This window comes from Nyctereutes procyonoides, unplaced genomic scaffold, assembly GCF_905146905.1.
Source record: "Nyctereutes procyonoides isolate TBG_1078 unplaced genomic scaffold, NYPRO_anot_genome, whole genome shotgun sequence".
Classification (NCBI taxonomy): Eukaryota; Metazoa; Chordata; class Mammalia; order Carnivora; family Canidae; genus Nyctereutes; species Nyctereutes procyonoides.
The window spans coordinates 16,129,950-17,283,382 of record NW_026575144.1 but is presented as its reverse complement, the minus strand read 5'-3'; the positions used below and the strand labels follow the sequence as shown (position 1 = coordinate 17,283,382).

The window sequence follows — 1,153,433 nt, the reverse complement described above, 5'->3', positions numbered from 1 at the left end:
ATGAATTTTTTTTCCAGAATATATCACATACCAAGCCATGAAACAATATATTTCAACAGATTAAAATCATATAAAATATGTTTTCCAATAACAACAGAACTACATTAGAAATCAATGACGAATGAACTAAGAACCCTCCAAATGTTTGAAATATAAACAGCAGTCTTCTAGATAACCCACGGGTCAAAAGCAAAACAAAACACCCAACAGAGAAATTAGAAAATATTTTAAACTGATTTAAAATGAAAACACAATATGAAATTTATGAAATGAAGCTAACACAGTGATTAAATGGGAATTTATAGTTTTAAAAGCCTACTTCAGAAAATAAAGGTCTTTTTGTTTAAAATTTTACTTATTCATTTGAGAGAGAAAATATGTGCCAGTAGGGGGAAGAGCAGACAGATAGGGCAAGCAAACTCTGCACTGAACAGGGAGCCTGATGTAGGGCTTGATCTTACAACTGTGAGATCATGACCTGAGCCATGGAATAGATGCCATATAAAGCCATGGATTTAGGGAACTAGTAGAAACAACTTTATGCAAATAAATGGACAATTTAGAGGAAAAACAAAAATTGATAAAAAGAAAAATTCAAATTATCAAAACAACTCAAGAATAAAATAGAATATGTGAATAGATTTTTAACAAGTTATTAAATTAGTGACTAAAAATCTTCCCACAAAGAAACGTCCAGGCCCGATGGCTTCACTAGTAAATTCTATCAAACATATAAATAAAAAAAAACGATACCAATACCCGACAAACTCAGAAAATAAGAGAAGGAATATTTTCATACTTAATATATGAGGCTAGTATGATCCTGATAGCAGTTAAAACATAACAAATAAAACATGGCTGAATATGACTCATGAACATTTTTACAAATACCCTTCATAAAATATCAGCACATATAAATCAGTAACACAATAAAAGAGTCAAATACCATGACATAGTGTGATTTATCCCATAAACATAAAATTAAAGTCATCTAGATTGAAAAGAAAGACATAAAACTGGCTTTATGCATAGATAATGTAATTCTAATGTAGAAAACACCAAGGAATCCATAAATACATGCTGAACTAATAAATGAATTTAGCAAGCTCACAAGATACAAAATAAATATACTAAAATATTGTAATTCTATACACTAGCATCTCAAACATCCAGACTAATTCAAGAAAACAATTTTATTGACAATATGATCAAAACTAATAAAATATTTAAATAAAAATTTTTAAAATGATTGTAGGATTTGTATACTGAAAAGCACAAAATTTTGCTGGCATAAGGAAACCAACTCTAACTTCCTGGAGCTGCAACCTGCACTGAATTTCTGCTCTGCAAAATATTTAATGTTTACATCTCATTTTCTTGGACTCCACCCCAGTCTCTTCAAGACTTCACTTCTGATCTCTTCTTATCTTAAAGTATTCTTCGTGGTAGGTCTGTTGTGCATAGTTTATTTTTAAATTTAAACTTAATTTCTGACTTCAGTCTGTTATATAATCATCTTGAACTTTTGTAATCATCCAGTCTCCTAGCTTGATAAGCTTAGTATTAAAAAATAATTGACTATGACTCGGGACAGTGTTTTGATAACTTTTCAATCCTTTCTAACTGGATATGGCATTCTAACTGGATATGAAAAATCTACTGTGGATGTCTTAAAATACCCAGTTAATTTTGGCACAATTTAACCTGCCCTGATCCTTTAACCTGAGTGAAAAGAAGGCGATGACTTTTTATTTTTTTCAGTGCACAGCTATTTCTGAGTATATAGCAAACCTACCAAAGATTATTTAAAAATGAACAGTTACTCTGGAGTTTAACAACCAAACTAACTTCTGTTGCCATTTATGACAATCTAATTAAAGGAGGAGAAAGTTTATTTTCTATGTGCCTCTTCAAATTGCCCTTCTATTGATGTTTTTCCACTTCAATAATTCAATGTCCATGTATCATGCCAACTCTTTTATTTTTCCCCCCTGAAAGATCTTTCTCCCGATTTCCATTTCTTTATATCCATCTGACTTTGTGGGCGTGCCCACTTTAACAGATTAAATGCAGTAAGTACCTAACTTCTCATTTTCCCATTCTCCTTAGTCCATAATCATGATTCATGGTCATCACTGGCAAATAGAGTTTCCAAACTCAGAAACTTGAGAACCATACTGATTCCTTCCTTATCCTTAATAGCTGTATAATCCACTGCCATGTCCTATTAATTCTACCTTACAAATATATCTTCCAAACCCTTCCCATCCCCTTTGTCCCCCTTATCATCATCTTAGTTGGATTATAGCAAATGTTGTCTCCTAATTGAATTCCTGAGTGCTTGATACTGTAGAAATGCAGAGTGTGGATAGAAAATACTCAAGAAGCAGTAAACTTGTCTATGACCAATAAATGACTTTATGACTTCTAACTAGATCTTAGCTTATTGTCTTACAATGTATCTAAGGAAGAAATCAATAAATTGCCAAAGAGTAAAGACAAGAAAGTTTTAAAAAATTTATGAATTCTTCTTTGCTTCTATACTCTTGATTCAAGATCACCAGAAACAGTACATTTTAATTTATATAAATATGAGTGAGTAAGTTTGGTTTTAGGTAAACTCACGGTTGATAAATCCACAAATGTTAGTGAAGGTAATTGATTTCTAGGTCACATGTTGAACTTGTTGAGATCAACCTTATAGGAAGTCAAAAGCAAACTTTTTTTTGTGAACATTCCTTGCTGTTTTTGACTTTGGTTTAAACTGATATATGCTCTAACTCAATTTATTTTTCATATTTGTCTAAACTCTCAGAAATTCATTTTTGGTAAATTTTGGTAAACTTTTGGTAAATTTTTATTGCAGTCCAGTTTTAAACCATTTCTATGGTCCCCAAAAAGTTCTCCTGTTCTCATCTGTAGTTAATTGCTCCAGGACTAAGCAACCACAGATCTCTTTCTTTCTCTATAAATTTGCAATTCCTCAATATTTTACAGAAATGGAAGTATACAGTATTTCATTTTTTGCAGCTGGCTTCTTCCACTTAGCATAAGGTTTTTGAAATTTGTCATTCCTGTAGTATGTATCAGTAGTTAATTTATTTTTATTGCTGAGTAGTATTTCTTTGGGTGAATATATCACAATTTGTTTATTGATCCACTGGTTGATGGATATTTAAATTGTTTCCCCTTTAAACTTATTGTAAAGAATGCTGCTGCGAACACTCACTCATCTCTGCGTGAATATATGTCTTTATTTCTCTTGGATAAATTTCCCAGAGTGGATTTTTTGGGTTGCATGCTAAGTTTATGTTTAACTGTTTAGGAAACTGCCCAACACTTTCAAAGTTGGTTGTACCATTTTGCACTCTTACCACCAATGCATGAGGATTCTAGTTTATCTACATCTTTGCCAACATTTAGTGTTATCCGATTTTATGCTATAGCCATTCTAATGGGTGTGTGATGGTATCCTATTGCAGTAAAATATGCATTTCTCTATAGGCTAATAATGTTGAGCATTGTTTTATATGCTTATTAACCATCTATATAACTTCTTTGTGAAGTGATTATTCAAATTTTTTGCCCTATTAAAAACCTGGTTGTTTTCTTATTGTTTGTTATTTATATATTCTGGATACAAGTCTTTTACCAATCAATATATGATTTGCAAACATTTTCTTCCAGTCTGTGGCTTGTATTCTCATTTTTTTTAATGATGTCTTTTGAAGAGCAGGAAGAATTTTGATGAACTCTAGTTTATCAGTTTTTTTCTTTATAGGTCTTGCTTTTGTTCTATATCTTTGCTTAACACCAATAAGGCAGAACACAAAACCTATGAAAAACCAGATGTAATTGCTTAGCAACCCAAGCACTCATCAGTTGTTAAAACACATGCGCACATACGTGTGCACATGCATGCACACATATGCACAGACACACATACCAGCATGCTTATATTACAGTCTACTTCCTTGAATTGGTAGTAGTCCAGATATTTAATCCTTTTTATTTATTACATAGCAAATAAATAAAAAGCTAAATCTACATCAAAATAGCAATTTAAGAGCTTTTGGCTTAGTCGGTTAACCATTTGCCTTCAACTCAGGTCGTGATCTCCAGGTCCTGGGATAGAGCCCATCGAGCTTCCTGCTCAGCAGGGAGTCTACCTCTCTCTCTCTCTCTCTCTCTCTCTCTCTCTCTCTCTCTCTCTCTTCCTCTCCCTCTGCCATTCCCCACTGTGCATTCTCTTTCTCTCTCTCTCAAATAAATATTTTTTTTTAAAAAAAAGCTTTTTCACCCAGTATCTGTGTACTAGGAGCAAAGATAATAATCCGAACAGGTTACTTATCTCTAAAATGAGTGTAATAAAGGAAGAAGGGAAATACACTGTGTAACTTTTGCAATAGTGCCTAACACATAAAATGCTAATTCAATTCTCCATGCCCCTGATGTAAGGAATATTCATTAATTCAGTTAATATGTTTGAGCACTTGCAATGTGTCAGCAGTGATCTAGGTGCTAGGAATGTGTTGCTTTGAATAGTTCTGCATCACATTCTAGAATCTCTAGATTTTGGGGGGGGGGAAATCCCATTTTTATTGGATTTTCAAAGCTGAGGCTGCTAGTTAATATCCTGGCCACCTGAAAGAAATCCATCTGATGGGTGAGAGACTGCCTCCTGTAGAAAGAAGTAACACAAGCCCAGAGAGGCATAGAGAGAACATTACTGGTGTCATTAGAGCCATTAAAGCCAACTATAACGGGGCAGCCCGGGTGGCTCAGCGGTTTAGCGCCACCTTCCGCCCAGGGCCTGATCCCGGAGATCCCGGGATCGAGTCCCACGTGGGGCTCCCTGCGTGGAGCCTGCTTCTCCCTCTGCCTGTGTCTCTGCCTCTCTCTCTCTCTCTCTCTCTCTCTCTCTCTTTCTCTCATGAATAAACAAATAAAATCTTTTAAAAAAAAAAAAGCAACTATAACATGACCATGGTTGGGGTTCCTAACCAAATGAGGTCCCCTACATGTTCTTGCTTGAGGTGGTTTCATTAGGTTACATCAATTGCAACTGAAAGAGCTCTGACTGATGTACCTTTGCCAGGTCACATAAAGGTCTTCCAGCCTCGGAAGCCTTTTGTCTATAGGAAGACTGTAGCCATCAAAGGGATTCCACCTTTTATAGCAGATCTCTCAGGGACTAATACAATCCCTGATCACTTTAATATATGGGTCATCAATCAAAAAACTATTGAATATATATCATTCCAAAACATCTATTGAGTGTTTAACTTAAACCCTCAAAAAAATCTTATCAAAGATTTTTCCTTAAAAAAGGACGGCACCTAGGATAGCGGTCAGGACATCATCCATTTAAAAATCATTTGTTACCAAAAAAAAAAAATTGTTACATGGAAGGATGAACAAATTGAACAATTCAGAGTCCAGTAAATACACAAGCATAGGCAGGAACATTTTTTCATGTCAAAATCTCAATTTCTAAAAAAACACAATCAGTGATATAAGAAAAGTTCATCTAATAATGTCCAAATAATATACCTCGAATTTATTGACTAAAAACACACATCTTTGGAAGATTTATTTGCAAAGGGCTATCAAACAAACAGTTTTATAGAAGGTTTCTTTTTCTTCCTAAAATATGCATTTGTTCATTTGGTCTTCACATAAATAACCCAAGTTCATTGTGGAAAAATAATAAAAGATGATCAAAGCAACAATAATATACAGCCTTCCAAAAAACTTCAGTTTGGTAAGCTACTATTACTATTTTGGTGGTAGTGCTGGATGTGGGATATGTGTATGCATTTCTACAGACTGATCCTGCTATTATCAATTAGTAATATATCATAGAGCTCTTATAATTTTTACATGTAAATGCACATAATTTGCATAATTATTTAAGTAACTATACAGCCCAATCTACAATATCTAATGTTCTAATGTACAAATGTTCTAGAATTCATTTAGTCAATTTCATAGTGCTAGACTATTAGTTATTTTCCCAAAATAACAATTAATTCAGCTATTGATGGCCTGAAAGTATATGGGTGTTTTTCTTAGCTTTTTATGTATATTTGTCAAACTGTCCTTCATAAAAACTGTAACATCTTACATTTCCACCCATCAACAAGCAGGAGAAATCTGCCATTCACACCTTCACTAGCATTATCATTTTAAAAATTATTACAAGTAATTTATGAGAAAATAATGGTACAAAATAAACATGCAAATAAATATGTATAAAAACCACAATATGAATTCTCTGCAGAAATAGTTGATTCTTTATAAGATAAAAATCACATTAAACAGAAGAGAAAAGCTATATTAAAAATATAATTTTATAGCAATTTGCATGCATCCTTATAACAGTGATTTGCATCCATGTAATTCACTTTTCTGTGAGTAACATCAATTCTTCTTCATGATTATGTGAAATTGTCCTGCTTTCAATGAGTCACAAGTGGAAACTGAATTGTTTACAAGATCGAACTTTCTCAAGTATACTATTAAAATATCAATCAAATTCTTAGATTTTTACTGCCAAAGGGTACATTATGTTAAGAACAAAAGAGGTTTATAGACTGGAACAAATAAATAAGACAATCTACAACTTGGTGAAGAAAATTGGTTATTTCATTAGCTTTAACAATAGTAGCTTAGCATGAAAAGTTCATAAAGCCTGTTCAAATGTAGCAGATAATGAGAAAATCTTCCAGAGTGACTGTTGTTTTAATATTTTGGGGGGATCTCTTTAAAAATAAATTATTTTACATTAACCTTTATTATTTAATTGTGACAATTGAATTAACATTTGATTGAAGTCACATTTTTATAGAATTTTATGGATTTGAAATTATTATATTTATAGAAAAATATATTATAACAGGATTTCTAAAATATGTTTTCTATATCACAACAAATTCAATTTTTAAAAGGGTTTTGTGGTCAAAGATATTTGAAAAACATGGTTTACTATATACCCCTCTCTTACTATATATCCTCTCTCTTAGAGATTCGCAACATACATTAGTAAATTAGAAACTCTGAATTCTAAAAATAAACATCCTGTTTTGCTTTTAGTATATTCCAAACTCTTTGGCCTATACTTTGTGTCTCCTCCTCATATTCTGAGTGATAGCTTCACTTTTTTCTGGTCATTTTCTTCCTGGCTGGTGCAAAGCCTAGTGATATGAACTGGTCATGTGATTGCCTCCCAGCATCGGTAAGGGCAGGAGGCTCAGCTGCTGAGACAGTGGAAGGACCATTTATTATGAGAGTGCTGTGTCCAGGGGATACCTGGGAGCTCAGTCTGCCTCTGCACCAGGGTCATCTTGCTTCTACCTCCCTTAGTTCTTATTTAAGCTGACAGTGGCCTCCTCCATCTCTCTCAGCTTCGCATTTGGGATTTCTGGACTACTTATTTTTGTGGCTTCCCTGACTTCCATTATATTTTGGAATTGTAGTGATAAGACAGAACAGAAGCTCTTACCTTGGCTCAGTCACCAAATGACTACTTATTTAAAAACACATGAGGTACTTACTGCGTGTCAGGCACTGATCTAAATACTTCACGAATTAACTCTTCAATCTTCATGCAATCGAATGAAATGCATGCTTCTTATCAGCTTATCTATGAATGGAAAAACTTAAGCATGGCGAAGTTCAATAACTTGCTAGTTATCGCTAGTGGTAGTAAGTGGCTGTACCAGGATTTACACTCTTACATGCAAGCTATGGTGGTTTCTTGCTAGTCGTTACTGATGTTCTTATACATCATATCCTCTTCGTAGGGTCCACAACAGTGTGTCAGAATTCCTGCCAGAATATCCTAACACTGCCTACCTAGAATTCTAAGACTTTCCCCTTGCTCCATCTCTATGGTGGGACCCTCAACAGCCTCATTTTTGACTCATCCCTATGGACTGCTCATCTGAACTGAAATCATTTATCAGATCCTCTTGATCTTTACACTGTGCCAACTAGATGCGATGGCACCTGTCAGGATTGAAATCAAAGCATTTCTGAGTGCTGCCCAATGCCTGAGCCTGCTCACTTGGTTCCATCATGTATTCTGTAACTAAATGCTCTGCTGATTTTTAAGTTATGAGGACTATTCCTTTTCTTCCAAAAACATTTAATCTCCTAGTTAATTGAAAGAGTTCAATCTCAACTTGTTCAGGAAATGGCACTATGTAAAATATATATATATATATATATATCCTTTCTTACCTTCCTTTCTTTCTTATATTTATGTCCTCTAAGCCTTGAATAGTCATGCATAACTCCTTTCCCTTAGCCACATTTCCTTTGTTTCCTTTATAATAAGCAGTGGAAAAGTCATTTTAAGTGATGAAAGGATGAGATGAGTCAAAATGATTTTTCTACTGCCCCTGTAGTCTCTACTTTAGATAATGCTTAAAATAGATTCAGATTATACTACAAAGATTTCAGATCTCTTTGGATTTTGAAGTGTATGTGTTCCTGGAAACTCCATTCTTGGAGCACCAGGAAAAGGATCCTGGGCAACTGCTTCAGAGCAAGAAAGTGCTGGAGAGATCCCAAGCCCCAACGTTGTACTTCACTTGAACGAGAGTGCTGTCTTGACAACACAGGTCGTATTATTGCCTTAGCGTTTGGGGGTCAGGCAGCAGGTGGTGAGCAGTAAAGAAATCAATGTTAGAGGCTGGAAAAATGGTGATCCATGTTATGCACGATGAGATAGTAAAGTTTTCATCCATGGTAACACAGAAGATTATATGCCATAGTCCCTACTCTACTCTTGGCTGTGTTTGGCTAAGCATTTTGAGAAAAAGATAAATTCAGAAAAGATTGGACAAGTTATACTCAGATTTAAAATAGAGTAAGAGTCCAGAATTTGGATACTTAAAGGGTTGGAAAAGCCAACTGCTTCTGAATTTCACAGTAAGAGAATTTAGAAGACTTTCAGAGGCAAAGACTTGGTAGAGCCTCGTGGCTAAACTGAATGAGTCAAACAAAGATTGGAGTAAGGGTGTAGACCTTCTGTTCAAGCCTAATAGCCTTGAGGTAGCCACCATTAGGTTTAGGGAAGAAATAGAGGTAAGAAAACAGACAACAAAAGGGGGAGAGGTGGGAGAAAAAAGAAAGAAAGGGGAAGAAAGGAAGAGCAGGAAAACAGGGAAGGAGAGGGGAAGCTGAGTGGGTCTAGGAAATGACATAGTTGTGCTTATTAAGAATGTGACTGCCTAGAGGCAAATATATAAGAAGCTCTCTAAGTCTGCTCAGTAAATTGCATTTTAAAGGAACACTGAACCAAACAAAAACAAAAACTTAAGACTATTCAAGAGTTAAAATATCCCTTGGGCTCCAACCTTCTACAAACAGTACATAAACTCCAAAACCGATGCAGTCCCTGGGGGGGGGGTGGGGGGGGGGGGACACAAGCCATAGTCCAGATGTAGTAGTCAGATGACAACCCACAACATAAAACCTCACCCCACCCCCAGAGAGCAAGGGCAGGAGCCTGGCAAAACAACCAAACAAACAATAAAAACAAGAGAATGGAATGAAGGAAGGAAGGGAGGGAAGGAGGGAGGGAGGGAGGGAGGGAAGTAGTTTCTCCTTAAGAATTGAACCAATATTCAGTAAGAACAATGCTCCCAAGTCCCAACAAAACTAATTCCAGTAGTTCCAGAGACCTAAAATGAGAGTTTTTATTATAACTATCCTATACGTGTGTTACCCACTATGAAAGGATTTGGGGTCCAGAAGAGGAGACACTCGTATCTTAAGTATTTGCTTCTGGATCACTCATTAAGGAGCCACATCTGTTATCTGATGAAGAGGTCTCTGCCATACATAAACTTGGATATGAATAAGGTTATCGATGACAGCCTAGTTTGTCTCCCTTAAAGAGATATTCATTGTGTAGAAAGAATGGGAGATTTGGTCATTAGAAGGGAAAATGATGGCAGCACCTGGTTAAATGTTTAAGAAACCTATTTCCTCTCCTTGGGAGCACAGTCTACAGTCATACTACACATTGCTTGCAAATGGGATCACCATGTGACTAGATCCTAGCTAGTGCTATGTGAGCAGAAAAGATGTGTGCCTGTCTGGGTCTCATTCATTAAAATCCTCTATTCCTAGTGCTCTTCTTCATCTTCAGCAATTCTAGAGGCTATATGATAAAGGAAAAAAGGCAGAGGCATTACAAGATAGACAAGACCCACCTGAAAACTGCAGAGAGCAAAGCTTCCCTGCTCCCCCACCCATTTACAGTGGACTAAAAATTGAGAAGATGATAAAAATCTTATTGTTTTTTGTTAAGTCTCTGAGATATGTGAGTTGTTACTGCACTTAGGCCACCTGCACTAATATCAAAATTATGTTCAAAATCCCAAACAGCAAGCAAGCATCTTATGTTCCCTTTGTTCTAATAAATGTACTTATTTTTCTGTAAAAGCTACAAATAGATCTTAGCATGAATTTATTTAAGAACAAAGACAACAGTAACAATTTGCTAATGTCATCTGTTTTCTGCCCAAAATAAGGGATGAGGGGAATCACTTGTTTAAAGAATATTGGGATCATAAATGTTTCTCCCAGGACACTTTGTCTAATGAGTGGGTTAGACCATGACTAGCAACAGGGACCATACTAGTGTTCTTCTCATTCCCAGATTAGACTTACGATGGAAATAAGAAAGAACCACCTCAATATCTTCATCTAACATCCTTGTGCTAATCACAGGCTTATAGATCATTTAATGATGTGATTTATCCCTGGCACAATTGGATAAGCCTTCTGATTAATAGAACATTAATTACTCTGTTAGTTTGCTTACTTCAGACCTGTTGGATGGTTTTCTCATGTGAGATTTTTTCAAATACTTGATTGCTTTTCTCTAATCAAAGATACATGTTATATAAAAATAATACTTTCATATTATCTATATTATGTTTATATTTATTTTAAAATAATATACTTTTAAGCATTTAGAAAACTTTTTTTTCTTGAAAGTTCCATTTCAAGAAAATTTTAGCAGAGAAGATAAATGAAAAGAAAAGTTCTTACTCTCATGGAAAAGATCTGAAAGAAAGAGAAAATTAGAATGGAAAAAAGAATCAGAAAATTAGAATGGAAAAAAGAATCAGAAAGAGAAGATTAGAATGGGAGAATGTTAGAGATAATATCTGTTGATCAAAATGACACACATATAGAACAAATATAATGAAAACTTAGCTAATAAAAAACTGCCTATTTAAAGATAAATAAAGCCAACATGAAATTTTAAGCATCAATCATTATTTAATGGTTTTTTAATAGTTTGATTTGGTGTTGCCTTATAGACATGATAATTGTAAGACTGAATTTTCATGTGGATGTTCTGATTCTAACACACCATACTACTGATTGTCACCTTTCAGCCCTTCAAATGTAAGCAATCTTCAGATAGAATAAAATGCTTCTTAATTTAGAATTAGTAATATTTTTAGACATAATAAATTACTAATCTTACCATGAATAATTTATACCAGAAAACTCAGATATTCAAAGAATATTTCCAACTCAGGCACATTTGAAAGAGAGGTAGAATTTTTCAATCCCAGAGATCTACATAGATTATTTTTTCAAGGACAAATACATTTTCCAGAATATTTCAGATCAACATGAGCCATTGAGGTTGATTTCATATTTAAATTTATACCTTGCACCTGGTTTCATTCTATTTCCACTTCCTAATCACTAGCTGGAACAATATCTTTTCAAGATATTGACAATGCTGTGATATTTTGGGAATGGTGCTTTAGGGAGGATTCAGTGAAGATAATTATTCTATCTTCATGAATTTACAGCTTAACATTTCAAGTTTATATGTTAGCATATAATCCTCTAAATGTAATTAATGCAATAGCTCTACAATCAGAATTCTTTTTGCAAAAGCTGAACCTTTTGGTTTAATATCTTTCTTAACTCCTTTTTAATTTTTACATATTATACCTTTCCAATTAAAGGTTAAATAAGGGTTCAAACATTGCCCTTAGATATTCATTCACAAAATTGACCTGATTATCTGAGGGCAAAGATTAGCACATTACTTCCTGAGAGAATTACACATGTTAATTGAAGATAGATATTAGCCCTTGAAATTAATGAAAGTTATTCATGCTCATTGTGCATGTAATTTCATCATTTGTAAGTCCTGTATTAGTGTATAGAAATAAAAAGTCTAAAAAGCCCTGTTTTTCAACTTAAATATTCATGTTTGATTGAACCTGCCATTTAAAGTCAGTTTTTAAATCTGATTAAATATGTGGTTTCTCTCTCCCCTTCTCTCTGTGCCCTTTTTCCTAGTTAGTTATTTTTACCCTCGTAGTTATTTTATAACCTTTTGACTAACATCTGATTGTTCTGACTGGTATAAAAGAAGTGCACATAAATAAATTGGAAAGGAAAGAAAGAAAGAGGGAGGGAAGAGAAAGTAGATTTAGTATGTTTTTGCTAAATTAATGTGTTTATTTCTGGGTTGAAATTTAAAAGTTTTGTATCTAAATCCTTTGGGGGTTCTGCTAAGACCTGGGCATTCTGTAGCTAGCAAGCAATCACAATACCTGTTTGCAAACTAAGACTAATGATATGAAGAATGTGATTTTTAAAAATATTTTATTTATTTATTTCACACAGAGAGAGAGTGTGCCCACGTGTACACATGCATAAGTGGGGGAGAAAGGGCAAAGGGAGAAAGAGAGAGAATCTCAAGCAGACTCCACACTGAGCTCAGAGCCAGAGGCAGGCCTGATCTCAGGACCCTGAAACCATGACTGAGCAGAAATCAAGAGTCGGTAGCTCAACCAAATAAGCCACCTGGGCACACCCCAAGAATGTCATATTTTAACACTATATTTTTACAATTGCCATGTTGAGAGGGATAAAATATGAATAAGGGCAGAGAATTTGTAGAGACAGTAGATTTAACCAATGTTAAGAGTCAGAAATTCTGAGACCTATAGCTTATTTTATTCATTCATCCCTGATTTTGAGACTGGGGAGTACTTTATTATCCTATGACTAGATTAACAGTCTGAGATCACAGTAACTCCTGAAATTACCATGCTAACTCAGAAAATGTGACTTCCCTTCCCAAGGCACATCGCCCTGAAGACATGAACAGAGCACATAGTGGCATGGGCAGAGCACTCAAAAGCCAGCCAGAATTCTCAGTGAACTCTCCGTTCACTCATACCGCCTGTACTTAGCTAGTGTCACTCATTAGATGTTGCTAAGCTAAGGCACATTAGCTATGTGTGGAAAAAGCTTCCATTACATAATCCTGCTATCACTTTTTAAACACTCTTTTAATAGTAAAAAGAGAGGGCTATCAATAAAGGGTCCCTTACATAAATAATACATCATAGGTCACACTATTTCAACAGGAGTATGAGAATAAATAGCACAAGGGTTCTTTAACCCATTTCACTAAAATGGACCCATTTCACTAAAGCAACCCCCTGCCTTGATAAATATTAGTTTGTTTTATTTTTTTTTTCTTTTCTAACAAGCAAAACCAGTACTGTTTGTCTTTGTCATAAACTAACCTGTCCAAGAATCAAGAACAATTTCTTAGTTTGGACAACAATTGTAACTGCATTATATAGCTCTTTGTATTCCCTCCTTTCCTTGAGCACAGCTACCAGCTGTTGGGATGGCCCCCAAAGATGGTGAGAGACAGATATACTTGGGAGAATACATTAATTTTTTAAAAAATCAACTTACTTTCAGTTTGACTGAGGAAGGGAAGGGCCAATGAAAGACAGGAAGCCTAAGCCAGGCTTGAATAAATGCATGTCCTTCCAGACAGAACAGCAACTTTTTTCTTTTTATTTTAGTAGGTTCCACATCCAGCGTGGAGCCCAGCACAGGGCTTGAACTCATGACTGTGAGATCAAGACCTGAGTTAAAATCAAGAGTCTGCTGCTTAATGGACTGACCCACCCCGGCACCCCTAAACAATGACTTTATATCTATAAATGCTGGTGGTCTAAAATAGCAAAGCACCATTCATTAAATTCTAGTATACCAACTTTTAATTAAGAGAACAGGACTTCTTTTTTTTAAGGTTTATTTATTTATTTGAGAGAAAGAGAGAGAGAGAGAGAGAGAGAGAGAGAGAGAAAGAGGGCACCCAGCATAGGGAGGAATAGAAGGAGAGGAAGAGAGAATCCTCAAGCAGACTCCACCGCTGAGCACAGAGCCCAACACAGAGCTCAGTTCCAAGACCCTGAGATCATGACCCAAGCCAAAATCAAGAGTCAATCAATGCTTAACTGATTAAGCCACCCAGGTGCCCCCATCGGATTTTTTTGTTTTGTTGTTGTTGTTGTTGTTGTTGTTTGTTTTTTAAGGAAAAATGCCTGTGCCTATTTAGGCTGACATTTTCTGGTCACTTTTGTAAAATATATAAGCCCCTTCTGAGACAAAGAATATCTGGGGCATCTGAACAGTGTTGCTCCTGGGACATACTATAAGGCCAAGTACTGATAGCACAGGCCTCCCCCTACCTGGCAGATAGCCTTGGGCAAAACGCTCAGCATCTCCTACCTAATTTGCTCATCTATAACATGGGGCATGCTAATATATCGCTCAGTGAAATGAGTAAAGGTAAAATTAACTAATGAGTATATAAAAGCCTGTTGAAAAGGATAAATCACCTTCTTAATAAAACTGCAACTTTTCAATGTAGCCTGCTTTTCCCTGCTTTACAAATGACTCTATTTTGAATGTTAACTGTTTTGCTAAAAACATTACTTAGAAATGTACCTGTTAATCAAGAGATCCTAGATGTAACTAGATATATCTACATCTGAATTTATATTTATCCATGAAGTAACCCTTGTATATACAGGATAATTTTAATTTTGCACATATAACCTACATTATACAATACATATCTAGGTGACACAAAATCCCCAAATTTTGTTCAGGTTTTCCTATCCCACCCCTAAACATCACTGGACATTTAATCAAGAAATTTATATATTTGGGAATTGAGGCAGGAGGAATGTGGCTAGGACCCTGGAGCACCAGGTTCACTTCCCCCAAGGGTGCAAAATACATATTGACCAATAAAGTTATGGTAAGTTTCAAGCAGGTTGTTAAAAAAATTAATAAATTTCAAATTTATTAATAAGAGATGGTTAGATATACAGTCAGGTTTAGGAACTGAAGCAACTAATAGAATTCTACATTCCAAAAAAATGTATTTTAAGAGTTTAAGATCAACACAGTAAATCTAGAAATAAATAGAACACAATAGCATTTATAAAGTACCATATTCCATCAAATCTCAGATGGCATTTTTTGTAAAACAAACAAAACCAATTTCAGAGAGGATATAAATTGAAAAATGTTTCAAATGCTGTGTTAGAGTTTCTGAAATATAGCCTATGATTGAGAAACAGAAATGTATCTGACCAATACAATCATCATTTATGAACATTTTAGTTTTTTCCAGCTTTATTGAGATTTAATTGACATATAATATTTTGTACATTTAAAGTGTACAAGGTGCTAATCTGATACACCTAGATATTGCAAAATGATTAACACTATAACATTAGCTAACACCTCTATCATCTCACATAATTATCATCCTTTCTATGGTGAGAACATTTATGATCTCCTCTCTCAGTAACTTTCAAGTATATAATACAGTATTATTAACCATAATCACCACAGTGTACATTAGATCCCCAGAACTTATTCACATAACTGGAAGTTAGTGCCCTGTGGCTAATATCTCCCAATTTAGGAGCACTTTACTTGATTTCAAGTCCAGGAAAGCCAGTTGGCTCTCTGGGCTCCCTGGTGCACTGGTACACTGAGGTTCAGCTATGTGGAATAGGCACTAGAAAGAAATAAAAGTGCAAATCTTAAAATATTGGTCAAAGTTGAATCCATCTAGAGATGTGAAGGAGTAAAGCCTTCTCTCCATTGTGGTATTTGAGGGAATCATGGAAAATATTTGGCTTTTGTGCTTTAGAAGTTCACAGAGAACTAAGGAATGAAGGTCCTGACATCTCACTGCATTATCAAAGAGTCAAATATTGGTCAAAACTGCTATTTCTTTTCCCAACACACATTCATTTAAAATGTTTAGCTTCAAAGAATCATCAATCTAATACTTTTTCTTCTGAGAGCAGACCAACAATGGTGACATGTTGGTTAAATGAAGCAAGTGGATCGTGTTGATGAATTTTCTTGCAGTACCCCAATCTGTCATCTTTTGTCACCAAGTTGTAAAGTGAACTTTTAAATCAAAGTATAGATTTATTTACCCACTTTCACATCCATCTTTATCGATTTCTTGGCCAAAAACTGCCTGAGAAGTTCTAGGTAAGCCTTCCTGCTCAAAAATCTCCCCCAGTTCTATACTTGTCCATCATGAGACGTCATTACCTTTTTATAAAAGCAATGCTAGTCATCTTTTCTGCTACTAAAGGAAGCCCACAGATGATGGGTTTTATTCAAGTGGGATAGAATCTTAGAGTGACAGAGACGGGACCCACTTAAGTTCCAAAAAACAAAACAAAATAAAAAAAAAACAAAAAACACCAATCATTTTGCCTTGGTTTTGAAAGAGCCTTGCCAAAATGTCATTCTTCCAGGTGTGCAAACCACTTCTACAAACCTTTTCTGATAACTTTTCTAAGATTGCTGTAAGCTAGGAAAGAATAAGATGTACAGAAATGGAACCCAAGAAAACATATCTTAACAAGTCACGGAGTCCAAAAAGTTGTTCAGAGAATATGAAAACCAATGCATAAGGTCCAACAGCATCAAAAACAACCTTCTTCATTGTTGGGCATAAAGCTATTGGCTCACAAAGTATCCCCCAACACAAAGGGCAAGGAGAGATGAAAAAAGAAGCAGACCTCTCCAGGTCAGTAGGTAGCAGGTTTGATATTCAGGAGAACTTAGACACTTGATCTCTGCACCTGCCTGCCAGAAGCCTTTTTAAAGCCTATCATCCAGGGCAGCCCGGGTGGCTCAGCAGTTTGGTGCCACCTTCGGCCCACGGCCTAATCCTGGAGACCTGGGATCAAATCCCACATCAGGCTCCCTGCAAGGAGCCTGCTTCTCCTCTGCCTGTGCCTGTCTCTCTCTGTGTGTCTCTCATGAATAAATAAATAAAATCTTTTTCTTTTAAAGGCTATCATCCAGATGATCTCAACAATGCCTCACTCTTTCGAGGCTGTCCTTGGATCAGCTCCCATTGTGGGAATGGTGTGTGGGACACACATTTCAAGGACGGGGGAGGGGGTGAGGAGTCTCCCACTGGGTCAACTGCAGATCATTCCTTTCAATTACCTCCTCCAACAAAATGAAATATTAACATTTATCTGCAACATCAATTGGAATGATGATTTAGCCCATATTTAGCACATGATTTTCAATGATAGTAGACAAATAGTCACTGATTTTTAAATATTATCTCCTGGTATTTTGTAAGCCAGTGGTGAAAACTGAAATGTCATTAAAAGCAAGATGGCAACTGGGGTGCCTGGGTGGCACAGTAGGTTAAGCATCCAGCTCTGAGTTTTGGCTCAGGTCATGATCTCAGGGTCTTAATATTGAGCCCTGAATCAGACTCTGTGCTCAGTGTGAAGTCAGCTTGAGATACTCTCTCCCTCTTCTCTCTCTTTCTCTGACCTTCCCACTTGTGCTCTCTCTCTCTCTCAAATCAATAAATCTTTAAAAAAATTGTAAGATGGCAACTGCTAACATCTCATCTTTAAAAAAGAAAGCAAAATTAAATAAAATGATCTTGTTCTGAAGAATAATTTAATTCTGAAATGCTTACTAGCATCACTTTTGTTCTTTCCAAGTTAAGCCATGGTTCATGTCCAGATCTTTGCAAAATGGACAAAAAAGTAAGAGGTAGTTAAGTATAAATTTCAAGTTTTTTCCTGAGGAGGAACAGAATACATCATTCCAAAATTTACCATTTGGCAAACTGATTATTTTAATTTGAAGTTGCTTAAGGAATAATCTCTCAGGTGAAAAGTGCCCTCCCTGTACCAGAAGGGTAGAGGGCATCCTTATCGCCAGAAATAGGAAATTCAGAGCCAGGAAGTACATGAACAAACCTTGTTACTTCACTAATTTACTACCCTAAGCTGAAACTCCTTTTTCCTTGTCAGTTCTTCACAAATTTATTGTTTCTTTGTCTAAAAGATATAAAAGTTTCCTATTTGGGTCATATACTTGATTATAATATTTTATAGGGCTTCTGTATGTACAAAATTCAGTTTGTTTTTCTTCTGTTAATCTGTTGTAGGTAAGAAAAAAAAATTCTTCCACTGCCTTTCAAACTCTTGCAGATGGATTGAAATTAAATCTACATGAGACGGACTTAAAAGGAGGAAAAAACCCAAAGTTTTATTTGTACACACAGAGACTCAATAATGAAATTGAGACCCAAAGAAATGACCAAGGCAGGCAGTTTTTAAACTTCTCAGACAGAAACCATATAAATTTGTGAGGAACTGACAGGATTTTTTTTAAAGGACAGATATTTGGAAGCTTTTATTAATATAAGGAATTCTAAGTGGAATTTGGGCTGAGGGGACAGATTAGTAAAAATGTAACAAGGGTTGTTTCCATAGCTCATAGCTTTCTTGGCTTTAAAGTTTCTCTCTCTGGTGATAAGGATGGCTTTTTACTTCTTAGCGGAGGGAGGGCACCATCCACATGGAAGATTTATTTCACACTTTCAGACAGAAAGAAGAGGGTATGAATGTCCTTGTACAGGCTGTTTCCTAAGAAGCTTCAATTCCATGTGGTACATTTTGGGTGGTGTGCCCTTGGCCCCTACACTGTCTTATGTCAATTTAGTTATTAAACCAGCTAAAGAACATAGGGAAGAAGGGAAAAGTTTTCGGTGATTTTTGAAAATCCTAACTGGACGGGAAATAATTAGATTTTTAAATGCAAAAAAAAAAAAGCATTACTTAGTCTTTCATATTCAATTTATTTTTACTCTATTCCGTAATATTTCTAAATATAATTCTAGTATATTAGTACCTCTCATAAAGGTTGTTTTGGTTATAGATGTAAAGGTGGGGTCATGTGATCCGCCTCTCCTTTAGGTCTTTTGGTCCATTTGCATTCAGAACTTAGTTATTCCTCTCTGTCTCCATGTCTTTTTGCAATTCTTCCTTCCCTATCCTCTCATATTCACTAGAGATGTGCCCCTAAATAGGAAAGTAGATAGTTTGGTGCCCCCCAAACAGCCGAGCTACCTGATACAGGTTGATCATTTATTGAGTGTGAAAATGCTTCTATTGGTTTGAAAAGGCTACATTTTTCTCTCTGAATTGGATTTATTTTTAGATATATTAGTGTATTTATTCAAAAGAACTGCCTTCCTCCCTCATTCATTCAACAACTATTTATTGAATTCTTGCTGTGTGCTGGGCATATAAGACAGTGAAAAAAATCAGACATGGTTGCTGCCATCTTGGAGCCAAATACCATTTTATCAACATTTGGCTTCTGGTTTATCCCCTGCCTTTCATTTGTCCCTCTGGGATTCCCATGACCCAGGCTTTTACTGAAACAACCATCCTGTGTTTGCTTACATGATTTCTAAGTTTGAACAACTTTCTTAGATGATTTCTAGCCTCTATTCTTGCCTTTCAGAATTTCAAGGACTTAATATAAGTAAATTCAATTAACATGCTCATAAATCCCCACATTCTTACCATGACCAGAGATATTATTATTTCTCTAGCACCAGGAGTGTGGTGCAATAATTTTGGATGCCATTTGGTGCTCACTTTGTTACAGAAGGAAATCTCATTTCACAGTTCCCAGAAGAGGCTTCCAATTTTTGTTTTATAAGAAATTATTACAAAGTATCTTTCAGAGTTTTTCAAAATGAACTACAGTTTTCAAATTAACAATATCCCTCAGAACACAGTGGCTTTGTTCAAATTTTAGGCTGGTTACTTTAAAATAGACCTACTCCTGTCAAAATGCAGTGAGAGGTGAAGAATGAAGAATAGTATTGAAGTGGGAAAGAGTGTTTTATAGTGACAGCTTCCCTGTTCTTCAATGTTTTAGCAGAAATAATTAAATTGAGGCTCAAGCCTACTCTAATAGAGGCATATTTTTATATAGCTCACTCATGAAATTATCTGAGACCCAAAGGCCCTATTCCAGGGAAGTGAATGCCTCTGAGGTATGATTTGGATGGAAAAATAAAACTCTGCACTGCACTGCTAATAAATGAAAGATTTTTATCTCTCTCTTCTATCAAGGCAAAAATACTAAAAAATCGGCCTTGTGAGAGATAGGTACATTTAAAAGTAGTGTGATGTGTTGGAAATAAAATCGGGCCAAGAATCAGAGCAATGGATATTAATGCCAGGTCTGCCACTGATAAATTTTTGACCTTGGATAATTTGCTTAATTTTTCTGAGCAGAGTTCCTAATGCATAAAAATAGGTTAGCAGTACCTACCTTCATGGTATTGTTGAGGGGTAAAAATGAGATAAAATACATAAGTAAATAGCTTTATGCCTGGCAAGTGGTCAGCTCTCAATAAGTATTTTTTTTTCCCTCCTGCCTCCTTATGTGCTGGAGAATCCCATGTGAGGCAATGGAAAGCCTATGTTTCACTGATTACACCTGAAAGCTGTATGTAGTCCATACATGCAAGGGGGCACAAGCACTGCAGAATGTGGGGGGTGGGGGGAGCCAATGCCTTTTTGGTGTGATTTCATGGCTGTTGAAACATCCACTGTGAAACCATAGGCACTTCACAAGTGTTGTCATGCTGTAGTAACTGCAAAATTATGCTCTGGTTATCATCCTGTTAAGTTGTTGTCATTGAAAACTTCAAATCTAGTGTGAGATTTAATCATTATTCTTTCCAGCACTTAATTTCCCTACTTCCTCTTACTCATCTCTCAGAAACTCCTTCTCTGGCTGCTTCCTTCTCAAGCTCCATGTGGGACTCCCTTCTCTTCAGGATTTCTAAATGCTGGAGTGACCCAGTGGTCGATGAAGTCTCTGTTCTCTGTATCTAAATTCAGAACTCATCCACCCCCTGGACTTGAACTTCCAATTGTATCCCAATGACTTACACGGATGTTTCCCACCCCTCGCTGCTCTCAGAAGTACCATGGTGTATCTAATCACCTACTTGCTTAGATATGTAGGGAGGAAAAGTAATTTTCCCTCTACCCTTCTGAGTTCTTGGCTGAGACTCTTAATAAAAGACAGATTTACAAGAGAAAAACAAACATATTATTAACACTCATGACTTATATACACATAGGAGATACCTAGGAAAAAAATGAGTGATTCCTGAAGTGGCTTAGAATTCCAGTTTATATAGCATCTTCAACAAAGAACAACACATTCGTGGGAAAATGATGGGACAAAGGAGAGCTAAAGTTTTAGACTTCCAAGGGAGGAGATAAAGGCTAGTTAGTAATGCTTGTCATGTAGATTCATCAGGTGACTTCTCTAGGCTGCTAGGGTCTAAAGTCTTCTCAGGGATTAACTCCTCCCTTCCTGGTAGAGGGGGGAAGAAGAGAACTTTTATAAATGTCTGTGCTGCTTTTAAGCAAATAGGAGGACAAAGAGAGCTTTCTTATATGTGCTTCTTCTCGGTTGTCTTCAGTTCAAAATAACCCTTATGTCAAAGTGCATACTCTGCTACCCTTCAGAGATCTGATAGGCAAAAGAGAACTCTTGATTTTCTCCCCCCAAAACTGCTTCCTTGATTCAGTGAACGGCACTATCATTCCATCAGTTGCTGAGATCAAAAATCTAAGAGCCAAACTTGATTTAGTTCAGCATCTTCTCTTTTGCTGCCCCCATTTCCCCAACACCCAAGGCATTGACCAGTTCCCTCAGTTCTCCTTTCAAAGTATACTCCAATGTCACACTTCCCAGCACCTGGCCCAAACCACACTCATCTATGCAAATAGTCAATAAAACAGTCTCCCTGTTCCCACATGGATCTTCCTGCAGTCTGCTCCTCACCAATACAGTGAGAGTGATCTTTCCACAACATAAGTCAAGTTGTGTCCTTCTCTACTTCCAGTCCTCCACTGTATTGCTATTCAACTCCTATTCAAGCTTATAGGACCGCACATTATCTGGCCACTACATCTCTCACTAACCTCATGTGCTGCCAATTCTCCTTCACTCATGGTATCCAGCCACACTGGCCTTCTTGGGGATCCTTAAATGCACCTGCCTCTCTCTTTCTTATAGCACCACCACCCTTGTAAATCCTCCTGCCTGAAAGGTTTTTGCTCAGAGCTTCACATAATTCACTGTTTCTCTTCTTTTTGGGCTTTTCCCAAATGTTACCTTAAGAATAAGCTGTCTCCAATCATCCTATCTAAAGTAGCTCTTGTACCCTCCTTGTTGCAACTTTCTTCCTGTCATCGGCTTTTAATTGACTTGGCATTCTGTCACCATCTGAAATTATTTTTTGTATGAATTTACTGACCATCTGAACTCCACAATAGAAGGGAAATTCCTTCTGGCATAGACTTCATCTCTCATTCTCCTTCATGGCATATAAATAGGCCTCAAGGCTATATTGTGTAATTAATAAGCCCATTTGCTTAGTCACCCAAGCTGTGAAATTCCTAATAATGTTTAATCTTTTTTTCTTTTTTCTCCAGTGACTACTTCATCACCAGCTCTTGTTTATCTCCAAAATGATGTCTCCACATCTGTCTCCATCTTCCTGACCCTCATCATTTGTCATGTGAAACATTACAGTAAATTTCTAATTGATTTGCCCAGTCCAGCTCTTCCCTATCCCTCATTGCACAAGTACTCTATTTTTTGTTGTTGTTGCTGATAGTCCATCAAGGCTCTCAGCTCCTGCACAGAGGGTCAACTTAGTCTAGAAGACTCCAGAACTTTCTTTGGAACCAAAGGTTACTTGGATTTGAAACTCTAGTGAGTCGTGTGTGTGTGTGTGTGTGTGTGTGTGTGTGTGTGTGTGTGTGTGACCTTGGGAAAATCATTCAAAGCCTAACTCTCGGTTTTTACATCTATATAATGGAAATTACAGTATCTGTCCTATAGAGTGGTTATGAAGATGAAATGAACTGTCATAAGGATAAGTTACACAGCACATAGTAAGTACCTAATAAGTGTTAGCTATTTTATTATAGCTGCATCTATCTGACATCAATTTGTTCTTGGCTTTTAGTCTCCATGACATCAGCTCTGACCACAATTCTATGCCACCATGTGATTCCAGTGTTCAACACCAATGGTATTTAATTCCTATTTCTTATGCAAATTGCATAAGAAAGGCATCCTTGGGTCACTGTTTGTCCTTGGTCCAGTCACTCAAGATTATGAGAGAGAAGGGTCACCTAGTACCATCAATCTGACCTATGCCTAACTCTTCAGCAAGGGCCACGGGGGGCATTTAGGAGGTAGCACAGGCAGCCTGGGAAGAGCCTAGCATGTCTACCCTACCAAGCAAGATGCCTGCCAAGTGTCACCAGTCCTTTGAGAATAGAATATAACAATATAGATCTTAGTACGAGAATTCTCTATTTTGGAAAAAATGATTATTTGAATTTTGTTTTTAATTTCTGTAGGGTTTTTTTTTTTTTTTGGTCTCCCCTTATCATTTACTGAAGATCTCTTCAGAAGAAGTTAGCTTATAACCACTATGCTTAACTGGATCCAGGATAGTGGTTTGGAATGGGTAGTTACCCCAGGGGTTAGGTACAGGGGAAGAAGGAATTACAATGAAAGAACCCCAGTTCTGAGCCATATATGGGCTTCCTTAGAGTTTCTTTCCCACCCCAAGAGTGGTCCTTAGGAAGGTCATCTCTACTAAAATTTTGAATGTTGTGTTTCAAATATCTCCCTACCACCTCCTTGTCCCTTGATACTTTTCAGAAATTTGACTACTAATCAGTTGTACTTAAGAACATAAAAGCCACTACTAGTACATATATATGTTCATTGGGAAGAGTGAGTCCTTGGGTGCTATCACTTAGTAACCTCAAATCCTAGTGGTTTGTCAGATTTGCCAGCAGAAGGTGATGTTTTCAGGGAAGATAGAGTAGGATAAGTACATTTTTGTAGTAGAAAGAGAAGGTGGAGTCCAGAGCATAGAGCATGAAGCTGAGGGGGAGCTCTTTAGCTGATGGGGTATACACTGGGTGCCCCATGAGAAAGAACAGATCTGGGGAGCCAAGGAGAAAAAAAAGGAAAGAAAAGCCTGTAATTAGAGATATGGGACTGTACTAAGACATTTATTCCAAATGTTTGCTTGAAAGCAACTTCTTAATGATGAAGAGTAAAAAATAACTTTAGTTTCAAACGAAGGCTGTGCCATTGTGTGGAGCTTGAGTAGTTGCAGCTGATGATTTGTCCCATCTTCCTAAGAGATGGTTTGCCCGTCTTCCCCAGATCACCTGGTCACCACTGCATGGAGTGGTGCATGCAATGGCTATGAGTCTCTCGAGGTGATAAACTGCAACATTGTTATCTATCAGCACTTTTTCAAAAAAAAAAATTGTTAAGGAATTTACAAAAGCAAAACTTAATGGATAAAACTCAGAGGTTGGAAGTGCATGTGAGCAACCTCACAAGCACTAAGGCACCTTTAGTGAGCACAGGTACTATATACACAGTTTTGTTTTGTTTTAAACTTGACTCAAGATCTAACTTTGGATCTTCATAATCAAGCCCAGGGAAGATAACTCTTTTAAAGTTGTGAGAATAGGGCTATTTTTGATGGAAACAAAATTAGCTCTTCAACCTTCGCCTGGCCTCAAAGAACACTATAGCTAAGTTTATCTTTATAAGAAGAGTGAAGCATGCCTTACGAGAAGTAGAATGACTTCAACCAAAGTGGGCCTATGTTGCTGCCAAGGAAGAGCAAGGTAGAGTTTCCCATGCTGCTCTCAGGGTCCTCTCAGTTAAAAGGTTTTGGATCTTTATTCTTACTTAAATTGAGCAAAAAAAGATCCTTTGTCCTCCTTAAACATCAATGTTTTGACACAAATATTTTGTTTCATTTTGTTTTGAGGGGATTTATATTTTCCTGCATCAGGAGTAGAAAGTAACCTTTCCAATGCTCTCGAGATTTGAATCACAGTTATACTGAGTACACAGTGATTAAGATTCTAGAGTCCAATGCCTACACCTAAGTCCCCACTCTGCCACCTCCTAATTGTGTGACTCCATTTATATTAACTTCCACTGAAGTAAACTCTGCTAATCTCTTATGAGCTAATATATGAGCAGCATGCACTTAAAACCATGCCGGAGATAGTTGTAAGCTCTTATAACTGTTGGCATGTTTCATGCACTACCTCATTTATTCTTCATAGAACCCTCATTGAAAGATCACAACCAGCCTTCTGAAATGGATACAATTAAAATTCCCGTTTTATAGCTGAAGAAATGGGGCTTAAGAAGGTTCAGCTACATCCCCAGGATTGCAGAGCTAAGAAATAATAGAGGGGGAATCAATTCTGGGTCAATATGGCTGCAATTAAGACACACGCCAGATCTGCGCTAATCCATATATTCAATGCTAGCCATTCCTCAAAGATTGCTGGATATCTTGACAGTGTTTCTGAGAGACTGGACTGCCAACAGTGACAAGTGGAGCATAAATAACAAAAGGAAATCAACAAACATAAAGTCAACTGAAGCTCTATCACACTTTATTAACTTGGGGGCTAGGAGGGAGGATGTCTTGAAATCTACCAGCCTGACAAACAAACCTGAAGGAGCCGGAGTACGCACTGCTAGAAGGACACAAGATGTAGTCACTATCCTTGTGTTAATGATAATATAGTTGGACAGACTAAACATTGTACTCAACATGCAAAATAATCATATTAATCACCAACAGGAGGCATAATGCATGATCAGCCTAAAATAGGGTTAATCAAGCAAGAATTTTAGAGCAAATGATGAGAATTGGCTCTTAAAAAAATTGACATGAATCATGTGGTTTCAATATTAAGTGCTATAGGAGTTTGGAATTGGTGAGATAATGACATTACTGTAGGCCAAGAATTTGAATTGAGTCTTGAAAGAAGGAAGAGACTTAGATAAATGGGCAGGATCTTGAAAGGCATTTCAGAAAAAGGGAAACATGACTGATGCCATAGGGTCAGGAGAAAGTGCAAAATGTCTAGGATGGAAAAGGAGAGAAAGAGACAGAGAGGGAAAGAAGGAGGGAGGGAAGAAGAGAGAGAGAGAGAGAGAGAGAGAGAGAAAGGAAAGGAAAGGAAAGGAAAGGAAAGGAAAAGAAAAAAAGAAAGGAAGGAAAGAAGAGGGCTCACTCAAGAAGATAAGGAATTAAGGAATATAGCTGTCAACATGATTCAGCTTACAGAGTTTTCACAAATGATCAGTTACTAGCTAATTCTAAAGTAGAAATGTATAGATATTAGTATATCCATTCAAAAAATAAGTTGAAAGTTGAACATGTATACAGCCTTCCATTAGTGTTGTAGCCTCTTTTGTTTTATTACATCATACAGCCCCTGAAGTACATAAGATAGAGAAAAATTACTTTTCAAAGTCAGGGAAAGAATGAAATGAGCATTACAGAGTCAAATTTAATTCTAGCACCTCACATGGAAAAACATCTGATACATATCTGATACATTCAGGATGTTACTACAGGGTTCTATCTTGAAGGCACATGCTCGCTCTCTCTCTCCCCTCCCTCCTTCCTTCTCTCCTATCATCTATCTATCCTATCTATCTATCTATCTATCTATCTATCTATCATCTCCATATATAAGGTGTCTATCTGAAGAATCACCTGTTATTCTTCTTTCCTTAAGTTCATTTCCTTTATCTAAAAAGTGAGCTTCATACAAAAAACATTCACAGAGCAGAATAAATTTGACTAATCAGTATGGTCCCTTTTCAATGTCCTTCCTTCCTCCCCCTTATATTTTTAACTTAAGCTATATGCTAGTTGAGGATTTTTGAAGATTCATTATGAAAATACCCCTCATAAACCAATTGAAATTATAGAATTTTGAAAACACTTATGTCCCATTCATATGAATGAGGGAAATGAAGTTTCGTTGTTTAGAAAGATTCTGACATAAGGTAGAAAGATTTCAGATTCTTTTTTTTTTTTTACTTGCCTCAGGGTCAGAGTCCAAATGATTTGTCCATCATGGATTATACTGGGAGTTGAAATGCAGCTTCACATCCAGCATTTCCTATAGAGGCTTATGCATAGGATTTGTCTTCATTATGTGTCTGTAAGGACGAAGGTCGTTGGAACTGGGAAACTCTGACTTACGAGAAAATTAGATAAAGCCAGAATTTTATAATATTAATGTTGACACCAGTTACTGTTTGTTGATGACTCATAAGTGAGACATGTGCTAAGTGCTCTAAATGCATTATTCTAGCTTCACAAGGTCCCTGTGTGGTAGGATTTTTTTCTGCCATTTTACATCTAGGCTTAGAGGGGGTAAGCAACAAGCCCAAGACCATACAAAATATTTGATGGCAGAACAAAGAATCGATCATGAATGCCTCTAAAAAGTAAAAAATACAAGATGTACATGTACTCTTTCTCATGTTCAAGGGCTATACATTTCCTAATAAGTGGACTCTGTAACCATCCCCCAACCCCGTAATTATGAAATTATATCAGTGACTGCGTAAGAAATGGTAGCTTCTCTGAAAAAGGACCATCCAAAAGGGGAAATAAATAGGAGGTTCACTTTTAGGGGCAAGTTGAAGGGTCTTGAAGATCAAGTCCTGGGAGTGGGTGGGTATCAAGTACACTGGGAACAACTCACAAAGTTAACAGGACAAGGTCAGTGGAGGGGACACAAGAGAGAAAACCAGAATTGGGGCATGAGAGGGCAGTGTCCTAACAATAGAGTTGAAAAGAAAGCCCAAAAGTGTGCAGGGGGAAGAGAGCACAGGCAGGACTTTAGACAACAAGGATGCATAAAATAGAAAACAGGCAGTGCGAGAGTTCAAAATGCATTCAGGAGTGGGATTAAAAGTGACAAGGTAACAGGGAGATCAGGTGATTCAGTTGGTTGAATGTCTGACTCTTGGTTTCAGCTCAGGTTGTGATCTCAGGATCATGAGTTAGAGCCCCACCTGTGCTCAGTAGGGATTCTGCTTGAGTTTCTCTCCCTCTACCTCTCCCCCTGCTTGTTTGTGCTCTCCTCATTCTAAATCAATCAATCAATCAATCAATCAATCAATCTTTAAAAAGGGGGGGGTAAGTGATGGGGAAGCAAACTGCTCCCTGAATCTGCCGCCTACTACAACACAAGGCTCTAGCGAAATCACCCAAAAATGGCTTTGCTCCAGCTGGTTGGTTTGCTGATGTGGAAGACCACAGGAAACCACAGACCAGAGCCAAGTAGGTTAGGGTGGCTGTGAGCCATGAGGGCCTTAGAGGTAACAGGGCTTCACATCCCAGCTCTGCCTTTCACGGACTACCCCTTGTGTAATTTTCCATGTCCTCATCTATAGAAATCACCAGGTCAAATATATCCATAAGTTCCATGTGGATTAAATCACAAGCTTAATGTAAATAATGGACTTAATACAGTGCTTAATATAGAGTAAGCACTCAAGAAGAGCTATTAACAAGATACAAAAATATTTGTAGTGTTCCTGTTTAAGGAGTAGGCCATTTGCAGTGATTATCATTTTATTTGTAACAGTTTATCTAAAAATATGAATTCCTCTGAGCAAAAAGGAAAGGAAAGAAGAAATAAAGCAGAAAAGAAAAAAGTTGTCATTAATATAACAGTATCCAATATTCCCAATATCACTAAAATTACTGCCAAGCACCTGGCAAGAAGGCATCATGTCCCCCAGAGTGAGGTAGTGCAGTGATGCAGGGATTCAGGGATTCAGGGATGCCATGCAGGGAGGGACTCCGAGGCTCTCTAACCAAATCTGTCTCCTTCCACTGCATCCTGCAGAAGCCAATGTGCACCTCCATTAAAAATAATCACAAGCAATTTTTAGTGTCGCTACAGGGGAACTTTATGCAGAGTCCCATCCCAGCTACTCAGGTCTCAGGTCACTTGTCCATTTGGTTCCACTCTTCTTGGACCACCTCATTCCTGCCCAAGCCCTGGCCTGTTGCCTTAGTGTCTTTTCCAGCATGACCCTTCCTGACACCCCCATGTGCTCTGCCATGAAACCAGCACTCTCAGCCCTGGTGTCACTGTGGCTTATTTCTGCTGCTGCTGATGGGTGCTGCCACTCGGCAAAGGCAGCCTCTCTGGCAGAAGAAGTGGGAGACTGGGAAGCAGTCTGCAAAAAACCCTTGTGGATATTTCCACCTTATCAGTCTCAGGCAGCTCTAAACATTATGGCCCTGTTGTATTGTCTTTTATTTCTACATTTCTATAGAGGCATTTCTATTCTAATGGTTCAATAGAAGGGAAAAGAAATTCCAGAAATTAGAATTTTATAGTATTATAACTCAGCTAAAATTTACTTTGTATGAGTCACTGTTCAGTACACTTCTATGCCTCCCCTCTTAAAAAAAAAAAGCTTTTATTTATTTATTCCTGAGAGACACACAGAGAGAGGCAGAGAAATAGGCAGAGGGAGAAGCAGGGTCCCTGTGAGGAGCCCGATGTGGGACTCAATTCCAGGATCAAGAGCCCCAGGCAGATGGTCAACCACTGAACCACCCAGGCGCCCCTCTATGTCCCCTCACCCACCCATTCATTCTCCCACTAAATCTGTGCAAGAGAGGATGAAAACTCTCCCAAGGCCAAACTGCCATCAGTGGTAGAGTTTGAACTGAACTGGATCTCCTAACTGTTCTGGCTGGTTCCTCAGGTTACCCAACAACATCTTCTCTACACAGGTTTTTTTAAGATCTGTGCTCTGACAAAAGGCATGTGCGCTCCACATCTCTCCCAGGAAATGCCATTCTATGAAAACACGAAGTAACTTAATCTGGAGTTTGGGTTTTTCTGAGAGTCTAGCCTGTAAAACTATTTTTATTTTTGTGTGAAGTTCCAGGAGGAACAGAAAATACTTTCACTTTGCATTCAGTACGAGTGACCCAGGAGACCAATTCTCCAGGACCCACTGCTGTCAGAAAATGAAACAAAATGCCATTCTTTGCAACAGGAACACTGATGTTAGATGTTCTGAGAAATACGTGCTGCAGTCAGCAGTCACATTGTTTCACAGCCAAAGTCAATAGGCTTTTATTCCCAGAATATCTTAGCCCAAAAACACACCATCCTTTCAGAGATGTCTTCAGAAAGTTGCCTGCTCATCTGCAGCACCTCATCCCTAACTATAAAGCAACTTTTCTGCAACAGCAGACGGAATGAGGCCCATAAGTCTTTTTTTTTTATAAATTAATTTTTATTGGTGTTCAATTTACCAACATACAGAATAACACCCAGTGCTCATCCCGTCAAGTGTACCCCTCAGTGCCCGTCACCCTTTCACCCCCACCCCCCGCCCTCCTCCCCCTCCACCACCCCTAGTTCATTTCCCAGAGTTAGAAGTCTTTATGTTCTGTCTCCCTTTCTGATATTTCTCACACATTTCTTCTCCCTTCCCTTATATTCCCTTTCACTATTATTCATATTCCCCAAATGAATGAGAACATACACTGTTTGTCCTTCTCCGGTTACTGTGGCCAAGTTCAAAAAGGGTGTTGCCTGAGTTCTTCTCTGGGATTTTGATGGAATCTTGTCTCACATTTAGATCTTTCATCTATTTTGAGTTTATCTTTGTGTCTGGTGCAAGAGAGTGGTCCAGTTTCATTCTTCTGCATGTGGATGTCCAATTTTCCCAGCACCATTTATTGAAGAGAGTGTCTTTCTTCCAGTGGATCGTCTTTCCTCCTTTATCGAATATTAGTTGACCATAAAGTTCAGGGTCAACTTCTGGGTTCTCTATTCTGTTCCATTGATCTATGTGTCTGTTTTTGTGCCAGTACCACACTGTCTTGATGACCACAGCTTTGTAGTACAACCTGAAATCTGGCATTGTGATGCCCCCACCTATGGTTTTCTTTTTTAAAATTCCCCTGGCTGTTTGGGGTCTTTTCTGATTCCACACAAATCTTAAAATAATTTGTTCTAAGTCTCTGAAGAAAGTCCATGGTATTTTGATAGGGGTTGCATTATACGTGTAAATTGCCCTGGGTAACATTGACATTTTCACAATATTAATTCTGCCAATCCATGAGCATGGAATATTTTTCCATCTCTTTGTGTCTTCCTCAATTTCTTTCAGAAGTGTTCTATAGTTTTTAGGGTATATTTTGAGAACCATTTGAATGGTAAATGGTTCTCCAACCTTTTATTTTCAGGTTGTAGGTGTCCTTCTGTCTAAAATGAGTCTCTTGTAGACAGCAAATAGATGGGTCCTGCTTTTTTATCCAGTCTGAAACCCTGCGCCTTTTGATGGGGTCATTAAGCCCGTTCACGTTCAGAGTTACTATTGACAGATATGAGTCTAGTGTCATCATGATATCTATTTAGTCCTTGTTTTTGTGGATTGTTCCACTGAACTTCTTCTTAAAGGGGAATTTTAAGAGTCCCCCTTAAAATTTCTTGCAGAGCTGGTTTGGAGGTCACATATTCTTTCAGTTCCTGCCTGTCTTGGAAGCTCTTTATCTCTCCTTCCATTTTGAATGAGAGCCTTGCTGGATGAAGTATTCTTGGTTGCATGTTCTTCTCATTTAGGACCCTGAATATATCCTGCCAGCCCTTTCTGGCCTGCCAGGTCTCTGTGGAGAGGTCTGCTGTTACCCTAATATTCCTCCCCATGAAAGTCAGGGACTTCTTGTCTCTTGCTGCTTTAAGGATCTTCTCTTTATCTTTGGAATTTGCAAGCTTCACTATTAGATGTCGAGGTGTTGAACGGTTTTTATTGATTTTAGGGGGGGATCTCTCTATTTCCTGGATCTGAATGCCTGTTTCCCTTCCCAGATTGGGAAAGTTTTCAGCTAGGATTTGTTCAAATACATATTCTGGCCCTCTGTCCCTTTCGGCGCCTTCGGGAACCCCAATTAAACGTAGGTTTTTCTTCCTCAGACTGTCATTTATTTGCCTTAATCTGTCTTCATGGTCCCTTAATTGATTGTCTCTTTTTTCCTCAGTTTCCCTCTTTGCCATTAACTTGTCTTCTATGTCACTCACTCGTTCTTCCACCTCGTTAAGCCTCGTCGTTAGGACTTCTAGTTTGGATTGCATCTCATTCAGTTGATTTTTAATTTCTGCCTGATTGGATCTAAATTCTGCAGTCATGAAGTCTCGTGAGTCCTTAATGCTTTTTTCTAGAGCCACCAGTAGCTGTAGAATAGTGCTTCTGAATTGGCTTTCTGACATTGAAGTGTAATCCAGATTTTGTAACTCTGTGGGAGAGAGGGCTGTTTCTGATTCTTTCTTTTGAGGTGAGGTTTTCCTTCTAGTCATTTTGCTCAGTGCAGAGTGGCCAAAAACAAGTTGTATTGGAACACGGGGGAGTATCACTGGTCCGTCTAGCTCGTCTTCTGGGGGAGGGGCCTGTTGCGCTGATTTTCAGGTGTTAGCACTTGGGGGAGCTGCTCTGCCCCTGCCTGCTGCAGGGCTCAGCGGGGGTTGTTTACCCCGTGGGGCCCCAGGAGGATCAGCCGCAGTTGCTATGGCAACTCTGGAAGCCTGGATTCAGCCTCCGCAGGAACTACGGGGCTCGGGGCTCTCGGCTCTCCGTCTGCAGGGCCTGGAGGCTCCGGGCGGGGCCGCTGATCTGCTCAGCTCGGGGCAGGAGCGTCCTCGCTGTCCTGGGCCCTCCCGGCCTCTGCCTGTCCCGGGGGAGGCCGGATCCTGGGCTGTGTCCCGGCCCCTGTGCTCCGGGGCCTGCGCTGGTGGATTCGCGCTCCCGCCCCGCAGCCCCCTCCGCGGAGCCGCCGCCCGAGCCCCTCTGAGCTGCTCCGGTCGGTCCCCGCCGTGCGCGCTGCAGCCCTTAGGGAGCTCGGCGCACTCTCCCGGGGCGCAGGTGTCTGTTAGTGTCCCCGGGAGCCCGAGGGCATCCCCGCCCTCCTGGGTCCTGCTCTAACTCCCTGCGAGCCCCTTTCCGCCCGGGAAGGTTGGTGCAGCTCCTGCTTCTCCGGGACGGGGCTCTCCTGTCCTGGGGACACTCGCCCCGGCCTCAGCCCGGCTCCTCGCGGGGCCCCTCCCCCTCGGAGGCCTTTTGTTCCTTTATTTCTTTTTCCCCGTCCTCCTACCTTGATAGAAGCGCGAACTCTTCTCACTGTAGCGTTCCAGCTGGTCTCTCTTTACATCTCAGGCCGAATTCGTAAATTTTCAGGATGGTTTGAAGGTTATCTAGGTAATTTGGTGGGGACAGGTGATTTGGGGACCCTGCTCTTCCGCCATCTTGCCCCTCCCCCGAGGCCCATAAGTTTTTAACGGTGGACCTTTGGCAAAAAATCATCATGAATTTATTTATGGAAAATCAGAAGTAATACCATGTAAGCCCTATCAATATATTCTATGTATTATATATCTCATTAGTATTTAAAAATACTATTTCTATTATTTGCAAAAAATAAAAATAAAAAAACAAAAATGATGTAGCAGTCTGGCCTGTAATTGTAAATCTATGCTACAACTGTTCACATTTGATTATAGACTATGTTATGATATTCTCTGCTTTCTCCCTGAAGGGTAAGAAGTATTTATTTCTCATCTTTTATAGACTTCCTTTCACAATGTTGGGCACTAGGGTCATTTAATAAACAAGTTTGACTCAAATTCTGATTATCAGTTCCTTAGTTGCTATAAATAAAGACAGCTGTTTCTTTGGGACCTGAGATATTTGCTATCTCTGTCGCTCTTAGCCCAATAGACTACAGTTACATTTTGCTTCAAGAAAGATACGATATTGGATCCACCCCCTGGGGGTCCTGGGGGTCCTGAACACTTGGGCTTCAGTCCACACCCTGAAATGGTAAGCAAATATTGTGTAGATGTGCTTATATGCGGCTTTTTCGGGGTCCTTGGATTTTACTAATACCCAAAAGATTGTAGAAGCAAGATTGAGAATACTCTGTGAGCCTTAGAACATCCTTTAGAATTTATCATTTTGTTCTCCAATTTGTGATATCCTATACTGCAGTGATTTTTGAATCTATGGTCCATTTTCCAAGGGTGTCCTGGACAACAGAGTGGTCATAGGACAAACATTGCTCACTGTCAATATATAATCTTCATTCTAGAATCTTGTTATTTCAGTTAGGAATGACTAGTCACTGTTTTTGAAGAAGTAGGTGTTCTGAAATTGACCCACATGGATAACCATACCCAGTCACCTCTCTGAAAAACTTAAGGATTGCTTTAAATATGATTCCTCTTTTTCCCCACATTATGATTCCTTTCTAGTGGCCATGACCTTCCTGAAATTATCAGGATAGCAAAAACCAATCAAGTTTATGGAATCTTAATATTTTACTAATGACGTTGTCAGCACACATGCCAAAGAAGAAAGCTTTCTGCCATCATGCATGTACTAATCTGCTCACACATAAACAACTGTCACAATTACCTTCCAATTGTATATACTACCTACAACACCTAAGACTCTTTTTTTTTAACAGAGAAAGAAATCACTTTTATTATTGAGTAAAAAATAAACCAGAATGAAGTATATCACAGGTAATCCACAAAAAGAGCACAAATACAGAAATCTCACCCTTTTATATAGCCAAGTGGATACAACCCATTATGTACATATTTTCAAAGTAAGCCATATCTAGTTCTCCAGTAAAGGAAATCTGGCAGCATCAAATGTGTCACATCTTGAATTTACCTTTTGATTGGGGTGACTATCCATGTTAACCAATTGGCTTTATCCAGGAGAAAAACAAACTTTTCATGTCTTTTCTGGCATGAGGTAGTTTTGCAGTTTAGAGAAAGGTGTCCAAGAAGTTGGGCAACTATGTGCCCAAGGAAACTGGTGGATAGGGTACTATCTCCCTTGATGTTTACATTTCAAAGAGGTGGCTCCCAGGGCTATAAGAGAGAAGTCCCTGGGTCTCAAAGCTGACAAAAAGCTTATCCAGCTTACAAAAAGATTTATATAGATTTCAGAAACAGGAAAAAGTACTTATAATTCTAAGTTTACTAATGTACATTCTCTAAGAAAATGGAGGGAGATAAATCTCTTCTATTATTTTCAATAGGGGGAATTAAGCCTCTTACTTTTAATTTTTATTTGTCCTTACACTGCTCATGGTGAAGCTTCTTGGGTCCCAGGGGAATCACTACTCTGACTTCTGACATAGTTCTATAATTTCTTTTTTTAAAAAATATTTTATTTATTTATTCATAGAGACACACACAGAGAGAGAGAGAGGCAGAGACACAGGCAGAGGGAGAAGCAGGCTCCACGCAGGGAGCCCGATGTGGGACTCGATCCTGGGTCTCCAGGATCACATCCTGGGCTGCAGACGGCGCTAAACCGCTGCGCCCCGGGGGTTACCCAGTTCTAGAATTTCAAATCCCACAGCAGATTGTACGTTATGTGGAATTCAGGCTTCCTGTTGGAGAGAAATATGCTGACTAAAGAATGATGAAGGGACAACTGTCAAGTCTGACAGTGGGTAAAGAGATTATACTTACAAAAAGCAGATAGAGAATTATGAAAGGAAGCCAGGAGCAAGGGAGAGAATAGGAAGAAGGAAGCAGTCAGGAACCCTCTAGTGGGAAGAAACAGTCCCATAACCTAGGGAACTGCTGAGGACAACATGATAAGACCCTTAAAAACACTTGTAAGAAAAATAAATAAAGGGAACCCACATATGTAATCTTTGCCTCTTATTTGGAGAACTGTGCCCTAATCCAGGGTCTCATCCAGTGATTTCAAAAAGTGCACAGAATGGACATACCACCATTTAAAATCTTCCTTCTGGGGATGCCTGGGTGGCTCAGTGGATGAGCGTCTGCCTTTGGCTCAGGTAATGATCCTGGGGTTCTGGGATCAAGTCCCATGTCGGGCTCCCGGTAGGGAGCTTGCTTCTCCCTCTGCCTCTCTCTGTGTCTCTCATGAATAAATAAATAAGGTCTTAAAAAATTAAATCTTCCTTCTGGCCCAAGTGTCCCAAGTTCCTGATGCTAGATAAACTGCTCTAATCTATAGTATCTTCTATGAGGATAAGCAGGTTGTTGTAGATCTGTGCTACTCAACAGGGTGGCAAATGGCTCCATGTGGCTCTCAGCACTTAAATGTGCCTAGTTCACTCTGAGATGGCTGTGAGTGTAAAATACACAACAGATTTTGAAGATTTAACATGAAAAAAGTAAACAGTTCCATAAAATATGTTAATCTCATTTTAAGAGATTACCATTTAGCATAAGGTATTTTAGCATACTAAATGATATCTTTGGATATGTTGGGTTAAATTAAATATACTATTAAAATTAATTTTGCCTGTTTCTTTTGACTTTTTTTAAGGGTGGTTAGTAAAAAGCATAAACATACACAGTATGTGACTTGCGTTACATTTTTATTGGTTTGTACCAACTACATTGGTTTGGGTCCTAACCAGCAAAACAGGCAACATAGATCCTTGGAGCTCTTTCTAGCCTTGTCCTCAACACAAACAGGAAATGAAGATCATGCTGGGATAAAAGAGTAATGGAGACTGTCAGTAAGAATGCAGATGTTAGAAAGCAAAATGGAAGAGAAATATAAACCAAGCTAATGGGATGCAATAGAGAAAAAAAGAAATTTCCCATTAAGGCCCCAATCCCTCAGCAATCTAAATGTAATACAGGGAACCACATGAGTGCTAGAAGAAAATGTGAGTGAGTTTCTCTACAGCCTGAGGTGGAAGAAGGTTTTCTAATGATAGCACAAAGTCTATATATGAAAAAAAGAGAAAAGATTGATAAAATGACTATATAAAAAGTCTTTAAGTACTTTATTTTGGCCAAAATTTTTAAAAAGGACATAAACAAGGTCAAAAGCCAAGAGACAAATTAGAAGAAAACATCTGCAACACCTATGGGAGGTAAATGACTAATAATATTCTACTATCTGAATAAGTACATTTTAAAAATTAGGAAAATAAAGACCACAAATTCTAGAGAAAAATGGGAAACAGATTGAACAGTTAACAAAAACTCTATAAAAATACAGATGAAAAGGTGTTCAAACTCTTCCAGGGGAAGAGAAATGCAAATTAAAACTACAATGAGGTTCTCATCATCAGATTGACAAAAATTCAAAATCTTGACCATACCATCTGCTGTCAAAGAGTGGAGAAGTACCCACTTCCAGATAAGTTCCAGATGTGGCCAGTGGGAACTCATTCAGGCTCGCCCCTGGGTCTTCTTGACATGCCTCCATCACTCTCAGGGAACTTCCTTACTTTCTGTCACAATACATTCAAATTACTTCAAACCTTCCATGCTTCAAGCCCAAAGTCAAGCATTTCCCCAAGGAGATCTGGTTCTTCCTCTAAGACTTTGCACTGAAACTGTACTTCCAACAACACAGAAATACCTATGCAGAAGGTGATTCACTACAGCATTCTCTGTAATTATAAAATACTGGAAAATACCTAAAGGGGAAAACATAAGAGTTAAAATACTGTGCATCTGTGATAAAAGAATAACAAATATCTTTATGATAGGATAAGAGTGATTTCCAGGATATATAGAGAATCACTGAGGTACTAGAGCTTAAGTGCTTTTTGTTAAATATGACCCACAGCCTGAAGATTTTAAGATATATGTGAAAGTGTAAGGGAAAACAAGAAAGCATACATGGTCTCGTTTGGTTTGTTTATATTTTGGAGTAATATAGGAATGGCAGTTCCAAAACTATTTTGTGTGTATTATAAGACTGAGTGAATGTATTGATGTCACTGGATGTCAAGGTTTCACTTTGGAAGAAAAGCAGCAACACTTATGAAATGAGATCAGGCAAGCAAGAACACTACATAGTTCACAATTCTGAGTGTGTGTCTTTGTGTGCATGTGCACGTGCGTGTATGTTTCTAACTGTTCTTTGTAAAGTACTAGAAGCAAGGAGTATACCACACTTAGAAATTGGTTTCTAAATATCATTCTTAATGAAAAAGAATCAGTATCCTCGGAAAAATGACTAATGACAGGGCTGGTACAAGGAAGGCGTAAGATAAGAATAGAATATCTTGTGCCACAAATTTTTTAAAACTATTTTATTTATTTGAGAGTGAGAGTGAGCAAGCATAAACAGAGGGAGGCAGAGAGGGAGAGGAAGAGGCAGACTTTCTGCTGAGCAGGGAGCCTGACCCGGGGCTGAATCTCAGGACCAGGAGATCATGACCTGAGCTGAAGGCAGATGCTTAACTAACTGAGTCACCCAGGAGCCCCTGTACCACAATTTTTAAAAGTGTCCTAACAGTGAAAGAAGTATGTCAAAAAGACACAGGAATAAGCTTGAGGTTCTTTTTGGCCAAATGTAGGGCAATCTGATCATTGAAATAAATGAGGACATTAAGAGCTTATAACCCATGATATAAAATGAAGATCCATGAGTCTATACTGATGGTAGATATAGATGATAGATAGACAGATATGTACAAGATAGAACCAAAGGAAAGCTCTCCCTTGTTCCAGTATATCAATTTAGAAAAGAGATTGGTGGATCCAAAAAAATCACCATTTGCAGCTATCATGGTTAAAACCAATTTAAGCAAGCATCATCAATAGGTGGGAGGGCAGTTTTGATCCAAAACAGAGTATTTTATAATCTCAACATATTTCCTTGCAATATATGTATTAATTACAGAAGAATAACAATGATGTCATGGGGAAACAGCACAAAACTTTAACCAAATTCCCAGAGGTTTACCATCTCTAACAAGGGCCACATGAAAACCATGAGTCTCCAGATGTAACACCAAGTAGGACCCAGTGTCATTCGTGTAGGATTCTAGGCAAACACAGACTATCTAATCATGAGGACACTTTGTCAAATCCCAGACAGAGGTATGCGATTCTGTTGGATTCTTCACAAAAATCCATAACATGAGAGATAAAGAAAAACTAGTTAATTTTCTAGATTAAATGGTATTAAACATAAATGATACCTAAACACAACACACAACCCCAGACTAGAAAAAGAAAAGTACTATGAAGGACGTAATTGAGACCACTGATGAAAATAAAATATTGACAAATCAGAATATGGACTGTAGATTAAAGTTTTGTATCAGTGTTAAAGTTCGTGAGTTTAATAACTGAACTATGGAGATGTAAGAGAATATTCTTGTTCTTGTGAAATACACACTGAAATTGTGTGGTAAAGTGATATGATCCATGCAACCTACTTTCAAATGATTGAAAAAATAAAAATATGTATTTATAGATGGAGAATGCTAAGCCAAATGTGGCAAGATAATAGAAATTAGTGAAACTGGGTAGAATATACAAGGTACTTTGTACTACTTTTGCAATTTTTTCTGGAAGTCTGAAATTTTTTTCAGATTAAAAAAATGTTTTTAAAGTGTCTCTTAAACAGGTTTGCCAGATTGAACAGAGGCAAACTATGTTCATTTATTTCCCAGATAGACCTCAGGAGTTCCAAGCATGATTTCTAAAATAAATGGTCATATGGACTATCTGGTGAGGGACATACTAGCTAATTTGGAAGATTTCTGTGACCACTCTTGAAACAGACTCAGCAGGGATTACTTATGTGCCCAAGAGTAGCTGAGCAGAGGAAAAAATAGCTGCTCAACTGAATTCCTCCTTTTAGGGAAGGAGATGGTCACCTCCGTTGACATCTGATTGAACAGATGATATCAAGGACTCCACCTTCATCTCCCTCCACCTCACCCTTACCTCCAACATATAGCCCACAAATGGCAAAACAGAGGTCTTCTGAGATTAGAACCCAAATCTAGGGAGATTAAAGTCAGCCATCTTGGCCAAATGTAGGCCTCAAAATAAAAACTAAATTGAATGTTAAAATAAAAGCATCTAAAAGAACTTCTGAGATTTGGACTTGGTAGAATGTATTACTTACACTTAACAAATAACAGCTAGCTCTCAACTTGATTCTCTAAAAACACATATTTTAGTATCCTGTGTGGTATTTACCTAGAGAAAAGCAGCATTAAAGAATTTATGTCTTCAAAGGGAGAAAGTGTCCTCCTGATAGTCTAATTCTGAAATTGGATCTAAAAAAATCACTATGTATCAAAACCTATCCACCCTTACAACAACCAAAAAGTTATTAGGTTCACATGAAGTTATTCATGAAGTTCATGAAGTTATTAACTTCAGCTTTTTTGATGTGAGAAAGAACTATAGGAAAACATCCATGGCCAGCAAAGTGCTATTGATTCAACTTCTCATCGCCACATGCTACCTCCTGTGAATGGAATTTCTATTTTCTCTGCTTCTTAGAATTATCTAGAAGCCAAGAAATTTCCTAGAAGATGGTGTAAAACAGCCATTGTAAGATAGATAGATATAGATGATAGATAGATAGATAGATAGATAGATAGATAGATAGATAGATAGATAATGAAAGAAAGAAAGAAAGAAAGAAAGAAAGAAAGAAAGAAAGAAAGAAAGAAAGAAGATAGATAGATGGGATCTGTTTCTCTGGAGAACCCTAATATACACAGGAACTCATTTGGAAAGTTTTACCAGTTTAACAAGTAAGGATCCCTATTTTGGAGGTTGCAACCCCATATCTGTGGCCTCATGCACCTCGGTGACTTGTGTGGAATTGCTAGCTTGCTGTCTCTAGCCAATGGAGGTCACTGCAACCTTATGTCATGTTCTAAAAACCCTTGGTCTACCTCAAATCAACCGCTAAGTTGCCTTAGGAAAAGAAAACCTTCACCATTCTCTGGTTTTACCTCTAATTTCTTGGATTATGCATTAGCCCAAGAGAATTCATATCTATTGGAAGAAGTCATTGAGAGGAGATGATCACCAGCTGACCTGTGAGTTGGACCCAGGCAATCGAGGCTCTTTATCCACTCCCCTGTCCTTGGAACATACATTCTGCTCTTCTGAGCCAAAGCTGTTTGAACTGTGCAGCCTTGAGCCTGCCTGGACTGAATACATGACTGAGCTCAGTTAAGGCTATTGTATAAACTTCTAAGGTTGTAAAAGGTGGGTGTGGAGATCTGCTGGTCTTACAGCCACCCAGGACAAGCCTCCCATACAAGTTCCCTTGCTTATTAAAACTGCCATCTACCAATCTGGAGTAATCTGTCCTCTTCTTTCATCTCTCCTGGCCCTCTATGTGAGGACCAGCTTGCAAATCAACAAGGTCATTTTGTAAAATTATTTGATCTTACACATTAATGTTCCCTTCAAGATGGAAAAATGCCAGAACACCACATAATGGTGCAAAGAGCTGCAGAGCCTGAGAAGCATAGTTTTAATGCCAACCTCCTCCACTTATCAGCTATGTGAACTTGTAAATTTCTCTAATTGGGCTTCATTGTCTTCACATGATCAGTGATCAGTGATCAGTATGTCTCCTTTATGGAACTGTTGCAAAAATTAAATGGAATAACTAAGGCAAAAAGTCTGGCCTACAAAAGATATAAAAGGACCATTTGTTCTTTTTCCCTTTTCCCATTGTAGCTTGGGTTCTCTTTGTGGGGACTTACTTGGCTTTAGAGATAGTTAGTAGTTATATTTTTGAAGTAAATTTTAGCACCATCTTAACTTCGAAATTTTAAAATAAAAGAAGGTTGGCTAATAGGCTATTTTTGCCAGTGTTACTGTTTCTTGTCATACTATGCTTCTGTATTTGATGCAAATTAGAAAGAATAGTTTTTTCTCTTTCCCTCTACTTGTCATGAAGAGATTTTATGTTTATTGTTCCACTGTGATGTAGATTTCAGTGGTAAGCCAAGTTCAGTGAGAATTGCTTTTAATTTCCTTGGTGTATAAAACAATGTGCTCCCTTTGTATTGTTAATTTTTAAATGAATTACTTGTGCCATCCTCACCTTTATCCCCTCTTGGACCTTGGCTGGAATCGATGTGAAATTTTTTTTTATGAAAAGATTACATTTTATGGGGAAAGTATAAAAATAGTTAATTAAATTAAAAAAAACCTGTAGGAGATGAATTTGTAGTCGAGTTTTTGTGCCATAGGAAAGTAATACTGGGGTAGATTTCTAATATCCATGCATAAGGAGGGATTTTTCTTTTTCATTTAATGAAATATAATTATATTCTTCACCAAATTTATCAAAGTGATGTTTTATCATTTTAAATCTGTTTTATTTGATCAATGCACACAGATATTCCCATTTTCCATTCTTTTCCCGATAAAAATGTCTTAGAATCTCCTGCCACCAGAGATATTTGTGTGGGGGGTGAGGTGCTCTAAGACTGCACTTCATTATTTCTGAAGCCTGGCCAATTAGAACGAAATGCAACTTTTATTTTTAAATGGTCAAAATTTGCTTCCAGTAATATAAGGATGAAAATTGTATTTTCCAAGTTTGGGTGTAGACTCCCCTATCATGGGAAGGACCCCTTCCAGAGCCTCCTGTCACTGAGAAGTAAGTTAAGTGTTTAATTACTGTCCATGGGGGAATCCCAAGCACTTGTGAATTAATCCAAATGTTCTGACTTGAACAGTATTCTCATTAATGATGCAAAATTATATAAATCACCCAAGAAGGGCTGGGATGGAATTTCTGCAGAAAATGTATTTGTATGTTAAGGTATTTTTCAGTTCATTTCCATTCATGAGGACCAGATAGAGAAGGGGGGGAGGAAATGAAAGAGAGGGGCCTGTCTGAATAGAAACAGATCCCAGCAACTCCCCAGAGGGAGGAAGAAACACTGCTATTACATTTTAGGGGTTTCTGATGTCCACTAGAGCAATTCTCTTATTAATTATATAGTTAGTGCTCTATGGGTAGGTCTTAATTTCATTCAGCCTACCTTGGCCTAGTTCCGATGTGGAATTAAAACAGGGACCCCTGTTTTCCTACAAGAAATGGAGACGAAGGTAAAGTGACCCAGTGAATAGAGGCTTCCTCTTTCTTGTGAAAAAAAGAGTAGTCGTAGGCAGTACAGGGTTATTAAGGCAGCTCTATCTGAGGCCCAGGCCGCTTCATCTTTCTGCCATCCTCAGTTTTTGGCTTCTACTCAAGTTTGCTCCACAAGCACAGGATGGTTGCTGACATTCCAGGCATCACCTTTGCATTCCAAGAAGAGAAAAACATCCAGGTAAGTCAGTTGCCTTTACATACTTCCCCTCAAGTCTTATCCAAGGACTTTTCTACTTACATCTACATACATCAGAAATGTAATGTTTTAGCTGGATACATTGTTTTCCCAAACAAATTAGTTTTTTTGTTAAAAAGAGAAAGGATGGATACTGAGTAGGTAAGTTTCTTCCTGGGTTGTGCCCATTCTTCCCAGCATGGATGAATAAAGATAGAAGATCCAGATAATCTTGGAACTCAGAGTAGAGAGGACAGAGTATTTTCCAAGGAACTACAAGACCCCAGACTTCCTCCTACCCTTTAGGGTAAACGCAGAAGAAAGTAGAATGGGAAAATCAGGCAGGCATCCCTTTGCACAGCCCCAAGAAGCTCAGGACATCTTAATGTTTCTTATTCAAGGGAGCTTGCATCGGCTTATTGGCTGTTAAGTTTTGAATGTCCCCTCCCTGCTATATGTCACTTTCCTACAGCAGCAAAGTTACTGCTCCAAGTGACTTGGCACCCAACTCTAGTCCTGGGCTGTGTTTAATATGTCACTCAGAAAATGCCACATAGGAGTACTTGCAGAAATCCCACACTGTTCACTACAGGCAGTGAACTCAAATTTCAGCCACAAATTCAGGGGAGCAAAACACTTCCATTCCGTCAGACAAAAGAAACATGATTACAATCGCTGCATGTTCCACAAGTTAGCCTCAAGACCCAACACAGGGGAAAAAAAAAAAGACCCAACACAGGGACATCCAATCCAGTGCCGGAGTATTTACAATAACAAGGCATAGTACACCTTATTGTAAATGTAAGTGCTCCTATTATGTGATCTAAAGGTGCTAAGTAAGGACCAGGGAAGAACACCTGACCCGTCTTTGGGGTGACAGGAAGGCTCACACTTGCCACGAATTTTCTTTTATATTTAATCTTCAATATTTCTTTTACCTATAAATATCCAAATCAATGACCTGACAGTCCTCAGTGCATGAGGATTTTAGAAATTTGAAACAACTTCTTTTTCTTCAGTTCAGTAGCTTTTTTAGTTGAGTTGAAGTATTTATGAAAAGGTTAAAACTCCATGGGGCATCTGGGTGGTTTAGTCAGTTAAGCAGCAGACCCTTGGTCTCAGTTCATGTCATGATCGTAGGGTCATGGATTGAGCCCTGCATCTGGCTCTGCACTCAGCCTGTTTGACATTCTCTCTCTTTCTCTCCCTTTGCCCCATCCCCTCTCATGCCAGCTCACACACATTCCATCTAAAATAAATAAATAAAATTTTTTTAAAAAATAGAAAAAGAAAAAAAGGAAAGGTTAACTCCAGGTGGTTTCTACTGCCATGTGTTGTCAGGCTCAGGTATGTATCTTGCAGAACAAGCTTTGGTTTCTAGGATGGCTTTCTCAAGCATAGGTGCAACAATGATTTTGTTATTTTTTGGTCTGGACATCTATGCTCTCATCTATGCTCTCATCTATAGCTCTCATCTATAGCTCTCATTGTATTACACAAAAACCATGCTATGGTGACATAGAAAATACCTCTGACTCCACTTTACAGTTCTGTTAAATGCAACAGACATAGGTTGATTAAATAGTATATCCAAAGTAAAAATATATATATGGTTTATAATATACTCAGATTATCAAGTATTTTAATAAAGTCAAAGAGCTACAGAAAAGTATAGAGATGACAAAGTGTAGTGGTTGATGGAGAGTGCTCTGGAGCCAAAGTGCCCAGAGTTATATCTCACCTCTACCGTTGGTCAGCTAGCTGTGTGACTTTGTGCAAGTTACTTAACCTTTCTGTGACCAAATTTCCTCATCTATGAAGATAATAGTACCTTTCCCATAAGGATGAGTTAGCAGTGGTAAATAAATTTATGTCTTTATAATAGTGTCTACAATAGAATATTATATATATATTTGCTATTTATTATTGATTTTCATTGAAGATAATAGATTTCACTGATTTTATTATTTCTCTCCTTCTAGAAGAAGGAAGAGGTTGGTTATAAACTATGTGCTTTATTTTTGTGGCCAGGCTCTCTCAGATTCTATGGGATAGATTTGCTCAAGACACCTTAAAGTTATACGGACTTAATATAAGAATATTCAGAGAAGTAAGGAAACCTTCTTGTAAGTTGGGCTCCCTGGTGTATGCAGAACAGGAGAACCAGTCAGGATATAGCAGGAGCCAGGAGCCCACAAACTCCGTTCCTGGCCAGAGTTGATCCTCCATCCCCATGACCCAGCCTATCCCCATGTGTCCTCATCTAGGTGCCCTGCAGCTGCCACAGTTTTAACTTCACTATTCTGAACCATTACATGCTCTTGAATCTCACATTCCAAACCCCAAAGAAAGGAGACCTGATTTAGTTCATTAGTCTCTTTCCAACATAGAGCATTCTACGGGCAGATTCCCCACATCAAACATCCTTGAGCTTCATTTTAGCATGCCTGCACAATGACAGGTCCAGGTCCCCAATTCAAACAATGGTAGCCAACGTACCCAGGTCACGTCTCAAAGCGTAGCAAACTTTGAGGAAAGAAACCCTCCAATGGCAGTTTTTATGAGAAGAAACCTATGTAAGTGGCAGACGCATTGAGATGCTGTTGTTCACATGTACTGCTAATAAAAGTTGGTTGTTTTGTTTTGTTTTGTTTTTTTAATGTTGCATTTTATTTTTGGCTTATTTGCTAATTTGTTTCAATTAAATATCTCACAGGGTCAAATATCAAAGACCCAAGAACTGCCATTCTCAAAAGCCCTAACTAGTCTCAAGCTGAAGCATAAAACTGAGGGGAAAAAAAAGAGGCTCCAAGGTGGAACTCCCTGAGGAGCCATGCCGGGAAATTCATCTCTTGGATCCTACTTCTGTTAAGGAACCTGGACTGTATAGCTCAGTCTTTATGTCCAAACTTTGAAGGTATATAAGAATCTTATAGCATATCACTTCCCTTCTGTAGACTGAACATTATCCTCAATTTTGGGGGGGTTCAAGGGAAAAGGGGTCTTTTCTTTCTGGAGTGAAAATCACTACTCATCATAAGAGCTTTAATCTTAAAGTGACTGGGGTTGAAAAATATAGCATGAGTTGCCTTTTAACTGTTCAAAAACTGGAACATTTTCAACATTTGGGGGCTAAATCAAAAATGCTTCTGCTTTTACTTCTAAATCTTGACCAAAAAATTCCTAGGAATTTTTAACAGACCCTGAGTGATTATGTCAAAATATTAAGCTACCTTTCTGTTTATTGTGAAATTAATTTTACATAACTTAATTTTTGCTGCCATTCTTAAAAACCAAGATAACAGAGACTGAAATCCTCACCACCCCTGCTATCACTCCCACAAGACTGAAAGGGAGTATGAGGGGTAGGCACTTGTGTTTGGGTATCTGGCCAAAGGACGTATAGATAAGAAATGTTTAGATTTTCCAAGGATGGCCAATTATGGTTCAAAGGAGATGAAAGCAGTCTGATTCCAAAATTCACTTACCCGTCTGAAGAGGGTTTGCCTTTGAATTGGTGAAAACTTCTACCTGCAAGTGCCAGAGCCAAATCAACTGAAATAGTACTTTAGGAAACAGAGGAATGTGATGGTAGGAAACAAGGTTATAACCAATACTGTAGCCTACATGAGGAGATGGACAGGCATTTCAGAGCGGCTGAAACTTGTGACTCACAGATCATCAGAACACTTTCCAAATCTTCATTTCCACCACCACACATTCCATTCCATGGAAAAACAAACTCTTTCCTCCTCCCACAGAAACGTTCCTGGGCCATGAGTCAATGAGCTGTTGACAAAATCAGGTCAGGCATCCACTCTGGGCCAATCCACTGTTGTTACAGAATTAAGAGTTAGAGGAACATACTGGTTGCCAATAAACTGAAGAGAGAAAACATTTCCCAGAGAAGACAAGGCTTCCAGATGAAGGCAGTGCACTGAACAGACAACAGATCTCTGCTCCATACTCAAAAATAAAAGACCATAAATCTCAATGTGAAAACAACTGGACTCTGGAAGGGGATGACTGACTGTACAATCAGGAAAAAGAATTTGCTCTTCACCTGGTGATACTCTAAGCATTTCTCCTTTGGGTTGCCAAGAACTAAATGATGTCCACCAACAAAACAAATATGAAAAATACATTATTAATATTAGCAGATAAATTTTAGTATTTTCCTCTGAGCAAATAAGAAATTCCTATAAACACTGACATTACTGTAATTTTAAAATATCAATGAAATATTCAAAACCCTACCCAATATTCAAATCCTCCTGCATTTCTCAGCAATCTGCATCAGCTTAACTTAAACATTAAATTTACTTAAACATCAGCTTACTTAAACATTAGACACTTTCATTCATCCTATAGTTTATGGTCATATCAGGATTTTAATCTCTGTTTATTTTGCCCAGCCCTATAATCTATACCTACTCTTTTGGAGTAAGAGCCAGCAAAAGTGTTTCTCAGGAGCTTTGTTTCTTTTCAATAAACAAGTGTTAGGTTCTTTGAAGAGAAAAGGAGAAGATAACGAAAAAAGAAAAGAAAAGAAAAGAAAAGAAAACAATTTTTAGGGTTTTAATCTTTACAATAGCACACAGCATAAAAGCTGAACATTGGAAGATAAATTGATCCTCCAATTTTAAAAATGCAAGATACTGCATAAAATTCAGTCCATAATTACAAGTTTTAAGTTTAAATAGACAAAAATTTCCATCTCTTGAATTTCAAATAGGCTTAATGTAACTCAGTTTTCATACCTCATTGTATTATTTTGTTGTTTGGAAAAAGATATAGAGAAATAAATTTTTATTATGGTAAAAATATGCATAATATAAAATATACAATTTTAACCTTTTTCAAGTATACAGTTCAGTGGTATTAAGCACATTCACATTGTTGTACGACCATCTCCATCATCAATCTGCAGAAAGAGAAAGAAAACTCACATTTAGAAAAATCTTACCCTTTACCATAAAATCGTTTTATAATATTATAGTTATTAAGAGGAAATAAGTTCTGGCCCCAAATATTTTAAGGCCAGATCCAGAGAGTGTTTCCATCTTACTCTGCTCCAAAGTGCTTTTGGTTCCAGAGACCAAAAACCATTCTTGTCAGACCACCATCCTGCCTCATCCTCATCCTGGAAATCATACTGCTTACCCTGTAAAATCTCTGAGTACTTTAAGGGAAACGTGCATTCACTCCCTTTTCACCAAAACATGACAGTTAATTACAATTTTATGTTGGCCCTGACAAGCTGCACTGCAGAGCAGATTTTCACACGCAATCTTGATGGGAAAACAAGTGGAGCAAAGGCATCAGTTATGACGATAGATTATGTCGTCTTCACACACACACACACACACACACACACACACACACACGGAGTGAACTTCTGAATCCTGAGTGGCCCTTAGCACAGAACCACAAGGAATAACAGAGATATCACTGATCCATCTTTCCTCTGCATTTTATAACATACATAATTGTTTCCTGCTTGACTGAATTTAGCAATCTCCCCTGTCAAGTAAATGTCCGAACAGTCTTTTAGAGATGAAACAAAGAAATCAACATTCCTCGAAGCTTTTAGCACAACATATTTTACACTCAGTAGCCCACAGATCCAACCAGCTCCACTGAAGACAGTGTCTTGGCTTAAGGTGCTAACTGAAAATTATATATTATAATCATTATCCTGCCAATTTACTAAAAGCTGTCATCCAATTTACTAAAACCCATTGCAGTTTTCTCTGATAACCTTTATGAAAATGTTATGCTGTTTTTGCCATCCTGACCTCTAGTCCCTGATACAATAATGTTCAGAATCACAAAAATAATTATAGAGATTATAGCTGAGTAAGATGGGAGGAAAAAAGAAGGAATATTTTCCTATGCTTGTTTTCTGGCTGCAGGCTCGCATCATTAATTTAAGACAAAATGTTGGCTCCAACAAAAGAGGTGTGTATCCAAATACTGATTATAATCAGCATTTAAAAATTTTGACATCATCCCAATTGTTTTGGTTACTTTCACGATATAGGTGGCTGAAGCTGGCACACTCTTTGCTTTCAAAGAGGTGAACTTGCAGAAACAATAGGAAATATTCACATGATTGTGCATGGATTTCCCCAGGAATGCAGCACCCCACATGGAAAAGAATACTCAGAAAATGCTCCGTTTTATTTGCATTTTGGGAGTTTCCTCTTTGTCACTACAAGGACACATTTGTCAGCATTGCACACCCATCAGAACTGCCAAGGAAGAACACAATATTGGAATCACAAGGATCTTGCAGGTCTCTCCCTGCCCCTCCCTTACTGGTGGGAAAACTGAGAGCTGGAGGTAAAAGTGACCTTGTAAGGTGACACCTCAGAGAGATTCAGAACAAAAGCCCATCTCTTTTCTTTTCTTTTTTCTTTTTCATTGTTTTTGGGGTTTTTGTTGTTTTTGTTTTTGAGAGAGTGACAGTGCATAAGCAAGTGTGGGGGAAGGAGGAGAAAGAGAGGGAGCGAAAGAATCTCAAGCAGACTCCCTGCTGAGTGCAGAGGCCAATGTGGGGCTTGATCTCAAGACCCTGAGATTGTGACCTGAGCAGAGAAACCAAGATCAGACACCTAACCAACTGAGCCTCCCAGGAGTCCCAGAATGGAACTCCTTCTAACAACCCATCCTCTACCTTGATTCCCCAGTGTGCACTGTTCTCTGTCAACTCCCAGGATCCAGGTGGGATATGTGCTAGACAACCTATGCAATTCCCTGGGGGTAAGCTACTTTCAGCAGCCAGATTTGCTTATTATAATCCATCATCCTGCCCCAACTGTGAGGCAATGTGGGACTACAGAGAGACTTGAAATGTAGGGATGATGGTGAAAGTGAGCATTAGTCAATTTCAGTTAGTTAGACACATGATGGATCAATAGACAGACAGGTGATGGATAGATAGACAGACAGACAGTGATAGTTGGATAGATGATAGATATATGAGAGAGAGAGGACTACCTGGGTTCTGTGATAATTAAACGAGAGCACGTATCAAGATCCTAGCATGGTGCTGAGCATCTACATTTCCTGCCCTGGGATTCTCCAGACAAACAGACCTAGACAAGGAACTCTACAACTACCTGCAGGTGAAATTCAGAGGTGAGGGGAGAGTGTCCTCCCCTCCCCACCAGGTGTACCCTTTAATTAATAGGGAATGGGAGCCAAGAAGATGGATGAATGCTCCTCCTTCCATCCCTCCTGCAGACTATTCAGGGAGCCACTCTTCAGGCCTTGAGGTACCATCAGAGCCCAGAAACCCAGTAACAAACCCTACAGCAGTTATTCCCCACCTGCCCTTACTCTCTCCAGTCCCTCACTCCTACTCCTGGGTCTCCTTTGCTGCCCAAATAAACCACCTGCACCCAAGTCCCTGTCCCAGCTCTGTCTCAAGGGAAACACAAACAGTGACAGCCATTGCCCAGCTAGCTGTGCAGTCATGAGAAAATAACTTACAATCCCTGGAAGTCTGTTTTCTCGTTTCAAAGTGCAAAGGATAATACAATCCAGAGAAGTGTTGAAAAGGCTAAGGAAGGCGACTCCGTGGAAGTGACTGACCCCAGACTGGCCCTGCCTAGGGTGACACCACCTTGATCAGGCCATACCTCAACTTGCTGAGGCCAAACCTGGGAGTCATCCTTGAGTTTACCCCTTCTTTCAGCCTCCATATCAAGTTCTGCGGTGCATCCTCATCTCAACCTTCAGCATATATCCAAGTGTCCTTCTCTTCCTCACCAGGGCTTCTATCCTGACCCAAGACATCATCACCTTTGTCTATGTCACTGCAACAGCTCCAGACTGGCTTTTCTGGTCCTTCTCTTGCTTCCCTAAAGTCTCGTTGTATTTTACTCAAGAGAGCAGGTACATTTAAGCCTATGTCAGATCATTTAACTCCTCTATCCCAAACCCTCCTCTGATAGCTTTCCAACCTATTCAAAATAGAAGAAAAAGTCATTTCAAGGGCTTGCAAAGCCCACCAGGAACTGGCTCCTCACCATCTAGCTCCCACCACTGTCTTCCTCTTTCACTCTGTCCTTCCATGGTGTCTTCACCGCCACCTCCAGGCTCACCTGCCTTGGCCCCTGCAGATCTTGCTGCCTATTGCAGATCTACACAGGTCACTCCCTCACAGCATCTAATCCTCTGCCCAAATACCACACACATCAAAGGTTTTTATTCTGATCACCTCTTAAAAATACAACACACACCCTGGGGGGTTCCTGGGAGGGCTCAGTCAGTTAAGCCTCTGCCTTTGGCTCAGGTGTATGATCCTGGGGTCCTGGGATTGAGCCCCACATGGGGCTCCTTGCTCAGTGAGGAGTCTGCTTCTCCTTCTCCCTCTCTCGTGCTCTCTCCCTCAAGTGAACAAATAAAATCTTAAACACACACACACACACATACACACACACACACACACACCGATCTAGCAAACTCTCTTACCCATTATCCTCTATTTATTAAAGAAACATTGCACTGAGCAAAATGAGCAATCAGCAGTCATTTTATTCTGATACTGTTTCCAGAGATAGGAGAGAGAACACAGACCAAGTCTAGATATGCATCTCCTTTGAAACAAAGGTCAGGAGAGTTTTTTAGAGCTGGGGTAAGGAGATCTGGAGCCATCTGTATTTGCTAAGTGGCTTCACCCAGAGGAAAAGTAAACTTCCACTTTGTGACAGGAAGTGGTCAGTTGGAGCAAACTGCCCACCCAGGTTAAGCTCCTTCTCTCCCACAGACCTGAGATTTAGGGTTACTGTCTGCCTTGACAATCTCATTACAAAGGGAGGGCTCTCACATCCTTGAGAAAGAAGGTTGAAGGCAGTAAAAGAAGAAAAACCCTTTTTATTTTTATTTTTTAAATATTTCATTTATTTATTCATGAGACACAGAGAGAGGCAGAGACATAGGCAGAGGGAGAAGCAGGCTCCATGCAGGGAGCCTGATGTGGGACTGGATCTTGGGACTCCAGGATCACGCTCTGAGCCAAAGGAAGATGCCCAACTGCTGAGTCACCCAGGCATCCCGCAAAATGCTTTTTAAAGGTTTATACAACTCAAAGAAACAGAGAAAGAATTTACAATTATTCATTTTCAAAAGTCAATGCTCCAGAACAAGGGAGGTCAGGGGCCCAGAGTCAGGAAGAAGCCTGTTTAAAATTTAATCAAAACTGAGGGAATTAACTTTCCCTCCTCAGGCCACCTTGGGCACATCACCACTTACATCATTCCCTCCCTCTTTGGACTAGAATCTAAGCTCCAGAAGAGCTGGGATTTGATCTCTGTTTACTGCTCTATCTCAGCACCTAGAAGAAAGCTTAGCATATAGCATTTGCTCAATTAATAGAAGGTACACACAGCATTCTAGAATGTTTCAAACTTTACCTTTAGAATTAAATCATTTTGTTTTGAATTGTTTCAGTGGCCTTATCAATGATACCACAAAATGTTTAGCTTTTATGCTACAGAATTATTTTGAGATAATGTTTCCTGAAAACAACCTAAAATTTCTTTTTTGGGTTGTGACTCAGAGCCCTTCTGTGGGTGTGTGTAATATATATGTATTTATGTATGTATACGTGTGTACATATACCTATATATATACACACAAAAATTCAGTATGTTTGCTATATGCAAAAATAAGCATATATATTGGATTTTCATTCTCAAACACATTCATCTGAACAGGGTTTCAATAAAATTCATATACCAATTTTTTACTTACTCATACATGTTTACTACCTAATTCCACCCTCTATCCTCAGCTTGGCTTTTCACTATCTGGAAGACACTCATGAAGAAACTTTCAAAATGTTTTAAAGACTACTACTGAGCCATCCAAAAAAAATGAAATCTTGCCATTTGCAATGACATGGATGGAACCAGAGGAGATCATACTAACTGAAATAAGTCAGTCAGAGAAAGACAATTATATGATCTCACTCATATGTGCAATTTAGAAACAAAACAAAGGATCATAGGGGAAGAGATGAAAAAATAAAACAAAATGAAACGAGAGAGGGAGACAAACCATAGGAGACTCTTAACCATAGGAAACAAACTGAGGTCACTGGGAGGGATGGGGGTGGAGGAGGGATAACTGAGTGATGGGCATTGAGAAGGGCATGTGATGTAATGAGCACTGGGTATTATATAAGACTGACTAATCACTGACCTTTACCTCTGAAACCAGTAATACATTATATGTTAATTATTTAAATTTAAATTAAAAACATTTTTTTAATTAAAAAAAATAACAAAACTCACCAGCTCCAAGATGGAAGGATCCTCCCACAGATCCAAAAGCAGACCAAAGTGGAAGGCTCACCCCCATCGTGATGGGGCTCCCCATCCTGGGTGCCTCCCTATTGCTGCCCAGCCCGCCCCCAGCCTGCCATGAAGAAGACCCAGTGGAGTAGGAAGGGGCAGCTGGAGGGACTCTGGAGCTGAGCACGGCCACCCCCAAACAAGAAGGCATGGGTGATTAAGGACTACTGGAGGACAGTGTCATCATCATCCTCTCTGAGATCTATCTTCATCCTGTCTGGAATCCTTGGGTATTTAGCAGCCAATGCAACTAATCCTGAGGAACATCTTGCATCTAAAAATGAAAGATTACTCCCAGTACCTAGCTAAAGTTGCATGTGGTGATGATCAAAAACAAACGATAGATAATTCCCAAGGAATTTACCAACAGGCATTTGATATAAATCAGAAAGAGATGCCAGCCACATACCATTCTGCCTGAAGCTGGCTCTTCACTTCTCTGTATTTTACTAGGAACTCCTTAATAACCTGGTGCTTGCCTGCACATGGACTAAAACAGCTTTCAATGAGGCTATCAGAGAACTTGATACACTGAACAAAGACATAAAACCACCCATGTCTATGACAGCAGACAGTGCAGGAGTAGAAGGTGATGAAGTAGAAGGGGACAGAAAACTAAATGCATGGGGGGGGGAATCATCCTTCTTCCCCTCTATGAAACTTTATACATCTCTCCACTTCTTACTCCATTTGTATTTCCTAGTGAAGAAATTCATTCAGGTGTATGGAATCAACTGTATATATAGAGACTTTTCACTATATACACAGGTTTGGGGAAACTCCATTACATGATTTAGGTTTGTCTTGTCCTTCCTGATGTGCAATCAACTGCTGTAGAAAAGTATTAATGGCTTTATTTCATACCAACACAAGTAACTCTCAAATGTTTAATGTAAAGAACTAAAAATGCATCTGGTATTGAAGTATCTGCCTCCATTGTGCGAGTGTCTGTGTTTTGTATCGCTGTCAGGATATGGAAGAAGAGTTAATTACATGTAAAGAATGCTCTACATAACTTCTCAATTTCCAGATTCCCTTCTTTTCCCTTCCTTAGGGCTTCTGTTCAGTAAGCAACTTTTCTGTGCTTCTCATGTATTTATTTTTAGTGGAACTCCAGAAGCATTAGACTGAATGGAAGAGCATTTCAGATTTCTGGCCCGGGAGTTACAAATGGAAAAGCCTCCTGTGTATTAGGGACATCTACTCTATCTGCTACAAGAGGTCGTCTCCTCATCCACTTTTCATGGGCAGCTGTTAACGTTGACAACTCATCTTCGTCATTGGGTATCACTTTGTAATATCGTGCTGCCAGAATACAAGTATAGCTTTTGGCAAATTAAAGGGTGGGTCGTTCCCTGATACACTAAAAATGGGAAATAAAGCACAAAAGTCCACCTCTGAAACTTCAGTACTTCTCCCTGCAAATTTGTGCACTCATGAGAGAGTGTCCAGTTTATCCAGCGATGGCCATGTGAAGATTTGCAGCACTACGACATGTAGTTTATCACTCACTGTAGTTCCCCAAAAAGCCTTGTGAAAATGTTTTATGCCCTGTGTAACAGTGGAGTTACCTAAAATAAAATCACATTTTATAAACCATTTACTATGTCTTCATAACAGGGGGATACTGGCATTTTAAGTGACAGATGAATTTACTCCTTTCTGAAATTTACTAATAGTTTTATTTTATGTAAGATGTCATAGGGACACCATATTTCTTTACCATGATACATTTGTCTAGGGATGCCTGAAAATTAATAGAACGGGATTGCATTTATTACAGTAAGTGTTTCACCATGGGCCAGTATGGGAGATTTGTTTCCTGCTTTCAGTTGACAAAGGGGTTGAGTGGGCAGGTCTGAGTGCCTTGCACTGGCTGTTTCTTAAGTAACTTTTATTTTAAACAATCAGTGTGTCCAGGTGGCCCCTACACTCATCACTCCTTTTCTGATATCTGGTATCTTCAATATAAGATTATCCCTATTAACGCATCTCATGGTAGATAATAAGGAAAAGAATTGTTAATATATATGCAAATACATTCACAGCAAAGGAAGAAATAGCATACTCCTCTAGGCCTTGCTTCTGAAACTGGTCATGTGGTCATAGTATTTATTAAGTTGTTGCTTTTTTTTTCCTATCCATTCCATGTTCCTTTGCTGTCAGCAGAAACTTCAGCTGGTCCTTGTCCCTTGGAGGGTAGGATGACCAAAACATTCACTCCTGAGAGACCCATGCCCTTTGCTGTCATGGTTACCATAGAACAAGGGAGTCTTCTGAGGCCTGCCAATGAAGTCCTGCATTTCAGAGATTCTTCCCTGTTCCAGGCATGCCATCCATTCCCCTGGGTCCCCTCAAAGCAATGACCAAGTATCTCAGTCACGTCTACCATCCCCTTCATAGCCTGTAGTTTCGGCAGTGAGGACGATTTCATCCTACATCTTTTTCCAGAGTTTTCTGGGATTCATTGATTTACTATCAATTCTATTGATTAACCTGAGCTGGTTCTATGTTTAACATTATGAATATTTTAAAAAGTTAACACTTTTAATATACTATACATTATATATATAATATATATAATAATTATATATATGTAATTATATATCAGTTATCATGTACTGTTTCCTAACTGTATTCTGAGTTTTCTAGGCTATGTCTTTTTTTTCTTCAACCACATTGATTGTAAATTCCATAAGGTTTTCTGCCCCTTTATCTCCCAGAGAGGTATTTTCAATAACAATTTTTCTTGAGAAGTCTTAGGAGAGTCAATAGAATTCTCTTCTGGAATGCACTGCATTCAAAGTGCTAAATTTCAGGAAGAAAACCTGATACAAATATTTCAACCTTGATCACCTCTGAATTATTCATCCCTGATATATATTTTGCTCTCTGGAAGATTTGGCTGTGTCTTAGCAACCTAAGCTGACAGGGCCTTATCGAATGAAAAGTAATTTGGTTTTTTTGTTGTTGCTGTTGTTGTTGTTTTTAAAGATTTATTCATTCATTCATGATAGACAGAGAGAGAGAGGGATCCCTGGGTGGCGCAGTGGTTTGGCGCCTGCCTTTGGCCCAGGGCCCGATCCTGGAGACCCGGGATCGAATCCCACGTCGGACTCCCAGTGCATGGAGCCTGCTTCTCCCTCTGCCTGTGTCTCTGCCTCTCTCTCTCTCACTGTGTGCCTATCATAAATAAATAAAAATTAAAAAAAAAAAAGACAGAGAGAGAGGCAGAGACAGGCAGAGGGAGAATCAGGCTCCATGCCAGGAGCCTGACGTGGGACTCGATCCCGGGACTCCAGGATCACACCCTGGGCCAAAGGCAGGCGCCAAACCGCTGAGCCATCCAGGGATCCCCATGAAAAGTAATTTGAAAGCACATCATGGATGGCAAAAATAAATAAATGCTAGATTTTCTATTCCAGGTAATATAAATATAAAATTTTTGTATTCCACACTGATTCCAATCTTCAAAAGATGGCTGTAAACCTACTAACATATTCCAGATATTTATTGTCTCAAGATTATTGTGAAATGAAAAACATATATATGTAGATAAAAGGAAATTTCAGGTTTAATTATTGTCAAGAAATCCACTCATCATAAGATTATCCAGGCCAAAAGCCATGTTATATCATTCTCTGTAGTTCCCCTGTTTAATACAGTATCTGACACAAAGAGAGCACTCTATTATTAATGGAATCATTGTTATGATTGTGATTATTATTATGCTGCAGACTGAAGGTAGTGTAGCCGGGGTTGGTACAAGGACATCATGGCATCTCAAGTATTTGTCTTCGTTGGGAAACCCTTCTGTTGCTATCTCAGTTTGGGTTTCCTCAGGGAAACAAACTGCCATAGAGAGTCGGTGCAGGAGTTGTAATGGGGCAGGTGCTCAGGGATCTACACATGGAAGGGATAGACTGGACAGAGGAGGAAGCTCAACTGGGATGTAGGGCTTCAACCAAGACCTCAGCAGATCAATCCCATTGTCAATTCTGGAGCCAGGAAGGTCCCTCAGAGACATGGGACCTGGTCCTCCAGAATCAGGCATTTGGATGCAGGCTGATCCAGTTAGGGGGACCATCACTCAGGGACAGGGAGCTCCCATTAGCCAAGGCAAGCCTTCAAGAGGAACTTAGCTGAGAGACTCTGAGCAATTCGGTATTAACCATTCAAGTATTGGGTATTTTCTCCCTGAATAGTGTTAGTAAGCCTGGAATAAAGTGTATAAGCAACTCTGACTTTTGTTTAAAATGGAGACACTTTGCCTTTCAAGGTATTTAATTTTCATTTAAATTCATCTTAACTTAAACTCATCACTTTCACATGGTTGGACAAACAGGAAACAACCATAACCAGAAGCAGAAACCTCCTTCAATTATGGCCAGACACTTATCAAAAAGGCTGCTCTGTTCTCCCACTGAAGCTACTTCCTCTCTATCTGTTCTCCTTCACTATAGTATGTCTTAATTGTTTCTCGTGGTTCTAAACTATCTCCTCCCCAACATGATAACACCTTCACTCCTAGAAGCACTAGACAGCTGATTCTAGAATCTGGTGCTTAACTGACTGAGCCACCCAGGTGCCCTAAGAACTCTGTTTCTTCAGAATATTTTCAACCATTTTACAGGAAGAAATAAATAGAAAAAAAAGTTCAGAAACAAAATATACATCCACATCCACATATATGCTGGATTCTCTAGAATGTTCTTTAGCACTAATGCTTTTTTTTAATGTATGAGAAAATTGCCTTAAATGAATGTACATAGTAACACTAAACATACAGGAAATTATTAATGACATTAAGTATATGCAACACATTAGATTAATGGCAGGATTGTAGACATAGTAGGCATCTACTCAATTCCTTTCTTGAACAATGTTTCCCTTTCACTATATCTCTAGGTCATTTCCTTGTTTATTTTTTCCAGAGGTTTTGAAGAAAAAGAATAGTTCTCAGGAAGGAATAGGAAGAAGCAAAAATTTTGTTATAATAACTCAGTAAGATAAAGCCCATTGAACAGGGCAGCATCCTTGGGGCACCTGGGTGGCCCAGTTGGTTAAGCATCTGCCTTCAGCTTGGGTCATAATCTTAGGGTCCCGGGATTGAGTCCCACAACAGGCTCCCTGGTCACTGGAGAGTCTGTTTCTCCCTCTCCTTCTGACTTTCCCCTCTGCTCTGCTCTTTCTCCCAAGTGAATAAACAAAAAATATTTTTTAAAAATGAACAGGGGGATGCTTGGGTAGCTCAGTGGTTTAGCACCTGCCTTTGGCCCAGGGAGTGATTCTGGAGTCCCAGGATCGAGTCCCACATCGGGCTCCCTTCATGGAGGCCTCTGCCTGTGTCTCTGCCTCTCTTGTTCTCTCTTTCTCTCTCTCTGTGTCTCTCATAAATAAATAAATAAATAAATAAATAAATAAATAAATAAATAAATAAAATCTTTAAAAAAAATGAACAGGGCAGCACCCATGTCATCCTCAGGGAAAATATAAGTGGCACCAATATTTACTCCATAAAAGCAAGAATCATGGGTGTGTCTTTATTGCAACCAGTCGCATGGTAGACTGGCTAATTAACAATACATTTCTATTTTGGATTCACTGGAATTATAATTTTTTTTAAGTAAGGTCCATGCCCAGTGTGGAGCCCAACATGGGGCTTGAACTTACAACCCAGAGATTAAGACCAGAGCTGAGATCAAGAGTTGGATGTTTAACCAGCTAAGCTACCCATGTGCCCCAGAATTATTATAAATTTTAAATGAAGTATTAAGAATTCAAAATCACATCTGAGTACCTAAAATAAAAATTAATAGATTGGCTAGTTTATCTCTTTCCTTTATTTATCCAGCATTTAATACTCTTAACACTAAAATTAGATTCTATTTTATAATCCACATGAAATAATCAGATGGCTTCACAGAAATCAAGAAAATGTACACAAGAGTTACTTTTGTTCTTGGTATAATATATTCCACTGGAGAAAAAAATAAGAAGGGTTAAGTGCATTTTGTTAATATTCTAATATCTAATATTTTTCAATGATAGGGTGATTGCTAAAATCATACCATGACAAGAAAGTTCATATTGCTGAAAAGAATTGTCCAGGAAAGACAATTGCATGAACAACTTCTTGTGAAGAAAAATAATCAGGGACGTCCTGGGTGGCTCAGTTGGTTAAGCATCTATCTTCAGGTCAGGTCATGATCCCTGGAGTCCTGGGATGGAGCCCTGCATCAGGCTCCCTGTTCAGTGAGGAGTCTGCTTCTCTCTTTCGCTCTGCTGCTCCCCCACCCTGCTTGTGGTCTCTCACTCTCTCTCCCAAATAAATAAATTAAATGTTTTTTTAAAAAAGAACAATAATCAGTACTCACTAAATGACATTATGAGAGTTCTGTTTCATGAGGATATTGAGTAAATCATATACATACTGATAAGTTTTAGGAAGAGTATATACATAATTCAATAAGTAATCTTAAAGTTTTAGATTTTCAACTAAGTACACGTTATTTCTTAGGTTTTTTTTCTCTCGGGATTCTGAATAGTTGCTTACAATATTCAGAATTTTCCATTTCGTGGTTTTGGTTAATTACTATACTTCCCATTTGAATAGGGATTTATCTTTCATATAATTTTCCTAATAAGTTCTTGAGAGCAAAGGACTCAAGTGTATTTTGTTTGTTGTAACACAGCTGAGGAGCAGGGACTCTCAGAAGGCTATTACAGAGTATTGTATTATTTTTGTTTTCATTGTCAACTGTAAATGCTTAATATACACAGAGGGTGATGCCCCTGTTCTTATGATTTGGGTTCAATAAAGTCTCCGCACACAGAATTCCTTATGGCCATGAACATGAATAGTAGACATATCCCAGGTGAGTCTTACTTGGGTCTCATGAGCCTTTAATGTAGTGACACATTAGGGGAGAACATGTCAGAGGGACCATGTACCTGTGCAGAAGGTGGGAAGACAAGGTTCTTCCCCAATGCAATCCACTCCTGTCTTGGTCTTATTATGACCATGTCTGTTCCATCTATTCTATCACCTACATTTAAATACCTCCTGGAGCACAGTAACAAAGGAAAAGCAAAATGCATTGTCAGAGTTTCCTAGATGCTCATTACATTAATTTTCTAGGGCTGCTTTAACAAATTACCACAAATGGGTGGCTTAAAAATCCAGAAATACAGTTCTGGAGCCTAGAAGCTCAAATCAAGAGTCTCGTAGGGTCATTCCCTCTGAAACCTATAGAAGAGAATCCTTCTTTGCCTTTTCTAGCCTGTGATGTTTGCCACCAATCCTTGACAGATACTCACAGAGGCAACATCGCTCCAATCTCTGACTATGTCACCCCATGGCTACCTTCTCCCTGTGTGGCTCTCCTCTTCTTTAAGGACAAAGATGATATTAGTTTAATGACTCCCCTACTCCACTATAACCTCATCTCAACTAATTGTATCTGCTTTGACTCTATTTCCAACAAGGTCATTCTGAGATTCTAGAGATTAAGACTTCAACGTATCATTTTAGGGAACATAATTCAATCTGTAACACTCTTCTCATCTGACTCATTCCCTCTTCTTCCTCACCTAGCTACACTAGAGTTTTTAGCATCCATAGCAGACAGAGACATCCACAGAAGCCATTCTGGCTGACAGGATGAGAGCAAAAATTATTTATGACACTTCTGGCCTGGACATAGAAACTCTCATGCAGTCCTCTGATACCTTTCTTCTTCTATTTTGTCTATATCCAATGGAGGAGGCTGCAAAACATGGTAGAGCCATTAGCTAGGAGAAGCTTCAACCTCACATGACTGCATGAAGCAGAATGCCATTGCCACTGACGCTCATTGGATTGTGTCATAAGTAAAAAATAAACCTTTATGGCTAAAGCCACAGAGATTTTGAGTTATCCTACTGTGCCAAAAACGGGCCCTCCATAGCTATGATATTCATTCAACTACAAAAACATCATAATATGAGCACCATGAATTAAGCATGGGCTGGTTTGGAGTATGGCACAAAACTATAAAAATTAAACATTCCTTTTTTGTTCTATGTAGTCTTCACATTTTTATTAGATTTCCCTGCCTTTTTTTTTATCTATACCTATAAGCTTCATCAATTCATTATCAGAGGGAATCTTTATCATATGGTCATACTTATTGTTACCATCCTTTGTCTTTAAATAATAAAACCCATTAGCAAATCTTCCTCCTTTCAGAAGGAAGAGGTGGAGAAAGCAGGGCAACAGTCAGAAGTATAGGAGTGTATACATTTCCTACAGTCGGATCCATATCCCTAAAGCGTGCCTAGCTGCATTGTTTAACATGATTCACTGAAAATGACTACATACTCAAGATAATCCAAGCACCATATGAAGTTCCAAAATTAGAAAAATATGAAATCCTGACATTAAGTTTCTATAAATGAAAAACCAAAAATGGAAGTTTCATTTTGTTTTTACAAAAGTGAAGAGGGAAAACTTCCCTAAGTAAAATAATTTACCCCACTGAAGAAATTAAATTCCCCCCAAAATTAGTTACAAAACCTCTATTTCTTCACATGAGCCCAAACATCTTTAGTTGGATGCCTAGTGGATTTGCTTTCCTACTTTATCACCTTCTGCAGCCCATGCCATCTTCTGCTGGAACTGATGTAGCTTTTTCAAACTCCCATTCCAAATCTCTCATGTGTCCTGTATTTGGAAAATTTCAGAATCCAAAGGACACATAAAACTATCAAGTACCAGCTCCAACTTCATAGCCTTTATAAAGCACCAGCAACTCTATCGGTAGCCTGCCCAAAAGTTGTTAACTCCTTCCTTCTTCTTGGCAGGCCCCTGACTTGGTTCAAGTATCTAGCCTTCTCTATGAAACCAAGTGCCTTAGGGGATACAAATCCCAACCCCAGTCATACCTGTCCCACTGTATATTTTCGCATCTGTATGTGATGCCTGATTCTGAAGCAGACGACTTGCAACCAGCAGGGGAGCCAATCATGGTTTTATCAGTAAAGGTTCATTCAGAGAAGCAAAACTGATATGAATTATACAGAATAAGGAATAAAGATTCAACCATCCACAATTCTATGAGAAGCCAGGGGAAATAACTATCCAGAAGGGAAAGGTTAAAGGATCATAAAAAGTAAATGAAGAAGCCCATGCAAGAAGTCTATTGCCTCTGCATCTGGTCATGGGTGTGAAGTCAAGGCAGGTTAGCTGAGGGACACCTGGGTGGTTCAGTTGGTTAAGCGTCTGCTTTTGGCTCAGGTCATGATCTCAGGGTCCTGGGATGAAGCCTAGTCAGCTCCCTGATCAGCAGGAGATTTGCTTCTCCCTCTTGGCTCCTCCCACCCCCACTTGCTCATGCTCTCTCTCTCTCTCTCTCTAATAAATAAAATCTTTAAAATAAAATAATAAAAAAGAAGAAAAGCTGAATGTGAGATAACCAAAGACAGAGGAATCCAAGAAAACAAACTGAAATCTCTATTTCGAACAACACCCAAGTCTGATGCAGCAAGTAACCCATAGAAGATGGTATCTGTTACCAAATAGTCATTCACACATCTACCCAAGGACTCAGCAAAGCTGAAGGAGGAGATATTATTTGTGCTGGAAAAACTGCAGACTTAGCAGGCCCTTGACCAAGCCAGTAGATTCAAGCCAGTAGATCAGAGACAACAGGTATGATCAACAATAGCACCCTCCAAGCAGGGTGGTTGCTGCCTCAACTTCCACTTGCAGATTGCATGCAAATTTGTCTTGTGGTCAACCCTAAATCAGAACTATAGAGGGAAGGGTGTTCTCAGAAATATACTTTTAGCCTCACTATATCACAGTACAAATCCACCACACTGGGAAACAGAAAGATGGAAACAATTGGGGCTCTTCATTACATCATTAAGCTGCTGTATACACCAGCTTTGAGGACGATCCTACTGTCAGATTTCTTATTTATGAGAAAAAATATTTTTATAAGATAATATGTCTGTTGAGTTGCGGTCTTTTACTTCTAGCCAAAATTATCCTGATAAACCAATATTCTTCATAATCTAGAGACATATTATCACCAACTGAACACCATAGAGAAACTTAGTGTTATCTGGGAAAACAAGGAAAAATAAGGACATTAAAGAGAAACTACTCTTAAATAAATAATATTCCACTAAATATCAATCACTATGTCAATGTTTGTTCTAAAACCTGTGAATTGAAATTGAAATGGAAGGAACCTTCCCCATAGGGGGAAAATATCCCCCTAAGCATGGTTTCTCCTTTTTCAAAGGATGTCATTTAACATATTCCTGCCTTTTGAAATGCAAGTAATTATAACTGCTAAATGAAAGAATCTATATCACCAAATTGATCCAGTGTTTATCATGGGACACAGCATGTATATTTAAATTATCTTTATGTCTGTGTCCCCTTAACCCATTGACTTTTTAGTGTCACAAAACTGGATGACCCAGAGGTCTACTTGAGAAGCTCTACTGTGAGGAGAATACTCCACTTCCTATAGCGCAGCCCTTTTTTGTGTGTCTATATCCCAACCAGAATCCTAACTAAGGCATATTTACCCTGTTCTCCTCTGCTCTGGTTTCTATAAACCTACGAAGGGTGTGTCCTAAGAGAATTTTCTCACTGGCCCTCACGCTTGATCCAGCTGGAGAGTCACCTTCCACACACCTGCGCTCAACCGTAAGACTTGATGCTTCAGAAACTGGTCCCTCCTGGAGCTCAGTGAAGGCTACTACTTCCTCACGAGTGTGTTCTTGCCCTATTTTCTCTTCATCTTTTAATTTTCCAGTCCTTGGGTAATTTGGGCCATTTCAGTGATAGCAGAAGCCAATAGCTACTATTTTTCTCTATTCATGGGAGATGCCTCTGGTACCCATCTCTATCATCCTTGTAACCCATTTAAGAGATGGGCCAAGGTCCTCTTCCTCCTTACCACCAATAAGGCCCATCTATTTCTATTATGAGCATACCAGTATCTCCTTTCTGTTTGTCGATATTTTTATTGCCTGCAAAAGTAAGACATCTTTTCTTCCTGAAATTCTTTGTTTCCTTCTAAAGCTCTTTTCTTATGTCAAACTCTGAAGCTTTCTTAGTGTCTTACGTAAAATTTCATTCTGCCTAAGAGTGGATTTGATTTCAAGAGCCAGACTGACCCAGCCATTTAGCTGGGTCATTTTAATCTCATTGGCACTTAATTCTATAATAATTGTATTGAGATTTTCCTAAGATGAAAAATGTCCTATGGGTTAAAGGCCCTTATTTTTCATTATCTGTGTATTGATAAAATATTTTATACCACAATGAACTACAATGAACTTGACCTATGACTTCAAATTCCAATGCATAATTAGCATCTAACCCAAGTTCAAAATATAAAGCAGGGGAGGGGAAATATGACAATGCAGGGAATGTTCTAGGATTGAATATAGTTCACAAAAAAAGTAAGGAGAAGCCTACTTTGTCACAATCAATCTGGTAGAACCAATCAATATCTTTTTTTTTTTAAGATTTTATTTATTTATTCATGAGAGACACAGAGAGAGGCAAAGGCATAGGCAGAGGGAGGAGAAGTAGGCTCCATGCAGGGAGCCCAATGAGGGACTCAATCCCTGAACTCTGGGATCACATCCTGAGCTGAAAGCAGACGCCTAGCCACTGAGTCACCCGGATGCCCCAAGCAATCAATATCTTAATCCATTTCCTTTTTTTTTTTAAGATCTTATCTATTTATTTGAGAGAGAGAGAGCAAGCATGAGCTGAGGGGAGAGGGAAAAGCAGGCCCCAATAAGCAGGAGCCCAAAGTAAGACTTAATCCCAGGACCCAGGGATCATGACCTGAGCTGAAGGCAGATGCTTAACTGACTGGGCCACCCAGGTGCCCCAATCCACTTTCTATTTTGAGGGAAGAAGGCTTCTCTAGCTCTACCAAAGCCATTTGTCCTTTCCATGTGCAATTCTGCCAACACAAAATATAATCAGCCACAGCCAAATGTTCCTAGTGCAGCTTCCCTGATTATAGAATTAAATGCATCCTTAGCCAATACCATATTCCTGATCACTCATTGTAAGATTTCAGACAACTTCCCTAGACACCAAACATAAACCTCTTTCTATTTATACCAGCTTCAGTAACACACAAGACTATAGATTAAAACATCAGAGGCCTCTACCAATCAGTCGGGAACACTAATCTCTGCCAATTATGAATCTTTTCTCCAAAGTGCTAGAGCATCATAATACATTAAACAATAGATTAGGTTTATACCGAGTAGGACATTGCAGGCATCTGTGTCTTTTATGCCACTACCACCCCAAATAAAAGCATATTAAAGCTTAAGGTGGTTTTAGTGGATTCACCTAGAAAGCCCTGTCCCACCCATGGGCCCTTAAACATAATTCTCAATCTTCCTTTCAGAGTTTCCTTGGAGATGTTTTATCCTTAAGACTCCATATCTTCATCAGGTAGAGTCAAATGGAGAAACCCAGAACTCATCCTGCCAATGAGAAGGTCCTTCCCCATCCTCTTGACACTTGGACACACCTCAGCATGTTTTGTTTTTAATTTGGGGATTACTGAGACTCATCTCCTAATGTCATTTTTGCCTGTCCCTGTCAATTACCACAGGGAGGATCAATTTCCAGATTTGGGGAGTGAGGACCTCAGTGGACCATCCTCTTGTAAAAACAATGGAAATGCTGGTGAAACAACTAAAATTTACCATTTCAGAAATCTGAAAATAACTCAAAGCCACAGAAAAACAAAATTATGTATGCAAGACAAATTACCGACTGTCCGTAAGACAGTGGATTCTGTGACATTTTCACACATGACTACTCTCCTCACCCCTCTTTCTGCTGCTCGGTGGGAGAGCAGCTTCATGAAAACCCAGCCATCTTACAGATAGCAGATGAGGACTGACCACTCTTGGAGCTCTAAGAAAAGCAGAAGTTTATTGTCTTGTCCAAATTTCCAGGCACCTAGAAAATCTCTATTCCTAGGGCACCTGGCTGTTTGACTTGACTCAGAAGCCAGCACAGCAGAAATAAAAAGCCCTTACTCCTGTGGCGTTAGTAAAGCAATAGGAGTCTACTGGTGACATCCCAGGTGCCTTTGGCTAGGATGTCATTTGGTGCAAACAAGAGCCTGACCATGAATTTGCAAGGCTCTCCTAGAAAACAAGAAGAGCATAAGGTACTTGAAGAAGCTCTGATATATTCCTAGGAGCCTAGAAAGCTGTTTGCATTACGCAAGGCTGTGTGCATATCTAGGAAAGGCTGCAATCCCACCCTGGCTGGTCTTAAAGTCCTGTCAAAGCAGGAGGTGAGAGCTAAAGTTGTCTTGTAAACTGCTGGAAATTTGAAGATTTGCTCTCTCACATGGAACACCCTTAGAAAATGCTGGAAGAAACACAGGCAAGGCCTTTAAGAAAATCTTAAGCAATCTTAAGCAATCACTGGCTGACCACTAAATATACAGATTCACTGGTGACTCCTAGGAAGCATAAAGATAAAGACAAAAAAACAAACAAACAAAAAAAAAACACACAGCATGTGTGCTATGTATGTTATATTGCAAGGAATATAGGATCCACAGAATTAGTTTAGTAAAGTCTGTAAACAAATGAACAGCAACAATAAAATTAAGAATAACAAACACCCAGCAACAAAAACAAACTCTGCAGGGGATGCCGAGGGGGATTTCCCAATGCCAGAGTTGTTGCAACTTCTTAACTAAAATGTCCAGGTTTCAACAAAAAATTATGAGACATGCACAGAATTCTGGAGTTGAAAACTACAATAAGTGGACTAACTCACTAGAGGGGAGAAGGGAGAAGAACAGGGAGTGACCGGCTGATAAAGGGTTTTGGGTGTCCTGTTGGGGTGATGTTCTAAAATTGGGTTGTGTTATTGATTGTACCATTCTGTGAATACAGTATAGGACAAGCCACTGAACTATATATATATATTTTTTAATTATTTATTTATTTATTCATGAGAGACAGAGACAGAGGCAGAGACACAGGCAGAGGGAGAAGCAGGCTCCATGCAGGGAGCCCAATGTGGGACTTGATCCTGGGACTCCAGGATCACGCCCTGGGCCAATGACTGGCGCTAAACTGCTGAGCCTCCCAGGGATCCCCTGAACTATATATTTTAAATGGAGTAAGTGTTATAATATGTGATTTATATTTTAAAAATTATTTTAAAATCACCATAGAAAGCCCAGCACTCTGAAGCAGCTGGATAGCCCAGTTGGTTAAGCATGTGACTCTTGATTTCAGCTCAGGTCATGATCTCAGGGTCTTGAGATACAGCCCTATATCAGGCTCTGTGCTGGGCATGGAACCTGCTTAAGATTCTCTCTCTCCCTCTGTCCCTTGTGCATATTCTCTCTCTCTAAAAAAAAAGAAGGAAAGCCCAGCACTCCAAATTCATAATTCATTTCTTATAGTCTATTCACCTTTCAAACTGATTCTTGCCTTATTTTACCCCATTATCCCATCTCCCTTCCTCACTAGAAACTTCTTCATTGTGCCCTCTGGAACTCGAGGTGGGTCATTACAAAATCTGCTTTATCTTCATCCTCTGCTTTCAACATTGCTTTCCATGTTCTTGTTCTAGCTAAAATCTGGCCCTCCCTGAAGACCCTGCTTCCCTGAATTTTTTTCAAATGGTTATGATTTCATCCTGTATATTTCACACTCTGGGACAAGTAGATGTCTTATTAATTTTCTTAAGTAATTGAATAAAGATTTTTTTTAAAAACATAGCATTATTGAAAGACCATTTCAACACACGGACCGTTACTAACATTTAAAAGGCCTGGAAATGGATATAAAGTGTGAGAGCTCCAGCTTACAGGCAATTTCTATCTTCTTCCTACTCCAAGCTCCATCCCACACTGTGAGAGGCCTTATGTACATGTGTGTAGACACTACCACTGCACATCTAAGCTCAGTCGGCCTCCTTCTCCCCAGCCATTCTTTGGGTCTCCTTGGAACTCAATCAGCATGGTCTAGCCTTGGGAGGATTGCTTCATGTACAAGCTGATCCAGGTCCCACAAGATGCACTCCAGACCATTTGGATATGGACTTGCAGTGTCCCACATACATGGTGTGTAGTCTAGAAGAGGTCTGCCAGTTCTGAGGGGCTTGTCCTTCTCACGCCATGGAATTTGTTCTCTAAGGAGACAGGCATGACAGCAAGTGGGCATACTCTGAGCCTGGTAAAATGTAGTACTCAAAAACAGGAGCCTCACTTGCCTGAGTCTGAGGATGACACTGTCCTTATATTACCTTATGCATTAAATGTATTTATGGCCAACCCTATACACTGACTTGTTTTGATAGTGAAGTTTCCTTCATCTTTGAACTAGCCAATGTTACATATGGGATTATAACGAAGACTTATTCAAAACAACTCTTCTTGAGCATTCCTTAAATCGCTCTCCTAACTGATCTGTTCTGTTGAAAATACAATTTTTGGAAAAAAAGACAATTCACCAAACAATATATAAAACTAGCCCTCAAATATTAGAAAAAAAGCTCAGAGTTGCTTATAATTAGAGAAATACACATTAATACAACACTGAGATACTATTTTTTACCTATTAGATTGGTAAAAATTTACAAGTATGACAACACATTCCATTGGACATTCTGTAAAGAAGCAGGCATTTACCTTTCAACCTGTCAATCCTGCTTCTAAGAATCTATTCCTGAAGAATACCTTCACCCATATGAAAAAAACGTATGAACAAGTTTATTCATTTTAATGTTGCTTGTAATTGCAAAATAGTTGGAATAACCTAAATGTCCACATGTAGGAGAATAGTTGCAAGAAATATAGCGCATCCACATGATGGAATACTATATGCTTGTAAAAAAAAAAGAATGAAGAAGATCTTCATGAATTGATGCAAAATGATTCTATGACATACTGTCAGATGAAAAAAGCCAAGTGCAAAATATTATGGACAGTAGGCTACCCTTCAAGTGAGAAACAAAATGAAATAAGAACATAAACATGTATCTGTTCATTTATACAAAGAGATACAGGAAGGATGAATCTGAAATTTTACAAAAAGAGAGGTTAGCTAGGGAGGGTGAGAGGTCATGGGGTAGGGAGAAGGAAGGAATAAGAACAGATAGTGACAATTCTAAGGATATACCTTTTTGTATAGCTCTGACTCTTAAAACCTTTGTTAAGTTTCATATACCACAAGAAAAACAATTAAAATCAACTGGAATGTTGGTTTTCCTAAGTGGACTATCCACAATAACTTAATAGCGTAAGTAAATGAATATTTGAATCACACTGAAGGAAGAGAAAAAAAAGAATTAACCCAAGTAACTTTGGAAAACAACATTTTGATTGGATATTATGAGGCTATAGACAAAAACAAGTCTATTCAAAAACTGGAATCTGAGGCACCTGGGTGGCTCAGTGGGTGGGCGTCTGCCTTCAGCTCAGGGTGTGATCCCCTGGATCCTGGGATCAAGTCCTGGGATCAAGTCCTGCATTGGGTTCCCCGCAGGGAGCCTGCTTCTTCCTCTGCCTCTCTCTCTCTCTCTCTCTCTCTCTCTCTCTCTCTCTCTGTCTCTCATGAATAAATAAATAGAATCTTAAAAAAAAAACCTGTAATCTAATTAGTAACTTTGCTTCTCCTAGGGGTATTGGTTAGCAATTCTGATTTTATATTGATATTAGAATTAAATCAATAAATAAATGCATGAAATAATGAAAGCCGTGTTTCTCATCACTCTAGAACAATGTTGGGGAATGTATCTCCTGTAAACAAAGAGTAAGGGAAGGCTAGAAATAAACCTGTGGTGTGAGACTGGAATTAGAGGTATCAGTACAAGGAGATATTGGAAATTTGCATAGTATCCAAGTATCTCCCCCAAGACACTTATTAATTGCAAAAGGAAAAGAGATGGTCTCATTCTTTTGGGGAATATAAAAAATAGTGAAAGGGAATAAAGGGGAAAGGAGAGAAAATGAGTGGGAAATATCAGAAAGGGAGACAGAACATGAGAGACTCCCTAACTCTGGGAAATGAACAAGGGGCAGTGAAGGGGAGGTGGGCGTGGGGTTGGGGTGACTGGGTGATGGGCACTGAGGGGGGCACTTGACGGGATGAGCACTGGGTGTTATACAATATGTTGGCAAATTGAACTACAATACAAATATATACAAAAAAAAAAAGAAATCGAGTACACATTACCTTAACCAAGTGATCAAGGTTAATATCAATGGCAATAAGACATACAGACATCATGTAACCTGAATATGATGTACTAAAATAGTACAGTGTCATTTCTCTGGCATTCATGGGAAAAATGCCTAACCTCAATCTAATTTTGACAAGATGCAATGAACACAATTTGAAGGACATTCTACAAAACAACCAACATTCTGACCTGTTGACAACAATACTCCTTAACAGTCTAAAGGTCATGAAAGATAAGGAAAGACTGAGGACTATCACAGATTGGAGAAGACTTAGGACAAATGATCATTAAATTCAATGTGAGACCCTATACTGGATCCTGGAAAAGAAAAAAGATATACATGGAAAAACTGGTGAAATTTGAATAAGGTCTATAATTGTGTTTACACTCCTGTACCCGTGTTGATTTCCTGATTTTGGTCACTGTGCTATGGTGACACATAAGATATTGATTTTGAGGGGAGAGGTAGTTGATAAAGAACAAATAGGAACTTTGGTATAAATAAAAATTATTTTTAAATAAAAAGTTTGAAAATAATAGATTTTTTTTGAAACTCTTTGTTTCCTTGGACATCTGTTGGCTGGTTTATGAATCAGTTTCAAAAGTTAATCTCTTCTGAGCTCAGGAGATTTTAAGATCCATCTTAAAATTCTATGGGGAGTGATGGAGGTAACTGAGGGAACACACAGCAGCTAAAGAGAGGAGAAAAACATAAGAAGAGGCAGTATTATCTGCCAAGAGTATGTAATTTGAAAATGCTTAAGACAACAGAGTTTATCCAAATTAATTCACCGCACTACTGGGAACATGAAAGTTCACCATTAACTATTAATGTTTTAGCTATAGTAACTAGATACAAGATCTCTGGTTCTCAGGGGATCCCTGGGTGGCTCAGCGGTTTGGCACCTGCCTTTGACCCAGGGCGCGACCCTGGAGTCCCAGGATCAAGTCCCACGTCAGGCTCCCGGCATGGAGCCTGCTTCTTCCTCTTCCTGTGTCTCTGCCTCTCTCCTCTCTCTCTCTCTCTCTCTCTCTCTCTCTCTCTCTGTCTATCATAAATAAATAAATAAATCTTAAAAAAAAAGATCTCTGGTTCTCTTGAAAAGGCATAAAGAGATAACATGAAGCCATCATCAACTATTAACATTTCACTGTGCATTTATTCATGCTCTTTAACACAAACATTGCACTGCTTAAGCTAGAACTCTGTAGGAGTGGGACCCAAGACATTCATGCCTTAGAAAGAGAAGAACAGGGGCACCTGGATGGCTCAGATGGTTACATGTCTGTCTTCAGCTTGGGTAATGATCTCAGGGTCCTGGGATCGAGCCCTGGATTGGGCTTCCTACTTAGGGGGGGAGTCTGCTTCTCTCTCTCCCTCTGTGATATCTCTCTCTCTCTCTCTCTCAAATAAATAAAATTTTTAAAAAAAGAAAAAAAGGAGGAAAGAAAGAGAAGAACAGAGGGACATAGTTCAAACATCAAGTACTTGAATGCCTTCCAACTTAATTTGGATTAGGTGGCCTTCCCCGTGGTCCTCTCAGCCTCTGGGTCTTCTATGCTACAACATTTAAGCACTATTACCCTTTGTCTCCCTGACACCTTGGGTACAGATATTTTTATTATATTTTAAAAATTTTATTCTGATAAATAATGGTGGTACTTAATGTACATAAAATAGTCACTATTACATTGTTGAAAGATCAAGGAGAACATTTTGCCCTGTACTTTTTCTCCTATTAAATGTCAGGTAAAATTTTGTGAAGAGTATCTCTTGGTAGTTATGAATACTGTGAGGGATTTTTAAACCATGTTTGCATTCATTACAGTTAGTATCTTTTTGGCAAATTTGTGTGGATTATCTTCACATATCAGTAGTTGATTGTCTAGTAAGTAATAAAACTAGTTCCTAGGTCATTACTGCTATATATAGTGATTTATGTATATATATTGACAACATATGCCTAGAGTATATTCATATTTTATAGGTTTATAAATATATTTATATATTATAAAATATAACATAGTATAAATATAAATCTATTTCTCTATAACTTATTAGGTCTCTTGGTCAATTTAGAAAAGAAATTTCTGCTCTATGACTGCACTGATTCAGAGGTTTATTTCCCTTGGGAGTCTGGATGAGAAAGTACTCACACGGTAGGGACTCTAGGCAAGGTAGAGATCTTTTAGATCCTTCAGTGTGGAGGTCAATCCAGGAAGTAAACTGTTATTTCAGTTAGGGGGATGCCAGGCTCACTCACCAAGCCTTGACTGTATCAAAAAGTGAAGTGACAAGCAATTTGGCAAATAAGACTAAAATAGCAGGTACCCAGTGTGGACTTCCAGCTACTCTCTAAGAAGACATTAGGAAATAGAAACATTAAGAACTCCATACAGGGATCCCTGGGTGGCGCAGCGGTTTGGCGCCTGCCTTTGGCCCAGGGCGCGATCTTGGAGACCCGGGATCGAGTCCCACATCGGGCTCCCGGTGCATGGAGCCTGCTTCTCCCTCTGCCTGTGTCTCTGCCTCTTTCTCTCTCTGTGTCTATCATACATAAATAAATAAAAATTTTTAAAAAAATTAAAAAAAAAAAGAACTCCATACAGAAAGAACTTTCTACAGAGTTGTGTTGGAAATTAACTGCCTACCTCCTATCATCAAAGATTTAGGTATAAATTAAGTTCATTTCACAAATCCATCTTTCCAGTCAGAATTAGAAAAAAAAACCATAAAAATGTCTGCATGCTCACCTTTAGCAAGAAATGTCATCCTTCCTGGCCACCAGCTTATTGGTCAGCCTTGCTTATTCTGAACTGAGCAAAGCATTACGGTGGCTGACCACAGAGTGGCAAGGAGACAAGGATGCAAACCCATTCAGGAGTTAATTCCACAGCCAATTAATTGTCCCCTGGGCTCATCCTCATTCCAGAGGACAAGAGTTAGGAGAAGCTATGAAAGAAGATGCTCCCATTCTCATGTCTAAGCCTCATATCAACCCCGTCTGAGGAACCTCCCTCTTACAAAGTTTGTATAACCATCTGATCCAGTTTCCTTTATTGTCAAGCCTTCTTAAATTTCCATCATGCTTTTATCTTTCTACATAATTATTTCATCTATGGATATTTGATTATAATGTGCAAGAAATCCATTTTTCCAAACTCCTTTTCAGAATGTGCTTCTGAGTGTAATAATCTTAATGGGGTAAACCTATTTTTAAACTGAATAGCTCAAAGCCTTGTTATCAATTCAAGTATGCTTATTTATTTATTTATAATCATAATTTCAGCAAGAAGAGCCTCTTAAAGGTGGCTCTTTTTTTCCTGATTTCTAGTAATTGCAATATCTCTGATTAAATTTGAAAAGTAAAATCAAGTTTTAAATGATTTGGCAACTACAACTTTATTCCTAGCATAAATTTTTATACCCATCTTTATAAAGAATAACCACAAATGCTATTTCTGTACACATATAAAGAAATTGTTAGGTATCACATTGCTATTGTGTTTGAAAGAGCACATTTCCACAGATGAAGATATGTTTTAGGAGATAAATTGTTTTTTTTTTTTGTTAAGAATGCAACAACTTTTTTTAGGATGTAATTAGTGGGATATAGTTCACTGAATTGAGCAGTGTCCTTTCATGTGTTCACTTTGTACAACATGGGATAACAAATTCTCAGACAGACAAGGGGTAAGATGGGGGGGGCACGTAGGAAGATGGGGGAAGGTAGGGTCTGAAATCAAAGGTCAATTAGACCTAAACATTGACTTCTACAAGCTCTCAGAAAATGGTGGAAAACACATGTAAATCCCTGAAGTATGAGGCAGGTTTGATACATGTAATAGAGTACTCAGAATATTTGAGGTACATTGCAAAAGTTGCTTCTCTTCTTTTCACTTGAGTTTGTTATGAACATCTAGAGCTACCACAAATTCTGCTTACTTCTCTCTCAGGATCCCACAAAAAATTATTCCCGGTTATTCCAACCGTATTTCTTTAGATAATTCCTGTTTTATAGCCCTCTACATTGCTTCAGGTCTTTGTATTTATTTGTTCACCGTAAACTTGAAACTTTACCACACATAAAAACTTCACAGCTGCAAAAAAATAAAATAAAATAAAACAAAACAAACAAACAAAAGAACCCAGGACAAAGTGAGAAACAAAAAGCAGCATCAATAGAAATCACCTTGAGGAAATAAACAATAGTGAAAAAGAAACAAGCAAAGAACATGTGGGAGATGTGGGACAGTCTTCATCAATTGCCAGGAGTTTGGTCACATTAGGACCACATTTGTTTCTTTATGGCTCCAAGCTCATCACCTAACTTTGCAATGGGTAATATTTACATCATTATATATCTGTAATGCTACTTAGATTGAGTTCATTTAGACTCAACCTAGAGGCAGTACTTGGAATATTTCATCACAGCCATAGGTCAAGTGGTCAGGGAGGGAAGCTGGAATTCTATGTACAGGTTGGAGAAATTCTTTCTCTATCTTGGGGATACCTCAGCCCTCCTTGTACATGACTGATTAAATCAGGCTCACTTAAATTATCTGGAACCACCTCCTTTAGTTACAGTCAACTGATTAGAGATTTTAATTCCATCTTCAAAATCCCATCACAATAAAAGCTAGGTTAGCATTGGAGTGAAAAACTGGGGACTGAAGCCTAGCCAAGTTGACACATCAAAACAATCCACCATCACAGTCCACCCCTAGTCAACTTCACACCCTCTAACAGTTCACTCCAATCATCTTCCTCTCCACACTGCCATCACCCCTCACTCTGAAGAATAAGATCTCTCCAAATGAACCAAGAGGGTGGGTGATTTTCAGTTACTAGTAACACTGAGAATCTGCCCAGAATCTGTCATTTTTCAGATCAAGACAGTCCCATAGTCCCCAAAGTAGAGGCCACAAAAATTGAAAACACAAAAACAAAAACAAAGTGGTACTTATAACATAGCCCCATGCCCATCCTTTCATTCTGAGGACTGATATCAAGACATAGTAAGGGTTACCTCTGCCCCACCTGGTTTCATAAAAATATTTGAAAAATGTCCTTTAATTTAGGAGGTTTCTTTTTCTTTTAAGAATGAGACAGAATGAATACTTTCTCTCAAGAACATTTCTCTAGTGGTCTATACCAACCATTATGTGTGTTTGGACTGTTCGCTGCTCTTTGCTGAAACTGCTCCAGTACCAAGCTGATGTCCAAAAATAACTGCATAAATTGAAGCCAAAGCTTTCAGAAGCTGTCTTTCAGAGTTGTCAAAGGAAGTAGCCACTGGATAAGAGGGCTTCCATCATTCACCTCCCTGGGGTATGCATCTTTGAATATCCTGATGTCCATTTGCCAGTGGACAGGCAGTCCAGCAACAGGATTTCAGACTGAGTATCTCTAGCTGCCCAGTACTGACCCACTCTACCTCCTGAGATCCGTACACCCAGAAGTGAGGTGTGCCTGCCAGTAAGCTAGAGATCCTCTCTCAGCCACTGGCAAAAGAAGGGACTCAGTTGTGCAGCACTCACAAACTGAATTTAATGAAAAATGAAGCAGAAAATGTACCATCTGGTTGACCATGTGCACACAGTGTCATGGGGAAACTCCACTGAGAGTTCTCAGTGCAGCTGCTCAATAGCAAGCACAGTCCCCTGCAAAGCCAGCACCGTGTCATCTATACCAGACCCTCCTTGCAGCTCTGTGCAGCTCCACTTACTAGGGCTTCGGGGCCAGTCCAGCCTGCTGCATCAGGAGCCTTGATGCCAGTCTTGCCACCCTCAGAACTGTCTCACACAGAGGTATGCCTCCATGATAGAAGAGTAATCAGGTACTGCATTCAATTTCCTAATCTATCTATCTTCACAGTGAACCTCTGGGATTGGTGTCCTGTAAAAGTGCACACTTGAACAGGGAGTCATTCAGAACGGTAGGCACTTGATTTACTAAATGCAAATGACTAAAACATTTCTTCCTTATTGCTTAGAAGCCAACTTCTTACTCTCCTGATATTCAAGCTTGCCAGGTGTGGTAACCTTGACCCAACTCCTACTTGTAATCGCTCAGGTAATTTTGCAAAGTTGGTGAAAGTGGTGGCACAGATAAGCTTCTTTTGTCTTCACTGTCAGCACACTCTGGATAACCTGCTTCAAGAGAAAGATGCTTTTCAAGCATGGGTACCCTGATGCAGCTTATATCCCTTCAGTGGGGCCATCTAGTAGCCAGAGCTCTGATAGCCAGGCTCCATTACATTATGAGTACACAGGATCTCCTGGTCTACTCCCAATCTAGAAGTCAGCAACCAGGAAAGAGCTGGGGCAGGATGGACAGGCATAATGGCACAAATGGGTAGTGTGAGGGATCTATCCAGGGTGGGTAGATTCTGCCCCTTGAAAGGCCCAGAGACAACCACAATACCCACCACCACTGAGGAGATCCAAAGGAAGGACCCGACTTACATGGTTACCACTGGTTCCTGGTTAGTTAGAGTCCTCATCCACTGCACTTCCCACCATGTGCCAACCGCAACATTCCCACATGCTTCCAAAGCTGTCATCACCAGACCAGCTGACACAGATGGGAGCAGCCCCTCCCTGAGGGGTCATTAGCTCCATAAATTGCCTTTCTGCCCCTACAGCTCCATCCCTACCTCCCCAGCACATTCACAGTGTTTCCGTTAGGCCCCACCTAACCCATGGGTGTCTATGGATCCTGCTTAGTAATGAGGAGAAGAGGGTATCTCTCACCGTTATTTTAGTGCTTCCATGATCCCCACTGGAACCACAAGGACATTCTGGCCAATGCTGCCACCTGTGCCAGATAAGACTGGTCAGGAAACAGAGGTTCATCCAGGACCTAGGATCATCAGGATCAGCATATCAGACCTAGTTAAGATGATTTCCACTGGGAATAAATAGTGCTATGAATCCACTTTATCCCCTGAGGCCTTCCTTGTTCTTAGAGGCACATCCAAAAGGTGGTGGTCTCAGCAGCCCATGTAGAATGGGAAATCTTCCAGGTGAGAGAAGCCTGGGATCATGGACTCATTGACTCCATGTCATTTTAAACTTGGGTGGGAGATATAGGTGGGATGGCACCCTCAAAATTCTTCTATTATCATAAAAGAAATTTTTACCTGCACCATAGCTATCAAAACCTCCTTTCTTCTCAAATTTATTTCATTCTGTGTCATTGGCCCACTTAAGGATCCAGTGTATCAGTGAGTCTTTCTCTGTTATTTTTCTATATTTATGAGTCTTTTTAATGAAAAAGAGCAAATAGGGCAGCCTGGGTGGCTCAGTGGTTTAGCGCCGCCTTCAGCCCAGGGTGTGATCCTGGAGACCTGGGATCGAGTCCCACGTTGGGCTCCCTGCATGGAGCCTGCTTCTCCCTCTGCCTGTGTCTCTGCCTCTCTCTCTCTCTCTCTCTCTCTCTCTCTCTTTCTCTCTCTCTCTTTCTCTCTCTGTCTCTCATGAATAAATAAGACCTTTAAAAAAGAGCAAATAATAGGAAAATAAGTTCTTATTTAAATTTTACCCTTGAAGGACATAAGGGAACTTGCTAGGGAGATAAAAATGTGAGTATCTTGAAAGAGATACTGGTTTCCACAGTAAGTCTAGTTACCATCTGTCACCATACAAGGTTATTACAATATTACTGACTATATTCCCTATGCTGTACTTTTCGTCCCCATGACTTATTTTATAATAGGAAGTTTGTACCTCGTAATGCCCTTCACATATTTCGCCCATCCTCCCACCCCTCTCCTCTCTAGCAATCACTGGTTTGTTCTCTGTATGCCTGAGTGTTTCTCAGTTTTTGTTTGTGTGGTTGGTTTTTTCATATAGATTAGGTGAGTATTACCTCACGTATAGAATTGTGGAATCACTATGTTGTGCACCTGATACTAATATAACATATATTTCAATAAAGAGAGAGAAGGATTCTGGCTTCACAGATATGTACATTTATCAAAACCCATCAAGTTGTACACTTAAGATCTGTGCATTTCCAACAACGTGAATGCACATAATGCCAAAAAAAAACAGATAGTTAAAATTGGTTCAAATGGTTCATTTTATGTTATGTATTTTTAACTACAATTTTTAAAAGTCTGGGCATTTTGCTATATGTAAATTTGTCTTAAAAGAAGGTTATTTTAAAATTCCATCCTTGTGTTAATTGAACATTCACAGAACATAAGGAATTATATGTCATACAGACTGCCTCCAAACCGCAATGTCTAAACTCAGCCTGTGATACTGGGTTTTATCTTGCAGAGTGTATTACTTTCCAATTTTATTCAGACAGGCACCCTACTAGTTCCCTGGCACTGTTTTTCAGTGAAGAGTACTTTGGGGAATGACTTCTGATGTTCCTTTCACCACTTCTCCTTAGGACTATATAGCTCCCCAGAGGCCCAGTATCAGATTCTTTCCAGAGCCCCTCTCAAAAGATGGGATAGGGGCCCCACAGCGTGTTGGGTAATGACTGTGGGCTCAGAAGGAAAGGTGGAGCTTTTCAGCTGACAGGTGTGAGGTAAATTGACAGTGAGTTACTGAAAAGCCTGCTTCCATAAAGACTTCCCATGGCAGGGCAGTCCCTGGGTAAAGACTTTGTGGTTTTTATTTCTCACCTTTGGGGGAAAAAATCAATCTCTTTTTAAAAATCTGTACGGTGAATACAAAAATGCCTTTGTCAGATGAGCACGCTTCCAACAGCAGTTCAAAACAGAGCTAAGTCAAAAAGTTAATAGTCTCAGAGTAAAAGAAGAAAGGGAAATGGATTTTGGCTTTTTACTTCTTTTTCATTCACATGCATGGTCATGTGTTCCAGTGAAGCCTTGGATTTCCAGAAGACATTGTTTCTGAAACCTTTAATTTAATCAACTTTGATCATGCTGGTCACAGTTTAAAGGAAATCTGTTTTCCTCCATTGATTGGACTGAACAACACTCCTAAAATAACTCCCAGTATCTTACGCTCAGGACCGGCATCTAGTCTAGGTATCCTAAAACTGACATCCTTCATTGATATCATATAAAAATAGAAAAAGAAAAGAAATCACTTATGTGGAAAAGTAGAATTTGTACATTAAAAACAAAACAAACTTCATCCCTTGCTTGGGTGTTCTGATAGGATAAAGTTGAAACTCACTGGCAAACACAGTTCTCAAAAAGAATGCAAATTAGAACAGGTGGGTTACATTTTCTAAGATTGAAGTATAGAAGAATCAATTTCAGATTTAGCACTTAGGACACCTAAAAGGAGCAAAAATGTCTTAGCAAAACTACATCTGAAAAGACTAAGAGTGTTTAGTTGGCTACTAGTTCATATTAACATACATACATATACACAATACATAAAAAATACATACAGGGCACCTGAGTGGCTCAGTGGTTGAGCATCTGCCTTTGGCTCAGGTTGTGATCCCGGGGTCCTGGGATCGAGTCCCACATCAGGCTGCTGGTGAGGCACCTGCTTCTCCCCCTTCTCCTGCCTCTCTCTGTGTCTCCCATGAATAAATAAATAAAATCTTTTTAAAAATACATAATTTTATATTACATATATGTAAGTAGTTGCAAATTATAAAAAATAATGCTGCTGTAACAGATTACTATTACACCATATTATTTTGCATAATTTTTAAGGAAGGTCCTGGTTTGTTGGTACTTGGAGAATGGCATCGATTTTTGGAACTACACATATGTTAAGGATGTGAACAAATGTAAGAACATCCAGAGGAGAGTAGCTGGAATGCTGAAAACTCTAGAACCAGGTCGTATGAGGAACTGTGAAAGGCATGAGGCTTCTCAAGAAAAGATTTGAGCGCATTTTTTGTTATCGTCACACATCTTGAGGGCAATCCTGAGAAGACAGACTAGAATGGTTTTACATGATGTTAAGATAAAGTCTAATATGTGACAATTAAAAGGCAACTGTCCAATATAAAAAGCTGCATCAGGAGGCACAAAAGTCCCCTTTAGAAAAGATGTTCAGACATGTCCATTAAATTATGTTGTCTGAGGCTCTTTTTTCCTTTTTATAAAATTTTAAATGGATGGGGTTTTTGTGGTTTCTGTTTTCCATTTATTTATTTATTTATTTATTTATTTATTTATTTATTTATAGATTTTATTTATTGATTCATGAGAGACAGACAGAGGGAGAACAGGCTCCCTGCAGGGAGACTGATGTGGGACTCGATCCTGGGACACGGATTATGATCTGAGCCAAAAGCAGACACCCCACCACTGAGCCACCCAGGCATCCCTCTGTTATTTTATTTATTTTATTTTATTTTATTTTATTTTATTTTATTTTATTTTATTTTTAAAGATTTTATTTGTTTTTTCATGAGAGACACAGAGAGATGCAGAGACACAGGGAGAGGGAGAAGCAGGCTCCATGCAGGGAGCCCGATGTTAGGCCTCCATCCCGGGTCTCCAGGATCACACTGAAGGCAGCACTAAACCACTGAGCCACCGGGGCTGCCCCTATGTTTTCCATTTTAAAGCCATAAATGAATACTGTCCCCTCTCATATTGTTTCTTATTATGTATCAGTTATCATTCTTTCATTACTTTACTGTATATAAGGTATTTTTCCTATAAATAATTTTATTTTCTCTTTATCTCTTTTTTATAAATTTGACTATAATGTAACCTAAGTGTATTTATTTATCCTACACCTGTTTAAGTCATACCTATTTATCCTAGGTGTTTTTATCCTTACTCCAGTTACTGAGCTTCTTAGGTGCATGAGCTTACAGTTTTCATCAAATTTAGAAATTTTTCAGAAATTCTTTCTTCAAATATTTTTTTCTCTACTGAAATTTCCTTCTGTCTCTTTTATCCTCTGGAACTCCAATAACATGTATGTTAAACGTTATTTTGCCAGCAGTCACTGAGTCTTTTTCTCTTCAATATTTTTTTTGTCTTGTTTAGCTTCAATGAGTTTTTAACGTCTTGCCTTCATGTTAATTTCTTTTATTCCACTGTGTCAGATCTCCCATTAAACCCATGTAGTAAATTTTTTATTTCTAGAATTTCCATTTGGTTGTTTTATATAGTTTTGATCTCTCAGCTGGGATCCCATATATAGTCACTATATTCTCATTGAGAATCTATACTTTCACTTAAATCCTTGAATGTATTTGCCATAGCTATTTTAAATTCTTTTCTCCTAAATCCTAAATCTTTATCATTCTTGGATTGGATCTTGGCAACAGATTATTCTGTCTCCTGATTATGGATGTCATGTTATTTTTTCTCTCCTACACAATTTTATTTTTTCATTAGATACTGTACATTGTGGATGCTACATTGTTGAGAGTCTGGATGTTTTCTTCATCCTTTAAAAAGTATTCTGTTTTATTTTTTTATATGTATTTTTTATTGGAGTTCAATTTGCCAACATATTGTATAACACCCAGTGCTCATCCTGTCAAGTGCCCCCCTCAGTGCCTGTCACCCACTCACCCCGCCTCCCCTTCCACTACCCCTGTTCGTTTCCCAGAGTTAGGAGTCTCTCATGTTCCATCACCCTCTCTGATTTTTCCCACTCAGCTAGCCTCCTTTCCCCTATAATCCCTTTCACTATTTTTTATATTCCCTGTGTGAGAAAAACCATATAATGATTGTCCTTCTCCAATTGACTTACTTCACTCAGCATAATACCCTCCAGTTCCATCCACCTTGAAGCAAATGGTGGGTATTCGTCATTTCTAATGGCTGAGGAATATTCCATGGTATATATAGACTTTATCCATTCATCTTTCGATGGACACCGAGGCTCCAAACCATCATTTGGCTATTGTGTGGACATTGCTGCTATAAACATCGGGGTGCAGGTGTCCTGCCATTTCACTGCATCTGCAACTTTGGTGTCTAAATCCCCAGTAGTGTAATTGCTGGGCCGTAGGGTAGCTCTATTTTTAACTCTTTGAGCAACCTCCACACTGTTTTCCAAGGTGGCTGTAGTTCACATTCCCACCAACAGTACAAGAGGGTTCCCCTTTCTCCACATCCTCTCCAGCATTTGTTATTTCCTGTCTTGTTAAATTTCCCCATTCTCACTGGTGTGAGGTGGTATCTCATTGTGGTTTTGATTTGTATTTCCCTGATGGCAAGTGATGTAGAGCATTTTCTCATGTGCTTGTTGGCCATGTCTATGTCTTCCTCTGTGAGATTTCTCTTCATGTCTTTTGCCCATTTCATGATTGGATTGTTCCTTTCTTTGCTGTTGAGTTTAATAAATTCTTTATAGATCTTGGAAACTAGCCCTTTATCTGATAGGTCATTTGCAAATATCTTCTCCCATTCTGTAGGTTGTATTTTAGTTTTGTTGACTGTTTCTTTTGCTGTGCAAAAGCTTTTTCTCTTGATGAAGTCCCAATAGTTCATTTTTGCTTTTGTTTCCTTTCCCTTCATACATGTATCTTGCAAGAAGTTGCTGTGGCCAAGTTCCAAAAGGGTATTGCCTGGGTTCTCCTCTAGGATTTTGATGGATTCTTGTCTCACATTTAGATATTTTATCCATTTTGAGTTTATCTTTGTGTATCGTGTAAGAGAGTGGTCTAGTTTCATTCTTCTGCATGTCGTTGTCCAATTTTCCCAGCACCATTTATTGAAGACTGTCCTTTTTCCAGTGGATAGTCTTTCCTGCTTTGACAAATATTGGTTGACCATAAAATTGAGGGCCCATTTCTGGGTTCTCTATTCTGTTCCATTGATCTGTGTGTCTGTTTTTGTGCCAGTACCATACTGTCTTGATTCTCACAGCTTTGTAGGATAACTTGAAATATGGCATTGTGATGCCCCTGGCTCTAGTTTTCTTTTTCAATATTCCCCTGGCTATTCGGGGTATTTTCTGATTCCACACAACTCTTAATTTGTTCGAAGTCTCTGAAGAAAGTCCATGGTATTTTGATAGGGATTGCATTAAACGTGTAAATTGCCCTGGGTAGCATTGACATTTTCACAATATTAATTATTCTAATCCATGAGCATGGAATATTTTTCCATCTCTGTGTCTTCCTCAATTTCCTTCAGAAGTGCTCTGTAGTTTTTAGGACATAGATCCTTTAGCTCTTTGGTTAGGTCTATTCCTAGGTATCTTATGCTTTTGGGTGCAATTGTAAATGGGATTGACTCCTTAATTTCTCTTTCTTCAGTCTCCTTGTTAGTGTATAGAAATGCCATTGATTTCTGGGCATTGATTTTGTATCCTGCCACACCACCAAATTGCTGTGTGAGTTCTAGCAATCTTGGGGTGGAGGCTTTTGGGTTTTCCATGTACAGTATGATGTCATCTGCAAAGAGGGAGAATTTGACTTCTTCTTTGCCAATTTGAATGCTTTTGATTTCTTTTTTGTTGCCTGATTGTTGAGGCTAGGACTTCCAGACTATGGTAAATAGCAGTGGTGAGAGTGGACATCCCTGTCGTGTTCCTGATCTTAGGGGAAAGGATCCCAGTGTTTCCCCATTGAGAATGATATTTGCTGTGGGCTTTTCGTAGATGTCTTAAAACATGCTGAGGAATGTTCCTCTATCCCTGCACTCTGAAGAGTTTTGATCAGGAATGGATGCTGTATTTTGTCAAATGCTTTCTCTGCATCTATTGAGAGGATCATATGGTTCTTGTTTTATTTCTCTTGATGATATGATCTATCACGTTGATTGTTTTACGAGTGTGGAACCAGCCTTGCATCCCGGGGATAAATCCCTCTTGGTCATGGTGAATAATCTTCTTAATGTACTGTTAGATCTTATTGGCTAGTATCTTGTTGAGAATTTTTGCATCTGTGTTCATCAGGGATATTGGTCTGTATTTCTCTTTTTTGTGGGGTCTTCATCTGGTTTTGGAATTAAGGTGATGCTGGCCTCATAAAACGAGTTTGGAAGTATTCCATCCCTTTCTATCTTTTGGAACAGCTCTAGTAGAATAGGTATGGTTTCTTCTTTAAACGTTTGATAGAATTCCCCTGGGAAGCCACCTGGCCCTGGACTTTTGTGTCTTGGGAGGTTTTTGATGACTGCTTCAATTTCCTCCCTGGTTATTGGCCTGTTCGGGTTTTGTATTTCTTCCTGTTCCAGTTTTGGTAGTTTGTGGTTTTCCAGAAATGCGTCCATTTCTTCTAGATTGCCTAGTTTATTGGCATAGAGCTGCTCATAATATGTTTTTATTTTTTTATTTTTTTTCATAATATGTTTTTAAAATCGTTTGTGTTTCCTTGGTATTCGTTGTGATCTCTCCTTTTGCATTCGTGATTTTATTAGAGTCTTTTTTGTTTTTAATAAAGCTAGCTAATGGTTTATCTATCTTATGAATTCCTTCAAAGAACCTGGTTTTGTTGATCTGTTCCACAGTTCTTCTGGTCTCGATTTCACTGAATTCTGCTTGAATCTTTATTAAGTCTCTTCTTCTGTTGGGTGTAGGATCCATTTGCTGTTTTTTCTCTAGCCCTTTTAGGTGTAAGGTTAGCTTTTGTATTTGAGTTCTTTCCAGTTTTGGGATGGCTGCTTGTATTGCGATGTATTAATCCCTCAGGACTGCTTTTGCTGTATCCCAAAGATTTTGAAAGGTTGTATCTTCATTCTCATTAGTTTCAGTGAATCTCTTTAATTCTTCTCTAGTTTACTGGTTGACCCTTTCATCTTTTAGCAGGATACTCTTTGACATCCACGGGTGTGAGTTTCTTCCAAATTTCTTCTTTTGATTGAGTTCAAGTTTCAAAGCATTATGGTCTGAAGATATGCAGTGGACAATCCCAATCTTTTGGTATCGGTTGAGACTTGATTTGTGACCCAGTATGTGGTCTATTCTGGAGAAAGTTCCATGTGCACTTGAGAAGAATGTGTATTCAGTTGCGTTTGCATGTAAAGTTCTGTAAATATCTGTGAAATCCATCTGGTCCAGTGTATCATTAAAAGTTCTTGTTTCTTTGGAGATGTTGTGCTTAGAATATTTGTTATTTGCAGAAAGCGCTGTGTTGACATCTCCCAGTATTAGTGTATTATTATCTAAGTATGTCTTTAATTCTTAATTGATTGATATACTTGGCAGCTCCCACATTAGGGGCATAAATATTTATGATTGTTAGGTCCTCTTGTTGGATAGATCCTTTAAGTATGATATAGTCTCCCTCTTAATCTTTTACTACAGTCTTTGGGATAAACTTTAATCTATCTGATATGAGGATTGCTACCCCTGCTTTCTTTTGAGGACCATTTCAATGGTAAATGGTTCTCCAACCTTTCATTTTTCAGCCTGGAGGTATCCTTAGGTCTAAATGAGACTTGTAGACAGCAAATAGATGGGTCTTGCTTTTTTATCCAGTCTGAAACCTTGTGCCTTTTGATGGGGATTATCTAGCCCACTCACCTTCAGAGTTACTATTGAAAGATATGGATTTAGTATCATCATAATACCTATTCAGTCCCTGTTTTTGTGGATTATTTCTTTGGACTTCCTCTTTCTTTTACAGAGTCCCCCTTAATATTTCTTGCAGAGCTGGTTTCGTGTTCACGTATTCTTTCAGTTTCTGCCTATCTTGGAAGCTCTTTATCTCTCCTTCCATTTTGAATGAGAGCCTTGCTGGATAAAGTATTCTTGGCTGCATGTTCTTCTCATTTAGGACCCTGAATATATCCTGCCAGCCCTTTCTGGCCTGCCAGGTCTCTGGAGAGGTCTCTGGAGAGGTCTGCTGTTAGTCTAATATTTCTCCCCATATAAGTTAGGGAGCTCTTGTCTCTTGCTGCCTTATGGGTTTTCTCTTTATCTTTGGAATTTGCAATTTTCACTATTAAATGTTGAGGTGTTGAACGGTTTTTATTGATTTTAGGGGGGAGGGACTTCTCTATCTCTTGGATCTGAATGTCTGTTTCCCTCCCCAAATTAGGGAAGTTCTCAGCTTTGATTTGTTCAAATATGCTTTTTGGTCCTTGTCCCTCTCGGTGCCCTCTGGAACCCCAATTAAACGTAGTTTTTCCTTCTGAGGCTGTCATTTCCTTTAACCTTTCCTCATGGTCTTTTCATTGTTTTTCTCTTTTTTACTCAGCTTCCTTTCTTGCCATCAACTTGTCTTCACTTATTCATTCACTCTTTCTTCTACCTCATTAACCCTCACCATTAGGATCTCCAGTTTGGATTGCATCTCTTTTAATTGATTTTTAATTTCGGCCTGATTAGATCTAAATTCTGCAGTCGTGAAGTCTCTTGAATCCTTTATGCTTTTTTCCAGAGGCATCACGAGCTTTATAATTGTGCTTCTGAATTGGTCTTCTGACATGGATTGTAATCCAAATTCTGTAACTCTGTGGCAGAGAGGACTGTTTCTGATTCTCTCTTTTGTGGTGAGTTCTTCTTTCTAGTCATTTTGCTCAGTGCAGAGTGGCTAAAAACGAGTTGTATTGGAAAAAAGAAGAAAAGAGAAAAAAAGTAAAAAAAAAAAAAAAAGGAGGGGTATCCTCTGGTTCTATATACTGTAAATCCCTTGACTTCCCCTGGAGCTTTCCAGCGCTGCTTGGTCAAGCACTTGCTCTTCCCCTGTCCTTCCAGCTGGTCTTCTGGGGGAGGGGCCTGCTGTGCTAATTCTCAGGTGTGTGCACCTGGGGGAGCTGCCCCGCCCTGCCAGGTGCATGGCTCAGTGGGAGCTGTTTATCCTGTGAAGCCCCTGTTCCCTGGCGGCCTGGCTCCATCCCAGGCATAGGGTGACACCAGGAGGAACAACCACACTAGCAGCGACCAGCGCCCCAGCCCTGGAGTCAGCTCCCTCAGCAATTACCGCAGTCTCCCAGTCCGCACTGGCCTAGATGCTCTGGGGGCAGGGTGCGCTGATCTGCACAGCTTGGGGGCCCCTGGCCGCAGGAGCATCCTCGCTGCCTGGTGCCCTCCCCGCCTCCGCCTGTCCTGGGGGAAACACAGGATCCTGGGCTGTGTCCCCCGGCACCCTGGCATCCAGGGCCTGTGGGGCTGGAATTGCCCCCCCGGGGCTGTGGCTCCCGAAGGCAGTAAGGCACAGCCCCCTCCGCCCATAGCCCCTGCCTGACCGACTGGGTTCTCCCAAGGCCCCCACCGGGTGTGGCTCCATCCCTTTACCAAGCTTGGCCCATGGTGTGTAGTGGTGCTCTCCCCCAGGGGAACCTCCTCTGTTAGTGACCCTGGGAGCCTGGAGGCTCCACTGCCCCCCTGGGGTTCTGCCCGATTTCCCGGATTCGTCGGGGAAGAATCTGGGGCGGATTTTAAAGTTCCTATTTCCCCGGGCCTGGGATTTCCTGTCCTGGAGGCTCTCCCCACCTGGCCTTAGCCTGGCTCTTCGCGGGGCCCCTTCCCCACTTGATTCTTTTTTTGTTTTGTTTTTTCTGCCTTCTACCTTATTAGAAGCAAAAACTCTTCTCTTAGCGTTCCAGTTGTTCTCTCTTTAAATCTGAGGTCGAATTCATGGGTTTTCAGTATGATTTGAAAGTTATCTAGGTAAATTGGTGGGGACAGGAGACTTGGGGACCCTAGTCATCCACCATCTTGCTCCGCCCCCCTGCAGTAGTTTTCAAAGGATGTCTTGGTTTTCCATTTAAAGCAAATTAAAAAGATCAAAAAAGTTTTCTTGGAGTTTCTTCTGGGAAAATTAAAAGTATAACTGCTGGGGTTTTAGGACACCACTTTTAATAACTTCATAGGGCCACATAAACACAGGGCAAAATTATAATACGCTATTTAGGTAGAAACCTGCTTCTTTTACTAATGTGGAAACAGCTTTAAGTTACTGAAGACTGAGTGACAAAACAAAGATCGTCTATCAGACACACCGACGATTATATCCTGCTGATTCTCAAATTTAAGCTGAACAAAGGAATTTAACAAGCTCAAAAAGACCTACAATCAAAAAGAGTTCCTTCTGCAAGTTGAAAAATCAGCTTTAATTGCTGTTTACTTGAAAACTGCATTGAAGGGTACATGAGAAGTCTTTCCAGGGAAGAGAAATAATGTAAATTTTCTCTCTCAATCTATTTCTTGGGTTGCCTGTCTTATTTGAAGTAGTCATCATAAATTTAATTCATCATTTAATAGCACTTTGGTATTATAGCTTTAAAATGACCCTTAATTGTGTTGCTGCAAAGCTTATAAATTATTGTTACTTAAAAACACATGACAACAGAATTCGTAGAAGTAGGGGGAAGACATTTTTTCAATGTTGGCCAATCAATACCCACCAGCATCTATGTATCCAAACAGAGACAATTCATTTATTCTACATATCCACTCTGATGTGAAAATTTCTCCAAGTATTTACTTGGATTTTACTGAAAAGTAGCATCTTTACATTCCTGACCCTGCCTCCACTGCTTCGCTGCATACACTGCCACACTCAGTACCCACAGACACTGTCCTCTACTAGCTTCATTATTCCTGAGATAGATAGGTTTATTTGTCCAGGATTTGTCCTTCCCTCTCTGCCACTGTCATGTTTCTACCAGATGTCACCTATACCCACGTATACCCCCACCTCATTGGCTGAGAAGGGAAGTCCTTAAATAGCAGCAACCTTTGTCATGACCCCAGAAAGAGGTGCATGTGGAGGACACCTGGACCCAACCAGCACCTTGGAACCGAGAGTTTAGTCCAGACAAGAAGCTGATGCATGGATCTTTGAGTATGAAAAAAAAAAAAAAAACTGTTGCCATAAACTACCAAATTCTGAGTTGGTTCATTGTGCAACAAAACTAATTTCTAACAATGATGAATTCCTGGTAAAGTATAGGCAGGATACTCTTAGCCAAGGGAATTCTGAGTAGATTAAGGTAATCACACTGAGTCATTAATTCCCAGTACATTTTCCTAATACAAATAGTACTTTGGGGTGGCTGTCTTATGGCTCTAAATATCTAGTCTCCACATCTAAAAAGTTGCAATTATATACAAAAAAATAAGAAATAAACAAGAAGTAATGGACATATAAATGAAGAAACAAAATTCAAACATTTTGGCTGGAAAATCATTGGTTTTATGCAAACCATCTGGATGATATATTTATTTATTAGAGAGAGAGAGAATAAGTAGGGGAGGGGGAGAGAGAGAATCTCAAGCAGACCTTGTGCCTGACAGGGGGCTTGATCTCACAGCCCTAAGATCATAACCTGAGCCGAAACTAAAAGTCAGATGCTTAGGGATGTCTGGGTGGCTCAGCAGTTGGGCAGCTTCCTTCAGCTCCAGTCCTGCATCAGGCTCATGAAGAGCCTGCTTCTCCCACTGCCTGTATCTCTGCCTCTCTCTCTCTGTCTCTCATGAATAAATAGATACATTTAAAAAAATAAAATAAAAGTCAGATGCTTAGCCAACTGAGCCACCTAGGCACCCCTGGTTGTACTTTTATTTATACAAAGAGATCCATCACATCGATAGATAATAAGATGATTATCCAGGAAGAGTTTATATTCACTGCCATTATAACATTGTTATTCTGAAATCCTGGTACTTGGTTAGATAACCCTCTCCATCTTCCACAGTATTTGTGTTCTCCTCCTGCCTGCACTCTTACACTGTGTTACATTTGCCCCTATGTTACCTGTCTGTCTCAGTCGACCATGAAGTCAGGGAAAAACATGTTTCCCTCACTCTATGCTCTAGCTCTAGCACAATTCCTGGCACACTGTAGTGGCTACCACTTGTTTTTCAGTGAGCCTTTTGACTGTCCTTTGAATTGTGATACTAAGTATATGTATCATTAATGAAAACGTTTCCATTTTTCTTTATCCTCCGATAAAAGTTGTTTTTACTTATATCAACTGGCCAGTGAGATATAGCATAGAACAGAGGACTAACCTAAAGGATAGAAATTAGTCAAGTGAGAAACAGTTAAAGCATATAACGTTTTCTCTTAATTCTTTGTGGTCATCACTTTAGGGTTCTTTTCATTCTTTATTGGCCTCCAAGTTCCACTAGAGCACTGAATAAAATTCATGTAACTGGGAGAGGAAAAAACAGATAAAAAATTGGAAATTGATGCTGCAAGTAAAAACTAGTAGTGCAAAACTTAATCAATGAGAAGAGAAAAAGGACCTCAGAACCTTCAAAAATAATCACAGAATAAATGTGATGAGCTTTAATAATTAGATTTGCTAATGCAGGTAAAATCAAATTTGAGCTGCTTTCAGATGAAGTGGGTGGAACCAAGGACAGGGATTAGCATTCCTCTAAGAAACCCATGTGAAGTACTGTGACACACTCAAAGGCAGAGGTGAGTCAGTGTAAGAGGGGAAATCACTGCCACACTATAGACTCAGTTCTAAAACCAAGTTTGGATAAAAGAGAACTAAGAAACCTCAGACAGAATTCTTCATTTTAGACTTCTCACTTATAATGGTGCATATATTAGTGTTGTGAACTATTTTGAGTGTCTTCAATAAAGCATCCATTAGACTATCAATTGTGGTTGTCAAAGAAAAAGGAACATATATATCCTTATTTTTATACAATAAAATCCAGAATTTGTAGTACTGTATATGTGAGTGTGTGTGTCTCTGTAGAAATATAGGAAATAGAGTAAGAAGTAAGCTAATTAAATATCCAATGTATAGGGGGAAAATTCAGAGGGAATAAAATGATCAAAATGTCTTAGAATATATAGCAAAGACTACCTGGGGTACAAACCACTGTCAGCTAAGGACTTGGGCTGCTATCCTTCTGACTTGAGCAAAAAGGGAACCCTAGCCAGGCTATCAATGCCAGGCGTCTTTGCATGCATTTTTCTCCTCTACACTTTCTCTCGCTATTCCCTCTGGTATCAGTGTCTAGTTTCAATAATTCTTCACAGTATTCAGCAACAAATGGAATCTAGCCTCATTGCCTGCTATAGATGACCTTTAAACTTCAGTGAGAGCATCCAGGGCAGTGATGTCACAAATATACGTAATGAACACCTCCTGAGTTCTGACATCTACTCTGCAGTCTTGGCATAAGGGGTCGGGGGAGGGGCTGAAGCCTCGCAAGGACTGATGAAGTTTACCAACTATCACAGAAACAAAATCAGAGCACATTCACAGAAGACAAGATTAATGTCCACCTTTGTCAGTATGCTCATTGTGGGACAAAGAAAATCTGTATATCAGAATATTTTATTTGTAAACAATGATACCACCATTGCTAGAATGTGAACTCCACTGATGACTTATCCTTGGGGCAGCAATCAGACATTATTGAATTATTGTTATAAATGGGTTGCTCATATCTTTTCCTCAGATTTAAGATGTACACCTGAAGAGACGGCTCACCAATATTCCCCAAACTGAATCTAAATGCCAATCCTGAGGGGAAAAGGTTTTGGTGGTCTACCCATGACTGACCCTCTTACCCTCTACCACTACAATGAGTACTTACAATGAGTTCTAGAGGTAGTACACACCAAGGACTAGGAGCATAAGGTCTGGACAAGCCAGGGACAAGTCCCAGAGCTTCTATTTACTGAAGGGGGCAACACTGTACAAAACACCTGACTTTTCTTTCTCATTTCCTCATTTGTAGAAGAAGACAAGTATAATTAATGCCTCATAAAGTTGTTTTGAGAATTATATGAGCTAATGTAAGTAAAGAGCTTATCACTAAGCTTTTATTGTTGCTTTTCATGGCAGGGTACATCTATAACTACCATTACTACTATCACCACCACTACTACTTCAACTCCTCCTGATGCCACTAATACGTCATACTCGGTCTGAGCCTGAACTAAGCCAACTCTGAGAGGGTCCCTGCTCTGTGGACCTCATACTCTATTACAGACAGGAAGACAGGTAGATGAATGAGTGCCATAAAGCAGATGCTCTAATAAAATGTCTGCTCAGGGTTCTAGAGAAACACAAAGGGAAGAAGGCAGGAACTGAGACTTGGAATACTTGAAGCACCCTGGAATATCCAGGAATCATTGATAGCTCTGCAGGGTGGACCCCAGGGAGCAAGTGTTGGGCTGAGGAGGAAAGCAGGCCAAATTAGGAAGTGCTGTCAACACTATGTTTAGGAGATAAGGTCAACATTCTGTCTTTGAACAATTCCTATGTGGAAAGAACTTTCCAGATCTTTTTATCAGCCTTTTGTAGTAGACAGCATTAAATCAGTTTTAAAAAGAGTAAATTGAGGAAGGGGGTGGAGGGAGGTGTTAAATGATATGCCCAAAGTTACAAAGCTAGTCAAGTGGTAGGACTGGGACTGAGCCCTTCAGAACTCATGCTTCTAGTCTCTAGAAGCCTGCCTGTAAACCATAAGTGAACGGTGTTGATGGACAGATCACATGATCACATCTGTGGCTTGGAGTAGCCTCTGGAACATTGTGGACAGTAGCCTGGATGGTCACTGGACTTATAAGAACAGCCAACCCCAGTCAAATCACTTCCCCTCAAAGAAGGAAGAGAATTCTTGGAGTATTCTTGTCTGTTCCACAAGGCTTGGCTCACTGAGGTCTGAGCATAGCCCCATGCTCCTACAGTACTAGATGAGGCTAGTTTTCTGTGTGAAACTCTTTAAGGCAAACCAAAGGCTAGAAACTCCTGTGGAAGGGAAAACTCATACAGAAAGTTCTTATATTAATAGCTTGGCCAAAGGTCTCTATCCATTACCCATTGCCTGTTTTATACCTGAGAACAGAAAGGAATCAAATTGCAATTATTTGGAACTTTGTCTACTTTTCTATAGTTCTGGGAAGCTTCTTGCTTCCTGGACACAGGGAAGGAGGGTTTATAAGCAGAATTTATTTAGTATTAGCTAGACATCAGTTACTGATGGGATTTAGCTTACAAAATTGCAATGGACCAATTTTTCTCACTTCACAAATCTATACTCTGTCATGTTCTTCCTTCCCACTCTCAATTGTCATGTAAATAAGGATTTTTTTTTTCCCCCAGCAGGAGCTGTCCTCCATTTATAAACTGGCTGTTTCCCAAATTCATTTGTAAGTCAATTGCTGGGAACTCAGAATACCTCCTCTCAAACCAGCAAGTAAGATAATGTTTAGGTCCCAGGCCAGCCCACAAGATTTAACCCAGAGTGACTAAATCTACTACCTCATAGCATTTCAGTTCCACAAAGCCAGCATTCATTCATATTTCCATTTCTTCAAGGTAGTGGGTCCTTAGTGCCTTGGAATATAATCCTCTCTCTGGCAGAGGAAGAGTTAAGACAATCCTGAACAGTCGTCACTGGTTATTGTCCAGCTTTGTGCAAAAATAAGTCTCTTCCTAAGTCTACTTAAGAAAAAGTCCCCCATACATGCCTGGGTGGCACGAACGGTTAAGCATGGACTCTTGGTTTCATCTCGGATCCTGATCACCTGTAACAGGCTCTGAGGTCAGCATGGAGTCTGCTTAGGCTTCCCTCTGCCTCTCCCTCTCATGCTCTCTCTCTAAATAAATAAATACGTCTTTAAAAAAAAAAGTCTCTCTCCATTTCTATATATATTTACCTAAGAGAATGTTCTGCTTTAGGTCAAATACTTTGACGCTGCTTTTTGAAATTTAACATTCATTCGAATTATTCCTGAGGATTCTAATTTAGTCAATCTGGAGTGTGGCCTAAGAATCTGAATTATAAACAAACTCTCCAATGAAATCATTTTTTAAAAAAAAATGAGATATGATTTATGTAGAAGAATAACATGCACAGATGTTAAGTGTTTAGTTTGATGAATTTTGACAGTTGGTATATCCGCCATTCCAAACAAGATATAGAATATTTTCATCCTCTCAGAAACTTCCTGATACTTTTCTCAGTACAATTTTCCCACACCAAGTAAAGTGGGGGAAAACCAGAGTTTGGTTTTTACTGTTTTAGGACTTCATATAGGTGGACTCATACAATATATTGTCTTGTGTGTCTTAACAATGTTTGTGAAAGAGATCTATATAGTAGCATCTATCATTGGTATGTTTCTTTTTGCAGCTGAGTAGCATGTCATGGCATGGATGTACTACCAATTAGCTTATCATTCTCCAGTCATGGACATTTCCAATTTGAGGCTATTGTAAAGCTACTATGAGTATTTGTGTATAAGTCTTTCTTTGGACATGTTTTTCATGTATTTTGGTTTAAACACCTAGTACAAGTGCTGAGTCCTAGGTAGATGCATTTTTTTAACTTTATACTATCAAAAATTTTCCTAATTATACCATTTTACACTGATACTAGTAATATATGAGACTGTTCTACATTTTCCCCAGTATTTTATATTAGTGGTCTTATTCATTTTGGCCATTGAAATGTATATAAAATGGCATTATATTGTGGTTTAATTTGCTCTTTCTGATAACTATAATTTGAGTACCTTTTGCATGTACTTATTGTCCATTATGATTTTGCTGATCTTTCTATTGACTTGTCTTCTGTGTGTAGGAATTCTAATTCTAGATTTGGTTCCTATGTCATATGCTTGGATTTTGACTATGTCTTCTTAGTCTGGGACTTAACTACTGATTTTCTTAGTTAAGTCCTTGATGTAATTTGTTGAACTTATTGCATAAAGTTGTCCATAACATTCTCTTATTATCCTTTAAGCAAGTATGGTGATATCCTCAAAGTCTCTGGAAAGGTTCTATCTCAGCACTTCTTCCTGTCTCCAGCATTTAGCATTCATATCCACTAAGTGAGGGACAATGAGAAAAGATAGTAAGGTGTGCAAGTTCACTTTGTGGCTGCTTTTCCTCAGTATTCTAATTTATCTTATCAGCCCAAATATACAGTGATTAAAAACTTGTTAAAACTTCTACTGGTCTCTTCCTGCCCCGTCCATGGTGGATTCTTTTGCATTCCTAACATTCTGCCAAGCATGAAAAGAATAGTGAGTCTCTCAGCTCCCAGAAGAATTGATGGCTGCCTACATTTTCATTCATGTGAATCTTGTTTTTGTTCTTAGCCCCCTGATGGATGGTTTTAAACTATGATTTTATACCTTGTCACTAATCTGGTTTATTATTATTAGAATAGAAGAAATAATCTCTCATGGCTTCCTACTTCCCAACTAGAAAGGAAATCTCCCCAATTCACTCTGATGCAAATGCCCCATGAACAATATTGAAAAGCCCTTCCTGTGTGTTCTCAACAGGGATAGAAAGAATAGCTGGTCCCATTAGGATGAAAGTCAAGACTCCAAATGTAAAATTCTCTGCCCCAATGGATACTCATATGTTTTTGTGAGGGAGTTCTTGGTGTTAGAAAATCTCAACAAATGGGTATACTACTTTTACTATAGAGTAAAATGGAAAGTTAGGAAGTGTACATGGAGATCTTTAAATACCAGACTTGAAAATAGCTGCTTTATCATAAAAACCTTAAGCCCTTATTTCTTCTTTCTCTCAAGAATGAAACTCTAGAATTAGCAACCTTCAATCTAACTCTTCAATAATAAAAAAAGTTTTCCTTTTATTCCATAACAGAACAAACTTTATTCCAGATGGTAATGCCTAAGCTAAGGAAACAGTACTTTTAATGAATTTTAAAATTAAACTGGAGAGATGTGCTTTGACAGTTGGAACAAGAGAATATAATTCTAGATATGTACTTTTTCACTATAAGTTTTTATTACTTACTTATAATTAGTATTTACCATGTCAAACTATTCTATTTTCCAAAGAGAAAAGAAACTTCTTGTCTTTTTGTGTCTGTGTGATCTCAACTCTGATGATCTCTGAAAAGATTCACATGATTAATAATTTCTAAAGGGTCATTAATGAAATAGTCAACATTATAACACATATCCACCATAGTTTAAACTAAGGGTTCATGCCTGTGAGGTCATAATTCATGCCTTGTGTTTGAGAAACACAAATTTATATACTCTGCTTTGAAAAGCATACACTGGTTTCTAAACAGTCATAAAAGCTAGAGGTGTGTCAGAATAACACCCTCAGGAGGCAGACACGATATTTTTGCTCATACTTCTATGAGGGTACCACATTTCAGAATCTGGTTCCCAGCCTTTCAGTTCACCACTCTGGATTTTCTTAATGTATCTTCAGGCACTTGATAACTAGTAACTAAATACTCGTGTGAACTAAATATACCCCCAAATGGTATATACAGTGAAAAGCTAATTGGCAATAAACCTATCACCTTTTCTTGACCAGTATGCTTCAGTTCCTACTCAGCACACCCTGTCCTCAGCAAACCAAGATACCCAAATCCTGAATTACTTCTCATAACTCTTCTCTATGATTCTGCCATTCTAACAAAAAAGGCAAAACGATCTCAAGGGTATGCTATATCTGAGCTCTGGAAAAGTACAACCACATGCTGACCCATGAGATATATTGTAAGTTGCTCACTTTGCACAGATGTTGAATCAGAAAATATTTTCACTTTTTCTCCAAACTCTGAACCACGCATATATTGATTACATTCCTTGTAACTATGATTTTTATTTTTTTAAATATGTTATTATCACTAGTGAAACTACTGTTAAAGGTTATTTTCTTGAGCTTAGGAAATATTTTGTGTTTATTATTAGGATTGTTCATGGCTCAAACAAAAGAAAATCCAAATCCAATTAAAATGAGCTTAACAATTGGTTTGAACAGAAAAGCACCTCAGTATACAAGGCAGAGCTTGAGTCTGACCAGGTTCTAGCCCCCCACTGTCCTTTTTTGGGTCAATGCCATTGCTTTTTAATCTCATTTTAAGAAGACTTTCTCTTTATGGTCCCTGGATGGCTGCCTATCTCCAGGGCCAGCTTTCTTCATTCCTATGCACTGGGAAAGGAGATTCTCTTTTGATTGATTTCACAGGAAATAAAAAGAGGTGCCTGAGAGATTGTGTTCTCAAATTTTACTAGCTCTGGTTATATTATGCACTATTTCTGAACCAGCCACTGTGATCTGGGGATTCTGATATCCCAATTTTCTAAGTCCAATCAAGACCTAGCTCTAAAAGAAAATGGGAAAAAAATAAAAGAAAGAAAGAAAGAAAAAGAAGAAAAAAAAGAAGGAAAGACCTAGTTCTGGAGCTTGAAAATAGAGTCAGAGCTACCCAAACCACATATCTAAAATGGGAGTGAGAAAATTAGGCAGATGATGGGGAAACAACCAACAATCCCCACTGTGGGCTCCATGAAAAATGAGTTCATTAAATTAACGAAACTTCACTGTATCTGGGGTCTCCATGACAGTAAGCTAGAGAAGTTTCCCAAGGGAGGTCAGAGAAACAGGAGGGTAGACAGAAAAGCAGTTCCCCTGTTTAAATATCTCGCTAAGAAGAGGGCAGATAATCCCTACTTTCAGATCACATCTGATGCTTGATGATGGTTAAGATATTTTTTTCTAGCATTCAATCAAAATAGGATGAAAGCATTAATAAAAACTTAGAAGAGTTTTATAAGTTAGACTCCTAAGCTTGATACAGCAATCACTCTTCCAGAATCATGCCTGCAGTTGATGAGACTGACGCAGGAGGCATCCAGGCTCAGGCACATAACAAGACACATACGGCTGCCTAGATCTGGGTCAAAGGCATGTGATAAATACAGCCATCCCTCCTCTCCCACCCTCTCCATCTCAAGTGGAGTCTTTGTTCCCAAGTCCCTTTTGTCCTTTTCTCAACAACTAGTTTTAGACAGAGTCATTCCAATTTATTCAACATATTGAAAAGACTCAAACTGTTCAATACAACCATTCTCAGAAGACTCCTGAGATCCCCTACTATTTTGTTCATCCTTTTGCTAGCAACCACCAGGCTCCATATATCAATAAAAATGAGGATTGAAGTAACTTCAGTCTTACTAACACTCAGAACTGAGGCCAAGACTCTGTCATTACCAATGGACAGTGTAGGACCAAAAATAAGTAGGATTCACACACCCCCCCCAAAAAAAGATGGATGTTCAAAGATGGCTTACCAGTCCAACTACTCAAAATGCAAATTGTCAATAAAAATTATATTTTTAACTGGAAGATATCATAGAAGGGAAAAGATAAGAAAGGAGGAAAAAAGAAGGGAGGAAAAAATTCTACATCCCAAGGAATCTCATTCTTACTTGTTTTGGTTGTAGGAACAAAATAAAAATCACCAGGATTTCTCTGAATGACTTACTATTTATATCTAAATACTAGGCAATATAAGAATAAATTCAGTCATGAAAAATAGTCCAAACCTGCATAGTTTGTTATTTTATTTGATTAGGACATTCAATCATGTTCATTTCTGTTCAGCTATCCTAATTGGTTCAGTGAGTAACATGTTTATCCACTTAAGACTTGGATGAAGACTGTAGGCTCACTGCTTTCTACCACATGCAGAGCACTGTAGTTTGGGGGTGGGGAGGAAGTTGAAATTGGAGGCACAAATAAATACTACGTGAGCCTAACCTCAGGTTATCAAGAAGCCAAAATCTCACTGCTACAAAGTACACATACAAGAAAATCTCAAAAAAAAAAAAAGAAACAGTACAATTATAACACATTATAGTATAATTATAGTATAATTATAACCATGTAATTTTAACACGTATTTTGTGGACACATATTTAAACCAAGATAAAAGTCTTTGGATTTCAGGTCCCTATGTGGCTCAGTCAGTTAAGGGTCTGAGTCTTGGTTTCAGCTCAAATTATGATCTCAAGGTTGAGAAATCCATCAAGCCCCATACCAGGCTCTGTGCTCAACAGAGAGTCGCTTGGGATTCTCTCCCTCTCTCCCTCTTTCCCTCCTCCTGCACCCTCAGATTTTAAAAAATCTTTTAAAAAAAGTCTTTGGATATATATATATATATATATAATATATATATATATACTTTAATATGACTTATAAACAAAGTAAATTAGATGTAAAATAAATTATCATTGTATACAAACTTCAAAAACATGGATGTGTCAAGGCTTCATGTTTTAAGATATTCTATTCCAGAATTCATTACATTTCAACTGCAGGAATTATTTATGCCAGGCTATTTAAAAACAAAACAAAATAAAACAAAAACAAAAAAAAATACCTGACAGTTTAAAGTAGATTACTAAAGAGTAAAACAGACAAATGTCAAGAGTTTGATAGTGTGTTTTTGACAATTTGGATATAGGTGGGTATCATTGGATGAGACATAGGATGGAATTAAGAAGTGCCAAATAAACACAGAAGGATCTTGTGAAAAGGCAATAATTGGGAATGTGTCTGTACTAAATATGTGGAAGTTGCCATGATTTTTAATATGTGAACAGTCTAATTGTGAAGTTACATGAATTTTTAATTGAAACCTAGGTTTGAGTCTGCATTCTCTTCATCAGTCTGTTCTAGAAAATACAGAATGGCAGGGCTCTGGCAGCAGCTGCAAGAGAACTAGAAGGAACACAGCAAGGGTCAACACAGCAATGCCTCACCATCCTCCACCACTGATTCCTTGGTTTCACATGGTTTAAACATGTCAATAGCTCAAATCATAAGCAACTTTGTAATTTAGAAAAAACGTCTAAACTATGGAAAAGTGGAAAATAGAACAATAAACTCTCCTATATCAATCACCTATATTCAGCTATTTTTATTGTTTTGTATTAATGAGTCTTGCTCTCTTATCCTCTCCAAAGAGAGTATATACTTTTTAAAAACTCAGGATATTTGACATCTATTAGTTTTTATTCCACTGAATTACTAATGGTAAAAAAAAAAAAAAAGAAAAAAATTTATACTAAATTTTTACTCTTCTCTTTTCTTGTCATTCACCTATCTTTGCCAACTTTGGCTCTTTCACCTCCTGAAGGGTTATTCATACATTTCTTCCCATTTGCACACCATTGCCTTGGTGCAAGCTCCCATTGTTTCTTAACTGTGTTACAGCCACATCTCCCAATTGGCATTCCTACTTCTGACCCATCTTCTACACAGTTGTATGTCTAACATGCATCAATGTCTTACTCCCCCGCTGTCTACACAATAAAGCCCAGACTCGTTAGACATCTTGGAAACCTGTCCCAGTCCTCTGTTCTTGCTGCCTACTTCTCCTTAGGGCTCATTCTTTTAGGCACAGCAACCCTACTGCCATTCCCACATGGAACTTGCCATGTTCTCTGCCTCAAATGTCCTTTTCCCTTGTTCTTTGGGGGAAAAAAATCTCATTCAGCATTCAAAAATCTCACTACTATTCTCTTCTTTGACTCCACAAGCTGGTGGATTCTTCTTCTATGTTCCTGAAACATTTTAACTTGTCACACTGCACTGTAACCATTTATTTCCAAATCTGTCTCCTTTGATTTCCACCCCTGCCTGATAGCTGGAACATAGGACAGTTTCCCACTGTTGTTTTTACCTATAAAATGAGGCACTTAATATTTTCTAATTATCTGAGTTTCAGCAATTTAAGAGGAGTGAAAAGAAAATACCTTTAACACTTGAAAGAAAAGACATTAGACCTAGTTTTCATTGGTTTTCCCAGTTTCTATGTATGTTTTAACACCATTTGCTATTGCATGTTTCTAACACTCCCAAAACCATTGTCTAAAGTATTCGGCCACCCACAGAGATGGAATTTGATCAATAATTAAAGATCAGTAACTGTGGTTGGTAGGTTATGATAACAAAGAAGATCCCAAAATACGTAAGACCCCCCAAATTAACTATTATATAAGGTTCAATAATTAAATTCCAGTCCAAGGTGAGAAAAGCGAAGTTTAAGGAACAGAAACCATAATACTTTCAGGAAATGGATTTTTCATTAGCTGCTAATGTGGGGACTAGCACCCATATGCTTACATACTAAAATTGCATTGCATCATCCCATCTACCTCTCTATCACATAACATTGTCTTTTAAAAAATTATTTATTTTTATTTTATTATTATTATTATTATTTTTACCTGAACTCCTGACCTTTGCTTTACATTCAGATCTTCAATTCCTACCAAGGAAAGACTTAAAACCTAGGGCTACACATGGAAATTAAATGTACACACATATTAGTATACTGGTATTATACAGAAAACTGCGAAGAATAGCTTCCTTCTGGGGCACCTAGGTGGCTCAGTCAGTTAAGCATCTGACTTTGTATCGGTCATGATTTTGGAGTTCTGGGTTCCAACCCCACGTCATCGGGCTACCTGCTCAGTGGGGAGTCTGCTTCTCCCTCTCTCTCTGCCCTATCTCCCCCCTCCCTCCTGCTCCTTTTCTCTCTCACTCTCTTTTTCAAATAAATAAATAAAATCTTTAAAAAAAAAAAGAATAGCTTCCTTCTGAGGTTTTACAGCCATATTTTTCCTTCCATTTTTTCCCCCACATATCTGCAGGAAATGGTCCCCTCCCGCTTCTCTCCCCTATACTCTAGTTCATAGCTTTGGCTTCCCTCCTTGTCTATTATTTCCAAGTGCTTCTGCTCTGCGTGTGTGAAGCCACTCCAGCCCATGAGACATCTAGCTAGTAATTATATTGGTTTTGCCGAAGCACAGCAATGGGGCTCACACAATTTCCTATAAGTAAAACCTTCCCGGATAAGTATCCTTTGGCCTAGATATAGCGTTCTCTTCCTCTAGAAATAGCTCACTATTAAACTTTTACTCCCTGTCTTTAATACACAAATACACACATCTTAATTCAATAGAGCCTCAAGGAATTGGTGGCATAGTGCTCTAGCTGCTCACTAAACCCTGACATCAGTATGGACTCCAGTCTCTAAGGATCCACTCTAGATTTTAGCACCTAACCCTTAGCTACTCTGATTATGGAAAATTTTGAGTCTAGAGCTATTATATGAGCACCATAATAAACCTTTTACTTGTCTAGTGAGTGTCTACCTCTGTGTTATAGATTGTGACTCAATTATTGTGTTAGTTAGACATTCTGCACTATTTGGGAAATGTCATGATTAAATGTCCCAGAGCTTGAATTTGCTGTGTATAGAGGCCCAGAATCCCTTTTAGGGAGGTAAACTGCCAGAGAAGACCTATAGTTCTTACTGCAGAAGAGCAGGGTCACCTACCCACAAGGAAAGTGGTCATACCGGCCCCAGAACTCAATGGAGAACAAAGCCTGAGAAAACCCTGTGTTTCTTTTAGGAAACAAAGTCAGGACCCCTTCTTTACCATTCAAGAAAGGATCAAGTGGGTTTGCACCTTCTGCTTTGCAGTGTAATAAGGTTGCCTCTCATCATTATATTATAGAAGCAACAACCACCAGATATCACAGTGGCCCATCCTACCCGAACCCATACCCTGGAAATTGTTTGCTCAACTAACATCATCAGAACTATGATCGCATTGCAGCTGGCACACTTGTTTGTTTGTGATTTCCTTATATTGCTGCCAAAGTAAAATTTCACATTTGCATGGAGAAAGGAGAAAAAGCGCTGTCGCAAAGCTAAGTCACGCTTCTTGACTACTACATCAAAAAGTAATCAATTCACCTCTGAATCCCTGAGTTGTTGCCTATCTATGGTTTATATTTTATTCAAAAACCTTAATTTATTACCTTATTTCCCTTTTATCACTGAAGCCATTTGCATTTAAGATGCTGAATCATGTCACCATGAGCATTGGAAAATGGTATTTCAGTTTAACTCAGATTATTTCACTGGAAAGAAACAGTATCTTATCTATCAGATTGATAGATATTTGTTTGGGTTTAATGATTATTTTCTCTTTAGATTATATTCTCTACTGAAAACTCTTTGAAGCAAATTATCAGGTGGTTTATGGACTGCTTTCAAGGTTTGGGAATTCGTATTTAGGTAAGGAAAGCAACTTCTTCTGTATTATAAATAACCTACCTGATAATCATAATTGCCCAATAGTCATTGACAGTGATAATATATGGCATCTGTTAAACATCTTGCTTTATCAGACAGTCAACGAAATGTGGACTTTTATCTGATGATTAAATCATCTCTTTTCTGACCTCTTCATTATCAAAATTTAGTGTACTGCACCTACAGAAAAGATACTCTCATTGATTTGCCTGTTAAAAAAATAAAATAAAATTAGTCCCATGGGGCAAGTAACTTAAAATATAAAGCTTGGGTTCTTAAGAGTTACAATCAGGAAAAGATTAAGCCCCACCATAGCTAGGTGGCAGAGAGGAAGAAAACAGAAAAGGGTCATTTTGCGATACAGAGACAATTGTTCATAACCTCAGTCTGATCATGAGGAGAATATCAGACATGTCCAGCTTTCAGGTACTCTACAAAACTGTCACAGTCAGGAGAGATAAAGACGACAAGGGAACCATCACAGATTAGAATAGACAGGAGGATGGGAGAACCCAAATCTAGAAGATAAGCCTCTTGTACCTCTGCTTCAGACTTCACATCCGTACAAGACCTCCTACACAATTAATCACAGGAAGGAGGCTCCCATCACCAGAACCTACATTTAATGACAAGCAAACAAGAACTGCCAACAAGAAATAGTAACAGTCAATCAAAAATTCCCAAACATTTGAGGAAAATCAATACTTGAAAGAGAGGCCCTAAAGCCAACAAAAAGAACTAAAACTTAAAAGACTCAGAGTTAATAAACAGAAGAAAATATAAAAATAAGCTTGAGGAGACAAGAGTTAAGACACATCTTACTCAAAATCTGAAGAAGCTAACATAAAAAAACAGTGTTTTTAGAAATTAAAAATATGATAAAAAATTTTAAGAAATGCAACAGATGAGCTAAATAGCAGAACTGACTTACAGAAAGTTTAACTAGAGAGCTGAAGTTTAAGCCGAAAGATTCTTCCAAGAATGCATGCAAAATATGGAAAGCATGCATGAGCCATTCATATAAATGGCTAAGATCTTTATATTGCATGTCTACAGAGGAGAATAGAAACATGCTATAATAATTATTTCTAATGTATCTTTTTAAGTTTTTATTTTAATTCCATTTAGTTAAGATATAGCAAGTTTAATATTTTTTTCTTTATTTATTTATGATAGTCACAGAGAGAGAGAGAGAGAGAGAGAGAGAGAGAGAGAGAGGCAGAGACACAAGCAGAGGGAGAAGCAGGCTCCATGCACCGGGAGCCGGATGTGAGATTTGATCCCAGGTCTCCAGGATCGCGCCCTGGGCCAAAGGCAGGCGCCAAACCTCTGCGCCACCCAGGGATCCCCTAGCAAGTTTAATATATCTTTATTCCCCAGCATGCAGTACTGTCACATAAACATAATAAATGACAACTCACATGTTAGAGAAATTTAATAAATGTTTATGGAACAAACCTGAAATGGAAAGATGTCAAGCACTTCAAAAAGCAAGGAATCATAGTGTATGGATTCAGGTGTATGTGGGATCCACTCTGGGTTCACTGCTTAGGAGAATTAGGACAACACCATGTTCCTTTCAACTCAAATAAAAATTGTGCTGGCAGTGTGGATACCCTTGAGTTAGCATAACGATTGAATAATATGAGATTAGCTAACATAAAACCAAAGAGTAGCTTTATCATAGAAGTAAGAAAGAAAAACAAAGAAAAAAATTAGACAGATTATTTCATTTTCAAAATGTAAGAGGAAAAAACCCGGAGATTACAAAATGCACAACTTTGAGGCCAGAAAAAATTGGATTTGTTTTTAGAAAATATGCTTTCATGTAGCTTGAGGAAAACAGGCTGTTAAATAGAATCCCATCTAGGTAACAGGCTGTCTCTATGTTGGATGTAATAGCACACACGCACACACAATTCCAGCAGCCATCGAAGTAAAACAAAAACAGAATTAAATAAGGAAAAGGGACATATGTTAGGTGTGTGTGCCTTAGTTGGAGCATGAGATCTGAGTTTCATTCCAAATCCATACACTATGGCACAAGGTAAACAGATGTATCATTGGAAATCAAAACCTTAATTATGACTATGTCATGGATTCACCGCTCCAGTGACAATATATTTCCTTCTCTTTGTCACCTGCAAACAACCTTACTTGCATCTTCTGTTCCATTTCTCCTGTTCTCCTATTCCCTCAATACAAACTGAATCCCCCTGTCAAAGGCTTATCTTCTGCTTTGACACTCTTGACTATTCCCTCCCTCTTTGGCTTCTAAGATTCCATCTCCTGGTTTTTCTCATACTTTGATAATCAATCTTTTCTTTACACAGGCTCCTCTTCTTTTTCCTTTCCTTAATTATTAGGCATTGCCCTAAGTACTATCTTCAGTTCTCATCTTTTCAATCTAGATACTCCATAGCATCAACTAACACTTCTAGATACGTGACTACCAAGTCTATGTAAACACAAATATCCAACCTCTGTAGATATCATGTAGAGAAACATTGTCCTATGGGGAACTGGAATTCAATGTGATCTTTACTAATATTTATCTGTAAAAGACAACATAGGCAAAGACGAGAGTTACAAAAGGGCAATAGAGTGGTAGTCCCTTGGCATAATTGAGAATTTGATATTCTTGGGGCACCTTAGAGGCTCAGTCAGTTAAGTGTCTGATTTTATGTATGTATTTATGTATTTATTTATTTATTTATTTATTTATTTATTATTTGTCTGATTCTTGACTTCAGCTCAGGTCTTGATCTCAAGGTGGTGAGTATGAGCCCCACATTGGGCTCCACTTTGGGCAAGGAGCATACTTAAAAGAAAAAAAAAAGAGTTCAATATTCTCTTGTCATCATAGTCCCAATAATGACTGGCAAATAAATCAATAAAAATCTTATTGTTGCTGTTTTACAATACGTCAGATAACTTGGGTCTGTTAATACGTTGTTTTACAATGTAATGGAGTACATGAGTCTACCTTACATTCTACTTCATAATGTGTATTTTATTCTTACTTCAGAAAGCCATCAAAGAGAGATTTGTGATACTAACACAAATGAGCATTTTTATTAGGAAAAAAACATCAAATGGTTGAAACTTCATTTTGTAGTGGAGAATAAATCCATCTTGGATTTTTATAAATTAAATAAATATTTAAAATTAAAATTAAAGCATAATTCAGAAACAAAGAATTTATATCACACAACTCCTGGGTGGGATAACGTTCAGCCCATTAGACTATCAACCCTAGAGTCTGTGCTTATCTCTGAATATTCACCAAATGGTTTTGAAGTTCTGTGTTATTAATTATTATATTTTAATGACAGTTTCTAATATATCTTTATCTCCCAATACCCAACACAATCATATAAACACAATAAATGACAACTCACATGCCATAGAAATTTTAAAAGGAACCCCCTTGAACTGTTGGTGGGAATACAAGCTAGTCCAGCAATTGTGGGAAACTGTATAGGAGTTTCTCAAAAAATTAAAAATAGAACTACCTTATAATCCAGTAATCACACTACTGGGTATTACCCCCCAAATATAAAAACACTAATTCAAAGACATACATGCACCTCTATGTTTACTGCAGCATTGTTTACAATGTAGCCAAACTATGGAAGCAGTGCAAGTGTATACTGATAGATGAATGGATAAATGTGACATATATATCTACAATGGAACATCACTCAGCCAAAAAGAATGCAATCTTGCCATCTGTAATAACACTGATGGAGCTAGAGAGTATAATGCTGAGTGAAATAAGTCAGTCAGAGGAAGACAAATACCATATGATTCCACTCATATGTGGAATTTAAGAAACAAAACAAATGAGTAAAGGAAAAAAAGGAGAGACACACCAAGAAGGAGACCTTTTTTTTAATAGACTCTTAACTATACAGAACAAACTGATGGTTATCAGAAGGGAGGGAATAAAATAAAATAATTAAATTAAATTAAATTAAATAATTAAATTAGATTAAATTAAAAATAAATAAAATAAAATTCATGATGGCGATATATATGTATATACTAAAATTAACAAGAAGATTAAGTAACATGAAATTAGGTAGCATAAAGCCAAATGAAGTAGCAGTATCATAAACCCAATATTATGTGACTTTTGCTCTGGATAAAATGATGGTTAAAACTGAAAGCAATCATTTTCAATGACAAATAATGAAAAACAAAATTACCCATAACTACTATTGATGGTGCAAAGCACTAAGTTAACCTTTTGTTTAGGAGGATAATATTCTTCCATTTCTGGAAATATGGTAGAACATAGTAGAACAGATACTCGGATAATCTTTCCTGCTATAAAATGTCTAGATGGTGGATAATATTTCAGCAGGTGTCCTTTAAATACATAGTTGAGTTTCCAAAAATATAAGTAGCATGACTCAGGGATCAAAAATGAAGAGGGAGCTGAAAAGTAAGTGGTAAATTAGCACTGAACTCAGAGCTGTCCCAGGATGTGGAACAATGTCAGGAGCCTGCTGTGCAGGCTTTACCACCACACAACCATTCAGAGCACAGAAGACAAAATCTTGGTTACACAGAATGTTAGGACTTGGAAATTAATCTCCACATAAAATTTGAGTCCTCGAGTATTATACCTCTCATGAATCAGGGAATAAGAAGGAAAAATGTCTTAACTGCCAAAATGAGAAGAAACTGCTCTCCACATAAGCTCTGGATGGACAAAAAAAGATATCAAAAACCATCTCCACTGAGAAGATAACAATGTTTTAGGATATGAAACAAGTCTCAACAATTATCAAAGAATTAGTATCTAATAGTCCACATTATCCAGCCAAATAAGTTCAGTTGGAAATCAACAATTCAGATAAATAACTTGTGAGCCAAAGAAGAAATTAGAATGGCAATTGAAATACACCTTTTGTTGGGGTGCCTGGGTGGCACAGTAGGTTGAGCATATGCCCTCAGCTCAGATCATGATCTCTGGGTCCTGGGATCAAGCCCTTCCTGCTCAGCAAGGAGTCTGCTTCTCCCTCTCCCTCTCCTTCTGCCTATCAGCTGCTCATACACTCTCTCAAATAAATGAATAAAACATCTTAAAAAAATACACCTTTTGTCAAAAAAATTGTGTTTTCTCATATACATCTTGAAAATGGACTTGCTGATTGTGGCCTCCTTGATCTTATTATAATATATTGTAATATAAGAATTTAGAATGAAATTATGCTAATATATTGTAATATATGATCTTGGCTTTTAATTCGTAAGTTAAGACATTATTTGTAAGTATAATATTTATAGAAGTAAATATAAAATAGGTGAATTGAGGGGCACCTGGGTGGCTCACCCTGGGTCGGTTAAGCTTCCAGCTCTTGGTTCAAGTCATGATCTCCGGGTTGTGAGACTGAGCACCACATCAGGCTCCACATTCAACATGGAGTCTGCTTGAGATTCTCTCTCCCTCTGCCTCTGCTCCTCCCACTCATGCTTTCTGTCTCCTCTTTCTCTCTTTCCTCTCAAGTAAATAGATTTTTTTTAAAAAAAAGTGAATTGAAGGGGTTACCTTTATTTTTTAAGATTTTATTTATTTATTCATGAGAATATACAGAGAGGAGAGAGAGAGAGAGAGAGGCAGAGACACAGGCAGAGGGAGAAGCAGGCTCCATGCAGGGAGCCCGACGTGGGACTCGATCCCGGGACTCCAGGATCACGCCCTGGGCTAAAGGTGGCGCTAAACTGCTGAGCCAACCGGGCTGCCCCAAGGGATTATCTTTAAAACACAAAACAAATTCCATTGTTCCATGTTTATAAAGCCTGTGGCACATAGCAGTTATTCAATACTTGTTAGGTATTTTTATAAAAGGTGATATGACATCATAGCAATAAGTAAACTTTACCCTCAGTCATTTTTAAAATGATTTTATCTAGAATACTACCTGGAAACCAGCATTTTCCAGAGCAGCCCATGAACCAGCTTTCATTTTCATTTGAAAAATAATAGAGTCTTTGAACGGGGCAGTGGGAGGTATGCTGGTGCACTCCAAACACAATGAAGAGGAACAGCACCAGTGAAACCAACCATTCATGGAGCAGTTCCTGTCTCATTCCAAGAATGAAGTAAAAAACCTACTTACTGTTCTTTTTGCAGTGATATATTTATTTAACCTGTTTCCACTTATTTAATTTTTAAACTGAAATGTATCCAGTTACAATTGCAATCTGTTTAAAAAGCCTATCAAGTTTGTTGTGGACAACACCTCTGGTCATTTTAAAACTGGAAAAATAGTTACACTGTATCCTTCCACAGGATGAACTCCTTACAGTAGTTTTGTTGTTAAAGGGTGAATATTTTGGTGTGGGTTAAAATGTTCATTTTTAAGTGATTTTTAAATAGATTATCTACCACTGTGTCGTCTCTGTGGACAGTTAATTGTTTAATGGGTATGTGTTCATTGTGTGATGCAATCCTCTTTGTGGAGACTAGAATCTTCTGTTTAGCTTCATATTTTATAAACTGCCAGACTGGAGAACTTTTATGTGTATTTTTAAGTCTTGATGATGTTAGGGTAATTAAGTTAAATGGCATATTTTTCTTCCTCCTGTACAATCTTACAATTCTGCTCATTGATGATGGCATCTCAAGTTTAGCCAACCACCAATAATGGTGGCTTTAAATTTGTTTAAAAAAAGTACAAAAAGGAGGAAAATTTTCATGGCTCCTCCTGCCCCTATGGAAAATAGTATGGCAGTTCCTCAAAATATTAAAAACAGGATTGCCATATGATCCAGGAATTCCACTCCTGAGTTTATATAGGGCCTTGAACAGATATTTCTACATCCATGATCACAGCAGCATTACTCAAGAGGGGCAAAGGATGGAAGCAAACTGAGTATTCATTAACACATGAATAAATAAACTGTGATGTATACATTTAATGGAATATTACTCAGCCTTAAAAAGGGAATTCTGACAGGCTGCAACATGGATGAATCTTGAGGGCATTATACTAAGTGAAAGAAGCCAGTCACAAAAGGACAAGGATATGACTCCACTTGTATTAAGTACTTAGAACAGTCAAATCCATAGAGACGGAAGGTGGAATGGTGATTGCCAGGGGCTCGGGGAACGAGGCACTGGCAAGCTGTTGTTTAATAGGGACAGTTTCAGTTTTGCAAGATGAGAAGTGTTCTGGAGATGGATGATGGTGATGGTCACGCCACAATGTGATTGTATTTAATGTCACTGAACTGTACACTTAGAAATGGGTGAGATGGTAAATTTTACATTATGTGTTTCTTACTATAACTTTCAAAAATGGCTCTTTCCATTTTAAAGCATATAATCTGCCCAGCCTCCTCTGTTGCCAACTAGTTTTTGGTCCAAGCTAAAGGGAAGATGAGGCTACTCAATTTTGTGAGAACGATTTCTTTCTCCCACATTGGCTTTACCCCCATTATTTAAAGCAAACCCATCTTTTATGGATGCATACAGATTAATGAGATGTGGCAGGAATATTGACGAGAAACCCCATAAAAACGAAACATACGTATTCTTTCCTAATATGGTATAAATATAGGCTACTCTCCAGCTGTAATAATAGTTAGCATTCAGATGTTAAGAGTGTTTACTTCTACTATACCAGGCCCTCATTATCCCACCATGATTTGTTAGACTTCACTATAACAGGAGTATTTCTACTATGTAGCACTCACTCACTCACTGCATAGACTGCCATCTGCATAGCAAAGTCTGATTGCCCAATTGTATAAGTGAGTTCATGGGGTTTTTTTGAGATAAGAAATTGTTTTATCCAACAGAAATGTCTGCAGGGCAATATCATTGCATATGAGAATGGTAGGAAATTTGTGTTATGAGTATGATTTCTTCTCTAACGTTGATTCTTATTTTTAAATTTAATAAGACTTTAAAATGTGGTTTAAAATATGCAGGGCATATTTGAGCATCTCCAACAAATACATTGTAGACCCTAATCTCATTTTCAATAGCTCCTCATTAAGCAAGGGTAGATGCTTGTGAGCTGTAGAGTGGCAGGGAGAAACAGTCTAATCCCATGGGTAAGCCAGGAACACATTACAACGGCAGAGACTATATTAAAACCACACATGAACTTTCCAAAAATAATCTACCTTTGGATTGCTCCAGTCCCTAAAAATAAGAGCAGTAAGAATAAGAGATAAGAATTACCTGTCATTGACCTTCTTTTTTTTCCTCCTAACATAGAGTTCTGTATTTACTAATTAATTCAAGTGCTTAAATATTTACTGGGCAATTAGAATATTGCAGACACTGTTCTAGGCACTGGGGATTCAAGTGTGAAGGAAACAAAATCTTATTTCCTTGTCAGTTGCATTTGAATCTGGAACACGCCATGTGTTCCATAAACTGAAACAGATTTATGAAAAGGAGAAAATTTTTAATGGCTCTTTGTAGTTTTTGGTAATTCAAGGCTTATGCAGGTAGAAGAACTCCAAGTGTGAGGTATTCCTTATCTGTAATAGGTTTTTTTTTTAGATTTTATTTATTTATTGATTGATTTATTGATTTGTTTGTTTGTTTATTTGAGAGAGCATACAAGCAAAGGGCATGGCAGAGGGGGAAGAAGCAGACTCCCTGATAAAGCAGGGAGCCCAGTGTGGAGCTTGATCCTAGGACCCCGAGATCGTGATCTGAGCCAAAGGCAGATGCTTAAATGACTAAGCCATCCAGGTGCCCCAGGCATCTTTTTTTTTTAAAGATATTTATTTATTTATTTATTTATTTATTTATTTATTTATTTATTTATTTATTTATTTGAGAAAAGAAGGAGAGAGATCGAGAGAGCACTCACACAAGCTATGGAAGAGGCAGAGGAAGAGAGAAGAGGAAAGAGCAGACTCCTGGTTGAGCAAGGAGCCCAACATAGGACTTGATCCAGCACCCTGGGACATAACCTGAGCTGAAGGCAGATGCTTAACCAACTCAGTCACCCAGGTGCCCCTGTATTAGTTATCTTTTACACAAGTTACAGAACTTTTGTTGCTCTCTCTGTAGTCTCTTGAAATCAAATGCTATGAACATAAATGAATCTGAGTTTCTGCAAATACACACATCCTCTGACATCATGCCCAGGAAGAGGACCCTCTCTACTGATGGACCCTCATCACTTCTTCTTCACTGTCTTCCCACTGCCATTGTCTCACTTGTACATCTTGAGACTTTCCATACTAGGTTTCCTTCAAGTGTCTCTTGCGAGAAAGATACTTAAGGAAAAAAAATATTTTCTGTGACTTTTTAAAATGAACAGCATAAAGAAGAGATTCTGAGTTGTCAAAAAGTCATTTCCAGAATTACACTGCATCATTTTACCACTAAGCTTGAGCTTCACTGGTTTCAGAAACACAGTAAAAATGTCTCTAGTTGTAAGGGCTGCTTCTTAGAAATGCATTTCCATGATAGATGGCTTTATTTATTTGGGGGGGGGGATATGCAGGAGAGGAGCAGAGGGAGAGAGAGAATCTCAAGCAGAGTCCCTGCTGAGTCCAGAGCCCAATGTGGGGCTTGATCTCACCATCGTGAGACCATGACCCAAGCTGAAATCAAGAGTCTCAGTATGCTCAACAAACTGAGTCACTCAGGTACTCCTCCATGAAACATTTTTTAAAAATTCAAATTCTAGAACTTCAATCCCACACTAAGAACATGAATACCCAAGGTACTACCCAACGCAATGCATTTTTATATGCACTTTAGTTAATTTTTATCACACTGAATTTGAGAACCAAATATACTAGAGATGCAGAAGAAAGATAGGAACTAGATTTTAGACTTTTTTCCTCTTTCATAGTCCAGCCAATACAAAGTGAATGCTTCTTAAATATGTTGATTCTTCTGGTCTCTTAGTTGATGGCAATAATTAATAGCTAAGAATAGAAAAGGAGGGGTATGAAATAAATCACCAAGGAAATGGTTCTCTCTCCCTTTCTCTCTCCCCTGCTCTCTCTCTCTCTCTCTCTCTCTCACACACACACACACAAAATGGATGTGGGTTGCTTTTCTTATTTATTTGGATATTGCTTCTTTAACAGAATTGAGTCATGCCAAACCACTGGAAAGGAAATGTTTATAATTTGATATTCAATATAACATTTGTCTCTCTAATTAATAAATGTTTATACCTGTTTCTTTTTCTTAAAGACTTATTTATTTGAGAGAGAGCGAGCATGCAGGGGACAGAGCAGAGGGAGAGGGAGAGAGAAATTAAAGCAGACTCCTTACTGAACAGGGAGCCCAAAACAAAGCTCATCACAGGCCTTGTCACATGACCCCAAGATCCTAGACCTAAGCCAAAACTAAGAATCAGATGCTTAACCGACTGAGCCACCTGGTTGCCCCTAATGCTGGATTCTTTAAGATGCTGCTATGCACATCCCAATCCATTAACGAGAAAATCAAGACATTTAATGGCCACATAGAAGGATGTCTTAACATAAACACATAAACATATTGAGTCAATGAGAGTATTAAAAAATAACAATGGAAGTAAGTTCTGGTAGAAGTGGAACTGAGAGTGTAACTTTGGATTGCCTTTAAGGAAGATCTGAAAATTGACAGGCTTTTCAGCACAAGTGGGATATTTCACAGGTAGAAAAGATTAGAGAAGGCATGCCTGAGTGGAGTGGTCAATTGCTTAAATATTTTACAGATCTGTTTGTTGTTCAAGGCAGCATACAAAGGTGTCAGCTTGGTTCAAAAGTATAAATAGACCAGGTTTCTTACTTCACCTAAGATAATCCTGTAAGATTTCTTGCCAGGAGAAAAACTACTCATTTTCTCCTTCTTTTACCTTCTTTCTACTGTTCTTGGTTATAGATTTTTTTTTAGAGAAAGCATTTTTTAAAAGTAATGTCCAAATAGATTTTGCACTTGGAGATATCAAGAGGACAGACGAATCACTGCTTGACACAGGATAGGGAATTCTTAACAGACTAATTAATCATATGGTTGGGGCCCAGTTCACATAACCAGACACCATTCCTCATGCCCCAAGGACATTTTTAACTCACCCTTCAATTCCTAGGTTAAACTTTATCTCTCTTTTGCAAATTATTTTGTCATCTACCATCAGAATTACTTCCTTCACCCCTGTACTTCTGCAGCATTTTCTACACTTTCTGACAGCAACAATCATACAGCTTTGAGCTTGTTCTTCAGTTCATTTTTCCACTAACATCTAAAGACTAAGTTATGAACTCTGTAGAATTGGGATCTGGCATATATATATATGCCAGGGTGCCTGGGTGATCTTGTGGGTCATGAGACTGAGCCCTGCGCTGGGCTCCATGCTCAGCTGGAAGTCTGCATGAAGAATCTCTGCCTCTGTTCTTCTGCCTCCACTCATGCACACACATACTCTCTCTTTCTCAAAAAATAAATCTTTTAAAAATACGCCTAAAGTGGCATATGACAGGTACTTAATAAATGTTTGATGAATGAATGAATGGGTGGATGGATGGATAGATGAAAAATATAATACAATATGATATCCAACAGACTGTTGGACCCAGCTTAGTGGGGAGAACAAAGTCCTGATGTTATTAGCCTCTATAATCCTCTCCAAAACTATAACCATTCATGTCTCATTTTTCTCTTTCAATCCTCCTCTGATTGTCTTTCCTCTGCCCACAAATAGTCACAAGTTTCTCTAATGCTGCAAGAATTAGAAGTAACAAGATGCCCCTGCTGTCTGAACTCACTGTATCTACTTCCTGAGTTACCATTCACTATCCAGCTGGCAGCAGTTTGGTTCTCGTGCATTCTATCTTTCCACTGAAACCGCTCAGGCAAAGATGACTAGTGACATCCTACTTATCAAATAAATAGTCACACAAATTCTTATAACTCCTCTTTATAAATGAATACATTGAAACTTCTTAAAATTCTCTCCTCCCTAGATCTCTGTGACACTCCTCCTTATTTTAGGCTCACATGTGCAAGCTTCCTTCCCCCTCACCTCTTCATTTATCCATTACCTGAAGTTCATGTTACTCAGGACTTTGTGTTTTAGCTCAAATCATGTCTACTTGATGTCTCCCCTGAGTGATAGCACCTGCTCTCATGGTGGGTGCCAATGACACCTGAATGATCATCCGACTTGCTCAGTTTTAGACTCCCTTATTCTATGACTGTCTATCTGTGTCTTAAATTGGATTCCTTAGAAGCAGGACTTGAGATGGAGATTCTTCTTTTTTTAAGTTTTTAGTTAAATTCTAATCAGTTAATATATGGTGTAATATTACTTTCAGGTATACAATATAGTGATTCAACACTTGGTGCCCATCACTCCTTAACCCCCATCACTTATTTCACCCATTCCCCTACCCACCCACTCCCTTTTGGGAACCATCAGTTTGTTCCCTCTACTTAAGAATCTGTTTCTTGGTTTGCTTCTCTTGTCCCCCCCATGATCATTTGTTTTGTTTCTTAAATTCCACCTATGATTGAAATCATATGGTATTTGTCTTTCCCTGGCTCACTCACTTCACTTAGCATAGCACACTCTAGGTCCATCCATGCTATTGCAAATGGCAAGATTTCACTCTTATTTATGGCTGAGTAATATCCTATTGTACATATACACCACATCTTCTTTATCTATTTATCAGTTGATGGACATTTAGGCTCTCTCCATAATTTGGCTACTGTAGATAATGATGCCATAAACATTGGGATGCATTTATCCCTTCGAATCTGTATTTTTGTTTCCTTTGGGTAAATACCTAGTAGTGCAATTACTGGATCATAGGGTAGTTCTATTTTTAACTTTTTGAGGAAATGCCATACTCTTTTCCAGAGTGGCTACACTAGTTTGCATTCCCACTAACAGTGCAAGAGGATTCCCCTTTCTCCACACCCTTACCAACACCTAGATATCATACAGTGAGTTTTATTGAAGAATCTCTGCCTCTGCCCTTCCCCCTTTTATTAAAGGAACAGCAAAAGTATACTTTTGGGGCTACGAGTTTAAAGTGCCTATCAAACACCTGGGTTGAAAGAAAGTAATGGCATAACCTCAAGTCAGTGTCCCAGTTTAAGATACTGAAATGCCCAACTCTAAAAGTTCTATAAATCTCATTTTTAGTGTAGACTATTTTGTTTTTAGTTGAGAGCCTGAACTTTTCCAAATAAAATGTTTTTGATAATATCTCTGTGGTAATAAAGCATTTTTTATTTTTTTATTTTTTAAGCATTTTTTAAATACTATCAAAGTCTTCTGTTCTTGGTATATCCTTCTATCTCTGGCTCTTCCCCCAATGCATTTAAGCAATGCATGCTCACCCCCAAAAGAGTGATGGCAAAACAGACAGTGAGATCTAAATTCTGGTAAGACACTCTGGGCATAAACAATAGGTTTAGGAGAATATCTGATGCGTCAGGACAAGACTTCCATGTCCCAAGATGAAAAAAGTCCACAAGCTCGGGCACAGCACCAGAGAGGACAGGTAGAGGAGGAGCAGGGAGAGCTCAGACTTGATTGGACTTTGAAAAGGGACCAACACCTGCTTCTGGAATGTAGGGTTTGACAGAAATCCAGAAAGCATTAAGAAATATATGAGCTGGGGATCCTTGGGTGGCTCAGTGGTTCAGCACCTGCTTTTGGCCCAGCGCGTGATCCTGGAGTCCTGGGATCCAGTCCCGCATCAGGCTTCCGGCATGGAGCCTGCTTCTCCCTCTGCCTGTGTCTCTGCCTCTCTCTCTCTCTCTCTCTCTCTCTCTCTCTCTCTCTCTCTCTCTATCATGAATAAATAAATAAAAATCTTTAAAAAGAAATATATGAGCTTATTCCCAAGAGAAATGCCCCGGAAAGAAAATGGCAATGTGGAGAATGTAGGCATCTTGGTCCTAAGGCAGCCACACCAAATTTCTTGTGCCCCAGGGTCAAGGGAAGCAGCATAAGGACACCTACGTGCCCCGAGGGGTCCCTGGGGTAGCAGAGAGCCTCAACAGAAGAGGTCTTGTGGATAGGAATGAAGGGTGACACAGCCGTGACCCAGGAGAATGGTGGACCTGGGAGGGTGGCAGATGTAAAAGAGGATGCTTGGACAAAGAGAGAAAAACACCCCCTATTCAGTGCCCAGGAACGTGAAGAGCCAGAGGAAAGGCTTCCCCTGAACTGACTCTGATTACTGACATGCACAGTCACAATAAAAAAAAAAAAAATTTTTTTTTAATCGAGCAGACCCAGATCTTTCTTTTCTTTTTTTTTTTAAGATTACCATCCATTTATCATGCTCAGCCACCGAGCCACTCAGTCATCCCACTCATAATAAAATTTAACTGATTTTTAAAAATCAAGAAGGTTCTATTTCTTGCACAGATCAGGATGTAGACTGACAACTCTAACAATTCATCTTATCTGAAAATATAGTGTGGGCCAAGAAGAAAATATTTTCCCTGCATATTTTTCTCATGTACAAGCAAGAACATTGTGAAGGAAGCACTGAAGTATGAGTCCAAGGATATGAGCTAGTTTGGCTAGGTGTGTGAGAGGAGTGTGTGTGAGAGGGAAGTGAATGTGTGTGTGGGGGGGGATGTGTGTCTGTGTGTGTGAGGGGGAGTGTGTGTGAGGGGAGTATGTGTATGTGTCAGGCAGAGTGTGCATGCCTGTGTGTGAAAGGGGGAATGTGTGTGTGTATGAGAGGGAGTGTATATGTGAGGGGGAGTGTATGTGTGTCTGCATTTGTATGTGTGTGAAAGGGAGTGTATGTATGTCTGTGTGTGTGTGTGAGGGGAAGTGTGTGTGTGTGTGTGTGTGTGTGTGTGTGTGTGTGTGGAGTATGCAAGCCTGTGTGTGTGAGAGGAAATGTATGTGAGAGGGGGAGTGTGTGTCTGTATGTGTGTGTTAGGGGCAGTGTGTATGAGGGGGAGTGTGTAGGCTGAGCAGTTACTGTTCCCTGGATGGGATTCCCTCCCGGGTCACTTCCATACTCTCTGTGATATCACTATGGGGTGCGTGGAATGGTGACCACTGTGACATCTTACTCTTTATCACTAAGAATCCTCCCCTTTCTTCCCTTATAGATTTACAGAAACTCAGAAGGAGAAACTAAAGCTAGTTGGAGTTTAATCTGTAACTTCTGAGTGTGCATTTCTATGTAAAGGTCCAGTTCATTCAGATGGAGAAGAATCTGCTCAGAAACAGAAAATTAGGCTAAATCAAACTTACACACGTGAGTTGAAATGAATCCATGTAATTTTCAATGCTTTAGTTTCCTCGTCTGAAAAATAAATAAATAAGTGATGATTCGTTGATTCCCTAAGTCCCCCTCAGCCAGTATTCTATAATCCAGGTTAAGTAACAGCCTTGGTACGTGAGGGGGGTGGGTAGAGGCATATACATCTCCCCAGCCTATCTGCTTCCCTAAATATTTTATTCTATCAACATGGCATTCTCCCAGTTTATTCAAATCCATTGCTATACTATACTGGAGAGATATATTCACTTCCCCAGGCATCAAAAAGATCCTCTAAGATAGATTCACTCTTGTTCCCACCTTTTGTGAACTTATGAAAAAGACAGATTTTTTTTAAATCTAAATATCATGTTGAGTTCCCAGACGCATCTTGTGTGTCATACACATTTGAAATAGAATGTCATGCATGGCATTCAGCAATTTTAACATTTGGCTTCAAACCTCTGAAAAAAAGAAATGAACCAAAGAATCTTCCATGCAGCTCTGCACCTCTGCCTGGCCAGACATGGGGTTGTCTCTCCTTTTCTGAAAGAGTCTCTGGAAAAGGAGATATTTCAGTTTCTCGTCTTAATCCTTGTCACTCTGTGTTCAGTGTTCTCCTTGCAGATTTCAATGACAAATGAAGTCAGTTACACTCCCCACCTTTGGCCTATCATCTACAAAAAGGGATCCCTGGGAAGGCAACTCCAGTCCATTTCACATACAGCTGTCAAGCGGAATAGACACTGAGTAACAATTTAACACTTCCCCTCATCTTCCTTCCCTTAGAAAGTTCCTTCTTCCAAATCAGAATCTATATATACAGACATTCATTTTTAATTCTAGACAATGTTATACATAAAAAATTGTTGAATTTTGTATTGTTTGCCAGAAAACAGCACACACTCAAATTGGATAATTTGATGTTAGTTAAATAAGGGGACCATTTACAAAGGATGTATCAGAGCTTTGGGAAAGCATCAAGGTATGGACAGAACTATGGAGCTTAGAACAGGGGGAGCCATCACCACCCTTAGGCCTGAAGGGGCAAAGGGTTCAGGGTGGTTATTCAACCCAAAGAGACTGTTGTTTAGAAAGAATGACCTGAGAAAGACTGTGTTCTTTGTTAGAGGTGCTAAGACCTGGCAGGAGGGAATCAAAGAAATAAATGGCTCCCTCTCCTTTCAGCCAATATGTGTTTTTCTGGGGCCCCCAAAGCCTAAATGGAACCAGAATTCAGAGGACAATCTAAATGGGTCAGCCTAAATGGGTGGGGAAGTGTGGGGTGTAGATACAGAGAGCCAAATGGAAAGTGATAGATGTCTAGATTACAAGTGATTGAAAAGGCAGAGGAAATGTGGCTTTTCTATGATGGCTCTGATTCTGAAATTTTCAGCATCCATATTATATTAGCACTGCTGCCTTTTAAACCAGGAAGCAGTGTGTATTTGTTATCTATTGCTGCATAACAAACAACCACAACTTTTGCAGTGTAAAGCAACACATATGTACTATATCACTGACCCTGTAGAGCAGCAGTCCAGGAACAGTTTAGTTGAGTTCTCTGCAAGGCAGCAATTAGGGATGGGATCTCATCTCATGGCTTACCTGGGGAAGGATCCATCTATGTCTCACTCAGGTCACTGGCATATTCTGCTTCCTGAAGCTATAGAACCAAGTGTTGTGGCTTACTGCTGTCTATACTGGAGTTGGCCCTCAGATGCTAGGGCCCAACCACAGTTCCTCACCATCTGAAACCATGGTGAGAAACATGGCCAATTGTTTCAACAAAGCTGGCAGGAAAAGTCCCTAAAGAGAGTCTGTTAGCAAGACAAATTTTTCCACTGTATAATGTAGTAACAGAGTGACATCCCTTCACCTTTGCTATATTCTATTGTTTAAAGGAAATTACCAGCCCCAGTCACACTCAAGGGGAAGAAATTACACAAGTGTGTGACCATCAGGAGGTGGGGATCACTGGGAGTTACCTGAAAGTCTGTTTCAGTGCCCAGTACAAAATCAATCAAATTGCTAGATCATTCTTTTTGCATATAGAGTAAATATAAAGTAAATATAATGCACATAATTGTGGCTTCTACATTGCCTACATCTCTCCTAATGTAGACAACCCACCACAGCTCCAAAGACCTAGTGATGTGTATGCCTATCACCTGACCCAAGCATAGCCAAATCATGAGATGGCCAATAAACCAACCATCTATATGGCCAGTCTTTTTTTTTTTTAAGACTTTATTTATTTAGTCATGAGACACACACAGAGAGAAAGAGAGAAACAGAGAGACAGAGAGACAGAGAGAGACAGAGAGGCAGAGACACAGGCAGAGGGAGAAGCAGGCTCCATGCAGGGAGCCCTGGGTCTCCAGGATCATGCCCTGGGCTGAAGGCAGTGATAAACCATCGAGCCACCCGGGCTGCCCTTATGGCCAGTCTTTAAAACATGAGTTTTGCCCTCCATATTATTCTCACAGGAAGAGGGAATTGGGAAATAAAGAGATTAAGGCAGTCAGTAGTGGAATCGAAGGTAAAAAAGGATGCCAAAGAGCAAGTTGAGGCTCTAGTGAACTAAACACATTCTCAAGTGGAAGAAGTTATAAGGAAGTTGAAAAGATGTGGATGGTAGGTGAGGTAATATTCAACTGGAAAAAGAGAATGAAAGAGACACACAGAGGGAAACAGGTCAGGAGGGAAAAGCTGGTTCCTAGGGTTGGCCTAGAGCCTAAGTTTTCCAGTTCCCGACTACAAGCATCTTTACCAGAAGCACTAATTCTCTCCAGTTAATTGGAGTAAATCTGTTTTTCACAAAAACAATTTCCAACATCTCTTCTCTCCTGGGCCTTGATTTTCTTTATGCTCTCATTTAACTAAACAATCTTACCTACCTGTTTAATTTGATTATAATCTTAGGTCTTACCAGCAACAGAGTTGCTATGTTTTTACTTTGTACAAAGTTAACTGAAAAGATTTGGTCCCATATTATAGTTGTTTTTAGGCTAAAGCAAAAAATCATGCAAAATGAACTTCAGAAGATGAATAGTTAAGCAACAGACAAGTGGATGGTATCTCATCTCTTAGTTTAAAAACTTTACTAAAACAGGTTGCTTCTGTCACATTCTTGAATATCCTGCAGTTCCTTGAAGTAAGATTTTATATTAGGAATTCAATGCAGTGACAACCATAGGCTGAAAAATACATAAATACATTGACTTCTTTTCTACCTTTGCCATCTACATAAGTATTTTATCATGAAATCATCTTCAGGAGATTATGAAAGTTAATCCTGTTTGTTTACATCATATAGTATCAGACATTTTTACCATATATGGTACTCCCAACATGCCATTGATATTAAAGGATAAGACACTGCAAAAGCCATTTAATATTGTTCAGGCACTGCTCAAGATGACCTTATATGTCACAGACCCTTGAGGTCTGTTGTTTTTTTTTTTATTAATACTACATTTATTTTTTATTGGTGTTCAATTTGCCAACATACAGAATAACACCCAGTGTTCATCCCATCAAGTGCCCCCCTCTGTTCCCATCACCCATTCACCCCCACCCCCCACCCTCCTCCCTTTCCACCACCCCTAGTTCATTTCCCAGAGTTAGGAGTCTTCATGTTCTGTCTCCCTTTCTGATATTTCCTACCCATTTCTTCTCCCTTCCCTTCTATTCCCTTTCACTATTATTTATTTGAGGTCTGTTGTTAGTAAACTCTTTATATCTCTAATTTTCGACACGCATAATTTTTTATTACGTTTAATTCTTGGGCTTTGTTTACCCATATTGAACACCAGAGACCGTTTGTCACCTGTATTTCTCCTGAACTTAGTTTCTGTTCTTCAAGTTAATATTTTTCATGGAAATAATAGTTATAAAGACATAGTACAGCAACCATAAGAAACTCCATTAAAAATATAAGTAGGATAAAACATGACGAAAGTTTTCTAGTGTGATACTAAATTAAAATTACAAAAGGTTGGGCACCAGGTTGCCCAGTCAGATAAGCATTCAATTCTTGATTTCAGTCAGATCATGATCTCAGGGTCCTGGGATCAAGCCCCACATGGGACTCCACACTCAGAGGGGAGTTGGCTTGAAGATTCTCTCCCTCTGCCCCTCCCCTACTTGCTCTCCTTCTCTCTCAGATAAACAGATCTTTAAAGAATAAAATAAAATAACAAAGGCTCAAATTATACATTTTGATCTTAACTATTTTTTTAAAAACTAGATACAGATATGATATTAACAAATCTGTTTCTAGGAATACAATTATAGATGTTCCTTCTCCTTCCATGTCTGCACTTGCCAAATTTTTATAGAAAGGATGGGTTGTGTTCTATTTAGAAAAAAAAAATTACTAAATAAACACAACATATTTATTTAAAACTGGCTCAACTATTATCTTTGCTATTTGGTGTTACATATTTTTTGAAAATCAATTACAATTTAAAGTGCAAATAAAACATTCTTACAAAATTTGTTGTTGTGGGGCAAAACTTTTAAAGAGATACAATTTTAAGCTTCAGGGTATCTCTATTATTACTTCTCACTTTTTGTTATCCAGTGAGATTTAAGTTCATTATTATCATATTGATTTCACTGCCTTTTTTTTTTACTGTATCAGTATTGTCCTAAAACTTCCCTACATGTGCTGATATAGTAGTCATAGTAGTTGTCAAAAGATCTCATTTTTTCAAAGGAGAAGGAATTTCTAAAATCTATTACAGATGCAGCCCTTATCATATTGGTCTTAAGTAATATAAAAGTTTAGTACTAAAAGCTTAACTCCTACCCTGAGTCAGACAAGAACAGGACATGTGGCACACTTGACTGTCTAAGGACACTTCTACACCAACAGATATAGGCCACAATAACCAGGGCAGCCAAGAAGGCTCTGAGAAGAGCTCATTCCATCACATCCTCCCACCAACAGAGCCCACCCAAGGGAGAGCCTCTACCTCCAGGACCTAGGAATGAGGAGAAACTGTAGAAAACAAATAGGCTGCCCCACACTTGTTATTTTTGACAGCTATACATGTACTAAAATTTCACTGTCCTTCCACAAGCCTCAAAGAAAATCATAAATTTTAATTCCTTCTCATTTTCTTCAAAAACATGGACCTAGTCTGGAAGTCCTACGTGGTTAGAATCTACTTGATGTCTTTTTATAATTCATTTCATACAAATTTTATATTTTATTACTACAGAGTTTGATTTAGTCATTCACATTAAATCATATATAACGTTCATAAGATCCCAAGTTAAAGAATATCTTATAAATAATGTTACAAAATATATCGATGCCTGAATTCCATGTGTCTGCTATATTATATCAGTCAAGGTAAATGGCAATCCTAAGAGAATTCTGCCTTCATTAGGCTTTTTTTCTGCCTGGGCTTTACTGCATGCTACATCAATAATTTCAATAAAACCAGAAGCTCAATACGACTGAACAATATTGAGTGTTTTAGCCTTGTAAGTTATTAAAAATAAAGATCCAATAAGTTATTAAAAATAAAGAGCCAGCCTTAAATTCATGAAATTAAATTCATTCTTCCTTATCCTTAGCCATTCAGTGCTTTACCCATTGCTATTAGGCATGATAAATGTGATCATATTAAATTATTTTAATCTTTCATAAAGAAACAAAGGACAATTAAGATTCTCAGTATGATTTCTTATGAGCAAACTCAAGTGGTAGAAAGAGAAACAAAAGTGTTTGTTTTCCACATCCTGGCCAATTTTGCAATAAATTACTACTTCCTTTGTGTGTAATATCTGAAATGATAAAGACTTTTATTGACTAATAAAAAATGTAAACTAGAAGGGATCAATCAAATAAGGATGATTGCCATATACTTAACTATCAATAAATATCTTCAAAAAAAGAATAAATTTTTAAGAACAATATTTTCTGCAAACAAACGATGATATTATAGCTAGTTCAGAGTTTATGTTGAAAGAAGTTCAAAAGAAAAGAAAAAAAAAAAACTGGGGACACCTGAGTGGCTCAGTGGTTGAGCACCTGCCTTCGGCCCAGGGTGTGATCCTGGAGTCCTGGCATCGAGTCCCGGGATTGAGTCCCACATTGGGCTCCCTGTATGGAGTCTGCTTCTCTCTCTGCCTATGTCTCTGCCTCTCTCTCTCTCTCTCTGTCTCTCATGAATAAATAAATAAAATCTTTTTTAAAAATTTTAAGATCTAGTTAGGCTCTACTTCCCACCAATTATTTTTGTCTCTCCTTTTCCAGTGTGTCCTATTACTTATTCCTCCTCATTTGTTCTTGTAATGATGGTATATGTGTTCATATACAATATTTATGTATTTAAGTATTTGTTGACTGGTTCTTCATTAAAATAAAGATTTATTAAGCTATGAATATTTTATGTCTTCCTCATTGTTATAGTTCAGCACCTATGATGGATCATCACTGTTATCTGTTCTGTCTTTCCCCCCTTATCAGTATACATGCAACTGAGACTCCAAGATACATGAATCCACATGGGTTACAATATTATGCAACTCTCAGTTTCCTCATTGAGATCTATTTCTTAAAATACTTCATTCACACAGAAAGGTACCTTGGAGTTTCTCATTACTCCCTTTTTGCCTGACAATGTCTTATAATCTATTTATGGACAAGATGTAAAGTAGGTGATTGTATAATTAAGTACATACAAAGTAAATAATCTTATTTGAAGATTATATCCATAAGGACCTGAATAATCATTTAGCTTCAGCTTGGAGAAGGAAATCCAGACTGATGGATTCCAAACCTGCTGTACATAAAATGAAATGAAGGAGGTTTATTTAAAATTAAAAAGTGGAGATGAAGTAGGAATAATAAGTTATATATTATAAGTACACATTATGTGTTGTACACTCTGATAAATAGAACTAAAACACCGTAGGAAAAGTAAAAAGAAGGAGGAAAAAGAAAAGTTGAATAGATCATTGCTTATTGTATAGACAAGAGAAGGGAGTTAAACATTCTATGAAAGACTTGCAAATCAGATTAGAAAGTGAAATGAAAAGACATAGGACCAAGGGCATTAAAAACTGCATAAGCACAAAGATAATCATTAAAACAAAAATGCAAACTCTCCTGAATACCCAAATAATGCTTAAAATAAAAGATCACAGAAAATAAATCACAGAAAGAAACATACCAAATATATCATAATAATTCCAACATAAAATATATCATAGAACTGAGACAAAGTGATTAGGTCATATCAATAAATATCAATGGGGACAACTTAACCTGTTAAAAGAAAATATTTTCTTTTTGGATCTCAAAGTAGAGCCAACTATATGTGATATAAAGAAAAGTATGCCAAAAAAGATGTGCAGAAAAGCTGATACTAGAAGGAAATGCTAAGAAGTAATGGGGATATATTGTATCTTCTTTATCCATTCATCTGTCAAAGAAGATGTGAGATACACACACACACACACACACACACACACACACAATGGAATACTACTCAGCCATCAGAAAGAATGATTACCTACAATTTACATTAGGGTGGACAGAACTGGAGAGCATTATGCTGAGTGAAATAAGTCAATCAGAGAAAGAATATTATCATATGGTTTCATTCATATGTGGAATATAAGAAATAGTGCAAGGGACCATAAGGGAAGTAAGGGAAACTGAATGAGAGAAATTGAATGAGAGAAAAATTAGAAAGGAAGACAAACTGTGAGAGATTCCTAACTCTGGGAAACAAAATGAGGGTTGTGGAAGGGGAAGTGGGCAGGGGGGGTGGGGTAGCTGGGTTATGGGCACTAAGGAGGGCACACAATGTGATGAGCACTGAGTGTTATATGCAATTTTCTGACTATGTTACATGAAATGGCATTTAAGCAATGTTACCCCAGCAGGAATGAGCTTCCTTTATGCAGATTTTTCTAAGAAAAAAAAAAAAAGATTTTTCTCTCTAATAACTTCACACTATCAGGATGAACTTTCTTGGATAAATGGCTGATTTTGTACCTAAAACAGGGAAGGCAAAAGATAGGCTTAGGACATCTTGGTAGGTCAGAGGATAAGAAGCTTTCAATTCTGTGTCAATAGGACCTGGTAGCTAAGAGAGACCAGGGGGCTGCAATAATGACAGTTTGATCATGAAAAGGAAGAGAAGATGAGTGTAACACATTGCATCTACATAAATGCATGAGTCTGTAAGAACACTCACAAAGGCCAGAAAAATCTCTTCCCTCCCTATTCAAAAGGCTATTAAATCAATCCCTCAATCTGAAAATTGGCAACTGAAAGGAAAGAAGGAAGCAGTTATTCAGTTAGAACTGAATTTCAGGATAACCAAAAGCCCCTATTGACAAGCAAAAGCTCTTTAGAATTCCAGTTAAATGTATAAGAAATGATAACATTTTTTTGAGATTTTTTAAAAATTTATTCATAAGAGACACAGAGAAGGAGGCAGAGACATAGGCAGAGGGAGAAGCAGGTTCCCTATGGGGAATCTGATGTGGGACTCGATCCCAGAACTCCAGGATTCCAACCTGAGCCAAAGGCAGGTGCTCAACTGCTGAGCCAGCCAGGTGCCCCTCATTTTTCATTGCTTATTTCAATAATACAAAATCTGCATTGATTTATTGAATAGATTTACTAAAGCACAACTGAAAAAAATGTATATATTTAAGGTGAAAAAAATATAATTTTTTTCCAAATTCTAAGGAAATTACTGAATAAGGCAAAAATTGATGTTAAAACCATTAGGTGAATGGCTGATGGACAATAATCCCAGAGCATGATTCTGAGAAGAGGGGGAAGCAGGAAAAGAAGAAAAGAGAAACTGATGGAATTCAGCTATAATTTGAAAAGTAGACCCTGATGATAAACCAGTAAAGAAAATTTTATAAACATGGCCTAAATGAGGAACTTCTAGTATTTATATTTTCATAATTAGTGAAACATCTTCTTTTGTAAGTTAAAGTAACATAAAGTTCTCATCTGCAGTTGGAATCCAGTTAAAATCCTTCACACACAGTCCTTGGGGGGTCACGATTTACACTCTTATTATGAAAACCCAAAAGTAAAACTCCGTCTTTAATCTTCTTCACCTTGAACAACTGGTAGAAATTCGATGCTGGGGAAACTAGAAAGCCCTACAATTTTCTAAACAACATTAGTTGATGATGTTTATTGTGACTCATGTATAGCAAAGCACTGTAACTAATTACCAACTACATTTGACCCTTGAACAATGTCGGGGTGAGGGGCACATGTTGTCCCCATGCTGTCAAAAATGTATGCATTACTTTTGACTTCCCCCAAACTTAACTACTAATAGCCTACTGTTGACCAGAAGTCTTCCTTATAACATTAACAGCTGCTTAATACATTTTTGTATGTTATATGTATTATATATTATATTCCTACAACAAAGTAAGCTAGAAAAAGGAAAATTACTAAGAAAATCATACAGGAGAGAAAATACACATAAGTGTATTTATTATAGTACTGTATTGTATTTATTGAAAATAATCCAAGTATAAGGGGACCTGTGAAGTTCAAACCCATGTTGTTCAAGAGTCAATCATACTGTTTTGTCACTGAACAGTAATTGTATTCCAGTGACTTTCCAAGAATAAATTACATCCATTTTTGTGATGCAAAATGTAGTGAAATAAAAAAATAATTAATTATGCATGCAACCCTTATGAAGAGCCTTAAGTGTAGGATTCCCCAGACATGGATGGAGAAATGCTGAGGTAAGGGTAAAGGAATTTAGAAAATCAGTTCTCTCCTGGGAATGTCTGTCCTTTGATCTTATATTCTTGTAGCAGATCCTATTTATAAAAGCCAGAAGATGAATATCACTCCTCTACAGGGTCTTGAACTAATGATACAGGCATGAAAAAAAGTAAATTAAATAATTTTCAAAATATTACTTGCATTACAAAAATGTTTATTTTATTTTATTTTATTTTTTTATTTATTTTTTATTTATTTATGATATTCATACAGAGAGAGAGAGAGAGAGAGAGAGAGAGAGAGAGAGAGGCAGAGACACAGGCAGAGGGAGAAGCAGGCTCCAAGCACTGGGAGCCCGACGTGGGATTCGATCCCGGGTCTCCAGGATCGCGCCCTGGGCCAAAGGCAGGCGCCAAACCGCTGCGCCACCCAGGGATCCCCCCATTACAAAAATGTTAACATTAGATCAATTTCCAGAGAATTAGAAGTATTTAATGTTAGGAAATGCTTTAAAAAAGCTATAAAATCACTATGTACAGAATTTTATCACTGATGTCATAATGAATATATTATCAATTTAACATTTACATTTCAGTCTTATTGCCTAAGTACAATTAATTCCATGCTGTCACATTATTATTAGTGACATTATCTCATCATGTTGGAGCTTTCAGAAAATTTTCCCAATGGTAATATCATGAATAGCTTAGCATGAAGATTTTGATATCAATATTCTTTAGTTAGGCTAATTTGCATTGCTTGATTAGATTTATCCTCTGGATAAAGGCAGAGTTATTTTATGTAATGCTGTTTCAGTAAATTTTCCACAAAAACTGATTAGTAACTTTATTATTGAAAAAAAAGACCTCAATTTTTAGCAGATTCACCCTGTAACCCTGAGAAATCTACAGGTTTGAGTGTCATCCACTATGAGTCATAAACAGGCCAATAATATTCTAGATCCAACAACCAGGTGTGTTTCCCTGAAGAGGACACCAGGCACTCTTTGCCCATGATTTAAGAGCAGCTAAGGGCCCTGAGCAGTATAAAAAGCAAACAAGGAACCTCAAGCATGCAGAAACCCTACTTCCAGTGTAGGTGTTCTTTCCCTGAAGCCATCAGCCTGGAGCTGTGTAAACCTGGATAGAGAGTGTGGACTCCAGGTGTCTGAATGAGAACTTTCTTTGGGGTTCATATACCAACTTTATTTAACTGCTCTGATTTTCCCAGGGCAAGTCATTAAATGTAGTAAGATAATGGATTATTCCAGTTATTTGTTTGCATAAGAACATGGTGGTCAGGGGAAGACAACTGTTCCCCTACACCTCTCATGCTGCTCTGGCCTCCACCTCTACCCTGATCCAGAGCCTTTCAAAATTCCACTGGGCAGCTTTCTCTTTTATTCTCTTCCTCATCCTGTGTGTTCTTGGCTGTAGTTTCTTTGCTTTCCTTCATCCAACAAGCTTCCATCTGTCTCAGCCTTCCAGAAATATAATCTACCACTCATTCTCTTCAGTACATGGGTCATTTCATTCTTAAATCATTTTATTGTTTGCTTAAGAAGGAAGGAGCATCACAGCTGTTCTTAGCCTCACATTTTTTGTGTATTTTTAAGACTTTCTTTTAAGAGTAGTTGTAGGTTTACAACAAAATTGAGAAGAAGGTACAGAGATTTCTCATACACTTCCTACCTCAACACATGGATAGCCTCTCCCCTTATAAACATTGTTTGCCGAATGGTACTTTTTTTTAAATCAAGGATGAACCTATACTGACACATCATAATCAACCAAAATTCATAGCTTGCCTTAGAGTTCACCGTTGATATTGCTAATGTATGGGTTTGGACAGAAGTATAATGACATAAATTCCTCATTATGATATCATACAGCATATATTCACTACCCAGAAAACCCTGTGTGTTCTGTTCACCTCTCCCCATCACACACACACACACACACACCTGTCAACCAACAATCTTTCTATTATCTATATGATTTTGCCTTTTTCCAGAAAGTCCTACAGTTGGTGCTATACACGATGAAGCCTTTTCAGATGGGATTCTTTCATTTAGTAATGATGTAAGTATCCTCCATATCTTTTCATGGCTGGACACAGCATTTCTTTTTAGCACTGAACTATATTCTACTGTCTGTATGTACCACAGTTCATTTACCCATTCCCCTATTGAAGGACATATTCACTGCTTCTAAGATTTAACAATTATAAATAAAGCTACTACAAATGTCCATTTTCAGGTTTTTTATGAACACGCTTTCATCTGCTTTAGATAAATACCAAGAAGCATAATTGCTAGGCCATATGGTAATAATATATTAAATTTTTTAAAAAGAAATTGCCATTTCAAAGTGCCTGTAATATTGCACATTAGCTCCACATCCCCACAAGCATTTGGTATCATCAGTTTTCTAGATTTTGGCCATTCTGATAGGTGTGTAGTGGTATCTTACTGCTTTAATTGGCATTTCCTTGATGACATATGCTGTGGAGCATCTTTGCATATACTTATCTGTCATCTCTATATCTTCTTTGGTGAGGTGTCTCTTGAGATCCTTGGCTCATTTTTCAGCTGAGTTGTTATCTTATTGCTGTGCTTTAAGAATTCTTTGTATAGGGATCCCTGGGTGGCGCAGCGGTTTGGCGCCTGCCTTTGGCCCAGGGCACGATCCTGGAGACCCAGGATCGAATCCCACATCGGGCTCCCGGTGCATGGAGCCTGCTTCTCCCTCTGCCTGTGTCTCTGCCTCTCTCTCTCTCTCTGTGTGTGTGTGACTATCATAAATAAAAATTAAAAAAAAAAAAAGATATTGTGTTTTTTAAAAAAAAAAAAAAAAAGAATTCTTTGTATATTTTGGATAACAGTCTTTTATGGGATGTGTCTCCTGCAAATATTTTCTCCTAGTCTATGTCTTGTCTCCTAATTCTCTTGATATTCTCTTTTGCAAAGCCATTTTTAATTTTAATAGAATACTGCTTAACCAAATTCTCTTTTGTGGATGTGTTTGGTGCTATTTCTAAAAAGGAACTGCCATACCCAACACATCATCTTAATTTTCACCTGTGTTATTCTCTAGGAATTTTATAGTTTTGTATTTTACATTTAGACCTATGATCCATTTTGAGTTAGTTTTTATAAAGGGTATGAAGTCTGTGTCTAGATTCTTTTTTTTTCCACATGTAGATGTCCAATTGTTCCAGTACCATATGTTAGAAAGACTATCTTTTCTCCTTTGTATTGTCTTTACTTCTTTGTCAAAAGATGCCTTTGACTATATTTATGTGGGTCTCTTTCCAGACTCTCTATTCTGTTCTACTGGCATATTTGTCTATTATTTTGCCAATACCAAACTATCTTAATTACTTAACAGTAACTGTACAGTAAATCCTGAGGTCCTCATTTTGTTTTGCTCCATCAATTTTATGTTGGCTATTCTGGGACTTTTGCCTCTCCATATAAATTTTAGAATCTTTTTGTCAATATCCATAAAATAATTTGGGGGATTTTGATTAGGATTGCAGTGTATCAACAGATCAAGTTGGGAAGAACTGACATCTTGAGCATATTCAGTATTCCTACTAATGAACATGGAGTATCTCATTATTTATTTATTAGATTTCTTTCATTAGACGTCTCTTAATTTTCCTCATATAGATTTTGTGCATATCTTGTTAGATGTATACCTAAGTACCTCATTTTCGGAGGTTCAAATGTAAATGTTATTTTTATCTCAATTCTACATGTTCATTGCTGCTATTTAAGAAAGTGATTAATTTTTGTATAATAATCCTGTGTCCTACTGCCTTCCTATAATTGCTTATTAACTCCAGGAGTTTTTCAGCATGCCATTTTGAACCAAAGGACTCCTGTCCTTTTTTTTTCTAACATTGTATTTTCTCTTCTCCTTCTAGTTTCAATCTTTTCAGTTTCATCTCTTCCCATTATTTCCAGTAAAACTAAAGTATTATATTTCTGCCTTATCTAAAACACTTCACAGTATTTCTGCTTAAGCATCCTCAAAGAAAAAAGGGATTAAAATGAAGAAAATGTAAATAAAATTAACCAAGTTTTAGTTAGACTCGATACATTTAATATTAACATTTATTAATACAAAATAGGTTTATGTATACAATGGAATATTACTCAGCCATTAGAAACAACAAATACCCACCATTTGCTTCGACGTGGATGGAACTGGAGGGTATTATGCTGAGTGAAATTAGTTAATCGGAGAAGGACAAACATTATATGGTCTCATTCATTTGGGGAATATAAAAAATAGTGAAAGGGAATAAAGGGGAAAGAAAAATGAGTGGGAAATATCAGAAAGGGAGACAGAACATGAGAGACTCCTAACTCTGGGAAATGAACTAGGGGTGTGGAATGGGAGGTGGGCATGGGGGTGGGGGTGACTGGGTGATGGGCACTGAGGGGGGCACTTGATGGGATGAGCACTGGGTGTTATTCTATATGTTGGCAAATTGAACACCAATAAAAAATAAATGTATAAAAAATTAAAAAAAGATATTAATACAAAATAACTAAAGTACTTTCTAGTAAGAAATATATACCTTTTGGGAAAATAAGTGGTAAGCAGGGGAACTAGATGAAGGAAATAAAAGAGGCTATTATTTGATTATTCTCAAAAATTCCTTCATAGTTACCTACTTTTGCTACTGCAAAAAGACACATTAAGCATTACATGCATGTTTTTCCTTAAGAAGGTAATGTTGACCTTGTGCATTCTATTATAGAGTGTCTTATTAATGGATGTCCTATTACTTAGCTTTCCCTTTTATACTGATCTATTAGTGAACACTTTCAGGAGAAGTTCATTGATTTGAAAGACATGATGATCAATTTTATAATCATCTGGGGAAGGAAACAGCACATGCAGCATTCAAGAGAATTTTGTATACATAGTGCTAAGTGAATTGACATGTTCTGTAGTCACATAACTACTGGAATTTTCTTTTATCAATTTAAAAAGCTATGCTTTCACAGTCAAGCTATGAGTCCAAGGAATTTCAGAATGTATTCTAGTGCTGGACACAGAGAACCACATCCTCATGATTACAATAGTAAGAAAAGTTTCCATTCTCACCTGTAACATATATAAATAGAGTCAAATCCATCTCTCTCTCTCTCTCCCTCCCTCCGTCCCTTCCTCTTCTTCTCCCTCTTTCACTCTATCTCATTTTCTCTCTCCCTTACCTTTCTCTGATATTTTACTCAAATTTAATTATAGCTGGGGACACCTGGGTGCCTCAGTCAATTAAGCAACTGACTCTTGGTTTTGGCTTACATCATAATCTCAGGGTCTTGACATCTTGAGATCAAGCCCCATGTTGGGCTCCGTGCTCTGTGGGGCATCTGCTTGAGATTCTTTTCCCCTTCCTCTCTTTATGCTTTTCCCCTGCTTGTACTCTCACTCTCTCTAAAACAAATAAATAAATCTCTTTAAAGATTTTAGTTAGCACTGTCCAGTAAACATGGCAACTCTTTTGATACATGATCCAAGGACAAAACACATTAAATCTACCAGAACATCATTTATCTTTAACATCAGACCCATTTAAGTTATAAATATTGATAAAACATAACTGTAAGTAGCTACAAAGATAAACCTTACAAGGAAATGTTAGCAGTACATAAACCAGACCTCTATGGCTCAGGTAAAATATAACTGATATTCCTTATCACCTCTCATGATTCAAGGTCACCATAGCTCCTTAAATTATGACAATTAAATGTCTCATTTCACATCATCCTTGTATTTCTTCATAAGCAGGGTCTAATTCATCCCACTCCTAACTAATCCTTTTAATAAGACAAGAAGACTCATTTGGTATTTATTCTATCATTGGAACTATCTGTGTCTCATGAAGAGAAAACCTGAAAATGTACTTAGACATCCTGTGGACTTCATCTCTTCCATTGTTACTGCTACTGTGTGATCTAATTGAAAATAAATGATCTTTTATTTTTATTTTTTAACCTAGTGGAATGCAGTTTAGAATTATTTATTAAGAATTTTAAACATCACCAAGATGCCTGGGTGACACAGTCAGTTAAGCCTCCGACTCTTGGTTTTGGCTCAGGTCCTGATCTCAGGGTCATGAGATGGAGCCCTGCATGGGGCTCTGGTTCAGTGTGGTCTGCTTGAGATTCTCTCTATCTCTCCCTCTGCCCCTTCCACTCATGCTAGTTCTTTTTGTCCCTAAAATAAATAAATAAATATTTCTTAAAATTTTTAACACACTACTAATCCTTCAGTACTTTACCTTTGTTTACAATTCTAAAATAAATAAAATTCACCCTGATATCAAAAGATAAAGTATTAAAAGAACCGGAGCACAATTGTAATGTAGAATACTATGTTTCAGATTAAGAGAACTATACATAGAGAAATAGATGGACAGATAGAATCCATGTACATATACCACATATGTGCATGTGTGTAAAGTTTACCAAGAAAAGCTGGAAATATTGGAAATTGAATCTAAAGACTATATTGTTTGGATTGCAAAAGTCCAAAGATCCAAATATGGATCCAAAGTTTCCAATTTTCTAAAGATTATCAACACATACTTGTAAGTAACAGAAGCAATCACAAAATAAGACATGTGGAATGTAACTATGTCAAAATGAAAGAGAGATTGAAAAAGCAAAAGTGTGACTCTTCTGGTGGGACACAGTAACTTATAACAGACCAGCCTCCCACTGAAAATAAAAAGCCAGAGCTAAAATGTAGAGTGAAAAAACATAATGTTTGAAGGCAGCAAAGGTGTGGGACGAGGAGAGTTAAGGGAAACCATGGACACTGGGCAGAGTTGACTCTGCAGCTGCTTCTACCATAAAGCAATTGCCAGTTTGGAGCACGGACCCAAGGGTCAGAATCAGGGCTCAGCGCCTCACAGGGCTACTGCCAGGGAATGAGAAACCAGCAGACGCTCTGGCAGAGATTCGAACAATCCCAGTCCAGCAGCCTGTCTTCTCCCCAAATCATCTGCCATATCTGGGGATGAGTGGCATAACACGCTGGATTCCTAAGCAAAGCCCTCTGAAAAGCAGAATGGGGTTTTCAGTGGTTTCACAAGACAAAAATTAAATTTAGTGGCCCATGATGAGGAAGGACTTCAGGTTCTCAGATGTGAATCCTGGAGAACAAAATGGGGACAGTGCCTTACCAAAGCTGCAATCCAGGCCACCACCAGCACAGAGAGGCCACAGCAAGTCACTCTTGAACACATCTTTGTTCTGCAAGTGATTCCTTGAGTGGCAAGGCAGAAGGACACCTGTGATTCTGAGCTAGGACGTAACAGAACATTTTCTGGGTTGATTTACCTCCATCGGTAGAATAGGCAGCTTCTCTTCCCTCATCATGACACCAGGGGAAAGAACAATCACCCCTATAGCCTGGGAGCAAATGGCCAGATTATCCTCTTTTCCAAATATGTACAATACATCTTAGAATGCTGACCCTGTCTCAAAAATCTGGTGAACATGACATGCCTATAGCGGGCTGGAAGGGATGGGATTTTAGGACAAGATCTTATGGAGCACCTTCTATGTAATATTTGACTTTTGTGTCTGTTCATGCTGACAGAAGTATATACAGATTGTATACCAAGAACATACATTTAGTTTCTATCCCTTCTAAAGGCTTTGAAATGAAAGCAAAGAACAAAAGCAAGTAAATTTATAACCAGGCAACCGAAAGGAGAGAGAAATTGTGGAAGAGAGATTTGTCATGTTTCTCAAACAAAAGAAGAACTGATAAAACAGAGTGGAAGGGAGGGCTCTTGTAGGCTCAGCTCCTTGTTCTGAATACTCTGAGAAGTGAGAAAGAATGACAGAGAGCAGCATGATCAGTTGAAGATAAATCTAGGGAATAGTTTTGCCAGTCAGACCACCCAGAAACTTCACCCACAGCCATATATGCAAACCACCTGGCAAAGGTGACATTTATCCCACGCGTCTCCTGGGAGTCTGCCTTCTGAAGAGATCAAGTGATTTTCTAAGGCATAGCTAGTGTCCCTCCTGTAGGTATCTGTGCCCCTTTCTCCTCTGCTATCTGGCCCATCTGGTGGGGCTGCTCCTGCCTGCCTGCTCCTCACCCATGTGCTCTGAAGTGGAATCTGCATGTCACGCCATGCACACATGCACCGTTCTCAGTAAGCCCACTGGAAGGGTTTGGTGGGTTGATGGGCTGAGTCTTCACCATCATCATCACCATCATAATCATCACTGTAATAAAATGATAGCTATAATCCTTTGTGTGTGGAGGCTAAACAAGTGATACCTCTGTTTCTGCCTGATTGTGGAACCACTTGGGACATAGATAATGGAGTCAGGTCTGAGAGAGAGCAAAAACATTAACTTTATTAATAAAAAAAACAATCAGAAAACCTGAATTAGGTCTCTAAGAGCAATGGGCTGGCATGTACTACACCCCAGAATTAAGAAAGTCTACCAACCTAGTTATAGTAGGACCACCCCAGGGGCTAGCCCTTCTTCCCAGAGAGCAGAGCAAAATTCATGCTCTCTACAGTTTGCCTAGCCCCAAAGAGAAAGGAAGGAGACAAACTATGTGCCACTGTTCATCCTCACAGTCACCAAACAGGCTAGTCACTGAGCCACCTTGGGGGTAAGAGCCCAAAAACCATAGTCAAGTGGAAGCTTCTCCAAATGAAACAAAAACCAGAAAGGGGCTTCTACCCTTAACATCTTATCAGTCAGCATCCAACCAGAGAAACAAAACCATCTAAGCTTTTATTACAGAGGGCATTTAATACAGAGAATTGGTTTCATTGGAGATAGAAGAGTCTGAACAGCCAACCAAGGAATAATCAGGCAACTAACAAATAAGCAATCTCAGAAAGTCACACTGCCACCCAAAAAAGATGAGGGGTGTCACTGGAACCTGGGGGGGGGCTATTCTCACCCAGAAAAATCTGAAAGCACAGCAGACACCACCTTCGAGGCTGAAGCTATGGAAAGACAAAACTGTCAGAAATGCACCAGAGTTAGAGAGGGAGGAGGAGAAATACCTGGCTTCTGACTGGCTTTCCTCTGCAGATAGAAACCAGCAAACACACAGCTCTGGGAGCACAGCCTGAAGAGGTTGGCAGAGCCTCAAAGCAGAGAATGAGGAGGTGTCTAAGGACAGACAGATCACAAGCTGGTCCGACCACTGATGTTTACTTGCATACTCACTCTGTAGCAGACACTAAATGTGCTAAATGTTCTTGATTACCTCATTTAATTCCTACAGCAGTCTATATGGTAGAGATTTATTGCCATTACTCCACTGGCCAGGCAAGAAGCCTATTTAAGTCAACCAATAGAACTAATAAAATAATAAAATTAGTAACAATTGGGGAGAGTAGTTTTGTGGGGAAACAACAGAAAATGTTTAAAATTGACAAATGGATCCCTAAACGTATAATAGTACCATTCAGGATTCTGGAGGAAACTGGTAGAACTAAACTAAGAAATAGTTAAGAGGATCATCTCTGTGTGACATGACTAGGACGGGGGGTGGGGGGGAGGACAGGAGATTTTCGCTATTTAATTTTATAATTGGTTAAGATATTTGGATTTCTGCCAAATTCCCAATTGCTTTCATAATAAAAAGAAGGGAAAATAAGTTGATTGGCAGAGCCAATGTCATATAACTCTAACGTTCATATTTTTATATTACACTGCATTGTCTGCACAGCAGGCGGGACCTGACAATAATTCCTCTGCCACAGATACCAGTCCCACCGGTGACCATGTGATACCCTTAGTGGACAATCAGGCTACATGGCAGGATATCCTGGAGGAAGGGGAAATTGCCTGGGACCTCAAGGGCAAAGCAGTATGCTTCTTTATAATTCAACACAGAGCACAGCCATCAAGCACTTCTTAATCTCCTGAAATAAGTATCTGAAGGATGCTGATTGCTATACAACCAACAGCTACAGTGAGGCAGTGTTAGCATAGATTTTGATAGTTGATTAGTTACTTTGAGGCATTGCCAGCAAAGTTTCTCTGTGACGGGCTTAAATAACTGAGCTTTTCATGTGTGAAGTGTGTACAGGATAAATAATGTAATCAGCTGTTGTGATTGGTTTTATGCAATATCTCTAATCAGTGATAAGGCAATTGGCATAAAATTATTTTATAAACCTGAAATGTACTCTTTCTTCACCTCAATGAGCACCTGCTGCAAACTCAATAGGATCTCATTGTAATAGCCAAACACATCAGCATCAAAGTGAACTTGAATCATCGTCCAATGGCTCATTTAACTACCCCCAGGAAATGGAGAATATAATGCTTTAGATCCTATGTGATTTAGCCTCCAATCTCATAGTTTTCAGCAAAACAATATTATGACTTCACCTTAATATTTTTCTTCCTCCCTCAACCCTGGTGAGGAGGGGTTCTTTTGTTGGAGTCAAGGATTATAATGCAGGTGAGTTACAGGAGGAGAGGTGGCCAGTATTAGGGAGTTGTCTCCTAGTTGGGTTGGCCTCAGAGACTAAGATGCCAAGTGAAAAGCCTACTGGTTCTCCTCAAGGATGGAGTAGGAAAAGTGCTGTGAATCTGGAAGCAGGTCTGGCTTCTTAGGCAAGTAACCCTCGCAATCACACTAAGCCCTGACTTAACTGGACCCTGCATTTGGTTTAAACACCTCTGCTATCACTACCTTGAAATTCTTACCAACTTTCTTTATTAGGGGCCTTGCATTTTTGTTTTCACTGGGCTCCATGAATGGTCCTGCACTGAGGACAAAGCCAAGACCCTGAGGCAGGATTAAGGGGACCAGGAGTGTGGAAGAAAAAAGGAAAAGCAGAAAAAGAGAAGATCCCAGGACACTCTCATTGAGGTGAACTTATTTGGAATGAGAGAAGACACAACGAACAAGGAAAAGAGGCGTTTTGCATTACCTTGTGGACTGATATAAGACTATCTCCACAGGCTTATTTAACCTAATATTAGATCCATAAGGGGGGGAGGGGCATAGGCTTTCTTTAGCTCATATCAACTATCCTATCAGTCCTTCTTTCAGTTGAAGAATTCATATTTGGTCTTATTTACCTGATTTTATTATTTCCATACTACTTTATATTGACTATTTTCCCCTATTTTTGTTATTTTGTTACTTGATCTTATTTGCCAATATAATATTTGACATAATTTGCCTCATTGTTATTTGACATTATTGGGACAATAATCCTCAGCTAACTTGGAATTTCTACCATATTTTTTCATTCCATTAATGATTACTTTCTTCAGTGCTTAAAATCAGGCACATCAGCCCAGTTCAAAAATGACAAAGGATTCTGAACTCACCTCCTCCTATGAATGCATCCCACTCCTGGTGCAGCAACCCACAATCAGGAGAGAACTCACAACCCTGAGCTTCTCCCTGAGGAATGAAGGGTTTGAACTCCATATCTGCACCCCAACTTTTAAGATCTATAACTGAGACATGGGGCCCCAAAAGATCCAGCTTTGAAAACCAATAGTGCTTATGTCCACAAGGTCCACAATGATATACTGATATGAGGAACAGATTGGTAGTATTTGTTTTTTTTAAATAGGCTCCAGGCCCAGCATGGAGCCCAATGGGGAAGCCTGAACTATGACCTTGAGATCAGGACCCGAGCTGAGATCAAGAGTCAGATGCTTAAACAATTGAGTCACCCAGTTGCCCTAAGAAACAATTCTTAAAGGATTTCTAACAGACTCACCCACCAGGACTCAGCACAGATGCAGCCAACTGAAAAGCTCCCAGTCTTTCTGTGAAAGAGGCCCATTTACTTATCTTAAAATAGGCCTGAGGGCCAGGTGTCTAAGCTAATAGACATGCAGGGGTTTATCGAGTTACTCTCCAAAGCCTGAAGCTAGGAGGTACTATTCTTGTACCCTCCCTCTGCCTCTCTCCAGGTCACTGCTATCCCCCACAAGGGAGTTGGTACACTCATCTGGTGCCCCAATTTTTGTGGCTATTGCCCAGGGAATACCACTCAATTGCCTGACTCTAGCAACCAAGCCGTGCTTATGTTCCTGGGTCCCACAGGACTTTAACAAATCAGCTATTGCCCCTAGGTCCCCAGGGCACACTGTGGGGACAATGGACTGAAATTCATCCCCAGTCTTTTTGTGAAAGAGGCAAAGAGGCATATTGCCTTATCTTAATAGCTATGACCGGAGTGGCAGGCTTCTAATTACACACACATTTAAGTGCAGAGTACAGTCCTCTCCAGAAACCAGGGAGATCAGGGGGTACCATCTTTGCACTCTCTGCTATCGCATTCCAGGTCATCAGTGTCTCCAAGAAAACAGCTTGTGTACCTGCTCTAGTACCTTGGCTTTGGTGGTTGATACTCAGAGGACATGTCTCTTGGTAGCCCAGCTCCAGTTGCTCATGGGGCTTATGTTTACAGGTTCAACAGGACAACAGCAAGCAAAAAAACAGTTCTTAACTGCCTATCACCCCAGGGCTCACTGCAGAGGGAGCAGACAGAAATGTCCATCTCCCCAGTCTTCCCTTGAAAGGGGAACTGGAGAATGAATTCTTTTCCTGTGGTGCTAAACTTAGAAAATCTGTTCATGAACTTAAATGGATAGAGTGTGAGGAATTTAAGTTCTATGAACAAGGGCAAAGAAATGATCCTATATCTTTCCCTTCCCTCCAGTGTGACTCATTATCTTCCACTGTTTCTAATGCCATGGGACCCTACGGAGCATTTATGATATTGTTTCCTTGAGCATCCTTTCTTCTTGTGAGAGCTCTCCTCTGTATTGTGGAGGCCGAGAAAATTAAGGCCATTCCACTTTAAGTCCAGCGTTAGCACGCGTCCAGCCATCCCAGGCCGCTGTGAAGAAGAGCTGAACTTTACCTTACTTCAGTTACAGGAAAAAAACAAAAGTTTACAGCTTAATGTCCTAGAAAGCCCCACATGAGCATAAGAACTGAGCCCAGGTCAAGGGCAGGAAGCCCCTATTAGAATGAGAACAGAGCTCAATGCCCTTGAAGGCCCCATATCAAAATGTAAACAGAACTTGAGGAATTGCTCCAGCCCTTCTGGAGGTCCCCGAGACCAGCCCTTAAAACTGAGCTAAAACCCACCTCGGGGTCCAAGTCCCTGTTCCGCTGTGTTGGGTGCACTTGGACACAAGCTCCAGCTGGTAAATAAACCCTCGTGTGTTTGCATCGGTGTCGGCTCCTCGGTGGTTTCTCGGATTCACAATCTTGGGCACAACATTTGGGGGCTCGTCCGGGATCCGAGAAACCCCCAGGACCCCATCTGGAGGATTTCACGCATGGTGAGTGCACTCAACTTTTTCCACCTTTTGTGCGCATATTCTCTGAGAGCTCTAAACTGTACTTTTACCTGTAGGAATTCCAACCTGTACTGGGTTGGCATTGGCTTAGGTGGACGTGCTGGCGGGCCACCAACTGGGGGTCTTGAGGAGACGTCCCTTGCCCCCGCCTGGAGGACGGGGTCCTCATCTGTAAGGAGGGCCGGCTGCCAGCCCTTCGGATTACTTTCCGTCTTGTCTCTGTGGCCGCACTGGAATGTTGGTCTGTGTTACTATGTCCTTGTTAACTGTTTGTGCATTTGTCTGTGTTACTGTGTCTTTGTTAACTGTCATAACTGTTTACATAAGGAGAAGGAAATTTCAAATTTACTGCAAGTCAGAATGGCCAACCTTTGGTGTGGGATGGCCCCGAAAAGGAACTTTTCACCTACCTATTATCCTACAGGTTAAGGCCGGAATCTTCAGGGACAAACCGGTCGGCCACTCTGACCAGGTGCCCTACATCCTGATCTGGCAGGACATGATCGAGAATCCCCCTCCTTAGCTAAAACCAGTTTTACCCCCCAAAGTGCACAGCTTGGCTGAAGGTAAGGAGAGACTCCGGGTCCACCACCAGACTCTAATGGCAGGTCTCCAGGCTGCCACGCACAAGCCTCCCAATCTGGCCGAGGTATGGTTATGTAAGACAGGGTAAGGACGAGAGTCCAGCAGCCTTCTTAGAGAGAATACTAGGAGAGAAGAGCTTGCAGGACTTATAGTAGCAGAAAGAGTCTATAATAATAAAAAAAAAAGTCCAGAAGAGCAACAAACCAAACTAAGTGACCAGCAGACCTGAAACCTGGCCAAAATCCTGCTGGCCACAACCATGGATGACCCATGGGAAAGACAGAGGCACCTCAAGAAGCTGGTTTCAGGGACAGGTAAGGAGGATGGCCCTGGTCCCTGTCGGGAGCGCCCTAAGCTGAACAAAAACCAATGTGCTTATTGCAAAGAAGAGGGCCACTGGGTGAAAGACTGTCTTAACAAAAGACCTAAGGCCCCTGCCAAGATCTTGGAGATGGAGGACCTGGACAACTAGGGGAGCTGGGGTTCGGCACCCCTCCCCGAGCCCAGGGTAACTCTCAGAGTGGAGGGGCAATCTGTTGAATTCCTAGTGGACACTGGGGTAGAAGAAAACAGTTTACAGCTTAACATCCTAGAAAGCCCCTATTAGAATAAGAACAAAACTCACTGCCCTTGAAAGCCCCATATCAGGGGATCCCTGGGTGGCGCAGCGGTTTGGCGCCTGCCTTTGGCCCAGGGCGCGATCCTGGAGACCTGGGATCGAATCCCACATCGGGCTTCCAGTGCATGGAGCCTGCTTCTCCCTCTGCCTGTGTCTCTGCCTCTCTCTCTGTGTGTGACTATCATAAATACATAAAAATTAAAAAAAAAAAAGAAAGCCCCATTTCAGAATGTAAACAGAACTTGAGAAATTCCTCCCCTCGCTTCTGGAGGCCCCCTAGACCAACCCATAAAACTCAGCTAAAACCCACCTCGGGGTCCAAGTCCCTGCTCCGCTGTGTCGGGTGCACTTGGACCCAAGCCCGAGCTTGTAAATAAACCCTCGTGTGTTTGCATCGGTGTCGGCTCCTCGGTGGTTTCTCGGATTCGCGATCTTGGGCACAACACTATCACCTTTATGTCCACAGAGCTTCCAGGTTCTTTCCAATTCTGTCCCTGGCCACATTCATTGGTTCAAAGGTGGACACGTGATCCAAACTGAGTCCCTCTAACACCTCACTTTCTTAGCCATTGTTGATTGGTGTAGGGTTGAACCCCTAGCCCAGCAGGACTAATGGAATCCCTGGGATTTATAAACATAAGAGCACCTTCTCTGGTGGTAAGAACCATAAGAAGTAAGTATCAGAAGTTATTATTGCCCTGCCTTCTGCCATTTATAGGAAACCAGTTGAATGAATAAGAACTAAGCAAATTGAGGAAAACAGAAGAAAATACACATGACAGAATTTTCTGGAGGTGTTCAGACCTCTGGTGTCAAATACTCTGAAAATCCACCTGTATCTCAATACCTCATGACATTGTTATTCAATTCTTCATTCAAATATATGAAATATCCACGTATGCTTGCAGTAAATGCATCCCTTTTTCAAAGTTTATTTGAGTTGAGATTTATCATTTGTGACTTAAATTATCATAACTGTACAAGGACTAAAAAGTTATCATTCTCATGCCACACAATATGCAATATTTGTGATAAAATGTTTAATTTATAACACAGTTTTCTAGCATTCAAGTACCCAAGCAAAATGTATGATGCTCAAGAAAGAACTCTATTGTAGAAAAGTGACCTCTGTAATCTTTTTTACTACATAAGTCCTGCATGGGGTTAAAGTAATATTATCCTAAATATTACTGATACAGTTCCATTAGAAGGCTGGAAACAGCATAGAATTTCAAAGGTAAATTCTCAAATTATGTTTCTTTTGTCGTTTTTCTTTACCCATGGAATTGTCTATAAATATGAGTGCCTATTGTTTTTAAGAACCACAGAATACACAGACACACACAAGTTCCAACCACTTTAAAATTATTTCAAGAAAGCAGTAAATTTTGGAATTTGCTGAGCCAGTGTCAAACTTAACTAGGTCTTGCTTCATAGCTGAGAAATCTTGTGGGAAGGTTTAGTTGCCAAGGTGAAAAGGACGTTGGTCCCTGAGAGCCACAGGTTTACTTAACAGAACCTGCTGTGTGTCCATCAGGAAAGAGAAGGCAAGACAGTTGGGCCTTCCTGGTAACAGCCGCTCATGTGACAGCCCCAGAGGGACTTTCACAGCTGCCAACATCAAGGCTCGTGGATTCCATCAAGGAATTAATACTGTCATGAAAAAAATATGCTTTACAATTTTTATAGCCTGGCATCCATATCCTTTGACAGACCATCTGCCCTATCCCATTCTCTCCCCTTCTCCCCCCGCACTGTACTCTCCATGACACCAGCTGCATTTAGAGACAAATGGAAGAGGAAAATGTGGACAACTGGAGTTCCTATTTGCATGGCAACGTTTCTGAGGGAACTAAGATCTCAGTGATTTTAATGCAGATGAATGGAAACAGGAATGATTTTACCTGAATGGAGAGTGAGAATATTAGCAGTATTGAGATAGGGAAACTGAAAGATTCCATAAAAAGCTGCTTTTTGCTCCTTTTCCTGCTTTTGTTCTTGCTAGGACTTGCTCACAAACACTCCACTTTACACATGCTGCAGAGTACAAATAATGTATGTCCTCCTCGTGAGGGACAAGGGAGTCAGTGATTTCTCTAGAATAGATAACATCTAAGGAAGGACTAGATGAGAATGTCCTGATGAAGGTGTCATGTGTATTCCAGACCACCAGAGCTAGACATCTCAACACCACGACCCCTGGCCCTAAGGAATAATGTGTGTGCCCTCATCTTTGTTCTAACTGGTTTCTGGATGCCTGAGGGGACACATAGACCAGACCACCATCCTCACTAAAAAAACCCAGACCCTAGAAAGCTAAGACTCTCTCCTTTCCTTTCTGAGCCTCTCTGCACTCTTTCTATGCCTTCAATAAACTGCTCTCACTTCCTGCTGGCTCACATTTGATTTCTATCCTATATGCAACCAAGGACCCTCCTTGCTGGTCCTGCAGGAACCCCTCTGGGTCTTGGGACTCAACCTGCCAGCATCAGTATAAACCTCCCTCACCAAGTCTCAAAGGACTCCCCCAGGGAATGGTATGCCTGGAAACAGAGTAGAACAATCTAGCTTTTGCCCTCCCTCACCCATCTCTGGCTTCAGGTGAGATTATCATTGGAATTGAAATAGCAGGTATATCTTCTAGGAACTGATTCAAAGACATTTAATTTGATACAAACAATTTCATTTTTCTAAAACCTGACAAAAGTTTTTTTGGGGGAGTAGAAAAGCCAAGCCAATTTAAATTGGGCACTAATGTGAAAGTGGGTTTTCTCAAAAGCAACTTCTCTGACAATAAGACATGTGATGTGACTCTAGTCCTTGGCCCTGTGGTTGGTGGCAGATGGAGCTGAAGGTGGAAGTAGAAGGTTGGTAACTTGAGTTTTATCTAATTTTTTTTAAGATTTTATTTATTTGAGAGAGAGAGAGAGAGAGAGTGAAAGAGAGTGTGCATGAGCAGAGAGGGAAAGGAAGAAGCAGACTTCTCATTGAGCAGGGAGTCCAATGTGGGACTTGATCCCAGGACCCTGGGATTATGACCCAAGCTGAAAGCAGGCAGACACCTAATCAACTGAGCCACCCAGGCACCTGAGTTTTATCTACTTAGGCTAGCAGTGTTTTCCATAATGTTATTAAATACACATAAAACTGCGGCTATTAGGAATTCTTCAGTAGTATAAACATATAGAGAATATAAAGAAGTAAAAACAAAAAATCCAGCACACACTTATACACGCACATACACCCACACAATAAAAATTCACTGACAGTTTACGACTCTGAAAAATATCACATTGCTCAGGGCCTCCTTCCCAATCTGTTTACAGTTAACATTGATCACAAGTTCTTTATGTTTCCTGAAGCAGACAAGAGTTTTGTAAATTGATACAGCTTATTTGCTATCCCCAGTGTAATGAATAAAGCATCTCTCATAACCAACTGGCTCAAATAATGATTTGGGGAAGGAAATGCTGTTTCCAAAGACATATATACAGTCTTCCTGCTGTGTATCGCCCCAAATCAAGGGCATCATCTGTATATAAACAGACCATGGAGCTTCCTCAGAGTGCTCATATCCATCTCTCTCCTCCCTAAAGGATCTTACTCTTATTTTCAGTCCTCCCCTTTCTGCCCCAGGAGCATCCTTCTCTTCCCTCTCCAGTAGGTTGTTTCAGTTTTCCTTCTAGATAACATCTCCTTCAGCTTACAAAAACTTTCAACTAACTGTTTTCAATGCTCTTCTTCTCATCCTTATTTTCAAACTGCTCACAACGTGCATTAATTCATGGGGTTCCTGATCCTTTGATTGACCCTCCTCCCACACTCTGTTCTCTGTCTACAATACTCTTTTCTCTCTCCACTTATCCTAACACACACACTTGCTATAAGGATGTGAGGGAAAGACACAGATATATGAACTTCAAGGTTGAAAAGCATAATACAAAAAACTCCAAGGAGGAACTATCTTATTTGACTCTCCAATACCTAGAACCACTTCTTGATGAAAATAAGCACTCAGTGATTTTATGTGGTGACTTTACCAATGAATATCTTGTTCAGAGACTGACATATGAAGAAGTTGGCCCATGACAGGCCTTGTTTATATCTGTAGTCCCAACATGAGTATGAATAGTTTCCCTTTCACATTCAAAAATGAAGGGTGCCAGGACACCTTAGTGGCTCACTCAATTAAGTGGCAGACTCTTGATTTTGGCTCAGGTCATGATCTCACGGTCCTGGAATGGAGCACCAAGTCAGGGTCTGCACTCAGTGGGGATTGAGGATTCTCTCTCTCTCTCTCTACCCCTCGTTCCCCCTTTCTCTCTCTCTCATAAATAAATCAATATTTAAGAAAAATAAAGAGTGCCCTCTTTGCTAAAGGTCTGAACAATAAGTTATTACATCACCCTACCTATAAGTATATCATATATTGTCCCAAATAGGACCAAAAATTCTTAAGGAGACATGTGCTTTATTTTTTATTGTAACCATTAGAAGTACAACAAAAGCATATTTGCTTTGTTGTAAAGCAAATAAAGAGGAAAATGGAATAATTTTTAAAACTTGGTTTCATCTAAAGATAAGTCAAAGAAAGATGGGCTGCTTTAGTAGGTGGAATGCATGACTCTTGATCTCAAGATTGTGAGTTTGAGCCCCTCAGGGTTGTGTGTTAGATATAAAGGTGAGTTAAAAAAAAATTTAAGTAAATAAATAGAGGATGCTTGGGTGGCTCAGCAGTTGAGTGTCTCCTTTTGGCTCAGAGTGTGATTCCAGGGTCTGGGATCGAGTCCCGCATCAGGCTCCCTGCGAGGAGCCCGCTTCTCCCTCTGCCTATGTCTCTGCCTCTCTCTGTGTATCTCTCATGAATAAATAAATATATAACATCTTTAAAAATAAATAAATAAATAGGGGCAAGATGGCGGAAGAGCACGGTCCCCAAATCGCCTGTCCCCACCAAAATACCTAGATAACCTTCAAACCATCCTGAAAATCTACGAATTCGGCCTGAGATGTAAAGAGAGACCAGCTGGAATGCTACAGTGAGAAGAGTTCCCGCTTCTATCAAGGTAGGAAGACGGGGAAAAAGAGATAAAGGAACAAAAGGCCTCCGAGGGGGAGGGGCCCCGCGAGGAGCCGGGCTGAGGCCGGGGCGAGTGTCCCCAGGACAGGAGAGCCCCGTCCCGGAGAAGCAGGAGCTGCACCAACCTTCCCGGGCGGAAAGGGGCTCGCAGGGAGGTGGAGCAGGACCCAGGAGGGCGGGGATGCCCTCGGGCTCCCGGGGACACTAACAGACACCTGCGCCCCGGGAGAGTGCGCCGAGCTCCCTAAGGGCTGCAGCGCGCACGGCGGGGCCGGAGCAGCTCGGAGGGGCTCGGGCGGCGGCTCCGCGGAGGGGGCTGCGGGGCGGGAGCGCGAATCCAACAGCGCAGGCCCCGGAGCACAGGGCGCCGGGACACAGCCCAGGATCCGGCCTCCCCCGGGACAGGCAGAGGCCGGGAGGGCCCAGGACAGCGAGGACGCTCCTGCCCCGAGCTGAGCAGATCAGCGGCCCCGCCCCGGAGCCTCCAGGCCCTGCAGACGGGAGAACCGAGAGCCCCGAGCCCCGTAGTTCCTGCGGAGGCTGAATCCAGGCTTCCAGAGCTGCCATAGCAACTGCTGCTGTTCCTCCTGGGGCCCCACGGGGTAAACAACCCCCGCTGAGCCCTGCAGCAGGCAGGGGCAGAGCAGCTCCCCCAAGTGCTAACACCTGAAAATCAGCACAGCAGGCCCCTCCCCCAGAAGACCAGCTGGACGGACCAGTGATACTCCCCCGTGTTCCAATACAACTTGTTTTTGGCCACTCTGCACTGAGCAAAATGACTAGAAGGAAAACCTCACCTCAAAAGAAAGAATCAGAAACAGCCCTCTCTCCCACAGAGTTACAAAATCTGGATTACACTTCAATGTCAGAAAGCCAATTCAGAAGCACTATTCTACAGCTACTGGTGGCTCTAGAAAAAAGCATTAAGGACTCACGAGACTTCATGACTGCAGAATTTAGATCCAATCAGGCAGAAATTAAAAATCAATTGAATGAGATGCAATCCAAACTAGAAGTCCTAACGACGAGGGTTAACGAGGTGGAAGAACGAGTGAGTGACATAGAAGACAAGTTAATGGCAAAGAGGGAAACTGAGGAAAAAAGAGACAATCAATTAAGGGACCATGAAGACAGATTAAGGCAAATAAATGACAGTCTAAGGAAGAAAAACCTACGTTTAATTGGGGTTCCCGAGGGCGCCGAAAGGGACAGAGGGCCAGAATATGTATTTGAACAAATCCTAGCTGAAAACTTTCCCAATCTGGGAAGGGAAACAGGCATTCAGATCCAGGAAATAGAGAGATCCCCCCCTAAAATCAATAAAAACCGTTCAACACCTCGACATCTAATAGTGAAGCTTGCAAATTCCAAAGATAAAGAGAAGATCCTTAAAGCAGCAAGAGACAAGAAGTCCCTGACTTTCATGGGGAGGAATATTAGGGTAACAGCAGACCTCTCCACAGAGACCTGGCAGGCCAGAAAGGGCTGGCAGGATATATTCAGGGTCCTAAATGAGAAGAACATGCAACCAAGAATACTTTATCCAGCAAGGCTCTCATTCAAAATGGAAGGAGAGATAAAGAGCTTCCAAGACAGGCAGGAACTGAAAGAATATGTGACCTCCAAACCAGCTCTGCAAGAAATTTTAAGGGGGACTCTTAAAATTCCCCTTTAAGAAGAAGTTCAGTGGAACAATCCACAAAAACAAGGACTGAATAGATATCATGATGACACTAAACTCATATCTGTCAATAGTAACTCTGAACGTGAATGGGTTGAATGACCCCATCAAAAGGCGCAGAGTTTCAGACTGGATAAAAAAAACAGGACACATCTATTTGCTGTCTACAAGAGACTCATTTTAGACAGAAGGACACCTACAACCTGAAAATAAAAGGTTGGAGAACCATTTACCATTCAAATGGTTCTCAAAATATACCCTAAAAACTACAGAACACTTCTGAAAGAAATTGAGGAAGACACAAAGAGATGGAAAAATATTCCATGCTCATGGATTGGCAGAATTAATATTGTGAAAATGTCAATGTTACCCAGGGCAATTTACACGTATAATGCAATCCCTATCAAAATACCATGGACTTTCTTCAGAGACTTAGAACAAATTATTTTAAGATTTGTGTGGAATCAGAAAAGACCCCAAACAGCCAGGGGAATTTTTAAAAAAGAAAACCATATCTGGGGGCATCACAATGCCAGATTTCAGGTTGTACTACAAAGCTGTGGTCATCAAGACAGTGTGGTACTGGCACAAAAACAGACATATAGATCAATGGAACAGAACAGAGAACCCAGAAGTGGACCCTGAACTTTATGGTCAACTAATATACGATAAAGGAGGAAAGACGATCCACTGGAAGAAAGACAGTCTCTTCAATAAATGGTGCTGGGAAAATTGGACATCCACATGCAGAAGAATGAAACTGGACCACTCTCTTGCACCATACACAAAGATAAACTCAAAATAGATGAAAGATCTAAATGTGAGACAAGATTCCATCAAAATCCCAGAGTAGAACTCAGGCGACACCCTTTTTGAACTTGGCCATAGTAACCGGAGAAGGACAAAGAGTGTATGTTCTCATTCATTTGGGGAATATGAATAATAGCGAAAGGGAATATAAGGGAAGGGAGAAGAAATGTGTGAGAAATATCAGAAAGGGAGACAGAACATAAAGACTTCTAACTCTGGGAAATGAACTAGGGGTGGTGGAGGGGGAGGAGGGTGGGGGGTGGGGGTGAATGGGTGACGGGCACTGAGGGGTACACTTGACGGGATGAGCACTGGGTGTTATTCTGTATGTTGGTAAATTGAACACCAATAAAAATTAATTTATAAATAAAATAAATAAATAAATAAATAAATAAATAAATAAATAAATAAAATGTCAAGAAACAAGTAAAAAAGGAACAAAAACAGATGGAGCAAACAGAAAAGAAATAATATACAATAGATATAAACCCAAATGCATCCATGTGTTTTTAAATGTAAATGTTTAAGCACCCCAATTAAAAAGACTATCAGGCCAGATATTTTTTCAATCCTACTATATACTACATGCAAGAGGTACACAGAAAGTTTGAAAGCAAAAACACACAAACAAGAAGGTATATTATGTAAGCACTCACCAAAAGAAAGTGGACAGGGACCTACTAATATTTAGACCTGTGGACTTTAAAGGAAGATACAATCACTATGTTAAAAGAGGCACATTTCCTAAAGATGAAAGGTCAACTCTAAATAAAGATTCAACAATCTGAAATTTATATTCACCTGATAACATAGCTTAAAAATATATAAAGCCAAACATAGCAAAACTACAAGTGTGAAAAGCCACATTTATAGTTAGACGTGTTAACATGCCTCTTTCAATAAGTGATAACAAAACAGACAATAGGTCAGAAGAGACACAGAAAAAGTGAACAACACGATTAACAAACTTGACATGACTGGCAAACATAAAGCATAACAGCCAAAGGATGTAAAATACATGCCCTATTAACCTGCACATGGAACATTTGCTGAAACTGACCATTGACTAGGCCTGAAGCAAATCTCAAAAAAAATTCAGAGTACTGAAATCTCAAACTATATTTTTCAGCCAAGTGGAATAAGCTAGAAGGTGATAACAAAATGCTAGAAATTTTCCAAATATTCAGAAACAAATGATTTCAAATAATCCATGGGTCAAAGGAAAAACCACAACAAAAATCAGAAAATATTTTCAACTGAATGCTCATGTAAAAAAGACAAACTGTGGCCTGCAGCTGAACCCATACTTATGGAAAAGTTGTAACCTTGAATAAGTATATTTGTAAAGAAGAAAGACTAAAGCAAACAAACAAAAAAACCCTACAATGTATTCATAATCCAACTGAAAAAACTACAAAATATCAAATTAGAAGCAAAGAATTTAGGGGGGCGGGGCAAGAGGGCAGAGAAGTAGGATCCCCAAGTCTCCTGTCCCCACCAATTTACCTAGCTAACTTTCAAACCAACCTGAACACCTACGAATTCGACCTCAGATTTAAAGAGAGAACAGCTGGAATACTACAGAGAAGGGTTTTCACTTCCAGCAAGGTAGGAAGGCGGAAGAATATATATATAAAGAGAATCGAGTGGGGGCGGGGCCCCGTGAGGAGCCGGGCTGAGGCCAGGCGGGAGAGCCTATGAACAGGAGAGCCCAGCCCCGGAGAAGCAGGAACTTTAAAACTCCGCACCCGATTCTTCCCGGACAGAAAGGTGCTCAGCAGGGAAACGGGGCAGAACGGCAGGAGGGGCAATGGGGCCCCAGGCTCCCCGGGTCACTAACAGAGGAGGGGCGCCCGGGGAATAGCGCCCAACACACGGGGCCAAGCGCGGTAAAGGGCTGGAGCCTCCCGAAAGGGCCTCGGGGAGAAGCGGGTCAGGCAGGCAGGGGCTACGGGCAGAGGGGGCTCCGCCCTGCTGCCTTCGGGAGACACGGCCCCAAGAGCACGATCCCAGCAGCGCAGGCCCCAGAAACCAGGGGGCTGGGGGACACAGCCCAGGATCCTGTGTTCCCCCAGGACAGGAGGAGGCGGGGAGGGCACCAGGCAGCGAGGATGCTCCTGCGGCCAGGGGCCCCCAGAGCTGTGCAGATCAGCGCACCCTGCCCCCAGAGCATCTAGGCCAGTGCGGACTGGGAGACTGCGGTAATTACTGAGGGAGCTGACTCCAGGGCTGGGGCGCTGGTCGCTGCTAGTGTGGTTGTTCCTCCTGGTGTCACCCTATGCCTGGGATGGAGCCAGGCCGCCAGGGAACAGGGGCTTCACAGGATAAACAGCTCCCACTGAGCCATGCACCTGGCAGGGCGGGGCAGCTCCCCCAGGTGCACACACCTGAGAATCAGCACAGCAGGCCCCTCCCCCAGAAGACCAGCTGGAAGGACAGGGGAAGAGCAAGTGCTTGACCAAGTAGTGCTGGAAAGCTCCAGGGGAAGTCGAGGGATTTACAGTATATAGAACCAGAGGATAGGGGATCCCTGGGTGGCGCAGCAATTTGGCGCCTGCCTTTGGCCCAGGGCACAATCCTGGAGACCCGGGATCAAATCCCACATCAGGCTCCCGGTGCATGGAGCCTGCTTCTCCCTCTGCCTGTGTCTCTGCCTCTCTCTCTCTCTCTCTCTCTCTGTGACTATCATAAAAAAAAATAAATAAATAAAAAGAACCAGAGGATACTCCTCGTTTTTTTTTTCTTTTCTTCCTTTTTCCAATATAACTCATTTTTAGCCACTCAGCACTGAGCAAAATGACTAGAAAGAAGAACCACAAAAGAAAGAATCAGAAACAGTACTCTCTGCCACAGTGTTACAGAATTTGGATTACAATCCATGTCAGAAGGCCAATTCAGAAGCACTATTATAAAACTACTGGTGGCTCTTGAAAAAAGCATAAAGGATTCAAGAGGCTACATGACTGCAGAATTTAGATCTAAGCAGGCCGAAATTAAAAATCAATTAAAAGAGATGCAATCCAAGCTGGAGATCCTAATGGTGAGGGTTAATGAGGTAGAAGAAAGAGTGAATGAATAAGTGAAGACAAGTTGATGGCAAGAAAGGAAGCTGAGTAAAAAAGAGAAAAACAATGAAAAGACCATGAGGAAAGGTTAAAGGAAATGACAGCCTCAGAAGGAAAAACTACGTTTAATTGGGGTTCCAGAGGGCACCGAGAGGGACAAGGACCAAAAAGCATATTTGAACAAATCAAAGCTGAGAACTTCCCTAATTTGGGGAGGGAAACAGACATTCAGATCCAAGAGATAGAGAAGTCCCTCCCCCCTAAAATCAATAAAAACCGTTCAACACCTCAACATTTAATAGTGAAAATTGCAAATTCCAAAGATAAAGAGAAAACCCATAAGGCAGCAAGAGACAAGAGCTCCCTAACTTATATGGGGAGAAATATTAGACTAACAGCAGACCTCTCCAGAGACCTCTCCAGAGACCTGGCAGGCCAGAAAGGGCTGGCAGGATATATTCAGGGTCCTAAATGAGAAGAACATGCAGCCAAGAATACTTTATCCAGCAAGGCTCTCATTCAAAATGGAAGGAGAGATAAAGAGCTTCCAAGATAGGCAGAAACTGAAAGAACATGTGAACACGAAACCAGCTCTGCAAGAAATATTAAGGGGGACTCTGTAAAAGAAAGAGGAAGCCCAAAGAAATAACCCACAAAAACAGGGACTGAATAGGTATTATGATGATACTAAATTCATATCTTTCAATAGTAACTCTGAAGGTGAGTGGGCTAGATAATCCCCATCAAAAGGCACAAGGTTTCAGACTGGATAAAAAAGCAAGACCCATCTATTTGCTGCCTACAAGAGACTCATTTTAGACCTAAGGACACCTCCAGCCTGAAAATGACAGTTTGGAGAATCATTTACCATTGAAATATTCCTCAAAAGAAAGCAGGGGTAGCAATCCTCATATCAGATAGATTAAAGTTTATCCCAAAGACTGTAGTAAGAGATGAAGACGGACACTATATCATACTTAAAGGATCTATCCAACAAGAGGACCTAACAATCACGAATATTTATGTCCCTAATGTGGGAGATGCCAAGTATATCAATTAAGAACCAAAGTAAAGACATACTTAGATAATAATACACTAATACTGGGAGACATCAACATAGCACTTTCTGCAAATGACAGATATTCTAAGCACAACATCTCCAAAGAAACAAGAACTTTTAATGATACACTGGACCAGATGGATTTCACAGATATTTACAGAACTTTACATGCAAACTCAACTGAATACACATTCTTCTCAAGTGCACATGGAACTTTCTCCAGAATAGACCACATACTGGGTCACAAATCAAGTCTCAACCGATACCAAAAGATTGGGATTGTCCCCTGCATATCTTCAGACCATAATGCTTTGAAACTTGAACTCAATCAAAAGAAGAAATTTGGAAGAAACTCACACCCGTGGATGTCAAAGAGTATCCTGCTAAAAGATGAAAGGGTCAACCAGTAAACTAGAGAAGAATTAAAGAGATTCACTGAAACTAATGAGAATGAAGATACAACCCTTCAAAATCTTTGGGATACAGCAAAAGCAGTCCTAAGAGGGAAATGCATCACAATACAAGCCTCCCTCAAAAAATTGGAAAAAAACTCAAATACACAAGCTAGCCTTGCATTTAAAGGAACTGGAGAAAGAACAGTAAATAAAACCTACACCAAGCAGAAGAAGAGAGCTACTAAAGACTTGAGCAGAACTCAATGAAATAGAGACCAGAAGAACTGTGGAACAGATCAACAAAACAAAACCAGGGTTGGTTCTTTGAAGGAATTCAAAAGATAGATAAACCATTAGCCAGCCTTATTAAAAACAAAAGAGAAAAGACTCTAATAAAATCACGAATGCAAAAGGAGAGATCACTACCAACACCAAGGAAATACAAACGATTTTAAAAACATATTATGTGCAGCTCTACGCCAATAAACTAGGCAATCTAGAAGAAATGGATGCATTCCTGGAAAACCACAAACTACCAAAACTGGAACAGGAAGAAATACAAAACCTGAACAGGCCAATAACCAAGGAGGAAATTGAAGCAGTCATCAAAAACCGCCCAAGACACAAAAGTCCAGGGCCAGGTGGCTTCCCAGGGGAATTCTATCAAACGTTTAAAGAAGAAACCATACCTATTCTACTAGAGCTGTTCCAAAAGATAGAAAGGGATGGAATACTTCCAAACTCGTTTTATGAGGCCAGCATCACCTTAATTCCAAAACCAGATGAAGACCCCACAAAAAGGAGAATTACAGACCAATATCCCTGATGAACACAGATGCAAAAATTCTCAACAAGATACTAGCCAACAGGATCCAATAGTACATTAAGAAGATTATTCACCATGACCAAGTAGGATTTATCCCCGGGATGCAAGGCTGGTTCCACACTCGTAAAGCAATCAACGTGATTCATCATATCAACAAGAGAAAAAAAACAAGAACCATATGATCCTCTCAACAGATGCAGAGAAAGCATTTGACAAAATACAGCATCCATACCTGATCAAAACTCTTCAGAGTGCAGGGATAGAGGAACATTCCTCAGCATGTTTTAAGACATCTACGAAAAGCCCACAGCAAATATCATTCTCAATGGGGAAACACTGGGATCCTTTCCCCTAAGACCAGGAACAAGACAGGGATGTCTCACCACTGTGATTCACCATTGTACTAGAAGTCCCAGCCTTAGCAATCAGGCAACAAAAAAGAAATCAAAGGCATTCAAATTGGCAGCGAAGAAGTCAAACTCTCCCTCTTTGCAGATGACATGATACTGTACATAGAAAACCCAAAGACTCCACCCCAAGATTGCTAGAACTCATACAGCAATTTGGCAGCATGGCAGGATACAAAATCAATGCCCAGAAGTCAGTGGCATTTCTATACACTAACAATGAGACTGAAGAAAGAGAAATTAAGGAGTCAGTCCCATTTACAGCTGCACCCAAGAGCATAATAGACCTAACCAAAGAGCTAAAGGATCTATACCCTAAAAACTACAGAGCACTTCTGAAGGAAATTGAGGAAGACACAGAGATGGAAAAATATTCCATGCTCATGGATTGGAAGAATTAATACAGTGAAAATGTCAATGTTACCCGGGGCAATTTACACCTTCAATGCAATCCCTATCAAAATACCATGGACTTTCTTCAGAGAGTTGGAACAAATCGTCTTAAGACTTTGTGGAATCAGAAAATACCCCGAATAGCCGGGGGAATATTGAAAAAGAAAACCAGAGCCAGGGGCATCATAATGCCGGATTTCAGGTTATCCTACAAAGCTGTGAGCATCAAGACAGTGTGGTACTGGCACAAAAACAGACACATAGATCAATGGAGCAGAATAGTGAACCTAGAAATGGGCCCTCAATTTTATGGTCAACTAATATTTGTCAAGGCAAGAAAGACTATCCACTGGAAAAAGGACAGTCTCTTCAATAAATGGTGCTGGGAAAATTGGACACACTCATGCAGAAGAATGAAGCTAGACCATTCTCTTACACCATACACAAAGATAAACTCAAAATAGATAAAATATCTAAATGTGAGACAAGAATCCATCAAAATCCTAGATGAGAACACAGGCAACACCCTTTTTGAACTCGGCCACAGTAACTTCTTGTAGGATACATCTATGAAAGCAAGGGAAACAAAAGCAAAAATGAACTACTGGGACTTCATGAAGAGAAAAAGCTTTTGCACAGCAAAAAATACAGTCAAACAAAACTCAAAGACAACCTACAGAATGGGAGAAGATATTTGCAAATGACATATCAGATAAAGGGCTAGTAGCCAAGATCTATAAAAAACTAATTAAACTCAACAGCAAAGAAACAATCCAATCATGAAATGGGCAAATGACATGAAGAGAAATTTCATCAAAGAAGACATAGACATGGCCAACAAGCACATGAGAAAATGCTCCACATCAGTTGCCATCAGGGAAATACAAATCAAAACAGGAATGAGATACCACCTCACACCAGTGAGAATGGCAAAAATTACCAAGATAGGATACAACAAATGCTGGAGAGGTTGTGGAGAAAGGGGAACCCTCTTGCACTGTTGGTGGGAATGTGAACCGGTACGTCTACTCTGGAAGACTGTGTGGAGGTTTCTCAAAACGTTAAAAATAGAACTATCCTATTACCCAACAAGTGCACTGCTGGGGATTTACCCCAAAGATACAGATGCAGTGAAACACCAGGACACCTGCACCCCAATGTTTATAGCAGCAATGTCCACAATAGCCAAATTGTGGAAGGAGCCTCGGTGTTCATTGAAAGACAAATGGATAAAGAAAATGTGGTCTATGTATACAATGGAATATTACTCAGCCATTAGAAACGACAAATACCCACCATTTACTTCAACGTGGATGGAACTGGAGGGTATTAAGCTGAGTGAAATAAGTCAATCAGAGAAGCACAAACATTATATGGTCTCATTCATTTGGGGAATATAAAAAATAGCAAAAGGGAATAAAGGGGAAAGGAGAGAAAATGAGTAGGAAATATCAGAAAGGGAGACAGGAGAGACTCCTAATTCTGGGAAAGGAACAAGGGGTGGTGGAACGGGAGGTGGGCATGGGGGTGGAGGTGACTGGGTGATGGGCACTGAGGGGGCACTTGTGATGAGCACTGGGTGTTATGCTATATGTTGGCAAATTGAACTCCAATAAAAAATATTTTTAAAAAAGAAGCAAAGAATGTAGAATTTGAGAACAAGATAGAAAATAAGTCAAAATGGAAAACAAACAGCAAACAGAAAAAAAATCTAAAAGTAGTTTTCTAAATCTAAATGGAGTTTCTTTGAAAGTATTTATAAAATGCATAAACCCAAACAAGACTTATCAAGAAAAAGAGAGAAAACACAAATAGTATTAGGAATGAGAAGGGGACGTTAAAGACATTTTAAAAATAAGAAGGGGCACCTGGATGGCCAGTAGATTAAGCCTGTGACTGTTGGTTTCAGCTCAGGTCATGATCTCAAGGGTTCCTGGGATCAAGCCCTGCTTGGGACTCCACACTCATTGGGGAGTCTGCTTGAAGATTCTCTCCCTCTGCCCCCTCTCCATTTGCTCTCTCTCACTCTCTCTCTGTCTCTCTAAAATAAATAAATAACTTTAGGGACACCTGGGTGGCTCAGTGGTTGAGCATCTGCCTTCGGCTCAGGATGTGATGCTAGAGTCCTGGGATTGAATACCGCATCAGGCTCCCCATGGGGAGCCTGCTTCTCCCTCTGCCTGTGTCTCTGCCCCTCTCTGTGTGTTTCTTATGAATAAATAAATAAAATCGTTTTAAAAAATAAATAAAATAAGTAACTTTTAAAAATAGGAAAGAAAGGGGACACTTCATTATTAAAGATTTCCACATAATATATGCAGATAGTAAATGATGGACCTTAATTCCTCTCCTCTTAAATATGAGCAGGTCTTACTGACTCAACTCCAAAGAATGGGGTATGAAAAGGGAAAGAAGTAATTCTACAGTGGAGAAGTCTTGCAGACATCAGTAATTAGTCCAAAATGACAAAAAATGGTTCACAGCTTAATATACATTGTTTACTTAGCAAAGAGGAGATTCGAGATTCGAAAACCATGGCTGTCCTCTACAGCAAACATATATTTTTGTTTTTTGGATTCTTAATTTGCCTCCTACCAAAAGATTTTTTTGCTTTGTTTTAATGTCCCTATTTCTTTGCTCTTCTTTGTCTTCTATCCCCTATAATCCTGTATAACAGAAACAAACAGTACCTGGAAATTGATTGCAGTAGCTTGCAAAAGTGGCCTCATGTGCTCCCCATTCTTGCATGCTCATTTCTTTGCAATATGATGTTTTCAGTTTATCCTATCAAGAGTTGGACTCCACTTCTTTTCCCCTAAGTCTGGACTTGGCCATTATCTTGCCTCTGCCAATGGGATGATAGGAAATGCAAACAGAGACTTGGAACTTTGAGATAGTCCTGTGAAAGGTCCCAGCTAGGCTGCTGAAGGATGAGACCTATGTGAGATGAGCTGTTTTATCTGAGGCCCCTCCCAGATCAACCAGTCTGCCAAATGTCACACATATGGGTGAGGCCAATGCAGACCACCCTGGGCCTGCCCACACTGAAAGAATCATTGGATACATACAGAGTCATAAGAAATAGTGAATGTTTTTTCAAGTCACTAAATTTTGGGATGGATTGTTATGCAACACAGTTTAGGTGACAACAATCATCTTTTCTCCTTTTTATTCCGAGATGGTCATTCAAAAAAAAAATCTATATAATTAGTGATCAGGTTCCCACTGCCATCACTCTTCAAATCCAGTCAAGAGATTCTTTACCACAAATCTAGAAGTACAGTGTGTCTCAGAATCCAGGCCCCATTTTGATCCGTGTTTATGTAGCTGTAGGGTAATTACGCACATGGCCAATAGCGAGTCCAGCTTGCCACTGGTTTTCCTCTGATTTGGGACTCCTGCCTCTTCAAGCCACCACTTTGTGCCCCACGATCAGTCCATGGTTGAATCCATTTAATGTAATTTCCTAAATATCTACCTGTGCCAAGAACTGCACCTGAGGGATAGAGACACGAAGGGGGATAGTACAGGGGACTATCCAGAAGGTGTAGTACAGGGGAAAAAGGCAAACCAAGAGGTAACACTGACCCACTGCCATGTGAAGCAGGTAGCAATGTTGAACTGGTGTCTCCCTTCCTCCCTGACACACTTTTGCCTGGATGCCTGAGACTGCCTGGCATCGCCATAAACCAGGCTGTTGCTCCTATGAAGTTGCAGTTTCTCTCTCTCAAGCTGCTCAACTGCCTGCCTAAGCCTTCACAAGTTGCTTATTCTTTGAGTCTTTAGAGTCACAAATCTCCCCAGGTCCCTGTTTGGATAGAGGCCTGAGCTCTGAGTTTGGTCTGCTCCCTTGGCTAAGGTGATTAGCTCAGCTGCTCACTCTCCTCTTCCAAGATATGATCTGCTGATCTCAGGCACACCTCTGTTTTCACATCTCAACACACCCCCTGTTCCTGTTTCTGTCCCTTGTTTCATGGGGTGACCACACCAATGTTTATGCAGTCCCATATGTCTGCCGGGACATCTGTACACCTGTCACGGACAATGCTGATCCTGCCTCACCGAGTCTACTCCTGACACTACTTGCGTTACTTTGGATTTCCCACTACCGCCCTGGTTCCAGGCTCTCAGTAATGTATTATTCTTCCCACTATTTTCTGTTCTCCATTCTACCGTTTTCCCCTGCTTTAAGCATCACTACTTGTCTCATAATAAATTTGATTATAGTAATGTCCAAACTAGAAAATATAAACCCAACATCAATCGGGCAGAATAACTTAAGTCTAATCAGTCTACTTTGATCAAAATCAGCCCTTAGCATGTATTTATAAGAGGATACATAATTTTAGTTAATACAAGAACATTTTTAAGTTTTCTAAATAACAAGAAGGTATACGAGAGTCATCAACATCTCAATGACAAATTCCTTGGAAATATTTTAAAGGATAACTAGTAGACAGTAAAGATGTGGAATCTAGTTCCATTATTATTACCTTTTCTCTTAGCAGTAAATCTATGGAATAAGAGTTCTTTAACTCACTGCCTTAGAATCTCCTGACTAATCCTTCCCCTTCTCTGGGCAGCCTGATTAAAACAAAGGCAGGAAACAAAGCCCAGACAACCAGCAGAATATCTCCTGCGAGAACAAGCAAACAACAATAATAAAAGGATCCAAAAACTGATAAAAACCAGGGATGTCATTTAGTCTATGAACGACCTTGAGTTGACACTGAACCCCTGTGCAGAACTCAGGTTATTCTGTTGGGGATGCCTTTGCCTAGGAAACTCCCTCATCAATCACCCTTACCCTGGACAACCTCTTTTTTTCCTCATAGTAGCATGTGTAAATAAAACAAAACCTTCCCTAAAGGCAAAACTAATGACTGCCCATTAAAATGACACTGTTTGTCCTAAACAAATAGTGGACTGGGTATCCATAATTCTGCATGAAATGACAGTGATATTTTTTTAAATAGCTGGAATGCTAGTAAGATCATGACTGGGCTGTATTTAATAACTCTAAATGTTGAATGTAGACCAGACTCCCTGAAAACCAATTTAAAATGGCAAAGAAAGAAATGTCAGGGTTGGAAATGACCGATTTGGGCATATTATGTATAACTTCTGCTGATAGTTGAATAAGAAATTTGCCAGGGCTAGAGCACTGGCTGGATCTGAGGCAAGAGAAGAAAACCATGAAATATTGTGAAGCTCCTGGCAGAAGTGGAAGCCAATATCTGGGGGCAGGATGTGAGTTGGGTTTGTCATATATGCCAGAGATGTTAGCTGCCCTTGAGGTAACTTCTGAGAGTTGACCTGAATTCAATTCCTTGGCCAGTGACCATTCACTCACCAAGAGTTCCGCTCAGAGTCCATGAGTCCCCCTGCTTCTCTCTGCCCCTCCCCTCTGTGCCACACACACATCTGGTTCTGGCGCTCACCATCATCAGCTCCACAAGAAATGTTTTAGATGTAGTGATAATGCACAATTAGCAGGAAGGGATGCAACTAGCCATCTTTCTGGCTCCAATCCACCAACTTTCTCTTCTATCACTCACCCTTCCTTCCTGAAGCTTTAGAATAGAGTAGCCTCCCAGAGCCATGTGGTGATTAACTCTATACACACCTAGGAGTTCCCTCTTTTACTCCAAGTATTCACCAGGGAGATTTTATAAACAGATATAGTTCCTTCTCTAGAATGAATATTGATGAACTTTTTTTTTCTTTATTACAATGAATTATATTTATTTTTATTTCATGAAGTATGTTGGAGTGTGACATTTATATTCTTAATTATCTTCTCTTTACTATTGCTGCTGCTGCTGTTAGTAGTAGTACTTTACTTCTCCTACCTAATTAGCACTTTAATTGCTTTACTTAGGTATGATTCATATATAAAGAACTACACATATTTAATGTGCACAATTTGATGAGTTTGGGCATATACAAACACCCAGGATGTCATCATCACAATCAGGGTAACAGATACATCCTGAAGCTCCCAAAGTTTCCTTGTGTCCTTTTGTTTTATGGTAGGAACACCTAACATGAGATATATGGTATGATGGTAAGATGCTCTCCCATGATGTTGGGCAGTAGCAGCCAGCACAGCTCCTAGGCTACCACAAATCACAAGGGTGACAGCTGATACACATACCAACATTCTGCACCCACACAGCTATTCTGTTTTGATCTTTCAATGTAATGTAATGTAATTCAATAAATTACATGAGATAATCAACACTATTAAAACATACTTTCCAACTCTCGATTTCGGCTTGGGTCAGGATCCAGTCCCATGTGGGGCTGCATACTGAGGGTGGAATCTACCTGAGGTTCTCTCTCTCCTTCTCCCTCTGCCCCTCCCCTGGCTCACATTCTTTCTGTATAAATACATGAAAATATACTCTCTGTTAGATGATTTTGCCCAACTATAGGCTAATGTAAGTGTTCTGAGTACATATAAGGTAGGCTAGGCTAATCTATGATGTTTGATAAGTTAGATGTATTAAATGCATTTTCAACTTACGATTCTTTCAATTTACAATGAGTTTCTTGGGATGTAACCCTATCACAAGTCACAGAAGGTCTGTATATATTTATAAAAATCTTCTAACCTCATAGGAGCACTTTTGGTTGAGTCACTATGACTCTGCGTTCTTCCCTTGAGGCCAAAATTACCTTGCCCAAAACTACTTTCTCTAGTAGGGTGCTTCAAGTCTTACTACATACATATTGGATCTTTTCTGCTAAACAGGGAAGATTGTTAGTGACCAGAATAACTTTTGTACAAACAGCAGCAGCAGCAATAACAGCAGGAGAGATCTATCATGTTTACTGGCAATGTCAACTGTTTGCATTCAGCAAAAGTGCCCTCCCTTTAAATTGGTCTCATTAGGAAAAATCTTAGAATTTTAAATTGCTTTCCCTTGCCAAGTATAGAAGTTCTGTCCTTTTCTCAACAAAAATGATGTGTTTTCCTAGATAGCAAAGCAGTCTATTACCTCTGGAAGTCCTGGAGAGGAGCATCATGAGAACTCCATTGAACATTAGTAGGAAAAAAATTCTCATAAACTGAGCTTTGAGACTTTGTCCTAAAGGACAGTCACCTAAGACAAAGAAACCATATATTCTAGTGGAGAAAAGGACTAAACTAGAAATCAGGAACTGGTAAATATTATTATTCCAGAGCTCAAAAATAGTGACAAATTCTTGAACATTAATTTTTTCTCTTATTATCTCCTTACTATATACAATAACAGAAATCTGATGGTGTCATAGCCATATTAGGGTTCACATGCATAGATTTCCTTGACACTACAAGCTTCCTCTTTATAGGAAGACTATCATAGGGGGAAAAAAGATGTTGATTCTTGTACTCCATTTCAGAAAGAAATAGAGTCAATAGTCAAAATTTCTCTATGTTCTAAACTCTAAAATCTAGAGAGCTCTTTCTTTTTCATTTATTTTTTTTTTTAGATACCAGATGTTTTTGGTTTACCACAATTAAAAATCAAACAATCTCCATTAATTTCCATTGACATTTTAAACTTCACGTTCTCTGGGGCAACTCGAGGGTTTTTATAATTTTCTCATTTTAAATGCAAGGAATAGGAATTGAGTTTATTAACATTTGAAAATAGGAATCTATTACTTGTGAGCCTTTTTTAAGAAAAAACATACAACGTAGCAACTAAAGTCTTTAAAGATAATGTACTCTACTCTCCCTGGAACATATGTAATTTCTTTGAAGATAAATGCCTAGAGAAGCTAGCATAGACTAAAAGGCAAACCCTGAGGGCCAAATTAATGTTCTTCCACTTGTATCTAAATACTTACCAGGGAGCCATCAAAACAAAAGGAATGTCTTTTAAAACCCAAAGAATTCTGAGAACCAAAATCATTAATGGTTACTATTTACATACTTTTGTATTTCTCAATATAGGCTTGCACTTTTATATGAAGAAGCCTTTAAAACTAAATGCAAACTCAACTAACCCATTATTTAGATCCATAAGTGATTAGACTAAACCAATAATTTGAATTTTTTGTTAATTAGATTTTTAGGTATTGGTCAGACTATTGGGCAGAACACAGTCATATTTTCACCTCAAGCCTCCCATCTGATCACTGTGGATCTGTCGATTCTTTTTCCCACTCCACATCATAGGACTGAGATACAATTTGAAAGTTCTCCTGTTCCTTTTGTCTTAAACTCTAGCTATTAAAATGTAATAGGGACCTTCCCAGAGGGAAAGAGTTTAGTTAGCAGATCTAACTCAGAGGGATTTAGGGAAGTATCACATGCCCACTAGGGTTAGTCACTTGTGAATATGTCCCTGTGCTGTAATTCCTTCAAGAACAGAGACCATAATTTACTTCCTTCTGTTTGGTACCTAATGCCTGTAAAGACTCCAAGCCTGTTTACATAATTGAAGGAACAAATGAATGAACAAACAGATGAACAAATGAATTAATCAGTCCTTTTCCCTTGATGTTGGTGAATTGCCCTAAGCCTTCAAAGTGGAAGGGTTCAGAAAGACTAGGAAGGCTAGAAAGCTATTATGTTTTGGACACTAACTACATACTTGTTCACATATGTAACTTCATAAGGTTCAGAGTTGTGCCATGACATTGACCAAGGTCATACACAGCTAGTACATGGTGAGGTCAGTTTTTAAAACTAACCCTGTCTGGCATTTAAGCCAGTGATCCTTCTGCCACCCCAATATCTGTTACTTTATGCCTGCTTTATAATATGCTGGGATGAGGAAAGAATAGGAAGTAAAGGTTTCTCATCCAAAACAGGAGGCTGCATTTTGGAGGACTTCAATTAAAATGTCTTTCAGGGATGCCTGGGTGGCTCAGTCGGTCGAGTGTCTACTTTTGGCTCAGTCATGATCCCAGGGTCATGGGATCCAGCCCCACATCAAGTTTCCTGCTCAGTGGAGAGTCTGCTTCTCCATCTCCCTCTGCCACTCCCCCTGCTTATTATGCTTGCACTCTCTCTCTCTCTCTCTCTCTCTCTCTCTCTGTCAAATAAATAAATAAAATGTCTTTCACATGACTTAGGGACATCAGTAATCATGGAGAAAGAAAAAGCTGGGTCCATGGTGCATTAAGAAACAGGAGATGAAAGGTTTTAATATTGTGTATGTATTTAGTTCTTTATGGCCACTCATCACCTCTGCTGGGGTTCGTCAGTGAAGCACCACCATCTCAATTCAGCAAATAAATCACCAAAGCCAATCATTACATAACTGCCCAATTCAGGAAATGACACATATTTACCTTAGATTTGGGTCTGCATCACTGCATATATTCCTTAGCATGGAAGTTCAATCATGCTTAGCACCAGGAACCCCATCTGCTGAGGAATGTTGCTGTAGGACATGTACTCTCTGTGATAAGTCTCCTTATCTCAGCTAATATCCTACAAACAAAAAGCAAGTCGTAAGCAAGGGTTTTAACATGGGTGCAGTGCACCTCTACTGGTTCATGCTTGGACTTCAGAGAATCCAAGAAGAAATTGTAGAATTGCTGGCAACAATTGCTGTGTGTGTGTGTGTGTGTGTGTGTGTGTGTGTGTGTGTGTTTCAAGAAGTTCTCTAGCTATTATTAGACTCAAAAGTGGTTCAAAACTGAAAATATTAGATATTTCACTTTTTTTTTTTTTGCAGTGGGTTTGCTGCCAGAACACAGGTATCATGAAAACCACTGCTAAACCTAAACCAAAATGGGAAAGGAAAAGACTCACATCAACATCGTCATCATTGGACACGTAGATTCGGGCAAGTCTACCACTACTGGCCATCTGATCTCCAAATGTGGTGGATTCAACAAAAGAACTATCGAAAAATTTGAGAAGGAGGCTGCTGAGATGGGAAAAGGCTCCTTCAACTATGCCTGGGTCTTGGATAAACTGAAAGCTGAACGTGAACATGGTATCGCCATTGATACCTCCCTGTGGAAATTCGAGACCAGCAAGTATTATGTGACCATCACTGATGCCCCAGGACACAGAGACTTTATCAAAAACATGATTACAGGCACATCTCAGGCTGACGGTGCTGTCCTGATTATTGCTGCTGGTGTTGGTGAATTTGAAGCAGGTATCTCCAAGAATGGGCAGACCTGTGAGCATGCCCTTCTGGCTTACACACTGGGTGTAAAACAACTAATTGTTGGTTTTAACAAAATGGATTCCACTGAGCCACCCTACAGCCAGAAGAGATACGAGGAAATCGTCAAGGAAGTCAGCACCTACATTAAGAAAATTGGCTACAACCCCGACACAGTAGCATTTGTGCCAATTTCTGTTTGGAATGGTGACAACATGTTGGAGCCAAGTGCTAACCCACCTTGGTTCAAGGGATGGAAAGTCACCCGTAAAGATGGGAATGCCAGTGGAACCACACCGCTTGAAGCTCTGGATTGCAGTCTGCCACTAACTTGTCCAATAGAAAAGCCCTTGCATCTGCCTCTCCAGGACGTCTACAAAATTGGTGGTATTGGTACTGTCCCAATGGGTCGAGTGGAGACTGGTGTTCTTAAGCCTGGCATGGTGGTCACCTTTGCTCTGGTCAATGTTACAATTGAAGTAAAGTCTGTTGAAATGCACCATGAAGCTTTGAGTGAGGCTCTTCCTGGGGACAATGTGGGCTTCAATGTCAAGAACGTATCTGTCAAAGATGTTCATCGTGGCAATGTGGCTGGTGACAGCAAAAATGACCCACCAATGGAAGCAGCTGGCTTCATGACTCAGGTGATTATCCTGAACCATCCAGGCCAAATCAGTGCTGGATATGCACCTGTGCTGGATTGTCACACAGCTCACATTGCTTGCAAGTTTGCTGAGCTGAAGGAGAAGATAGATCGTCGTTCTGGAAAGAAGCTGGAAGATGGTCCCAAGTTCTTGAAATCTGGGGCTGCTGCCATTGTTGATATGGTTCCTGGCAAACCTATGTGTGTTGAGAGCTTCTCTGACTATCCTCCTCTGGGCCGTTTTGCTGTTCGTGACATGAGACAGACGGTTGCTGTGGGTGTCACCAAAGCAGCGGACAAGAAGGCAGCTGGAGCTGGCCAAGTCACCAAGTCTGCCCAGAAAGCTCAGAAGGTTAAAAGAATATTATCCCCAATACCTGCCACCCCAGTCTTAATCAGTGGTGGAAGAACGGTCTCAGAACTGTTTGTGTCAATTGGCCATTTAAGTTTAATAGTAAAAGACTGGTTAATGATAACAATGCATCGTAAAACCTTCAGAAGGAAAGGAGAATGTTTTGTGGACCATTTGTTTTTTTTTTTTTTTTTTGCGTGCGTGTGTGGCAGTTTTAAGTTATTAGTTTTTAAAATCAGTTCTTTTTAATGGAAACAACTTGACCAAAAATCTGTCACAGAATTTTGAGACCCATGAAAACAAAAGTTTGTTTGTTTTCAAAAAACAAAAAGATTAGAGATTTCTGGGAGAGAAAACACACAATTATAATTCCTACCATATATTACGCTTCTCTGTTGCTAGTATATATATTCTCATTTATATTTTATGACTGGATAAAATGTATTTTTGCTATAAACTCCCAAAAGTAAAAATTTAATAAGTACATCAATATGTATGTAAGCTGAAGCAGTAGAGACACAGCAAGTGGCTAAAGCGAAGCCTGCTGGTGGACGCTGGCACTTGGAGCTCAGACTTCCTCTCCAGAGGATGGCCTCACACACAGAACAGGGAGAAATGCTAACAGCTCCTTAAAGGGATTTCAGGTCTATGCAAAGCCTGTGACCAGGCATGGACATAAAGATGATAAGGTCATTGCTGTTGAAAAAGCAGGTGCTACCTTCGTACAAATACAAGAGAGTGATGATGTGCACTAGCATTACATGGAGATCTGTCACACTGTGGGAACACAGGGCTGAGAGACAAGACATCCCTAATTGTCATAAGGCAGCCAGGGAGAGGGGCAGGTCACTCCAGTTCCACATACTGCCACTTTCCTAAAGTGCATCCGTTGACTGCTTGTACTCAGCAAAGTGCCCGGGAATCATTACTACTTGTTATTACTCTGCTCACATGGACCAGGATATTATGTGAATCCTGCATACAAATTGGCAAAATAAGCCCTAACTATACCCAAGGAACCGATATGGCACATTACATCATGAGTATAGCATGAATGATTCCCTGGGTAGATGACGTGAAGTCACAGTCTCATAGTTTCAATAGAGGTGCCGACTTGTATTGTGTCAAACAGCTGTATGTTAAAGACTCTCTAAATGGATAGTGATACTACATGAATATATGAGCAGCCGCTTGCTGTGCCAATCATCTGAAGCTAATGTGATAAGATGTTTCCCTCTAAAAACTAGAGGGAAAATAGATAAGATTTGTTAAAATTCAACTAAGCCTAGTTTGTAGATTATAATAACCTTGTCAAACCCCTTGGTATTTTGAATTGAGTGGTTCCACTGCACAACATTCTCAAGTCTAACACTGAAGTAAGAATCAAGATCAGAGATCTGTGCTAGTTTGTACATAGAGTGTTCCCACCAACTTATAAATTTCACATGAGCTATTAAATCCATTGGAGGTACAAGATGCTAATGAGCCAAGGTCAAGATATGACCCCACATGTGCTACTTGGTTTCACCTAAGTCTGTGACTAAAGATAAAATGCCAAAGCACAAACAGCCTTTCTGCTAGTGAGCACCAGGGGACCCAATAGCAAAAGACCAATTTCTCACTAACGCTAAATAAGGTCGGGGGATGAAGGATGAGGTCCATATTTTACATAAGTCAAAACCAGTTACAATTGGAACCAGGACTCCAGGGACTCCTGGGTGCCTCAGTCGGTTGGGTGTTTGCCTTTAGCTCGAGTTGTGATCCAGGGTCCTGGGATGGAGCCCTACATTAGGCTCCCTGCTCAGCATGGAGTCTGTTTCTCCCTCTGCCCCTCCCCCTGCTTTTGCTCTTTCTGTCTTTCTCTCAAACAAATAAATCTTTAACAACAACAACAACAACAACCAGGACTATAACTTCATTCTTCCCTATGCTGCCGCATGCTCTCTTGAAGGCATAACAGTAGCACCACCCAGACAACTTAGGCCACTTTTGTATTCCCCAAAGAATGTCACATGGCACTAAGAGGTTGAGACCAGTTTATGGAGTTAGAGTAACATGCAAATATCTGTATTTTAATAAAATAATTTTTCTTACTGGAAAAAATAAGGCAATAATAAAATCTACATCCCATATATATATATATACACACATATGTACACATACATATGTATGTACACATATACGTATATACACAATGCAAATATTTTTCTAGACATTTATGTTCACTTTCCTCAAAACAGGATCACACTCCATATACTATTGTGTTATGTGATTTTTCCCTCCTTATTTATAGGTCATAAAAATCAGCTAATTGAAGAAATAGTTCTAAAATAAGCTTGATAATACATTGCATGATGTGATCTGAAACGGGTACCTTCAGCAGACATTCCTCCTGACCTTTTGAACACTAAAATCTATAACACTGCCAAAACTTTGAGACTTTGGACCGAGCAACAGTCCTATCCTGATTTTCCTTTTCAGGCCCTATCCAAGCCCCTACTTTTATGGGCGAAAAGCTATAATGTTCCTTTGCTGCCAACTAGTGGTAAATTTTTACCTAGATTCCTCCTAAGGACAAGGACTACATATCCCTTGAAAGCCATTACATCTAGACAGGAACCAGACTTCAGACTGCAGGCCACAACCCCTCAGTGACTGTGAAATCCATTTCATTTTTCAGGGAACCTATAAGAAGAGTAAGGAATAGGAAAATAACAAGCATATCACAAAGTAAATACAGGTGTTGGGTTATGATACTCAACTTTCAGTAGAAAATAACTGATCTATAGAGAGGAGCCTTTAGGAAAGCAGAATTCCAAGGTTCCCCTAAAATCCTACTGTACTTAAAAAAAAAAAGGAAAGAAAGTTTAATGCATAAATCCATTAAGTCTGGACTTCCTCCAATGGCTTCAGGGCTCAAAGCAGCTACTTGGACTCCATATTTGTTAACAGCAAACCTTTGACAGACTCTTAACTGCCTGCTGTTCGGTTCTTACAGGAAAAATGAAATATGTGCAGCATGACTTATTTTAATCATAAAACTAGGCATGTTTCTGGAATAATGAATCTTCTGATTAAAGACTGCTAAGTTCAAAGACTCATTTTGGCCACAGGTAATAAAATGATTTGGAATTAAAGGCGAAGGCATTAAAGCAAGTGAAATATGAAATGGCTCAACCACTGCTCTAGTCTCTTCCCCTCCAAGGAATCTCTATGAAAGGAGATAATCAGAGGAGACAACTGCTATTAGAACCATTCCTCAACCTTGCACGGCATCCATAAATTTAGGACACAATAAAAAGTTTCTGTTTTGACTTTTGACAATTAGAAATTTTATTAAACGAGACTCTAATATCTACAATGGACTGGAAGATAGGGTATTAATTCCACTAACTCAACATAAGCCACAAATGTGATCATCGATTGGCAGAGTTTTAATTTAAAGACTTAACCTATAGGGAATGTGCTATTAACCACATAAGAACAAGAAAGTAGGTGTATACATTATGAAACATAAATTGCAGTTTAGTTGCTTCAAAACAACATAAAAAAATATTTTTAAATCATGAGTGAACATTCTTAAAAAGAAAGGAAAAAAAAAAACAAAACAGTGATTCCCAATGGAACTTTGAGAATGCTACCTTTGGAAGGCTCTCTCCTGAGTACACTGACTTTTCCCAAAGTTCAGTCACAAGAATGTAATTGTGAGTATGAAAATCCTCTGGAATCTTTGCTCAGGTTACACTAGTCTTGGTTTTCTTCAATCATTATAAATTTGTTCCTGCTTCAGGGCTCCAGACTTGCTCTTTCCCTGGCTAAAATGCATTTCTCCCAGCTCACTCCCTCCTTCCTCTTCTGCTCAGCAGGACTGCCCCTTCTGCTATGCCCACCAGGAGACCTTCAGAGGTTAAACATGTGGTCTCAGAAGATAGCTGCAGCTACATGTGGCACCAGTTTCCTGAGCAGGCTGTTAGGAACCAACTTGAGGCTGCCAAACCATAGTCTTGGGTATTTCTTTTCACCGGCAGGCAATGTTGCCCTAACTCAGGTGTTAGACTCCACACCAGGACTGCGAGAGAGTGAGCCACTCCGGTGGTGTGGAAGCTGTCCAGGCATAAATGCCTCCTGCCCCACAGGAGGCAGTAACTCTTATAATAAAGCAATGGGCATCTCTTACAGAGTCCCTAAAACCAATATGCTGGCTATGAGATTCATGGACTCAGTGAAGTCCAAAGCCTGGCACTCCCATCAGATACTTAAGAGTTATTTGTGGAACCTCCTAGTTCAGATGCAATTCACCAATATGGCATCATTTGTACCATAAGTCAGTTTGCATTTGGTATTTTTACCCTTATCAGATCACCAAAGAAACAGATCTAGATAGCCTGGCTGTTGAAAAGATTCTCAGGAAGATTTGGTTAACCCACACCTTATATAATAGTCATGTATCCTGTCCCTCTAGATTTTCAACCCTCTAGCCCTGCTTCATTTCTATTCATAGCATACATCCTTTACTTATGTCTTTATTTGTTCCCTGCTGCCCCCAGGATCAGCTCCACTAGAACAATGTTCTACCTATTATGTTCCCTGCTGTACTCAGAGATAAGAACAATGTCTGGCATAAAGTAGGCATTCAATAAACATCTGTTAAATGAAAAATATCCAATACCCAGGATTTTGTGCAATGAGAAGGAATCCAGGCTATTATCAGTATAGTCTAACCAGCAAGCAATGAGGAGACATGCAAGTGGCAGGCAATCCTTAGCAATCCCTCAAGCATACCCAGTGTCCCCCCCCCACTTGGAGACTTGATTCTCAAGAGCATAAGGGCTTAAAAAATAATCATATTTCTAAAAGGATTAGGGGATCAGTCAGGCCCTTTGTTACACAGCAGCAATACTGGCCTAGTCCCTAGGCCCTTACAAGCTGGAAAACAGCAACAACAAACAGAAAAGAACTTGAGGCAGCAATCTTACTACTGGGACATAAGAATCCTGCCATTGGAATGGGCTTATCACCAATGTGGCTCTGTTGACAGTTGGGTAAACTCTACAAGAGGCCCTAGCACAATAGATCAAATTACAGCATCATCCACCAGGATTTCCCAAAGTGTTCTGTGAGCTGTTAATAAATACTATTTAGAAAAGTATTCTTGGGGTATCTGGATGGCTCAGTGGTTGAGCATCTGCCTTTGGCTCAGGGTATGACACCAGGGTCCCAGGATCGAGTCCCACATCAGGTTCCCTTGATGCCTATGTCTCTGCCTCTCTCTGTGTGTGTCTCTCATGAATAAATAAATAGAATCTGAAGAGAAAAGAAAATAAAAAAAGAAAAGAAAAGTATTCTTGCTTGGTAAGTCCCAGGTTAAAAACACTTCTGTTTATTAAAAGACTTCCATGAGAATTTACTTTGTAAATCCCAAAGGGAGTGCACAAACCAAGCATTTCCTCCAAATTCCCAAACTGTAGAACACTTCTTTCACAGAGCATCTCACTGTCCTTTGGAACAACTTTCATAAACTTACTTTATACTGTTTGGCAAAAAATCATGTATTGCATATACTATGACCAGAACTCCCCCAAATGAGGAAACAAGAACTAAGCTGAGAGCAAAATTAACATAGTCAATGTGATTTTGAGTATATAGTTTAATTATAAAAATACATTATTCTTAACTTAAAAAGTTATTTTTTTTCAGATATATACACAGCAATTTAAAAAGTCTGTCCCTGAATACCTTCCAGTTCCCCTTGTCCCAGATCTGTTCCAGTTTTCACAGAATAGGCCCTTTTATGTCTTCTAATTTTAAGAACTATGAATATCCACAAAATGATAGTGCTTATACAACCTGAATAATTTCAAACACTTAACAGCTAGCTTAATACTGACCTTTGATAATAGGCAATCTAAGAAAATGGCAATTTTATGTTTAATCAGGTACCAAATGGAATAGTCTTTTCCTGAAACATACCAAAAACAAGGAGAAAAGAAAAACAAATCATAAAATAAATCTGCCAGCCCAATTTATGACCCAGACTTTGCATGAGTTATTTGAAGTGAGCATCTGGGTATCTACAGGCCACTCTCATGTACCTGTGATGCTGTGTGAGGCAGCTGCCCCTCCCCATTCCCTTCTTGGCCTCAGTCAAACACACTCAGGGAGAAAACTAGGAATGTCATTTGTCCCCTTCTGACACATGGGAAATTTGCAGAATTTTTCTAAGGTAGAATAATGTGCTACCATGCAGAAAATGAGCCACATGCAAAGAAGTCTAAATCAACCCCAAATTATACGCTTTTATCATTGTGGCCCTTGGATGCTTCCAACAGCCAAATGAAGAGAAATAAAGAGACTCTTTCTTAAATAAAGAGAAATTATCATTAATTTCTTTCCACATAAGCTAAGCTAATAGCAAATTAAGAATCTCCCATTTTGCCTAAACATGTGAACAAAGGTTGTGTCCAGCATTAATTTTCATCTCTGAAATACTGACATGTTTACACTCCCTGTAGTTGTTCACACACTTCATGACAAGCAATTTATTATACATAAAAGATTTTTAAATGTGCACTTCTGGCAGAATAATCATCAATTTTTTACAATGAATGACCAAGGAAACATCTTAATTCCAATTCCCACTGCAATATATTTCACTGCCTCACTCGGGACTACAGAACCTCAAAACGTTTGAGCAATCTCCTCCCCCATGTCTTACTCCTGGTGACATGAAGGGAGTTGGGGGTGGGGGAGACTTAAAAACTTGATCTGTCCTGAAGCTTTTTGCCAGCCTGCTAACACTTAAAGCACAACATGAATCATAAAACATTTTAAATCATGTCTCAAAGTTTAAAAAAAAAAAGAGAGAGAGAGAGAGAGATTCATTGATTGGTTTATAGAAAGCTGAGAACAAAGTTGAACTCACTCTTAAAACAGAAATGGGGGAATCCCTGGGTGGCGCAGCGGTTTGGCGCCTGCCTTTGGCCCAGGGCGTGATCCTGGAGACCCGGGATCGAATCCCACGTCGGGCTCCCGGTGCATGGAGCCTGCTTCTCCCTCTGCCTGTGTCTCTGCCTCTCTCTCTCTCTCTCTGTGACTATCATAAATAAATAAAAATTAAAAAAAAAAAACAGAAATGGTCTGCTCCCCTGTTCATATGCTACCTCATTCCCAAATTTGCAAAAGGAAAGTCTTCTCCATCCATGCATTTTCAAGGCATGTGAGAACACAGCTGTACATGCATAGTAGTAACAGGAGAAACAACGAAATGCCTATTATGGTATTTGATTGCTATTAAATCAGTGAGTGTCAGAAGATGTACTGCATTCCCCTTGGGGGCCTTCCGTCATTCAGCAGCTGCCGGCTACCCTACTCATGGCAAGTGTGCTCTCCCACTTCTAACTTTATTGTCACAACAAAAATTTCAGATCATCACATCCAAACCAGCCCACATTTACCAGTCTGTAATGCTGAAGTAGATGTGCAATACAAAGAAACCCTTCCAATGGCTATGTGCCTGTTCCCAAAGCTTTGCGGGTGGGGGGTGGGGGGGTGGGGGGTGCTGACACAGCACAGGAGGACAACAGGTAAATCCTGGGTGTACTACATGACCTAGAAACAATGCCACCTTGCTTCTCCAGACTTCATGTTCCAGCTGGGGCTCTTTGTGCCCCCCTGCCAGGTGCTTAGACTCCTGTACTGAAAAGAACACTGATAGAAAATGTGCTCTTTATAAAGACACTTGATGGCAAATTAAATGAAACCAATCTGAGCTACCTTAAGCAGTAAATGTTTTATTATGAGAAAAGAGAGATAGTTCATGGAACCACAGAGGAGAAATTCTTCTGGGTCTGCATCCACATTTCTCTGTCTCCTTGCTTCTGTCTGTGTTCCTGTCCCATTTTCTTTTGACCAATGGAGCATGTTCTTCGTTGTTTCAGTCCCTAGGGTGAAATACAGTCAGCCTATTCTCTAAAGAAACTGACTGACTGGCTGTCAGTCCTAATCCAAATTTCTGAGAAACAATTTAAGTGGCCCAGCCTGGGTTGGGAGTCCACTCCAAGCCTGATCTGTGTTTAGGGAAGTTGGGCTAAGATAGGTAGGAGCAGGGCCAGGAGTCTGGCCTATGGATCAGTAGTAAAGAGATCCATTCACCTAGTAACTCATGGACAAGCCAGACAACCAAAAGTCATATGCTCCAATGAGCAATTATGAAATGCAGGGCCTGGGTTATTGCTTCAAGGACACTCTGCCTTAAATACAGTGTTTCTTTTAACTTTATTAATTTGAAGGAGATTTAATTATCTTTAGAAATGTATCTACTATAAAATATCGTCATTTTTGTTTTTTTAAAATAGCGTCATTTAAATTACACTGATTATAGCAGATGAAACTGACACAACTACTTATTATTTGTAATACTTTTCAAAACAGAGACATTAGTAGCAGAATTTTCATGTAAAAAGTGGTTTTATTTTATAACAATATTGCACATGCACATGTACACAAGCATACCACATTTCCAACCTAGTTATGATATCACATGGATTTTTCTTGTGATGGAAAGTCATGGGCTGTGAGTTCCTATAGGCTATGCTCTGGATCTCACCTCTGTCAATAGCTTTGTAAACATGGTCTGCATTGTCAGTTTCTCTTTTGGAAAATGGGCTTAATGACTCCCTCAATAGGCTTTTATGAGGATTTTAAAAGGATAAAATATGCAAAATACACCACACCATTTGTCACATAGTAAGTGCCCAATTAATGTTAATTCTCTTCCTCTAGAATAAAAGGAACATTAAATAAATACAATTTTTAGAAGGGAAAAGTTTCCAAGCACTTAAATCAAGAAGAGACATTATCTTATCAATAAAAACAGATACAAAAGTTGCCTCAGATGGAGTACCCAGGCATAGGCTAGGCAACTTTTTGGCAGCTGGTGGAGGCCATCAGTTAGTCAGGTTGTGGTTCCTAGCAACCTGCCACTCCTCCAACTAATACTAATCATTAATTTTTGCATCTATCACTTCTTTTCCTTCTGTTACCACCCATTTTAGTTGGGGTCAAGTTTGGTTTCATAAAACAGAAAAATCCCAACTAAGAGTAGCCTAAACAAGACAATAGTTTATTTCCTTCCTGCCATTAAAAAAAAAAAAATCCTGAATTAGGCATTAGGGCTTGTTGGGCAGCCCCATGAACAGGGACTGTATACCTACCTTTTTTCCTGCTCCACCATGCCCACATGTGTCTGCCATCTGCCAGAGTACTTTGTGGTCCAGGATGGTCCTAAGCAATACGAGGAAAGTAATACAAAGACTGAGCCTGTCCTTCCCTGGGCATCCACATATACTTCTGCTTACATTTCACTGGACATAACTCAGGTAGGTACCATATCAAACTCCAAGGAGGCTGACAATATAACTTAGCTGGCTGGGGAAGGCCAGGTTTCTGTTCCTAGGTCCTAGGCAGCAAGGAGACAATGGATGTTGGGGTACACAATTAGCAGTCACCACAATACCAAACTTGCCCAGACCATTTTCAGCCACAGACTCCTAACTGGCCTTCCCCTCTGCTGCTCTTTCTAATCTATCATGCACAGAAGTTAATAAGGCTAAAATGCTCTTCCACTTACAGAGTACAGGATTAGAACAGGCATTTCAAAATCACATCCTCTAACTTCCTAAACTCACTTCATTCCTGAGAATATTTAAAAACCACCCCTGCTGGGCAGTCCAGGTGGTTCAGCAGTTTAGCACCGCCTTTGGCCTAGGGTGTGATCCTGGAGACTCGGGATCGAGTCCCATGACAGGCTCGCTGCGTGGAGCCTGCTTCTCCCTCTGCCTGTGTCTGTGCCTCTTTCTCTGTGTCTCTCATGAACAAATAAATAAAATTTTAAAAAATAAATAAATAAAAACCACCCCTGCCAAATCTTCTAAAGGTTCAATTCATTTAAGACTTCATTCATTCAGCCACAAGAAGCCCCTCTCCTGGTTTTTCACCTTTCTCAAGTCAGGGCTCCAGCTAAGTCTTTCCCTCAACATCCTCTGAATGCAGCTAGGGTTCTTCTACCTCTAAAATCTGTCTTTCATTGTTTATACCACTTACCTAGGATTCATTCTAGTTCTTGTTCTCATTCCATACCCCCATCCCTGCTTGCTTTCTTTTTAAATATTTTATATATCTATTCATGAGAGCCACAGAGAGAGAGGCAGAGACATAGGCAGAGGGAGAAGCAGGATCTCTGCAGGGAGCCTGATGAGGGACTCTATCCCAGGACTCCAGGATCACAACCTCAGCCAAAGGTTAAATGCTCAACCACTGAGCCACCAAGGTGCCCCCACTGCTTTCCTAGTCAAAATGTTTACATCCTTAGAAAGCAAAATAAAGTCCCATCTTCTCCTGGATGCATAGCCTGGAATTCATCCCATCAACTAGATATAATTTATCTGAATTGTATAGCCTTAATGTTTCTCCTATTTAATGCTTATTATTAATCTACTCCAGTTTTACCTGTCCTCTAAAGCTGTCACAGAACCTTTCTATTCCTCAGGGTTACTATGAAGTTTAAATGTTTTATTTATCTGTTCTCATCTGCCACAGCTTCCAGTCTACACATAGTAAATATGCAGCAAATACTTCTGGCCTGGGTTACCTCTGCCTGAGTCTCACTTTGTATGACCTTAAACTTTATTTAAGATGCTATTTTGTTTTCCCCCAAATACTGTAAGGAATGAAAAACTGATGTTATCCTTTTTTGGGTGATATGGAGTAGACAAACCTGTAGTATTTTAATTTCTATCCCCATACTATTTTAGGATTTCTCTGCCAAAGCAGAAAATAAAGTCTCGTATGAAGTATGTAATTTTCATATGTGGAAATCATCAATGTGCTTTCCTGAAACTTCTGTGGCCTATATATCATTTTTGCAGTACTTTATCCAGAAATGACTCTTGGAGCAAGAAGAGTAGATATTATATTTGATGCCAGAAGCTATATAAACTACTATGGAAGGGTGATTTTAAACTGATGCTTTTGGAAACGCCAACTAGATAAATCAAAGCAAAGGGAACTAGAGAGAAGTTTACTTTTTTTTTTTTTTTTTGAGAAGTTTACTTTGGATGCATCTATGGTTAAACATTAACTTGGAATGAATAATTTGTGCTTATGCAGTCACTTAGAGGGCTCAAAAGTAGGCCAGGCAAGTCAGATCCCTGTTTCCTAATCTCCTAAACTCATTTCACTCAGTTCCTAAAAAACAACATTCAAAGTAGATCCACTGGAACTTACTGTACAACTACAGATTATTTGTTTTGATCACAATTCCTTTGGAGCAATCACATTCCCTTAGCTTAAATTACCCGCCTAGAAACAATTGAGTTTGGCACATTTTTTCCTGAGCAAATGGAGAAAAATTTACTATGTGTTTCAGAGGTATGGCCTTGGTTTTCAAGAAATCCAATACTGTATTTTTGTTCTTAACATTTCAGAACTCTGAAAACATTTTGCTTTCCTGAATTGAGAATAGGAGTAAACTAATTTTCTAAAAAATTGGATCTTTATGACCTCCTATAAAGTAAATACTGAAGCTTTTTAATGAACTGGCTTTAGAAATATTAATAGAGTAAGTCACAATCATGATCCTACCCTACTCTGTGATCCCCCAAAAAACAAAATTTTCTATCAGCTGAAGCAAGGACATAGACTAAGTCCTACTGATGTGTTCGGAATAAGTACTAATATTCATGACAAACTCTAGTATTTATTGATTACTTCCTAGGTTCTTGATGTGACAATACTATCATCCTCATTTTGGGTGAAGAAAACAAGGAGCAGAAAGGTTAAGTGACTTGTTTGCAATTATATAACTAGCAGATGGCACACAGCAGCCAGGACTGTGCCTGGATGTCTAGCCTCAGACTCTGCCTCTAATCATGCTGCTGTTCTATAATGAAGTAAGGAAGTGATTCTCCAGATGTCAACAAAAAAACCCAGTTCACCATCAGGTATCAGGCACAACTTAGGAAAAAATAGACTCTCAGAAACACATCTGACCTGGCATTCTGTTTCACTTACAGGAAAATGAAAGACAGAAACAATGTAGAGAGAATGTAGTAGGAATTTGGAAACCCAGTAATAATACTTTCCCAGTTTTCACAAACACATGCCAACCGTGTAACAGGCATATTATCTAACATTTTGTAAATTGGAAATCCTTAGTAACCAATACTTCTGGTCCCACCAGCATAATAGTAGGTCTAAAATTTGCATTGACAGACATGTAAGTTAATCAGACTGCAGTCTATTTGGTGGGATAAGTGAGGGTTTTCATAAAGTTGTTACCTGTGTTACACTGATATCTTTGATGATGCTGATGATTTGTCAATAAAAAACTTGTATTTATAATATAAAGGACAAAAACAGATGCCATAAAGGAGTGGTCTTCTGTCTGACCAATATTAATTATTACTTTGCAAACATTCAGGAAAATTTTAAAATAAAACACAAAATATTTTTAAAAACTGTCTATTGGATGTTGTGAAGATATTTAAGTCAGAGTGGAAGCACAGAGAATTATAAATATATAATGATAAAGTATAAATTTGGGTAATGGGATATGAAGAATAAATTTAATTTTTTTAAAGATTTTATTTATTTATTTGACAGAGAGAGAGAAAGCACAAGCAGGGGGAAGGGGCAGAGGGAGAGGGAGAAGCAGACTCCCCACTGAGCAGGGAGCCCGCTCCAGGCTCAATCCCAGGACCTTGGGATCATGACCTGAGCCAAGGGCAGACACTCAATTGACTGCACCATCCAGGCACCCCAAATAAATTTAATTTTAAAAGTGGGGTTATCATTGAATTTTTCCATTAAGGAATCCAAGTTGATAACACCCCAACTGTGGTTATTACTCTAGTTCTACAAAAATCCTCTTTACTCTTTTAAAGAACAAAGATTTAGCATTAAGCTAGCTGCTTTTATTAATATAAAAATCACCCAGCAAGTGTTGATCTTAACTAGAGACTAGACATCAACACTATCATCTTCCAAAAGATTCATCTTTGGAAAGGTCCACATGGATTCCCCCCAAATTATACAAGTCGCAGTGGGTGAGCCACTGGAGATGGCTGATAAAAGAAGCTGTTCTAACAGCTTCAGTTCTCTAGGTGATTTGGTAAATATCACAGAAAATAACAGGGAACTTGGAATGATGTAACAAGAATTGTTGTCAGATTACAGTACATATTTTTATAAATTTCAAAAGATTTGGAGAGAGTGCTCCCACAGCTCCAATCATTCTAAATAAGAGATTTAACCAACTTACTTATTATTCCACAAAATTAAAGCTTCTTGAAAAGTTCAAAGTATTTTCTAATTGAAAGATCTTAGTTTCTAATTTATAAGAAAAACTGAAGAGATCTTTCTCAGAAAGAGATAATTTTGTTATTTAAAATATCTAATGTTAACATCTGAATAACTGATATGAACATCAGAACTTCAGAGTCAGGGCTCTGAAATTAGATTTGGTTAAAATTTTGACTTTTCTAATCTGTGACTGTGAGACCTAGGACATAATTTGCTTTTTCTATGCTTAATTTTGTCATAAGTACTGCATACTTCACAAGGTTATCCTAAGTTTGAAATGAAATGTGCAGCAGTGTTTAACAAGTATGTGACATGTGGTAAAGATCTCATATATGATGGTCTTTTAAAAAATTCAATATATAGGCATCCCTTACTGTTCTTCTTTCACAGTGGAAAGCAGGTGGCCCACAGTGAATACAGGAACATCAGTTTATTCACTGCAATGCTAAAACCATGTCTGGTATATTATAAGTGCTCAAGAAATATTTTTATTTATTTATTTATGATAGTCACACACACAGAGAGAGAGAGAGAGAGAGAGAGAGAGAGAGAGGCAGAGACACAGGCAGAGGGAGAAGCAGGCTCCATGCACCGGGAGCCCGACGTGGGATTCGATCCCGGGTCTCCAGGATAACGCCCTGGGCCAAAGGCAGGCGCCAAACTGCTACGCCACCCAGGGATCCCTCAAGAAATATTTTTGATTGAAGAACTGATACTTTATTATTATTTGAAATGGAATATCCTACTATTCTAAAGTCTATGATTTTCATATCCTAAAATGTCTTTTCTTCTATTATAAAATATAAGAGGAGTTCTCACTATTGATCCCATGGACATTAAAAGGATAATAAGGGAATATTATGAATAACCTATGCCCACAAGTTTGATAACTTAGATGTAATTGATCAATTCCTTGAAAGATGTAATATACCAAAACTCACACAAGAAAAAATAGACGATATTAATTGACCTATAGCTACTAAAGAAATTTAACCAATAAATAATCATCTTCTAAAACAGAAAGCCTCAGGGCCAGATGGTGAATTCTGCCAAATATTTTAGGAAGAAACAATAACACTCCACAGTCTCTTCCAGAAAAAAAAAAAAAAGGAACACTTTATTCATTCTATGAGGCTAGCGTTACCTAATACCAAAAGTAGATAAAGACATTACAAGAAAGGAAGATGACAGACCAATATCTCTTATGAACACAGATGCAAAATTCAACAAAATATTAGCAAATCAAATCTGACAACGTATACAAAGAATTATACACTATAATCCAATGGTATCAATCCATCTCATCAACATGCTAAAAAAGAAAATTTATACTATCATATTAATACAAGCAGAAAAATAATTTGACAAAATCTAACACCAATCTGATAAAAACTCTCATAGAAAACTAGGAATAGGGACGCCTGGGTGGCTCAGTGGTTGAGTGTCTGCTTCTGCTCAGGGTGTGATCCCAGTCTGGGGATTGAGTCCTGCATTGGGCTCCCTGCAAGGGGTCTGCTTCTCCCTCTATCCCTCTGCATCTCTCTGTGTGTCTTATATGAATAAATAAATAAAATCTTAAAAAAAAAGAAAAGAAAATTAAACAAGGAATAGAGGCGACCTTCCTCAACTTGATAAAGCATAACTACAGAACAAACTATATAGTTAACATCATATTTAATGAAGAGAAACTATTCTGTTTTTCCACTAAGATCAGGAACAAGGCAAGGGTTTCCTTTCTCACCCCTTTTATTCAACATTGCACTGGAAGTCCTAATTAATGCAATAAGAAAAGAAATAAAAGGTATACAGATTGGGAAGAAATAAAGCTGTTTTTGTTCTCAGATGATACAAATAAATGTCTGTGTAGAAGATCCCAAAGAATCAACAAGAAAACAACAAAAAAAATTGGAACTAATAAGTGATTTATAGCAAGGTTGCAGAGTACAACACTGATATGGAAAAGTCACTTTTTAATATATCAGCAATGAACAATTGGAATTTGAAATGAAAAATAAATATCCATTTACATTAGCACCAAAACAATGAAACACTTAAGCAAAATTAAAAGATCTATATGAAGATCAGATAACTTAAATAGGATACATTTGAAAAACTTTACTGAACTTACAGGTAATGTCAGATTTTTTTATTTCCCTCACAATATGCTTTTTACAACCCAATTTGTGTAGAAATTCCTATTTTTCAGGACATTACTATCTCATAACAATGACAGGATACATATATCTTTAAAAATAGATCCATGTACATTGTTGATAAGACAGCTTCAGATTTTAAATAGGAGATTCCGCTTAAGTATATCATTGTTTTCTCTGGAAAACAGACCCATCCATCAATTTTTCCACTTATGCAGCCACAATCTCTAAGCTATATGACTTGAAACAAACTAGTGGACCTGTCTAAACTTAGTTTTATTTATTAAACAGATATTTATCATAACATCCTCATTGACTTATTGACACTTAAATAAGATCATTAAAGCTCTTATCTTAGGGCTTTGTACATAGTAAATATTAGTTGTTCTTGACTTGCTTTTCTATCTAATCTTCAAAGTAGAAAAGGAGAGGGAAAAAGGAAACAAATTGTCATTCCATTTGTTCCAGTTTACTACTGCATGGAAATCCCTGCCAGGGTTAACTTTCTGCAGCTTGACAGGTATTCATAAGATTTGAAGGCCATCAGCTAAAAGAAAGTCTAGAAATACGAAATACTAAGATGAGAGTAAATGGATGTCAGCAGACACAAAGATGGATCTTATCAAAATTATATCTAATTGATTTTTGCCAGGGCAATTAGACAAGATATAAAAGGGAATCAAATTAGGAAGAAGTAAAAGTATCTCTATTGAGGTGGGGCAAGATGGTGGAAGAGTAGGGTCCCCAAGTCAACTGCCCCACCAAATTACCTAGAAAACCTTCAAATCATCCTGAAAACTTACAAATTTGGCTTGAGATTTAAAGAAAGAACACCTGGAATGCTACAGTGAGAAGAGTTCGCGCTTCTATCAAGGTAGGAAGACAGCGGGGGCGGGGGGAGAAATACAGAAACAAAAGGCATCCAAGGGGGAGGGGCCCCGCGGGGAGCCCGGCTAAGGCCGGAGCGAGTGCCCCCAGGACAGGAGAGCCCCGTCCTGGAGAAGCAGGAGCTTCACCAATCTTCCCGGAGGGAAAGAGGTGCTCGCAGGGAGTTGGAGCAGTACCCCAGGAGGGACGGGGATGCCCTCAGGCTCCCAGGGACACTAACAGACACCTGCGCCTGGGGGAGAGCACGCCACACCCCCGGGCCGAGCTCCATAAAGGGCTGCACTGCCCGCAGGCTGGACCTGGCAGCTCCGCGCAGAGGGGGCTGCACCACCCGGAGCGCGATTCCAACAGCTGAGGCCCGGAAGCACAGGGCGCTGGGGACACAGCCCAAGATCCGGCGCTCCCCTCCCCTCCCCCCCCACGACAGGCTGAGGCCCGGAGGGCACAGGACAGCAAGGAAGCTCCAGCCTCCAGGCTCCCCAAGCTGAGCAGATCAGCGGCCCAGCCCCCAGAGCATCCAGGCCCCTGCAGACTGAGAGCTCCGGTAGTTACTGCAGGAGCTGACTCTAGGGCGGGACAGCTGGCCGCTGCTACTGTTGTTGTTCTTCCTGGGGCCTCATAGGATAAACAACCCCCACTGAGCCTCACAGTGGCCTCACTGGATAAACCGGTTAAACAACATTCACTGGGCCCTGCACCAGGCAGGGGGCTGAGCAGCTCCCCCAAGTGCTAACACGTCAAAATCAGCACAGCAGGACCCTCCCCCAGAAGACCAGCTAGACGGACACGGGAAAAACAAATTATTGACCAAACAGCACTGGAAAGTTCCAGGGAAAGTCAAGGGATTTACAGTATACAGAATCAGAGGATACACCCCATTGTTTTTTGTTTTTTGATTTCTGTTTGCTCCCCCCCCCCATTTTTTTCTTCTCTTTTTTCTTCTTGTTTTCTTTTTTCCTTTTATTCCCTTTTCTTCTTTCTCTTCCCAATTCAGAAGCACTATTATAAAGCTACTGGTGGCTCTAGAAAAAAGCATAAAGGACTCAAGAGACTTCATGACTGCAGAATTTAGATCCAATCGGGCAGAAATTAAAAATCAATTAAATGAGATGCAATCAAACTAGAGGTCCTAACGACGAGGGTTAACGAGGTAGAAGAACGAGTGAGTGACACAAAAGACAAGTTGATGGCAAAGAGAGAAACTGAGGAAAAAAGAGAAAAACAAAAGATCATGAGGATAGATTAAGGGAAATAAATGACAGCCTGAGGAAGAAAAATCTGCGTTTAATTGGGGTTCCCGAGGGTGCCGAAAGGGACAGAGGTCCAGAATATGTATTTGAACAAATCATAGCTGAAAACTTTCCTAATCTGGGAAGGGAAACAGGCATTCAGACCAAGGAAATAGAGAGATCCCCTCCTAAAATCAATAAAAACCTTTCAACACCTCGACATTTAATAGCGAAGCTTGCAAATTCCAAAGATAAAGAGAAGATTCTTAAAGCAGCAAAAGACAAATCTCTAACTTTTATGGGGAGGAATATTAGGGTAACAGCAGACCTCTCCACAGAGACGTGGCAGGCCAGAAAGGGCTGGCAGGATATATTCAGGGTCCTAAATGAGAAGAACATGCAACCAAGAATACTTTATCCAGCAAGGCTCTCATTCAAAATGGAAGGAGAGATAAAGAGCTCCCAAGATAGGCAGGAACTGAAAGAATATGTGACCACCAAAGCAGCTCTGCAAGAAATTTTAAGGGGGACTCTTAAAATTCCTCTTTAAGAGGAAGTCCAATGGAACAATCCACAAAAACAGGGACTGAATAGATATCATGATGACACTAAACTCATATCTGTCAATAGTAACTCTGAAAGTGAATGGGCTTAATGACCCCATCAAAAGGCGCAGGGTTTCAGACTGGATAAAAAAGCAGGACCCATCTATTTGCTGTCCATATAAGAGACTCATTTGAGACAGAAGAACACTACAGCCTGAAAATAAAAGGTTGGAGAACCATTTACCATTCAAATGGTCCTCAAAAGAAAGCAGGGGTAGCCATCCTTATATCAGATAAACTAAAATTTACCCCGAAGACTGTAGTGAGAGATGAAGAGGGACACTATATCATACTTAAAGGATCTATCCAGCAAGAGGACTTAACAATCCTCAATAAATATGCCCCAAATGTGGGAGCTGCCAAATATAACAATCAATTAATAACCGAAGTTAAGACATACTGAGATAATAATACACTTATACTTGGTGACTTCAATCTAGCGCTTTCTACACTCGATAGGTCTTCTAAGCACAACATCTCCAAAGAAACGAGAGCTTTCAATGTTACACAGGACCAGATGGATTTCACAGATATCTACAGAATTTAACGTCCAAATGCAAATGAATACACATTCTTCTCAAGTGCACATGGAACTTTCTCCAGAATAGACCACATACTGGGTCACAAATCAAGTCTGAACCGATACCAAAAGATTGGGTTCGTCCTCTGCATATTCTCAGACCATTATGCCTTGAAATTAGAACTAAATCACAACAAGAAATTTGGAAGGACTTCAAACACATGGAGGTTGAGGACCACCCTGCTAAAAGATGAAAGGGTCAACCAATAAACTAGAGAAGAATTAAAGAGATTCATGGAAACTAATGAGGATGAAGATACAATCATTCAAAATCTTTGGGATATAGCAAGAGCAGTCCTGAGGGGTAAATACATCGCAATACAAGCAGCCATCCCAAAACTGGAAAGAACTCAAATACAAAAGCTAACCTTACATCTAAAGAAGCTAGAAAAAACAAACAAACAAACAAAAAGCAAATAGATCCTACACCCAACAGAAGAAGAGACTTAATAAAGATTCAAGCAGAACTCAATGAAATCGAGACCAGAACAACTGTGGAACAGATCAACAAAATGAGGAGTTGGTTCTTTGAAAGAATTAATAAGATAGACAAACCATTAGCCAGCCTTATTAAAAAGAAGAGAGAGAAGACTCAATTTAATAAAATCATGAATGAGAATGGAGAGATCACTACCAACAACAAGGAAATACAATTTTAAAAACCTATTATGAGCAGCTATATGCCAATAAATTAGGCAATCTAGAAGAAATGGATGCATTTCTGGAAAACCACAAACCACCAAAACTGGAACAGGAAGAAATAGAAAACCTGAACAAGCCATAACCAGGGAGGAAATTGAAGTAGTCATCAAAAACCTCCCAAGACACAAGAGTCCAGGGCCAGATGGCTTCCCAGGGGAATTCTATCAAACGTTTAACGAAGAAACCATACCTATTCTACTAAAGCTGTTCGGAAAGATAGAAAGAGATGGAGTACTTCCAAATTCATTTTATGAGGCCGGCATCACCTTAATTCCAAAACCAGACAAAGACCCCACCAAAAAGGAGAATTACAGACCAATATCCCTGATGAACATGGATGCAAAAATTCTCAATAAGATACTAGCCAATAGGATCCAATAGTACATTAAGAAGATTATTCACCATGACCAAGAGGGATTTATCCCCGGGACACAAGGCTGGTTCAACACTTGTAAAACAATCAATGTGATTCATCATATCAGCAAGAGAAAAAACAAGAACCGTATGATCCTCTCAATAGATGCAGAGAAAGCATTTGACAAAATACAGCATCCATTCCTGATCAAAACTCTTCAGAGTGTAGGGATAGAGGGAACTTTCCTCGACATCTTAAAAGCCATCTACAAAAAGCCCACAGCAAATATCATTCTCAATGGGGAAGCACTGGGAGCCTTTCCCCTAAGATCAGGAACAAGACAGGGATGTCCACTCTCACCACTGCTATTCCACATAGTACTGGAATTCCTAGCCTCAGCAATCAGACAACAAAAAGAAATAAAAGGCATTCAAATTGGCAAAGAAGAAGTCAAACTCTCCCTCTTTGCCGATGACATGATACTGTACATAGAAAACCCAAAAGACTCCACCCCAAGATTGCTAGAACTCATACAGCAATTTGGCAGCATGGCAGGATACAAAATCAATGCCCAGAAATCAGTGGCATTTCTATACACTAACAAGGAGACTGAAGAAAGAGAAATTAAGGAGTCAATCCCATTTACAATTGCACCCAAAAGCATAAGATACCTAGGAATAAACCTAACCAAAGAGGTAAAGGATCTATACCCTAAAAACTATAGAACACTTCTGAAAGAAATTGAGGAAGACACAAAGAGATGGAAAAATATTCCATGCTCATGGATTGGCAGAATTAATATTGTGAAAATGTCAATGTTACCCAGGGCAATTTACATGTTTAATGCAATCCCTATCAAAATACCATGGACTTTCTTCAGAGAGTTGGAACAAATCATCTTAAGACTTTGTGGAATCAGAAAATACCCCGAATAGCAGAGGAATATTGAAAAAGAAAACAATGCCGGGGGCATCACAATGCCAGATTTAAGGTTGTACTACAGAGCTGTGAGCATCAAGACAGTGTGGTACTGGCACAAAAACAGACACATAGATCAATGGAGCAGAATAGTGAACCTAGAAATGGGCCCTCAATTTTATGGTCAACTAATATTTGTCAAAGCAGAAAAGACTATCCACTGGAAAAAGGACAGTCTCTTCAACAAATGGTGCTGGGAAAATTGGACATCCACATGCAGAAGAATGAAACTAGACCACTCTCTTGCACCATACACAAAGATAAATTCAAAATTGATAAAATATCTAAATGTGAGACAAGAATCCATCAAAATCCTAGATGAGAACACAGGCAACACCCTTTTTGAACTCGGCCACAGTAACTTCTTGCAAGATACATCTATGAAGGCAAGGGAAACAAAAGCAAAAATGAACTACTGGGACTTCATCAAGAGAAAAAGCTTTTGCACAGCAAAGGATACAGTCAACAAAACTCAAAGACAACCTACAGAATGGGAGAAGATATTTGCAAATAACATATCAGATAAAGGGCTAGTTTCCAAAATCTATAAAGAACTTATGAAACTCAACACCAAAGAAACAAACAATCCAATCATGAAATGGGCAAAAGACATGAAGAGAAATCTCACAGAGGAAGACATAGACATGGCCAACACGCACATGAGAAAATGCTCCCCATCACTTGCCATCAGGGAAATACAAATCAAAACCACCATGAGATACCACCTCACACCTGTGAGAATGGGGAAAATTAACAAGACAGGAAACCACAAATGTTGGAGAGGATGCGGAGAAAGGGGAACCCTCTTGCACTGTTGGTGGGAATGTGAACTGGTGCAGCCACTCTGGAAAACTGTGTGGAGGTTCCTCAAAGAGTTAGAAATAGACCTGCCCTACGACCCAGCAATTGCACTGTTGGGGATTTAATCCAAAGATACAGATGTAATAAAACGCCGGGACACCTGCACCCCGATGTTTCTAGCAGCCATGTCCACAATAGCCAAACTGTGGAAGGAGCCTCGGTGTCCATGAAAGATGAATGGATAAAGAAGATGTGGTTTATGTATACAATGGAATATTACTCAGCCATTAGAAATGACAAATACCCACCATTTGCTTCAACGTGGATGGAACTGGAGGGTATTATGCTGAGAGAAATAAGTCAATCGGAGAAGGACAAACATTATATGGTGTAATTCATTTGAGGATTATAAAAAAATCATGAAAGGGAATAAAGGAGAAAGGAGAAAAAATGAGTGGGAAATATCAGAAAGGGAGACAGAACATGAGAGACACCGAACTCTGGGAAACGAACTAGGGGGGTGGAAGGGGAGGTGGGTGGGGGGTGGGGGTGACTGGGTGACGGGCACTGAGGGGGGCACTTGATGGGATGAGCACTGGGTGTTATTCTATATGTTGGCAAATTGAACACCAATAAAAAATAAATTTATATAAAAAATAAAAGTATCTCTATTTACAGATGACATAACCTTAAATATTGATAAGTCTAAAGGATATATTTTTAAAACTATTAGAACTAATAAGCAAGTTTAACAGGATCATAGAATATAAGGTCAATTTACAAAAATCAGTTGAATTTATATAAAATAGCATTGAAAGATCCAAAATACTAAATTAAGAAAATAATTCCTTTTATAATAATATTAAAAGAATATAATACTTAGGAATAAACTTCATGGCTCAGGAGATTCAACATTGTAAGGATAGCAGTACTCTCCTAGTTGGTCCATAGATTGAATACCATCTCTAGTGAAGTTTCAGGTTGCTTTTTCACATAAATTGACAAGCCAGTCCTAAAATTCATGTAGAAATGCAAGAGACTCAAGTAGCCAAAATAATCTTGAAAAAGAGGAATAAACTGTGAACACTCACATTTACTGGTCTCAAGCTTACTACAAAGATAGTAATCAAGACCATGTGGTACTGACATAGGGTAGATATATAGACCGACGGAATAGAATAGAGACCAAAATAAAAGCTTACATATGGTCAATTGACTTTTGACAAGGGAACCAAGACAATTCTTTTCAATAAATGGTGCTGGGACAACCAGATATTCACATACAAAAGAATGAAGTTGGACCCCCTAGCTCATATCATATACAAAAATTAACATATGTAAACCTAAATGTAAGAGCTAGAACTATAAACCACTTAGAAAAAAAAAACCACAAGCATAAATCATGACTGTGTATTTAGGCAATAATTTTCTAGATAGGACATCAAAAGCATAAGTGACAAAAGAAAGAGAAAAAGAGGACAAGAGAGGGAGCGATGGCAGGAGAGACTGGGAGAGGGAGGGAGGAAGGAAGGAAGGATGTATATCTGACATCAACACTGAAGAATTGTTTTGCTTCCAATGATAGCACCATCAAGAAAGTGAAAATTACTCACAAAATGGGAGAAAATATTTTCAAATCATGTCACTTAAGAGACTTATTTCACAATATATTTTTTAAAAATCTTACTACCCCACCATAAAAACACAAATGACCCAATTTTAAAATGGGCAAAAGACTTGAATAGACATTTATCCAAGTAATATATGGAAATGACCGATAAGCCCATGAAAAGACATTCAACATCATTAGTCATTAGGGAAATGCAAATAAGAACCGATATGAAGTACCACTTCATACCCATGAAGATGGATATAATCAAAAAGATAGACAGTTACTAATGCTGGTGAGATGTGAAGACAGCAGAACCGTTATGCATTGCTGCTGGGCATGTAAAATGGTGCAGCCACCTTAGGAAATAATGAAGCACTTACTCAAAATGGAATTTTCCTATGACCTGTCAGTTCCATGCTGTAGTGGCTATTTTAAAGCAAATGATTGGAGATCTCATCTTTGAGGGTAGGTCTCAAATCAAAGGAATGTTATGAATTCTGACATTAAAATGTCAAAGGTTACTATTACACAAATATGCAAATCTTAGCAAAATCCTTGTAAAATCTATAGAGGCAAATTCGCATTAAACCCTTATCTATATTAGCACTAGTGTTAGTTCTATTTGTTCTTGGTATTTGTTTGCCTCTTCAGTACATCCAAGTAGTTGATGTCTTCTTATATAATCAATGTCTATTTAGACCCATGTCATAAGACTTGGGCCTGCACAAAGAGGGAAACTGAGGAAAAAAGAGACAATCAATTAAGGGACCATGAAGACAGATTAAGGCAAATAAATGACAGTCTGAGGAAGAAAAACCTACGTTTAATTGGAGTTCCCGAGGGCACCGAAAGGGACAGAGGGCCAGAATATGTATTTGAACAAATCCTAGCTGAAAACTTTCCCAATCTGGGAAGGGAAACAGGCATTCAGATCCAGGAAATAGAGAGATCCCCCCCTAAAATCAATAAAAACCGTTCAACACCTCGACATCTAATAGTGAAGCTTGCAAATTCCAAAGATAAAGAGAAGATCCTTAAAGCAACAAGAGACAAGAAGTCCCTGACTTTCATGGGGAGGAATATTAGGGTAACAGCAGACCTCTCCACAGAGACCTGGCAGGCCAGAAAGGGCTGGCAGGATATATTCAGGGTCCTAAATGAGAAGAACCTGCAACCAAGAATACTTTATCCAGCAAAGCTCTCATTCAAAATGGAAGGAGAGATAAAGAGCTTCCAAGACAGGCAGGAACTGAAAGAATATGTGACCTCCAAACCAGCTCTGCAAGAAATTTTAAGGGGGACTCTTAAAACTCCCCTTTAAGAAGAAGTTCAAGTAACTCTGAACGTGAATGGGCTTAATGACCCCATCAAAAGGCGCAGAGTTTCAGACTGGATAAAAAAACAGGACCCATCTATTTGCTGTCTACAAGAGACTCATTTTAGACAGAAGGACACCTACAACCTGAGAATAAAAGGTTGGAGAACCATTTACCATTCAAATGGTTCTCAAAATATACCCTAAAAACTACAGAACACTTCTGAAAGAAATTGAGAAAGACACAAAGAGATGGAAAAATATTCCATGCTCATGGATTGGCAGAATTAATATTGTGAAAATGTCAATGTTACCCAGGGCAATTTACACGTATAATGCAATCCCTATCAAAATACCATGGACTTTCTTCAGAGACTTAGAACAAATTATTTTAAGATTTGTGTGGAATCAGAAAAGACCCCAAACAGCCAGGGGAATTTTAAAAAAAGAAAACCATATCTGGGGGCATCACAATGCCAGATTTCAGGTTGTACTACAAAGCTGTGTTCATCAAGACAGTGTGGTACTGGCACAAAAACAGACATATAGATCAATGGAACAGAACAGAGAACCCAGAAGTGGACCCTGAACTTTATGCTCAACTAATATACGATAAAGGAGGAAAGACAATCCACTGGAAGAAAGACAGTCTCTTCAATAAATGGTGCTGGGAAAATTGGACATCCACATGCAGAAGAATGAAACTGGACCACTCTCTTGCACCATACACAAAGATAAACTCAAAATAGATGAAAGATCTAAATGTGAGACAAGATTCCATCAAAATCCCAGAGAAGAACTCAGGCAACACCCTTTTTGAACTTGGCCACAGTAACCGGAGAAGGACAAACAGTGTATGTTCTCATTCATTTGGGGAATATGAATAATAGCGAAAGGGAATATAAGGGAAGGGAGAAGAAATGTGTGAGAAATATCAGAAAGGGAGACAGAACATAAAGACTTCTAACTCTGGGAAATGAACTAGGGGTGGTGGAGGGGGAGGAGGGTGGGGGGTGGGGGTGAATGGGTGACGGGCACTGAGGGGTACACTTGACGGGATGAGCACTGGGTGTTATTCTGTATGTTGGTAAATTGAACACCAATAAAAATTAATTAAAAAAAAAAAAAAAAAGACTTGGGCCTGCATTTTGGCATTTTAAACAATCATAGGTTTTTCGTTGTGCTTTCTTTTTTTAAAGACTTTATTTCTTTATTTTGAGAGAGAGAGACCACGATCAGAGGGGAGAGGCAGAGGGAGAAGGTGAAGCAGACTCCCCAAGAACAGGGAGCCAGACGTGGAACTCAGTCCTTGGACCCTGAGATCATGACCTGAGCTGAAGGCAGACGCTTAATGGACTAAGCCACCCAGGCTCCCATGCTATCTTTCTCTTGTCTAGCACAAAGCTCTCCTTTATTGAAGCTGAATCCCTGGATAGTAAAGCAACATTAGTGTATACATGTTAGGTCTCTGTACTCTGACCTAAAATACCCAGCTGCTCAGCCCCTCCAGTCCAGCGTCCAACATACATGCTGTTCCCTCAATAGACAGGACACTGTTCATTCTGGAAAGTTCTCTCTCCCTCTTAATCCCTCTCATTCCCTTCTTTTCTCTTTCTTTCTCTTCCTCTCTCTTTCCACCTGTCTCCCCCTCTTTCCATCCTTCTCCTTTGCTCCATTTTCCTCCAAAAATCCAAATCCTATCATACTAACTTAAAAAACAACAGCAACAAAATCTAAAGGAATTTTCTTTCTTATTCCCTCTATCATAATAGATGAGTATTTTCTCTGTGCTCCAATTGAATAAAAATGGGAAATCTAACATATTGAGCATATTAAGAGTTTACTGTGTGGTAGGCTCTACACACTCTATTACAGAGTGGTTGTGGAAAGTTATCAAAAAGACATGATTGTCAAATGATGCATGAGGTGGACCCAGGCACTCAGGTTCCTCATCCTTGTCCCGGTCTTTGAAATATGGGTACCTCTTGCCTTTCCCACTTCCAAAGGCTGCTTCGAGGACACAGCCTTGAAAGAGCAATGTGTTGAGAACATCCATATGCTATACATTACTGAATCCAGTTAAGACCCCTTTAGATTTAAGATTTGGCAGATGGATGTGGAGATCCATTCATCTTGCTGCCACCCAAGACAAGCCTCCTACATAAGTTCATTTTGCTTATCAAAACTCCCACGTACCATGTGGAGTGGCCTGCCTTTTTCTTAGGTCTCTTCCTGTCCTTCATGTATAGGGGGCAGTTTTAGTTGACCCCGGCAACTCTGGAGAGGGTTGCAAACCAAACACAGGGATCACCTCATTTAATCCTCCCAATATCTCACATAATGAAAGTTTTATTAATCCAATTTTACAGAGAAAAACAGGTGTGGAAAAGTTAGGAAGGCACCTGTCATGGGAGGTAGAGCTGGGATTCAAACTCAGGGAGACTGATTCCAAAACTAGTCCTGGGCTCTTGATTTCACTGGCCAGAATCTTACCTATATTCAGGTAACTAGTTTCTAGATGACCTGCTCTTCTCATTTGACTGTGAATCTGGAATGAGGTGTAGGGATGGGGGTGGGAAAGCATCCTCTTATTCTTCCTTCTATCTTGCCAGCCCCTGGCACAATGCCTGGGACATACTGGTGCTCAATTCACATTTAGAGAACTAAATTATGATAGTGTTCCCATGGGAAATTACAAACAGCTTTAGGATAATGCTTCATAATATTTGTTCAGAAATGTGGCAAAAAAGACTGGATTTCAATGATGTACTATTCACCCACTCCTTATTACGTAGAATGATCTGCCCTATCAATACCAGCCACTCTGTTCCTCAGTACTCAGAAAGAAGCAATGGCTCTGTCCAACCACTGATGAGGAGAGAAGATGATGATTACAACAATAACTAGTATCATCATCACCATAAATGTCAGTACTCTAAGTGTTTTATACATGCATTGTTTCATACATATAATAAACCTATGAAGTAAGTCCTATTACCTCCATTTTAAAGATAAGAAAACTGAGACTCAAGTTAAATAACCTGTCTGAGGTCATGGAGATTCAATCCCATCCGTCTCCCTGCAGAACACAGGCACATCAATGCCCCCCACCCGCTGAACATCACTCGCCAATCCTGCACTGGAACAGAGCTGGTGCATCTATCAGGCCAGAGAGGGAGCAGCTCTCAACCAATGTTCTCTCTGCTCCCCGAAAGGTCCTCCAGGTCTGAGAAGTCCTACAACATTCTTTGGCCCTAGACAATACCACTTTACACAAATGACCACCACTTATTTTAAACAGAAGATACTATTTTTGTTTCCTTAGCGGTTTTTTCCTTCTGTTGTTAGCCTCAACATCTCCACAAAACTGTTAGCAGCATAATGATCATCTCAATTCCATTTCAAAGAACTTATAATTCCTTTTTTGGGTGTCCCTAGCCCAGAATACAAGTCTTTCTGCTCTTCTCATGTTAATTAGTCAATTCTAGCAGTATGCATTTTAGGCTAAAAAATGCACAACTAAAGAAGTAGTTCATTGTGTAGTGTTGTGCTGTGTTGTCTTGTCTCATCTCGTGCTACCGGCATAGTAAAAATATATTTTATGGTGGTGAAAAACATCTTCTGGATCATTTCAAAACAGTCATTGGCAATTCTCTTTCCAACAACAAGAGAGTTGTAAGGTATTAATGTTGGTGAAAAGACAACACCTCAGTGTCATTTCTAGGCATACGAAGTGCTTTGTTTCTTTTTTCTCTTTCTTTTTTATTTATTTTCTTTCGTTTTTTAATCCCACTTTTCTTCCTTGTTGTCATAATCAGAATGGCACTATGTTAAAAGATGGGTTGCCAACATTCCCCAACAAGCTGGAAAATAAGTCTCTCTGTAACTCCTGCGTTCTAGGACCTTCCCATCAGACTTGAAAAATTCCACTGATATGAACGGAAAGCATTTTTTTTTATAAAGAAAAACATCTTACAGATGTTTGTACAATACAGTCCCAAGAATGAGTTCTTAGAGGGGAGATATCCAAATGTATTAAATTTGCAACATAAATCCTTTGGCCTTTCTAATAATTTGTTTAATAATTAGTCTAGGGGATCCCTGGGTGGCGCAGCAGTTTGGCGCCTGCCTCTGGCCCAGGGCGCGATCCTGCAGTCCCGGGATCGAGTCCCGCGTGGGGCTCCCGGCATGGAGCCTGCTTCTCCATCTACCTGTGTCTCTGCCTCTCTCTCTCTATGTCTATCATGAATAAATAAATCTTTAAAAAAAAATTAGTCTAGCATTTTTGCTGATTAAATGGGAAAAAAAAGCTCTCCATTCTAAGGCTTGCCTAATCAATTTTAACTAATGTTTATGTAAATTTAACTAATGTTTATGCAAATTTTATTTGAGCAATAATATATATAACAAGGATGACTCTTAAATTAAAGCATATTTATCAGGGAAGAACGAGCCCATGAGAGTCGCCTGTCCATTGTTGCCAGTTTGTCCATCTCCTTCAGGATCCTACAAATGGGCGTCATTTATATTTTTGGCCGAGTTTTCCTTTCTTTGTTAAGACCCTGCAAATGAAGGAAGGTTGGTGACTTCATCAAGGTTTAAGGACAACAAGAGGGCTTGCTTAGACCTCTGAGAGTGTGCCTTTGATAAAGAAATAAAGACAACAAGAAGTAACTGACCAGGGAAATTATATTCACTATTTATATTCTGTCCCTTTGAGTTCTCAGTGTCCTACTTTATTTTCTATTCCAAATATTTTACAGACTTGCCTCTGACTAAAAGCCAATGAAACTAAATAAACAGGCAAGTAAGGAATGAAACACAAGTATGGTAACCAGAAAGAGTTGTTACTCCCTCCCTTTATTTTTAAGCTGTAAATTTGGGTAAGGGTTGTCTGTATCCAAGGCTAAGCTAAGGCAAGGCTGTGAAGCAGGTGCTTGGGCTCACCTCTTAATGTCAACAGCTAGGTGCTCAGTGCCCCCTGGCTTCCTACCTTCAAGGTCCAGAACCACTTTCCTCTCTCCCTACCTGACTTAGTGCCCACTGGGCCTGATGCCATCAGAACCCTGCAGAGGCTAACTGAGCAAAGGTATTTGGGCTAAGGCCTTAATAAGTTAACACTGAGAATTTGGAAGTTAGCCTTTAACCTTTAAACCCAAAGGAATCAATCATGTGATGTCAAAGATCCCCAACAAATTAATAATAATTACATCTACTTTTTCAGAGCCATTTCTACCTTTCATTTGCTCTGCAAAATGAAATAACCCCATGAGGTATTTTATAGCAAATCATAACGGCAGGGCTGCATTCTCTTTTTAATGGAGGAGGATACTGAGGTTTTCTTGGAAATTTTCTTAGGGAAGAGGAAATGCTTTCTGAAGGTCATGGGACTAATGCATTGGCAATTCAGGTCCAATTCAGGGACATGAACTCAGAGGAGTCCCCTCTCTACCTCCAATGAATGAGACCACCCTATGTACTCAGTGTTTCTTGGATTGCAGTATGTCTTTGGTGGCCTATGCTATCTACACAGCCCATAATTATCACAGTCTTAGCAGCTGTGTATACAGAGCCAGCTCATTATGAGGTCAGCTCCTCTGATCTGGGGATAGAAGAGTTCCTCTTCTTCAGCCTCCCCTCACCTACACCATATTCAGACACTCTTCAAGGGCCCAGCTTAATAGGATGAACAATTTCTCTGCTGTTTAATTGAAATTCCTCATATCACATACTCTGTATGTTTTTCGCCAAATTTCATAAGGAGATGGATCCCTAAGTTTTCAAAATATTTCCTTGTAAACTTCTTGTGTTTAATTCATATTATTCTTTTTTTTTATGATAGTCACAGAGAGAGAGAGAGAGGCAGAGACACAGGCAGAGGGAGAAGCAGGCTCCATGCACCGGGAGCCCGACGTGGGATTCGATCCCGGGTCTCCAGGATCGCGCCCTGGGCCAAAGGCAGGCGCCAAACCGCTGCGCCACCCAGGGATCCCTAATTCATATTATTCTTTAATGTCATAGTATGAAGAGCACTATAGAAAATAAAACTAATACTTATAATCTCTCCCAACCAGTGGTGAAAATGGTAGGGCAAGGAGCAAAGGTCTGGAGGGAAAGCATCTTCAAACTTAAGCCTTCTTGATTCATACAGTTAACAGAGAGTTAACTAAACAAGAACTCATAACCAAAGATCCCCAATCTTTAAGGAAACAGATCTGATGGTGACAAACAACCGATAATACATTTTGAGCCCCTAAAACCACTGTCAACAAAATTATTGGATACAGAACAGAAAGTGACCATGTATGAAACATTAAAAAATAAAACAATTAAACAAAAGTAGAAGAAAGAGCAAGAAAGAAGAAGCTATCAAAAATGAATAAGCAGATATTAAAAAAAAGAAGTAAATATAACTATTAGACGGTCCCTTGGTGGTTTAGTCAGTTAGTATCTGCCTGTGACTCAGGTCATGATCTCCAGGTCCTGGAATGCAGCCCCATGTGGGCTCCCTGCTCAGTGGGGAGTCTGCTTTTCCCTCTCCTTCTGCCCCTCCCCCAGCTCATGCACTGGCTCTCTCTCCCCTCTCAAATAAATAAAAACGTTAGAAATAAATAAATAGATAGATTGATAGATAGATAAATATAACTATTAGAAACAAAAAAATATATTTTTTGAAAGTAAAAACTCAGTAGGGGTGTTAAAAAGTACCGTAGGCCACAGTCAAGGAAAAAAATCGGGAGTCAATGGGAAGATAGATGTGAAATAATTACTCAGGTTGAAGTTCAGGAAGGCTGAAGATAAAAATATGAAAGAGAAATTTATAATATAGAAAAATTGAACGAGAGAACTGTTATAAAGCATTTGGCTGCCATTTGTCCCCAGTTCCTGGGAGGAAGTCTCTGAATCTTTGGAAGTACCCCAGGAATGGGGATGTCTTTGTTTTTAGGGTGTGCCCCAATACTTTATGCTATCATGGTGGCAGATGGTGGGTTCAACTATCTAGTTAATGCTAGTGATAGACTTAGAAGATGGTGGGTCCCACCAGAAAGACCCACCATGTTAGGGCAATGGGGATTGTGAGCCATGTGATATCAGCTCAGTATCCACAAAGGGAAGGGAGGATGGAGATGGTGTTCAGTCACATGGCCACTGATTCTATCAATTATGCTTTGAGAATGAAGCCTAAATAATTCTGCACACTAAGCTCTGGTGAGCTTCCCTGGTTAACGATTCTCTGTGTATATTCTTAAATAACAATGTGCTGGGAAGTTGATGCATCCTGACGTTACAAGGAAAGGACAGGGAAGTTTCACATTTGAGAACCTCTCAGACCTCATCCTAACCATTTCTCTTTTTGACAGGTGCTGATATATACCCTTTCTGCCATAATAAAACTGTAATAATAGTAAATATAACTTTTTCCTGAGTACTAGGAGTCATTCTAGTGACTTATGGGTCTTGAGAAGGCAGAACCCCTGAATTTGTAGTCAGTTGGTTAGAAGCACAGGAGGCCTAGGGACACCTGAGCTCATGGTTGGTGTCTGCAGCAAGGACAGACTGTGACCTTCACTTGCAAAGTTTGGCCTGTCTCTGGCTGGTTGGCACCAGAAGTCATTGCAATAATGTACTTTTAAGCAGAGTCCCAGAAGAGAAAAAAGAAACAAACAAACAAAAAACTGCAACAATCATCTGTGTTTTAGACAGAATGAAAGATCCAGTGTGTTTGTGAATGAGCCTGTCCAGGTTTAGGGAGCTACAGATCACAAGGCGCAGAGTCAAGATCAAGGCCTGTTACCCCAGATGGAAAGATCAGCTGTGCAGAGACTCCATAAATTAACAAATCACAGGAATCCAGCTTCAAGTTCAGTGAAGCCTCTGGAAGTTCTGCAGTGTCAGGGATAGAGCTGCAAAGCAACTCTTGTTCTAAAAATATCCCTGGAGTGATCCACCCCAGGGTCTCAATCTTCCACCCCAGGGTTTCAACTTCCTCCACCGTGGCTCTGCCTGCGTCACAGTTGTTCTATATCCTCGTCCTTCTAGCTCAGGGATTCTGCTGCAGTGTGGAGTCTCCTGACTCAAAGGAGACTCCTGCCTTCTCCCTGGTCGGAGTGTTCCTCTCTGAAGTGTTTACATTCAAATTCTGGGCCGGAGGAAAGGTGATGGGCTGTCACTCCACATAGAGGCCATCTCAGTCAGAATTGTTGCTCACAGCAGGATTTCTCACAGGCTGCCTTCCTGAAGCCCAGTCTATAAAATACTGACTTCCTTCGGGCCCAGTACTTACCCCTTAATCCAGTCTGTTATACCAGTAACTGCTGTTTCATGTGGCATTCCACAGGAGTACCAGCTTCTGGCTTCTCTGTACAGAATTAGGCTGTGGATTAGGACAAACAGCAAAGAATTTCAGATTCTTCTCTGCAGCTTCTATGTGTATCACTCTTGAAGAGTTCTTGGGTTTTGTTTCCTCTTTACTTTGATAAAACATCACTAAACCAAAGACTTGCATCATAGCTGCACAAGACAGGGACACTGCCCTCTCATTTCATTCTACCCACTTGTCCCTTTAATAGTTTCATCAAGCCTTCATTAATAGCCTACTGTTCTGGGGCACCTGGCTGGCTCAGTCAGTTAAGCATCTGACTCTTGGTTTCAGTTCAGGTTGTGATCTCAAGGTCCTGAGATCAAGCCCTGTGCTCAACATGGAGTCTGCTTCAGATCATCTCCCTCTCCCTCTGCCCTTCCCACTTGTCTCTCTCTCCCTCTAAAATAAATATTTAAAAAAAATACCTTATTGTGCTGCCACTGCTATATGTGTCATGTGATCTCAGAGCATGTTGGTAAGCACAGTATAGATCTGCTTCTTTCTTCTGTTTCTACCACTTTAGCACCAGAAAAGCGAAGTAACAAGATTGATAGTACCCATATCATTGCCAAATCCAACAGCACTTACTATTACCAGGCACTCTTTAAGGAATTTTATTACATATATGAACTCATTTATTTTTTGTAAAAGCCTCCAGACAACAAGTACTACTTAGTATCCTTTTTTTTTCAGGTAGGGAAACTGAGTTTAAGTAACTCGGGTCACACAGTTGCTGTAGAGGCAGAGTTGGATGGCCTGATAGCCAAGTCCCTCTCTGTTCTCTACCATCACGCTAATAACTTCACACATTCAGTGGCTACGCATTCAAGATTAGAGTCAGGAAAACTTGGACTCATATCCAAGGTTTTTCACTTTTAGTTATGTGGCCTAAGTTTTATTATCATGTGTAGAGGGGAGCTAACTCTCTCACGGGATTATCAGAAGGATTAAATAAGATCATACGTAAAGAGCACTTAACATAGCACTTAAAAGGTAGTAAGTGACTACAAGTTTTTGCTCATTAGTACTATTCTGAATCCTATTCGGACTGTTAGCCTCATATCAATATTAAATAAATATCAACAATTATGTGTTTATCTCATAACAGCATACTGAAGACCATGCAAACAAAAAACAGACAAGTATGGAGCTCACACTCAGACATCTTAGAATCTGAAATTATTAATGCTGCTCTCAAGTTCAAAAAAGAAAGCACAGAAAAGTAGCTATTAGTGAAGTTCATGAAGTGAACAAAGGATTGGACAGGTCCATCAATCTGAAGAAGAAATGTGCTGATTGAGGAGGGAAGGTGAAGGTTGTGTGGGGGCTAGTGTGGGATATGCATATGGAGACAGTACCTCCTCCAGCCATCCAGGGAAGACTTCAAAAAGTAATAACTAAGGGAAACTCTAATGGTGAGGAAGAAGATCGTACAACTTTTGAGAGGAGAGAAACAGAAGGAAATTTCCACGTCTCCTTGTGAAGGGACAGAGGAGTGAATTTCCTGAGTTTTCCTCACTAGATGATTTGCTTAGCGAATTGAGCTAACATCATTTCCCACTTTGTGCCTTCTCAAATTATCAGGATTTCATGAGCCATCTGTTCTTCCAAGCCATCTATTGGATATCCTAGATTCTTAAGGGCAAAATATGTGTTCATCTTCCCTAGCTTCCAGCACAGTGCCCAGAATTTAGTATGTGTTCAGTAAATTATTACTTGATGAACTTTGGTGACCACATGTAGTGAATATTCCTACATTCTAATAGGTCCTGCATGCCTATGTGTCACACTGTTATTAATTTCAGCATCTTTCTACCACCATCATCTTACTTGATGTGGTCACAATTGCAAAGAAATATACTTGTTTTCTCTGCAGGAAACAAAAACAAAAACCTCTGGCACCATGATTAACACAAGTTCACATACACATATGACTGGCAGCCCCTAATAAAAGCCTCCCAAAAAAAGCCCACAAAACAAAAACCATCAGAATGTTGGAGAAAAGGACTTGCTCACAGATCTCAGCAAACTAGTTGAAAAGTCTTTACGGAATTGTTCTACCAGCCAAAAAGTAATTCTGTATTGACATGAGTTTGGACAAAGTTAACAAAGGATTTTTCAGCCCCCAATTTAACTTCAGAGCATTCACATTAAGGCAAATGACCATAGTAGCTTTAAAGTTTTAATATACATATTCTGCATGAATGGAAAATTGTTAAATGAGGAGGAAAAAAACCATTCTGATATAATTCCTGCTTCATTTAATACAGGGTACAAGAAAAACTAACCTTTCTGAAATACTTTATTCTTATTCAATGAAAAGCTCTACTTTTACCTTTCCCTCAAATATTGGTATTTATAATTACTTTTCTTTGTACTTTTAAAAGAAAGACGTAGTCTTAAGAAAAGACCCAGAATGAGCTATATTTTGTTCATTAACATTGGTCATTCACATTCTTAACATCACATATGCCTTTGTAAAGTTAATTCCAATTCAGTGGTTTCAGAAAAGAGTTTTTGTTGTTGATAATAACTACTAATCAGGTTTAAGCATAAAAATGAAGAAAGTGCAGGTATTTTTTTTCATGATCATCACATTATATAATGCAAATAATTTTTCCAATCTAATTTTTTAGCTTTGTGATAAAATTAATTATATTTGAGGGGAATTCTAACTTTTTTGCGTTAAATATATTACTTATAGAAATAGATTATTATATGCTAAAAATATTGGGACTAACAAAACACAAATGGTGTACATGTCAGAAAGTTTTACAAAGAAGCATTTACGCTGCCTCTGTTCTAATCATCCAACAAAAAACTTTAGTTCAGTGTGGGTTCCAATTTACCCTTCTGATTGGATGCCCCTAGTAAACACTAGTGGCATTCACTTAGCAACAACATTACCCAGTCAATCCACTTAGGAACCAGTACTGCGCAGTTCCCTTTACTCTCAGGAGTTGAATAGCCTCATCTCCTACTTCACAGGAATAGAGATCTCAACTTTCTAGTACCAAACACATCTTTTGGAGGTGAAACAGGTCTGTTTCTCCGTATTGGTATGTCCCTTCTCCAAGTAAGGTCAGTTCCTCAGCTTATGTTGTGGGCCCATTTCCTCTTGCCTTTGCTAGATTCTTATACAATCAAGGACCTCTTCTCCTGCATTTTTCTTCTCTTTCTACTTAATGATGTTATTTCATCAGTTTAAATGGTTTGAAGTCTCCATCATCCTAAAATACTATCATCTTATCTCACCTGGACTACTGCTCAAGCCTTCTAACTAGCCCTGTCCATATCCAAAACTGACCTTCAATCCATTCTTCACACCATAACCAGAATAAGCTTTTCCAATTGTGGTCTGCTTGTTTCGTTCTCTGGTTTAAAACCTTGTGATGGACTCCCACTACTCTCATGATAATAAAATACTCACAGTATACTACATGATGTATTCTCTAAGGCTCCATGTGATCTGGCCTAGGCATGTCTTCACAGCATCCTTCTCTTCTTTCCCTTCACACCAATCTTCTTTAGTATTCTCAGTCGGTCTAAGAGCACTCTCTTTACTTTCTTCATTGCTTTTATCATAAGCTTTACATATTTATTATTGGAGTACTTGATTATATGTCTCCTCAAAAAAAAAAGTTTTTAAAACTATCCCTCAGCATTTTGCTCACACATAGCTGGTGTTTCCTTGCACATCTATTGGAGAATGTCTGAATTAGGGATATTATATTTGTAATTAATCAGTTAAAACTATGGGAGATGAGCTCAGCTAGTATAAGTAGAGAAGCAGATCCAAGAAAGCACACTGGGAGAGCTACCATTCCTGGATAACCAAGAAGAATATGTAAGGTAGTTAAGATTGTAGGAAATTAAGTCAATGTGGCATATTTTGGGGAGCTCTGAAAGATATTTTCTTAGCATAGGCTATTTTCCCCCAATTTTACCTGTTTCTCCTTAATTATTATTATAGAAGAGAGCATGAAATTTCTTATGGATATACTGTCATCCTTTCCCTTTTGAGTAGGGACTCACCTCATAGCCTAAGGTGAAACAAATACCAACTTCACTTGTTTTCACTGACATGCAATAGAAAATAATCATCAAGTTTACTCTGTAGGTCCCCAAGGCATGGTTCCCTCAGGAACTGGCAGCACAGGTGTGTCACACACATTATCTAGCAGGTGCAAAATCTTCACTGTCTCAGAGGCTGGTAGGATATGGGTAAAAGACCCACTTGGGTCTATGACAAACCTCCTCTGCTTTCTGAAAATCACATGCTAGTCATCCACCTCCCTTCTCCAAGACAGGATAGCTTAAGAATCTCAATAAGGAGGCAGCAAGAAGCCAGCGAGAATACCGAACCTCATAAAAATGATGCCAGATCAAATAGAAGTACTCACTTAAATACAAATTTCAGATAAACAACAAATAATTTATAATGGAAATATGTCTGTGCAATATTTAGAGTTAAACTTTTAAAAGTATTCATTTATTAGAAATTCAAATTTACTGTATATTTATTGGTTGAATCTGATAACCCTAACCAAAGTCCACTCACTGATTGATTGATTCATTTATTTCATATTTGAGTGCCAACTGTGAGCTAGTCTCTGTTCTAGCTGATAAGGCTCAGCAGTGAACAAAAAATCCTTCACCAAGTTTTTAGTCCATAATGAAGACCAAACCTAGGTACCTGTAAAATCTGGCAGGCTGCACTATCTAAGAAGTGGCCCCAACCCACTGCTTGGCACAAGATGTCTCCATTAAAAGCACAATTAGTCTCCCCTCGAAGACTTGCAGTCTCCTTATTAAAATATTCTTCTCCAAAGCACTTGGGTGGCTTAGTCCATTATCAACTGCTGATATGCCTTTTACTCCCAGAATTTCTGGGCACTTTAGCAGCCCCAAAGCAGGTGGGGGTGAGGGTTGGGAGGAGGGCAGAGATCTCATCACTGAAGCAGGGCTAGCACCAGAACCTACTCACCACCTCTTGAAGATTCCATCCCTATGGGAGGTGTGAACTGTGCCCACACCAACAGCAGGATCTGAGTCTCTAGGGAGTGATTGCCTGCCTAGAGGCTCTTTACAGTAGGTTCCACCCACTCCTTCAATAATCCAATGTGCATCTGAGGCTGCAGAATTTAGGGTCTGGATCTCCCTATTGCCACACCTAGCTACTCCCAGGAAACCAGCAGGTTTTCTCATGTGGACTCAGGGCTGGTTCTGATATGTTCACTTGCCTTGCCTCTCACTGGTCCAGAACAATGGCATGCTCTTCCTCTCAGACACTGCCCTCCTTCTTCCTAGAAATCCATGCTTTAAGGGCTGGTCCTCAAGTCTTTCCTTCTAAATACACAAAATAGAAAGAATCTGAGTATACTCACTCTTCTACATGAGCAGGGCTACTGCTAAGCAATACCCAGGTACTCTTCAACTTTTTCAACATCCAGGTACTCCTATCCTTTCCAGGGGAGCACTGCAGGGATTCCAAGGAGACCAAAACCCAGGTTGGAGAAATTAGCAGTTTCCCTTCTAGGGTTCCAAAGCACTTTCCTGGCTCTTCTTTCAGGAGAGAAAAAAAAAGATACAAATGTAGTTTCTAGATGTTAAAATCCTCCATTTTGACTAATTTTTAGAATTAGAAATAAAGCTGAGTGGATCAAGGTAATGTGACCTGACATACATTCAACAGAAAACTGTTCATTTTTTAAATAATATTTTACTTCACAGGTCTTAGTATTATCTCTTACATGTAATAATTCATAGCTATCTACATATAATTTTTTTTAAAATTAGAGGTTGCCTTACTCAGAATTTTCATCATGAGCAAAATCATTAGGAAGACCTTTCAATTCACACGTCACATGCACAGTGAGAGTCAAAATGAAAATTAAATAAAATAAGCTCCAGTCTCAAAAGGCCTAAATCATAGGATTTCAGTGCAGTAACAATGACCAATAAAGATACCTTTATCTCCCAGCAGAGAAAACTGACACCCAGAGAGGCGAACATACAAGATCCCACAACTAGCTTATCATGCATTTAGCAACACTTGAGTTGACAACTCTGACATGCAAGCCCTAGGATAGCAAGTCCAAGGATGAAGACATTGTACATGGAATAATCTGCTGGAATTAGGACCCAGGTCTCTACAAACCCAAGCCAAATTATTTTTCCCTTCCCTGGAAGACAGGCTGTTGCAATGGCTTCTGCTCCCTTTGGGACACTGAACTGGAATGACATTTAATGCCTGGTTGAATTAGCAAATCCCACACTCTGAGGGCTTCATTTACTGTCAAGGGGTCACTTGCACACCTATAGATGAATAACGTCTGTTTGGAAACAAAGGAGGTTTAGAAAATTAATTATTTCCAAATTGTACAAATAACTTTGAATCCAATGGTATTATCAAATCCCCACATGACTTTGAATGCTTTCTCCTTCATTTCAAGTCTCTGCTAAATTATGTATGCCCCAGAGCATGAAAATGCAGTGCATAAATAAAAAACAAGTTGTTGGGTTGTTTTTTTTTTGGGGGGGGGGTTGTTCGTTTTGTTTTTTTCCTGTGCTGTTGAAGAAATGTCAATTTGCCACATCATTTAGCAGCAGAGAAGAAAGCTACAGATGGGATAGGGGGAACATGAGCAATCAGCCTGATCACTTGGGAAAAAACTTGGAATTTCTAACCAAAGTGAATTCTTTACTGTTTCAGGGGGAAAGTCTTATTAGCATGTAGATAAAATAGGGGGCCTGAAGAATTCCTTCCCTGAAGCAATTTATTTCTATAGTATTTACTTCTCCTTCCCTCCCACACTGACCCCTTTGTGCTATCCACAACACCAATCATCATCACTGTCATCTTGGGGTTTCCCTTTTAAATGTGTTTTTCTCCTAATTAATTGATGTCCCAAGCTGAGACAACATCCAGATTCCTTATCTAACTTGGCAAGCAAGAATACAGGTCTTTGAACTACACAGAAGAAAATGCATATGGACGCACCACCAGAGGACAGAGCAGGAGGAAGACATTTGCTTTCATGGAAACGTCCTTAGGCTTAGGTTTAGGAGAGCTGGATTCTGGTTCCAGATCTGACATTCAAATATAAACATCTTCAGATCTAAATTATTCACCCTGTACATTTACTCTCAATGCAAGGCACATGAGAGGTGCTAAAGCCACATCTTCTGTCAAATTTATCTCCCAACAGAGACCTGCTCCACTGAGCATAGACCTTTACTGTCTCCCACCTATATCTTGTTGATTTCCTGTTCTAAGTGTTCATTGATGGTTTTAGTCATTGAATTTTCACTGGTTGCTCATTCATCAAATCTAGACTAGCCTCCTTCCTTACCATCTACCCTTCCCCACCAGATCATCCTTAACAAGAACTCAAATTCCACCTCTGGACAGCTTCAGTTCCAATGTCACCGGCCTCCTCTTGCTCTGAAGTCCTCACTCCTTCTGCTAGTGTCACATGTTTTTTTGCTTGGTTATATAACGTCTCGTGTTATTGTTTTAGAATTTTTTGCATTATTTATTCATTGCTTCACTAGGTTTGCCTTGACTCCCATCTGAGCTCTGAACTCTTACTCTATATAACTGAAAGTCCTACCTTTTTTGGGTAAGATTTTATTTATTTATTCATGAGAGACACAGAGAGAGAGGCAGAGACATAAACAGAAGGAAAAGCAGGCTTTCTGTAGGGAGCCTGATGTGGTCCTTGATCCCAGGATCCTGGGATCAGAACCAGAGCCAAAGGCAGACGCTCAATTGCTGAGCCACCCAGGTGTCCCAAAAGTCCTAGTTTCTCATTCCACTTCTCAACTGCTCCCAACCACTCTGAGCAAAACCAACAATCTTGCATTCTCTTACATAAAAAATATAAGCTCTTTAAAATTGCTTTCAGTATGTAAGTCTGAGATTTTCTTTACTGTTTAAAAGTTCAGATTTGGGGACACCTGGGTGGCTCAGCATTTGAGCATCTGCCTTAGGCTCAGGGCGTGATTCCTGGGGTCCAGGATTCACGTCCTGCATCCAGCTCATTGCAGGGAGCTTACTACTCCCTCTGCCATGTCTCTGCCTCTCTCTGTATGTCTCTCATGAATAAATAAATAAAATCTTTTAAAAAATGTTTTTTAATTCAGATTTGTTCCTTTGAGTTTTATTATTATTATCACTCCAATCAATTCCTAGCACAATTTTAGCATATCATACAGTTGTCCCTTGAACAACATAGGTTTGAACTGTGCAGGTCTACTTATTTGCAGATTTTTTTTTCAAGAAATACACTACAGAACTGTAAATCCATGTATAAATTTTCTCTTATGAGTTTCTTAACATTTTATTTTCTTTAGCTTACTTTATTGTAAGAATACAATATAGGACATACAAAATATTGTATTAACTGACTGTTATCAGTAAGGTTTCTGGTCAACAATAGGCAATAGTTTTGAGGGACTCAAAATTTATACATGGATTTTTGAATCTGTAGGGGGTCAGCATTCCTGATCCCTACATTGTTCAAGGGTCACTGTAGATCCTCACTCAAGGAGAAAATTTAAATGAGGCCAGTGAGATCATTTCCTTGGCTACTTTGTGGAAGTGCCAGAATTCCAAGGAGGTATCTTTGGAAATGTTCCTTAACTTCTAAGGCTTTTGCTGTTAAGCTATGAGCTTCCTCAAAATGTCTTCTTTTTCCTTCTTCAAAGCACAGGAGAGGAGGATATAAACACAGCTCAGTACTTATAGCAAGAAAAGGTCTCCCTAAAAATCCATCTTCAAAGCTTATGATTTTCAACCAATGAGAAGCAATTCCATTACCTCCAAAGGCCATGAGTCTTCCGTGTTTTTAAATCAAAGGAAGGCGTGACCTGTCACACAACACAAGCCAACAACACGACCCAACTTAAGAAAAAAGAAATGAAATGATCAACAATTGCAGTTTGCAATTTGGAAAGAGAGGGAATCTGATAATCCTGACATGTTCCTCATTTTCTGCTTGAGGAAAAAATAAAGGGTATTTATGGGAACTGTCTTGTGTTATTAAATTGAGATGATTGCTTCAGCCCTTATAAAATGTTTTGTAATATTAATTTTTCACTAATGACATTTTTAATATACTCCATGATAAATCCATGCCAGAGTCTATCTCTCACCAGTGTGGTGCACAGGGCTGGAATAAGCATGACCCCAGCCTCTTACACAGATTTGAGTCATTTATTACCCAATGCCGTGGCCAATTTGCATCTCTTATCCACAAACAATCTTTCTCCAGCTGTTACCTCAATTTGTCCTTGCAATGATTTTCATCAGCTCTGGAGAAATTTTTGTAATATAGCTGTGCAAAGTATTACTAAGAGTGGAGGTAAGGGAATGAAGAGGGATTGTGTGTCCTCCATCAGAGAGCACTTGGTGAGTCTACAGTCAGCTTCCAGGGGACACTCACAAGGGTAGCCCGCTTGGCCTTCAGAACTTGTGGATCCCCCAGTCAGAGACAGCAGCCCAAAAGCTACTTGTTCATAAGATCCTGCTGAATTTAGAGGAGCCATACTTAAAATTTTACTATTATCAAGGAAATCAGATGGCTCTGTAAAACCAGGGCTTTGAAGTTTGAGAGGAAATTAAAAAAGCAACCTTGATAGGTGTACTAGCTTGGATTGGAACCAATAACTCATCTGCCACATGAAGGAAGAAAGGAAAAGGAGGAAAGTAAAAAATACATGAAGAAGATGCATATTGGAGGCATTCTCCGGAATGCTTGTCAGCCCCAAAGTCACATGCACTGATAAAACCAGCTACTAGTTGTTAAGTGAAATGTATAGAAACATTTGAAATTGGTTTATCCACGATTTTATAGTTTTACTCATTTATTTATTCTTCAAGTATCCATTGCCAGATACTGGGGTAGGCATAGGAATCCATGTATGATTAATTGTTCAGAAAGCATCTTATATGTAAATTCCATGAGACTGAATACCTTTTAATTACTACTAGACCCACAAGTGTGGCAGAGAGTATGTCTGATGAAAAAGAGAACCAGAAAACGAGGGCAGAAGAAAGCTGATTTCCATTTCCAGGATCTAGGAAAATATCTGATCCAGAGTTGAGGCTCAGTGAATTTTAGTTGCTACTTATACATAAAATGGAATTAGTATTCTTTGAGAGAGAAAGAGAGAGAGAGAGGGAGAAAAGAGTGAAAGAGAGTATACACACATGAGTTGGGGGGCAGACAGGGAGAGGGAGAGAGAGAGAGAGAGAATCTTAAGCAGGCTCCACACCTACCCAATGTGGAGCCTGACACGGACTCCATCCCACGACCCTGAGATCATGACCTGAGCCAAAATCCGGAGTTGGATGTTCAACTGACTGAGCCACCCAGGTACCTCATGAATTAACATGATTGATTCCCAAGAATACTAATTATATGACTTGATTTATTAGTGTTCAGGTTGGATAAAAAGATCTTAACAGAAAAAAAAATATGCTTCCATTTATATTTACTTAGAATGAAATGAACCCAGGTAGCAGCTGCTCTTCTCCAAGATATATTTTTGTATATGCACAAATATGCTTTGGCAAAATCACTGAAGTAGACCCACCTCCAGGGAAGGTTGTAAAGAAAGTAAACTCTGTTTAAATGAATGCAAACAGGACTGCTAGTCAGAAGTGTAGAATGCAGGACAAACAGATGGAAGAGGGTAGGAAGGGCATTCAACAGGTTATTTAAATTTTCTTTAAGCCTCATTCCCAGAACAATATCTGCCCATTCTGGAATTACTTATTGAGGCCTTGTTGTGTTGAAGGAACTGAGCTAGAAGGGATGCATCCTGCAGTCAAAGACCCTGTGGCCAAGAAGGCCCCAGATAGAGGGGGTAACAAGATGCACTGAGAAGCTCTGTAGGAGTGCAAGGACACAGCCCCCAACCTAACCCGGGGGCCAATCATCAAAAAAGGATTTCCAGAGGAGGTGATGCCTCAGCCAGACATTTTAAAGAATAAGACGCAATAAGAAGGCATCTGGGTGGCTCAGTTGATTGAGTATCCAACTCTTGATTTTGGCTCAGGTCATGATCTCAGGGTCCTGGGATGGATCAAGGCCCACACTGGGCTCCACACTCCCTGGGGAGCCTGCTTGAGATTTTCTCTCTCTGCCTCTGTCCCTCCCCTCACTTCCGTGTGTGTACTCTCACTCTTTCTTTCAAATAAAAAATAAATATTTTTTTAAAAAAAATGCAATGACCTAAGTTAAAATAAGCCAAGCAGGAGTGAACAAGCCCACAAAGCAAGAGATGGTGTTCCAGAAGAGAAAACAGCACATGGCACACAGCACAGGGTAGGAGAGATCAGAATAGGTTTAGGAATCCTCAGAGGAATTTCATTTGTCCAGCCAGTGGATGGAAAGAGACTGCCCTGGACCTCTGAGTAAGGACATGATTGCGGAAGATTTGGGGGCCATTCCAAGGAGCCTGCATATTAACCTGAAGATAACAGGAAGTTTCACTCACATGCTGAGGTAAGCACAAAATGGCTGGTGGTTAATACAAAGTAGGCCGTTGCAAAACTGGCTCCTCTCTAAAGCATGCTACAAACCATTTAAATACACAGGATTTAAATAAATAAATACACACATACATACATACATACATACATACTCAGAGTTCATTCATCTCAAAAATACTGTCTGAGCACATGGGCAGATCATATGGGGAATTCAAAGGTGAGATGACATGGCCTTCAAGGACCTTACCATCCATGAAGGAAAGTAGAATACTGGATCATAGCTGTCCCTAGAGGAATACAGAGAGCACTAGAAATCAAATCAAGAGGAAATTACCTCCAGTTTGGTGATCAGGAAATGCCTCATGGAGAATAGAACCTGGAAAATACTACCGTAAGGCCCTGGCTCCCAAACCTGAATATACATCAAAACCACCTGGGAGATTTAACTATATACTACTAGTCTCCATCTCAGAGTTTCTGATTCACCAGATCTTGAGTAAGGCCCCCAAATTTATACTTCTCATTAAATCTTAAGCTGAGGCTAACTTTGCTGGTCTGGGGACAAGTCTTTGGAGAACGTTTGCTCAAAGTAAAAGTAGGGAACTGGTCCAACAGAGATGAGACCATAGTCATCAGATGAAGAGGAAACCATGTATATAAAGGCACTTGGTTAGAAAAGCAAGGCTATATCCTAGTTAGAAAAACAAGGCTATATCCTGGTTACAAGTTGGGGTAGAATGTAAGAAATATAAATATAAAAGATAGCATCAAACACAACATTTGCAAACTAATTACCCAATCAACTCCAGTTAGCTGAGAGCAATTGCAATGACAAAAGGCATGGCTTCTACGAGAGCTGCACCTTTCCTCCTAAATTTTTTATCCTTCAGCTCTCCTGGCTCACCAGGTCTGCTCTGCTCTCTAAACTGAAACAATCCATTGGTACCAACCAACTCAGCCATGGTGCTCATTACTGATCCCTTTCCTCTAAAAAAAAAAGGAATTTTTAAAATCCCTTTAGTTTAGAAGGATAACCTCCAAATTCATTCTATGATGCCAGCATTACCCTGATACCAAAACCAGATAAAGATAGTAAAAAAGAGAACTACAGGCCAATATCTTTGATGAACATATATGCAAAAAATCCTCAACAAAATACTAGCATTCAGAATCCAACAATACATTAAAAAAGTCATTCACCAAGATTAAGTGAGATCTACTCCTGAGCTGTAAGGGTGGTTCAATATTCTCAAATCAATCAACATGATATATCACATCAATGAGAGAAAGGATAAGCTCCATATGATCATCTCAATAGATGCAGAAAAGGCATTTGGCAGTACAACAACATTCATGATAAAAACCCTCAACAAAGTAGGTTTAGAGGGCACATACCTCAACATAATAAAGGCCATACATGAAAACCCCACAGCTAACATCATCCTTAGTGGGGAAAAACTGAAAGCTTTTCCTCTAAGATCAGGAACAAGACAAGGATGTCCATTCTTTCCACTTCTATTCAACATAGTACTGGCACCCCTAGCCACAGCAGACAACAAAAAGCAATAAAATTATCCAAATTGGTAAGGAAGAAGTATAACTTTCACTATTTGCAGATGAAAGATATCATATATAGAAAACCCACCAAAAATTTGCTAGAACTGATAAATTTAGTAAAGTTGCAGGATACGAAATCAATGTACAGAAATCTGGTGCATTTCTATATGCCAATAATGAAGCAGCAGAAAGAGAAATTAAGAAAACAATCCCCTTTATAATAGCACCAAATATAATAAAAATACCTAGGAATAAAAAACAAAACAAAACAAAACAACAACAAAAAAAAACACCAAGAGGTAAAAGACATGTATTCTTAAAACTATAAAACAGGGATGAAAAAAACTGAAGATGACACAAAGAAGTGAAAAGATATTCTATGCTCATGGATTGGAAGAACAAATACTGTTAAAATGTCCACACTGCCCAAAGCAATCTACATATTTAATGCAATCCCTATTGGGACGCTTGGGTGGCTCAGTGGTTGAGCGTCTGCCTTTGGCTCAGGGCATGATCCCGGAATCCCTAGATCAAGTCCCACATCAGGCTCCCTACATGGAGCCCACTTCTCCCTTTGCCTATGTCTCTGCCTCTCTCTCTCTCTCTCTCATGAATAAATAAATAAATAATCTTAAAAAAATAAAATAATGCAATACCTATCAAAATACCAACAGCATTTTTCACAGAACTAGAACAATCCTAAAATTTGTATGAAACTACAAAAAAGCCCCAAATAGCCAAAGTAATCTTGGAAAATGGAAAACACACAAATCTAGAGGCACCACAAGTCTGGACTTCAAGTTATATTATGAAGCTGCAGTAATCAAAACAGTCTGATACTGGCACAAAAATAGACACATAGATTGATAAAACAGAAAATACAGAAATGAACCTATAACTATATTGTCAATAAATCTTCAATAAAGCAAGAAAGAATATCCAATGAGAAAATGATAGTCTCTTCAATAAATCGTGTTGGGAAAACTGGATAGCAACACGCAAAATAATGAAACTGGATCACTTTCTTTTACCATACACAAAAATTAATTCAAAATGGATTAAACACCTAAATGTGTGACCTAGAACCATTAAATTCTAGAGGAGAACACAGACAATAACCTCTTTGACATTGGCTATAGCAACTTCTTCCTAGATGTGTCTCCTGAGGCAACAGAAACAAAAGCAAAAATAAACTATTGGGAATATATCAAATTAAAAAGATTCTGCACAGCAAAGGAAACAATCAACAAAACTAAAAGGTAACCTATGGGATGGGAGAAGATTTTGTAAATGGCATATCTGGTAAACGGTTAGTATCTGAAATATATAAAGAACATATAAAACTCAAGGCACAAAAAGTGAATAATCCAATTAAGAAATGGACAGAAGACATGAATAGACATTTTTCCAAAGAAGACATCCAGATGGCCAAAGACACATGAAAAAATGTTCAACATCACTCATCATCAGGGAAATGCAAATCAAAAACACAATGAGATATTACTCTATACCTATCACAATGGCTAAAATCAACAACACAAGAAACAGCAGGTGTTGGCAAGGATATGGAGAAAGGAGAAGCCTCTTGCATAGTTGGTGGGAATGCAAACTGGTGCAATCACTCTGGAAAATAGTATGGAGGTTCCTCAAATAGTTAAAAATAGAGCTACTCTGTAATCCAGCAATTGTGCTACTAGGTATTTACTCAAAGAATGCAAAAATAGTAATTCAAAAGGGTTGCATGCACCCCAATGTTCATAGCAGAATTATCTACAATAACCAAATTATGGAAACAGCCCAAATGTCCATCACCTGATGAGTGGATAAAGAATATGTGGAATATACAATGGAATATTACTCAGCCATAAACAAGAATGAAATCTTGCCATTTGCAACAAAATGCATGGATCTAGAGAATTATGCTCTAGTTATGCTCTAGTGAAGTAAGTCAGTCAGAGAAAGACAAATACCATATGATTTCATTCATATGTGGAATATAGGAAACAAAGGATCAATAGGAATAAAAAGAGAGAGACAAATCAAGAAATAGATTCTTAATTATACAGAACCAATGGTGACTAGAGGGGGAGGAAGGGGGGATAAGTGAAATAGGTGATAGGGATTAAAGAATGCACTTGTGATGAGCTCCAGGTGATATATGAAATTGTTGAATCACTATATTGTACATTCAAATATTACACTGTATGTTAGCCAACTGGAATTAAAATTTAACACTTTTATGGGGCACCTGGGTGGCTCAGTCAGTTAAGCATCCAACTCTTGATTTTGGCTCAAGTCATGATCTCAGGGTCATGAGATCCAGCCCCATGTTGGGCTCTATATTCAACATGCTTTAGATTCCCTCTATCTTTGCCCCTCCCCCTTCTGTTTTAAAAAAAAGAAATTTAAAACTTTAAACAATAAACAGATAAAAAATAAAAATCTCTTTAGTTTTGCCAAAGCAATTTTGGGGATTTTTAAGAGGAATTTTAACAAGGAAATAAAAATTATAAAAGAAACAGAGGCATTCACATGCACAGAGTTCTCGTGTCAACCAAAAGAAAAAGAAAAAAAAGGCCAAAACAAAGATTGGTTTGGCTGATGCAGCTTTACAATGTTTTGCAAGGTGTTTTGAGGTGAATTATCCCTAAGAAAGACATGTTAAAGATAGGATCTTTATGGAGGTAATGAAGTTAAAATGAGGTCATTAATGTGAGCCTTAATCTAATATGACTGAGGCCTTACCCTTAAGTAGGTGAATAGAATTAAGTAGGGAGCATCATTTCAATTGATAGCCTATGTGAACCAGAAGTAGCAACTTTACCTGTAAACCCCTACACTAAAGACTTTAATTTCATCTTTTTTTAGCAACTTTTTCTTCTACCTCTTTTGTAAACTCCTCTTCCACTTCAAGAGACAGGAACATCAATATACTGACAATCCTCTCAAAGTCCAAAAAGCTATTCAGCTAGGCCTTCTTCCCTGTGAAAGGGGAAGAATCATTCTTCCTACTGGTGGCCGTTGGTCCTGGTGGCAAAGACAGGGGTGGAGAGGAGAGGCAAGAGAACCTCAGAGCAGAGGGGCGCTAGGGAGGTGGGTTGCGTGGCCCAGGATGGAGACAGAAAGTTGGAGGAACAGACCCAGCAAGGGGACTCATCACCTCACAACTGACTAGGGCTTACATTTCATTCTTGCCTGTTGAAAAGAAAAACAATGTAAGTACTTACAGTAAATTAAGTTTGACATCTTCCTTCAGAAGAGAAGTGTCCTAATTTCCACCACATGCAGAGAACAGCTGGGTGCTCCCTCATTGCTCCCTAATTACTGATTAATATACACAATGGTCTAATCGCTCCACCCTATTTGGGGGTAATTTTGATTATTGCTTTATCAGACTTGAAGAGAGTTTCCTGGGGCTTTATTTACGCCATACCTCACCCTCCAGTCAGGAGGATATACTCCAGTCACAGCAAGGGAACTACTGTAAATGCCTAATGCAAGAAGAGGCTAGAAAGCTTTGTAACAACCCTGGTACTATCAAAATGCAACCAATCTCTAAAAAATCGCTGTGTGTGCCCATATTCCAATAAAGGGAACATAGTAAACTGCATAGCTATAACCTTGTTCTCTGGTTTGAAATGAAACATTCAAATGTGACTCAGGACACATCTGCCCTGATTGAAAAAGGGTTTCGGAAATCACAGTTTATCTTGTCCCAGTGGTGGAAGCTACTCTGTCCTTTCCTTTTACAGTGACCCTCACTGGCACACCAGTGGATGAGAAATGGGCAGGGTCTTAGCCAAGGTTCTCCAGGAAAACAGAAAGAATAATATTATACATGTTTTATACCTCTATATAGAGATTATGAAGAATTGGCCCACATATTTATGATAGCTGAGAAGTCCCATGATCTGCTGTCTGAAAGCCAGTGGCATAATTCCAGTCCAAGTCTGAAGTTCTGAGAACCAGGGGAGTCAAGAGTGTAGATTCTAGTCCAAGAGTAGGGTAAGATGAGTACCTCAACTCAAGCGGGGGTTGGAGTGGTGGGGTGGTGGGGCTTGTTCTATTTATATCCTCAACCAATTAGATGATGCCCTCCCACACTGGGGAGGGCAATCTTCTGAGTCCACAGATTCAAATGCTAATGCCATCTAGAAACACCCTCACAAGACACTCCCAGAAATTATCATGTTTAATCTGGGCACTCCATATCATGATCAAATTGATACATAAAATTAACTGTTACAGGCAGTGTAGCCCCCTGTGCAGGACTCCCCAGTACTTTGGTAGGTGACACAAAATGGATCCTCAAATATGCCTGTATAATATGAATCAAATGAATGTTACCATAATTACAGGGCTTTTGGTAAGTCTGCAAATTATGCTGATTTGTATTTTGTATGTAATTCTACTAAAATTATTTTTAAGTGATTAAGTGATTCTAACAGAAAATAGCATTTGCCCTTCCAAAATTGGGCCAGAGTATTACTTTTGAGATAACAGGGGGATAGGATATGTTATCAGCCCACTTTGGGGATCCTCAAAGTGGATCACACACTATCAGTGCATTTTCTCTCCTGAAATTGAGTGGTGTAGTTGAATGAACAGGTCTTCAGAGGATTTAGCACAGGAGCAAGCATGCAATCACCTAATCCCAGCCTTGCTGGCATATTCCCCAGGGACTCATCCTTGATCCTCTGTGGCACTGGGGTGACTGGTATACCAGTCTAGTATGGGTGCCTGGGTGAACCTTCAGATGTCTTTTTTTTTAATTTTTATTTATTTATGAGAGAGAGAGAGAGAGAGAGAGAGAGAGAGAGGCAGAGAGGCAGAGGGAGAAGCAGGCTCCATGCACCGGGAGCCTGACGTGGGATTCGATCCTGGATCTCCAGGATCGCGCCCTGGGCCAAAGGCAGGCACCAAACCACTGCACCACCCAGGGATCCCACCTTCAGATGTCTTAAATCAGTTTCTGACTTATATGTTCTTTCTTAATTATGCAAACATACAACCTCAACAGAGAATGCAATCCCACCAGGATAAGCTGTTCCTCAGACTCCCCACCAATCAATCCAAGGAGGCCACTGCTTGGCACTGCTTCTCTCCGCCTCCCATCTCACCTTTGTATGTCAAGCACGTGGACTGGCCTTGTTGACATTCCTGACGCTCTGACAAGTAACAATTAAGTAGCAAGTTTTGTAATAAGCACTGTACACACATTATCTTATTTCATCAAATCATACCTGTTGGTTGAGGTAAGTATTACTATCCCCACCTCACAGATGTAAAAGTTGTAACTCACCGACAGAGCTAGGAAATAATGACTTAGAATTTGTATTCAGTTTCATTCATTGCCAAAATCCAAATAACCATTACACAGATCTGCCCCCAAGCATTAGCAAAAAGAGCAACTCTCCTTGATCTTTCACTGCTTTAGAGAATAGCATTTGTAAGTCTAGCAGGGGGACTGGCCTTTGAACTCCTGAAATATAACACACATCACTTCCTTTCTTACACTTGCAATCACATATATAGTTACTTGAAGGAAAACTACCTAAAGGTTATGAGTCTGAGCCACATTTTCAAGGGGCTCAGCCTTAGGACATGGCCACTAAAGGAAAGTACATTCACTGATTCATTCTTACTCACTGAACACGGAGTACACACTGCCTAAGGCAATCAGGATGCAATGAAAAATAAGTAAGAGGCCATTAGAATCCAACATGCCAAGTCCTGTGAGCAAGTAAATGGGGTGTGTCAGGCCAATGGCCAAACCCAGTGAGAAGATGTCAGGAAGTCACATCCCACTCAGGAGGGCAGAGTCTGGCATTTCTTCAATGTTATCTGTTAACACATGGTTAAATAAGTCATCCAATTTACCCCAGAAGATATATGCTTTTTGTTCTCTTCTATGAGTTGACAAGAATTAGAGATACCCGTGTATACATTCTCAGTGCTTTGGTTAACACTTTTGTTGACTTGGGAAATGTTTTCATATGACAAATATTGGGCTAAACATAATCCAAAGACTTATTTTGAGAAAAGCCCATTGAGGACAGTTTTCATGTTCCTGCTTCACCAGGGCAGAGTATATCTATCCATTCTTCAATCTCTTAGAATGCCTGTAGGACTGGCCTGATGCTATGGCCCAAACAATGGCCAGAACATGTAAACATGTTGAGGAGAACAACAATGTGGAAAGCAAGCAAATAAGAAACTCCCATATGAAAATATGTCTAAAAAGGCAAGTGATGAGAGATTTTGAAATATCCATAAGAGGCAAAATGCCTTTGGGGAATTCATGTTGCAATCCACATTTTCACTTAGGTCCTGTTGGGGTACCCAGTAGGACGACTCTGGCAAAAAAAAAAAAAAGCCTTGAAGTTTGTCAAGAAAAGACTCCAGTGATGGAACTCTCTCTTAGGATCAGGGAAAGGCTCCAAATCAGGTTTTTTTTTGGGGGGTGGGGATCAAGGTTAAATTTATCTCAAATTTCAAGTCAGGCTCTAATTGTCCAATGATTTCTTGTGAAAGCTTAGAACCATAAAGGTGACAGGGGTCCTTAAAAGACCTCAACAGTGTTGACTGAGTGCTCTTTGGTTAAGCACTGTGCCACACACTTGACATAGAATATCGCATATAACCCTCACTACTACTAGGAGATATTATTCCCATTTTACAGAAAAGAAAACTGAGTTTCCAAAAGGTTGTAACTTATCCAGAATGCATAGCTTATAAGGGCAGAGCTCAGATTCATACCCAAATGTGCAAAATTCTAGAGGATGGTCTTTTGAGGTCAATAAGCTACTATAATAAGTGCTACATTGAGCAACTTTGGGGAAGCCTCTTTAGCTAAAAGGTCCCATATTTTTCCTGAGCTCAGAATTGCCTGGATTGCAATGTTTAAAGTGATGCAGCTGCAGACTATGGCCTCAAGCGAATGAAGCTGGAAGAATCCTTTCCAAAGGAGCCCCACCTGCATGCCATACAGGTGTGCACCTGACACCAGTTCCTTCTGTATAAAAAGAAACCTCGTGGAGCGTGGGGAGGTCAGGTTCCTAGGAGACTGAGCAGGTTTTAGGGCCAGTGGAGGCTCCTAGTGACGCTATGCGGCAGCTGCAGATCATCTTGCTCTGTTTTCCCTTGTCTCTTGCGTTGAGCGGCCACCCTGAGCCTGAGGCACCAGATTATCTGGGTGAGCTCCACTGTGGGCTCCGGAGTCTTCGGTTCACCGTAAACCTGAGCCAGGGGACAGCGACTCCTACGCTAATAGCTTGGGGTAAGTTTGATGGCTTATCCCTGTCGCTTCCCCTCCTAACACTCTTCCCCCTTTGGTAAACTGCAGCCTCTTCTCCAGGTTGAATCATCTAAAATATAACTTCTCCCCTGAATCAGAGTCCCCTCTTGTTCCTTTCTCTTATTGCTGCTGCCCCTCGGGGTCTGGTGGCAAAGCTAGCTGTCCCTTGCCAGCACTGAGGACGGTGGGGACTGACCACCTGTGCTTCTTGTTCCTTGCTGCCCTCCAGATGACCACGGGCTGCCACGCAGGCTGCAGAATGACTCTGGCTGTGGTACCTGGGTGAAGGAGGGCCCAGGAAGCTCCGTGGTGTTAGAAGCCTCTTATGATGGCTGCTATGTCACCGAGTGGGTGAGGACGACTGGATCACCAGAAATGCCGAGACCCCGGGTGTCACCATCAGGGGTGTCTCCCCAGGACCCCCACTATGTCATGCTGGTTGGAGTTGAAGGAGCAGATGTGGCTGGACGCAACATGGTTACAAAGACACAGCTGCTCAGGTGTCCTATGGATCACCCAGGTAAGGGCTGGGAACTTTCAGGTTCTGGGTGGTGCTGAGCAGCCCTGGGAAGTGCTCTTGGGCCTCTTTACCTGCTCTGTGCAGCAACAGTGACATGAAGGACTATCCTCCAGCTCCCCAGCACATGCAGTCCTTAAAGATAACCACCGGCTTGAGCAGTTAGATTACTCAGTATGAGGCACTGCGGAGAGTATTTCAAGGTCTCCTCCTACTCCTAAGCAGTGCCAGATATGCCACTGCTGCCCCCCCCCCCCAACTGGTGGGCTCTGGTGAGTGGCAGAGTTGGGATTCAAACAAGAATTGGCCAAAACCCAGGAGCTCCTCTGTCTTGAGAAGCATAGGGAAGGAAGCTAAAGCTATTAAGGGTACTTGGCAGATGTCTCCAAGAAGCAACATTGCCCTGAAAATTAGGGCTCAGCCCTTTCGGCTGAGGCTACTTGATCACTTAACTGGGGAATCAGCAAGAAGTGTGACTCCCCAGCTTCAGCAAATCTGTTCTTGCCCCCTACAAGCCCTACCTTGAAGTCCTAACAGATTCAAACCTGTAGTTCACTCTTCTCCTCTGCCTTGTACCCAAAATATAACCCAGAGTGGTAACACTGATAAAATGCAGAATTTCAATCCCCACACTAGACCCGCTGTACCAGAACTTGAGTTTCAGAAAGATCCCCCAGTAACTCACAGTACACGAAGATGGAGAAGCACCAGTAGAGAACAGAAAGAATTCTTTGCTTGAAGGAAAAAGGAGCGTCAATGCTTCTACTGATCTTGCTGGTATTCTCTCTTCTCAAAGTACTAATTTCAAGGGAATTAATATTTACTTAATTTTCTGCAACTTAATTGCTAGTACATAACAGGGACCTACCCTGATCACCAGGACATATCTATGGAATTTTTAATACTTTGTAATTTTTTTCTTTAAGACCCAACTTTGTTATCTAGCTTGAGTTACTCTCCTGATCAAAACAGAGCCCTAGATGTTCCAAATGCTGATCTGTGTGACTTTGTCCCAGTGTGGGACAGGCTGCCATGTGTTCCTTCACCCATCACTGAAGGAGACTGCAAGAAGATTGGTTGCTGCTACAATTCGGAGGTGAATTTCTGTTATTATGGAAACACAGGTGAGTTGCTGTATTTCTGAAACCAGCTGGAGAAAAGTACCAATAACTTGCAACTAAACCCTGAGAAGGTGATCTTCCCTCCTCCCCAACTCCCCAGAAGACAAATGTTAAAGATAAGTAATGAGTAAGTAATGAGTGAATCCCAGAGTACTTGACCCTAAGTGATTACTTTCTAAAGCCTTGCTTTGTCAATTCCCCGGAAACCAAAATATTCAATGAACTCGAGAAGCTAAGTCTTGCAAAACAATAATGAATTCACAGAAACTTAAGGCCGTCAGCCACCTTGGGTAAAGGCTAAGTGTCTCAAGAGCCTCCTTTAAAAAAAAAAAAAAAAAAAAAAAAAAAAAAACCACCGCTTTCTGTGTCTCAAATCCTACTTTAAGTTTTTCTAATGTAAAATATGTAAATGCCATATTCTAAGCTCTGAATGCTGAGGTGTAAAAGCAAGTACTATTATCCCCATCTTATAAATGAAGCTAAAGCAAGAAGGACAGATGCTTTGCCTAAAGTTGCTCAGTAAGTGGCAGAGGTAGCATTCAAATCCAGGTGCTTGTTCAGTGCTCCAGTTAAGCTCTGGACAGCTGAACTTGCACAGGTGCCACTAAGTAGGACTGCCAACCTCTCAGGGGGAGGGATCAGAGCTATCTAAATACCTAACTGGCTCCATAACCGGAGGGATGACCTGCTTTCAGCACAGCCACTCTGGTTTTTCAGTGACCTCACACTGTACCCCAGATGGCTACTTCTACATCGCTGTCTCTCGGAATGTGACCTCACCCCCACTTCTCTTGAATTCTGTGCGCTTGGCCTTCAGGAATGATGTGGAATGTACCCCTGTGATGGCAACGCACACTTTTGCCCTATTCTGGTTTCCATTTAACTCCTGTGGTACCACAAGACGGGTAAGAACAGTTCACCTTGGGGTCTGTTCCTAACTCTAAAAGTCAGACAGAAATGTCCTAGTGACTGGAGGGAGAGGTGGAATATCTTAGCCATGGAGGATACAGCTGACCACTGCTTGATGTGTAGGATGGTCTCTAGGACATAATGCTTCATCACTGAGACAGCAGAAATCTCCCCTGATGTGCAACTAAGGTCACAGCTGTGCTCCCACAAGGGGCTGGCGCTCCGACCAAGCCATAGATAAGAGGAAAAATAGTTTTTTTTTTGCCGCGTTGCTCTGGTAAGCAGGGACATTGGTTGACCTTGTCCATGTTCCCAAGTACTCCAAGCCCCTATTGTCTGATCCTGAGCTAAGGTGAAGTGATAATGTCCCAGGTTACTAAATGCCACCTGCTCTTGCCTCTGTTCAAGGAACAGAAAGTACAGCCTGAAACGGAGTAGCACTGCTGACTGCTAGGTCAGAGCAACCTGAGCGAAATGGCACCTGCATAGAAGGGATGATAATACTTCTGTCCCCATACTTCTAGATCACTGGAGACCAGGCAGTATATGAAAATGAGCTGGTTGCAGCTAGAGATGTTAGAACTTGGAGCCATGGTTCTATCACCCGTGACAGTATTTTCAGGTAAAGGGTCTCAGTTAAGCTGACCCTGCTTGACTAGAATGATTTCCCTTCCATAAAACAGGAACTCTAGGGTAAGCCCTGAATCCACAGAACCTCTCAGGACAAGAGAATCTGTCTTCTGCCTTGGTGACCCAATTTCACTGACCATTATTTGATCAAGTCGCCTTGCATCACTGCCACTGAGTTCATTTAAGCCCCAAACTCCCTGGACTCCTACTTCACTTACCTGGATTTCCTTCTTCTTGTTTTGGCCTTCTCCCTTCTACCTCCATGGTATAGCAAAAAGAATCCCCTTAACACCTCAGAGGATTGCACACTTAACATTTCTTCATTGCCTTGCCATAGCTTAAACTTGACCTCATGAACATAACCTGAGGAACCTTGCATGAAACACCTCCTACTTTCCTCTGCAGCCCAACCTCCTTGGATGCCCTCCATCCCTCACTCACTGTTCCCCCAACCCCAGACAGAGGTCCCTTAAAGGTTATATAGAAGGACAAACTCTGGTCTCCGTTCTCTGTTCTGTCAGCTGTTGCTCTCCCTCCTCTTGCCTCTGTTACTACTTCTCCTCCATGTCCACTCCCTGCAGGCTCTTCCCTGACTACCCCATCTATAGAAAGTACACGTTTCTCCCAGTGCTACATCAATTGTTTGCATGGTTCTTTTTTTTTTTTTTTTATGATAGAGAGAGAGAGAGAGGCAGAAACACAGGCAGAGGGAGAAGCAGGCTCCATGCACCAGGAGCCCGACGTGGGATTTGATCCCGGGCCAAAGGCAGGCGCTAAACCGCTGCGCCACCCAGGGATCCCCCTGTTTGCATGGTTCTTATAATTCCAACTCCCAAACACTTGAGAGTTGGACTACATCTTGGTCTCCCCACTATGATCTAGCTCCCACAAGCTTAGGAATCATATCCATCACACTTACAAACTCGTCCAACAATCCGCATGACCTGGTTCCTAAAATCTGAGAACTGGAAGATGCCATGGTCCATCCTACCACCCACACTAGCTAACAATGATCTTGTTTTCTCGTAGGCTCCGAGTTAGCTGCAGCTACTCCATAAGTGGCAATGCCTTCCCAGTTAATGTCCACGTGTTTACATTTTCACCACCGCATTCTGAGACCCAGCCTGGACCCCTCACCCTGGAACTCAAGATTGCCAAGGGTAAGACTCTCTTGGCTGGAGCATCTGGCTTTTAGTTAAAGCCCTATCACTTTTCTGGGCATTAAGAGGAGGACAATTTGGTAATAAGATCCTTGCTAAGGTGTTTGTGTATATGTTTTGTCTCAGACAATCTAGAGGTTCCTAATTGTTTTTAATGGCTTCAACTCCATTTGGCCTCTTGCAGATAAGCACTATGGTTCCTACTACACTGTTGGTGACTACCCAGTGGTGAAGCTACTTCGGGATCCCATTTATGTGGAGGTCTCTATCCGCCACAGAACAGACCCCCACCTGGGGCTGCTCCTCCATTACTGTTGGGCCACACCCAGCAGAAACCCACAGCATCAGCCCCAGTGGCTCATGCTAGTGAAAGGGTAAGCGGCTCTTCCATGAACCTGTGCTGGAGTCCCTCAGAGGCCCCTCCTGACTGCCAGATATCTTTGCTTAGGTGTCCCTACACTGGAGACAACTATCAGACGCAGCTGATTCCTGTCCAGAAAGTCCTGGATCCTCCATTTCCATCTTACTACCAGCGCTTCAGCATTTTTACCTTCAGCTTTGTAGACTCGGTGACAAAGTGGGCACTCAGGGGACCGGTACAGTGCTTTCCTCTGTTCCTCAGCAGGTCTCAGAACCCACCAACTCAGAACTGTTTCCACATCCTACCATTCCTCAGCCAGGGCTGCCTTTAATTTTGGCCATTGGTACCCTCAGATTTTGCCTCGTTGCAAGTTTCATTGATACCAATGGTATGAGTGGCCTTTGCCTAAAAGCCTCTAGTTCTTTAGTGTTATTGTGATATCAGCTTGGGATGTCAAGATTTTCTGATAACTTCTTCCTAGGGAGATAAGTCTGAAGACTTATGATGTGGTTCTACACCATGATCTGAATTTTATTGGCTCCCAGGTGTATCTGCACTGTAGTGCATCCGTCTGCCAGCCTGCTGGAACACCGTCCTGTATGATAACCTGTCCTGTTGCCAGGCGTGAGTATCCAAGCTGTCCACACTAAAGGACAGACCTGAAGTACTCGAGTCCCACTTTTAGAAGAGACCCTTTTTAAGCCTATAGGCAAATAATTCAAAGTAAAGATTCATCTCACTAATGAGGCTGCTTTTAGGTAGTTTTATGATGCAGTAAAACAGACAACCAGCTTCCTAGAATTCCAGGCTTTTAAAATAAATATAAGCTATAAATCCTCAAGTATCTGCCTTGTCAAAGTGTATATGGAAAAAGCTAAGCAAGGAATTAAACTTGCTCATGACCTACATATGCCTCAGTAGAACAAAACACTTATCTGGCTAGTTCACAAATCAAGATGTTTAAACCTGCTTGAAGGCATGTCTAGCAACATGGCCTGAAGATCTATAGGGGTCATATGATTGCAGACAGAGTAGATACTCCAGCTAGTCAGACCCAGTCCTCCTATAATGTGTGTGTACTCCTACCTGGTCCACTAATTCTTACCTGTCTAGCCCCTGTACTGGGATTCATGACCTCTGAAGCTTTAAGTACCTTTAGCACAAAGGATTCATAGTCATGTAAGGATAGTTATGGAATACTGCATTAAACATTTAGGACTGAACTGATGACATATATATTCTATACATCTATTCTATTGCTATGCAAGATACTGCCCCAAGCTGGAAAGATGAGATGCCAACAGCAGATAGACTACTTTCTTTCAAGTGAGAAGCTGGGAACAGGCTGGTAGTACAATCTGGCTTTATTAACACAACGGGAGTAACTAATCTCCATTTCCTGATAGCTAAGTAGGACACTAATAAGGCTCCAATGATTAAGGTCCCAGAAAGGCCTGTCATCCACAGAACTTTAAAAAGGACTTTTCCAAGGTCCTATAACTGGCATTAGAAATGGGATTCAAACAGCTTTGCTCTTACTATTTTACCAGTTACCTTTGTAGCTTAGGAAAATGTCCTGGTATTAATACATTACTGTCCCAATACCTCTGTTAGGGAAGAATGGAAGTTTGGGGGAAAGTCTAGTATCATGATCTCTATTACCAAAGTCTGGTGAAAATGCAGTAGCAGTGTCAGATACAAAGTCTTAGATATGTTAATTTAAATTCAGACAAGTCTAAGACCTGGAACAGAGTCGTACATATTGAGGGACCCAACTCTCCCATTCCTAGCCTACTGTATGCAAAAAATTCTGATTCCTACCTCTCCTCTCCAACAGGAAGAAGAAACTCTAACCTCCATTTTCACAACCATACTGCTAGCATTTCTAGCAAGGGTCCTATGATTCTACTCCGAGCCACTAAAGACTCAGAAAACCTCCATAAATACTCAAGTGAGTTGGAGACTTAACTAGCTATTGGAAGCCCCTTATATGAACCACCAGTCAAGCTAAAGCTACTTCCTCATCCCTGCATTCTATCCCTTGCTGATAAGACCAATGTGAATCTCAAATTGATCAGCTTGTTTTTCTTATAAAGACCATCAGCCTTTCAGGATATAGGCATACATTAACTTACCTTTCTACCCTTCAGGTCTTCCTGTAGACTCTCAAACTCTGTGGATGGCAGGCCTTTCTGGGACCTTAATCGCTGGAGCCTTGTTAGTGTCCTACTTAGCTATCAGGAAATGGAGATGAATTATTACAGTTGTGTTAATAAAACCAGACTGTACTAATAGCCTGTGTCCTGCTTCTCACTTGAAAGTAAGTAGTCTATCTGCTGTTGGCATCTCATCTTTCCAGCTCGGGGCAGTATTTTGTGTGGCAATAGAATAAGAACCATGATACCCTAGGTCTCTACTCCAGCCCTTCTAGCTTCTGAATAGAACACATTTCAGTAGATTTAGAGTTGGTTGACAAGTTGGGTAGTATATATAAGAGCTAAATACAGAGGGTTATAAACTTAAGAGGAGTGTAGAACTAAACTCTTCCACAAGATAAAACTAAGATAGAACTATTCTAGAGCTAGTCTGGAATATTCTAGACCACTGGTTTTCCAATTCTAGTGTCATCGGGATCAAAAGGAGGGCTGATGAAAACCAATTACTGGCCCCACCCCCAGAGTTTAAGTAGGTCTGGGCTAAGGCTTAAGAATTTGCATTTCTAACCACTTCTCCGGTGACTATGATCTTAAGCATCATACTGCAAACCAATGTCTAGAACAGTGACAAAGTATCTGATCATGAATTGGTCTATTGGAAGTGGTTTGATCAGAAGCTTAGTTTTGGGCCGGACCAACAAGTACTTTCCTAGTTTAATAGTTCTTTTTTTAAAATTTTTATTTATGATAGAGAGGGAGAGAGAGAGAGAGAGAGAGAGAGAGAGAGAGATAGGCAGAGGGAGAAGTGGGCTCCATGCACCAGGAGCCCGACGTGGGATTCGATCCCGGGTCTCCAGGATCACACCCTGGGCCAAAGGCAGGCACTAAACCACTGTGCCACCCAGGGATCCCTAGTTTAATGGTTCTTAAGACTGATAGAAAAACAGCAATTCCTCAAGGCAAATATCCTGCTCAAAGAACTCTCTAGTAACTAACACTATTGGCCATACTCTGGCAGTCTCTACTCTCACGGTGAAGTTCTGAAATTAATCCTAGTTAACCAGTTCCCCATTTGTCCTAAGGAAGTAACTCTTAAATAGCTTTATATTTCAGCAAAGTAAAAGGCACTAATCTTGGCACTTAAAAACCAAACTGTTTCTAAGCAGGGAATGAATATTTCCTTAATTAACAGGAACACTTTGTGCTTTTTATGTGACAGGAACTATCTTAGATGCTTGATAACACACTTGAGGTCCATGAAAACCTAACGAGGTAAACTTTCATCCCTAACTTCTGTGCTAAAAAAAAAAGTCTTAAATTGCAGTGGTAGTAGTGGTTAACTTGGTTACTCAACAAGTATAACTGGGTTATCTGAGGTATCATGCATAGGTTAAATACAGTTAAATTACATCTAAATTATCACTTAGGTAAGGCATTATTTGAGATTTATATCCACGTGTATTTACAATACATCTCATTTTGCAGGTTAAAAACTAGAAGTACTATATCTTTAGGTCTTCTAAGATTTACAGTTAAACAGGTTCATGTACCCAAGTTGTTCCAAACTTAAGTTTCCTAGTATCTGAACAAAGTAGGTGATTCCAAATTTCAAATCCTTCTAGCCACATTTCATGTATCTACAGCCATATCTGGCTAGGAGCTACTTGAGCTAGGAGCTAGAGCAGGACTGAAGTCACTAAATTCAAGCATGTACTTGACCTCCTATGTGATAGGCATTACACTATGCATGGGAAATAAAGCAACATAGACCACGAAAAATGTCCCAGCAACAAGGGCAGACAAATGTCTGATGGTGAATAGAGGAAAAAATCAAAAGACGGGGAGAAGAAAATTGCCAAGTCCTGTCCTGTTCTGCCTGTGAGAAAACTAAGGGGATATGGTAAGGAGTTCTTGGCTTATCACACTAAAACAAGTGTGTGGTATCCTATAAATCCAGATATTTGGCATAATCAAAGTTTCATTTACAACAGAAGTCCTCTGTAGCAGAGTACCTAGCATGTAAGTTACTCAGCTTCAATGGACTTTTAAGATTTTATTTTTGAAAAGAACATGGTGGAGGAAGGACAGAAGGGGAAGAAGAGAACCAATCCCAAGTAGACTCCAGGCTGAATTCAAGCTCAACTTGGGATTTGATCCCACAACCCTGAGATCATGACATGGTCTGAAATCAAGAGTTGGACTCTGGGCAGCTCCAGTGGCACAGTGGTTTAGTGCCACCTGCAGCACTGAGTGTGATCCCGGAGACCCGGGATCGAGTCCCACATTGGGCTCCCTGCATGGAGCCTGCTTCTCCCTCTGCCTGTGTCTCTGCCTTTCTCTCTCTCTGTGTGTGTCTCTATGAATATAAAACAAAAAGTTGGATCCTTAACTCACTAAGTTACATAGGTCCCCTATTCCTCCCCCACCCACACACACATACACATGCTCTACACACACATGCACCCCCCCCGCTCTCCCCCCTACCACGGGTGCGCACCCCCCACTCTCCCCCCTCCCCCGCTCTACCTTCTCCCCCCCAGCCCCCTCTCTTTCCCCCTTTGAGGGAGGGTGGTAACATGTATACTCGCACTAAATCTAATCAAAGAAAAAAAAGCCTTGACCTAGAAGCCATCAGGTTCTCTCCGGCTTCTCAGACTAATTATATTAATGTCCTGTGAGCCTCCAAAGAACTATTTCCCAAACATATTTGACCATGGAAACTTCTATTTTCCAGAGAATCTTCTAGTAGGACTGTTCTACAGAATATATTTCTATTATTTCTATAGATCTGGGCTCTTTCTGCTTTCCTAATCATGGAATCCTTATTGGAACTTAGCCTGCTCAATAGGGAGAAAGGAATATTGTAGGGAGAAAAATTATTACAGTGTACCTCTGAATTGAAAAGCCCCCCAAAACTTCCTAGCTTAAAGTTAAATCACTGCTCTAAAGTGAAATATCATTTGGGACCATTAACTTGAATAGCTTATTAATATAGTGTCTCAGCTAAATTAGAAACTTTATTATCCCCAGAGGGTATAATTCTTACACTTCTGCTACTTTTTGGCATTTCTCTAGTTTTAAGAGGCTTTTTCTAATAACTTATTTGTAAATTTATATTGCCACCCCAGACTCTTTACCTTCACAATATCCTCCAAATTTAATGAAACTGATTCCAGGTAATTACTAAAAGATTGCTTGAGTCTAGCCAGAATAATGTAATCTACTCTTGCATATTTTGGGTTTTTCCTGGATAAAAATCATTGATTTGGTCTGCTGTGTGCCTATCACTAACATATCCTCAGACTATTCATGTGATAACATAGCCTCTCTAGGTAACTACACGGGTCTGCTGCACAGCTAGCTGTCAGCATAAGACCTCCCTTTGATGTCCTCCCTTTCGTATAGGATAAATCCTAGGTCCTCTTTTTGGTATATGCCATTTTTGTATCCATTTGAGGAAGAATGATGTATAAGGCAAACTCTAAGAAAGTGGATGCCTGAGAGTATCTTTCTCTCTGCTCCCACCCAATCTGGCTCTCGGCAGTTTAGGAAGGTACCAAATTTTGGAGAAGTGGTCTATTTTCTGTTTTGAAGGTAATGCTCTACTGACTTCCAGGTTTCAGTGTTGTAGCCTGTTATTCTGACATCTGATCTCCTGTCTTTGGCTATTCCAGATGCTTTAGAACTTAGAAGGCAAGAGAATGATGATGGGATATTCTGTGATTTGTTGATAGAAAAGGGTTTTAATCTATAGAGTACATGTTTTTAACTCAAGGAAAAATTCTTGTTTCTGACTTATACTCCCCCTTCTGTCTTGTCTCTACCTCCCTAGTTTTTTTTTTTTTCCAGATAAAAGTTTCTTAAATTACCTCTGTTTCCTTGATTTGTCTCTAGTTTTGGCATATACTTTGAGACTTAAGTCAGAATATACATTATCTTCTATTTCAAATAGAAATCTTGTTTATCCTGCATTGTCTTCAGACCTTTTTTCTTGATGGTATGTCTTCAAATATCAATCTTGTCTGTTCATATGGTACAAAAGCCAATTGGAAGCTCTGTGTGACTGAAGACTAATAAGCTCCAAGTTTGGGCCACAAGCCATCAGTACTCCTACTTCTTCCCCTTTATATGGATCTACTTCCAGTAACACTGGAAGAGTATGTTTATATCACTAAGTTATGTTTTCCACAGCATCTAAAATCCCTAAATTCTAAGAATTCCTAGTCCTAGGTCAATCCTTCACTGCCAGGAAGGAAGAAAGTAAATCCCCAGGTGTTTAACAACTCCTGATTTTTACTTTTTTTTTCTTATTGAATCCTAATATGCATACAATGAAGCATATGAGGTCTACCAATGTTACAGAGGATCTGCTGAATACATGTCTAACCACCACCCTGATCAAAAGGTAAATGAAGCAACCCCAGAAAGTTTCCTCATTTTTATTGTCAGTCAACACCTCCTAGAGGTGCTAACTATGACCAGAGGTCCATTTTACTTGTTCTTGAACTTCATATAAAAATAATCATATAAATTCTTCTTTGTTTAGACTCCTCAATCTAGTGTCTGAGATCTATACTTCATGTGTCAATATTTCTTTTATTTACTACATTACATTAAAGATACCAGTTTAGGGGGGCCTCGGTAGCTCAGTCTGTTGAGCATCTAACTCTTGATTTTTGGCTCAGTAAGGAGATCAAGCTTCACATCAGGCTCTGTACTGAGCATGGAGTCTGCTTGTCCCTTTCCCTCTGCTTCTCCCCATGTGTGTTCTCTTTCTTTTCCCTCTTTCTCCCTCCCTCCCTATTTCTCACAAAATCTTTTTTTTAAAAATATCAGTTTATCCTTTTATTGATGGACAGTTGAATTCTTTCTAGTTTCAGGTTATTAAGCACTAGTAATCACCCTCTTTCCTCGTGTACAACAGCTTTATAACATCCTCTCCTACTCTGAACCAGACTGGCCCTATGACAGTAGGACATAGTAAAAGTAACACTGTGACTGGGCATAGGGCACATGCAGCTTCTGCTTTGTCTCCAGAGAAGCCAGTTGGCTTGCTACAGCAAGGATGCTGAAGTAGCCCTGTGGAGAGGGAATGATTCCCCACCCCCTCCCCAGCCAACAGCCATGCAAGTGCCTCCCTGGAAGGGAGTCCTCTAGCCCCAGTCCACATCTGCCAGCAACCATATAAGAGACCCTGTGCTAGAACCACCCCTCTGAGCTGGTTCTGAATACCTGCTCCTCTACAACCATGAGAGAGAAATGATTGCTCTTATAAGGCACTGTGCTTTAGGTGACTTTTTTTTTAAGGCACAATAAGTAACTAATATTAAGGGGTTTTTTTTTTGTTGTGATATCTCACCTTAGATATGAAATAGTAGAATTGCTCAGTCACAGAGAAGTGTATGCTTCAAAAGCAACAGCCAAAGTTTCCAAAGTATGTCTATATTTACACTCAGACTAGCTATTAGCTATGTAAAAGAGTTCTAATTGCTCTAAATCATTTAAGGATAGGCACCTATTTTGAGAGGTAAGATCTGCTAGAGTCCACATCAGCTCCTCCCCCTTAGGTTGTACTTAATCCAGCCTACAGAGGCACACAGCCACCCCCTGTCCCCTCCACCATCACTCAAGTTTGATGCTATGTGATTTGGTAACTACAGATTCTATTAGACTGCTATGTCCTTGGTGTTAGCAAACTGGGGGCGGGGGTGGGGGTGTGTTATCGCTGCCTGTGTCTCATTAGTCCATAATCAAGGGAGCTTTAAAATAAGCCAATAAAACATCTTAGATTCATAGAACCTATAAAATTGAGACAAAAAAGTAAATGTTTCAATCAATAAGGGTGAAAATCTTGTCATTGACCACTTAGGGATCTAAGAAGAGGTAAGATTTCTTCATTCTGTCATTTTCAAGAGAAATAGAATTTCCTTAGGACAAATCTCTAAGAAAACCCAAAGCAGTTGGCAGATGACGGGGAAATAGCATCTTGACTGGAGCACTATGCATTGAGTCTCTATTTTTAGATCTTCATGTTCAACAAAATAAACTCCCTTTTATATTAGGAATTCAAATGAGAGTGATCTACCTCAATGACCAACAGAGAACTTACAGGGTCTGAGAACAGGAGAAACAGAAAACCAGAAATGGAACCTGATTATCATAGTAGCCTTTCTGGAGAAACTATTCTTTCTCATAGAGATTGCCATTCCCATCTTCACCCAAGATATTCAGACCAGGATACCAGCTACATGGCTGTTGATAAAACATTTAACCTCTGCAGACTTAACTTTCTCACATCTGAAATAAGGACTAAATTATTTCTGTCTTTCTGGCTTTAAATTCTTTGCTCTTGGAATTTTCTGATTCTCTTTCAGTCATTTTCGTTGGTCTTGATTCCTGGCTATCCCTTGGAAATTATACTTCCCTGATTCCTTGCTTAGGATTTTCATGCTGTGAGCTGGCAATGTGCTTCTGTCCTACACCATGGCATACTTCTGCCTTCTGAGACCTAAAGCCTTGCTGTTTTTTTCAATAAGTCTTAGCAAGTCTTATTACAATAGCCACCGGCCAGAGGGAGCAGAAATTAGAAGGTCCTGCAAATTGCCAACCTCTTTTCTTCCCACTTTTTCGAAGAAGTATAGCTTTTTTCATTTTTGCTGATGTGGAAGGGACTGAAGACGTTGACAAAGAGAAATCACCTTCCTCAGCACCCCCAATAGCTGAATTAGGTGAAAAGGAAAGGCCAAATCCAGTGAAGCCTCTCACACAGGTTGGGAGGGGAGGAAGGAAAAGGCAAAGGGCTGACTGCCCAAAGACTGATGGTAGTCAAATAAAAAATGAGGCTTCAATGATGCTGGAAAAAAATGAACTATACCTGTCAAGTTTTGTCTTTTAATCTCTATATTGGAGTAAGGGGTTGGATTATAATAGCTACTGCTGCATGTTTGCCAGGTGCTCCTCTGATGTGCCGGTCTAGCAATTCATCACCTCATGGGTACACAAGAAGGGCTCTCAGGATGTTGACTTTATCTTCCATGGATCAAAAATACCTATGAGTTTAGTTTTCAAAGAAGCATCTATTTTCTTACCCTCCTGAGTATTTGGTCTTATTGTGTTCTGTAGGGTAAATCTAGGGGTGTTGGCAGGGATGGGGCAGGGAAGGAGACAAGCACCAACCTAAGGACAGAAATCCATCACCTGTCAGTCACTATTTCTCACTGGGGCAAGGGCGCACCAAGGGAGTGCCCTGAGATTGACAACATGGTTGCTGGGAGGTTATCACATCTGGTTGTGCTACCCACACCTCCCCAAAGTCAGACTTTCATCCTAAAAATTCCCTTGTCCTTGTGCCAGACAAAGGGCCTGGCACAGCCCAGGGGCTCAGGGAACATTTGCTGAGTGAATCACACAAAACTATGACATAATTCAACCAGATTTAAAGAAGCCTAGAAAATTCCCAGAAAATGCCTGAATTTACCCAGAACACTCTCATTCCCTAGAGTAGGAATTCGTGGTCAGGTAGGCCTTTTAGGACATGCTCACTGACTGCTTCTGTTAGCAACACCTTCTTCACTCCGAGTCCTCAAGGTTCACAGGAATGGAAAATATTTCAGGATAACAAAGGATCGTCCCTTTGAACAAACTCCAGTGTCTTAATCTTCTATTAGAAAACCCACAACTGGGATCCCTGGGTGGCGCAGCGGTTTAGCGCCTGCCTTTGGCCCAGGGCGCGATCCTGGAGACCCGGGATCGAATCCCACGTTGGGCTCCCGGTGCATGGAGCCTGCTTCTCCCTCTGCCTGTGTCTCTGCCTCTCTCTCTCTCATTCTATGTGACTATCATAAATAAATAAAAATTTAAAAAAAAAAAAAAACCCACAACTCGTTTTTTTCCCTTTGAGGAAAAGTACTTGACGAAAGCATAAAAAAATGCCAAAGAAAAATTACAAATCCAATGGCAACTAGAGCCCTCTTTAGTCTTTAGAAACCTAGTCTTTGGTTCTTTTACAATTTAATAGTTTTATTGAGATATAACTCACATTCCATAGAGTTTAAAATGTATACTTCCATGGTTTTTAGTATACTTGCAGTTGTGCAAGTCCCTCCCCTGTCTTTCCTCTTCCCAGCCCCTCACATTCACTATTCTGTTTGTCCTTAGACATTTGTCTATTCTGGAATACCTCACATAAATGAAATCATACATCATATGGCCCTTTGTGACCAGCTTCTTTCACTAGCGTAACATTTTCAAGGTTGATTTATGCTGTAGCATGTGTCAATACTTCAGTCCTTTTTTGGTCATTAGGAATAATGCTGCTATGAACATTCATGTATGAAGTTCTTGTGCAGACATAGGTTTTTATTTCTCTTGGATCTAGACCTAGAGTAGATTATGGGGGTCATACGGTATCTCTGTGTTTCACATTTTAGCAGCTTCATGAGTGTTTTCCAAAGTGGTTGGACCACTTTATACTCCTACCAGGAGTGTATGAGGGTCCCATTTCTCCACATCTTCACAAACACTTATTATCTTTTTGTCTCATAACTATCAGGTAATATTTGTAAACTATTTTTAAATATAAAAAAGCATAAAGATAATGAAAGGGCCCCAAATCCTGCCAATAAAAAACATCAAAGTGTATGACCTCAAATAATTCAACCATACATAAAAGCCAAAGAAAAAGAACTCCCACTGCCCCCCACTCCTAGGTGCTCTTCCTGAATGCAACGGTCTTCAATGGTCTCCTATAGGTCAGTCCTCAAGCCTCAAGTGTGTGCATGTTTCAGTTTACACAACAGTGACAACCCTCCTTGTGCCCTCAAGTACATGTTCACTGCTGTTTTTGATCTACGGTATATGTTAGCTGCATCTTGTCTAAAAGGCCTATAGCCTCCTAAAAATCAGGACATGTTGGCCCAGGAAGCCCAGCATGCCCATCAGGAGTCTTCAAGAGCAAAGCAGCATCTGTTCCCTCTGTGTCTTCCCACAGGTTAGGAAAGCACTCTGCACAGAGGAAAACCATTTTTTACATGATCACTTTTATTTGACCATGGTGGGAAGATGTAGCATATGTGTTGGCTTTTTTGCTGAGCACTCTAAATTAAATCCTGGATGGAGAAGGTAGAGGCCAGGGTCAGTGGTGGTTTCATGTGTTGCAACATACTCTATGTCAGGCTATTAGATAAGGCTTCATGCTCTTGATAAGACTCTGCACATTATCTTCCTTATCTCCTTCAAATGGTTTATACCTGCAAGCATGCTGTTTCTGGCATTTACTGCTACCCAGGAAGCTACAGAGACAAATGATGGGAAAGTGCTCATAAATAAGTCTGTTTGTAATGAAGGCCAGGGAAGAAGTCCTCTGTCAAAGTCACATTTAAATTCGATGAGTCAACCCTTTTTGCAATTACCATGCAGACAAGTTTAATATAATCTATTGGAGTGGCCTCTGTAAGATGACACTGAAGCCCTGAGACACCTCTGGGATGACTCGGTACCCTTGGTTTGGGGCCAATTGACTTAATGTTCTGTGTTTCCTGTGAATGAGTCCTTCTCCTCATCTCACCCCACTGGCTACATTATAATTCCCTAAACTCTCACTTTACCTTTTTTTTTTTTTTTTAAATCTCTGGTACCTCAGGAACCACCGTCTTCTCACCACAAAAGAAAAATAAAATATGGACTGTGGTAGCACAATGAAAGTAGTTCCCCAGCTGAAGTCTGATAAAAAGTATACCAGAATATATTAATGGAAAAGTGAACAGAACACAAAAACAGTGTTATTTCAATATTACGATTGCAGGGCAGCCTGGGTGGCTCAACAGTTTAGCACTGCCTTTGGCCCGGGGTGTGATCCTGGAGACGGGGAATCAAGTCCCAGATCGGGCTCCCTGCATGGAGCCTGATTCTCTCTCTGCTTGTGTCTCTGCCTCTCTTTCTCTGTGTCTCTCATGAATAAATAAATAAAACCTTTTAAAAAATATTATGATTGCAATAAATATTTCACGTTAATGATGCACTGGGTAAAATTAAAAACAAAATGAGATGCAGAATTAATCATGAGTCTACCCTGATGAACTTATCCAAGTAAAAGGTTATTCTATGAAACAGATGGTGTTGAAAGGAAAATATTAATTTGTGCATTTTAACCCCTGAAGCAAATGTTTAGAAAGCATAAAGTAATTACCCTTTTTTTTAGCACATACAACATGCCAAACACTGTATAAGCAATTTCTGAGGATGATTTTTATTTAACACACTCAGTGCTTTTTGAGGTTGGCAATATTATCATCAACACTTTAAAAAAAGATTTCTGAGTTTTATAAAGCTGAGGCTACATAGAAGAGCATGGTTTATATAGACCTGTGATTAATATTTCACAGATGAACAGCAAAAAAATGTATGTTGTCCATAGCCTATACCATAACAGCACCAGGCAGGCTGACCCCTGCAATACTCTTCCAGTCGTCAGAGTCTGGGAACTAAAGAAGGAACCATTCAAATCCCTAATTTTGCAGGACATGCTCAAATATCCACCTTAAAAAGCTTTTTGAATTCTTGCTTTATTGCTTTCCAGCTTGTAAGCAGCTTAGGAAACTAAAACCCAGAACACTCATTAATCCATTTGGTAATCCAAATTCTGATTTGAATTTTCCAGTTTCCAAAGAGCATATCCTTTCTTCTGTAGCACTTTCCTACATTCCTCCTCGTCCTGATATTCCTCTTTATGTTTTCCACTTTAACTTGAAAATATCAAATTAGAATTAAATTATTCCATTTAAGCCTTAGATCCATACCTCTGTTTAGGTGCTTGCACAGAATTTATAAATAGAAGCCAGTGGCCTAGGTGTCTGCGCTCTCCTCCTTGAAACTCCGTAGGGAGAGCCTTCTCCCCTCAGCCCTTCAATTGGTTAGTGTATTTGGTTGATTAGTGGATTTGGATAGCTACTTCTGCATTCTTTGTCAACGGGATGTCCAAACAACCTGTGGCTTAAGTTACTAATATGAGATACCTTGACTTTTAATTTATCACAGTTCAGCTCCCACTAGGACTTTGAGGTTCTGAGCAATCTATGTCAAAAGTAGCTCTTCTGGGACAGCTGGGGGGCTCAGTCAGTTAAGTGTCCGACTCTTGGTCATGATCTCAGGGTCCTGGGATCAAGCCCTACATCAGGCTTAGTGCAGAGTCTGCTTGTCCCTCCCCCTCTGCTCCTCCCCCTGCTTGTTCATGCACTCTTTCTCTCTCATTCTCTAAATAAATAAAATCTTTTTTTAAAAAAAAAACGTAGCTCTTCCATCACATCAATCCCCAAGGGGACCTTCAAGACCCTCTGATCCCTGTAACCACTTTCCTCTAATTATGCTTGCTGATCCCTGAGGCTTCAGCTGCACCTGTTAGGTCACTTGCTGGGAACCTGACTCACAAACTCTGCTCTGACTGCAGCACATTCTTCCTCTCTTCCTTCAAACTTCGCTATTTGTAGGAAGCTCCAGATATACGTTGAGGAGAAGGAAAAGTCAGATGTCACTCATATATAGAAAAGTTATGAGAATTAAATGGATATATTAACCAGCTCAACATAGTGTACATCACACACAAAAATGGTCGAGATTCATAGTATTCACATCATCACTATTATGACCATAAGATGCTTATTAAATATTATACTTCAGTACAGAGATGCAGCTGCCCCTAAAAAAAAATGAGCAAAGTTAATGAGCTATCTAGGGCCCACTTCCATCCCTTCTTCCTGACAGAAATGTCATTCGAATCCGGTATCGACCTCCCTGCACACCTCCATGTTCTTAGGGGAAGCTGGCCCTACCACAGCCCCAGGAGGTGGCCTTGTTGGTCTAAGAGTAATCCCATCTTCTTTATTAATAGCTGGTTCTGGAGGGAATGTGTGACACGTTCTGGTTGGAGATATCGTGCTGAGGGAACTGAGAAAAGACTCCTCATTCCTAAGAGAGAGCTGTAAGAGATACTCTCTCTCCTTCTTGCAGGCAACCATGTGTGTAGCTCTGACATCTGGCTCCGCCACAGCCTGTGTGCTTTGTCTCTATCTTCAAAGGCTGAACCTAGGGAGACAGAGTGAAGTTAGGGAAAGTACCAGTGTCCCTGATGCCATCTTTGAGCCTATCTCTGGTCTTGGAGTTGTGTGTGGTAACAAATAGCCTTTTTGTTTAAGACAAATACCCCAAATTTACCAGAGCTGTTAAATACATAGACACAGAAGCAAAAATAGCAAAACCTGCTGAGTATTTATAGTATGCTGCCATCCCACAGAAGATCAGATAATCAAAGGAAAGCAAACACTTACTTATGTACCCAAAGGTCTCTTCTGAGTTTATCATTGGAGGCTGCCTAAGATGGTTTTGGTTTTTCACCCGCCTGGTACTTTCCTTGGTGAGAATGAGGGATGCACTCCTTCATGGAAACCTAAGTAAAATTAATTGTTCAAAGAAAGACCTTCTCTTAAACACTCACTCTCCTGGGGTGCCTGGGTGGCTCAGTTGGTTAAGCATTTGCCTTTGGCTCTGGTCAAGATCTGATCCCACCTCATCCTGCTCCTCACTCGGCAGGAGTCTGCTTTTCCCTTTCCTTCTGCTCTTCCCCCAGCACTAGCTGGCTCGCTCTCTCTCTCTCTCAAATAAATAAAAATCTTAAAAAAGAAAAGAAAAAGAAAAGCGCTCTCTTGTTATACACTGTGTGTGGGGGGGGGGGATACTAAAGATCAGAACTCACAGTCTAGAGAATAACTTTAGAGATGAGGGAGGGTACTGACTATGGCCACATGCAAGGACCCAAAATGTGAGGGTTTAAAAAGCTGGGGGGTAAATTGGTGAATGACTGGGGTGGGAGGGCTAGAGAGAGGGCTAGGGGCTTAGAAGGAGACAAAGAAGGACATCCAAGTAGGAAAAAAAAAAAAGCATGAACAAAATCAAGGATAGGCAACACACAATCCAATGTGTCCAACAGATGCCAAAGCATATGATAAAGCAATCAATCTGTAAACACTGTGAAAATGGTTCTAGAGTGGACAAACATCAACAGAATAAAGCAGAGAGCTGAAAAAACCATTTGTATCAATGAATTTTATATATATCAAAAAGTTAGCATTTCTAATCATTGCAGAAATGCTGAAGGATTTCACTTTTCACTATATTACTATATTGTTTGAATTCTTTACAACATATTTATATATTATCTATGTTTAATGAAAATAGAAATTCTTTATTCCTTTTTATAACTGTAAAAGTAGATGTATGCATTGGACACTTAGAAAACACGTAAGTAAAAAGAACAAACACTACCTTTGGGTACATACTCTTCCAAAATTCTTACATATTATTTTTCTTTTTTACCAAAATAGGATTATAATTTATGTTCCAAGTTTTCCTTTTACTACCACCCACTCCACACCATCAAAGTCTCTAAAAATATTTCTTTGACATTTCTTCCATTAAGAGGTAGAGTCTCATTTCTTGCCGAGTGTGGGTCAGGCTTTGTGACTGGCTTTTAACCAGTTGAGTATGTTGGAAGGACAGGGTATGAATTCTAAGGTGAGTCATTAAAAAGATATTGCTTCTGTGTTCTGTGCTGCTGTTGTACAGCAAAAAAAATAAATAAAAATACACCAATGTATCACAGACATCTTAATATTAATGTAAGTTTGATTATTAAATGGTGTGGCAAACTGACCTTAGCCAATCTGACCATGTACAAATCTTAAGTCCTTTTTGGTAGATAATAGTACCCACAGAACATTTAGGTAATTGAGAACTAGCTACTTCCCACCACAAATGAAAGCAAGGCTCAGCCCAAATTCACACCCCCACACATACACAGATGAGCAATGCCATCTGTACCAGGTGAAAGCCCAGCTCTGTGGGTTGTTGTTTGTGTTTTTTACCGTCTTTGTCTTGAGCTAGACTCCAAGACCTGACCTTGACTGCTTACCTGCTTGCACCTACCAACGTTTGTGCCACATTTTTCCTTAAGCTCTTCTTTTCGCACTATCTCTTAATTCAGGCAACGGACCCGATGGGCATAACATTCCATGATGGAAAATGAAACTACCCCCCCAAGCAGTAATGACTGCCCAGAGGAAGAGCTCCAGTGGCCCAGATCACCCTTAACCAGTGTGAGCTAAATCCCCCACTCACGCCTGTGCAGATGGACGATAGAGTGACTCACAGTTACTTCTACCTCATTATAATATTAAAATCTCCACCAAAGGAGGAGCCTCAGCCCCATTTACATTGTATGCAATGTTGTGTACAGCGCATGATTCCTTAAGGCACATGCTCAACCATATCCCTGCCTCTATATCTGATGACAAGGTTCCTCTATCTGAATATTCATTCTAACCCTGAATAAAAGGAACCCACCCACCCTCGCTCAGGATTCTCAAGATTTGGAAGTCTTTCCCCATAATCTCCTTATTTGCTGCAAATAAAGTTTCCTTTGTGTTAAGTTTCTAATTGTGACTCACCGTAAAGCAAAATTACGTTGGTTCCATTACATCTTGCATGAGAGCTTCAGTCAGCCAATACTGAATATCCTAGAATTTAGTCAGCCGGAAACCATACCCACATGGAGCACTGTTGAAAGACCAGCTTGAATCAGCCACTGAATTTTTAGGATCAGCCCCTAGCTGTCATCCCTAAGGGTGTGGGCCATAGGCCTTGCTAAATTCTTACACCCTTTTTGAGAAAAGGTGAGGATTATTCCAACTGATGAATCATCAATCCCATGATCTTAAATACCACTGATTTCACCAATGGGGCCCATCTCTAACAATCACTAGGGTAAGGGATCCCTGGGTGGTGCAGCGGTTTAGCGCCTGCCTTTGGCCCAGAGCGTGATCCTGGAGACCCGGGATCGAATCCCATGTCAGGCTCCCGGTGCGTGGAGCCTGCTTCTCCCTCTGCCTCTCTCTCTCTCTCTCTGTGAGTGTGTGTGTGTGTGTGTGTGTGTGTGTGTGTGTGACTATCATAAATAAATAAAAATAAAATAAAATCACTAGGGTAATTTGCTGAGTCTGTGTGACTAAGGAAGCCATGGGAGAGAGAATCTCTGGCTGTGGTCACATTGAAGTGAGGGCTTTCTGATTAAAATGTTAGCTGATCCCTGCCGGGTTCAAATTAATAAGGAAATAAACAACTATACTCAGGGTGTAATTTTTAAGACTTTTTAAAAAAGTAATGTCTACACTCAACACAGGGCTTGAACTCACAACCCCAGCATCACGAATTGCATGCTCCACTGACTGAGCCAGCCAGGCGCCCCTCCAAGGTATAATTTTTTATTTATTTTTATTTTTTTATAAATTTATTTTTTATTGGTGTTCAATTTGCCAACGTCTAGAATAACACCCAGTGCTCATCCCGTCAAGTGCCCCCCTCCGTGCCCGTCACCCAGTCACCCCCACCCAGTGTAATTTTTTAAATCCCTGCCTATGATGAAATATTTTAAAGGAAGCAAAAGGCATCGCTTTAAACAATTGCATAGTATTCCCATGAATGACTATACCAGACTTTTTGAATCATGTTCATTTAATGAACATTTATGTCATGGCCCATTTTTTGGTATTATAAACAATTCAGAGATGAATGTCCTTTAGACCTGCATTTTTCATGCCTTCTTCTAATTATCCTGTACCCGGGGTCCAGGGGTCCAAGAGCACCTGGCTCCTAGCAAACCCAGTTCAGTCACTTGCCACTAGCAAGTCCAAAGGCCAGAGGAGCGGCGGGTATGCCAGGATGGAGCTTATCCCCAAGAGGCCAACACTGGGAATGAGGAGAGAAAAGGGAACAAAGGCCAGACCTTGCTGCGGCCCGTAGGCTCCAGGCAGGGTTCCTGGGGCATCGGGACGGGAGCTTCTACACCCTCCTCTAAGGCCGTCCTACCTCCTCTCACGTCTCACCACTAAGGATCTGCTCTAGTTAGTGTCACTTCACTCCGATAACCATCAACATCCTCCTCCGAGATCTAGGTTGGCGATCACCTTCCAAACCTAGGGCCTCCATCTGAAAGGTCCCCTGACTGGAGTCCCACCACGCAGCCGTGAAAGGAACCTTATCCGGGCGACAGCTGGGCCTCCAGGCCCTGGAGATCCTCAGACACCTACCCTAACCCTATCCCTATCCCTAACCCTAACCCCCTAACCCTAACCGTAACCCTAACCCCCTAACCCTATCCCTATCCCTAACCCTAACCCTATCCCTAACCCTATCCCTATCCCTAACCCTATCCCTAACCCTATCCCTATCCCTAACCCTATCCCTATCCCTAACCCTATCCCTATCCCTAACCCTAACCCTATCCCTATCCCTAACCCTAACCTTATCCCTAACCCTAACCCTATCCCTAACCCTATCCCTAACCCTATCCCTAACCCTATCCCTAACCCTAGCCCTATCCCTAACCCTATCCCTAACCCTACCCCTAACCCTACCCCTAACCCTACCCCTAACCCTATTCCCAACCCTATCCCTATCCCTAACCCTATCCCTAACCCTATCCCTAACCCTATCCCTAACCCTACCCCTATCCCTATCCCTAACCCTATCCCTAACCCTATCCCTAACCCTAACCCTATACCTAACCCTATCCCTAACCCTATCCCTATCCCTAACCCTATCCCTAACCCTATCCCTAACCATATCCCTAACCCTATCCCTAACCCTATCCCTAACCCTGTAACCCTAACCCTATCCCTATCCCTAACCCTATCCCTAACCCTAACCCTATCCCTAACCCTATACCTAACCCTAACCCTATCCCTAACCCTATCCCTAACCCTATACCTAACCCTAACCCTATACCTAACCCTAACCCTATCCCTAACCCTATCCCTAACCCTATCCCTAACCCTATCCCTAGCCCTAACCCTATCCCTAACCCTATTCCTAACCCTAACCCTATCCCTAACCCTAACCCCCACTAACGAAAAATCATGTGACCGGTCACCCCTCACGATCCTGCGCAGCCCTTTCTGCCCTTGGGTCCTGTCCCCGTCATTTAAATCAATCAAGTACCCTTCGGCCCCGAAAACGTCTCCTTCTTTCTCGACCTTTCGCTCGTAGTCCCGCATCAGGAAGACCGAGGGGTGCGGGTTCAGAGACTGTCTCCAAAGCGCTGAGAACACTTGGAGGACAGACGACAAAGGTCAGTGGGCGCGAGGCAGGGCCGGGACTGGGCTCAGGTCCCCTCGGTCCCGAGCCGGCCCCGGCTCCGTCCCCGGCCCCGTCCCCCGCCCGGAGCAGGGGGAGGAGCAGGGGGAGGAGCAGGGGGAGGGGCAGGGGCAGGAGCAGGAGGAGGGGGAGGGGCAGGAGGAGGGGCAGGAGGAGGGGCAGGGGCAGGGGCAGCAGCGCGCGCGGCGGGCGGCGCGGGCAGGACGCTCACCACAGGGCCTGCACCGTGACGGCGGCCGAGGACCGGCCCAAACCGCGGTGCCCCCAGGGCGCCCCTGCGCAGCCTCTTAGCGACCTTGTCCCCCGCTGGCACACCGCACGCCCCGGGCGCGCGCGGACTCCACGTGCGAAGGGCACGCACACCGCAGGGCCCGCCCACTGCGGTTGCACAAGCAACTTCCGGCTTCCCTGCGCCCTGCGTGCTTACGTCACTCCGTTCCCGCCTGCGCGTCTGCAGGGGCTTCCGCAGGCCCGGAGAGAAGCCGCGTCTTTCGCTGGAGCTAAAAAGTAAGCGGGAAAGGACGTGATCCCCCGGGAAGCGTACGCTGCGGCCAGCACGGAGGCCATCGACGTTCTCTCCAGTTCTTTGGGATAAATTCCTACAAAACGGAACTGCCGGGTCAAATGGTACGTATGTTGCCCATTTCCTCAAAAAAAAAAAAAAAAAAAAAAAAAGCAAGGATAGTATGTCAAAAAGTTGGGTGAAGATTTAAAAGAAATACTGCTTTTTTTTTTTTTTTAAGATTTATTATTTGTTTCAGAGGGAGACAGTATGTGGGCAGAGGAGAGGCAGGCGCCCGTGGAGGCAGAATCTCCAGCAGACGCCCAGGGCGTGAGCCCGCGTCGGGCTCCGACCCCACAACCCTGAGGTCAGGCCCGAGCCGAAACCACGAGCCAGCCGCCCAGGCGCCCCGCAGAATGGTGCTTTAAACTTAAAAGCAAGTAATAGCAGAACCAAACTCCAACAGGAAAAGCAAAAGGAATCGTTGCCAGTTCCCAAGGCAGGATTTGCACCCAGACTGTCTCCGCTCCAGCCTCACTAGAACCCAGGCTGCCCACGGACCTCACCCTGCCACTCCCCAAGGGACCAACTGCTTAACGCTATGCTACGATTAGGGTTTTCCCTTTAGAATGCAATGCTAATATTTTGTTTTACTCTCAGAGGGAGGAACGGGATGAAATCTTAGTCCTTTCTCTGTCACCAAGTGAAGGGGACACCACCACTCCCTGATGGTGGACGAGCACAATAGAAGAAGACCCAAACTCCTGGCTCCGGGGTGTCCTAGCGGAAAAGAGATTAGCCTCACTTCAGTCAGCACTCTTAGGAGGAGGCAGTTTAGGTCCAGACAACGATAAACCAGTTCCAATTTCTGAATTGGAAGAAGACTCTAACTGACCGGTTAAACCTTCTTTACAAGATTGAGACCAATTTACATAACCATTTCCCACTTTCAAACAAAAGGACAACAAACAAACAAACTTCTTGCTGTTAAAGAACAGGCGGGATTGGAAAAACAAGCAGTCTCAAGGTCACCTGGGGCAGGATCTGCCGCTGAGAGATAATAGTCCAATCCTGGAGCCCAGGCGGAGTTCCCTTGGGGCAGATGCTTGTTGTATTCGTTGTCCTATTTTAGACTGCTAGCCGGTTACTCCACTGGGTGAATTCATTTCCAACTGAGGCAAAGTGAGAGAAAGAAGCCGGCGGTGCCACGGGACTCCTAGGCAGGATGGACAGACCCACAGGGACCACAGCACTGTTTACTGTCTCAACAGCAGGGTCTGACAAGTAGGGTAACGGCCCGACAGCTCATGCCTGAATGGATGAATGTTTGATAAGGCTCCATTACAGCTGATCCCACAGCAGTTACTCGGCAGGGGTCAGTCACCCCATTGGACTGTTAGGCACCTGATAGAAATGGGGAAGATGTGCAGTTTTCAGGGTCAGAGCACAGCTGCTGGTACAGCAGCTTCACACAGGTGCTCGATGAAGAACGAGCTGACGTCACAAGGAGATTGCTCATCATTAGGGGTCCAGTTCTCATTGAAACCTAGGCAGCCCTTCATCAAAATCAGACACAAGCGAGGTCTTGTGTCATACGTACAGACCATGAGCGCCCCCCTCCCATCAGCAAACGGGAAGGTCTTCAAAACCTGGGAGCAGCCTCTAAAAGCCTCCTGACTTCTTTGACAAATAATAAACGAAAGACAAATATGTTGATGAAAAAACTATTTAAGTACATGTTATTTTATCATCAAAACAATCTTTAATGGGAAAAAAGAAGACACAGTGAGTATAAAATCACAACTCCAGTCAAGCGCATGTCCATTAATACAAAAACCTAAAGAATTAGACCAAAATTGTTCTGTTCTGACCCTCTTATTCAGGTGTTCCCAGTCTTGGCTAATGGCACCAACATGCATCCATCTCCCAGGCCAGAAACCCAGAACTCTGCTAATTTATCCCATTAATCTTCCTATCCCAATTGCTCCTCCCCTAGTTCAGTCCATCCCCCCTGCCTGCATAATCTTCCTCTGTGACTGGAATGGCATTCCCAAAACACAAATCTGATCCCTTCCTCTCCTTTTAAAATGCTCATTATTTCTTCATTGCCTACAAAATAAGCAACCCAAGCTTCCATCTTTACACACACACATGCCCCCTGGCTTGGTTCTAGCCTCACTCTCTCCTGCCCAGTCAGGACTTGTCACTGGGATGCCCTGATGACACCTGCATCTCCTAGGTGGCTTTAGTTGATCAGGAACCACAGAAAGGCCAGCAGTGCTTTGGAAACAGGCAGTAAACAGTGGCCTCAGTCCAAAGGTCAAAACTCCCTGAATGTGGAGACGAGGCAGTGGTGAAGCAGCGCTCCCAAGTGGTTGGGAAACAAGACAGCATCTGGGGGATGCAGAGAGCATGGATCAGAAATACTTGGAAGAATGATATTTAGAGAAAATAGAGGCCCCACATTATTCATGCAGGGGCAGGCACCAACAAATTCGGATTATAACTGTTACTGTAGCCTCTACAGAACGGATATCTAGCAAGTTCTGGAAAAAAGACTTAAAAGTGATTTATTCATTCTATTTGATTTTTGCTCTCAGTAAAAGTAGACAATGATAGGGCTTTTCTTTGGTTTTGTTGTTTGCTTGTTTGGCTTTTTTTTTTTTTTAATAAACTTTCAGAAATAAAATTAACATGAAATCTTATCAGAAACAAGCCATGTGACCTCAGATAGTAGTAGCCTTTCATAGGTTTATTTTTCTGATGGTTAAACAAGGGGCATGTGAGTGGCTCAGTGGGTTAAGTGCCAGACTCTTGGCTTCAGTTCAGGTCATGATCTCAAGGATGTGAGATTGATCCTGGAGTCCCCTCCACCCTCAGCAGCAGAGTCTGCTTTCCTCTCCCTTTGCCCCTCTTCCCACTCAACACATGCACCTGAGTGCTCTCTCTCAAATAAATAAAATCTTTAAAAGAGAGAGAGAGAGAGACAAGATTGAACTTCATGATTCCTAAATTTCCTTCCACTCAGGAATATTATATTTCTGGGGTGCATAAGATGTTTATCTCTATAATATATTTGCCAGTTTGTGTTAGAATTGTCCTAATTCCATTAAAAGTAGTTTAAAACACAGGGAGTAGGGTTTCACTCACACTGGTTCATATTAAGGTGATTTGCCTGGAAAGGATGCATGAGGAAGGGAAGCTCAGGAGAAGCCAGGGACACAAGCTGAAATTCACCCAGGTCTCAGGGAAAGGAATGGGAGCCATCAGGAGCTGGTGCTGCTCTGTGACATGGCTGCGAGCACCCCTCCTGGCTTCTGCTCCTCTGAGCATGTCCACCACATCATCCCCATGCCTACTTTCCCCCCACTGAGCTGCCGAGATCCTTGTGTGTTCACGGCTCCTAGTGGTGACCAGGTCCCTGACACTGCTGCAGGAACTTTATGCTCAGTTCCCAGAGCCAATCCACTTTCTATTTCCCAATTCCAAACTTCACAGCAAGAACTATGATTGGAGCAGCTCATCTTCAAGGTAGCCACTCTTGGTCCAATCAGCTTATGGGTAGGTGGGAAAGGTCATGCAACACAAACCCTGGCCACTGAAGATAGATAGATAGATAGAGCAGATACCCTTAGCATGGGTTAGCATCAGAATGTGTGCACCTGTGCTCAGTGTTTGGTCCCAGAAAATAAAATAATGAATTGGTCAGGGTCCTATTACCTCTCCTGTCTTTATTCTTCTTTTCTGACCAAAAAATAACCAGAGGGGCTGGTTTTATTTGGGGGGGGGGTGGGGGTGGCAGGAGGACTGGGAGCAATCTATCAGGCTCCTGTGGTGTGACCTTTGGACTTCAACCCTGCGGCCTTCCTTGGCTCCTGCCTATTTGCCAGTCCAATTCTCCAACCTCCTGTCCTCCCCAGGAACCCCCAAGATCCTGCTGATAAACTGATTTCCTTGAGATAGACTGACACAGCATCTGTGGTTCGCAAGTCAGAGCCAGGGCTGAAATACACTTCCATTTTGTTTTTAAGTTTTTTAAATTAATTAATCTCTACACACATCTTGGGGCTCGAACTCATGACTGCAGGAACAAGAGTCCCCATGTTCTTCCAACTGAGCCAGCCAAGTGCCCCTACACTTCGGTTTTTATTCTTTTAAAACCATTTTTGGTTTGGGTTGGTTTGGTTTAGTTTGGGCCTGTTGGTCACTCCTCCTCCTTTTTCTTCCAGAAGAAGCGCAATTGCTTCCCCCTTCCTGTTCAGTTACTTCCTTGCCACACACATCTCTCCCTCGTATGCCACCATTGCACTGAGCATGCAGCCTAAGCTAAAAGAAATGATCTCATTCTCCTAGACACAGATGGACCTGACTCCAGAGGGGCCAGGGCCTCTTTTCTGTGACTGACACAGATGCACATAGAAGATGTTTTGCCTTCAGAGAGCAGAAACACTAAGAATTTTTCTAGCGGCTATTGCTACAGCCAAGTAGAAAGAACCTGATGGAGAATTGCTTCAAATCAGAGGACAGCAGAGAGGGGGAGAGAGAGAAGTCAGAAGAGGGAAGCATTAAAGTGACTTCCTTTGTACCTCTCTGATTCACCTACAACAGAAGTGCCACCCTGGTAAACAGTACATTTCCTGTGCTTAAAGGAGTGTGATTTAGGTTTATTTTACTTTCAGCCAAAGGAATCTTCATTTTCTTCACACCTTGAAGCCAACTGACGACAGGGAAGAAAATCAGCTCATAATGTAATGGATGCCAAGTCATAAGTTACTCATGGCTTAATGTTGCATCTGCTCACCCAAGTTTCACTGAGATTTTTAAAAGTACACTAAAGATTGGTTGCCCTCTTTCTGTAACACTCTGTATTTGCTTTTTTTTTTTGGTTCTGTTAGGATTCAGTTTTTAAAGAGCAGTTTTAAGTTTATAGAAAATTAAGTTTAGGGAGCCCAGGTGGCTCAGTGGTTTAGCGCCGCCTGCAGCCCAGGGCGTGATCTTGGAGACCCGGGGATCAAGTCCCACATCGGGCTCCCTGCATGGAGCCTGTTTCTCCGTCTGCCTGTGTCTCTGCCTCTCTCTCTGATGAATAAATAAATAAAATCTTTAAAAAAAATTAAGTTTATAGAAAAGTACTACTCCTTCCTCCCACCCCAACAATTTCCCCTGTTATTAATATTTTGCATTAGTGCAATTATCACAATTGATGAACCAATAGCAATACATTATTATAACCAAAGTCCATAGTTTATGTTACGGTTCACACTTTAAGATATTGTACATTCTGTGGGTTTTGACAAATGCATGATACTATATATCCACCATTACAGAATCACATAGGATAGTTCCACTTCCCCCCAAACTCTCCATGCTTCACCTGTTTGTTCCTCCCTCCCCCAAACTCCTGGTGTCTCCATTGTTTGCCTTTTCCAGAATGTCATAAAGTTGAAATCACACAATATGCAACCTTTTCAGAATGACATCTTTAAGTGAAAGATGCATTTTAAGTGAGTAAAATGCATTAAAGTTTCCTCTATAATTTCTCATGGTTTAATAGCTCATTTCTCTTTATTGCTGAATAATATTCCATATCTGGAGGGACCACAGTTTATCCATTCACCTACTGGAAGACATCTTGGTTGCTTCCAATAATGAATAAGGCTGAATAGATTGTATGGCCTCTTATGGCCCACCTGTCCTATTTTGAAAGCTGCTATAATTTTTCAAGAGATATTCAGATGTCACTGACCTGACAACCTTCCCAGCTCCCCCAGGTGGTATAAATCAGATCTTGGTCTCATCCTACCACACTTCTTGTTTCTACAAGCATTATCCCATTATTAGGTAGTTTCTTAGTCTCTGTATTCTTTGCCATACTGAACTCTTTCAGGATGTCTTTCTCTCTGCTGAGTTACTGAACCTCCTTTTGTCTTGGTTGCCTTGTCTATAAAATGAAGATCAAAGGGTTATTGAGAGAATTAAATAAATAAATTGAGGGGCACCTGGATGGCTCAGATGGTTAATGTCTGTCTTCAGCTCAGGTTGTGATCTCAAGGTCCTGGGATCAAGCTCCTTGTCAGGCTCCTGGCTCAGCCGGGAGTCTGTTTCTCTCTCTCCCTCTACCCCTCCTCTCTGCTTGTGCTCTTGCTCTTTCTCTCTTGAATGAATAAATAAAATCTTAAAAAAATAAAGTAAATTTAGAATAAATATAGATAATGTATTATTTACAATATATATTTAGAGCATATGTAGGTTATACATATTTAGAATATATGTTTAAAATATATATTTAGAATATCTGTTTAAAGCATGTATAATACATATACTTAGAATATATATATTCAGAATATATTTTTGTGTATATATATTAGAATACATGTATTTAGAAATATATATTTAGAATAGTACCTGGCACATGGTATACACTGTATAAATTTTAGCTATGATCCTTTTCATTATTAATACTAATCTGTGTGTACTTGGCAATCAGAATATAGATATATATATAAATAACTTTTGTTTTTTTCATTATTATATAATTATTTTATTTTTATTTTATTTAAACTCAATTAATTAACATATATTATTGGTTTCAGAGGTAGAGGTCAGTGATTCATCAATCTTACAACCAGTGCTCGCTTCATCATGTGCCCTCCCTCCTTAATGTCCATCACCCAGTTACCCCACATCCCCCTCTAGCTCCAGCAACCCTTAGTTTGTTTCCTATGACTAAGAGTCTCTTATGGTTTGTCTCCCTCTCTGATTTCATTTTGCTTTATTTTTTCCTCTCATAAATAACTTTTTTTTTTCACATTTCAATTTGATCTTTAATCTTTTCTTTTCACACTAGTCAATTCCTGGGGTAGATTTTTTTTTTGTATTTTTTTTTATTGGAGTTCGATTTGCCAACATATAGCATAACACCCAGTGCTCATCCCATCAAGTGCCCCCCTCAGTGCCCGTCACCCACTCACCCCATCCCCCCACCCACCTTGTTCGTTTCCCAGAGTTAGGAGTCTCTCATGTTCTGTAACCCTCTCTGATATTTCCCACTCATTTTCTCTCCTTTCTCCTATAATAGCTTTTGAATCAGTAGTTTCCTCATGGGTTTGGTTGATACATGACTGACTGTGACTTATAATTCAAAATGATGATAAGAATATCAGAGTCCTACCATCTCTGCTGGTGGGGGCTTCTGCACAGCAGGGCTCAGCTACTTTTGCAGCCTGGAGATTCCAGGCTAAGTTATGCCTGGGGTGAGGGCCTGGCAGTCTGTGACCGACTGACCAGGTCTAGAATTACTGAAAGAACTGGGACCTCCTCCTCTTTTAGGTCCACAAACTTGGTAGATCCAGAACCTTTGTATCTAGTGCTTCCGACTTGATTCATCTCTCAGGAATTGACACAAACTCAAATAAAATAAACTGAATAGGCCCTGGGGAGAAAACTAGAAGATTAATGCTTTGATTTTCCGTGAAATCTATGATTGTCAGGGTGAGGTGAATGGTTGGCTAACCCTTATCAGTGCATTTATTTTCTCCCTGTAGGAAACCTGATGATCCATAATCCTACAGTCTGTGGGTTTAAAGATATTTCACCCAATTTATATACAACCTGTGTTATTTGCATGAGAAATATAAAAAACATCAACACTTCCTTCACATCCCCTCTCCTTTAAGCAAGGAATAATTAAAGTCCATTCAATGTGTGTTGGACACCCTGAGACCCAAGTCACAATGGTCAAATTTGAAACATATCCCAGTTCAAATAATCCAGCTGCCCCTCACCTTGTTTGTGCAATGGGGTTAGGGATACCTACTTCTAAGGGTTGTTGTGGAGTTGAATGGGGAATGCATTTCAAGCATTTAGCGGAGAGTCTGCTTCAAATTTTTTTCTCTTTTTCTTTCTCTTCTTTTTCTCTCTTTCTTCTTCTTCTTCTTCTTCTTCTTCTTCTTCTTCTTCTTCTTTCTTCTTCTTCTTTTTTTTTTTTTTTTTTGAAAGAGTGAGTGCATAGGGTCAGGGCGGAGGGCTCAGAGGGAGAGAAATAATCCCAAGCTGGCTCCAGACCAGCACGGAACCTGACATGGGGCCAGGTCTCAGGACCCTGAGATCGTGACCTGAGCCCAAATCAAGAGTCAGACTCCCAACCGACTATACTCCCCAGACACCTTGCCCTTTCCTCTTCTCTGTCCACCTGGTGGACACAGGGAGGGCCCATTTCCCACTACAGAGCACCCACCTCCCAGGGCAACAGGATTTTCAGATGCCCCTCTGCATCCCTCATGGCTAACTTGCTTTTTAAGGCTTCAAAATAACTAGCTTTTCAAAAGTTGAGCCAAAGATTAAAATTTCTAAAAAGTTAAATCTCTTTGGGCCACAACAGCACTTGAGACTTAATTACTTTATAAATGAGCTTGGATCTCTCAGTTGTGACAGCCTTTCTGTCCCCCCTCTCCCACTCACAGTCGACTATGCCTAATTATCTTATCTTGCTAAGTCATTAAATATGCATTTGCTAAAGTAATTTCCCTTCTCCCCTCACCCTCCCTGGAGATTTTATCCTAATTACTGATTTGCTTTCCTTCAGGAGAGTATGATTAGTTTGTGAATCTTTTGTTCGCTAACATGTTTATGTAGCTGGGTGGCCTTGTGAATCCTTTTGCACTAATACTAGTTGTGCCCTTCTTCCCCTTTCTCTCCAAAGGAGAGAGTTGGTAGGAAGAGAAGTTCAAATTCTATAGTTGGTCTAAATGAACAGTATTTGAACTGGTTAAACCATTGATGTTTTAGCCAGCGTTCCTCTGAAGCAAAGACTGAGACATTGTCTTCTGAGCAGGTAGCTTGCATGTTGACAGGAAAGAGTGAGAGACCAATAGGGGATACACAGTGGAGGAGTGAAAGGCAATGCAAGGGTATGATGCCAAGTTAGCCTCAGTTCCAATGCACAGGTGGTCCATCCTGTTGAACCCAGATATACATTTCTTCATTCACTTAAACTTTTACCAGGCTCTCCCTCCATAGTAACTTCACATGCTGCACATAGGCATGTTCCTCCACCGCCTTGCAAGAAGTATTAACTTTGTCCTTTTCTTCTATTTCCTGAAGTTACTTACAGAGATCAGGGTTGGACTGCTGGTTGATAATGTCAGACATGATGTTAAATGTAACAAACCAGGAGCCCTAGGTGGCACTAGGATGCCCACAACAACTTGTAACTAGAAGATTGGAGGTCTATCCAGATCCTGACCTATGCTCCATATACTTTGCTAATCATATATATTGTTCTAGTCTCAACAGGGTAAGGTAGATTTGGGACCAGTCCCCTGCCTTCTCATTGGGCTGCCCTTATGATAATAAAGCTTTTTCTGCTTCCAACCTGATAATTCAGAGATTAGTTTTCTGTGCATCAGACACATGAGTCTGATTTCAGGGTTTGGCAACACTGGCCATTTTCTGAGGATCTTTCTGACATGTAGCTCTGAATGTCCTTCCTAAAGAAATAGGACATAGCACTTATCCATTGGCCCTGGTTCCCTGTCAGTCATAGGACTGCACTTCTTGGGTTGCACTTTGGGGTAGCAGGTGTGTGCATAACCTCTCAGGTGATAGAAATCTCAGGCATGCCATGCTGCAGTGCCAGAAAAGCCCAGAGCAAGAAACAACTGGTACATGGTATAATCTAGGCAAGGCACCGTAGGAAGCAACAGCCTAAAGCCGGCAGACACCTGCATGGAAGTACAAAGATGGGAGGAGTGTACTGGAGATCAAACTGGCATATATACCATCGACCCTTTTAATTTTCTACTTCCAATCTCATTTCAGAAATGTTACAACCCTTTCTCAAATTCTGTATCTGGCGCTACTCATTTCAAACTGAAGTTTAGAAAGAAAATTAAGTTGATTCTCAGCACTATTTAATGACACTCTGGATGCTGTCAATTATTTGAAAGAACTTTGTAAAATTCTCCAAAATAATTTGAACTTGTGTTTAAAAATACCATAAAACACATTTAAGAGGAGTATTAATCTGGGGAAGAAGGCATGTCATCAAGTCAAGCAGCAGTAACATCTCTCCCCTCATAATGCGTCAGGAGTTTGTTTAAACCTTGGCACTGACTCTGAATACTCTTTAGAGTAGGGAGTGAATGAGGTGACTTCAAACCCAAGATGATGGAGGTACAGAAAATGAACACTGCCTTACAAAACAGAATGCATTTGGGAAAATATTTTCCTCTGACAATATAGGGAATTGTTGTCTGCTTCTGAAGTAGGTTGCATGTTTTCAGACCAAGTATCTTCATTTTTCTTCAGCATCACAGAAGTAATTTAGAGTCTAAATGCATAAGACTCTGGAGGGCAGGGAGTTGATTTATACACTTATCATATTGTGGCTAATCATGTATTTGAAAAACAAGATGAAATTACAGTAAGTAAGACAGGCAAATATGTAAAGGCCAGAGTGTCTTCAAAAATCAATTATTCCTCTCTGGTTAAAAGTCACACCCGTGGTAACTGGGAGGAAGAGGTTTACATTCAGATCTGTAGAGAAAACATGACCTTTACCATCTAAGTTAATGAAAGAACACTATTCATTGCCCTAAGGAGAATCAACAATCCTCTAGCCCACAGTAAAGTGAGCTACTTAACTTTATAAACTACAAGCAAGAGGTTGCAGGTTTCATCAGCTGTGATTTCTCATTCTGAGGATATTTTCAGGAAGAAAGCTTGTCCATTAGGACAAGATAGTGGGACATTTGCTTGGAAAGATTCAGTCTAAAGCCTTAGGAAAAAAACCTTTCAAGTGTATTGCAGTTTCTGGATAACAGACCTTATGCTATTTGCTATGATAGTTCTAATCTGAGACAATGGAAATTTGAGCAAAGTGGATGTTCTAGATGACACCGTGGAGAAAAAGAAAGAAGGGGGATCCATTGAGAGAATGACTGAGTAAAGCAGGTGGGTAAGTGTTGGAGGCAGAATGTTGGGAGGTAGGGCAGAAACTAGAAAGGAATATTTGTAAGATTAGTCATCTTTAGACAGTATGGGGAGCAAAGACAGAAGATAAAGTGTGGAGAAGGGGATAGGCGAAGTCAAGGCCTTAAGAAACAGAGGCAATTTGGGAAGTTTATTTTAGAAGCTACAAAAAAGATATGGACAAGGTTATGCTAAAGGCATATTTATATGAATGAAGGACTTTGCTTCAAGTTATGCATACATTTAGCTGTAACTCAATAAAAATGATTAAGGATAAGAAAAGAAAGCCATGATTTTACTCTCCTGCTCCAATAATAAATGAAAAGTTTAACCTTTGCTGTTCTGGAATTGAAGACATGGCAGAAAGCTCAGACTAATATTGATAATAGGAAAAGTAAGATGGCTTTGTGTGTGTGTGTGTGTGTGTGAGAGAGAGAGAGAGAGAGACAGAGAGAGACAGAGATGCTCTGGGAGGTTTCCACATAAAACCAGACTGCCAACATATTTATAAATTTAATTAACTTTATTAAATTCTTATCAAGAGGATTAAAAAATAAACTTAAAAAATACAAAATGCTTTTTAATTGACTTGGGAATATCAAATGCAAATCATATAGGAGACAAATTCCAGTTAACTCAAGAGAAACTTTTAGAGGTTATCAGCTCCCAGTAAGCAAATAAAATGATAAATGAATAGAAAGGCCATAAACTTTCTCCTGAATACAGAAGGAAAGCTGAAACAACTTAATACAATGCAGTTGTGAAGATTGTTATAGTATAACCAGAAACCCTAACTACATTAGATATTCAGTATTTTAAGCTACTGAAACACCTTAACAAAAAATAAGGAGAATTTAAAACATTTGACTAAACATTTGACCTGTTTGAAGCATGGCTACAGATTTATTAACAGATATGATAAAAGCTAATATTTACTGAGCATTGTTCAAGCACATGGTAATGTTGGGGGTTTAATCTCATTTAAGTCTTGGGACAATGAAATGAGATTAGACATTTTTTTTTTATAAATTAATTTTTATTGGTGTTCAATTTACCAACATACAGAATAACACCCAGTGCTCATCCCGTCAAGTGTACCCCTCAGTGCCCGTCACCCATTCACCCCCACCCCCCACCCTCCTCCCCCTCCACCACCCCTAGTTCATTTCCCAGAGTTAGAAGTCTTTATGTTCTGTCTCCCTTTCTGATATTTCTCACACATTTCTTCTCCCTTCCCTTATATTCCCTTTCGCTATTATTCATATTCCCCAAATGAATGAGAACATACACTGTTTGTCCTTCTCCGGTTACTGTGGCCAAGTTCAAAAAGGGTGTTGCCTGAGTTCTCCTCTGGGATTTTGATGGAATCTTGTCTCACATTTAGATCTTTCATCCATTTTGAGTTTATCTTTGTGTATGGTGCATGAGAGTGGTCCAGTTTCATTCTTCTGCATGTGGATGTCCAATTTTCCCAGCACCATTTATTGAAGAGACTGTCTTTCTTCTAGTGGATCGTCTTTCCTCCTTTATTGTATATTAGTTGAGCATAAAGTTCAGGGTCCACTTCTGGGTTCTCTGTTCTGTTCCATTGATCTATATGTCTGTTTTTGTGCCAGTACCACACTGTCTTGATGACCACAGCTTTGTAGTACAACCTGAAATCTGGCATTGTGATGCCCCCAGATATGGTTTTCTTTTTTTAAAATTCCCCTGGCTGTTTGGGGTCTTTTCTGATTCCACACAAATCTTAAAATAATTTGTTCTAAGTCTCTGAAGAAAGTCCATGGTATTTTGATAGGGATTGCATTATACGTGTAAATTGCCCTGGGTAACATTGACATTTTCACAATATTAATTCTGCCAATCCATGAGCATGGAATATTTTTCCATCTCTTTGTGTCTTCCTCAATTTCTTTCAGAAGTGTTCTGTAGTTTTTAGGGTATATTTTGAGAACCATTTGAATGGTAAATGGTTCTCCAACCTTTTATTTTCAGGTTGTAGGTGTCCTTCTGTCTAAAATGAGTCTCTTGTAGACAGCAAATAGATGGGTCCTGTTTTTTTATCCAGTCTGAAACTCTGCGCCTTTTGATGGGGTCATTAAGCCCATTCACAGGCATTCAGATCCAGGAAATAGAGAGATCCCCCCCTAAAATCAATAAAAACCGTTCAACACCTCGACATCTAATAGTGAAGCTTGCAAATTCCAAAGATAAAGAGAAGATCCTTAAAGCAGCAAGAGACAAGAAGTCCCTGACTTTCATGGGGAGGAATATTAGGGTAACAGCAGACCTCTCCACAGAGACCTGGCAGGCCAGAAAGGGCTGGCAGGATATATTCAGGGTCCTAAATGAGAAGAACATGCAACCAAGAATACTTTATCCAGCAAGGCTCTCATTCAAAATGGAAGGAGAGATAAAGAGCTTCCAAGACAGGCAGGAACTGAAAGAATATGTGACCTCCAAACCAGCTCTGCAAGAAATTTTAAGGGGGACTCTTAAAACTCCCCTTTAAGAAGAAGTTCGAGATTAGACATTTTTATCTTCCTTCTATGGTGGAGAAAAATGACATTTAAAAGGTTTAGAGGGTAGCCCTGGTGGTGCAGCGGTTTAGCACCGCCTGCAGCCCAGGGCGTGATCTTGGAGACCCGGGATCAAGTCACATCAGGCTCCCTGCATGGTGCCTGCTTCTCCCTCTGCCTGTGTCTCTGTCTCTCTCTCTCTAGCTGTGTCTCTATGAATAAATAAATAAAATCTGTAAAAAATAAAAATAAAAATAAAAAATAAAAGGTTTAGACAATTTTGTTCACCCCTGGGTTCATAGTACCTACTCTAGTGACTGGCAAATAAAGGCATTTAGTAATGATCTGCGCGATGAATGAGTGAATGAACTAAGTGGTGATGCCTAGACTCATATCCTGGGCTACTTAATGCCAAATCATTAAAGCCTCTGTTCTATTGCATGTAACTAATAGGACTGTGAAATACAGTTTGAAATGAGAGTTCCATAATATTAATAACTTTCAGCAGCCACCAAGACAAATAAGCCACATCCTTTTTTTGGGACTTCAATGGCTGATGCAGTAGGCTATCTACCAAAGCAATCCAAACACCTCAGAGAAAGTAGATAGAACTTGCAATTTAGCCTCTCCCTCATTTTTCAAACCAAAAAATAGTGCCTATATTCAAGAGAGGCTTAGCATTCATTAGAGGGGATATATAGTAAAATACCCGCAAAAACCCATCCTTACAAATAAATTAAACCCCAAAGTATTCAATAATCAGGTAGTCATCACATTCTTTTCTTAAAGGGGCTGGGAGTCAGGGGAGAAAAAAACTGTGCTTAGAGGAGACAGAAATGAAGACCCTTCAGAAAAGTTTTAAAACATGAAAATCAGAATTATGCAACATAGGTGATGTTGCCACGTTCACCACAGCAAGTAGGAGTCCTGTCCCATGTGGATTTGTGCATCTTCTTCAATGAGGCAGTGAAATTGTCTCCACTTGGTGCACCATGATTGGATGATAGTTATATCAGGAGCCAAACATAGTGTCTGGATGCCAGCTGGAGGTGCCAGCAAACACACCATGCAGGACTGCTTTACCGCTACTCCTTGTTAGTCTCTGTTAGTGATCCCTGGGGAGACACATCCAGCCTGAAACTTGGTGCTATTAGAAGCTGCATGTCCTTACCTCAGTTCAGTTGCCTTTTCCTGGCTCTGATTACACCTTGCCTTGTTTTTGTAAAAGTGTTTCAGTAAAGTGTTAAGTACTCATACAAAGTACAGGGAAGGGGGACTCATTTCCGCTGGTATAGTAAGTAGACTACCTATCCTGATCATCTGAAAACAAAAACACCAGATAAAATACAAAAACCAACTTTGGTTTAAGTAAACATTTTTATTAAAGTATATTATGCATAAAGAAAAATATTCCAGTAATTGCACAGTTAATTAGCACAAAGTAAACAAACGCATCTGGATAATAATCACCAAGATCAACAAATGTAACCCTACTTGCATTTTAAAAGCTAGCCTGTGCCTGCTAAGTCACAAAACCTCTCTTCCCTCAAAGTTGACTTTAGAATCATGGGTTACTTTTGCCTGTTGGGAATCCTACAATATTTACTGTGTTCAGATCTAGCTTCTTTCAACTGTGAGATTCATTCATATTGTTCCATGTGCAGTAGTTCATGCATTTTCACTGGATTCAAGTATTCCATTGTGTGAATGTAGAACATAGACATATAATTGATTTGTTTATGGAATTATTGAAGGACATTTTCCTGCAGTGTTTAGCTATTACAGATAATGCTTCTGTGAAAACTTGTGTATATATTTTTGGTGTGCGTATGTACAGTTGGGTGTACATCTAGTAGCAGAATTTCTGGTTCACAGGGTATGCATATGATCACATTTATAGGTATCATCATGCAGAAAATTCATTTTATTAAACAGCCTTGATGAATTGGCAAGGAAGTAAGGAATGATTGAAAGACAAAGATCCCTTCTATCATTCCTCTCCTTCCTTAATAATTCAGCCAAAAAACCATTAGCTGGGGCATCTGGGTGAGGCGGGGACAGTGGTAGCATCCCTGTGTGGGCTGTTGGAATCCCAAAGGAGGAGGACAGCTGCAAGGGAGAGTCAGAGTGAAGATGAGGGGGTAGGAGCAGCCCAAAGAGAGGACTGTTGAGGGATGAGGAAGTGTCCAGGTTGAAGGAAAGTGACCAAGCTGGTAGCAGCAGTGACTGGACATGGGGTGGCTGCACAGGCAAGAGCAGCCTGGTGGAAATATCAGAATCTTAGTGAGGTGAGGAGAGGGGCCTAATGGAGGATGATGTGGCAATGGGAGATTGGTTACATAGAGTATCCATCTAATAAATCTTTTCAGAATAAAGGGATCCAGGTTTTTAAAGGCTGGAGAAAAAAACTTAGAAATATGGAAGGGAAAAACCTAGAATGTACTCTGTGGTTTTGGATTGAGGTTGGAGATATCATATAAATTCTAAGTTTTCAATATGTAGAAATATAGAAATAAATGTAGATGTGGATATAAGTATGTGTGTGTGTCTGTGAAAATATATGTATATCCCCTAGGTTGGTCTACTGTGAATATAGATAGTTCTACTTCTTCCTTTTCAGTCCGGATACCCTTTTTAAAAAGATTTATTTATTTTAGATTTAGAGAGAGAGCTGGGGGAGGGTGGGAGGAGCAGAGGGAGAGAGAATCTGAAGCAGACTCCCTGCTGAGTGTGGAGCAGACACAGGGCGGATCTCATGACCCTGAGATCACCACCTGAGCCAAAACCAAGAGTCAAACACTTAACCAACTGAGCCAACCAGGTGCTCCTTGAATGCCTTTTATTTCTTTTTCTTGTCTACTTTCCCTGGCTAGGACCTCTGATATAAAGTTGAATAGAAATGGCAAGAATGAACATTTAAATTTTGTTCCTGATGTATTTTTTAAAGATATTTATTTATTTATTTATGAGAGAGAGAGAGAGAGAGAGAGAGAGAGGCAGAGACACAGGCAGGGGGAGAAGTAGGTTCCATGCAGGGAGCCCGACGTGGGACTCCATCCAGGGACCCCAGGATCATGCCCCGGGCTGAAGGCAGGCGCCAAACCACTGAGCCACCCAGGGATCCCCCCCTGTACCTGATGTTAATGGAAAACATTCTGTCTTTCCTCATTAATTATGATGTTAATTGAGGGGTTCTTGCAGATATTGTTACCAAGTTGAAGAAATAATTCCTATTTCTTGTGTGTTTTTATCATGAAAGGTTATCAGATTTTGTTAAGTGGTTTTTCTGCATCTGTTGAGATGATCATGTTTTTTTTTTGTGTGTGCTTTATGCATTTTTTAAGTAAAGTTCCTATTCTGTCTTTTTTCTCTCTATGGTTTACTTTCAGTAGTGTTCGTTGTGATTTCTTCAAGTTCCCTAGTGTTTTCTTCTTTCTATGCTAAGCTTTTGTTAATCCCATCCCACATACTTATCATCTCAGACACTGTATCATTACATTACTGTGTTTCTCCTGGTATTTGTTTTCTATTGTGATCAGAAAAAAATTACTACAAATTTGTCATCTTAAAACAACCCTTATTTATTATCTCTTAGTTCTTTAGGTCAGAAGCCCAGGCAGTGAGTGACTCAGCTGATTCTAAGCTTTGTGTCTTACAAGGTTGAACTCAAGGTGTTGGCAGGGCTGCAGTCCTCTCTTGAGGCTCTGGGGATGAATACACTTCCAAGCTCGTTCAGGACATTGGCAGCATTTACTTCCGTCCTGCTATAGGTCAGAGCTCCTGTTTCCTTGCTGGCTGCTGGCCCGGGTCATTCTCAGCTTCTAGAGTCACCTGCCTTTCCTGTTCCAGATATTGTCTATCTTTAAAGCTAGCACTGCTAGTTTAAGTTCCTGTCACACTTTTTTTTTCTTTTAAAGATTTTATTTATTTATTCATGAAAGAGAGAGAGAGAGAGAGAGAAGCAGAGAGAGAGAAGCAGACTCCATGCAGGGAGCCCGATGTGGGACTCGATCTTGGGACTCCAGGATCATGCCCTGGGCCAAAGGCAGGTGCTAAACTGCTGAGCCACCCAGGGATCCCTCCTGTCACACTTTCAATCTTTCTAACATCCTCTTCTGACTTGTCTCTTTTCTGCCTTTAGCCTGAGGAAATTCTTTCAGGTGTTTTGGTTTGTTTGTTTAGTTTTTGTTTCTTCCTGGCCTTAGATATTTTTGTCACAGGCTTCTGTTGATCATTACCTAGCTAAAGACAGAAGGGGGCCCTGCACACATCTGAAGAGCTTTCTCTCTTGCTTTCTTTCTCTCTCTGTAGCATTCCTCTCTGGTTCTCTTCCCACAGAACGCTAACCAGTGTTGGTCTCCCAGACTCTTAGCAGCATCTTACTGTCTGAGACAAGATGGTATCATTATTTTGAGTAAGGGAAATTAACCAGCACTATCTTAAATAATTGATTTAGGGGTGCCTGGGTAGCTCAGTCGGTTAGGTGTATGTCTTTGGCTCAGGTCATGATCCTGGCATCCTGGTATCTATCCCTGTGTCAGGTTCCCTGCTGCTTCTTCTCCCTTAGCCCCCACCCCCGCTTGTGCTCTGTCAATTTTTCCCTCTATCTCAAATAAATAAATAAAATATTTTAAAAAAATAACTGATTTATATTGAGTTTTAAATATCAAAAATTTAAATTCTTATATTCACTGACACCAAAGATTATATCCTTGAGCATCAGTTTGAGAAAACTGATCTATATGAAGAAATCCAAAATCATTATTTTAGGACTATTATGGGTTGAATTGTATCCTTCCAACAAAAGATGTGTTGGTACTCTAGCCCCTAGTACCTCATAATGTGGACTTATTTAGAGATGGGATCTTTACAGAGGTGATCAAGTTAAAATGGGATCATTAGGGGGGACACTAATCCAATATGACAGGTGTCCTTATAAAAAAGGGAAATAGGGACCCCCGCCCCACACATACACAGAGAGGATGCCATGTGAAGACTAGAGTTGCACTGACATAGTGAAGTCAAATCAAAGATTACCAGCAAACACTGGAAGCTAGGTAACAGAGGCTTGGGGCAGGCATAGGGCAGACTCTCCTTCACAGCTTCAGGGGGAACTGTGATTTCACAGTTGATGAACTGAGACAATAGATTTCTATTTAAGCCACTCAGTTTGATGACAATATAAACAAACTGAGTATCCAATATGTTTCTAGTTTGCCAACTAGAAGGATGTCACTTTTCTACCAATTAGTAATTTTAATAATTATAATCAAAACCCCAGTAGGACTTTTTTGGAACTTGCAAAAATGATGTAGGTATAACCTGAAAAGAATTAAAGCATTAGAAAAATCAAGGGTTTGGGGAGGAATAATAAATGAGGATGGAGAGAGGGCTTGCTCTATTATATATTAAAACATTTTAAGCTCTAGTGATTAAAATATGGTCCTAATGTGGGATTTGTGCAACACTTCTTGTTGCTAGTAACAGAAAATTAGTTCAAACCAATTTGAAATGTTATGAAAATGTTAGTGTTTTATATGAATGAAAAACTGTATGGTAAGCTTCTGATGATGGTTTAGCCTCAATGTTCATGATGACATTGGGAGCATAGCTCTGTTTCTCTGTGCTTCTCTCTTCTGTCTTCCCCTTCTGCCAGCATCATTCTCTCATAGTAGCAAAATGTGTGTCTGAACTGTTGGAGCTCAGTGCTTGTCATTCAGACCCAATATGATAGATTCATAGTCAAGGGTATTTATCATATAAAGTCCCAAGCTTGCTTCTGATGAACCGTCTTAAGTCAACTACATACCCCTATAATAATCACAGGGTCAAGGACATGGTTACTTTATTACTGACCATCTTTGAACTGTATAAAAAGGTTCTTCTTGTGCAAGAATAATTGGAACCAGAACAAAAGGACACATTAGATGGAAGACATAATTGGATAGAATTTACTAGTAAAACCACCTTTTAAGGAATATTTTTAATGACAAATTTAATCTTGTTAGTGTGGTATACTGTTTTTCAGGAATGTGTAGAAAAACGAAACTGTCAAGTTTATTAGCATATATTTGATCATAATACTTACTAACCTTTGGATATCTATAGTGTCCATGGTGATATCCTTTCTTTTATTCCTGATATTAGTAAATCATTCCTTTTTTCATGCTCCATGTTCCTTTCAAAGAACCAATTATGGCTTTATTAATCTCTATTTTTTGCTTTTATTTTATTGATTTCAACTCATATCTTTCTTATTTCCTTCTTCTTACTTTGAGTTTCATTTCTTTTTTCTATCCTAACTTCTAAATATAGAAACCTACACAATGATTTTACTTTTTTTAATTTTGTTTTAAAGATTTTATTTCTTCATGATAGACACAAAGAGAGACACAGAGACATAGGCAGGGAGAGGCAGGTTCCCTGTAGGGAGCCTGATGTGGGACTCCATCCCAGGACCCCCAGGATCACAAGCTGAGCCAAAGGCAGATGCTCTACCACTGAGCCACCTAGGCATCCCTACACAACTGCCACTTGCTTCTGGGGCCTCCAGCCATTGGCTCTGCCTCAGTTTCCTGCACCAGACAACTTTTTTTAGGCCCTCATGGTTCTGCTGCCTCAGGCTGACCAATCTCTTGCCCTTGACACCTTGGACCTTCCTCTAGGCCCTCTGTGTGCATTCAGGCTTGAGTGGCTCCCCTTCCTACTTCTCAACGTGGGTCCACCTGCCCACTAGAGCATATGGATCCGATAGTCACAGTGGGCTCCTAGAAGCTAGATAATTCAGTCCAGTGGTGGAGGGGGACTTGATATGCCTCAGGGTGAACTTCGACCAGTGGGAAACAAGATAGAGGAGAAATGACAGATGTGCTCCATGCCCTATCTCCTTCCCATGGACTATTCCAAGGTACAATTTCTTTTTACAGAATGTCATGTAAGGTCCCAGGATGCAAATCGGACACACTTGCCAAGCAGCTTTTTCTCTTCCTGACTCAGGGTAAAGTTTGGCTGCTGAATGCATGCATTAGTTTGCATTGCTACACATCCTTCTTTGATTCACCCTTGCTGCTTGGCTGTTCCAATAAAGCATCATCACATCCATCCTTGCCTCAGGCTACATTCTGGAGAACCCAGGCTAAGATAATACCATGTAGGCACTAGCTGGCATGAATAGGAAATAGGTCCTTTCTTGCTATTATGCCTCGTATGGAATATAAATTATTTTTGTGTGCATAGCATTTTGCCTCAGCTCACTGTAAACTTAGCCTCTATGACATTTTTTTATGCAGGTGGTCACTTCATGATTTATACTCTGCAAACAAAATGATAAGAGTTTCTAGCAGTTTACCTTACTGGTGAAAAGGGTGCTTAAATAATTTTTTCTTCTGTATGTATAAAAATAAGCAATGGGCAACCCAGGTGGCTCAGCAGTTTAGTGCCACCTTCAGCCCAGGGTGTGATCCTGGAGACCCGGGATCAAGTCCCCATGTCTTCTCCCTCTGCCTGTGTCTCTGCTTCTCTCCCTCTCTGTGTGTGTCTCTCATAAAGAAAGAAAGAAATAAAATCTTTAAAAAAAATAAAAAATAGAATAATAAAAATAAGTAATGACAATCATCTGGCTATGAATTTGCATTAATTTATAATAACTTGCCAAGGCTTTTGCTCTATTCATCTTTATTTTATGTAGGAGGGAAGCCATTAGCTTGGTCATAATATGAAAAGCTTAAGCAGATATCTCCAATTTCTTTCTGCCAATAAAGAATTAACATCTTGAGATCATCTGTCACTTTTCTTCTTGCCATTATATTTTCCTACAGTTCTGAATTTACATGTAAAATATTAGGTCTACCTAATGTTAACAGTTTTGAAAATTAGGTTGAAAACTGCAGGTTATTCAAATTACAATGTGCAGTAACTTCCAGGTTTGGTAGTCTTTAAAAAAGTCATTAACTCTAGTGTTACAACTTATATGTCAATATAGTATTATTCATGTTAGGAGCATCACACTTTATAATAATTAGTAGTGTTAACCAGGTCTAAAAAAAGTACATTTTTTTTTCTCTACGAAAATTCAAAGGCCTGTTTAGCCATGCTTAATGCAAAGGGAGGGCACATACAACAAGTTTACAAATTTCTTGGAGGAAAATAAATGTTATGATATGTGGAAGGAATCAGAACACACTGTGGCTGTGTGGGGGTTGGTGGACAGGAAAGGCAAATCTGGGCTCCTTTGCCATTAAAGCACCTTTGAAATGCTAACATGGAGGATTCTTTGATCCTCTCAAACCTATCCTCAACTGATGATATCCAAAATGTTTAAGAAAATATGAACCCAAATTATCTTTTAAGAGAGCTAGGTAAAAAAAAAAGAGAGAGAGAGAGAGAGCTAGGTATGAGACTCTTAAGCAGATTCCACACCTAGCATGGAGCTTGATGTGGGGCTTAATCTCACGACCCTGAGATCATGACTTGGGCCAAAATCAATAGTCGATGCTTAACCTACTGAGCCACCCAAGTGCTCAAGTGCCCCTGAACCCAAGTTATTTTAATCATGGTGAATATTACAACTGGAACTGAATCTGTTAGCCACAGTAAAGAAACTTATGACTGTTAGAAAAACCAATGAAACATACAATAGCACTCCATCAAGAAGTAAGGTAGATACTGAAACAAAATATGAGGAAAGACTTTCCTGTCTTAGATTAAAATTGATGCTAAGTTTCTTTTTCTCAGAAATAGCTGTGTTGAAAGGTGCATTCTGAGACCAGCTATTCATGTGATAATCACTTCCAGAATTCTCCTTATCACAGATGCAGAATATTGGTGAGTACTGGTGACATTTCATCAATGCTTTTGAAACTACCTGCTTTCCTGTTTCATTTTTGCTGGGTCATAAAGGACCTGTTATTTTCCAAATCACTCTGGCCACAATCAGAAAAAGATTAAACAGAAACCTGGCTTTAAAAAAAAAAAAAAAGCTCCAGCTTTGCCACTAACCAGAGCTGTGACATTTAACCTGGCGAGATTGCTCATCTGAAACGTGATTGCTCAAATCCTTTCCAACATTCTAGAAAGCCTCAAACGTGATACATACGAGAAGTAGTGCTTCTGGCTGCTCCGTTTCTGTGCTAAGTTGTGACATTATAAATACTCTGTGATTTGGAGGACTGGGAACTTGAAGTACTTACTTAGCTACTTGTCTCATACATTAGCCATACAATCGGGGCACCTGGATGCTTAGTCAGTTAAGCATCTGACTCTGGGGATCCCTGGGTGGCGCAGCGGTTTGGCACCTGCCTTTGGCCCAGGGCGCGATCCTGGAGACCCGGGATCGAATCCCACATCGGGCTCCCGGTGCATGGAGCCTGCTTCTCCCTCTGCCTGTGTCTCTGCCTCTCTCTCTCTCTCTCTGTGACTATCATAAATAAATAAATAAAAATTAAAAAAAAAAAAGCATCTGACTCTGGATTTCAGCTCAGGTCATGATCTTGGGATTGTGAGTTTGAGCCCCACATCAGGCTCTGTGCTGGGCAGCCTGCTTGAGATTCTCACTTCCTCTCCCCCTGTTCCACCCTCCCTCCCTCTCTAAAAAGAAAAGAACTCATGTGAGCCACACAATTGAATATTGAGTCTGGATGATATGACAGGTTCAGACCTTGTCCCATTAAGAAATGTGTTATTTATATTTACAGCCATTAAAAAACCCAGGTGCCATTCATGTCTAGCTGGTCCAAAGCTTTCCATGTCAAGCTACATGAATCCTAGGCTTAGGTAAATGTATTAAATATATTTTTTTAAAGTTTTCCTTTATGGTGTCCAGAGTAAATGAGGCACTTGCCACACTGACAGCCACCCAAAGCCCTTTCCAGCACATTGGTATATTCACCCAGAAAATTGAAGTTTAAGGAACAGGAACGCTTTACCCAGTTAAGTAAGGTAATGAAAAACAGTATCATTTGCATAGATATGCTTCTATAATCAGGAAGAAAGTCTTTTCATTATGACTTTTAAATGAGGTATGAGGGGCTTGGAACTGCCTCCTGCACATGAGCAATAATGAGCATGAGTCCAACGACTAAGTACCATTTAGTGCATTTGAAACACCTCAACTATGATTCTAAATTTGTTTGTTTAATGAAGTTGGAGCAAGACATGTTTCCAGGGGGTAAAAAAAAAAGGTGAAAAAGAAATAAGGATGGCAGAAAAATGCCTGCGAGTGTTCAAATGGAAATAGACATTATAACATCTTTTGTGAATGTCTATATATTTGTATAATACAAGATCTCTAAAGGGATTACATTTCTTGAGTTTGAGTCAGGCAGCCCTGAGTTTAATCAGATAAGTGGAGAGCCACATTGACATTCATGTGATGTTTCCTGGGAGAATTAATAATACTTATACAGAAAAGCCCCCTCTTCCCGTGAGGCCTTGAGAGGGGAACAGAGAGGTGACCTCCTCTAAGTGTTAGACATGATGAGGCTGGGCAGTGAGTGGCTTTCTAAAGTGACTGGGTCTGCTCCCTGACTCTTCCTCCAATGCTAATGACCAAAGTCCAGGGGTAGAGGGAAGCTTCCTTTCCATAATTCAGCCTTTTTCTTGGGGCTTCTCTATGAGCACTGTCACCTTCCCAGGCAATAACGCCAGAAGCAATCAATTAGGAGAGTCAACAAGTCTGCAAAATCCAGAACAGGTGACCACTGGGATTTGCTCACTCCCTTTTCAACTGTGTTGTTTCATATCAAATCTGCCTTTGCCTTAGTAATAGAAGACCTGATTTTATGTCCTGGAGAAATATTTAATTCTTCTTCACTGTATGCTTCCCTTGCAGTGTTTCATAGCAAAGGGGAACATGCTTTCTGATGTTTTATAGAACTGATCTATTTTATTCAGACTCCTTGGGACGTAAGAGCACCTCCTTGGCAGGCTTGGGAGTTCCCACTGTGTGGCCAAATTGATACTAATCCTCCTCCCAAATAAAATGAGGTCAAAAGACAAATACAACATCTAGGTACCATAGCCCTGGTGTTGTGCCAATAAGTGTTTAATACACAACTGACTAGTGTGCCAGTTAACTCTCTTTCATATGAAGGCAGAAAATGAACCCCTACTATTACAGGAAAACAAATTTGCCCTGAGCAAGGAAGAATCTTCTAGAATGAGAGGTGTGTAAAAGCCAAATGATTTTGGAGACAATGATTTTTCTGTTATTGGTGGTTCTTAAGGAACTCGGGATGACCCCGAGTCAGGGAGACGGCAGGAGTGAGGCAAGGTGATTCAAACTGCTCGCTGACTCTGAGGTTCCATAATCCTAAAAGCAGCAAACCGGAAATCTGCAGGTGTTAAGTCTGTAGGGCAGGATTAGCATTGCTCTAGCACCCCCCTCACATTAAAAGCTCAAGGTTTTTTAAAGCCTCTTAACTATAAGTGAAATGGGGAAAGAGGAGAGTGAGAACATTAGTTAAATAGTTTAATCAGAGCAGTTTTACAATTCTAAAATTAACAAGCATACTGGTAATAAAAGAGCTCCAATGTTTGCAAAATGATCTTGCTTCCATTCTGAGTCTGTCTTTTTATTTGTAAAGATAAGCATTACATTTAAAAGGACTCAAAATGGAGTGATTGATAATTATCATCCATGTTTTTTGATGCAACTGATGAAATCCCTGAATGGATATTGCTTCAGCTTTGATATTAAAAATGGCCTGACAAGAAGTCCTTAATCAGCAACTGATTGCAGGTGACCAAAAGAAAGAGAAAACCCAAAACTGTCAAGTTCATAATGTATCACATTGTTGGTAGATGACACTGGCTCCAAATATACAATTAAGCCCACGACACTTTATTACTATGAATATAATTATCATGAAAGTTCTCTCACGTTGATCAACTTGCTTCTGGAGGTTTTCTTTGTTCTTTTAAACTTGCATAATAAACATGCAATGAATTATTTCTTTTGAAAGTATATTTTTTGCAGTCTTTTTGTTTTCATACAAAGATTTCATAAAGTTGCAATGTTGCATCAGAGCATTACCAAAATAAGAGCAGGAGCACATGGGGAGGGTAAATGTGAATTTGGTGAATGTCTCTCGTCCTGAGACAGGCCACCTGTCTCTTTTTAAAAAAGGTTTGCACAAACTGCCTTTCTTACCCTCCCCCACCAGAGAAAAGAATAAAGAAAAAGAAACCACAAAACCAACCTAAGAAAGAAAAAAGATTGACATAAAATAAAGATGTTTTTTCATGCACATATCTTCTGCATAGCTCAACCCACATATAGTAAGGCACTATTTCCCTTCGTAACTGGTGTCCACGGCAATCAATTAAATGCTACAATGCTCTGTGACCATTAGAAAGTTCCTTTCAAGATGGTGAAATAAAGGGGCTGGATGAGTGTGGCTGCCACGCTTCTCTGTGACTGTCCCATAGCTCAAGGGACTTCCAGGAGTCTCACAAGGAAATTGGTCTGTTGGTGTTGTGATTGAGAGTGTCCAAAAGAGTGTTCTTTCCAGAGTTCCTATTTTGTGTATGAATTTAGATTATTCTTCAGTCTTTATTCTCAAAGAAAACACACAAGGTGGGGGGAAAAAGCACAGTCAAGTCTTCAGAAACAGAGTTCACTACTCCCAGAAAGCATATAATCCTGGCAATTCACAAATTCAGCAGGATGTTTCTAAGGGAGCAGAGAGAGAGAGAGAGAGAGAGAGAGAGACTGAGACAGAGTGAATGTGTATGTTTTGGCTTTCAGAGATGATCTGAGTTTAATTTAGCTGGTCCTCATACTGTTTCCGGAAACAGTCCCCTGCTGGGAAGAATTCCCAGCACCTTTCTTGATACATCTTCCAGACATAAGATTCCTGTAAAAGTAAAGGAGATGTATTAACGTCCTGTCTTTCCCCAGAATCTGTGCATTACCACAAAATAGAAGAAGGAGAGAAACACAAATTTGTTGCATGTATATATCAAATATCTAGGTTAACTGTGTAATTACACATAATTTACATGATTGGAAAAGCTCATATTCATTTAGAGAGTTCCTAACCATATCAGACCTCACTTCTATTAATAATCAATCTTCATCTGGGCCATAATATAATAATGATTAAAAAACCTATTTGCAGTATATGAATTTAAGAGTTCTTTTAAAGATAATACTATTATTACTTGTAGCCTTAAAATTCAAACTATTAACAACTGGAGGCAAATATCTGCAGAGGGAGAACTTCAGATACTTAAAGAGAACCTTTGACATTTCATACACGATTATTTTTAACTGACCCTAATCCTGTAGATTGAAGTTCATGTGGAATCATCTGCTAATCTGATTAAGCAGTCAGGGCCATTATACTCATCAAAACCCAAACTCAGCATGTTCAGCTAATAAAATCTTAAATTTTTTATGTGAACTTACAGTTGTACTTTTTCTATAAGGACTATCTTTGCATACTTGTCCAGGATAACAGGAATTTTTTATTAAGATAAAATGACCAATATCTGAAAGTAATTCTAGATCTTCTTGTTTAATGTACACATATTCTCACAATGTATGGATTCTCTATCACTTCTTTCAGAAGGTGGTATATGATTATTGTTTACCTACCTGTCCTGTGTGCTCTGTTTCATCCTTGTTTATGAGATACATCAGAAAAAACCTACAGATACAGAGAGATTAATCAGAAATGGGTGGAATGGAAATGTGAGCATACACAGACACTTTGTGATCTGGCTATAGGCTAACTCTTCACACTGTTGGCAGGGCAAAGAAATGGATCAAAACAGCAAGGCAAAAAAAATGCCAATGGGAATCAAAAGCTTAACCTTTTTTAAAAAAATATTTTTTCAAAGGAGCTAAACTGTGTGCACAGATCAAGTTATACCTCACCATATTTATTTACTCATGGACTAGGAATCACAGTCCCCACTTGGAAAACCAGGGATTAAGAAGTTTAAATAACTTGCCAAATGCCCTACAGCTATGAATTCCAAAGCCAGCTTTTTTTTCTTTTGCTACTCTGCATCCCTTCTGTTTGATACTAAAATTGGGTTAGAAACTAAGAATTGTATTTTACTGAACTACAGTTTGAGTTAGCCCTAAGGAATAGCCAGATTTTTATGTATTTAAAAAAAATGCAACTTTAACTGTGTTAAAATATAGTGTCTAGAGAGATAATAGTGCCTAAAGAGATCTGCAGGTCATCAGAAAAGAAAAATGGAGATCCTTCTATCTCTAGGAAGCAGCTGGAGTCTTTCCTACTTGAAATGGGAGAAACATGGTCCAGGCTCTTTTAGAGCCTGATCATGTATTCCACTTATTCTTTTCCACCTTTCCAGTTCATGTTCTAGAAGGTCTCATTCACACAAAGGGCTGCAAGTTCTTTCCTTTGTCAACCTCCTCCTGGGAACAGGAGGACCACTAGCGTGGGTCTTTCTCTCAAAGCCTGAGCACGACGGTATAAAGAAACGGAAGCCACATCTCTCTTTTGTTTCTCAAGCTTGCTTAGAAGGAGGCATTGATGGGCACAGGGTAGTGGGCACCAGAAGAGTCTGAAGAGTCCAAGACTGGTACACTCACAGGTAATTAGCCAAGTTGTGTTCCTGTAAAGTGTGGGTTTCAAAGCCATGTGGCACTGTGTCAAAGTAATCATTGCCTATCCCACAGATGAAGCATTTAGTCTAGAAGACAAAGGGAAATATTAAAATGTCAGATTTCAGAAATCAAAACAAAGGAACACACAACTCACCACTTAGGGGCAGCTTTTTTGTTTACTCAAAATTTGTATAAGGTCATGAGGCAAGGCTGAGCCAAGCACATGAATACTAATATAATTGTTGCCACAACTATATCTTGCTGGAGGCATAAAGACAGGCGTACCAGCAACAAGTACTAGATGTAGAAAGAAGTGTACGGGATAATGATGGCTGGAAAGCACTGTCTTTTCCTAATTTTCTCCAGCCCTAAGTGGGAATGCCCAAACTCAGTGATCACTCTTGTTCATGAAGTTGACGGAGATCATGTAGGCGGGATTCAGTGTGTCCTCTACTGAAAACCACAAGCTTAGTACCTACCTGAACAAAGTCTGATGACCAAGGGGAGAAAGGCACACATTACTCCCACTTGGAGAGGGCCAAATCAAATACCACACTGTGGGGCGTTCAATCCATGACTGGGAGAGGGTCTACCATGTGCCAGGCACCGTGCTAGATACAGAATTAACGGAGGAACATATACTGAGATAACTTTCTACTCTCAGGATGGGGTGCCTGTGCTTTCTGCTCCTTGCTTGCTCTCACCATACCTCTGACAGCAGTACCATCTGCAGGACTAGCACACAAAACCCAAGGAGAAGCAGGCCTTCTGTTTTATTACTAGAATTTCATATCTATCAACTCAAGTGAATTTAATAATTGTGGCCCTCATGTGGCTCCAGATACTCATCTTCCTTGCAAATTAGAAACTTTAATACCATCGAAGGCATGTTTACAATGCCTTAGATTCTAGGACCTAGACTCAAGATGATTAAGATAATTTATTAAATTCTCTCTGCCTTATTGATCAACAACTGTGGACAGCAATAGACCACAGTCAGCAATAGGTCTTTATACTTCCCGATGTCTTAACTAAATGGGCTCACACTTAACGGCTCTCCCATGAACCTGCCTCTCCTCTGTGTTACCTCTCTCAGTTACTCCAGGTGTAACTGAGCTACCATCCTTCTGGTAGCCCAACCTGGAAATCCGGGTACCCTCCCTTCTTGCTCCAAACCCTTCATCCTCTGCATCTCTGACTGTCACCCACTTCTCTCCATGCCAACTCCAAAGGACTGCTTGAATCCTTCTGGTTCCTACATCTTCAGTGGATTTCTTCAGCAGGAGCCTCATAATCTCCTGCCTAAAAAAGGTTCAGAGCCTGCTTCCCTGCCCCTGGTCTTGCCAGTGGCTAATGGACTCCCCATGTTTTAAACCATAGTTATCTTTGTAAAATGGAAACCCCATCACCCTGCTTAACACCTATTTCTGGTTTACAGCCTGTAAGGAAAACTATAAATTTCTCCAATGAGTTATTATAAAGGATTCAGTATACTAGTCTGTTTACTTATATACAATTGTCTATTTACTTATTGGTCAGTGAATCCATGATTTTGAATGGGTGGTTCTCCTGCTTCTTGAGGGGTGGACGGTGCCATGTTGGTTTGCATGCACCCAGAGCCTGCCACAGTTCCAAGCCAGCATGCCAGCCAGTCGTATGTATTGCCTGGACTAAAAACAAGCCAGGGCAGCCACACATTGCTTGTGTCCTTTTCCTACTTTCTCCTGCATTCACCATTTTTGGATAAAGACAGGAAAAGAAATGCCCACAACAATGACAAAGCTGGGTCAGACTTGGACAGACTCACCTCCATGTCTTCTTTGACTTGCTCCTGTTGGTCTCTTAGTTCTCCAAAAGCATCAATAATTAAACCTAGTGTTCAATAAAAACACACTCTAATCTTTATCAACCAGAGAAGAATTAAATTCATAGCCCTTTGGCGAATCCTCCCAAGGAAAGGGAAAAATGTATAGCCATGCTGGGAAATGCTCAGAAGGTGGTAAAAGCTATGAGCACACACCCAATTCACCTCCTGGGGTGGCAGCTTTATCTCTTTGGGAGCAGAAGTGGGTTTAAAAATGAAATGACAGCAGGAAAAACCTTTCGCATATATACCTTGGCATATACAGATGGTATGTTACCTGCTACTTCGTTCAGAGAAAGGATTGTGATTTCTGGTTGGAAAGTGCAGAGAACTCCACTAATGAGATTCTCAAGTACCAATTTGTAAGTCAAACATTGCCATATTAACTGAAGAATGTGCCTTAAATCATTCTTTTCTCAAGTTCCTGACAAAGAAATTTGCCATCATGTTATTAACTATGTCAGCCAGGAACGAACAGCACCGCGCTGTTTTTCCTCCTCTGACTTACTGGCTGCACATCTTCTTCCTAGGGTTTTATGAATTTGCTCTCTTAGAAAACACATCATTGTCACACTCAATAAAGACATAAAGGATGGACTTTAAAACCTTTCAACTTGTTCATGTACTTTACTGAGAGAAAAAAAAAAAGGACTGTTTTGTGCCTGGAGAACTTAGAAGATGATATCATGTTTATAGACTTTTAATTTAAGCCAGGATAAAAGGATGAGCAGAAAAAGATAACAAGAGTGATTTTTCTGAGGGAGAAAAACACCTAATTCCAAGAGTCCTCGGAGTAAAAAGAAGAACTAGTAGGTCAATATGCCACTCAGGTTTTAAATGAAGGGCTCTGGGTCCTGACACCCTGGGTTTGGATTTCAGTACTGATACCTCTTAACCGTGCACTTGTGGCCAAGTTACTTAGACGACTTATGGTTCTGTTTCTTCAAATGTAAATAACAGCATCATTTTCACAGGATGCATGAGGGTAAAATGAGTTAATATATGTGCCAGGCACATAGTGTAGATATCCAACGATGAAAACCTTAGGATTACTTAGGAGGCACTGACTGTGCATTAGGTACTGTGTGTGTGTGTATGTGTGTGTGTGTGTATTTATACCACTTCTTAAAAAGAAAAAAGTGAAACTTTTCAATAATACTATGGTTTAGATATTTATATAATTTTCATTTGATAGACCCAACGGGCATTAGTTACATGGGCCACCCACCCAATGTTGTAAAGTCAGTAAGTGGTAGGGCAGAAAGTCAAGCTGAGGAAAGTGCTCTTTCCACCGAGTTATGGGAAAAGAGTCCAAAGACACCTGTATGTATCTTCCCCTACACCAGGGTCCCATGCTGCTTTGATTTTCCCTCTACAGATTTCAAAGGAAGAAATCCCAAAAGGAAAAGTTCTAGTTGGCTTTTTTCAGAAAGCATTTGACATTCTTACCCTACCTTCATGTTAGTCTGGACAACCAGGTGGCTCAAATTCTAGATCCCCTTGAACTTCAGTGAGGACAATGCTTACCTTGTATTATAGCCAAGAGGATGACGATCACGAAGAAGAAGAAGGTGATGTCAAAGATGATTCGATAGATCTCATATTCATCGCCTGCTGGGTCTTCAATTTCATCACCAATACCCCCTCCAGCACGTACCCCAACATACATGTGGAACATATAGCACTGGAAGAGAGAGAAATGGTCACTTCTTGGAGGAACATGGCCTATTTTCACATTCAACAGAGCTAAGATTCTCTCTCTAGTTCCTAATCCTCACTCTGGAACTCTTTTTTGTTTCAGTATTTGTGATTGTGACACAAACTCTGGGCTCTTCTACTCTGCTGCCTTTTAAGTAAAATTCTACACTGCACACTCTGTCCAGTACCTTCTGTCCCACTTTGCAGAGAGTGAAAAATCCCTCACTAGCATCTGGCATTAGGTGATTCTACTAAGATCACATAAGGTCACATCAAAACACAAAACTATGTTTGATCACCCTGTTCATTTTTTTTTTCAGTATAACAGACATAGGAAAGAGGAAGTAAAAGATGTGTAGATTAAGCTAGAAAAAAACAGACCCAATAATATTCACCATCCACTCATCTGTCATGTATGGCATATGATGCTGAAATTTTTCTACTTGAACATGTAGAAGAAAGAAGAAAGATAAAAGAGAGAGGCAGGGAGGAAACAACAGCTCATTATTTAAAGTCTGCAGCATTAAAGAACCAATAATAAGTACAGCTCCAAGTGCCTGCAGCAGAAAAGTTTGGGCAGGATCATTTTTTGTGTGAGGTCTATCCTGTGCATCACAGGATAATTTAGAAGGATCCCTGGCCTCTACCTACTCAACACCGAGAGCACCCCATTCTGTAGATAACCAAAAATGTCCACAAACATTGCTGTCCGCTGAGGGGCAAAATCACAACAGCTGAGAGTCAGTGGCTTGAAGCATCAATGGTTTATCTTTATTCAGGATAAGCTCATACTCACCACATTGGGGCCATGCTAGTGACACTTCAGCCCCTCTCCAGTGATTGGTCACAGCTCTCAAGCAACACCTTCCACTCTATCCACACCCCTCAGATAAACTATTCCTATTCTAGATCTTGGTTTGCATATTCTTTTCATCTTGAAAAATAATTTCCCACCCTTATGCCATTTCTTTTATCCTTTTGACCTTCGATTAATAATCCTTTCTCCATGTGGCCTTCTAGACACTTTCAGACCTTCTGATTTACTCAACTGATGTCACCCATCAATGCAAAACACATTTACCCACCATCTGCCATAATGAAGAGGGGGCAAGACCTGAAACACTGACTTCACTTGGAGAGACACTAAAATCCCCTGGTTTTCTTCTACATTTCTGGCCATTCCTTTTCAGCTGCCTTGGCCACTTCTTACTCATCTCCCTATATTTTCATGATAGGGAGATGCCCCAGCATTGGGTTCTTTGACCTTTCTTCTTTTAGGACACTTGCTAGGGGAATGTTCCCCATTTCATACTTAAGTTCTCATCTCTGTGCTAATTACTCAAAAACATTTGTTTACACCTTGCATCTCTTTCTTGAATTCCAGACCTGTATCTCCAATTTACCTGTTTTTGATGCTTTATGATCTCTCTCACTCCACTAGAATTGGCATCATTACAAGAACTACTCTGGTTACTGCTCTTTTATCAGAGCCTGTACTGCTCTTTTATCAGAGCCTAAAATAATATCCAACACATGATAGGAACTTAGAAATCCCTTGTGGGATGAATGAGGAGTGAAAACACATAACTGATCAGTGTTCTTATGGAGACTTCACTGCCTCAACCCATAAACCTCAAATTCTCAGATCACCTTAAAAAGCACAAAGTGCAGGCATAGGACTGGCAGCAAGGTGATACCAAGATGCTCATAGTTCAACAGCTAATACAGTGATATATGTAGATAAAAAGTTTGCTGGGTCAGATACCTGGAATTTAATGAACAGAATAATAATAATAAAAAAAAAGATTGGATCACTCAGAAAGAATGTGTCAGTCTGGCACACAGTGAACAAAGAGTATCATAAGGCAGCTCTGCCTTCCACCCCCTACCCCAAGAACTGTTCTGGAGCTCAGGTAAGGGGTCTCTCTTACAGAGAGGCACTCTTTAGAGACAACCCAGTGAGACCAATGGTGCCTAACCTGAACTATGCATCTGGCTCTCCTAGAGGCATAAACACTGGGCATTCTTGGTACTCCCTACTGAAGTAAGCTCTGGAAGTAAAATTTTTTAAGACAGTCACTTCAAAAAATACCCGCTAGGACACTACATTAATTTCCCTGAACTGTGTGTCTAAAACAGTGCTTGAAACTCAGAACAGTAGATCTGTAGGAAATTTTATTTTCACTGTATACTCTTACATATTGTTAGAATTATTTTGACTATAAGCATTTATTTTTATTAAGAAAAGATTGGGTTGTAGGTTTCTCTCCAGGTATGTCTTCATCTGTGCTTTAATCATGGCCACAGGAGATAGATAATTATTGCAGCTGCCTACTCTTTACTTGTGAACTAACATGGGTCATCCTTTCCTGGCTTCATCATACTTAGCTTTGTTTGTAATCCCCTCTCTGGGCTGGGGACTCAATTTTGACATTCTGCCTGGCTCGGGTCTGGTACTTCTCCATATCCAGTTCTGGCCCTTTGTCTCCCCACACTCCTACTATACCCATAGTGGGCCAACAGTGTATCACTGCAACTCCCTACCGAGCTTCTAGAATGTCCCAGCTCCCAAAATCCTGCTTGCTTGACATATAGGGGACTAAGATCATCTAGCTCCTTCCTTTTGCTAAATGCTGCTAACCAAGACGTTGGATTGAGTCTTGGGTGGATTGAGATGTTGGATTGAGTCTTGGAAAAAACATGGAGTTTTCCAAAGGGAAGAGGCTGTGTTGACTTGTGGCACAAACTCTTAATGAGTTGGATGTTGGTATTCTGACTCCTACAACTGACTCTTAGGAGCCTGGTTAATGTGAGTCTGTCCTCAAGAAAATGATACACTTTTACTTTCTAGACATGCACAGCTGAAGATAAGACAATGGAATGAGGCTAAATTACTGAAGTAAATGTCTTCTATTTACTATTCTAAAAGGAGACTTTTCAGATCTGTCAGTCATCTAGCTTCTCCCAGCAATATCCCTGTCTTTATGCTCACCTTCATTCTCTGACAACTCTGATGTTGAAAAAAGGATTCCACCATATTTCAATAATAGACTTATGACCATGCTGAAGAGATAGTACAGATAGTAGTCTTACAGGTTTGATTGGTTAGTCAATAAAATGCATGGTTCACCGGTCGGATTTTGATACTGATTTTACCAACCTTAACTGTCACTACCTGGTTATCCCCAGAAATAGTAGGTAGGTGGCTGCTGTGGTAGAGTACAAAGCAGTGTGGTAAACACCTATTAACATGGGGCTGTCAGGCTTTTCATTTTTGGGTTATCATTCTGCTCCTGAAAATGGAAACATCTCTCATTCAGCTTCCTTTTCATAGAATCAGCTCAAACCTGATGGTCAGAGCTAGAGAATGGCAAGAATAATTCCAGATGACACAGATGTACTTTGTTCAGAGAATCTGAATCATGAGGAAGAAAGGTGCCTGGCACTACGAACACTGGAAATAGACCGTTGTTAATTCTCCAGATTTAATATTCTGTGGCTTCTCCCCTAGTCACTCATCTCAGTGGATTCATTCCGGGGTCAATCACTGTTTATGACAGCTTTAGAAAACTGAGGAGGAACAGTTTCTGGTGGATTGGTGTAGGGCTTTATAAGATCTTTATCCTGACTAAAAAACAAAAACAAAAAAAGTGGGAAGGAGAGAAATAGAGACAGAGACAGATTACTTGTTGGGAGAATAGTGTAAAATAAGTGATTCAGAATAGGGGTACCTGGGTGGCTCAGTTGGTTAAGCATCCAACTCTTGGTGTCGTCTCAGGTCATGATCAGGGTCCTGGGATAGAGCCAAGGGTAGGGCTCCACACTCACTGTAGGGTCTGCTTCCATCCCCACCCCTGCTCCCCCAGGTCCTCCCCCTCCCTCCTCTCCCCCTACCCCAACCTGGTGCACTCTGTTGTTTTCTAAAATAAATAAATCTTAAAAAAAAAAATAAAAGGAACAATCACCTAAGCTAGTTGCTTCCCTAGGAGTGACTTGTTATCTCAACCACTTAGAAAGGTTTTTTTTTTTTTTTTTTCCAAAACACATAGGTCTTGACACCTACCCTGTAGTTTCTAATTTGGGATCTGGGGTGGCTTCTGACTTATAGATTCACAAAGAGCTGCCCTGGTGAATCTGAGGTTGAGAACCACACCTTTTGAGATGAATGTTTCAGATATGCCAGCCAAGTCACTTTCCCTGGCTTGTAGCTATAGTCAGCTTTTGCTGGGAACTTAGGGTCATTTTTCACTTTCTTCTACATTCTTAGAGAGGAGGTTCAAATTCTCTCAGGATACTGCTGGCTTAATTAGATTCTCAGGCTCAAAACACCATGATCCTAAATAAATAAATGGAAAAATAAAAAGAAAGAGGAAGGGAGGGAGGGAGAAAGGAAGGGAGGAAAGCACTGAAAAGGAGGAGAGGAAGGGAGGGGGGAAACCAGCCAAGTGTCAATCATCACCGAGTCTGCAAAACTGCAGCTACATCGCCACCTGCTGTTAGGTATGAAACACCGGCAGGTGAACCGTGTCCCCGTGAAAACCAAAAACATTCTACATACCCTAGGAAACAACTGGAAGCAGCAAAGGCAGTGGAAGCTCAGCGTGATGCCCAGAAAATAGGGCCTGACTGAAGAAAACCTATCTCAAGCAAACAATACTCTAGACTTCACCCTGTGAAGACTAAATGCTAGAGATGTAAAGGAAGGATTCTCTTTTGAGAACTAAATGAAAGAAATTAAACCTGACCACCTCCTACTCCACCCTTCTTCTGTCTTGCTAGCTGCTTGGTTTTGCTAGCTTTTTTTTTTTTTCCAAGATTCTATTTATTCATGAGAGACAGAGAGAGAAGCAGGCTATGTCTCTGACTCTGTCTCTCTCATGAATAAATAAAATCTTTAAAATAAGTAAAAATAAAAGCAGTTCCCAGAAGAGGAGATGGAGGATCTTGAAAGTGCCTCCTTACTGATTGTAAGGTATTGCATGTTAGTGACTCTGGTGGACATTACTATCAGTGACTACTCTCTTATTGTGTAAATTAATTCTCTCTCTAATTTCTGGTCCTCTTCATTGTAGGAACCCTTGTTATCAGTTTCCTCTGTATCCTTCCAGAAACACTGTATCCATATTACAGCATATCTATTAGGTTCATTTTAAGTGTGTGTGTGTGTGTACACAATTAGGATCTTATCATAATACTGTTCAAGATCTTGCTTCCCCTCACTTAAATGCAATTTGTATGTCTTTCTATATCAACACCTGCATATTTGTCATATTTTTAAATAGCTACCTACTTTTTCATTGTATGGATTTGCCATAATTGACTTAATCGGGACTCTATTGATAAGTTAGATTATTTCCAATTTGTGATAGCAGCAAGTATCCTTGAACCCACTGGAACATATTTGTAAATAAATATCTAAATCAATACTAGCAGTGGAACTGACAAGGCAAAGGGTAGGTACAACAAAAAAATGTGACGGACATTGCAAAATTTCTCTAAAATCATTGTGTTAAATTCTCAACAAATATTCATGAAAGTGCCAGTTTTTCCATCAATTTAACAACTATGGATATTAACAAACTTTAATATTTTATAAACCTGATAGGTAAAAATAATAGTCAATTGTTTTTTGATTTACATTTCTTTAATTACACTAGCGGGTAAGCATTTTTCCAATTTATGAGCTGATGGAATTTTACCATGAGTTGTCTAGACAGAGTCTCTTCATTTTTCTATTGGCTTATTTCCTAGGGATGTGATGAGGACTTAGTAAATTAAGGACACTGGCCCTTTGTTGCAGTGTTGAATATATTTTCCTCAGTTTCTCATTTGTCTTTAAGATTTTGCTTAACAGTTTTTCTTTTTAAAGTAATTTTTTTAGGCTTCCATGCATCCTAGGTTTTATATCATACTCAGGAATACCTTTTTTCATTTAAAAATTATTATTATTTCAAAAGTCAAATGTTGTTCTTTTTTTTTTTTTGCATTGAAGTATTTGTTCCATTCAGAATTTATTTTGATTTAAAGAACTAGGATGGAAAACAGGTTTTATCAAAATTTCCTCAAAAGCACATTCAGAGTACCAATACTATTTATTGAATTCTTTGCCATTCACAATTTTAAAAGCCACTTTTGTCATATTTTTAATTTCCAAGTGTATTTCTAGACTCTTTTTCCTGTCCCTAGATTTATCATTCTCTAGTTCAAAGCCTGTCTGAAGTGTTAGTTTTTATAATATTAGTAGTTGTCTCTCACTACTCTTTTGGGATGTTTATTTTTTCTAGAGTAGTTATACTATAATTTTGTTAGTTTCTTACTTTCCCCACTAACCTCAATTATGTTGGTATTTCTATTTGGTCCTCACTGAAGAATTCATCTCTTTTCAGCTAGAGGTACATATTTTCAATCTAAGATCTCATGTAGGATAGCTTCTGATTTATCATTTTCAGAGAGGTGGGTTATAGAACAGTGATAGAGCAACCTAAAAGCTTTCTCATCCATTGATTTTAAAACCAAGACTAAAAAGATAATTTAAGCCAGAATACTAAATAAAAAAGCAAAAACTAACGGTTCTATTAAGAGATACATTTTTGGAACTTAGTGATGGTAGTTAATACCACTAACTAGCAAACAGATCACTAAGGCTTCAAAATATTCTCCAAAGAAATAATTTTACCTGCTGTCCTGGAATCTATGAACCAATAAAGTGTTTATGCAGGAAATCTGCTGATTATCAGGTTGGTGCAGCAGATATACAAAAATGGTAGAAATAGCCCTTTATGTTCCATAAAAAATAAAAAGTGTTAATATTTTTTAAAGAGCCACACAGCTTTTTTACTGTGTATGTACTTTTCTCTTCCACGTAGTTGAAGAATAAAACTAACAGAAACCATTTGGATTGAAGAAGCAGGGGAATTTTTTCATTCAAGTGAGATCGAAGCATATGAACTTACCGTTAGCATATCATCACATTTCATATCTGGTGTATCACCATCTTCACTTTTATTGTAGAATTTTCGGAAAAAATTGAATGCCACAACAGTATATAGGTATACAACAACAGCTAATAAGCCAACGGTTAATACAAGCTGGAAAGCAATGTGACATTGAACACGTATTAGAAATGCAAGACATATATAACTGGCATATTTGACATCAGTGTGGGAGGAGAGCATTCCAACAGCACATAGCTGGATTTATAGACTAGAAAATAGTAGGATTCATACCTCACTCCATACTTTTCTTACCCTCTAGTGGGGAGATTTGTTTTCCTATTCTCTTTATTGTATCAAGTTGTCAGACTATTTCGTGCAAAACTTGCCTACTTAATTGGCTAGTAAATGCATACTACAGCTGGAGATGAATAAACTCTGGTTTACTTTCATATCCAAATTGATCATAATATGTATATGTTGGCTTTTACCAAGTTGGTAAAAATATATTTCTGGTTATATCACAGAAAAATCTAAACGTGCAAAAGTACATTGTTTTTCTGTCTACTTCCTCTGATTACAATGAATCCCTATGTTCTCGACTGTGGCAGCATACATCAAATCCTTCAGAAATCACTTTATTATTATCTGGAGGAAACATGTTATCTGAATAGAGGGCTAAATTCACATCTGTAAATTGAGTACACTGCCACTGTAAATTTCTGCATGTTTTACCTGTAGGGACTATTAAGCTCTTCATATTTCTGCAAATGAAAAATTGCTAGCTCAAAAAGAAAAGGAATAATAACAACAAAATTTTAGAAGTTAATTAAAAGTAGAGCCAGATCTTTTGCATGAAAATACACAATAGATTCAGCATCTTCAGTTCTTTAAATACACTAGGAACTCAATACTATGAATGAATTAGCATAGTATACTTTTTTGCTAATGTCATGCATTCAAAAATTAAAGTGACATATAAAAGAACAATATGTTGAAATTTAGGAAACTAAAGATCATGCTAATATAACTATGAATCACATGAACTTAATGGTGGGCATGGTTCACATTTTCTGCAGGGGCTCAGATTTAAAAATATGCTGGATTATAAAATTCTGGGAAAGAAGGACTGTGTTAAGCCAAATAACTGACATACAATGTGTTACCTCCCAGTGGACACTTGATAGAGAATGAGTCAATTAATACATGCTACTATAGTAAGTTTATTAATAATGAAAGTTTTCACATTATAATTGAGCTCCATTAAAACATAGATTATCTGAACTAAACCAGTATGTAAGTACTCTAAGTAGGACCTTGACAAGTGTGAAACATTATTTTTTCTGCCCAATTTAAAAGTGGTGAAAAGAACACATAGATATCCACTTTTGAAATATTACACTAAATTAAGAACATGGCATCTCATGTTTTATTACTATTACAACTAGTGCATCAGGATGCTACAACACATTTTGGTTCCCTCTAGTACCAAATGGAGCAAATATCATATTAGGAAAAAATTAACTATTTTCTGGGGATGTTTCATATGTGCCGGGGCCTGAGCTAACACCTTTATGTCTTTATTTCATTTTCCCCAAAACTTTAAAAGGCAGGTACTTCTACTGTATTCATTTTACAAAAGAAGTAGAGATTTAAAAACATTAACTAAGTTATCCAAGGTCAGTCATACAGTGAATCAGTCAAATCAAGACTTGAAAGTAGGTTTAGGGGACTCTTCAACTAATAATCCTAATGGTTTATAAAAGAAAAAGTGCAGATCCTTCATTCACAGAAATGTTTAAAACTGTACATTGCCATTGGAGGTTAGGTTTATTTTGGTCAGCATTTTGTTTTGTTTTGTTTTTTGTAGGAGTGAAAAAAAGATTAACCTTTACCTGTTTGCCATTGTGCGTTACCGATGACAAGATGGTTCTTAGTGTTTTGAACCCCATAGCAATGTCAAGGAGATGAGCAGCAAAAAAAAAGTTGTTATAGTGTCCAAGAATGGACATAGTCATATACCAGGCCAGGTAGAGAAAAGACTAAGAAGACAAAACAAGGGGGAAGCATATCAGAAGGCAGAATGAGTCACTATTGTCAAAAGCTACTCTGATTTCATTCTATTATAATCACTTCATTTACTTTACCTTCCTAGTCTATACATTGATATCATTCTAATGAGTTATGTCGGTTTGTGTATTTCATTTTCCCTTAGTTTGTTCTGAGAGGTTCAATGTCATTCTCACTTTTCTATCAGAGAGGGTGTTCTTATGAATCTTCCCAAAGAGAAAATTTTATTGACTTAATATTTGATAGCAAGGTATCTCCACCTCAGCACTTACTGGTAGTTTACACTGGATAATATATTGTGGGGGCTGTCCTGTGCACTGTAGGATGGTTAGTAGCAACCCTAGTCTCTACCCACCAGATGCCAGCAGCACCCCCCTCCCTACCTGCGACCACCAAAGGTGTCTCAGACATTGACAAAGGTCCCTTGAGGGACAAAACTACCCCCGCTGGGAGCCCCTGCTCTACAGTCAACCAAAGAACCAACTTTCCCTCCCTCTTTTCCTTTCCTCTTTCATTTTTCATTTACTCACTAAGTCAGTGTTTGTTGAGACCTACTAGTTATAAGAGATTATATGTGGTGTCTTATTAACCAAGCATCTCACTTTACAGGAGCCAAAACAAGTCAAGGAGAAAACACAAATACCATTTAAAGTCACTAAAGGCTGTAATAAACCTAATAACACAATTGATACTATCTGTAGAAATCTTGATTACAATCAATGTAAGGGATTAACTTTACAGAGGCTATAAAATATATATACTTTTTGATGGGAGGGGAATGAATAAAGGAATAAAAGATACTGTGATCACGCTGACTTTTTGGATTAGAGTCTCTCGGGCATGAGGCACGTTTTGCCAGTGGGGTCGAGAGCTACCTATTTTGGGAAGGGCTGGAAACCTTCATTTTGACTAGAGGATATATTAAGCCTTAAAAAAGAACAAAAACAAGACAGAGGGGGCTAAAGTGGTACAGAGTTTTTATGGGCAGTTTGGGGCTGAAGTTAGAAATTAGGTTGAAAAAAAGAAAACAGTATTTGAAAACAGACTATGCAGAATGTGCTCGAGAATGACAGTTTGGTTTGAGAGTGAGTTTCTGTTTCAGAAAATCTGGAAATGTAGAGCAGGCTTGGAGTCCTCAAGGCCAAGTTAAGGGATGTGGTCACATCTTATAGGCACATGAGAGCCCCTGGGGCATCATACAGAATAATGGTATATGAAAAGCAGCATTTTATGAAAGTGTCTTGAGCACCTACCAAGTGCTGGTCACTGCCCCATATATTTTTACATACAGTTTCTCATTTTATTCTAAAAAGACCCCTGAAATAAGAAATTTTAGCTCCAAATTTACAAATGAGGAAAGTGAGCTCACTCAGTTCAAATTTCTTTCTAAAAGAAGGTGTAAGTGGCAGAGCCATTTTGTTAGGATACCACTGGCCAACCCCACAGGGGAGGTTCTGAGAGCCCTGACTAGCAGCAGAACTGGCCAGGGCAGAAGGGAGAATCACAGAAGGTTGAAAAACAATCCAATTAGGCACATAATTAAATGTATATATTGGAAGGAGAAGGAAAGGAGGAGTCGAAGCTGGTCATTTGAGTGAAGGTAACAAGAACAGAATACTGAAAGAAAGAGGAAATGGTGGATAGGGGACTGTATTTAATGGGGAGGAATGAGGAGAAGGGAAGATACATTTGTCTTGGGAAATCTGGATGGACACAGCTAGCAGGCTATTAAGAAATGCAAAGGCTGAGGAGAACGGACAAGTTTGTAGGCAAAGATGAATAAGGAGCCTAATACAGGTGATAAGCTGAGCCAAGGATACATGTATAGACTACATGGGGACTCTGCTTAGCCAGATTTAGCAAATTAAAAACACAGGCTGCTCAGTTACAGACGAACGCCACGTAAAAAATAAAGAAATAATAAAAATTAGTTCTCTATTTTAAGATTTTATTTTTTACTGAGCCACCCAGGTGCCCCTCCTTTAAAAAAAAATTTTATTTGTTTATTTGAGAGAGGGAGACAGAAGATTTTATTTTTAAGTAATCTCCACACACAATGTGGGGCTCTTGATCTTGGTGTTGTGAGTTTGAGCCCCACATTGGGCGTGGAGATTACTTAAATCTCTCTCCACTGACTGAGCCAGCCAGGCGCCCCAAGAATAATTTTCAGGCTAAGTATGTCCCATGCAATATTTAGGATATATTTATATGTAAATATAAATACATAAGTGTGTACATTTAGTTATCTGAAATTTAAATTTAACTAGGAATCTTGTATAGCATCTGGTAACTCCAGCTGTGTTTCAGACAGAAACTGTGCTCTTGAGGTCTGAAGACAATGTTGAGAGGTGACTGGTCAAACAGAAGCCATGAAACTGCAAGTGGATGAACAATATATCATAATTGTATATCAGAAAGAAGTCTGTAGAAGTCTGTCCATAATCAAATTCTCTGGAGGACAAGAAAACCGCATACCAAGATGACTATCATGCGCAATGCAGGTACTGTGTCATACAAGGAGGTTAAGGAGGATTGACCTTTTCAGGCAGAGGCTAAGATGGCGGGCCTCCTTGAATGGAAAACACCAATGCTGGAGGTGAGGTGGTTTCCCTTTTACTCAAGGGAGTTGCTTCCATTATTAGATGAGAAATTAGTTAATAAGACATTTAAAATTTAACATTTCTAAAGGATGCTTAATAAGACTTGTTTTTGAGCTCTCTAAAGAGTTCTCTAAGAGACCCAGAGTTCTGGGCCCATGGCTGGCTGGCTGGGTGCAGGAGGGAAGAGTTCTGGGTCCATGGCTGGCTGGCTGGGTGCAGGAGGGAAGAGTTCTGGGCCCACGGCTGGATGGCTAGGTGCCGTAGGGCAGAGGCAGGGGAATTTGGGGGGTGTCATAGGCCTTTAGGAGACTAGAATGAACATTTACTATAAAAGTCAGTGCTGATTAGAGTGACATTTTGACACTAAATGAGATGTCCGAGGGAGAAAACACAGAAGCAAAAATAGTGGAAGGTATAGGGCCAAGCCTTTGGGTTTGTTTGCACGTTCTCCTTTGTAGGAGGTGTGTGAGGATGGTAAGAGGATTATGAGCTGGCAGGAGGAGATGAGCTGGGGCCTGACAACAAAAATATGTAGTTTATCCACCCAGCAGAATTTCATGACTATCTCCAGCAATGTCCCATAGACAGCAAATGGGAGCATAAAAACAAATGATAGTAACAATTTTTTTAAACTGAAAATTCTAAAAGTAAAAAATGTCAAGCTATTAAGCAAGCCAGGGTAGTAAAATATGACTGACCTGACAGCTGGTGGCTTTTAGTACTAGGTATTTTTTTTTCATTTTAAGTGGACATATCCTTGGGCCCTGTGTTTAGTTCATAGGCCTCTAGGGTCTTTGAGAAAGGAAAGCTCAATCTCGAACAAAAGATACAAAAACTTAATGTATTTTATTTTTGGGAAAACTTAAATTTATCACAATTAATGTTTTTAAATTTTCTTTCATTTATTTAGAACTTTTGTTGTAATGCCTAGAAAACTTTGAAGTATGCCATTGCCCAACTAAAACCTAAATGAAAATACTCAAGTTCATATCTCAGTTTCTTTTTCTTATATAAATATACTTTCATGTTAATCTTTCAGCTGTTGAAAGAAACGGAATGAGAGATTGGCTAATTAATCATGTATTTCCCTGGGTCATTGTCAAGTAATGGTCTGTATTTAAATGAATTGATGTTTGATTAACTTTCTTAAGTAAGTGTGGATCCATCTCAGAAAACCCACAGACTTATCTAACATGAGCATGGTGTACTTTGTGGTAACGAAGTGGGCTTATTACATTGTCAGTAAAGACGACTCCCAGTTTCCACATCTGATACTTCACGTCGATAGAGTTCAGTCTGGAAAGACAAAAAAAAAAAATACATATATATATATATATATATATATATAATATATAGATAGATAGATAAGCACAGGAAGCAAAATCTCAGAGGCTTGGGAGAGCCTGCTGGGATTCTTTCCACATGATGCAACTGGAAACCATTTCAGGAAATTAGCTTCTTCCCAGGTGCCAAGGGAGGAGCTGATGGACAAGGTGTTCAGAGTTTTGTGATACCTTTTCAGAAGGATCTTGGAAAACAAAACAAAACATTGCCACCTTCGATATCTGTGATTAAGAATAGCTCTTTCTTTCCTTAAATTATACGTAAGATAAACTCACTTCATATGTGAGAACAATCCCTGGAAACAATGCCAAATTAACCAATATGTGTGCATCGAAAGTGTCCTCACTGGGCGCCTGGGTGGCTCAATCAGTTAAGCATTTGCCTTCAGCTCAGGTCATGATCCCAGGGTCCTGGGATTGAGCCGGTGTTGGGGCTCCCTACTCCTCAGGGAGTCTGCTTCTCCCTCTATTCCTCCCCCAACTTGTGCTCCCTGGTTCCTTTGTCAAATAAATAAATAAATAAATAAATAAATAAATAAATAAATAAAATCTCTAAAAAAAGAAAAAAAAAGTGCCCTCACTTTCATTATACATTGCATTCGAAAAAGGTAATTTTTACTCACACTAACAAAAACTTTCATAAATATGCACATTTATTTTATAACTATACTTAATTTGCCAATGAAAGGGGTTTTTCATCTTGTGTTTTCTTTTGTTTTCAAAACCACCCAAGAAGGGATTCACCTTTTCCCCTTGGTTCCCAAAGCACCATGTAGACTTACTTAGATTAGACTTAACTATGATTTCCCACGTTGCTTTTTAGTCGTGGGTGTGTAGGTATCTTTTTTTTATTTTTAGATATTTTTTTTTTTTTGACAGAGGACAAGCAGGGGGAGCAGCAGAGGGAGAAGCAGACTCTCTGCTGAGCGGGGAGCCCACTGCAGGACTTGATCCCACAACCCTGACATCATGACTTGAGCCAAAGGCAGATGCTTAACCGACTGAGCCAACCAAGTGTCCTGGTGTGTAAATATCTATGTATGTACATTTATGCCTTTCTACCTCATGTGAACTCCCTAGCACCAAGCACATTACATCATTCAAGGAATGTCTCTCAATAAATACAGGTTGAGTGAATAAATCTTAGCATAAATATTCATAATCTTTGCAGGTTAGATACACATATATTAAAATATGTTTTGTAATTTTTATTCATTCTTTCTAAATGTTTTAAATAGAGAAGACTACCTGTAACTTTTTCCTAATTGTGGACATTATTTACTAGATCTGTATTCTTCTAATTTTATTATCCATATTTAAAGGTATTAATGCCCAAGGGAAAAAAAACCTAAGAAAAAAATAAAGGTATTAATGCCACATTAATTTCTTGGTACTTTGCAAGGAGTCAAACTTGCAAACATTTCCTAGGTAAAACAATGGAAAATTCCACTAATATAAAATTTGTTCATAGTAAAACATTACTAAAAACAGTCTAAACTTTCCTTCTATCTTTTCAGACTTATTTTCTAGGGTCATAAATAGGACCATGGAAAGTGCATAATTCAGTAAAACTATTTGATTCTATGTTGTGTGTAAGAGATCTTAAAATGTTAGTAGAAGGCTCAACACCACTCTGACCACAGTCCTTGTTTTATGTGATATTCGACCATTAGGTTTTAGTTCTGGGGACCATCAGTGTTCTTCATCTTCTACACTGAAATCAGTCTTTAAGTACCACATGGGTTTTCTTAAAGTATCCAGGTGATATTTTGGATCTAAATTCATAGTGTCTGTCATTGTCTAAGTGATTTTAAACTGAGTTCATATTATTTTTAAAAACCATGTGGCTCTAACAACTTTTCAGATAGATAATATATGACCAATGAGATAGGTCAGCCAAAAAAATTTTTTTAATGCTAGCTAAAATATTCATCTGAGACAAAATGATAACTGCCCTACAAAGCCTCAAATGTCTGTAGTTTCAAAGTCATCATCACATCTCTAATTGACTGAGACCATAAATACAAAAATAAGAAAGGACAACATGTTTTTCAGGGAAGGTAACTGTGTTTGTTCTACAATTATTAAGTGGCTACAGTAAGAAATTGCATTTTTAAAAACACGCATGCTGTACATTTATTCCAGAATTACAGATGACCAAATTTGCAAAATCTATATGTGTATATCTGTCCACTCACACTCTGTGTGTGAGTGTGTGTGAAATTCAATCTTGGGCAAATTCAGTTCAACTAGTTCACATGTTTCTAGTTGTATCATAATACATTTTTCCATTAAAGCACAATATTAGGAGTGCTTCATTTTAAAACTTAAATTTCCAAGTAACAGCTTGAAAGCATGGTATTTCTGGCATATGAGTCTTTGCTATTTAAATAAAACACAGTAATTATAATAAAAGTCTACGAGCTTTGAATATTTCTAATCAAAGGGCTATACAGATCCCTTTTCCAAAACATAAGAAAGATTCACCTTTTATCAGGCATGAAGCATCAGAAAAGAAAGTCAGATGTTGTGCTTTTACATATGTTTGACTTTGATTTAAGTGGCTTTTAGGGATTAAAGCAAATTAAGAACACACATCTTTATTTATTTTTGTTATGTAAATAACAAGAGTCACCTTCCAAAATTAGTAGGAAAAAAAAAACCATTCCATAGCTGAAAATATCTGGAAGTATAAAAGGTCAAGACCTTAGGTACATTTTGTTTCCCACATCTCTATTCCTCAGACAGTGAAAAGAAAACAGTACACCAGCAAGTTCCGAAATTTCTTCTCCTTTCAGTCTAGAGCTATAGTATGGAGCAAATGTAACACTCACACAGCCGACAGGGAGCTGTCTTTTTTTGGCTTCTTCTTTTCCCTGGCATCGCTGAAGTCCAGAGCTGCTTTGTCCATACCAAGGAGCTCACTGATTCTGTCCCGGCCATAGAACTCTCCATATTTATCCATAACCTGGGGAACAGGCAAAAAAGCATTTGACTGGCCTCATGCATTAACCAACTCCTTGTACGCACATGTATACAAACATCTAATTATTTTCATACTCGCTACATCTTTCCTTTATGTTCAAGTTCACTTAAAATTCTTGTTTATGGCCCCTTTTCTGTGACCTACACTGCTTAAGGTCAAAGCAAACCTATGGCATTTTAAATGATACCTCTCACAGAAACAAGATTTCTTACTCAACAGGGAGGCATGCAAAAAATAAAAATAAATAAATAAATAAAATAAAATAAAATAAAATAAGATAAAATAAAATAAAATAAAAAAGAGGGAGGCATGCAGCAGGAAGAAGACAGGCCAAGTAAATAAGAAGTGGAAGAAGATGAAATGAAAGGAATTTCGACCAAATTCATACTGTGTGCCAGGGATCATGGTAGGAACCTTGATTTGCTTTCCCTCATGGGAATGTCTTAGTATATAAGTTTCTTGTTATCAGCATCCCGTTCTACAGATAAGAAGTTGTGTCTCAGAAAACAGAACATGCCCAAGGTTGTGAAGCTTGGCAAGAGATGGGGTGAGAAAGCCACCAGGCAAGGCCTGACATGTGACAAAGATCTGCATGAACCACTGTTGGCCCTGGGCATGCCACTTCTGATGGCATCTTCTTTGGGCTCTCTGTTACAAGCATTCAATGCTCCCACCATCTCCTGACTGGATCCCTGGAGCCTTGTCACCACCCCCTCGTGTCTTCAGTGCAGGCCTAGCATAGACGTCTAGGCACCATTTGAATCCCTTCTGAGCAACCCCCTCTGTGCTCTGAGCCCTCCTCCCCCCAGCCTGGCTTTGCCTGTGTGTCACGTGTTCAGACCAGGGCTTAGATCTGAGCCCAGGATGCAGAGCTCCATGACACAGCACTCTTGGCCCAATGCTTACAGACCACCAGAATCCCCCCACACAGTGAAAGCACAGGCAATGGGAAAAGGAAGGAGAGCAAAGCAGGAGAGAGGACTGGCTGCTGAGTGGAAAAGGCAGCAGGAAAGCAGGGCACAGGAGTGAATGGAAGGAAATGAGAACGTGGGGAAAGGAGGCAGGGAAGGCCAAAGTGAAAGAAGAGGGTGGATGAAGAAATACAGTAATGGAAGAAGGGATTAGCAGAGATAAAAATCAGGGGTGTGGGGGTGGGGGAGCTCAGTTGGTTAGGCTTGACTCTTGCTTTGGCTCAGGTCATGATCTCAGGGTCATGGGATTCAGTCTCCGTGCAGCTCAGTGGGGAGTGTATTTGAGATTCTCTCTCTCCCTCTGCCCCTCCCTCTACTCACTTTCTCCCTAAAATAAATGAATAATCTTAAAAAAAAAAGAAATAAAAACCAGATTTTTCTAAATGTATACAATCAAGGTAAATAAATGGACACACGAAAGAGTAGTGGTGAAGAGTCAATGAACACTGATTACAAAGGTTCAGGAAAACATTTGTTGTGTGTTATTCTCATGGCACTATAGCTGGGCTGGGATGATGTGAGTGGCTGTTCCCTCTGGACTGTGTCCTCACCTCATTCTCTGGAGAACAAATCAGGTCTCACACACACACACACACACACACACACACACACACACACACACAGTAGGAATGCCACGAATAGTCCTAGCTGCAATTACAATTTACTTATTTGAATATGCAGTTTCTTTCTGAGACACTTGTGCCTTAACGATTTAAAACTGCTTCTTCATTAAATAATTAAGAAGAGTGAAATGTTTGAATTATCTATTTAAAATTGTTTAAAAATAAGTCTTTCAGAGCTTTTGCCTAATTTGGATGTGCTCATAGGCAGCAGCGCAGTGCTACTCAAAATGCCAGGTCACACAAGAAGACAGAAAACTTGCACCAAGATAAAAAAAAACAAATACACTACTTCTCTCAACTCTTAGGAAGTCTCGTGATTAAGGAAAAAAAAAAAAAAAGGTCAATGTGTTTCATCACATTTAAATCACCAAGATTTAAATTCTTGGTATAAGTCCTCTATCTCCCCTCAGGTTGGTAACACAACACTTGTGTGGCTGCTTGTTGTGAACTGTCCTAAGTGACCCTGAATTGTGGCATCCCTACCAGGCCACAATCAGATCACTTCATTTGGTAGGTCTTTCTGCCTATTCACTCCAGATAGCGTCCACTAAGGCCAGAACCCATTATGGAACAGAGGGTGAGGTGGGTCAACCTGGCAATTAGAAAGGTTCAAAGAGTAACAGTAGGAGCTAGCATGTAATGATCATAGTATTTTATGACACCTATGTAGTGGCATGTATATTATTTCATTTGAAGATGTGATCTACGAACATTAAAATCCTGTGCAGTGGGAAGAGCAGAGATGATCCTTGACTCTCAAAATTAGAGAGCTAGCAGGTGCCACAGTGTACCACTGACTCCATATCCATGTTCTTTCTACATACTCTGAGCGGTGGACATCAGAAGAAGAAAACTTTATGAAAACAAAAAGATCTTTAAAGTTTATATGAAGTAAATAAAACTCAATCCTTTGTTGTCATGCAGGGTCTTTACTTCTGTAATGAACAGCAGGATTCACAGCTGTCTTATCAGAAACTGGCCATCAGCTATTTTAGGTAACCCCAACAGTCTCAGAGAAAATTCTCACCAAGTCCTGTTACTGTGTGGACTGAGCACTGTTTATTCACCTGAGTTGCAGGACAAGCGGATGAGTATGTTTTTTTCTTATGTGCAATTTTTGAAATTCATATTCAATTCCATTGCCACTTTGAAATGATATTGACAGATAAAGCATGCCTTAATATTTCATTGTACATATGAGCCACATCAAATTAAAATCTGACTTGTGCTCTAAGAAGAAAGAAAGAACGCATTCCTTTTGAGAAGCATTACCTTTCTTTTAACAAATTTGTCCCAATAGTTGTTGGGAAATGACCTAAAAAATATAAAGGCATAAAAGTAAAATAATACCATTTTAAAAAATTATAAATAACAATATATTGTTTAGAATATACAACAGCTTAAAATAATATGTAAATATACATTCTTCCCCTCACAAAAATCATAATGAATTTGTCTCATCCCATAATTTTTCTATGTCATAGGTAGATTAGATATTATCTAAATGTTACTCTATAATATACACATACAAAATCACAAAAAGACTATGGGCTACTATTTGAAGGGAGAAGAATATGAGCATATTTATTAAAGAGTCTTGTTAAAAAAAAGTCTTGTTATCTTCATTTACATTCAAGACATGTCAATATGTCATTTGTAACGTGTCATTTTTTGTCAATTGTGTTAAAAAATTAAAGTATGTAAAAATCTGTCATTGTTTACCATCGAAGTAAAAAAACCCTCATTCCCACCAGTTATCCTCAAGAAAACTGAACATGGCACCAAAGCATGCTTCTCACGTCTTGCCTAACACAGAGTTTACTCAAAGGGATAGACTTCATTTGACTTGGTATAAACATCCAGAGTTGATAAATAAAACATTGAGCATTTAGAGTAAACATTTATAATGCACAGATAAATCATCCCTATTTGAAAACTCAGAGCTTATTAGACATTTAACTTTTTAAGAATAAGCAAAACTTTAAAAAAAAAGATATTTCACAGGTGCATAGTATAAACTACTCAAAAAATATTGTATCACTAATACTTTTTTAGTGGTGTGAAATTATACTTTCCTGATGGACTTATACCTGGAACAGCAGCTAGGAGTCTGGATCTTGATCTCACAAGGCTATATATTTCATGTACAGAAAATATACTTGCTTCTCTGTCTTATGTTTTACAGGTCATACTGTTTAGCTAGCTTGATGCCAGGCTGCTTGATGATACCAACATAGAAATTAACAACTTGGATACACTAAAAGTATGAAATTCAACTCTTTAATGCTACAACTCTTTCCATAATTTTTGCGTCCTCTGTGTTTTGGAGGAGATAACCTTGCACAGTAAGTTATGTACCTCCAACTACACACTTCTCTGAGCACTGAGTAATGGATGTCAAGTTCCATCAGTGCTGTGGAAATGGGCTCAGAACCATTTTTGATTAAGGAATTCAGAACACAGATGGGAAAAAATTGATGGCATCCGTTTAAGAACCTGACAGTGCTTAGTCTCTTGATTTTCTTGGCCGAAACTGTAACTATTATTCACCTCTGCTAAAGTTATGACAACTCTGCAGGAATTCAAAGTATTTTTTGTCTTGAATTTTTGAGCATAGAAATGTCTCACATAATTCTTTACTCACTGTGTGTTGATTACAAGTCTATCCCACTGGCCTTTAATATCATCTTCTGAAGGCTGTTCTGTAATATAAAGCCCATCAAATTCCAATTTTCGAGCAACTTCCTTTTCTCGCTTAAAAATAACCAATGGGACCTACATTTGAAAAAATAAACATGTTAAAATTAGTTTAGATTTACTGGCATCTCCTGTGGTCACTATCTTTACAAAACAGCTTTTGGAAAAAAATATTTCCCATGTTACTTCCAAGAAGGTAAAATTGAATGAAAATGAATTGGTTATATTTAGGCAGAAAGAAACATCTAGAGATTTAGGAAAAACAGAAGATAGAACAGATATCATATATCTGTATTCAAACACATAGAAATTTACAGATAATTGCACTACAAACATCACTTTTAAATTAAAAAGATTCAATATATCTTTTATCACAATATATTTATTATATATATATTTATATATATATATACATACATATATATATATGAGACATGAATGGCTACAATAAGATATAGTAATGTTACTAATGTTCCAACATGCATGCTTCTAAAAAGTGCAGTTTTATTTGTGAGATCTCTTTAATGATTCCACGCTCAGAGTGCCCACATGTGTTTTGAAATAAATTTTATTTTCAAGCATCAGCAAAAATCTTTGTCAGTTTGCCAAAATGTTTCCAGAACATATTGATTCTCTTCTCATTTGGACAAATTTTACACAAGGCACAGATAGACGGATGCAGATGTTCTAGAAGTATCCAAGAATCCCTCCACCCCTCCCCCCAACTCATAAAACAAAGGAAAGAAAGGGAGGGACAGGAATTTCTGAAGAAAATTTTACATTCTAGTCTTTTGCTCTGGGCTCTGATTTTTTAAAAGTCTTCTGGAAGCTTCACAGTGAGAGGCAGGAGACAGTGAAATAAAGCATTACCATGAGAAGGTGTCTTGCTAGGAAAAAATACAGAGGTTTGCAAAGCTATTGGGCAGCCCTGAGTACTCGGAGACTATCTTGAATTCTTTTCACCAAATTACATTACTCCCTTGGTAGGGATCTACGGATAAAGCTGTATTATTTTCTGGGTGAAGTGTGACAAACTGTAAAGCATTTCTGCCAATGAGGGCATTAGACAGGTACCTAATAACAGTACAATCAAAATGACTGATAGGTTCCACAGGATGTATTCTGTAACTCTAATACACATGGTGGGTTACTTCTATGGGATCAAGTTTTGTGAAACTGGCCATTAGGTGGATGATTACCAATATGTTACAGAAAGCTAGAATAAGATGGCCCAAAGCCACATGCCCTTTCCAGGGAAGCTTGCAGCCAATGTGGAGCTCTGAAGGCCAGGCCCCAATACCCTGTCTCCTCCAAAGCTGGAGACAACCCTATTGGGTCATCCCAGCTTCACAGACTGAAGCTTGTGCATGTGCCCTGTCACATCTAAACCATAGGCCCACTTTTCTCTCTGTCCTATGCTGCTTTCTCCCCTTGACTCATGGAATGTTCCCTAATAATAATTTTTCTTTTCCTTTTTTTTAAAGATTTATTTATTTATTCATAGAGACACACACACACAGAGCGAGAGAGAGAGAGAGGGCGAGAGGCAGAGACACAGGCAGAGGGAGAAGCAGGCTCCATGCAGAGAGCCCGACGTGGGACTCGATCCCGGGTCCCCAGGATCACGCCCTGGGCTGCAGGGGGCACTAAACCGCTGCACCACCGGGGCTGCCCATAATAATTTTTCCATCTCAAAGTCTGCTTCACCAGAAGTCTAACCTGTGACAGACATGCGCACACATGGACACACAGGTACCCTGGTGTCTTACTATCTTACTTTCAAGCAGTAGTATCCGATGATGCAGAAGAAAGAAATGACCGTGTGGAGAATAGCTAAGATCCTCAGTGTGGGCTCCATGTAGCCACTGCTCTCCTCCAGGACGTAGTGAACCGTGATGATTCTGGGTGACCCACTGTCTAGGCTGCTAACTTTGGCATTTTCACTTGAACTGCGAGTGGAGAGCTCCTTTCCTTCAACCACAGAAGAAGTGGAGACCTGATTCAAACCATTTAAAGTACAGTCAGTTCACTTCCTCTAAGATATCAGCACAAACAAGAAACAATGGAAACCCAGCCTGATCAGTAAAGAGCCAGAGATGAAGCCTGTGTCCCATGAAAAGGCTAAAAAGCAAAGGCTAAAAATAAAAAGATAGCTTTTCAAAAACTGATAGCAGAGAATGAGCACATTCTTTAAAATTCCTTCAAATCTAAGTGAGACTTACGAGGATTCTGATGCATGCAGGGGGAAAAAATCAGATGGCTAAGCTGTCCCTCAATTATCAGAAGAATTTAATATAATAAAGGTATGCCACACCCACATGTGGTAACGAGTGAGACAGGCAGCCAGATTAGGCTAGGGACACTGGGTTAAGCTCCACAGAATCAAATGTTTTTCAGGTGAAGCATTACCCACTTAGTTTGGAGGAACAAATCTACTCCAGCCTTACTAGACCACCACTAGACTTACTAGATAGGCTTCCTCTCTAGGTTTTCTCTATCATCAAAACATTTTAGAACAGGTTTAGACGTGCTCATTAGTGGATCTGCCAAATCTGTACATGCAATTCAGTCCATCTGTGGTTTCATACTAGTCATTGAAAGACGAAGATGTACGTACCTTATAAAACAGCAAGATGAAATTGATTGCAAATGCGACAAATAAGGCTAACATTCTCATGTTGTAAAAGTTGCGAGCAAAATAGTTCTAAAGGTGAAAAAAATGATAAGGTCACTGAATCAAGAGATTGACAAGTGCAGACAATTTAAATTAAGCATTCCTTCATTTCCCAAAACTATTTCTTGAGAGCCTACTATGTACCAAGTAGCATTCTCATTGCTATAGACAACAGTGAGTAAGAACATCTGGGCCACCACAGAGGACACAAATGATAAAGAAGCATATCCACAGATGAAAAATAAAACAAGACAAAATATAATTTCAAGGGATGCTAAATGCTATGAAGAAAAATCTATCACTTTAAGGCCTTAGGGAATGGGGGTGCTATTTTAGATAGGCAGGTCAGGGAAGGCTTCTCTTAGGAAGTGACATTTGAGCAGAAGTCTGAATACCATCGGAAAGCAAGGCAAGTGAACAACTAGGGAAGAGTGTATCAGAGAGAGAGAGAGAGAGAGAGAGAGAGAGCACATGGGGAGGGGCATGAAAGCTCTGAGTTCAAAGTGACAGTGTACTTGAAGGATGGTGAGAGAAAAAGCACAGTGAGGAGAGGAGGGGGTGGGAGGGAACAGATCAAAGAGGTGAGCAGGGCATAGATTTCCAGGCTCCTGATCAAAGTTCGTAATCTTCCTTCCAGTGCAGTGGGACTTCTGGGGCCAGGCTGCCTGGCTGTGAAGCCCACCCTCACCACCCGCTCACCGCACATGTGGACAAGCTCCTAACCACTCCTGTAGCATCACTGTGATCATCTGTAAAGTGGGCATAACAACAGAACTTTTCTCAGAGGTTTACTCGGAAGATAATAAGTTCATTGAGGGAAAGTTAGTTATTAATTTGTTATTGTAACTGGAATTATTACTTTATTCTAGGTAAGATAGCAAGTTATTGGAGGAGCTGAAGAGGCCTTCTTACAACCAGATTATGATTTGGAAAGATCATTCCAATTGCTGTGTGGGAAACAGGAGGCAAGAGTAGAAGCAATAGGACTAGTTTGAGCAGGAGGGGATGGTACTGATGGTGGTGTCCTGGACCAAGAGTAGCTGTGGAGGTGGAAGTACTGAGCAGACTCTGGCTATACTTAGAAGACAGAATTGGGAAGAGTTACCACTGGATTGGATTTGACGGAGGAAAGAAAGAGAGGACTCAGACACGGTAATCTTCTGGATTTGGGATCAGAGCAACTCAATAAATGGTTGGTGCTATTTATCAGCTAGAAAAAAACACCTAGAGGAGAAGTAGGCTTAAGGAAAAAGGAGATGGGAAATACCAAGTATTTGTTTTACTATTAAGTGGGAGAGGTCTATGAGGTATCCAAGAGGATATGCCAGGAGCTTGAGCATAATAGGTCATATCAAGATGACAATGCACCCCATTATTGGTCGCCATGTACATACCCCATTTGGGTGGCATCATCTCCCACACAGAACTCTGCCTTTACTGCCATGGCTTACTGGACCAAGACAGCCTACCATAGCCATACCAGGTCGTCACGTTGGTGCTTCTCGTGGAAGGTTGGAATTGGGTCATGGAGGCTGAGTTAGTAACCTTGTTTATCTGAGCTGGCAAATCGCTAAGACTTGAGAGACAAGGAACCTGTGGTGGCCATAATTAGTCTTGTACCTGCACACTGGATGGCAGAGAAAGTCATATGGAAAGAGAAGCAGGAAAGCGGTAAGAGAGCATGTGACCCTGAGGCAGACAATGGAAGAAAGACCTCACTGGCTTGTTTGCACATCTGTAGTTAAATACAGTCTTCAGGAACCCATGGGGGCCACAGTGGGTTATTGGGGAGCCCATTCAACCTCATGCCCTACTATCTATGGTGCGCCTGCAGCCATGGCAACTCTTACAACACAGCAAATCAGTGATTATCCAGAGTTATCTACAAAATGTTTATGTTCAGGATACTTTGTACTAAGAGATAGGAAGAAAGTACAAGATAGTTTAAGAGGACGTACCTGAAACTATTAATTATGTTGGCATACCTTATATAAGAATGCGTAGTGTAATATTTATACATAAGCAGTTAGAATATATAATTACTGAGGACAATCCATTTCCCTTACAGGTGAAGTGCTATAGTATACTGAGTTTCTTAACTATTTTTGATTTCTCAAAGGCTGTAAAACATCAAATATGATTTTGTCTTTCAAACGGCTTTATTATGCGTGTTCGTATTAGTTTCTAGGTCTGACATTATTGGTCAATACCTCTTGTAGCTTTATTCTACACACTCATCTCCCAACATTTTCCTGCTTTAAAAAATCATATATATTACAATAATAGGGCTTTCAACCAACATTTTTATGAATTCCATCTTGTATGAATACAAATAGAGAACTACACCTCCTTTGCTTTTCAAATATGAATATGCATTTTATTAATTTAGGGAGCATTTCTGCAAAATATATAGGACACTACATAAAGAACTATCTTCTCTCTTTTCATTCACTTTTTGTACTTGTTTTTATTTAAAGAATAATTCTTGAAGAGACCTTCTTATTACCAATAGAAAAGTTGGCTCACTACATTAATATTTTTGTAATTGGGCTTTTAATAAAAAGGTGATGTTCTAGAAAAACTGATTAACCCAGTTCTGGAACATCACTGTGAATTACCTGTACCCGGAAAGTCGTGTTTTGCTTTCATGCACTGCAGACCCTCATACAGTGTCCTGCAGAGCATATTTATTAATCTGCTCTAAAGTCTTTGTGGGAAGACACTGGTTGCAGTGTGCTGGCAGTCACTAAATCAGATGGGTTCAGTAATGTGGATGTGTGTGGAGGTTATGGTTTGATGACAGGGAGCAGTGGACCAAAGGCATTTATTTATTATAATTTTATAATTATATATTTATACTTATGAGCACACTCAGGTGAGTAAATAAAACAGACTTGCATAGTTGACTTGGTCCCAACTGCCACCCAAGGAAAGGTCAATGAATATTTACTGGGCCTGACTTAGCACAGTCTCATAATATATCAACAACAATATTCACTCTAAAACATCTTACTAGAAGTTTCTGTTGATATGCTATGATTTTCTTCCAGAACGCTGACTCGGGAACTTCCGGCTCTCCGTATCTATGTGTGTGGAGCTGTCTCAGCTTCTGTTTACCCTTATCTTCCTTGGCTTTTTCTTCTTTCTCTCCATCTTCTCCCCTATGAGCACAAATGAATGAAATATAAACCATCCAGGACCTAAAGAGATGAATGGTTTGTGCCAAATTATACAAATGAACAAATATTTAAATCATAGTATTATTGTTGAAAATAAGTTCCTCTGTCCACTGCATTATCATATTCAGAATTTTAGAATTAGGGGTAGGATTTCTTGCCTCTTCTTGCCTCCCACAGATGGGCAGTCCTGTGAAATTCAAATCTAAAGGACATTTACAGGCTTGAAGTGTCTTTACAGCTGTATGTAGTCCATTCCCTTCTAATTGTGCAGTAAAAACATTTAAAAAGAGAATAACGATGAAGACTTTTTTTTTTTTTGCTGTGACTTTCCAACAATCTTATTTTTAAATTATGGTCTTAATGTTCAGTTTTAACACTGATCAGCCACTAGGACTTAAAAAATCAGAGGCATATGCATTTGATTGTTCACATGTATGAAGCCGGTCGAGATAATAATTTTGCAGACAGTTATGGAATCAGAAGCCCTGAAATTTGACACCTGCAACCCTCCTGGGTGCCAATTACCAATCTTTCGTTTATTTATGGGTAGTCACATATACATAACCCATATCTAACCTTAATCTGTATGAGGTCTAACATTATTTTTAACATGAAAGAACTGTCATGGAAATGACTGTCATGACATTACATTTCATTCAAACAGTCATTAATGTGGCCATTTTTATAGCCATGCAGGATCTATAAATAGTGCCGACTACAAAGAACAGCCAAAGAAAATAACAACGAGGAGAAAAATAAAGTGCTATGCAAGCACAGTGACTCTTACAGGCACTTCAAATTTGACTTCACTGATTCTTTTAAAGGTATGCATATGAAACTATTTCACCTGGGGGAAAGATGTAGGTTTCAATGGTTAACTGAAAGCCAGTGTTATCAGGAAGTGATCCATTTTTATTGCTTTACATCCAGCTCTTTATTTCTTGTGGCTCCAGAGCACTGGGAGTGTGTGTAGGGGGAAACGAAGATTTCTGAGTCCCGCACCAGACCTGAGGAATCAGGGATCTTTGCAGTGGGGCCCAGTGATGGATCTTTGTTTTTAACAAATTCGCCAGTTTTTATGCATGAGGCTCTGGGGCCACACTTTGAGGGATGTCACTGGAAGGATTCTATGCAATGGCGTTCAGAACATTCGTCTCCTCCCTGACTTAGGAGGACAGAAGTGTCTGTGTGGTTTTAGGCACAAAGCTGAAGCAGTCAGTGACCTTGTGGACAGCATGACACGGAATCCCTGGAGCCATCCACAAGCAGAATCCTCGTAGAACAAGGGGGAAGAGATGGTGTAGCAGCCCGAGGAGTGCTCTCCCCAGAGCCTCTCCTGGGGGATGGCAGATTTTGTCCTGTAGCAGGAGACTGTCTATCATGTCCCCAGAAGGGAGAGAGGGAAAGCACAAGAAAATGAGACTTACTGAAACAAAGGGAAGTATACAGAAACTACACATACTCAGCCTTTTCAGGTTCAGACTTGTTTTCTTCTTTTTCCTCCTTTTCTTCCTCTTTGGCCTTCTGTTCCTGGAATGGGCCAAGGGGGAGAAGAAAGAAAAGCAGGATGACGTATCACCTCCTAATGAGTTTAGGGAACCCTGTGACCTCAAGCCAAATCATAACCTACAGGTGATACCCTCCTGCCACACACACCCTTCACTCCACTGGTGAAAACTTTCTCACCCTTCTCCACTCGTTCCTCCCATGCCAGCAGTAAGCACAGGCCTGCTGGGTTCTTTCTCACTTTCTTTTCATACTTCACAAGTACTTTCTTTACCTCATCCACTTATACAAACCCTTCTCACCCCCAAGGCAAATCTTAGTCCCCCCTCTTTAAGCTTCATCGAACTATTCCAAAACATAGTGATGTTTCCATTTTCTCAACATATGTGACCTCTACGGTCTAGGGTCTGCACAACTAAGCATTTATTTCCTAGTTTTTTCGTGTTAGTTACATCTGTCTAACAAACTCTTTAAGGCAATTTAAAAGCAGGGGTCACCTTTTATATTTCCTTTATTATACCCTATGATACCCAGTGGCCTTAGGCACATGGTAAAGACTCATAAAATCTGTGTGTGGGGACGCCTGGGCGGCTCAGTGTTTGAATGTCTGCTTTTGGCTCAGGTCATGATCCTGGAGTCCTGGGACTGGGTCCTGCACTGGGCTCTCTGCATGGAGCCTGCTTCTCCCTCTGCCTATGTCTCTGCCTCTCTCTCTCTCTCTCTCTCTCTCTCATGAATAAATAAAATCTTAAAAAAAGATCTATGTGTGGATGGGATGATGCTCAGCTCACTGTGTTGTCATTTGGGTGGGGACTTGTGCTTCTATTTTAACAGTTTAAGATACGTCAGTAATTTGTAAAGAATCTTAACAAGGCCAGCTTGGCCTACCATTTCCCTTGGGAAACTCAAGCCATGTATCTACCAGCACTGTGGCACCAGCACAAGGACCAGTGGCAGGTCCTCTGTCGTGTCCGTCTGAGGTTCAGAGGGCTGCGGTGACTTAGAGGCACTTACCTGAAATTTTTCCTGCACATCAGGGATGGGGACCGGGTTGCTCATGAGGTCGCTGAGGCCAGCATTGGGATTATGAGGAATGAGTTTGTACTGTCCTCCTTCTCTCTTCAGGTCCAAGCCGAATATATCCGAAAGAAGGTCACTTTCCTCTGTCAGCTCCTTTAGGTCTGTCAGGTCTTCTGAGGGCAGGGCAGCTTCCATGGGTTTCCTGTCCCCCTCCTCACTATCCCCTCTCACCTCATCCTGTGTGGGGTCCGGCATGTTGGCTAAGAGCTCTGCCACCCTGATCTTCTTTGCCCCTTCTACTAGGCTGCCCCCCAGCAGCAGGCTGCAAATGATACGGAAAAAGCCTCTGGAAACACTGGCCACGAAGTGCAGGAGGCTCATGAAAATATTCCAATAGGATGAAAAGGCAGCCATGACCATATCCTTCACAGTCATCTTCTTCACTCTTTTCATCTGCTTCTTCAGGCTCTTCAGGCTGAGCATTCGCATGAGGGTCAAGACATTGTACCTGAGAGCCAACAGGGCTGACTTGACTGTCAGAATGGAAAAGAAACCCATCCTGGGCCCCTGCTCTTCAGGCTTCTCCTTCTCACTCTCCTCCTTACTCACTGACCTCTCATTCAAATCCGACTCCGAGATCTGTGCCGCCAACTGCATTTCAAATATGGTGTCCTCACAGAAGTTCACAAAAAGTTCCATCTTCTCCTTTTCTCCCCCTTCATTGACAACGTCAAATATGAACTGCCGTTTGGACTCCTTGACCTGGGGCTTCTCCCACTGGGTGCGGCTGGACTCACTGATTTCAAAATAGACCCTCTCGATGCGTTTGGCACTTCCCATGATCTCGATGCGGCCCAGAAAGGGCTGGAAGTAATTCAGCACACTCTCTGCCAACTCCAGAAACGTCTGCAGCCGGGTGTCATTGGGCATGTGTTCAGACAGGTTTGTCAGGAGGACGGCAACGTTGAAGCCTATGTCCTTTGCGGGCTCATGGAAGCGTTTGACAAACTCTTCATAGTCGAGAGTCTCGTTTTCATCGGTCTCTGCACAGGACAGAAGAAACTCGGTTTCTGACTGTGTATAGTGCTTATGACTCTCCATCGCTTTATGGAAGTCCCTCTTGGAAATGACTCCTTTGCCATCGGGATCGTATTCCTTAAATGTGTCTGAGGACGTCAAATCTTTTAGTTTTAAAAACATGTCAAAAAACTTGAGAATCATCTCCACATTGTTGGAAGATTCCACAAGCATATCGACCATCTGTTTGCCAATGGTTCCATTGACGACATTACCTGGTGGTAGAGAATTGCATGTGTTCAAAATAAACATTTTTGATAAAACAAGTGTTTACAGAAAAAAATGACAATATAAATCTTACATGACATCTGAATCAAGGATACCTCATAGTTTATATTCTGTTGCATGAAGTCTCAGGAAAAGATGGATAGTTATTTGTTCACTCTAGTTTAAAAGAGTGATTACATAAACGCATTCAAAACTGTATTTGCAAAGTGGTTAGACTAACTCAAGTAAAACAATATTTGAACAAAAGTTGTTTTCTTTCCTCCAACTGATCAAGGAAGCAACATGTTTTCAGATAGAGAAAATGGGGAAAACATTTATATCCTAAAGCCAGAAACTAAAGTCTGGTTTCATGTTAATAATGAAAATGAGTATTTGGACAGCTTTTTAGGATTGAAAAATCACTACTTGTAGACAACACCTGATTTAATGTTCATATGTCTGAAAGGCAGGTACGTTTGATTAATTCTGAGCAAAGTGAAGTTTAGTAAGGCTAAATCAATGTGCCTGTTGTGACAGGATTATCGAGGGTGAGTGCCAGGACTTCAAAGACATCCTCTGAAAGCAAATTATGTGCTCTTTCTGACTTACAATGTCAAGCCTCTCCCTACATTTCTTCACGGTCCAGAATATTTATTGTCAGAAAATGGAAGATCACTGATAAGCTTGAGAAAATTAGATATTATCCTAAATTATAGAGTCATAGAATGCTTTTATTCCTTGAACAGAATGTGCAGTATAACATAAACACAGACAACAGAACAAAGACACATGGTGAGGTCTGCTGGAGTCTAACTTGAGCAGCGTAAACACGTGGTTAAGAGCACAGGCTCACGAGCCACGCTGGTGGGTTGGAATCCAGGATCCACCATCTACTAGCTGAGCAACGTGGGCAGATTTCTGTGCCTCAGTTTCCTCATTTGCAAAACAGTAGTAATGATCCTATCAAGGTCATAATCCTATTAGGATTAAATGAGGAGCTGATATATTATAATGGGTGAATTTACGTTGTCGCGGGTGCAGTCACTGCTGCTCCTGCAGATGTTCTGCTCTTCATTACTATTATCTAGCCTAAAATTTGATTTGAAGTCAGATAGAGGGTCCTGCACTCAGAGAGAGTACAGTAGCTTCCACATACGGATTTTTGCAAACATTGCATCTTTAAAGTCCTAGCACAAGGCATGCCTCTTGCCTTCATTAATCGAAGCACAGTTATGCAAAGCACGGCAGACTAAGAAACAGGAAACTTAGGAGGGATTCAAGAAAAAATGATAAGTAACAATAGCAAATAGTTTTTAGTGGCTTTGGTTGTATTCACGTGATTTCACTGACTTCTCACAGCAGTCTGTCATTACCTCTATTTCATGGAGGAGGAAACAGAGAAGGAACAAGTGCAAGGGTCACACTGCTAGGAAGTAGGAAGGCAGGGATTTGAACCCAAGCTCTTGTCCACCACACTTACTATCTGACACAGAAGAGAAATGCAGTAGCAAAGAAAGACAAGTCGGAAAAGAGAGAATGACAGCAGAGGGAGGCATGTGGTGGGAACACAAGTTTGCCATCAGCAGCTGCTGTGGGAGGTGACGCCCTCTGTTCTTCTCCTGCAGGATGAGAACAAACCCTGGGAGCCACAGTGCAGCCAGCTCAAGGCAGTGGTTTACACAGTTGGAGTTTATCCAAATGCCTGTAGTCCCCCCCCGACCACAAACAGATGAACAAATAAAATCTGTATATACTACAAGTCTGGAGAGTATATTCTTTAGGATATCATATTGAAATGAAAAGTGTCAGTATACATTACTACTGGTTTCATCCCACAGCTATATAAACTGAGATATGTAAGATATCTCTTTTTTAAAAGGTAACTTTGAGAAAACAATAAAAGTCAGCAATAAATCCAAAGTATCTGTCACATCTCAGGGTTAATATTTTATTCTTTGCAGTATGCTGACTCCATAAGCAAGCACAAATTGGTCCTTAAAATAAAAGAATAATGGGATCTTGAAAATATAAATCAAAACTACCTTCTAACATGGACAGCAACATGACCACCATATCCTTCTGAAGATCCATTAATTCTTTTAATAGCTCAATTTGACTGGAATCCTGAAATATGAACATGTTATATTAACATATAACATATATAGCATATATCATATAATACATAACATATATATATTGCCTTTAGATAATATGAGAAGATTATGTAGTAAGAACAGCATTCTTATTTTCACAGAGTACTGCTTTATCAAATGTAAACACTTTCCAGAATTATAGAGCTTTATAAATTATAAGGTTTCCAGAATTATAAAGGCCAACCATTAAGTATGTAGCTTATTGCAAAGAGATATGCTTCAGAATTAGTATTTACTACTGATTCTATCTCATTTTATTAAAGTATACATGAGGACAACAAATAGGTCTAAGAAGAGCACACAAGGATGAAAGCAGCCGCAGATTCTCAGGGCCACACAAGACTCAAGCGCCTCCACACATTTGACATCTTTCTTTAAGACTGTACTTCTTTCTCCTTCTTCCTAACTTATTATACAAAAATGCTACATGTTTTGTAAAAATTAACTTATTCTGGAAAAAAAGGCATAATAGTGATATGACATAAATTCATTTTATATAAATCTAACAAAAATGTTCCCAAGTACCACCTATATGAATAGTGTTTAATGTATCTTATTTACTAATTTTATTAAACTTCTGATATTTCTCTGGTTAAGATTTTCTGGTTTTTTGTTTTTTTTGTTTGATTTTGATTTTTCACCATGAAAAAATTCTGTTACAAAGATATATCATGTCCACACATCTTTGCTTAGATTAAGCATCTAGAAACACAGAACATGGGCAGTCCTGATGGCTCAGCGGTTTAGCGCTGCCTTTAACCCAGGGTGGGATCCTGGAGACCTGGGATTGAGTTCCATGTCAGGCTCCATGCATGGAGCCTGCTTCTCCCTCTGCCTGTGTTTCTGCCTCTCTCTCTCTATGTCTTTCATGCATAAATAAATAAAATCTTAAAAAAAAACACAGAACATACTTATGTCGACATTATGAATCATCAAGTCTTCTTTTCATTTGAAACTATGCTTTGTTTCTTTCTAAAAAAACTATACAAGGTATCATTTTATTCATTTAGATTTTGCTACATATAAAGCTAAATTTCCCTATGGCTGGAAGGATGCGACTTTCTTTCTAAATAGTGTTCCTTTGGCTAGGTCTACAAACTGAACAACTGCTAGATAGCACCGCATGTTAAAAAAATGATGGAACTACACCAGAAAGACAGCTCTCTTGTGAGTGTATAAATTTGGTTTATGTTGGTTTCCTTTATTTACCAAAATGTCATTAGTGATTAGATGAAAGAGCATGTTATTTCCTTATTTGGTGGAAGTCACCAATAATTAGATGTTGACAAGACTCTAGCCAGGCTCTTCTGAGTCCTCTTCTCAACTAGGATTCAATCTTGGGGTGTACAGTCTTAAACAAAATACTGATATAATTTCTACCAGCTCAAGGATGCATCCCTAGGATGATCCTAGCTCACCTTAGAAGGATTTCCTGGGAAAACTCAAGGCTGCTAAAAAAAATGTCTTGTTTGTGCCAGCTGACACCTGAGAACAGGTCTCATCTCCCAATCTCTATGTGAGAGTAAGAGCTGAACTTCAATAATTGCCAGTCTACAGACACAGCTGGCCTAATCATAGCTACACTGACCAACCCTTTGTAATTTCTCCCTTCCTGCCTCTACTGACCCTCTGCCTGTTCCATCACTCTCCCTATAAAATAGTCAGTCACCTCTGTACAAATCACAGTGGAGCTTGGTTCATGCTGGACTCTTTTCTCACTGTGATAGTTATTACTGATTAAAACTTGTCCTCACCACTTTAACCAGTGCCTGGCTTTATCTCTGATAATATGCTCCTGCTTATAGGCCATGGGGGTCAGGTGCAAGTATCCTCATTTTACTGGAGGAACAGGAGCTGGCTCACCCATACTATCATGCTGTATGTGAATGAAAACACAGGGCAGGACTGGCAATCTTTATGCCTTAAATACAGCATTCTTTCCTCTACCTGACACCTGGCAAACACCTAAGCCCTGAAAGGCATGTCAGATCTCAGGACCCACCATCAAAGTTGGTCGCATCAAAGGGACTTATTTACTCTTTTCTGTACATCTGTTCTTTACATACTTATCCTTTTATTTTTTTTCTCTTTGACTTTGGCAAAGTGTCCTGATAATAAATGAATGTCAGCTGTTGAGAAGAGCTGCTTATTTATGACTCAGTAAGAAAACTCTTTAACAAAGGATTTGCAGATTACAAATCCTTTTTCAATTACCTGGAGGGAGGAGGAAAATTTCTGTGAATAATCACCATTAAGTGGATCTATGAAGGACTGTAAAATGTACAATGCTTGGGGACTACATTGTGTTATTTCTCTATTATATTCAATTCCTTAATATCTTTTGTTCTCAATTTTGAATATGGCTCCCATCTATTCTCAGCTTATACAAAATTCTTTTATTAAAAAAAATAAATATAGGGTAGAAGAAGGGTGCCTGAGCAGCTCATTTGGTTAGGCACTGACTCTTGATTTTGGCTCAGGTCATGATCTCAGGTCATGAGATGGAGCCCCATGTCAGGCTCTGTGCTCAGCGCAGAGTCTGCTTGTGATTCTCTTCCTCTCCCTCTGCTCCTCCCCCTGTTCTTTCTTTCTCTCTCACTAAAATAGATAAATACAATATTTAAAAATGCAGAGAGTGTAAAAGATGTCTAAAAAGTGCATCTAAGAAAGATCATATTTAAACAAAGGTAAGTATGTTGAATTTGCCAATGATTACAGTCTTTCATTTGTCATTTAGGATGAGAGAAGACAGTGTACCTGAGACAGCTTCATCTGCATGTGGGCAAATACATGAAGAAAGCCCACAACTGCATCCCACAGCCTGCTGTGGGCCAGGCTCTGCTGATTCCCAGTGCAAGGACCCTGGACCAGAAACATAGATAGCAACTTAACAGATAGATAGATAACTTAATTGCCAAAATAAACTTTACAGTAATAAGCAGGGAAAAAATTAATTTTGTGTTTACGTATCACCAACATGGAAACTGAAAAGATAGGAACCCAAATGAAAGATACACAGTGATGATAATGGTTGAGTACCCTTAGGAGATAAGCATACTCTTCTTTGGAATGTTTAGTGTAACAAATTCTAAAAAGTTTCTAAAGGATTTTCACATTCTTTTTCTGTATGCATAATAAAACAGTGACAAAAAATGATGAATTATCTCATTTTTGTCTGGTTTTTAGTTTCTTTTATTTAGAGGAAGAGGGTAGAATTCAGTTGTTCTAGTTATTAAGTCAAATCAATCAGTAGTTACACCTGGTATGAAAAGTATCTGAGATTAAGCTTAAGAAATTACTTCCTATTGCTAAATAGTAACTTGGACAAAGCATTCCTGTTAAGGAAAAAGTCCTCTTCAATGCTTTCTTAAATGTACAGATGTTTTACCAATCTTACAACCATTGAGATTATAAAAGATTATTACTTGGTCATTAACTTCCTAAACCCAGAATCCAGGGCAAATGGAACCTAACCTTGCTCTCTTAGCTCACACTTCAGCTTACGTAATACCAGAGAGTACGTCTTGTAGCATGCAGAATGCTTGAATGGAGACCGTTTCTATATTTATTTTGCAAAGAAAAATTCTACAATCACTAAATTTTGCAAACACACCTACATCAACCAGGGAAGTAAAAAACAGGGATTTTAGTAAAAAAAGAAAAAATATATATATATACAACACAGTTCTTAGCTTCCAATTCTTCATTCCTTTTGACAAATTGACTCATAATGGATATAAATTTGAGAGAACATTAAAACACATTGACTCTAGAAACAAAGTGACCAGAAGACACGACCATGTTGAAGATACTGACAAGATGTTGAAATGGAACTTTTTCTTGTCTCAGCTTCTCTTCTGTCCTAAAGCTAACAGTAAAAGACAGTAAGTGCCAGGCACCTCCCTATTTCAAAAGCAAGGTGCTAGACTCAGGACATGCGAAGGGGGAGAATAAATAGTTCTTTCCACCCCATAGATATAAAGGGGATGAAACTGAAAAGTGAGAGGCTCTGGAGAACTCTCCATGTGCTGGGCATCTCCACCTTCCCCTCCTGCTGTGATGGAAAAGGAGAGAGCATCCTTTATGGCAAGTGAGCAAGAAGCCTTCAAAAGAGCCATCCACAGCACTTGGCATCTGTCTCCTGAAGCTGGGTATTTCAAAGTGTGAAGGGCACAGAGTGACCAAGAAAGATGCGTGTTTTCTCATTTGGGCTCCTAAGGAAGAAGCAACCCTGTCCAACAAGACTATGGAATCGTGCCCAAAAACATTGTCTGAAAGGGTGATGTGATTCCAAGGTGGGCAGACAGGGTCTGGGGAGTAATTTGAAACTGGGTGGGAAAAGAGGCTAGTCCAGGTGCTGGAAAAAGTCAGCAGGCCAAACCCATTGATCAGAGAAAGCATACAATATATGCCAGAGCCGGGCCTGAATTATACATGCCCTGGAAGAAGGAGGAAGGAAAACCTTCTCCCCACCCTCCAGAGGATGGGGAGGATGCCAGAGGGAAAGGCCGGGAGAGAGGAAGAGAAGAAGCCTGCTGGGAGATAGAAGCGACGTGCAGATCATACACCTGGCCCTCCACCCTCAGGTTAGAGGCATTTCCAGCCCAAGGGTGAGGGGAGATTTTAAATAGGATAAGAGGTAAGTGTGTCACTGTGCTTTACCAAAGTGGGACTCTGCCTATAACAAAGTGACTGGAGGAATTTTCTTTATTTGAGAGTGGCCAGTGCACAAGATCCATTCAAAGAGTGGTAAAGAAATGGCCTAGAGAACAAGTAAGAGATAAAGCGGTGAGGAGGAGCAGGTTCCTTTAACTTCTAGCTTAATAAATTCAGGCCATTCAAGGGACCAGGTTACGGGGATTTTACTGTATATTTCAGTCCTGGCTGGCTCTTATAGCTCTGGTTTTGAAGCAGTGGATCTTCAGGATTTCACTGGGGTTCAAGTCCAGCATCTGCATAGTGCTTCCCGGTGCAAATACCTGGGTGGGTGTAAAGTGTAGGGGGCTACTAGGTCAACACTAAAATGTTATTTCAGGGGTGCCTGGCTAGCTCAGTTGGAGGAACATACGACTCTTGATCTCAGGATTGTGAGTTTGAGCCCCATGTTAGGTATAGAGATTACTTAAACAAATACTTAAAATTAGATTAAATTAATGCCATTTCAAATAACCTCGATTTCTCTCCCCCCCCCCTCCCCGGTCAGGAAAAATTTTCTTAATGTGGAATTTAATATTTTAATCAAAAATTAAAATATATAATAAAAGACTCAGATTTTCTGCAAACTCTAGCTGGCCAATAGTTGTTTTTGCAACTCTGAGATGACAGAGTTGCAAACCTAAAGCCAAAGTATCCATGTTTCCTTCTAACTCTGAAACACAGAACTTCTGTACTTTCTAGCACCTGCTCAATCTTAGGCCATGCACTTCTGGCATATGACCACAAATCTGAATGGAGCATGTGCCTCCTCTACTGTGTAACATTCTTATTTTTCACATCTACTCGGTGCCTATATCATACAGAACTTTCACTGACTGCCAGATGGTAGGTTGCTCTTGCTTTCAGATGAACAACTTCTGACAATAACAAATAAAACTTTCTCCTTTCTCACCAAATTCTGTGATCTTATTTTTGGAACTTAGACAATATAATGTCCTCTTATTCAAGCAATTCTTATTCTTCTCCCTTTATCAAAACTGGAATGGAATCCTATAGATGATTACCTTGATTTCACTGGTTTTGGATCTCCTTCTTAAATAATTCTCTACAGTTAGCAAAAATTTGAATCAAAAAAGAGTATGCAATACTATAATCTAGAAGGCAGTCCAAAGTAAGCATGGAGTTAATGAGCTTTTATTCACAATATTAATAATAGTGAGTAAATACGATGCTAAAGCAAGATTCTTCAAAATCTATTTCATTAAATTCAGTGTGGTGGCTTGGACTGGTTCCTGGAACAGAAAAAGGACATTCATGGAAATACTGGTAAAGTCAGTATAAAATCTGTAATTTAGATTCGAAGATTCTATTTCTACTTCTTGGTTTTGCTACATGTGTCATCGTTACATAAAATGTCAATGTTAGGGAGAACTGATGAATCTTACATGGGAACTTTCTTTACTTTTTCTTTGCAACTTTTCTGTATATCAAAAATTATTACAAAATAATTTTTATTAATATATGTATTTCAGAAATGGTTAATATATATAAAAATACCATATAAAGTACCAGTAATAATAAGTTAAAAAATGAACAAGCCATAATAAGCCAAGCTACTTTATCCCTTCAATGCTCATACAGAATGTTCTCTGTTATATGAACAAGTGACAGAATTAAGTTTGGAGTTCCAGTTCAAGATGGTGACATAGGAGGATCCTGAACTCACCTCCTCCCATGGATACACCAAATCTACAGCTATGTATGGAACGACTGCTATTGAGAAAAAAACTAAAAATTGGTGGGCCAACCCCTTCACATCTGCAAATGAGACAAAAAGCAAAGCATATGTAGCAGGCAGGAAAGGCTGGGCAGTCTCACCATAAACCCCACTCCAGGTATGATATCTCACAACTGGAAGAAAACTCAAAACCCAGAGTTACTACCTGAGGAGCAAAGGGATTTATACCCCCACAAAGGGCACCCCAACTATTAAGACCAGTACTTGAGAAATGAGCCCCTAAAATTGTGAGGCTCCCACACAAAGACCTAGGGGTCTTGGTGAAGTGAGGAAAGAAAAGCTCATAAACTGCCCCTGAGTACACTGGTACAGACGGAGCCCCTTGTAAAGCACCCAGACTTCATATGAAAGAGACTCATTTCCTAATTCTAAAGCATGGATCTAGGGAACAGGGGCCTGCTGCAATGCTCTCCTGGGAGGGAGACTGCTGGGTGCCATCTTCCTGTTTCTCCACTGCCTCGCTAATACTAGTAGGCACCACCTCTATTCTCCAGTCTATGGGCTCTCTCATCCATGCTCTCCCAGGGCTTGACTAAAGCTGTTGGGTACCATCTTTTTTTCTTTTCCTTTTGTTTTTTTCTCTCCCAGGGGTGTACCATGTTTAAACTTCCCCTTTGTGTTATCATAGCTACTTAGTGCTATCTTTGCTCTCTCTCTCTGCTGTCCTTGGGAGGGCCAGAGGAGAGCTTCTACACATGTCAGGTGGACTTGCAATCCTGGGTCCCATGAGACTATAACGACCAGAGAAGAGTTCTTGGCAGACCCAATCACTTCCAGGGCATTGCAGAAAGCAGGTAAAAACATACCCCTGATCTTTCTGAGAAGAGGCCTGTGTGTTTGTGTAAGTGCTTTGGCCTGGGGGCAGGCTCCTGGGGTGGCTCCATCTCCCTAACTCCAGAAAACTGGCATCTTACAGAAAGAGCTTATATCCTTCTCTGGCTAGTGACACGGAACACCTCTACTGGTGAACACCTCTACTAGTTGCCTGGCTCTGGTGGCCAGTGAGACTTAAACTCACAGACCCATAGGATTGTAACCAATGAAGTAAGAGTTCTTAAAAACTACCACCCCCAGGGCACAGCAAGCAGCATAGACCTAGGAGCTCAATCTTTCTGTGAAAGAGGTCTATTAGTTTATGAACAGAGCTGTAGCTTGAGGGACAGGCTTCTCATTAATAAGCTAAAAGCAGACTGTAAATCCTTTCAGAGACTTCTGAGGGCAGGCTTGATCTTCACACTCTTGTTTTGCCACGTTCCAGAGCTCCAGCATCCTGAGAGGTGAGATCTTATAAGTGCCTAGTTTCTATGTCCAGCACCCTGGTTTGTGTTACTACAGCCCAGGGGACACCCCAGGATCACTTGGCTCTGGGGAGCAGGGTTGTTTGTGTTCTGGGTCCCATGGGACTATAATAAGCAGGAAAACAGCTCTTGGCAGGCTATCACCCCCCAGGGCCCTCCTAGGACACCCCAGGCACTGGAAGCAGCTGGAAGCACATTCCTAGTCTTTCCATGAAAGAGGCCTATTTGCTAGCCCTAAAGCTTTTGCCTTGGGGTCCACCTTCAGGTTTGGCACACATCTAGGAACCACAAAGATATTCTCCGGGAACACAGGACAAGGGTTGCCTTCATTGTGTCCACCAACCCCTGTCTCACTAAAACTCACTGGTATCTCCCAGAAAGGAACAGACACTCTTCTGGAACCCCGAATTTTACAACTGCTGCCCAGGGGACACCTCTAGATTGTCTTATTCTCTGGCCAGCAGGGTTTATGCTTGCCATCCACAGGACTATATACATTTGCATTTTTAAAAAAGCTGCTGCCTGAAGATCTAGCTTCCAATCAGCCTGATTCTAGGTGCTAAGATCTGCCCCTTTGGGATACTGACTGGCCTGGCACACCTTCAACTACTATCAGTTATTAAAAATGAAATACACTGTTTGGGCAATCATAACAGTTTGAGATACAACCAAGAGCTAGGGCAGGATTGAACAATAAAGTTCATCTCCTATAGGAGGCCACTCCTTCAAGACTAGGAGGGTGGCTATTTCATCTAATACATAGATACTAATAGTCAAAAACAATGAAGAAACAGAGGAATATGTTCCAAATGAAAGAACAACATAAAACTTGAGAAAAAAATATTGATGAAACAATATAGAGTTCAAAGGAATGGTCATAAAGGTGCTCCCCAAACTCAGGGGGGAAACTGGATAAACAAATGAGAAACTGAACAAAGAAAGAAAATGTATGAAAATTCCAAACAGAAGTCACAGAGCTGAAGAATACAAGAACCGAACTGAAAAACTATCTAAAAGGGGTTTCAACATCAGACAAGATGGAGCAGAAGAAGGATCAGTGAATTTAAAGACAAAGCAGTGGAACTCCCCCAGTCAGAGCAGCAAGAATGAAAAAGAATGAAAAAAATGAAGACAGCACAGGAGCCCCAGAAGGAAGAGAAAAGGGCAAAAAAACTTATTTGAAGAAATAATGGCAGAAAACTTCCTAGTTTGGGGAAAGTAACCAAATAAGAGAGCCCAAAGAGGCCAAGACACATAATAATAAAAATAATTAAAAGTTAAAGACAAGGAAAGACTCTTTAAATTAGGCAAGAGAAAAACAACTTATTACATACAAGAAAACCGCCTACTAGTAGCAAACTTTTTCTGCAAAAACTTCACAGGCCGGAAAGGACTTCAACCAAGAATACTCTATCTGATAAAGTTATTATCCTGAATTGGAGAGATAGAGGTTTCCAAACAAACAAAAGCTAATGGAGTTAAAAAACACTAAACTGGCCTTCCAATAAATTTCAAAGGGACTTCTTTGAGCTGAAAGCTAATTAATAATAAGAAAACATGAAAGTATCAATCTCATTAGTAAAGGTAAATACCTAGCAAAAATCATGGATTAATCACTTATACAGCTAGTATGAAGAATAAAAGACAAGAGTAGTAAAAACAGATGTAATTATAATAATTAGTTAAGGGGTACACAAGATAAAAAGATGTAAATTGTGACATCAATAAACATAAAACATGAGGGTGGGGAGAATAAAAATGTAGAGCTCTAGTTATGTTCAAATGTAAGTTGTTATCAACCTAAAATAGGCTTTTATAAATATAGGTTATTATATGTAAGCCTCATGGTAACTACCTAGCAAAAACCTACAGTAGATATATAAAAGATAATGAGAAAGGAATCAAACCATACCATTAAAGAAAGTCATGAAATCACAAATAAAGCAAAAGAGGAAGAAAAATAGAGGCATAACAAAAACAACAAAAATTACAAAACAATGAACAAAATGGCAATCACTACATACCTATCAATAATTAATTTAAATATGAATGGACTAAATTTTCTAATCAAAAGACATAGATGGATGAATGAATTAAATAACAAGACCCATTTATATATTGCCTACAAAGACCTACTTCAGATATATGGACACCCAGATGGAAAAATGAACAAATGGAAAAAGATATTCTTTGCAAATGGAAACCAAAAGAAATCTGGGTATCTATACTTATATTTAAAAAAATTAGGCTTTAAAATAAAGATTTTAATAAGACAAAGAAGTCCATTATATAATGATAAGGGGGTTAATCCACCAAGGGGATATAATATTTGTAAATATTTATGCGCCCACTAAAGGAGCACCTAAATTTATAAAGCAAATATTAACAGATCTAAATGGAGAAATAGATAGCAATGCAATAATAGTAGGGGACTGTATGTTTTTCTTACGTGCACTTGGAATTATCAAGGACAGACCATATATTAGGCCACAAAACAAGACTTAACAAATTTAAGAAGACTGAAATAATACTAAGCATCTTTTATAACCACAGTGGTATGAAACTAAAAATCTATTATAAAAGAAAACTGGAAAATTCAAAAATATGTGGAGATTAAATAACATATTACTGAACAACCAACCAGTCAAGGAATAAATCAAGAGAAAGATTTTAAAAATATCCAGGGCGGCCTGGGTGGCTCAGCGGTTTAGCTCCTGCCTTCAGCCCAGGGCCTGATCCTGGATTCCCAGGATCAAGTCCCACGTCAGGCTCCCAGAATGGATCCTGCTTCTCTCTCTGCCTGTGTCTCTGACTCTCTCTCAAGAGTAAATAAATAAAAAATTTAAAAAAATCTTCAGAAAAATGAAAATGGTAACACATAATAAAAATTATGGAATGCAGAAAGAGTTCTAGGGGGGAAGTTTATAGTGACAAATGCTAACTTCAAGAAACAAGAAAAATCTCAAACAACCAAACTTTACACTTTATTGAATGATAAAAAAAAACCTGAAGGTCAAAGTTAGTAGAAGGAAGGAGATAACAAAAATCAGAGCTGAAAGAAATGAATTAGAGATGAGAAAGTATAAAAAGGTCAATGGAACTAAGAACTGGTTCTTTGAAAAGATACACAAAATTGACAAACCTTTATCTATAATTACTAAGGAAAAAAAGAGAGAACTCAAATAAATAAAATCAGAAATGAAAGAGGAGACAAAAACATAAAATATAATGAGATTACTACTACTATGAACAGTTATTCTCCAACAGGACAACCTAGAAGAAATGAATAAAATGGTTGTAGAAACATACAACCTTGCAAGACTAAATCATGAGGAAACAGAAAATATGAATAGACACTAATATGAAGATCGAATACGTTATTTAGAAATTCATTACAAATGAAAGTCAAGGACCAGATGGCTTCACTGGTGAATTCTATCAAAAATTCAAAGAAGAATTAATACTAACTATTCTGAAACTCTCCCCCAAAAAATAAGAAGAGAAAGGAATACTCATTTTATGAGGCCAGCATTACTCTGATACCAAAACCATACAGGGACATTACAAAAAAAGAAAATTACAGGCTAATGTCCCTGATGATCTTAGATACAAAACTTCTCAAGAAAATTTGAGTTCAACAATACATTGAAGGGTACCTGGGTGGCTCAGTTGGTTAAGCATCTGCCTTCGGCTCTGGTCATGATCTCAGGGTCCTGGGATTGAGCACCACAACAATCTCCATGCTCAGCAGGGAGCCTGCTTCTCCCTCTACTCCCTACTTGTGCTCTCTTGCTATCTTCATCACTATCTCTGTCTCCCTCTCTCAAATAAGTAAAATCTTTAAAAACAAATAAACAAAACCAATACATTGAAGAGATCATACACCATGATCTAGAAGAATTTATTCCAGGGATGCAAGGATGGTTGAACATCTGTAAATCAATCAGTGTGATATACCACATTAATAAAATGAAGGATAAAAATCATATGATCATCTGAATAGATGCAGAAAAAGTATCTGACAAAATTCAACATCCACTTATGGTAAAAGACTGTCAACAAAGTGGGTATAGAAGGAATGTATCTTAACATAATAAAGGCCATAAAAAAAAGGCCATAAATGTTAAGTTCACAGCTAATACCATAGATGATGGTGAAAAGCAGAAAAGTTTTCCTCTAAGATCAGGAATAAGTCAAGGATGCCCACTCCTTGCAAAATTGAGTTTTGCAAAAGCAAAAACAAACAAGTGGGACTATATTTTTATTCAATGTAGTACTGGAAATCTTATCCAGAACTATTAGGCAAGAGAAATAAAAGACATCCACATTGAAAAGAAAGAAATAAAACTATTACTATTTGCATGAAGACATGATACTATATATAGAAAACCTTAAATATACTCCACCAGAAAATGGTTAGAACTAATAAATCAATTCAGTAAAGTTGCAGGATACAAAATCAATATATGGAAATCTATTATGTTTCTATGAACTAATAATAAACTATCAGAAAATTAGAGAAATAATTCTATTTTCAGTTGCATCAAAAGGTTAAAATACCTAGGAATATATTTAATCAATTAGGTAAAAAAAAAACTTGTACAGTGATAACTTTAAGCACTGATGAAAGAAACTGAAGATACAAATAAATGCAAAGATATCCATACTCATGGATTGAAAGAATTAATATTGTTAAAATGTCCATACTACCCAAAGCAATCTATAATGCAATGCCTCTCAAAAGTCCAGTGGTATTTTTCATGAAATAGAAAAAATAATCCTAAAATTTGAATGGAACCACAAAGGATATCCAAAGCAATCTTGTGTAATCAGAAGGCATCACACTCCCTGATTTCAATCTATACTACAAAACTATAGTAATCGAAGCAGGATTATACCAGCATAAAAACATACCTACAGATCAACAGAAGAGAGTCTAGAAATAAACTGACACATATGTAGTTAATTAATTTATGACAAATAAAAAGAATCTTCAATGGGAAAGGACAGTCTCTTTTATAAATTTTGTTGGGAAAACAACATATACCACAAGGAGAATGAGACTGGACCCCTACCTTACGTCATATACAAAAATTAACTCAAAATTGATCAAAGTCTTGAATGCAAGATCTGAAAACCATAAAACTCTTTAAAGATAAAACAGTGGTAAGATCCTTGACACAAGTCTTGGCAATATTTTTTTTGGATTTGACTCCAAAAATAAAGGCCACAATAGCAAAGACAAAGAAGTGAGACTATATCAAACTAAAAGGCTTCTGCATAGCAAAGAAGAAAGCATCAACAAAATGAAAATGCAACCTACGGAATTGGACAAAATATATGTAAATCATATATCTGAAAAATGGTTAATATCAAAATACATAAAAATTCATGCAAGTCAACAGCAAAAAATAACCTGATTAAAAAATGAGCAGAGGACCTGAATAAGCATTTTTCTAAAAAAAAAAAAAATACCAATGGCCAATAGGTACATAAGAAGATCCTCAACATCACTCATCATCAGGGAAATGCAAATCAAAATCATAATGTGATATCACCTCACACCTATTAAGATGGTTATCTATCTACATATAAAATTATATAAATATAAATTTATATAAATACACATATTTGATCTCTCTATATATATATAAAATAACAAGCATTGGCAAGGCTATTGAGGGAAATGGGTCTCCTTGTGTATTGTTAGTAGGAATGTAAATTGGTGCAGCCACTGTGGAAAACAGTATGGAGGGGCCTCAAAAATTTAAAAAGAATTACCAGATAATCCAGCAATTCCACTTTGCATATTTATCTGAAGAAAATGAAAATACTAACTCAAAAAGATATATGCAATCCTATGTTCATTGCAGCATTACTTATAATAGGTAGGATACGGTAATAACCTAAGTGTCTACTGATGGATGAATGGATAAAGGAAATGTGATATAACACAGACATACACACATACAGGAATATTATTCAGCCACAAAAAAGAAACTTGCCATTTGTAACATGGATAGACCTTGAGAGCATTATGACAAAGTGAAATAAATCAGACAGAGAAAGACAATTACTATATTATCTCATTTAAATGTAGATCTAAAAACAAACAACAAATAAGCTCATAAATATATAGAATAGACTGGCAGTTGCCAGAGGTGGTGGCGGGGGCAGAGCATGAAATGAGTGAAGGGGTCAAAAAGTACAAATTTTCAGTTATAAAATAAATAAATCAAGGGAATGTGAAGTGTAACATTGTGATAACAGGTAAAAAGACTGCATTATTTATTTTTTTAAAAAGATTTTATTTATTCATTCATGAAAGACAGAGAGAGAGAGAGAGAGAGAGAGAGAGAGAGAGAGGCAGAGACACAGGCAGAGGGAGAAGCAGGATCCATGCAAGGGAGCTCAACATGGGACTCGATCCCGGGACTCCAGGATTACGCCCTGGGCCGGAGGCAGGTGCTAAACTGCTGAGCCACCCAGGGATTCCCTGCATTACATATTTAAAAGTTGCAGAGTAAATCCTATATTTTCTCCTCATAAGAAAAGAAACTCTGTAACTATCATGGTGACAGATGTTAACTAGACTTACTACACAGATCCTTTTGCAACATCTACAGATATCAAATCATTATGTTGTACATCTAAAACTAATATAATGTTTTGTCAAGGAGATTCCTCAGTAAAAAAAAAAATTGTTTTGCTCATAGTAAGAGGTTAATAGATTCTTCTAGTTTTAAATACATTTCAGGAATCTGACCTATTTTAGGAACCAGGAAACACTCTCCACTGAAAAGGCATTTAAGTTCCCTATGTTGTAGAAAAGTTATTTTACTAGCTTTCTATAAAATCCATTGGCTTGCTAATGTCATCAAATAACTATTATTTAATCAAAATAATTCACATGGAATGCTGTATTGATATCTTTCGAGACAGGCATGAGAATATGAAGGAAACAGTATAAGCCAGTGAGGACCAGGAAATAGGAATATGAGCAGTCTGAAACAGATTTCAACTTTAGCTTTTATTTGATTTAAAGAAAAATTATCAGAATTATCTAGTGTGGCTTTTCCATCTTGAAATGCTGAGGTAAAGTCCTCTTCCCTGCCCAGGGAGAGAATACAGAAAGTGAGATCCTTCCAAGGTACCACTACAGAGGAGAGAATGAGCAAGAGGAGGGGAGGGTCACGTCCTCCCCCCACCCCTACTTCTGCAGCACCTCCCCCTTGGTTGGCCTCACTTGGCCATGCATGTTCACACACGGAGTCATTCTATAAACACCTGCAGCTATGCTAGGCCCTGGGGGACCATGTGTTATTTTTACTTAAACTTCTCCTGCCACAAGATGATGTTTAGTCTAATGAAACAAACTAAATGTATTCCTCCTGTTTTCTCCTTGGCACATGGCTCTTTGAACACAGTGACTTACTGATTCAGAGTAATACAGGACATGGAAATAGAAAACAGAAAGATGGCTGATGGTCCCTTAAGAAATAGCAAAGTTTTGCTTGTTGAAAACAACACAAAATTTTATAAAATCTTTTAAAAATCTGCAGGTTAAGTCTAGAAGTTTAGCCTAAGGAGAATATAAAACAAATTAATGTTAAAAAAAAAGGTATTCTCTTCATAGTTACTGGAATTCTACCTGTAATATACATTAGATTATATAATTTTACATGTATGTTGTGTATGTGCATCTACACACATAAGTACTAACATTAAGTTTTATTTATTTTATTTTATTTATTTATTTATTTATTTTTAACATGAAGTTTTAAATACTATTCTCTTTCATATAAAGTTTCTATGAAACTCCTCATTTTTACTAGAACTCTATTGTGTTCTAGTCATTTAATGCTCTATCCTTTCTCCTTCCCTTTTATTTTTTCTCCTTCCTTCTTTAATATTTATTGAGTGCTTAATATATGTACCAGGCCCTAGAGATACAATGGAGTCAACATTCTGGTTCATGGACTCAAAGGAATCAATAATATCTCAATCTGCCAAACAGTAAAGAAAGTTCATTCCATATAAATTCACATCTCAACCTGATATTTGTCATTATTGGCTAAGAATCTATGTGAAAGATTAATAGCAAATGTGGATCATAGCAGGAAAATAGGCATATTGGATACTTCCATGGAATTCAGTGCTAACCAATTGACTCTCTTTTATTTTTTTCTTCAAATAGCAGAAATATTTAGATATTTACCTGAATATACTCTGTGAGAGTGTTAAAGACTTGCTTTGCTACTTGAATTGCTTTGGAAAAATTCCGTTGTCCTTGTTCATCAATAACATCTTTCCCAGAGTAATACCAATAGAAATCGCTAATGGATTCCTGGAAAAGAGGGATGTTAGGATTAAGCCACATTCTAAAGCTACCACTGACCTGTCCTCCTAGAGAGAAATAACAGCTGAAGAGAAGACGCAGAAAACATAGCTTCAAAAATGATTTTCTGTTTCTAATGACCTTGAACTTGATTCATATCAAGTGAATCACATGATTCACATCTGTTCACAGACACACCGATTTATAAGATTAGCACATATTTATCCAGTGAGCCATGTTAAATGTTTACTATTTAAGCACAAAAATTAGACAAGTTGTGGATGTTCTTTGGATTACAGACATCTGTAACAAAGTCCACAACGTTTCCTCATGAGAACTCGAAAATGTTCTTTGTTCCTGTAAATGCCCCTCAAGAAACTGGTTGGACTACCTGTCAGACAAAACCATAAACAAACATCTAAATAAGATCAACATTTCTGAATAGGACATTTTCAACAATAACTTATATTGGAAGGAACTGTAGTTGGCTAGAGAAGTAATACAATTTAGTCTAGCATACAAACTACATTTGGGTTTTGAGATAGGATTTTAAAAATCACAAATATGTTTTCAGCAATATTTCATATTTGCTTCAAAAATGGAAGTGTTAGGGGGGGAAAAAAAAGAGTGTTGTGCTTTTACGTGCTCCAGAAACTGAAAGTCTGAATGTGTAGGTCTTAAGTTACCCTATCTGGCCACTCTTATAAATAAGGTGAGGGAAATAAAGTTTGTACAGGGTTCCCATTACTTAGGAGCCTACACCTTCAGATTCAGTTTTATTAACATGTGAAAGATTACTACAGTATCGGGGAGATTTTTAAGTGATGGAGTGTTAAGCTGAATTTTAAAATTAATTCAACTATCAGGACAACCGAAAAGAATCACATGTTAAATTTAAGTATATTGTAGGTATTTTGAAAGCCTTTCTTTCTCACTCTTGAAAGTTTCAAATACTCTTCCTCCATTTATCTATCCACTGCAGCAGAAGGAAAGTCATCAATCAAAACACATTAAAACATACCCATTTAATAACTCTGCCTCATTATTTCAACAAACTAACCCCTTTCATTTCTTCCTAACAGAAGGCAACATACCTGGACTCTCAGGAGGTAGTCTACAGTAGAGATGATTATGTTGACAGTTGTGTTGTTGCCAGTCTGGGTTCTCAGATAATTTTGAAAATCTACATAAGATCAAAATATGTTACTATAGCTTCCTCAAAAGTTTAAAACGAGTTATTTGAAGAACTCCGAAAGCTGATAATTTCTCCAGCAAAATCACTGTGGCTAAGAGCTGTTCTTTATCCAAGAGGAGTGTTTTAAGTGAGCCCCCCCCCCAAAACATCAAGGTGCTTCACAGTATGTCAATATTCAATTTTTCTCTAAGAGGTTGTTAACATCTGTTTCCTGATTCATATCTCTAGAGCTCTGGGCACATGAATCACCGGAAGGGGTTCCATCCTTTAGGATATAGCAATTAAGTGATGTACTCAGTAATCATTTGTTCCTTAGTACTATGCTTAGTGCTGAGGAAACAAAGATAAAATTAGGATGCAGTCCTTGCCTTCACAGATGTAAGTCTGAGAGAGAGCTAGTTATATAAATAGCAAAGGTAAATGCATTATGCTAAGTAATACAATGAAGAAGAGTCCCCAGTTAAAAAGAAGTGGTATAAAGGAAATAAAAGCTATATATTTCTCTAGATATCTATCTCATCAATATCTTTTTCCCACTTGTCTTCTCTAAGAGAAGAACAATTGATGGGAATTAAGTGAAGTGGCTAGCAAAAGGCTTTGAAAGTAGGAATGTAATACATAAAATGTCACAGTGCATATACTGAACATACTAAAGAATGCTCAAGAATCTTTCTTGACTCAGGGGTGAAGCGTAATTAGAACTAACAGGCCCCTGTCATTCCTGGTTTCAAAATTCTTATTCATTGGTACCATCAGATAGTCTGGGTCTCACAAACCTGAGTTGTGTCCCTCACAAAGCAGTTGTAGGAAGCGGAAGAGGTCACAAGTGAACTCGTCATCCTGAAGAACCTTTTCTCCTGCAGAAAGTCCAGAGAAATCAGACATGATCAACCACCCTGGCCTGTCCCTCCCTTCCTATCCCAACCTCCAAAAACTTGCATGTTGATCTAGCATCGTTCTGAACCAAAAACAGTCACAAATCATAGCCACTTTTCTATCTGAAGCTCATATGACCATGCGCTTGGCAGATAGATGCACTTTTTCTTTGTCAAAAAGAACATTTGAATCTTAAAACTCAGGTTTCTCTCTGTTAAAAGTAGCAGCATGGGTTTGGCAACATTTTAGAAACAACCTGAAGATTTAAACTCTTCTTTTCTTTTTCTTTTCCTTTTTTGGGTAAGACGTGTATGGGAATGATCTCTACATCTCTTACAAACACCAAAGTTAAGCCTGTTCTGTTCTCGGAATATGATCGAATGATTCAATGCAAAGGCATTCAATGCATATAGAAAACTGGGCCAGAGTTTCTTTTATTGAAGGAATAATTAAAAGAATCCTGTGAAAATTATAAAGGACTGGGAAAATGTCTCTTACTTAGTTTCAGTTAATGGTCTCATTAGCTTATGGATTTAAAAAAGTAGAGACTTCAGAAATCCAATAGAGAGATATGTATCAAACCAAAGAAAGACTTTGATGGCTCATGCTGTATGAGTAAATCTAATCAGAAAAGGTTACAAAAAAAAAAAAAGTGGCTATCTCAGAGCTACAGAAGCTACTCAGCATCATTACAAAAAACAAAACAAAACGAAACAAAACCTATTATTTCTGGGGCAAGCATGACACCTCAGAAAGGGGTTCAGATATTGTACCTACATTTCAATCAAAATGTATCTTGATCAACAAGTCACTCTGAAAACAAAAACACAGAGAAAGAAACAAACAAAAAAACAGCACCACACAAATGAAAGTTGATTGAAAAGCATAGTGTCAGTGGAAAAATCTCCAACATTATGAGTGTATGCTCTGGAATCTAAATTTGTTGTCTAGAAATCAACATGACACAAAAATGTCGTTCGGCAAGTGAATGAATGTTACTTATGTATTTAAAAAAATGGTAATAACTTTTCAGGCTGGAAATACTTCGGGCCAAGAAAGAAAACTATGCAATGACCATGTGTTTACATTAACTAAAATCATGAATGATTATAATGACAGAGAGCTGATGGACTTACCAGTCTGCAGTCTGTGACTTTCAAAGTGAGAGGCTTCATATAATGGGAGGGTTAGGAAGCAAAACCATTTTGAAAACTAACATAAACATTAAAAAAAGTAAATAAAATCACTGTACTGGGTTCCCTGTAAGATATGATATTTGGTGACCAAACTAAAATCACCATGTTTACAGATTAGTTGTGTAGTAAGTTTAAATGCACATTGCTTTGAATCTCAGTACATGGCTGATAAGCCCATACCTCAGTGTCTACGTTCATGGCGGGATAAGAAAGAAAGAGAGAATAGGCTAGGTTGAATTCTTCACTGATAATACTTAGTATCTTTCCATGAACTATGTGAATCATAAGAGTCTTTAAAATGATATTTAAATCAAAATATTATGAGTTGGCTACACAGATTTATTGATTCTTCCCTTATGAGCCCATCTAAAATGCTTTTTTTAAAGAAAATTGAATCAATAGACCATGTACTTTCACTGTTCATATACTTAATGTGGAATAAGTAACCTTTAATAGAAAGTATTCAGAAAAGTTAATAATGAAAAAATATATAGTCCTAAAAATGCTCTGCACAATGCACACTGATTTATAACATAAGGTTTCATTTGTTGGCATGCACAATATTTTCTTTATGTATACCAAAACACATACAAGTAATTTTACTCACATAAGAACAGGCTGCACACAGAAGAACAGTAGGGAGAGAAGAGTGGGAGAGTGTGGGCCAAGCCTTCATTTACCGTCAGGTGATACGAGGAATAAACTGGGGTGCTACTGCTTAACAAACACATCACTGTCTGATTAAAATGCTGCCATTCCCCATGCTGCATGTAAGTAGTACAATAACAGAGATGGATGATGGCTTTATGTCTGCAGAAGGTACAGGATCAACAGTTTGTTTTGTGACGTATGCAAAGGAATTCCATTGTAAGATGGAAACTAAGACTAATAACAGTGAAATGGTGTAAAATGTAATTGAAAGTGCTCTGACATTCTTAAAATATTATTTGTAATAGCTGTGTGATGGTCAAGTATGAATACTATAAAGGGCATTCTTTTGGTTTCGTTTTTAGTTACTTATAAGGGGCTTATGTTTTCTAATACTGTATTAAAGGGAGAGTTTTTTCAGTATTGTCGCTGATGAGGAGATGGTTCTTTGTGCCCCAGTGTTCTCATCTTTGAAATGAGAACATGTGCACTGTCTATCTCACTAGCTCTTCATAATTTGTGTGAATATTTTTAGAAATTGTGGAAAGGTTATGATTATTAGTAGCAGTGCAATAATACTAAATAAATATGGGAACAACATGTTTAGGTGATGAATGTGGTTATCTGAAGATATTTATTAAACTTGTTTATATTTTTAAAAAGCCATCTTAATTTTAATGGATCAAAATATTCTCAAAAACATAAATTTTCACTTGGAAATAATAATAGTAGACTTTCTTTGTTCGAGCTACCAGTAAAATTAGTTCCTATATTAAAAATCTAATCACTTATTTATTTTATTTTTTAAAAGATTTATTTATTTGAAAGAGAGAAAGAGAGAGAATAAGTGAGGGGAGGGGCAGGGAGAGAATCTTTAAACTGAGTCCCTGCTGAATGTGGATCTCAATGTGGGACTTGATCTCACGACCCATAAGATCATGACCTGAGCTAAAACCAAGAGTTGGATAATCAACCAACTGAACCACCCAGGCACCCCCTAAAAATCTAATCACTTTTAAAAGCCACTGTTCTACTCACACTTGGTTTATCTAATTAATAGAAAAGTACACAAGGGTTTAAGTGTTTGTTTTATTATCTAAGATACCAATAATTGCTAAAAATTATTAATAATTGTTAATAAAATTAATGTAAGGAGTGAAAAGACTACCTAGTAGATATATAAAAAACAATTGAATTAGGAGAAATAGACCAAAAGACTAAGATCCTCTTTGTTGTAAGGTCTTTTCATGGCAGTATTTCCAATAATGGAAAGCTAAAAGGGTAGCATAAAATAGAAGACTGGATTTTAATGTCACTGCTTAAATGGTTTAACTGGCTGCTTAAATTATACTGTCACTCAACCAAAAAGGACTTTTTTAAATGGATTCATGATTAATGTTTAGTTAGTGATTACAGTGTGCTAGGCATTGTGATACATAGATTTTTCTCATTTCATTGCAGGTTTGCAATAATCCTATGAATCAGGTGACATGAATTCCATCTTGTGGTTAAGTAAAAAAATGAGAAATTAAGTAATTTGATGAAGGTCCTATAAGTAGTAACTAATAAAGGGTTTGAGTCCAGTAAACTTCAATAAACATTCATTAAGTGTCTTCTATATGCTAGGCACCTTGTGAGGTCCTGGATATATAAAGACTAACAGACACAAGCCTGAACCTGACAAAGTTCATAGTCTAATGGAAAAGACAGGCAATGAACAGGTCATTTCAATATCATGTGGTGTTTCTAAATCCAGTATGCTATAGTTTCTAAACTTTGTAATCCGTAATCCATAAGATCTTTGGCTAACAATCTTGGACTATAAGTACTATGTTAAATTGTGAACACCTACTTGTTTTCACCAATGTTAGAACCCATGGAAAACCATCTTCCAGATATGTGGCTTTGGGAAAGTCAATTCACCTTTCTGACCCTTTGTTTCATCATTTTGGTATGGGAATTAACAATTTTCCAAACTCCTTACTTTATAGGGTTGTTGAGAGAATAAAAGTGGTTTAAGCAAGTACAGTTGCTTCGAAATATGCAAAGCAGAACAGGGATAATGGTGAAGTTTTAACCATATGAAGTCATAGGTTCAAAAGACCTAGGTTTCTAAAATACAGACTTTCAGTGGGTTGTGAATATGAAAAATAATCTACATATCTATGCACTCAAAGTGATACCAGTGATAAAATGCATCTCTATTTCAGATCCCAAGACAATAAAAATGACCACTATGTGAAATTAATTAGGTATTTCCCTGGATAACAGAATTAAAGTACAAGTTAGAGGAAGACATCATTTTGCTTTCAAATGTGATATGCAGATTATTTCTCTTAAAACCTCTTAATGCCTTTCTGCACCCATTACTCCAACTGGAATTTTTACTCTTCTTCATCCATTCTATCCACCAACATCCTAACTGATCTCTCTGCCTTCAGGCTGTAATACGCATCTTACACACTGTTGCCTACAACAATACTTGTAGGCAATCTAATTATAACACCCTCCCAATAAACAGATGGATTCCTTTAGCAATAGATATGAAAAATGTTCTCTTAAAAATTCCCTCAGTCTATCATTATAATAACCTCAGAGCTCCCCAACCTCCATGAGGGAAATCTTGCTGCTCACTATCTTTGGAGGACTCAAGATCTATTTAGCAAACTAACATTACTGAGGAATCAGTAACCTGAGCACTTTAATGTTGCTGGTTTGAACAATGTATGCTAGGAGCTTAATGCCAGGTGGATCATCACACAACACATAATACTACCAAGGTGTTACTTATGTAATGGCTCTTGGTGGCTTCAGAAAGAAAACACAAATTTCTTGGCATGGCACAAAAGGCTTTGACAGCATCCCACAACTATCTTTTCCCTCTAGTCTGTTCATTTCTCTTCAACCATAATAGGCCAGTAGTGTTCTTTGTGGTGCTTTGTACCTTAACATGCTTTACATATGTGATTCCCTTCCACTGAAATGCCTTTCATTGCCTTCCTAATCCACCAGGCAAATGACTATTTCAGGTCATCTCTTACTTCTACTATGATCCTTACCCCATCAGCCTGGTAGCCAAGCACTTCAACTCAGTTCACTCATACACACAGATGATGGGTTTTGACGTTTTTTGTTTATGAGTCTGTCTATACAATACTGAGCCCATAAGAACTCCAATGTCTAGGAGAGCATCTAGCACATAATAGCCACTCAAATTTCGATCAGTGTGTCACTGTTTAAAAACTGTGCGGGGATGTTAGGTAAATCTATTTAGTGCCATGAACGAATATCACAGGTTTTTCTTTTTTTTTTTTTATTTTTTTTTTATTTTTTTAAATATTTTTTTTCTTTATTTCTTTATGATAGTCACAGAGAGAGAGAGAGATAGGCAGAGACACAGGCAGAGGGAGAAGCAGGCTCCATGCACCGGGAGCCTGACATGGGATTCGATCCCGGGTCTCCAGGATCGCGCCCTGGGCCAAAGGCAGGCGCCAAACCGCTGCGCCACCCAGGGATCCCATCCCAGGTTTTTCTTGAAAGTAAAATTGACCCACAGGAAAGACAGAGCAGAACTACACTTGTGTCAGACTTTGCAAATCTGGGGTGGGAGATAGCCAATAAATAATTAAAATACTAAATAAACTACTAACAAAAAATTAGGATAGCCAATATTTAGAGATTGTGTTATCTTTTTCATTTATTAACAGTTAATTCTTTTGCTACCTCTTCATACAAACTTGATGAGGTCACTATAAACACACCGAGGAAGAACCTTGATTCAACACATTATCAGAAACAGATGGAAATTCAGAAAGGTTAACTGGGAGTTCATGTTTTATATAACATTTTTAAAAATCAAATTTCTGAGGAATGAGATCAGCTTCAAGATTTCATCTTGCTGATGAAGTCTAGGATCACTACAAAAAGATCAAAAAATAAAATGAAATATCTTCTACTCCATACCAAGAAGTTTGAAAGAAGAAAAACTGCACTTTCAAGCTCATAATGATCTTCATAATGAGGCTAGCTGGTTCTGACAAAAAAAAAAATCCAAGGATGGAATGAGATTTTAAATATTTATATAAGTTTTTGGTTTTGAACTTCATTGTATGTGAGAGGAAAATACGACTAAAAAATATACAGAGGACAACACTGAGCACATCACAAATCTACTAAACACACTTGCCAAAGAAAACTGTTTTGTTTTGTTTTTTTTTAACAAGTGAGAGGTCCAGGCTTTTGCAGAAATGGGGTAAATTTAGAAAGAAGGGACAGTAATACTGGCAAACTTAAGTGATGGTAACAGCAGTGGAAAAAGGAGTGTTAAATGATTAGTCTGAAATCCTTGTATACAAACCTTAAAAAGTCATGTATTTCCTCCTGCCATCTCAATACAAGATTAGGAGTATCACGTGTGGCCATACAAAATTCTAAAGTGACTTTACAATTCCAACATTAAGTGCAAAAATTGGCAAAAGATTAGTGTCTTTGAGGGGAAGAATGGGTAACTAGTAAAGAAGTAAAAAAATACTACCTAAGCAAATATGGTAAATATAAAATAAGCCCTGGAAGATATTAAAAGATAGGGGTAAGGGATTTTCTTGTGAAACTGGTAACAGAAGGAGGCAGAAAGCCTGTATTTCAGTCTTATCCCTGCCATTTCACTGTGTGAAATGGACAAGCCATGTAATCTTTCCATTCCTCAGTCTCCTCACCTATAAAATGGGGACAATACTTTCCTGGGGGTTGTAAGTATCAAAAAGGTACATTTAAGTTAAACATTTTCCATGGCAATATAATTTACAGTCATTTTATCATCATCAGGACAAGATTTAGCCTAACAGAGACAGTTGGTTAGGAGGGAGAAAAGTTAGGTCATCAGATTATTTTCTCAAGTCATGCTGACTTGACACTGCTTGGGCCTCAGGCTTTTAAGCTACAACAGCACTAACATTGAAATTCTTCAACCTTCTCTACGTATTCTAGGAGGAATGGTTGATTATCCTTCTCCTATGAGGGTACAAACTTCTTAACTTCCATAGCCACTTAAACACAAGAACGGGCATGTCACAGAAATTTTCAGAATATGCCAAAAGATGGAGTTGCTTTAGGTGTTCTTAATTTGGGAAGTAGTAGAGCAAGTGAACTGCCATTGTGGGTTCTAACAGGCCTCTCAATTAGGGCAAGACTACATATATCTAGAGAGCATGATTTTATCTCTAAAGCCTTGATGTAGTAGGTACTTTTCAATAATCTCTTCCTTTGTTTATCACCATTGCATATAAGGTCTTTTAGAAACTATCATCTGTGTTATTACATTAGTTTGTATCTGTTTCTACAATTCTTGGAATTCAGCCTCAAGAATGAAAGACAGTTTTTATGTTCAGAAGGTTTTTAATGTGTGGTGTTTTCAAAGGGATAGAGTAAAACTATGCAGATTTCTCAGTATTTGGAAGGGAACTGGCAGAAGGCCCTGGCCAAGAGAAGACTCAGCCAGCCACACCCCCACCCCCGCCCCCAGATCACCACCCATATCCCTGCACCCATTAGTGCAGCCATAAAGCCACAGTATGCCCAAGACAGAAATGCCACAGAGAGACTACTACACACATCTATGATTCATTCATATACACAACAGTTGCAAACACTCAGTCCACCAGAAGTTTTTCAAAATGAAAGAAACAGAACACAACAAATCCAGAAACGTAACTTAAATGCTTCTTGCTCCTTTACGTCTAATATGTTAATCGCTGCACATCCTCATGGAAAGAAAGAAAAAGGAAAGCTCGGTAGATAATTCTTAAAATAAAAGGATGCATAATGATGGAAATGAAATAATAATTTATCTGTTAGACAGTCTATAAAAGGAAAAAATGCACAAAAGAACTGTCACTGTCAAGATGGTACACAAAGCTAGCAACAAAAGAAGGAGCAAAGAACTCAAAGGCAGATCTTTTGTAATAATTACCACGCTCATGTGTGATGACTGAGGAAGGGAGGAAGGTACATTTACAGTTGAAAGGAAAGGAAGTGGGGAAAAAAAATAAGTTGAGATGTTGTTTTTGTCTTGCTGTTTGTAAGGAAGTAAAACAGAAAAAGTGTTAATCAGTTTGGGCAATTATCTGTGTGTGTAGAAAAAGAAGAAACAGATAAAATCAATCTATTGAGAGGTGTGGTCAATTCTTGTATCAGAATGGTCATTTCACCAAGTTATTTCTTGATTTGGGACATATGAATGTTATTCGGGGTATCTGGCTGACAAAGGGTAGGAGACTCAGTAAAATAACCCTGCGTGGCCACTATTCATTCCTATGTGGGAGCTGGTATGAACAATGATGGAGACTGATTAATGGAATGGTGTTCATGCCTCTGGAACATCAAGTAATAACTATAGGGAAAAATGGAATTGATTTCTAATTCCAAGACAGGAAAGTCAGACTTTGAACAAAGAATTCATTCATTTATAGACACTTTACAGCTATAGGAAAATGCCCAGGGCTTCCTGGAGACGCTCTGAAGCAGGCAGATAATGGGCACTGAGATTTGTAGGGACTATGAGGTCTCCATATGGGACCCTCAGGTTGCATTGACATAACCCTTAATAATGAAGAGATTTGGCTGGATATTAATTTCGGAAAAATTAAATAAGTTTAGAGTGCTGCTGGCAAGTTTTTCGTAAAGGTAGCTAACATAATTAGATAACTGTATGACTAATAGCTGATGCTTGAACATATACATTCAAATGTCAAACAGAAAACAAAAGCACACAGGAGCTATACTCTAGCAGCAGGATTAGAATATATAAAATTCACAATTTTTAGAAAACAGTAATAAATATGCAGCCCATTCTTTTACCTATTGTGAGAACAAAAATATATGGAAATAATTAGAGAGATTCATTAATTCTAAAATATTTCAGAAAGGTAAGGAGATTACAAAGGGCAGAAGGTTAAAATTTATTTTTTGCCACATGATTAGCTTTATCAAAGATCTGATGTTCCAAAACTAATGCATTGATAAGATGACCACTCCAAACAAGACCAAACAAGCAAAAAGAGATAAACACACAGGGCCTCACTAAAACTAAATTAATTGAAAAAACTCAAACACCAACAAATAAAAGTAAATCAAGACAAAAAAATACTGAATTTTTTTTCTTAATGAGTACTGAAATGAAAAAGCAGTAATAGTTATTTCTGCTTTAAATGTCCTGTGTGCTAAATTTTCTAGTTGATATACACATCTATTTACAGAGAGAAAAACTCTAAGATTATGTGTTATTATATTTGTGCACATGTAAATGAAGTGATCAGAATTATTTAAACATTAAAAATGACTCCTTAATTTCTTTCATCAGATTTGGACTTGCAAAGACATATGGATGGATGAGATATCTGGGCTAAAAGGGAGGAGACAGATGGAATAGTGGTTGATAGAAGGATCTCAAAGCATCACTATTCTAAGGAGACAAAAGAATTTAAGAGCTTGGCAGTTTGCCATTAAGCCACCAAAAGAAGTCTAATATTCTCTAATTTGGTTCATCTATGGGCTTTATAATTTTATAGATAATTCTCTAATAAGAGATCTTGATCTACTACCCAACTAGGGGAAAAGACACTTATGGTAGGTCTGGAACAAAAAGGAGTTCATGGCCAAATAGGGAGGGTTGAGTTTCGGGTGTGACCTGAGTGAGTGTGCAATTATGAACTTTTAAAATGAATCACATAAGCATTTTGGGCCATTTAAAAATAACCTTGTATCTCTCTGTATTGAGAAAGGTAATTGGTAACTGACTCATTTTAGGAAAGGTGGAGGTGGTGGTGCAGGTGATCCTTTTAATTTAAGTGATCAATACCTGATCCTTCCTCGGTCACCATTCCAAGTCCTTCAGCTTTGTTTTGTCGCTCAAATGCATTTAGATCGAGGACACTACGATAACAGGGAGAAAAACACTTAGAGGACTAATAGAAAATCTTCTTCCTTCTGGGAGGCAAATGTCTACAAATCGTATATTGTGAAATGTGAACCAAATATTAACATACACTGAAGATATGCGCCAATTCAACATCTACCAACTATAATTTCCTAGTAGCAGTCCAGTCTTGCCCTAAGGTCTGCACTGAAATGATCCGTGTGAAAGGCAAACATAAGACATTAATAGGCTTCAACTTTGGGAGTATGTTACAAAGTTAGCAGATTACACTGAAATATAATTATAATAATCCTGTTTTTCCAGCTGGAAGAGCTTATTACATTAAGTATCTGTCAGAATCCTTGGTCAAATGCTGTCTGAATGATTTTAAATACTGTAAAAAATAGAAAATGATTATCATAAATTAGTTGGTGAAAGCTCATTTATTTAGGGAAAATGTGAAATGGTCCACAGGCTCCCAAATAAAACTCATCAGAATTTTCCTTTTTCTCTTGTAAAATTCATACACTGCTCATTTTCAAGTATGCAGAATACATACTAATTCCCCCAAGGTCTCTATTTAATCGCAGGAAAGTCTATTATAAGACATTATTAACATTGAGTAGTACATAATTAAGACATTGCTAACAGCTAACAACAAGATAGAAAATAAGACATCCTCTACTGTCACACTTTACTACATACTTAATCATTCAAAAATATTCTATGTATAATTAGTTAGTAATATAAAACAAAAACTTTGAAAGATGCAACCACTGAGTAGAACCAAAACAAGGAAAGTGTTTGCTTACCTACATGACTGCATCAGGCCAGCAAGGCTCTGAAAGAAGCCCACATCCTTTTTCTCCTTGAGGTAGTCAAGCATTTTCTATAGTAAATACACAAATCACATGGCCGCTGAATACAAATCTCATTTTTTGTTAAATAAGAAACAACAAAAGCATGCTTTCTATGTTGGAATAAAGATTTAAAAACCTCAGAGCATACCAATATGACCATGAGACAGTGACAAGCATATCCAAGCAAGATGGTTTGGACCAATGGACCAAACCACTACACCATTTCCATGTCAGTAATATATAAACATAGCTTGGAACAAGGGAGTCGCTTTACATAAATACCCAGGGGGAAATAATACTCCTAACTTTCTTCTTGTCACTCTTTAAGTATTTGAAGATTCATATATTTAGTTCAGTGTTACTGGGAAAAAGGTCCACCCAGATGCTAGTCACAGATTTCCACACAAATGTGAGTTCCTTAAATGCAGGTGGTGTTGACTACCATATGCCAATGGTATAAGACAGACATTTAGTTTCCATTGTCATGGTCTTTAAACTCAAGGAATGATAGGAATCATTTGAGTATCAAATTTTTCTTCTCTGTTTTCAGAATGATGTCCAGGTTCGGTGGTCAAAATTTTGATTAAATACAGATGTCTAAAATGCTAAAGCCAGGCATGGCTCCACTTTCTTAGCTTATTATTATATAGTGCAATGGAATCTTTACTTTGAATGTGGATGAAATGTGTTGGAAGTTTCAAACAAGAAGTACATACAAGATGAAAAAATGATAGAAGGTACAACAAAGGTTTTAAGATAATAAAGATACTGTTCTTTTGCCAATCATGAATAGAGGTAAATAAGTCCTATCATCAGGGCTATCTACACAGGGCTGAGCTAAAACAGTCAATATTAGATTTTCAGAAACTTGAGTGAAAGGTAATATAAGGTGCTAAATATGTAAAGGCTATGTGTGTGCACACACATGATGTACATACATATCTACATATGCATATACACATACACACAAATATGTACACACAGAGATACACACAAACACCTGGCCATTTTGGGGGTGAGTGTGATAAGTTACTGGTCTAATAAAACATGAAGCATGTATTAATCACTACACTTTTAAAATACAAGGAATATGGCTCAGGGCTAAAGGAAGGTGGTAGAATAATATCTTAAGGTTTCCAGAAAAAAAGGAGAGACATTATAGACAAAAAGTACATCTATTACATGATCTCTCATGGCTCCCTTCAGCTCCAAGGATTTCTGAATTCACCTGCTATATAATTAAAGACTTTTGAAGTAAAACATAAAGGGAAGTTATTTTTTGCTAAATATTATAGAGAATAGATAGGTTTTCTTCAGTTTTTTTTTAAAGTCATGTTGTCATTTACCATGGAAACCAAAAAAGGACATTTGTAAACTGGATGGGGAATAAGGGACATCATTATTTTCACTGAGTTCTAATGGAAACCTAGAATTCCTTTCAACTATTAATGTAAGCAACAAACACAGACAGGATTAGCAGTTAACTCTGATACCATCATCAATAGAAATTCCAGAGATCTTCATATCACATCATAGGCATTGTTGAAGCTATTTAAAAATATTTAGACTACTCATTTCTTCTCAATAATTAGACCAATAACTGGATCTTTTATTTAATGAGTTCATAAAAGAACACATTACTTTATCTAAAATCTCTTTATAATATTTTAATAACCACATTTTACCACATGTAATTTCTTTTATAAACCTATGCAATTTCACTATACAATTTAAAAACAGGACACAGAGAGGAGTCTAGATGCTTCACTAACCTGTCAGGGGTATTAAAAAGTTAGGCACTGGGCTTAGATTAGGCCTATGTACACCTCCAGTCCAAAAATGTAAGAATTATTTTGCAGAAAAAGCAGCATGTAATTTGAGAAAAATGTAAAGATGAATTTTTCAGCTATTCTGGGTTGCTAACTTAACCTAGTCTAAAACTTCACCAACCCAAAGGCAACCTTCAAATTTTCTCTGCTTTTCTTAGAATCAAAGGTCTTCCAGGAACATATTCAGGGCTTTGTCCCACTGTTGTGATTCTGGCGTTGAGAGCAACATGAAGTCAGATACTCGAAGGTTTTCATCAGCCTTCCTTTTCTTCCATTGGGTAGTCGTTTCCCTGCCTTGTTAGAACTTACCCAATAAACAATGGTTATTGGTTCCATGTTCATAAACTATTCTTTCTCATATACAAGCCAATATAGAAAAATATGAGATAGATGATAGTTTTAGAATAATACAATCTGCTACTTAAATTATGTTTTGTTTTGCTGTTTTTCATTTAGTGTAAGAAGTATTTTTGCGCTCAGGGCCACACTGCTGGCTATGTGAGTAGTGACCCCAGGGGTGTGCACTATAGAACCTATGACAGTCTGTTTCTGACAGTTTTTTTTTTTTTTAAGTCACTCAAACACTTGTATTCTAACAAACTCACAGGCCTTGGCCTTCAGTTGGATAATAGAGATTGTATCCTTTGTCAGAACTGGTTGACATTGTTAAAGTCAGCCCAGATCATGTCTAACTAAACATAGTTATAGAACTTGGTTGAGAAGAGATTTTCTCATGCTTTAGGAGACTAGAATTACAACTAAAAAAATTCTAAACATGCATTGTGTTAACCCAGGAGTTAGGCTTCTCACCAAATATACAACAAACTCTTGAGAATCAATTTATAAGAGGTATAATACTATAAAACATGTTGCCAAACTAGGCTCCCAAGGTAAGAATATTTACTTTTTCCCACTATGAAAACAAACCATTTTATGCTGACTTATTCACATGAAATGCAGATTGCACATGATGACATCATCTGATAAGACTTCAGACTTCTCAAGAGAGTTAGTGCTGCACATGGCAGGGTGCTACCTAGATGTTTGAGGCTTGGGACAAGATGGCCATAAAAAAAAGGCCCTTTTTTTACACAGAAAATGAAAAATTTTACAACTAATAGTTCCTCTAGGCTGACTAAAACAGTTCAATAGGATGATGATATGGTCCATCTGGTTGAAGAGTATATTATATGGGTGGCTTAAAGACGTTACCTGCTGTACTGTAGAGTTCCCGCCATTTAAGATAGCAATGCCAAGTTTCAAAGTTGCAGCTACCATTGGTCCAGTATCACCTGAAAAATATAAAAAAACAGAATTCCTTATGTCACTTCACCCACTACATTAACCATTTCTATCTCAAAATATATGCTTTTAAAATTATCACTCCCCTAAAAATCTGTGTAATGATGGAAGATGGACTGACTTATGTACCAAAAAATACTAAGGAATAATAATGTATATTTTGCCATCAATGTTTTTACTAAATTCTGTGTGATATATCCAGGAGTTGAAACTATATGAGGACATTAAAAAAAAAACAAAAAAAAAAAAAAACAGAGGGTCACCTGGATGGCACAGTTGGTTAAGCATCCAACTCTTGATTTTGGCTCAGGTGTGAGGGTTATGAGATGGGGCTTCATGCTCATAGTAGAGTCTGCTTGAGATTCTCTCTCTACCTCTCCTGCCCTTCCCCCCTGCTTGCATGCATAAAGTAAGTCTTAAAAAAAAACCCTGATTTTTAAATACTGACACCTAAAACTATTAAGATTCAAAACTAATCATGTGTATTAAAATAATACTTAAGATGAATAAGAGTTACCCAAAATTTTATGGAAAATTTCTCTCCCTCTCCCCTTAATATTATGTTTGAACCACTTTAATCATTTTCATTTCAGCACTCTTATCTTACTATGTTTATAGTATTGCTTTATTAAGATGACTGGTCACAGTTTTAAGTCATTCAAAAAAATTACAAAATTTTAAGTTTACTTATTTACTTTTTTTAGTACTCTGTACACCCAACGTGAGGCTCAAACTCATAAACCTGAGATCAAGAATTGTATGCTTTTCTGACTGAGCCAGCCAGGCTTCCCAGGAACGACAAAATTTTAAATCTAACCAGTTGTCTATCATTGAGTATATTTTATTTTTACATTATTCACCTCTATCTTAGAAATAGAATTTAGGGGGAAAAAGAAATAGAAATAACAATAGAGATAGAAATATCTTAGAAATCTGGGAGAGGGGTGCTTAACAACAGAATGTATAACCATTATTTCTCCATTCCATTACAAATTATAGTAAAAATGTTTTCACAAAGATATTACTAATGTAAGAAAATAATTTGCATGGCACTGAAAAATACAATAGCATTTTAATTGTAGGAAGGACTCATTTAAAACGTCTAAACTTTTATATCAGGGGTCTGCAAACTATGGACTGAAGGGCCAAGTCCAGTTTGTCACACGTTTTGGAAATAAAGTTTTATTGGAACTCAGCCACAGTTTGTTTACACGCAGTCTCTAGCTGCTTCCGTGCTGTTAGAGCAGAGTTGAAAGGTTGTGACAGAGATCCGTGGCTAGCACAGCCAAAAATATGTACAATCTGGTCTCTCAACAGAAAATGTTTGCCCATCCCTGATTTATATGATCATTTTGTTAGGCTTGTATCACAATATAATTTCCAAAACGTAGTGAACAGAAATAAATCTTTGAATAAGACTCTGAAAAAAAAAAATCAGTGTTGTACTGGGTTAATGAGAGCCTGCATTTGTGAAGTTACCTGACCTAATGATGAACAAAAGACCTAGGGACTAACTGAATCAGTAGAATATCAATAAGAGTGCTCCTGCAGAATCAAGAAGCCTGAGGAGAGTCAGCGAGCCTCACCTTTGCTGGCACTGATGGTCTGCAGCACCATCTCCGCAGCCCCTCGGTCATGAAGCCTGGCTTGTTGGTATAGAAGCTTTTGCTTTTCCATTTCTTTTTCCTGAACATAAATCCCAACCGTTTATGTTGTGGCTGTCATTATGCATAGCAGCTTTCTATACACCATATTTTTTAGTCATCTCTTCATGTATGGGCTCTATGACAACATTATGGACCATTTCAACACCAGCAATGTTATTCAATGGATATTAACAATATTCAACTCTTGAGGTTTTTTTCCCCTTTATATTTTTCTTGATATACTTTTGGTACTGGCTTATCAGGATGGATTTTCTCAATTTTAATTGTTTGATTCGTCCAAAGCCTGTATCACAGTTTTGAAGTGCTATACTTCATCACTGAAACGTGCACTTTCTGAATTATATATTTGTGCATAAGTTTGTTACGTTTTCAATCATCTCCCATGCCATGGCCATAACTTGATACTGCTCAGCAAATGGCTCGAGTTGCAAGGTATCACTAAATGACAGGAAAACATCAACTGAGACGTGTTGGAGTTTAAGCAAAATTGAAAGCTGATATGAACAAAAAAAGGTAGGCTTCAACTAAGGACTTATGATACAGATCTCCCCAGTCACCCCGCAAGAATAAAAGAAGCAATGTGCCTTTATATTTTGTATTCTCTGGTGGTAACAAACGATACTGCATGGCGCTGCTAGAGCAATGGCTGGGGTTTGTTCTTTTCCACTTAAGCTACCGCTGAAAACATAAAGAAGAAAATAAAAATAAAATATAAAGGCACAGCAAGTTCAAGACTGGTAGGATCATTCACTTGAGCTATCCAGTTCGCTGGAGAATTGAGACGAAACCAAGCAGTATAAGTTGCAAAATGAAAGTTGCATAGAGCCCTAGGACAGCGAGTCCATCAAATGGCGTGGTAGAGAAGCTTAGTCAATGGGACATGAAACAGTCAATTAGTATCATGTCCATAAACACAACGGCCAAAACATATATGACCTAAGAGCAGGAAGAGCTGCAGCAGAAGTAGCCAGAGTGACAGCTTTGCTGCCATAAACTTTCCATCCAAAGTACGGAAAATAGACACAGGAAGATGGAAGAGGTTTAAAAAATGAAGGCTTGCTAGTTACAGAATATGAAAAAGAAAGTAAACTAAAAGGAGGGGGGAAAAGAAATGGGCTCAAACAAATGAAAAAAAAAAAAAAAAAAAGAAACCTTCAAATCAAAAGCAACCAACACAGACATTTATGCTGTTACCAGAGAGTTCTCGCCGAGGCTGGCAAATTTGTTTCTTAAATCTTTGATAATATCGTGCTGCGAAAACAAAATTGATCAGGGTTTTTTTTTCACACTATACTTAGAGCTCCTGTGGTTATAGTTTAATTTTTTTCTTAAATTATGTGATAGGTCTAAATGGAAGCAGAGAAAAGAAAAAAAAAAGGCAGCTTTGCTTTATATGTAGCCATGCTAACATCTAAAAGGTTTGCCTTCATGTTTAAACCTCTTCCTGCAAAGTCAAGAACAAAACAAAAACAAAACCACACAGACACACAAAACCATATTGTCATTACAACACAGTTTCAGAAAAACTGAAAGAAGACCCTTTCATCTGCTCTTCACGTGTTGTTTAAAATTGGTCAGCAACATTTGATCCCTCCTTTTAGACCCAACAATCTTTCACTTTCTTCCCATTGTCAGAGCTATATATGAACCATGAACTTCCTCTTCCATGTGTTACCAGTCCCTTTTGTGGAAGATGCTTTCAGTAAGACAGCAAGAAGAACTTATTGGCTAAGGAACTGCCCTATCATTTTTGTCAATGATAGAGGCAAGAGAGTTAAGTTAGAAAGACTGATTCTTCCGTTGACCCAATGGAACATATGAAGGTAGTTATCAGGAAACCCAAAGAAGATGAAAAATGGCAGCATGCCATATATTCTTGAGGGAAAAAAACCCCACAAAACCCTTTGCCGTTTGTGCTCCAAAAGTAGGTGGACCAGCTCAAAGATCTGCCAGAAGAACTTGCACAAGTACATTCTAGATCCTACCATCCTTTTCATCAACACACCTGATGGATGAATGTCGGGAGGATCAAGAGATAGGATATCAAATTGTCTTATTTAAAAAATAAACTGCGTAGGCAAAGATCACCCTCATTTTTCTCAGCAGTATCTAAATTTCAATAATAATAAATACTTCAGGGGAGATGATGAGATTCATCTGAAAAACCATGAGCTAAAAAAGGTACACTGATCTAGAAGCAGAAAGCCCATATACTTCACAAAGAGGAATCAGGTTGACCTCTCGCTTGAATTTTTTCTTTGTCAGACTGAGTTGGAAGTTTTCTCTTCAGAAGATATTTAATATTATTTCTTTCCAGTTACTCTGTCCTTTGAGAAGTGCTTCTGGGCATGTAATTCAATCTCACCATTAGGGATTTTATCACAGCGTAATAAAATAAAACCTTTGAAAGCTAAACCAGAAAGTTTTCAGACAATAAAATAATGGATTAGGTGGAAAGAAAGAAAATTCTTTTATTTCAAATTTACTGCAGATTAGCTTTTCTAAGAAAATTGAAGATAAGATATTTTTAAAGTATTTTACTCGGGGAAATAGCACCTTCAAAGTACCTTTTTAAAACATCTTTTTCCCATCCCAAATTCTGCCTAAATTGCCGAAGGGTCTTAAATAAACATTATACCTTCCACTTGAAGTCCAGTCTTTAAATCATTCTAAGGTTACAAAAGAAAGTTGGGGTAGGCGGAGGAACTCCCCAATTGCAATTTCCTTATAAGCAAAAAGTTCTGATTGCCAGGAGTAACCAGAAATTATCAGCTGTTTTCCTAATAAGATTGTTATGAGTCTTCTCAAGGTCGATGGCAGTAGTAAATCAGACCCATGATCAAACTGAAGGCATTGAATGGGAAGCATTCAACATCACGACTGCTCTTAGTATAACTGAACTTGGTAATAAAATTGCTAATATTCCTTTTTTTTTTTTTCCTCTGGAGTGCCTCACTCTTAGCATCTAATGGGGGAAAAGTAGAAAGGCCTGAAGGAAAAAAAAATCAATTCAGCAATTTGTTCTTCAGCAATTTGTCTTATATAAGAAAAAATATTGAAATAAAAAAAAATTACAACTGCCCCTCGCTTTTCAGTGGAGAAGATAGCTTATACCTACAATGGAGATGAATGATATTCTAAACCAGCACAGGCTTTTGACAGCAAAACTCGTACACATGGTTTCTGATGGACCCTCCTCAGTTATGTGGGCATTTGGGGAAGCACATGCAACCACAGCTCAAGTCTGTACCGAATGCCACATGAGCTTGGCTTTTTTTCTTTGCATTTGCAAGCCTTCGGCGACTGCTGAAAAAGTTTTCATGTTTTCCTCTTCACCTGCATGTGGAAGCTAGCTTTCTTTAAGTGAATAGAAATTTCCAGCAGCTGAACTCTTTTTAAAAAAATATTTCCCATAATTTTGCAATAAGTCAATCTTAAATATTCCTCTTACTTAGCATCTTAAATGTAGACATAACCTAGAAGGGGATGTTGAATCTCAACATTATAAGGATAAAAAGATGGAAATATAGGACATTTGATTGGATAACTGAGGACAAAAGCGGATAGCAGTGAAATGGTGCTAATAATGTGGTTTATAACACACAAACTGGCCAATTTGGACTAAGGGAAATCAGAAATATACGCTAATAGTCACATTGTCCATTTCAACTAATTTTGTTTGGCATTCTAGTTTCTGAAATTGTAGGTTGGCCACATTCATAAAAAATTGACTAGCAATGCTGGGAGACCACTTAAGATTATAACTTTGTTTAAAAGGAGATGGTCTCTCAAATTTATGAATTTTAAGTTTAGCTTTTAAAAAATTAAATGAATGCATATGGAGTTTCCTATTAATAAGTCTCCATTACGACAGGGGCCTCAGAGATTTTGTTTGCTTGTTTTAACCACAATACAAGTGTACATATACTATAGATCCAATAAAGTTCCCTGCATGTAATAGGTGTTCAAGAATATGTGATTTGAATGAATAACAGAACCAAATCATGTGATATCATGTAATACATAAAATTAACCTGAAATGACAGATGTTATCTTTCCAACTGATGGACTACAACACTAGTGAAATGTGAAACATCTGGTTTGTTTTCGGTACAGGGTCTAAGAGGTCGAGAATTTTACACATGCAAATAATAATTCTCAAATTGTGGTTTTTAGCTCATTTACTTTATTGTCTGTACCTCTATCACCCATTGTCTTTGTTGCTGAATTCTGAATAGTACAAAAATCTTCCAGAATTATATTTTTCAATAGGATGGGGATAGTTCTAATGTTCTCTCTTTAATGTAAAAAAAAAAAAAGAAAAGAAAAAAATTACGTTTTTACCCAAAGCAAACTTTGTTTAAATGCCAAAGTTTCACTAATAGATGATCAGAGAGGACAAAAACACTAAAGCAGAAGAATGTGTCTCAGTTAATGTGTTGAAGGCTCTGAAGTTTAGATGTGTTGTGTCGTGTGCTTATGGCTTACTTCATCGTTTATACTTTCACACTTGTTGAAATATTGTTCCCCTTTGATTCAGGATATTTTGAACTAACTGGGGTACATGCTAAAATAGTAAAACCTAGCTGCATTGAAATAATTCTCTACCTCAGGATCCTGTTGACAAAATTTATACTACATCACAAAAAGTTCCCAAAGCAAACTATAAAATAGAGGGGAAAATGAGCAACTATAAAATCAGAAGGTATCAGATTAGCAAAGTCACACTGAGTTATCATTAGAGGGAATGGGGTTTGTCCCCAGCACAAAATTGGTTCACAACAGGCTTCATTTACCTATTTGTTTGTTTAAACCTTAAAAGTACTGAATACTGCCTTGAATACAAAAAGGAAAATCACAGTAGGGTGACTGATGACCTCTGATAATATGAGGGTACGGTTGGATCATGAAGGTGCCAGAGTGTTGGAATAATTTGAGGAAAAAGAGAAGTTAGAATAAATTTTATTAAAGAGTAGATCATGACAAGTCATCATTTGGATTTTGAGTTTTCTGACTTCTTCTGGCTGTTTTAGTGTTTATAATTCTAAGGTTTCACAAATGGTTACTGATCCTACCCTAGATCAACCTTTGAGAAACAGCTGCATGCACTCTGTAAGTACTCAATACAGTCTCGAATTCCCTGCCAAATATTTCCTCTTCAGCTAAGAGACGGATTTTTCTGGGGACTTTTTTTTTTTAAAGATTTATTTATTTATTCATTCAGAGAGAGCGAGAGACAGGCAGAGACACAGGCAGAGGGAGAAGCAGGCTCCACGCAGGGAGCCCGATGTGGGACTCGATCCTGGGTCTCCAGGATCACACCCTGGGCTGCAGGTGGTGCTAAACTGCTGTGCCACTGGGGCTGCCCTCTGGGGACTGTCTTAAGGATACATTGTCCTTTCATTCTTCCAGACTTTTGGTACTTATCCTATGCTCAGCCATTTTCAGATGTCACTTGGACATCTGGACTTTTTTGTATAAATTCTCAAATTATTACTTATACTGAATTGCTGTAAATCATATCACATATTGTCCCCTTCAAGAGATCCTCAAGAATTTTTGTTTCTCCCCAACAAGAACACTGTGTTTATTTTATTGATATAGTAAACTGTGAAGTCTAGGTGATTTGATGCTCACTCCTAGAAAGCTTGGAATTAGCAGTGCTGACAAACTCTAGCTAATTAGCAAGGTTTTAAGGCATCGGTTTCTGGATTAACCTCATTCTTTGTGTCCCTGAACCCCTCTCATCCCTCAACACTTTTTCCTTCTTTATCTAACTGGATCATATATAATTGTGTGATACTTTAAACTCAAACTATTTTCCTAGGAAAAGGCAGAGATACATATACATGCACAGAAGCTAGGCTATTGTCTATAAAACATTACTGTGACATTCCTATTCTAAAAAAGAAAGATGACGTTTATTTTCTTTTTCACTCCTACACAAAAGATTAGAAGAAAAATTACCAAAAATTTGCATGCTTCTATCAATATTAATGCATTTAGAAACATTATGAAATTGTCCTGAAACATGAAAAGAACTTACTCATGAAGAGCAAATTAGACACTTTTAAAGATGAGTATGACCCCTGAGAACATCTAGTTCAAAGCTTTTAATTCAAAGAAGAAAAAGCTGAGTAATTTAAATGTGATCTATTCAAGGTGACCTGGTCAGCCACTGAGTGAGATCCCAGGTCTTCTGTCCTGTATAGTTCTGTGTTCACCAGCCATCCTGTGAAAGTTTTTCTAAAGCCTTCCCTGGCTTGATTTTAGTAGGAAGGTAAAGTTGATTAAAAATAATAATAACAAAAAGTAATAACAGTAAATCCTTAAAGAGCTTGTTATGTGATTTAATATTTATTAAATATTATTATTTATTTATTTAATCCTCACCACAATACCATGAAATAGATACTATAATCAGCCCCATTTTATAGATAGGAAAATTGATGCTTAAAATCACCCAGGTAAGTAGTGGAGCTGTCAAATGCAGGCGGTTTGTTTAAATGTCTATGCTTTGAGTGATTCTGCTATATCCCATCTGGTATATATAACACAGTCAAGCATGAACCTCAACTGGGATTATTTTTTTAAATAACAGCACATGGTGTCAAACTATTGTGTGCATCAAAAATGTTGTTTAAATATATGTTTAAATATATGTTCTATACCGTTTGCTATTTAGGTCCACACACTCAATATGCATGCTTTACCATACAAAACATAGAGGACTGTGCTTTCTGGGACTTTTCTTCATGCCAGAACCAGTACTCCGTCCCATCCCTATATCCTTTCTCTCCAAGACTTGGCAACTTGCCTTGCTTCTGAGATAGAGCAGGCCCTAGAAATGGCTTGTGCCATTACTATGGTTATAAAAGCTGCCTCCTACCATTCTTACCACCCACTAAGGAGGCCCCAATCCATGTATATAGAGGGACTGCAGTGCCTGAACACTCGGCTGGCTGGCTTTGGCTTCCCCAGGAGGTGCATGGAAAATATGCTTAACATCAGAGAGTAGGAAGAAATTAAGTCCTTATGACCAATAAAAGATATGAAGTGGAACAGAAACAGGGTTCATCCTTCTTCCCCAGGAGGCACTTTTCTTAGATGCATGTATATGGTCTTTCTAGGGCCGTCTGACATGACTGTTGAATAGCCGTGGGCAGCTTAAGAATGTCCTAACTTGTATTTGTTCTCCCTCCTTCCTTAGATAATCTGTTCTTTTTTCCCTCTCACTCTTACTTCCCTGGGATTACATCAGCCCGCAACCCCAATAAAGTGGTGGCACAGAATCTCTTTGCTCTATTTTCTAAGGAACCTGGGCTAAGACATGAGGATATTACTTGAGATCAATAATTTTGGTATATGACAATGCAATTAGCCAACTGCAGCAAGAGGTATGAGAACAGTGGCCATCAAAATGTCTTCTCCTTCCCCTCTCTGATTCAATAGTACAACAAGCAACTCAACACTTTAATCTGCATTTTGGATACCACAGTGCTTCTGTAGTAGAAACAAAATAACTATTTTTACCTGATAAAAGGAATCATTATTTGAATGTTCTATATCCATAGTTGTATCTTCGAATTTATATATATATATATATATATAATATATATATATATATATATATATATAAATTTTTGGTAAGATTCTGGAAGCCCTTCTAATTTAAATTGCTTTGTTCCCATGAACAAGACTAAACAAACTCATTCAAAGATTGAATTATATAGCTGTTGGAGAGGGTACGTTCTACAGCCAATTCATTCTTGCAGGATTGCCAAGGAATAAAATTCTATTCAAAGTTAGGCCACTGGAGAGGCCAGACAGAGGTGATTTTATCTGTAGACAGAGATATATAACATTAGACCTTAAGACATTTGGGCTGCAATTGATTCTTCCACACTTGGTAATGCATATTTTGGAATATGAACTGGGTATCTGAATACTTTAGCGGGTATGATGTCATTTTAGTTATGTGTAAGGCCCATCTGAGAGAGAATATAAGTTATTCTCCTAAGCTTTTTATTATAGAATGGCCAGTTGCCACAGGCATAATTAGTATTTAAGACACAAGCTATTTTCTTTAATCAACAGTAGAGAATAAGAGGACCTCAGGGAGTCAGCAGAGAATTTATCTGTGAATTAGAAATTGGTGATTTGCCAAAGGATGATGCAACTTCCCTAATATTTGAGAAAGATGGTCTAGAAGGCAAGTCAATGCTTCATTCTTCTGGCTTACTTAAGCTCCACCATCACTAATCTGGGTTTTTATTAAGTGATAAATCTATACTATAGTACCTTAATATTCCACAGAAATGTTTTCATTGAATTAGCATATTTAATGCCACACATTCAGATTTTAGAGAATAGCATTAGAGAAGAAGCAACCATCTGCAGAATATTTCTGTATATTTTACAAAGTAATAGTTTAAAAATATGATTATTCTGATACCAAAGCTCTTTGTGAATCTAGGTGAGAAAAACCCACCATGCTTATAAAAATGAAATTATTTGACTTGCAACATTATCAATTTGTTATTCTTATTTGCACTTGTCTTATAAAAAATTCAGAGCTAAAAAAGCATTCAACTACGGTAATGAACATTTTGAGTAATAGCTAAAATATTTCTTCCCTTTCGGTTACTCCTGGCCTCTTTATAAGATTTAACCCTCCTTTTCTGTAGTTTTAGTATTGAAGTAGCCCCAAATCTAAAAGAGTTATATATTATACTTAACTAAGCAAGAAGATTTGTAAATAAATATAGGAAGAGAATATTACATATATTATTGGTGAAGCAGGGAATTAAGTACCAAGTTAAATCACACAAGTTTTATCAGAACCATCTCAGTAAAATATACATGTAATGGAATAAGAAAAGATCTGGCAAATACCCAGCATTTCAGCCACCACTCCCTGCGTTTCATGTTTCTTAAGTTTTGTTTTATTCCTCATGGAAATAAATTATAATGCCCTTTTTAAAAAATGCCTACTTTCTTCTCCATATTTTCTTTTTCTTTCTTTTTTTTAAGATTTATTTATTTATGATAGACACACACACAGAGAGAGAGGCAGAGACACAGAAGGAGGGAGAAGCAGGCTCCATGCCGGGAGCCCGACGTGGGACCTGATACCGGGACTCCAAGATCGCGACCCGGGCCAAAGGCAGGCGCCAAACCGCTGAGCTACCCAGGGATCCCCTCTTCTCCATATTTTCATTGAATACTTACAGATAAAGAATTTCAGTAGAAAGTACAGCAACTTTTAACAGTTATGAGAATAAAATTCCACACTTTGTTATTCCGAAATTTACTTAACATAATTTAAGAATTACTGAAACTGCCAGATAACCTTTCAGATTTATTACAACTGAGATGAAGAATTCCACTATTAGACTATCTCTAAATGGTGTGAAACAAGCAGACACTGCAATATAAAAATCTGGTAGATTACTAAATCTATAAGGAGAAAGTACTAATCCAGTTGTCTGGTCAAATTTTCAGTAGTATTGTTGGTACCACAGAGTCAACCTCAGATAAGATACCTATCTTCATAGGTAAGTACCTGTACATCTCTTTCTCAACTTGATAAGAGTTCCTATTGCTTAACCACGGGAGACATAATTCGTGAAAAGTAGCATGCCATACAAATTAGGCATACATAGCAATTTATAGTCCCAAATCACATGGAAATTCAGTACAATATCTGGTTAAGAAGTAAAAATTTCCAAATCTTGTCTATGGTGTTATGCTTATGAGTGAGGGGCAATCATAAGCAACTTTAAAATCTTGTTTCATGGAGAGACAGTTATACTTGCTGGTTTATAGTCTCTTTCCTGTGAATAATTGTCAGGCTTCATCATTGTGTGGATGTCTTGCCCATCTTCCTAAATCCAGGGCATGTAGCCTGGCTCCTTATCCTCACCTGATTTTGTCCTCAGTCTGACCCAAATACTAGACTCTAAAAGCTGATTCCACTAGCCACTCCTAGACTTCTTTTCTGAATTGGGAACTTCTCTATTGTCATCAAACTTGACCCTATTTACCAGACTGGATTTGCTTTTAGATCCCCTGGACACTGCGTTCCTCTTTCAGAGGGAGATGGTTTTCTTAATCAGCAATACATTCTGATCCTGACCTTCCTTACCTACCTTATCCCTCTTGAGGCATGAATTTTGGTGCTAGGACAGCAAATCTTTGGTTATTGTTAGGAGGTCCCTTCATGTTTTCAAGCCACAAGAATTCTACTTGAGGTAAGTAGTGATGAAAGCATAAATACCAAGTGACTATCACACTCATTATTTCTTACTATTTAAGCTCAGAATATATTACTGTTTTGTCTATTATATGCCATTAACTATTATAGTCATCCAACTAGAGCTATATCTGATAGCTATATGAATTCAAATTTTTAAATTTATAAGGGTTATACTGGTATATTCCTCCAAATATAACAGTGAGTTAAAATATTATCATGTTTCTTCTAAAGAGATTTCTCCATGACGTTCTAAATTAATTTTAACAGCATTTTTTTTTAAACTAAAGCCATAATGGATTTTTTTTTCCTGGGATGTTCTGATCAATTTTCCTATGAATTAGTCTCATGAAAATAAAATGTGAGCTTAACAAGGTTCATATCAAATAAAAATTTTTGTTATGCTAGATCAAAATGTTTTTTCTCAGCAAATGTTCCAAGCGCTTGGCTATTTCAAATACTAAGAGATGTAAATAATCACCATTTTGTCCCTATGATGAAATGCTGAAATCAACATTAACACCGTGGAACATCCTTTCCAATTATTAACTGGAGAGATTCCTAGCACAATGGGAAAGCAGACTTCTTTCCAATATCACCAGCGATGCCATTTATCATGTCTTCTTCTGAGTAATAAGACTCATATTAAATAAGCAACAAGGGGGGATGAGGCCAGAATGTTATCCCGAAAGGTTGCTAGCTAAAAGTTAAACAGCTGTAGGGCTGGCCCCTTTTACCTAGCACAGCATGAGCTCAGAGTTCACATGTAGGATAAAATTTCAAATTATGAGTCATTTACACTCCAAGAAGAATAAACCCATGTCAAGGAAGGGGTACCAAAGAGACCAATTGCATGGGAGCTACAAACTTGTAGAGAGATCGCAAGAGCTTTTATTACAAAAGAATCCAAGATGTTGGGTCTAACAAAGGTAAATGTCACAAGAAACCGAAACTCAGACCCAGACAAATACACACATATATATAGTTTTACCTTGCTGCGTTGGGATCCTGTGACCTTAAGGAAGGATGAGGACAAGAAGCAAAATAGCAATAAACAATTGCTCGGAAGACAACTGATAGACCATAAATGGTGTGCACTTCAGAAAAAAAAAGTATCATTTGCTGCTCAGAGCTCATTCTAATTTACTTCTATTTCTTATCAATAAAGATGGATTTAAGAATAGGACACACACATTAGAAAAGATTATAGTGTCATATAGGAAATTAATCTTATGGCATTTTTCTCAGCAATAGTCATGGATGGTTCTCAGATTAGCTTCTGTACTTTCTACACATTGACTTCAATGCTGCAGAGATGCCATACCAAATTGTTCCTGGAAGGGGCACTACTCTACGTCCACCCATCAACCTGTACCTTTTGGTGGGACCACTGTAATTAAGAAATGATTGCTGGTTACTAATATATTTCCAGACTTCTAGCTCAAAATCCAGATACGTAATACAAAAAAATAATAATAATAATGTAATCTATTTTTTCCACTTCATTTCTTTCTGAAAATTCTAAAAAAAAAAAACAAAAAACAGAAAAAAAAGAAACGGAGAGAAGGGGTAGTTAGCAACAACTCTTTTCTTCATAGAAAGCAAAAGTAAAGTCTAAACAAATGGGGCAAATAATATTTACTTTCCTTCTAGCTAATTAACACTGAGCAGTATTTCTAATTTTCTGGAATAGTTAAAAGCTGAGAACATCTGAGAAAATTATCTTAAAATAGAACATAGTCCTAGGAATATATGCACTCCTACCTCATGCAAGCAAATGGCATTGTGTGCCACCATCTACATATGTACAGGGAATGAGTGACCTAATTGGGTTCAAGTCAAAAGAGGCCAAATCTTTAAGACTTCTTCCATTCAGAAGAAAATCGCAAACAAAGGGTTTAATTAAAAACTATAGGTCATGTTGCTCTTCAATAAATATTTTCCTCATATGTCTATTGGAAATTTCAGATCACGATATTCACTGAGATGAGAACAGTTTGAAGCAATCTCATCTCTGAGAGTTCTCAGGGACACTCATTCTGAACATATGGGTTTTGATTATTTCATTATTCTATGTTCCTTGGTCTTAACTTTAGCAAATGTTAGGACTCAGATTTGTCCATCCAGCTTCTGACATGCAGTTCCTTGACACAATAAGCTGCAATAAGCCATGAAGCAAGAAACATAAATGTCAGTTATAAGCTATGAAACAATGTTCCAAAGTAGAATTGAAGACAAATCTAGAAAGATCCATCTTACTTCAAAACTCTTCACTTCTTCTTCACCATCATCATCTTCCTCATCATGACAACTCTAAGACATGGAAAACATTAAAAAAAAAAAAAAAAGAAAAAAAGGCCAGCAGGATTAGAATATATTGAGGCAGAAAGTACAAAAGAATGTAGCATGGAATACTGAATCATTTGTATGAAGTTATCACTGACATTGTTTAAATAGATGTATTAGATACAGTAAACATAGATGGCATGATCAATGAACTCAGGACCTAAAAGAAAGTTATACTGTGCTTTTACAAAATCAAAGTACTAAACTGCCAATTTTATGCATAGCCTGGAGATATTGATGAGATCCCTACCATACTATGTGTACCTCTGAATCATGCATTTATTTGCCATGTTCAAACTAAATTGTAAGCCTTAAAGACAAGATCATTGTTTTTTCTTATTTTATGCTGCCATTACAACGCACAAATATAGATACCTGCAATAACTGTGAATTAAAATAAACAGAAAGCTGTCCACTGTTTAAAAGTGAATCCTGTAATCCTTTAAGCTCATTTTTTATTGTAATTGGCCCAAAGGGGGAAAATGAAATTCTAACTGCTACTAATATTATTCTTTTATGGAAAAATAAGTAAACTGACTAATCCATTATCTTGAGTTATTTTCCCAGAAATGATAAAGGCATACTCCATGCCTATATTCTTATCTAATTCCCCCAGGTAAAATTTTTGCTTGCTAAATTTAAGGAAGAATAGTGGTGTGGTGATTGGGAACACAGCCTGACGACACAGAGTACCTGCTTTGAGTCTTGATGCTGCCAGTTATTAGCTGTTCAGCTTAGGGAAAGTTTCTTTACCTCTCTGGGTCTCCCTTTCCTCATATGTAAGGTAGAAAGAAATAAGAAAAAGAGGACCAGGGCTCTTGAGAGGATTATACGAATTAACAGATACAAATTGTTTGCCACATAGGAGCAGGTGCCTGAAAAATCATAAGCATTTAATAAATCTCAACTGCTATTATGGTTGGGAATAAAATGTATCATGTTGACCAAAGGAAGCTAGTCATTCTGTGGTAGGAAAAAAACTACAGTTTGTCAAAATTAGATTTTTCCAACACTCCTAAGGATTTCTTCTGGTCTGCAAGTGCTCTGTATATCAGTGAAGTGAATGGTGACAAGTCATTAAATATAAGTGAAAAATCAGAAAAAGTAGTTTCAATTCAACATTTCCCAATACTTTGAGTATGGAGATGAAGTGGGGATGGGAGGGAGAACACAAAATACGATTCTTCTACCTGCACAGTGATAAATTCTAGGTCTTTCCCGTTCTTTTGTTCATTCAACAAATACTATCACCCTTTCCACTTTAGAGTAATAAGACTGACAACATGGTTTGTGAAGGAGATAATAAAGGGGACACAGACCTGTAATGATTTTGTTGTTTAGAAAAGGTGTTCCATAGCATGTTTCCCCAGAGAAACAAAGATGTTAATCATTTATTCAGTAGTGTAGGAATTTTTCTGCTATGTGCTAATGTCACCTGGCTCCCACGCCATCAGTTAACAAGGAATTTTATTTTAATTTAATTTAATTTAAAAATGTTTTATTTATTTACTTGATAGAGGCAGCAAGTGAACACAAGCAGGGGAGCAGCAGGCAAAGAAAGAAAGAGAAGCAGGCTCCTCGCTGAAGAGGGAGTTGGATGCTGGGCTAGGATCCCAGGACTCTGAGATCATGACCTGAGCTGAAGGCAGATGCTTAACCAACTGAGCCACCCAGGCAGCCCTCACCAGGAATTTAAAAAAAGAACCCATGAAAACTTTAGCAAAACATATCTGATAGGCAAATCTGTGGTCCTCCATAAATATTGTCCAACTAATATTAAATACAGAGGAATTAAAAATAAATAAATAAATAAATACATACATACATACATACATACAGAGGAATTTTAGCTTATCTGCCCACGAAGATTACCTATGTACTGTTTCCCTCCTCTACATTAGGAATTAGAAGTGAAGCACTGAGGTTTTATCAGGTAATAATCATGTTTATTTTTTAAACAAATTAGAAAACTAATATAAAATGTCTTTTAAGGATGTGAAGTTTTTTAAAAATGCTAAGTTTTAAATTTTCTCAAAAGATCTTCTATGTCAATTTCACTATCTTCAGAAATAGAAACAAGTTTTGAGATGAAGAATACATTCAGAAAAATTGTCATTTTGGGTTATAATGACATGCTTTAATCTCTAAATTTTATATCATACACTTGCTTTTGGAATTCCTTTAGAGATTGAGAGCTCTAGTTGAGAAATATTTTTTAGAGTTATTTTTATTTTTTTTTACAAATATTTATTTTGAAATAAACTATTTTTAAAATTATGAAAATTTAGTGATATTTCCTTCTAACAGGGTTAGAATTTGTGATTTTTTAGAAGCTATTAAGCCTAAATCAATTTGGAGTATATATCTGACAAGATTCATCAGACTATAAACTACTTTGAATTTCTACTGATTGGATATGTTGAGGATACAATGGGACCACAAGAAAACCAGAGCAGATCTGCATTTTTTTTAATGTACTGGGAAGAAGAAGGATTTATAGGTATAGGAGATAAGTTTCTCACCAGCAAACTGCATCCATGTAGTATATATGGTAAATAAACAGGCAGTTTTAGTAGATGGCCTAGAAGCACAGGATTTAGCTTTCTACATCAAAATGACAAATTGTAGCATGGAGGAGTTACACCATATGCCAGGAGGGAAAAAGTGAGTAAAATCCATACACATGGAGTAAGAGAATTATTTTGCAAAGATTTTATTTATTTATTTGACAGGGAGAGAGAGAGGAAAGAGAAAGCACAAGAAAGGGGAGGAGCAGAGGGAGAAGCAGTTTCCCCGCTAAGCAGGGAGCCTGATGTGGGGCTGAACCCCAGGACCCTGGGATCATGACCTGAGCTGAAGGCAGACGCTTAACTAAGCACCCAGGTGCTCCTGGAAGAAGACAATTTAGAAGAAAAAACAAAAGAAAAAATTAAATTAGAGGGTACTTCAGACCATTCAGGGGTCCAGATCAAAACTCAAAATTGGTGATGAGAAATCCATCAGCAGTAAATAGGGCACTTCACTTTGCCAGCATCTGCTGGAATTTTCTTTCTGCAAAACAAGTATATTTCACACATTTTTAGGTTGCCTTTCTGACTATGGTACTCCTCAGAATGTAGAGGAAGCAAAACCAGAAGCTTTTACTATGCATTTAAATCTAAAAACTAATGGATGAGTTAGAAGGGACAGAAATCTCCTAAGAAAGTGACCCTAGCATTTGATAATTTTAACCAATAAAGGACAGAACAATAGGCATAACTTAATGTGTACCCTAAATATTTTAATAAGTAAAAGAAGAAGGAGGAAAAGATTTCCTCAGTCAGAAACTCAAAATAGTAGAAACTGTTGAGTGTTTAACTTATGATAGCATCATTCTAGATACTTCCACATGGTTATCTTCTTCATATTGGTAGAAACATCCCATTAAGATGAAATGGCTTCAGACTGTTGAGGAGAGATAATGGATTATAAAGAGGCATTCTGGGAATCAAGCATGAGGGGCCACGATGATGGCAAAAGCAGTGGCAACAGCCAGTCAATGTGAATGCACTGGAAATTCTCTGGTAAGTTTTTAAAGCAGTGGCATACATGATACAAGTAGAGTTGTCCAAGAATAAGCAGAGAGTTGAAAGATGGATAGGAAAAAAAAAGAATATTAATCTCAGGTTCAAAATAAAGTATGGCTTGAAAAATACGAAGATTCAAGATGATTTTTTTCAAGATATAGCTAAAGCAAGGAGAATGAGCAACCGTAAATAAAGGATTCAGAGCAGATCATATAATAATAATAGAGAAGTGCAGAGCTACTCATCAACTGTTTGCTTCAGAATTTACCACCAAAGAGAAGTGATTTTTATTTATTTTACTTATTTTATTATTTTTTTTAATGATTTTAAAATTTGAGCAGGGCAGGGGACAAGGGAGAGAGAGAGAGAGGAAGAGAGGCTGCAGTGGGGAAATCAAATATGAATAGCAAATAAGCATTCGAATTAAGAAAACTTAAGATAATTCCAAAGTCTTTATTTGGCCCCCTTTAGAAATTCTCTCTTTGTGTGTTCATATTTAATTTAAGGACTTCGTGGTCATTCCAGTTGTCCCCCCAAAACATTCCCCCAAAGAACTAATTCTTTAACTCAAATTTTGGTCTATACCTATGAACACATCTAAAAATACTTATACTGGTTAACCATGTAGTTAAAAATTGAAGGCCATGATGACCAAAATGCATGTAAATGCAAAGCCTAAAAAAATACTATTTTCTGCAAAAAATAGACAAATTCAGAGTACTTTAAAAAAGTACTCTGCAAAATTAGGCCTCTCTTTCAACTCTTGCTATTCCATGCAGCCACATGCGTGATTTTTAGTGGAAGTGTCAGTAAAGTGAATCTATATTTGTATTTCATAATGCTGACTTAACTAATACTCATGTTTATTATTTTTTATTATTTTTTTCATCTGATAAGTGTACTCTTTCATTCCTATTACCTGTCTTACCCATCCCTCACCCCTTCCTCTCTGGTGACCATCAGTGCCTTCTCTATAGCTAAGAGTCTGTTTCTTGGTTTGTCCTCTTTTTTCCTTTGCTTGTTTTGTTTCTTAAATTCCACACATGAATGAAATCATATAGCATATGTCTTTCTCTGATTTATTTCACCTAGCATTATACTCTTTAGCTAATCCCTGTTGTTACAGATGGCAAGATTTCATTGTTTTTAGGCTGAGTAATATTCCATTGTGTGTATGCATATGTGTGTGTGTGTGTGTGTGTGTGTGTGTGTGTGTATATATATATATATATATATATATCTTCTTATCCATTCATCTATTGATAGACTTGGACTGTTTCCATACTTATACTGGTTAACCAGTAGTTTGACTACTGTAAATAATGCTGCTCTCAACATAAGGGTGTAGGTATCCCTCTGAAATAGTATGTTTGTATTTTGTGGGGTACATACCCAATAGCACAATTACTGGTTAACAGGGTAGTTCTATGTTTAACTTTTTGAGGAGCCACATACTGTTTTCTTCAATGACTGCACTAGCTTCTGGGAAGATGATTTTCAAAATGAAGAAAGGCAACCTCCAGAGACTACTTGCTAAAAAGTTGGATATCAATAATCAAAATTACCAACTGAAATAAACACAGGGAAAGCACAATTATCAAGTTTGTGGCTAGCATAAATGTAAAGAACTAGTTAGCCCTGAATGACAGAGCTGAACTTTAACAATATTTTGGCCTTGGGGGTGCCTGGGTGGCTCCGTGGTTGAGTATCTGCCTTTGGCTCAGGTCGTGATCCCGGGGTCCTGGGACTGAGTCCTGCATTGGGTTCCCTGTGAGGAGCCTGTTTCTCCCTCTGCCTGGGTCTCTGCCTCTCTCTGTCTCTCATGAATAAATAAATCTTTTTTAAAAAATTAAAATAAAATAAAAATATTTTGGCCTTGGATTATGGCCTGACTCATTAGAGAAATGATGACATATATTAACACTTATTGGGGGCCTGGGTGGCTCAGTTGGTTAAGTGTCTGACTCTTGATCTCAATTTGGGTTTTGATCTCAGGGTCATGAGCTCAAACACCACAGCGGGCTCTACGCTAGAAGTGGAGCCTGCTTAAAAAACATGATTTTCCTTTTTAAAATTAAACATTAAAATAAAGATATACTTACTTACCTTTGCCATAATATCTGCATAAGCCATATATAAAAAGTCTTCTTCCAGTTTGCTATGCAAAACAAGAAAACATGAATTTTTAAGTAGGAGTAGGAGACTAGTCATATGCAAAACTGCCATCACTGTATAAAATAACATTTATTTCTCAAACAGTATGCCTTTTTAAAATGACATAAACAGAAAACTTAGGCAAAGTCATTATTCAGAAGTATAGTAGCATCAGACAGCAAAGATCTCAGACCAAAATAGCTGACCCATCTTACCTTCCAGAAGAGGCCTTCAAGTCTCACAAAATAAATGGTCTATTGATTTAACACACAAATGTAATAACTTTAATTCTCTTGAGATTACAAAAGCTGAAACAAGCAAGTTTAAATGAGGTAGGGGCTTTTGACAGAAGTGATATTCGACATTTGATGGAAATATTCCCCAAGTTATTATGCTACTACACTGTTAAAAATACAATAGTCATTGTGATTCTTAAAAATTAAGAAATATGTTTAAAATCTTCTTCTTAAGTATGGAAACCATTAATTCATGAAGAAAGGTTTCCATCCAAAAATACATATTTGCAAAATTATCTAACAGTCTTAAGTTTCAGCCATCAGAAAAAATCATTTATGAAAATACCTCATTACCTGACAATGCCAGACATAGTTGCTCTATGCTTAGGGATGAGATGATTTTGTTAGTTAGGAAATAGTAAGAGAGAGACATTGTGAGAGAAGGATGGATCACATTTGCTAAGAGGGAGAAATGTGCATTATTATGGCATGCATAGAGGTCAAATGAACTTGTCTAGACTCTCAAAAGATTCATGTGGATAGGACTGATCATTAAATTATTTTCCAGTTTCTGCAGGAATGAGTGTGAAGCTAGGGCAAAAGGCTCCCTTTTGCACAGCAGGGAGGCAGATAAATGTTCTATAACCTCTGAAAGATTTCATCCACAGAATCTCTGCAGTACTCCCTATTATGAGCAAATGCTGAGCCCATTTGGTTACTGGGCATCTGAGGGCATAGCTTATTTACACAGAGGTTCCGCTTTGTGGCTTTGGTAAATTCATATAAATAAGACTGTAGAAACACAGGAAAATGGCAAATGCCTTTAAAATAGATATCAAAGAAACTTCCTGTTGAGATGACTTCTTACTCATCCTCTACAGGTTTCCTAGGACCCACTACACAAGGGAGACACAATCTACTCAGGAAATTTTGGGTCACCATTGGCCTCCACACATTTTTTCATACTGGAATTTGCTTTGGGTTCTTGTTTTATTTTATAAAGGCCATTTGTGATAAAGAAAAAAACCATTTCATTAGATTCAGGATCAACAGCAAATGACAAAGTTGTTACAAAAAACTGGAGCTCATTGGTAGATATTAAAGCCTGAACTGGAATGAATATTGGTCCACACATGTATGGCAGACTGGTCCTATTGCAGAAAATTCTCTCTCCTAACAAAAACAAGATGAAACTCCAACATGAATGTGTGAAACACAAGATATTCAGACATGGGTTTCTTTATCTGTTCTTCCTATGCTCACATGAACACTCTGAACCATACCATTTCTCTGTTAAAGCTGTTCGACTAAACAGAAGGATGAGTTGATGGAGGGGATCAACTCTCTTCGTGCTTTCTTCTTCTTCTGGAGGGTCGGCTCCAGGCTTCTGCAAAAAGCCAAATCCATAAAATTTCACATTAGATGAAACATGCACACAAACCCAGAAGTAATATGAGCAGGCATGGTCCTAGGGTGGCAAGAAAATGTCTTCATGCCACCTTCACCTTTCAAACATCCCACGAGTGTACCTGTGCCCAGAACTCTAGCCACAAGGGAGTCTGAGCAGTGCTGGATTTCTACTTTTCGGCTGAGAGTCAGGAACAATGCCTAAAAGGAAAGTCATCTTCTTCCTGATCTGGCAAGTGTGTGTTTGTGTTTTAGATGTATCGTGCATGCACATGTGTGTGCTTTGAGGCATAGTGAATGCACGTGTGTGTTTTATAGACATTGTGCATGCACATGTGTGTATTACACTAATCAATGCAAAACTATGCAGTTTAAAAAAGATATTTAATAATTGGACCAAAAAACACTGTGGTCAAGGATGACTCACATCATTTAAAAATTCTGAATGCTATTCTCAGAAGCAGATTCACAACCAGGGGTGTATTTGGCAGAGATTTCAGCTTTAGGGTGGGCTCAATTTATAAGGAATTACAATAAAATCCTAAGTCACTCCAAGTATAAACATTTAGTTCACACAGCAATGAAAACTGATTATCAAATAAACATTTTCTTTGCCTACACAAATAAAGAATGCTAAATGAGTTAATGCTTGAACGACTCACACATTTTTATTTTCAGTTACTTTAAACTTCAAAAGAATAAGTTTGTACTCTTAGAACTTTTAACATGAGGAAAATTATTAAGCATTTTTACAGACTGTTGAATTAATTAATCTTCACTGTTTGTTGAATGTTTAATGACTTTTATGTCTCTATTGCCTTACCCATTCAGACTGATTCTTTTCTCTACATAAATGATCTTTTTTTCCTGGATTTAAGGTTTAATATTGTAGATACTGGGCAAATTTCTATAAGATATCTAATATTCTATGGCTTGTTTCAGTTCTAAAGACAAATTTAATTCACTTAAAATATAAGTCAAGCTTTCATGAATTATATCAGTTTATCCAATATTCCTTGATAACTTGTGAGCTGGAAAAAAAAAAACTTTTAGAGAAGAGATCTTTAACTTGGGAATCATGAGACCTCCAACTAATCTGCAAAATACCACTGGACCACAAGCTTGTAAATTTTCCTGAGACAATGGCTTTCATCAGATATTTCAAGAGGTCTAGGACTTATGAAAGATTAAGACAACAGCTCCCCAGAGCACTCTGCTCTTAGTACAGGAGTATTCTTACCAGCACAACATGGTGGGACCAAAAATCTACTTGCCCACTACAACATTTGTCATGACTTCCTGTTCTTGCATAACAGCCTATTATCCTCTGTCCTGTGTGTTTTTAAAAACCCATTACTTTTCACTGGCTTTTGTTAACTTTTACTTATTTTTGGTGAAGAGCTTCATTATGGTTAAGGTTTTATAGCTCTATACTGGTTCCGAGGTGTTTACAGGTGTTTTGAGGAAGAGTTTAAAACAATAATGGCATCCAAGTTTGGTTAATAAACTTCTATCATTCAGCTTAATTTCTGAATTGCTTTGATGTTGAAGAGATCTCTTTGAAATAAGGATAAAATTTTCCCTAAACACTGAATGTAATAACAATCAAGAATAAGTTTTCTAGGATGAATACGCTGCAATGATATTTTCTCTTATATGACTTAAGTGCTAATATCAATGCCATTCACCAAGCCCAAACCCTCTTTCATCTTACAACTCCATGAAAACATACTGCTAAATCTTCTATTAATTTATCTTCAAAGTAGTGTTCTTCTGTTTCAATCCAAGACTTTTCATATCCCTGAAGAAAGAGATTGACAGCCCGATGCCTAAAAGATAAGCACAATTCCAAACAAGGAATGTTTAAAAATAAATTGGAAAGGTATTCAGTAGTGCTTTATCACTGGACACTGTACACTAAAAAAAATAAATAAACTTCCTACTCATGATTGGAGAGGCAATACATCATAATGAATAAGGCAAGGCTTCTTAAATTCACATGCTGACTTATATTTAAATTCTGGCGCTACCATTTCTAAGCTTCATAACACTGGCCAAATTATCAACTTTATCAGGTTTCACTTTTTCCACTGATAAAACTAGGATAACTCCATTTGCATTTCAGTTTTGAGAAACTTAAAATGAGATAAACAATGCAAAGCACATTGGGTAAACAGATGGTCATTAAGTGGTAGCTATTATGACATAAAGTGGCTCTGGATAAACAATATATAAGCGTTAATAAAGGAATTATTCAGTTTTTGAGTTAACATTAGATACAGGCCTGGAGGATTACAAAACAAAATGTATTATGTGAACTTAATAGGAGAATGTATCCAAAGACTAAATCCTGGAAAGCTGAAGATAAATGGTTACCCGTGAAACAAAAGTGCACTGAAGACTAAAAGAATCAATAAACTCATCATGAAGTTGATAAGACATATGAGTAAGAGTCCATCATAAGAAAGGGTAAAAGAAAGTCATGATCCATAAGGAATCATTCTAAGGGAATATCAGAAGTGTTAAAAGGAGACGTGCCATCATAGGATGGAAAGCTGAGCCTAACCATACAAGTGGAGTCATGAGACATATGGTCAGACAGGTTTATGAAGGGTCTGGAAAACCAATGAGAGGAGCTGACAATGCACCTGGAACTGCTAGAAATCATCATACAGTCCTGTGTGTGAAACGTGCATGACAAAAGATGGGCTCATCCTTCCCGGGACAGCAGAATCACCTGAGCTGCTTTTACACAATACACTTGCTAAGCACGCAGAGAAATTCCGATTCAACAGGCTGAGGCTTGGGTATTTCTGAAATGAGTTTGTGTGTTTCCCCAAAGTACCAGGTATGAGAACCACTGCAAAAAGAGATACAATTTTGAAAAGGTTATGTCAGAGAGAGTAGAACAGCAGACTCTGTGACACTGGGGAAACTTGCTTGAAATCTGCTGCCATCAACATGATTAGAAGAGGCAATGAACAAGGGAGCTGAAGAGGTGGCCGTAAAGGGAAGAGTGGCGACAGGAAACATAAAACAAAAATCTGAAGGAACTTGGAGAATGACTGGATAGGAGTGAACAGAAAAGGAAAAGGACTATAAATTCAAGGTTATTTTTTTTATCAAGGAACTGGTGACATCATAATGGAATCAGAGAATTTAAAAGCAGCAGATAGGCAGAGGGGGAAATTAATGTGTTTTTATACTCAGTGAATGTGCCATGGCAAGGAATCCAGCAATCTTAGTAAAAGGAGAGCATGCAAAGTTTCTTCGCTTTGTTTTGTTTCACTCCCTGACTCACTTTATTCAAACATGTACTGAAAGTCAGTGTTCTAGGTACTGAGGATATATATATATATATATATATATATATATATATATATAAAATTGAACAAGACTTTAAAGGTTCTTAAAGTCAAAATTAGAGAAACAAACGGGCCCGACACTACAGGAACGCACCCACAGCTAGAGGTCTGTACAAGTGTCCTGGAAACAGAGGAGGAAGCATTCCACCTGCAAGGACTGTAAGTGCATGGTTTGGTCAGAGACATTCCAAAAGAGATGCAGCTGAGCTGTGTCCTGTCTACCAGGGGACGTGGAAATGATGCCGTTTATACAAAGCTCCGAGCAGGAAGAGCACAGATTCTTAGGAAAACCGCAAGGAGGCTGAACTGGTACCTTGCCCACAGAGCCAGACTCAAATGTATCAGGATATTTCTCTATTAGAAGGTACGTCAGCTGTAAGAGAAGGTCAAGGGTCCATTAAATGCATTTATGTGATTCCCATGAACTAGTTCCATGTCAGTTCTTCTCCCCAAGATGGGATGTAAAAAAAATATATAGTAAACAATTAACATGAATACTCTTAAGTTTGGTTCTAAGCACTCTGTATACCTCAACCCATTAAGTAATCTCAACAACTCCATGAGGCAAATCTCATCAATGGTACACATGAGGAATTTAGAATAGTCAGGTAAGAAACTTTACCAATGTCATGCAGCCATCAGCTGAGACACCAGGATTCAAATTGAGGCAGTCTGAGTTCCTTCCTAATTACCCTACCCTGCCTTACATACACGAACAGATCTTCCTCAGTATTTAAACGTCCTTAACAATCCCAGTGTAGACCACAATCCTCTGGGAACATACAAGAAAGCAAAACAAACTTAAGTATTACACAGAAGAACCAAGACCTCTCTTCCATCTGTCTCTCAAACTATTGCATTTAGGTTACAATAGATGCTATACTCCTACTGCTTGGTACAGAAAAAAAACAATCTATTACAGACGTCAAAAAAAATTCTGACCTTGGCAGATTGTATAAAGGAGCCATTCGGAAACAGGCTACCACTGCTCTTTTCCTCTGCTTGGATAACAGTTTGTGCCATACAGCCTTCTTCGATCTCTGTGGGTGCTCCACCTGAGGTAAAATGATACAAAAAAAAAAAAAGAATTAAATATTTAAACCCCAAACTATCCTCAAAAATATAGTACTAGGCAGCTGTGCCTTTTAGATTAAAAACTTTTGGAATTTCAATTCCAAAAGTATCTTACAATTATTATGGAAAAGCCCACATCCTAGAAGTAACCCAATGCTAAACTGGAAATAGTTGTGAAAGTTACATATTTTCTTCAGACAAAATAGAATATTTCCCTAGTAGTGTGCCCTGAAGAAGCTGTGTCATCTCTAAAATCAAAGAACTGTAAAACCATTCTACATAAAATCATGGTTTCAGAATTTGGCTATGGTTCTAAAACATGTTTTCTATCTATGTAAAAAATGAACCTATTCTTATTTATATATCCATTTAAACCAATTTTATCTTAAGAGTTGCAGCAGTCTACACAAATAGAGGCAGACACAGGAAATTCAACCGAAAATTCAACTGTTCCTTAATATAACAGGATGGAGAGGAGATGACAAGGCTTCGGAAACACATTACTAGGAGTGAGGTAGAGAATTTAATTTTGCAAAAATGTTAAAATATGTAATTATTTGTTAGAGAGGGACAAATGAGAATTCAAAGTTGTAGTCAATGAGGCAAGCAAGCTATTTATTTAGCTAATGGTGTTTGGAGCTCCAAGACGAGAAAAAGAGATTAATTATAAGTATTAGAGAGGAAAAAAAAACCCAACATGTAATTCTAAATTAATTAGTAGTCTCTAGGTAATTGAACACTGTACTTCCCAGACTGTAATATCTCCGGCGCATACATGTAGACTTCTGGAAGAAATAAAAATGTTACGTTAGCTAAAAAAAAAACTAAATAAAACTAAAGTCTTTGCAATAAAGGGTCAAACTATGAATGTCATAATGCCTGAGGAAAACATTAACAATGTCTGGACTACAGTGATTTAGAAATTTTAATGAAGCAACTTGTATAATTGGAAAGCACTTATTTCTGTGATGGTCCATCCTCCACAGGATCAAGAAATACTTTCTGCACCTCAATTGTCCACCTCAATTTTCTTCTTGATGACCACGTTAAGTGAATCAAGGGTAGTAATGTTCAACTAAATCCAATGCATTTGAGTTCCATCTTGAGATTCAGGCTGTACAGCCTAGCTTTTTGTGGGAATACAGCATTCTGATCGGTGTGGGTGACAGTCAACAAACACAATGAAGTACCAAAACATTGAAGATATAGCAGTGAACATGGTAGAAGTGTCTGCCATCATGAAGCTTACCACTTGGCAGAGCATTTTATTATACATCAAAAGTCCCTGAATAGCGAGGTTTCTTCTGACTGTCCAAATGCTGGGAGGTCCTGATGTGTCAGTGTGGCTTGAATGTATTAGGAAATTGCAAGGGATCAGGTTATTCTCATGGGAGAATGAACAGATATGTAGTATAAAACATACAACTGCAAAGGTTGCTAATACTGAAGATAAATTAAATCAAATACCTGTTACACACCCACTGTTTTTGCACTGAGTTTAGCAAGTGAAAATACTCTTCACAAGCTAGTCTATGACTGAGTAACAAATTAACTTCAGGATACAGGTATTGAAGGCCTCTTGTGGCACATCTTTCACTCTTTTCTATTCTTTGATACTTGATTATTTCTTTTTACTCATATTCTTAATAAGTTGAAGAATAGTTGACCTTAACTAAAATCTGACCCCTTAACTTTTCTCTAGAAAATTCCTATTTCTCTTTTAAGATTATAGGGATCACCTACTTCGCAGCTAGATTAGGTCTGGACCCCTTCTATAAGTCTATTCAGCACATTTTGGATCCTAGCACATCTATATTATGACATATTTATGTGCCACATGATCTACTACAGCATGACCTGCTTGAGTAGAGAGACACTATTCAATCCCCAGAACCTGCAGAGTATAACATTGCCATATGGTAGCACGTGCAATAAACGTTCATGGGGGGAATGGCTGCATCATAAAATCAACCTCAATACTTTACAGATGACTTCATTCATTACAGTTGAATACATTTATCAATATATAATATGTGAATATAATTAAATATCAGATTTCAATACGCTTCACTTAACGTATCTAAAATGCATTCAAACAAATCCGGATATGTGTGCGAAAATAGGAAGAATTAAGACCTTACTGTGTGGGGCACCTGGGTGGCTCAGTTGGTTAAGCATCTGACTCTTGATTTCAGCTCAGGTTACGATCTCAGAGTCGTGAGATCGAGCCCTGCATCAGGTTCTGCACTGAGTGTGGAGCCTACTTGGGATTCTCTCTCTCCCTCTCCTTCTGCCCCTCCCCCAATCCTCTCTATATTAAAAATAAAAACAAAACAAAAAACCTTATGGTAGAGTACTGCTGCCAGAAATAATCCTCCGGTACACACTAAGTAGACATTTAATAGTCTTCTGAAATATGTATATCATTCTGGAAAGACAACTGTATGACTTTACACGTCACTTAAAATTTCATTAACTTAAATTTTGTCACCTGCTCAATGATAATTTGTATTTATTTAATATTTCATGAGAATATTATGGAAATATTTAGGGGAATATTAAGTTTCCTAAATTTTATTATATTATTAATATTGTCATGTTAGACAATGTAAATACATGTTGACAGCCATGTGGTTTAAGGGTATCCTAAGTTAAATCTCATCAGGTGTAGTGATAAATTGCATAGCATGGGAGTAGTTATTAATGTTTGATGGGCACTTAGGTAATCAAGAAGGAAATTACAAGGATACTACATGAAGTGATATCCTTATGTTATTTAACTGGTCAAGGCAGGGATGGGAGATCACCAGATAATGTAAAAGATGAATGAAAGAATAATGTTATTGCTACACTAATATATTCTGCAAAACATTTAAGTGACAAAGTTTCTGAGATGACAAAGGCCATTTTAGTATGTTTATTGTAAAATGAGAGACCTGCCATGTATTTACATGTCAGGTGAGGGCTATCATGAAGGCCCAATGACAGATCACAATGTTGGGGTCACACTGGGCTCCCTCACTCTGGTATCATTTTGCTGAATGGATCTAGGAGAAATAGAGACAATGTCCCTGTATTGCAGATATTTTACCTAAACCAGAAGATTCCTCACACAAAAATATAACCACTGATGGATAATGTTTCAAATATTATTTGTTTAAGAACTGTTGAACAAAGTAATGGATAAGGAGATCAAACACATTGTGAACCTTGTAGTTTAAAATAGGATACAACTGAAAAATTATATGAAAACACTAATCTGACATAGTTTCAATATCAATGCATTGTTCTCCTTGAAATGTGATTTATTGCTGATCTTGGAGCAAATTAACTAAAAAATATCTCTAATAAAAGGAAAGGTGAAGCAAATGCCAAAAAAATTCAAATATTAAGCTAATGAAAGCATCTCAGACATATTGTTATGAGCAGTAATAAAAAAATTATACGTAGAACATGCAGTCAGGTAACTCCCGAAATTTTAGTTAGAATGATTTAAAATTAGGTATGTAATCCTATTTATCTGTGTAATTTTGGGAATATTTTGAGAAAAAGACAATAAGACAAAGGTGGTAATATCCCAAAATATATTAGCTATATATTGCTACAAAAATTAAAAGCTTGGAAATTTTGCTTACTCCTGAATTGTATATTCTTTATAATGAAGATGGTGAACAGATATGTTTTTTGGCTCACAGCTAACAATTAACATATATCATCTTTAAAATGCTTTTATACTGTTAAGGCAAATACAATGGAATGCAGAATCTAACCTGCTCAAGATGAAAAAGCACATTTGCTATATCTAATACTCTTTCTACGGTCTTTTCCGGATCTGATGTATCTTCAGTCCTGTTTGGTAAGTCTTTGTAAAGAGCCATTTGCCATCTGATAGCAGGATCCTCCAACTGAAGAAAAAAAGGAAAAAGTTTCAAAAATATAAGGTTACAACATAAAGAGGGCAAAACCTACTTTATTTAGTGTAGTTCAGTGTCAAAACACTGTGCAGAGATCAGGGTGGAGAACGACCTCATACTCATGAAATTAATCATCTAGTGGGGAAGACAGAGATTAAATACATGCAATTGTGATGAAGGCTACTCAAGAGAAAAAAAAAAAAGTATCTCAATCCTCAAGCTAACCCGCTGGTAGTTGGTAAGATTCCCTTGAAGAAGTGAAGTTTGCTTAAGTTGCAAGGATGAGCCAGATATAATCAATGAAGTAGACAAAGCGACCTTCTATGTTTCTCTTCCCCTTTCACAAACACTGAAAGATCTACATACTTACTGTCACAGGCATATGGGATCACACTTATCTATAAATATAGGAGCTCTACAACAGAGCTTAGTCTCACTGAAACAAAGATATCCATTATAAACCCCTGAAGTCCTAATAAAACCATATTCTATAATAAAGGAGTCTTTTTAATACTGTCAAATTTCCTGAGTGATATCACTGAATTCTGCATGCTTTTGAGAAAGATTATTATAAAATCATACAAACTGAAAAATGCAAACATTCTTACAAGGAATAGATGACATTACTTCAAAGAAATAACATAGAATAACTATGTCATTAAAAACAGGCAAAGCAATCCCCTTATATTTCTCTTCCCCTTTCAAATTTCCATTAAGAATTCCATTAAGAGGGTAATGAAGCAGAAGTAAATGGACAACATCTAGAACTTCACAACTCCTAGTCTGAGAAAGCATAGTTTGAAATGTGAAAAATAACTTTCACCTAGAGGCAGAGTTTTGTACACTGAATGACTTGTAAACACAATTTGTCCTTTGGTAAAATGAGATGTTTTTTCCTCCATATCCTTTTTCATCTGAGGACTGTGTTTGGTACTTCCATATTTTATTTTATTTTATTTTTTAAAGATTTTATTTATTTATTCATGAGAGAGAGAGTGAGGCAGAGACACAAGCAGAGGGAGAAGCAGGCTCCACACAGGGAGCCTGATGGGGGACTCGATCCCGGGTCTCCAGGATCACACCCTGAGCTGCAGGCGGCGCTAAACCGCTGCACCACCAGGGCTGCCTGGTACTTCCATATTTTAATACTCATGTTTACTTGTATTTGGCAAAACAAGTAGAATCTTTATTCTTTTTTTTTTTTTTTAGAATCTTTATTCTAATATAAAATTACTCCTTCTGGCTCCCCGGATTACCAGTCCTACAATTTCAGTACAATATATTCAAGAAGGTATTTAGGAACAAAATAATTCATCTTCTGTAAGTCTGTAAGGCTCCATAATATGTGTACCTAACTCCTAGCACAAGTATAGACTCAAGTGTCAAAAAGAAAATCTATGTATTCATTACTGCTTTATTTTCAAATCTAATTCATTTAGAAGTGAAATGTTGATTATAAACATGTTTTTTTTCTCTAGTCTCCTCTTCCTGATTCCCCAGTACACAATATAAACTGTCTATGTACTCCTACAAGTAACCTGTAGAATATAATGGAAGAATTTCCTTCTGCTTTTACAAGACAACCTTTTTATTATTATTATTATTATTATTATTATTATTATTATTATTATTATTATTTCCTAAGAGAAGCACAGAACTTTCCTTTCGTTAAGAGGTACTTAACATCTCCTGACTCTACTCAGTAGTGGTTGTCCTAGACCATGGTTCTCCAAGTGTGGTCTTGAGTCCTCTAGGAGACCCTTTCAGGGAGTACACGCTCTCCTCAAACACCCATGTATGTAGCAAAACCCTTCACTTGAGGTTTAGTTGGAAGCTTTACTACTATATTTTAAAATATTCAGTCTTTTGAATGATCTGAAAAGAGATCAACTCTAGTAGGAATTCATCTCGTATTCTAGATAAGTGTATAACTAAATGAATGAGTACATGTAAAGTGCACATGGAATTTGCTCCAAATTAGTATCTGTTTCATGTGAATATTGGAAAGGCATGTCTCTCACATTTACCATCCTGGAATTCTAAGTGTTAAAAGAAAAATAATATGGTTTTGATCTTGGAAAGAAACATTTTAGTACCCAAAAAGTAAACATTATACTGTAGTCACCATTTTTTGGCTCTTGGACATTTTCTTATTTGAAAAAAATTCTCCAAGAGGGAGACTTCTCCAGAAGCAAATACACTGAATCAAAATAATAAATTGCTAGACTTTTGACATTGTACAGCAGTTTCCATAAACAAATGAACAATGTATCTCCTAGTATGAAAAATATTCCAAATAATAGTAAATGCTTACTGGACTATAAAAAATATTTCTACCAAATGTTTTTACCCAACATTGATAAGTAGCTGTTCTCTTGGTTTCGATTCATGTTTTCCTTTGCTTCCCTACGTAAATTCATTTATTCCTATTACAGCAATTCTTAATATCTCCTATGTACTAATGACTCTTAGATACACATAGTTAGTTTCTGGACATGAGATGTAAAAGTTCAAATTCTTATGGACACCTGTCTCCATATCCCAAAAGCCTTCAAACTCAGCTGATGAAGGAAATTTCCAACCTTTATTTCAAATGATGCCATATTTTCTTTGAAGTTTTACACTCTTAGATGATCTACTTTAAAAATGCATCATTTGAAAAAAAAACATCATTTGTTACCTTGAAAGTCTTCAATAGCAAAAGATTTAAAGTAGAATAAAGGATTAAAATAAAAAGATTTGATTAATTAAACTAAAATAAAAAGATTTGAAGTAGAATAAAGGATTAAAATAATAATTTCCACTTTAATTGCTAAAGTAACATTATTTGTAGTACTAAAGAGAGATTAATTTGTAAACACTAAATGTACTTAAATTTGGCTTACCTTGCCTTGTAAATGAATATTACTGCGAATTATATCTCGTACTTCATCCTCAGTGTCTTTCTGTCAAGAAATAAATGTTACCTAAAAGCAGTCTTACAGTGCATCAACTGTCACAATTCAATAGAAATAATTCTAACCTCTTTTGAAATAGTATATGTCTGAATAAACATATTTATGGGACTTAAATGCATGTCACAAATTTGGGCGGGGTTATTTTTCAGGTAATTTCTTGATACTGCTGTGATCAGAAACAAGATAACAACCTACTTGCATTCTCCAGTAAGTGCCTTAAGGCTCAATGGAACAGAATTTCCAGTTTACAAGGAGTGAGGCAGAAACATGTTCCCTGGGTTCAAACACAAGTATGTCTCCATCATTCTCTGAAATCTCCACCAAGTAATTTATGATATCCCTCATGGTCCAGTAATAACAAGGAGCATATCCTGATACTGGAGCATATCCTGATACTAGAGCATATCCAAATACTAGAACAACAGCCAAAAGAACTGCACCCATGCAGTCAACTCTGCCACAACCTCTCCTCAATCTGCTTATCTCATGGTATTTCTGCAAATGCAGAGAGGTGCTTCAGTGTGGGAACAGGCGGAGGAAGAATACGTCCTCCAATTTTCCTAAATAGAAAATAGTAATCCCAGTCTATATTTTTGTAAAATTGCATCTGTGTAGCCATGAAGAGAAAAAACAGAGGCAATGAATAGATCTTGGGAACTTAAATTTTGAAGCTTGCAAATGAGAAGAACTGCTGATTTATGAGTCAACACTTACCCAACCACACTCAGCACAGTACATGACATGATTCTTTTAACACTGAAAAATTACCCCTCATAAATTTGGATATACTTCTCATGATAAATTTTATATAGGAGTTCATATGGAATCCATTTTTTTTTCACTATCAGGAACTTGTTTGCATCTTTTCTGTTTGATTCCTGAATATTCCCTGGAGGTGATTAACATCATTTAGAAATAAAATAATAGCTTCAAAAAAATAGGCAGTCTTTGTAACTGAACGTTAGAGTTTATGCAGCAAAACTGCCTAAACATTTAATGCAAATGAAATATTGACACAGAGCAGGGAGAAAAAGTTGTATGAACATTTGAGAGTCTGGAGCTCAAGTGACTGTCATCAGTGGTCTGAACAGGACACTTACCATACTGAATCGGTTTTTGGCCAGAGCGATGAGCTCCTGGTCCCCAGGGGCACAGATGTTCAACCCAATGGGCAGCAAGCGCTTCAGAGCTGCCACAATAAGAGAAGTCTGCATGGAATATCGATCTCCTTTGCGCTTCATTTTCTTCCTTTCCTGATCAGAAACAGCTGCCTACGGAATAAAGCTACGTGTTGGGATCTGTAACTGTTTTTCTCACGTTCAGAACTATGAACCTCTTCTAACTTGACTATGGTTCCATCTTCCTTATTTTCTGTGAGTTCCTATTTTTGAGAATCCTTTTCCTTTCCTTCTTAGCATCTCTTGCTAATTTCCAAGCCCTAGTCTCAGGTTCCCAAGTCATTACCATTCATCTGTGTGCATTCTACATACTTTTAGAAGGCAAATGCACATTGTGATTTTAGAGAAGCAGATGGATATATGAGAAACCCATGGCAATTTTTTTAGGTATTGTATGTTTTAGAGTTTTCAATGCTTAAGAGGAAAAATGTAAGACTATATGGTTTATTTTTGTTTTGACAGATACTTGCTTTGAAATATAAACTCTCTGTCACACACGCACACAGTATATAAAAAACTATTATAAAATAATGTTAGCCTTTTGTATAGGCCACAGACTTGTCTCCCTAGGACACTAATCACTCTTTAGGGGAACCAGATGTAATATACTAATTGGTGTAACATAAGTATTCAGGATTGTCTCTGGATGACCTGTTTACATCTGAATACAACCATGCTACTTCAGGGTTCTTTTATGATTTTTGCTGAATTTTATGTTCATGCCTAGGGTCACCTTAAATGCAGAGTCTAATTTTCAATGGGTAATGAGTATCATTCTTTCTATTAAGAGTGCATACTCAAATATCAAAATCAAAGTAATTGTCCCATATCTACTTTGTGCATATTAAATTTCCTTGTGGCAATAAATCAAATATTGAAGGTATTTTCAGGATAATGACATAATATAATAGTTTTGGCCTACTGAGAAAAAAAAAAAAACAGAAATGATTTCCTTTCCCTGCAAAGAGACAAAATCTATCACAACATGTTAAGAGAATTTTTTCACATTAAGTAGTAAAATAATTGAGACATCATCAAGAAATGGTAGCTTATATATCAATAGTATATAATGTATTTACTATGACAAATATTACATACTGGTATATAAAATTTATAATACCTGAACTATAGCAATAGAAATCGTATTCACTTTCCAAAGAGAGTACTTATTGCATGGATCCTATTGCTATCTTTACTAGTTTGTAAGAGATTATTTTCAGTAAGTTTAGTAGAAAAAATCCAATGAATAATTATTTGTACTATTATATTGATTAACGCATAAAAATAATGGATCAGTGGTTTTAAATGAGCTCTCTGCTAAAGGGAAATTCAACCACAGTGATAAAAATAATTATCCAAATAGGGAACCAACATCCTAAAAATTAAACAAATTGATATAAATTATGAAAACATATTTCTATCCCATTCTGGTAATTTAGCTTCAGCAAAACAGTATCACACAGTACTTTGATGTCTAAATTTTGTTGATGTTGCAGTTTTCTTTGATTCTAACTTGAAAAGTTCTTTTGATTTTATGGTTGTATAAGCATGAGGAACTTTTACCTGGTTTGATATTTATAAATATTTAAGTGACCATATAATAAAAATAATTAAAATCAACACTAAGGGTAACTATAAATTGCTCAATTTTGAGAAACAGTAGATAAATAAATTCCTACTTCTGCTCAAGCAATAATCTTGCATTGTATACCATGGGAAATCTATAAACTGAAAAAAAAGAAATTAATATATCTTTGAACACTAATGGTGATATAGTCCACTTCTAGGATAAAGAAATTAAATCTACAGACAACCAAATAGCCTCATGTACATCTATATCAGTTGGGCTTTTTGTTTGTTTGGTGCCTATTTCCTCCCTAGACTACAGAGCTCCATTCGGGCAGTGGTCAAACTTGTTTTCTTCATTTCAGTATATTCAGAACCAAGCATTTTGCCTTGCCCATAGGAGTGGCTCGGTAATTTGAGCAGAACTGCTAAAGCTACTGAATTTGAATGCTATTTAATATTTGACCAATTCCTAACATTTGAATCAGAGATGAACATGCAATAGCATGGTCAGTATATGAGCATACTTAAAGAGGAAAGTAGGATCTCTCACACACAGAGAAAAATAGTCCTAATAATTTCACCTAGGATAATCTAAAATTTAATAGAAGATAGGGAAAAAAGGGAAGAATTTTCCAATATCCCTACACTGAAATAGCCTACTAGGACAAAATAAATCCTAGATATTTATTAATGGTTTTTAAAAATATTTTAGATATATTAATTATAAAAAGTGAGTGCAGAAGGGAACCCTTCTGCACTGTTCGTGGGAATGTAAATTGGTGAGGCCACTGTGGAAAACAGTATAGGGGTTCCTCAAAACATTAAAAACAGAACCATTTATCCAGCAAATACGCTACCAGGCATTCATCCAAAGGAAATGAAAACAGGGTCTCACAGAGATATCTGCACCCTCCTGTTCCCTGCAGCATTATTCACAATAGCCAAGATATGGAAACCACCTATGTGTTTGTGTATGGATATATACACACAGTGGAATATTATTCAGCCCTGAGAAAGAAAGAAATCCTGCCATTGCAACAACATGGATGAACCATGAGGGCATTATGCTAAGTGAATAAGTGAGACAGAGAAAGACAAATATCATGTGATATCACATATATGTAGAATCTAAAAAAGCCAGACTGATAAAAACAGAGAGCAGAGTGGTAGTTCCCAGGGACTGGGAAGGTTGGGGAATGGGGAGATGTTGATCAAAGGGTACACACCTCCAGTTTAAAGACAAATAAGTTCTGGGGATCTAAGGCACAGGAGAGTGACTATAGCTAAAGATAGAATGTTATCTACTTGAAAGTCATTAAGAGAGTAGATCTCCAGCGTCCTCAACACAAAAAACAGATGTTAATTATGTGACATGATCAGGTGTTAACTCATGCTATGCTGATAATTAGGTTGCAATATCAGAAATTCATCAAATTACTTTAAATAACTAGGGCCAGTCACTACATTTCAACAGGAACGGAAATCTTAATACAAAATAGGATACAATCTATAATGTAATAGGCAAAACCCACTGTTTTTTCTTACCTCAACAAACTAACCAAATTTGTAATAGATGCTGTCTGTTTTTAAAACAAATTATGAAATTAAAAACATCAGCAATGCTAGCCATGGGGTGACACAAAATTATATATTTTGTATAAATGCAACAATGAGTCTGGAAAAACAACAGTAAAATAAGACACAGACAAATGTTTAGGCTAAGGACCAAATTTCAAACTCCTCAGAGTTATATGTTAATTTGATTTATCCATGTTAACAAAGTAGCCGTTATGCACCAAGCACTACCCTGAGCTTTAGAGTTACCAAGTCAGTAAAACACATTCCCTGGCTTTGTAGAATGTTTGGTCTAAAAGAAGTCACAGAGGTACTCCTAGCTCCGCTGTAAGCAAGGGCTCAGGGCAAGAGCAGGGGCAGAAGGAAACAGGCCTCAGTGGAGGGAGGGCACTCACCACCCTACAAGTTAACAACTGTAGTTGGCAGCACCATTCCCCACCTTCCAGAAAAGGCACAGAAAGGCCTCCACACTACACATGCATGGTCACCCCTCCCGAGAGCATTATGGCCAATTTAGTATGCATTGCCTCTCTCTGCCTTATGGGCTACATACATTTTAAGTCAAAATGAAGCTCCCAATCCCAGATTACCATATTCCGAGTTGGTCGGCTAGCTTCAGTCACCTATCTCCATATTTTATCTATAGTCATCTATTTTCTGTAATATCTTCTAAGTGTGGAAATGGTATTCCATGTAAACAGCAGTCATCTTTGCTTAGATGCCTGGCTGAAGACTGACACATGACAATTTGTTCTGTGGTTTTTGTTTGGATCTGAATCTCCATTCAAAAGAGTCCTTTCCTCTTCTGGATTCTGGGGGATGGACTGATTGGTCACTATGATGTCTCGGGCAGACAGTTTGAGGCTTTGTCAGAGGAAGCCCTGAAACCTTCTGCATTGTTCTGTTCTCAGCATTGCATGGGGGTACACTTCCCTGTCCATTTCAACTTCAGATGTAAGACCTAAGGTTACCCTCCTGTTATCCATTCTTGCACTAAACCTGAGCAGTATAGCTTTTGGGAAAGATGTTACTCATCTCCTGAATGTATCCCACTCTTGGGACCTTCATGCCATTTGGGGTTGACAGAGACCTCAACAACACTGATGAAAGTATAGTTAGGATGCTACTTTGGTGAGCATAGTGACTCTCAAATCTGCCCAAATGCTGAAACACACGGACATCATGATTGCTTTGGTGAAACAATAAAACATATTAGTGTATTGGACTCCATTATCTAAACTTAGAAACATTACTTCTAGGAAAAAAGTTTATGGTACTTCTGCAATATAAAATTTTAAGCACAAATGCAGACGAAAACAACAACAACAAAGAAGCAAAGCATAATCACTAATTTCTAAATACTTCATCAATATTGCTGTTATATGCTATGTATCCTGTCTCAGAATGTCAGCAGTCATATGGTAAAGAGACTGAAAGGTTTGAGAAAATTTAGTGGCTGGGGTGGGGGGGAGACTGGGGGAGGCATTAAGATGCTTCTATCCATTACTTTGAATTTTCTTCTTGCAAAAAGGAGTGTAAATGTTGCTCCTAGTCAATTTGTACAGATGCCCCAGTCTAGCTTAGAGGATACACAGCACATTGAGCATATGCTTTGAGAATCACTGAGTATAAATGAGGAAAAAGAGGAATGAGGATGTCTGTGTTAGGATATGCAGCCCTCTGCTCTAAAGACTTCACTTATTCTGAGTCTTACAATAGACCAGAATCCTCATCCTCCAAAAGGAAACATGGACCCTTTTGCTCTCTCTCTCTATGCCTTTATTAACACTGTCCTAAGTTCACAACATGCTGTCAAAGTAGAGACATTCACTAATGGTTTTCAGTTCAAAACATCCATGTGATATGTACTCCTAGCACAGCATCTCATGACAGCATCAGCTCACTCTTCAGGCTTCCTAATAGCCCAGAGGAGAGAAAAGTTCCCATCTTTCATGTGTGTTTCAAGAGCACAGTCACATAAATAGCCTAGCAGGTGGACAGATGTTCTACGTAAGTAAAACTTCAGCGAGGCTTAGCTTTTAATCCATGTGTAATAATGTCAAATATGTGGCTTTCAAAACTCTAAAAAAGACTAGGAGCAGTGAGTGATGCTATTCAACTGTCCTAGTGGCCACCAATGAAGCAGGTGACAGGCACTAGTCATTCCTGGGGTTCAGGGGAGTAGGAGTTCCTTTCACTGAGGGTTTCGATCCACCTGCCCTAATCAACCCAGGGTTAGGTACTAGACAACTAGGATGCCCCCTATGCCCAGAGCCCATTGAGATTAGCTAGCCAATCCTAAGGTTTCTTACCCTGCTTCGCCTGTCCTTTCCCACAGAAACCACAATAAAGGTTCCTGCCCAACTTTTCCCCCTTGTCCTCTCTGCCACAAGACTGACAATGCTGCTTTGTCACATGCCCCCATCACATGCCATGCCCTCTGTTTCTAGGGAACTGTGAATAAAAACTTCTTCCTTCATGTAGTCATTTCTATGTCTGTGTGTCTTACCACACCTACTTAAAAAAATCCGGGGTAATAACTCTTAAAAGTGTGTGTATGTGTGTGTGTTTAATCAGTAAACATTATAAAATCTATAAAATCTCAGTTATACACCTTCAAAAATGTAGAAAAAATTAACCAGTGAAAGTTACATTCAGAAATTTTCTAGAAGAGTGAAAGAGATTCTAGTAGTACCTTTGACATCTTTGACTTGGTGTCAGTGATAAGGAAAGACATGTTGTTGATTTCATTCTGTACCACGAAGTTCTGCTCTTCTCTTTTAAAATTCTGAGAAGTTGCAAAGAAAATTTCAGTTAAAACCTCATAGATAAGAAGTCCATGTAATTAAAGGTTATACAGGACCGAAAAGTTTCTACAAAGGTAAGTTTGATATATAAGATTTACCAAGAAAGAGAACAAATATTTGTTAAATACCCAATGATTATGTTTGGCTTGGGGCAACAATTCTGGGAACTAGAGATAAACATGTATGCTTCAAAAGTGGGAACATTTAGATCAAGAATATTTCTTTTTTTTGTATATATTTTTATTGGAGCTCGATATGCCAACATATACTTTAACACCTAGTGCTCATCCTGTCAAGTGTCCCCCTCAGTGCCTGTCACCCCTCCAACCCCCCTCCCCTTCCACTACCCCTTGTTCCTTTCCCAGAGTTAGGAGTCTCTCATGTTCTGTCACCCTCTTTGATTTTTCCCATTTTCTCTCTTTTCCCCCATAATCCCTTTCACTATTTTTTATATTGCACCCCAATGTTTATAGATCAAGAATATTTCAGTTCAGTGTGTAACCAATGTTACACACCTACCAAGGGGTAGAGTGAGTATTCAAATCCCAGTTTAGCTGCTGAAAAGCATATACTGCTTCTTGGGAGAAACACAGGGCACAAATAACTTTGATGAACTCCATTCTGTCAGATGTTTCATCTACTTTTTCAATTACTATACCATTGTTTTATTCATTTTTAATTCAGGAACTTCCTAACACATGCAAAGTCAAGTGTTTGAGCAGTGGTAGTAAAGGAAGCAAACACAGAATGAAAGCAGAAATAACCAGTTTTAAAAAAGAAGTTAATGATCTAAGTATATGCCTTCCTCTTTTGGATGAGCAAGAACCAAATAAAATAATTTCCTAGTAAGTATCCAAATATGTTAATAATTGATGAGTAACAAAATATTTTGTATGAAGGACAGTGAAAAGACTAAGCTCTGACTTTTATTCAGCTCACATTAACATTCTGATTTTACTATTCATGATAAATGGTTGCTCATAGAGTTTCCACCTTTAAATATTTGGGGAAGAATATATAGGACACATACTAACAGATTTGTGTTTTAAATATACTCATGAGATTCAAAAGTAAATATTCAGATTTTTTTTCTTACTCCTGAAATTATCATTAGACATTCATCTAAAAATCTACTGACTGTGATAAATACTAAAAATACTACTGACTGTGACTCCAAATACTTGTCCCAAATTTTGTCTTGCATATAAATTGAAAGAAGCTTTTTTTTTGGTATTTTGGTGATTGATGAAGTTGAAGATTCTCAGTTTTCCAAGGAAAAATATGCAGTTTTTAATTTTCTTAAGTGACTTACTCCTGGGCTCCGGATTTCAAATATTCCTTCAGAAGCACCCCAAATGATCTAATGCACTCCCTCAACATGAGTTACATAGGCTCAGAAACCATTTGCTTTTATCTAGAGGAACATAAAGGATCTAAAAGAATTTTAGATATCATAGAAAATGAAAGTCAATGTGACAATATAAATGCATATATTAAAAAAACATTATTCCACATATTATTTCAGTGTAATTATATTTTATATACATTTTGGTATCCAGTTTGACAGACTCCTCAGAGGTAAGCAAGAAACAGTATTTATTATCTTAAAGATTAAGTAAGAAAATTTTATTTTTTTAAAAAATATGACATTTCTAAAGTAATAGAATTTGTATAACAATTTGATAAAATAAATTGGGAAGTCACCTCAAATAGTGAAGCTGAGGTTGAGGTTTTATTTTTACTTTTTCGGAGTCTCCCATTTCCAAAGTGCCATCGACTTATAATTGACACAAAAATTCTAAGCTTTTGAAATCGCCTGGGATAACAAATGCTTGCTTATCTGTATTCTGCTAGTTATTTGAAATAATTATAGAATACTATACTGTTCTTATTATTAAAATATTTTTCAGATTTAAAAATATAGAGTTCTACGTGCAACATACAAAATAATGAAAATTCACTAAAGATGCACTTTATAAATCCTATCCACATGACTCGGCAGGAGCTATATTTCACTCTAACATGTGAGCAAAACTAAACTCCTGTAGAAAAAAGAGTGTGTGCCTGCTGGAACCAATTTAAAGAAGCAGTACATTTACAAGTAAACAAGTGTATCTTGTGATTGAAAAACAAAAGTCCATTTCAGCATTTTTCAAACTATGCGTGAGGACTCCCTAAGATACAGGGGCAAACGGAAAAAAAAATTGTGGAGTGCAACTAAAAACTCCTGTGATTTTTTTCTGAATATAAATTCTCAAACTCAAAAGCTTTATATTGCTTCAAACTACCTAGGTGAATCTGTTCTCTCTTCACACCAGTTTAGTGATACCTAGGGAAGCAAGCTTGAGAAACATTATCATAGGTATTTACTCAGGGGACTGGAAAATTGGTTACAAACTTGAAAGCCCTTAATGTAAACCAAACAGGAAGCACTGTCGATATTTTCCTACTTACGTGAGATTTTGACCAATAGATAAATACTTCGGCCACCATGCGGAAAAGGTCCTCTGCTTCTGGGTTAGGCTCTTTTAGCCACTTTGCCCTAGATTACATAATAAATGGTTCATCAATTATTCGTTCAAGTTAATTTTTTTTAAATCAACCACTCATTGTTAAATTTAAAACCCAGTAAACTAAGAACCAGAGTGCTGCCCACAGAGCTCACAAGTAGCTTCAGAGTATATTTGTTTAACATTTGTTTGACATTTAAAACAATTTAAACATTGCAACTGTCAAACTGCTAACTTTTACCTGCAGGAGGTAGCGTGCTCCACTGTAATTTTGAGATGCTTTTGGTGAAAATCACCTTGTCTATAAACATTTGGTAATGTCACAATCATGGATAGGTTCATCACATAGTCAATGAAGCAATTCCACTGGGACATAGGAACCCACCAAGGTCATGACTGAATCAGAGAAATAATCACTTTTGAACACCGTACCTGTTATAGTCCACAAATCTAATCAAGAGTGGGTAGAAGGCATAGAGATCTCTAGCCAGTGTGGTAAACTCATCAAGAATGAGAAGTTCTGCCTCAGACATATCCCCCCTGGCCTCAGCCTTCAGATGGTCCTCCTCAGACACCACCATTGCTGCTTTTTTCTTGAGTTTCTCCATTAATGGCAAGAAATGAGTTTTCAGGAGCTGAGGTTTCACTTTATTTATAATGGGCTGTGAAAAAACTGTTTGAAGACAGACAGACATTAACATTCTGCTCTGCATCAACATTCATTAAAATGAAGATAGATTATAATTACAATTGTAGCATGATTTTTGGATCCTCTACCCCCAGCACTTGGCTTCTTTCAGGATTCAGCCCATGCCACTTCTATTTCTCGAGTCCCAAACCTAATTGCACAGTTGCTGTTCAAAAATGATTACTGAATTGAATTTGATTCGCTTTCTTGTTTTTTTTTTTTAAATTGGCAGCTAATTTGGAAGAGAAAAAAAAAAAACAAAAAACCTCAGAAACATGTCCATTCACTTCAGAAATCAATTATTTTCACAAAAAAGAAGAAGAAAAATCCCCAAATGGAAAAGGTTCCTATGGCCATTTCTTTACAAGGAATATGTACCACCGAATAATCATGGGAGTACATCCAGTTGTATCATTTCTGCTTCCCCATCCTTGTCCCAATGGGAGAATTAGATTGCTAGGACACTGTTTTTTCATTTACTAATAATAAATGTATAAAAGAGAAAATACCCTACCCAAATGAGTAAGACATTGGTGTTTACTTTGGAGTTTTTAAAATAAATGAATAATTTAATTTATCTATTTATTTCTGAATTCAATTTTTTAAAAACCCTTCTTTTCATCCTTGAAATTCCTTCCTGGAGCACCTGGGTGGCTCAGTCAGTAAAGCATCCACCTTCAGCTCAGGTCGTGATCTAGGGATCCTGGCATTGAGTCCCACATTGGGCTCCCTGCTCAGCGGGAAGTCTGCTTCTTCCTCTCCCTCAACCCCATTTATACTCTCTGTCACTCTCTCTCTCTCAAATAAATAAATAAAATCTTTTTAAAAAATTGCTTCCCATTATCCAATGTAAATAGTGCAATGATAGATAAACAAATGCAAATTTTTGACTGCATGTTTTGATTTTTCTCCCCCACTCCTAAAAGGATGAATTGATAAAACAGGGTTGTTTCAAAATCCATCTTTATTTTTGTCTCTGTCTACAGAATCATTAGTTTTTAAAGCTACATTTACTGATTAATCTTCCAGAGACTATTCAATCAGGAACAGTTGTTGCAACTTGCTTAAAAGTTGTAACAACAAAAAAGTTGTAACGATATAGCAAGTTATCTGATGCTTGATTAACTATACATGTTTTTAAAGAACAGCATGACAGAAATCATATTTTAATAGTTCCTGAGAAGTGAAGAAAATATTAATAAAGACTAAGATAGGAAAATCCAAGTCTTCTGTACTTCATTTTTAAAAATTTATTTATCTAGGTAATCTCTACACCCAATGTGAGGCTCGAACTCATGACCCTGAGAACAAGAGCCATGTGTTCTACTGACTGAGGCAGCCAGACACCCCTAGTTTTCTGATTTCAAGCCCTTTTGGAAATAATACAAATTCAAGTGGTGCATTTCTTTTCCAATTCTTACCTGCTAACCTCTTCATCCAGGCGCCCTCATCGATTCCCAAGTTATTATATATGATTTTCAATATATTTCCCAGAAGTGTGTTCATGTGCTCGGAGTTCAGGGCTGTACAGCACATTTCAGCCCTTTCCGGATTGTTTTCGGGTCCATGCTCCCACCAACGAGACATGTAGCTGCAAAGCATGGGCAGTATGACTTCCATTACATGTGGCATTTGTGTGTAGCGAATGCCAGACTCCGCTAATTCCACAATTTCTTCCATGAGTTTCTCCAAAGATGGTATATTTGGGCAAACATCTTCCACATTAGTTGGCAAATTAAGAGCTAGAGAAACACACATAAAAATGAACTGTGTTCAATGAAAGAACTGACTGACAGTGACAGCCAGATTTCTTGTTTCTAGCTGACACAAGCAACCATTTCATTCTGGGCTTCAAAATGCAGCAAGACCTGGCATGCCTTCACCTGGCTCCCATCCCTCTTATTCATGACAGGTATTTCAAACTTTCTTTTTCCCAAGTTCCTATCCTATCATCATCCCCTTAAGATCATAAAATGACCATTTCTTCGACTTCAGAGCAAACCAGAATATCAACTGTGTCTGCCCACAAGCCTTCTGTAGGTTCTATCCCACACTGTCGGTTCCCCCATTTTCAGCACAAGGAGCTTTGAGCTCCCTGCTCATGGTTTGGCCAGTGTTCTCAGAGCAGAGCCTGCCCCACTGCAGGGGCCTCGCTCTGGTCTCGCCTTGAACCCCTTGCTCTGTAGCATCTCCTCCCCAGCAGCCTGTGGCTATGCTTCAGATCTCCTGTGCATTAGTTAGCTTCCAGAAATGAAGGCCTCTGCTTCCCACTGTATCGATTTCCCTTGTTCATAAGCCTTGACCCCACTAACTGTTCCAGAGGCTTTCCCATCACTACCCAAATTCCTTTTTCCTTAACTTGAATGCATTTGGTCTTCCTGACTCCCTCTGAACTTGTCAGGGTCCTTTCCTGGTTATTTGCTCCTTGATGGACTTTTAAATGTTATTGTTAGGTTTTTTGCTGTTATTTTGTTCTGTTTCGCTTTTTTTTTTTTGTTGGTATGTTTTTTTTGGTTGTTTGTTTGTTTTTAGGGATTTAACTTAAATTCTCTTTTCTTTTTTCACCTTCTATGTTCATCTGGGTAATTTTGGCCGTTCCAATGGCTTCTGCTATAAGCTAACTACTCTCAAAGCCATATTTCTTAAAACTTCTGCTTGTAATATGGAATGTCTCAAAAGCAACTTAACACACAATGGATCTAAATTTAAACTCAACCTTTCCTCTCCTCCCACCTCCTGAGCAAGTCTTGGTGAAGACAACATTATCTAGTCAGTCTCCTGCCCTAGAAACTGAAAAGAAATATCTAGGCTGTAAAGCTATTGTGTTTTCCACACAACAGGATGGGGCCTCCAGGATCTCTCACAACCACATCCTCCATCCAAAGGGCCTTCCTCAAACCCACCTCTCCTAAATTACCATAACCATTCTCTGAATTGGTGACTCATGCCCATTCATCTTCCCAATTTCTTTCATGACAGATGTCTACAAGGGTGACCTCCCCAGGTTACTCCTCTTCTTAAAGCCCATAAAAGGATTCCATTTGCTTTGATACTGTTCCCATTCCTTCCCTGACACAGAAAGCCTACTTTACCTAGTGTTCCATCCTTTCTTCCCCTCTGACTTTTCTCCCCTGAGGGCTTGAAGTTTCACAGAATGCATCAGAGTTTCAGTGTTTCTAATTTCAGGATCCCTACTGAACCAACTCTGTGAAGTCTTTCCCCGGGGTCCTCAGCTAACAACTGCATTTTGGAGTCCTGAGTGATCTTTATTCTGAATTTGATCACGTATGTCTCTCAGTCCCTTTCCTATGGCAGCTAAAAACTCCCTGAGAGAAAGTCTCCAGTTTTGCCCATCTTTGTGCCAAATCCCCTTCCTGCATCCCTGTGTACATCAAGATTTCTTGACCAGTGACTAAAGCATGAACAAAAGGGACTCATTTGATCCAGTTCACTAACTTTGTCACACAAAGAATGTGTTACAGAAATAAAAGCAGGTAAATTATCTGCTTTGTGCAATTTTCTTGTCTGGAATGAATAACAAATATGCTTCATTCTGGACTCAGAACAAAAGTATTAATCAATCAAAAATCCTAAATTAAACAATTTAGTAAGGCAGGTTTACACAGATGATTAATAGCCTAAGCTCAACCATGTTTTACTGTTTATAAATATACTGTGGAATTTATGCAGAGAAATATTGCTAAATCACATTTAAAATATTTTTCTTTGACTTTCTGTTGTATGAAATGAGAATTATAAAAGAGGGAAATTAAATAGTGATGATTCAAGTGTTTTAAAGACTCCTTACTTGATAAAAAGTATTATAAAATCAGTATAACCAGCAGCTCCGCCCAAAACACAAGTTAGTTACACAGAGAAATGATCTCATTAACAAAGAGGTAAGCATTTGTCAACAGCAAATAGTTCCTGCCCAAGCTTTGAGAACTCTTTAGGGTCATTGGAAAGCAAATAAAATACAGTATACTGTATCAGACTTTGAGGAAATCAAACAAAAAGCGATGCAAGAGGATATCTTGTTCAGGCCCTGAGTACTCTGTTTTGTTTCCTTTAAACAACTGGTTAGAGAAACAACTACTTTCTGCTATGTTAACTATTTCTTATTCAACTCAATTCAAATCTTAGTAAATAATTCTAATAGATTCTCACAGACCAACCCTTGAAATCATCAGCAGTGGCTTTAAAAGCTACTCAACTAGGATAGTAGAAAAAATGAGCCTAGCTATTCAGAAAAATAGACCTTTCCCAAGTGAAAAGTACATAAGGCTTTATATTTATAGATGCCTAGTATACATACAGACATAAAAATCTTAAGAATATGCATGCTAAGGCCCAAATTTAAGTCATTGGTTAATTGTGTCTCTGATTTATAGGTTTTTAAAATGATAATAATTGAACTAAACTATTAGAAAAAAATCACATGGAATAAACCTGTCCCAATAAGATAGATGTATCTGGTGAACAAAAAAACTTGAAGGGTACAAATCCATAAATGGAACAAATGAGAACACCATATGCTTGCTGACCACCTGTAAGAGATAACTGAATCAGAAATCAGACTGACCTATTTTTTTCCATTTCTGCTAATTATTTTGTCTTATTCTTAAAAGTGTTAATTTGTGACTCATTACCTGAGAAGAAATTAAATAAATTTCCTTTCACAGACACTATGAGGATAATATATAACATTCAAAAAAATCCAAATAATAACATTTAAGAACAAATAGCATTGGAGATAATAAACTGAAATGGCCCATTGGAAAAAATTACTATGGGAAAATACAGTAAATGTCATTAAGTTTCAACTTTTTATCATAAATAGTGAACATGCTTCTGTATTACCTGCTCTTTCTCGTGAGGACTTAGTATTGTAGATAGAGTAAATGTTATGTTTGTCCAGATGAGTTTCCAAAAATGCTATGGGAAAGGCACCAGCAAAAGCAGCGAGACATTCTCCTAACGCAGAACGTTGCCTACAAGTGGAAAATATTTATATTTTTTAATGTCTTCCAAGTAGATGACTGAAGAAGCCATACTAAAAGTGACCAGTTTAACCTACAAGAGGGATAATAGTAGTGCTAATAACAAAATTAACTCCAAAATCCAATTTCTATATCACAAAACATCATATGCCTTCAATAGCAAAGTCCCTACCATTTAAAAAATGCTAAATTATCTATTGTTAAAAAGAAGACCAAAATCACAAGAAAAACCCTATCAAATCCCCCCAAAAGTTTGGACACTTCTTTCTGTTTTCCTTGTCCTTCCTTCCTTCCTTCCTTCCTTCCTTCCTTCCTTCCTTCCTTCCTTCCTTTTTCCTTCCTTCCTTCCTTCCTTCCTCCTTCTCTTTCTTTCTTTCTTTCTTTCTTTCTTTCTTCTTTCTTTCTTCCTTCCTTCCTTCCTTCCTTCCTTCCTTCCTTCCTTCCTTCCTTTTTCTTTCTTTCTTTCTTTCTTTCTTTCTTTCTTTCTTTCTTTCTTTCTTTTTCTTTCTTTCTTTCTTTTTCTTATTTTATTTATTTGAGAAAGAGACCAAGAGAGCATAAGCAGGGGGAGTGGCAGAGGGAGAGGGAGAAGCAGGCTCCCCACTGAGCAGGGAGCCCAATGTGGGACTCAATTCCAGGACCCTGGGATCATGACCGGAGCCGAAGGCAAATGCTTTAACCCAGTGAACCATCCAGGTGCCCCATCCATCTTTTTTTTCTTAAACATTGTGACCTGAAGAATTCTTGCTAGGTGAATAAATGCATTGATAAACATTAAAAAAATAAAATACTGGTACCAATACACTAGTACAATTTTTTTGAAAATTTACTAGTATAAGTAATTTCAGGGTAGCTATGAAATATTAAGACATAATAAATACCAAAAACTATTAATAACACTCAAAATTCACTCATCATTTTTAGGGAAGGAAGAGGTTTAAGGAATCATTCTGTGATGAATTGATTCAGTGCAGGGTATGACCCAAAGTCATGACACTGCCACTGACAAAAATTCTCTCCCTTAGTTACCTATGTAATCCAAGGATTCACTGGGACATTATCAAATATAGAACAATATGAGAGTTATTTCACATATTATGACCTCCTTAAATTATTTTACATAAATGTTTTATATTCAAAGTCAATAAAATGTATCTAAGTGAGAAAAGACTAAATAATTCACTTAGGTAGTTCTAAATTTCTGCCTGAAACATATATGATTGCTTAAAATTAATAATGCCCCTAATATTTTAATTAAAGATGATTGGACATTTAGTCAGCTAAGAGAAAATACCCCTTCATAGAATAACACTGAACAATAGAGAATCTATAAACATAGAGTTTAATTCAAATACTGAAAAATATTTCATTATTAAAAGTAATTTAGGATATCAAAAAATTACAAAGGGTACAGGCTTTGATTCAGACAGACCTGAATCTCAAACTAATTCCTAATACTTTTATCACTACAGGAAAATTACTCACTCTTTTTATGCTTTGCTTTCCTTGCCTAAAAATAATTCTGGACACAGAATTACAAAATTTTTTTAAGATTTTATTTATTTATTCATGAGAGACACAGAGAGATAGAGGCAGAGACACAGGCAGAAGGAGAAGCAGGCACCATGCAAGGAGCCCGATGTGGGACTCGATCCCAGGACTCCAGGATCATTCCCTAGGCTGGAGGTAGGCACTAAACCACTGAGCAACACGGGCTGCCCAGAATTGCAAAATTTTTGACACATATTATGAGTTCCATAAGTGTTTACAAATAATGAGAATATATTTATTCAAGAATCTGATACCCTAAAATGTTTCATGTATGACACCAAAGAAATTTATTCCCTTACATCTTACTGGACAAGTCCTTTCATTTTGTTAAAAATTCATGTGAGCCTATTTAATAATTTACTTTAAAATGTTGATTCAATTAGTAATTCTCAGACCAACTCTGATCATTTGTGTTGGTATTCTAGAAATAGCAATTTTTTTAAAGGACGCTCATTAAAATAGCTACATGTTTCTTTTTTTAAGACTTTATTTATTCATTGAGAGAGAGAGGGCACACGAGTAGAGGGAGGGGCAGAGGTAGAGGGAGAGAATCTCTAGCAGACTATGCGCTGAGCACAGAGTCTGATGCGGGGCTCGAGCTCTTGACCCTGAGATCACCATTTGAGCTGAAATCGAGAGCCAGATGTTTAACTGACAGAGTTGCTCAGGCACTTCAATATCCACATTTTTCTCAGTCACAGTGTCACTTTTTCTTTTTCAAAATATCTTTTATTCATCTTTTGATTTTCATTTTTATATTCTCCCCAAGTGGCTTTATAATTGCAAACAAAGAAAACATATATCTTTTTTTTAGAACCTAACAAAAGGACCCCAAATTTTATTAAAAAAATACAGAGATAAGAAGAACAACAATATCAGCACTGCTCAGGTAATGAGAGAATTTGCATTACCAGATATCAAAATGTATTACAAACTACTAGCAGTTCAGGATGCAGGCTACTGACCTAATCATTTACAAAATCAAATAATAGAACTGAATAGATTCTAGAAATATGATTTAATAAATATGTTACCAAAGTATATGATAAAGGTTTTGTTTTAAATCAGCAGATAAAAGACATATTTAATAAATCATAACTTGGGCAAGGAGTTGGGGGATGAATGAAACAGGCAGAGGATTAAGAGGTACAAACTTTTAGATACAAAATAAATCACAGAGAGGCACCTCGGGGGCCTGTTCAGTTAAGTATCTGACTCTTAATATCAGCTCAGGTCGTGATCTCAGGTCATGGGACCGAGCCCCACATAGGGCTCTGCAGAGAGGAGCCTGCTTGAGGATTCTCTCTCTCTCTCTCTGCCTCTAACCCTTACCTGACACACTTGTACACTCTCTCTCTCTCTCTCAAATAAATAAATCTTAAAAAAAATAAAGTCAAAGAGAGGAAAAGATGAAAAGGGAATACAGTCAGTAATACTGCAATAATGTTGCACAGTGACACATGTAAGTATATTTATGGTGGTGAGCACAGAGTAATATATATAATTGTCCAATCACTATGTTGTATGCCTGAAACTAATAACATTGTATGTCAATTACATTTCAATTAAAAATCAATACTTTCCATGTGGGAGATGATTTTAAAAATTTAATTTGTTTTCCATGTAACACTAAAGAGGAATAGGAAATTCAGAATCATTTCTAGTAAATACCCTTCTTACTCCAGAGATGATCATTTTAGACTTTTTCTACTTTCCTCAAACATCGTCCATTTCTTTCCTCAGCCATCACTTGGCTGAGGCATACTTCATAGAGGAAACGGAAGCTATTTATACCTGATTTATCCACTATCTGCCTTCTGTCAAATGGAGGAAGGTTCTGATCTTAAAAAATCATATTCTAAAACATACATTCTTGAGTACTCTGTGTTACTCTCTTTATTGTGTGTTTATTCACACATGAAAATCTGCCAATATTACATTTTTCACTTGCTTTTTTTGTTTGTTTCTCCATTAGGTATAAGCTCTTTGAGAGTAAGGATCTATCTTGCTTAGTGTTGTATCACAGAATCTGGAGTTTAATACATATTTTTTGAGTGAGCAAAGGATTAAAAGGCTAAATTTAAACAACTGAAGAATGGAAAACCTAAGAGAATAAGTATTTGAATTTTTAGCTGTTATGAGCATGGCATAACCTATCTAAAAATATTAAACTAAGAAGAATAAAAACTCATGAAATAACTGATAGGTTTATATAATAATTAAAATTCCCATGTCATAAACATTATCTGTACCTATTTTTACAGATACAGTTTTTACCTGTTTTACTGGTATTTTTTCTAGATAATCACTAGAAAGTTATGAAAATGCTAAAGTCACAGATGGTAGAAATAACAGGAAAGAGGTATATAGTTTTAATACATAAAAATTCATTACTCAACAACACATGATAGAAAAATGTACAACAGATATAAAAGGAAATTCATATAATTAAGAAATAAAAATGGCAAATAAAACACAAAATGGCTAGGAATTGGGAATTAGGAAATTGCATTTGAAAAGGGAAATGGGATTCCATTTTTAACTATTATATTTTTAAATAGTAAAAAGAATAATAATCAGAAATGAGGAAAATGTGAGGAAAGCAGGATTCTCTTGTAAAACTTCAGTGTCAACTGAATCAGTTTTCTGAGAAGACTCATAATACTTTAATATACGCCTACTCTTTAACCTACATTTCTAAATTCTGAGAATACAGCTAAAATAAATAAAAATAAATATATATATAGAAAACTATGATGACAGATCTAGCATTATTTATGGAAATGAAGAAAAGCCTACAATCAAAAATAAAGTAACATTTCAATAAATTATAAAACTTTTGTAGTATAAAATATTTTGAAGCTAAAAAAAACTCATGTGAAAAAAGAGATTAACTAAAAACTGCAGACAAGGGATGCCTGGGGGGTGCAGCTGGTTAAGCATCTGACTTGTGATTTCAGCTCAGGTCATGATCTCAGGGTTGAGGGATTAAGCCCCAAGTCAGTTCTATGTTCAGCTTGAGTCTACTTAAGATTTTCTCTCTCCCTCTTCCTCTGCTCCTCCTCCCACCCATCATGTCTCTTTTTTTTCTCTCTCCAAAATAAATAAATTAATCTTGAAAAAAAATTCAGGTAAAAACCATGCAGTGTGAACTCAATTATCCTTTTACATTGACTTACTCTCTTATTTCTATGCACTTGCCACCCTATTTAATTATTGATGACATAGAAGTTTTAATATTTGGTAGGTCAAATGACTACCCTTCCATTACTGTTTTCCTCTCACAAAATTTTATTGGCTAGCCTCATTAGTTATTCCTCCAAATGAACTTTCAAATTACTTTGTAAAGTTCAATAAAAAACAAATTTCTACTTGAAATTGTCTTATAATTAAACATAGATTAATTTTGGGAGAATTTACATCTTTTCAATATTATTCCACCAAAATATCCTTTCATTTATTTATTTTATTTATTAGTCGTCTCTCTGAATGCCATTTTCTTTACTCTAGACTTAAAAAACTGCCTTTTTTCTCTTTTTCACAGAAAACTTTTACTGTAGCCACCGATGATCTCTTATTTTAAATGCACTGGGGAGACCTTATCTTGAACTGTCCACATCACCTGATAATCTCTTCCTCTTGAATGTGAGAATGTAAAAAAAAAAAAGCCCATTTTAATAACTGCTTATATTCATGCTTATTTTGCTTTTCAGATATATAATAAGAAAGTGTTTTAGTAGGTATCTTCATAAAACTCATTCATAAACACTGTTTAATCTTTACATTAAATATGGTCTTTACCATTATGGTTTATTACTTTTTTAACATAACTTGATTGACTCTTATTATTATGTCAATTCAAATTTAGCTTAACAATTGTTCAATTACTCCCAAGAAATCCAATATGTTAATCTGGCTGTTTAGTTTATAACTAAGGGAAAACTGAAAAAGACTTGAAATAAATAGAACACTTGAAACAATTACTAATTAAAAGCTAAACTTTTAAAATCTTACCTTTCCACATAAATACTTTTGCTGGTTCCCAAAGCATATAAACTAGTCAGAATTCTATAACATGACACTTGTACATCTTCCACTAAGGAAAAACAAAAATAAGAACAAAACACTTGTTTTCATATGTTGTCCTAAGAAAGTTTAGCCTGAAACCAAAATTCCATATTGAGGGCATACTAATATTTTAACATTTAAAAAAAACAAAATTAGAACAAACACGTATGTAAATGAAATATAAAAACTATTCTCTCAAAATCCTTAAGGAGCTGAAAACATTCTAAAGAATGTTTATAATTATTTAGAACATTCTCAAGACCATGTTTAAAAATAATTTTTCTCTAGATAGAAGAAAAAAGGATTTCTTCGAGAATAAAATTAAGCACAAGACTATCTGAAAGAATACGTAGATTTTGTCTCCCTGTTCTGAACGTATATAAAGACTGTGTCTTTTATTTTAACACCTAAGTGAATAATATTAAAAATGCTAAAGGAGGTGGTAAGTTATTTCTGACCTGACACTCAAGGTATAAGTTAGTCATTTCTACAGTGAGGCTAGAAAATAAAATAAAACCTTATAGATGATCTACGATCCATTATGACATTTTTAAGAGGCAAAACAAACAAACAAAAAAACTAGGAACCTTGGATTTCTAATTCCAACTCTTTTACCATTTCCTGGAGAATCTACCATGACACGAATGGAGAAATCATTCTTGTGCTCGAGACCTGTTTCCATGTCCACATTGCCCAGTAAGCAATGCTCCTACAATGGTTCAAGGAAATATTTTGTGGGTAATGCTTGTGTTACCCACTGAGTAATGTAGGGGTTTCCACCCAGCACTATGTTTTACCTGGGAGATCGACAGGGTTCAGGGTCTGAGCAGGTGTGGCTGCAGTCAAGACCCACTTGACCGTTTAACATGGGCTTCTTACATTGCCTTTCATGTTCACATCAGCAGGAGAGCAGGAAATCAGGACAGGCCTGATACTATTTTTTTTCAACATTGTTTTGAGCATTCTGTGCATATTTTTAATCATTATGGAATTCTAGGCAAAAACAGCTGATGAAATCCCCCGTTAAAATAGACTGAAACCTATAAACAAAAATATGCGGGCCACCCCAGTGGACCAAAGATTGAGATGCAGATTTTGTGTCAGTTGTCTTCATATTTGTTGGTAACACAACTTGTGGCTCAGAGGTGATTTGAAAACATTTAATGTTGCATGTCCCATGGTCAAACTGCATGGGAAAAAATCCATGGAAAGAGAGAACACAGAAATAGTAAAATTTGGAACCTGCACTTCGGCAAGGTGGAAGTGACTGCCCACAGCCACCATCTTACTGGTCCCTTCTGTGAATCCATGTGATTCAGGGATCTATCTCTATAAGAATGGTTTCTGTAACTCAGATGTCAACCTAATGTTCGGGGAGGGGGGGGGGGAGTGCATTTTAATGGATAGGCAGTGTTTGAGTAACCAGATGGGCCCTTTACAAGTTTTCATTGTACTATTAGATAAGGAGACTCTAAGTAATAGATTTACATACATATTAGATCTTCTCCGAATTGATGCTGGCCAATATGCTCAAATAATGATGACAGCATCGGCAACAGAGCCACCGTGGTATAATTGATAATCTGAGTAACACCTTTGGGTTGGTTTCGGGTGTGGGTGAACTGGCCTTGCTTGAGATTCTCCATGGTCTTCTCCAGATCCTCCGCAGCATTGTCTAGAAAAGCTCGGAGGGCACTTTTAACGCTTTCCAGACCAGTCTTCATCACTGTCCTAGGAAGGAAAGAAGGGAGAACATGTATCTTGCAACAGCAGAAAGTGGAATACAAATAAAACATGCTTCTACTTTATGTTTGTTGATCCATTACATTCACTCAGTCAACTTTTTTTTTTTTTTTAATTCACTCTCAACTCTTTCAGTGCACTTGAATTTATAGCAGTATAGCTCTGTAAAATGCACTACCTTTCCAAAATGCCTTCATGGTCAACTTAATCAGGACCCAGATCAGTGCTAATGTTTTGTATTTTCTATCAGTGGTTTCAAAATTTGAGAGTGTTTGTTTTATTCTCTAACAAATCACAGCTTCTGAGCCAGTTTAGTTAATCCCAAATCTAACACAACTAGAATGTTTTCTTAGGCAATGTGTATGAAAGATGCATTTAATCCCAGCTAAACCCAGTCACCAAATGATCTAGATATTTTGTGCTTTAAGTGAAGCAATCAGCTAAATGAGCCTCCAAAGGCTGAACTTGTACAAAAGTGACCCTCTAATACCATTGTTTCTAGTAGGAACTGAAGGTGTATAGTAGCATCTATTTTCCGAATTTATTATACAAAACACCTCACATAAAATTTTCAATGTAAAAATAAACAGCATCATAGAATATTCTCTGTAGTAGACATTTAGGAACTTTTACTTAGATTTATCCTGGATAATAAATGAAATAAATGTATGGCTTAAAGGCTGACTCGACCCTCTGAGATATACTGATTTCATATGTAGTCAACCTGTTGTATTTCCAGTCATGTTGCTAGGAGTTCAGGTTAGAAAGTACACACATTTAGGAATTGGTCTACTTCCACACTTACTATGCAATCTTAAGCTTCACTCCTCTCATCTGTAAAATAAGAATAAAACCCTGTTGTTCCTATAAAGCTAAATGTTACCACAAATGCGGAGCATGGGTACCACACCTAGAAGCTACTAAGACCTCTAAAATTGGAGCTTACCATTTCTACTTCACATACATTCCCGACTCAACCCTCAGTGACATATATAGATGCTACAGAAATTACTTGAAATTTGAATGATAATTTATATAAGATCATAAAAATAATGAAATGCCATTGTATTAGTAATTTACAAAATACTTTTGCACACCCACACTTAAGCCTTTATTATAATTCTAAAGAATAAAATCTAGAGACAAAGTGAGTCTTAATATTCTTGTGTAGCATTACTACAGTCATTTAGACAAAAATATACCCTCTTACCTGGCATCCAAAGTCTGACCCAAAATATGAAGACAGTTGACAATTGATGTGGCATCATTTCCTAAAGAGGAAACAAAATGCTGTCAAATTGCCCTAAGGATTTCTCACTGTTCTTTTCTAAGAATATTTGTGTACCAAAAATTAGTCAATGGTAACTAACTCAATTAAAAGGATTTTTTGATAGTCAAGTTTAAAATCATGCAGTTTTTCTGCTCAAAAGTGGTTATGCAAATGTAAGTAGAAAAGCAATAAAGCATGTCTCATCAAAGAGCTGACATACTCAAGAAGCATTCAAAGCACTGCGCCAGGCTGAAGTGTTTAAACTGAATTCTTCAAATATATTCACCTCCCCATACTGGTTCATCTTCTTTCTAAATCATATTGTACGTCAACTTTTAAAGTGAACTCATATGTTTATGATAAAAGGTGAGCTAATAGTCTAATAAATTTAATTCCCCTTTAGTTATCCGTGTCTCTGCTTTCTTATTCCATTCAGCTGAATTAAGATGATTCATCTGCCTGAATGTTTTGGGTTTTGGTGAAAAAGAACCACCAAAGGATCAATGTAAATAAGCACTATTGGCTGAAGAAGTTAAATCCTATTCTTATGAGATATTTAAAATGAGAACAACTTTTCTAAAAAGATGAAATTCATCCATCTTGATTGCACATTTTATTAGTACAGAAATATGAATTATACAATTACTATATAACTTCACTGATGTAAAGATACATAAGAGCAAATAAACAAAATGATAGATCCATAGTTACAAAGTAATTTGACCACTCACAATACAGTCTGATGTTATTACTTCCTCATTTTATACTTTGCTATTCATAATATGTGTAGTCATTTACTGGGTCCAGAGGTTAATAACTCCTATTTGAATGTAAGTATTTATAACATTTGTGTACGTTATACTCTTTATACAGCAACACAACAAAAGGATCTTAAAATGAATTAAATATGCATGAAAATTTACAACTACCCTAGAATCTGGACAAGCCAGTTTAGTGACATGATACAAATAAGAACAAAAAACAAGGTATTTATTGCTAGACTCTGAGTTCTTAGATAAAATGTCCCATTCATCATCTGCTTTGATTCTCAGAAATTTTGGTAATCATGAAGACAAAATCAGCAGAAAGGCAGAATTTGTTATGTCCTTGTCTACTGATTAGTGGCAGTCCTAGGGCTTCTACTGCAGTTCATAGAAGTATTATTCCTTTAATTATTCATTCACTTAAAAAAATTATTCATTCACTCAATAAATACTTATCAAATACCAGGCATTCTCAAAGTTCCAGTAATAAGTAAAAGACAGTTTAATGGCACTTATATTCTTATGAGGGACACAGGTAATAAAATATTAAGAAAAAATCAATATGAAACACAAGATTAGGTGCACTAAAATAAATATTTTATATTTGTAAACTATATTAATTATATATAATTAATTAATTTATGTTATACAATTAATATATATTAGTTGTGTGCATATATATGTGTGTGTATATATATATATATATCAGAGAATGATGATTGGGGCAACTGGATAGCATAATAGGGCAAGTGGTCATGAGGCTTTTTCTAAGAAGGTGGCATCTGAGCAAAGATTTGAATGAAGGAATAATCATGCATAGATCTGGGAAAAGGACCCAGGTGGAGGAGAGAGCATGTGCAAAGGCTCTGAGGCAGAAAATGAAGCTGGTGTTCCAGGCAAGGAAGTTGAGGTGGCTAATGCATGATTGGAGATTCAGGGGAAAGAAGGAGGATATGGGGTAGAGAGGAAGGGAGTAGCTAGGTTCTAGAGCCTTAAAACCCAACCAAGAACTTTGATTTTTGTTTTTTAAGTGTGATAGGGAGATTTTCTTAAGGTTTTGAATAGGATGGGATCTGATTTATATTTTAAAAGGATTAAATCACAAGGTGCAAAATTCTGGAAGGGCAAGAGTGGAAGTTGGTTAGGAAGCTACTAGAGTCATCTAGAATCAGAAGATTGATGGCAGGAAATTTGGATTAGGATTATCTGCAGTGAAGATTTGCTTGTGGACTGCATGTGAGATGAGATGAGAAGGAGTCAAGAATAACTTCAAGACTGTTTGGGTGAGCACTTGTATGAGCGATTAGGTGACTGGTGGTAAGATTTCCTGATGTGGAGAGGGCGTAAGAAAGGAGCAAAATGAGGAGGGTGGGGGTAGGGTGCTCTGCTTTGAACAGTTTGATTGTGATGGGCTGGCTAACCTCAGGTAGAGAAGCAGAATAGGCAGTAGATGCACAAATCTGTAGTGCAGGGAACAGATCTGAGCTGGAGCTATGCATTTGAGCACCATAAGCATACAGATACTTTAGAAAATCGTGGGCCTTAATAAAATAAGCCAGCTTGGGCATAAATATAGAAAAAAGGGTCTGGGGGCCTCCAATGTTTAGAAGTGTGAAAGATAAGTAGAATGCAGCACAGAAAAGGAGAAAGAGAAGGGCTCAGGAGGAAGACAGGACACAAGGCAACATGCAACTATTACTAAGCATCAAGTCAGAGAGGCTGGCCTCTCCCTCTCGTCCTAAAATACACAGGTTTTTTTTTTTTTTTCTTTTCCTCCTAGTCTGCTGGTTCCTTGTATAGATAACCAGTATTTGTACTTTGTACTGAACCTGACCAGGCCTTTTTCCAAAGGAAAAATCTCCATCTGTAAGAACTCATGAGATGGGATTTATGTTCCCTGCTGAAGGCCAGCCCTTAGGACTGGCATATGCAGTGTCAGGCATAAAGCAGGCATTCAGTTGAATATTGTAAGTTGTGAAGAGTAGGAAACAGTACCAGTGGCCAGAAAAGTTCTGTTGGTCAAATGAAAATGCACATGATAGATGTGAATGTTCTGTGATTGTCAAGTCACAAGCCATAAGCTCCGTGAATCGACACATTTTGGTGTGCTCCATGTGAGGTACAGTATAACTTTGAAGGGAAGAATCTCAGTGTGAAAAATGGTGAGGAACAGAACCTAAAAGATGAAGGAAAAGTGTTCATTGAATTTTCAACATTTTGTGGTGTAGACCAAGCACAAGTATCTGTAATACCAGCAGAGGTAAAAGGTAACCTAATTAATGGTTAGTCTCAAAGATGTAAAGTTTTTAGTATGGGTTTCAAATAAAATAAGAATTACCCACACTCTGCCCTTCTTAAGGTTCTCCAGATAACCATCATTAGAAACGTCCATCATGCTATCAGTAAGAACAGGAAAGACAAAGTGTAGTAGGATGGTAAAATGTTAAAGTGATAATTGTATTTTCATGTAATTACTTCATTACTCAGACTAGAATAAAAACCAGAAGTTTGATACTTTTCAACTCACACTCTTTCAAGGTCCAAACTACTTCCCTTGTCCTCAAACACTTAGAAAAACACCTGTGGATTGCCTCTTTGTCTTCAAGGTTGTATGTTTGCATCAGTGCGTAAGCATAAAGGGCATATAATTAAAATTGTAACTCATCCCTGAATCTACTAGCAACAGACAGCAAGTGTCTGGTTTTTAAAATCTTTGTACTAACTCTATACAGTACTAGAACTCTCTAAATAAAAATAGCAAAGTTAAAGATGTTTGAGAGTCAAATTACTCTTTTTGTATTTTACTCCCAAATTGTTTTTGTAGTTTTTAATATAAGGTTTCTGTAACTCAGGAGTTATCAGTGTTTTCTGAAATGTGACATACAACGTCTTGCTTCTGCTTTGCAATCTGATATACATCAGTATATGAGTATTAGCAGAATGTTGACTTTCCTTCCATTGTGAAAGCAGTAACAACCATTCTAAGTTTTGTTCTTCTCCCTTCTTTTGTGACTTGCAGTAATACCTATCGTAGTCTCTCCTCTGAAGAAATGATTCATCTTGACAAAATCCTCATTAATAATGTGGAACAAAATTATGCTAGAGTTACAAATTTCTCTCAAATTATGAGATAGAGAGAAACTGGAAAGTGCCACTGACTTTATCACTTCTGAAATCTGCACAACTAAACAGAATAAAATTATTGAAACTTTCACTCAGTGAGAAGTTTCGGTTAAGCTGAAAATATATTTTACATAATTCCATATTCTATTCATTTACGCAAAAGTCAGGACATTCTCTGATAGAGATATCTTTAAAGGAAAGAAATATCTGTATCACTCTAATATGGTTTTCTGATATTATCTTTATTATAGGTATTTATTTATTCCGGTATTTCTGACCTCATATATCTCTCACTAAGAAACAGGTTACTTCTGGGGCGCCTGGATGGCTCAGTCGGTTGAGCACCTGCCTTTGGCTCAGGTCATGATCCCAGGGTCCTGGGATAGAGCCCCATGTTGGGCTCTCCACTTAGGGGGGAGTCTGCTTCTCCCTCTGTCTCTGCCCTTCCCCCTGCTTGTGCTTTCTCTCTCTTTAAAATAAATAAATAAAATCTTCGAAAAAATCAGTTATTTTTTTAAACATATAAACCCAGAAGAACTCTCATTTTTGACATGTATACTGCCACCAAACCACAGAACTATTACATTAGGGAAAGACCTGAATGACAAGTGACGACAATAACCAGCAGAAGTAGCAGACTGTGCATCAGTGACCATGAAATCCCCAGCGTAACGACACGTTCAGTTCTCAGATGTATACTAGCCTCAGAGACTCTGAGTCCTTTAAGTAACTTTCCTTTCATTATGTGTCCTAGTAAACAAAAGTAAGCATGGTCTGAATGTTGTTAGAGATAATACATACACAGACTAATTTGCTACTATCTCCTGATACAAGATAGCAGTCCTCATTTTAAACATCTGAATGGGTTTTGGGAGTGGGCAGGTAACAGATGGAGCAACATAAACTTAATCCACTAATTTTTTAATCAGGGAGAGATACCAATTGTAGAATTTACGATTGAAACTTCCAAACACAACATTAAGATTTATGCAGCAGTTTAAATCAGGCATCCCTACCTAGGGGGAGAAAACTCAACATTTTAACAAGAATTACTGCTTCACTTAAACAGATGACAATACTTATCTTGTTCCATATCTCTACAGCTAATACTGGAGTGGAATTAATAATGTGCTACCTAGGGTTCTAGGGTCAGAGGGCAAACCAGAGAAATTTTAGAATGTTACGCTCATTATGTTACTGAGTGCTTGCTCTATTCCAGGCATTCTTAGAAGCTTCTCTGCCATCAAATTTGAAAACTCTCCAGTAACTCTGGACAATTTGCTATCTCACTGATACATTAAAAATTCACCAGAAAATGGGAAAATAGAAAAGGCCTCCAAATGGTAACTGGTTTGTGCCAGCCTTCTCGAATCATTCCTATAGCTGAAAGGATCACTGTTGGTTGGGTTTAATGATCGTGTTTGAAGAGTCTCTAGTTACCTGTTATTTCCTCTTCAATGTAAGTGTCCTAAAGTGTTTTCTCAGACAGCTTAAGGAATTAAAGTAAATGTGATTCTTCTGAGTTGTGGGATAATTGGGTACTTTTTTTCTAAATAATTTCATAAGCAAAAAAAAAAAAGAGTAAAATTTCAGTTATTCATGAGTGTAAGAAAGTTCCAAGTCAAGAGCTCTTATTTAGGCATTCTTAGTGTCTGCTCTTTCTCTATTAGACTGTAGGCTTCCTGAAGGCAGAAGCTAGTGGATTCACTCATTCAGTCATCAGATATTGATAAAATATCTACTACATGCCAGATTCTGCATACAACAATAAGCCCACAGTGAGAGGAGAGGTTCGAGAGAGAGATGTGTGAATCTGGCGACATCGTCACTGGGACGAGGAAAGGTACACAGAGCTATGAGAATGTTGTAATAGGAGAGAGGGAGTAAAATCAGGGAGATCAGGGAAGGTTTTCCTGACAGAGTAAGTACTATTTGGACTGAAGTCTGAAGGATAGGTAGTTTAAACCATTATGGGTGTGGAGGACTGGAGAGGTGACTGTTATGTCTAGGGACCCCATTCCAGGTGGGAATTACAGCATGTGCAAAGACCCTGCACAGAAAGAAATAAAACACTTTGAAGAACAGAGAGAAGACCACTTAACCAGCAGCATAGAGAGCAGGCGAGAACGTGCCAAGACACGAGGATAGAGTGGTACACAGGGGATAATTTATGAAGCACTACTGTGGCCAGATTCAGAATTTTTATTCTCAAGAAAAGGGAATCCACTGAATATGCAGGACTGTGGTAGGAGAGACTGGGTTTTAGGAAGATTTGACTGCTGTCGAGCACAGTCTGGAAGAACAAGGAGATTCACGCAGAATGGTCAGTTTGCTCTTGGAAGAGGACAAGTGGCAGATACCTGGATTGGCCTGGGGGTGGTCACAGTGGAGAGGTGTAGAAATCTTCCTGTTCCTACCCCCACAGCCTGAAAGGGAGCCTCCCACACAGCAGAACACACTTAAGTGTTTATTGACTGAATGCATCGAATGAATGTCATTAAGGCATTAGATTTATTTTCACGTATAAAAATAAAGTCCTTAAGAAGCCTTGATATGCGGGACATCTGGGTGGCTCAGTCGGTTAAGCATCTGCCTTTGGCTCAGGTCATGATCCTAGGGTCCTGGGCTCGAGTCGAGCTCCCTACTCAGTGGGGAACTGCTTCTCTCTCACCCTCTGCCCTTCCTTCCTGCTCATGCTCACTCGCACTCTCTCTCTAATAAATATTTAAAAAAATATAGGAACCCTGATATGAATATACCTGTGGCATCATCACTGTCCCTACTGGAGGCTTAGTTATGGATTCTGCTTCCTCTAAAACTGACCAAAAGGCTTAAATGGGCTGTAACAGGAGGGCTTATATGTATTTTCTAACTGCCTTGACATGAGTAATCAAGATTTCTACTCAGCAAAAGTGGGAGAAAATGATGGGATTAAAAGCAATATTTCACTAGTTAACAAAGGGTCCTTGAAAATGGCCAATGGAACTCAATACCACTTCTCAACTTGCCTGCGTCCTATCCATGTTCTAACCATTTTCTCAAATACTAGAGTGCTCAAATACTAGAGTGCGCCAACTTATAATCACTGGTAAGCTTTCTGGAACTCAAACAGAAAGCCTATATATACAATGAAGATACTAATTTCTTTATTATTTTTTCCATAAAGTTTTTTAATGGATACACCAGAACTACTGTTCTGTGGGGGAACAGGGCTTATTCACCCTTTTTAAAAACTTACCTTCTTCAAATATAAAATGAAATGGTTTAAACACCTCAGAAAGATATAAGAACGATAAAAACATGACTGAGCTCTTTAATTCTTAGTGTCTCAATGTGTAGAAGGTATTTTAAAGTAGATTAAAGATATACACAAATAGAAGTCCAAATTTGGGGAATCTTTAATATAGCAGAAAAGTCTTTCATCTACAGATGAAGTCTGGAGGTCTAGCGACAACTTGGTTGCCAACTTGGAATAAACAGTCCATTACTCACCAAACCCTGAATTCCCGACAATTGCCACCATCAGGTCAAGTATTTTGTCTGTTGGCTTATGTTAACCCCTTGTGTCTCCAATCCCCCCTTCCTGATATGTTGAAGGTTAATGTGTATCTTTCTACGTCTTTACTTTTACTCACTGTTCATAAGACACAAAGCTCAAATGTTTCTTTGCTAATCTCCATTTTTAACTATCTTAGTTTACCCTTACCTTAAGCCATGAACAGTTTTTAAAACTAAGTCAGTACAGGAAAAACATCTTGACCATCAGGGTCCTGTCTACCAGAATACGGAAAAATGATATCATGTAAAAGAAGGGAGAAAGGAAAAAATAAGAGATTAATAGGACTCTCAAGGACCACTGTATATACATCATTAGGTCTCTCTCTTTAGGGAAATCGACAATGGCAGAACTGATACATCAAAAATAAATATATGGTATACCACTCCCATTTCATTCTGGAAATGGGTAGATTAAAAAGCCTTCGTCGTGCGGGTACTTTAAGTAGCCAACTCCCCTAGTGTAGTTCTTTTGGAGTTTGATTTATATAAATAAAAACTGTGCAGGGGTGCCTGGGTGCCTCAGCAGGTTAAGCATCTGCCTTCGGCTCAGGTCATGATCTCAGGGTCCTGGGATCAAGCCCCCCATCGGGCTCTCTGCTCAGCAGCGTCTGCCTCTCCCTCTTTGTCTGCCTCTTCTCGGAGCTTGTGTGTTTGCTCATGCTCTCTCTCTCTCTCAAATAAATAAAGTCTGAAAAAAACTGTGCAAATCAGACTAGGAATCCCTTAGATTAGAAAGCTGTAAAGTTACAGTTTCCACAGCACTTGAGCATTCATTATCTTACATTAGATCAGCTATGTGCAATTGATCTCAAAGATTGGTAGTCATTTTAACTTAGTTTAAAAAAAAAAGTTCAGAGAAGTCAAGTTCCTCATCCAAATCACTCAGCTGTTCTAGTTCCAAAAGCTCTTACATCTAGGCTTTCTGATTTGAAGCCCACTATTTTTCCAGTCATCCTATTAGTGTCTAAAGTCAGGTTATAACCGTCAAGTATAAAGATAATATGGATAAGACTTAAGGATTCCAATCTTTGGATGAGTCTGTATTAGAAAATGTGTAATTAACAAAGGCCTCTTGAGGTTTGTATTACTTTCCAGGCAAATGCCAAAGCAAATTTGAAACAATAAAAACAAGAGATGCTAGAATAATATGTAGAAGACACACAAATACACTTCTGAAGTAAAGACACATAGTAGCTCTCCAGTAAATTCCTGTTAAAAATAATAGTATTTAAAGGCTGAGAGATTTAAGATACAATGCCTAAATGGAGTATCAATATCACATTGGGATGGGATGAATGCTAAAGTCTCAGTCCATACTGAGAGGTATGACAAGTGTTATTATGCATTTATATTCAATTACTAGACCCTTAAAAAACCAGGAGATTAAATAGGCAAAATTAACCCACAGTAATGGAGGTCTACATAGAGTTCCTTTGCAGAAGGTTATAAATTGGGAAATGGCCTAAGGGAGGCCTCTGAAATGCTGGATATGTTCTATATCTTAATCTGAGGAAATGGTATATAACCCATTTCCTCAGATTAAGATATATATACATATATGTATATATATATATATATGGCAAATTACAACAAACTATATCATTAAGCTATCTTCAAAATTTGTGCACTTGTTCTATATATGGAACACCTCAAAAGTTTTTAAAAGGAAATTATAGTGAAACATAACATAGGAAACCAAGAATTTACAATATGCAAGAAGTCAGAAATATTTCAACAGAAAGTATTACTATGCTCATTAGTAAGAATGCAAACACTGCACTTAAGAAAAAGGGGTCCCCATCAAAATGATATATAATAAGACAAATGGAGGACACTGGAATCCACTGTTACTACGAGAAAGTTGAAGAGTACATAACAATTCTGTCCACATAATTTCACAGAAATTTTTCTTTGTTGAAGAGAAGTCAAACAAATAGCAGTCAACTAGAAGTTATTTTGAAGATAATCTGCCCATTGATTTGGGATAACTGAAACATTAATGCCAAAACTCAGGCCATTTAAATGAAACATACCTTATTATGAAATTAAAGAGCATGTAGTATTGGATCTAATAAAATTAGCAACCAGAGCTTTAAGGAATTATATCCAGAAACTATCATTTCTCAAAACATAGAAAGAATTTAAATGTGTGTATGTGTGTATCTTTACACACACACACACATACACATCTATCCTTCAGTTCATTCACTGTGGCTTTTAAAGAAATGACCTAATCCTTAGTTTTTCCTGTAAATGGAATTGCACTTACAATATTGGTATCAATACACTTGATATTTTACGACTGAAATTACCCCAACACTGTCTCATAATCGATAGCACACAGGGTTGAAATTTGCTTTTGTGACTTATAAAAGCAGATGCAGAAATGAAAACACAAATTCTGCCAGCTATTCTTGAGTCCTACAGCCCCAGAGCAAGGAGGATCTGTGGAAAGTGAGTGGCCGCCCTGCATGGCAGTCCAAAAGCAGGTGCTCAGGTGTATGGACTTCAGTTATGTGAATTCTCAGACACAAAAACTGTCTCAAAAAGTCACTCTTGCCAAGTGAAGTCTTTGCCTCACTGTCTCTACTATGAAGCTCCAATGTCAGGAATGCAGTTAACATATAAATCTGTAGTCAAGAGCATTAACAACAACAACAACAAAAAGTGCAGTTAAATTTTTTTAATTTATGAGAGCTCAGTCTTTCACCTATTGGAAATAGACAAACAAGTTCAAGGGCCCAGTTCCTCTTTACCCCTCTGAAATAAAATATGGCAGAAGCTGCCACTTTCGTTCATGTTCTCCTTTATAATAAAACCTTTTGGTTTTCAAATGTGCTTCGGACCAGCATAAAAAAGTTACAGTCTTCAATTTCACCATAGTAATGCTACTTACAAACAACCTCGAGGACCTTACCTTGGCCTATGACGACCATGCATGCAGCCATGCAAACATGCATTCATGCAACATAGCAGCACACAACATAGTGCAAAACTGGCAAAGAAAACCAAGTGATGGCCATGCTCATATTTGTTTCAAGGGTCTCCTTACCAAATAGTGAAATCCTATGCCTGACAAGAACTCCAAGTTTGCAGAATAGGCTGAAGACAAAAGAAAAACAAAAGAGAAAAGGGGAAAAGGGGAGGGAAGGTAGAAAAGACAGGGAGAAATTAAAATAAAATAAATAAAAAAGAAGAAGAAAAGAAAAATAAACAGCTGATATATGAGCAGGAAAAAGCAACATGATGTCACGCAGAAAGAATCGATTCTCTGAGCAGAATGTGGAGTAAAGGTATTAAAGAAAGAATCTTTGAGTGCATATCTATAACAAACATGGTTAAAAAAGCACATATTATAAGTAAAGAAACCAAAAAAATTTGAAAGCAAAGCTAATTAATATAAAAGCAATCTCTATGAATTCCACAAGAATATAACTACTCAAATACCACAAGGAAAACACTTGAATTTTATCTGCCCACATGTACCACATGTACCATGAAATCCTAGAATCTTTGTTATTGTTGTTATGGACATTATTTAAAACCAGAAGTATGGTGCTTTGGGCATAAACGTTACTTTAAATTTCAGTATGTTTATCATTTGAACTTTCCTTTTTGTTCACACACCCCTTACACATATACCAAAGCATCCAGTGAATATGAGTGCAGTGAAGTAGAGACAGAATTTGAACAGCTGATAATCACTCAGGGAAAAACGTTACAGATGCGATAACCAAGGCCTCTTAATGCTAAGGCTCGAGTTGAGTCTGTTTCTTATCTCTTTTAGACCGAGTTCCTATGTTTTTATGTCCTCCCTAGGATATAAGGGTGGCCTGCATTCAGCATTCAGCACGACAGCACTGTGTGTACGAACACTCACATCGGACCCCACAATCTGGGCAAGACCTGCTATTGTCCTGGCTTGTAATAGATCCACAGTCTGGTGGCCTCTTGCAGGTCTTACCTGGAATACCCGTCACTCACTTCCCTGCTACACTCCTCTCTACCCACCCCTCAGGATCTGGCACCACACAAGTCTACTGCAACAAGCTTTTGCTAATACCCAGGTTCCTTCACCACTCCCAGCCCAAGCTGAAAGAGTTCCCCTTCCAGCCTCTCTCAGGAGCCATTTGCAAATCTCTACCATGACACCTACTCTCCCAACTTAACAATTGGTATGAGTTTCACATTTACCCACATACTCCTGAGCTCTCCGAGAGCATAGGCTCTGCATAGCCAGAACTTACCAAAGCTCTAGCCTTAACGATCCATTTGTACAGCACTACCCACACCCAGTTTGACTGTCCCAATAGCAGTGGCAGCGATATCCTGACTGTCCCATTTTGTATTGGAAAGCTATCCCATAAGCAGCAGTGTGCAGATGTACACTCACCAGGACTGGGGATACACACTACGCCATGGGCAAAAATGGAGTCACTTGCTCATGGCAGGATGGGAGAAAGGAGACAGAGAATCACATTTGTGACACTGACCTTCTTAACAGGAAGTTTTGGCTATCATTTCTCATTCCAGTAACAATGCGGAATAACGTATTAATGAACATTGATTACATAGGGCATTGTATAGCTTTTCCAAGAGAACATACATTAACAAATGTGTAAATGGATTTGAGGTCTTGAGAAATCTCTTAGCAGTTCTGAAAGTTTTTAAAACAATGATCTGTTCAAGTAGATATTAGAATTTAAAATGAGACATTAGCCTCCTGCATTATTCATCCCTGTGCTATAATGTAAAGAAAAAAAGACAATGAAACAAAAGCAACTTTCTCCAGGTGCCCTCATCTGCTGAGCCTTATACATGCCACCTTAACAAAGGTCTATCTCCCTCTGGAAGAGTCATTACTTCTTATAGTTGTACACATTTTGAATCCCTCTATGTACACCAACCTATTCTAAGCGATGTCTTTTACCTTTTACTGAGACTCTCTAGTACCAGCATGAAACATCCGGAGATAATTCTGCCCAATTCATCGAGACCTAGGACATTTTGCTGTGATGGAAAACAGAATTGCTCTGTATCCCATTCTGTTGGGTATTGAATGTCTGAGAGTCTGTCCAAGAAAGATGACTTCTTGCAGTAGCAACTGCTTCTTGACTTGGGTCTCTAATCAGCAGCCAATGTGCCACCAGAGGGAAATAAAGATATATAGAAAATCAGGGTCACCCAAAAGACATATTATGCCTCTTTCCTCTCCTGTCCCATCCTCTTTCAGAGTACAGTTTCTATACTGACTATAAGGTTTTATTAATGTAAGCTTTGACCTACAGTTTCTCCAAAAATATTTTCCATAATACTGTTATCCCCTTTCTGTATATCCCTTCATTACTAACATTCTTAAGAATTTATAACATATCCACTTCTTTGGCTTTATGCCTTGCTTTGCAATTTTATCACTTCATTGCTTTACTGAAACACTCCCTAGATATTCTCAATACTTGCCAATCAGCAAATCTAATAAAACTTTTTCAACCTCCGTCCTGGAGAGCTCTCTAACGTACTTGCCATCATCGACTATTTCAATCTGGGAAACTCTGAATTCTATTTTACAGCAATGCATTTCCCCCTTTTTTTCCCTCATTAATCATTCTCTATCTTCTTCAAAAACCCACTTCTGAAAGCCCTTCAGATGGAATATTCTCCACGCTTTGGTATTCAGAACCATTTGCTCCTCTCTCCACTCCCCTTTCATCTGCTTTCAGAACTCTGAGCAGAACATGGATCCAGACAATCTCCCAATATGTCATTTCTTGCTCTGGTCCCTCCACCAACACCACTCATTTCCAACTTTCTGCTGGACATTTCCAGCTGAAAGACCTACTATTACTTCTACTTCCAATAATTCCTTAACCAAACTTAACCTCTTTTTCTCAAAACTAGTTCTTCTGTTATTTCTTTTTTTGCTGTTGCCACCAATATTGTTACAATCACTCAGCATCAAAACCCAGCACCAGGCTGACCTCCTTTTTTCTACATGCTGTGTGGCTCAGTGCCATGTCCTGTGATTTTCTCTTGTCCATGCTTCATTTCCAGTACTCATCACAACTCACTAAGTGGTTAGCTCTGCATGTACGCAGGTACCCAGCGGCACTTTTAAGTGCACTCAAGTTAGGAACTGCATTGTTGTGTGTGTGTGTGTTTTGTCTTAAACTTACGATGGCATTTTGCACATGGTAGGCATTCAGGAATATGTGTTGAATGAATCAGTGGGTAGAACCACCTATTTGAGGAAGCATGTCTGTCACAGCAGCCTGCTTTACTGTCATGGCCTCCTAGCAAGCTGACTCTTCTCAATCTCACCTTTGCTGCCTGACTGCCCTATATCCCAGTGGTTTCATAGGGCTAATGAATGAAGTAAAAAAAGATTAATTAAGAAAATTGAGAAAAGGAAGATGCCTTATTCTGACAGTTACTGTCAATTATAGTATTCCACAATCAATCTACATAACCCACATTTCCCCTAAATTACTATGTTCTACGCTCTTTATGTTGTTATCTACATGCAAATAGTCTCCCTTCTTAATCTACGACCTACATGTTTTTAAGATCAATTTTGAATGATCATGGCTTTCCTATATCTTTAGCTCATCCATACTCATCCAATGTGGTCTCACTTTACTTTGAATCCCACAGCACTGCATGGCTTTCTCCTAGCAGAATTATATCTATACTCACATACTTAGGTACTGCCAAGTAGACTCCCAGAGTGCAGACGCCACCCTTATTCTTTTTCACAGATGTGATAGTATAGAAAAAGCTCAATACATGATTTCTAGTGCCAAGAAGTATCTAAACATCTAATGGAAACAACTCGTCCTTAAGTGTGCATGTTAACTCCGACCTACACAACTACTGCTACACACAATTGTTAAATACAAATTAATATTATCGCTTCAGTGTCCAACATGTATATGAAGACATGACTGCTTATTCACAGTAGCAGGGCCAGCATTTTTTTGTTGTATTTTATCCTGTTTTTAATTTTTTTTGCCCATTTTATTCACTGACATAATATTTAACTGAAGCAGTAAGAAATCACACATTTATAAATTTCAGTGATTTCATTTAAACATATCAAATGAAATTTTTAGTTGGTTTTTGTTACTGTGATGGTGATTCCAGTGGTTTTGAAATACATTTTTATGCTTATAAAAGATTTTTCATTTTAAAAACTTTAAAAATATATAAAAATAGTAAGAAGAAAGATCTACCATATTACCCAAAGAAAAAAACTATTAAAATCAAGTTTCTTCCCTATCAGTATTCTTCTACACATACAAATTCAGGTTTTTAAAAAATCTGAATCATACTATTTAAATATGTATTTTACTTTTTAAATAATCATTGTCCTAAGTAATTACACATTTGCATGCATCAGAATTTTAATGACTGGATATCATTTTTTGTGTGCCATAATTTCTTTATCATTACCTTAATTATTTTTTCATCCCAGAATTTTTCTGAGGTTAAATTCTACCTATGTTTGGATGCACAGGTAATGAAATTAAACTACTTCTATTATTGTGTGCCTCAAATCTTATGTTGGAATTTTAGATGATATTAATTTCTCTTTTGGAAGTTGTAATGGGAAAAGTAAAATTTGCCAACCCTCTTTCCAGGAGGTGAAGAAAAAACAAGATGAAATTATGGAAAATATTTTGGTGCAGTGTTGATAAAGAAGGGGCATCTCAGGCCCCCAAACCACATCAACTGAAGCACAGAACAGCAATGCTCTTCTGATTAATTCTATGAGGGAAAATTGGGCAAAGGAAAATTAGTTACTTCTGTCCTCAGGGAACAGTTCTAAGAATGAAAATATAATAGAGACAAAACATGATATGGGAGAAGGGAAAGAGCAGAATGTGCATAATTTTATCTGTATTTTTTTTCCTATATCCTCTGAGTACATTGTCTTTTAATTTATGTAACCGAATGACATCTAAATCAACAGCAATTCTGTGAACAAAGCTGCCCTTACAAAAGGCCACTCTGACCCAGGGAGGGCTCGGAGACCTTGCACTAGCCTTGGGTGCAAGGTGTTTAAAGGTAACTTGTTGCCTTAGCATTTTCTAGCTGCTGAGACATCCCAGTCCACTGGGGATGATGGGCCTGTGAAATGAGGGGGGATGGGCCTCTCTCTTCTGGGGAAAAAGGTAAAAAGACCATGCCAAAGAGATAGAGGGAGGGGACTCATATCTTGGAAAGTAGCCTCTCACTCCTTTTTTTTTTTTTTTCTGGTAACAAAGCTGGTGGAAACAAAGTGTGCCACTGGATGGATTCTCTATTTCTTTATAATTGCTGTTACCAACGTCACAGGAAGATCATCATTTGAAGAAGTCTGGAATGGTTTTTAGCCCTGTTGCAATCTTATATCACATGACATCACAGATCATTAAAGTCAAGTCTGCTTTGTCAAGGTTATTTGCTTTTATGGAAATTTTTTTCAAACACAATCTAAAAGTTTGGTATGGGCTCCTGTGCAGTTTGATAATACAGAAATAGATCTGCTGAATAATCAATTCTCATGAGTCCTAAATTTTGGCAGAATTTTTGAAAAATCAGACTTGAAATACCCAGAAGAATCACCAATAATCTACAAGGAATACTTGGGTTTAAATCCAAGGAGTACTTGGGTTTAAACAGAAACTAAGATGCCAGCTTGAGTGGTGTGAGGGGAAATCTTCAGAAAGCACATATTTTTATGTCATTTTCTTCCAAGATGGGTCATTATTTTCAAACATCGAAAAACAGAATTTCTGTAAATGGGGTCTTGCCCTCAAGAAAAATGCCTTTATTTTTCAACAGTTTCACAAAAATAATAGATTCAGAGAAATTTTTTTTATTTTTTATTTTTTTGATTCAGAGAAATTTTAAAGAAAGTTATATTCATCACAAATACTAATCTAGTGATGCTTCTACTTGTGGATTCTGTATCGAGTGCCTTATTCCTATTATTCAGCATTATATTTAGCAGCAAAATAAAAGACAAGACTCAACATGTAGAACACATGTATTAAGTTGCAGAGAGCATCCTCACAGTGTTTGGTTCCAAAGGGCCCAGGGGACAGGGACCCTGGGTGGGCACCCTGCATGTTCCCACCTTAGGATTCCCAGCAGCTCTTTTTCAAATGCAAATACACTTCACTCAACAACAATCTTTATTTTGTGTGGCTGTTTACCTCGTCACCATTTCTTTCTCCTTGTTTGATGCATGTCCTCCAGAACAGAGAGGTCTGCTTGCTGCAGATAAGAAGTATAAGCGATGGTTTTTGAAATATTGATCAATTAAAGGAAGAACCACCTGAAAGAAAAGAAAAGAGAAGAGATCTACACAGTGGGCTGAGGCTCTGGAGTAGCCCGAGTTCTCCCCACAACCAGCAGGTCCTCTGGTAGCTCACCCTATCTCCAGTCCCTGTATAGCCACGCATTGGCACATGTGTGGGACATGACATGGTTACTGGGAATGTTCCACATTTTCAACAGCGTGGAATTACTTTCCTATCTTTTCAAAAATGAAATATCCTCAGTATTTTCATATAATACAGTTCAGTGCCCAATAGGTTCAGAAATAATCAACAACTACCATTTATTGAGTCTCTATTATGTGTGGAGATTGCAATTGATGTCCTATCATTTCATTTTCCCCAACAACTACTCTGTGCAGTAGGTGTCATCATCCCTATTTTCTAGGTATTAAACTCAGGTGCAGAAAGTGAGTGACTTCCTCAAAGTCACATTGCCACTTACCTACCTCACTTCTTACCTAGCCTATCTCAAAGTCCACTTGCCATTCCTAGATGCTAATCCTGCTGGCCTGGGGCGAATTCCTCCTCTTCACCCTGTGCACTCACACCATGAGGCTTTGCACAAACCATTCCTGGTCTGAAATGTTCTTCCATAAGTCCATAACCCTATAACCCATTCACTCCACTCCTGCAGACCTCAGCCCAGTGGCACTCCATCAGATAATCTTTCATTGATTACCTCAACTAGATAAAATCCCCATATTCTCTGTTCTTGAGAGAGAGAGAGAGAGAGAGAGAGAGAAAAAAAAACATCAACTTGATTTTGCAAAAAATCATTTGCAAAACAACTAGATTTTGAGTTAGTCTCTCTCCATAAGAGTTTATAAGGTATATAAGAACAACAGACATGCTGTGTTTGTTTCCCATTATTGCTCTTTCCTGACCTCTATGACTACTCTTTGCTCTGTTTTGTTTACTCCTGGATCACTAGCACTTAGGATTTTGTGGCACCCATTAGATAAATATCTGTTAAAAAATAAATGAGAAAAGTAATAATATCTGGCACTATCAGTTTTTAGACTCAAGTCTGTCTGATTACATTTCCCCCCATGATGTTGTATACCATATTTATATATAATAGCAAAATACAATTTTTTTGTGATTTTCCTAGAAAGTTGCAACATTGCCTGAACTTAGTGATGACACATAATAGCTACTCAACAAATACGTGAATGGATGAGTCAAAGACTCCGAAGAAATTAAACCACATGAGGCATCTGCAAATAAAATCACTAGGGGTCCTGAGGATATAGACAGAGCAAGATAAGAACGTATTTCAAATATGTGGTTAGAGGCCATGAATACAGCCTTTGTAATACTTGGCTATTAGAGGGACTATAACCCAGTAGAACAAGATAGCTAGCAATATGTAGCCCAATACAAACTAAGATGGTAGGGTCTAGATTCTGAGCACTATACTGAGTGGAAAGAAAAGACAAGAGGAATCTCCCTTACAGTAAAGGGCACAATTCTGAAAACATGATAAAAGCCCAATATTAATCAATTGAAGTAATGTGCCTTTTTGCAAATGATCTATAGTAACCACCAAATGCAAGTACTCTGAAAGTAAATTGACTGAAATCATTAAGTGTTCAGGTTAATGTCAATACACCATAAACAGGAAAACTTCCCAAGGGCATTCTGTGTCCATGAGAGCAATCCCTGGGATGTAGGCTAATACCTGACAGAGACTAGGCACACAGCACATGCTGAGTAAATGAATGATACAATATTGATGAACGAACCCAGTGTGGAGAATCTGCAATACTTTGGCTCCTTCCCTTATTGGCTGAAAGAAAGTCATGAATGTTCCAGGCAAAGAGCAGACTATTGATAAATTCTTAATAAATGGAATGACTAATAAAAATGGGTATACTTTATACTATATAAACAATTTATTCTCTTTGATCCTCAGTTTTCTCATCTGTAAACTGAGTAGGACAAAGGTCCCACAATAGAGATTATGCAGTAAAGCTTATATTGTAAAACTTTTAAAATCTGTAATTTATAAATTAACAAATGCTTTTCCTCTTTATAAAAGAAATGCTCATAAATTTTTAAATCCTAACAACAATCAAATATTAAGAAGTAGACATGTTTCTTCTATGTCATTTGATAAAAGCCCCCCAAAAGGGGACTTAATTAGACTCCATATAGATGGAAGTGATTTGAGAATTACGATAGGAAGAACAGTGAGTTAAAGTAAGACCAAGTGTCCTAGCAGCAAATTTAATCTCACATGATTCATGCAGTTCTTTTTGTGACACAGAATATTTACTTGTCGTAGAATTCACATTTGTAGACCAGTACACTCTGGAAAGAGTCAAAGACCTAGAGAGTACATTTTGTAAATAAATATATTGAAGCAAAAACAAAATGGATCGTATACTGTACTTTAGCAAAGAACTTGATTTCTTGTTCATAAGGGAAATGTTCTCCTTTGCTTCTGCCGCCACCATCTGTAGATACAAAGAGTTGTTAGGAACATGTTTCACTTCAAATATTACAAAACATTCACCCAAAATGCAACATTTAGAACACACTGTCAAATGTGTTACCCTGGTAAACTGAACACAGAAAGCTGTCCAAAATACCAAGGCTAACTTTATTCAGCAGGATAATAATTTTTAAAAAGGATTTTAAAAAGGTACCTAGGTGCTCAGTCAGTGAAGCATCTGCCTTTGGCTCTGGTCATGATCTCAGGGTCCTGGGATCAAGTCCTGCATCAGGCCCCCTGCTCAGTGAGGAGTCTGCTTCTCCCTCTCCCTCTGCCCCTCCCCCTACTTGTGTGCTCTCTCTCTGTGTCAAATATAAATAAAATCTTAAAAAAAAGAGGCATTTGAGGATTTCTTTTAAAAAAAGGATTAAAAAATACTCAAACCAAAATAAAAAATTTATTGAGGATAGCCCATTGATGTGGTTAAGAGCAGACACATGCTGGTTTAGCTTTATGATCTTGTAGGGGGAAAACTGGACTAGAATAAAGTAAAAAAATCCTACATCTTCTTTCATTAAGAAAGTATGAGAGCAGCCAGTACTAACTCAGTAAACGAAACTGGTAAGATTTTAACCTTGGCCTCTGATAAAGTAGTTACTTAGTAATTAAAAGTTACAATATTAATGTACCAACTAAAAGGCTGCAGGAAGCCAGCTTGGGATGCGAGGGAGGATCACAATCATAATATCAGATTTGAAAATTAACATGCTGCTCAGAAACAAAGAAACTGTCACAAGACAATTTTCATAAGCAAAGCAAAGACACCCAAATTTTCCCCATGGTTTAGAAAATGCTTTTGAGGTTAAGAACTGATTGACCTAATGCATTTAGCTTAGAAGTCGCCTTCTGCACCTCCTTCATGCATACAGAGGAGGCTTCATGCTTAAAGAAGATGTAACCATAACTCAAATAAACCAAGATTACATGCAGAACACATTGAGTAAAAAAAAAATCAAAATTGGATATAAAGTTTTAGTAAAATTTGAAAGCAGAGTTTCACTATTTTATAACAATCAAACTTGTTTCTGAAAAATTCTTTTGTAAATAGAAATAAAAGCAATTAGAGATCTCTCTCTTTTTTAAAGACTTTATCTATTCATGAGAGACACACAGAGAGAAGCAGAGACAGAGGGAGTGGGAGAAGCAGGCTCCATGCAGGAAGCACGACTGGGACTTGATCCCGGGTCCAGCCCAGCATCACGCCCTGGGCTGAAGATGGCACCAAACCGCTGAGCCACCCAGGCTGCCCAGGAGATATCACTTATTAAGTCTGACACATAGGTTTGGGATAATTTTTTAGGAAATTTAGATAATATTTTGTAATATTGGAGCAATGCTCTTTTTATGAATAAGTAAAAGAATACTATGCCTTTTTTATACTCACAGATTTCAGTCTTCTATCACTTTTACATTAAATCTCCCTCAAGAATATTACGCAAAATGGCTGGATCCATTTAAGGGACTTTCTCATATACACTATAAAAACTATGTCAACACAAGTTTTGCACATAGCTAAATATGCTAACATTTCAAGGAATTAAAGAGGAAATATCCTACATCTTTACATTATGCATTTTAACAAAAATGCTTATGCGCAAAATACTGATGGAGAGAATATGATCTAGATGTAAAACAAAAATCAGAAAAAGGCATACGTATATTCTTACTATGGCCATTAGCCTCGGATGTGTTGCAAAGGCAGTAAATTTAAAGATAAAAGAAGGCATTACAGAAGTTTCATTTGCAGTGACAATAAAAAATGGAAATTAAACTAAGAGTAAACAATCCCAGCTCTGCTCTTCTAACAGAGTTCTCAGTTACAGTCATCTGAAAAGGGAACACGTGACATTGACCATTAATTTAATTTCTTGGGCTCTATACTGACCTAGCTTCACTTTCTCCCCACTGTTAAGTTTATAAGACCCTGTACCCTGCGGAAAGAATGAAATGCACTAAGTGGGTGAATTCGCAGCAAGGTTTTCCCTCTGCACAAACACTGGTTTATTCAGAAACTTCTGTATGATGTGGATAAAATCCAAGCACATTTACCCTTTAAATGTGTGTTTCTGTCATCTATGTTTCTGTTTCATGTCATATACTTTTAAATGTGCCTGAGAAATTTCAGTATTTAACTATATGCATGAAAGCTTCAAAAACTCACCATGGTCTCATTAATTTTTTGGATCATATTTCATTAAGTGAGACTAATCTGGCTACTTTTCAGGGTGACTCATAAATCATATTTTAAAAAATATCATTGTATGAGCTACAAAGGGATTACAAATCCTAAATTAGTTTGCATGATTGGCTTTTGTGAAAAAGACAGTTAAGAAGAGAGCCAAAGTATAGCATTTGGCTGCAGATAATGAGCAGATTGAGAGAGAAGGAAGTTCTTTACGAGAACAATACTCAACTGGAAAATCTTTAATCACATTTAGGATACAGGAGACCAGAAACAAGAAAAAGCCAGAGCTCGAAATTCTATGAACTGATGTGCCAAAAACTAAGTCCTAAATCTTAAGAAAATAATATCAAAAAGAGCCCTTGGTCAGGATAGGCTAGTGGAGGATGTGTTTACTGCTAAGTTACCTAGGACTATGGGCCTTGAACAAGTAAAAAGCAGAAAGAATAAGGATCTAAAAAAATAAAAACAAGAAAAAAGAAAATAAAAAGATAATCACCATAACACACTTGTTTTCCAAAGGGGACAAATTCTATCTGAATCCTTAATCTTTCTACCTTAATACCAGTGGCTGGAGAATGATCTGACGTGAAGCTCACTAATTCACAACTCAAATTTTAAGTCAGTCGTGTCAAGGGCAATCATGAAATAAGATGGAAGAAGAGGCTGTCTTAAAAATCTGTTCTGAATCTAAGATTTTAAAAGAAAGAATTCTTTTCACATGTAGGTAGTAGAATTGGGCCACATTGGGAAGAGGTCTTCCATTTTATTTAAGGGGATAATAAAATGTTCTACATCGCAGATACTCTAGTATGAACATGTGTCCCTACAAAGGCTAAAGCCAAGGCCTTCACATTGACTTGAAAGTTTAGGGATCCACAGAATTTCAATTTTTTTAGGAGCATGGCAATTAATTTTAAATTAGAAAGATAAAGAAAGATTTTGCAGTGTCCATCCAATGTGTCTAACCAGTGTGACGTCTGTCAAGTGTCTTTCAAAATAAGAAATCAATGCCAATAAACATTATAAGAAGAAAAGAATGGTGTGTTCGATATTTTTTTAGATTTTCTAAATTTACCCATCCCTAAGAATGTGTCTGCCTACTGACCATTAGACTCTGTTAAGTAATAGGATGGAGAGGCAGTGTCTATACTACCAGAGAAAAAACCAAGACCAGCCTGGAAGTCTGTGCTATACCTTGATGTTATCAACATTAAGAATAACAAAACCTAGACTAAGTAATAGGATGATGGTACCTACCAAACTCCAGGATATACTGATGGGCTTCATCCACATAGCGAATGAGTTGCTGAAGGAAGCTGTAGGCAAATCGTTTCTCAATGGAAGGTGTGTCCAATTCCAGGTCCTTAAACCCCCTAGAGCAGCAAAAATGAAATACTGAAACCAGGTCCGACAAAGACTATTTGAAGGTACAATTCTGCTTAAAAAGTATATATGGGGGATCCCTGGGTGGCACAGTGGTTTGGCGCCTGCCTTTGGCCCAGGGCGCGATCCTGGAGACCCGGGATCAAATCCCACGTTGGGCTCCCGGTGCATGGAGCCTGCTTCTCCCTCTGCCTGTGTCTCTTCCTCTCTCTCTCTCTCTCTCTCTGTGTGTGTGACTATCATAAATAAATAAAGAAAAAAATATTAAAAAAAAGTATATATGGTATATATAAAGATAGTTATCTCCTTGTAGCTAAAGGCAAAAGTGAGATTTAGTATAGAAGGAATACTTTGCATCTGATATAAAACTGTAGAGAATAATTCTATTATCATGCAAAAAATGTCACCTTTAGAGAAACAGAGGGTCACTTTTGCCAAAAAGTGTTGCCTAAATGATGGATGGGATTTAACCTAAGTAGTGAAAGGAACCAGTTAGCAGCAAACAGCCAAGGACATTAATGTTTCTGAGGTGTATGTTTTGAACATACTAAATAGTAGTTCTAAGGTGTAAAGGGACCACTGAATCATTTTCAGCATTAAATCTGACAGGAATATTTCAACATCCAGTCTTTATAACAGGAATGTGTAATGGCAGATGTGCTTTTACCTGGATACAGCATAGCCATTGATTTGCAAGAACTTGAGGATGTCCTGTGCTTTTTCCCTGTCCTTGGCTTTCTCTTTGGCTGTCAGCGTATCATAAGGTACCAGAAGGGGATGATTTCCACCTCCTAAGAGCATGCCAAAACAAGAACACAGCACTGTCATTAGAAAATAATCTGAAATGTGATAGAGTGGCATATAATGCGATCGTACTTAACTTCTGGCATCTTCCTATTACACAGAGTATATACAAGTCATATAAGGCTCTTGCCTCTCCAGTGCCTTTAATGTCCCAATTAATTTAGGAAACTTCAAATACTGTACATATGCCTTCTAAGAGGCAATTAATATATGGACATGTAGGCATTTGTGATATCAAGTGCCAGTGATATCTGCAATTGCACGAGAAGGGAGAAGATGTGTTCCCTTCTTCATTCAAACAAACTCTCAAGATGGGCTGCATAAAAATACTTGCTAAAACATGCACAGCTTGAACTAGCAAAATTATAGGACATGTTTCAAGGGATAAGCTTCATTTTCCACCACTGAGAGAAGAAGAAAAGGTCTTAAATATGGAATTTTTAGTATGCTTCCCAGATCAAAGAGTACTTTATAGTCACATATTCCACACAAACCTAAATTTAGGTTAACCTAAAAGCTAATCTCTCTTAAATATCTAATACGAGTAGCATACATACTTGACTGATTAAAACTTCTAGCAAGCATCTAGGTTTCTAGTTTACCTATTTTAGTGAAAAATACAAACAAAAAGCATCCTTTTAGATTTAAAAATCCTAGAAAATTTCTGAAATTTAAAAAAATTCTAGAAAGCTCTGAAATTAAAAAAAAAACTAATTAATGAAAATGTATGTATAAAGTTACAGAGTTTGTAAAAATTTTTGTGGAACATAAAAGTTCCAGAAAATGCACTGGTAATTCCAGATGTAAAGATCTGATGAGCAGCATCAGAGTGAACAGCATGGTGTGCCCCCAATGTAAAGTTTATAAAACACATACAGGGATATGTGTTCAGTGGGATGCTGAAATTCCTTGAAACAAAACTGCTATGGGCATTCCAGAAAAAAAGTACTTAAAAATGAATACTTGGTTTGAATTATGGTGACAACATAGATTCTATTAGATCAGTGTCCAATATGATGTTGCCAGGAGCCACTAAAAAAAATCATAGACATAATGTGCCCTGTGCCTGAAATAACCAAACAAAGAGGGAAAGAAGATGTCCTGTTTTCCTGGAGTTTGCTGAGCCTCCTGAGCTTCCACAGAAATGCAATCACACGCTGAGCTTTCTCACCATTAGGTGGCACTATACTACCATAAATGCAAAGGGACAGTCCGCAGCTACCAAGCCAGCAAACACTATGCGTTTTAAATGACTTCAGTTATTTCGTAGTTTGATATTAATAGTGTCAAGTATAATGCAATCATCAGAAGGCAAGAGAAACAAACATTCTGTGTATAGCAATAAGGGTATAGAACAAATTTGACTTCTCCCGTAATCAAAGATAAAACGGGATGTTTTATGAAAAAAAAATTTTGTAGATCAAACATCGAATTTAATCATCCTGAAATCATCTCCTATTTTGAACTACACTATTGTATTTAGTCCTTTCTTCCTAGAAAATTGTATTAATTTGGCAAACACAATAATTTTGGGGTCAGATACCAATAGGTTACTCAAGGAGAGAGAGAGGGCAGAAGAGAAAATAAAGAGCCCAGAATAGGGTGGACACTAAAGTGTGCAGCCCCTGAACTGATTCTTTTAAGTGTCTAGGTGTGTGACAGGCTTTAAATGACTTTCTCTTTCTACTGTCTTATTGCTCCTGACTTCCCATGCTCCCCTACTGCTCTCTCCTCCCCTTCTTTCCTCAATCTCTCTCTCTCTCTCTCTCTCACACACACACACACACACACACACACACACACACACACACACCATAGGCACCTCCCACATGCCAACCCAGATCTCAGAAGCTGTCAGGACACAAGTTGGTATGAAAGTCCCCAAGGGAGAGAACAAGTTTGAGAAAAGACACAAGCAGTTTCTTTCCTAAAGCTGTCGACGGCCTGTTGCTTTTCTTCTTTCCAAGACTCATTTCTCGCTTTCTTTAGTCTCAACAACCAAAAGCCAAGACCCACTGTTGTATATTCATTCCAACACCTTTCCTACTGGTCTGCTATTTTGGTCCTGAACCACTCACTTTTTCCTTCAAAAGAGGAAGTATATGTGGAATAAGAAAAATGACTAAAGGTTCTGAGGACTAATATTGCCACCTCCCCATTTAACCTGCTACACCCTTGCTTGTCTCCCAACCATGCAGTATGAATCTGGACCAATACAAGCTGCATGCAGAGGTTTGGATATCTCATCTACAGGCAGCATGTTTTAAAGAAAATATTGACTGTGGAACACTGAACGGCTGGCCCAGAAACTCACCAAACTATAGTGACTGAAACATACTTGGAAAAAAACAGATTTTTTTTCATGTTATCTGCTCACGTAAAAAATAGTGATTTTGTTTACTAGTCATCTGGATGATGCCGCTTCCAGAATTCCAGTAAGCAAAACTCTATGTCTCTATTACTCAGCTAAACATCCATCCATCCATCAGCCAACCAAAAACCTGATTGCTCATTTAACAAACATTCATGGAATCATTCTAGAAAAATGGGCCTACCTGTGAATCAAATTTTGCAATAGGCAATTTTGGTGTAAGGAATCTTCTCTGTTCATTTCCATGACTAATTCTAATTTGTGCTATTCTATCTCCTAGTGGTTGGTGGCTGGTAACTCCTGCAATAGCACAGCTATATTTTTCACCCTGAAATATCCTCGCTCTTCAAAACTATCTCTAATATATTTTTAAGTACGCCAATAAATAAGAAATAGTTTCTTGATGCCTAGATCTGTACAGTAAACATTACAAAAGTAACAGAAGTTGTAGTCCTGACCTGGAGGCAATTATATTCACATTGGGGGAAAGAAGACTACATAGGAAGTAATCAGAGAGGTGTGAGCATGCGCACATGAACACATGCATGCACACACAAGAGATTTTATCCATATCAGAGATTCACATAGTTGAATTCTGACTGTTTTTCAATCAGATTTTTTAGAAAATATTACCTTTGGACTCCAGTTCCATTTTCTTTTTCTTTGCCCATATGTTATGGTAGTTTTCAGCCATCATTTCTGCCATAGCCTTAAATGAATGAAATATTTAGCAAATAAGTTATAATTTAATGAGTAGAAACAGAGGACTTTGCTTGCTAATAAGTAATATCAAAACATGCTTTAAATTAATAAATCATAGTGTGTCACTGCTAAAATAACTCTAAATGATAATCAAACACAACTGTCTTGGTTGGAATCTGAATCCCAGATAATTCCGACAGCCTGTGAAACCACACAGTAGTAAACAGCAGAGGTGATTTGATGGGAATGATTCTTGTTATTTGTAATGTTCAAGGACAGATGTTTCATTAATTCAATAATGAAACTTCAAATTAGCTGTGAACTTTAATGAAAAATCTATTTATTTACAAGTTCTTACTGCAATTTCTGAAGCTTTAAAAGACACTCTACACCTTATTAAACAATGAATATAAAGAACCTAGCGTACAGTCTAGATTCCATGTCTGCCCTAAACTTGGGGAGAGACCTTGGACAAGCCACATTAGCCTTTCTGGAGACTTTCACTTTTTTTTTAAGATTTAGTTATTTGGGAGAGAGAGAGAGCATACACGCGTGCAGGGGGAGGAACAGAGGGAAAGAATCTCAGGCAGAATCCCTGCTGAGTGGGAAGACCAATGACACTTAACCCACTGAGCCCCCAGGCGCCCCTCTATGGCCTTTTGCTTTTTGATAAGATTGCCTCTAGGATTCCCTGTGCCCTTTTGGTTTTCAAGTTCACTATTTCATTTTAAGACATCCATCCATATAGGAGCAATGACAAGGGGCAAGTCAAACAATTTAACATAATTAACATGACATACTACATAGAGTTTCCCTGTATATATTTATTCCTCTTGGGATAATACCAAAAAATGTCAATATTGTTTGTTCATTATATTGACCTGTCAACTTCTGATCCAAGACAACAAATTTTCTTTTACTCAAATCAGCCATTTCAAAGTATGGTCCTTAGGAATAAAGGAGAACAGACGCAACTACAGATGGAGCAGGCAAAATGCTACCTGCTTCACTGGATAAATTACTTAACATACGTATTCTTTAATGAAGAACTGAGGGTCCCTTTAAGCAGAGCATTACTAATTCCTGATTTATTCTCTTCCCACACACAACTACTTAATTATAGTCATATTTTTTAAATGCACATTATCTTTATGGAAAATTCTTATTTAGAAGAAACATCCTGGAAAATGTTGTCAACTTTAAAAGCAATTAAAAATTTAAGGCCTATAATCTGTGAATTCCATAGACCTCTTTATGAATACCATATTCAAATAATTCATGCAGAAAAATATATTCAGGAAAGTGTTACATTATGCTTTTTATTTTTATTTATTTATTTTTAAAGATTTTATTTATTCATTCATGAGAGAGAGAGAGAGAGAGACTGGCAAAGACACAGGCAGAGGGCCAAAGGCAGGCGCTAAACCACTGAGCCACCCAGGGAACCCCACATTATGCTTTTTAAAAATGAAATTTGCAGGATACTTTTAAAAGTCAATAATACTCACATGCAGGTCTCTGGACAGTGTGACATTGCTCATGTCAATGGCTCTGGGGCTATAACCATGGGCAGCATCTACAGAAACCTAGATGATTTACGTGGAAAAAAGAATGGAGTCTAACTTAAAAAATCCCATGGAGAGAGACTCAAGACATTCTTCAGAATTACAGGACAAATAAACTTCCACATGTAAGGTTTCCTCAGATGAAACTGGCAAGTATCTATAGAAACTTAATTCACAAACATACCTAGCAAATGCAATTATGTTTGGGTATCTGATAATTTCAATTTATGACTGAATGCTATATCCCAACATTGCAGGGATTGCCAATTCCAAAAGCTAACGATTAGAACTCAACAAATTGTGCAATAAATCCAAGATTCTGGAACATTACCTTTGCCAAATATCACTGTATTCTTCAGATACGTACAGACTCTAATCGGCTGCAATAAAACTTACTCTTCCTCATGCGAACAGTAATTAATCAAAGAAGGCAATACTGACAAATGTCTCAATAGGCCAAATGTTAAGATGAAATACAACCAACTCTTTAATTTTAGAAGTACATCATATACTAGTCAATGATTAACAAAGTTATCCCCAATAACAAGGAGACTTAACTGCTGAATTTTGGTAATTTCTGAATTTTGGCATTTTAAAAATGAAACCTATCTTTTCATCAATGGTAAGAAGATTTCTCATACTGTCCTGTGCTTTTTTTTTTTTTTTAAGATTTATTTATTTCAGATATGAGGTAGGGAAGGGCAAAGAAAGAGGAAGAAGCAGACTCTCTGATGAGAAGGGAGCCCAATGCAGGGCTTGATCCCAGGACCCTGAGATCATAATCTGAGTCAAAATCAAGAGCTGGAGGCCCAAATAGCTATGCCACCCAGGCACCCCTGTCTTGTGCTATTAACGCATTCCTCTCAAGGGCATATTATGCAACAATGTTTTATAGAAATGACCTCTGGTTCCAGCCTTAAATCTAAATTTCTATCCTGACATATTTCATAAAATATTTATATTATTGTTTCATATGTAATTCTGTTAGACAATGATAAGCCAAAAATAAATTTTAAAAAGGTACACCATAGCTCATGCCGTGCTTTTAGAACAAAAGAGAGGCTACCGTGATGCTATCCTTAGTAATGGGCTCATGGGCTATCCTCAAATTACTGGTCAGCTTTGACTGCATCCTGGCTTCTGAGCTTTCACCACTGCTTAGTGCTATCTCATAGTGGAATGTGTAAAAAAAAAAAAAATCATATTTTTTTTTCTTCTATAAATTCTCCCTAAGAGGAAATTTGAGACTTAAAGAACACAAGTGACTTATCAGAGGTCACAGAACTAAAACCCTGAGCTGGCAGTACTGCACTTCAAGCTATCTATCTGACTGGGGCCACTTCCATCTCACGTCATCTCTTATGCCCTCAACATGTTAGAATATATTTATTTCCCTACCCATCCACTATCACTGCTTTCTCAAATATTATCAGTTTTCAAGTTGCTAGAGTCAAAGGCCTCTTTCCATCTGCTGTCAAACCAATCCTTCTAGATCTGACTCTAGGAATCACTTCACCAGCCCCTCCTTTCATGAGTGCCAGGAAACCACCCTCCTGTCTCTCCACTCAGCTTCTCGTGACTTCACTTCCTCGGATTCCTTCTTTGGCAACTCTTCTATCAATCCCCTGAGGATCACTCACATGTCTTGGCTCACGGTCCCTTTCCTCCAACTTCAAAGCCAGCAACACCACATCTCTCTGGCCATTCTTCTGTAGTAACATCTCTTGCCCAAAGCCAGAGAAGTCATCCCATCCTTGAGATTATATTGGACCCAATGATAATTCAGCATAATTTCTCCCCATTAAAAGTCTTTTTTTTTAAAAGATTTGTTTTATTTATTTATTTAAATTAATTTTTATTGGTGTTCAATTTACCAACATACAGAATAACACCCAGTGCTCATCCCGTCAAGTGCCCCCCTCAGTGCCCGTCACCCATTCACCCCCACTCCCCGCCCTCCTCCCCTTCCACCACCCCTAGTTCGTTTCCCAGAGTTAGGAGTCTTCATGTTCTGTCTCCCTTTCTGATATTTCCCACATATTTCTTCTCCCTTCCCTTATATTCCCTTTCACTATTATTCATATTCCCCAAATGAATGAGAACATACACTGTTTGTCCTTCTCCGATTGACTTACTTCACTCAGCATAATTTATTTTGAAGAGGGAGAGATGGAATCTCAAGCAGACTCCCTGCTGAGTGTGGAGCCCACTGTGGGGCTCGATCCCATGACCCTGAGACCATGACCTGAGCCAAAATCATGAACCGTATATTCAACTGACTGAGTCACCCAGGTAATCTCTCCCCCATCTCAAGATCTTTACCCTTGACACACTGGCAAAGCCTAAGTAAAGCAATATTTTCACAGATTCAAGCAACTTGGGATCATCTTTGGGAGCCATATTCTGCCTAACACAACATCTATAATCAAATTATTGTTCTGTCCTTGCCATCTCCAAGCACTGCTGTGCTCCCTACCTTATGTAACATAACCACCTACCTGATAGTCCAGCCAGTATCCATGCTTATCACCTTTGATTACTCTTTCTCATTCACAATCAAAATTCTGTCTTTTCTCCTTCAAAAATATCGCGGGGATATATCCAATCCTCTCCATTTCCACTATCTTTGCTCTAATTCAGATAGTTAATACTTCTGTTTTATTTCCTGGGATGTCTACAGTATCCTCCCAAGGAATCTGCCTCTCTGTCTTCAATCTCCCCCTTCTCCAGTTCATTCCCCCATTCTGTTGTCAGAAATGTATTTCCAAAATGTTTGTTATTCTCTAAATTTTTCTGCTATACAGGATAAATCTGTGGGCATGGGCTGACTCTTACTCCTCTTAATATTCCTGTAGCATAAGCCATATTTCATCAACTCCATGATGATAAAATGATTCCTAATCTCACAGATCACAATGGCAAATGTATGTCTTAAAACTGATAAAAACCAGCATTAGACTATCTGTAAATTGAACAAATGAGTAAAATAGAGCTGATATCAATAATTTTATTTGTTCCTAAAGTAGAATTCTCACTATTTAATATCCCTTGAGACCATATGCCTTATATAACTGAAATTTAAATCCTTTTAGCTTTTAGTTAAGTTACTGAGGCTGGTTTAAAGAATATGAAGTTGGTATCTGTTTGGTCAGGAACAGACTCCACTTATATTTTTCATTACCTGTTTCTCTCCTTCACAGAAATCAGAAAATGGGCCCAGGGCTTTGATCACTTCAAGTGAACTGAAATGTGCACCATTTCTCAACTAGGGGCTCAGACATTAATTAATAAACTCTAGTCTTATTAGCAATAAGAACCACTATAATGTACATGGTTATGTGCAAGACATAGAGATTATCTTATTTGTTTTCTAGAACAACTAACAGTACATGTTACTTTTCATCATTTTAAAATGAGAAAAAAAGTTTCAAAAGAACGATTTTGAAAGTCATATAGTATATTGGGTAAATAGTAAATGGCAGCATCAAGTTTTAAAAGTAATTCTGCGTGAATCCAAAGAACTTACTGAATTTCTTAAAATAGCCCCCAATGTTCTCTGTGATTTGGCTCCTGAGACCCCCCACCTCCCCCCCCGCCGCCACTCTCTTCCTAGCTTCCCAGCAGAGAACCCAGTTTGCTGAGCTCATGTAGCTACTCAGTGTTGAGGCCAGGATTTCAACCCACCCAGACTGTGCAGATCTCCTTGAGTTAAATACAGGCCACTTCTGCCTGGGTTAGGGAGAGCTGAGCTCCATGTGAAAGGAAGCGGAGAATATTAGGCTCCAACATCATGTCAACAAGTGTCCCCAGTCCACGCATTTATATTCCTTACTATAAACTGATGATTAAAAAAATGTTCCTGAATTTATTCAAAAGAGTTTCTTACATAATAGAAAATATCTTTATAATCACATGGGAAATCAGTAACGGGGAGAAGATAAGACATTAAAAAGTCTGGCAAGATTATATCTGAAAAAGAGAATAAAAGTGAAGATTTGTAATTAAGAAGTAATATATTTTAACACCTTGAGTAACGTTGGTTTATGCTTAAACATTTGAGTGAAAGTAGTGATAAGGACTATAAATATATTTGTGGCATTGGTTGGATTTAGCTCTGTATTTCTGATACTGAGAGAAATATTCTTTCTTCACTATTAGAGATCAAAGAAGTACAGATTCAATCACATTTACCATGAAATGCTCTCTGGTATCGAACATATTTAAATAATAAGAGTAACAATAAGTGTTAACATTTACTTTAAAAAAAAAAAAGAGTTAACATTTACTGAGGCACACAAATCAAGTAACATGCCTAATGGCACACTTCTAGAGAGTGGTGGTCTACCTCCAGAACCTTCCTTTTTCATCTACACACTGTGCCTGTAGCACATTGAAATCACGTAGAAGATTTCACAATGTACATTATACATCACATGTGTTCCTCTAAAGATCAGTTAGACCTATGAGATGGTTCTATGAGTATCAGTTTACAGAATGTATTGAGAGTGTAGAGCACAGTGGGAGCCATATTAAGAGCTAAGCAGGGAGTAAGGAAGAGAGGAAAGAAATAAAAGACATACAATTTTAAATTGAGGAACACAACTTTGCTCTTAAGAGCAGTGGGAGAATCCTCCATACTTTTCCTGACACAGCTTATATCACCTCCATTGGATGGTAATTTTTTAAAATCTTCTATCCAATTTACAGGAAAAAAAGGAATTATTGCATCCCGTGCCCTCTGTAGCACCTTGTACACACCACTGGTCTAATTCTTACTAACTCTAGGGTGAAGGAGGTCTAGCATGCCTGTCTCCAACACCAAACTGGATCTTCAGAACTAGAACTGAATCTTATCATCTTTGTATTCCTACTGTCTAGTAGAGAGCTTGTGTTTCAGTATCTGTTGAAACAGATTAAAACAAAATGCAATCTAATAAAATATCTACATATGTGATAAAAAGGTAATATATGCTTTCATAGCTTCCATCCACATGATAGTTTCTTAAGAGAATTTAATGTAAAACATACCTGAATTAGGACTTAATCTATTTCAAATACGATACATGGGAAACACAGGCTTTGAATACCTTTCTTTTCTTTGTTTTTTTAAATGGCCATAATACACATAATATTTTGTATGAACTGAATACAAGGGCCCTAGCAATCCAGAAAGGGGAAGTGATTGGTTTGGCTCCATCTCCTCCAGAGAGGAAAGGGCCATGGGTAATAGCTGGAATTTGCTTCCCACCTTGAACTCTAGATTCTTCAGGCCGAGACAATGCCTCATATGCCACATTGAACAGTGAAGTCCCCAAAGCCAGCACCTTGCTAGGCTGACCCAGCTTGCTTGACATGACCCACTAGCACGGCACGCCCTGAATTCCTGCTCTGGCTATCTGGTTGCATATATTCCCTTTGCAAGTGGACAGGTGCTCAAGCTCACTTGTATGGACCATTCATGTGGGCTCTAGATCAGGATTACTACTGTCTGATCACCCTATTGCTCCCTAAGAACCAAGCTCAAGCGCTTACTGGAAAGGAGTAGAAGGTCTTTTAGACAATCTAATTGTAGGTAATGCTTCATTAATTAAACTTCAAGACCTCACCATTGGGCACTCCTTTGTATACTAACCAGGAAAAGCACTACCTGATATATTAACTACAATTTTAACTCAGACTTAACCTCACTTAAAGAAAAAGGAACATGGTTTTTCTTCTCCTGAACATGACACTATTCTTCAGAATTTTCAAATTATTTGTTTTGGAGAACCTGCTACTTAAATAAAAGAACAAGCTGTGGATTCACCAGTGTGCTTCTTACCTGGCTTGTCTGAGAAATGCGACGAGTCCGGTTATAGAGGGCCATGCTGTCTCCTTCCCGTGTTCTCTCAATTCTCCAACCCCACGCAAGCATGGTTTTTAGAGACTCTTTGATTGGCCAGCGGTAAATTTCTTTTTCCTAGCAACAAAAATAAAGAGGAAGAAAGGGGGGTGCGTACTATGAATCTGAATGAAAATTAAAAATCTGAAATAGGCCGCCTTCATTTAAAGAAAAAAAATATTGGCATTGTTTATTTAAAAATGACAAAAGTAAAGTAAAATTTCTGAAAAGCAGAGTGTGAGCTGAGATCTAGTTTGATGAATGCTGTTAAGAAGGATCTCAGCTCACTACTGCAAGGAGGTTAACTTTCTTGAGTTTCCTAGTTTCTGATACTTTAGATAGAAAATAAAAAGGAGAAACAGTGCCACATTGTATGATGTGTGTGAAGGTCTTTCTACCCTCTGAATAAACAGACAAGGATAATTCTTCCTAAAAAAATTTTTAGAGGATAAATAAAATAAATAAAAAAGAATAATTCTTCCTCCATGAGCACTAAGCCAAAACAGTGCTTTTCACTTCATTTGTCAAGATACTGATTTCCCCCAGAGTAAAAAACATGAATATTTGTAAATAATGATCAGTGTATATATTACTTCATTATCCCTCATCAAGAAACTCATAAGCATGATAAGAACATTTTCTAAAGTCCTTATATATATATTGGGGAGGAATAAAAATCAATAAGGGATGGAAAAATATTAAGGAGAGAATAACCAATTAATACTGGTAGAAAATGGGAATAGAGAAAAAAAGACAAAAGATAAAAAATGGGACCTTTAAGTAAAGTTTTTTTTTTAAAAAAATCATACACGTATAAAGAAGACATTTTAATAAGAAATTATATAATCAAGAAAACCCCAAAATACATTAAAATTATATAACCAAAGAAAAAAAAGAAACCTCACCTTTTCAGATAATAGTTTATATGGCTTCATTAATGGCTGAACTTTAGATGAGTCTGAATATATTTCTCCATAAATCCATCCATTTGCCAACTTAAAAAAAATCATCAAAATTATTTTACATGGATTGATTGTTGAGAGTGTAGGTACACATGTGTGTAAGTCTATTTGGTACAATCAATCTATAATAAACCAAGACACTATTAAGGTTTGAATTTCACCCAACATAAGTCAATATAATTATTTCCATTCTAACTAATATTATTTTGAGTAATCACCGAGAGCAATTCTTTTTATCCAAAGATTAAACACACCTAGTCTTCCTTAAACAGATCCAAGTCTTGACCATGTCATAATAAGTACTGTCCCCAGGAGCAGTCCACAGGAGGCATGGCCCCATGATACTCATTCTAGCACATCTTCGGACCCTTTATATGAGATGCTTTTTTTATTATTTTTAAATGTTTTTCTAAATGCTCTTTTTTTTTTAAAGATTTTATTTATTTATTCGTGAGAGAGAGAGGGGGGGGGAGAGGGGCAGAGATACAGGCAGAAGGAGAAGCAGGCTCCATGCAGGGAGCCTGACGTCCGACTCTGATCTCCAGGATCAGACCCTGGACTGAAGGCAGCATTAAACTGCTGAGCTACCTGGGCTGCCCATAAATGTTCTTTTCAAACAGGAAAACTGGATTATTCTGCTTTATGTGGAAGTTTCTGTGAATAATGCTCCCTGTTTTGTCCACCCCAGTATTCAATGATCTCTTAACATGTTTGACACACATTATTTTGCCCATGTACATACTCTATACTCATCACCACTTCCCTATCTCCTCTCGTGTTTGCCTATGGAATTTGAGTAACTGGATTGCAATGGCTCAGGACAGCCTTCTCGGACATTTCCTCTCTATCACCACTGGCTTAGTACCTGAGAAACTTTATATAAAACAAACACACCTTGGAAGTAAATTACTGAACAAAGAGCCACATATTTATCAAACCAAAAAGGTTTCTTAAGAGAAAAATTGATTGGCTAAGGCAAGAACTGAAATTGAATAGTAAGTCTAACAGGATGATACGGAACTGCTCTACAATCTTGAACACCTCAGAACCTGTGATGTTTGACTTTCACTTCAGCAACAGCACGTGCTTATCATAGATTCCTGTGCCCTCAGCTCAATTTCTCTGACAAATCTTCACAGCCATCATCTCTCAGTTTAACCAGGCTCAACATAATGTTGAGCCACAAGCTTTCTTTTAGAGAATTTCATGGTATGTAGGACATGTGTTACTTAGCTCATTTCCTTGCATGTTTTTTTTTGACAATACAAACGTGTCATCTTGCCACGTGATTTATTTTTAGTGACCTACAGATCTACTTAGTAAGACATACAACAGAAGAATGGAAGATGTAAACAATCACTAAATTCCAATTAACAATTTTCATGGTTTTACCTAATATAAAATTATATATAAAGTCAAAGTTTCTTTAAAAGATTTCTGACCCAGGGCACCTGGGTGGCTCAGTCAGTTAAGTGTCTGTCTTCAGCTCAGGTCATGATCCCAAGATCCTGGGGTCAAGCCTCACATTGGGCTCCCTGCTCAGCGGAAAGTCTGTCTCTCTCTTTCCCCCATCCCCCTTCCTTTTTTTTTTTATTTTTATTTTTTTTATTTATTTTTATTTTTTTAATAAATTAATTTTTATTGGTGTTCAATTTACCAACGTACACAATAACACCCAGTGCTCATCCCGTCAAGTGTCCCCCTCCGTGCCCGTCACCCATTCCCCCCCACCCCCCCATCCCCCTTCCTGCTCATGCTTGTGTGCTCTCTCTCTGAAATATATACATAAAATCCTTAAAAGAAAAAAATTCTGACCCAGAATCACCTTTTTTTTCCCTACAGTCCCTGATGATTATTACTTTGTATTCTCACAAACAATATGTGTTTAAAAACTATATTTATAATTTAGTAGATTTTTTGTTCCTAAAACTGTGGTTCTTATGAACAAATATTCTTTTTTTTAAGATTTTATTTATTTATTTGAGAGAGAGTGTAAGTGTGCAAGTGGAGGGAGGAGCAGAGGGAGAGAATCCTTAAGCAGACTCCTCTCACTGAGCACAGAGCCAGACTGACAGCTCCATCCCAAGACCCTGAAATTGTGAACTGAGCTGAAAACAAGATTTGAACCCTCAATCGAGCCACCCAGGTACCCCCTTACGACAAATATCCCTATTTCCATGTGTATTACACATGTGTTAATGGCACAGCTAACTAAATACTACATCAGCAAATCGTAATTAAATGTTCTTTCCTAATCTAGACACAGCTTTCACTTTAAAGTAGAAAACCATCATGGTCAGATATATTTAAGCAGTTACCAATCATCAGGTACACTCAGTACAGAATTAGAATGTGATACTCTGACTTTTACCTTGTCCATTGACCATTTGTCATGAGAATGTTCCGCATATTTGTTAATGAAGTATTCCAACTTCTCAGGAATTGTTATACTATGAGAAAAATAAAGAAAAAAAAGTTTGGTTTTTATAGGACTTATAAGAAATCATACCAATAATTTTCTCACAGATTATGATTGCTTAAATCCCACTTGATGCATAACTGCTAAAAAGTTATCTTAATAAGGTATTACTTTACCACAGCATAGGAGCAATATAAAAGTCAAGCCATTAATGTTCTATCTGCTCATATTATATTAATTCATACTTTATATATAATAAGAATTAAAAAATTAAAATATATTCAAAGATGAGGACAATAATAATAATAAAAAAAGGTTAGGCCTGAATTAAGATACAGTTAGACTCAATGAACTTAAAGACATACTTCTCTTCCATAATCGTTCTTTGAAGTAATTCTCCCTTTTTGACTTAAGTCTCATCTGCAACAACTATAAGTGGGTAAAGATGGCTGAAATCTGGTTACATTTTTTAAAATGTACTAAAATTTTAAATTAATGTCATATGACTAGTGATGTGTTAATGATTTTAAATTTCACAATCCACGTATAACATTCTGTTATTAATATGGGCCATAATGAAAAGTAATCTACTCATGCCTTGTGATCTTGATAATATTTATTTTTGATTCCTTTCATATTTCATTAATATCTGATCTCTTGAACGGATTTTGAGTGTATGCAAGTAATGACCAAGTCTAATGGTAAATATGGGACTTGGGAATGGTAAATACATCGATGAGTAGAAAATTAAATACATACATATGATTCCATTCATTCATGCATCTAACTTATTAACACAATTAACATTGAGAAGTGAATTCTAAATAAAACCTAGCATAATGAGATGGTTTACTTTTCTTTTTCAACAATGTTATCAATCAGTGATTGAACTACATGACACAAACATACTTAAAAAACAATATGTAAAAATCACAAAGATGTAGAAGTGATTGATATCACTAGGAAACCTAATCTGGTAAGAATTCCCCAAAGAGGCAAGCCTAGGTAAATGAATATACATGCCCAAAAGTTGTTAATTAATTAGATTTAATTAATAAACACCAAGACCATGATATGTTCTGATGTTATTTGAAAATCCTAGATTATATTGTATGTTAGCAAACCACAAACTTACCCATGTAGGAACTGAGCATGTGATATTTTGATTTACTTACATTGGAAGAGATACAAAGGAGCAATCACATAAGCCAAATACTGGGGGGTAGAGTCTTTTCTCACAGGACTGTCATCAAATACCAAACATGCAAATTTAAGGCATTATCAAACTAATGGCATAGCACTTGGGTTGAAATTTTGATATGTTATGGAAGTTAAACCAGCTGAGGGGCCTCCCACAAGCCTAAAAGTTGAACTCCCAAGCAAATTCAGATGCTGTGCACGGTAGCTACCAAGCAACTACCCTGCTAACTACTGATCTGGCGAAGTCCCCATGGAACCAATAAGGGAATGTAGCATGAAGAGTCAGCTTTCCTCCCAAATGGGAAACCATGGTCCTACTCAAAGAAAGCAACAACAAAAATGCTGAGACTCCCAAACACCTGAAGTTCTGAGACATCCCACTTGTAAAACAATTTCCGCAAGTAAGTACGAGTAAGAAGTTTTATAATGTTAAGTAACATTTTATCTGTGGCTGAGGTTTGTCACACTGCATTCTAACTGCATGCTAAAGTTTCGACAAATATTCTCACTTGATATTCCCTGGCCTCTCGTGTTATGCTTTATGATGCTGAACATCAGTCACTACCCCTAGGCTTTGCTGAGATGTAGTGATGGTGGACTGCCTCCCGGAGGATCACAGGAACAGCTTTGCCCTGCACGCTGGTATCACTCTCAGTCAAAGATGATACACAGACGTTGTTGCAATTATTAATAAACATGTAGGGTAGATTTTCAACTAAAAATATAGCTGATATATTTTCTTGATTCTCATTATTGTAAATATTATCATGTGGTTACGTACAGAGAATCTGGGTTATGTTGAGTATCCTAGAAGATACATCTTATCTACTTCTGATAATTGTATCATCATTAGTACTACTATCATTTCGTCAAGTAAAGGGACCCCTATCAAAAGGATACCAATTCAAAGGGGGCATGGATTAGAGAAAGTTCACTTTAGTACCTTATTCAATTTCAGACTTCACACATCATTTACAATAAAAATCTGCTGCAATAGAAAGAGTCCATACTTTGAGGTATCAACAGGTTGTGGGTTAAAGTTCCCTTCAGAATCCATTGATGACTGTTTTTCCATCATACTGACATAATTTGACTCCATGTAGTCTGGAGGCAAAGCTCCCGCAACTGCACTCAGGCAAGGCAGTGCCAGTTTGAAAAGTTCTTGCTCATATTTCTGGGAAAAGAATGAAGAACCAAACAAATAAACAAAACAAAACAAAACAAATCTGTATTACTATTGAGCAAAAGTTGTCAAAATGATTATTGTGGCTGGCAAGATGTTTAAAGAAAAACTCAGAGTTACCCTAGGCTAACTTAAAACTGCCTTGCAGATTGTTTCTCTAGCAAATGAAACATACAGACTGAAATCCCATCAAATAGGAGACAGGCTGAAGTCAGATTTACTGCAGTTGCCCCTTAAGAAGAAAAAAATCTTTGCTTCTCTAAAAGTTTTTCTCCAATATTTTATGAAATAAACCTGAATATTCTAAATGTATAACAGGTCTTTAGAACATAAACATAATTTCAGTCAATGGATAGCATAATTATAGAATATTGCTATACCATATTACAAAGACTATACTTGAAAAATACATAAAGGAATATTTCACGGAGTAAGAAATTTTAACTGATCTGTATGGTATCACAAAGGTATGAAAATGAAATTCTAAACCGATAAAGAAATTCTGGGAATATGCACAATCAAAATTCTGGGAAGAGGTATTTATATATTAATTGCATAAGTGATTATATTTGTATGTATAGATTTTTTTAAATAAAAAAATTATTTTAAAAATCTCACTTTAAACGTTTAGTTTTAAATTCATGTTGTAAATCCTTCTAAAACTGCCTTCTACATATTATTTTAAGACTCTCAGTTTACCAAAGATAATTCAGTGACAAAAAGCCTCAAGATGTAGCTTCCTTCCACCTGCCATCATGGATGAACTTAATCTATTACATAGCACACTTCTGGATATCCTGCTCCAGGTGTCTAATATTGTCTCTCTGGGAATTCACACGGATTTTGAGTAATATTTTAAGCAGAAGTATTCTCAACATTTGTTAGACATTTGAAAAAGGAAAAAGAACTATTTAAGTCTTAATGAATAAAAATAATATTCCACTAGTGATATTTATGGCTTTTAAATGATTTTATCACACAAAGTCCACAAAATCTTAAATCACCTTTTGAGATAGGGCGTCAAAAATGCCCCAAAACAACTTTCTCGATAAATGAAGCTCTTCTTCTGAGGCAGCTCCAAAGTTCCCCCACCCTCCAGGCAGGCAGTAATATTTCCAGCATCTTTCATAATGATTTGTCAGCAACTATGTGAGAAAACAATTACAAAGGCAATGAGTGAAAGATACCTTTTAGATTTTTCCCATTTCCTCCCATTTGACATCCAAGTGCCATGTAATAAGGTTAGCTGAAACAAATCTGCTCAATCCCCTATGAATTCCTCTGGAGAATATTATTACCTTATATATCATGCCACTTTAAAATTTAACACTGATCACAGCATGAGGAACCAATGCCCAATGTAACACAGAAGTCCATCTTCAACAGCATTCTTTATAAGGCTGTTTGGTTACTGATGTCTCCCTGAGTCCTATGTTAGCTGCTACTCAGTTTTATGAATCATGACCCCTGAATATGCACATCTGCACTTAATGCAAAGATTGACGTCAAGGTGACCTAGAAGCACAGATAAGTATCTCTAGGATACAGCACCTGAAATGTAAATTCTAGGGGAAATCTACATCTGAATATTTTTGCTTCCTTTTTGCCAATCCTTAATTACCACACTTTTTTTGCTCCAGAACTTAAATCTCTAATTAAACTTCCCAAACTACTGCATTTCAGTAATTTCTTTACCTTTCTTTGATCGTTATAGGTTCAATTTATTACCTTGTCGAATGTCTGTGTTGCTTCTTAAATTTTCACCTATGTACATTTTATTTGTTTAGGACTAGACCGAAGTTTAAAGACAAGGATAGAATCTTCCAATCATTCAGTAAGCTCTTTTGTAGTTCATTTTTGATTTATAAACTAATAAGTATTCACAACTACTTGCTGAATTAATAAAATGATTTTTATGAATCAACTATAAATTTTTGGAGTCTCTTGTCCATAACTAAGGAGGAAAATAGAGTGAAAAGAATTGTTGTTATTAAAACAAACTATATCTCTACTAGTGAAATACTTCTAGTTTGGTCTCCTCCTCAATTATGAAACACATAGACACACACACACACACACACACACACTATTTAGAAATCTCAAATGATGAAATATTGAGATCTAATGTGTTTGGATTAACTTGGAAATATCTACAACATAAATGAATTTATTATATAAAGTAATCCTATCTCTTTTTTCAGATACCTTCCAGCTCATTTGTATGAAGAAGATTTTGTATGGCAAGGCCTCTCCTAGAAAAAATGTAAAAATGGGATTTTCGGGAAGGATATCATTTATTTTGCATCGTATATTAATTTATCTAAATTTATTAAACCAAAATGAATTTTCAGGGAGAAAGACTGTATTTGCTAAATATCTAGGGATGCTTAGAGTAACAGCAGCTCAAAAAATTGACAATTTGGGATCCCTGGGTGGCGCAGCGGTTTGGCGCCTGCCTTTGACCCAGGGCGCGATCCTGGAGACCCGGGATCGAATCCCACATAGGGCTCCCGGTGCATGGAGCCTGCTTCTCCCTCTGCCTGTGTCTCTGCCTCTCTCTCTCTCTCTCTGCGTGTGACTATCATAAATAAATAGAATGTAAAAAAAAAATTGACAATTTATATCCCAAAGTTCTTTTTTCCAGTACTGTTACTGGATGACCTTGAGGAACAATGAGGCTTACAAGATGATAGTGCAGAGGGGGTCCCCATAAAACAGTCTATTACATACCTATGACTTCCACTCACAGACCACACTAGTAGATGTATTAGGACACATCAAGTATTCAAATCCTAAGTCTGGATTGAGATATTAGATGACAGAAAAATATTCTCAAGACAATAAGACAGCATGAGATCCAACCATTCATGAATAGAATAATGAAGCTGGGCAGAGAAAATATTAGTGATTCTTCTATACCTGGTGACAAACTGTAACTGCATAGACAGGGAGGTTATCTTTGAACCCTATGATGTAACATTTGGAAATTGTCACGTGATTACCAACTTAGAAAGCATTGTTTTGAAAGCCTGCTCTTTATCCTTTGAGATTACTAACATTTCAGGCCACATCTACTACATGTTTTCCAACCATAAGAATACCTTGGCTCATGTTTTCCCTGTTTCCCATTTTCTCCATTGATTTCCATTTCCATTCACCTACAGAAACTCAAATCTTAGCACTTATATGAGATTTTATATTATTGTGATGTACACATTTCTCAAATTTATAAGCCCATTTTCAGTAAGTGAAAGAAACTTTCCAGCATTGAAAATCAAGTATGGCGTTTCTAAGAGCTGTATATATTCTAAGAGAAGAAAAGTTAGAGGACCTAGTAATCAAATAACTACAGACATTTCTTATACTTACCTTAAGGGGCATCTTTGCATGTTCATTTAATAATGGGACATCAAATACTAATCTTCGGAGTAAGTGCTGCATCATAGAAGGTCTCAATTGGCTGAGGGAACAAAATTCATTTTAATAATGAAGGGAAATGTCTTTAAGGAAATAATTCATTAGACTGAATTATCTACTCTGAGAACCTATACCTACACTTCTCTTCTGATGGTGATAATTAGGTTCCCCCTATCCAAAGGTTAATCCACCACTACACAATTGTATAAAAGATTACCTTTCCAACCCATCTCTATCCCCTAGATCTGAGGACCACTCCTTATTTGTTACAGATGTTCCTCTTTTCCCCTTCACTTCTCAGCCACTCACAATGGCAGACCGCACGGTTCCCTGAGACCCTTGCTCCTGTAAATATAGTATGTGCTTCTTCCTTCACTCCACTGGCTGAGAAGGGTCTCCAGTGACTGAATTAGAAGCAAAAACAATGTTATATCCCTAAACAGGAGGGAGGGATAAAAAGTCTGAGACGGAAACTTTGCCAGAGGAGGAAGGAAAAGAAAATTAACACACAGTGAACATCTATTGTCGGGTCATCTTGAATGCTTCATTCGTTTAATATGTAGACAAATTCTGTGAGATAGTTATTTTGGTTCCATTTTACAGAATTTTAGGATCAAAAGAGTTAGAGACATAACCCTCTAATTTTTCAACTTCTTCAGTCCCATGTGGCTTCTATATCCCACATACATCTCTATGAGTGAAAACATTCCTTCACCAGTGCTCTGCCAGGCCACACACCTTCACTGGCCCTCGCAATTAAAGGGAGCCATTACCCCTACCAGGAACTTGACACTGTCACTTTAGCTGTCAGAACTCCAGTGGGAGAAAGTATGTTCTGGCTTTCCGAGTCAGACATCTGAATACTTCTGCCTGTAGGAAGTGGTTTTCCAGGATGGAGAAATAGCCTTCATGATTGACATTCACAAGTAATGCTCTAATAGTACACTGCATCATTTTTTATATTTAGTAGGTCTCTTTTTTTCATTTCTCTTCTAGAAAAGGAGTTAAAATCATCACACATAGTGTGAAAAAAGGGAGAATCTACTAATCTTACATGAAAGTGGCCAGGGACTCCCCACACAGTTATCCTACCCACCAAAATCCAGAAGAGTACAACTGGTCCATCAGTCTATCCAATGACCAAATACCCTAAAGAAGCCAGAAGGAGCACTCCTGGGCTCCAACCTCCGGTACAAGGGACTATCTAAAATGAATTAATTTTTTGGTACAGAAATTTTTTTCCAAAATTTGTAACAATTTGTCAAGGGCCATGTAGTAAATTCTCTTTCTTAAAGACGAAGCAGCTTTAGTTTCCCACTTACCCACAAATAGAGAGTAAACAAACTTCTATGGAATCCCGCTGAGCTTTGGTAAGAGAGCAGCCCTTAGAAAGTCTGTACACAGTGTGAAGTAATGAGTCAATGAGGGAAGCGTGGTGCTCTGTGCCAGCAAAAAGAGGGGCACATCTTGTTAACAAAGGCAACACAGCTGTGCAAAGGTACCGATTGAGGGCCAGGGCCATGTCTGTAGCACTCAAAGCAGCCTAAAAAGGAATTGTGAGAGTAGAAAGTAATTCGCGTTTGGCAGTAGACAACGCTCAAAGTCGACATGGAATTTCATTCTCTAGAAAATTACAAAATATGAAAAATAAAGATGTACTCCTCAGTTATATCTTTAAGTGTGGGTCATATGATTTTTTACCACTAGAAACAATCAACTTACAATTGCTCACAATCAACTTACAATTGCTCACAGACAGATAAAAATGAAGTGATAGCTATAGTGATACCTCTGTCTCAAGAAGCCCCCGAGGCTCACATTCTGTAATAAGAATTCAATGGTAGGATGGATGTGAGATGATAACGCTAATGATACCCAAGAATGTGAGTTATATATATGTATATTTTAGCTCATGTCCATCAGAATCAATAGCCAAAGGCTGACTGTTTTATTATGTTATCAACTATCTCATTTAGGTTCAGAATTTCATGTGAATACACCCAACAAAGAAAAAAGAAATTTCAGTGTATTTTAATGATTCTCTTCTCCTAACTTTCACAAAAGAGCTATTATCAACTCAAGAACTGATTTCCTCTGGAATCAAAAAGACCCATCTAGACATAAAAAGGCAGTATTATAACTACTGAAATAACATTTAGAGTTTCAGCTTGTTCCACAATGCTTCGAGCAGTAAAATATTTACACCGGTAATGACAGATTCTTGATGTGGGCCACTGCCAGAAGATATTTCAGCCTTATCTGTGCTTTAAAAATAAAGACACTAGGATGATATTATAATTAGTACAACTCAACAAGGTCTATCAAACCTTCTGAACACTGTACATGCTTTCATTGAGAAACATAATTGTTTAGGCCAATTTGGAGGTTAAAAGGAACCACTGTGACCTCCCAAATTAGGGTTATATAAACCAACTGCATTCCATAGTAGCCGATCAGAATCCTTATCTTACTCCTGAGGTTGTAAGTTTTCTCCACTCTTCAGGGAATTCCTTAAGACTTAGTGTATTTTATTTTGTGTACTCAGTACCTGCCTAAAAATAGGTACTCAGTAAAGATCCAGTGACAATAAATAAATGATTAATATATCTATGGAGAATATCATAAGTCAGAGAAGTCAGAGAATGAAGAGCCAAAAGCTGACGATGTCAATTGTTCAAATCATTACCGTATCTAAAGAAGCAGCAGCCCGGAGATCTGGCAGAAAGCCAACCTCAAGAAGATGGAGGAGGAAATCTTGAACCTCAATCCCATAGACCCTGTCAAGGAACAAAACCATGGCTGCCTTGTGATCTGGGCAAAACCCCGCAGACATGTCAGGCTCCACCACATTCCCATCTAAAAGAGAGAAGGTGACATGTTGTTAATGGACAGATGACAAATGGCTTCTCTCTAACCTTCTCAAGGTTTAAGTCAAGTTATCTGTTGAATGGTTTTTGTCCTTCTACTACCCACAAGCAAGTGCTGGGAATTGGCTGAGGAATTATGACAGTGCAATTTTAATTCAAGGTCATTTGAACTGTGATTTGGGCATCCACTTGCTAACCACATGTATGATCAAAGACATGGCATTATGCTAGATAATGAGAAGGAAACAAAAAGGCATCCAAAATCAATACTGTGAAACTAGCAGTAAACCCTATAAAAAGTCAACCTATAAAGTTTTCATTCTTTTCAAAAATGAGAGCCTCTTTTAAACTCTAATGAAACTCACATACTCCCATGTGATGGAGTTCGTGGTTCATTTACATATTTATGGCTTAGACAACTACAAAATGATGAAACAACTCTATGAACCAGTTGGACTTTCAAATGAAATGTTTCATTAATCATAATGGCATTGGGCAGGCCGGGTCGCTCAGCAGTTTAGCGCCGCCTTCAGCCCAGGGCCTGATCCTGGAGACCTGGGATCAAGTCCCACATCCGGCTCCCTGCATGGAGCCTGCTTCTTCCTCTGCCTCTCTCTCTCTCTCTCTCTCTCTCTCTCTCTCGTGAATAAATAAATAAAATCTTTTTAAAAATCATAATGGCATTTAACAACATTTAAAACATATTTGAGCCATATTATTTTTTTCTATTAATAGTCAGTATTTGATGCCTATATGGATGAGTGAATTTTTTACTAGAATTCCATAGATTCACAGGTTGAAAACGACTGATACAAGGGATTATGTACCAATTTAAAATATTGGAGGGCAGATTTTTTCCTCTTTGACTATGTGATAATTATGTCAAATAACATAGTGCTACTGATAACACATGGTAAGAGTCTAAAACACTATCACAGAATCTTTAATATTGATCCAATGTTGAAGAAAGAGGGCCATGGAAAGAGGATATATGACCACAATCATCCTTAAAAAAAAGTCACAACTTTTTTGTTTTCATTCACAATTAAGAAATGAATTTCACATCTGACTTGTGAAAATAAATAAGTAACAATATTTAAGAGAATTATATTAAAGGCTAATACCAAATTGCTTCCATTTGTTATTAAATTATAATAATATCCAGTATATCTACTACTCTTCTTCCTATAATTAAAGAGAATAATAGCTCTTATTTGTGCTGTTTTCAGGCACTATGCTAGGAATATTAAAGAGATGATATTCTATACTTTTCAAAAGCACATTGTGAGGTTGGTTTTCTTAGCTACATTTAACAGATGACAACTGACCATCAAGGAAGTTAAGTAACGCTCTCAGGGTTGTACACCTAGTAACTGGCAAAGTTAGATTTAAACCAAGGAAAATCATATTTTAAACCCAAACAAAGCTGATTTAAGCCTTAATATTAAATCAGTAGGCTCTACTTTTTAATCAAAAATCTACTTAAAATTCCAGTTTAATTCTACTAAAAATCACAGTATTAGGGAATTTAAATTTGAAAGATTCTATTATTTTAATATACAGTTGTGCCAGAAGCACCTGGGTGGTTCAGTCAGTTAAGAGTCTGTCTTTGCTCAGGTCATGATCCCAGGGGGTCCTGGGACTGAGCCCTGTGTCTAGTCCCTGCTCAGCAGGGAGTCTGTTCTCTCTGCCCTGCCCCCTGCAATTTGTGCTCTTGCTCACTCTCTCTCTCTCTTCTCTCAAGTGAATAAATTTTAAAAAATCTTTAAAAAATATATATAGTCATGCCTAAGGAAACGGAAAGCAACCCATTGGTCCTAATATAAAATTTGTGTTTTAAACAGTCATTCAAGCAGATATTTGCTTTAAGGAATGTTACAGTTCCATATACCTGGGACTCAAGACTCATCAATTTGCTACAGCTACTGTTTTATCTGTGCACTATCTCCTCCAACAGACGAGACAAAAAGCCGAGGAACTGCCTCCTGTCAGACTCCTGGTTTTTGGACTGGAAGGAGGAGGGCCAGGTGTACTGGCCTTACCCTGTGGTACCTGCAATATTCATCTGCCTGCAGTTACCACCTCAGACAGTCTGTCCAAACCTGCAGGGGCCAAGTGTGGCAGGAACAGAACATTGACCTACCTTTGAGACTATGTGCTGGCCCCTTGAGTTTTATGAACCCCTCTCACTTTCATTATTATTCTGGGTCACACTATAGTTCTAAAATAAGTATGATAAAAGATTTTGAGAAAGGCCTCAGCTATCACTAAGGGAGAAAGAGGCAAACTTCACATACGAAATATAGCACATACAGTAACAATTATTACTGATAACTGGTAATGTTTAAAGAACCCACTGACGTCACTGGAACATACACTAAATTATTGATTTAAGTTTTAAAGTTAATTTTAATGCACACCACAGCAAAATAAAAACATATAATTTTCTGTCTCCATTTTCCTTAAAAGGAAAGTGGTAAAAGAAAAGTATAGAAATTGAGTAATAACCAATGGACTGGGTTTTTAAAAATTAACCTTCATTGTTATTGTGATAGTTCACATATATACAAATCCTTTAAATCCCAAGGTAGACAAGATAGTGCATATTCATGAAGAAAAACATCACAAACTAATATGATTATAGCACTAGTAAGTGAAAGAGGGAAGAAATCAACTTGAAAAATCTTGAAGGCTGGTAAAGGCAGATAATTGGAATTAGGAGACATACAGAGACTTTGGGGCAATTCTCATTGAGACCTCTGGATTCTCTTATCACCCATGCTCTTTGTTCTTCATTATTACTAATTTTACCTTAAAATGTAGTGCTTCTTAATTTCCTAATCTGTATATCACTGGTATAATTCTTATCTTTTTCTTGACAGTGTCAAATTTGTGGCTCAGAACGTAGGGAAGAGAAAAGACATGTTACTTAAGTAAATCAACGGCACACAAGATGATCTTCTTGTATGCACACTTGAAGAAGAAAATGCTCAAGGGGGGGACGGCAAAAAGCCATGGGACAGTTTTCCAGTTTCAGCTGTCTCTAAAATCATAATGAAGGTCCCACTACTATGGCTGTTGATGTCACCTGGAAGATTTGGGTTTGTGAGCTGAGCACGTATGAAACATTACTTCCTCATGATCAGAGAAAGCGTAAGTCAGCTTCAATTAGACAGTGGTCCCTTCACTCTAGACTTCAGGTAATAACAGCTAATCCTCTCTGGGGCATGACTGATGCAAGACAATGATTATGACATGCATCTTCTACCTAACTGCATTTTCTTCTAAAATTAGAAGTTTATATAAAAATGTTAGAGAAACACTATCCCACAAACTATTGAAAACTGAACAAAACTGAAGCCAGAAAAAGGAACACAAAAGTATAATTTATAATCTAACTATCCTTTGGGTGTCTTAAATCTTTTTTTCTTTTTTTAAAAAGATGTTATTTATTTATTTATTTATTCATGAGAGACCAGAGAGACAGAGACACAGGCAGAGGGAGAAATGGGCTCCTTGCAGGGAGCCTGATGCAAGACTCGATCCCAGGACCCCGCGATCACGACCTGAGCTGAGGGCTCAATCACTGAGCCACCCAGGTGCCCCTTTTTTTCTATGGGAGGCAGAGAGTGAACCACCAACAGGGACTGGGCCTCATACCTACACCATTTTCCATTTCTGCTGCAGCAGGGGATGGTGTGGGTGTAAACCCAGACTTCCTGCCACCCCGACAGTACAGCATCTGCACTTCACTCAGTGCTGCCTGAGCCCTCCCTCCTTTGCCAAGGCAAGGTGAGGATGCTACAGTTGCTGGGCACTCATGTGGAGAACAGGTTATGGCTTTATTTTCCATGCTTTTGAGTAAATAATGAAAACTAATCAGGGTACCTGAGTGGCTCAGTTGGTTAAATGTCCGACTCTTAAAAAAAAAAAAAATGTCCAACTCTTGGTTTCATCTCAGGTCATGATCTCAGGGTTGTGGGATTAAGCCCTGTGTTGGATTCCAGGGTCAGTGTGGAGTCTGTTTGGGATTCTCTCTCTCTGTCTCTCTCTCCCTCTGGCCCTCCTCCCCACTATCTCTCTCTCTCTCAAATAAATAAAATCTTGAAAAACAAATAAATAAAAAAAACTAATCACAAGCAGTCGCTAAACCAAAATAACATATTTATAAAAGGACAATAAATATTTCATCAAAATGATAAAAGTATGCATTTTTAAAATTTTCTCCTTACTGTTGAAAAGAGCATTTCTTTCAACACACCAGGAATATTTTAATCTTGAAGTCAAAAGCTATGATATTTTTTTTAGGAAAAAAAGCATCATAAGGAAATGATAATGAAAACTCTCCAGAAGAGTGATTAATGGAATTGTAGTCTGGGGCACCTGGGTGGCTCAGTGGTTGAGCATCTGCCTTTGGCTCAGGTCATGATCCTGGGGTCTTAGGATCAAGTCCTACATTGGTTTCCCCATAGGGAGCCTGCTTCTCCCTCTGCCTGTGTCTCTGTCTCTCTTTGTGTTTCTTATGAATAAATAAATAAAATCTTAATCGTAGTCAAGAAAGAGAAGAATGAGGATCAGAAACAGTAGGAAAGAAATTAGATAAATCAGGTGAGGTACGTATTTCCTCTTCTCTAGAAACTGTCAGAAACGTCACGTAAATAAGAATTAAAATCTCATTGAAAACAGCTGTTTAAAAACAATAGGCATAAAAATATTCTATAAAAAATAGTATCTTTTTTCATTTACATAAAACTGTTTGTCAACATATGTGTAGAAGAATATGGGAATAGAGGTTTTCTTAATTCATTGAAAAAAATGTACTTTATAGTTGTTTTTCTTTTCTTAAAGAAAACCTAAACCCTGCAACTATGCTGCATGACAGGGTAGGGAGGAAATGCTGAATACTGATAATATTATTTAAAACATGATGTCCTCCAACGCCCCACTGAATCACAAAGAATGGAAGCCGGTCTTACCTTTGGCTATTGTTGGCATCTGAAAAGCAATGCTGATTACTCCCACCAAATCTCCCAGGGGAATTAGGGATCTCAAAATTGACCGGATTCTGATGGCTTCCCCCTTACCAGCATGAATCAACTATGGGAAGGAAAATAAAGGAGCATTAGAAAAACTTTGTGAAATCAATGTTATAATTCTATTTAGAAAATCTGAAGTATGGGAATCCAAATCTAAAATACTTTTTCTGCTAATTATATGTATAAAGTTAGACTTCTCACAGAAATTGTTTCAGGCTTAAAGACAGATAATTACTTGCCCACCGTTTTACTGACATTATGTATTACAAAGAAAAAAACTATCTTTAGACCCAGAATATATAGTAGTATTTGCAACTGACTTAGCTTCTTTCTTGCTTTGGGATGAAAATGTAATTGTATATCCATCTGTATTCCACACAGATTTCTCCCAAGGAAGGGTGTATAATGTGAAAGGAAATGGTGAACAGGAATTCTAATGGATCTTTTGTTGGCCAACCAAGTACCTGTGAAGACTGTGAATTTGACCCGTCAAGGCTCTGGAACAGACTGCAGGCTTCCAGGGCCAGGGCAGGTATCTACTTCCTTCCCCACAAGGGGAGAAACACAAGTATACTTTCTCACACATAGGAGGTACTCAACACTAGTTACAGAAGATGAGTAAATTTCAGAAGTGCCATGATTACTCACTTATTGAATTACTTCGTTTTTTTTTCTCCCACTTTAACAGAATAAAAAACTATTTATTAGCTAATTTCTTGTTCTTTCGATCTTCCACTTTAATGGGAAAAAGGATGAATGCTATGAGCATAAAGTTTTTCTGACTGTAATCACTTCCGGTATATGAATGTTTGATAATTTATTCCCATTTACTAAAATGAAAATCTCATTAGTGGCAAATTAAGCTTTTACCAAAATCAGGCTCTACATTTGCTAACATTCTGACATTTCTCAATGCTGTGATTCCTCTCTGTTCACAATGAAAGGTTATGTCAAGAAAACATGAAGGTATTACCCTACAGCTGTGAGAAAAAGATACTGCCGCACACACACACACACACACACACACAAAAGAACACAACACAAAACACACAAAACCCCCATAGATTCTTTTTTTTTATTTTTTTATGATAGTCACAGAGAGAGAGAGAGAGAGAGAGAGAGAGAGAGAGAGAGGCAGAGACACAGGCAGAGGGAGAAGCAGGCTCCATGCACCGGGAGCCCAACGTGGGATTCGATCCCAGGTCTCCAGGATCGCGCCCTGGGCCAAAGGCAGGCGCCAAACTGCTGTGCCACCCAGGGATCCCACCCCCATAGATTCTAAGGGCAGGGAGAAAGACGTGGTCTGTAAGCAACGGTCCTGCTGGCTTCTTACGCAGATGGGTTTAGAAGCAGGTTCATCTTCTGCCCCAGCACCACTCACTGTGTTTCAATCTCTGTATTGTCTCCCATTATCAGGTCGTGAAGCTAATATTATAAGCCCTAACTTGCATTTTTAAAGGGAACATAATAGAATGAAGCAGAATAATGTAGGATAAAATAAAGTAACAAATATCAGAATGGATTACAGAGTAAAAGTAAGTGCTGTTCATGAAGCTTTTAATTTCTTCTTGTTCAAAACATTGTAGAAAACACCAACCCAGAGAGTCTGAAGAGCTGCTTCCTGCCCCATAATGGCCCCTACCCCCACTGTCCCCTCAACCAGTGGCAGGCACATGGCAGCTCCCTCACAGGGAAGAAATACCATACACCAAGACAATGACTCTTAGTAGGAAAGCTAGCTCTCTACGTACACTAAATGAGGAGGGGAAATTTATAGGAAAAATGTGTTCTTTGCTTCTTAAAGTGTGGGGAGGTTATATGAGTTTCAGAGACACACGAGTAACTGGCTATTCTATTAATGAATTGTACTGAAATCTCATTACTAATTTTTATAGCCAAGGTATTTCCAACTAAATAAACACTTGTTCAGGAATTAGACTGCAGCTATTATTTTTAATGGAGCAGGGTGATGATTGGTTTTGGATGCCGTTATCATCTTTGCCAACTGTGGATTTTTTCTCATAGATGGATCAGCCAGGATTGCCGCTCTTGGGCCACATAAGGAAGGTACTTACATGCATTTCAGGAGCACAACGTCCCAAAAGGTCAATCAAAGCCGAGTAAAAGGTCATGATGGCATTCCCCATGTGGATAGTGTCATCTTCCTCCTCTTCTGTATCACTTCCGTAGATTTTTCCAGGAAACAAAAAGCAAAGAAAACAGGATAATAAAGTGACATTTCAGATGTATTGCATACTTCTTTATGCATACTTTATGTGCTAAAGGTCTTACTTTCTTACTACTATCTTGAAAACTCATTCTAGCTAGCTTCCCACTAAACCTTACTACAATTTCAGAGGCTCACCTGCCATCATCTGTAATAACACACTTTGCCATAGCATCCTGGAAAAATTCACAAAATACATTTCATCCTACAACCTAAACTCTCTGCTAAATTCACACCATCTTCCTTGGTTTCCTCTTTTTTCATTCAACCTATTCTTGCAGCAAATCCCATTCATTCTTCCAAGTCTGATGCATTTGACTTTCAAGGGCAGAAATCATGAGTACCAGAAAATTATACTGCAACTGATGGAATACAAATCATGTTTTGTAAAATTTCAAGTCAAGGAATATAATTTACTCCTAAGAATGTGGATATTTGACCTACAGTGTTTTACTGGATCCGCTAGTTGGTGAGGGGCCATCTCGAGAAGGATCTTCAGCTATTTTTATGGCTTCCTCCATGGCTGCAAGAAGACCATTCCCACCTTCCCCTCTCAAAGCAGGACCAAAACACTCGGGCCTCCGGATGAGCAACCTCACCACAACATTAGCATTCTCTTCCACACTCTCCCCTAAAATCAAATGAGGAACAGAAATAAACAAACACTGGTGATGTGGATGTTCTGAGCAAATAAATGTTATACTAATTCATTTATATTTAAAGGAAAATAACTAAAACCAAAGAACATAGTTACTAATAAAGCTAAAATTCAATTCAAAGCACTAGCTTTATGTACACAAACACAGTAAGCTCCTTCTTTTGTACTTAAAATTTTCAAAGTAATGAAAAGCATTATAAAGGTATAAAATATTCACTTTTGTTAATTTGTTATAGGAAATGAAGCCATAAGCCTATCTATTATTAGAACCCAATTATAAAGTCTTTAAGAACTTGTAACTGCCTAAAAATTTTAATTTAATAAAGACAAAGCATCACTATCAAAACAAATATTAGAAATTAAATTATCACTGTTAAAAAAGTACTGATTATAAAATATTCCATTTCATGGGCTACCTGAGTGACTCAGACAGTTAAGCATTGACTTGGTTTTGGCTCAGGTCATTATCTCAGGTTTGTGAAATTGAGCCCCATGTCAGCTCCTACTTCAGTGTGGAATCTGCTTGGGATTCTCTCTCCCCCTCCATCTGCCCCTCCCCATGCTTGCTCTCTCTCAAATAAATGAATCTTTAAAAATTATAAATTCTATTTCCTTACTAATATTTACTTCCTTCATGAAAATGCTGGAATATATCATTTTTTAGGTATCTATCTTTATACAGTTTTAATCATGACCAAAAAAGATCCCAAGCAACCAGTCCTACCATTACAGAAGACAGCAAATCTGAGAAAGTCAAGATATCGCTCTCCTTCAACTGGATTCCATCCAATGTCTGGATAACCCTTAGACACCAGCATCTGGCAGCTCTGCAGTCCACACCCAGCCAAATATCGAACTACCTACAAACAAGATGGTAAGCAAAAGTTATCTGGTGGGTGAGAAGTCAGTAGATGCTAACACTACATGATAAAGGATACATACACTCAAAGGATGGTTTAAAATACATGTGGTTTTGCAAGTTCTTTTTAATCTCATAACACTCCATATGAATTCCCTGTATTAAAACCTTAGAGTTAAGAAATATTTACAAATCATAACAAAGTGCTATCATAATAAAAATATTCATGAATCAACTCTATGAAAGAAAAATATTCCTAAGTTTTATATCATTTAATTTTAAGTTTTTATCTATAAATGTCATGATACTTGGGTTGATCTCAGGGTCATGAGACTGAGCCCCACCATGGGGGTAGACCTTATATACAAACAAAAACAAAACACACAATATAAACATCATGATATTTCATAAACTTCAAAAATGTCTAAAGACTTCTTAATCCATTTGAGATATTGAAAGACCCACCTGAGAAATAGTGATATTTTAGAAAAGTGAATTTACTTTCAAAATAATATTATCAATTTAATGGGGAGGAGTGTGTATTTGACAAAAAACCTACAGAAACAGAGAAAACTAAGCTTAAATTCAAATACCTTTGGGTTCAAGTCTTTCCTGCATTACTTACTAGATCATTTTGAGCAGGATTACAAATTGGGGATAGTATTAACTACCTTTCAGTATCACTGAATGCAACACGTTAAATTTTCTGCTTATCTTTGCCTTTTAAATTATTGTTTTTATATGAATGCTGATCCTTTACAATATTTCAAAACTGATCCACTTTTCAAAGAAATTCCTAAACTATTATCAATGGTAGTAGATTGTCAGTCAAGCACTTTATCAATCAAGTTACACACAGCTCAAGCTAAACTGCTTGAAAAAGAAATAAGTAATATAGCTAAAAATATTTTGTACCAATTTTATCTAAGTATAACTTATGTACAATAATCTCATCTATTTAAAGTATAAATTCAGAGTGCCTGGTGATGCAGCCGGTTGAGCATTTGATGCTTGATTTCGACTGAGGTCATGATCCTAGGGTTGTGAGATTGAGCCCCACAAAGAGCTCTGTGCTAAGTGTGGAGCCTGCTTAAGATTTTCTCTTTCTCCATTTCCCTCTGCCCCCCAACCCCACTTGTGCATGCACATGTGCACTTTCTCTCTCTAAAAAACAAACAAAAAAAGTATAAATTCAGTGAGCTTTGAGAGATTTATACTTTTGTAAAACACAGCATAATCAAGATGCAGAACATTTCCATCACTCTTCAGGCCCCATCCATCCCTCCCTACATGTGAAAACCTTAACAATCTGCTTTGTATCACTAAAAATTCACTTGTGTGTTCTAGAACCTTTATACATACAATCATCCAGTATGCATCCTTCCATGCCTGGCTTCTTTCACTCAGAATAATGATTCTGAGATTCATTTAAATTGTAGCCCAGGGGATCCCTGGGTGGCTCAGCGGTTTGGCACCTGCCTTTGGCCCAGGGTGTGATCCTGGAGTCCTGGGATCAAGTCCTGCATCAGGCTCCTAGCATGGAGCCTGTTTCTCCCTCTGTCTCTCTCTCTGTCTCTCTCTCTCTCTCATGAATAAATAAATAAAATCTAAAAAAAATAATAATAAAAAATAAATTGTAGCCCATGTCAATCTTCTTTCCTTCTTACTGCATAATAACAGCATTCCACAGCACATGGAAATAGCCTACATTTCCTTATTCATTCATCAGTTGGTAGATGTTTGAATTGTCTTCAGTTTTTGGCTAAGATGAATTAATGGTATTAACTACATTCACATACACGTCTGTGTGGACACACACTCCAGTTTCGATTGAGTACCTACAAGCAGGAAAGCTAGGCATATGTTTATGAGAGGTCTATATTTTGTTTGTTAAGAACTTACTTGTTAAGAATTTGTTAAGTCAGGGGTACTTCCATGGCTCAAGCATCCAACTCTTGATCTCAGCTCAGGTTGTGATCTCAGGGTTGTGAGATCAAGCCCTGCATCAAGCTCCACACTGAGCATGGAATCTGCTTAAGAGTCTCTCTCTTCTCCCCTCTACCACTCCCCCACCTCCATCTCCCTCTTCTCTCTCCCCCCGCCATAAAAAGAATTTAAGTTAATTTTTTAAGAAACTGCCAACCTGCTTTTGCAAACTGACTCCACCATTTTTCATCTCATCAGTAAAAGATGAGGGTTTTAGTTGCTCCATGTCCACCAAAATGTTTGGCATCATCAACTTTCTAAATATTACCCGTGTTTCAGTGTGTAGATAAAAAGATTTTAAAATATATATGAGATAAAATGGTCCTGAGGTTAGTCAGAGATGTAAAGCTTTGTGATCTGTGACCAGGAAGTCAGAAGGATTTAGGGAAGAGTTCACTTTTTCATGCCTTCAACAGTTGTGCATTGATTATCTGTCCAAAGCCAATGCTGTTCTCAAAGAGTGGGACAAAGTAGTGAACAATGGAAAAAAAAAAAAACATGCCCTGGACACCCTGGCCATATGTGATGGTAGGGAGTTGATTTTTAAAAATAATCAAATATATAGCTTTTAGTAAAACATACTTGCTTTAAAATATAAACATAATTCATACTATAAATATTTAAACCATACTTACAGAAATGTAAGCAATATGAAAATGTGTGTTTCGGGCAGTCCAGGTGGCTCAGTGGTTTAGCACCACCTTCAGCCCAGGGCCTGATCCTAGAGACCCGGAATCGAGTCCTGTGTCAGGCTCCCAGCATGGAGCGTGCTTCTCCCTCTGCCTGTGTCTCTGCCTCTCTCTCTCTCTCTCTTTCTGTCTCTCATTAATAAACAAATAAAATCCTTTAAAAAAGAAAATGTGTGTTTCTGTCTATAATATACAAATGTATCTTTTCTACTGTTGAAAATGAAGCAGCAAAGAAGACAAGAAAAGAGAGAAAAGGCTTCAATTTTACGGGACACGGACAGTAAAAGCTCACAAAAAGATGACTTGGATCAATGACTAGAAGGATGTCAGGAAAAGAGCCATGAAGACATCTGGCAGAAGAATATTACAGATGGAAAGAACAGCAAGCACAAAGTCCCCAAGGCAGGAGCACACCTGGCAAGTTCCCGGAATAGCAAGTGCGGACCAGCGTGGCTGGAACAAATAGACAAGAGCAGGAGAATTACGGAAAATGAGACGGATATGTGAAATCAGATGGGGTAAAAGCTACTGCAATGCCTTTCACTTTTACTGGAAGGGAAATGGGAAATCTCTGGAAGAACAGTGAACACAAGATTAATATGATTCTTTTAAGATGTTCATTCTGGCTGCTCAGAGGGGAGCCAGGGAAGGATCTGGAAGATGACTTAGAATGCCATCATAACAACATCATAGGGGAAATGTTCTATGTTTCAGCAAACATGTGTCTGTTCCTCAAGTGCTCAGTTAGAGGGCAGGGTCTTGATATGTCAGTGAGGCCTTGCACTGGAATTGATGTCTGCATGACACCAAATGTGCTTTGAGATGTTAAAACCACCTTTGAATAAACTGAAACTGTATGACTAAAGCAAAAGTGACAACAAATATCATGAAAGGACAAAAACCCCCAAGAATACAGATAGAAAATTGATTCCCTTTCCAGAGAAAAATGTATGTGATCTCAGATTTCTTGCTCTTTGTAATTTACAATTATACGTTCTATGTAATATATGTAACATGTTAATAATATACTATATATCATAATTACGTCAATAAAATTATAAATGTTATAGTTATACTTCAATAATCTTGAGAAACAACTATATACAAGCATAACTCACACAAGCACAAGGATATTGCTTACCTTTTCCAGATCTGGCTCACGCAGAGCTAAGGCCAGCTCATTATTATCCATCACCGAGGCAGCTGCTACGTCCAGCGGTGTCGAACCTCTCATAGCTGGTGAGGCTGTTAATTCAAAGGACAATGAGACACAACCTGGATTGTGTTACAACTGTAAATTCCATATAAAAACATATACTTTCCCTTAAAACTTTCCTTTCTAAATACAACACAAACTGCAGGAATATAAAATTAGTTTGCATTAAAGTTTAATATTTAAATGTAGTATGTTCTTTTTATCTTAAAGATTAAATAAAAGCCATACATTTACTTACCAAGACCAACACTGCTGTTCTCCAATAAATAGCTGAGATGATCGAACATAGCTTTTTGATTCTGCCTACTTATACGACAGAAGTAACAGAGGAAACGGCAACAGTTGGCCACCATCTTAGGAAAAGTGATTTCCTACATAAAGAGCAAACGGTCTTCAGAAAACTGAGTTCAGAAGCTGAGGTCCAATCACATTGTCCATCCATGTGGGCCCATGTCTGTCAAGTTTCAGATACTAAAGACCTTCAAATATCTAGATTTCAACTCACCTAGTCCTTGAGCCACTGAAAATCAAGTTGGCACTAATTTAGAAATCTCACTACCATCAACGGGGATCTAGAACTAATCTACAGCCTTAAATCTATAAGCTGCTTAAACCTGATTTAGAAATAAGGTACACTCATTTGTGATTTCCAACTAACACTATTAGCTTTGCTTCCCTGGGAGAGTATTTAGTCTAATTGATTCAGTTCTGTAAAACTGGAATAAAATGGATAAAAATACTTGCTTTAGGTAAGAGAGGCAAAGTTCAATGAGATCTTTTGTGAACAATACCCAGTTTACTACTTGGAACCACGTTAGGGTGTTCCTATCATAAGTGTTGTTATTTTTAAGATTCCAGGATTCGCACCTTCCCTGATTTGTACATGACTTAATGCTATGATAAGCATATCCTGACCAGAAGGCCTGCATGCCAGATGCCATCAAATACACCTCCTTTGAGCACCTAATCTTGTTTTACTATGCCCCAGATGATCCTTCAAGTCCCTCTTTAACAGAGTATTTTGTACATATCTTTACACATCTGTCCAACTGGTAGACTGAACATGAGAAATATGCTCTTCAATATTTTGAAAAATAATCTTAAAATTTCAAAAAATAGTGAAATATCTTTTGCAAATCATAGATCACAAAATTATATGGATTCATATGAAATTGTTATATTACTCTATTCACTTCATTTTGAAGAACTTTAACTTTGAAGCACTTAAAAAATTCACTTTATAGTCTTAAATACTCCAGATCATCATCTTCAAATTTTGGCCTGGATCAGGAATTTAGTGGAACCAACCGAACTACCATCTCAATAGAGGGCAATGTCTGGGTCTGAAGAACATTATTTAGGTTTTGGACTTTCCAATTCTCAGTCTATACAGTTAGCTTTGTTTGGTTTTGTTTTGTTTTTGCAAAAGGTACTCTTTCATAAACAGTCCTCCTAAGAAGACTAAGGAGGATTAAGAAATCCTCATTAAAAATGAGCAGTACATGTACTCCTCCAGGAGTCCTATTCTTTGACATTTTAATAATAGAAGGTTTTCCTTTACCTTGGACTCTCCACCGCCAAGGACATTCACCATGACCTCCATCACTGTCTCATGCATCCCAAGTGCCCTCATGAGATTAGGGTGCTGGTAAAACACTTTATTATTCATGATATCCCTAGAAAGGACAATATAGGTATGGGGGGGGCGGGGAGAAGCACAGAGGTCGGAGAAAAATTTGAATGAATATTTATCTGAGATCCTGATAAATCTTTTGGAAATAATTACTGGCATGAACAGAAAAGTTAAGTCCAACCATAATTAAAATTAATAGTAGCAAAAGCTAATAAGCACAATTAATTGAGTTTTCCTTAAAAACTACTGATAGCCTCTCAAAAATAGTATACAAGTTATCCTTTTCTGTTATAAGAAATGTACTAAATATATAAACATTCATCTATATGAAATATATACTTTTGGACACTTATCATTCCTAATTTTATGTATATCCAAACATTTGTTCAATCTTCTTTAGCATAGAAATATGAATCACTGTTATACCATGTTTCTATGATAATTCCTATATAAATTACTGATATTCAGGTGTCTACTTTTTATGTAGGTTATTTCTAGTACTACATTCAGTGCTTGTATGTTTAATAACAGTGGTGTTATTTCTTACTACATTGTGTTATCATTCTAGAGAACTGCTTGTAAAGGATACAGAGTCTCAAAGAAAAACTCAAGACGCATCAAGCCCAGGCACAAGAAATGTGACAAATTAAAATAGACATTTGATTTGAAAAACCAGTAGCAGATGATATCTAACATGTTCCATATTATTATTATTATTATTTCATTACATGTTTGCATGTTGTTATGTTATGTATATTATAGGCATATTTATATATGAACATATTCCTAAGGATATTAATATTTAGTAGTCATTAAAAACAAAGAATTCTGCTGATTTTTATTTGAGCATAAATCAAATCAGTACAAGAGTTTTTTCCACAAAACACTGCTTGTCACAGCTTTAACAAGAAAATTATAATACACAGCTTGCAGGAAGACAAACATTCCCTGCAAATATCTCCTTAGTTGACTCACCTCTTCATTTGGTTATAGGCTGACTCTAGTTACTCCAGGTATATCAAGACAGTGAAACAGTATGATTCTTATTGATGATTTTCTTCTTCTTCTTCTTCTTTTTTTTTTTTGCTTTTAATTGAGTTTAGTTTTGTTTTAACAAGAGTTTTTAGGTAGCACAACTCAAAAAATAAATGACATAGGGACCGAGGATTAAAATAGGTCTGAGCTATTTCAGGCAAGAACAAATGGAGCAAAGAAAGGTCTCCTTTTCCTTCACATAAGACAGCAATGTATTTAGTAGGAGGACCTTCCATTTTCAAACCACAGTTGTAATCACAGGATCTGCTCTTTCATTATTTCAAATCCTTTTGTATGACCCAACTTTTGGACAATATTTTATTGAAAAAAATCTTGTTTGCCCTCAGTTGAAGGTAAATTAAGTTGATTTATAATTCTACTTCTCGGTAGGCAGGCTGTCACTTACTAAATGTGTCCTTTGAGAAATATCTCTAATACCACAAAAACATATTTTTTTTATTTTGTTTCTTTAATTTTATGGAACTAGATTAACTTTTTTGGTGGGATATTTGTATTCTATCTCATTTTTCAACATTCTACATTAGATTTCTACATCCTTATGTCTCAGTATTTTTCTTGCAGACATCAAAAAGCTTAATTTAAGCTCCTATTATTCTTCTATTTTCATATTCCCGTTATGCAAGCTCGTGAATGATTCCTAGGTTCATGCATATATGTACCAGTGATACACTAAAACTTATGCTTCCCATTCTCTCCCTGAATTCCATGATCTTTTCTCTAATGTACAGCCTTTAGGTTTTTCAATGAAAGACTTTAAGTAAATATTCTGAAATATCTTTGTTTTGCCCTCTTAAATATGAGCTATAAACTCTCATTTCCAAGTCTACATGAAGCACAAGGTCATGGTGTGCCATTCTCAGTTGAGTAACGCATTCTAAACTGATGGCTATTTCTCTCAGAATTTGTGAATGTGGTATTCCATTGAGTAATGATCTCTAGTTTTGCTACTGAGAACTGCAAATACTGTGGGGTTTTTTTTGCAAGTATTCTGGCTTTTCTTTCAACTTGCTTTTTAAAAAAATTAACTACTTTAATTATTAGATTAATAATTAATAGATTTTATCTATTTATTTGAGAGAGAGCAAGTGGGAGGAGGAGGGGCAGAGAGAGAGGGAGAAGCAGGCTCCCCATTGAGCAGGGAGCCCAAGTAGGGACCAATCCCAGGACCCCAAAATCATGACCTGAGCCGAAGGCAAATATTTAACCAACTGAGCTACCCAGGTGTCTTGCAATTTGCTTTTAAAATAGTCTTTATCACTGGTTCTATTGCAGTTTCACTACAGTCTATCTAGGTGGGGAGTGGAACTACCTGTGCTTTAGGATCATCTGTGAATTCACGTTCTTCACTAATTCTGAAAAATCCAAGCCAACAGCTCTGAAATATTCCCATTCTCTAGATCATCTATTCTATCTTTTCCCGTAATCCTGTTTACCATATTCTGGACTTTCTATACTATCCCTTAGATCTTGTAACTGCTCTTTCAAATTTCCTTATCTTTACCTCTCAGTGTTACAGTACTAAGTAATTTCTCAGATCTATGATCCAACATATTAATTTTCTCTTCAGCTATAGCTTATCTAATTTAATTAATTCACTGTTTTTAATGTCATTTATTATATTTTTTCATTTCTAGAAATTCTATTTGATCTTTTTCAAATCTTCGTAGACTTTTCCCCATGTCTTATTTTGGAGAATTGATTTATTCCTTTGTATTTTTAATCATTTTAAATATAGTAACTTTATGTTCTTTCTGGAATTGTATTAGCTGAAGTTCTGGACACAGGTATTCTGATGCCACTCTTATTGTATCTGCAGACCCTTGCTAATGGAGAATTATTTCTTTATGTGCTTTGCAATTTTGATTGTAAGCTAACCATTGGCAGTATTTAGTTTCTTCCTGCATGATTTCACAGTGACTTGAGTTGAGAAAGGACACCTCCAGGGCCAATTGTTATATTCTTGATTTGGGAATTCTTAGACCACATGAGGTATAAAAGTTAATCCCCAAATTCACATGAAGCACACTCTATATACCATATATATTGAACTATCAGAAGAATTGAGTTGTTTACCCCATTCTTTTTACAAGGCCCAGTAGATACAGACAAAATTCCTTATTATTTCCTGCTGGCAAGTGTTTGTTTCTCTGTGGATTTTAATATGTTTTTATTAACCTGTATTTCTATGTATGATTGTATATTACTGAAAAATTAATTTAAAAAGCCTCTAAGGTATGTGCTGCATATCAGCCACCTCAGCATCTAGTTGAATAATTAGTCATGTTTTGCTGATGAGCAACTTTTCTATTTAGATTAAAAACAAAATGTCTAGAAAAGCAATAATCTCATTTAATAACCATATATAGGTATCCCTCACAAATATGGCTGATTTGGCTCCAGCTCACAGCAATTCAACCAACATTGCAATAAATAAAATCAAGTAAATTTTTTGGTTTTCCAGTGCCTATCACTGGGAAATAGTAGTCTATTAAGAATAAAATAGTAGCAGGATGCCTGGGTGGCTCAGTGGTTGAGCATCTGCCTTCGGCTCAGGTCGTGATCCCAGGATCCTGGGATTGAGTCTTATATCCGGCTCTCTGCAGGGAGCCTGTTTCTCCTAGTTTCTCCTTCTGCCTATGCCTCTGCCTTTCTCTCTGTGTCTCTCATGAATAAATAAATAAAATCTTTAAGAAAAAAAAAAAGAATGTAATGGTATCATGTTTCATGAAATGTACATACCTTAATTAAAAAATACTTTGTTGCTAAGACTGCTAACAGTCTCCCGAACTTTCAGTGAGTTGTAACTACTGAGCACAGGTCCCCATAACAATTATGATAATAATAAAAATCTGGGAATATTATGAGAATTGTCACAATGTGACACATAGAGATACAAAGTAAGCAAATGCCATTAAAAAATGGTGTTGATAGACTTGCAAGGTAGCCACAAACCTTCAATTTGTAATAACTTACTATCAGCAAAGTGCAATACAGCAAGGCACAATAAAACAAGGCATGCCTGTAATCTAAATATGTATTTGTATTAATATCCCAACTGTGCAGCTACTGGGATAAGCAAGTAGGAAGAAGACATTTATAAGACAGAGGTTGTAACAGTTAAATAAATTACCCTAATCCACGAATCATAAGCTTCTCTTCTTCTTTGCCCATTCTTACACTCAGCAGAGAACGAATCTGACCAAGAGATGCCAGCAGGTTGATGGTATCCTCCACGGAGACACCATTTATAGTGTAGGTCTTTGGCAGAGCCCGGACCAGACCCCCAATGCCATCATACTGTCGATGGAGCAACACAAACATAGCCCTCACCAAGTCAGGGTCTTCAATGACAGACTCTTGTGCCCATCGGACCATGGTCTCAGAAATCAACTGTTGAAGAGTGGCTGCAAAGTCATTATGGATGTTTTTTTAAAAAGGAAAATAATAAGAGAAGACAAATTAGTTGGGCATTTCAACTGTACCTCTCATAGTCCCCCATACTAATATCTATATTTGTACCAAAATGAAAAAGGGTAGGAATATTCTATTAGGAAAATAAACTTTCAACATTTTATATACATGTCAATAAAAGGAGTTATAAACATGCAAGGATAAAAATACACTAGCTTTCCCTTAAAAACTACTCTTATAATAAAAGAATTTAAGCTGTTCAGAATTACAGCTACTTTTTCAAAACTACTGTTGGCAATCCATAGGGGAATCATTAGTTGTCCTATTACTTTTACTTTTATTTTCTTTGTTCCATTATTTTCATCCCAGAAGATCTGACATTATATATCCTTATAAAGTCAGTCATGGGCATCCAAGGAATTATCTATTTTTCTGTCTCCTCATTTGAGTCATTTGCAATAGTGACCTGAAATAATTGTATTTTTATTATAATTTGGATCCTTAATTGTCACTTAAAATGATTTGATTGTGAAGCTGTATTAAAATGAAAAAATATTCTATACATAAAAGATCACTTGCAATGTGACATGCAGTTAGTACACATATTTTAGCTTTTCTAAAATAAATAGCAAAATTATCAAAGCTAAGTGGGGTTGATGTGATCAATTTATACATAATGAGGTACTAATTCCTATCACTGATACACTGGGATATTTTCAAAAGAAGCTGTTTTACCTGCTTTAATCTATACATTATTAAAGGATAAACAAAAACTACTAATTTGAACCAAATCTAAAATGCAGATAAAATACCAGTATACTTCCTTCCACATGCTTCAAAACCATGCTGACATTTTTAATAGGTCAAAATAATAAACCTGATAATAACAAAAAGTGGCTCATAAGAAACCCTGAAAACATGAGAGACTCCTAACTCTGGGAAACGAACTAGGGGTGGTGGAAGGGGAGGTGGGTGGGGGGTGAGGGTGACCGGATGACGGGCACTGAGGGGGGCACTTGATGGGATGAGCACTAGGCGTTATTCTATATGTTGGCAAATTGAACACCAAAAAATAAATAAATAAATTAATTAATTAATTAATTAATTTATTTAAAAAATAATAAGAAGAAACCCTGAACCCTCATTTTGAAGGCTTGATTCAAATAAATTTGGTCGTGATACTGAAGAATAAATTCAGAAGTAATTGTATGGATAAATGTTTTCCATTTAAGTTAGCATCAAATAAAATCCCTAAAATTTTTCATGAATTTTTCTTCTTTCAGTAAAAATTGTTCATAAACAAGTGCTGCATCATAGAATGAATGGGGACTGAGATATGAAGTATTCAGATAGATCTCACCAACCTACTACTTGAACCCCTTCTGGATGAGTGACATGTCTGAGACTCAGTGCCCCAGTATGCTTGTTTTCAGAGTATTAGCTGTTAACTCTTCAGTTAAATAGGATAAAAATGAACCAGAAATGCATAGCAGTTTAGAAAATATTTCAGAACCAAAATATGGTTAAAGATACTATCTATTCAAACTTTAAGAAAAAGTTTAACTTGGTACAAGAATATTTGAAACCCAATAGCATAATATTTAGCTAGGAAAGCTAACTACTCCCTTTGTATTTTCTCTTGATAGTCTGATCAAATACCTAATTTGTAACCCTCTCGGGAGCCCATTCACCCTTATGATACTCTACTTTTCAATCGATTCCTACAAACATAATTTGATGCTGCTGTCTACTTCTGGCAACCACAGACATCTACTTAAGAATTTGATTCTTAGAAGCTTTGAACTCAATTTTCTCTCTGGCTCATCTAGTATCATGTTAGTTCAAAGGATAAATAAATATCAGGAGAGTCACTTTGCCAGTGCCCTTCCATACTGCTTACAGGACTTCTTGGAGTCACTCTCAATTGGTTTTTCAGCTTGTTTCTTCTTCAGGTATGTCACCTTTTCTACCAGGGACAGCAGGCGTCCTCTAATTGTTAAGTCACTGTTTCCATCCAAAGACCCATCTTCATCAAGCTCAATTCCTAGCACGAGAAAAGCAAAGAGAAAGAAGAAAAGAAAAATGTATCAGAAAAAAATACATTTAGGAGAAATAATGCTCTGGTTTTGCAACTTATCCTGTTCATAGCCTAAAGCAATGCTGCCATGTCCAAAATATTCGACAACATTGAGTTAAGCACTTCTGTTCACTAGCACTCAGGTAAAATGCACTCACTGGCTTCTTCTTCTCCTTTATCTTTCTCCCTTGTTCTTATGATCCCAGGACTATTAGTGGCCAAGACAAAATAAAAAACTGAGCAGACAGCAAAAAGATGCTCCTAGGAGTCAAGAGCAAATCTGCTATTGGTCTAACCCATAGGCTGACCATCAGGTATCCCTGACTTTAGGTGCTATATGGCTAGATTTACGGTTTTACCCTGCAAAAAAAGCCTCCTAGACTTTAGCTTCCTCATTTGCCTCTAAAACTCACAGTGGCATTTTAATAAATTGAGAGAAGAGAGAGTAGGCATAATTAGGTATCCTAAACCAGGGAATGCTTTATGTCTGAAGCAATAATCCTACCATTTTAGAGTACATCTTTATTTATAGTAGATAAAGGAAGGAGTAGGCCCATATCAGTATCATCCCTAAGGTCTTGGCCATGTCCAGGAACACCAACTACCTGCCCTGCATGACTACACTCTTCTGCATCAATGTTCTATCTGAGGTCTGTGGGCAGGACATCACCACCAGGCACATGCTGCCTACAGTCCTGTATATGGCTGGGGACCGTGTCGCCAATGTCCGGTTCAATGTGGCCAAGTCCCTACAGAAGATAGGACCTATCCTCGACAACAAGGACATTGCAGAGCGAGGTCAAGCCCATCATAGAGAAGCTAACCCAGGACCAGGATGTGGATGTCAAGTACTTTACCCAGGAGGCTCTGATTGTTCTTTCTCTCGTCTGATGCTGGAAGAGGAGCCAACATTGGCCTCTGGTACCCACCCTCCCTCCCCTCCAAGTCCCTTCCTCCGGGAGATTGTGGGGGACCTTCGGCTGACACTCCCTGTGCATGGTCTGACCCCAGGCACCTTCCCTCAGCGCGGTTCTTCCTCTCCCCAGCCTGGGAATCGGACTGCTCACTGTCCACCTCCTTAACAGGCTTGGGGAGCACAAGGTGGGACAGGGCAGTGACCCTGGGAGGAAGGGGCCACTTCTGTCTGCAGGGGAGAGATGTGAGCATCCTAGGTCACAGGCTCCTGCTGCTGTAATGGGGACCTGTACTCCATCTACTTCTCCACCTCCGTTCTCCCTTCCCCTCTCTCCCTCCCCCTCAGTGGTTTTTGAGTGTATGTGTGTGTCAACTGTGCCATTTTTATTTTATTCCTGTTTTCCCTTTTCACAGAGAAATAAAGGTCTAGAAATTAAAAAAAATAACTTTCTGGCATTTGTTTAGTGTCTCTTATTCATAAGCTAAATTAATATCCAATGTGATGCTTCTACTCTCTTCATTAAAATAAAATAAAAATAATGCAACTGGCCTATACATCACTTAAGAAATGACTAATTCATTTTCTTTCACTGGAACACTTTGTCCATATCACTGCTTAAAAGAACCACACAGGAGGGGCAAGACGGCGGAAGAGTAGGGTCCCCAAGTCACCTGTCCCCACCAAATTACCTAGATAACCTTCAAACCATCCTGAAAATCTACGAATTCGGCCTGAGATGTAAAGAGAGACCAGCTGGAACGCTACAGTGAGAAGAGTTCGCGCTTCTATCAAGGTAGGAAGACGGGGAAAAAGAAATAAAGAAACAAAAGGCCTCCGAGGGGGAGGGGCCCCGCGAGGAGCCGGGCTGAGGCCGGGGCGAGTGTCCCCAGGACAGGAGAGCCCCGTCCCGGAGGAGCAGGAGCTGCACCAACCTTCCCGGGCGGAAAGGGCGCCCGCAGGGAGTGGGAGCAGGACCCAGGAGGGCGGGGATGCCCTCGGGCTCCCTGGGACACTAACAGACACCTGCGCCCGGGAGAGTGCGCCGAGCTCCCTAAGGGCTGCAGCGCGCACGGCGGGGCCGGAGCAGCTCGGAGGGGCTCAGGCGGCGGCTCCGCGGAGGGGGCTGCGGGGCGGGAGCGCGAATCCAACAGCGCAGGCCCCGGGGCACAGGGCGCCGGGACACAGCCCAGGATCCGGCCTCCCCCGGGACAGGCAGAGGCCGGGAGGGCCCAGGACAGCGAGGACGCTCCTGCCCGGAGCTGAGCAGATCAGCGGCCCCGCCCCGGAGCCTCCAGGCCCTGCGGACGGAGAGCCCCGTAGTTACTGCCGGAGCTGACTCCAGGGCTGAAGAGCTGGCGCCGCCACTGCGGCTGTTCCTCCTGGGGCCTCACGGGGTAAACAACCCCCACTGAGCCCTGCAGCAGGCAGGGGCAGAGCAGCTCCCCCAAGTGCTAACACCTGAAAATCAGCACAGCAGGCCCCTCCCCCAGAAGACCAGCTAGACGGAGAAGTTCCAGGGGAAGTCAAGGGACTTAAAGTATATAGAATCAGAAGATACGCCTCCCTCCCGCATTATTTTATTTATTTATTTATTTATTTTGGCTTTTTGATTTCTGTTTCCTTCCCCCACTCTTTTTTTCCCTTTATTTTTCTTTTCTTCCTTTTTTCTTTTTCTCTTTTCTGTCCTTCTTTCTCTCCTCTCTTTTTCTTCTTTTCCCAGTACAACTTGTTTTTGACGACTCTGCACTGAGCAAAACGACTAGAAGGAAAACCTCACCTCAAAAGAAAGAATCAGAAACAGTCCTCTCTCCCACAGAGTTACAAAATCTGGATTACAATTCAATGTCAGAAAGCCAATTCAGAAGCACTATTATATAGCTACTGGTGGCTCTAGAAAAAAGCATTAAGGACTCACGAGACTTCATGACTGCAGAATTTAGATCTAATCAGGCAGAAATTAAAAATCAATTGAATGAGATGCAATCCAAACTAGAGGTCCTAACGATGAGGGTTAACGAGGTGGAAGAACGAGTGAGTGACATAAAGAAAAGTTGATGGCAAACAGGGAAACTGAGGAAAAAAGAGACAGACAATTAAAAGACCAGGAGGATAGATTAACGGAAATAAATGACAGCCCGAGGAAGAAAAACCTACGTTTAATTGGGGTTCCCAAGGGTGCTGAAAGAGACAGAGGGCCAGAATATGTATTTGAACAAATCATAGCTGAAAACTTTCCCAATCTGGGAAAGGAAACGGCATTCAGATCAGGAAATAGAGAGATCCCCCCCTAAAATCAATAAAAACCGTTCAACACCTCAACATTTAATAGTTAAGCTTGCAAATTCCAAAGATAAAGAGAAGATCCTTAAAGCAGCAAGAGACAAGAAATCCCTGACTTTTATGGAGAGGAGTATTAGGGTAACAACAGACCTCTCCACAGAGACGTGGCAGGCCAGAAAGGGCTAGCAGGATATATTCAGGGTCCTAAATGAGAAGAACATGCAACCAAGAATACTTTATCCAGCAAGGTTCTCATTCAAAATGGAAGGAGAGATAAAGAGCTTCCAAGACAGGCAGGAACTGAATGAATATGTGACCTCCAAACCAGCTCTGCAAGAAATTTTAAGGGGGACTCTTAAAATTGCCCTTTAAAAAGAAGTTCGGTGGAAAAATCCACAAAAACAAGGACTGAATAGATATCATGATGACACTAAACTCATATCTGTCAATAGTAACTCTGAACGTGAACGGGCTTAATGACCCCATCAAAAGGCGCAGGGTTTCAGACTGGATAAAAAAGCAGGACCCATCTATTTGCTGTCTACAAGAGACTCATTTTAGACAGAAGGACACCTTCAACCTGAAAATAAAAGGTTGGAGAACCATTTACCATTCAAATGGTCCTCAAAAGAAGCAGGGGAAGCCATCCTCATATCAGATAAACTAAAATTTACCCCGAAGAATGTAGTGAGAGATGAAGATGGACACTATATCATACTTAAAGGATCTATCCAACAAGAGGACTTAACAATCCTCAATATATATGCCCTGAATGTGGAAGCTGCCAAATATATGAATTAATAACCAAAGTGAGGAAATACTTAGATAATAATACACTTATACTTAGTGACTTCAGTGTAGCTCTTTCTATACTCGATAGGTCTTCTAAGCACAACATCTCCAAAGAAACGAGAGCTTTAAATGATACACTGGACCAGGTGGATTTCACAGATATCTACAGAACTTTACATCCAAACTCAACTGAATACACATTCTTCTCAAATGCACATGGAACTGTCTCCAAAATAGACCACATACTGGGTCACAAATCGGGTCTGAACTGATATCAAAAGATTGGGATCGTCCCCTGTATATTCTCAGACCATAATGCCTTGAAATTAGAACTAAATCACAACAAGAAGTTTGGAAGGACCTCAAACACGTGGAGGTTAAGGACCATCCTGCTAAAAGATGAAAGGGCTAACCAGAAAATTAAGGAAGAATTTAAAATTTTCATGGAAACTAATGAGAATGAAGATACAACTGTTCAAAATCTTTGGGATGCAGCAAAAGCAGTCCTGAGGGGGAAATACATCGCAATACAAGCATCCATTCAAAAACTGGAAAGAACTCAAATACAAAAGCTAAACTTACACCTAAAGGAGCTAGAGAAAAAACAGCAAATAGCTCCTACACCCAGCAGAAGAAGAGAGTTATTAAAGATTCGAGCAGAACTCAACGAAATTGAGACCAGAACGGTGGAACAGATCAACAAAACCAGGAGTTGGTTCTCTGAAAGAATTAATAAGATAGATAAACCATTAGCCAGCCTTATTAAAAAGAAGAGAGAGAAGACTCAAATTAATAAAATCATGAATGAGAAAGGAGAGATCACTACCAACACCAAGGAAATAGAAACGATTTTAAAAACATATTATGAACAGCTCTACGCCAATAAATTAGGCAATCTAGAAGAAATGGACGCATTCCTGGAAAGCCACAAACTACCAAAACTGGAACAGGAAGAAATAGAAAACCTGAACAGGCCAATAACCAGGGAGGAAATTGAAGCAGTCAGCAAAAACCTCCCAAGACACAAGAGTCCAGGGCCAGATGGCTTCCCAGGGGAATTCTATCAAACGTTTAAAGAAGAAACCATACTTATTCTACTAAAGCTGTTTGGAAAGATAGAAAGAGATGGAGTACTTCCAAATTCGTTCTATGAGGCCAGCATCACCTTAATTCCAAAACCAGACAAAGACCCCACCAAAAAGGAGAATTACAGACCAATATCCCTGATGAACATGGATGCAAAAATTCTCAAAAAGATACTAGCCAATAGGATCCAACAATACATTAAGAAAATTATTCAACATGACCAAGGAGGATTTATTCCTGGGACACAAGGCTGGTTCAACACTCATAAAACAATCAATATGATTCATCATATCAGCAAGAGAAAACCAAGAACCATATGATCCTCTCATTAGATGCAGAGAAAGCATTTGACAAAATACAGCATCCATTCCTGATCAAAACTCTTCAGAGTGTAGGGATAGAGGGAACTTTCCTCGACATCTTAAAAGCCATCTACGAAAAGCCCACAGCAAATATCATTCTCAATGGGGAAGCACTGGGAGCCTTTCCCCTAAGATCAGGAACAAGACAGGGATGTCCACTCTCACCACTGCTATTCAACATAGTACTGGAAGTCCTAGCCTCAGCAATCAGACAACAGAAAGACATTAAAGGCATTCAAATTGGCAAAGAAGAAGTCAAACTCTCCCTCTTCGCCAATGACATGATACTCTACATAGAAAACCCAAAAGCCTCCACCCCAAGATTGCTAGAACTCATACAGCAATTCGGCAGTGTGGCAGGATACAAAATCAAACCCAGAAGTCAGTGGCATTTCTATACACTAACAAGGAGACTGAAGAAAGAAATTAAGGAGTCAATCCCATTTACAATTGCACCCAAAAGCATAAGATACCTATGAATAAACCTAACCAAAGAGGTAAAGGATCTCTACCCTAAAAACTATAGAACACTTCTGAAAGAAATTGAGGAAGACACAAAGAGATGGAAAAATATTCCATGCTCATGGATTGGCAGAATTAATATTGTGAAAATGTCAATGCTACCCAGGGCATTTACACATTTAATGCAATCCCTATCAAAATACCATGGACTTTCTTCAGAGAGTTAGAACAAATTATTTTAAGATTTGTGTAGAATCAGAAAAGACCCCGAATAGCCAGGGGAATTTTAAAAAAGAAAACCATATCTGGGGGCATCACAATGCCAGATTTCAGGTTGTACTACAAAGCTGTGGTCATCAAGACAGTGTGGTACTGGCACAAAAACAGACACATAGATCAATGGAACAGAATAGAGAACCCAGAAGTGGACCCTCAACAATATGGTCAGCTAATATTTGTTTTTTTTAATTTTTTTATTATTTATTTATGATAGTCATACAGAGAGAGAGAGAGAGAGGCAGAGACATAGGCAGAGGGAGAAGCAGGCTCCATGCACCGGGAGCCTGACGTGGGATTCGATCCCGGGTCTCCAGGATCGTGCCCTATGCCAAAGGCAGGCGCCAAACCGCTGCGCCACCCAGGGATCCCCTCAACTAATATTTGATAAAGGAGGAAAGACTATCCACTGGAAGAAAGACATTCTCTTCAATAAATGGTGCTGGGAAAATTGGACATCCACATGCAGAAGAATGAAACTAGACCACTCTCTTGCACCATACACAAAGAGAAACTCAAAATGGATGAAAGATCTAAATGTGAGACAAGATTCCATCAAAATCCTAGAGAAGAACACAGGCAACACCCTTTTTGAACTCGGCCACAGTAACTTCTTGCAAGGTACATCCATGAAGGCAAAAGAAACAAAAGCAAAAATGAACTATTGGGACTTTATCAAGATAAGAAGCTTTTGCACAGCAAAGGATACAGTCAACAAAACTCAAAGACAACCTACAGAATGGGAGAAGATATTTGCAAATGACATATCAGATAAAGGGCTAGTTTCCAAGATCTATAAAGAACTTATGAAACTCATCAGCAAAGAAACAATCCAATCATGAAATGGGCAAAAGACATGAAGAGAAATCTCACAGAGGAAGACATAGACATGGCCAACACGCACATGAGAAAATGCTCTGCATCACTTGCCATCAGGGAAATACAAATCCAAACCACAATGAGATACCACCTCACACCAATGAGAATGGGGAAAATTAACAAGGCAGGAAACCACAAATGTTGGAGAGGATGCGGAGAAAAGGGAACCCTCTTGCACTGTTGGTGGGAATGTGAACTGGTGCAGCCACTCTGGAAAGCTGTGTGGAGGTTCCTCAAAGAGTTAAAAATAGACCTGCCCCACGACCCAGCAATTGCACTGCTGGGGATTTACCCCAAAGATACAGATGCAATGAAACGTCGGGACACCTGCACCCCGATGTTTATAACAGCAATGTCCACAAGAGCCAAACTGTTGAAGGAGCCTCAGTGTCCATCGAAAGATGAATGGATAAAGAAGATGCCGTTTATGTATACAATGGAATATTACTCAGCCATTAGAAATTATAAAAAGTGTAAAAGTAGAAAAAAAATAGAGCAGAAATTATTGAAATAGAAATAAAAAAATAGAAAAGATTAACCAAACTCAATTCTTTGTTAAAAAAAATGACAAACCTTTAGCTACCCTAACCAAGGCCAAAAAAGACAGAATTAAAGTGAACAAGATTATAAATGAAAAAGGACACATTAGAAATGAAAAAATAAAAAGATACCACAGAAATTCAAAGGACTCTAAGAGGTTACTATGAACATTATAAGTGAACAAACTGGACAGCCCAGATATGGAAAGGTTCTTAGAAACCCACAACTTACCAAGGAAGAAATGGAACACCTGAATAGACCAATTATTTGCAAGGATACTAAATTGGTAATCAAAATCTTGCAACAAAGTAAAGCTTTACTGGTGAAATTTACTAAACATTGAAAGAAGAATTATACCAATTCTTCTCAAACTCTTCCAAAAAAAAAAAAAAAAAGAAGAGGAAACACTCCCCAAATTACTTTACTAGGACAGTATCACCCTGATATGAAAACTGCAAAAGGACTATACTAGAAAAGAAAATCACAGGCTATTATCCCTGGCAAACACAGGTGGCAAAATATCTCAATAAAATGCCAGCAAACTGAATTTAATAGCATAATAAAAGGATCATTCACCATGATCAAGTAAGATTTATCCCTGGGATGCAGGGTGGTCCAACATATTGAAGACAATGTGACCCACCATAATAACAGAATGAAAGAATGGTTATATGGTTATATGATCTCAGTAAGCATTTTAGAAAAAGCACTCAGAATTTATCATCCATTCATGATTAAAAACTCTTAACAAATTGGGCACAGATGGAATATATCCCAACATAACAAAAGCTATGTAGGACAAGCCCGTGCTCCTATCATTCCCAATGGTGAAAGACTGAAAAATTTTCCTCAAAGATCAGGAACAAAATTAAAGCATCTAATTCTCTCACCATTCCCTTCAACACAATACTGGAAGTCCCAGCTAGAGCAATCAGGCAAGTAAAAGAAATTAAGGGGGGCGGGGTGAGAAGGCAAGGGGTAGGGTCCCCAAGTGACCTGTACCCACCAACATACCTAGATAACTTTCAAATCATCCTGAAAACCTATAAATTCAACCTGAGATTTAAAGAGAGAACAATGGGAACACTACAAAGAGTTGTGCTTCTAACAAGTACAACTCATTTTTAGCCACTCTGCACGGAGCAAAATGACTAGAAAGAAGAACTCACCACAAAAGAAAGAATCAGAAACAGTACGCTCTGCCACAGAGTTACAGAATTTGGATTACAATTCAATGTAGGAAGGCCAATTCAGAAGCACAATGATAAAGCTACTGGTGGCTCTGGAAAAAAAAGCATAAAGGGATTCAAGAGACTTCATGACTGCAGAATTTAGATCTAATCAGGCTAAAATTAAAAATCAATTAAATGAGATGCAATCCAAACTGGAGGTCCTAACAATGAGGGTTAATGAGGTAGAAGAACGAGTGAGTGACATAGAAGATGAGTTGATGGCAAGGAAGGAAGCTGAGGAAAAAAGAGAAAAACAATTAAAAGACCATGAGGAAAGGTTAAGGGAAATGAATGACAGCTTCAGAAGGAAAAATATACGTTTAATTGGGGTTCCAGAGGACGCTGAGAGGGACAGAGGACCAGAAAGCATATTTGAACAAATCATAGCTGAGAACTTCCCTAATTTCGGGAGGGAAACAGGCATTCATATCCAGGAGATAGAGAGTCCCCCCCCCCCCCGCCTTAAATCAACAGAAACCATTCAACACCTCGACATTTAATAGTGAAACTTGCAAATTCCAAAATTAAAGAGAAAATCCTTAAAGCAGCAAGAGTCAAGAGATCCAGAACTTATATGGGGAGAAGTATGAGGTTAACAGCAGACCTCTCCACAGAGACCTGGCAGGCCAGAAAAGGCTGGCAGGATATATTCAGGGTCCTAAATGAGAACAACATGCAGCCAAGAAGACTCTATCCAGCAAGGCTCAGAATAGAAGGAGAGATAAAGAGCTTCTAAGATAGGCAGTAACCGAAAGAATATGCGACCACCAAACCAGCTCTGCAAGAAGTATTAAGGGGGACTCTGTAAAAGAAAGAGGACGCCCAAGAAATAATCCAAAAAACAGGGACTGAATAGGTATTATGATGACACTAAATTCATATCTTTCAATAGTAACTCTGAACATGAATGGGCTTAATGATCTCATCAAAAGGCGCAGGGTTTCAGACTGGATAAAAGGGTAAGACCCATTTATTTGCTGTCTACAAGAGACTCATTTTAGAACTAAGGACACCTCCAGCCTGAAAAATGAAAGGTTGGAGAACCATTTAGTATTCAAATGGTCCTCAAAAGAAAGCATGGGTAGTAATCCTTATATCAGATAAAGTTTATCCCAAAGACTGTAGTAAGAGATGAAGAGGGACACTATATCATACTTAAAGGATCTATCCAACAAGAAGAACTAAAGATCATGAATATTTATGCCGCTACTGTGGGAGCTGCCAAGTTATATCAATTAATAACCAAAGTAAAGACATACTTAGATAATAATACACTAATACTGGGAGACTTCAACACGGCACTTTGGGCAAATGATAGATATTCTAAGCACAACATCTCCAAAGAAACAAGAGCTTTAAATGATGCACTGAACCAGATGGATTTCACAGATATCTACAGAACTTTACATCCAAACTCAACTGAATACACATTCTTCTCAAGTGCACATGGAACTTTCTCCAGAATAGACCATATACTGGGTCACGAATCAGGTCTCAACCAATACCAAAAGATTGGGATTGTCCCCTGCATATTTTCAGACCATAATGCTTTGAAACCTGAACTCAATCACAAGAAGAAATTTGGAAGAAACCCAAACACGTGGATGTCAAAGAGTATCCTGCTAAAAGATGAAAGGGTCAACCAGGAAAGTAGACAAGAATTAAAAATATGCATGGAAACTAATGAGAATGAAGATACAACCCTTCAAAATCTTTGGGATACAGCAAATGCAGTCCTAACAGGGAAATACATCACAATACAAGCATCCCTCAAAAAATTGGAAAAAACTCAAATACAAAAGCTGACCTTGCACCTAAAGGAACTGGAGAAAGAACAGCAAATAAAACCTACACCAAGCAGAAGAAAGGATTTCATAAAAATTCGAGCAGAACTCAATGAAATTGAGACAAGAAGAACTGTAGTACAGATCAACAAAACCAGGAGCTGGTTCTTTGAAAGAGTTCATAAGGTAGATAAACCATCAGCTGGCGTTATTAAAAACAAAAGAAAAAAGACTAATTAATAAAATCACGAATGAAAAAGGGCAGATCACAATGAATACCAAGGAAATACAAATGATTTTAAAAACATATTATGAGCAGCTATACACCAATAAATTAAGCAATCTAGAAGAAATGGATGCATTTCTGGAAAACCACAAACTACCAAAACTGGAACAGGAAGAAATACAAAACCTGAACAGGCCCATAAGCAGGGAGGAAATTCAAGCAGTCATCAAAATCCTCCCAAGACACAAAAGCCCAGGGCCAGATGGCTTCCCAGGGGAATTCTATCAAATGTTTAAAGAAGAAACAATACTATTCTACTAAAGCTGTTCCGAAGGATAGAAAGGGATAGAGTACTTCCAAACTCATTTTATGAGGCCAGCATCACCATAATTCCAAAACCAGACAAAGACCCCACCAAAAAGGAGAACTATAGACCAATATCCCTGATGAACACAGATGCAAAAATTCTCAAAAAGATACTAGCCAATAGGATTCAACAGTACATTAAGATTATTCACCATAACCAAGTAGGATTTATCCCTGAGATGAAAGGCTGGTTCAACACTTGTAAAGCAATCAATGTGATAGATCATATCAACGAGAGGAAAAAAAAAAAAAAAAACAAGAACCATACGATCCTCTCAATAGATGCAGAGAAAGCATTTGACAAAATACAGCATCCAATCCTGGTTAAAACTCTTCAGAGTGTAGGGATAGAGGGAACATCTTAAAAGCCATTTACGGAAAACTAACAGTGAATATCATTCTCAATGGGGAGAAACTGAGAGCCTTTCCCCTAAAATCAGAAACACAACAGGGATGTCCACTCTCATCACTGCTATTCAACATAGTACTAGAAGTCCTAGCTTCAGCAATTAGGCAACAAAAAGAAATCAAGGCATTCAAATTGACAAAGAAAAGTCAAACTCTCCCTCTTTGCAGATGACATGATACTCTACATAGAAAACCCAAAAGCCTCCACCCCAAGATTGCTAGAACTCATACAGCAATTTGGCAGTGTGGCAGGATACAAAATCAATGCCCAGAAGTCAGTGGCATTTCTATACACTAACAATGAGACTGAAAAAACAGAAATTAAGGAGTCAATCTCATTTACAATTGCACCCAAAAGCATAAGATACCTAGGAATAAACCTAACCAAAGAGATAAAGGATCTATACCCTAAAAAATAAAGAACACTTCTGAAAGAAATTGAAGACACAAACATGGAAAAATACTCCATGCTCATGGATTGGCAGAATTAATATTGCAAAAATGCCCATGCTACCCAGGGCAATTTACACATTCAATGCAATCCCTATCAAAATACCATGGACTTTCTTCAGAGATTTGGAACAAACCATCTTAAGATTTGTGTGGATCAGAAAAGACCCCGAAAAGCCAGGGGTCATATTAAAAAAGAAAACCATATCTGGGGGCATCACAATGCCAGATTTCAGGTTGTACTACAAAGCTGTGGTCATCAAGACAGTGTGGTACTGGCACAAAAACAGACACATAGCTCAATGGAACAGAATAAAGAACCCAGAAATGGGCCCTCAACAATATGGTCAACTAATATTTGACAAAGCAGGAAAGACTATCCACTGGAAAAAAAGATAGTCTCTTCAATAAATGGTGCTGGGAAAATTGGACATCCACATGCAGAAGAATGAAACTAGACCATTCTCTTACACATACACACAGATAAACTTAAAATGGATGAAAGATCTAAATGTGAGACAAGAATCCATCAAAATCCTAGAGGATAACACAGGCAACACCCTTTTTAAACTTGGCCACAGCAACTTCTTGGAAGATATATCTATGAAGGAAAGGAAAACAAAAGCAAAAATGAATTATTGGGACTTCATCAAGAGAAAAGCTTCGGCACAGCAAAAGAAACAGTCAACAAAACTCAAAGACAACCTATAGAATGGGAGAAGATATTTGCAAATGACATATCAGATAAAGGGCTAGTAGCCAAAATCTATAAAGAACTTATTAAACTCAACACTAAAGAAAACAATCCAATCCTGAAATGGGCAAAAGACATGAAGAGAAATCTCACAGAGGAAGACATACGCCATGGCCAACAAGCACATGAGAAAATGCTCTGCATCACTTGCCATCAGGGAAGTACAAATCAAAACTACAATGAAATACCATCTCACACCAGTGAGAATTGTGAAAATCAACAAGACAGGAAACAACAAATGTTGGAGAGGATGTGGAGAAAGGGGAACCCTTTGCACTGCTGTTGGGAATGTGAACTGGTGCAGCCACTCTGAAAAACTGTGTGGAGGTTGCTCAAAGAGTTAAAAATAGACCTGCCCTACGACCCAACAATTGCACTGCTGGGGATTTACCCCAAAGATACAGAAGCAGTGAAGTGGCAGGACACCTGCACCCCAATGTTTATAGCAGCCATGTCCATAATAGCCAAACTGTGTAAGGAGCCTCAGTGTCCATCGAAAGATGAATGGATAAAGAAGATGTGGTCTATGTATACAATGGAATATTCCTCAGCCATTAGAAATGACAAATACCACCATTTGCTTCGACATGGATGGAACTGGAGGGTATTATGCTGAGTGAAGTAAGTCAATCAGAGAAGGACAAACAGTGTATGGTCTCATTCATTTGGGGAATATAAAAAATAGTGAAAGGGAATAAAGGGGAAAGGAGAGAAAATGAGGGGGAAATATCAGTGAGGGTGACAGAACATGAGAGACTCCTAACTCTGGGAAACAAAGAGTCGTGGAAAGGGAGTTGTATGGGGCGGTTGGGGTGACTGGGTGACAAGCACTGAGGGGGGCACTTGATGGGATGAGCACTGGGTGATATGCTATATGTTGGCAAATCGAACTCCATTAAAAAAATACAGAAATCAATCAATCAATCAATTAATCTTAAAAAAAAAGATGCAAGACCTCAGTATACATTCAGATATTTGACTAATTTGTAGGCTTTCATCTGGTTCCTTAGGATGGTATATGTGTGTGTGTTTGTGTGTGTGTGTGTGTGTGTGTGTACTTATCTTACCAGCTATATCAATGTCTCTAGATACTAATGGTGATTATTCTCAAAAATAAATTATCTGAAAAAGAAGGAAATAGAAAAAAAAAGAAATAAAAGGTACATGAGTTGAGTAGGAAAAGTAAAATGGTCTGTTTGCAGACAACATAATTTTATTTGTAGAAAATTCTAAAGGCTCAACCAAAAACTGGTAAACCTAATCAATGAATTCAATAAAGTTGCAAGACACAAAATTAACATACAATATAGAGTGTTTCTATAAAAATGAAATTTCTGAAAAAGAAATAAAGAAATTTATCTCATTTACAATAGCCAAAGAACAAAAATATTTAGGAATAAGTTTAACTGAGAAATCTCTCTATTCTAAAAATCATGGGAGATTGCTGAAAAGAAAAGAAGAGGACACAAATATCTGGAAAGGCATTCTCTATTAATGGCTTTGGAGGAATTAATATTGTTAAAATGGTAATATTATCAAAAGCTATCTATAGATTCAATGCAATCTCTATCAAGATTCCAATGGCATTTTGTACGGAAGTAGAAAAAAGCCTTCCTAAAATTTATACGAAATCACAAAAACTCCCTAATTGCCAAAGAAATCCTGAGAAAGAAGAAGAAAGCAAGAAGTATCACACTTTCTGATTTCAAGCTAAGCCATTAAAGCTATAGTCATCAAAACAGCATGGTACTAGCATAAAAATGGACAAATAGACAAATGGAAAAGAATTGAGAGCCCAGAAATAAACCCAAGAATACGACAAGGGAGTCAAGAATATCCAATGGAGAAAAGATGGTCTTCAATAAATGGTGCTGGGATAATTGGATATTCACATTTAGAAGAATGAAACTGGAACCGTATCTTAACCACTCATAAAAATTAACTATAAATGGATGAAAGACTTAAATGTACAAACTGAAATCATGAAACATCTAGAAAAAAACCTAACAACAAAACTCCTTGATATGGGTCTTGGTAATGATTTTTTGGATATGACACCTAAAGCACAAGCAATAGCAAAATAAAAACTACATCAAACTAAACAGCTTCCATAAAGACCAAAAGAAACCACCAAAAAAAAAAAAAGTGAAAAATAACCTACAGAATGGGAAAAAAAATGTCTGCAAATATGTATCTGATAAGGAGTTAATATCTAAAACACATAGGGGGCAGCCCAGGTGGCTCAGCAGTTTAGTGCTGCCTTCAGCCCGGGGTGTGATCCTGGAGACCCAGGATTGAGTCCCACATCAGGCTCCCTGCATGGGGCCTGCTTCTCCCTCTGCCTCTCTCTCTCTCTTTCTCAGGAATAAATAAATAAAATCTTTAAATAAATAAAACACATAAAGGAATCCTACAACTCAATAGCAAAAAACAAAACAAAACAAAAAAAAAAACCAAAAACCAAATAACTCAAACCAAAACATATAAAGAACTCCTATAACTCAATAGAAGCAAATAAACAAACATTCAAAACCCAAATAACTCAGAAAAGGATTTGAACAGTCATTTCTCCAAAGACATATGAAAGGCCAACCAATACATGAAAAGATGGTCAATATCACTGGTCATTAGGGAGAAGTAAATCAAAACCACAGTGAGGTATCACCTCACACCTATTAGATTGGCCATCACTGAGAAGATAAGAAATTAACAAATGCTGGTGAGTATGTGGGAAACAGGAAACTCTTGCACACTCCTAGTGGAATTATAAATTGATAAAGCCACCATGGAAAACAGTATAAAGGATTCTCAAAAAAAACCTTAAAAATATTACTGTCATATGATCCAGTAATACACTTCTGGGAATATATCCAAAGGAAATGAAAACACTAACTTGAAAAAGGTATCGCACTGCCATGTTCACAGCGGCATTATTTACAATAGTCAAGACATGGAAACAACTTAAGTGTCCATTGACAAATGAACAGATAAAGAATTTGTGGTATATACATACAATGGAATGTTACTTAGCCAAAAAACAAGGAAATCCTACCATCTGTGACAATAGGGGCAGAACTTGAAGGCATTACACTAAGAGAAATAAGTCAGAGGAAAGAGAAAAACCATGTGATTTCACTTATACATGGACACTAAAAACAAACAACTAACTCAGAGAAAAAAAGATCAGACTTGTTATCAGAAGTGGGGAGTAGGGAAAGAGGAATCAAGGAAAGTGGTCCAAAGTTAAACTTTAAGTACTAGGGATGCAATGTACCGCATGATGACTGTAGCTAAGACCGCAGTATGACTTATAGGAAAGTTCTTAGGAGGGTGAATCCTACATCACAATGAAAAGAATTTTGCCTTTTTTTCTTCTTTCTTTTTTCTCATTGCATCTATATGAGCAGATGGGTGCTAGCTAAACCTACTATGGCAATCATTTTATAATGTAAGTAAATCAAACCATCACAGTGTACATCCTAAACTTATACAGTGGTGTATGTCAGTTAATTATAAATAAATAAATAAATAAATAAATAAATAAATAAATAAATAAATAAATAAAAACACATCTAATAAGAGTTGTAATTCAAGAAGACTTTACCACAATGTGTCATCAAATCTTCATGAAAATCTAAGAGTTGGTCACGGATTTCCTCAGGACATGGACATTCACTTTTGTCATCCTTAAAATTGAGAAGCATATTGATCTGAAAGTTTGGAAAAACACGAGAGAGGAAGAACAAAAGCAAAAGAAAAGTGAATTCAGGAATGACACAGCAAAAAAATAAATAAATAAAGACCAAAGATGTTCAAATCTTGAGTATTCATAAATTGCTGCCCAACATATGAAAGATAATTATCACTCAATACAACAATTATCACAAAATAAATAAAATTATTCAAAGCCTAGCTTGCTGCAAAATAGTCGTATAGTTTGTTTCCTCTTTCTCAATTCCACAGTATGTTAGACCCTTGTATACGTAGGGTTCTTAAATCAACTAAAATCTAAATGTTATTTAAAAAATATTTTATTATGCATCTCCTAAATTTCCATTTTTTTTTCTAGCTAAGTTCTAAACTTCATGGAATTATTTTTTTAAAGGCTTTATTTATTTGTTCATGAGAGACACAGAGACACAGGCAGAGGGAGAAGCAGGCTCCCTGCAGGGAGCCTGATGCAGGACTGGATCCCAGGACTCTGGGATCACCACCTGAGCCAAAAGCAGAAGTTCAACCACTGAGCCACCCAGGTGCCCACTTCATCCGGTAGTTTAAAGAATCCTTTTGAGAAGAATATAGCAGCAAAGATGAAGAAATAATCCAAATAGAGAAGTAATATAATGGATAGTTATGTTTTTACTAATATTAATGATTCAATTAAACAAACTTCAAGAAATTATCCTCCATTTGTTTTAGCTTTATACACAAAAATATTACACTTGTGAATGAAGAGAAGAATGTTGCTGTTTCATAATATGCCCTGAGGAAAACAATTTTAAGTTTTCTTTTTAGAGTTTTTTTGTGAATTTTTTGTTTAGCTTTTGAGATAACTACATGAATATGCTATTATAAGAAATAATACAAAGAGATACCATATACCCTTCACCCAGTTCCCCCTGGGAATGGGTAATATCTTACAAAATAGCAGTGTAGTATCATAACCAGGACACTGACGTTGATAGAGTCAAACAGAGAACAATTCTATCACCTCAAGGATCACTCCTGCTACCCCTGTATATTCACATCCACTTCCCTCCTACCTGCTCCTCATCCCTTATTATTGTCAATAACTAATCTGTTGTCCATTTCTGTATTTTGGGATTTCAAGAATATCGCATAAATGAATCATACAGTATGCACACATATATTCCCATCTGATCCTTTTGATGTCTGCAGGTTCTGTAGTGATACCTCATCTCATTCTTCATATTGGTAATTTGTGTCCTCTTTCTTTTGTCAGTCTTTTAGGTGGTTTGTAGATTTTATTGCGATTTTTAAATAACCAGCTTTTATATTCATTGATTTTTTAAAATTGTTTTTCAGTTTCATTGATTTCTTCTTGCATCTATATTATTGCCTTCCTTCTTGCTTTGGGTTTATTTTACTATTCTTTTTCTAAATGCTTGTGATGGAAGCTTAGATTATTGATGAGTGTTTTTCTTTTTTTAAATGTAAATATTTAGGTCACAAAGTATCTTCTCAGCACTGCTTTAGCTGTTCCCACAAATTTTGATATGTGATTTTTCATTTTCTTTCAGTTCAACGTATTTTTAAATTTCCCTTGAGACTTCATCCTCACACCATGAGTTATTTAAAGGTATGTTCTTTAGTTGCTTAGTATTGGGAGATTGTCCTGGTATCTTTCTTTTATTGTTTTCTAACTTGAAATCCATTGTGGTCAGAAGAAAAGATTCTGTATGAAAAAAAATCCAATGCTTTTAAATCTGTTTGGGTCATTTTATGGCCCATGATACAATCCATCATTCAAAATGCTTCATGGGTACTTGAAAATAAATGTATTACATTGTTGGGTGGAGTGTTCTACAAATACCCAATGATCTTGGTAGGTGTGATAGAATTGTGTTTTTCTATATTCTTGTTTTTTGTCTAGCTTTTCTATCAATCATTGATGGAGGGATGTTGAAGTCTCCAACTATAACTGTGTGCTTATTTCCTTTTGTAGTCCTATCTGTGTAGAATTCACATATTTTTTAGCTCTTTTATTTAATACATGTACATTTGTCTTCTTTGTGAGTCACTCCTTTATTATTGTAATATTTCTGTCTGCCTCTGGTAATTTGTTTTGATATACACTTACTTTTATTATTTCATATATATTTTTTTCATAGATTTGAAGGTATACATGCACCCTGATGTTTATAGCAGCATTATCAACAATAGTCAAACTACAGTGAGAGCCCAAAAGTCCATTTACTGATGAATGGATAAAGAAGATATTACTTCTTCCAGGAGAATGGATATTACTCATTAAAAATAATGAAATCCTGCCATTTGCAATGACATGGATGGAGCTAGAGTATATTTATGCTAAGTGAAATAAGTCAGTCAAAGAAAGACAAATACCAAAGGATCTCACTCATATGTGGAATTTAAGAAAGAAAACAGCTGAACATACAGGAAGGGGTTAAAGAAAAAAAGAGAGAGGGAAATAAGCCATAAAAAACTCTTAAGGAGAGAAAAAATTGAGGATTAATGGAGGGAGGTGTGGGGGGGACGGCCTAGATGGGTGATGGATATTAAGGAGGGCACTTGTGATGAACACTGGCTGTTGTATTTGACAAAACACTGAATTCTAGTCCAGAAACCAATGTTACACTGTATGTTTACTGCCTAAAATTTAAATAAAAAAATATATCTATATCTATATATATATATCTTTTCTCATCCTTTCAACTTTCAACCTACCTACGTCATTACATTCAATTTAATTTCTACTAGAAACATCTCATCGTGGAAACATCTCACAAAAACCCAACAGCATATGGTCAGGCCCAGTTTTAAAATCCACTCTGCCAATCTCTGCCTTTTAGTAAGTCTATTTAAATTATTTACATTAATGACTTTATTGATATGCTATGACTTAAGCCAGTAATTTTACATGTTTTTTTTTTTTTGCCTTATTTTTCCCAACTTGCTATGGTTTCCTTGAAATATTTTTAGGATCTCATTTTGAGTTATCCCTGGCATTATTTTTAGTATATCTCTATGTATAGCTTTTTGAGTGGTTGCTCTGGATAGTATATTATATATACATAATTCATCACAGACTACTGGCATCAATATCTTATCAGTTTGAGTGAAGCACAGAAAACTCATCTCCCTTTATACTCTGTATCCTCCTTCATTTATTTTTTTATTTTTTTATTTTTTTTAATTTTTATTTATTTATGATAGTCACAGAGAGAGAGAGAGAGAGAGAGAGAGAGAGAGAGAGAGGCAGAGACACAGGCAGAGGGAGAAGCAGGCTCCATGCACCGGGAGCCTGACATGGGATTCGATCCCGGGTCTCCAGGATCGCGCCCTGGGCCAAAGGCAGGTGCCAAACCACTGCGCCACCCAGGGATCCCATCCTCCTTCATTTAAAACATAAATGGGGCACCTGGGTGGCTTAAGTCAGTTAAGCATCAAATTCTTGGTTTCCACTTGGGCCATGATCTCAGGTTCATGGTATCCAGCCCCACATCAGGCTCTAGGCTTAGTGTGGAGTCTACTTGTCCATCCTGCTTTGCCTCCTCCCCTCCACTGCTGACTCTTACTTGCACACGTGTCCTGTCTCCAAAATAAATATATAAGCAAAATCTTTTTTAAAAATTTCAAAAATAGGGCAGCCCCATTGGCCTGGTAGTTTAGCGCTGCCTTCAGCCCGGGGCATGATCCTGGAAACCCGCGATCGAGTCCCATGTTGTGCTCCCCACGTGGATCCTGCTTCTTCCTCTGCCTCTGTGTGTGTGTGTGTGTGTGTGTGTGTGTTTCTCATGAATGAATGAATGAATGAATAAATAAAATCTTTAAAAAATTTTCAAAAATAATAAAATATACATGTCTTAAGCAATTCCTGTAAATACATCTAGAACACAGTAGTCAGCTTTATCATTTTCACTTCAACCATCAAATATAACTTAGAAAATTCAAAAGGCAAATGAAAATGCATCATATTTATCCATGCTTTAATGATTTACACAGTTCTTATTTCATTACTGATTTTCCCAATTTTCTTCCATCATTTCTCATTGCTTCAAGGCCTTTGTTTAGGATTCTTTCAGGGTTGGTCTGCTGTGGTCCAGTTCTCAGTGTTTTCCTCCATTTGGGACTGTCATGATCTCTCCTGGATTCCTGAAGGTTATTTTCACTACCTACAGAATTCTGGGTTTGTGGTCTTTTTCCACTTGAAAACTGGTGTGCCTCTTCCATCTGGCCTCCATGTTTTCTGATCTGAAATCACAGTCACTCACATTGCTTTTCCCCCTCTAGATACCATTTCTTTCTCACTGCTTTCAAGACTTTCTTCTGTGTCTTTAGTTATCAGAGGTTTGATGATGATGTGTCTTGGTTTTTATTTCCTTGGGTCTCTGGTTTATTCAGCTTCCTGAGTCTCTTTCTTGATATCTTTTGCCAAACTTGAAAAGTTTCAACCATTATTTTTCTAAGTTTTTTTTTTTTTTCCAGTTCCCCCTCTTTCTCCTATCTCTGGGACTCTAATGTCGCAAACGTTAGATCTTTTGTTATATTTGTAGGTTCCTGAGGCTTTTTTTTTCCAGCTTATTTTCTGTTTTTCAGACTTTTTTTTTAATTTCTAAAGATTTTTCTTTTTTTGAGAGAGAGAGAGAGAGAGAGAGAGAGAGAGAGAGAGAACATACACACAGGAGCAGGGATGGGGCAGAAGGAGAGGGAGAAGAGAATCTCAAGCAGACTCCCTGCTGAGCCTGGAGCCTGATGCAGGGCTCAATCTCACGACCCTGAGATCACAACCTGAGGGGAAATCAAGAGTTAGACATTTAACTGACTGACCCACCCAAGTACTCCTGGGCTGGGTAATTCTTATTGTTCTCTCTTCAGTTCAATGATTCTTTTCTCTGTCTCCTTTCTTCTGCTGCTAAGTCAATCCACTGAAGGTTTCTTTATTCTAGCTATTTTTGTTTTAAAATCTCCATTTGGTTCTTCCTTCTATTTCTTTGTAAAGACATCCCTCATCCTTGTCCCATTTTATTTAATTTTTTTAAAGATTTTTTTTAAATTTATCCATTCATGAGAGGCACAGAGAGAGAGAGAGAGAGGCAGAAACACAAGCAGAGGGAGAAGCAGGCTCCATGAAGGGAGCCTGACGTGGGACTTGATCCCGGGACTCCAGGATCACACCCTGGGCCAAAGGCAGGTGCTAAACTGCTGAGCCACCCAGGGATTCCCCCCTCGTCCCGTTTTTATTATTTTATTTTATTTTATTTTTATTTTATTTTATTTTATTTATTTATTATTTATTTTCTTATTTTATTTTATTTTATTTTATTTATTATTTATTTTCTCCTCATCCCATTTTAAAGCATTTTATGATGGCTGTTTGAAAAGCTTTGTCAGACAAATTTAACATCTTCATGACCTCAGAGTTGGTATCTACTGATTGTCTTTTTTATCATTCAAGTTCTTCCTGGTACTTGGTGTGGTGAGTAATTGTTTTCCACTGAAACCTTTAAGTTTTTAGTATGATGAGACTTCTGGATCTTATTTAAATGTCCGGCTTCTTTGGACACTAGATAGCAGGAGAAGAATTTGAGCTGCCTTGTTACTTGTTACTGCCAGGTGGGAATGGAAGTCCATTTCCTCACTCAGCCTCCATGAACACTTGAGAGAGGAAGAAAACCTTGTTCTCATTTGGTAGGTTGGGAGATCCAGTTCCCCACTTAGATCTGTATTCATTCAACCCTGACTGGAAAGGGCAAGAGTGCCATGTACTTTTCCCTCTCTGGCCTCTACTGACACTTTGGAGGAAGCAGGCCGCATTACCTCTCATCAGGGATAAAGCCCTAGCTCCCCACAGGTCCACCTGGAGCACCTCATTACAGTCTGATGAAGGTGGAAGTCAAGGTTCCACACTCAGCATCTGCTGGTTGGTGTGAGGGCAGGGCACAGTTTTGACTGGTGTTTGGCTGGAGTTACAGTATGGTTAGTATCTAAAAGTTTGTGGTTTTGCTAGAGACAATTTTCTTCATCTTCTGGCTGGATACAGAAAACTTTTGTTGGGGCTTTTCTTGTCGAAGCCCACTGGCATTTCTGGGTTGCCAGCTTCTTTAGTTCCATGTCTGGGATAGATGAGGCAAAAAGAAAACCCAGAGGACTCATTACCATGTTGTTCCTCAGGTCCCAAGTTACATAGCCAATATCCTTTCTTTTATCTTTCCGAGTCTTTGCATCTTGTCTTTCATGTAATATCCAGGGTTATAGTCATATTTGGAAGACGTGAATGGCACACATACTCCATTTTTCCAGAAGCAGGAGACTTCCGAGAGCAGTTTTAACAAATGGAGTTAATTTGAGAGAGCTTAGACTTATTTTCTACTCAATAAATGTTGCTCATGGCAGTAAAAAAATTCCATGTCTCCCTCCTCAAAGAAGCTACCCTCTGGTGAGAAAAAAAATTCTGCTATTAGTCCCTAAACATTTTCATTTGGAGATATTTGGATATACAGGGAAATGCTAAGTTTAAGATCTTGAAGATGAGATCTGGCACTTACACCTTTCTATCACCATCTTGGTAATTTCCCACACTATGCATCCCATCTTGAAGTACATTCCAGATTAACTCATTGTCTGGTTCAGGCATGCACTCTTGGTTCTACTATACCCTAGGAGAGCTAGGTTTGGAGTGAGAAACCAGAAAAACCATTAATAGATGATCCATCTTCCAGCAAACTTGGTGAGAGCTACATTTGGTCTTTCAGGAGGGACCAAACAGAAAGTATCTGACCTTGAGTCTTAGAAGGGAGGGGATCCTTTTCACTGAGGTCGTGCCATGTCAGCCAAAGAAGATCCACCTCTGGCTGGATACGGTTTCTACTTGCAGAACTGTAAAATCTGGCACACAGGTTTCATTCGAGGGTGTGTGATACACATGATAGCTTTCAGTAAGTTTCTTGTTTGTTTCAACTGAGTAGCTTTGGGTTTTTTTGGTGGATTTTTTCATTCTTTTTTTTAATTTATTTTTTTATTTTTAATTTTTTATTTTTTATGTATTTATTTATTTATTTTTGCGAAACTAAGAATTACTGACCAAATCAACTTGGCTTAGTTTAAAGAGAACAGGAAAAAAACTACATTTGTAACTCATGTTATAATTTCACAGTATGTGGATCCTGAATGAAATGTAAAAAGGAAGAATTTCCATTTTATTCTTGTACCTGTTCTTGAGGTGGTGATCTAAATTCCTTCGTTTTCCTGGCGGTGAGTGCAGCTGACATGTTTAAGGCTTGCATAACTTCATTGTATCGGAAGCGTTGATTATCTTGGAGCTTAGCTACAAAGTCATCTGAAAAGGCCACAATGGCTTCTATCCGGTGCCGGACCTGACAGTCACAGAGATACTGAAGCAGCAGGCACATCTAAAAGATGAAAAAGACATCAGATTTAATGTCTGATTCTTTAAATGGTTAACGTGTATCAAATCAAAATCTGTAGTAGACATGTTTAGTGGTCAACTCTTCTAAGAATAGAATTCTGATTTTGTGTAGGCAGCACTGTGCTTGGATCCAGGAGATAAATTTTCTAAGCCAAAAGAGCAAACCACATGTCCTTCTGGGGAACACTTACCATCCTGGCTTCCTCTGCAGCTATCGGTAATATGGCAAATAAGATATGTAAGGAGTAGTTAGCCAGGGAGTCCTGTGGGAAAGATTTCCCATCAATAATAAAAGACTACAACATCCTTTTTTCAAAATGGGTATATCTGGGTAATGAGTGACATGATCATTTCACTTTAGGGTGAAAACCAAACACTGAGGAACACAGGAAAATATTATGAGCTGGGTTTCTGAGACATTAGTGAGCTCCTATACTAGTTCTAGAACTGTGTACTTCCAGACTTCACATGCAAATTAAGTAGTCTCATTGCTTATTTACTAAATGGTTAGTTGGTTATTCTTCTACTTGGAGCCAAAAGGATTTTTAACTGAAAGAATATGTTGGTAGAAACATGCTTATAAGATAATGCTCTGTCTGTGCTTAGTAAACAAACAAACAAACAAACAAACATTTAAATACACATAATACCAAATGTGATATAAATACAAGGCAGTGTTTAAGAGAACTTTAACACCACAGGGACATTTCTGTCAATGCCAGCTCTGAGGTAGCCCTAGCATCTACCCCCTTCTTCATGTCCTTCACCCCTAATCCCCAGGGTAAGCATCATTCCCTTAGGTCTGGACCAACATGACAGGCTCTTGACTAAGTGGGTTTTGGACAACCTGCCCCTTATCTCCTTATCAATTTTCAGCACAGTTACTGATTGATTGATTGATTGATTGATTCATGAGAGACACAGAGAGAGAGAGAGGCAGAGACACAGGCAGAGAGAGAAGCAGGCTCCATGCAGGGAGCCCAACGTGGGACTTGATCCCGGGTCTCCAGGATCACACCCTGGGCTGAAGGTGGTGCTAAACCGCTGAGCCACCCAGGCTACCCTCATCACAGATTTTTAGAATAACATTTTCCTGTTAAAATTCTTCAGTGATTAAAAAAAAAAAAATTCTTCAGTGAGTTTAACTGAACAGAGAACAAAATTTAAAGTCCATTATATGGCTGGTTTCAGAAAATGCCTAGATTCTAAGTGAACTGACCTCTGACTACCCTCTTCTCCTTAGCTCATTAAGCTAACTGGTCTTTTCTGCCTCAGAACCTTTGTTGTGCTATATGCTCCCCCTCTGAAAAGCTCCTAGAACACTCTTCCTGCTCCTTCTTCACATCTACTGGACTCTGGTTCATCCACCTGACCTCAGCTTAAAAGCCACCATCTCAGAGAGGATTCCCCCATCTTTCCTGCAGTAATCCACTTGAGATTTTCTTTTTTCTAGTCATCCATTCTTTTCCTTCTGATCATTTAATACAATTAGCAATAAAATATTTTAACATAAAAAGATAAATAAGTGTATATTTCCCTTAGAGACTATGAACCTCTGGAAGGTACAGTGTCCATCTGTTGCCTCCATCCAGAACCAAGTGTCTGGCTCAGAGGAAGATCTCAATCAATGTCAACTAAGGAATGAAGAGCACGAGAGCTTGTCAATGATGCAAAACATCAAATGGGCTCTAAGAAACTGATGAGATATCAAGAAAGGATCCTTCAGATATCTGGGTGTGCACAAAAACAGGTGATGCCTAATTCCTTGGAAACATACATTCAGGGACACCTGGGTGGCTCAGCAGTTGAGCATCAGCCTTTGGCTAGGGGCGTGATCCCGTTGTCCTGGGATCAAGTCCCATATTGGGCTCTTTGCGCAGAGCCTGCTTCTCCCTCTGCCTTTCTCTCTGTCTGTCATGAATAAATAAATAAAATCTTAAAAAAAAGAAGCATACATTCAGGAAGCAAAATCTTACTGTGTCAGAATGGGCACACTAACTGGTACACAAGTATTTAAAGGTTGGCAAGAGTGGAGGCAAGATAGGAAAGGGGTAGGAGGTGCCTTCTATTTCAGGCATTCTAATGAAGAAATCACTAATGAAAAGGAAGGAGAAAACAAGCTGGCAGGTAGACACACATACATACATACACACACACACACACACACGCAAAGTACTAAATATCAATCTTACCAACTATTGTCCATTGACTCCTTTGGAAAATTCATAAATTCCATTCTAAGTGCCACAAAATTATACTGGCACATCCCAAAACACAACTGGGAGTTAGTTAATTTTAATGAAAAATTATCATTATATTGGAACAACAAAGTACACACACACACAACCCCCAAGAGAAAAGGAGACAAAGGCAAAAGTCATAGTTAGTGACTCTGAAGTTCACTAAAATCATTTTTTTCTGATTACCTGCAATTTAACTGGCTCAGGCAGTTTCATTTGGAGCAGGCCTTCCTTGGGCCTCTTAACCCCTTTGGCTTCTTCTTCTCCAGTTCCTTCTGACTTGGAGTCTTCTGGGCAGGGTTCCTTCTCCAGTGCCTCAGTCTCCTCATCTGGAGTGGCAGCTTCCTTGAATACGCTGGGCTCTATCAACTGCAAGATGTGTTTCAAGTCCTCATTGTGGAAGATCCCCATGATGAGTAGAGTATAGAAAAGCTTGATGAGAGGTACAAACAAGAACTCAGTTGTCCCCCCAACTGGGTCCCGGGCATGAAGGCTGCCCTCTTTTACAGCTTCTGTCAGCATCTGAATGGTTTTGGCCTTGAGGATGTCCAGTGGGAACTCTGGACTGTACTGGTAACATTCATTATTAATGCTTACAAAACTGGGGGAGGAAAATTGTATCCGTGGCCTGAGGGAAGTGCTGAGGCCAATTCCCGGGAGGCCATGTTTTTTGTTCTCATCAGGGAAAAGGGTGATGCTCTTGGTCTCCTCTGTCATGGGCACGATGAACTCACTGTTCATCATGAGCCTGGCAGTGGCATAGGAGCTGAGGTGGATGTCAATGAGCAAGTCGTAGTAGCCAGCACGCAGCAAGCCAGGCATGTATTTATTCTCAATGGCGTAGAGCAGCTGAGGTTCATCCACGTGGCTGCACAAGGCATGGGCCACCCGGTGGTTCCCAAGGGCGCACACAGCGGAGTAAAGCCTGAGAGTGTGATAGTGGAACTTCAGCAGCTCCTCCTGCTCGGTCAATTCCAGTATGTCCACTGACCTGTGGAAGGGAGGAGAGCAGCAGCAAGGTGAAGCGTGCCATGGCTGTTAAAGTACCGAATCAGAGGAGAAATCTATGTACCTCAGAAATTCCAAAAGTTACAGAAACAGACACATTTTTTTAAATAGTTTTCTATGACAGGTTTCATGATAGCATCGTGTTGTTTTGTTTTTTAAGACTTTATTTACTCGTGATAGTCAAAGAGAGAGAGAGGCAAAGACAAAGGCAGAGGGAGAAGCAGGCTCCCTCCGGGGAACCCAATGTGGGACTGGATCCCAGGACCCCGGGGTCATGCCCTGAGCTGAAGGCAGATGCTTACTGAGCCACCCAGGTGCCCCTGTTTTGTTTACTCTTAATCAGTACTAGATACGTTGCAAGTTTTCCTCTGCATACAATTTTACATTGGAAATTTCCAACCAGTAGCACTTGGAGCTTCTTCATGTTCCATCACCTTGGGGTACCTTGTTTCAATACAGAGTTTCCATCTGAATGTGGGGACTCCCTTTCTTTCTTTCTTTCTTTCTTTCTTTCTTTCTTTCTTTCTTTCTTTCTTTCTTTCTTTCTTTCATCTTTTTTTTTTTTTAGATTTTATTTATTTATTCATGAGAGATAGAGAGAGAGGCAGAGACACAGGCAGAGGGAGAAGCAGGCTCCCTGCAGGGAGCAATCCCAGGACCCTGGGATCTCGACCTGAGCCAAAGGCAGACGCTCAACCACTGAGCCACCAGGCTTGCAGGGACTCCCTTTCTTTAAAAAGTTGAGAACTCCATGGAAAATTCTGAATGTCCTTTTCCAACTTGGCTAAGCTAACTCAAGAAGCCAGAACACTCTGCCTCAGGCTATGTTGCCCTTCTCTCTAACCCACCATTAGCTATTAGCCTGACCAGTCAGAAGTAAGTGAACAGAGGGCTAATTCCTCTGACATGAGTTAGCTCCTTAGACATCCCTCAGAGCCCCACATGTATACCGATGCAGCCCTGCCTTCACCAGGTATATGCAGCTCATGAAACAAACACTATGTGTGATATTGCACTCAGGCAAGTTTCCACTGGGAATCTGGTTACACTGGCTTCTTAAATTCAGGTCATTTTGTTTTTACCATACATCATGTCTTTGCAACACATAAAACCTTAAAAGTATGGCCAGAATGCGCCTGCAGAAAGCCATTCCTTTCAAAAATAGAGCACCTAATCTCTTCAGATGTGCTCATTTTTCTACACTATTTATTTAAATTATTAAGATGGCTCATGGGTGACACTGGAGAATTAAATGTAGAAACTTGATATATTCATAATAAAAGGAATGACTCATTCATCTAGGAAAGTGTCCTTGGTGATACTGTAATATAAACTCATCAGAGCATGGGTTATTATCTGACTTGTTTATCAATATTCACCCAGCACTTAGCCTGGTACACAGTAGGTGCTGAGTAATTGTTTGTGATTAGTTGTTGTTAAGCTCTGTCACTGTCCTTAGGTACTCTGTGAGCCTGTCCATGCCCATCCACTGTTATCTATGCTGCCCTGGCTCACAGGTATGACTTGCTGCTGCAGAATTATTCCAGACAGGCCACACCTCCCAAATCTCAGAATCAGAAGTTTTATGCATTAGAAAACCAAGGTGAATGATTATTCACCCTGTATACCATCTACACCTCCAGGAAACCATACAACAGTGGGGCCCAGCTGCTAGCACCCTATTCTTGGGAAGGTATAATTGAGCAGACCTCTGTCTGCAAAGTATAGTGGACAATGATTCCCATGTCTCAGCAAGGCCCTCCAGGCTCTCAAGAACACCGTTTGCCTGGCTGATGATCAGAATACATATACCTGTTCATTGTAGTGACACAGAACATCCGCATTTTAGGTTCTTATTGAAGAACATAACTTTGTCTACTGCCTAATCATTCTCAACTTGTCACTTCCAAGACACATCATCTAAGGACTCTATAGGTCACATTGTCACTGCCACCTTCCAACCCACCCCCCATTATTCACTTTATGGCACCCCTGTTCTTTGTTTTAAAGCACCTCTCTTCCCTCCCAGACCACGAAGTCTTTTAAGGTAAGGGTCATGTCCGTTGTTTACATCGTTTACTATCCAGTGCCAGGGATACAATGAGAACTAATAAGCACTGGTGGAAAGAATGAATAAAGACAAGTCTGAAGGATTTAGAGTCTACACTTCCTAAGTTTGCACTTAGGTCAAGGCAAACCAAAGCATATACCTTGACCAGTTTACTCCGTCTTCCCACACTGACTCCTTGTAGCAAGATTCATACTTTAATGAGCTATGGCTTTAACTGGAGGACAGCAAAAGAAATAACTCATTGTTGTATTTGTTATAGGGACAATAATAAATATAAAATATAGCCCATAGCCCATAAGGGGCACCTGATTGGCTCAGCAGTTGAGCATCTGCCTTCAGCTCAGGGCGTGATCCCGGGGTCCTGGGATCGAGTCCCGCATCCAGCTCCCCGCAGGGAGCCTGCTTCTCCCTTTGCCTGTGTCTCTGCCTCTCTGTGTGTCTCTCATGAATAAACAAAATCTGTAAAAAAATAAAAAAATATATAGTCCATGATATAGATTATACTGTCATTTATAAATATTCTCCCTCTTCTGTCTTCCCTGTATGTAATCTTATCTGCCTTACTTCCTTTGGACTTGACTATATGACTTGCTTGGGCCAATAAAACATGAGTGAACATCACATCTGCCACAAGCAAAAAGAAGTTCTTGAGAGACCAGATGTGTCTGTTAACCCTCCTGCTCACCCACACTTGGCCATGGAAGCCATATGTCTCAGGTTGGAGCTGCCCCATTGGTTGGGCCGCAGGGCAAGAAGGCACATGGACCACACGCACAGCCCATCCCGGTTGGGAGCAGAGCTACAGTGGACCAGTGACTCCATGTAACATGAGAGAAAATACATGTCTCTTTACAAGCCACTGAGATTCGGGAGTTGTTACTGCAGTAAAAGCTAATATAATGCATCATATTCTTTTTTTAAATTTTTTTAATTTTTATTTATTTATGATAGTCACACAGAGAGAGAGAGAGAGGCAGAGACACAGGCAGAGGGAGAAGCAGGCTCCATGCACCGGAGCCCGACGTGGGATTCGATCCCGGGTCTCCAGGATCGCGCCCTGGGCCTAAGGCAGGCGCTAAACCGCTGCGCCACCCAGGGATCCCCCAATGCATCATATTCTTTAACAGAACTCCCTGGAGAAATATTTTTTATAAGTCAGTATCATTCTTTTATTCTTCAAATATTATAGAAGGTTGGGGTGCCTGGGTCGCTCAGCCAAATAAGTGTCTGCCTTCAGCTTAGGTCATGATCTCAGGGTTGTGGGATCAAGGCTCCCTGCTCAGCCTGCTTTTCCCTCTCTCTTTTGTCTGCCATTTCCCTTGCTTGTTCTCTCTCTCCTTCTCTCTCTTTCAAATACGTCAATAAAATCTGAAAAAAATATATTACAGAGGGTCTATTATGGATTAAGCACTGTGCCCTGGAGACCTGATGGTGAACACTGCAGACACAATTCCTCCACTAAGGGAACTTACTTTTTAGTTGAGGAGAGAAGCCTCAATCAAAAAAAAAAAAAAAAAGGTAAATTAAATTATGAACTGTATATGTGTCCTCTGCTTAGTAAAATATCTTCCCTCACAAAGAAAACTCCCTTCCCAAATGTTACCTTTCTTTTTGTTGTTGTTGAGTGTTTTTTTATGATCTTATTTATTTATTCATGAGATACACACAGAGAGATGTAGAGACATAGGCAGAGGGAGAAGCAGACTCCCTGTGAGGAACACGATGCAGGACTCGATCCCAGGACCCCAGGATCACGACCTGAGCGGAAGGCAGATACTCAACCACTAAGCCAGCCAGGTGTCCCTCGTTAAGTGTTGAAAAAAAAAATCAGATGCAATATTCTAATAAAACATTTCTCACATAAAAGAAGAGGTACGAAATTAAAATAAGATCTAATCAAAGAGGACATTATGAACGACACATCTTTCTAATTATTTCACTTAAAATATGTACATAAATACATAATGCATGAAAAAGTTCTCCTTGGCCAGATTAGTTTTTCTTTGTGGATTTCTTTTAAGTTGTTTTTACTGGGATATAATTCATACACTATACAGTTTATCTATTTAAAATATGTTATATACAAATTATAGATATATAATTCAATAGTTTTAGTGTATTCATGGAATTGTGCAACGAGAACCATAATTGTAGTTTAGAACATTCTTATCCCCCAAAAGTAACCAGTACTCATTAGCAGTCACTCCTCAGGTCCACCCTCCTCAAACCTCCCACTCTAAGTAATTACTAATCTACTTTGTCCTACTAAAAATATACCTATTTTATGGGCTTTTCAGGTAAACAGAATCCTACAGTATGTGTTTTTTATAACTGGCTTCTTTAACTTAGTATTTTTAAGGTTCATCTGTTCTATATCATGTATGGGTACTTCATTCCTTTTTATTGCCAAATAATAGCATGTGGATATTCCACATTTTATTCATCAATGCATCAGTTGGTAGGATTTGGCTTGTTCTCAACTTTTGGCCTATGATAAATAATGTTGCTACAAAAGTTTGTGTACAAGTTTTTGCACGGTCACGTTGTCACTTCTCTTGAGTATATACCTAGGAATGGAATTGACAGGTAGTGTGGCAACTCTATATTTACATTTCTGAGGAGATGATAAACTGTTTTTCCAAAGCAGAGGTGTAAAACAAAAACAAAAGAAGAAAGCCAAGTATTTCTTTTTGTTGTTGTTGTTAAGATTTTATTTATTCATGAGAGGTAACAGAAAGAGGTAGAGATGCTCAACCACTGAGCCACCTAGGTGCTCCCCAAGTATTTCTAAATACATTAAAAACAGACATAGCTCCTACAACCATTTTCCGATTAAAGACTTAAAACACAAAGATAACAGGAACGCCTGGGTAGCTCAGTGTTTGAGCGTCTACCTTTGGCTCAGGTCGTGATCCCAGGGTCCTGAGATCGAGTCCCACATTGGGCTCCCTGCAGGGAGGCTGCTTCTCCCTCTGTATGTCTCTGCCTCTGTCTCTCTGACCCTCATGAATAAATAAATAAAATCTTTTTTAAAAAAAGATAACAAATCCATGTATCTTTGCATTGTTCTCATGCAATGTTTTCACTCAGTTTGTGACTGAACTTTTAAATGATATTTTGGGAGGGGAAATCCTGGTCCAAAACTTAGCAACTCAGCTCTTGATTGATAATGAGTTACTAAAATGAAACCTCTACAATTTTGTCAGCTATAACATGGAAAAATTGAAATCATAAACAAAGTTACCTTCAAATATTTACTGTACTTTGTATCATTACTATTACTGCCTAGAATGCATATAACCTTGTTTCCAAGGCCCTCCAAATATTTTCACAATTTTCTTTCATGAATGTCTTCTAGTCTCAGTTTTCACATCTTTCTGGTTTTTTTTAAAAAAGATTTTATTTACTCATTTGAGACAGAGAGATACAGAGAGAGAGAGAGAGAGCATGAGCAGGGGGAGAGGCAGAGGGAGAGGGAGAAGCAGACGCCCCTGTTGAGCAGGGAGCCAGACATGGGGCTGGATCCCAGGACCAGGAGATCATGACCTAAGCTGAAGGCGGACGCTTAACTATCTGAGCCACGCTGGCACCCCCACATGTTTCAAAGAAAGGGCTGAACTAAGTAATATCTATGATTCTGCCACTAATATCATATAATATCATACTCTATGACACTATATGACTGCTAAGTCTTAAGAAAGATTGCAGGTGTAGTTGTCTGAATGTTTACCTGCCATCAACATAGATAAAACAAGAGGAAAGGAACAATACATGGCTCCTCCAAGGGCAGTATCATAGTTTTGTCTCAGTAACACACTGGTTAAGAAACAGACTGAAATTTGAAATATGTGAAACAGTAGCTCCATTTCCCCCAAGCAATTAGATATTTTTAAAGTTTCATTTTGTTTTCCCAGCAACACCCCTAAAACCTCCAGGCTGACATTGTCATTCGAAGGGTCGCAATCAGACAGTAAAGGCTGACCTGTTCTCCTCTGGGATATGAAGAGACATGAACTGCAGGGGATCCAAACACTGCACCAGCCAGCCTTGGCGCTCACTTATTCGAGAGACATCTACCTTCAAGAACTGGTTGGGCATTCTGCTCCACAGGACGTGGGATAGAAATTGCACGTGGAGACGTGGGGGACACTGTGGCACAGGGTTTTTGTGCTCACTCTTGAACAATCCCGCTGACAGAGGCATCACGTTCTAGGGAATGGGGGAGCAAAGAAAGAATTAATTGATAACAGTCTACGGGGGTAATGAAGTAACGGCCTCAGTGCTGCACAGGGAAGAGATCCTGAATCCAGCAAAGTCAATACGAGAAGTAATAGAACTTGCATTGATTTGCTCCTGCAAGGACAAAAGGAAAAAATATTATGAGAGAACCTACCTAGAACTTCAGGTCAGGCACACAGGTCTGTGGATATTGCTTTCATATACATCCTCAGGCTCACTGGGAATGCAGTGGCATCCAAGTACAACCACAGACTCTTCATATTTATTTACCAAGATGGGCTCACAGTGAAATGTGGCAGGCCTTCAGCTGCTTTTGGCAGCCAACTCCAGAAGTGTTCTATGCACTTGGCTCTCTCTCCTCTCTGCCTCCCGTCACCCACCTCCTCTTCCTACCACTCACTCACTCACTCACTCACTCACTCACAGTCAGGTTTATCAGGGGTTAGGAGCCATTGGTATACCAGAGACAGCTCAACAGATAAACAGGACTATCACACAAGAAAACAAAATTCATCACAATTTATTTGTTCACAATTTATTTGTTCCCCACCTTGTTTCACCTCCCATATTTATCATCTTTAGCCTTCCTAATTCCTTCGGTCTGATCTCAGGGAAAGAGAGGTCTCTACTTTGCCAAAGCTTCATTCACTTATGACCTTGACACCACCCCCCGCCTGCTGCTTATGAGCCAGCCATACAGAAACAACAGCCTTACCTTTCCCACTCTCTTGACTGTCTCCCTTTCCCATAAAGCCTTGTCTAATGTACATTTTGAGACTATCTCATCCTCAACCTACTTTACTATTCTTTTCTGCTACTGGGAAGAAAAAAAAAAAAAAAAGCCTGGCAGGCTTTAGGCACCAAATGAATAGAGAACACAAAATCCCTCCTCTCATCCAGCTTCTTCTTCCTTTTTTTTTTTTAATTGGAGACATAAAATAAACAAAGTCAGAAAGAAGTAGATTCAACAGTAGACCCAGGATGGAGGAACCAGAAGGCAGAGCAGCAATAATAAATAGGGTATTCAGAAGCGGGTCCCTGAGAAGATGTCATTTAAAGAAAAACCCAAAGAAGAACCATGTGGACATGGGGGGAAGACATTTCCATGCAGAAACAACGGTTAATGCAAAGGATGCGAGGAGGAAGTCTGCCTGGCAAGTTTGAGGAAGAGCTGGAGGCCAGGGTGGCTGGAGCAGAGTGAAGGAGGGGAGAAGAGCAAGAGATGAAGTCAATGAGGTAATAGGACAACAGGCTATAGACATGAGAACCATCATGAGACCTTGGAGTTTTACATGCCAGGAAAGCAGGTTTTGAGAGTTTTGAGTAGTAGAAATGGCATAATCTGATTTCTATTTGAGAGCAGTGACAGTCACTCAGATTGTTGCGTGATGAACAGATGGGCAAGGGGGAATTCAGGAGACCCCATCAGGAGTCTGTGCAGGAACTTGATGAGGAATGATGGTGATGAACTGAGAGCTGCTGGAGAGGAGGAGGGTGGAGGGTGGGGTAACTGGGTGATGGGCATTGAGGAGGGCACTTGATGGGAATAGCACTGGGTATTATATAAGACTGATGAATCACTGACCTCTACCTCTGAAATGTTAAATAATTGAATTTAAATAAAATAATTTTTTGAAATAAAAAAAAGGAATGACGGTAATGGAGATTGGTGTGGTCGTCAAAAAGGGTGATGGTGACAGGTTGCAGGGTGAGGATCTGCTGGTGGAGGGAATTGGGATACTGAATGTCAAGGAGAGAAGTCCAGAATGACTTCAAGGTTGTGGGCCTGAGCAACTGGATTTGCTACTGACGTTGAAAAAGACTATAGATCTTAGTAAGGAGGAGAAGGTATGAGTATGATGGTCAGCAGACCCATTTGGACATATTTAATTTGAGATGTCTGTAAAACACCCAGAAGAAAATGTCAAACAGACCAACATATGAGTCAGAGTTCTAAGAAATGATCACTTTTTGATTAAATTATATATATACAATATACATATTGTGCAAATGTAGGTATAAATATATAAGTTTTACATATATACATATACATAAAACCATAAATAAAATATATATATAAATTTTACATATATACATATATACATATATATAAAACCATTCAAACCTCTGGTCTTTCTCTCATTTTCAGTCCTGAATTTTCTGTAATATAGCTTTATCCATCATTTTGCTGAAATTCTTCTGGTAAGGTCACAGAAGCCCTCCTAATTAATAAGAGTCGTGGATTCCTTTAGTCCATATTATATTTGTCTTTCTGTGGCTGCTGAGAATCTCATTTTACAAAGGCAAAAACTGAGCTCACACAGCTTAAGTAACATGCCCAAGGTCACTGCATCAGCACTGTAAAACCATCTACTATTTCCATCCTGATGTGTGCCTGGCATCTCAACTTTTACTATTGCAAAATCCAATTCAATTCCTTTTCCTGAATTTCAACAAGCTCTTCTGTTTGTTGTATTAGCATCCATTAGTTGTCCAAACTAAAAATAATTAATAATTCCTGATTCTTCATTCTCCTTGAGTACCTGAATCCAATTTATCAACAAATCCTATTAATCCAATTAATTGTCAAATTTTACTCATTTCTCCTCTAAAACGTCTTCTCATTTATCATTGTCTCTCCATTAATGACTTCCACAGCTCCTACATCTTATCCCATGCAGACGAGCATCAAATCGTCAAAACCTCATTGTTACTGCCTGTTCTCATTCTTCTCCATATTGCCACCTCCACATTACTGCCAATGTATTCTTCCAAAATGGGCTTTATTATACTCAGGCCCCTGCTTCAAGTTTCCAATGGATCAACAATATGTATATAATAGGTGCCAACTTCTTAGAATAGCATTCAAGGCCTTTCCAGCATGGTCTCCCTTCTATATATATTAATCTCCAGCCACATCCTGTAAGGGGCACTAGGTTATGGTCACATTGAATTCCTTAACCTTCAGCACACTGATTCAGGTGCTTTTGCTTTCTAGTGTCCTCCATCTAGAATGGCCTCCCCTATTAATAAACATATTCTGAGATCTCTCTCTTATTCAACAGTTAAGAATCAATCTGAATGACCCCTCTTCTTTTAGCTTTACCTGGCCCAACTCTTCCAAACTCCAACTTCTCTGTTCCTCCATTTCTTCCTAGAGTTACTCTACACCTGCAGTATTCTAGCACTTACCATTATATAGCAGTTTCCTATCTTTAAACCCATTTACCAGTTAACCTGTGAGTTCAATGATTATTGAATGGTATGTTATTTGGCATTTTGGTTCTATATCAGCCTTGTTTTATTGAATAATATATTTATGGTAACCACAGAGAAACCCTTTTTTTGTTCTTATTATTTTAATTAATCAAAAAATATTATAAATTGTTGCAGAAATCCTTTCTAATTAATTTTGTTGCCCCAGTGACCTGAAGGAGATTACAGAACTTTCAAATATGGCTCACCTTTCTTTTAAAGAATAATTTATGTGACTAATATCAGTACTAAAAAAATACTGAACTCATTTAAGAAATGACTGCTATTCCCTAATAGAAAGACCTCAAACAAAATATCAGCAATGATTTCTGTCTTACCTTTATTCTTCCCAACTCAAACTGGAAAACATTGGGACTTGTAGCTTGTGCAAACACTGCAGGAAATAATTTTGTACTTGGCTCCACCTTAAATAAACAAATGAATTTGGTCAGATTAGTCAATGATGGAACATAAAAAATATTTCATTTATAACAACTCAAGAATACTTCACAGAAGGTAACTGGACACCTGCATTCTCTCAGATAGATATTCTCTTTCAATAATGATTCAGAGTATTTAACTTCAATCCCGTAAGAACATGTTTGGAGAAATGTACTGTTTCCTCCAAAGGGCACTATTGCTATTCAAACAGAAGTAAGAAAGGCAGAATTAAACTCATTTCTGTTTTCATCTTCTTCTAATTTCTTTTTTTTTAAGAATTTATTTACTTATTTGAGAGAGAGATAGCATGAACGGGGGGGGGGGCAGGCAGAGGAAGAGGGAGAAGCAGACTCCCCTTGAGCAAGCAGGGCCTCGACCCCATGACCTAGAGACCATGATCTGAGTGGAAATCAAGAGTGGGATGCTTAACCCACTGAGTCACCCAAGCAACCTACTGTTTTCTTCTAATTCCTAATGTACTTTTTATCTAAAATGTCTTTCTCTCATGGGGAGAAGAGGCTCTCTTTCTGGAAGCACGCTGCCTTCCCCGCCCACAGACCTGGTAGTAAGTGCTCAGCTCCTTGCCATTGGCGGTGAATGTGAGCAGCCCACTGGCGGCGTCCACCACACACCCGATCTCCAGGCCATTGTTGTTGCGTCCTTGCCCAGGGCTCATGCTCTCGCCTGCACATACCATATAGCAGTTGCTGCGTTTGATGCTGAATTTCAAAAAAAAAAAAACACATTTTCATCTTTGCACGACCACAGACAGGACAGAAAGCATGTGTATCTTGCAAACTAAACCTAAATTATGCTGCGCAAGCAACAAGCTCATGCTGTAATGGGAGAGGTGCACAATGGGCCCGATTCTGTGATTCTGAGCAGAACTCCATTGACTTGGTGGACATTCTGAATCAGGTCTTCCACGTCTCTAAATTTCACACCTAATGAAGACAGGTCAACAAGCTTGGAATCAGGTAAAAACTGACCTGCACCTTCCCTCCAAAAACTCAAACCAAACTGCACCTTGTTCTGAGGTTCAAAAAAGTTTAACTATTAAATAATCATCCAAATTTGCAATTTTCATTCTCATAGGGTTTGTTTGTTTTTTTTTTTTTTACCACTTGTTCAGGGATGAGAAGCATTCATTTCCAAGCACTATCAAAGTCCTTAGGCAAATTCTACATGAGCCATCTAGTGATTCAGTATATTTAAAATTTGGCTAAAATTATGCCCCTTTGTGGACAATTCCTGGTGATTTGTTACAAGAGAAAGAATTAGCTAGACTATGCATAAAAATCAGTGATATTAACAACAAACCCTGTTTCACCCTCACCCATACCTTTACCAGAGATGGTAATAAACCTGAGTGATTTGCGCTTTGCCTCCTTCCCTTTCCCTGCCACAACAGAGTGAATGTGTTCATAAAACTAGCAAACAAACAAACAAACAAACAAAACAAAACAAAATCAAAGGCAGGCAAGTCAGAGGAAAGGAAAAAGAAGGCTGAGATAAAGTCAGTTTCAGAATAATCAAGTTGGCTCTGTATCTTTGCCATACTGACATAAGATTCAACAACCCTTCCCCATCCTCTATGTCTTACACTAAAATCATCTCTCAGGTATCCTATCCCTCTGTTGGGTTATTTCCTTATACTGTTGCCATCTCTGAAAATCAAGTGTGTTCTGCAAGAAAATTCCCAGAGGTGGTCTTGGGCTCCCATACTGATGTTAAGCACTCTTGACTGGAGATTTGGGCTCAGCCCACTGTCTCAAGGGCTCCAGTGTTAAGACCTGAAGGCAGGCAAGCGAGCTTCCAGTCATCAAAAATGATGGTACAGGGAGAAAAGAAAAGCAACGTTCTGGAGGACTCTTTCTATGAGACCTGTCACATCAGAGGATGCATGGGCACATAAGGTAGATGCAAATGGTCAGCTCTTCTCTTGGCTTATTCTGCAAGAAGATAGCCTTCTTCACTTTTTTGAAGGTTTGGTTTGAGTTTGGTTTTGTTTTACAAATGAAAAAGGATGGCACAGAAAGTGTAAGTGACTTACCCAAAGCCACACAGCGAGTCAATGGCAAAGCTGAGGAAAGAACCCACTGGTCCTCAGTCTGAGTTCAAGTGTGTCCACCTGGTCTAGACTACTAGCCCATATTGTCTTCACTTTTTTCTCCCCACCACATATACCATTCCCAAGATACATTTCAGACCACAGAGGTCTCACAGTCACCCATCCCTATATCCTAAAAAAAAGGCTAAGTACTGGTAACCCAAACTGTTAGTCACATACAGTGTTATCTGAAGGAATATATGATTATTACTCAAAAAAGAATGCACGTTCTTACTTTATAATACTTTTCACTTTTAATATATTTGGATTCCTTACTGGTTTGTAGGAGCAACAAAAAGGACACTGAAATTAATGGTTTGATGATAAATACCATATTATCCTGGACATGAAATCCATAGGGAAAAAATACCTAGGTTTATCAACATTTTAATCAGATATCATTCATATAAAAAATTAAGAAAAACCGACCTTTCATGCACTTTTCCCTTTTCATCTCCTAGGGTAACGGTTACTGTACGAACTCTGTCCAAGTCAAAGCCTGTATCATATTGATGGAAATCTGATGTAATCCAGCCTACCCAGACGTTTGCAGGTTCTTGGCCAGGAAAGATTCTCACTGAGTAATAGTACTGTCAAGACAGTAAAACCAAGTGTTGGCAGAGTAAGAAGAAGCAAACCTTTGATATACAATGTCTTTGAAGTGGCTAAGACTGTATTTCTTTGTTTAAAACCATTTCACCTAAGTAAAATGTTATAGGAACAAAGAAGTGATACTGTAAGATAGGTCTTAGGATAGAGCTAAGGGAAATTAAATCAGAAATAATGGGAAAAAGAGAAAAGATTTTGTCAGAGCTAACACACGAGGTGATTTGAGGCTTTTTATATTCCTTAGTGCATGTGTTTTGTGTACATCCATAGCATTCATACAAATGTATGGGTACATATATATTACACTTATGTAAAAAAAAATAATTCATTTAGGCAGGTAAGCTTCAAATTCTTTAAGCTTACAGAAGCACACTAATCTATGCTAGAGTTTTTATACCTGTTACACACCCCCGTGAATCTGCTTCACCTTTCCTATTGATAATATAGTATTTTGAGACCTTAAAATCACTTTGAAATAATCCTATTTCAAAGGGAACTAACATGTGAAAATCTAGCTCAAACATGAGGTCATTCTACAAGGACTATAACTATATATTTTTTTTCCATTTGGCATTTTAGGAAAACTTGTTTTGAAAACTGTAAATGGCAGATGGCAAAATGAGACATCCAATAAATTACTTTAAATCATCTTCCTTTAGACATATCACTAAGATGAAGGAGATCATATGCACTTGGAAAAATTAAGTGGAAATTAAAATTTCTCCAAGAACTGGGATAGCACCATCAGGATTAAACATAACATTAGGATATTTTGCCTAAAATAGTTCTCTTAGTACATAATATACATGAGAATATACTTATATTTTTCAAATTTTCAGTCTGTAAAATATAAGCAAAAATTAATTTTAAAATAAGCTGGCTAAATCGGATGAGTGAAAATGAACTCTTTGAAATGGAGCACATAATGACTGACAAAGAGGAATAAGTGACAAATGCTGCCACCTCATACCGTGGACGTTTGCATCAAGTAATCGTAATCATCCCTATCGTCTGCAAGGACATCTTCAGTGAGTCTTGCAGAATGGCTCGTGCTGTAATCTGGCTTGGTTCTTCTAAGCAAAAATCTGAAATATAGAACAGGACTAAGAATAAGCAACATCAAAATGTTCTACTTCATTGAAACATGACCATATGATCAATTTAGTAGAATAGTTCAAAACCAGGGTGATTTTACTTCCTAGAGGGTATTTGGTACTATCTGGAGTCAGTTTGGGTTGACATAGCTGGGGGAGGTGTGCCACTGGCACCTAGTGGGTTGAAGCCAGAGATGCTACTAAATATCCTTCAATTAACAGAGCAGACTCTCACAACAAATAATTATCTGACCCAGAGTGTCAATCACACCAAGTTTGAGAAATTAGGATGTAGTACAAAAAAGGGACGCTAAAATAACTTGTTTTCTTGAATATAAAAAATACTACTTAGAGAGAATACTCTAAATTTCAACCAAGAACATAAATATAAGCATCTTAAAAACTCCTAGGAGAAAATGAAAATACTTGTAAATTATATATCTGATAAGCAGTTAATATCCAGAATATATAAAGAACTCCTACAACTCAACAACAAATAACTCAATAAAAAAATGGGCAAAGAACCTGAAATATTTCTCCAAAGATGATATACAAACAGCCTATAAACATATGAAAAGACGCTCAACATCACTAATCATTAGGGAAATGAAAATCAAAACCACAAGAGATGTCACTTCACAGTCATTAGGATGGCCATATCAAAAAACAAAAAACAAAAACAACCCCCCCCCAAAAAAAAACGAAATTAACAAGGGATGCTAAGAAAGTAGATAAATTGGAACCCTTGTGCCCTGTTGGTGTGAATGTAAAATAGTACAGCTGCTGTGGAAAACAGTGTGAAGTTCCCTCAAAAACTTAAAAACAGAACTAGCAGGAATTCCACTTCTGGGTATATATCCAGAATAATTTGAAGAGGGCCTTGAAAATATATTCTCACATACATGTCCACAACAGCATTATTCACAATGGCCAAGAGGTAAAATCTATCCAAATGTCCATCAATGGATAAAGAGATAAACAAAATGTGTCTATACCCAGTGGGATAATATTCAGCCTTTATATAAAGGAAAGAAATTCTGACGTGTGCAACAAAATGGATGAACTTGAGGATATTACACCAGTGAGTTAAGTCAATTACACCTGAAAAAAAATACAGTATGAATCCACTTTATACAGTGGTCAAATTCGTAGAAATAAAGAGCAGAACAGAAATAAAAAGCTGGTGGGGGGATGGTAAAGGAGAGTTGTTTCATGGGTACAGAGTTTCCATTATGCAAGATTAAACAGTTCTGGAGACCTGTCTTACAACAATGTGAATATACTTAACACCACTCTCAACTGTACACTTAAAAAAATGACTAAAATGATAAATTTTGTTATGTGTTTCTCATCACAATAAATAAGTGCCTTAAATAAGTTCTCTTAATAATCTTAGGCTAGATAATTTCTGTGGTAACAAATGAGATGGCCAGCAAGTTGCTTTATTGTCCTGCTGAATCCTTTACATGAAGAGGAAGAGGAGGAGGGAAGAAATGACACTGGAAAGTTCCTTGCTCTCTACTGTACTCCTCCCCACATAATAACTATATATTTAAAATCTTGTTGCAAATATCAGCGACCTTTGTTTCAGACGAGAAGGCTTTTCTTGAGCATAATCTTTGTGGTTATTAAACTCTGGTTTTGTGGCTTCCTTGTCTTTGTCAACTCGATCTGGCACGAGATGGCCATGAGCGGTCTTCATTAGAACCTCAAAGTCAGAATCTGCATCGTAGTCCTCCAGATCATTCTTAGGCCCAAAGAGGCCAGTGCCTGGGAGTCCTCCTGCTACCGTCTTGGAAAAAACTTCTGCACACTCGATGGGCATGCTCAGGCGATAGAACATGATATCGGTGCTGCTGTTCTGAGAACCAAAGGACTTCTGAGTGACCTTTAAACATGGAGAACTGTCTATGGTGCCATCTATTCTGGTCACCTAGCAAATGAAGAAGCGATAGTTCAAATTTGAATCAATGTGGTTGATCTCTTGATTCTAAAGATCGCTAATAGACATTACATCTTCAAAACCCAAACATGGCCCACACATTGCGTAATTTTGTAAGTGACATGATTAAACACAGAGAGTACTATGTTACAGATAGACTCATGGTCCTGTTTCTCATTCAAAAGACAGTTTGGGAAATTCACGTTACAATTATATTTATTCAGATTGAGCCTAGGGTTGCCTATATAAACAGAGAATTACTCATTGTTAATCAGTCAGGTACTCATAAAGTACCTAAAATGAGAACCTAATGCTGTGCTCAGATTCCACTGCTATGTAACACATTAGGGCCATCTTTTTAAGTAAGCAGCAATAACAGTCCAAGTTGGAATTCCCCTGTGTTAAGACATTCCATCCCTGGTTTTTGGCAATTTTCTGAATTTTAAAGAAAAAGCAAACCTCGATATGCTCATGATTTGATGGGACCTGGAGAAACTGAGGAAGCCTCTTGCTTAGCCACATGGTAATATCCCTGTTTGTGTTAACAGCAAATGGTTCATAGCCCTCTTGTAAGCCACAGATGGTGAAATATTTCAAGGTGCTGACATCCTTTCCAAAGTTCATCCTGCCCACTTGAGCCACTCCAAGGCTACAGACAGGAATGAATCCTGGGAAGAAAAAAAAAATCAAATGTTCAGTATCGTTAGTATGACAGCCTGTTTGTATGGAATTTCTAAAAGCACAGCTCCAGAACTCTTGTCTTTGGGAAAGACGTTGGCATAAGGTAAAACAATATTTGGAGAAAAGGGACCACTGATGCTAAGTATTAAATGCAAGGGTCATAAGACCAACATTTGATCCTAATTTATTAAATGTGGCCCCTAGAGAAAAACCTTCTTTCACCCTGGACTTCTGTAAAATAAGATAAATGCTCAGTAGCCCTTAGTCCTCCAGGGATCTTAGGGGGTACAGTAAGACAAGGCTGTCCCCATCCCACAGCCTCTTAGCTCAGGAGTACATGGAACTCCCACATAGAGGGAAGGTAAGAAAGAAGTAAATGCCAAAGTGCATTGCTCTTCAATGTAGCACAAGCCCTGGAAACATGCAAATACTGAGCACAGCCTGAGCCACATATTTCTTTACACCTAGGAAAAAGGATTGGAGGCAACATTTTTAAAAGTTTTCATTCACTTATAGCTGCTTTTCATCTTTGAGAAAAATTGCGCCACTTTTTTTCTGGGGTACACTAGATCTAAGTGTAGAAAAATAGATGTAAATAAGTAAATATTTAGAAGTAGTTGCCAAAAATCCCACTGAAACTCCTCCATTTGACCCTTTTCCTTCAATGTGACTGCCATAAGATTAAGTAGAGCAATTCACATCAGACCTGAATAATTAAGATATAAAATCAAAGTGTAAGTCAACAAGAAACTAAATGAAAACCAATAGCAATAAGCAATAGAGGAGAAAACCAAAATATTTCATCAGCTAATCTAATGTGTGGCAGGATGAGTAAATTTTTCCCCCACTGAATAAAAAGGGGAAACTATTAATTCTGTTGTTTGTTTGAATTCTTTGGAATCCACTATGTTTAGCAAGGGGCTGAGATGAAATTTTTCAGTGTGGGGAGATGCATATGTACTCTTCATTTCCTTCTAGAATATTTTACACAGAAATTCGGGTAGTCAGCATAATAAATAAGGTATTGGAATACAGGCTGCAGAGTAGAAGATCTAATTTACAGATCAAAAAGGCAGTGGGTCCTAAGAATAAGCTAGCAATTGTTTACCATTAGGATTTCCATTTCTTCCTTTATTGAAATTAGTGACAATAAAAGCAATACATGACCCTTAAAATAACATGAGACAGTAAAAACCACATCCTATGATTCATAATGATTTCACTCAGTTTGTATTCATCGATACATACCCAAATAAATGGTTGTAGAACAGTGCTACGGACCAGGAAGCAAGATCACACCCAGCTGTGTTCAAGGAAGTGCGAATGATGAATTTCTAGTTAAAACTAAAACCCACAGCTGCATCTGCAGCTGTGACAGCTCCTGAAGCAGCAGTCAAGGGAAATTGTTTTAAATAAGTGTCCCCAAAGGAATCAAAGGAAAGGATTGGATAAATACAATAGACCTGAAGTAGCTTAAGCCACATTTGCATAAACTAGCATATCAAACATCCATTTTACATAAACTAGGGGATACGAAGATAGAAACATCTCAGATTGTAAATACTTATTATTTCTGAGGCACTTTACATGTAGAAGGAATCCCTATCTTATAAGTGAAGCTATAAATACTTGTACAGTAGATCTTTGGGAGTTTGTTACACTACTATCTAAACTTTTCTGTGTTTGAAATATTTTCATTCAAAAAAAACCCCAAGTGGGCAGCCCGGTGGCTCAGCAGGTTAGCACTGCCTTCAGCCCAGAGCTTAATGCTGGAGACCCAGGATTGAGTCCCACGTCAGGGTCCCTGCATGGAGACTGCTTCTCCTCTACCTCTCTTTCTCTGTCTCTCATGAATAAATAAATAAACAGATAGATAGATAGATAGATAGATAAATAAAATAAATAAATAAATCTTTTAAAAAAAGTAACTTGCACAAAAAGATTCATGTGATTTGTTTTTAAAGCTGAAAATATGATTTATTTTTAAAGCTCGGAAACCATCAGAAATCTTTTTATTAACAAAGAATGGGAAAAAAGTTACAGAATGAAAAAAGGATACAGAATGGTAGAATTTTTGACACTTTCTGTTCTTTTCCTGTCTCTCAATTTAACGAATTTTCTTCACTGAGTGTGTATTTTAATATGAAAGCAAGTGACAGCCTTTGTAAAAATAAACTATTCATTTAATAAACTGGAGAACCAGAATATACCTACCTCTTTCTCATACAGAAATGTGTAAGAGCAATGTGAATATAAAGTAGTCAAGCAAGGTCAGCTTGTTGAAGCTCAAGCTGCTGAATGTGTGGTGAGTTCAGTACCAGAAATCTTGCCAATAAAATTAAATTAGTATAAAATCTATGGAGATCATTTTAGTAATATGCATTAAGACACTTTCAACCATTTATTTCCTTATCCAATAAATACTTATGAGCACCTGCCATGTGCCAGAAACTGGAAACAATAGTTGACTAACACAGAGACATGAGCCCAAATGTTCTCACAGTCTAATGAGGGGGAAAGAAAGGTAAAGAAGTTAGAACTCCTGAGTCATCTACAGAGAGGGGTGGTAAGAGCAGAGGAAGAAGACAGAGGTGAAATTCAGGGGGGTTCCTTAGAGGAGTTATCTTCTGAAATGGCAAATGGGTTGAGGTCCTATGACGTGGCTAAGATCACACAGTTTCAAGTCTGAGAGACCTGCATTAAAATCTCAGTTCCAGGGCATGTGGGTGGCTCAGTGGTTGAGCATTTGCCTTTGGCTCAGGTCATGATTCCAGGGTCCTGGGATCAAGTCCCACAATGGGCTCCCCACAGGGAGCCTGCTTTTCCCTTTGCCTTTGTCTCTGCTTCTCTCTGGGTCTCTCATGAGCAAATAAATAAAAAATAAAATAAAATCTCAGTTCTACCACTTCTCAGCTATTTGACCTTTGACTAGCTACTTAAATTCTTTAAGCTCTCATCCTTTCTTCTGTAACATCTACTCCATGGGATTATGGTTTTAAAAATGAGATCCTCTGTGGATGGTGCTTAAAACCTGGCGCTCAGTGAACAAAATTTTAAAATGGGGGGAGGGTAAAAGAAACTAAATATTCACAATGAAAGAATGGATAATTATGATATATGCACAAAATTAAGTATGTGTGGGCATGAAATAATCATGTTTAGTACTACTCTGAATATAACTGCAGAGAGAGAGAAAACCAATATAGCAAAATAGAAATAAGTGGTGAGTCCAAGTGAAGGGTAAACAGGTGTTCATTGCACTGTTCTTACACTTTTCTGAAAGGCCATTTCTCAAAATATAAAATTGGTTAAAAACAATAAAAAAACTTCTTTAAATGTGCTCTAGCTTGAAACAACATTTATAATACTAACTTTAAAAAGTAGCTGGAGAAAATTATTTTCACATTTCAAGGCTTTAAATGGAAGAAATAATACATTAAAGTCAAATTTCAGCAAAGCAAAAAAAAAAAAAGTCAAAGTTGTCTCTCGATAATGAGAATACATATATATTTTACCCATTTTCATTATACTCCTTGGTATTTTCCAAATGTTTGACCAGAATTTATTACTTTTTGATATATAAATAGATGTAATTTTTCATTAGTTTAGAGCAAATACACACTTGTACATGGTATATTTACTGTTTTCCTGTTTTAGTTCCCTTTAAAGAATGTATTCATGACAGTGCATCCATAAGTAGAAATGGGCATATGGTTTTTTCCTCTTTTTAATTTAGATGAAGTAGAACTTAATAAAAGTTAAATCATACTGTGACTTCTGAAGACACAATTTTGTTTTGTTTTGTTTTGTTTGTAGAGAGGGAGAGTGAGAGAGAATGCTAGCCTGGGGGAAGAAGGGAGAGGGAGAGAGAGAGAGAGAGCGCAGGATCACTAGCCAAGAGGGGGATGAGGTGTAGAAGGAGAGAGAGAATCTTAAGCAGACTCTATGTCCAGTGTGGAGCCTGACACAGGGCTTTCTCTCACATCCCTGAGATCATGACCTGAGCCCAAATCAAGAATCAGCCATTTAACTGACTGTTCCACCCAGGTGGCTCTGAAGACACAGCTTTTATAACTGCTGTGATAATAAGACAACCAATATTTCTAAAAATTACATGCTTTTATTTTTATTTTTTTAAGATTTTATTTATTTGAGAGAGAGACAGACAGAAATAGAAAGAGATAGCACAAGTGGGGAAGAGAGGGAGAAGCAGGCTCCCCGTTGAGCAGGGAGGCCCATGTGGGGCTTGATCCCAGGATTCTGAGATCATGACCTAAGACAAAGGCAAACACTTAATGACTGAGCTACCCAGGAGCTCAAATTGCATGTTTTTAAATTAGCATATCCAAAGCGGACCGAATGGATGGCCATGACAACAGAGAACAGAGTGGAGAGAAACTATAGGTACTTCTCAGTCACCTGACAGAAGGGTCAGGTCTCACCCACTTGCATCTAGCCAGTACTTGGAAAAGTGCTTGCCAATAAAGGTGCAGACAATGGATGACATGCCCATCACACGAGGCTCCCTAGTAGTGGCTGATGGTCTCTGAGTGATTTTATCCAGTGCTCCTCTCACTGAACATTAACAAGCATTCATTGAGATTAGAATCATTATTATCACTTTCCAGACATGGCAATCAACACTGTAGCTTAAATCGCCTGCTCACAATTAAGTGGCCAGAAAAGAAATCCAGGCCTGCCAGATCCTAAGGTCCATGCTTTAAGCCAGGACAATAAATAACCAGATCTTAGATTCTGTAGGCCAAATAGCCTGAAGAAACTACTCAAACCTGATCTGAAGTGCAAAAGTGGCCATATAAATAAATGAATGAGTGTGACTGTATACCAATAAAACTTTATTTACAAAAACAGGTGGCAAGCTGGATCTGCTTCAGGCCTTAGGATGCCAATCCCTGCTGCTCTAAGTTACTATTCAACATTGTCTCCTTATAGTATCAGGTCCTACCACTCAACAAATATTTAGTGAGCACCTACCATGAACTAATATTTAGTGAGCACCTAGCCAAGAACTATTCTTGGCTAGGGATACAGCTGTGAACAGAATGGAAGAGAGTCCCTTTCTGGAGCTTATCTTTGTGTAGGCATAACAAGTAAATATATACAGTTATAGATAGGTAGATAGATAGATAGATAGATAGATAGATAGATAGATAGATAGATAGACAGACAAAGTCAGGAAATAATTAATGCTATCAAGATTCACAGGATGTTTGCCATAAATTAAAGATGGGTTGATAAATGACATTACTCTTAATAATTGCCCATAGCAAAACATGGTATTGAAGTTCAAATTCTTTATGAGTTTGAAATAAGCTGGACACACACATATTCTAATACAAGAAAAAAGATTTCCACAAATTCAGGCATATACCCTAGCATAAGTAAAATTTTGGTCCTACCTTCCTGTGTTTTGGGTTCTTCATCTTCTATTCCAGTTACCTTAACTGACACCCTGCAAATAACAAAGCCTGATGATATCTAAGGGAAGTTTTCTTCCCAACAGTGAGATCTTAAATTAGTACACATGAGTCCAATTGGTTTCTTGGGGCTGAGCCAGACCCACCCTAGCCATTTGTAAATCTGTTAAAACAGTAGCTACAACGTATGGTTAAACTGCTTCCTCCAACAAAAGACAGATGGCTTCAGCAAATTTTAACTTTACCCACTGATGAGCCTCCCTGCTCTGGAGCAGAGGGGTGTGTGACAAGTGTGTTAAGTCCAGCAAAGGAACTGGCAGTCACAGGATGTGGGGGTGTGATGCAGGCGTGAAATCTGTGGCGGGGGCTAAATTGAAAGAAGACGAAGCCGATCACAAGCATACCAGCTTGTTGTAAGAACATACAGTTTCAGACCTCAACTTTCTGAACTACAGATATGAATCCAGATTTATAACAAAAACCAAATGGCCAGAAGCAGTAAAAATGGCCAATATTAGACTACCATGTAAATTTGAATTATTTGATCAAAAGGAAGGGTAACACTTAATAGTGGCTTAGTATATGCCAGATAATATATAAACACTTTCCCATTTATTATAAAATATTAGCCTCATTTTTCAAGATGAGGAAACAAGATATTAAGTCATTTGTCTAAGATCCTATAGCTAGTTAAATGGGAAGCAAGACTTTGAATCAACAATGCAAAAGGGAGAAAAAAACAGAAACAAGACACACTTGCCTTAGATTTTTGGGATCTTTATTTTATTATTTTTTTAAAGATTTTATTTATTTATTCACGAGAGACAGAGAGGCAGAGACACGGGCAGAGGGAGAAGCAGGCTCCTCACAGGGAGCCTGATGCGGGACTTGATCAGATGGATCAAGATGGATCCAGATGGATCATGCCCTGAACCAAAGGCAGACACTTAACCACTGAGCCACCCAGGCATCCCGAATTTCTGTGATCTTTAGAACTGGAAGGGGCATAAAGAGATCATTTCCAGCTAGAGCTTTGAATTTCAAGGAAATGAAAACGGAGAGGCTATTTGCCCAAAGTCATACAAGAAGAATTATTTTCAGAATTGGGTCTAGAACCCAGGGCTTAAGACAAGAAATCTGCTACTTCTATTCCACTTTGGCTTAGAAAATGAATAAATACGCTAAGTGAGGACTTCAAGAATTTACTATGTTTCAAGTGCATCTTTAGTGCAGAGACTTTGTAAGACAAACTTTGGCACAATAGTGACATCCCCATATTTTCTTCCTGGCTCATGGTTCATTTCAGATAATCAAGATCAGTAGGAAAGTTTACTTTTGATCCTGAATACTGTTAAGTGTCCTCTTTTCATCAACATACAATGTCGATGTCAATTAACTGGTCAGTTTAACCTAAGCAGAGTTTGGTCTTCACTGAATTCATCAATCATTTCAAACTGAATTTCCCCAAATAACATGTTTAGAAAATATACATGTGAATCAAAAGAAGTTAGATAATCTGGAATTTAAATAATCAAAATAAAAATCCTCCTCATTTGTTAAATTTATACGTATTTAAGAGCTTTATTCCTGTAAAACTCCAAAGAATTTCTAGGATCCCTCTTTCTGATTCTAGACAAAATTATGAAACTGAGTATGCTAGTTACCAACATCTTCATACTCTAGAATTTGTCTTCCACTTTAAAACTAATTGCCTTTGTCTTCACTCAAAATATCCAGTGTTCCAACACAATTTTGGGGCTGTTTGGATGGCCCACTGCAGTGACTCACAATTCCTGACTTCGTCTCCCAACAAATGTTCATTTTTAATTAGGGAGATCCTTAGTAAGTTACTATCCTAGGTGTGATACAGACCTGCACCTGAGGCCTGTAGGATGCAGACCTGTGCCTGAGGTCTATATCAATGGCAGGTTTTGTAGAGTGACACTAGTGACAGAAAGGACAGATGTTATGGAGGAACTGGAAGCAGGGATCTGGGATACTGCAGTCCTTCTACTCTTAAGTTCATGTCATGTTGAAAATCTTCTAAATCTTTATTCAGTAAGTGGTTAAACTGTTGCAACATTTCAACTGAGCATAAGAAAAGTGTATTAGTCTGATAGTTCCAGATTTTTGTTTGCTTCCTTCTTTCTTTTTAAAGGTAGCATGATAAAATTAGTAATGGAAAGTTATGCTTTCCTCTCTTTCTCCTTAGAGGGCTTTTCAGCCTGAAGCTATGTAGTTATTTTAATTACAACAATCTTCATCTGTTTTGCTCCTGTAGAAAGGAATTCTATGTGGTCTCAGCTCCAGGAACTCCACTGTGCTCATTGTCCTTCCAGGTGGCAGGCAGAGCTTCAAAAGCATCATTTCTGGATTTATATCATTACGGATTTTGAAACTGAGGGCCCTGAGCTGATCTTTACTTACAGAACAGCCAAAAAGGTGAAAAAAGCTCCAGTGTGATGAGGCATTTATACAACACAAGACACATACTTACAGCCAACTGAGTAAGACGCGGGTAATCTCCAGACAAAATAACTATCCTTTCACCATATGGCAAGATTTTAAATGACTCTCTTCCTTACTTTAAATCAAGGGTATGATTAGCTCGTCAAAATACTGGTAACAGGAGGCTCCACCCTTAAGAGTAAAACTAGATGGCTCAGTGGGTTGGGCATCTATCTGCCTTCAGCTCAGGTCATGATCCCAGATTCCTGGGATCAAGCCCCACATCAGCCTCTCACTCATTAGAGAGCTGGCTTCTCCCTCTCCCTCTGCTTGCTGCTCTGTCTACTGGTGCTCCTCTCTCTGTCAAATAAATAAATAAAATCTTAAAAAAAAAAAAAGAGTAAATGAATAGTACAAGGTTAGCAGGGGACATGTGTGGAGGGCGCAATGTATTAGTTTCCTAGGCCTGCCATAACAAAATACCACAGACCAGGTGGGTTAAACAACAGAAATTTATTTTCACATTTCTGGAGACAAAGAGTCCAATATCAGGGTGTCCACAGGTTTGGTTTTTCTCCGGAAATCTCTCTTCTTGGCTGGTGTCTGTCTTTATTTTTTTTTAAGATTTTATTATTTTATTTATTTATTTATTCATGAAAGACAGAGAGAGAGAGAGAGAGAGAGAGAGAGAGAGAGAGAGAGAAGCAGGCCCCATGCAGGGAGCCCGACGTGGGACTCGATCCCGGGACTCCAGGATTGCGCCCTGGGCCAAAGGCAGGCGCTAAACCGCTGAGCCCCCCGGGCTGCCCAGTGTCTCTGTCTTATAAGGACCAGTCGTCCCAGATTAGGACCTGACTCTCATGAGCTCATCTAACTAATTATTTCTTAAAGGCCCAAATACAGGCACTTCAGGGGGTTAGGGCTTCAACATATGAATATGCGTGGGGGGCACAATTCAGTCTAAAACATGTGAGACAGAGCCATGGCTGAGTTCAGAATGCTGTATTTGCCAGCAGACACATCTCTGAAGCCATGCTTGCTGAGCCCCAAGGAACCCCGAAGGAACCCCTGGATTAGAAGAATCTGAACTCTAGGAAGAATTTCATTTAATACTCATACAAGGCATTATTATTTCTTCTTCTTCTTCTTCTTCTTCTTCTTCTTCTTCTTCTTCTTCTTCTTCTTCTTCTTCTTCTTTTAAGTAAACATAGCTGATTTTTCATATACTTCAGGAGGTGGCAAACCCCAGAAGAAATATGACATATATTCATCTTCATAGTAGTAGGAATTGGTTCATATGACATAGATTCTTCTTTCAAATACATGTGGGACACAAGTTATGTATTAGAGAAAATTCTATGCACCATCAATACGTCAGGTAAATATCTTACCATTTGCATGTTTTCACCATTGTTTGTCTTTCTTTTTTGCTTTATTGTTGCTATTTTGCTTTGCTTTGCTTCCATTTATATTTTTCTTTACATTTAGATTTTGTGAAGGAATCTGAAATGTATAGTATATGACAGTGAAGAAAGTGACTGTGTAAAGCTGGTAAATGATCAAACTAAAGAACAAATAAAGAAGGGAATGGCTTTTAAATTAGGGTATAACTATGTTTACTACTGACATAATTTTAGGGGAACTGCTATTGCTGTAGTATAAATGAGGTTTAATTTGAAGGTTTGGGGATGTATTCATATTTTTTCTTATTGAAATCAATGATAATTAGTTTTTGATCTATGGAAATTTACCCTAGGAGTATGCTTTTAATAAATTGTCCTCATAAGGCAGAGAAGAGGGCATGGGGCAAATAAAAAATACAGCTTATGGGGTGTCTGGGTGGCTCAGTGGTTGAGTGTCTGTCTTCTGCTCAGGTTGTAATCCCAGGGTCCTGGAATGGAATCCTGCATTGGGCTCCCTGTGGGGAGCCTACTTCTCCCTCTGCCTATGTCTGTGTCTCTCATGGATAAATAAATAAAATCTTAAAAAAAATACAATTTGCTAGGAACTGGTATTTGGGACTAAGATTCTGATTTTTTTTTTTTTAATTGGGGCACTGGGTTACATCATGTGTGAACCATAAGATTTCCTTCAGTTTCTCCAGAGATCTAGAGAAAAAGGCACTGGTTAGTCTTCCCGGCTTCCTTTCTCTAGGCTAATAACCAAATCTCAGGCTTTGAGATTTTGCCATTCTGAGGGTATTAAAAAGCAAGAGATAAGCCCAACCAGAAGCTCACCAAGGAAAAGGTCATTTCTCCTTGAGGCCTGGAGCAGCTCTGGGCATTTGATGAAGGGCTCTTCCCTCCCCGAGGTGGCCTCAGACTGACCCTAAGAATGGAGGACAAATTCTGAGGGGGGATAAAACATGCCCCCATTCCCACTACCTCACGAAAACCTCAGAATGGGAGAAGAGATTTCAATGAGATAAACCTCCCCTAAAGGGGTGATACATCCTTAGAAATCTTTTTGAAAAGCATTCACTTGTGTAGACCTATGTTAGAACATGGACAGGAGACCTCTCCCCAGAGATAGGATTCCAGAGAAGGAAGCAACAAGAGGTACCAAGGTAACACACAGGACACAAGGCAACCAAATATTAGGGAGTTGAGGAAGATGGAGAAAAGCAAAGCAAAGAAACTTGGGACTGTGGAAAGATGAAGTCATTCATTTCACTTAGAGGGCTCCTCTGTAAACATAAGGCACTGTGCTCAAAACACACAGGCTGTTATTATTCCTTATACCCATACTCATATTTTCTCTGCTGTAAATGGAAAAATTCTTCTTGGTTACTTGTGCTGGGGATCACACCCACTTCACTTTATCAGGAACTTCTGTTAATTGTCTCCCAGACTTATACCATCAATTTCTCCCTCTCTACTAGATCATTCCCCAAAGAGTTACAGGCATGCTCATGAATCTCTTATTTTTTAAGAATCTCAAGTGCATAGAAGTGGAAGGTGGATTAATTAGAAATTGTTATTCCTGACATACTCTTATCATGACCTGCTTTGGCTTTGTTCTTTGGCTGAACCTTTTTACACACTATAAAGCATCTGCTAACCCACTACCCAAAGGAAAAACTAGAGCCTTAACAATAGCCTGCATCTAACCCTAAAATGTTGATTTTCCCATTTCCCTGCCTCCTTCCACCTGAAGAAACAATCACCCCAAATCCTAAAATCAGCACTCTCCTACTCTCTCTATATGCACTTTAAAAATATACTTTGAAAGTTTTGGTTGTTGACAATTTTTACAAAAATAACATGCTGAATTATCCTTGCATTCGTTTCCTATTGCTTTTGTAACAAAACACCACAAATTTAGTGGCTTAAAACAAAACCAATTTATTAGCTTGTATTTCTTAAGGGACTAAGATAGAAGTCCAAAATGGACTTTACTGGGCTACAAAGTGTCCACAGGGCTTGCATTCCTTCTAGTGACTCTGGCCTCTGGGAAGAATCTGTTCCCTGCCCTTTCTAGCTTCTAGAAGCTTCCTACCTTCCCTGACTCCTGACCCTTTACGCCTTCAAAACCAGCATCTTCAAATCTCTCCTTCTCTCTCTCCTGCCCCCTCTAACTTCTACCTCCCTCTAGAAAGGACCTTTGTCATTACATTGGAACCATCCAGAGAAAAAACAAGAGAATCTTCCAAACTCAAGATTCTTATCTTAATCGTATCTGCAAAATCCCTTTGACAAATAAGGTAATCTATTGACAGGCTTTACGGAATAGGACATGGACATCTTTTTGAGGCACTGTCTTTGCCTACCATAGTTACCTTTTAGGACTTAACTTATCTCCTTGAAATATTCCTAATCCACTTATCACTTTAGCTTCCCACTTTACTCGCCCACTCTCCCGCAAGTGTGCATTGGACGGCTTCCTGGCCTTGGCTACTGTGAGCAGTGTTCCTATGAACATTCTTATTCATGCCTCCTGCTGTAGAGATATATAAAGGTCATTGGGGAACCAGGCTAGAATTTTTGGGCCATGGGTATGTAAATATTCAACTTCCAGAGATATTGTCAAACTGTTTGTTTGTTGTTATTTTTTAGTGAGAGTGCCATGTGCATTCCTAAGAACAATGTAAGAGGTCCTATGGAAAGCCACTACTTGCAAATTCCAAAGATAAAGAGAAGATCCTTAAAGCAGCAAGAGACAAGAAATCCCTGACTTTCATGGGGAGGAGTATTAGGGTAACAGCAGACCTTTCCACAGAGACCTGGCAAAGGGCTGGGAGGACATATTCAGGGTCCTAAATGAGAAGAACATGCAACGAAGAACACTTTATCCAGCAAGGCTCTCATTCAAAATGGAAGGAGAGATAAAGAGCTTCCAAGACAGCCAGGAACTGAAAGAATATGTGACCTCCAAACCAGCTCTGCAAGAAATTTTAAGGGGGACTCTTAAAATTGCCCTTTAAAAAGAAGTTCAGTGGAACAATCCACAAAAACAAGGACTGAATAGATATCACGAGGACACTAAACTCATATCTCTCAATAGTAACTATGAACGTGAATGGGCTTAATGACCCCAACAAAAGGTGCAGGGTTTCAGACTGGATAAAAAAGCAGGACCCATCTATTTGCTGTCTACAAGAGACTCATTTTAGACAGAAGGACACCTACAGCCTGAAAATAAAAGGTTGGAGAACCATTTACAATTCGAATGGTCCTCAAAAGAAAGCAGGGGTGGCCATCCTTATATCAGATAAACTAAAATTTACCCCGAAGACTGTAGTGAGAGACGAAGAGGGACACTATATCATACTTAAAGGATCTATCCAACAAGAGGACTTAACAATCCTCAATTATATGCCCCGAATGTGGGAGCTGCCAAATATATCAATCAATTAATATCCAAAGTGAAGAAATACTTAGATAATAATACACTTATACTTGGTGACTTCAATCTAGCTCTTTCTATACTCGATAAGTCTTCTAAGCACAACATCTCCAAAGAAACAAGAGCTTTAAATGATGCACTGGACCAGATGGATTTCACAGATATCTACAGAACTTTACATCCAAACTCAACTGAATACACATTCTTCTCAAGTGCACATGGAACTTTCTCCAGAATAGACCACATACTGGGTCACAAATCAGGTCTGAACCGATACCAAAAGATTGGAATCGTCCCCTGCATATTCTCAGACCATAATGCCTTGAAATTAAAATTAAATCAGAGGAAGAAGTTTGGAAGGACTTCAAACACGTGGAGGTTAAGGACCATCTTGCTAAAAGATGAAACAGTCAACCAGGAAATTAAGGAAGAATTAAAAAGATTCATGGAAACTAATGAGAACGAAGATACAACCATTCAAAATCTTTGGGATGCAGCAAAAGCAGTCCTGAGGGGGAAATACATCGCAATACAAGCATCCATTCAAAAACTGGAAATAACTCAAATACAAAAGCTAACCTTACACCTAAAGGAGCTAGAGAAAAAACAGCAGATAGATCCTACACGCAGCAGAAGAAGAGAGTTAATTAAGATTCGAGCAGAACTCAACGAAATCGAGGCCAGAAGAACTGTGGAACAGAGATCAACAGAACCAGGAGTTGATTCTTTGAAAGAATTAATAAGATAGATAAACTGTTAGCCAACTTTATTAAAAAGAAGAGAGAGAAGACTCAAAATAATAAAATCATGAACGAGAAAGGAGAGATCACTACCAACACCAAGGAAATACAAACGATTTTATTTTATTTTATTTTATTTTATTTTATTTTATTTTATTTTATTTTATTTAAATAGTTTTTTTTTAATTTTTATTTTATTTATGATAGTCACACAGAGAGAGAAAGAGAGAGAGGGAGAGACACAGGCAGAGGGAGAGGCAGGCTCCATGCACCGGGAGCCCGATGTGGGACTCGATCCTGGGTCTCCAGGATCGCACCCTGGGCCAAAGGCAGGTGCCTAAACCGCTGCGTGACCCAGGGATCCCCAAACGATTTTAAAAGCATATTACGAACAGCTATACACCAATAAATTAGGCAATCTAGAAGAAATGGATGCATTCCTGGAAAGCCACAAACTACCAAAACTGGAACAGGAAGAAATAGAAAACCTGAATAGGCCAATAACCAGGGAGGAAATTGAAGCAGTCATCAAAAACCTCCCAAGACACAAGAGTCCAGGGCCAGATGGCTTCCCAGGGGAATTCTATCAAACTTTTAAAGGAGAAACCATACCTATTCTACTAAAGCTGTTTGGAAAGATAGAAAGAGATGGAGTACTTCCAAATTCATTCTAAGAGGCCGGCATCACCTTAATTCCAAAACCAGACAAAGACCCCACCAAAAAGGAGAATTACAGACCAATATCCCTGATGAACATGGATGCAAAAATTCTCAACAAGATACTAGCCAATAGGATCCAACAACACATTAAGAAAATTATTCACCATGACCAAGTAGGATTTATCCCCGGGACACAAGGCTGGTTCAACACTCGTAAAACAATCAATGTGATTCATGATATCAGCAAGAGAAAAACCAAGAACCATATGATCCTCTCATTAGATGCAGAGAAAGCATTTGACAAAATACAGCATCCATTCCTGATCAAAACTCTTCAGCGTGTAGGGATAGAGGGAACATTCCTCAATATCTTAAAAGCCATCTACGAAAAGCCCACAGCAAATACCATTCTTAATGGGGAAGCACTGGGAGACTTTCCCCTAAGATCAGGAACAAGACAGGGATGTCCACTCTCACCACTGCTATTCAACATAGTATTGGAAGTCCTAGCCTCAGCAATCAGACAACAAAAAGACATTAAAGGCATTCAAACTGGCAAAGAAGAAGTCAAACTCTCCCTCTTTGCCGATGACATGATACACGACATAGAAAGCCTCCACCCCAAGATTGCTAGAACTCATACAGCAATTTGGTAGTGTGGCAGGATACAAAATCAATGCCCAGAAGTCCGTGGCATTTCTATACACTAACAATGAGACTGAAGAAAGAGAAATTAAGGAGTCAATCCCATTTACAATTGCACCCAAAAGCATAAGATACCTAGGAATAAACCTAACCAAAGAGCTAAAGGATCTATACCCTAAAAACTATAGAACACTTCTGAAAGAAATTGAGGAAGACACAAAGAGATGGAAAAACATTCCATGCTCATGGATTGGCAGAATTAATATTGTGAAAATGTCAATGTTACCCACGGCAATTTACACATTTAATGCAATCCCTATCAAAATACCATGGATTTTCTACAGAGAGTTAGAACAAATTATTTTAAGATTTGTGTGGAATCGGAAAAGACCCCGAACAGCCAGGGGAATTTTAAAAAAGAAAACCATAGCTGGGGGCATCACAATGCCAGATTTCAGGTTGTACTACAAAGCTGTGGTCATCAAGACAGTGTGGTACTGGCACAAAAACAGACACATAGATCAATGGAACAGAATAGAGAACCCAGAAGTGGACCCTCAACTTTATGGTCAACTAATATTCGATAAAGGAGGAAAGACTATCCACTGGAAGAAAGACAGTCTCTTCAATAAATGGTGCTGGGAAAATTGGACATCCACATGCAGAAGAATGAAACTAGACCACTCTCTTGCACCATACACAAAGATAAACTCAAAATGGATGAAAGATCTAAATGTGAGACAAGAGTCCATCAAAATCCTAGAGGAGAACACAGGCAACACCCTTTTTGAACTTGGCCACAGTAACTTCTTGCAAGATACATCCACGAAGGCAAAAGAAACAAAAGCAAAAATGAACTATTGGGACTTCATCAAGATAAGAAGCTTTTGCACAGCAAAGGATACAGTCAACAAAACTCAAAGACAACCTACAGAATGGGAGAAGATATTTGCAAATGACATATCAGATAAAGGGCTAGTTTCCAAGATCTATAAAGAACTTATGAAACTCATCAGCAAAGAAACAATCCAATCATGAAATGGGCAAAAGACATGAAGAGAAATCTCACAGAGGAAGACATAGACATGGCCAACACGCACATGAGAAAATGCTCTGCATCACTTGCCATCAGGGAAATACAAATCCAAACCACAATGAGATACCACCTCACACCAGTGAGAATGGGGAAAATTAACAAGGCAGGAAACCACAAATGTTGGAGAGGATGCGGAGAAAAGGGAACCCTCTTGCACTGTTGGTGGGAATGTGAACTGGTGCAGCCACTCTGGAAAACTGTGTGGAGGTTCCTCAAAGAGTTAAAAATAGACCTGCCCTACGACCCAGCCACTGCACTGCTTGGGATTTACCCCAAAAGATTCAGATGCAATGAAACGCCGGGACACCTGCACCCCGATGTTCATAGCAGCAATGTCCACAATAGCCAAACTGTGGAAGGAGCCTTCGGTGTCCATCGAAAGATGAATGGATGAAGAAGATGTGGTTTATGTATACAATGGAATATTCCTCAGCCATTAGAAATGACAAATACCCACCATTTGCTTCAATGTGGATGGAACTGGAGGGTATTATGCTGAGTGAAGTAAGTCAATCGGAGAAGGACAAACAGTGTATGTTCTCATTCATTTGGGGAATATGAATAATAGTGAAAGGGAATATAAGGGAACGGAGAAGAAATGTGTGGGAAATATCAGGGAGGGAGACAGAACATAAAGACTCCTAACTCTGGGAAACGAACTAGGGGTGGTGGAAGGGGAGGAGGGCGGGGGGTGGGGGTGAGTGGGTGACGGGCACTGAGGGGGGCACTTGACGGGATGAGCACTGGGTGTTATTCTGTATGTTGGTAAACTGAACACCAATGAAAAAATAAATTTATTATAAAAAAAAGAGAAAGCCAGTGCTTGGTTCTGCCCAATATCTAAAACTTTTTTGCCAACTAATGGATGTATAATGGCATCTAATCATGTTTTACATTTCCCTGATCATTAATAGTAACAAACATTTCCTCAAATGTTTATTGTCTATCTGAATTTCTTCTATGAGATGTCTACTCATGACTTTTCATTCTTTTTCTTAGTCATTTCAGTTCCTTATGTTTTTCTTAATACTAACACTTTTTTCAGTTGTTTACATTGCAGTTGGATTCCCTAACCCCACTAGTAAGTTGTTTTTCCATTCCCCTTAAGGTTTTCTGTGGTTGTTCATTTAATGAAAGTTCTTAAATTTGTATAGACAGATTTACTAGTCATTTATAGTCATTGGGTTTTTGTTTATATTTGTTTTTTCTACTCTATGATAAAGGTTTCCTACCCCACAGTCTAAAAGATTTACCTCTATTTCCTACCAAGATTTGCAAAGTTTTATTTTTGATATTTAAGATCTCAGTCCATTTGGGGCTGGCTGTCACATACACAGTGTGAAGAAATGATCCAATTTCATCTTTTTTTTTCATTCAGATTCCATTTTTTTACAATCTCTCCCCACCACTCTGACATGCCACCCATCATATTATAAGGTTCCATACCTGGGCTGATGTTCTTCTATCATCTCCACTTTATCCTTTTGATTAATTTGCTTATCCCTGTACCAATACTACTCTGTCTTAATTACTTTAGCTTCAAAATAAATCCTTATTGGGGCACCAGGGCGGCTCAGTCAGTTAAGCGTCTAACTCTTGGTTTTGGCTTGGGTCATGATCTTGGGAGTCATGAGATGGAGCCCTGTATCCTGCTCCATGCTCAGCATGTTATCTGCTGAAGATCCTCCCTCTCTCTCCCCGTCCCTGTCCCTCTCCACTCTGTATGTACATAAATGCACTCTCTTTAAATCTTCAAAAAATTTTATTTTATCCTTCAAAATAAATACAATAGAACATATACCTATCCTTGCTCTTCTTTATCATAAGTAATCTAGATATTTTAGTCTTTTACTCTTCTATATACATTTTGGAAACATTATATCAAGTCCCATGAAAATCTTCTTGAGACTTTAATAGACAAAGCATGATGTTTGGATTGAACCCATACATCAGTTTTGGAAGAATTAATATCTTAAGGCTATTGTCTTCTCCGTGAACATAGTACAGCTCTCATTTACTGAGTAGTAAATCTCTTTTTAAAACTAAAAACTATACATACTTAATGTACACAATTGGATGAGTTTAGAGATGAGTGTATAATATTTTTATATATACACACCCATGATATCATCACAATCTACTCCATAAACATATCAATCATCTCCAAAAGCTTCCCCCTGCCCTCTTATTTTTATCATCATCATCATCATCATCATCATCATCATCCTCATTAATGTGTATGTGAAGGGGTGAGATAAGAACACAACTTAAGATCTACCTTCTTTGCAAAAATTTAGGCATATAATTTAGGCCTATGGTTAACTAAAGACAAGAGCTCTCTTGGACTAACTCGTCTTCCATGACTGAAGGTTTGTATTCTTTGACGATACTTCTCTATTTCTCCCTTTCCTTAGCCCCCTGACAGCCACTATTCTACTCTCTGCTTCTGATTTTGACTATTTTAGATTCATCTTCTAAGTGTATCATGTAATACTTTAGTATTTGTTCTGCTACATCTGGCTTGCTTCACATAGTATAATATTCTCCAGCTATCCCTGTTAGCACAAATGGCAGAATTTACTTCTTTTCTAAGGCTGAGTAATATTCCATTGTATGTACATTTCACATTTTCTTTATTCATTCATCTGTCAATAGACACTTAAGTTGTTTATTTACCTTGGCTGTTGTAAATAATCCGGTAATGTACCAGTTGACATTCCCACCAGCAGTGCATGAGGATTTCCTTTTCTCTGCATCTTTGCTATCTTTAGTGTTTTTTTGATAACAGCCATTCTGACAGCTGTGAAATGATAACTCATTATGGTGTTGATTTGCATCTCCCTGGTAATTAATGTTGTTGAGCACTTTTCCATATAATTATTGGCCACTTGTATGTCTTCTTTGGAGAAAAATCTATTCAGTTCCTTTGTCTATTTTTAAAATAAGCTAACTGTTATTGTTTTTGCCAATGAGTTGCAGGACCTCCTTATATATTTTGAAAAGTATCCTTTAATTTTTTGTTTTAAGATTCATTTACCTATTTATTTATGACAGACATAGAGAAAGAGAGAGGCAGAGACACAGGCAGAGGGAGAAGCAGGCTCCATGCTGGGAGCCTGAGACGGGCCTCGATCCTGGGACCCCAGGATTGCGCCCCGGGCCAAAGGCAGGCGCCAAACTGCTGAGCCACCCAGGGATCCCCTAAAAGTATCCTTTATCAGATACATGGTTTGCAAATATTTTTTCCCATCCCATAGCCTGCCTTTTCATTGCATTGATGGCATCCTTTCTTGTGAAAAAAGTTTTCAATTTGTAAGCAATTCCACTTGTCCATTTTTCCTTTACTTGACTGCTTTGGTGTTATACAAAAAAAAAAAAATCATTGCTAAGACTACTACCAAATAGCTTTTTCCCTATGTTTCTTCTTGGAATTGTACAGTTTAGGGTATTATAATTAAGTCTTTAGTCCATTTTGAGTTGATTTTTGTGTATAGTCATAAAAACATTGCATATGGTCCCTAATTGGATAAAAGATCCAATTGCGTTTTTTACGTGTGGATATCCAGTTTTCCAAGCACCAGTTATTAAAGAGACTATCTATTTCCCATTATGTATTCTTGGTATCCTTGTCAAAGATCAGCTAACTATATATGATGAATCTCTTAACAAAATTAATCTCTCAATAAAGTTTAATGATTTTCTCTATAAAGGCATCGTACACCTTCTGTTAGAGTGATAGCTATAGTTACTGAAGATACCTGATGTTACTGTGAATGCTATCTTCTCCTTAATTTAGTCTCAGGTTTGCATCTAGCATAGAAGTGCTACCTTACTAAATGCTTCAGTTATTCCTAGTAATGACTATAGATTCTTTACAGTTTTCTCTGCAAATACGTTATCAGCAAATAATGATAGATTTGCTGTTCCCTTTATTCCAATTCTCATCACTTCCAATTTTGTTTCTTGTCATATCACAAGTTTGAAAAACAATTTACTATGACAGGTTTTTTTTTTTTTTTTTTTTTACAACAGACTTCTTAGCACAGGAATATACTGTAGTTGCTAAAATACTAAAAGACTTTGTAAGTGTTCTATATTTAAATTCTTCTTACATCTACATGTCTTTATATCTGTGCCATGCTTGATTTGGCATGTTTTACCATCATAATTCCTCTTTATTGCTACAAAGACAGTGAACTCAAACATATACACTGGCTTTAATAAAAGCAATCAAAATAACTATGTGGTAAGATCAATGGAAATATATATTTCCAATGTCTAATAGCCCTGTTCTTGTTCTTATCTAACATTGTGAGAATGATACTAGAGATCACTTAGTGGTGATGGGTCAATTAAGCAGTCCCTCTCAGGGCCTCCTGTTACAGTTATACCCAAAGCAGGCCCATCAAATTTCTTTTCTTTCTTTCTCTTTCTTTCTTTCTTTCTTTCTTTCTTTCTTTCTTTCTTTCTCTCTCTCTCTCTCTCTCTCTCTCTCTTTCTTTCTTTTTTTTGTAAGCTATGTAACGTTAATTGAGAAAGAAATGGAAAATTCCATGTCAAAAAGCATTTTAGTCACAGGCATGGATAAACTCCATTTGATGGAAGATAAAAATTATGAGTAGCCCCTAAAAAGTTAATTGTTAATGATTGTGGCTACCTGAAACTAATAACCTGCCTTGGAGACTAAAAAGATACCTCCTCAATACCATCAACAAAAGCCCAACAATATGCAATATAAAATTTTCAGAAATTCATTAGAATGCTGTATTAACTCTACAATAGAGGTACCAGTATAAATTTCAAGTCACTTTTAAAACTAAAAATTCTTTGAAGTGTAAGGTCAAAAACACTGTTTTTTTTTTTTTTACTGTACCAGCTGATGCCCTCAAAGTCTATTTCATCTCCATGATGGTGACTGACTGGTCTTTGCAACAGCACTGCAAGCATTAACATTTTGTAGAGGTTTAAATAGTATGGATGGGCACTCCACATTATTTATAATTCTAATATCAGTCTCTGAATCCATGTGGCATAAATTAAGCAAGCCAAACTCACACAGGCATTTCCTTCCAATGAAGGAAGGCATAGTACACAACAATTTTAAAATAACCAAATAAAAAATAAAATATCAGATGATATCCAACAGCATAGACAGAAAACAGAGACAAAGTCCCTCTCCCACCTTCTCCCTGATATATTAACACTCATAAAAACAATCCCACAGAAAGGGAGATGGGTGATGGGTTGGTAGAATACCAGTTACACCACTGAGAGGTACTGGTACATAAAATAGAAATTAAGTTATAAAGATGTAAAATTCCTATCACTTTTGCAAATCTGTATTTGAGGAATGATGGTCATACATGCTTAAAAGCTTATTGAATGATTGAATGAATAAATATAGAAGTTAACACAAATAATGAGGTGGCTAACTTTGAGGATCAGTGACTTTTTTTTTTTAGAGATTTTATTCATCCATTTGAGAGAAAGAAAGAATGCATGAGCAGTGGGGAGGGGCAGAGGGAGAGGGAGAAGCAAACTCCCCACTGAGCAGGGAGGCCACGTAGGACCCAACACCAGACTTGATCCCAGGACCTCAAGATTCTCACCCAACTGATTGAGCCACCCAAGTGCCCCAAGGATCCATGACATGTTTACAGAATATTAAAATTACTGATTGAGGTAGATCTTAAAATCCAAACTATATATTCAAGTAGTAGGATATATCCAAAAGCCATTTTTGTTTTTTTTTTTTGGGGGGGGGAGGTTGCTGCTGTTGTTTTTATTTTTATTTTTAAAGATTTCATTTATTTATTTGAGAGAGAGAATATGAGCAAGAGAGAAACAGAGAGAGAGAGAGAGAGAGAATGTGTGCACCAGCAGGGGAGAGGGAGCAGCAGACTCTACAGTGAGCAGGAAGCCCAACTGGGGGCTCCATCCTACAATTCTGGGATCATGACCTGAGCCGAAGGCAGATGTTTAACCAAGCTACCCAGACGCCCCTGTTGTTGTTGTTGTTGTTGTTTGTTTGTTTGTTTTCAAGAAAGAAAGAGAGTAGGGGAGGGGGAGAAGAAGAGAGAGAATCTTAGGCAGGCTCAATGCTCAGCACAGAGCCCAACACGGGGCTTGATCTCACAACCCTGAGATCATAACTTGAGTCGACTGAAATCAAGAGATAGTTACTTAACCGAGTGAGCCACCCAGGCTCCTCCAAAAGCCATTTTGAAAAAAAATATGTTAATTCATTTTAAAATGAGATATTTATATAATATTTTGTTAAGTACTATCTTATTTACATGCTCTAGAGCAACACTATCTGATACAACTTTGTGATTTTGTGTTCCAAATCTGGGATCAAGAAGGGTACCATTAGCCACAGGTGGGCATGAATACTTAAAATGGAACAAGTGCCACTAGGAAACTCAATTGCACCTTTATTTCAATTAAAATAAATTCAAACAACCCTATGTGGCCACCTTCCTGGAAGTACAGCTCTGATGAATAAATGCTTTTGCATTTTTCATTTGTTTTACCAAGGGCTTTCACCTTTCCTTTACAATCTTGCTCAAGGTCATCCCAGAGCCCTGCATTGTGCTTCCATAGAATGATCTGCACTTCTTCAATTGAGAGCTTCTCCACTAAACAGAAATTATCCCAGTATTGACTTCCCTTGGCATACTGTAATCTACATAAAAATAGGACAATGTTTATTAATCGTTGTCATCTCAGCATCCCAAACACAATACATTGTACTTTAAAAACTCTATCTCACTGAATTAGATATCAAAAGATGTTAGATTTTCCATATGAAGTATGAGGGCCTGACACGTGGTAGGTTCTCATTACATTTTTGTGAAATGAATGAACAGAAATGAACTAAAAGAAGTTCTAAGTGGAAATTTAACATTTGTGGAAAACTATCCTTTCGCGTGCCATTTATTTTCTTATTCACACGCATCAAAGCCATTTCTGCCTTATTAAATCCTAGCTAAGTAGCATCAGTAGTGTTTCTGCTAAAGTAATTTCAAGGATGTTTGATCAAATAAGCCACATGGCAACCTTGCAATTTCCAGCTGCAACTCATCCACTCACTCACCCTCCATGGTGGCTGGTTAGGATGCCTGAGAACAGCCTCAATGTGCTATGAACCTGCCAGCAACACAGAAGGCACAGCACTTACCATCACCAACATCAAAGTCCTTGAACGCCAGTTCTGAGCCCGAATCGTCCAGAAGGACTTCGCCATTGAGCGTGAACATCATGGTACGCTCTGTCATGTCCACCATACACCCCACGACATCTCCCGCTTGCCATGACCGCCCATAATGCTCATTGCCCTGGTGCCACCGCTGAGCCTAGGGACAGAAGAGTAATTTTGTCAGAGAGAAAGTCAAGGAGAACAGCACCTACCCCCACCACTGGCGGCATGCCTCGCAGCACAGCGGGAGGAGGGCTCCGTCCCACTGCACACATCCAAGCACAACATGCCCGGACTGATACGAACGTGCCGGGAAACCTGAATCCCTAACATTAGCCTTACATTATTGAATCTTGAGCAAAGACCCAAATGCTATTTCATTATTTTGAGAAATGATAAGTTTAAAAATGTAACCCAACATACCTCCTGTTAAAAAAAAAAAAAAACCTAACTCTTTAGAAATTAACTTTTCTCACTATCCTGAATGTTTCCCAGGATATGGATTGTTTTTCTCTATTTGCCAAACTACGAAGAACTATGAGTAGAGAATAAAGCTGAGAATTTATCATTGAAAATGACTTCTAATTTTCACCTATTTCAAAATATAATTCCATTCATTGGAACCAATGGCACAGATACTTTAACAAAACAGAAATCTTGAAACATTTGAAGTATATGCTAAAACCAAAAAAGCTTCAAATCAAACTGAAAAATATTCTTAAGACATTTACTGAAATAATGAGCCAAAAGTTAAATATACACGCCAACAATGTCTTGAATACTTCGGTGAAATAACATATTATAAATACATCTCCAACACAGTTCTGATAATGTGACTTTTCAATCTCTAAATATATTCCATGATTTATGGGTACAAAATTCGTTATATTAATTATTTTGTCAGATAAATCTTTTCATTTTCCTGTTAAGAATTGCCTCCATTGTGAATTGATATGTAAGGGGTTATAGTCACCAATGCAAAGCAATAATACAATTATTCCCAAACACAATACATTGTACCTTTAAAAAAATCTATCTCACTGAATTAGGTATCAAAAGATGTTAGATTTTCCATATGGAGTAAAAAAAAAAAAAAACAGGTTCAGGAAATGTGGTGTTTCAGAACAAAGTGTGTCGGTTGTTCTAGAAGACACAATATTAACTTCTGGCCTAGAAACACATTCCCACACACGCATACCTCAGTACCTAAATGTCAAATCTCTTCATGATTGCATATTTATTCTAATTTTCCCTCTTTAATTAAAAATAACTTTTTCAAAAAAAATAACATTTTCCCTTCATTTGAAAGGAATGAAGAGAATCAGAGAATAAGATAAAAAATAAAAAGGGATCCCTGGGTGGCACAGCGGTTTGGCGCCTGCCTTTGGCCCGGGGCGCGATCCTGGAGACCCTGGATCGAATCCCACATCGGGCTCCCGGTGCATGGAGCCTGCTTCTCCCTCTGCCTGTGTCTCTGCCTCTCTATCTCTGTGACTATCATAAATAAAAAAAAAAAAAAAGAAAAATTAAAAAAAAAAGATAAAAAATAAAAAGAATAAAATACAATTTTATCAACCAAAAATGACTATAATTATTCTATTGTGGTTAGGTTCATCTATACACATTTTTTAATTTTTTATTTATTTTTATTTTTTTTTATTCATGAGAGACACAGAGAGAGAGAGAGAGAGAGAGAGAGAGAGAGAGAGACAGGCAGAGGGAGAAGCAGGCTCCATGCAGGGAGCCCAATGTGGGACTGGATCCCAGGACTCCAGGATCACACCCTGAGCTGAATGCAGCACTAAACCACTGAGCCACCCAGGCTGCCCCACATTCTTTATTTTAAAATATTTTATATGTGTGAAATAATCTTTAAACATTTATATAATGTATAAGCAAATAATAAAACAAGCACCTGACCAAATTCCATCACCTTAAGAAAAATTACTAATATTGAAAATAAAAAACATTTTTGTCATTTTAAGCACTGTCGAAAGCATTCTTATAGATATTAAATGTGTATACCTGCCATTTATTATTGCTTGAGGATAAATTCCTTCTATGGAATAGCTGTGTCAAAGCATTTGCATTTTTTTTACATTTTATTTTATTTAAATTCAATTTGCCAACATATAGTATAACACCCAGTGCTCATCCCATCGAGTGCCCTCCTCAGTACCAGTTCTCCCAACTGTCTGCCCACCTTCCCTTCTGCAATCTTTTGTTTCCCATTTTTAGGAGTCTCTCATGGTTTGTCTCCTTCTCTAATTTTTCCCACTCAGTTCCCCTCCCTTCCCTTATAATCTCTTTCACTATTTCTTATAATCCCCACATGAGTGAAACCATATGATGATTGTCCTTCTCCAACTTATTTCACTCAGCATAATACCCTTCTGCCTCCTGCATTTTTAATGAGCCTATGCATTTTCAACACTTCAGATAGACAAGGAGGATTAATTTTTTTTTATAGCAGTGGAGAAGCACTGTTTTACTTGAATTTCACTGCAGTGGGGCGGGGGGGTGGGTGGAGGTGTTTCCAGATCACAAGGACAGAAGTTTTCCTAGGAATTATTTTTCCTGGGTTTGTGCCGCAGGCTGTCCTGATTTTGCTGCACTGCCCAAAGGAGCCAGGGCAATGGAGGAGTGCACAACAAGAGCATGCCCAGGACATGGCAGCCTACAAAATCAAGATCCTACAAACTTCCACACCTGGTGCTCAGCAAAGTCTACTCACCTTGAAGCCATCAAAAGCAAAGGCATGTTCGTCGGAGCCAAGCTCTTGATCAGGTTGACAACCTGGCCTGCTCCAGCCAACTCTCATGTCGCCTGCAGTGACAGCCTCAAATTCAAAATACCACCTTCCTGCCTTGACAGCGTAGGTTTTCTCAGCACGGAAGATTCTGAATCTCTCACCTGTGCCGCTGCACACTTCAGCTCTGGCAGCTGTGAAGGTAAAGAGATCCTAGTGATCACTGGATGAATGAAAACTGAGGGAGGAAGGAGAACATTACATTTTGTCCGTACTTAAACTTATAGTGAGGATGGTACCATACCATCTTTCTTAACCTGGCTCATAGTTCACGAAGTGTTTTCATACATATGATCAGCCACTATCAGAAACCAAGGAAACCTCAAGGACTTCCCCTGGGGGACAGGTTGTCAAACCTTGGTAACATTGCAAGGGTAGGCGATGCTTCCTCCATGAACACCAGTTTAGGAGGGGACTGTCTGCAGGAAAAACCCTCCCGGCCTCTTGTGATTTGGCAGTGGTATCTGAGATGAACTTGAAGGCAAGGATGGAAAGAACCCAATGAAAGAGACCTGAACTGTTCTGCCCAAGAAATGAATAGACATTTGTGTGTGAGAGAAGGAAGAAGCAGCCAGAAGGTGAGGAGGAGGAGGAGGAGAGGAGGCAACAAGGTAAAGAGATAAATAGCAGAAAAGGGTAAGCACTGACAACTTTCCAGACAGAATGGCATACACACCCATGCACACCCCTAACAACCTGATGGCAACTCCTCCAATATCTCACAGCTTCACTGGGATCTGCTACACATACAAATGTTTAAATTTTGAGGGAAAAACAAAAGGGGCAAGTCAAACATCAAGGACCAGTGTGGTGCAAAGGGTGACATTGGGGGGAGAGGGCACAGAATATATATATTTATGAAAATAAGATGCATGTGGATTGAAAATGCCAGGATTACAAAACAGACTAAGGGGCTTGGAGCCAGGACAGCCATGAGAACTTAAGCTCCCCGGAAATCAGGGAGTCTGGGGACAGAGGTCCACTGAGCTGATACGTCAAAGGAGAAACTGTCAGCTAAGATCTCAGTTAGACAGAAGACATTTAAGTGACATTGACCAAAGTCACATAACTAACAAATAGAAGAATTCTACAGCTGCCTCATGCTGCAGCCGCCGTTGTTTCCAGTCTGCCTCCAATAGCGGGTGCAGAGTCAACAGGTACTGGTTAAATATTAGTTCTCATCTGTTCTTTTAGGAGCTGAGAAAGACTTCATAAATAATAAAAGTTTAATATCAGCTTAACCATTGTATTGATATGAACAAACAAGAACTATAAAAATAATCCAAATAAGCTTTCAAGGGCCCCAATAAACACACAGCCAGATCATCTACTGAAGATTAGACTGGCATAAAGAAACAATGAACTAAAAATATTTGTATTGATTGTAGGACATACAGGTGAACTGTGTCTCTTGATAAATCTTTTAAAAGCTGGATAAGCTTCTGAATAAGCAACACTTTGTTGTTTTGTCTTTTCTCCCACATACAAACCGATGCAGACCCCTAATTTAGTCTGCTCCAAGTAACTGTCATGTCTCCAGCAGTGACATCCTCAAATGCAAAATGCCACTTTACATGCATGCTCGCACATGCACACACACACACACACTCACATCATGCAATACATTCAAATATTTTGCTGAAAGATAAATGTGCTAATAGAGTTTAAAAATTAGACATTTGTAATAGTATATGGAACATGCTGTATGTATGAAATTCTCTAAAGGGGCAAAAGTTTGCTTCTAATACATTCAGGTTGGGGGTGGATGGGCTCCTGAATGAGAAACATCTCTGTGGTGAAGGATAAAACATTCTCATGTCTGTTACTTAGTAACAATGATATTTGAGAGAGAGGATGACAGCAAACTGCTTTTTGAGGAAAAAAATATTATCAGATTTTATGATACTTAGAGGTGGTTATGCTATTAAGAAAACAGTCTAGGGGCGATTGGCTGTCTGTCAGCAGAGCACGCAATGCTTGATCTCAATATTATGAGTTCAAGCCCCACACTGGGTGTGGAGCTAAAGGAAGGGAGAATTGAAGGAGGAAGGAGGGAGGAGGAAGGGAGGGAGGAGGGAGGGAGGGAGGGAGGGAGGGAGGGAGGGAGGGAGGAGGGGAAATAGTGCTAAATATTGCAATACTAAAAAAATAGAAGTCAAATTTTCAGACATAGTATTTCCTGCAGTAACAGCACACTGATCCATTACTTCCTTAAATCATGGTTGCAACCTTTCCTGAACTAATCTAAGGCATATAGAATGATCCACACAAAACATTTGGAAGTTACTTTTCATGAAAGAAAAAAGCTCTTGTGTAGTTATCCGTTATTTTTAATTATGTCATCATTTGCAAATAAAACCATACATTATATTCTAGTATGCATTAATAAACTAAACTTCTAATTTTCTAAGGATAAGACAATCTATTCTTTAGAAAACTAAAATACTAAAAACCTCACAGGTTCGTTTTTCCTTTTATATGTTTCCAGGACATTGGACCCCACTCATATTCAGAGTGTTTCCAAGGAATGCCAAACAAATTTTAATATTAGCTTAAATCAAGTATGTTAAAAGCAAAATTTGGTATAAAAATATAGCAGATCATTTCCTTAAAAGCCATCACAGATTTCTCTTGATTATAAGGTTTACTATGAATCATTTCCACATAGGAGTAATGAAAATAGGGGGCAGCATATGGAAAACGTGTGGCGGTAACAGGTAACAATGCAGAATTTCTTAGTCCCGGTATTTTATTCCTGACCTCAGCTGATGCATTGTTCTTACACTCATTGATGAGACTCAGCCTCAACTGGAAATGCACATGCTATTTATAGCCATCATTATGCAACAGTCTTGTAAACTCCATGGATCTTCCTCCAAATGTCTGTATGATTCATAGCTCCTATTCCATATTTTTAGATTAGTTTAGGGGAGCTTATAACCATGGTTGCAAGAAGCAAAGTTCAGTATTCTATTTCATGATAAAATACTAATATTAAATGAAGATCTGGATCTATGGAAGTTTAAAAAAAAAAAAAGAAAAAGATCCCAGGCAATATGTAACATTTCTTTGGCATACCCTGTAGCATCAATCAGCTGCATAAAAGTAGCTACTCTTTCAGTATCTGTGAGAATGAATCTAGGAACAAGGACATAGGAGCCCATACCTATGGGCACATATCTAATGGGTAGCACCAGTCTTAAAGGCATAGAGCTCTCCTCCAAATATGCAATTCTTATGCTTTCCTTGATTTTAAACACTATATATTTATAGAAGTTTGGTAGGTGACTGTACCTCATGTAAGTACGTATAAATTATTTTCTTTTTTTAAATTTTTATTTATTTATGATAGTCACAGAGAGAGAGAGAGAGAGAGAGAGAGAGAGAGAGAGAGAGAGAGAGAGAGGCAGAGACACAGGCAGAGGGAGAAGCAGGCTCCATTCACCGGGAGCCCGACGTGGGATTCGATCCCGGGTCTCCAGGATCGCGCCCTGGGCCAAAGGCAGGCACCAAACTGCTGTGCCACCCAGGGATCCCCATAAATTATTTTCTTATATTGTTATAATGAACATAAAAATAATTGACATTTAAAAAAATGAACCATTAGCAGATATTGACGCTCAAAGAAGAAATTCAGGAATTATGCTTTTAACAAACTACTTCAAGATAAAGGGTAAGGCTCAACAATATCTTGTATTCCCCATACCCCACAGATCCTGGCACAAAGAGGGCACACACCAAGACGGACCAAACGTGGCCTAAAGCATCCATACCTGCTGTTCCCTAACTCTACTTTTAAAAGATACTGACCACTAGAGGGCAGCCAAGGTCTAATTATGTATCGAAGTGTCAGGTATTTAAAACAGCTGTGAAGCAAGGCAGGACAATCTCTTTAAAAATTTTCTACATATGTAAAAAAATTTGTACACATGTTGAAAATACTTCGGGGTATTCCGGGTGACTCAGTAGGTTGAGCCTCCGACTTTTGAATTCAGCTCTAGCTAGTCATGATCTCAGGATCCTGAGATTGAGCCCCATGTCTCCCTCTGCCCCTCCACCTGCTCAGGAGCACAGGTTCATGCTCTCTCTCAAATAAATAAAATCTTTAAAAATAAATAAATAAAATAAAATCCTTCAGGTGTGTTCATGTAACTTTTTTTTTTTAATGACACTAACCAGTCATCCTTTTCACTTTCTGGTGTTATTTCTAATTGAACAATTCAAACCTTGATAAAACCTTGCAGCAAGAATAATTTAGTTTTTCTTAGACCTCTAACTCTGGGAAACAAACAGAGGGTTGTGGAAGGGGACGGGAGGATGGGGCAACTGGGTGACGGGCACTAAGGAGGGGCACTTTCAGAGATGAGCACTGGGTGTTATACAGAATGTTGGAAATTGAATTTAAATTTAAAAAATTTTAAAAACAATAACTTAGTTTTTCAAATGTTTTAAAATGTTATTTAGAACAATACTCCAAAAATAGTATGTTTCACATACTGAGTTCATATTCAATGTGTAATATGTAAGCATCCTGCTGAACAGAAAATAAATTATAACCTTGATTTAATTACATAGGGTTAGATTCAATGTTATCAAAATTTTTATGCCCTTGACTTTTTTTTTTTTTAGAATCAGAGAGGGCAGCACAGTCTTATCTCTATGATTACTAGATTTATTTTGCTTTATTCCATAAAATCTCTCACATCTATCTTTTAATTTCCATTTTTCAGCACCCTTGTTCTGAAAATCCGAAATTTTCCAAAGCATCCCAACTGGTCTCTCTATCTCTGAGCACTCTCCCCCTCCAATCTGTTCCTTCCCACTGTTGCCATAGTTATATTGCTATTGTAAACTGTGATCACACATCAAGCTTTTGCTTTAAAACTTCCTGAAGCTAGAATTCCCTGTGCAAATTTATCCACAGTTCTTAGCTGGGCTTTCAAGCTATTCCATATCATGTCCTAATCCCTCGCCTTCAACTAATATCATCTTCTCTCCAGTGGTAGCCATAACTTGGCCTACCAATCATCCCTCAATTCTTTCTGTACTTAATTACATCAGATAGACTTTCCCTCTGGCAGAAAAGCTCTGCTTCATCTACTCTCTACTTGTTGACATTTTGATCCCTTCAACACCTAACTTAGATATCCATTTCCCCTTATTGATTCCTGAAAATAAACCTCTATGTATTTTCCAGAAAGAACAGTCAAATCCCCACTATGAAGCAGGGATTCTATAGTATACTGGGACACAGAGGTAAACAAGACCCAGGAGCTCAGCCTCCACTGGGGAGTCTACTACACTAGCCTGTTTGTTGACCATGAACTTCAGTGAGACAACCTTGCCAATCAACAAAGAATGGTTCTCCCTAAACTCCGAACTTTCAGAAACCATGACATCCAATTGCTGAGGCTACGACTTCCAGGACTATGTTGAATAGCAGTGGTGAGAGTGGACATCCCTGTCTGGTTCCTGATCTTAGGGAAAAGGCTCCCAGTGCTTCCCCATTAAGAATGGTATTTGCTGTGGGCTTTTCGTAGATGGTTTTTAAGATGTCGAGGAAAGATCCCTCTATCCCTACACTCTGAAGAGTTTTGATCAGGAATGGATGCTGTATTTTGTCAAATGCTTTCTCTGAATCTAATGAGAGGATCATATGGTTCTTGGTTTTTCTCTTGCTGATATGATGAATCACACTGATTGTTTTACGAGAGTTGAACGAGCCTTGGAACAGCCCGGGGATAAATCCTACTTGGTCATGGTGAATAATTTTCTTAATGTAAGGTTGGATCCTATTGGCTAGTATCTTGTTGAGAATTTTTGCATCCATGTTCATCAGGGATATTGGTCTGTAATTCTCCTTTTTGGTGGAGATTCTCCTTTGTCTGGTTTTGGAATTAAGGTGATGCTGACCTCATAGAATGAATTTGGAAGTACTCCATCTCTTTCTATCTTTCCAAACAACTTTAGTAGAATAGGTATGATTTCTCCTTTAAACGTTTGATAGAATTCCCCTGGGAAGCCATCTGGCCCTGGACTTTTGTGTCTTGGGAGGTTTTTGATGACTTCTTCAATTTCCTCCCTGGTTATTGGCCTGTTCAGGTTTTGTATTTCTTCCTGTTCCAGTTTTGGTAGTTTGTGGCTTTCCAGGAATGCGTCCATTTCTTCTAGATTGCCTAATTTATTGGCATATAGCTGTTGATAATATCAAGACAGTGTGGTACTGGCACAAAAACAGACACATAGATCAATGGAACAGAATAGAGAACCCAGAAGTGGACCCTCAACTTTACGGTCAACTAATATTCGATAAAGGAGGAAAGACTATCCACTGGAAGAAAGACAGTCTCTTCAATAAATGGTGCTGGGAAAATTGGACATCCACATGCAGAAGAATGAAACTAGACCACTCTCTTGCACCATACACAAAGATAAACTCAAAATGGATGAAAGATCTAAATGTGAGACAAGATTCCATCAAAATTCTAGAGGAGAACACAGGCAACACCCTTTTTGAACTTGGCCACAGTAACTTCTTGCAAGATACATCCACGAAGGCAAAAGAAACAAAAGCAAAAATGAACTATTGGGACTTCATCAAGATAAGAAGCTTTTGCACAGCAAAGGATACAGTCAACAAAACTCAAAGACAACCTACAGAATGGGAGAAGATATTTGCAAATGACATATCAGATAAAGGGCTAGTTTCCAAGATCTATAAAGAACTTATTAAACTCATCAGCAAAGAAACAAACAATCCAATCATGAAATGGGCAAAAGACATGAAGAGAAATCTCACAGAGGAAGACATAGACATGGCCAACATGCACATGAGAAAATGCTCTGCATCACTTGCCATCAGGGAAATACAAATCAAAGCCACCATGAGATACCACCTCACACCAGTGAGAATGGGGAAAATTAACCTGACAGGAAACCACAAATGTTGGAGAGGATGCGGAGAAAGGGGAACCCTCTTGCACTGTTGGTGGGAATGTGAACTGGTGCAGCCACTCTGGAAAACTGTGTGGAGGTTCCTCAAAGAGTTAAAAATAGAGCTACCCTACGACCCAGCAATTGCACTGTTAGGGATTTACCCCAAAGATTCAGATGCAATGAAACGCCGGGACACCTGCACCCGGATGTTTCTAGCAGCCATGTCCACAATAGCCAAACTGTGGAAGGAGCCTCGGTGTCCATCGAAAGATGAATGGATAAAGAAGATGTGGTTTATATATACAATGGAATATTCCTCAGCCATTAGAAACGACAAATACCCACCATTTGCTTCAACGTGGATGGAACTGGAGGGTATTATGCTGAGTGAAGTAAGTCAATCAGAGAAGGACAAACATTATATGTTCTCATTCATTTGGGGAATATGAATAATAGTGAAAGGGAATGTAAGGGAAGGGAGAAGAAGTGTGTGGGAAATATCAGAAAGGGAGACAGAACATAAAGACTCCTAACTCTGGGAAATGAACTAGGGGTGGTGGAAGGGGAGGAGGGCGGGGGGTGGGGGTGAATGGGTGACGGGCACTGAGGGGGACACTTGATGGGATGAGCACTGGGTGTTTTCTGTATGTTGGTAATTTGAACACCAATAAAAATTAATTTATTAAAAAAAATAAAAATAAATTTATTATTAAAAAAAGAGAAAATAAAATACAATAAAATAAAACTGTCAATGATTATTTTTTTTCTGGCTTATACTGCACATTTCCTTATACAGAGTAAAATGCACTCCCTTTCTTGGATACTGACCATGTATTTTTTTTAACAGTGCATTTCTTTTTTTTGTTTGAATAGATAATGCAAAGAGAGTATAAAATTTAAAAGAAATGATATGCAGCTTTTTCGCAACGGGTTTGCCGCCAGAACACAGGTGTCGTGAAAACCACTGCTAAACCTAAACCAAAATGGGAAAGGAAAAGACTCACATCAACATCGTCATCATTGGACACGTAGATTCGGGCAAGTCTACCACTACTGGCCATCTGATCTACAAATGTGGTGGGTTCGACAAAAGAACTATGGAAAAATTTGAGAAGGAGGCTGCTGAGATGGAAAAAGGCTCCTTCAAGTATGCCTGGGTCTTGGATAAACTGAAAGCTGAACGTGAACATGGTATCACCATTGATATCTCCCTGTGGAAATTCGAGACCAGCAAGTATTAGTGACCATCACTGATGCCCCAGGACACAGAGACTTTATCAAAAACATGATTACAGGCACATCTCAGGATGACTGTGCTGTCCTGATTATTGCTGCTGGTGTTGGTGAATTTGAAGCAGGTATCTCCAAGAATGGGCAGACCCGTGAGCATGCCCTTCTGGCTTACACACTGGGTGTAAAACAACTAATTGTTGGTTTTAACAAAATGGATTCCACTGAGCCACCCTACAGCCAGAAGAGATACGAGGAAATCGTTAAGGAAGTCAGCACCTACATTAAGAAAATTGGCTACAACCCTGACACAGTAGCATTTGTGCCAATTTCTGGTTGGAATGGTGACAACATGCTGGAGCCAAGTGCTAACCCGCCTTGGTTCAAGGGATGGAAAGTCACCCGTAAAGATGGGAATGCCAGTGGAACCACACCGCTTGAAGCTCTGGATTGCAGTCTGCCACCAACTTGTCCAATAGAAAAGCCCTTGCATCTGCCTCTCCAGGACGTCTACAAAATTGGTGGTATTGGTACTGTCCCAGTGGGTCGAGTGGAGACTGGTGTTCTTAAGCCTGGCATGGTGGTCGCCTTTGCTCTGGTCAATGTTACAACTGAAGTAAAGTCTGTTGAAATGCACCATGAAGCTTTGAGTGAGGCTCTTCCTGGGGACAATGTGGGCTTCAATGTCAAGAATGTATCTATCAAAGATGTTCGTCATGGCAACGTGGCTGGTGACAGCAAAAATGAGCCACCAATGGAAGCAGCTGGCTTCACGGCTCAGGTGATTATCCTGAACCATCCAGGCCAAATCAGTGCTGGATATGCACCTGTGCTGGATTGTCACACAGCTCACATTGCTTGCAAGTTTGCTGAGCTGAAGGAGAAGATAGATCGTCGTTCTGGAAAGAAGCTGGAAGATGGCCCCAAGTTCTTGAAATCTGGGGCTGCTGCCATTGTTGATATGGTTCCTGGCAAACCTATGTGTGTTGAGAGCTTCTCTGACTATCCTCCTCTGGGCCGTTTTGCTGTTCGTGACATGAGACAGACGGTTGCTGTGGGTGTCATCAAAGCAGCGGACAAGAAGGCAGCTGGAGCTGGCCAAGTCACCAAGTCTGCCCAGAAAGCTCAGAAGGCTAAATGAATATTATCCCCAATACCTGCCACCCTAGTCTTAATCAATTGTGTCAATTGGCCATTTAAGTTTAATAGTAAAAAGACTGGTTAATGATAACAATGCATTGTAAAACCTTCAGAAGGAAAGGAGAATGTTTTGTGGACCATTTTTTTTTTGTGCATGTGTGGCAGTTTTAAGTTATTAGTTTTTAAAATCAGTACTTTTTAATGGAAAAAACTTGACCAAAAATCTGTCACAGAATTTTGAGACCCATTAAAACAAAAGTTTAATGAGAAAAAAAAATGATATGCAGCAAAATGTAAATTTCTGCTCCCACAGCTGTCTATGAGCTCTCTAGATATCTTTCCTGGAAGCAATCCCCATTACCATTGTTTCCACAGAGTTTGTCTGTGTATGTGTAAGCATTGATGAGTGTTCTTTGTTATAACCTTAATATGATACATCTCAGATTGTTTCCTATAGGCACTTCATTGTATTTAACAACTTCATAATACTACACTGTATGAATGTACCATCATATTTTTAACCATCTCCAAGGCCAGAATGTCATCTAATCTGGCTTTTTGTTTTACTTGTGTGTGTGTGTGTGTTTGTATGTGTGAGAGAGTGTGTGTGTGTGTATGTGTGTATGCGTGTGTTGGGAAACTCAGAGACTGTGCACATCTCTATTGCTTTTTCCTTTTTCTTAATCCTTGATCAGAAAATACATTTCCTCACTCCTTTTTCCATCATTGGCATCACTCCAATTGGTGTGGTATTTTTCCTTGGAGAGTTTTGTATTTTTGTAAGCTGTAAAATACTAGAAATTATACTAATGGTAATATGTTACTACTCTATTCCATACTTCATGATCATTGTTTCTGAATTGCAGTGTGCTATTTTTAACCTATTATTTTTATCTAATAATATTTCCAAGAAATGGACACAGAGTATTATGCTTCCAGCTCTCATGATCACAATGCTATAATGAACATGTTCCTACATACCCCTGTCTTGACCTATACACAAGTGTTTTTACATCCAAGTATAACATTTGCTGAGACATACTCGTGGTTTCTATATAATACAAGCTTTTCACACATCAGCTTTGCCAAGTCATACTTTCAACAAAAACACATGGGGTTCCTACTGCATCAATATCCTTTTAAGCACTTGGGATCATATAGTTTTCTAATTATTTTAATTTGTTGGATATAAATCCATAAATAAAGATTTTACTTTGCATTTCTCTGATGATTAAGGAGATCTGAAATATCTTCATGTGTTTTTCAAACTTGAAGTTTCCCTTACTATTCATTATCTATTACCAATTTGCCTTTTTTTAAAGATATAATTGACATATGCCTTTGTATTAGTTTCACATGTACAACATAGTCATCTACTAGGTGTATATATTGCAAAATGATCATTACAAGTCTAGTTCACATGGTGCTATATTATCATAAGGTATTAATAATATATATATACACACACATGTATATATATAAATAAATATATATATATATATATATATATATATCTGAAATATCCAGTTGTTCATTAAAAATTACTTTTAGTAGGTCACTTCAAAGAGGGCTCAGGGACCTGTGAAGCCAGAAGGTCTAAGACTGAACAAAGACTGATGTTCCCCAGTGGATGCCACAGACACTCAACAGTGTCATTTCCCAAAGGAGACATGAGATGCAGCCACTCATGTTGATGAGAATTGACTCATAATCCATGATTGGTGGGAAAATAAATTAAAAATAAATAAAATTTTTTAAATAGCCAAAAAAAATATAAGACTGATTCACAAAAAAATAAAAATAAAAAATTAAAAAATTTTAAAAAAGACTGATTCACTCTTTGAATGATCTATGAAGTCAATAAATCCTAAGAAGACTGACAATTTAAAAAAAAAAAACACCAAGAATAAAAAGAGGTGTCACTATAGATTTTATGAATATCAAAGGGATGTTAGAACAACTTGATGCCCATAAATATGGCAATTATTTTTTTTAATTTTATTTATTTGAGAGAGAGAGTGAGTGAGTGTGAGAGAGAACACAAGCAAAGAAGGGCAGAGAAAAAGGGAGAAGCAGACTCCTTGCTGAGCAGGGAGCCTAACACAGAGCTCAATCCAAGGACCCTGAATCATGACCTGAGCTAAAAGCAGATGCTTAACTGATTAAACCACCCAGGTGCCCCAAATATGGCAATTTAACTGAAATTACTGTACTGATAAAGTATAACTTATCAAAACTGACATAAGAAGAAATAGAAAATTAAATGTCTTAGAATTTTCAAATTAAAGAATTTGAATTTATAATTAAATATCTCTCCTAAAAGATAAACTGTAGGCTGATCTTTTTAAAGATTTTATTTATTTATTCATGAGAGACAGAGAGGCAGAGGCACAGGCAGAGGGAGAAGCAGGCTCCACCCAAGGAGCCCAATGTGGGACTTGATCCCAGGACCCTATGATCACGCCCTGAGCCAAAGGCAGATGCTCAACCACTGACCCACCCAGGCACCCCTAGGCTCATATGGTTTTAATGATGAATTCTATAAGACATTTAAGTAAGAAATAATACAAAACTAACCCAAATTTAGAAAACAAGGGGATTTCCTAACTTATCATGTATCCAGGACTACACTCTTATCAAAAACTGACAAAGAGATGTTGCAAGAAAAGGAAGTTACAAGACAGTATTCCTTATGATATACATGCAAAAATCCTTTGCAAAATAGCCAACAGAATCCAGCTATATATAGAAGAGGAAAATACACTATGACCAGGTAGAGTTATACAAGAAATGCAAACTTGATCTAACAATCAAAAATCAATGTTATTCATAATATTAGAATAAAGGATAAGAATACAAAATCATCTCAAAAAATGGCAAAAAAAGTATTTGACAAAATTCAACATTCAACATCCTATTCATGATAAAAGCTCCTAACAAACTAGAAAGAAAAAGGAATTTCTTCACTGTGATAAAGGGCTTCTAGACCCACAGTTAACATCATACTTCATGGTGAAACTTTAGGACTTTTTTTTTTTTAAGAGTGGGAACAAAGTAGGATAACCTCTCTCACCACTTCTCTTAAACACTGTAAGTCTTTACCAATTCAGTAAGTCAACTAACAAGAAAGACATAATAATTATAAAGAAAAAATTAAAACTTTTTTGTAGGGAGAAGCAGAGAGACATCATGGTTATGTAAGTAGAGAATCCTATAAACTTTAGACATGAAAAAAAGAGAAAAAAATGTAAGATAAATTCTGCCAGACCACAGGCTGTAATAACCATATACATATCCTAATTGTGTTTCTCATATTCACAGTGAACAACTGGAAGATGAAATGAAATGAAAACTAATCCATTTATGATAGTTTCCAAAATATCAGATACCTCTACAAAGTAATGGGCAAGCCCTCTACTCTAAAAGTAGGAGACAAACTAAAGAGGACCAAAATAAATGGAAGGAAAAAAAAATAAATGGAAGGATACGTCACATTCATGAACTGGTCAACTAAGTATTGTTAAAATGTCAATTCTCTCCAATTGATTTACAAAGCCAACTGTAATCCCATCAAAACTAAACTGAGAAGTAGATTCTAAAATTTATAAAGACATGCAAAGAAAAGGGGGGACTGAAAAACCTCTTTTTTTTAAAAAAGATATTTATTTATTCATGAGAGACAACAGAGAGAGGCAGAGACATAGGCAGAAGGAGAAGCAGGTTCCCTGCAGGAAGCCCGATGTGAGAGACTCCATCCAGGGACCCTGGGATCACGACCTGAGCCAAATCAGACGCTCAACCACTGAGCCACCCAAGGAGCCCTGAGACTGAAAAACCTCTCACAGAAGAAATTAGAAAACCTACCTTACCTGATTTTAGGATTCGTTATATGGTGACAATAATAAAGACAATAGTGTGGTACTGACTTAAGGATAGATATATCCTTAAGCACCTGCGTGGCTCAGTGGTTGAGCATCTGCCTTTGGCTCAGGTCATGATCCTGGGGTCCTAGGATGGATCGAGTTCCACATCAAGCTCTCTGCAGGGAGCTTGCTTCTCCCTCTGGCTCTGTCTCTGCCTCTCTCTGTGTGTCTCTCATGAATAAATAAACAAAACAATAAAAAAATGTAAAATAAAAAAAGATAAATGTATATATCAATAAAACCCAATGGTCAAGAGGTATTTGACAAAGATAATTTGGTGGGAAAGGATAATTTGTTCCAATAAATAGTGCTGAGACAGCTGGATATCCACCTGGACAAAAATGAACCTTGGCCTTAGTCTCTCATTATAAAGAAAACTCAACTCAAATTAGATTATAGACCTACCCGAAAAGTAAAATAATAAAACTTAGGAAGAAAGCACAAAAGAAAATCTTTGTTTTTTGCATAAGCAAAGATTTTTTCAGGACATAAAACGTACAACTATTAAGGGAAAAAATCATGAATGGACTTCATCAAAATTGAGAATGTTCTGCTCTCTGAAAGATCTCATTGAGAAAATGAAAGCACAGTGTTTGCTTCAGCAGCACTTATACTAAAATTGGAATGATACAGAGAAGATTAGCATGGTCCCTGTGCAAGGAGAAAATGAAAGCACAATCCATAAACTGTGAGAAGTTGTTTCCCATATCTGACATAATCCTTATATCCAGAAAAGTTTTATGTATGTATAGATAGATGCTTACAATTACATATACTTACAATTCAATAAAAAGAAAACAAAACAATGCAATTTTTAAAATGGATATAGTTTTGAAAAAACACATATACCAATAACCACAAGAAAAAAACTTCAACGTTATTATTCAAGAAGAGCATGAGGATTAAAACTGAACGATCCATTTGGCATCTACCAGAATTGTTAAAATCAGAAAGATTCACTATCAATTCTTGACCAAGATGTGGGAGCAACTGGCACCCTTCTACACTGGTCATGGGAATAAAATAAGTTTGCACAACCATTTGGAATCTTCTTATAAAGTAAGGAAAGAGTTAAGGTAAAGGCCAGGAGAGGCAGGGGAGCCCCTGACTAGGCTCTGAAACTATTCCTGATGGGCAAAAGCACTTAGCCAGTTTATCCTCTTAGTCCAGAACATCTGGATCGGTGGGATTTTGTTGTTGTTGTTGTTGTTGTTGTTAGCAACAGTGTAATCACAAAAAATGACCAAATCTCAGAGATATAAGTCATTAACAGTGTTATCAATAGTCCTTGCTCAAACCAAGACAGCACAAGAATCTCAAAATCAAAAGCTCCCTGGTCAAGTTTTCAATAAAGGAGCAGCCCTAAAAACCCTCAGTGACAACTCAATTCAGGACCCTTCTCACTCTAGAGAGCTTTCTCTTTCCTTTTGGTTCTCACCGTCACTTAATAAATTTTCACTTCATTCCATCCTTTCATGTCCACAAGATTGATTCTTCGACTCCATGAGACAAGAACCCTGCAATCCCGTAACACTATGGCTCGGTAGTTTTACTTATATATTTACCCAAGAGAAACGAAAAGTGTAAGTCTACACAAAGACTGTCTGCAAGTGTTCATAGCAGTTTTATTCATAATAGCCAACAACTGGAAATAATCCAAATCTTCATCAACAGAAGAATGGATTAAAAAAAGGATGGTTTTTTTTTAAAAAAAGGATGGTTTATTAGAATAGAACACCACTCAATAATTCTATGACACATATAAAAACACATATGATCACAAAAACATGTGGAACAAAAGTACGTAGACAAAATATATAATATCGATTACATTTATAAGCAAAGTATAAGAAAAGGCAAAATTAATCTGTGACAACAAAATTTAGAAAGTGGTTATTTTGTTGGAGATAGGAGGGAACTTTTTATAATGAAAAATATGTTCCCCCTGTTGTTTTGGGTGGTGGTACCTTTTGTGTATTTAACTATCAAAATTCACCAAACTGAACAGTGAAGAGCTATGTATTTTATTGTATGTAAATTACACTTCAATTTAAATGTATAATAAAAAAAGAAGCAATTAGCTTTAAGGGCATATTGTATACCAGACATTCGCAGAACTGTTTTCAATTGTTGTCTTAGCTTAGGAACCTTGTATTATTTACTTCCATTCCACCTTTCATGGGGACGACAGTCATTAAGACAGGCATCCTCCTGGTTCCTTTCATAGTAGCATCTGGTTAATGAGGGCCTACCAGATATGTTGTTATAAAACTGACTTCAAGATAAAATAAGGAGTTACATCATGATTGTGAATATTATTGTTATCAAGGGAATATCTAATTTTATTTGCAACAAATGTAAAGATTCAGTATCTACACTAAGAGCCATTAAGATGTAACTACATACTGAATCAACTCCAGGGACTGAAATTTGGAGTCAGAATGCCTGGGGATGGGATTCTGCATCTACAACATGGTACATGGCTTTCCATTCAGAGAAGTCTCAGAATCTCAGGTTCCTTATCTATAAAATGAGCATACTGCATGGACCATCCCCATAGCGTGACTACTGTGAGGATTATGTAATTGTGAAAGTCTTAGAAATACCTGTTGCACATGATAAGCATATTAGCTACTATTACAACTTACAGTCTGGGTTTCTTTTTTTTTTTTTTTAAGATCTTATTTATTTTTTCATGAGAGACACAGAGAGAGAAAGAGGCAGAGACTTAGGCAGAGGGAGAAGCAGGCTCCCCGTGGGGAGCCTGATGTCAGATTCGATCCCAGGATCCCGGAATCATAACCTGAGCCAAAGGCAGATGCTCAACCATTGAGCCACCCAGGTGTCCCTACAGTCTGGATTTCTATCAAGAAACACTGAAAATATTACTCACTAGAGAACATTGAGAATACACTGTTTAAAACTTTCTACCAAAAAAAGTATAGGCACTATAAGGAAACACACATTGTTTATTTCACTCGGTAATTTTAAAAATATGGATATTTATATCAATTGAAACTTCAGGCAAAGGATAAAGGAACTGATATTTTAAATCATATTCTTAAAAGGTATGATTTAAGGGAAATGTGTTCTTCATAAAACCTCTGAAAATCCATTTCTTCCATACATATTTATTGAATGTCTAATCTAGCATGTTCACCTTAAAGCAAAATGTTGCACTAATTAGTTAATATTGCCTACAGGTAGGAGCATCAATAATGAAGATTCATAGACACTAGCTATAGGTTTATTCCCATAAACAACTAAGCCAGCTCTTCTTAAGGATAGCTGGGAGATCGGGGGAGGGGGCAATATCAGAGTTCCACTGCTCACCTCAGACTCTTTGGGAAGGTAAACTAGTTTTGTCCCTGGGCAGAATCACAGGTGGTGAGACACTCTTCTGAGAGATGGATTTAATCCCTCAAGTGTACTTGAGGAAAAAAATGCTCTGAACCACTGGCTTAAGTTACAAACTAGATGACATCTTGAAGGACTTAATTTTGTACTTCCCACTTTGAGTCAATTATTTGGCTTTGAAGAACTACCACACAATTTTGCAACCTGAGAGGAAGAAAGGAAAACCAAAATACCATGATCCTGATCTGGTGCTTCCAGGTTGTAGCCATACCCCAGCAGCGTGCGAACAGCTTCACGGAGGCTGTCTTTATTGGATTTCTTGGTGCGGTCATCTAGAAGAGTGTAGGGAACCAGGCGAGGGTTTCTTCTGTTCTTTACATCCTACAGGAAGAGAAAAGGTGTTGGTCATCAAAGCAGTACTAAAGCAATCATTCTGGAAATGAGACAGCTGCCAAATACAACAGAAAGTAAAGCCCCTGAGATAAAAGCTGCTCCCCCACACCCTTGGTCTTCTCGGGTTAAGGAAGTTACTGAACCCCTAGCAATATAAAAGACTGAATCAAATGAGTAACTGCAGGCCCTCCCCAGGAGAAGAAAAAGTAAAAACAATAAAATAACAAAAGCCAACTGGAAGGATCATTTCCACCACCGTCCATCTGCCAGGATCACAGGGCAATGGACTAATTTAGAGAACACAGAATTTCCATGTACAGTTGACAGACAAGTTTTGTTACAAGAAGAGCCAAGTGATCACTGGTCACCTCTCAGTGATTTTAGTCTACAAACAACTTATGGCTGCAGGCCCTCTCTCAGAAAAACCCAGTGTGTTACAGACAACCATTCTATGAACTCAACTAGCCTGAACACTATGCATTAGGGGGACTCCACCAACCTGTGAAACCAGTTAATAGCAAAAGCACTGAAGTACGTACAAAACTCACAATTTGGTTATTACAAACGAGGCTCCAGGTTTAAAATGTGATGAGACTGCTGTTGGCAAAGCATGAAATCTGGCTCTCCTACTAGCCTGGCAAAAGAAACCACTTCTTTCCATCGATTCTCTGAAACTCTGCTGCAGATTTTGTCAGACTTTCCATTTTTCAGGAAGCATTCTCAAATCTCGGGTTAACTTGAGCACGATGAAGAATGAGGAGGCTGTGGATCCTTCCAAACCTCAAAACAAATATGCTACATGGTAGACTGGCTTTGTTCTGGGTGACTAGGAGCAAGGAAAGCTTTCCCTACTATATTTTACTGTCTCTCTAGCAAATCTGTACTAAATACCTGCTCCTGAATACATAAGCATGGACTGACAGGTTGGAGTCCAGATCACCTAGATTGCTTGGTGGGGAGCACCATTACAAAGCCACCCTAAGTAAACCAACAGTGTAAACAGAGTACAGCACAGGTGCCAGACACATCACCCAGCAGCCCTCTCTTCTAAAGTGGTTTTTGCCTCCAAACTTTTCCTCTACAGAAAGTCTGAAGCCTTGAATGAATCATACTCTCTAGGGCAGCCTGGGTGGCTCAGCGGTTTAGCGCCGCCTTCGGCCCAGGGCCTGATCCTGGAGACCTGGGATGGAGTCTCACATCGGGCTCCCTGTATGGAGCCTGCTTCTCCCTCTGCCTGTGTCTCTGCCTCTCTCTCTCTTTGTGTCTCTCATGAATAAATAAATAAAATCTTAAAAAAAAATCATACTCTCTAAAGATGGTGTCCTGAGAATCTGTTAAAAGGTGCTCCCCAAGGGATCCGATGCACACTCATGTTTGAAAGCAGCAGAGCTAGAGGGACAGAGAAGTAGTAATCCAAGTAAACTGCTCTCAAGGACTTTCAATGATGTTCTAAACTAAATTATGTCAACAAGAAGGTGATGAAAAATTCAAGACAGCACTCATACAGAATCTGGCAAATATGCTTATGCCAGTGGGGAATATGGCGGGAGCAAGATGGACCCTGAGAGAAAGAGTGGGGAAATTATCCAAATGAAAGTTCTGGTAGGCTCAAAAAGCCTGTGCTTTTATGAGGAACCATATACACAGGAAGCACACCCCCCGCCCCGACCTGAAGAGAGGGACTCCAGGAAATCCTGGTTTGTCTAACAGAGCTACATGGACTTCACAGCAAGGTAGCCCTCCTTTTGCAGAGAGCCAGTGTGGGGCTCTGATCCCTCTTGGGTACATGGTTATAAGGTTTAGGTTCTCTCTGTCTCTGTGTCTCTCTGTCTCTCTCTCACGCACACACACACACACACAAAATGCTTAAGCAGATTTAGTGTTGACATTCACATCAGTTACAACCAGCTTAATTCAACATAAAAATATATTTTATGAGGTAAATCAAGGTTCTTCAAGTTTCCTTTAGCCTTTCTAATGCCAAAAAGTCACTGGCTTAGAAGGATTTTCAAAACTCACTTTTTCAAACCAATGTTTAGGCTAGATCCTAAACAATAGGCTAAGCCTGTAAGTGAGAAAACATTTTATTCCTGAAAATTTTTAAGTAAAGGCAGCCCAAACTGAGCTGGCAAGATGTACTGCAACAAAGAAGCGAAGAATGTTGGCTCTGGAGTCAGAAGGCCCAAGCAGGGTCTGCCACCTGCTAGCTGTGTAGCACTGGGCAAACTGTTCCCGTGAAGCCTCCCTGTACACCATATGTGAACTGGGAATCAAAATGATTCCTCCCTCACAGAAGTGTTGTCAGAGTTAAAGAGAATATGAGTAAAACTCTGGACATGCTATTGAAGAGCAAACCACCTGACGTATTTGGTAGGGGCCAGTACTGCTGGAAGCCTTTCTCATATGTAAGTTATATAATGAAGTGAAATCACTGACTGATGAGGAAACAGTGGTGCAGATAATTTTTTTTAAGATTTTATTTATTTATTCAAGAGAGGAGGGGGGGGCAGAGACACAGGCAGAGGGAGAAGCAGGCTCCATGCAGGGGGCCCAATGCAGGACTCAATCTCGGGACTCCAGGATCACAACCTGGGCCAAAGGCAGGCGCTCAACCCCTAAGCCACCCAGGTGTCCCCAAGTAGTGCAGAGAATTTAAGTAGCCTGCCCAAGGTCACCTGGTAACTAAGAGGCAAGGCTCAAATTTGCTCTTGGGCCTTCTACTATGCTGCCTTGGGATGTGCTCCATGACTTAGCCACTCCCACAACAAGCACACCACCATGAATAGAGAGATCCAAGACTCTGAAATCCAGAAACCTAAGAAAACTCATCCTTTACTAAGTTGAACACAATCTCAGTTGGTAAAACATGATCTGAATTGATGCAAGCCTGTTTTATAGTCTTTATTTATCCCTCTTGGTATTATCATGCCTATGCTGTGCCTAACAAATAGTAATTTACATTCTGCTACCTGCGGAGGGTGCTAAGAAATATGTAATATATCACCATATCACCATCCTGGAAACCGAAAGATATCTGGATTCTGACATTCATCTGGCCCCAGGAGTTTCGAAGGAGGAACAGTGGACCTCTTTTATTACTATTTTATCTCAATCTTCTCATATTTCAAAAGTTTCTCCTTAAATACCATCTAAGAGAGAGAAATGCCACAAAACCAAGTTATAAATCACTGTCCTGGTTAAAGTTCACTGGTACCTCCTGTTCACACTCAGGGTTATGGTCATCTGACTTCCTGAGCCCAGCACAGAACAGGTGTGTTAGCATATATATACATTAAGATATGCATGTGAGTTTCAACCCAGTCATTATTTAATCTCTCCTGTTAGGAATTATGCTGATTACCACTTAAGTAAATCTCAGCCTCCAGGCCATAAAGCTACATTCCCCTGTACCTGTTGGATGCCGTAAGTCCAGCCCTGCCGGATTCGATCTCGGGCCCATACATTATGAGCATTTTCTGCCAACTTGTCCACCATTGCTTCCTGAGATGGGGTGAGTTTGATAAAGCTCAGGTCCATTGGGGCAGGCTTATACCCACTTGTCAGCTGGTAACTACAAAGCAAAACAAAAGAAGTATATAATTGGCCTTTCCAAAAAAGTCAAGGCTTAAAAATCTCTGTATCAGTCTTTTTATGGCCCTACCTACTTCTAAGTGTTCCTTAAACCAAAGTGGTTACCACTGGTCAGCAAGCTGGGAACCCTTCAGTTTAGCTAATAACTCATTAGGTAGAAAGGCCACATGATCGTGGTCTTCAATTTTATGCCAATAAAACAAAAAATGAAACAACTTACCTACCTCTAAAAGGTGAGAAGGACTTACTGAATTCCAAACTATTGAGGCTTTTTTATAGTACAAACCAAAATAATGGTTACCAGTAGAAACATCTGAAGAAGTTCTCTTTCTGTTCTCATTTTCTTGAACTTTTAAACATTATATTAATTTGTATATTTATGTGTTTAATAAATCTGTGGGTCCTTACAGATACTAGCTGTTCATTATGCCATAGGGAGACTTTAATGCGTTTATAAGTTATTTTCCTACTTGCCTTTCCTAGTTATATAATTTAGGGAGCCTCTGGATAAGATAGAAAGTAGGATATCCCAGGTATATAATCATCTAAAATATTATTAAGGCCTGGATTTTAACTAACTCTTACCAGAGACTACTTCCATACTCTGAAATGGAGAGAAAGTACTAAAACAAGTGTTAAGTTTTCATCTTCTGGAAGAAATATAAAATTGAAAATACAAAATTTTCAACATGTACCTATTAGGGCAATAATACTGCTCTGCTCCTCGCCCCTTCCCGCACACACACAGAGTCAACTCATTCTATTTAACTACTGAGATTCGAACAAAGCCTATTTTACAGCTGCTTCTCTTCTATTCTCCTGTCATCGTTACACTCCTTATAATCAACCATGCCTTGAGGTCAGGATCTGTTTCTAATCCATTTTTCTAACTGCCGTTATACTCAAAACCACGCATGGCAGATAAGCAGCCCTTCGATCCATAGCTTTTGAAAGAATTAACTTTATATACCAAATTAATATAAAGGTACATGCATCTTCATCTCAAAGATTCTCCTTTGTACAATGAAAATTTGCCAGCTAATTACGCAGTTAAAAAAAATTAACAGAACATGAGAAAATGCGGAAATAAACTATGTTATCTTTATTCTTTGAAGTATTCTGGGCTATGGCTAGTAGAATGACCAGGTAAGCTTCTTTACAGCAGGGAGTTTGTCTGCTTTGTTCCTTGCTATCCACAAAACCAGGAATAGTGCCTGATTCCTGGTAGGCATTCAATAAAGATATGTTGAATGAATTGATGTGTTATGGCAATAAATAATTTTTAAGCATGAATAAAGCTGAGATTGCCTTAGTTACTCCTATTTCATTGTAAGACATCTCATATTTTATAAATAATTTATCTATAGACAAAAGTATTAGAAATGTTTTGTTTAAGGGGATTAGATTAGTCTGGCAATTTTAACAATTATGGCTAATTATGGCCTTATGTCATTCAATTTACATTCCAAGCTACATTTATACATGAGAAATTTTGTTCTGTTTTAAATCAGAACTCTGTATGTTTCAGTTATTAACAATATTTTTCCTTTATTTTCTTAATAAAGAAGTCACATGGGATTTTTTTAACTGCTCATACAAATCATTGTAGGTTATGGAATTCTGATTATAAATAGATAAATCTACAAACTGTAAGTACAGCCCATATACAAGTTCTCATTCAGAGAATATTTTCTTCAAGAAAGAGCTCCAAATACATTTCTAATGCACCGACAGATGATCAAGCTAGCAGAGTCTAGTTTCCAAGTTTAATGTAATTGCTGGAATGCAGCATAGAGCAGCTTTAAGAGCAATGATAAAGATCTCAATCTTCTCTACTGTCCCCTTCCCATCTCTGCTTGACATCCTCCCCCGTCCTGGCTTCCTCACAATTGCCCAGCACGGGGCAGCCCAACAGCACACAATTCTTTCTTCTCCAATTTTCCAATGGCCCTGAGCTCTCCCAGCTGTCACAGAGGAGACACACAGGACAGAGTTTTGAAACTGATCTATGAAAAAATTATTTAGAGCCTAAGCCATATTAATGGTAAATATGTTGAAAAAAGTAAAAATCCTCTCTGGCAACCAATTCTAATGGTATATTTTCCCTCAATATCTCAGACGGAATGGGGTGACGGGGGTAGGGGATATATTTGAGAAGTAGAGGATGAGAACGAGGTCCTTCCAAGTCAAACATTATCGATAAGTTCTCCTAATGTATAAAGCTGGATAATATAAGATATAATATGTTTCTCCTGATTTTTTAAAATTTCCCCTTCCTACATGGAATATCTACTACAGTTGCCTTAATCTGTGGTCACAATGAAAACCCATATTTGCATTTGCTGATTTAAAACAGCACAAGAATTAATGTAGTTCATGCTCATTTTTAGATGTAGACAGCAATTCATTTTACTCTTCTTCATAACCCTGTACAAGAAAGGATTATAAGTTTCAAGTGATTCTTGCAAATAGCTAATAATCCCATCCCACTAAGTAAATTACTAACTCCCATTTCACCTGAACCTTATTTCCATAGTTAGTCATAGTTAATCAAACATATTTCAAATCATCTATAGTAAATACAAATATTCTTGAAATTCATAGACTTAAACCTATCGTATTTTTTAAAAAGATTTTATTTATTCACTTGACAGAGAGTGCGCACGAGCAGGGGGAGTGGCAGGCGGAGGGAGAGGGAGAAGTAGGCTCCTCACAGAGCAGGGAGCCCGATGTGGGGCTTGACTTCAGGACCCCGGGATCACAACCTGAGTCAAAGGCAGACGCTTCACTGGCTGAGCCACCCAGGCACCCCAACCTACTGTATTTGATCACAAATACCTAACGAATATGAATCAGTATCAACAATGATTTATAAAACTCTTTGCTGTTTGTAGTACATGTTGACAAAGTAAGAGTCAATCCATTATATCAAAATAGAATTTTTTTTTAAAGAGCATAAATGAACTTTGGCAAATAATGTCCATTTCACCTTACTAATATAATTTCATGAGGTAAATAAAGATCGACTATTAATAGGAAATATTATCTTTTTGTGGTTAAAAAAGAACAAAAAGAAAAGCTTTTGAGTAAAATGTGATTGACATAAGCCTTGGAAGCTAAGGGGTTTTAAGTAAAGTTTCAGATTAATTTCCAGAAATTGAAAAGAAAAGCAAGACTGCTGTACCAATTCTTGGGAAGTAGAATTTCATAGCCCAAATCATAGGGAAAAGTCCTATCATTAGTAATTATATTAGCACCAAATACATATAGCTCATGTTAAAAACATCAATGTGTTACTACCTCCTTGAGCTTTCTGGGAAAATTCTACTAGAATCAGTCACTAGATCTCTTTTTCCTGCAATCTATCTGTTCACTAGGTATCCTTTCAACTTCCTTTCCTTGAATATGCAAAGTTCCCATTCCATCATTCATCCTGAAGTTTAGCTTATGAGAAATATATATGGAACTAAATAAATACAATCAATATACTCACTTTCCAAGGCATCAAAATTCCTTTGCAGTTACTGGCTCTCAATTTATTTTGATGTAGCATACAGTCCATAATTAAAATAAAACACTAAGATTAATAAGCTATATATACTAGGCTTCAGTTTCTTTTTTAAAATACATTTTTGCCTGGAAAAATAAAACATAACTGGCAAACTGCCAGCTTTATCTGCATCAAATTACCAAAGATGTAAACAAAAAATTGATAGAGTTTGGCTCCACTGATGAGCTGTCATGTTGAGTAGCAATTTCGTTTCGTACCTCGTTCCCACCGTTTTTCCTAAGCAGGTATTCTAAATGAGCCTTTGAAACAACATGTTCAATATAATATCACTAAAGGGGCAATTAAAGTGGTGTAACAAAAAACAGGGCAGAACACCAAAACCGCTAGGCAGGAAAGCCCTTTTTTCTAGCCTTTCCCACCTCTCAAACTGACTTGTTTACCAGGAATCAGGTTAAATGAAGCTTGGAAGTCATTATGCTGTGAAAGATGTGCAGTAAACATGAAAAGATTATGTCCAAGTTCAGTGGATGTTAGGTGTAAATTTCAAAACCAAATCAGCCCTTCAAGTTCCCTGGAACAAATGGGAAAATCTCAGATGGCTGCACACCAGAGATATTAAGGACAAGTTTTGCTGGGAGCACATCTATTAAAAATGCATACTGGACTGACATTTCCACAGACAGAAGAGAGAGATAATTCAAAAACCTTCACCAGAAAACAAATACAGGGAAATTCATTTCAATGTAGAAATGAGAAAGGAATCAGACAAGGGATATATTTTTTCTGTTTCACTTTTTTGTTTTTAAGTAAATATAATATGATGATATGCCTGGGAGGCCTCCCCTGCCCCACCCAATTCCTTTTTTATCAATTTCTTTTTACTTCAAGTCTTTCTGCTACCCTACAGCTCCTTTGAAACAAAACCACAAGGTATCCAATGCAGCAAGAAGGGGTCATCTCAAGAGAGAGACCAAAGAAAGCCACTCTTGGCTTTTGGATTTTTAAAATAGGCTTTGAAGATTCTCTGCAGAGACAATGGTCTTTTAGATAAAAGCCCTTTTGATATTAAAAATTATGCTTTTGAATATCAAAAAAGCAAGGCTCAGATGCATTGAGACCTAAGGAAAACCAGATAAAAATTCCTTCTCCTGCCCAGAGAGATTTGAGAGTATAGCAGGAAGCTGGAGCTCCCCAGCACTTACCCAGGTAGAGACAAGGTAGATTCCCAGGGCCAAGGTGAACTTCTGTCTTGCTTCCCAGAGCATACTGACGAATCTCCCACACACAAGCCCTTCCTTGCAGAGAACAACTTCAGAAAAATAGAAGTGGCAGCCAACCAAGTCTAGGCTGATAGACAGCCGTCCCCATTCCCTCCACTAACAAACTACAAACCCCAAATTGCTGGAGAGGGTAATGTTAGGTTTCTGGCACTCTCTACATAGTCTTAAAGAGAGCTAAAAGAAGAGTAGTGTGACCTGGAGTACTGATACAAATGAGAAGAAGAAACCGACTGTGTAGACTCATCACCAAAGACCAGTGGTGAAAACAGGCACCCCATGAGATGCCAGCAGCGATGAATGAAGATAATTGACAAAGGCACTTTCCTCTGACCAACTAGAGTCATGTTTCTGAGCCCTCTTTCAGACACACTCTGATCTTGGACTGTGTCCTTGTTCCAATTAGTTCCATTTTAGCAAGAATCCTACTGGATCAGTTTAATGAAAATCCTCCACCCTTGGTATCTGATCACATTTCCCACCTCCCACTCTGGATATCTTATCACCAGGTAGGTCAGCCTTCAGCAAGAATCCTATCAAGCTGGTTTTGCAGAATCTCCCTCCTCCTTGATGTCTCCTGTTAGTAATCTTCTATCCACTGTCCCCAACCTCCTTGGCTATGAATCCCTACTTGTACTTGCTGGATTCAGAATGGAGTCCAGTTTGATACAGAGGTCTCTTTTCCCCTATTACAACAGTTCTTGAATAAAATTTGCCTTTATGGCTTTAACTTCTGTCCAGCTCCAGTTTTTTTGGACATAATTCATTCATGACAGCAAAATCAAATAGGTATACTGTGGATCCAATGTCTCCTCCTCATCAGGTAGATGTCCCAAATACAGGTAGCCCCAGTGGTAAGAGGGAGGTAGACAGTGAATTCAAATTCAACAACAAATATTCATTCAGTGGTAGAATGTATTAGGCCCTATTCTAGGAACTAATGATAGATCATACAATAACATGGACAAAAAAGTCTACAGAATTATGTTCTGATGCAGAATCAGGCAATAAACAAAGTAAATATAGAACAATACTATGTTAGAAGATGTAAGTACTGTGGGGGGGAGTAGAAAAGAGGCATGGGGAAAGGTAAAATTTTAAATAGGGAGCAATTTTATTGTATTTTAATTTTTTATTAAATGGGAAAATAATCTTACAGAGGTTAGGAAAGATTGCTTTGACAAGAGGACATTTGAATCACAACTTAAAGGTGAGAATCAATACTGAAAACATCAATTTCAAAAGATGGCACTGAACAGTCTAGGATTAAGTTTCTTTCTTTCTTTCTTTCTTTCTTTCTTTCTTTCTTTCTTTCTTTCTTTCTTTTTTTTAAGATTTTATTTATTTATTCATGACAGAGAGAGAGAGAGAGAGAGACAGGCAGAGGGAGAGACATGCAGGGAGCCTGACGTGGGACTCGATCCTGGGTCTCCAGGATCACACCCCAGGCTGAAGGTAACACTAAACTGCTGGGCCACCCGGGCTGCCCTAGGATTAAGTTTCTAACACTAAGCTTTATTCTGGTGCAAAGTCCATTAGCCTTGAATATGAAATTAAACTGGATCAGAGAAAATAAAAAACATTTTTTTAGTACATTTTTAAATTTATGGTTTGTGAAATTTACTCATTACACATAAACGGAGTGTATAAACCTGTTTTTTTTTTTGCCTTTGTAATCACAGTACTTCATCATTAAAGAAAAAAAACAACTGTATTTGTAACACTATCTTTTACTTAGGTAAATATTTACATAAATTGAATTTAGTACATATGTTATGTCTATATAAACTGTGTATATATGTGTGTATACACACAGACACACATCTCATGGGCCTACACATTCAAGCATCCAAGCCTTCATCTCAGAAAGTCATTTATATATATGTATATGCATTGAGAATATCATTCTTAGCCATTAGGTGCCCCAATATCCCCACTTAACCCCTCTACAACCCATCACTACCCGGCCTTCATAGCATTAATAGTAAGAAGGGTACAGAGGGAATTTATCACTGGATTTAAAGACCTCTTAGACAATTCTAAACACTACTAATTCATAATTCAACACTTTTATTTCCCAGTGATATGTACAAGCAACCACAGAACACTATTATGTTCTGTGCTGACTTAGTAACATAGATAAGTGCTAAAGAAAAGTTTTAAGAAATGGCACTGGCATTCAGACAAGGATTTTCTTTTCATTTAAATCTATAGTTTTGTTTTTAAATCTCAATTACTCAGGCATATTAGAAATTGGTGATCACAAGCTCTCAGAGAGAATTCTTTTCTGCTGCATTTTTTCTTTGTCCCTATAGTAAATGGACTTTGTGTTCATCAAACCATGCAGTGGTTCAAGAACTTTACAATAAATGTGGGAAGGTTTGTGAATTTATAAATTGATGATAATAGGTTATACTCTTCAATTGCCTGGTTATTTGTGTTGAGGAAGAATAAGAAGAAAGGGAGAAAAGAACTACAAAGAATCACACATTCCATAAAAGTGCTTAAGGATTTTTAATGAAATGATATGTATTATACATAAGAAAAAACTATATTCAAATAGTCTATTTTCAAACAGGAAATGCAGAACATAATTCAAACAACACTTTGAGTGTACAAGTATCCTTAAATCTGAAATGGGGCTCTTGTAGGCAGTATGCAGGGTTTTTTCTTCCTATCCAGTCACACTGTGCCTTTTTTGATTGGGAAATATAATCCATGTACATTTTGAGTTCATTCGATATGTAAGAACTTAGTAATGCCATCTCATTCATTGCTGTCTGGTCCTTCTGTACTTCCAATGCATTCCCCTCCCCCCTCTGTTTATGCCAACTTTTGTACACTGATTATACTCCATGGAGGTACACTCTGTTTCCCTTTGTCTTTTGCAGATCCACTCTAGGGGTCTGCTTTGTGGTTACCTTGTAAATTTACATAAAATATCTTATAGATGAAACATTCCATTTTAGGCTGATGGTAATATCTTCAAACATCTATTAAAGGCTCCTCTTCTGCCCTCTCATATATTATTGATGTTACAATTTACCTCTTTTTGGGTCATGCATTCATTAATGATTTAGAGTATAGGTTTTTAAAAATATTTTTATTTAGAAAGAGCACGCGAGTGTGGGGAGCGGCAGAGAGAGAATCCCAAGCAGACTCCACACTGAGTGGGGAGGCCAATGTGGCACTTGATCTCACAACTCTGAGATCATGACCTGAGCTGATACCAAGAGTCAGACACTCAACCTGACTGAGCCACCTAGGCACCCTAGGAGCTATACTTCCTATTACTCTTCTACTTTGACTTCCATATTGGAGTTGCATGGTTAACACACCGTCCGAACATAGAGTTTCATTTCATTAAGTCTGATTATTTGATTTTTCCCCACTTCCAATGTGCTGTGAGCTTTCATATTCCTGGTTTAGCATCTTGCCAATTCAGCTTGAAGAATTCCTTTCAGCTTTTCTTGTAAAGCAGGTCTAGAGGCAGTGAACTCCCTCGGCTTTTGTCTAGGAAAGTCTTTATTTCTCTTTCACATCTAAAGGATAACTTTGCCAGACAGAGTAGTCTTGGCTGGCAATTTTTATATTTCAACACTTTAAATACATTATTCCACTCTCTCCTGGTCTGTCAGAGTTTCTGTTGAGAAATCTGATGGCCTAATGCAGTTCCTTTGTCAGTTCCTTCCTTTTGTCCCTGGCTTCGAGATTCTTTATGGTTGATTTTTGACAGTTTCATTAAATTGTGTCTTGGAGAAGGTCTTTTTACACTGAGATAACAGGGTATGCTGTTAGCTTCATGGACTTGAATGTCCAAGTCTTTCTCCTGGTTTGGGAAGTTGTTGGCTAATATTTCTTTAAATAAACTCATCCCCTTCTCCTCCCCTTCCCCTTCTAGGGCCTAATCATTCAGATATTTACTTTTCTGACAGACTCTGAGAGTTTTTTAAGGCTTTGTTCACTCTTTAAACTTAGTTTCCAGTCCTCTTAACTGTATTAATTCTATATTTGTATCCTCCAAGCCACTATTCTTCCTCCACCTGATTTTCCCTGAGACAGATGTTCTCCTCTCATATAGATGAATATACTTCATCTCATTCACTGAATTCTTCAGGTCCAGTATTTCCATTCAGTTCCTTTTTAGAATATCAATCATTTTGATAAAGAGCTCCTTCTGTTCGTTAACTTTATTCCTGATTTCACTGGATTGCCTGAGTTTTCTTGGAACTTGTTGAATTTCTTCATAATAGCTATTTGAATTCTTTATTGGGTTGTAATGTTCTTTGCCTTTGAGCTTGGTTGCTGAGAATTATTTTCTTTTTGTGATGCCATATTTCCTTGATTTTTCATGTTACTTTCAGGTATGTATTTTTGCTTTTGCATTTGAAGTAGCCAAGAGCCTCATAATTAGCACTGTGTCTTTTCTAGTTCTTACAGTTTGCTAGGCAAGTTATTAGAGACCTCTCTCTCTCTCTCTCTCTCTCTCTCTCTCTCTCTCTCCCTCTCTCTCTCTCTTTTTTTAAATCTCCAGAGGGGTCGCTATATTTCAAGTTTGTAGTTTTTCCCTTGCCCACGAAGTGTGGCCTGTTTTCTGGGCATGTTCCCCATCTCCTCAGGCTTGCCTTTCTGGACAAATTCAGGAGCACACACACAACTAGTGGAAAGAGTAGGCGGAAGTATGGGTTTAACACTTGGTTAAATGTTGGGGATGTCCACGGATTTGGTAGGAAGATGGGATAGGACATGTCATTATCAAAGGCTTGTGGCTGGATTTTCTGCTGAGCAGATTCAAGACTGAAATTCTTATCTACCTCTTTCCCCAAATCCTCACTAAGCTCCCATGAAAAAGATCCCATCCTAGTACTCTGGATGCTGGTGGACAGAAATGGGTTTCTCCAGCTGCATCCTGCCAGCTGAGGAAGCTGAATCCTCTCTCCCCATCTGCCTCTTTGCCTACAGTAGAGGTTACCTGTACTGATAAATCAGCTCCAAAAGCCTCCTTTTTGGAGGTAGGGCAGTGCCTAGAAAGTTTCTCATACCACTTTCACTTAAAATAAACTCATATTTTCCTTTTTCTTTTTTTCTTCAACAATGTGTTGGCATCTGCCTTTTGGAAGACTGGATTTCTGCAAGTCCTCTGTGGTTGGTGAGTGCCTGCTCAGTTCAGCACTCACCTGATTCTTGCCCAATAGCCACAACAGGGGTCCAGCCAGTTTCACCAGTGGGTTCTGGAGGTTCCACAGTTTCTGGAGTTTGTCTGTCTCCTAAGATCTGCAGTGGTAAGATTCTGCTTGGGTCCCTTGGAGTAAGGTGCAAAATCTGGAAACCTCCACAAAGATGCTCTTGTTTATGTATGGATGTCTAATTTGTTGATTAAAAAGGGGGATAAAAAGGAGGAACATCTTCTGAGTCATGTTGCTGATGTCACTCATGTAGTAGGCATTTTAGAAACTAGGGGCATTGTAATAAATAAAGCCTGGTCTCTATTGAGTGCATAGTCACAGAGGTCTATTCCTCTTCTATTAGATTTAATACTAGGTTTTTCATCTGTATTAGATATTAAAGATTTGTTTATTTCTTTTTACATTTGTACATGATATCTCAATGGTGTTTTAAAAGATGCAGCAATATTACTGAATTTATTGCTAACAAGTAACTCTATAGATGCGTCTGAGTTTTCCATGTAATATTACCTGCTGTTGATGACAGTTTGTTTTCTTCTTTTCCAAAACTCATACTTTTTTCTTGTCTCATTGCATTGGCTGTGTGAATATATCAGGTACTAGTGACTTACACTATCTCATCCCTGAATCCTAAAGGAAAAACTTTTGGGCTTTATCTTATAGATTGGTTGTTGTTGGCCTTTTATCAGGTTCAGAAGGTTTTCTCAGACTACTGCTTCCTAAGAGTTCATATGCTTATAAGTAAAACATTTTATAAAATAGTTCTAAATGCATTGGGATAATTTTAAACTAAGGCATTTCCTTTAATAACTATAACTCTAATAACATTTTCTTCCTTCTTGACTCAATTTTGGTATTGGTCTACACAACATCCATATCATTTAACTTAGGAAACTTTGGCATAAATTTATACATTTTGCTAGTTCTACTGAATTATCATTAAAATTGCAAAAATAAATCTTTTTTCCTTTATCAATCTTTCCAGAGGTTTTATTCTTCCTGCTTATGAACATATGCTTTCTTCCAAGCATTGCTTTATATGAGCAATTCATATGTTTTGATAGCCTTTTCCTTTTCCATTCTTGTTTTTAAAATTTTCATGATGATACATTTGATCCACTAGTTATTTCAAACTACACTTTGATGTTTCTAAATGTCATTACTTTATATAGAATTTTTTGGTGGTTGCTGTTACTCCTTGTGATTGAGTGAATGTGATCTTTATGTTGTCAATGTCCTCATGTCATAGATGCTAAATTTTACATATGTCCCTTCTGTACAGTGTTCTACATACGCCACTATTTTACTTTACAGGGGTTTAAACTTTTATTAATCTTCACTAACATTACACACAGCAGTTTCTGAGAGTTGTGTTATGAATTATCACTATAATTGTATATTTGTCTATTTATTTCAGAAAATGTATTAATATTTTGACTTTTTGAAGCTATTTTACTTGGTGCATACATGAGTTGTTATAGCATAATGCTTGGGTTGTTTTGTTTTGTTTTTTTAACCTTTGTACAGTGACCTTCTCTTAATTTTGCTTCCAGAGCTATTTTGTCTTATACAGGACAACGGATAAGAAGGAAACTACAGTCTCCTTTTGAGTAATGTTGCTTGGGTACATCATGTTCTCATTATTTTCAATATTTCTATGTTCTAACTTCTTTTTAAATTTTATTTAAATCCCAGTTAACATACAGTGTAATATTTAGTTTCAGGTGTACAATATAGTGATTCAATACTTCCATACACCACCTGGTGCTCATCACAAGTGCAATCCTTAATCCCCATTACCTAATTAACCCATTTCCCCCACCCGCCTCCCCTCTGGTACCATTAATCCACCACCATGCTGACAATTAGAATATTATTAACGCCACTATATATGTGTACTCCTCATATATACACATAAACATATACATATGTACATATAAATATAAATCTATATAAATAGGTTTTGCTTGTTTTTCAGTCTTAAAAAATAGTGGTATATTTTAGCCTTGTGGGATATATTTTTATTCATCCTCAACATTATTTTTTAGTTTCATGTACATTGCCATTTATGACTAAAATTCATATTTTTATAACGTTATTACATCCAACTTAATCCATCTTCCTAATGAATAATATTTCTCCTATTCCTCTCCCTTATTTTTATTCTATTATAGATATTTCTAAAAACAAGAGCTTTCATGTTTGTTGGTGTGGACTTTTTCTAGGGTTTATCTCTAGGAGTGAGACCACTGGGTAACAAGATGTGCAAATGTTTACTTTTATACAATGATGCCAAATAGCTTTAAAAATGATTGTAAAAACACTCAAAACTTTTAGACTTGTGTGGATCTGCATCCATATCAGTTTTTGTTATCAACAAATTTCTTAATTTTTGCCAAAAAATAATAAGATGGTATCTCATGGAAAATTTAGATGTAGTATAGACTGCCAGCAGGTGTGAAGAGTTTTCATTTAATGATATCTGTCCATTTCCCCATCTATTTTCAAATAATGCAGAACTACTAAAAGCAAGATAAAGAAAAGCCATCAGTAAAAAATTATGAAGGCAGAGGACTTTAATTCATTCCTCAACAAGACTAACATATTGCAAACCTTGTGTCCTATGTTTTCATTAATTAATCGATTGGTTTATATTTATCTTAGATTTAGAGACCAGAATTGAGACGGCTATCATAGAAACATATATTAACCCCTATTTCAACAGAAAACAAAAAAAAAAAAAGCCTGACTTTTTCTGACAAATTTTGTTTAAATTGATTAAACATTGAAAACTGGCTTTATCAATTAGGTTTTACTGCAAATGAATTCAATGAATTGAATAAGCTAAATTCTGGCCCCAGGAGGTTTTTGTTTTGTTTTGTTTTTTAAAACTATTTGCTGGAGCATTTTTATGTTCACAGCAGAACTGAGAGGAAGATACAGAGACTTTCCTGCCTCCACACACCAGCTTTTCCCTATTATCAACATTCTTCAAGCAAGTGGTACATTTGTTACAACTGATGAACCTTCATTGAGACACCATTATCATCCAAAGCCCATAGTTTACATTGTGTTGTACATTCCATGGGTTTAGATAAATGTATAATGACATTAGATAGTCATTATAGTGTCATACAAAATACTCTCACTGCCCTAAAAATCCTCTGTGCTCTGCCTTTTCATCACTTCCTACCTCCCAACCCCTGGAACCACTAATATTTTTACTGACTCCACAGTGTTGCCTCTTCCAGAATGTTGTACAGTTGGAATCACAGTTTTTTTTTCCTACTTTTCAGATTGACTACTTTGCCCCAAAGTTTTGACAAGATACACACACACATTTACATAGCATGTAATAATAATAATTTCTTAATTATGCTGGCAAAGGCAATCTGAAATTAACATTTCCATCTTTGTATCCTTGCATACATCAAGTTGCAAGTACAGTATCTTTAAGTGAAAGTACAGATATAACTACTAGTTTTTGTTGTTTGACATCTTAATAATGCCTTATGATATATAATTACCAAAAAACAGTGAGTGACTTCAATAAGAGGATAATAAATTATTTTCCAAGTAAGATGGTTTCTAATTTTTTGCTTTAAAAACAAACTGAACAAGGAAGCATATGAGTGAGCGGTCATTAAACATGCTTTCTGAGGATGAACGACTACAAAGTTTTGGTTCACTGAAGTGATATTTTTTCTTTCTTTCTTTCAACAGATATTTTTCCTTGAGTTATTTTTTAAGAAAAAATTACTTATGTCAACAAATGATGCAAATGACCCAGAACTTGTCTCTTTTTTATGAATAAATATTTATACATGGATATATGATATAAATGGAAAAAGAATAGCTGAATCCATTTCATTATGCACTATTTCCAATAAAATCTTACTTTTTTACACTGATCTTTATTAAAAAATGAATTTATGTTGAATACTTAAATACCAAAAATAATTATAATAGCTCAAAAGAAAAATTTCAACATTTACTATGATCACAGAAAACAAACAAAAAAATCCAATTTATATTTACATATGGTTATAAAGAAGTATGACAGGGTGATCACTCAAAATATATTTTAATAGGGTAACATTTTGTGAAGGAAATGGATTAGAAACACAATTCAAAGAGAAAAACAAAATGATGCAAAAATATGTTATCAATGTTCATATATAGTTTCTCAATAGATGATGGCACATACCTAATCACTCTGGTATACTTTTATTAGTGACACTCAAAATTAACAAGAAGTGTCATTTCAAAATGTAAATTAGTGAAGATGCCATAAAATAGCATCCAATGAAAGTGCTCAAATTTTTAAAGAAAACTTTTAGAAACTAAAAATGTGTTAGGTAATAACATAGTTTTACACATTTTTTTTAATGGAATACCTGAGTATTTGTTGAACTAGAGGACTTGCCTGAATTGGTATCTGCATAGCAAGCTCACTGTTTCTATTTTGATTTTATTTTTTATCAGGGATAACTTGAGGCCAGGGTGATTAATGGAGATTATGAGGTGACTGCTTTGCTTTATCCTCATGGTATTATTTTACACATGTCCAGACTGGCTATCTACAATGCAGAGGCCTCAGAAATTAAAATTAAAACAAAAATAACAACATGAAACAGCAATCATTTGTTGAGCACTTGCTCATTTAATACTCCAAATTTCCCTATGAAAAAGGCATCACCTGTTAGCAGCTGAGAAAGCTGAAGTTTTGAGAAGTTAAATTGGATCACAGAAAGAGGCTGTACCCCAGCAGGTGAAAATCACCCACAGGGCGTTCATTGCCTCAATTTACGCATCTTAAAATGGAAGCAATAGTACCAAACTTTGTAATTATTCCTAAAATATTTTCTTTTGATAAAAAGTAAATTAAATTAGGGATGCCTGAGTGGGTCACTTGGTTAAGCATCTGACTCTTGGTTTCAGCTCAGGTCATGATCAGGGTCATGAGACTGAGCTCCGTGTCAGGCACCATGCTGAGCATGGAATCTACTTGATTCTCTCTCTCCCTCTCTGTTGCCCCTTCCTCCCACTTCCATGCGTGTTTGCACTTTCTCTCTCTCAGATAAATAAATACATCTTTAAAAAATCAAATTACATTATAAAATATCTTGGTGCAAACTGGAAAGCCAGACATAACAGTTAGGGATATGGGCACAGGGGTATTCAGACACACCTACACACAGGGAAAATAACATACATTTTATAGCGTACTACCAAATATTTTCCGAGCTTTGCTTCCTCTCCAAGCAAGTCATCTAGGTTTCCATTGAGAGTTACTTGGATGCACTAAACCAATGCATAGACTGTTTAGTGTTGCTTAGACATTCAACTTACTTCTTGGGCAGCTTCATTTTTTTCACCTTTTCTTCAGCATGTTCATCTGAAATGCCCACATGACATCCTAATGCCAGCAAAGTCCTGGAAGACAAAACCAGAGATAAATTACAAGAACTCCTTCTCTGTGTCCAAAATAACCCAATATAATAGCAGATGGGAATTAGGCAGAACAGTCCACCTAGAAAGCAGAGTAGAAACTGTTTTTAGAGCAAAGGGAAAATATTATTTATAGATTATTTACTTTTGAGTAATGAGCAAGTCATTGAAAACTGAAATATCACAAAAAGTAATATATTGAATAGTAAGTCTTTCTCCAACTCCCTCCCTGTAGTCCTGTTTCTTTCCCGAAAGGCATTACAAATACTTTACAAATACTAACATGTCGGTGTGTGAGTGCACACACATGCATGTGTAGTTTTCCCTTTTGGGGGGAAAAAAGAAACACTACACAAATTCCCTTTTACACAATGGGTACATTCAAGAGACCACGCTCTGCAATTTTCTATCTTGACTTTACCCTGTAACTCTTTCATATAAAGCTGGTTTATTTTATTTATTTTTATTTTTTTTGACGGTTTTTATTTTTTTTTATTTTTTTTATTTTATAAATTAATTTTTATTGGTGTTCAATTTACCAACATACAGAATAACACCCAGTGCTCATCCCGTCAAGTGTCCCCCTCCGTGCCCGTCACCCATTCACCCCCACCCCCCGCCCTCCTCCCCTTCCACCACCCCTAGTTCATTTCCCAGAGTTAGAGTCTTTATGTTCTGTGTCCCTTTCTGATATCTCCCACACATTTCTTCTCCCTTCCCTTATATTCCCCTTCACTATTATTCATATTCCCCAAATGAATGAGAACATACACTGTTTGTCCTTCTCTGATTGACTTACTTCACTCAGCATAATACCCTCCAGTTCCATCCACGTTGAAGCAAATGGTGGGTATTTGTCGTTTCTAATGGCTGAGGAATAGTAAATTGTATACATAAACCACATCTTCTTTATCCATTCATCTTTCGATGGGCACCGAGGCTCCTTCCACAGTTTGGCGATTGTGGACATGGCTGCTAGAAACATCGGGGTGCAGGTGCCCCGGCGTTTCATTGCATCTGAATCTTTGGGGTAAATCCCTAACAGTGCAATTGCTGGGTCATAGGGCAGGTCTATTTTTAATTCTTTGAGGAACCTCCACACAGTTTTCCAGAGTGGCTGCACCAGTTCACATTCCCCCAACAGTGTAAGAGGGTTCCCTTTTCTCCGCATCCTCTCCAGCATTTGTGGTTTCCTGCCTTATTAATTTTCCCCATTCTCACTGGTGTGAGGTGGTATCTCATGGTGGTTTTGATTTGTATTTCCCTGATGGCAAGTGATGCAGAGCATTTTCTCATGTGCATGTTGGCCATGTCTATGTCTTCCTCTGTGAGATTTCTCTTCATGTCTTTTGCCCATTTCATGATTGGATTGTTTGTTTCTTTGGTGTTGAGTTTCATAAGTTCTTTATAGATTTTGGAAACTAGCTCTTTATCTGATATGTTATTTGCAAATATCTTCTCCCATTCTGTAGGTTGTCTTTGAGTTTTGTTGACTGTATCCTTTGCTGTGCAAAAGCTTCTTATCTTGATGAAGTCCCAATAGTTCATTTTTGCTTTTGTTTCTTTTGTTTTCGTGGATGTATCTTGCAAGAAGTTACTGTGGCCAAGTTCAAAAAGGGTGTTGCCTGTGTTCTCCTCTAGGATTTTGATGGAGTCTTGTCTCACATTTAAATCTTTCATCCATTTTGAGTTTATCTTTGTGTATGGTGCAAGAGAGTGGTCTAGTTTCATTCTTCTGCATGTGGATGACCAATTTTCCCAGCACCATTTATTGAAGAGACTGTCTTTCTTCCAGTGGATAGTCTTTCCTCCTTTGTCGAATATTAGTTGACCATAAAGTTCAGGGTCCATTTCTGGGTTCTCTATTCTGTTCCATTGGTCTATGTGTCTGTTTTTGTGCCAGTACCACACTGTCTTGATGACCACAGCTTTGTAGTACAACCTGAAATCTGGCATTGTGATGCCCCCAGCTATGGTTTTCCTTTTTAAAATTCCCCTGGCTATTCGGGGTCTTTTCTGATTCCACACAAATCTTAAAATAATTTGTTCTAAGTCTCTGAAGAAAGTCCATGGTATTTTGATAGGGATTGCATTGAACGTGTAAATTGCCCTGGGTAGCATTGACATTTTCACAATATTAATTCTGCCAATCCATGAGCATGGAATATTTTGCCATCTCTTTGTGTCTTCCTCAATTTCTTTCAGAAGTGTTCTATAGTTTTTAGGGTAGAGATCCTTTACCTCTTTGGTTAGGTTTATTCCTAGGTATCTTATGCTTTTGGGTGCAATTGTAAATGGGATTGACTCCTTAATTTCTCTTTCTTCAGTCTCATTGTTAGTGTATAGGAATGCCATTGATTTCTGGGCATTGATTTTGTATCCTGCCACGCTACCAAATTGCTGTATGAGTTCTAGCAATCTTGGGGTGGAGGCTTTTGGGTTTTCTATGTAGAGTATCATGTCATCGGCGAAGAGGGAGAGTTTGACTTCTTCTTTGCCAATTTTAATGCCTTTAATGTCTTTTTGTTGTCTGATTGCTGAGGCTAGGACTTCCAATACTATGTTGAATAGCAGTGGTGAGAGTGGACATCCCTGTCTGGTTCCTGATCTTAGGGGAAAGGCTCCCAGTGCTTCCCCATTGAGAATGATATTTGCTGTGGGCTTTTCGTAGATGGCTTTTAAGATATCGAGGAAAGTTCCCTCTATCCCTACACTCTGAAGAGTTTTGATCAGGAATGGATGCTGTATTTTGTCAAATGCTTTCTCTACATCTAATGAGAGGATCATATGGTTCTTGGTTTTTCTCTTGCTGATATGATGAATCACATTGATTGTTTTACGAGTGTTGAACCAGCCTTGTGTCCCGGGGATAAATCCTACTTGGTCATGGTGAATAATTTTCTTAATGTGTTGTTGGATCCTATTGGCTAGTATCTTGTTGAGAATTTTTGCATCCATGTTCATCAGGGATATTGGTCTGTAATTCTCCTTTTTGGTGGGGTCTTTGTCTGGTTTTGGAATTAAGGTGATGCTGGCCTCATAGAACGAATTTGGAAGTACTCCATCTCTTTCTATCTTTCCAAACAGCTTTAGTAGAATAGGTATGATTTCTTCTTTAAACGTTTGATAGAATTCCCCTGGGAAGCCATCTGGCCCTGGACTCTTGTGTCTTGGGAGGTTTTTGATGACTTCTTCAATTTCCTCCCTGGTTATTGGCCTGTTCAGGTTTTCTATTTCTTCCTGCTCCAGTTTTGGTGGTTTGTGGCTTTCCAGGAATGCGTCCATTTCTTCTAGATTGCGTAATTTATTGGCATAGAGCTGTTCATAATATGTTTTTAAAATTGTTTGTATTTCCTTGGTGTTGGTAGTGATCTCTCCTTTCTCATTCATGAATTTATTAATTTGAGTCTTCTCTCTATTCTTTTTAATAAGGTTGGCTAATGGTTTATCTATCTTATTAATTCTTTCAAAGAACCAACTCCTGGTTCTATTGATCTGTTCCACAGTTCTTCTGGTCTCAATTTCGTTGATTTCTGCTCGGATTTTAATTAACTCTCTTCTTCTGCTGGGCGTCGGGTCGATTTGCTGCTTCTTCTCTAGCTCCTTTATGTGTAAGGTTAGCTTTTGTATTTGAGTTCTTTCCAGTTTTTGAATGGATGCTTGTATTGCGATGTATTTCCCCCTCAGGACTGCTTTTGCTGCATCCCAAAGATTTTGAACAGTTGTATCTTCATTCTCATTAGTTTCCATGAATCTTTTTAATTCTTCCTTAATTTCCTGGTTGACCCTTTTATCTTTTAGCAGGATGGTCCTTAACCTCCACGTGTTTGAGGTCCTTCCAAACTTCTTCTTGTGATTGAGTTCTAATTTCAAGGCATTATGGTCTGAGAATATGCAGGCGACGATCCCAATCTTTTGGTATCGGTTCAGACCCGATTTGTGACCCAGTATGTGGTCTATTCTGGAAAAAGTTCCATGTGCACTTGAGAAGAATGTGTATTCAGTTGAGTTTGGATGTAAAGTTCTGTAGATATCTGTGAAATCTATCTGGTCCAGTGTATCATTTAAAGCTCTCGTTTCTTTGGAGATGTTGTGCTTAGAAGATCTGTCGAGGGTGGAAAGAGCTAGATTGAAGTCACCAAGTATAAGTGTATTATTATCTAAGTATTTCTTCACTTTGGTTAATAATTCGTTTAAGTATTTGGCAGCTCCCACATTCGGGGCATATATATTGAGGATTGTTAAGTCCTCTTGCTGGATAGATCCTTTAAGTATGATATAGTGTCCCTCTTCGTCTCTCACTACAGTCTTCGGAGTGAATTTTAGTTTATCTGATATAAGGATGGCTACCCCTGCTTTCTTTTGAGAACCATTTGAATGGTAAATGGTTCTCCAACCTTTTATTTTCAGGTTGTAGGTGTCCTTCTGTCTAAAATGAGTCTCTTGTAGACAGCAAATAGATGGGTACTGCTTTTTTATCCAGTCTGAAATCCTGCGCCTTTTGATGGGGTCATTAAGCCCGTTCACGTTCAGAGTTACTATTGACAGATATGAGTTTAGTGTCATCATGATATCTATTTAGTCCTGTTTTTGTGGATTGTTCCACTGAACTTCTTCTTAAAGGGGAATTTTAAGAGTCCCCCTTAAAATTTCTTGCAGAGCTGGTTTGGAGGTCACATATTCTTTCAGTTCCTGCCTGTCTTGGAAGCTCTTTATCTCTCCTTCCATTTTGAATGAGAGCCTTGCTGGATAAAGTATTCTTGGTTGCATGTTCTTCTCATTTAGGACCCTGAATATATCAAGCTGGTTTATTTTTAAACAGCTCTGAAGTATTCCATTAGTTGGAAATAAGTCTCATTTTCAAAAAACATATCGGGGTCCCTGTTTGCCGGAAACAATTTATTCATTATTTTCAAGATACTCTATATTTTTTTCCTCCCCTGAATGAGCTTTTATTGATTTTCCCAAGAAAAGATCCTTACAATCCACATGCAGAACTCAACCTTTAGAGTCTTCCAGGTTTACATGGAACAACATAACTTTAGCATCCAAGACAATGTGTGGTTTTTCCTGTCTCAACAGGATAACATGCAGTGGCTTATCTTTTTTGGATTACAGAATTTCTAGGGTCGAGTCAGTTCTAGTATGGATGTGGCAAGTATCTACAATTCACTTACCCTTCGCAACATCTTAAAAATGAAAATCTGGAGACAGATGGGTGGTATAGGTGGATAGAACTGTGCACATGCACACATACACTGTAATCAAGTTAAATTTTAGGTTATACATGGCAAAATTAAGATGACCCCGTGAAATTATCCTTCAGGCGTTTAACTGCGTAACTATGAATAGATCAAGATTTGACTGAAGGTATAAAATTACCTAAAGAATGTGCCAATTAAAATGAGACAATCAGAAACAGAAGAGTAGAAAACAGATTCATAGAACAAACACAGGTTATACTTTTTCAAACACTGTCCAGGGAACAGGAAGTTTTTTTGCTTTCATTCATTCATCTATTCAATAAATATCTGTTGCATACCACTAGCACCAGGCTCTGTGCTAAATTTGGGGGATAAGCTTACCTGGTGGGGAATACAGCAGTTAATTATAATTCAGGGCCTTTTGGGCAAAGAGATACTTAGTAGAGGACTATAAAATCATCAGGGAGGTTACCACACCCAGCCATGAGGGAACTCAGGATGACAATTATATTAGGATTTATCTTAAATTCAGACAACTAAATCTCCAAGCATATGCCCGAGAAATCTTCTGACTATAATGAATAGAGAACCTTGACCATACATTAAGGGAGGGCTGGAATGCCACACAGAGGGAATTACACTATGTGGATGGACAACAGACAAGTCACTGAGGGTTATGCTCAGAAAGGCATAATTGGAAGCTGTCTGGTCAGAAGTGTACTTATAAAGGGTTAATTTATTATTGTCTTAATAAGCTTACCAAGTTCTGTAATCATCACTGCAATCCATTCTTAGAATATTTCACCCCATCACGTTCCTCATGTCTATTTGTAGTCATTCCTCATTCCAACTCTACACCCCCCCAAGCCACCACTAATCTATGTTTTGTCTCTACAGATTTGCTTTTTCTGAACATTTTATATAAAAAGAATCATACAATACAGGATCTTTTGTGCCACACTTTTTCAACCTAGCATGTCTCTTAGGTTTATGAATCTTGTATCAGTATATACGTATCAGTAATTTATTTCCTTTTATTATTGAAAAGTATCCTATTGGATGGCCATGTCACATTCTGCTATCCATTCATCAATTTATATACAACTGCATGGTTTCAAGCTTTTGGCTCTTACATATGATGCTTCTATGAACATAATTCTATAAACCTTCATATACATGTCTTTGCATGGATATATGCTTTCATTTCTCTTGGTTGGATTTGCAGTAGACTTGCTAGGTTGTTTGGTAAATTTGTGTTTAACATTTTAAGAAACTGTTGTATTTTTTCTAAAGTGGCAGAACACTTTTTACACTCCCACCATGAATACATGTATTTTTTAGCTTTCCTGAATCTGCACTGACACTTAGTATGTCCGTCTTTTTTATTACAGGCCTTCTACTTTAAAAAAAAAAATGATTTTATTTATTTATTCACGAAAGACACAGAGAGAGGCAGAGACGCAGGCAGAGGGAGAAGCAGGCTCCATGCAGGGAGCCCAATACAGAATTCAATCCCAAGACTCCAGTATCACGACCTGAGCTGAAGACAGATGCTCATCCACTGAGCCACCCAGATGCGCCAATGTTAAGTATCTTTTAATGTGCTTCTTAGCAGTTCATATATCTTTTTTGTTAAAATAAACACTCAAGTGCTTTGCCCATTTTTTAGTTGGGCTATGTCCTCTTATTTTTGAGTCATAAGAGTTCTTTTTTTTTAATTAATTAATTTATTTATTTTAAAGATTTTATTTTATTTATTCATAGAGACAGAGAGAGAGAGAGAGAGAGAGGCAGAGACACAGGCAGAGGGAGAAGCAGGCACCACACAGAAAGCCTGACGTGGGACTCGATCCTGGGTCTCCAGGATCACGCCCTGGGCTGCAGGTGGTGCTAAACTACTGCGCCACCGGTGCTGCCCTCATAAGAGTTCTTTCTATATTCTGGATACAAGTTCTTTACCAGGATTTGCATGATTTTCTACAAATTTTACAAATATATGATATGATTTATATGGTATATAAATATTTTCTCCCAGTCTGTGCTTTATTTCTTTGAAATTTCCTTCATAGTTTCTTCTGCAATGCAAAAGATTTTGCTTTTGATAAAATCCAATATATTGATTTTATCTTCTTCGACAGATCATGTTTTTGGTTTTGTATCTAAAAACTCTATGCTTAGCCCAAGGAGGTTTTAAAATGAGAGCAATAGATCATTTACAAAATCTATTTAGTTAAATTATTAACCACCGCAAGTTCTTTGAACAAAACTTCTTTGTTCTCTATATAATTCTATTATCTGTATTAAAACCACTTGATTTAATGTTGTTTAACTCACATGTTTAAAAATTTTTACAAAGCTGAAGACTGGGAAGAGAGGGACACACTACAAAGGGTTTGCTATGAAGCCCAGGCAGAGGCTAGCTGCTCTGGTCCATGGCAGAGAAGAACAGAATAGAGAATCAAAAAAAGGAATGGCTGAGGGTAGATTTTCTGTCTTGATTCTGGCAAATACTACTAAATTAAGCAGCAAAAAATTGGTTCATGTGGCACTATAATACTTTAAAGTATTCAGCCACAGAAAATAGAGTGAAAAGACTGGTGTAAAGTCACAGAGAGAACATGAGGCACCCAGCAGATGATAAGTATCTGGTATGTAAGAGACTGAGCTTTATTGCTTATCCATCACTTCATTCATTCAGTGAACATTTACCAAGCTCTGAGTAAAGTTTGAAAAACGGTAGACAAATGAGATGCCCACAGGAAACGTAGGGGTCTGGTAGAGTAGAGAGGTCATGCTGGAATTCCACAAATCAGGAAAGAAAGTTCTTATGCTAAGAGATACAGAAGGGGTGAGTGTTTTACTGAGTCAAGGAGCTCAGCAAATGTTTCCCGAGGGAGTGGTTTGAGATGTACAGGATGAGAACAGGGCATGGGCAGGGCGGGGGGGGGGGGGTCATCCCAGGAATGGACATAGAGAAGGCCCTGCGGTACAAAGAAACATGTGAACAGGTGAGTTCAAAAAGACTAGTGTGATTAAAAGCAAGAAAAAGAGAGTGGCCCTCCCATGTGATGAAACTGGTGAGACGGGAAGCCAGATTTTGCAACACCTTCAGGAAAATTCAGAAACTTACTTTATCTTAAGATTGGTGGAAAGCTGCTAAAAGAATTTAAATTGAGAGAAGACATGGAAACCTAAGAGTTTGGAAAAGATCAGCTGGTGACAAAGTCAGAATGGATAAGAAAGGAGAAAGGATAGATTTCACTTGGATCTGTGGGGATGGTACTCTAGTTTCAGGTGAGGAATAATGGCAGTTTAGGTTCAAGTGGTAGAGTACACCCAGTGGTGTTGGAGGTACTGGGGTGGTCACAGCACCATTAGAGATGGAAGAAAAGAAGTGGATGGATTAAAAGATGATTAGAAAGCCCTCAGCAAGGGATGGGGGTCATGGGGGGGGGAAGTATTAAGGATGACTCTGAAATATCTGGTGTATTATAGGGGGCATCTTCAATTTAAGAAGAAGAATACTTTTTAAATGCCTTAGGGGCAAAAATTGGAGGAGATCAAAAAGCAATCACAATGTTTGAGGTACACTTGCCAAGGAAGTTGGCAACAGAGTCAATGTTATGTGCTGGATACTCTGCTAAAAGTAGGTATAGGATAAGGAGTTAAAAAAAATAAAACCATGGCCCTCATCTTCATGTAGCTTACAGTGTAAGAAGAAAAGCAAATATTAAATGACCCCAGAGAGTAATATTAAAAATTGTGGTGAGAGCTATAAAAAATATCACAGTGTTATAAGAGAAAGGGAGTAGAGGGTAGAAGAGGGTCTCATCGAAGAAGTACATTTAAGCAGAAACATGAGTTAAGAGTAAGAAAGCACCCATCTAAAAATAAGGCAAAGAACTTTTCATGCTAAAAGAATAGTATATATGAGGCAATAAAAATTCTGAGTCATTAGAAGAAGAGACCATGGGGGCTGGAACATAGTGAACTGAACAATGGCAGGAGTTGCAAAGGGTTCATGCAGTGAGTGCCACTGAAGCCACTGAAGAGTTCCAAGCACCATGTGTATGAATGCTCACATGCAGGTGCATAAGCTCTGGCTGTGCACAAAAAGAACCACAAGAATGCAAGTGTGTGGGGGGACCAGTGAGAAGATTCTCATGGCAATCTAGGTGACACATGATGGTGGCTCAGACCAAGAGGAGTGCTATGGAAATGGGGGAAGGGGAGAGACTGAAGATACATGGAGGAGGACCCAGTGATGGGCTAGACCTGGTGATGGGGTGGATGCAGGGATCAAACAAAAGAAAGAATCCAGGATAACTCCCAGGTGTCTGGCCCGTGTGGCAGGATGAATGGAGACGCCATTCACAGGAGATGAATGGAAAGCTAATGTCAAGGTACCTTGGACACATCCAGAGATAATGCCAGCTGAGAAACGAGATACACACAGAGCAGGTGTCTGCAGTAAAGATGTACCTTTAGGGAGTTGTCAGCACTGTGTGGAACTTAAGTTATGGGTGTGATTAAGAATACCTAGCGACTTTGCAACAGAAAGAGTGAGCCCAGGACTGAAAATCATGAATCATAACAGAGACTGGGTAAACTGTTGCCATCAAGAGACTGGAAAAAAAAAAATAGGTACAAAGGTAGGAGGAAAACCTGCTCTTTTAGACAAAAATCATGCCTCTTCTCTTAACTATGTTTCTCCCTTCCCTACTGCTATCCTTGGTGTCCTCATGTCCTTAATCCTCCTATCCCTTCCCCTACATATGTACACAAATACATTGTAACTCCCAAAAACAATTTTAAGGAAAAAAAAACCTACTTGACCAGAAGAACAATATTGTTCTAGTTTTGCTGCATTTTTGTTAACTTCCAAAGAAAGATTCTATGAAAGTATACAAGATATTGATTAAAAAACATTCTAACATTCATTTCCTAAACATAGGTCATTTATGAAAAAATTGAGTTCTTGAATTCAGAAAATACTGTAAGTAAAGCAGAAATTAAACTTTTAGTGACACTGGTCACCAAAGTTGGGGACAGGGCTGACAGGCATGCTTATAGACACTCTGTTGTCCTGAGGGAGGGTACCAGAAATTTGCAGGACTCTAACACATAGATGACCAGAAAATCTGAAGCTATCTCTGTCAACAATTTACACGACAAAAAAAGAAAAATCACTAAAAGAGCACCTTAAATTCACATCCACATGAAATCATCCTTCAAAACAAGGGATATTCTGGAGTAAACTTTTGATTGTTACTTGGCACTCTTCAGAATCCAAATGAAGAAAGTTGTTAATCCCTCCCCTGATATTTTTATGGAGTGTGTCAGACATATGGTGCCCAAAGCTTGATCAGTGTCATATGATTTAGTCCCCACAACAAATCCACGAAGGAGATGCAGTATGACCCCCGTTTTACCAATGGAAGAAAATCTAAGGTCTAAAAAATCTAAGATTCCCTATGGAGCAGCAAATCCTTGAACCCACAGTATCCAACAACGGACCCTGTGTTCTTACCTACTCTGCTCTGGGGGCTACCACCTGAACAAAGGCCTAAAGGAAATACAGAAAGAAACTACCGCGCTTAATCTCAATTACCGAGACTGGGCTAAGAGTGAATTTTGGAGATGTAGGCGCTCTCCCTGCTCTATGCATCTCCCCAGGTGCACACAACTGAGAATCAGCACAGCAGGCCCCACCCCCAGAAGACCAGCTGGAAGGACAGGGGAAGAGCAAGTTCTTGACCCAGCAGTGCTGGGAAGCTCCAGGGAAGGTAGAGGGATTTATATTATATAGAACCAGAGGGCACCCCTCCTTGTTTTCTTTTTGGCTTTGTTTTTTTGTTTGTTTGTTTCTGTTTTTTCCCTTATTTTTTCTCTTTTCTTTCCTTCCTTTTCCAGTACAAATTGTTTTTAGCCACTCTACATTGAGCAAAATGATTAGAAAGAAGAACTCACCACAAAAGAAAGAATCAGAAATAGTACGCTCTCCCACAGAGTTACAGAATTTGGATTACAATTCGATGTCAGAAAGCCAATTCAGAAGCACAATTATAAAGCTACTGGTGGCTCTGGAAAAAAGCATAAAGGATTCAAGAGACTTCATGACTGCAGAATTTAGATCTAATCAGGCCAAAATTAAAAATCAATTAAATGAGATGCAATCCAAAATGGGAGAAGATATTTGCAAATGACATATCAAATAAGGGGCTAGTATCCAAGATCTATAAAGAACTTATTAAACTCAACAGCAAAGAAAACCCAATCATGAAATGGGCAAAAGACATGAACAGAAATTTCACAGAGGAAGACATGGACATGGCCAACAAGCACATGAGAAAATGTTCCACATCTCTTGCCATCAGGGAAATACAAATCAAAACCACAATGAGATACCACCTCACACCAGTGAGAATGGGGAAAATTAACAAGGCAGGAAACCACAAATGTTGGAGAGGATGTAGAGAAAGGGGAACAACACCCTCTTGCATTGTTGGTGGGAATGTGAACTGGTACAACCACTCTGGAATACCATGTGGAGGTTTCTCAAAGAGTTAGAAATAGACCTGCCCTACGACCCAGCAGTTGCTCTGCTGGAGATTTACCCCAAAGATACAGAAGCAGTGAAGCAGCAGGACACCTGCACCCCAATGTTTATAGCCGCAATATCCACAATAGCCAAACTGTGGAAGGAGCCTTGGTGTCCATTGAAACATGAATGGATAAAGAAGATGTGGTCTATGTATACAATGGAATATTCCTCAGCCATTAGAAACGACAAATACCCACCATTTGCTTTGACGCGGATGGAACTGAAGGGTATTATGCTGAGTGAAGTAAGTCAATCGGAGAAGGACAAACATTATATGGTCTCATTCATTTGGGGAATATAAAAATTAGTGAAAGAGAATAAAGGGGAAAGGAGAGAAAATGAGTGGGAAATATCAGTGAGGGAGACAGAACATGAGAGACACCTAAGTCTGGGAAACAAACAAGGGGTAGTGGAAGGGGAGGAGGGCGGGGGGTTGGGGTGAATGGGTGACGGGCACTGAGGGAGGACACTTGACTGGATGAGCACTTGACTGGATGCTACATGTTGGCAAATTGAACTCCAATTAAAAAATAAGTAAGTAAGTAAGTAAGTAAGTAAATAAGTAAATAAATAAATAAATAAATAGTGGAACCTAAACTTCTATGCCCAATATGTTAATTTCTGTAATGATTATTATGCTCACATCTTTGAAGAAATACACCTGAACCCAAAACCTAGAGTTTGACACAGTGGTTACATTTTATGTTTTGAGTTCTTGGTAAAATTGTTTCAAGGGAAGTAACTCCTTACTCTTAACAAAACTGAAACAAAAATGGACATAAGTATATAAGCCTAAGATAAGCATGCACTAAAGTGAGTTGTTTGAACAAATCTAGTTTTAGAGGCCACCAAGGATATAAAAGGAATTAAAGAAATGTTATAGTCTTTTCAAAAATATTTTCTTAACTTCTCTTTTCTTTCCTTTTGAGAGAGAGGAGGGACAGCGGGAGAGGGAGAGAATCTTATGCAGGTTCCATGCCCAGCACATAGCCTGACAGAGGGCTCAGTCTTATGACTGTGAAATCATGACCTGAGCCAAAATCAAGAATTGGATGCTTAACGGACTGAGCCAACCAGGCGTCCCTTTTCTGAAATTTTTTATATTAAAATTTAAAATCCTTTTCCTTTATTTTTCACCACTCCATTCTTTCATTTGCAATGGTAAGTGGCAAATTTCATGAAAACAATTGGCAGAGCCACTGAAAAGTGAATCTGCCTTTAAAGATGACATGCAAATGTCTATGGTAGCTTTTCTCAAAGTGTGTTCCTCAGGCAAATGGTCCTGAGGTACTCTCTGAGAAACAAACAAACAAACAAACAAACAAGATAGTATGGCTAAATAAGCTAGGGAAATATTACAAATGGATTCCGTTCTATTTTAGAAACTCTCAGGACTGAAAAACTCATAAGCAAAATAAACAATTATTTTAACTCAGCATCTTTAAAATATATTAGAGCAGTATTTCTCAAACTGTCTGTGATGAAGAGCCAATTTTCTTTCAATTTCCAGCCTGTTGTGTTCTGTTGCTCTGATAAAATACAATAAAACTTGTTAGAGAAAATTAAAAATTTTAAATGAAGACATGCAAAATATAAGCCTGCATTTTATAAATTATTAGATTAGATTCACTAAAATAGAAAATTGCTCCCTTAAATTGGTATAAAAGTTTCTCAAGACTTCTTGGTAGTGTTTTTACTTATCTTGTCACAAATCAATAACAATTTGTGACAGACCTGGTCCTTAGCCCACACTGGGAGGAGCACCATATCTGATCACAGAACCCTTGTATTCTGGAATACCCAAAATATCCATAGAATGCTCTTCGATAAATACTTTATAGAGTGCAAAGACATAAAATAGAAAGGTCAAAGTATAATTCCCAACAAATATTGATCCAATCCACCTGTGCATTATGAAACATTCTAACTGAATTCATTTAATTCTCACTGAATTAAGCTATATTGATACCTTGTTTGTTTCAGGTAAGGAAGATCAGAAAATAGGACAAGTTAAAAAAACTCACTTCAGGGTCTCCAGAGACATCTGCAAGTTGTAATTGCGCTCTTGTTCAGGCAGCTTGGAGAACTCAACCAGACAGGGGTGTTGTCTCTTATTGTCATCTCTAACCTGAAACAGAACAGAAACATCCTCATAATAGTCTCCCGTTTCAGACACCAGCAATGGCAATCCAATAGCATGGCAGAAAGTGAAGGGGGGAAGCAAAAGGAAGCGTCAGCTCATTGTCCGAGCAAAGCTGCCCTGTAAGCCCTCAGGCATGTTAATGTTTGAGGTCAGTGGTACCACCTGGCATTATTTTTGGGCCACCTGTTCTGTTCAGCACAGTTCCTGATGCCAGGTCCCATGCCTGCTCTACCCTGACACTCACATACTCACCCACTCAGCCTCCTCCAGCATTTGCTGAAATCTTACCTTCTCCACCAGGTTTATACTGCCCACCTTCCCAATATGGCCATCTGCTCACTCACCCTACACTCTTATATTTTCTTTCCTAACAAATTCCACCTGCAAGCAGAACCAGATACTCACTTGCTGGTTTATGGTCTCAGCATTAGAATGTAAGACCAAAGAAATAGGTATATGATACAATGGATTATATAGGAAGGGTTTTTTTAATCTAAACTTTATTGACAAACTGTAAACTAAGACTTTTTAAAAAAAGATTTTACTTATTTATTTATCTGAGAGAGAGAGAAGGGAGGAGCATGGGTTTGTGGGACAGAGGGAGAGGATCTCCAAAAGACTCCCAATGCAGGGTTCGATCCCATGACCCTGAGATAATGACCTGATCAAAATCACGATTCGGATGCTTAACCTACTGAGCCACCCAGGTGTCCCTTGAGATCTTTAAATAATAATTTGGAAATCTATTCAGGCATTATATCTCAGCCTGTCTTCCACCTATGAAACCCACCGCCTCTGCCCACTGGCTCTGTACTGATTGATACACATAGTTAAGACTAAAGGAAGTAAAGCACCAGGTAAAGGAAAAGTAAAAAGACTAATTTATTTTTTTTGAGATTTTATTTATTTATTTGAAAGAGAAACAGAGATAGTGACAGAGAGCATCAGCAGGAAGGAGAGGGAGAAGCAGATTCCTCGCTGAGCAGGGAGCCCAACATGGGACTTGATCCCAGGACCCCAGGATCATGACCTGAGCCTAAGGCAGATGCTTAACTGACTGAGCCATCCAGGTGCCCCTAAAATGACTAATTTCTTTCCATTTTCAGCTTTTACTTTGAATTTCAATGAGATTTTTTTTCTAAGTGGCTTAAAAATGCCTAGTGTCTGTATATGTTAACCTTGATTTAAAAACTATAACTTTCAGCCTAAAGAATGATGTCTTTTCAATTGTCTAGGCAACCAAGCCATCCTTCAATGAACATGTTAATAATGTCATTCCCTCTTGTAAAGAAAAATCGAACAAAAACTAATGTGTAGGGGGGAAAAAAAACCAATCTAACCGATTCATGTCCTCACATAGCAGGATGAGTGAGAAAAAAGTTATGTTTTTAGAAAGATGTATTAGCAAATCTGAAAATAAATTTCAAAATTACGTACCGGACCATACTGCCAGCCAAGCTCTATTTTATTCATAACCCAAAGTTCATGGATATTCTCTGCCAGTTTTTCTCTTATTCTCTCTAGATGAGGAGGCAACACAATCTAAAATAAGAAAGAAATCACACATCAGAAACAAATGCAATAAAACCACACTCATTGTCCTCACTGTGAACTGAACCAAATAAAACCAATGTAAACTATTAAGATGTTAATAATACAACTAGAGTCTAACCCTTCTAATGTAGCTGTAAAAATATAACTAGATATATCCAAAATTTTTTTAGGTAATTTGGGGACTTTCTGGTGGGACAGCTTAGATTTCCAGGTGAGTTTATGAACAAAAGTTGGGGAGAAGGAAAACAAGAGCATTGGTGGGGACAGTCACCATTAAGAACAATGCTTTCATGGATGTGCGATGTAACCACCAGAGTATATATCACTTAAAAAAAAAAAAAAAAGAAGTCACTCCAAAGTTCTTAAACTAACCTGGCCATTGCACATAGGCTAGAATGAAAGCAATTCAATGACTAAAGGATAATCCACTGGCTCTTCAAACCTATAAATATTTGCAGTGATTTATGTTTTCCCTTAACTCTGCTGTGTTACTTCTAGTGGTTCCCAAGTATAAGCTTCTAAAACAATCTTTACATGTTCTCATTCACAAGAGGAAGTTCAATGACCTCTTCATAAGGAATATGAATGGTTTTCAAGATGAGAGGTTGGTTGCTGGTATTTGGCAGTATGTCACCCCCCATCCAGTCTCCACATAGAAAGCAGGTGACTGCCTACCACCTTTTGTTTGTTCAGGGAGCAGACTATCAATGCTCCTTTCCCCACAAAGGTGGAGATAATCCAGGTCTCAGGAAATCCTCAATGTACTCCCAGTACATAATCCAACCATCCATTCCAGTCCATGTCTACAACTGAACTTTGGTAGCAACACACATATCCTGCCATCTTGCAGCAAACAACAACACACACTGAATTTTAGCCATGCACAAAGCTTGCTTCTAGCACTCAATAAATATATAAGGCCAGCATGATGAGACAAAAAATAGGATTTGAGGAGCTAAACAAGTATTTGCTCAACAACTGAACTTTCCGAGGCCTGGTATTAATTCTACTTTAGACCTCAGAGGCAGTCTCTTAGATCTTCAGAAAGATATTCACAAACAAACTTTGAATAACCAACCTTATTGAAGTTACTTAACACCAAGATAAAGCAAGAATTATTTAATTCATTGTCAATGTCAAGATATGCTCACATCTATGAAACAGAAAAGCAAGAATAAGGACTCATATTTCTCAGGTGCCTGTTTGCAAAGTATCATGTGAATGTGTTATTTATTAACTATGTCAAATATACTCTTAGCATCCCAATTGACAAAGAAGGGTTACTTCCTCAAGTCCCAATGCTGACAAATGACCTGAGGCACTTTGACTCTGGAGATCAGGATCTCAATCTCTACTTAAGATAAAGGTCCGTAAAATTGTTTCAAAATAATAGTGTATCTAGGTGCCTGAAGAAATAAAAAGGTCTATGTCCACCCTATATAAAAAGTGCACCCTAAAATTAGCATGCATTACCTTCAGTGATCCACATTAGTATATCATGAAATCAATGCAGTGCCTTGAGGTCAGTCTTAAAAAAAAAGAAGAGAATTGAATACAAAATAGATGAGTGGACCTGATGAAGGTAGGCATTATTTTACAAAACTTTCTTCAGTTATGCATATAAATTGTATGACTGTCAGGTGCATCCCTATGGGTTGCAGTTAAAAGAGTCCAAAAGCCACAGTACCTCAAGACTGTATGACAATATGACAGTACAAATGGCCACCATCACAGATGCTCTGGGTACCTGGCTGGTGTCCACAGGAATTGGTGTGAAGGCAGCCTGAGTCAGGGAAACCGTGGGGCCCAGCAGGTCCCGTGTGTAAGTCCTTTCCTGCTTGTATTCTCGGCTGTGCTCCACTTTCAACTTTTCTTTCGGCAGAACGGCTTCATAACAAGGAGCGTACCCAGGTGGAGGGAGGAATTTAAATTCTCCATGTCTCCCCCCAAGCAGAAAGCGTACCCTGAAAAGGATGCATGTCGGGGTCAGTCATAGCTCTGGTATACAGAAAGTTCCCTAATCAACAAAATGCATGGAATAAATCATTAGCCCAAAATTAACTTTATCTGGAGCCAGACTTTACCCTCATAATGAGGGCATCTTAGAGTCTAAGAGCCTTGAAGCACAAAAGATAAAACATGATCATGGGAAAAGCTGATTGCATTACACCAACGGACCAGACAACTAATCACTCACTGGAGAAATAGCAAAACCGTATGCATCATACTACTGTAGGAGAAATACCTATGAATGGTAACTGATCACTTAATGTCTCAAGGGGCCCAAAGAGTCAACAGAGAAAGAGCAAACATCTATCTATCTATCTATCTATCTATCTATCTATCTATCTATCTATCATCTATCTATCATCTATCTTTACTTAAAATTACAGAACTGTATGAGGCCTGATAAAAAGAAAAATTAGTCACTTTCCAGTGTCCAACTTCCCAGTAAAATTCCTTAAAGGGAACTCAAATGATACTTCATTTGTAGAAGAAATCTACACCTTATTTCTTATTCAATAAGAGACTTACTAAAATCTTTTATATACCAAACTCCTTTAATTAAAAAAATTTAACCCAAGTTCCATTGAACCATGTTTTATGAAACATAGCTAAATCATACTGATTTCATGGGCTCTCAGCTTACAAAAGTGAAATCAAATTTTCATTTTCCTTGCAATTCTTTTTCTAATTTGTATTTCATTTCCAGGCCAAAAAAAATAGTATTAGTAAATAAGCCAATAAAATAAAAAGAGCAAAAAATGTGAACAAAAATTTTAAAACATTCAGAGCTTATAGAAAGAAATATAATTGGATAAAGAAGATGTGGTCTATATATACAATGGAATATTCCTTAGCCACCAGAAAGAACAAATACCCACCATTTGCTTCAACATGGGTGGAACTGGAGGGTATTATGCTGAGTGAAGTAAGTCAATTGAGAAGGACAATCATCATATGGTTTCACTCATAAGTTGAATATAAGAAATAATGAAAGGGATTATAAGGAAAAGGAGGGGAACTGAGTGGGAAAAATTAGAGAGGGAGACAAACCATGTGAGAATCCTAACTCTGGGAAACGAACAAATGGTTGCCGAAGGGGAGGTGGGCGGGCATGGGGGTAACTGGGTGACAGACACTGAGGAGGGCCCTTGGGATGACCACTGGGTGTTATACTATATGTTGGCAAATTGAATTTAAATTTTAAAAAAGAAAAATAAATAAATAAATAAAATTTGTATAAATACGCCAGAAAAGGTCATTGCTGTGTGGATAGCTAATATTTCATGCTTTCTCTGTCCTTTCTTCAAAATGATGTTTCTATAACCATGAATTATTCAAATGAAGAGAGTTATAATGGGAAGAACAATCAGAATAACTTAATGGTCCATTATAATAAGGAAGCCACTCTCGTCAAGTAGCTACATACACATATTAATAGGTGACAGCATAGCCCCTTATCACGACAGACCACTACTTGTTAAAGTTCTCTTTGTAAATCTGCAAAGAATTCTTATTTATCTCTTCCCATCTGTTAACAGCAAGAAAGCAAAAGGTTAGAGTAAACCATCATGACCCAACTGATCACAGGCAGATAATTTACAAGGGTAACAGATAGAAGGTAACACAGAGAAGAGATAATTTGACCTGATAAACAAACAAACAAAAAACCCCATTTAGTTTCTGTAGAATAAGGGGGCTTGGAGTGGGATGGGGAAATATGATGACAAGAAAAGGGAAATTAATGAAATATAAAGAAATAAGTGGTATTGTCTTATGTAATATTATTCATTTTCCCTTATTAAATAAATAAGTAAACTTCCGTGGGTTTGAAATATTTCAGGACACTGATTTGGGGTAGAGTTACCAGACTGCCTCGTCTAAATGGTAGAACAGGTGGACAAATTTTTTGGCCTCCCAAGATGCCCCCTTGGATGAATCTTACCTTTTCCTCCAAGGATCAAGAAAAATGCTCTGGATACAGATGCTCAGGAGTGAGGCAGAAGGTTAGCAAAGCATGGGTGATGACAGTGCAGAATCTTCTGTGAAAGTATGAGAAGTCAGAAGGGACACAGACCAAAACACATAGAAATACTAACTTTATTCCTGCAGAGAAACTAACAACTGGAAAGAAGAGGCCATCAATGTTGAAATTCTCAAACATTCCTTGAACAGGTTGTCCGTTAATTCGGAATGAGATGCTTGGGGCACTCAGATCTAAACAGCAACTGATGACGTCATCAGTTTTCAGCAAGTGCTGGTTTGGTGAGCTTACAGTACGAGCAATGCAACCTATGGAGGAAAAACAGCATGGAACGTGATTTTTTTTCCTGTCATAGAGTCATCTTCAGAGGCAAAGATTTGAGTAGGTAGTGACAAATCAATGCATAATACTGGAAGAGAATAAATCTTAAATGCATATTAATGTCATATGTTAAATTATTTGTCCAAAAACGGTTGCCCAGTGCTCGCTTCGGCAGCACATATACAAAAACGGTTGCCCTTTTTTTCCCCAGGACGCATGCTGCTCTCTTCACTGTAAAATGGACCTTATGATATGCAGAGCAACTTCTGCTTGGCCAAGGATGGCATCAGATCTGCTTTGACTGAAAATAGACTGATGTCAGAGAGAAATCTCCAGGGAGAAATTTGAGTTCAAACAGATGCTTTACCTTCTACTGCTGTATGACCATCAGCAAATTACACAACCTCTCTAAACCTTGATTTCTTGTAAGCCAAATGCCATCACCTTGCAGAATTGATATGATGATTAAATTAATGGTTAAAAGAACATAGAGTCTCAGACACAGCAGGACTTTTATGTCAGGACCCTTTCCAAATATTAAATCTCCTTTGTTTTATAAAATAAAAATAATACAGATAATGAAAACAGAAAATGTGTTCATTGGTGCACTGTTTGCTGAGAGGCAAATGCATGCCAATTGGTTTGTTTAATAGTCTATTTCACACAAGATCTTGGTTGCCTTCCTAAGTACAGCAGGATACGAGTTGAGGCATGATAATGATTATTTGATAAATGTTATTTTTTGCCCTGGCCAACCTATAGCCTATGCTCATTCTTGACTATGACAAAACTCCTTTGCTAATTAGTCTCTGTGGGCACACTGGAAGACATGAAGGTAAGGCTCTCAAACACATGCTCACAAATGCATACAAAATTTCTCAATTTGAGCAAAGACAAAAATAGATTTCATGACACAAGATTTGCATTTTTATAAGACCTTTTTAAAAATTTTCAGCATCCCCAAATTTTTACCAATAGCATATCTAAAATGTCAGTGGTAGAGCACATCTACTTTTTAAAATGTGTATATTTTTAATTTTACCAATATTCAAATTTGCAAGCAATAAATTCATTATCAAGCAGTACTTCTATTATTCCCTGATAATAAAGATGGCTTCCTAATAAATCATATAAAAGTCATGCAACTGACATAAAAAGGTCTATACCCATGTTTGTATCAAGATCTATAGGTAATAAAAATGTCTTTATACGGATATTTATATACACCAAATACACTGCTCAGTCTGGGGGATATTATTATGTTAAGAACTAAAAACTTCCATGGCAAATTCTTGTGATGCCTGGAACAAACAGTTAAGACACAGGACCACTAGGGAACAACCTCGACTCCACTATTTCAGTGGCATCCATGCTGTTGAATCCACTTAGAAGCATTTGCAGGTCACCTTTATGCCAACCTATGACATACACATGAGAACTACATTCCTGTCCTCATCATTAGATACAAACGAAGACAGTAGCAGTCTGATTTATCACTCTTGCATTAGAAATATGTACCCATCTTTCTCTCCTACTATTCTATGATATTCCTCCACACTTCCATATTTAAATGCTCCCAAAGCACCAAGATTTTTCACACTTCTGGCCCTCCCTTAAAAACACTTGGAGCCTGGGTGCCCAAAATCCAGTTCTGCGTTGGCAGAAGGGAGAATGTAGCAACACTGTGTGCAAAGTTTAAATTGGAAGGAATAAGTGAAGACAAAGTGCAAAACTTTTGCTCCTGAGCTCAATTCTCATTCCAAAAAACACCACCACTCTTAAATTAAGCACATTAAGTGGTGAGGAATGTGCTCTATACAAGAAATCACACATTTAAATACTACTTTAATTATTAAAAAGAAAAAGAATAGGAGAGTGACCCCAAGAAAATTATCTAAACAACTAGTACTCTAACCTTGGTAAATCAGTCAGAAGCCAATTGATTTAGACTTGTCTCTAAAGACAAGGAATATAAAACAAGGAATACATTTATTACGGCTAATGTCAGAGAAATTATTGTCTGTGCTCTCTTCCAGTATTTTTATGGTTTCAAGACTCATATTTAGGTCTTTAATCCATTTTGATTTTATTTTCTGTATGGTAAAAGAAACTGGTCCAGTTTCATTCTTTTCCATGTTGCTGTACAGTCATCCCAACACTGTAAGTTGAAGAGACTCTCATATGCCCATTAACTAATCTTTTCTGCTTTATAGAAGATTAATTGACCATATAACTGTGGATTTCTTTCTGGGTTTTTAAATTCCATTCTGTTGATCTGTGTGTCTATTTTTATGCAAGCACCATACTGTTTTGACTACTACAACTTTGTAATATAGCTTGAAGTTCAGAAATGTGGTATTTCCAGCTTTGCTTTTCTTTTTCAAAATTGCTTTAGCAATTCAGAGTCTTTTCTGGTTCCATATAAATTTTAGTATTTTTTTTATTCTAGTGCTGCTGGCATTTGATAGAGATTGCATTAAATATGCAGCTTGCTTTGGGTAGTACAGATATTTTAACAATATTTCCTCTTCCAATCCATGAACATGGAATGTCTTTCCATTTCTTTGTGTCATCTTCAATTTCTTTCATCAGTGGTTTACAGATTTCAGAGTACAGATCTTTCACTTCTTTGGTTAGGTTTATTCCTATGTCTCTTATGGATTTTGGTGCAATTGTAAATGAGATTGTTCTGCTGCTTCATTACTGGTGTATAGAAATGCAACATATTTCTGCACATTGATTTTGTATCCTGCTACTTTACCGAATTCATGTATCAGTTTTAGCAGTTTTTTTGGTGGAGTCTTTTAGGTGTTCTATATATAGTATCATGTCAACTGCAAATAGTTTTACTTCTTCCTTACCAAAAAATTTGGACGCCCCTTATTTCTTTTTGTCATTTGATTGATGGACCCCAGTAGCTTGAGAGACCACACCTATCAACATCACGCAAGACATGGTGCATACTTTTTGGTCATTTTAAAAATATAGTTGAGTACTTTATCCTAATCTCCTAACTCCACAACCTATCCTTCTTTCTGAGATATATTCATAGATTCACTGAATTTTTGTTGTTGTTGTTCTTATTGTTTTATTTAACAGATACTTTGTAATAAAAAGTGTAGTATATACAGGTCAATTCCATGAGCATGGGGTTCTTTTTATGAGTTGAAAGAAAAAGCTTCAAAGCTAAATGCCAAAATGAAAATCAAGTGGTGTTGTATGATTAAAATCATTGGAAACAACTCAGCATTATTTTAACAGAGCGATCTTCTCCCTAATTTCTATGTAGTGGGAAAACAAGTTAACATGTTTCATTCTTCTGAGGACCCATGTCATATGGGGCCATACTAGGAGGTAAAGAGAGGAGGTAGTAAAACTGAAAAGTAAAAGTTAAAATGTATCATAAAAGAGACATTACCTCTACTTTATGTTTGTGAGGCCTTCTGATATTAGTGCTCTTTGCCTCTGTTCAGTCAATAGGAAAATTGTATTATGAGAACAGGCTCTCTAACTATATTCTGGCCAGAACAGTACACCATGTATAAACACACCATACTACTACCAGGTCCCCAACTACATGCCTCTGTGATGAGAGGAAATATCCAAAACAGAGCTTCATCTCTTCCCAACTACTGAGCTATGGCCACTGAATAAAGAAAAATTCAGTAAATATTAATGATAAAATACAATGACATAAAGTACTTTTATTTATAAACCCATTACCATAAACTCAGATTTAATTCAATTTCACTTATAAAATTTCTATAAGTTACTAGACTTCTAAACCATTCATAAATGAATATCACTTGTCCTCCTCAGAGACAAACTTCAGCTTTTTATTTGTAAGGTGACTTAGCATATTTTCTGTATGCTAAATAGGTTACAAAATATTATGAGAACTATATTCTAAATGCAGTTTGTATTCTAAACACAAGCATATGTCTTCAGAATCCAGATGAATTCCACTAAGAAATAGCTCTATAATGAAGAACTAAACTTTTGAATAGAGCCAACCAAAATGCACCTCCTAATAAACCAGAGAAATGGATTTGTTATATGTAAATTTGATATATAGATATGATTTTTATATCTATTCCTAATTTTTAATATTTATTCAACTATCAAAGTTCAGGTTAACACCTGGTGAAATAAACTATATATTTATTTTAAACAGTTCCACACAAAGTGTCATCTCATTAAAACGTGAATCCATAGTACATGCTACAAATGGTTGATTCCCAACATTACATTATGACCAGGAGGTGTGACTTAACATATTTACTCTAATTATTATTTTTGGTTCTTTTTTAGGTTAGAAGCTAAAGCTTTGCACATACCTCTTTAAGCAAGTAGGAAACATAAATTTTGGTTCTCATTTGGTTTTTGTTTCTTCGCAACTGATTGATGAATCAAAATGCCACTTTTTGAACATACTGTTTACCAACAATACAGTTTTTTGGAAATGTACTATAATTGTAAAGAGTTTTGTTTTACCCCTAGTGAAATTCTGCTTTTTACTTTAACATTCTCACTTATAGTTTCCATGATAAACTTCTGAAGAATAAATGTATCTGATTATATGCAGCATAGATAGCTTTTGGAAACACAGAGCAAGGGCAACAGATTTCCTTCGTGCACATGGGGGAGAAGGCAGATGGTTGCTGACCTGACCAGAGGTGAAGGCCATCGAATCCGTAGGAAAAGAGATCATCTCCGACTCCATTTCCACCCCACTCCTCACCGCCTCCGGGGTAGGGAGAGTACCCTTCGGTGGAAGCCCAGCCCACCCGCAGGTGCGTGGCTTCAGCAGTCACAAATGGCTCCGTGTGGTCCACCATCAGCTCATAGTACCACTTCTTATACTGAGCGGACCCTTCACTGACGCCCAGAAAAATATTGGGTCTCATGCTTTAAAGAGACAGGAAGAGCACATGAGAAATTATGGACAAACCTCCTGCTGTATCCATTTACATCTATTTTGAACACTGGCCTTGCCTCTCTGAAATGCAACATATTAAATCTACGTTTTCTTTCAGTATTGAAAAATTATTAAATCACTGAGGTGGTAGGCAGTGCTAACCAGCTTACAGTTAAGGTTCCATGATGGGTGTCTGCTTTTCAGATTACTTGGCCATGTACCCCAGGGGTCTAAGATTATTTTTTCCAAATTGCTCTTCAGCATATTTTATACCGTTGATTATGTTTAAGGTGAGATATTCAGTATAACAGGCCCTTAGAATTCATGGAGTTATTATTAATTCAGAACATGCAGACACTTTCCTAACTAAGCTGTAGTCAGGTAGGGTACAAGGCTGAAGAGCCATGTTTATTGGTAAAGGAACCTAGGTGATAAGCAGCTTTGCTGTCCTCTATGCCTCTCTGAGGGCAGAAGAATTTCTAGGTAGTTGTATTTAATTCCATTTATAAGAGATTTAGACTCAGCGTTAATGCTAAGGATTAGTGACAGTCTCAGGAAATATCACTCAAGAACAGTACATCTGATATACACAGCCATTCGGGAAGTCTTAAATCAATCCTGTAAAAACTACAATATAGGAATATACACCAAACCCTACATTTTGTTTAAGACAGGGTAAGGGGGGCACGTCAGTGGCTCAGCAGTTGAACATCTGCCTTTGGCTCAAGTTGTGATCTCAGGGTCCTGGGATTGAGTCCTACATTGCCCATCTCCCCACCTCGTGGGGAGCCTGCTTCTCCCTCTGCCTCTCTCTCTGTCTCTCATGAATAAATAAATAAAATCTTAAAAAAAAAATAAAACAGGGTAAGGTAGGGAATACTTCCTGGATAGCTGCTAGATATATATCAAAATTATTACTATCACATTAAATATTTTAATTGTAAACTGCATTATTATTTTTATTATACTATTTGGTATAAGGAAGGCAACTTGGCTTGCCATTTAAGGGCTCAGTCTCTGGTGTTAGATTTGAGTTCCATTTCCAGTCCAACATTTTAACCTATAAAATGTGTATAATAGTACCTCGTTGGACTAGTTGAATCCAGTCCAGTGTAGTTCTACCCAGTGTAGAGCACATGCAAAGTGTATAGAATAGTGACTGGCAAACAGTATTCAGGGAATGTCTGATACCTAGGGACATCCAACCAAAAATGTAGTTTTATTTTTTTATGGAATTTATTATATTTTAGACATTCCAATTCAACTTTTTATTATACATAGTAACCACTTTGAAGTTGGCATTGAAGGGTAGCATTTTTACTTATATTCTAAGAAAGCTCAAAACATATTTATATACAACTATATCTCAGTATAATTTGTCAGCCTGCTCCTGAAGATGATCAGTGATAACCCGGCCACATATGTATGTAAATATGAAAGCTTAAAGCCTTATGATAAATGCACATTCTTCTTGGTTCACCTATTGTTATTAGCATCCCATCTGACTGACAGAAGGGTAATATGTAAAATATCCTAATAAATCAAAAAGACCACATGATGTCTTAGCTACAGAGCTAGGACGTGAATTCCTGTTATGCCACCTATTTGGTGGCTATCTGAATCTACCTGCTGACGTGGTTTACAAGGCGCGTCTGTAATAGGAGATCTCTTCCTGGCAGCAGATTGTCACAGATGAGGTGCTGGTTAGAACGCACTGCTACTCCATGGCAGACACAGAGAGAGCACAAGACATCCAGAACCTGAAAAGAGAAATCATTTCAGCCAACGAACTCTCTTATTCAGATTTGAGTATCCCAGCATTTTTCAATGAAGACACATTCCCTGTAACCCAGCCATTTGAACACAATAGCCACCAGTTCACATATTTTACAAGTTTCTCTTACATACAAACTGAGAATTGCTCAGTGTCTCAACGGTGCTAAAAAATAAGCTCTAAACAATATTATCTGATTGTAATTAAGAAGTGAAAAACAGGGATCCCTGGGTGGCGCAGCGGTTTGGCGCCTGCCTTTGGCCCAGGGCGCGATCCTGGAGACTCGGGATCGAATCCCACATCGGGCTTCCAGGTGCATGGAGCCTGCTTCTCCCTCTGCCTATGTCTCTGCCTCTCTCTCTCTCTCTCTCTCTCTCTGTGACTATCATAAATAAATAAAAATTTTAAAAAAATATTAAAAAAAAGAAGTGAAAAACACTCGTAACACATTTGACACGACTTTTAAAGGTTATTTTTCTAAGTTATCTTATTTTAAAAATATATTTAAGATTATTCCAGAATTCATTCATGGCAATAAATTCATTCCCTTACCTTGTGGTTTCTTCCATGCTTGTCTAAAAGTGAGATTATGGATTTAATGTGTCCTTCCTTGATAATATTTAGAGCTTCCGGACTTTCTACTAACACACAGTGTAAAACTTCAAGAATCCCTAAAGATAAAGAAAGAAAATATGATTAAAGAGTGTACAATGATCAGTGTCTTTCCTTTTCTCTATGTGTTCCTTCATGTCAACATGTAATTATGTGCTCAGTATGTTTGTCACAGGGCACTGTGATAGGGGGCAGGTGATGTTCGTGACAGGGGACTGATAACTAAAGACGAAGAAGTCCTAGTTTAGTGTTAGCAGAGGAAGCAGGAGACTCTGCCTGGAGAGTATGAAAGAAAGCAATCTTAACTCTAGCCTCAGAAGATACATTCATGACCATTTTCCAGACAGGAAAGTTAGGATGTTATAAGGTTGAGTGAAGTCTTGAATGGAATCCATACCTGCAGTGTCCACAGTACAGAGCAAGTATGGTACAAGACAGGTAGGTAGTAGATTAGGACCAGCTAATGAAGATTCTCAGCATTAAAAGTACAACCCTACAATGATGCACTCTAAGCCATAAAGATCATTACATTCTCCTGGAGGTAAATGGTAGAAAATGTTTCTTAGTTTGTGGAACAAGAGAAATATACAAAATAATACAAAAATACATAGAAATATATAACATACAAAACCTGATGAAGAATGGTAAAATTTCAAAGAATTAGCCATCAGAGAAGATAAAATGGAATATTATACCCTTTTCATTTTAAAGCTTAAGAGAGAGAAAATAACTTTCATCATCAGAATTTTTAGTGTAAACCTGGAAAGTTGAACATGTACATATGTATTCATTGTTTCCAAGCAAGCTTCCTTTGTCACTAATTAGAGTGCAGACCACTTGTAGCAATTAGATATAACACTCAGAAAATGTGATCTCTGAGATCTACAAAGTATCATAAAAGGCCAGAGGGAAATTACCAGAAAAGGGAATGTCTCCAGTGGGGTTCACTTTCTTGGAAAAGTGGTCAGGCTTACAAACAGCAGAAAGTGGAAGCCACAATCTATACTTGATTCAAATCCCAATCCATTATAGGACGAGGGCTATTAACACTAATTTCTTTACTAATGACTTAACTTGGTGAAGTATGAATGTACATTCAGTTAAAAAATAAAATATACTCAAAAGGATGGGTTAATTTTTGGTGTAGGTTGAAATCAACTGCTGTGTTCCAACAATCCATGCCAATTAAATATCCAAGATAGCAGAAAATAGTACGACAGCCTAATGGATAAAGATGTTTATATAAGGGTACTTAAACTGAATGCTTCTATTAAATATGGAGTAATAAACTCATTCATTCTTAGTTAAAATAAACTAAAAGAATAGAAAGATAAAAGCATTTTTAATAGATTACTTATATTTTATCCGGATATCTTTGTTTCTATCTGTTACCTATTACTGCAGAACACATGGCAGCTGCCTGTATTTGCAAATGAAAATTGTACTATGCATCCATGTTCTTTTGGTCACATTTCATCCTTGGTTGCTTTTGCATTAAAAGGCAGAGCTGAATGTGAACAAAGCCCTTTGGTCTAAGAAGCATAAGGTACTCAACTATCTGGCCTTTTACAGAAAAAGTTCATCAGTCTCTACTTAGTTATTACAACAATTAAAACAAAAGACCAAAAAGTGGAAGACCATAAGAAAAACAAATTCTCTTTGTAAATAAATACATACATCGACACCAACAGCATTCAAAAACTTGAATACATCACAAAAGATTTAAGACTAGATTTTGAAAATGAACAGCACAGATCACAAAACTCAAGAAAGGCAGTACAAAATAGGAAAATAAATCTGATTTTCCCTTATTCAGTTTAATTTAATAGAAGGCTTCCAGAGCTTGGGCCTTAATATTAAAACACATTTCTTTAATACTGCTACATTCAGATCCAATAAATATTTAGTTGAAAAGCACTGACTGTCTCTAAGTTTGATGGTGAAAAGTCAGAGAATACTTTTTATTTTCAACTGTAGGAGTAAAAAACAAACTTTTTTTTGCAGTTAAAAATTCCTAAAACAAATTGGACATAGCAAAAGACTCATTTAAAAAAAAATAAAGAATAGCTATATTATGTGTATATGTAAATTATGCCAATATATGTCTCGAACTCTTGGGTAAAAAAGAGTGGAACTGGGGCTTAATAAATATTACAATGGCAATACTTAACTAAAGGTGATTTGACAATTAAATTCTAAACACACTGAATGAGACCTAGAAATGGGAATGGTGTATTACACTTATTGCCAGATCCTCAAATAATAAATTTAAAGCTTGATAGATCTTTACAGTATTACCAAAATGAAAGAATTATTAACATAAATTGTCAAAAACACATACACAAACTAGTGAGACAAAGCAAGATCTTATAACTTGTATATATAATCTGATTTTATAAGATTTAATAAATTTTCAGAAATGATTTTAGTGAAAATTTTAATAATGTGCAAAACACATAATGTATAATGTAAACTTTCAAGAGTAGATACATGATCAGATATACATTATGATTGTAACTATGTAAAATATATTCTGTGTATAAAATGTCTATTTCAAAAACACCAGGAGCTAGTATGCCAGAATGTTGGTGCTGATTTATTGCTAGATTAACATACTTCTCTTCCAATATTTTGTGAATTCTAGGAAATGACTGCATGTTACTTCTACAGTAATAAGCATTTTCAGAAAGGACTACAAGAAAAATAGGCAATGAGATCCATTTCCATTAATTTATTATTTTTTAAAGATTTATTTACTTATTTTAGAGAGTTCGTACAAGTGAGCTGGGAGAGAGGCAAATGGAAAGGGAGGAAGAATTGTGAAGCAGACTTTGTGCTGAGTGCAGAGCCTAACACAGAGTTCAATCCCAGGACCCTGAGATCACAATCGGAGCAGAAACCATGTGCCAGCCACTCACCTGACTGCACCACCATCTAGGCACCCCATTTAAAGCACATTTAATGAACTAGGGATGGTGGAAGGGGAGGTGGGCAGGGGGTGGGGGTGAATGGGTGACGGGCACTGAGGGGGGCACTTGACGAGATGAGCACTGGGTGTTATTCTGTATGTTGGCAAGTTGAACACCAATAAAAAACAAATTCATTATTAAAAAAAATAAAGCACATTTAATTGATGTCACTCCATGCTTAGAAGTTCACATGGTTTCCCAGACCATCCAAGGTAAAAGTTCATTCCAGGATACATCAGCTCCTTTGCTAGATGACCCAACCCTCTACCACCTCAACTCCCACCAACTCCTCTTACAATGAAAGGTTAATACATACTTTTATTTCAAAGTATATATTGTAAATATGCTTAGGTGCTAACATATTTGCAATACATTTTATATTATAATTATTAAGCAGCTACCAGGCACTGTTCTAGGCAGTGGAATAGTCACCCATCAAGGCCTGCCAGGGCCCAGTGGGAGCTTGTTGGCTCTATCCCACCTCCCATGTTTTGCACATGTTATTCTCAGACTGAAATATACTTCCCTCTTCAGAGGTTACAAAATCTGAATCATCTTGCAAAGGCAGAAAGCCACCTCATTTGGTAGGTTTTAAGCAACACCCTAGGATGGATTATTCTTTCTTTGTAGTATGGATCACATTATGTGATCAATCATATATTCTCATTTCAGTCTCCTGTTATAGGATTTACCCTTGAGAGCAGAGACGTTGAATTCCTCCTCCTTGTCACCCAGCACACTCTGGGCCCAGGGAGGCCTATCTCCTGTTTGCCAACTGAGTAAGTGAATAAATATAAATGGGCTTTTAGTACACATTTATGGTTTAAACTAAATAAACCTGTGATTTGTTTATTCAATCATAACAAGATTCATTGTTGTGAAGGGTATAGGGGATAGCTACTTTGGCATATTTTATATCTGGAGATATTAAAATATTTTTTAAAGGTAGAGAAGACATATGATAGAAGATAGATGGAGAATTTATATTTCTTAGTTCCAGTATTTCCCCACTCGTGTTTTAATTTCATTGAGGAAAGATTTTACTTACTAAATGACAAGAAATTTTGTTGGCTTCAGTCTATTTCTGTGGGAGTCATGCACAAAATTCAAAACTGATGGTATAAGCCCTTTAAATGCAAAATACATGAAATATTTAGCTATTTGCCTTAAAACTTTTATGGCTGTAACTTTCTAAATTATTTAAAGGGCTCATGACAAAGAAAAATCTCTGAGGGTGTAAGAAAATGTCTGAAAATAACCGAATGGTATTGGAAGCATCCAAGTGCTACGATGGGTCATGCCCAGGGCTGTCCAAGGTTGAAAGTCTACAAGGAAAAACTGAAAGCAAGCCACAGAACAGAAGTGCTATGTTTGTCATGACTTTATATACCAGAAAGAATCTAGCCTAGAGGTTTCACTCTACATTGAGTAGACACAAGCTCACTGGTGAGCCTTGCATGTTTGAGTGAAGTGAACAGAACCGGAGGAGGGGCAAGAGGGCGGAAGAGTAGGGTCCCCAAGTCACCTGTCCCCACCAAATTACCTAAATAACCTTCAAATCATCCTGAAAATCTAAGAATTCGGCCTGAGATTTAAAGAGAGACCAGCTGGAACGCTACAGTGAGAAGAGTCCGCGCTTCTATCAAGGTAGGAAGACGGGGAAAAAGAAATAAAGAAACAAAAGGCCTCCGAGGGGGAGGGGCCCCGCGAGGCGCCGGGCTGAGGCCGGGGCGAGTGTCCCCAGGACAGGAGAGCCCCGTCCCGGAGGAGCAGGAGCTGCACCAACCTTCCCGGGCGGAAAGGGGCTCGCAGGGAGTTGGAGCAGGACCCAGGAGGGCGGGGATGCCCTCGGGCTCCCGGGGACACTAACAGACACCTGCGCCCCGGGAGAGTGCGCCGAGCTCCCTAAGGGCTGCAGCGCGCACGGCGGGACCCGGAGCAGCTCGGAGGGGCTCGGGAGGCGGCTCCGCGGAGGGGGCTGCGGGGCGGGAGCGCGAATCCCACAGCGCAGGCCCCGGAGCACAGGGCGCCGGGACACAGCCCAGGATCCGGCCTCCCCCGGGACAGGCAGAGGCCGGGAGGGCCCAGGACAGCGAGGACGCTCCTGCCCCGAGCTGAGCAGATCAGCGGCCCCGCCCCGGAGCCTCCAGGCCCTGCGGACGGAGAGCCCCGTAGTTCCTGCGGAGGCTGAATCCAGGCTTCCAGAGTTGCCGTAGCCACTGGGGCTGTTCCTCCTGGGGCCTCACGGGGTAAACAACCCCCACTGAGCCCTGCACCAGGCCGGGGCAGAGCAGCTCCCCCAAGTGCTAACACCTGAAAATCAGCACAGCAGGCCCCTCCCCCAGAAGACCAGCTGGACGGACCAGTTCCAGGGGAAGTCAAGGGACTTAAAGTCTACAGAATCAGAGGATACTCCCCCGTGTGTTTTTTTTTTTCTTTTTTATTTCTGATTGCTTCCCCCACCTTTTTTTTCACCTTTCTTTCTTTTTCTTTCGCTTTTTCTTCTTTTTCCTTTTTTCTTCCTTTTTTCTTCCTTTTTTCTTTTCTTTCCTTCTCTCTCTTTTTCTCCTTTTCCCAATACAACTTGTTTTTGGCCACTCAGCACTGAGCAAAATGACTAGAAGGAATACCTCACCTCAAAAGAAAGAAACGGTCCTCTCTCCCACAATGTTACAAAATCTGGATTACAATTCAATGTCAGAAAGCCAATTCAGAAGCACTATTATACAGCTACTGGTGGCTCTAGAAAAAAGCATAAAGGACTCACGAGACTTCTTGACTGCAGAATTTAGATCCAATCAGGCAAAAATTAAAAATCAATTGAATGAGATGCAATCCAAACTAGAAGTCCTAATGACGAGGGTTAACGAGGTAGAGGAATGAGTGAGTGACACAGAAGACAAGTTGATGGAAAGAGGGAAACTGAGGAAAAAAGAGACAGACAATTAAAAGACCATGAGGATAGATTAAGGGAAATAAACGACAGCCTGAGGAAGAAAAACCTACGTTTAATAGGGGTTCCCAAGGGCGCCAAAAGGACCAGAGGACCAGAATATGTATTTGAACAAAACCTAGCTGAAAACTTTCCTAATCTGGGAAGAGAAACAGGCCTTCAGATCCAGGAAATAGAGAGATACTACCCTAAAATCAATAAAAACCGTTCAACACCAAGACATCTAATAGTTAAGCTTGCAAATTCCAAAGATAAAGAGAAGATCCTTAAAGCAGCAAGAGACAAGAAATCCCTGACTTTTATGGGGAGGAATATTAGAGTAACAGCAGACCTCTCCACAGAGACCTGGCAGGCCAGAAAGGGCTGGCAGGATATATTCAGGGTCCTAAATGAGAAGAACATGCAACCAAGAATACTTTATCCAGCAAGGCTCTCATTCAAAATGGAAGGAGAGAAAGAGCTTTCAAGACAGGCAGGAACTGAAAGAATATGGGACCTCCAAAACAGCTCTGCAAGAAATTTTAAGGGGGAACTCTTAAAATTCCCCTTTAAGAAGAAGTTCCGTGGAACAATGCACAAAAACAAGGACTGAATAGATATCATGATGACACTAAACTCATATCTGTCAAGAGTAACTCTGAACGTGAACGGGCTTAATGACCCCATCAAAGGCACAGGGTTTCAAACTGGATAAAAAAGCAGGACCCATCTATTTGCTGTCTACAAGAGACTCATTTTAGACAGAAGGACACCTACAGCCTAAAAATAAAAGGTTGGAGAACCATTTACCATTCGAATGGTCCTCAAAAGAAAGCAGGGGTAGCCATCCTTATATCAGATAAACTAAAATTTACCCCAAAGAATGTAGTGAGAGACGAAGAGGAACACTATATCATACTTAAAGGCTCTATCCAACAAGGGGACTTAACAATCCTCAATATATATGCCCCGAATGTGGGAGCTCCCAAATATTTAAATCAATTGATAACCAAAATGAAGAAATACTTAGATAATAATACACTTTTACTTGGTGACTTCAGTGTAGCTCTTTCTACCCTCGATATGTCTTCTAAGCACAACATCTCCAAAGAAACGAGAGCTTTAAATGATACACTGGACCAGGTGGATTTCACAGATATCTACAGAACTTTACATCCAAACTCAACTGAATACACATTCTTCTCAAGTGCACATGGAACTTTCTCCAGAATAGACCACACACTGGGTCACAAATCGGGTCTGAACCGATACCAAAAGATTGGGATCGTCCCCTGCATATTCTCAGACCATAACGCCTCGAAATTAGAACTAAATCACAACAAGAAGTTTGGAAGGACCTCAAACATGTGGAGGTTAAGGAGCATCCTACTAAAAGATGAAAGGGTCAACCAGGAAATTAAGGAAGAATTAAAAAGATTCATGGAAATTAATGACAATGAAGATACAACCGTTCAAAATCTTTGGAACACAGCAAAAGCAGTCCTGAGGGGGAAATACATCGCAATACAAGCATCCATTCAAAAACTAGAAAGAACTCAAATACAAAAGCTAAACTTACACCTAAAGGAACTAGAGAAAAAACAGCAGATAGATCCTACACCCAGCAGAAGAAGAGAGTTAATAAAGATTCGAGCAGAACTCAATGAAATCGAGACCAGAAGAACGGTGGAACAGATCAACAAAACCAGGAGTTGGTTCACTGAAAGAATTAATAAGATAGATAAACCATTAGCCAGCCTTATTAAAAAGAAGAGAGAGAACTCAAATTAATAAAATCATGAATGAGAAAGGAGAGATCACTACCAACACCAAGGAAATACAAACGATTTCAAAAACATATTATAAACAGCTCTACACCAATAAATTACGCAATCTAGAAGAAATGGACGCATTCCTGGAAAGCCACAAATTACCAAAACTGGAACAGGAAGAAATAGAAAACTTGAACAGGCCAATAACCAGGGAGGAAATTGAAGAAGTCATCAAAAACCTCCCAAGACAAAAGCCCAGGGCCAGATGGCTTCCCAGGGGAAGAAGAAACCATACCTATTCTACTAAAGCTGTTTGGAAATATAGAAAGAGATGGAGTACTTCCAAATTCGTTCTATGAGGCCAGCATCACCTTAATTCCAAAACCAGACAAAGACCCCCACCAAAAAGGAGAATTACAGACTAATATCCCTGATGAACATGGATGCAAAAATTCTCAACAAGATACTAGCCAATAGGATCCAACAACACATTAAGAAAATTATTCACCATGACCAAGTAGGATTTATCCCCGGGACACAAGGCTGGTTCAACACCTGTAAAACAATCAATGTGATTCATCATATCAACAAGAGAAAAACCAAGAACCATATGATCCTCTCATTAGATGCAGAGAAAGCATTTGACAAAATACAGCATCCATTCCTGATCAAAACTCTTCAGAGTGTAGGGATAGAGGGAACTTTCCTCGACATCTTAAAAGCCATCTACGAAAAGCCCACAGCAAATATCATTCTCAATGGGGAAGCACTGGGAGCCTTTCCCCTAAGATCAGGAACCAGACAGGGATGTCCACTCTCACCACTGCTATTCAACATAGTATTGGAAGTCCTAGCCTCAGCAATCAGACAACAAAAAGACATTAAAGGCATTAAAATTGGCAAAGAAGAAGTCAAACTCTCCCTCTTCGCCGATGACATGATACTCTACATAGAAAACCCAAAAGCCTCCACCCCAAGATTGCTAGAACTCATACAGCAATTTGGCAGGATACAAAATCAATGCCCAGAAATCAATGGCATTTCTATACACTAACAATGAGACTGAAGAAAGAGAAATTAAGGAGTCAATCCCATTTACAATTGCACCCAAAAGCATAAGATACCTAGGAATAAACCTAACCATAGAGGTAAAGAATCTATACCCTAAAAACTACAGAACACTTCTGAAAGAAATTGAGGAAGACACAAAGAGATGGAAAAATAATCCATGCTCATGGATTGGCAGAATTAATATTGTGAAAATGTCAATGTTACCCAGGGCAATGTACACGTTTAATGCAATCCCTATCAAAATACCATGGACTTTCTTCAGAGAGTTAGAACAAATTATTTTAAGATTTGTGTGGAATCGGCAAAGACCCCGAACAGCCAGGGGAATTTTAAAAAAGAAAACCATATCTGGGGGCATCACAATGCCAGATTTCAGGTTGTACTACAAAGCTGTGGTCATCAAGACAGTGTGGTACTGGCACAAAAACAGACACATAGATCAATGGAACAGAATAGAGAACCCAGAAGTAGACCCTGAACTTTATGGTCAACTAATATTTGATAAAGGAGGAAAGACTATCCACTGGAAAAAGGACAGTCTCTTCAATAAATGGTGCTGGGAAAATTGGACATCCACATGCAGAAGAATGAAACTAGACCACTCTCTTGCACCATGCACAAAGACAAACTCAAAATGGATGAAAGATCTAAATGTGAGACAAGAGTCCATCAAAATCCTAGAGGAGAACACAGGCAACACCTTTTTTGAACTCAGCCACAGTAATTTCTTGCAAGATACATCCACGAAGGCAAAAGAAACAAAAGCAAAAATGAACTATTGGGACTTCATCAAGATAAGAAGCTTTTGCACAGCAAAGGATACAGTCAACAAAACTCAAAGACAACCTACAGAATGGGAGAAGATATTTGCAAGTGACGTATCAGATAAAGGGCTAGTTTCCAAGATCTATAAAGAACTTACGAAACTCAACACCAAAGAAACAAACAATCCAATCATGAAATGGGCAAAAGACATGAACAGAAATCTCACAGAGGAAGACATAGACATGGCCAACATGCACATGAGAAAATGCTCCCCATCACTTGCCATCAAGGAAATACAAATCCAAACCACAATGAGATACCACCTCACACCAGTGAGAATGGGGAAAATTAATAAGGCAGGAAACCAGAAATGGTGGAGAGGATGCGGAGAAAGGGGAGCCCTCCTGCACTGTTGGTGGGAATGTGAACTGGTGCAGCCACTCTGGAAAGCTGTGTGGAGGTTCCTCAAAGAGTTAAAAATAGACCTGCCCTACGACCCAGCAATTGCACTGCTGGGGATTTACCCCAAAGATACAGATGCAATGAAACACCGGGACACCTGCACCCGGATGTTTCTAGCAGCCATGTCCACAATAGCCAAACTGTGGAAGGAGCCTCGGTGTCCATCGACAGATGAATGGATAAAGAAGATGTGGTTTATGTATACAATGGAATATTCCTCAGCCATTAGAAACGACAAATACCCACCATTTGCTTCGATGTGGATAGAACTGGAGGGTATCGTGCTGAGTGAAGTAAGTCAATCAGAGAAGGACAAACATTATATGGTCTCATTCATTTGGGGAATATAAAAAATAGTGAAAGGGAATAAAGGGGAAAGGAGAAAAAAATGAGTGGGAAATATCAGGGAGGGAGACAGAACATGAGAGACTCCTAACTCTGGGAAACGAACAAGGGGTGGTGGAAAGGAAGGAGGGCAGGGGGTGTGGGTGACTGGCTGATGGGCACTGAGGGGGGCACTTGATGGGATGAGCTCTGGGTGTTATTCTTATGTTGGCAAATTGCACACCAATAAAAAATAAATTTATGAAAAAAAAGAAAGACAGACCATCATGAATGCATTATCAAAACAAACAAAAAAGATGGACTTAGGGCATTTTATTGGAAGACAAGATGAACATGAGTCAGAAGTTTCCTGGGGCACATTATCTAAAATAAATAACACATAAAATAAGCAATGTAATCATAGTGTACTATTCAGCCTTATTTAGGCTTCTGATGGTTTCCTGTTTTCAATTTAAGGAGCAATATTTTATAAAAGATGGGTTAATGACAAGAAAGGAAAAGTAAATGTCAATTAAAGGCAGTTCATGATACAACAGTTAAATAATAATGTTAGAAACATTATGTCAGACAAATATTTATTCATATAAATTGTCATATCTCAAAACCCACAGACATCTGAGCACTCCAGACAAGAAATCAGAAATACTTTAAGATATTCTCATCTTGCTATTTACTCTTGTGTGTTTTCCCCCTTTTACATTTTCAATTATGATTTAGTCCATAAAATGGGCCAATGTATTAGGTTCTGGATATAAGTAAAATGAGGAGCAGAATTTGATATAATTCCCACTTTTTTGACTTTACACATCATACAAATTCAGTTGTTGCTCTGTTACTTTCATTCGACCTTAAAAATTTTTCTCCTCTCAGTAAATTCCAATTCTTCATTTGTAAAATAGAAGCTATAACGGAATCTTATGGAGTCCTGTGGGAATCCAGTAAAGAAATACACGTGACATCTCAGCACAGTGCCCTAAATTCACTTAAGATTTCCTTGGTCCCATAATGTGCTCATTAAAGTGTTCAAAAAACAACAAATGTGTGCCTCTCTGTGAAATGTTAATACCTATAAAAATGCTGGCAGATGCAATTAATTGCTCTAAAGGCCATTAAATAAAATTTTCAAAGTTCTATACATATAAATACTTTTAAGTTGCATCCTCTAGGGCAAGAGAAATACAGATTTTTTTTTTTAAGATTTTATTTTATCTATTCATGAGAGGCACAGAGAGAGAGAGGCAGAGACAGAGGCAAAGAGAGAAGCAGGCTCCATGCAGGAAGCCCGACGTGGGACTCAATCCTGGGTCTCCACGATCATCCTCCAGGCCGAAGGCGGCGCTAAACCGCTGGACCATCGGGGCTGCCCGAGAAATACAGATTAATCAGCTCTTCAAAAAGATACTTTCCTCAAAGCAGCAAATATATATACTGAGAACTATTATTTTGGGCAGCAACGTAAAATGATCACAGCATCTGCCTGAGCTTTGTATCAATTCTAACGTTCTCTTGGAAAAAGGCAGTCTCTTCGATGAATGGCGCTGGGAAAACTGGATATTCACATGTAAAACAATGACCTCTATCCTACACCACCAGCAAAAATTAACTCGAAATGTATCATAAAATATAGATAAATAGACCTGAAACCATGAAATTCCTAGGGAAAAAAGAGGAAAAAAACTCCCTGATATAGGAATTGGCAATGATCTTTCAGGTAGGACATCTAAAGCACAAGCAACAAAATAAAAAGATAACTGAGACCACATCAGTGTACCTGGGTGGCTCAGTCAGTTATGCGTCTACCTTTGGTTCAGATCATGATTCCAGGGTCCTGGGATCAAGCCCATTATCGGGCTGGGCTCCCTGTTCAATGAGGAGTCTGCTTCTTTCTCTTCCTTTCACTCTCCCCCGCCACCCCTTGTGCACTCTCTTGAATGCTCTCTCTTTCTCATAAATAAATTAAAAAAAACAGGGGTGCCTGAGTGGCTCAGTTGGTTAAGCATCTGACTCTTGGTTTCACCTCAGGTCATGATATTAGGGTTGGGGAATTGAGTCCCACATCAGGCTCTATGCTCAACATGGAGTCTGCTTCAGATTCTCCCTCTCCCTCTGCTTCTCCCCCCACTTATGCTTGCTCTCTCTCTCTCTCTCTGTCTCTCAAATAAATAAAATCTTTAAAAAGTGGTAAAAGAAAAACAAAAAATAACTTCTCTTGTGAGTAATCTTTGACAAGGGATTTAGCTAACTATTAAATCAGTACCTTTAATCGCCAATACATTATTTCAAACATTGAGTGACTATCTTTGATAAATGTATACTATGTTTCTCTGTCATAAGTAATCCATTGGCATCAAACAGAATTTATATATCATGAAGATCCAGATCATTATTAAAAACACCAATTATGATAATATGCTCTAGATGAAGCTACAGATGCAGATGGATGATTACATTATGGTGGGTGGTAGGGCCGAACAGGTACTGACCCCGACAGCTATCACAAAAGGTTTTCTATACAAAATCTGCAATATCATCATAATTCTGATTTGGTGTTTTTTGTAAGGGTCAGGTGCACAATCTCCTGACTATAACCAGAGCTGACTTTATGCACAATCAGAAGATCTGAATCAACCAACTGCTAAAGTTGCCTTCTTGAAAGCTACTTCCTGAAAAAACAGTCCCTTTCTGTGTTATCAGTAAGCATTGCTTTAACTGGGGCACCTGGATGGCTCAGTGGTTCAGCGTCTGCCTTTGGCTCAGGTTGTAATCCTGGAGTCCTGGAATCAAGTCCTGCATCAGGCTCCCCACAGGGATCTGGCTTCTCCATCTGCCTACATTCCTGCCTCTCTCTGTGTCTCTCATAAATAAATAAATAATATATTTTTTTAAGTGTTAAACTGCTGATATTATTCCGAAAGGTTGGCTATGATTTCTGCATTGCCAACAGTGGGTCTCATACAATATCCAGGGGGTTCCTGCTTTTTCTAACTCAATTATTTATACTGAAGTACATTTGAAGGAAGAGGATCCTGGCACACAAGATTCTGGGACAGATTAGTCACAAGTAACGCATTTTTTCCTTTGAAGAACAATGAGCTTATGCTCTGCAACTAATAGTTGTGACATCTCTGGAAGCTTTAAACTGTCGTATTTCCAGGCACCACACACTGTACAGTATGTGAGCACCATTTAGGCAGTTCAAGCCCCCTGAAAAGTTCCTCCTTCTGCATGAACCCAGAGGGAACTTCCTTCATAGCACTTACTAGGAGTGGGGAGGAACTGGCAGGAATCCCAAAGAAGGCCACTTTCATCACCGTGAAACTATCTGTGGAACAGACTATACAAAAGGAAGACTCCAAGAAGGTATGCAGCCTCCTGATCAGCAGACTATGCTCAGTCAGCTGTTTCTTCAAATGCCCAAATAGCATCTCAAGTGTAGAGAACATCCTAAAGAAAACCCAGCCTTCAGAAACACATCAGTTCGATCAACTGGATTTGCTCATACAAATATTTTCTTTTCAATTAAATTTGGCCTTGAGACACAGTCACACAGGAAGCCAGGCAAAAGGTCTAATTTATCTTTTTCTTTTCCTCCCCAAAAATTCCCAGTGACTGTTCTTATAGATTGATCAGACACTCTAATAAAGCTTTATGGGGGCACCTGGGTGGCTCAATCAGTTAAACGTCTGCCTTTGGCTCAGGTCGTGATGCCAACTGGGGTCCTGTGTGGGGACACCGTGTAGGGCTCCCTGCTCAGCGGGGAGTCTGCTTCTCCCTCTCATGCTCTCTCTCTCTCTCTGTCTCACACAAATAAATAAAATATTTAAAATAAAGCTTTAAGCACTAGTGATACTAGTCAACTTTCAATGAAGCAGAATATGTATAAAAAAAAAAGATCTGCTGACTCCTCTTTCTGAGCCTATCATATAACAAGATAAATAGTAGTTGGCTGGGTACCAGATACTGCCAGGGCCCTGCTCAAATTCACAGCCTCTGCATTCAGTGAACTTTCAGCTAGCTTCTGTGGTTCTTTCCTTCAAGATTTGCTTTGAGCACAGTGGCAGCTGGAAAAGCCACTCTCTAGAAGCAGTACCACTCTGTGACAGAGGAAAGTTGGTGGTAAAAACCCTAACTGTCTCGCCCCTCAGGTGGGAGAACTGTAAGTCACATGTCCTATAGGGTTTCCCAGAATTCCCCAAGAGAAAAGCTTCTGTTACGCATGGTGGTAACTTGCTTGTCAACACATCCTCTCTGATTCCTTCTACACCATGTCTCATGTTGATTCACTTCTCAAACAAATCTTTCATCCTTTTCTCAAGGTCTACTGCTAGCACCAAAGGAAGGTAAGCTACTTCATTAACACATCCTTTTGCTCACCCTTTGCAGGTCTTCATCAGATCTCTATGTAAGTTTGCACCAATTTCTTTTTATTTTTGTCCACTGACTTTTGCTGAAGGAAAGCATTTTTTATTTAAATTCAATTAATGAACATATAGTATTTTATTAGTTTCAGAGATAGAGGTCAGTGATTTCATCAGTCTTATAAAACACCTAGTGCTCACTGCATCACATGCCCTCTTTAATATCCATCCCCCCACTCCCTTCCTTCCAGCGACCCTGTTTGTTTCCTATAATTAAGAGGCTCTTGTGATTTGTCTCTCTCTCTAATTATGTTGTTTTATTTTTCTCTCCCTTCCTCTATCTCCGCCATCTTGTTTCTTCAAATCCACGTCTGAGTAAAATCAAATAATTGTCTTTCTCTGATTGACTTATTTCACTTAGCATAATACCCTCTAGTTCCAACCACATCATTGCAAACGGCAAGATTTCTTTTTTGTTTTTTTTCATGGCTAAGTAGTATTCTATTGTATATACATATACCACATCTTCATTATCCATTCATCTGTTGATGGACATCCCGGTTCTTCCCATAGTTTGGCTATTATAAATAATGTTGCTATAAACTTTGGGGTGTGGGTGCCTCTTCAGATCACTACACTTGTATCCTTGGGGTAAATACCCAGTAGTGCAATTGCTGGGTCATAGGGTGGCTCTAATATTAACTTTTTGAGGAATCTTCACACTGTTTTCCAGAGTGGCTGCACCAGTGTGCATTCCCATCAGCAGTGTAAGAGGGTTCCCCTTTCTCCATATCATCAACATTTGCTGTTTCCTGGCTTGTTAAATTTAGCCATTCTGACTGGCATGAGGTGGTATCTTATTGTGATTTGGATTTGGATTTCCCTGATGCCAAGTGATGTTGAACATTTTTTCATGTGTCTGTTGGCCATTTGTATGTCTTCTTTGGAGAAATGTCTCTTCATGTCTTCTGACCATTTTTTTTTACTGGATTATTTGTTCTTTGGGTGTTTAGTTTGATAAGCCCTTTATAGATTCTGGACAGTAACCCTTTATCTGATAAAACATTTTTAAATATCTTCTCCCATTCTGTAGGTTGCTTTTTGGTTCTGTTGACTGTTTCCTTTGCTGTGTAAAGCTTTTTAGCTGAAGGAAATCTAAAGCTCATAGGCCTCCTCACTCAGCTCTGCTGCTCATATACGGAAAGACTAGTGATGCAGCTGAAAAACGACTCGCTGAAGAGAGCGTGTTCAGCAGTCTCATAGAGAGTAAGATGATGCATATGTGAGCACTCAGGAAACAATAATATATGATTGAAATAAATTTATGCATGTGTGTACATGATATGATATAATGATATGCATAACATTACTGCTAGAGACTCTAAAAACTAAGCAACATTCTACTTCCTCTAGGAATAAAAGAAGTTTCTTAAAAGCATGAATGTAACCACAGTAGAGAAAATTTGTTTAGTGAAAAATATTTCAGATACATACAAACAAGGAGACCACAAGGCACAGTGAACATACTTCAATGCTAATGTAAGATTACAAGTTGGGGTTTCATTTTTGCTATAACAATTAATCCTAGCAGCTCCAGTCATTCTTTCAAATGTCCTATGTCTCAATTTCCTTTCCTCTAAATTAGATGTCAGATGCAGTATTCTCCAAACATCCTTCCTACTCCTGACATTCCCTGTGCTTTCTGAGAGCAGGGGACTTCAACCTGATGTAGAAGTACCTGTGACTAACAGCTGAATTGGACAAAGATAATAGCAAAAAGCAATTTGTATTCAGTGGAACTGTGCCTATAACTATTAACTGAAGACTCTACTTGGCTGAGTTTAAAGAGTGGTCCACTCTGTTCTTTTCTTCTCTCTCTCTCCTTTTCTGCTCTGAGAATTGAGTGTGTGTGTGTGTGTGTGTGTGTGTGTGTGTGTGTGTCTTACGTAAAGCAGCTGATTCATCCAACATTAACACTGTCCTGAAGGTAGCTCTGCCCCTCTTGCTTTCTAGATACTCCGTGTGGCCAAAAAAGGGAATCAGCATTTTTTTTTTTGTATCTACTGGAGATTGTCCACATTTTGCATATTTTTTTTTTTGCAAATAATGTAAAAACGTGCTTTTAATAAATAAACCTAGGCGGATGCATCATGTCAATACCTTCCGGACATGTAGTTCTTTTTTTGCTTTTCATCGGCAAAATGAAGAACTAAAATCTGGGACAACTACAGAGTCGCGTGAAGGGTGAACTAGAGGGTCCTTGCCCGGCACATCCCCTGAAAACAAAACCCAAGAAAACTCATTGTGCATTAATTAGTGCAGAAACAAAGACAGATTCAGCAAGTACAAAGGTGACTAGAATTTTCCCTTGTCCTTGGGAAGCCAGCTCCCTGGTCGCTAGGGGCAGGATGCTGCAGGCTGCTGCCTGACCTGCCAGCCTTAGGCACTACAGCCCCTCTAGCTGGCACAGCAGCTCTTCTGGTTCCGCATCAGGGGTCTTTGGTGGCGCAGGCCCTCCATGCTGTGCTGCCAGTGCCAGCAGCTCCGGCAGAAGTATTAAGAATTTATCCATTTTTGCAATCCTGCCATCATCTTGTTATCACTAACTTGACCACTGCCTCCTAGCACTTATTCAGTTTTCTCCTTATTCAAGATATCTTGTATTGGCCCACAGTCATCCTGTTTATGTTGTGATATGCTGAAAAGCCTCATCTTATAATTATTGTGTCTTTTTTAGCTCAACAATTTCCTTCTATGTATCTGCCACCCAACAATCCAGCAATGCCTTAGAACTCAGTGGTGACTCAAATTTCTCTTCCTCCTAAATCTGTTTTAATTAATTAATTAATTTAGAGGGGAGAGGAGCAGAGGGAGAGAGAGAATCTCAAGCAGATTCCCCATGGGAGTGGAGCCCGACGCAGGGCTTGATCTCAGAACCCTGAGATCACATGACCTGAGATGAAATCAAGAGTCCATGCTTAAGTGTAAGTGACTGAACCACCCAGGTGTCCCTCTTTCTCCTAAAGCTTAAACACTAAAATTTCACTCTGTGACTTAAAAATTATCCTCTTTGACCACAACCATCTGTTCTTCTATTCATTCAATTCCAACAAACCCATCCTTGAGTGAGTCTTTCTTATGCAAAAGTCATGCAATTATATCTGTACTGACAGGCATTTTCCTAAGTTAATTCAAACATTTTTCATACGTTCATTTTTCATCCATTCAAAAAATACTGTGAAGCACCTACTAGATGCTAAATGATATGGTGGACCCAAAGATGAATGAAATCATTCCCCTCGCTTCAAAGAGTTCATTGCTAATCTAGCAGAGGAGAGGAAAAATAAGTAGCAGAAAGGGGGCATTAGTAGTATAGAGAACAGACAACTAATGAGATACTGTGTAAAGAGAGGGAGGAGCAAACAATTTCAGTTTGGGGTGTTGCTGATATAATCTATGTTGTTAGACAAGCTCAGGTAGGCCTGGTTATCAATTTTAAATTTCCACAACACCAAAATGAAAATAACATACTTGTTAGAGATCTCAGGTTTATTGCCTGTAACTATTTTACTATGATACAGATTACTAATATCAGTATCTACTGAATCTATTTATTTATTTTTAAATTTATTTACTCATGAGAGATCCAAAGTGAAAGAGGCAGAGAGACACAGGCAGAGGGAGAAGCAGGCTCCCCATAGGGAGCCCAATGTGGGACTCGATCCCAGATCCCGGGATCACGACCTGAGCCAAAGGCAGGCAGGCGCCCAACCACTGAGCCACCCAGGCATCCCCTGAATCACTTTAAAATACTGTGCTGTATGATTAGGAAAACTAAGTTTTTTTTTCCAAATCTGTCAAATAATCTTTTGGACAGAAGTTAAAAATAGAAGATTCAAGCCAGTTTTTTTGTTTATATAGTACATTTGTAGTAACATTTGAAAAAGAATGGGAGGATGGCCTGGGTGGCTCAGTAGCTGAGCATCTGCCTTGGGCTCATGGCGTGATCCCAGAGTCCTGGGATCAAGTCCTGCATCAGGCTCCCTGTAGGGAGCCTGCTTCTCCCTCTGCCTATGTCTCTGCCTCTCTCTCTCTCTCTCTCTCTCTCTCTCTCTCTCTCTCATGAATAAATAAAATCTTTTTTAAAAAAGAAAAGGAATGGGAATTATGGCTTTTAGCAACTTTAGAGACTTCAATTTCTTTTTTTTTGTTGTTAAAGATTTATTTATTCATGATAGAGAGAGAGAGAGGCAGAGACACAGGCAGAGGGAGAAGCAGGCTCCATGCCGGGAGCCCGATACAGAACTCGATCCCGGGACCCCAGGATCGCGTCCTGGGCCAAAGGCAAGCGCTAAACTGCTGAGCCACCCAGGGATCCCAGGGACTTCAATTTTTTAATGTAAATTAACAAGACACTGTTATTTCTGTTTTCCAGAAATAACTAATAAAATACTAAAGGTTTTAACAATACGGAAAAATTTTAACCTATTAAAAGAAAAACACTTAAATTGCACCAATACTCAGAATTTGTTTTTATATCGTAAAGAACAAAAAATAGAAGAAAGCAAATAAATAATATAAATAAAAAAATAGAAGAAAACAGGAATAATGTGTTGTGACAAAGAATAATCAGAAAACATACCAGAAGAAGCTTCCAGTCTTTCTAGTCGGCTGATCAACCAATCAAGGGAGCCAGAAAATTGAGCACAGTTTTTACGATTTCCTCTAATTAAAGCCGCTGCAAAAGGAAAAAGCATACTTCACAGTTATGTGATTCTCCAGTTTAAAAAGCAAGGTAAGGTGGTAGTAGCCCTAAAATGCTGGAACAAGAACAAAATACTTTGACTTTACATCTAAAACATATACGAATACATAAATTTGAGTTTTTAAAATTTAAATTCAATTAATTAACATATAGAGTGCCATTAGTTTCAGAGGTAGAGGTCAATGATTCATCAGCCTTATGTAATTCCCAGTACTCATTACAATACGTACCCTCCTTAATGCCCATCACCCAGTTACCCAATCCCCCCACTCCCTCCCCTCCAGCAACCCTCAGTTTATTTCGTGTGATTTAAGATTCTTTTATGGTTTGTCTCCCTCTCTGATTTCATCTTGTTTTATTTTTTCCTCTCTTCCCCTACAATCTTCTGTTTTTTTTTCTTAAATTCCACATATGAGTGAGATCATATGATAATTGTCTTTTTCTGATTTTCTAATTTTGCTTATTAGCATAATAACCTCTAGTCCATCCACATCATTGCAAATGGCAGGATTTCATTTTTTGATAGCTGAGTAGTATTCCATTGTGTGTGTGTGTGTGTGCGCGTATACACACACATCACATCTTCTTTATCCATTCACCTGTTGATGGATATCTTGCCTCTTCCCATAGTTTTGCTATTGTGGACATTGCTGCTATAAGCATTGGAGTGCAGGTGTCCCTTTGGATCACTACACTTGTATCCTTGGGGTAAATCCCTAGTAGGGCAATTGCTGGATCATAGAGTAGCTCTATTTTCAACCTTTTGCAGAACATCCACACTGCTTTCCAGAGTAGCTGCACCAGCTTGCACTCCCACCAACAGTGTAAGAGCATTTTCCACACCCTTATCAACATTTGTTGATTCCTGACTTGTCAAATTTAGCCATTCTGACTGCTGTTAGGTGGTAATTAAGATTTTTTAAAAAAACTTACATATATTAATAGGGACTAGAAAACCACACAGCTCATTAGAAGGAATATATTTCAAGAAAGTAACATTTCATATTGGTAGGAAATGATAAAGGATAATGGAAAAAGCAGTGTCCTGGGAGTCTCCTCACTTATGCTCTAATACTGGCTTTAATTAGCCGTGAGACTAAATCATTTAATTTCCCTAGAGCTCAACTTTCTCACGTGTGTAATGAAGAAGTTAAGAGAATATCAGTTTTCCTGAAAATGTAGCACAAAATACTAGGAGATACACCAGTAACTATAATAGGCACAAAAAGACATATAATTAATTGTCACCTGGAAAAAAAAAGGTGGGAGGGCAAATGGCTAATAAGTCTGAAAACCTTTTGTTTTCCTCCTGTATCTCTACTTCCCCTTTAGAGTTCACAATACACCTGAAGGAATCAGAACTCCTGTACTCAAGTCACCTGTTCTAACTTTGCCTCACCTAGTGTTTCTGACACATTTTTGATGAAAGAAACCATATATATTTTTTTAATTGCATTTACTTATTTGAAAGTGATTGAGCATGAGAACCAGCAGGGGGAGAGGCAGAAGGAGAGAGAACAGACTCTTCTCTGACCAGGGCCTGATGCCAAGGGCCTCAATGCCAGGACCCTGAGATCATGACCCGAGCTGAAGGCAGATGCTTAACTCACTGAGCCAACCAGGTGCCCCAAATGAAACCATCTTATATGAAATTCCTAAAAGACCTTTATGATCTCCTCCAACCCAATTTACACAATTCATTTAAAATGTTTAATGTTTAAAAATCATGTGATTCTTTCTGAGTAAATCTGCTAAATATTTTATGAAAACTCTACTCTTACATCCATGAGATTGTTCAGAAACAGTACAATCATTTACAAAGGGTTGGTGGGATGCTTACATAATAGGATTTTTAATGGGAAAAAAGATATTGCCATAAGAAAACAACCACTACTTAAAATCTGGTAGTGCTAGGAAGCAGTTGGAAGGAACTGAAGTTTGATGGCACAGCCTGTTCATCTCCTTGGTAACAGCAAGATGGAGGAGTCCCTGTAGTAACACAGCACAATTAATCTTGGAGACTTCCATCATATTTCCTTTTTCTAAAAATTAAAAATTACTTGACCTTAGAGTAAGAAGAGAAACGATGACAGAAAAGACAGGAAGGTGTATCCTTAAACTGCATGAGAACAGCTCTTTTGAGTACAGAAACCCCAGAACATTTGCAAGAAGATTAAACAATGATGCACTTGATTACTTAGACTCCACTTGCTCTGTGACCAGAGCCCCAGCAAGAGCCAGCAACCAGACAGACACACACACACACACACACACACACACACACACACACACGACAAGGGCCAGGGACAAGTGTCAAGGGTGAGGTGTAGTAGAATGATAAGGAATCCTACGTCTTCTGTGGGATTTTTAATTTTAATCCATAAGAATATCTCATCATGACTTACAACAAGAGCCATTGAGGGAGAGTATATAGTAAACTTTTGAATCTTTACAGCACCTTCTTTGTTTAAAATGTAACGCACTCTTAATTTTACCTGTGGTTTTTAAAATTAAAGATATTAAGTACTTCCTAGAGGGCAGATGTTAGAAAAAAGGTGATACTTGAAGAAATGAACAATGTAAGAATGAATGTTTTCTTTTTCTTTAAGATTTTATTTTTTTGGCACAGAAAAAGAGCACAAGCAAGGGGAGCAGGAGTGGAAGAAAGAGAAGGTGAAGCCGACTCCCCACTGAGGGAGCCAAATGCAGGGCTGGATCCCAGGACCCTAAGATAATGCCCTAAGCCGAAGGCAGATGCTTAACCAACTGAGCCACCCAGGTGCCCCAAGAATGAATCCTTCTAATAAACCATGAAACGCTTAAGAAAATCATGTAGTAAGCTACAAAAAAGAAAACTTTATTAAATTTACTGCAAACAGAAATGGTATAGCCCATGTTGACAAAGCCCACCAACAATAATATAATGAAACTAGAAATTAGTTAGAAAAGTCCAAACACTTAATAATTTAAACTCTCTCACTGATAATTTTTGAATCAGTAGGCAATCAATTACAGAATACCTAGTAAACAGGAAAAATAGAAATGTTACCTAAAACAATCAGGGGTAGATACTCAGAGGAAAATTAAACACTTTCCTTCACTGCTAAGCAACCAGGTAAAAAGTATAACAAAACACTTTTTCAAGATTTAAGAAAAAGCATCAAATAAGTATTAAGTAAAATCAGAAAAAGAAATAAATAGCAAAAATAAATACATTATAGAAAAAATGATCTATATAATAAATTAAAATGGCAGCATTGATCAATAGTGTCAAGGTTTTTTTTTTTAATATAAGCTAAATGCCAACTACTCTAGTCATGAAGGAATACAAAATTAAGAATAATCTGGGATTATAGAAACAGCCACTTTTAGATCTCTTTACTAGAATTTCTTAACATATAGGGAAAAGAATGGTTTCCTAGGGATACCTGGGTGGCTCAGCGGTTGAGCATCTATCTGCCTTTGGCTCAGGGTGTGATCCCAGGGTCCCAGGATCGAGCCCCGCATCAGGCTCCGGGCATGGAGCCTGCTTCTCTCTCTGCCTATGTCTCTGCCTCTCTCCCTCTGTGTGTGTGTGTGTGTGTGTGTGTGTGTGTGTGTGTTTCTCATGAATAAACAAAGAAAATCGTTTTTTAAAAAAATTGGTTTCCATGGGCAACCCAGGTGGCTCAGCAGTTTAGCGCCGCCTTTGGCCCAGGGCTTGGTCCAGGAGACCCGGGATCAAGTCCCACATTGCGCTCCCTGCATGGAGCCTGCTTCTCTTTCTGCCTGTGTCTCTGTGCCTCTCTCTCTCTCTCTCTCTCCTTGTGTGTGTCTCTCATGAATAAATAAATAAAATATTTTAAAAAATAAAATAAAATAATAAAAAATTGGTTTCCAATTATATATATAATTTTATATTTATATATAAATATATAAATATATATTTATATATAATATATATATATATTTTTTCCCCACCAAAACTGACCCAAATGAGAAAAATCTAAAGGGAAAAAAATCTAAACAGAAAAATAAACCATGATCAATATTGGATAGTCTAAGATCAAAAACTTTTTTTCTATACTCAAGAAACAAGTTATTTCTAAACTATTTCAAAGTAAAGAAATTAAGGAAACCTCCCTATTTTATAAAGACAGTATAACTTTGACATCAATGCCTAACAAAGAAAGTATGCATATAAGAAAACTAAAGGGGACTCTTACTTATGAATATCGATCCAAGAATCTTATACAGGGATGCCTGGGTGGCTCAGTGGTTGAGCATCTATCTTCGGCTTAGGTCGTGATCCTGGAGTCCCAGGATTGAATTCCACATCAGTCTCCCCACAGGGAGCCTGCTTCTCCCTCTGCCTGTGTGTCTGCCTCTCTCTGTGCGTCTCTCATAAATAAATAAATAAAATCTTTAAAAAAAATCTTATGCAAAGATGGTGTTTACGATGATATTCAGCAATGCATTAGCAACATTAGCTCAAGCAGGGGTTCATTCCTCCAATGAGTTAGAAATGTAGTAGGAAATCTGTTAATAAGTCAAAGATAAATATGATGATCTCGACAGACTCCAAAAAAATGTATACTTCTAATGAAAATAATACACTCAGTGAAAAATAATTCCTCCTAGACATTATTAGTGTATGTATCTATGTGTGCAGGTGCATAGCATGTTTTACAGATAAGTGGAGTGTGTGAAATATGACAATTAAGGAAGTGAATTAAGAAGAAATCAGTTTAATTTTTTAATTAAAAAATTTTTAATTAAAAAATAAAAATAACCAAAAACAATGAAAAAAAAAAAGAAGAAGAAATCAGTTAAGTGAATTTCTGAAGAAACTGAGAACCACACAGAGAACTGTAAGGAAGTTCATCACAACAGGGTTTATAATAGCAAAATACTAGAAACAGCCTGAGTGTGGGCTAAGTAAATGCCACATCCCTTCAGTAGGGTTAGTACATATTCACTAAAACCTTGTCAAGGTTTATAGTTTATTGCCAAGAACAGATGCCCACAAGAGACGATAGCACAAATGAATGCAATAAAGGAATATCAATTATATTCACATTTCTGTGAAGTATATATATACATACACATACCCAATGTATGTATATACATAGCATGGAAAAACCATATTTTTTCAGAATATTTCTTGAGGAGCAAAAGTTGCTTCTGGCAACTATATTCTGATAAGTGCCTCAGGTAGGAAGAAAGAGCCTAAGGAACACTGATAAGGGTGGGGCTGCTCTCCCAGGTCAAAAGGGGATATTTTCTTATTTTATTTTATTTTTTTATTTAAAGATTTTATTTATTTATTCATTAGGGACAAAGGGGGGGGGGCAGAGACACAGGCAGAAGGAAAAGCAGGCTCCATGCAGGGAGCCCGACGTGGGACTTGATCCCGGGTCTCCAGGATCATGCCCTGGGCCAAAGGCAGACGCTCAACTGCCGAGCCACCCAGGGATCCTCATTTTCTTATTTTAAAATAGAAAGTTAAGTGAATAAAGCCTGGGGTAACGAGGGATCATGCTGTGTGATGTGTTCCTTTACAAAGACCCTCTGAAGCCACAATAACTTCCATTAAAAAAAAAATCACAAATGTTCAGTAAGAATGGCAGTTTGTATGCACCTGCAGTAGGTGAAGATCTGTGGCCAAGATATTATGTAACCTTAGACAAACAGGGGATATTGAAGAATGAAATGGGAAACGGTGTCCAAATAATCCCCCAAAGTGTACAGACATCAGAGAGAAGCCTTGAGTCTGTCCAATCCCTGAAATTGGAATTTGGACCGAGCTAGCTAAACCTTTAGGAAAGGAGGGTCACAACTGAGGTCTTGGTGGTGTGAGCTTTGCACGGGTGTGACACAGAATGCTTCTGTACATGTGCATGTGGGTGTGTGAAGCGTTTCATATGTGTATGTTATAAAGATTCAAAGAAATATTTTTAATAAAAGGATATATATCAAAATGGGTGGTTACATTTTACACATGGTTTCCACCTTTTTTCTTTAAATATATCATTCTTATAATGAGGTATTAATTTTTAAAATCAAATAATACAATACAAAGTTACCTTCTCCTCAAAAAGAAAAAGTAAAACAACATCATTTATAGTGACAACTGCCGCCTGTATCCCAAGACTGCCACTTGCAAGACCAGACCACAAACCACATGGCAACTTTAATCACATGGTGTTTCAAGCTGAAGGTACAAAAATAAACTCATGAAAAATGTCCTTTCCTCATGAAGGACAAGCATGCTAAACCCTTCAAATCTTCATTCATTGCTGGCTAATAGGTCTTAAAGACAGTGCAGACCTTTCATCCTCCATTCACCCCTATTTTTCCTCATTTACTTAAGAAATATGAAGGTGGAGGAGCTGGCTGGCTAAGTAGGTGGAATGTGCAACTCTTGATCTCAGGGTTGTGGGTTCAAGCCCCATGTTGGGTGTGCTGAGTGTGTAAAAATCTTTTTTTAAAAATGAATGCAAATGCATCAGGCACTACAGCTGGCACCTGTAATATGAATTTTCAATAATATGTGAATATAATACAGTGGTTTGTGAGTCTTCTTCTAGGATATTGTAAGCTCTTTAGATTTGAAATTCTGTCTTCTTACACCTCTGTACATTGCCTGAAATTTGGAAGGTATATTATTTCTTAATATAACAAATGGATAGATAGTATCCAGTCTCTCATGGAATAAGAGCATCCATGGTTAAGTGTAGTACAATTTAAATGCTAAAATACTATAAAAACATTTCTAAAAAACAAAGTACTAATTAATTCAATTTTTTTCATGTTAAATAACTAAATCTCTTAACTTTTATCCAATCAGAAGATGAAATGCAAATAATATTGGCAGTCAATTGAAAATTATTATTGAAAAAATACTCAATTCTGCATATCATATTTGTATTGTGACATCCTTGTGTCCTCATGTGTTAGTGTCTTTAAACTCTCAGACTCAAAATTTCTCAAAATATTCCTAGAATCAGAAAGCTACAGATAAAGATGTAAAGATCTTCCAAGAAAACGCTCACTTCTAAAATTTATTCAATAAACACTGATTACCTGCTTTGTATCTGGCATTGTTCAAGTTGTAAGAGATACAGCAGGAAGTCAAATGATGTTCTCCTTTGGTGCTTACATGCAAAGTCTGGAAATACTAAGTGAATAGTTAGAGTACAGGCAAATGAGGGACCAAAGAACTAGAATCCACAAATATTTTTTTTTCGTTTTCAAATTAACAAGTGGTTACTCCTAAATCCTGAAAACCTCAAAACCCAAAGTAAACAAACAGATAAAAACTCCAGAATGCTGTTGAAAAATTTAAGAGAGTTATGCCATAGAAACTTTTTGGAGAACTTGAGGAAACGTCCCTGCAGTTCAGGGACCCTATGAACTCAGGTTTGATGACCCTTCCCAGGAAGTAGAAGCATTGAACAACTGCTCAGCATGTATTGGCCTATATGACTGAATTGGGTCAAGAACACATGGGCATTTCTCATGGATCATGGAGGGAGAGCATCTCTGTAGACTCATCCTGAGTCCACTCAGTAGAGTCATCTACTGAGCAGCAGGAAGACTTTAGGAAAAACAGGCTGGAGGTAGACTACCAGCTGCACATGGCCAAGCAAGGAGCGGCAAAGAGCCGCCCAGAATAGAACTGCAGCTATTCTGTCCCATGAGAAGGGACTTCGCTAAAAACATCTAACATGCACACCAGAGAAAGTCAGTTCCCAGCCACTGCCAGTCCCTCCAATCCCCTCCACTGGGATGACAGCTTTAACCTGGCCAGAGCCAGAGAACAGGCAGCCACACAACCAAGTAAAAACTGTGCTAGGTTCTCTCTTTCTGTGACCTCATCAGAAGGAAAACAATAACTGGCTCATGAAGGAGAAAGTAAGTAGAGACAGTAGCATGTTCCTGCTCACACAACTCACGGTGGAGCCAAGACAATTTAAGCTCCAGAGTCCACACTCAGATCCAGTCTATGCTGTACTTCCCCTATCCTGTCTCTTCCTGCTGGAACCCCTGATCTAGAAGAGATTAGTAGGGGTGGGATCCTGGTCATCTGTCAACAGATTAAGAAAGTATCTCACAAAACAGGTTACAAATTGCATTTTCATTAAAAATGTATTAGTGACTGTCAAGGTCATTTCGTAGACATGAGATTATTACCAAATTGAAAAGAAATGATGTGTTTTGTAATTTGTCTTTCAGGATTTCCTGGAGGCCAACATAGAAATATCTGTATGCACAGATGCCAGAGTAATAACTGATATAAGCCTGTTTGAAGCCAAGGCCCTCCTTTTACATCTCTTGAATACCTTCCCTCAGTGTTTTATGGCATTTAGAAAGATCTGCCTCCTTGCAACACCAGGAAAATGCTCTGAATGTGCCAAAATCCTTTATCACTGTTCTCTTTCCAAGTCTTAAAGGATTCAGAAACTGGTAACTTCTGCCGTCCTAAGAGGGCCATGGTCTATGCTGTTTCATACTTTGTTTCATACTTTGATTCTTCATAAAATGAGTATTTATAGACAGGGTTTGCCATAAGCCTTTTCTCAGACATCTTTAGAAAATCACCGTGGCTTGCAAGCCTCCTGCAGATTAAACATGCCACAGCAATGCTTTCAAACTATGAATAACCGGTGCCTCTAAGATCCTCAGTTCCTCCAAGTGGCAGGCTCATGAATCAACTTTTGTCATTCTCCACCTAAAACACATATTAAATATATCCATGTCAAATTTTAAAATTGTTATAGATTATCATTCTCACCTGCTCTCTCCGTGCTAAATAAACCTACTGAAGAAAAAGAAGGGTTATTTCACACACAAGTCCAAGACAGGACCATCTACTTAGTTGGAAGCATGGGAAGGAGGCTTAACAAACTTGGAGTTAATGATACTTGAGTCAAACTTCCTGAGTAAGGAAGGATGGTGAGGTATAAATATCTTATGAATTCCAAATATTGCTGCAGATCTGATACTTCTGCAGCCAGACTGAAATATATACTCATGTAGAGATGTCTACTTATCTTATGATCACATTGACTTCAATATAAATTATTGACAGCAGATAGTTCTTAAGTCAACATAAGATTATAGTCATTTATTTCTAATCATGAAATCAGTGTTCACTACAATAAATACAGAAAGAGTAGTCAAAGAAATGTTTAAGTCATAAAATCTCTCATACTTCTATTTACCTCCTACAATCATCAGTGAATCTGTCATGTATATACTGAAAGAGATCCTCTTTATATACATTCGTATATAAAATACAAATATGTATGTATAAAATATACATTTTATATTTATAAGTCACTCAACTGGAATTAATATACTATTTTTCCCTTTCATCCTCAATGGTGTAATATTACACACTTATGTTAACGACTTTTTCAATTATAGAAGTAATGTGTGAAAATAGAGTAAGAATACATATGTAATGGAACACACAGAAAACCCAAAGATCTGTCCCCGGAAAAGCAGCCACATAGCAGTTTTCTGTGCATCCCCCCAGAAACAACCAGAGAATACAAGAATGAATCTTTTTTTTTTTACATATTTCTAATATAATGCATTTGGAATCTTAATGTTCATAAAGTATCCTTCTTGTTTTTTTTTTTATGTTGTTGTTTTTGCTTCTGTTTTTCAGTTAATACCATGGCCTAGATGCCCATGCTAAGAAATTACAGCAAATGGCCTGTCTTATACAGTTTTCCCAATGATATGTTTATCTAAGTTTTCAATGATAACACAGTACTACACTGTTACTTATGTAACCAATCCCCTGTTAATAGAAAAATTGTTTTCAACTTTATGTAATTTATAAACAATTATGCAGTGGACATAATATGTACACATGTACAAATATATCTCTAGAATACATATCTTAAAGTAGAATTTCTAGAGTAAAGGGAAATACATTTAAAGTTTTCTATGTATTGCCAACCAAAGTTTGTTTTAAATTCCATCAATTTACTCTCTCACCAAAAACATATTACCCAACGTTTTCCCCAATAATGGGTGTTATCAAAATTTTTATGTACCAAGCTAAAAAATGAAAAGAGATCCTCATTTATCATTTTAATTTGCAAGGTTTTGTCATGTTGAGAATCTATTGTTATTTATGGGTCAGGGAACTGCCTCCATCTTTTGTCTCTTTTTTCCATTGGATGCTACTTCCTTTCCTTATGGATTTATGAAAACTCTACATATTACAGAAACCAAGACTTTGTCCTTCATATAGACAACATACTTTACAAAATTCCCACCTATTTTTATTTTGTAATGATATAATTTATCATAAACATTTTAATTTTTGCATTCAAATTTATCAGTCTTTTATTAATCACTTACTAACATGATTTAATAGTAACTTGTATCAGGATGGTCAAGGCAGTAAAGTCAGTAGCTGCACAGCATCATGGCTAGCTTTGTTGTTTACATTGTGTGTCACTTACTCAACCATTAAATGCAGGGATCAGGGACTATACAGCACACAGCTACCCCTCACTGCCCAGATTCAGGCACCTACCACAGCAAGCTCTCAATCTTTTGAACAGATGAGACTCCTGTTTAAATTCAGAACCATTAGACTCCAAGTCCATGTTCTCCCAACGTGGCAGAGAACACCTTTTCAGAAGACTATAAAAGGAACAGAGATTTAAGACTCTTGGGGATATAACAAACAAAATGGAAAACGAAGCTTCCCTGAAGAGAGATATTTAAAAAAGAGAGAGAGGGAGATAGGTATGGGGAATTAACAAAAACTTTGAGGAGTAGCAATGCGAAAATGCAAAAGTTAATGTGAGGAATGTGTGTGTGTGTGTGTGTGTGTGTGTGTGTGTGTGTGTGTGTGTAAAGTACATTCAGAACTTATGTCTCGGGATCCCTGGGTGGCGCAGCGGTTTGGCGCCTGCCTTTGGCCCAGGGCGCCATCCTGGAGACCCGGGATCAAATCCCACATCGGGCTTCCGGTGCATGGAGCCTGCTTCTCCCTCTGCCTGTGTCTCTGCCTCTCTCTCTCTCTCTGTGACTATCATAAATAAATAAAAATTTATTTATTTTTTTAATAAATAAAAATTTAAAAAAAAGAACTTATGTCTCTTGCCACATGAAAAAATTAGTTTAAAAGCCACAAAATATGCATGTTTCTGAAATCACTGTGTATTATCTTAATGACATAAAGGATTACTATACTGTTACCCTCCTTTAAGATGTGACTTTTAGAGAATTCTAAATGTGCCAATTTTAAGTAACAGCTCCCTCAAATCCTTTCTTAATTAAACGGGATGTAAATAATTAAGGAAACATAATATATTTAAGAAATATATACTTTATATCTACATATTAATCTTTAATATAGATATAAATGTACTGTCTATCAAATCCCTTATATTAACTAATTCTAGACATTCTGGAAGAATATTCTGGATGGGAGGCAAGCAATGGACAGACCCAAAAGCTCTGGGACTAGAGACAAAGTGAGTGAGGTCACAGGTAAAAAGAGAGAGACAGACCAGCCATGAAATTCAGATTAGAATTCAGTCCATAAAACCTTTTGGATGAATCAAGTATTTAATTAATATTTGAGTTGGGCACTGTAGCTTTTTTTCCAGAATTCTCTGCAATGTTCACATCTGTATGGCAGCCAAGCAGCCCTAGGGCTTGGCCCCAGTTTCAGGAGGGGGTCCTGTCTCAGGCAGAGTCAGTGTTGGTGAAATTCCCATCCTCTCTGGTAAGAATGAAGAGCTCAAGAAGGACTATGCATACAGTTTGGGCTAATGAGATGAAAGAGGTGATAGGCTAGAGGTTTTAGGAAATGGCATGCTCCTTCCTAAGAGATAATTTCCAGGAGCAGCCTTCTTTCACTTCTTCCACGTTAGAGAGGAAATCTGCAGCATTATGAGCTGAGGACAGCCCACTGAAGCCACATAAGGGAAGCCAGCATTGTAAGGATCTGACTCTGTTGACAAAAGAAGCAGGTTCTGGATGCTATCATGAAGCCACTGAGTACACCCAATGGCAGACTTCCAATTCTACACAAGCCAATGAATGTCCTCCACTGTGTGAGCCACTTTGGGTTGAGGCTGTCATTTGCAACCAGACACATCCTAAGAGTGCCATCATCATTCCACCTACAACTGCTTCCTCCCACCCTCTTTGAATAAGCCATTTACAAATCATATCATATCTTTAGGGACAGCTGGGTAACTGAGTGGTTGAGCATCTATCTGCCTTTGGTTCAGATGGAGATCCCAGGGTCCTGGGGTGGAGTCCCACATGGGGCTCCCTGCGGAGAGACTGCTTCTCCCTCTGCCTATGTCTCTGCTTCTCTCTCTGTGTCTCTCATGAATAAATAAATAAAATCTTTCAAAAAACCATATCTTTGCCATGGTCTCATTAAAAATTGAACCATAAAACCAATTATGATGAGGAGTTGTGCTCCCACACTCCATGTCTCCAGCATTTCGTCAAGTTTATTATTACTACTTTGGTACATTCTAAATTAATGAGATTTAATCCCCAAAGAAGTTTGTGAAGGTTTATAAAAGAAGTCTGAGGGCTACATAGCCCAAAAGGATAGAAAGGAAGTGTTGACTTCGCTAGGATTAGACTTTTTTCTATGATTTTAGAAAAATCATTATAATTCTTTCTGTACATTTTTATTACTTATGGATACATGAGCACACGGACCTATTGAAATGAAAAAACTGATTATGGAAACCACTAATGTGAAAATATAAAATGCACATTATCTAGATATACAACAATACTGTTTCCGCTCATAATCCTTCCTACCCTCAAACACACACAGGTCTTGACCCTAAACATCTAGTTTCTCACAGAAATGAATCCAATGTCCTCTCAAGTGAATAACTAAATTGTGGTGTTAAAAACACTACCACACATCAATTTCAACCGAATGCAGAAATTCAGTGCTGTAATTTCTTCACTGGCAAAAAATGCAGCCCTTAGAATACTGGCATCATAAAATCCGTGTCCTAGTGATTTCATGGGTAAAATAATAAATCCAGATTCCTAGAAAGCCTCCATGGCCTGGGTCCTGCTCAAAGAAATGCCAGCCAGTGTTACCCCTTACTCTGAAAGTAGCAAACTACATGTGTTTAATTTTCATGGCATATCAAATAGCCCACCTAAAGGAAATATATTAAAAATGCTAGCAGGCACAAGGGTTTTATTTGCTAAATAGTATTTTTAAATTTTAAGGAGTTTCAATTAGATTACAGGGAATTTCCAAATATTTTGACTCCCTTCCATTCTTCACATAAACAAAAAAATGCCTCAAGACCTCTTTTCTCTACTTAGGCATATACTTTCCTACTCTATCAGAACTCTGTTTAATTAGAAAATGTTTACTGAGTATCTGCCATGTGTCAGACATGAAGTTAAATGACAGAGATGCAAAAACGAGAAAGGGTATTATACTTGCCCTCGATATCACAGGCATATATGTAACTAAGTAAGAAGTGGAGTAGGTGTTATAATGCAAATAAACACTAAGTATCAAGAAAGGAGAGAGAGAGAGAGAGAGAGAAGGAACGAACGAACAAATGAACAAACTGCATAATCATGCTTTAGAGCTAGGAAAAGATGTCAAGATTAACTTCAAAAAAGTCACATGTGAACCAGGCCTTGAAGGAATTCTGGAAAAGGCAGGAGTATGAAAATATCACCGAAGTACGGACAGGACACTCAGAAATGGGTATGGCTAGAGAAAAGGGGAAAGCCAGTGCCAAGGCCCAGGCTGGAAGAGTTTGCCGGGGCCTCACATACCAAGCAAAGCAAGCTAAACTTCACCTTCTGAAATGGTGGGAAAATGTGAGAAATTTCTAAATGGAAGATAGGTGCAGTCACAGTGTCCAGATGAATCTGGGATTTGGGAACTGAGGGCGAGTGCAAAGAGAGGTCATTCTCCACGGGTCTCATGTTTTTGCACGTCTTGTGACAGAGCCAGTGCAAGCCTTTCTTTTGGGTCAGCCTTTCAAGGATTTGTAGCAAGCAGCCTTGGAAGAGGGAGATGGTATCTTTATCCAAAGCAAAAGGGCAGGCAGGCTTATTTCCAGGTAATTGATTTGGACTCCCAAATCTTTTGAGGCCACCTCACAAGCTTGCAAGTTCCTAGTTCCTGACAAGAGACAAGTAAAAGTTACTGGAATAGTCCAGGCCAAAACTAATAAGGATGTATGCTTGCATACAGTCAACTGGAATGCGGCACAAACCACAAGCATTTTTAAATTTACATTAAGCACACCTAAAAGATGCAAATGCAAATCTCAAAAAGACTACAGAAGGAGGATGGAGAGGGTCCCTGACAAGATCCCTGTGATGGAGAAAGAGGAGTCTTGTAGGGGTCACTTGAGAACATAAAGAAGGGCAGCCCTGGTGGCGCAGCGGTTTGGCGCCCCCTGCAGCCTGGAGTGTGATCCTGGAGACCTGGGATCAAGTCCCACATCGGGCTCCCTGCGTGGAGCCTGCTTCTCCCTCTCCCTTTGCCCATGTCTCTGCCTCTCTCTCTGTGTCAATAAATAAATAAAATCTAAAAAAAAAAAAAAGAGAACATAAAGAAAAATATTTCATGCATATTCACACAGAGTCCCTTCACCCACAAAATCATACCCTCGCTAACTCCCCTCCATAAACCAAAGACTGATCTACTGCCCTCGCCACAGTCCACACTCAGAGATAGATGCAAGTACTAAACGTCACTTGGCTTTAGGCACAATAGTAAACACCAAAAGCCTCAATTAAGAAGCAAGTCATAAAACTGCAGTAACTGCTATGGGATCATTTTAAAGAGACATGAATCAATTGCCTTAAAAATCATCATACTTCTTACCTAGCAACTCATAGAGAGAATTCAGAATCGACTTCCAGGACTCGCCTGCTTCTCTCCCAGCAACATCAGCAAAGTGTGCCGCGCTGCTGTACACATGCAGCCTGTCTATACACTCGAGCACGAGGTTGATCATTCCCTGGAATGTTAATAAAAATTACCATCAGAAACTGTGAATCTGCTCATAGACAAGAAATGCACAGTTGATTAAAAAAAAAAAAGCCTGGCTTAAGGTAAGACTGTTAATTGTTAGGAAAATTGATGTCATTTAATTAAACGACAGGAAGAAACACACTTGCATGTAAAATAAAATTTTCTTGACATAACTCAAGTGGTTTTTAAATTTGGAGGACTATTCTCAAATGCAAGCAGAACAATGCAAAAATATGTGCTTTATACTTATATTTGCAAGTAGATTAATGAATCAATCACAACTGTATCTTACCATGAGTAAATGAAGAGGTTCAGAGTATGCAACCCCAAGATATGCCTCTTTGGCATAGGATTATTTTGAGCTGAAGGCTATTGAGAAAAAGCAGACACAAGAAAAATTCTCTGCCCTTTATCTCCACTAGGAGGGGCAAGAGATGCTTAATTACAACAAACAAGACCCTGGCACTCATCAGCCCAGAGGCTTCACAGAGGAATGCACATAACAAACTTTACTAACTCATCCTTATGAGTTTCCCCAGATATTTGCTGTTCCACAACTTGCTGCCCCTAAAAGATCAAAATTCCTTTCTTTTGTCTTTTCACCTTTCTACACATTTACTGCCCTTTTGTTAAGATGCTGTATAAGTCCAAGTTCTAACCACACCTCTGAGTTGCTCATCACTGAGTGCTCCCGTGGTTATGCATGACTCACAAGTTAATAAATATCCTCTTGTTTTCTTATATCTGTCTTGTCACTCCAACCTGCAGGACCTCAAGCTATGAACCTAAGAGGAGTAGAGGAAACAGATTTCTCTTCCTTCCCTATAAAAGCATAGGACCTAAGAATCCTTGTTGTTAGGGCAGGCACCATCATGATCATGACTATCATCATAATTTTTAATATTAAACAAAAGATCTAATAAATGAAGAAAAAGCTCATGAAAAGAGATCTTTGATACAAATAAAAAAATGCATTATAGAGCTTTGTAAGATGCTGTCTACATTTGAAATTATGCTTTTATTATTATTACTAGATTAAGGTTGCCAAAATGAGGCCAAGCACATGAAAGGAGGAGCTAGTAGGAATTGACCAATCAAGAGAACCTGTTTCTCACATTGTTCTAAGAGGCACCAGGGACATAAGCACATTTCTAGGTCCCCATCCATGTTGTCTTACATGAGAAATTGGGGGAAAAAATCCAAATCAATATCTCAAACTTTCACAGCCCAGTGTTTCATTGTAGTTTTTCTAGGTACAAAATGAATGCAGCATAGACTAACATTTTGGCATACACCAAACGAAAAGGTCCCAACAAACTACTCCAAGTTGTTACTGGCTCATGTTGACCTGCCCTGTGCTTTCATACCGCTACAGTCTCTAAACACATTAGTTTTTTTTTTTATATATATACACACAGTAAAAAGCCTTCAAAAATTAATGTTAATTTCAAATAATTTGATGGAAAATTAGGAAACAGTTTTAAAACCAGAAGAATGTAGAGTTAGGGATTCTGTGCACTCAGCAATATTCTCTAACTTTTTTCTTAGATACTTTTACAAAGGTGCTTTTACTCAGAAACACTCATTATTCCACATACAGGAAGCACTGTATGAAGAATGGGAACACCTGCTGAGCTGGCCTGATTTGCCAGCTCCCCTCTGACCTCCTATCACTGCAATTCCTGAATAGATGGTACTAAAGCTGACACTCGTTTTAGGATCCTTAGACATAACCCTCAGTCCTTCTGTTAGTATGTCTATAAAACACGGCAGCACTTGAGCTCTTTTTTAACCAGAATGTGCATGAAATTAAATCACACACAAAAACTGAACACATGTAAAAGCAGTGAGTAGAGCTGCTCCGCCCGCAGAGAGCAGAGAGCCCGCAGCTCTGCCCTGAGCGGCCTTCCCTCCCCTGGGTAGCTTCCCTCCCAATGTAAAACTCCCTGTGGACCCTCAGGCACATCCAAGGGGCCTCAAGAACCTGCTGAACAGTCTACAAATCTTCTTGCTTGTCAAAGCCTGTATTCATTTAGACACTTTAAGAGGCTGTGTTTATATAACAAACAGGAAGCAAAGTGCAGTGCAGTGAAGGATCAGTATAAAGGCCCAGCAAACAGCAAAATAGAACGTCCTTTGCCAGGGGAGTGAAGACTTCCGTTTTTCTAAACTAGCACTCCCCACTCCCCGACAGAGAAAGAAAGATAATTGCAGGATTCCTGTAAGCCCGGTTCTCAGGCCATGGTTTAGCTGCTCAGAGTGCAAACCTGTCAGAGCGCAACCCCCCAGAGCAGCTGTTTTTCTGAGATGGTGGCATGAAAGAAATGAAGGCTGGTGGAAGCTCACCTCTTCCTGGAAGAGGTTTTGCCGGTTCTTGAGAGCTCGCAATCTGTTCTGCTTGTCTTCATGCTCCAAGTGCTCATCCGGGGGGTGGAAGTAGCCAATCAAGTCTTGCAGACTTAGACTCACAGACTCTATAGGGAGGTCCACGGTGGAGGCCCTCACTTTCTTGCTGAGCGCATCTAGGCCCCTAAATAAACGGCAAACATTTTTCTACATCAGCGATCCCCAATCTTATTATTTTTTTAGACCACAGAGGATTTAAGGCTTTACTCTCTCTCCCTGCACCACTGTAAAAGGAACCCATGAGCCAGGTGCTCATTTCCCTCAAACAGCGATAATTAATATATTCAAATGAGAAATTCTTGATTTTGTCAAGTATATATGATGCTATATTAAAACCACCAATATGAAGACAGACACATCTAGACATAAACTTGAAAGCCCTCAAGAACCAATTCCTTTTTTTTTTTTTAAATTCTTTTTTTTTTTTAATTTTTTTGATTTTTATTTATTTATGATAGTCACAGAGAGAGAGAGAGGCAGAGACATAGGCAGAGGGAGAAGCAGGTTCCATGCACCGGGAGCCTGACGTGGGATTCGATCCCGGGTCTCCAGGATCGCGCCCTGGGCCAAAGGCAAGCGCCAAACCGCTGCGCCACCCAGGGATCCCAAGAACCAATTCCTAAAAAAAAAAAAAAAAAAAAAAAAAGAACCAATTCCTACAAAGCCAATGGTCTCAATATTTAGGAACCACTTGATTTTCATTTTAAATCATTATATTCACTTCAAGGATTAAGATCAGCTTCCCAGATTTATGATTCTGACTTCACTTGTTTTTTTTTTTTTTTTTTTTTTTTTTGGAGAAGGAAGTGTTAACTCCTACACTATCAGTGACCCTCCCTGCCATTCTGAAAATTCCTGCCTGTTTAAAAGTACATTCCAATGGTGTTTATTTTAAATTTTTCTTATTAATTGGAAAATAATATATTAAGATGCTTTTATCTGAAAAAAAGTATTTATAATTGGACTAAGAAACGTGTTTTCTTTGAAGAAAAACATTACTGGCATGTCAGTGTGTTAATTTGTTAAGTTTTCTGAGATCCTGAGTTTTAGAATTCATAGCTCTGAATGTATCTGGAAAGAACTTTAAAATCTGGTATTTGTAAATCAAAATCATTTCAAAATAAGAAGTTTATTAAAAAGCACACAACAGACACCATAAAAGGATGGGAGAGTGCATATACTATAGATGATACAGTAATACTCATATTCGTTATGACAAAATTTAATGCATAAAATATTATACTTCCTTTCCTGCTCTCTGCATCAGCAAAATTATGTGGCAATATTTTATTCCAAAGAAATGTTCCTGGTTAATTATATGTCTTAGAATTTACATTTTAAAAACAGTAAGGGCCTCATTAGTGAGAATAAGCTTATCTTCGAATTTACATTGGTCACAAATATAATTTAACATGTATCATCAATTACATAGAGATGACAAATAATGTTGACTTTAGCCTCATAAACAGCAGAAATAGGAAAACTATACAACTCTTCTAAAATTTTAGCTGGCAATTTCATATCAATTACAATATAATTTATCTATTGCCTAGTTTTATCATCTCTGTCTTTCTCTGCCCAAAAAGTAATAGAAATGACTTTTCAGTAGAAAATGATTTCTCTCCTATTACAATGAAAACTTACATGCAATGAAATATTTCTGTTCTAAACATTTTATCCTATTACACTTCAGTTAAATGATAAATACATTTATAGTAAAGTCAAACTCAACTCTCCTCATACTGAAGTGAATGAAATTCAAGTGATTCAAATATAGTATCTACATTTTTTAAAGGTTTATTTATTTATTGAGGTAGAGAGAAATCAAGTATGCATGCCCAGCACCCATCGGTGTGAGCAGCCAGTGAGATGAGGGGCAGGGGAGGGCAAGCAGACTCTGTGCTCAGCATGAGCCCAGCAAACCCCTCAATCCCATGACCTCAATATCATGACCCAAGCCAAACCAACTGAAGACACTTAACCAATTGAGCCACCCAGGTGCCCCATCAAATATAGTATCCACATTTTTAAATGTAAAAAGAAATAATAAGAAACATCACTTTTTAGGTTATTAAGCTGAATATATCTATCAGCAATGTAACCATTCAATTACTTTCTAGAAGTCTCTTGTCAAATACTATCCAAGACCCCCCAAATTGTTAAGTTTTACAACTTCTATCTTCTTTAAAGACATTCACCATCTTAATTTATCAAGAACAAAAAAATGAAGACAAAAAATAATTGAGGAAAACCAAAGGTGGTAGAATCACACTATATCTGAGCAAAAATTAAAGCCACAAATTCTCTATATTTTGCACTTTGAAGATTAAACAATATTACAACCAAATAGATTCCTCCCTAATATAATTTACTTTCAGAAAGTAAACACAAATGCAAACGCACACACACATTTCCACCATCACCACCACAAGTACCCTGACCAGGCAGAAACCAGAAGGGTCACAGGAAATACCCTATGGGGGTGCCTGAGTGGCTCAGTCACTTAAGTGTCTGACTCTTGCTTTTGGCTCAGGTCAAGAGCTCAGGGTTATGAGACTGAACCCAGTGTCAGGCTCTGTGCTCATTGCAGGATCTGCTTAGTATTCTCTTCCCCTCCCTCTGCCTCTCCCCATCCAAGTGTACACTCCCTTTCTCTCTCTCTCTCAAATAAATAAAATCTTAAAAGAAAAGAAACTACATAAGAAAACACAAATAAAGAAAACTAAATTACCTTGACTTTCACCCTAAGTAAGTTAAGAAACAGAAGTCTGCCTATCCATTTTTTTTAAATTAGGCTCTTAATAGTAAATAGCTCTACATTAATAAAACAAATACTTAAACATAATCTACTTTTAAAAATATATAGGTGCCAATATTATAAAGACATAGAGATTTTAAGGAATTTTGGTGCTTTCATTAATATTACAGAAGGATCAAATTATTTTACTTAAAATAACATACCCTTTATAATATTCTATAATTATGTAAAATGTTTCAAAGTTTCTAAGATATATTGAAGAACTATATTAATTCAGGAACTCCGTTTAATAAATACTAATGAGCATGTATGTAAAACTAACATATATAAAAAAATATATGACCAAGATGAAGTAAATAATAGGTAAATCACTAAGAAAAATAAATCTGGTCAACAAACATGAATTACAACTATTTTCACAATTCCTGAATAAATTCAACTTAAAAAATTATTATGAATACATACATACATAGGTATATACATACAAACACATAATTTTCCTTTCCATCAAATTGGCAAGTTTAAAGAGATATAGGATTTATCCATCACAAGCCAGAGTGTATACTGGTATAATGTTACCAGAAAACATTTTGACCTCAAGCTTGATTTAGTTTGTAGATATGCAACTGTTTTCCATTATGAGGTAGGAAAACTTAGTTACTACAAGAATCATTTTTAAATACATTCCAAGGTGCGCCCGGGTGGGTCAGTTGCTTGTGTTCAACTCTTGATTCCAGTTCAGGTCATGATTTCAGGGTTGTGAAATCAAACCCTGAATTGGTCTCTGCACTGAGTATGGAGCCTGCTTAAGATTCTCTCTCTCCCTCTTCCTCTGCCCCTCCAATCAATCAATCAATAAATATTCAAAACTCACAAAGCATCTAGGTTTCATCACCCTCAATGTGAAAGGAAATTTAAATAGGTCCAGCTCAAGGGTGTTTTATAAAATAATCCTGAACTACAGGTATGAATTACAAGTTACACACACAATTTCTAAAAATCACATTCCCTTTTTAAAAGTTTATTTATATGAAAGACATAAAATCATCTATCATTTTTAAATTACTGCCAACTTACCAAATTATATAGGTTTACCACCATAGTATATTTTAGAATTGTGTATTTGTAAATCTAATAAGGAAATTGAAATAAAATGTCAAACTACTACTATAGCAAAATAAAACATACCTTATAAATCTATTGAAAAGGAAAACTGTGCTCCGAATGACTCGTGCAGTCCGTGATTCTTCATGCTGAGATCTGGATAAATTTAAGCCATCATCCATGTGACCTTCATGATGCATAATAGCCTGTACAAACACAGAATTAACACCATTACTCCCATCATCTCCTTTCTTTTTTATTAAGATTTATGTTTATTTATTTGACAGAGAGAGAGAGCGCACAAGCAGGGGGAGCAGCAGGCAGAGGGAGATGGAGGCACAGGGAGAGGGACAATCAGGCTTCCTGCTGACCAAGGATCCTGGGATCATGACCTGAGCCAAAGGCAGATGCTTAATTGACTGAGCCACCCAGGCGCCCCCACCATCCCCTTTCTAAATGGGTGTTAAGAAGATGTGAACTCCAAAGGTAAGCCATAACAATAAATAGAATCAAAAGGCAGGGACAAGGGGCAATAAGCTGATGTGTACATTTAAAATAATATGGACAGGTCTCTTACAAACCAGTCATTTAATATATTCATTGGGTTCTTCTCTCAAAGAATTCACCAGTAAATGAGTTGAACCAGACACCAGAATATTCTCATATATCTATGTTCAATGACTGAACCACAATCTAAGCAAACTCTGAACAAAGCAATAAAGGAAAACACTGCATTGGTATGCCATTTAGGCAGCAGTTCTGAACATACACTGAGTAATAAGTACCTATCAGTGTTTCTAAGGCATCTAAGTTCTTTAAAAAATGCACTTTTATCTTATTCATTCTTTTGTTAGACTTTATGCTTTTGAACTTTTTATGAAAGTAATAATATAAGTGTAGAAATATTTGGTGAACAGCTAAATGAATTTCACAAAGTGAATGCACCATGTAATCAACACCTCAATCCAGACAGAGAACATTATAGAACCTTAAGATACCCCTAGGGCTCCCTTACTGTTCCCCATCCTCTATACTGCTCCCCACATTCTTGACTCTTCACAGAGAAAGTCCATTGTGTTCTACACATAAATGGGACTATGTGTATCTAGCTTCCTTCACTCAGTGCCTGTAGCAAGACATTTCAGCACATGGAAGCTGGGATACTGAACTAAAATTAGTAACTAGAACCAAAATTATACACTATTTGAAAAGCAGTGTAAAGAGGAAATCCTCAGACCAAAATCAATGAGACAGAGCTACATCCATATTCAAAGGCAATTCTTCATTGTCTTAAATGTCTTCATTGACAAAGAAAAAATGATTAAAATGAAGGAACATATTATTCATTGTAAGACAAAAAAAAGAAAAAGTGGAGAAGTGGAATTCATAAAGATAAAAAGAGGAACTAATGAACTAAAAACCAAGTACTAAAAAGGATGGATAAACCAAGATTTGATTCTTTGAGAAGACAAATAAATAAATAAACCTTTCACAAGCCAGGCTAAAGATGAAATTTTAAAAAGAAGAAAAAAAAAACCCAGAATAAGAAAGATATAAGACACAAAAGACAGCAAAATCGTAGCACTGTCATAAATCAATATTATATACAACTCAATGGCAAAATAATGTAAATTAATATCCCAGAGGAAATGGATGGCTTCCTAGCAAATCAAGAATCAAATAAAGTAGAAAATTTGATGAGATTGGCTTATTTAGAAGATACTAGAAAGGGAAGTATAAGAGTTAATATATAAAAGATTCTAGGTTTACAGGTGAGTTCTAATGAATCTTCAAAGAACAGAGATTTTTTTTCATGGTAAACTGGTCCTGATCAGAGGTCAGCAAACTATGCCATTTTTGAGTACAGTCTGTGAGCTTTAAGTGAATTTTACATTTTTAAATGGTTAAAAAAGACTCAAAAAATGTATTTTGTGACATATGAAAATTTCATGAAATTCCAATATCCCTAACAAACAAAAATTAATTTTATCTCTGAATATACATGTAGTAATTCTAAAGAAAACATGAATAAGATCTAGTAATATTTCAAAAGCATAATAGACTATGGCCAAATAGGGTTTTGTCTATGCCTTTAAGGATTCTTCAATATCATAATGTCCATTACCTTATTTATCAACAAATTGAAGGCCATTAAAACATGATTTATAATTTCTTTAATTGATGAAAATTCAGCAAAAATTACTAAGTTTTTAAGAAGCCATAAAAAACAGGAGTAGCAGGATATAACTTACATATATGAACTATTTCAATTACCTGTAGGATGCAAGAAGGTATAAATTCTGTGAAACAGGAGTGAAGGTTCACAGTAAGAAAACGTCTGAGATGAATAATCAGAACAATGAAAAATGTAACGTTGACATAAAAAGTGACTGAGGGTGAAATCATGAAAAATTACAAGAAAAGTACAATTTCAAAGACACTGAGAGAACTTGAGAATAGCACCAAACACAACAAAATGAGTGATCTGGAGGACAATCTGGGAAGCAAGATCTGGAAATAAGGAAGAAAGATAAGAATACAGAACAAGGACAGCCAATATGGAGAAGCGGAACGAGCTTATTTCCCGAGAAAGAAACTAAAAAACTGAAGGAAAACATGTCTTCCTTTCTGTCCCTCCCCCTTGACTGTGAAATGAACCTACTCTAACCTCTGTCTTCTGAGGACCTCAAAAAGCAGCTTGAATCCTTTGGTTCCAAATAACCATAACTTGGGACAAAAGTCAAAGGCATTTTGCTTAATGGAAGAAGCTTTATACCAAAGAGTGGTGCTACATAGTTTCCTTTATATGAAGTTTTGCACCAGGCAAAACTAACCTATGGTGGGAAAATGTTACAGAAGCAGTTGAGCCTGGGGAAGAAGGGGCAGGAAGATGAGCTGGACAGGAACGCTGGACGACTTTCTGCTGAAATGGAACTTTCTCCTGCCACATCATCACTTGTGTGGATCACATAATCTTTTGGCATTTCAGTGTATTTAGATACTACCTTTAAAAATTCCACATAGGTAACAGTAATAATTTAGCAGAACATGGCAAGGATGCAGAACTGTAAATGAAACAAGCATAAAAAAGCACTGGAAATGATGAAGGTGAAGGATAGATACACCAGGGCTCAGCATACTATTTTGTTTCCTTGGCATATATTTGAATTTCCCATCATAAAAAGTTAAATTCAGCTAAGCTCAGTGATAGGAAATAATAAATGGTTTACAATACTGCATACAGACAAACACATTTAAATTTATAAGCCTAGATCAAAGACCTCAAAGACAAGTGATCATCTCTTCACAAAGATTATGTGGGTCTGCAGGAGAGCTGTCCCTGGCTGTCCACCCAAAGCTCTAAGATAGTAGAGTGATGCATTAAGACAACTCCCTCAAAGGAGAATCAGCCTCCAACCTCCCTAAAATCAGTGCTGGTCACTCCAAAGAGATCACAATAAAACACAATTAAACAATCCATACTTAAAATAAAGATTTCTGCCCCACTATAGTCTTTCCAACATTTAGAGAAGTCTTGTTTTTTGGTTCTGTGCACTGTGCTACATGTTGGTGTAAAATTTAGTACTATATATTTGCCCTTAAAGAAGCTCACAAATGGTGGGTAGGAGGGGGAGAGATCAAGGTAGGGAGGAAGGGAGGTAGGAGAGAAAGAGGAGAAAGGTAGCCTAGTAAGTGAAATAGCACAGGACCTCAAATAAAACTTAGTAAGTCATACACGAATATTATGAGAACACAAAGGAGGACATAGGAAATAAGCTGAGACATTCAGAAGAAGTTTTCAAATTATCTTTAAACTTCACCTCTGGGGGCACCTGGGTGGCTCAGTCGGCTAGGCATCTATCTGCCTTCGGCTCAGGTCATGATCTCAGGGTCCTAGGATTAGGTTCCCTGCTCAGCGGAGAGTGTGCTTCTCCCTCTCCTTCTGCACTGCCTCCCATCATGCACACTCTCTCTCTAATAAATAAAATCTTAAAAAAAAATAAAAACTTAACCTCTGGAGGACAGGTAGAAATTGGGTGGAGAAAAAAAGTTTTAAAGGGCATTCCAAACAGAGGAAAGAGTGCAGTTGACCCCTGAATAATACAGGTTTAAACTACACAGGGCACTCACATGTGGATTTTTTTTTTCAAAATATACTGTATAGTACTATACATGTATTTTCTCTTCTGATTTTCTTAATATTTTCTTTTCTCTCGCTTACTTTATTGTAAGAATACAGTATATATTGCATGTAGCATACAAAATATGTGTTAATTGTTTATGTTTTCAGTGAAGCTTCCCATCAGCAGTAGGTTATTAGTAAAGTTTTGGAAGGAGACAAAAGTTAAACATAGATTTTGACTGCGTTGGGGCACTACAGTTGTTGAACACAGTTTGCACTGTGTATGCAAAAGCACAGAAATGTAGAACCCATATTGTGTTTGTTGGCTTTTTACTGAACTATAATTGACCAGCATACCATATTAATTTCATGTGTACGAAATGAACAGCAACCTACTAGATGGAAGAAGATATTTGCAAATCATGTATCTGATAAGGGATTAATATCCTATATAAATAAAGAATTCACATAAGTCAATAACAAAAATATAATCTGATCTCAGAATGGGCAGATGATCTAAATAGACATTTTTTTCAAAGCCAAATTTTTGTGAGGAAGTAAAAGTAATGTAGTCCAAGTGGTGGGGCTGGGAAAACCAAAGATACTGTCTAGAGATTGGACAAAGAATAAGAGAATGGGGCACAGATGAGGTAAGAGGCAGGTCAGGAAGGGTATCATATCACTATCCAGAAGTATAGCACCTGCTTTGAAAGCAACAGATTCTCAGTGGAAGACTTAGCAGCTGGGCTGCATGAACTCTCCTGCATTCTAGAAACATATCCCTAGCAGAAGCAAAGAGAACAAAATGAAGTAGGTAGACTAGGATAGGATCCAGAAAAGAGTATACTTCTGGGCTTAATATTTAAAGCTGTGTTGTAATATCCAGCATTGTTTACCTCACAAAAACCAGAGAGATTACTATGGTGAGATTTGACCTTTTTGCATGTAAATAATGAAGTTTAGCAGGTGGCTCAAATTGTTAGCTATTTCTTTTTGTCTTGGCATTTGTGTTTTTTGTCATACAAAATGGCTACTATGAATTGTGTTTTTACATAATCTTACCTTACGTTGTATGGATCCCATTCTCACTGATTTTACATCCACAGACTGGTAGGTAAGCCATAGGCCTGTATTTATATGTTGTATATAGCATACTGAGTCTCCATATTTTATTTCAGATGTCCCCATGCCATCTACTTCTTTTCTCACACCCACATCCAATTTTTCCTAGAGGAGAAAAAGGAAAAAAAGATAAGCAAAAGTTCTAAAAATAGTAGTTTATATTGAAAGAACTTTGCCTTTTTGTAAATATGCTCCTTGAAAAATTCAGCCCTCTGACATCCTTTAAAATAATAATGGTTTGGGATCCCTAGGTGGCTCAGCGGTTTGGCATCTGCCTTCGGCCCAGGGTATGATCCTGGAGTCCCGGGATCGAGTCCACATCGCGTTCCTTGCATGGAGCCTGCTTCTCCCTCTGCCTGTGTCTCTGCCTCTCTCTCTCATGAATAAATGAACAAAATCTTTAAAAAATAATAAAATAAAAAATAAAATAATAATGGTCAAGTACTCAATTTCACTACTGGGTATTTACCCCAAAGATACAGAAGCAGTGAGGCAGAAGGACACCTGCACCCCAATATTTATAGCAGCAATGTTCACAATAGCCAAACTGTGGAAGGAGCCTCGGTGTCCATCGAAAGATGAATGGAGGGATCCCTGGGTCGCGCAGCAGTTTGGCGCCTGCCTTTGGCCCAGGGCGCGATCCTGGAGACCCGGGATCGAATCCCACATCGGGCTCCCGGTGCATGGAGCCTGCTTCTCCCTCTGCCTGTCTCTCTCTCTCTCTGTATGTCTATCATAAATAAAAAAAAAAAAATTTAAAAAAAAAAAGAAAGATGAATGGATAAAAAAGATGTGGTCTATGTATACAATGGAATATTCCTCAGCCATTAGAAACAACAAATACCCACAATTTGCTTCAACGTGGATGGAACTGGAGGGTATTATGCTTAGTGAAGTAAGTCATTCAGAGAAGGACAAACATTATATGGTCTCATTCATTTGGAGAATATAAGAAATAGTGAAGGGAATAAAGGGGAAAGGAGAGAAAATGAGGGGGAAATATCATTGAGGGTGACAGAGCATGAGAGACTCCTAACTCTGGGAAACAAACAAGTGGTAGTGGAAGGGGAGGAGGGCAGGGGGTGGGGTGACTGGGTGACAGGCACTGAGGGGGGCACTTGACAGGATGAGCACTGGGTGATATGCTGTATGTTGGCAAACTGAACTCCAATAAAAAAAATTTTTTTTTAGGTACTCTATTGCAGCAGTTCAACTGATACTGAAAATCAAAGTGGGAAATTATAAAGATAAATAAACTACCTTGAATTATTCATACTGGTAGAAAATTATTTTGGCCATAACATAAAATTTTATATTGCTTCATGGCAAACTCCAAACCAGACATCTTAAAATTAGTAGCTCAGACTTCATATTCTTTCCAGATTTTTTTTCCATTATTGGTGATTAAGAGCATAGGTTTAGGGAAACAGAAAATCCACTTTTGAGTTCAATCTCTGTCTCTGATTACTTCTGTGACCTTAAGACGATTTAATTAAACCTTTTAAGCCTTAGGTTTCTCACTTGTAAATAAAGCTAACAAAAGTATCTTGCCTGTAGTATCAGAAAAAATGGATAATGCATGTAAAGTTTTCAGCTGGGTGCCTGGGATAAAATGAAGACTTACATACATTTTCATGATTCTGACCATGAATATGGGGTGTTGGCAATGTTGATGGTGATGTTAGTAAGGACGGTAATAATAGTGATAATTTCTTTTGAACTGATCAAAGCGATAATTCAGTTTCCACAACTACAACTTCCAATGTGGACTATGGAAATATTTGTTCCCTGTAGGAGCTTACTAGGTTAAGCTCCCTGTGCTAGGAACAATGAATCACCTGACACCAACAAGATATACTTATTTTAATGCTTCTTCCTTTAATGTGTTCTTTCAGTTTTCCCTCCCACACTGAATTCTAGTCTTCAGGCCCCATGATAGCTTGAAATTCTATATAGTCCTTAAAAAAAAAAAAGAAAAAAAATCCAATATTCTTTTTGCTTCTGTACCTCTTTTTGCAGTTTCTTATTCTTCTCCGTGGTCTTTCATTGTTAAATTTAATTTAAATCTCACCTGTGTCTTTCCTTATTTGGCTTTTGTAATAGTTACACAAGTGTTTTTGAAGTTTTGTTTGGAGTAATAATTACACAATTAGTTGGAAATTACTAATAGTTATACAAATGTTTTTGAAGATTAGATTGCAGTAAACCTTATGGCTGTTATTCAAAAAGGAGTAATTCAAGGAAAACAAAATTTTGGTAGATTTTGTTCCTGTCATTTGCATGTTGTACTAAATAACTGATAACTCTAAAATGATTATGAACATTTCCAACATTTGAAAACTAAAGTGAATTGAAATTTTTAATACAGAAGGTCAAGTTCATACAAGGAAATGAATACAATTATAAGTTGATTTAACCATTATGCAAATAACTTGGGACACTCTTCTAAGAATCTTCCATAAAACAGATAATTAAGCCTTTCCAACTTCATTCTATCAAACAAGATAAACTACTAATCCACTTACACCAAACCTATCAATGGGAAAATTAAATTCCAGGGGAAAATATAACAATGTAATTATCTCCTCTGAATAAAACAATGAGCCTCTAACATTCTTACTTTTTGTTTTTCCTTTATCCAAAGGAATTAGTTGGTAGTCTATTTATAGAGTTTGGATTGTGCTTTGCGAAGCCACAATTCCTCATTGTAAAGTTATGCTTTGTCTGGCTTTTATGAAGTAGTCCACATTACTCTCCGGTTAGAAGTTTTAATCATGACATTTCCTGAAGACTGTTTTAGTAACAATCTCTGATCCTCAGGTCAGGGAAAAACTGCCAAAGTAACATTAGAAAAAAAAAGTAGTGTGATTATTTACTGTATGAAAGAATAAAGGCCATTCATGTTTCCTTCTTTTATTTCCTGTCATTTTCTGTAAGTCAGGTTTAGGAGTAGAGAAATTCAGGTGAGAATAATCTAGATGCTTTGAACAACTATAAGCCTAAGCATAAACATGAGTCAAGAATGTGACAGCTACTAAAATTAGCCCATATTACTAGAAATACAGTGTCCAAATCAGGCAAGTAATAGTTTTACTAATACTCTGTATTAGCTACTCTGTATCAAAATCAGCAGCCTTTATATAAGTTTTGGTATCACTTTTTGACTTTTTTTCATTCTTCTTTTATTCTTTTGGTTTTTTTTTTTCATTCTTTTATTCTTTTGTTTCTGTTTTTGTTTTATTTAGTCTGGCTTTAGGAAATGACAGAGTACAGTAGTTAAGTTGGATCATAGATAACAATTATAAAATTTAGAAAAAAAAAATACTCTCCAGAATCTATCTGAAGATCATTGAAAGGGACCAAAAGCAGGGAGAAATTGGAGAATATTTTTCTCTCTAAAGGAAAACAGTACCCAAGTGATATTTTTAAAAGTTGCCTTTGGCTGTCGGGCATGCCCTGCCTATTTGTCGGCCTACAGCTCAGGCAAAAGAAATCTGCTGCTTTACTGGCTTGAGATATCAGAGCACACACCTGAGGGCTCAAAAAGCAGCCAGAACATTAGATGAGCTAAATCCCAGGTCAAAAAAAAAAATATCTGCAAAGTCTGCTTATAAAATTTACCCAAATTCTTGCTGAACACTAAACTATGTCCTGCAGAATGAGAGATGAAAGCTAAAATAAGTAAGCAGAAATACAAGCAACTGCCCACTACAAAAAGAGAGAACAAAGCTGGAGGTTCAATCCAACAGGGTGAACTGCCTGCTGAAACCAAAATACTCTTTAGAAAACAAAAAAAAAACAAAAAAGTCCCACAAAATTCAGAGTCTCTATAATGTATCATTTCTAATATGCAGTATATACTGTCAAAAACAAGTAGACATGAAAAACAAGAAAAAGTGACCTATACTAAATTAAAAAAAACAAAACCAAATGTGACCCATACCAAAGAAAAAGTAGTAACAGGTAATAGGAATGACGCAGAGATAGTCCTTACAATTAGCAGAGAAGGACTTTAAAGCAACTATTACAAATATAAAAAACATTCAAGGACATAAAGGAAAACATATGCATTATGAATAAACTGATGGGAATCTCAGTTGAGAAACTATATAAAATGAAATGTAATAGCAAAACAGAAACAAAATTGAAATATAAAATTAATTGGATCAGCTTAACATCAGATTGAAACTACAGACTAAGGAGTCAAGGAAGTTGAAAGCAGATCAATAGAAATTTTCCAGTCTCAAAATCAGATTTTTTAAAAAAGATCTATTTATTTATTTATTTATTTATTTATTTATTTATTTATTTTTATTTATTTACAGAGAGTGCATGTGTGCATTTGCATGTGGTGGGGAGGAGATGCATAGGGAGAGACAATCCCAAGCAGACTCTGTGTTGAGTGCAGACCATGACATGGGGCTCAATCCTACAACCTGAGACCATAACTTGAGGCAAAATCAAGAATTGGACCCTTAATCAACTGCACCATGCAGGTGTCCCCAAGAGCAGATTGCTTTTCAAAGTGCTGTGACATAATAAGCACTTAGCCATTAAAAAGAAACTTTCCTCAAAAGACATATAATATTTAATTCCCATTCCACCTCCATTTAATTGAGGACATGTTTATTTTTTTTTATTTTTTTTTAAATTTTTTATTTATTTATGATAGTCACACAGAAAGAGAGAGGGAGGCAGAGACATAGGCAGAGGGAGAAGCAGACTCCATGCACTGGGAGCCCGACGTGGGATTCGACCCCGGGTCTCCAGGATCGCGCCCCGGGCCAAAGGCAGGCGCCAAACCGCTGCGCCACCCAGGGATCCCTGAGGACATGTTTAGATCCTCATTATTTTAGCACTTACTAACATCCATAAATTCTTAAATAGTCAAATTACCCATCCTATAAGAATAATCTTGAGATTTGAGAATCATAAAAATGCTCAAAAAAGAAACAACTCTCTTCGACACAGTCTAGAGTTCCTGAAAAGACTTCTATTTTTACTATTAGATGATTTTCTGGATAAACATGTTCTCTTTTGATTCATGGACAACCACAGCATGCTATACTTCAACTATGAAAGAAATGCTAGCATTTTACTGAAATTGCCTTCTTTCTTATTTGACTATAAATTAGTTTTCCAAGGGCAAGTATCATATGCCTGGTTCCTTCACCTCAATGGTCCATCTACCTAGAAGCAAAATGGTACCTGCAAATTACAGATTCTTAATAAAGATTTACTAAGTGAATAAATTTTTGGAAAAAAATCACCTACCTCAACAGATTTCCCACAAAAAATATACTTATAAACTAGTCCCAATCCTAACATTCAAATAATTCTACTTATGAATGTTTAGAAAATCTAATTTCCTAAACAATATCAAAATGGTTCTAGAAGTAAAAAAGATCAGCATGAAAACTATTAAGTGGTTATTTTGGCATTGGGCATACCAAACTGGCCTATAAAGCCAAAATTATTTCTGATAACTGTCTGTATTAAGTGATACATAGGCATTAGATATACCAAATGAAGCTCATTAAGACATGGGGCAGGGGGCAGAGGGAGAAAGAGAATCTTTCTCTTTCAGTTTCCACACCTAGCATGAAGCCCACGTGGGGCTCGATCTCATTACCTCAACATCATGACCTGATCCAAAATCAAGAGTCAGACACTTAACCAGCTGAGCTACCCAGGCACCACCTTGAGGCTCATTAACATTTTTAAAGTAGTCATATAGGATTATGTTTTTATTATATGGATAAGGTAGTTCAGAGAGATTCATCTAGCATTAATTGAAATCATCCTTAAATCCTTCCAAATTATTCTGTAAAGTTGGCAGATAGGAAGGAGGAGGGAAAGGCCTTTATTCTTAAAGGATGAAGTGTTTTTGTAATAGCCAGTTCTCCTTAAGACAAATAATATTTAAAAAAAAAGAAAAAAAAAGACAAATAATATTTAAAGTTAGGAAAATTAAAACGTCAAATTTCTTTTTGGCTTCATTATGGTGCCACACTTAAATACAAGATAGTTGCTCACTGAGAACTGGGAGTGTAAAAATGCAAAAGGGTCAGAGAAATTACTGGAACAGATAGGCCAGGCCAAGCTTTGCCCATCCAAAGCAAGACTATAAAAAATATATAATTTTCTGTTGTTCAGAAATCTCATGAGGGGACATTCTGGTGTGTGGGTTTGTAGAGAGAAGGGCTTTAAAAAAACTGCTTGTTCTGGAAGGGTCTTTGAGGAGCTTCCATAGCAGCAGTGAAACAAGATCAAAGTGCCTTAGGGAAAGCCTTGTGTAATCCCTGCCTCCTGAACATGGGTTGGGCCAAGGAACAGGATGGGACAGCACTCATGATTAGATTACATTACATGTCAAAGGTGAAAAAATCTTGGGGATGTAATTACGGTCCGTATTCAGTTGACTGTGAGCCAATAACCTGGATGAGTGAAAGTTAATCAGATGAGCCCTTTAAAGAGGGCTTAGGTTTTCCCTGAGTTCAGAGACTGCAAGCAGCTAGTGTCCACGGGGTTCTACCCTAATCATGATCTTTCTTTCCAGCCATTTGCATGATGAACTCCAGGTTTACCTAACCAGCCTTCACAATCTCATAAGGAAAATCCACATAATAAAAATCCCTTAATATAAACATATCTCATGCTGGTTCTGCTTCTCTGGTTGAACTTTGATACATCTTGTCTTAACCACAGAAGAGTTCAGTGAGCTCAGCTCATTCTTGGGCTGACTGCCACTAAGAAGGATCAGCATAAAAACTGTAACTGAATTTCTGTATCTTTATAAACCCAGAGTTGGCATTATTTTCTATCAAAATCCCTTGAGAAAGGGGGACTGAAAAAATTTATTTTGATTTCAATTCTGACTAAACACAAAATCCATCTCCACTGATGACTCTGTATAACTATTTTGATAAGAAAAAATACTCAAATTCTCCACTTTGCTTTTATTTTTTAGATATTTAATCAATCACTAAATAACCATAATAGTCAGATGATCATAGGTGAGCAACATCTTTCCTATCTACCATTATTATCTACCAATAATAATCATTATTATTATTAAATATTTAATTTTCTTATTAAAGAGGGTTTTAGTTTTAGTATTTATATCCAAAGTCTGGAACTGCCACATAGCTCATCCAAGCTTCAGTCTGTCATCTGCATAATGAAGATTAAAAATAGTATCTAAGCTCCAAAGGTTTGATCAAGGGTTAAACAAGATAATGCACATAGGGTGCTTAGCACATTCCTTGGCATATAATAAGCTGTTAGCTGCTATACTTATTTTCATTGTGTGAATGTGTACATTTTAAAACATCTTAAACATTTTTTGAACCAAAAATTTTAAAAATTCCAAATAAAAATGACATACTAAGAACTATGTCGTGAAAATGTTTTGTTCTATGTCTACTGTATGATATGATCCATAATTCCTGTCATCTCAATGGCAGTCTTTTTTTTTTTCAATGGCAGTCTTATTTGAGGTTGATATTTCATCATTTCAGTAGCAGAAGGTTTTTGTTCAGGATGTGTGGGAAAGAGAAAACTGGAGGGAAACCTACAGGGAATATTTTAGTGGGTATTAAGCTAAAGAAAAATTATATCTTGGGGGGTAGAAACTGAAGAATAATTGGCCTAAGAAAATCTATACAAATCGAACTGAATTTTTCATTATGTCAAATGTTTTTAGTGGAAGACCAACATAATCACCTTGTAATATACACGTGTATCAAATCATCACATTGTATACCTTATAGTGACACAATATTACATATAATTATATCTCAACAAAGCTGGATAAAAGAAAACACTGGTTATATTATGAACTACTTTCCACTTTAATCTGTGTATTCTGAAAATAGATAATTATCAACAATTGTTGAGTCTTCTGTCAAATATGAATTTGACATTGGGTATTGAGTGCTCATCTTAGCGTCAAAGATATCCCAATGACAATAAGAAAAAAATTGCTCCTTATATTAACTAGTAGAATGACTTTTTAAAGCCACTTTCACTTATAATTTTATGAAAGAATAAACTTAATGATTTGCTAAATTTTAAGAATATACTTTCAAAGAGGTCTCAACTGTCACAGATAAGGGACTGTAAATTTAAGTACAAACAATACCCTAAATCTAAGATAAAAGTTGATATTTTCAACTGACCTAGAAAGTTCAATTTTTTATCAATAGTTAATACTTGATTTGCAATACAATAGTTATGTCAATCAATAGTCATTTATTAATTATAATCTCAAAATACACTAAAAATCAAAGAAATGCTTTACAAAAAGAAATCTTTGCCTTCTAGAAACTGAAGTACTCATTATTTTTATTGGAAACTATTGGAATATAAATGGAATATATTGGAATGTAAATGTTTAAAATGTACACATTCACACAATGAAAATAAGTATAACAGCTAACAGCTTATTATATGCCAAGGAATGTGCTAAGCACCCTATGTGCATTATCTTGTTTAATCCTTGATCAAGCCTTTGGAGCTTAGATACTATTTTTAATCTTCATTATGCAGATGACAGACTGAAGCTTGGATGAGTTATGTGGCAGTTCCAGACTTTGGATATAAATACTAAAACTAACTAACTATTGGAAGTACTCATTATTTTTATTGGAAACTAACATAATAAAATATGTAAAGATATGACAAGCATTTTTAACCTGTCAAAAGCACTAAAGAAAAAAAAGCATCTTTAAGTGAATAGATATACGTAATATATACATATACACACACCTTTAAGTGAACTCAACATTTATTTCAGAGACCAGTGTCCATGATCAAATATTGTAATTATAAAAGGGATCAGAGAATCTATTCACACTATATTCTCTAAAATCTTGACAATATGAGAACAATCTTATTTTAAAAATATAGAATTTCATCTATAATTAGAGACTTTCATTCTGTTTCAGTTGTTTCTAAGTTCAATGCTTCTTTGTTATGTAACTGCAGAAAACAACTTTCATCATAGATTTATTTCAATTTTAATAATTAGCCCTTTTTAAATATCAAAAAATGTATATATTTGCCAATAACTGAAATACACACACATACACACCATATAGTTGCCTCTGAGTAAGGGAATATAATTTTCTCCTTGCAACATTATTTAATTCCCTTTAACATTCTTCTATGACTATTATACATAATAAAAAAGCAATTTTTGAAAGAAATGATAGAGTTACTATTTCTATATCACAGAAAGAATGTTATTATCTAATCTGCCAGTGATCTTAAAATGAAAATTCTGTGATTGTAGAAATAAAATATTTTCCTAGCTTTTTCCTCTACCTTCAGTACTCTCAACCATGTTATCATATATAATTATCATGGTGAATTTAAAAAGTGGAGTATGGGACAGTGAATTATTAACTACTTTCATATTAGAATGATTTAATAGGAGATTAGCTTCAGAGAAATCGAATAATTAGTTAAGAAGTACCATTGGGATCCTTGCTCTCTACTAGTGTAATCTATGACAATACAAAGTTGCCAAAATCCAGAAACAGAATCCTTGAGCACAGAAGAAAGATCTAGCTAGTAAAACGTTTTCAAATGCCAGCTATACTCTAATACAGAAAATTAGACATATTTGGAGGAAAAGGTTTCAAAAGGTACTATTTTTTTGAGTACTTCCATTTCTAAACATCCATAAAAAAAAAGTACATAAAACCTATGTCCCAGAATGTCAATGTAATGATTGTTTTCTTCTTTAACTGATGTTTTATTGTTGCAAAAGAAATATGGCTATTGTTGTAACAAGCAAAATAGTCCAGAGATTTGTTTTTTAAAACTTAAATAAAAAATTTCCCCTACACTTAGTCTCATATGCCTTCCAGCTGATCTTCTAAAGTACTCAAAATTAAAAGACTACTGTAGATCCTTCTACATATATCATATAATCATATACAAACACACAAGAATTTATTTTTTAAGTAAAAAAATAAGTTTTTAAAACTATATTACAATCTACCTTTTTAAAAAATCCAATAGTATTACAATGGATATCTTTCAAGATCAGTATATTCTGAGGGCTAATACCAACTTAGCTACCAACTATATATGTTGACTATCTGAGTCTTTTCCTATTTTTTTTTGCCATGATAAAGAATGATGAAGTTAGCTTGCACAGGTTTTATATCAGTAAAACAACCTCCCTTCATTAAGAAAAATTAAACTGTTAGCTCAGTGGCTATATGTACACAAGAAAGTTTAAAAATATGTTAATATACATTTCTCTTTTATATTTACAATAACTTAGCCCGTTTTGCCACATGCATCCATTTACCTCCTGGAGAATCAAGATTGCTATAGAAAGAATAAAAGGAGAAAGATAGCATCAATATTCAGATTTCTATAGCAACAGGATTTTTGGAGGCCACTGGAATATGGTTGTTACAGATATAATGAAAACAGAAAGATGAACTCAGTATTCAGATTTCTACAGCAAAAGGGAATTTTTGCCTGGCAGCCTATAGACAAGCGGGGTGGTATTTCAGTTGTGTGAGGCCCTGCAAGGTGAAGGGCACATCTCCAGGGCACATCCCCAGACTCCTGTGGCGGCCAGACAAGGGAGTTGGGGGGATGAGTAAACTAGTCGGTTCAGGGTTCCAAGCCTGCAGCTGAGCTGTAGTTCTTTAAACCGATCCTGGACAGGCAGTTTGGGGCAGAGATAACCTCCTGTCCAATGGCTCTTCTATGCTCCCAGCCCAGTGACTTGGACAAATGACTCATCCCTTCTGTCCTTGGTTCTCCTACCTGGGTGTCCTGATATTCAGTGATATCAGTTACAGAGAGTGCTCAGCTCTGTTGGCAGACTTACAACAGGTAGAAATGCAGCAATTATTGAATTATTAATGAATATTAATACTAATATTAATACTATATCATTTTATTTGGTACATGGACTTGATAATTGTTACATCCTCAGTGAATTGCACTCTTTGATATTATGAAGTACTTTTGTTTCACTCTTTTTTGTGCCTGAATTTCTTCTCATCTGATATTAAATATGACACCCTTCTTTGTTCTTGTTTGTATTTTCCTGGTATTCCTTTAGCCATCTTTTAATGTACAAACTTTCCAAATAAAATTGTTTTGGAGGTGTCTCTTAATGTCAGTGTAACTTATACTTCATGATCCACTATGAAATTTTTATTTTAAATTGTGATGTTAGCCCATTTTTATATATTGATAAGACAAACACACTGGCCTCCACTCTGTCATATTTTAGGTTTTCTGTTGTTAAATTTATCTGTTTTCCAGTTGTTTGCTATGTGGCCTATTATCTCTGTTGATTGTGGGTTTCTGTGGCTGTGTGTGTCTATGATTCTTGTTGCCTTGTCCTCTTTCAACTGGGATGGATTATGTAGAATGACAATGGTAGTATTTTCCTCTTTTTTTTTTTTCTCACCAAATGCCCTCTCTTCTATCACCTTATTTTAGTAAATTTCATTGTACTCTACTGTTTGCCTTTTTTAAATATCTTAGAGCTCTTTTACCTGATTTTTCAGTTTTAAAAAGCATTACTGAGGCACCTGAGTTGCTCAGTCAGTTAAGCGTCTGCCTTTGGCTCAGGTCATGATCCTGGGGTCCTGGGATCGAGCCCCACATCCTGGCTCCCTGTTCAGTGGGGAGTTTGATTCTCCCTCTCCTTCTGCCCCTTCCCCCTGGCTCCTGCATGCACTCCCACTCTAGCTCGCTCCTTCTCTCTCTCCCTCTTACTATGTCTCTCTCTCAAATAAACAAAATCTTAAAAAAATTACTTGCCTTCTGTTTCATGGGAGGCAATCAGAACACTTACTCACCTTACACTTTTTCCCTTTTGCCTCTAATTCCTGCTGGATTTTGTCTTTGTACATGCTATAGCTTGGAAAACTTTCCCAATGTCTTTCATTGTGATATGCCTGTTCAGGTTCTTTTACTTCTCTGGGATTTTATTTTGCCAAATTATGTTTTGTTAAATTATATTTTGCTAGAGTGCCAAGTGTTTCCTTCAGTTTTTCTACTTTTCCTGCCCCAAAGCTGTATGATGTTTTAACAGGTACCATCGTTTTTACTCAAAAAGGACTTCTACCACCAGATAACTAATTCCTCTTTACTGAACTGAATTTTTTCCCCTTTTTGGACTGAGGTGTTATCAGTGGATATACTAGCAAACTCCCACTCTTCTGCTTAGTTAGGCTTGAGAAAGAAGCCAATCAACATCAAGCTCATTCATTCACAATGAGACCAACTGTGCTTTCCAACTATAGAGACAAAGAACAACTATCCACCAGGGGTCCATACAGCATTCAGAGCCCCTCTGTGGGTACATGCAACAAATATACACCTGTGAGCCCTATCTGAGATAGTCCACTGGGGTTTACCAGCTTTGACTCTATTTTCACCATACAGAATAGGGATCGACATGGCTGCTTCTTCTGGAGATTTCTGCGGAACTCAAGAGTCCAGAGCATATTCCCCCACCCTGTACACTACAAATTAGGAGAATGGCACTAGGGATGTGTACTCAGTCTAATGTCTTCTCACAGTTACTTCTGAACTCACCCAACCTTGCTGCTAGCTATAATAGGGGCATCAGGTTTTGCATCTCTGTGATAAAAGCTAATCAGTAATCTGGCCCCATTCCTATCATTATGCTCAAGTTTCACATTCTTCATTAAACGAAGGACATAAATATATAATTATAATAATAATGCATACAATAGATGCTTGGCATCTGTCAACTCAACATGTGATTTTCAACCATTCCAGAGACACCTCATTGTTCAGGACATTTGTTATTTTGCTGAAGCATGAGTAGGAATCCATATTGCATTGTGGGTTGTCTAGGGATCAGTCATGAAGCACTGAGGGGACCAGCTGTGCTGGAGTACTGGCATTCCAACTTGACTTTGATGCACATGTATTTTTTCCTATTCTATTCATCATTTGGTTCAGAGGGATTCTCACTAGAGATCTAAGGAGTTTTCTTAGAGGTTCCCCCCCCGCCCCGCCTACAAATGATTCAAAAGAAGAAAGGTCACAATATAAGACAGGATGTGTAAATGTGCCTTTGAGGTTCTGACATTCTTTCCCATCATAATGTTATAGGATAACAGCATGAGCTTTGTGCCAACTATGCTTGTCAAAGCCTAAGTAAACAGAAACAAGCTAGATGAATGTGTTATATGTAAACAACCAAAGAACTATAACTCAGGTGAGACACCTGGGCAGGTTTAAGTGGTTTAGGAAATAACTATTATTAATGGATGGAAGAAAAACCAGAAATTTAGAAATAGATGTAAATTTAGAAATAAATGTAAAGAAATGTAGTTGGTACATACTTGCAGGTACTTCAACATGATATTTTCTGTCTTACCTTGGAAGATCGGAAGGTAAATGCTGTTGATTTTACATCTGCGTTTTCTTTGTCCATGAGTAGAAGGCTTTTGTCTTCCATGAGACTCAAGTATTTTCCTGTTGTGACATGGCGTAGTCGGAAAGGTTGGCCCCATCTTATGTGGCTTCCACTCCACCTAACAAACATAGTTAAGACTTGATCCAATGGCATCCACAATCATAGGAGAAAAAGCAATTAAAAGGTATAAGATGGGAAAGTAAACTTTGCCTAATAGTGTCTTATTCTTATAAATGTTATAATGTTATTCTTATTCAACATTCCTCAAAACCTTGTGATGTTGGTGGTATGAATTTGACTCCACAAATAACAAAATGATTATCCAGAATGATTAAGTAAAGGTCAATGCTACACAACTAATAGTAAATGGAAGCATAATTTAACTCAAGGAGTTTGACTTTAAAATATAATGCCATCTGTACTATATACTGCCCCATGCAAAGATGACTAAGGACTTGTGGTCCAAGTTAACATTGAATCACTAGTCACAGACAAAGAAATTGTAAGTTTAAAGAATACTTTATAATTTACTAGTTAAAAACTTTTGTTGGATTTGCAGGCTTGAAAATTAGTGGTAATTCAGTCAATGCCTAATTGTAACTAACTGGAACTCACACATATAAATTATAGTATATATGTACTCAAAATCTGTTCCTATGCATTGAAAGTTAATCATGTGAAATAACCGTATCATTAAAAACTGATCAACAAAAAAGACAAACCAAGAAAATAAGAATTCTAAAAAGGTCAACAGAGAAAAAAAAGAAACACTACAATGCAGTTAAACAGAACATACAAACTAAGGTTGCAGAAAAAAGATAAAAAGCAAAGTTATGATCATTAAAATCTGCTTTGTAAAATGACTTTCAGACAGGGTAGAAAAAAATCAACACACACACCATCCTTGTTTCAGACAGCACTGTGTTTACTGAAAGTTACATGTATCTGATCCTTGTACTCACTACAGTAAGGAAGAAAAACAAGGCTCTGATATGTACAACTTTCAGTGAATGTGGTGATGTGCAAAACCAGGACAGCCTCTTATCACTGATAAAAAATACAGTGAAAATAAAATAATTTTTTAAAGAACTAAAAATAAATGAATGAAAAAGTTTGATCATGCATATAAATGCAAAAGGACAAGTCCTGGTAAAGATGATATTAAAAAAGTAGAACTTAAGGCAAAAAGCAGAAAGGGGATACAGTTAGGTATTTTATAAAGAGAAAAAACATACTCTAAAAAGAATGTATGTCTGAAGCTCCACATGTCATTGGCAAAAAGAAAATGACACCAAAGGAAGATAATTACAGTGGAACAGTACAACAGAAACAATTACAGTGGAAGCTTTTATCATTGTGTAATGAATGAAACAGACAAAAAAATGAAGATACGGAGAATTTTAACATGATTTTATCAATTAATAAACTTGTTTTAATACAAGGTCATTCAAAAGGCCATCAAAAAAAATGTAGGGTCTTTCGTATTCTACAAATTGAGAATACTTTCTTCAAATTCATCAATCTTTATAAATTGTAAGTCAATTTTATGCTTATTTCCTAACTTGAATATTTCAATTAGAAAATTAGCAGGGAAAATTAACAGTAGAATGATACTGGGATATTATTACATTATTACATGGATTTGTTTATGAAGGTAATTAATATGCACAAGTCCTTCAACTAAAACAATAACCATGTACCAATAAACCCTTCTAATAACACAGTATTGTCAAAAATGAAATTAAAATTTGTTTACCAACAATAGAATATTAAATTATTTCTAGTCTGGTAAATGAACAAGCTTTGTTTATTACCCTTAAAAAATAAGTATATTCTTTGCACATGCCATGAAAAACAATTATTTTTAATACTCCCATTATTTGAAGAACCATCTAAATGTTTTTCCTAGGTAATGACTTACCTTAATCATCATACAAAACAACTTCATTTCAAAATAGTTCGAAATTTTGACCAAGTAATATTTTGTACCAGATTCTGGTAGAGGGTATTCTGGATACTATGTACAAATCTACTTAATAGGGAACATACTTGCAAACACTCTTTTCAAGTCACCAAGAGGATTATGTAAGAAATGGAATGAATTTGGCCATTTATCAGCAAAACACTGTAAAGTCTAAGCATATTTCTTTTAGCATACAGCCATCCAAATTAGCTGGCCTCTAATGCCCATGGACAAGCCCAGAAGAATCAAAGGGCAGCAAATATTTAGTAAACTAAAAACAGTAACATAGTAATGCAAAGCAGTTTCCTATGGTAACACAGCAAAACCTGTTCCCTATGTATTATGTATATTCAATTACAATGACCTCAAAGGAACAAGAAGTATTTGGTCACTCTTCATGATACCTTTGATTTTGTTGTAACATGTAAGAAAGTGGAATTTACATAATGCATATATTTTTTAAAGATTTTATTTACTTATTCATGAGAGAGAGAGAGAGAGAGAGAGAGAGTCAGAGACACAGGCAGAGGGAGAAGCAGGCTCCATGCAGGAAGCCTGAGGTGGGACTCGATCCCAGGTCTCCAGGATCCCACCCTGGGCTGAAGGCAGTGCTAAACCACTGAGCCACCCGGGCTGCCCCGTAATGCATATTTTTAATTGCAATGATCATTCCTACTACAGAAACCAACATATACTGCATTTAAATGTTCTTACAGCTTTACATTGGGGTAAAATATGAGTGTGTTTCCTACTATATTGAACCCTCAAAATTAAAACTTAGCTTATTAAAATGCTCATGATACTGAATATTTTTAACATTAATTTTACTTGTAGGAGAACGCAAAATAAAATACATAATTACTAAGCTGCATAAATTATAACAAATATATAGTTTTGAGACCTGGTTGGAGGAAAAAACATCCCAAATGTTATAATATAGATATTGACCTTCAGGTATAAAATTCTGTTATAAACATAAGCAGAATCATTGACTATCGTTTCCTAAGTATAAAGAAAAAAATGAGTACTTACACATGGCCAAGGCATACAATAAGCCATGTAAACTAAATGCAAGCTAAATTGTACATTTACAATGAAGTCAAAGTAGTTCAAAAATTCAACAGAACCTGAAAAAAACACTTAACATAATTACATTTATTACAAGTAAACTTCCAACTTTCCTACCATCGACAGGAAGATGAAATGGTATAAATCAAAGGCACCAAATCCAACCAAAGCATCTCTCCTCTTTAAATGGCTGAAAAACTACCTGCTCCACCTGCTGTTGTTCAGTGTCCTTTGCTGTCATGGAGATTTCAGGCAGTCAGTGGAGCCACAAACACTGTGGCCCTGACATGCACCCTCTCACCTCTGGCTGACCAGGAGATCAGGCTCTTTCTGGATTCTCAGTTATCTACTATAAAGTTAAAACAGACCCCACACTTCCCATTTCAAACTTCAAACACTAGGCAACAGTAGTTAAAAAGCATCAAGACTGCATAATAGAAGGATGTGCAGAACAATCTAAATTTATGTCATTACAGTTCATCAAAAACAGCATTGACAATAAAAAACTCTGTCGGGTTTACAAGAGTTCTCATCCTTCTTTTTTTTTTTCAACCTACAAAATGAGACAGATTTAGGACCTTGTTTGTTCAAAACAACTAAACCAACTAACCCATTTCTTTAAGCACATAATAACAAAAGGGAGGCATATCATTAAATTTGAAAACACATCTGGAGTCTGTTTTATAATGGCAACAACACCTATCTAAACTTCACTTTTATTGACTCATTTTGCTAATTAGCTTGTCATTTTCATAAAACACAAGGTAAAGGAAATTCAAATATATATTTAAAACCCTTTTCCCTGAATTTTCTGAATAATTTATGAAACACATAAAAGCTCTGAGCTCTCCTTCCTTTGTTTTATAAGGCCACCACTTCTTTTTCCATCTTATTAAGAGATATATTTCTAATAAAATTTTACTTTTAAGTTCAATGTTTACCAGAGTTTTAATATTTAGGTGGATTTTATCAACTATGTGCTATATAGAAGATTTTATCAGTTAATTAATAATTAATGGAGTTAATATAGAAGAACTTTTTAAAGTTACAGACATTATCATTGGAAATACAAAAAATAATTTATATATATCTTTTTGTTGCAGAAGCATATGCTAGAGTAACAAAGTCTTTCAATCATAAAAAAATATGATTTGGAATAAAAAATTCTGTCATGGGAGAGTAACAAATATGATGATGATGAGAAAGAGTATATAATTTCTACTATTCAAGAAGACTAAGTGCAAGTATTTTAAATAAACAAAGTTGGGTATTAAATCCTAGCGGTAATTAGAGACAATGAGATACTTTTAAAAGAGTGGTATAACTATTTCATTTTAAAATATCACTACTTCTAATACACCATAAGTTACATTTTATGCATCTATTAAAACTGGTAATAAAAAAGCTTGATAATGAAAAATTAATGCATTGGGATATATAAGCAAAAATGACTAAAGACCATTAAACTATTTTAATCATCATTAGATAAGCATTAATCTCAAAATATTAGGTCTACAAAGATAGCTATTCTATACTAAGATAGTTCCCTACATCCATTCATGGAAGCTATAACCTTCAATCAATCATTTCCTAAAAGTTTAATGTAATTGGGAACAAACACACTGGAAACTTATTGCTTTTTAGGCAAAGGAATGAACCTTCCCATAATAATAAAAAAAAACTGGTGAATATTTTAATTCTATTTAAAAATAGTTCAAAATTACACCTTGATCACCAATATTGTATTTATTACAGGAATTAAAAGTCAACATCTGAACAACTTCTGAAGTCACCAAAAAGAAAAAAGAAAAAATACAAATACATATATTTGTTTGTTTCTGTAATGAACAAAGGCACAGTAACTTCATATTGCAATCCAGATTCCTTATTTGGCTACCAAGATATTTGTAAATAAAGATAGTGACTGCCAGTAAGGACCCTTGTAATCTGATTCATGCTCAAGTTTCTTGTTTTATATGTGCCTTTAGAAGGTTAAATCCAGACACTGTCAGACCTGAAATTTGTAACAGGCTTGCAAACCATTTTTCCTGTTTCCAAACCTTATATCACTCTGTCTTAGGAGCACCTTCTGCCAGAAGATGCACAGACGGGGATGAGAGGATGTTACCAAAATAAATCAAACTAAAGACAAGAGCAGATAATATAGAATCACTGCATACTTCCTGGTGAATTTAGCCTAAGAAAGCAAAATAAAGGTAGGCAGAAGGGCAAGAGAACAGACAAACTCTCTACCACTTTCTCAGTGTCTCATTTGCTTCTTTGCTGTAGTTGTTAGTGTGAGCTTTCATGGAAAAGCATAAGTCCTCAGCACTGGAAGTATCTAGTACACTTGAAGCACATGGCTGCATTTAGAAGTTCTACTTACGCAACTCTTAGTGTCTCTAGCCTCCACAGGGAACGTGCGTGAACAGATACAGCACCACCTTCATAGTGAACAGTTCTGGTTAAAAAGGGGAAAAAAAAAAAGCCCAATTTTAACATGTGTCAGTCTTGAACTCAATTATCTCAAGCTAATGAAAAGAGATAAGCAAATGGAAAGCCTATGGATAAAGTTATACTTTTTGGCATGAGACAGTATAGCTGGAAATAAAAATAACAGAAATAAGTGTAACAGTGACCACTGTAAATTTGCCCTGAATAAACACTTAATTTAAACATATTCATTAATCATTTTCTTCCTCTACTCCCATTCATTTCCTCTCCCTCTTCCCTGCTCACCTCTTCCCCTGTCTGACTCTGCCTCCATCTCTCCCCACCAGTGAATACCTTCATTTATTTAACTTAGGTGCATAAAAATACTCAGCTATGCGCTACATATACTTTAATATCTGATTATCACAACATATAATTGATTTTAAACCACATATAATTGTTTGTGGTTCTAAATTCTATTGTAGATATATTAAACATTGTAAAGAAATGTAAGAACACACTAATTTCAATGTTTTATTACAACACTTTGCAAAATGACAAAGATAGAAAAGTATAAAGATCACCAAAAATATGATCATCAGCAAAGAAAGTGACACACACAATGACTCTGAATAAGTATCACATATACCCAACTTCCAGAGCTCACATAATAATTTGTTAATATAGTAGACGTAACGCTATATACATTATCCAAATTGAACTCCGTACCAGCCCGTTGAGACAGTTTTAAGGAAGCCATTGCTTATGCATGCTCTCTGTTTCTTCCCTGAGACTCAGTCTCTGTCTCTACTGGATCTCTTTCATCATTCAAACACACATAACACTATCTTGTCTCAAATTACACCATATTCTCCTCTCCTGGTCACCCCCATTATGTGCCTGATAATCACCCTCTCACTTCACTGTGCATTCCAATATTGCTTTCAGACTCACTTCTCCAATGAAACAGATTTGCTAAGACCACCAAATGATATTCATGGTCCCAAATCCAACAGACTGTTGTTGATTTGTTTTTGTTTTTGTTTTTTAAGATTTTATTTATTCATGAGAGACAGAGAGAGAGAGGGAGAAACACAGGCAGAGGGAGAAACAGGCTCCATGCAGGGAGCCCGATGTGGGACTCGATCCCTGGTCTCCAGGATCAGGCCCTGGCTGAAGGTGGCGCTAAATCGCTGAGCCACCCAGGCTGCCGTGTTGATTTGTTTTTTAGAGGTTTTTTACAATGTGGAAAAATCTACTGTCTTGATAATTTTTCAAACACCATTCTGACCTGCTTTTCCTATCATGTACTTAGATATTCCATCCTATTGTTATTATGGAAATTTTCAAAAATACACGAAAGTAAAAAATTATTATAATAAATCCCCATATACCTAGCACACAGTGTCAGCAATGATCAACACAAGGCCAATTTTGTTTTACCTATAACTTCTAGCTACCCCTCCACATACAACTACAAAAAACTCCTATATATATATGTGTATATATATATATATATATCATATATATACACATACACATAAAATTCATCTTTATGAAATCTCCACTCTGTTCAAATTTTCCCAAAAATGTTTTTCTGTTGTTCTTTCAAATCAAGATCCAAACAAGATGCACAAAAACAGTTAAGTATCTTAAATGTCTTTTAAGAACCATTCTTCTTTTTTCATTGTTGGCATTATTTCTTGATAAAAAATCTGTATTGTTTGTCTGGAATTTCTACATTCTGGATTTTTCTGATGACATTCTCACAATGTTTTTTAACATGTACCCCTAAAATGGAGTTCGATTTCTAGATTCAGTGTTTTATACTCCTTACTATGTCACATCTTGAGGTAATAGTGACTACTTATTGATCTTTCTATATTAAAATTGATTGGTAGGATCACAATCACCTTGATCCATCCTTTATAAAAGTTTTAGGTGTACCAATGAACAATGTCATAGCACTGGTTTTCAATCATGGCTACAGATATAATTATGTGGATAGGTTTTTAAAATGTGATGGCATGCCCTCACCAATGACCAATTAAACTAAATCTGGAGTCAGGATTTTTATTTAGAGATTTTCTTGGGCAGCTCCAGTGGCCCAGCGGTTTAGTGCCGCCTTCAGCCCAGGGTGTGATCCTGGGGACCCGAGATCAAGTTCCATGTCAGGCTCCCTGCATGGATCCTGCTTCTCCCTCTGCCTGTGTCTCTGCCTCTCTCTCTCTCTCTCTCTCTGTGTGTGTGTGTGTGTGTGTCTGTCATGAATAAATAAATAAAATCTTAAAAAAATAAAAAATAAAGATTTTCTTTATGTACTTGACAGAGAGAGAGAGTGCAAGCAGGGAGAGTAGAAGACAGAGGGAGAAGCAGGTTCCCCAATGAGCAGGGAGCCTGATTGTGGGGTTTGATCCCTGGACCCTGAAATCATGACCTGAGCAAAGGCAGACACTTAACTGACTGAGCCAACCAGGTGCCCCTGGAATCAGGATTTTTAAAAGCTCTCCAACTGGTGGTAGTGAGAAAGTAATGTCTGAAAATCATAGTTCAGATCAGTTTCTAAACAACAGCACTATCGATATTTTGGGCCAGATCATTCTTTGCAGTGGGTGGCTGTCCAATGCACTATACGGTGTTCACTGATCCCTGCCCCCTACCAACCAAATGCCAGCAGCAGCTGTCTCCTCTATCCCCCACCCCGCTTCTGATAACCAAAAAATGTTCCCAGATGTTACCAAATACCTTCTGGGAGACAAAACCCCCACTGGAGCCACTGGAATAGGTTAGTGGCTCTAAATCTTTAGTGAATATCAGAATTATCTTGCAGGCTTTTTAAAATAAATATTTCAGGGCATCCCCTGTCCCTAAGTTCCCAACTCAGTAGATATAGGGCAAGGTGCAAGAATTTGTATTCCTACTAAGTTCCATGACCTTGGCGCAGCTGGTCCATATTCGGAGAACCACTGGATTAGAATCATGGGTTTACTAGGGCAGTGATTCTTAGCCTTGGTTGTATATTAGAATCACGTGGAATAGCAGTGGTGAGAGTGGACATTCCTGTCTTGTTCCTGATCTTAGGGGAAAGGCTCCCAGTGCTTCCCCATTAAGAATGATATTTGCTGTGGGCTTTTCGTAGATGGCTTTTAAGATGTCGAGGAATGTTCCCTCTATCCCTACACTCTGAAGAGTTTTGATCAGGAATGGATGCTGTATTTTGTCAAATGCTTTCTCTGCATCTAATGAGAGGATCATATGGTTCTTGGTTTTTCTCTTGCTGATATGATGAATCACATTGATTGTTTTACGAGTCTTGAACCAGCCTTGTGTCCCAGGGATAAATCCTACTTGGTCATGGTGAATAATTTTCTTAATGTGTTGTTGGATCCTATTGGCTAGTATCTTGTTGAGAATTTTTGCATCCACATTCATCAGGGATATTGGTCTGTAATTTTCCTTTTTGGTGGGGTCTTTGTCTGGTTTTGGAATTAAGGTGATGCTGGCCTCATAGAACGAATTTGGAAGTACTCCGTCTCTTTCTATCTTTCCAAACAGCTTTAGTAGAATAGGTATGGTTTCTTCTTTAAACGTTTGATAGAATTCCCCTGGGAAGCCATCTGGCCCTGGACTTTTGGGAGATTTTTGATGACTGCTTCAATTTCCTCCCTGGTTATTGGCCTGTTCAGGTTTGGTATTTCTTCCTGTTCCAGTTTTGGTAGTTTGTGGCTTTCCAGGAATGCGTCCATTTCTTCTAGATTGCCTAATTTATTGGCGTAGAGCTGTTCATAATACGTTTTTAAAATCGTTTCTATTTCCTTGGTGTTGGTAGTGATCTCTCCTTTCTCATTCATGATTTTATTAATTTGACTGCTATTCAACATAGTACTGGAAGTTCTAGCCTCAGCAATCAGACAACAAAAAGACATTAAAGGCATTCAAATTGGCAAAGAAGAAATCAAACTCTCCCTCTTCACTGATGACATGATACTCTACATAGAAAACCCAAAAGCCTCCACCCCAAGATTGCTAGAACTCATACAGCAATTTGGTAGCGTGGCAGGATACAAAATCAATGCCCAGAAATCAATGGCATTTCTATACACTAACAAGGAGACTGAAGAAAGAGAAATTAAGGAGTCAATCCCATTTACAATTGCACCCAAAAGCATAAGATACCTAGGAATAAACCTAACCAAAGAGGTAAAGGATCTATACCCTAAAAACTATAGAACATTTCTGAAAGAAATTGAGGAAGACACAAAGAGATGGAAAAACATTCCATGCTCATGGATTGGCAGAATTAATATTGTGAAAATGTCAATGTTACCCAGGGCAATGTACACGTTTAATGCAATCCCTATCAAAATACCATGGACTTTCTTCAGAGAGTTAGAACAAATTATTTTAAGATTTGTGTGGAATCAGAAAAGACCCCGAACTGCCAGGGGAATTTTAAAAAAGAAAACCATAGCTGGGGGCATCACAATGCCAGATTTCAGGTTGTACTACAAAGCTGTGGTCATCAAGACAGTGTGGTACTGGCACAAAAACAGACACATAGATCAATGGAACAGAATAGAGAACCCAGAAGTGGACCCTCAACTTTATGGTCAACTAATATTCGATAAAGGAGGAAAGACTATCCGCTGGAAGAAAGACAGTCTCTTCAATAAATGGTGCTGGGAAAATTGGACATCCACATGCAGAAGAATGAAACTAGATCACTCTCTTGCACCATACACAAAGATAAACTCAAAATGGATGAAAGATCTAAATGTGAGACAAGATTCCATCAAAATCCTAGAGGAGAACACAGGCAACACCCTTTTTGAATTTGGCCACAGTAACTTCTTGCAAGATACATCCACGAAGGCAAAAGAAACAAAAGCAAAAATGAACTATTGGGACTTCATCAAGATAAGAAGCTTTTGCACAGCAAAGGATACAGTCAACAAAACTCAAAGACAACCTACAGAATGGGAGAAGATATTTGCAAATGACGTATCAGATAAAGGGCTAGTATCCAAGATCTATAAAGAACTTATTAAACTCAACAGCAAAGAAACAAACAATCCAATCATGAAATGGGCAAAAGACATGAAGAGAAATCTCACAGAGGAAGACATAGACATGGCCAACACGCACATGAGAAAATGCTCTGCATCACTTGCCATCAGGGAAATACAAATCAAAACCACAATGAGATACCACCTCACACCGTGAGAATGGGGAACATTAACAAGGCAGGAAACCACAAATGTTGGAGAGGATGTGGAGAAAAGGGAACCCTCTTGCGCTGTTGGTGGGAATGTGAACTGGTGCAGCCACTCTGGAAAACTGTGTGGAGGTTCCTCAAAGAGTTCAAAATAGACCTGCCCTACGACCCAGCAATTGCACTGCTGGGGATTTACCCCAAAGATACAGATGCAATGAAACGCCGGGACACCTGCACCCGGATGTTTCTAGCAGCAATGGCCACAATAGCCAAACTGTCGAAGGAGCCTCGGTGCCCATCGAAAGATGAATGGATAAAGAAGATGTGGTTTATGTATACGATGGAATATTCCTCAGCCATTAGAAAAGACAAATACCCACCATTTGCTTCAACGTGGATGGAACTGGAGGGTATTATGCTGAGTGAAGTAAGTCAATCGGAGAAGGACAAACCTTGTATGTTCTCATTCATTTGGGGAATATAAATAATAGTGAAAGGGAACATAAGGGAAGGGAGAAGAAATGTGTGGGAAATATCAGAAAGGGAGACAGATCATGAAGACTCCTAACTCTGGGAAACAAACTAGGGGTGGTGGAAGGGGAGGAGGGCGGGGGGTGGGAGTGAATGGGTGACGGGCACTGGGGGTTATTCTGTATGTTGGTAAATTGAACACCAATAAAAATGAATTAAAAAAAAGAATCACGTGGAAAGCTTTAAAAACCTCAAAGCACAGATAATCAGGCAAATTAAATCAGAATCTGGCTATATATTTAAAAATAACAAATGACAAAATATAGAGGTATGTGTGTATACATATATAGACAGACACACAAAGAGACAGATTTTTAAATCAGTCTGACCTTTAAAAAAGATCTTGTATGTAGCCATAAAGAAATTTTTTTCAGATTGTTTGAAACTAAAGCTCTTTACTCACCATATTTTCTAAATATAACCAATTACACTAGGAAAATAAATACTAAAAATATTTTTATAATTTACCAACCTGGAGAACTCAGAAGCTCTTGTAAATAATTCATGGGTCAAAGAGGAAATAGGAATTACATCCTATCTAGTATGCAATGAGGATAAGAACACTTCATAAAAAAGTCTAGGATTCATAGGCAAACATTGAAAAATTTAGGCCTGCAATCCATTAAGTATTAAAGAAGTAATGAAAACAAAATTCAAGAGCTGTCTGAACAGATTAAACAGAGAACAAAATAAATCAACAGAAAATTAAAAGAAGGGATTCTATGACATATTATTAAGTATGAGACTACAAATGATATACATTTTCTGTACAACAATAAACCTACTGCATATACATATGTATAATGCGGAAATATTCTCTGTATGAACATAGAGAAAGCTGCTGAATAATGAATACCAACCTAGTAATACCAATTACATAAAAAAGGTTATGTAGGAGCTAAGGTTAAGAATTAAATAGACTCTAAGATACAAATAGCATGAATAATGTTTATATACAATTGTATATATTATACATAGTAAAGTAAATGAAGAATTATCCTTCAAATGTTTTATTCTTTCATTACTTTTCCTTTATTAATTGAATTTTACAATGATTTTACTATTTGTATAATTAGAAATCTAATGATTTTTTAACTTAAAGGGAAATCAATATTTACAACACAAATATAAAGTCAAAAGGAAAGTTGGATCCACCTTTCTACCTGAAATACTTTTAGGTCTAACCGATTGGCTTCCTGAATATTTATCTTCTGAAAGGACTTCCTGCCTTTAATTATTTCTTTAAATGTTTCATTGGCAGCATAGAAAATCTGATGACTTACAATTCTTCGTTGCCAACCTGGGAAATCTTTGCTATATACAGAGTCTCCCCATGTAAGTACATGGCATGTCATTGGTTGTCCAATCAATTATTCATAAGTTATTTCGACTGAAAACTGGCCTCCCAGTATCAAGATCTTAATATAATAAAAATCAGTCCATCATAAATCACATAAGGACATTTAAAATTATTTAGAAATTGGTCTACCTGGACAGATACACCCATTCTTGGAAGGGAACATCCCTTTTCCCTGCAATGTGTCTTAGGTATCCAATCAGAATCCAGGAAAACAATGGTTTCAAAGACTCACAACTTTACCAAATTGATATTAGAGACCATATTTAAACTCATACAACTAAATGATCATAATCATAGCAAATGCTTTATCAAAATAGGAAGATCAGAGAGAAAGATTCTTTAAGAAAGTGAGCAGACCCAGAGCAACAGCACCTTTGTTGTTCAGCATCCTGGGAGATTTCAACGCAAACAGTGGCAATGATATCAAAATTTAAGGGAAGGTCAACTGGATATGAAACACAGGGTATTAGCAGCTCTCTGTTCACTGAAACATTATTTTTGTAGTGAACCACAACAATGTTAACACTAATAAGAAAAAAAGATGTGTTAAGAGAACTGGCCATTGATATCATTCGTAACAGAATTTTTTTTCAAAGAATCTTCCACCTCATAAGTCAGAAAATTCAAAGTCACTATAATTTCACTGACTACAAATTTTTTAAATACACACACCTAATAACCAATCATGTGTGCCTTATTCAATAATACTCTGAAAAATTCCAGGCTTCCAGCTGTAAGTTGTGCCTACATAACACATTATCTCCCTTTATGATACGCTTCATTAAGGAGCTCCTATTTCAGGTTGATGACATAAAGTTGCCTGAAGAGGCTCTTTCAGGTTATTCTTCTAATAAGTATAAATTCTTCCTATTATGTCATCAATTCCACTTCTTGTAAGTATTCTGTTGTCCCCTGAAGTAAAAGTAATGAGCTATTTCTGCATTTTCAGCTTATAAAATATAATTTAAGACTAATCTCAATTGTCCAACAACTTATTTCTCAGTAAAGAGCAGGAACTTTGACAGCCAGGATAGGTCATCTTCAGAATTTGAGGCCCAGAAAAAGCTAACATTAGCATAATAACAAAGCACAGTCCTTAGGAGCTCTTCACAGCATGACATTTTGGCATATATTGGTATATATTTATAAGAATTTTATAAGATACACAATTCCAATTAGTAGATTTTCACACAGAACCATAAGACACAATTAATAAAAGATTCAGTGCACTAAAGAGAACCCTTCACCTTGCAAGGGAATTACTTTTTTTTTCACTTTGTGAGTGCTTCCACAGAGTACCTTCCTTGGTGAATAATCATAATTATTTGCTCCCACCTATGACAAGGCATTGAGATGTGGACATATCACTCTCATGCTTGATTGTGACTAGCTTTCTGAAGATGTCATTTCTTTGTATAAACTTGTGCAAAGTCAATGAATTCCTCTGTGCCTCATTTCTTGACACACAAAATGAAGCTAATGGTCATTGGATGACTGTGAGGAAGAAAGGGAAGATAGAACCCATGGAGGGCTTCATGGAGACCTCTCAGAAGAGTCCTTACACAGCAAATGGAGCTCCGAGGGTGTGGAGGAGGAGGATGGTGCCATATTCAATCTTTCCAAATATGGAGTTAAAGACTCAATACTGCTTGTTCAATTGAACTGATGGTAGTATCATATACTCATTTATATGCAAACGTATAGTAAGTCCTAAATTTTAAAATTGCTCAGGACAACATGAAAAGGAAATAAAGCCATAATTAAGACAACCTCCTTTTTAGATTCTTCTACTATACAAGTGTGTGATTCTACCATTCAACTTCAGCAGTGATCTACATACTCCTTTTGCTTCCGTTAGTTCTACGTATCAAATAAAATTATTCATTTGATATCTTTGTGGTCTCAAAATTCACATACAAATCAATATGACTTTTTTTGGCATCTGATACTAGAAAAAACTCAAGCTCTGAAAAGATTATACACATTACATGGATTAAAAAATACTTTTTTTTCCCTAGCCACCTGCTCTCTCTTGCAAAGGTCTAATCCTGAAGGCACATTCACTTGGGCTGTCAGCACAGGACTGCCACATGTCTTTGGGACTGCTGGTTGGAACTCATGGCCCATCCAAGACTTTCATAGCCACCATGAAAAGGAGTTCTAGAACAGGGCCTGGAAAACTCTTCTAATGAAGAGCTAGACAGTAAACACTTTAGACTGAATGGGCCATATGTTTTTTGTTTCATACTACCTAACTCTGAAAGCATGTTAATGGACAATATGTAAAAAAATGTGCATGTCTATGTTCCAATAAAACTTAATTTGGAAGAATAATGAGGGGGCTGGATTTGACCCACACACCACAGTTTGCAAAGCCTGGTCTAAAATATCCTGGTCACATTATTGGTAATTTTAATCTCAGAGAAAACCAGCTAGATGAAATCTGAGGTCTGAAGTTTTTTATAAGTATATTAGGGTTCTTTAGAGATCGTAGGATATAGACATTTCTTTTTTTTAAGATTTTATTTATTTGAGAGAGCAAGCAAGCACACAAGTGGGGGAAAGGGGCAAAGAGAGAAGCAGAATCCCCACGGAGCAGGGAGCCCAACACAGGGCTCAATCCCAGGACCCTGGGATCATGACCTGAGCTGAAGGCAGATGCTTAAACAACTGAGTCACACAGGCTCCCCACAGATAACTCTTAACATATATAGGGCTTATATATAACATGCATGATAAAAAGAAGAATGATAAAATAACCATTAATTATTAAAAAAATAAACATTATAAAATATTATATACAAAGTCCATAGACCTGAGAACCAGGAGAGCCAATGGTGTAGTTCTAGTCCAAAGAGTTCCAGTCCAAAGAGTGACAGGTTCAAGGGCCAAGAAGACCTGAAATTTCAGTTTTCTGCTTTACTCAGTCTAGCAATTTAAATACTAAAGTCATAAAAAAAAAAATATACTAAAGTCATCAAAAAAAAAAAAATCACCCTGACAGAAACACCCAGAGTAAGTCTTATCAAATACCTGGGCACTCTGTTGCCCTGTGAAGCGGATACATAAAATTAAACATCACAATAATTAATTGAGAGAAAATTCATTTTTTCTACCTTGAATCATATTTCTAAGTCTGGAAATAGCAGCTACATTGTGATTGACTCTTCTTCTTCTTCCCAGGATAACTACAGATAAGTTCAATGTTCAACAACATTGGCTCATCCCCAAACACTTAAGTCTGATCAGTGAAGTATGAGCAATATATCTGAATTACAAAAGAAGAATAATTAGAGCATTTTCAATATCTCCTTGTTTCTTTTCTTTTGTTATCCTCATTCCTAAAGTGACATCACCCAGGAATTGTTAGTTTTCTACCATTGTGTAATAACTTACCACTGACTTCTTAGTTGCAAACAATACCCATGTATCATGCAATAGCCTTTAGGTTGGAAGTCTGGGTATGGCATAGGTGGGTTCCCTTCTCAGGGTCTCACAGGCTGAAATCAAAATGTTGGTTGGGGCTGTGTTCTTGGGTGGAGCTCAGGGTATTCTCTTAGGCTCACTGGTGGTTGAGAGAGGTCAGTTGCTTCAGCTGTATGGTTCCTGTTTTCTTGCCAGCTGTCAGGTGGGGATCTCTTTCAACAACAAAAGATTGCCCTCAGATCCTGGCCCCATGGACTGCTCCATAGACCGTCTCACAGCATAGTGGCTTACTCCTTCGAGGCTGGCAGGACAACCTTTTTCACACTTTGAGTCTTCAGCAAGCTCAGTCCCTTTCATTACAGGCTCACTTCATTAGGTCAGGCCCACTGAGGAAAATCTTCCTTTTGATTAACTCAAGGTCAGCAGACTGGGAAACTTAATTACATTTGCAACATCTTTCCAGCTTTGTTATATAATGTTATGTAATCATGGGTGCAAAATCCAGCACACTCATAGTCTCACCACACACAAAAAGGAGAGGATTATGTAGAGCATATACAGCAGGGGGCAGAAATCTTGGGAGGGCCACAGCACTTCAATCTTCCGCTCTCCCTGCAAGGGAGCCTGATGTGGGACTCCATCCCAGGTCCCTGGGATCAAAACCTGAGCCAATGGCAGATGCTTAACCACTGAGCTACCCATGTGCTCCCCTATATAGTTTTTAAAAACCAAGATTTACAACTGCCATCATAATCATTTTACTTAACAGTCTTTACAAGTTTTCTCATATTTACCTTCTTTCTGCTCTCGTCTACCCTTTCTGTATCTACAAAATTATATCGGAGATAATTTTCTTCTACTTGAAGAACCCTCTAATATTTCCTTTGCTGTGGGTTTGCTGGTAATAAATTTCCTCAGCTTTGTCTTTTAAAAGCTGTCACTTCAGTAGATAAAATGGTTATCAGGTTGGCACTTATTTTCTTTAAGCACTTTTAAATTTCTATCTATGTCTCCAGTTGTTTCTCAGATAAAGTGCGCTGTAAATCTTACTATTGTCACTTTAAAGGTACTATGCCTTTTTTTCTTTGTTTTTAAGTGCTTTATTTCATGCTTAGTTTTCAGTAGTTTTTACTCTCATGGTCCTAAGTCTTCTTTCTTTTTATCTGTCTTCCTTAGCTAACAGTCCTTCTTAAATCTGTGTTAATATACCTAGTCCATTGCGCAGAATCCTTAAGCAGTTGTATTAAATATTACCTGTGTCCTGTATATTTGCAAGCTTTCTTGTTCTTGCTCTCTCTCCTTCTCACCTTCCCTGCTGCCTCTTTCCTTCATCTTTTTATTTTGGGACTCCAATTATATGTATGATAGAATATTCAATTCCCATGTATTTCCTTATTCTCTCTTCTCTATTTCCCAACTTTTAACCATTAATGTTTCATTCTGAATTCACCTGATCTGATTCTCAGCTCACTAATTCTTTTCAGCTGCTTCTAAGCTGATGTTAAATCTGTTGAGTTTCTAATATGTTATTTTAATCTTCTGTTTCAGTTTTGGAATGCCTATATGATCCCTTTTTATAGCTTTCAATTCTCTACCAAATTTCATATTCTCTTTTAACTCTGAGATCATAATAATAAATGTTTTAAAGTTCTATTATGATAAATCTATTATCTGTGTATCCATGACCTGTGTGCCTTCTTCTATGGTGCGTGTTTCCTCTTCCTCCTTGTTTAACTAGTATTGTATATGCCTGTGTTGTATAACAAACCAATTGGCTGACCAATGTCCCTGGTTCCTGGGAAGGAGACTCTAAACACTTGTAAGTTCCCAAGTGAAAGAAGTGGCTTTGTTATTCAGGAGCCCCCTAGATCACAACTCAAATTAGGCAAATGAGTTCACTCATGGCAGCCCTAGACAGCTTCAACACGTGGGTTGGCCATACTGGAAAGACCAATGAGATGACTAGAAGTTTGCAAGCATGATGCAGCCTGACCTCAGGGAGTAACACTTGCTGGAGACTCAGTTCAACCATGCAGTCGAATATTTAATCAATCACTCTTACATAATAAAACCCCAATAAAAACACCGTGGAACCAAAGCCCAACAGAGTTCCCTAAATGGTGGACACAACAATTTAAGATGTCCTGATCCACAGGGAGAGGGCAGAGAAACTCTGCATTCAGGCCCTCCCAGAACTCACCTATCCATCTCTTCATCTGGCTGGTCTAATTTGTATGCTTTATAACAAAACTAGAATCATAATTATAGCATTGTCCTGAGTTCCTGAATCTAAAGAGATTAGGAGAACCCCCAAATAAGTAATCAGTTGGTTAGAAGCACAGATGGTCTAAGGATCCCACTCCCAATTTGTATCTTGAATCTGAGATAAGGGCAGTTTTGTAGAGAACGAAGCCCGTAACTTGTACAATCTGTTAACTCTGGGTAGTTAGTTCCAGAATTTCACTGCAGTATACTGGTTGGGGTTGAAATAAAAGAGTTCAATTAATTTTACTAGATATTGTATATATAAAATTATACAGATCATTTGAATTCTATGTCTTATTTTCTCCCAAAAGATATGCCTTTCTGCTTCTGGCAGATATGGTGGTATAGGTCATAGTAATCTCACAACATCTTAACCCAATAGCAACTCATATTATTTAAGGCTAGGTTTGAATACTTATAAGAGCTAGTCTATTTCTGGTTCAAGGGTAGAGCTCCTGAAACTATACCTGTACTTCCAAAAGTGACTCTCCTCTCGGGGATCCTGTATTAGCTTTGATCCTCTTTCACTCTGATTCTTCCAACATTTACAGAAGTTTTTTATGTTGATGCTGTTCAGTTGATCAATGTTTTTTTCTAATGAAGACATGCCTTTAATGTCAAGTTTTAAAACTCAATGATCTCAAAGACGTTCATTTTTCCTATTTTTTCTGAAAGTTTTATAGTTTTATGTTTTATATTTCTGTCCATGATCCATTGGAGTTAGTTTTTGTATTAAGTGTGAGGTTTGGGTCAAAGTTTTTTTTTTTATTTTTAAAAATTTTTTATTTTTTGCCTATGGACATCCACTTGTTCTGCCTAAATGTCTTTTAAGTTGAAAAATCCCTTCTTTTCTTCTTTTTCTATCTGAGACAATCTTTCTCTCTCCCATCTAAGACACTAACCCAAAGAACCTCCTTGAATTTAGTCTTTAGGGAATAAAAGTGCCTTGCACAAAACAAGCTTTCTGTGAAGTCACAAACCTCCCCTTCAGGGGGAAAAAAGCAACAGACACCACTAACTGCTTAGGTGGGGGAAAATAACAGGGAAAATTCAGTGAAAAAACCTGCATAAACATCATAAAAATTATCCCAAAGGCACAAACATCCATGTTGATCAGCCTGTGAATTTTCTAGGAATATGTAACATACATCAGATTGTCAATGATACCCACAACTGCCCAATTCTTTTTCTGAAAATCATTGTTATCCGCGGCTCAAATTTGTGCTACAAAAGAAGAGGGATTCTTCCCTGTGAAGTGATCTGAAGTCAAGATGCTTCCAATAGAGAAGGCTCTGTGCTAAAGATGTGAAACTTACAGGCCCCAAAGTCATTTCTCACTCACTCAGGTTGGTGTGCTGATTCAGTAAGGTATCTTTTCTTCCCCTCCCCAAAGTACAAGCAGACTACAATCTTTCAGGAGTCACCAAAATAATGTAAGTGGGGGACCTCAGTCTCTGCCAAGTAAGTCAGAGTGGTGGTCAATGCAGGCATTCCACTGCTCTCCATAAACAACCTACAGTAAAGTGTATGACTTCTTTTCCCTCCATTTATTTCTTTCGCAAATATAAAAGACTAAGAATATGTGTGCAGAATCCCATATACATGTCACTATGTAAAAGGTGTATGAAAATAAAGGATGTGGTCCTGGCTGAAATTGAATAGATAATCAACAGAAGAGACTGATCACCGATAAAGATAAGAAATGGTAGTTTGTGACTAGTGCTATTATTTGTATGAGGCAGTTAAAGACCGTCCCACCACCAACATGGCCCTAATAAAATCAAATTTAGCTGTGTTAATGTGTCTCCATACCCTAGATACTGAAGCTTCACCTATGAATACTCTGGAAAATAATAGGTTTACAGAAAAAAAACCCACAAACAATTTCTATTTACAGTTGATACTGAATTCAAACCAATCAGTGGAGAGAGAAGGTTATTTTATTAACTTATATAGGCAAACCAATTTATTGCTTCAAAATCAAAAATTGACAAAGATCCGGGGATCTCTGGGTGGCTCAGGGGTTTAGCACCTGCCTTTGGCCCAGGGTGCGACCCTGGGGTCTGGAGATTGAGTCCCCCATCGGGCTCCCCGCATGGAGCCTGCTTCTCCCTCCTCCTGTGTCTCTGCCTCTCTCTCTCTCTCTCTCTCTCTGTGTGTGTGTGTCTATCTCTAATAATAAATAAATAAGTCTTAAAAAATAAATAAATAAATAAAATAAAAAATAATTGACAAAGATCTCTTGCTTGCTCCTCTTCCTCACATGGTATAATGGTTAAGAGATATTTTCTATGACTTAATTTTTTAAAAGATTGTGATTGGCCTCACTCAGATTACCATTTGCTTCCTCCTAAATCTAGTATAGAGATCTTACTAGACTGTGAGTTCCTTAAAGACAGGGGCTGGTTCTCATTCATTATGCACAGCACACACCAAAATACCTTTATTATACAAGGGCCTCAGTAAGAATTAAAGGTACTGAGTTGAAGTGATTGAAAAGTAGGCCCAGGATTAAGAGGTTATTTCATAGTGAAATAAATTTTGAGTTTACACATTTCTCACAGAATTTGTACTTCTGCAACAGTCTTCTCTGTACCTATGAGGGTGTTTGGCTGAACAGTTGAGCTATAGGCAGGTGCTAAAGCAAACTGTCAGGAGTGTCTTCATAGCAACAGTGAAATCAAGAATATATGCCTACCCAGCATTGCAAGAAGCATTACATATTCACTCGGGAGCTGAGTCTGTGATGATATTCCTATTCAAATTGCTGTACAAGAGAAAACAGGTATATTCTGAGATGACATATCTGAATAAATGTAAATGAATCACTGTGGATTAAAAACAATATCCTTCTATTCCAGATCATTATTAAAGAGAATCATGTAAACAGGACTGCAGCAGACAAGCAGTAAAATACATGTTGCTATGTTTACCTTTCACTCCACCCAGCATAGAGCCACAAAGGCATTTGGAAATTAAAAAGAAAAGGAAACTTTTCTTTCTTTTTTTTTTTTCACCTGAAAGATATTGCTTATACATCCAGATTAAGTGAATAAACAAAACACGGGTAGTAAAAAATCGTCTTAAATTTTGTTGAGAGGGGCACCTGGATGGCTCAGTCAGTCAAGCTTCTGACTCTTGGTTTCTGCTCAGGTTATGATCTCAGGGTCCTGAGATGGAGCCTGCATCAGGCTCTGTGCTCAGCGGGAAGTCTGTTTTTCCCTCTCCCTCTGCCCCTCGCCCTGCTCCTGCATGCTCTTGCTCTCTCTCATTCTCTCTTGAATAAATAAATAAATATTAAAATATTTTTTTAATTTCATTAAGAAAATAACAGGAGGATTTCTCTTTTTTTAATGTTGATATATTTATTCTATTGTCCTTTAATTCATTCAATTTTAAGAATATTGAATATTTCACTTTTTTTTTTTTTACTGAAATCCCATGGCTCTAATTCCTGTGAATATTTTTAATATCTGGCCTTCAAGGCCTGTGTTTTTTAATACAGTGAATTCCAGCCCAGTCCTTCTTGGAGAGAGTGGCTGTAGACAAATCAGGCTGCTTAATGGAGATAGGCTCAAATAAGGCACTGTGCTCTTTGCAATCAGCAAGGAGTTTAAATTTGGGAAAAATGTGAACTTCTCTCAAGGAAGAAGAGGCACAGCATAGAAAATAGCTCTCTAATATGTACTTACTCTTCCACCAAAACTGCTTAGCAAAGCCATCCTGCTCCCAGACCCAGGCTGCACAGGCAAATACAGGTCATCAAGGGAAAAAGGTGGAAGATAAGCCCCCATATGATAACTTTATCTCCTTGACTATTTAGGCAGATTTACAAGCTTCCTTCCAGGTAGTGACTGAGGGCATACAAATCCTGTAAGGATATTAGTCATCCAATTGTACATACAGACATAAGCCATGCATCTCTTTCTAAGCCAGACTGAGACACATTTAATTCGTGGTATCAAACCATCTCATGCCTTATCAATTATTTACAACTAAACCTCATTAAATCATCATAATATCATAAAAGGGGCAAGGATACTGTCATGCATACATATGGCACAGCTTCTGCCTGTTGAGTCACATTCTGGAAAGTAAATGCAGCATTTATTTCCAGATATTGTCAGAAAAAATAACTTAATTGTCCTGCATTTGAAAGTAGCAAGACAGAGCAAGTATACACCAATAGTAATGCCTGATAAGTCAAAAACAGAACAACTTCTCTCTGCTGATCACCCCCTTTCTTTCCCTCTCTTTCTCCTCTTCATCCTTCTTCCCCTTCTCCCTCCCTCCCTCAAATACACACACACAAACACAGACTATCTCCATTCCTTCATCTCCTTTATGTTTCTCCAAAGCCCTTATCATCACCATGTATATTACCTATGGGTGTATGTGTGTTCATTTATAAATACACTCATTTATGTTTTTGTTGTCCCATATCCTCACTAGAATGTAAACTCCTTGAGAAAGGAGACATTGTATCTTTTTACATATTACTATAACCCTAGCACCCAGAACATGATAGTCATTCCACAATTGTTACTCAATGAATAAAACTACCATGGACTATGTAGTACAACCGGTTTTAACCACAAACGATGCTTTTCAGGGGTGCCTGGGTGGCTTAGTCAGTTAAGCATCCAACTCAATTTCAGCTCAGGTAATGATCTCAGGGTTGTGGGATCAAGCACTGTGTTGTACTCCACACTCAGCAGGGAGTCTGCTAGAGTTTCTCTCCCTCCCTCCCTCTCTCTCTCTCTCTCTGCCTCTGTCCCTCCTCTGTGCTCACTTGCACTCATGGTCCCTCCTACCCAAATAAATAAATAAAATCTTAAAAAAAACATACAAATGATGCTTTTCAAAAAATATTTCCCTAATACCGGTGTCCAAGTCAAAGATATTAAATAATTCCTAACAATATTCCCCCAATTTTATCCATTTTAAAATGCAGTAACTTTAAAATATGGCATACTTAATTCAGTTAGTGCATATTTAATGCATAAGTGTGTGTACACATAAAGAAAATGCCTTTGCTGACATTTTATTACTCTCCACATAAAAATGGACAAAAGTAATATGATGTAATCCAGAGACAGAATCTAGGGCAGAAAATACTCCCTATATAAAATATGTCATGCTTGAAATGAAAATTGGTAATCAAATTTCAAGCCTCCAGAATGAAAGCTTATTTTTAGTCAATAATTAAAACACTATGTTGCATCTGACAAATCCCTGTTTCTCCTTAATATATTTTCTCACTATCTGAAGAGTCTGAGTAAGAATGAAGATAAGAAAATACAATTTAAAGCTAATGCTCAAAGTATCTCTCCCTTTCACCCAAATGCTCACAACCTCTATATATTTATAGATTTTCACTGTTATTACACAAGTTGCATGCCAGTGATCTTAGAACCACAGGTTTTCCCAGAAAAAAAAAAATCTCAAGACATTAAAATAAATCTATAGTGCTGCTGAATTTCATAAGAAATGTCAGAACTCAATCCAAAATTCAAGATGAGCAAGAAGAGTGGCGAAAACTATGAATTTATTAAACTTGGGTAGGGCCTCATTCACCCGTTTAATTCCACTTAACTGAATGGGACACTGTATGCTCTTCGTTCTAAGCGTTTTTATTAATAACTCTCATGAGAATGCTAAGTAATCACTTACACATACAAATCTAAATGTGAAGAGGAAATTAAAGATATCTCCATTGGTCTCTAGCAGTATAAAACCCATCATCGAACCGCATCTTCAATTGCTACGATTATAGTTGAGTTAGCGGGAGGAGACATGGGCAGATGGACCAAGCCAATCAAGAACAGAGCATTTAGGACCAAAAATGTTCCTAACTTGCAAGTAGCTGTTAATGCTGGCCATCTCCCTATTTCCACTGCTTTTTTTTTTTTAATTTTTTTTTATGATAGTCACACACAGAGAGAGAGAGAGAGAGAGAGAGAGGCAGAGACATAGGCAGAGGGAGAAGCAGGCTCCATGCACCGGGAGCCCGATGTGGGATTCGATCCTGGGTCTCCAGGATCATGCCCTGAGCCAAAGGCAGGCGCTAAACCACTGCCACCCAGGGATCCCTCCACTGCTTCTTAAATCTGGTTTGACCTTAATCCTTTGACTTTTATAGCATGACACAATTAATGAGCATAAGCAGATCACAAGTATGTCCAAGAGCTGTAAAGTAAAAGAAATTTTTATGTATTTCCCTGGAAATTCTCCAGCTTTCAAGTTGGAGATCCAAAGGTCAAATTATTTTTGCTTCTTTTATTTATTTATTTTTTTAATTAAAATCAAGATATAGGGATGCCTGGGTAGCTCAGTGGTTGAGTGTCTGCCTTTGGCTCAGGTTGTGATCCTGATTGGTCCTGGGATTGAGTCCCATGTTGAGTTCCCCATGGAGAGTCTGCTTCTCCCTCTGCCTGTGTTCTCTGCCTCTGTGTGTCTCTCATGAATAAATAAATAAAATCTTTTTTTTTAAAAAAAATCAAGGTATATATTCCCAGGTTATCATGATGTTTTCCTCCCTCAGTACAGATTCATATCCATTCATATCCATTAACTCTGCTTTCAGGTTGAGATGTCCTTAGTCTCTTAAAGTCATCTAAGGAACTGAAATGACTACAGGTAAGAGATGAAAGAGATACAGAAATTTGTATATCATGATAATTAAGGAGATCGGAAATAACAGAGGGTTCTGTGAATGTAAAATTTAGGAAATTATTTTTATCATTACATGCAAATAAATGCCCAGTCTCACTATTTAATCAGGGCAAATTAACTCTCCTTTCTGGAGCAACACCTCAGGCTCCTGCTGCCTACTTCCGACTCATTTTCTCCCCTGAGTCAGGATCTGACATCTGTTAAAACTTAAGTTTACCTGTGTCAATATTCTGTACAAAGAGCACAAACAGATGTGTTCTTACTGACATTACTCCCTAGAAAGAGCTGTGATATGCTGAACTGAATATATATTGAGATTGACACAGAAATTAACATTAAATCAAGGATGATATGAGAAAGGACAGACTTCAGCAGGTATGCAATGGGAAAGTGGGTCCAGAAGAAAATTAAAATACCTTTGAAATGGCCCCTAGTTTTCTCTGCAGTAACAACCAGCTGCCTACAGAATCAGTAGAAAAATCCGCTCTATAAATGCCACGTTCAAGTAAACATCTACTGAATGTACAGGTTCTCTCATGTCCAGGAGTGATGGAAAACTGTACTCATTGCCATTGAGCTCAGCTGAGGAAATCTGGGGCCCATCTGACACTGAATATTCTCATCTGAGAATGCAAACATTCACCTATTAAAACAAAAACTATGCTCACCCATTTCTAGCTTCTGAACCTTGGCAAGAATCAGGAACACTTCCTCATCCCACACCTACTCCATTCAAGTCAAAGAAGAGATTTTCTTTTTTTTTTTTTTTTTAAGATTTTATTTATTTATTCATGAGAGAGAGAGAGGCAGAGACACAGGCAGAGGGAGAAGCAGGCTCCATGCTGGGAGTCCACCACAGGACTTGATCCCAGGAATCCAGGATCAAGCCCTGGACCAAAGGCAGGCGCTAAACTGCTGAGCCACCCAGGGATCCCCAAGAGGATTTTCTTTTATCTAGTTTAGCCTCTTCTCCAAAGCCTATGCTCCATTAAGCTTTCATGCACGTGCCTGGGGTCCCTGAAAATGTTTCCCAATCTGACTAAAGGCTGCTCTTCTGTCTAAATAATAATGACAGCGACAACAAAATCTGTTGATCTCTTAATATGCATTGAGTATTCTACACGCCTTTTCTTACTGAAAAGAAAGAAACAATCCCACAGAGCAGCAGCTAGTATTTAAGTTGCACTGTACAGAGAAGCCAAGCAATGTTTAAAGAAATTCAGTCACCTGCATGAGTCCTACAAAGAAGTGGCAGAGCTAAGCCCCAAATCCAGGGCTGCCTAGCTCCAGAGCCCATTTCCTTAACTATAACTCTCTCAATTGTCTATAGAAAGGATAGAAAGGCCCTGAGATCATTTAAGTGTTTCATGTAACAAATCAGGAAAGAAAGATCTCAAAGAGTACACCAAGACCTGTTTTTGCTCCTATATCTATATAAACATATCATAGCATTTAACACATCTGTCCTCCAATCCTGCTTTGGCTTCCATGACTCACTTCCCTGGTTCTCAACTTAACCATCAGGCTGACTCTTCTTCACCCATCCACATTTAAATGTCAGCACTCTCTGGGATTCCACCCTTGGCCTCCTCGCTCATTAGTCTATCTGAGGTTTTGCAGCCTTTTTAAAGCAATGCCCAAATTGATAAACACATTCCCCTAATCCTAACTCCACTTTCCCTACTTCAGACCCTCATTCCTTCAACTATCCCCTGGGTGTTTGGGATTTAGATGCAAGCCAATTTTGTCTACGTAAAAGACAAAAATTTCAATTTCCTGCTGGGTGTCCCACAAACCCTCTGGATTCACCAGAGTCCAAACTTTAACTCAATCCTTAGTATGAAATAAGGATCCTACAACCCTAAGCACCATCTCTCTTCTCTACAGTCAGAAACACCAGGACAAAAAAAAAATTTAAAAAAATTAAAAATTTAAAAAATTAAAAAAATTAAAAATAAATACATACATACATACATACATAAATACATAAATACATAAATATAAAAGAAACACCAAGACACCCTGGATCAGATACATTCCTCACAGTCCATACTAGGTTCATTCCTAAACCAGTCAATCTGACCTAAAATGTCTCTGGTCCAGGTATCCTTCTCCATTCTGATGACCACTCTCTGGATGAAGTTTCTCCCTTCCTCTCACACGAATGCCTAAAAACAGCCCTGTCCTGGTGGGTTTCCCTGATTTGGACTCTCATCTTTGAGCCAAGCTTCTCCTGCCCATCAGACCTCCCTTTTCCTTTACAAGAGACCTGACCATTTCATCCCTACACCATGCTCCTTCCTAACTACCTCAGAGTAAAAGCCAGCCCATGAGAATGGCACCAAGGATCCTTCAAAAGCTGACGACACTGGTCTCTCTTACCACCTTGAATTCCATCCTTCCCCTGGTCACTCTGGATGAACTGCTCTTCTCAGAACACACTGCCAGCCCAAGTCTTAAGTTTATTCTTCTGTTTGGAATGAATTCCTTTTGAGTTCCCTCTTGTCTTTCACACAAACCCTATCAACACCATCAACATCTTTTTCCTAACCTACTATAAGCAGTATTTTTTCTTGCCAGGATTTTCCAGGCTCTACATTTCCTCCTTCACTACAAGCCAGGCCTGCTTGATCAGAGAGGCATAGGTAATAGTCAGGTCTCCAAAGGACTTTTCTAGGATTCAACAGCTAGTTAAAATGAATATTAACTTTCTAAATGTTCTCTAAGTTACAAAAAAAATGTATAATAGTTACTTCTCTATATATGTTAATATTATGAGCAATGTCCATTAAAAAAGAGTTAAAAGCCTATAATAAACAATCCAGATAATGCCTTCTCTCACAGTAATCTATTTGTGTGTTCAACTCACTATTCACCCATTAATTCATCAAAGCAGAACACTGAAATCATCCTAAATATTTTATAGTTTTGTACTATATGTGTACATTTCCCAGTGATTCAGATGACTTCAGTCTCTACCCAATGCCAACAAATATTAATGTGAGAGAGCAACTATAATCACATAAAATATTCGGGGGAGTGGTCAATTTTATTATGTATGAAGGTAAAGTGGGAGGTAGCAGAAAAAAGGTCCCAAACTTTTGTGCCATTTGAGAACTCTGACTTTGAAACTGAATTTGGGACTAAACACTCCAAAAAGAAAATTAATCAAAACTAAGAACATTTAAGGAAGTTTTAAGTAGTTTAATGCGTTCACTCTTCCCACTCTGTTTTAGTCAATACTTCTGACCATGTTTTATTCATACAAAAATTTTTAGCAGTTCTATCAAAAGGTAATAAAAACATGTTAAATAACATAAGAAAAAACTTCTAAAGAGGCTGACACATGGATCCCTTCAGTGGAAAGAGTGTAATGGCTTACTTTCTATTATCCAAGTGGCCTGAAGAGACATACTCTTAATTAAAAAAAATTATATCAAGGCAAGGCTCAGGATGCTGGGCTTAATACCAACCTCCGCTGCTCTTCACCGTGCTCTCCCGAAGGGACAGTGAGGCATTCATCCATGTGTCCATGCAGCAACCTGAGGACGTCACCACCAATTAGATACCCTGTAAGGATTGAAATTCAGTCACATTTGAACAGTCATGGTTAGATGCCGACAGCTGGACAGATCATCTGGTCCAATCTTCTATTGTCATAAACAGAGAAACAGAAACTCAGTGAGGCTTCATTACCTGGCCAAAATCACAGAGATGAATGGTGCCACCTGCTCAGGGTTCCAAAGTCCCACAGTTAGAGATGGCCCCACTAGAAAACATGACCTCAACCTCATAAAATCCTCCATTCAACACACAAGCATGGGTAGGTTCAGATTTGAACTTGTATAACTGAGAACAATCAGAACACAAATGCAGATATTTCCCAAGAATCCTGATGCATAAACACTATTTTGATCTGGCCCTAAGTCACCCAACCATGGAAGAGGAGAAACCTCGATATTAGCCTAACTGAGCAATACCATGAGACCAAAACATGAGAGCAAATAACATCTGTAAAGGTAGCATGTAAAGCACGCACAAATAAGCAAAAGCTGAGATTATCATAAAAATAAAAACAAGATCAATCTTAATACAAACTTCACTTTTAAAGAGCAATTTAAACAAGATTCTTAAATGTCCTGTATCTGCATTCTAGAATATTCTGACACAAAATGCTTTAATTAACAATCTGCTCATTATCACAATTCCAAAGATGATTGTCAACTGTGCATGAAGGATGAGCCCTCTAATTGAAGTGGATTTTTTACCTTGGGCTGCTTCGCTTCCTGAGCTGATTGGGGCCACGCTCCAAAGAGTCTGCTGGAAAGCAGCATCCACGTGTAAGCTGCCGTTGCCATAAGACAAGTGCTGCAGGAGAGGCAAAAGGAGGTATCTCTTCAGGCTCTTTGAAGGTCTTATTACATAAGTGTTTCTGGCAGCTCAAACTTAACATTGCAGATTTGGACTTGGACATGTCCACTGAGAACATCTATTTCAATCATGTCACTGAGTAATTAAGAGACTAGCAGAAGAAAAATTAAAGTTCCTATTTGACTGTAGGTATTTTTCAACTTCATTCTAAGCCACTCATCTGAAAACACACAAACAAAACTATGAAAATAAATATGTGTTAAAACAGACTATTTTGTTCTAAAGGTTTATTGACAGACAAAACTGTACAGAGTTGTCACTTATCATTAAAATTGTAATTAAGTTTCCTACATATCATACGTGACAGTTTTTTGAAAGTGAGGTATGTAAAATCTACTGGATCAAAGTTTTAGTTTTATAGGATCCTTCGGGAACTTTTATCTGCAATTTAATATAATAGCCATTAGGTGGCAATATTTCCTTATACAAAACTGGGACAATAAATTTTCTCCAAAATTCAGATCTTACAAATTTCAGATTTTCCTTCTTAAATAGAAATGCACTATAGTAATATATTTCATATTTTTGAGTGCCATAGTATATGAGTTACCACATGATTGGTAAAGAAAAACAAAATTATGAGTACAGCTAAATGCCTTGTTCATTTTACTAATCATTACTTGGCGGCCTCTAGAACTTCAAATATATAGAGAACAACCACTTTTTCCTTAGAATCATCTCAGTAAACAACAACAGTATTCTCCAATACTTCTCCAATGCTTACAGCCTAAGCTTTTAAAGTCTTTAGCTCTCCTAGATTTTCTCCAGAAATCTCACCGTCCTAGCTAGATGAAGAGGAATCAGAGTCATGCCAATATACTCCACAGACCATAAAGAATCATATACAGACCAGAGTACTGTAAAGTTCTCTTACCTAAACATATCACTCTTAAGTCACTTGCAAAAATAGGTATTTCAATATCTTTCTCTTAGGAACAAAATCATAGAAAGTTTGATATCCGACATGTATGCAGTCATCTTACCCACAGTCTTTCCAATCAAAATTAGAAGTTTACCAGTCAATGCATCAGATTGAGCAAGCCCTTGCTCTGACCCTCTCATCTCAACCAGCTATGTGCCCGTTTACAATCTCTTAGCCGCAGCCTGTCCCACTGACACAAATCCCAGCTGAGATTTGGTTGTTCTATTTCTGACCCAATATTAAAATTCTCTATTTACAAATAAATCATATATGCACTCAGCTTCCACAACCAATAAAAATATATGTTCCTTCAGAGCAATCATCTCATGACGTAATTGTTCTGTGTATTTTTCTTTCCCCATCTCATAAGCTATTAGACACAGGTTCACACCTGTATACCTTGCAGCAAGCAGCATTGTTCATGAAGTATGTGGAGAAGCCAACCAAACCTTCAAAATCAAAGTAGTATAAGCCAAAAAAAATTTGAGGTTATTCCATAGATATTCTTATTTCAATGAGTTGAGTCAAAATGACAACACACACACACACACACACACACACAAACACACAAATCCATATGGATTTTACCATACCATGAGAAGAGGATTCAAAATACCAGTGCTTATACTTTTACTTTTGAATTTGAGTGAAAGTTCATACCATGTTATGATAAGTAGGCTACTATCATTTGTTAATTCGTCATGTTTCACTGAACATGCTATGTATGCAGCACTGAGAACACATTATCCTGAGAGTGCTTGTAACATGGAAGGGAAGGTAAAATATACACACAAAATGCTACAGGTCAGTGTTGTTTTGTTTTTTGTTTTTTTAATGTTAGATGAAATGTAATCAAAGTGATATAGGAATTGAGAAAACAGGACGCTTTAGCCAACTTAACTGGAATACACTTCGGTGCGTTGACCCCTGAGGACAGGTGACATCTACACAAGAGAGAAGGTATTTCCTAGGGGATGAGGGGCTTGAAGGGCCAGTAGGACTGTTTGGTCTGGGCCACCCATTTCTGTATTTAGAGATGCTGTTCCCGATAAGCTTATACATACAATGATTTGCACATGCGTAATAATAATGTTAATATGCTAAGTGTAGAATGCTTAAAACAGGCCAAAATCTTTATGAAACAATTTCTATTTTGTAAACCAGTTTGGAGGTTTTCATTTTTTAATATACCGGAAACCTCATATTTGGAAGTGGCCTGGACCTCACAACAGGCTGTGATAAGGGGAATGCTATGACAAAAAGTAGAGGGTATCCAAGGGGCAGAGATATGGGAACATATTGCTCAGCAGAGAGTTTCATCTGTGGGGCTCAGAGCATATATTTAGGAAGACAGTGAAAGATGGATCCACAGATAAATCTGGTTCCAGGACAAGGGACTCACACTTGACAAGGAGGAGCCACTATGTAAAAATAATGGGGTGGGGAGGAGGGTTGAGATGTAATTTTCAAATCTTATCTAAGTTAAAAGATAAGTATATCTATGAATGGACCATAAAAATACAAAAATTTCAGTTTGCTAGAGAAAAGTCCAAAAAGCATCCTTAAGATCATATTATTCCATATAAACTTATCTAGATAATGCTCATCCTTCTCAAGAAAATATCCTGGAGGCATTACTATTTTAGATGTTTCTAATTCATTTTGCTGCTTAAACAGCACAGGGAAATCTGAGAAAGAACAGGAGCAAGTCAGGCCTGTCCTATTAAATATTCAGAATGCAGTAACAATTTCAATTACTAAAACTAAGATGAGTTGTCCTTAAAGCAGAACAGATGTTGCAGAGGGTGAAAGAAAAGCTGGCCTCAGGCTGAAACATGTAACTACTCTAGAATTTACATACCATGGTAGCATCCACCCACCAGCAAAGATCACTTTGACTCCTCTGTTGATGACTCTCCAGATCTAATACCCACAGGCATCCACTGAGGATCTTGTAAAAAAATGCAGATTTGAACTCAGGAAGCGTGCAAGTGACAACCAAGGCTGCTGGTTCAAGAATGGCATTTTGAGTAACAGGACAGTTTATAATAGAAGCACAAAGTCTCAAACAGGATATTCTAAATCATCTGGCAGGAGTTCTTAACCTGAACACCACTTTGTTAACTTTTAGTTTTCCTTATTATCCTATGCATTTATTTTATGTATTTTAAAGCCTTACAATGACAAGTGGTCAATAAGCTTTCTCAGATTGCCAAAGGGGTCTATGGCACAAAAATTTTTAAGAATATCTGAATCCAACCTTTATCGAATGCATTTATTCAATACATCCATTTCTCTAAGCATAAAACATTTGGGACAAATTATCATCCAGTGACAGGGAATAGAAGTAAGCAAGACAAATCACTCTGCAAGCTTCATTTGTTTTTTTTTTCTGAGAAAAAAATGAGGGGCACAGAACAGATATGTTTTCCAAATGTAATATTCTATGCTCCCATCACCTGAGCTATGTTTTCCAAATGTAATATTCTATACTCCCATCACCTGAGCTACAGAGAGAAAAAAAAAGGCTCAGAGTAAATAAATTTTAAAAATGCATTGTTTGATGCAATAATTAGCTTGAAAATATTTATGATTGCTGTCCTTTTAGTTATCGATATTTTTATGCAACTTGAGGCAGTTCAGCAACTTATTCAATGCCATCAAAACACAAAGTAACTCTTATTAGAAATTCAGAGATGGGTAGCGGAGAGGTAGGGAAATGTTTATGAAGCCCAGAAGAGTCTTCTTTAAGCATCTGTCATCATTCTTTTGACTGTGGGGTTCTGCTCTTCCTAATTTACTTTCAGACAGTGGTTTGTTTGGCAATGTTTTCATGGATCTTATAAACAAAAAAACCCACACCTGTTTCTATAGATGGCCTAATTAAGAAAAAATTTTTTAAAAAATCTATGTCTCCAATGCAAGCAATCCAATCCATGGGTTGAAGACTTCTTTGTGCACCAGGGTTATTTCATGTCCTTCTAAACCAATAAAAATTGTTCTGTATGCTTTACCTTATTTTGTTTAGTTTGAAATAGACACAGTCAGCAATACCTACTTGGCCATGTTTTCTCTACTTTAAATTTTTTGTGTCTCCTATATTTAAGCTGCTTTGCCCAAGTCTTCTTTAAAAGAAAAACTAAGTAGTTCCACTATGAGCAAAGGCATTTTTCCCACTCTTGGCTATCTCTGAAATGAGGATTAAGATATCATTCCATATTAGAATATGAAACAGCCAGATGAGAAGACAGTATTTGGATGAGTGGTTTATAACCATTTCTAGAGATAAGACACTTTATTCGCAGGAAATCATGTGCAGAAATCCAGCATGGAAACAGAGGAGGGCAGAGCCCGGGGCTCCCAGTGCCCAGCACAGCACTCTTTTCCATCCATGAGTCACCTCTGCAGAGCACAGGATGAAAATCAGGCCTTTAAAGCCCATTTTAGCCAGTTAGCACCCCAACATTTATGAGCTATATTAGAATACCAAATGCACATTTCGATAGCTTAACCTCAGCTTAACTGTCACAGTTAGTGGACAGAAAACAGATCAAAGGTCAATATAGACACTCATGACCAAAAGTTACAAATCCAAGGACTTGAAATTTATAGTAGTTTTAACTAACGTGTGTTCAGCCAAAGTTCTTGTTTACTTCTAAGCACATCAGCAACTTCCCACAATGTGAATCTGGCTTTCCATGATAGACCTTTACCTAAAATCTACTCTACTACTCCCTTCACTGCTCTCTTTCCAACCTTTTCTCTTTCTTTTCTGGTTCAATATCTGCCCTTTCCTTAACCATTCTTAGTAAATACAAACTTCCCAGGTAAATAGTGGTTAGTGACTCATAAGCAATTCTTCAATGTACCATTCACAAAGCTACAAGTCTTGCGTGGATCAAAGCATTTAATCCTCTCAACGTCCCTTGTGAGCTGGGTTCTTTATTATCATCACACTGCAGATGAAGAAACTGAAGAGTTTTAGGAAGTTATATGATTGGCCCAGGCTCATACTTACCAGGCCTTCCACCAATAAACAAATATACAGACACAGAGAGCCCAATCTTAGTTATCCAGTTTCAGTATGTGGATTATTCCAACTACCATATTCCCAAGTCCCTTTCACCCCTTCACTTCTTGCCTATATGCCACTTTCTCTAGATCTTTCTAATCAACCACCATGGCAATTTGGGATAATAATGAACCATCTCCATATCCTTTGCCCATAATGTAAACTGTGACACTTACTGCTTTGTAATATTCTCATACAGTTTCACATGTGTTTGGTTCATTTCTTCCACTCATTATCTGAGGGTGGAAACCATGTGCCATGTACCCTTGGTCCTTCCTGTGGTTTCTACAACATGCTAGGTGCATAGAGATGAACAGTAAAAGCAGTGACTTCATTACCAAATGAAAATGAAACCGGAACAGTCAGGTTAGCCATCGTTTGTAGCTCTCTAAAATATTACCAGAAAAGGAACTTGCATAAATTGGCTAAAATGCAGCTTGAAAAGAAATTGTGAATTTCATTAATCTTGAGGTTTATTAATTTCTAAAGGCAAAAGAAGGTGAACCTCATGCATTATGATTATTGCTATTATGTGTATAGTGCTTTTTCAATCAAACCATATTCAAATTCATTATGTTATTGCTTCATCCCAGGAACCTTGTGTTAAGTATTTTGCAAGGGAGAAAGCCAGAACTCCAGGGATTAAGTGACTCTCTAAGACATGTGGTGGGAGAATTGATGCTAGAAGCCCTCACCCCTGTAAGATTGCGAGTTTTCTACTCCTTTGGTGCATAACGATGACATTATGTCAAGTAAACTCTGCCATGGAGTGTGAAGTACAAGTCATACAGCAAAAAACGTGAACAGTTATGCTAAAATCAAAATAAGATATGTGTATCTTTAAAAGTGTGCACGGATTATTTTTAGCTTCTATTGGTCTCCATGTAAAACTACAAGTGAAAATGTCTGTCTCCTGATCAAGATGTACAGCATTTTCATACAGCATTTTAAAAAGCATAGGCATACAGCAAGTGCTTAATAAATGCTTATTTCACAAGCTGACACACTTGTATTTTCCTAGAAATGTGGATGATGCCGGTTTCCACCTGCACTGGTTACAAAGCAAAACGAGAGACATGCTCCAGGCCTCCTTTTAGCCAGGCAATGCTAGATGTTCCATTTAACTTAACACTCCATGTCAGTTACACGAACACTGTTCCATCATTTCCCTGTCTTCATCATTACTTCCTTCCACAGAGTAAGTAAAACTAAACTGTTCTCACTTCAAAATTGGAATTAAATGTTTTGGTAAGCAAAAACTGACTTCCCATACCCCCAAATCCCCACTAATTCCATGTTCATAGAGCAAGGAGTGCCAACTACCTACTTAATTCTAAATCAAGAACACACAAATAATATTTTGATTTATGGCTGTCAGAAGACACTTTCTATAAACCGGTGTCTGCTTAACTGAAACCATGTTTTACTTCTGATTTTTATTTCAATCATCATCCATTATGATGTTTGGAATTTTTCATAGAAATATTCATGTAAAGTTTATAATACCCCATTTAATTTTGAATTACTTTTTAAAGAATATTTAAGTCTTCTCTACACCCAAAGTGGGGTTTGAACTCATAGCCCCAGGATTAAGAGTCACATGTTTTACCAACTGAGTCAACCAAGCATTGCTGTTTGTCTGACTACTTTTCCAACCTTAAAATAAAAAGAATATTTTGCACTGGGGTCCTTCACGCTCCCATTGATTTCACTCTTCTGCGAATATGATTATTCTTTAGCAAAAATACAATCTACTAAGTACATTAAATCAAACATATAATGGCCTTGCCACAAAAATAAAATACACCTTCAAAGATCAAACAAACTTCTTTTTCATTCCCCTATTTCTAATCCCTGCCCTCTGAAACAATGCTGTGTGGATGAGAGACTGGAACTGCTTTTCATTTTGCCTATTTCTCCTTTCTCACCAGGGCATGAACCTCTCCATATTTATAACCTGCTTTCATAAATGTCAAAATAGGTAATCACAAACTCATTAATATAGCCTACTTCAGCGGGCACAGAATAAGGTATGCAGAATTTTGAATTCATAATGAAACCGTGTTCACATGCCATTAATACAATAATCCAAGAACAGGTGCCATCAGGATCATGAACACACAAACTAAGCGTACAGGAAGCCTGTCTAAATAAACTTGGGAGGCCACATTTGCACAAAGGTCATATTATCCCTCTACTTATGGAGTTGTCACTCATCAAAGACAGATATGAACTTATTTCTAAGCAACTTCCCTAGATAATTTGCAATCTGTGGTTTACAGAGAAAGTTGCATTGGCCTGTGCCTTATTCTATCACCAAACACATGACCAAATGATCCCACTTACCAGGTACCTCTCAGAGGACACACTGACTAAGATGAGGTCATCTCCAACTCGAACCTTTTCTCCTTCCGACCGCTGCTTAGAGGCAGGGTGAATAGTCCACCAGCAAGCCTCACCTGCAGGATGAGCATAAAGAGATACCTCTTACTTTAAAATCAATTCTTTGCCAGTGCCCCCAAAATAAAAAAGAGCGATAAAATAAGGCTTACAAATCAGCCTCCTGAAAATAAATAAAATGTTCTGTCCGACACAGCTTCCAGAAGTTTGAGATTTACTGCAAGTTCATCTCACAGACCATGAAAATCAAAAGGCTTAGGCCAAATTAGCTTAGGATAAAGACATATTGAAATGCAAAGATTCTTTCCATGGAATCCAGTTGTGGCATTTTGCAAAGTTTGGTGTCTCTCCCCTCTACTAAGAGTTGCTGTAAGGATATTTATTTACCCCATAGGCCAAATTTACCAGTCATGCTCATCTTACTGCATTCTTTATATAATCACATGCTCATTGCTCTCTGTACTAACATCTAGTTTTCTGGCACATGATTTTCAAAAGGACTTGGGGTGTTGTAATGCAAAAATTGTGTTACAGCTATCTTAAAACTCTGAACTCTTGTGGGATATGGATTAAAAATAGATACAAAGGGTTGTCACTGAAATTGTACTCTTCTGTGCTTTGTTTTATTCTTTAATATGTGGTAAATTTCACTAATCTAAGGGTAAAATATAAGAGAATCCTACTATGTAAGGATACATTCTAAAAATATCTGGGTACACATTAAATCAAATCATGTCTTCTAGAACAAGTCAAGCATAAGCCTCATGAGCCACATATCAATTCGGTCTCCAGTCCCATTAGCTAAGATAAAAACTTAAGCAAACCATTCTTTAATCTATCTATAGTCCCTTTTAGAGTCTAAATGTAAGTTCTATTCAAAAATGAAAATAGTTTTTCAGTGATATCTGTTATCTAATACTTATTCTGCCCCTGTGACCAGCTTTATTATTTTTCCCTAACACGTAATGTTTTCTTCTTTACTAATTCCCCAATGTCAGAATTTAAGTTCCATAACCCTATGTTTTGTTCGCTGGGTTTTCCTCATCTCCTACTAGCATACTGTAGGCACTAAAATAAAAATTCACTTTGCATAAATGTGTAAATTAATTACCCAATAACATTTCTTAAGCATTCTTACAACCAGTATGCCTTCCCCCTGAGATGCTTTTTCTTTTTTTTTTTTTTTAAGATTTTGTTTATTTATTCATGAGAGACACACAGAGAGAGAGGCAGAGACACAGGCAGAGGGAGAAGCAGGCAGAGGGAGAAGCAGGCTCCATGCAGGGAGCCTGACATAGGACTCGATCCCAGGTCTCTAGGATTATGCCCTGGGCTGAAGACAGTGCTAAACCACTGAGCCATTCAGGCTGCCCCTGAGATGCTTTTCTTACATGAACCACAGTCTTATTTGAATGTCATCTTACAGGATCTGTTATTCATTCAATTCACATTTTCAGAGTTGCAGGGAATTTTCATTCATTCACTCAAACATTTACAAAGCTCCCACTATTGGTTAACCATTTCTTTAGTAGCTGGGGGGATACATCAATCAACAAGGAAGAAAAGTCATCTGCCTTTTTTAGTATGATCAAGGCAGGCACATAACAAAAAATACAGTAATTCAGCAATTCAGAAAAAGTAAAAAGCATAATAGGGTTGGACATGGGGGAGGGACTGCCTTATTTTGTTGTTTTGACTGTTACATAATCGTCTCAATATATGAAAACAAATTACAGATCCTGCATGTCCTTTACTCCTTTTGAGAGAGAAAACTGAAGACTTTTTCACACAACTGATGCTGAAGTAAATGGAAAGAGAAAAATTTTTAAAATGAGTAAAAACACAGAGGAATGACTGAGCTGCTATAAAATGAAATAAAAATCCAAACAGTATTTATCTTGCAGTGCCTGGGTGCCTCAGTTGGTTAAATGACCAACTCTTGGTTTCAGCTCAGGTCAGGATCTCAGGGTAAGCATGGGGCTCCATGCTCAGCAGGTAATCTGCTTCTCCCTCTCCCTCTGCCAGCACCTCTAAGATAAATAAATAAAATTTAAAAAAAAAAACAACAAAACCAGTATTTATCTTTTTGGTGCCTAGGATTCTGGAATTTGTCAAGCATGGTGATATGTTGGTCTATTAACGGTTAATTAGGTTAGTAAGTGTTACTTTATTCTTAGCCATTTTTTGTCTGTGAAAAATTTAGAGTATGGGAAATTAGGAAGGAGGAAGGAGACACTTGACGGGATGAGCACTGGGTGTTATTCTGTATGTTGGTAAATTGAACACCAATAAAAATTAATTTATAAAATAAAAAAAAAAAAAAAAAAGGAAGGAGGAAGGAAGGTGGTAGGTGTGATAGCTTGATCCCACCCGTGAAAGGAACTGCTGAGTAGGATGTGGTCTATTTCCCTTTTTTTTTTCTACTTGGTTTTTTATTTATTTTTTATTCCAAAAGTCATGCATGCTCATTGTAAAAGATTAAATAAATCACACTGTACAGGAGGTATATAAAGTGTAAAGTCCTCATAGCACTGAGAACAGAAACATAAATAGAGCCTATGTCCTATTTCAATTCTCTGAAAAGATAAATGTGTTAATGTATACATTTTTTGTTTCAAAATACAAAAATACACTGGTATTTGGAAATATAGGCCTTTGGACAGAGCAATGAAGCCGACTTTCATTTCCTCCCTTTTATGCTTGACTGCTGACGTTGAGTAAGATACATTTATTTGACTTAAAATATTTTTAAGGTAAAAGATGTGCAGTAATATTTCATGAACTGATCCATGCACACTAATATGGTCAACAGCCAGTAATGTATGTAATAAGCATTGTTTTTCTATCCAAGTCCCTAAAAAGAATAAGGTTCGAGGTATACTTTGAACATAAAGCAACAGGAACAGTATACTTCCTCCTTCTACTAAAAACTTTCCTTTAAAGGTCATTCGGTTTTTCCCTGACTCCATCCATAAGAACATTTATCTAACGTATCTCTGTGTCCTATCACTTCTTCCAGTCCAAGCCCTGCCATGCCCTCACTAAATACAGCCTCACTGGTGACCAAAGTGCTCACCTGTTGTGTCCTCTTGCAAGCCAACATCAAAGGCCAGTTTATCAGTTGAAGACCGGGAGGTGGAGAGGCAGCACAGATACTAAAAGATACAGAATCAGTAGTTGTCACTAAACATTTATAATCCTATGGGAGTCTAATTCTGACGCATAGTTTGGTATCAGTAAACCTCTATCAATCTTTTTCTTCATATCTGGATGCTTCTGTGCAGAACCCAGGTTTTTCATCGTCTGAGGTAGAACAACACTTATGCAGCAGTCTTTAGGAGCAATGTTCTAAAGGAGATGAACTCTTTTTCCCTCTCCCTCATGAAAAGACTAAGGAAATGTGTTCTGCCAGGAAAAGAAGAAACATAACTGGGTATATGTTTGTATGTCTCTCACTTCATGGATATTCATGATCATAAGCAAAAGTACAACCTGATCTGACAGTTGGAAATCTCTCTTCCAAACAGAAATTTGAAAACTATTCACTCTCATCTCCTAGTTTTGTTTTCATTTTTAAGTTTTTATTCTCTGAAATCCATCTGGAATTTATTTTGGCGCACAGCATGTCACCTCACTGCAGTGAGGTTTTATCGTGTGTGTGTGTGTGTGTGTGTGTGTGTGTGTGTTTCTCCAAGAACAACTGAATTATTGCAACACCATCATCGCCTTAAATCTCCCCTCCTCTTTCAGTTTCCCTAATTGTATGTCCTTGCACATAAAGTTTCAGATAATTTGTCAGTTCAACTCCATTAACCTCCATCCCAAACTCCAAAATCTTGTTAGCTGGTATAAGAATGAGGACCCAAGGATGAATGCAGTATGAGGTCAAGATACACTACAATCTATAGCAAACAAGTGTTCGATCCACAAGAACAGGAGCCCTGCAAAGAGTACTCAGAGACAATTCAGGCATTGAGCAAGCCTAGATCTCCCAGAGTCACTGGACCAATAATGTAAAGCCTAGAAAATTCTTATTGTGTAATTGGTCCATCCATCTCGGCAGGTGTCTGTAAGTGTGAGGAGGAAGGAAATGAACAAATCAGGGGATAGATGTGCTGGCATATTAAGTGGAAGTCAGTGCTATGGGGATACAAAATCAAATTGACCTGTAGATTCCAATTTCTGTCTTTTGACTGCAAACCACTGGCTCTCAGAGTTATAGAAAAGATACTTCGGGGGTCCTCAAACATTGTTCTTAGTCACTGTAGGAATAGGAGTTTAACCTTGAGAAAGGCTGCCCATGGTGGTACCTGAGGTTTTCTGCCTTTATCCTGTTAAAGTTCTCTGTGATATTTGCAATAATATTACAATACTAGGCACTGCAACTATTAACATGTATTTTCTCTTCCCATAATGTTCACAGCAACTATGAGGTAGGTAATATAATTATTCCACTAAATGTTCACTAAGTTCCATGAGGACAAGGACATGACCTTATTCACTACTATATCCAGTACCTTGAACAGTGCCTAGAACACAGTAAGTGCTAAATAATATTTATTGAATAGATGAATAAAATTTTAACATGCAATTACAACCTTAAATAAGTTCAACACAGTATCCAAGGCTGAACACCATATAGGAAAGTGAGCCTGAACCTAGATCTACTGACCAAGTCCAGGATCCTAACCTTGTTTTCTTAAAACAGACCCTCTTATTTATTATTTAATGCAGTTTTTATGTTTTGATTGGTATTAGAAATAGAAGTCTTTCCATGAATTTTGAATTCATGATTGCTGTATGCAAATAGGTTGTATTTATACATTTCTCTAGTATCCAGCTACTTTATTAGAGTACATTCCTTAATTTTATTTCATATCTTGCTGTGTCAGCCAAGATTTCTAGAACATCAGATAGGTATTTTCGGTTTTATTTATTTATTTATTTGTTTGTTTGTTTGAATTAGTTTTGTCAAGAATCACTTTAGTGTTTGACAATTAAGATTGATGTTCATTACTGGTTTGACATTTATATTTTCTTTATCACTGAGAAATGAATCATCACTGCTTAGTTTTTACTAGAAATAGATGTTGAATTTTATTAGCTCCTTTTTCAGCACCTGTTAAGATGATCATAATTTTCTTATTTGATTCTATTTATATGGTGAAGCACACTAATAAAAATGGTATTAAGTCATCATTAAAATCGTATCTATACTTTTCCCATACTTCTCTTCCTATTCTTTTGAATTCTTAACCAGAATTTTAAGTCAGATATTCACATTGGTATTTGTGATTAGGATTGACAATTTTTAATATGTTTTGGGTACTGATATTGCGGCTATGCTTAGTCACCTGTTCTTGTATGATTTAAATACTACCAGAATTATCTTCATCCTAAAAGGGATAATCAATTATATTATGCTTCCAAATGCTGGGCTATTTAAATAATGTGAAAAATGCTTATGTTACAATAATATGTTTTTAAAAATCAGGAGATAAGTTTGGTTTTGTGGTAAGATCTCAATTATGTAAAAAAAAATTCTCAAGAACAGAAAAGATTACAATTTTTAAAAAGTCCCCACTTTCATTAACATGATCATAAAGAATTATCTTCTGTAATTTCCAAATTTTATAAAATGAATATGTATTGCTTTTATCACTTAATAAAGCTTTCAAAAGAATAGAATGACTATAAAAATATATAAAAGTGCAAATATATACCTAGATAGATAGACGGAAATGTATATGGATACCTATACCTATAAGGATAACCCATATTGGATACAGCTTTTTTATCTTATCAAATATTTTGTATTTGATTCTTACGCCTCCCTCCTCCTAAAATCAGTCTATTAAAAGTCACAAATGATAGAACTGAGGACTTTACAGATCATCTAAGCTAACTCTTATTTTATAAATGAGAAAATTAAAGAGGACACAAAGATATTAAAGAACACATACAATTACAGAATTCATTAATACTATCACTAGAAATACTATTACTAACATTTCCTGATGATGTATATCTAAACAGACCCTATGAGAGATGATATCCAAATGCCTACTCACCATACCACTGTAGGAATGGCGTAGCAATATGGCATGTCCATAGAGAAGTGTTCGATGACCACCACCTTGAGCAGTCTGTGTAGAAAATATAAAGGATCAACAAGAAAAAAAAAAGAGTAAACTTAACTAAGTCAGTAAAATACTCTCTTGTTATCAAGGAAAAGTTTAGTGGGAAAGCATAACATACACCTAAGCAAAGTTCTATCATAAGAATATTTAAGTTGGAGTAAGGCTATCAAGGAAATCTCTACTGTGGCTACAGTTGATCTAGACCTCAAAGAATAAACTTGATTTTGGTAATTATCATAATTTGTAATTATTTATTAGTTATTTATTGTCTGTATTTCCCATTATATTGTGACCTGCATTGGGTAGGGGCTATGGTACTTTATTCACCATCCTTTTCCAGGTTCTCAGCAAAAAAGTATGGGACACAATAAGGATTAGAAAAATACCTGCTAAATGAATGAATCTTCTTAAAACACAAAACTGATCAAATCATCTACAGGTTTAAGACTTTTATCATGCCTTCCAATTGTTTTTAAAAGAGTTCACATTTTTTTTATATGAAAGAGGCATGCTTCTCAAATTTTAGCATGCTTACAAATCACCAGGAGAACTCAGGATAGACAGTGATGATGTTAACTTGTGTATGTGGACTTTAAGAAGTGAAGAAAGTACATTAATATCTAATACTACTATACTCTTTTCACTCAGAAGATACCTCTCCCTATTGTTCCATACAATTTCTTAAAATATTTTCTTAAAATAAAAAATAATTTACATGTTATGCTCAAAAGACCACAGAATCGTTCTTAGAACAGGTATGGAAAGGTATTCAAATAAGAAAAACTGCTTTTAAAAAAAGGAGAATCACTTTTCTCATTTCCTGAGAGTAAAAGGGAAAATGCCTACTTTGCAAAAACATAGTCCTCCTCAGAACGAGGCCCTCTTTCAAAAGTACTTTCATTTTTTAATAATATGTTTGATTTAATGTGGCTAAGTTCAGTTTTATTCACCTTGTCTTATCTGAATCACTTTGATAGGAACTTGGCTTTTCATATCATACGTGGGCTCCAAAGTCATAAAATACTGCCGTGCTTGAATAACACTCGACAGTCATACCAATCAAAACAACATTTTTTAGAAATGAAAGAAAAGGCCTTAGATTTAACCCAAAGTGGCAAGTACATACATATACACATACACACAAAGACACAAATGTTCAAATTGGTGAAGCTAATGCAGATAGTGTAGTGTCTGAATTTCAACTATAGATTTTATGCAATTAGACAATTATGCATTTTACACTGTAGATTGCCTCACCACTTAAATACAAATCTATGCCACAGATTTGGATTTAGTAGAACTCCCATCAAAGTAGGCAGATAAGCCATACTAAGCTAACTTTGTTGCTTAAGAGAGCACTGTTAACACAAAGAATGCAACTTCTGTCTCAGGGTCTGCACTACTTGCCCTCTAACTTGTCATTTTAAAAGATACTATTCTGGGGCACCTGGGTGGCTCAGTGGTTGAGCATCTGCCTTCGGCTCAGGTTGTGGTCCTGGGGTCCTGGGATCTGATCCCACAACAGGGTCCCTGCATGGAGCCTGCTTCTCCCTCTGCCTGTGTCTCTGCCTCTCTCTCTGTATCACGCATGAATAAATAAATAAGATCTTTAAAAAAATTAAAATAAAAGATACCACTCTACATGACTCCAAATCAGAAAAAAAAAATGTGTAATTTCCACTCTTGAGCAGAGTGGATAACCCGTTCCATTCACAGTCAATAAACATTTGTCAAAAAAAAATTACGCATGTGAGATGTATCCAAAAAGGTACCTTAGTTCTTTTCTGTGTTTTCTGATTTGGTCAGTCATATTAGTTTGTTTTTTTTGTTGTTGTTTTTTTTTTGTTGTTGTTGTTGTTGTTGTTGTTAAATTTGGCCTGGTCCTTGCTTTCATTTAAGTGAGCAAATATTTAGGGACTATACCACTGTTGTAGGGAACTTCTGGTAGCTACCTTTAAGGTCATTCTTTCAAGGTTCTACAACACTGTGCTTATGTGGACAGTGGAATCCCCTAGAGCAATTTCAATGAGTAAAAGATCATCACTGCTGGGTGATGAATTACTTCAGTACCCCAGAACAAAATGTCCATTTTCACTTTAGTCCCCCAAACCTAAAGCATTCAGATATATGACCATATTATGCTATCAGAATCCTGCTAGGACCAACTAGATAGAAGTCCATCAAGCTCATGGAGCAGGAAGCTCAAAGCTGGCCTGCATCTCAAGATCACACATGGGAAAAGATAATCTTGGCATTTTGTGAAGTCAATATGTTACCTGTTGGTAGATACTCTACCCATATCTACTCATGGGTAGAGTAAGTAGAGCTTTCAAATGTACCAACTGAAAAAAGAAGTGGAGTGTGTGTGGGGGGGTCTTTTTCCTTTCTGTGTGTGTATGTCATTTATCTGACAATTCTCTGTCCTCCCCACTGGCCTTCCCCATTCCCCCCATTTGTACAGTACAAGCAATAAAGACACTCATTGGAAAAAAAAAGTGGGAAATGAAATTTTCTATAAGGCAAATAACCTTTCAATTCACACTAATGCCATCTATACTTCAACTAGTCCTGCTAATTCTCCAGTGAGTATTATAAGAGAGAAATACTCTGTCTATTTGTTCAAAAAGTCAGAAGTCCACCATCTGAGAGGTACAGTACACCTGATGCCAAGGGTATTATGCATAATAAGCTCATGCAATGCTTTCTTCTGCATCGAGAATGAATGTTTTCTCTGAAAATCCTATTTACTCACTCAACAATTATATACTGGATCCCATGTAGGTTCCTTCAAATATTTGCAAACTAATAGCAAAGAAAATGAAGCTTAAGAATTAATTCTTTATATTTTCTTAATGCCTCCAACTATGTGATGGATTATCAGATCCTGTTCATAAAAGTATTGCCTGAAATGTACAGCCTTTGAAGTATATTTCCAGGTGTGACTTAGGCCCTACCTGTCCCTGAAAATACAGCTGTCAATCACCACAGCCTAGCCCTATCTCTGTGGTACAATTAGTGAGCAGGCCCCAAGCAGAACTGGAATCCAGAAGTCAACTTCTGCTAGACTACTGTCCTCTCCTGTAGGTGATGGGGTCTACATGAAGGTGCTGCTGCCCTCTTAGGGAAAATAGCAACAACGAAAACATTAACAGCTATCATCTCCAAATTCTCTACATATTTCCGATGTTGGAGAGCTAGGCATCAGTTATGAAAAGGTAAAAATTGACTTTTTTTTAACATATCAATTAAAAACATGTTTTCGGTTCTGTGTGTGGGTTTGGTCTCATTACTTCTGAAATGACTGACAAGGTTAATGATACACAACAGTGTAAAAAACAAGAGCTCGTGAGCTCTAGGTGGATAAAAGAGTCCTGAGTACATTCAAACAAAATCTAAGCACCATTGCTGTATGTATTCTAAGCCAACCTCATCTCAAGATTTACACAAATTATCTTAATTTAGTATTAATAGGCATTTCTATGCCTCTAGCTGGCCAGGATCTTGCCAAAGATGTCCAATTAGAGGATCCATTTTATAAGTAAAAGCTTTTATGTAAATGCTTCTACATTTACATTTATTTAGAACAATATGTAGTCAATGGGCATAATTTATTCATCTGTTCTCCTCTGTGGGAAGGGAGACAAATTGGATCACTGTAACTACATCTGAAGTATTACTGTCAAAAAGCTTAAAATGTGAGCAGAAAAGCATAAAACATAAAACCATAATAGCAATGACTTAGATAAACTAAAGGAGTTTATAGGCACATAAAAATTACTAGCACTATGTTTCTGTTGTTTGGGTTGTCTTTTGTTGTTGTTTTGGTATTTTGTTTTGTTTTGTTTTTGGCTCTGTGTTCTTTAAATCTGTGTTTGTGTTATATATTAGTTTATTAGCATGTCTCTAGTATGGCTGCTGTTTAAAACTCTAATTTATTAACCATATAATACCTAAATATTTTATGTTTTTTGTTTTTCTAGTTTTTTTTCTGTACAGAAGTGCTATGTTAACAAATGTAGGACATTACTCATAATTCCAGGTCCTTTTATGCAAATTTTTTAATAAGTCAGACTACAGAACTTCTCTATAGCCCTTGACTGCTATGACATAACATGCCATTTTAGAAGTAAAATAGTGAAATCTTAACAGTAATGTATTATTGCAGGTAATACTTAGCTACACTGCCAAAATTTAAAACAACAGGTAACAATAAGAAATTCACATTTGAGAACTTCTTTTATTGTGTTCAGCTATTAAAGCAGAGAAGCTTTCCAGTTTACCTTCAAATACTAATAGTAAAACTTGAGAAATGAATTGTTCCAGGGAGAAAAATAGAAAAATATCTCCACGCCTAAGCTTTCATATCATCTGAAAAGGACCTAAAACTGCAAATCTGAACAGCACAAGATCAACCAGAGCCACACAGAATTACAGAGTCTGGTGTTCTGGTCAACCTATGGGTCCCCCAGTACCAGGAGATACTCCTAGTCCTGCCATCTTTAATAGCGAATCACATAACAGACTCACAGGATGACTATAATAACTAATGAGAAATCTGGCTTTGGTTCACAAAATAAATGTGTCTGACAAAGTCAATTTAACATTGTCAAGACAGCCACTTGGCACTAGATGGTTTACTTCTGATAGGGTCTTAACCAAAAGTCTCCAAGTGGCGGGGGGGAAGGGGGCGGGCACAGATCTAACATCTATTGCAGTACGAACCAACCATTGTGCCCAAGAGCAGAAATGGGCTCCCACCACAAGCAAGCATCTGTCTGTTTCGAGGAGGTTAAAATATACCTGTCCAGGTATGAAACCCACAGAAAATCATGATCGAAAGGGGGATGCCTGGATGGCTCAGCAGTTGAGCATCTGCCTTTGGCTCAGGTCGTGATCCTAGGACCAAGTCCCACCACAGAGATCCTGCTTCTCCCTTTACCTATGTCTCTGCCTCTCTCTCTCTGTGTCTCTCTCATGAATAAATAAATAAAATCTTTTAAAAAAAATAATGATTGAAAGGTTAAAGCTGAAGAAAATTCAGCATCTCTTCCCTTTTAAGAGGCTTAAATTACTATCATTTCAAGCATATACCCTCTACTCAAATTCTAACCTTTCTAGATCTTGCAATGCAGATAAGAAAATAAGCCACTGGGCTTCTGGCTTTGCGGTTAAAAGGAGTAAGAGCCTAATTAAATTATTTTAGGTATGCTACCTGGTTTAAATTGATTCTATATATCGTCTTTTTGTTTGCATTGATTTTTATGTGCACCAGACTCTCATGAAAGAGCTTGAAATAAGTTTCAGGTAACTTCCATTCACCCTTGTCCAAGTAGATATGGCATTAGATAAAGGATTGATATGATAAAATAGCAAGACAATAAAAGGAGTACAGTAAATACAGATTGGGCAAGAGAAATTGAATTTCTCAAACCCAATTTCATTAGTTATGTATTAATATTTGCAAGGAGAGGACATATTCAGGTTTTGCTGCTATTTATACCATTTTGCCAACTAAAATGCTTGTTTCATAATGTTTAATTAAGTAGTTAATGTTCTCTCTCCCAGTGTTATACTTAGTATCTTCTACCAAAACTAATAGCTGCAGTTATTTTGAAATTTTGGAAAATTTTTTGTGTCCTTTTGACAGATGGCTCCAAAGAAGTGCTCTGCTCTGTCATCCCATCCAAACTGTCAAATTCTTAATGTTCATGAATAAGTCTGGTTGTTGGGACCCTACAATGCTCCTGGTTCAGAGTGGAAAATATGAATGACAGACTTAGCTAGGTAAGTCCACAGACTAATGGGAACACTTGGTTCCTTTCCTTACATGCCACCTTTCTAATCTGCATCCAGAATTTTAACAGGTCTCATAGTTTATACCTTTTTAATAATATTCCTTTGAATTTTTAAATTATAATAAGCCCTTACTAAGTGAATACAATAAATTTCTCTGAATACTGTTCCTTGACTCTTAGGATAAAAAACTAAATTTCATGAATGTCATACAAACAATATGGTACATAAAAATGAAACTAAAAAAATTTCTAGTTTTTATATCAGAAGAATAACATTCTGCTCTTCCCTTCTTTGCATATTTTCTTTAATAACATGAACAGGTACTTTCCTCTTTGAGTTTGTCTCCTTTTAAAACCTTCCCATTTTTCTAATTTGGTTAGAAATAAAAAGGGTTTAAATCATTTTCACTTCTCCTAGAGTAGGTAATTCAATAACTTGGTGCCTCTTCTAATTTCCCAGAGTATCAATTTCCTACTATATTCGTGCAATACAGCTTAAAAACAAAATAGTCAATATGATCCTCAGAGTGAAAAAAAATCTTTTTTTTTTTTTAAGTAAACTCCATACCCATCCTAGAGCCCAAGGTGGGGCTTAAATCATGATCCTGAGATCAAGACCTGAACAGAGATTAAGAGCTGATTCCCTAAGTCACCTGCCAGAAATGGAAAACTCTAAAGAAAAGCCGTTGAAAAAATATATGTTTTAACAAGAGAAATTCTTTTTTTTTTTTAAGATTTTATTTATTTACTCATAGAGACACACACAGAGAGAGAGGCCAAGACACAAGCAGAGGGAGAAGCAGGCTCCACCCAGAGAGCCCGAAGTGGGACTCGATCCAGGGTCTCCAGGATCACGCCCTGGGCTGCAGGTGGTGCTAAACCTCTGTGCCACCAGGGCTGCCATTAACAAGAGAAATTCTTAACACTGGCTAAATAAAACTTTACATATTACAATATGACCCAAGATGTCAAAAGCTGTTCAATAAGTTGTCAAATCTAAATGCATGATTTATTTAAATTTACAAGTTCCAAAGTTTAATTTAAAAAAAATGTGAAAAGTGCCATGAATTCAAAAATAAACAAATACATGTAACCAAACTTCAAAATGCACAAAGTATTACATACTTAAACAGATGATTCAATGTCTTACCTTCATCATGAATTTCTGTGGGGGCATAAGAAAAAGAATAAACATTAAGTACACATTATTTCAATGACTTATTTTTAAATACATCTTATTTATATAGATTCCATTGTTCCAAATGGGGTCATGTGAACAATAAGCATAAAAAAATCACACTCACTGTGGTGTCACAAGGAAAATTAATATCATCTACATGCTAGAAAGAAAGCTGTAGCAAGCAAAACTCTCTTTAAAAATGTCTTTAGTTTTTCTTATTTCTGTGAAAGCATGCTGCTCTACTTTAATGCATGATTCAATTTACAACATTGCTAAGCACCCAAAAACCCAAAGGTAAAATCTCAAAAATTACACTTCAAAATGCTTTAAAGTTTTTTGATTTCATGTTTTGCATAACGATGCCGTAATGTAATATAAATAGCAACCCAAACAAAGTTTAGTAATAGTGGATTAGCAGCAGGTAAAGTGGATCAGAAACTAAAATGCAATGATAAGCTGCTCCTTTTTCATGCAAAATAACAAGAAGCAAGTCCTATATACTATATATTGTGAGATGTGAATTTCAGAGAAAAAAATCGCAAAAACTTTTTTCCCTTAAAATTGCACAGCCTCTTTTCATGATTTACATATATTATAATCATTCTTTTTTGCTTCTACAAAACATAATGTGTGCGTGGCATTTCTTCATTTTCCTTTAGACCCATATAGTTTGACTCCCTCTTCTTAGGATACGTACTCAAAGGTAAAAGAGCTAAGAAGGAAGAATGACATTATATTTCCAAACTTAGGGTTAAATTTAGTTGTCACAGTGTGTAAGCCCTATGGAGAAAAGATACACATATATACATTCATTTTAAAGAAAACAGCAAGGGGAAGTTTTCTAACAGATATTTCTAAGTATCACAGCAATTTTCCTGAAACATACATGCATAGTATTTTATATATTACTAAATGGCAACTCTATTGTGACTCAGGGCTTTCTTTTATTTTTAATATTATAATTTGTTTAAAGTTTTATTTATTTAAGTTATCTCTACACCCAACATGGGGTTCAAACTCACAAACCCAAGATCAAGAGTTTCATGCTCTTCTGACTAAACCAGTCAGGCACCCCTTTACTATTATAATTTTAAGGAAAGAATGTAAAGAACCATTTCATTCTTATCTTTAAAAATACAGGCTGTTTGCTTACATTTTTGTAAGTGATATCAATGGTAAATGACATCAGAAAACTCATTTTTCATGATGAAACTGACCAGTCACATCATATATGTGATCTCTGGTGATACAGCTATCACTACATGAGGAATTAGGAAAAACCATTTTTAAGCCTTAACTCAAAGAAAAACAAAAATCCAAACTTTTTTTGCTACAGATATGGTTTATGACAGACACATTATTCATGAGATTTTTTTTAATTGATCTAGGTTTTGGCCATTTTTTCCTTGAGAAATATTCTCAGCCTGATATTTGTCAGTTATCTAAAGTTAAACTACTTCAAGACTGTAGTAAATACAAAAAAGAATGATCGGGGAGTCTGAGGGCTGCTATTCACAGTTTCTAAGTTGTTTAGCTGTAAGACGGATAAGACACAAGGGAAAGTAATCTGGATAGAGGATAAAAGAGAATGAATACTGAAAATTAGCAAGGCCAAAATATTCATCTGCAGAATAGCAGATGTAATAGACATACATTATCAAAAGATAATCAAATGCATGATAGGTTATTTGTGGCATTACTAACATGAGCTTTTTGTACAAATCATCTCTTGGTCCATCTGGCTTAAGTGCTAATGGTAACAAAGTGGTAACACTGTGAGAAATTCAAAGTGGATCATTCAAGGGAAAAAAGAAAGCAAGATCCATTAGAACAAAAATGATAAATAAGTTATTTTAATCTCATTGTAAACACTGTAGATATGATAAAAAGCAACAGAGAAAGAATAACAAAAATCCTTTAAAAATTGCTTATGTGATTTAAAAAAACTCATGCATAAAGATAATATTGAAGAGAATAGACTTGATGTAGGTTAGAGAGTATCACCTTATGCTTACAAGTTTACAATTATTTATTTCCCTCATGAGAAGATAATTAGATAAAACCTCAAATTGTATTAGATGATATACAGAAATGCAGGGCTATAAACACAATTAGAGTCCAGGCACCAACATGTATTGACACTGCTTTCTGTCTTAAAAGAAACTGGTGGAGGATGAAACCCAAAGGGGGTAAATTTTAGTTCCTTTGGGTAAAACTGCAAGTGGCAGTACTTAAGTGTCCCAGGTTTAGTCCCAGAATTGGTAGGTCAGATGACGCTCCAAATGTGAGCAAGAATTGGGCATACCACATATTATGCAAAATGAACATGAACCAGCAAGGGAAATGGTGCTTTTTAGGCTTAACTCCAACACAGATAGCCCTGGGGTCTAATGGATGGCAAACTGAAGCCCAGAATAGTCTCTGGCCTATTAAGAATATGTCATTTGATCTAGCACATGAGAAACACCTTGGGGATTTTGCTTGCAAATGATCATGAGTAGAAAAACAAATCAAACAGTAATACTCTACTCTGAAAATTGTAATCAAACACCGGACATCAAGAGAATGCATAATTGCATTCAATCTGTTGCTGGTATAAGGACACAGTGATTCAGGTGACATAAAAACCTCCTCCACCATAATTACACCTTTCAGGTCAACCTTGAATTTTTTAAACTGTTATTTCAGTTTTGTGAGATGACAGTTGATTTAAAAAATTAATACTTTGGTATATGGACCTGTTCTAGAAGTTTCAAAAGAACCTTACTGAAATGTCTTCTCAAAAATTATATAGATACAGAATTAGCCCAAAACAAACATTTGGAGGCTTGTCACTAAGGAGAATCATCCAATGTGACAATCGGAGAGACGGGGGCAAAATTTTGACTCAGGAATCCTTTTATTTTAAAATGAAGTTTCTGGGACACCTGCATGGCTCAGTGGTTGAGCATCTGCCTTCGGCTCAGGAGTGATCCTGGAGTCCTGGGATCAAGTCCCACATTGCGCTTCCTGCAAGGAGCCTGCTTCTCTCTCTGCCTATGTCTCTGCCTCTCTCTCTGTGTCTCTCGCGAATAAATAAATAAAATCTTTTAAAAAACTGAAGTTTCGTTTAACAGGGTGAAATGTCCTACCCTGCACACAAGCTATCCATCGAATTTCACCTCATGTGTCACCTTTTCTCTCCAGGTCTCAAGATGCTATGATTTCTCCATAATCTTCCAACTGGTAATAGCTCTAGTTTGTGAGTGAGGATTCAATTGGTAAACCTCATTATGTTGAGAAAAGAAAAAAGTTATTTCATCACCAAAGACTTGTTATTGGTGGCTATTTTTTTTTACTTAAGTCTGACACGCAATTATTATATTAGTTTCAGGTGTATAACATATTAATTCAACAATCTATACATTACTCCACATTGCCCACAATAAGTGTAGTTGCCATACATTACTACAGTATTACTGACTATATTCCCTAGTCTGTGATTTACTTTATTTTTTTTAAGATTTATTTATTTATTTATTCATGAGAGACACACACACACAGAGAGAGAGAGAGAGAGAGAGACAGAGACAGAGACAGAGACAGAGACAGAGAGGGAGAGAGGCAGAGACACAGGCAGAGGGAAAAGCAGGCTCCATGCAGGGAGCCCGATGTGCGACTCGATCCCGGGACTCCACGATCATGCCCTAGGCCAAAGGCAGGTGCTAAACCAATGAGCCACCCAGGGATCGCCTTGTGACTTAACTTTATAACTGGAATTCTGTACCTCCTAATCCCCTTCACCTACTTTGCCCATCCCCCTGACCTCCCCTCTGGCCATGACTAGTTCTCTATGAGTCTGTTTCTGGAGAGTTTTCTGGTTCATTTGTTTTGTTTATTAGATTGCACATATAAGTGAAATGATACAGTATTTATCTCCCTTCCTCTGACTTACTTCACTTATCATAATACCCTCTAGGCCCATCCAGGTTGGTGCTGTTTTAAGTTAATCATATTTCCAACATATTTCAGGGAACAAAAGTTTAAGATTAACAAGTCCAAGTTTCAAGTGTGTACCAATAGAGACTATCGAATAGCATAGATGGATACAGATTTGTAAAAACAAACCCCTCAACTATTTTTATGATGTATGTAAATGCTTAACTTTCTAGGGATTCCCCGCTGAAAATATCCAAGACTGAACTGATTGACATACATGTTGATTGTAGGCCCAGAAAGCATCTAACGGGGGCCCATGAGAGAGTAATGGTACTTGTAGCCATAGAACCCATGGCTACACTCTCACATTGTCCTTATTAATGATGATCACTGGCATCCAATGCTATGAACATGCTGGTATCTTTTTAGAAATTCATTATATTTTGGGGGGCAGATGGGTAGTAATGTTGTCATTTTCAACCTATCGACAACTCTGTACAGGCAGGGTTTATTTAGATAGACTGCCTTTGAGTGTAATGGATTTGACATATATATGTGTGCAATTATCTAGTTCTTCTCTAAAAGGGTAAAGAAAAATAAATGATTCTGGTAAGCTACTATAAACCCTCCCATTTTATCTCTCAGACACATGTTTGTAAATCATCAAGCTGCATGAACATCTAAAATATGAAATAGAAGAGCTAGCTACCAAGGGCTTTCCTCTTTGTGTAGCTTGTCTCATAAAAAAAAATTCCTCTAAATCAAAAACAACAAATTGATCTCTACACAGATCTCTACATATGGATTATAATGACCGGAAGGTACATAAAGTCTCACTTTATACTCAGACTACCACCTACATATAGAAAACTGTGTATATTAAGATATAAAAGATTCTAATTTCTTTCAAATCATTTCAAACATGAATGGACCTTGGTAACATGAAAGCATTTTACAGATCCTGACATAAGAGTACTTACACATGAAAACATGTTATTTTTTTGTACTGCTATTGAGTTAGGAATGTTTGAAAGAATTTTGTATTTTGATAATTACAACAGCATCCATGTGTTCTTGAAAAGAACAAGGAAATACATGAGACCTTGTCCAGCCTATAAACAATGCTTCACATAGAAAAATCTCACAATCTTTTCCATCCCTTCTCCCCAACTCCAACCATGACATAATCCCAGGTCCCATGTTTAGACCAATGCTATGGGTTAGGGGTACCAGAATGGCAGCAGTAGAGGAAAATAAAAGGCAATCAATCACCTGTTAATCCAGGACTCACCAACTCACTGCTCTTGGTGCATGAAGAGCAGCATTTGATTACTCAATGGGCTCATAATTAAATGCAAAATACTCAAAGATGCTCAAAGAGACCTTGGGAAGTAAGTGGAGAGAGGAAGAGAGGAGGGAGGGAGACAAGAAAAGATTAAGACAGATTGACTGACCTTGGATGACGCTATCCAGAATCACAGTCAGAAAATGTATTAAGAAGCCATTATTAAGAAGCCATTGTAATTTCCATGTATATTGAAGTTTTAGAAAGCTCCTAAAGGTCTTCATCTGGGGTTGTTAAAAGCAGTACATATATAAGCAAGCATAACAGTGTTAAAATAGGATGCTTGTGATCTGAATTTCAGCAAGGTGAAAATTTGCTTGCTGTCCTTGGCTGATCCCCAGTTCTGGTCTTCCAGAAGCAGTTGGAGAGCAAAGAAATAGTTTCTTGGAAGTTCTGGTAGGCTCAGAGTCCTGCTCTCCCCCCACCGCAAGCCCAGTGAGAGTGGCTTCAGGGACACCTGTACCCTCAGGAAGCAGAACCCAAGAGACCAGTGTCTGACTGTGTCTGGAGATCCATATAAAGAGACAGGCTAAGACAGGCTCTGTGGCAGCAGAGTGCAGGACTGCCACTGGGAGGTGGCTTACTGCCAACAAACAGGCCCCCCAGAAAGAGCCAGCCTGGGGATGTCTGAAATGCTCCCAAGAGACCTTAGAAAACAAGGCAATCATCACCACCACCCAGCTGCGGGACCACAGACTGCAGCAAGAGAACCATAGGTCAGACTTCTGGTGATGGGCACTCCCCAGAAAACCCTCCGAAGTGTCCCAAACAGAGTCAGCTTGAACACCTGACAAGCTTGATGAGCAGTACTATCATCAAGAAAGATTTCCTGCCAACTCTCCTCTTCTCCCACATGGGAGGCACAGGAACACTGGACCATGGGCAGGGTCGTGAGAGACCTAGCAGGGGGTAGTGAGAAGCAGCCCTTTCCCCTCCAGGCTTCCTGCCTTGGGTAGTCTGAGCCCCAAAATACGTAATTTGCATTAATTTCTGACTTTCCCTATTACACAGGATTGGGCAATTTAATTACAAAAATGAGACTTTTGTGATCTGAAATGTCTGGGGGGTATCTCATGGTCTAAATGTAGGGGAGGTCATTTCAGGTCACAAAAGTCTCAGTTATTCAACTGATGATTTTATGTTATCTTTACCATTTTTCCTGATCCTGGGATCTGATTCTCTTTAACCAATGAGTAAAAATTCTGTTACAGTAGAATTTCAAACTTCTAATGGCAAATGCATAAGATTTGAACTACATGGGTCTTCGAAGAAAGAAAAGAGCTCAAATCTAAAATTTATTGAGTCATAAACTCAGTGATTAACAGTTTTCCCAAACGAATCCAACAAGACATTTTCATTATAGATTATCTCAATGGCAGTATGTTTCAGCATCAATGTTTTATTATTAAAAATGGTAATATCTTAGAACAAGCAAGGACTAGTCCAGATTCTAATCCTATAGACAAGGAGATTATAGTTCACAGAGAGCCTACATAAGGTGATGGACTACATGATTCTCAGCTTAATATTACTTCCATGACTTTCTCAGAACCAGAAAGCAATCTCTACTGCTACGATTTACAAATATGCTTAACAAATTTTATTCACAGACAATGGCAAAGGGGTTTCTATTTGTATATGTATCCTATTTCCAGGATGTGGGTTGGATGGTTGGTTCAAGAAAAAGTGAGCTAGGTATGGCACAAAAACAGTATTATATCAGAAAAGACAGAGAGACTTGTTTTAGGATGGCTGATACTGGCAGGAGACCCAACCAAAAAGCTGACAGACATGTTCTTAGAGGCAGGCTTTCATTCCCAAGACAAGAACAATGTAAATCTTGGATCATAAATTATGGGCACAGAAGATACAAAATTTCAAAACAAAAACAAGAACAAAATTAGTAGTAATTTAGTTATGAATAGATAGATGATGAATTTAAATTATTGCCAGAAATACAAAACAGAAGCAGTAGTTCTCGTAATCAATATATAGGTATCACCATCATGGAAATGGCCATTTATTTTTTTAAAAAAATGCTTTTCGGGATGCCCGGGTGGCTCAGTGTTTGAGCGTCGGCTTCAGGTCAGGATGTGATCCCTGGGTCCTGGGATCAAGTCCCATATCGGGCTCCCTGCAAGGAGCCTGCTTCTCTCTCCCTCTGCCTGTGTCTCTGCCTATTTCTGTGTGTCTCTCATGAATAAATAAATAAAATATTCAAAAAAAAGCTTTACATGAATATTAAGGGATATAGTAGGTGAAAATACACCAAGATTCACAGAAATCCAGGTGAACATACACTTGTTTGGGAGACACCACTGGCAGACTCTTAAAAGGTAGCAAAATGCACATGATACAGAGACTATCAAGAGAATCAGATCCTAGGATCAGGAAAAATAATAAAGATAACACAAAACCATCAGTTGAGCCAATTTTTAAAAAGTCATCATATTAAGTCATACAGCAAATAAAAATAAAATACTGCAATAGCGAAAATAATACAATACGCCTCACAGTTTTGCATGCTCTGGAGAAAAAGTAAATTGGGAACACCAGTGTTGGTGAGACCCTAATTTCCATTCAGAATTATCTGGGACATTCAGGGTCTTCAGGACTGGAAGGATCCTTCTCTCTCCCTCTTTTTTTAACAGAAGAGGACAGTGATACCAAAGTAGCAACACGACCACCTTACACAATTTGTCACAAGGTTGGTCCATTCTTAGCCTCCAGAATCCTGTCACTGCATTTTGCTCACAATATTGCCATTCATCTTTGCTTCTTAAGATTACAGTAATACAAAAAAAAAGAAAAAAAAAAGATTACAGTAATACAGATAACAAACTGTTTCTGTAGTTCCTGGAAAAAATATAGAGCTAAGAAGTAGGACTTGAAATAGTCAAGATTTTTTTGATAAAAGATAAACATTAATAATAAAAGCCTTCCTTTGATCAGAAGCCTTTCATAATTACAAAGCCACTTATATAGAAAGCATATACTTCTAAGGTATGAAGAGGATTTCAATCTACCCCATATCAGATGATGCAAAACCAAAAATTTATAAAGTTCTAGAGACCAGTAAAATATTCATTCATTACAAGATAGCAGTTATTTTTAGGACTCATAGTACAAGCCACACTAGGAAGCAAAGCAAAAACGATTAGAGGCAACAGCAAACATGCACTCGTTTAGATCACAATTTCTTTGTAAATACATGGAAACACATACCCATTTTTCCACATCAACTTGCTGTGGAAAGAAAAAGCCAAAATAAATAACAAGCAAACAAATAAATACCTGGCAACGTTTCAATTAATGTCATTTAAACAAACTGAAATATGGTCCCTGCACCAAAATACTTCCAATTCTAACAGATAATAAAGGTATTCAAAATTTTAATTAATAACATTTAATCTCCTCAAACAAAACCCTCAATTTAGTAATCAGAACTTCTAAAGTTATTAGGCTAGAAAAGCACAAGGTACATGAAATAATCATCATCCAACATATTCAAAAGCAAACATGAATGTTTACCTCATTTTCAAACCTAATAGGCCTCTGGATTTATGGATTACTATTCTCCTCTAATTATAAGTATCTATTTAATGAAAAAGGTCAATTTAGAAATATAGCATCTAACGATAAAAATCTTTCATGTAATGTAAGTAAAATTCCTTACTCCAATCTTCCTAATATTGTGTAAAATGTCACAGTATGACAAAAGGCATACCTTGCCAAATAATCCTGAAATTCTATCAGCATCAAATTATTTTTAAAATTATACTTACTAACAAATGCATGTTAGCCTCACAGTCATTATGTGAATCTTTCAAAAAACAGATGAATATAATTACATTCCAAAGTATAAAATAGAATAGAAAAAACATACGTCAACAAAGACTGCCTTCAACAGTGCCCGAGGATTCCTAGCAAATCAATCAGAACGACAGCCACAAAACTCAACATTGGGGGGTATGCTCTGTCTCAGAGTTTAGATTTCCATAACCCACACCCCTTCTATAACACATCTGATTGGTGTCCTGTAAGACTGGAGGTTTGCTTCAGATCATTCATACATTTAAGTTTATTGGTAACTGTTTTCCTTACAAAATCCATTAGTCAGGGAAGAATCTAATGCTATTCCGGCAGACATCCTGGCCCATACTTAAGAATCTGCATCCCTTGGTAAGCAAGCGCCTAAGAGGAAACGTGCATAAATGTAACCTATGGAATGGCTTTTTAAAATTATTACAAAGTGACATAAAAATATCAACATAAATATACAGGTGGAATTGTTTTGAAGCCCCAGTGAAATTCAATGAATTCAAGAAATTCACTTGAATTTCTTGTAACAGAGCACTTTGATTTATTTAATAATTTATTTAGTCCTCTTAATCTGTTCTAAGCCTCCTTCCAACCTTTGCATTTTAAAATCACCAATTGCTAATTAAGAAAGAAAAATTTACTGAACAGGAAGGTCCAGTTTTCACTATAGATTTTTACGGTATTTGGCTGTGATATAAAGTTCAGGTGCTCATTTTAAACATTAACCTATTAGAGTAATTAATTTATTTCTTTCAATCCCAGTTATAAAATGGTTACCATTTACTTTTCCACCTCCAAAAGGACAAATTCTTATATTTATGGTCTTTTAAGAACAATTCAAGGAAATTGAAATAATTTCTTTTAAATATTTGTCAGGAAAACAAAACGTGCCATACTTTCAGTGACTTCAATTATTAGCAAAGACATTATATTTGCCCATCACAATTTTCAATTTTAAATGTTAAACGTTCTCTCTCTCAAATACACACACACACACACACACACACACACACTTGTGCATCAGTGCAAGATAAAGAGTTGCAGGATTTTTCTAGAAGAGAACCTATAATCAAGAATCAAAACTACTATTAGTAATTAGTAATAGAAGTTCTTTAATGATGTATGTTTACAAAGAGAAACAGTTTCTTAAGTAGCAATAATTAGTAGCAATATAACGAACTCAGCATCCCAAGACCCAAAGACAGGCTTAGCAAACAGCATGTGCCAGGGGTGAATTCAGATCAACACACAGGACAAGACAAATGGCCCACAGATTTAAAAGACGAAAGTGCAATAAAGTTGTAATTATGCATAAGCGATGCAGAAAGATTTCATGACACGTATCTTATTAATGTTAACAAGAATCATTTCATTAAATGCCTGCAAACGGTGAAAAGGAGAATGATTTCTGAGGAGCTAATTGAGGATAGGAAATTTAAAGTTCACAATAACCTTGATTAATTTTATAGTTTAAATAATTACCAAATCCATAAGGCATATAAGACAAATGAACATTCATCCTAATCATTTATTATCTAAACATCTGGGACTTTAAAAAAATACAGAGATTTTATTAATTTAGAAAAAAATAAATATTTTAATATCTCTCAAAAATTACAGCAAATATTTGATCACAGTAAGACTAAAAAAAAGACAATCTCATTTTTCAAATAAAACTTACATTTAAAAAAACAAAATATAATTTAAATACCAACCTCATTTAGCAGAGAGGACAGGAGTTAAAAATACAATACAAAAGTAATTAATTCTAAATTATATCATTACATGGAAGATGGAATATTCATATGACATCTCTATTTTTCTATTCATATTTTAGTAATATATTTAGGACATATAAACATGAACTACTCCGTAACCTTAAAAAAGTTGGTTGATGGGACGCCTGGATGGCTCATGATTGAGCACCTGTCTTCAGCTCACATCCTGATCCCAGAATCTGGGATCGAGTCCCACATCGGGCTCCTTGTGGGGAGCCTGCTTCTCCCTCTGTCTCTGCCTCTCTCTCTCACTTTCTCTGTGTCTCTCATGAATAAACAAAAAAATTCTTTAAAAAAAAAAAAAGTTGGTTGCTTCTTCCAAATTGCTTAACTCATTTTACTGTGTAAGGTGAAGAGTTTTGTTACTAAATCTGTAAGCCAGGCATTAAGAAGTTACTCTGTGCCATGCTTTGAAACTAAACACTTTACATGTAATCTTATTCACTGGATTTTACAATATGAAGAAACAAAGGACACATAAACAAACGTAATGAAATAATGTTACTTAGCTACTAAACAATGGAACTTGACCTGAAATTGACTCTCTGACTTCAAACTCCCACACCACTGCTAGGTACACCATATGCAAGTTATGTCCTTTTTTTCCTCTTCTGTCTCAAAATTTTATTCTGCATTTAATTAGAAATTGCTCATAGCCTATTTCTTCTGGTAAATGCCACCCAATACAATGGGTTAACATCAAGATAAGAGAAAGTAAAATGCACCTAGAGATGTTTTTTTTTTTTTTTTTTTTTTTTTTTTTAAGTAGGCTACATGCCCAATATAAGGCTCAGACTCAGGACCTTGAGATTAAGAGCGGGATTCCCTACCAACTGAACAAGCCAGGTGCCCTAAATTTTTTGTAACAAGATGTTATTTAGTTTCAAATTTTCAAGGTATGTTTGGGTTTCTGCACAGATAAGTTTCTAAATAATTACACTGCAACAATAAAACATTCATCAAGAATATACAGTTTTTAATATCAAGGCATAACACAAAAAGGTAATTAAAATACTTAACACATGCCTATAATCTACTACGGTGCTGGTAATTTTTTAAGTAATAAATTAGAGAAAAGTGAAAACAAAAAAAAACTGTTCTATCCCATAAATAGTTCTCCACCTCACAGACTGTTTGACATTAAGCCAGGAGGGGGAGGGGAGGGCAAGAACATGAAAATTTGCACACTGTGTACCAGGATTCAAAATATGATGAAGTCGTCTAGATTTTTTTAAGTAAATTATGATTTGGAGAGGCCATGTTTTTCATAAATATAATGAGTTCAGAAAAATATGTAAGTCATGAACACAGTTTGCTGAAATTGTACTGAGTAAACAAACCCATGTAATCAGCACCCAGATCTAAACACAGGACACTTCTATGATCTAAAGGCCGCCTTCCCATCCTCTCTAAAGGTAACCATTATTCTATCACTATTAATTAGTTTTTTCTTTTCTTATTTTTTAAAAAGATTTTTTATTTATTTATGAGAGACACAGAGAGAGAGAGAGGCAGACACAGAGGGAGAAGCAGGCTCCATACAGGGGCCCGACGTGGGACTCGAACCCGGGTCTCCAGGATCATGCCCTGGGCCAAAGGCAGGCTCTAAATTGCTGAGCCACCCAGGTGTCCCTGCCTTTTCTTATTTTAAAAATATAGACCATGTTCTCTTTTTATCTAGCTCCTTCAGCTGACATTAGGTTTATATAATTCATCACATTGTTGAATGTGGTAGTAATTAATTCATTTTCCCAGCTTTATAACATTCCACCATATGAATATATCACAATTTACTTATCCATTCAACAATTGGAGTACTGACATAGTGCAACTTAGAAATGAAACTAATGAAATTTTTCTGCAATTTCTCAAACAAGTCTGACCCAAACAGTAAAAATTCAAAATAAATTAAAACTATTTTGTTTTGCATCACTAGGCATCAGGGAAATACAAATCAAAACTTCAATGAGATACTACCTCATACTAGTCAGAATGGCTAAAAATAACCAGTCAAGGAACAACAAATGTTGACAAGGATGTGAAAAAAGGGGAACACTCTTCCATTGTTGGTGGGAATGCAAGTTGGTACAACCATTCTGGAAAACAGTGTGGAAGTTCCTCAAGAAGTTAAAAATAGAGCTATCCTACAACCCAGCAACTGTGCTACTAGGTATTTACCCCAAAGATGCAAATGTAGTGACCTGAAGGGGCACCTGCACCCCCAATGTTTATAGCAGTGATGTCCACAATAGCCAAACTGTGGAAAAAGCCACGATATCCATCAACAGATGAATGGATAAAGAAGATGTGAGATATAGATATAGATATATAGATATAGATATATAGATAGATATTACACACACACACACTGGAATGCTACTTAGCTGTCAAAATGGATGAAATGTTACATCAACATGGATGGAACTGGAGAGCATTATGCTGAGAAAAATAAGTCTATCAGAGAAGGACAATTACCATGTGGCTTCACTCATATGTAGAATGTAAGAAATAGCACAGAGGATCATAGAGGAGAAGAGGGAAAACTGAATGGGAAGTCATCAGAAAGGAAGAAAAATCATGAGAGACTCATAACTATAGGAAACAAATTGAGGGTTGCTGGTGGAGAGATGGGGAAGGGGATGAGGTGACTGGGTGATGGACATTAAGGAGGGCACGTGATGTGATGAGCACTGGGTATTATACGCAACTGATGAATTACTGAATTGTACATCTGAAACTATGATGCTCTGTGTATTGGCTTATTGAGTTTAAGTTTTTTAAAAACTACTTTGTTTTGGATTGCATATTTCCTTTTTCCCACCTCTCCAAAACAAAACATAGATTCCTTGGTGTCTAGTTATTTGTTGAATAAGTTACCAAACCACCATTTAATAAGGAATTTTAAAAATTGACATTATACATTTTTATTAAAATATTGACATGTAGATAGATCAATTACATCTCAACAAGCAGTGAGTTTATCCCTTGGCAGCAGGAAGGGAAAAGAAACTAATAAGTATTTCCACAGATACTGTGCTGAGTATTTTTATACTCGCCTTCTCCCCTTTAACTGTTTTAAACAGTTTCAACAGTTAGCAAGGATACATTTTTAACAGTTTTACTTTAAAGATTTTATTTATTTATTCATGAGAGACACAGAGAGAGAAAGATGGAGAGAGAGGCAGAGACACAGGCAGAGGGAGAAGCAGGCCGTGCACAGGGATCCCAACACTGGACTCGATCTCGGGACTCTAGGGTCACGCCCTGGGCTGAAGGTGGCGCTAAACCATGAGCCACCCAGGCTGCCCCATTTTTAACAATATTAAACTGTTTTAACAGTATTAACAGTTAGCAAGGATATACTTTTTCTTTATTTGCATTTTCTTTTTAATTTCCATATATATTTACAAATAATAGAATTGGAGATTCACTGGATCTCAAACTGAGGTGGTTACCTAAATCCTCTCAGGAGCAAGCCACATAATATTAAATAGAAAATACAAAGTATTAAATTAGAACAGACAGACTTGGTACTAAAGCTGAGGAAATTATAAACAACCAAAAAAAGCATGTTTCCCTACTTCAATACTTAATGTGGTTTGTATTTTAAATTACATGAGCCCCCAAAGTCCTTTCTGCCATCAGTTCAAAAAGAAACAAAAAAAAAAAAACTCATCATAAACTTCTTAAGCAAATGAAGTGATAAAAGTAAGTCCAGTAAAATGCACTGAATTACACATTAGTCCTATTTTTTGGCTTTATTCTGATTTTTGTATTAATCAGACAGAACCTTCACATTTTGGGGAGTTTGTGAAACCACGAAACAGCTTTAGCACAATACAGTCAGCTTGGCAATCTTCCACATGAACTCATTTAACTTAATTCCAGGAAAGAGTTTAGAAAATCTACTCAAAAGTAATTTTTTTTCCTTCCAAAAGTTAAACTAAATAATAGAGGACTAAGATCTCCCACTTCCTAAGTCATTCCCATCTTAGAAAAGGAACAGTCCTGTAATACTATTTAAATTGCATCCTGAATTTGTCCCAATCCTCAGGAACACCTACTTTCTCTAAGCACAGAACATGTCAAAATGGCTCTTGCATGAACTTTAATATGAACGAATTCAAATGCATAAGTGCTCAGCAAATAATATAGTAGCTCTCTTTCAGGTAGGTTCTCATGAGAATTACTATGTTCAATTAAATGCCACAAGTAAATCATTGGGGAAAATAAATCATCAAGAAAAGAATGAGCAATTTGTGAGGGGAAAAAAGTAATGAGGTGGAACTTGCCCTATTAAGAATTAAAACATTTCCAAAATACAGTGATCAAATCAGTGATGTTTGGGAATAATGGACAGATCTGTATGACAGAATATTTAATTTAAAATAGCACATTTGGGAATGTATAAATTTAACGTAGTACTTAAAAAAGCATCATAATTAATTAAAAAAATGGAATCATCAGTCATGAAAAATGATAGAACTTTTGCTTAGCTATTGGGTGAAAAAAATCAACTGAAATACTAACCTTAAATAAATTCTAAATTAATCTAACATGAGTAATAATAAGCTCCATATAATAATAAACTAATAAATTCCAGATCCATTCACTATAAAAAAGTGAGAGATGCAAAGAAGGACACACTGATTTCAACAAAACAATTCAATGCAAATCCAGTGAAAATCTCAGCAAGTTACTTTGTGGAGGTTGACAAACTGATTCTAAAGTTTATATGGGAATGCATTAAAAAAAAAAAACGAGAATAGTCAATACAAAATTGAAGGAGAAAAAAAGATGAACACAATCCAACATCAAGACTTACTCTTAAGACAGTGTGGAACTGGCAAAAGAACAGACAAATAGATCACTAGAATGGAAGAAAAAGCCCAGAAATAGACTCACATAAATATAATCAATTGATCTTTGGCCAAAGGTCAAAGGTAATTCAATGAAAAAAGGATAGTCTTTTCACCAAATAATGGTGGAACAACTGAACAACTTCATGCAAATTAAAAAAAGAAACAAATCCAGACACAGACCTTAAAACCTTTGCAAAAATTAATTTAAAATGGTTCACATACTTAAATGTAACACATAAAACAATAAAACCCCTAGAAGGTAATACAGGTGAAAATCTGCATGACCTTGAATTTTGCAATGACTTTTTAGATAACAACACCAAACATGATCCATGAGGAAAATAATTGATAAGCTGGGCTTCATTAAAATTAAATCTCCTGCTCTGTGAAAGATACTGCTAGCCAAAAGGAAAGACAAACCATAAATGTGAGAAAATCTTTGCAAAATACAGATATGAAAAAGGACTGGCATCCAGAATATACAAAGAACTCTTACAAGCAATCCAATTAAAAATCTGGCAAAAGATTTCCTAGGCACCTCACCAAAGACATTATTAGATGGAAAATAAGCATACGAAAAGGTGCTCAACATAGTATGCCATCAGAGAATTGCAAATTCAAGTAACATTGAGATGCCACTTCACCCCTGTAAGAATGGCTAAAATCCAAAAACTGACAACAGCAAATGCTGAGGAGGATGTGGAGCAACTGGAAATCTCATTTCTTGTTAGTAGGAATGCAACATGGTGTAGTCACTTTGGAATAAAGACTCTTAGAAAAATAAACACAGTTAACATTGTGATCAATCACATTCCTTAGTATTTACCCAAAGGAATTTAAAGCTTATGTCTGCATGCAAACCTGCACATATGTTTACAGCAATTTTATTCATAATTGCCAAAATTTGGAAACCACCAAGATGTTCTTTGACAGGTGAATGAATTAACTGTTGGGCCTCTCATATGATGGAACAGTAGTCAGCAATAAAAAATGAGCTATCAGGCTAGGAAAAGACATGGAGGAATGTCACATGCACATTGCTATGTGAAAGAAACTAGTATGAAAAGACTATGTACTGTGTAATTCCATCTATGTGAAATCATGGAAAAGGCAAAACTATGGAAATAGTAACAGATCAGTGGTTTCCAGTGGTTGAGGGAGGAATAACAGGTAAATAACAGGGGATTTTTAAGGCAGTGAAACCATTTTGTATGACATAATCATGGTGGATACACGACATCATACCTTTGTCAAAACTCATAGAACATACAGCACGAAAAATAAATTCCAATATAAACTATGGGCCTTTGAGTATCAGGATGCATCAGCAATGGCTCATCAATTGTAACAAATGTACCAAATGAAAGCAAGACTGTAATAATAGAGGATTTGGGTACAGGGGTTATAAAAACATTCTCAACAATTTTCTGTAAACCTAAAACTGCTCTAGAAAAAATAGATGAAATAAAAACATTTTCAGAGGTAAAAAAAAAAATTAATATAAAAAACTGGATATATGTCACATAATTGTTATGTAATATAAAATGAGAAAAGTGTAAGCAAGCATAAGAACCCAATATTTCCGTGATAGGAAATATTACTGCTGGCTGGGAGCTTTACAAAAGGGTTTAATATAGAGCATATTCAGGGAGTGAGTCCAGTTTAGGTAATAACTGCAGAGGAGGAAGAACTAACCAGAGACAGAAAGAAAACCTAGGGCCTAAATTCCTTCACAAACATGAAGGTCATCCAGTACAGTTAAATTAGGAACAGTCTGCACAGGAGACAGCTCTGCAATAGTAACAAGCTAGTGAAAAGACCTAGAAAGGGAACACTGTCAAAGCAATCCTGGACAGAACAGCATGCAAATGATCTAATGATTAGCTCTAACTAACCAGGTGCACAGATTCCTTCCTGATTTTCTCAAAGGAACCAAAGACCTCCTCCTGGGGAAACTACAAACAAATCAACCACATTTACATATCTATGTAGCCGCCTCCTCAAGTCCACCCTGGAAGCTCAGCAACTAGAGCTCATGAATAAATACATGATACAAATCACTTCCCTACTCAAATGATTGGTATACACCCTAATGCTTCTATTCTGTAAACCATTAGAAACAAACCAAAATTTCCAGGCCAAGGGTGTGTGCACACCATCCCATTTTTATCTTTGACCCCAAAAGCTTGTTTTTATTACTTCACTCCCCAAAAAAGCATTTGCCAAGTGTTTGCAATGCACACATTCCATTTACATCCTGTCCAGGAAGAAACAACCCTGGCTCTCAGACTCTCTCTCACCATTTTCTCTGCAGAGAACTACAGTTACTCATCTGTAGGATGAACAAATGCAACTAACTCCAGCCTATGAAGTGCTCCATTTTTCTAGCTTACTATTGCTTCTTCTGTCACTTTCCTATCATTTTTCTCTTTGCACTGTCTAATCTCATCAGGACACTTTTCTCTCTTGCCAGATAATGCAACACTTTCAATATGTTCTTCCCATCTCAAGCCAGGCTCACTTTCTCTAGAACTATGGGAGTCAGTACACTACAATAGGAAGCCCATTCCCTACATTCTTGGGGTGCTGCTCTTTGCACTCTGTGAATGGTCTAGGGGCAGTTGTGAGGTTTTCCAGTCCAGTAGAGAATTCACCCACAGTTCCATGCAGTCTTAGAGCTCCTGGCCTCACCATGACCTCAGAAGCCGCATGAACATAATCTGGTTGTACCACCAGTCCTGACTTAAATGTTCCATCTGGTCTTTTGAATCCTTGGGTTATGCAGGTCCCACTGGTCATTGTCTTTCTCTTAGAGCTCTGCTTTAGCTGTAAAACAGGACAGCTTCTGAGAACGTGTGCCTGCAACTCAGAGGAGACCCTTGGCCTCCTTTGAAATCATCAAATCTGAAATTATGGGAGAGACTTTGTAAGTGTGCATATTATCTGTGTTTTCTTCTGGGGAAAGGAACTATAACTCTTACCTGGTTCACAAAGGCACCATGCCAGGGAATAGCCATATGAATTCTCACCCAGACTGGGACACTTCAGATAGTAAAAATGGGAATAGCAGGAATTAAGCTAGGACAACAGGGCTTAACGTGGATTGTGCCAGGCCAACAAGGATGTGTGGGTTCTTGACCCCAAAAGTTAATTTTTCATTGTCCCCTCTGAAAATACTCTATTTCCTCCACAACAGAGAGAGGCAAGGTGAAAGACAGCTACACTGCACAGGCAAAAGTTCTACCTTCTGTTCCAAACTGCTACAATTGTAGCAGAAACACAATTTTTGGCACTTTCAGCCCCGTAATTTTTGCATCACATCTACCCTGAACTTCCTCAAGTTGGCAATATTTACTGAACATCTGGTTCATAACCTGCATCCTAAGTGCTGGTGGTAGAGCAAGTGATCCCAAAAGACCAAAAGCTCATGGGGTTTACACTCAAGTGGGGATATGTGGTCTGGAAAAAACAATGGAAATAAAAATTAAAAACAGAAGTACACAGTATGTTCAAAGGTAATAGTGCTTTAGGGAAAACCTCAAGCAAGTAAGGAAAAGGACTAGCTACAGAATAAAGAGAATAATGGATGGTGCTATCTGATAAGCAGAGGTGAAAGAAAGAAAGTCTATTAAATAAGACTAGAATATTTTAAGAAAATAAGGTAGAACTTTAAGAGAAAATCATGGGACAGTTAGCGTAACAGATTATGAATATCTTTAAATTGCTGGTAAATTCAGGAATAGTTTATCACATGAATTTACCATCTAATTCATTTGCTATCAAATATTTTATGTGCAACATATTTTTTAAAATTTTAAACACACACACACATACACACACACACACACACACAAATCTAAGGAAGATGCCCAAATTGAATGAGAGTAATCAAATAAAATAATCTATACGTTCAAGATTCATAATCTAAAACAGTACGTAACTGTACCATGGTGATTAAATTACACGTGAATTAAATTGGCTTCCTTATTGAGTTTGATGCTGGAGCCTCTGGAAGCCACATCATTCAAATACACAGAAATATGTAGTATCCTTAGCTTCAGAATAGAAAGTAGTCTTTCTGGATACAAGTAAAACAGACAATGTCTACTAAAAGAATATATACATTTTAACCACAGACAAACACCCACACTCACATAACATAGATAAATGATGGTTGCTCTTGCTCAGTGAATGCTTTCAGCTATATGCCCTTCTGGAGATTATAATCATATTCATCTTTTAAATCACTGCACCAAATTCACAAATCAAAGACAGGTACATGACTGTGTGCAGAGGCTTTAGACAAGATGCTGGATGACTACCACATCAAGCTAGTAATTTGTTAATTTATTTGCATTATAACTCCATTACCAAAGCAGTATTTGTGTTTTAACCAAGGATGTTCCTGAACAGCAAGATAAATAGAAATCAGTCTCTGGAAAGAAAATGTTAAGTTATAGTAGATATTTGGGAATTGCTGCTTCAATATAAATAATAACATCAAATTGTCTGCAATATAAGGAGACTAATCCATTAAGCTTTTCACAGTTGTTACCTATTAAGGACATCAGCCATCTAGGATGTGATGTATGAGTACGCAAAGGGAGAACAGTGCTGGATAAGTAATTAGAAGCTCCTTCCTCTGTACTCACACTGAGCAAAATTTCTCTTTACTCTTAGATCACTAAATTTCTCAAGAGCAAAGATTCATTCTTATTTAACTCTACATCTCCAGCCCAAAATTCACAACAGCAACTCTATTGAATTTGGTTTAATGAATGCTGCATGAATCAGTTGAGCAGAAAAGGGACACAGCTCTTCCACTTCTCAGCTATGCAGACAACTGAAACAAAGACTGATTTCTTTTCCAAGGTAAGGATTTAACTTCTTAGACCTAGTTTGGCTCATAAACCTGGATAATCTGAAATACAGATAAATATTTTCAATTAAGGTATATGGATGCTAACTCCATGCCTGCTATGTACTGTAGCAAGCAATGTTAGAAATTATCCAATGTTCACTTACACATATAACTGTTTTCTTTCTTCCAAAAAAAGAACTCAATTTCATAGATGGACCTTTCTTCTCTCTTTCCCCATGCTCTGAGCTAGTTGTGATGATGACATTTCCTCAATAAATAATGTAGTAGAAAAGTCTACCGGGAGGTTTCTTTACTCTGATAAACAAAAAACAGAACGTCAGCTCCTTTTCCTGCCTATGGAAGATGCTAAATTTAGATATCTTCCCTGAAATTGCTACAGTCATGTGAAAATAATAAGGGAAACTAATTAAGAACTAAGAAAGCAGAGAGAACAGAGGGAAGAGAATGAATGACCAAGAACCTGAGCCAGAGCCTCTGTCAATTAAAACTCAGTTATCTGCCTTTGGACTTTTTTGTGTCATTTTTTAAAAACCATATATGATTAAGTTGTGAAAGAGGACACAACAGTCCTCATATGACCCTGTTTAAGTAAGAATATTTTTTTTAATATTTTTTTTTTTTTATGACAGTCACAGAGAGAGAGAGAGAGGCAGAGACACAGGCAGAGGGAGAAGCAGGCTCCATGCACCAGGAGCCTGACGTGGGATTCGATCCCGGGTCTCCAGGATCGCGCCCTGGGCCAAAGACCGGCGCTAAACCACTGCGCCACCCAGGGATCCCAAGTAAGAATATTTTTGTAAATGATGTTCTAGATGGACATAAGCCAATCTTTTAGCAATGGTTATCTTCAGGAAAAAGGGAGGATTATGAAGTACTTGTATTCAGTAATCTGCTGTATTACTGTTATGACAATATAAAATTGACATGGTTCTGGAATTTAAATTTTAACTGAATTTTTTTAAAGATATTATTTATTTATTCGTAAGAGACACTGAGAGAGGCAGACACAGAAGTAGAGGAAGAATCAAGCTCTATGCAGGGAGCCCAATGTGGAACTCGATCCTGGGACTCCAGGATCATGCCCTGAGCTGAAGACAGACACTCAATCACTGAGCCACCCAGATGCCCTAAATTTTAACTGAAATTTAAGTGTATATTTATGTCGCATGAACCACAAGCACTAATTACATGTGTTCCCTCAGCTTTATTGAGATATAATTGACATACATCACTGTAATATAAGCTCAAGGTGTTCAGCATAATGGTTTGATTTACACACATTATGAAATGATTATTGCATTAAGTTTAGTTAACATCTATCATCTCAATACAGATACAATGAAAAAAGAGAGTAAAAAAAATTGTGATGAGCACCCTTCAACAACCCTCCTGTACAACACACAGCAGAGTTAACTATAGGCATCATGCTGCATATTAAAGCACCAGAACTGATTCATCTTATAACTGAAAGTTGTGATCTTATGATCCACCCTCCCTCCAATTCTCCCTTAACCCCTCTCTGGTAAACACAAAGCAGATCTCTTTTTCTACAAGTTTGTTTTTATTGTTTTTGTAGATTCCACATATAAATGAAATCATACAGTATTTGTCTTTCTCTGACTTATTTCACTTAGCATAATGTCCTCAAGTTCCATCCATGTTGCTGCTAATGGCAAGACTTTTTTTTTTTTAATGTCTGGATAGTATTACATTATTACATTATTACACAATCTCCTTACCTATTCATCCATTAATGGACATTTAACGGTTGTTTCTGTATCTTGGCTGCTATAAATAATGCTGCAGTGAACATGGGGTGCAGATATCTTTTCAGGTTACTATTTTTATTCCCTTTGGCTATATTCTGAGACGTACAACTGATGAATCCTATGGTAGTTCTATTTTTAATTTTTTTGAAGACCCTCTATACTTTATTCCATCATGGCAGCACCAAGTTAAAATCCTACCAACAGGGATCCCTGGGTGGCACAGCAGTTTGGCGCCTGCCTTTGGCCCAGGGCGCGATCCTGGAGATCCAGGATCGAATCCCACGTCGGGCTCCCGGAGCATGGAGCCTGCTTCTCCCTCTGCCTATGTTTCTGCCTCTCTCTCTCTGTGTGTGTGACTATCATAAATAAATAAAAATTAAAAAAAATTTTTTAAATCCTACCAACAATGCACAAGAGTTCCCTTTTCTCCATATCTTCACCATCTCTTGCCTTTTTGATGGTGGACATCCTAATGGACATGTAATGGCATCTTACTGTGATTTTGATTGCATTCCTTAATGCCCAGTGATGTCGAGCAACTTTCTATATACCTATCGTCCATCTGCATGTCCTGTCATTTTGCTCTAGCTCCATCCCTGTCATTGTAAATGGCAAAATTTCATCCTTTTTGGGGCTAATATTCCATTGTGTATATACCACATCTTCTTAACTGACTTGTCTATCAATGGACACTTGGGCTGGTTCCAAATCTTGGCTTCTGTAATAATGCTGCTATAAACATAGGGGTGCATGCATCCTTTGGAATTAGTGTTTTTGTATTCTTTGGGTAAATATCTAGTAGAGTGATTGACAGAACATAAGGTAGTTCTATTTGTTAACTTTCTGAGAAACCTCCACACTCTTTCCCAGAGTGGCTACACCCATTTTCATTCCCACCATGAGAGCAGGAGGGTTCCTTTTTCTCACCCTCACCAATACCTATTATTCCTTTCATTGTTGATTTTAGTCATTCTGACAGGTATGAGGTGATATCCCATTATAGTTTTTTTGCTCTGCCTTTCCCTGATGTTAAGTGATGTTGAGCATTTTTTCATGTGTTATTCTTGGTCATCTATATATCTTCTTTGGTGAAATGTCTGTTTATGTCTTCTGCCCATTTTTTAATTAGATTATGTGTCTTCTGAGTGTTGAATTAAGTAAGTTATTTCTATATTCTGGATACTACCCCTTTATCAGATATGTCATTTGCAAACATATTTTCCCATTCTATAGTTACCTTTAATTTTGTTGATTGTTTCCTTTGCTGTACAGAAGCTTTTTATTTTGGTGTAGTCCCAAGAGTTTATTTTTGCCTTTGTTCCCCTTGCCTCAGGACACATTATCTAGAAAGAAGTCGCTATGGTAATGGCAAAGAAGATACTTTTAACATAGCATTAATCAAGCAAGTAAATAAACAAATGAAGACATATATATGTATCTATAATTATATTTATAAAATTTATTTATTCCCAATCATATTCCAGCTAGACATATTGATGAAACAAAAATAAAAACTGTGAGCATGGTATTATTTTTAAAAAGTATCCCTGGTTCAGTCTTTGGCTCTGTTCTCTTCAGAGTCAGGTGCCTAATGAGTCAGGTATTAAGTGGAATACTAATCATTTGATTCCATATTTTAATGGAGACTTAGGACATGCAGAGTAGTAACATATTTAAAAATGGATGCACAACATCAAGTGTTTAGCTTTGTTTTTTTCCAGTGAGTCATTAACTCAGCCATATGAGAAATTTATTTTTAATAATGTACAGAACACAATCTATATTATATGAATCACAGGCAAGGCTTGGTAACCCTTTGTCTTCCCACCCAGTTATCCCAATTCACTTTAATGAAGAGGAAAGGAAATGGAAAAAAAATTAACATGGAAATAAAAATCAACTGGGCTGTACATAATATTAACTCTTAATTTTTGATCTGTCCAAGAGGTTGAATAAATAAGGCATTTACATGCACTGCCATTGGGCATAAACCACAATACCAGAAGAATGAGAATATAAAAGAAATATTAAGATCTACTTACAGAGTGCTCAATAAATAATTAAAACTAAAAAAAAACTCTTCAGAGAATAGTCTTTTCAATATGTGTGTATCTATGAATTCGTATGTATATATAAGATAGACTGATATTAACAGTCATTGATTTACAAGAAACTATACGTCCTTCTTCAACTAGATTACTCTGATGTTCATCTAATTTTGTCAACAACATCTTCAAACTACATCACAAAAATAGTAAGCGGAATAATGGTATCTCAAAGACAACCAAATCCAAATCCCCAGAATCTGTGAATATGTTAAACAGTACTATGACGTTCATTTTGAAGATAGAAGACAGGCCAAAAACCCAAGAGGCTAAACTAGAAAAGGGAAAGAAATGGATTCTTCATAGAGCCTCTATAGGAATGCTATTCTCCTGACACCTTGATTCTTTTTAGACTTGTGACATAAACAACTGTAAGATAATACATTTTTGGTGTCTTAAGCTGTCTGGCTTGTGGTAATTTTGTACACCTGCTATAGAAACTAATACATGTAGCTTTTGTGGCCATTACCTCGCTTCTATGTTAAATATTTGAATCTTTATTTCACTACACATAGTTATTATCGTTGCTTTGAACTTTTGTCTGATAAAATAATCTCAGGGTTGGTTTTGGTGGTTTTTTTTTCTTGACACTAGGTCACATTTGCTTGTTTCCTTCTACATTACCAATTGTGGATTATATCCTGTCTTTTAATGCTGTTTAGATTCTAGAAACTAATACATAACACTTAAGAATGTTGAAGTATTTGGTAAACAGGCATTTAACTTGGTGAAACTCATACTGCAAGATGCTGGGTGACTGGATATTGACAAATATTGGTTAACCATAAAGTTGAGGACCCATTTCTGGGTTATCTATTCTGTTCCACTGATCTATGTGCCTGTGTTTGTGCCAGTACCAGACTGTCTTGATGACCACAGCTTTGTAGTACAACCTGAAATCTGGCATTGTGATGCCCCCGAAATTGTTTTCTTTTTCAATATTCCTCTGCTATTCGGGGTCTTTTCTGATTCCATATAAATCTTAAGATTATCTGTTCCAACTCTGTGAAGAAAGTCCATGGTATTTTGATAGGGATTGCATTGAACGTGTACATTGACCCAGGTAGCATAGACATTTTCACATATTTCTTCTTCCAATCCATGAGGATGGAATGTTTTTCCATCTCTTTGTGTCTTCCACAATTTCTTTCAGAAGTGTTCTGTTGTTTTTAGGGTATAGATCCCTTACCTCTTTGATTAGGTTTATTCCTAGGTATCTTAGGCTTTGGGTGCAATTGTAAAAGGAATTGACTCCTTAATTTCTCTTTCTTCAGTCTCATTGTTAGTGTATAGAAATGTCACTGAAAGAAAAAGAAAAAAAAGAAATGTCACTGATTTCTGGGCATTGATTTTGTATCTTGCCACATTGCTGAATTGCTCTATGACTTCTAGCAATCTTGGGGTGGAGTCTTTTGAGTTTTCTATATACAGTATCATGTCATCTGCGAAGAGGGAGGGTTTGACTTCTTCTTTGACAATCTGAATGCCTTCTATTTCTTTTTGTTGTCTGATTTTTGAAGCTAGGACTTCCAGTACTATGTTGAATAGCAGTGGTGAGAGTGGACATCCCTGTCTTGTTCCTGATCTTAGGGGAAAGGCTCTCAGTTTTTCCCCATTGAGAATGATAGTCGCTGTGGGCTTCTCATCAATGGCCTTTAAGATATTGAAGAATGTTCCCTCTATCCCTACACTTTGAAGAGTTTTAACTAGGAATGGGTGCTGTATTTTGTCAAATGCTTTCTCTGCATCTATTGAGAGGATCATATGGTTCTTGTTTTTTCTCTTGTTGATGTGATCTATCCCGTTGATTGCTTTACGAGTGTTGAACCAGCCTTGCATCCCGGGGATAAATCCCACTTGGTCATGATGAATGATCCTCTTAATGTGCTGTTGGATCCTATTGGCTAGTATCTTGGTGAAACTTTTTGCATCTGTGTTCATCAGGGATATTGGTCTATAATTCTCCTTTTTGTTGGAGTCTTTGTCTGGTTTTGGAATCAAGGTAATGCTGGCCTCATAAAATGAGTTTGAAAGCATTGCATCCCTTTCTATCTTTCGAAACCGCTTAAAGAGAATAGGTATTATTTCTTCTTTACATGTTTGATAGAACTCTCCTGGGAAGCCATCTGGACCCGGACTTCTGTATCTTGGGAGGTTTCTGATGGATGCTTCAATTTCCTTGCTGGTTATTGGCCTCTTCAGGTTTTCTATTTCTTCCTGTTCCAGGTTTGGTAATTTGTGGATTTCCAGAAATGCATCCATTTCTTCTAGATTGCCTAATTTGATGGCATAGAGCTGCTCATAATACGTTTATAAAATCGTTTCTATTTCCTTGGTATAGGTTGTGACCTCCCCTCTTTGACTGGTGATTTTATCAATTTGAGTCTTTTCTCTTTTCTTTTTAATAAGGCTGGCTAGGGGTTTATCTATCTTATTAATTCTTTCAAAGAACCAGCTCCTGGTTTTGCTGATCGTTCTACAGTTCTTCTGCTCTCTGTTTCATTGAGTTCTGCTCAAATCTTTATTATCTCTCTTCTTCTGCTTGGTGTAGGCTTTACTTGCTGTTCTTTCTCCAGTTCCTCTAGGTGTGAGGTTAGCTTGTGTATTTGAGTTTTTTCCAATTTTTTGAGGGAGGCTTGTATAGCAATGTATTTCCCTCTTAGGACTGCTTTTGCTGTATCCCAAAGATTTTGAACGGTTGTATCTTCATTTTTATTCGTTTCCATGAATCTTTTTAATTCTCCTCTAATTTCCGGAGTGACCCATTCATCTTTTAGTAGGATGCTCTTTAACCCCCATGTGTTTGAGTTTCTTCTAAATTTCTTCTTGTGGTTGAGTTCTAGTATCAAAGCACTGTGGCCTGGAAATATGCAGGTGACAATCCCAATCTTTTGGTATCTGTTGAGACCTGATTTGTGACCCAGTATGCGGTCTAATCTGGAGGAAGTTCCATGTGCACTTGAGAAGAATGTGTATTCAGTTCACATTCTTCAGTTCAGTGTTCGGATGGATATGTTCTGTATATATCTGTGAAATCTGTTTAGTCCAGTGCATCATTTAAGGCCCTTGTTTCTTTGGTGATGTTCTGCTTAGAAGATCTGTTATTTGCTGAAAGTGCTGTGTTGAGGTCTCCTACCATTAGTGTATCATTATGTAAGTATCTCTTTACTTTGGTTATTGATTGATACACTTGGCGGCTCCCACCTTAGGAGCATAAATATTCATGATTGTTAGGTTTCCTTGTTGGATAGACCCTTTAAGTATGATAGAGTGTCCCTCTTCATCTCTTACTACAGTCTTACTAAAGGCTAAACTTTAATTTATCTGATATGAGGATTGCTACCCGTGCTTTCTTTTGAGGACCATTTGAATGGTAAATGGTTCTTCACCCCTTCATTTTCAGGCTGGAGGTGTCCTTAGGTCTAAAATGAGTCTCTTGTAGACAGCAAATAGATGGGTCTTGCTTTTTTATCCTGTCCGATACCCTGAGTCTTTTGATGGGATGATTTAGTCCATTCACCTTCAGAGTAACTACTGAAAGATATGAATTTAGTGTCATCATAATGCCTACTTAGTCCCTGTTTTGTAGATTGTTTCTGTGGGTTCCCTCTTTCTTTTACAGGTTCCCCCTTAATATTTCTTGCAGAGCCAGTTTGGTGATCACATATTCTTTCAGTTTCTGCCTGTCCTTCTATTCTGAATGACAGCCTTGCTGGATAAAGTATTCCTGTCTGTACGTTCTTCTCATTTAATACCCTGAATAGATCATGCCAGCCCTTTCTGGTCTGCCAGGCCTCTGTGGAGAGGTCTGCTGATAATCTGATATTTCTCCTCATATAAGTTAAGAACCTCTTGTCTCTTGCTGCTTTAAGAATTTTCTCTTCATCTTTGAAATCTGCAAGTTTCACTATTAAATGTCGAGGTGTTGAACGGTTTTTATTGATTTTTTTGGGGGGATCCTCTGTATCTCTTGGATCTAAATGCCTGTTTCTTTCCCCAGATTTGGGAAGTTCTCGGCTACGATTTGTTCAAATATACTTGTGGTCCTCTCTCTCTTTCAGCCTCTTCTGGAATCCCAATTAGATGTATATTCTTCCTTCTCAAGCTATCATTTATTTCCCTAAGCCTTTCCTTGTGAGCTCTTAATTGTTTTTCTCTTTTTTCCTCAGTTTCCTTCCCTGCCATCAATTTGTCTGCTATGTCATTCACTCTTTCTTCGACCTCATTAACCCTAGCAGTTATAACATCCAGTTTGGATTGCACCCCTTTTAATCTATTTTTAACTTTGGCTTGATTAGATCTCAATTCTGCAGTAACTTGCGCTTTCTTCCAGACCCACCAGTAGCTTTATAATTGTACTTCTCAATTGATTTTCTGACATCCTATTGAAATCCAAATTCTGTAACTCTGTGGCAGAGAGTATGGTTTCTGGTTCTTTCTTTTGTGGTGAGTTGTTCCTTCTAGTCATTTTGTCCAGTGCACAGTGATTGTATGAATGGACTGATTCAAAAATACCAACCATGACTTAAGTAAAATACACCCTAGATAATTCTGAAGAGGTCAGAGACAGGAAAATAAAAGAAAAAGAAGAACAGAACAAAATAAAACAAAAGCATCACTAGAGTGAAAAACAAATTTTAAAACAAAGTAGTAAAAATAAAAAGCCAAATACCAAAAAGAAGAAGAAAACAGGAAGAAATAAAGTAAAGAGGAAAAAGACAAAAAAGCAGGGGGATGGTGGTGGTGAGGAAGTGGTAGTGGAGAGAGGATGCAGTCTACCTGAGGGGTTCTAGAGGGTGATTCTCTTGTTTCTGAGTATATTTTGTTCTGTATGTTAGAAGATTCTCAATCCCAAATTTATATAAATGAGCAATATTTATATAAAGTCCAACACTGACACAAAACCATAAACAAGATAAAAGAAGGATGTAGAATGGGAAGGAAGAGAGAAAATAATCTCAGAGAATGAACCCACATGGTATATTACTTAGTTCTGGGTGTATGTCTGTCATGTGTTAGAAGGTACTAACTTCCACCATCCCATAGCACAGACTTTCATCCACCTTTAGGCTAAAAGCCTTAAAAATGAGGAAACTCATACACAATGATCCCATTTTTTAAGTGAGACTCCTCTCCAGAATCTGCCTGTTTTTGTCCAACTCTCCAGAGCCTTCAGATGTTTGGGGGTTTTGTTGTATATCGCTTTAATATTTGGTCAAAGTTTATAGTACTTCGTCAAAGAGAGTCAGGTCTGGTAGGAACTGGTTCAAGCAGAGTCAGACAAAAATCATGAGAATAATGATAATAGCTATAGCATGTCCTGTGTGCGAGGAATGTTGGTCACACTTTTGGTACATTAACTTATTTGATTCTCACATCAACACTATGAGGGAGATATTACTATTTCTCTTACTTTGTAAATGAAAGAACTGAGGGAGAGAAAAGTTCAGCAGCTTTCCTAAGATTACCAGGAACTGAACGCAATATGTTTCTTCCAGAATCCATATGCTTCATCACTACAAAATCTGTATGGGTCTTCTCGACCTTCCTCTACTGCTCTTGCATTTATATGAAATGATCTTAAAAGCAATCACATGCCTGAAATTGGTGCTTCACTGTTTGAGAAATGTACCTTTTAAAAACTCATTCTTGGTGCTTCAGTGTTTAAAAAATGTTTTCTCAAAGGATTCACTTATCAGTAAATTTAGCTAGCTGCTTTCTTGATGCATTTTTGATATTCTGAATATGTGCTTCCAAAAAGCAGAGGTGTTATCAGAAGGATGACACAGCTGTATTAATAATACCCTGCATTCTCTAACTCCATTCCTCATAATAACTGGACATGTCAGAGTCTGATGTATATTTCTATTGATAATTAAATCACTGTAGTATCCTGTACCTTTAATTACAGACAGTACATAATTTAGAAATATGAATGTTCTTAGAATTGCATGTAAAATAATACACCATTTTAGTAAACTGAAACATAAGAATCATTTAAGGACATCTCTGGATATGTTAGATGTTGTCCTCCTGGCAAGTACAGTTTTCTATTAGAATTTAAAAAAAAAAGCCTAATGAGGTGAAATCATTTTTGAAGAAAAATTTAAAATGATTTTTACATTAATACTTAGTATTATTTCTACTTGTATTAGAAATGATTGTAGAAAGTCCAAAGAAAATTCAAAATTCAAGGGAATGACAAGTTCCACATACTCAATCCCTTCATTGTGCTCACACTGTGAGTGTACATACTTACATAACACACATCAAACTGTATTGTAATTGTTTTTCTATACCTGCGTTAGACTGTGGACCCATTAATGGCATAAATCACTTATTATCCATCTTTCTATCCAAAGAGCTTTATAAAATTTATCTTATATATGTTCAAAAACTTTATATTAAATAAATGAATGATGAGAACTGAATGATTTTATTCCTAATAAACAATATTTTACATTCTGAATGTTATAGATTTTTAAAGTATTATTTGTAATTTAAATTATAGTAAATTACCAATTACCTATAATATGAGGAAAATAGAACATAAATTAATGATATTAATCATAATCACCTAAATCATGAATTTCAACCTACTTCCCCCAAAGAGCAGGACAGAAGGGGTAAATATTGGTTTAATTTTAGGTAATTTTTCTTGGTTCAAGCTATAAATTTCAAACAACAAGGAACCAATATAGTAAAGTGGACATAAAGCAAATGCAAAAGAGACAGGGTTTTATAATTCTCTCAGAAACAACTAAACCAAAAGACAGAAAGGACAGTCAATGTCATAATTATAAAATATACTCTCCTAGGGTGCATGGGTGGCTCTGTTAGTTAAGCATCTGCCTTTGGTTCAAGTCATAATCCTGGGGTCCTTGGATCAAGTCCCACATGGGACTGCCTGCTCAGCAGGGTGTCTGCTTCTTCCTTTCCCCCTGCCCCTTCCCACTCACTGCTTGTCTGCTTGTGTGTACTCTCTCTTCCTCTCACTCTCTCTCAAATTAATAAATAAAATCTTTAAAAAACAAAATAAAATATATCCTAAATATACAGGTAAGTCACTTAATATACTCATTGCATTAAAAAAAGGAATGCCTTTTCAACAAATGATAATTAAGAAAATTATTATATGAAAAAGTAAGAATTTTCAGTAAACTGCCCAGACTCCAAAACACAAAGCTCTTTCCACTATACTATGTGCCCTCTCACTTCACATATGTGCTCCTATGAAAGGGAATCCTTAAACTAGACCCAAAACAAACAAAAGTATAGAGAAAGTGTTCAAAAATGCTTGTGAATTAACAAAGATACAGTAAAATAGCTAAAAGCATAAAATCACCCAGAACACTGAAGTTTATTCACTACATCATTGACTCTACAGTTTAACATAACTGTGCCATCAACAAACTGGCAGAACCATGTGCCAGAAGTAGGCTGATATACTGGAGGAATAAGGACAAGAAACTGGACGGGCCAAGATGGCAGGGGAGGAATACACCAAGGCAGGGGAAAGGCAGTCAGAAATTAGTTAACTGTCCTCTTTATGGAGCAGATAGGGATGAGGAAAAGAATAAGTAAAAGAATAATAATCATTGTGGGGAGGAGGGGCAAGATGGCGGAGGAGTAGGGTCCCCAAATCACCTGTCCCCAACAAATTACCTAGATAACCTTCAAACCATCCTGAAAATCTACGAATTCGGCCTGAGATTTAAAGAGAGACCAGCTGGAATGCTACAGTGAGAGGAGTTCACGCTTCTATCAAGGTAGGAAGACGGGGAAAAAGAAATAAAGAAACAAAAGGCCTCCGAGGGGGAGGGGCCCCGGAGGAGCCGGGCTGAGGCCGGGGCGAGTGTCCCCAGGACAGGAGAGCCCCGTCCCGGAGGAGCAGGAGCTGCACCAACCTTCCCGGGCGGGCGGAAAGGGGCTCGCAGGGAGTTGGAGCAGGACCCAGGAGGGCGGGGATGCCCTCGGGCTCCCGGGGACACTAACAGGCACCTGCAAGCGCAGGAGAGTGCACCGAGCTCCCTAAGGGCTGCAGCACGCACCGGAGCAGTTCGGAGGGGCTCGGGAGCGGCTCCAGGGAGGGAGCTGCGGGGCGGGAGCGCAAATCCAACAACACAGGCCCGGAGCACAGGGCGCCGGGACACAGCCCAGGATCCGGCCTCCCCCCGGGACAGGCAGAGGCCGGGAGGGCCCAGGACAGCGAGGACGCTCCTGCCCCGAGCTGAGCAGATCAGCGGCCCCGCCCCGGAGCCTCCAGGCCCTGCGGACGGAGAGCCGAGAGCCCCGAGCCCGTAGTTCCTGCGGAGACTGAATCCAGGCTTCCAGAGTTGCCATAGCAACTGCGGCTGATCCTCCTGGGGCCCCACGGGGTAAACAACCCCCGCTGAGCCCTGCAGCAGGCAGGGGCAGAGCAGCTCCCCCAAGTGCTAACACCTGAAAATCAGCGCAACAGGCCCCTCCCCCAGAAGACCAGCTGGACGGACCAGTTCCAGGGGAAGTCAAGGGACTTAAACTCTACAGAAATACTCCCCCGTGTTTTTTTTTTCTTTTCTTTTTTCTTTTCTTTTTGATTTCTGATTGCTTCCCCCACCCCCTTTTTTTTTCACCTTTCTTTCTTTTTCTTTCCCTTTTTCTTCTCTTCTTTCCTTTTTCTTTTCTTTTTCTTTTTTCTTTTTCTCTTTTCTTTCCTTCTCTCTCTTTCTCTCATTCTCCCAATACAACTTGTTTTTGGCCACTCCGCACTGAGCAAAATGACTAGAAGGAAAACCTCACCTCAAAAGAAAGAATCAGAAACAGCCCTCTCTCCCACAGAGCTACAAAATCTGGATTACAATTCAATGTCAGAAAGCCAATTCAGAAGCACTATTATACAGCTACTGGTGGCTCTAGAAAAAAGCATTAAGGACTCACGAGACTTCATGACTGCAGAATTTAGATCCAATCAGGCAGAAATTAAAAATCAACTGAATGAGATGCAATCCAAACTAGAAGTCCTAACGACGAGGGTTAACGAGGTGGAAGAACGAGTGAGTGACATAGAAGACAAGTTAATGGCAAAGAGGGAAACTGAGGAAAAAAGAGATAAACAATTAAAGAACCATGAAGACAGATTAAGGGAAATAAATGACACTCTAAGGAAGAAAAATCTACGTTTAATTGGGGTTCCCGAGGGCGCCGAAAGGGACAGAGGGCCAGAATATGTATTTGAACAAATCCTAGCTGAAAACTTTCCCAATCTGGGAAGGGAAACAGGCATTCAGATCCAGGAAATAGAGAGATCCCCCCCTAAAATCAATAAAAACCGTTCAACACCTCGACATCTAATAGTGAAGCTTGCAAATTCCAAAGATAAAGAGAAGATCCTTAAAGCAGCAAGAGACAAGAAGTCCCTGACTTTCATGGGGAGGAATATTAGGGTAACAGCAGACCTCTCCACAGAGACCTGGCAGGCCAGAAAGGGCTGGCAGGATATATTCAGGGTCCTAAATGAGAAGAACATGCAACCAAGAATACTTTATCCAGCAAGGCTCTCATTCAAAATGGAAGGAGAGATAAAGAGCTTCCAAGACAGGCAGGAACTGAAAGAATATGTGACCTCCAAACCAGCTCTGCAAGAAATTTTAAGGGGGACTCTTAAAATTCCCCTTTAAGAAGAAGTTCAGTGGAACAATCCACAAAAACAAGGACTAAATAGATATCATGATGACACTAAACTCATATCTGTCAATAGTAACTCTGAACGTGAACGGGCTTAATGACCCCATCAAAAGGCGCAGGGTTTCAGACTGGATAAAAAAGCAGGACCCATCTATTTGCTGTCTACAAGAGACTCATTTTAGACAGAAGGACACCTACAACCTGAAAATAAAAGGTTGGAGAACCATTTACCATTCAAATGGTTCTCAAAAGAAAGCAGGGGTAGCCATCCTTATATCAGATAAACTAAAATTCACTCCGAAGACAGTAGTGAGAGACGAAGAGGGACACTATATCATACTTAAAGGATCTATCCAACAAGAGGACTTAACAATCCTCAATATATATGCCCCGAATGTGGGAGCTGCCAAATACTTAAACGAATTATTAACCAAAGTAAAGAAATACTTAGATAATAATACACTTATACTTGGTGACTTCAATCTAGCTCTCTCTACCCTTGATAGGTCTTCTAAACACAACATCTCCAAAGAAACGAGAGCTTTAAATGATACACTGGACCAGATAGATTTCACAGATATCTACAGAACTTTACATCCAAACTCAACTGAATACACATTCTTCTCAAGTGCACATGGAACTTTTTCCAGAATAGACCACATACTGGGTCACAAATCGGGTCTGAACCGATACCAAAAGATTGGGATCGTCCCCTGCATATTCTCAGACCATAACGCCTTGAAATTAGAACTCAATCACAAGAAGAAGTTTGGAAGGACCTCAAACACGTGGAGGTTAAGGACCATCCTGCTAAAAGATAAAAGGGTCAACCAGGAAATTAAGGAAGAATTAAAAAGATTCATGGAAACTAATGAGAATGAAGATACAACTGTTCAAAATCTTTGGGATGCAGCAAAAGCAGTCCTGAGGGGGAAATACATCGCAATACAAGCATCCATTCAAAAACTGGAAAGAACTCAAATACAAAAGCTAACCTTACACATAAAGGAGCTAGAGAAGAAGCAGCAAATCGACCCGACGCCCAGCAGAAGAAGAGAGTTAATTAAAATTCGAGCAGAACTCAACGAAATTGAGACCAGAAGAACTGTGGAACAGATCAATAGAACCAGGAGTTGGTTCTTTGAAAGAATTAATAAGATAGATAAACCATTAGCCAACCTTATTAAAAAGAAGAGAGAGAAGACTCAAATTAATAAAATCATGAATGAGAAAGGAGAGATCACTACCAACACCAAGGAAATACAAACGATTTTAAAAACATATTATGAACAGCTCTACGCCAATAAATTAGGCAATCTAGAAGAAATGGACGCATTCCTGGAAAGCCACAAACTACCAAAACTGGAGCAGGAAGAAATAGAAAACCTGAACAGGCCAATAACCAGGGAGGAAATTGAAGCAGTCATCAAAAACCTCCCAAGACACAAGAGTCCAGGGCCAGATGGCTTCCCAGGGGAATTCTATCAAACGTTTAAAGAAGAAATCATACCTATTCTACTAAAGCTGTTTGGAAAGATAGAAAGAGATGGAGTACTTCCAAACTCATTCTATGAGGCCAGCATCACCTTAATTCCAAAACCAGACAAAGACCCCACCAAAAAGGAGAATTACAGACCAATATCCCTGATGAACATGGATGCAAAAATTCTCAACAAGATACTAGCCAATAGGATCCAACAACACATTAAGAAAATTATTCACCATGACCAAGTAGGATTTATCCCCGGGATGCAAGGCTGGTTCAACACTCGTAAAACAATCAATGTGATTCATCATATCAGCAAGAGAAAAACCAAGAACCATATGATCCTCTCATTAGATGCAGAGAAAGCATTTGACAAAATACAGCATCCATTCCTGATTAAAACTCTTCAGAGTGTAGGGATAGAGGGAACTTTCCTCGATATCTTAAAAGCCATCTACGAAAAGCCCACAGCAAATATCATTCTCAATGGGGAAGCACTGGGAGCCTTTCCCCTAAGATCAGGAACCAGACAGGGATGTCCACTCTCACCACTGCTATTCAACATAGTATTGGAAGTCCTAGCCTCAGCAATCAGACAACAAAAAGACATTAAAGGCATTCAAATTGGCAAAGAAGAAGTCAAACTCTCCCTCTTCGCCGATGACATGATACTCTACATAGAAAACCCAAAAGCCTCCACCCCAAGATTGCTAGAACTCATACAGCAATTTGGTAGCGTGGCAGGATACAAAATCAATGCCCAGAAATCCATGGCATTCCTATACACTAACAATGAGACTGAAGAAAGAGAAATTAAGGAGTCAATCCCATTTACAATTGCACCCAAAAGCATAAGATACCTAGGAATAAACCTAACCAAAGAGGTAAAGGATCTATACCCTAAAAACTATAGAACACTTCTGAAAGAAATTGAGGAAGACACAAAGAGATGGAAAAATATTCCATGCTCATGGATTGGCAGAATTAATATTGTGAAAATGTCAATGCTACCCAGGGCAATTTACACGTTCAATGCAATCCCTATCAAAATACCATGGACTTTCTTCAGAGACTTAGAACAAATTATTTTAAGATTTGTGTGGAATCAGAAAAGACCCCGAATAGCCAGGGGAATTTTAAAAAAGAAAACCATAGCTGGGGGCATCACAATGCCAGATTTCAGGTTGTACTACAAAGCTGTGGTCATCAAGACAGTGTGGTACTGGCACAAAAACAGACACATAGACCAATGGAACAGAATAGAGAATCCAGAAATGGACCCTGAACTTTATGGTCAACTAATATTCGACAAAGGAGGAAAGACGATCCACTGGAAGAAAGACAGTCTCTTCAATAAATGGTGCTGGGAAAACTGGTCATCCACATGCAGAAGAATGAAACTAGACCACTCTCTTGCACCATACACAAAGATAAACTCAAAATGGATGAAAGATTTAAATGTGAGACAAGACTCCATCAAAATCCTAGAGGAGAACACAGGCAACACCCTTTTTGAACTTGGCCACAGTAACTTCTTGCAAGATACATCCACGAAAACAAAAGAAACAAAAGCAAAAATGAACTATTGGGACTTCATCAAGATAAGAAGCTTTTGCACAGCAAAGGATACAGTCAACAAAACTCAAAGACAACCTACAGAATGGGAGAAGATATTTGCAAATAACATATCAGATAAAGGGCTAGTTTCCAAAATCTATAAAGAACTTATTAAACTCAACACCAAAGAAACAAACAATCCAATCATGAAATGGGCAAAAGACATGAAGAGAAATCTCACAGAGGAAGACATAGACATGGCCAACATGCACATGAGAAAATGCTCTGCATCACTTGCCATCAGGGAAATACAAATCAAAACCACAATGAGATACCACCTCACACCAGTGAGAATGGGGAAAATTAACAAGGCAGGAAACAACAAATGTTGGAGAGGATGCGGAGAAAAGGGAACCCTCTTACACTGTTGGGGGGAATGTGAACTGGTGCAGCCACTCTGGAAAACTGTGTGGAGGTTCCTCAAAGAATTAAAAATAGACCTGCCCTACGACCCAGCAATTGCACTGTTAGGGATTTACCCCGAAGATTCAGATGCAATGAAACGCCGGGGCACCTGCACCCCGATGTTTCTAGCAGCCATGTCCACAATAGCCAAACTGTGGAAGGAGCCTCGGTGCCCATCGAAAGATGAATGGATAAAGAAGATGTGGTTTATGTATACAATGGAATATTACTCAGCCATTAGAAACAACAAATACCCACCATTTGCTTCAACGTGGATGGAACTGGAGGGTATTATGCTGAGTGAAGTAAGTCAATCGGAGAAGGACAAACAGTGTATGTTCTCACTTATTTGGGGAATATGAATAATAGTGAAGGGGAATATAAGGGAAGGGAGAAGAAATGTGTGGGAGATATCAGAAAGGGACACAGAACATAAAGACTTCTAACTCTGGGAAATGAACTAGGGGTGGTGGAAGGGGAGGAGGGCGGGGGGTGGGGGTGAATGGGTGACGGGCACGGAGGGGGACACTTGACGGGATGAGCACTGGGTGTTATTCTGTATGTTGGTAAATTGAACACCAATAAAAATTAATTTATAAAAAATAATAATAATAATAATCATTGTGAAGTGCATGCTAAATAGTCTACATGCACCATCATTTTATAACTACCAAACCTGATGATAAAGACATAACCTTCCCTAAAGCCACAGAGTGAGTACTGACAGAGCTGTTATTCTAAAATATTTCTCTAATTCTACAAAGCCCTGCTATTGGCCCTAAGCTATATAACCAGCATGCAAAATAAGTCAGAAGAGTGAGAAGAGGTAGACAGATGTAGATTCCCAAACAGACAAGTTATACTGAACCACATAAACCCAGGAGGACAACAGAAGCAGTAACAGAATCAAAGATGCTCATGTACAGAAGCCCAGGCGAAATTCGGCCAAAGGGACAGGCGCTGCTCCAGGGGTCATTTTCTCCTTGTTTTACATGTATTATCTCTATCCTCAAAATTTTAAAGGCTCTAAGAGCAGCTACTCAGATAAATGAGCATTAACCTCTTTAAAACTGATTATGCTTTGAATAAGAACAAAATCTAAATGATATTCAATGGATACATATATATATGATCTAGATCTTACTATACTTTTTATTATAAAACAGATATTTTAGAAAATCCCTTTAGATAAAATCCTTCAGAATGCTTTTGTGCCACAAAAATATTAGTTATTTTGCAATAACTAACAAGCAACTCTATAGGATCAAAACTTCATAAATTAGGTAATATTTTTCTCTATTTCATCTTACACATATCCTTTTGTTATCAGTAATTTTCTTGATTTGTTTTGGCACAAGTCACACTGAGAATTTCTTGCTAGTTTCTTGAAATGTTATGAAAATGATGCATTTATTTAGAGAGACCCAAGAATATGAGCAAAACAGGTTAACTGTAAAAAAGAAAAGGCATGGTTCTAGATGGATTTTTTTCCTTATCATTAACAAGTGCGTTCATATTGCTCTGTGCATATTAAGAAGCATTATGCAATTTACTGAATTACATAAAAATTTAGAAAGAATTTTTTTAAGAATTTTTTTTAAAAAAGGACAAGGCTTTGTAAAGAAAGTTAATTATGGATGAGTCATGGAATCAGGTAATACATGAGGTTCTTTTTGATACACTGTGCACTTGTAAGGAAAAAAATGAAAATCAGCAATACTCTGATGATATACTTCCTCCTGGTAAAAGTGGATCTTTAAATAAATCTACTGAGGAATGCCTGGGTGGCTCAGTGGTTGAGCGTCTGCCTTTGGCTCAGGGTGTGATCCCAGGATCCAGGATCGAGTCCCACATCGGAGCCCCTGTGAGGAGCCTACTTCTTTCTCTGCCTGTGTCTCTGCCTCTCTTTCTTTGTCTCTCATGAATAAATAATCTTTTTTTTTTAAAAGTAGGTAAATCTACTGACTACAGTTTATTAAGTTGGAGATGACAGTTCATCTGACAAAAGGATTTGCCATGGGTTCCTATTATTAATTCAAAGCAGAACTAGTTGGTTATGAGGCTATGGATACCTATAGAGTCCAAAAGATTTGACACCTACGAGTGCCAGAGACATCTGCTCACCACATATAAGCACACATGCTATTTGCCCAGTTTGTACTATTATGATTCAGATGGTGGCTCAGGTGGAGAACTTCTCTCCTCCTTGATAAATAGTCATGGCACCAAATCCCAAGTATTCCCTAATTCTGAGCAGCCCAAGGCTACAGGATACCCTCAAATCACTGGAACCACCCCCAAATGTCTCCAGGACTTAGCCTCCAACCTTATAGCTGAGATCCACTCTGATTAATTGACATCTGTGCCAAAGTTCTTAACTATTTTGAGTATCACTTCAGGGTATAATCAAAACTTCTCTGTGGTCTAGGAGAGTTTCTTTCTCTAAAATATAGGATCCCCATGAGCTATTGGACACGGTTTACTCCTAAAATTTACTCATCTACTAGTGACATTCAATTCAAGGAAATATGTCCCTTTCCTGTAGCAGATCCTTTTCAACTTACATTTTCTAATTAATGCCTTATTAGTAGCTATGCCGGACTTTGAAACATGGTGTTCCACACATCACATAAATTGCCACTTTAGAAACTGATAGAAACCTGCAGATGGGGAAGAATTCAAAATAAAATACAGCTAAATAAAATATTGGCAGGAGAGTGCAGAAATTTTAATCTTAAAAATGTAACTCCTAAAACAGGATTTCTAATGCTTCTATTCACACAGAAAATTTAAAGCTTGCCTAGTCCAACCCCATGATTTTAGAGGGATAAGACATCTTTTCAAAGATGTTAAATTTAGGGAAATTGGCTTAGCAATATAAAAATTAAATTTATGACCATTTCATCCATCAGCTGGCATCTACAAAGATAAGTAAAATGGCAATACATACTTTCCCAGATGCTTAGGTAAAAGAAAAATTATATTTTCTTGTAAAAATAGATTTCAATTTCAAACCTGACATGCCTCAGTGATGTTTAAAAATCAGAAAAAGTTATTCCAGGTAGAAACAAAACTAGTTGAATTGAGAAATTTGAGTTTATTTAAGCCTATTGTAAAAGCTTTGCATTTAGGAAAAGAAATTTTTAAAAACATTCTATATAGGCTAATATAGTAATTTAAAAAATTTTTGTAACCAAAAATGAACTTGAAAAGTAAAAACACATATATTTGGATCTTTCATAAAATAAGTTGTTGTAAACATGAAAGATACCTAACTCTGAGAAACGAACAAGGGGTAGTGGAAAGGGAGGTGGGCGGGGGTTGCACTTGGTGGGTGTTATGCTAAATGTTGGCAAATTGAACTCCAGTAAAAAAAATATTTTTTAAAAAAAGTTGTTCTAATATCAAATAAAAATCACTAAAGTTTCTCCTCCATAATAGTATGCTATTAACATTTAAAATGAATTTAGAAATAATACACAAACCAATTCAATTCTGTGACATCAAATCTTTCAAAATAAGAAGGCTAATGAAAATATGTTACATCTTAATTGATCACTCATTTTCTGAAGGACTGTGTGTTATTCTTCAATGCCCTTACTTATCTAAACTGGGATAATTATTAAAAACTATAATAGTGGGAAGCCTGGGTGGCTCAGTGGTTGAGCATCTGCCTTCAGCTCAGGGCATGATCCTGCAGTCCAGGGATGAAGTCCCATATTGGGCTCCCTGCAGGGAGCCTGCTTCTCCCTCTGCCTGTGTCCCTACCTCTCTGTGTTTCTCATGAATAAATAAATAAAATCTTTAAAAAAACTACAATAGTAACACACAGATCAATAATGGCAAGAGAAATTTTTCAGTTTCATTCCTGGAGAAAGTGTAGTTTCTTAAACCATACACTGCAGTACTTATGGTACAAAAAATAAGCAAACAAAAAACAAGAAACCAAAATTTGGCCATCCACCCTCCGCTTAATTTTAACCTTTAATGAATTGGTTAAGCATAAAAGTATCCCAGAAATCTGTCATAGCAAGTAATAGCATGGAAAAAAATTTAAATTACCAAATCAGACTTCAAGGGAAAAAAAATGTCTTCATTAGGGGACAGAATAAGAATTTCAATTTTCAGAGGAAAATTATTAGCTATTTGCAAAACTACAATTAATTAAAGCCATATCACCATAATTTTATTACTTAAAATATGAGTGCCATGAAATTTTACTTGCCACAAAGAAGCTTAGAACATAGTCACATGGTTAGAGGTATTTGAAAATGAAGTACACATTAATTAGAGACAAATAGCCATGAATAAAGCAACTAAATAAGATAGTAAGGATAACAGCTCTGAAAATGTAAGAAAACACACAAATGCTCAAAGAAAGATTCGGTTTTAAACTATAGACATAAGCATGAGGTGCAATGACATACACCACCTTGAGGTTGGATTTTTTTAGGTTCTTTAAGATATCACAGGTCTACTAGACAGAGCAGAAAGTCAAACTTAAGGAAATCACAAGTAAAACACATTGACTTATTTCAGCAAAAAGGAAATCTTCAATACCTATGAAAGAAATCATTCATACGGTCAATGAGTTCATTAAAATATTACAAATATACACAAATTAAGTACTTGCCCCTTCTGACTTCTCCACCGTGTTAGCCAGCATCTCTTGCAGGGCCCGGACAGAGAGAGACTGTTCCAGCACAAAGGTGCAGATGGAGAGGTCTGGAGGAACATTCTGTGTGGAAAGAAGAAAAGATGCCTCCATCATCATCATCATCATCATCATCAAGCAACCAAATCCAATTTACCTTATTATACTTCAGCTTATTTCACAGAAAAAAAAGAGTACTTGTCAATTCTCTAATGTCAGTTCATAAATCATCAAAATACATTATCTATTTATTTCACATTTAATCCATTTTTGAATTTATGGATAACAATAGCTACCATTTATTGAGGGCCTACTCTTCTAGGCATTGCACACAGAGCTTTATCAGTAAGTCCTATGGTCATCCATAAGGATTATTACTAGTGTTGTACAGACTATTACTAGTGTTGTAACAGACAAGTTAGGTAACTTATCCAAAGTTACAATACTAAATTTTTTATGGCAGTATTAAACTGCCAATTTCCTGGACTCTCAAAGCGATTCATTTCTAATCTATCAAGAAGTCAGCTAATAAAAAATATAAAGAACAAGAAACACCTGCCTCAAACTAATAATTGAAATTAATAAATATGAAATTGAATTGGCACAAAACAGTCATCTATACCGGCTTCTTTTTATCCAGAAAGAAAACAATTACTTTGTTTTATTTAAGTTGAATACATATTTGGTCTCTAACTTTAGATGTAGCAATGTAATTTCTGCTCTGTCCAGGGATGGGTGGGTGGGTGGTGTGATGTATGTGGGTTGTTTTTTGTTTTTGTTTTTGTTTTTTGCCTTAATCATACTTCTCCCCTTCTCTTTCCTTCCTCTGAAACTTCCACTCTAATCAATAACCCTATAAATTCTGAAAATCCCAAAAGCTAACTATCAGGTGGTGAAGGAAACAGGGTAAGACCTAACTGGTGAGTTAGAACTATTCCTCTCAGAAATAAGTACATTATCATTCACATAGCTTTTGCTTTAGATAAGCAGGATCCAGTAGGCAATCTAACTGGGCCTGGGAAGATGTTCAAAGGACTCTCTTAACAGAAGGACATTATAAATACATTACACACTAAATGTAAGTAAGACAATGTCTTTTTCACAAAAAGAATATTAGGAGGATAAATTTGATAAACTGATATATCAAAATTATAATTTTCAACGTTTAAGTATTTCTTAAATTGAGCTACTATCATTAGAATGATTCTTACCAGCAAAGAATGATATTTTATGATTTCTAGGCAAGATGAAGAGCTAGGGTTCCAAAATTAAAATTCTCTTGTGGATAAAAGAAACCTGTCATCTTGGCCACTAGGATTACTTGTACCCCACAAGAGCATGGCACCCATGTTTTGCTCTGGTTTGTTTTATATATTTTTTTAATGAACTTTACTTCACTGGACTCCTCCCCCCTCCTGTCATGGGCTTCTATGCTCCCAGTCAAATTTCTTTCCATTCTTCCTCAGCTAGTCATCCAAGCAAAATCCCAGATCTGAGCACAGCTACTGCTTTCATACTCTGCAGTCAGCTGGACAAGAACTTTCTTTCCAAAGTCTTCAGATAAAAGACTGGAGGCTAGGAAACAACTTCTCTTTTACTCTGACACTTAGGAATAAATTATTTTAAATTTAATTTTCTCAGTTCTAACTATATTAATTGCACTTTATCAGACCAAGACAAATGATACTGGGCAAAAAATCTGATATTCAAAGCATTTCTTCCATTCTTACCCATTTAAAATGTGAAGGTTTAGAAATCATACTCTGACAAACATTGCTGGTAGAATTACTATGTTACTAAATGGTGTTCAAGAGAACCAATTTCTCAAAAAAAAAAAAAAACCCTCGATTTGTAACATTTGCCCATTTCTGACATAAATACTCTAATAACTGTTGATTTCAAAGTCAAAAGTTATAAATCAGCTCACAAAATTCCTCAATATGTAACACACAGCTCTCAGGAATCTATGAGAACTGCTCCCAGTGTGCTACTGGACGTATTTCAGACCCATATCTGTTAATTCCTTTAGAATGACTATAACAGTTAAGAGCTTGGGTTCTATACACAGTTACCTAAGCAATAATCCCAGCATCACTACTTACTATCTACTAACTTTTCTAATCTTTGGTTTTCTTCCATGGAAAATGATATAGTAATTATAATAATTATACCATCCCCATAGAGTTGATGTGAAACATAAAGGAAGAGCTTATCACAGTGTCAAAAGCATAACAAGAACTCAAAATAAGGGAACCACTATCATTAATTTTGTATATTGTCATTTCTCACTGGCACTTAAGTAGCACTCATTTCTTAAAATTGATTCTTAAATGGATTGTACACTGGAGACATAGTGTTTGCAAACAGAACTCAGTAATTATGGACCTGTTCATAGCACACAAAGTGCTCTAGTAATTTTCAAGAAAAGGTCATTTGTTGGTAAAGTTTATATACTGAACATATTTAAATCATTTCATGCTTCACTTTGCTCCAAATGTTGAAGTATGGATCACTAGGATAGTTGCACTGATTTTAAAGATTCCTGAAAACCACATGGATTTGGAATGGATTAATCTTGAAACACTGATTTCATTTCGCCACAGATGGACATATCTGTTACAAGACATTTTTCCAGGTAGTGGGAGTTAGCAAGAGCAAATGAACAGACAATCCACAAAGGCAACTCTGTCTTCTCAGAGACTCAATCCACTTTCTCTGATCCATCTTTCTCTCCTTCCTTTCTCTTTGAGCTCCTCTCCTCCTCAAATACACACAGATATAAATAGGAAAGCTGAGCAGAAAGAAAATATGGTTTACTCCTTTCAGGAAAATGTGAAACAACACATCAGAGCTCTGTAGTGCTATCCCTTTGCTTTGCTCTAAAGAAAAATAGGTTATTTTAGGCAACAGAATCATTACTGTAACTTGTGACCTTTGAAAATGAATCCTCAAAGTACTCCTTAATTTAGATGAGTGTTTCTTCAGTCTTGAACGTTTTATAGCTAAACCGTACTGTAGCATTTATGTTCAGCCTTTGTTCCTACTTCCCAGAAATAAAGTTAAGTCAGGGGAACATAAAGGATCTCATGCACTCATTAAAGACCAACTAAATGGCCAGAAATCAAAATGACTCCTAACACCAGGCTCAGGAAATAAACATTTCTTAAACGTCTGGAGTGAGAGCTCCAAGTCACAAACATTTGCAAGTTGTCATCTTGTCCTTCATCTTTTATTTTTTAATGAAGTCTCATTACTAGAAATGTAAGTTTTCCAACTTTAATATGAAAGAAGTTCACTTGCCCTTACAATGAGTGTGCTCCTAAATCATAAAAGCAATGCTTACATTGTATGTTTTACATTATTAAGTGCTTCAGAACAGATCACGTCAGAATCTAAAAGAAGTTCAGCACAGCATATAGGCCTATCTATTTCTTATACATTATACATAACATTTACTTTCATGCAAAATTAAGTCAGAGAAAGTGCTTCTGTCTAAACATCTAAATAGGCTGCCCAGAACAGCACCCAAAGCAAGCAGGCAAAAGGTTAGTAATACTCTTCATGGGGAAACAATCCCAATTTTATGGGGAAATGTGTACTTCTGCAAGAATAACAAACCTTAAGCTAATAGCATGGCTATGTGCCTTTTCCTCCTTTTAAAATACAAATTGGTCACTGTTCCCTCTGCCTGACAATCATCTAGTCTTAAGGGGAGAAAATTCTCAAGAATAACCACACACAGCATCTGGCTTTGTTGGCACTGGAGAGTCTGTGGGAAATCAATTAGGTTTCCCACTGAGGTATCCATCAAACCATTTGGCTTCTAGGGATCTATCTGCCTAATCCACTTAAAAACCTATTGAAACACGCCATTACCTTAAGTGAACTGCAACTGATTAATTTGGGACTTAATAAGTCATAGATCATCTCTTATCACTGTATAAAAGCTGCATAGTAACTAACCACTTTATTTTAGCATCTTCATACGCTTACTCATGTTTTTCCTCTTTTAGCCTAAGACATCCATTTCCAGGTCTCCACCTAGGGAAACTATTTCATATTTTGAATCACATGTAAATAAAAGCCCATATAAAAACATTTTCTCGGGATGCCTGGATGGCTCAGTGGTTGAGCGTCTGCCTTTGGCTCAGGTTGTGATCCTCGGGTCCTGGGATTGAGTCCCACATCAGGCTCCTCATGGGGAGGCTGCTTCTCCCTCTGCCTGTGTCCCTGCCTCTCTCTGTGTGTCTCTCATGAATGAATGAATGAATGAATGAATGAATGAATGAATGAATAAATAAATAAATAAATAAATAAAATAAAATCTTTAAATATATATATACATATATATAATCTTTATTTTTTTCTGGGAAATGAACAAGCGGTAGTGGAAAGAGAGGTGGGTGGGAGGTGGGGGTGACTGGGTGATAAGCACTGAGGGGGGCACTTGATGGAATGAGCACTGGGTGTTATGCTATATGTTGGCAAATTGAACTCCAATAAAAAATAATAAAATAAAATAAAATATATGTATATATATAATCTTTAAATAACACTTCCCAGGGTGCCTGGGTGGCCCAATAGATTAAGTATCTACCTTCAGCCCAGGTCATGATCTCAGGGTCCTGGGACAGAACACTGCATCTGGCTCCCTGCTCAGAGGGGAGACCCCCTCCCCCTGTTCATGACCTTGCTCTCTATCTCAAAATCTTAAAAAAAGAATTTCCCTACTGAAAACTGAAACAATACTGATAAACTGAAAACTCTCTTTCTAAATTTAATTATATTCTTTCCCCCTTCCCCCCCCACCCGCCAGGCATCACCACATGGAGTCTGATGACCTTTTGGATTATGTATCTTTTCAGGTCTTTTTCTATGCATTTACATACATATGCTCATATAGAAGCATACAGAATGGCTGTTCCAATTAAAGAGCTCATGCTGTACAAATTACATATTTTAAGTTACTAATACGTTTTAAAGATCATTTTTTAGAGATCATTGTTTATTAGTAGATCTGTATCCACATCATTCCTCATGACTATTAGAGAATCTAGATATGCCATATTCTTCCTGAAGACTGGTTCGAGTTCTCTGTTATGTAAGACTATTACTCAACCTGGATCCTCACCTCCCAACCAGCCTAATGTGGGGGCTTACAAAAGAAAATGTTCACTATTTCCTTGAGTTGACCTTAAGCTCTAAGTCTGTCTATTTCTGGAAAATGAAGCAAATCTGCTTATAGGGATGTTATATGTACCTGCATACAGGTAGTTACAGCCCTAGTGACAGGTCTCTCTACCTTTGTTTCTGTTATAGTACTGCTAGGTTTCTAATACAAAGACAAGTTAATTTACCTTTATTCAGTGCCTTTTGATTGTGCTCCACATAACCTGTAGGGTAACTCAGGTATCTCAAAATGTATTTTGAAAAGTAATAGGGTATTAAATCTTGATAATTTGATAACATAAGAAAAGGAGCAAGGCCCTGTATCCAAGAACATAGGATTCAGATCCAGTGCATAACTAGCCAAGGGATTTCACATAAATCAGTCTGAGCTTTCCCATCTGTTAAGTGGCAAAATATCTATCAAATTTCAAAGAATTGTTCTGAGATTAAAATAAGAAAATCAATGCATTATAAACCAAAAATTGCCAATAAAATATGATTTTATCTTCCTAATTTAAGAAAAACCTAAATCAGAAAGCTCAGAATCACACAGATGTAAATTAAGAGAAGAGCTACTCTTCCATCAAGAAATGTGAAGACAGTATATTTTGGAGTGGAGCAGATGGTCTGAGGTTGAGACAGATTTGTTTTTGCTCAGCCAGCCATCTGCTGAGTAGCCTGTGGCAAGGCGCTATAGCCACAGAGGGTCAACTTATCCATGAACTATGGAGGTATCAAACTGTATCTTCACCAAAAAATAAAGTTGTTGTTTTTTTTAAGTAGCCAAGTAGAAACATGAACCAGACAAAACTTCACCTACCAGATGGGGAAAAATATTTTTACTACATTTATATTCCACCATTCCAATAAAATTACGGTGTTGTATCCCATTCACTTATATGAAATATTGTAAAAAGAAAATATCAAGCAGGATATAAGGGAAATCTGAGTTCACTTTTTCCTCTTTAAGACTCCAGTGATAACACTTCACCATATTCCCAGCCCAACAATGTGGTTATTAAAAGACATTCACACTTTTCCCTGGGAGTTCACAGTTCTGGGTAGCTTTGGTTTTTGTTTTGTTTTGTTTTTTGGTCATGTTCCTTTTCCCTTCAACCCAATTTGCATCAAAGGTCAACATGAAATGGTGTTACAGAAAGAAATACTTACCCTATGTAAACTAATTCTTTTAGATCAGCTTTTTAATAAAAGACTAAATGTAATCATAGCAGATGAAACTGATATGCCTGGATTTCCCCAGTTCTAAAGCCTTTGAATCCCTTCAGAAAAACTCAAGTCTTTCTCCTTGGCGTCCTTGACAACACAGGTCCCGATGGGGAAGGATCATATTAGCAGGTTTAAATGGCTAGTACTTAGTGTAAATTACCACTACACGCAGCCTAACTCTGTCAATTCCACAGTTCATTAGGAAAATCCCTAATGAATTAGTAGGGTTTCATAGGATTTTCTCAGTGTTTATTTTGCCTACTGGCACACATCTTTTTATACAAAGCCCTTTAAATATAATATCACATAGATATGCCAACCTATCTTATTTTCACAATTACTTTAACATTCAGATGACTCACATGTCTCAGTGAAAATATAGAAGGACACTAATTGGACATTCCATCACACATCACCTCTTCCATTCTAATATCACCACAGGAATATAATCTCAGGTCAAATCTGTTCACACACCTTGAGTGGGAGCCACTGTCAGTGAGAACATGAGTACCTGATATTTTGAAAGCCAAACACTCAAAAGGAAACCAGAGGAGAGGCTTCCACTGGGAATGAAGCCTCAATATGTACATATCTTAAAAATCACAAATGCTACTAATGGTTTGCTAGATGGAGCCCCTGCTTATAAACACTGCTATGTCAAACCTATCAGTCACAATCTTGAATAAAGCCTAACTTTCCAGACTCTAGGTAATAGCCCACCTATGAAATTTGCATTTAAAAAACATTTCTAGTCTTGTAAGTACATCATGATGATGTTCTAGGAAGTTGGGCTCCAAGTTAAAATCTATTTAAAAAGTTAATGTCTCACCACTAAATTCAGAGTTTAGAGCTACTTCAGTAAATATATAAGTAAATGGATGAATACACAAACCACAAGAACAAATCAATTAGTGCAAATATTGGAACCACTGTTGTAGGACAAGTCACCACAAATAATTTTGGAGCAGAGTTTCACTCTACTCAAAAGAGATTTTTTTTTTAAGAATCACAAAATATATACGTTTGTTAATTATGTACTAAGGAACTGGCGTTGTCATGACAGTAAGTATACACTGAAAACTAAGGCAAAACTACTACATGGCCCAAGTACTTATTGAGTGTTAGAATCAGTGACATCTCAGCCTTGCTCCATGTACAATCCCAGTGAAACAAAGCTAGTGCTCAAACTTGGTAGATCCTCCAGTGAAAATTTCTGATGATCAATAGTGCCATCTCCAGCAAGTTTTGTGCAAAGGAGATCTAGGTAGAATCTATTCACAGATTCATTGCTTGAAAGCACTCGGGGAAAAAAAAATTTATCATAACCAGGTCAACCTAATTATCTGCCATATGACCTTTTGCTACAATAATCATAGTCCATTGTCTCATAATCTTCTTAAAGAAGAGGGAACAATTCACACAAACTAGTGAAGAGGGCAATTAACAGATCTGGAAATTATCTAGAGCTCTATGGTTAAGTCAAAAGAAGAAGAAAATGAAAACGGGAATTATGCTTTCCAAATCACATTATGCAGACAATAAGATGATGTCTGCACATTTAATTATGTAATGGATTACATATTAATTTAGGCGTAACCACGCAAATACCAACCATCTCATCCTTTGTAGGTGTCTCATTCTGTGAAATATGCTGGATGATTTCAACTAACTTAATTTAAAATGGCCAGACCTAAATTAATGGCTCAGTATCAGTCTGAACAAATCAAGCTAGAGTCAACTCAATAACATCACTTGAAACCTCAAAATTAGAACTCCGAATAGACTCAAGTTGAAACATTCAGCACCAGGGAATTCTTACTAGATATTCTGCTAGCATGGAATTTCTGTGCAGTTTCAATAACGTAAAATAAATATAAACATGCAGAAATAATTATGTAGGTAATAATTGCTATATCGTTTTTTAAATGTCCTCTGTGTGCTAAGTCCTAAATCCCATCATAACCCTCCAAGAGAAGCAATATTATCCCCACTACAGAAATGACTAAATGGTGAGTCAGAAAATTCAACGACTTAATCTAAGCCAGAAACTATTAACAGGCATATCTGCTTAGCCTAAAATCCATACCACATTATCTCTCTCAAGGTAACATCAGCCTGGTTCTCAGCTGTTTGGTTTTGTTTTTCCATCCATTTGTGGTAATAGTTATTACTGATAAATTAACCCTAACTAAACAGTGTGCATGCTCTACAAGAGCTTACATACAGAAGCAAAGTCATGAGTAACCCAAACTCTGTCATTTGGGCTTGAGGGACATTTTAAAAGCTAATAATCTGGTGTGAGGCCCTCTGGGAATGTCTTAGCAGGAGTAAAAGTGTAGTAAGGCATTAAAATAATAATTCTTGGGCAGTCCGGGTGGCTCAGTGGTTTAGCACTGCCTTCAGCCCAGGGCATGACCCTGGAGACCTGGGATCAAGTCCCAGGTTGGGCTCCCTGCATGGAGCCTGCTTCTCACTCTGCCTGTGTCCTGCCTCTCTTTCTCTCTGTGTCTCTCATGAATAAATAAAATCTTTAAAAATAATAATAATAATAATTCTTTGTAGATGGATGCTTGTAAGTATATTCTGATATAGGGGCCTTTTCCTTGTCTAAAGAAGAGTCACCACTTTCGTAAGAGATAAAAAGTATTTTCTGGCTGATGAGAGAAATATATAGTGTAATTAAAAAAACTAAGTCAAGGTAGATACTTCAGGTAAATAATACATATTTGAAACTGAAGCTGTTTTGGTGAAATTTAACCCTGACAAAACATTAGGTGATCTGGACATACTTCAGAGTTCTATTAATCCATATAAACTATAAACATACACCTAAAGATAACAATACAAATACAGTTTGGAGAACCAAAAATTCCATCTTGCCTAACACTACCACAATGAATTGGGGAAACATCAAAATTTATTCTTCCTACAATAGTATATCTTTAACCCCTCCCCCCCCCAAAAAAAAACAGGGAAGCATAAAATATAGTGAGGGAAAAAATATTCAAGAGAAACTGTCCCTGACTTCCCCCGGATACTGGAGTTAGAAGAAAATCTTCAAAGCAACACTCATGTATGTTTAAAGAACTAAGGGAAGCCATATTTGAATGAGTAAAAAAAAAGTGTTATACTAATAAATCAACAAACAAAAATTCTCAATAAGAATACAGGAATTACACAAAAAGAACAAAATGGAAATTCTTGATTAGAGCATACTAACTGAAATAATAAATATATTGAGGTTCTCAACAGCATATTTGAGATAAAAGGAGAAAGAATCAGGGAACTTAAGGCCAACCAATAGAAATAAAACAACTGTTTGTGCACAAAGGAAAAAAAAAATAACAAGCCTCAAAAACCTCAGGAATAAAATACAGCGTACCAATATATATGTAATGGGTGTCCCAGAAGAACAAGATAAAAAGAAAAGGCCAAAAGACATACACACACATATATGTATGCATGTTTATATATGTATACATTTACACATATAACACATTTTTATTTAAATTCCAGTTAGTTAACATACAGTGTAATATTAGGTTCAGATGTGCTGTAGTCACTCTGGAAAACAGCATGGAGATTGCTCAAAAAGTTAAAAATAGAACTACTCTAATATCCAGCAATTGCACTACCAGGTTTTTACCCAAAGTATACAAAAGTCCTGATTCAAAGGGATATATGCATCCTGATGTTTATAGCAGCATTATCTACAATACCCAAAGTATAAAAATAACCCAGGGGATCCCTGGGTGGCGCAGCGGTTTAGCGCCTGCCTTTGGCCCGGGGCGCGATCCTGGAGACCCGGGATCAAGTCCCACGTCGGGCTCCCGGTGCATGGAGCCTGCTTCTCCCTCTGCCTGTGTCTCTGCCTCTCTCTCTCTCTCTCTCTCTCTCTGTGACTATCATAAAAATTTTTTAAAAAATAAAAATAACCCAGAAGCCCATCAAATGATGAACAGATAAAGAAAATGCAGTGTACACACATACACACAATGGAATATTACTAAGCCATAAAAAGAAGGAAATCTTGTCATTTGCAATGATGTGGATGGAACTAGAGAGTATGATGCGGAGCAAAATACATCAGAAAAAAGGCAGATACCATGATTTCACCCATATATGGAATTTAAGTAACAGAAGACACAGTTGAAGAAATAATGGCCAAAAACTTCTAAAATTCTACAAAAGACACTAGTTTACATATCTGCATATTCAAGAATAACAAAAAATCCAAAGTAGGATAAATACAAAGAAATTCACACCTAGGTACATCATAGTCAAACTGTGAAGAGTCAAAGACAAAGAAAAAAAAAATCTAAAGCAGCAAGAAAAAAATTGCTCATCAAATGCAATGGAGAATCAATATGATTAACTGCTGACATTACTTGAAATCAGGACAGAAGATAGTTGGATGATGTATTCATACAGCTGAAAGAAAAAAGAATCAATCAAGAAATCAATATCCAGCTAAATCACTTTTTAAGATAAAGAAAAACAATGACATTCCAAGATAAACAAGAATGGAGACTGTACCACAGCTGACGTACAAGTAATGATAGAGGAAGTCCTTCAGGAACTTCCATAAAATCTAAAGGAAGAAATGAAAAGTACCAGAAATAAAATATATATATATATATATATATATATATATATATAGACTAATGTAAAATATCCTAGAAATATTGTTCTCATTTATCATCAAAGTTGTTTGAAGCATATAAGATTGTTGGAACAAGAAGAAAAAAATCTAAGCCCATAGTTAGCAGAAGGAAGAAAATAATAAAGATCAGAGCAGAAATACATGAAAGAGAGACAAAAAAGACATAGATCAACGAAACTAATGTACAAAAGGATAAGCAAAATAAGCCAAACTTTCCCAAACTAAGAAAAAAAAGTAAAGGGGTCAAATAAAATCATAAATGGAAGAAGAGATATTACAAGTGATACAATAGAAATAGAAAAAAATCATTAGAGGTTACTATTAACAATTATAATCCAACAAATTGGATAACTAAAAAGAAATGGCTGTGGGACATCTGGGTGGCTCAATGGTTGAGCATCTCCCTTTGGCCCAGGGTGTGATCCTGGAGTCCTGGGATTGAGGCCCACTTCAGGCTCCTTGCATGGAGCCTGCTTCTCCCTCTGACTATGTCTCTGCCTCTCTCTCTATCTCCCATGAATTAATAAATAAAATCCTTAAAAAAATAAATAAAAAGAAATGAATGGTTCAATGCATAGAAACATACAACCTATCAAGACTGAGTCATAAAGAAATTAAAAATCATACCAAACTAATTAATTTGGTATTAGTTACACAGAATTTTGTGTATGATTGAATAAGCTTTTAACTTTTTAAAGTCTTGGTACAATACTTAAAACATAATTCAATTTCAATGCTTAGTTCATTAATTTAGTATTTATTTCAAAAAGGCTAAAGATAGAGTTTAATGTAAGAGATATTAGATATGAATCTAAATTTCATAAATCTGTCTTGATCATTTTGAACTTTTTGGCCAAAAGGTTTGTTTTTTTATTTGCTTTTTATTTATTTATTTTTTACTAGTAACATGGCTGAAGAACTCATATCTTGGAATAAAAGAAGTGTTAGCTCTGCATTTTGTTACTGTTACTTTCGTATGCTTTTAAAAAATTTTTCATTCTAGTGTGGTTAATGTACAGTGTACATGTATAGTACATGTATAGTTTCAGGTGTACAATATAGTGAGTCAACAGTTGCATGTAATACTGAATGCCCATCAAGGAAAATGTACTCTTAATCCCCTTCAACTATTTCATCCATCCCCCGGCCACCTTCCCTCTGATAACCATCTGATTGTTATCTATAGTTAAGAGTCTGTCTCTTAGTTTGTCTCTTTTTTCCCCTTTGTTCATTGTTTTGTTTCTCAATTTCACATAGTAGTGAAATCATATAGTACTTGTCTTTCTCTGACTGTCTTACTTTGATTAGTATTATACTCTCTAGATTATCCCAATGTTGTTGAAAATGGCAAGATTTCACTCTTTTCTTATGGCTAAATATTCCATTTTGTTATATATCTATGTCTATATTTTTATATCTATATATAAACACTTGAGCTGTTTCGATCTTTTTTATGGCTAAACAATATTCTAGAGAGAGAGAGCGTGTGCTGTTTCCATAGTTTGGCTATGGCAAACAAATGCTGCAGTAAACATAGGGGTGCATATATGCCTTTTGTATTCTTTTATCAAATATTCAGTAGTGTGATTATGGGATCATATAGTAGACCTATTTTAATTTTTTAAGGAACATTCATAATATCTTCCACAGTTGCTGCACCAGGTTTGCATTCCTGCCAACAGTGCACAAGGGTTTCTTTTTCTCCACATCCTCACCAACACTTGTTTCTTGAATTTTTTTTTTTTTTTTAGCCATTCTCACAAGTGTGAGGTGGTATCTCACTATAGTTTTGATTTGAAATTTCCTTCACGATGAGTGATGTTATCTTTTCATACATCTGATAGCTATCCATATGTCTCTAGAGAAATGTCTGTTCATTTTTTAATTGCATTATTTGGGGTTTTGGGGTGTTGAGTTGTATTAATTATATATTCTGGATACTAACCCTTTACCAGATATGTGATTTGCAAAATATCTTCTCCCATTCAGTAGCTTGTCTTTTAGTTTTGTTGCCTATTCCTTTTACTGTGCAGAAGCATTTTATTTTGATTTGTCATAATACTTTATTTTTGCTTTTGTTTCCCTTGCCTCAGGACACATATCTAGAAAGATGTTACTATGACTGATGTCAGAGAAATTACTGGCTGTGCAGTATTCTAGGATTTTCATGGTTTCAGGTCTCACATTTAGGTTCTTAATCCATTTTGAGTTTATTTTTGTGTATGATGTAAAAAACTGGTCTAGTTTCATTCTTTTGCATGTAGCCATCTGATTTTCCCAACACCATTTTTTAAATTAATTAATTAATTAATTATGAGAGAGAGAGAGAGAGAGAGAGGCAGAGACACAGGCAGAGGGAGAAGCAGGCTCCATGCACCGGGAGCCCGATGTGGGATTCGATCCCGGGTCTCCAGGATCGTGCCCTGGGCCAAAGGCAGGCGCTAAACTGCTGCGCCACCCAGGGATACCCCCAACACCATTTATTGAAGAAACCTTCCTTCTCCCATTGAATATTTCCTTCTCTGTCAAAGATTAATTGACCAGAGAATTGTGGGTTTGTTTTTGGGCTTTCTTTTCTGTTCCATTGATCTATTGGTCTATTTTTGTGCCAGTACCACACTGTTTTGATAACTACAGATTTGTAATATAACTTGAAGCCTCGATTTGTAATACCTCCAGTTTTGTTTTTCATGATTGCTTTGGCCATGCAAGGTCTTTTGTGGTTCCATACAAATTTTAGGATTATTTGTTATTGTTTTGTGAAAAAAATCTGTTGGTATTTTGATAGGGATTGCATTACATATGTAGACTGCTTTGGGATTGCATTACATATGTAGACTGCTTTGGGTAGTACAGACATATTAACAATATTTGTTCTCCTAATCCATGAAAATGGAATGTCTTTCCATTTCTTTGTGTCTTCAATTTCTTTCAACAGTGTTTTATAGTTTTCTTCACTTAGGTTTTTTCTTAGATATCTATTTTTGGTGCACTTGTAAATGAGATTGATTTCTCTTTCTGCTGCTTCATTATTAACATATGGGAATGCAACAGATTTCTGTACATTGATTTTGTACACTGCAATTTTACTGAATTCATTAATCAGTTCCAGTAGTTTTTTGTTAGAGTCTTTACGGTTTTCTTTCTTTCTTTTTTTTTAATATTTTATTTATTTACGATAGAGAGAGAGACACACAGGCAGAGGGGGAAACAGACTCCATGCAGGGAGCCCAATGTGGGACTCAATCCCAGGTCTCCAGGATCAGACCCTGGACTGAAGATGCCGCTAAACCGCTGAGCCACCTGGGCTGCCCTTTAGGGTTTTCTATATGGAATATTATGTCACCTGCAAATAGTTTAAGTTTTACTTCTTCCTTACCAATTTGGATGTCTTTTATTTTCTTTTTGTGGTCTATTTGCTGTTGCCAGAACTTCCAGTACTATGTTGAATAAAAGTGGTGAGAGTGGACATTCTTGTCTTGTTCCTGGCTCAGGGAGAAAGGTGTCAGTTTTTCCACATTGAATATAATATTTGCTGTGGGTTTTTCATAGATGGTCTTTATTACATTGAAATATGGTCTCTCTAAACCTATTTTGTTGAGGGTATTTTTAATCACAAATGATGTTATACTTTGTCAAATGCTTCTTCTGCATCTATTGAGATGATCATATGTTACTTATCCTTTCTGATGTGATATATCATGTTGAAAGATTTGCAAATATTGAATGACCTTTGCAACCCAGGAATAAATACCACTTGATCATGGTAAATAATTTTTTAATATATTGTTGGATTGGGTTTGCTACTATTTTATGAGCTGTTCTCTAGCCATGTTCATCAGGGATATTGGCCTGTAGTTTCACTTTTTCAGTGGTGTCTTTTTTTTTTTTTTTTATGATAGTCACAGAGAGAGAGAGAGAGGCAGAGACACAGGCAGAGGGAGAAGCAGGCTCCATGCACCGGCAGCCCGACGTGGGATTCGATCCCGGGTCTCCAGGATCGCGCCCTGGGCCAAAGGCAGGCGCTAAACCGCTGCGCCACCCAGGGATCCCTTCAGTGGTGTCTTTATCTGGTTTTGATATTAGGGTAATGCTGGCCTATGAATGAATGAATGTGGAAGTTTTCCTCTGTTCTGTTTTAGAGTAGTTTGAAAAAGAAGAGGTATTAATTCTTCTTGAAATATTTAGTGGAATTCATCTGTGAAGCCATCTGGTCTTGGACTTCTTTTTATTGGGCATTTTTTTGATTATTGATTCAATGTCATTGCTGTTAATCAATCTGTTTAAACTTTCTATTTTTTCCTGCTTCAGTTTTGGTAGGTTATATGTTTCTAGAATTTTCCCATTTCTTTTAAGTTGTCCAATTTGTTGGCATATAATTTTTTGTAAAATTCTGTTAGTCATTTTTATTTCTGTGCTGTCCATTGTTATTTTTCCTCTATTTGTGATTTTGTTTCAGTCCCTTTTTTTTCTTCTTGTCCAGTGTGGCAAGAAATTTATCAATTTTCTTGATCTTGTCAAAGAACCCACTGCTAATTTCATTGATCTGTTTGTTTTTGTTGCTGTTTTTAGTTTTTATATCATCTCTCTCTGCTCTACCTTTTATTTCCTTCCCTCTGCTAGTTTTGAAGGGTTTTATTGTTCTTTTTCTAGCTCCTTTAGGTGTAAGGTTAGGTTGTTTGAGATTTTTCTTGCTTCTTGCAGTAGGCCTGCCTTGATATAAACTTCCCTCTTAGAACTGCTTTTATTGCATCCTAAAGATTTTGGACCATTATGTTTTTGTTTTCATTTCTCTCCATATTTTTTCTTTCTTCTTCCATTCTTGGTTGACCAATTCATTGTTTAGTGGCATGTTGTTTAACCTCCACATATCTGTGACCTTTCCAGATTTTTTCTTGTGGTTGATTTCTAGTTTCATAGCATTTGTGGTCAGAAAAGATACATGATATGACTTAGACCTCTTTTCAATTTGTTGAGACTTTTTCTGTGGCCTAATATGAGGTCTATCCTAGAGAATGCTCCTTGTGCACTTGAAAAGAATGCCCATTCTGCTGCTTTAGAATGGAATGTTCTGAATATATCTGTTAAATCCATGTGGTCCCGTGTGTCATTCAAAGCCACTGTTGCCTTGTTGATTTGGTTTGGATAACATGCCCACTGATGAAAGTACGGTATTAAAGACCCTTACTATTATTGTATTACTATCCATCAGTTCCTTTATATTTTTATTAACTGTTTTATGTATTTGGGTGCTCCCATGTTGGATGCATAAGTATTTATGATTGTTGTTGAACTGTCCTCCTTATTACTATATAGTGTTGTTTTTTGTCTTTTATTATAATCTTTGTTTTAAAGTCCATTTTGGGGATACTTGGGTGGCTCAGTCAGTTAAGTGTCTGCCTTCGGCTAAGGTCATGATCCTAGGGGCCTGCGATGGAGCCCCACATAGGGCTCCCTGCTCCGTGAGGAGCCTGCTTCTCCTTTTCCCTCTGCCTGCCACTCCCCCTGCTTGTGCACTTGCACTCTGTCAAATAAATAAAATCTTTAAAAGAAAAATAAAGTCCATTCTGTCTGATGTAAGCATAACTATACCAGCTTTCTTTTGATGTTCTTTGCATAACAAACATTTCTCCATCCCCTCGCTTTCAATCTGCATGTGTCTTTAAGTCTGAAAGGAGTCTGTTATACACATCATATAGATGGGTCTTTTTTTTTTTCTATTCCATAACCATATGTCTTTTGTATGGAGTATTTAGCCCATTTACATTTGAAGTAATGACGGATATATATGTATTTTTTTTTATTTACTTTGTGGTTCTTTCTATAGATTTTCTCTGATCCTTCTTCTCTTGCTCTCTTTCATGGATTGTTGTCTTTACTTAGTAATATACTTGGATTCCTTTCTTTTTATTCTTTGCATATCTATTACTGGTGTTTGATTTGTGGTTACCATTAGGTTTGTATATAACACCTTCGGCCTACGGCAGTCTAATTAGATTAATGGATGCTTATGTTTGAACTTATTTACTCTTCTCTCTACCATGTTTTACATATCTGGTATCATACTTTACATCCTTTTGTGAGTCCCTTGACTGAGTTTTATAGATATACTTACTTTTACTGCCTTTGTGTTTTCTACTATTAATACTCTTATGGTCTTTTTCTTCTAATCAAAGAGTACCCTTTAACATTTCTTGTAGCTCTGGTTTAGTAGTCATGAACTTCTTTAGTTTTAGTTTGTCTGTGAAACTCTTTACCCTTCCTTCTATTCTCCTTTCTGGATGCAGTATTCTTGGCTACAATTTTTTCCCCGTCAGTGCTTTGACTATATCATGCCACTTCATTCTAGTGTGCAACATTTCTGCTGAAAAAAAAACACTGAGAGTTTTAGGGGGTTCCTTTTATGTATAACTGTCCTCTTTTCTCTTGATTTATTTTTTAAGGTTTTATTTATTTGAGAAAGAGATAGAGAGAGATCACAGAAAGAGATAGAGTGGGAGAAACAGACTCCCTACTGAGGACAGAGCCTGATGTGGGGCTGGATCCCAGGATCCTGAGATCATGACCTGAACCAAACACAGACATTTAACCATCTGAGCCCCCCAGGCACCCCTCTCCTAATGCTTTTAAAATTCTTTACCACTAATTTTTGCCATTTTAATTACTGTGTGTCTAGTGCAGACCTCCTTGGGTTGACTTTATTGGAGGATCTCTATGCTTTCTGAATCTCAATATCGGTTTCCTTCCCTAGATTAGGGAAGTTTTTAGCTATTACTTCTTCAAATAAATGTTGTCTCCTTTTGTCTTCTTCTGTAATCCCTATGATGCAAATGTTATTATGCTTGATAGAGTCAATGAGCTCCCTAAGTCTTTTCTCTTTTCCTTAATTGTTTTCTCTCACCTGCACAGCTTGATTACTTTCCATTACTCTCTCTTGCAGATTGCTGATTCATTCCTGCTTCCTCCAGGCTGCTAGTTACTCCATCTAGTGTATTTTTAATTTCATTTGTGTTCTTCATTTCTGATTAGTTCTTTTTTATCTCTGTGTTAAGGGTCTCACTGATGTCCTCCACTCTTCTCAAGTCCAAGTGAGTACCTTTATGATCATTACTCTAAATTTTCTATCAGGCATATAATTTATCTCCATTTTGCTTAGGTCTTAGGTCTTATGCTGTGGTTTTCTCCTGTTCATTTGGGACATATTTTTCTCTCTCCTCTTTTTGGATAACTCTCTAGGTCTATTTCTGTGTGTTAGGAAACTCAGCCAATCCCCTGCTCTTGAAAGTAATGGTCTTACAAAGAAGAGGTCCTGTAGTGTCCTGCAGTGCACTATGCCCTGTTCGCCAGAATCTGAGCCTCCTATATGTGATACATATGCCTTGCTATTTTGTTCTGGCCCCTTTTTTCTTTAGTCCCATCAACTGCAGAGACTCTCTTGGCCTGTTACGAACAGTGTTTGGTTCCCGGTTGGGGTGGAGTGCACAGATTTAGCAAGGTGTCTGCCAGTCGGCTTGCAAAATGAGATCTGCTGAAGCCTGAATCGAGGCTGCCTCGACAGGGTGTGCAACATTAACAGGGGTGTGATAGGCTTCCACCAGGCCACCACCTCCAGTGCCACTGGAACCACGGCTCCACAAAACATGAAGGTTGGGAGACATGCTGCTGGCAAGGTTTGCACTGGTTTTCTGGAGGAAGGACTTGAAGAGCTGGAACTCAGGCAAGTGTGACTGGCAAGGGCACACCCACAAAGGAGGGGGAGGTGGTGGTAGGGCCTGGTGTAAGCAAATCATACAGATGTGGGTGCTACTGGTTCCCATGGGTGGTCATGTGTTTATGCCGAGAGGCAGGGGAGGGAGATTGTAACTGTCAACTCCTTTGTTCCTAAAGGAGTCTCCCTGCCACCCTGCACCTTTGGGACAAATTGAGATAAGTAAGTTTCTCCCTGTATGCCCCAGGCATTTTTCAAACTGTATCTTCTAAGTGTATCTCTGTGGATTGTAAACTGTGCTGGCTCTGAGGGCAGTGACTAAGCTTCCTATAGTCTATCCAGCGCTCCTAGACCAGAGCCCACTGAGATTTAAAATACCAGGTTTTAGGGACGTCTGGGTGGCTCAGTGGTTGGGCATCTGCATTTGGCTCAGGTGGTGATCCCAAGATCCAGGATCAAGTCCCACATCGGGCTCCCCACAGGGAGCCTGCTTCTCCCTCTGCCTATGTCTCTGCCTCTATGTGTCTCTCATGAATAAATAAACAAAATCTTTTTTTAAAAAAATGCCAGGTTTTAAATCCCACTGGTTGTAACAATTCATGAAATTTGGCCCCTCTCGCTTTCAAAGTCACGTTGTGTCTTCCCTGTGTGGGGTCTCTGGTGTGATAATCAGTTTCTTGCCCTTCTCTGTGCCTGTGGCTCCCTCCCAATCATGGACAACTGTGGTGCCCCTTTTGCTCCCCAGCACATATCCACCCTTCCTACCTTCTTCGATGTGGCCTCTTCTCTACCTGTAGCTGTGGAATTAGTTCTGCCAGGCTTGGGGGGGTTTTCTGGGTTATTTATGCTGATGTGAATGTTACCTAGTTGTATCCACAGCAGAAGGTGAGCCTAGGGTCCTCATCCTGCACCATCTTTGTAGCCTCCACTAGTAAGCAGAGTTGATCAGTTATCAAAACTCTCCCAATAAATAAAAGTCCAGGATCAGATGGCTTCACTGGTGAGTTCTACCAAACAATTAAGAAAGAACTAAATACAAATTCCCTCAAACTCTTCCAAAATATAGAATGTGAAGGATCATTTCCGTATTAATTTTTGAAGGCCAGCATTATCCTAATACCAAAGCCAGACAAGGATACCACAAGAAAATTACAAACTGGGATCCCTGGGTGGCGCAGCGGTTTGGCGCCTGCCTTTGGCCCAGGGCGTGATCCTGGAGACCCGGGATCGAATCCCACGTCGGGCTCCGGTGCATGGAGCCTGCTTCTCTCTCTGCCTGTGTCTCTGCCTCTCTCTCTCTCTCTCTCTCTCTCTCTCTCTCTCTCTCTCTGACTATCATAAATAAAAAAAAAAGAAAATTACAAACTAATATCCCTAATAAACATAGATTTAAAAATCCTCAATAAAATATTAGGAAGCCAAACTAACTCATTTGGGGAATATAAAAATTAGTGAAAGGGAATAAAGGGGGAAGGAGAGAAAATGAGTGAAAATATCAGTGAGGATGACAAAACATGAGAAACACCTAACTCTGGGAAATGAACAAGGGGTAGTGGAAAGGGAGGTGGGCAGGAGATTGGGGTGACTGGGTGATGGGCACTAAGGGGGGCACTTGGCGGGATGAGCACTGGGTGTTATGCTAAATGTTGGCAAATTGAACTCCAATAAAAAAAAAAGGAAGCCAAATTCAACAATACATTAGAAGTATCATACACTTTGGGGCCTTGCTCAGTCAGTAGAACATGTGACTCTTGATTTCAGGGTCATGAGTGCAAGCCTGATGTTAGGTGTGAACCCTACTTAGGAAAAAAAGAAAGAGGGGCACCTGGGTGGCTCAGTTGTTAAGCATATGACTTCAGCTCAGGTCATGATCTCAGGGTCCTGGGATTGATTCCCCTGTCAGACTCCCTGCTCAATGGGAAGTAGGCTTGTCCCTCTTCCTGTACCCCTCCCCCAGTTCATACTCACTTTCTCTCTCTCCCAAATAAATCTTAAAAAAAAAAAAAGGAAGAAATTTGCTAAGGCTGAAAATATTAAAAGTACTTATCACAAGAAAAAAAAAAGAATTGTAAAAGGATTATACATCATGATCAAATGGGATTATTCAGGGATGTAGGGATGGTTCAACATCCACAAATCAATCAGTATGATGCACCACTTTAACAAAATGTAGGATAAAAATTATATGACCACCTCAATAGATATAGAAAAAGTATTTGACAAAATACAACATCCTTTCATGTATAAAAATCCTCAATAAACTGGGTACAAAGGAAAGGCCGTTCAACATAATAAACTGAATAACACTGAAAGCATTTCCTTTAAGATCAGAAACAAAGCATAAATATATACTCTAAACACGTTTATTCAACATAGCACCAGAAGTCCCAAGCAAAGCAATTAAGCAAGAAAAAGAAATAAAAAGCATCCAAATTAGAAAGGAAAAAATAAAATGGTGTCTATTTGCTGATGACATATTATATACAGACAACCCTAAAACTTCATCAAAAATCTGTTACAACTAATAAATGAACTCAATAAAACTACAAGATAAAATTTCAATATGGCAAAATCAGTTCTGTTTCTATACACTAACAAAAAACTATCAGAGAAATTAAGAAAAAAATCCCATTCACAATTTCATCAAGAAGAATACACTACTTAAGAATAAATTTAACCTAAAAGGTAAAGATCTACACACCGAAAACTAAATGATATTGGCAAAATAAACAGAATAAGTACACAAAAAATGAAAGCTATTCTGTGCTCACAAGACTGGAAGAAATATTAAAATGTCTATGCAACCTAAAATGATCTACAGATTCAATGCAATCCCTATCAAAAACAGTATAGTAGTGGTATAAAAAAAAAGACACATAGATCAATAGAACAAAACAGAGTCCTAGAAATAAGCCTATGCATATATAGTCAATTAATTTACAGCAATGGAGCCAAGAAGTTACAATGGGGAACAATAAACAGTGTTGGGAAAATTGGGTGGCCCGTGTAAAAGAATAAAACTGTACCACTCTCTTGCACCATACACAAAAATCAATTCAAAATGCATTAAAAACTTATATGTCAAACCAGAAGCCAAATACTCCCAAAAGAAAACTTGACATCAGTTTTGGCATGTTTTTTTTAGATTTGACATGGAAAGCAAAAGCAACAAAAGTAAAAATAAACACATGAGACTCCATCAAACTGAAAAGCTTCTGCACAGTAAAGGAAATCATCAACAAAATGAAAAAGCAAAATATGTATCTGATAAGGGATTAATACCCAAAATGTATAAAGGATGCATACAATTCAATAGCAAACAATCCAAATTAAAAGTGGGCAAGAGGACCTGAACAGATATTTTTCCAAATAACACATTCAAATGGCTAAGAGGTACATAAAGGCACTCCACATCACTAACAATCAGGAAAATACAAATAAAACCTGCAAATGAGATATCACCTCACATCTGTTAAAATGGTTATAATGAAAAAGACAAGAAATAATATTGGCAAGGCTGTACAGAAAAGGGCACCTTTTTTACACTTGAAGGAAATGTAAATTGGTGCAACCACTATGGAAAATGGTATGAAGGGTTCTCAAAAAATTAAAAATAGAAATACATACAACACAGCAGTTCCACTTCCAGATGTAGATGCAAAGGAAATGAAAACAGTATCTCAAAGAAATATCCACACTCCCGTGTTCACTGCAGCATTTTCAAAATATTTAAGATTTGCAAACAACCTACATGTTTGTTGATGAATGTATGGATAAAGAAGTTGTGATATAAAAACAATGGAGTATTATCCAGCCATAATAAAGAAGAAAACTCCACCATTTGCAACAACATGGATTGAACTTGAGGGCCATATGCTACGTGAACTAAGACAGACTAAGACAAATACTGTATATCACTTATATGCGGAATCTAAAAAAGCCAAACTCAGAGATTAGAATGGTGGTTACCAAGGACTAGTGGGAAGATGTTGGTCAAGGAATACAAACTTCTAGTTTAAGATGAATAAATTCTGAGGCTCTAATTACAACATGGTGCTTATAGTTAATAATGCTGTATTATATACTTGGACATTGCTAAGAGAGGTCTTAAATGTTCTCACCACAAGAAAGGAATGGTAATTATGTGATGTGATGTGGGTGTTACATAACACTATAGTGGCAATCTGTTTGGAATATATAAATATATCAAATCAACACTGTAATCTTAAACTTACACATTGGTATATGAAAAATTATATGTCAATAAAGCTGGAAAAAATAATATAAAGAAATAGTTATAATACTGTATTATTGGATTTACAACACACATATAGGAGTAAAAACTGGTACAAAAAGAATGGAGCCATATGGAGTAATGCTTCTTTATTTTACTGGAATTAAATTAGTATTAATCTGAAGTATATTGTGAAGTTATGATGATGAGTTAAAATAAATTAAAATAATGTAATTCCTAGGGTAACTATTAAGAACACAACTCAAAAAATTTATAGTAAAAAAGAATCGAAAGAGGTTTCAAAATGGTACACTAAAAAAAAAAAGGTACACTAACCATTTTTACACAAAAGGAAAAAAAAAACAAAGAGGAGGCATATAAACAGAAAACAAAATGGCAAATATAAATCCAATCATTCCCTGCATATTCTTAAAAGAAAATATGAGAAAAAAACACAATGTGTACACATGCACGCACATACAATAGAATATTATTATTGCAATATTATTAAAATGGATACTGTTAATTATACTTGAATAAAAAAAGAAATAATATATATAATACACAGAGGAATATTATTCAGTCTTTAAAAAAAGGAAATCCCATCATTTGTGACATCAATGAACCTGGCATTATGCTAAGTGAAATTAGTTGGACTCAGACAAATACTGTATGATTTCACTTGCAAGTAAAATCTCTAATAGTCAAACTCAAAGAAGCAGAGAGTAGAATGGGGGTTGGGGTGGGGGAAACGGAGAGATGTTAGTCAAGGAGCACCACATTTCGGTTTTGCAGAATGAATAATTTTGCAAATCTAATGTACAGCATGATAATTGTAGTTAATACTGTATTATATATTTGAAATTTGGTGAGATTTAATCTTAAATTCACACCACATTAAAAAAAATCGTTGTGTGAGGTGAGGGATATATTAATTGGCTTGACTGTGGTAATATATCACATTTTACACATTAGATACATACATTTTAATTTGTCAATTACAACCTCAATAAAGTTGGGGGGTGGGAGGGTGGATCCCAAGTGCCCAATAAATTAAATCCAAGCTCCCTACCTGGTGTCCGTATTCTGGATCCAACCTAACTTTCCAGCCTATATTTAAATGCTTACTACATTCAAGCTAATAAATTGAACAACTCTCTACTTTTCTTTCACACACATATCTCCTTTTCCCATCTCTGTCCTTTGTCCACTTTCTACTCATCCTTCCACTCCAAGAACGAATACTACCTCATATATGAAGCATCTCCTGATGACTCAAACTGCTTTGTATTACACTTATTTGTATGCAACATCTTTCTTACTACCTACTAACTAAGCTAATGAGACTTTGCTATCCTCTGTAACACTTTACTTGTTATGTATTCTTTTGTTGTTGTTGTTATGTATTCTTAACACTGCTCTCCCTGCTTCATGTTCAGAGTCTATGAAGGAAAAACAATATTGTGACATACTACATATATCATCTCATTGAGAACAGATCACTGAAAAGATATTGGTAAATAAGCCCTAGGAACATTTTTAAATCAAGTCACTTTTAAAATTTTAGCTGATGAATTTTATTTTTTTAAAAGATTTTATTTACCCATTCATGAGACACGGCGGCGGTGGGGGGGGGGGGGGGGCAAAGACATAGGCAGAAAGAGAATCAGGCTCCCTGCAGGGAGCCCGATGTGGGACTCAATTCTAGGACAAAGACCTGAGCCAAAGGCAGATGCTCAACCACTGAGCCACACAGGTGTCCCTACCTGATAAATTTTAAATAATGTAGATACGATTTTTCAAAGGCATACATGTTAAAACAATGCAAAAACTGACATTTTCATGATGGTTTAAAAATTCTAGCTTATGCTGATTTTGAAAATAAATAGTATGTTTGTAAGATTGAACATTTAAAAAATTTATCTGCACAGAATTTAATTACATTATTTCAGGATCCTCTACTGCAGGAAATTAGATGGAGTCATACACACCTAATCCATTCATATTCATATGAATATTCATATGAATCCATTCATATTCATACTAACCTGAAAGATCTGTTGGGTCTTTACAGAGGTAAATTCTTTAGTGATAAAATTACACACTTCTAATCTTTTAATTGGCAAGTATCATAATAGAATTGAATGATGGATGCCAGGTTTAATCCTACTAAAAAGATTTAATGATAAAAACACCCATTAAAATAACCATCCATCTATTTTCTACAAGCTAATCTCAGTTTATATTAATTTCATTCACGTTAACCACAGTTTATGTTTATACCCATAAGTACTTAAAGAATGATCTTGTTAAGTTTTTGGTGCCTGCTGAAGTGCATCTTTGTTAGACTGATCTGATTTCCTACAGAGACCAATTTCATTTCCTTTGTGACAGAGCACCAGGCCATAATCACCAGTGAAAAGTAAGCACATAATTTATCAGGGACTTCAGGAAAGCCTCCAACTCTGTTGGACAAAACATTCTCATTTTTAAGCATGAAATTGCTCAAACCTTTGCAGTTTACAATAAGCCTGTACTGCTAACAAATTTAAACAGCCCCCACTGAATTGATATATGCTCAGTAGAACTAATAATGTATTTATCAGAGTATACTCAAAGTCAAATTGGCAATCTGAGCACTTGGAAAGCTAGCACCACTTTTTACCTATGTGAAAATAAAATTTTAGCTATAAACACATTTTTAAAAATGGAAGAAAAACTCTTTTAAGTCCAGCTTGATATTTCGAGGATGCCTATTTAACGTTATTTTTTGCCTTTGAAAATTCATACTTTCAGAATCTGATTCTTAAATGTGATTTTCCTATCAAGTTATTCATATTACTTTTCAAAAGAACTTCCAAAAAATTTTTTGAAGTAGAATATGAGGTGCAAAAACCCATGGAAATCAGTAATATGATGGTAGACAGCTATCAAAAGATAAAAGGAAGTAAAATACAATGCTATAAAACACCTAAGGTTAATTTTAGTAACCTCAATCAGCAGTATTTCATCAAGTTGGACATCAGAATAGAGATTATTGGTCTCCAAACCTCTCCCTGATCCTGTACAACTTTCCTAATGCTGCTTAACCAATTCCCATGACTTCAGTGGCAACACAAAACTTTATTCTCTTTATTCTCTTCCAGTTGTAAGAGGTCAGAAGCCTGAAATCTATTTCATTGGGCTAACATCAGGCTATGAGCAATGATATTCTTCCTGGCTCGGAAGGGAGGCTCTGGTTTTCTGCCTTTCTCAGGGGCTAGGAATCACCTGTATTCCTGGATTTGTGGCCTAATCCCACCTTCAAAGAACATCCCTCCAATAACACAGTCACCACATCCCCTCTCCCTCCCATAGTCCAATCTTTCTGGGTCTCCCTCTTAGAAAGGCACTGGGATAACAATCAGAACTTTATCCAGCTAGTCCAGGACAATCTCTTCATCTCAAGATGCTCAACATAGCCATATCTGCAAATCTTCTTCGCCATATAATGAGTTCACAGATTACAGGGATTAGGACCTGGGTACCAGCGACATCAATTCAGCCTACCACATGCTCCAGAAACAAGAATTATGAACACACATTTGCATGTAAATGCATGAAAAATCGAGCATATTAAAACGTTTTAATCCTACATCTGTACTCCAGTACTAATAGAGATACATTATAAAATACTAAAAATGAAACTATAATATTTCCTATAACTTATTTGAACAGAATAAATAATTTTTTGCTCGGTTAAAAATGTAATACAACTGAATATGCTTTGTGATTTTTTTAAATCATAGATTAAAAAGCTGTGATACAATATGAATGGTTGGTTTCAAGTTAAGTTTAATCTCAATAATAATCTGTTTTAATGACTTTCACAGCTGAAAAAGAAATGTCACAAATATGCCTAGATCCCAATGGGAACATTTTCTTTTCATTTTAATCCACCAATTACAAAAGGATTCTGTTAAAATTCAGCTAGGAACTCCCTATTTTATCTATTTTCAATCAGTTCTTACAAATTAATCATGTAATTTTCTATTTTTGTATGCTTAATAAATGGACTCAAATTTCATTTAATCTCTTTATTTGGAGAATTAGAAAATTCTACATTCAAGTTTTTAAGTCTGCTTATATTAGAGTTTTGTACATGACACATTTAGATCATTTTCTGCAACACACTGAGGTAATGAGGAAGCAAACACAAACGTTCATTTTTAAAATGTTCTTTCCATAATAAGGTCACCTGGAAAGCAAATACTTTTTCATTGTACAAAAGTGTCATCTTCACCTTGGAAAGATCTCTGAAGGAGTATGCTAAAAAACACTCCCAATTCTCACTGCAAGTCTAGAGTACTTAAATTTTTGTAAAATTAAGCACTTAAAAGTATTTTGCCACATTACAAGAAGACTGTGGGACACCTGGGTGGCTCAGCAGTTGAGTGTCTGCCTTTGACTCAAGGTGTGACTCCCGAGTCCCGGGAAAGAACCGGGTTAGAATACTGGCATTGGGCTCTCTACATGGAACCTGCTTCTCCTCCCTCTGCTTAGGTCTCTGCCTCTTTCTCTGTGTTTCTCATTAATAAATAAATAAATTCTTTAAAAAAAAAGATTACAAGAAGACTGTTCATGATATAGTCACTGCATATATCATTATAAAGTACTATTAATATCTTATATTCTGGTTCCAACTTCTTTGCTACAACAGCTTGCCTATGAAATAAGTTGTAAATTCCATATAAGGAGCTAATTCTGTGAACTCACCCAAAGATTATTATTTTATTTTCAGTCAAGCAGCCACTTCATTAATGATTATATCTGCCCATTCCCCTTCATGAACACCATCCTCATCTTCAAAAATGTCTTGCTTTTACAAGAGATTTATTCACTACCACTGAAAATATATCTTTCTCCATGCTTCAATTTTTTTTTTTTTTAAATTTTTTTTAATTTATTTATTTATGATAGTCACACAGAGAGAGAGAGAGAGGCAGAGACACAGGCAGAGGGAGAAGCAGGCTCCATGCACCGGGAGCCCGATATGGGATTCGATCCCGGGTCCCCAGGATCGCGCCCTGAGCCAAAGGCAAGCGCCAAACCGCTGCGCCACCCAGGGATCCCCATGCTTCAATTTTTTTAAAAAAGTAACTCTTCATGATTTTTATTGTTGAAACAGAATCAATCTAGTTCTATAGCTGATCCCCTATGCTAAGTAATATTCTGGATTCTTTTTTCACTTATTCAGCAACATTTTCCATACACCTTCCAAAAATATCTCCTAGCATAAGAATGCATCTTAGTGTGCAACAATATGATTTCCTAGTAGTATTTCAGCCATTTTTATGACTCCCAAAGGAATGTGACATTTTGTCTTCTACTATTAAAGATGACACAGTAGGAGGTTCTACATACTTTTCAGTAACACAATGCAAGTCCTAGGATATTCAAATTTCATGTTCTAAATGTTTAATTCTGAAATGTCTTATTGTGATAATCACAGTCTGATTAATGTATCTATGGCTCACGGAAGAAATGAACCATAAAATCTGTAATTAAAAGAACAGAAATCCTTATATACCTTCTGATAGAGTTGAGTGTTTTTGACCATTTTCTTATCAGATCTAATTACTGTTTGACCTCATAATACACCTGGCAAAGAGTTTGTGATAAAAATGATAATACCAACTTTTTTATTTTCCGATTTGTGCTTACATTGCTAAGATAGTTTTCAATTTATGTGTCTCCACAGAATATTTTAATACCAATTGTTCACTTTTTGAGCTGATTTAGATAGAACCAGAATATCTGATAGTAATAATAATAAATAATTGTAATAGCTAACACTCAGCTGGTACCTACTCTGTGCCTGTAACTACTGTGAGCACTTGACATTTATCAACTCAGTTTGTCTATAAATGTACATAAGATAGGTATCTACTAAACTCTGTTATGATATACTAAAGTCAAAGCCTAATTGTGGAACTCCTGCTCATCTGCAGGATATCTCACATACTTCAAGCAACAAATGATGGTGACATGTAATCAAATTTCATTCAAACAAAGAAAGAGAGTGACTGACAACTTGTATTATAATCGTGAATGAAATCTGGTTTCTTTCTTGTTTTTGAATAAAAATAATACAAACAGCTATTATAATATTATCTTCTCATAGCCACTGAATTGCCTGTATATCTCCTAGAGGCAAGACTTTAAACTGGAGACCATTACCAGAGATAGTGATAAAATTATATTATACTATAGACTACAATAATAGAGTAACAATATTTAGCCGATAGTAGACTGAAGGCCATATATATATATATATATATATATATATATATATATATATATATAATGATATTAAACTGTATTTAGTACTAGAAGCAGCAGGTCTTAGGATCTATATAAATATCTGAAGGAATAAAACAGATTCTAAGGTTAAAGCACTAAATATTTCAGGTTTCCATGAAACCTGACAGGATGCTAACAAATATGGAAAACAGAAACAAAGTTCAAAGGAGCATTATAAATAAATGACAAAGTTCAATAAGCAAGTAAACAAATAAATATACACAGAGGCTAAAATCATATTGAACATATTCATGATCTCAATATCAGAATTACTATAAAAGGTCTATTTCTGCACTATACTAGGAAAATCTATAACAGCATTCCCTGTTGCTTTTAATTTAAGAACGCCTATGCATTCACTACTGAATCAAGTGTTTATTTCCTGCTAAAGACAATTCATCACATTGTAGAGTTTGAAAGAACTAAGTTAGAATACTGGCTCTGCAACTTGGCTACTATGTGATCCTGGGTAAATCACATAAACTCTCTGACCTTTGAATTCTTCCTCATGATGTAATAAGTGAAAGAATGCAGACTCTCTGATACACCATGTGATGTAACAAGTGATAATAAGGCATGATGCACAAAGAAATGATGTACCAGAAATCAGAAGGTCCAAATTTTAGTCTTGATACATGTAAATGGATGATCAGAAAATTATTAAATTGGCATTTAATGCTACCTGCTATACTATAGGTGATTATAACTGATTATTCAATAGTCCAGTTTATAAACATTTTAAGTTTCTCACCTTAGGTTAATTGTGAGTCATTGGTTTCTTTATCTACACACATGCTCCTCTGCTTATGAGGGCAGCATTCATAAAATAGCTAAAAGTAAATAACTAAATAGTAAAATAGCTAAAAGTAAAATACCTAAAAGTAAAAATAGTTAAAAGTAAACACCCAACCCATGAATCCATTAAGCAGGTTAAAATACACATTACGAGTGATTTTGGAGATCCCTTTGTGCCCCACCCAATAGCATTCCCTTACTTTTCTTTATAAAATTATAATAAGATTGTTACAAACTTACATATATCTACCAAGATATTGTTTAAACTTGCCAGCTTTTTTAAAAAATTAGAAACATTAAGCACATGAGTGAAGTAAGTCAATCGGAGAAGGACAAACAGTGTATGTTCTCATTCATTTGGGGAATATGAATAATAGTGAAAGGGAATATAAGGGAAGGGAGAAGAAATGGGTGGGAAATATCAGAAAGGGAGACAGAACATAAAGACTCCTAACTCTGGGAAATGAACTAGGGGTGGTGGAAGGGGAGGAGGGCGGGGGGTGGGGGTGAATGGGTGACGGGCACTGAGGGGACACTTGACGGGATGAGCACTGGGTGTTATTCTGTATGTTGGTAAATTGAACACCAATAAAAATTAATTTATTAAAAAAATAATAAAAAAAGAAACATTAAGCACATATTCTTTTGTAAATTTTGTTGGTGGTGCAATTCTACATTTTGAGATTCATTCACATTGATGTGAATAACTGTAGTTCATTTTTTATTGCTCCAGAGTAATCCACTTATTACTCTAGCTCAACTTATTTACTCAATCTAATGCTATTTCTCATTCTTTCCTTATCAACAATATTGCAACAGACATTGCTACAAGTGTTTCCTTGGGCACACATGCAAATATCTTTCTAAAATTTGTACCTAGGAATGAGAAACCTAAATTATAGGGTACCAACATCTTCAAGTCTACTAGTTAGTGTCCCAGTAAATATTCTGGCCAGAAGTGGGCAAAAAAATTCTATAGCCCTACATTCTCACCCACAAAGATACTGCCAATTTGTGAAATGGCACATTTCACCATGATTTAAGTTTTTATCTCCTCAATTATTATTGAGACTGATAATGTTTTCATACTGTCATGGTCCATCTCTATTTCTTTTTCCATGAAACGCATATTCCTGTATATCTCTCATTTTTTTCTGTTAGGGTATTTATCATTCTACGATTGTTTGATAGCAATATTCAATGTATTCTGGACACTTCTAGGGCTTGAATTTTATGTTTTGGCAGACAGCAAACCATATAATAAAATGGGGTTTTCCATTAATGGCTTAATTCTATCTGCTTTCTTATTAAAGTATATTTTCATAAAATACATGGCTCTTTAGTGGTTGACATTACTTTCCTTTTTGGATATATATATCTGTGAGAGGGAGGGACAATATGGTGGAAGAGTAGGGTCCTCAACTCATCTGGCCCCACAAAATTACCTAGATAACTTTCAAAACATCCTGAACACCTACGAATTCGACCTGAGATTTAATGAAAGACCAACCAGAATACTAGAAAGAGAAAAGTTTTCACTTCCAACAAGGTAGAAAAGGGGGGGGGAGAATAAAGTGGGTTAGGGGAATCATGAGGAATCAGGCTAACCCAGGGCAATGAAAGCAGCCAGGGCAGGAAAGCCCAGACCTGGAGAAGCAGGAACTTTAAAAATCCGCACTGGAGTTTTCCCTGATGGAAAAGTGCTTAGCAGGGAAATTGGGCAGAATCCCAGCAGGGGGAGTGAAGCCTCAAGATTCCTGGAGTCACAATAAGAGGAGGGGTTCCCCGGGCCGAAGCTCACCACAAAACGCAGTCCGATATCCCATATCCATATATGGCTGGAGGATGCAGTCCTCAAGGCATTGGGGAGAACCTAGTCGGATAGGCAGGCCAGCTCCAGAGCTGACTTTACGCTAGAGTTGGCAACGGATGGAGGTGGTTGTACTCCGTTCCCTTTGGGAGAGGAAGTCCCTGGGAGTGCGGGTCCAGCAGCACAGGGCCCTGGATCCCAGAGTGGCCAAGTGGACAAAGCCGGTGACCCTGCACTCCCCCTGGGACAGGAGGAAGCAGGGAGGGCACAGGACAGTGAGAAATCTCCTGCCACTGAGGGCCCTGCAAGCTTTGCAGATTGGTGCACAAGTGCCTGCCCCGGTTGCATCTAGGCCAGTGTGGACTGGGAGATTACAGTCATTTACCGGCAGGGAGTTTGAATCCATAGCTGGAAATCTGGCCGCCGCCATTGTTGTTTATTCTGCTTCAGCTCCTGCCTGGGAGAGGCAGGGCCACCAGGGAACAGAGGCCTCATGGGGTAAACTGATCACACTGAGCCCAGCACCGGCAGGGGGCGGGGCAGCTCTCCCCGGCACAAAAACCTGAGAATCAACACAGCAGCCCCGGCTCCCCAAAAGAACAGCTGGAAGGACAGGGGAAGAGCAAGTTTACTGACCAAGCAACACTGGAAAGCTCCAGGACTGCGGGAAAATAGTAATATAGAAGGAGGGTCTTTTTCTTTTTCCATTACAACTCATTTTTATATCAGACTAAAAATTCTAATATTTATTCTCTTCTCCCAACTTACCTACAATATTTTACCAACATTTCATTAAGTTTTTTTCCTTTTTGACTTTCATAATTCTACAATTACATATCTTAGATATATTTTTCACTCCTGGATTGCCTTCAACATTTTCAATTTAGTTTTGATAGATACACAAGATGTGGGTATTTGTTTTTTTTTTATTTTTTCTGCCTTGTTTAGTTTAACAATGGTGAAAGTATCTTAAAACACATGGCCAAACAAAATATACCCAGAACCAAGCAGAACAACATGTTGGTTCATTCTGTGAGATTTTATTCCTTTTCCTTCCCATTCTACATCCTTCTTTTATCTTGTTTATGGTTTTGTGGTCAATGTGGGGACTTTATATAAGTATTGCTGGTTTATATAAATTTGGGACTGAGCATCTTATAACATACAAACAAAATACACTCAGAACCAAGAGGATCATCCTATAGGTACCGTCAGGTAAATTACATTCTCTCTCCACTATGAGTTCCTCACTACCACCACACCCCTTATTTTCTTTTCCTCTTTTCTTTACTTTCTTTTTCTTTTTCCTTTATTAGTTTTTGATATTTGACTTTTTATTTTTACTTAGTTTTAAAATTTGTTTTTGACTATACTGGTCCCTTTATATTCTTCTGTTCTTCTTTTTCTTTTATTTTACACTCTCTGACATCTTCAGAATTATCTAGGGTATATTTTACTTAGGTCATAATTGATACTAAGCCCACACATACAGCCACTGTGCACTGGACAAAATGACTAGAAGGAACAACTCACCACAAAAGAAAGAACCAGAAACCATACTCTCTGCCACAGAGTTACAGAATTTGGATTTCAATAGGATGTCAGAAAATCAATTGAGAAGTACAATTATAAAGCTACTGGTGGGTCTGGAAGAAAGCGCAAGTTACTGCAGAATTGAGATCTAATCAAGCCAAAGTTAAAAATAGATTAAAAGGGGTGCAATCCAAACTGGATGTTATAACTGCTAGGGTTAATGAGGTCGAAGAAAGAGTGAATGACATAGCAGACAAATTGATGGCAGGGAAGGAAACTGAGGAAAAAAGAGAAAAACAATTAAGAGCTCACAAGGAAAGGCTTAGGGAAATAAATGATAGCTTGAGAAGGAAGAATATACATCTAATTGGGATTCCAGAAGAGGCTGAAAGAGAGAGAGGACCACAAGTATATTTGAACAAATCGTAGCCGAGAACTTCCCAAATCTGGGGAAAGAAACAGGCATTTAGATCCAAGAGATACAGAGGATCCCCCCCAAAAAATCAATAAAAACCGTTCAACACCTCGACATTTAATAGTGAAACTTGCAGATTTCAAAGATGAAGAGAAAATTCTTAAAGCAGCAAGAGACAAGAGGTTCTTAACTTATATGAGGAGAAATATCAGATTATCAGCAGACCTCTCCACAGAGGCATGGCAGACCAGAAAGGGCTGGCATGATCTATTCAGGGTATTAAATGAGAAGAACGTACAGACAGGAATACTTTATCCAGCAAGGCTGTCATTCAGAATAGAAGGACAGGCAGAAACTGAAAGAATATGTGATCACCAAACTGGCTCTGCAAGAAATATTAAGGGGGAACCTGTAAAAGAAAGAGGGAACCCACAGAAACAATCTACAAAACAGGGACTAAGTAGGCATTATGATGACACTAAATTCATATCTTTCAGTAGTTACTCTGAAGGTGAATGGACTAAATCATCCCATCAAAAGACTCAGGGTATCGGACAGGATAAAAAAGCAAGACCCATCTATTTGCTGTCTACAAGAGACTCATTTTAGACCTAAGGACACCTCCAGCCTGAAAATGAAGGGGTGAAGAACCATTTACCATTCAAATGGTCCTCAAAAGAAAGCACGGGTAGCAATCCTCATATCAGATAAATTAAAGTTTAGCCTTTAGTAAGACTGTAGTAAGAGATGAAGAGGGACACTCTATCATACTTAAAGGGTCTATCCAACAAGGAAACCTAACAATCATGAATATTTATGCTCCTAAGGTGGGAGCCGCCAAGTGTGTCAATCAATAACCAAAGTAAAGAGATACTTACATAATAATACACTAATGGTAGGAGACCTCAACACAGCACTTTCAGCAAATAACAGATCTTCTAAGCAGAACATCACCAAAGAAACAAGGGCCTTAAATGATGCACTGGACTAAACAGATTTCACAGATATATACAGAACATATCCATCCGAACACTGAACTGAAGAATGTGAACTGAATACACATTCTTCTCAAGTGCACATGGAACTTTCTCCAGATTAGACCGCATACTGGGTCACAAATCAGGTCTCAACAGATACCAAAAGATTGGGATTGTCACCTGCATATTTCCAGGCCACAGTGCTTTGAAACTAGAACTCAACCACAAGAAGAAATTTAGAAGAAACTCAAACACATGGGGGTTAAAGAGCATCCTACTAAAAGATGAATGGGTCACTCCGGAAATTAGAGGAGAATTAAAAAGATTCATGGAAACGAATAAAAATGAAGATACAACCGTTCAAAATCTTTGGGATACAGCAAAAGCAGTCCTAAGAGGGAAATACATTGCTATACAAGCCTCCCTCAAAAAATTGGAAAAAACTCAAATACACAAGCTAACCTCACACCTAGAGGAACTGGAGAAAGAACAGCAAGTAAAGCCTACACCAAGCAGAAGAAGAGAGATAATAAAGATTTGAGCAGAACTCAATGAAACAGAGAGCAGAAGAACTGTAGAATGATCAGCAAAACCAGGAGCTGGTTCTTTGAAAGAATTAATAAGATAGATAAACCCCTAGCCAGCCTTATTAAAAAGAAAAGAGAAAAGACTCAAATTGATAAAATCACCAATCAAAGAGGGGAGGTCACAACCTATACCAAGGAAATAGAAATGATTTTAAAAACGTATTATGAGCAGCTCTATGCCATCAAATTAGGCAATCTAGAAGAAATGGATGCATTTCTGGAAATCCACAAATTACCAAACCTGGAACAGGAAGAAATAGAAAACCTGAAGAGGCCAATAACCAGCAAGGAAATTGAAGCATCCATCAGAAACCTCCCAAGATACAGAAGTCCGGGTCCAGATGGCTTCCCAGGAGAGTTCTATCAAACATGTAAAGAAGAAATAATACCTATTCTCTTTAAGCGGTTTCGAAAGATAGAAAGGGATGCAATGCTTTCAAACTCATTTTATGAGGCCAGCATTACCTTGATTCCAAAACCAAAGACTCCAACAAAAAGGAGAATTATAGACCAATATCCCTGATGAACACAGATGCAAAAAGTTTCACCAAGATACTAGCCAATAGGATCCAACAGTACATTAAGAGGATCATTCACCATGACCAAGTGGGATTTATCCCCGGGATGCAAGGCTGGTTCAACACTCGTAAAGCAATCAACGGGATAGATCACAGCAACAAGAGAAAAAACAAGAACCATATGATCCTCTCAATAGATGCAGAGAAAGCATTTGACAAAATACAGCGCCCATTCCTAGTTAAAACTCTTCAAAGTGTAGGGATAGAGGGAACATTCTTCAATATCTTAAAGGCCATTGATGAGAAGCCCACAGCGACTATCATTCTCAATGGGGAAAAACTGAGAGCCTTTCCCCTAAGATCAGGAACATGACAGGGATGTCCACTCTCACCACTGCTATTCAACATAGTACTGGAAGTCCTAGCTTCAAAAATCAGACAACAAAAAGAAATAGAAGGCATTCAGATTGGCAAAGAAGAAGTCAAACCCTCCCTCTTCGCAGATGACATGATACTGTATATAGAAAACTCAAAAGACTCCACCCCAAGATTGCTAGGAGTCATAGAGCAATTCAGCAATGTGGCAAGATACAAAATCAATGCCCAGAAATCAGTGACATTCCTATACACAAACAATGCGACTGAAGAAGGAGAAATTAAGGAGTCAATTCCATTTATGATTGCACCCAAAAACATAAGATACCTAGGAATAAACCTAACCAAAGAGGTAAGGGATCTATACCCTAAAAACAACAGAACACTTCTGAAAGAAATTGTGGAAGACACAAAGAGATGGAAAAACATTCCATCCTCATGAATTGGAAGAAGAAATATGTGAAAATGTCTATGCTACCCAGGTCAATGTACACGTTCAATGCAATCCCTATCAAAATACCATGGACTTTCTTCACAGAGTTGGAACAGATAATCTTAAGATTTATATGGAATCAGAAAAGACCCCGAATAGCAGAGGAATATTGAAAAAGAAAACAATGCCGGGGGCATCACAATGCCAAATTTCAAGTTGTACTACAAAGCTGTGATCATCAAGACAGTCTGGTACTGGAACAATCAGAGACACATAGATCAATGGAACAGAACAGAAAACCCAGAATTGGGCACTCAATTCTATGGTCAACTAATATTCGACAAAGCAGGAAAGAATATCCACTGGAAAAAGGACAGTCTTTTCAATAAATGGTGTTGGGAAAATTGAAGAGCCCTGAGCAGAAGAATGAAACTAGCATATTCTCTTACACTAGACACAAGGATAAACTCAAAATGGTTGAATGATCTAAATGTAGGACAAGAATTCATGAAAATCCTAGAGGAGAATACAGGCAACAGCCTTTTTAAACTTGGCCACAGAACTTCTTGCAAGATACATCCATGAAGGCAAGAGAAACAAAAGCAAAAATGCACTATTAGGACTTGATCAAGATAAGAAGCTTTTGCACAGCAAAAGAAACAGTCAACAAAACTAAAAGACCACCCATAGAATGGGAGATGATATTTGTAAATGACATATCAGACAAAGGGCTAGTATCCAAGATTTATAAAGAACTTATCAAACTCAACACCCACGAACAACAACAACAACAACAACAAAAATCCATTCATGAAATGGGCAGAAGACAGGAAAAGAAATTTCTACAAAGACATACAGATGGCAAACAAGCACATGAGAAAATGTTCTACATCACTTTCCATCAGGGAAATACAAATCAAAACGACAATGAGGGCAGCCCAGGTGGCGCAGCGGATTAGTGCCGCCTGCAGCCCAGGGTGTGATCCTGGGGACCCTGGATCGAGTCCCACGTCGGGCTCCCTGCATGGAGCCTGCTTCTCCCTCTGCCTGTGCCTCTGCCCCTTTCTCTCTCTTCTCTCTCTGTGTCTCTATGAATAAATAAATAAAATTTAAAAAAAATGACAATGAGATACCACCTCACACCAGTGAGAATGGTGAAAATTAACATGATAGGAAACAGCAAATGTTGTAGAGGATGTGGAGAAAGGGGAACCCTCTTGCACTGTTGGTGGGAATGCAAACTGGTACAGCCACTCTGGAAAACTGTGTGGAGGCTCCTCAAAAAGTTAAAAATGGAGCTACCCTATGACCCAGCCATTGTACTACCAGGTATTGACCCTAAAGATACAGATATAGTGAAACACTGGAACACCTTCCCCCCAATGTTCATACCGGCAATGTCCACAATAGTCAAACTGTGGAAGGAGCCTTGATGTTCATCCACCGATAAATGGATAAAGAAGATGTGATCTATATATACAATGGAATATTACTCAGCCATCAGAAAGGATAAATACCCACCATTTGCCTCAGTGTGGATGGAACTGGAGGGTGTTAAGCTGAGTGAAGTAAATCAGTCAGAGAAGGACAAACATCACATGGCTTCATTCATACAGAGAATATGAGAAATAGTGAAAGGGATTATAAGGCAAAGTAGGGGAACTGAATGGGAGAAATTAGAGAGGGAGACAAACCATGAGAGACTTCTAACTCTAGGAAATGAACAAAGGGTTCTGGTATGGTACATGGATGGGGGGATGGGGTAACTGGGTGATGGGCACCGAGGAGGGCACTTGATGGGATGAGCATTGGGTGTTGTACTATATGTTGGCAAATGGAACTTAAATAAAAACAAATGTAAAAAATATATAAAATGAAAAAAATATAGATATATATATATGTCTGTGTGTATATAGATACCCATACCTATGAATAATATACACATAAATAAATACAAGGAGAAAACCTTCATCACATTTATATTGAAAACTTGATTGCAAGTTCTCCACACCGAGAAACAGAAGAAGGCATAATAGCTAATTGACCTATTAGCTAGATCTATTCATAAATGGGATTCTGAAACAGCTCATGTGACAGAGCACGTGTGAAGCTTCTAGGCTCTGAGCTTACGCCAAGAGATACAGAATAACCAGAGTATAGTTTTCTCTTCTTTCCCTAATAACAATTTACATTTGTATAGTACGTTACATATTTTCAATATACTTTGCATTTGTTATGATTCTCAAAACAAGTATAATGGATAAGGAAAATGAAATATCATTGACACTTCAGATCTAAGAAAATAAAGTTGATGAGGAATTTGCCCAAAATGGGAAGAGGTTGGAGGCAAGTCCAGGTCTCCTGATTCTAGTCCAGGATGCCTTCCCAAACATCATATTTCCTTCCCAGGTAAAGAATGAAAACTGCAAAGCAGGAGAGGTGATTTTTTTTTTTAAGTCTGACTCAGCCATGTAGGCTACTTGTATCTTCTTCTCATAAAACAATTATACTGTATTTGGAAGAATTCTATTGTAAAGTGAGGTCCATTACAGGTGCTGAGATAGAATTAGAATATAAGAATTTATACCCCTTCCACACCACTCTATTATGTCTATTATGTCACTCTATTATGTCAAGATTTTCCCTAAACAGATTTCTTGCCCCTCACAGAAGATTTACACAGAAAAATAAAACATGGCTATCATGGTGTGAATTAGAAAACTATCTGGTAACTAGGAATATCTAGCTAGACAAAAAGATACTTGGATTTGGTCTCATGAGTCTATATTCTAGAGCAATATGAGAGTCATATAAAGTAGAACATACTCCAAATGTATCTGCATCATCACTAAAGCACTTGTAAAAATTGTAGAAAACCTCTAAACTCCACAGGATTACAAAGACTATCATAATTCATATTCCTGACAGGAAAGGTTAAGTAATAGGTACATATGTAGGTATATATTTGATATCAGAAATGCATAAAGTTTTCAGATCATGTAAACATAACTTTTCTTTTAAAAATAAAATCTGGAAGGACAACCACAGAGCCATTTTCAAATGACTACGTATAAGAAAAATTTTAATTACAAATGAATTAAACTGTTGGGAACTTTAATGTAGTGATATTCATATTAGTCAGGGGTAGGAAGAAGACTCACTGTACCTTCTGAATTTTGTACCAGGCAATTATATTGCCTATTCAAAAAAAATACAATGCAAAACTCCCACATCTCATATCAAATTTAATTCCATAAAGAACAGAAGAAAGCTCTGAAAGTACTAGAAGAAAATACCAATATTTTTATAATTATGGGCAAGAAAAACCTCTCTAAAGTCCTATCAAAAGGCAGAAATATAACAAAATCAATAGATCTACTAACCACATTTTTAAACTTGATTAAAGACATTACCAATTATCTCATCAAAAATCTCATGCATTAAGTAAAAACATACTTACACATTCATATTTTAATTAAATTATGCCTTAAGTAGAATGGTAAGAACCAGAGTTTGCTGTTCAAAAAGAAGAGCTTCAAAGCATTCAATGAGAGTATTAGCAACTAATATAGAATAATATCCTAGTAAGATAACCTTTAGATGGATGGGCCTCAATAACTGAGGTTCCTAGGGATCCCTGGGTGGCGCAGCGGTTTGGCGCCTGCCTTTGGCCCAGGGCGTGATCCTGGAGACCCGGGATCGAATCCCACATCGGGCTCCCGGTGCATGGAGCCTGCTTCTCCCTCTGCCTGTGTCTCTGCCTCTCTCTCTCTCTCTGTGACTATCATAAATAAATAAAAATTAAAAAAAAATAACTGAGGTTCCTAGATTTATCACAAGCATTTATCTCTGGGCAAACTTTCTATCCAAAGTAATAATTAGATCATTTTTGTCTTCTGTCACTGAGAAGATACAAGAGTCATTAAACTAGTCTATGTCTTATCAACCTCATTACTAAGAAATCAGTACTATTTAATACCAGAGAGAAAAAAACATAAATAGAAAATTTCTAATTGTGAGAGGAAGCTCTGATTTTAGTAAAGAGGGCTACTTAACTTTTTAAACACATATCAACTACTTGGAAAGCTCTGGAATTGTCAAGATTATGAATACTTTCCTACAACATTTGGTAATATCCTTTCTACCACCCATATTAAATGAAGTTCCTGCCACAGCTTTACCACAACCTTTTGTCTTCAATTCTTTAGCAAATTGTATGCTACTAACAATATTTAGAACCCTCTTGAAAACACAAACTACCAATTCTAGTAATAAATATTTGCAACCTTGAGTTTTACAGACATGAGAGGTATGTATTCAATTGAGGAAGATTTCAGATGAGTATAAGATAGAGAATAGCAGAGGTATTTTTTTACGCTCCAGGTAGAATTTTAATTGAGATTAGGGTTTTTTTTTAATCTGTTAATTATTTGATTCTATTTATTGATGTTTAAGAAGTGAAAAGCAATTGGTCACTCCAAAGTTGGCATGTGTTTAAATCAAAGTCGTATGTCACATCATTCACATATCCTGCAACATTTACAGCATACCCACCCCTTTCCCCTTGGGGAACAGAAATCCTTATTAATTCAATTCCAAAAATATTTAATGATTAATTTACCTATTATGTGGCAAGAACTCTACTTCTCCATTAAATTCATGTCAAACATTATAAGACAGTTACCAAGACTCAGTTATACCTAGGACTAACTGGCAGAAAATCCAATAGGCTTCATCAATGTCATGATCTCTTCTCACACTAAAGGAATAAAGATGGCGCTCTAGAGCAAGTTTGTCAGTATTTGATTAAAAAGTGGGAAGTCACATACATAAATCCCTCCTGACACCAACTAATTTTATCAGCATAACCATCTGATGACAAACTGTAGGAAAATTATCAGAAAACTAGGATAGAAATGCTTTGCCTCAGACGCCTGAGTGGCTCAATGGTTGAGTGTCCGTCTTTGGCTCAGGGCATGATCCCTGGATCCTGGGATCAAGTCCCACATCAGGCTCCCTGTGAGGAGCCTCGTTCTCCCTCTGCCTATGTCTCTGCCTCTCTCTGTGTCTAATGAATAAATAAATGAAATCTTAAAAAAAAAAGAAATGCTTTGCATCAAAGATTTTTGTTTTGTGAGTTGCCAGCAACTCATGACAGTCAGCAAACATATGTGACCACTGAAAAGTTTGCAGTAGAGCACAGCTTTACTCAATGCATTAGCAAAAGGGTAATGTGTGGTCCTCTGCTATTTTTAGAACTAAGACATCAGATAAATACTAAAATTACATATATGTCAACTGGGATGCAAAAGGAATACAGCTCATCCCCTGACAGCTATGTTTAACAGATTAAAGGGAATACAGAAAACAAGAGAGGTACAAGAGTAATCAAAGGGGAAAATATCAAAAAAATTAACCAGATTCCCAACCAGGCAGAGAAATCCTAGCGGCTCTGTTCATTATGACTTAAACCCCCTTGACCAGAACAACAGGGAAGAGGTCTCTCAAATTTTCAGTGTTTGTCATGTATCATCTTATTGGATTATGTCAATAATCCTCGATAAACCCGTGGATTATAGCACTTACCTATATTACAGCTAACGCTTAATGAAGTGCTTCATGTCAAATGACTTGTTCAAGTCCAGAGAGTAATCAAAAACCCTAGCCTAAACTCTGGATCTCCCAACATCAAGAGCAGCACCTTTCTCTCCTCCACCATGCAGATGTGAATGCTGCATGAGTCAACCATATTCCTCAACATAAGAAATACAAATGATAGGTGGCATCTCTACAAAGAAATTATTTTCCAAACATTATTCCAGGTTCAGTCTTTGCTTTGTGTTCTCCATTCTAGCAATTTAAAACACATTACAAATTTGTCAGCAGGTCTAGGATCCACAGCCTTGGCATAATTTAAACCCATTAGTTTGGTTCACAGTATAATGGCACCACATTTCTGCGCAAACATATTCTCCTAAAAGCCCCTAGGAGGACATTAAACATTCACAACCCACAATAAAAACTTAGCAGAACATGTCAAAGAGTAAAACTTTTTATTAGCAGATGGTGTAACTCACCACTCAGGGATACTATACTTAGATCCAGCCAGTCCTATTTATGACTCTGAACTAATAGAAGTGGGAAAAGGATCTCGGGGACCTCAGAAAACCTCTTCTGGCCCAGAATTCCAGCACCAAAGCATCATCACAAGACTGAGAATTTTCCACTGCACTTCTGAGAGAAGCTGGATGTTCAAAGATCCCCCACCTAATGACTGTTTGTTGTTGTTGTTGTTGTTGTTGCTTTGTTAAGGGGGAGCAAATCCTAAGCAGGCTCCACACCCAGCACAAAGCCTTACTTTGGGGCTTGATCTCAGAATTTTGAGATCATGACTGGAACAGAAATCAAGAGTGGGGTGCCTAGCCAACTGAGCCACCCAAAGGCCCCCCAATGGCCTTATTTTGTATCATTCATTCTCTTTATTATTAACTCTCTGCAACTTAAATCTTACACTTTTCTTCTATACTCAAATTTGGACAAGTTTCAGCATCTGTAGCCCCATTCTCTCTAGCAGAAGATTACCTTCTGGAGCCACATTAGAGTAAAAACACTCTGATCCATGAGAACTCTTGGTTCCACCAGCAGAATAAAGAGAGAGAAACAGAAAAGTTCACAGCATTTTCAGAATTTAAGCTAAGATGGGGCACCTGGGTGGCTCAGTGGTTGAGTGTCTACCTTTGGCTCAGGTTGTGATCCTGGGGTCCTAAGATGGAGTTCTGCATTGGGCTCCCTGCAGGGAGCCTGCTTCTCCCTCTGCCTCTGTGTGTCTCTCATGAATAAATAAATCTTTAAAAAGAAAAAAAGAATTTAAGCTAAGACTAACTATGAGTTTAAAACAAAACCTAGGTAAATCTAAGTAATAAAAAAACAAAACTCTAAGAATTGCACTTTAAGCATTCATAATTTTGAACAAGGAAAATACCACTAAGCACAGTTACATAAACGATGAACAGTTCATAACAATGAGAGGCACATGTATGGTACAAAAACAAGGGAACAGTGAATCTCACAAAAATATTTTTTCATATATATATATATATATATATATATATATATATATATATGAAAATTAACCTCATTCACACTGTTATATTGCTACAGTGGCCCCAAAGGAAACAGAAAGAAACAAATGATGTCCAGGTTAAGAATTTTGATTCCCTAAGAAGATGATGAGGAGAATTTGAAAACAAACACAAATCCAACACTAGATCTTCCAGTTACACAGCATATAGGTAGAGCCTAGGTCAATGTATTACTCTTTTTTTTTTTTTGCCTGCTGGATCACAGACCTCAATCTTAATCTGATGAAAAAAAAGCACATCATCTTAACTGTCAACACAACTTCAAAGCAGTGCAAGACCTCACAAGCCAACCATCCTTGAACTGTTAGAGTCCCTGTAGGAAACCATGAGCTCCTGAAGTCAGGATTCTCATCTTCATCCTTCTATGCCAGCACCAAGCACTAAGCCTACATCCAGACAGTGGCAGACTTGAGAACATGTGTCCATAGTCAAGCGATGAATGAATGATTACCACAGAGTAATTTGAATGGTTAAAGAAATGGTGCAACTTGCTCTTAAAGAAATGAATGATTCCAATGAATCAGTAGCATGACTGTAATGCATAAAAATATACATAAAGAAAAAACTTTGCCTTCTGAAAGGAAATAATTACTAAATTTACACTTAAGTGGTCCCAATATATTAGGAGTACTCTCTTCCTAGTGAAATTTTCAACATGAGTTCCAGGATACTTTTTCAAAACTAAGAAACTTTGAAATCAAAGTTATTGGAATCTAAGAGTGGCTACATTGCTCTCAACTTACTCTGAACTAAGCCGTTACTTTATACTCCCAAAGGACTTGAGTCTACTGAAAATGTTCTCAAACTATTTGAAATAGTTATTCTTCCTGGTTTTTAGAAGCACACTTAAGTCTTTAAGCCAAACACCCACCTTTACCTTACTTTCCTGCAGGTAGGCTATTGTACAATGAAGGATGGTGGTTTTAACCTCTATGGGAGTCATTACTCTGTATTAAAACACACTAACGAGCTTCTGCCTTATCTGTTCCTACAGTTTGCCAGAGCAGAGAACAAAGATTATCTTCAGCCTCGCCCTCTAATTATTTAAATCCTTGCATGAGCCTCAGGGCTTTGTCTTCTTTTGTTCTTTTCCCTCCTTTTCTTTACAAATCAATCTTCTTCTCCCTCTCAAGCATTTCTATTTCTGGGATGGAGCTTTCCATTATGTTCACTTTTCTTTCCTCTCCCACATAGGAATTATGAATTTAATTATCTTTGCTTTCATCATCTGTATTTTTGACAACCATTTTGTTCCCTTTACATCACTTACTTTTTCCAAATACATTCATCTGTTAAATAGTTTCCAAAAGTGTGATTTATTTTTTAAAGATTTATTTATTTATTTATTTTTGGAGAGAAGGGCAGAGTTCCAAGAAGACTCCTCAAGGATGAAACCAGACACGGTGTTTGATCTCACAATACCAAGATCACAATCAAGAGTCAGATGTCCAACCAAATACACCACCACCCAGGTGCTCCAAAAAGTGTGATTTTATTTTTATTTATGTGTGATTAAGTGTGATTTTATTTTTATTTATGATGTGATCATCATGTACTTTTCAACTTCTACCACTATAATTCAACTATATAAAGCATTTACATTTAACTTACAGTTCATTCTTCCAATTTTTTGGACAATAAGTATTCCAAGAAAGCTTCTGATATTCTCAGAAGATTAAAAAAAAGAAAAACTACCAGTCACTTTTGCTGAGTCATGCTCCCCTGATATACCTCCAAATGCCAGAAGTACTTGATCTAAGCCCTCTTCTCGTGTGACTGCTAATTCTCTCCTGGTGATCTGACCCGAATTTGTGACCATAATATCACCAAATAACTCTCAAGTCTATGTTACTGAACATGACCTCTCCTTGGTACCCCAGGCTAACATTAAGCTATGTATTTGACATCTCTACTCAGATGTCACAAACCTGCCATAACCAAAACAGAACTCAATAGTAATGTCTTTCTCTGTGCTTTCCACCAGTCTACCTTATCTCAATAATATGCTCAGATCCAAAAAGTTTTGATTCCTCTTTTTGCTTTGATCTATCTGAATCCAGCCACATCTACTGCCTTTACTACCATCCCAGTTCAAGCTACTATCATCTTTTGTCTCCTCTGATCCCCTCTCCCTGCAGCAACGAGCACAAAAATTGGAAACATAAATCAGGTAATACGCTTGCTCACCACCATCCAATGGCTTTCCACTGAACTTACAATACAAACCAAATCTCTCACTCTAGTTTGCAAAGCCCTTGATGACATGGCCCCTGCCCATCTCTCTGATCTTCTCTTATCCCCTTCACATGCTGGACTCCAACCATTCCAGCCGCTTTCTGTGCTTTGAACTGTCCACACTCCTCCTCAACTTAAAGGTCTCACATCATCTCTCCATCTGCGTACATTGCTCCTTCCTCTACACCACCAATGGCTCACACTTCCTCTTATGATTCAGCAATCAAAGAGGCCTCTCCAACCAAACCAATCTAATGGAGCTATCCCATTCATTTACCATCACCTTACTTATTTTTATCATCTCGATGGCACATATCCCCAGTGGGACAAAATTATCTTCATCCAGCAAAATGAAAGATCCAATGAGATGAACTCTGTCTCAATCACTGCTGTATCCTCCATGATTCTGGATACTGCTTGGCATATACTAGGTAGGTACTCAAAATGTTTGTTGAATGAATGAGTTTTAGGAATTTATTTTCAACACAAACCAAACTCTCTGAATGTCATGACATTGATTTTTGTTTCTTTTTATACAGAATTATCACATATACTAAAAGACCTCATCAAACTTATTCATGTTAGACAATTTTCATGGAAAATTTAGCCAGGAAAGAATATTAAAATAACACATTACGATGTTTAAAGTATTCCAGAAACTATGGTACCTCCAAATACTACATGACATTAATTATACATTCTAAATTATTACATTTTCAATAATTAATGGAAATGTAGATAGCCCAAACATCAATGTCTAAGTTATCCAAAATATCCTATGCTTCTCCAGGTTTAAGGAATTTAATCTCAATGTCACTTGACTTTTACTGACAATGTGAAATATATCACCAACACCTACTATGGTTTCCTCTCCAAATTTTCTGGACTCCTTTCCTTTTATACCCATGCAAATCAAATTTTTAACTATCTTATACATAATATTCCAAGAAGTAATCCTCCCTCCCTTCTTCTAGCTTCCTTCACCCCATTTTTGTTCTAAACACTGTCAGTACAATCTATAAAGCATTTTATGTAGGCTACTGCCTTGTCCAAAAACAAAAAAAAAAAGAGAAAAAAGAAAAACCCACATTCATTAATATCATTCCACTAACTCTTCTCACAAAGACGTGTGTTCTAGGTTAAATAGCTCTTCCTGAAATCCCCAACACCTAACTCAGTGGGTGCCAATTTGCAGGTGAGACATTAGAGATTATGAGAAGAAATGAGGGAAACTACCATACATTCCAGAAGCACTGTCTGTATATTGAATAATTTACACATACTAAAACGTATTTGTATACACATGTGTAGGTGTGCATATATAAACACATATACACATATTTGCAACTGCATATACTTTTTAAAATGTATTTTATGAGTAAAATAAAACATTTTATTTAAATAGGCAGTAGTGTAGTAAAAATACTAGTATTTTCAGTCATGCTCCATTTTCTCAAAAAATGGAAACCAAATATATAACTACAGTGACATTAAAGTCCTAAAAGCTTTTTGACATTAAAAGGGGCTTCATATTTTAAGAATCTCTCTCACATTCTTTTTCTTTAATTGAACTCATGATACATACACTGTGCTTCCAACCCACAAGCCTCCCACTCCAAAGCAATATCGACATACAGTACCTTAGATACCTCCTTTAATAAAGTAAGACTTTCAGCCCATTACACACTTTAATCATTACTGGGACATCAGTTTGATCCAATTAAGGGAAATAATTTTTACATTGTAACTAGATTCATATTTTTCTCATCAAGTATCAAGGAAGCAAGAAAAAATATTAAAGATATTCCTAAAAACCTCTGATAAGTCTGGAAACTGCTAATGATAAACTGCTAATAACAATTATGGAAAATGACTTGAAAGGATCTCTAAACCAAATACGAACAAAAAATTTTACATGAATTGAAACACAATTTTTAGAACTCAGGGCTCATCATTTTTTACCTTTAGATGTATAAGGAAAGCCATCAACATATCAAAGTAGTAAAAATATCAACTTATTCATTTTAAACTACTTATTCCTTATTATTACCAATTCCATATTACTCATCAAAAGTAGAAATGGGAGACATTTGACGCAAGCAATCGACTCCTTAAATAATGAAATGTAATATATTCAGTGGATATAAAATGGCAATATGTTAAAAACCATATCACAAAAAGTTGACTCCATTCAAAAATCTTTCCAAGTATGTTCAAGTGTCCTTAAAAAGTTGATTTAAACCTTAAAAGTGCATCTCACATGGTAGGTAAGCTCTATATTTATGAAAAGTGAGTCCATTACTATACCTCTGTGTTTGCCCAAAAAGTGCACCCCAAAGATACCTAAAACACATGTATGTTTTATTTCCTTCTGGGGGGCTGCCTACCCTCTATGTAGCTATAATAAATAAGCTTTCTGTACAGCCATGGTCTAGTAATCTGTAGGTTCTTCCTCAAAATAAGCTCATGTATTCTTCACTTCATTCAAGTGAAGGGCTTCACTTTGGCATCACTTTATCCAAAATGCTAAGACTGGGCAAGATATTCTTCCACTAGCATCTTATACTGGACTGTGGATAGCACTTATCATATATAAATATTTACTTCCTGTCCCCAAACCAGGCATCAAAGCTCAACAACAGTAAGGATCATGTTGTTTCCACATTAAAGGGGTGTTGTTTTCACATCAAGGGATTCACGACTCTAACCTTAGAGTCTAAAACTTACTAAATGCTCTAATAAATATTTGTTGAATTAACTAATTAACAAACTGTTCAAAAATCATAGAACACATATGAAATTTTATAGGAGGGAGGATGTCCTCCTTTCTAATTGAAAACCAGTAATTACCAAACTATCCAAGACATATTTTGTTACTTCTGAAAATCTAAAATCTATAATACATATATGTTATATATATGTTTGTGTGTGTCTGTGTGTGTGTGTATATATATATATATATATATAATGTATATATAATATGCCCAAAGAATCCATTCTCTTTCATTCTGTTCTTCCCTCACATCTGTCACTAAGACTGACATTTTCACTACAGGTCTCAAACATCATTTTAACATTTGGTTTCATATGTCATATCACTTCTCGTCTTACTCTAAGTAACTTTTCCTAATACATTTTCCTATTTGGTTATTGCTAGAATATAATAATGTTATTGCATATTAACCCTACATACAGCAACTTTTACAGAATGATCTCATTAGCCCTAATAATCTGCAGATTCTCTCATATTTTCCTTGTAGACAATCATATTGTCTCTATATATTGACAGTCTGGTTTCTTTTTCAATTTAAACCCAACAATGCCACTATTCTGTATGAACTTGAGTAAGTTACAGGGATTCACTTTATTCATTTATAAAACTAATTGAGTCAGGCGATTTTTTTTTAAAGTTCATTATTCTAAATTTCCTAAATCATATGCACATAGAACACCAGGTTTTATTCTGTCCTGCTCTTCACCCAACATAGTTCCTTTTGATTGTGGCCTGTAGGATAAGCCTACTACTCTACAAGTAAGCCCAAGTGGCAGAAGCACATACTGCTTACTGAATACACATGAGATCCCTCATAATTCCCGACACCCTTGAAGTTTTGTCAGTCCATTGGCTCTAACAAATAGCTATACGCAGAGATGACATGATCTCCTTGGGACCAACACACATGCATGTACACACATACACACACACACAAACACATACACAGAAGAGGTCTTTTCTTCCCCAAGCATTGATAAAAGTAAAGCCATTCTAAAATCGAGGTGTTAGTTACCTGAGGTCCCTGAGTGACCATCAGGAGCAGAGCCCCCTAACAAGGAGTTGGACATGTAACATGTATGCAAATTAAACCTTTCCTGTATAGAAAGCCACAGAGAGGGATCCCTGGGTGGCGCAGCGGTTTGGCGCCTGCCTTTGGCCCGGGGCGCGATCCTGGAGACCCGGGGTTGAGTCCCGCGTCGGGCTCCCTGCATGGAAGCCTGCTTCTCCCTCTGCCTGTGTCTCTGCCTCTCTGTCTCTCTCTGTGTGACTATCATGAATAAATAAATAAAATCTTTAAAAAAAAAAAAAAAAGAAAGCCACAGAGATATGGGGGTTCATGATTTTTTTTTCTTATACAGCATAACTTGGCCTATTCTGATTAACCCAGGTTGGCAAATCAGTTTCATTTCGGGTACAACTGCTTGGTAATAGCTCTCTGAAACAATGTATTTTAAATATATTGAGAGGCTAGTCTGGGAAAATTAGAAAGAAATGCCATACACAGTCAACATCTCCATACCTATGGGGGACTGGATGAAACCTGCAACCCTGACTTAGGTCATATGTTTTATGCAAATTGAAGCTTACAAACTAAAAGACAGGTGGTAAACTTTAGTGACTAGTGGCATGAACTCTATGTCCAAGCAGTTGTCTGGTAATACCAATAGTTGCACTATAATTCTCTAGTACAAGTATCCTTAGCTCTTGTCCAGTCCTATATTCCTATTTACCATATTGACTATTTTATCCTAAGACTAAACTTTAAGTTACAATGAATTTCCAGAAAATCAATTTCTTCTGCAGGCTTTTAAGGCATAAACTTGAAAGTAGAAGTCTAAAAAGGCAAAAAGTTATTATTCATAATATCAAAACTTCCCAGATTATTTACTATTCATTTTTGAAATGTTCTAATAATCTGATTTAAAAATGGGCAAAAGATATGAAGACGTTTTTCCAAAGATGACAGATGGCCAACAGACACATGAAAAGATGCTCACCGTCGCTTATCAGGGAAATGCAAATCAAAACCACAATGAGATATCACCTCACACCTGTCAGAATGACTAAAATCAACAACATTAGAAACAACAGGCATTGGCTAGGGTGTAGAGAAAAGGGAACCCTCTGGCACTGATGGTGGGAATGAAAACAGGTGCAGCCACTCTAGAAAACAGTATGGAGGTTCCTCAAAAAAGTTAAAAATGGAACTACCCTATGATTCAGCAATTGAACTACTAGGTATTTACCCAAAGAATACAAAAATTCTAATTCAAAGGGATACATGTACCCCAATGTTTATAGCAGCATTATCGATAATACCCAAGTTATAGAAACAGCCCAAGTATACATCAATTGATGAATGGATAAAGACCACACCACACACGCACACACGCACACACACAGGAATATTATTCAGTCATAAAAATGAATGAAATCATGCCATTTGCAAGTACAGGGATGGAGCTAGAGAATATTATGCTAAGCGAAGTAAGGCAGAGAAAGATAAATCCCCTATTTCTCTCATACGTGGCCTTTAATATAACAAAACAAATGAGAAAAGGGGGGAAAAGAGAGAGATGGAGGTAAACCAAGAAACAGACTCTTTAGAGAACAAATTGATGGTTACCAGAGAAGTGCGTGTGGGCATAGGTAAAATAGGCGATGGGGACTGAGAAGGGCCCTTGTCATGATGAGCACTGGGTGATATAGGGAAGTGTTGAATCACTATGTTGTACACCTGAAACTATTATACTGTATGTTAACTGGCTGGAATTTAAATAAAAATTTTAAAACATGTTCTAGCTACAAATCAAACCTTATTTTCCATAAGCTATTTTCAAATGGAGAATTTCAGAAATACAAAATAGTAGAAAAGTACTATAATAAACACCCAGAGGCATCTGGGTGGCTCTGTCAGTTAAGTATTTGCCTTTGGCTCACCCAGGTCCTGGGATCAAGCTCCACATCAGGCTCCCTACTCAGCAGGGAGTCTGCGCCCTCTCCCTCTTCCCCTCCCCCTGCTTGTGTTCTCTTGTTCTCTCTCAAATAAATAAAAATCTTAAAAAAAACCTATAAACACCCATGTTTCAATACCCAGCTAAAAAATAAATTATCACATAACTAGTTGAAGCCATCTACGTACCGAATGCTGGTTTTATTCTTCTTGTTCCCTTGAAGAAGTACTAATCATTCAGCTGAACATAGTGCTTATTACTCAAGTGCATTTTTTTTAGAATTTTACTATATATGTCTATATTCCAATATTATTTATAGACTTGTTTTTAATATCATAACATGACATAAATAAATGGTATCATACTGTGTGTTCATCTGTAATTTGATTTATTTTTGCTCAACATTATGTTCTTGTGAAATATTTTTGGTGATATGTTTATAGTTTCATTGTGTATACGTAACATTGTTTAAATACACTACAATTTAATTATCTATTTCCCTACTGAGGTCTTTGGTATGTTTGTTTGTTTTTAATTTTTTAAAGATTTATTAATTTAAGAGAAGGAGAGTGTGCACATATGCACACTAGTTGGGGGGAGGAACAGAGCAATAGGGGGAAGCAGACTCCCCACTGATCACAGAGTCCCACTTGGGGCTCAATCCCAGGGCCCCCAAGATCAGGACCTGAGCTGAAAGCAGACACTTATCCAACTGAGCCACACAGATGCCCCTGTATATATGCTGTTAAAACAAAATTTTCAGCATTTTCAGGTTCACAACGAAATGGAACAGCAAATACAAAAAGTTCCCATATATCCCTCCACCCCCCATCCCTTCCAACACACACAATCTCCCCCACACCAGTTTGTCCACTTTCTACAACTGGTGAATCTATACTGATACATCATTATCATTCAAAGTGTGTAGTTTACATTAGACTTCAGTCTTGGTGCTATAAATTCTATGGGCTTTAAACAACACAATGCCACCTATCTACCATTACAGTACCATACAGAGTATTTCCACAGCTCTAACAACCTCCTGTGCTCTACCTATTCATCCTTGCCTCCTACCTATCAGTGCCCAGCGACCACTGATCCTTTTACTGTCTCCACAGTTTTGCCTTTTCCAGAATGTCAGTTAGTTGGAATCCCACAGTGTGTAACCTTTCCAGATTGGCTTCTTGCATTTGGTAATATGCCTTTAAGGTTCCTCCACGTCTTTTCATGGCTTGATAGCTCATTTCTTTTTTACTGAATTATATTCCATCATCTGAATAAACCACAGTTTGTGTTTCATTCACTCATCTATTGAAGAACACCTTAGTTGCTCCTAAGTTTGGCAATTACACGTGAAGAAAACCGCTATAAACATCTGTATGCAGGGATGCCTGGGTGTCTCTGGTTTAAGCCATCAACTCTTGATTTCTGCTCAGATCATGATCTCAGGGTCCTAGGATCTAGCCCTGTGTTTGGGGTGGTCAGGGGGGTGGGCTGCTCAGTGGGGAGTCTGCTTAAGAATTCTTTCTCTGTGGCTCTGCCCTCCCACCAACTCCTTCACTCTCTATAAAATAAATAAATCTTCGGTGCATGGAGCCTGCTTCTCCCTCTGCCTGTGTCTCTGCCTCTCTCTCTCTCTCTCTCTCTCTCTCTTTCTGTGTGACTATCATAAATAAATAAAAATTTAAAAAATAAATAAATAAATCTTTAAAAAATTAAATGCTTATCTTTAAAAATTCACATAAATGCAAATTTTCAACTCATTTGGGTAAGTACTACAGAGCACAATTGTTGGATCACATACTAAGTTTAATTTTGAAGAATCTGACAAATTATCCTCCAAAGTGGCTCCTCCATTTTGCATTTTTATTTTATTTGAGAGAAACAGTGAGCAAGAGAACCCAAGCCTAAGCAGAGGGAGAGTGCGAAGCAGACTCCCCACAGAGCAGAGAGCCTGACACAGGGCTCCATCCCAGAACCCTGAGATCATGACCTGAGCCCACAGCAGACTATTAACCAACTGAACCACCTAGGCACTCCCCACTTTGTGTTTTCACCAATAATGAATGAGAATTCTTGTTGCTTCATATCCTTGCCAGCATTTGGTGTTGGATTTGGGATTTCACCATTCTAATAGGTAAGCGGTCTTTTAAGAGCTTTTGTTAATACAAAAAATGTTGCAATAAACATGTATGTACATATTTTCATGAGCCTATGTGTAGTAGTTGGTCTAGGCCAGGTATATTTCTTGGGGTGTATTTGCTAAGCTCTAGATATTACCATCTTAAACATTTTGGTAATATATTGGTATAATTATTTTAATTAATACCAACAGGTATAAAATAATGAGGTATAATACTGCTTGCCGAAGTACTTATTTCAATTTATACTCCCAACAAGATTAATGAATACTTTTACTGATCCATATCTTTCCCACAATTTGAGACTGCTAAACTTAACAACTTTTGCCAATTTCATACATGAGAATTAGAATGTGACTTAAATTTGCATATCCCTTATTACTAATGATCTTGATCATGTTTTTAAATATTTGGGAGCCATTTGAGTTTTCTTTTCTATGGACTACTTTTTCAAACATTTTGAACATTTTTGTACTTGGATATTCTTTCTTTATTAATTGATAAGAATTCTTTGTATATTCTGGATAGTGACATTTTATCAGTTTTATATACACATGTATAAAAATATACATGTATAGAAATACACGTGTATATAAATACACATGTATATAAATAAACATGTAGATAATCTGAGGCTTTTTAGTGGTTTTTTGTTGACATCCAGAAGTCTAATTTTAATGTAACCAAATATGAACTTATTTTGCTTTATGCTTTTTTGGATTCTGTAAGCATCTGCTTTATTGAGATATACTTTAGTGCAGTAAAAGTTGCCACTTATAACTATACAACTTAATGAGCTCTAACACTTGTCTACAGCCATGTAGCCATCACCACAACCACTAAAAAATAAAATCATTTCCATCTACTTTATGGAATAAAAACAACTGCACGTTTCTGTAGTAAATTCCTAACTCCTTCCTCCAGATGTTGCCAACGACTGATCAGCTTTTTGTCACTGTGGTTTTGTTTGTCCTACAATTTCATATGAATGGAATTGCTAAGTATACAGTCTGTAGGGTCTTCCTTCTTTCACTTTACCTAAAGCTCTAGAGTTGCATCTGTTGTGGCACGGATTCACAGTTCATTCTTTTTTTATGGCTAAACAGTATCCCTGGATCAGCTGGTGAAAATTTGGATTGTTTTTAAATAAAACTGCTCCAAACATATGTCTTTGGGCAGAAACATGGATATATAACAGAGATAGCCAGGAATGGATTGGTATATTCTACATAAATTTATGATTAAAAACTGCCAAACTGTTTTCTAAGTTTTACACTGCCATCAACACTGTGAGAGCTGCAGTTGCTCTTGGCATTGTCAACTCTTGGTAATATGCATCTTTTCAATGTTAGCTGTTTGGTGGTTGAGTGATAGCATACCATTGTGGTTTTGCTATGCACTGACCTAATAGCTAATGATGTTGTTATTGATCTTTTCTTGTGCCTACTTACCTCCTTCAACGAACATGTTTTTCAATTTCAGTGCCACATTAGGACTCTACCTTCTCCAAAGGCATTCTACATTCTCCAAAGTCAACTCCATTGGACTTTCACACTCCCCAGACCCTCAGCTATAGTTGATAATTATTTATTGTTTTGTTCCCACCAAAAATGCTCTTTTGACTCTGAACTAGCCTGCCCTCCTCTTAGTGCTCTCCTGGTTCTCACCTTGAGCCCTTTCTTGGTCACCTTCAAGTTCATTCACAGCTCACTCTTCTTCCCTTTCTGCATGGGATACAAATACATTCCTCATGGATCCAACTAGAGCCTGCCTCGAGCACATGTCAACTCTGAAATCTTTGCTGACAACTCAGGTCATAGTGGTCTTCCCTTTATTTGACGTTCTAAAGAATCTGCCACTATTACTAACTGATTCACTAATAATACATCTGATTACATAAATCTCTTATATTGCTCTCTAGCTACTTTAGATCTTTTTTTTTTTTGTCCTCCAGTGCACATCTCATTAAATATTTTAGGAAAGAGGGTATTTTAATAGTAAAATACATGCTAAGCATTTTATAAGTAATGTTGCCTGTCCTATAATCTAAACAAAATAAATAGAAACATAATCTCAAGTTCTTTATCACTTAATATAAAATATATCAAATTGAAATTTTTCTATGCCATGATAGTCATGCTAGCAAAAAAAAAAAAAATCCTAGCATTCCATTCTGTATCAACTTTGTCAACAACTATTTATATTTTTTTAATTATGTCTGAGCATGCTGACAAAGATTCACTCTTTACATAAAGTAGAAAATTAATTATTCCTGCAATGCATTGTACCAAATCCATTATCAATCACCCAGGATTACACACTATTAGAGTCACAAATATATTTACCCTGGCAAATCAAAATCATTAAATTAACTCCTTAAATCATGAAGACAGTACAGTAGGATTTAAAAGGGTATAGTCATTGGCCCAATGCAAAAGACAAAATTAGTAAAGTCACCGACCATCTGCTTCCTTCAGAAATGTGTTAGGTACTTGAGACATGGGATGAATGAGCTACTCCCTGCCTGATGGTGTTTTCATTATTATTATTTCATAATAATTTCAAAAAGTAAATGTCAAAGGACATGTGTTTTATCAGCAAGAAGTGCAGTAGAAGAAGGAATTCATTTTGATGGGGAGAGAGGAGGGATAAAGAGAGTGTGAGAACCCTAGAGAGTTACTTTTGCAGGGAGGAGGGGCATGCATTATAAATACAGGAAAGTGTTACAAAGGCAGGCCTAGTTAGACAGCAGCTTAGAGGATGAGAAGGCTTCCTTCAGGGAAGGCATTGTACAAAGATGCCCCAGGAGGATAGAGAACTGAGCATCTGCAAAGGCAAGTCTTCTTCCAGTAGACTCAGTGGGGCTGGATTGTTTACATCTAGGGAAGGTTATGCATGCTTGAATATACAAATCAGTGAGGAGTGACAATGATTCGCTCCTTGACCAAATTCTTACCAGACCCTCAGAATCCTCTTTTTGAATAGGCCTCAACATTGGCCTATAAAAACTACAGACTCTCAAAAGAAATGATTTTGTCTTTCCCCTTCCCCTATACATTAGAAGACTTAATCATTCACATGTTTCTAACAGCTCAATGCCATCCCTTAGGATGACCTTAATGGTCTCCAAGAAAGGTCAAGGCTACCAAAAGAATTTATAGTTGGCTCTAGCCAACACCTGGCACTAGGCCCTACTACTACCCTTTCTCAGAGCATTTACTAAAAAGCCTTTACAACTGTCCCTTTGGGATATACCTGGATCTCCTGCAACTCAAGAATGTCTTTCTTGAAAACTTGAAAGCCATTCCCTTGAAATGTGATCATCAGGAAGGACAGGACTTCTGTTCCCCAGTCTTGCCAAGGGAACAGAACCCAAACTTCAATAACTGCCAGCTAGCAGACATAGCAGGGCTAAACAGCATTTACCTTAACTATTCCTTTAAATTTTTCAGGTCTTGCACTCCACTAAGCCCTCACCTTCCCCCCTTCCTAGTCCCACACCCAGTCACCTCCATATAAATCAAAATTGAGTTCAATTCTCCCCAGACTCCCTTCCTCCTTGCAGTATAGTGCTGATTAAAATCTGTCCTTACCATGTTAACCAGTTTCTGGCTTTGATTGTCTTGGGCACTAGCAGAGTTTGAAATAACACAATCCATTTGTTCTAAAGCTTTCAGGAGCTCTTTTTATCATTCAAATATAGTCCTCAGAGTTACCAGCCATTTGAAGCCCTGTCCCACCCCAAAAGAACACTTAGGCATTCCTATTCAACAAATGCCTCTCCTCTGCTCCTTTGTCCTCATCCCCCTTAGGAAATGCTTCTTTCCACAAAGGCTATTTATCTCCATTCATATCATATATCCTCTCATTCATATATTTATATATGAATATATTTATCCTCTCATTCATATAGCAAACATGTATGAATATGTTTGGTGTTTGTCATAGTATCAAACATATTTGTTAAACCTTAATTACCATCTGTCAAGAAGGCCAGCTCTCCTGCGTGCCTCTACCTTCATAAAACCTCTAACAGTTCCAGCCAGAAGCACACTCTTTCCAAATTTTAGGATAGCATGAGAGAACATTTAACTTGCAGACAGAACATTTTTCTTATGTCATATCTTTGATTGTTGCCCCTACTATATTTGTTCTACCTTCTTTTTTATAAATATAAAATTTTCCTTATGTCCTATCAGGCATAGACACACTACAGTCCATGGACCAAATCTGGCCCACTTTTTGTGTCTGTATAGCATTTGAGCAAAGAGCGGCTTGATATTTTTTTAATAGCTGAAAAAAAAAATCCCAAGAATATTTTCACACAACAAATAGAAATTCAAACTTAAATGTCCATAAATGTAGTTTTTATGGAACACAAGGATGCTCATTTGTTTATCTAATGCCTATGCCTGTTCTCATGCTACAATGTCAGAGGTGAGTAGCTGCAACAAAACCCTATGATCCACAGAGCCTAAAGTACTTATTTGGCATTTTACAGAAAAATGTGTCAACCCCTATGTGAGATCATAATCTGCCATAGCTGTGTTCACTCCATTGATGGCTGAACCATACTTTTAGATCCAGAAAGTAAAACAGTGTGTAAGATCCTCCTATAATCTTCAGGTTTTTATAGGCATTCTCTTAATTCAGCCCTTATCATCTAAAGTGGCAGCTTCTCCTTCCTTTCTCTTGATTCTGTTCTCTATAACAATGCATACACCGTCATCAAAGTCATAAGTCCTCGCCTGTGCTTCCACCAATGCTGCTACTCTCTCTGCATAGCCCTTAGGTACTTTGTGTGGACTAAAGTTTCCAGAATGCAACAGGTCATCACCAGCTTCAAACCTACCAACATCCAAGGCATTTTGCAGGAATGTGAATTGTGATGGAGTTATTGGAGGGGACAACACACTGCTGTTCACTTTCTTTGTTAGCATAGTCCCTTGGGCAAAAGCAGATAGGTTGGTTAGGTGGACTCAAGTGTCTGCCAACCTTTCTATGGTGTTTGAGGTGAACCCATGTGTCAGAAGTGAACTCCAGGTAGGTTTTTCCAACTAGTTTAATCCACCTTATAACTAGCAGATATCTCTCCCATATTTGAGATTGTGTTCCAGTCTTAGATTTCAATGTTTTCTCGAGTTTTTATTTCAAGAAACATAATGGGAATCAAAAGCTCATTTTTTACTCTAATGAGAATTCTTTAAAGTCCATAAAATATCCCAAGAATGAGTCTTTAGCTCATAAGACAATCTATTGTTGGGGTATTATTCAAGTGTCCCAAAAAATGCTTCCTACTTGAGGATTTCAATTATGTCATCTTTGTCTTTTTCTATCACTACCCTTTCCTGACTAGGTAATGGCATCAATCTATTTGTAAGACACTAAAAATAATCATTTCCACACAGCTTACAAATTATAAGTTAACAAATTGTTCCACTCTGGCCATAAATAATCAGCCAAAAATTGTTAGGCATTTCCTTATGATGCTTCTGCTTTAGAAGAACTTTACGTAAGTATGTGATAGCTGATTCTTTGTAGATTGATATTCAAAATTAAGATGTTTCCTTTCTGCCACATTTACCATCTCCTTTGTTTTCCTCTTAAAGTTATGACACAGAAATAATTATATAACTAAGACACAAGGATTTTGGAAAACAAACATAGCTACTAGTCACTTGCGCTCTTTCCCAAACACATTGGCCTTTTTCCTCCCTTTTGCCCAAAATAAAATTCTGTGAAAATTACAATAAATAGAACAAAACAACAATAATGTTAGTATTTATTCTCTTATAATTATATTTTATTACTTCAATAAATTTTTGGAGGACACACTGAGAAACCACCATCGGTTGTCTAAAATATTTCATAAACTTTATTTTTAAAGTGAATCTTCCTTATATCATCCAGCATTTATTTTATACTGACATTTTTATTATTCAAAAATTCTCACTTGAATAAGAAGAACAGTTCATCTGGAATATCACAACTATTATGCATCATTAATATCCTAATGCATTATTTATAGTGGTGAATAATATCCTGAAATGAGAAGTCACTGAAGATAAAATATTGCTCTATCATGTTCCATTAAGGGAAAAAAATACTTTTAATCAAAATGATGCCATAAAAACTGGAGGGTATTATGCTGAGTGAAGTAAGTCAATCGGAGAAGGACAAACATTGTATGTTCTCATTCATTTGGGGAATATAAATAATAGTGAAAGGGAATATAAGGGAAGGGAGAAGAAGTGTGTGGGAAATATCAGAAAGGGAGACAGAACATAAAGACTCCTAACTCTGGGAAATGAACTAGGGGTGGTGGAAGGGGAGGAGGGCAGAGGGTGGGGGGGAATGGGTGATGGGCACTGAGGGGGGCACTTGACAGGATGAGCACTGGGTGTTATTCTGTATGTTGGTAAATTGAACACCAATAAAAAATAAATTTATTTTAAAAAAATGATGCCATAAAAATTGAAAGAAATGAAGAGAGAGCACTTGATATTGTTCTATCAACAAGCCTCAACTTCCTTTTTGGAAGCCTGGTAAAAATCAACATGTTGATTTATACATGCCGTTTTATACATGCAGTGGATATGGACCGGTCTTAAAAATACAGGATCATCGAAGTGTTAGGCTGAAACAGATCTTAAAAATTCTTATTATCTCTGTCCTGAGTCCACAAAGAGTAACACCAGAAAACTATGCCTGTAGCAATAAGATCGTTAACCAAGAATTTTTTTTTTAATGAAGTTTATTTTGGGGGAGGCTTTATGGCAATTGACAAGTGAATGACCTAAGACTATTACTGATTCTCTTTCTAACTTAATATACACTTAAATTTGTACACATGTATGTGTGTAAGGGCACGCCAAGTATCATTTCATACATGGGTATGCTTCAATATACTTTCTAACTAGTTAATGTACATGAAGGCTTGGACACGTTCATTTTATAACCAGCTCTTTTATATATTTCTCTCATAATTCATTTTGCAGTAGTTTTTCCACTAATTTTCTTGGAATTCTTAGGTATATCATCAAATCATCTGCAACTATCTCTTCAAATACAAACTTAAATCTCTGCCTAAATACATTGGCTCAAGCTCCAACACACACATGCACAACAGATACTGAATATCCTTCTTTAACATATACCTAATTCTGATGAGTGCTCTCCTGTACATAAAGTGTTGATTTTTCAATTGAAGCCTGTTTGTAAAATAATGTTAGTGAGCTACCCACCAATTTCTATTTCTTATTAATTTCTAAAACATAGACTCTGAATTTTGTCAACAGACAAAATTTTTCCCTGTCTTCAGAAATGTCAAAAGGATTTTTCTCCTTAGTGCTACTAATATGAAGAATATTATTAATTATATATATATTTTTTGGTATATAGCCATTCTCAGATTCCTGGAATAAACCACTTGGTCATGATGTATGTTTTAATCAGACACTAGGTTTCTTAAAAAAAAAATTACTTCGTATTTCTGTCAATATTCATAAGTGAAACTGATTAATAATTTTCCAAAATAGCTTAAAATTTTAGAATCCATTTTATACCATACTTGATGAAATAAATTTGGAGGTTTTGTTTATTTTCTGATGTTTTGGAATAGTTTAAATAATATACCTAAGTAGGTGTCATTTGACACTGCTGTACCTCATCAGAAAAGTCTTTTACTGATTTATCTGACAATTAGCCTGTTTAGACTTTCTGTGATAAATTTAATTTTGTCTAGAAAAGTCTTCATTTTTCTGAAGATTTTCAAATCCACTTGCATATAATTGAGCATATGATCTCTTATGATTTAATTTCCTGTTTCTATCATTATTCCTCTCCTACGTTTATGAAACTTTTAATATTTGAATATTTGTGCTCTCTTCTTGATTGGATTTGGTGAATCAAATCAAATCAATAGGTAAACCAATTGATTTTTTTTTCAAAGAACCAATCTTTAAATTAACTCATCTATTTCCTTTTTACTTTGTTAATTCCATCCTGTTGCTTTCTTTTACTTTGTTATTTTTTCTCATTTTTATTGATATTGACACTGAATGCTAAAATTTCTATTCTCATAACTTCCTTAGCTGTGTCCCACATATGCCACAGCATTATGTATTCATTCTCATAACTTTTAAGGATTCTTCACTTTTGTTTGATAATTCTATGTTCACTCAACGCTTATTTAATAGTGGGACTTTTTAATTTTTATGTAAAAGGGACTTTCATAGGGTTTTGGCTTTTTAGGGAAAAAATAATTTCTAGTTTTACTTCTTTAGAGTTATGTTTATATTATTGCTGCTCTTTGGAATTTACTGTGTTGTGTGTGTGTGAGACCTAAAATATGGTGACATTAATGTTTTATGTGAATGTTTTAAAAATGTATCCTCTCTGAGGTTCAGATTTTGACAGGTCTTAATAAGGTTGACCTCAATGACCTTTTATACTAGCAGGTTACTTATTTTTTCTACTTGAAGTGTGTTATATCTCCTATTAATGTGTTCTCTATTCTCTTGTCATCTATAGTTTCTGGTTTATGGAAGTGGTTTCTGTTATTGGGTGCATATGCCTACTTAATCTTCATTGAGAAGTATATACCCCTTAAATGTATTAGATATTCTTGTCTCTTTCCAAGGCTTTTGGTCTGGATTATACTTTATTCAGTAATGAGTTTGTAAAACCCACTTTATTTTTATTTGTGTTTCTTAGTATACTCTTGCCCATCCTTTTATCTGTACTTTCTTCATCTGTGTTAGTAGATAAAATGTCATATTTGGTTTTGTTAATCTTATAATCTTAAATTCTTCATATTTCAAATAGTCAGTCAAGTCCACTTAGAGTTATTTATATAAAAGTTTAATATAATTTTGGTAAAGTCTCCACATTTTTCTCCCATTTTTGGTAGTTTACCAACTTCACAGTGTTGAACATGGACCCACTACACGTGATGCTCTCTCCTTCAAAATCATCGTAACTCTTAACTTGAATGCACATTGCTTGTTCCCAACCAGTCCTCCTGCCAGAGTCTCTACTGGAGCTTATTCTCCAATAAATTCCTAAAGAAGGTGTCACGGAAACAATATCCCTAGATTTTTTCACATTCTCAATAGTTTGTTTATGGTTTTTAAATGAAAACTCAGTTTCGCTGGAATCCTTGACTCAGATTTCCTTTCCTTGAGTTTCTTATTACTACATTTTCACTTGGCATAAAACATTGGTGTTATAAAATCTGATGACAACATGACCTCCTTTCCATTAAAAGTGACTTACCTTTTTGTCTGGATTCAACAGATTATTTTCTTCACTTTTAATGAATATACTTTATTAGAATATCTGTCTCAGCCAGTTAAGAAGAAGGTTTTCCAAGGTATGCATTATGCATGTTAAATGTGTAGTTTCAAGCAAATATTCCTGAACTTTGGTATTCTTTCAAAGGTCTTTGATTATAAGTACATTAAATATTCTTCTAACATGTTCCATTGTTCTTTTTTATGAATAGATTTTTTTTCTTTTTTCCCTAAGTAGGGTCCATGCCCAGCATGGAGCCCAAGATGAGACTTGAACTCACAACCCTGAGATCAAGACCTGAGCTGAGATCAAGAGACAGACATGCTAACTAACTGAGCTACCCAGGTGGCTCCCATAAATAGACTAGTTTTAACAGATTTAGATTCACAGCAAAAATGCATGGAAGGTTCAGAGATTTTCCCATACACTCTCCGCCTGCACATCTGCACAGTCTTCCCCATTATTAATATCCCCACCATAGTGGTACATCTGTTATGACAGATGAATCTACAATGATGCATCTGATTGCCCAAAGTCCATAGTTTGCATTAGGGTCTATTCTTAGTGCTATACACCTTATGAATTTTGACAAATATATAATGACAAGCATCCATCATTATCATAAAGAATAGATTTGCTGTTCTAAAAATCCTGGGCAGCCCAGGTGGCTCAGCGGTTTAGCGCCGCCATCAGCCCAGGGCGTGAACCTGGAAACTCGAGACCTAGTCCCACGTAGGGCTACCTGCATGGAGCCTGTTTCTCCCTCTGCCTGTGTCTCTGCCTCTGTGTGTGTGTGTGTGTGTATGTGTGTGTCTCATGAATAAATAAAATCTTTAATAAAGAAATAAATATCCTCCATGTTCCATCTATTCATCTTTCCTGTCTTCCCTAATCCTTGGCAACCACTGATCTTTTCACTGTCTCTAGTTTTTTCTGTTCCAACATGTCATATAGCAGGAATCATACAGTTCATAGCTTTTTCATGTTGGCCTCTTTCACTCAGTAGTATGTATTTAAATTTTCTCCAAGTCCTTTTGTGACTTGATAGTTCATTGCTTTTTAGTGATGAATAATATTCCATCATCTGTAAATACTACACTTTATTAATCCATTTATTTACTGAAGGATATCTTGATTGCTTCCAAAACTTGCTTCCAAGTTTTGACAATTATGAATAAAGCTTCCATAAGCATCCATGTCCTAGTTATTGTGTGGAACTAAGTTTTCAAATCCTTTGGGTAAGTAGCAAGGAGCACAATCACTGGATCATGACAAAAATATATTTCGTTTTGTAAGAAACCACCAAACAATCTTCCAAAGTGGGTGAACCATTCTCCATCCTCACCAACCATACATGAGAATTCCTGTTGCTCCACACATCCTGCCAGCATCTGGTGTCAGAATCTGGCCATTTGTTTTCATTTGCACTCCCCTGATCACCAGGTGCAGCATTTTCTTCATGTGCTTATTTGTCATGTGGATATCTTCTACGGTGAAGCGCTTGTTAAGGTCTTTGGCCCATTTGTTAATCAGTTTGTTTTTCTTACTTTTGGGTTGTAAGAGTTCTTTCAATATTTTGGCTAAAAGTCATTTTTCAAATGTCTTTTTTGTAAGTTTTTACCCCATTTAGGCTCATTGTCTCATTCTTTGGACATTGTCTTCCTCAGAGCACAGATTTCTAATTTTAATGAAGTCCAGCTTGCCAATTTATTCTTTCATAAGTTGTACTTTTGGTGTTATATTTAAAAAGTCATCACCATACCCAACATTACCTAGGTTTTTTACTATGCTATTTTCTAGGATTTTAGCTTTGCTTTTTAAAGATTGCAGTCCATTTTGAGTTAATTTTTGTGAAGAGATTAATGTCTACCTAGATTCTTTTATCTTCATTAAGATGTCCAGTCATTCCAGTACCACTTGTTGGAAAGACTACCTTTGCTCCATTATGTTTTTGTTCCTTTGACAATAATCACTTGACTATTTTTGTGAATCTCTTTCTGGACCCTCTATTTTGTTCCACTGATCTACTGGTATTTTCTTTCACCAATACCACACTATTTTTAATACTGTAGTTTTTTTTATAGATTAATTTTTATTGGTGTTCAATTTACCAACATACAGAATAACACCCAGTGCTCATCCCGTCAAGTGTCCCCCTCCGTGCCCGTCACCCATTCACCCCCACCCCCCGCCCTCCTCCCCTTCCACCACCCCTAGTTCATTAATACTGTAGTTTTAAAACGTTTTCTCCTTTAATATCATGCTATTTGGGGTCTTTGGGTGCTCCAAATAAACTTCAAAAACCATTTGTCAATATCTTCAAAATAACTTGCTGGGATTTTGACAGGAATTGCATTAAATCTATAGATCAAGTCCAACATGACATTTTGAAAATACTGAGTCTTCCTATTCATGAACATAAAATATCTCTCCATTTATTTAGTTCTTCTTTGATATCTATCGCCTGAGTTTTACTGTTCTTATGTTATACATCTTATAATATTTTCTAAGTTTATACCTAAGTATTTTTTTGCATTCTTTTTTTTTTTTTTTTTTTTTTTTTTTTTTTTTTTTTAATTTTTATTTATTTATGATAGTCACATAGAGAGAGAGAGAGAGAGAGAGGCAGAGACATAGGCAGAGGGAGAAGCAGGCTCCACACAGGGAGCCCAATGCAGTACTCGATCCTGGGACTCCGGGATCACACCCTGAGCTGAAGGCAGATGCTCAACCGTCAAGCCACCCAGGTGTCCCATCTTATTTCTGATATTAGTAATTTGTATTCTTTTTTCCTTAATTAGCCTTGCTAGAAGTTTATCATCAAATTTATTGATTTTTTTTCAGTGAAATAGCTTTTTTTGGTTGATTTTCTGCTCTATTTCATTGATTTCTGCTCTAATTTTTTTGTTGTTGTTGTTTCCTTTCTTCCGCTTACTTTCAATTTATTTAGTTCTTCTCTTTCTGGTTTCCAAGGTGGAAGCTTAGATTATTGACTTTAGATCTTCCTCTTTATTTTTTATTTTTTTTAAGATTTTATTTATTTATGCAGGACAGAGAGAGAGAGAGAGAGAGGCAGAGACACAGGCAGAAGGAGAAGCAGGAAGTCTGATGTGGGACTCGATCCCAAGTCTCCAGGACCACACCCCGGGCTGAAGGCGGCACAAAACCGCTGGGCGCCCAGGGCTGCCCTCTTCCTCTTTTTTAATTGATCCACTCGGTACTTTGAATTTCCCCCCTAAACACTGCTTTTGGTGCATCCCACAAATTTTGATAAGTGGTGTTTTCATTTTCATTTAGTTCAAAATATTTTTAGCCATGTGTTATTTAAAAGTGTGTTACTAAATCTCCAAGTATTTTGACATTTTCTACCTTTCTATTTTTTTAAAGATTTATTTATGCAAGAGAGCAGGAGAGAGTGAGAGAAAGCAAGCACATGAGTAGGGGAAAGGAGCAGAGGGAGAGGCAGACTCCCCATCAAGCAGGGAGCCTGACACAGCTCAATCTCAGGACCCTAAGATCATGACCTGAGCTGAAGGCAGACACTTAACCAACTCAACTACCCAGGCACGCCACACCTTTTTATTTTAAATCAATTGCTGTCTGAGGCCAGATATTGTATGATACAATATATCTGAGGTCAGATATATTGTATGATTTCTGTTCTTGTAAATGTGTTAAGTTGTATGTTATGACCCAGAATATGGTCTATTTTGATGAATGTGTCCATATGAGCTTGTGAAAAATGTGTATTCTGCTATTGCTGGATGAAATAACCCATACATGCCCATTATATCCAGTTGATTCATAGTGTTGTGTAGTTCACCTATGCCCTTACTAATTTCCTCCCCATTTCTGATAAGTGGTGTTGAAGTCTCCAACTGAGACACTGGATTCATTTATTTTTCCTTGTAGTTCTATCAGTTTTTGCCTCACATGCTTTGATGCTCTGCCATTAGGCACATATATGTTAAGGATTGTTATGAGAACCGATTCCTTCATAACCATGTAATGCCCTTCTTTATCACCAATAACTTTCCTTACCTTAAGCCTGCTATTCCTTTTTTTTTTAAATTATTGTTAGCATGATATATCTTTCTCTATCCATTTGCTTTTAACCTATGTGTCTTTATGTTTGAGGGGAGTTTCCTATAGGCAAGAAATAGTTGGGTATCATGTTTGATCCACTCTGACAATTTCTTTTAATTGGTACATTTAAACTACTGATGTTCAAAGTAATCATTGATTTAAGTGGATTAAGATCTACTATATTTGTTTCTGTTTTCTGTTTTTGCCCTTATTCTTTGTTTCCACTTTTGTCATCCACTCTTTTTCTGCCTTTAGTGGCTTTAATTGAACATTTTATATGATTTCATTTTCTCTTGTTTCTTCACATATAAGATATATATATATCTTATATATATATATATATATATATATTACTTTTTAAAAGTTCTTTTCTCAGAGTCTGTAATATACATTTACAACTAATCCAAGTCTACTTTCAAATAACAGTATACTCATATTCCATGGATAGTGGATGTACCTTATAATAAAATAATCCTAATTCATCCCTCTCATCCTTTGTAGAATTGCTGTTATTCCTTTCACTTACACATAAGCATACATAGGCGAATACAGTGTTGCTGTTATTACTCTGAACAAACTTTTACATTATGTCAATTAAGAATAAGAAAAATTTTTTAATTCTAATTTTACTTTTACCAATGCTTTCTTCATTCCTTTATGTAAATTCAAGTTTCTGAACTTCCCTCTTGCTGAGGATCTTTCTCCAACATTTCTTGTAAGGCAAGTCTACTGGCAACTAATTTCTTCAATTTTTGTCTGAGAAAGTAATTTCTCCTTCACTCTTAAAGGGCAATTTTGTAGGATACAGAATTCTAGGTTAATAATTTTCCCCTCCCAACATTTTAATTATTTCACTCTCTTCTTGCTTGCATGCTTTCTAAAAAGTAGGATGTAATCTTATCTTTGCTCTTTTATAGGCAAGGTGTTTCCCTGCTGCCGCCACCTTCCCACTCCAGCTTCTTTCAGTATTTTTTTATCTTTAATTTTCTGTTCCTTGAAAATGATATGCCTACATGTAGTGGGATTTTTACACTCATTCTTCTTGGTAAGGTCTTAACTTCCTGGATTTGTGGTTAGATGTTGGACATTAACTTGAAGAAATTCTCATTCATTACTGTTTCAAATATTTCTTCTATTCCTTTCTTCATGGTTCTAGAGCTCTTTCATAGTTGTCCTTCAGTTCTTAAATATTATGTCCTGTTTTGGTTTTTTCTTCTATTTTATCCAATCTTTTTTTATGTTTTCTTTGCTCTTAAGTTTTGGAGGTTTCTATGGAGATATACTCAAACTCAGATTCTTTGCTCAGCTGAGTCCAGTCTAATAATAAGCCCATCAAAGGCATTCTTAATTCTGTCAGTGTTTCTGTTCTCCAGCATTTTTTTCTCTTTGAATTCCATCTCTGCTTACATTGCCCATCTGTTCTTGCAGGCTGTTTATTTTATGAACTGGAGCCTTTAGCCTATTTACCATAGCTGTTTTTCAATTCCTGGTCTGATAATTCCACCACTGTTACCATATCTAAGTCTGGTTTTTATCCCTGATCAGTCTCTTCCAACTGTGTGTGTTACCTTGCAGTATATGATTTTTTTTTCTCAATAGCCACATACCATGCTTTGGGTAAAGGGAATTGCTGTAAAGATTCTTTACAGGTTTTCACTATTCCATTTTTTGTTATTCTTCAGCATTACACATGGGTTTACATTTACATACTCTTGTGTCCTTCCTAGTTCAGTCTCCATTTCTAAAATTAATCTCTCCCGGATTTACAATTCTGTCCTATTATCTTTCAATTCTTTTCAAATCTTTCTCTTCTCTACTCACCTTATTTCTGAGTTTATAATCTACACAGTTCCCCAGAGACGCTCTCTTTTTTTAATTTCTTTTAGTTCATTTTGGAACATCATGTAACAGCTTTAAGTCTGGAGAACCTGTATTATCTATAAATATTATTACTCTCCTTGTTTTCTTTGACATATAAAATTACATAAAAATACGTAAATTATGTATAAAAGATAACTGCAAATAATTATGTAAATAAATGTGAATTAGATTACTCTGCTCATTCTTATACATTAATCACCCATAATTACACACAATTATATATATACATAATGGTTTTATATGTAGTATATGTATACATGTATAGGATAATTTATAAAGTATATAAAATATATGTTACACATATAAATTATACAACTTATATAATTGTATATGTATATAATGGTTTTATATATTATAGAATCATATGTATATAACATATATGTACACAATAATTATATATAATATATATATGTACAGTATACATAAATATATATTTAGATAAAATAAAAAGAGACACCAACCAAGAACAGAATTATGTCTACAAGCAATAAAGATGTTGTATCAAAATAACAGATAAACTGGAAGGAGAAGAGGAGGGTAGGTCAGTATAGCTTCTGTAGCTACATGGCTCTAGAGTAACTTGTTCTGTTTTCACCATATTCAAAACACAACTACTCTTTTATGAGATCTGTTGGCTCTGTTTCCCTTCCTCACTTTTACCTGATACTTCTCTATCCCTTGTCCCACTCAATCCATACTAGGTTCTTAAACATTTCTCCTCAAAGCAAGACTTATCTAGAAGTGGGATTTAACAGGCTCATTTCAAAATGTCATAGGCCAAGGCTGCTCCAGAAATACTGGTTCATCTTTACCATGTCTCCTTCGTCCCTTCCTGGTTTCAGTTGCTCTTTCTACATTGCCCCCACTCCTTGACAACTTGTAACTGAATTTTGGATATGACAAAAACCATGCTACCTTTCCTCCACTTCCTGCAATAAACATTCCAACATTATGTGTGGGGATAACATGTCATCTAGTTTATTCTAGATATTATGTTTTCTGCGTGTATGGGGTTCTGCTGTCTTTTGAGTTCTGCCTGCTTTTATGTAAAGATTCACAGAGATGAATATATAACTTATTTCCTCTAAAACTTTTAATGATAACAGTGTGAGTCTGCCAGAAAGTGACTAGATTCCTAAGAGCAAAAGCCTAACTTCTCAATCGTAAAATATAGAAAATGAAGTGTCACTCATATAAAGAATACACAATAAATATCCATGATTATAATTTACAAATGACTAACTGAAAAACATCAACAGATTTGATGTTTGCAAGTTTTGCAGAAAAACATATGTTGGAGTTTTGAACCATCCTCTTTTAGGCAGAAATCAGCATGAGTTGATGTCCCAAGAGGATGAAACGGTCTTCAGAGAAAGTCAGTCCTGCCTTTGATTAAAAGATTCTGTAGCTTAAGATATTTCTGGGATCATTTCCAGGAACATGTATATAGTTTACAATGACTGACTACTCACTGCCAACAGTAATTTTGTTCTCTCCACCTTTTTAATAAATGCAGGAGACAACAAACTTGAGAGGAGGAGGGAAAGGCCATCTCTCATTTTCCACCAGTGAAAATCAAATCCAGATATTTCTGCATGAAACACACCTGTATCCAGGCTTATATATTTTAAACTGAGATCCAGAGTTTTGATTCCTTATAATTATAGAAAAATAAAAGTTTATGAAAATATAATTGGGATAAGACTAGTAGTCACTTCAGACTTAATGATACACTAAATTTTGTGGATGACTTACTAGCTCAAGGCACTGTCCTTGGTACTAAGCAGTAAGAGATAAGAAAACAAATGAAATATGCTCTGGTCCTCAGGGAATTCAGAAGCTGGTGTATGTATCTGAGAACATACATATGTATATATTCACACAAAAAGGTGGTGAGGATATTACTGGCAACATAAGTATAAACAAAGCACGTAAGAAGTGCAGATAATAGGACACCGGGAACTTGGGAAAAAAGCAACCCAGAAGAGGGACTCATGTTTGAAATAGGCTTTGAAGGACAAGCTGCATTTCAGCCAGCAGAGACGTACAGGAAGGATATCTAGCACACAGACAAAGGCAAATGGAAATACAAAAAAGGAAATGACACAGTAGGGGGTTTTCAAGTAAGAGTGTACTTAGGTTGTAAGAACTTACAAAAAAAAAGTTCAATAGGTTTACTGGACTTCAACTGCTATTGATTCTATGCTTAATAAACAATCTCAGTATCTCATCCTACATGCAAATTTTCAAAGGCTAGAAAAGAATAAAATAGGATGACAACAAAAGTGGTCAAAATTCCCTAGATCATCATCAGCTAACAACAAGAACCAAGAGTATCCCTTCTAGGAAGTAACTAGCTTAAATGGATGTCTCACCCTAATCAGTGTCTTGATTGCCACATGATGTGCCTACTACAAATCAGGAGCATTCATTCTTTGTATTGGAAACCACCTCTTACATTAAAGGAACAAGAGAACAATAGCCAGTAGAGCATTCAACATAATATGAAAATCAAAAACCAGCTATCTGGGATTCCCAGGTGGCTCGGTAGTCTAGCAACTGCCTTCAGCCCAGGGCATGATCCTGGAGTCCTGGGATGGAGTCCCACATCGGGCTACCTGCATGGAGCCTGTTTCTCCCTCTGCGCTCCTCACCCCCCCCCCTCTCTCTCTCTCTCTCTCTCTCTCTCTATCTATATATATATATATATATATATATATATATATATATATATATATATCATGAATAAATATTAAAATCTAAAAAAAAATAGCTAGCTAAATAGTGTGCCTGATTCAGGCCACTAAAGAATATCAGAAACCACAAGGAATGTGCTAAATGTTAAAATGCTTAACGTTTTCTTCTTAAGAAGACTACTTTTCACAACTGACACATATCACAATAATTTGTACAAACAGAATGCTCAATAAACACTTGTCGAATTACAAATAAATCTAAGCAGGGCTATAAAATGCATAATGTTTTGCCACCCTCTATTACAATGTTAATCATGTTACTTGGCACTGAATTAGTATAATAAGTGAATCATATGTATATATTGCTTAGTATTGTTTCACAGACTAACCAAAGAAATACTGTGGTATAAAGGAAAGGATCGGGGGATCTGAAGCCAAAAGGCCAAGGTATAAATGTGAAAAACCATTGCTAACATCATGGCTTCGAGTCATATTAAGCATTTTAGGCACAGTAGCTGGCCTCTGTTAAGTCCCCAAGTCCCCTGTCAAGTGAATTTGACAGTGAGAACTATGCATACTCTTACTGCAACAGCCATATGAAACTGTCCAAGAACTCTGTAGACCAATAAATATTTCACAAAAGATAACTACATTGACTGGTTTCCAGTTGACTTGCTATCCGTGAGAAGTTTTCCTCTTTCCTTTATTCCAGTCTGAGCTTTCAGCATATCGTGTATATCCCCAAGGCATGTTCTCAACCCCCCTCCCCAATTCCCCTACCATCACTCTATTCCAAAGAACCAGCAGCTCCCATCCAGACTTCCAATTCCTTACTTCCATGCCTTCTCTCTCAGCATCCTCCAATCACATAAGAGCCAAGATGATCTTTGCCACGTCTAAGTCAAATTGCACCACCCTCCTGCTCTAATGGTCTCCCTTCATCTTAGAGAGAAACCTCAACTTCCGGCTTTGGCCTGGAAGGCCTTTGATGACTAGGCCTGGTTGAGATCTCCTCTTCCTAACTAGAGGCCTCTGCATTACCTGGCTTCTCTTTAAAATGTCCCAGAGTACTCAGCACTGTTCACTCAATTCATTCCAGATTGCTCAAATGTCACTGCCTCAGAAAGCTATCCTCAAATGCCCTTCGTGAAAGAGTGAGTCCTTGTCCCATCATTCTACACCCTATTACTCTGCTTTCTCCATAGTCCTTAGTTCTAAAATAACACCGTTTATTCACTTGGTTACATTTACACTAGAATAGAAACACCATGGGTGCAAAGGCTTTGTCTAATTCTTGTCAACAATCTCATCTGACCTACTTGCAACAAGTATGGGCTTGGGGGGCATGTGGGTGGCTCAGTCGGTTAAGTGTCTGCCTTCATGAAGCTCAGGTCATGAACCCAGGTCCAAGGATCAAGCCCCCAGATGGAGCTGCCTGCTCAGCCAAGAGTTTGCTTCTCCCTCTCCCTTTGCCCCTCCCTGCTCCTGCATAAGCGCTTTCTCTCTCTCTCTCTCTCTCTAATAAATAAATAAAATCTTTAAAAAGTGGTGGCTCAACTAGAAATTTTCTTAGTGAATGGTAAGCACATTTTCCACATCCCCTTTAATTTATCTATTCCATGGACAATAACAGAGTGCCCAAAGTAACTTCAATACCACTCATAAAACCCAAATATTTGAATAACCTCAAAAGGCTTTATCCCACCTTGGAATTTGAAGTGGACTCCAAGAAACAAAGTCTGTTGCCAAAGCCTTCTGCTGCCAAACACAGCTTCTGTTGTTCTTTGTGGATGGTTGCGGTACACTGCAGAACCACTTCATCATCCTGCAGAGGGGGAGAAAAATAAAAAGTGAGCTCTGACAAAACTAGACAGCCTGTATCAGATCTACAAGACTATTATTTTAGTGCATATTAAAAATCAGAGAAAAATGTAACAACTTTTCAAAAAAAAAAAAAGTCTCAATCCCTAGAGAACTTTTTTCTGTAAAAAAGGTAACTGAGTGGAAGGAGGGGTGAAAGAGGTGATTGTCATCCAGGCAGTCAACAGTTTTCTCACTATCATTACTGGTCCCCAGAGGCAATCCACACAAGGTACAGTAAAATATAGAATCTCCATGTTAGCACTCTCACACACGGGTTTAATCATCAAAATTACCGAGTAACTGCCTGACATCAAATATCATCAAAAAGAGCAAAGGTTCCAACAGCAGGCACACACACACTGATCCAAAACCAGCACAGGAACAGGTCAATAACAGAACATCTGCAATCAAATAGACCCAAAAAACCATCTCCATTCATCCACACATTGGCCACTCCTCCACATTTCAAATGACACTCGGTTGCTTAAAAACATTCAGAGAGATGATTTGCCAGTTCAGTCCTGTGAAATCCACACTGGTTTCCAACTAAGCAAGTTATACAAGGGAAGAGACGATAAGTAAGAGGACTCTGTAGACAGCATGAAGATTGCAAAAAGCATAGACTTGAGAATCAGCAATAGCTGGATTGCCATTCAGGCTCTGCCATCCACAGGTTAGAAGATCCTAGACAAAGTACTGAATCTCTAAGATGATAAGGTAAATGAGTCACACAGGAACTGATATGCAAAAGGCGCTAAACAGACAATAAATAGGAGCTAACACTGTCAAAAATATTTCAATGGAACAAATTCTAAGTAGCAACTGCCTAAAAAGTCTAACCACCTGTATTTTGACATTCCAAATGCAAAGAAACAGGACACTTCACAAAGAAGTGAAAGAACAAATATATACACTGACCCATTTAATCAGAATTGGAGAGAAAAGAGACAAGCAAGTATATCCTAAAAGACCCTCTTCATGGAAGAACAACAGAGGAGGGGCCCCGCGAGGAGCCGGGCTGAGGCCGGGGCGAGTGTCCCCAGGACAGGAGAGCCCCGTCCCGGAGGAGCAGGACCTGCACCAACCTTCCCGGGCGGAAAGGGGCTCTCAGGGAGTTGGAGCAGGACCCAGGAGAGCGGGGATGCCCTCGGGCTCCCGGGGACACTAACAGACACCTGCGCCCCGGGGGAGTGCTCCGAGCTCCCTAAGGGCTGCAGCCCGCACGGCGGGGCGGGAGCAGCTCGGAGGGACTCAGGAGCGGCTCCAGGGAGGGGGCTGCGGGGCGGGAGCGCGAATCCCACAGCGCAGGCCCCGGAGCACAGGGCGCCGGGACACAGCCCAGGATCCGGCCTCCCCCGGGACAGGCAGAGGCCGGGAGGGCCCAGGACAGCAAGGACGCTCCTGCCCTGAGCTGAGCAGATCAGCGGCCCCGCCCCCGGAGCATCCACGCCCCTGCAGACGGAGAGCTCTGGAGTTACTGCGGGGGCTGACTCCAGGGCTCCAGAGCTGGCGGCGCCACTGCGGTCGTTCCTCCTGGGGCCTCACGGGGTAAACAACCCCCACTGAGCCCTGCACCAGGCAGGGGGCAGAGCAGCTCCCCCAAGTGCTAACACCTGAAAATCAGCACACCAGGCCCCTCCCCCAGAAGACCAGCTAGACGGACACAGGAAAAACAAATTATTGACCAAGCAGAACTTGAAAGTTCCAGGGGAAGTCAAGGGACTTACTTACAGTATACAGAATCGGAGGATACCCTCCCCCCCCCGTGTTTTGTTTTGTTTTTTTTGCTTTTTGATTTGCTTCCCCCACCCCCTTTTTCCTTTCTTTCTTTTTCTTTCTTTTTTTCTTCTTTTTTTCTTTTTTCTTTTTCTTTCTCTCTTTTCTTTCCTTCTTTTCTCTCTCTCTTTTTCTCCTTTTCCCAATACAACTTGTTTTTGGCCACTCTGCACTGAGCAAAATGACTAGAAGGAAAACCTCACCTCAAAAGAAAGAATCAGAAACAGTCCTCTCTCCCACAGAGTTACAAAATCTGGATTACACTTCAATGTCAGAAAGCCAATTCAGAAGCACTATTCTACAGCTACTGGTGGCTCTACAAAAAATCATAAAGGACTCAAGAGACTTCATGACTGCAGAATTTAGATCTAATCAGGCAGAAATTAAAAATCAATTGAATGGGATGCAATCCAAACTAGAAGTCCTAACGATGAGGGTTAACGAGGTGGAAGAACGAGTGCGTGACATAGAAGACAAGTTGATGGCAAAGAAGGAAACTGAGGAAAAAAGAGACAGACAATTAAAAGACCATGAAGACATATTAAGGGAAATAAACGACAGCCTGAGGAAGAAAAACCTACGTTTAATTGGGGTTCCCGAGGGCGCCGAAAGGGACAGAGGGCCAGAATATGTATTTGAACAAATCCTAGCTGAAAACTTTCCCAATCTGGGAAGGGAAACAGGCATTCAGATCCAGGAAATAGAGAGATCCCCCCCTAAAATCAATAAAAACCGTTCAACACCTCGACATTTAATAGTGAAGCTTGCAAATTCCAAAGATAAAGAGAAGATCCTTAAAGCAGCAAGAGACAAGAAGTCCCTGACTTTCATGGGGAGGAATATTAGGGTAACAGCAGACCTCTCCACAGAGACGTGGCAGGCCAGAAAGGGCTGGCAGGATATATTCAGGGTCCTAAATGAGAAGAACATGCAACCAAGAATACTTTATCCAGCAAGGCTCTCATTCAAAATGGAAGGAGAGATAAAGAGCTTCCAAGACAGGCAGGAACTGAAAGAATATGTGACCTCCAAACCAGCTCTGCAAGAAATTTTAAGGGGGACTCTTAAAACTCCCCTTTAAGAAGAAGTTCAAGTAACTCTGAACGTGAATGGGCTTAATGACCCCATCAAAAGGCGCAGAGTTTCAGACTGGATAAAAAAACAGGACCCATCTATTTGCTGTCTACAAGAGACTCATTTTAGACAGAAGGACACCTACAACCTGAAAATAAAAGGTTGGAGAACCATTTACCATTCAAACGGTTCTCAAAATATACCCTAAAAACTACAGAACACTTCTGAAAGAAATTGAGGAAGACACAAAGAGATGGAAAAATATTCCATGCTCATGGATTGGCAGAATTAATACTGTGAAAATGTCAATGTTACCCAGGGCAATTTACACGTATAATGCAATCCCTATCAAAATACCATGGACTTTCTTCAGAGATTTAGAACAAATTATTTTAAGATTTGTGTGGAATCAGAAAAGACCCCAAACAGCCAGGGGAATTTTAAAAAAAGAAAACCATATCTGGGGGCATCACAATGCCAGATTTCAGGTTGTACTACAAAGCTGTGTTCATCAAGACAGTGTGGTACTGGCACAAAAACAGACACATAGATCAATGGAACAGAACAGAGAACCCAGAAGTGGACCCTGAACTTTATGCTCAACTAATATACGATAAAGGAGGAAAGACGATCCACTAGAAGAAAGACAGTCTCTTCAATAAATGGTGCTGGGAAAATTGGACATCCACATGCAGAAGAATGAAACTGGACCACTCTCTTGCACCATACACAAAGATAAACTCAAAATAGATGAAAGATCTAAATGTGAGACAAGATTCCATCAAAATCCCAGAGAAGAACTCAGGCAACACCCTTTTTGAACTTGGCCACAGTAACCGGAGAAGGACAAACAGTGTATGTTCTCATTCATTTGGGGAATATGAATAATAGCGAAAGGGAATATAAGGGAAGGGAGAAGAAATGTGTGAGAAATATCAGAAAGGGAGACAGAACATAAAGACTTCTAACTCTGAGAAATGAACTAGGGGTGGTGAAGGGGGAGCAGGGTGGGGGGTGGGGGTGAATGGGTGACGGGCACTGAGGGGTACACTTGACGGGATGAGCACTGGGTGTTATTCTGTATGTTGGTAAATTGAACACCAATAAAAATTAATTTATAAAAAAAAATTCAAAAGAAAAAAAGCCTTTTGGATTAACCCAAAGAATATGCTGTATCAAATGGAAAAGTACAGCTCCAATTTGCATTTAAAACCTTTATAATCCTATGTATTTGCTTTATTTCCTGTATAGTGCAGCAACACCTAATAGCTGGCTTAGAGCACCAGTCACAGGCAAAGTCCAATCTTTTAATAATCACCTCCCAACTATCCCTCCAGGTGCTCATTAACTTCCAGTGAACATTCGATTGTTATATTTAAAAAGTCATCTGCTAAAAAAAAGCATTATTTTCATATAGTAAGTATATCTGAATATTAATTCATGCTCAGCATGGCTATAACAAAAATAATGAAGTGTTTTGTTGCTTATATAATCGGCAAAATCAAAGATATATTTTGTCTTCCAAATACGCAGTATACTAACAAAGATTTGTGCTAATGTGCTCAATGCCTTACCAAGTCCCCACAGTCTTTTACTATCTTGTCTCACTCACCCTCTGGAACTAAGTCTAGCATGGAAACTGTACTCTTGGGTAAAATGGGCTCCTCTGGATGTTGGAGACCATCTAAATACCATTTAGTAAATAATTACTTTAACAGACTCATTAAAGACAGTTTGAGAATGAGAAGAAGAGAAAATAGAAAGGTACAGGACAGACAAGAATAACAGGAAGTCCCAAAAGAAGAGGAGGTACATCATATTTACCAAGTAGTATAGTGTATGTCAGCCCTGCCATTAACTGATTTATTCTTCACAGCATCTCATGACATAAAGATGATCCACACTTATATAGATGAGGACAATGAGGCTCAGGGTAACTTGTTGCTCATAGAGAGGGCTGATCATACATATTTTAGGAACTGATTGATCAACCTACTTTATCTGAACCTAAAAATCCTCAGCCCCAGACTGCTTCTAGAGGCTCAACTGATTTTTTAAACTATATTTGTTATCTAGAAAAGTACCTCTCAATCTTTAACATGCATCCTTTCACCTGTGGGTATTGCTGAAATGCAGATTCTGGTTCTTTTGCACTTGGGCACGCTGATTCTACATTTCAAACCAGTGGATCTGAGGAACTAGAATCCCAAATGGGTCCCAGAAAGGGTATGGATTCCAGAAGACATGTGAGCAGTCTCTTAAAAGAGCTTGGATGTCATCAATAACAGCTGAATATTAAAATAAGTTCATATATTTTGGACAGAACCAGAAATGAGCTCACATGTGGAGATGCTCATTAATATGTGGTCCATACCAACCACATTACGGAAGGAAGCCAGTATAAATAATATACTGAGCTACCAAGATTATGAAACTAACTCACTTGTACAAAGTTTCCTTTTAATCTAGAGCCTTCACCCTGGCCATGAAGCAACATTAAGCTCAAGAGAGCTCTGCCACACCACCAAGGAAGGAGGCTATAACTGCAACATTCATGATTCAACTGTGAATGATAGAACTTGGCATGACACGAGGCTTTTTCTAGTTTACCTGGGAGCTGTTCTTATTTTATATCTCAGTAAGCAGAGGGTTCCATTCTGGCAAAGTAAAATATACTGAGCATTGATGGACGAAACACCAATTCATAAATACCTGCCAGTTCCCTTTAATTAACCCACCATTCATCTCGAAGCATAATTTTTCTCAGCACCACTGTGGTTTCAGAGTCTACTGACAATGCATTTGAGAAGTCTCGATAAGTAGTTTTTTAAATTTATTATGACCTATGTGCAGTAAATCTGGCTTTTGTCAGCATACACATGTGTGTATAAGGATATGGGTATACACACCCATACATGAAGTTTCTTCTAAGAGCTAAGACTAATAAGCACAGCCTCATACTGATGGGAATCCAGAGACTTAACACTGTTAAGGTAACAGGATAATAAGGCTGTAGTTTAAGGCTATCTCTTGGGTTTTAAGGCTTTTGAGTCAGCCTTTGCCACCTGGCCTGGGGTCCAGGCTCCTAACTCTCATTTCCAGTCTTCACATTTTAATTGCATGTACCATTGGTGTGCCAGGGTGCCAAAATGCACACAATGGCCATCACTTTTCCCACCTTAGCTCATAAAACCTAAAATCAGCCTTAAATACTTACCTTTTCGTATTCCTTGTTTTGACTCCCCATGTCTTATGTCTAGTGCCTAGGGCAACAAATTTTGATTCAACTCACAAGAAATCCTATTCCATAACCAAAATGCTACAAAAGTACATTCTGCCTCCATTCTTTTCACTTTTTTTTTTAAATTTAAAAGTCCATTAATTAACTGTGAATGACCAGATTAATAAGATACTAGTATCTTGCTGTTCCTGGAATCACTTGAACTTACACCACTGCCCATTTTATGTAAAACAAATTGGAAGAAATAAAATTACTAGTCTTTTTTTTTCTTTTTACAAATTTTGAACAAAATAATAAATTGTAAAAAACAAATATTCTAGGAGAAACTTTGTGAACTTCATGAAGATAAACAGAGCTTAAAGTGAGAGTGATATCCAGCTTACAATCACCAAGTCCTAAGGATTCTATTCCAAATCCAGCAATTTAAAATCCATCCTCACCACACCAACTACCATCATCTCTTGGTTATTATCTTCAAAAACCCACTAAATAGTTTTCTGCACTGCAAACTCTCTTCCAATGGTGCTTCACCTTCACCTGACTGAAATGTTTCCTGGTTTAAAATCTTTTAATGACTTCCCATTGCTCTAAGGAAAAAGACCTAAATACTCCTTTAGTCTACAAAGCCCCGCATAGAAGAGTACCAACCCAGTATTTCCTGCAACCAATTTTCCTTCATTCCTATGCTCCTACAGGAGTTTGCACATGCTATTAAGCTCTTTATCCTCCCCTCTAGTAAGACATATTCATCATTGAAATCCTAACTTAGGCATCCATTCCTGAGTTATTCCTGAGCCTTCCCTGACCCACCAGGCTGCATCAGTCCCTTTGTTTTGTGCTTCTGTACCACTATAGTCCTTCAGTTTACATAAATGAATGCATAATGACATTATTAAATTACAGTGTCTAACATTGCACTGGGCAAATATACTCGATAAATGATTATCTTAATCCACTTTATGATTGCTCATAAATATGTGTTGCCATGCTGACTAACGGAGTTGCTCTTTAAAACTGCCAAAGTAAGACCCTACCTTTCCAATTAAAGTTAGCATTATACAATCCCATTAAGTGATTTTCTGGTTATATTCAGCCAGGAAATAGGACAGTATTTGAGGAAAAACTGCTGATCCTATTATATTTGTGACAAATTTTAATATATTGTAAGTATCTGTAGCATCAATATAAAACCCAGTGGGATTGCTTTGGGGGAAAAGGCAGTAAGTCTCTCATTTCCCCAGAAACATAATAGAACTTTGATAACAAACATACTGTCCTCTTGAAAAGTCAAGAAATATTCTTCATAACTCTGGTCATTTAAAATTCCCTCAAATCACATCAGATACTTTTCTTAGATGGTTACAATGTTTGTCTTTCGAAATGTTTATGCAGATCTAAACCTTCTATAACTTGTTTTCTCCCTTCTGTCCTTTTTTTTTTAAGATTTTATTTATTTATTCAAGAGAGACAAAGTATGTGTGTGAGAGAGTAAGAGAGCATGAGCGGAGTGGGGGGGCAGAGGGAGAGGGAGAAGCAGACTCTCTGCTGAGCAGGGAGCCCGACGTGGGGCTTGATCCCAGGACCCTCAGATCATGACGTGAGCCCAAGGCAGACACAACATGGGAAATAATTATCAAATGACATCAATGGTTCCTTTCAGACATTCATTTATCATTTAATAAATATTTACTGAGTGTATAATACATAATAGAATATGTCCTAAGCACTTAAGATAAATCACCATATAAATCAGAGATCCCTGAACTCATTAGGCCTACGTTCTGGTAGGGGAAGAGGGACAAGAAACAAAGCACAATATTTTTGTAAATTACGTTAAAGGCAAAAAGTTCTATGGGAAAAAAAAGAACAATATAAGGAGGATCAGGAATGCTGGTGGGTGGGGGGCAGGTGGTGAGTTTGAAATTAAGAATAGAATTATCAGATCTCATTGAAGGGATGACTTCTGAGCAAAGACTTAAAGCCGGGAAGAAGAACATACACTGCAGGTTGAGGGATGGCCAATGAAAGTGCCCAAGGCAGGAGAGCATCCATCATGTTCAAGGAAACAGAGGATGCCCTGAAGTCAGAGAGAGGATGGTGGGCGGCAATGGGAGAGGCCAGATCATGAAAGGCCTTGAGTCTAGGGTCAGATCTTTGGCTTCTGTTGAGGGAATGGGATGTTATACTAAATCCACACTGCAGGGAGGCAAGGAGGAAGCAGTGACCTAAAGCAGGTTACTTCTAGCCAATTCTAGATATGAACTGAATTCATTGAGTGCCTCCTATATTCCAGGAACAGTGGCAAGTTGTCACAAGTTCATTTCCTCTGATGTTATCATCATAATCGTATTTCGCTTTTCTGGCAATTGGCCAAATAAAAATGTTATCTCTACTATTTGTTTTTCTTACAGCAAATACGTTGTGATCAGAATAAATGAATTAAGACAACTGAAAAAAAGAGGCCCATATTTTTGGTCTTGCACTGAGTTTATATTCATTTATTTAAACAATAGACTGTCCTCAGTTTGCACATTAGTATAATCACAAAAATGACTGTGCAAAGCAATCTTTAGCAAAATTGTTTAAAATTGTTTCATGACCTTAAAAAAAATTTGTCCAAACATTAAAAACTCTATCAGTTATAAAAGTAAATCTATTAGCAAAGAATTAGTCTTAAAATACACTAAAATACTATAACCAGGAACTATATATATAATTAGGGTCAGAATGACTGGCCAAAAGAATGAAAAAGGATTGGTAAGAATGGAGTAGATTTGTTTCTAAATTTGTAGAGAAATATTAACTTTAACTGGCATTTATGCAAAGTTCATTTAAATTTTAATTTTGAATAAAAAAGCAATATAAAAAAATAAAAAATAAAAATTTCATTAAAAAAAGCACCAAGAAATGAAAAAAAAAAGTAAAAGATTTAGTCCCCTATAGTCTGAAACATTAAAAACATTGAGAATTAGGGCAGCCCCAGTGGCCCAGCACTTTAGCACCTGCCTTCAGCCCAGGGCGTGATCCTGGAGACATGGGATAGAGTCCCACGTTGGGCTCCCTCTCCCTCTGCCTGTGTCTCTGCCTCTCTCTCTCTCTCTCTGTCTGTCATTAATAAATAAATAAAATCTTTTTTAAAAAAATGAGAATTAAGGTGTTTTTGTTCTTTGTAAAACACTTATCAAGAGCAGTCTGCATGGGGCTTTCCTTAAGCTTCTCATTATGTAACTTGCCTTATGGAAGGAGCACCTTCCTCCATGTCTTGGCAATTGTCATATTCCTGCATTTGGATAATTCTCCAGCATTTTCAGAGTTTCTTTGATGTGATTTTTCTTAGCCAGCGTCACCTCCTTTGGGACATCTCCATCCTCTTTTTCACAACCATGTTCCTCATTTATGCAGATAAAGTCGCCTTCACTGGGTCCCTCTGGCTGCACATCTACAGTTTCTCAAGTGGCAACTGTGACCACACTCCCACACTCAAACACTGCTTCCATGACTCCACTTACATTCAATCAGAATTTCATTCCCAGCATCCCTTTTTGTTTCTTTACTGCACTTTCCTTTTTGTTAGCTATTTCCCACTTACCCATGTGTTTGTGAAATGCCCCAAGCTTCAAACACACGTAGACAAGGAGGTAACTGATATAACCGCACAGGTGTGTCTATGTGGAACGTGAAGAACAGAGACGCAGTGACCAATCACCAGAGACTTTGAAAGAAGTGTTGTGATTGGTCACTGATCATGATGAATATCTGCTAGGTATCTGATGGTGATTCATAAACTAAAGAGCTAGAAGTGAAATCTGTGATTTACGTAGTTACTCACAGTTAATATATTATGAAAAATGAAATTTGAACCATTATGTTCAGGGTACTTGTGCCATTTAACCAAACTGTGCCAACTGAAATTGTGCCTAATCATAAGCATGCAAAGCACAGATCACCTGTTTATTGAGAACCTATTACAGACACCACAATTTGTTGTGGTTTTTTTTGTATATTTTTTTAATGGAGTTCGATTTGCCAACATATAGCATAACACCCAGTGCTCATCCTGTCAAGTGCCCCCCTCAGTGCCCGTCACCCAGTCACCCCAACCCCAAGCCCACCTCCCTTTCCACCACCCCTTGTTTGTTTCCCAGAGTTAGGAGTCTCTCATGTTCAGTCACCCTCACTGCTATTTCCCACTCATTTTCTCCCCTTTCCCCTTTATTCCCTTTCACTATTTTTTGTATTTCCCAAATGAATGAGACCATATAATCTTTGTCCTTCTCCAACTGACTTACTTCACTCAGCATAATACTCTCCAATTCTATCCATGTTGAAGCAAATGGTGGGTATTTGTCGTTTCTGATGACTGAGAAATATTCCATTGTATACATAAACCACATCTTCTTTATCCATTCATCTTTCGATGGGCACCGAGGCTCCTTCCACAGTTTGGCTATTGTGGACATTGCTGCTATAAACAATGGGGTGCAGGTGTCCTGCTGCTTCACTGCTTCTGTATCTTTGGGGTAAATCTCCAGCAGTGCAATTGCTGGGTCATAGGATAGTTCTATTTTTAACTCTTTGAGGAACCTCCACACGGTTTTCCAGAGTGGCTGCACCAGTTCACATTCCCGCCAACAGTGCAAGAGGCTTCCCTTTTCTCCACATCCTCTCCAACATTTGTGGTTTCCTGCCTTGTTAATTTTCCCCATTCTCACTGGTGTGAGGTGGTATCTCATTGTGGTTTTGATTTGTATTTCCCTGATGGCAAGGGATGAGGAACATTTTCTCATGTGCTTTTTGGCCATGTCTATGTCTTCATCTGTGAAATTTCTATTCATGTCTTTTGTCCACTTCATGACTGGGTTGTTTCCGTGCTGTTGAGTTTAATAAGTTCTTTATAGATCTTGGATACTAGCCCTTTATCTGATATGTCATTTGCAAATATCTTCTCCCATTCTGCAGGTGGTCTTTTAGTTTTGTTGACTGTTTCTTTTGCTGTGCAGAAGCTTTTTTTCTTGATTAAGTCCCAATAATTCATTTTCGCTTTTGCTTCTCTTGCCTTTGTAGATGTATCTTGCAAGAAGTTGCTGTGGCCAAGTTCAGAAAGGGTATTGCCTGTGTTCTCCTCTAGGATTTTGATGGATTCTTGTCTCACATTTAGATCTTTCATCCATTTTGAGTTTGTGTATGGTGTAAGAGAATGGTCTAGTTTCATTCTCCTGCACATGGCTGACCAATTTTCCCAGCACCATTTATTGAAGAGACTGTCCTTTTTCCAGTGGATATTCTCTCCTGCTTTGTCGAATATTAGTTGACCATAGAGTTGAGGGCCCATTTCTGGGTTCTCAGACACCGCAATTTGAATATAATATACTATCAAGGTAGAAGTGGCAGGATTTGCTGACAAATTACATGAGAAAAAAAATCCAGAAAGCTACTATTGTAGAAATTGTGGTTGTACACTGGACAAAAATAAAATGGTCACACTACAGAGAAAATTTGTAAATAAAATAAATGCAGAAGAGCCTTCAGCCACAGATTTATCCTTTATGACCACCCAGAAGCTCAGACAGGGGGATGCCCCCTGACTATATTCTTGGTAAAAGAGCCTTCAGTCATCATCAGCCCTAAAAAAATACATTTTTAAATTTACACTAGTAAAAAAACATTAAGAATGTCATTTCTGCATAAAGCCTTTAATGCATATATGCTGTCCCTAGATAACATCAGAGACTTCATAGTGGAGAGAAAGCCTATAAATGCAGTGAATATGGAAGAGCCCTCAACCAGGGCACATACCTATACAGATACCAGAGAACCCATATAGGGGGAAAGAGTGTATCATATAAGGATTATGGGGAAGATACCAGCCAGAAGGCTAAACTTTATTCACACTAAGAAATTCATATGATAGAGAAACTCTATGCCCTTAATCAGTATGGAAAGGCCTTCACTGATAAATAAAAACAGGAGCAAATCTGCATTAGAGGGAAGGTCCATCTCTGTGATCCCTGTAGAGAGGCTTCAGGTGAGCTCCAGCCCTTGTGTGTTTAAGAAAACTACAGAAAGTCATAATCTTTAAGCAAGAAGGCAAGGTAATGTTTAGCAGGAGATATAACTGCCTTGGAAAATGCCAGGTAATGACTGCTACAAAAACACAGCAGTGAAGAGAGCATCCAAAATCCTCTACTCCCAGAGCAACACCTGTAAGGCATGTGTGGATTCAAAATGCACAACACGGGATCCCTGGGTGGCGCAGCGGTTTGGCGCCTGCCTTTGGCCCAGGGCGCGATCCTGGAGACCCGGGATCAAATCCCACGTCGGGCTCCCGGTGCATGGAGCCTGCTTCTCCCTCTGCCTGTGTCTCTGCCTCTCTCTCTCTCTCTGTATGACTATCGTAAATAAAAAAAAAAAAAATTCAAAATGCACAACACAATTTCAGTGTTAGGAATGAAGAGCTATCTTCACTGATCACTCATTCCTTAATCAACATTAAAGAGGAGACATTTAGCAAGTCAAGTCTGCAGCTGGAGCTCACTACATAAAACCCATACTAGAAAGACACTCTGAAGAACCCAATTCTATCAACAATTATCGAATGACCTATTACTGAAAAGATGTAAGATAAAGACGCAATGCTGTGAGACATGTTGAGTACAGAATTTAGTGACAAAAAATAACATAATAATATTAATTAAATAATAATAATTTAAAGCATGCTCCTCAACAAATTTGTACTTGTGAATATGAATGTTGTATAATTTGTTGAAAATGTAGTATGTTGCTATTTATCTTGCCATAACCATGAAAATATGCTGAGTGAGAATAGACCATTCTCTTTCCATTAATAACCCTTCCCTGCTGATCAGTTAGGTGGCTCCTGACATTTATGCAGCACTAAACATAATCATAAATCTTAGGTTAATCAGAAAATAACTCAGTGCAACTAAAAATGTAGAATAAAAAATAATGTACCTTTATTATAGAAGTGTTAAAGTATGTAATAACATAAGAATGAATAGAAACCGAAAAATCTAATTTATAAAAAAAATAAAATTGGATTCCTTTATCCTATCATACATAGAAAAAATAATTCTAAGAATTAAAGATCTGGGGTGCCCGGGTGGCTCAAGTTGGTTAAGCATCTGCCTTCAGCTCAGGTCATAATCTCAGGTCCTGGGATTGAGCTCAGTTTTAGGCTCTGCCGTCATCAGGGAGCCTGCTTTTTCCTCTTCCTCTATTCCTTCCCCAGATTGCATGCTCTCCCTTTCTCTCTCTTAAATAAATTAAAGTCAAAAAAAATAATTAAAGATTTAAATCGTGAAAAAAAAAAAGATTTAAAGATTTAAATTGTGAAGACAAACTTTTAGACTTTTAGAAGAAAATACAGATGAATATCGGTGTAAGTTATATAATAAGAGGATTTCTCAAGCAAGACACAAAGAAGACAAAAGAAACTGAAAAATTCAACGTTACTAAAATTAAGAACCTCTATTCAACAAAAGCCACTATAAAAAAAACCATAAACTATGAGAATGTATTTCAAATTCATACTAGAAACAAATATACATACACATAAAGGATTTGTAAAAGTCATTGAGGAAAAAAATTGAAAAGTAGGCAAAAAGCATGAATAGCATTTCAGCTATTCAACAAATGGTGAACTATAAGAAAAGAGGCTGTATCTTACTAGTAATCAGAGAAGTACAAACAGGGAAAAAAAAGCCATTTTATACTCTCCAGACTGCCAAAGGAAAAAAAAAAAAAAAAAGACTGACACCACCAAGGGGTTTGGCCTGAATGTAGAAAACTGAAAACTCTTATACATGTCTGATGGGAGAATAAATTGTTAAAAAACATTTTACGAAACACATTGGCATAAAGGTTGAAAATGCATGCCTTGCTGGGGCACCTGGGTGGCTCAGTAGGTTAAGCATCTGCCTTGAGCTCCAATCAGGATCCCAGGGTCCTGGGACCGAGTCCCATACTGGACTCCTTGCCTGGCAGGGAGTCTGCTTCTCCCTCTCCCTCTGCCTGCCATTCTCCCTGCTTGTGCTCTGTCAAATAAACAAATAAAATTGAAAAAAAGAAAGAAGAAAGAAAAGAAAAAAAGAAAAGAAAAAAAGAAAAGAAAAAAGAAAAGAAAAGAAAAGAGAAAGAAAAAAGAAGGAAGGAAGGAAGGAAGGAAGGAAGGAAGGAAGGAAGGAAGGAAGGAAGGGAGGGAGGGAAAAAGAAAATACATGCCTTGCGACCTGGCAATTCTGCTCCTAAATAAATTCCCCAGAGAAAAATCTTGCTTATTTGTATGAGAAAGCACATCTGATAACGTTCAGCACCAAAATCACAAATGAGAAATGGTGCTAGCCATCACATTCAAGAGAAGAGGCAAGAAGAGTGCCAGAATCAGCAGCAAGATGGGAAACCAAAGAACTGGTGGGGGTGAGCACTTCAGAACAGAGGCCCCGGGACAGTCAGGGAGTGCTGGAGAATGCTTATGGTGCCTATCACGGGAATTGGAAGCAGACATGACAGTCCCAAGGGGCCAAGCTGAGCTGGGCAACAGTAAAATGGTCACAAGTCTTGGAAAAAGAGAACAGCCATGACATTGAAGCCTAGAAGTACCCCTGATGTCACAAGTGACCAGTTCGGGACTCCCGGCCCAAGAGACACATGCTTTGCAATGAAACTAAAGGCAGTGAAGCCAAAGTAAAGACCCGTCGTCTCTCCCACACACACAGAACGAGCCCAGTGAAGCATGGGAAGCACCCATGAATCAACACTACAGAAGCCTGGGGAAAAATCTATTCTCCTGAGTAATATTTATATTTCCAAGGAGAGGTAATATTTTTACTTGCAAGGAAAGGATCCCGTTTGCACTACAGTGTGACTGCTCAGTCCTCAGCTCCTCACCAGTAAATGACCTGACTATATACTTCCAGGTCCTTCCAGCACTCACATTTTAGGGTTCTGTGGAAAAGACAAAAGGAGAAAGGAGAATTCTTCTGTGGTGGAAATTCACAGACAGCGATTACATGTACCTTTCACACTTTTACTGTATGAACTATCTCTAGCTTTCTCTCGTTTTTGTTTCTGTTTTGTTTTTGGTAGAAAGGATAGCTCGGTAGCATCCTTAACTATTCATGCTGTGTATGTGGTTTTATACAAGACGGTAGCACTTTTTCTTAAACCTCTTACCAATACTGAGGTGACCTGTGGCTCGGTGCTGAGGACTCTCAAGCCGAAGCACATACACAAAATGGCACATAGGAGCTGACGAGCTGCGAGGGTAGCAGTAGCGCACGCCCGGGCGATGTTAGCTGAAGGGGAGCGGGACAGAAACACCCAAATAGCGGAGACAATCAAGACACAAGACCTCGGGATCCCTGGGTGGCGCAGCGGTTTGGCGCCTGCCTTTGGCCCAGGGCGCGATCCTGGAGACCCGGGATCGAGTCCCACGTCGGGCTCCCGGTGCATGGAGCCTGCTTCTCCCTCTGCCTGTGTCTCTGCCTCTCTCTCTCTCTCTCTCTCTCTCTCTCTCTCTCTCTCTCTCTGTGACTATCATAAAAAAAAATTAAAAAAAAAAAAGACACAAGACCTCTTCTGGATTTCCAGGTCACAAGCGGCAGCTCTCCTAACAAAAAGCACACAGCAGAATGTCTCCCCTGAATATATAAACATTTCCTCGATGCCTGTCTAATTCCCATTTTGGTAGAAATAAACACTCCCTTTAGAGAGGAACTTTGCCTTTTTCATCTTGAAACACTACATCGGGAAATCCATCACCGTGGAGTGAATTTAGCGCACCACTAAGCTATAAGGAAACCCTCTGCCTTCTCCGGGAGCTGCACGGTGATAACCAGCAGACCTAGAGTCCGACCCTGCGGTTCCCACAGGCCGGCAGCAAGCTTTAGTGACATCAAGTTTTAGCTCCCTACCAACCAAGACTTAGCAAAAATAGAAGCTGGAATCATCTACAGAGGTCTTGAATGCCTTTCTTAAATACTGCGGAAACCAACAGGAATGTCAAACAAGGTACAGATAAGCCTTTATCTCACAAATAGTTACAAATAATGATCACATTTTAATAGGTCTACATTTTTCTTGGAAGTTAGCATATCCAAAATGTAAATCTTCCTTAAAACCAGACACCTAGGGGCACCTGGGTGGCTCAGTTGGTGAAGTGTCTGCCTTCGGCTCAGGTCACGATTTCAGGGTCCTGGGATAGAGCCCTGTATCAGGCGGCCTGCTCGGTGGGGAGTCTGCTTCTCACTCTTACTCTGTGCTCTCCACCTCCTTCTCTCTAATAAATAAAACCTTTAAAAAAAGATAAAATAAAACTAGACACCTTGGGGCACCTGGGTGACTCAGTCAATTGAGTGTCTGACTCTTATTTTCGGTTCAGTTATGATCTCAGGGTCCTGGGATTGAGCCCTGTGCAGGGCTCCACCACTGAGCTTGGAATTTTTCTCTCACTCTTTTTCCCTCTGGCCCTCTCCTAGCTCACGCTCTCTCTCTCAAAATAAATAAAATCTGAAGAAAGAGGAGGAGGAGGAGGAGGAGGAGGAAAAGGGGAAGAATAAGCAGCAGCAGAAGCAGCAGAAGCAGAAAGGGAAGCAGCAGAAGAAGAAACCTATCTTCCTGCTACCAACTCTTGTGATCCTTTCACCTGCTCTCCCACCACCCCAGGCCTCATGTAAGTCAACTCATTCTCATGGTCTACCAGGCCCCATATGCTCTATTTTCTCCACCTCTACAACTGTCTCTCATGTCTATTCCCACATTGCTCATTACAGTCTAGCCATACATGTCTCCTATCTATTCCTCAAATGTGGAAAGTCCTTTTCTGCTTTGTTTTTCCCTTCACAGAAATGTTCTTCCTCTGGATCTTTGCAAAGCCTGCCCCTTCCCATTATAGGAGGTCTTCCAGACCTCTCTGTTGCTTACCCTCCTACCCCAGCCTCATGACTTTCATTCCTTTATAACATGGATTATACTCTGCAATTGTCTTCTTTAACTGTTTTCTTGCTCCCCTAAAATTACGTACACACCATGAAGGGAGAGCTTTTGCCTACCATGGTTATATTGATCCTTAGTGCCCGGCACACAGTAGGTATTCATAAAGGTTATCTTAAGAATAAAAGAACTACCCCTAGTTTGCTTCCTAGAGTTAGGAGTTAGGGGTGGTGGAAGGGGAGGAGGGTGGGGGGTGGGGGTGAATGGGTGACGGGCACTGAGGGGGGCATTTGAGGGGATGAGCACTGGGTGTTATTCTGTATGTTGGCAAAGTGAACACCAATAAAAAATAAGTTTATTATAAAAAAAAGAATAAAAGAACTAACAGATTCTTTCTATGCCTTTAAAAGGGAAAGAAACTGCCATTTATTATTTGCTGGAGCCTCCACCTCCCTCAGGGTAGCTAAGGCCAGTAAGTACCTCTGTCCCAGATACTATGCATTTCCTCGATGACAAGTCAAGGGAAGTCAAATGTCAGTGCTACTTAGCAACTTCTACTCATCACAGAGCACCTGGCCCAGAACACAGTCAATGGATAAATAAATGAAGAGCTCTAGGAGTTAAGTACTATTATTATGCTTAGGAGTTCAGATAGGTGCTATTACTATAGCTACTTTACAGATGATAAGGAAAAAGCATCCTGACAGTAAACTGTTTGCTTATGGTTATTCAGCTGCAGTGGGGTGGAATGGGACTGAAATGTGGGTTCACCTGACTCTAAAGAGCCTATCCTCAAACCTCTGTGTTATCTAAATCTACATGTACAGACATAAAATCATTGCACCAAGTGTCTGGCTGGGAAAATTAAGCCACCTACCCCTGGTGAAGCCACCTACCCCTACTGAACCTAATCCTCCAATTTCCTTTTATCAAATACGTTTGATGATGTGGCTACAGAAGTGAACAAAAGGTACCATATGCAGATTGAATTGTGTTAAAATCAAGTGAGGGGCATTTGGGGTGGCACAGTCATTTGAGTGTCTGACCCATAGTTTCCGCTCAGGTCATGATCTCAGTGTCATGAGATCAAGCCCCACATTGGGCTCTATGCTTAGCATGAAGTCTCCTTGAGATTCTCTCTCCCTCTGCTCTTCCCTTCACTCTCTCTCTCTCGCTCCCTCTCTCTCTTCCCGTCTCTAAAATAAAATAAATCTTTTTTAAAAAATCAAGTGAAAAACATACTGAAAGTAACAAGCAAATTAGTTTGAATGGAGGAGTAGCAGGAAGTGGTGAGATGAGAAAAGAAGGTTGAATGCATCATTAATAAGTAATTAAAATCTAGTCAATACTCAAAAGTTAGACTAAGGACAGTCTAAAGTAATGCTGCTCAATAGATTTTTAAGAAAGGGCAGAAAAAAAAAAAGCAAAGTACAGATAGACGACAGAAAAGAAAATGGATCTTTTAACTTCCACATCTGAGATAGGAGAATACTAGTTGAAAACTTTTTTGGGGCTATTGTAGAAAGAATTAATATGTTGACATTTGCCATATCCTGCTTTCCTAGGTTTCCACACTACCTAAGCCCAGGAGCAGGAGTGAGAAATAGGAGCAGTGGCAAAATAGGATGAGGAAGGTCACAGTTACCATCTGCCCCAGGGGCAGACTAGAAAGTGGTATTCTCTGTAGGGAGCTTCAAAGCTGTAATAAAACCCAACAAAAGCTGCCTGCTTTTTACCATCACTATACACAGGCAATTCTCAACAGTTAGGGAATATGCTCCTTCCCTGCCTGGTTGGACTGCTCCCTCCACTACAGCCCCTCCTCCCACAGGGAAGGTCATCGAATATTAGAGTTCCTGAATTACTAAAGACACACACACACACACACACACACACACAGTCTAGTCTACTAAACAGCACAACTAGAATACCTCACCAATAATTTGTGGACACAGGTATGATCCTGTAATTGACCAGATCCCAACTAGAGAAGAAGTGTGGTATGTCAGGATTGATTCACCCATAAGACCACATGAAAAATCCATTCCAGGATCCTGATACCACATTCCCCATTTGTTCTTTGGTGAAATTGTATTTCAAAGAGGGGACAAAACATTGAAACTGCCCTCACAAATATCACCTAGAAAACTAAGGAGTTTCTCAGAAACCATGGGGTAAAGGAAATTTCTTTGCTCCTGTTCTAAATCTTTGAAAATAAGTTTCTGAAATACTTTCATGGCTGTGATATAACAAAAAAATGGAGTTAAAAAAAAGATAAAGGGAATTAGTCTAAAATGTCTTGGATAATATGTGAGGTCATATATGTAGAATTGTAACAGTGGAAACAGCTTATAAAAATTAAGCATTTAACTTGATCCCAATCATAAGAAAATAGACTTGCAAGTAAAAAAATCAGGTCCAGAAAGACAACATATTTCAGATATTCTCAGTGTCTGTTCATGCCAGACAGAGATTGAGTTTGACAGATACATTCACCCACAGTAACATCAACAGAAATCTATCTGTTTCTCTTTTCCACTTAGAAAATATCATGCATAAAATCGAAGCCTATGTTCCCAGCTCTGAAATGATCTGAAACTCCTACTTGGCACTAAGAATTGCCACATATAGAAAATTCCGGTTAAAATGCATCTTAATATATGTGCTGAGTATAAGAATGTTATTCTGACTCTCTCACACCTATATGTGGAACACAACCAAAAAAACAGCTATTAAAGAAAATGAGTGTTCCTATTCGCACATAAGGCATTAAATCGAACTCAGAGACAAGCAGAGTAATTTAGCACTCAATAACGTCTCCCTGTCACCCGGCTGATGATCAAGCATAAAGTATTAAGAGACCAAGGAGAGCACCAGATGGGCTGACCCCTTAGGATTCATTCTGCAATTATACCAGAGTATTACCTACTGTACAAACCATTTATGAGATATTATGCTTCTATGAAAAATTAAGTATATTTAGACATACTACTCTGAAATATTTAGTATATGCAGAGCAGATGAGACCCATATATACGTATAAACATAGGTACATATCATGCATAATATATTGGTTGAGGTTGCATGCATACTTTAAAATGTTAGAAGTCCACCTCCTCCTCTCTGAAGAATGGCAGAGGCCATGGTGAGCAAGTGGTACAGATTCTCAAAGATCCATACCAGACTCCCATGTATAAATCACATTAAAATCCTGAAGAGAAAACATTAATACGTAAAAATCACCCCAACACTAAGGAAGAATACCAAAAAGATTACATTTTAAGTAAGGATACTGAAAAGATGGAGAATCTTAGGTGCAATTCTCAAAATCTGAATCTACATATCCATAATATATAGATATATAGATATACTGATTCAAGATAAGGCAATTTCAGACATTATGGTTTCTTGCACATACACATATTCTCTCTCTCCCCGCCACCACCACTCCCTCCCTTTGTAGGTGTTACATACACAATTCTATGAGCTCCAGTAAGTGTATTTTTCTTATATTGCATAAGGCAAGGACTAATTTTTAAAACTGATCAAAAAATATGTAACAGCAGTCTGGACAGATACATGGTATATATACCACCTATAAAGAAAATAAATACCACACTTTTCAGCAAAAATATGGAACATGGAAAAATATGATTCACAGAAATTATTTTAATCTTGCTTCTGGAATATGTTTTGATATGTATCTCCCCAGTTACATGTTTATACAAGGGTTTATCACACAAAATGTATAGATACTACATTTCTCCATAGATTTCTAGATTTGCTTTTGGAAAGTAGTGAAATATTAGTTTACAGTTTCAGCCTCCAGTTTATTCCTGTAACTCACAAACCTATTAAATTTTGTCCTTGCTAATTATAAATGTAAGTCTTTAATAAAAATGGAGATTACCATCAAGTATACCAGGTGCCAAAACCTCTCTATTTTCATAGGCTTCTGATAATTTACCTCACTTCCCTTGCACTCAGTGAGTATCTCAGCTGAGGGCTTTTCTCTGACCTGGAAATGAATCAAGGAACCAGCAAATTACACCTGGGCATGAAACTCTTCTGATAAGACTTGCGTACATTTTTGCTGAGAGGTGAGCACAAGCAAAGTAGCAAATTTCAGTTCTATGTGGTTTTTACTCAGCCTATACAAATATTACTAAATCAGCTAAAGGTTAATGTGTATATGAAGCAAATTCATGACTTTACATTTTAGGACTAGATTTTGGAAAACCTGGTATTGAATTCACAAATGCCAGTTTACGAGGGATCAAACATAATGGACAGCAAAAAAAATGCCACCCAGATAAAGTGAGACACACAAATGCCTGTTCCAGAAACCTTGTGGTTGCATGAAAAAAGCTCAATCAGAAACCAGAATGGGGAGCCCCTGTCAGCCCTTCCTGGCTACAGAACCCCAGGCAATTCATGATCACTTTATCCTCAGTGGTTTTCATCTATTAGGGGGAAATAATAACATTACCTAATAGTAAATGATAATAAGTTGTTCAAAATACATTAACTTATAATAATAAATAATGTAAGGTAAGTGGAAAAAGCAGGATTTCTAGACTAAATTCAGAATTTGAATGTCAGCTACCTAGCTCTTTTTATGAGTCACCGTGATTTTCAGTATTTTCATCTATGAAGTGAACACCTACTTTAGAGGGTCACTGCGAGAGATTAAGTTGATCAAAAACATATTTACCAACTACTCAGGATAGGGTGCTCAGAATATAAAAGATTATTCACTGTTGCTTCATTGTTCCTATTTTCGTAAGGGTTAAATTCACTCACTCAAGACCTACCAGCATCAACAAGATGGAACAAGTTCCCGCACCCACGGAGCTCACTCTCAGGGAAGAGAGAAAAAAAATCAACAAATAATTGGTTATGAAACTGAACACCCAACAGTGGTAAGAGCTGACAACACAGGGACAGTGTAGAAGACGTACACTCTGAGTGACGAAGGGGGGTTATATTGCAGGCTGGTCAGAAGCAGCCTCTCGGATAAGGGGACACTGAACCAAGATCACATGAAATTGTGAATGAGCACATGGAATATTACAGGCAGAGCTTCCAGGGCAGCAAACACAGCAATCCTGCTATGGGGAAGGGTTTGGTGAGCTCCAGAAGGAGCAAGGGGGCTGGCGGATCCAGAGAAGGGAACAAAGAGAGAGCCCTGGCAGGGCTGGATCCTTGCAGGCCTTGGGAAGGGTTTCAGAGTTTAGTCCAAAAAGGACTAGAAATGTAGAGGACTGTGAGGGAGAGTAACAGGACTCATTTCACTTTAAAGGAGTCATTCTGGCCTCCGTGTTGGGAGCAGCAATACTAGTTGAGAGGTTATTACCGCAGCTGAAGCAGAGGATGGTGGTGGCTTCTGGGGTGAGGGGTGGGGGTGTTGCCCATAGAAGTGATGGGAAGTGGCCACAATCTGAATGTAATTTAAAATATGAGGTGCCTGCGTGGCTCAGCTGGTTAAGCCTCTGACTCTTGTCTTTCTTAGAGATTTTATTTATTTCTTAGAGAGAGACAGCACAACTAGGGGGAGCAGCAGAAGGAAAGGGAGAAGCAGGCTCCCTGCTCAGCAGAGAGCCTAATATGAGGCTTGATCCCAGGACCCTGAGATCATGACCTGAGCTGAAGGCAGATTCTTAACCAACCAAGCCACCCAGGTGCCCCAAGCATTCAACTCTGGGTCTCAACTTAGGTCCTGATCTCAGGGTTGTTGTGAGTTCAAGCCCCACATGGAGCTCTGCACTGGGCATGGAGCCTGCTTTAAAAAAATTTAAAAACTTTTTAAAAAGTAGTGTCTACTGGAAATGGGATACAGATGAGAGAAACAAATACAAGTTTGTAGTTCTGAACACCTGGATTAAATGGCAGTACCACATACTACACTGGGGAACAGAGCGAAAGCAGTGTGAGCCAGGGAAGGGGGTGTGAGGGTCAGTTTTAGACATACTAGGTTTGGGATGACTTTTGTCCAAATGAGACATCAAGTAGGCAGCTGGAGGCAGGAGTTTGAAAGTCAGGCAGCTGGAGGCAGGAGTCTGGAAGTCAGGTCAAATGTCACAGTGGAAAAAAAAAAAAATGTCACAGTGAAGATAAATCTTTGGGAGTGATCAGTATGATAAGGTGTTTAAAGATCATGATGCTAATTGAGCTCAGTAAGGATGTGAACAGGTTAAAGAGAGGGAGTAAGAGGTCTCAACATGGACCTTGAATCTTGGGGCACACCAGGGGCTTGGAAAGAGAACATGAGGATGTGGGAAGAGCATGTTCAGCCAGGGAGAAGCATCATGAATGTCAGTGATGGGCTGTAGGGAGAAGAGGAAAACCAAGAGCCAGTGAGATATGTGGGTTGCAAAGGGGAAGTGAGAAAAAGGCGGAAGATTACCATCACATCTGGCAATGTGATATTCATTGGGCCTCACCAAGTGTCATTTCAGTGGAGTGCTGAGAATGAGATCCAGAAAGCAGAAAATTTAAGAGAGAAAGGGAGGAGAGGAAATAGAGATGTAGGTATAGAAAAATTCATGAATTCTGCTTTAAAGGGGACCAGAAAAATGGTATAGCAGCAGAGGGGGGTATGGAATTAAGGAAGAAAATATTATGGGGCTCCTGTAATATTTCTGGCATTCTCCTGGGCACTATGGAGAGAGAGATGATCAAAACAGTCAAAACTCCTGCTGTCAATCAGTAATGTCAGGAAAATGATATAAAGACTAAAATAAAGCAGGCTAGGACAAAGATATAATGGGAATTGATATTTTAATGGCTGTACAAGGAAGAGCTTTCTGATAAGATGACATTTGTGTGAATGAAGTGGGAAAGCAGACCATGAGGATATCTAAGAGAAGATTCCAAGAAAAGTATTAGTGATGTATTTGAGAAATATATTATCAGATATTTATATGCTGGTGGGAATAATCGTGAGAAGACCCAATAAAGAGGAAAAAGCTTGTGATTGAGGGAGAGATCGGACTGGTGCATCGCCACCTGTCAAGAGCACAGGTGGAGGTGGTGGCCTCAGGTAGAAGCAAAAATGGAGTTCCTGGTAGGTTGGTTGATTTCACAGAGGAAGGATATGGAAGTTCTCTTCTGACCATATCCATTTTCCCAATGAAATAAGAAGTTAAGAACTAGGGGTGAGAAACAAGAGGAGGGTTAGAGGAATATAAGATGGAACAATGAACTGTGTAAATGTAAGAGGACTTGAGGTTGAGGTCCTAAACACTAGCTGATATACACTGAAATAAAAGATCTAAAAACTCTAAAATACTATGAAATAAATGGTTTTATAAGGGAGAAAATGGAGGAAGACAATGGCCAAGGAGAGAAAATAAAATGCACTGCTAGTGTGGATATAGGTTGGACATGGTGAGTTAAATATCCTGAAAATACTTGCAACAAGGGTGCTTAGAGACCACAGGGATACAGAAGTGGTAGGTAAACGAATAGACTGGAGTACACATGTAATATGGAACCATGAGAGAAGAAAGAACAGGGCAGAAGAGGAGCAGGAAGGGATGGAGCACCTGGAAGTGTAATCCCAACCTGCTGCCCATGTAACAGACATCTCTTGAGTTCCTCCCTACCTACTATCCAGTTTAATTCATCTCAACACTACTTGAGACATATTGGAAAGGCTATTATAGTCATCTAAAAAAATATACCTCCACAGGGTGGAAGGGGAGGTGGGCGGGGTAGGGGGACAGGGTGACGGGCACTGAGGGGGGCACTTGATGGGATGAGCACTGGGTGTTATTCTGTATGTTGGCAAATTGAACACCAATAAAAAATAAATTTATATTAAAAAATTACTCTGTAAATCTTGAAGTAGACTGATGGATTTCCTCATTGGGGTGGTGATTTACAACATTCATTACCCCTCTAGCCTATGCCTCTCTCTTCCTAGACCACACTCTTCAAGGACAAGGACAATGCCTGATTCTTACTGCATCTTTGTCTCACATCGTACCTGGAATATTATACATTTTCAATAAGTGTTTGATGGATCAACAAATGAGTAAAAAGATGTAAATAAAAAAATAAAAATTAACAAAAGTCTAGCCAAGATGAGTTAGAATGCCAACTCTCTCCCTTTCTAGCTACTTAACCTTGGAATAATCTCCTTCAACGAGACTCAATTATTTTATTCACAAAAAATAAACTACCCTTACTATACCGCATTGATCACTATAAAGATTAAGCATATGAAGCCCTTTGTAAACTGTGCAGTACTGTATTATTAACATCCACATAACTGGTAACCTGGACAAGCAGAGGTCACGAGCAAGGTCATGCACAGTTTCAGCAGCATGGCAAACCTGATCACCCATAAGAACTCAGCCTAGGAACACCTGGGTGGCTCAGGGCATGACCCTGGGGTCCTGGGATCCAGTTCTGCATTGGGTTCCCTGCAAGGAGCCTGCTTCTCCCTCTGCCTATGTCTCTGCCTCTCTCTCTGTGTTTCTTATGAATAAATAAATAGAAACTCAGCCTGGGTTAATATCATCCATGAAAGACCGTGGTCTTAAGCAAAACAAAACTTAATGGAAAATGCAAAGAGGCTTCCATTCTGAGTAATATTAAGACCACACTTGGTTTGGATAGAAGTATCACTAACCTGACAAAGTACTTACTAAAATGTTCATCTAGAGGAAATGGACAGTTTAAACTTCACTGGTTTCTGATATCCTAAGCAGGAAGCTATCAAAAATGTTCAATTTGACAACTTTTTTAATCTTTGGATTTAAAAAAATTGACTAAAAAAAATGCCTTAGAGGACAATGTGTACCATTTGTGTATGTCTTTTAAAAAATCCAAATTGGAGCGACACCTGGATGGCTCAGTTCGTTAAGTGTCTGCCTTCGGCTCAGATTATGATCTCAAGGTCCTGGAATGGAGCCCTGTGTTGGGCTCTCTGCTCAGCTGGGAGTCTGCTTCTCTCTTTGCCTCTGCCTCTGCCTCTCCTGCTTGTGCTCTCTCTCATGCACTCTCTCTCTCTCTCTCTCAAATGAGTAAATTTTAAAATCTTAAAAAAAATAAATTTATCCCTTTCTAGCAACCAAAAGGTGTCAAGTCCATATTATAAGCAAAAAACTAAATTTTGGGGTGCCTGGGTGGCTCAGTTAAGTGGCCAACTCTAGATTTCTGCTCAGGTCATGATCTCAGGGGGCTGAGATGGAGTCTGGCATCATGCTCTGCACTCAGCAGAGATTCTCTTCCTCTCCTTATACCCCTCCCCCTGCTTGGTGCTCACTCTCTGTCTATAAAATATATAAAAATTTTTTTTAAGTAAATGTCATATGAATAGAGAAAAAGAATTTCCTGCCTGGGAATCTTTGGATCAACACTAATGAGGAAAAATAAAAACCAAGAAAATATCCCACAGTTCATGTTGAAGGCATCTTGGCAAAAGATAATTTAGTCGATTAATAACTGAAACACAACACAAAGCAGTCTTTCTCTTTTTGAAATAAATGGGTTTTCCAAATTACATAGCCTCTTTGTATTATTCTAATCAGATTCTGCAAAATCCAAAAGTATGATCTATAGGTGAGATTTCCACATTATAGAAATCTCTGAATCCTTTGCTCAGCCCCTCCTGATGTCAATTATAGTATAAGGTTTCAACGTTAAGACCCACCTGAGACATCCGGGACTCTGTGTTTCACCTGTATTGTTAGCAAGGTTCTATCCACCTTTCTCCCGGTATTCAAATATCCTGTGACATGGTGTTTGTTCTACAGAATGTTTCTCCTTTGTGCGTTCTTCCCATGGAGCAGCACACTCATGAGTTATCTACAATGGCCAGCAAGGGACAGCTTATTAAACTGTCATCTGAATCCCTGGTTCTAATCAACTCTGCAAAGAGGAAGTCTCTTGCCCAATGGAACATAATGAAGCTTTCAGCCCATCAGCACCTCAAAGGTCTGCGACATCTGAGTGGGTTCCATTTCTAATGTTTCTTTTACCCAGCAGTTACTCTAACTACCTCTTTTATCAAAGATTGCCCCTCACCAGGACCCTTCCACAATAAATGGGCAGGAGAGGAAGAAAGGGTACTCTGAATATAAAGTCTGTGTAATTTAAACTCCACAACAAATGGAAATGACAAGAAAAGTGGAGCTCATTTTAAAGAAACAATTCTTTCTTTCAGGAGCTCACAATGCTTCCTCTTCCTGCACTATTTAACAGTTTTGAGGGCTTTCTCCCTTCTCTGCTTCTCGCACAATCTCACACAAAAAAAATCAGAAAAAGATTGTTGTAGAACTGTTTACAATAAACTGTGAATTATTTAAAGATCTTCTCTTTCAAGTTAAAATAAAAAGCAACATTTATATGAGTGCCGGTCCTCAACAAAATAAAACAAAATAAAACTCAACAAAAGATAACTTTCAATTAGGACCAAGAATCACTCACAAGATAATATACAAGACCACAAGAAATGAGGCTGTAATGAGGACATGTCCCATTGAAATTGACAATCAAATATTTTAAATTTTCCATTGCTTGGCTGAACTACCAAATTAAACTAGTGGTCATTAAGTCACAAAAACAAACCATGAACAACAAATAGTATTTGAAAAGTAAAAAATTATCATTTCTGAGCAAAAACCAAATCTAATATAGTATGAAGACAAAAGCCAAAAACAACAAAGCCAGAAAAAATATGAAAGGGGAGGGAGTTTCAGTTACTTTCAAAGTGAAGTCGTTAATGTTATACTAAAGTATTCAAATATTTCATAAAAAACACTGGTGTCCAGAAAGTGAATGTAAATGCCTGAAAATGAATAGCACTAACAAGCACCAGATAATTCAGTAATGCTGCTGGCACACATGGGGGTCAACCAGAGTGACAGAACAGCAGGACAAAGAAAGAAAATAGACTAAAACATTCAGAGTATCATTTGACTTCCAATTAAAGCTGCTTCTACAATGAGAACAAATATTCGATGACTGTTGACGAACAAAATTGTGTGATCCCATGAAGAGGGGGAGCAGAGCGTTCCCAATTCAGGATTAGTGGATGGATCGTCAATCAGGACTGCACTCTCTCAGTACTCTCTTTATTGAGGGAGGTTTCCCTCCCCCTTGGATAGTCTTGTAAAGTCCCAATTTACATCCAACCTGAGCCTAAATTTGTAGGTCTTGTTTTTGACAGTCTGTGGTCCCCATCTATTTATGTTTTAATGGAAGTGAACTTTTCCCTGCGTGTGCTGACCAATCCTACATCCTTACTGTTCCAGGATCCTCGCAAATACGGAAATAGAGCTGAATTTTATTTCCACATTAATAGGCACATTTTTATCTTCAAAAGCCTATGTCCATGGTCTCACGCTGCTACTCAGTGCATGGTCAACTGTGCCCTGCACAAGCTACAGAGTTCAAAGAGAGGCATTCCAACAGAACCAAAAGGGTGTCTAAGGGGACAATTATAATACACATGTAAATTAACAAGTACTGATAATTACTTTAATTATTGTTTAATTACTTTAACAAGTGTTGATAAAACATAAAAACAATGATTAAATGTTTAAAATAAAACAATTCCTCATTTTTTATGAGACAAACGTACCTTAAAAGCTTCACTATAAATGGCTTTCAAGGAGTGAGACCCCACCTAAACTAGTGGGATCCCAACGGAAGCACTGAATGTGGACAGGTTATTTTTTTTCTAAGTTTTGAAATACCACATTATGCTTGGATGCAAATGAAAAATAACATTTAAGCAGCAGCAATCTATTTTATGTATAGTCCAGCAGATGCTGCTCTCCTTCTAGAGAGATACCTTGATCTTCCTCTTTGGAATGAACTTTTCCTCCCAGACCCTCAGTCTAGGTGATTTGGGTTAAAATAGGATTATGCACGCCCATCCATATGTGGAGCATGCTTGTGACCAGTAGTTTCCATCCTAATGACATAACCCACGTTGGTGCAATGAGACTCAATCCCAGCAATGGAATTACTAGGAAAGAGAAGTTCTTTCTCCTGGTCTCAAAGTTAGTAGAATGTGGGCCTGGAGCTACTGGTGACCATCTGGCCATGTCAGAGGGCCAACCTATCTGCATATGAAGACAACACTGAAGAAAGCACAGCCAAGAACCAAGGGAACCAGTCATAATGGCACTATTTGGATCCCTGGAAATGGTCATGCATGAACTGAGACTTGCCCTGGACCTTTCAATCACAAGAGTCAGTAACACACCCTTCTTTATTTTGGCTTAAGCCAATATAAGTTGGATTTCTGCACATACATCCCAAAAAGTTCCACCAGTAACTTGAGTAAATTGTTACAGCACTGACAAGATCAGAACTTCAAAAAACCTCTTCAATGAAAGGAGGTGACTTTCTGTAGGAAAAGTCCATGAGGACCTTGTACTGAAGTGATTTCCATGAGGTCACTGCTCCTCTGCAAGAATCCATGTTATGTATTTTCTTAATCCCTTACACTTCAATAGTAACATGACAATGGTGACCTCATACCAACAGAACTCCTACACTTTTGGAAAAAAAAAAATCTAGAATTCAATGATTTTGTGATACCAGAAAAATTTAACACCAGATGAAAACAACTACATATGGCAAACTCCTGTGACTTTCTTTTGTGCTTAAGCATTAATGGCAGTCTTAATGAGCAAGCCTAATGATCTATTCTCATGATCAAATCCTGAAAGAGAAAGGGAAAGATATTCTTTTATCCAAGCTCCTTCCTTCCCTGCTGGGAATATTTAAGTCATAATTATTCTTCAGAGTCTTTGCAATCTTGCAGAGTAAATTCCAGATGAAAAAATGAGATGCTTTCTTAGTGTATATGCTCCATAGTGCAGCAACTGCTAAGAAAGAAAATTAAGAGCCCTGTTCAAGTGCACTGCTCTATGACCATCAAAAGCTGCGATCCTCCAACTGCATAAGTTCAGAAGCATTATTCCAAAGAATAACAACAGCAAAAACATACATTTTCCATATATAGGCAAAAAGTCCACCCATCTTTTACACTATAATATTTTTAAGTTTATGTGAGTCTACTTGAAAGAGAAGGCAAGAAGAAAGTCTGACTAGGAAAAATGCTGATGCTGACCCAGATCTGAAGATCATTCAATCATTCGTCTGGATGCCCCCAAATCACCCTAATTGGTTTAGTACCCCTTTCTGTTGTTTTTCACTATCAACTTACAAATGCTAGTAATTATACCAGAGAATATGTCATTATTCAATTCAATACTAAGTCAAACCATTAACAGCAAAGGTCCACTACAACCCTATTCTAGATCTGAGGTGAATCATAGGTCTATTATTAACCTGGACATACCAGGTGGCTATAGAGCGAAAGAACAGAACTCCAGGACAACTGGTCTGGCAGGTTTTTCCACAGACCTCATTATGGCTCCTCACAAGTGACCAAGGGATAATCAACATTTTCCTTCTCTGAACTATAGGATCCTCATAGACCACCACAATAAATAATTAAAGGATACTGACAGGGCCTCCAATCATTTCCCACCCATCTTTCAGGAAATGACCACACCAAAATAATTTTCTCTTGCAATATCTCAAAGTACCATATTCAAGCTTCTACTATCAAATGCTCTATATTAAATTACCTCAACTCAATTTAACTTCTTTTTTCGCTAGTTTATTGCTCCAAGGATACAAAGTTTACTGCCTGCTATCCTCAGAACTTTTTGTTACTTATTCTTTTTTTTTTATTTTTTTTTTATTTATGATAGTCACACAGGGGGAGAGAGAGAGGCAGAGACACAGGCAGAGGGAGAAGCAGGCTCCATGCACCGGGAGCCCGACGCGGGACTCAATCCCGGGTCCCCAGGATCGCGCCGTGGGCCAAAGGCAGGCGCCAAACCGCTGCGCCACCCAGGGATCCCTGTTACTTATTCTTAATACTAAAAAGAACTTTAGACAATTTTCTGTACCAGTATCATCTTTATAATCTTAGAGAAACCATTTAATTTTCCTAGACCTAAACATCCTCCTTTACAAAATAAAGTATCAGAACAAATTTGTGGATACCTAAGACTTTTATTTTAGTAAGTCAACATTCATCCTGTAACTCAAGCTGGTTCTCTGGACTCTGCTCTAGCTCCTTAAATATGCGCCCCATGTGCATTTTTCCTAAAATCCTATTGTTTCCTGTCACCTCCCAAGAAAAAAAATAATAAAGATGCAAGTAAAAAGAACCCAAAACAAAATTTCAATGCTAGTCACTGATCTCCTTTTTCACAATAACCACTACAGGTGAATGAGAGGTGAGCTAACACAGCAACCACTAAGTGTCTGAAATATGGAAGGTACAGCCTTCCTTTTCCTCCTTGTATTAGGGCGAATGAAGGCCATCAGTTGGTCATTAGAAATAAACCTTTCCAATTTGTAAATCAGGTTTTTGGTGTTTTACTATAATTTTGAAAAGTGATGGATGATAGAACACAAAGAAGCAGAAGAGAAAAGTTTGTGTATGTGGACTCCCCATATACTCTCAGAATATGCTGGAATGGATATAGGCATGGGAAATTCCTACTCACAATGCAAAATGACACTGAGATAAAGGTAAGTATGTGGTGAACACCAACGCTTCTTTCTAATGCTTTCCTCAAATATATATAAAATGTGACATGCTACAAGTTAGCATTTGTCTGTTTAAATAATGGCACATCTATAACTTACTCTTTGCCCAAAAAACTATTTTAATGACTATGGTGCCTAGTCCTAAGGGATGATGGGAAAGCCATCTCAGTGATCTATCCTCCTCTTAGACCCTTTGTTACTTAGATGATATGAATGATTATAGCTTTGTGGTCTTCACACATGCATGGGGAGCAAATCAATGTTGCAATTGCAGTAGTCAAACCTAAACTTTTCCACATGTTCGATAAACCAGGCAATAAACAGTTAATACCACAATCTCCAAGTGGCTTGCTAGTGACTAGGAACTGTGCCATGAATTGGTGTCAATATCCCAAAAATCATTTTGAGAAGCAGCTCTACAATTTATAGAAACCATATAACCAATCATGATAAAGAATCTGATTGATAAGGAGTTCAGAAGTGATATGGATCCCCATTGATCTTAGTAGATGAATACCCACTCCCGATTTCAAGAACAACTGTGCATCAATAACCAGAAGAAGGCAAGTCAGGAAGGCTCAGATAGTACTGGGCCCAATGAGATGAGCCTTTGGCTAAAAGTAGGGGAAAACGTAGGCCTCTTGTTTAAATGATAGCTCTCTAGAATTGTTTTTTCTACTTTTTGTAAATACTATACAAAGAGGAAAAGTCAATACATATGGACTGGAGTTGAGAGAAGAGACCAAGTAATAAAACCTAATCTTGTCAACATTTTGTCAGAATTTTGGAAAGGAATCATGAGCTTCTGAATCAAGACCCCAAATCCCATTAGTGTTTGTAGGCACCTATATCATTAAGCGTAGAGGACACATTTTTCACAGCATCCATAAGCTCCTTTAAAACTTAACTAAGGAGGAGGGGCAAGACGGCGGAAGAGTAGGGTCCCCAAATCACCTGTCCCCACCAAATTACCTAGATAACCTTCAAACCATCCTGAAAATCTACGAATTCGGCCTGAGATGTAAAGAGAGACCAGCTGGAATGCTACGGTGAGAAGAGTTCGCGCTTCTATCACGGTAGGAAGACGGGGAAAAAGAAATAAAGAAACAAAAGGCCTCCGAGGGGGAGGGGCCCCGCGAGGAGCCGGGCTGAGGCCGGGGCGAGTGTCCCCAGGACAGGAGAGCCCCGTCCCGGAGGAGCAGGAGCTGCACCAACCTTCCCGGACGGGCGGAAAGGGGCTCGCAGGGAGCTGGGGCAGGACCCAGGAGGGCGGGGATGCCCTCGGGCTCCCGGGGACACTAACAGACACCTGCGCCCCGGGAGAGTGCGCCGAGCTCCCTAAGGGCTGCAGCGCGCACGGCGGGACCCGGAGCAGCTCGGAGGGGCTCGGGCGGCGGCTCCGCGGAGGGGGCTGCGGGGCGGGAGCGCGAATCCCACAGCGCAGGCCCCGGAGCACAGGGCGCCGGGACACAGCCCAGGATCCGGCCTCCCCCGGGACAGGCAGAGGCCGGGAGGGCCCAGGACAGCGAGGACGCTCCTGCCCTGAGCTGAGCAGATCAGTGGCCCCGCCCGGAGCCTCCAGGCCCTGCGGACAGAGAGCCCCGTAGTTACTGCCGGAGCTGACTCCAGGGCTGCAGAGCTGGCCCCACCACTGCGGCTGTTCCTCCTGGGGCCTCACCGGGTAAACAACCCCCACTGAGCCCTGCAGCAGGCAGGGGCAGAGCAGCTCCCCCAAGTGCTAACACCTGAAAATCAGCACACCAGGCGCCTCACCCAGAAGACCAGCTGGACGGACCAGTTCCAGGGGAAGTCAAGGGACTTAAAGTCTACAGAAATACTCCCCCGTGTTTTTTTTTTTTCTTTTTTTTTCTTTTTTCTTTTCTTTTTGATTTCTGATTGCTTCCCCCACCCCCTTTTTTTTTCACCTTTCTTTCTTTTTCTTTCCCTTTTTCTTCTCTTCTTTCCTTTTTCTTTTCTTTTTCTTTTTTCTTTTTCTCTTTTCTTTCCTTCTCTCTCTTTCTCTCCTTTTCCCAATACAACTTGCTTTTGGCCACTCCGCACTGAGCAAAATGACTAGAAGGAAAACCTCACCTCAAAAGAAAGAATCAGAAACAGCCCTCTCTCCCACAGAGCTACAAAATCTGGATTACAATTCAATGTCAGAAAGCGAATTCAGAAGCACTATTCTACAGCTACTGGTGGCTCTAGAAAAAAAGCATTAAGGACTCACGAGACTTCATGACTGCAGAATTTAGATCCAATCAGGCAGAAATTAAAAATCAACTGAATGAGATGCAATCCAAACTAGAAGTCCTAACGACGAGGGTTAACGAGGTGGAAGAACGAGTGAGTGACATAGAAGACAAGTTAATGGCAAAGAGGGAAACTGAGGAAAAAAGAGACAAACAATTAAAGGACCATGAAGACAGATTAAGGGAATTAAATGACACCCTAAGGAAGAAAAACCTACGTTTAATTGGGGTTCCCGAGGGCGCCGAAAGGGACAGAGGGCCAGAATATGTATTTGAACAAATCCTAGCTGAAAACTTTCCCAATCTGGGAAGGGAAACAGGCATTCAGATCCAAGAAATAGAGAGATCCCCCCCTAAAATCAATAAAAACCGTTCAACACCTCGACATCTAATAGTGAAGCTTGCAAATTCCAAAGATAAAGAGAAGATCCTTAAAGCAGCAAGAGACAAGAAGTCCCTGACTTTCATGGGGAGGAATATTAGGGTAACAGCAGACCTCTCCACAGAGACCTGGCAGGCCAGAAAGGGCTGGCAGGACATATTCAGGGTCCTAAATGAGAAGAACATGCAACCAAGAATACTTTATCCAGCAAGGCTCTCATTCAAAGTGGAAGGAGAGATAAAGAGCTTCCGAGACAGGCAGGAACTGAAAGAATATGTGACCTCCAAACCAGCTCTGCAAGAAATTTTAAGGGGGACTCTTAAAATTCCCCTTTAAGAAGTTCAGTGGAACAATCCACAAAAACGAGGACTAAATAGATATCATGATGACACTAAACTCATATCTGTCAATAGTAACTCTGAACGTGAACGGGCTTAATGACCCCATCAAAAGGCGCAGGGTTTCAGACTGGATAAAAAAGCAGGACCCATCTATTTGCTGTCTACAAGAGACTCATTTTAGACAGAAGGACACCTACAACCTGAAAATAAAAGGTTGGAGAACCATTTACCATTCAAATGGTTCTCAAAAGAAAGGAGGGGTAGCCATCCTTATATCAGATAAACTAAAATTCACTCCGAAGACAGTAGTGAGAGACGAAGAGGGACACTATATCATACTTAAAGGATCTATCCAACAAGAGGACTTAACAATCCTCAATATATATGCCCCGAATGTGGGAGCTGCCAAATACTTAAACGAATTATTAACCAAAGTAAAGAAATACTTAGATAATAATACACTTATACTTGGTGACTTCAATCTAGCTCTCTCTACCCTTGATAGGTCTTCTAAACACAACATCTCCAAAGAAACGAGAGCTTTAAATGATACACTGGACCAGATAGATTTCACAGATATCTACAGAACTCTACATCCGAACTCAACTGAATACACATTCTTCTCAAGTGCACATGGAACTTTTTCCAGAATAGACCACATACTGGGTCACAAATCGGGTCTGAACCGATACCAAAAGATTGGGATCGTCCCCTGCATATTCTCAGACCATAACGCCTTGAAATTAGAACTCAATCACAAGAAGAAGTTTGGAAGGACCTCAAACACGTGGAGGTTAAGGACCATCCTGCTAAAAGATAAAAGGGTCAACCAGGAAATTAAGGAAGAATTAAAAAGATTCATGGAAACTAATGAGAATGAAGATACAACTGTTCAAAATCTTTGGGATGCAGCAAAAGCAGTCCTGAGGGGGAAATACATCGCAATACAAGCATCCATTCAAAAACTGGAAAGAACTCAAATACAAAAGCTAACCTTACACATAAAGGAGCTAGAGAAGAAGCAGCAAATCGACCCGACGCCCAGCAGAAGAAGAGAGTTAATTAAAATTCGAGCAGAAATCAACGAAATTGAGACCAGAAGAACTGTGGAACAGATCAATAGAACCAGGAGTTGGTTCTTTGAAAGAAATAATAAGATAGATAAATCATTAGCCAACCTTATTAAAAAGAAGAGAGAGAAGACTCAAATTAATAAAATCAAGAATGAGAAAGGAGAGATCACTACCAACACCAAGGAAATACAAACGATTTTAAAAACATATTATGAACAGCTCTACGCCAATAAATTAGGCAATCTAGAAGAAATGGACACATTCCTGGAAAGTCACAAACTACCAAAACTGGAGCAGGAAGAAATAGAAAACCTGAACAGGCCAATAACCAGGGAGGAAATTGAAGAAGTCATCAAAAACCTCCCAAGACACAAGAGTCCAGGGCCAGATGGCTTCCCAGGGGAATTCTATCAAACGTTTAAAGAAGAAATCATACCTATTCTACTAAAGCTGTTTGGAAAGATAGAAAGAGATGGAGTACTTCCAAATTCATTCTATGAGGCCAGCATCACCTTAATTCCAAAACCAGACAAAGACCCCACCAAAAAGGAGAATTACAGACCAATATCCCTGATGAACATGGATGCAAAAATTCTCAACAAGATACTAGCCAATAGGATCCAACAACACATTAAGAAAATTATTCACCATGACCAAGTAGGATTTATCCCCGGGACACAAGGCTGGTTCAACACTCGTAAAACAATCATTGTGATTCATCATATCAGCAAGAGAAAAAACAAGAACCATATGATCCTCTCATTATATGCAGAGAAAGCATTTGACAAAATACAGCATCCATTCCTGATCAAAACTCTTCAGAGTGTAGGGATAGAGTGAACTTTCCTCGACATCTTAAAAGCCATCTACGAAAAGCCCACAGCAAATACCATTCTTAATGGGGAAGCACTGGGAGCCTTTCCCCTAAGATCAGGAACAAGACAGGGATGTCCACTCACCACTGCTATTCAACATAGTACTGGAAGTCCTAGCCTCAGCAATCAGACAACAAAAAGACATTAAAGGCATTCAAATTGGCAAAGAAGAAGTCAAACTCTCCCTCTTCGCCGATGACATGATACTCTACATAGAAAACCCAAAAGCCTCCACCCCAAGATTGCTAGAACTCATACAGCAATTTGGTAGCGTGGCAGGATACAAAATCAATGCCCAGAAATCAATGGCATTCCTATACACTAATAATGAGACTGAAGAAAGAGAAATTAAGGAGTCAATCCCATTTACAATTGCACCCAAAAGCATAAGATACCTAGGAATAAACCTAACCAAAGAGGTAAAGGATCTATACCCTAAAAACTATAGAACACTTCTGAAAGAAATTGAGGAAGACACAAAGAGATGGAAAAATATTCCATGCTCATGGATTGGCAGAATTAATATTGTGAAAATGTCAATGTTACCCAGGGCAATTTACACGTATAATGCAATCCCTATCAAAATACCATGGACTTTCTTCAGAGACTTAGAACAAATTATTTTAAGATTTGTGTGGAATCAGAAAAGACCCCGAATAGCCAGGGGAATTTTAAAAAAGAAAACCATAGCTGGGGGCATCACAATGCCAGATTTCAGGTTGTACTACAAAGCTGTGGTCATCAAGACAGTGTGGTACTGGCACAAAAACAGACACATAGACCAATGGAACAGAATAGAGAACCCACAAATGGACCCTGAACTTTATGGTCAACTAATATTCGACAAAGGAGGAAAGACGATCCACTGGAAGAAAGACAGTCTCTTCAATAAATGGTGCTGGGAAAATTGGTCATCCACATGCAGAAGAATGAAACTAGACCCCTCTCTTGCACCATATACAAAGATAAACTCAAAATGGATGAAAGATTTAAATGTGAGACAAGACTCCATCAAAATCCTAGAGGAGAACACAGGCAACACCCTTTTTGAACTTGGCCACAGTAACTTCTTGCAAGATACATCCACGAAAGCAAAAGAAACAAAAGCAAAAATGAACTATTGGGACTTCATCAAGATAAGAAGCTTTTGCACAGCAAAGGATACAGTCAACAAAACTCAAAGACAACCTACAGAATGGGAGAAGATATTTGCAAATAACATATCAGATAAAGGGCTAGTTTCCAAGATCTATAAAGAACTTCTTAAACTCAACAGCAAAGAAACAAACAATCCAATCATGAAATGGGCAAAAGACATGAACAGAAATCTCACAGAGGAAGACATAGACATGGCCAACACGCACATGAGAAAATGCTCTGCATCACTTGCCATCAGGGAAATACAAATCAAAACCACAATGAGATACCACCTCACACCAGTGAGAATGGGGAAAATTAATAAGGCAGGAAACAACAAATGTTGGAGAGGATGCGGAGAAAAGGGAACACTCTTACACTGTTGGTGGGAATGTGAACTGGTGCAGCCACTCTGGAAAACTGTGTGGAGGTTCCTCAAAGAATTAAAAATAGACCTGACCTATGACCCAGCAATTGCACTGTTAGGGATTTACCCCGAAGATTCAGATGCAATGAAACGCCGGGCACCTGCACCCCGATGTTTCTAGCAGCCATGTCCACAATAGCCAAACTGTGGAAGGAGCCTCGGTGCCCATCGAAAGATGAATGGATAAAGAAGATGTGGTTTATGTATACAATGGAATATTCCTCAGCCATTAGAAACGACAAATACCCACCATTTGCTTCAACGTGGATGGAACTGGAGGGTATTATGCTGAGTGAAGTAAGTCAATCGGAGAAGGACAAACAGTGTATGTTCTCATTCATTTGGAGAATATGAATAATAGTGAAGGGGAATATAAGGGAAGGGAGAAGAAATGTGTGGGAGATATCAGAAAGGGACACAGAACATAAAGACTTCTAACTCTGGGAAATGAACTAAGAGTGCACACATGCTCTCTCTCTCCAAAACAAATAAAATTTTTTAAGTAAAAAATAAAAAATAATAAAATAAAAATTAACTAGATTTTTAACCATAAAAGAAAAAAATCCCAAAATTATGAGTTTTCTGAGGGCCACACACATCATCTATGAGTCTCCTACATTTACTGCAATGTCTAGAAATTAGTAAGTACCACTAAATGTGACAATGAAAAAAAATTACTGAATAAAGTATTTTCTACTTCCATACATCTAAGCAAGATTAGGCTATCTGGAAAGGTCTTCTGTTTCCTAGAATCTGAACCATGAATCTACCAGCTGTTTAATAGTCACAGCAAAAAGAAAATTAATTTACAATCATGAGTATGTTTACAACTTTCAATTTACATATTTTAATTCACCCCCTCAGTTAAGAAGTTTGCTACTGTTCCAATATAGAGGATGCAAAAACTTTTTAACACCTGAAATTTGATGACAAGCCAATTTCCACTGAAAAGATACTTCAGATGTAAACTTCCAAATATTTCATAGGATCTGTGTGGAAAGGAATTCATGAAGGAATTAAACACCACAATTTACTAACAGCCAAACTACTTTCTGGGAAGTATTGTGAATTCTGTCTAGACATAGCCAAAGGGTTGATGAAGGAAGGGTGGGAGTAACACACAGGAAGGCTCAAAGGCTCACTTTCAGGGTTCCATCCAATTTCTCTGGTTCCATGACTTTATTACATAAGAATCTGTATCTGTAGAAGAAGAGGCACAGGAGGGAGGAGACTTGATTCTTACTGAAAAATAAAGGGTTTTACTCTCAGGTTAAGGTTACTTCAGGATATTCTAGAAACAAAATGCCAGTGGCTTTAATAACCAAGGAAAATGAACACTCAGTGCATTCCCTGTGAGTTCCCTGAAGTCAGTTACTTAGTATTTCATGTATGACTGCCTAGTACTGATCAGTGGGCCCAGTACCTTGTGAGTCCTTAATAAACATTTATTGACTAAATTCACGACTCTGTCACTCTGAGGAAATATAATGATCTATAAAGTAATTCAAATAAAGAATGAAAGCCAAATTTTCTGCACACAAAATAACAAAATAGGCAAAGACAGAGTTGAAGTGTAACCCGTCAGATTTTTTTAAAATGGGCACATTTTTTAAAATGTTTTTTTTTTCCAATTTAAATTATTTGTTTTTGTAGCTGATAGGGCTGGGGTTATTTAAGGCCTTGAAATAAAGCAAAGATTTAGGATATTATAAGATCAGCTTCATCAGAAGGCAGGAGGGAGATCTTGTTAAAAGAAAGGAGGGCAAAATTCAGTAGATGGGAGCATCTTCCTCCCAGAAGCTGAAAAGTCTCTGGGGATCTTGAAGGTGGGAGCAGAAAGCTATCATTCCTACAAATTTCAGGCAGTTTACCTAGAGCTTCTAAAAGAAACTTCAAGAAACTTCTCATCTTTTGACACTTTACTGGTAATTATACAAGTGGGAGAACCACATGGAACTGTCCAGTAGGATATATGATCCAGGGTTCTAGCTAGAGGACTAAAGCAAAGACCTATGGAACATACAGAGAATTACTAATACCTCACCTCAGACAGAGTTGAACATCCAACTCTCTTTGATTGATAGATAAAGTTCTTATCAACATACATTCCTATAGTTGGTATTTTTTGATGATTAGGAGAGCTGTATCTAAATGGAAGCTTTGATTTTCAGAACTTCTAAACAAGTTACATTTAAAAAGGGAATATCCTTCCTAAGGAATGCTCCACAGAATATATAAACAACAACAAAAATAACAACTATAAGACCACCCAAGCTGGGAATGGCAAGACTAATAACCATTACACTTGAATGATGCGTGTTCTAGCCATGATACATGCATAAAAACACTGTGAACATTAAACAGAAATTCACAAGATGGAAACAGTATAAAAAGTCCACCAAAAAAGGGGTCCATCAATAACTAATAACAAATTGCTTTTTTTAAGATTTTATTTATTTATTCATGAGAGACACAGAGAGAGAGAGGCAGAGACACAGGCAGAGGGAGAAGCAGGCTCCATGCAGGGAGCCCCATGTGGGACTCAATCCCGGGACTCCAGGATCACGCCCTGGGCCAAAGGCAGGCACTAAACCGCTGAGCCACCCAGGGATCCCCACTAATAACAAATCACTAATAAGACCAAGAGAAAAAGAAAAGGCTACCTAAACACCAAAATGATCCTTTATGCCATCAATTTCTCTCTCCAAAACAACAAAGACTTCTGTTCACCTGATGGGCTTAAGGTTGCACAAGGAGAAATTTCAAGATGGATAAAGCATTCTGTGGACCTCTAAAAACAGTCTAAGTCCCAATTCAGTCATGTGGTCTCACAGTAGAATTAAAAACCTTTTGGGCATTGAAATGAATTGCAGATCCTTGCCAAACACTAATATATAATTTTTTGGGGAATATAGAAATTATATCAGGGTATTTCCTCTTTGCAAATATTCCCTACCTACAAACTTATGTTTCTTCAGTCTTCACATTCTTTCCCCATAGGCTTCTCAGATTTCTCCCCCAATATCTTATCCTACTATGCAAAGCTGATAAAAGTATCAGTTATATACGGTATCCGAAACATCCTGTGGATGATGCAGCAAACAAAAATGCCTTCGGTGTTGAAGTACATTCAGGCAAAATTTCCTATCACTAGCATCCAAAACCTTCTCTCCTCTGTTCACCTTTTCTAATCTGCTATGGTCTGAATGTGTGCCACCTCCCCACTGCCCCACCAATTCACATTGAGAATCCTAATACCCAAGTGATGCTGTTGGAAGGTGGGGACTTCAGAAGGTGCTTAGGTCATGAACATGAGGTCTTTATGACTGCGATTAGTGTCCTTATAAAAAAGACCCCCTGCAAGGCTCCATAGCCCCTCTACCATGTGAGGACAGAGAAGTCTGTGACCCAGAATACAGCCCTCACCTAACTATGGTGGCACTCTGACTTCAGATGTCCAGCTCCCAGAACTGTGAGAAATAAATTGTGTGGCTTATAAACCACCCAGTCTCTGGTATTTTGTTAACACAGCCCAAATGGATAAGACGTCATGTAGAATACAGAAGGTGCTATCTAAAATTAGAAAAACATTAATTAGAAACAAGCTATAGAACACTAGGTCAGTAGTGAAAAGACCTCATCTCATTTGGCATCTAGTGGGCAAAACAGGCCTCCTTACCACAAAAAAAAAAAAAAAAAACCCACATGAGGCCCAGAGATCCTAAGTGATTTGTGAATCACCACCCTGATCCATGGCAAAGAAAATAAGATTTCATGATGACTCCTTTAAAAAACAGAGTAGAGTAGGATTAGGTGGGAGGGCTTAGAAAGGTGGAAAAGGCTTGACAATACACAATGAACTAGTTAGGCCATGAATGCAGTGTGGACATAAGCCTCCTAAGAAGGTAGTCAGGTCCAGAATACCTGACTGTGCAATCTTCTAATGCCACATACATCTCCCTTCATTGGGGAATATGAAAGAGCATCTTCCATATTCATAACCATGTACAATGTCATGGAGAGATTAACCAAGTTTTAGCCTCGAGGGGAATTTATGTGGGTAAAACAAAATACAGGAAAGGTAGGATATGTATTTGAAAAAACCACGTGTGCTGCTAAGGCTACACCAGGGCTCTCCATCATAGATTCACATACATCTCATCAACACGAACTACGTTTGTTGACAAAGTTCTTCCCCCCCCCCCCCATAAACTGTGTTCATTCCAACTGAAAGCCATTCCCACTGGGGTGCTGAAAGGCTTACAGACCACAGAAACACATTACTCTAGGCTCCTGTTTGAAACCAACAGCTAGCAAACCACTGGTCTGGATTCAGGGCGATGCTGATGAAGTGTTAAAAAGCTCTAATTCACTTTATACACCTCTGTTCGGCAAGGCATTTAACTGGCTTCAAAAATAAACAGTGGGACACCTGGGCAGCTCAGTGGTTGAGCATCTGCCTTTGGCTCAGGTCATGATCCCAGGGTCCTAGGATCAAGTCTGACATTCAGGCTCCCTATGAGGAGCCTGCTTCTCACTCTGCCTGTGTCTCTGCCTCTCTGTGCCTCTCATGAATAAATAAAATCTTAAAAAAAAAAAAAAACAAGGCAAAAAATATATATAGTCCTTTGATTTTTTTAATATAAAGCTGCTCACAGACAAAACAACCAGCTATATAAACAAATCTCATGATCCTCACTCATTATGCTAAAATCATACTCTTCCTAAAATGACCACAGATTTAAATTGTATACAAGGAAAAGTATACTTCAAGTTACAACTAGTCATAGTTTTAGGAGTACCATTTTAAAAACAAAACCATCCCAGTAAACAAGTGACTTCTATTAAGCCACTTACGAGGGACTGAACTAAATCTACAGTTAGTTAACAGATTAACATTTTTTTTAAAAAACTGAATTATGTCTCTACTGTCAAGGACAATCCCTTAAAAACACCTCCATTTGGGAAAAAATTAACATAATTTTGAGAGACTTTATTATTCATTTCAAGTGATTGTTGGCTGCTATTTTTCATTTTTCTAAAGCTATTTGGCATTAAATGACTTGATAACAAGTCTGAAACTGCTGTAACTAACATGTAAAAGAGAGATTTAAGTCAACATTCTCTTTTAAGTAAATTGAATAGCCTTAGGAATAATATTAGAAATATTTATTTTTAAAAATATTAGAACTATTACTAGATTGACATTTGCCCTCTCTCTGTTGATGCTAGCCATATTGTAAGTCTGGGTTTTTTTTATTCAGTGTTTCCTCCAGTATAAATAAAAGATAGTTCTTTTTCAGAATTAATTTTAGTTCAACATTTTATTCACCTTTCAGATTATCAACAAGATTTTAGGATATAAAGAAGAGACCTAGATGGCACTGTCAAGGGAGAAGGCAGAGTTCCATTAAAAAATAAAAAAATAAAAAGGAAGAATGTCCTCTTAGGCTGGTGTTTTTCTAGATGAACCAACAGGGATGATGCTGGGAGTATAACTATTCTACAACAACCCACAGGGTCTTCACCTGGCCAGGAACAGATGCAGAGCTGGCAGGAGGTTCATTACATCTAGAACCCAATGAGGTATACTGGGCCACTTCAGTCTATATTAGGAGCATGGAGAATTTCAGACCAAAGCCTTCTGCGTTTAATTTCACTGTGCTGGGCAGCCCGGGTGGCTCAGCGGTTTAGCACTGCCTTCAGCCCAGGGCGTGATCCTGGAGACCTGGGATTGAGTCCCACATAGGGCTCTCTGCGTGGAGCCTGCTTCTCCCTCTGCCTGTGTCTTTGCCTCTCTCTCTATCTCTCATGAATAAATAAATAAAATCTTAAAAAAAATTTTCACTGTGTTTTGAGCATCAAGCTAGAATGAAAACCTCTCAGCATATGAATCTTAAGAAGTGAACTAACTGGTATAAAATGCCAAGTCCCCAGCCCCAGGCAAGCGTGCTAGGTCCAGTGTGCACAAGTACCAGGATATAAGCAAAACTAACACCCTTGAAGAAGTCCTAGCACAAGAGCTCACACCCAAGACTGGCTTACACCTTTACCCCCGATTACCAGCATGACCTTGGGGATATAACTGCACTATTGAAAGCCCAAGATTCTGCTTCTGTAGAATGGTTACTACACCTCCTTGAATTAAGTGGCTGGCACAGTCTGTGACACCCTGTCAAATGCAATTGGTCTACCACTCTTCTCCACCCCTCCCACTTGCTTCATGTCACTGCAGGCTTTTCATTCAAGCTATGTATCAAGTAGAATTCAAAAACCATGAAAAGGAAGAGAGCGTATAATGTGTCTTAGAAAACCTTTTATGTAAATTTTGGACACTACAAGTCTTTACCATTTACACATAATTACTATTGAACAGTAACTGATATACATGTCCCCCCACCCCCACCCCATTCCAGAGGGCATCCTACAAACCCTACAAATTAACACCTGGCCTCCTCCATGGTCTTGTCACCCTTAAGAGACGCAAATTTCACCACTAATCCCTTCTTGTCTATACTGTAAAGCAGCACTTGGCTTTTAAACACTCCTAAATGGTTAATACAGTAGGGGACAAGTTCAAGTCTAATGAGCTACTAAGTTCTGTCTCACAACTATCTACTTAGATACTGTTCCTGACTCTCCATACAGCTCTGAGATCTGGAGCGCTTTTCTAAATGAACAGAGCTACTACTTAGATCATTAAAGACTCATTAAGACAATCATGCCTTCTAAAGCGTAAGCGCTGGTCGCACTGTTAGTGAGAAAAAAAGCAGGTAAGCAATGGTTTTGAAAACAGAAGGGACAAGACCAAGCACTTCAAGGATACAGAAAGGAAACAAAAGCACATGGATCTGGGGGGAGACTCTTGCAGTTCCAGAAATCAGGGAGAGGTGAAATATGCAGCAATTTAATACAAACTTAGGAGTCCAACTATAATTATAGGATCATGCAATTTTTCCACCAAACCACAAAAGTATTACTGAACATCACGACACCGACTCCAACAGATTTGTGAGATTTTCACTGGAATCCATATTTGATGAACTCATAACTCTGAAGTGAGGAGGGTTCCCCTTTTCACCATCCCTGGTGACCTTCACCATTAGAAAGGATTCTCTTGGGCCTCTTTGTGTCCCTTTCTCCCCCGTATCCCCAGGAGATGGCTTAACCTAGCTGATCGGTAAATCCGAGATCAAAGAGGCTCAGCTATGCCCTTTCCTCCTCTTGAGAACAGCTGCCTACAAGAAGAATGGGCCCCCCAACAGGTAATAAACATTACCCTTGCTCTGTTCTCTCATTTCCCAAGTTGTTCAGAATCCAAGCAGGAAAATGGATGCTATCGACTGGGTCTGCTCAGAGACCAGGATGCTACCACCTCCCAAGAAGGCTCAAACAAAATCTAATCTTTGGAAACACAGCCCAGTGGTTAAGAGTAGAGAATCTAAAACTGGGATAAAAGAGACACCTGGGTGGCTCAGTCAGTTGAACATCCGACTCCTGGTTTCACTCAGGTCATGATCCCAGGGTTGTGAGATGGAGCCTCACATCACGCTCCATGTTCAGCATGGGTTCTTTCTCTCTCTCCCTTTCTCCGTCTGCCCCTTCCCTTCCCCTGCTCATGCTGTCTAAATAAATAAATAAAATATTTTTTTAAAAACTGGGATCCCATGTTTGAAACCTTTTGACTATAAAAGTGTGGGTAAAGTTCTTAAACTTTGCTGGGTCTCAGTTTCCTCACTTATAAAATGGGGAGAGTAATAGTAACTCATATGATTATTAATATATGTGAAGACCTTAGAACAGTGCCTGGACATAATAAACTAAGTAAATTTTAGTATCACTAAATATATTACCATTTTTCTCATTTTAACTATTACTATCTTGTCCCACAATATAAGACTTGAAAGAAAGGATTTGTCCATGATAGGTCACGTTCCATTTTATGAGTTCACATCTACAGGAGGACACCAAGAATGATAAACTAACTTTAATGGAGAAATTGTAGGAAAAACAATCAGTTGGCCCACTGTGGGCACTGCCATCTGAAAAGGCAGTCTTGCCTCATAAGAAAAGGAAACCCCATAAGTGTACACCATTTGGCACGTTTGTATTTGGTGTTAGACTTCATTTCAGTAATTGCTCATCAACTGCTTTCCAGATTTTTGATGTGCATGAATCTGCCTGATGATAGAATGCCTGAGGCCAACCTACATGTGGTCAAATGCTTCTGGGTGACAGAAGAAAACCTATGCCTCCTTTCCATTCAGGGTTTTCTATAACCCATGACCATTATTTCTCTCCCTCTATCATGTACCTTAAAAAAAATAGGAAGAAAGAAAATTGTGTTGACACATCAGAGTATATTTTAACTGATCAAATATGCGTATGGCTAAAATTCTGGCTAAGTTGCCAGAGACCTTTCATCTCATTAGTAACTGAAATTGAGTTTATGCCTTACCTTAGGACCACAAGTGCCCCCTCTGCCGATCACAGAGCCATACAGAGTCCTGGTAATTGGCTCCAATGAGACCAGTGCTGGTTTTAGGGACACATGTTATCTCTACAGGACAACTTGCCCTACAGCAGGCACCAGGACCACTGCTCAGATGGAAGCTTCGAGAAGCACCTCATTTTAGAGAAGCACAGTGTGTCTGAATTAACTTAGAGCAAGCTTGCTCTCAATTTACCCTTGAAACAATAATACAAAGAAGAAACATAAGTTTGGGGGGGAGGCACCTGGGTGGCTCAGTGGTTGAGCATCTGCCTTCAGATCATGGCATGAGCCCAGCATCCCAGGATCTTGTCTCACATCTGACCTCTCACAGGGAGCCTGCTTCTCCCTCTGCCTATGTCTCTGCCTCTCTCTCTGTATCTCTCATGAATAAATAAATAAAATCTTAAAAAAAGAAAGAAACATAAGTTTAGGGTTGGAAAATGCAGCTGCTACTGGACTAGTAAAAATTCTTCCCCAGTTAGTGTCTGTCTGTATCAGAGGTATTGTTCAAAACCTTAAATAAAGACTGAAAACCTTAAGGAAGAGGAGAGACACTTCTTCCTGGTATACTCGTGAAAGTTCAAGGCAAGAGAGGGCACCAACAGCAAAAAGATAGGAACTCTGGCTGGCCCAACACAACAGGTTTAGAGTATGTCTGAACACATAACACCGAGAGTTTCTCTCTGGCCTATTTATTATGCACCAACTTATTACATACCAACGTGTCCCCAACAGTGGCCCCACGCCTCCATTTCCAAACATCTGAAACAGGATACAAAACATCACACAAATGCAATATTCCCAGGATAAAACAGGCACACAAGTCTTCCACAAGCCCACTGGCTTCCCCTCTCTCCATAGTACTGCCAACGGTTATTCTCAAACCTTTCACACCATCTGCTCTGGATGAAGCTGTTCCAAATGTGTCTTCCAAAAAAAGAGAAAAAGAAAGAGAGCAAGGTCACTAACCATTCCATGGAAAGGCTATGAGACTACTGACAAAATGGGAAATGTCAACACAATATTCCCTGTAGGTCCATAGCCGTTATGGGCCCTCTGGCCTGGAAAAAACAAAACAAACCCATGTGTGTACTGACCACCACCCAGAAAAATGTCACTCAGTAAGACACTTTTATAAAAAGATAAAAACATCTCCTTTCTTCTTAAATCACACAGATGCTTTAAATCCAAAAATATGTAGGAATTCAGTTACTAATTCTACTTCTGAATACGTATCTAATAAGGCAAATAGTAAAAGAATTTTCTTCTCAGAAAGCTGGCAGTACATGTGAATAAATAAAATATAGGTGCTATTAGCAAAATGTCTGAGATGTCCTGAAATTTCCCAGTATTTTCATTCCCTTCCCTTTTAAAAAGTCTTTCCCAATGATCTTTATTCCTAGGAAGTATGCAGTGTTAGAAATGTCATGCTTGTGACCAAAACAAAGTTAATCAAATCGTTATTTCTAATATTGACTGCCTTATTCAGAAAAATCATTCTGCTTCTGATACATTTCATAAACTAAATTTAATGTCTTAAATAAGCAACAGCATAGATTAAATTTTTTTATTTTTTTTTATTCATGATAATCACAGAGAGAGAGAGAGAGAGAGAGAGAGAGAGAGAGAGAGGCAGAGACATAGGCAGAGGGAGAAGCAGGCTCCATGCACCGGGAGCCCGACGTGGGATTCGATCCCGGATCTCCAGGATCGCGCCCTGAGCCAAAGACAGGCGCTAAACCACTGTGCCACCCAGGGATCCCGCAAGAGCATAGATTAGCTGGTATTTCACCAAATCAGTGTTTTCTTTCAAGTCTTTACTAACCATAATAATAAATTAACAATAACATAAAAGTTACAGATTTTAAAGAATATAAATGTATAAGATACTTTAGCTACCACCTTTCACTATAAGCAGACATATCTTCAACGTCTATTAATGAAAGAGATAAGTCTACTTTGACTTGCAGGACTCCTTCAAAACAATGAGTAGTTCTGACCCCAACCAGCCCTTGATAATATTCACCTGATATTCCTACATGCTCAACTGGGAAATACCTGTTCTTGAGATGCTGTTGTGAGGACCATGAACAATATATACAGTACCCATATAGTAGGGGGCAGGGCACAACAGGAGTTCAATAATCCATCATAAATACTATGTAACACATAGTCATAACCCATAGTACACACACACACACACACACACACAAACACATACAGGGCAGGGAGGTCTGGTGTGGTTCTGAGCACAATGTCCAACACATGTTAGGCTCTCAAAAGACAGTGATCAAGGAATGAAAAAAGGAGAATCCAAGATTGCTTCAAATTGCACAGCTTTCAGTAAGTAAGCCTAAGTAGAGGCTGGAACATGTGGCCCCCGTCTCCCGTTCAAATTCATATTAATCTCTTGTTCTGATACTGGTCTTTGGTGCCGGGTCTCACTTGACAACCATGTGAGGTAAGTGTTACCCTCCTCATTTACACAATAGGAGTGAAGACCTGGCGAGGAGATTAGCATCCTTTTCCTCCTATCTGAGGGTATCTCAGTTTTGTGCAGTTACCCATTCCTCCCCCACAAAACCATGTGCTTCAAGGGAAGGTTATTTTCACTTTGTTAGCAATTATTTCAGAAATGGGCATTTGACCAAACTCTAGTTACTGAGAGACAAAAGAATCCTGGCTTCTGGAAAAATATTCCTTTCTACTAGGAAACGGCCCCCAGGAGAGATGGTTTGGTTTCTTCTTCTGGATAGTGCCACATCTGATTATGATGACTAGAAGTCCCTCAGCCATGTTGCAATGAGTTAATACAAGAATTAACATCAAATGTAGCAGAACTAGAACAGCCAATTTCAGACAGGTTCTACCTCTAGACTTAAGTTAATAAAACCCCTTTGGTATAAGGCATTAAAAAATCAGTCTCTTATTTGCAACCTGAAACACCCCATTTGGTGAGCGCCTTATTCAGACCCAGGCCTCTCTGACACCCGAGCTTGCTCTTTTGGTTGCTATATTTCAGCAGGAGCCCCTCCCCAATGCTGAAGGCCAAGGTGAAGATAAAGCACTGACTATGTGGCAGATTCCCCCTAGATACTTTATATACATTATTTAACTTAATCCCCAGGGCTCGAAATTGGACTCTAGGCTCAAAAGCCAAATTCACCACAATGAGCAGACTCCTATGGAAGGCTAGATGTCACTAAAGTTAAAAACTTTTTTTTCCCCTCTTTGGAAGCAGTCACTTGTATCAACCTTGATTTGCAAAGTACGGAAGAAAGAAAATGAGCAGAGGGGTTGAAACCCATAACATCTTGGGCCAGTTGTACAATTTCTCCCAGCTTGCATTTCCTCAACTATTAAATACCTCCTCTGGGAAGCTAATGTGGTATAGAGGGGGCTGAATAATCAGTACATAATCATAGTTAATAGTATTCCTGAATCCACCTACAGTAACACTAGAAAAGAATCCATAAGCATTGAAATATTGGGATTGGTCTCATTAATTCTGTGATCATAACCGGTAAGTCAGTCTCCATTCAGCAAGGATTCCTCTTAATGTTTATCCACCATCAACATGAAAAATAACCCTTAATAATCTATAATCTGATTTATCTTTCCAGAAATGACAAGGAATTATTAAACCCCACTGGCATTTCCTGAATGGAAGAGCAGCGATGAAAAATAAATGTGCATCCAGCTGATTTCTAAAAACCTTAGAAATGTTAACAGGGTAGCCACCCTGCATATCGAGATACAGAATTCATAGGCCACTAACGTATTAGTCACTGAATGATTTTAAATTTTGCCATTGATCCTCTTGTCCTCATTAAGTATTATTTCACATTCTGAATGCCAGGGCAATAAGCCCTTTGAGCAAACAAATACAGCAAAGCCTGCATTTGCAGATCACAAATGCTAAATACAAATCACTGCTCTCTCTCACAGGGGACTCAGGGTTCATAGGAAAGAACTGGTGGTCCCCTCTGGGTGGGGGGCAGGTAGGGAGTCAGCAATCATGGCTCCCATTTAATCACAGGACACAACTGCTTGACTACGCCAGCACGGCTCCCTGCAATCTGCACACACTGCGTCATCATCGCCAGCGTTAACACTTACTTAGCTGGCTCTTACTCTGTACCAGCCCCTGCTTAAGTACAGTGCTATCATCATCCCTGCTTGACAGAGGAGAGAACGGAGGCATGGAGAAGTTCAAGTTCAGGGTCTCAGGACTAGTATGTGGGATGCAGCTGCTTTCAAAGCCAGGCCTACTAACACCAGAATCTCTACTCTTAGCCACCCACCTAAAGCCCTTGGCAACAACTAATTAGTTGCTCCCCAAACTAAAATTTCCCAAATATTCTTATGGTCACTTTAGGTACACCTCACTTCCCATCCATGATCTTTTTTTTTTTTTTTTAAAAAGGTTTTTAGATTCTAACATCAAGAGGACAAGTGGATCAACGAGTCACCTGAAGCCTGCATCACCAAGAAGGAAAAGAAGTTACTATAATCACATCACCAGGAGCTAGCATTACACCCAGCAGAATGAGAGCAAGGATCATGAAGGACTTCTCTGAAAGGAAAAACCAAGTGAATTCCTCTTACCAAAACAGTGACTGACACAGGAGCCAACCTCATCTCACTTCTGGAGGCCACTTCTCCACACAGGAAGCTCAATGACCTAGAAGTCAAGGTCCCTGTGGAGGAAGCCTCCCTCAGGGTAGGTGGCCTCCTTGGGCAGAGGTCCAGAATGCCTTTGCTTAGGAGGCCCACATCCACTGTGTGAGAACACTATTTTCTATTAGAGACCAAATATTGTCCAGGAGTCAGAATTCTAGGTACCCTGGAGGGACAGGAAAGATTTGGGGGACAGTCCTTCACTGAAACATTAACTGAATACCTGCACAGGGCACTATGCTAACTACTCACTGAGTATGTGGTACACTGGGCTCTATACTGAATGCTTTGAATTACATTATGTATATGACATATCAAATATGTTACAGTTTTTGAAAGATACCGTCATTTAACACCCCACATAAGGCTAAGAATCTTCATTTTCCGAGGTTTTTAGGTCTCTAAAATATTCTATTATTCTATTGAGGGTTTTTGTTGTTGCTGTTGTTGTTGTTTTAAAAAAAAAAAAAAGCAAGGAAACTTTTGTTTTAAAGTCCAGTATTCAAGGCTGAGTGTGGCTGGCATTCAAGGCATCTACTGAAACAGATAAATAGGTGGAATGCACCTAATTCAGAGATCATGTGGACCTAAAGTTCATCTATGAACCAGAAAAGTCTTCAAAACCCAGAACTGAAGCTAATTTGAAGGACCTAAAGTTCATCTATGAACCAGAAAAGTCTTCAAAAGCCAGAACTGAAGCTAATTTGAAGGCCCTCTCTGCTATCACTGGACAAATATTCCTCATTCCATTACAGGATGTAGATGGAGAATGACAACATGTTTGTTTGCTACATATTTTTTATTTATACTTATCTAAACTTCAAATATTTATTAACTTGCACAAACTGGAATGTCAGTTATACTGGTATGAGATAGCACTGTATAGTTCTTTATTTGTAATTCCTTAAACTTTGTGACCTAACACAATTTTAAGAATATAACTTCTAGATTATGATTGAAAATATTTGGAGAACTTTCAACAAATAATCTGTCAAGTTCAGGTCATACTTCTACTAAATCCATTAAAATATGAAACTCTGGCAACACCAGTCTGCAGTAGACAGATGAGAATATAACCATTTCCCAAGGTTATAAGATTAGTAAACCCATATCTACTGGTCTTCAAAACCAACTCTGTTTTCTCCTTTCATTTGTGTGTGAATGCAATAAAAGTATCTTAATATGCTTACAATGCTAACCAAAACATCTAGTTAGAAGGAGAATAGAAAGAAATGGGAAATAATACAAGAAAATTTGTAGTCATAACTACATGAAGACAAATACTCCATATGATCCCAGGACTACCCTCATTGACAGCATCTTAGTTTGTTTTAGAAAATAAGAATAATTAATAAATATACACCCTGAAGACAAGCTGTAACAAACCACAGAATCATATCACCAATAAGTAAAGAGTTTAGAACCTGCAAATATAGCATTCTGCAAGATTCTAAAATACATGTTGGTTTTCTGTACTAAGTATTCTTCTGACTTGTACCCTTGTGAAATACCAAAAACACTGTGAAATTGGGGTTGAGTTGAGCCTTCATTATTTTATTTCCCAAATTTATAATCTAGGGGTGCCTTGGTGGCTCATTTGGTTAAGTATCTGCCTTCTATTCAGGTCATGATCTCAGGGTCCTGGGATTGAGCTAAATCAGGCTCCCTGCTCAGCGGGGGATCTGCTTCTTCCCCTCCCCCATTTCTCCCGGCACCACTTGTGTGCTGTCTCACTCTGCTTGCTCTCTCTCAAATAAAATCTAGCATGTATTTTCTCTCCAGTTTTGACTTTATTCATATGAAAAAGATTTGATATGGCAATATAGTAATTCTAAAGGAAAAAGAGTGACAATGAGAAAGAGTCATCTCATCTATTAACTTCTAGTTAAATTTCTAGACAATACATGCAGAAACACCTAGAAGATATTTTAAAACTAAAAATGTTAAATACCATCAGGGCAACTAAAAAATACTAAAGGATTAATAATGACTTGATCAACAGTAGGACCTAAAAAGAGGTTAGAGAAAGTGCAGGTGGGAAAACCTAACAAGACAGTAACTTACTAGACATACTAGCTTAACTTTAATCACTTAGACCAAATTTTAAGAGTGATGTTCTTTTTTAAGCACCAACTTATGGGTGCCTAAGAAACCTCTAAGACCTCTAACACTGAAGGGTGATGAATGAGGCACACTACCTTTTGATATGCCCTTTTACAAGGAGAAAGCAAGATTTCACTCAGATCTTTTCAATGCTACAGATCTCCCTCCTGGAAAGTTTTGCAAATGACTCTGGGGGAAGAAAAAAAAAAAAACTTTAAGGCTGCTTTATCTTGGGATTGCTAGTTCAAATCCTGGGCCAAATGAAGGTACCACGCACGGGTGTCAGAATTTAATTGTCATTTCTTGTTTACAGAGCAGAAAGAATTTAAATCAGAGGGATCCTCACGTTCTCTATGATGACTTCATCTCATGTGAGGAGCACATTCCTTTTTTTTTTTTGTATATTTTTTTTATTGGAGTTCAATTTGCCAACATATAGTGTAATACCCAGTGCTCATCCCATCAAGTGCCCCTCTCAGTGCCCGTCACCCAGTTACCCCATCCCCCCGCTCACCTTCCTTTCCATCACCTCTTGTTCGTTTCCCAGAGTTAGGAGTCTCTCATGTTCCGTCACCCTCACTGATATTTCCCACTCATTTTCTCTCCTTTCCTCTTTATTCCCTTTCACTATTTTTTATATTCCTCATATGAATGAGACCATATAATGTTTGTCCTTCTCTGATTGACTTACTTCACTCAGCATAATACTCTCCAGTTCCATCCACGTTGAAGCAAATGGTCAGTATTTGTCGTTTCTAATTAGGCTCGTCTTTTTCCTGCTCAAGAACTGCAAATCTTGGCAAATTTCTAATGTTATTTTCAAACTGCTAGCTAGACATGTGCTCCAAGATGCCTTCTTCTATGAGAACACAATCTAATTCCAAGTATGGATCTCAGATGGATTTTTGTAAAAGAAAAAAATGAGTGTTTTTGTTCTTAAAGTTCATCTGGAAGACTAAATTAATAAGGAACCAAAAAAAAAGAAAAAAAAGGAAAAGAACTGTGTTGAATGAAGCTAGCTCTACAACATATGAAAACAGAATATAAAGTTATATTAACTGAAGAAATATGAAAAATTTATAATTTTGTGTATATACATTAAAACAACTAAAATGAATGAGATGATGATTTGGAAGCTAACTAACAATTTGGAAAAAAAAATAATAAAGCTCTACCTCAAGCTTTACCTGAATAAATTTCAGATGGATTAAAGATCTAAGTCCTAAAATCTGAGGAAAAGACAAAATATTTTAATGAAACACAGACAAGAAATAAACATGTGATTACACAGTAATATAAAAGTTCTGTACCCCAAGCCTATTTAAAGGTAAATTACAAACTGGAAAAGGCAGTCATATATAAATCAGTGAGAGTAAATATTCTTGGCATATAAACAGTTCACAGTGAAAAGAAGAGCTTCCCAATAGAAAAATGGGCAAAGAATATTCAGTAGAAAATTCACAAAAGCTGCAATACTCTCAACTGTGAGCAATACTCTTACTACTGAAATACAAAAGTATGAAAGTAAACCAATCAAGTTTTGAGTTCTTTTTTTAACCTATCAAGCTGCCAAGTGAAAAGGATTTGTAATAAACAATGATGGCTTACACACAGGGAAAGGAGCATTATTCTACATGGCTACAAGTGCACATTAATGTTACTTTTTTTCACAAAATTATCCCAAAACCTTTAAATTTTGGTCCAGCAATGCTATTACTAGCAATTTTTCTTAAGAATTTAGTACGTTCACAAAGGTAGGTAAATGTAACAAGATATTCCCTGTAATGTTATTTACAAAGGTGAAAAATTGGGAAAGCTTAAATGTTCATTAATGAGAGGATGGATACAATAGAATATCATGAAGCCATTAATAATAATGGTGGATAAATGATATTATTAATGTCTAGCCAGGAGACATATCCACAGTGTAATTTTAATTGAGGGGAAAAAATTGATACATATAGTATTAGAAAAAAGAAACATGGGGGTACTTCTCTAAATTACAGGATTAAGAGTGAGCTTAGTTTTTTCTGTATCTTTTCTGAACTTTTTTCAAAGAACATTCTTTGTAAACAGCAACAACAGCAACAACAACAACTACAACAACAAAACTGCAAGAAACAGAAACAAGATAGCTGTCTGCAATTGTTTTTAAATGCATGGTCACCTGCCAAACCAATTTAAAATGGCATGATCATAAAATTGGTAGGTATCTTTATAGCTCTGTGCAAATCTGACTCCAAATACCTTATTTATCTATTTAATTTCCCTCATCTAATTAACTTCATTTGTTTCAATCATCAATTTTATCCTAAGTATGTCCCACATAAAAGGTGACACTTTCCTCAAGTGGGTATCCTACTTATCAACCATCCTCAGGAGTAATAAATCATGCTGACTGGAGTGAAATTAAGCGGAGGGGTGTGAGTCACTAAACACACACTCCAATTATTCAATACACATGAAAGCACTTTGGCATTCAGGTAAATCAAGCATGACATTGTTGATATTTCTTAAAAGTGGCACAATCATGGTTCAGAGACCTGTCAAATAGAGAAATGATAAAGCAAAGAATAAATTCATCGCAATGAAACTGCCTTCCAGAAAGCAAATGCTTCAGCAGTTTGAAGAATCAGTATACTTGTAGAAAGAATACCAGACTCAGTACAGGAAAAACCACCTTTTCACCCTAGCTGCACTCCTTACTAGTTAGAAGAACTCTGGTAAGCCTATGTGTCAGCTTTGCTTCCTCACCTAAAAGAATATTAACTCTGAAAAAAAATCAGGATTATTGGGGGTACAAGTGAAAAATTATCACATCAGAAAGGATGACTCAAAGAGTATAACCGATCCCTACAAACTGTAGCATCTCTACCACTGTCACCAAGTAAATTGAGTAGCTGCACAGATATGGTCAAAGCAGAATGTGGGCATGGCCCAAGTTCTTGAGTCCATGCCATGGGATGGTACTACATGCCTGAAACTGTAGGGGGCCAGGGTGAGCCTATAATCATGTGACCAATGGAACAGATAACGTTTAAAGTTTCTATGCCCTATTCTTACAAGGAAGAAATGCACACTCATCCCAATCTGTGTCTTCATCCAGGAATGCCATCTGAGACCTCAGCAGCATCCAGGGCCAAAGCTAAGAGGGAACACTGAGCTGAATCAGAATCCCCCCCATGCTGCCCTGGCATATGCACCTCTGTTGTGATGAGAACCAACTCATTCAGCTTCATTTGCTCTCCCATGGTTTCTGACAGAAATATCCATGACAACACATAAAGGCTGCCAAGATATAGTAGCACTGTGAATGAGGACAATCAATTAAGTAGTTACCAATATCTGAGCCATTATTCCCACCGTTGGTGCCAGGTGGCCCTATCCCGCTTCCCGTGAGGATCGGATTGGACTGTTTACCCCAGGATCTGCTTTCAGAAGTGGTGGGACCAGGAGCGCCTGGGTGGCAAAGTCAGTTAAGCATCTGACTCTTGGGTTTCGGCTCAGGTCGTGATCTCAGGGTCCTGAGATAGAGCCACACATCAGCCTGTGCACTCAATGGGGAGTCTGCTTGGGATTCTCTCTCTCGCCCTCTGCTCCTCCCGCTCCTCCACGTGCACTTGCGCACACACTCTCTCTAATAAATAAATCTTAAGAAAAAAAAAAAGTGGTAGGAGCAGCTCCCCCCTTCCACACAGCTCTGGACTGGCAGTGGACTTCTCTGCACACAGGCCTCCAAACCTATGGGGAACAGGGACTGAGGGAGTCCGTTTGCCTTAGGACACAAGACCAGCAAAAAATCATAATGGAGACAGGAAAAAAAACAGGGTCATACTCTCCACAGGAGGATCAAGAGGAAATGCTGACTCAGTCTAAGCCCAGAGCCACATAAGCTCAACACCAGAAATCAGCCAGGGATAGGCATATAAATTTGACCTCTAGACCTGAGGGGTTTTAGGAATATAAAGAGATAGTTGTTAAAAGATAGGCTCTTTTTATTCAAGGAAGGGCACACAGGGGAAAATGGCACCTAAGAAAAGACTAATGTGAAATAGAGAATCCCCAACATTCAGAAGGAAAGCATAGTATAACTAAAAAATGATGCAGCCTCCAGACATTAGCCACAGAAAATGAAGACTGTGTGATACAGCCATGCTAAAACTATTTTTACAAATTGTTTATTAGTAGAGAAATGCTACTGATACAAGAAATGAAAAAAAACAAGACACACATTATAAGGATAAGATGACTCCTCATTAATTTTTTTAATAAAGAAAAGAGATGCAAAGAAATAGAAATCCCATGCTCATGGATTGGAAGGACAAATACAATTAAAACATCCATCCTATCCAAAGTAATCTATACATTAAATGAAATCCCTATCAAAATACCAACAGCATTTTTCACAGAGCTAGAACAAAGTATCCTAAAATTTAGGAACAAAGTATCCTAAAAAGGATGCCAAATAGCCAAAGAAATGTTGAAAAAGAAAGGCAAAGCTGAAGGACTCACAATTCCATATTTCAAGTTAATTACAAAGTGGTAGTAATTAAAACAGTATAGTATTGGCATAAAAATAGACACATAGATCAGTGGAATAAACAGAAAACCCAGAAATACGTCCACAAAGATATGGTCAATTAATCTCCAATAAAGGAGACCAGAATACGCAATACAAAAAAGACAGTCTCTTCAACAAACAGTGCTGGGAAAACTGGACAGCTACATGCAAAAGAATGAAACTGGACCAGTTTCTTACACCATACACAAAAAATAGACTCAAAATGTATTAAGGACCTAAATGTGACACCTGAAACCATAAAAACCCTAGAAGAGAGCAGAGCCAATAATTTCCCTGACATCAGCCATAGCAACATTTTTCTAGGTAGATCACCTGAGGCAAGGAAAATAAAGGCAGAAGTAAACTACTGGGATTATGTCAAAATGCAAAGCTTCTGCACAGTGAATAGAACAACCAACAAAGCTACAAGGCAACCTACTGAATGGGACAAGATATTTGCAAATGATGTATCTGATGAGGGGTTAATATCCAAAATATATGAAGAACTGCTACAACTCAATACCCCAAAAAATAAATAATCCAATTAAAAAATGGGCAGAAGACATAAACAGATGTTTCTCCAAAGACAATATACAGATGGCCAACAGACACATGAAAAAATAATCATCACTAATCATCGGGGGCACACAAATCAAAATCACAATGAGATATCACCTCACACCTGTCAGAGTAACTAATCAAAATCACAAGAAACAACAAGTATTGGTGAGGATGTGGAGAAAAAGGAACTCTCTTACACTGCTGGTGAGATTGCAAATTGGTGCAGCCACTGTGAAAGACAGTATAGACATTCCGTTAAGCATCTGACTCTTGGTTTTGGCTCAGGTCATGAACTCAGGGTCATGAGATCCAGCCCTGCATCAGGTTCTGTGCAAAGCAGAACACAGAGCCTGCTTGAGATTCTCTGCCTCCCCCTTTCCCCTTACTCCTCCCGCCTGCTTGTGCTCTCTAATAAGATCTTAAAAAAAAAAATCAAAACTAAAACTACCCTAAATCACTATTGCATATTTACCAAAAAACCCACAAAAGCAATAATTAATTCAAAGGGATACATGCACCCCTACGTTTATTGCAGCATTATTTATAGTAGCCAAACTATGGAAGTAACTCAAGTGTCCATCAGTAGACAAATGCATAAGCATGTGGTATATATATAATGGAATATTATTCAGCCATAAAAAAGAATAAAATCTTGCCATTTATAATAACATGGATGGTGCTACAGAGTATAATGCTAAGCAAAATAAGTCAGTCAGAGAAAGACAAGTATGATTTCACTCATATATGGAACTTAAGAAACAAAACAAGCAAAAGAACAGGCTCTTAACTACAGAGAACACACTGATGGTTACCAGAGGAGAGGTGGGTGAGGGGATAGGATGGAAACATGGGATGGTGATAAAAGAGTACACTTACCATGATGAAAAAAATAAAGTGATAAAAAAGGAAAAAATATACACATACACATATACAAAAAAGAATGGAATAAAATACATTAACAGCAGTTTATCTCTGGGTAGGCAAGGTTACAAGCAGTTTTTATTTTATTATGTACATGTTTATAGTTTCTAAATTTCTACATGTTAAATTTCTAATTTTAAAAATACCATTATGAATTAAGAGATGGAAAGAGAAGCAGAATCCTTCCAAAATCCTAAGGATGCTTCACGTTTATCACCCTCCCCTCTCTGGTACCTTTAATTCATTGAACTCATAATTCCAATATAGAGATATAGATATAGGTATCATATATATATATATATAAATGATATATTTTAGCATATATATTATATAGCATTTCAAGAAGCATGCACAGCATTTCTAGTTCGATCACCGTATTATTCAAGCATTTTTCAAAAGAAAATCACATATGCATTTCATTTAAGAGTACAGAGTGCTTCAATTGAGGAAAACACACACCTACACCCACACAAAAGGAAATCACTCAGCTCCTCATACTAGTATAGTATTGGACATTCAAAAGGATGGAATAGTTCCACTAACTGTGGAGTCAGCAAACTCCAAACCTGTTTTCGTCACTGGCTCAATGGTTATCAGAGATAACTCTGAAAGATTTAGCTATTCTACACATTATTAGTCTATCAAGACTAATACATGCATATAGTGCTGACTACAATAGAGCAAATGTGCCCTTGTGTGTGACCTTTTCCCCATGACTCTCACTGGTCAACCTAACATCAGCCCATGCCAGGTGGTACCATTGGCTAGGACCACAGTGGCCTCACCAAGCAAATCTGAATCCTTAGATCTTTCTAAAGCCTAATAAACCTCAGCTATTTTCCAAGATTTAAGTTGAAAAATAAAATATTGACATGCTACTATAGTTTTGCAATTATGTACCAAGTTAAAAAGGATGGAAACCTTTTGGTGTATTGGATCCTACCAGCAGATAAATGAAGCTTTTCTTTAGTTCATATTAGGAAAATTTAGAAAAGCTAGGCATCATATGGAGGTGGGTAAACTAACAAAATATTTCACAAAAACTAATTTTCCCATAAGAGCTATTCCCACAGAATTCATCACCAGTGGTCTTTCAAATATCTGGCCTCTCCCATAAAAATACAATGCCCAGGGAAGTGTTCAATAGCAGATTGATGGTTTTCTGAATAAACTAATGTGTACTGTTTGAAATAGTTACAAAGTGGACATGACCTAAATAGTTCACAATAGGGAAATAATCTCATAAATTAAGATATACCTACCTCAGCACAATATTACTAAGGGTTTAAAACATGGGATGAATATAATAGTATGACAATATATTAAGTGTACAAGTCAACATATGAAAAAATATCTATACTACCATCTATATGGACTATAATTAAATACACATCCAAATGTAATTGGTATATTAGTGTGAAAGGGTTGTGAGGGCAGCCCGGGTGGCTCAGCGGTTTAGCACCACCCTCGGCCCAGGGCTTGATCCTGGAGACCGGGGATCGAGTCCCACGCCGGGATCCCTGCATGGAGCCTGCTTCTCCCTCTGCCTGTGTCTCTGCCTCTCTCTCTCTCTCTCTCTCTCTCTCTCTCTCTCTCTGTGTGTGTGTGTGTGTGTGTGTGTGTGTCTCCATGAATAAATAAATAAAATCTGAAAGAAAGAAAAAGAAAGAAGAAAGAAAAGAAAGAAAGAAAGAAAGAAAGAAAGAAAGAAGAAAGAAAAAGAAAGAAAAGGGTTGTGAAAAACTTCCTTTAAAGGAAACTTTCATGGGGCACCTGGGTGGCTGTAAGTTGAGCATCTGCCTTCCACTCAGGTCACAGTCCCAGGGTCCTGGGATCAAGCCCCGAGTCAGGCTCCCTACTCAGTGGAGAGTCTGCTTCTCTCTCTCCCTCTGCCCCCTCCCCCTGCTTGTGTTCTCTCACTCTCTATGAAATAAATAAATTCCTGAAAAAAGAAAGAAAACCTTCATTATGTTACTTCAGGAAGTTGTTCCTATAGTAGACATCTCCTCAAGGAGAGCTTGGCACTCACATCTCACCTGCCTGCCATCTTTCTGCCCTCTCCACATTTCAGAGAGAATATCTGACTAGAAACAACATTCCAACAATGTAGTCAACAAGTTCTTTCTCAAAGGAATCTCTTTCCCAAAGGAAACTCCATGTATCATTTGAAAAGGAAATGAACTAGGGGAAAATGTAAATCAGGCTAAGAGACCATCAAATCTAGTCCTAAGGTAGAAGTAAGTGCTCGGAATAAAAACCAAGTGGGAAAAAGTCCTGAAAGGAGAAATGGGGGATAGAGGAATGAGATCTGAATATCAGACACAAAAATCTATCGTCACATGGCACATGCATTTATCTTGAGGAAAATTTTATAATGCAAAGTTGATAAGGAAATCCGGGATTTTGATGATGTGAAGATGGAAAGCTTTCCTAGTATATAATAAAATCCATCATAACCAATAGTATTTTTGGGACTTAACACTACAGTTTTCATCTACATCAACTTTATTTCTCCAATTTCTGTATTAAGAATGTTTTATAGCTTCCATTCACATTCATGAGGAGCTGTGAGAAAATCCAACCAAATCATGATTGCCTGTCTTTCTGTCATCCAGCAGGTAAGGTAGCAAATCAGTAGACATGATGGAATAGCTTGGAAAGAACCAAATGGTTCTCATCAAACTAATGCTGAATATACAATCTCTCTCTCAGTCCATCACCTGCCAGGCTCTGTTAGCACACCACAGGCTTGTCCTGAAACTTCCTACAGTCCAATGGCAGAGTCATCACACAGCTAAGAGAGGAGAGACATCAGCAGCTCCCAGGGCCTAGTATCCAGGGACCATTCCACATACGAAATCTCAGTGAGAAAGATGATGATTGGGGTGGGTGGTAGGTAAAGAGGATACTGATTCCAGTTTATGGAAGGGGCTCGCCTAACATACTATAAACACTGAACCTATTAAGTAACCATTAATTTCATACATAGTGCACAGAACTTTTAGGAAAAGAACATCCTACCGATGTCTGCTTGCAATTTCCCTATAGTAGCCAGATAAACACAAATGAGATTTCACAGCACCAATCACAAAGCTATTTTTGTCTAAACTGACAAGTGTACATCTCATCTGATGTTACAAATCAACATATCTGTCCAGAACTATTGGGGGGGAAGAGACAGATGTCAAGACCAAGTTTTGCCAGCAAAACTAGACCTTGAGTAATAGCAAGGACAGTATCAGGACTCAAAGTGACACTAATCGAGTGCAGAAGTAAACAGGCGACAAGTCGGGTTGATTTCTTTCATGCAATTGCTGGCAAGCAAGGCAACGGCAGACTCTGGGCAAACATGTCTTGGCCCAGTCATTTTCAATTCTTGGCTGAAACAGACTTATTTTAAAAATATAACTCCCAGAAAATGATACTCTGATGTTTTTTATCATGAAAATTACTATCTTCCCACAAGTCTTATCCCATATCATTAAAATCCATGTGGGCATGCCCAGCAGGAGGAACAGAAATAACTGGATTTGGGAAGCTTACATTGATTACTCTTCTATGAGTGACACCCTGATAGAGCCAGACATTCCTTAATGCCTGAAATCCCAGCCCCATCACCACATTCTTCATTGGATGAGACCCATAAGCAATCAGTTCAGGGAGTGAAAACTCAAAGAGATAGTCATGGAATACATAACTTTAGCAACTGAAGGGGGGTAAAGAAAAAGTCAAGGTTCGTCTAAACCAAATTCAGAGACATAAGCACTCAAAATGACATTATTATGTAAGAAAATGTACTTGCTGCTTTCCATGGTTTCTTTCTTTGTTTTTGCTAGGAGTGAAAGGGTTATAAACCCAAAGCATGAACATACTGACAACAATTTAAAAAATACCCAGAATGGCAAAACTAATCCCCCCAAATTTTCAAATTTCCCATTTCTTTTCTGATGAGTATCCATTTCATTCACTAAAAGATAATACCAGAAACAGGTGGTAAAGAATAAAATAGAACAAAAAATAAAGATGTACAGTGGAGCTCAACTATCAGGATTTAAATCCTTGCTCCACTGTGTATGCATTAGATGCGTGATTTGGGGCAACTTACTTAACCTGTCTGATTTCCTTATCTTTAAAAGAAAGAAGGTAATAACAGACCTAGCTCATAGGGTTCCTATGACAGGTTAAGTTGTAAAGCACTTAGTACAGATACAGAATGAGTGCTATAAGAACATTTATTGCAATAAACAAAAATCGGTTCATTCACGTTTCTGAAATAAATTCAAATTAGCATAATTTTGAATTTAATATAATGGAGATATTTAATTTTTAGTTGGAAACTTTTATTTTTTTTAAGATTTTATTCATTTATTCATGAGAGACACAGAGAGAAAGAGAGAGAGGCAGAGACACAAGCAGAGGGAGACGCAAGCTCCATGCAGGGAGCCCAATGTGGAACTCAATCCTAGGACTCCAGGATCATGCCCTGGGCTGAAGGCAGACACTAAGCCGCTGAGCCACCCAGATGCCCCAATAGAAAACTTATATATTCAGTTTTTTCCCATGCATCAGAGAAGTTTGCAGACTTATTTTTCATAGATCACAGATTGATGATGCAATCTGATGCTGCTCTGCAGTTACATTTTTAATCCCAGAATGTCTTCCCTCTATCATAAGAGTAAAATTGCCTTGAAGACAATAACCATATCAAACTTTCATTTTATATGCTCTGCAGGACCCTGCAAACTATTTGGCATGAGGTTGGCACTTGTCAAGTTAACCAGATTAATCCTAATTGGATTAATCTAACAATTATTATGGCATTGGCCTGGAATCGAGTTTGTTAAATTCTTACTGTAAATATAGAAAACCTGGTCAATTTGGTTAAACTATAATCGTACAAATTGCTGAAAACCTTCCTTAAGTCATACACAGACTATCATTTCTCCAGAGGGGGGAAAAAGTGAATATACTTCAAAAGACAAACGAAAAATTCCTTCCATCATAATTTTCTGAATACTTTCCAATTTTTCAAAAGCCTAAAAATTGTGGATGACAAAATAAATTCTGGCCGTTGGTCATTTCCAAAACACCAGAAACAAATCCATCCTCTAAGTGGTAAACCTACTCTTGTCACATTTTTCAACACTTCTCAGAGTGGAAGGCAATTTGAGAAAATGAAATCTTTGAAATCTTTGTTACTTCTTATTTATAGTTGTGAAAGCGATACAAACTAGCACACAAAGAATTCTAAGAAAAAGACCACCCCCCACAAAAAAGTCAACAATGTTTCCAAACATATTTAATAAGGACAATTATAAATCTATTTCCTTTAAGATGCAAAGATTAGGGATCCCTGGGTGGCGCAGCGGTTTGGCGCCTGCCTTTGGCCCAGGGCGCGATCCTGGAGACCCGGGATCGAATCCCACGTCGGGCTCCCAGTGCATGGGGCCTGCTTCTCCCTCTGCCTGTGTCTCTGCCTCTCTCTCTCTCTCTCTGTGAGTATCATAAATAAATAAATAAATATTTAAAAAAATATAAATAAATAAATAAATAAATAAATAAATAAATAAATAAATAAATAAAGTTATTAAGATGCAAAGATTAAACAGCCTAACACCACATTCCATGTTAGGAAAATGCAGTATAGTTAAGGTGGTAACACATTCATATGACGGCAGAAAACCAGCTCAACACTTGTGTAGACTCAACACATAAACTCAATGGACCTATGGTAATAAAAGGGCAGGGCACTGATTATGGATGTGAACAAGTGGTGCATTCAATCAGCAAACGATCTGCATGACTTACTTATCTACAGTACTCTCTGGAAATCACTCTATCATTAGCTCTGAAATGCACAGCATAGCCTCAACTTCATCAATACCTGATAACAGTCCACTTTTAAATCATATACCTTCACTTCCTCATCAACCTCCTTCCTTCTCTTTCTCACTGTCTCATTACCAAAAATTTGTCCAGTAGTATCAACTTTGTTCTGGACTTCTCTTCATTCTTAACGGAATCCCACCCACCCAGGATGGACCAAATTAACTACTCTTTTGAACCATTCCGTCCTTAATTCCCTACTAGACTTGCCATTATGCTATCACCCTCTTACACACTCACATCTTTAGATCAACCCAGCTACCTGAATTCCTGCACTCTGCCCTCAAACTCTAGTTATGGAGCACGATTGTATTAAACTCATAAAACTGCTCAACAGAGCTGCTAAAAATGTAATTTGGGGCACCTGGGTGGCTCAGTGGTTGCACGCTTGCCTTTGGTTCAGGTCATGATCCCATGGTCCTGGGATCGAGTCATGCATCTGGCTCCCCACAGGGAGCCTGCTTTTCCTTCTGCCTATGTCTCTGCCTCTCTGTGTCTCTCATGAATAAATAAAATCTTTTTTTAATGTAATTTTAATCTTAGCTTTGTGTACTAGTATTCATTTTACTTCCCGTTCCCCAAACTATAACTCCAAAAGTTCACCACCTCCTCCAACCCTCCACTGAACGTCTACTACTCTCTTTTTCACTAGATGACACTGCCTCCTACCCATATCAGTTCTGTGATATGTCCACACCTACACAAATGTATCTTTCAGAAACTTGCTTGGTTTATTACATTTGTTCATTTTTCTCATTGGGATAAAAATAGCCAAGTCCTTTTCATCCAGAAAAGTCTCTGGCTCAATACTCTTAAGTGATTATATAATTGGGAAATAAGTAGTTTAGAGATTAACACACAGAAAAGTATGGCTACTCAAAGTAGAAAAGCACTTTAAAATAAATTCAGCACCAATTTAAAAGAAAAAAATTTTTGGTGAAATCGGGGTGAATGGGACCTTTCTTAACTTGAGAATATGTTATCAAAACCCTATTGCAAACATCATCATTAATGGCCACTTTACATCACTTCTACTGAACTCCGTGCTAAAAATCTAAGTTAAACAACAAAACAAGAAAAAATATATACACTAGAATTACAAAGGACATCGTTCACAGATAATATAATTGGCTGCAGAATCTTCAAATTATTTGAGTAAGAGTTCAGCAAAGTAGCTATTATCACATCAGTTTACAAAAAAAATAAACCCATTTACTTCATTTACAGAAGAATATGCAAATGGAATCTTTTTAAAAATTACAAAAGGAAAGTATAAGAAGTATCGAAAACTAAATGTAACAAACGATATAGAATGACTTATGAAGAGAATTATAGAACCCGATAGATATGGGCAGCCCGGGTGGCTCAGCGGTTTAGCGCCACCTTCAGCCCAGGGCCTGATCCTGGAGACCCAGGATAGATTCCCACATCAGGCTCCCTGCATGGAGCCTGCTTCTCCCTCTGCCTGTGTCTCTGCCTCTCTGTGTGTGTGTGTCTCTCATGAATAAATAATTTTTTTTAAAAAAAGAACCTGATAGATACATATTAAAGGGAACCAAAATAAATGGAGAGAGATGATTTTCAAGGATAGGCAAAACCAGTATTTTAAAGATATAAAGTGTTGCCAAGTTAATCCATAAATTCAATGTCATTCTAATTAATATACCAACAGTATATTTCACAGACCTTGACAAGCTGATTCTTAAATCAAAATGCAAAATGCCCAGAATAGTTAAGAACATATTTAAAATAAGATAGAGGACTTATTATCAAGACTTATTACAAAGTCCAGTGTAACAATGGCACAGAACTGGAACAGACTTGGAAGACAAAATGAGACAGAAAACTTGAAAATATAAGAGCTAAACTATAAATAATTGGGATAAAGATTAACAGCAATATATCATTAATACAGAAAAAAATAAATTTCTGGGATGCCTAGGTGGCTCAGCAGTTGAGCATCTGCCTTCAGCTGGATCCTGCATTGGGCTCTCTGCGAGGAGTCTGCTACTTCTGTTTCTACCTATCTCCTTGTCTCTCATGAATAAATAAAAAAATCTTTAAAATAAATAAACTTCCGGGGAGGGGCAAGATGGCGGAAGAGCAGGGTCTCCAAATCACCTGTCCCCACCAAATTACCTAGATAACCTTCAAACCATCCTGAAAATTTACGAATTCGGCCTGAGATGTAAAGAGAGACCAGCTGGAATGCTACAGTGAGAAGAGTTCGCGCTTCTATCAGGTAGGAAGACGGGGAAAAAGAGATAAAGGAACAAAAGGCCTCCGAGGGGGAGGGGCCCCGCGAGGAGCCGGCTGAGGCCGGGGCGAGTGTCCCCAGGACAGGAGAGCCCCGTCCCGTCCCGGAGGAGCAGGAGCTGCACCAACCTTCCCGGCGGGCGGAAAGGGGCTCGCAGGGAGTTGGAGCAGGACCCAGGAGGGCGGGGATGCCCTCGGGCTCCCGGGGACACTAACAGACACCTGCGAGCGCAGGAGAGTGCTCCGAGCTCCCTAAGGGCTGCAGCGCGCACAGCGGGACCGACCGGAGCAGCTCGGAGGGGCTCGGGCGGCGGCTCCGCGGAGGGGGCTGCGGGGCGGGAGCGCGAATCCACCAGCGCAGGCCCCGGAGCACAGGGCGCCGGGACACAGCCCAGGATCCGGCCTCCCCCGGGACAGGCAGAGGCCGGGAGGGCCCAGGACAGCGAGGACGCTCCTGCCCCGAGCTGAGCACATCAGCGGCCCCGCCCCGGAGCCTCCAGGCCCTGCGGACGGAGAACCGAGAGCCCCGAGCCCCGTAGTTCCTGCGGAGGCTAAATCCAGGCTTCCAGAGTTGCCATAGCAACTGCGGCTGTTCCTCCTGGGGCCCCACGGGGTAAACAACCCCCGCTGAGCCCGGCAGCAGGCAGGGGCAGAGCAGCTCCCCCAAGTGCTAACACCTGAAAATCAGCAGAGCAGGCCCCTCCCACAGAAGACCAGCTGGACGGACCAGTGATACTCCCCCGTGTTCCAATACAACTTGTTTTTGGCCACTCTGCACTGAGCAAAATGACTAGAAGGAAAACCTCACCTCAAAAGAAAGAATCAGAAACAGCCCTCTCTCCCACAGAGTTACAAAATCTGGATTACACTTCAATGTCAGAAAGCCAATTCAGAAGCACTATTCTACAGCTACTGGTGGCTCTAGAAAAAAGCATTAAGGCCTCACGAGACTTCATGACTGCAGAATTTAGATCCAATCAGGCAGAAATTAAAAATCAATTGAATGAGATGCAATCCAAACTAGAAGTCCTAACGACGAGGGTTAACGAGGTGGAAGAACGAGTGAGTGACATAGAAGACAAGTTAACGGCAAAGAGGGAAACTGAGGAAAAAAGAGACAAACAATTAAGGGACCATGAAGACAGATTAAGGGAAATAAGTGACAGTCTAAGGAAGAAAAACCTACGTTTAATTGGGGTTCCCGAGGGCGCCGAAAGGGCCAGAGGGCCAGAATATGTATTTGAACAAATCCTAGCTGAAAACTTTCCCAATCTGGGAAGGGAAACAGGCATTCAGATCCAGGAAATAGAGAGATCCCCCCCTAAAATCAATAAAAACCGTTCAACACCTCGACATCTAATAGTGAAGCTTGCAAATTCCAAAGATAAAGAGAAGATCCTTAAAGCAGCAAGAGACAAGAAGTCCCTGACTTTCATGGGGAGGAATATTAGGGTAACAGCAGACCTCTCCACAGAGACCTGGCAGGCCAGAAAGGGCTGGCAGGACATATTCAGGGTCCTAAATGAGAAGAACATGCAACCAAGAATACTTTATCCAGCAAGGCTCTCATTCAAAATGGAAGGAGAGATAAAGAGCTTCCAAGACAGGCAGGAACTGAAAGAATATGTGACCTCCAAACCAGCTCTGCAAGAAATTTTAAGGGGGACTCTTAAAATTCCCCTTTAAGAAGAAGTTCAGTGGAACAATCCACAAAAACAAGGACTAAATAGATATCATGATGACACTAAACTCATGTCTGTCAATAGTAACTCTGAACGTGAACGGGCTTAATGACCCCATCAAAAGGCACAGGGTTTTAGACTGGATAAAAAAGCAGGACCCATCTATTTGCTGTCTACAAGAGACTCATTTTAGACAGAAGGACACCTACAACCTGAAAATAAAAGGTTGGAGAACCATTTACCATTCAAATGGTTCTCAAAATATACTCTAAAAACTATAGAACACTTCTGAAAGAAATTGAGGAAGACACAAAGAGATTGAAAAATATTCCATGCTCATGGATTGGCAGAATTAATATTGTGAAAATGTCAATGTTACCCAGGGCAATTTACATGTATAATGCAATCCCTATCAAAATACCATGGACTTTCTTCAGAGACTTAGAACAAATTATTTTAAGATTTGTGTGGAATCAGAAAAGACCCCAAACAGCCAGGGGAATTTTAAAAAAAGAAAACCATATCTGGGGGCATCACAATGCCAGATTTCAGGTTGTACTACAAAGCTGTGTTCATCAAGACAGTGTGGTACTGGCACAAAAACAGACATATAGATCAATGGAACAGAACAGAGAACCCAGAAGTGGACCCTGAACTTTATGCTCAACTAATATACAATAAAGGAGGAAAGACGATCCACTGGAAGAAAGACAGTCTCTTCAATAAATGGTGCTGGGAAAATTGGACATCCACATGCAGAAGAATGAAACTGGACCACTCTCTTGCACCATACACAAAGATAAACTCAAAATAGATGAAAGATCTAAATGTGAGACAAGATTCCATCAAAATCCCAGAGGAGAACTCAGGCAACACCCTTTTTGAACTTGGCCACAGTAACCGGAGAAGGACAAACAGTGTATGTCCTCATTCATTTGGGGAATATGAATAATAGTGAAAGGGAATATAAGGGAAGGGAGAAGAAATGTGTGAGAAATATCAGAAAGGGAGACAGAACATAAAGACTTCTAACTCTGGGAAATGAACTAGGGGTGGTGGAGGGGGAGGAGGGCGGGGGGTGGGGGTGAATGGGTGACGGGCACTGAGGGGGACACTTGACGGGATGAGCACTGGGTGTTATTCTGTATGTGGGTAAATTGAACACCAATAAAAATTAATTTATTAAAAAAAAAATAAATAAATAAATAAATAAATAAATAAATAAACTTCCAAAAGAAATTCCAGATGAATTCAATGAGTAATTATTTAAAAAAAAAAACATCTATAAACTTGTAAAAAAAAAAATTCATGACTTCAAGGATAAAAAGAATTTCTTAGAAAAAGAACACAAACCATAAAAAGAAAAGACTGAGAACTCGGACTTTGTTAAAACTGTAAAATTATGAGTGTCAAAAGATATCATGTTAAAAGATAAACCAGCAACTGAGAAAAATCAGTCACAATATGTAAGAATTTTTATATCCACAGCATAGAATGAACCATGGAAAACAACCCAATGGTAAAGGGACAAATAATATAAATAGGAAATTCACAGAAGGAGGAACCCAAATGTCAAACATATATATATGTGTGTGTGTTTATATATATATACATATATATATATATATATACACACACACACACACAGAGAGAGAGAGAGAGAGAGAAGGATGTTTAAACTCACTGAGTCAGGAAAATGTAAATTTAAAACATTAAGATGACTCTATTATACCCTTCAGATTGGCAAACTAAGTTAAAACTCTGATAATACCAAACTTTTGGCAAAGATATGAAGAGTCAGAAACCCTTTCTTTTTCACCACAGATGGACAAGTAACTGGCACAACCATCAAGATAACAATTTGTCAATAGCTAGAAAAGTGGAAAATGCAGAAAGCCCTCAGGCATGGCAATTCCTGAACTAGGCAGCGCTAAGCAAAGACAAATCAGTGAACTGGATTACTTGGATCAATCTGGAAAAATCTCAAAATAATATTAAAGAAATAAAGCAAGTTACAGAAGAACAAAAAAATGTTCATCATGTTTTAAAACATACTGTAGGGACACCTCAGTGGCTCAGTGGTTGAGCATCTGCCTTTGGCCCATGGCATGATCCTGGAGTCCTGGGATCGAATCCCACATCGGGCCTCATGCAGGGAGCCTGCTTTTCCCTCTGCCTATGTCTCTGCCTCTCTCTCTGTGTCTCTCATGAATAAATAAATAAAATCTTTAAAAAAATAAATAAAATAAAACATATTATATATTGCTTATGTATGAACATACATAAGGAAAACATGCACATCAATGATAAACATCAACTTTAGGAGAATAATTTCCTCTGGGAAGACAAGGAATGAATGAGGGGTGGAAGATTCATGGGAAATTTCACCAGCAGCTGAGAATCTTTTCCTTCATCTGGGTAGGTAGTGGGTACATGAGTGTTAAACAATTCTTTATACTTTTTTGTATGCCTATAATATTTCATTACTTTTTAAAAGCTTTTAAAAATAGAGAAATCTGAAGGTAGAAGACATTAAGTGGGGACTATGGTAACCAGTGAAGATTTCACCAAGGAAATAACATTTCACTTGGATCTTAAAAATGAATAGATGTAAGTTGCCCCAACTGAAAGGAAGGGAAACACACTCCAGATTAGACCAAAGACTAACCATGTACCTTTCACCCTACAAAATGGAATCAGATTCAAACCTGTGTGAACATCTCCAAAATACCAGAGTCAGGTGGAAAGGATGTTTATCTCTTACTGAATTTTAATCAGAGTAGTTCATGATTTTCCTTGACTGACACTGCTATAAAAAAGGAGGAGATCTTAAACAGTAAAGTGATCATAAAGAGTCTTAAAATTATCATATGTAATATTATCTATGCAGCTCTGTCAGGTGATCAAAAAAATCAAGTTCTTCACAATGCAATTATCCAGTTTTCCCCTTTTGTCCCCCTGAGATTTCGTCTCTTCCAACTCACAGCATTTGCCACTGCCATAGTTTTAGCTTTCTCATGTCATCTATGGTCTAATCTAGAAGGTTTTCTAACACCTTTACAGAGTCCATGACGATTCAAATCCATTTCTTGAATGAATGAGTTATATGAATAAATTGTCTTTAGTGAACACAAGCAATATTTTTAAAACTGTGATACACATTAAGAAGCCCCATTCTTCGATTCATTTCTATAAAAAAAATTTAAATACAAATAAATATTAGTAAAAAACAAGTCTCTCCATCCTTTTGCTCAATGCTAAGGAAGACGTAGGAATGAAATCACAGGGACATCATTCAAGTTTAGACATTTGAGCCACAGTTCCAAACTACGGCAATATGGACTAAGTATCTACTAAATTGTCCCTTATCGCCTTAAAATCATGATTCTGTAAAATAGCACTATCCCTTTTCTACTAGAAAGGTAGTGTAGAAGAGTAGTTAAGATTACAAACTCCAAAGCCCTACCACCTACCAGCTAGGTGGTGAACTTGATCATGTCTCTTGAACTTCCCATGGCTAGCTTCCTCATCTGTTAAACCAGGATAATAAGAGTACATTGGGTGTTATCATTGTTGCTATTCTAGTTAATGACCTATGTAATTTTTGTAAACTGTTAATACAGAGATGACACACGTTCTCATTAAAATCTTTGCAATCACCAGAAACCTTTCCCCTAAAGTACTGTTATAGTACCTTACAAATGGAAAAGGTTTAAGAAATTATTTATAATAATATATTAATAATATATTATATATATATATAATAATTATAATATAATATAATATAATATATATAATAATATATTATATATATATATAATAATTATATTATATTATATATATATTATATATAATATAATATATATATATAATTATATTATATATATAATAATATATTAATAATATATTATATTAATAATATATTAATTTATTTAATACTACATACAAACTTGGGTCAGCCCTAAAAACGTTTTAATTTCTGCTATATGCTCTCTCTATATTCCATGTTTTTTTTCTAACCCAATGACCCTCAAACCAGGGTGGTTTTGCCCCCATCTCCATCCTCTGAGGATATCTGGCAGTCTGAGACATTTAGGGCTGTGACCACCGTGAAGATGGAAGGGCTCATCTAGGTAGTAGGTAGAGGTCAGGGATTCTGGTAAGCATCCTACAATGCATAGGATAGACCCTCCACGGCAAGGAATTATCTGGTCCAAACTGTCAAAAGCACCAAAGTTGAGAAAACTTGATATAACCAATTATGATTTTCCCTCTCCACTACTTGTAAAAATACTGAATTAAAAATCTTTACAAGCTTTAAAGGAGCACAAGAAAACTCTTTGGAAGGAATGGCAATATTCTATTAACTGTGGTGGTAGTTACTCTGGTTTATGTTTGTCAAAACTTACAGAAATGAACTCCTAAAAATGGATGCATATAATTGCATATAAATTATATATTTAAAAAAAAAGAAACAAATTACAACCTGTAATTAAGGAATTATTCTATATCATCAGTCCATTTCCAGTCTGTGTTCCTAAAGATGGAGCCTAAATCAGCTGTGGGTAAACTCTTTTAAAATACTAAAAACAATGAATAATTTTAAAACAGAAAGAGTTCATCTAAAAGTCTAGTATTAATCTTAATTGAATTTTAAATTGCTTTTTATAAATTAAACTTGGAAAGTTAATTTTTTTAGTTATTAACTCATTAATACAGCATCAAAAGTATGAATTTGTTTTTAAAGCCAAAAGATTTTTCTCCATGTAGACAAATACTAGTAGCCCAATCACAAACATTCTACCCCGCATAACCACATATAATGGTTTCAGTAAAAGATGTCTAAAATAGAGAGAGGGTTTTAGTTCCAATCTAGCTAGCTATTAGAACTTTGTAGAAAATCTAGTAAGATAATGCATATAATAACATTTTGAAAGGCTTCATAAAGCATATCATAAATATGTAAAGAGGCAGTATTATTAGAATTGTAAAGCCAGGTAAGTATGCTTCCATGTGTAATTATTTTACCCATGTCACCCAACTCAAGAAACTTTTTTTCTCTTCAATTTTCCTTGTTTCAATGTATTTATTTAATATGGTTAAAATGCCAGTAAAAATAATTCATTATTAGAATATCAGAGGCCTACCAAAGTCCATTTCCATAAGTATTCTTTGACCCTATTATAGTCAATTGTTCCTTAAGCTGCTATTTGATAGTAATAATTAATGATTTCTTAGCTTATCCTGACCTTTGCATTACAAAGAAAAGAAAGCACTTATATGACACTCTTGAAAGATGAGACTTGAGACTGAAAAAGAATGAAAGACTGAAAAAGATCCCTTTCAGTATCCAAGAATGTCAACAACCTGCCAAAGAGGTACTATTAAATGGTGAGAGGTATTTGAAGAGTAAAATTATAAAGAACTTTTCTCAAAGATTTCTCTTACTTCCTCATTCACTATTCAGTAATAAGCAGCATAGTTAATATTTACTGACAGCTCACTGTTTCCTGGGTACCACACTAAGCCTTCGTGTACCTGACCTCATTTATTCCTTGTACGTACACAGTGAATATTGAGTCTCTTACAGGGGAGGACACAAGTATAAAGAGGTCAAACAGCTAACCTAAGATTATGTAATCACTGACAGTAGATGTGGACTAGAATGTAGGTTCTATTTGGTATTTTTAGCCACTATGCAGGACCGTCTAGTTACACAACTACGTGTGCATAAAAGATGGAAGAGAGCACATGCCAATTACAAAAAGGAAACACAAAAGAAAAACAATAAAGGAGATTGAAATTCTAATACTGGTTCTAAGTGCCTGAATAGTGGGTAATTTCATTCTCATTTCAAATTAAATTAATTTTAATAACAAATTTTTAATGGATCTTTCTGTGGCTTCTATACAGTGAACATGTTCAAATTGTATAGTAAAAGCAAACATACTGGAAAAATTATAAGAAAATATACTTAAAAAAAGAAAATATACTTATATGCAAATATGTGTGTATGTGTGTGTGTGTGTGTGTATATATATATATATATATATATATATATATATACTTATATGCATGAGCCTAACAGCTTGAGTAAAAGGTTAAAAGTTCAATGAATTTGGGTAAATGTTAAAACTATATATTCACAGATCAGATTCGATGAACGTTTCCTGATCACTTGAAAGGTACCAGGCACTGTGTGAGGCCCTTGTGCAAACGCTTACATATGCTTACATATGCTTACTGAGAAGAATCCCACTTTCCCTATGAAGAAATTGGTGTTCAGAGGGTTCTCAGAGGGAGCAGGATTCCAGCCCAGCGTCCCCCGAACTGGTCTTCAGCTGTCTTTTTTTTAATATTTTATTTATTAATTTATGAAAGACACACAGACAGAGGGAGAGACACAGGCAGAGGGAAAAGCAGACTCCCACGGGGAGCCCAATGAGAAACTTGATCCCAGGACCCCAGGATCATGACTTGAGTCAAAGGCAGATGCTCAACTACCCAGGCTCCCCTAGTCAGCTGCCTTTCATCATATCAAGGAAAGCTTCAACCAGGGACAACAACATTTGCAAACGAGCAGCTAAAACCCGCTTCAAACTCCTGGCTCTCAGGCTCAAGGTGCAAAGATGCTTTGTCATCCTTCAACAACAACTTGGTTCTGTAGTCCCTGCTCGATCTCTAAATCAATCCAGAAGATGAGAGCAGATCTGCCTCTGGGGGAGGTAGGGGTATCTACATCAGTGATCAGTACTGATTTGCTTAACTCTCTGACCCAAGCACCTGTCTGCCTAATGCCATGGATCCTGCCGGTGCATTTCTATCTCAGCAGCCACTCCTTCTTCCCCCTAGACTTGCCATCAGCACTCAATGCTTCCAGAGGTCCCTCTCCTGAGCAACAATCTCAGGGACTGGGTGATTAGCACTTGAGGGCTGTGTCTCATTCATGTAGCAGTACACACTAGAGTTCGACAAAGGACTTCAGAAATTAATCCATTAATGAACTTGATTTTGTCCCTGAGAGAACTGTGATAGCCACATCTCTCTTTTCTGGATTTCTATTCCAGGTGCCTCTACCCCGCCAGTGTGTCTAGGAGAAGAAAAGGAAATCAGTGAATGCCACAGAAATATAAAATCATATCTATATGCTGCCAGCAACTACATCAAGGTCAAAAGAAGAAATTAAATGCATTTATGCAAAGGAAATGATTGAGAATGCAGAAGAAAGACATTTCCAAGCAGAATTTCTTTTCAAGTGCTCCAATCAATGGCAAGTGCTCAAAGACATCAAAAGGATCCTGCTTCCTCAAAGTTTTGAGGGGAATAAAGAGAAAGTAAAGATGACATGCCAGTGATGAGGCAATGTTTGACTCAAGAGAAAGACAATCTCCCCTTCCTTCGACTTTTTTATTAAACTACTAGAAGTGCGGTGAGAAAAAATATATATATATTCTTGAATTTGGTCAAAGTCCTGACGCTTGTGATTTTGTTGTAGAGAGTTTTATAATAAATCTTGTATCCTTTTATAAGGGCTTCTCAGTTTTGACATTAGGAGAAAATGTGCATCTCATTTCCACAAAGTTCTCAGGGATTTAAAAAAAAAAAAGAAATAGAGTTACATAAAACAAGATCCAAGTTAAGCTATAATAGACAATAGCCCCTTCCTCAAAAAGCAATACATAGATCTAGCTTAGGAGGGAATAAGGATACCTATCCATGGAAGGCAATGAATTCCGCCCGGATTAATCATTTTAGTTAGCCACAGTGATAATATTAACAGTTTAGAAGCCTCTAAAAAGCATTCAAGGTATTTTTCAAAGGCAGAAAAAGGTAATTTTCAAAGAAACCCCAAACAGGTGTCATGGGACCCACAGCATTCAGATTTGAGAGGGCACCAAACAGTATGCCTGCTTTATCTATGTCATTATGTTCGGCTTCTAAATAACATCGACCAAGTTAACTACATAGAATATTGAAAATACTATTATAGATAATGCATTATCGATGACTATTCAGTTGTTCTCAACTTGAACATTTAAAAGGAGTAAAATAAAAATCAAGAAAATTGGCTTTTAGTAAGTCATATTTCACAGTCACATGTCTTTGATTCCAAAGTTGTGAGATGAAAATAAATGCCCTCTGGCTTCTTCCCTTTCTTAAATTTGAAAATGATTAATGTCTCTCATGATCTTTTGATCCCCATGGAAAGGCACTGTCCAAAGGCTAATTAACTGGCCTCACAGTTGAATGCAGGGTTTCTGTTACATAAGCCAGTTCACCAAATTTGAGGTTACCACTAAATTGGCCAAATGCCATATGAAATGATTTTGTTTAGGAGCAGGACAACCACGGTGTCACAGAGCATGGAGTCAAATGTTGACTCTGCCCCTCAGGGCCATCAGGCCTTGGACACATGACCTAGCTCCTCTGAGCTTTGTCTCCCTCCTCGCACTATTTTCTAGAAACTCCTGTTTTGCCCATCCCACCCCAGGTATTGGGATGTGGCCATTGAAGAAATTTTAAAATGTGCTCAAAGAGGTAGGACTTAGATACACAAAACCCACCTCTTCTCACTTAAGGGATGTGACCCAAACATATGGAAAATATTACTCAGCAAGTGACAATGATAATGACAACAATAGGAAACTATCACCTACACCTTCCTTTGTAAAACATTTACATGAGTCGTTTGCTAGCTTCAGTAGTTAACTGAGGGGCACCTGGGTGGTTCAGTTGGGTTAAGCTTCCGAATCTATTTCAGCTCAGGTCATGACCTCAGGGTCCTAAGATCGAACCCGTACCTGTCTCTGCACTCAGTGGGGATTCTGCTGGAGATTCTCTCTCTCCCTCTCCTTCTGCCCCTCCCCCCATCATATGCTCTCACTCTCTCTAAAGTAAATCTTTAAAAAAATAAAAGTAGTTAACTCAAAGTTTTTCAACATAAAACAAATTTGTCAGCAAGAATAATACATGCTCATCAAATCAAAAAGTTGCTAAAATCGTGTCTTCATCATTTAGAGTGCAAGAATATTTGTCTACAGATTGGCCTGCATGGGCTGAGGGGGCTGTTCCTTTCATCTAGCGTCAGTCAGAACACAGCATAGGCCACCTTACAGCAAAAGAAAGATTTTGTATCTTATCTTGCCAAGTCTGATAAACAGTTTTGTCTGATAAAATCAAAGGCAGTCAAGAGTCTATGTAATCCCTATCAATATGCCAATATTATTCTTTGCAAAAATAGAAAAAATCCTAAAATTCATACAGAATCTCATGGGACCACTTGAGATTGTTTCAGAACAAGCTTGCAAAAGGAAGAACAAAGTTAAGAGGCCTCACACATACTGACTTCACAACATACCACAATGCAAGAGCAATCAAGATGGTGTGGTACCGGCATAAAGACAGATATATAGACCAATGAGCGAGAAGAGATTCCAGAAGAAGATCTTTGCTCATATGGCCAAATGATTATCAACAAGAGTGCTAAAACCACAGCATGGGGAAAGGACAACAAATGATGTTGGGTAAACCAGATATCCCCCTGCAGAAGAATGAAGCTGAGCCCTCACCCTACGTCATATACAAAATTAACTGAGAATGGATTAAAGACCTAAACTTATAAGACCTAAAACTAAAAAAAAAATCTCCTAGAAGAAAATAGTAGGGAACATTAAAAAAAATGAAACAACACAAAACTTCTCAGCACACTGGATTGAGCTGTGATTTCTTGGAGAGGACACAAACCAAAAGCATAGACAACAAAAAGAAAAAAAAAATAAAAGGGGCGATATGAAACAAAAACTCCACATCAAAGGAAATATTGAACAGACTGAAAAGTCAGCCTATATAATTGGGTAAAATATTTGAAAATCATCTCTCTTTTAAGGGGATAATATCTATAATATGTAAGGAGCTTCTACATGTCAACATGAAAAAATAATCATCCAACTTAAAAATGGGACAAGGACTTGACCAGACAATTCTCCAAAGATATACAAATGGTCAACAAGCATATGAAAAGATGCTCAAACACCACTAATCATAAAAGAAATGCAGAATCAAAACCACAAAGAAATACCACCTCACAGAAGAGAAAAAAACAAGTGTTGGTAAGAATATGAAGAAACTGGAATCCTGTGCACTGTGCGTGGGAATTTGAAATGGTGCAGCCATTATAGAAAAATAGTACGGAAGGGCCTCCGAAAATTAAAAAAAGAAATAGCATATGATCCAATAATTCCACTTCTAGGTATTTATCCAAAGAAAATGCAAAGCAGGATCCTGAAGGGCTATATGCACACATATATCCATGGAAGCAACCAAAATACCCATCAACAATAAGCAGATAAAGAAAATATGGTTTAAACATACAATGGAATATTATGCAGTCTTAAAAAAGAAAACGCTGTCACATTCTACAACCTACACAAGCCTAGAGGACGTTATACTAAGCAAAATAAGCCAGTCACAAAAGGGAAACTACTGCATTATTCCACTCATATGAAATCTCTAATGTCATTAAAATCATAGCAACAGTAAATATAAAGGTAGTTGCCAAGGGCTAGGGAAGAGGAAAAAAATAATTAGGGCTTAATGGGTACTGGGTTTCAGTTCTACAAGATGAAGTTCTGGAGATCTGTCTGCACAACAAGGTTTAAGGAAGTTAACATGGAGAGTACAAAATACTACTGCAACATTAGATTCCCTACCCAGATAAAGTCACCTAAGAAGCTATTCTAAATGGCATAATGATGACTGCTAACATTTAGTGAACACAGATGCCAGGCACAGAGCTAAGAGTTTTACATGGGTTTTCTCAGTTAACAATCCCAATAGTTAGATAAGAATTCTTGTGTCCAATTTATACAAATATTTTTTTTAATTTTTATTTATTTATGATAGTCACACAGAGAGAGAGAGAGAGGCAGAGACACAGGCAGAGGGAGAAGCAGGCTCCATGCACCGGGAGCCTGACGTGGGATTCGATCCGGGGTCTCCAGGATCGCGCCCTGGGCCAAAGGCAGGCGCCAAACCGCTGCGCCACCCAGGGATCCCTATACAAATATTTTTATACTTAGGTCACACTCTGGTAAGAGCTGCATGACTCCCAGCCCATGCTGATAAGTTACGTTATGCTGCATACTGCAGGATCTAATACCTTCTCTGTTGAAACACTCACCGGGGCCAGAGAATAAAACCCACCACCGATGCCATCTTTCCCTAATTAAACAGAAACAAATAGCAACAAGCAATTTGGGGCTTGGGAAAATGGAATAGAGGTGCCCCATGTCAATTTCCTTAAAAAAAAAAAAAAAAACAGAGCCTCCAATAGCTACCACACATGAAGAGTCCCTTACTCTGTTCCTTTCTTTCTAACCTAAATTTATAAATAAATGCTAGAAACCCCCATGGGGAAACATATTGACAGCATGCTCATCCACCAACCTTGCACAGCAAAACTTCAGCAGGCATATATTATTACGATCCTTCAACAAGAACAGATTCAATGAGACTGAATCAACTTCAGTTTTCTCATTTCAAACTAGCTGCTCAAGGCCTGGGGACTCAAAGGCACAGCTCAGGCTGCTGGCTGGGTCACATGGCTTTAGTGACCTGGGCAAAGAGAGGAAGTTAAACCCAAGTATAAAAAGAGAGGATGGTTTAGTAGTACACATTACATGACGGACAGCAGAGGGCTTAAAGATTTTTCATGGACATAACAACTAAGATGCAGATTGCAAGTGAAAAATCAAGTACAAGAAATCCCTGCTCTGATAGAAGTAGTTTGGGAAGAATCTTCAGTTCTTATTAAAATAATCCCATCTGTTGGTCCACAGAAGATTGTGCCGTTCTGACACCTGCCTTTGCCAAGAGAGCAATTTCACAATGACCGTCTATAGGCCATCCTCACCGCCTCATTTCTACCCTAACACTAAGAGTCTGAATTCAGGGGGTGGGGCTGCAAAGGATCCCACTGATTTATCACTTTGTGAACTTAGCAAAGAGCCAGGCATCATTCAGCAAAGCTGCAGTGAGCTCTGCCTCAGGCTTCCAGAAGCGGCACAAAGCTGATCTTGTTCCTCGTGTTGCCTTCACTAGTGGTGCAGACCACAGAGCTCCTCCTCAAGATGCTGCAGTGGAACAAGGTGCAGCCGTCAGAGCGAGGCTCTTGGGAGGCCACGATATGCGGGCCGAATCCTCTGCAGCCTGTTAACGCTACAGCCATTTGACACAAATACATCCAGATGCTGAAAACTTACTGCAGGCCTCGGCAACATCACTGCAAGGAAAAGCAAATAATTATGTTTTAAAAGGCCTTCTCTCCTTTTGACAGTAAATCAAGATGATAGGATTTCTGGGGACATACAGGAAAGGAGAGCCTGTATTTTGAGGCACAGCGATGTGGTCTGTTACACAACTAGATCTTATCCTGTTTCTCTTGTTCCCTTAGAAGGAGGGCCCAGAATCATCCTCCAGAATACGTCCTTGAATCTTGGTAATCAAAGCTGACAAAAAGACCAACGTAAATCAAAGCATCAGACCAAAAATTAGGGATCACTGACACCCTACAAGTCAAAAAATTAAAGGAACTTCAAGACTCGGAATCACATGTTCAATCTGGTCCAGCTGAACAGAAACTTGACACCACAACAGCCCGGTGTTGAAATGGTAGAGTCCAGACTCCCCAGGATACTAAGGATCTCATAAGACCATATGTATGTGTTCTTGCATATACAATTGCATATTATGAAAGAGGCAAATGTAACCATAATGCTTGCATTAAAATAGCTCCAAATGTACTATCTGTGCTAATGGGGAGACTCTGCCACAGGCAATAATTATGTCTGGAAATTGCATACAGGAAGAGAGGAAAGAGAGAGAAAAGCGTTTTCCCAGTTTACACCTATAAAGCCCCACAGGATAATTATCTCATCTCTCATGAATCAAGATGTATCGTGTACCTCAAGAGGGCTTTAGATTTCATGGGGGATAGGGGTGGGGTGGCTCCCAGGGTGCAGACCCAGGAGGTCCTGGAGCTGCAGCCCTGAGACCCCTGAAACCCAAGAAATCAAGGACCTAAAACCCAGAGACAGATTGTGCGACCACAATGCTGGCAATACAACCCTCTCACCAGGCAACTTATGGAAACAAGTTCTAGACTTTCCCAAGTTGTACAAACTTCAGGTACGTGGGAAGCTATGCAAAAGAACCACAGGAAGCTGTGTTGGGCTCTGACTGCAGTACACAGAGCAGCAAAAGGAGGAGATGTTTGTGCTTTCACAGCTCTCGATGGCCGTGGAGTCAGGTGTTAGCCACACGAGTCTAATGGCCACAAATAAACAGAATCCTGACAACTGCCTGGGAGCTTCCACTCACCTTCTTCCGGGTATGAATGCCCATGTGCCATCCTGGACCGTCCCAAATGGACCATGAGGCAAGGGGACTGGTCTTCTCTGTTGTTCTATCTCTGCTGCACATAGTAGGTGCATGCTCAGAGGTTTGCTCTTAGTCATTAGACTGATGGCATGAAGACAGAGACACTGAGCAAACCGCTGTGAACCCAAGGGGTGCCAACCTCAAGACTAGGTGAAGGGGCCAGTAATGGAAAATCTGTGGATGCCTTTGTTCTGGGCAAATAATGAAGCTCTGCTTTCGATAATATGGGGCATTTCTTCATCTGTTCGGGATGCTGTACCAAAGTACCATAGACTGGGTGACTTGTAGACAATAGACATTTCTTTCTCACAGGTCTAGAGGCTGGCAATCCAGGGTGAGGGGGACAGCACAGTCAGGTTCTGGTGAAAACCCTCTCTTCCAGGGTGCAAACTTTTGACCTCTCGCTGTGTCCTTGGGGGGCAGGAAGCACAGGGAGTCTCTGGAGGCTACTCCATAAGGGCACACATCCCATTCATGAGGGCTCCACCCTCATGACCTACTCATCTCTCAAAGACCCTACCCTCCTAACACCATTACCTTAGGAGACAAGTCTCCACATGTGAACTTGGAAGATGACACATTCAGTCCATAACAGAACACAAAAGCTAACTAACGTCAACTTGAAAAAACATGCCAAAATCTAAATATGTCATGCTGAGTATATCTATTTAACAGTGATGTATGTGTATTATCTTATCTTATCATATAGTTATATATATATATATAACTCCCTCAAATGGAACAGAGTCCCTTTAACTCAATCGCAGAAGAAATTGGCACTTTCTGTAGGAGGTCCCATAAACTTTGTCATTCTAGGAAAATAGAAGCATCATCATGTGATCAACATTAATTTACAAAAATGAGACCGTGCTCATCCCAGATCGTTTATAGACCACCATCATACCCCACATGGCACTGCAAGAATAGCTGAAGTCAATCGTGATCTAATTTTTTAAATAAAAGCAGACCACACAAGTATTATTTTTGTCAAAGACTATCTATTCTGCCAAGAACTTACACGCCATGCCATTATGCCTATTTAACAGAAAATAAATTATGTGAGCCTCCAAAAAAAAAAAAAAAAAAATATACTCTTGACTAAATTAATGGTTCCTGGAAAGTTGTTCTTTTCTTATAAATTATATTCTGTAACTTGAGAAAAGTTGCATCAACCAGAGCAGATAAAGCTGAATCAGCATCTTCCCATCCCATAATTGGGAGAAAGGGCAGCAGCCACATGTGCTCCCAAGATTGCAGTAAGAGAATTCGTTCTTCAGTCTTCTCTCTACTCCAGCCCCCTCCCCTGCTCTGGACCCCACATCCTTCACAGGCACTCTGAGGCTTGAAAAATAAGCTCTGCTCAGGGAGGCAGGGTGCCTCCAGAGGGCCCCACCCAGTGCCAGCCCCATCTGCTGCAGTGACCCTGATGTTCTGTGACCTCAATTCCCAGTATGCCCCATTCAAGGTCACACCTACACCAGCAGAGGTACCTCCAGAGGGGATGGCACACCTTTCTAAAGCAGTAAATGATGTGGAAAGGATTGGTCATAGATCCTTTATTCACTATAAGACCTTCCAGAGTAAGGAGCCTCCTTCTCACAAGTAAATGGGGTTTCAGAGTTCTGACCCCTGACTTACCTGGAAAAGTAATAGGCAGGTCTTTAGTCATCAGATGAACTCAGAGGGGTCGTGGACAACCTAATGAGTACCAGCTGCCCTCACTTACAGGGAAAGGTCCTCCCCGCTCTTCCACCCTTGCCCCACATCACTAGCATTTTAGCAAAAATAAATCTCCAAGTGGAACCAAGGATGAGACATAATATTGTGTCAACATTTGGGAAGGGCACTGAAAGTTCCCCGAGTCCATCCGAGTCTTTCTCCAGTAGCCTAAATTTTAACTGTAACATTTTATTTTCTTTCCAAGATGACCTTAGAAGAATCCCCAACACTCATTTCTATGTATATTACTTATCTTGACTACCTGGAAATTCTTCCTCCTAACCTGAATGTGTCAATATTAATTAACATTTAGATCCACTTTCTTCATTAGGTACTTGGTGGCTTCCACCTCCTCATCTTTCCAAAAACTGCTATCAAAAGGTCATCAGTGTCCCCCCTCAAATGGTAGATCCACAGACTATCAGAAGTTCCCACCCTGGCTCAGTGGTTGAGTGTCTGCCTTCGGCTCAGGTCGTGATCCCAGGGTCCTAGGATTGAGTCTCGCATCAGGCTCTGCAGGGAGCCTACTTCTCCCTCTGCCTATGTCTCTGCCTCTCTCTCTCTGTGTATCTCTCATGAATAAATAAATAAAATCTTAAAAAGAAGAAGGAGGAGGAGGAGGAGGAGGAGGAGGAGGAGAAGAGGAGGAGGAGGAAGGAGAAGAAATTCCTACCCTAAGAGGCTTCATTTGATCCTTCATTTGATCCTTCATATGATCCCTTCATACATGGGGCAAACTCAAACTTCCCCTCAATTCTTCTCTCCTGCTCCTGGTTTTCCTCCTCTGACTTATCATTTCCAGTCCCCTCACCAGATCTTTCTCCTCCACCAAACTTTTAACCAGAACTTGCTCTAGGATTCCATTAACAAATGCACAGTGTTTCATAATTTAAAAAGAAATGTATTTTTTAAAAATAATTTATTCATGAGAGACACAAAGAGAGAGGCAGAGACACAGGCAGAGGAAGAAGCAGGCTTCCTGCAGGGAGCCTGATGTGGGACTCGATCCCAGGACTCCATGATCAGGCCCTGAGCCAAGGGAGATGTTCAACCCCTAAAAAAGGAATTTAAGACCAAGTTTGCTGTGTCATACCATGGCTGCCTGCAACCAAACTACAACTCAATTCACCCTGCCCCAGCTCTAGTGACAGTAAGATGCTGCTCTCTGCTGCCAAGATCCTAGTCCTTCTGGATTAACCACCCCACAAATCGGCTGTTACAGGAATTGCAGACTGAACAAAATTATGTCACCACTAATACTTGTCTTTTTCAAAACGTGATCATGCAGTTTCTTAACCCTTCGTACAGAGACCCTACTCTGCTCTCATTTGGCCTATTTAGACCTACAATTACCTTTAGCAGCCATCATGCAATGGTTATTTTCCTGGGATACTGAGGTTGGTAGGTTGACTGGTTCTGTACCCTCCATACAACTTTATTTCTAGTTGAGGCACATGTGAGCCTCAGCTCAAAGCCAAGGGTGTGACGGTGAGTCCTGGCAGTCCCCAGCTCTGACCCAACATCTCACACACCCTGAGCAGTTCTGACATCTTCTGGTCTGTCCCTGGAGGAATGCTCACATGTTAAAGAGCTCCCCAAGTTCAAATCTTGGCTTCCCCACTCACCCACAAGCTTGGCCTTAAGTAAAGGACTCAAAATGAAAACAATCATTGGAACCTTGCACTTGGACTGTCATAAAGATTAGATAATGCACCTAGAGCAGTGGCTGAATCTGCTCAGTGAGGGGTAGCAGACAGTAATTATCCAAGCTGTCCAGAAACTGTTTTCTGAGCTGTCCAGAGATGATGATGATGATGATGATGATGATCTGAGCTGACCAGAAAGACAAAGCATAAAAACTGAGGTTGCAACAAACAATCAAAAGTAAGCCAAATCTCAGACAGAAAGTGATATTATCCTTTGGAAATGAAGTGGCCAGGGGCACCTGGTGGCTCAGCGGTTGAGCATCTGCCCTTGGCTCAAGTCATGATCCTAGGGTCCTGAGATGGAGCCCTGCATTAGGCTCCCCAAGGGAGCTTGCTTCTTCCTCTGCCTGTGTCTCTGCCTCTCTCTGTGCGTGTCTCTCATGAATGAATGAATGAATGAATGAATGAATGAATAAATAAATAAATCTATCTTTAAAAAAAAAAGAAAAGAAATGAAATGAAGTAGCCAGAGGGTCAGTAACGAGAGAGCAAACAAGAGAGAAACCAAGGTCTGAAAAGAGAAGAATGTGGAACATAGTCCACACAGCAGCCTGGGGTCTCACACTGCAAGGGGAGAGAGGACAGACTAAGCTGGTGATGGGCAGCCTAGAATCCATGCTCATAGGCCACCACTGTTGTGCTTACCTCCAGCCCCCCAGAAGCCTCACTTTCCAGAGCCTGGGAATGAAATGCAGCATTCCCCGTCCAACCAACTGTCCCAGACTATCTCCTAAACAAACTTCACCGTGAAGCATCCTGACCTGCCCTTGCACTGCACCCACCGCAGATGACGAGGGCAAGGCTCAGGAGGTTGGACCTCCCCGCCCTGTCAACCACACACCCAGACTCAGTGCCTTATCACTCAAGGCCACAGACCTGCAATTCAATCAGAAAGCCAGTGTCACTCTGGCACCTTGATTTAACCTCTAGGCTCAGAGAGGGCATGCTGACCCTCTTGACTCTTTGCTTCCTCTTGGTCAGTCAAGCAGCACCCAGTCCCAGTGTGGAGCTCTGCAAGGACAGTCACAGAATGCAGACCGAATCCAGATGCTGCCCCCACCTCTGCATACACCCCTGTATGTCTAGTCCCAGAGCCCAGCAGGCAGTGTGCGGGTGTCCCTGGGCCTCCAGTGTGAGTGAGAACATGCAGTTTCTGGATGGGGTTAGAAGGGGAATGGAGCCCTAACCAGACACCTGTGAGCCATGTGACTCTGCACACTCCGAGTCTGTTTCCTCCGCCATCAGACAAGAAGCATGATCCCATAGTAAAGGTACCGGGAAAGTAAAGTAAGGCAGACAAAGGGCTAAATAAAGTAATTGAAGGTCACAAGCTCCAATGTATATTAGGTACTCGTTTCTGCTTCCTTCTCCTCTTCCTCCGTCCCGCCCTACTCGAAGATTGTCACATAGAATTCTGAAGGCATTTCTAGTCTAAAAGAATTTCCTGGGGGATCTAAAATATAATACCAGCTTCTGAATTTCTTGCTCAATCTTCAAGCTTGCCTGTAAAAAAAAATATAATGAGAAAGGCTGAATTACCATGTGATTAACCTTATCAGTAGATGATAGTTTTAGTAGATCTTTGTCCCACAAATTCTACGAGTAGGTTTCTCAACCATATGAAATATTTCTGAAAATGGGTGAAAGCAATGTAGATATCCTAGTACTATTTCTGTGTCACTATGACCTGTCACATGGTAGAGATAAAATCTGCTACTCAGGACACTCTTGGAGAAGAAGAGCAGGACTGCCCTGCAAGATATCAAACTTATTACAGGAGCTATTGTAATTCAGGCAGGAGAGTGTTGGCAGAGGGACAAATGTACAGAATAGTGCACTCAGAAATGCACATAAGAGGTGGCAATGGGCAAAGACAACCTATTCATCAACAAATAGTACTAAGACAATCACTTATATAGATTTTTAAAAACAACATTGGATATATACCCCACACCATACTCTATACTTTTTAACGGTTTTCAAGAACCAAAAGGTTAGCAGGCAAAACGTTGAGATTATTTAGAAGGAAATTTGTTTTTAAGATTTTATTTATTTATTTGAAAAAGAGCAAGAGTGAGAGAGCACAAGCAGGGGGAGCTGCAGAGGAGAGGGAGATGCAGACTCCCCACTGAGCAGGAAGCCTGATTATGGGATCATGACCTGAGCTGAAGGCAGACACTTAACCGACTGAACCCCCCAGGAATCCCTAGAGGGAAATTTTTTAAAAATTATGACCTTGGAGGAGAAAAGGATTTCTTCAAAAACAGAAGAGTCCTATCTATGAAAAAAAATAGACAAATTCTCCTACTGTAAGAATTAAGAAAGCCTGTTTACCATAGAACTCCAGAGAGTGGAAAAGACAAGCCAAGCTCTCTTCTGGAGGAAGAGAGATGATCATGACATACGTCACTGACAAACAAGAGAAATGACAACTGAATAGACACTAAGTATTTCCAGGAGAAGAAAGATCAACAGGCAACAGCCACGTGAAAAGATATTCAAGTACATGAGGAATCAGAGGAATGATAATTAAAGCTACAGTGAGATTTTATTTTACATCCTTCATGTTGGCAAAAAAAAATTAATGTCTGACAATGTCAAGTACACTGAAGATGTAAAGGAAACACAATTCTTACATAGCACTGGTGAGAGAATATTCTGGAAAACAGTTTGGCATCTTGTAAACACAACCATACCCATATCCTACAACCTAGTAAGTTCCTTTCTAGGTATAAATCCTAAAAAATCCTCGCACACGTATGTAGAGACCGTTCGTAGAGGCTATTTAAAAAAGAAAAAAGGTACAGTCTAATGACCAGCAATAGTTTGTATAATAAATTATTATTTACTTACAAAATAAAATACTATACACTTGTGCAAATAAATGACCTACTGCAACCAGCATCTGTGTGAGTCGATGAAAAACATAATGGTAGGTGAAATTGACAAGTTGCAATAGAATATATTTATAGCACGGGAAATCATTTTTAAAGCTCAGAAACAAGCAAGTAACACATTCATAAGTGGTTTTTAAAAATGGGAAAAGCAAGAAAATGAGGAGAAAAATTCAGGATAGATATTATCCATTGGGAAATGACAATTTCCATCAGGAAAGAGCTCCCAAGGGAAACTACGGAAACAGTGCTTCTTAAATTGGGGGTGTGTGCTCATACATTTTCAATTTATTGCTAACTTTTATAATTTACATATCTGTGACTTTATTTTGAATATCTAAAGCTTAATAATTCTGAAAAGAATTTTAAGATCCAATTTGCTATTCTTATTGTGTCCCAAAAATCACAGAGCAATCCAAAGCAGACAGCTGACTTTATTGCATAGTAGCCAATTTGGAAGGACACAGACAAAGATACTGTCAGTAGGAGAGCAAATAAATATTCTTAACCATCACCAAAACCAGGCTCCAAGCTTTAGGAGGTTGATGAGGAGGTACTATTTTGAAGAACAGTATAACATATACTAAAAACGATATTTATGAAGAGATCTAGTTATTTTATCCGCAAAAAACCCTGGCCATCTCAATAAATTTATCAAAATATTATTTCTTCCCCTATAATTAAGCACCTGACACACATCTATTCCCAGTATTAACTCGTGTCAGACACAGTTTTCCTGAAACACTGTGTGTTCTTGAACCTTTTACTATGCTTTCATACAAATTTCAAGAACATCATCACCAGACACATGGCAGTCAAATGCAAATTAAGAGTTTGCTACCAACTGTATCAAATGTCAATATTTTCACTGCACTCCCACGCAAAAAGTTAACATCCTGCAGTGTTAAAGACTTTGACTCTTTTAAAAACCTGTAGTTCCCCAGACACAGAAAATACTAACAGTGCGATCAGAAATTGGACAAACCTGAGAGCCAACAGAATTACAAAGTAATACTCTAAAGAAACCTGATATTAGATTTTTTTTTAAGATTTTATTTATTCATGAGAGACACAGACACAGGCAGAGGGAGAAGAAGGCTCCACGCAGGGAGCCCAATGTGGACTCAATCCCGGGTCTCCAGGATCATGCTCTGGGCCGAAGGCAGATGCTCAACCGCTGAGCCACCTGGGCATCCCATAAGTTTTGTTTTTTAAATAGCAAGACTTGCAGGGTCTCAAAACCTAGGGTTTATTGATTTCAAATAATACTCAGTGTAACTAAGTGGCAGAATCCAATAAAATCACCCTGCGGCCATTTCTATGATTTTCGTTAAGAGGAGAACCATAAATGCTTATATACGATAGTATATTTTAAAGTAAAGTAGGAACCATTGTCAACTGTAATTAGACAAAATTATCTGAGAAAATGTTATAACCTGAATGTTAATGAAATAACAACTGCCATTTATCTGAGGCAACAGGAAATCATTATAATTTAAAAATTAACATCCCCACCTATCATATCTACAATGTGCCTCACACTGACAGTGATGATGCTACAGAGTACGCAAGGAGAAAACCTGCTCTGGGCTTTCCAAATGACTGTTGTCCATAAAGGAAAGAAGTCCTATTAAGAGGCCCTTCTGCCTGTTAACGAGGAATACAAGACTAAAATGAACCTGCAATCCAACCGAGGTTGTGCTGGCTGGGACTGTCTTCATTAGCAGAGCACTCTGCTAGGAATCAGAAATATTTTTAGCTTCAAAATATTTATCCTGGTTTGACGACTGCTAGAGCCGATTCCTCTGCTCTCTTGCCGGCAATATCTTTGCCCAGGCCCTTCTGAATTGGCTACTACACAAGAAAGTCAGCTGTCTACTCTGGAACTGCTCTATTGTTTAGGCCAAGATGTAACAGCAAATTTGATCTTAAAGTTCTTTTGAAAGTCATTCAAAATTATATGTGAGATATGTCATAGGCATTAAGAATGGTGCTTTATATTCCAAAAGTAACAGCAAATTTGATCTTAAAGCTCTTTTCAAAATCATTCAAAATTATCTATAAAGATATGTCATAGGCATTAAGAATCGTGCTTTATATTCCAAGAGAATTCACATCAATGGTTCCTACTAGAACAAGTACGACATAACCAATTTTCGAGTATATTAGAGATGCACACACGAGCACAGGTATAAAAGCAGGCAAGTATATAAAGACTTTTTTTTTTTTCACACTGAGTGAAAAAAAATCCTACATGGGTTATGGGCATAAGGTAATACTTAATGTTCTAAAGGCCAAATGAGAAAATAAGTCTGGAATACTTCCAGCAGACTGGTATGTATCACAGCAGGTCCCAGAGCAACCACATTTGCTATTTTAAGATCCACTGTAAGGAAAATAAAGAGAAAAAATTATTTCTGAAAAATACATTAAAAAATTCAAGAACTATAGCATATAATTAAGGTGCCCTAGGAGACTCTATCTAAATTGCATGTGGTATGTAGACATTACATGGTACATAATATATCTATAAAATGTTATGCAAACGAGACATAACATTTTTTAAATACAGAGGAAAATACAAGCCTTCAGATTAGGAGTATCCTAAGACTTGCATATTCAAATACTATACATAAGCACATGATTCATTTAGAAGTGATCCATTATTAATAAGACTAAGGCTTTGCAATCATAAAGGTTCACTCACAATCCTACACTTAAAATCTGGAGAAAAATATTTGTTAAGAAATGTTGCAAACAAAAAACCCTAAAACACAGGGTTTGTTTGTTTTTTTTTTTTAAACCCTCGTTGATTAATTTAGATAAGTCAGTGTCTTGGTTCTTTTTAAGTGAAGGTCATCACAAACATTACCCTTTCCTTCATTAGTCATCAAAAGATTTTACAAATGCAGGACACCTGGAGGGGCTCAGACAGTTTAGCATACGACTCAGGTCATGATCTCGGGCTCATGGGATTGAGCCCCAAGTCAGGCTCTGTGCTCAGTGTGGATTCTGCTTCAGATTCTCTTTCTCTCTCTCTCTCTCAAATAAAGAAATAAAATCTCTAAAAGAGATTACTCCTAACTCTTTAGCACAAATTAAATGCGTCTTCCCCACTCTGCTGACTGCTAAAAGCAGCAGGTATATTAGAGCATGAGACTGGTAAATTTCAGATTCTGTCTAGTGTTAAATAGGTAACTGCAGTTCATTCTCTGGAATGCTATCACAGGGAAGCACCAAAGTCAGGGGAGAGAGGTGAACCCCAAATCAGGTGAACCCCAAGTGAGGTCAGTACAGGCTGAGAACAGGGTTAGATGCATCAGGTGAGCAGGGGATGAAGGAAGGTTCTTAAGTATGAAAGACCAACATTGAGAGAGGGTAGGTGCATTTAAACTCAAAGTTCAGTTCAGAGGGATCTAAGGCATCATCTTAGAGCTAACAGAAGCTAGATGACAAACAGCATTGAGCCAGCTTGATATTAGCAAGAATATACTGGCTGTTTCCAATTTCTGAATACTACCACTAATCTGAGGACAGATTAACTCAAAATACTTAAGAAAAACTCCAAGCTACACTATATTATAAAGGTACCACTCATGGTCTAACCCATTAAAAACCCCTGCTTAAATATTAAACTACACTGAACGACCAAAAGTGAAACTTTTTTGTTTAATTCTCATAATGCTGAATGCTCTACCATAATCAAGTATCCTTGGAATGATCTTTTAAATCATGTTCATCTTTTATTATGAAGGTTGGCTCTCTTTTAGTGAGTCTGTCCAATTTTCTAATGCCTACACAGCAATTAAGAATCATGCATATTACTTACAATACCCAAATTATGGAAAGAGTCTAGGTGTCCTTCAACTGATGAATGGCTGAAGATGTGTGTGCACGTGCATATGCATGCACACACACACACACACACACACACACACACACACCAGAATATTACTCAGCCATCAAAAATGAAATCTTGCCATTTGCAATGATGTGGATGGAGCTAGAGTATTACACTAAGTGAAATAAGTCAGAGAAAGACAAATACTACATGAACTCACCCATATGTGTAATTTAAGAAAAATGAGCAAAGAGGGAGAAAAAGAGCAAGGCAAACCAAGAAAGAGGCTTAACTATAGAGAATAAACTGATAGTTATCAGAAGGGGGGGGCATTAAATAGGTAAGTAGATTAAGGAGAACACCTGTGATGAACACAGGGCATTGGATGTAAGTGCTGAAACTAATATAACACTGTATGTCAACTGGAATTTAAATAAAAACATAAAAAGAATCATGCACAAAAACTGCCTATGCCTCTGTACAGACAGGTCATCACTGTGTATGGATGGCACATCCCAGCTCCTCTATGTGGAAAATTTAAGACACTGAGAAAGAAACCAGTAACTCCTGAGATGGACCACTGAGCCTGCTACTCTCTCCTACAAATCCTCTCAACTCCTAGTCAGTGTGTTTTATCAACGAAGCAAACATAATAACATTAGGAGCGGACAGGCATGGCGAGCCGACTGTGTCAGGACCTCATCTTACACACACCTCCTGTAACTCACCACAGCCCAAAGAGATGGGTTCTATTCTACTACCATTCTCATTTTACAAATGAGGACATTAAGGTTCGGAGAGATTAAGTAATGTCCCCAAGACACAGAGCTAATACGCAAAACTGCCAGGCCCCAAACCAATGGTCTTCAGTCCCGAATCCCTGTAGGAGCAGTTAGCCATGAAGCAAAGACACCAGAAAACTGAACTAACTCTTCCTGTTTTATTCTCAAAAGCACACCTAACTCTGTCTGGATACACAGAGCTGCTAAGTGAAGTCATTAGTTGAATCTATAGCATCCGGAGAAAGGCAGGCGGCTAGCAAGCCAGCTAAGCAGCTGCCTTCAGCTGGTCATGATCCTGGGGTAGTGGGATCAAGCCCCTCATAGTCCCTGCTCAGCAGGGAGCCTGCTTCTCCCTCTGCCTGCCACTCCCTCTGCTCGTGCTCCCACACCTGTGCACTCACACGCGATTGCTCTTTCTCCAGTAAATAAAATCTTTAAAAATTAAGATATTGATAACTTAGTAGTGTTACCTACAAGTTACCATGAGGATTCAGTAGTCAATAGGATGACTCTGATGCACAATAACCAGCCTACAAGCCCACACAAACAGATCTCTCACATTTGATATTCCACAAACGTGAACACTCTGAAGAATCTTAACCTAAGATGTGAGTGGGCCTATCGTTCTGTGTATACAGTATGGCATGTTGCAAGAAAGAGGAAATGTAGATTCCCAGGCCCCAGAGTTCCATTTACACCCAAAGGATGTGGCAGTTCCTCCTGCTCTGATATATTACAGTGAGCACTTAAGTCAGACAGTAAATCTGGTCTTTCCAGAAGCATCCCAAGGCATAAGAAGATTTGGTAAACTTCTGAAGATAGTTTGTGTTGCTCTTCAAAGCTCTTTTTACCCCTCTTAATCTAAGTATTCTATCTTAGCTTCACTGGCTTTATGAGGATGTTGCACTCACTAGAGCACTGGCTTTCCAGTCTAAAACGAAAAATCGAAATAGGTATTTAAGATGAAAGCAGTTTTAAAATTATCCTCTCCTTTGTTTCCTGTGCACATTGGCTTATGAACCACTAGATCTCACCCAGGACCTCTGAAATAATGCTCCTCACTGCTGCTGAGCAGTTTTCACCTTGTTCCACTGATGGAAGCTAGTTAACGTCAGAACTATGTCTGATCCACAACCTGAGAAGCACAATGTGTTTCTCCAGCAAACAAAATCCAAAGTCTAGTGAAAGAGCCTACTGATTAAATGCATCTTTTACAGCTATATTTTAAGAATTTAAAGAGGAATGAGATCTATTCTATCAGACCAAATTGAACAGTGCTTTCATGATGCCCAAATACTATGGTAAACATGGAGACTCTTTAAGCCAGACTTTGATGAACTTGCTAGGCTCTTCTCAAAGATATCCACACTGGGGACGCCTGGGTGGCTCAGTGGTTGAGCATATGCTTTTGGCTCAAGGTGTGATCCCTCCCCGTGAGGAGCCTGCTTCTCCCTCTATGTTTCTGCCTCTCTCTCTGTATCTCACAAGAATAAATATTTAATAAAAAAAAAAAAAAAAAGGATCTCCAAACTTGTGAGGGCACAGCCTAGCCAGCCTCCTGCTTAGCAGACACTGAGGTCAAGGAAAATAGAGCCAAGGTCCAGGACACATAGTGTTGAGAAGAATGGAAAGTGCTTTTAACCTCATGGGAGCGAAGCAGAGAAACCTAGAAGTGAAAGCATGGATATTCCAATGACAAAACTACTTCTGTTTGCATAGAGCTCTGTGATCTTCAACTTGGGAAGTAAAAGCATAGCGCTACTGATTTAAAAAAAAAAAAAAAAAAAAAAAACATGGGATCCCTGGGTGGTGCAGCGGTTTAGCACCTGCCTTTGGCCCAGGGCGCGAACCTGGAGACCCGGGATCGAATCCCACGTCGGGCTCCCAGCATGGAGCCTGCTTCTCCCTCTGCCTATGTATCTGCCTCTCTGTGTGTGTATGACTATCATAAATAAATAAAAATTTTAAAAAAAAACCTCTGAAGCCATGGGGGGAAGGAGGAGGGTGGAGTACAGATGAATCTACCACAGCCTTTTTCTAAACCACTGCTCTGCATAATTAGAGAAACTCTGATGAAAGCAGGCTTTGAATAATAAGTTCCAGATGAGTCTTAAAGATTTTTGCTGGTGGGCAGCCCCAGTAGCTCAGCGGTTTAGCGCCGCCTGCAGCCCAGGGTGTGATCCTGGAGACTCTGGATGGAGTCCCACGTCAGGCTCCCTGCATGAAGCCTGCTTCTCCCTCTGCCTGTCTCTGCCTCTCTCTCTCCTCTCTGTGCATTCTCATGAATAAATAAATAAAATTTTTAAAAAAAGACTTTTGCTGGTCCCTAGATAATGTCTGATAACATTTTGATAGTGCAAGAGGCAAATAGCCAAAATATCAAAGGCAGGTTACCTAGGACACTGAGCTGCAAAGGTTTCTAACACCTAGTAAGAAAATGAGTACATGGAAGGGAGATAAAATCAATCATAGGCATCCTGATCCAGATGTTATTATCACTCCTGAGTTTTCTCTGGAGAGGGTCACAACCAAGACAAGTTCAGTGAGTTGTGAACATGTGGCCAAGTGTGCAGTTAAAGATATGAAAAGTCAGGGCGCCTGGGTGGCTCAGCGGTTGAGCATCTGCTTTTGGCTCAGGGCGTGATCCTGGGGCCCTGGGATCGAGTCCCACATCAGGCTCTCTATAGGGAGCCTGCTTTTGCCTCTACCTAGGTCTCTGCCTCTTTCTGTGTGTGTCTCATGAATAAATAAATGAAATATTTTTTTAAATGAGAAAAGTCATGTACATCCATAAACATTCCTCTACATTCATAAACATTCATCCATCACTCATATGGTAGTTACTTCATGCCAAGACGGACACTCTAGAGCAGAGTATTTTAAAACTTTTTTCTTCTTTTTTTAAAAGATTTTATTTATTTATTCATGAGAGATACAGAGAGAGAGAGAGAGAGAGAGAGAGAGAGAGAGGGAGGCAGAGGTAGAAGCAGGCTCCATGCACGGAGCCCAATGTGGGACTCGATCCCGGGACTCCAGGATCATGCCCTGAGTCAAAGACAGAGGCTCAATCGCTGAGCCACCCAGGCATCCCAAAACTTTTCTTCTTAACTGGAAGACCTATTTTCAAGGAAGTCCACCCATTTGGTTCCTTCTCCTCTCTACATAACCAATATCCCTCCAGGAATCTCCAAGAAATCCCGCAACTACTTAGAATACTACTGATTAAAATCACTAGTGTCATGCATAGACACCGTCTCCTCCCCCAACATTCACACCTGTGCCTATACTCACACTTGCATCTACTTCTACATCTATACCTTCATGTACATCTACTCCTACACATATGCTTACACTATTGTTTCCCAATTTCAAGTTCAGGCAGGTTTTGTGTCTTGTATCAGCTGAATTTTCATCCAGCTCCACAATACAGGAGTTCAACATCTAACTTTAAGCTGTATTTACCTACTCACTGCTTTTTTGAAATATTTTCGATATCCAGAGGATAACAACCTCTTTTGCTTCCTAATTTCTTTCTTGTATCCTTACAAAGCACTTTAATAAGTATATATTGTAAAGATTTTTTAAAAAACACATAGTCTTGTTAAGAGGGTGAAATGAAATGAAATATATACTTTTATTAACTACAAAGTTGTTTCTATGCAGTCACATTTTATAATTAGCCTACCAGTCTTCTGCTAGCTATTGACAATCCCCCAAGACCACCTGCTGAGGCTAAGCAGAGTTACTGCCATAAGTGTTCTAACAGTTCAAGTCATCATCTGAGCCTTGCCCCCACCCCCACCTTACTCACTGGATAGACTTCTATCTACCACAATGCCCTCCAACCTACCAAGCTTCTTGCCACCTAAGAGTTTGGCACCTGCTACTTCTCTGCATGGAAGGCTCCTCCCCTAGATATTTTCAGGGCTGGCTCTTTTTCATCACTCATGACTCAAGTAGCACGTCCATAGAAATGAATGAATGGATCAACCTGACTAAGATACTCTACCCCTCTTAACCACAAACTCCATGTTGCTCTTTCTCTCATTACTCTGTTGTTCTTCAAAACAATACCCCTGTCTTCAATTCTCTCATTCACTTATTGTGTTGTCAGAATCTTCCCATCTTCCAAGGTAGGCTTCCCATGGAGAAGGGTATTTGTCTGTTTTGTTCATCACTGAATCTAACCCCAGCACCTAGAATAATGACTTGAACCAACAAGCACTCAACAGATGAATAAAGGGGCGGGGGGGGGGATGTCCCCTCTATAGCTACATCAATATTAAACGGCTAAATTTAGAGGAATTTTTAGATACAAAGTTTTATGCGGTTTATCACAGTTCACAAAAGGTAGGAGTTTAAGTGGTATTCCCTCTTACAATATTCACTAAAAAGCATTCATGCTCTAGTATGTGAATTATCCTTACAACAAAAATCTGCCTAGGTACAAATGGCACAATTATTTGTAAGCCTCCAAGCAGATCTACTTACTTGATCATTTTATCCTAAAAATATTTCAATTTTGTTATGCATTCAGAAATGTAAAAGTAAAATTCCATTCATATTTACTTGAAAAACCCGGCAAGACACTAAAAGTGTACCTCACCTGGTAAAAAAGCAATCACACACAGAAGCCCATTTGTATCATAAGCAGCCAAGACAAAAACAAAATGATCTTTTGTTGTGTGGGGGAAAATTAAATTAGAAATCTGATTAGATGACATTTAGAAAGTGATGAATGCATGTTCATACTAACTATAATTTAATAACAATTTAATATTTTATGCAATAACAGACAGCTCAGTCTATCATTATCAAAAGAAAAAAGAAATCACTATGGTGTATCAAAGGTACTTAAAATTTCCATTCTTGTTATGGAAGACCCAGAGATGGAAAAAAAAAAGTTATAGAGCAAAATATCTCAAGTGAAACATTTAATCAACTCTGCTCTTTCTGGAAGACTAAAGAACAAAACAAAAACAGAGTAATCAATAGCCAAAATTTTTCCCATGGTCTGGGCACCATGGGGAAGAAAGAACTGGATAGGCTTCGATATCCAATACCTATATCCCAGTATATTTAAGTTAGCATCCTAAAATATCAAAAGGCAAAATCACTTTTAACCAACCATCAAACTACATCTACAGCTAGCACAGAGCATTTAACATTGGAAAGAAGGGCAAGTCAAATGGCAGTCAGTTCTGCTGTTCCTTGCACTGGCATACAACATTAGCAAAAAACAGATCATTGAAATCTAAAGATTTCAGACTACCCCATGTAATTTTTCCCCATAACTATATGTAAGTATTATGCAATACACCTTTTTTTCACTTCCATCCTCACATAAGGCATTGACAGTCTTCTCAAAGAAAGGTTGAAGAAAAGGTGATGTAGGAGGAGAAGTCTTTGGAAATCTATCAAGATCGGACCCATTTTTTTCTACAGCTTCATCCCTAATGAATTATTTCATGCATCAGGCCTAGGAACCTGAGGACAGCACTGGCACAGAGTGGGGCTAATATCTACCCTCTACTCGGCAGCTGGCCAGGCTCCCATCCCAGGTGGATGCCCACAGACCATTTACAGGAGAACTGAGTGAACACTTGGCTTTTCCTAAGACACACTGTGATAGCCATTGGCTCTTGCCTGCCCAAGTCCTTAGGACTCTGGTCTCCTGAGGTCAGTATCCCAATGAAAATCAGTTTCCCTGTAGCTGGGTGGGTATCCAGGAAAAGAAGGAATTATTCTTGTGGGTTTTTTAAGAGAAAGAAAGCCTATACCTAGGATGACAGCTTACAAAAAAAAAAAAATCACAGCTTTCAAAAGAAATCATCATGGGCTCTTTATATGACATCCATAAAGCTACACTTTAAACTGACATCCCAAAGCTACACGATGCCCTAATTTAGAGACAACAACTATTGACAGACTGCATTGCTTACTCTTGGTCTTCCAGGCAGAATGATCAAGCTAACACAACTCAACAAATCGAAAAAAACAGCACACCAAAGGATCCTCACCATCATGCCCAGAGACATTATTCGGCAAATCTGTCCTCTCTGGAGACAAACTACTAAAGCAGGCTTTGTTCCTCTAAGAAATGCTGGAACACTATTCTGTTCAAAGGGAGGCCCCTTCTCAAACCCTACGTATAATTTTTACAGGAAGATGGGAAATTCTGAATATTCACCCATCTTTCTGGTGCTCTCTCAAGTGACAGTTGACAATTATGCTTCTCTTCTCTCTTCTCCAGATGAGGAGTCAACCCATGGAAGTTTCCAGAAGGACAAACTCCTAAAGCTGCCAGCAGGGATTCACCAAAACACCACTGCAGATATCTGCAGTCTGTTTCATCAAATAATCAACAAAACAGGCTTCAGAAATCAAATAAGAAAGCTTTGGTTACAGCTTCTTTGGATGATCTTAAAATGCTAAGTGTTAATAGCCAGTCTGAGGTGATGAAGGTGGTTTTGTTTATTAGTTTATTTATTGCTTCATTACTTTTCAGTATGTTTTTGTTCAAACCCAAATAAAGGCATTTAGCTTCACCTCGTGCAATTTAATGCCAAGCACAGTCTCTGGTGACTACTGATTTCCTTGTTAAGCCCTGCTATGTGGAACTTGAACCCAGGGCTTTAGAACCTAACCAGGTTTTTCTTTTTGCATCTCCAAACTGATAGGTGAGGCATGAGGTGGCAAATGCTCTAAGCTCAACCAGACCTTCTACACTGCAGTACACTTTGTAACTAGAATCACCAATGCTCTCCTAATCAGCCCACCTGGCAACATGAAATCTACGTGCACCACAGAATTACTGTTTTCTTCAATACTGGTTAACATGACTCAGAGATGTAACAAGTCTAAAAAAATACATTCCCTGTTATGGATTTTACCTACTTTTCAACAGTTAATCCTATTCACTCATTTTAGAATATAGGTCTAAATTCACTTAGCACCTTGCACTAAAAAAAGAAAAAAAAATCTTCCAAATAATTTAAAAATCTGAGCTCATCCCTGAAAAACTTCAGTCTGAATATCATTGTCAAATCACAAATTTCAAAAAGACCATCCATGTGAACAAATGTTTCATATGCATCAGAAAACAAAATGCTTAATTGGCTCATCTTTCTGCCTCCAAAAATATTCATGCAGAAAGTATGTTATATTGCTGTTGTCATCTAATACAATTTTCAAAAGACTGCTCACAAATAATACTGGATAATTAAGAGGAAGATGGCAAAACACCCAGGTGTTCTAGGTCAGGTGACTGGAACCTGTCCCTAGAAGCTAAGCTCCCAGGCTCAACACGGCCAGCCCCCCCAAAATAAATGCTGATGACAAGCCAACTGGGGCCCCAAAAGGACACCCCCACTGCTATGGTAGGTGCAGCATTAATATCATCCTCACACAGTTTTCCATTTTGAAGTTTTAATAATAAATGAAAGAATATTATTTAAAATATATTGACAATATTGGGTAATTTGGGAATAGGCAGTTCATAATTGACCCCAACTTAAGAAACCCAGAGCCCCATTTTTGACAGTCTCAAAATTTGTTATTCACAAATGTTTCTACAGTGTTTTCAAATGACACTAGTCAGAAGCAAAGAAATTTTGATCCATTTTAAAAGGTTTCACCTCCATTCCACAGGAATCTGCACATGAATTTGTTAATAAAGCTTAAGATTCTTCTCCTGAAAACAAAATTTATTTCTATAATGTCACTGATTTTCAACCATCTACCACTTCCCCCCACTGTTCTGCCTTCCCAGTCAGTATGCTCATTCCAGGAGTAAAAAGCAAAATGAGTAATAAGTAAAAGGAGACCTGAAAGCACTAGCATGGCAACAAATGTTCTGAAATATATTCTTACACAGGGCCAGATGATTTCATGATTTCTAATAGATCATAACAGGCACATGGACAGAAGCTAAACAGAGCTCTGATGATTCTAGAGGGGAAAAAGTAAGGGGATATGGGGAACTGCCTTTTGAGACTTCGCACACAGAGTAGGAAAACAATTGTAAAAAAAAAAAAAAAAAGATAAACAAAATCAACTTAGAGCGCTTTAGCCTGAACTAAATTGAATTTATAAACCTAACTACACAAAGTCTGTCAAAAAGGTAAGGAGTCCCAGAATCCTTGATTCTCACCCCCCATCAAGCACCCTTTGGCTTACCCGCCAGAAAGGATTCCACTGACCAGCGAAATGTGGGCCAGCAACTCGGCCACTTGCTATCACAGCCTCCTACTGTCACCTTTTGTGCAGCACACATCATCTAATCATTCTCTTGATCTCTTATTTATTTGTTGCCCATCTCTGCTCCCTCAGCCTGCCGCCTCCTCCGCACGCCCTACAATGTGTGTCTTGCTCACATTGTACCCTAAGAGCCTAAAATATTGTTTGATGAACAAAGAATCATGTGGCTCGCCAAGTCTACAGCTGGGCAGCGGCAAAAATCCAGTCCAGCTGATGGGAACATTTCTCTGTGTCAGTTAACAACTCAATGGTATTCCTCAGTTTTGTGATCTTTCTGAATTTGAGGCAGTGAATCGTATTCACTCCAGGACACTCATATAAAATTATTTTTCAGATTCTGCAAGAGGCCGAGGCAGACTTCCCCCACCTACTTCCATCAGCAAGCCAGTGGGCAGGTGACTGGCTAGGACAACCCCTCTGCCCCTTAGCTGGCCTCCTCTGTGTCTGAACCTATCAATGTGCACACAGACAAATAGTTCTATTTTACATCCAGTGGCTGAAGCATAGGACCAATTCCTGATCTCTCAAACATGAATCAATCTTTGTGGTAAGCTAACACACTTGGGAGCGAACCAGCAAATAGTTTATACTCCAGCTCCCTCTCTAGTCTAGTTTTCAAACCAAAAGACCGAAGTGTCAACCACCACTAACCAACCTGATTCTGGGACTAGGTTCCTCAGGAAACAGCAATTTAAAAAGAAAGGGAAAAGGGAATAACCTTCACGAGAATTAATTACTTAAAAGTGAAGCAGCATAGGCACCAATGTGTACATGGACATAATACAAGTACAGTCATAAAACCTGCAGTGTTTACACCAGTAATTCCCAAGGGAGACCCATGCACACCTGGAGCTTGCCTATGCACACCTTGTGCTTTCTGGAAAACATTTGGCAGGGGTGGCAGGGGTGGCAGGTAGTGGTGATTCACCAACAGTAACCTTTCCTATAACTTCTACAGAATGCTATTGATGGAAATGCAGTATGGCATATCCCTTTGGTGTATAAAAAGGAACCAGTGGTTGACTCTGTGTGAAGGTGTGGAGTTCAAGCTATTTAGAAGTCCCTGTGGATTCCCAACATTGGCAGTGGGTGGAGAGCCTCAGTATGGGTGCTTGTGTGTTCCCACTGAAAAGCTAAAAGAAGAACCTAACTCAGGCCAGAGCCTACTGATGCTCAATCTCTGCCTTTATCAAGTAAAATGTATAAAGAATAACCCTAATGCCAAATACCACTGGATTTACCACTGGACAAAGGAGATAGAGCATTTCTGACTGACCCCCATTTCTACTGAAGTAGCAGTTGCAGAAATAAGTAACTTATGCCAGAGGAAGCCTCTGCTCCTTTGATATTCTCCAACTACCTCTTAGTCACACCCATGTAAGATGGGAGTCACACCATGCCAGATGAGACTCCTGAAGAAAAGTATAACTCTACCTACAAATGGTCTAGATAATGAGATGTTCATTGTACTTTATTTTCCCAACTGGCAAAACCATCCTACTGAACCACTGTTCCACTGTACAACAGGGTAAATACTCCTCTGCTTTGCAATAGCCCAGTTTCCCTCATTTAAAAGAGCCTTGGAGTTATAATCAACATACAACTAACTCCCTTTTTACTGGTAAGTTGCGGGGGGAGAGGGTAGTCTGGAATTGTAGGCTATGCTACCTGGATACCTACTAAATATTAAATGGATTCAATTCATGATGTTCTATAGATGTACTAAGCCTAGATAGAGCCTTTAGGGGTGGCAACCTTTGGTCCAATTAAGCATCACAGATGATAAAAACTCAGCAATTTATAGAGGAGAATCATAGTTTCCCAGCATGTGATGTGAGGACCCCAAGGGACCCCAGGGCTCCATACTTCATCTCTTTTCCAACCACATTGTATATGTGAGGCTATATTTTCTCAAATACTTCAAGCAAGTACCTTAAGTAGCATATCACAACAGACTGAATACAGAAGCAGGTAGAAGAATCCAGTTGTCTCCTCTAAAGCTAAACATTAGAAGTTAACAAAATTCAAAAATAATATTATTCTTACTATTTTAAATTTTTCCTTAAGAAATACATTACTTATGTTAATATGATTATAAGTTTTAAATTATTAATAAATGTCTATTTTCTAATACAGTAAATATGAGTAATTATAATTCACATAAGCAAAAGCTCTTCAAAATGTTCAATAATTTCTTAGCATAAAAAAGAACCATGTCGGGATCCCTGGGTGGCGCAGCGGTTTGGCGCCTGCCTTTGGCCCAGGGCGCGATCCTGGAGACCCGGGATCGAATCCCACATTGGGCTCCCGGTGTATGGAGCCTGCTTCTCCCTCTGCCTGTGTCTCTGCCCCTCTCTCTTTCTCTCTCTGTGACTATCATAAATAAATAAAAATTTTAAAAAATTATTATAAAAAAAAAAGAACCATGTCAAGAACCACAGACTTGAAAAAACTCTAGAGACAAACAAGTGGAGCCCACTCATTGGCATCTCCTGGTCCAAAAAATTAGCCTATCAGCATTTCTACACCAAGTGTGTCTGCAAAACAGAGAGGCATCAAACTCTGGTTCCCTTCCTTCCTTCTTGCCTTCTTTCCTTTCTTCCTACTTTTCAGTAAAAAGAAAAAACCAAAGATGTTAAAGAATTATATATTTGTGAGGTTATATTTTTGAAACAGCACGGCGCCTGGCTGCCTCAGTTGGTTAAGCATCCAACTCTTGGTTTCAGCTCAGGTTCTGATCTCAGGGTCCTGGGATCAAGCCCTGAGTTGGGCTCCATGCTCCGTGTGGAATCTGCTTGAGATTCTATCTCTCCTTTTGCCTCTGCCCCTCCCACAAGTGCTTCCTCTACAAAATAAATAAAATCTTTAAAAATGAAATGGCAAGGGATCCCTGGGTGGCACAGCGGTTTGGCACCTGCCTTTGGCCCAGGGCGCGATCCTGGAGACCCGGGATTGAATCCCACATCGGGCTCCCGGTGCATGTAGCCTGCTTCTCCCTCTGCCTGTGTCCCTGCCTCTCTCTCTCTCTTTCTCTGTGTGACTATCATAAATAAAATAGAAATAAAAAAAATATGAAATGGCAAAATAACTTTTTACCTTACATAATACAAGTAGCTAGCACAACTTAAAAGGGTAAGGCTGGGGCCAATTACATGTTTAATACCTTTTATTTTATAATAAAGGCAACTAATAATGCCACGGATTTAAATGTGAAAAATATTAAGTCATCCACGTCAAGCATCCCTTAGATGGCTAGAATACTCACATAATCATATATCATGCTACTTGAGCATTTCAAATGTTTGGAAACATCTGTGATTTCATTTCCCATCAAAATTCTACTACTCAACAAACATTTTTTCCTATGATCCAAATATTTTATTAAAGGAAAACCAGAGCCATTTGGAACCTACTGGCTAATGTTCATGAAGTTTAAACATGCCTCTGGTCATCAGATATTCATTAAGTTTAAATTAGTTTATTAAATTTAAAGAGGGTTTCGGTCCTCACATCCCTAATTATCTCTATTTAGCCTTTTTTTAAGCAGCTTGATGACAGACGTTAAGGTTATTCCTGGCAGTGGGGGAGGTGGAGTGTTAACCTGACACATAGACGTCCCATGAAGATTTCTTGGATGAATGCTGTCATTTTGTGATGGCATGATTATTCTCTATCAACATACTGGATTTAGTTACAAATGCCAGCCTCATAAATGATCCACAAAAAGAATAAGCTGGGTAACCTGCTTCCTCACCTTATCTCCCCAGAGGAAGCTATATACCAGTTCGGAAAAACCAACTCAAACATAGTAGGATACTAAGGAGTGACCAAACAGCCAAGGCTTCTCCACAACCCCAGAAGATACTTCAAATTCATCTGATTTGTAACGTTAAGTAAAATCTTAATCAAACACATAGTATAACCACAAATTCATCTGGTCACACCTAGTTTTCAGATGCTTAGTCTCTTCATCCATAATATCTGCATGCGTACTCCACAGCTCAAACAAATGATTCCTCATCTCTAAATATCAGCATCTCTTAATACAGCACTCCATTCTATGTGTAACTTAGTTATTTACTAAACAAGTTTAAATTATAGGATTTCATAAACACCTCTACAGAAAACAACTGCCCTGGGCAATAAAACTCTAAACAAAAATCCTATCACGAGTCTAACATCCAGGAATGTGCATAAGTCTCCTGGAGTCTTACTATGTTTCTACATGCACAAATAATTAATAACATATAAACTGTAATGGTTTAGAATTAAGTTACAAAGAATAAGTCTTTATCAGTTTTCAGAATTAATTCTTAGTTTCTTGTTTTGCTTTATCATAGTGGGGGAGGGAGGCAGTGCATGGAAACCCCTGGTTTAGACCAACCACCTTGAGCTTGTAAAATCTTACCTTCCCAGAAAACTATGAAGATCAATGACAGGATATCAGTTGGCATTAGTAAAATGGTCAACTCCATTAACAATTAGGATGAAGATAGATTTAGACACTCAGGGCTACACTCTCAAACATCCCTTCCATTAAAAAAAAAAAAATCACAATTTTTTCAAGTTCAAGACAAGGACTTTGATCAGGAAAAAAATTAGATATCCTTGTCTTTCAAGATGGCAAAATCTAGACAACAGAGAAGAAAAGAGCCTCACTTCGTATTATTAATCAGTAGAATTTAAGAATTACAAATCATACTTAAGAAATAAAGAGGAAGGGACACCTTGGTGGCTCAGCAGTTAAGCATCTACCTTCAGGTCAGGGCATGATCCCAGAATCCAGAGCCTGCTTCTCCCTCTGCCTATGTCTCTGCTTTTCTCTCTGTGTCTCTCATGAATAAATAAATTAAATCTTAAAAAAAAAAAAGAAAAAGAAAAAGAAAGGAGGAGGAAAATGTAACTGAAAGATCATGATAAAATTATCAAACTATATTGACATTTGGTCTAAAAACACAATCTTTTGTTTCTAAAATATATTATTAGTGTGTATACTCCAGACCATAATGCAATTAATAGTACACAGAAACTTTTATAAATTGAATGACTTTATTGCAATATTATTCTTCAGTGTTAATACAAAGATTCCATTACTAATATAGTACGTGTTTGTCAAATATTGATTATCAGAGACTGTAGGAATCATGTAAGATTATTCTATTAACAGGTAGTATTCCTCATCCCATTAGTAGCTCATGGTCCCTGACCTCCAATAATCAATCTGGAGGAGAAAATAAAACTAATACCCATATAGGAAGCAATCGGTAAATAATAGGACATAAAATTAAGTTTCCAACTGCATATTGATAATTTCATAGGATTCTGAGTTCATTGGGGATGATGTTATGGATGAGATGGTGATATGAGTCTTAAACTCTAGCTCAAAATGTGTTATGTTTTCTCTATAAAATTGAAAATTTCCCAAAGGACCAATCTACCATAAGGTCTTTGTATCCTTCCAGTTCCCAACTCCTTGCTCAGTACACATTTAAATAAAGCATTTAATGAGCTGAATCACAAGTGTCATGAAAATATAAGTGTATTTGTCATCAAAGCAATTCACACATTTAACAGAACTCTCCTGTCTACTGGAACCTTGTTCCTCCCTAGGTCCACTCCCCACAGGCCATACCCTCTCCTGGACCTAACAGATTCTCAAGCTTTCTAACACAGTGGATGACCTGAACTACATGTCATATACCACAAGCATGCTGCTCTGTCCCATCACATCAAGTCCGAAAGAAAGAACTTGTTTTCTAATCCTGGCTACCACCAACACTTCACACAAACTCAGGAGAGATCCGTAACCTCAGTCTTGGATGCAGAGAGCCTAATCCATCCTTTTCTTCATTCATTCACTCACTCACTCACTCACGTGCGTGGCTGCCATGTAGTCTATGACTACTCTGAGTTGAGTACAATGCTAAGCACTGAAGGAATAAAAATGAAAGTGATTCTTGCCTTAAAAGGGCTCACAGTCTATTAGTTCAGGTGTTAAAATAGAGTAAGAATATTTTGAAAAAAGACACAGCATACAAAAACGCTAACAGCTGAAGGTAAGGAAGCAAATGCCAAGGCACTTGTGGAAGTAGGAGGAAAAGAAAAAGGGAGACAAAGGAAAATAAAGCAGAACTGTCCCACCTTGATAGATGTAAGTGTAAAGAGAGAAACATCACCAATTTCCTGCTTAAGAGTCAGGGAGAAACGGTATTTGAGAAGGGTAAAATGTGGAAGTGATTCATTTTTCTCAAGAGTCCGTAAGTACTCTATTCTGTTGCCTCCAGACATTTATTCATCTTGTTCTTGCTCTCTGATATCATTTCCCTTTATCTGCACAATCCAAAATCCATCAATTACTCAACTCCTTTTTTCCTTTTTTTTTTTTTAAAGATTTTATTTATTTATTCTTGAGAGAGAGAGAGAGGGAGAGAGAGGCAGAGACACAGGCAGAGGGAGAAGCAGGCTCCATGCAGGGAGCCTGACGTGGGACTCGATCCCGGGTCTCCAGGATCACGCCCCGGGCCAAAGGCAGGTGCTAAACCGCTGAGCCACCCGGGCTGCCCCAATTCCTCAACTCCTATATAGGCACAACATTCCCTGATTCCCACAGCTGGAAGAATCTCAGCCTGAACATCCAGATCATTTCATCTATAAATATTTTATGATAAGGGTGCCTGGGCGGCTCAGTAGGTTTGTCTTGCTCAGGTCATGATCCCCGGGTCCTGGGATCAGGCCCCATGTCTGGCTCCCTGCTCAGTGGGGAGTCTACTTCTTTCTCTCTTTCTCTCTCTCTCTCTTTCTTTTTTTCTCTCTCTCTCCCTTCTTTCTCTCTCTTTTCTCTCTCTCCCTTCTGTCTCTCTCTTTCTCTTTCTCTCTCCCCCTCCTGCTGCTCCCACTGCTTATTCTTTCTCAAATAAAATATTTTTTAAAGATTTATTTATTTATTTATGATAGACATAGAGAGAGAGAGAGAGAGAAAGAGAGAGAGAGGCAGAGACACAGGAGGAGGGAGAAGCAGGCTCCATGCCGGGAGCCCAATGTGGGACTCAATCCCAGAACTCCAGGATCGCGCCCTGGGCCAAAGGCAGGTGCTAAACCACTGAGCTGCCCAGGGATCCCCAAATAAAATATTTTAAAAATTGTTATGATAATTAATTTTCCATGGGAATAAAAAGCAACTAGCATTCGTTTACTTTCTACACCAGACACTACAACTGCGTTAAGGCTTTTAATCCTCAAAGGGCTTTTGATTTGCAATTAAAAGATGAAGAAATCAGAGGTCAGAAATCAAGTAGTCACCAGAAGCCACACAGTAAGTGTGTTGGCACTCTAGGTCTCCACCTTCCCCCATCTCCCTGTCTCTACAAGTTAGTATGCGGATCTAAGTGTTTCATTCAACATAGATTTACAAAAGAACAGAATGAAGAGCTTTGAGCATGATAATGCATCACCAAGGCTATGAAAATTACTTACAGACCTGAAGGGACAGAGGAGCACCACTTAAGCTAATGGCTAGTCAAATGCAAGGACACTGGACAATGAGAGGACTATTTTATGCCTGTGCTACTTTCACAAACGTCATGACGACAGTAACTCTGATAATTTCTGGAGGCTCACAAGTCAACTTCCATTCTCAGTGGGGAGAGTAGCAACAGCACTAACCATTCCCGTTCCTCCCAATCAGACCTAAAACTGCATGAAGGATCACTAAATACTTGGCCATGTACACACTGCTGAATGTCTAAATCATTTAGATACAAATCACAGGTACATTTAGGTGAATGCTTACATTACTTGGTAAAAATTTTCCATACAAAACTAGAAACATCCATCTGTTTCAAATCCAGCCATTTATTCTTTCCCTAAATAAAATTTTAAAAATCAAACTTATTCTCTTTCTCTAGTTTATTATACCACTGCCTGACTGTCAGTTTCAGGTCTTAATTTATTTCACTTCCCTTCTTTCATCAGGGAGTTTAATTTGAGAAACAAAGATACAACTGTCACCCAAACTAAAACCCAAAAGACCTAAGAACTCTGAGACATGAAATGCAAGTGGCCCTGGTGCCATCAGAGACTTAGTAAAAGCAGGAGGAAAGTACGAACAATGACAAGGTGCTCCTCCACTCATCCTCAGTAAGAGAACATTGCTTCATCCTCACTACTGACAAAGAGGGTAGCTTGCTACAGAGGGACTTGGGCACATTTAAAAACCCTATTTCACTCTTAAAACCAGTGGGAAGAGAGTAAAAGGAAAAACATATATAAGTATAATACACTTTAAACCATGTATGTTATGCACAGTATAGTCTAGAAAACCCCTTAGAAAGAGAAAGGAGGTCCAAATCCACAAAGCTCATTACTGAATTCTTCAGCTTAAATCCTGCCTTTTTTTCTGAAAGCTGTGTAAGTAGTTTAACAATGTTTCATTGGCCAATCAGAAACTGAAAATAACTTCTGTGTGGAATCTAAAAACCAAGCAACCAACCAACCAGTTCATGGACACAGAATACAGATTGTCAGTGTGGTTGTCAGAGGTGGGGGGCCGGGGGAGACACAATGAGCAAAGGGAGTCAAAACACACTTCCAATTATAAAATTAATACTAGGGAGGTAACGTACAACATAACCGGATACTGTTAGGCATATTTGAAAGCTGCTAGGAAAGTAGATCCTAAAAGCTCTCATCATAAGAAAAAAAAAATTCTGGGGCAGCCCCGGTGGCACAGCGGTTTAGTGCTGCCTACAGCCCAGGACGTGATCTGGAGACTGGGGATCGAGTCCCACGTCGGGCTCTCTGCATGGAGCCTGCTTCTCCCTCTGCCTGTGTCTCTGCCTCTCTCTCTCTCTCTCTCTCTCTCTCTCTCTCTCTCTCTCTCTCTCTCTCTGCATCTCTATTAATAAATAAATAAAACCTTTAAAAAATTATAATAAAAAAAGAAAAAAAATTCTGTAACTATGAATCGTGACGGATGTTAACTAAACATGTCATGATGCCCACTTAACAAGAGATACAAATATTGAATCATTACACTGTACACCTGAAACTAATATAATGCTGCATGTCAATTATACCTCAATAAAAATAAAAATTAAAAATCCAGAATCCAAAAATATGTCAAGTGATTTTATATAAAGCCATATACTGTATTTCCCAGTTGTAGATTTACCCTAAACACTCTGAAAATTTGTACAATACAGAAACTGGTCTACCTTTGTCTTAAAAAGAAATTAAACACACACACTGAAAATAAGCTGCAACTAAATCCTTAACCCACAGATCTTCCATGGTACACGGAGGACAACCTCACCATAGACTAGTGGGAAAGCTTCATCATCAAATCACTGCAGATCTTGACAGACCTCAGACTACCAGACTAGGAACACTTTGTTCAGAGAAGCAATGAATCACTCACCTACCAGTGGATGAGCACTCTTTTCTGTGTCGCTGTAAAGTAACAATGAACCAATAGGCTAGCCCTAGCCAGTCAGAAACTGAAAGTACAGAGCAGCTCAGAATCTTATTTGCACAGAAAACTGTACAATTCCTAATCCACAACTCACGTGACTGCTTCCCTTCAGGGCTGTAATTGGAGGTTAGTAATGTTACCTAGTGACAGCAGTGCAGCCCCAAGCCCCTTTCCCAGGCTGCAGTTTTTATTTGAACCTCTTTCCCCTAAATTGCATTTATGAATTTATGACAAAGCTGCTCCCCAAGGTCATCCACTCTTTAGCTCTCCAGCCCCGTAGGATGAAAATTTTTGAAAGTAGTAAGTACCAACCCAGAAAATTTCAAGAGACATATCATTATTTTAATCTATCCTTTTCAGAATCAAAAAACACTCTTTGCCCATTGGTGAAACACAATTTCTACAGTACAGAAATTCTACAATTTCTACTACCTTTTTTTTATTTCTAAGACAAACACAGCTTTCGGGTTTCATTTCATTTTAAATGAGGAATATGCAACAACTCAAAGAAGCATCATCTAAATTTATGATGTTCACTTGCTACCATGGCCTAAATGGTTTTATAGATTGCCTACAAACTTACTGGAAAAACTAAAAAGATATTAATGTAATATAATATATATATACATAATTGTTTTAAGACAGAGATGGAGAGAGAATCTCAAGCAGACTCTGCACTGAGAGAGGAGCCCAACCCAAGGGCTCAGTTTCACGACCCTGAGATCATGACCTGAGCCAAAAATCAAAAGTTGGTCACTTAACTGACTGAGCCACCCAGGTGCCCCCTTGAATCATCTTTTTAAAAAGGAAATGTGATAAAGCACTTGGGTGGCTCAGTCAGTTGGGCATCTAACTCTTGATTTTGGCTCCAGGTTATGAGATCAAGCCCCATACTCAGCAGGAAGTCTGCTTGAGATTCTCTCTCTCCCTCTCCCCCTGCCCCTCCTCCAACTCACACAAACACGCACACAAGTGTGTGTGCTGTCTCTCAATAAAATCTTGAAAAAAAGAAAAAAAAAAGCAAATGTGATCCAGCATCTAGCACAGTGACTACTGTAAAGGTCTTTAGTCTATATCTGCTGGATCAGTAGAGATTGTATCTCTCTGCTTAAAAACCTGTGACTCCCCACTTTGCCCACCTCCCTTTCCCAAAAGGCATCAGTTATAAGGGCCTTGCCTCCCTCCATCAGCAGCCACCTTAACATTTCCATTATTAGAAACAACAGCAGCAGCAATAATGGTCCCGCTCTGAGCTAAATATCATACATCTGGACTTTTCTTTTTAACTATTTATATCCTCACTTAGTAGATATAAGAAAATTTGGAGTTTACAAGGAAACACAGACAGATTGCAAGTAGCAAAACTTGAACTCCGTTCTTTGGAATGAACTCTACAGTCATCTACTACCCTGCTTAAAGCTTCATTATAATAGGAAACACCACTTAGTTTGTTACTTCTAAGTAACATTTAGAAGTAACCATTCATAGAGTCTTTTGAGAGGTGCCTTACCCATTACTGAAAGGCATCTTCCTTAGAGTCAAAATACCAAAAGTTTGGGTGGCTCCCTCCATTAGGATACTTCTCCACTCTGACATATCCATCACTGGAGCAGCCAGATGCCCAGTTCTTGTTTAAGTAACAATGTCTCTCAGAAGAAGTATGCTTTGGTCTCTGGACAGTTCTGGCATTTGCAGGATAGTATCTGAATACTAATGTCTTGAAACTGAAGTTTAAATTAAAAAATCAGGCATGGTACAATCCCAATGCAAAATTAAATGGCCCCTAAGACTATTTTCCTGACAGCATCATCATTATGCCTAAAGCTGAAATTAATCAGAAGTTAAAAGAAAATCAAGATGAAAACTAATCAACCCAATCTATTTTCTCCTGTGATTCCTGTTTGTTAAATTTCACCTTGAAAATCATGACCCGGAGATGCAAGAGTAATAAAACTAAAAGCACCAACTTAAACCCTTGACCCTCATGCCAGCAAATCAGAATTCTCTTCCTTCAACAGTACATGACATAGACCCCCAACAATCAAAAGCAAAGTCAAAGCTTTTGAAGCTAAAATCTGTGGGATTTTCTATTAATTCCTCCAGATACGAAATCCAGGAGGATTTCTAGAATCCTCCAGTTGAGACACTCAAGAGCTTCATCCCTGAATTTTCAAATTCCCCAAGTACATTATCAAAAATCAGTAAAATATACCATAGGCTCAATATTTCCGTTAGTCTAATTTCTACCTGTCATGTTTTCTTTCATAGGATAAAGAAGATAGTTGTGCGGATCATGCCATTTAAAACAAAACAAACCTTCCAACTGCTAGTATGAGATAGTACCTGCTTTACCTATATTCAGGGGCTTTCCACATGTTAGTGCTAAGTGCTTACAGACACAAAAACAAAAGGCTTGGTCTCAGCACTATCCAGAGGCTTGCTTTCAAACAACCTTCCATCCTATGACCACACTCCATAGTAACATTGCTCACTGGGGGCCAAACCATGGTCCAACATGAAATCAAATGCTCTCTCTTTGTCTGTATGCTTTTAAATTTAAACATGTTAAGAAGGAGACAGAGAAATAATCAAGAGCACAAGCTCTGAACTAAGACTGATCTTGTTCAAGTAGCTCTGCTACTCACCCTTGTATGTCCTTAGGAAAGTGATTTGATGTCTCTAAGTCTTGGGAAAGGAGAGGAAAATAATGAAAGAACGTACCCTACAAGATTGCCACAAGCAAGGGTATACAGAGAATACTTAGCACCGGGCCTAGCACATGTATGTCCTCAACACCCCACTAATGAGCTTTCCTGAGTGGAAAATAGGCCAGCGGGTAAGTCACACTGGCAAGGCCTCTTATATTTGAAAATATTGGTGTGTATCTTCCTCACTTAAAAGTTTCCAGAGATGGGATCCCTGGGTGGCGCAGCGGTTTGGCGCCTGCCTTTGGCCCAGGGCGCAATCCTGGAGACCCGGGATCGAATCCCACATCGGGCTCCCGGTGCATGGAGCCTGCTTCTCCCTCTGCCTGTGTCTCTGCCTCTCTCTCTTTCTCTCTCTGTGACTATCATAAATAAATAAAAATTTGAGAAAAATTTAAAAAAAAAAAAAGTTTCCAGAGGGGCATCGTCTTAAGATATCTTTAAAGTAAGGAGCCTGGATTTCATTCCACAAGAAAACAGGGTAATGGGATAACCAAAGGCCAGTTATAAAATGTCTTCATGTTCCAGTTAAATGGGGAAATCAAAATAAAAGTTAAATTAATACATTATATCATGGTGGTCTATAAGATATGGTTGGGTGGGGGGAATTTTTTCTTCTCTTTTGGAATGCAAAGAAATCCCTCATCTCACTCTTAGTGAGATCTAACAATTCTCTGTCTTGCACTCTTCTCATAGAATGCTGCCAGTTAATTTTATTAAATGAATCAAGTTATTATGTTTATAGCACTTCACCAGCAAGTATGTTTTGGGGACTTAATGGCTAAAATCTCACCAAAACATCTTGATAAACCAGCCATATGAAGTACTTCATATGTGCCCTATTCTAGTTCCTTTAAATTTTTCTTTTAATTTTCAGATATTTCAGGGATACATATAGGCATAGAAAATAACGTAAAGGGCACCTTTTGAACAAACTCCCCAGATTCAATAATGTGTCCCCAACCATGTTTGGTACCAATTATTGCCTTAGTTTTTGAGGTACAATCTCCCAGTACATTGGACTCTCTGAACACTCCATCATCTTTTAAAGGGTCTCCTACCTGATGTATTTGCTCCAAAGAGAAAGCTAATCCAAAAGAAGCCAGATGGTGGGGCCAGCAATAAACGTGCAAATATAAGAACTTAAAGAACTCACATTGTAGGTAGGGCATTGGATTGTCTACTCTGAAAAATGAGGGTCGAAGTCAATCTTATCTAGATCTTGAAGAGTAGACAATCCCAATGACAATAAAAGTAACTTTTATTTCATACCTATGTACGAGGCACTTTATTCATCATCTCTCATCAGGGTAACAATCCTACAAGGTAGTTATAATTACTACCATTTTTTTAAAGATTTTATTTGAGAAAGAGCAACAGAGACAATACAAGCAGGGGGAGGGGAAGAGGGAGAGGGAGAAGCAGACCCCCTTGACCCCCTGCTGAGCAGGGAGCTTAACATGGGGCCCCATCCCAGGACTCTGAGATAATGATCTCAGTCAAAGGCAGATGCTTATCCCACTGAGCCACCCAGATGCCTTAATTATCACCATTTTTATAGGAGGAAATGGAAGCTTAGATTGACTTGTCCAAGGATCTCACAGCCAGAACTGAAGCCCATATGGCTTCAGAACCCACCTTCTTCCCACTAGGCCACGCTGCCTTTTCTAATAAATGTCTGCTTACCAACAGTCATCCATATATGCAGACTGAGGAAAAACAATCTCCCAAAGAAAGATTAGAAAGGAAAGGTGTGTGTGTTTTAGATTATTTATCCCACCATCTGAGGTTTATTAGACCCTGGATACTTCAGCCAAAGCCCACTTGCACTCCCTTGTTATCTCCATAGCTTGTGGTGGAACACAGTTAGCTGGAGAACTACTGTGCCCTCTGATTTTCAGATAACCCAACCTGTGAGCTCACTAACTGTAATTAAGTCTGTCCTAAATAAAACCAGATAGGGGTGCCACAAGAAGACCAAGATCAAATCAAGGCAGCAAAAGAAGTCTTTTTAAGGAAACACCATTGAGGGGCACCTTGGTGGCTCAGTTGGTGAAGCATCTGCCTTCGGCTCAGGTATAATTCCAGTGTCCTGGGATGGAGCCCCGAATCAGGCTCCCTGCTCAGAGGGGAATCTACTTCTCCCTCTCCCTCTGCCCACTGCCCCCCTCCCCACCACCCTACTGTGCTCTCTCACTATCTCTCTCTCAAATTAATAAAATCCTTTAAAAAGGTATGCCTGGGTGGCTCAGCAGTTGAGCAACTGCCTTAGACTCAGGGCGTGATCCCAGGGTCTGGGATTGAGTCTCACATCGGGCAACTGCAGAGGGCCTGATTCTCCCTCTGCCTATGTCTCTGCCTCTCTCTCTCTCTCTCTCTCTCTCTGTCTCTCTGTCTCTCATGAATAAATAAAATCTAAGGAAAAAAATCCTTTAAAAAGAAAAGAAAAGAAAAAAGAAACACAATTGAAATTGGCCAACATCATTTGCTTGGTTATTATCCCAACCTAAGAAGCCTTTGCAGTAACAGACCTCATGTTTGATCTTTGCTATATTCAGTCAAAACAGATTCTCTGACAGCCACAGTGCTCCAAGATTCCAAAACATTTAGTTCAATAAACACTCAAGGCACAAGGACTATGTGCCAGAACCACCAGAGGAAAATGTACACACCGTCTTGAAATGGCTCCTCTTCTCAAGGAGCTTATTTTGACATTATGCATAATGTAAGAGGCAGCAACCTCTTAGTGAAAAGTTACAATAAAATTTTAAAATGAGATCACCAATAAAATCTCAAAATTGCACAGCTGCCCCTAGATACCTTCAAATTGCTGAAGGTATTTGGAGCTCATTTGCGCAGGAGGAAGATGGATTAGTGAGGAGGAGAAGTAAGTGAAACGATGGAAGGAAGTTTACCCTAAGCAAATCACTGTGTGCATATCCCTTCCTGCTGCCCCCTGGAAATGTTCTATTTCCCTGGATATCACTAATGTTACTCAAAGAGCTACCGACCCTTTCCCTCTTACAGTAACGGAACAGGGGCATTTATCAAAATTAGTAAGACAAACAAGGTACCCACTTGCTTAATTATTAAGCTCAACTAAAAATGCTCCAAAAGTCCTCCTAGCTTTTAACCAAAAAGAAAGATGTCTCAGTTCCTCTTATGTAAATACATAATTCAGCATGGTATCCTTGATCTTTCCTGGCATTCAACATGTTTTGGTAAAAAGTTTCCTGATATTTCAAATCCATATTTTCAAGTTTCCAGTTGACCCCCAAGATTCTTACTAAGAGATTTGTTTAGGCATTACTCATCCCCAGTCCAGAATAAAGGGAATTTATTTATTATTATTTACAGCCCCCTAAATCTTAAGGCTGGCATAAAACTAGGGGGAAATTTGGACTTTGAAATGTATTATGTTTAATGCTAAACTAATTATAAATGCATGATCATTCTAGATTTTAAGTGGGAGAAAAAAACTCTAAAAGGAGCTGTGTCTCCATACTGTAGACTCTTTGTTCAAAGATTCAACAGGAGGATGAATCTAGAAGTTTAAAATTTCAAAAATTGAGCTACTAGAATAAATAAGGGCAATACTTAAAATGCATTCTGGAAATAGAATACATTCGCCAAGTGAAAGAAAAAAAAACTGGTAAAATGACAATTCAAAAAAAGCCCAACTCCCAGTGGGGATGAGAAGTATTTTTACTAGTGGACAGAAACTCGTTTAAAAAATTTTTTTAGGGCAGCCCCGGTGGCGCAGCGGTTTAGCGCCGCCTGCAACCCGGGGTTTGATCCTGGGGACCCTGGATCGAGTCCCCCATCAGGCTCCCTGCATGGAGCCTGCTTCTCCCTCTGCCTGTGCCTCTGCCCCTCTGTGTGTGTGTGTGTGTGTCTGTCTCTATGAATAAGTAAATAAAATCTTTTCTTTTTTTTAAGATTTATTTATTTATTTATGATAGACATAGAGAGAGAGAAAAAAAAAAAGACATAGAGAGAGGCAGAGACACAGGTGGAGGGAGAAGCAGGCTCCATGCAGGAGCCGGAGGTGGGACTCGATCCCAGATATCCAGGATCACGCCCTGGGCTGCAGGCGGCGCTAAACCGCTGCGCCACCAGGGCTGCCCAAATAAAATCTTTAAAAAAAAATTTTTTTTAAAGGATTTCAACCGCAAATTTCATCAGGCAAAATTGCTGGCAATCCCGCAAAGTGCTATAAGAAGAAACCTATCCTATCCATGGTGGGAACGGTTTCCTCCAGGAACTCAGACTGCCAGGGTATCTGCATATTTGATGTGGGTTCCCAGGAGAGCCATGTCAGTGACCCTTGGACCGGTTTTCTCATGCATTCCTCTCCACGTCCACTGAACAACTTTCTCAAAGACACAAACCACGCACTACATTCAGCAGCACCTCTTTCCAATCCTGGCATGTTCTTCAGACAGCTTTCATACTGCCCAGAGTGACCACGCACCAGATTAGAATGTGGGATTAAAAATAGGGAAATCAATGAAGTCAGCTTTTAAATCATACTTGAACATCTCAGTAAGTTTCCAAACCCTGCCATCTGATGAAGTTTTCCCATCCCTTCTAAAAAGATGGCTTTTTAGGAGAAATTCAACAGCTGATTCTGTTTTCATATATCAAAGACAGCACCACCTATCAAATTTGTTACCCAAGTAGATGCTAACCCAGAACCTGTCTGCAGTCAATATCTATTATCAGCATACCTACCTCTTGGCAAATTTTACCTTAACACTCTTATTAATAGTTACATCATTACTCTACTTACTGAGACTTCAGTGTCTTAAACATGATTGTTTACTGCAACACAGTGGCGGCTGGAAGAGAAAACCCTTTCAACTTTAATAATAGATCTTGACAGTCAGAAACCCCTACATTTAAACATACAGCCAAGGCATATAATTTTTCCCCTAAAACTTCTATTTTCAGGTTAGCAACCATCAGTTTCCCAGTGTTCCTTTTTTTCTTCTTCTTTTTCTTCACTGCCTTCACCAGAATGGAGACTGGTAGCCTCTGAAGAGTCCATTTAGAAAAAGCCATCATCAGGATTCCGGTCACTGCTGTTCACGTATACAGCAGATCTAGATCCAATGTGTCCACATGGTAGGCTGAGACACAAGCCTGCTCTCACAGAGCTCACATCAGAGCAGCAGGGGAAGAGACAGACAATGAGCAAGGAAAGAAAACAGATGAACAAGGCATCTTCAGAGGCATCAGTGCTATAATAAAACAGATGCCTCATCATTTCACCCCTAGTGCACATCAGTAACTCCTGCATGGGGTGGGGGTGGGGGGGCAGGAGATACCACAGGAAAGTTCCTAGATTTTCACAGATGAGGAAATCAACCTAGTTGTCCACAGGCAGAAAAATGGATAAATGCTTAAATATGCACCTCATGGAGTATCAGATATGGGCAAAAATGAACACAGCTGCAAGCAATAAATAGTAAAGGTTGAGTCTCAGAAGCATAATGCTAATTGAGAAAGGCTAGTCCCCAAAGACCACCTTATTCTGAACCTTTTCTTAAGTGTAAAACTAAGCAGAGATAAACTAGTGGTTTAGTTTAGATCTAGTGGTTAGGGAAACATGCAATAGGTGGTACACGGAGGGAAATGATAAAAGAAAAAATTCAGGTTAGTAAGTCTCTGGAAGGGAGTGGAAAGGTAGAAGAGAGGATACTGAAGGTTTAGTTCACAGGCCTGGTGCCGAGTTCATGAGTATTCACTTTGTTATTAGGCTTTATATCTTGGTTAGCTGTTATATATTATTATGTATCCAATATTCCTTCAGAAAGGTATGGAGAGGGATCCCTGGGTGGCGCAGCGGTTTGGCGCCTGCCTTTGGCCCAGGGCGCGATCCTGGAGACCCGGGATCGAATCCCACGTCGGGCTCCCGGTGCATGGAGCCTGCTTCTCCCTCTGCCTGTGTCCCTGCCTCTCTCTCTCTCTCTCTCTCTCTCTCTCTCTCTCTCTCTCTCTCTCTGTGACTATCATAAATAAATAAAAAAAAAAAAAAAAGAAAAGAAAGGTATGGAGAAAGTGACATGAGGGATAATGACAGAGTCTCCAGGGCAGTTACTAGGATCAAAACACAGTGTAAGGGCAAATAAACATTTAAAATGACTTAATTCCCACTGCTCAAAATAAGTGATGTCCTATCTCTCTTTTGAGTACTTGCTTTAGAAAACTTGTGATTACAGATTTTTTTGTCTCTTTGAAATATATGTAAAATTATTTTACAGCTAACTAAGCCTCTATCAGCTTTATGGTCCAGTTAGGTCTTTCTCAAGGACCTGAGAACCAAGTCTTTGGAATGTAAACATCCAAGGGAGGTAGCACCTCATCTCCCAGTCTCTGTGGGAAGGCAGAAGCACCACTTTGTGGGTTGCACTCGGCTCCACTTGCAAAATTATCTACTGCCATAAAGATAGGAAAAACAAACTTTTTCTTTGTATAAAACCAATTAACATTGGTGATCACCCCAATGGCCAGGTGAATTTGGAATCAATGGTGTGTAATAGATGATGCTGTCAAGTCGTCTTACCTGGGGACTACTTACTGTCTGACTTGAAAACATGCGTGCAGTGGGCTGTATCTACTTCACTGTATAAAAAGGGTGAGATTTCTTTGCCTTTGCTATCTTAGCAGATTGCCTATGTGCCCATCACATTTGGTTTAATACTTAATCAATAATAGAACTCTTTTTTCTCTACTACTTTTGTGGAGAGGATTTCTGTATTGGAAGGACATTTATTTTTTGTTTTCTGAAGATTTAGTTTTTCATTCCATTTGCCCAAGAGTGCTTGGAGAGGAGCCACTGAAATTGGGTCTTGGGTTGGATTCCCATGGAGCAGACCCTAAGAGGAAGAGTTGTGTGCAAGAGGATTAGCAGGGAAATAAATGCTCCCAAGAAGCTGCTAAGGGCTTAAGGATGAAGTCTGGGAGTGGGAGGGAGTGCGGAGAAGAAGCCAAGCAAAGAAGTATGGCAGCTGGAGCTCCTGACTCCACAGGGGGAACTCTGGAGTGTAAGTTCTGCCTTAGCAGGAGGCTGGGCTTTTATGTCCCCATACTGAAGAGTTAAGGAGAGCTGGGAGATGGCCAGGAGCATCAGCTCACTGGCTGCTGTAAGCAAAGCAACTCTATACAATACGTAAAGGAATCTCTTCCAAGGAAGAGTTGCAGGGGTCTGCACTGAGAAGTAAAACTCTCCAAAGTGAGGTTTTATAGAAAAATTGTGAGCCAACCAGGACCCTGAGGCAGGAGGTACACTTTAGACCACGTGAGGGGAGCTTGGGGTTTATCCTGAACGCAATGGGAAGCTACTAGAGAACTTGAATGTCTTGGTTTAGGTTTTGCACATTAATTTCCATTTCTGCACCATCAAATCAGAGCCATAAAACAACAGGGAAATACGGGTACTTTTGGGCATTGGCAAATTTATCAGTTTCCCGTCACAGACTTTAGGAGTTACTCGCCAGACTGTGAATGTTAAATTTAAAGAACACCAAGGAACTATTGAACTTTCCCAACCTCTTCAAGGATAAAGGAACCTGGAAGATGGTCTCTCACTACTTGGAGCCAGCCAGTTTTTCAGGCAGGGAGCTGATGAACACCCACCAGCAGGGAGCCGTGACATGCAGCCAGAGAGGCACACATCACCTGCAGAACTGGTTTCAATCTGTACTGGAGAGGACTGAGCTGTGGGGTGCCTGACACTCTCCCCCCATTCACAGCTTCCAGCAAAACAGGGAGAGGATAAAATAAACCGTCAATAGGGAGCAATGTGCTGTGCTCTGGCAATCAGAGCCCCTTCTGTGCATCTGACCTTGAGCTCATTGAGCAGATGAGATCAAAGACCCCAGCATGGAAAAATCTCTTTATTCTAAGAGATCACTGCACTCCTCCTAGCTGACCCATCTCACAGGGCGGCAGGACTTCTAGCAGTGCTGTTAGCAATAATGTTACACTCCATGCCTGTGGAATACTTCACATTACGGACATTTGCCTTAATCCTACCAGATCCTCCCCTCCCTGGGGTCCATGCCCAGAAATATTATTCACATTTACCAAGGCTAAATGGAACATGAGGTCATTTTCTTAACTCACAGCTCCAGCTTCCAGCCTTGTTGGACTTTCCCTTAGAGCAAATAAGACATTGGAAATAAAATGTTATGAAATATACATTTCCCCTTTTGTCCATGAAAAAAAGGCTTCCACACTCTGGTTTCATACAAGCACCTGATAAACTAACTGCACAGGGGTGTAACAAATAAAAGGGAGGGGTGCTCAGACCCCTTAGGGTGCACACCTCCCCTGTGGGTTACTGGGGTCACCCTGTAATCCCAAAGACTAAGGACAAGACCCAAGACAAGTCAGTGCAATATGGGGTCCCTACTTGCTCAGAAGGTGTCCCAGTGAGATGCTTTTTAAAAATACAACCAACTAGCTGGTTTTAAAAAAGAATCTGTTGACAAGCCCCACAAATGCTCTAGGGGGAATAGGGGAGTAGGGGTTCCTGGTAGGCTGTGGTTCACTGAAAGTTACAGGACCCTGTAACTTTCAGATATAAAAGGCTAAATTTAAATCATTATAAAGCCCCCAGACTACCCCATAAATAGAAGACATTAGGAAACTGGAAGGATGTCCATTTGAAGTTGGAGGACCAGATTAAAACAAAGTTGGCTAAAAAAAAGGCATTTGATAAAATCCATCCATCACTTATAATTTAAAAACTAAAATTCTTTCCAAAGAAGGAATAAGAAGATTTCCTTTATCTGACAAAGAGGTCAAACAAAATCCTACAGCAAACATCTTAATGGTGAAACATCATAAATCCCTTTTAAAGTCAGGAACAAGATAAGGACACCCATCCACACCATTTTATTCCCCATGGTTCTAGAAATTCTAGAAGACACAGGTGTACACTCTATCACTCAGCCATCCATCCCTAAGTATGTCTGCAAGGCGTTCTCACGCTGTACACAAGGAGATGTGTACTAGATGGTGCTTTACAGACCTGTTTTGTAAGCAGAAATTGTTAAAAGGGAAACAATCTAAATGTCCACCAGCAGGAAAATGGGTTTAAAAATTGCAGAATGGCGGGCAGTTGGTTAAGAGTCTGCCTTTGGCTCAGGTCATGACCTCAGGATCCTGGGATCAAGCCCCACATTGGGCTGCCTGCTCATCAGGGCGTCTGCTTCTCCCTCTGCCCCTCCCCCAGTTTGTGCAGCCTGGCTCTCTCTTTCTCTCTCTCTCTTTCTCTCAAATAAATACGTAAATAAACTTTTTTAAAAATTGCAATATATTTCTGCAAGGGACCAGAATAGAGTGGGAGCTCTGTTTAACCTATGGCTGCTGACAGAGAAAAAGTGAACTCAGCTTAGCTCTGCATATCTAGGGGACATGGAGAAGCTGGGAAGGTGAAGCTGAGCCCTGATACTATACATGCTTTTATGTAGATATTCCAAAAGATATCCTATGGTCTGAAGTGATCTCTAACAGCCACAAGATCTCTTGTCTCCTATAAGAATATAAATACAGGTGGACATAAACAGCTTTTGTGCAAATTTTCAACACCCACAGAAAGGACATCAGCTTCTTAAGTTTTTTGAGAGAAAATTCAGTTTAACAGGGCAGTGTGGAGAACAATTCATCACAATCTAACTTGTGATAACTGGATTAATAATAAATTTGCATGCGCTTATTTTTTAAAGAAGTTTCTGTTACACAATACCACTAAAAATAATTTTAAATTCTATAATGCAAATAACCAAGCACCAGTGATAATTCTACTCAATTGGCACATATTAAAAAAGTCAATCCATCAAGTCCTTTGAATAGAGATAAGTAGATATTTCATGTGTAAACTAAATAAGATGTGAATACTGAAAAATATTAATGATTCTAGTGGTTTACAAACTATGTTCTACAAGAGTGCCTCAGGGTTCTATGAACATTCAATTCTGATTTCTTTTCCTGACAGATTTCAAACTTAAAGAAACCTCTATGTTCATAAGTATATTAGACTCAGTTGTCAACTTTATGTTCGACTTTTGAACAAACCTCACTGAAATATAAACATCACCTTCGCATCCTTGAGTTTGAACTTGCGTGCATCTCTGGACACACATTTTGGGCAACCATATCACCAAGCAGTGCACACCAGCCAGTAATTCCATTCTATTAACATACCCCTACCTACAAAACGAAGAATCACAGTGTGCGTGAATTTATTTGAAACTGTTCACGTATTTTGCTCTTGCTGCTTTTATTTTTATTTTTTTTTTAATTTTTATTTTATTTATGATAGTCACACAGAGAGAGAGAGAGAGGCAGAGACACAGGCAGAGGGAGAAGCAGGCTCCATGCACCGGGAGCCCGATGTGGGATTCGATCCCAGGTCTCCAGGATCGCGCCCTGGGCCAAAGGCAGGCGCCAAACCGCTGCGCCACCCAGGGATCCCTCTTGCTGCTTTTAAAAACATGAATATAAACAGAAACATTGGGGCAGCCCAGGTGGCTCAGCGGTTTAGCGCCGCCTGCAGCCCAGGGCGTGATCCTGGAGACCCTGGATCGAGTCCCACGTCAGGCTGTCTGCATGGAGCCTGCTTCTCCCTCTGCCTATGTCTCTGCCTCTCTTTCTCTCTCTGTGTCTCTATAAATAAATAAATAAAATCATAAATAAATAAATAAACAAACAAACAAACGATTTGAAAACTCAATGTCTAGTGATACTGAAGACGAAGAAAGTCATGAGGCACTACGCATGCCAGACGGGAGGACTTTAGGTCATGGTCAGTGTGGAAAGGCAGAGATCTGCTGGACACAGATCACATGCTGCTCGCAGGGATTTCACCACGGTATTTCTCACTCAGAAACAGTCCTTTTTCTACCTCCTGCTATGTATTGTGCACAATGCAAGATCATTATCTCAATTTGGCACATTCAACTTTTTCATAATGGCTTCATTAAGCTAGGATTCATTTGCCATACAATTCATCCATTTACACTAGACAACTGAGTAGCTGTCAGTATGCCCACAGAGTTGTACAACCATCACCACGCTCTATTTTCAAATATTTTCAGCACCCCAAGAAGAAACCCCGCACCCTTTAGATGGCACCCCCAAATCTGCCCAGCATTCTCAGACCCTGGCACCCACTAATCTACTTTCTGCCTGTAAAGATGTGCCTATCCTGGACATTTCATATAAATGGAATCACACAACATGTGATCTTGTGTGTCTGGATTCTTTCATTCTTCTGTTTTCAAGAGTCATCTATGTTGTAGCATTTATCAGTACTTCCAATTAAGCAATATAACCAAATAATATTCCAGCATACACATACATTTTGCCTGCCCATACATGAGTTGATGGACATTTGCCTTATTCCTACTTTGGGGAGGCTGTTATGAATAATGCTGCTATTAACATTTGTGCACAAGTTTCAATGTGGATATATGTTTTCCTTTGGCTTGGGTATATATCGAAGAGTAGAATTGCTGGGTCATCTGATAACTCTGACCACTTAAGGAATGCCAGGCCATACCATCTTACACCCTCATCAGCAGTACAGGAGGGTCCCAATTTCCTCAGCTTCTCGCCAACATTTGTCTTTTTTATTAAAGTCATCCTAGGAGGTGTGAAGTAGTAGCTCATTGTGGTTTTGGTTTGCATTTCCTTAATAATTAATGATGTTAAGTATCTTTTCATGGTCCTATTGGCTACTGCACATTCAACCTTTACACATCCTGAAAATGGAAATATTCCAAAATAGGGGACCTCCAGATAACAAAGTTTAATATGTTGAGTCCTGCCAAGTGCTAATGTGTTCTCATTTATTGATTTTATAATGACTAAGTTTTATAAATCTGAGCTTACATAATACTAATGTATTTGCTTTTAGAGTTTCATAAACATCTTACAAAAGAAACACACACACACACAACTTAACTGTATGAAACCACTGAGCTGACCAAATCTCTTTTGGTTTCTTTTTTTCTTTTCCACATGTAAGAAAATAATCCCAGAAACTCTAGATGAAAAAACTAGATTGGGGTGGAGGGTAAAAGGAAAGGGGAAAGAAGTAGTAAACACATTAAGTAAATAAATAAACAATAAAAAGTAAATGTGTTTATCTCCCTAACTACAGTTCTCTTTCTAGCAGAATAAGACAAACAAGAACAAAATTATTCAAATCATCTGAAAGATACATTTTATACATGCCCAGCATAAAAGTAGTGAAACTAGAAAGTAAAATAAACGATTATCAAAAAAGTCAGGAAAGTGGCACAGCACATCTCAAGTTTCTGTGATGCTGACAATATGCTATGTTGAGTGTGATTAAACATGAATTCACTTCTTATTTAGTTAACTGTTTGTGGATGTTATAGACACTCTATTTCACAATGAAAAGTTTAAAAATAAATTTTACTCAAGGAAACTTACAGGTAATTAGGTGGGAGATTTTGCTTTACAAAATAAACTGCTGAAAATCCATCCAAAGCTGACAATTAAGAGGAAGAGAGTTATCTTCCTTCGATCCTTCACGCTTATTTGAATGGAGACCAAATTGCACATCTCAACTTATTCTCTACAGATAAACAGAAGCCTTGCCTTCAAAGATAACCCTGTTTTCAAAGTGGCACTCCCCTTTAATAAACATCATTTGCTGCCAATTTACTGAAAATTACATTGATTGCAACATCATAAAATCCTTAATATGCTTGACAACTCTCAACAAGCACAGCCCATGGGTCACACCTGTTCTTCCTCCCCACCAGGAAATTAGCAGCAGCAGCAAGGACATCTCACATTGGATACCAAAAGGCTTAATATCTACACTGCTTGACAGCCCCAAGCCTGCTCTCTAGCAAATTATCTTAGAGCTGGGGAATTCAAGGTCAGCCCAGCAGAACAAACACATGCAACAAGGTGCTAGAGACAATGACAGGGTACGTAATGCTCCCCCCTCACGCTCATACTCATACCACTGACAAAGAATCTTTCACTAAAGGAAGTGAAATTAATGGTTACATCGGGGGGCTGGAGAGTGGGGGGCATGCACACACACACAATTATACTACTTGGTGATTCACGAAGCAAAGTAAAGTCCTAGTACAGGTTATGAACATTAAGTTTGAGACCACTGGCTAGAAGGATCTACAATATTTTCTTCAGTCTTCTCTTTGGACCACCAATCTATAACCTTTCATGTACCAAGAACCATAACTTTGCTTTCACATTGCCATGTATTTGAACAAGCAACCATCTACTTACCCCCAGTACTTGTCCCTCCCACACACAATCTGCTCTAGGAAGATCCAATGCATTGAGCACACATCCTAAAATCATCATCACTATACAAGATACCAAGCCTGCCAGGACCTGCTGGTAGAGGCAATGTGCTCTGCTCTCTCTAAGCTTGTTGGAGTCTGACAACCCATATGGTAGAGAAAGGCTGGGTCTGGCCTTTCATCATTTGGAGCCCTCAGAAGCCCCCCTGCCCTGTATGCATGCTGTCACCCACCGCAGGCAGGTGACTAGAGGAAAGAGGCAACAGGACCATTCACAGTAAGAATAAACCCATGGTTATTTAGCGCCTTACACTATTCTGCTCTGCACTAGATATTTTTCCAAGAAACTCTGTATTGTAGTGATACCATACTCCACCTTACTCTCTACATGGCAACTGCACTCCGAGCATGTAGCAGAGTATTGCTCCTACTTTGTTAGTCCACCCAATAGCATTAATGAAATCGGCAAAGCTGATGGTGTGGGTCAGGGCACAGCGCAGTCTGTCATGGACACTTGAATTATGGTAGTAAGTTAATTATACTCATCCCTCTTTCCCAAGAACTAGTAATGAACAAGCAACATGAATGGAGTGGGGCTTCTGCTGCCTATCTCTTGGGCTGGGGCAGCTTTCACCTCTTCCCAAGGACCCTGGGACCGAGTAGAGATGTGGTCACAAGCTAATTTGCCCAGATGCCCACCCCCACAGTGGAGGCTCTGCCCTTCCTCTCTGGTGCATGTTATCAATTTGAAAGACTTCTTTCACTGGAAAGAGCCTCCCAAGGGATCCACAAAAATATGACATGTGAAATGGAAGCTTGTACAAGAGAGAATCTATCAAAATTAAGGATGCTCAATAAGCCATACATCAAAACTTGGTGTAAAACACAAGGAGTAACAAGAACCTGGGAGAAGATAGAGTGTGAGACTAGAATTTCTAAGTCAAGAATATCAAGAAACCTCTGCTCCCCATGAAATTCTATTATGGGAACTTTTTTCACTTGCCTCATGGTTTTCAATAGCAAAGATAAATGAAGAGTGATGTTAAACCATCCTTGGTGGCTATTACTAAGATTTCTTTAAGACACCTGAAAATAAACAAAATGGAACCAAAGGCATGAGTCATCTAGCACTAGGAGCTCACATACTAAATACATTACAAATGGCTGACTTGTTTACTAGAAGTGATCCCAGTTTTTGGATTTCTGGACTCAGCCTCCACTTTCAAGTTGCTGGGTTGGCTATGCTCCATCATCTCTCCATTCCCTGCCATCAGGAAAGCACTGGAGAGCACCAGAGACTGAGTGGGGCAAAGAGTTTAGAGCCCAACAATCCAGCTTTGAAGCCCAGCCCTGCCACTTACTAGCTCTAGAACTCAATTTTCCCACCTACAGAATGGGCATGATACATGGCTATGACTTAGGATTTTATCATTATTACAGAATCTAAAATGTTGATAGTACCCTGACCACTTGCTTTGAAAGGAAATATTAAATTCTATTTTACACATACATTATAGTTAAAAAAACATCAGACAACCCAATTGAAAAATAACACCAAAAATCAGTTGTTGCTCTCTCTGAGGGAGGGGTCCACCACAGGGCTGGACTGGCTCAGAGTCTTCCAAGCCAGGGGGACAGAGATGGTGTCCAGGGTAGTATCTGGAACCAGGAACCTCAAAGGACTCCCCCATGACAATGTCCCAGAAGCAGCCCAATACCCTTCATGTATCCCAAAAGCTGACTCAATCTAATTAGTGGATGAATCATGCAAAAGTCATCCCAGTAACCTTGGTGCTTCCAATCCAAGGAAGCCCCTTTAACAGCTGCAAACAGAAATGTGGGCAACCCACAGAGCAGGCGCCTTCTTGCCTTTCCTGACTAAGGGATAATCACCACCTATGCAGAGCTTCCCCCGACTCACACCCTACAAACAACTGGGAAAGGTCTACTTGCCCTTTGAGATGCAGTCAACCCTGAACGTACATATTAAAAGGCTGAGACACACACTGCTCTACACATTCTCTTCTTGTGCCTACATTATAATAAAGGCATGCTAAATGGGCGTGAACATAAAACCACTCAATTTCCATAAGAGGGTTCAACCTACCTCCTGTTTCAGTTGGCTGCAAGCAAAATATTCTGGTCTTTATCAACCCAGACAAGCTGTTTACTACCTCCTACAAAATCCCAAGTAAGAAAAGCAGTCAGAGAAACATTCTAAATCAGCGGTCTCCTCACAATTCTAAGGAAGTGGTCTAGCACTTCTCTTCCAGTGATTTCTTCTCTTCCAATGATCTGGTTCTCCACCTCCCCAACCTTTATATTGAAGATCATGCCCCAGACCTTATGAAGGGTAACTCCTGCAGGAGTCCACTTTCAAGCATCTCACTCACATTCTTGCTAGTCCTTTGTTTGGACTTGTCTGATACCCTGAACCCCACAATCCCTGAACCTGCCACCAGCCCCTGCCTCCAAACTCCATCCCTACTCCTCCAAAGTCCTCCCTTCTCTCCTCACTCAGCTCAAGTATGAGCCACAGTGGCATCACCCCTGGCATGCACCCCCATCATCTCCTGTCCTTTCTTTTCCTCCACTTACCTGACAATACCATCCCTGCTAACAGCCCAACTCCACCCGAGTGCTAAATTAAGTGGGACCACGGGGAATCTATGCCTTTTCCCTGTTCAACCTCACATCATACTAGGCTACCTCAGTTTTCTGCTCTCCTGAACACTCAATATCTCCCCAGTCCTCACTGTCAGTGGAAGCCCAGGCCTCTTATTTCACTAAGAAAACAGAAGCAATCAGAAAAATTGCACAAGCTCCCACCAACTCCCTCTCCCGAGTACTACTGTGTCCATATTCTCTCCTTCTCTCCTGCTGATATGGAGGAGTATCTTGGCTCCTCATTAAGGCTAACCCTTTGCTAGAAACATGAGGTCCTAACCCTTCCCTTCTCCTATTCAAGGATATTACTCTCTTCTCTCTCCTGCATCATCAAATATTTCCTCTCCATTGGATCCTTATATCAACAGACCCCTATGCCTTTATCCCTCCCATTCTAAAATCCTCTTGGCTCTGATTCCCAATCCACTCATCCCATTTTCTCCTTTCCTTCAGAGCCAAATTTTTCAAGTTATTCACACTCAATTCCTCTCTTTCCACTTGCTCTTATGCCACTGTAATCAGAAGTTCACTCCATGATCCTCTGTCAAGGTCATCAATAAGCTCCACTGTGAGAAGTCCAATTCCCAATCACCATCTCACGTGATCAACAGCATTTAACCTAACTGGGAAGTAGCATGACCAAGTGGTTGGGAGCAAAAACTCTGGAGCCAGGTTTCCTGAGTTCAAATCCTGGATCCCTCACTTCCTGGTGACTCTGGATCAGTTCATCTTTCTGTGCCTTATTTTCCTCCTCTTTAAAATGAGGCTGATAATAATAGGGTCTCTCTCATAGAAGCTATTGTCAGAATTAAATGAATTGTATTCAAAGTGTCAGGAAATTTGGCAGATACAAGGCTATTATCAGTCACATACTCCCTTGAAAGAGTTTCTTCTAGGTTTTCAAAATACCATATTCTCCTATGTTTCCTCTAGTCCTTTCTTGGATCCTCTTCATCTCCTTGGATTCTTTCCTTAATCTCTTCTCTTCTTTCCCCCTACCTCAGTGCTCTCCATCCAGCCTGATGCCCTAATGTGTATCTCTAACCAGACTATTGCTAACAACTCCAGATTCATTAATCTCACCTATGTTTCCATTCAACAGTATTTTTTTAAGATTCTATTTTTCATGAGAGACACAGAGAGAGAAAGGCAGAGACACAGGCAGAGGCAGAAGCAGGCTCCTGCAGGGAGCCCAATGTGGGACCAATCCCAAGACCCTGGGACCCCAGGATTATGACATGAACCAAAGGCAGTTGCTCAACCACTTAGCCACCCAGGTGCCCCTCAACAGTATTTCTTAAGCACATATTTTATGCCAGGCACATGCACAGGAGGGTGCAGTAGAGAAAGAAGCCATTAAAGACCTGCCCTCATGGCGCTATTGAGCTAATTAGGGAGATGGACAATAAACAAAATAAATGAAACATAATGGATTCTATTAGGAAGGTGCTTGAAGAAAGACAATCTGCGAAGAGGACCAGGGAAAGTATGTGGGGGGAGAAATGAGTTCCAGTTACAGATAGGGTGGCAGAGGTGGCCTCACACAGAAAGTTAACAACTGAGTCAAGACCTACAGTAAGTAAGGGAACAGCCTTGTGTAAAGTGAGGGCAATGGTCCAGGAGGAGGGCACCACTGGTGTGAGCCCAAGGCAGGCTCAGGCTCGGCCTGTTGGAATGACATCAAGGAGTCAGAATAGTGTGGCTGAACTGTGCAATAAGGAAGGCCAGAAGAGAGGAGTACCAAGGCGGCCAGATTCTGTGAGGCTTGACAGTCCACGGCCAGGACTAGCAAGGACTTTTTCATTGGGTGTGTGGAGCCCTGTGCAGGTATCAAGCACAGGAGTAACATGAATTGACTTGCACCTTTTCATGGTGCTTTACTGTGAAGTATAACACACATTCAGAAAAGTACACAAAATAAATGTGTACACCTCAATGAAACACATGATTTAAATCACAATCCAGGTCAGTTAATAATATATTACTCCCCAAAATCCCTCATGACCCAACTTAAGGACTTTCCCTCATCTTTCCCTATAAACTTAAGTATAACCTCACTGCCTATTCTTCTCTTCATGTCTTAATATACAAGCATGTATCTCTAAACACTAGCCTATTTTTGCCAATTTTTAAATAATAAAATAGAACGATACACTATTCTTTAAATCTGGCTTCTTTCATTCAACGTATTTTGTTCCATTTTGTTGTCTCTAGCTGCAGTTCATGGTCTTTGGTATAGAGGATTCCACCATATGGCAAAACCACAATTTACCCACAGAACACTGCTGTAAAAATTTTGTACTTGTCTCTGTGCACATGTGCAAGCACTTCTGCTAGGAAACTGAACTATATCTTCAGACTTAATAGCTAAGTAAATGGTTCTTAATTTAAACTACCTCCAAAACCCAACAAGAACATTACAAAGAGAAGCTATAGCTTATCTCACTCATGAGCACACATACAAAATTACTACGTAGAATGTGAACAAGCCAATAATTAGCAATATATAAAAGTCATACTATATTGCAAACAAGCTGGACTTATTTTAGGAATGCATGCTTGGTTTAACATTCAAAAATCAGTATTATCCACCACATTAACAGAATAAAGATTTTTAAAAATTGTAACATTTCAGATGATGAGAAAATACTTAATAAAATTCAATATCCATTCACAGTAAAAACTTCTAGGAAACTAGGGGAAAAACGGACATCTTCATTCTGACAAAGAGAGCTGACAAAAATCTACAGGAAATATTCTTCTTGGTACCATTGAAGTCAAGTTTGCTGAACATATTGTTCAAATCTTTATCATTACTTATTATCAGTTACTAGGATTGTGGATTTGGTAACTACTCTTCAAAGTTCTGCCATTTTTACTTATATATTTTAGATCTATGCTATGCTATAGTTATATACAAATTTAGAAGTATCAAATGAATCATCTATCATTATAAAAGGTCTCCCTAGCTCTATTAATGTTTGTACCTTACAGTTTGCTTCATCTAATGTTAGTATATTATACCACCTGCCTTTAAAATAGTGTTTACATGGGGTGCCTGGGTGGCTCAGTGGTTTAGGTGTCTACCTTTGGCTCAGGTCATGATCTCAGAGTTCTGGGATTGAGCCCCACAATAGGCTCCCTGCTCAGTGGGCAGTCTGTTTCTCCCTCTCTGTCTAATAAAATCTTCTCATGCTCTCTCTCAAATAAAATCTTTTTTAAAAATTAAAATGTTTATATAGTATACTTTTCTCCAGTTTTTCACTCATATTTCTGTGTCCTTATGTTGTAAATGTGTCTCTTATAAATACACAGTATGTATTTGAATTTCATTCATTTATCCAGGCTGACAATCCTTGTCATTCAATTGCCAATTTTAGAAGATTTTCATTTAATGCAATCACTGATATTTGGGTTTAATTATACCATCATTCCATATGCTTTTTATTTGTCCCATCTCCACTTTCCTCCTTTGTTGCCTTCTTTTTGAAATGATTTAGAGGTTTTATTGTTAGATTTTTATTCAGTTGAAAATGTTTTCTAGTTTCCCTAGTCATTTCTTCAGTTCATGGGTTTATAAAAGTGTTAATTTCAAATATCTGGATATTTTGTAGATACTTTTATTGTACTGATTTCTAGTATAATTCTATTTTGAACAGAGGAACATACTTTGGGATTTCAATCCTCTTAAATTTGAGGGGTTTTTTTTTTTATGGTCCAAAATATGATCAGCCTTGATGAATGTCCAGGAGTATTTGAAAAGTTCTACTGAACGGCATTGAGTGTTCTATAAATGTTGATGGATAATGCTTTTGAAAGTTTCTATGTCCTTACTGCTTTCCTATTTCTTCTATTCATTGTTGAGATAGGAGTATTGAACTATCCAACTATAATTGTTGGATTTATATTTAACAGTTTTTCCTTTATTATTGTAAAGTTCTGTTATTAAATGAATGTACACTTAAAATTATGTCTTTGATGAATAGATGCCTTTATCATCATGTATTCTTTATCCCTTGGAATATTTATTTTATCTAGCATCTAAAAATTTACCTAGAATTCCAATTTTTTTTTAGTTAGTGTTTGAGCAGAATATTTTTTCAATACTTACCTATATCTTTACATTTCCTATGGAAAGCATATAGTTGAGTTCTTGTTTTATTATCCAGCAACCTCTGCCTTTTAAGCATTTAGGTTACTTGTATTAAATTATCAATATGCTCAATGTGTACTTGCCATTTTGCTAGTCACTTGTTTTACTTTTTACCTTTCTTTTCCCTTTTATTATGAATTCCTATCTTTTTATCCTTTTTATTTTTGTCCCAAAGTTATACATTAACATCACTGTCTACCTCCAAATATTATTCTACCTCACATAAGGTATAGTCTACTTGTGTTTACAACCTCCTGCCCTTTGTGCTACTGTTGTCACGTTTTATTTCTACATATGTTATAAACTACACAATACACTTTTCTTTAGACAGCCAATTAGTAAAGATCAAAATTAGAGAAAAATGTCTTTTTATTTGTTGATATTGTTAGCATTCCAGCACTCTTCATTCCTCTGTGTAGATCTTCTGCCTGATGAACTTCATTTAAAAATTCATTTCCTCTTAGTCTGTTGGCAATGAGTTTGCTCAAATTTTACTTATCTGAAAAAGTATTTTATCTTCACCTTTGAAAGATATTTTGTCTAGGTAAAACATCTAGGTTGACTTTTCTTTTTCTTTCAATACTTTAAAAATAGCACACTACTGTCCTCTGATGTATAATTTATGAGAAGACAGACATCACTATTACCCTTATTCCTCTGTAATAGTTCTATTTTCTCTGTATGTTCAAGACTTCTCTCTTTAGCTTTGTCTCTCAATAGTTTGACTACTACGTGCCTAAGTATGTTTTTCTATGTATTCATCCTGCTTGGAATTCTCCAAATTCTTGCATCTGAGGTTTGTAGTCTTTCATCAAATTTGGAATGTCCTTACACATTATCTTTGAACACATTTCTCCTATACCTTTATCTCTTCCTTTTGTGAAAGCAACTGGAAATATTTGATATTTGCCCCACATATCTCAGATGTACTATACTTTTATTTTGTTCTGTTTTTCCATTCTCATTTTTTTGTGCTCTTGTTTAACTTTTCTTAACCCATCTTTAATTTCACAGACTCTGTCCTCTGATGTGTCCAGCCTGTCTATAAGCCCATCTCTATTACTTATCTATTACAATATAGTAAGTTAACCCAAAACTAAGTGGATTAAAGCAGGGTTTCTGTGAATCAGGAATTAAAAATACTTTAGTTGAGGGTTCTGGCTCAAGGCCCCTCCTGAGGCTGTATCAGTGTCATCCAGTGCTAGAGTCATCTGAAGGACTGGCTGCAGCTGGAGGATCTGCTTCCAGGATGACTTACTCACATAGTGCTAGCTGTGGGTAGAAGACCACGGTTCCTCTTCACCTGGGCCCCTCTACAGATTGCTGGAGTGTCTTCATCACATAGCAAGATGGCTTTTCTCAGAACATGTGACCAAGAAGAAGGCAAAGCCTGGTCACCTGGCTTGCTCCCAGGTCTTTTGCTAAATGAACCTTCTCAATGAGGCCTTCCCCAAGGATCCTACTGAAAACTTCCACCTCACTTTTTCTCCACAGCACTTTGACACCTGAAATACATTTTATTAGTTAACTAACTTATTGATGCCTACCTCCCCCCACCAGGATATAGGCCCCACTGGTGTACCTCCAGTACCCTGACCGGAATCCAACAATTTTTGTTGAATGAATGAATGTGGTCATCTTTAAACTTCCCTATCTTTTCTCTTGTGCTCCGTAAATCATCCTCTCAAGGTTCTGGGGTCTCATACGTTGATAGAAACAAAAAGCCCATTTCTACCTAAAACAGGTATTTGTTTTTAACTATTCTATCGCATTTGTCTTTTATGATAAATTTCAAGTGCATTATCTAAATATATTTAGAAGGAGCAAATTTTGAGCCTGTTTCTTCATCTCTGAGAGCTACTTTTCTAAGGTAGAAGACCATCCACACACATGAAAAACAACATTTTTGATTTACTGAAGAACTACTGACAAGGACAACATTTATGTTACTTATTGTCCTTCTATGAAGACCCATATAGCAAATTCCTTTAAAAAGTTAATGCCAAGAAAAACTACGTTTCCCCAAAATAGATTAGTACTTATGGTAAGCATATTTGCTTCCTCCTTTGCTTGATCCTGATTCTATAAATGTTTTAACGTTAACTTATGTAAGTCCTTGATCAAGAGCTATTCCAAACCCCTGGGGGAAGAAAACTGGAAATGTCAATCAATACATACATGTGCACATACCACAACTGGTGCTGACAACTATCACAGTTCACCAAGAATAAGGTTCATAAAACCTTATTGACCAGACTTCCAATGCTGAAATCCAGAAGGTCTCAGGCAGATCTGGGTGAGTTGGGTCCACTGTCCCCCAAGCTTGGAAAGGGGAAATTCAACAATATCCAGGAGCTATCTTAAAATTCATTTAATAATTCTTTACATGTGTAACACCTCAGGTCCTCCAAAGAAGAGTCCTGCGTAAGGCAGGAACAGCCCAGCTCCGGTCTCTCTGCAAGACTTCATCCTTGGATGGAAGCAGGCCAGGGAGAGAGTGGGCTGGGCATGACCTACAGCATATCTGAAGGTCCAGCAGCTGGAGGCTGCAACCAACTACTCTCTCACAGCAGGTCTTCCAGAAAGCGAGGGAATTAGAGTGGCAGTAGACCTCCATGGTTGCCATGTGCTTCCTGCCACGTACTTTATTTTGTTCATTAGAGAAAATAACATTTTGAAAAGAGAGGTTTTAATTTACAAGTAACAAAGAATCTCTGCTAGGCCCACATGCTAAACTAAAACCAAAATTGGCACTAAAGAAAGAAATAGAATTCCATTTAGTATAGGTGTATTTTGCTTTTCCATAGAACCCCAATTTTGAAGAACTGTCTAACCAGATTTTTCATTGTTTGAGAACTTTCTAAATGCCACTTGAAGAACTTAATGTATAAGCAGTGTTGCTAACACTTTGTATCATCTAATTTATCAGTTTTCAGTCTATAATTAAATTTTAGTCTCTCCAAAAATGAAGCCATTCCCATCATAGTAGGATACCTTCAAGGGTTACTCAACAGTTATAATCTCAATGTTAAAAGAATGAAGCGTCAAGTTACAGGATCTGCAATTTTAGGTGTTTGGAGGGGTTTTTTGTTTGTTTTTCAAAACAGGCTTTACTAAATTATCACTTTGCTTAGTTATTTCCCATGCTCACATGGCTCAGTAGATCAGAATCTCTAACAAAGTCAGATCTGTTCAAGAAGGCCCTACGATCACTCACAACCAACCCAACCCCTGGCCTTGGAGGCAGCCTCCTTAAAAAACAACTTTCTAACCTCAGCCAAGTACAACAGTGCAACTAAGATAGTAAAAAAGCCCAATGTCTTACGAATTATTCTGGGCTCTTCATTCAAGATTCATAGTTTCTCCTCTTTCTGGCAAACACCAAGCAAATTCCTCTCTCTATAAAATGCATATGGAACCACCAGAGCCAGCAGAGACCGTACTTCCTAGAAACTAGGCTCTCCCATAGTTTTTCTTCCCTCTCAGCGTTCAACGCTGCTGGTTTTCTTGAAGATCCCCAAGTTTCCTTATTCCACTTTTAAAAACTCACCTGAGGGATGCCTGAGTGGCTCAGTGGTTGAGCATTTGCCTTTGGCTCGGGGTGTGATCCTGGGGTCCTGGTATCGAGTCCCACATTGGGCTCCCCGCAGGTAGCATGCTTCTTCCTCTGCCTAAGTCTCTGTCTCTCTCTCTCTCATGAATAAATAAAATTTAAGAAAAAAACTCACCTGGTTACAGAAATCCTAAGTCAACACATATGTGTTTTCCAAAGTGAGAGCCCACAGACCACAAGATGGCATAGCTCAGAAGACACAGAATGCGGCAGGCATAGTAATGGCCCCCCAAAGATGCCTGTGGCATAATCCCCAGAACTATGAATATATTACCCTACTTGGCAAGAGAGAATTAAGGTTGCTAATCATTTCCTTATATTTCTTAAAATAAAGAAATTATCTGAGTAAATCCAATCTAATCACAAGGGTCCTATAATCACAGGAGGAGGAAAGCAGACTGAAAAGTCAGAATCTTGGGATGTGAGATTTTAGCTGGCTACTACTGGATTTGAAGATGAAACAAGGCCAAGGAATGCAGGCAGCCAACAGAAGCTGGAAAGACATGAAAACAGATTCCCTCCTAGGATCTTCAGAAAGAATGAAGCCCTCCACCATCACGAATTTAGCCCAGTGAGAGCCATTTTGGACCTCTGAATTACAAAGCAGCAGGATAATAAACTTTTGTTTTTTAAGCCACTGAATTTGTGGTAATTTATTACAACAGCAGTAAGAAAACTAATGCAGTGAGCTGCCTATTTCTAAAGGTAATCAAGCAGACACTGGTCAACTGTGAGGACATCACAGAAGTGAACCCTGAATTGAATGACAAGTTATAACAGACTTCTACAACTCCTTCCAGTTTTAACAATCTACAAGTTAATATTTTCTTCTAATTTCCTAACATAAGGTGGCTGACTGGTTGGAGGCAAGTCATCACAAAAATGGTCCATAAACCAATGACCAGACCAGTTTGTTTGCAGACTATGACCCATCACTCACTGAGACTGCCCTCCATCTGCAAAATAGAAATCCCCAGCTATCTAGAAGCATTTCACTTGATCTCCTTTATAGTGATGACACATTGGAGGATAAAAGTTTCTCCTACAAAGAAAGAAACAACTATGGTTTTTAAACGTATACTGAGGCTCTGCTACAACAGTACTTTTAAAAATAGTAAAAGATTTTTTAAAAAATGAGAGGTCTTCATTAATAGGATTAATAGGATAGATTCAAAGCAGAAAATATGAGAAAATATCCAACATAAAGTTAGTATTATTACATGATTTTTTTGTTTGAGCTCTGCATGAAGTGTGCATGTGAGTGTGTGTGTGTGTATGTGTACACACTGATCAACATGCAAAATACAGTTCTTACTATGGGTCACAGCCCAAAAAGTTTGAAAGCGACTATAATAAAAAGATAAGAACATATCATTTAGAATAAAAGGCAAACACGATCTTGGATTTGTGTGTGTAATACAGTTGCATCATTCAAAACTGCTGAAACACTGACATTTGTTCATTAATGAACCTCAAGGAAGATATAAATGTCTTTCCATCTCAGTCTCTGGAAAATTCATCTTGGCCCTTATACGTAAGGTTTTCATTGGAAAACAAAATTTTTAAGACCAAATGTGTTAACTTTCCATAAAAATTATTTGAGGGGACCTGGCTGGCTCAGTGTTTGGGCACCTGCCTTCAGCTCAGGTCATGATCCTGGGATCCGGGATTGAGTCCTGCATCGGGCTCCCTGCAGGGAGCCTGCTTCTCCTTCTGCCTATGTCTCTGCCTCTCTGTGTCTCTCATAAATAAATAAATAAAATCTTTAAAAAAAAAAAAACTAAGGTTTATAAGATACTCTCTCTCAGCCTTTCACTACCTCTCTCCTACAGCACCTCAATAATGGATTACAGTGGTTCAGCAACCTTCACTACAAATTCTGGAAAAATCGGAGGAATTGGTCTGGATCAGGAAACTCAACTTATCTGGAGTTTATCTTTCCCTTATAACTAAGTTTTTGCAGCCTCCTCCCTGACCAAGAAAACAAAGAAAGGAGTTGAATGTTCTTCCTTCAATTACTCTTCAGCTGAAGGAAAGAATCTTGGTACAGCGCCAGCCACAATGCTTGGCACTAAGCTGGTACTTAAAAACATTTGTTTATCTACCTTCCCCTGTTTCTCCAGGAGCCAAAGTAATCCTTTTTCATTTTCCTCCTTGACCTAAATACAACCTAAAAAAGATGGCATTTGTTGGTCTGTCTGTGGTCTGCAAATTGCATGAGCTTCATGTGAGATATTTATCCTCTCTATTGACCCTTACAAGTCAGTACCATGCCTTCTACAGATCACCTGTGTCAGAGGTCTGATTAAACAAACACACATGTGCACACACCTGGCCCGCAGGTTACACCTGCATTTCTCACAGATCTTTGGGTTCTAACAGGAGATAGAAGCTTCTCCTTCTTTGCCTGCACAGCTGCCCTCCTGTCTAGAAAGGTCATCTTCTTGGATGCAGCTCACAGCCTCAGGAGGGATGCGCATGGCACGAAGGGAAAGAACGTCTTACAGATCTCCAGATACCTGGCAACCAGCAGGGTCACAGATGCACCACACAGACTGTTCTCATAGCTACTCAGAACTCCATTTTGGAAGGCCCTTAGCCCTCATTAGCCCTAATCTATTTAGGAGAGCCAAATCAGATAAAACATCAATAGCAACAGCAAAAATAATAATACAAAGCTCCATGAAGCATATTTAGCCTCAAATCAACCTAGTAAGGAAGGTTATACTATTAACACTTAACCAAAGAGGAGACCAGGGAGCCTTTAAGGCTTTCAGACACTTATCTGTCACAAAGCTACTTAGTGGAAGAACAGGACCCAAAACAAGCCCAGACCCACCTTAACTCTAGTCTGGACATTTAGAGTCACCATATGTTGAGCACTTACAAGATCACATGCATGGGTTAAACACTTCACACACACGGTCCCTTTCCAGACTCATAACAAGTGTATCTTAAAGATGAATCAGCTACATCAAACCTACTAGATTTCTGACACAAATTTAAGTGGAGCTAAATAGTCCCAGGTTGTTGGCATTCAAAGCTCATTTCCCAACCACTGTGATTCCTAAGGTACTTTTTGATGGGAGGTTTAAATACTATAATAATAGCCAACATTTATCAATCTCTTTACTATATGCCAGACAATGTAACATGGACTCCAAATAAATTATGTCATTAATCCTCCCAATGCCCCTATGATTAAGAAACTACTATTAAACCATCTTATAGCTGATAAATTTGCTAAAGGATACGAAGTGACGGAGGGACAGGAGTCAACACCAAGTGGTCAGACTTCAAAGACCATAAAAATAAACCTCACACTACCTTAACTCTGTTTCTAGGAGCAAGCACCTGCATATTTGGCCTAAAGCATTTGTTTGTACTTGGGGAAAGAGACTGCTTGATCCTTTAACAGCACATGTTAGGAGAAATAATTTTTCACTTAACCACATACACGTGAACTAAGCCCAAAACCATGAATAATAGTGATCACGCTCTCCCTCTGCCTATGTCTCTGCCTCTGTGTCTCTCATGAATAAATAAATAAAATCTTAAAAAAAAAAGAATAATAGTGATCACAGATGAGATCCAGTGAGGAAATATGGTTCCAACTGACAAACTTTAGAGACCCAGGTGAATGGGGCTTTCCTCCAGTTGTCCCTCGTACTGAAAGGCTCTACACTGCAGGCCCTTCACTTAGCACAGTCCATTCTTCTGGCCCTGACTTCAACAGATAAAATATGAACAGTAGAACAACCCCATGCCCACGGAGGCCAACCTAACCTTTCCTTCCACTCACCAAATGTGTGTAGAACTCCTTAAAAAACGGACCACCCTTACAGACGGACCCACTGGAGCCCAGATAGCCCATCTGCCATGGCACCTGCAGGTCTGTCTCTGGACACCTGGAGCCCAGTCTGTTCTGACCAGCCCAGGATCCAATGCTTACTCAGGTGGATCAAGATAGGAGCACACACATGCATGTGATGTTAGTATGGATCCACTGTCTTATTAGTTTTCAAGGTTTGCTGTGGCAGAGTACTACACACTGCTGGCTTAAAAAACAGAAATTAAGTCCCGGAGACTAGAAGCCAAAGATGAAAGGTGTCAACAGGGTGGGTTTCTCCTGAGGTCTCTTCTCCTTGGCTTACAGATGGCCATCTTCACGCTGTGCCTTTATATGATCTTCTGTGTACCTTAAGCTCTTCCTACAAGGACACCAGTCATACTTAATTCTAACTTAACTACCTCTTTAAAAGCCTGGTATCAAAAGGGTCACATTCTGAGGTATATGGGTATTAGAACTTCAGCATACAAATTTCAGGGTCACCTAATTCAGCCCATAACACCCACATTAGAAACAAAGTTCTTTGCAACCGGTCAGAACACCTGCATTCCAAGTTCATTTTTTACAAAGGATTTTCTTTCCTTTTTCATGTAAATTAGGTCCAAAACATTAATTTAGATTTCTTTAAATATTTGGCCATAACCATTTGAATACTGTTAATAAGTAGAGAGGAAAAAAAAATCCCTAAAAATATATCACCCCTTGGACCAAACAATTCCACTTGTATAGCAGTACTCTGAATATTTATATTAAAGGAAATTCATCCTATTATGCTTTATACTAGCAACCTGTAGAAACATCCATAAAATGTCCAGCATTTAAATAATTGATTAAATTATGTTATGGCATCGTATACAGCCATTAAAACTTAGGAATGTTTAGGACTGAGAAAAAATTCATAACAAAGTAAAAAAATGGGATTTATGAAACTGTATGTTCAAAACGAGGCCATTTTTTAAAATAAAGTATATTCATATATAGTTTAGGCATAGGGATGCATGCCAAAATTATCTCAAGGATTAGGGAATTTTTACTGCTTTTGTTAGCTTTTTAAAAAAAAATTTTAAAAGAGGAAAAAATAAAATCTGGTCTTTAAAAACAGATTTTATTTATTTATTCATGAGAGACACACAAAGAGTGGCAGAGGCATAGGCAGAGGGAGCAGCAGGCTCCCCAGAGGGAGCCCAATGTGGGACTTCATCCCAGGACCCAGGGATCACACCCTGAGCCAAAGGCAGAGGTTCAACTGCTGAACCACCCAGGTGTCCTAAACTGGTCTTTTTGTTTTGTTTGTTTTTTAAATATATTTTTTTTAATTTTATTTATTTATTCATGAGAGACACAGAGAGAGAAGCAGAGACACAGGCAGAAGGAGAAGCAGGCCCCATGCAGGGAGCCCGACATGGGACTCAATCAGGGGTCTCCAGGATCACACCCTGGGCCGAAGGCGGCGCTAAACCACTGAGTCACCAGGGCTGCCCTAAACTGGTCTTTTTGATTTGGCAGTGTGATCTTGGTCTAGGTACCCCAGTCTCTGGGATAAATAAAGTATTCTCATCTAAGAAGTGAAGATGTTAAGTCCTTTTGAAGTACTTCTAACCAATGTATTCAAAACCTGCTTTCAAAATAAATTAGTTACAGGGGCACGCAGTTGGCTCAGTTGGTTAAATGTCTGCCTTCGGCAGGTCATGAACCCAAGGATCTAGGATCGAGCCCCTATGTTTGGCTCCATGGTCCTTGGGGAGTTTGCTTCTCCCTCTCCTTCTGTCCCTCCCCCTGCTCATGCTCTCTGTCTCTCTCAAATAAATAAATCTTAAAAAAGAAAAGAAAAGAATTAAGTTACATGCACACATATACACACAAAGCATTTTTTTAACTGTGGTTAAAATGCACACCATATAAAATTTACCATCTTAACCATTTCTAAGTGTATACTGCAGTTAAGTACATTGACACTCTTGTGCAACCAACCTCCGGCACTCTTCTCATCTTGCAAAGCTGAAATTCCACCCATCAAACAACTCCACATCTTCTCCTCCTCCAGCCCCTGGCAACCACCATTCTACTTACTAGCTCTATTAATTTAACTACAGAGTAAGTCTTTTTTGACTAATAAGCCTGTCCCTTGGAGGCAGTGACCATGAATAATTTTATTTTTGTTTCCCCAGGGCCAAGCACAGCATCCAGTACACAGTTGAAACAAATTACTGAATGATGAAAACACCAGCTGCTTTGCTACATCTGGGAAATGTCTTTGGCTTCCATTATGTGGCTTCCATGATCTGGAAAAACACTTTGTACTAAGTCTGTGGGAAGGACTATCATGTTGGTAGCTCCCAGCTATAGTTTCAGATGCACCAGGGAATCTAATTCAAGAAATTTCTTTAGGGGCACCTGGGTGGCTCAGCTGATTAAGCATCCAACTCTTTAATCTCTCAGGTCTTGATCTCAGCATTGGGAGTGTAAGTCCCTTGTTAAAATTTCTTTAAAAAAAAAAAAAGTGAATAAATTCCAATCAACTCCATTTAAAATGCACCTATATGTGTCTGCTTGGGATTTTCTTTCTCCACATGCCTTTCTCCCCCTTCCCTTTCTCTCTAAAAAAATAAAGGAAAAGATTGAGGACACTTAATAGGGTCAAAAGATGGTTTCAGTGATCTTAAAGTCCGCAGTTAGGATATTAGATCTGAATACCTTGTGTTGAAGAATTAGGATTCTTTCAGAATGACTTTTGTAACCCTTCTGTGTTGATCCTTGTAAGAGTCTATAAAGAAAGGTTAGATATAATCATGGTCCTTGTTTTGCAAGGGAAGGTGAGCCAGGCTAAGTGACCTGCCCCACAACCCACCAGCTTGCATGGACTTTCCCCTGAAGGAGAGAAGAGGCAGGTGGGAGATCTGTTCCTGCACTTTCTTCATTGGGGACCTGTTCCGTGTTAGAAACAAGGCCAGGCCTTGGAGACTGGCTGTGACCAAGGCACCTCGCCTGCATTCCAGGAGTCTGATCCAGAGGAGGAGGCAGATGTCATGGGAGACACAGATCTAGTAGAGGTGTGAGCAGATGCTCTGTACTCCCGGACTGCAGAGGCATACCTCCATGCATGTGAGTCAAGGAAGACCCGGATCATGGGAAGCTGTGTTTTGAAGGGTGAATAGAATCAGTTCAAATAAAGAAGATGATGAGGAAAGAAGAGAATATCAAATGTAAAAATGGAGAGGTAAAATTCTGAGAGCATTTTAGAGAACAGTGAGCAGTACTGTGCAGTAGAACGTGAAGTCCTGCTTGGGCAAGATGGAGGGGTTAGGTTGGGCTCATATCACAAGAGACCTTCTCTGTTACACTGAGGGGTTCTGACTTGTTTCTGTAGGCAGTAAAGGTCAGCAGAGGTTTGTAAATAGGGAGAAACACCTGGTTGTGTTATTAGGAAGATAAATATAGTAGTAGCACTGTGGAGGATGGACAGGTTTGGTGGAGGGGCTCCTTTTTCTGTTTGATCCTCTACTCAAATTGGGTATTTTTGGATTCCCTCAATGAGGTTAAGGAAGGCCTCATGCCAGGGTTGAGATGTTGGTCATCCTTACAAAGAGTTGGAGTCTGTGGCTATTGTTTTAATCAGTTTTCAGCCTTTGTGATTTTATAGCATATACACAAATAACTGCAAACACCCTTTCTCCCATTTCAAAAGAACTTAAAGGAATATGCACACATATAGGTGCATATATGACTACAGAGCCCAATGCAGGTCTGACTACAGAACCCAATGTGGGTCTCGATCCCAGGACCCCAAGATCATGACCTGAGTTGAAATCACGAGTCGGACACTCAACTGACTGAGCCACCCAGGTGTCCATCTTCTCTTTTCTTACGGGCCCACACATTCTTTCACTTTTCGGCCAGAGACAAGAATACACAAGAAAAGTCTTGTTCAACGTACAAAACTAAATGATCCAGTGAAGCCATAAAGGACAATATGTTAACATCAATAACACATTCACCCTTCCTATGTAGAGTAAGCTTGATTTAAAATATACACTCATACACACATATACACACACAACTTGGGGCAAAGTTTGAGAATTTATTAAGTTAGCTTTACAGCTTTTGAAGAATAACATTTCCCACCTGGGAAAGCAGTACTGCCTACAAGCTTGTCCTCACCCACAGGCTCAGGTACCTTACACCTCTTTTGGTCATCAAAGCTGAGTTGTAGTTTTGGGGGCTTCATCACATTTTCTGCATGAAAATGATCTTTTGTCTTTAGTAGTAGTTACTAAAACATCAACTTCATTTCCAGAAAGAACACTAGCATCTCCACAAGGAAAAATATTCTATCATGTCTTCTAAAGAAAGACTTAACAAAACTTCCCATTCTTTTTTTTTAACCACACTGAGTATTCCTTTGTGTGACAGTCAAGCTGAGCCAGGGGCTCTTGTTTCCAGGAATTAGCCTTGGGTGTAGGGGCTGCTCTCTGCCATCCCAAGAGTGAAGAAGGATTCTCCTCCACATGGGTCAGAGACTCCTGCTTCCTGCACCAGACAGTGCCAGGGAAGCCGACTGACCCCCAGGAGCAGAGGGCTGCCAACCGGCCCAGCGTCCTCACTTCCCTTCCCTCAGGGCTACGACCTGGCCCTGTATTCCTTCCCCACCCTTTTGAATTCTACCTCCAAGTCTGGGAACCCTCTGAGTCCTATCACTTGGTGAGGACTGCCGTACCCTTTTCAGTTTTCTGAACAAGCTTTACCACAAAAAAATGCAGTTAAAAACACATTCAGTCGTCACGTTCTGCTTAACTGAACCTTTAACTGTATTAACTCAAATAATCCTTCCAACAACCCTTGGAGCAAATACCATTCTTATGCCCATTTTACAGAGTAAGAAGCTACCAAGGCTCAGAGAGACTGAGTGGCTTGTCCAAAGTGGTGAGCTGGGACTTGAAGCCCGGCAGTCTGGATACAAAGCATGGGCTTTTACCTTCTAGGGTAGACCACCCCCACAACCCCGATACTCTCCTAAACTACTATTTCTCAGTGAAGTCATGCTCCATCCACCCTAGGTCTCTTTCCCTTAAGAGCAGGGTTTCCAAAATGATTTCCCAGTGATGTAAATAAAAGAATAGCAGTTTTTTTTTTTAAGATGTTATTTATTTGAAAGAAAGATCATGAGAGAGAGCTCATGCACACAACCAGGGTGGAGGGGCAGAACAAGAGGGAGAAGCAGGCTCCCCGCTGAGCAGGAAGCAGGAGATGGGGCTCAATCCCAGGACCCTGGGATCATGACCTGAGCCAAAGACAGAAGCTTAGCCAACTAAGCCACCCAGGCGCCCCAAGAACAGCAGCTTTTTTTTTTTTTGTATTTATTTATTCATGAGAGACAGAGAGAGAGAGACATAGAGACACAAGCAGAGGGAGAAGCAGGCTCCCTACAGGGAGCCCGATGTGGGACTCGATCTCAGGACCCAGGGATCACGACCTGAGCCAAAGGCAGATGCTCAACTGCTGAGCCACCCAGATGCCCCAAACAGCAGCTTTTAAAAATAAATATTTACAAGTTCTGACAGGGCTGCAGTGTCCAAAGTATCTCACACTCTTTCGTTCTAGAATAACAACTTCTATAATTCAGTGATACTTGCTAAAAGGTGAAAATGTCTTCAATTTCCATATCTTTGAAAACTTCCGCGTGGTAGAAGTCTTTCGTTAATCTGGGACTTTATGTAAAAAGTCATCTGTGCTGATTAAAATTTTAAAGAGAAAACCTTTTGTATATCAAATTTAACATTTTTGATAAATAAGAAAACAAACAAAGAGAAAAAGATTGTCAGCACTGAGGTCAGTCTTTGTCATTGTGAAAAGACCAGGTCTGTCTTGGGGGGACCCTAGCCTCTTGACTTTCCCCCCCTCTCTCAACACCCCTGTGAAAATGTCCAACCAAAAGGAAGCATTTCTGTACAACTTAGATGTGAATTAAGATCAGTTGCATTATTGTGTTTCCCAGGGACATCAGTATTTTCAAAATACTCTGTGAAATAAAAGTCCTCTGCTCCTCCACAAAGAATTGCCTGGTTGACCTTGTGTTAGCTGGGCAAACAGCTGAGAGAAGAAGAAGCAAGATGTGTGTCTGTTTGGAGCAAGAAAGACACTGAGCAGGTGTCACACCAAGACCACCTGCTCTGCCCGAGCCTAGGGCCCTCCTGAGATTTTCATTTCCCTCACTTCAACAAAGTATTAAAACTACAGCATTTGGTTAGGAAGTATTTATTCTCATGTGATCTTTAAAAATAATGTACTTAGAGATATCAAAAGAGAGGTGACTGAAATTCATTACCACCCGCTAGGTGTTAGCCTACTTAATTCCACCTTCTAACTCTATTTCTCTGCCTGCAAGATTCTGGTCACCTCCCTCATCTCACAAGTGTACTACGTGCTTCTTGACCCTACCCCATGGCAATTTCAATTCCACTCCATAGACATCTATGGGGTGCCCTCTTCAGACCGGCAACCATGCAAGGTGCTGGCAGACGCTTTAGTACAACGTGACCCTGACCTCCAAGGATCAGCCACATCCTTGAATGACCACATGACAGAGTCCTGTAACAGAGGAACCAGCAATGTCCTATTGCCAGTCGGAGGGGTAAAGTTCCCTTTCCGAGCTTCCAAAAGCAGAACCTCAGAAATTCTCAATACCCAAAGAGCAGGGGTTGATTCTGCATCCTACAGATTATTGTGTCTGTGATGCAGAAAGTACCAAGCACATGTGGGAAGGAGCATACTGCCGAGACAATGTGAATGCAACCCTGGTAAGATTCCGGGAAGCTTATAACACCGAGGCTCTGCGAGGTAGGGCACTTAGGGATAGAAAAGCAAACAACCAAGATACAGAATTAAGGATAAACCAGCTAAACACAAGAATGACAGCAAATTACACAGTGAAGCATAAACTTAAATACAAGCCAGAAACTCAACTGTTATTTTAAGAGTTGGCTACGTGTCATGAAGGAATCATGGGCCCCATTCCTAGGAGCCCTACATCCTCATAAGGGAGAGAAATCAAACAAATGTGGACCCCCGGAAATGTAAAACTGTAACAATTACTAGTGGTAGGCTGGAAAGGTGAGCCCTCCTGTCAGAGGAAAAAAAAACATTAAGCCACTGAATTCCATAAATTTGCCTAGAAGCAGTAAGCCATTAACTAATATTTTTAAATGGTGTAGTTTAGAAAAAAAGAGGTTGGGTTAGACTTCTCCTTGCCTAAGACATAGGCAGGGGAAAAAAAAAAACTGTTGGAGGGGCGCCTGGGTGGCTCAGTAGGTTAAACAACTGACTCTTGATTTCAGCTCAGGTCATGATCTCAGAGTAATGGGATGGAACCCTGAGCCCCTCGTCAGGCTCCACGCTGAGCATGGAGCCCGCTTAAGATTCTCTCTCTCCTTCTTCTACCCTGCCCCGCTGTGAGTGTTCTCACTCTCTCTAAAAAAAAAAAAAAAAAAAAAAAAAAAAAATTCATTAATTAAAAAAAATGTTAGTGGAAAAGGTAAACACCTTTTTAAAAGGAACCAAAGATTAGAGATGAGGAAGAGGAGGAAAGAACTCGTGATGGGGCACTTCCTTCTCTCAATGCACCCATTACCTCACTTAATCCTCCTGACCAGCTACTGGGGCCATCCACAACCCTCCACCCACTGGCAGAATCACCTGCTAGGTGTCTATCTGACAGCTGCTGGGACAGGGGATGCCACCAGAGTACCAAACGAATGTGGTGCCTGCTTCTATGGAGCTTCCTGTAGCATGAGTTACATTTCATCATCCCAGATTTACAGGCTGAGACATCCAACCCTACAACTCACCCAAGAGCCTATGGTAGAAGGTAGAGCTCATATGGGGCAGAACCAGGGCACAGACTAAGTAGGTTTATGGGACCAGAAATTCATGAGCCTTCTGTGACCCTATACGGTCACTGACCAGAGAGATAAAAAAGAGCAAGGACTAAAGAGCATCCCAAAGGTGGTGGGATCTCCCACTGGCTATTTTCCATTTCTACTTTCAGGTCCTACCCTGAAGCACATTTCACACTCAGGACTTCAAACTTTTACTTTCCCTCAAGAACTGCCTGAGAAGCCACATGCTCACAGCAGTGGCTGCTGCCTGGGCCCATCGAAATTCTCAGTCGTGCCTGGAAGACACTGTGGGATGGCAGAGGCGGGATGGAGTGACGTATATAATCACTTCCTCTTGGAAACAAATATAGTAACTTCTCCTCCATCCTCTGCTGCTTTTGACAGAAAGGAGAGCAAAAGAGGACAGCTGGAGCAGATAATCCTACAACTAATTCAACATGGGGAGTGCCGTGAACATCCCTCTAAGTTTGTTCCTTGTAGCAACCTGACATAGTAGTATCAGAAATCTTACCAAGTACACACTCAAAACAAATATTCATAATAAGTATGTAGTCTCGGCACTCCACCCTCTAATTCCTCCTACAAGAGGCAAATGTCCAGAGAAGGGCTTTAGTGTTGAATTGAAAAGCCCAAAATGGTGCCCTTTAGGATAAATCCCCAAACCAGGGCTTAACACCTAATCTAAATGCAGTTTCAACCTCCCCCAGAAAGGTCTTCTTAAGGTTGGTCAGGAAATTTCTAATGAGTGCCAAAGAGTCTCCCACAGGGGCCCTTTCGATCCTGATCCTGTAGGGGATGAGGAGGTGATCTGCATGACAAGAACCCCTGTCCTCCCCACTAGAGAAAAGCCAACCTGGAACAATCCTTTTCTTTTGCTAATAACTTTCCTTCCCCACCGTCCTTCCTATAAAGCTTCCCCTTTACTTGCTAGATGGGATTCTACCCAATTCATGAATCATTTAGTAAAGCCAGTTAAATCTTCCAAGATACTCCATCAAATTTTGTTTTTTAATAACAGCTACAGGGAGGCGAGCAGGCCTGGCACTGTTCACAGAGGCTGTGAGTTTGAGATCCATCACCCCGATGGACCTTGATAATGACACCTACAGCTAGTCTCAGGGAAGGGAGACACAAGTTACCTGGGGAGGTAGTGGTCCAGACTCCCACATGGAGGCATCATGCAACACAGCCGTGGGCGCAGCAGTACACAAAGATACGCCAACGTTGAATCGACATCTTAGTGTGAATTAATCCAACGTAAAGTTGGATTCCACACCAGGACATTCTCTACCACTGGAGGGAGGAAGGAAGCAAGCGGTGAAGAACAAGCATGATAGAGCAACTCTTAGCAGGAAGGCAGGAGGGGTGCACCCAGGACAAACTGAACTGGCCAGCTCTGCTTAGAGCAGTGCTTCTTAAAGCGTGGTCCCCAGACCAACAGCATGAGCATCACCTAGAAACTTGTTAGAAATGCACCCCAGGCCCTTCTAATCAGAAACTCTGCTTTAACAAGCCTTCCAGGAGGTTCTGATGCTTGCCTAAGTTTGAGAACCACTAGCAAACAAAGGAGCACAGAACACTTAGTTCTAGGACTCTACGTTTCTAGAAGGAAAGTTACTCCAAGATATGAGGTCTCCAATATTCATACCCTTGGAAAGCACAGCAGGGGAATTAGCCTTTCTCAGCTTAGCAAAAGAGGGTACAGCTAGCCATTCATGTATCTTAGGGTGAAACTCTGCAATCTGTAATATTGGACAATTCTCAGAGCTCGAAGGTGGGTCCTCTGCCGCATAAACACTGCTGAACACCATAGGATGGCAAAAGGCCCTCCAGGAGGTAACCTTCCCCCAGAAAGTAGCAGAAGGCCAGTGATCATTTAATTTCCCCATTTCCCCCACATGCCCTAGGACGTATGTTCTAAATTTCCAAAATCAATAGAGTTGCACCCCTGCTGCATGGAGGAGATGCTGCCTGGCACCCCACTGACCAGGCCCGCTGTAGAGGCCCTTCTGGAGAACTGGCAGGTATGTTGGTGGCTTGAGGGATGCGAAGTACAGATAATCAGATACTGTTTTTAGATTTTCCAAAACATACAGCTAACATCACAGATGAAAATCAATGCAAGAAAAATTTCTTCCTTCTCAAAACCCTTTTCTGAGTATTCAGAATTTCACTGCATATTCCTTTGGTAGCTTAAAAATTCTTTTTTTCAATTTAAAGGAGTTAAATGAGGAGCATATGGCACTCTCCTGCAAAATTTTTTGCAACCTCTGTGAATCCATAATAATTTCAAAATCAAAGTTTACACATAAAATTTAAAGAAAGAGAGGGTTAGGTTTTCATTTATATATATATATATATATATATAGTCAAGTGCTCACAAGTCAAAAAAAATTTTTTTTGGTGGTTTCAAAATTAAACCCACTTGCTCAGGTCTGTGTAAAACAATGGCATCGCCAGCGTGACCACCAAGGGATAATTCAGTGAGGTGGGTCCCTATCTAAACACCATCAGGTGTGGGTGCACACCCTGACTGCACTTCGGAGCCCGCACCCCAAAACACAGAAGCTGAGTTAGCTCAGAAAACCTGAAAGTGTAAAAGTGGAGACAAGAGACAATATTGTAGGACTCCTAGGAATCACTGCCCAGATTTTCCTAATCATGCAAATCAGATGGGGTTTGGAGGGAGAAGGCTTTTCCCACTCCTGACTGCCAGGAGGAGGGACAGGCCCCAAGCACACTCCCGGACTCTGTTTCTCCTTCCTCCCTCTTCACCTGCAGGGACAAGTAACTTCTCTGACTGACAGATCTGGGGAAATGGCCCCCCTCCCCCTTTGGAAGTGTGCTTTTGCAGCAGGCAGGGCTCTGGTGCTGCTCCAGGGCCTCTGCCCCATGGAGGCTCTGCTCAGGACTCCAGGCAAACAAGCCTCATTCCAGGAATTCAATCAGCAGACCTCTGAGGCTAGCTGACTTAACACAACACCCTCCAGCCAAGCCTCTATTAGGGAAGAAGTGACATTTTGTCCTAGTCATTGTTTTTCTTCTCGGTTGGCTCAGAACCTGGGCAGGAGAGAGGACTCAAGGGCAATGGGCTCTCAAATACCTCCCCCAGGGGTGCTCTAATGATGCAGATTCCTGGGCCTTTCCCTGTGGGTGGGGGGCACTGCTTAGTTAAGTCTGAATCTGCATCTAATGCTCTCAAGAAGAGCCCCGGAAATTCTCATTATCTGGAAAACTGGGGAAATACTGTCCAAAAGAACATTCTAGTATTGAGTTTCCCAGTTATGCAAAATTTGGGTATATATGAGCCAGCTTCCCTGAGGTTTACAGCATCATTGAGGAGTTCGGCCCGAACCACTCCCACTCTCAAATTAGAGAAACTGAGCCCCAGACTAGCAGATTGGAAAACTGCTCTGCCGGCTGCTTTGCCAAGAGGTAAAGCAGCCGGCAGAGCAGTTTTCCAATGACAGCTCCAGGGACGCAAGGAAGGCTAGGGAAAGTCAAGGTCCATCTTGAAAGTGTCCAGGGCCATGGAGAAGGCTGTGCCACGGGGGCAGAGGCTCCCTGAAGTGTCATGCACCCCCAAGCCCCCCAGCTCTCTGTATCCCTGTGACCGTGCCAGAGCCCAAGCGTGCTCAGGGGCAAGACACCAGGGATGGAAATCACCAGCACTGAGCCAGGAGCCAGAAGCGTGGCACCTACTACCTGTAACAGGACAAGGTGTGCTTATAAGCATCTCAGAAAAACTACAGTCACAGGGAACGTTTTCTGATAAGCAAGGAATCGTAACTGGGGATTCACAGCACAGCACCCATGACCTCTAAGGTAAGGACAGAGCACTATGCAGTCAGCTCCCACCGTCACTGACATTTTGATATCCTTCTGTAACACGCCAGGCTATTTTAAGAGATGTCATGATGTTTATTAGAGACTTCATGGGTTCACTCCTGACTTTAGTCCTCCAAATCTACTTATCCCACAGCGTGTTCGATTTCTTATTCCAATTTAACCTCTGCACAGCTGGCGACGGGCTACTGTATATACACCACCCTGAGAAATCCATTTCCCCAAGGGCAAGTTTGTTCTCCAGACCTCTCTCCCGAACCCCCAACTAACCACCTCCCAGCAGCTCCAAGACGTGACTCCCCAGCAGATGTGTAAAACATCTGCGTGTCCAAAACCAACCTCCTCCACCCGCAGCTTAGCCGTGTCAGCTGACGGCAACCCCACCCACATGCCAGAACCTCGCAGAGACCAGGCTCCTCCTCCTCCCTCCTGGCCCCCATCAGAACCAGCAGGGAATCCGGCCACCTCTGGCTCCCGAATGCAACCAGAGTCCTGCCACTTTGCCCCTCTTCCACCTGCTGCCACGGGGGATCCTGAGACCCAGCGCAAGCTCCTACAGGGAAGCTGCTCTCCCCGGCCCCCTCACCTCTCCACTCTCTATTCCTAACACGGCAGCCAGACAAGTCCTTCTAAAATGGAAAGGAATGAGTCCCCCTCTGCTCAAGCCCTGCAGTGACTTCCTGGATGCTACACGCAGGAAGCCGGGTCCTCTGCCCTGTTCCTCTGCTCCGATTTGGACTCTCCAGACACACTCCACCGTTCCTGCCTCTGGAAGGCCCCTGCATTTACTGCCTGGCCTCCTCCAAGTCTGCTCAAGTGGCACCATTTAAAGAAGACCCATCCTGATGACCATGCATTTTAAAATCATAGTCATCCTCTCCCTTCAGCCCCCTTATCCTGTTCTATTTTTTTTCTCCACAGTACCTTCTAATGTAACCATGCAATTCATTTAATATGCTTATTTTTTTAAGATTTTATTCATTCATGAGAGACACAGAGGCAGAGACATAAGCAGAGGGGGAAGCAGGCTCCCTGCTGAGCAGGGAGCCCAATTCGAGGCTCGATCCCAGGACCTGGGGATCATGCCTTAAGCCAAAGGCAGACACTTAACCACTGACCACCCAGGTGCCCCTAATGTTTTTTTATTCTGTCTCCCACCCCACCCCCACCGCCACCTCCGGAATCCAAGCTCCATGAGGGCAAAGTGCTTATTCAACAATGTATCTCAGTCACCTAGAATAATGCCTAGAATGTACCAGGTGCTCAGTAAACCCCAGTCTTCCCCAAGCACAACCTGAAGAAAGCAGCCAAGATAGCAGGGCATTCGGCCCCACTTGGCCCCACCATGTTTGCCAGGCTGGGAACCTTCTCTCAGGAGGAGGCATGACCCACAAGCAGGGAGTGGCAACCATTATCTAGGATCCTACATACAAGGTTCCAGAAGGCCTTTCCATTCCAAAGTTTCTCCCCCAGGAGTCCCAGTGAGAAACCAGGAATGCTTGAAGGAAGGCAGGAGCCACGAGGAGGGATTTATGAGCTAGAATTATGTAGACAATCGCCTAGGAAGACTCAGGAGGGTGGGAAAAGGCATACAGTTTGGTGGAATAGAAGAAAAGAGCCCAGAGAATGATGCCAAGTTCCTGCAGGGCTTGGGATAGCTGGCGACAGCTGAGGGGAGTTCCTGAGCACCAAACATTAATGCAAGAGGGACACAGATCCCCAAGATCCAAGTCTCAAGCAGGCATCTACCAGGGATAAGAGGTTACCGTGGCCCCCTCCCAGTCCTACTACAAACAAAAAGGGTAGAAGATGGGCCAGAGACAGGGATCCTCATCCTAGTCCAGGTGAGAAATGGTGGGCTGACCTACTGCACGGGCAATAAAGACAGAGTTAGTGCCACAAGAGATGGGGAACCCCCTGAGGATCTTCAGCCTGGGATAATATGGACCAAGAAAGGCCTGGGTGACCACAGAGAGAGAAGCAGGCCAGAGGCAGCCAGAGTTCTCGGTTGCAAATGAGAAAACAGTGAACTGGGCCAAAAGCTGAGGGGTGCTCACAGGTTGACAAGGGGGCGGGGGGACAGGAAGGAACCCAAGGATGCTGATGGCCAAAACAAGGCCCACAGCCAAGAGTCACACAGGAGCAGTTAAGATACCCCAGCACCAACATCAGAGTGGGTTCTAACCCGTGCCCTGGCTCTTCATGTCACTGACCTGAGGCCCTGAGGCCCAGGCCACAGTCTGGTTCTGAGACCAGGTCCGTGCCCTGGGTAGCCAGCCTCTCTCACTGTTAGTAACTACATTACTAAATAAGCAAGACATGGATTTGGATTCGAATTTGGAATGAAAAGCCCCTGATGGTAGGAGAATTGTTGGGGTGTGTGTGTGTAGGTGCACATGCACCGGGGATGGGGTTGGGGGCAGAAATGCATTCTTGACTTTTCTGGGTGTTTCTGCAGGTGAAAAAGTACCACCTCTCCCCTTAACAAACCCCTGACTCTGGGCAGACTGATGTATTCCCACTCCCATTCCCTATCCTCTTTGGGTGTTGTCTCCCACCTGCTGTCCTGTTCCCCATATACCTGCCTACATCCTGTCTAACCCTTGAGGGCTCACCTCAGCCATCTACTAAAAACAGTGAAAAACAGAAATAGTGAAAAACAGGTAAAAAGTGCCTTTTGTGTCATTCTTTAAGAGTTTCCAGGGTTGCGTGGGGGCAAAACGTGCTTTAAACAAGATTGAAAAAAAATTAAAAATAAAAAAATAAACAAGATTGAAAACGCTGTAGAAGCAGGAATTCTCTCTCATGCTGCATGTGTGTATGTGGGTGTGTCTGACCTCCACAGAACCTAGTAAGTGCTCAACAAATCTGTAACTGACTGATGAGCTAAAAGAATGGAAAACAGAAATGACACTGCTCCCTCACAACAGAAATGACACTGCTTTCCTCACTAATGGTGAGACCATATATTGTTGCATCTACCCAGAAGAAAACGAGTCTTATTTGTGAGGTTTTCTTCATTTCAGGTGAATCTGGCAGGTACTTGCTCTGGAAGCAACAAAGGGATGAGTCTCAGAGAATGAAATGGCAGAGGCAAGTGTCTGAACTTCTTTATTCAGTGAGCAGCGAACCTGGAAGTCAAGGCCAGCTCTGCCAGGGAGCTAGATGGGAGAGCTGTCCCTCCAACAGACAACAGGGCCATTAGGAAGCAGGTCAAACACCAAGAGGGAAGCTTCTGGACCCTAAAAGGAAGTGCCATCATGCAGCACAGAGTCAGAAGGCCCTGTGAGACCCTGCTGTCAGCTTAGGAGGGGCAGTGGCAAGCCTAAGCCATGCCAACAAGCCCCTTTGGACAGACCATGCAGGACAGAGAATGAGGCTGGGGTGAGGAAAGACTCTGAGATAGACTGGAAGGGGTGACCAAGAGGTCAGAGCAGTAGGGAGGGAAGAGGTGCCATGAGAGGAAGTCTCTTCTGTCCTCAGTGGCCAGGATGACTTCAGAGAGACCCCAAAGGGCCACATGAAAAGATAAGAGTCAGTGGCTGACCCAAAAGCCCCAAGAATTCCAGGTACACATTCCTTTCTCGCCCTGGCTGCTGCTCACGGAGCAGCTGTCCATTTATATTCTAGCTGGGGAACTCTCTGGAAGCCCAAACATGCAGGAGAGGCTCAGTGCAGAACCTAAGAATGAAAGAAGGAAGTTCATTCTTTCACCTTACGTCTCCTTCTCTGCTTTTCTATTGTCCTCTCTCTTATGTCACATCTTCTCCCTGCCCCTTATTTTTTTCCATAAGTGGTTCTTGAAAAGCTCTGAACTCGTCCTGATGGAGACCCAAAAGAAATGGAAACAACCCCATTTCTAAACTAAGCTGTCAGCAAGGCAGGTGGGAGGATCTGAGGGGGAAAGAATGGATGGAGGTGGCAGCTCCCCTCACCCTAAGAATTGAGGGACATTGCACTTGATCTTGAGAGCGGGGCTCCAAGGCCAGCTCTGCTTCTAACGGGCCGCTTACCCTGGAGAAAGTTATAAAAAAATTCCTCTCTGCCTCAGTTTCCATATTTGTAGAAGAGAAAAAAAAAGTGTGCTTACTTTATAGTATTTTGGGAAAAATATAAAACCACTTAGAATAGTGACTGGCACTAAATACCTCTTCCTTCTTTCACTGCCCACCACCACCCAAATAAATACTTAAATATTTGTTTCAAAATGCAATGTTTATCAGAGGAAAAGCATGTTCTATTGATCCAATACAGGGTATGTGAAACAGAGTAGGAGTATTTATCGATCATTTGTCCCTCCATGTATGCCTCATCCCTGGATTCATCCTGTAACCAATGGCATGGAGCTATAGAAGCCACTGAGGCTGGCCGGCCACCTGAGGTTCTAGAATGTGGGGAGAACAGCAATCTCTGCTGAACAGCTGGGCTGAGTTAACCTAAATATTGTCTTTACATTGATATTGCATTTTCTGAGGTTTTTTTTTTTCTATTAATATTCACACTATTTTCTCATTGGTAAAAGATGATTGTTAAAACCATTCGTTTATCAGAGGGGTGGTGGGACTCGGAGTCCATGCAGGTAAGGAACCCAGGCGGCTGTCGGATTCTCTCTGTATCACATGTAGTGGACACAGCATGTGATTCTGGGCCAGAGACATGGAGAGAGACATGGGCAAGGGGGAGGCTGTCTCAGCCTAACTAGTCAGCAGGATCCTGTCTGGGTCTCCTGGACTTTCCTTGTGGACTTCCCTTGTGGTCAAGAACATCATGCACCAGGGCCCCTTCTCTCTTCAGATATCTTATGGCACAAGTGACTTTCCCTTCCAAATATTCTTCATTTTCAAGGTCTTAAATGCCATTTTCAAGCATGAATACTTAAATTTTTACCATTCCTATGGGAAATGAATAGGGAGCCAAAGAGACCATCAGAGCTTATCTTGGCTTTTATCTGAAGTACAAAAATTTTAATGCATACATTTTAAGAAATAAATTGGTAAAGGAAATTCAATCAGAAATTCAAATCATGAGCCAATATATTCATCTAAAATACAAATGTGCCCCCAATGAAATCACAGCAACACAAAGGCCAACAACAGGACTGGGGGCATTTGCTTGCCAAGACATCACAGAATGTAAGGCTTGGTTTCTCCAGGTCTCCAGCCCAACAGATGATCACTGCCAACGGATGAACATGGAGTATATACTTGGTTTAAAAAAAAGAAAAATCCCCAAAAGGGGTTTAATAAAGTCTTTTACGTAAGCCCCACATCCTCCCTGCCAAAAAAAAAATAAATAAAGCTGCTTTCATTGTATTATACAAGATATTTTCCTTTTGTCATATCCTTTCAATCTCTTATAATAGAAGGTGGTGTTACAAGGATCCCTGAGAAACAGAAATTGGTTTTAAGTAGAAATCTTTGTAAATATACCAGAGACCCAGAGGCCAGACTTATGAAAACATATTTTTTTCTTATTTAACCTGATTTAAGCAACGGAATAGATCTCACAGTCACCCAATAAAAGAACATCAGTTCTGTCATCTGGGGTTCACTTCCTTATTAAAAATTATCAGTCAATTGGCATCGCTGAGTAGAACCTGCCACAGCTAGAAATGCTTATGAAGCAGCCAGTCCAGGAAGTGGAGCTCCGGTCCATGTCCGCTACCCAGCTCAGGGTGGTACAGACCAAGTATGTGGAAGACCAGGACAGCCTGCTCACACCAAACAAGAGCAATGAGGGTAAACAATGACTCGTCCCACCAACGAGCTCGGTGTCCAGTCCCTGGGAAGCTGTACAATGTGGAACATGTACTCATCAATGTGGGAACTGGCTATTATGTAGAGAAGATAGCTGAGGATGCCAAGGGCTTTCTCAAGAAGACAGACTTCCTCCCCAAGCAAATGGAGAAAACCCAACCAGCTCTGCAGGAGAAGCATGCCATAAAGCAGGCTGTCACGGAGATGATGAGCTAGAAGACTCCCAATTCACAGCCCTGGGCGGGGGCAGCTCCGACTACTGCCAAGGCCTGAAAGCTTGTTTCAAAGTGGCGCAAAGGGATCCTGCTTCCAGGGACCTATGACCTTGTGGCCATCGCTTCCCCAGGGTCCTAATGGGTCTTGTGTTTAATGCTAATAAATGTGCTCACTGAGCAGAAGAAAAATTAATTAAGAGCATGAAGAACCCAACAGAATAGTGTTCTGGATTCCTTAATTCAAATAGTTCAGTCTCTTCTCCTTTTAACTCCAGGCTTTAAATCTCTGTACCATTTTTCAGAGTTTAGTGCTGATGGAAAAAAGTCAGTCTGGCAGCTCTAGAGAATTCCACTCTCTATTTATTTATCTACCTAAGGGACATAGTTTGGATCCTTTACTGCACTGGAATACTTGAATCATACCAGTTGGAATATAAGCCATCCAGAAGTTGAGAAAGAAAAGAAAATATATATTCAAGCTAAAAATCAATCTAATTTTAAAAGAAGGCCATTAGTCAATTCCAATTTTAGTAAGGTTTTGAACAAACAGGCTAGACAAAAATAGACTAAAAATCAAAAGTGCGACTGAACAGTTTTCACTCTGGACTCTAGTCCCACAGCTGGCTGAGGGGCAGGACATCCACTCCAGCGCCTTCAGGTATAAAACCCCTAATTCAATACAAGTTAAGAGAAAGGCTTTCTGAAACACAGAAAGAAAAAACCCCCAGACAGAAAGGGGGCGTGAGCTATCACCTTCTAGCAGCTAGGTCCTAGAAGACACACGTCCCAAACGCTCTGGAGAGCTTACTGTACTCTTCTGGAAACTTCATCTCTTGTCCATGTAATTTTACAGTTACTTAATTTTATAGTTAAGTAGCTTCAGACTTCTTTTTTCTGAAGCAAGTCACCGAAGACATAGTAACAACATAAAAGTCAACAGTACTCCCAGATACCATTACTTCAGTGAGAAAAATAAGATAGACACCAATATCTATTCCCTTGCCAAAAGGCAAAGCTGATCAGGAAAATGATAACTGAAAAATATGTAGACCCAAGGACTTTAAGTTTTAAGCCCTGTTATCTTCCAAATGGTGCTGTAAGGAAACTATTCTCCTAGGAACCACAAACTAGAAGTGTTAATTTCTGGTTTAAAAAAAAAAAATCAACATAGGAAGTAGGAGTACAATGGCAAGAGATGGAGAAAGGGGTTGCACGTGATTTAATCCCTAACAAAACAAGTCCAGGGAGAGATTTCCCAGACTGGTAGTTGAACAGCAAAGCGCACTCTTTCTTCCATGGACAGTATTTGAAAAAGGGCATTGTTTAATGTTATAAACTCAAAGGCATGTCCCTTCTGTTGAAGGAAGAGACTGTCAAACCCAGTTTTCATTCCTCCTTCCCATAAATCCAGGGCTGTGAAAGTCTATGAAAACACAAAATAATTTTCAGGATCCCAGGAGCCACGTCCTTCACCATTTTCCTGTGACAGTTTGTAAGTCCAACTTGGCACAGTCATTCATTTGAAGACTCAGACCTCTGCATGGAAAAAGGAAAACCATTCTAGTAGAACAATTCAAGTGAAACCTCGTTTTCTCAGGGCGCATGCTGTCCTTCCTGCCTGCAATGCCCAGAGTTCAAGGTCAACCGTAGTCTACTTCCCTGTATAGCCAGCTGACAGCCTTATCACTTGCTGATTCCTCTTGCCTGAGCTGTCACCTGAGCCAGGCTGACCCATACAATAAGTAGTTCATATGATGCCTACTGCATGCCATCTTGTTTTCTGATTGATATCCTTTGCATACAACTTCTCCCCACCTGGGGGCACTGCCTGGCTTTGGCTGGTTGGTTATGCTTCCCAAAGCCTCATGGAAGCAAAAAAAAATCCCCCTCACAGATGGCACACTAACAGTTAGTTCCTTGATCTCCAGTTACCAGGCTAGGGGGATGCACTACAGCTTGCCCACAGGGCATTTCCCTTTAGGGAGAAAGAGGTGTCAGTAGCCTTGCTGTCAGCTAAAATTATGACAAATAACCTTTTTATTGTGTGTAGCACACTTCCACTATAGAGTGATTTCAGACAAGGTCCCAGTAAAATGTTCCACTTTTCCCACATGCTCAGGAGAATGGTCATTCTGTACCTTCTGAATCATCTTTGTTAGAAGAGTGCTACACAGCCCTACAGAAGCAGCCATGTAAGTATGTGGCACATAGCTGGAGTATTTATAGTATTCCAGCCCAATTCTAGCTTACATAATCCAAGTTTCGCATTGGAGCCAAGGCTTCCCTTTGCAAGGCAAAGTGATTAAATTTACAAATTTTATCTCAGATACCCTTGACATGCCCTGTGCCTCTAAAATTTTAAGGAAAAACTGCTAAAGGGAGAAATGATTGCTACTTCTATGGTATTATTTTTAAGACTGTAATTTTCTAGCAGCATGTGGTCTAGTGGCAACCCCGGCTAACTCACCATCCCAACTTTGTGCATACTGTGCTCTTTCTGCTCCTCTGTTCCTTCTCCCCCCTCCAGTCTTATGGTGCGGCCTCTCCTGCGCCCCCATCACATCTTCCCTTACCTAATGCCATCAGCTGGCACCCATTAGGTGGGCCCGGAATCCACCCCATCCTGCTGTTCTCCAACCTAAGGAGAGATGAACCACTACTCTGCTTCCGTTCTCTCCTGCCCTGCCAGCCAAGAAAACTGCCCATCCAGTCCATGAATCCAGAAGGTGAAAGAAAAAAATAAGGACTGTGGAGTGAGACAGGCATGGGGAACCCCAACTCACAACTTACAACTTTCTACCTGTCCTTTCTCTAGAATTTGGGAGAGAAATTGGCCAAGGGAGAAATCCAATAATATTTCCAATATTTTAATTGGCAGTTAGAGCCTGAAGAAGGTTGTTAACCTCCCTGAGCCTCAAAGGTCCCATCTAGAAAATTAGGCTAACACTTCTCTCATGAGGCTGTCTTAGGTTTCTGTGACATAAGCCATATAATGCACTTTACACAGCACAAGGCACCTGGTAACATCTATGTTATCTGCCACTATCGTTTCGAAAGACAAAACAAATGTTCGCATTTGCAAAGCAATAGGATGCTCGATAAAATTAAGACACCCTGTCAAACAATTGAGCACCTTCACTGCTCTGGTCTGAATGTTTGCGCCCATCCCCAAATTTGGATGTTGAAATCCCAACCCCCAAAGGTGACAGTATTGGGAGGTGGGGACTTCAAGAGGTGAATACGTCAGGAGCACAGAGACCTTGTAACCTTCCCTCACCCCATGACAACACAGCAACTGAACAGGCTCCATCTATGAATCAGAGCAGTGTCCTCACCAGGCACCAACCCTGCTGGTGCCTTGATCTTGGACTTCCCCACTCAGAACTGTGAGAAATAAATGTCTGTTGTTTATAAGCCACCCAGTCTGTGGTGTTCTGTTATCACAGCCAGAATAGACTAAGACTCTCACATTCAAGGATTGTATCAAGCAACAAAATCCCCAACCCTCCCCCAAAAAGGAAAAGAAGATACTTATGTTCCTTGCTCATAAGGATTCCATTCCCTAGTAGGTGGGTGATGTATGGGATACACTGAAAAAGCACAGAAGAGTGTTTGGACATGGTGCATAGAGAGGAAGTCAAAGTACAAACGGTGTAGCCAAGCACCTACACAAACAATAGGAGGTGGAATTATTTGCAAGAACGAAAAGAATTTTTTGGAGTTGTTGCATGTAGCAAGTCTCCCCCAAAGTGCATTTAAGCTGAAATTGAATTTCTTTTACCATTGGACTCAGCATTTCGGGAACACACCTATCTATAAAGCCAGACGAATCCATGCCAAAATACAGAGGTGGAAAAGCAGAAGGGTGGCCCAGCTTCCCTGCCCCACAGGCCCCTCCAAACTGGGGCTCCCCAGCCTGCCTCCCAGTGGCCTACCAGACCTCTTCCGCTGTCACTGCTTGGAGTTCACAGATCCACCCTCCGAACACCTGGGATTCCTGCTTCCCCTGTTGCATCTCTGCCCACACCCTGCACCCACCCTACTCTGGTCTAAAGCACACAGTTAGCTGTTTAAGGTGACCAACCATGCCATAGTAAGCAGAGAACCTCAGGGACATAGGCCATACACAAATTATTTCACTTATAGGGAAATCACCACCACTGACTGCACTGGACAGAGGATAGGATTCATTTCTTTGCCAATGAGATTATATGCCTTCCAATACTGTGGCTGCCCTTGAAACTCCAATCGCTAAGAGTTACTTGGTCCTTCTTACTCTCCGCTGGGAGGCCAACACTCATCCCCACCCCCATGGCTGGGCAGTTCCTTAGAGCCCATGGTCCTAGCAAAGCAAAGGGGTTTCCCTATAAGCCCAGGTCCTCAGGCCGACACCTCAGGCTGGTGTCGGCCTGCACCCCTACAGAAACTCTCTGGGATTGCCACTACTACCACTGTCCCTGTGGGCTGCCCTGATCTCCCACATTCTTTATCTCTTTCCTGGCTGAATGCCCAGGCAACTCAGGTCATGGATGAGTCACCCACCCTCTTTTTATATTCAGAATTCCCTTTAAGTCTCAGTTTCTTAGCTCTTCCCCCCAGAGCACCATCACTCTGAGCTCCATCCAGATGTCTGGTCCAAAGTCCCTACATTTCCCTCAAAGACCCTCCCAAGTAGGCTCTCAGCCTCTGGCCATTCTCTCTACTCAGATGATCATCTAGAGCAGTGCTGTTCAATATGGTAGCCATTACCCTCATGCAGCTTCTTAAATTGAAATTACAAATTCAGTTCTTCAGTGGCACCAGCCACATGTCAAGGAGCTAATAGCCACATGCATCTCGTGGCCACAGTATTGCAGAGTGAAGATAAACATGCCTGTCATCATGCAGAAATTACTGTAAGGGCACTGATTTATACCTAATATCTGCTGTTCTGGCCACAAGCAACCAAGGTTCAGCATGCAGAGAGGATTTATCCCACCAATGTCATGAAGGAAACCAGTTTCAAACTAGGTTTTGAAATCATAATCATGCTACCTTATACCGTACAGTATTTTGCATGTACAAGGAATGTAAAATATACATGACATATATTTTAAATAACACAGTTTTGAATGGGGTAACATTTTATGTGACGGGATGGCATATGCAAAGACACACAGGAGAAAATACAAAGCCTGGGAAGTCAGCAGACATCCTCTCTCAAGGAAACAAATGTTCTTTAACTTGTGGAGCTTTTAAAAAGTATCAAAAAGAGCCCTTTAGATTTTGTCTAAGCATATTCCAACCTGCATTTACATTTCTTTATTTACTTTAACAACTGTCTACACTGCTACCAGGTAACACTAACCTATGATTAACCCAGATGCGGACAGACTACATCCTCTTACACAACAAATTCCCTACGAAGACGCCTGTCCTCTGAGAGCGGTACTGTACAGGTGCTCGGGGCATATCAATCAGGCAATTGTCATCCCAACTGTACTCATGTCACATCAAGACCAGAGAGGGCTAGGAAAACACGGGACCGAATAAAGGATAAAAGATTGGACCTTTTATAACTCCTCCCCTGTTGACCCTCTGCTCCTCTCTCCATATTCTCTTCTTTGTACCCAAGAGCTCTGGGGTTAAAAGCTGTGCCTTCTGCTTCCAGGATGCCTTTCATATAACAGTGCTCTGGCACAGGTCTAGAATGTCAAGGGCAAGGGTGGAGCTCAGAGGAAGCACAAGTAGGAGCTCAGGTTCAGCCATGGTTGAGGAATTGAAGAATAGGTCTTAGAATAACAGTCCCTGGTGCATCCACATTCTGGAATCTGTATCACCAGGGATTTGGGACAGGTGCCCTCCTCAGCATGAACTATTTCCTAAAGAAGCCTAAGTCTACCACACAGGATAGAAGAACATGTTTCTTCCGTCAGAACCCAGAAACAACCTGCTGACGATGAAGATCATACCACAGCAGCTACCTGCTTTTTCTAGATGTTCCTAGGGCCCACCCCCCAGTTAACAGGGGTAGTTGGTCTCAGATTTCTTTCCGTTCTGTCCATTGGCCAAGCCACAGTTTCAACCTCAACATTAATATCTTCCTCCAGAACATGAACACTCCTTCACCAACCAAAACTTTTACTCTGTACAAACATGTGAAGATTTTTTTCAAAAATTTTACAAAGATTTTTTTCAGAAAGTGACGGTGCTCTCATGTCACACTGCATTGTAACTGTGACACTGTTACAACCCCACCCTTTTGTGTGTGTTTTTTGTTTGTTTTAAAGATTTTATTTATTTATTCATGAGAGACACAGAGAGAGGCAGACACAGGCAGAGGGAGAAGCAAGCTCCATGTAGGGAGTCCAAAGTGGGACTCGATCCCGGGTCTCCAGGATCACGCCCTGGGCTGAAGGCGGTGCTAAACCGCTGAGCCACCGGGGCTGCCCACCAACCTTTCATCTTACAACTGGACCTTCCTCCTAAAACACTTGGTCAACTAGAACAATCTCTTTGTAAGCCTTCTGAAACTAAGAAAGAATTTCACATTTAGAAATCAAATCCCAGACTACACTTCACTTAGAGATCAGAGAGGACAGCCAGTCATCTAGAACCAAAGAAACACAAAGCCTCACAACACCCAAACAGACTGCACCAAGCATGCCTTTCATAAAACCCTACATCTACACCCAACTGTAATCGCTTTCTATCAGAGACACAACCAATTACCACAAACAGAGGTGCTTAAAACAGCACAAATGTATCCTGTTACAGTTCTGGAGGCTGGAAGTCTAAAATGGATTGGCAAAGCTGCATTCCTTCTTGAGACTCTGGGGACCAATCTGCTGGCTTGTCCCCTCTTTCCCTAACTTCAAAGCCAGCAGCATAGCATCATCCAATCCCTTTCTCTGACCTTCCACCCCTCCTCCATCGCATCTTCTCTACTTCTGCCCCTCCTTTCTGCCTCCTTCTTCTCAGAGCCTTGTAATTATGTTGCATCCACCCAAAGAATCCAGGATAATCTTCTTCTCTCAAGATCCTTAATTTATCACATCGCAAAGTCCTTGTGGCCTCCCACAGTAACATTCACAGGTTCTATAGATTAAGACATGGATTTGTGGGGGGAAGGGGACATCATTCTGACTAGCACACCAGCTTTACAAATTTATCTCTGCAAACTATCTGATTAAGAATAATCTTCTAAAGTGCCAGGGATCAATTAAAAATTCATTATATGTAGTCTCACCAACTGAGAATTTATATTTGCACTGGGAATAGTTAAGGAATATGAATTATTTTTCTAAACTGTAGACTGCTTACCGTTTCGTATTTCTTAAACAGATATGTAATTTTCATTTGCCAAAACTATTCTGGATTCCACTGACTCCTTTGAGGGATTTTGGTAACAAAATGTAAGGTCAGGGATCCCTGGGTGGTTCAGCAGTTGAGCATCTGCCTTCAGCTCAAAGTGTGATTCCAGGGTCCGGGATCGAGTCCCACATTGGGCTCCTGCATGAAGCCTACTTCTCCCTCTGCCTGTGTCTCTGCCTCTCTTGCTGAATAAATAAATAAAATCTTAAAAAAAAAAAAAAGTAAGGTCATACATAAGCCCGGCGTGACACATTGTAGCAGCTTATTTCTTTAAAATGGTGTGGCTTTTGGTTACTTCTTAATGATTCACTACTTCTTAGTGAAAATCTGAACCAGTCCTAGGTTGAACAAAAACGATTTCCAGTAATAACAGTCCTTGAGGGAAAGGGATGGTTATTCTTTTGAACACCACTATCTGATTTGGAAATGCACCTAAAAATCTGACAAAGGAATGGGAAGAATGGGCTCTGCTTATTCTCAGACATGCCTACCAGAATGTCAGCTTTCTTCATTTATACCTCAGAAAAACTAGTTTGAGATGGATGATGGAATAAAGCCACTCCATTAGGAACAGATTAATATGGGACCAGATGCAAAGGATGGGATGAACAGACATCTCCTGAGAGGTCTGAAATACTTAAAAAGTAGCACTGGGCAGTATAAAGGTCAAGACACAACAGGGTGCCTCTCCGTGAGTGTGGACTACTTTTGAACCCAAGGATACAAGGTTCTGATTCGTGAGACCCATATAAGTTTGGTTGCTATTTAGGAGCAAAAGTGTTTTTCCTGTTAGAATAAAAACTTGGTAAAGAAACGGTTATTTGGGGGCAGCCAAGGTGGCTCAGCGGTTTAGCACTGCCTTTGGCCTAGGGTGTGATCCTAGAGACTCAGGATGGAATCCCACATCGGGTTCCCTGCATGGAGCCTGCTTCTCCCTCTGCCTGTGTCTCTGCCCCCCCCCCCCTCTCTCTCTCTCTCTCTCTGTGTGTGTGTGTGTGTGTCTCTCACGAATAAATAAAATCTTTTAAAAATACTATAAAAAAAGAAAGGGTTATTTGGGTTTTAAAAAATAATACATACACTTAACTGAAATTCAATAAAATGCTTTGTCTCAGAATACTGACCTGTCACCACTTTTGAAGGCAACCTAGTATAAACCACAGTCTATATCCTTCACATGAGAGCTTAATCTAAACATACTAAGTCCTACAGAAAAAATACCACCTACCACAGAAATAAGGGGGGAAAGAATTAACCTGATCGGTAGAAAACTTACTTTATCCCTTGAGTATTTTCTACAAAAACATAAAACCAATGCAAGCTAATCTGTAAACCCCTAGTTTAACCTTTTACACAGTAGCAGAACCCAAAAATATGAGATGATAAACCATAGATTAACAACCTGAGAAAAGTCGAGGACACCACCAATGCCCCTGGTTTTGTTTGATTTTGGTTTTGTCTCATACAGCATAGGTGTTTGGGCTGAGAGGTCATGAAAAGCATTTACCCCGCTGCCCAACATCCAGGGGACACCCAACATACATCTGCATGTTGGTTGACTAGGATCTGCTCTTGCAAGGAAAGGACAAGAACTTGCTTCCCATTGTTCCTGACCATGAGTCATGGTCACAAAGAGTACAGTGATGACCAGGAGGATCTCACTAACCATCTGCATTTTGCCCAAATACCAAAGGCTGCCAATCCACAAATGCACACATTCCAGGCCCATATTCCTGGCAGGCCCTTGTAGCTAGTTAACCCCAAGCGATTTGGAATTGAGGAAGTAAATTCAGTGAGTATCATGTCTTCCATTTATTTACATCAATTTCCAGCATTCTCTGAAACACAGAAATAGTGCATGTAGCCAGCATTCCACTTGTAGACTTCAAGGTGTTACTGGACATGGTTCTCAGCTGGTGCCAGCAGATTCCAGACCAGTGGCACCTCCACCAGTGACTTAAGCGCCGTTCACAGAGTAGTAATGGCAGTGAGTGCTGTCTTTTTAAAAGTGGTCCCAGAATGTTTTCTCTATTCTAAATAATTAGAAGGATATCTGAGATGAAAACTACAGAAAGCTGGAGATCTCAAATTTTTATTAAGGCTCATTTTAGACACAAATCCAAGCCCACTGTGGTAGGAGGAATGTGACAAGAGAAATCAAAGCCAGCCACCCAGACCCAAAGAGGGACCTCAATTCTGTCAACATTTCAAATCCAAGAATGTGGTGAGATCTAGTCGGTTTCACTCCTGTACAGTCGGCATCTGAAAAAAATGTGCATACGCCATTTTTTGCTTCTTGACTTCTCTGTGAGCTGGAGAGAAAAAAAAAAATGTGTCCGGAGCATCTGGTATTAGGAATAAATCTACATCCACACATGGTACTTGAAGAGTGAATCACTACTCATTACAGTTCTCACACTTTGCATCTCCATTTAAACAAAAACATTTACATTTTTCATCTTGACTTTGTTAGACTATAAAACCAGATGATTCATCACAGGCAGGTAATCAGGTTAGTAAAATTAAAAAAAAAAATTAAAAAAATAAAAAAATAAAAAAAATAAAAAGCTGGGAGAAAGGGGAGGGAGGAGAAAAGCCAAAAAAGCAATTTATCTTAAGCCTAGGATTGTGCCTGAAAGCAAAACAGTACTTAACAGAGTACCCTCTGCTGCAAATGCACTCTATAAAAACCCAGCCCAATGAATGAAGACAGCTTAGCACATTCTTCTTTCTCTAGGCCCAGCTGCTAATTCAGGTGCTACTGGAAAAAGCAACAGCAACCCACTGATTACTCGCAAGTTTTCCCTACAAGTTCCTCCCTCCTGCAGGGAGTTAAAACTTTAGTGTGAAAGCAGCCCACCTATCTTTCACTAGTGCAAACAGAGAAGTTTTCTCGTGGCCAGGGGCCATGAAAACGCACCGTGCAGTCTGCAAAGCAAGAATTCACACCATGGCAAGCCAGGGCCCTATGATATGAGAGGTGGAGGTATATAGACACACAAATACAGTCAATTCATAACTCCTGGGACGCCTGGGTGGCTCAGCGGTTGAGCATCTGCCTTCAGCGCAGGGCGTGACCCTGGGGTCCAGGGATCAAGTCCCACATCGGGCTCCCCACATGGCGTCTGCTTCTTCCTCTGCCTGCGTCTCTGCCTCACTCTCTGTGTGTCTGTCATGAATAAATAAATAAAATCTTTTTAAGAAAAAAATTTATAACTCCTTCAGGCTTAGCATGAACTTGTTCACTGTTAGCAAATGTATCAAATTGAGAAGAATAAGGGTTTTTTACCTTTTTTTTTTTAGATTCTATTTATTTATTCATGAGAGACACACAGAGAGAGGCAATGACACAGGCAGAATGAGAAGCAGGCTCCCTGTGGGGAGCCCAATGAGGGACTGGATCCCAGGACCCCAGGATCACAACCAGAGCCATTGTCAAATGCTCAACCACTGATCTACCCAGGCACCCCTGAGAAGTCTAACTTTTGCTGCTTTCTGCCAGCCAGGGTCCACTGCAGCTAGAGAAGGAAGGCCCTATATCTTTGCACACTGCAACCATAACACTGCCCGTGACCTGTCCTCCCAGGGCCCTGAAGCTCCCTGCTTCACAGAGCAAAGCAATGTCCCCCGACCAGGGCTCCTTCTCACCCCATGTCACTTGCCATCCTCAAGACCAATGATATTGTGGGAATAAAGTTTCCCTGAGTAAGCACTGCCTTAAATTAATCAAAATGCCTTCAACTCCCTGTTGAGATCAGCTCCTTTCTTTCTCATCCAGATACCTTAGTAAGATAAAGGGGTGTGGAGGAAAGGGTGAATCCAGAACACAGAAGAGTTAAAAAAAAAAAAGTCTTGGCCACTAAGATGGGAAGTGTTAGGGACTGAATTATGCTCCCCTCACCGCAAAATGTGTATGTTGAAGCTCCAACTACCAGTAACTCAGAATGTGACCATATTTGGATAACGACTCTATGAAGAGGTAATTAAGAGAAAATGAGGCCATTAGGGTGGCCCTAATCCAATCTGACTGGTGTCCTTATAAGAAGAGAAAATGAGGCCAAGAGACACAGAGGAAACACGGTGTGAAGCCACAGTGAGAGACAGCCCTCCACCAGCCAAGCAGATGAGCCTCCAGGGAGGCCAAACCTCCCAACGCCTTACTCCTGGACTTTAAGCCTCCAGAACTGTGAGAAATTCAACACCTCACTTAGGGCCCCCGCCTGTGGTTCTTCTTTACGGCTGCCCTGGCAGACAACCCCAGGAAGAAACATGCCTAGATTAGTGTCCAAATTGCCTGATACTCTTCCTACCCCTGTCTACACTGAGGTCCGCCCCCTGATGCTCTCTGGAGTCCCCGGGAACCCAGAACAGGTAAGAGAGCATTTCACGCCAAACACTTCTGGCTCTTGATACTAGAAAAGCAATCTGTGGGCGCCTGGGTGGCATCTGCCTTCAGCTAGGTCATGATCTCAGGATCCTAGGATGGAGCCCCACATTGGGCTCTGCGCTCAAGCAGGGAGTCTGCTTCTTCTCCCTCTACCTACCCCCCTGCTCATGCGGGCTCTCTCTCTCTCATATAAATAAATAGAGTCTTTTTTAAAAAAAGGAAAAGCAATCTGAATAAACACCCGTGCATAATGTATAGAACTGTTGAATCACTATGCTGTACACCTAAAACTAATGGAACATTGTGTGTCAACTATATTTCAATTTAAAAAAAAAATCCAGGCAAAAAGCAACAACAACAACAAAAAAAAAATTACACACACACACAATATCGATGTTTCCAAAGTATAGCTGCTGTATACCTACCGGTGGCTTCCTTCTGCCCCCCTCCAGCTTCCAGAATAGCAGAGAGGACATTAACATTTACTGAACAAGTTAAGAATTTTATCTTCTGAGGCAGATTTTATTTAATCAAAAGAAAAGGGACTCTAAAATTAAAGTAACTTTTCCAAATGGACGGAATGGAACCCAGATACTTCTGACTGCAAAGTCTGTTTTTTCCAAAATGCCAGTTTCCTTCCTACAGCTGAGATGGCCCAATGTTTTATAAAATAGATCAGTTTTAAGTTGAGATTAATTAGATGCCCTCTACTCTGTAAGCTTGTAGAGAAATGAAAATTTCACCTCAAATTTTACAAACCATGCTAAAAATGATGATAGTGGCCCTTGAATGGTTTTACGGAAAGATAACAAAAGATGCAATAATAAGAAGGCAACTTGAACTCCATGCTTTCCTGTCATTATTCAGCCTCGGGGGCCACAGCTCTCAGAGGCCAGGGTCCCTAAGAGAATCGGCCCTGCCTCCTGGCAGGCCCCGCCCCCACCTCTGCCAGGCCCCGCCTCCTTCTTGCAGGCCCCGCCCCCAGCTCCCGCATGGGCTCAGCAGGTGAAATCAGCAGTTAACTTCGCCTTCTAATGAGCCCCAGATCAGCTCTTAATGTGTCTTCCCTGAGCACTGAAGAGAGACAGATCCAGGCAATGCCTAACTAAAAGCAAAGCACCAGTCCCTAAGCAGGACAAATGGGAAGACTGAAGACACCAACACTGCAAGGCCAGCTGCAGGGGACTTGGAACTGATGAAAGCGGAGCATCAACCCCCTCCTGGCAGCAAGGAGGAGAAGGGGGGGTCACAAGCTGCTCCTTCCCCTTTCCCATTTGCTCCCCAAAATGTTTGCTCTGCCCATGAATAAAAGCAATCAGCACCTTAATGTTCATGGATCGCTATATATACCTAGTCACCTTGCTGCCTGTAAGAATTATGCACATCATTAAGTACGTCAGGCTTTCTTGTAAGTGCCATTCAATTTCCACAATGCCCTCAGCTCTTGGGTTCTGTTCATAGCTTTTTGCTAACATGGCCTGATTGTTCTCTTACTGCTTTATAAAATTAGAGGCAACATTAGAAGCCAGGAAAATGAAAGCAGCATGGATGTAAGCAGAGAAGCCAACTTTGTACAGATGCATTTGATTTTGGACGAGCTGAACTGGAGGTAACAGCGGGGCACCTGGTAAAATGGAGACGAGGCACTGGAGTAGCAGCTTCACACCAGAGTGCTGGTGGCTAGCAGTGAATGAGAGCATCAAAAGGGAGAGAGTGTGTGCAAAGGAGGGAAAACCAAGGGCAGGACTCTCAAGGCATTCACACTGGGCAGAGAACCATGGGAATCCAAACGGTAGGGAAATAATCATGGTTTAGAGGCACACAATCCAGAAGGGCTCGTCACATGTGGCCATCGGGCACCTGATATGTGGCTAGTCCACACTGAGATGTGCTCTAAGTAGAACATTCACACTGGGGGGTGCATGGGTGGTTCAGTGGTTGAGTATCTGCCTTCAACTCAGGTTGTGATCCTGGGGTCCTGGGATTGAGTCCCCTGCAGGGGCCTGCTTCTCCTTGGGCCTATGTCTCTGCCTCCCTCTGTATCTCTCATGAATAAAGAAACAAAATCTTAAAAAAAAATTCATACTAGATTTTGAGGCCTAGATGGACAGCCCCATCTCTACTAGTAAAGTTCAAGAAGACTAATGTTGAGGGAAAGCGTTGGATTGCCCACTGCTAATCTTTCAGACAGCTGGCCAGGAGTAAGCCACACCACATCACATGCATTGAGTAAATAAAGCTTTACAAGATCTAGACATTTTTGGCAGGGAAATAGCAAAGTGCAGTTAAGGGACGTTTGGTTGTGTTGCTTTTTATGAAAAGGAAGACCTGTGAATGTTTATAAAGAGCATGCCAGCCCCCTTTTTTCCCCAGCAAGATACAGGCATGCTATCTCTCAAATTCACCTTCTCATCCCCATGGAACATTACAAACATTCACAGAAAAAAGAGAATGGGCAAGTAGTTATAGAAGGTAAGGCATGTGGCAACTTGTTGAAACACCCAGCCTTTGTTTCATAAGCAACTAAACTTTATTGACTTTATTCTTGCTTCTGTGATTTCTCTCAGGTTTTTGAAGAACAGCAGGAGATACAAGAATTAAGGTCACCTGACACTCCAGGTGTGAGTGGAAACATTCATTTCACACATAAATTGTATAAATTAGAAATTTTCCCTTTATTTACCTTATTATTAAATTCCTCAAATAATGAACTGTAACAATAGCAGGATCCGATTTGACACTCTTTACCTACAAAAGAAACTCACAGAGAAGTCCACATACATCTGCTTATCAGAGCACCTGGTCGTTAACCTAACGGTACTAAGATCTCCGTATCACTACAGAATTGCTGGAGGGGTGGCTACAAGAGGCAATCATTTCTTTGGTGCAATACATATATAATTTTTTTTTAGCTGAAGACACATAATACTAGAGTTTTAATTCCACAAGAAAATGGGGCAGTGCATAAAAGCAGCACCAACAAATTAATACAAAGGTGCCCTGATAGTAACATTTTTAATACTTCACTTCTGGGGCACCTGGGGGGCTCAGTCGGTTAAGCATCTGCCTTCAGCTCAGGTCATGATCCTGGGATCAAGCCCCACAACTGGCTCCCTGCTCAGCGGGGAGTCTGCTTCTCCCTCTCCCTCTGTGATCTCTCTTGCTCTGTCTCTCAAATAATAAAATCTTTAAAAACATTAAATAAAATACTTTACTTCCAGACCACTAGAAAGAGCATCTTAGCTCAATGATGGTTGCTACAAAATACCTTTGCTTTAAAGCAGTCTAGGAGAGTTGTCAGCATGCAGGCTCTGGCACAGGTTTTGAATACTGGCTCCAAATGATGAGCTGTGTGGTTTAACTTCCCTGTGCCTCAGTTACAATGGAGTTGTACATGGTCTGGTGAGGAGAAAATGAGCTAACACTCAAACCTTGCTCACAACAGTACCTGGCCTCTACTAAGTGCTCTGTATTGTTAGCCAGCATTGTAATCTATTAATGGTTATGAAAACCTCATCACCACAAGCCAGGATTCCAACTGGTGACTGCACAGACACAAACCGTGTGTGATGGAGCCTGGAAGCTACACCTCTAAAGAGGTGTTTGCCCCTACCTCTTTCCCCCCGTCAAACATTCCCAGTGATCTTTGGAGCTCTTAGCTTTTCTCTTCATCAAGGTTCTAATGACTCCTGCTTTCCAGGGAGTATTTGAAAGAAAAAAAAGAAAAAGAGTCCGGTGATGGCAGCCGGGAGAGTAACAGCTGCAAGAGTGAAGGTTTAGTGTCGTTAGCCCTTAGGGGACTGTCTCCTACCAACACAAGCAAAGGAATACAAGGAGAATTTCAAGTTTCCAGATAATCACCAACAAAACCATCTTTCAATCTGGATGGGTCCTTGGGGGTACAATACTATGGTGGCATACATGTAACATATGTGTGACACAGGTAACATATCTTATGCATAAATTCATCAAGAAATTTCTAAATTGTCATGAGGAGTTTTGTTTGGTTATTAACTTCGAGCACATATATACAAATACATGTCGGTATTTGTATATATGGATAGAGGTACGTATACATATGGAGATGCATATATGTGTGTGTATGTATATGCACAAAGGGAGAGACCTCTCATAGGTGCAGGTCATCCCTCTGTAACTCACAGCCCCTCCCTGAAATGTGGGTGCTGGGTGTCCACACACGGGGACCAAGGAACTGACCTGAGCACCCTGTACCAAAGCAAATGCAGATACAGCACATCTGTGGCTCAGAACGTTTGTTGACATCCTTTCCCACATACCTGCTTCCCACATTTTATCCTCTTCTGAAGGTAGGAAAATATAGCGGGACAGAAAATGTGGAAAGCTCTGAAGAAGCAGAACTATGAGACAGACTTTCCACAGCTATGCTTAGAGCCCCAGATTTTAAAACAGCGCTGACTTCTAAGCATGCCATCTAAACCAGGGGGGTTAGTTCTTGAGGCTCTACTCTCGTAACAGCGGGTGACTCCCACATACCACTCTATGGACAGGGCTCCCAAACCTGTAGTGCCAGCCCTGACCCCCCCTCAAGCACCAGCCACGCAATGCGAGCTACGTACACCACAGTATTGCTCCTGATGACACGTACTGGCTTAAAAGTCAATGGCTCATTACCCTCACCTACAACCTCTATTATTAAGACAACCATAGCTCTAATCACACAAGTGTAAAATCTCTTGAGTCATCGCTGATGGACTGCATTCCCCAACCCTCACTGACCAGGCATGGGCCAGAATCCACAGGACAAAGAAGGTGGCCACCCTGGCTCAACACTGGCTATTGTTGATGCTGCATCTGAATATACACTATACCCAGGGTGAATGACTAGCCAGAAAATAATAGCATAAATACATCTCTGGCATTGGCAGGCCACTTGAAACAGGTTGTATAAAAAGAAGGAGGTGACCCTGGATGCATGCAAATGACCTCATGGTGAATCCTGCTCAAGGCCCCTGTGGTTTAAGGGAGACTCATCTGTCTCCTACCACTGCCACATCTTCCTCCCCAAGGATCCACCCATTCTGTTCCTGTGGCCATCACCTAGCTTAGGGCAGAACTGTCTGATCAAATATAATGCAGCGGGCACCTGGATGGTTCAGTTAGTGAGGTGTCCGTCTCTTGATTTCAGCTCAGGTCATAATCTCAAGGTCGTGAGATCAAGCCAAGCCTTGGGCTCTGCACTGGGCATGGAGTCTGCCTGAGAACCTCTCCCTCCCTCTCCTTCTACTCCCCAACTGTGTACCCTCTCTCTCTAAAAAAAAAAAGATAGATAGATAGATAGATAGATAGATAGATAGATAGATAGATATAGATACAGATTATATATATATATAAAAAATAGATGGATAGATCACACAAGCCACATGTATAATTTTAAGTTTTTCCACACCCATGTTAAATAAAAGGAAAAGGTGAAGCTAATTTTTTTTAAGATTTTATTTATTTATTCATGAAAAAAAAAGATTTTATTTATTTATTCATGAGAGAGAGAAAGAGAGAGAGAGAGGCAGAGACACAGGCAGAGGGAGAAGCAGGCTCCATGCAGGGAGCCCGATGTGGGACTCGATCCCAGGACTCCAAGATTATGCCCTGAGCTGAAAGCAGACACTCAAATGCTAAGCCACCCAGGCATCCCAAGGTGAAGCTAATTTTAACCATATACTTTATATAATCTAATATGTCCAAAGTATTATTTCAAAATGCAATCACTATTGGAAAAGTATTAATGAGATTTACTTTTTTTTTGTCTTTTTTTTCCACACTAAGTCTTCATAATTGCTGTGTTTTTAACACTTTCAGTACATCTCAGTGTTCAATAGCCACATTTCAAGTGTTCAATAGCCACATGTGGCAAGTGGCTGCCATCTTGGACACCAAACACTGTAATGATTATTTTGAATAAAGCCCATGCCACTAACTTGCTATGTAGTTCTCTGACTGCAATTTCTCTCACTCTGACTCTGGCCCAGTATTACCACCCATGTTCCATGTTATAGCTGGATTAATCCACACTCTGACTCGCTTGCTCAAGGTAGGGGCCCACCCAAAGTAGAAGCTATGTTTGTATTGCCAAAACCTACCACAGATGAGACCATCAGTAAATGTTTGTTAAATAGTCAATGAATTAACTACTCCCAGATGAAATGCAAATTCCTTAAAATGACATTTGGGTTTAGCCCTTAACTCCCCCATCTTCCTATCTGTAAAGCATCTACTCAAGGCCTCAGATGTGCAAGGGGGTGAAGGTTGTAAAAGGTCACAGAGTGAACATGCTACACCTACATGAACATCTTCCTGGAGCACTGGTTAAACCACCTGCTGAATATCTTAAAATATTTTTATATTAAAATGCCCTGATGTATACTTAAAGAGAAGCCCCAAGCCCCAACCAGTTGTTAAGATGAAATATAAGTCTCCCAATATATTCTGAGCTTACAGCGAGCAGCTTTAAAACAGACACCAGCAAACGTCCAAACACTCCCACTGGCACGTGCTCCCCATGGCTGGTGCATAGATGAAAATACTCTGATAAGCCCTGGATACTGGGTGGCAGCTGGTCACACCTCACAGCTGGTAGCACTCCCTCACCTGTCTCTCCCTCACCTGATCTGCTCATCTAAAATATCTAAAGCCCATCCTGACTGTCGGGAAGGAGAACTTCCCAAACTCCACCTGAGCTCAAAAGCTGCACAATTCTCTTAGCATAGATTATACCCACTTATCAAGGTCAGGTAGCCAGCTTTCCCACCACTCCTACATTGCAGGATCCCTGAGAACAGGGCCCTGTCTATCCCACTCCTTCTAATGCTTGGGAGTGACTTGCTGGTAACCGAGTGGATGAACAGAATCTGCAGCCAATTCTGCCTCAGGTCAGCATGCAATATAAAAAAATGGAAAAGTAAAAAGTTGAACGCACATGTAAGCATGTCAAATCACCCCATTATGGCTTCCCTGGACAAACATGTCATTCTTAATAGTGGGTGATGAGTTTATGATAATATGATGAATCATGGAAAACCATCAAAACTCTAGGATGAGGGCAGCCCCAGTGGCTCAGCGGTTTGGCACCGCCTTCAGCCCAGAGCGTGAACCTGGAGACCCGGGATCGAGTCCCACATCAGGCTCCCTGCATGGAGCCTGCTTCTCCCTCTGCCTGTATCTTTGCCTCTCTGTGTGTGTGTCTCTCATGAATAAATAAATAAAAATCTTAAAAAAAAAAAAACTCTAGGATGAGGAGAATGAAGGAAAATGTTTGCTAACACCCACATCATACTCTATGCAGATTTCAATTTCAAGTAGAAGTTTAAAAAAAAAAAAAAACTTCCTAATAAAAGCAATGGTTAGGGAGCAACTAGTATTGAAGTGAAAAATAATCAAGCAAAACATATTCCTTGAGAAATGGCCTCATAAAAACGAGCTAAAGAAAATAAGTTTGAAAAATATAACCTCTAAAAAAAGGATTTTGTCAAAATATTAAAGGAAATAATTAACTCCTGATAATTCAGTACTTAAGTTTTAAAAAAAAAAATGTGAAAAGCAACAGCACTGACTGAAAAAAAGCATCATCAATGATTTTCCTTGGGAAATATTTCTCTCTTAAGTTAAATGTTATATAAACATTCCTGATTTCCCTACTACTTTTAGGCATCCAGATGACAGACATTAATAATTAAGTCCAGTACAAAAGTCCGCGCTGTACCCATCACACAAGCTATAAATGTCCAACTTGCTGTACCCACCCTGATGTGTATTACTTATACTAGATATAAATAATTTTTTAAACTATTAAATCCCATAAAAAGGAAGTTTGTGTATCAATACACATGAGAAAATTGCCCTTTTAAAATCACTCCCTTTATGGGGCACCTGGGTGGCTTAGTCAGTGAAGCATCTGCCTTCGGCTCAGGTCATGATCCTTGCACGTCCTGGGATCTAGCCCTGCGTCCTGCTTCCTGCTCAGCAAAGTCCGCTTCTCCCTCTCCCTCTGCCCTTCCTCCTGCCTATGCACACTCTCTTTCTCAAGTAAATAAAATCTTTAAATTTTATTGCTAAACACGTGAGTGATTTTCTCGATATTTTCCTAACATTCTCTTATCACAAAAGACAGCCAGATCATTAGGAAGTAAGATGCATAACTGGGATAAGCTCCAAACATATCACATCAATGTTTCTAGGGCCTAGAAGACATTCACAAACCAGAGCAACCTCTAAAGAGAATACCTTGATGCCATTTAAAAAATAGCAGCTCGAGATCATAATGTCCTTAAGAAGCTGTTTTCCCCCTCCATCATTAAACTTTCCTTAGTCTAACAAGCTCTTTTCAGAAAAAGGCAGTTACTTGGAGTCATGCCAAACTGTAAGAGATACAAGAGATCTTTCCCCAGGACAATGTCTCCACTACACGTATCGAACTGGCTCACCTAGGAGCAGGTTGGAAGACAATGCCAGTTAAAGGCCACAGTAGAGGAAGATTCTAAAAATGGACCAGAAAGTTCAGAGTCTACATCAAAAGCCAGAAAAGAGAGTCAGTGAAACTTAAGCTCAAAGTAAAAAATGGATTTTGGTGAACAAGAATTAATTTAAATATTCCTTTCCATCATAACAGAATAGGACTTTCTCTTTTTTTTTTTTCAAGATTTTATTTATTTATTCATGAGAAACACAAAGAGAGAGGCAGAGACATAGGCAGAGGAAGAAGCAGGCTCCCTTCAGGGAGCCTAATGTGCAACTGGATCCCAGGACACCCTGAGCCAAAGGTAGACGTTCAACCACTGAGCCACCCACGTGCCCCCAGAGTAGGACTTTCTTAAAGAAATTCCCATACTCGAACCCATTTTGCAGAAGCCAGGACAAATGTAACCATGATAGGATTATAGGGTGAATGACACTATACTAACAAATGGGAAGTTGTTGTTTTCTTTAACTCCTAGAAAGAGGTAACATCCATCCACATGTGAAAATGTAAAACTGCAGAATGAAACAGAGAATTTATTTACACAAATGGCCACAAATGGCCTGGGACAGTAGACAGCAAACAGTCTTATCAATCATAGTAAGTCTCAACAGTACATGTGTAACAATAGCACTCTCAACTCTTAAGCCATGGCCAAGGTTCACGACCTATAAAAGTAGTATTTTGGTCATGGCACAAATTTTGCCTATTGGAAAGTGAGACCCCAGCCACTAGTCCAGTTTCTGCATGTCAGAGTTTTTCAACCATTTAGGTAAGACTCTGGAAGAGGTATGCCTATCAGTATAAGCAGTCTAGAAACAAATAAGCCTCAGTTAGATTAATGTGGTGTATCCATACTCTACCTACCTGCCAGATTATCAACTAATATTATCTATGGTAGACTATGGAATATTTTGTGGAATAATACATGTGGGAAAAGGGAACATCATCCACACCTCTACAATTTTCCTTATATAAATGTCTAGCTTTCAATTAAAAAATACCATGGATACCAGAAAATTAGACCAAATATCTTTGCAAACAGATAAAAAGAGGAAGATTAGCACAAGAACGTATGCATATGGGAAATAAATCATGGCAAATCTTATTATTAAAAAATACAGTAACTAAAAATTTCAGAATTCAGAACATGGGTTCAACCAGCTTGACAAAGCAAAACAGACTTAGGAACTGGTAGAAAGGTCAGAAGACAACATCCAGATTGAAGTAAAAAGAGGGAAAAAAAAGTAAAAACAGAGAAAAGAATGTAAAAACACAAAAGGAGCAATATATATATATATATATATATATATATATATATATAGAGAGAGAGAGAGAGAGAGAGAGAGAGAGAGAGAGTCCCAAAAAAGAGAGAAGAAAGAAAATGAGGCAGAAACAACATTTGAAGAAATACTAGTCAAGGTGGATGAAAAATATCAAGCCACAAATTCTAGATACTTCACAAATCCCGAACAGGAAACTAGAATGAAAATATCACCTTTAAAAATAAAGACAATAGGGCACCTGGGTGGCTTAGTCAGTTAGGCATCTGCCTTAGGCTCAGGTCATGATCCCAGGATGCTGGGATCAAGCCCAACATCAGGCTCCCTGCTCAGTGGGGAGTCTGCTTCTCCCTCTCCCTCTATTTGCCACTCTCCCTACTTGTTTGTGCACATTCTTTCTCTAAGAAATAAATAAAATCTTTAAAAAATAAAAAATGAAAGTAAATAAAAACAATAAGACTTCCAGTTGACCTTTCAAACAGAAACAGCAGAAATAAGAAGTGCTAAAAAAATTAAAAAAATAAAAATCCAAAAAGAAATTAAAAAAAAATCCACCAACAACTGCCAATTCTATACTCAGACCAAGAGAAACACAATGTTTTCAAACAAAAAAAGTGAGAATTTATTTTAAGTAGACCTATGATTAAAAAAATAAAATCCTAAGGGAATTCTTTAGCAGAAGAATGATCCCAGATATAAGCATAGTAATGCAAGAAAGAACTGAAGATATGAGCTAGCCTAACATGCAGATAAATTTAAATGAGTTCTGACAGTTAAAAGAACAATAATAATGTCTTATGGAATTTAAATATATATTTTTATTAATATATTAATAATTAATAATATACTAATATATATTAATTTTACATATATATAAAATTAAAATACATGACCACAATAGCACAAAAAAGCAAGAGGTGGATAAATGAAGTTAAAATGTTATGGGATCCTTGCAAAAACACTATTTTTGTCCAGAAAAATAGAAAAGTTCTCATTTAAGGTAGACACTAATAATTTAAGGATAAGGATATATGTTGTGATCTCTATTGTAAACACTGAAAGAACAATAAAAGAACATAAAATTCATAAGCTTGTGCTAATAAATACTTGATTATAGCAATTTTCCAGATGGACACCTGCTGCTGTCCCCACTGGCACTGGGTATATCCGAACTTTGCAATCACACAAGGGGATACTCGCTGCCCCGCCACCATCCTCTCCACTCTGCCCCTACCTTCTCAGACTGGTCCCACTCCAGATGATCCTCAATTGATATATATTCACCATGGATTTCTACATTTCAAAGATTGTGTTTCACCTGCTGAAAGTTAAATATGATTTTAATATACCAATTACTACAAATCAATCAATCACAATCTAAAAGAAGGAAAATATGAAAAATTATGAGGTACAGAGAATAGAGCAAAAAAATAAGATAATAGATTTAAATCCATGTTTTAAACTGCATGTACACAGGGTTGGACTCCCTATACTAAGCAGAGTTCAGCTGCTTAAAACAACAACAAAACAAAACCTCTTAGCAAACCACAGCAAACATATTTGATGAAATTCTCGAAGTTTTCCCTGAAATTGAGGGAAAGGCAAAGATCTGCTATCACATCGTCCAGTCATCATTTACCAAATGCAATGGGACAAAAGCAAACAATAAAATAATCATGCACCAATGACATAACTGGGTACACAGAAAATCTTAAGGAATCAACAGATAATCTATTAGAATTAATAAGTGAACTTGGCAAGGTTGCTGGATACAAGGTCAGTATGTAAAGCCAAATATATTTTTATATTCTAGAAAATAATTTTTTTAATTTTTTTTTATTAGAATGAGAAAGTGTGCACACACACATTGGGGAAGGGCAGAGGAAATGGAAGACAGAGAATCACGTAGATTCCGCTGCTGAGTGTGAAGCCCAACACAGGCTCAATCCCATGACCCTGAGAACATGACCCAAGCCAGAATCAAGAGTCGAACACTTAACCAACTGAGCCACCCAGGTGCCCCACTAGACAATAATTTTTAAATGATACCATTTACATTAACATCAAGAAGTATCAAATACCTTGGAATAAATCTGAACCAAAAAAAAAAATTTGCAAAACCCCCCATAGTAAACTAAGTGTAATTCCTGAGAGAAATTTATGAGTAGCTAAATTAAAACAGAAGGAGAACTCACGTTCCTAGACTGAAAGACTTAATACTGTGAAGATTCCAGTTCTTCCCAAATTAGTTTATAGATTCAATACCACCTCATTAAAAATCCCAGCAGTTTATTTTGTTGGAATTTACAAGCTAACTCCAAAATTTAAACTGAAATTAAAAGATCCAAGACGAGCAAAGATAATTTTGAAGAATTAGAGCAGAGTCAGAGGACTAACACCAACATACAACAGATCAGACAAAACTAGACCAATTTAACAGCCACGGGACTAGAGCAAAAAATGAGGGAAAAGAGGTCTTTGTAATAACTGGTGCTGGATCCAGGGGGCATCCATGGGAATGTAGAAGGAATACTGAACTCTAGCTCAGATTATAATGGAAAAGGATTACAGGTATCATAGTCAATATTAAAATAATATAAGCCCTAGAATAAAACATGGGAGAAAATCTTCATGGCCTTTGGGTAGGCAAAGATTTCTTAAAAGGGGTACAAAATGCAAAATCCTGAATGAAAAACCTGATCACTTGAAATTCATTGAAATGAAAAACTGCTACTCAACCAACACCACAACAAAATGCCAGTAAAAGAAGAGACAGCAACCATGTTGGAGAAGAGATATGCAATAGACATATCTGACAAAAGGCTCATATGTAGAATATATAAAAACCCTCAAGAAATTAATGAGAAAAGATAACTGTATTTAAAAACGGTTCAAAACTTGAACAAGTATTTAACAAGAGAATATCCAAATGGCCTTTAAAGATACAAAAAGGTGTCCAATATTATGAGTTATCATGAAGTGCATATTAAAATCATAATGAAATATACCACAGTGATTAATTTTTTTAGAAACTAACACTAAGTCCTGTTGGTGGGAACATCAGCTGGTCCAACCACTTCAGAAAAGTGTTTAGAGGCTAAGCCTAAGTATCCCCAATAAGTAATTCCACTCATAATTGCACCCCCATGAGAATTGTACACATACTTGTATTTCAGGTGATCATTCAACATTTAATATTTGAGAACGCCAGCATTATTCATAATATCAGCTCTATCATAACAGTAAAAACTGGAAAACCCAATGCCTATCAACCAAATGACTCAACAAATTATGGTATAAAACAATGACAATAATGATCCACCACTTGATACAACAAGATGAACACATATCACAGACATAATATTAAGAAACTGGACACAAAAGGGCATAGATTGTATATTCCATTATGTAAAATGCAAAAGTAGGCAGAACTAATCTGTTTTGCTAGAAGTCAGAATGGTGGTTACATCTAGAGAGGCAGGTATCCAGTGGGAGAGGGTCTGATGGAAACTTCTAAGTGCACACAACATCCACGCATCGATCTGAATGTTAGGTTACATGGGTGTGTTCCTGCTATAAAAATTCATCAAGCTATACACTTAAGATTTATGGTCAATGATATTGTAACAGCAATGTAATGGGACAGATGGTAGTTATACTTGTGGTAAACATACCATAATGTGTAAACTTGTCAAATCTCTAAGTTGTAGACCTGAAACTAATGTAACATTGTGTATCACCTATACAAAAAAAAAAAAAAAAAAAAAAAAACTGTTTTAATGCACTAAATCAACTTAAAAAAAAGATTTAGATATATGTGCTTTACTACATATATACTCTAATTACACTCGGATTCTTAAAAGTTTTTTCTTAATTTACTTAAGAAAAATACAACAGGAAAAAAGTTTATGAAATCAATTAATCTTAGGAATAGTCCTTTATAAGCAAGAACTATGTCTTACATATTTCATTATGCCCATGGAGTCAAGTAGAATGCTTTGCATATAACATGTATTTAGAAATGCTAAGAATATCATAATAATACTGTATAAATTTACATGTAATTTCTATTTCTATGAACACAACATGAGGGCTTCCAGCCAGCATTTGATCATTCTCATTAATTTCTCCTTGAACAAAATGGAAAATGTGGACTGTTGATTATAATGTTGAACTGATTTGACACAGACTCAGAAGGAAATCTTAGGTTGACCACTGGATTCCAGCCTCAGCCCTTTCCTGTTTAGGAGACTTGTTAGTGACTTTATGGAAACTTTTAAAAAACAAAGGAAGAAGGAAGCTCTAGGACAAGCCCAAAGCCCAAAGCTACCTGACACATGGGAGGTAGTGAATACACTCTTGCAGAATGGATTAACACACACACACATATATATATATATAATCACAGTCCCGCCCATTAAGTATATTCATTATATCACCATTCAGTGAGAATGTCAGCCTAAAAAATGGTCAATCCAATATTTACAGCACTCATAACAACCTGGAGCAACCACAAAGTCAACCGTGTAATTAAATAAAAATGAATGCCCAAAACGTATTAATTTAGTGCCCAAATATAAACAAAGCCTCAGTCTTCTATAATTTATAGTAGTTTTTCTTCTCTCTACCTCACTGATGTAAAAAACTGTTATGCCCTCAGTAGTTCAGTTTATGGGATCAAAGAATCTTATCAAAAACGTCAGCAATAATTTTCCTCTGCCCATAAAAAAAATAGGCTGAATTTATCTAACCTTAAAAATAGAACTCAATTTATCCACAACATTGGCCCTCATCTTGCAAGTTGTACTATTAAATTATGTTGACTCCTGATGGTCTGAACAAGCAAAAGAGGGTGCCATTACTCATTTTCTCTCTTATGCAAAGACCTGCAAGTCCTTCTCCATGATTTATTTACCGGACTCTGGGTCAGATTTTAGTTTGCTCCATTATTCACAGCAGAGGGCAATAGCATCATCGTTGTTAACGCTGAGATTTTAAAGCCCATTTGTATATTCTGAGACATCCAGGTTATCTATATGCATGTCCTCTTACGGAACTCTGGACTGCAGGCTGCCCATCTGTAGAGGCCATGGAGAAAGGGTCTCTCTGATCCATCCCTACTGTGTGACTGCATGACATTGGTGTGATTTATGGGATCACTGATACCACTGTCTGGTGACATTCAGGTCCTCACTTTAGGCCTTTCCAGAGCAATATTATTGTTTGATACAACTTATGCCATGTTTCTTGCTTGGTCATTCCTGTGAAAGACTCAAACTATAGAAAGTTCTGTAGAAAGTGGCCTTGGCAGGACCAAAACTGGAATATATTGTGCTTGAGTGATACCAACCTCCTCATCCCCCTTCTCTGGATCAGCATCCATGAGCAATGTAACCAGGTGAAAAGATGGTACATGTCCCAGGGATAGACAGGAAGAAGGCTCTAGATAGATCATTTGGTCCAGTCCCTCTTTTCCCTCCATGGCATGGCCAAACCCTCTTTAACAGTTGCACAAAAATGATTTCATTTTATAAGAAAGGAGTGAGAATTGGGTATGTGTGATTTGGTAAGTCTGAGTCTGGGGCTCATTCTAAAATTTAATTCTGGCACATGGAATGGTAGGGTCATTGACCTTTGAACTGTGAGGACCACTGCTTGTGTAGCTAATGCTGGCAGCCCCAGGTATATTCCTGAGAGACCCAAAGGACAATGTGTCTGTCTCCTAGTATGCTGATTAAAGAAAATTCTTAAAAAGTTATAGGGTAGGGGTACCTGGGTGGCTCAGTGGATTAAGCATCTGACTTCTGATTTCAGTTCAGGTCATGATCTCAGGGTCATGAGATCAAGCCCTAAATCAGGCTCCATGCTCAGTACACAGTATGTTTGAGATTTTCCCCCCTCTCTGTCCTCACCCTGCTCTCTCTCTCTCTCTCTCTCTCTCTCTCTCTCTAAGATAAATAACTAAATAAAATACTACAAAGTATATAAATTTGTTTGATATTTGGCATACACATTTACATATATACATATATGTGACACATACATCACATACCTATATACATTAGACAAGGTAAGATGTATGGTATCTAGGGCAAAAGGTAACATACTTATAGCTTAATGTTTTATTGATGCATGGTGGGCATGTGGTTTGGCTAGGTTTGGACAGATCCTATAATAATTATGACCTCAAAGCAGTTTCCTTTGAAGAAAGTGTTGTAGGCAGTGATTCAGGGCAATAAAGAGATTAAGATACAGTTTTTGTTGTTAAATACAGATATTTGCTAAAAGCTTTTACTTTTATATCACTAGTATTAAGTAGAAGACAAATTGGGATATGCACACTTAAATGCTATATGCATTTTGTGCTTAGATTTCTTTAAAAAACAGCTTTGCAAGCTATAAATTAGATCTGTGGTATAGTGGCAATTACATAAAAATGTAATTTTTATGGAAATTAAAAAATCTCATAAAATGTAAATTACTTAATTTTCTGAAAAATTACTGAAATTTGTTTAGCCAGCCAAGCTATTTATCATAGTAGGAGAGGCAAGGGCAATTGTTATCAGCAGAATCACTGTTTCCTAAGATATTTTGACATGTTCCCCTGATCTGAACTGTCAAAAAAACCATTCTAATATATTCCTAGGCTGTCCATTTGCTAAAAAAGATTTGCAGATACCTATACAGATCCTCTAATATTTTTGAGTCAGTAGCTAAAAGGAAAAAAAAGGTTTTTAAAAACACTACCAGTATCAACTTACAACCTGATGAGACCATGCTTGCCTCGAGCCTGGGTGGATTATTCAATCACCAACACCATGCAACACACAAACAAAACACGCCCAGTGCAGAACTTTAATTGCTTCCCAAAAGATCCTCAGCAGAAAATGAAATTATGCAAAGCTAACCTAAAACCAACAGAAAATAAGGAGTGTGCTGTGCTCTTGAACTAGGTAGAGCAACAATCACGTATCTGCAAAAAAGGGGACGTGGCAGTGCCTTCGTACACCCAGGTACAGGAGCACGTGGAGGGCTGTCTCTGTCTCCCCTGTCCAGTATCTACACCCCTGCTCCATCAATTATCCCTCCTCCTCCATAACTTAGACTATGGTCTCTCTCACAGGAAAGAAGTAATTAATAACTCTGTCAAGCCTGCTTCCCCTTCAAGCTACTACTACCTCCTCTCTTTCCTCCTTCTCCTCCTTCTCCTCCTCCTCCTCATCAATATCTGGGATGAAAAGGTCATCTCCGTTGTCGACCTCTGTGTCATCTACCTCGGCCTCCTGCCACCCTCACCCCCCTCCTGCAGTCTGGCGTCTGTCTTCCCCTTCCTCCCAAAGCCCATGTCAAAGGTACTTTTGGTCACCTTCCTCTCCACTCCACGCTCCTGATCCCACGGCATCATTATCACGGCTTCGCTATCATACCAATGGTGTCGAAAATCTACCTCCTTAGGCCCATCCTCTCCAAAACACTTAATGCACCTATCCAATATTGCACCTGTATTAGATTCCTAGGGCTGCTATAACAAAGAACCACAACTGGGTAGGGTTCAGAAATCTCACATCTCCCAGCTCCCGAGGCCAGATGTCTGAGATCAAAAGGTCAGCAGGGCTGGGTCCCCCTTAGGGCCATGAGGTCTCTCCCCTGATTCCAGTGGGCATAGGCATTCCATGGTTCATAGGGCCATGGCCCCAATCCTACCTTCATATGATGTTCTCCCTGTGTGTCTTCACATCATCTTCCCTCTATATGTGTCTGAGTCTAAATGTCCCTTTTATAAGGACACCAAGCATCTCAGATGAGGGCTGACCCTAATGACCTTATTCTAACTTGATTACCTCCTTAAAGAACTCAACTCCAAATAAGATCAGATTTGGAAGAGGTCCTGAGGGTTAGGTCTCCAATGTATTGAGGAAGACACAAGCAAGTCCATAACATATCTCAAATTCAGTATGTCCAAAACTACTCCCACCACCCTCCCCTGAGATCTTCACTTGGACCATGTTTCTGTGTGTCTCCTAAACTCATTTTTGTCTTATTCTTCTCCTTATCAATGACCCATCCTTCCTCCACAGCATCTCCCAAACTTCTCCCCTCCTCTTCATTCCCACAACCACCTCACAAATTTAGACCGAATTATCTTGCACCAACTCCATGGCGACTGTCCCTTAATGGGTTTCTGGCCTGCAGTCTCTCTGCTCTCTCTATAGACCCATTCATCTTATAAATTGCTGCCACATTAATCTTCCTAACAGACAGCTCTGACCCAGTTCCCTCCCCAGACAGGGGGAAAAAAAGAAAAAGAAAACAGAAGGATAACTTCAAAGGCCCTTCTTACCTTATGAATTCAGTATAAATTCCTTCCCCTGGTGGTCTCAAGGCTCCCCACCTACCTTCTCAGGACCACCACAGCTCCCACTCTCCCAGCCATGGCCCCGTGTGTCTCCTGGCTGTCTCAGCTGGGGTCCTGTCACAGAAAGAGATACTTGCAAAGAATTTTTCACTGCAAAGTGTTTAATGAAGGGAGAAAGAAGTGGGAAGGAAGGGGGACAGGGTCCAATTGTGAGGAGCTGTTACCAGTCCTGCATCTGGAGCAGCCAGGACAATAAACCATCCCCAGGGCCCAGGGAGAACAGGAGCCACTTGGACAGAGTGCAGGGCAGAGTGAGTGAAAAGAAATGCATCAGGGATGGAGAAACAGGGAACCCTAACACCTGGCCTCCATGCACACTCCCTCTCACCTGGGATCCTGTCGGCCCACCCTCCTCACCACACTCATCAAAACATACCCATCTTTAAAAGGCGCACTAGTGATATTGAAGATTTCTTTTAAAAAGTTAAAAACACTCACTTAAACAAATATAAAATGAACATGTGTCTGAGATTTTATTGAATTCCTAAGTAAAGAAAAAACTTAGGTATGATGTTACAGCAAGTTCAAAAGAGAATCCAAGGGGTGCCTGGGTGGCTCAGTTGGTTCAGCATCCAACTCTTGATTTTGGCTCAGGGTCATGAGATCAAGCCCCACATTGGGCTCCGTGGTAAATGGGGAGCCTGCTTGGGATTCTTTCCCTCTCCCTCTGCCTCCACCCACTTGTTTGTGTGCTCAGGCATGTTCTCACTCTCAAAAAAAAAAAAAGCAAAAGAAAATCCAAAGAATGTGCATATATGAAAGTCCACCAGGAAAACTGAAACAAATCAGCTCACTGAGTACAAAACCCCTGAGTATCCACAACGCATTCCACCAGACACAGTGTGCATTTTCTGTAATCAAGAACCACACACTCAGGAATCACTGCTATGTGTTTCCCATGACTTACAGAATTGTAAAATAGCTCAAAGACAAATGAAAAGCAGAGATAACCCAAATGGGTGAGCGAGGTGGGCGGGATACCCACAGTTCTTTTTTTTATTGGCCACATTCACAGTTGTCCACAACCTTTCCTGACTGAAAGAAGGAAGGAAGGCGAGAAAGAGGGTGGGAGACAAGGAAGGACAAAATAGGGCTTTGGCACCAGGAGGACCTTGGGCTCACCACCACATCACATACTCACTCTCTGCCTTTGAGCAAGTCATGTCACTGCTCCGCCACTGCTTCCCAATCTGTGCAAAAGCAATCAACTGCCCTAATAACTAAATGAATTGCTACAAGAATCAAATGAATGGTGGCTATCCTTTCTGAGCTAAATAAATGGCAGCCAGAACACTTAAGGAACTTTCATTTTCCTTCACTATAAAATCCTGGAGTCAGACCTGACATTCCCTTTGAGTCTGAAAATTCTGTGACTATAAATGCTGCCTCCTCCAAGAAGCCTTGGACAACTGTAATTAGCAAACACAGATCCCTCCCCGCCTCAAAATCCTCTTCCATAGCAATTATCTGCCTCTCATGTCCAATCCGTAGGAGGACATTTGTTTTTTCCTTATTCCCCATCCCACCCAACAAAGACAGAATAAACTCCATCAAGCAGAACAGGCTCAGATAGGTTTGTGTCCTAGCACCGAGCACAGTGCTTGGCACGCAGTAGGTAGTCAACAAACATTTCAAAATGAACTAAAAGAAAACATAGGTCAAAACCACAATGACCTATCACCTCACATCTGTTAGAATGACTATTATCAAAAAAAACAAAAATAGCAAGTGTTCAGGAAAAAGGGAACCCTGTGCACTATTGATAGGATTGGAAATTGGAGCGGCCACTCTGGAAAACAATATGGAGGTTCCTTGAGAAATTAAAAATAGAACCATGAGATCCAGCAATACCATTTCTTGGTATTTAACTGAGTAAAATGAAACTCTAATTCAAAAAGATGTCTGCACCCCCACGTTCACTGAAGCATTACTTACAACAGCCAAGATATGGAAGCAATGCAGGTATCCATAGGTGGATGAATGGATTAAAAAATGTGGTTTATACTTATATACAATGGAATATTATTTAGCCATAAAAAGAATGAAATCTTGCCATTTGTGACAACATGGATGGATCTCGAGGGCATTACACCAAGAGAAGCTAGTCAGACGAAAATAGATACTGTACAGTTTCACTTAAACGTGGAATCTAAAAATAAAAGCAAAACCAAAAAACCAAACTCACAAATACAGAAAACAGACGGCTGGATGCCAGGGGTGGGGGGTGGGAGGCTGGGTGAAGTGGGTAAAGGCATCAAAAGGTACAAACTTCCAGGTATAAAATAAGTCAGTCCTGGGTTGTAAGGTACAGAAGGGTGACTATAGCTAATAATACTGTATTGTCCATTTGAAACTGCTAAAAGAGTAGATCTTAAAACTTATCAATTTTGAGAAAAAAATAGTTTGTAACTCTCATGGTAATGGATGTTAACAAGACCTGCTACAGTAATCATTTCACAATATATACAAATACCAAATCATTATGTTGTACGCCGGAAGTTAAAGTAATGTTGTATCTCAATTATATCTCAAATGAATAAAATATACAAACACACATACTAAAGCGGTCCCAGAGGGGGAGAGAGAACACAAGACAGGATACTGGAGCCAGCAGGGTTAAAAGCACAATTCTCCCTCCTCCTTTACTAATTTCTGTATCCTCTTTTGCACAAATTGGACTTAAGTTGGGCCTATCTGCAGGCTTTTCTGAGGGACACTGTTCTCTGCAGCAGCAGCAGCAGCAGCAGCAGCAGGACCTGTATATTCAATGACACCCCTTCTCCGGGAGACGATGGCTCCTGTGACTGTCACAAAGAGGAGAGCAGCAGAACTGGATGCTTTCAGCAGCCTTGACAGCCATCAGTCACAAAGTATTCATCTCAGCTTTTCATTTGTCTATAACTCAGGAAGGAATGTTCTCCTGATGTTTCACTGAACCTACAAGCCAGACCTTGTAAGCTGATCAAGACTCCCAACCAGGGGCATTGTCCCTGACGACAAATCATGTCAGATGTAATCCAGGACCAGAGGGGATGGAAGGGATATTCTAAGAGAGTAAGGAAGAAATCAAAATGGCATCGAGGATTAAATCCAGTAAGTGCATACGTGCGTGCATGCATGTGTGTGTGTGTGTGTGTGTGTGTGTGTGTGTGTGTGTGTGTCTGCTAAATTTTTCAAGTGCTTCAGTCATCCTTCAATACACTGCTCTTCTCTGAAAGAAAAAAATTACATTCTGCCCTATAGGCTCTTAACTATATGCATCCCTGAAGTACAATTCTTTAAAATACTGTCTTTCCTTTCAGAAAGAAACTTTGATATTTTCACCCCTTACCCTATCACCCCCAAACTTCCACTGTTCCAAAAATAAAATGAATCAAAATCTTCAGGAACTCTACAGGTGGGATTTGGGAACATTTTCTATGTGGCATTTTATTTAAGTTTTGCTTCCTGTCTTAAGTGTTGTACAGTCTGGACATAGTCTTTTGTGTTATTTTTATATCTTATGTAAAGTCTAATCTGCTTTTATGGCCACCTACCCCACCCCATGGAAGGTGAGTCTTTCAGCCCCCCATTATGGCCATGTTCATTACCTCTTCACCTTTGGTCCTTTCTGAATTTACACAGACCCCATGGTCCTCCAGGATCATGAGCTTACTGCTCCCAAGCTGATGTGTACAAGGCTCCACTGTTTTGACACCTCGGTTCTACGGGACCATCTTCTACCTTCTAAGTATCTCCCATGTATCTGGTATCATGATGTCAACAAACTGAGTTCCCAATGTGTGCATCCTGAATAAGGATAACCTAGTAAACTTTGCATGCAATTGCTCTATTTTGTATTTATCATCAAAATATTGGCTCACAGAATCAGTTCAATTCAATTCCACAAACATTTAATGAGTGCCTGTCATGTGATACATATCCTGTGAGGCTCTGGTAGCTGAAGAAATTCACACTCGATATTATAAAGCACATTCCCGCAGAGAAAAGCGTGGCATCGAGTTTCCCTCCTGCGTTAAAATACATTAACCTACAGCAGAAAGAGACCCCACAGAGTCTTTAAGTGTGCAAGTTCCAGAGTCACCTGTCTGGACCTGAAACCCTAGCTCCATGGCCTGGACCTGCCAACAGGGGGCAGGTGACGGAACTTCTTGGTCTCTACCTCTGAGGGATTTTTGTAAGGGTTTCATGAGAAAATACAGGTAAAATACTTAGAGCAGACATTGTGGACAATGCATATAAATAAAAATAAAGCTGCCAGAAATAAAGCCAGTAACAATAGTAGTTAGGTAACTATATAAAGTAGCTCTGGCCTCCGGATCATACCGGAGAGATGGTTACCCCTTCCGGGCTGCCACCATCACTTTAGATGACTTCTGTCAGCCTCTAGAACTCTTCAGCTGTCCCTAAGAATTCTCCCCAGACAACCTAAAAAAAAAAAAAAGAAAGAAAAAAAAAGGTGGGATGGTGCTGTTATATCTCTGGCCCTGCTGCCATCAAAATGGCACCTCTCCCAGCCAGCTCACCACAGACCCTGTCACTTACTCCTTTCAAAAAACAAAAACAAGACATCCAAAATACGAGAAGCAGTAACAGAGACCAACATTTCACTGCCATCCATAAACTAATTTTATAGAATTTCACGTTAGGGTCAAAATTTGGTTAAAAGAAATATGGAATGCTATCTTTCTCTCAGGAGAATGAGCGAGTGGGTTTTGCATATGTGGGAGACCAAAATTTCTTAAAATGTCTTCAAATGTGAAAGAAATATAAACTCCAGTGAAATCTCGAAGAAGTTAAATCACAATTCCTTGTAGTGTGCTAACCAGAAGCCCGCTGTAGAAAACAAATGAGCACAACTTTTAATGGCTGTGAACTCAATGTGACAGTACTGATTTTAACAATGTTCCAACTTACTCAACACTCTAGGATTTGGGTTTTCCTGTAATTTTTCTTTTTTTTTTTTTTTTTTTTTTTTTTGGTCTCTTACTTTTTTCTTTGTCCTTCCAACCCACATCTTTCACTTTGTATCTTTGGTTATGTGTTAAATTGCAAATGATGAAATTCATGGGTTCACGCGAACATTCAAAAAGACAGATTCTAAATTCAGAGGGAAATAAAATATTTTAAAATTTCGTCATAAGTGGAAAAAGCGTGCAAGAAGTTTTCTGAATCATAAACTTTTGTAAGGAAAAAACAGTGTTTGTTGTGGTAGGAAAAAATAAACTGGCCACGCTGAGCTGGTCCTCTAGCTGTGCTGATGGGGGTGTGTGAGGCTGTGTCACTCGCTCAGCAATCCCACATGAATTTCCCATGCCCATTAAGAAGCGTGTGTCGTGTGTACTCACAGCAGTCCCAGACACTCAGACCCAGCAAGGCACCATTGTCCCACAACTTCCGATAGCACTTTCTGCTCTTTGAGTCACCTTGCCCTGCATCCAGGTCACTCCCCAGCTAGATGGAAGGCGGTCTTCAGGTTAAACGGGCGAATACTCATTAACGGTTGGGTGACAGCAGACACCCTCACCCAGCCACTTAGCGGAGGTCTCACTGGGAGCAGCCAGTGGCTCTGGCTCTCTCAGTCCCTTACCCTGGGGAGAACCCTGCTGGGTGAGCGAGCTTGGAAACAATTAGAGGCAGGTCCTCTGAACACTCCAAGTTAGTGGCAGTGATGAAAACTCCCGATTTGTTTCATTGCCAAAAACCTCACTACAGAACTTTTACTGGGCCACAGGAACCAGGAAATCCACCTTCTGTCTGGGCTTTGAGGCCAACTATAATGTTTTAGGAAACCCCAAAAATACTTGTTCATTGACCCAAGTAACAGGAAGCCAGGGAAGGCCTTTGAAGCTAAGACAGTAGAGAACACAAGCAAAGAAGTTCTCCAGGAGTTTAGTTACTGACTAATCCTGTGATCTACCAGGATAAGAATTTTCAGAGACCCCCCCCCAAAAAAAAAAAAATATATACACTTCTAGCACAAGGGCAAGATTTTTTCCTTATTCTCATCCTTCTACATGGTTTGAGTTTGGTTGACCCTCACAACTCTTAGCAAATGTGAAACAAACTCAGAGGGCCCCTCAGAGCTAAGTTCCAGCTCAATCTTTCCCAGAGTTTTTTTTTTTTTTTAATTTTTTATTTACTTATGATAGTCACAGAGAGAGAGAGAGAGAGAGAGAAGCAGAGACACAGGCAGAGGGAGAAGCAGGCTCCATGCACCGGGAGCCCGACGTGGGATTCGATCCCGGGTCTCCAGGATCACGCCCTGGGCCAAAGGCAGGCGCCAAACCGCTGCGCCACCCAGGGATCCCCTTTCCCAGAGTTTTTATAGGACACCTCCGACCCCAAAGTCACACAACCCCTCATGTTCCAGTGTTCTTCCCATGATTAACAGTGATGAAAATAAGTGTTCCAATGGATGCCGCTGCGATGCGCTGGAAGTTACCTCACTATCTAGAAGCTTCTCACTTGAAATACAAATCCCGACAGGGACTCAGTGTCTCTCTTGGGCAGCCGCAATCACTCAGACTTCCGAAAGCCTTCATTTACTCTTTCTCTCCTTAGGTCACTTGTCTTAATAACTTCCCTCTCTCAGATGTTCTTCACATGCCTGGCACTAGCTGCCCTCCCCAGCTGGCCCAGGGTCCCCTGCAGCCCTCACACAGCCAACCAAGCCAGCCATCGCGCCTGCCTCATCCCCACACCTCCTCTCTCCTCCTCTCAAACCTAACCACCTACCTCCTACTCTCCTGCCTCTAGGAGGGATCTCACTAACACTCTTTCGCCCACACCCTTTGCCTACTTCCTTCATCACAGATTCCTTCTTTCTGCACTTGAACACATTCACATGGTTTTCACATTTAATTGAGGGAGTGGGGGGCGGGGGGGTAACCTTTCTCTTATCCTGGTCTTCCATCACCATACCACTCCCCTCAAACCTATCCTTGTAGGCAATGCTGTGCTATGCATCATGGGAAATGAATGCCTCCCCCCACACCAACACGGTGGCAACCCTCCCACAGAGCATCAGGGGACCCAAATCAGGGCCGTGGATAAGTGATAAAATGTGTGGAACTGGGGCGCTTGAGAAATGGTGTCAGAAAGGTAAAATCAGAACTGGTTGGAGCAATCCAAAAGCTCCAGCAGGATGGGGAACGTAAGTAAGGTATCAAAAATCAGATTACAGATGAGCCAAGCAAAGGGGTTACAATGGATAAGACAGGAATAGGGAACCAAGGAGTGGTGGCATGAACATGGGGTTTTAGGAGGATTCAAATGGCAGGAGGCTTCAAGGCACTTTGCTAGTGGCTGGTTGGGGGCCGAGGGACGATGGAGGTCAGAACAAGTAATGGGGTATGAAAGAAATCGAAATCTGAGCTAGAGGCCAAGGAAAACAGCACAGGAGAAGATGCCAAATGAGCTACAGGAGGAGGATAAAGGAGCTCAAGCAATGCATGGAGTATCTACCATGAGGCAGACACTGGAATTGGTTTTCCACACAAATTCTATCCCATGATCTTCAAAAGTCCTTCTGAAATGCCTAATATTATCTTTAGGGTGTAAGAAAAAATGTTTAAATTTTTCTCAAGTACATAAGCTAGGTACTGGTGGAGAAAGGCCTCAGACCCAGGTCTTCTAAAGATGAGGGCCACAATGGGGTGTTTGGGCCAGAGCCTAAAATGGCAGTGCCACTGACCAACACAGAGTCACCAGGATGAAGAGCCACTCAGGGGACTGAGTACCCGTGAGCTCAGGATGGTGTATCCACAGGTAGGAAGGGAGTCAAAACAAAGGCCGCAACAGCTAGAAATAAGGGGCTGAGGACTATAAGATCTGTGGTGGGTGTCTCCTACAGGAAGGAAGGACTTTGAGAAAGTTCCTATAATTTCTCTGAGAGCCAGAGAAATTACAGGATGGATGAGGTCATCATGACATCTTCTCAAACTCTCATTCCAAGGATCCCAAGCTTTGCGGCACAGATGAGCTCACGAAGGCAGAAGAGACAGAACGGGAAATGGGAGAGGATCTTTGGGGATAAGCAATCTTGGAGCAAAAGAAGTAAAAATAATTCCAAGAAGCATGAACAGGAAAGTATAAAAATGACTCCAAATGTGCCAGGCTTGGCAATCACAAGCAGGGGTGGAGACCACACTGGGAAGAGCTGAGCAGCTGAAGGAGGCACTGGGGTCAAACACAGAAATTGTGAGGTAGGAGAAATGACTGTGCTTCAAGATCAACCAAGCGACCAGTACTGAGGGAGGCAAGGAGAAGACGGAACACGTCTGCGAGTGTCCAGTCCTGGACCCGGAGGCAAGCGCTGGGGTCTAGGACGCTAAGAAGCTGCAACTTTCGAGAAGGAAAGAAGCTTCCTGGTCAATGGCTGGGAAGACAGGAGCAGATCTGGACAGTGAACCCTGGGAAGGGGAAGATAAGGATAAAATGGGACAGTGGGTTTGAATCTACCCCATAAGGAAGAATGGGGTGTTGCGAGTGACCTTCCTGACAGTTCTTCAGAGATTCTTCATGCCTCCTGTGTTACTCCATGCCATGGACTGAATGTCTGCATCCCCTAAAAGTCATACACTGAAATGCGAACTCCCAGTGGGGTGCTACTAGGAAGTGGGGCCTTTAGGAGGTCGAGAGGCCGGGACCCTTACGAAACAGAATTAGTGCCCTTATAAGAAGAAACACAGGAGAGATGATTTTTGTCTTTCAACAGTATGAGGATACAAGAAGATGGCCATCTGCAAGCCAGGAAGAAGTCACACAATGCATCTGCCACCACCCTGATCCTGGACTCCCTGACCTCCAGGACAATGACAAATAAATGTCTGCTGTTTAGGCCACCAAGCTATGTATGGTATTAGCAGTGTGACCAAGACAGCCACGAATCTGGAGTGTGACGCTTGGGCCAAAGCATCTTGGCTCTCTGCGCTTGAGTTTCCTTACCTGCAAAATGATGGGCGGGGAGGGAGACAGAGGTAGACGAGGTGGCATTCTCTAAAGGTCTCTTTCTACCCTAATGTCCTAGGATTTTTACATGTGTTTTGTCCTCCTGATTGTTCCATGCCAGCCCCTAAACCTTTTCTTTGCGACTATAATTGCACACCACAACTCTCCTTCTTTTGGATTCTTCCTTAACACCGAGTATCACACCATGCATACAGAAGGTGTTCAACAAACGTTTTTCTGAATTCATCAAATTTCCAGAATGTCACAGTTTCAGAAGGCAAATGTGTGTTTACGTGCCTCTTCCTCTCTCCAAGGGTTATCTACGGAGGCACAGTCCCTAGAAGTTGCAATCTTTTCTCAGCTAGCTCAGCCTTGATAGAAACACTTATCTAAAGCCCAAGTATAAGTAAGACTGAATGTCAAATAAATCAGTGCCCTAATTGTTTGAGTCTGCCCTTCCCACGAATGTGTACACACCAATTTTTAAGTAAAAAAAAAAAAAAAAAAGTCTGATTATGTAAGCGTGGGTGTGCTTTCCATCAATTCCTTGAAAAAAAACACCACAGTGCATATCTATCTAAAGCTCCTCCTCATGCCTTCATTATCCAGGGAGCAAAAGGTGGAAATTCCCACAGCTCACTCAGAGTCTTTTCCTTTGTACTCCTACAGCTGACAAAAGTGATTAGGTATCCTGTTTGCTGTAAAGCTAAAACATTCTTGAACTGCTGAGAAGCAGCCCTTCTCTCCTGGAAAGGACACAAGCCTAGGACCTGAGTTTTAATCTTACTTCCACACGGCTGAGTCTCTGACTTTGTACAATTAACCTTCCTGTACCTTTACAAACAAGGTTAAATATTCCGGCCCAATCTATTTTACACCGTCGTGCATGGCATTTATACTTTATGATGCGTACTATTAGTTGCCGACTGCTTTCTAAAATGCTCTGTATCATTATCAGCAAGATGTACACACACTGTGAAAAAATCTACAGTTTGTTCTGCAAAGGAAGGCCGGAGGGAAGCTAAAGCATTCCCATCAGCATGATTTTTGCAGCCCCTGATAATCCAGTTTTCAATCTCAATCTATGCCTAAGTACAAAAACTAGATGACAAAGTGTACACCAAGAGTAACTCAACTTGTCTACACAAATAAAAGAAAGTTTCTTGGAAAAATCGACCTGGGCCCAACGTCATTTTACATCGTGGTTCTCTTAAGGATTCCTATAAAATTTTGTAAGGTTTCTTGAAAAAGAGAGATCATAAGTAAGAACATCCATGGTTTTAAATACCAAATTACAGTTCACTGACACACAAGTAAGTTAATGAAAGAAAATTTTTTTGAAAATTTTCAAATAAAATCAACCACCCATTCCAAATCATGGGCATGCTGAGATTTGACAGTGAACAAATCCATTATGGGCTAAGGGCTCATTTTATGATCGGATTATGTCCCAGCACATCCAGAATTTACACGTCCACATTCTCAGTTCCTCTCAAAGATAAACACATCAGAGTGGGCATGCTTCCAGCTGGTGGGGGAGCCCCTGAGTCAAAGCTGTCTCATCTACATAAGCACTTGAAAGGAAGGGATAGCAGCAAACTCACAACTGCATAATGGAAAGGAGATGGGAGAGGGTCTGGCACGGACTAACCAGTGACAAAATTCCCCTTCACAAATGAAGAATTAATTCACAGCAGTGGACATAACTCATGGACATAGTTCATTAAAGATTTCACCTCTGCTTCCTTAAACAGGGATCACAAACCTCTTCTAGAAAAAGAAGGAAAAAAGCTTTCTGTAGCCAGGATGCCAAGGATGCGTCAGTGAGCTACAGTGCCAAACTCCAAGATGATACTTAAGGTGCTCTAATCAGATATATGAAATGATCGCTCAGCTTCACAATTAGGGTCTCCTAATGTCTGTTTTTCTTTTTTAAAAAATACAATGGCTTCATTTATAACTTAAAACTATTTTATCTAACATGTAGATTGTTAATACTCCCTGGACAATTTGCTTTGAAAACAAAAAAAGAAAAGAAGTAACTGACAATGACGGGACTGCAAGATTGCACACTACAAAACAAAAACAAGAACACCCCAGAAAAAATAAAAACGAGATTAATTTATTGTAAGAACTACATTCTCTCTGTTACTAATTCCATTTACCAGTTCTGAGCCATTCACATTCTCAGGTTAAGAAAACAGAATGGAAAGCAACGAGGGAAGAAGGCCGAGGAGCTGGTAAAGGATTTGAGTGTTTCCAGATAAAATTGCCAAACTCAGAGGAAAAGACATGTTTTTCCTTTGAGATGTTCAGCTACACTCAAAAAAATTCCCCTGCTCCACTATGCCACTTCCTTCAAGGTCATTTATTATCAGCACAACCTACGGATGTTTTACCAAAAGAAAAATCCCAGCCTAGGACTGCCAGATCTCTACACAGGACCCACTTATCAAAGGTGTTGTTCAGGCTGACAGACAGCTGTTGAGTGGCACAGACTCAACATTACTTTATATGTGCAGAACCCCATCGGCAAGCGCATTACCCTGGTCTCTATTAAGTATTCTGATAACACCACCTCCACCGGGTTTGGCTGAACATTTAAGCCTGCAGGAAGCCCTTGAGTGCACGAAGCCTTCCAAAATTTTCTAGCTGATTTTAACCCTATAGAGTTTGGGGGTAGGGAAACTGAATTTAAAAATCATACAGCAACTAAATATTTTGTCCGCCTGAACAAACGATCCCACGGTTTGGAGAAACATATTTTCACGTGCCTCTGATTTTTTTTTGAACCTTATAGAAGTTTTTCACTTAAAAAAAAATTCTTATTACTAGTAGGGTTATGACATTCCCCACGAGCAAGGTTTTAGCATACAGGCTCTTCAGAGCTGGATCTTGGGCGAGCAGTACTTGGAGGAGCATATGTAATGATGCATAACATGCAGCCAGAGTTCAGGTCATTCCCCATCGGAGGCAGACCCTGGATTTTGTCCTTTCCAAAGGCTTTCTTCTGCCCACCGCACCCCCCAGATGTTAAGTGAAAATGAGCACCTTTGAAAAAATCAGAGGAGCAAAAAGAAAAAAAAAAAAAACGGTCACTTACAGTGTCTTGGACAAATTCACCATTTTCCCTTGTTCGGCTCCCAAATACATCATCTACACTATTTTCACCCCTAAAAGTTACTATCTGGTAAGATCTCAAGATTCGTAATTGTCGTCACCACGGAGGCAATTGGGAAATGATGTCTTTTGCACCGTTTAGTAAAGAAGTGGCAGCAGAAGCTGCCGTCCTCGTCCTCGGGCGGGGGTGGGGGGAATCCGGGAGGGAAAGATGTTCCCGAGCGAGCGAGGAAGCAAGTGCAGGCGAAGGGACGACGGAAAGGATGCTGCAGACGCTCACTGGGTCCTTCTTAACAGGAAGCCACAGCGTCTTCTTTTGCCGAGAGGCTCTGGGCCTGGGAAGGATCTGCGGCGTTGGAGCAAGTCAGCAAGAGGAGGGAGCAGCGCCAAGAGGCACTTGAGGAGGAAAAACTGTATCAACGTGGAACCGACCCTTCCCTGCTGCCACCCAGCGCGGAGGCTCGGGGCAGCCACCCCGCCTGCCCTTCCACGCGCGCGCACACTCGGCTACTCGGGCTCGCAGGGAGCCCCACTTGGAGCACACGCCCCGCCGCCCCGCCGCCCCGCCGCCCCGCCGCCCCGCCGCCCCCGCGCGCACTGCACACACACACACACACACACACACACACGCCCACGCCCACGCCCACGTCCACGCGCGCACACACACACACACACACTCTCTCTCTCTCTCTCTCTCTCTCTCTCTCTCTCTCTGTCCTCGCGGTCGCAGCACCACGGCCCCGGCGCCGCCAGGGACTGCCCCCGCCCTCCGCAGCGGCCCAGCCCGGCAGCCGGGGCCGCGTCCCGCACCCCTCGGGGACCGCCGGCCCCGCGCGCCGTCCGCCAAGCAGGCGAGTCCCCGGGCTGCCGGGCGGAGCGCGGGTTGAGCCGCGAGCCCGGGGGACCGCGCCGAGGCGGGGTCCCCGGAGACAGCGCGCGCCCCCGCCGGCCCCGAGCCCCGCGGCCCCCGGCCCGCACCCGCGCCCCCGGGACACCGGGAAGCGCCAGCCCCGCCGCGGGTCAGGCCGGACGGCGCCCCCTCCTCCCGGGCTCCCGCCGCGCTCCGTCCGCGGCCCCCCCACGCGCGCACCGACGCGCTCCCCCTCCCCTCCCGGCGCCCCCGCGCGGCTTCGCCGGAGCCCCCGGGGCATCCCGCCCGCCCCCGCCCCCGCCCCCGCCCCCGCCCCCGCGGCCGCCGCCGCCGCTCCCCCCAGCCCCGGCAGGGCGACGGGATGCGGGACGCGGGATGCGGGACGCGCGCCGCTTACAGTTCGCAGGAACTGGATCTCGTCCTCGCCCTCGCCCCCATCGGCCATGGCTCCGCGCCTTCTCGCCGGGGCTGGCTCCCGAGCCCCGCGGAGCCCGGTGGCGGCCCCTCGCGCTGCCTCCCGCCGCCGCCGCCGCCGCCGCCGCCGCCGCCGCCGCCGCCGCCGCGCTGCCCCGAGCCGGGGGCGGAGGGGGCCGCGGCTGCCGGGGGCGAGCGCCGGGCGGTCCCCGCCTGCAGAGCGGGCGACGAGGCGCGGGCGGCGCGGCCGCGGCAGGAGCCTCCCTGCGCCGCACCGCGCGGGAGGAGGGCGACCCGCAGCCCGGCCGCGCCGGCCCCGGCTCCCTGCCTGCCGCGGCGGACCGCTCGGCCCCGGCTCCCGCGAGCGAGTGCGCCGAGCCCGCCGAGCCCGGGCTGGCGCCGCGGTGGGGGCGGGGCGCGGGGGCGGCGGGGAGGAGCTCGCCGGCTCCCCTCTGCGGCAGGTGGTCCGCAGCCCCGCGCTCGGGCCGCCGAAGCCGAGGCCCAGCGCCGCCTACTGGCCGCGCCGGGTACGGAGCCGCGAGCCCCTCGCCGCCTTCCGCCCGCGCCGGCCGGCAGCTCCTCCCACCCCGGGCCTGGCCCGCGCTCCGACCCGGGGCGACCCTTGCCCGCGGAGAGGGCCGCGGACCGACTCTCACCGCAGTGGGTCACCTCGAAGGAAGTCCCCACCACAGGGCGCTCTGAGCTTGCATTTCCTCCGTTCCTGGCCGGCGAGGGAATTCTGCAGCCTCTGGCCTGCGGGTGCCGCGCTCTTCACTGGGCCTCTCTGCGGCGCGCGGCGCGCGGCGCGCGGGACTTCTGGCCGGTTCACTCCGCGAAGGTTCGGGGAGCCCCCGCGCCAGACCCCCGTGGCCCAAGACGGACGAGACAGCGTGATCGGAAGTGCGGACTTCAAGTCGACGACGCACTGCGATAAAGAAGGGACGAGATGAATCTGAACCGCTGGGGAGCTGCGCAGATTCTGGCGCCCATTCTCCCCACCAAGAAGTCATTTATTCCTGAAGAAATTCGGGCTCCTGCCATAGATGACAGTGTCTGGGTCGTCCACCGCGCCCCCTTGACGCACGGCCGGCCGTGATTGACGCAGGGCAGGCTCTGAGCCACCTGGGACAAGAAAGCGCTCATCTCTTGTCCCTGGTCTGCGGCTCTTTCGCTTAAGATACTCAACGCTAAGTATATGCGAAGCAAAGTTCCGAATGTCGAGCCTACAAAGATGAAGAAACTGTAGAATGAGGGTTTGGCATCGGCTCACCTATTTCACACGTTTTGGCGCATCTGATTAGTTCCCGAAATCTACCGGCATGTTCTATGCAGCACACGCTTTATTTGCTGCTTTCCTCGACTTTACGCTTGCTCTGTTAATTTTGCATATTTCCGGTAGAGTTGATGCCAAAAGCAATGTACTAGGAATACTTCCCCCCCTGGGAAGGCTAGTAATGCTCTGTTCTGTTTAATGATAACTAGTCCTCTTACCTAAGTACTTGACATAGTCTTGGATAGTGAGCCATGACAACTAAATTAGTAAACCGTTACGATTCATGCGAATTTTTACTCCTAGGAACCTCTAAATGAGCGATCAGAGCTCTCACAAAAGATCAAAGTCTTCCATGAGGGATGACACTATTCTGAAATTGGCTCATAATTTCGTTAAGCAGTTTGATCTTCCAGATTTATGACCTATCAGATTGAGCTTTTCTGTACTTTATGCAGAACCACACATACATAGTTTCTTGACTAAAGCAAACATACGTAATGTACGTATGTTTGAGAATTACTCCATTCTACCCATACAGTGGGTAACATATAAAGACTCTAGTTTACTAGTTTTTCGTTCTGGCATATTAGGCAAGCTACACATTTTTCTGACAAGAGTTATATTTATGATTATTTCATTCTCTCAACATCGGTGATAAAATGCTAAATGGCCTGAGTACTCAATATTCACCATATAATGATTCTTCAGCAGCAAACAGAGCAGAGGATTTTTGTAAGACATGCCATTTATGTAGGCTTCAACACAAAAAATACAATACTATGAGGTTTATAGATCTCTAATCTGTACTAAAAGTTTAAGAACATGTTGGAGAACGATACATCACACTATTTATTTTTAAAAGAACTGAAGGAAATACAGCAAATGGTTTAATATTGGTGGTGAGTATGTGAGTGTGATACTATTTTTGGTACTCTGATATGTTTTCTATATTTCATAAGTATGAAAATTGAGGTAATTTTTTTATAAGAAAACTATTAGAGTTACTAAGAGCTATGGGAGTTTTTTTGCTCACACTATTTTTAATGACTGTTTTGACACATGAAAAGATGCTCAACATCACTCATCATCAGGGAAATACAAATCAAAACTACAATGTGATATCACCTCACATCTGTCAGAATGGCTAAAATCAACAACATAAGAAACAACAGGTGTTGGCAAGAAGGTGAAGAAAGGGGAACCCTCATGCACTGTTGCTGGGAATGTAACCTGGTATAGGCACTCTGAAAAACAGTATGGAGTTTCCATAAAAAGTTAAAAATAGAACTAACCTACAATCCAGCAATTATGGTATTAAGTATCTACCCAAAGAATATAAAAATACTAACTCAAAGGGATACATGGTCCCCCAATGTTTATATCAGCATCATCTACAATAGCCAAATTATGGAAACAGCCCAAAGAAGATGTGGTATGTACACATGCACACACACACACACACACACACACACAGAGGAATATTATTACTCAGCCACAAAAAAATAATGAGATCTTCCCTTTGTAATGCCATAGATGGAGCTAGGGAGTATTATGCTATGCAAATAAGTCAGTCATAGAAAGACGAAACTCATATGATTTCATTCACATGTGGAACTTAAGAAACAAAATAAGTGATCATCAGGAAAAAGAGAGAGAGGCAAACCAAGAAACAGACTCTTATCTAGAGAACAAACTGATGATTCCCAGAGGGGAGGTGGGTGGGGGATAGAGGGAAATTGGTGATGAGGGTTAAGGTGGGTACTTGTCATTATGAGCACAGGGTGATGTAGGGAAGTGTTGAATCACTAAATTGTACACGTGGAACTAACATAACACTGTACGATAACTCACTGGAATTTAAATAAAAACTTTTTTAAAAGTCTGATTGTTTTAGTTTGTTTAGTTCATGTATGATTTCCTAGTTTCTTCTGGTGAACAACCATAGAAAATTGGTTTTGACTGAAAATATCATAGAACAATAGGATGAAAACTAATCTCCATTTGAAATATAATTTTAGTTGAGAAAAAGAAATAGTTTTGGTTACAGCTTAAAGTTTATGTTCAGTGTCTTTATTATTTTTTTAGAGAGAGAGAAAGCAAGCACATGTGGGGGGCCGGGAAGGGGCGGGCAGAGAGTTAAGGAGAGAGAACCTTTAAGCAGGCTCCATGCTCAACTCAGAGCCCAATGCCAGGCTTGATCTCAGGATCCCAAGAGCAGGCCCTGAACAGAAATCAAGAATCAAGACACTTAACTGACTGAACCACCCAGGCGCCCCTCAATGTCTTTAATTCTTATGGTATACTTAAGCTATAAGGAGTTGGCAAATAACACATTTTCACAGCTACATGACTATAGTTCATAAAACAGAAAAAAATTATATTTAGAATTTTCATAAGCATCCACTCTTAATATCTCTGGTTTTTATATTTCTTATAAAAATGTTTCTTTTTTACTGTGTGCGTATTACATATAATAGTTTATTTTGCTTTTTGTTACTGAAATTTGTCATCTTAATTGAAATCTTTGTACTCTATAGAAACATATGTGTTCCCTATAATATCTCATTTTAGGACTTTATTAATTATGATAAATAATAATTTAGAGAATGGTATTTCCATGCATTTTAGTCCAAATCTGGAAAGTGTTTTATGACCAATGTTATATCCTGCAAGTGATGGAAAAAAATATATATTTCTTTTTTTATTTTCAATTAGAATTTTTCTATGGTCAACTAATTCAAAGTGGCCACTGTTCACTTGGCAGGACTCTAGACAGCCTTAAAGAAGAAAACATTAACACACAATAAGATATTTCATTTATGCTTGCAATTTACTAATCTCACCAATGATGTATATAAGCATTAGAAAAAATAACTTCTTGCTGAAGATTTCTACAGAAAATGAGCTAAAATACTCAGTGTTATCATTTTAATTTGGCTTCTTTCAGTTAAGATCACCTAAGTTAAAGACCCTAATGCTGAGGTGAAAGCATCTGGAATTGTCATTAGATCCTTATAAAATCAGGACTGGAAAGGCCCCAGTATCTGGAGATTAAGCCCATTGCTTATCAACTCAGATTTTCTTTATTTTTTTTAAGATTTTATTTATTTATTCATGAGAGACACACACACAGAAAGAGAGAGAGAGAGAGAGAGAGGCAGAGACATAGGCAGAGGGAGAAGCAGGCTCCATGCAAGGAGCCCGACGTGGGACTTGATCCTAGGACTCCAGGATCACACCCTGGGCCCAAGGCAGGTACCAAACCACTGAGCCATCCAGGGATCCCCTCAACTCAGATTTCAATTTCAATACCTGAGGAAGGTTTCACAGCATTTATTCTTATCCTGTTCTAGAAGTTCACAAGCCAATATTTTAGAAAATGTCCATTTTATTTCCATCTTTATTATGTGTGTCCCTAAAATAGTAGAGTTCTGATGTGGACCTGAACTAAAACTCCAGCAGATCCTCGGAGGGCATAGCCTGAATCTCTGGGACTGCATTAATGCAAGGTGGTCAGGAATGGCGTCAGAATGATGATGGTAATGATGATGGTGAGAGTGGTGATGGCAATGATGATGGTGGTGATGATGGTGATGGTGATGATGATAGTGGTGATAAAGGCTCATATACTGAGCATTTACTGTGTTCCAGGGACTAAATTTTTATTGCCTTTCCCATCTTTACAGGAATGCCATTGTAGAGAGATAGGGACCAAGGCTTGTAGAAGCTAAATGAAGACTGAGATTACACAGCTGCTGAGTGGTGAGACCAGGGTCAGAGGTCTCCAGACCTGAGCAATTTGTCACTATTTCATGCTGTTGGCCTTCCCTCATCCCAGCATAGAAAGCAAAAGAAAAGTCTGAACTAACACAAACTAAAAAAAGGCTCTGGCAGCTCCAGGAGATTTATTCCTGATTTCAAGCCAATCCTAGGGGTCCTGCTAACTCATAGAATGCCAGATGAGGCTCTGGAGAAGGAAGCAGGGATTATTATGTGATCAGAAATAAAATCCAACTTATCCTCTATAGTTTGGGTTCTTAAGGGAAATCAACTTTTCAAGATTTGAAAGTTATCATCACTATCTTATATGTTCCCTAAATTGAGCTAAAAATTGTGAAACCTCAAACTATAATTAGTATTCAGGTATCCAGGGTCAGGACAGAACTGCATATAGATGATAAAAATGAACATGATCTATCTCTTGGAGTCAGCGGTGCCCTTGACATCACAGAGACGTCACCCTACCTTACTAAAACTTTGCTAATTAATCATTTTTTTAGTGAAAAAGGTGTTCCTGAGGAGGTATGGGCTCCCCAGAGACATTGCCCCCGCAAATTGCTCAGTGCCTTGACAAGTTGGTCATCATGGCTGTCACACACTCCGCAAGGTAGACCTTCCTGGTCTGCCTATGTCTATTGTACCACGACTAGGATCCAAAAGCTAAACAGCCGCTTCAGTTTTTCCCTATTATAGACCAAATGTGTGTGGCCCCCTACAATTCACTGAATACACTGAAGCCTAACCCCTGATGTGATGGTAGGTAGGTGGGGCCTTTGGGAGGTAAGTTTGGATCAGGTTATGAGAGTGGGGCCCCCTCCCGATGGGATTAATGCCTGTATAAGAAGACGAGACCAATAAAAGAGGCCCTGTGAGCACACAGTGAACTGGAAGCTGCCTACAAGCCAAAAGAGGCCTCAGAGTGAGACTTTGGGAGCACATCCAGAACCTTGAGAAATAAAATTCTATTGCTTAAGCTGCCTACCCAGTTAGTGGGATTTTGTTAAGGCAGCCAGAGCAGACTTAGGACGCTCCCTGATCTTCACCCCCAACATCAGTGTCCTTTCATGGGTAAAAGACATATTCCTGATTCTGTCTTTATGTCCCCAATTATTTCACTAATTTTGTAACTAGCCTTCTTGGGTTTTGCTCTTTTCTACCATGAACCATCTTCCAGACTCCACCAAAATAACCTCCTACAACAATATTTTCAACGAGTCACTGCCCTGCACAGTAAGAATTGGAGCCATTGAAGAATGACTCCCAAACACCTATCATATTACGTTCAAACCCCTCAGCCTGGCATTTGAGACCTTCTACAATAAAGCCTTTCACATTCCTTTCAATATTTACTTTCAAGTACTCTTTTGTATTGGCTCCAAACCGAGTGACTGTCTCTCAGATAACATGCAGGCATTAACCAACCATGTCTTTTTTTTTTCTCTCTCTTTTTTTCTGCCACCTAGGGCCACAAAATCTTATCAAAATCTCTTTTATCCTCCAAGGAGTAATTCAAAGCCCACTTCTGGGCTTTGGTTTACTCTGACAAGAAATGCTAACTCCCTTCTGTGAATCACAGCCCTTCATCCCATATTGCCCTGGATTTTAGCTACGTATCTAAGAATAGTATCCCCCAAATGCATTAACAACCATCTAGAGGCTCTATTTTTTTTATCATACTCATTCTTCATAAGTAGTTATTAAAAATCTCTTCTCAGGGCACCTGGGTGGTTCAGTTGGTTAAGGATCCAACTCTTCATTTCGGATCAAGTCATCATCTCAGGGTCATGGATCTCAGGATCTCTGCACTGAGTGTGGAGCCTCCTTAGGAGTGTCTCTTCCTCAGGATGCCTGGATGGCTCAGCTGGTTAAGCATCTGTTTTCAGCTCAGTTCATGATCCCCAGGTCATGGGATCCAGGTCCCTGTCGGTCTCCCTGCTCAGCAGGAAGTCAGCTTGTCCCTCTCCCTCTCCCTCTGCACCCCCCAAAAGAATCTTTTCTCTCCATGGTCATAGACAACTAGTCACTGCTACTTTTGCATAAACATGCTGTTGTCTTTTAGAACATTTTTGGTTACAAGCAACAAAGACCTAAAAATCAGAGGCCTAAGCAACATAGGGGATCATTTCTCTCATGTAACATGCCTGAAAGTAACAAATCTAAAACTACGCAATCCTAGTTTTGGAGGATTGCCTACAGTGACTCCATGATGTTATCAATGTGCCGTTGTCCTTGTTTCTTTAAGCTCCATCATCCTCAGATCCTGGAATCAAGCTTCATTGCCTCAAATGGACGGTGTTGCACCAGATGTCAGGTCCAAGTTCCAGAAGGGACAAAAGGGCATACCTTTTGATATATTTTATATCATCAACCAGGAAATCCCAAATAGAAACACTTCAGGCATTCTCCAAAACCTAAGAAAATTAATATAATTTACTAATTTAGCCTCATGCCTGTTTTCATCTTCAGTTTGATCAGGTTCTCCTGTTACACATACTAAACTTCTTCCCCATATAATATATTGAATTTTTTAACTTCAATTTCTTACCATATTCTAGCTTCAACTTGATTTGACAATAAGGGATCCATTTGTCTGGTACAGGGGGGGAAAAGGTAACACATATATCCAACATTGTAATACTTTTGGAAGAGTAGAAATCTAGGGGAATTTTAAAAATATTTTTTATTTATTTGAGAGAGAGCACGTGAGCAGGGGGAGGAGCAGAAGGACAGAGAATCTGTAAGGAGACTGCCTCCACAGAGCCTGACACAGGACTCAATCCCAGGACTCTAAGATCATTACCTGAGCTAAAATCAAGAGTCAGCCACTTAACCAACTGAGTTACCCAGGAGCCCCAGTCCAGAAGTTTAACACTGATTTCTACAATGTTCACCTGTGTATGAACTGAAAAACAGTGTTATGATATGAACAGAATTATGTTTTCTAATTTGCCATTGGATGTCATGATCACAATGCCATTTCTAAAGATGGTGGACTAAAGAATGTGAGTTTGAGAAAAGGACCTATAAACCTCAAGATGAAAATAATTGATCAAGCTCTGTGATGTGATTCTTAGGCACAATTCTATACTTACACTTCAGGTAGCAGGTGCAGTGAGCCACCAATGAGAGCCATAAAGGATGAGGTTGCCCAACACAGCATCCTCCCTTTGATATATGTTGGGCTCTAAAGAGAGCTAAAGTCCATAGGCCAGGACACACTCACCCCTAAAACCCAACCTATGAGGCTTTCCATGAGACTCTGGTTTCCATTCATTCATTCACTTATTCATTATTATTTACTGCTTGGTTCTGTGCTCTCTTCTTGGAATGCAGAGTGAATGATACAATGCTGGCCTTTCTGGAGCTTCCAGGGATACACAGTGCAGAAAGGTAAGTGCTGTGACAGGTATTAAGGATGGGGGTGTAGTGAAGGGGGACAGGCTGATGAGGACAATAACAAGGAAATGATTTATAAGCTGAATGGAGGTCTATGTAAAGAGGTGTCATCAGATCTGGGGGATGGGTGGACACAGGAGAAGCAGTGGACCTCATGATTAAAGAGCACAGGAGGGAGCAAGGCAGAAGAAATCTCAGGTATAAAACTAAGAAACTGAAAAATGGCACCACCATCCCATGAGCCTCCATTTGAGCTGAAATGGGCCAACACACTACATAAAAGCCTGTTACTGACGGTCTTTCATGCTGTGCTTAGGAGAGTCAGGAGTTGAGCAGATACTCTGAATTCCCTCAAGTCCCATCTCACTTTGGTTGTGAAATCTCAGAGTTTAGGGAAATATTTTGCATGTGCTAAACTAATGAATTGTCTGGATTGGGAAGTGCCAACTTCCTTTCCTAAAGGTAGGTTCTTGTTAGGAATTAATTGGTTCAAAACAATTATTGGGTGTCCATGATACACCAGGCACTGAGATAGGGGCTAAAAATAGAGATATAACAAAAGATGGTAAGATGGTACTCTTTCATCTCAGCTTCAGCTAAAGCACTAAGGCCAAAATTGACAAAATAAGTGGCAAAGACTCCCACATTTTTTTCTTTAAGATTTTATTTATTTATTCATTAGAGACATACAGAGAGAGGCAGAGACATGGGCAGAGGGAGAAGCAGGCTCCCTGTGGGGAGCCCAATGTGGGACTTGATTCTAGGACCCTGGGATCATCCGTGAGCTAAAGGCAGATGCTCAACCACTGAGCCACCCAAGTGCCCCAGACTCCTATATTCTAAAGAGAAGTTCCAGAATACCCATGTATAACTTGCGGAGAAGGTGTTGGAAACCAACTTTGAAGCCCTTAGTCCTTGGGGATATAAAAGGATACAGTCTGAAGTGGTTGAGAGAGCCAATTTCTTTGGAGAAGGTTGGAGTGTTGCTAAATTCCTGGACCTACCATCCTGTCTGAGGGAGGAGAGGAGAATATGTGCCCCTCACTCAAAGTCAGTGAGGGGATGCAGAAAGGATGATATGGGTCCCCTGGAGAGTCATATTTGATTCATGCCTGAGAAAGGCAAATAGTGAGAGGCGATGAGACATAGCCACACCAGCAGCCAGCTGCGTTTAGCACAAGTAGAGGCATTTTCCTACAATTTAGGACCTTTTTTTAAAGGTACTCTACCCAAGATGGCTTCCTTCCCCGGGCAGGATAACCTCAGTGCAGAAGCTGAAGATGGATGCAGAAGCTGGGAGGAGAGGGGAGCAGTGGGGAGAGGCATTGCTACTTATAGGGAGCAGAGGTAGGGAGGGGTGGATGCTCCTAAAAACCTCTGAAGACTTCCCATAAAGAATCACCTTGAAGGATCTGCCAAAGGGGAATAACTTCATTCATTCTTCCTTCCAGTTCTTTCTACCTCTCAGCGACCGAGTCTGGAAGGGGAGAGGGGAAAGGAGGAGAGGATCAAAGTAGGGAAATAAGAGAGAAGTGGACCATGTGGTCTCCAGCTGTAGGATTCCCTACCAGATGCTCCCAGGCTCCAGGAGAAGAGAGAGCTTCTTAGAATCAGGACTATGAAACTGGACTAAACATTGTAGCATTGACCAAGACATCCTTGTGACTAAAAGTGACAAGCGTGTCCTCTAAATAAGGGGCCTGAGATTTCATTCATAGAACAATGGAAAACAAACAGTAGAGGACTTTGCATGGTGTTAAAGAGCCAGTGAGAGAAAAGAAGTAAAGTTGCCTTCTAAATGTCTCCACTTAGCTCTGGTCTTTCAGTGTAAGGGTTGTAGAAGTTTGTAGAAGGAAACAAAGTCTAGGAGGGAAAAGAGGTCTCCAGCCTTTAGAACCCAATGTACTGAAAAGTAGAATTACAGTCATGGGACATATGGGATGAAGAAAGAGGAAGATATATGGAAGGCTTCAAACTCCTGGACATGTTCAATGGGATGTTCAATTTTATTTATTGCCAAATAAAATTCAGAACATCCAGTTACATTTTAATTTCAGATAAATAATGAATACATTTGTTAAATATAAGCCTGTCCCATGCATGTTTTTATTTGCTAAATCTGGTAAAGCTATTCCCGTGGGACAGAAATTGGCCTGAAAATCCCTCTTACTGATGTAACCTGTCTTCCTCGTTTCTCCTGTTCTTCCTGGACTTTGGGGTCTACGGAAACGTGGTCACGCCTGGACCACTACATACCTGCCACTCACCTCCCATTACCTATAACTACCTACAGAGAAACCGTGAGGATCCAAATGAGATCATCTCAATATCATCTCTATGCTGTGACTTATAAATGGTCTCTCTCAATGCTAACTTTTCTGCTAAGTTCTAGAGGTGTTGGTGGAAGTGTCCAACCACCTACTCCACTCCTCCATGAGGATGGAGGTCAGGCAGTCAAACAGGACATATACCAAACAGAACTGACAACTCCCAAATTTCTTCCCCAAATCCCTCCTTCTTGAATCTTCTCCATCTCAGCCAATGGTGCACAGTGGATCAAGCCACAGACACAGGCATCATCTTTGGGTCAACTCTCTTTTCTCACTCCCCATGTTTAATCCATTGGCAAGTCCTATCTCTAACGATGTTCCAGATCTGACTTCTGAACAATCCTAGTCCAAGGCTTTGTCCTCTGCTCTGCTTCAATGGCCTCTCTCCACTTCCCCTGTCATCCACTCTCATCCACTCAGCCATGAGAGACCTTTTACATTGGACCATGACATTCCCTTACTTAAAATCCTCAAATCCCTTCCCATTTCCCTTAAATAAAATCCAGACCCTTTATAACACACCCTCAAGATATAGCATCTTCTGTCTCTTCTGACCCCTCTACTTCAACCCCACTGGCCTGTTCTCTACCCATCAAACAGGGCAAGGTCACCACTAGCTGCTTGCTCATTGTTACCGCTCAAGCATCCTCTCCAAGAAACCTCCCCACATGTCTAAGGCAATAGCCTTCATCCACCATTTCCTTCTCAATATCCTGCTCTATTTCCTCCTTAACTAATTACCACTACCTGAAATTAACTTCTTTATTTGCTCCCCAAACATAAATCAAAAGCTAACATGAAGTCATGTTAGCTAATATCTATTACCTCCCCCTCAGTGCAGAGACTTGTCATTCCTTTATGGGAGATTAATTTAGTCTGATAGCATTTGTTCTTTATAAAGCTATGCTGTTTACTACCATTCTTTTTTTTTAGCTTTTTATTTTTTTATTTATTTTTTATTTATTTATGATAGTCACAGAGAGAGAGAGAGGCAGAGACATAGGCAGAGGGAGAAGCAGGCTCCATGCATCGGGAGCCCGACGTGGGATTGGATCCCGGGTCTCCAGGATCGCGCCCTGGGCCAAAGGCAGGCGCCAAACCGCTGCGCCACCCAGGGATCCCTGTTTACTACCATTCTTATTCAAATATTTATCAAATAGTTTCATAATTATTTTCTTACAGCTTATTTCCTGACATAGAGGGTGTGTTTGGCATTCTGAAGACATCTAGATTCTTCTTTTTGTAAATATGCAACTTACTATGTTTAAATATCTCCTCCACAAATCCTCTAAAATGGAATCAATGGTTCTCTGTACGTAAACCTAAATAACAAAACTCCTAGTGGTGTATGCCTCAGATTTGTTTCCTTTCTTTAGGTTCAATTTATACCCCCCAAAGTAAAATCACGTAGTGCTGTTCCAGTAGCGATGCATACATGGATAGGTAGCTAGGCAATTTTTTTAAAATGTTTCCAACATGGAGGTATAACTTAAAATCCAATTTCTATGTCTGTCTCATGAACAAAAATACTTTCATTTTATACATTTCATTAGCAAAACACTTAGTCTTTTCAAATTTTTCTCTTTGAACATTGCTTTGTTTTCTCATTTTGCCTACCAACTATCAGCATTGCTTCACGGTTCTAGTAAACTGTCCTACTTTCATTCCTGTAATATTCTCATTTATATTCCATGTCCCAGAAAGTATTTTGCTTAGTCAATTAGTTTTCCTTTTACATTTTCCTCCTTTTCCATATATGGAAATTACTATATTGTTCTTAATAAAATGGATACAAAACGTCCAGTCTTCTTGCTCTGGTTTCATTTTATATTTCATTTCCAGTTTCTACTAATTTGATTGCATATTCTTAAAATGCATTAATTATTTGCTCATCAATCTTAATCTGTTCAGTATAAAATAAAGAAAAAAAAGGCAGATTTTTTAAAAATATTTTATTTATTTATTTGAGAAAGAGAGAGCACAAGTGAGTGAGGGGCAGAGGGAGAAGCAGGCTCCCTACTGAGCAGAGAGCCCAATGCAGGGCTTGATCCCAGGACCCCGGGATCATGATCTGAACTGAAGGCAGATGTTTAAGTGACTGAGCCACCCAGGAGCCCAGCACAGTTGTTGTTGTTTGTTTGTTTGTTTTTAACTTTTTAGTTGTCTTTTTTACTATCCTCCTTGTTTCCAAACATTGGAAGTTGATCCAGAGCAACAACAACAAAAGCCTATTGTTTAGGAAAATATTGGAGGAGTCACTTCATCCTATCTATATGCTAGATCCCTTCCTGTATCCCTAAAGCAGTCTGAACCTGTCTTAGTACACCTGAACTACTACACTAAAACAAAAATACCATAGACAAAGTGGCTTAAGCCACTGGCAGATCTCTGGGCACCCTCTACCTGGCTTACTAATGGCCATCTTCTTGCTGTGTCCTCAAATGGAAGAAGGAATGAGGGAGCAATCTGAGGTCTCTTATATAAGGGCACTAATCCCATTCATGAGGGCTCTACCCTCAGGACTTATCATTTCCCAAAGGCCCCTTCTCCCATTTCCATCCCATTGGACATTAGGATTTCAGCATATGAATATTGGAAGGCCACGAACATTCAGCCCATAACAGAGCCTAAGGCAAGAAACCCTCTGCAACCATGGCCTCACAGTCTGGAGCAAACCTCCAATTCAGAAGGTTCTGGGTCACTCTGGGGACAGCATCTTGGGCTCTGTCCTGAGTCCTATTCTGACTCTTTGTCTCTTTCTAGATTGAGACGGTGCCTCGCCTTTGTCAGGTACCACTCCAGGCACAAAAGCTTCACCCCTGAGCCATGCACTGGTTGGGGGTGACCTCCACCAATGCTTGTAATTGCTACCAACCCTACTCATTTCCCCCTCTATCCTCTATCAGAGCTCCTTGTTATGTCATGGCTCTCTATTCTCCACCACCTCCCTCGACACACCTCCCCCAGCCCATGGCACTACTGATTACTGTAATTACCTTTGGCTGGACTCTAATGACCTTGTAGAGTTGAGCTCCCCACCAACCAGGACCACTCTCCTCTCTGAGAGAGATAAACAAACATGTATTTCATTTAGGCAGTTGTAGTTTGGGAGCTTCTGTTACAGAAGCTTGAGCTTGATGCCTAACTTACACTATAGATAAGAAGACAAAGTCGGAGATAAGCAGATATATTTGGAAAGCCACTACTGTATAAAAGAGAAGCCAGCATAAACAGGAAAAAGGACCTCAAGAAACCAAAAATACAAAGTGTACAATAAAGCAAAATAATGACAACAACAGCGACAAGGAATATCATCATTCATTTGAATGCAGCACACCCATAAAAACAAGAAGTACCTATGCAAAAGGAATAATAAGAAAACAAGTAAGATTTCTTAGGAATTCCTGATGTTAGTCAAAATAAAAATTTCAATCAAGCGTTAACAAAACTGAGGAGACTTCTTAGAAGCAGAATCAAGAGACAGAGATGGAATAGGAAAGAAAGATGAGAGCCTGGAATCTCAATCTAGATGATATGGCATCTGGATCATGGTAATTTTTAAAAAATGGAGAGAACAAGGGGAGGAAATTATCAAACAATAATACAGAGGTGAAGTGTCCAAGTAGAGAGTCTGAGGTGGCATGAGGCATGTTTGCTACACTGTGTTTAAGCTCTATCTGAAAGAAGGGAGTGCCTTCTGTTTGGTAACAAGGTGCCCATTAAGTAGCACTAGACTACCACCCCTCCCCCATAGTACTGGGGACAACAAGGACCAGTGGGCAGATTGATGTGTGAGAGTAACAAAACCTTGAAGCAGTAGCATCATTACTATGTAGCATCACCAATACAATCAGAGGAGAGGACCTAGCCCAAACTTCCTTATCCAATCCTCATAATTATAACACTTATAACTCCTGAGGAGCCAATAGGTTGCTGGGAATGACCCAATTCTTGGTACTCCCATTCCCTGGCGCATAGGAGGGAGTCATTGGACATTGGTTTGAAAGAAGGAATGAGTGAAATGCTAAGTGAACAAAGAATTCTCCTGGAATGGTAGTATGAGGAGTCTGTTTGGACACAGGAGGGCTTGTGTGTCAATATTTGTGTTCCTCTCTTCAGCCAAAGAGTCAGAAAAGCTGGAAAGACAGAGAAGGACAGGGGACAGGGACAAAGCAGAACCAGGAGGAGTGACACCATGCCAGTAGCGCAGCCTCCAGACTGAGCAGGGAAAGCTAGCAGCCCTGGGGAAACGTCAAATTGGGTTAGTTAGTAATAATGGAGAACTTCAATAACCCACACACAGATTGGTGGAATGCCTCATCTGGAGCAGATGTAAATGAGGTTTTGGATAAGAACCAGACATTTTAGAGCCCACAGGGAAAGGAAATATATTGGGCTGTTCACCAAACTGTTAAGAGAAATGGGTGCTGAGTAGCTTGGTGTAACAGATCACAGTATGATTAAATTCAGTGCTCTAAAGAGAACAAGTCAATCTCTCCCACGAAAATATGGAGCCTTGACAATGAAGAAAGCAGTCTTTGATAAAAGAGCAAATACCTTGCAGAAAATCCCATATTTTCAAAACATCTTATTAAAAACACAAGGTAAATATAAGAGGTATATGACAAATCCAAAGGTCATATTCTCCAACAAAAATCCTTTGTGACTAGGTGGTAGAGTGTTGTTTTCTGAAGCAACAGCAAAGAAGGTGGGGAGGGAGGTAGGGAAGAAAAAAAAGGAAAGATGGAAGGGAGGGAGCTTTTATAGCTAGGCATTCATTTAGATTAATTGACTCCTCTTTAGGAGTATGCAAACTACACTGAGATAGAAATTAAGTTAATGAAACTAGCTATCATTTCTGGGGAACTTTCCATGAAATGAGCATGGAACTAGATGCTGAAAACATTTTCCCTCCCCCTAACTAGACTTAAGCTATGGGACATATTGAGTTTAGATTTAATTCAAGGTACAATAGGAAACCATTGAAAGGTTTTAAGGGAAGAAGTCACATAATGTGACACATATGTGACTAAAATATGTGACTACACATATTTTTTATGTGTATTAAGAAACATTTTTCTTGTTTTTCTCATTGTTAAATTCCTTTAAGTGGTAGTTGACTATTTAAAGCAAAACTAATAACCATGTATTGCAAAGTTTATAACAGGTTATAGTGCTTTGTAAGATGTCTGCCAACAATAGTACAATGGATGGAAGGGGAAAATGGAAGTATACGGTTACAGGGTTCTTGCCCTAGATATGAAGTGCTGTGATGTTTGCAGTCTGAACTGTGAAAGTTAAAGATGTATCTTTTTAATCCTAAAGCAACCACAGAAAATAAATAAGTAAAACAGAGGTATAGCTAATATACCCCCCAAAAGGACATAAAATACAATAATAAAAATCCTTGATTGATCCAAAGAAAGGCAAAAAAGAGGAAAAGAGGCAGAAATAAAGAACAAATGGTACCAACAATACAAATAGCAAGATGGTGATTTAAGCCCACTTGTAACTAATTACGTTAAATGTAAATGGTCTAAACATTTCGATGAAAAGGCAGATTGGATAAAATAATTTCTGTCTCTCCCCACCCCCTCTCTCTTTTCCCCACCCTATTCCCTTTCTCTCTCTTCCCTTCCCACCCCTGCCCCCCCCAACCATGACTTTCTTTTCTCTCCTCCCTTCTCTCACCTCCCCGCCCTCTGTCCCTCCCCTCCATTTCTCACTGCTACCTCTTCTGTCTCCCCCTCACCTTTTTCTCACTCTCTCTTGATATCTTCATATGTCACCTTTTCTCTCTCTTTTTTTTTTAAGATCTCCCTCCCTTTCTCTGAGGTCAACTAAAAGAAATCTAAGTTCTTCTCACTTTCTCATGCCAAGCTATTTAATTCTTCCTTTAAAAAATTGACAATATAGACAAGGCTTCAGAGGCCTCACCTTCATGACTCTCCTCTTATTATCCCGCTATAAGATACTCTCTCTTGTTATCCCACCTTCCTCCTTCCTCAGCCCAAATGTCCTATTATTTTTCTTCCTAGAACATCTGAACCACTGAACAACTATAATTGCATAGAAAAAAGATAGGCCAAAAAACGGAAAATACATAGAAAAGAGATCTCTTTCTTTACCATGATCATTATAATAAATTCACTTTTCCACATACCCTGGGAATTCATGATATGCTCTCTGACTACAAAGTAAGTAAGGAAACATCAGTATTAACCTCAACTGTCCCCACCGGATTAGTTTCTAAGGGCTGCCAGGAAATTATCACAAACTGGGTGTGTTAAACAACAGAAATTTATTCTCTCCCAGTCTGGAGGCTGGAAGTGTGAAGTCAAGCTGTCAGCAGGGCCAGGATCCTGCCAAAGACTCTAGAAGAGAACCCATCCTTTTGTTTTCCAGTTCCTGATGGATTCTGGTGTTCATTGGCTCAAGGCAGCTAAGCTCAGATCTCTGCCTCTCTTTACATGGTATTCACCTGGCCTTCCTCTCTTTGTGTGTAGTTATCTCTCTGTCCTCTCCTTCTCTTATAAGGGCATCAGTCATTGGACTTAGGGTCCACCTTAAATCCAGAATGATTCTAAGTTGAGATTTCTAATTAATTACATCTGCAAATATCCTATGTCTAAATAAAGCCACATTCTGAGGCTCTGGGTTGACGTCAGTTTTGGGGGGGGGTGTTACTCAACCCACTATACCTACCATCCTGAAATTTATAATAGCATCCAGGGATTAACTCTAAAATTCATATATTTTTCCCTAAATTTTTCAGCAAAGTTTGTCACATTTTCACTCATTCATTCACTCACTGAATAAGCATTTACTGCACGTTGACCACTGTGCTTGAAACAGGAGTTTGGGTCCTTTTAATAAGCCTCAGTATTGCTGCTACTCCTGAATTCTTCACACTGATTTTGTATCTCCTTTTTCCAAAGGGAGTTGTCTGCCAGAAAGGGAATTTCTTCCAGGCTGGAGTTATTTTCACACTTTAGTTTTTAAATTAAAACAATAGTAAAGTGCACTGACATTTTGTTCCTAGAGCATGTGGAGTAATATTTTTATGGTTGCTCTGGCAACCACAGAGGCAGGGGTGGGCAGGAGGAAAAGAGCAGGAGGCTTGGCGTCAGCAGCAGAGGGTGGTAGGAGCACCTCTCTGTGGTGTGCTGGCTCACATATTAACAGGACAAGACCAGACAACCAGCTATTGCCCAGAAAATGGCCCAGATCCCTGGCTGGAGTCATCATCCTATGACTGGACAGATTATTTTCTGAAGCAATTAGTGATAAACTAAAGGATGGAGGAATTAAGAACTCGTTCTAAAAAAGAAATGTTTATACAGGACTAGACGTCAGCACAAGAAGGACAGTCATTGGTTGCACCACTAATTGTAGACAACAGGTACATGCATTGTCAAGTCCACAGTGGCTAACACAATGTTAAGGACTTGGTTTTGCCAATGGTATCAGATTCTGAAACAAAGTCTGAGCCGGCTTCTACTATCTCTAGTATCTTTACATTTAGGAAACGTGGCTTTACCACTAGTGAGTTCGTTTCTGGCTACTGTGTACCAAATACATGCACAGTACCGAACCAAGGACTTCAGAAATATTTTTTTTAAAAGACCTCCCCTACTATGGCCAAAGAAATAATGCAAATGAGACCGTAAACTCATACGTGTGTGACTCACACATTTTACTTTGTAAATATTTTTTTTTTAAAGAATTGTTGCAAGAAGGAAAGAAAATCCAAATTCCTGTTGAAAGTCTACACTCAGGGCAGCCCCGGTGGCGCAGCGGTTTAGCGCCGCCTGCGGCCCAGGGCATGATCCTGGAGACCCTGGATTGAGTCCCATGTCGGGCTCCCTGCATGGAGCCTGCTTCTCCCTCTGCCTGTGTCTCTGCCTCTCTCTCTCTCTCTCTCTCTCTCTCTCTCTCTGTGACTCTATGAATAAATAAATAAAATCTTAAAAAATAATAAAAAATAATAAAAAAAAGAAAGTCTACACTTAGTTAGGCATCTGAGTTTGACTTCATGTGGCCCTGGATTTGAATTCCAGCTTTCACTTACTCATTAAATATCCTTTCAAGTTATCTATACTTACTATTTCCTCAATTGCAAGAAGGAGGGGGAAATTCTTACCTCATGGGCTGGTGAGGGTTAAGCGAGAAAATGTTTGATGAGTGCTAATATAATGTCTCAGCCTATCGCTGATACTCAATACATGGAACTGTTACTATTGTAATCATTCATAGGTTCAGTCTTACACTTGTCACAATTTTTGGGACATGGGTATAGGCTTACTGAGAGCAGTACAGTGCTGGTAAGGATAACCAGGAGCTAGAGACACCAAGAGGTTATGAGGCTAACTTCTAAGACACACCCTTCTGGAGCAGAGAATGCACAATGATCTGATCATCAAGGTCAGGGACAACCTAAATAGTCATCAGCTGGGACCTATTCAGTAAGGTTCCTGGCTCCAACCACTTAGTCTGGAATTTACTGGGTTTCTACTACTCCACTAGATACTTTGTCAGAGGGTGGAGAACATGGCCTGGGTGGCATCAGCCAAAACTTACTCCATAGAATGTTCCAACATGTTCCATAGGAGAAAGAGTGATGAATGCAGGGAGGAGTTGCCATGCATGGAAGTGGCTGGTTTCTTCTAGGGGCTCTGGTGTCACTCAGGACCCCACCATAGTCTTCATTATGAATCCTGACAGAGGAGGGGTAAAACCATTCAGGAGAGTTAGTTGGGAAACAGAAGCTGGGTTTAGTCTTCAAAAGAACCATTCAGGGCCCTGATATGGGAAACTGGGCAAAAGAAAAGTGGAGCAAGCGGCACCACTGTGGCAAGGAACCTGCCCTTGGCCACTGCCCCTGTAACTCAGAGAGATCAACTTGGGTGAATAAGAAGTTGTTCTACCTCTCTGTTAGATTAGTCACCAAATTAAAATTATTTTTAAGATAATGTCCTATTTATATACCAAAGAGCTAAGTATGGAACAGCGTGACTCCATGAGTATTCAAAGATACTCCACATGTGCTACAGTGAAAATATGAATTATAAAATAAAGCCAGACCAGACTACCTCAACTTTCAGATGATCATATCTAGCAAGTATACAATATTAACATTGAAATGTTTTTTAATCACAGAATGAGAGAAAAACATTTCCATTTTTCAATTTGTTAAAAACATTCAAATCTCTGTTAAGTATATGAAGTGATTTCAAATATAAATAATCACTTTTCCCAAATATGGTCAAATTGATTGTAAGAACAACTAAAGGCAAGTGGTTTTAATTGTGTGCAGTGAAATGATATAATTCTGACTGTCTCTGACCAGTAGAACTGTCTTCTATATTATCTAGCCAAACATAGAAAATATCATAGAATTAGGACATAAGTGCCATCATTGCCAGAACAATGGGCTTGTGAAGAGGCAGTTGGAGACCTGAGTCCCAGTCCCACCTTGGCCAAGTCACTTGACAAGAAGTGTTGACCATGCACCATTGACCTAGCCAATCAGGGTAAGAGGAGCCCTTTTGAGATTAGGAACCCACAAGGCAAAAAGATAAAACTGCAAATAGAACACCCAAGTTCTGAGCACAGTTCAGAATAATTAAGGCTCTGGGAGAAGAGATGGTTGGTCCTTTACCCCCAAGTGATTTACTATCTAGTTGATATCACAAAATTGAAACCAAAGGTATGGTGATACCAGTAAGGCAGTTTTTGAGGAGGTTCCACAGTGATTCACGATTCAGAGGAATGAGGGACAGTGTGACCCCATAGGATCTGGAGGCAGAAGTCAGATTAGGGAAGCTACAGGTAGGGAAAGGGAGGAGCAGATAGAACACGCTCTGGGTAAGGAGTCTCATGTGGGAGGTCGGCGGGAGGTTGGTGGGAGGTCGGTGGGAGCCAGTGTGGGCTCTGGGAGACCCTGGAATGCACCACGCACAGAGAACTGGGTAGCTAGACCAGGGAGTTTCCATACAGCGTGAAAGCACAGGTTTATCCAATGCCTGCCAGGTGCCAGACACTGCAGGGACATCAGGAAATGACAATGACATCAGGAGGCATGATGGCAGTGTGAAATTAGGGTGGGGTTGGGGGAACCCAGTAGGAAGTGAGTGACCTCAGCTAGGGGGTTCCAGACTGCACTGGGGAGGACCCAGCTAGAATGGATAAGAAAATCAGGTTTCTTGAAAGGAGTGGGAGAGATTGCCCAGAAACGGGAGACACAAAACTTAAATGATTCAGAATCACTGGGTGAGCAGGTGACTCTTGGTCCCAAAGATAGAAACAGTTGTCAGGTGACCAAGGCAGGGTCCTGAACTGGTCCACTGTTCATATAAGGGTATGAATAGTTTCCTTCCTACTTTCTAGGATTGTTGTAAGAGTATGTGAGAAACAGTCTTAAAAATCATTTAAAATCTAGATCTCACCAAGAATTAGAAACTGCTTGACTTAGCATGCTGACCAGTGGGCAGCTGTCCAGTTGGTAGTGTCTTCATTTCTTTATTATTCATTTCAGAAAACACATTTCTGACTCTAGATTATACTATTTTCAGGAATATTAACAATAAATGCCAATATTTAAGCCACAGCCCCGCTGCTTACATGCAAAGGCCACAATTATTATGTATGAAGCATGTTCTATTTGCAGTTTTATCTTTTTGCCTTGTAGGTTCCTAATCTCAAAGGGCTCCTCTTAGCCCTGATTGGCTAGGCCAAGTTGTTCTGTCTAATTCTACTGCTTACCAGCAGGACAAGGATTACCACATGATGGATACTGGATGTCGGTGCAGCCCCATGGCATTTCCACTTTTTCTGCTAATTGTCCTCAGGTGGTTAGAGACTGAGCACCCACTCTATCATATATACTTGCTTTACACAGACAAACTGACCTTCAGTAATGATTTTTGTTTTTTATTTTTGTTTTTAGTAACTGGATTTTTAAAGTGTATTAATGAGTCTCTGTGGTGGGACACCTGGCTGGCTTGGTCAGTAGAGAATGTGACTCTTGATCTTGGGGTTCTGAGTTCGAGCCCCATGTTGGGTGTAGAGATTACTAAAAAAATAAATCTTTTTTAAAAAGAGATTTTAAAAAAATATCTGTATTTTTTTGGCTGTATTTGCAAAGACTGGCAGTGTGGAAAGATGAAATGGACCAGTAAAGGGAACAGAGAGAGAAGGAACTGAGTAATTTGAGTAAGAAGCAAGCTGTCCTCTTCTGCCTCTCCTATTTTGGCATCACAACCCTCACCAGGACTCCTGTCCTGCCTTCCCTTTCCTGTTGCCAACGTGGAGCCTGTAAAGAGGCAGGTCATTGGCAGGAAGGAGTAAGAAGATGTAGAGGTAAAATGTTACTAATCTGTAGGAAAGCCAAAGAGGTCAATGGCACCCCAATTCCTTCCTGCTCATCCAGCTCTTGGCCCCTCTCTATATCATTTCCAACTAACTCTTATTTTTTTTGCTCTTTGCTTGAGCCCTTAGAAGTCCCTCTGGCATTAAAGCAGGAATTTAAGGATGGAATTCACTTCCATCTCTCTCTCATTTCTCTTGCCATTCAGGAAGTGCCCAGCCTCCGTGGAGTTTATAACTGAGCATAAGTGCCCTGTCCTCCAAAAGGCTGGGACTCACTGCCTAAAGAGGAAATAAAAATGTAGCTCACCTTGTTTGGAAAGAAAAGCTAAAATCATAGAAAAGATACAGCATGGTTACTGGACAAAATGGACTGAGCAGAGTTTCAGGTATTTTCAGAACAATTCATAATATTTGTACCATAACCTCCCATTTTCCTGAGTTATTAGCTTTTCCCTTTAGCAGAAAATCAGTTTATATCTGAGATATTTGTTGCCCTCACACTACAATATTTATCCCCCAAGAATGTTATGTGGATTAGTTACATATGTTCCTTAGAGGAATGATAATTAATTCTAAAATGTTTAACAAATATTGGGTGCTGTATACAAACTGGTATTACTAACACCCATAATTATTGCATTAGAATAATGCAAAGTATCTACATAGCTTTCTATATTCTGCTTAAATAATAATTGTTAAATTGCCGTGAAGGATCCTAGAGCATTAAAGACTGTACAAAGGAAATTTCAGTGCTTTTTAACTTTATATACTCAAAACACAGTCATTAACAACCTTAAAATTTATCTTCCAACCTGCTCATAAAATTGAAAGTATGCACACAGTGTAGAAAGGGAGAATTAACTTGGATTATATAATAGTCTAGAAATGAAGAAAACCTTCCAAAGAATGAGCAGAAATACCATTTACAACAGTACACAATTAAGTTTGGCAAGAAGAAGGAAAGCCTATCAAAAGCAAAATGTTGTAATAGATTTGAGTTTCTCTACATATAATCCTTTTTGGCAACAAGACAGAAGCAGCAATGGCTATCTGTGTGTGTCTGTGTGCATGTGTGTGTGTATAAAGTTCACTCATTCATTCACTTGATCAGTGTTGACTGAGCACCTAATTTATAACAGATACTGGGGATAGAATAATGAACAAAACAGACCAAAACTCCTGCCTTCATAAACTTACATGCTAGAAGCTAGCAATAAGCAAATACACAAATCACTTGCTTATTTATATATAGACTCAAAGGTGTATGGTGTACATAGATATATGTATGCTATTAAAATATTTATTTCCTTCCTACCTTAATAGTAGGAAGCACTACCTTAATAGTATAATAATTATAATCTATAGTTACTGATCGTTTTTTGCTTCTGTGAACTTTCCCAACTTCTCCTCAGTGGGGATCTGAATAATCCAGAATGGATAACTAAAACCCAGAATAAACAGCTCTAATATGCTGGTCCCTGAGTTAAACCAACATTCAAGACAACATTCAAAAGTGAACTCCTTGCCTTGGATTCAAGACGGTGAACAAATGGAACATACATGACTACTGCTCTTTTCTTTCCAGATTCCATTCACTTAAGGGGGAAAAAAAGACACACTTGGAATTAAAACCCAAATAGTACAAGAAATGGGAAAAGTTAGCTATCAAGGAAGCAGAGTTTTTGACAAATTCTAGAATATGGTACATGCATGAAATATTTTAATAGTTAAAAGAGTTAAAAAATAGTGTGGAGAACTTGCATTAGCAAAGAGCAAAGGGGATGCCAGTAGGGGAGCTCCTTCCATCAAGGCCCCAAACTTCAAGAGTGAATGGGGGAGAGTGATTTAACCAAGATGATGGAGTTGGAGACGCCACCCTCACAAAGATCAACAATTAGTCACCCACGAATGAAAACAACTCTGAGACAGCTCTGGAGTCCACTTAAGAAACTTTAGCAATACAATGGAACAAAAAGAATGACCATACAAGAAGAACCACGTGGTAAGAGAAGACAGCCTCCCCAAAGCCAGTATTGCTCTGCACTGAGACAGAACTCTCTAGCTAGAAAGAATTCCCCTAACCAGGAAAGGTGAGCTTCCCCAGCTTTTTGGGTCACAACTAAAAGGTCCCTCTTTAAATTCACCCCACTCAGACAAGCAAAGTTCAATGTATAGATATGGCTAGAACAGGGTAGAAAAGCAGGGACTGGCAATAGCAGCCACACTATGAAAGTGATAGAGGATCCCAGTGACACCCCACACTGGCCTCCACTGCTATGTGCACACCCATGGGAAGAGCCTTCAGTCACAGAAGGGCACATGACTAGCGAGGGTCTCTGCAGCTGCCTGTGGGCCTGGATGTGGCCCTGTCTCCTGTCGCTGGCCTATACCACTAGAATCACCTGCAGAGAATCCCTCTAGCTGTGCACCTGCATGCCATCAGCCTGACTCCTGACACTGGCTTCCACTGCCATGCACCCATGGTAAGAACCAGCACACATGGTAGTTCACACCAATATCCAGGGTCCCTGCAGTTGCTGAGTGCCCACAATTGGCTTCAGCCCTTGCTGCTTTGCCCTGGCCCCCCAGGTGGCCAAAATGGGTAAGGGTCAAAAGTACAAATTTATGTACAGCACAATGACTTTAGTTAATAATCCCATATTGCATATTTCAAAGTAGCTAGGAGACTGGACCTTGAAAGCTCTCATTACACAGGGAAGAAAATGTGGCTATGTATGGTGATGGATATTGACTAGAGTTACTGTGGTGATTGATCATTTTGCAATATATACAAATATACAAATGGATATCAAAAGAGAACAGGGGTGGCTATACTTCTATCAGACAAAATTGATGTTAAGTCAAAACCTAATAAGAGACAAGGTTAATTATGATGATAAAGGGATTGATTCATCAAGAGGATTTAACAATTATAAAAATATGTGGAACCAACATCAGAGCACCTACCTATATCAAGCAAATACTAACAGAGCTGAAGAGAGTAACAAACAAAATTGCAATGATAGCAGGGGCTTGGATACCCTCCTTTTAAGAATACATAGATTATCCAAACAGAAAATCAATAAGGAAACCCTGGACTTAAACTATGCTTTAGACCATATGAACCTAACAGGCATATATAGGATGTTCCATTTAACAAATAACAGACGGGGGAGGGAGGAAGACGGCGGAAGAGTAGGGTCCTCCGCTCACCCGGCCCCACAAACTTCCCTAGATAACTTTCAAAGCATCCTGAACACCTACGAATTTGACCTGAGATTTAAAGAGATAAAGGCTGGAATGCTACAGAGAGAAGAGTTTTCACTTGTAACAAGGTAGGAAGACAGAAAAAATAAAATAGAGTTGGGGAGAATCACTGCGAGGAGCTGGGCTCTGCTTTGAGCGATGAGAGGCTCTGGGGCAGGAAAGCCCAGCCTTGCAGAAGCGGGAACTTTAAAAATCCGCACTGGAGTTTTCCTGGACGGAAAAGCGCTTAGCAGGGAAACTGGGCAGAATCGCAGGAGGGGCAGTGAAGCCTCCAGATTCCCAGAGTCACGATAAGAGGAGGGGCGCCGCGGGGGGGGGGGGGAGCTCACCACAAACCGCAGTCTGATATCGGTAAAGGCCTGGAGCACTGCAGCCCTGGGACATTTGGGAAAAGCCAGTCAGTTAGGCAGGCTGGCTCTGGATGGAGGCGGCTGTACCCCGTTCCCTTTGGGGGAGGCGGTCCCCGGGAATACGGGTCTAGAAGCACAGGGCCCCAGATCCCAGGGTACCTGAGCAGACAAAGCCAGCGATCCTGCGTTCCCCCGGGTACAGGTGGAAGTGGGGAGGGCACAGGACACCGAGAACTCTCCCCCAAGCTGTGCAGACCAGTACACCTGCACCTGTCCTGGAAGCATCTAGGCCAGTGCAGACTGGGAGACTGCAGTTAGTTACTTGTGGGGAGCTCGGCTCCAGAGCTGGAAATCTGGCCACTGCCATTGTCGTTTTTCTTCCTTCTTTCACCTCGTGCCTGGGAGGGGCAGGGCCGCCAGGGCACAGAGGCTTCAGGGGTAAACAGCCCCCACTGCCCCCAGGACCTGGCAGGGGGTGGGGCAGCTCCCCCAGGCACACACACCTGAGAATCAGGGCAGCAGGCCCACCCACAGAAGAACTGCTAGAAGGACAAAGGAAGAGCAAGTTCTTGACCAAGCAGCACTGGAAAGCTCCAGGACTGAGGGAAAATAGTATACAGACCTAGAGAGTCCTTTCTTTTCTTTTCTTTTCTTCTTTTTTTTTTTTTCTTTTTCCATTAGGACTCATTTCTATGTCAGACTAAAAATTTCCAATATTTTTTCTCTTTTCTCACTTAAACTACAGTGTTTTACCAAGTCTTCATTTTTAAAAGTTTTTTTTTCTTTTTGATTTTCTTATTTCTACAATTACATGTCAGATATATTTTTCACTTCTGATTTCCTTCAACATATTCAATTTAATTTTTGTAGATATATGGGTATTTGTTTTTTTGTTTTTATTGCCTTATTGTGTTTTACAATGGTGGAAGTTAGTACCTTTTAAAACATGACCAACATACACCCAGAACCAAGTGGAACACATGGTGGTTCATTCTGTGAGATTATATTCTCTCTTCCTTCCCATTCTGCCCTCCTCTTTTATCTTATGTTTTGGTGATCAATGTTGGGGCTTTCTATAAGTATTGCTGGTTTATATAAATTTGGGATTGAGCATGTTCTAACATACAAGGCAAAATACACTCAGAACCAAGAGGATCAACCTCTGGGACCTTTCAGGTAGACTACATTCTCTCTCCACTAGCACTTCCCCACCACCACCATCCCCCCCCCTTTTTTTGTTTTCCCTCTTTTCTTTTCTTTACTTTTTTTTTTTTTTTTGCTTTTTTGCTTTTTATTTTTTCTTCTTTCTTCTTTGTTTCTGGTATTTGGCTTTTTATTTTTATTACTTTGTTTTAAAATTTGTTTTAATTTAGTGGTCCTTTTGATTCATTTTTTCTGTTCTTATTTTTCTTTATTTTCTGGTCTCTGACCATTTGGAATCATCTAGGGTGTACTTAGGCCATGGCTGATATTTTTGACTCAACCCGCTCATACACTCCACACTGGACAAAATGACCAGAAGGAAGAATTCACCACAAAAAAAAAGAACCAGAAACAATACTCTCTGCCATAGAGTTAGAGAATTTGGATTTCAATACCATGTCAGAAATGCAATTCAGAAGTACAATTATAAAGCTACTGGTGGGTCTGGACAAAAAGTGTAAAGGACTCTAGAGACTTTGTTACTGCAGAATTGAAATCTAATCAGAATGAAATTAAAAACAGATTAAATGAGATACAGTCCAAACTGGATGTCCTAACTGCTAGGGTTAATGAGGTGGAAGAAAAGTGAGTGACATAGAAGACAAGTTGATAGTAAGGAAGGAAGTTGAGGAAAAAAGAGAAAAACAAAAGCCCACCAGGAAAGACTTAGGGAAATAAATGATAGCTTGAGAAAGAAGAATATATTCCAAACTGGGATTCCAGAAGAGGCTAAGAGTGAGGGAGGACCACAAAGTATATTTGAACAAATCATAGCTGAGAACTCCCCAAATCTGGGGAAGGAAACAGGCATTCAGATCCAAGAGATAGAGAGGACCTCCCCCAAAAATCAATAAAAACTGTTCAACACCTCAACATTTAAGAATGAAACTTGCAAATTTCAAAGATAAAGAGAAAATTCTTAAAGCAGCACCAGACAAGAGATTCTTAACTTTTATAGAGAGAAATATCAGATTGACAGCAAACCTCTCCACAGAGACCTGGCAGGCCAGAAAGGGCTGGTATGATCTATTCAGGGTCCTAAATGGGAAGAACATGCAGCCAAGAATACTTTATCCAGCAAGGCTCTCATTCAGAATAGAAGGAGAGATAAAAAGCCTGATAGGCAGAAACGGAAAGAATGTGTGACCACCAAACCAGGAATGCAAGAAGTATTAAGGGGGCCCTGTAAAAGAAAGAGGGAGCCCTAAGAAACAGTCCACAAAAAGAGGGATTGAATAGGTAATATGATGGCACTAAATTCTAATCTTTCAATAGTTACTTTGAATGTGAATGGGCTAAATGATTCCATCAAAAGATACAGGGTTTCAGCCAGGATAAAAAAGCAAGACCCATCTATATGCTGTCTACAAAAGACTCATTTTAGACCTAAGGACACTTTCAGCCTGAAAATGAAGGGATGGAGAACCATTTACCATTCAAATAGTCCTCAAAAGAAAGCTGGAGTAGCAATCCTCATATCAAATATAAAAGTTTGTATCAAAGACTGTAGTAAGAGATGAAGAGGGGCACTATATCATGCTTAAAGGATCTATCCAACAAGAAGACATAACAGCCATAAATATTTATGCCCCTAATGTGGGAGCCACCAAGTATATCAGTCAATACCAAAGTAAAGAGATACTAGATAATAATACACTAATAGCAGGAGACTTCAACATGGCACTTTCAGCAAATAACAGATCTTCTAAGCAGAACATCACCAAGGAAACAAGGGCCTTTACTGATGCACTGGACTAAATTTCACAGATATACAGAACTTTCCATCTGAAAGCAACTGAATACACATTCTTCTCAAGTGCACATGGAACTTTCTCCAGAATAGACCATATATTGGGTCACAAATCAGGCCTCAACTGATACCAAAAGATTGGGATTGTCCCCTGCATATTTTCACAGCTCAGTGCTTTGAAACTAGAGCTCAATCACAAGAAGAAATTTTGAAGAAACTCAATCACATGGAGGTTAAAGAGCATCCTACTAAAAGATGAATGGATCAACCAGAAAATGAGAGAAGAATTAAAAAGATTCATGGAAACTAATAAAAATGAAGATACAACTGTTCAAAATCTTTGGGATACAGCAAAAGCAGTCCTAGGAGGGAAATACATCACAATACAAGCCTCCCTCAAAAAATTGGAAAAAACTCAAATATACAAGCTAACCTCACACCTAAAGGAAATGGAGAAATAATAGTAAGTAAAGCCTACACCAAGCAGAAGAAGAGAGATAATAAAGATTTGGGCAGAACTCAATTAAATAGAGACCAGAGGAGCTATAGAACAGATCAACAAAACCAGGAGCTGGTTCTTTGAAAGAATTAATAAGATAGATAAACCCCTAGCCAGCCTTATTTAAAGAAAAGAGACAAGGCTCATATTAATAAAATCACAAATTAAGGAGGAGACCTTCTTCAATACCAATACCAAGGCAATACAAATTATTTTTAAAATGTATTATGAGCAGCTAAATACCAGCAAATTAGCAATCTAGAAGAAATGGATGCATTTCTGTAAATCCACAAATTACCAAAACTGGAACAGGAAGAAAGAGAAAACCTGAAGAGGCCAATAACCAGCAAGGTAATTGAAGCATCCATCAGAAACCTCCCAAGACACAGAAGTCCAGATCCAGATGGCTTCCCAGGAAAATTCTATCAAATATGTAAAGAAGAAATAATACCTATTCTCCTTAAGCTGTTTTGAAGGATAGAAAGGGAGGAAATACTTCCAAACTCATTTTATGAGGCCAGCATCACCTTGATTCCAAAACCAAAGACCCCACCAAAAAGAATTATAGACCAATATCCCTGATGAACTCAGATGCAAAAATTCTCAATAATATACTAGCCAATAGGATCCAACAGTACATTAAGAGAATCATTCATCATGACAAAGTGGGATTTATCCCCAGAATGCAAGGGTGGTTCAACACTCATAAAAGAATCAATGGGATAGATTACATCAATAAGAAAAAACCAAGAACCCATGATCCTCTCAATAGATGCAGAGAAAGCATTTGACAAAATACAGCATCCATTCCTGATTAAAACTCTTCAGGGTGTAGGGATAGAGGGAACATTCCTCAATATCTTAAAGGCCATTGATGAGAAGCCCACAGCGAATATCATTCTCAATGGGGAAGCACTGGGAGCCTTTCCCCTAAGATCAGGAACAAGACAGGGATGTCCACTCTCACCACTGCTATTCAACATAGTACTAGAAGTCCTAGCCTCAGCAATCAAGCAACAAAAAGAAACAAAAGGAGAGAGAAGGGGCAAGAGGGCGGAAGAGTAGGGTCCCCAAATCACCTGTCCCCACCAAATTACCTAGATAACCTTCAAATCATCCTGAAAATCTATGAATTCGGCCTGAGATTTAAAGAGAGAACAGCTGGAATGCTACAGTGAGAAGAGTTCGCGCTTCTATCAAGGTAGGAAGACGGGGGAAAAAGAAATAAAGAAACAAAAGGCCTCCGAGGGGGAGGGGCCCCGCGAGGAGCCGGGCTGAGGCCGGGGCGAGTGTCCCCAGGACAGGAGAGCCCCGTCCCAGAGAAGCAGGAGCTGCACCAACCTTCCCGGGCGGAAGGGCGCCCGCAGGGAGTGGGAGCAGGACCCAGGAGGGCGCGGATGCCCTCGGGCTCCCTGGGACACTAACAGACACCTGCGCCCTGAGAGAGTGCGCCGAGCTCCCTAAGGGCTGCAGCGCACGCGGAGGGACCCGGAGCAGCTCGGAGGGGCTCGGGCGGCGGCTCCGCGGAGGGGGCTGCGGGGCGGGAGCGCGAATCCAACAGCGCAGACCCCGGAGCACAGGGCGCCGGGACACAGCCCAGGATCCGGCCTCCCCCGGGACAGGCAGAGGCCGGGAGGGCCCAGGACAGCAAGGACGCTCCTGCCCCGAGCTGAGCAGATCAGCGGCCCCGCCCCGGAGCCTCCAGGCCCTGCAGACGGAGAGCCCCATAGTTCCTGCCGGAGCTGACTCCAGGGCTGCAGAGCTGGCCCCGCCACTGCGGTTGTTCCTCCTGGGGCCTCACGGAGTAAACAACCCCCGCTGAGCCCTGCACCAGGCAGGGGGCAGAGCAGCTCCCCCAAGTGCTAACACCTGAAAATCAGCACAACAGGCCCCTCCCCCAGAAGACCAGCTGGACGGACCAGTTCCAGGGGAAGTCAAGGGACTTAGTATACAGAATCAGAAGATACTCCCCTGTGTGTGTGTTTTTTTTTTTATTTCTGAATGCTTCCCCCACCCTTTTCTCCCCTTTCTTTCTTTTTCTTTCTCTTTTTCTTCTCTTTTTTCCTTTTTTCTTCCTTTTTCTTTTTTCTTTTTCTCTTTTCTTTCCTTCTTTCTCTCCTTTCTTTTTCTCCTTTTCCCAATATAACTTGCTTTTGGCCACTCTGCACTTAGCAAAATGACTAGAAGGAAAACCTCACCTCAAAAGAAAGAATCAGAAACAGTCCTCTCTCCCACAGAGTTACAAAATCTGGATTACAATTCACTGTCAGAAAGCCAATTCAGAAGCACTATTCTACAGCTACTGGTGGCTCTAGAAAAAAGCATTAAGGACTCACGAGACTTCATGACTGCAGAATTTAGATCCAATCAGGCAGAAATTAAAAATCAATTGAATGAGATGCAATCCAAACTAGAAGTCCTAACGATGAGGGTTAACGAGGTGGAAGAACGAGTGAGTGACATAGAAGACAAGTTGATGGCAAAGAGGGAAACTGAGGAAAAAAGAGACAATTAAAAGACCATGAAGACAGATTAAGGGAAATAAATGACAGCCTGAGGAAGAAAAACCTACGTTTAATTGGGGTTCCCGAGGGCACCGAAAGGGCCAGAGGGCCAGAATATGTATTTGAACAAATCCTAGCTGAAAACTTACCCAATCTGGGAAGGGAAACAGGCATTCAGATCCAGGAAATAGAGAGATCCCCCCCTAAAATCAATAAAAACCGTTCAACACCTCGACATCTAATAGTGAAGCTTGCAAATTCCAAAGATAAAGAGAAGATCCTTAAAGCAGCAAGAGACAAGAAGTCCCTGACTTTCATGGGGAGGAATATTAGGGTAACAGCAGACCTCTCCACAAAGACGTGGCAGGCCAGAAAGGGCTGGCAGGATATATTCAGGGTCCTAAATGAGAAGAACATGCGCCAAGAATACTTTATCCAGCAAAGCTCTCATTCAAAATTGAAGGAGAGATAAAGAGCTTCCAAGACAGGCAGGAACTGAAAGAATATGTGACCTCCAAACCAGCTCTGCAAGAAATTTTAAGGGGGACTCTTAAAATTCCCCTTTAAGAAGCAGTTCAGTGGAACAATCCACAAAAACAAAGACTGAATAGATATCATGATGACACTAAACTCATATCTGTCAATAGTAACTCTGAACGTGAATGGGCTTAATGACCCATCAAAGGCGCAGGGTTTCAGACTGGATAAAAAAGCAGGACCCATCTATTTGCTGTCTACAAGAGACTCATTTTAGACAGAAGGACACCTACAACCTGAAAATAAAAGGTTGGAGAACCATTTACCATTCAAATGGTTCTCAAAAGAAAGCAGGGGTAGCCATCCTTATATCAGATAAACTAAAATTTACCCCGAAGACTGTAGTGAGAGATGAAGAGGGACACTATCTCATACTTAAAGGATCTATCCAGCAAGAGGACTTAACAATCCTCAATATATATGCCCCGAATGTGGGAGCTGCCAAATACTTAAATGAATTATTAACCAAAGTGAAGAAATACTTAGATAATAATACACTTATACTTGGTGACTTCAATCTAGCTCTTTCTACCCTCGACAGATCTTCTAAGCACAAATCTCCAAAGAAACGAGAGCTTTAAATGATACACTGGACCAGATGGATTTCACAGATATCTACAGAACTTTACATCCAAACTCAACTGAATACACATTCTTCTCAAGTGCACATGGAACTTTCTCCAGAATAGACCACATACTGGGTCACAAATCGGGTCTGACCCGATACCAAAAGATTGGGATTGTCCCCTGCATATTCTCAGACCATAATGCCTTGAAATTAGAACTAAATCACAAGAAGTTTGGAAGGACATCAAACACGTGGAGGTTAAGGACCATCCTGCTAAGATGAAAGGGTCAACCAGGAAAATAAGGAGGAATTAAAAAGATTCATGGAAACTAATGAGAATGAAGATACAACCGTTCAAAATCTTTGGGATGCAGCAAAAGCAGTCCTAAGGGGGACATACATCGCAATACAAGCATCCATTCAAAAACTGGAAAGAACTCAAATACAAAAGCTAACCTTACACCGAAAGGAGCTAGAGAAAAAACAGCAGATAAATCCTACACCCAGCAGAAGAAGAGAGTTAACTAAAATTCGAGCAGAACTCAACGAAATCGAGACCAGAAGAACTGTGGAACAGATCAACAGAACCAGGAGTTGGTTCTTTGAAAGAATTAATAAGATAGATAAACCATTAGCCAACCTTATTAAAAAGAAGAGAGAGAAGACCCAAATTAATAAAATCATGAATGAGAAAGGAGAGATCACTACCAACACCAAGGAAATACAAACGATTTTAAAAACATATTATGAACAGCTCTACGCCAATAAATTAGGCAATCTAGAAGAAATGGACGCATTCGTGGAAAGCCACAAACTACCAAAAGTGGAACAGGAAGAAATAGAAAACCTGAACAGGCCAATAAACAGGGAGGAAATTGAAGCAGTCATCAAAAACCTCCCAAGACACAAGAGTCCAGGGCCAGATGGCTTCCCAGGGGAATTCTGTCAAACGTTTAAAGAAGAAATCATACCTGTTCTACTAAAGTTGCTTGGAAATATAGAAAAAGATGGAGCACTTCCAAATTCGTTCTATGAGGCCAGCATCACCTTAATTCCAAAACCAGACAAAGACCCCACCAATAAGGAGAATTACAGACCAATATCCCTGATGAACTCAGATGCAAAAATTCTCAACGAGATACTAGCCAATAGGATCCAACAATACATTAAGAAAATTATTCACCATGACCAAGTAGGATTTATCCCCGGGACACAAGGCTGGTTCAACACTGGTAAAACAATCAATGTGGTTCATCATATCAGCAAGAGAAAAACCAAGAACCATATAATCCTCCCAATGGATGCAGAGAAAGCATTTGACAAAATACAGCATCCATTACTGATCAAAACTCTTCAGAGTGTAGGGATAGAGGGAACATTCCTCAATATCTTAAAAGCCATCTATGAAAAGCCCACAGCAAACATCATTCTCAATGGGGAAGCACTGGGAGCCTTTCCCCTAAGATCAGGAACAAGACAGGGATGTCCACTCTCACCACTGCTATTCAACATAGTACTGGAAGTCCTAGCCTCAGCAATAAGACAACAAAAAGACATTAAAGGCATTCAAATTGGCAAAGAAGAAGTCAAACTCTCCCTCTTCGCCGATGACATGATACTCTACATAGAAAACCCAAAAGCCTCCACCCCAAGATTGCTAGAACTCATACAGCAATTTGGTAGTGTGGCAGGATACAAAATCAATGCCCAGAAATCAATGGCATTTCTATACACTAACAATGAGACTGAAGAAAGAGAAATTAAGGAGTCAATCTCATTTACAATTGCACCCAAAAGCATAAGATACCTAGGAATAAACCTAACCAAAGAGGTAAAGGATCTATACCCTAAAAACTACAGAACACTTCTGAAAGAAATTGAGGAAGACACAAAGAGATGGAAAAATATTCCATGCTCATGGATTGGCAGAATTAATACTGTGAAAATGTCAATGCTACCCGGGTCAATGTACACGTTCTATGCAATCCCTATCAAAATACCATGGACTTTCTTCAGAGAGTTAGAACAAATTATTTTAAGATTTGTGTGGAATCAGAAAAGACCCCGAATAGCCAGGGGAATTTTAAAAAAGAAAACCATAGCTGGGGGCATCACAATGCCAGATTTCAGGTTGTACTACAAAGCTGTGGTCATCAAGACAGTGTGGTACTGGCACAAAAACAGACACATAGATCAATGGAACAGAATAGAGAACCCAGAAGTGGACCCTGAACTTTATGGTCAACTAATATTCGATAAAGGAGGAAAGACGATCCACTGGAAGAAAGGCAGTCTCTTCAATAAATGGTGCTGGGAAAACTGGACATCCACATGCAGAAGAATGAAACTAGACCACTCTCTTGCACCAGACACAAAGATAAACTCAAAATGGATAAAGATCTAAATGTGAGACAAGATTCCATCAAAATCCTAGAGGAGAACACAGGCAACACCCTTTTTGAACTTGGCCACAGTAACTTCTTGCAAGATACATCCATGAAGGCAAAAGAAACAAAAGCAAAAATGAACTATTGGGACTTCATCAAGATAAGAAGCTTTTGCACAGCAAAGGATACAGTCAACAAAACTAGAAGACAACCTACAGAATGGGAGAAGATATTTGCAAATAACATATCAGATAAAGGGCTAGTTTCCAAAATCTATAAAGAACTTATTAAACTCAACACCAAAGAAACAAACAATCCCATCATAACATGGGCAAAAGACATGAAGAGAAATCTCACAGAGGAAGACATAGACATGGCCAACACGCACATGAGAAAATGCTCTGCATCACTTGCCATCAGGGAAATACAAATCAAAACCACAATGAGATACCACCTCACACCAGTGAGAATGGGGAACATTAACAAGGCAGGAAACCACAAATGTTGGAGAGGAAGCGGAGAAAGGGGAACCCTCTTGCACTGTTGGTGGGAATGTGAACTGGTGCAGCCACCTTGGAAAACTTTGTGGAGGTTCCTCAAAGAGTTAAAAATAGACCTGCCCTAGACCCAGCAATTGCACTGTTGGGGATTTACCCCAAAGATTCAGATGCAATGAAACGCCGGGACACCCATACCCCGATGTTTCTAGCAGCAATGTCCACAATAGCCAAACTGTGGAAGGAGTCTCGGTGTCCATTGAAAGATGAATGGATAGAGAAGATGTGGTCTATGTATACAATGGAATATTCCTCAGCCATTAGAAACGACAAATACCCACCATTTGCTTCAACGTGGATGGAACTGGAGGATATTATGCTGAGTGAAGTAAGTCAATCAGAGAAGGACAAACAGTGTATGTTCTCATTCATTTGGGGAATATAAATAATAGTGAAAGGGAATATAAGGGAAGGGAGAAGAAATGTGTGGGAAATATCAGAAAGGGAGACAGAACATAAAGACTCCTAACTCTGGGAAACGAACTAGGGGTGGTGGAGGGGGAAGGGGGCAGGGGGTGGGGGTGAATGGGTGACGGGCACTGAGGGGGGCACTTGATGGGATAAGCACTGGGTGTTATTCTGTATGTTGGTAAATTGAACACCAATAAAAAATAAATTTATTATTAAAAAAAGATCTTGCAACAAAAATGGAAACATAGCATAACAAAACTTATGAGATGCAGAAAAGGCAATGCTAAGGAGCCATTATATAGCAATAAATGTTTATATTAAGAAAAAAAACCCACCTAACTCAAGGAACAAGAAGAGCAAGAACTAAATGTAAAGTTAGCCGAAGGGAGGGGGTTAGAGTAGAACCTCATGAAATAGAGAATAGAAAAACATTTGACAAGATCAACAAAACTAAATGATGGTTTTTTGAAAACAAACAAAATAACAAAACTTTAGCTAGACTTACTAAGAAAAAAGAGGGGACCCAAAGTTATAAATGAAAGGGGAGACATTGAAAAAAAAAAAGAAAGGGGAGACATTGTAACTGATACCACAAAAGTACTCAGTGTTATAAGAGACTTATGAAAAATTATATGCCAACAAATTGGGTGATCTAGAAACAATGGATACATATCTAGAAACATAGAATCTACCAAGACTGAGTCATGAAGAAATACAAAATCTGAACAGACCAATAACAAGTAGATTGAGTCAGTAATGAAAAACCTCATAACAAGGAAATTTCGAAGTTCAGATGCCTTCACAGATGAATTCTACCAAATATTTAATTTTTTTTTATTTACGATAGTCATACAGAGAGAGAGAGAGAGAGGCAGAGACACAGGCGGAGGGAGAAGCAGGCTCCATGCACCGGGAGCCCGATGTGGGACTCGATCCCGGGTCTCCAGGATCGCGCCCTGGGCCAAAGCAGGCGCCAAACCGCTGCGCCACCCAGGGATCCCCTCTACCAAATATTTAAAGAACTAACATTGGGATGCCTGGGTGGCAAAGTGGTTGAGCGTCTGCCTTTGGCTCATGTAGTGATCTGAGGGTCCTGGGATCAAGTCCCACATCGGGCTCCCTGTGAGGAGCCTGCTTCTCCCTCTTCCTATGTCTCTGACTCTCTCTGTATGTCTCTCAAGAATAAATAAATTAATCTTTTTTAAAAACTAAAAAAAAAAAAAAATTAACACCAATTCCCTTCAATCTCTTCCCAAAATTTGAAAAGGAAGGAACAATCCTAAACTCATCTTAGAAGGCCAGCATTACCTTGATGCCAAAGTTAGATAAAGACAACTCAAGAAAGAAAACTATGGACCAATATCCCTAAGGAACATAAATGAGAATATTCTCGACAAAACACTAACAAACTGAATTCAATAGCACATTAAAGGGGTCATTTGCTATGATCAAGTGGGATTTCTCCCTGGGATGCAATGATGATTGAACATATGGAAATCAACAAGGGTGATACACCTATTAGTAGAATGAAAGGGACGCCTGGGTGGCTCAGCAGTTGAGTGTCTGCCTTTGGTTCAGGGTGTGATCCTGGAGTCCAGGGATTGAGTCCCACATCAGGCTCCCTGCATGGAGCCTGCTTCTTTATGTCTCTGCCTCTCTCTCTGTGTCTTTCATGAGTAAATAAATAAATACAATTTTTTAAAAATAAAGCATTTAAAAAATAGAATGAAAGACAAAAATCATACGGTCAGCACAAAAGATGCAGAAAAGGCATTTGACAAAATTCAATAACCTTTCACAATAAAAACTCTCAACACATCGGGCCTAAAAGGAGCTCATCTCAGTATGATAAAGGCATATATGACAAAGCCAAAACTAACATCATATTAAATTGGGGAGGGGGAAGGTTGAAAGCTTCTCCTCTAAGATCCGGAACAAGAATACGGTGCCTACCTTCACCACTCTTATTCAACATGGCACTGCAGTAGTGATGGAAATGCTTTTTCTTGTATGCCTTCTCATACCATTTGAATTTCTTTGAAGCATATGAATGCATTACTGATTAAAAACAAAAACAAAACAACAAAAGAACAGTTCAGGGCTCAATTTTTTTAAGATACAATAGAGATTTTATTCCACTTATTTTAGTTTTTCAGTTCCATTAATTTTATTGCTCAAGTCTCCACTAGCAAAGGTGCAGTCCAGCATCGGTAGGCTGTGATCACCTCAAATGCATGGATAGTAGCAGCAGAAACAGTGGGGTGTTCTGAATCCTCCCAGAAACTGCAGTGGTGCTCACTTGGCTTGGCTGGAGGAAATGTGGCCACAAAGAGATTTTTAAAGACTCAGAGCAGTTTTGCAGGACAATCCCCCTAGTTAATTGACCCTCATTAGCTTAAACAACAGCAGATAATCTCCAAAAGTAAAATCATTCCAAGTGGCAAAGCTGTTATCTACTGTGCTATAACTGCCCAAACCTTGTGGCTTAATACAACTACCATTTTACCATAATAGCTCACAGTCATAAGGGTCAGGAATTCAGAAAGGGCTCATCAGGCAATTCTCCTGTTCCACATGGTCTCTCAGTGGAACACACTTGGCAGGTGGCCTGATCTGTAGAGTCCAGGATGGCTTCCATCACATGTCTAGAGCTTTGGTGGAAATGGCTGGGAAACTGGGCTCATCTGGGATCATGGACCAAACTCCCAGTACATCCTCTCCAGGAAGACACAGTTAGGGCTAATGGTCTCTTTATCCGACATCTCAGGCCTCCCTCAGAATATGCCACTCAAATCTGAGATAGAGAGTGCAGGCTGAGTACTGTAGGCAGGCCATGGTTCATGACTGGAGATTTATCCAAAATGGGACCTCAAACCAAGGCTAAGGTAAAGGTTGTGAGCTGAACCACTGAGTCAAACAGAAATGAGTGTGAGTTCTTTTCTGTTGTGATAAAATACACATAACCTAGAAATTGCCATTTTAACCATTTGCAAGCATACAGTTCTGTAGCACAGAGTATATTCTCATCATTGTGCAACCATCCCTGACATCTATCTTCAGAACCACTTTATCTTTCCAAATATGTCAGTTTAGGGAACGTATCCATTAAACACTAACTCCCCATTCCCTCTTCCCCAACCCCTCGTAACCACCATTCTGCTTTCTTCCATATGAATTGGACTACTCTGGGCACCTCTTAAAAGTAGATTCATATAATATTTATGCTTTTGTGACTGGCTTATTTCACTCAGCATTATTTTTTCAGGGTTCATCCATATTGTAGCATTGTCAGAATTCCCTTCCTTTTTTCAAGGATTTTATTCATTTATTTGAAAGAGAGAGAGAGAGCACGAGCAAGGGGGACTGGTAGAGGGAGAAGCAGACTCCCCACTAAGCAGGAAGCCTGACATGGGGCTTGATCCCAGGACCTTTGGCATACACTTAACTAACTGAGCCCCCTTTCCTTTTTAAGGCTAAATAGTATTCCATTGTTTGGTTGTGTACACACTGGACACCGTCATTTATCCATTCATTCATCTATGGACCCCTGGGTTGATTCCACCTTTTGGTTACTATGAACAATGCTGTTATGAACATGAATGTACAAGTATCCATTGGAGTCCCTGTGGTCACCAGAAGCGATTGTTTTGAGGAATCAAAAAGTGAAAAAAATCACAGGTGAGAAATGGTAAAGGAAACAAGAGTTCCTAAAAATAATAAACACAGATTGATGTCTGCAACTGCCTTCCACGCATTTTGAGCAGGGGCTCCTGTGGCCAGACGAAGTTAGTGACAGGACCAGGAGCAGCAGAGCAACCTGCTCCAATCCTGTAACACATCTGAAATATTTCTCCCAATTCCCTTTGTGACCAAAGATAAGCATTTAAGAACCATCTGGCTGAGATGAGGGAGTGTAACCTGTGGCTATAGTCTTGGGTGCACTTATTATTCAAGAAATATTTACTGAGTGCCTTCTGTGTGCCAAACACTATGCTCCGTGCTTGGGATACCTCCATGAACAAATCAAACAAAAGTCATCCTAGTGAGGCCGGATGGACAGATGCTTAAAAATATGATTCATAATTAAGTGATATGCCTAATACATCACTGAATTCATCAACTCATTCATTTATCACTCAACAAATACTGAATACCTTTTTTTCTTTTTTTAAAAAAGATTTTATTTATTTATTCATGAGAGACGGGGTGGGGAGGGGGAGAGAGAGAGAGAGGCAGAGACCCAGGCAGAGGGAGGAGCAGACTCCATGCAGGGAGCCTGAGGTGGGACTCGATCCTGGGTCTCCAGGATCATGCCCTGGGCTGAAGGTGGCGCTAAACCGCTAAGCCACCCGGGCTGCCCATTTTTTTTCTTTTTTTAAAAAAGATTTTATTTATTTATTCATGAGAGAGGCAGAGACACAGGCAGAGGGAGAAGCAGGCTCCAAGCAGGGAGCCCGATGCAGAACTCGATCCCATGACTCCAGGATCACTCCCTGGGCCAAAGGGAGGCACTCAACCACTGAGCCACCCAGGCATCCCAATACCTTTTTATTCTTAAATAAAAAGGCATTTTGAAAAATAGAACTGGGGCAGGGGCGGTGACTGGGTGGCTCAGTCAGTAGAGCAGCTCACTCCTAACTTCAGCTCAGGTCCTGATCTCAGTGTCCTCTCTGATCAATCCCTGAGCTGGGCTTCCCAGTCTGCGAGGAGTTGGCTTGAGATTCTCTCTTTCCCTCTCCCTCTATCCCTTCCACCACTGTTCATACTGTCTCTCTCTCTTCTTTTCTCAAATAAATAAATCTTTAAAAAAATTAAAGTAGAGTTGAGACAGAACTATACAGGACAACATGCTACTTGCTCTTCAGAGCCCAACTAACCATGCATCCTGCATGTGATATACTGTGCATTATCTATTCTTTTCGTTTCTTGCACTGGTATTTATATTAAAGAAGACATGAAATAAAGATTTGAACTAAAAAGAAGACTGGAAGTTGTATTCAGTTGCTGGAAACTCAAATGTAATATAAATTAGAATCTCTATGATAAGTCATATTAATAGCATTTAAAACAAAGATAAAATAAATACAGCACTATTTCAGGCATGCTTGTATAATTTCAGACCTATTCTTCAGTTATGTTGTAATTGGAAAACAACAAGCCAGACTTCCCAAAAGCCAAAAAAAATATTATTAGACATTAAAAATGTCTTTATGCATATTTAGCATCTCAATGGCACCGACTCTCTTTTGTGCTTTTCACTTCCAACTATTACTGAGATCTGGTCAGAAAGCATATCCGTAAAATTACACCTAAGAGTTATGCATACCAAAATGGTAAGAAATATTCTATTGTGTACCAGTTCAATTTGATATTCCTTAAAGAATGGAGTGTCATTTGGAGAATATAAAAAATAGTGAAAGGGAATAAAGGGGAAAGGAGAGAAAATGAGTGGGAAATATCAGAGAGGGAGACAGAACATGAGAGACTCCTAACTCTGGGAAACTAACTAGGGGTGGTGGAAAAGGAGGTGGGTTGGGGTGGGGTGACTGGGTGACGGGCACTGAGGGGGGCACTTGAGGTGATGAGCACTGGGTGTTATGCTATATGTTGGCAAACTGAGCTCCAATTAAAAAAATACAAAATAAAATAGAATAAATTAAAAGCAAAAGAGTGGAGTGTCGTTTCAGGGCTGCAAAAGACAAAGGAACATTTAGAAATTACCAAGAGATTAAAAAGTAGAAACTAAGGCCGATTATCCAGTTTGGCTAAAAAACAAATTTCTTCCTCCAACAAGCGGGGTCTGTGGTGGGTGGGAGGCTCCTCTTTGCAGCTCTGCCTTGGAGGCAAATGGGGGGCTCCCCGCTGGTGCTCAGTCTGTCCCTGGGAGAGAGAGCACCAGGGAACGGTGGGCAGGAGACCACCCAGCCCCTGCTTCCCCCACCAGAGCCAGCAAAAAACAACCTTATATGTTACCTGTGTATTGGGACTCTTATGGGACACAACTTTGAATATTTTTATATTTGATCAAAAATATTTGATGAAAATACCTATAGTGTGACATTAAGCTTTTCGATTGTAACATATGTGCCTGACATTCAGCCTTTGATTTCTAAGACATCGGCTGCAAATACATCCATCTCCAATAAACACATTACCAGCTATAAGACACATTTATTGGCAAAACAGCTGTATAAGGAATCTTATGCCACCCCAAACTATGAAGTTCTCTTTCAGAAAGTCCTGGATAAGCTACATAATGACAGTTTGAGTGACCCTGCTTCTCCCTGTACCTCAGTTTCCATTTTCATGCCTTAAATGAGCCAGGAAGGAGTGAATTCAAGAAACCCTAGACACACAACCCTCTGTCCTCAATAAAGGCAGAACTCCAGGTGCCTCCTCTCTTTACCTGTCACCATGCTGTGTGTGTGGCCCTCAGTGTGTCATGTTCCCTGCAAGACTCATAAGAAATAAATCCTGTTCCTCAAAGTTTCCTGATAGATTTGCTGAAGTGCATCCTGCAACCAAAATAAGAACCACAGGGTTGGTCCAGCCCCAATACTGGCTCTGGTCAGGGAATGTCTGCAGGGAATCCTGTGATTAATGTGGGCCTAGGGTTTTCCTAGATGATAGCATCGCTGTCAAGAGGCCCACGTAGCACAATGGCTCTCTAGAGTGAAGGAGCCTGAGTCCTTTCCTAAAGGACATGGCTTTAACCTCCTGTCCATATCCCCAGGTGGTTGAAACCATGTGGCTGGTAAAAAGAGCAAGGCTTTGAGAGGCAAGCATGAGGGGCACAGTGAGCAGGCTGGTTCTAGCTGTCCAGGGAGAGGATGGGGGTGTGGGACCCACCAGACAGTAGCATGAGAACCAACCCCCTTAGTGTGTGGGGCCAGGCCTGCGCCCTAGCAAAGGGCAGTGATGGAAAGAGCGCCACATGAGATTTGTCGGCTGGGTGGACTTTGCCTCAGTTTCCTTGTTTGTGAAGGGGGAATGTCGTGGGGATTAGAGGGTTAATAAAGGAAAGGATTCAGTAAGTATCAGCTTTTACCCTAATCTGAGTGATAAAGTTTTCCCCAGTCCTTCACAGAAGGAGGAAAGGGAGGGCAAGTTGGGGAGTACCTGTGGAAGGTAGCCCACTGTCCTTTACTGGGAAAGAATGTCCCTTTTTCCAGGATTATTGACTTCAGGGCTGCCCATAGTATGCGGCTATTGCTGCGCACCTCCAGAGGGCTCTGCCATGGTCACCCCCGTGGCAGTGGCAGCCTGGTGATGTGGATGTTGGGTGGTTTTCTTGTCTTTCTCCTCTCTGTCTTTCTCCTCCTTGATGTTCCTCCTTGATGTCCTCACCAGAGGAAGGCAGAGGAAGAAGGAAAGCCACCAAGGGTGGGGCTCCAGAGCCAGTGTTTACCTGGAAACCGAGGCACAGCCAAGGTACGGATGCAGATAAAAGAGAGATAGGATCCGTTTACTTTCTATGTGTCAAAATAGACATAACAAACCTAACAAAGCAAACAAACAAAAACTCACCAGGAAACCATAAGCATAAGAGAAAGGAAGGAGGACCCATGTCTCCGTCCTGTCCGGACAAAGACATCTCCAAGTCTCTCGTGGATAGCCAATGAACGAGACAAAGATGAGTATCTGCATTCTGAAGCAAGCCACCTGAACATTCCCCTTACTACCTGTTTACTACACTAGTTTTCCAATTTCTGTTCTTTAAATTCCACATGATTTTCTATTCTTAGAAGAAATGAATAAATAGGGAGACGGGGTAAAATGGTCAAAAGAGTACAGGATTACAAAGCAGGAATCCTAATGGGCAGTTAGCAAGGGGCGCTTACCAATGGGGAACTTGATAAGTTTAATTTCTCCAAACCTTCTAGTTTGAGAAAATGAGGGGATTGAACTAGATCATCTCTAAGGAGATCATTTTGAAATTCAATGTGAATTTTCCCAGCTGCATCAAAAAGCCTGGAAATGAAGTCAGAGCATCTAATACACGGAATGGCTTTTCTTGCACTCAGATGCCACAGTTTCTAGAATCAGCTTCCTCCCACTCTATCCATTTGGTCTAAATGCTGGAGCTCAGGACTCCCAGGGAAGATAAAAGTCAAGGTCATTTTATTTCCCACCCACTGGACAACAATTCAATGGGAATCTCCTGTGCACCTGGCTCTGGAGGAAATCCTGGGAACCAGATGAAGAAGGCAGACTTCCTCTCTTTAGAGCTTTCAGAAGCCAAAGAGGAGGAATTCAGCAGGAGTGGTTCACAACATCGTGATATGTGCTTTTAAGAAAGTGTGAAGAGGGTGCTGTGGTCACCAGGGCAAGTGCGCTCCACGCCAATCAGGTCTCCATAGCTCTCAGTACATGACTCACAGGACTTCCCTGATAAGAAAGAAATAGTCCTCTGGTAGCAAAGGGTGACACACATTACTATCTTCAGTGACAGTTTGCAAAGGTCAGAACATGCCCTTGTGACAGAAGCCAACTGCTTCAGAGAAGGGAACCAATTGGAGTTCAAGTTGCAATGGTGCCATTTATTTCTTGGAGGAAGCCACGCTGGGCTCCAGTGACTCTCTGCTGAGAAATGACCACCATCCTCTGGGCCCTGGGAGGGCAGGAGTGGCTTCATCCTGGGGAAGGCAATTGTAATTCAATTATTCAAACATCTTTACCACCCACCACCACCACCACTCTTCCTCTCTCTCCACTCACTCAGCCCATGCTGCCTCTCCCCTGTCCCTCTGTCTCCCCCTCCAGATCCTCTCAGCCACACTATCTCTGAGAAGACAGAAGGGACTGCATTGCCTGCCCCCCACAGACATCCCCAATGGGACTCAGTGACCAGCAGGTGAAGGAGATCTGCTTATATCTGATCCTAAAAAGCATCTGAGGGTCCACTGCTCAGCCTCTCCTGGTGGGAGGAGGAACAGCTGCTCATGGCACATGAAATATTAATGAGGAGAATCTGAGTTCCTGGGCTTCCTTTCTCTTCAGACCAAACTAAACCAATAAAAATCTCAGCTCCTGCCAGCAAAGGGCAAAGCAGAAGTGTGCATTACCCATTGGCAGCCAAAGAGCCAGTAGAATTACATAATATATGGAGCTGTAAGGCCCTGGAAGTTCCCCCAGCTGTACAGAGAGGAAAACAGATGCCCAGACTTCTGGAGATTTCGCCAAATTTTGGTGACAGGGTCTTGGCTCAGACCCATCTCTGAACAGGCTTTGCCGACACAAATTATAATCAGGAATCCCCCTGGTCTCACAAAGTAAGGGGGAGACAGGTCAAGGGACGACATATTGTAGAGGAACCTCAGCTTCCTGGCTCTCAAAAGGAACCCCCAATGGGAATGGAGAGAGAAGGAAGGAATCAGAACCTACTGTCTTGCTCCTGCCTGGACCCCTGGGCATGCCAGTGTCCTCTATGCCTTGGGAGCAATGGCAGAGATGACAAGAACTGGAATCCCACTCAGGGTCTATCTGGTGTCTGGGGAAAACTTGGGAGGAACCAGAGCCAGTGGGCTTCAGCCTTCACTAAATCAACAGTCCCCATGCATTCTGGGCAGCAAGGCACATCCATGACCTGCCCTGGCTAATTGGCTTGCAGGTGAGGTAATAACAGCAAGGCTCTCATAAGCCAGTCTCGTTTTCTAGGCACAGAGTCAGATAACCTTACTTAGTCTTAAAATTTAAACCATTTTTTAAAATCCTGCATTGGGAATTTACAGTGCTTTAATTTTTTAAAATGCTTTATCTTTCTAGAGCAGTTTAGGTTCACCAAAAAATGGAAAGGAAGGTACGGAGAGTTCCTGTGTGCTCCCTGTCTCCACACAGGCACAGCATCTCCCATTGGGAATATGCCCCCACCGGAGTGACACATGTAGTACCATCAATGAACCTACATTGGGGTTCACTCTTGGTGTTGTATTTATGGAGCTTTTTGAGCCTTTTTACTTAAATGGTAGTGTTTTCTTCCTTTCTTCCCTAGTTGGGAGTTTGGGGAAAAGCCTATCCTTCCACAAACTGCTCTGGTGGTAGAAGGGCAACCTCAATGTAAGAGAAAATATAGCACGCCTGACCCTGTTCCCCCTTCTTGTGACATGTGAAGTCACTGAATGACACAGAAGGTCAGTGACCCTGGGATTTGTAGGGGAAATGAGGACACTGACAGATCAAAAGGGCCACAGCAAAGGAGACAAAAGATCACCCTGAGTAGGTGTTACCTCAACAGCAGAGTGATAGGAAACTATTCTATCTTTGTCGGCTTTGCCAAAACTTGTGAACACAGTCCTGTCAGCAAGCAGCAGCAGAGGGGAAGGGTGACAAGGGACATAGAGCAGGGTGACATCCAAAAGAGAGGCTGGCCCTGGGTGCTCCTGACACTGGCAGTTCTCTATGTCTCCATTCAAGGAAGTTGGGCAAGAGATCATCTAACTAGTGTGACTGATTTGGGCAGGCCAGAAAGACAATCACAGAGGAAAGGAAGACACCAAGGGTCACAGATTGCTTTCTCAGTGTCTGCAATTTTTATAATATTCTACCCCAAACCTCTGCCTAGCAAAGACCTTATCACCAATCATCATGATGAGTACCCACTCCTCTCCTCTGTGCTCCAATGCACACAGCCATCAGAGCCCCTCAAGGAAGCTGGTGTCACTCTATGTGCTTGCACCAGGGACATCTCGGCTCCCCGAGAGTCCCCACCTGAGGTTCTTTCTGGTAACCCCAGAACACGTGTCTGCTCTGAAGAGTTTGCTCCTCCTACAAAAGAGAACTGTGGTCAGAGAACCTATAATGGCCAAATACATTGGGCTGTAAGTCAGATGTCTGCCTCATCTTCCAGTAAAAATGTCAGTGCAACTATCCCATCAGGCCCTTCCTGCTGCTCATCTCAGCCATCACAAGAAGCTCAAACCTCCAGCATCACCTGACTCCTGTTGCTGTATTACTCATACCTCCCTTACATGAGCTGGTCTTTGGCTCTCCTCCCCAACCCAAATCCAAAACTGGCCTTGGGAAATCATGGTCTGCCATCAAAACTTTCCTCCATATCTTCAAACCCTTCTCTCAGGCATACATTTGCCTCTTGGCTCTAACTGAGGACCCTGATTACTTTGTACTCTCTCAAATTGGTAATGAAATAGCTACCCCAGAAAATATGTCTTATATCCATTATAAGATGGTCCTAACATTCCCACCCCAGTCTATTTGCTACCTTCTTTTATTTTCTTATCATTACTTGAAATTATCATTTTGTATGTTTGCACAGTATGCATGGTTTACCTGTGTATTTGTTTCACCCCCTAAAATGTGAGCTCCATGATGGCTATGTACTTTATTCACCCCTCCTGGGTCCATACTAAGTGCTCAATAAATATTTGCCAGGTGGATGAATGAAGGCACTACCTGCAGAGAGCATTGTGATGTCATGGAAGCATAAGAAAATTCTGGAAGTGCGTGACCTGGAATGGGAGAGACAGAATGGAGAAGAACCAGAGAAGGCTCACGGGGAGGACTAATGAAAGTCATCCAGTGAAAAAACATGGCTGCAGCCTTCTGCATAAAGATGGCAGCTTGGACCTATACTTTTGCTTTCATTCCCATCTACAATGATAGCAAAAGAAAAAATTTTGAAGGCAAACATTCTCAAGAAAATAAGATGATGGGAGAAGACAGGTGGCCAGCAAGCTATTGGAAGTGATAACTAAATAGAAATTCCAAAAAAGCTGAATTATAAACCAGTATTGGAGAAAGCCAAAACTTAATCCAGTTTACATCAGAGAATGGGCAAAGGCTCAGAAACTGGTGGCACTGGTTACCTCTGGAAGATGAGTGTGTGCGGGGGTGAGAGGGGACCATAAATATCATTTGAGTCTATTCTCCATCAAAGAATGAAATAGCCCAAAAAAGAAAAAGACTGGCATGGAACACAGGGAATACAACAGGTTGATTGATAAAGAAGCAAGACCAAGTAGAATGGTGCTAAATTGTTTATAAAGAAGGGCCTGAGATCTATTCCCCAACTCCCTCCATACAAATGTATAGATGCCTCTTCCCATCTTACGGAAGGACTAGAGGCTTATTCTGAAAAGTATTCCTACTCTAGTGATTACAGGCCCGCAGCAGGTGAGAGTGCCATAGTGGAAGCAAGGGGATTAAATGAACATTTATTTACAGATGCCAAAACACTAGTCTTCTTCGCCATCTCAGCTCCCACCATGCTGGGAGGTGGGAGATTGGAAGATATTTGGAGAATCTGGCCAGCTCTGAAAGAATAATTAACACTACTGACAGAGTTTTCCAATGCAACCCCTACTTACATTCCCTACAGTGAATCCCACAATCCTACAAGCCCTATCAATAAACTCAGAGCTTTCAGTAGTCTTCTTAAAAATCTAACTCTGAAATAAGAGCAGACAACTAAGCATCACCAGACATTTGAGAAAAGCCCCTTAAATGTGTGCAAGAATCCAAAAATGCCTTTCAAAATAGTATAAAAAAACTTGAAGGAAGCAAAATCTATATAAGAAAATTCAAAAATATTTCTTTAATATCACCAGAGAAAGAAGATATTACTTCCCAAAACAAAACAAAACAAATAGAAGGTGCTTTTTCAAAAAGGAATATTCAGAATATTTTTTAAAAACTCTTGGAAATTGAAAACATGATAATAAAAATGAGAAATTAAACAGAAGCAATGAGAAATAAAATTGAGGCATCCTTTCGGAAAATGAAACAAAGAAAAAGAGATGAATTATAGGAAAGAAATGATAAGAAATTTGAAGTACCAATTTAGGAGGTCTAACATCCAAACAGAAATTCAGAGAAAAGAGAGACAGGGGGAGAAACTATCAAAAAATAATTTCTTAGGCTCAAATCTTCCATTTGAAAGGGTCTAGGAAGTACCCAGGAAAATGTCACAAAGTTCAGAATACCAAAAACAAACAATAAAGCAGAAGTCAAAATGGCACCAGAAACTACAGAAAATGTCAAAATGTTTTGAAAGGAGAATTATGGCCAATGTAGAGCATACATACAATCAAATGATCATTCTGATAACAAGGTAGAGTAAAGGCAGACTTAGATGTGCAAAGCCATATAAATTTTATGACAAGAACCTTATTAGAAACTCTGATTACTTGAGCAAGTTATTTGAGTATATTCTCCAACAAAATAATGAAATAAACCAAAAAAGAAAAAAATTGCAACAGAAAACAGGGAAATCAATAGATTAACTGATTGAGAAGCAAGACTCAAGCAAGACCAATGAGGCATACAACACACTGAACCATATCAGAAAGAAGATGAAACTGATTGAACTGCTGTATCTAAATGTATTGAGAAGAGATTGAGACGCTGACACAAAGTGTGGGGTTGAATTAATGATCAGTATTGGACTAGTGATACAAACACGCAAATAAACAAACAAGATGCATCTTTAGAGGAAGCAAAATATTTTTCAGGAAAGTTAAAATAATAATCGTTTACTCCATGGCCCAGCTTTGAGTAGTTTTTAAAACGTCATATTAAATATTGATCTTACCAAAATATAATATTAGCAAATATTTTTGGAAGTTGGTAGAGGGTTGTCAAATAAGTGGATTGTGGTGGGGGAAAGGGTAAAAGAAAGACAGATACCCATTTTCCATAATGGACTATAAAATATTATCTAAAACTAAAAACTCAACAAATAACCATCCAAAAGTTCAGCACATTTAACATGTTGCCTTCTGGGAAAGGGGTTCAAAGGAGCGAGAAGGAACATGGGGTGTCTGCATTTCTGTAATAAGCCTTTTAAAATATTTGCTCTTAAACAAATATTGTAAAAAAATGGAATAAAGCAACAACAAAAATAAATAAATAAAAGCAAAACACAATGATAGCACAAGACATTCTTGGCAGAGGAAATGGCAGGGCCTTGCATGGGTACCACAGAATGTTCTGCTTACATAAGGCTTAGAGAAGAAAAGGCAAAGAGATGCAAAGAGGAGAAGGCAAAAGGAGATGAATCTAGGAGTCCTTCTCTCACCTATGTTGTGCAGAGCTCCAGGAAAATGTTGCTTCCTATCCTAATAATGAGAAATAGCAGGAGAGTCTACGGAATCCTTGTGGTTTCAGGGCAACTGAGGGAGCTGAATTCCAAAGAGTAACAAATCCCTCCAAGGACAATGGGACAGAGTAACTCTTTCACCATTGGAAGAATGTAAGAGGAAAAAGAGGCTGTGGTAAAAGTAGGTATGAAGAAATCATCTAAAAAGTGAATGAATTCCTAAAGGCCACATGTGGCTAGCCCATCAGTTCAGAACTGGGAGCCTCAGACACACAGTTTGCACTCATCCCATGAATTTTCCATGAACCTCTAATTGGTGCTCACAAGAAAGATTGGAGGTGGCAGGGCAGGGGACCTGAAAGAGCTCCTCTCATTGACACAGGTGTGTGGGAGGTAAATGCTACCTTTAGGGGCTAGGCACAAAACATCATCTGCTTCCCCAGATGTTCTTCTCACATGAATCAAAAACTTTAAGCCATGGAAAGCAGCAGCAAATCTTTCTTTCCCTAGGACTGCTGAAGAAGAGGAATGAAACCTGTCTGCTTTTAGGGGAGAGATAGAAACTCTCCTTCTTGACCCAGGAATGGGCCAAAGATTTACTGTCTCTGGAAGAAGGGCAGAAGCATCAATCATCTGCCCCTAGAGGAGCAGCAGGAAAATTTCATTGACCCCACAATCTTGCACCAATATATAGCAGGCATCTTGCTATTGTGGGAGAGGAGCAGGAAGCTCTCCCCTGCCTAAGACCTTTTATAGATACAAGACAAAGTTTTCCTGTGATGGGAAGAGAGATAGGAAGGCCAGGAAAGCTCACATCTGGGGCACACAAGCCCTGCCTAAAACTGAGGCTGGACCACTAGGACCATGAGAACCTCTCTATCCCTTCCTAATAAATTCATCACCGAATAATCAACGATACCAACGGAGAGGAGGAAAGTATGGAGAGAGGATCCCTGTCTGCTTAGATGTACAAAGATGGCTGAGGCTGAAACTGCAGTGAGAAAAACCAGCTGGCAACCCAATCCTGAAGGAACATGAATCCATGATGCACTGAGGATAATAAACAACAAGAGAACTCAAACCTTGCTCAAGCAGATTGACTCCTTCCCAACACACACACACACACACACACACACACTCACACACACACCAACAAATGAAGTAGAGTTTCTATTTCTAGATGTAAATACTCCTTACGCAAGTATCTACCATTCTATCAGTGATGCCCACCATTTGGGTAACAAATTACAAGACACATTGAAAAGCAAAGAAAACACAACCTATTGTCAAGAGACAAAGCAATAAATAGAATCAGATTCAGAGATGACTCAGATGGTGTAACTCTTAGACAAGGACTTGAAAATAACTGTAAATTATGTGTTACAGGATCTGGTAAAAAGAGATGGACCCATGCATGAACTCAATTTAAGCAGAGAGATGGATATATTTTTTTAAAAAAATCAAGCAGAAATGCCAGAAATGGAAAGCACAATATCAGATATGAAGAATTTTGATGGATTTATTGACACAACATGGGGAGGAAAATCAGGAAACCTGAACTTACATTTTTAAAAATGATCCAGGATAAAACAGGTATAAATACTGGGGGTGTAATGCATGATGTCTATAGTTAATAATGTGTTGTATATTTGAGAGTTGCTAAGACAATAGATCTTAAAAGTTCTCATTTAGGGGATCCCAGGGTGGCTCAGTGGTTTAGTGCCTGCCTTTGGCCCAGGGTGTGATCCTGGAGTCCTGGGATCAAGTCCCGCATTAGGCTCCCTATATGGAGCCTGCTTCTCCCTCTGCCTGTGTCTCTGTCTCTGTCTCTGTATCTGTGTGTGTGTGTGTGTGTGTGTGTGTGTGTATTTCTCAGGAATAAATAAATAAAATCTTGATAAAATAAAATAAACTTTAAAAGTTCTCATTTAAATTATTACTATGTGTGGCAATGGATGTTAACTAGACTCATTGCAATGACCATTTCATTATATATGCAAATCACAAACTCATTTCATTGTACACTTGAAGTTAATATAATGTTAAATGTCAATTACATCTCAATTTTTTAAAAAAAGAATACCAACAAAAAAGTAAAATGAAGATTTTACTTTAAAAAAGAGTTAAGGGGAAAAATGGATAAACAATTTGAATAGACATTATCTCAAATAAGATACTAAACAAACCAATAATAACATGAAAACATACTCAATACCATTAGTCATTAGGGAAATGCAAATGCAAATTAAACCTCAATAAAATACCACTTCATACCCCTTTGGATGGCTAGAACTAAAAAGATGATAAGAAGTGTTGGCAGAATGTGGAGATATTGGGATCCTCAGCATTGATGGTAGGAATGTAAAATGGTATAGCAAGTTTGGTAAACAGTTGGAAGTTTCTTAGAAAGTTGAACATAGACTCAGCAATTCTACTCCTATTTTAGGTATATATCCAGAGAATTGAAAACAAATGTTCAGACAAATATTTATAGAAACCTTATTCATAATATTTAAAAGATAGAAACAACCCAAATGTCCATCAGTGAACACATGGATAAACAAGAAGTGGTATATCCACACAATGGAATATTATTCCACTCATAAAATAGAAATAAATCTTGATACATGCAACAACAGGGTTGAACCTTGACAACATTATGTTTAGTAAAAGAAGGCGCTGGGGGGAGGGGCAAGATGGCGGAAGAGCAGGGTCCCCAAATCGCCTGTCCCCACCAAATTACCTAGATAACCTTCAAACCATCCTGAAAATTTACGAATTCGGCCTGAGATGTAAAGAGAGACCAGCTGGAACGCTACAGTGAGAGGAGTTCGCGCTTCTATCAAGGTAGGAAGACGGGGAAAAAGAAATAAAGGAACAAAAGGCCTCCGAGGGGGAGGGGCCCCGCGAGGAGCCGGGCTGAGGCCGGGGCGAGTGTCCCCAGGACAGGAGAGCCCCGTCCCGGAGGAGCAGGAGCTGCACCAACCTTCCCGGGCGGGCGGAAAGGGGCTCGCAGGGAGTTGGAGCAGGACCCAGGAGAGCGGGGATGCCCTCAGGCTCCCGGGGACACTGACAGACACCTGCGAGCGCAGGAGAGTGCTCCGAGCTCCCTAAGGGCTGCAGCGCACACGGAGGGACCGACCGGAGCAGCTCGGAGGGGCTCGGGCGGCGGCTCCGCGGAGGGGGCTGCGGGGCGGGAGCGCGAATCCAACAGCGCAGGCCCCGGAGCACAGGGCGCCGGGACACAGCCCAGGATCCGGCCTCCCCCGGGACAGGCAGAGGCCGGGAGGGCCCGAGACAGCGAGGACGCTCCTGCCCCGAGCTGAGCACATCAGCGGCCCCGCCCCGGAGCCTCCAGGCCCTGCGACGAGACGAGAGCCCCAGCCCCGTAGTTCCTGCGGAGGCTGAATCCAGGCTTCCAGAGCTGCCATAGCAACTGCTGCTGTTCCTCCTGGGGCCTGGCGGGGTAAACAACCCCCGCTGAGCCCTGCAGCAGGCAGGGGCAGAGCAGCTCCCCCAAGTGCTAACACCTGAGAATCAGCACAGCAGGCCCCTCCCCCAGAAGACCAGCTGGACGGACCAGTGATACTCCCCCGTGTTCCAATACAACTTGTTTCTGGCCACTCTGCACTGAGCAAAATGACTAGAAGGAAAACCTCAACTCAAAAGAAAGAATCAGAAACAGCCCTCTCTCCCACAGAGTTACAAAATCTGGATTACACTTCAATGTCAGAAAGCCAATTCAGAAGCACTATTCTACAGCTACTGGTGGCTCTAGAAAAAAGCATTAAGGCCTCACGAGACTTCATGACTGCAGAATTTAGATCCAATCAGGCAGAAATTAAAAATCAATTGAATGAGATGCAATCCAAACTAGAAGTCCTAACGACGAGGGTTAACGAGGTGGAAGAACGAGTGAGTGACATAGAAGACAAGTTAATGGCAAAGAGGGAAACTGAGGAAAAAAGAGATAAACAATTGAAGGACCATGAAGACAGATTAAGGCAAATAAACGACAGCCTGAGGAAGAAAAACCTACGTTTAATTGGGGTTCCCGAGGGCGCCGAAAGGGACAGAGGGCCAGAATATGTATTTGAACAAATCCTAGCTGAAAACTTTCCCAATCTGGGAAGGGAAACAGGCATTCAGATCCAGGAAATAGAGAGATCCCCCCCTAAAATCAATAAAAACCGTTCAACACCTCGACATTTAATAGTGAAGCTTGCAAATTCCAAAGATAAAGAGAAGATCCTTAAAGCAGCAAGAGACAAGAAGTCCCTGACTTTCATGGGGAGGAATATTAGGGTAACAGCAGACCTCTCCACAGAGACGTGGCAGGCCAGAAAGGGCTGGCAGGATATATTCAGGGTCCTAAATGAGAAGAACATGCAACCAAGAATACTTTATCCAGCAAGGCTCTCATTCAAAATGGAAGGAGAGATAAAGAGCTTCCAAGACAGGCAGGAACTGAAAGAATATGTGACCTCCAAACCAGCTCTGCAAGAAATTTTAAGGGGGACTCTTAAAACTCCCCTTTAAGAAGAAGTTCAAGTAACTCTGAACCTGAATGGGCTTAATGACCCCATCAAAAGGCGCAGAGTTTCAGACTGGATAAAAAAACAGGACCCATCTATTTGCTGTCTACAAGAGACTCATTTTAGACAGAAGGACACCTACAACCTGAAAATAAAAGGTTGGAGAACCATTTACCATTCAAATGGTTCTCAAAATATACCCTAAAAACTACAGAACACTTCTGAAAGAAATTGAGGAAGACACAAAGAGATGGAAAAATATTCCATGCTCATGGATTGGCAGAATTAATATTGTGAAAATGTCAATGTTACCCAGGGCAATTTACACGTATAATGCAATCCCTATCAAAATACCATGGACTTTCTTCAGAGACTTAGAACAAATTATTTTAAGATTTGTGTGGAATCAGAAAAGACCCCGAACAGCCAGGGGAATTTTAAAAAAAGAAAACCATATCTGGGGGCATCGCAATGCCAGATTTCAGGTTGTACCAGAAGGCTGTGTTCATCAAGACAGTGTGGTACTGGCACAAAAACAGACATATAGATCAATGGAACAGAACAGAGAACCCAGAAGTGGACCCTGAACTTTATGCTCAACTAATATGCGATAAAGGAGGAAAGACGATCCACTAGAAGAAAGACAGTCTCTTCAATAAATGGTGCTGGGAAAATTGGACATCCACATGCAGAAGAATGAAACTGGACCACTCTCTTGCACCATACACAAAGATAAACTCAAAATAGATGAAAGATCTAAATGTGAGACAAGATTCCATCAAAATCCCAGAGGAGAACTCAGGCAACACCCTTTTTGAACTTGGCCACAGTAACCGGAGAAGGACAAACGGTGTATGTTCTCATTCATTTGGGGAATATGAATAATAGCGAAAGGGAATATAAGGGAAGGGAGAAGAATTGTGTGAGAAATATCAGAAAGGGAGACAGAACATAAAGACTTCTAACTCTGGGAAATGAACTAGGGGTGGTGGAGGGGAAGGAGGGTGGGGGGTGGGGGTGAATGGGTGACGGGCACTGAGGGGTACACTTGACGGGATGAGCACTGGGTGTTATTCTGTATGTTGGTAAATTGAACACCAATAAAAATTAATTTATAAAAAAAAAAAAAAGAAGGCGCTCACAAGAACCATAGATTGTATCAATGCATTTATATGAAATGTCCAGAATAGACAAATCCATAGAGACAGAGGTAGATGAGTGTTTGCCAAGAGCTGGGGCAAGGAAAGAAAGGAGTGACTACTGAAAGGTTTATGGTTTCTTTCCGGGCTGATGAAGTAGGGATGATGGTTGCACAACTTGGTGAATGTATTAAAAACCACTGAATTGTACACTTTAAACAGGTGAATTTCATGGTATGTCAATTATATTTCAATTGAGAAGAGATTAATGGGAGGAAGATGTTGATAATGAGAGCCTAGACAACTCTTTCTCCATAAACTTGAAGAATGTTACAATACTGATAGAAAGGCAAAGTTTGAAGACAGAAGAGAAAGAAAAGAGATGGAGGAAGGTGTGGAGAGGGGTTCCTGAGGAATCTGATGGGATAGAATCTAAAGGAGCTTTACAGAAACCATCCAGAGAAAGAAGAAGGCTTTCTATCTATATGCATGAGAAAAGAAAGATGAGAGCAGCAAGGTACAACTAAGTGGGTATGTAGAATGTCCAGAAGTTGAGAGGCTTGCCAAGACACTGTAGAGGCTAAGTTGGATGGGGGCCTGAAGGGAAGGGAGGTATCAAGGGAACTGATGGATGCTTCTCGAATTTGGACACTTAATACCTGGGGAATCCTGGTTAGGAAGCCAGACTGATGTGGGGATATTGATGAGGTCCATTTTGAATATGTTGACTTCAATGCATTGGCAGGACATCTGGGTGAAATGTTTAGCAAGCAGCTACAAATTGAGAAATCCACAAAGTGGTCAGAGGTACAGATGGGTTCTGGGAAAGAGAGACAAAAATAACAGTTAAACTTGCAGGAGTGAATAATCTCACCTACAGAGACAATGGAGAAAGGAGAGAAGGCCAAGGCCGGAAGTCTGAGATATGTCTGCTTCTGGAGATGGGAGACCACAGAGGGACTCATGGAGACAGAAAAAGATTGGCCCAGAATAAGTAGGATAATAAGAAGGAAAAAGAGCATCAGAAAGCCACACGATGGTTGAGCTTCATGGACAAAAGGGGATGTGATGGTATATCATGTTGCCATAGAGATGGTAACTACCAAAAGGCTATTGAATATTATGAGATCTGCAGTAATTCTGAAGGAAAAGTTCTTTAGAAAGAGTGTGAGTGGGATCCACAGTCCTCTCCACGATCAAAATCTGAGCAAGCTTAGTGCTGGGACTACATAATATAACTCACAGCTCTTGACTTCCCATAAGACAAAGCCTTTCTAGCAAATGATGCTCAACACAGTCTTACAATATGACTTTCCGCCACAGAATAGAGCAGCAGGCATGAATATTCCAGCCTGAGAGCCAGAATCAAACCAAAAGGCTCTCTGGGATTCCATAAATTGGCATGGCATGGCATTGTTAAAACAGGCTAGGTACCATGTGGTCTAACCCTCTCAATTTTTAGATGAGGACAAATATAAATTTTCCGCATTGAGCTAAATTAATTTTCCCAAGGAAATTCATTTGGTTGGAAGAGCCAATTCTAAAACTAAGGATCTCTGCTTCCTTTACTGCCATGTGTCTCTCCCCACACACCTAAATATCACTCACCTTTGTGAAATAACCTCCAATGCTTTTTAAGAAGTGATAGAGTAAGTGGTAGAAACACAATGCCTAGAAAGATCTGCTACTTAACCTATCCTGCTGAAAATCTGCTCACTCTGTTTTGTAGTGGTCTTCCAGCTGTGAAAGCAGATGCTTGTTCATTTGTCAGTGATTTGGTAAATCTAGTAAAAGATACCCTTTCTTTCCCATGATGATTTTTGTTGCCATGTGTCAACCGGATGCCAGTGAATGACAGCATTTATCCAACAATGACAGCAGTTGCCCTTAACATCAGCCGTATAGAAGAAGCTTACTAAATATCATTTGATGATGATAAGGAAGCAGCAACCATTCACAGCATATATTTCCTTGTCACTTTTTCCTCGCTGCTCATAATCACAAAGAATCGCATACACACACGCACATGTATATTTTTAGCTTCCTATCTCAAGGCATTTGGCAAGCTGAAAATTCCTGCACCAGACACCTGCAAGGACCATCTTGCAGCTCACAGAAATGCAGCTGGCTCTGAACCAGCATCTATTCTGCAGTGCAGGGCAATGGCACAGAGGAGCTCAGGGCAGGACCTAAAGACAAATGACATAGCAAGTGGAGCAGCAGGTGGAATCCTAAGTAGCCAGAGCATAAGGAGCAGATGGGAGACACTGAGCAGCAAAAAACAGCTTCCTTACTCAAAGTGCTCCGGATTCCTTCATGACCCCAAATGCCTGAAACCTGAAACAAATGACTGCTGGATCTAGAAAACAAGAAAAAATGATATTTTAAAAAATACACATCATCGCAGCCATCCAATACCAACAGCAAAATCTACCTGAAGTCATCTGTGTCTAGAGGACTGGGTGGCAACAGACGTTCATGAGAACACAGTTTCCATATTTAGAATCAGCTTTGCAATTTGAAGGTTGTGACCAAATTTGGTTACAAGGGGGTCGCCAAGTGCTTGCTGGTTTTGCTGTTGTTCAGAGAATGTACCTTTACTGGATTTCACTAGTTCACTATGGTGGGGACAGTATAAAGGTTCTTATCTGCCCAAACAAATAAGAATTTAAGTCTGAAGGTTATTTTAGACCTTTCACCTCACAGTCATGGGCCTGGGACCTAGAGAGACAAGTATGAACAAAAGGGGGTCTTTCTAAAGCCAGAAACAAACACAAATACTGCATCTGTTCTCTCTCCCTCCCTCCTCTCTTCCTCCTCTCCTCCTTTCTTTCCTTCCTTCTTCAAATGTTTTCATTATAGTTTCCCTTTGGCTTCCACACAATTGGATAAACACACTTCTTTTGAAACACAGGAGGGAATGCTTAAAGTATCAGATAATTTCTGTCCCTGTTTAGAACTTTTCTTTTGCAACATTGCATTAAAAGCATTAGAACGATAAAGGAAAGAACTTGTTCATAGTCAGATCATCCCATCAGGTATTTTTCCTTGTTTCCATCCAGCCCTTGTTCACAGAACAGGTACATACCTTGCGCAGAAAGGGCTACATGGTATTTACAATCTTCCTTTTCCACATTTTCACCTGAATTCTGAACCCTGAGTTCTGTCCCTGCTGCATCTGCCCCTCTTTGCCATTTGCACCGGAGTGAAAACTAGCCCAAGCAGGGATTGGATGTGCTTGGTTTACTGTCCCAATGTCTGGCATACTATAGGCATCCAATAAATACTTTTTAATAAATCTAATCTTGACCATTATGTTTTGTAAAGACTACTGGGATTCCATTGAGTAGATCATGCGGTCACACTTTTTAAAGGCTATCTGGATTCCACTGAGTAGATCATATGGTTATCTCCTGCCATTGAGTGTTTCCAACTTATCACTCCCCTATGTATAAAAATATATGTATAACAGAATACAAATGACAAAATACCAGCCATCACCATATCTACAGATTTTTCTTCCCCTTAAAGTTATTCCCTTAATATAAAGGTCTCAAGAGACCTGTCCATGGTTTAAGTGACCTTATTGTTCTTATACTTCTTAATATGTATTTACAAATTACCCTTCCAGCATAGACAGTCCCTTCCAATAGCTGAGCACACTTTGTCAGATAAGCTTCCAGATTCCTCCTGGGGGTGGAGCCAGGAACACTTGCAGGTTGTAAACCCTGGGAGATCTCACTGCTTTCAATCCTTGGTTTCAAAGAGTTAACCAGAATCTTTTCTTGTCCGCTGTGCATGTTCCCAAGTGCTTCCTGACAGCCACCACTTCTATCTTTCCTGGTTTGAATCACTAAGGGTAGGCTAAGAGCCGGACCCCATGTGGCAGTGATGCTGAAAGGAAGTTGGACCGCAGGGGTGCCTCTTGGAGCTCTTGGATGCCACGTGGGTTGAATGCAGCCTTCACACATCTGCTCCTTGGGCTCTGGGACCTCATCCCCTGCTCGGCATCGCTTAGTCTGCACAAGATGTGTCTGTGTAACACCCACTCCTCTCTGTGCAGCTGCTGATGCCCAAACAACACCCATCGTGCTATGCGTGCTGCATGTGTTGGGAGCATGCGGGGCATGGGCTGCAAGAGGAAATTGACACAGAACTTATAGTCCAGCCACATGCACCTGCTGCCAGTTACCCCGCCACATGCCCACTGAGAGGCTAGTGGAAGCCCCCTGGACGCTGGTGTGGGAAGCCCCTGTTTTATTTCTAGAAGCTGTAAGATCCTGGGTGAATCACTTACCACCTACCATCCTCAGTCCCTCTCTCTGTGAAAGAACGAAGATAACAGCACTCCCATCTCTCCTGCTCAGCAGTGAGAAGCAGTGAAACAATGTAGGTGAACACTTTGCAAACTGTGAAGTGTTAGGAGATGTAGAGCATTGTTGTGACCCCTGCAGAGCCAGCTCTGAAGGACACAAGAGACCAGTGGGGTAGCAGATGCCCTTGTTTACCTTCTTGACAGCCACTTCTACTTGGTCCTTGCTCTCTGAAGCTCAGTTGTGCTCAGACAGCAGGTGGCTTGGTGCCTGGTGCACAGGAATGGATCATAACTGATCCACAGGAGTCATGGAAATCCCTCCTCCTTTCTGCTTGGTGTTACCAAACGAGGCACTGGCTCTGGGTACCCATCAAGGGAAAGCCAAGAGCAGGGTGCTGATCGAGGGTCCTGACTTGATTGAACCAGTGCACTGGCACCTTCTGGAACTGCCAATCTCCAGATTTCCTTGTTTTGTGCCGTTTGCTGCTAAAACCAGTTATTCTCTGAAAGGCACAAAGATGATGAGCAAGGGGTGATAGATACAGTGGTCAGATTGAGCATATTTTGGCAGACATGCTTGATTCCTTGTCCTCTGCTTCCACCCACATTGCTTTATTGTAGTTCACTCTAAAAATGATAATAATTGGGGATCCCTGGGTGGCTCGGCAGTTTAGTGTCTGCCTTTGGCCCAGGGTATGATACTAGAGTCCCGGGATAGAGTCCCACATCGGGCTTCCTGCTTGGAGCCTGCTTCTCCCTCTTCCTGTGTCTCTGCCTCTCTCTGTGTGTCTCTCATGAATAAATAAATGAGATCTTTTAAGAAAATGACAATAATTAATAAACCTCTGGGGCAAAAGCAAAATCATATATGATTTTAGGAGTGGAAATAAATGTTTTACCTTTACTATCATAAAAGTTATCAACTAAGCTTTTTGTTTAGGTTTTCTTGTTTGTTTATTTCTAAGTAGGCTCCACACGAGGCTCAAACTCACAATAAACACTGAGATCAAGACCTGAGGTGATGAGATCAAGAGTATAGTGTTTAACTGACTGAGCCACACAGTCGCCCCTAGTTTTGTACCTTAAGAGCATGGAACTTTACCAAGTGCAATCTTTGGCTCATGACACATAGTCATCACTGGTCCTTACATAACCCCTCTTCCTTTCATGATTTTTTTTTATTGCACAACAAACACTGCCAAGCCAACTTCACCCGAGACTCAAAAATTTCCCAATGACATGCACCCACCTATGTGCTCATCTACTATCCCACTTCCCCGCTTGCTTCCTGCAGCAAGTTCACACCTTGGATTTTGTGTTTATCATTCTTATCTTTTTTTCTTTTTGTGTGTTTTATCCTATATGTATGTATGTCTACCAAAATACTCTTTGCTTTTACTTGCTATTTAACAAGTGCAGTTAAGATTCATCCACATTGTCTCATGTGGCTGGAGCTAATCTATTTTCACTGTGGTGTGGCGGTCCACAGTGTGGATACATCATTTATCTCAGGTCTTGTCAAAGGGTATCAAGCTGTTTTCAATATTTTACTGTATGGAATAGAAATTCCATGGAAAGCCTTGCACGTGTATCTTAAAGCACAAGTGCTAAATAAAGATTGTCTTGGATATTTACCTAGAAACAGAATTGCAAATATGCAAATATTGAAATAGACATGATAATGCCAAATTATTTTACAAAGGGATCGCTACTTTATTTTCCCACTGGCAATATATAGGAGATCCTAATGACCATTTTATCGCTGATACTTAGCATTGTCAGACTTCTTAACTTTTACAATCACATGGTATAAAATTAGGGTCTACTTGTGCACAAAGTGTACAACCCTCCAAGGCTTACCATTTTTAAAGATTTTTTTTATTTATTTATGATAGACTTAGGGAGAGAGAGAGAGAGAGAGAGGCAGAGACATAGGCAGAGGGATAAGCAGGCTCCATGCAGGGAGCCCGATGCGGGACTCGATCCTGGGACTCCAGGATTGCGCCCTGGGCCAAAGGCAGACACTAAACTCTGAGCCACCCAGGGATCCCCTTACCATCTTTTTATGTCTTTATCGGCCATATGTCTTTATATGGCTGATACATATCAACTGATACGTCTATATTGGTTTGTCTTAAATAAAATACATTTTTATGTTTTTTGCTCATTTTTCTACATTGGGTTGTTTGCTTTTTCCTATTGATATGTAGGAATTTTCTCTTATTCTTAAGTACACTTACTGGTTATTTTTGTGGTGCAAATATGCCCTCTCTCATCTGTTGCAAGGATAGATACACAATTATTCTCAGAAACAATATATTGTATGTTCTCATTCATTTGGGGAATATGAATAATAGTGAAAGGGAATATAAGGGAAGGGAGAAGAAATGTGTGGGAAATATCAGAAAGGGACACAGAACATAAAGGCTCCTAACTCTGGGAAACGAACTAGGGGTGGTGGAAGGGGAGGAGGGCGGGGGGTGGGGGTGAATGGGTGACGGGCACTGAGGGGGACACTTGACGGGATGAGCACTGGGTGTTATTCTGTATGTTGGTAAATTGAACACCAATAAAAATTAATTTATAAAAAAAAAGGAAACAATATATTCTAAACACACATTAAGAAAGACTTCAGTGGGCAGCCCAGGTGGCTCAGTGGTTTAGTGCTGCCTTTGGCCTAGGGTGTGATCCTAGAGACCCAGGATTGAGTCCCGTGTCGGGCTTCCTGCATGGAGCCTGCTTCTCCCTCTGCCTGTGTCTGTGCCTCTCTCTCTGTGTGTGTCTCTCATGAACAAATAAATAAAATCTTAAAAAAAAAAGTCTTTGGTATTGTCAGCTTTTTGGAGTTTGGCCATTTTAGTAAGTGTATTTTGTTTTAATTTGCAATTCCCTCATGATGAATAATGTTGAACAGTTTTTCGTATGCTTATTTGCCATCTGTGTATCTTCTTTGGTAAGGTGTCCAGATATTTTGCTCAGTTTTTTTAGTTGCATTCTTTATTTTCTTATTGTTGAGTTTTAAGATTTCTTTGCATATAAGTCATTTTTGCACATAATTTCTCCCAGTTGAGGTTTTCTCTTTTCATTCCCTTAACAGTAGCTTTTACAGAATAGTTTTTTTTTTAATTTGAATAAATTCCAGCTTACCAACGTTTTTCTTCTGTGAATCATGTTTTTGGTGTATCTAAAACCTCATCACTGGAGTTTCTGGGTGACTCAGTCAGTTAAGCGTCTGCCTTTGGCTCAGGTCATGATCTCAGGGTCTTGGGATCAAGCCCTACATCGGGGCCTTGCTCCTGTGTCAAAGGCAAGTTGACTATTTGTGTGGGCCTATTTCTCTTCCACTGGTCTATTCCTTCACCAGTGCCATGCTGTCTGGATTACTGTGGATTATTAATATGTCTTGAGGTCTAGAAGTCAACCTTCTAGCTTTGTCTCCTTTTTCAGGATTGTGTTGGTTGTTCTGGGTCTTTTGCCTTTTCACATAAATGGTAGGATCAATTTGCCAATATTTACAAAAGAACTTGCTGGGATTTTGATTAAAATTGCATGGAATCAAGGTAGAAGAACTGATATCTTAACAATACTATCTTCCTATCTGTGAACATAAAATACCCATCCAGATAATTTTTTATATTTTATATTTTATTTTTATCTTGAATTAAAGGAATAGAGCAAGAGGTGGAAAGAAATATCCACAAAGGGGGCACCTGAGTGGCTCAGTCAGTTGAGCATCTGACTCTTGGTTTCAGCTCAGGTCCTGATCTCAGGATTGTAAGACTGAGCCCTGTATCAGGCTCTAGGCTCAATGGGGAGTCTGCATGAAATTCCCTCTCCCTCTGCCCCTCCCCCTGCTCATGTGCTCTCTCTTTCATAAATAAATAAATAAATAAATAAATAAATAAATAAATAAATAAATAAAATCTTTAAAAAAATAGCCACTCAAGAGGTGACTCAGGTGGGACATGAGACAAATCTCTTCTCTTTAAATGCAATTAAGAAAAATATCTTGAAAATAGGGAAGAGGCAGACTTTAGGTCACATATACAACAAACAAGCAAGACCAGGAGCTCTTTTGATATTTAGACAAAACATAGATAAGTTATAATTCTTTAAGCCCTAAATTATTTAAACCCTAAAACAAAAGCTCTCTGTTGAAAGAATCTGGTACACATAAACAGTTCTCTGTTTGGAAAGCCTGAAAACTATGAGTGTAAATCATAGTCTTAAATTTAAAATATTAGTAAGTTGGACTCATTTTAAGAAGAGACAAAGTGGAAACTTCATTTACTTATTAGTTAGGCCAGTGATCTATGACTGCATTGGGCTAAAATCTAATTTATCTTTGTAAACTAGGGCGTGGCTGTCACTGACAAAATGAGGAAGTAATTTGAGGCAGTTCTTGTTCTATTTGGGTCAAAAGATACTCTGATCTCAATTTTCTAGGTCATTTAAGTAGAAGTTGTCTCTGGGAATGGAAAATCAGTAATTGCTTCATTTCTCTGTTTTCTATGGTAGGATGATTACACCCTGGTATTTCTCTGAAGAAGACGCAAGCAAAACCTGCATCTGGTTTAGCACTGATAGTGGATATGTGTTAATTATTCATTCCTTCCTTCATTTAGTCAACAGGAGTATATTGAACACAATGTGCCAGGCTCTGTTCTAGGCTCAGAAGAGAGGTGTGTTCTGAAGGAAAAGAGGGCAAAGAGAGCTGGGAGGTCCAGTTTATATGGGGTGGTCAGAGAGAGCTTCTCTTATGGGGTGGACCTGGAGCACACACAGAACTACAGGATGAAAGAAGTGGAGCCATGTAGGTACCTGGAGGCAAATGTTTCCAGGTAGAAAAAGGAAAGTGCAAACATAAGAGTACCCCTGGGGTTTCTGAGGAACAGCAAGGAGGCCAGAGGGGGGGTAATAGGATGGAGTGACATCAAGTCAGAGTGCACACAGTGGACCTGGGGGCCAACACGACCATGTGCGGCCTTGTAGGTCTTGGTGAGGACCTCCAGAGGCCTTAAAGTAAGAGAGTGAAATGCCTTGATTCCCATTTTTTATTTATTTATTTTTTAGAGTGGGCAGGGGATAGGGGCAAAGGGAGAGAGAGAATCTTAAGCAGGCTCCATACCCAGCACAGGGCCTGACACAGGGCTCAATTTCATGACCCTGAGATCATGAACTGAGCTGAAATCAAGAGTCGAATGCTTAACCAATGGAGCCACTCAGGTGCCCCTTGATTTTTAAAGGCTCAATCCTCTCATTACTCTCTAATAGAAGCAATTTCTAACAACTAAAGCTAAAATAGGAACTCAAAGCGCAGCTCTATCACATGATCTTTTACAGGAGCAGCTCAGAGACAGAGTTAGAGACAAAACCATAAAATGTATCTGGCACATTCCAGAACTTCAACCATAGGACACTAGTGAGTAATTTCCTAATAAATGTATTTTTTATTAGTATTAGTCTTAGAAGTATTATTTTATTCTTCCATAAGAGGACTCTCATACTGTCTTACTGATAGGGAAAGGGATGCTTGCAGAGCCAATAGCGTTTTCTAGAAGCTCTGTAGGCACCTTTCCTCGGTGATTTGGGAGATTTGATGGTTTCTTGACAGGAGCTTGAACTCTCAGGACATAAAAGCAGTAAGTTCAGAGCTTCAGTGGGAATAGTGGATGAATTGTGTCCATATCACATTACTACAGGGCTTCCTAGGTTCTTAGAGTCTATCAAGACAAAAAGGAGAGTACTTGGATTGGTCAGTGATATCTTCTAAACAAAGCAATGGCTTTCTCAGCCAAGCTGTCTTCTTTATCCCAAGCCAAGAAGTACAGTCTACGGAATTACATAGACCTTAGTGGCAAGCCTGGTTCTGCCTTATTAACCGGGCGACCACGAGTATATCACCCAGTCTTGCCAAGTCTTAGTTTCTATAAAATGGGAAGTTTTGATGACAAGCTGAGAATCTGCCTGTAAAGTGCTTAGCATAGTGGATAGTGATAATTAAAAGTCCACACCTGGTGGGTGCTGTTATTATGATCATTATGAACTTTCTGCCATTGTTCCCATCTACCTATCCATCTTAAGCAATTGCTATCCATGCCAGCTTGTCTGCCATACGTTCAAGGACCCACAGGCCACACACCATTGCTGTCTTTCAGCCTTTCCATAGCCTACCCTTTTCTATCACTTCCTAGCTCATGTCTTTCATGGCTGACCCCAGTAACCTCCAGTAGGCCTCTAGGCTATGCCTCTCTGGCCAGACACCAGTTAATCTGTTTGAGAGTCTGTTCTTTCAGGGGAATAAACTGGGTGGAGGATGGAGACCAGGCTTGCCTACAACATATCTAGGGTCTGTACAAAGATCTTTGAGACTGAGTTGGGGGAGAGAGTAGAGTTTTCTGGCCTGGGGGAGACCTGAGATGACAGGACACTGGAACACCGAATTGGGAGCCCCCTTGAAAGGTCTCTGAGCCCTAGCTTTGAAAAGAACTGGATGCTCTAGGGCAATGTTGCATTTCAATAACACCAAAGCAAACTGTAAACTGGAAATCAAAGTTGTACAGACGCTTAGCCGACTGCGCCACCCCAGCTCCCCAGGGTAAGTGAGGCTTTCCCACAGAGCCACTATGGGCATACATGTCAGGAAGGTGCCTTCATCGCCTCTGGGCTCCAAAGTCTCAATAAAAATAACCTCACTAGCTCTTTTCTCTCTAATCCAATATGGTCTAGAGAAAGTTCTAGGAGTTTAGGTGCACAAGCTATGAGGCATAGTGCATGCAAACCTTCTTAATTTACCCATTTATCACCACCCTGCCCACATCCCTCCCTTGTCGCCTTTTAGGCATTAGTGTATTCCATACAGAATTTACAATCTCAGTGCCTGTCACCCAGATTGAGATTGTAAATTTGACAGGCACTGAGGGGGGTACTTGATGGGATGACACTGGGTGTTATTCTATATGTTGGCAAATTGAACACCAATAAAAAATAAATTTAAAAAAAAAGAATTTACAATCTGATTCATTTGTGTGGCTTTCTCCTCTCTTGGTATTTATTGGTCACTGACCACCAAACATCCCAATTTTCTGCAGTCTGGCTTTGACCTGACTAGTGGTGGGCCCCACCCCCCACCCCACTGAATCTAATACCATCTACATCTACTCTGCTGCTGATTCTCATCTCAGATGTTTTCTTCTTAAAATGTCAAGTCAGGCTAGACTTATAGCTAACTTTGGAAGCAGCCTCATTAAGCTCAGCTAGAAATCCCTTTCTCATTTTCATTCTTTTGAACCAAGGGGCTGCTCTCCCACCCCCACTTCTCCCATCTGACTAGTTTTTTCATGACAGAAGATCATCACTAATGTCTAAGTCTTTCTCCCTTCCTGGGGATATATCTTACTCTGAGATCAGAAAACTTACTGATTTTATACTTACTGACAAAGCTTTAACTGTTCCCTTACCAAGTGATATAAAAAATGACAACCAGAACTGACATGCTTTCCTTCTATGAGTGCAAAGCTCTTAAAATTAATATGGGAAGTGCGGCACCTGGTTGGCTCAGTTGGTTAAGTGTCTGCCTTTGGCTCAGGTCATGATCTCAGGGCCCTGGGACCAAGCCCCACATTGGGCTCCCTACTCAATGGGGCATCTGCTTCTCTCTCTGCCCCTCCTCCTGCTTGTGCTCTCTCTCTCTCTCTCTTTCTTTCTCAATATCTCAAATAAATAAATAAAATCTTCAAAAAAAATAATAATATGGGGGGCAGGCTGGGTGGCTCAGTGGTTTAGCACTGCCTTCAGCCCAGAGTGTGGGCCTGGAGACCCAGGATTGAGTCCCACGTCAGGCTCCCTGCATGGAGCCTGCTTCTCCCTCTGCCTGTGTCTGTGCCTCTCTCTCTCTCTGTATGTCTCTCATGAATAAATAAATAAAATCTTTTTTTAAATTTTTATTTATTTATTCATGATAGTCACAGACAGAGAGAGAGAGACAGAGACAGAGACACAGGCAGAGGGAGAAGCAGGCTCCATGCACCGGGAGCCCGATATGGGATTCGATCCCGGGTCTCCAGGATCGCGCCCCCGGCCAAAGGCAGGCGCCAAACCGCTGCGCCACCCAGGGATCCCTAAATAAAATCTTTTAAAAAATAATATGGGAAAGATTTCCATGGGAGTGAAAGTATGGGGAGCATGAAACAAATCAATGTACCCATTATTCCTTCTCTTTCTTGGGACCAGGAAAATCACAGGTGGAGAACTTTACAGAGGAAGCAGAGAGCAAAAGCAGCTCCTTTCCTTGATTTGCAACCAATGCCATTGACACATGTACATGGTAGACTTTGCTAAGGATTCTGGGAGTGAGAGCAGGGGTGTACAATGTGAGTCAAGTCAGCAGATCATTGAGAGTGGAGTATCAAGACATCCCTATCCTTCGGAGCTCCTCAGTTGTCCATACCATGAACGACCTCTCTCTCCTCTGGGGCCAGGATTCTGGCATGGTTCTTGGTCCCTTCTCTCTTCCTTCCATCAACTCTCTGAAATCCTTGCTCAGAGACATTTGAATGTCTTGCAGCTCCCTTAGCCTCCTCAAGCCACATCCGACAGCTGTCATTTTATAGGCCACAGGGTTTATCACACTGCTGTGCTAAAAACTTTTCCCCCCTAAAAAGAATTCTGCTCCCAGGTTTTGCATATTTTCTCATCACTTCATCTTGAGGAGAGATATTTTTATGTTTTTATATTTGTGGAATACAGGGTGTCCTCTCAGCTTTCACTGCCTCCCCCTCTTCTCCCAGAAAGAGGGAGAAGAGAGCCCTAAGTGTTTGTGATTGACAAAAGCCAGGAAAGCAAAGTATGCAACTCATCTTAGCTGCAAGATGGGGGATGAGACTAGAAAATGAAATTCTTCCTATTGTCACCGTGACCTCTTCTCACCAGCGTGCCATAATGGGCTCTGTTTGCCAGCAAGGTGAGGCAGCTGGATGGGCCACTGAGCGGCTGGGCACACGCTCCTGCTCACCCACGATGGCAGATGGCAGAGAGAATCCCACTGAGCATGTGGATCCCAAGAAGGAGAGAAGGAAGGAGGGGGGAGGGAGGTGGGAGGGAGGGGGGAAAGAGGGAAGGATGAAGGAAGGAAGAAAGGAAGGAAAGAAGGAAGGAAGAAAAAAGAAGGAAGGAAGGAAGGACAGACAAAGGAAGGAAGGAAGGAAGGAAGGAAGGAAGGAAGGAAGGAAGGAAGGAAGAGGAGGAGGAGGAGGAGGGAGGGAGGGAGGGAGGGAGGGAGGGAGGGAGGATGGAAGGTATTGGACACAGAAGAGATAAAGTGCACAGTAGAATACTAACACTTACAAGGTGCTGCCAACCAGAGAATTCTGACAATTCATGGTAAGAAGCTTTTTCTTTTCTGAAACCTTGGCATCTTGGGGCTGTAGGAAGAGAGTTCTGGCAACAAAGTCCCTGAGTACAGCAGGTGGAGTAGATGCAACTGAGGGATAAAATCTAAAAAATAAAAATAAAAATAAAATTCATTTAAAAAATCAGAAGTTGTTCTTTTACTGCTCAAAACCCCCATGAGATTCACATCACACCCTGGGTAAATCCTTATCATGGCCTCCTTGGACCCGTCTGATCTGGCCAATCTCTCTTTTTAGTCTAATTTCCTCATTCTCTCCCTCTTTCTAACTCCTTTTTATATTGGCCTTCTTACTGTTTCCGGAACCTCAGAGCCTATGTCCTGCCGGTTCCCTCCACCTGGCATAGTCACATTTTCACCTGGCTTGTCCCAGTGCTGGATCCTAGGGTAGTTCCATTTTTAATTTTTTGGGAATCCTCCATCTAGTTTTCCACAGCGGCTGCACCAATTCACATCCCCACCCAACAGTGCACAAGGGTTCTCTTTTTTCCACAGCCTCACCAACATGTGTTATCTCCTGTCTTTTGTTTTTCTTTTTTTCCCCCTTCCTTTTAAGAGAGAGAGAGAGAGAGAGAGCACAAGCAGGGTGGGAGAAGCAGAGAGAGAGAGTGAAAAAAAAGAATCTCAAGCAGGCTCCACTCCAGTGTGGAGCTCGATGTGGGGCTCCGTCACACAACCCCGAGATCACAATCTGAGCCAAAATCGAAAGTCAGACACCTAACCAACTGAGCCACTCAGGTGCCCCTACCTCCTATCTTTTTATGATGGCCATGTTAACAGGTATAAGGTGATGATACCTCATTGTGGTTTTGATCTGCGTTTCCCTGGTGATTACTGAAGTTGAGTATCTCTGCGTGGACCTGTTGGCCATTTGTTTGTTTTCTTTTGAAAAATATCTATTCAGTTGCTCTGCTCATTTTTTATTTAGATTGTTTGGATTTTTTTTTTGTTATTGAGTTGTATGACTACTTGTATATTTTGAATATTAACCCCTTACTGGATTTGTGGTTTGCAAATATTTTCTCCTGTTCCATAGATGCCTTTCCACCACCATGTTTGTGGTATTGGTTGCAGTGCAACAGGAAACAAATATACTTGCATAGTCACCCCATGGGCTTCTCTTCCTCCGTAAGACATTTAAACTCTGAAGAGCTATGGGTTCACATCTGCTTTCTAGCTACATCTTCTTCCCTGGTAGTCTAGTTTATTCCAATTTCCTTAAGTACCATTTATATCTTGATGACTCTCAAATTCTTATCTTAAACCCAGACAACACCTCTCAGTGCCAGATGTATATATTCAACAGCTTTCCTTACCTCTGCATTTGGATAGAATAAGCAAAGCAGAACCCTGATTCCCTATCCTGCAAGCCTGTTCCTCCCCTTGTCTTCCCCACCTTGAGAGACACATCTTGCTGACGTGGCTTCTGCTACCTCTCTCAGCTAGCTGTTGAAAGCAAGAATCTAGGTAACATCCTGGGTTCCTCGGTCCTCTCATTCTGCCCACCCCTACATCCCACTATTTGTATGTCCTGCCAATTCTACACCCAAAATATAATGAGACTGCCCACTCCTGCCACCCCGTGGCCACCACCTGGTCCACATTCCTATCAGTTCTCGGTGATGCAATAATTTCCTGCTGTCACTCTGGCCCCTCAAAGTCGAAGTTTTCCATATATATCCAGACTGATATTTTAAAAGTACAAATCAAACTGTGGCCACTCCTGCTTGGAAAGTTTCACTAGCTTCCTTGGTGCTCAGAGTAAAGTCAAAGTCTCTAACCTACTATAGAGTCCAGCCCAGCCTGGCAGCTCCCTGTCATCTCTTGCCACTCTGCCCTTTGCTCACCGTTCTGCCAGGCTTGCTGATACTGTGATAGTTTCTAGAACATGTCAAGCTGTTCCCCCACTTTTCAGCTCTCTTACCTGTGCTTGGCTAGCTCCAGCTCTTCCTTTGATCTTGGCATCCTGAATGTTCTCTCCTCAGAGGCACCTCCCTAACCACTCTCTGAAACTCCCAAGCCTCATCCCGTATGTTTCCTTCATAGCACTGATCACAATGTTTGTTTGTTTGTTTATTATTGTCTGTTTTACCCTCTAGAATGAAAGTTCTATGACAGTTGGATCACATCAACTTGTTGGCAGCTATGAGAAATGCCCTTACCCTCCTCCCCCCAAAAATCATTGAGTGCATCAACAAATCAGTACTTGGCCCCTTGGACTCCTCATGCTGGCTGACAGCAGGCTTCCATATCCTAAGCTTGGGGAACAGGAAGTAATATTCTCTCAGGAAACTCTGGCACTGATTTGTGATCTCAAGTAAATCATTTCACGTCTCTCAGTGCTCACTTCTTTCTCATGAGACGCTTCTTACCTAACTCTGCTCAGATGGATGGGCCCTGTGCCAATGAAGCAGGTCACGCGGGAAACAGAGCCTCATCCTCATGGATGCAAGACATTTGTTTGCAGGTACTTCCTGTGCAATGACTGTATTTATTCTAGAACCAGATTTAAGAATGCTCCCAGGAGGGCCCTCTGTTCTGCTGCCATCTGTGATCCTAACTGCCTGAGTTGAAGCTATGGGGAAGGAAAACAGCACAATTTCTGGAGCCCAGAGCTGTTGTTCTTGAATATTTCTGCCGCTGACTTCTCTTGTCAAAGAGCTCAGTACTGAGACACTTTCCTGGTATGACATGATCAGAATGCTGCTCAGCTCATTGAACATGTCATAGGAAACAACCAAACCAGGGGACATGTCTTCTACAAAAGGTTCTAGAGTGAGAATGAACTAGTACTTCCAGAAAGGACAGTAGATTGCACACAGAGCTGTATCAAGGACACATCATCAGCCAGAGAGGGGAGGCAAGAAACATCAAGCTGAGCATGACCAGTTCTGCTATACCCCTTAAATGCAATGGATTGAATTTCCTGTGCAAGACATTCACAAGCCCAGAAAAAATCTTCACTACAGGTGAGATGTGCCTGAGGGACACAGTATTAGAAGATGCCCTTAGAGAAAATATTAATATAAAGAAAGATCTTCTCCTTTTTTTCCCACTCTTCCAGAGATATCTCTTGGTGGAAAAATCCTGCAGCTATTTATTCCTATATTCAGACCAATCATATGACTGTATGAAATTAAGATCCTCAGGCACAGAGAAGATGATGGGCTCTGCTAAGTGTCACCTGCTTAACATGAGCAGCAACTAGAGGACACAGGGTCTCCCCTTCATGTCTGACTTTCTGAGTGTGGCTTTTGTGGCTGTGTGTGGCAGTATGTTTGTAGCTAAGCTGCCTGGTTTATGGATACACCAAAACTTTAGGCATCATGGCTAAGGTCTTCAATCTACAAGCAGGAATCATTGATTTCAAGTTCCCATGAATGTAACGTGATGTGTGAGTCTCTCACACTCATGGAGACATGATTTCTAGTTTCAAATGTTTTAGTTCCTACCTCCGCACACCAAAGCGTGTCCTCAGAAACAGTAACCTCTGTTTCCTGAGTTTCGTGATGTGCTGAGCCAGTTCCAAACAGTGGGGGAACACCTGAGATAACTTGTCAGGGTTTTGTGCTGAGAACAGGTATTCTATTCCTTGGAAGGTTTCTTGAGAAAAGAAAACTGCTTTGCAGTTCTGTTTAAAATTAGCTCTGAGATGTCACGTAGGGATAATACATTCATTTAGGTAAACACATTCTCTCCAGAGAGAGTCGAGTATAGTAGACCTTATTGTGAATTACTTTCCTAGACGCTCAGTCACATGTTTAGTCAATGTGTGTTTATTACTTTCCAAGGTAGAAGTCCATAAGTATATGGAGTCATAAAGCTCAGGGAATGGGAGGCTTGGCTTGAGTTTCTTGGAAAGCCTGGACATCATGGGCACTTTGGATAGCACACTGGATGGCCTAAAAGCAACAGTAATGGAGAGAAGGGAGGAAGAAGAGGGAAAAGAAAAAAGGGAGTGGGAAAGCATCCAGTCAACTGGCCATTTGCCTGGAGCCCCAGCAGTGCCAATGAATGGCACTTCCATGTTTGCTCCCATTTGCTCTCCATATCAACATGCTCTGATCTAGGGAAACTGCCTGGTTTATGGATAAACCAAAAACTGAAGAATTTTCATCAGTTTCCAGATTTACACATAGGACCTTAGGATCATTTATTTCAAGTTCCTGTGAACAGAACACAATCCGTGAGCCACTCTATGATGAAGTGCCCTGAAGGCAGGAGTGGATTCCACATATATGGAGGGAGCACTGTGTCCATATTCCTCTGAATCTTCTTTAAGGGAAGACCTACTTTGCTCTCTGTGGCCTCCAGCACCCACATGATCTGGACCCTGCTACTTGGCCGGCCTCTTGTCATACTGTCCTCCTCCTTGCTCACCGATCCCCACCCACAATGGCCTGTCTACTCCTTGAACACAGTCACATTTTTTACTGACTGCAAATTATTGTTCTTGATATCGCTTCTGGCTTTGGCACTCTTCCCTGGATCCTGAGGATGCCAGCTCCTTCTCGCTCAGGTCTCAATCCAAATGTCACCTCCCAAGTTTCTACTTCAAGAAGTGGTTCTCCCACCGAGAACAGCTAGGAAGACTGGTTCAGCTATAACGACACCTATTTGGAGGCATCAAAGAGCTACCAAAGCAGAGAGAAATTGCAGTTCTAAGAAGGAAAGGAGGCCCATGGGTGAGCCTGGTGCCTGGGACCATTTGTCCTCAAAAGCATATGCAGATTCTGAAAGTAGAAGCTGAGAGCCTGAGAAACTGGGCAGAGTTCTCCACACATCAAGAGACTATGGGTTTCATCATGGCATTTATATGTGGAATTTAAAAAACAAACCAATGAAAAACAAAAAGCAGAATCAGAGCTATAAATACAGAGAACAAGCTGATGGTTGCCAGAGGGAGGAGAGTGAGGGGAGGATTGGGTGAAATGGATGAAGGGGAGTGGGAGATGCAGACTTCCAGTTATGGAATAAGTAAGTCATGGGAATAAAAGGTATAGCACAGGGAATATAGTCGATGATATTGCAATAGCATTTATGGTGACAGATGGTAACTTCACTTGTAATGAGCAGACCATAACCTATAGAATTGTCAAATCTCTATACTGTACACCTGAAACAAATGTGACATTGTGTATCAACTATACTTCAATACAAAAGAGACAGAGACAGAGAGACAGAGACACTATGGATTTCAGAAACAGCTAAGGAGGGAAGCCCAGGAAAATACTCTAGACTATCAGTTGCCTTGGAAATAAGTGTAAACCAACAGACCAGCCCTCTCAGGGGCTGAAGCTCAATTTCAAATAATCTAAATCCTTGATTGAATTAAGGCAATCTGGAATTACCAGTGATCATAGCCTAGTTGTCTGCCAGAAGCAAAAATGCATGCTCTCTGGAAGAATATCACAGCATTAAAAGCCTCAAATGATCTCTGCAGATGTTCATATACAATATCTGGCATTCATTAAGAAGACATAATTAGGCATGTAGAAGATAAAACATGACTAAAAATAAAGACAAAAATAGACAATAGAAACAGACCCACAGCAGGTCTAGATAATAAAACAGACACAAACTTCAAAATAACCATGACAAACATGTTTGAGAATTAAAAAACAGGATGAAGGATTCCGATGGATAACTGGAAATTTCTGTTAAAAACTAAAAAAGATGAACCAAATGGAAATTCTGGTGTGGAAAGATATCATGACTGAATTTATGAGCACTTTGGATGGCTTTACTGTCAGATTAGATAGAGCAAAAAAGAAAATATGTAAACTGGAAGCTAGGCCAGAAAAAAATAGAGAGATGAAGGAGAGATCAAAAGATGGAGCAAGGCAGGAAACAAGAGACAGGATATTGCAAAAAGTTCTGATGTTGTTGAACCTGTGTCCAAGAATGGGGCAAAAGTGATACTACTTTACTGACAAGGATCGATGGCTTTGTGTGTGTTCTTGTGTGTGTGTCCTCATCGCAATGCACCAGCTTTAGGAGCAAGGTTGAATTGACTTCAAGATTGGATATGTAGGAACATGGTAACATTACTTCCCTGCCAGATTTACACCCTCCTGGTTATATGCAGGTATTCCCACTCAAGCCCCCCCAGCTCTCTGATGTGTGTGATCTGGTTACCACTCCCCGTGTTTTCTTCCCTCCTTCCTTCAATCTGTGATGCTCGCCGTGATAGTCATTAGCACTATTCCCCCAAATTCCTGGTTCTCCCTCTAAGCATGGTAGGATTGGAAGTTAGGTATGAGCCAGTGTTGCCTTGGTAGTGACACATGACAGTCACATCTATTTTGTGTGGGAGCTTGAAGACTCGGTGCTCAATAGAAACTTAGTGGTCATCCTCTTTATCTCTGAGAATGCACCTTTTTTTCATTTATTTTTTTAATTTTTAAAATTTTATTTAAATTCAATTAATTGACATATAATGTATTATTGGTTTCAGAAGTAGATGTCAGTGATTTAGTAGTCTTATATAACTCTCAGTGCTCATTACGTTACATCATGTGCCCTCCTTAATGCCCATCACCCAGTTACCACCACACTCCCATCCCTGTCGTCCCCTCCAGCGACCCTTGGTTTGTTTCCTGTGATTGAGTCTCTTATAGTTTGTGTCCCTCCCCGATTTCATCTTGTTTTATTTTTTCCTCTCTTCCCCTATGATCTTCCGTTTTGTTTCACCTTTTATCCAGACAGCTGCAGCTAAACACAGCAAAGGAAGTTTCTTAGCAAATGACTACAAATCACATCCTAGGGAAAAAGCTACCTCCTTCACCTCTCTGATGGCCGAGGGCCCCAGCCTTCTCTGAACTTTGGCCATTCTGCCAGCACAGTCCCAGTTCCCACTGCAGACAGATGGAGAAGCTTCCCCAGGTCTTATCTGACCAGGAATTCAGCAGGGGACTCCCACTGGCAAAGACTGCAGGTAGTTATGGATTCTGGGCCATCCCCTAGCAGGCTGCTGGCATGCTGCAAACATAAACAAACAACAGGATTTGACTTATAGCTTCAGAGTTATATGGAAACTAAGAAGAAAGCAATGCTTATTATGATGGCCTAGATGTGGTGAGCCTCATTTTCTGTGAACAAGGACAGAGAGGTGGGAGCAAAATATTTTTTTAATGTACAAAATTAGCTACGCTTGTGTGTGTGTGTGTGTGTGTGTGTGTGTGTGTGTATGAAAGAGCCTTCTTCTTAGATTGGTAAGGGATAATAAGAAAATCCCTGCTGATTCGCAAGATAAAGTAATTTTTAGTGTGTTGAGTATTTTGTTCCTAAAAGCTCTAACAGATCCCTGAATTCAAAGGCCACCGTTGCACATCCACTTTTTCTGAGCAGAATGATAATGAAAGGTTTCTGTCCCTCCCGGGCACAGGAGGAGGAGTCAGAGATATCATTTGAAGAAGCCCTGTCTCATCTGGGGACAGGTAGAGTTCCTGACACCCTCCTCTGAAGGACACTGGTTGCCACTGGGCTTGGTTTGCTGTTTTCCACCAACCACAAAGCCAGATTCTAGCATCAAGTCTCTGAATGACCCAAGGCAAGAGCATGGTTGTTTTTACAAAAAGCTAAATAAGTCCCCTTTCTCTCTTGCTTGCCCCCACAACCCCAGCATGTCATTTATCTTAACGGCTTGCTGCAGCTGGAGCAGGGTTGGCTTCCCAACTGTGAGGAGTGGAGGCCAGTTCCGGGCTGTGCCCTTCTGCTGAACACCCTGGAGTTCTTCTTTTCTTAAGCACACATCATGCCTCTCCCTGTAGTACTCAACAGTTGGCAAGGCTGGCGGCTCAATTTTCCAGGCAGGGCTGAAACAGCTGCTGTTCAAGGAACTATTTAAAAAATACTGGTGTTCCTCAGAGGCAGGGAGGTGAGAGTGGCTTATTTCTTTGGAATCTGGGAAGAAAATGAAATGCGGTCCATCTACCCAGCACCAGCCATGTTCATGGGCAGAACAGGTGGCTGCCTATATGTTGGTCTGTGAAGGGTGCCAAGAAAATTCCTGCCCAAAAATCCGCCCCCCAAGCCCCCACCCCCGCCGCAACACCCAACTGGTCATGAGATGCTAGAATCTACCATCCTGCACCCAGCCTTCCTTCCCTCTACGATTCCTCTTTCAGCATCCTCTTCACAAAGGCAAGCAACTTTAGAAGGAGGAGATCCCTGATCCTTAACTCTTTGTTATGGTTATGGGCTGCACTGGGTTTCACAAAAGTTGTATGTTGAAGCTCTGAGCCACAGAGGCCAAAAATGTGGCTATGTTGAGAGAATGGATCTTTAAGGAAGTAGTTCAGGTTAAATGACATCATACGGAGGGCCCTAATCCAATTTGACTGGTATCCTCACGGGAAGAGGAAACATGGACACACAAGAGATGTCGGGGTGTGTGAATACAGAGGAAGGACTGTGTAAGGGCCACCATCTGCAGGCCAAGGAGAGGAGCCTCAAAGGAAACCAACCCTGCCAGCTCCTTGATCTTGGACTCCCAGCCTCCAGAACTGTGAGAAAATAAAGTGCTGTTGTGTAGGCCGCCCAGTGTGTGGTGTCTTGTTATGGAGGCCTTGGCAGACTCACACACACACCTTAATGTAAATTAGCTGATCTCCTTGACGAAGTTGTCAGTTAGTCTAGGTGTGGAGTAGAAATGAGAAATAGGTTCTTCCCAAGAAGGGAAAGGTCTGGAGAAGTTTCCCAGAGAATGATGGGAGCTGAGCATGTTGGATGGGTGGTGTGTTGGACTGGGAGGAAAGCTCGGGCATGGGCAGGAGGCAGGTCATTATACCACTTCTGTCTGGTACTTGTGTAGGAGTACCAAAGTACCAAAGTGCTTTCGAGTTCCGCATCTCATCCTGACAACACTGTGAGGGAGCTACGTTCCCCGTTTTGTGGATGAAGAACCAGAATCTCAAAATGATAATTGCTCAAGGTCACCTGCAGAGCCTGGACTCAAACTCGATACCATTGAGACCCACTGAAGACAATATTTCTCTGGCTTCCCCAGTTCGCTGTGGTCAACCCCACTCACTCTGCTACCACACAGCCTCCTCCAGCCAGGGCAAGCCGGACATCCCCAGGAACAAAGGGCCAAACCATCAGTTTTACACTGTCATCTCTACCACAACTGGGATCCCCTTGGGGACCAGAACTGTGTCTTGGTCCCCTCTGAACCCTTGCAACACCTGAAAGAGAGCCTTATCTAGAGGAGCAGAGCATCTGCCAACTGAACCAATCGATTCCATTTTATTTTTTTTGCAAAAGCCAGGTCTGGATTAATACAAGGCACATACAAGGATATATTCAAACTATGACCTGAAGATTCTCAGTGACCTGGCCAAACTCCTGAGGTGTTCACTGCTGCCCATCCAGCCAAGCTCCTTCTGTGTTATTTGAGAATTAGGGTGGCCACTCTCAAAACCTGCCATCTGCAGGCGACAACTTTGTTCAGAGACACCCCCAGTTGAGGCTCCTCACTGTAACAGTACCTGAAGAGGTTCTTCAATATAGGGCTTACAGTGACAACAGCAGTAAAAACTATTGACTAGGGACAGCAACACACACACACACACACACACACACTATAAAAAGAGCAATGTAAGTTTTTTGTGGAACATATAGTCATGTAGATGACATGCAACTATAAAAACATGATCACAGTGTGGTTTTAGAGCAAACCCAATTCTGTCTCACCACCCAGGCCCAGGTCCCTTTCTCAGACCCAGCCACTGGCTGTGAATGAGCCCCTGGCCCGGGCCGTGCCCCACTGAGGTCAGGGTGGCCAGGGCTGCCTTTGTGGGTGAACAGCATCACAGGAGCCCTGTTCTTGGTTTACTGTTCTATTTTCTCAATCTTGCAATTTTTAATACTTTTTGCACAAGGAAACGTATTTTCATTTTTCTCTGGTCCCCATAAATTATAGAGCTAAGGTGCATGTGGCAGAAATTCTCAGGCTCTGAGTCCGTAATTCAGAAGAGGAGACAGGGATATGTTGGTGGAGGAAGAAGACGAACCAGATAAGCCTGGGTGGAAGGCACTAGCCTGAACACAAGCCTTTTTGTCCAGGGGGCAGCCAGCTGCCAGAACTGAATCCCAGGGTGGTAGCTGGCCTGAAATCACACCCGTGGCCGCAGGCAACACCCAGACCTGTCCTACCTTGGGTTTGGGAAGAGGCATGGTGGGAGGCCAAGGATGTCTCCATGCCACAGAAGAACAAAGGTCGGAACCAAAAAGTTCTGTCCAAGCTGCTGCAAGGACTGCTGGGAGCAGGGCCCAGACCCTGTAGAGCAGCAGCTGGCCAAACCTGGCCAAGGAGTTCAGGGATGCAACCGCCCAGGCTGGGGTGAGGAGCTGGATCCCCGCCCAGCTGGTTTGAAATGGGCTAGAAAGTGTTAGCCAGAACTATTCTTGCAGAATAGGTGAGGGGAGAGGGAAGATGCTGTTCTCCCTCCCTGTGGCCCCTAGGCACCTACTGAGTGAGGACCCACACCATCCCCATGTCTACCTAACTCCCAGCAGCGAAGGTCCTGAACCTGCCTACCAAGGATACATTAGAACAGCTGACAGAGGAAAAGTCGAGCAAACAGAGCCTCACTTACAGGTGAAAGTCTTCAAGCTAAATCTAGAATTCCCAGCAATATTATCTCCATAGCTCTGGCTAGATCTGCTCTTATCTGCTGGTGTATAGTAGCAAATTTTTGTCAAGATCCTAGAATTTAAGAAGGCATGGCTCATCTTCAATGTTTGCACTGCAGACTTGTTTCTGCTAAGGCGGTAAAAGCTCTTTCTCTCCACAGCTCCCACCCCCGCCCTCTCCCTCTCCTGCCCTAGATCTCACTGGTAATAAACAGTAGCCTGAATGTTACTGGAAAGTCTCCTCATGACTCAGAAGGCCTGTGCCCTACAGAGCATCCTGGGCTTCCCACAACCACCCACCTTGGCATGAACAGCCAATTTGAAAACTGTCCACCTGCTGCCTGGTTGGGATTTGCTGTTTGTTTGATCTCTAGATGTGTCACGCATCTACTCCTGGTGTGGAGGCTTTCCTTCATGTAAGAAATACAAATGGAAACACATACATTATATTCTGAATTCTTTCTGGAGGTTAGAGCAAATGACTTCTAAGATTCCTGCCAGAACCTACTGCAAAGAAACCAAAATCTAACAGCTAAAAATTCTACCTGAATTTGTCTGAGATCTAAAGCACATAATCTACAGACACAGAATTAAGTGTGAACGAGTCTAACGGTAAGATGACTGAAGCTCATGGTTACTGAGCGCTGACTATGTGCTAATTGTAACACCCCTGAGGAATGATCCTTAATCCTGTGCTGCAGGGGAAGAAACCAAGGTTCCACAGGGGTTGAATGATGCCGAAGTCACACAGCTGGTAAGTAAGGGAGAGACAACTTCCTGTCCCCGTCACACCCATCTGACCACCTTCGCAGGCTGTCATCCAGAAGAAGCCAGTCCCAGCGATGAACCTGTTCCTAGACCCTGCTTGCAGCTTTCCCATGACAAGCAGCCAGACTTTGTGGTGGTGACTGGGCTGGAGCTGGTGAGCCCATGATTTTTCTCTGCTCCTGATGCTGCTGCTGATGGTTTCTTACATCACCTTTACCCCTGCACCGTGTCACTGCTTCCTGGCCTTGACTCTGTGTTCAGATAGAATATTTCCCTGAACGCTTTGGAAATGCCTGTTTGAGGCAACAACTCTGGGATCAGAGGCACAATGGTCTGCGCCTTCTAGAAAGGATACCTGGTTGGCATTCTCCCCCCTTGCTTTGTTTCTGTATGTGTCTACCTACATTTCCGTGCTATCTGCTTCCACAACTTAATAACCGAGGGTCATATTTGGTTGGATCCACTTTCTATTTAGTAAATCTGATGAGCCACTATACTGTGAAGTCATATCTCATTGCCCTAAAGCATATTTCACTTAGCCATTGAATGATTTTGAGAACAGTGTCAGATGGGGACAGAGAAATGTGAGTGTGGGTATGCCTGTGCATGTGTGTGTGTCCCTTCTTCCCCATCACCTAGACCACAAACAGCAGTCTTCAGTTTGCCCCCTCACACTCACTGTTCTCTTGGTTCCACAGACACTTTCTTTGTTTGGGGTTTCCTCCTTTCCTCTGACACAGACAAACTCTACCAGCCTCCCATTCTCTCTGCCCTCATCACATTGATGCCTGAATTACCACCCTGAAATAAGGTCAGCCAATCATGGGTCTTCTCAGTCCCACAGTGGTACCTCCAACCGCATCACCCACTGCATGCAATTAATCCCACCAACCACTATAAAACCAACATTATTGAGCCTCCACTTGAGCTGGGGACTCTGTACCTGTTCAGGAATGTTGGCAAACAGGACATGAGCCTGTGGTCAGTCTGGAGCCTGGAGCTCACCACGCTTTTCCATGACTCCAACCAATGCTGGCTCCCTGTTCCCTCAGCCTGGAAGGTCATACTCTCTTTCTTGCCTGTTAAGATCATTCTCACCTTACAAGGCAGATGTCTACCCTCTGGTCACCTATGGTGACTCTAAGGTCCTTAGAATCCTTCCTGGAGCCTGAGTCCCAGAGTTTTAGTCCTGGTTTGCTACTAACGAGTTGTGTGTTTCCACCAAGTTTTCTTAATCTCACTGACTCTCAGTTTCCTCATCCTGAAAAACAGGGATAAAATACATCCTTGCATAGTTGTTGAGAAGACTCAACAAAATTCTGTATTTAAAGCATTCAGAGAAGGGGAAGAAATAATTTCCCATGCATTGCTTATAGTGCTATTCATGCTCAGACTGTCCTGCCTTCCTATTCTATCTGCTTCCTCTAGTCAATTTTTACTCTCTTGAGCCAAGAACTGTCATTTATCTTTGCTTTCCATGGTCACCAAGCAGAGAGTTTTGATCACTATAGATTTTTAATAGATGTTGGCTTAGATGAGTTCAATCACTATAGGATAATAGATAATGTTGGGGAATTTTAAGGTCATTTTAGCTATTTCCCTTGCTTCTAGTAGGACTTTCCTAAATCGAGGTAGATGAGAGTCTGGCCCACTGACAACCTCTTCCACTTTCTGACAACTCAAACAAACTGCCTTCACGCATCTTGGGCACAGTTTTGTGCAAGGACAACAAATAGACTGCCCTTTCCTGTGTTATTCCATTAATCCTTATATAGCTGGCAGTGCTGCAATTCATTAGTGATGTCTGCTCCTTGCATGAGTTGGTCGGTTGGTAACATGAGGGTAGTGTATCTGCTGTTCTCAAATGAGTCCATTGCTCTCATTTGCATATGTGGAAATTGATGTCCAGAGAAGTTGAGTGACATCCTCAAAGCCACACAGTTAGAAGCAGGGTACAAACTGGAAGTCAGGTGTTCTGAATCCTGACTCAATGGTTTTGTTTAGAGAGACTGGAGTATGAAAAAGAAGAAGGGAGAGATCCAACTGTGAGTCTGCACCTCATTTACCCATGAGTGTGAGTGTCCATGCTCATTTCATGGCTTGGGGATTGTGTCTTTGAAGCATACCACGTGAACAGTAGTAACAGGGAAAGAGTTGCTCCTTCAGACCACGGGCACATCCTTCTCTCAGACAACCTGTCCCAACCTGCCAGAACTGCCAGATGGAGCCTGCCCAAACCACAGGAGGCCAAGGCTGAGTCCTGGCTACTTAGAAGCAGAGACCTCTCAAGACAATTCCCATGAAATTTAAACTCTTATGAAAGATGAGGTGCATGGTAGTCCTCTCTCAGAGAAAATACCCTCTTCTTCGTAATGTTGAATTTAATGATTTCAAATTAAAAACTGAAAAGATTTTGGGGGAGGGAGGGAAATTATTCTGCAAGATCCAAAAAAATGTTGTAGTGCTCAGAAGTTCCAAATAAGCTGAAAAATTAATTTCCAAAGAATCCCAAATGCATGGCTTGTGTCAAGAGAATCTAGACTCTGATTATGTGCAGACTGAAAGCACTTGGGGGACAGAGGAGGCATCGATGCACAAGAAAACAGCACTAAGAGGCAAAATTCATTAAAAAACAAGCATCTGCTCTCAGGAATGATTGACGTCCCAGTGTAAGCAATGCAGTCCGTGGCTGAGTCACATCATGTTGTCACTTTCGTAAACACAGCTTGATGTCAAATATAAAATGGCACACCTTGTTGTGTATCTTAGCACACAAATGCTGTCATGTAGAAGCATGGAATATTACAGCTGAAGGGGAAGTTAAGACTGAGGCCCAACCCCCCCTCTTTACAGACATCCACCCCAAAAAGTGTCTTAGTGGAGGCCACACTGCCAGTTACAAGCAAAACCCGGCAGTCTCCATTCTGTCCCTCTGCCGTCCAATGCATACATCCCGTGGAACACAGACCATCGCAAAGAAAGTACCCGAAGAAATTGTATTCATCCTCAAAGACCAGTGTTTATGTTACTTGAGTTAACAATTCCATTTGTTATCTTTTGCTTTGAAACAGCCAAATAATGTTCATGTACACCTTCTTGGGCCCCTGAGAACTCCCCTATTCTTGCCTTACAGATCAATGGAGGAACCAGTATTTGTTGATTGCCTATTATGAGCCATGGCCCACTCACATTATCTCACTAGAACCTCTCAATTTATTTTTAAGGACCTGATTCTTTGAGAGGTTTGGTTACTTACTCAAGACCATTTAATGATTGATAAATGGTGGAGCTTGGATTGAAAATCAGGTCTGCTTGCCTCCAAATCCTGTGGACTTTGCATACACCAAACTACCTTGTAATACCGTTGAGGTTAGAGTACATGTATAGTGTTATTTCGAGAAGGCAGGGAGGGAGGGAATGGGGGCAGTGTAGAGGCATGCTCCTTGGGTATTCATGTCAGGGCCCCCAGCAGGACTCAGAAGCCAAAAATCTCATCCTCCCGTTTGCTGCAGCCCTGGAATCACAAGGACTGTGCAGAAGAGTCTCCAGGTGTCCTCTTCCCGGATGAGCTGGCCCCAACCATAAGATGATGATTCATTTTATGTATGCACTTGGCTAAGCCATGGTACCCAGATATTTGGTCAAGGATGAGTCTAGATGTCAGTATGAAAGTATCTTTTAGGTGAGCTTAACATTTAAATGGGCGGAGTTAAGCTGATCCCTCTCTATCATGAAGGTGGGCCATTCAATCAGTCCAGGGAGGCCTTAAGAGAATAGACAGGTCCCGGAAGGAGAACTCCTGCCCCCAGACAGCCTTCAGCCTCAACCTGCATCATGAACTCTTTCCTATCTCCAGCCTGCTGGTCCACCCTGCAGATTATGGACATCCCCCCCTCCACAGTAACGGAGGCCAGCTTCTTAGAGTTGGTCTCAGACTCTCTCCTCTCTGCATCTCCTCTTGGTTCTCTTCTCCAGAGAACCCCTGCTAATGCACATGGGGTGAGCCCCCTTGGGTCCCTTTTGGTCTTGAGCAGAAGCCTCCTCAGCAACATCCAGGCCTCTTTTCTCTGGACTCCACCCTGACCTCCACTTGGCCTTCCTTGGTTGAGGTGGGCATGGGGGCTGGAGGGCCCCCTCATCCCAAACCAGAGCCTAGCCCTGTTCAGAGTGCTGGCTGTGACACGGAGCCCCTGAGAACACAGTACAAAGGCTGACTGTCCCTCAGCCAGAAGCTCTGCCCACTATACGGGGGTGGGAGGGCGTCTCTGACCACAGAGTCCATTTCATCCCTCACATGGACTTGAGTTTCTGCCCCTGGGAGAGCAGAGTCGAGAAGCAGAAGGTCCCCTGGAGGCTAAGATGTGTATCAGCTTCTCAATCTGCATTCTTCATACATTTCTGGCTGGAAGGGAGGGAATTGCAGCTTCAGGCTTGGACCACTAGGGTGGGCTTCCACACCCAAGGAATAGTTCAGGTGACACTGTGGGTCCTGACATTAGCCAGGCCAGGGCTCCCCAAACAAAGTGGCTTCAACATCCCTGCTCCCTTATCTGTGAAATAACCCCTTTCTCCTCTATTGATTTGAACATCTTCCATTTCTACTCTTTTCATGGATACTTTTAGAGAGTAATTAATTACTGATTTGGTTGAGTCATGTGAAATTGCCAATATTAGATAATTTCTTATTTACAGAAGATGTTAATTTTATGTGGTTCAATCGGCTCCCTCAGCATAAGGATCTCCCAGGATCCTTCAACACACTTTTTATCTCTCTCACACAGATATGCACTTCCTTCATCTCTACACACTACGTGGATATTATCTGCAAATTGAGATCCATGTTTCTAATAGAAGGATGTTGATTAAATAAAAGTACATTTTACTTACTTTTTCTATTACACCTTGCATAATACTTCTTGCTGCCAGGCTCTCTTAGCTGCCCCCTAGAATACAAATTCCAGTCATTTTTCAGGCAAAATCTATGAGTGATAATCTTTCAAAGACCTTATATGTCTTAAAAGGTCTTTATTTCCTTCCCACTCATAAGTAATTATTTGGCTAGATATATAATTACAGTTCACATTCTTCCCCACCACACTTTGTAGATATTCCTCCTTTGTGCTGACTTCCACTGTTGCTGAAGAAAAATATGTTGCTTCTGCAAAACTATGCCTTCTGCAATATTGTTTTCAAGCTATACAAATCACCTTTCTTCAAAGTCATGTGTTCTTACTTTAGGATCCACAGATTTATGGATGTGACACCTCCTTCATTTGAGAATTTTAAGTTCGCTTTTTTTAAGTTTTTGTGATATCTTTATTGATGTATAATTTAGATTCCATAAAAATACACTCATTATAATGGTATGCTATAATTTTTTAAAATTTACTATCGAGGTATAGTTGACAATGTTATGTTAGTTTTAGGTGTACAGTATGGTGGTTCAACAAGCCCACATACGATAAGTGTAGTCACCATCTGTCACCATATAACATTAGACTATTATTGACTATATTTTATATGCTGTACTTTTAATCTCAATTATTTAATTATTTTATAACTGGAAGTTTGTACCTCTTAATCCCCTTCATCTATTTCTCCCACTTCCCCCACTCCACCTCCCCTCTGGCCACCACCCATTTGTTCTCTGTATTCCAGAGTCTGTTTTGTTTGCTTGCTTTTTTTTTTTTTTTTTTTTTTTTTTTTAGTTTTTAGATTCCACATACAGGTGAAATCATGCAGTATTTGCCTTTCTCTGCTGGCTTATTTCACTTAGCATTATACCCTCTAGATTCATCCACATTATTGGAAATGGCAAGATCTCGTTCTTTTTCATGGCTGAGTAATATTGTATATATACACCACATCTTCTTTATCCTTTCATCAGTCAATGGACGTTTGGGCTGCTTCCATATCTGGGCTATTGTGGATAATAGTGCATATATCTTTTTGGATATTACTATAATTATTTTTAATAAATGTACAGAGTTGGGCATTATCACCATCCAGTTCTAGAACATTTTCATTACCTGAAAAAGCATTATTGTGACTACTTGTATTCAATCTTCCCATCCCAGCCTGAGGTCATCATTGATAGGCTTTTTACCTCTACTTTTTCCTCTTTTGGAAATCTCATATAACATGTGGTCTTTCCAGTCTGGCTTTATTTTTCCCTTAGCATAATGTTTTGAAGGTTTCTCCATGTGGCAGCATATTTTAGTAGTTTGTTACTCTGTTGTTGAATGGTATTCCATTGTGCCTCATTTTTATCAAGTGTTTGTATGTACACTGTTCTAAGCCTATTTTAATATGGTTTATAGTATACACAGGGGATATGGCCATTCCTATCCAACCCAGAACCATTTCTGGAATGAGACACTGTTGCTCTTTTAATAAAGCCAAGCCTAGCCTCATTACCTATCACTTCAAGATGAACAATAGCATTCTCCTTCCATAGCTAATTAGAAAGCAGGTATCATACTGTGAGTCCAAGCTCCTGCCTTCATCACTCGCTGGCTCCATGCTGGCTTCCAGGTTAAATTAATCTTAGCTGGTAAAGACTGGGAGAGAGAGGAGAGTTGCCAGCACCCAACTCTGGGGAGGGGCCTAGAAGCTGGAACTTTCTCACTGTTCCTCGTAGAGTGACATGTCTTGTTCTATAGTGTGTAGCATAAAGTTGGCTCTTCCCATAAGAAAAACTGTTCTGAGTTCTTTAATGCTTAAAAAAAGAGAAAGATAAAATAGAAAGTGAAGGAAGGAAGGAAGGGAGGGAGGAAAGCAAGGAAAAGCCATTTTTATCTTCCTTCTCTTTCAAATCCATCTCTGGACACATTTGCTGGCAGCCCTTCCAGCTGTTGAAAGTTATCTGGGAATTGGCAGAAGCCTGCATCAAGAAAACCAAACCTCTGCCTCTCCAGAGAACTCCATTAGCGAGATATTTAGACTGTGGCTTCGTCTGAAAGAAGAAAGAAAGCAGGCCACAAGGAAACCTCCTGTCTCCTCAGAAAGCTCTGAGAAGCAGCTGGGTCCTGTTTCTCAGGCCTTGACAACACTACCTACTCCTTCCGCCTACAGAAATATTCTGGAAAAAGACATTAGTACACTAGAGACACCACCTCTCTTCCCATGCTCCACCTCACACAGGCAGAATCCAGCTAGATGCATTTATCAGTGTTCCCAGCAGGCTGAGCATGTCCCCGGGACTGAAAGAGAGCACAAGTGGAGGAAATCCTGCCCTCAAGCATAATACCAAAGCTCTCCAAAGCTAGGAATGCACTATTCATAAGAAGACTGACAAATCTGGCGTATGTGTACTCAGAAGTATAGATTTACATAGTACGAATGTAATTCAGAATAGCTAGTCTTCAATTTCAAAACCAGCAAAATGGTACAATTTTATCCTTTGACAATTTCTTTGGAGAACTCAGTATTCATTTTCCAATTAAACTGATTATCCAGGGGTACCTGGGTGGCTCAGTGGTTGAGTGTCTGCCTTTGGCTCATGTCGTGATCCCAGGGTTCTGGGATCCAGCCCTACATCGGGCTCCCCACAAGGAGCCTGCTTCTCCTTCTGCCTGTGTCTCTGCCTCTCTGTGTCTCTCATGAATAAATAAATAAAACCTTTTTTAAAAAGCTGATTATCTGAAGCCATGGAAGTGTTCATAATTATTGACCCTGGAGTCCCACTGCAAGGAACATGCCCTACACCACTAATTCAATATAGAGGGAAAAGCCAAGATGTTCAAGGATTCTTCTTGTCATTAAACCGTAGAACTAGATACTATCAAATTGTGCCACAAAGAAAAATGGTTAAGTATATTAGGAGAAATCAGTGTGTTGTGACATTATACAAATACTAAAAGTGATTATGATGTCAATTATGTTGTCACATGGGAAATATTTGTGACATAATGTGAAGCAAGGAATCAGAAACAGAAGACATATCTGGTATGTGGCCCAAGCTTACAACTTCATGGAAATATTTATGTATATGGATATGCCAAGAGCATGTTACAGAAAAATGAAATTCATTGTATTAAAGTAGGAATAAAAGGGACAATAGGACAAATTTTTCTTTTGATGGTGGAATATTATATTTTTTAAATATTTTGTTTTTAAGTGAATCTCCATACCCAACATGGGGCTCCAACTTATAACCCTGAGATCAAGAGTTTCATGCTCCACCGACTGAGCCAGCCGGGCGCCCCCAATGGCGCAATGATATTTTTAAAAATAAAAATGGAAACCAAAAGCAACACAGATTTTAGTTAGCTCCAATGCATAAAAGCCCTTTCAGCTCACATGCTGTTAATCCAAGTGCTAATTGTGCCATCCTCATTGTAGGGACTGCAGACAGGCTTTGCAGAAGGAAATTTAGAGACAGAAGGAGCAGGGGGAGAAGAGAGTCAAGGCAGGAGGGGGAGGCAGAGGAGAAAATGGATCAAGACTTACAACCACCTCATCTTCAATCTGTGTTTAACATTTTTTTTTATTTTATAAATTAATTTTTATTGGTGTTCAATTTACCAACATACAGAATAACACCCAGTGCTCATCCCGTCAAGTGTCCCCCTCCGTGCCCGTCACCCATTCACCCCCACCCCCCGCCCTCCTCCCCTTCCACCACCCCTAGTTCATTTCCCAGAGTTAGAAGTCTTTATGTTCTGTGTCCCTTTCTGATATCTCCCACACATTTTATCTTAAGTTGAACTTACTCCTTTAGCTTCCAGAATCAATTCTTTCCCCAAATTCCTTTTTTTGTTTTGTTTTCAGATTTCATATCTATTTCTCTGCAAACTGAACACCAGATTCTCTCTTCAATCAGTATTATGGTAAATCAAGATCCATGGGTTTTAATAAATACTTGATTAAAAATCAGGTTGGCAATTGAGAGAGCAAGAAGCTTTCTTCCTTTCAAAGGTTACTGGCTTTATCCATCAATTTATTGTAAAGGGAATAATATTTTAAAACTTAGGAATATTTGATTTTTTAACTTTCTCATTGCATGGCCTTCTTCCTAGTTGGTCCAGAGCATCCGTTTTCCTACGGGCAGTCCCAAATTGGGAGGAGGGGATGTTTATGGGGAAGATTAAACATGTCACAGAAAAAGCATAAAGATAAATACAATTAATATTCAGCTTTTGACACATAAAGTAGGATTAACTACAAAGGCAATAATAGTGTTACAATAAGGCTGCAGCTTTAATAAAAGATTAAGCACCTTTCTCTCTTCCGTTAGCATATTAACTATCAAGCCTGGATGATTTGGGTCATAGAGTCATCCATATTATGAAGAAGAGGTAACCCAGTGGCGCATGAAAACCATATTGTGGAGGTCACTCCATGACCTGAGTTCCTCTATGGTACAAGCAGAATGTGACTGTATGAGTTGAATTGTGTCCCTCTCAAATTCATACGTTGAAGACCTAAACTCCAGTACCTCAGAATGTGACCTTATTTGAAGATAAGGTCTTCACAGCGGTAATTAAGTTAAAACGAAATCAGTAGGGTGGACCCTAATTCAACATGACTGGTGTCCTTATAAAAATGGGAAATTTGGGGATCCCTGGGTGGCGCAGTGGTTTAGCGCCTGCCTTTGGCCCGGGGCGCGATCTTGGAGACCCGGATCGAATCCCACGTCGGGCTCCCTGCATGGAGCCTGCTTCTCCCTCTCCCTGTGTCTCTGCCCCTCTCTCTCTCTCTCTCTCTCTCTCTCTGTGACTATCATGAATAAATAAATAAAATCTTTAAAAAAATAAAAATGGGAAATTTGGACACACACAACTATACAGCCAGAAGGCCATACAAACATAAAGATGACCATCAACAGGCTAAGGAGAGAAGTCTGGGACAGTCGTCCCTCACTGTCCACAGAAGGACCAAGACTGCTGACACCTTGATTTCACCTTGATTTCAAGATAGGCCTCTTTGGCATAAGGATTACCTTGAGTTGGTTATTATTTTTAAGAAATAGCAAGAAACACAGGAAAATCCCTGAAAATGGTGAAGTTACTGTTTTGTGAAGAACATTAACGTTGATAAAACTCTCTATTTGTAAGATTGTCTTTCTCTCTGTATCAGGAAGAAGAGAATAACTAAATCTCTAGAATCTCTTCTCAGTGGAGACCTTACTTATGCCTTACTTATGCAGACCTTATCTGCATAACAGCCATACCCTAGTTCACTATGCTTTTCCCAGTCACCTCCCATAACTGGTCTTCCTCCTCCCCTAACACCTTCCTTTGTCTCCAACTGGAGATAGTATTTACGGTGGTGGCCCCAAAAACTGAAAGACAAGATATTTCTGTTCTTTAGGCTACCAGCTTGTGGTACTTTGTTAGGGCAGCCCTGGCAAACTAATACAGTGAACAAGGGAAGATGAAAAAAACAAAAACAAAACAAAACCTCCTGCTTACTCTGGGGGGTTGTAGCAAGAAGAGGAAAGGTGTGTCTTCCCCTTTCATTTGGGGTTCTAGAAGAAACCACAGTAATGGGCTTCCCTGTACCAAACCAGGATGCCACCATAAAGTAAACATGGCCACAGAGGACAGTCAGGTGAGCAGGCTTTGGGCACATCTTGACTGGGCTTTCCTCAGTTCAAGCGGCATATATTATAGCACAGGAAATAGAATTTTCCATTTATCCTTCTAGGTTCTAGGCTATGACACCATCACGACCTCCATTCCCCAAATAAAAAGACAGATTAACAGGAGAAAAACAAGCAGAAATTTAGTAACATGTATATCTGAGTAACTCCCCAAAATGGCCCAAGTCATCACCTTAAATACTATCTCCAGTTGGGGACAAAGGAAGGTGTTAGGGGAGGAGGAAGACCAGTTATGGGAGGTGACTGGGAAAAGCATAGTGAACTAGGGTATGGCTGTTATGCAGATTTAAGTAAGGTCTCCACTGAGAAGAGGTTCTAGAGATTTAGTTATTCTCTTCTTCCTGATACAGAGAGAAAGACAATCTTACAAATAGAGAGTTTTATCAACGTTAATGTTCTTCACAAAACAGTAACTTCACCATTTTCAGGGATTTTCCTGTGTTTCTTGCTATTTCTTAAAAATAATAACCAACTCAGGCAGCCCCGATGGCCCAGCGGTTTGGCGCCACCTGAGGCCCAGGGCGAGATGCTGGAGACCCGGGATCGAGTCCCACTTCGGGCTCCCGGCATGGAGCCTGCTTCTCCCTCTGCCTGTGTCTCTGCTTCTCTTTCTCTGTGTGTGTGTGTGTGTCTCTCATGAATAAATAAATAAAATCTTTAAAAGATAATAATAATAATAACCAACTCAAGGTAATCCTTATGCCAAAGAGGCCTGTCTTGAGGTTTGTGTTTTGCTCCCTTCAATCCACAAGACCCAGACCGGCAGAGTCGGCAGGGCGCGAGCTGAGCAGAGCTGACTCTGAAGGGCGACCGTGGGCCCGGCCCAGGGCGAGTCACAGCGGAGCTTCCGAAAGGACCGGCGCGGCCTGGCGAGCGGCTTCCGACGGCCGAGAGACATCACCGCCAGATATCAGCGGCTCTAGGCATCCCGACAGCTCCCCAGTACTCCAGACGTGCGGATGCCTCACTCTGCTCCATATACCATCTCAGAGAGGAAAAGTGAGAGAGACCATCTGAGAGACGGAGCATTTTTAGTGAATAGCAGCTGCGCACAACCAAATGATCTGATCAGACTAAGGTTTTTTTTTTCTTCAAATTTTTATTTACTTATGATAGAGAGGCAGAGACACAGGCAGAGGGAGAAGCAGGCTCCATGCACCGGGAGCCCGACGTGGGATTCGATCCCGGGTCTTTAGGATCGCGCCCTGGGCCAAAGGCAGGCGCCAAACCGCTGTGCCACCCAGGGATCCCCAGACTAAGTTTTTAAACCAGGATGGGTGTTAGCTTTTTTCTCACAGTACCAAGTCCTATTGTGACTTTACATTCTACACCGTATTCACAAGATACCTCCTTATCACAGAGCCTGGGGGCCACGGGGAAGGAAGTGGGGCCATTCACCCTCAAACTCTCCCTCCCCCACCCACAAGACACAAGACTCTCACTTTACCATTGTCACTCACGTCAGTGTTAGCCAGGAACAAGAACGAGTCATGAAATTTCCTTCCATTTCCAAAACAAATCTTTAACTTACAAATGAAGATGAAAGGATATTTTTTCTAAACCAACAGTGTAAACCAGCTGGACTGTTTTGTAAAAATATCACACCCTCTTGACACTTCAGTGGCTAATTTGCATGGTGCCAGATGATTTTCTTTTCCCCTGTTTCAATCAACTCAAGTAAATATACGACACTCAACCAAATCGCATCCTCTAGCCGGAGAAGAGGTTTTGAAATGTTTTCTTGTTAATTGTTTACCTTAATCTGTGTGTTCACAATTTCTGAGACAGGAACGGTGGATCATCAGGACAAAGTTACTACAAGGATTTTCCAGGGGGATGGGCTGCAGCTGGAGGTTTGTTATATAACTTCCGTTCCGTGGCTCTTTCCATTTCCAAGGTGTTCAGCAGGCACTGACTAATTAAGACAGGAATTGATTTATGTGCTGGAGCATCCCAGCTGGCTGCAACAAGCATTTCATGCTTGGGGTTAGAAAACATTCTCATTGCTTCTTTGGTATAATGCTGAGCCCTGGTTAGAGAGTAATGACAGTTCACTATTGCCACTCTGTGAATGCTGATCCACAGAACCTTGGGGGTCACACAATCCTCCCAACGAAGGGACTCCAGCCCCCCAACTTTGACACATCCCAGATTCTCCCTGAACATATCCAGCGACAGCCAACTCACCAGTGCCAGATTGCTGGGGTTCAGGTGGGTCTGAGTGGAGTGAGTTGTTCACACAAGTATTTCTCTCTTTGGGGAGGGGGTCCCAAAAGGAGGCATGTGACTCCAAGGGGCGCGTGGAAAGATGCCCACCCAAGTCTACTCTCATCCAAGGTCGGAATGCTCCCACTAGTGCTTGGTCCTCTGGGTTTAAAAAGCATCACTATTATTTTCCATTACTTATTAAGCAATAATTTTGCACCAGATACTGTGCTGTCCTCCGGGATGCACTTAAATAGACCTCCTCTTTGTCCGCCAGGAGCCGACCACCTAGTTCATTAAGTTTTACTTACTTTCAAATAGGCAAAACCAAGTTCGCCATTTTTAAAAGATTTTATTTATTTATTCATGAGAGACACAAAGAGAGAAGCAGAGACATAGGCAGAGAAAGAAGCAGGTTCCCGCGGGGGGCCTGATGTGGGACTCGATCCCAGGACCCCAGGATCACTCCCTAAGCTGAAGGCAGACACTCGACCGCTGAGCCATCCAGGTGCCCTCAGAATTTGTCATTTTTATGAGTTTCATCAAATATACATTGATTTATTCATTAAAAAATGTATCAACGAGAAATTATAGTCTGGTAGGGAGAGAATCCTCAAGAAATGATCACAAGTGCCAAGTACAAGTTATAAGTGCCATAATAAAGCACAGTTAACTTGTTTACTTGATCTTAAGGTAATTGGTCAGGGAAGACTTTCAGAGGTCAGCAGAAAAACCAAGGGCAGTAAATAAACACCTGCAGGAGTGGGCTTTGGGAGAAGATGCTGCCAAAAAGATCACCTTTTCTGATTCTGTTCAAGGGCAGCTCAGGCAACTGATTCCCAATCGTCCTTGGACAACACCCAAAATCATTCTTACCCACTAAGGTGGTGTGACTAATGAGAGGTCTCGTGGTCATGGCTTAATGAGGTGAAACGATTAAACTGTAATTAGTACATTTATTACCTTAATATGAATCAATGCTTCTAAAGTTCCTGAAATGAATTTAATCCCCAAAATAAATTAAGCCTTTCCTACAAGCTCCTTCATACTATTATCATACCGACTTTATTTTCCTTCTTGGTATAAATCACAAATTTCATCCCCCAGATAGTCTCAATCATGCAAACAGCCAGGCCAAGAGGTAATTAATTAAGTTTGATTGTAAATTGTTCTCTGGGCTTTTCTGCAAATCCCAAGGAAAGGTGAGGGGGACCAGACCTCCAACAAGGATTGAATCCTGATGGATCATGATGAGGGAACCAGGGTTCTGGTAAAGCCAAAAATGGTGCTTTCTAGCCAGAGGGCCGGCCAGAAGGTGGCAGGTGGCCAGGTCTGGGCTTTCTGCAATCACTTGTTGCCTTCATGCATTCATCCATCAGGCTGAACACAGAATCAATGACTAGTTGCCTAGCCGAATTTTTTAAGGTTATTGCTTGCAATCCTTCATTTGATGGATGCTTAATGTTGATCATATTGACCGAGAGTTGAAAAGTAGCCTTCTGATGCAGGTTTGAGGAATGACCATTTTCTGCCAGATAAAGAAGTTTCTACAAAAGAAGAAAAATTGCTTTTCTGGACTCTGCTCTTGCTCTACAGGAACAGAAATGTAGCTTAGAGGCTTAAAGCAGAAACACCAGATAATTCAGTTTTCACCAAGGACCATGGTGACTTCTGAGAGGAAATTCCTCACATCCTGCGTATATACAGTCAACCTATGGACAATGCAGAGGTTAGGGGTGCAGTACTCCCACACCTGTGTGGTCATAGAACTTCTGAATCCCCCCAAAATGTTACTAATGGCCTACTCTTGACCAGAAGCCTTACCAATAACATACACAGTCAACTAATACATATTTTGTGTATTATATGTATTATACACTGTATTCTTACATAAAGTGAGCTAGAGAAAATAAATAAGGAAATCATAGAGAAAATCATAAGGAAAAGAAAATACAGGACTGAACTGGATTTATTGAAAAAAAAAAATCCAGGTTATAAAGTGGACCCATACAGTTCAAACCCCTGTTGTTCAAGAGTCAATTGCATTTTTAAAAACCACTGTATCTTCCTTTAAGAAAGATTTTTTTACAGGAAATCATTTTTAAAATGATTCCAAAAAAATTTTCTTTGGAAACTCTAAAGCAAAATCTCTTAGATATTTGAGATGTGGTCTTAGAATAATCTAAAGGTTTTTTTTAAAGATGTATTTATTTATGATAGACAGAGAGAGAGAGAGAGAGGCAGAGACACAGGAGGAGGGAGAAGCAGGCTCCATGCCGGGAGCCTGATGTGGGATTTCATCCCGGGACTCCAGGATCGCGCCCTGGGCCAAAGGCAGGCACCAAACCGCTGAGCCACCCAGGGATCCCCGAATAATCTAAACTCCAAACAACACATACCAAAAACGATAACTATCAGTTACATTTATTCCCATTTATCCAAAATGTTTCCAAATTCTGGGATTTTTTTTTTAAAATTGAGATTAGAAAAGGGATAGCAGAGTCCTGGCTTTGGCAATGGACTGACTCTCTTTCCATATTTGGAACTGCTTTCTCTAGCAGTGACAAACATGTCTTTTATTAATAAAAGTAGTTTTATTTCAGCTTTATTGAGGTACAATGGACAGAGATGTAATATATTAAAAGTGTACGCATGATCATTTGATAGATGTATACATTGTCAAAGAAGTCCCACAATCAAGTTATTTAATATATATATAACAAGATATATTTATCTTCTTTTTTTTTGTAAGAACAGGTAAGTTCTACTCTCTTAGGAAATTTCAATTATACAATGCACTATTATCAACTATAGTCACCATGTTGTAGATTAGATCCTCAGACCTTAGTCATGTTGTAATTGAGAGTTTGTACCCTTTTTGCCAACTCTCCCCATTTTGCCTACCATTTCACTCCATGTTTCTAGGACTTTGACTTTATTTTTTTATTTTTATTTTTTTAAGATTCCACATATAAGTGATACAATGCAGAATTTGTCTTTCTCTGTCTGGCTTATTTCACCTAGCAACCTCACCAACATTTGCAAGCTCTTATCTTTTGGTTAATAGACATCCTAACAAGTGTGAGGTGATATCTCATTGTGGCTCTGATGGTATTTCCCTGATGGCTAGTGTTATCAATCACTTTTTCATGTATTTCTTGACTACCTATTTTCTTTAGAAACTTGTCTATTCAGATCTGGTGACTGTTTTTTAAAAACTGGCTTGATTTTTTTTTTGCTAGTGAGATGTATAAATTCCTTATATATTTTAGATATCAGCCCCTTACCAAATAAGTGATTTGCAAATATTTTTTTCCATTCTGTAGGTTGCCTTTTCACTTTGTGGATAGTTTCCTTTGATGTTAATAAAAGTAGTTTTAGAATTGTTAGCCCAGACCACTGCAAAAAGCAAACCTCCTAACTAGAGTTCAATATTTATTTCCCCACTGAAGTAAAATGCATGAAGTGCAATGCAGATGTCTTAAATGTAAAATCCACTAGGTTTGATATACCTATTCTCCAAGCAAGATATAAAGAACATTTGTATTATCCCAGAGCTTACCCTTATGCCCTCTTTCAGTCGATCCCAGCCCCCATAGACACCACTGCTCTCAAGCCTATCACTGTAGATTACTTCAGCCAATTCTTGAACACCATATAAATTTAATCATCAAACTATGTGTTCTTCTATACCTGGGTTCTTCTGCTCAATAGAATGTCTGGTTTTGCCATTAAGATTAAGCCTAGGGTCATAGGAACAACTGTGGAATATTTGATCTTTTATTATTCTCTAGAAGGGAATCTCTAAGATTAGAATTATTTGTTCTTTGAAAATTTATCAGAATTTGCCTGTAAAAATCCTCTGGTTCTGGAGTTTCCTATGTGTGAAAATTTTAAACTACTATTTCTATTTCTTTCCCTTGTAGATATTGGGCCATTTGGGTTTTCCGTTTCTGTTTTGAGACAGATTTAAGCAGGTCGTATTTTTCTATGAACTTGTCCAGTCTGTCTATGCTTCTAAATTATCAGCATAAACCTGTTCATAATATTCCCTATTTCATTTTGAATTTTGCTTGTATCTGTAGTTATATCATTTTTGTCATTCCTAATATTACTATTTTTTTCTCCATTAATCTCACCAGAGATGTAACTATTTTATTATTTTTTTAATTTTTTATTGGAGTTCAATTTGCCAACATATAGCATAACACCCAGTGCTCATCCTGCCAAGTGCCCCCCTCAGTGCCCATTACCCAGTCACCCCAACCCCCTGCCCACTTCCCCTTCCACTACCCCTTGTTCATTTCCCAGAGTTAGGCATCGCTCATGTTTTGTCACCCTCACTGATATTTTCACTCATTTTCTCTCCTTTCCCTTTACTCCCTTTCACTAATTTTTATATTCCCCAAATGAATGAGACCATATAATGTTTCTTATTGACTTATTTCACTCAGCATAATACCCTCCAGGTCCCTCCATGTCGAAGCAAATAGTGGGTATAGATGTAGCTATTTTATTAGTGCCTTCCAAGGACAAAATTTTGGCTGTATTGATTATTTCTAGGGTATTTTAAAAAATTATTATTGATTTTTGCTCTTATTTTTTTTGGTTTTTTTTAATAAATTTATTTTTATTGGTGTTCAATTTGTCAACATAAAGAATGACACCCAGTGCTCATCCGTCAAGTGCCCACCTCAGTGCCTGCCACCCAGTCACCCTCACCCTCACCCCCCGCCCACCTCCCCTTCCACCACCCCTAGTTCGTTTCCCAGAGTTAGGAGTCTTTCATGTTCTGTCTCCCTTTCTGATATTTCCCACTTATTTTTTCTCCTTTCCCCTTTATTCCCTTTCACTATTTTTTATATTCCCCAAATGAATGAGACCATATAATGTTTGTCCTTCTCCGATTGACTTATTTCACTCAGCATAATACCCTCCAGTTCCATCCACGTTGAAGCAAATCGTGGGTATTTGTCGTTTCTAATGGCTGAGTAATATTGATTTTTGCTCTTATTTTTAATGTTCTCTCCCCTTCCACAGTCTTTGGATGTATTCTATTATTCTCCTCAATTTCTTTATATTGACAGCCTTTCTTCCTTTTTATTTTTTTAAAGGCAGGAAGAACTTCAGCATTTAAAGATTTATTTATTTATTCTAGAGACAGAGAGAGAGGAAGAGCAGGGGAGAGGAGCACAAGGAGAGAGAGTCCCAAATAGACTGTGCTAAGCGCAGAGCCCAACACAGGGCTCAATCTCACGACCCTATGTTCATGACCTGAGTCAAAACCAAGAGTCAGTCACCTGACTGAGCCACTCAAGCACCTATTCTTCCTTTTTTAAGCTAAGTGTTAAAAGCTATATATTTCATCCTAAGTATCACTCATAAATATTTTAGCATTTATAGCTTGCTTCATTTGAGAAAAGATTTATAAAGAAGCGTACAAGATTTAAAAAAATAAGATTATAAAGAGAGTCTTAAAAGATGGCAATGGTGATTGCATAGGTTTGTTTTGTTTTGTTTAAATGCATTGCTTTTTTAAAATGAATTGCTTCTTTACATTTTGGGTTTCTTGTTGGCAGCATGTAGTTGGGTAGTGCGGTTTTATCAAATCTGATCATCTCTACGTTAGAATTGGACATTTAGAAAATTTACATTTAATGTGATTACTGATATGATTTGACTTAAATCTTCCATATAGCTATTGTTTTCTGTATATTCTATCTGTTCCTTTTACTTTTTATGCCTTTTTTTTTTGTATTGAGCACGTTTTATTATTCAATGTTATCTCCTTTGTTGCCTTATTAGTTTAACTTCTTGTGTTATTTTAGTGTTTACTTTAGGGTTTATAGTACACATTTTATCAGTCTATCTTCAAGTGATATTATATCACTTCACAAATAACATAAAAAGCTTACAATAGCATGCTTCAATTTCTTTGGAGAAATGTTTATTCAAGTCCTATACCCAAATTTAAAATAGATTGGGTTTTTTTTGCTATTGAGTTGTAGGTGTTTCTTATATATTTTGGAAATTAACCCTTTATCAGATATAGGGTTTGCAAATATTTTCTCCCATTCTGTAGGCTGCCTTCTCATTTTGTCAATTGCTTCCCTTGCTGTACAGAAGCTTTTTTGATGTAGTCCCACTTGTCTAGTTTTGTTGCCTATTTTTGCTGTCATTTCCAGGAAATCATTAGCAATACCAATGTCATGATTTTCTTAAATGTTTTCTTCTAGGAATTTTACAGTTTTAGTCTCATTTTACCTGTCTTTTTTTTTGGCATAGCCATTCTAGTAGATGTGAAGTAGTGTTTCTTTTTTTTTTTTAAAGATTTATTTGAGAGAGTGCGGGAGGGGAGGGACAGAGGGAAAATGAGAGAGAGAGAGAGACTCTAACAGATTCCCCACTGAGAGCAGAGCCCAATGTGGGGCTCAATCTCATGACCTGAGCCAAAATCAAGAGTCAGATGCTTAACTGACTAAGTTACCCAGGTGCCCCTGTGAAGTAGCATTTCATTGTGCTTTTGATTTGCAGTTCTCTGATAGCTCATGATACTGAGCATCTTTTCATGTGCTTATTGTCCATTTGTATATCTTCTTTGGAGAATTGTCTATTCAAATATTTTGCCAGTTTTTAAATTGGATTATTTGGTTATTATTGAGGTGTAATTGTCTTTCTATATTGTACATGCAAATTCCTTATTAGATATTTTATTTGCAAAAAAAAAAATCAGCCATTCTGTGGATTGTCTTTTCTTTCTCTTGAGAGATACCTCCTTTAAGGCAGAAAAGTTGTAAATGCTTATTTCATTAAATTTACTTGTTTCTTTTTTTCCTTCTCTACTTGTTCTTTGATGTCATGTCTGAGTAACCATTGCCTAATCCAAGGTCATAAAGATTTATGCCTGTTTTCTTCTAACACTTTTACATGGTCTTTTAAAAAATAGTCTTTTGATACATTTTGATTTAATTTTTGTATATGGTGTGAGGTAGAGGATTCGACTTCATACTTTTGCTTGAGGATATCCAGTTGTCCCAGTATCATATATTAAAGAGACTATTCTTTCCCTCCCTTCAACTGTCTTAGACCTTTGTTGAAAATCAACTGACTGTGAAGTGTTAGAGTTTATTTCTGAACTCTCAATTCTATTCCATTGATCTGCATGTTTATAGTTATGGCAGTGCCAAATTATTTTGAAAACTACAGATTAGTAGTAAGATATAATGACTATTAGTTTTATGTACAAAGCATTTAACAACAAAGGAGATGCAAGTAGAAAATGACAAAAATAGGATAATAATAGAATTTAATATACTTCTTTCACTTCAAGACCAATCAAATGGATAAAAAATTAGTCAAACTACAGAAGACCTAAATAACACAATACGACAGATTTTATATCAAACTCTGAACTCTAATAATAAAAGATACACATCTATTTCAAGTGCTCATGGAATGTGAAGAATACTAATCAGAGTTTGGGTCATAAGCAAAATATGCTATTAATTTTTGGGTAAAAGGTGAAACAAAACTAAATTGCAACATAAAAAAAATAACAATAATGAGAACAGTATATACCAGAAACTGTGAGATAAAACTAAAGCAGTTATCAGAGTATTAAATGTCATACCAATAAATATTTTAAAATAAACTGAATTAAACACCCAAGTAAAAAAGGAAGAAAAACCAAAAAAAGCAGAAGACAGAAGAAATTTACAAGCAATAATTTAGAAAACAGAACAACAGAAATAAATAAAAAAGCTGATTCAACAAAATAGGCAAAACAACAGCTAGCCTAATCAAGATGAAAAGTAATAGAGCAGAAATATACAAAAGTATCTATGTCAAATGGGAATAACCAACAAAGAGAAAAAGTAAGGAAAAACCAATGAGCCTGCTTTGCACAACTTTCTACAAATAATTTTAAAACCTAGATGAAAAGAACAATTTTTAAAGATATAGCTTTAAAAAAATGGATCGTAGTAGATACAAAAGGTCTTTTTTTTAAGATTTATTTATTTACTTACTCATGAGAGACACACAGAGAGAGGCAGAGACATAGACAGAGGGAGAAGCAGGTTCCCTGTGGAGAGCCTGATATGGGACTCCATCCCAGGACCCCGAGATCACGCCCTGAGCCGAAGGCAGACGCTCAACTGCTGAGCCACCCAGGCGTCCCTAGATACAAAAAGTCTAAATAAACTACCTATCACAGAAAAAATAAAATGGTTATTCACATACACATATATGCGCGCACGCACACACACACACACAAAGTAACCAAAAAAACCAAACCTAGGTGGTTTCTCAGGGTACTTCCACCAAACCTTCAAAGTTCAAATATCCCCACTTAGACAATTATGGAACAGAAAACCAAATTTGCTTTATGAAGCAAGAATAACCGTGATGTAAAATCCTGAGTAAGATTAGGGTACCTGGGCAGCCTGGGTGGCTCAGCGGTTTGGCACCACCTTCAGCCCAGGATGTAATCCTGGAGACCCAGGATCGAATCCCACGTCAGGCTCCCTGCATGGAGCCTACTTCTCCCTCTGCCTGTGTCTCTGCCTCTCTCTCTCTGTCTCTCTCATGAATAAATAAATAAATAAAATATTAAAAAAAAAAGATTGGGGTACCTGGGTGGCTGGCTCAGTTGACTAAGCATATGCCTTCAGCTCAAGTCATGATTCAGGGGCCCTGGGATAGAGCCCCACATTGAGCTCCTTACTCAGCAGGGAGTCTGCTTCTCCCTCTGCCTCTTCCTCTCTCCCTGCTTGTGCTCTCTCTCACTTGCTCTCTCAAATAAATAAATAAAATATTTTTAAAACATACTGATAAAGATTGTTTTAAGAAGAAAACTAAAGAACAATTTTACTTATGGGTGTTGAGGAAATGATCTTAAGATCATTAAGTAAATATGAAAATGTTCTCAACAATAATGGTCATAAGGAAAAAAATTAAAAAAATAATGGTCATAAGGGAAAAACAAATTTAAATCACAACATGATATTATCATATACAAAATGGCTAAAATTTTAAAGCCTAGCAGTATAAGCATGGCAAGGGTGTAGGACATCAAATTTGAGTTCCTCCAAAGTCTGAGACAAGGTTTCAAGGGCAAGTAATTTATTTGGGCTGTGATCCCAAGAAACAGGTAGAAAAATGAAGAAGAGAGGGAATGAAAGGCAGATAATAAATTATGTGTCATCAAGCAAATTACCACTCCTCGGGTAACTGAAGCTTAATCCCATGGGAACTCTGAGAGACACTGTAGAACACTTGCTGTATGGTTATCCTACTTGAGAAGTCAGGGAACTAAGGGGTTTATATACCAACTCCTGCGGATTATTGATTGAGAGCTACTCCTATAGGCAGTAACCTTAGAGTATTTCCAGTATGCCATCTGTGTGGGCAGAGCAGAGTCCAGCCTTCAGAGAAAGCCTTTGGACAAAGAGAGATGCAGATCCTGACAGATGGAAGTCAGGGGGTATATCCTACAACCCAAAGGGACTACTAAATGAAACAACTGGAACTCATAAACTGCAGGTGGGAGTGTAAATTGGCACAACTACTTTGAAAAATGTTTTTGAAACCATCTACTAAAGTTGAAAATATTTATAACTACTCTTACAAATATACCTGATGTAAATGAGTGCATATGTACACCAAAAGATGGACACAAGAATGTTCATAGATGCTTCACTATAATGGCAAAAATTGGAATCAACCCAAATGTCTGTAGATAGTAGAATGAATTGTAGTATATTCAAACAATAGAATACATTAATGAAAAATTAAATTAATTAAAGGCTACACAAAACATGCTTTAATCTCAGAAATATAATGCTAATCAAAAAATGCAAGACCCATGAGTCTATACAATAGGATTTTATTTATATAACATACAAAAACCAATCCGTGGTGATAGAACTTATAATGTTCACATTTGGGATTGATAGTAACTGGGAAGGAACAAAAGGGAGGCTCCTCAGATATTGGTAATGTACTATGCCTTGATCTGAATAATGGTTACACTGGTATGTACATTTGTAAGAATTATCTAAGCTACTCACTTATGATTTATGCATTTTTCTGTATAGAAGTTATGTTTTAGGGGCACCTGAGTGGCTCAGTTGGTTAAGTGTCTGCCTTTGGATTAGGTCATGATCTCAGAGTCCTGGGATCAAGCCCTACATTGGGTTTCCTACTCAGCGGAAGTCTGTTTCTCCCTCTGCCTCTGTGCTCTCTCTCTCAAGTAAATAAATAAAATCTTTAAAAAAAAGTTATGTTTCAATGGAAGGTTTTTTAAAAATCATATTTCCTTGCTCTTTTCACAAGAACCAATGGATCAACACAGTAGTAATCAGCACTCCTGAGCTAAGACTGTGGTTTTGAAATACTATTTCCCATTAAACAGACAAGGAATTTTAGAGAAATGGCTGATTCTAACAAGAAGGAAATGTGAAAGATAGGTCTGGATCACACCAAGATCAAGGACATTATTAAAGATCACTATATTTATAGCACAGGAACTCAGGAGTGAACCTGGGCAATACCACAAAGGTCAAGGTATGTAAGGTAGGAAAATTAGAGCACCAAAACAGAACAATAAATGAAGTGGAGGTAAACACTTCAAATATATTAATATCTATGAGTTAGTTCAGAGTGTCATCAAATAAAGCCTCATTGGCCAACACTGGAGGATGGAAACATTATTTTGAAATATGATGAATAGGGAAAAGAATCAAGTATCAATTTTTCTATATTATCAGCACTATAACCAAATAATCAAAGAGAACAGAAGGCTGACAGAATGAAAATGTCACCATTTTGCAGCTCCTAATGAATGACAGATGATCATCAGGGGCACATAACATCACCAAAAGGGACATTCCAGACACACGATATTTCTCAGGCTGGACATCCCCAACACCACTTATGCAATAGTTGGGCAAAGCTAAAACAACAAACCGACAAGAACTTTGACTCTACAGGTATTCTGCCAATTTACATGAAACATAAGGGACAGAGCAATATAGAAACCAAGACTAAATCTAGACCAAGATAAACGTGCCAGACAATTTAGTTTCTTCAAAGAAAATCACAATGAAAAAAAAAAAACCCCACAAGAAATGGAAGAAGAATCTCTAGATTTAAAGAGCTTTAAGAGTCATAGGTCAATTGCAATGTAAGGGCCTTATTTGTTAACTCAAATCAACAAACCATAAGAAAATAAATAGCAAGACATAATCAGAAAAGTGTAAATACTAACGAGATATTAAAGTATTGTTAAATTTGGGTGTCATCATGGTTTTGTGGCTGTGTTTTTATGGGGAAAAGTCCTTTTAGAGGTACATACTAAAAAATTTACAGATGAAATAATGTCTGGGATCTGCTGCAGTATGGAGCCAATGGGATTTAGATGAAGAAAGATTAGCCATGTTTTAATAATTATTGAAGTTGAGCATATTGGCTAGGGCTGCCATAATAAAATAACACAGATTGAATGGCTTAAACAACAGAAATTTATTTCTCCAAAGTTCTGGAGGCTAGAAGTCTGAGATCAAGGTGTTGGCATGTTTTGTTTCTTCTGAGGCTTCTCTCCTTGTGCCCTTGCATGGTATTTCCACTATGAGCTCATATGTCCTAATCTCCTCTTCTTATAAAGACGCCAGTCATACTGGATTAAAGCCCACCTATATGATTTCATTTTAGTTTAATTACCTCTTTAAGTCCCTTCTCCAAATACATTCACATTCTTAAGTACTGAGGGTTAGGTCTTCAACATTGGACAATGATGACAATGTGGTCATTATATTATTCACTCTACTTTGGTTTAAGTTTGAAAATTTCCATAACAGAAAGTTTTAACATTTTTTCAAATGTGAAAATCAGTGGAAGAGAAAAATAAACTTTAGCTGGTGTCAACTACTCCATCTAGTCGAGTAGAAACATTTATCTTTTATTTTTCCGATTAATGGATTGATAATCTGTAGGCCTTCTAGTATATCACCTTTTACGTTTCTGAAGTGGGTCCATCTCCAGTGTCTAAGAAACCCAAGGGTATATCCAATCCAAAGTGAGTGAGACCTCCCCAAGTGCCATACATAGAACTAGTCTCCTTAGTTCACCACTGACTAGACTTTGCTGAAACATGATACTGCTATTCGTTCCTTCACAATATAGCACACATGCTTGCTTAGCACAGCAATAAAAGTGACCTTCATGCCCTACATTGTGGCATAGGCTGAAATGTTTGAGGGAGGACAATTGCTTCTCTTCATGGTAGGTTAAGCCACTGCACTTAGGTACCAAGTTCAAGCCGTTAGCGTTCAGCTCTCTTAGTTCATTTAAGCTGTCTCTTACCAGTACACTTCCAAGATAACAGAGTCAGGACAGTTCCAACACATCATGGATTCAGAAGATCCATTTCATGAAGATGAAATAAGATAACTTTCCAAATTAACTAAATGGGAGAAAGTGAGTTAATACTCACAGAATCATTGAATTTAGACAACTGACTTCCACTTCTGACAGTATGGTAGATTACAATAACTGAGAAACTTCCCACCTGGAAGTGATGGACAAAATAAAGTAAACATCCTTTTCAATATATAACTAAACACGCAAGAAAGTAAAGGAAATCTGTAAGGGCAAAGCTAGACATAAAATAAAAAAGCAGAAGTTCAGATAGGCCTCAAGAATTTTGCTGGACCAGACAGCTGTTGGGGAGGAAAACTTTTTATCTACCCTTTGAAATTGTTCCAGCTGGTCTAAGTATTGAATTGGCATGAGACATATTAATAGGAAAGAAATTCCAACAAAGTTTAATTAAGTGCACGTGGCAGCACAATTATGAAATTGACACCTAAAGAAATGACTGACGCAGGCAGTTTTTATACTGTTTAGACAGATAGACGCTGTCTAAATCTGTGAAGAATTGACAGGACAAAGAAAACTTACATTCAGGAGCTTTAATTAGTAAGGAATTGTAAACAGAATTTGGGCTGGGGTAGTAAGTAAAGTAACAAGAGTTGTTTAGTTAGCTGTTTCCACTCTGAATTCCTGATCTCTAGTAAAAAGGATATCTTTCTACCTTCTGGTATGATGGAAAAGTACCTTTTACATAGATTTATTTCCTGCTTTCTGGATACAAAAGGGGTTCAGAACTCTTTTTGCGTTGGCTGTTTCTGAAGTAACTTTTAATTTAAAATCATCAATATGCCAAAATGGCACACTTGGGAAGCCTACCCTTGGCCTCTCTATTGCCAAGAAGCTATCATTTTAACAGCCATGTAAGGACCAAAAGTATAGCCCTGAACCCATGGTAGGAAAATGGAACAGAAGTTCTCAACAAGAGTCAGGGCCCTCAAGGCTGACATCCTCAGTAAAACTGTGAATTAAGAATATTACCCATCAGCAAAGCAATGCAACGATTTAGCTTTCTGGTTTCATCCCATGCTTTGAGTCCAATTTTCTTTAAAATCAATACTACTCTGAGACATCCATGGACTTTTTATCTCCTGTGTTTGCAGTTCACATTTGTATTACCTTTGTGTAGGGATTTCTATGTTGAAAGATTCACATAAAAAAGCCATCTCAGGGTATAAGACCCCTGGTATGCCTGAGAGAACTATCTAGAGACACACCTTTATGCCAAGCTTGTAGGACTCCAGGAGATAAAACTCCACCAAACATGAGCTCACAACCCATGATTATATGATACTTAAAATGTGAGGACTGAACCCACTCATACATAACTGAACGATTTGAAACCCAGAGATCTTAATGACTTGCCAAAATCATATGGTTTTTTGGTGGCTGATCCTAGGTCTTTGAACTGCTTGCAAATTATGTTCTTTTTCTTCTAGATATATGCCTTTTATCATATAGAACTTCTCTCTCTTGAGAATATAAGGGAAAAACCAGGTCTAATTGTCTTTGAATTCAACATTCCAACATTGAAAAATGAGCCTTCTGCCCCCAAATATCAAATGGATTCTGCTAGTATGATTTCTCAAGTTCACGGGTATTCTTACTGTATTCTAGAAATACTCTTGACCTGAAAAAATATATTTTAAAATGTGCTACTCAGCACTCTCATCGTCTGCTAATCAGAACATCCTCTTGGAAAGTAATTTGGGTTAAACACACCAATAGTTTTCAGTGTAATGTTCCTTTGGGTAATTTATTCATAGGACATTCTTAGAGATGTGAATGAAGGTTTAGTGCTCAGTTATGCTCACCCTTTTGTAAACTACAATGACAAAAAATTAGAAACAGCCTAATGTTCCACAAGGAAGAACAGTTATATAAATTATAGAACATATTTATAATAAATTAGTGCTTTTGTTTTGTTTTCTTTCTGAGACAGAGTGGGGAGAAAGCAAGTGGGGGGCAGGCAGAGAGAATATTAATCAGACTCTATGCCCAGTGCAGAGCTGATGCAGGGCTCAATCTCATGACTCTGAGATCCTGACCTGAGCTGAAACCAAGAGTTGGATGCTTAACCATTTGAGCCAACCAGGTGTCCCTAGAATAGATTGTTATATAGCCTTTAAAAATAATCTTTGAAGAACTTTGATATAAAACTGAGTGGAAAAAAGGTTATATAAAAATGTACATGTATAGGGATCCCTGGGTGGCGCAGCGGTTTGGCGCCTGCCTTTGGCCCAGGGCGCGATCCCGGAGACCCGGGATCGAATCCCACGTCGGGCTCTCGGCGCATGGAGCCTGCTTCTCCCTCTGCCTATGTCTCTGCCTCTCTCTCTCTCTCTGTGACTATCATAAAATTAAAAAAAATGTACATGTATAAACCACCATTAGGATAACTGTTATAAAAAAATAAGAAAACAGCAAATATTGGCAAATATGTAGAGAAACTGAGGTTCTTGTGCTCTGTTGATTATAATGTAAAATGATACAGGTGCTGTGGAAAACAGTATGGCAATTCCTCAAAAAACTAGACATAGAATTACCATATGAGCCAACAATTACACTTTGGGGTGTATATATACCCCAAAAGAAATGAAAGCAGGGACATTAACAGGTATTTGTACAACCAGGTTGTTAACAGCATTATGCAAAATGCCCAGAATGTGGAAGTGACCCAAGTGTCTGGCAACAAATGAATGGATAAACAAAATGTGGTACATCCACAATGGAATACTATTCAGCCTTAAAATGGAGGGAATTCTGACACATGCTACCAAACGAATGAATCTTGAAGACATTATATGAAATGAAATAAGACAATCACGAAAGGGTAAATACCATATAGTTCCAAATACATGAGGTCCCTAGACCTCCAGAACTTTTTCATCTTCCCCAACTTAAACTCTTTCCTCGTTTTTAAAAAGATTTTATTTATTTATTCAGGAGAGAGAGAGAGAATGAGGCAGACAGAGACACTGGCAGAGGAAGAAGCAGGCTCCCCACAAGGAGCCCAATGCGGGACTCAATCCCGGACCCCAGGATCCCGTCCTGAGCCAAAGACAGATGCTCAACCACTGAGCCACCCAGACATCTCAACTCTGTCCTCATTAAACACTAACTCCCCCTGCAAAAAACAAAACAAAACAAAACAAAAAAAACCCACTAACTCCCTATTTCCTCTCCTCCCACTCCCAGCGCTTGGCAACAACTATTTCACTTTTTGTGTTTATGAATGTATTTGGAGATGGATGGTCTGATGGTTGCACAACATGAATGGACTTAATGCCACAGAACTGTACACTTTAATGGTAAATTTTATAACAATAAATATATGTACATGAATATATACAATATGTATAAAATATGTGATATATATTAACATATTATGTACATATGCATATTGTATATATAATTATGCATATATATAACAACATGTAAGTCATCTAAAAAAGACAATATGTGGTAAGTAGGCTAATAGGTATAAAAACTGGTTAAGATTCATGGTGTATTCATTTCCTATCACTGCTATGACAAATTACCATAACTTTGGTGTTTACAGTTACAGTCTTTCACAGTTCTGGGGGTGGGAAATCAGAAATTCATATCGCTGGGCCAAAATCAATGTGTCAACAATGCTGGGCTCTCCTGAGGCTCTAAGAGAGAATCCATTTCTTTGCTTTTGCAGCATCTAGAAGCTGCCTGCGTTCCTTGGTTCACAGCCCTTTCCTCCATCTTCAAAGCCAGTGGCAACTTGCTTTAATGGTGACTTTGCCTTCTTCTCCTGTGTCAAATCTCTCTCCTGCTTCCCTCATCTAAGGGCACTTGTGACTGCATTTAGGCTCCACTAAATTATCCAGAATATCTATTATCCAGAATAATCTATTTCGAGATTCTTTTTTTTTTTTTAAGATTTAATTCATTCATTCATGAGAGAAACAGAGAGAGAGGCAGAGACACAGGCAGAGGGAGAAGCAGGCTCCCTGTCGGGAGCCCGACGTGGGCCTCAATCCCAGGACCCTGGGATCATGCACTGAGCTAAAGGCAGACACTTAACCACTGAGCCACCCAGGTGCCCCCTATTTCAAGATTCTTTCATCTTTCATCACAGAAGGTAACAGTTATCCTTTTGCCATAGAAAGTAATATTCACAGGTTCTGGCGATTAAGAAATGGCTATATTTGGGGGACTTTATTCAGCCTCCTCACACCATGGAAGAAAAGAAGGAAAGGCAACAAAAGGAAATGCCATGAGACATTAATAGTAGCTAATGTGGATTCTAGAATCATGAATTGTTTTCCCCTTTATATTTTTATATAGTTTATAAGTCTTCTGCAATAAACAAGTTTTATAATAAAAAATACTGCCTAAAATGGAAATGTAGCTCAATGTTGTGGGGGTGCTTTTCCAGGTGTTTGATGGATTTCACTAAATCTTCTATATCTCTCCTGATAACCAGAGTAATTCATCTGTAGATGTCTATCCTCTAACATGAATGTTGTCTATAATGTAGAACCAAAATAAGTTGCCCACTTATGACTTTGTTCAGGAATGAATCGAGTCAAAATCAAAAGGAATTTCCTATATAGAAAAAGGATAATATAAAAAAATGTGATGCTACAGTTAGAAGTCATTTCATGAAATCCAGCTCTTAATTCCCAGCATGACCTTGGTTTGCACCCTGTTGGCTCATTGGTAATATTTATGGCTCCTTCTGGAAAATTTCCAGTCTCACCACAGTTAAGTCTCTGGTCCCTAAACTCTTATACCACTAGCATTCATAAATATATTTATGCACCTTTTAAATGAGGTATATTTGATGTAGTGTTGCATTCATTATTTTGGTAGAATGGTGAAAAAGTGAGAAAATTAAATATCTGCCAAGGATCTTCACTATCATTCTTCAGTTGGTGAAGTTTTGTTGGTTTTTTTTTTTTAAGATTTTATTTATTTATTTATGAGAGACATAGAGAGAGGCAGAGACATAGACAGAGGGAGAAGCAGGCTCCCCATAGGGAGCCTGACAGAGGACTGGATCCCAGGACCCGGATACCACGCCCTAAGCCAAAGGCAGACGCTCAACCACTGAGCCTTCCAGGCGTCAGGAAGATTTTTTTTTTTTTTAGTGAAGCACCATGCCAAGTGTGTAGCCGCATCCCAGGGGACTCTCAGCCAAAGGTGGATGATGGTCCAGAGAGATCAAAGACAAGACAGTGATCAAGAAATAGGTGTATTTGAGGGTAGTGCTTTCATATGATAAACTGGGGTTCTATAGTTTTTACTAACCATAAATATCCTTTAATGACAGAACAAAAAAGATGTTGTAAAGTAAGGCAGGTTTTTTTTTTTAATTTATGTTACTGTGAAATTCCTATCTCCTTGTGTATTAAGGCTCAAAAAGCAAGTTTTTAGGAAAGACAAATAGAGGAAGAAAAAAAAAGAAGGAGTCATGATTTAGAGCATTGGCAGAAAGGCGAGTTGCATCTATAAATCTCTAAAGAGCAGTTTGTTAAATAATGGTTTCTCTCTGGAAGGCAGATGTTTATCAGTAAATACTCTTCCGGACGCACAGTTTGTTAATCTGCAAGGGGACATGTCTGGGCATTTTTGCTCCCCTAAGGCCATGCTGAGATAAGGCCGACAAAGCTTGACAGCTGCTCTTGGATCTGTATTCACTAAGCAACACTGAGCCCTATTTCTGCTCCTGGCTGATCACAGACCTCTCCTCCTAAGATACAGGCTGGTGCTACTGGCCACACACATGCACACACAGACACAAGCCCACTGCCCCTGATTCTGGCAGAGCAATAAGGAGATTAATGTTCAGAAAGAGGCTTGTCACTAGGGATTGCGCCGATGTTTTTGACAGTACTACATAGCACACTGGTTTTAACCTGGGTTAAGCAAGAATGAAGGCAACCAAGCTTACTTGAAGTCTAAAACTGGGGGTGGTGCGGGGACACAGCAAAACGTCAGAGTTTCCTAACTGCCAGTGGTTGCACTCGGAAGCACCAGCCAGATCTTGGGGAAGAGGCCTGAAATCTCCACAGGTAGTACAATATTCTTCTGAACCCAAACCCCTGAGACCAAGAGGAGATGGATGACTTCTCTGCTTTTAAATCCCCAGTGGAGGATGAGTTTAAGACTTGAATGACACAAGGTACTGGAAGGAGTCAGCTTGCTACATACTCTGCAGAGAATCTTACTCTCCCTGAGCCTAGGGAATCTGACTCACTTGCTCTCATTGCATACCCAGCCCTAGAATGGGACTGGGCCCAATAAATAATTGATGAATGAGAATATAAATGAATGAAGTGAATGGATATGAATGAATGAATGAATGCACAAATATCATCTTATGGCATGCACTCCCCCTCTTGGGGATCTCAGCCGGAGCAAAAGAGAGGTAACTTGCCCAGCCAGCATTTCCACTCTGTAATATAATGAACTCATGACAGAAGAAAAAGGTAGATATGAACGGTTTTCCCCCTGTGGCTGCAAATCTTAGCAGGACCCTGATCACAAGGTACTAACCAAGTCTACAAAATAATAAGTTTTTCAGAAGCTTTCACCTGAAAGGAGTAAGAGAAATTCATAATACCAAAGCAATTGGCAACAACACACCCACTCACCTCTTTTTCCCTACCAAAAGGCTCTATCCCTCTAATGCTGGTAGGAAAATATTTGGGTAAAGTCTCTTCTCCCCCTCCCAAATAATCCCACCAATGTTTGCTACTTCTATCACCAAACCCTTTCAAAAATTTACCCTCACTTCCCACCATCCAGAAATTTCAACTTTCCATATCCCCTCCAACCCTGCACACTTTGTGAGTAAAAATTTAAAGGTGGCATGCAAACCCAATAAACTTGTCACTAAACAAAACCCAGTAATTACTCTGCTTTCTTAAGTCAGATACCTCTGCCAATCTGATACAAACCATCCCAAATTAGCAGTTTCCTTCCCCCTCAGTGCCAACGGCACTAAATGACTCAACCCTGCCTTGCACCAGCCTCTAAAGTTCCCAGGGTCTGTGCTGACATCCTTGTCACGACACACTCCCTCATTCTGTAACTGCATTTCTTCTGCATCTTTACATTTACTCTGACGAACCCCCTGCACTTCAGCCCCCTCTGACTAGTTCAAACAATACCAGGCTGGGCTCTTTGGCTGCAGAGTGATAACAGATACTCTGTTATCTGACATGATGGGAGGAGGAAGAACACTTCATAGTCTGTGTTCTCGTTAAGGGAGAGGGATCAGGCTTCTCATAGTTGGGTGGCCAACCTTCAGATAGAGTAATCCTCCCCCCCCCCGGGAAAATGTACTTAATGCTGAAGTTATAGTGAATTTTAACGAGTCTTTGGTGATTCAGAAGGCACTGCAGGAATACCGCAATACTTGTGACTCACCATTATGAACATCAGTGATCACTGAGTAGTAGGTTTTGGAAAGGCCACTGATGGATGCATCAGATTTGTTTCTGCTCAATTATTTCTTTGCATGGAACAGATACAGCAAATCTCTGAATGCGTCTGGAAAAGCTCTAGGGAGTCCTAGCTGTTTTTATTATTATTATTGAAATATAACTGACTCGTAACATTGTATAAGCTTAAGCCCCACAATGCATTGGTTTGATACATTTATATATTACAATATATTACAGCAACTTAGCTAGTACCTTTACCATGTCATATATCATTTCTTTTTTAGTAGTCTCTTAGAAACTAGTTTATAATACAGTATTGTCGATTATAATCACTATGCTTTGTGTTAAATCTCATATCTCATTTGCCTACTAGTTGTAAGTTTATACTATGAAACAACATCTCCCCAGTCTTCACCCCCACTCCGCAGTTCCTGGTAACCATCATTCTACTGTTTTCACAAGATCAGTTTTTAGATTCCACATACAAGTGAGATCACGTTGGTATTTCTTTCTCAGTCTGACTTACCTTCCTTCCTAGCTGGTTTCTTGGTGCTCAAGCCTCTAGTATGATTTCATCCACCTCACAAATTAATAAGTTCCTATAAAGCACCTGACAGAATTTCTAAATTTTTGGTTCTGGCATCAAGTACTGCAAATGCTCTCCTTCCCTGGAGCACCTCATCAACAGTTAGGTGCCATGGCTCTTTGCCTCTGACTTTCTGGTAAAGGTTTGTTTTTGCCGGTTTCTTCTCAATGCCAGTTTCTTTCTGCTGGCTAATAAGGCACAAAAGGTGAAACATGAACACTTTTTTTGTGTGTGTGTTTTTTCTTTTTCTTTTTTCTTTTTTAATAAATTAATTTTTATTGGTGTTCAATTTACCAACATACAGAATAACACCCAGTGCTCATCCCGTCAAGTGTCCCCCTCAGTGCCCGTCACCCATTCAACCCCACCCCCCGCCCTCCTCCCCTTCCACCACCCCTAGTTCATTTCCCAGAGTTAGGAGTCTTTATGTTCTGTCTCCCTTTCTGATATTTCCCACACATTTCATCTCCCTTCCCTTATATTCCCTTTCACTATTATTTATATTCCCCAAATGAATGAGACCATATAATGTTTGTCCTTCTCCGATTGACTCACTTCACTCAGCATAATACCCTCCAGTTCCATCCACCTTGAAGCAAATGGTGGGTATTTGTCGTTTCTAATGGCTGAGGAATATTCCATTGTATGCATAGACCACATCTTCTTTATCCATTCATCTTTCGATGGACACCGAGGCTCCTTCCACAGTTTGGCTATTGTGGACATTGCTGCTATAAACATCGAGGTGCAGGTGTCCTGGCGTTTCGTTGCATCTGAATCCTTGGGGTAAATCCCCAACAGTGCAATTGCTGGGTCGTAGGGCAGGTCTATTTTTAACTCTTTGAGGAACCTCCACACAGTTTTCCAGAGTGGCTGCACCAGTTCACATTCCCACCAACAGTGCAAGAGGGTTCCCTTTTCTCCGCATCCTCTCCAACATGTGTTGTTTCCTGCCTTGTTAATGTTCCCCATTCTCACTGGTGTGAGGTGGTATCTCATTGTAGTTTTTTTTTTAATTTTTATTTATTTATGATAGTCACACACAGAGAGAGAGAGAGGCAGAGACACAGGCAGAGGGAGAAGCAGGCTCCATGCACCAGGAGCCTGATGTGGGATTCGATCCCGGGTCTCCAGGATCGGGCCCTGGGCCAAAGGCAGGCGCCAAACCGCTGTGCCACCCAGGGATCCCCTCTCATTGTGGTTTTGATTTGTATTTCCCTGATGGCAAGTGATGCAGAGCATTTTCTCATGTGCATGTTGGCCATGTCTATGTCTTCCTCTGTGACATTTCTCTTCATGTCTTTTGCCCATTTCACGATAGGATTGTTTGTTTCTTTGGTGTTGAGTTTCATAAGTTCTTTATAGATCTTGGAAACCAGCCCTTTATCTGATATGTTATTTGCAAATATCTTCTCCCATTCTGTAGGTTGTCTTTGAGTTTTGTTGACTGTATCCTTTGCTGTGCAAAAGCTTCTTATCTTGATGAAGTCCCAATAGTTCATTTTTGCTTTTGTTTCTTTTGCTTTTGTGGATGTATCTTGCAAGAAGTTACTGTGGCCAAGTTCAAAAAGGGTGTTGCCTGTGTTCTCCTCTAGGATTTTGATGGAATCTTGTCTCACATTTAGATCTTTCATCCATTTTGAGTTTATCTTTGTGTATGGTGCAAGAGAGTGGTCTAGTTTCATTCTTCTGCATGTGGATGTCCAATTTTCCCAGCACCATTTATTGAAGAGACTGTCTTTCTTCCAGTGGATCGTCTTTCCTCCTTTATCGAATATTAGTTGACCATAAAGTTCAGGGTCCACTTCTGGGTTCTCTATTCTGTTCCATTGATCCATGTGTCTGTTTTTGTGCCAGTACCACACTGTCTTGATGACCACAGCTTTGTAGTACAACCTGAAATCTGGCATTGTGATGCCCCCAGCTATGGTTTTCTTTTTTAAAATTCCCCTGGCTATTCGGGGTCTTTTCTGATTGCACACAAATCTTAAAATACTTTGTTCTAACTCTCTGAAGAAAGTCCATGGTATTTTGATAGGGATTGCATTAAACGTGTAGATTGCCCTGGGTAACATTGACATTTTCACAATATTAATTCTGCCAATCCATGAGCATGGAATATTTTTCCATCTCTTTGTGTCTTCCTCAATTTCTTTCAGAAGTGTTCTGTAGTTTTTAGGGTATAGATCCTTTACCTCTTTGGTTAGGTTTATTCCTAGGTATCTTATGCTTTTGGGTGCAATTGTAAATGGGATTGACTCCTTAATTTCTCTTTCTTCAGTCTCATTGTTAGTGTATAGGAATGCCATTGATTTCTGGGCATTGATTTTGTATCCTGCCACGCTACCAAATTGCTGTATGAGTTCTAGCAATCTTGGGGTGGAGGCTTTTGGGTTTTCTATGTAGAGTATCATGTCATCGGCGAAGAGGGAGAGTTTGACTTCTTCTTTGCCGATTTGAATGCCTTTAATGTCTTTTTGTTGTCTGATTGCTGAGGCTAGGACTTCCAGTACTATGTTGAATAGCAGTGGTGAGAGTGGACATCCCTGTCTTGTTCCTGATCTTAGGGGAAAGGCTCCCAGTGCTTCCCCATTGAGAATGATATTTGCTGTGGGCTTTTCGTAGATGCCTTTTAAGATGTCGAGGAATGTTCCCTCTATCCCTACACTCTGAAGAGTTTTGATCAGGAATGGATGCTGTATTTTGTCAAAGGCTTTCTCTGCATCTAATGAGAGGATCATATGGTTCTTGGTTTTTCTCTTGCTGATATGATGAATCACATTGATTGTTTTACGAGTGTTGAACCAGCCTTGTGTCCCGGGGATAAATCCTACTTGGTCATGGTGAATAATTTTCTTAATGTGTTGTTGGATCCTATTGGCTAGTATCTTGTTGAGAATTTTTGCATCCACGTTCATCAGGGATATTGGTCTGTAATTCTCTTTTTTGGTGGGGTTTTTGTCTGGTTTTGGAATTAAGGTGATGCTGACCTCATAGAACGAATTTGGAAGTACTCCATCTCTTTCTATCTTTCCAAACAGCTTTAGTAGAATAGGTATGATTTCTTCTTTAAACGTTTGATAGAATTTCCCTGGGAAGCCACCTGGCCCTGGACTCTTGTGTCTTGGGAGGTTTTTGATGACTGCTTCAATTTCCTCCCTGGTTATTGGCCTGTTCAGGTTTTCTATTTCTTCCTGTTCCAGTTTTGGTAGTTTGTGGCTTTCCAGGAATGCATCCATTTCTTCTAGATTGCCTAATTTATTGGCGTAGAGCTGTTCATAATATGTTTTTAAAATCGTTTGTATTTCCTTGGTATTGGTGATCTGTCCAATCACCAAATGACACCAAAGGTGTCTGTGGAAAGGACAGTGATCTGTCCTTTCTCATTCATGATTTTATTAATTTGAGTCTTCTCTCTCTTCTTTTTAATAAGGTTGGCTAATGGTTTATCTATCTTATTAATTCTTTCAGAGAACCAACTCCTGGTTCTATTGATCTGTTCCACAGTTCTTCTGGTCTCAATTTCGTTGAGTTCCGCTTGAATTTTAATTAACTCTCTTCTTCTGCTGGGCGTCGGGTTGATTTGCTACTTCTTCTCCAGCTCCTTTATGTGTAAGGTTAGCTTTTGTATTTGAGTTCTTTCCAGTTTTTGAATGGATGCTTGTATTGCGATGTATTTCCCCCTCAGGACTGCTTTTGCTGTGTCCCAAAGATTTTGAACGGTTTTATCTTCATTCTCATTAGTTTCCATGAATCTTTTTAATTCTTCCTTAATTTCCTGGTTGACCCTTTTATCTTTTAGCAGGATGGTCCTTAACCTCCACGTGTTTGAGGTCCTTCCAAACTTCTCCTTGTGATTGAGTTCTAATTTCAAGGTGTTATGGTCTGAGAATATGCAGGGGACGATCCCAATCTTTTGGTATCGGGTCAGACCTGATTTGTGACCCAGTATGTGGTCTATTCTGGAGAAAGTTCCATGTGCACTTGAGAAGAATGTGTATTCAGTTGAGTTTGGATGTAAAGTTCTGTAGATATCTGTGAAATCCATCTGGTCCAGTGTATCATTTAAAGCTCTCGTTTCTTTGGAGATTTGTGCTTAGAAGATCTGTCGAGGGTAGAAAGAGCTAGATTGAAGTCACCAAGTATAAGTGTATTATTATCTAAGTATTTCTTCACTTTGGTTAATAATTCATTTAAGTATTTGGCAGCTCCCACATTCGGGGCATATATATTGAGGATTGTTAAGTCCTCTTGCTGGATAGATCCTTTAAGTATGAGATAGTGTCCCTCTTCATCTCTCACTACAGTCTTCGGGGTAAATTTTAGTTTATCTGATATAAGGATGGCTACCCCTGCTTTCTTTTGAGAACCATTTGAATGGTAAATGGTTCTCCAACCTTTTATTTTCAGGTTGTAGGTGTCCTTCTGTCTAAAATGAGTCTCTTGTAGACAGCAAATAGATGGGTCCTGCTTTTTTATCCAGTCTGAAACCCTGCGCCTTTGATGGGTCATTAAGCCCATTCACGTTCAGAGTTACTATTGACAGATATGAGTTTAGTGTCATCATGATATCTATTCAGTCTTTGTTTTTGTGGATTGTTCCACTGAACTGCTTCTTAAAGGGGAATTTTAAGAGTCCCCCTTAAAATTTCTTGCAGAGCTGGTTTGGAGGTCACATATTCTTTCAGTTCCTGCCTGTCTTGGAAGCTCTTTATCTCTCCTTCAATTTTGAATGAGAGCTTTGCTGGATAAAGTATTCTTGGCGCATGTTCTTCTCATTTAGGACCCTGAATATATCCTGCCAGCCCTTTCTGGCCTGCCACGTCTTTGTGGAGAGGTCTGCTGTTACCCTAATATTCCTCCCCATGAAAGTCAGGGACTTCTTGTCTCTTGCTGCTTTAAGGATCTTCTCTTTATCTTTGGAATTTGCAAGCTTCACTATTAGATGTCGAGGTGTTGAACGGTTTTTATTGATTTTAGGGGGGGATCTCTCTATTTCCTGGATCTGAATGCCTGTTTCCCTTCCCAGATTGGGTAAGTTTTCAGCTAGGATTTGTTCAAATACATATTCTGGCCCTCTGGCCCTTTCGGTGCCCTCGGGAACCCCAATTAAACGTAGGTTTTTCTTCCTCAGGCTGTCATTTATTTCCCTTAATCTGTCTTCATGGTCTTTTAATTGTCTCTTTTTTCCTCAGTTTCCCTCTTTGCCATCAACTTGTCTTCTATGTCACTCACTCGTTCTTCCACCTCGTTAACCCTCATCGTTAGGACTTCTAGTTTGGATTGCATCTCATTCAATTGATTTTTAATTTCTGCCTGATTGGATCTAAATTCTGCAGTCATGAAGTCTCGTGAGTCCTTAATGCTTTTTTCTAGAGCCACCAGTAGCTGTATAATAGTGCTTCTGAATTGGCTTTCTGACATTGAATTGTAATCCAGATTTTGTAACTCTGTGGGAGAGAGGACTGTTTCTGATTCTTTCTTTTGAGGTGAGGTTTTCCTTCTAGTCATTTTGCTAAGTGCAGAGTGGCCAAAAACAAGTTATATTGGGAAAAGAAGAAAAAGAGAGAGAAGGAAAGAAAAGAGAAAAAGAAAAAAGAAAAAGAAGGAAAAAAAGGAAAAAAGAGAAGAAAAAGAAAGAAAGGTGAAAAAAAGGGGGGGTGGGGGAAGCAATCAGAAATCAAAAAGAAAAAAAAAACAAAACACACGGGGGAGTATCCTCTGAATCTGTAGACTTTAAGTCCCTTGACTTCCCCTGGAACTGGTCCGTCCAGCTGGTCTTCTGGGGGAGGGGCCTGCTGTGCTGATTCTCAGGTGTTAGCACTTGGGGGAGCTGCTCTGCCCCCTGCCTGGTGCAGGGCTCAGTGGGGGTTGTTTACCCCGTGAGGCCCCAGGAGGAACAGCTCCAGTGGCTACGGCAACTCTGGAAGCCTGGATTCAGCCTCCGCAGGAACTACGGGGCTCTCCGTCCGCAGGGCCTGGAGGCTCCGGGGCGGGGCCGCTGATCTGCTCAGCTCGGGGCAGGAGCGTCCTCGCTGTCCTGGGCCCTCCCGGCCTCTGCCTGTCCCGGGGGAGGCCGGATCCTGGGCTGTGTCCCGGCGCCCAGTGCTCCGGGGCCTGCGCTGTTGGATTCGCGCTCCCGCCCCGCAGCCCCCTCCGCGGAGCCGCCGCCCGAGCCCCTCCGAGCTGCTCCGGCCCCGCCGTGCGCGCTGCAGCCCTTAGGGAGCTCGGGGCACTCTCCCGGGGCGCAGGTGTCTGTTAGTGTCCCCGGGAGCCTGAGGGCATCCCCGCCCTCCTGGGTCCTGCTCCACCTCCCTGCGAGCCCCTTTCCGCCCGGGAAGGTTGGTGCAGCTCCTGCTCCTCCGGGACGGGGCTCTCCTGTCCTGGGGACACTCGCCCCGGCCTCAGCCCGGCTCCTCGCGGGGCCCCTCCCCCTCGGAGGCCTTTTGTTTCTTTATTTCTTTTTCCCCGTCTTCCTGCCTTGATAGAAGCGCGAACTCTTCTCACTATAGCGTTCCAGCTGGTCTCTCTTTAAATCTCAGGCCGAATTCGTAGATTTTCAGGGTGATTTGAAGGTTATCTAGGTAATTTGGTGGGGACAGGTGACTTGGGGACCCTACTCCTCCGCCATCCTGCCCCTCCTCCCATGAACACGTTTTTAAATTATTTTCAGCTTATTGACGAGTTTTCTCAAAATTTTAAAGGTTCTTTATTTTAGGGAGAGAGAGAGAGAGAGAGAGAGAGAGAGAGAGAGAGAGAGAGAGCATAGCAGGGAGAGAGGGAGACGGAACAGACTCCCCAATGAGCAGGGAGCCTGACACGGGACTTCATCTCAGGACCCCGAGATCATGACCTGAGCTGCAGGCAGATGCTTAACTGAGCCACCCAGGTGCCCCTGTTTTTCTAACTATAAAAGAGAACTATACCCAAACTCATCCCTATGTCAAGCTAAGATACACTCAAAACTTTTTTTTAATTTTTAAAGTTTTATTTAAATTCCTGCTTGTTAACACAGTATAATATTAGTTTCAGTTGTACAACATAGTGATTCAACACTTGGATATAATGCTTGGTACTCATCACAGGTGCCCTCCTTCATCCCCATCTCCTGTTTTCCCCATCCCCCCTCACCTTCCTCAAGTTTTTATTAGTTTATTCTCTATAGGTAAGAGTATGTTTCTTGGGTTTGCTTCTCTCATTCCTCCTACCCTTTGCCAGTTTGTTTGGTTTCTTAAAATCCACATATGAATGCAATTGTATGGTATTTGTCTTTCTCTGATTTATTTCAATTAGCATAATTCCTTTTAGGTTATAAATGACATTGTTTCGTCCTTTTTTTAATTTTAAAAACAAATTTTTTTAAGATTTTATTTATTTATTCATGAGGGACACAGAGAGATAGAGAGAGGCAGAGACACAGGCAGAGGGAGAAACAGGCTCCATGCAGGGAGCCGGATGTGGGACTCGATCCTGGGACTCCGGGATCACACCCAGAGTCAAAGGCAGACGTTTAACCGCTGAGCCACCCAAGCATCCCAAACAACAGATAGTCTTTTTTTTTTTTTAAGATTTTTATTTATTTATTCATAGAGACACAGAGAGAGAATGAGAGGCAGAGACACAGGCAGAGGGAGAAGCAGGCTCCATGCAGAGAGCCCGACGTGGGACTCGATCCAGGGTCTCCAGGATCACGCCCCGGGCTGCAGGCGACACTAAACCGCTGTGCCACCAACGCTGCCCCCAACAGATAGTCTTGACAGATATACTCAAAACTGTACCGGTCTCTTTCATCATAACTCACCAATTTGGGGGTGGGGGCGAGGAATATATTCACTAATATTTGATGCCTAATTTTATTCAAATTTTAATTAATTTGAAGGCATGTTGGAGGGAAATGGGATTCTGCAAACCAAAGACTGACCCTGGCTCTCCTAGTGACCAACCTGTCACTTGTCTTTCCTATACTTTAACTTCCTGAATAGTTTCAAAGCAGGTATGTTACAACCTGCCCATCGCAATGCAAGAATCAAGCAGATGACTGAATAGAAGGCTTTACATAAGCAAAAGTGTTTTGGAGCTAACTGCTGCCTTTTCTCAAGAGTTGCAATATTTTAAAAAATAATCAAGCATTTTTAACACTCAGATGTCTTTCCCTGAAATTCTTCACATTTTCTTGATGTGCTCATTTCAACAGAAATAAAGAACAATCTATCACATCAAAATATTTTTAATTATTGATATTTAGCACTATCCAGCAACACAACTCGATTCCCCAGGTTTTTACTGTATGTCTTCAGTACAAAATAAATGGCTCTTCTTTTCTAAAATAGGATAAGCAATGCCACATGATTAAACACAGGTAAGCATTGAAATCCTTCATATAATTTGGAAGGAAATGTCACTTTTCTCTCTTCTGAGTTTCTGCCTGGGTAAAAGAACAAACAGGATTATAAAAAGTTCAAAGTTCCTTTCTCAGTGGCCATGACCTTCATATGCTACAGGTTGCTGTATGTAACCCATAATGGAAGGCAGAGACTGTGATAAACATCTTTCATCAGTCTGGTGCTTGCTTCTTCCATTTTGTGCAATATCTAATCTAAAGGATCTCAAAAATCATTTAATCCAATCCTTTTCTAAGCAACAATTACAGAAATCACTTGTTTTGTGAGTCTCCAAAAGCTATAATAATACTAAAAAGCAAAGGACGAGGCAAAAGATAGCTTTGAAAATCACATTCAAAGAAGGGAGGATGTAAAGGGAATAGATATTCTATGTGTTGAGAAATGGGACCAAGTTTGGGACTTAATTGATTTAAATCCTAACTTTTTACTCAAATTATTCAAAGTAGCATCTATTTCAAGCTGGGTCTGTTGCCAAGCTAATCTTTTTTTAAGTACAGCAGTAGATGCTTGTTGTAAAACTGAAGCAACAGTGCAGAAATAATGCGCCATACCCCAACCATGACGCCCTCACCCCTGGCCCCCCAGTCCCATTCCCCAGAAGTAACCACTGAAGAATGTGTGTGTGCCCTTTTGGACATTTTCACTGCATGTATTAGCATGTTACTTCAACACACACACACACACACACACACACACACACACACACGGAATTAAAATATACTTTGTGTCCTTTAACAATTCATACAGCTGATTTGTAGCAAGTAAGCTATGCAGTGAGGTGGCTTTTCTAGCAGGGCTGTCGATGTGCTGCCTTCATGGAGCAATAAAGAGTATCAACAGGGCTATTTCTTTTAATATGAAATCCTGAAGTTGGGTGTTAGGGTGCTAGGGCTTTTATGTCCCAGTGTGCTTCTGAACAAGAGAAAATAATCAAGGCTTTACCCTCGCTCACTTAATAAACATTTTATGTAGTGAACTACATGGCAGGTGCCAGGCTAGGCTCTGGGGGTTCTGAGCCCAGTTGGTGAGTCTTGGCTCCTGCCCTCACGGAGCTTCATAGAGTTCTCTCCCTACAAACCACTATCCCCCTGAGAGAATCTGCTCATCAACTCAAACCAACCTTTACTGAGCACCTATCAGGAATTGAGCTCTATTTTAGACATGCAAATATAAAGATGAATAAGCTTTCAAATCTGCCCTCAAGAATCACAGTCTAGGGCCACCTGGGTGGCAGAGTGGTTGATCGTCCACCTTTGGCTCAGGACATGATCCTGGGGTCCTGGGATTGAGTCCCCTACAGGGAGCTTGCTTCTCCCTCTGCCTGTGTCTCTCATAAATAAATAAAAATCTCCCCCTTCCCCCCAAAAAAAAGAAAAGAAAGAAAAAAGAATCACAGTCTAGTGGGGAAGTAGATTATTCTGTTGCCATGACAGCAGTGGGAAGTATGCAGGGTTCTATTGGCAGACAGGAAGAGAAGTCACGTGGCTTTCAGGGAGTTGAGCGTCTGAAGTCCATGGGTGGAGGTGGGGTGGGGTTACACGGAGAGAAAAGACATGAGCAGACACCTCCTTCAGAGCATGAAGAGTGACTATGCGGAAGGCTCTGTGAATGTGTAAGGCCTTTGGACATTTCCTAGGCAAGACGGACATCTGATCTGGGCAGCAGGATAGAGGTGGGCGTAAAGTTTCAGAAAGCTCACTGGAGGACGCCGCAGGAGGCCAGGAAACCCACCCAGCAGACTCAGTCCCGAGGAGAAATAAGAATCTAAGCCTGGGCAGGGTAGGAGAGAGAGGGACTAAAGAGGCATTCAGTGGGTAAAATGGTCAGAGTATGGCAACCAACTGGATGTGATGTTTCAGAATAAGGGAGGGTAGGGACAACGCTCAGGTTAAATCATGGGGACTGGTAGATGGAAGTCCAGGCTCTCTGGACTTAGGTGAAAAGACATGTACTTTTTTTTTTACTTTTGCACTCTGTAACCCTCTTAACTTCTATTTCCCCTTGGCATAAAAGCCCTTGTCTATCTTAAAATACTCCTTCCATTCTACCTACCACTCCAACATTATTTTGTTTGTTGTTCCAAGTTTTTATTTAGATTCTAGTTAGTTAACATATAGTGTAATATTAGTTTCAGGAGTAGAATTTAGTGATTCACCATTTACATGCAACACTCAGTGATCATCACAAGTGCCCTCCTTAGTATCCACCACCCATTTAACCCATCTCCCCACCCCAACCCCCCAGCAACCCTCAGTTTGTTCTCTATAGTTAAGTCTGTTTCTTGGTTTGTATTCCCCCGCTCCTGCCGCTATGTTCACCTGTTTCCTTTCTTAAATTCAACATGAGTGAAATCATATAGTATTTGTCTTTCTCCGACTTATTTCACTTAGCAAAAAACACTCTAGCTTCATCCATGTCGTTGCAAATGGAAATATTTCATTTTTTATGACTGATATTCCATTTTTATGTGTGTGTGTGTGTGTGTGTGTGTGTATCTCACATCTTCTTTATCCATTCATCAGTTGATGGGCACTTGGGCTCTTTCCATAGTTTGGCTATTGTTGATAATGCTGCTATAAACATTAGGATGCATGTACCCCTTCAAATCAGTATTTTTGTATCCTTTCAGTAAATATCTAGCAGAGCAATTGTTGGATCCTACATAGTTCTACTTTTAACTTTTTGAGGAACCTCCGTGCTGTTTTCTAGAGTGGCCACACTCCTTTGCAGTCCTACCAACAGTGCCAGAGGGTTCATCTCCTTTTTCTGCATCCTCACCAACAAGTGTTTTTTCCTCTATTGTTAATTTTAACTATTCTAACAGGTGTGATGTAGTATCTCATTGTGGTTTTGATTTGTATTTCCCTGATGATGAGTAGATGTTGAGAATCTTTTTTTTTAATAAATTAATTTTTATTGGTGTTCAATTTAACAACATACAGAATAACACCCAGTACTCATCCCGTCAAGTGTCCCCCTCAGAGAATCTTTTCATGTGTCTTTGGCCATCTAGATGTCTTCTTTGGAAAAATGCACATTCATGTCTTCTGACCATTTCTTAATTGAATTATTTGTTTTTTGGGTATTGAGTTTCAACAAATGGTGTAGGGAAAACTGGAGAGCAATGTACAAGAGAATAAAACTGGGCCACTTCCTTACACCAACACAAAGATAAATTTGAAATGGATGAAAGACCTAAATGTGAGACAGGAATCCAAAATCCTAGAGAACACAAGCAGCAACCTCTTTGACCTTGGCTGTAGCAACTTCTAAGAGCTCTGCCTCCTAAGGCAAAAGAAACAAAAGCAAAAACAAACTATTGGGACTACATCAAAATGAAAAGCTTCTGCACAGTGAAGGAAACAACAAAACTAAAAGGCAGTCTACGGAATGGGAGAAGATATTTGCAAATGACATTCAGATAAAGGGCTAGTTTCCAAAATATATAACTTACCAAACTCAACACCTAATGTTCATTAAATAACAGACAACTTCCTCACCTCCCCTTCAATCCTCAACCCGCCATGTCTGCAAACGGTCCCCACACCCTCCGATGATGCCGCAACTGCGCCTCCTCTCTCTCAGACCACCTGACATGGATTCTCCCAGTGTCCTTTCCCTAGAGAGCTGCCCTCCCACCCCGTTCCTGGAATCCAGCTGTCTTGGGTTCCCTTCTCATGTTCTCCACAAGCTGTCCTGTCCATGCTCGTGGCCTGGCTTCCATCTTCACACTGAAGCCTCCCTATTTTAAGGCCAGTCTTCCTAAATTCCAGTCATGTATCTGTCCATATTCAGTTGTGTCAAATTTGTCCCAAACTCATCTCTTTTCCCCTCCTATATTCTGTGCAGTAGCAAGCGGTACTGGGTGCACTCCTTCACCAAAGCCCAACATGCAAAGCCACACTGGCCCTCATCCTGGGGTACTGCGGCCCAGACACAAGGCACCCTCCTGCCCCGCTGCTGTTTGCTCTAGCTGAAACGTCCTTCCTTTCTGAAAAATAACTATTTCACACACACAATATCAGATACAAAGCCACCATCCCAGATTTTTGCTAATTATTCTCTTTATTTAAAATATACTTAATATAGACATTAAATACATGTAATAATAGGTATGACCCTGTTATAAAGCATAATATAACAAACAGCCATAAACCTATCATTCAGCCCAAGAACCAGAATATTACTAATAACCTGCATCCACCTATGTGCTCCTCTACAATCTGCTCAGTTTCCCCTTCTCAGCGTTAATTACTCTACTAAATTTTGGTTTATTGTTGCTTCTTTTTCTTACAACATAGTTTTATGGTTTACATATGGCTAGACAATATATTCTTTGGTTTTGCTTGTTTATGAGCTCAATAAAAATAGCATCATAGCACATGCTCTCCTGGAGCCTGCTTTAGTTCTTGTATTTCCTGAGATTCATTCTTATCGTCCAGTACAGCTGCAGTCCATTCATTTCCACTCCTGAATAATGCCCGTTAGCGTGGAATATACCTATCTATCCATTCTCCTACAGACAGATGGACATTTCGGGTTTTCCGGTTATTGACTATTATGAAGATGTTACAATGAACATTGTTGCCCACACCTCTTGGTACACGTGTGCAAGGTTGTTAGATACTCAAGCGGGAGTCCGAGTGGTAAGCCAGATCCC

The 1,153,433-nt window shown here is 39.0% G+C and overlaps 4 protein-coding genes and 2 non-coding genes across 6 annotated transcripts; 4 read left to right on the top strand and 2 right to left on the bottom strand.

Moving 5' to 3' along the window:
* Window positions 1–166,555: 166,555 nt before the first annotated feature.
* Window positions 166,556–171,948, top strand: LOC129499122 (elongation factor 1-alpha 1-like). The gene is made up of 2 exons (XM_055308756.1): window positions 166,556–168,116; window positions 171,813–171,948. Exons 1-2 carry the CDS (start codon window positions 166,567–166,569, stop codon window positions 171,946–171,948), a joined length of 1,686 nt encoding a protein of 561 aa, XP_055164731.1. The 5' UTR covers window positions 166,556–166,566.
* A 49,104-nt stretch (window positions 171,949–221,052) lies between these two features.
* On the top strand, window positions 221,053–228,194 carry ZP4 (zona pellucida glycoprotein 4). Its single transcript, XM_055308711.1, has 11 exons — window positions 221,053–221,224; window positions 221,472–221,762; window positions 222,734–222,883; window positions 223,598–223,785; window positions 224,314–224,411; window positions 225,449–225,579; window positions 225,764–225,953; window positions 226,028–226,175; window positions 226,486–226,564; window positions 227,778–227,891; window positions 228,091–228,194. Exons 1-11 carry the CDS (start codon window positions 221,053–221,055, stop codon window positions 228,192–228,194), a joined length of 1,665 nt encoding a protein of 554 aa, XP_055164686.1.
* Window positions 228,195–271,105: 42,911 nt separating this feature from the next.
* RYR2 (ryanodine receptor 2) lies at window positions 271,106–1,026,174 on the bottom strand. The gene is made up of 105 exons (XM_055308992.1): window positions 1,026,063–1,026,174; window positions 823,245–823,364; window positions 749,528–749,632; window positions 715,728–715,748; window positions 707,210–707,224; window positions 700,196–700,270; window positions 697,201–697,279; window positions 694,071–694,183; window positions 686,568–686,667; window positions 685,773–685,869; window positions 662,781–662,855; window positions 657,325–657,481; window positions 643,866–644,030; window positions 638,765–638,886; window positions 634,759–634,942; window positions 632,263–632,398; window positions 617,274–617,369; window positions 597,898–598,016; window positions 597,198–597,331; window positions 595,320–595,561; window positions 590,448–590,640; window positions 588,092–588,308; window positions 586,228–586,332; window positions 584,672–584,775; window positions 570,741–570,824; window positions 555,235–555,394; window positions 551,664–551,811; window positions 534,770–534,978; window positions 532,018–532,192; window positions 508,744–508,952; window positions 507,923–508,275; window positions 506,219–506,333; window positions 505,069–505,229; window positions 503,089–503,248; window positions 502,427–502,513; window positions 498,577–498,803; window positions 491,702–492,506; window positions 489,058–489,258; window positions 481,749–481,854; window positions 465,155–465,298; window positions 462,974–463,247; window positions 458,716–458,830; window positions 457,393–457,525; window positions 457,080–457,183; window positions 453,129–453,264; window positions 452,191–452,377; window positions 451,595–451,700; window positions 449,460–449,580; window positions 444,303–444,472; window positions 442,939–443,159; window positions 441,569–441,659; window positions 439,204–439,344; window positions 438,027–438,190; window positions 435,769–435,847; window positions 433,341–433,430; window positions 432,376–432,513; window positions 426,498–426,575; window positions 424,921–424,996; window positions 421,780–421,903; window positions 420,987–421,102; window positions 417,442–417,506; window positions 414,922–415,043; window positions 408,777–408,826; window positions 398,220–398,280; window positions 396,759–396,997; window positions 395,213–395,294; window positions 389,508–389,638; window positions 386,069–386,389; window positions 384,392–384,632; window positions 383,904–383,991; window positions 381,338–381,430; window positions 375,421–375,591; window positions 374,249–374,308; window positions 371,220–371,354; window positions 368,200–368,234; window positions 367,318–367,431; window positions 364,743–364,839; window positions 362,887–362,990; window positions 361,320–361,371; window positions 355,561–355,614; window positions 342,966–343,065; window positions 341,290–341,369; window positions 338,201–338,277; window positions 337,332–337,405; window positions 327,533–327,613; window positions 326,656–326,744; window positions 325,442–325,570; window positions 312,229–312,333; window positions 309,361–309,442; window positions 306,029–307,326; window positions 304,971–305,038; window positions 303,343–303,490; window positions 300,273–300,359; window positions 299,433–299,651; window positions 297,603–297,733; window positions 296,231–296,273; window positions 293,213–293,346; window positions 290,271–290,331; window positions 286,261–286,407; window positions 284,387–284,521; window positions 277,263–277,419; window positions 275,679–275,743; window positions 273,857–273,957; window positions 272,885–272,936; window positions 271,106–272,141 (listed from the first exon to the last, which is right to left on the bottom strand). The coding sequence occupies exons 1-105, from the start codon at window positions 1,026,108–1,026,110 to the stop codon at window positions 272,046–272,048; spliced, it is 14,904 nt and encodes a 4,967-aa protein (XP_055164967.1). The 5' UTR covers window positions 1,026,111–1,026,174; the 3' UTR covers window positions 271,106–272,045.
* On the top strand, window positions 542,751–544,156 carry LOC129499255 (elongation factor 1-alpha 1-like). The gene is given in 2 exon segments (XM_055308991.1): window positions 542,751–543,016; window positions 543,019–544,156. Coding segments are annotated over 2 exon segments (1,386 nt in total). The 5' UTR covers window positions 542,751–542,763; the 3' UTR covers window positions 544,152–544,156.
* LOC129499282 (U6 spliceosomal RNA) lies at window positions 548,663–548,774 on the top strand. Its single transcript, XR_008662332.1, has one exon. It is a non-coding gene; the product is annotated as a U6 spliceosomal RNA (small nuclear RNA).
* LOC129499287 (small nucleolar RNA SNORA2/SNORA34 family) lies at window positions 865,738–865,867 on the bottom strand. Its single transcript, XR_008662336.1, has one exon. It is a non-coding gene; the product is annotated as a small nucleolar RNA SNORA2/SNORA34 family (small nucleolar RNA).
* Window positions 1,026,175–1,153,433: the final 127,259 nt, after the last annotated feature.

Excerpts from the sequence above, each read along its gene's own strand:
- RYR2 (XM_055308992.1), bottom strand. The coding sequence starts at position 1,026,110 with ATGGCCGATGGGGGCGAGGGCGAGGACGAGATCCAGTTCCTGCGAACT. Across the intron at positions 441,660-442,938 it reads TGTTTACTCTCTATTTGTGG|CCAATTGAGACCTTCTATGA; the intron begins GTAAGTGGGAAA and ends TTGTTCCCTCAG. Across the intron at positions 439,345-441,568 it reads ATGCAAAGATGCCCCTTAAG|TTGCTGACAAATCATTATGA; the intron begins GTAAGTATAAGA and ends TTTCTCACATAG.
- ZP4 (XM_055308711.1), top strand. The coding sequence starts at position 221,053 with ATGCGGCAGCTGCAGATCATCTTGCTCTGTTTTCCCTTGTCTCTTGCG. Across the intron at positions 222,884-223,597 it reads CTGTTATTATGGAAACACAG|TGACCTCACACTGTACCCCA; the intron begins GTGAGTTGCTGT and ends CTGGTTTTTCAG. Across the intron at positions 226,176-226,485 it reads AGTGGGCACTCAGGGGACCG|GTGTATCTGCACTGTAGTGC; the intron begins GTACAGTGCTTT and ends ATTGGCTCCCAG.
- LOC129499122 (XM_055308756.1), top strand. The coding sequence starts at position 166,567 with ATGGGAAAGGAAAAGACTCACATCAACATCGTCATCATTGGACACGTA. Across the intron at positions 168,117-171,812 it reads AAAGGAGAATGTTTTGTGGA|GACTGCCCCTTCTGCTATGC; the intron begins CCATTTGTTTTT and ends TCTGCTCAGCAG.